General features: G+C 36.9%; 27 protein-coding genes, 1 non-coding gene and 3 pseudogenes across 33 annotated transcripts; 10 read left to right on the top strand and 21 right to left on the bottom strand.

Moving 5' to 3' along the window:
- Positions 1–39832: 39832 nt before the first annotated feature.
- On the bottom strand, positions 39833–44522 carry LOC131847802 (uncharacterized). Its single transcript, XM_059197493.1, has 2 exons — positions 43984–44522; positions 39833–39893 (listed from the first exon to the last, which is right to left on the bottom strand). Exons 1-2 carry the CDS (start codon positions 44406–44408, stop codon positions 39833–39835), a joined length of 486 nt encoding a protein of 161 aa, XP_059053476.1. The 5' UTR covers positions 44409–44522.
- A 60-nt stretch (positions 44523–44582) lies between these two features.
- On the bottom strand, positions 44583–44933 carry LOC131845131 (uncharacterized; the record flags this gene model as incomplete). Its single annotated transcript, XM_059194201.1, has 1 exon — positions 44583–44933. A coding segment is annotated over one exon (351 nt), but the record flags the coding sequence as incomplete, so codon positions are not given.
- A 915-nt stretch (positions 44934–45848) lies between these two features.
- On the bottom strand, positions 45849–48965 carry LOC131847882 (uncharacterized). The gene has a single exon (XM_059197612.1). The coding sequence runs from the start codon at positions 48963–48965 to the stop codon at positions 45849–45851; it is 3117 nt and encodes a 1038-aa protein (XP_059053595.1).
- Positions 48966–70322: 21357 nt separating this feature from the next.
- On the bottom strand, positions 70323–70931 carry LOC131848041 (uncharacterized). Its single transcript, XM_059197828.1, has one exon. The coding sequence runs from the start codon at positions 70929–70931 to the stop codon at positions 70323–70325; it is 609 nt and encodes a 202-aa protein (XP_059053811.1).
- Positions 70932–73688: 2757 nt separating this feature from the next.
- LOC131845046 (uncharacterized) lies at positions 73689–74040 on the bottom strand (annotated as a pseudogene).
- Positions 74041–98092: 24052 nt separating this feature from the next.
- Positions 98093–100315, bottom strand: LOC131848221 (uncharacterized). Its single transcript, XM_059198051.1, has one exon. The coding sequence runs from the start codon at positions 100313–100315 to the stop codon at positions 98093–98095; it is 2223 nt and encodes a 740-aa protein (XP_059054034.1).
- Positions 100316–100948: 633 nt separating this feature from the next.
- LOC131848312 (uncharacterized) lies at positions 100949–103324 on the bottom strand. The gene has a single exon (XM_059198162.1). The coding sequence runs from the start codon at positions 103322–103324 to the stop codon at positions 100949–100951; it is 2376 nt and encodes a 791-aa protein (XP_059054145.1).
- A 2456-nt stretch (positions 103325–105780) lies between these two features.
- On the bottom strand, positions 105781–109449 carry LOC131848403 (uncharacterized). Its single transcript, XM_059198278.1, has 3 exons — positions 109367–109449; positions 108898–108970; positions 105781–108015 (listed from the first exon to the last, which is right to left on the bottom strand). Exons 1-3 carry the CDS (start codon positions 109447–109449, stop codon positions 105781–105783), a joined length of 2391 nt encoding a protein of 796 aa, XP_059054261.1.
- Positions 109450–119620: 10171 nt separating this feature from the next.
- On the bottom strand, positions 119621–121324 carry LOC131845218 (protein RFT1 homolog). Its single transcript, XM_059194294.1, has one exon. It carries the CDS (start codon positions 121322–121324, stop codon positions 119645–119647), a length of 1680 nt encoding a protein of 559 aa, XP_059050277.1. The 3' UTR covers positions 119621–119644.
- Positions 121305–121905, bottom strand: LOC131845321 (ragulator complex protein LAMTOR4 homolog). 2 transcript variants are annotated; one of them, XM_059194406.1, is made up of 3 exons: positions 121800–121905; positions 121581–121724; positions 121305–121503 (listed from the first exon to the last, which is right to left on the bottom strand). In XM_059194406.1, the coding sequence occupies exons 2-3, from the start codon at positions 121712–121714 to the stop codon at positions 121344–121346; spliced, it is 294 nt and encodes a 97-aa protein (XP_059050389.1). In that variant the 5' UTR covers positions 121715–121724; positions 121800–121905; the 3' UTR covers positions 121305–121343. The 2 variants fall into 2 exon arrangements, with proteins under 2 accessions (XP_059050389.1, XP_059050459.1); XM_059194476.1 differs by having other exon boundaries at positions 121581–121738; positions 121800–121897.
- A 2256-nt stretch (positions 121906–124161) lies between these two features.
- LOC131848483 (DNA repair protein complementing XP-A cells homolog) lies at positions 124162–124904 on the top strand (the record flags this gene model as incomplete). Its single annotated transcript, XM_059198401.1, has 2 exons — positions 124162–124379; positions 124450–124904. Coding segments are annotated over 2 exons (657 nt in total), but the record flags the coding sequence as incomplete, so codon positions are not given.
- Positions 124905–125732: 828 nt separating this feature from the next.
- Positions 125733–128523, bottom strand: LOC131846000 (zinc finger protein 706-like). Its single transcript, XM_059195240.1, has 3 exons — positions 128238–128523; positions 127292–127441; positions 125733–126817 (listed from the first exon to the last, which is right to left on the bottom strand). Exons 2-3 carry the CDS (start codon positions 127433–127435, stop codon positions 126728–126730), a joined length of 234 nt encoding a protein of 77 aa, XP_059051223.1. The 5' UTR covers positions 127436–127441; positions 128238–128523; the 3' UTR covers positions 125733–126727.
- A 505-nt stretch (positions 128524–129028) lies between these two features.
- On the top strand, positions 129029–133069 carry LOC131845839 (probable malonyl-CoA-acyl carrier protein transacylase, mitochondrial). Its single transcript, XM_059195010.1, has 3 exons — positions 129029–129810; positions 130594–131020; positions 132566–133069. The coding sequence occupies exons 1-3, from the start codon at positions 129440–129442 to the stop codon at positions 132959–132961; spliced, it is 1194 nt and encodes a 397-aa protein (XP_059050993.1). The 5' UTR covers positions 129029–129439; the 3' UTR covers positions 132962–133069.
- A 3414-nt stretch (positions 133070–136483) lies between these two features.
- On the bottom strand, positions 136484–144539 carry LOC131845476 (very long-chain specific acyl-CoA dehydrogenase, mitochondrial). Its single transcript, XM_059194577.1, has 8 exons — positions 144160–144539; positions 142037–142232; positions 141187–141336; positions 140102–140289; positions 139279–139420; positions 138019–138441; positions 137505–137673; positions 136484–137022 (listed from the first exon to the last, which is right to left on the bottom strand). Exons 1-8 carry the CDS (start codon positions 144225–144227, stop codon positions 136484–136486), a joined length of 1875 nt encoding a protein of 624 aa, XP_059050560.1. The 5' UTR covers positions 144228–144539.
- A 554-nt stretch (positions 144540–145093) lies between these two features.
- LOC131845667 (phospholipase ABHD3) lies at positions 145094–157198 on the top strand. The gene is made up of 2 exons (XM_059194796.1): positions 145094–145317; positions 152058–157198. The coding sequence occupies exons 1-2, from the start codon at positions 145213–145215 to the stop codon at positions 153141–153143; spliced, it is 1191 nt and encodes a 396-aa protein (XP_059050779.1). The 5' UTR covers positions 145094–145212; the 3' UTR covers positions 153144–157198.
- A 3295-nt stretch (positions 157199–160493) lies between these two features.
- Positions 160494–163528, bottom strand: LOC131848555 (uncharacterized). The gene is made up of 4 exons (XM_059198504.1): positions 163224–163528; positions 162275–162444; positions 161109–161364; positions 160494–160988 (listed from the first exon to the last, which is right to left on the bottom strand). The coding sequence occupies exons 1-4, from the start codon at positions 163300–163302 to the stop codon at positions 160729–160731; spliced, it is 765 nt and encodes a 254-aa protein (XP_059054487.1). The 5' UTR covers positions 163303–163528; the 3' UTR covers positions 160494–160728.
- A 307-nt stretch (positions 163529–163835) lies between these two features.
- LOC131846596 (leucine carboxyl methyltransferase 1) lies at positions 163836–166311 on the top strand. Its single transcript, XM_059195971.1, has 3 exons — positions 163836–164329; positions 164687–164870; positions 165121–166311. The coding sequence occupies exons 1-3, from the start codon at positions 164111–164113 to the stop codon at positions 165678–165680; spliced, it is 963 nt and encodes a 320-aa protein (XP_059051954.1). The 5' UTR covers positions 163836–164110; the 3' UTR covers positions 165681–166311.
- Positions 166312–167973: 1662 nt separating this feature from the next.
- LOC131848648 (uncharacterized) lies at positions 167974–168930 on the bottom strand. Its single transcript, XM_059198607.1, has one exon. The coding sequence runs from the start codon at positions 168928–168930 to the stop codon at positions 167974–167976; it is 957 nt and encodes a 318-aa protein (XP_059054590.1).
- Positions 168931–175017: 6087 nt separating this feature from the next.
- LOC131846509 (integrator complex subunit 9) lies at positions 175018–179536 on the bottom strand. The gene is made up of 7 exons (XM_059195873.1): positions 179309–179536; positions 178630–178821; positions 178057–178259; positions 176911–177559; positions 176717–176830; positions 176155–176257; positions 175018–175756 (listed from the first exon to the last, which is right to left on the bottom strand). Exons 1-7 carry the CDS (start codon positions 179315–179317, stop codon positions 175041–175043), a joined length of 1986 nt encoding a protein of 661 aa, XP_059051856.1. The 5' UTR covers positions 179318–179536; the 3' UTR covers positions 175018–175040.
- Positions 179537–187179: 7643 nt separating this feature from the next.
- LOC131846856 (cytochrome b5-like) lies at positions 187180–188293 on the top strand. Its single transcript, XM_059196314.1, has one exon. It carries the CDS (start codon positions 187245–187247, stop codon positions 187623–187625), a length of 381 nt encoding a protein of 126 aa, XP_059052297.1. The 5' UTR covers positions 187180–187244; the 3' UTR covers positions 187626–188293.
- Positions 188294–189571: 1278 nt separating this feature from the next.
- On the top strand, positions 189572–190335 carry LOC131846688 (cytochrome b5-like). Its single transcript, XM_059196082.1, has one exon. It carries the CDS (start codon positions 189628–189630, stop codon positions 190030–190032), a length of 405 nt encoding a protein of 134 aa, XP_059052065.1. The 5' UTR covers positions 189572–189627; the 3' UTR covers positions 190033–190335.
- A 35531-nt stretch (positions 190336–225866) lies between these two features.
- LOC131848742 (zwei Ig domain protein zig-8-like) lies at positions 225867–786710 on the bottom strand. The gene is made up of 7 exons (XM_059198708.1): positions 786647–786710; positions 785664–785833; positions 347039–347249; positions 335638–335691; positions 237748–237890; positions 226434–226605; positions 225867–225991 (listed from the first exon to the last, which is right to left on the bottom strand). Exons 1-7 carry the CDS (start codon positions 786708–786710, stop codon positions 225867–225869), a joined length of 939 nt encoding a protein of 312 aa, XP_059054691.1.
- On the bottom strand, positions 504992–505110 carry LOC131849932 (5S ribosomal RNA; annotated as a pseudogene).
- A 27037-nt stretch (positions 786711–813747) lies between the features above and the next one.
- Trnad-guc (transfer RNA aspartic acid (anticodon GUC)) lies at positions 813748–813819 on the top strand. Its single transcript has one exon. It is a non-coding gene; the product is annotated as a tRNA-Asp (tRNA).
- Positions 813820–1034376: 220557 nt separating this feature from the next.
- Positions 1034377–1043578, bottom strand: LOC131846955 (phospholipid scramblase 1-like). 5 transcript variants are annotated; one of them, XM_059196716.1, is made up of 6 exons: positions 1043489–1043578; positions 1042281–1042331; positions 1040932–1041128; positions 1039024–1039215; positions 1035244–1035402; positions 1034377–1034505 (listed from the first exon to the last, which is right to left on the bottom strand). In XM_059196716.1, exons 2-6 carry the CDS (start codon positions 1042300–1042302, stop codon positions 1034482–1034484), a joined length of 594 nt encoding a protein of 197 aa, XP_059052699.1. In that variant the 5' UTR covers positions 1042303–1042331; positions 1043489–1043578; the 3' UTR covers positions 1034377–1034481. The 5 variants fall into 5 exon arrangements, with proteins under 5 accessions (XP_059052699.1, XP_059052620.1, XP_059052471.1 ...); XM_059196637.1 differs by having other exon boundaries at positions 1042281–1042358; positions 1043489–1043577; XM_059196488.1 differs by having other exon boundaries at positions 1042281–1042362; positions 1043489–1043577.
- Positions 1043579–1053477: 9899 nt separating this feature from the next.
- On the bottom strand, positions 1053478–1054077 carry LOC131847351 (heat shock protein Hsp-12.2-like). The gene has a single exon (XM_059196948.1). The coding sequence runs from the start codon at positions 1054035–1054037 to the stop codon at positions 1053531–1053533; it is 507 nt and encodes a 168-aa protein (XP_059052931.1). The 5' UTR covers positions 1054038–1054077; the 3' UTR covers positions 1053478–1053530.
- Positions 1054078–1058600: 4523 nt separating this feature from the next.
- On the top strand, positions 1058601–1070510 carry LOC131844957 (uncharacterized). Its single transcript, XM_059193992.1, has 4 exons — positions 1058601–1058678; positions 1059826–1059944; positions 1060954–1061043; positions 1068625–1070510. The coding sequence occupies exons 1-4, from the start codon at positions 1058601–1058603 to the stop codon at positions 1068695–1068697; spliced, it is 360 nt and encodes a 119-aa protein (XP_059049975.1). The 3' UTR covers positions 1068698–1070510.
- Positions 1070511–1070599: 89 nt separating this feature from the next.
- Positions 1070600–1099398, bottom strand: LOC131848832 (BOS complex subunit NOMO1). The gene is made up of 18 exons (XM_059198812.1): positions 1099203–1099398; positions 1098729–1099115; positions 1098058–1098217; positions 1096722–1096970; positions 1091155–1091323; positions 1089969–1090163; positions 1089310–1089391; positions 1082272–1082468; positions 1080326–1080504; positions 1079802–1079978; positions 1078532–1078711; positions 1077934–1078117; positions 1076103–1076314; positions 1075754–1075944; positions 1075526–1075669; positions 1073615–1073720; positions 1072742–1073125; positions 1070600–1071550 (listed from the first exon to the last, which is right to left on the bottom strand). Exons 1-18 carry the CDS (start codon positions 1099349–1099351, stop codon positions 1071338–1071340), a joined length of 3558 nt encoding a protein of 1185 aa, XP_059054795.1. The 5' UTR covers positions 1099352–1099398; the 3' UTR covers positions 1070600–1071337.
- Positions 1099399–1104387: 4989 nt separating this feature from the next.
- Positions 1104388–1105685, bottom strand: LOC131844783 (cilia- and flagella-associated protein 20). Its single transcript, XM_059193784.1, has 2 exons — positions 1105244–1105685; positions 1104388–1104837 (listed from the first exon to the last, which is right to left on the bottom strand). The coding sequence occupies exons 1-2, from the start codon at positions 1105517–1105519 to the stop codon at positions 1104520–1104522; spliced, it is 594 nt and encodes a 197-aa protein (XP_059049767.1). The 5' UTR covers positions 1105520–1105685; the 3' UTR covers positions 1104388–1104519.
- Positions 1105686–1120941: 15256 nt separating this feature from the next.
- On the top strand, positions 1120942–1121115 carry LOC131849995 (U2 spliceosomal RNA; annotated as a pseudogene).
- A 1457-nt stretch (positions 1121116–1122572) lies between these two features.
- LOC131844872 (serine/threonine-protein kinase hippo) lies at positions 1122573–1144067 on the top strand. The gene is given in 11 exon segments (XM_059193890.1): positions 1122573–1122796; positions 1128070–1128172; positions 1132083–1132256; positions 1133064–1133291; positions 1134800–1135008; positions 1135614–1135723; positions 1136586–1136701; positions 1138704–1138890; positions 1139469–1139613; positions 1141065–1141155; positions 1143592–1144067. Coding segments are annotated over 11 exon segments (1650 nt in total). The 5' UTR covers positions 1122573–1122668; the 3' UTR covers positions 1143751–1144067.
- Positions 1144068–1153433: the final 9366 nt, after the last annotated feature.

Here is a 1153433-nt window from a genome sequence, read left to right on the forward strand (position 1 = left end):
CAATTTCTAGACAGGTGATACCTATAGAGAAGGACGTTGAAAAACGAGTGGAAATGCGTGAGGACGGGTTGCGTGGTGGGTTGGTGGCGCCGGAGCTCGCGTCGAATGACGTCACGCACCGGGCTGTGACCTGCCCGCCGCCCGACCCCCCGTACTATGAGGACGACGAGTTGTCGCGACGGATTGAAGTCGCTCTCGATGCCCGCCTCGCGGTGCTCGAGCGACTCGCCTCGGAGAGGAAAGCCTGCTCGATCGACGCGGCGGTCGGCGCCGCGACCGACGCGGGGGGACTCGTGCCCGCCTCGACGGCGCCGTGCCAGGCTCCGTGCCAGGTACCGGGCAAGGTGAATACAGCGGACGGCGCGGCGGGATCGGAGCCCGCCCCGCCGGCACCGTGCCAGGCTTCGTGCCAGGCACCGCGCAAGAAGAGACAGACTGCTCGGCGGCGCGCCCGCTCCCCGCCCGACGAGTCGCCCACCGTCTCGGCGGCCGCGGCGGACTCGGAGGGGTCGGGTGCCGGGCACGCTGAGAGTGAATGGACGTTGGTGTCCCGACGTCGTGTTCGACGTCCGGGGCCATATGAAGGAAGACCCCCGTCAATAGACGGGATGGTACTGTTACTGGGACTTGTGGAGGTAAGCCGCCCGTAAGGGACGGTATTGTGGTGAAGTGCTACCGCTGCCTACGGCTTGGCCACGTGGCGCGGGAGTGTCTTATGAGAGTTGACTATGGTGGACGGTGCTTTCGCTGCGGGCAGAGGGGGCATAGAGCCTCTCGCTGTGCTGCGGCGGCACGCTGCCTCCATTGTGTGGGGTATGGCTACAGTCATACGAACCATATAGTGTGGGGCGCGATGTGTCGCGCTAAAGAAGGCCGCGCAACTGCGCGGACAAAGGTGACGTTGGTAGAGAAGGGCACTCAGTGCTCCCCTGCCAGCCAAGGGGCTGCCCAGTCATTAGACTCGGACCCCCGGCGATCCGCTCTTGCCTTACGTCCGTAAGGACGACGGCGGAACGGTGTGGACATGTTTCCGGGGAACGCTTCGCGACCCGGGGTATGTTTGTTTGTGTGTTGGGCTGCTGATGTTAATTATTTAACATCAGCGGCACCTTTGAGAGAGAGTGATTGCCGACGGCGGACGGACTTACGACGCTGACGGCTTGTGTGTGTGTGAGTTTCCCCCTTCAAGGGGGCCTTGGACGCGGTGGTGGTAACGCCGCTGCGTCCGGAGTGAGAGAAGGTACGGCCCCGGGGAACGCATGGCGACCCGGGGTATGTATGTTTGTTGGGGTGTGTTTAAACAACCCCTAGTGAGTAAGCCACGTGCCGTTCTGGCGACCCGGTGGCCAGACCACCAACGGCTGAATTGGTCGCTGTTGGTGTGTCTGTGAGAGAGTCCTCGACCCGTGTTGGGGCACCGGGCGGCGGGCGGTGTTGCTGTTCCACCGCTTTGCGCCCGGCGTGGTGGGGGGCGGAGGGTGCTTGCACCCGAAGTCCCAACCTAGACACTCGGGGCGGCGGATGTAGGGGCATGCTAAGCTCCAAGGAGGAGAGTGATCAGAGGAGGGTGGGCGCGGAGTGGTCCCCGCGCCCGCATCCGAGCGGCTCCTTCAGTGGAGACCCGCGGCCGGCATGCGGACGAATGCTTCGGCGGACCCGCATGACGGCGCTTTCACGCGGTTGTAAAGGAGGAACACCGGGGGGTTTTGGTGGGTCGGATTCGTCCAGTCCCACAGTATTCGTCCGCTCCCCTTCATAAAGGCGGACGTTCGGTACTGAAACCTTTCCCCTCGAAAAAAAAAAAAAAAGGTTAGGTTGAGTCGCGTTTGAGCTGCCGTGGCGTGCGGACGTGTGCACGGTTGCTCTGTCGCGTGTCGCGTGTCGCGGTCCTCTGTGGCGCCGGTCGGGTCCCCGCGACCCGCCGCTGCCTCGGTGCTGTTACTAGGCAGTCTATTTCATACATACTGTGAAATAAAACATGTCCTGACATGTTTTTGACGTAAGTAGGTCAGTACGCTTACTGTATAGTGACGTTAGGGATAGGACCCGTGATTTTGTGTTTTCGTGTTTTACTGTGTGTGATCACGATGTTTAAAAAAACATCGGTTAAGGGATCGAAGCGAATGAGGGTGAACCCTCACGGTGCATCATCCGCCGACGAGTCCGGTAGCTCGGCCGCAGAAGGAAGCGGAAGGTGGTAATGACTGAAGAAGGCCTTCAGCAATGTACTGAGTTTTCTGACTCCGTTGCTGACTTGTTGAAGGTATTCAGCCGTTCACTTCTTAGGAAAGTAACGGCAGAAGTCCATACCAGCTTACAGCCGGTAATGGAAATGCCAGCGACGGTGAAAACCGTGCTGGAGAAGGTGAGGATGAGCTCCACAGCCCGGGAAGAGGTCGTGAAAGCCACTATGGAAGCTGCCGATGGTGTCGCAGAGCTCTTCTGCAATATACAGACGTTGTTCGAATCGGACTTAGAATCTGAGGAAGTGACAATAAAAGGTGAGGAAGTAGCTAGTGAGTACGCTGTGCTAGAGGCGAGAAGGTACGCCTCGCGCAAGCGTATCACACAGCTCAAGGAAGTGTGTGATAAGTTGTCGACGGACTGTGCGTCTCTCACTACTGAGAGGGACGAGTTGCAAAAAACAGTGGACAAGAAGTGTGACGAGTTGAGGAGTCTGAGGGCGGAACTGGAGGCGCGTTATAGTGCGCCTCCTGACCCCCCCGCGGACGACCCGCCGCGCGCTCTCGACACTGCTGCGATGGCGCGCTTAGAAGCCGTCCTAGATTCCCGTTTCGGGGAACTGGACCGGCGACTGAGCGCTATTGATGGTGGCATACCCGCGCGGCCGCGCGCCGCCGCGGCCCCGCTGCAGACGACGGCACCGCGACGCGGCGCACCGCCCGCTCCGCCGCGCCCCCCGCCCCCCCCCCCCCGCGACGCGGCGGCGGCGGCGGCGGCGGCGGCGGCGTCGGCGGCGCCGAGCGGGCCCGTGTCCGGTGTCGAGGACAAGTGGACGACGGTGGTGCGACCGCGCCGCAACCAGGGCAAAAGACCCCTGAAGGTGAACAATAATAAGGACGAGACAGCTCCCGTTCGACGGGATGTAGGTAGGCAGACACGTGCGCCGAACAAACTACGCGTGCCTCGGTCCTCGGTTGTAGTGATCGATATACAGCCGGAGGCCGAGGCCAGAGGCGTAACTTACGCCTCATTGCTTAAAGATGTGAAGGACAGGGTAAACATTTCCGACCTAGGCATAGATGCAGTGAAGTTTAGGGTTACGGCTACCGGTGCGCGGCTGTTACAGCTCCCGGCAGCTACTAGTGACGATAAGGCGGACTCCCTAGTGGAGAGAGTGAGACGAGTGGTGACTGGTGAGGACGTTAGGGTCAGTCGACCGGACAAGGTGGTGGACTTGCGCATCTGGAACCTGGATGACTCGGTTTCGGTGCCTGATGTGGTGGACGCGGTTGTCCGTGCCGGAGGGTGCGCTGCGGCGTCTGTCCGTGTTGGGGACATTCATCGTGGCCCCTCCGGAAGCGGCAACGCCTTTGTTCGCTGTCCTGTGGCGGCGGCGAAAAGGCTGAGTGAGGCAGGTCGGCTTATGGTCGGCTGGATGGCGGTTCGGGTGGAGCTGCTAAAGACGAGGCCTATGAGGTGCTATTGTTGCCTGCTCCCTGGTCATACCGGGCGCAGGTGCAATAGGAGGATACGGTACAGTGATAGGTGTTTCCGCTGCGGACAGGAAGGGCACACTGCTCCTTCATGTTCCGCGGCGGCTCGCTGCCTCCACTGTGCAGTGGCTGGCCAAGAGGCCAACCATGAGGTGGGCGGGACGCGATGTCGCGCTAGCGAGGACCGTGCTACGGCGCGTTCCGAGAGAGGGGCCGGAGGCGATGGACACACAGTGCCCGTCTGTCCGTCCGGCGTAGGTCTTCCCTCCCTTCACCCTCTCTCTTGCCTTGCGTCCGCTTTCGGACGGTCGGCAGAGCGGGGCGGGTCGGGCGCGCGTGGCCGGCGCCCCCGTTATTCGGGTGTCCCGGGCTCGCGCGGTCGGCCTGGAGGGGAAGGTTTTTGTGTGAATGCATGCGTGTGTGTGGCCCCCTTTATCGGGGCAGCGGGCGCAGTAACGTTTAACGCTGCTGTGCCCGCCCAGAGGATACAATCAGGGGAACGCCTCGCGACCCGGGGTATGTACGTTTGTGTGGGGCCGCCGATGATAACACAACTAACATCGGCGGTCAGACCGCCGACGGCTGAATATGGTCGCTGTTGGCGTGTCAGTGTGTGTGTGGCCCTGCCCGTGTCGGGGCACCGGGCGAGACGGTGCCGTCGTTCCGTCGGCGCCGCCTGCGCCCGGCGCGGATGCCGCGCGCGGTCGCGGCTGCGGGCGATACGCGGTCGCGGTCCTCGAGGAGGGGGCGGAGGGTGTACTTTCCACCCGAAGCCCCAAGTTGACACTCGGAGTGGAGGATGTAGGGACATCCGAAGCTCCAAGGAGGCGAGTGATCCGTGGAGTGTGGGCGTGGAGTGGTCCCCGCGCCCACCTTTGGCGGCTCCTTCACTGGAGACCCGCGGCCGGAGTGCGGTCGAATGCAAATGCGAACCCGCACGAAGGCGTCTTTCGTGGTTTTTGGAGGAACACCGAGGGGTTTTGTTGGGTCGGATTCGTCCAGTCCCACAGTATTCGTCCGCTCCCCTTCATAAAGGCGGACGTTTCGGTACTGAAACCTTTCCCCTCGGAAAAAAAAAAAAAAAAAAGGTTACTTAGGTTGGGGGGTGGGCGCTGTTTAACGGCGCCCGTCAATTATGGTGGCGTGCCACCTAGGCCGATTTCGGCGAGAGGGCGACGCGTGCGGCTAGGACAATGGGTCCTGACCCCAACCGGGACCCGTGGCCGTGATTAAGCATTCGGGTCGGGTCCGGTGGTGCTTTGCGCATAGCCGGACTGACTCACACCGCAAACTTGCACTGGGTGTTGATGACAGGAGGTCGTCCACCTAGTGTGAGAGCGGGGGCCCTGGGTTCGCCCGGGGCTGCGAGGAGCCAACCTCTATAAAAAACCACTCGCGGTCGGCGTCAGAGTTGATGAGGAGGACGGAGTTGCGGGCAGGAGTGCCCGTAGACGACGGAGTTATCTCTGGCTAAGACTGCGAGTGTACCATCATACCGTAAACTTGCACTGGGTGTGATGACAGGAGGTCGTCCGCCCAGTGTGGGAGCGGGGGCTCTGGGTTCGCTCGGGGCTGCGAGGAGACAACCTCTATAAAAAACCTCTCGCGGTCGGAGTCAGAGTCATGAGGAGGACGGAGTTGCGGGCAGTGCCCGTAGACGACGGAGTTGTCTCTGGCGAAGACTGCGAGTGTATCTTCATACCGTAAACTTGCACTGGGTGTGATGACAGGAGGTCGTCCGCCCAGTGTGTGAGCGGGGGCCCTGGGTTCGCTCGGGGCTGCGAGGAGACAACCTCTATAAAAAACCTCTCGCGGTCGGAGTCAGAGTCCGGAGGAGGACGGAGTAGCGGGCAGGAGTGCCCGTAGACGACGGAGTTGTTTCTGGCGAAGACTGCGAGTATATCTTCATACCGTAAACTTGCACTGGGTGTGATGACAGGAGGTCGTCCGCCCAGTGTGGGAGCGGGGGCCCTGGGTTCGCTCGGGGCTGCGAGGAGACAACCTCTATAAAAAACCTCTCGCGGTCGGAGTCAGAGTCATGAGGAGGACGGAGTTGCGGGCAGGAGTGCCCGTAGACGACGGAGTTGTCTCTGGCGAAGACTGCGAGTGTATCTTCATACCGTAAACTTGCACTGGGTGTGATGACAGTGGTCGTCCGCCCAGTGTGAGACGGATAAGCCCTGGGTTCGCTCGGGGCTGCGAGGAGACAACCTCTATAAAAAACCTCTGGCGGTCGGCGCGGCTGTCGACGAGGAGGACGTCGTCCGGACGAGGAGCGCCCGCAGACGACGGAGTCGACGCGGCGTGAGAAGACAGCGGGAGGATCGTTGCTGGGCGTCTTCGGACGCTGGGCAACACTCGAGGAGGCAACACTACCGGCGCCTACGGTTTAACCGTGTGGCGCGGTAGTGCTTATGGAGGATACGGTCCCGGAGGCGCATCGCGAATCTGGGTAAGTATTCACGAGTAGGCAGCTCCCGATTTTAACAATGTTAAGATCGGGAGTCCTATCTGCGGAGGACATCCCCGGGCTGCGCCTTGGTGTGGCTTGGTGGGCAGACTGCTGACGGCGCAGGGAGTACGTCGCCGAAGGTAAGTATGCGTGTGTCGCCCCGACCCGTCGGGGCACCGGGCGGAGCGGTGCCTTCAGGACCGCTTCCGTCCGGCGGGAAGGCTATACGCGGTCGCGGCTGCGGTGCGCTTCTAGCGCAACGCAGCGGCGCTCGCGGCCGTTGCGTGGGGGGCGGAAGGTGTATTTTCACCCGAAGCCCCAAGGTACTCGGAGCGGAGGATGTAGGGGCATCCGAAGTTCCCAGGAGGCGAGTGATCCGTGGAGTGTGGGCGTGGAGTGGTCCCCGCGCCCAACTTCGGCGGCTCCTTCACTGGAGACCCGCGGCCGGAGTGCGGTTGAATGCAAATGCGAACCCGCACGAAGGCGTCTTTCGTGGTTTTTGGAGGAACACCGAGGGGTTTTGGTGGGTCGGATTCGTCCAGTCCCACAGTATTCGTCCGCTCCCCTTCTTTGGCGGACGTTTCGGTATTGAAACCTTTCCCCTCGTTAAAAAAAAAAAAAAAGGTTAGGTTAGGTTAGGTTAGGTTTTTATTATTTTGTTGTGCTGAGGTGGTAGTGTGGTGTTTCACCGGGGGCGGCTGCACTGTGCAGGGGATCACACTCCTGCCCGGTGTGTCCGCTCCGGGGGATCCCCGGAGTAGGTTTTGGAGGCGCTCGTCTCCCGAACACCCTTCCGACTTAGGTTGGAAGTGGTAATTGTTGGTTGCAGGCTGTGGGTGTGGCAACCTCACATAGGTACGCGCCCTTCCTCTTCCCGTTCCCCGGAGGGGGTTATGAGGAGAATCCGTCCCCTTGGGACGCTGAGTTCTGGTCCATGGACTCAGTGACCGAGGCGGACCTCGAAATGGGGGATCGACCGGCGAGGTCGCGGCCCGCCTCGCGGGCCAGGTCGCGCGCTTCTCGTCCTTCATCGGCCTCGTCGACGCGCTCGACGCGTTCGATGTTGGTGGAGGACGAGCTGTCGGGTTGCCTGGTGTCCAGCGAGGACGGGTTAGTGAAGGCGGCCGTTTCCAAACGGCCACATGAGGGCGGATCGAGCCCTTCTGGTGCGGTGGGCGGAGGTATCCGCCCATCTAAGATACCCTGCCCGCCAACCTCGCCGGGAGCGTCCCTCCGCTTCCATGCGGACCAGGCTGGAAAGGGGCCAACGACGTCGGCGGAGTCCCGACGGGCGGATGCGTCGGATGACGACGTCGTGTTCGTCCGTCCACTGGAGGTTCCTTCGGGGAAGAGGGCCTCCAAAAGCGACCCGGTTTCGGTGGCCGCCTTCTCTTCCGATGTCAGAAAGAGATTGTCGTTGGTCATCGAAAAAATGAAAAGGTGTGGTAACCTTAAGGGGACCGACCAGAAGGCATTGACGGAGGAAATAGGGACCGTCATGGTACTGATGGAGTCTCTGGACCCAAACACCGCGGTGGCCGGCGACTTCTCGTCGGTGGCTACCATCCAAAAGAAGATGGAGGCGGAGGCCAAGGAGCTCCGTAAGCAAAATAGGGAGCTCCAAGGCCAAGTCCGGCAGCTCCAAGAGCATGTTCGGCAGCTCGCTGGGGTAGTAAAGTCGGGCTCACGAGCTGCCTCGGCTCCATCCCCGGTCCCGGAACCGGTAGAGACGAATTTTCCTGGTCCGGTGCCTGCGCCGAGTGACACCGAGACTCTCAAGGCGGACATCATGAGAGCGACCGGGGTAATGATCGAGGCCCGAATAGGGGAGCGCATCGAGAAGGGCATCCGGGAGATAAAGGCTGCCCTGGGCCTCAATTCCCCGGCAACCTCAATCCGCCCTGAGCACCGTCCACCGCTGCAAAGCGACGGGCGATATGACGTCCTGTCTCGGATCCCCGGCGCAGGGGGACCGGGATTCAGGGACGCTCCCCATCTGCGGGGGCGCGAGGTGCGGAGTTCCCACCGCTGAGAGCGAGTCCGCCCGCCAGCCGGCCGGCCTCCGGCAGTCAACAACCGGGGCCGTCGGGCGTGGCGCGCCAAGATGGATGGAACACAGTGGTGAAGCGGGGCGGCAAAACACGTAGCGTCCCTGAGAGGCAGACCCAGAGTACGCAAAGTACTCAGCGTAGCTCTGGGACCCCCTCTCAGGGGAGGAAAGGTAAACCGGCCCCGCCGTCTCCATCGAAACTGCGCGCGCCGCGATCGGCGGCAGTGGTGGTCACGCTGTGTCCGGAGGCAGAAGCGGCGGGGGTGACGTACTCCGCCGTCCTCAAGGAGGCGAAGGAAAAAATCGACCTCGCCTCCTTGGGGATAGGGAGCCTGCGGTTTAAAACCGCGGCCACTGGGGCCCGCATTTTGGAAATCCCGGGGTCCCAAACGGGAGACCGGGCCGACGCGCTCGCGTCGAAGTTCCGGGACGTGTTCCCGGACGGTACGGTCCGCATCGCCAGGCCCACCAAGACCGCAGAGATGAGGGTCATGGGCCTGGATGACGGTACCGACCGGGAGGAGGTGGCGGCCGCCGTGGCGCAACACGGCGAGTGCACGGCGGACGCCGTCAACGTCGGGGAGATTCGGCGCGGCGCGTCGGGCCTGGGCACCTGCTGGGTGCGGGCCCCATTAGCCGCGGTGAAGAAAGTGACGACGGCAGGGCGGATCCGTATCGGCTGGGTATCGGCCGCTGCGGAGCTGCTGCGGCAGAAGCCGCTCCGGTGCTTCAGGTGCCTGGAGAGCGGGCACGTGGTGGCGAGGTGCTCGCACGAGGAGGACCGGAGTGGCTTGTGCTACCGGTGTGGGGTTCCCGGCCACAAAGCGGCCGGATGTTCGGCGGCCCCACACTGCGTGGTTTGCGCAGCGGCGGGTCGCCCAGCCGACCACCGGGTGGGGGCCAAAAAGTGCCCCCAGTCCCGGTCCAAGAGAGCGAGGGGATCCGCAATGTCGTCGGCCCGCGGCAATGGCCGCCGGGGAGAGGCTGAGGTGATGGACACCGGTTAATAATGGCAGTCCATCGCCTCCTGCAGGGGAATCTCAACCACTGCGCGCGCGCCCAAGATCTGCTTCTGCAGAGCGCGGCGCAGTGGGGAGTTGACCTTGCAGTGGTCGCCGAACCATATCGTGTCCCACGAAGTGACCATTGGTTCGGCGACCCCTCTGGCCTGGTGGCCATTGTCGGTGCGGGCAACCCCGCGACCCCGCTCGTCAGCCGCCTATTCGGCGGAGCGGGGTACATAGGTGTGAGTTGGGGGGAAACCGTCGTTGTCGGGACATACTTCTCTCCGAACAGGACTCTCGCCGAGTTCGAGCAGTTCATGGACGGGCTGGGGGCCGCTATGGAGCTATACTCGGCCCGTCCAATGATGGTGATGGGGGACTTCAATGCCAAATCCACGGCATGGGGCTCCCCCATCACCGACTCTCGAGGCAGGGTCCTGGAAGACTGGGCGGCCGCGGCCGGCCTGGTGGTGTTGAACCGAGGGTCGGCCGCCACGTGCGTGAGACAGCAGGGGGAGTCGCATGTCGACGTATCCCTCTGCAGTCCAGCGATCGCACAGAGGGTGCGGAGCTGGCAGGTGTTGGATGAGGTGGAGACGCTATCCGATCATCGTTACATTCGGATAGACGTTCTCCCCTCACCCGTAGCTCCGCACCCCGGTCGCCAGGAGAGGAATGTCCCACAACTCCCCAGATGGGTGTTGAAACGTCTGAATAAAGACGTGCTGATGGAGGCTTCCATCGTCCAGCCCTGGGTTCCCATACCGGAGGGGCCTGTGGAGGTCGACGCAGAGGTGGGCTGGTTCGGTGAGGCTCTGTCGCACATTTGCGACGCGGCGATGCCCCGAGCCGGCCCTCGACCTCCTAGGCGTCAGGTGTACTGGTGGTCGGAGGAGATAGCGGCGTTGAGGGAGGAGTGCTCCGCCGCCCGCCGCCGGTACACCAGGCACCGCCGACTCAGGCGGGGCCGCGACGCCGACGAGGAAGCACAGCTGTACGAGCAGTACAAAGAGAGGAAGAAAGCTCTGCAGCTGTCCATCAGCAGGGCCAAGGAGACAGCCAGGGAAGAACTCCTGGAGACCCTGGACAGGGATCCATGGGGGCGTCCTTATAGGTTCGTCAGGGGCAAATTACGCCCCTGGGCGCCCCCGTGGCAGAGGGTCTCCAGCCGCAGCAGTTGGGGGAGGTGTTGGAGGAGCTGTTCCCGAGACAGCCTCCCTTCACACCTCCTCCGATGATGCCGCGTGGCAGTGATGGAGAGGCCAGCGGCGTCAGCGCTGCTGCGGTTCCTGCCATCACCGTGGAGGAGTTCGCCGCGGCCGTGGATAAACTCCGGGGCAAGAATGTCGCCCCGGGTCCGGATGGTATCCACGGCCGCGTCCTGGCCTTGGCCCTAAACACCCTAGGGGACCGACTCCGGCGCTTGTTCAACGCGTGTCTGGAGTCGGGACGGTTTCCCAATCAGTGGAAAGCGGGTAGAGTGGTCCTGCTCCGCAAAGCGGAGCACCCCGCAGGTTCGGTGGTTCCCTCGGCGTTCCGCCCCATAGTGCTGTTGGACGAGATCGGCAAGCTCTTCGAGAGAATCTTGGCGGGCCGACTCGTCCAACACCTGTCTCAGGTAGGTCCCGATCTCAGCCCGAAGCAGTTCGGGTTCCGAGAGGGGCGCTCGACGATAGACGCGATCTCGCGTGTGCGCTCCCTCTCGGAAGAGGCGACGTCCCAGGGTGGGGTGTTGTTGGCGGTCTCGTTGGATATAAAGAACGCCTTCAACACCCTGCCCTTGCGACTATTAGGGAGGCGCTGCAGTACCATCGCGCGCCTCCCTACATTCGGGACGTGATCGGGGCCTACCTCGAAGACAGGTCTGTGCTATGCACGGGGCGGAACAGCGTTGTAGTGTCGAGGGAAATGCAACGCGGTGTTCCACAGGGATCGGTTCTGGGCCCGATCCTGTGGAACATCGGGTATGATTGGAACCTGCGGGGCGCCCTTTTAACGGGCACTGACCTCGTGTGTTACGCGGATGACACCTTGGTCACTGCCCGGGGGCGGGACCTATGGGAGGCTACCCGCTTTGCCACGGCAAGCGTGGCACTGGTCGTCGGCCGAATAAGGAGGCTTGGGCTCCAGGTGGCGCTGGAGAAGACCGAGGTCCTATGTTTTCATGGGCCTCGGCGCGCGCCACCTCCGGATGCCCAGCTGGTCGTCAGTGGCCAGAGGGTGGGGGTCAAGCCCTGTATTAGGTATTTGGGGCTTGACCTGGACAGCCGTTGGAGCTTCCGCGCTCATTTCCGGAACCTGGTCCCTCGCCTTATGGCGGCCGCCGGCGCACTTAGCTGGCTGCTGCCAAACGTGAGGGCCCGGGAGAAGGTTCCCGCCGCTTATACCTCGGTGTGGTGCGGTCCATGGCCCTGTACGGGGCCCCCATCTGGGTGGGGGCCCTAGGTAGGGAAAATGTGGCCTGTCTTAACAGGCCACACAGGGCCATGGCCATCAGGGCCATTAGAGGCTACCGCACCATATCCGGGGAAGCGGCGGGTCTGCTGGCGGGGTCTCCTCCGTGGGACTTGGTAGCGGAGCTCCACGCGTCAGTGTACCACTGGCGCGCGGAGCGACGTTCCATGGGGGAGGCACCCGCTGGTCACGAGATTGAAGCGCGGAGGTCCGACTTTCGGCGGATCCTCAGGATCAGGTGGAGAGAAAGGCTGGCCAGTCCATCGGCCGGCCTGAGGACCGTCGAGGCTGTCCGTCCCATCCTCAAAAGGTGGATGAATAGGAGATGGCCACTGACGTACCGCATGACACAGATACTGTCCGGGCACGGGTGCTTCGGGCGGTATCTGTGTCATGTGGCGAGGAAGGAGCCGACGACCGGCTGCCACGAGTGCGGAGGTGTGGAGGACACGGCGCAACACACGCTGGACGAATGTCCAGCGTTCGAGAGTGAGCGCCGTGTCCTCACACGAATAGTGGGGGACGATCTCTCGCTGCCGAATTTAGTTCGGAGGATGATCAGTAGCGAGAGATCGTGGCTGGCGGTGAGCTCCTTCTGCGAGGAAGTTATCTCGCGGAAGGAGGCGGCGGAAAGGGAGCGGGAGTCAGATCGTCCCGCTTCCCTCCGCCGCAGAAGAGCCAGGCCTAGAGGTGGGGGCGTACCCAACTCCGCCCCCCTCTATCCCCCACTGGGGCCGGGGTGACTGCCTTGAGGGAGGCAGTCCCCCAATCCAAAGGCCCCGGAGGTGTGCGTGTGTACCCACACGCCTCCACAATGGAGTAGGGCGAAATAGGTCGCCCTAACCACAAAACGAGATGGGGCCTGCCCTACAACATCTACAGGGCGGGCCGTCGCCGTCGGAGCTGGGGTAGAATGCACTTGCGAATCCCCTGGCTCCGGCATAGGCGCTCGTAGGTACACCGTGTGGTTTTTTAGTGGGTACAAGTCCCACACACCACCTCGCCATCCCTCCGGCGGGGTGACGGTCTTTTGAAGATTTTTCCACACGATAAAAAAAAAAAAAAAAGATAAGGTTAGGGTATCTTTATACTCTTTCGTATCAATCACCGGGTCCAAACCGCCAAGGAGACAAGAACACGCTTCATTAAATTTAGCACAGTTCTCATTCAGTTCAGAAAGCCGCACGATAAGCCTATCACGTGACGCAGAAGGCAGCAAAGTATAAGCATCCGTAATCCAGTCACTGATTAATCGAACAGTACCCATTGACTGCCGATACTCAACAGTCTCACTGAATAAACACGCTCTCACCGCATCACTAGGATTCGACATCTTTATTTTAAATATTAACTACCACAAACAAAAGAAATATTTAATAAAATATAAAGATATAACTCACGAGTATTTATAAAGGCCAAATAAAATATAATAATAAAGATTATTATTATATTATCAATAATCGACTATATTTTCAATCAAATCAAGAATGTACCTAAATATTACTTAATACAGAGTGAGCATACAAAGTACCATAAACACAATATTCTCGCATACAGAAAACCAGTTTAAAATCACAACAAGTGGTTATCTTCACTGACTAGGGATGTTACAATAAAAGAATGTAGGTACCAAGCGAAAGAATTCTAACAGGCCGCTTTATATTGTCAACTTAGTAGGTAGTACGATGTAACCGTGAGATAATTCACTCAATTTATATCAATACATTACGCTAATATGCAATGATACATTTATAACTTTTATTAAAAATGTACTAACTATTAATAAACACCTACTCAACAAAATACTGGGTTTATATACGCAAATAGTACTTTTAATTTACGATGTTAAACACGATCACAAGTTATAGGTAAAGGTAAAGGTAAAGGTCAAGACGAGTAATGTAATAGTATTAATTTAATTTAAGGCAAACTAAACACAGATTTATTTGGAATAAACAATTAATAGGGTGTTCCGGGTACGGAACGGGTCAGATCAAATATAATCAGAGGTTTCCAAACCACGCTCTGCTACCAAAATGTTAGGGAAAATACTCTCTGCTACCAAAATGTTAGGGAAAATACTATGTATACATATAGGGAAAAATATGTGTGGAAACGTCTGTCACGTACCTGTATGGTTCTGCGGATTTCTTGGGCTTCAGGGTCTCGAAGATATCTTCGCTAGCTTTCCAGTTTCACAGTAGGTTTCACAGTTTCACAGTTCTAATTTATTTTAATTCACAACACAATGCGCGCGCGCGTCAAGGCCGCTGTACGGTCAGTTCAGTACTGGGTAAGGGAGGGGAAGGTAAAGCGCGGGAACAGAAACTAACGGACTCTAATATAATAATCTGTGCTTACGATGGTACAGGGTAGATTTTGAACACTATCTTATTACTATACCTCATACTTACATGATACATTCAGATGACTTCGTAATATATAATAAGGACGATAAGATACAAGGACAACCTGTTAAGATAATTCAACCTACTATTAACTGGATGGCAGTGACTTCACCTCAACCAACATTCAAAAGTTACTTAATTGATCTGAATGGTCTTCATGAACTGCAGAACACCATAGACAGACAATCACCTATATTCGTAAATCAGAACGATACTTCAGCGCTCTACCATACTACTGTACCACTCTATATAGTAGTATTCAGCTTAATAGTATTCGCCGTAATTATATGGAGCCGACGACACCTATGCCAATACCGGCGCCAGACAGATGCTAATCAACCAGACGCTGTGACGATGCCAGATTCATCCCACGACGAGATTCATCCCGCAACTTTTTCCCTAAACGTACTGAAATAGTTGCGTGTCTACGAGGGGAGGTGTTATAGCTGTTGCTAATACGGAAATTGCTGATGAGGAGCACGGCCTTGTACTTTGTGCCCGTACTTCAAAATGACGAATCAGCGCCCCACATCTTCGTTGACCCACCGCGCAGGGCAACTGCCAACTCGACATCTTAATTAGTATTTCCGCGGCTCAGTATTTGTCAATTTAACTCAATTCGGTACCAACTTCGTCCGAAGATAGTTATAGTCATATTTTAGTTTGTAATATTTTATTTTTAATTAAATATATTTGTAGGGGTTGTTCCTACACTTGTTGATAATGATAATTGATATTGATAATGATAATTGATAGTTATAATTGATAATCTACGGGGATGATAAATAAAAGATACGTCCCGTAGTGAGCGCTTGATTTTATACACTGATTTATTGTATAGTGAAATGATATATGCTACATAAGTGATAATTTATAAGTATATTATTGTTATGGTACGGTGTTCCGTACATCCTGCCCCTCTAAAAAGAAAAAAATTGCTATATTCGAACATTACACAAAAATAATAATGAGTCTTAATTTTAAATGATATAAAGTTATTTTACATGCTATAAGGTGATTGAACAATATTTATCTTACAACTAAACAAACTATAATTAAACACTAATTACACAACACAACACAAGAAATGTTACGTAGTTTGAGATTTTGTTGATAAGTGTACATAAAGATTTACTTCAGGAATCAGATAATCTTTATACAAACCTCTTTCCTTATTATATTTTCTGATGGGTAATGTATCCACATTGTACAATTATTTTTTGTTGTAATCCGACTCCATAATTGTTGTCTATTTGATAGTTGTTTGCGAGCTTCTCTACATTCTTTATAGTAGTTTAGCGTTTTCGTTACATAACCCACGCCATAAATCAGACCTTCATGTTTTACTTGTAAAATATTACTATTATAAATTAAGCTATAAATATGATGATACAAATAATTATAAATGAATAATTAAATATTATTTTGATTTTATGTTAGTTATGAATATTGGTAGAGTGCGTGTGTTAGTGGTGCTGTGTATTTGTCGAGACGTCATTGATTTATGTACGCTATTGTAAGTTTTGGTTAAATGTGTTGTCATTAACCGGCAAAGTTACTAATTTAGTAATAGGACGCTGAATGATTTTGTTTCTACATTTAAGGGTAACAACTCTTACGTACCCGTCACTTCCAGGGTGAACGTTTTGTATGCGGCCTAGAGCCCACTTACCTGGTGGCATATTCTCTTCCTTAACAAGAACCATATCATTTACTTTCAGGTTTTGAGATGGTCGCCTCCATTTGGACCTGACTTGAAGCTGTTGTAGGTACTGTGATGACCATTTCTTCCAGAAATGTTTGTTCATATTTTGTACGAGTTGCCAGCGTTTTGTTAATGTAACGGAGTGAGGTTCAGTTTGTAGCCTTGATAACAATGAACCTCCAATCAAAAAGTGACCTGGGGACAAGTAATCATCCTCTGGACCTTCTGTTAACTCACAAAGCGGCCTTGAGTTGAGACACGCTTCTATTTGATAAAGAAGAGTTGTAAACTCCTCATAGGTAAGCCGTTGCTCACCTATTACTCTTTTTAAATGATATTTTAGGCTTCGAACGAGAGCTTCCCAGATCCCACCCGCGCTCGGCCAGGCGGGAGCATTAAAATGCCACTGGACATTCATGTGATTGATATTATTGAAAAAGTCGGTATTAATAGTATGTAGAATCTCTTGATATTCTTTTTTCATGAAACGGTTTGCACCTATGAAATTAGTTCCATTATCACAGTACACGTGATTAGGGGTGCCACGACGGGCGACGAAACGGCGAAAAGCTGCTAAAAATGAAGGGGTGCTCAAGTCTGACACCAACTCTAGGTGTGCTGCCTTCGTTGATAAGCATACGAAGACTGCTATGTAACCTTTCACTGTTTTAATACCTCGACCCTTATTTGCCTTGAGCTCTATATATCCGGTAAAGTCGACACCTGTGTGGGTAAAAGGTCTAGACGGGCTCACCCTAGGCTGGGGTAAGTTCGCCATTATTTGACTGCTACTGCTATGATTAAAACGACGACATTTAACACATAACCTAAGTTGTCGTTTCACAGTTCTGATACCACTAATAATCCAATATGTATTACGAATGAATGATAGAGTTAATCTGGGACCTCCGTGTAATATTGTTATGTGAGCTTGGTTGATAAGAAGATTTGTGAAAAGATTATGACTCGATAGTATGATAGGATGTTTTGCAGAGTCGCGTATTGCTGAATTTTGTAGTCGACCTCCTACTTTTAGAAGCCCGTATTCGTCTAGATAAGGATTTAAACTAGATATTTTACTACTGGCGTGTACCCGCCCTGTCTGCTTAATATGACGTATGTCATTTTCAAAGTCTTGTTTTTGTACTTCCTTTACAATTAAATTATATGATTTGATTATTTCTAATGATGATAATGATTTGTAATATGATTTATGAGATTGTTTTTCGCGTGTTCGCGAAATGAAACGTGAGATCCAGCCGACGATATTTACAATTCGTGTTAAGGAGCTGTACCTATTTAATAAGTCTATAATAAGTGAATTGTCTTTAACTATATTATTATGTAAAGCTGCATGCACATTAATATTTTTTTGTTCGATAGTGGTAGGTTGATAAATATTATTGGTTATATGTTCATGATTAAAATTACGTAGCCATTCTGGCCCTTCCCACCACAGAATATGGTTTGATAAACGATCAAATGATAAACCTCTTGTTGCGCAATCAGCTGAATTATCTTCTGAACGTACATGATGCCAGCGTGATGATGGGATCACCTCAAGAATTTGCTTAACTCTGTTGGCTACGAAAGGCTTCCATTTTGATATATCTCCGTGCAGCCAACCTAACACAACCATGGAGTCAGTCCATGCCTGAATTGTGATATTTTGATTTGGTACTAATTCTAGTACCTTTTGTAATAACTGACTCAAGAGTAAAGCGCCACATAATTCCAAACGTGGCAATGATACCTTTTTGTTTAATGGTACTAGTTTCGTTTTGGCGGCGATGAGTGTTAGTGTGACGTCGCCCTTATCGTTGACACAGCGCGCATATATGACACAAGCAAACGCCTTGTCTGACGCGTCACAAAATGCATGTAATTGATATAAGTTGTATGTATTACCGAAATATCGTGGTATGATAAGTTTATTTATATTTTGTAATTCACCTTTTAACCGTAACCATTTATTTTGTAAATTTGTTGGTAATACTTGATCCCACTCTGTTATACCGGATGACCATGCCTTTTGAAAAATAAGTTTTGCTCTAATTGTAAGTGGTGACAACCAGCCGAGTGGATCAAATAACTTCGATATGTCGGATAATAACTGTCTTTTTGTGATAGAGTGTAAAGTATGATAGTCTAGGTGATGATTGAAAGTGAATGAGTCAGATGATGGATGCCACTTCAGTCCTAGTGTTTTTCTGGATTCAGTACATCTAAATTCATATGGACTATTTATTTGATCTGGATTTAAATCTTGCAATAACTCTGGAGCATTACTAGACCATTTGCGTAGATTCATCCCTCCACTGCGCAGCATACTGATAAGCTGTTTCTGTAACTCTCTAGCTTCTGATAAGGTGTTTCCTCCACTGAGTAAGTCGTCCATAAATAGAGAGTTCTCTACTACTGGCGCTGCCAAGGGATATGTACTGCTTTCATCCCTAGCAAGTTGTTTAAGGGTTCTCATAGCCAAATACGGAGCTGCCTTTGTGCCGTACGTGACAGTAGTAAGATGATACTCACGAAGTAGTTGGTGGGGTGAGTCACGCCATATGATGGATTGTAAATGCTGGTCACACTGTCGAATGCGTATCTGGCGGAACATTTTTTCAATGTCCGCAGTAAGGACGTACTTATAAGTCCTCCAGTTTAAAATAAGTGTGAACAGATCTCGCTGTAAATTAGGACCACTGTACATGAGGTCATTGAGGCTACTTCCGGATGAAGTTTTTGATGATGCGTTGAATACTACTCTCAACTGAGTAGTTGTTGAATCGGGTTTTTCTACCCCGTGATGCGGCAATAATAATAAGCATTTTTATAATTATTTATATTTTCGACTAAAGTCATATGATTAAGCTGCTCATATTCACAAATAAAATGTTTATAATTTTCTGCCAAAGTTTGATTTTTAGACAGTTTGTTTTCTAACTGCTTGAACTGTGCGATGGCCTTGGGTTTGGACAACCCTAGTTGATTTTGGTAGTTAGGTATCATAGGTAACGCTACTTCATATGTACCGCTACTCAATCTTATAGTTGTGTGTTGATATAAATCCTCACAATACTGCTCAGCTTCAGTGAGATCAGATGTGGATTGATTAATTCCTTCTATCTCCCAATATTTTGATAAATCTGATAGGTCATGTATAACTACATGGCACTTGAATGTTTTGGTATTACCGGACAATATCCAACCTAGTTTGGTTTGCTGTCCTATGGGTGCCTGTGCTGGACCCTTGATAAGACCCTCCATGATAATTTGTGAATAGACACTAGCGTCCATCAAAAGGTCAATTGGTCTAGACACGTTGTACTCGGGATCTGCTAGATTTAATTGTTCTAAGTGTGGCCATGATTGGCTGTTAAAAGACACAGAAGGTAAATTGTTTACCACCTTTGATATAATTAATGCTTGAGTTTCAAATTTATAATCGCCATAAATAGACTGGCAATTTAATGATACAATACCCCTACTCTGTTTAGAACCGGGACCTATTCCTGAAATTGATGCATGATAATGATTCCTTTTTAATCCTAATATTTGAGCTGCGTTCTCAGATATCAATGAGATTTGAGACCCTTGGTCCAAAAGAGCTCGTAATTTGATATAACTACCATCCGCGGATACTACATTTAATAAAACAGTAGTCAATAAAATTTCTTCATTATTACTCGCCACGTGATTGACCTTATGCTTAGTCTGCGAATTTGTTGGCGTGGCAATAGTCGGCGGCGAAGGTAATTTTGCAATACATGCGACATGAATTAGTGTATTATGATTTTCTGTACATAATTTACACCGTTTTGTGGAAATGCAATTTTTATCGTAATGATAATTAAAAAGACAATTATGACAGTAACCTAATTTCGTAAGTGTGTTCAATCGAATGTCGGGTGTCATGTTAAGGAATTTGTGACACATGTATATGTGATGATGATAATTGCACAATGGACACCTAGAATTGTTATGTGTTGTAATAGTATGATAATTGTTATATGAGAAGTTTCGATGATTATGATTATTATTAGATTTATTATAATTAGGTTTATTTAAAGTATGTCTAGGTTGGTATGATGAAATGATAGTATGTTGCGATTGTGGTTTCACAACGCTATTCTCTACAACCTGAATAGGTTCCAGAGCTATGAATTTGGATTCGATGAAGGACATGAATTCATTTAATGATGGCAACTCTCTAGGAGAGTCACGTGCTTCTTTATAATCGCTATAGGTTTGGCTATCTAACTTTTTACAGAGAAGATGAACAAGTAATGGATCCCACGTATTAGTTCAATACTAAATTGTGAATGGCATGAATACATTCGGTGGATGTGTCATACAATCTTTTTAAATTAAATGAAGTTTGTTTTGGAATTACTGGCTGGTTTAAAAACATCTCTATCTGTTTGGTAAAAAGAATTTGAGGGTTGTTATACCTATTTGTTAAAATTTCCCATGCTGTATCATAATTTTCAGAGGATACATGCAGGTGTTGTATTAATCGTTCAGCTTCACCTTTAAGTTTTCCTTTAAGGTGTTGCATCTTCTGAGCCTTAGTAATGGATTTATTGTTGTGAATGGTTTCAGTGAATAAATCTAAGAATGTGGGCCATTGGGTATAATTTCCAGTAAATGATGGAATCTCTATTTGCGGTGTTGATAAATGGATATGGGTTATGGACGCTAATTTCATATTTAACTCGCGTTTAATCTTTTTATATGATTGCTCGTATTCGCTAAACTCTTCCTCATATGATATATCTCCGCCTTGTAATATATGATCCATTTGAAGGTGTAAACTGTCAATAACATTCCACTTAGTTTGTACATTCCTAAGCTCATCTTCAATCTCCCACTTCTCTGTTATGTTGTTTATGCTAATGTTCTTTACTGATCGATTAAATGCTCTAAAATTCGTTCGTTGTAATGCTATTAAGTTGTCAATTTCACCACTTGGTTGCGTGGCCTTATCCTCCTTTGAATAAGTGGATAATATCTGTCGTATGGACTGATACTGCTCTTGACAATATTGGTAAACATATCTCGGAAAATATTCGGACTTAACATCTGGTTGGACCGAGAGTTGTAAATGATTTTGTTGAAACTCTCCCCAGAAATTATCTAGAGTATCCAGACGACGCTGAATGTAGTCTACAGTCTTTCTTGAGGCGGGATCTTTGGTAAAATTACTTTTGATCTTATTAATATTCTCAAGAATTTCAGACTGGCGTTTGTATAAACCTTCCATTTTTATTATATAATAATTAGAATAGTCTTACTTGATATTTGATGCTTATCTGTTTGTAAATGAGGCGTAGACCGCTGATCTTTGATGTTGACGTTTCGAGCAGTATCGCTCGAAGATGATATAAGCTGCTGATGATAGTCACAATGGGCACTGATAATGTTTATTTGCACACCACTGTATAGAAATGTCTGAGACGTCCTTGACTACGCGGCACGAAAGTCAAGTCTCCCGAGGAATAAAAAATAATGTTCTGATTTTAAACTGGTTCCTTACTCGAAGGACCAAAAAAAATGTAGGGGTTGTTCCTACACTTGTTGATAATGATAATTGATAGTGATAATTGATAGTTATAATTGATAATCTACGGGGATGATAAATAAAAGATACGTCCCGTAGTGAGCGCTTGATGTTATACACTGATTTATTGTATAGTAATATATGTATAGTGAAATGATATATGCTACATAAGTTTGTTTGTTTGTAATACTTTATTGTACAATAATATTATAAATAAAAGGACACAATTGACTTAGAAAAAAAAAAAAAAACATGCGTACAATGGCGGACTTATCCCAGAAGAGGGATTTCTTCCAGTCAACCTTTGAGTTACTGAGAGGAATTGCGCAGTGGTGGAAATAGGTACAATAAATAATACGCGTCACAATGACATATATAACTAATAATATATACAGAAAATACACAAAAATATGTATACATATACATACATACACATACATATACACATACACATATACATACATATACACATACACACACCAGAAAGGAAAAGAAAAATAATGAAAATAAGTGGAGCATTAAAAAAGCGCAGACTCAGAATGACTCCAGAGCTTATTAAGATGTCTCTTAAGAGAACTGATCGAAGGCGATAGTCTAATCTCTGTGGGGAGTGAATTCCATAGGCGTGCTGTTTGTACAGTAAAAGATTTAGTGTAGCGGTGGCTTATATGATAAGGAATTGTGAGTATAAGATCATGACAAGAACGTATATGCTCACCAGTACGGAATCGGAATCTCTCCTGCAGGTAAAAGGGCGAATGGGGGTTGAAGAGGATTTGGAATAAGAGGGTAAGGAAATGAATATTCCGACGAACACGGATAGGAAGCCAGTTGAGCTGCTCACGGTAGGCTGAGATATGATCAAACTTTCGTAGACCAAAGATAAACCTGATACATAGATTTTGCAGCCGCTCCAGCTTATCAAGCAACTCCTTAGAGGGATCTAGAAATGCACTGTCAGCATAATCCAGTACGGGAAGAAGTAGTGATCGAGCCAGCAACAATTTGGTACCCAAGGGCAGGAAAAACTGCAGGCGTCTGAGAGAATGGAGAGATGAAAATAATCTGCGGCTTATGTCACTTATGTGAGGCCCCCAAGATAAAGTCTGATCCATGATTATTCCTAGATTCTTAACGGTGGGAGAGAAAGGAATATGATTGCCGTCAAAGACAATGTTAGGAATTTGGACAGATTGTAAGCTTGAGATGGAGTGGTGACTGCCGACAATGATAGCTTGAGACTTCGCTGCATTAATTAATAGACCGAATTTTTGAGACCAATCAGCGATGGTGCAGAGATCGTAATTTATATTGTTGATTGCACGAGCTATATTGTCAATAGGAGCAGCGGTGTATAACTGAAGGTCATCAGCGTATAAATGAAAAGAAGAGGAGAGAGAGGCCGTGATACCATTAATAAAAAGTGCAAAAAGAATAGGTGATAATATTGCACCCTGTGGGACCCCAGCCAGAACATTAGCCCAGTTGGAGCGGAAATCATCAACTTTCACCAGCTGACGCCGGCCAAACAGGTAAGATCTAAACCAGGAGAGAGCAGGAGAGGAAAAGTTCAGGGAACAGAGGATAGCCAGCAACAGGTCAAAATCAACTGAGTTAAAGGCACTAGTGAAATCGAGTAATACAAGAACTGTCACATCTTTATTTTCAATATTGTGCCTTATGTCATCAGTGATCTTGACAAGTGCAGTAACCGTACTGTGTGCACTCCGGAACCCCGACTGGTAGCGACTCAATAAGCTACCTCTGTCAACAAAATCAGAGAGCCGCAGAAGCACAAAATGTTCTAGAATTTTGGAGAGGAATGGGAGGATAGATATAGGACGAAAGTCGGATATAGAGGATGGGTGAGATGTCTTCGGAAGAGGAATAACATGACTATTCTTCCACGAAGAAGGAAAAGTACCGGTGGATAAGGAGCAGTTCAAAATGTCTACAATAAGAGGAGCTAGTAAGTTCTTATTGGGATCAATCATATCAAATCCGATACCGTCACTGCCGAGAGCTCTAGACTTGATTGAACTTAGGATTTTTAGGAACTCATCGACAGATATTTCCCCCAATGTGAAAGAACCTTCATCATGTGAATGAGGGGAGTTAGGAAGGGAGGCCAAAGTTTCTTGTTTGGTAACGGGATTTGGACGTACAGGGGTAGAAACAAAAGACTGGTTGATCTCATCAAGATTGGGAAAGTTAACATCCCAGGTTTGACGTTTCCCGATACCAATACTGCGCAAGTAGTTCCAGAGCTTACCAGGAGGGCACTTTTCAATATTTGAGTGGATATGCCTACGTCTAGCCTGCCGATATAATCTATTACACCTATTCCGTAAGGTAACGTAACACTGGCGATCATTTTCAGTAGAACTACGACGTAACCTGATCTTGGCTCTATCCCGTTTACTCATGAGAGCTTTCAGTTCCGTTGTTAGCCATGGAGCCGGATTGTGTTTAAGGCGCACTTGCTGTACAGGAGCATGTTTATCGTAGGTGCTCAGAATCAGGTGTTCAAATGCAGCCACTTTAGAGTCGACATCTGCAGCAGAGAGGATGTGACTCCAATCAGCAAGACGAAGATCACTCTGCAAGGCATCAAGATCCACGGCACTAAAATTCCGACGAAGGACGACCTTATTTCGGCGTTTAGGAGGACGGAGTTTAAAAGATGCATAAATAAGGTCGTGGTTCGAGAATGCAGCAGCACAGAATTGACCATGGGATTCAACTAGGTCTGGAGATGATGTAATAACAAGGTCGAGAAGGGATGGCGGACCATTGTGTGGAAAATGAGTAGGGAGGAGGGGTAGGGAATTTAGATTAAGAGAGTGGAGTAGAGATAGAAGCATTTTAGAACGGCAGTCATTTTTGATTAGGCACGTGTTAAAGTCGTCCATAATAATAAGATGGTCGAAATGGGGTCTCAATTCAGAAATTACGTTTTCGAGGGAGTCAAAATAATTAACATGAAGGGATGGACTGTAATAAACACCCACCAGAACTTTAGCGCGATTTAGACAAATTTTGATAAATAAATGTTCAGGGCCATTATGAATAGGAGAAGATTGATTTACCACTTCGTAGGGAATATCACAGCGAAGATAAATAGCCACTCCACCGCCTCCAACCATTCTAGAAACCTCTCCCCGTTGTGTAACGCAGGTTCGATCGTTTCTTATTAGATTATAGCCCGGGAGGATATAGAGAGAGGAGGATAAAGATGGTTTAAGGAAAGATTCCGAGATCAGAACTGCGTGAACATGATTGGAAGTAAAAGTACTCAAAAGGTCTGAGTAATGCGCAGGCACGCTTTGAGCATTAATATGAACTATGTTAAAGTTTTTACCAAAAGAAGAGAATTTAAAATTAATATTACTTTCTAAGGAGGGCATATCCGGGATATCATCCTCTGCGCTGGAAAAACTGTCTGATGAGGAAGAGAGAGAGAAATATTCATTATCAGATTCGCAATTTAGTGTATGTGACATGATTACTAATACTTATATATATATATAAAATAGAATAAATTTATAATTATAAAAGTATTATAATATTTTAAAAAAACTTGAATATTAAATTTTTCAAAGAATGTAATAAATTCCGCATCAGTCCACTCGCCGGCAGCTGAATCAAGTTAACAAGGTATAATAGCACAACTACATCAAGTACTTACGAAAATAAATATATTTAGAGTCATACGTATTCATAGGGATACAAATATTAAGCAATAAAATTTACGTGCTGATAAGTGACAATAAGATTAAAGAAAAAAAAAAAAATGCAATGCTTCCAAGATCGTAAAATTAAGTATAGATTATTTTATGACTTTTGGATATCTGTCACTTGTCATTGAGGTAAAATAAATGTAAACAAGTAATGACAATAAAAAGACAAAGAAAATTAACACGATTACCCCCAAGTGTGATAATACTTCACAGGACAGTTTTATATGTTAACCTACAAGTAAGTTAAGTAGAAATAAAATTGTCTACAACGGCTACATAATATAAGCACGCAAAAAAATAAAATAAAATAAGAAACAAAAAAATATGATAAGAAATAATGCCATCAACCGTTATTTACCACCTTGTATTGGTTTGGCCAGGGCACGGGACCTGGTTTGAGGTGGCTTGTTCCCAGCACGTGTAGATGAGCTGCTTGCAGGCTTGGCCTTCGCTCCATGGCCTCCAGTAATCGATTCCGTCTCGACGAACAGAGTTTTAATGGAACTAAGTTCTTCCATTGTAGTTATCTTCCTAAGTGAGCCATCTGGGCACACCACCATGACTTTGCCATTACCAGTCCAGCAGCCCTTAACACCTAGAGTCTTACGTGCCTCCATAAACACAGCATGTCTTGTACTGGTCAAGAATTCTGTTTTAATTAAGTGATAATTTATAAGTATATTATTGTTATGGTACGGTGTTCCGTACAATATTAAAATAATTTCGGTTTTTTTTAACTCCTGCGGCTGCGACGCACGTAATTCCTACGACGCACGTATCCTTTTTATTTGTTTTGTCATTTTTTTGTTTTAGGTTTTTTTTGTGTGATTATGAATTATTCGTGATTGCCGGTATGTATCCTATTTTTTTTTATTATTATTTTTTTTGTTTTTTTTTATATTTAAGTATTTGTGTTGTGTTGGTATATACAGTTTTTTTTATATATATACATGGTTTGATACTTTTACATTATAATTACATGTTACGTTTGATTGTATTGTTTAAGATTACGTATGATATATTTTATGAGAAGGTATTTATAGTTGTTTCTTTTTTGATATTTTTTTGGAAATCGTATGGATCAGAGATTCCGACCATCCGGCTAGCTATCTCTTGATCTATTCTGGTGGAAGAGAACCTCGGACACACGCGGATCAAATGCTCCATGATTTGCGAGGATGCCAGAATGTACATCGTAGGACGAATATACCGATTTAATCGAATGTACAATTTTTTACATTTCTCTATTATTTGATTTACATGTTGAATGAATTTTAGTCTTCTATCTATTGTAACGCCGAGTATCTTAATGTCATTTTTAAATTCTATGTCCTGTTTGTTCATTCTGATTTTGCATTTGCGAGCCTTATTGGTGAATGCAATGGCATTGGTTTTGGCAGGACTGAACGATAGTTTGGTGTCAAGACCCCAATTATATATTATATTCAGAGTTTTATTAGTGATCTGCTCCAGTTCAACAACATCCTTTGCACAAGCCACCAGAAGGACGTCGTCTGCAAAAGCTTGCAATCGGCATCCGTCCGGTAAGTCCAAATCCAGTAATTCATCCAGCACAAGGTTCCACATTGTAGGCCCGCAGACAGATCTCTGTATACATCCCCGTTCTAGATCCTTTGTCACCGTTATGTCTGCCAAGCCCAGTGTAAATTTTCGGTCTTTAAGATAATCGGCGAGTAAGTTATACGTGTTGCGTGGACATTTGATGTGTCTTAATCTACTATGTATGTATGTACATGTATTAACCACGTATGGTGGTCAAAAGCCTGATGTATATCTAGTGATACAGCCAATACCTCATTACGAGCTCCTAAAGCCACCCTGATTTGTTGGATAGCATTGTCTAGAGCATGTGCAGTCGAAGTCTGAGGATTAAACCCATACTACTTCTTATTTAATGTGTCGGTGATATACATATGATGAGACAACCTTTGGATTGTTAGCTTTTCGAGCAGTTTGCCTATATTATTTATAAGTCCGATTGGACGTAACGAAAGAGAGTTGGTTTCTGGTTTTTGATTGGGTTTTGGCAGTAACTTGATGTACGCTAACTTCCAATCAGGGAAAGTCTCGATAATGGCCAGTACAATATCTGCAGTGAAGTGATCAAGTCCCGTTGCCTTTTTCGAATTAATTTCTTTGGCAGCTTGCATCATCTCAGCAATTGTAAACGGTGGCTCGTCTGTTGTGGATGGTAATGGCTGTTTTACTGATAGTCGATACCTGTCATGCGCCGATTTATTATCAATTGTGTCATTAGGAAAGAAGTGTTCCAATAAAGCCTCAGCCGTTTCGCGAGAGTCTAGTATGTACGTGCCATCTGCTTTTTGTATAGTACATGGTGGTTGTGGAGTCGGTTTAGTTTCAATGATTTTGTTCGTGATTGCCCATACATCTTCTTTGCCCTGTCTATTACAGTACTGTCGGAAGTTTTTCGTGGAAGCCTCTTTGAACATCTTGAAGTATTTACTACGTAGCTCTCTACCAGCCGCTATTGCATCTACGAGGGGTCTTCCCTGTTTTTTTAGCCTTGAAATTTTATAATGTTGGTTGATGACCTTCCTTTTGCAACTTTCCAGTTCACTATTCCATCACGGACATTGTTTTCTCCGTCTGCCAGATAAAGGGAGCATATTTTGGCAGATAATCTGAATTGTGCAATTTAAGTTTCGTATGTAATTATTTTATTTATTTATTTATTTTATTTTTACACTTTTTTGCACCAGTTACAGAAAATATTAATTACTATAAAAATATGTATAACAATGTCGAGTACAAAAGGCGGCCTTGTCGCTAAGCAATCTCTTACAGGCAACCTTTAGGTAAACAGTGAAAATATAAGAAAAAGAGTAGGTGGTACAAATGACAACACAACTAAGATAGGTATATATACTACTTGCAAATATACATAAATATATATAGACATACATAAACTTAATAATACACATATCCACGGAAAGCTTGAAGGAAAGAAAGGGACTATAAGAAAAGGGAAAAGTAGAACTAAAGGGAAAGGAAATGAGTTTTTACTGATGCTTTAAAGCTACCAAGAGATTGAGCGCGTCGAATAGGAGCGGGAAGCGAGTTCCACAACCTAACAGCCTAGACAGAAAATGATTTTGAATAGAAGGAAGTGGAGTGATTAGGAAATCTAAGACGGAGATTGTTTACGCTGCGCAAGGAATGACAACTACTCTCACTGAGAAATAGGAAGCAATTTTTAAGGTAATCAGGAGTGGCGGGGTTAAAAAGAATTTTATAAAGGAGAGATAGGATATGTAGATTGCGACGGAAACGGATTGGGAGCCACTTGAGTTGAATACGAAACTGGGAAATGTGATCATATTTGTGAAGACCAAATATGAAGCGAATGCATATATTTTGAAGACGCTCAAATTTATTTAATTGCTCCTCAGTGAGATCTATATAGCAGGAGTCAGCGTAATCAAGGATAGGAAGGAGCAAGGAGTGAGCAAGTGCAATTTTGGTGTCAAAGGGAAGAAAATTACGCAATCTGTTCAAGGCACCTGTTGCTGCATACGCAAACATTTTTCTACTAACCTCGGAAATTTGATGAGACCAAGACAAAGTATTATCAAAGATAATTCCAAGATTTTTAACGGATTTACTGTATTCTATTAGAACCCCATCGAGAACCACAGGCGGAAGGTCATTCCAAGTGATTTTAGAAATATACCTCGGGCTACCAATAAGAATAATTTGTGTCTTCTTGGGGTTCACTACGAGACCGTAAAATTTACTCCAAACAGATATGCGAGCAAGATCTTCGTTAATATTAGTAATGGCTTGACTAATATCACCCAGGGTTGCTTGAGAGTAAATTTGGAGATCATCTGCATAAAGGTGGTAGGAAGATTGAAGTTTGGAAGTGATTGAGCTAATAAATACGGCGAATAAAAGAGGAGATAATACACCACCCTGAGGAATGCCAGCAGACTTGTCACACCATGCAGACAGAACGTCATCGATGCGAATACGCTGCCGACGCCCCAACAGGTAACTACGAAACCAGTCAATTGCCATTGGAGATATGTTGAGAGAGGATAATAGACCTAATAGAACATCGAAATCTACAGTATTAAAAGCATTACTGAAGTCAAGTAAAGTGAGAGCAGTAAGTTTAGTGTTCTCCATACCGAAACGAATGTTGTCAGTGATTTTCACGAGAGCGGTAGTCGTACTATGACCAGGTCGGAAACCGGATTGTAAAGAATTCAGAAGATTATTTTTAGACAGAAACGAATTAAGCTTTTGTTGAACTAATCGTTCTAGAGCTTTGGATAGGAAAAGGAGTATAGAAATAGGACGGTAGTCTGCGAATGAGCTAGGAATTTTCTTTTTAGGAAGAGGAACAATAAACGCATCTTTACTGATAGTCGATTTTTGAATGTGGTGTCGTTGGGCCTCTCTACACACCCTATTGCAGAGATTCCTGGCCCTAATATAAGCATCCCGATATTTGTCCGGATCCGACTTAAACTTAGACTTAGCGTTGTTTTTTTTTTAGTTATTAAGGTCTTGATCTCATCCGTAAGTCAGGGAGCAGGCAAATGCTTAACCCTGACAGGGCGAACGGGAGCATGTCTGTCGTAAATGTTTAAAACCAGTTTATTGACATGTTCAACTTGATCATTGATATTAGATAGAGTACTTATACCAGACCAGTCACATTCCGACGCGTCCCTACGCAAGAAATCTATGTCAATAGCACCAAAATTGCGCTGCATAAGGATCTTATGTTTAAATTTAGGAGGGCGAATTTTATAGGAAAGGAAAATGAGATTGTGGAAAGAGAAAGCATCAGCAGGGAGTTGACCAAATTTAGCAACGTGATCAGGTGATGAGACTAGGATTAAGTCAAGCAAAGAAGGAATGCAGCTAGGAAAGAAGTGGGTGGCTTGGAGGGGTAGGATATTGAGGTTACAAGCATTGACTAGACATTTAAGGCGATTCGCACGGGAGTCATTTTTTAAAAGGCAAGTGTTGAAATTACCCATAATGATAGTATGCTTATAGGTAGGTATAAGGTCTTCGAGGAGCTTTTCAAAAGAGAGGAAATAATCAACGGTAGGTGATGGGCTATAAAAACACCTAGAAAGATTTTAGAATGAGAAAGCGTTAGTTCAATAAAAAGATGTTCAGGTTCATTACAAGGATTTGTGCTGAGAGAGGAATTAATTAAAATAAAGGGAATATCGGAGCGAAGGTATATGGCCATACCACCACCACCCCTACCATTGCGGTCACAACGTATTAAGTGGAAACCAGGTAATGTGTAGGAGATAGAAGGAAGACATGGCTTCAGCCATGACTTGGAAACGAAGATAGCATGGAGGTTATTTATATTAAATGTAGTAAGCATCTCGGTAATTTATGTGAACTGCATTAAAGTTCCTGGGGAGGTCAGTAAAAGTAGTATTTAAGAATTCATCTAACGGAATAGGTGTGCTGTGAAAACTATCTTCACTAGATGAATACGATACGGAATAAAAGGAATTATCAGAGTCACTATCCATAAATATGGTTCAAGATAAATGCCTGAAATGTAAATTTAAATTCTATTGGTATTTATTTGTACTATAGTTAGATTGGGACCTGAGAATTCCTTTATACCTATTGATGATATAACTCCTTTCTTAATGATAATACCTGTGGTTAAGCCAATGTCATTGTAACAAAATTATTAATGTTCGCGACCAACCTGCTTTGACCCGATCACCAGTAGTATACTGGTATACATCATGGCCAAATGAATTAGCCATTCTGTGTCCTGTGCCTATATAAGACTCATTAATAAATGCGACGTCGTACTTTTTGCGTTCAAAGTATTCTAAAAATTCATGCTGTGCACGATAACCTTTGACGACATTGGCTTGCATAAACCGTATTTCGTAGGGTTTTGTCTGTTGAGATTCTGATGTATGAGCGAGTGTATGTTTATTCAAATTGTCCTTACTCGGTTTTTCCTTTTACTATGTTATATATTTGCTTGTATTGTGGGCATGTGTAGGATGTAGCACTATGTGAGTGTTCTATTGATTTGTGATTTTTGGTTTTTTCTCTCTCATTACTAATGGCACAATTATGGCATTTGTTTTTAGTGGAGTCATTTTTATGAGCGTAGTCCCTGTATTAGTGACCGTTGGCCGAACAATAGGACCATATGGTATCTTCACTGGTGCATCTCTTCCTGGTGTGTCCATACTGCATGAATTTGTAGCATTACAATACAGGAACATACTCTTCCACATGAATCTTTTGATGGTCGATGTTTAATTATCTACGTTCTGTGATGGCTCTAAATAGTCGTGGCATTATTGTGAAGACTGCATTATATAATTTTGGTTTTCTATTCTTCCGCTTGAACGTATATGTCAGTTCTTCATTCTTATTTAGTCCATTCTTAATGTCTCCTATTAACTTATTTTGCCGTTCCATAATGTCGGCTAGTGCGTGTGGTGTCGCCATAAGAATAGCACCGTCCGTGGGTGTCGTAAAAGGCAACTAAGGGATTCATCGACCAGTGGACGGGCAGCAGCGTTCTACTGAGTAACTACCATCACACTGCGATCGCCAACACGCATGCCAAGCGTGGCGATTATGGCAATATCCCCCCAAATGGATTTACACCCAAGGCCCGGCGGCCCCGCTAGTCTTGACCATGGTAGCGGTCATGGAAACGGCGGGGTAGGGGGTGCGAAGAATCTCCGGGTAAGACCAGGCTACCACAAACGACGACCACTAGCCCTGGCAACGTACAACGTTCAAACACTGCGGATCGACGAAAAGCTAACTGAACTGTAGGAAGAGTTGAGCAGATTGCACTGGCATCCAATGATGAAGTTGAGGCTATGTATGAGGATATCTCCAGAGCAATACATAGTACAAAGACTCATTTTAACGTTATCATGGGGGACTTAAACGCAAAATTGGGCAAACAAAGCGGTGATGAACTGAGAGTGGGACAATTTGGTATCGGTGATCGGAACTTCCGAGGTCAAATGCTGGCCGACTTCATGGAGAAGAAGAGCCTCTTTATGATGAATTCCTTCTTCAGGAAGCCGGAACACCGGAAATGGACGTGGATTAGTCCCGATGGTGCCACAAAAAACGACATAGATTTCATCTTATGAACGAGAAGACAGATTTTCAATGATGTCTCTGTGATCAATGCCATCAAAATTGGAAGCGATCACCGGATGGTACGAGGCACATTGAATCTGAAACTGAAACTCGAACGATCTCGACTGATGAAATCTACGCTCCGCCCTACACCTTTACGTATCTAAAATCTCGAAAGCTTTCAGCTAAAATTGCAAAACCGTTTCGAATGCCTTGGTGACAATGTGCCAACTGCGTTGACGTGGACGATTACAACAACAGGTTCGTAGAAACTGTCCGTGCGGCAGGGTCTAAGCACTTCAAAACCCGCCGCGCAGAACCGGAAAAATATCTATCTCTACCCTCAAACTGATGTATGAAAGGCGAAGTATGGTCCTGCAGTCTCCGACTGACGCTTCCCAGTATCGGCAACTTAACAGGCAGATCTCTAAGTCCTTGACTCGTGACTTAGGCCACTTTAACACAAATTGTGTAAAGGAGGCTATTGAGAGAAACAAGGGCTCAAACGTCTTTAACAGGGATCTGGCTGCCGGACAGAGCCAGCTGACGCGACTTAAGATAGATGACGGCAGGATCGTATCGTCTAAACCCGACCTTTTGAGGGAAATTGAGAAGTTCTATGGATAGTTATACATGACAACACTTGTGTTGACAGGTGCCCCCTGTTAACAATACGGCGAAAGACCCTAGAGCCAAATTAACCCGACACTATACCGAAGATATCCCGGACGTCAGCCTGTACGAGATTGGTATGGCTCTTAAACAACTTAAAAACAACAAGGCGCCGGGCGATGATGGAGTTACTGCTGAGCTTCTGAAGGCTGGAGGTAGACCTGTTTTACGAATCCTCCAGAAGCTATTCAACTCTGTCATCCTCGAGGGCAGAACGCCTCAAGCATGGCAAAGGGGTGTGGTGGTTCTGTTCTTCAAGAAGGGAGACAAATCTCTTCTGAAGAATTTCAGACCACTTTCACACGCTGCGGCAGGTAATTCAGAAGACCGAAGAATACAACCTGCCACTTTGCTTGGCGTTTGTGGACTATGAAAAAGCCTTTGATTCGATCGAGACGTGGTCTCTCCAGCGGTGCTAAATTGACTATCGATATATTGAAGCGTTGAAATATTTGTATGAAAACGCCACTATGTCAGTTCGCCTCCACGACCAGAATTCGAAGCCTATCCAACTGCAGCGAGGTGTCAGGCAAGGCGATGTTATATCGCCAAAGCTGTTTACCGCTGCGTTGGAAGATGTCTTCGAGCTGCTGGACTGGAGCGGGCTGGGCATCAACATTAACGGCGAGTACATCAATCACCTTCGATTTGCCGACGATATCGTGGTCATGGCTAAGACCCTGGAAGACCTTAGCAAAATGCTCGAAGACCTCAGTAGAGTCTCACAAGGAGTAGGTCTTAAGATGAACATGAACAAGACAAAAATCATGTTAAGTCCATGTCCTGCTCCCGTAAAAATCGGGCATTCTATACTCGAAATTGTCGATCACTACGTATACTTAGGGAAACTATCCAGGTAGGTAGGTCCAATTTTGAGAAAGAGGTCAATCGTCGAATTCAATTCGAATGGGCAGCGTTCGGGAAGCTCCGATATATCTTTTTGTCCAAATGTCCGCAGTGTCTCAAGGCGAAGGTTTACGACCATTGTGTGTTGCCAGTGATGACTTACGGCACAGAGACGTGGTCGCTAACTATGGGCCCCATGAACAAGCTCAGAGTCACTCAGAGGGCAATGGAGAGGGCTATGCTCGGAGTTACTCTGCGTGATCGAATCAGAAATGAGGAGATCCGCAGAAGAACCAGAGTGATCGACATAGACGCGGCGTAGTACGAGCTCCACGGTGACAGGTATCAACAGTCAGACTACTAATAGTATACAGTCTTGTAACCTCGAAATCGAGTCTTATTGCAGTGAATATAAGGTCAATATTAATTGTGTTGTTGTATCTTGCATGAAATCACTAAAGTGCTACCATCTTCAGAAGTAGATATTTCTCATATTCCTATCCCCGCAGGGTTACATCTAGCTGACCCTACTTTCAATATTCCGTCAGCCATAGATATCCTTGTGGGGGGTGAAATATTTTGGAACATAATTGGTAGTAGTAATATCGATTTAGGTAAAAATAAACAAAAATTGTACGAAACAAAATTAGGTCACACTTTTGTCATTTTACAATACTAGACCATTTCTGGGAACTGGATTCTGTTTCATCGAAGCATTCGTTGTCATCAGAAGAACGCGCTTGTGAACAGAATTTTATCTCAGTTACGACTCGTAATGCAGACGGTTGCTTCGTCGTCACAATACCACTAAAAGCTGACCCTAAGGTGTTAGGTAATTCATTCGATATGGCCAAAAATCGTTATTTATCTCTAGAAAGGCGTTTTCAGCGAGATCCTTCATATAAGGATAGATATATGCAATTTATATCCGAGGTCATATGACTGAGGATAAAGAATTTAATTGTAATTTAAAAACACCGTGAGTTATTTTATATCTCACCATGGTGTCATCCGCGACTCGACCACCACTACTAAATTAAAGACAGTATTTGACGCGTCTGCCGTTTTTACTTCAGGAGTATCATTAAACGACATTCAAATGGTCGGTCCGACCGTCCAAGATCATCTTTTATCTATCCTGATCCGTTTTAGGCAACATAAGTACTCGTACGTAATTTTAGGAGACATAGAAAAAATGTATCGTGCTATATTAATACATTCCTCGCAGCGTTCCTTACAGCGTATTATATTTCGTAAAAATCCTACGGAACCTCTTAAATATTATACGTTAAATACTGTGACGTATGGCACTGCGTCTGCACCACATTTAGCGACAAAATGTTTAGTTAGTTTGGCAGACGGCACGAGCGATGAGAATGTAAGGATGTCTATAAAACGCGATTTCTATGTGGATGACTACCTAAGTGGTAGTCATACTATTCCCGATACCGTAAAGCTTTGCAAAGAGGTAATTTCTAATGTCTTCTCCACACTTTAATTTACGAAAATGGCAGTCTAACAGCCGCTTACTGTCTTAACAGCAGATTTTATCCGAACTCACAGGTAATTCAAATAATTTAATTAATACCTTAGATCTCTCTTTGGGGGGCGATGGTTGCTCGCATCCGTAGGCACTTACCACCTTGCCAAGGCCCACCCTACACGTGCCCCCCGGGTGGTGCAAAACGAGCAACAACGCCGAGGAACAGGCGGCGGTAAACTATCCTGCATGAGGTCCTCACTGTCCTTGAGGCATTAAATACCCTCTTAAAGCGTGACTATAGTGCTCTGGGAAGGCACTATAAGTATGTTTCCCAAAACCTATACTATGAAATGTTAGATAATGATGAGTGCGTTATGTCATGCGATCCGGCTAACCCCCGGCGCTCCCCGGTACCCGGGCCGGAGAGTGTGAAATATGTAACCGAAGACTCTGCGAGAGTGGACTCCCAGGCTCTCGTAGCTGTTAATATTACTGGACAGAAAAAGTATATACAACAAGCTTTTCATCCAAGCTTGTTCACTACCAGACAAAGGAGTGCGTCTCTAGGAAGTATTGCCGCAAGTGATACTCCAAAAGTTACTAACCAAGGAAATAATCAATCTAAAACTAACGGCCATCCCACCTGGCAAAAAATCCCTTCAGTTAGAAACCCACAGAAAAAACGAAAACTATCCAACCCCCCAGAAACCATAGAAACGGTCAACAGATATGATGGCTTACCAGTAGACCAACCAGAAACAGAACAACAAAAAACTACAAAACCACCTCCTATAATACTGTATGGAGTCGAGGATATTAACAAACTCACAGAACTTCTAGAAAGTGTAGCCAAACGTCACCAATTCTCTTATAAGTTAATCAATCAGAAACAACTCCGCATAAATTGTCATTGCGTTGAAGTGTACAAAAGTGTAATAACAGTTATTAGAGAACAAGGCCTGATTGGACACACCTTTAATAGAAAAGATAAAAGGAACTACAGAATTGTTATTAGAAATCTACATCACAGCACGCCACATACGGCTATACATGAGGTATTCGAGGAAACAGGAAATTTCGTAATTGGAGAAATCATAAATGCTAAATTTGGTCCTGACAAACGTCCAACAACTACGTTCTTTGTTAATCTAACGGCTGGACCGAACAACAAAGCCGCAAAAGATATCAAATACATATATCATCAAAATGTTAAAATAGAGGATCCCAAAAAGAGCCAAATAATAGTCCAGTGCCAGCGTTGCCAGCAGTATGGTCACTCTAAGAACTATTGTATGAGGCCATACCGTTGTGTCAAATGTGGTCAATCGCACAAGACAAAAGACTGTCGGAAAACTGATCGAACTACGCCAGCGACTTGCGCACTATGCCTCGGACCACATCCAGCAAATTATAAAGGATGTGAAGTCTACAAAGAAATATCAATACGCAGGAACCAAAGACATTCTAAACTGCGACCAAATTCAATTGTAAACCCCTTGCAAACAAATAAGTCCAAAAGTGATGTGAATTCACAGACTACAAGCACAAAGCTAGACACAAATATACAGAAAACTTACAGTTACGCAGACATAGTAAAATTTAATACCAGAGATCAACTACAACCGACCCAACTAAACCTCGATAACTCATCAACAATCCAAAAACTTGAAAACATGTTCATAAAACAATCGGAAAAAATAGATTTAATGTTACAACAAATGAGCACCCTTCTGGGTCTCATAACAACCCTAGTGAAAAATACATCTTTACGTCCTTAAAATTAGCGACCTGGAACGTTAACGGGTTGTCTCCCAACAAAAGTGAAGTGGAAATACTATTAAACTTGCACCATCTGGATATATTACTCATATCTGAATCACACTTCACCAGCAATAGTTTAATTAGAATAAGAAATTACAATATTTATAATACTAACCACCCAGATGGCACTGCGCATGGGGGCACAGCTGTAATCATCAGATCCTCAATAAAGCATAATGAATCAATCGCATATAGGACTGATGCAATTCAGGCGACAACTGTCACTATTCATGATAAACAGGGCGATATCAATATCTCCTCTGTTTACTGCCCTCCAAAACATAAGGTCACTGAAACCCAGTTTACTACGTATTTAAATTCTCTGGGCTACCGATTTATAACTGGTGGGGACTGGAACGCTAAGCATGAACAATGGGGATCAAGACTGATTACAACTAGAGGTAGGGAGCTCAAGAAAAGCATTGACATGAATCATCTTAGCACTATGTCTACCTCTGATCCTACATATTGGCCAACTGACCAAAATAGGCTTCCAGACGTGCTGGACTTCTTCATAACTAAAGGTCTATCAAGATTACATTTCAAAATAGAGTCTTGCCTGGATGGATCATCGGATCATATTCCTGTTATCTTAACAGTTAGTGCTAGTGTCATCAAATTCAAGAAAAAGCCAACACTCTATAACAAATTTACGGACTGGAATCTATTTCGAGAAATTATAGAAGATCAACTGGATTTAAAAATCCCTCTCAAATCCCCAGACGATATTGAAGACGGAACCACAAAATTTACGCAATTACTACAGGAAACCTGCTGGAACAGTACCCCGCAACTAAAAGAAAATACTCATAGGCCTATCAACGTTTCAACTGATATGCGCAAGAAAATTCTTGAAAAAAGGAGGCTTCGGCGCGTTTGGCACACCAGTAGACATCCTACGGACAAAACTGCTTATAACAGGGCGGCGAAATATTTAAAGGATGCGATTCGAGATGAGGAAGATGCAGTTGTGGCAGCTCAAATTGAGTCCCTCACTGCAACCAGCTCAACGAAATACTCTCTCTGGAAAGCGTGCAGAGTACATCAAACTCCAACTGGATTCAAACCCCCAATTCGTTTGTCAAATAATAAATGGGCTAAAACTCCACAAGAAAAAGCAAATGCATTTGCTAACCATCTTGCCTCAGTATGTAAACCTGTTGAAGACGAAAACCTCATCGAAGAAGGAATAGTAGTAAATGAGACTGTACATCAGGAACAGCAAACGGACCTTCCGCTTAAACTAACGACACCACGAGAAATAAGAATGTTAATTCAGAAAATGGAAGACAAAAAGGCACCAGGCTTTGACCTGATTGACAAGTACGTACTTAAAGAACTACCACGCAAAGGAGTTGTATACCTTACCACACTATTCAACAGCATTATGAGAATTGGACACTACCCGGCTCTATGGAAAGTCTCTCAAATTATTATGATACCTAAATTGGGCAAATCTCCATATGACATCACATCCTATCGACCAATTAGCCTTTTGCCAGTGGTGTCAAAGCTTTTCGAGAAAGTACTCTTTGAACGTTTGACACAAAGGCTCTCTGAAAAACAATAGAGCAAGTTCATAGAGTGTGTAAGGTTGTTCGAGATGCGTTTGAGCGTAAAAGTATTGCTCCGCAGCTTTTATAGATGTACAGCAAGCATTCGATAAAGTTTGGCATGAAGGCTTACTCTATAAAATCAAGAACCTCCTCCCATATAATCTATATTGGCTAATGGAGTCTTATCTCAGGGAAAGGATCTTCCAAGTAAAGGAGAATGAGTACACCTCGGCATTTTACGAAGTTCTGGCTGGGGTGCCACAAGGCTCCGTACTTGGTCCACTACTATATAGTATCTTCACAGCAGATATTTCGGAAACACAGGGAACAACCGTAGCCACCTTTGCAGATGATACAGCCATCTTAGCTTGTAGTAAAAATCAAGTGGAGGCTACAGATCTGTTACAAAATGCTCTCACAAAGATTGGTCTGTGGTTAAAGCAACGGAAAATTAAATTCAGCGCCTCAAAATCAGTTCACATAACTTTCACCCTTAGAAAAGGCAACTGTCCATCCGTGATGATGGGTTCGAGCACACTTCCCACTTGTGAAACTGTGAAATACCTGGGTATGCATCTTGATCGTCGACTCACTTGGTCTAAGCACATCCAAGCTAAAAGAGATGAGATTAATATCAAATACCGAGAAATGCAATGGCTGCTTGGAAGAAACTCAAAGCTGTCTACTGACAATAAGCTACTCATATACAAGACAATCCTTAAGCCAATCTGGACGTATGAGCTCCAGCTGTGGGGTTCTGCAAGTGTTACCAACATCAACAAAATTCAAAGAGCTCAAAACTACATATTGAAGCAAACCTGTAACGCACCCTGGTTTATTCGTAACTCGGAGGTTCATCACCACCTGGGGATCAACTCTGTCAAGGAGCAAATCTCTCAAACAATAAAACAATATAAAATCAAGCTGGACAGACATCCAAATAAACTTGCTGTTCAACTGACATTGCCTGATTATATGGTACGTCTTAAGAGACGTAAAATACTACACTTCAACAACCTGGCATAAGCTGGAATATCTGAGGCTGGATTCTCAATGGAGAATCATCTCTCACGATACGACTGATTGCATGATATAAATAAAAAAAAAAAAAATAAAAAAAAACCTTAGACCTCTCAAATAATAGTTATGCGTCATCTAAAACCTGTACTGGTTGTATGACATAGATACCCTATCGTTCTTCATTAATATTGATACAAATAACTTAATCACAAAGCGTCACATCCTATCTGTTATCAGTCAAATTTTCGATCCACTGGGCCTTGTTGGTCCCTGTATTGTGGAAGCTAAAATAATACTGCAGAAATTATGGATTAATAAATACGGTTGGGACGATTTTCTAGCACTCTAAATTATTTTAATAATATGAGAATATCACGATGGATTTCATGTAACAATTCTATTTCATATGAAATTCATGTGTTTAAGGATGCATCCACTAAAGCTTATGGTGCAGCTCTATACGTTCGTTCCATAGACAACAAATGTTCAGTAAATGTGCAATTATTAGTCTCTAGAAACCGCGTAGCACCTATCAAACCCACAACGGTTCCTCGTCTCGAGTTATGTGGTGCGCTATTAGGTACAAGGTTCTGGACTCTCTTACTGTACCTATTTCTCGATGTCAATTCTGGTGTGGCTGTCTACCCCACCGAATCAGCTTAAACAGTTTGTCAGAAATCGTGTTAACGAAATACAAGAGGCAACCGCTAAATACTCGTGGAGCTACGTACCGTCGAGAGACAACCCAGCAGATCTTGTGTCCCGTGAGATTAAAGCCGATCTTATTATCGACTCCACTTTATGGTGGTCAGGCCCGTCCTTTCTCTCCAACAACTCTAGTCACTGGCCGAAAATACCTAACGATAACATAGAACAAGATCTACCGGAAGTTTTATCTCATTTTATTGACAATTCAAATATTTATACACATAAATGTTATTCTATTATACATGACTTAACTATTAAATATTTAAATTTTAACTATTTACAACGAATCATAACCTACTTACAAAGATATATATACAATTTTAAAAATTAAAATAACAAAAGATATGGATATTTATCTATTAAAGAACTACAGCTTCAGTAACTTGTATAATTCGTAGTGCTCAACTCGATATGTTTCCTGTAGCGATTGAAATCATTAAGTCAGGACAAACACTGCCACGTAAAAATAAATTAACTTCATTGTCTCCGTTTTTAGACTGCAACGACATTATTCATGTAGGTGGCAGGCTTGACAATTCCCCATATGAATACAACATTAAATAGCCCATACTCTTATGTAGTAAACACCATCTCACTAGGGCTCTATTTGACATGTATCACAGACGTCTTCTGCATGCCGGTCCACAATTGCTTTTAGCAAATATACGGCAAAATTGCTGGCCTTTAGGAGGCAGAAACTTATCTAAAAGTGTATTACATGTTTCAGATATAAAGCACAAAACTTACAGCCTATTACTTTTGACAGCCTTTTACTATGGGACAGCTGCCTACAGAAAGGACACTACTAGAATTCCCTTTTTATAACACTACTAGTGTACATAAGCCGGGCCTATATTGATAGCGAGCCGTAAAGGGAGAAGGTGTCAATTAATAAAATCCTACATCAGCATCTTTGTTTGTCAAGCAGTGAAAGCTGTTCATCTGGAGATGGTTACAGACCTCACGAAAGAATCATATATGGCAGCTCTAAACCGTTTCGTATCTCGTAGAGGTAAACCGCGCAATATCTTATCTGACAACGGTACCAATTTTGTTGGTGCTAGTAATGAGTTGCAACGATTTTTAGATACTTCAAATGTCGCTACAGATATGGCTCAAGAAGGTATACAATTTTCCTTTGCTCCGCCATACTCACCTCATTTTAATGGTCTTGCTGAAGCAATTGTTTGTTCTACGAAACATCACCTAAAAAGGTTTTTTTTTATAACACAGGGGACAAACGAGCATGCGGCTCACCTGATGGTAAGTGATTACCGCCGCCCATGAGCACCCGCAACACCAGGGGAATTGCAAGTACGTTGTCGGCCTTTTAAAAAGGAATAAGCTCTTTTTTTGAAGGTTTCAATATCGTATCGGTTCGGAAATACCATTGCTGGGAGGTGATTCCACAATGTGGTTGTGCGAGGCAAAAAGTTTCTAGAAAACCGTACTGTGGAAGACCGCCATTCATCCAGATGATCAGGATGGTATTTCAGTTTCTGGCGGGTGGTACGGTGGTGAAACACTCCTCGTGATATATGCGGTAGAAAATGCACAGAGATGCAATATCTCGCCGCAAAGCCAATGGGTCAAGTCTGTCACATAGACGTTGATTACCAATGATTCTGGCTGCTCGGTTCTGAATGCGGTCAAATGGAAGTAGATGGTATTGTGGTGCTCCCGCCCAGAGATGAGAACAGTATTCCATATGCGGCCGGATCTGCGCCTTGTATAATTGCAAGCGATGGGCCGCCGTGAAATACCGTCTCACTCTACTGAGCACACCAAGCTTTTTGGAGGCTATTTTAGCCTTGCCCTCCAAATGACCGCAAAACTGAACGTCACTGAATATATCAACGCCAAGGACCTCGAGATTTGGCTTCACATCAAGGAGAGTGTCTTGAAACTGAGGAGATACGATAAATGGATTCTTTTTAGCGGTAAACGCGCAAACTTGTGTCTTCTTGGGGTTGAATTGAACACAATTTTCCTGACCCCAAACCGAAACTTGATGGAGTGAAGTGTCGATTTCGGACATAAGTTTGTTCCGGTACTCTATAACTTTTGCCTGCGACATATTAGCATGGCCGCTGTACAAGGCATCTCCGGTACTGTCATCCGTATAGCAATGAATGTTGTTAACTTGTAACATGTCATTGATATGCAGAAGGAACAGAGTCGGAGATAGCACACAGCCTAGTAGAACACCAGCATTCATAGAGTGTGGGTCGGAGCAAGCACCATCGAAAAACATCTTGATGCTCCGATCAGCGACAAAGCTGGCGACCCATTTGCATAACTTCGCAGGCAACCCAAAGGATGGTAGCTTTGAAAGAAGAGCCTTGTGCCAAACCCGATTAAATGCCTTCGCAATATTCAGACTAACAGTTAGGGCCTCCCCCTTACTCTCAATAGCCTCTGCCCATCGATGTGTCAAATACGCTAGAAGATCACCAGCCGACCGACCCTGGCGAAAGCCATATTGACGATCAGAAATCAATTGGTTCACTTCTAGGTATCGTAGGAGTTGACGGTTGACAATCGAATCCATGATCTTTGAGAATAAGGTCGTCTGTTTTAGGGAAGGAAGTTACTGATTTAGATTGGTCATGCGTACTGTCCGCCTCTTCAATAAACGATAAGGTGTTCGTTTTTAACCAATATATACTCCAAATCTTTGACAAGCATGCTCCGGTTCACCTTGTCAGAGCTAAAAGGCAGCCAGCTCCCTGGATAACTGGAGTGCGCATGGCTTTGAGAAAGCGTAATCGTGCATTTAGAGTTTACAAAAGGGATCGTTGTGAAGAGAACTGGAAGGCTTTCAAAATTGCGCGCAATCGTTGCAACTATATGGTAAGAGCTGCTAAACGCCGTCATATCCACTCGAACATTCTAAATACCTCTTCGGCCAATACCTGGAAGTTTCTAAAGTCACTTGGGCTGTGCAAACAGTCTGATGATTTTTCCTCATCTATTTCATTAAATGACCTAAATAGGCACTTTTCCTCAGTTCCCACATTGAATGATTTTCAGAAATCTATCTCTTTAGCTGAAATAACTTCATGGCCTAAACGTCCTATTGATGAATTTTTATTTTCGCCAGTTACTGATGATGAAGTCCACAAGATAATCTCCTCAATTAAATCCAATTGTATTGGTTTTGATGATGTGAGTAGGATTATGATTATTCTCTTACTCGAACATTTGCTACCTATCATTACTCACATCATCAATTCTTCTCTACTCTCCTCCGAATTTCCTACATCCTGGCTTAAAGCATTTGTGCTTACCCTTCCTAAAGTTTCCTCCCCACAACTCCCTAAGGACTTTAGACCTTTTTTTTTTTTTTTTTTTAACGTGTGGAAAAATCTTCAAAAGACCGTCACCCCGCCGGAGGGATGGCGAGGTGGTGTGTGGGACTTGTACCCACTAAAAAACCACACGGTGTACCTACGAGCGCCTATGCCGGAGCCAGGGGATTCGCAAGTGCATTCTACCCCAGCTCCGACGGCGACGGCCCGCCCTGTAGATGTTGTAGGGCAGGCCCCATCTCGTTTTGTGGTTAGGGCGACCTATTTCGCCCTACTCCATTGTGGAGGCGTGTGGGTACACACGCACACCTCCGGGGCCTTTGGATTGGGGGACTGCCTCCCTCAAGGCAGTCACCCCGGCCCCAGTGGGGGATAGAGGGGGGCGGAGTTGGGTACGCCCCCACCTCTAGGCCTGGCTCTTCTGCGGCGGAGGGAAGCGGGACGATCTGACTCCCGCTCCCTTTCCGCCGCCTCCTTCCGCGAGATAACTTCCTCGCAGAAGGAGCTCACCGCCAGCCACGATCTCTCGCTACTGATCATCCTCCGAACTAAATTCGGCAGCGAGAGATCGTCCCCCACTATTCGTGTGAGGACACGGCGCTCACTCTCGAACGCTGGACATTCGTCCAGCGTGTGTTGCGCCGTGTCCTCCACACCTCCGCACTCGTGGCAGCCGGTCGTCGGCTCCTTCCTCGCCACATGACACAGATACCGCCCGAAGCACCCGTGCCCGGACAGTATCTGTGTCATGCGGTACGTCAGTGGCCATCTCCTATTCATCCACCTTTTGAGGATGGGACGGACAGCCTCGACGGTCCTCAGGCCGGCCGATGGACTGGCCAGCCTTTCTCTCCACCTGATCCTGAGGATCCGCCGAAAGTCGGACCTCCGCGCTCCAATCTCCGGGCCAGCGGGTGCCTCCCCCATGGAACGTCGCTCCGCGCGCCAGTGGTACACTGACGCGTGGAGCTCCGCTACCAAGTCCCACGGAGGAGACCCCGCCAGCAGACCCGCCGCTTCCCCGGATATGGTGCGGTAGCCTCTAATGGCCCTGATGGCCATGGCCCTGTGTGGCCTGTTAAGGCAGGCCACATTTTCCCTTCCTAGGGCCCCCACCCAGATGGGGGCCCCATACAGGGCCATGGACCGCATCACGCCGAGGTATAGGCGGTGGGGTCCTTCTCCCGGGCCATTCACGTTTGGCAGCAGCCAGCTAAGAGCGCCGGCGGCTGCCATAAGGCGAGGGACCAGGTTCCGGAAATGAGCGCGGAAGCTCCAACGGCTGTCCAGGTCAAGCCCCAAATACCTAATACAGGGCTTGACCCCACCCTCTGGCCACTGACGACCAGCTGGGCATCCGGAGGTGGCGCGCGCCGAGGGCCATGAAAACATAGGACCTCGGTCTTCTCCAGCGCCACCTGGAGCCCAAGCCTCCTTATTCGGCCGACGACCAGTGCCACGCTTGCCGTGGCAAAGCGGGTAGCTTCCCGTAGGTCCCGCCCCCGGGCAGTGACCAAGGTGTCATCCGCGTAACACACGAGGTCAGTGCCCGTTAAAAGGGCGCCCCGCAGGTTCCAATCATACCCGATGTTCCACAGGATCGGGCCCAGAACCGATCCCTGTGGAACACCGCGTTGCATTTCCCTCGACACTACAACGCTGTTCCGCCCCGTGCAGAGCACAGACCTGTCTTCGAGATAGGCCCCGATCACGTCCCGAATGTAGGGAGGCGCGCGATGGTACTGCAGCGCCTCCCTAATAGTCGCAAAGGGCAGGGTGTTGAAGGCGTTCTTAATGTCTAGAGAGACCGCCAACAACACCCCACCCTGGGACGTCGCCTCTTCCGAGAGGGAGCGCACACGCGAGATCGCGTCGATCGTCGAGCGCCCCTCTCGGAACCCGAACTGCTTCGGGCTGAGATCGGGACCTACCTGGGACAGGTGTTGGACGAGTCGGCCCGCCAAGATTCGCTCGAAGAGCTTGCCGATCTCGTCCAACAGCACTATGGGGCGGAACGCCGAGGGAACCACCGAACCTGCGGGGTGCTCCGCTTTGCGGAGCAGGACCACTCTACCCGCTTTCCACTGATTGGGAAACCGTCCCGACTCCAGACACGCGTTGAACAAGCGCCGGAGTCGGTCCCCTAGGGTGTTTAGGGCCAAGGCCAGGACGCGGCCGTGGATACCATCCGGACCCGGGGCGACATTCTTGCCCCGGAGTTTATCCACGGCCGCGACGAACTCCTCCTCGGTAATGGCAGGAACCGTTCCATTCCATTTGTATATTGTCAGGTACTGGTTCATCCCAACCGACCTTTAATAACCAAATTTGCTGCAAGATAATTTTAGCTCTTACTACACATGGACTTAATAAACCTAATGGATCGAATATTCTAAATATAGAGGAAAGTACTGCACGCTTACTTAAATTAGCGGTTTCCACAGAGCATGGAAATTTAATAGGAAAATGAAGTGTGTCAGTGGGCGGATTCCAACCAATTCCCAAGGTACTTGTTGACTCACTGAATGATAAATCATCATTATTTGAATTGTTTTGCACAATAGACGGTAAATTGGTTTTAAACTTCCTAAGATTAAAACAACCTTTTTGAAGGACCTCGGAAACAGCTTTGTGAATGTAACGCAAATCATGTTCATTTTCAGCTCCAGTAATTAGATCATCGATGTAAAAATCTCGTTGTATAATGGTTTTTACTTTTTTATCTGGACTTTCTTCCCCTAATTGCCATAAACAGCGTGTACTTAAATAACTTGAGCTAGCCATTCCGTATGTTACGGTATTAAGTTCATAGGCCTTAATAGGCTCAGACTCGTCTTCCCTCCATAAAACCAATTGAAACTTGCGATCTCTCTTAGCTACTTGAATTTGTCGATACATTTTTTCTACATCTCCAGTAAGGAGATACTTATGTTGACGAGCTCTAATTAAAATAGAAAAAAGTGTATCCTGCATATTGGGCCCCACCATAAGAAGGTCATTGATAGACTGGCCTGAAGACGATGGAGCAGAACCATCAAACACAACCCTTATTTTCGTCGATTCACTTGTGTCTTTAAACACAGCATGATGACATAAAAAATAAGCTTCATCATATTCAGTTAATGTACATTCGGAGAGATGTCCCAATTCTGAGTATTCTCGCATAAATTCAATATATTGTGTCTTCAAACTTGATTGCTTTCTGAATTTTCTTTCTAAACTTACTAAACGCCTTTTAGCCAAGGTATATGATTCGCCTAAACAATCAGGAGAATCCTTTACAGGAAGATGAACGCAAAAACGACCTGTATTTAATCTAGTAGTATGTGATAAAAAATGCCTTTCGCATGCCTTCTCCTCTTCGCTAAGTAGTGATTTTAGTGAAACCTCTTCGATTTCCCAAAACTTAGTGAGCTCTTGATGAATGTTATCATCTGGTTTTGTAGTTACGGTATGATGGCATTGAGTACTAGCTTGTTTGTAACAGAAGTTGGTATAAATGGGACCAGAGATTAACCAACCAAATTGGGAATTCCTTAATTTAGGGTGCTTCGGACCTAAGGAATGCTGCTCACAACCTAGGATATCCCAAAAAATATCGGCACCAATTAGGATTTCAATGGGTGCTGGATGGTTGAAGTTAGGGTCAGCAAGGATAACATTGTTAGGCAAATTAATATTATTTATGTCTATTTTTGCCTTAGGTAAATCGCCTGTTATTTCTGGTAATATTAGGAAACCCAATGTGACGTTAAATGGCTTTGTTAAAGATTTCAACTGCGCCACACAAGTTTCTGTAACCTTATTAAAAACATTATTACCTACGCTAATAACATTAACCAACTGATTACTATTTGATTTTAATGACAATCTATTTTTTAGATTATTCGTCATGAAGGATGATTGGCTGCCGCAATCTAACAATGCACGGACTCTTTCCTTTTGGAGTGTAATCGGATTAACTACTTCTATTAAAGCAGTGGACAATAAGACTTGAGAGACATTTTCATTTGCCAAATTAACAATTGTATCAGTAGCGTTATGAGAGGATTGCGGTGGTGAGGAAGATGTACTTACGTCAGTGACTGAGCGATGTAATAAACTATTGTGCCTCCTTTTGCAAATGCGACAAGGTCCCAAGCGACAGTTTCGTGTTGCGTGACCCGACCTTAAGCAATTGCTACATAATTTTAACTTATGTACTTCATTTATACGTTCTTCTATGTCCTTAGCTTTAAAGGAAGTGCAGTCATAAATGCGGTGCTTTCCATTACATATAACGCAAGATATAGAAGGAGCACTTACTTCGTTGGTGCAAGCAAACGATTTAATATGTGGTCTTTCAAATTTGGAGTTAGATCCCTTTGGCAAAGAAATAAATTTATTACTGGTAGAGCTACGACTTAATGATTCTAGAACGTCAGCACGATCGATTAAAAACTTACTAAATTGTTTTAAATTAGGAATGTCATCCAATGTACCACGCCATTCCTCCCATTTTCGAAGAGTATTATTATCTAATTTTGAACTCATGATGTGTATGATTAAAATATCCCACTTGTCCGTGGGTTGACCCAAGTTGCCCAATGCTCGTAAATTCTTTGTCACATGATCAACTAAAAATCTAAGTGCCTTATCAGATTCACGGACTATGTTTTGAAGGTTCAATAACGAATCTAAATGATGTTTGATTAACTGGCGTTTATTGTCATACCGCTCACACAATAAATTCCAAGCCGTTTCGTAATTATTACTAGATACTTCCAAATTAGATATTACACGAGCTGCATCTCCTTCTAAATAAGAAGTTAAATAATAAAATTTGTGAATTGGTGCAATACGCTCATTATTATGAATAATAGACAAGAATGTGTCCTTAAATTCAAGCCACCGGAAGTAGGTCCCATCATACTTGGCAATTTGTACGTGTGGTATTTTAAATCCCAATTCATGCTGACCAGCGGGAGACGACATTTGAGTAGAATTCAGGTCTTTATAATTACTATCATCTCTATGGTTATTTTGTTGATGTTTCTGAATAATACTCTGAGCAACGGCCGTATTAGTCACAAATAACTGTTCCATATCATCCCTCTCATCTATCTCACTATCTAAATTACTGGAATTTAAAACCTCTATTCGATTTTGCAATGTATCAAACCGGCTAGAAAGTGATTCAAATCTACTGAGCTTAATTGTTAATTCACTAAACTCTAATGGAGTTAATATCTCCTTACACGAAATACTGACTATATAATTTTTAAATTTTGTAATTTGACCCTTAATAGAACTGCGTTTTACCATTAGGTCTTGCAAGTCTGAAGAGCCAGAATCCATGTTGTTGATATACTTTTTGATAGAAGAAAGTTATATTATGACTCGATAACAACACACGATTGATTTCGATGTTTGATAATTTAATATTGCTTTACTCAATATCAAACTAATAGATTAGTAGTAAATAAAATGTTTAAATATTGCTCACGCTCCTCCTGTGACTTGACGAATGAACAGGAACCCGGTTCTGCACTTACTCTTAAGAAACGAGTGTGCGGTCCGAATTAGTCCCAACCAAAACAGTGACTCAATCACAGATTATCTGGAATTTACAAAATGTGACATTTATTATAAGTAGTTACTATACGTACAATATTTTCTGCATTAATTTAATATGAAATACAGTATAATCCACGTTTAGATGCACAAATTAACGACAGACAGCTATTATTAAAGTTTGTAAATAGATATATATAAATGAATAAACTTAACGTTTATTCATTACCATACATGTACCTACGAAAATTAAAACAACCTTAAATATTATAATTATTAAAACACTCGTACCTTGTATTCGAATATTGTTATACTACTACGCTATTTAAAAATATATTGAAGCACAAGTGAAGTCTATATATAAATTGGAGCAAAAGAAAACGTTTCTCTTGGGAATCTATGGAATAGGAATTGTACTGAAAGACGGGAATTATTAGGAATTGATAATGGTATGAACACTTAGCTGCATCGGCTTGGCTGCGGTGTGCTGTCTTGGGCAAATACCGGCGTTGGCTGCGATGACTTGCTGTTCTAGTTATTCTTATAATTACAATAATATTGCAACCCGTTGATTTGAAGAAATTTGATACAATTTGATTGTTGGTTGTCGTCTGATTTGTTTTGTGATTTCTTCTTTTCCTCAGATATTGGTTCGTAGTACGGTCGCCAGATGTTAGGTTTTGTATTTCTTGATATAAATAAAATGAATTATCTTGAATGGAACGTATATTTCTCTTTTTACAATAATATTTCTTAGCGAGATGTAAAAGAATGTTACTTCACTTAAGTCACAGACAATATGATAAAAATTTTATGACGGTGGTAATAAAACAAAAGTACGCTACTATCCGTTACGAATATGAGTATTGCCTTTAACAAACATGCAGGCGTTAACACCCACACTTTTGAGACTCACTGACTGTATTTTATTAATTTATAGTTATTTAAATTTTAGTGTAAAGTAGCTTAAAGTTTTCTATGAATATTTAATTCATGTGGGCTTTCTGTATGTAATTTTTAAGACGTTTCTCAGTTATTGTAAATTGTTTTTTATATTGCAGTTGGCCGGCGGTTAGTGCAAAGTATGAGTGTTGGTGCATCGCGTTCTTTTTACCTTTATTTATTTTTGTTTTATATAGTGTAATAATATTATTTTTATTTTATTAAGTATTTATATATATATATATATATACATATATTTCTAATTTATTTACATTTACATATTTTAATGTCTGACAATGAATCTTTTTACTCGGCCCACAGTTCTAATGAATCTTTTGAGTCTCTTGATATGTCCCTGTTAGATGCATCTCTTTCTACAAATATTTGCAATTAATTAGTAAACACACACCGTAATCTAAACATTTGTCATATTAATGCTCAGTTTACCCCAACATCATAGTGAATTGATGAATACCTTTAATATGAATGCTGTCGACGCGATCTTGGTTTCTGAAACGTGGTTAAAACCCTCTGTGATGTCCACTTCTATTAGTTTACCGGGGTATTTCCTTATACGGAACGATCGTATTGACAGGCGAGGTGGAGGGGTTGCTATTTACTTACGCAGTGGCTTCCCTTATAAAACTTTAGCTACCTCTGCCGCGCCCGGTGGTGCTGAATATTTATTCGTGGTAGTTGATGTTAGGGGAAGTAAGATTGTTCTCGGTGTTATATATTGTCCTCCTTCCACTGATTACTTCCATGACGTTGAGTCTATTTTCGAGAACATTATGGCGGAGCACGCACATCATGTTATCATGGGTGACTTTAACACTGATTTGCTCAAAGACACTCACAGATCTCGTAAGCTACGCGATATTGTGCAGTCGGTGGGCCTTTCAGTGTTACCCCTTAGTGCTACCCACACTAACAATGACTCCCATGACACCTGGCTTGATCATATTTATGTGTCCTCACCTGAGTTCATATTAAAACATGGTCAATTTCCTGCTCCTGGATTCTCCAGACACGATCTCATTTATATCTCCTACAACATAAAAACCTTCAAGCCCAAGCCTACCGTCGTTCGTCTGCGTAGTTTTGCTAAAGTTTACACGTATGGTTTAGGGAAGGAAGTGACTGATTTAGATTGGTCATGCGTACTGTCCGCCTCTTCAACAAACGATAAGGTGTTCGTTTTTAACCAATATATACTCCAAATCTTTGACAAGCATGCTCCGGTTCACCTTGTCAGAGCTAAAAAACAGCCAGCTCCCTGGATAACTACGGGAGTGCGCATGGCTTTGAGAAAGCGTAATCGTGCATTTAGTTTACAAAAGGGATCGTTGTGAAGAGAACTGGAAGGCTTTCAAAATTGCGCGCAATCGTTGCAACTATATGGTAAGAGCTGCTAAACGCCGTCATATCCACTCGAACATTCTAAATACCTCTTCGGCCAATACCTGGAAGTTTCTAAAGTCACTTGGGCTGTGCAAACAGTCTGATGATTTTTCCTCATCTATCTCATTAAATGACCTAAATAGGCACTTTTCCTCAGTTCCCACATTGAATGATTTTCAGAAATCTATCTCTTTAGCTGAAATAACTTCATGGCCTAAACGTCCTATTGATGAATTTTTATTTTCGCCAGTTACTGATGATGAAGTCCACAAGATAATCTCCTCAATTAAATCCAATTGTATTGGTTTTGATGATGTGAGTAGGATTATGATTATTCTCTTCTACTCGAACATTTGTTAGCTATCATTACTCACATCATCAATTCTTCTCTACATTCCTCCGAATTTCCTACATCCTGGCTTAAAGCATTTGTGCTTCCCCTTCCTAAAGTTTCCTCCCCACAACTCCCTAAGGACTTTAGACCTATTTCAATCCTGCCCTTCCTCTCAAAAATTTTAGAAGCTGTTGTCCACAAACAATTATCTGCTTTTGTATTGACTAACAAACTGTTGAGTCCTTACCAATCAGGTTTTCGTCCTGGACACAGCACTACTACTGCTGTACTGAAAATCACCGAGGATGTGAGGGAGGGCATGGAACAATCCAAATTAACTGTTCTGGTATTGGTTGATTTTTCCAACGCATTTAACACGGTTGATCACGACATCCTACTCGCCATCCTTGCACATCTTGGGTTTTAATCATCAGTCGTGAAATGGTTTGCCTCTTATCTTCGTGGTCGTCAGCAAGCAGTCCGTGTAAACCAGTCTTTTTCTGACTGGTGCGAGCTTGTCGCTGGCGTTCCGCAAGGCGGAATTTTGTCTCCTTTACTTTTTTCTATCTTTATTGATTTTATCACTACAAATCTCAAATGCTCTTACCATCTATATTCAGATGATCTTCAGGTATACTCTCAAGCTGTAGCTTCTGAGCTTGGTGAGGCCATCGATAATCTGAATATTGATCTCGATCATATTCTCAAATGGTCCAAAAAGTTTGGTGTTTCTATTAATCCTTCCAAGTGTCAGGCTATAATCCTTGGAAGCAAACAACAACTTAGCAAAATTGAGTTTGGCACTTTGCCTCTAGTTCTCATCAGAGTCTGCGTACCATCTCAATCAAACTATTACCTACAGTGCGCATGTTAAAAATCTCGGCTTGTTGATGGACAGTACTCTTAGCTGGAACAAACATGTTAACGAGATCAGTCGTAAAACTACAGTGACACTACAAATAAACAATCACATAAATAGATGCTTATCATTTTTATTGCTTTGTTACTACAACGCATGTCCATACTGTAATAGATATTCGTTATTTCTCACGCTTTATATATTTCAAATCCGACATAATTATTATAAATTAAATTTTAATATGAATATTTTAATTTTGATTAATTATTGTTATATTATTTCTTTTCAATAAAAAATGTAAAATGAAGTTAGGTTTATGGAATGCGGGTTCTCTGGGTACACACCACGACGAATTCTTAGTGGCCATGGAACGTCATGATGTTGACATCATGGCGATAAACGAGACCTGGTTGAGAGAGGGGGCGGAAGGACGTGCCCCGTCTGTACCCGGCTACCGACTGTGTCACATGCCTCGGCCGCCAGAAGTACGTACGCGCGATGGTGGCGTAGGTTTCTACATTAAGCACGATGTGTCGGTTAGATATGTACCCCACCCCACTTCCACGGGCGTAGAACAGATGTGGCTATCCTTATCAATAAATGGAAGAAGGCTAGTTATAGGTACGGCATACAGACCCCCTTGGCTCAATACTGATACTTTTTTAGATGGCCTAGCTGAAACGATTAGTTCAGTTACATGGTGCAGTGACATTATACTTATGGGAGATTTTAATATAAACTTACTCGATTCATCGTCTTGTGATACGAGAAAGTTGAATAGTTTTCTAACATGTTTCGGATTAACCCAACGTGTTGACAAACCCACACATTTCACGTCACACTATGAGACGCTTATTGACCTAATATGTACAGACATGAGGGAAGTCACGGTAAATGTCAGTCACATACACGACCTAGGACACCATGCATTAATTACGTGCCAATTAAATTTTTTTAAACCTAAATTTTCCCCAATAAACAAAACAATGCGTTCGCTAGCAAATTTAACAGAGACCTAAATATCATTCGTTGAGATCACATAGGAACTTTGCATGATGTCAACGACATGGTGGCTGTATTCATAACTTGATTTATTTATTTGACACTCATGCTCGTTACGAAATCATGAAACATTGAAAACGCTGTATAGGCAGCGGCCTCAATACGGCGCATCGTACCATGCGCCGAAACGTGCCGTCGAGTCAGCAAAACTGAAATGTTAAAATCGACCAAAGAACGCTATCGTGACGTCACGGACGTCTTGGTGTACAGTACATCGTTACGTCAAATTATTTGTTAAAAATAAAAATATAGTTATAATTGTTGTGAAAATTTGTTTATTTTAATAGCAGTGATACAGTACTTAATATTGAGTGTTATCTAATAATAATATACAGTAATTGCAGAGTTGTCCTTGTGATAGTGGCGATTTGGAAGTTCGTTGGTGACGGTATATTTGAAAAATTCAGTGCATTACAATACTAAGTAAATAGTTATCAGCGCCATCTTTTGACACCCGTTCACATCAACAAGTATCGATCGATAACAGTGCCATCTGTTGACACGCGTTAACACCAATAAGTAGCGATCTATTTTATTTGAAACAGAAGAATGGTTGTAAATTGTGGTGCTCGTGGAAAGTTCCTCTCACCGGCAGATGGCGCTGTATGCACTAAATGTAAAAATATTTACCACGCAGCTTGTTTGGGGCTTCCAAACTTAGCTAAACTTAGACCTGGCTGGATTTGTCCTGGGTGCTCAATGAACATGCCTAGAGATAACTCATCCGAAACACCTGTAAAGGGTATGAGCAGCACATATACCATGGACAAGCGTGAGAGGCAGAATGTGGCGGATGATGAATCGATGGATTGCACGGCGTTGAATACCACGGAGGAGTTTAAAATAGAGCTGGCACTGGAAATTAAAGATTTTAGAAGTGAGCTGAAATGTGTGCGAGAAGAAATGAAGGTTCTTCGTCAGGAAATGGCAGAATACAGAGCTTCGGTCGCCGCCTGTAACAGTCGAATAGACAACATGGAGCGAAGGCTAGACGTAGTAGAGCAAAAGGTTTCGGAGGCTGGTGTGGGCCGCACAGCTGAGCTAGAGGAAGTGGTACATTCGTTACAATCCCAGTTAAATGAACGAGACCAGGAGTTACTCTCAAATGATGTTGAGATAGTGAACATACCGGAGTTACAGGGAGAAAATCCGTATCACATAGCATCGGTGGTAGCAGCCAAGCTGGGTGTGCCGCTGGAGGAGCGCGACATAGTCTCCGTGTCCCGAGTGGGGGGGCGCCGCGCGGCGGGGGGCGAGCAGGCGTCCGGCCGCCCGCGCCCTCTAGTTGTTACGTTCGCCCGACGCTCATTGCGGGACCGACTGCTCCCAAGGCGCTCGAGTAAGGCGAGGAATTACGACACTAGACCTGAAAGTATCGAGAGAGGCACATAGAGTCTATATCAATGAAAGACTTAGTCGATACAATAGAAATCTGTTCTACAAGTCCCGAGAAGCCGGTCGTGAAAAGGGCTGGAGGTATATATGGACAAGAAATGGAAAGATTTTTGCACGCAGGAGCCAGGACGGTATAGCGCATAGAATAAAACTTGAAACAGACATTATTAAGTTTTTTGGCAGTGAAGTGGTTAGTCCCAATAATAAAGTATAGGTTGCATTTTAATATATTTATTATTTATAATCAAAGAATTAGCAAATGTAGGAATAATTTTATAGTGTTAGGCAATGGGTGCTGTGATCCCTGTATTTGTGTACAAATAATAATGATAAGTATATATCAGTATAACATTTATTTAGCAAATTCTCTTTATTTTTTTGGTTTAAGCTATAGTTATAAATTGTTTGCACTAGTAGTATGTGTACATTGCTCTTGTAATTTGATTCATTTTATTAATGTTTATATGTGTATGTACATGGAATGTAGAAATATATATTGGCTCTTATATTTGTTAGTAGAAGAACAGTTAGGAATAACCACCATGAAATATAGTATATGGACAATTCTTTGTATGTGTAGTAATATGTATAGTAATATAATGAAGAATGGGTGGGAAAACATATATTTTAGTGTACTGAATTATTACTATGGAATGTTGGCTTATATAATGTTAATTTTTTTAGTCAATTGGTGGAGTAGATGTGCGGCTGTGTTGATTGACGTCATGTGGTTGTTATGTCTTATGTATCTAGTATATATTTACCTGCATTTTATAACAAGTCATAGCATTTGTGCAACATATTATATAGATATCGGACAATGTATATATCGATTGCTACAAAACTTAAAATAGAGTTCAAATCGCGTCATATTAAGTTGGGACTTTTCAATGCAGGTTCTTTGTGTACTCGACAGGACGAATTTGTAGCCGCCATGGGCCGATATTCTATAGACATTGTGGCAATAAATGAGACGTGGATTAGGGGGGGAGGAGGCCCGTGCGCCGTTTGTACCTGATTATCGCTTGCGCCCTTCCCCGCGACCCGACGCAGTGCGAGGAGGACGTGGTGGGGGGGTAGGATTTTATATACGAAATAACATAGGTGCCAGGGTGTGTCCCCACCCGGGTGATGGGAATGTCGAGCAGTTGTGGATTCGTTTTAAAATAAATACGGCCACAGTCATTATTGGCACTGCATACCGTCCACCATAGCAAGACATCAATCTTTTTCTGGATGCACTGACAGAGTCCATAACTGCATTTACTGGATTTGACCATTTGTTTCTGTTGGGAGATTTTAATATAAATTTGTTAAACAATGACAACAAAGTAAGGCTTTTTCAAAATTTTCTTCAGTGCACATCTCTTAATCAATATGTAAATGAACCAACACATTTCACAGACCACAGTGAAACATTGATTGACGATTACGTCAAATTGTAGGAGTATCAGAACAAATTATTGTTCTGATACTCCTACAATTAAAAATGTGACAGTTAATTATATACCAGAATTGGGTGCTCATGCATTGATATCAGCGGAGCTATCTTTAAACAGAGTTAAACCGGTACCATACTGTACTACATACAGACCTCTAAAGAATATAATAATAGAAAAATTCAATAAAGATTGCAACAGCATAGATTGGAAGTATATAGAGGGACTAGCTGATGTTAATGAAATGGTTGTAGCTTTCAATAATTTTATGCTTGGATTATTTGATCTCCATGCTCCAGTGAAAACACTGACAATTAAGCATCCTTCTCCTCCATGGTTGACAGACACACTGCAACAAATGATGAAGATCAGAGACGACAGCCATAAAAGGTATAAAAAAACAAAATTAGAAATGCATAAACTTTTTTATAAAGACATGAAAGCCGAAGTAAAGGCAGCCATTGTTTCAGAGAAATTTGCCTATTATAACAAATACATTAACAATCACATTCATAATCCTAAAAAGTTATGGTCCAACCTTAAAACATCTGTTCTCCCAAAGAAAATGCGTGGGGACTGTATTCCTGAGTCATTTGACAACCCAGATGCCTTAAACAGCCATTTCCTGAATTTACCGGGTAGAGATTCTGTTGAATTGTCTGAACTTACATATTATGAATTCAACCGATTTAGTAAATCTGTATTTCAGTTTAGCACGGTTTCAGAACAGGATATCATAAATATTATTAGGACACTTAATTCCAATGCTCAGAGTACTGATCTTATTTCACTTGACATGATCAAGCTCACTTTACCATATACACTTAGTGTCATAACTACTATAGTAAATAAATCAATTACCTCAGGCATCTTCCCAGACTTATGGAAGTGTTCTCTAATAAAACCAATACCGAAATCTTCAAATCCAACTGAATATAAGGATCTTCGTCCAATAAATATTCTCCCTTGTATTTCCAAGTTATTGGAAAAGGCTATAAGTCGACAACTTACTACTTATTTAGATAAAGAAAATATACTCCCAAAATTTCAGTCAGGTTTCCGTAAGTCACACAGCACCACTACCGCTTTACTTGATGTTATTGACAACACAATAAATGAGCAGGATCAGGGTAGGGGGACAGTCTTGGCATTGTTAGATTTTTCTCGCGCTTTCGAAACAATAAATTCATCATTGTTGCTGTCAAAACTGTCATACTATGGATTTGACTCTTGCGCAGTCTCCTGGTTCCATAGTTATCTCACTGGACGAATGCAGATAGTGGAGATTCAATCAAATTGTGGAACAAGAAATTATTCAGCACCTAGATCAGTACACAGAGGAGTGCCTCAAGGATCAATTCTTGGTCCAATTCTTTTTATTCTGTACAGTGCTGATATCATTGATTGCATGCAGCATTGCAAATATCATCTTTACGCAGATGATCTGCAATTGTATATTGATTGTCACCCGAAGAATACACTGGACAGTATTAGAAAATTAAATGAAGATCTAGAGAGAGTTAGTCTGTGGTCAAATAAGAACTGCCTGGTGCTTAATCCAACCAAATCAAAATATATAATTCTTGGTACAAAGAAACAGGTGAATGGTATTATAGAACATATGACATTGCCTGTTTCTATAAATGGGAAATCTATTGAAAGAATAACGGAGGCAAGGAATCTAGGAGTTCTCTTTGATTCTAACATGAATTTTGAGAAACATATAATTGAGGCCACCAGGAATAGTTTTTATCGACTTAAGCTTTTGTACCAAATTAGACAATATCTTTCGGTGGAATTGAGGATAAAGTTGTGTGAGTCTCTTGTATTATCAAAGTTGAATTATGCAGATGCAACATTTGGACCTTGTCTTCTTGCAAGATCAGAGCGCTTAATACAGCGTGTACAGAATGCTTGTGCACGTTTTTGTTATCATGTTCCTCCACGTGCACATGTCACACCTTATCTCAACAAAGGAAATATGTTGAAGATGAATTTTAGAAGACAGTTACATTTTGCTACTCTCTTATTTGGAATCATTAAAACAAATAAACCTCCATATCTTGTTGAAAAGTTGTCGCGGTCTCGTGATAGACATAACTATCGCACAAGGGCCTCCTCTCATCTGCTTACTACTCAAAAACATAGAACTGCGTCTTTCAGGGGCTCTTTCAGATACTCCGCTACGTCTTGCTGGAATAATATTCCGCCTCCATTACGTGCTAAAACTATATAATATAGTTTTAGTAAATGTCTTAGAGAACATCTTATTAATAGTCAAAAATTGTCTAATTAAATTAAATTACCTTTTGGATCTGCACGATGGGCACGGCGGTGGATGGTGGCTTGATGTAGCGGAGAATAATCCCTCTGTGTTGTGTTTTTTTCTTGTTGTGCTTGTAGTATTTTAGTAACTGTAGTATTTTTCTGTTCCTTAATACTAATTTTAAAATTGTAATTGTGTACGTGGCAGGTCTCGAACACGTGTAAAAAAAATTTTGCTGTCAGTAACAATAATGACATCTGACAGATGTCAAAGGTCAAAAAACTGACATCGAGCTGTACGTGTTGTCACTAATGGCAGGCACAGAATACCAGCGCCGTGACAGTTAGCTGTCACGGCATATGCTGATTGTCAGCCATGTTGCCAACCATATTTAGAAATAATATAAGATAAATTATTGTAATTGTTCTAAGTGTGTATGTATGTATGTATATATGTATATGTAAAAATGGTTGACAATAAATGTTTTTCTTTCTTTCTTTCTATCGGAGTTGAATCACTCTTGGTTCTAACATCGACCAATTGGCATCTATAATAGTTAATAAGTTAAATTGTAATTTTTATATTTCAATTAAATTTAATATATAATATTTTTTGGTTTTTTTTGCGCCCTTCGGCTGTAGACTTTTTATCTGGCGCAGTCGGTAGGATCGCTGTAAAGTAGAGTAAGTGAATCATTCATCTGGCGGCGGCGATTCTGAACCTAATAAGCTACAGACGAGGGGGTATCCAGACATCGATACTGCAGAGACAATTAAAGAATGCTCATGTAAGTACCACTAGAATCGATCTAGAGTTACTTTCCTATCTATATTCCTGTGTCATTTTTTTTAGATCCTGTGTAATTTAATTTTCCAAGATTTTCCAATCGAGGCAATCGAGGACCCGTAGATATAAAGATATAGATTTAAATAGGAATTTAAATTTTAGTGATAGTGACACTAGCAGTGAAAAATCTTTTTCATCGAGCAATAATTTTATTGTAGGAGATAAATTTAATTTAATTATGGCAGATTTAGACAACATATGGAAGGCCCTTCGAATGGTGCCTGAATTTGATGGTAACCCGAATATTTTAACACGTTTCATTGGCTTGTGTGACCATTTAGTGAACGAGTATGTCAATTCATCACCTGATAATCGCTTATTAAATGCTGCACTACTGAACGGCATCCTGAATAAAGTTACGGGGCCCGCCGCACGTTTAATAAACTCTAACGGCATACCGGAGAACTGGCAGGGTATCCGTAACGCACTTATAAATAATTTTGCAGATCAGAGAGACGAGACCTCTCTCTATAACGACCTCGCTTTATTAACTCAGGGCTCAAGCACTCCTCAGGAATTTTACGAAAAATGCTTAAATTTGTATGGTACTATATCATAACATATGTAACATTACATGAAACTATTGCCACCACTATACATTCTAAGCGCGAACACTATAAAAAACTTACATTACAAGCATATCTACGCGGACTTAAGGATCCCTTGGGATCGCGTATAAGGTGCATGAGGCCTGAAACTATCGAAAAAGCTTTAGAATTTGTTCATGAAGAGATGAACACACTCTATTTGCAAAATCGCAATGAAAGTATGCCTGAAAAGAGGACTAATCCTCTATTTATGCATAATTATAATAATAAATTTAATAATATGCCACCACAGCAAGGTCCATCTAAACCATTTACATTTAATATGCCCGGACCATCACGTTCGCAACCCATGCATATGGTTCAACCATCACGTCCTCCCGTGATGTGGAAACCCAACTACAATCAAAAATCGCAATTTAGAGGTCCAACTAGAACTCAACAGATATTTAGCGCAGTCCCTCCTAATTATAATCCACGTAGTAATGTATTTGCACTACCCCAACGACCATATAATTCGAATAATACGCCACGCCCTATGAGCGGTGTCAGTCACTACCCAACAAAACCGATGTTGACTGGACATGATTGGAGGAAACATGGAAATCCACCACCTACTAATTACCTTAAAGGTCGCGAATTAAACTTAACTGAATGCTACGAACCCCAATACTATTACGACACATATAATAACGTTGACAGTGACTATTACTATCCCGACTATTATACAGAAAACGACGAACAGACTTATCCATCCCTGTATGTAGAGGAAACTCGTGACGAATTTACTGAAAACGAAAATTACGAAGTTACTGAAAATGAAAATTTTATTCAGTATAATTATATTCAGAAATCAGGAAAACTAAAATAGAGATAAACTTACAGACACAGCGACAATTACCGTATATTCAGATATTATATCCGCCCCTTAAACTACTCATTGATACCGGTGCCAATCAGTCTTTCATAAGCCCCAAGGCAGTAGAAAAGTTCTTTCAGCATATACCATGTAATTATGATCCTTTTGAGGTAACAAACATTCATGCAACCACGAAAAATTATTATTCCTTAACTTTACCGTGCTTTCAAGAATTTAAAGAGAATGAAGATATTACTCTATTTATCTATAAATTTCATGATTATTTTGACGGCCATTGGTTATGACTTATTAGAAAAATTAGAATCTATCATTAATCGAAAGGATAAGGTTTTAGTTACACGGAATTCGAAAATACCTCTGTTAATGTACGATTCTCGTAATTTAAATTTATATGAGGATATAATCCCCGCAAATACATCTAAATTAGTTCGTATCCCAATTAATTTTCATGATGGTGATGCATTAATAAATGATCAGACTATCTCACACTGTCAAATTAAAAGTTGTGGAACTACAGTTAAAAATAACCGCGGCATAGTAGAAGTTACTAACCCGACTAGACATGACATAGTTTTTTCTATGGACAAACCAGTTAGTGCAGAGCTATTCAATGTTCAGTGCATTCGCACCGAACAGCAGTCCAATCGCGTAAACGAAGTTTTATCACGTTTGCGTACCGATCATTTAAATCCAGAAGAAAAAGCTAACTTAGAATCTCTTTGTAGTCAATATTCCGACGTCAAGCACCACATCCGCACAACAGATGAGATACCAGTTTACACTAAAACCTATCGTTATACCTTCATTCATAGGCAAGAAGTTCGAGGGCTATCTAAAATGTTAGAGCAAGGTATTATACGGCCCTCACAATCAGCATGGAGCTCTCCCATTTGGGTGGTTCCCAAAAAAGCAGATGCATCAGGAAAAGCTAAATGGCGTATCGTTGTAGATTTTAGAAAAGTAAATGAAAAAACCATCGATGATAAGTACCCTATCCCGAATATAACTGATGTTTTGGATAAGTTGGGTAATTGTCATTATTTCACAACTCTTGATCTGGCTAGCGGGTTCTACCAGGTCGAAATGAATCCAGATGATATACAGAAAACCGCCTTTAACGTTGAACATGGACATTTTGAATTCATGCGTATGCCCATGGGACTTAAAAATTCTCCTTCCACGTTCCAGCGCGTAATGGATAACGTTCTAAGAGGCCTCCAAAATAAAATATGCCTCGTATATTTAGATGATATAATTGTATTCAGCGTCTCGCTACAAGAGCATATGGTTAACTTAGCAAAAGTATTTAAACGTTTGAGAGAATCAAATTTCAAAATTCAGATGGACAAATCAGAATTTTAAAAATTAGAAACCTCATATCTAGGACATATTATTAGTAAAGACGGTATAAAACCTAATCCAGATAAGATTGTTGCTATTCAAAAATTTCCTTTGCCTAAAACAGCCACAGAAATAAAACGATTTTTAGGATTACTAGGCTATTATCGCAAATTCATTCCCGATTTTGCTCGCATGACGAAACCAATGACACAATGCTTAAAAAAGGGTTCAAAAATTTCCATCAATAACCCAGAATATATTAATTGTTTCGAAAAGTGCAAAACTTTATTAACCAATGACCCAATCTTACAATACCCAAATTTCACTAAAGAATTTGTTTTAACGACTGACGCTTCAAATTTGGCAATAGGCGCGATTTTATCACAAGGACCCATTGGTGCCGATAAACCCATAGCTTATGCTTCGAGAACATTAAATACAAGCGAAATAAACTATAGCACCATTGAAAAGGAATTGCTAGCAATTGTGTGGGCTACTAAGTATTTTCGCCCTTATCTGTTTGGGAGAAAATTCACTATAGTTACAGATCATAAACCTCTTCAATGGTTTCAATGAGTTTAAAAGAACCTAATTCTAGATTAACTAGATGGCGATTAAAGTTAAGTGAATACAATTTTACTGTTATCTATAAGCAAGGCAAATGCAATCAAAATGCAGACGCTTTATCTCGAGTTGAAATACATAACGAAGATTTAAGCTCCATTGCCGTGCAACCCTCTGAAAAACCTCAATCAAGCGCCGACTCTACAACCCTTACAGTTCATACTAGTAACGAAAATCCTATTTTAGAGATACCTATTACGGATGAACCTATTAATAAATTTAGTAGACAAATATGTTTCACGATTGTAGGCGATGTAAAAAGACGTCCAGTTGTTAATAAACCTTTCGAATCACACGTTCGAACTAATATTCAATTATCTGAAAATAATCTAGAACAGGACATCATAAATGCGATTAAAGAATATGTCAACCCCAAAGTTAGAACTGGTATAATAATTTATCCACCCTTAGCAATGTACAAGATCATTCCAATAATACAAGAAAAGTTTAAAAGCTCAGCTATGAATCTCATTTTAACCAAATTAGAAGTTGAAAATGTTAAAGAGTATTTACGTCAACAGGATATCATTCAGAAGTACCACGAGGGTAAGACTAACCACCGAGGTGCAGGTGAATGTTATCTTGCATTATCAAATAAATATTTTTGGCCTAAGATGAGAGATCATATTTCTAAATACATAAGTGAATGTAATATCTGTGGAATGGCAAAGTATGACCATAATCCAATAAAACAAAAATATTCTATTGTACCACCTCCTACTAAGCCATTTGAAACAGTACACATTGACTTATTTACAGCTGAAAATGAGAAATATTTAACTTTGGTTGACGCATTCTCTAAATACGCACAGGCGTATCACCTTCGGGATGGTACAGCTGTAAGCGTAATACAAGCGCTACTTAAATATTTTACTCATCACGGTATTCCCATAATATTAATATCTGATCAAGGTCCTGAATTCACAAACCAAATATTCTTAGAATTTACTAGATTACATAAAATACAACATCATAAGACTTTAGCACATAATCCTAATAGCAATGGAATAGTTGAACGATTCCATTCGACTATTCTGGAACATCTACGAATTCTTAAATTAGAACATCGCAATGAACCAGCTGTCAATTTAATGCCGTACGCGGTACTAGGATACAATAGTTCTATCCATAGCTTTACGAAATGTAGGCCTATAGAAGTTATTACAGGTCACTTTGACCCACGTGACCCTATAGATACGAACATAAATGAACATCTTCTCCAACAGTACGTAATAAATCATAAGTTACGAATGAGTATGGTTTATAACATCATTAATGAAACATCTTTACACAATCGTACGGAGATTACAGAGGCTAGGAATAAAGATCGAGAAATTGAAAAAGAATATAGTCCAGATGAGCAGGTTTTCATTCGTAACCCTATGGCTAGCAGACAAAAATTAGCCCCACGTTTCACCCAAGATGTGGTACTGGCTGATCTGCCAATACACATATATACTAAAAAGAAAAGAGGTCCCATTGCTAAAGCACGCCTTAAGCGAAGACCTAATAGTAACCCGTTGTTACAGAACATTCCTGACGATCACATTACAACTGACCAGAGCGGAAGACGTAACACTTGACACCCTTGACAATGGACCAGGAATTCTTCCCTTCCACCTTGGGCCCACAAAAGTCATTTCCCATTATCACTCATTTTTATACTACATAGACCTAGATGACATGTTCACAAAAATAGAATCAGTTATAAGTCAGATAGATAATTTTAATCCTCAACTTAAAAATAAAACGTTATCTCTCTATGAACCCCATCTCTTACATCTTAATAATAAGCTCATAAGAGTACGCGAACAGTTGCAAACTTTCTTACAGTCTGTAATGTAGGTAATCTGTAAACCAGTTATTCGTAGGTAGTTGGAAATAAACTTGAGTTTCGAACTACAGGTGTTTATTATTGTGCTCCCGTATTTTCTAGACATTACAGTGGCGACGAGGATTGTAGTTGATAATTGATCGACTGATTATATATATAATAATATAAATAACGTTAAAAATAATGTCAATTTACGGGAGTGTGCCGCTATTTGACTGCAAAAGTGACGATTGGTTGGTGCATATTGCGCAGCTGAAAAATTTTTTTGTGGCTAATGCCATTCAAGATACAAGTGACATCGGTGGTGTTAAAAGGCGTGCTATATTGCTTAATTGCATGTCACAGGACTCATACCGGTTAACTCGTGATTTATTGTTCCCTATTTTACCGGAGTCAGCCGCCTACACGACATTGTTGAAACATTGGATGCGCATTTCGAACCAAAAAAGTGGGTATATGTGGAACGTCAGAAATTTTATTCTGCAAATAAGGATTCCCACGAATCTATGTCAGATTATGCTGCGCGCATACGTGGCTTAGCATCGACGTGCCAGTTTGGTGTTTCATTGGAAATGTGCATGACTGACCGTTTCGTCCTCAGTGTGGATTCCGCGGTCGTACGAGAGAAGCTTTTCCGGGAGGACCCGGGGCAGCTTAAATTGACGCGAGCTGTGGAGATAGCGGGAGCCGTAGAGAGCACGCAACAGATCGCTTGTTCGGAGCTGGCAGCACTCAACGTTAAATCAGAGGGCATGCTATATTCGGCAGAGCGGCCAGGTCCGCCCCGCGCGCCTGCCGGCGGCAGGTCAGCCGGCAACGGGACCGGTGGCGGTGGCAGTAGCAGCGGCAGCGGAGGCCGCGCAAGCGGCGCGATCCCACGCTGCGCCGTCTGCGGCGCTAAGTCGCATGTGTCTTCTGAGTGCGGTTATCGTAATTTATCATGTGATAATTGTGGCATTAAAGGACACCTCAAACGTGTGTGTACTTCAAAAAATGTACGTGTGATAAACCACAATAGTAAATCACGTGGAAATAAACGGAGTGAATGGCGAAGTAATTTCATTAGTGAAGGTGCCAACGACAGCGAAGTTAGTGACGATTGTGTGTTATTAAATAATATTAGGTGTTCTGAAGGCACCCCCATGGCGGTGGCAGTGACCGCAGGTGGGAGGTCGTTGAGTATGGAAGTAGATTCGGGCAGTGCGGTCTCTGCACTACCGGAGGCAGTGTGGCGCAGGTATTTTGCAAATAAGTACCCACTCGGTGAGTCTGACAAAATTTTACGTACTTATAATGGTTCACTGTTGTCACCTATTGGAATATGTGATTTATTAGTTACCTATAATAATAATTCTAATTATATTAGATTTTATGTGGTGAATAACGGCCCGGTTTCACTTCTTGGTAGAGATTTTTTATATAAATTTAATTTAGAACTTGTAGCAGTAAATCACTGTTCACTGAATGCCGATAATCGTATTTTAATGAAATATAAGTCCCTTTTTTCGGACAAACTCGGCACTTTTAACAAATACAAATTGTCATTACATTTAAAAGAGGGCGCTACCCCTAAATTTTGCAAGGCTAGAACGGTGCCCTTTGCATTAAGGGATAAAGTGAGTGCAGAATTGGATAGACTCGTACAAATAGGTATTTTAAAACCCGTTTCCTACTCGAAGTACGCATCGCCGATTGTGGCCGTATTAAAAAAGAATAACGAAGTACGTATATGTGGCGATTATTCGGGTACCATAAATAAAATATTGAAAGTAGATTCATATCCATTACCAAAACTGAACGAATTGTGTATTTCATTGCACGGTTGTCGCTATTTTAGCAAGCTTGACTTGTCGCAAAGTTACAATCAGTTTTTGCTAGATCAGCAGTCTCAGGAGTATACGTGTATAAATACACATAAAGGATTATTTGTTTATACGCGACTCGTGTTTGGTTTAGCGAACGCACCAGCACTTTTTCAACGTGCTATGGTTCAGTTGTTAAATGGCATTGATGGAGTAGTGTGTTTTCTTGATGATGCGCTTATTGCAGCACCTACTCCTCAGTTACATTGGGAACGTGTGGAACAAGTACTTAATAGGTTAAGAGGCGCGGGATTGATATTACAAAAAAGCAAATGTTCATTTCTTCAGGAAAAGGTTGAATATCTAGGCTTTATAATAAATCGTGATGGTATTCATAAAAATCCAATGTCATTCATAAAAATCAAAAGTGTCAGCATGAACTGCATGTTGATAATGGACGTCTAATGCGTGGACATCGTGTAGTTGTGCCGGAGATGTACAGGCCGGCTGTCATCCAAGAACTGCACGCTGCACACTTGGGTATTATAATAATGAAATAGTTAGCTCGAGAGCGTTGTTGGTATCCGGGTATTGATCGAGACATTGAACAAGTAGTGTCTAACTGTGATCGTTGCATTTCTCTTCGATCGTCACCACCAAAAGCTACACTGGAGCCATGGGATTGGCCCTTGGCTGTTTTCGATAGAATTCATTTGGACTATCTCGGACCTTTACATAATAAAACATTTCTTTGTTTGGTCGACGCGCATAGTAAGTGGATAGAATGTTTAGACATGTCCAATATGACTTCTCAATGTTTAATTTTTAATCTAAAGAAAGTTTTTTCGAGATTCGGATTGCCCAAAACAATCGTAACAGACAATGCTACAACTTTCACGTCTGGTGAGTTTGCAAAATTTTGTAAGGTTAATGGTATTATACATATATTGACACCCGTTTATTCACCACAAAGTAACGGACTCGCCGAGAACGCGGTGCGAACGTGTAAAAAATTCATTAAAAATGCTCTAAAGGATGGTACAATTAAAAACATTAACAGTCGGCTAGATGATTATTTATTTCATTACCGAAATACGCCACACTGTACGACCGGAGTATCGCCGTCAATGCTTATGTTTAATAGGAACTTACGCTGTAAGCTCGATCTCATTTCTGTAGGACCATCAACCGATACAGCTAAGCAATCATTCGTGAATGATCGTGTGCGGTTACACCAGGGTCGACAGAGGCGTAATTTTGGTGGCAAAGGAAGGTTTTTTTCTCAGGGTGATAACGTATGGATAAGAGATTATCGATTTAACCCAAAAAAACCTGTGTGGGTTTTGGGCTCGGTTGTCAATCGTGTAGGTAAGGTTCTGTACCACGTAAACGTGAAGGGGACAGACATCGTTTGGAGGCGTCACGTAAATCAATTATTAGACGCCAAGATTAATAATCGTGCGTTAAACAGAGCTGCTTGGTCATATGAAAAGCACGAGGGCGCGACGGCTCAATGTCACGAATCGGTTCAGTCGGCTTCGTCACCTATAGCCCCGGAGTCGGGTGCGCCGGACGCGAGCGGGCCGCCTGCGCGCAGTCCCCGCACGCCGCCCGGCTCCCCGAACCGTCGGCACTCAGCGACGCCGACGATGGCTTGTATGGAACGCCTCCCAGCGATGTACCCGACGAGCGATCAACGTTACGTGTATCGTCTGTTCCCGAACTCTGCCGCACACGGTCGGGTCGAAGAGTTTACCCGCCAAAAATATTATTTCTTTGATATACAACTACAGATTATGGTGTACTATATTTCAGTATTTTTTTTGTTGTTGTTGTTACCTTTTTTTTTTTATAAACTAAAGATATAGAATCTAAATATAAGTCACGGTTATAATATTTATATAGATATTAGAGTCTAAGTTATAGGTATACTATAAATATAATATGTTGTAGTAGATTAGATACACACAGTATGGATATTAAGTTAAAAAAAAAAAAAAAAACTCTCAGGCAGTTTCCACAGTTTCGAGTTCATTATTACAAATGTTTTTACTTAAACTTAATCTTAATATTCCTGTGCATACGTAAATCATATTATAGACGGGACTTGTTTTAGAAAGTTACATGTCATTTTCTTTACTTGCTGTGTTGTGATAGGGATTAATGACCTATTTATATATATATTTGCATATTACTTACACAAATTTATGTTTTATAAGCTATCTACATATTTGTATTCTATCTGCTATTTTTCCCCTCAGTTTTAATTTAATTGTGGAGGAGATGTAATGTAGGTAATCTGTAAACCAGTTATTCGTAGGTAGTTGGAAATAAACTTGAGTTTCGACCTACAGGTGTTTATTATTGTGCTCCCGTATTTTCTAGACATTACACAGTCACGTAATAAAAGAGGACTCATAGATGGTCTCGGTTCAATAATTAAAAGTATTTCAGGTAATCTTGATTATTCTGACGCTGTGAAGTATGACGGTGCTATAAAAGCTCTTCAAAATAATGAAAATAAGTTAGAAACAGAGTTGAATGAACACATTAGTTTAGGTAAAGAATGGATATCCGATCACTCTGTAATATTAAATAACATAGTAAAAAATCAGGATGAAATAAGTAAAACTATTAACCTAATACTAAAATCAGACGCAGACAGAGATACTGACTTAATAAAGTATGCACATCTAGCTCAGTATCTATTGATGCTCACAGATAATACAGATAATTTGTCAGAAAAATTACTTAATTTAGAAAATACGTTAGCTTTTATTCAGACTAAGAGTATATCTCACTCTATAATTAATATTAATTCATTAAATAATATGCTAATTAAACTTAGACAACTTTATTCTAAGGAAAAGGTTATAGATATAGAATTAAGGGAATATTTTTACATTATAAAATCGGGTTCATATTATGTAGGAAATAAAATAGATATAGTTATTAAGGTGCCGATTGTCTCTCCTAATACCTATATCCTGTATAAACTATCAATCATACCAAACCAACATAATCAAATACTTATACCTACCCAACCCTTCATAGCAATTCAGAGAACAGGTACTATGTATATAGCGATAATGTTCCTTTATTTAAATAAAAGTCACTCACTATCTTCAACGTATATTGTAAGAATATTTTACAAGGGAAAGCGACAGTTCAGACAAGCACAATACAGTTTATAATAAGGTATAGAAAACACAAAGATAGACACTACAAAGAAAGAATAATTAGGCGTAAGCTAAGCACTAGAAATTTATAAGAGCGAGCGCGGGTTAGGCAGTTAACGTATGAACGATGACTGCCGTGCTCACAGCTATGCAGCCGGAGCGCAGCGGCCGGCGGCTACGCATGATTGCTTACGGACACGGCTAACGGTATTTAACCGGTTGCGGCAGGTAATGTGTGTAGTGTGTTTGAGTATGGAATATATGGCTATAAAATAAATACAATTAATTATAATGTTGTGTGTAACTGTATAGTGTGGATGTTGATACATACAATATATAAATACAATAAATAAGTGTATGTGTGCCACAAATACTCCCTTGCCGAGACCGATTCACGGGCGATAGTAATTTGGAAAACGGACTATCCTACCACTTCGTGTAGTTTTTGGCTGCGGCTCGTCAGAGGAAGATGGGAGTTGCGTTGTTGGACATGTAGATGTAGGCATCTCCTTATCTTCTTTCGCCATGTACGCTGCCTTCAGTCTATCAATGGTCACTGTTGTTTCTTTACCTAGTATGTCGAGTGTGAAGGTTTTGAGATCTCTTTTCAGTACTTTGTAGGGTCCCGTATACGGCGATTTAAGAGCTCGTTTTGCTGGACCTCTCCGTAGGAATACGTATTCGGATGTGAAGATGTCATTTTGTACATAAAATGTTTTCCTGTTGTGACATGTTCCTGGCGTTGGCGATAAGTTGGCAATGTGTCTATGGAGGCGAGCTACAAAGTCTGTCGGATCTATCGTCGTACACATTGTTGGATGTAGGAACTCGCCTGGTAACCTCAGAGGCTCTCCATAGACGAGTTCAGTAGCTGATGACTTCAGGTCCTCTTTGCAGGCACTGCGGATACCCAACATGACAAACGGCAGTACCTCTGTCCATTGTGGGTTTGCGTGGCACATGATGGCGGCCTTCAGCTGTCGGTGTAACCTCTCCACCATACCGTTGGCTTGGGGATGGTAAGCCGTAGTTGGACCAATTAAATCCAGGTGGACATGGGAAAATCATTCGGAAGGAATAGGGAAGGTGGAGAAAGGAGAGGAAGAATAACGGGTTATTTTGTTACGTTGGCAATCTGTGCATTGTTGTGCCCACGTTCTGCACTCTCTTCTCACTCCGGGCCATACATACTTCTGAGCAATTAATTTCGCTGTAGCTGCTGCACCAGGATGACTCAGGTCGTGTATACTGTGGAAAATTTGTTTTCTGAACGCTGATGGTATGTATGGTGTTGCGGGTGAATAATAAGATGTTGCTGGTCGAGACGATGTATATTACAGATGATGATAAACTGACAATATGTACATAGAAATAATGATCTTATATACTAAATAAAAATAGGAAAATGTAAGGTGGGGTGACACAGTTTAGATACAGCAGTGCCTAGTAGTCAATATTGAATTTGTCTTACTAGACATTATTAAATGCAATTATTATTTTATGTATCTAGGTGACTGTGTCCCATAGATATTCCCCCTTGAGAGAAAAAAATATATATATTACACAAAAAAAATATTACACACAAAACAAATTCCGTGTAACTAAAACCTTATCCTTTAGATTAATGCTAGATTCTAATTTTTCTAATAAGTCATAACCAATGGCCGTCAAAATAATCATGAAATTTATAGATAAATAGAGTAATATCTTCATTCTCTTTAAATTCTTGAAAGCACGGTAAAGTTAAGGAATAATAATTTTTCGTGGTTGCATGAATGTTTGTTACCTCAAAAGGATCATAATTACATGGTATATGCTGAAAGAACTTATCTACTGCCTTGGGGCTTATGAAAGACTGATTGGCACCGGTATCAATGAGTAGTTTAAGGGGCGGATATAATATCTGAATATACGGTAATTGTCGCTGTGTCTGTAAGTTTATCTCTATTTTAGTTTTCCTGATTTCTGAATATAATTATACTGAATAAAATTTTCATTTTCAGTAACTTCGTAATTTTCGTTTTCAGTAAATTCGTCACGAGTTTCCTCTACATACAGGGATGGATAAGTCTGTTTGTCGTTTTCTGTATAATAGTCGGGATAGTAATAGTCACTGTCAACGTTATTATATGTGTCGTAATAGTATCATTGCATATTAGCGTAATGTATTGATATAAATTGAGTGAATCATCTCACGGTTCGTATTACCTACTATCGTATCGTACTACCTACTAAGTTGACAATATAAAGCGGCCTGTTAGAATTCTTTCGCTTGGTACCTACATTCTTTTATTGTAACATCCCTAGTCAGTGAAGATAACCACTTGTTGTGATTTTAAACTGGTTTTCTGTATGCGAGAATATTGTGTTTATGGTACTTTGTATGCTCACTCTGTATTAAGTAATATTTAGGTACATTCTTGATTTGGTTGAAAATATAGTTGATTATTGATAATATAATAATAATCTTTATTATTATATTTTATTTGGCCTTTATAAATACTCGTGAGTTATATCTTTATATTTTATTAAATATTTCTTTTGTTTGTGGTAGTTAATATTTAAAATAAAGATGTCGAATCCTAGTGATGCGGTGAGAGCGTGTTTATTCAGTGAGACTGTTGAGTATCGGCAGTCAATGGGTACTGTTCGATTAATCAGTGACTGGATTACGGATGCTTATACTTTGCTGCCTTCTGCGTCACGTGATAGGCTTATCGTGCGGCTTTCTGAACTGAATTAGAACTATGCTAAATTTAATGAACCGTGTTATTGTCTCCTTGGCGGTTTGGACCCGGTGATTGATACGAAGGAGTATAAAGATACCCTAACCTTATTTTTTTTTTTTTTTAACGTGTGGAAAAATCTTCAAAAGACCGTCACCCCGCCGGAGGGATGGCGAGGTGGTGTGTGGGACTTGTACCCACTAAAAAACCACACGGTGTACCTACGAGCGCCTATGCCGGAGCCAGGGGATTCGCAAGTGCATTCTACCCCAGCTCCGACGGCGACGGCCCGCCCTGTAGATGTTGTAGGGCAGGCCCCATCTCGTTTTGTGGTTAGGGCGACCTATTTCGCCCTACTCCATTGTGGAGGCGTGTGGGTACACGCACACACCTCCGGGGCCTTTGGATTGGGGGACTGCCTCCCTCAAGGCAGTCACCCCGGCCCCAGTGGGGGATAGAGGGGGGCGGAGTTGGATACGCCCCCACCTCTAGGCCTGGCTCTTCTGCGGCGGAGGGAAGCGGGACGAGCTGACTCCCGCTCCCTTTCCGCCGCCTCCTTCCGCGAGATAACTTCCTCGCAGAAGGAGCTCACCGCCAGCCACGATCTCTCGCTACTGACCATCCTCCGAACTAAATTCGGCAGCGAGAGATCGTCCCCCACTATTCGTGTGAGGACACGGCGCTCACTCACGAACGCTGGGCATTCTTCCAGCGTGTGTTGCGCCGTGTCCTCCACACCTCCGCACTCGTGGCAGCCGGTCGTCGGCTCCTTCCTCGCCACATGACACAGATACCGCCCGAAGCAACCGTGCCCGGACAATATCTCATGCGGTATGTCAGTGGCCATCTCCTATTCATCCACCTTTTGAGGATGGGACGGACAGCCTCGACGGTCCTCAGGCCGGCCGATGGACTGGCCAGCCTTTCTCTCCACCTGATCCTGAGGATCCGCCGAAAGTCGGACCTCCGCGCTCCAATCTCCTGGCCAGCGGGTGCCTCCCCCATGGAACGTCGCTCCGCGCGCCAGTGATACACTGACGCGTGGAGCTCCGCTACCAAGTCCCACGGAGGAGACCCCGCCAGCAGACCCGCTGCTTCCCCGGATATGGTGCGGTAGCCTCTGATGGCCCTGATGGCCATGGCCCTGTGTGGCCTGTTAAGGCAGGCCACATTTTCCCTACCTAGGGCCCCCACCCAGATGGGGGCCCCGTACAGGGCCATGGACCGCACCACGCCGAGGTATAGGCGGCGGGAACCTTCTCCCGGGCCCCTCACGTTTGGCAGTAGCCAGCTAAGAGCGCCGGCGGCCTGCCATAAGGCGAGGGACCAGGTTCCGGAAATGAGCGCGGAAGCTCCAACGACTGTCCAGGTCAAGCCCCAAGTATCGAATACAGGGCTTGACCCCCACCCTCTGGCCACTGACGACCAGCTGGGCATCCGGAGGTGGCGCGCGCCGAGGCCCATGAAAACATAGGACCTCGATCTTCTCCAGCGCCACCTGGAGTCCAAGCCTCCTTATTCGGCCGACGACCAGTGCCACGCTTGCCGTGGCAAAGCGGGTAGCCTCCCGTAGGTCCCGCCCTCGGGCAGTGACCAAGGTGTCATCCGCGTAACACACGAGGTCAGTGCCCGTTAAAAGGGCGCCCCGCAGGTACAAATCATACCCGATGTTCCACAGGATCGGGCCCAGAACCGATCCCTGTGGAACACCGCGTTGCATTTCCCTCGGCACTATAACGCCGTTCCGCCCCGTGCATAGCACAGACCTGTCCTCGAGGTAGGCCCCGATCACGTCCCGAATGTAGGGAGGCGCGCGATGGTATTTCAGCGCCTCCCTAATAGTCGCAAAGGGCAGGGTGTTGAAGGCGTTCTTTATGTCCAACGAGACCGCCAACAACACCCCACCCTGGGACGTCGCCTCTTCCGAGAGGGAGCGCACACGCGAGATCGCGTCTATCGTCGAGCGCCCCTCTCGGAACCCGAACTGCTTCGGGCTGAGATCGGGACCTACCTGAGACAGGTGTTGGACGAGTCGGCCCGCCAAGATTCTCTCGAAGAGCTTGCCGATCTCGTCCAACAGCACTATGGGGCGGAACGCCGACGGAACCACCGAACCTGCAGGGTGCTCCGCTTTGCGGAGCAGGACTACTCTACCCGCTTTCCACTGATTGATAAACCGTCCCGACTCCAGACACGCGTTGAACAAGCGCCGGAGTCGGTCCCCTAGGGTGTTTAGGGGCAAGGCCAGGACGCGGCCGTGGATGCCATCCGGACCCGGGGCGACATTCTTGCCCCGGAGTTTATCCACGGCCGCGGCGAACTCCTCCTCGGTGATGGCAGGAACCGCAGCAGCGCTGACGCCGCTGGTCTCTTCATCACTGCCACGCGGCATCATCGGAGGAGGTGTGAAGGGAGGCTGTCTCGGGAACAGCTCCTCCAACACCCCCTCCAGCTGCTGCGGCTAGAGACCCTCTGCCACGGGGGTGCCCAGGGGCGTAATTTGCCCCTGACGAACCTATAAGGGCGCCCCCATGGATCCCTGTCCAGGGTCTCCAGGAGTTCTTCCCTAGCTGTCTCCTTGGCCCTGCTGATGGACAGCTGCAGAGCTTTCTTCCTCTTTTTGTACTGCTCGTACAGCTGTGCTTCCTCGTCGGCGTCGCGGCCCCGCCTGAGTCGGCGGTGCCTGGTGTACCGGCGGCGGGCGGCGGAGCACTCCTCTCTCAACGCCGCTATCTCCTCCGACCACCAGTACACCTGACGCCTAGGAGGTCGAGGGCCGGCTCGGGGCATCGCCGCGTCGCAAATATGCGACAGAGCCTCGCCGAACCAGCCCACCTCTGCGTCGACCTCCACAGGCCCCTCCGGTATGGGAACCCAGGCCTGGACGATGGAAGCCTCCATCAGCACGTCTTTATCCAGACGTTTCAACATCCATCTGGGGAGTTGTGGGACATTCCTCTCCTGGCGACCGGGGTGCGGAGCTACGGGTGAGGGGAGAACATCTATCCGAATATACCGATGATCGGATAGAGTCTCCACCTCATCCAACACCTGCCAGCTCCGCACCCTCTGTGCGATCGCTGGACTGCAGAGGGATACGTCGACATGCGACTCCCCCTGCTGTCTCACGCACGTGGCGGCCGACCCTCGGTTCAACACCACCAGGCCGGCCGCTGCCGCCCAGTCTTCCAGGACCCTGCCTCGAGAGTCGGTGATGGGGGAGCCCCAAGCCGTGGATTTGGCATTGAAGTCCCCCATCACCATCATTGGACGGGCCGAGTATAGCTCAAGAGCGGCCCCCAGCCCGTCCATGAACTGCTCGAACTCGGCGAGAGTCCTGTTCGGAGAGAAGTATGTCCCGACAACGACGGTTTCCCCCCAACTCACACCTATGTACCCCGCTCCGCCGAATAGGCGGCTGACGAGCGGGGTTGCGGAATTGCCCGCACCGACAATGGCCACCAGGCCAGAGGGGTCGCCGAACCAAAGGTCACTACGTGGGACACGATATGGTTAGGCGACCACAGCAAGGTCAACACCCCACAGCGCCGCGCTCTGCAGAAGCAGATCTTGGGCGCGCGCGCAGTGGTTGAGATTCCCCTGCAGGAGGCGATGGACTGCCATTATTGACCGGTGTCCATCACCTCAGCCTCTCCCCGGCGGCCATTGCCGCGGGCCGACGACAGTGCGGATCCCCTCGGTCTCTTGGACCGGGACTGGGGGCACTTTTTGGCCTCCACCCGGTGGTCGGCTGGGCGACCCGTCGCTACGCATACCATTCAGTGTGGGGCCGCCGAACATCCGGCCGCTTTATGGCCGGGAACCCCACACCGGTAGCACAAGCCACACCGGTCCTCCGCGTGCGAGCACCACGCCACCACGTGCCCGCGCTCCAGGCACCAGAAGCACCGGAGCGGCTTCTGCCGCAGCAGTTCCGCAGCGGCCGATACCCGTCACTTTCTTGACCGCGGCCGATACGGATCCGCCGACGCGCCCGTCGTCACTTTCTTCACCCGTGTTGTGCCACGGCGGCCGCCACCTCTTCCCGGTCGGTACTGTCGTCCAGGCCCATCAGCCTCATCTCGGCCGTTTTTGTGGGCCTGGCGACGCGAACCGGACCGGCCGGGAAGACGTCCCGGAACTTGGACGCGAGCGCGTCAGCCTGGTCTCCCGTCTGGGACCCTGGGATCTCTAAGATCCGGGCCCCAGTAGCCGCGGTCTTAAAGCGCAGACTTCCAATACCCAAGGAGGCAAGGTCGATCTTCTCCTTCGCCTCCTTGAGGACCCTTGAGTAGGTCATACCTGCCGCCTCCGCCTCCGGGCAGAGTGTGACGACTACGGCCGCCGAGCGCGGTGCGCTCAGTTTGGATGGTGACTGCGGGGCCGGTTTGCCCTTCTTACCCTGAGAGGGGGCCCCAGAGTCCTCTGAGTACCTTGAGTACTCTGGGTCTGCCTCTCAGAGACGTTGCGGTTTTTACCGCCCCGTCGCACCACCGTGCTCCAACCATCGTTTGCGCGCCCCGCGCTCGACGGTCCCGGCTGTTGACTGCCGGATGTCTGCCGGCTGCGGGTTGACCGCCGGAAGCGGCGGGAAGTCTGCGCCTCGCGCCCCGCGCAGATGGGGGGCATCTGAAGCCCGGTCCCCCTGCGCCAGGGATGCGGGACAAAACCTCGTACCGCCCATCGCTTTGTAGCGGCGGGCGGTGTACCGGGCGGATCGACGCCTCCTGAAGGGATTGGACTCGGGAGTTCATCTCCTTCAACTCCTGGAATCGGGCGTCGACCATCAGCCCGGTCGAGCGGAGGAGTTCCGCCCGCAGGTCCTCAGTGTCCACTGGCGCCGGGGCCGGGCCAGGTGCCCTCACCCTCTCAGGCCCCTGTGGTGCCTGGGAAGCGGCCGAAGGGGTTTGCGACCCCGACCTCGCCGCGAACTGCCGCATCTGCGCTTGGAGCGCCTGGAGCTGGCTTCGGAGCTCCTTATTCTCCTTACGGAGCTCCTCCACCTGTCCTTCCAACTTCCGGCGCTCGACGGCACCCGCGGTGAAGTCCTTGTTTACGACGGCACAGCTGTCCAGCTCCTCTGCCAACATCAACACCGAGCCGATGGACTCCTTCAGCCGATTTTGGTCGGCCCCCTTCAGGTTCCCACACCTGTGAACCGTGTCCAAGGCAGCCCCCAGCTTTTTCTGGGCCTCCGCCCTGAAGACGGCCACAGGCTGCGGGTCATCCTTTGGGGGGCCTTCCCCTTCCCCACAGGGACCTCCGAGGGTCGGACAACATCTCGTCCCGTCCCCCCGTTTCTCATGCCGCCGGGATTTCGGCGACGTTGCCGGACTCTCCGTATTACGGCACCATCACCGAAACCCCGGTGACCCCGGCCGACGGGCAGGGGATCTTCGACGGCTTGGCACTCCCGCCCGCCGCCCCGGAAGGGCCCGGTCCATCCGCGTGCGGCCGCTTCGACACGGCCGTTTTTGCGAGCCCGGCTTCGCTCGACACAAAACAACCGGACACCTCGTCCTCCACCAGCATCGAGCGCGTCGAGCGCGTAGACCGCGTCGACGACGCCGAGGAAGGCCGAGATGCCCGCGACCTGGCCCGCGAGACGGGCCGCGACCTCGCCGACCGCACCGTGTCGGCGTCCGCTAGCGTGATGGAGTCCGACATGGACCAAAACGCTAAGTCCCGGGGCAGAGACAGACACTCCTCGTCCCCCTCGGCGGGGGACGGGAAAAGGAAGGGGCTGCTACCACCAGCCAACTTCCTCAAGGCGTCACGCCCGACAACAATGGAGGCTTGCGCCTCCACAAAACGCTCCAGGGTTTCCCCTGGAGACCGAGTCACCCCCTGCCGCTCCCGGTGACCTCACCACAAACCACCTCAGCGCAACAGTAAAAAAGAAAAAAATATAGAAATCAACTTAATCTAACTTTTTTTTTTTTTTTTTTTTTTTTTTTTTTTCGAGGGGAAAGGTTTCAGTACCGAAACGTCCGCCTTTATGAAGGGGAGCGGACGAATACTGTGGGACTGGACGAATCCGACCCACCAAAACCCCTCGGTGTTCCTCCAAAAACCACGAAAGACGCCTTCGTGCGGGTTCGCATTTGCATTCGACCGCACTCGGTCTCCGCTGAAGGAGCCGCCGAAGGTGGGCGCGGGGACCACTCCACGCCCACGCACACACACTCCACGGATCACTCGCCTCCTTGGAGCTTCGGATGTCCCTACATCCTCCACTCCGAGTGTCCAACTTGGGGCTTCGGGTGGAAAGTACACCCTCCGCCCCCCTCCTCGAGGACCGCGATCGCCGCTGCGTTGCGCTGCGCACCGCAGCCGCGACCGCGTATCGCCTCCGCGCCGGGCGCAGGCGGCGCCGACGGAGCGACGGCACCGTCTCGCCCGGTGCCCCGACACGGGTCAGGGCCACACACACACTGACACGCCAACAGCGACCATATTCAGCCGTCGGCGGTCTGACCGCCGATGTTAGTTGTGTTATCATCGGCGGCCCCACACAAACGTACATACCCCGGGTCGCGAGGCGTTCCCCTGGATTGTATCCTCTGGGCGGGCACAGCAGCGTTAAACGTTACTGCGCCCGCTGCCCCGATAAAGGGGGGCCACACACACGCATGCATTCACACACCCATTCACACACATCACTATTTGCTGATATTTTGTTGAGTAGGTGTACCTTTTTCAAACCTTCCCCTCCAGGCCGACCGCGCGCGCCCGGGGCACCCGAATAACGGGGGCGCCGGCCACGCGTGCCCGACCCGCCCCGCTCCGCCGACCGTCCGAAAGCGGACGCAAGGCAAGAGAGAGGGTGAAGGGAGGGAAGACCTACGCCGGACGGACAGACGGGCACTGTGTGTCCATCGCCTCCGGCCCCTCTCCGGAACGCACCGTAGCACGGTCCTCGCTAGCGCGACATCGCGTCCCGCCCACCTCATGGTTGGCCTCTTGGCCAGCCACTGCACAGTGGAGGCAGCGAGCCGCCGCGGAACATGAAGGAGCACTGTGCCCTTCCTGTCCGCAGCGGAAACACCTACCACTGTACCGTATCCTCCTATTGCACCTGCGCCCGGTATGACCAGGGAGCAGGCAACAATAGCACCTCATAGGCCTCGTCTTTAGCAGCTCCACCCGAACCGCCATCCAGCCGACCATAAGCCGACCTGCCTCACTCAGCCTTTTCGCCGCCGCCACAGGACAGCGAACAAAGGCGTTGCCGCTTCCGGAGGGGCCACGATGAATGTCCCCAACACGGACAGACGCCGCAGCACACCCTCCGGCACGGACAACCGCGTCCACCACATCAGGCACCGAAACCGAGTCATCCAGGTTCCAGATGCGCAAGTCCACCACCTTGTCCGGTCGACTGACCCTAACGTCCTCACCAGTCACCACTCATCTCACTCTCTCCACTAGGGAGCCCGCCTTATCGTCACTAGTGGCTGCCGGGAGCTGTAACAGCCGCGCACCGGTAGCCGTAATCCTAAACTTCACTGCATCTATGCCTAGGTCGGAAATGTCTACCCTGTCCTTCACATCTTTAAGCACTGAGGCGTAAGTTACGCCTCTGGCCTCGGCCTCCGGCTGTATATCGATCACTACAACCGAGGACCGAGGCACGCGTAGTCTGTTCGGCGCACGTGCCTGCCTACCTACATCCCGTCGAACGGGAGCTGTCTCGTCCTTATTATTGTTCACCTTCAGGGGTCTTTTACCCTGGTTGCGGCGCCGTCGCACCACCGTCGTCCACTTGTCCTCGACACCGGACACGGGCCCGCTCGGCGCCGCCGACGCCGCCCCCACCGCCGCCGCGTCTCCGCGGGCGGCGGGCGGGGGGCGCGGCGGAGCGGGCGGTGCGCCGCGTCGCGGTGCCGTCGTCTGCAGCGGGGCCGCGGCGGCGCGCGGCCGCGCGGTTATGCCACCTTCAATAGCGCTCAGTCGCCGGTCCAGTTCCCCGAAACGGGAATCTAGGACGGCTTCTAAGCGCGACATCGCAGCAGTGTCGAGAGCGCGCGGCGGGTCGTCCGCGGGGGTCAGGAGGCGCACTATAACGCGCCTCCAGTTCCGCCCTCAGACTCCTCAACTCGTCACACTTCTTGTCCACTGTTTTTTGCAACTCGTCCCTCTCAGTAGTGAGAGACGCACAGTCCGTCGACAACTTATCACACACTTCCTTGAGCTGTGTAATACGCTTGCACCCCTACCCTTATCTTTTTTTTTTTTTTTTTTTTTTTTTTTTTTTTTTTTTTTTTTTTTTTATCGAAAATCTTCAAAAGACGCGAGGCGTACCTTCTCGCCTCTAGCACAGCGTACTCACTAGCTACTTCCTCACCTTTTATTGTCACTTCCTCAGATTCTAAGTCCGATTCGAACAACGTCTGTATATTGCAGAAGAGCTCTGCGACACCATCGGCAGCTTCCATAGTGGCTTTCACGACCTCTTCCCGGGCTGTGGAGCTCATCCTCACCTTCTCCAGCACGGTTTTCACCGTCGCTGGCATTTCCATTACCGGCTGTAAGCTGGTATGGACTTCTGCCGTTACCTTCCTAAGAAGTGAACGGCTGAATACCTTCAACAAGTCAGCAACGGAGTCAGAAAACTCAGTACATTGCTGAAGGCCTTCTTCAGTCATCACCACCTTCCGCTTCCCTTCTGCGGCCGAGCTACCGGACTCGTCGGCGGATGATGCACCGTGAGGGTTCACCCTCATTCGCTTCGATCCCTTAACCGATGTTTTTTTAAAATCGTGATCACACACAGTAAAACACAAAAACACAAAATCACGGGTCCTATCCCTAACGTCACTATACAGTAAGCGTACTGACCTACTTACGTCAAAAACATGTCAGAACATGTTTTATTTCACAATATGTATGAAATAGACTGCCTAGTAACAGCACCGAGGCGGCGGCGGGTCGAGGGGACCCGACCGGCGCCACCGAGGACCGCGACACGCGACACGCGACAGAGAGCAACCGTGCACACGTCCGCACGCCACGGCAGCTCGAACGCGACTCCCAACCTAACCTAACCTAACCTTTTTTTTTTTTTTTTTTTTTTTTTTTTTTTTTTTTTTTTTTTTTTTTATCGTGTGGAAAAATCTTCAAAAGACCGTCACCCCGCCGGAGGGATGGCGAGGTGGTGTGTGGGACTTGTACCCACTAAAAAACCACACGGTATACCTCGAGGTGCCGTGGGCCGAAGTAGATGAGTTGCGGCTTTGGTTTAGTGAGTTGCAGCCTGAATTGTTCCATGATCCCCCTTTTTTTTTTTTTTTTTAACGTGTGGACAAATCTTCAAAAGACCGTCACCCCGAGGTGGTGTGTGGGACTTGTACCCACTAAAAACCACACGGTATACCTCGTGGGTCGCACTTGTTCGCACTTGGCACTCTACCCAGACTTCGGCGGCTTGGCCTGTCCTGTAGATGTTGTAGGACAGGCCCCCTCTCTCTGGTTAGGGTGCTATGACTTGCACCCTACCTTCTCGTGGAGGCGCGTGGGTACACGCGCACGCCTCCAGGGGCCTGGTTGTGGGGTGATGCCTCCCTCAAGGCATGCACCCCGGCCCCCGTGGGGGGTAGACTCGGGACGGAGTTGGGCTCGTCCCGACGTCTACGCCTGGTCCTCCGGCGGCGGATCATTGGGGCGGAAGGATCATACTCCCGGTCCCTCTCCGCCGCCTCCTTCTGCGAAATAACTTCTTCGCAGAAGGTGAGTACTGCCAGCCACGACCCCTCGCTCCTAACCATTGCCCGAACTATATTCGGCAGCGAGAGGTCGGCCCCCACTTCCGCGACCAAGACGCGGCGCTCCTCTGCGAATGCAGGGCACTCCTCCAGAACATGCTGCGCCGTGTCTTGGTCGCATCCGCACTGGTGACACATTGTCGTCGGCTCCCTCCGTGCGACATTACACAGGTACCGCCCGAAACACCCATGTCCGGACAGCACCTGCGTAAGTCGATAGGTCAGCGGCCATCGTCGCCTGCCCATCCATTCTTTGAGAACTGGACGGACAGCCTCGACGGTCCTCAGGCCGGCCGTAGGGTTGGCCAGCCTTTCTTCCCATTTCTCCCTGAGGACACGTCGGAGGTGGGATCTCCGTTCCCCGAGTTCCACTCCGGAGGGCTCCCTTCCTTGGGCCCTCTCGTCCGCACGCCATTGGTACAATGACGCGCGGGATTCCGCTACTAGGTCCCAAGGTGGGGAGCCCGCTAGCAGACACGCCGCCTCTCTCGAGACGGTGCGGTACCCTCTGATGACCCTTATGGCCATTGCTCGCTGCGGACGCAGGAGCAAGGCCATATTTTCCCTGGACAGGGCCCCATGCCATATAGGGGCCCCGTATAGGGCCATCGATTGTACCACACCCATGTAGAGGCGGCGACAATTGTCCCCCGGCCCCCCGATGTTAGGCAGCAGCCAGCTTAAAGCGCCAGCCGCCGCCATAAGACGGGGAGCCAGGTTCTTGAAGTGGAACCGGAAACCCCAGCGACTATCGAGGTCAAGCCCTAAGTACCTAATATGTGGCTTGACCTCGAGCCTATGACCGCTGACCACGATATGGGCTCCTGGTGGCGGCGCTCGTCGGGGCCCATGGAAACAAAGGACCTCCGACTTCTCGAGCGCCACCTGGAGCCCTAACCTCCTGATTCTGCCGACGACAAGTGCCACACTGGCGGTAGCAAGACGGGCAGCCTCCCTGTAGTCCCGCCCGCGGGACGTTACCAGCGTGTCGTCCGCATAGCAGACTACGCTGGTCCCGTCGAGCAAGGCGCCCCGCAGATTCCAGTCATACCCGACGTTCCACAGGACCGGACCCAGAACCGATCCCTGTGGAACGCCGCGCTGCATCTCCCTCTCAATCACGGTGCCGTTCCGCCCGATACACACTATTTTCCTGTCCTGGAAGTAGGCCCCGATCACCTCCCGAAGGTAGGGAGGCACTTGATGATATTTGAGTGCCTCCCTAACACAGTCGAAGGGGAGGGTGTTGAAGGCGTTTTTGATGTCGAGAGACACCGCCAACAACACCCCCCTTTGGGAGACCACCTCATCCGAGAGGGCACGAACCTGTGAGATCGCATCGATCGTGGATCGGCCCCCTCGGAACCCGAATTGGTTCGGGGATAGATCAGGGCCCACCTGAACCAAGTGCTTGACGATTATCCTCTCGAATAGTTTGCCGACCTCGTCAAGAAGGACAATCGGGCGGAACACCGAGGGAGATACGGAATCCGCAGGGCGCCCCTCCTTGCGGAGCAGGACTACTCTGCCCGTCTTCCACTTCTTGGGAAATCGCCCCGACTCCATGCACTCATTGAAGAGGCTAAGGAGCCGGTCCCCAAGGGCACCTAGGGCCAGATACAGAGCCCGGCCGGGAACACCATCAGGCCCCGGGGCAGTTTTCTTGCCCCGGAGCTTGTCCACGGCCGCGGAGAACTCTTCCGTCGTTATCGACGGAACCCCAACTTCCCCTTGGATGCCGCCGCCGTCTTCCTCTATTTGACGGCTGCGCGGCACCATAGGAGGGGGTGTGAACTCTGACTGCTCAGGGAATAGAGCTGTCAACACCCCCTCCAATTGTTGGGGCTGGAGACTCTCTGCCGCGGGAGGCGCCCAGGGGCGAAGTTTGCCCCTTGCACTCCTATATGGGCGCCCCCATGGATCTCTTTTAAGAGTCTCCAGGAGATCCTCCCTGGCTCTTTCTTTGGCCCTGCTGATGGCGAGCTGCAGCGCTTTCTTCTTCTCACTGTAGTGCGCCCGCAGCTCTGCTTCCACAGCGGCGTCACGGCCCCGCCTGAGTCGGCGGTGCCTGGTGTACTGGCGTCTAGCGGCCATGCTCTCCACTCGCAAGGCCGCTATCTCTTCAGACCACCAGTACACCTGACACTGTCCCTATCTACTTCGGTGCCGGCCGTCGTAGCGCGCGGACGTGCTCCACACATTGCTCCGTACGGTGCCGAGGTGCTCAGTGCGAATTTTCGTATCCTGCAGTGTTTCGCGAGTTTCGGGAACTTGTTCCCCTATTTTCCATCTTTTTGTGTTCCCGCAGTACACGAACGCCTCTCTCCCTCATTGGGAAAGCGGGAAGCGTGTATCGGGACACGTGGTGTTAGTGACAGTGCAATTGTGCAAAACTTGGATTGCAGTGTAATTTGGCGAAAGGACGCATAAACAGTGAGTTTTAGTTATAAGTAACATTGGTTTGGTGACATAGACGCCCTAATTTTAAGTTTTTAGATTTAAATTAGGTTATTCGTAGCATAAGTTAGGTTAGAACAATACATTTTTAGGTTAAGACAGTTGCGCCATGTGGTGCCCATGTGGTAGGCATGCGTCGCTGTGAAGACTGACGGATAGCCTTTGACAGACGTCGCCCGTCGCCTGTCAGTGTGTTTGACAGATACGGTCTCAGACCGACTGTCGTGCACACTTGACGGTCCGATTTGGCGTCTGTCAGCGGTGCATGCGCGGTTGCCAGAGGACAAAATTTTTTCAGTGCAGTTTTTGTGATATTATAAGTGGCAACTTTAGGAACACGGTGTGGACAGTGGAAAATTTTTGAAAACTCCCCGATTTTAGGGAAATTTGTGTTCCCATAAATTGGGGAAAAATTCCGGTGAACAATGGAGGAGGAGGACGACGGGTCCCCGTTCCTCCCGCGGAAGTCGATCTGCCGCACCCCTCCCCCGCGCTCGCCTAGCAGAGACCCCCCGGGTCTGGCTGAGGCTGATCTGCTGGGCCTAGCGGGCTCGGGAGCGGCTTTGACGGGCAGGGCTGACTCGCCGCCCCGCACGGCGGCGGCGAAGAGGCCGCTCACCTCGCCTGACGATGCGGGCCCGCGCCGAAGCAAGCCGGCGGTGGAGCGACGGCGGCCTACAGCTCGTACGCAGCAGCAGCGGCAATCTGACGCCCCCCCGGTCGCTGGCCTGCAGGCAGGGGCGCTGGGCCCACCTCAGAAGAAAAGTGTAACGGCCCCGGCGCCTCGCCAGCCTGAGCCGCGACCCCGGCAGGGGTCTACTGTGGAGCCGCCAAGAGGACCAGCAGAGCAGCCGCTGCAGCAGGAGCCCACTGCTGGCGGCCTCAATGTGGCAACGGCGTCGAAGCTGGAGCTGCTAGAGGTCGCCAGGAAAAATATGGCAGCCATCATGGCTGTCATTACAGGGCCGGGCAGCAAACTCAATAAATCGGACACAGCCGCCATCAGCATCTTGGGGCAGGAAGTAATCGCAGTTGTGGGTGCACTGGATCTGAGAGTCGCCGAGGCAGAGCTTCAATTGGCACAGGAAAAGCTCAGGAAGATCGAGAGCACCTCGGCGACTCACATGGAAGGACCAACAATGAAGGCAGCCCAAACGGAGACTTATGCCTCTAAACTGAGACTGCACCAAAACATGGCGGCTGTACAGAAGAACCCAACAAGGATCGCAGCGCCGGGACCAGTCCTGGCCTTCTACCCCACAGAGGAGGCAGCAAAGGAGATCAGGACTGCGGAAGACACGAAGCGGCTACTCAAGAAAGTAGTCAGCCCGGCGACACTACAGCTGCAGGTGGCGAATGTCCGCAAAGTCGGAAATGCAGGGGTGGTCGTACAGACCACCAATAAGGAAGCTGCTGCCCGCTTGAAGGAGGCTGCCCCGCCGACCCTACGGGTCACCGAGCCAAAGGCTAGGCGGCCTCTAGTGGCCTTGAGAGGTTTCTCTTCCGACATCTGCTCGGAAGAGCTAATTGGCAACCTCGCAGCCCAAAACATGGAGGAAGAAGGCTGGACCACTGAAAAGATAAAGAGGCACAGCGAGGTTGCCTTCAAAAAATCGTGGAGGGGCAGCAGCAACACTACTGTGGTGCTTCGGTGCAGTCCGTCACTAAGGGGAGCGCTCATCAGGAGGGACAAACTGTACGTAGGGTGGGACGTCATCACACCTACAGCATGGGATGTCCACAAGGTTCGGTATTGGGTCCCACGCTATGGAACCTACTGATGGATGACCTGCTTCGTCTCCCGTTACCTGAGGGAGTAAGGATGGTTGCGTACGCGGACGATGTTACGGTCCTGATCGGTGCCGACTCCCGAGCGAGCATCGAGAGCAAGGCGAAAGCCACGCTCTCGCTCGTCCTCGACTGGGGAGCCCGTAATCGGCTGGAGTTCTCCCCAGGCAAGTCCATGACGATGACCGTAAAGGGAAAGCTCCAGCGGCCCCCAGTCATCAGGATGGGTGCCGGCTCGGTCCGGACCGTCACGGCGGCAACCATTCTTGGAGTGACGCTAGACGACAGGATGTCCTTCGTGCAGCATGCGACAACGATTGGAGAGCGAGCGGCCAAATGTTTCGGGAAGATGTCGAGAGTATCGGCGTCTTCCTGGGGCATTCGTTATCCGGCCCTCCGCACTCTCTACAAGGGCACCTACGTAGCCACGTTGACGTATGCTGCACCCGTATGGCATGAGAGAATCAGTCTCCATGTCGTACGTAGTATAGTCCTGAGGCTGCAGCGACCGTCTCTCATCCTCCTTACGAAAGCGTACAGGAGCGTGAGTACGGCGGCGCTACCAGTACTGGGGGGGTCTTGCCTGCGGACCTGGAGGTAATCCGTGCTGCCAGAATGGATGAGGAGCGCGAGTCCGCGCCAAAGCCGGAGTTGAGCAGACGGAAACGCGGGGTATGGGACGCTATAGTCGGGGAATGGCAGGAGCGTTGGCACTCCTCCGCGGATGGAAGAGAGCTCTACCGATACTTTCCGGATGTGGCTATTAGGTTGGCGTCTCCGTGGGTTGAACCCGATTACGAGACGTCACAGATCCTGACTGGACACGGCTGCTTCGGTAAGCGACTGCACGCCATGAGACTCTACGAGTCGAGTGGCTGTGGTTGCGGGGAATCGGAGGAGGACCTCCACCACGTTGTGTGGGAGTGCTCCCTATATTCCGATCTTAGGGGGAAGCTGTTGGAGGGGATACGTCGTGGTGAAGGCGAAGGGGAGGGTCCGGTGTACTATCCGGACCTGGTGTCTACTGCGGAGAATTTTAGGAGGCTGCGGGAGTTCGCGCATCAGTGGCACCGGAGGCGGAGCGAGCACGAGAGGACTGCTGGTGGTACGCGTTCAAGAAGGAAGGACACCGCTGAAGACGGAGAGCTGCCCGGCACCGAAGCCGTACAAGTTTCGTCCGCTGCCCCAGAAGGGGGAGAGTGCGATAGAGGGGACAGGAGTTGAAATAATTTGTAGGGATCAAGAGAATGCGTGCTTTTCAGCGCGCATTCCCCGCAGATTCGGCCAGTATAACCGAGAGGTTGGAATGGCCATGGGTTGGTGGAGGGTTGTCCCTATCTACTATCTAGCGATGACGCCGAGGGGGGGGGGCGGGCCCGGGGCATGGCCGCATCACAGATGCGGGTCATGGCACCCCCGAGCCAATTGGCCTCCTCCTCAACCTCCACAGGCCTGGATGGTATTTGAAACCAGGCCTGGACTATGGAAGCTTCCACCAGCACGTCTTTTTTAAGACGTCTCGATGCCCATTTGGGGAACGCCGAAGTGTCACTCTCTGAGCGGTCCGGGTGCGGAGCTCCGGACGAGGGGAGAATGTCGAACCTTATGTAGCGATGGTCCGACAGGCTCTCCACCTCGTCCATCACCTGCCAGCCCCGCACCCTGTGCGCGATGGCTGGACTGGCAAGGAGATGTCCACTATAGACTCCCCTGCCATCGCACACAAGTGGCGACCGACCCCACATTTAGGATTGAAAGGCCGGACGCCACCGCCCAATCCTCTAGGACCTCGCCTCGTATCGTCGTGATGGGGGAGCCCCAAGCCGTAGACTTGGCATTGAGGTCCCCCATGACGAGCACGGAACGGGCTGGGTGCACACTGATTGCAATTCCCAGCCCGTCCAGATATTCCTCGAACTCGGCGAGAGTCCTATTGGGAGAGAAGTACACTCCGACGACGGCGATTTCCCCCCAACTCACACCTACGTACCCTGAGCCCCTGAATAGAGGCAAGCAGGGAGGGGAGGCAGAACTCCCCCCTGTACGAATGACAGCCACGAGGCCGTCGTAGTCGCCGAACCAATTGTCAGAGGACGGAACTCTGTATGGTTCGGCGACTACCGCCAGGTCTGCCTGCCACTCCGCCGCGGATTGCAGGAGGAGGTCCTGCGCCGCGGCGGCGTGGTTAAGGTTCGCCTGTAGGAGATGGAGGGCCATTATGACAGCTCCATCTCCTCCTCCAACCCGGCCCAACTACTTGTAGTCGGGACGGCGGCTGTCGCTGGTGGTGCGGGTGCCGGCCCCTTCTTGGCCTTATTTTGCCTGTTTGGGGAGCAATTTTTGCTCCCCATCCAATGGTCCGCCGGCTTGCCTGCCTCCCGGCAGATGGCGCAACTTGGAGCGGCTGTGCAGCCAGCGGCCTTGTGACCAGGTCTGCTACACCTGAAGCAGAGGCCACTGCGGTCCCCCTCGTGCGGGCACCGCATCCGTACGTGGCCTGTCTGCAGGCACTTAAAGCACCTAAGTGGCCTCTGCCTCAGGAGTTCGACCGGGGCCGACACCCAACCCACCTTGATGCGGGCGGCCGTCGTGATCTTTTTGACCACTAAGATCGGCGCCCGCACCCAGCATGTGCCTAGTCCAGAAGGGTTAAGGCGGATTTCCCCTGCCTTAACCTCTTCGGGCGCACACTCACCGTCCCTGGATACCGCCTGTGCGATGTCCTCAGGGGTGACCGAGTCATCCAGGCCCATTATCCGCATCTCTGCGGTTTTGGTGGGCCTGGAGACCTGCACAGGGTTTTCCCCGAGGACCTCTCGCAGCTTCTGCGCTAGCGCATCTGCCTTTTCCCCGCTCTGAGAACCCGGGATCTCAAGGATCCTCGCCCCCGTTGCCGCCGACTTGAAACGGAGCTCCTCAATGCCTAGTGAGGCCAGGTCAATTTTTGCCTTGGCCTCCCTAAGGATGCCGGCATAACTCGCTCCGGCCTTCTCCGCTTCTTGCGGGAGGGCGAGGATTACTGCCGCAGAGCGGGGGGCCTTCAACTTGTTTGGCGAGGGGGCCCCCTTCCCCTTCTTTTGCGATTGGGTCTGAGAATGGGACCCGCTCGCCTTCTTTGTCTGCGCCCCTGACGGTCCAGCCTTAGCCTCCGGGACGTTTGTGGTACGCCCATTCTTCCTTACGACGGTGGCCCATGTTTCCACCGCCGTAGTAGGCTGCTGGGAAGCAGTCGCAGGGCCCGCCTTTTTAGAAGGGGCAGGCTGAGACTGACCTGCTTGCCCACCCTTCTTACGCGGCGCTGACTGTGGCGCCTTGCTCCCGCTGGTTCCGGCTTGGGGGGCAACACCAGGTCTGATGTTCCCCTCTTGCCGGTACGCCTCGATTCGGTCCCCGTTCTGGAGAGGGGGACGGTACATGTAGTTGGGGACATCGTCCTCCAACCCCAAGTCTACCCGCTGTGGAGCTATCATGCTCCTAACTTGACGCATGAGTTCCGCCGTTTGCCGCTCCATCATGCGGCCAACGTCCTCCATGATCTGGGACCTGAACGTGTCCCAGTCATTTGCGTTCTTGGATGAACGTGCCGCATGCTGGAAGGCCGGTGTCGGCCTCAGGCTTTCCGCCGAGGGTGCAGTGGCAATCTTAGCCCTGAGCTCCTCATTTTCCCTCTGGAGTCTGTGGAGTTCCGACTGGATGTCGGAGTTCCTCCTCAGTAGTGGCGTCACCGATCTCGGGATGAGATCCGCTTCCAGGGACTCCGCCAGGGATGCTAGGCCATTCAGCGCATCATTTATCTGCCTCTGGCAGGTCCCCTTCAGATTTCCCGACTTCTTGACGACCGCCTTAGCCTCAGTTGTCTTTTCGACAATCGCCTCCCGGACCTTATGTATGTACACCTCTGCGGGGTCCGTGTGATCGCGGGGGGCCTTTATTCCCGTTCGGGTAACGCGGGGGTCCAAATCCGAGTCTTCATCCCCTTCGGAGTCACTACCCCTATTTTTTAGGAACTCCCTGCGCCGGCTTCTAACCAGGACCACTTTTGCCGTCGCGAGGCCCGCGCAAAGATTCCCTTCATTGGGGGATCTCCCTTTCTTCGCGGCTAATGCCGCTTCCTCGACGTCCACAGAGCTAGCCATCGAGTCTGCGGAGTCATATTCAGCGCCGTCATCAAGGCGTCTCTTCTTACGCCCGGCAGCCATGTCCGACGGGCGCACAAACTCTATTACCGCCGAGTTGGAGCGAGAGCGGGTCATTGGGCGTCCCTGTTCCTGGGTCGGGTTCCCCACTTCCATCCTCTCTTCTCGGCCCTTTAGAGCATCCATATCGGGCCTAGGGCCCAAACACATAGCCTTTTCAGGCACCACTCTTGTTCCGGCTTTTCCAGCCACACCTTCTTTTGTTCCCCCCGAATCGATGGGGGGGCCCTCGGAGGGAGGGGGGGGAGGTGCGGGGGCCATTACAGCCACCCGCAGACCACTTTGGGAGAGGTCAGCCAATCAGCAATTGCAAACACAAACTATATATCAACCTAACCTTTTTTTTTTTTTTTTTTTTTTGACTTGGAGAAAATCCCTCATGGAGACCCGCCGGCCCCGGGGGAAGCCCGCGGGTACTGTGAGACTCCTACTCACTAAAAACTCCAAGATGTCCCTCACCCAACGCCATATGCCGGAGTCGCGGGATCAATTTATACTCGACCGCAACTCCGACGGCGGTGGCCCACTCTACAGCGGGCCCCATCTCTGCGGGTTCCCTTTGGAACCCACCACTTCCCCAGTCTTCCCTGGGGAAGGCGCGCGGGGACATGCGCGCGACTTCTTCGGGCCTAGTGTGAGGGGGTGGGACCGCCCCCGCGGTCGTCACCCCGGCCCGGTAGCGATCTAGGGGCGGCTTGGGCCGCCCCTGCCTGCTTGATCGCTGGGAGGGGAGGTGTCCATCCCCTCCTCTGCACCACTCCTACGGCCTGGGACCTGTGAGGCGGGCCGTTTCCCTCCCTTCCTTTTGGGCGGGGTGCACTTCTTGCTCCCCACCCAATGGTCTGCCGGCCGCCCCTGGGACGCACATACTGCGCATCTGGGGGCTGCGGCGCACGCTGCGACTTTGTGGCCCGCATCTCCGCATCGGTAACAAAGCCCGCTGCGGTCTTCCTCCTGTGTGCATTGCCCCCTGACATGCCCACTTTGTAGGCATCGGAAGCACCGCAGCGGACGTTGCCGCAGCAGCTCCACCTTCGCGGACACCCATCCTAGCCGCATGTGACCCTCCGCCGTGACCTTTTTTACGGCCGCCATGGGGCCGCGGACCCAGCAAGACCCCAAGGCTTTGGGGCTGCTCCTTCTAATGGGCCCGACCTTGACGTCCCCGGCCACGCACTCGCCATCACGCGCAACGGCGGCGGCGACATCCTCCGGCGTTAGTGAGTCATCCAGGCCCATGACCCGCATTTCGGCGGTTTTTGAGGGCCTGGAGACCTTCGCCACATCCTCCGGGATAAGGGCCCGGAGTTTAGACGCGAGAGCGTCAGCCTTTTCCGCGCTGGAGGCGCCGGAGATCTCCAGAATCCGCCCCCCGGTTATTGCAGGCCGAAGCCGCATATCCTCTATACCGAGGGGGCGGAGGTCGATCCTCTCCTTTGCCTCCGTCAGGATGTTGGCGTAGGTGACGCCCTCCTTTTCCGCCGCTTCCCCGATGGTTATGACCACCGCCGCTGAGCGGGGCAGTCGCAACTTCGAAGGGAGCGGCGGGGTCGCCTTCTTCTTGGGCGCCGGCTTCGCCTTCTCCTTTGCCGCCTGTGTGGCGGTGACCGTCTTCTGGCTTTCGGGGACCACAGTCAGTTTGCCCCGGTTTCCCCTCACTACCGTTGCCCACGAGGAGCAACCCGCCTCCGGTTGTGTTGATGGGGTAGCCGGGGGATTAACCATCGGTGGTTGTCCCCCTTGCGCAGCCTTGGGCGCTTTCTTCCCCTTGCCCTTGCCTTTCTTGGCCTGGGGAGCAGAACCCCGACCGCCCTCGTTCTGTGCGGCAGGCTGGGAAGCCACCTCGGCGGATGTGGGTGCCGGGGGTTGGGCCGATGTTGTGGCCTGGACTTCTTCTGATGGGGAGGACTTAGCAATCATGGTCTTCACCTGCTCCATGAAGTTCCCCATCATAGACCCCATCATGGACCGAACGGTCCCTCCAACGTCCCGCATTATCTGCGCCCTGAAGGAACTTAAATTGGTTCCACTTTCCGCCTCCTGGGATGGAGCAGCCGGCGCAGCCGCTTTTGCAGCGCGAAGCTCGGCGACCTCCCTGCGCAGGTCCTCCACTTGTTTCTCCAGCCGGAGATTCCTTACTAAGAGGGGCGAGACCGAAGTTGGGAATAGATCACCCTCAAGGGTGGCCACCTCCTTTGTTATTCCCTCCAGTCTGTCCTTCAGGGCCTTGATGAAGGTGCCCTTCAGGTTCGCTGACCTCCGGATGATGTCCTCCATGTCCTCCGTATGTTCCAGGACGGCCAACCTAACCCTCCTAACCACCTCCCCGGCTGGCGATGTAGGGGGATCCAGTAGGGCGACGTCTTTCCTCCGTGCCGCCGTCTTTGAGGGACCTGCTTTGGATTTGCCAGCTGATGTCTTTCCTCCTTCAAAGAATTCATATCGGAATTCGTCACGTCCGGGATTTTGTTGTGGGAGCACCTTCGACTTGGTGCCGGTGTTCCGGCTCTTCGCCTTGGGTGCTCTACCACTCGTCTCGTCTGAAAGGCGCCTCTTACGTCCAGGCGGCGCAGGCTCCTCGAACTCCATCTCGTCCAAGTCCCTCAGAGTTGTGCACGAGCTCGACCGCGAAGACCCGCAGTCGATCCCCTGCACAACCCTGGACCGTGTCCTCCTCGGTAATGTGTCTCCATCGACACTGGAGACCTCCGACATCGACCAGTACTCTAGGTCTGCCGCACTAACCTGGCGACTGGTACAGGCCGTTGGGAGGCTCTCTGTACTCCACGACATATCCCCTGATTTTCTGGGTTCTCCGCGTTCCAGTATCACAGAGCATCTCCTAAGGAGAGCATCTGGTCTCACCACCTTCTTTCCACCGTCCTTCTCGGACCCCTTCTGAACTCCGTCCTTCGCGGACACTGCCATCTCACCGTCCTTCACGGACCCAACATCGGTTTTTGTGTTTTTAGCATCCATATTTGTTCCCACGAGTGTGGGGGAAAGGTTGCACAGCCGGCGTTGCCCCCTGCTACCGACTGCGGCCTAATACACTTTGGGTGCGGCTGGTGCCCAAAGGTTGGTGCCCTTGCGGCCGGAGTTACTCCTCCGACCCGGCCGCCCCGGGGAACACGCTAACTGAAAGGAATTCCCAGAAGCGTGCTCCGCGTGACGACCTGTCCCTCGCCAGGCACCGAGCTTAGACAAGAGGTTTTTTATAGAGGTTGACTCCTCGCGGCCCCGGGCAATTAAGCCAAGAGCCCCCGCTCCTACACTGGGCCGATAGACGTGATCACCGACACCCAGAGCAGGTTTACGGTTTGAAGCCAGTTGCACCGAAGTGCTGTCCGGCTGCGCAGTTAAGCACCCACCGGACCTGACTTGCCAGTAGGCAAAGAAGAAAAACGAAAAGAAAACAGAAAGAGAGAAAAGAAAAAGACAAAGAAAAGAAAAGACGAAGACAGACAAAGTAGAAGAGAAAGATTTGCCTACTCCTACTCGCCGGACTATCGGCCGACATAGTAGCAGTATCCCGAAGGAACGTCTACTATCCCGCCCAGGGCGTACCAGAACCAAACCATTGCTCGGCCACCGTTCCCCGCGGACGTATCCACGAGGATGGGGAAGCCTCCCAATGGATGGCCCATACTTGGAGGTTGCCCGACACACGCCCCACTGCCGGCGGAACCTTTTTTTTTTTTTTTTTTTTTTTAACGTGTGGAAAAATCTTCAAAAGACCGTCACCCCGCCGGAGGGATGGCGAGGTGGTGTGTGGGACTCGTACCCACTAAAAAACCACACGGTATACCTCGAGGTGCCGTGGGCCGAAGTCCGGGGATCGCACTTGGCACTCAACCCAGACTTCGGCGGCTTGGCCTGTCCTGTAGATGTTGTAGGACAGGCCCCCTCTCTCTGGTTAGGGTGCTATGACTTGCACCCTACCTTCTCGTGGAGGCGCGTGGGTACACGCGCGCGCCTCCAGGGGCCTGGTTGTGGGGTGATGCCTCCCTCAAGGCATGCACCCCGGCCCCCGTGGGGGGTAGACTCGGGACGGAGTTGGGCTCGTCCCGACGTCTACGCCTGGTCCTCCGGCGGCGGATCATTGGGGCGGAAGGATCATACTCCCGGTCCCTCTCCGCCGCCTCCTTCTGCGAAATAACTTCTTCGCAGAAGGTGAGTACTGCCAGCCACGACCCCTCGCTCCTAACCATTGCCCGAACTAAATTCGGCAGCGAGAGGTCGGCCCCCACTTCCGCGACCAAGACGCGGCGCTCCTCTGCGAATGCAGGGCACTCCTCCAGAACGTGCTGCGCCGTGTCTTGGTCGCATCCGCACTGATGGCACATTGTCGTCGGCTCCCTCCGTGCGACGTTACACAGGTACCGTCCGAAGCACCCATGTCCGGACAGCACCTGCGTAAGCCGATATGTCAGCGGCCATCGCCGCCTGCCCATCCATTCTTTAAGAACTGGACGGACAGCCTCGACGGTCCTCAGGCCGGCCGTAGGGTTGGCCAGCCTTTCTTCCCACTTTTCCCTGAGGACACGTCGAAGGTGGGATCTCCGTTCCCCTAGTTCCACTCCGGAGGGCTCCCTTCCTTGGGCCCTTTCGTCCGCGCGCCACTTATACAAGGACGCACGGGAATCCGCTACGAGGTCCCAAGGCGGGGAGCCCGCGAGCAAGCACGCCGCCTCTCTCGAGACGGTGCGGTACCCTCTGATGACCCTTATGGCCATTGCTCGCTGCGGACGCAGGAGCAAGGCCATATTCTCCCTGGACAGGGCCCCATGCCATATAGGGGCCCCGTATAGGGCCATCGATTGTACCACACCCATGTAGAGGCGGCGACAATTGTCCCCCGGCCCCCCGATGTTAGGCAGCAGCCAGCTTAAAGCGCCAGCCGCCGCCATAAGACGGGGAGCCAGGTTCTTGAAGTGGAACCGGAAACCCCAGCGACTATCGAGGTCAAGCCCTAAGTACCTAATATGTGGCTTGACCTCGAGCCTATGACCGCTGACCACGATATGGGCTCCTGGTGGCGGCGCTCGTCGGGGCCCATGGAAACAAAGGACCTCCGACTTCTCGAGCGCCACCTGGAGCCCTAACCTCGTGATCCTGCCGACGACAAGTGCCACACTGGCGGTAGCAAGACGGGCAGCCTCCCTGTAGTCCCGCCCGCGGGACGTTACCAGCGTGTCGTCCGCATAGCAGACTACGCTGGTCCCGTCGAGCAAGGCGCCCCGCAGATTCCAGTCATACCCGATGTTCCACAGGACCGGACCCAGAACCGATCCCTGTGGAACACCGCGCTGCATCTCCCTCTCGATCACTGTGCCGTTCCGCCCGATACACACAATTTTCCTGTCCTGGAAGTAGGCCCCGATCACCTCCCGAAGGTAGGGAGGCACTTGATGATATTTGAGTGCCTCCCTAACACAGTCGAAGGGGAGGGTGTTGAAGGCGTTTTTGATGTCGAGAGACACCGCCAACAACACCCCCCTTTGGGATACCACCTCATCCGAGAGGGCACGAACCTGTGAGATCGCATCGATCGTGGATCGGCCCCCTCGGAACCCGAATTGGTTCGGGGATAGATCAGGGCCTACCTGAACCAAGTGCTTGACGAGGCGGCGTACTATTATCCTCTCGAATAGTTTGCCGACCTCGTCAAGAAGGACAATCGGGCGGAACGCCGAGGGAGATACGGAATCCGCAGGGCGCCCCTCCTTGCGGAGCAGGACTACTCTGCCCGTCTTCCACTTCTTGGGAAATCGCCCCGACTCCATGCACTCATTGAAGAGGCTAAGGAGTCGGTCCCCAAGGGCACCTAGGGCCAAATACAGAGCCCGGCCGGGAACACCATCAGGCCCCGGGGCAGTTTTCTGGCCCCGGAGCTTGTCCACGGCCGCGGAGAACTCTTCCGTCGTTATCGATGGAACCCCAACTTCCCCTTGGGTGCCGCCGCCGTCTTCCTCAATTTGACGGCTGCGCGGCACCATAGGAGGGGGTGTGAACTCTGACTGCTCTGGGAACAGAGCTGTCAACACCCCCTCCAATTGTTGGGGCTGGAGACTCTCTGCCACGGGAGGCGCCCAAGGGCGAAGTTTGCCCCTTGCACTCCTATATGGGCGCCCCCATGGATCTCTTTTAAGAGTCTCCAGGAGTTCCTCCCTGGCTCTTTCTTTGGCCCTGCTGATGGCGAGCTGCAGCGCTTTCTTCTTCTCGCTGTAGTGCGCCCGCAGCTCTGCTTCCATAGCGGCGTCACGGCCCCGCCTGAGTCGGCGGTGCCTGGTATACTGGCGTCTAGCGGCCATGCTCTCCACTCGCACGGCCGCTATCTCTTCAGACCACCAGTACACCTGACGCCTTGGTGGGGGGGGGCGGGCCCGGGGCATGGCCGCATCACAGATGCGGGTCATGGCACCCCCGAGCCAATTGGCCTCCTCCTCAACCTCCACAGGCCTGGATGGTATTTGAAACCAGGCCTGGACTATGGAAGCTTCCACCAGCACGTCTTTTTTAAGACGTCTCGATGCCCATTTGGGGAACGCCGAAGTGTCACTCTCTGAGCGGTCCGGGTGCGGAGCTCCGGACGAGGGGAGAATGTCGAACCTTATGTAGCGATGGTCCGACAGGTTCTCCACCTCGTCCATCACCTGCCAGCCCCGCACCCTATGCGCGATGGCTGGACTGGCAAGGGAGATGTCCACTATAGACTCCCCCTGCCATCGCACACAAGTGGCGACCGACCCCACGTTTAGGATTGTAAGGCCGGACGCCACCGCCCAGTCCTCTAGGACCTCGCCTCGTATCGTCGTGGTGGGGGAGCCCCAAGCCGTAGACTTGGCATTGAGGTCCCCCATGACGAGCACGGAACGGGCTGGGTGCATAACACTGATTGCAATTCCCAGCCCGTCCAAGTATTCCTCGAACTCGGCGAGAGTCCTATTGGGAGAGAAGTACACTCCGACGACGGCGATTTCCCCCCAACTCACACCTACGTACCCTGAGCCCCTAAAAAGAGGCGAGCAGAGAGGGGAGGCAGAACTCCCCCCTGTACGAATGACGGCCACAAGACCGTCGTAGTCGCCGAACCAGTTGTCAGAGGACGGAACTCTGTATGGTTCGGCGACTACCGCCAGGTCTGCCTGCCACTCCGCCGCAGATTGCAGGAGGAGGTCCTGCGCCGCGGCGGTGTGGTTAAGGTTCGCCTGTAGGAGATGGAGGGCCATTATGACAACTCCATCTCCTCTACCAGCCCGGCCCAACTATTCGTAGTCGGGACGGCGGCGGTCGCAGGTGCTGCAGGTGCCGGCCCCTTCTTGGCATGTTGCCTGCCTGGGGAGCAATTTTTGCTACCCATCCAATGGTCCGCCGGCTTGCCTGCCTCGCGGCAGATGGCGCAACTCGGGGCGGCTGTGCAGCCGGCGGCTTTGTGGCCTGGTTTGCTGCATTTGAAGCAGAGGCCACTGCGGTCCCCCTCGTGCGGGCACCGCAACCTGACATGGCCGGTCTGGAGGCACTTGAAGCACCTCAGCGGCCTCTGCTTCAGCAGTTCGACCGGGGCCGACACCCAACCCACCTTGATGCGGGCTGCCGTGGTGATTTTCTTAACCACCATTATCGGCGCCCGCACCCAACATGTGCCCAGTCCCGAGGGGTTAAGGCGGATTTCCCCAGCCTTAACCTCGTCAGGTGAGCATTCCCCATCCCGTGCCACCGCATCTGCGATGTCCCCTGGGGTGACAGAGTCATCCAGACCCATTATCCGCATCTCTGCGGTCTTGGTGGGCCTGGAGACCTGTACCGGGTTCTCCCCGAGGACCTCTCGCAGCTTTCGTGCAAGGGCATCTGCCTTGTCCCCGCTCTGGGATCCTGGTATCTCCAGTATCCTCGCACCAGTTGCTGCCGATTTAAATCGGAGCTCCTCTATTCCTAGGGAGGCTAAGTCTATTTTTGCTTTAGCCTCCCTGAGGATACCGGCGTAGCTGGTTCCCGCCTTTTCCGCTTCTTGCGGGATGGCGAGAATCACAGCTGCAGAGCGGGGAGCTCGCAACTTGCTTGGGGACGGGGCCCCTTTCTTTTGGGATTGGGATTTCGGCTGTGACCCGCCCTTGTTTGTTTGGGCTCCAGATGGCCCAGCCTTCGCCTCCGGGACACTGGTAGTACGCCCATTCCTCCTTACAACGGTGGCCCATGTGTCCACCGCCGCAGCAGGCTGCTGAGTTGCAGCCGCCGGACCAGTCTTTTTAGGCGGGTTAGGCTGGGACTGTCCGGCCTTCGCCCCTTTTCTACGTGACGCCGTCTGTGACGCCTTACTTCCGCTAGGTTGCGGGACCACTCCTGGCCTTATGTTGCCCTGCTGGCGGTAGGCCTCTATTTGATCCCCATTCTGAAGTGGGGGCCGGTAAACATAATCGGGGACATGGTCATCCGTGTCCACCTCCACCGGTTGCGGGGCAACCATACTTCTCACCTGCCGCATGAGCTCGGCGGTTTGCCGCTGCATCATGCGGCCCACATCCTCCATGATCTGGGACCTGAATGTGTCCCAGTCATTCCCTCTCTTGGGATTTGCCCCGTGATTGTACGCCGGGGTCGGCCTCAAGTTCTCCGGAGGGGGAGCTGCGGCTATCCTGGCCCTAAGCTCTTCATTCTCCTTCCGAAGTTTGTGAAGCTCCGACTCAATATTTGAGTTCCTTTTTAGAAGGGGCGTCACTGATCTCGGGATGAGATCCGCATCCAGGGACTCTGCCAGAGACGTCAGTCTAGCCAGCGCATTTTTTATTTGCTTCTGGCAGGTCCCCTTCAGGTTCCCGGACTTTCTTACCACCCCTAAAACCTCCATGGTCTTCTCGACCATCGCCTCGCGAACCTTGTGGAGGTGGACTTCTGCCGGATCATTGGGGTCCCTAACAGCCTTTATCCCAGATCCCGTAGTGCGAGGCTGTGCATCGACGTCTCCTTCAGAGTCGCTTCCTGGGTCTCTGAGGAACTCCTTCCTTCTATTTTTGGTCAGAGCCGCCTTTGCGGCCCCGGAACCCACGTAGTGTCTCCCTTCTTTGGGAGTCTTCCCCTTCGTCGCTGTAAGCCCCGTTACTTCCATATCAATGGAGCTCGCCGCGGAGTCTGCGGAGTCATACTCCACTCCGTTGTCAAGGCGCCTCTTTTTGCGCCCACCAACTGAGGTCTCTGTCGGTCGCACAAACTCAATAAGGTTGCCCGTTACTGAGCTCGCGCGAGAGCGAGTGCGAGGGCCTCCCACCTCTTGAGCCGTATTTCCCACCATGCTCTCTTCTGCGCCCTTCAGAGCGTCCATATCGAGCCTGTGGCCCAAATACACAGCCAGTTCAGGCATAACTTCTTTACTGGCTTTTTTAGCCACACTCTCGTTATTTCCCCCCGAATCCACGGGGGGGTCCTCCAAGGGAGGGGGGGAAGGTGCGGGGGCCATTACAGCCACCCGCAGACCACTTTGGGAGAGATCAGCCAACTAACAGTTGTGAACACAACTTATGTTGTAATTTACAACTGCCAGCTATGACCAACTTCCCCAAAAGTGGAGCGACCTAAACGAATTTGTGGGGGCAAGTGTCCTTCGGACTCCTCACCCTAACGCCAATCACAGACAGCAGATATCTCCCAGCGATAGGGCCAGCAAAAATCCACTATCTTCTACCGCCCTATAAAAGACATCAACGCGACACGTCGTCAAGAAGACTGACGTCAAACAAGATTTCCGTATCGCGCTAATTTTCTATTTATAGGGAAGGAGAAGGCGGTTTGTTTACTAGACACTATTAACCCACTGAGATCTATCCACCGGAGCACCCATATCAACCTTTTTTTTTTTTTTTTTTTTTACAAGGGGAAATCCGTCATGGAGACCCGCACGCCCCGGGGGAAGCGTGGGGGTACTGCCGGACTCCTACCGGCTAAAACCCCTTGGTGTCCTCCGAGCGCTATGGTGCCGGGGTTACGGGATCGAGACATTCAACCGTAAACCCCGGCAGCGCGGGCTCTTCAGCCCAACTCCTGAGTGGCACGCGCGGACACCACGCGCGCCTACTCCTGGCCTCATCCCGCCTTAGGTGACAGCCGACGCCCCCGCATCGGCTGCCGCGAGGCCCGTGGTGGGAGGTGACGGGCCGGACTCGGCCTCCATCGCCTCCACTCTCGCCGCCTGTTTGGGCGGACGGCACCCTTTGGTGCTCCCAATTTTGTGGTCCGCCTTCCTCTTCGCCGCTGCACAATACGGGCAATGCGGCGAAGGGGCGGTGCACGTTGCGGCCTTATGGCCGTCTTGTCCGCAACGGAAGCAAGCTCCGCCGCGGTTCTCCTTGGCGGTGCACCGCTGGCCCACGTGACCCGTGAGCAGGCAGCGGTAGCACCGCATCGGCCGGGGATCCAAGGACCGCACCCGTGCCATTGTCCACCCCACCTTGAGTTTGCCGGCATCCACCAGCCGCTTCACTGCTCCTATCGGGGCTCGGACCCAGACGGAGCCACTCCCTGAGGGAGAGCGCCGGATCTCCCCCGTTTTCACGGAGGCCTCGGCGCAGTCTCCCTCACGCGCTACGGCTGTCACCACGTCTGCTGTGGCAGTGGCGTCGTCCAGGTCCAAGACGCGGAACTCCGCGGACTTGACCGGCCTGGTGACGGCAACTACATCTGCCGGCAGGATCTCCGACAGCTTGGCGGCGAGGGCATCCGCCTTTCCGCCGCTTTCCTCCACTGGTCCCGGCACTTCAAGTATGCGGGACCCTGTGACCGCCAGTCTAAAGCCCAGCTCGGTGATTCCGAGGGCATCCAACCGGATGTTTTGTTGCGCCTCTCGGAGCACCGAGCTGTAACTTGATCCCGCCTCCGCGGCCCCCGGCTGTAGCGTTAGCACTATCGCCGAGGATCGCGGGGGTCGGAACTGCCTCCTTCTCGCGTTATTTTTCTTGGCGGCCTCGTTAGGCGCCTTCTGTGTGGCCTCCTTTTGGGATGGTCTCGCCCCTGCAGTGGGCGCCTGGGTGGCTGGGGCTGGGGCTGACTCCTTGCCCTTCGCACGTTTCCCACGCCGGACGACCGTCGTCCATTGTTCCTTGTTAGTGGGAGCCGGCTGAGAAGCACTCAGTCCCGCCCCACTGGTGCTGGCAACAGAAGCCGCACTTCCCCCTTTCTTGGCCGCCCCAGGTGTTCGGGGTGTGACCGTGGGCCGTTTGGGCGGCGGGTTGTTCTGCCTGCCCATAAGCTCTTCGATTTTCTCAAACCGGGCATTAAAAATGTCCCCGATTTGACGGACTATTCTTGCCTCGGCGCTCTCGGTGATGGGTGGCGTTTCGCTCGACTCAACACCTTGAGCGCCGGATGTCACGTCCATGGCCGCACTTTGTGGCTGTTTTGCCAGTGCGGCTTTGGTTACCTCCAGTTCATTTTGTAGCGTGGTGAGCGCTACACGATCGTCCGTGCTCCTTTTAATCAGCTCTTGATAGGAGTTGCGGGTCGCGGTGATTTCTCGCTCCCACTCCACCCTTTCCGCCTTGAGCATCGCCAGCTCCTCCATGCCCTGAGCGGCGGACCCCATGGTCTTCTTCTTTAACTCCCTCAGTTCCACGTAGTACTTGGCGGACTCCTCCCTCATGGCAGTCATCATTTCCCGCATGTCCGCCAAGTCTCGCGACAACCGGGAGTTCTCTCTTCGTAATGCTGCGCACTCAGTTGACGCAGTCCTTCCCTCTAAAGATTCAGACGCCGCGCGGATGGAAGCGACGGCGTCCTTAATTTCTTTCACCACTGTGCCCTTCAAGTGACCGGACTTCTTTACAGCCTCTAGGACCTTGAAGGCACCCTCCTGTATGTTCGCTACCAACACGTCAGCGCGCTGCGCATCCTCATCTGAGGGTCTGCGGGTGGTAGGGCGCGCCGCCGGTTTCAGAGCACCCGCTTTTTTAACCGCGGCTGCTGTCTCCCTCTGCGAATCATATTGAACAGCAGCAGCAGTCAGATCAGCCAGCGCCTGTGTCATTTCCGTGTAGCCCTTTATGGGCGTCTTCCTGGTCTTAACAGTTGGAGTCTTAATGACTTCGACAACTTCCACCCCATCAGTTTCCAAGTCCTGGTCTCTGTCCAGTTCGACCATCCTTCTTTTGCGTAGCGAGGCCCGGGATGTGCTGGGCCCGCTTCCTCCTACAGCGTCATCCTCCGAGTACAATGAAAGCGCCGAATCCGATCGCTCCATGTAATATTCCATCTCATCACATTCACTTACACTCCTCCGATCTAACTCCCTATCTCTCTCCACAACCACCTTCACCTCTCTCTTTTTCCCCATCTCTCCCTCTCCTCTGGCCTCGGTTGCCCCCTCCAGATACACGGGGCTGACCGCCCCCGGCTTGCCCGGTGCGACGGTGGAGGATTCTCCACCCGATTTCCGGGTGGTACCTCCCTGGAGTATTTTGTTTATACGGTCGGCCATTTTCATCTTTTGATCCTTTTTTACCCGGGTCTGGTCCCGCACACAAAACAGAAAAGGAAAACGAAGAACAAAATAAAACTATAGAAAAGATGAAAGGACAGAAAAGAATAGACAAATAAACAACTAAAAGAAACAAAATAAAACGAAGACAAAAGAAAAGAAGACAAAACTAGAAGACACTAACCTAACTATATACAAATAAATAACTTAACCTAACTATTTACAGAATTGGACGAGCGCCGAATACGACACCCGCCCCCTAACCTACTCGCCGGACTATCGGCCGACATAGTAGCAGTATCCCGAAGGAACGTCTACTATCCCGCCCAGGGCGTACCAGAACCAAACCATTGCTCGGCCACCGTTCCCCGCGGACGTATCCACGAGGATGGGGAAGCCTCCCAATGGCAGGCCCATACTTGGAGGTTGCCCGACACACGCCCCGTCTCCTATTCAACCTTTTTTTTTTTTTTTTTAACGAGGGGAAAGGTTTCAATACCGAAACGTCCGCCTTTATGAAGGGGAGCGGACGAATACTGTGGGACTGGACGAATCCGACCCACCAAAACCCCTCGGTGTTCCTCCATGAACCACGAAAGACGCCTTCGTGCGGGTTCGCATTTGCATTCGACCGCACTCCGGCCGCGGGTCTCCAGTGAAGGAGCCGCCGAAGTTGGGCGCGGGGACCACTCCACGCCCACACTCCACGGATCACTCGCCTCCTGGGAACTTCGGATGCCCCTACATCCTCCGCTCCGAGTGTCCAAGTTGGGGCTTCGGGTGAAAAATACACCTTCCGCCCCCCACGCAAAGGCCGCGATCGCCGCTGCGTTGCGCTAGAAGCGCACCGCAGCCGCGACCGCGTAGCCGTCCCGCCGGACGGAAGCGGTCCTGAAGGCACCGCTCCGCCCGGTGCCCCGACGGGTCGGGGCGACACACGCATACTTACCTTCGGCGACGTACTCCCTGCGCCGTCAGCAGTCTGCCCACCAAACCGCACCAAGGCGCAGCCCGGGGATGTCCTCCGCAGATAGGACTCCCGATCTTAACATGTTAAAATCGGGAGCTGCCTACTCGTGAATACTTACCCAGATTCGCGATGCGCCTCCGGGACCGTATCCTCCGTAAGCACTACCGCGCCACACGGTTAAACCGTAGGCGCCGGTAGTGTTGCCTCCTCGAATGTTGCCCAGCGTCCGAAGACGCCTAGCAACGATCCTCCCGCTGTCTTCTCACGCCGCGTCGACTCCGTCGTCTGCGGGCGCTCCTCGCCCGGACGACGTCCTCCTCGTCGACAGCCGCGCCGACCGCCAGAGGTTTTTTATAGAGGTTGTCTCCTCGCAACCCCGAGCGAACCCAGGGCCCCCGTTCTCACACTGGGCGGACGACCACTGTCATCACACCCAGTGCAAGTTTACGGTATGAAGATACACTCGCAGTCTTGGCCAGAGACAACTCCGTCATCTACGGGCACTCCTGCCCGCAACTCCGTCCTCCTCATGACTCTGACTCCGACCGCGAGAGGTTTTTTATAGAGGTTGTCTCCTCGCAGCCCCGAGCGAACCCAGGGCCCCCGCTCCCACACCGAGCGGACGACCTCCTGTCATCACACCCGGTGCAAGTTTACGGTATGATGATACACTCGCAGTCTTGGCCAGAGACAACTCCGTCGTCTACGGGCACTCCTGCCCGCAACTCCGTCCTCCTCATAACTCTGACCCGACCGCGAGCGGTTTTTTATAGAGGTTGGCTCCTCGCAGCCCCGGGCGAACCCAGGACCCCCGCTCTCACACTAAGTGGACGACCTCCTGTCATCAACACCCAGTGCAAGTTTGCGGTGTGAGTCAGTCCGGCTATGCGCAAGGCACCACCGGACCCGACCCGAATGCTTCGCTCACGGCCTGGACGGGTCCCGGTTGGGGTCAGGACCCATTGTCCTAGCCGCTCGCGTTGCCCTCTCGCCGAAATCGGCCTAGGTGGCACGCCACCATATTTGGACGGGCGCCGTTAAACAGCGCCCACCCCCTACTCGCCGGGCTACTGGCCGACATAGTAGCAGTATCCCGAAGGAACGTCTACTATCCCGCCCGGGGCGTACCAGAACCAAACCATTGCTCGGCCACCGTTCCCCGCGGACGTATCCACGAGGATGGGGAAGCCTCCCAATGGCAGGCCCATACTAGGAGGTTGCCCGACCCACGCCCAACCTAACCTAACCTTTTTTTTTTTTTTACAAGGGGAAATCCGTCATGGAGACCCGCACGCCCCGGGGGAAGCGTGGGGGTACTGCCGGACTCCTACCGGCTAAAACCCCTTGGTGTCCTCCGAGCGCTATGGTGCCGGGGTTACGGGATCGAGACATTCAACCGTAAACCCCGGCAGCGCGGGCTCTTCAGCCCATCTCCTGAGTGGCGCGCGCGGACACCACGCGCGCCTACTCCTGGCCTCACACCGCCTTAGGTGACAGCCGACGCCCCCGCATCGGCTGCCGCGAGGCCCGTGGTGGGAGGTGACGGGCCGGACTCGGCCTCCATCGCCTCCACTCTCGCCGCCTGTTTGGGCGGACGGCACCCTTTGGTGCTCCCAATCTTGTGGTCCGCCTTCCTCTTCGCCGCCGCACAATACGGGCAATGCGGCGAAGGGGCGGTGCACGTTGCGGCCTTATGGCCGTCTTGTCCGCAACGGAAGCAAGCTCCGCCGCGGTTCTCCTTGGCGGTGCACCGCTGGCCCACGTGACCCGTGAGCAGACAGCGGTAGCACCGCAACGGCCGGGGATCCAAGGACCGCACCCGTGCCATCGTCCACCCCACCCTGAGTTTGCCGGCATCCACCAGCCGCTTCACTGCCCCTATCGGGGCTCGGACCCAGACAGAGCCACTCCCTGAGGGAGAGCGCCGGATCTCCCCCGTTTTTACGGAGGCCTCGGCGCAGTCTCCCTCACGCACTACGGCTGCCACCACGTCTGCTGTGGCAGTGGCGTCGTCCAGGTCCAAGACGCGGAACTCCGCGGACTTGACCGGCCTGGTGACGGCAACTACATCTGCCGGAAGGATCTCCGACAGCTTGGCGGCGAGGGCATCTGCCTTTCCGCCGCTTTCCTCCACTGGTCCCGGCACTTCAAGTATGCGGGACCCTGTTACCGCCAGTCTAAAGCCCAGCTCGGTGATTCCGAGGGCATCCAACCGGATGTTTTGTTGGGCCTCTCGGAGCACCGAGCTGTAACTTGATCCTGCCTCCGCGGCCCCCGGCTGTAGCGTGAGCACTATCGCCGAGGATCGCGGAGGTCGGAACTGCCTCCTTCTCGCGTTCCTTTTCTTGGCGGCCTCATTAGTCGCCTTCGGTGTTGCCTCCTTTTGGGCTGGTCTCGCCCCTCCAGTGGGCGCCTGGGTGGCTGGGGCTGACTCCTTGCCCTTCGCCCCCTTGGCGCGCTTCCCACGCCGGACGACTGTCGTCCATTGCTCCTTGGTAGTGGGAAGCGGCTGAGAAGCACTCAATCCCGCCCCACTAGTGCCGGCTACAGGCGCCGAGGAACCTCCCTGTTTAGCCGCCCCAGGTGTTCGGGGTGCGGCCGTGGCGCGTTTGGGCGGCGAGATGTTTTGCCTGCCCACAAGCTCCTCGATTTTCTCAAACCGGGCATTGAAGATGTCCCCGATTTGTCTCACAATTCGCGCCTCGACGCTCTCGCTGATAGTCGGTGCTTCACTCGGACTAACAGCTTGAGCTTCGGGCGTCATCTCCATAGCCACAGACTCCGACGATTTCGCCAATGCGGCTTTGGCATCTGCCAACTCCCTTTGTGCTGTCGCAAGCGCTAGCCGATCCTCCGTGCTTCTCTTCAGGAGATCTTGGAAGGAACTTCGTGTAGCTGCCATTTCCTTCTCCCATTCCGCTCTTTCCGCCTTGAGCATTGCAAGCTCGTCCATGCCCTTGGCGGAAGCCCCCATGGTGTTCTTGAGGGTCTTCAGCTCCAAGTAATATTTGGCGGTTTCCTGCCTCATTCCCGTCAACATTTCCCGCATGTCCACCAGTTCGTTGGCCAAACGGGAGTTTTCCCGGCGCAACGCTGCACACTCTGATGATGCGGTCCTGTCTACAAGTGATTCAGACGCCGCGCGGATGGTAGCGACGGCGTCCTTTATCTCTTTGACCACTGTGCCCTTCAAGTGGCCGGATTTCCTCACGGCTTCGAGGACTCTCAGGGCACACTCCCGAATATCCGATCCCAACACGTCGGCGCGCTTCGAGTCCTCAGTCGAGGGCCTGCGGGTGGTAGGGCGCGCCGACGGTTTCGGAGCATTCGCTACTGCGACTGCTGCCTCCCTCTGGATGTCACAATCCATGGCGGCGGCCAATTGGGCCTTTGCCTGTGTCGAGTCCGTGTATTTGCCCTTAATGGGCGTCTTTCCTTTTTTTGAAGTTGGAGTCGCAACGACTTCGACAACTTCGACCTCCTCATCAAACTCCAAATCCGGGTCTGCGTCAACCTCTATCATCCTCCTTTTGCGCAGCGAGGCCCGAGATGTGCTGGGCCCGCTTCCTCCTACAGCGTCATCCTCCGAGTAGAATGAGAGCGACGAGTCGGAGCGCTCCAAGTAGTACTCCGCCTCGTCGCACTCACTCCTGCTTCTCCTATCCAGCTCCACGCTCCTCACAACCACCACTCTCGCCTCTCCTCTTTCAACCCCCTTCCTCTGGCCTCAGTTGCCCCCTCCAGATACATGGGGCTGACCGCCCCCGGCTTGCCCGGTGCGACGGTGGAGGATTCTCCACCCGATTTACGGGTGGTACCTCCCTGGAGTATTTCGTTTTTCCTGCTGGCCATTTTCATCTTTGTTCCTTTTTTACCCGGGTTTGGTCCCGCATCAAAACAGAAAAGGAAAAAGAAGAACAAAACAAAACTATAGAAAGGAAGAAAGGACAGAAAAGGACAGACAAAAACAACAAAAAGAACTAATATAAAACGAAGACAACAAAAGAAAACGAAGAAGAAAACTATTTACAAATATACAAACTAAACCTAACTATTTACAAAAAAAAAAAAAAAAAAAAAAAAAAAATACCCATATCAACCTAACCTTTTTTTTTTTTTTTTTTTTTTAACGAGGGGAAAGGTTTCAATACCGAAACGTCCGCCTTTATGAAGGGGAGCGGACGAATACTGTGGGACTGGACGAATCCGACCCACCAAAACCCCTCGGTGTTCCTCCATGAACCACGAAAGACGCCTTCGTGCGGGTTCGCATTTGCATTCGACCGCACTCCGGCCGCGGGTCTCCAGTGAAGGAGCCGCCGAAGTTGGGCGCGGGGACCACTCCACGCCCACACTCCACGGATCACTCGCCTCCTGGGAACTTCGGATGCCCCTACATCCTCCGCTCCGAGTGTCCAAGTTGGGGCTTCGGGTGAAAAATACACCTTCCGCCCCCCACGCAAAGGCCGCGATCGCCGCTGCGTTGCGCTAGAAGCGCACCGCAGCCGCGACCGCGTATAGCCTTCCCGCCGGACGGAAGCGGTCCTGAAGGCACCGCTCCGCCCGGTGCCCCGACGGGTCGGGGCGACACACGCATACTTACCTTCGGCGACGTACTCCCTGCGCCGTCAGCAGTCTGCCCACCAAACCGCACCAAGGCGCAGCCCGGGGATGTCCTCCGCAGATAGGACTCCCGATCTTAACATGTTAAAATCGGGAGCTGCCTACTCGTGAATACTTACCCAGATTCGCGATGCGCCTCCGGGACCGTATCCTCCGTAAGCACTACCGCGCCACACGGTTAAACCGTAGGCGCCGGTAGTGTTGCCTCCTCGAATGTTGCCCAGCGTCCGAAGACGCCTAGCAACGATCCTCCCGCTGTCTTCTCACGCCGCGTCGACTCCGTCGTCTGCGGGCGCTCCTCGCCCGGACGACGTCCTCCTCGTCGACAGCCGCGCCGACCGCCAGAGGTTTTTTATAGAGGTTGTCTCCTCGCAACCCCGAGCGAACCCAGGGCCCCCGTTCTCACACTGGGCGGACGACCACTGTCATCACACCCAGTGCAAGTTTACGGTATGAAGATACACTCGCAGTCTTGGCCAGAGACAACTCCGTCATCTACGGGCACTCCTGCCCGCAACTCCGTCCTCCTCATGACTCTGACTCCGACCGCGAGAGGTTTTTTATAGAGGTTGTCTCCTCGCAGCCCCGAGCGAACCCAGGGCCCCCGCTCCCACACCGAGCGGACGACCTCCTGTCATCACACCCGGTGCAAGTTTACGGTATGATGATACACTCGCAGTCTTGGCCAGAGACAACTCCGTCGTCTACGGGCACTCCTGCCCGCAACTCCGTCCTCCTCATAACTCTGACCCGACCGCGAGCGGTTTTTTATAGAGGTTGGCTCCTCGCAGCCCCGGGCGAACCCAGGACCCCCGCTCTCACACTAAGTGGACGACCTCCTGTCATCAACACCCAGTGCAAGTTTGCGGTGTGAGTCAGTCCGGCTATGCGCAAGGCACCACCGGACCCGACCCGAATGCTTCGCTCACGGCCTGGACGGGTCCCGGTTGGGGTCAGGACCCATTGTCCTAGCCGCTCGCGTTGCCCTCTCGCCGAAATCGGCCTAGGTGGCACGCCACCATAATTGGACGGGCGCCGTTAAACAGCGCCCACCCCCTACTCGCCGGGCTACTGGCCGACATAGTAGCAGTATCCCGAAGGAACGTCTACTATCCCGCCCGGGGCGTACCAGAACCAAACCATTGCTCGGCCACCGTTCCCCGCGGACGTATCCACGAGGATGGGGAAGCCTCCCAATGGCAGGCCCATACTAGGAGGTTGCCCGACCACACGCCCCAAGTACAACCTTTTTTTTTTTTTTTTTTAACGAGGGGAAAGGTTTCAATACCGAAACGTCCGCCTTTATGAAGGGGAGCGGACGAATACTGTGGGACTGGACGAATCCGACCCACCAAAACCCCTCGGTGTTCCTCCAAAACCACGAAAGACGCCTTCGTGCGGGTTCGCATTTGCATTCAACCGCACTCCGGCCGCGGGTCTCCAGTGAAGGAGCCGCCGAAGTTGGGCGCGGGGACCACTCCACGCCCACACTCCACGGATCACTCGCCTCCTGGGAACTTCGGATGCCCCTACATCCTCCGCTCTGAGTGTCCAAGTTGGGGCTTAGGGTGAAAATACACCTTCCGCCCCCCACGCAAAGGCCGCGATCGCCGCTGCGTTGCGCTAGAAGCGCACCGCAGCCGCGACCGCGTATAGCCTTCCCGCCGGACGGAAGCGGTCCTGAAGGCACCGCTCCGCCCGGTGCCCCGACGGGTCGGGGCGACACACGCATACTTACCTTCGGCGACGTACTCCCTGCGCCGTCAGCAGTCTGCCCACCAAGCCGCACCAAGGCGCAGCCCGGGGATGTCCTCCGCAGATAGGACTCCCGATCTTAACATGTTAAAATCGGGAGCTGCCTACTCGTGAATACTTACCCAGATTCGCGATGCTCCTCCGGGACCGTATCCTCCATAAGCACTACCGCGCCACACGGTTAAACCGTAGGCGCCGGTAGTGTTGCCTCCTCGAGTGTTGCCCAGCGTCCGAAGACGCCTAGCAACGATCCTCCCGCTGTCTTCTCACGCCGCGTCGACTCCGTCGTCTGCGGGCGCTCCTCGCCCGGACGACGTCCTCCTCGTCGACAGCCGCGCCGACCGCCAGAGGTTTTTTATAGAGGTTGTCTCCTCGCAGCCCCGGGCGAACCCCGGGCCCCCGTTCTCACACTGGGCGGACGACCACTGTCATCACACCCAGTGCAAGTTTACGGTATGAAGATACACTCGCAGTCTTCGCCAGAGACAACTCCGTCGTCTACGGGCACTCCTGCCCGCAACTCCGTCCTCCTCATGACTCTGACTCCGACCGCGAGAGGTTTTTTATAGAGGTTGACTCCTCGCAGCCCCGAGCGAACCCAGGGCCCCCGCTCCCACACCGGGCGGACGACCTCCTGTCATCACACCCAGTGCAAGTTTACGGTATGAAGGTACACTCGCAGTCTTGGCCAGAGATAACTCCGTCGTCTACGGGCACTCCTGCCCGCAACTCCGTCCTCCTCATCAACTCTGACGCCGACCGCGAGTGGTTTTTTATAGAGGTTGGCTCCTCGCAGCCCCGGGCGAACCCAGGGCCCCCGCTCTCACACTAGGTGGACGACCTCCTGTCATCAACACCCAGTGCAAGTTTGCGGTGTGAGTCAGTCCGGCTATGCGCAAAGCACCACCGGACCCGACCCGAATGCTTCGCTCACGGCCTGGACGGGTCCCGGTTGGGGTCAGGACCCATTGTCCTAGCCGCTCGCGTCGCCCTCTCGCCGAAATCGGCCTAGGTGGCACGCCACCATAATTGGACGGGCGCCGTTAAACAGCGCCCACCCCCTACTCGCCGGGCTACTGGCCGACATAGTAGCAGTATCCCGAAGGAACGTCTACTATCCCGCCCGGGGCGTACCAGAACCAAACCATTGCTCGGCCACCGTTCCCCGCGGACGTATCCACGAGGATGGGGAAGCCTCCCAATGGCAGGCCCATACTAGGAGGTTGCCCGACCACACGCCCCGTCTCCTATTCAACCTAACCTAACCTAACCTTTTTTTTTTTTTTTTTTTTTTTTTTTTTTTTTTTTTCACTTGGAGAAAATCCGTCATGGAGACCCGCCGGCCCCGGGGGAAGCCCGCGGGTACTGTGAGACTCCTACTCACTAAAAACTCCAAGATGTCCCTCATCCAACGCCATGTGCCGGAGTCGCGGGATCAGATTATAGTCGACCGCAACTCCGACGGCGGTGGCCCACCTAGTAGCGGGCCCCATCTCTGCGGGTTCCCTACCGGAACCCACCACTTCCCCCTTCTTCCCTGGGGAAGGCGCGCGGGGACATGCGCGCGACTTCTTCGGGCCTAGTTCGGTGGAGTGGGACCGCCCCCGCGGTCGTCACCCCGGCCCGGTAGCGATCTAGGGGCAACTTGCGCCGCCCCTGCCTCCTCGATCGCTAGGAGGGGAGTTGATGTCCATCCCCTCTGTACCACTCGTACGGCCTGGAGCCTGTGAGGTGGGCCGCTTCCCTCCTTTGCTTCTGGGCGGGGTGCACATCTTGCTCCCCACCCAGTGGTCCGCCCGACGGCCCGTCGACGCGCAGAGTGCGCAACTTGGGGTCGCGGCACACCCGGCGACTTTATGTCCGGCTTCCCCGCATCGGTAGCATAGACCGCTGCGGTCTTCTTCCTGCGTGCACTGACTTCTAGGGTGCCCACTCTGTAGGCACCGGAAGCACCGCAGCGGTCTTTGCCGCAGCAGCTCCACCTTTGCGGACACCCAGCCAAGCCGGATATGCCCCTCAGTGGTGACCTTTTTCACGGCCCCCACCGGGCCGCGGACCCAGCAAGACCCCAAGGCTTTAGGGCTGCTCCTCCTTATTTCGCCGACCCTTACCTCCTCGGCATTGCACTCTCCGTCATGCGCAACGGCGGCGGCGATGTCCTCCGGCGTCAATGAGTCGTCCAGGCCCATGACTCGCATTTCCGCGGTCTTTGAAGGCCTGGAGACCGTGGCCACATCTTCCGGGATTAGGGCCCGGAGTTTGGACGCAAGCGCATCGGCCCTCTCGGCGTTGGAAGTGCCGGAGACTTCAAGTATCCGCCCCCCGGTAATCGCGGGTCGAAGCCGCAAGCCGTCTATTCCGAGGGGGCGGAGATCTATTTTGTCCTTGGCCTCGCGTAGGATGTTGGCGTAAGTGACGCCCTCTTTTTCAGCCGCTTCCCCGATGGTTATGACCACCGCCGCAGAGCGGGGCAGCCGTAACTTTGCAGGGAGCGGCGGACTCATCTTCTTTTTGGGCGTCTCCTTAGCCTTCTTTGCCGCCTGAGTGGCGGTGGCCGTCTCCTGGTTTTGGGGGACCGTGGTCATCTTCCCCCGACTTCCCCTCACCACCTTAGCCCATGACGAGCTGCCGGCGGTGGGTTGTGTGGCTGGAATAGCCGGGGATTCCACTGCTGGGGGTTGTCCCTGGGGCGCAGTTTTGCTCGCCCTCTTGGTCTTGGCCTTGGACCCGCCTTTTTGGCCTGGGGGGTCAGAACCCCGACCTCCTACTTCTGGGGCAGGCTGGGAGGCCACCGCGTCTTGGGGCTGCTCCGCTGGTGCGGTTTCTACTGCCCTGGGAAGGGGGATTTGTCAATCGTTCCCCGGACTTCCTCCATGAATTGGGTCATCATTTTCCCCACAATTGTGCGGACAGTGCTGCCGACGTCCCTCATAATTTGGGCCCTAAAGGTGCCCAGCTCCTCACTTTGGGGTGCATCCGCCTTCTTCGCCGGCCCGGCCGATTTTGCGGCGCGGAGCTCGGCCACCTCCTTGCGGAGTTCGCCTACTTCTTGTTGGAGCCGGAGGTTCCGGACCATCAGGGACGTGACCGAACTCGGGATAGAGTCACTCTCAAGGGTGCTCATTACTCTATTAATCCCGGTCAGCCCTTCCTTCATTGTCTTAACGAAGGTCCCCTTCAGGTTTCCGGACCTCCGGATGGCGTCTTCTATGACCGCCGTATGGTCGAGAACCGACAGGCGAACCCTGCGGATGATCTCTGCAGCCTCCTCATTCCGCGCATCCTTTCCACCGTCGAAGAATTCGTAGCGGAAGGCTTCCAGCTCTTTTCTTTTTTGCGCCGACACCCGTGACTTGGGGCCGGCGGCCTTCTTTCTCCCCTCCTTAAGTGGGCGGTTTTCCGCCGCCGATGTCTCATCCGAGTAGGCCTCCGAGAGACGCCTTTTGCGCCCTGGTGGCAATGTCTCGTCCAGGTCCATATCAGACAGGCCTGTGCACGAGCTCGCCCGCGAAGAACCGCAGTCGATCCCGCGAACAGACCTGGATCTTGTCCTTCTGGCCCAGTGTTCCAGGTCCGAGATTTGTTCCCGGCTGGGGCCAGCCTCTTCAAAGTCAGTCCGGTCACTCCTAGTCAATACAACCGCGCACTCCTTCAAAGTAACTCCGTCCTTCTCGGACTCCCTTCGCACACCGTCCTTCGCGGACACCATCGTCGCTACGTCCTTCTCGGACACCTCATCATTGGTTTTTTTGTTCATTTCCATCTTGTTCCCACGAGTAGTGGAGAAAGTTGCACAGTAGGCAGAGCTCCTATACCTATCTGCGGCCTCATACGACTGAGTGCGGCTAGTTCTCAGAAGGTGGTGCCCTCGCGGCCGAAGTTACTCCTCCGACCCGGACGCCCCGGGGAACACGCTAGCCGAAATGAAATTCCAGCAGCGTGCTCCACAAGACGACCTGTCCCTCGCCGGGCACCGAGCTTAAACAAGAGGTTTTTTATAGAGGTTGACTCCTCGCGGCCCCGGGCGGTTAAGCCAAGAGCCCCCGCTCCTACACTGGGCCGATAGACGTGATCACCGACACCCAGTGCAGGTTTACGGTTTGAAGCCAGTTGCACCGAAGTGCTGTCCGGCTGCGCAGTTAAGCACCCACCGGACCTGACTTGTCAGTAGGCAAAGACGAAAAAGAAGAAAAGAAAACAGAGTTACAGAAAAGAGACGAAGAAAGAAAAGACAAAGACGAAAATAGAAAAGACAAAAGAGGTGCCTACTCCTACTCGCCGGACTATCGGCCGACATAGTAGCCGTATCCCGAAGGAACGACTACCATCCCGCCCGGGGCGTACCAGAACCAAACCATTGCTCGGCCACCGTTCCCCGCGGACGTATCCACGAGGATGGGGAAGCCTCCCAATGGCAGGCCCATACTTGGAGGTTGCCCGACTCACGCCCCAACCTAACCTAACCTAACCTAACCGGAGGTTATAATTGTATTCCGGTCAGGTGTAGACCATTGGAGGGAGTTTTAGTGTTGTTCGATAGATGGCTTTGCACTGAGATGCGCCTATGTGTAATAATTTGATAGTTATCGTATGTGACGGTGTAATTGAATTAATTGATTGAATTAGCCAATGCCGAGCCGGTGTAGGAATAGTTATTAATTAATGTCGTATTAAGTAATGCTCACTCGGTTATTCCAAATCAGCAAGTGTTACTACGACAACACTAATGGTAGTACAATTTTCAATTGAATAGAATAAGAGCTGAGTTTCTTGTCAGTTCATCTTAGAACGAAAGCACTTCGAACTGACGATGACATATATATAGTAATTTTTTTTTTTTTTGTAGCTGTGACGTGGGTGAGTGGAAAGAGTAGTCATGCTCACTATGTGGCGGCGTGGTGGTCCGGGTCATTGGGCTGGCTCCCTAAAATTTTTTTTTTTTTTTTTTTTTGTAGTCATGCTCACTAAAATGTCCAGACATGTGGCGGCGTGGTGGACCGGGTTATTGGGCTCCCTAAAATATGGTCGAGCGCAGTGATGGCTGGCTCATTCGTCGGTGCTTGTAGGGATTGGTCTGCTCTTATAACTACGACTGATTTAATCTTATTGTGTTATTATATTTGAGCCTAAATAAATTAGTGCTGGTCGGTAGTTTGTATTCACACGTTTCGACTTGTAAAATATGAACTTGCAAGGATTGTTTAAAAGAGCAACACACAAGTTTCTTGCTTATTCTTCTTGTGATGAGACAGCTTTCCGAATAAGCGGTTTTATTATATAATAATATAATATAATAACAGGATTTTATTACAGCGCATTATTCGATTATGCTTTTAATGAGTCTCTGGGAACAGTAAATTATTCATGTAGGTACATACATTTCAAAAATGAACTTTTAATGTAGGTACATACATTTCTTTCATACATTTCATACATTTCAAAAATGAACTTTTTATGTAGGTACATACATTTCTTTCATACATCTCATACATTTCAAAAATTATCTTTTAATGTAGGTACATAACACCCCATGTCAGACCCCTTGTATTTGGAATAAACTTAAAAATAATGGCAAAAATATTAGAGAAATATATTTTTAATACGAATATTGTTTTATTTTTGTTCATCAACTTTATCCCTCACTAACAATACTAGTAGTAGTACATAACCTGGTAATTTAGCACCGCTAAAGATATAGAAAGATATTATTATTGTAGATATCGAAAGTTATACAAGTAATTCTGAATGTTATCAAGTTCAAAATAAGCACACATTACTGGCTTAGATAATAGGGTAATATTACTTGTAATAAAAACATTTGTGACACCCATATGTATACATATTACATAGTAAGTACTTATGCCCGCGCCGTGAGACTCATCTAAGCGTACAGCGCATGCGCGTCGTGCGGTAACCACACCGACCGACCAATAGGAGCGCGTCTCTCGCGCTTCCAGAAAGTTCGCGACTAATGGACGGTATAGTAGTAAGGCAAGTCCAGTGACATCATTATAATATTTTCTCGTTAAGTTTTATTGTAATATACATATTTTCGTAATAAGTAACGTGTTCCCCCGTTACACATTTCTATGACAAAAAAAAAAAAAAAAAAAAAAAAAAAAAAAAAAAAAAAAAAAAAAAAAAAAAAAAAAAAAAAAAAAAAAAAAAAAAAAAAAAAAAAAAAAAAAAAAAAAAAAAAAACCTAGACCGCCCCAGTTCACTTCATCTAGGATTGAAGTTTTAAGCTATTAAGCTTAATTAATATTCCTTCTTTTGAAACCGAATTTCATTTCATTATAGATATAAATTAACTGACCCGGCAAACCTTGTTTTGCTTTAAAATTAACTAGCTGTACCCGCGACTTCGTCCGTGTGGAATAGTGACCTTTACCAAATAAATAATAAATATTTAATAATTTAACTCGAAAAATCCAAAGAAAAAAAAAAAAAAAAAAAAAAAAAAAAAAAAAAAAAAAAAAAAAAAAAAAAAAAAAAAAAAAAAAAAAAAAAAAAAAAAAAAAAAAGTTTCATCGTACTAGTTTTGAAAAGGACGAATTTCTTCATCATCATCATCTTTCATCTTATATTTCATTTTACCCTCTTAAGGATAACATTTTACATACTTAGAATGTCATATTTATTTATATTTAGTCAGCAGCCTAAAAAAAAAAATATTTTTAATTAAATTATAAGATTATAAATTAAAGCTTTAGCTTACAAGAAAAATGACGATATTTTCATATAGCCTTTCATGTCCCCTTTCAACCCTTTTTCGCAAAAAAAAAAAAAAAAAAAAAAAAAAAAAAAAAAAAAAAAAAAAAAAAAAAAAAAAAAAAATTGTCTTTTAAGCCTTTCTCAGGGTCTACATTATCTGTGTACCAAATTTCAATTAAATAAGTTCAGTAGTTTTGGCGTGAAAGCGAGACAAAAAGACAGACTGAGTTACTTTAGCATTTATAATATTTGTAAGAATATCGCTATTAAAAATAGGGGTTGTGAAAGACGGGCCAAAATTTAGGCGTGTATGTATTTTTAATGTAACATAAAAAAAAAAAAAAAAAAAAAAAAAAAAAAAAAAAAAAAAAAAAAAAAAAAAAAAAAAAAAAAAAAAAAAAAAAAAAAAATATTGCGGCCCCCCCCACCCCTATGACTTAGGGGTATAAAAAATAGATAACAACCCTACCTCAGACCTAGCAAATATAGGTACATATCAAATTTCATCAAAATGTGGGAGAAATATGGCAACTAACACTGTGATACGCAATTTATATATAAGATATATATTCTCAATAGGGAAAAGAAGGGTATATATAGAATACATGAAGTATATACCAGTAAATTCATTGTAGCTAAAATCAGTCTCTTACACCAAACGATTGAAAAAAAAAATCGTATAGCCCGATTTTGATACGTACGAGTATAAACGTATCAAAATCGGGCTATACGTATAGCGCAGACGCGTTGCAACATATCTTCATAACTAACATAATATATACATTGGCACATAAGCCATATCTGCAGAGTGTCGGCTAACGATATTATACCTACACATTTACATTGAATCTTGAATCGTCCCTAATGAGGTACACGATACAATTACCTACATATCTATTATATACCTATCTTAACAAAACAGATGTCATGTAGATTGAATTGAATGCCATCTATTTTCGTGCTTTGTTACTAAGCACCCACTAGTAATCCGAACTGCTTCAGATCTAGCGACATCTAGCGGCTACGGCGGCGAAATAAAATTGCCCGAAGAATAGCCCGAGTTAGGAAGGAACTATTTTCTTGTATGGGATGGGGTATCTGTATGTAATATTATGTTATCTGTGGTTTAAACCAAGGGCAGGCTACGTGCGTTTCATATTGATATACCCTTTCCGTTACCCTGTATACGTCGCCTAGGGCCGGTAGTTCCTTTGACAGCCGGCTAGTAGGAACGTGCAGGTTTGGGTCGGTCTGTCTGATTCCAGACGGCACCACGCCAAACACGTAAGGCCGCAGATTGTCCACCGTTGTTTTTATAAATATTGTATTATTTTGATGCCTCGTTTTGTGAGCCCACTTTGGAAATTATACACATATAGTACAATTTTTTTTAAGGATTATCATCCTTAAAAAAAAAAAAAAATTGTACTACTACACTGGAATGTGAGTGGAGTATAATAAGATGAACATGAGGTCAGAAGTCAAGTCAGTTAGCCCATCGTGACAAGTTCACCAAGAATTTATCACGATGGTTTCCAGGGGGAACCGCGTGGAGGTCAACCTGATATCCCCTTCCCCCCTTATACGGTTATTAGTTTTTTTTTTTAAATACCTACTCGTGTCCGCCACTCTAGTCACAATAATAATTATGTACGCTTCACACAGCTCTATGTAGTACAAAGCTCATGATATCTTATGTTACGGGAACTAAACAACTGATGGAAATACTTAAACACAATGTTTATATGCAAATTTGTAAACGTACATTAAAAAAAAAAAAAAAACCCAATATGTATACATCAAGATACGATCACACATGTATACATGTTTGCAACTTGCGAGGATCGAACCCACAACACTTGGAAGTAAGTCTAGCGGTTTACTCACTGGTTTCTGCAGTTATTTCGCTTTGCTGCTCTTTGAAATGTGTTTCAGTGAAATTACAGGGTAATAGGCGTGACATCTTAGTGCTCTGGATCTGGGGTATCACGGGTGTTATATGATGACGTGGTGCCCGTGGTGCTGTTAATGTGTATAGGCCACGGTTAATGCTTACCATTAATCTGATGGGCCGTCCTCGTCAACTTGTTCAACACATAAAATAGAAAAAAAAAAATAATAATAATCAAATAAAACAACTGTAAATTATATTAACAAATCTATATTATTTCCTTATAAACATTCCATTTGTTTGTTGTATACACCTACAATATATATTATATTGCATCTTACATTAGTTTAATAGACAATATTGAATGCTAGTCTCGAGAAACTTTTTTGTCCTCCTTGTCCGTAATCTTTGTGTACGTGTTAATAACGAGTTGTTTATTTTCATAAGCCCATGCCAGCAGCACACATATGAAGCACACCGCTCCGACACCTATGTGCATTACTATCGAATCATGTAACAATTTGTTTTCCGAAACTTTAGTTATGCATCCCCCAATAAACAGTGCTAGGAGAAAAATGTTTCCCACATAAAGTCCATCCAACGGTTTATGACTTGTGTCCTTATATTTCTCGTGTATAAAATGTATACTGTGCACAATTCTAGCGAACATATTTATACAATTTGATATAATAAAGCCTACAGGTCCTAATACGTATGTCAAGACATAAGACAACAGAAGAAAACTAATTGAAAAGAACACCATCAAATAATTATAATTATTCAGTTGGACACTGGTCATTGTAGCGAATGCATAACACTCCGTGACACCATTGACAGCCAACAGCACAATGGCCAAACAGTGGCTGCGAAGCAGTTGTACCGGCAACCCACTCTCAACAAATGCCTCGCCACCATACAACAACAGTAAAGTGCGCGCGTAACTCTGCCCAAACACTAACACTATCAATCCAATAGAAGTTACAGTCTTACAAACGTGTGACAACACCGTACAGGACTCTTGCACTTTGTACTGGTCCTGCCTGTGCACTGGCAAGTCTCTATTGACCATTTGTGTAAAGTAAAAATAGCTACTGTCCTCAATGGGCCTAAAAACAAATCTAGCAGCGAGACTACCAAGATTATTCACCACATCATATGTGGCTTGCTCAGAAAATGACATAACAGGGTTCACGGACATCACATACTTTTCGCCCTCTGTCAACAGTTGCTTTACTACACCTTGTTTGGCAAAACTGATAGTGAGAGAACTTAATTTTTTGTTGAATGTTGTACTAAAGGATCCCAAATACTTTGGAAAGAAATCTTTTATAGATGTAAACTGAAAATCCTCCATATTATCATATAATTTGTGCAACACTGATTCGGGAACAAATCTTGTTTTCAATGCCCCCTTGGCATACAGTGGCTTCTTTTTAATGTACCAAAAGAAGAAGACATAATAGCTAAGAACAATGACTCCAATACTGCCCACTTGTGCCACTGAGAAAGCAATCAGCGCTAAAGACCTATCATAGAAAATAATGGATAAAAACAAGATGCTTCTAACAAAAATGTGCAAAGTATCAAGGGCTACTTTCAATTTGACAAAACAATACAACTGAGCAACCAGTGCCATATTGGCTGAACATAATTCTAAAACACATGAAAATGCTACACTCCAGCAACCAAATGCATATTGAAATGCATATTCTGGATTACTTAGAGGTAACAGGTTCAACCAGACGTAAACAAAAATTAGGGACAAAACAAAACTAATGGGTACAGAAAGCCAGATTTGATTAATCATATGACCCCAACTAAATTCATCTTTCTGGCCCAAACATGCCCGGTTGAAAGGTTCCCTGCTCAAAAATAGTATTGTACTCTCCAACAACAACAGTCTGACATTCATTATACCGAGCACTTCATGTCCTACGTTCCTGATGACCCACGCATTTATTAAAAATGTAATACATCTAAATAATATCTGAAATAAAATATTAAAGGAGGCATTTTCAAGACTGCTCATTAATAAATTACGAGCCATATTGATAACTTAGAAAACTTCAAACATTGACAGTATTTCCCTCTGACACTGCTAATGGTATGCTTCTCTTTACCACATAAATCTTCTTATTTGATAGACATATAACGAACCAATGGTCATCGTAAGTGATGGATATTTTCTTGAACTTTTCATTTGGTGAAAAGGCACACGGATCAACTCTGAAAAATTAAAAGCTTTATAAAGATACCAACTAGATATATTAATTTAAGTCGCAAGTAGTTTATGAGGTACCCACTTGTTAGATAACGTGATGAGATCAGTAATTATCGTGGCAACACGTTCATCGTTCTCAAGATCTCCACCAGATTCAAGGACTGCACCATCCTCCGCGAGTACCAAATAACCAATTTGGTCTGGAATTTTGTCCATTATATTACACCTGCGAATTAAACACTAATCAGTTACTTTTGACAAGTATTGATTGGATTAATTTTTATAATACAATACTATGTACCTAGTGACACAAAGAATTATGATATTAATCACAGCAATCACTTTACTAGTAAAAATACAAGACTGGAAACAACTTTAAGTCAGTTTAGTTGTTACTCAGTTGTCATTGCCATAGTTAGTTGTCACTCATTTTGTTAGTTATCTACTCTATATTGAAAAAAAAAATGTGGTCTTGCATACAGCAAAAATAATTTTAATCTTATAACAAAATCATTAAACGATTACTTGTTAAGCTACTACGGCGACACAACGAAAATTCTGACTGATATAGGTATATGTAAGTACAGGCATCTCCAGCTTCCAAATTACTTATAAAAATCAGAAAACGTAATGATTAGAAGTCTTCGGATTATTTAATGATCAGAAGTGCCTAAATTTCAGTATATTTAAATAAAGAATTTTCTATTCTATTCAAATAAAAGCGCTAATACCTTTGTATCAAGCCACCACGAAAAATAAAAAGCAGACATACATTGTCCGCATTTCTAAATTAATTAAAACAATTACAGAATTCTATTCTACCTATATCTACATTATTAAAAGAACAACTCTGGAAATTACTCCTAGACGAACATGCATGTGTTTACTGCTAGAGAAAATGTTTCCCTAGTAGCTTTATGTTATACTCGAGACTTCGTCCGCATGGAATTTAACAAAAAAGAATTTGAGAATATTTCTAAAATAAAGGTAACCTAAGTTACTCCTTATTACATCAGCTACCTGCCAATAAAAGTCCCGTCAATATCGGTCCAGCCATTTCAGAGATTAGCTGGAACAAACAGACAAAAATTGTAAATAATGTTATTTTGGTGTATGTACCGTATTTACCATACATTCATATGAGTATAGTAAAAAAACGGTTATTTCAATATTACAAACAGACACTCCAATTTTATTTATATGTATAGATGTATAGATTCCACAATATGCTGTCTCCGCTTTCTCACCATAGGGATTTAAAACTAATATGTTAAAATGAAAATTTACGATTAAACAAATCGGTATCACACTTGGATGAAGAATACTCTTCAAGAAGTCTATTCTTCATCCAAGGCATCACCGGTACAGTGCAACCAAGCTATAGCTGGTAACATTGTTGGAAAATTTTACATTTATACCTGTCAATTTAGTGTCAGTTCAAAGTGTAAAGTAGATATACCAAGTGTCAGTTAAAAAAAAAAACAGACAATAGTTACATTTATAATATTTTTTACCTACGTTTGAAAGTTTTGATTTATGAAATACTAAGTTTGAAAAGTAATTATAGTACATGTGTGTTAAGTGTCTTAAAAGAAGCCTGCTATTCAGGTAATCCTGTTTATATATAATTCACTAACTTTTGTAGCAAAACAGTTTATAAAAGTATACTCGCATATCGAGTATAAATTTGTAATACCATAACCAAAATCTTATTTCAACTATTTAATCGCACTTGGTTTCCAAATATTATTTCCCTTATTACTTTTTATAATGTCAAGTTTTAATACATGATTTCACACTTAGCTATTATACATAAAACATGCTATGCTTGTTGTTATTGTTAAATACCAATTATTGGCTCGAAATATGCCTGCCTATTGTCACAATATGCACAATTCACATATCATCATTTAGTTTCAAGGTCAGCAGAGGTTGTTGATAGAAATACTTAGAAGTATTATTTTGTCATAATACATAGATAACATTCAGATCAATAAAAATCAGCAGGAATAAAATTGTTGCAAGTATTTGAACTCACAACCATCAGAAATAAAACTGTATGTGAGAAGATTTATTATTTATATTGCAGGCTCACCACAAATACATGGCCTCTTGTTAGTTCATAGGAACAAAAGGCATATTAAATATAATTATTATAGTGCCTAGATGATGTTGTAGTAGTATTAATCACTACTTAATACTATACTTAATGTAAACTATAGTATTAAACGTAAGTAACATACACCTCACACTCACTACTCTTTTTAATGAGCAATGGTTTTACCATTATTATTTAATAATACTTTGTCTATTTCATTTCATTACTACTGAAATTATTTCTTTTAGTTTTTATAAATCTAGAAAAAAAAAATACTAAGCGGTAAAACTAAATCGACGTATTTTTCTGTCGAAAATATATTCGCAGTCGGAACCGATCAGTCCCGTGATGAGCGAGTCGCAACCGGACGCGGCGGGAGAGGCGGCGGCGGGCGGCGGCTCGCTGACGGCGGCGCAGCGGGCGCGCTGCGAGCGGCAGCGGCTGCGGGCCGCCACGCTCCGGGACGCTCGCCTGCTGCGTCGGCCGCGGTGCGTGCTGCAGGCTCCGAGCTCGGGGTCGCAGTGCTAGCGGCTCCACCGAGCTGCGATCTGAAACGTCTTATTGCAGGAGCGGCACGGTGGAGCGCGCGAACGGGTTCGCGGGCGTGGACTCGGGCGGCGGCTTCCTGCTGAGCGACGAGCCGCCGCCGCCGCCGCGCCTGCGCCCGCCGCCCGCGCCCCTCGTACACGCGGCGCAGCAGCCGCGCTGCCTCCGCTGCGACGGACTCTTTCCCCAGTCGTTCCTGTTCGACAACTTCGACCACAGCGTCTGCGACGATTGCAGGTCGGTATTCACCGCGGTCGAGTCCGCGCGTCGCGCGGGAACCGACCGACGAGCCTCGCTCACTCCCCAGGGACGACGAGGGCGCGCACGCGCTGGTGCCGCGCACGGAGGCCAAGAGCGAGTACCTGCTGAAGGACTGCGACCTGGACTCGCGGCCGCCGCCGCTGCGCTGCCTGCGCCGCCGCAACCCGCACCGCGCCGGCTACGGCGAGATGCGGCTGTACCTGCGCGCGCAGCTGGAGGAGCGCGCGCTGGCCGTGTGGGGCTCGCGCGACGAGCTGCAGGCGGAGCGCGGGCGGCGGCTGGAGGCGCGCGACGCCACGCGGCAGCGCCAGGCTCGGCGGCGGCTGCGCGAGCTGCGCATGGACGTGCGGTCCAGCCTGTACGACCGCTCGCACCGCGCGCACCAGCACCGCTACGGGCCCGAGCGCCGCGCCGCTCGCGACGAGGACTCGTTCGAGCGCGCCTGCCTCGACTGCGGCCACGTGCAGACCTACGAGAAGATGTAGCCGTCGACGCCCGCCTCCCGCCTCCCGCCTCCCGCCATATTTTCTGTGATAGCGAACTCGATCGACCCGCGTTCGGGGCCGCGTAAACCTAGCCGCTAAGAGTATGGTCATCGAAAGACAATAGATGAAAATGAAATACACGCAGATTGATTTTACTTGTATCGGTAACGAATTATTGACCGAAAAGTGGACATATATGTAAGCTCTAGTATTCTGAAAGCCGAAATAGATAAAACCACGGTTTACGGGTACCACGGTACTTGCCCATCGTTGCCGCTAAATCAATGAAAGACACTTTTTAATTACACTGAATTGTTAATAACAAGGAGAAAAATGTATGAAACGTATATACTAGTTGTAATAAAAATAAATGCAATATTAATAAACCTGTCTACTTAATTCTTGTAGTTAGAGCCCTGTGGTTCCCAGTAAATTGGATGTATTGTAGTAATTTCTAAAATTTCTGAGTAAAATAAAAAAAAAAATAGCTAAATAATATTAATTTAATTTTTTACCAAGCTAGACTTTATACAAAGCGAGATATGAGAGTACGGCAGCATGACATCTTAGTGGTTCGAAGTGTCTACACGAGAGTGTGTCTACGCGGGCATCACCTAACGATGTTCGTGTACACAGGCGACGCGTCAGTTGCCACTTGCCCTCTCGCGTCAGTTGCCACTGGGCTAGTTACGTAAAACTATGTTCCAAGACTCCTTACAGTAGCCATTCAAAGACCATCGACTGCACTCGATATATCGGGTCTCATCAATTGATAATATTCCGTATGTGTGTGTGTGTGTGTGTGTGTAGAATCCGCAAGCGCTCTCGTGTTTATAAAATAAAATTGCCATTGAAAATTATTTATATTTCAGTGCAAAGACGACAAATTATACAAACATTTGTTTCTGTAAAAAAATATTTGACCCTGGGTACCCCAAATCACTATCACAAACATAAACAAAATATACTTAGTGGAACCAAATAATACAATGCAGTTCAGTAGGTATACAACTGTAACATATATTTTGTACAGATTATTCTATACAATTTGTTGTTCTGTTCTGTACTGTACACATCAATAATTACGACATATTCTATAAAATATGTTAGGTATTAAAAAAAAAGGTAAATCTTAAGTAATAGACTGCATATATCCAATATCCGGTGCTCTAACTGACGGGAACCATATTAAAAGTAGCATATACTGCAACCTGCAAAACAATACTCTGGCAGACTTGAAACGAAACCAAAATATCAATCCCAGTGTACAGTTAGTATAGCACAGGCGGTGTGAAGGGCTGCTCACTACACTCCAAAATAGGAATCTAAAATACATTATCTTACTTTATTATTAGTAGGATAATTATTCAGCCTACTAATAATAATAATTATTAGTATTATTATTAAAAAGGGCATAATATGTTTTTGAATATGGTCTCACTGTCACTTAGTGTCACTTCAGATAAATGCAGCTCAATTGTAAAAAAATAATTAACTCACAAAATAGACGAATTAAAGTACACGCCATGAGCAGGAGGTTGGTGATAGAAGCTTAATAATATCATAACCACCATAATACTATAACAACAATGCTCGAATGCTACGGTCCACATGTTGCAAGTTAGAACCCAGGACTGTGTTCTGAGCAGATTGCAAACTGTTCACCATTCATGTAGCCTTGCTGCTGGTGGCGTGTGCCTTACATATGTTTCATCTACTTAACTGATCCATGTTAGGTACTCAAAATGATTTAATACAGTAGCAGTTCACAATTAGAATAAACCATTGAAAAATTAGACATAGGTATTTCAATTAAATATGAACTAAAGAAATGCAGTGTTAGATAGCCTTTAAATCTTCAGGAAGATCATTCTTGGGATGCTTGTTTTCAAAATGCTGCTTGTAAGTCTTAGGGTCGGGCATCTGTGCCTGCAACGAGAATACACAACGTTACCTGGGTACCCTCACTCACCTCTGTCCTATCCCTGTTAATTTTAGTCTGATTTTCTTAAAAATATATAAATACCAGCTGCATAATACTATATCTAGTTTATATAAAGTGTAGAATAAAAAATTATAAACAATTGTGAAAACAGGTTTTAAACAGTGTTAATCATTATATATGTATCTAAGTTTAAACTCTAAGGTTTTATACAAAATATGTATTTTTAAATTTAAATATTGTGTATTTTCACTACTTTAGCTTCTTGTGTTATGTATGTACAAATGTAACCAATTACACTATCACATATACTATAGATGGAGGTAAATTATGAGGTTAGATTATGTTATAACAAAATATCCTCAAAGCAGAATCTGTAACTGGAGGCTGGTCACTAGTTTGCATTTCTGGTTACTAAATGTGTTTGAAAGCAATAAAGCAATATAAGTGTGGCCCAGTACCTTGCAGACAACACAAACGTGAACCAATGCCTTCTGAGCTGCCTTCTTCTGGTCTGTGGCACTGTGTCCCTGTTGTTTCTTCATTTTTGATTGCTTTTCGGCAGCTTTTGCCTGTGACTGAATTTTTTGTTGGCCACGAGCCATCCTGCCCTGCAACCAGTATTATTCATCATGAGATACAACATAACATTGTTACAGTGTTGAAGTAGTACTACTATGGGGCTCAATATTCACCGGCCCCTCTTTACATAAACTGCATCATGTTGTGACATTGCATGATCACCACCACAGTACCAAACACCATGGTTAAACCGAATAAAATAATAACTTAAGAAATGTAACATTCAAATTTAGTTAAGGTAATAATGAACAATATGTCCTGCACAAAAGGCCTCAAAATTGTATGCGAGTAAATTATTTTGTTTGCATTAGCTTAATTTGTTGTTATATCTGAGGATTATGATTTATTTTAAACAGTAGATGGTGACAGTCAAACATACATGATGGTAGAACCAAAGGACTATGGGGTTAAGTCTACTCAGCCAGTCATTGCACTATGCTATACAACACTGTGTATATATACTACAATATCCCATTGCCATCCTATGAAGAAAAGTCGTTTGGTATCGAGAAATATGCTTCTATCACTCATGGTTGATGAAGACAACATTTAATTTACTCAAAGTTTCTAATGTAACCAATGTGTCAACATGGTTACATTACAAATACAAAGTACATACTCGCACAAGTCCGAATGGTAAGGTTATCCACACACCATCAATGTCCACTCCATACTGATGAACATTTACTGCCAGATGTTACACTTTCATTTAGCAAATGACTAATTACCACCAATGTGAGGATGTTTTTTTATATACGCGGCGACGTTACTTGTGATAACGTTACCAGCACCTGCGTGCAGCAGAGTGATTGTGATGTGATTTACCTTTGATTAAACTCCTCTCACGCCTTCGATTCAAGATGCCCTTTGTGTGATGATCTATCGAAGAAGTGTTTAAGACACAATAAATTTACTGAGTTCTACACATAAATTGTAAGGATCCGTAAGCTCCGTCAAGTAAACGACAACAAATACAATAGGTAAGAAACGTGAATAATTAATTTATATAGTTAGTAGATTAACAATGTTAATATAATGTGGCTTTGAGGGGATTTTTTTAGCTTTTGCCTGTTATAAGTATCACTCGTGTCACTGTCAGTCAAATGAACCAAATGTCTAGTATGGTCTAGTAGACAGAGATAAAAATAATCACACAAACGCTTCAAGTAATACGAAAAGCTTAATAAGCATGCTTTTCACAAACTTCCTTAAGTATTGCTTATGATAACAGTTTTTTCTCATAAGTGAACACGATATTTGTCATCTTGCCATGTATTTATCGTGTATCGCGGTGTTGCCGTACAGTATCATGTCTTGTATTTCAAATCAAATTTTCTACTAAATCCCCTCAAAATATAGTTTTGAAGACAAATTCCAACAATATCTAAATATGTAACTTTATTGTCTTTTTAGTTTGTTTTCTTGGATTTTCTAGCATGAAGAAGCAAATAAGTAAAGAGCTAGAGAGTTATTTTCTCTCTTGCTTAAATGCTTGAATCAATCATCAATCATCTATTCCTATTTTGTAATCATTCGTACACGCCAAATTTCTCTAAGGTCGTTTTGGTATTTCTTTACTTCCTTCTTATTTAACATAATTTAATTATTTCATCTGAGTTTTAATTTAGACTAAAATATAGAGAGAACGTCAGGTAGTTCTCTGACATGGCAACATTGTCATTGTCATGTTTATTATCCAAAGTCCAAAATGATGTTACCCAAAGCCTCGAAGCTATTTATTAAAAAAGTGTTTTATTTTGAATAAGTTTCATACTTTTGATTTAGGTTGTAATATTGTTTATATTATTTTTATTCTTGTAATTGACATAATTTACTTTTAATAACTTTAATTCTTAATTAGGAAAGTCTGTGCGATATTAAAATAAGAAATTCGCGGTCCGTAAAGTACGTTTTTATTATCTTATAATCAGTCAGAATTCGTATTTTTATATTTATCTGCAGTTTTCTTTTATTAAGCAATAAGAAAATGTTAATATTTGATAACTTGTGAATAATTAAGTAGGAAAATGAGTATGAAACAATTAATATGTCGACTGTGCTATGGTCGCACATTACTGGCGAACATCTCTAAGAGCAGTAGTCGGTGCATGGCGTCGCAGTCACGCGACACCGACACTCCGCTAAAAAAACTGCTGGACAACGCCAGTAGCTTCGGTGAAGCGCAGCCGTCGGACGCCGAGCTGCAGTGGGCGACGGAGCCGTACGCGGCGCGGCCAGACTCCGCCGACGGGGACGGAGAGAGAGAGAGAGTGCTGCCTCACGAGACCACGGTCCTATTGTTTCCCGGACAAGGATCACAGCATGTCGGCATGGGCCGGCTTCTCGCAAACATACCTGCTGCTAAAGAATTATATGAATTGGCATCCAGCGTCGTCGGGTATGGTGCACAACAACTACAATACTACTAATACTAACTACAAATTACAATTAGTAATTGTTTTAAATAGATTTAAAATAGTTTGCATGGTAATTATTATGGGCACATATGAAATGGAATCGAACGGGATCAAAGGAGGTTTTCAAAAATGATGAATTGGTTTTGTAGTTTTCAGTAAAAAAGTTTATTTAATTGGCCATTTTTAAATAGAATCTTTTTTCTTGCCATTCTGTATTGTAATTTATTTTCAATTATGTAGATGCCTCATAGTGGGGGCTTTCATATATTGAAAGGGGAGCGATAGTTTTTCTTAACATTTACAAAAAAAAATCCTACAGTAATAGTAATGTACATTATGATTTCACCGACCTATCTCGCCACCGCCTTTGAATTTTGAAAATTAAACACTGACATGGATAGGCTGTATGGAGCTGTAATTTTAATTAAACAGAGATTAAGTGTATAGCGGTTTCTATGTCGATTGTCGCATGCCTAATCCTTGTTGTTAATTAAATATAAGTAAATCAATATTTATTTAAAAGAGCAGCACACAGTCTGCATTCCAAATAAGCGATAGAATAAAAAAACTTGACTATTCAAAAGTGTTTATATTAAGTTTATTTGAATAAAGGAAAAAAAAATTCGAATATTAGAGAGAGTAGAGTCTCTTTCGAGGAGTAGAGTTTTTTTTAAGTCCTCACAGAATCTACTAATACTAATAGTGAGCCCGACCGATACGTATTCTGAAAACGATTGGCGAATAATCGCGGGCGGCGGTCGCAGGTGGGACGTTTGGCGCGTGTGCACGGAGGGCCCGGCGGAGGAGCTGGACCGGCGCTGCCAGACGGCGGTGCTGGTGACGTCGCTGGCGGCGCTGGAGCGCGTGCGCGAGGAGCGGCCGACCGCGCTGCGGCGCGTGCGCGCGGCGGCCGGCTTCTCGCTGGGAGAGATCTCCGCGCTGGTGTTCGCGGGCGCGCTGCCGCTGGAGCCCGCGCTGCGGCTCGTGGAGCTGCGCGCGGCGGCCATGGCGGCGGCGGCGCGCGCGCGTCCCGGCGGCATGCTCACCGTGTGGCTCGCGCCCGACGCGCAGCTGCCGCGCGCGCTGCGGCTCGCGCGCGAACACGCCGCCGAGCGCGGGGTCGTCGACCCCGTGTGCCAGGTCGCCAACTACCTCTACCCCAACTGCAAGGTCGTCGCCGGCGACGAGGAGGTCAGCATCGCACGTCACTCCTACGATCGTATCGTGCGATCGCCTATTTCTCATAGTAAATATATTTTTATCCTGCACTGGATGTGTATATACCTACCTAGGACTCGAATGAGCGTCGTCGCCGAGTGGTTCACACTACCTTGACTTGGCACGTCTCAGCCGTGACCGCGATATCGTCAGCAAATCGAAGGTGATCGATGTACTCGCCGTCAATGTAGACGCCCAGCCCGCTCCAGTCCAGATGGCAGCTTTGGCGAAATAACATCGCCTTGGCTGACACATCGTTACAGTTGGATAGGCTTCGAATTCTTACCGTGGAGACGAACTGACATAGTGCCGTTTCGTATAGACATTTTTTAGCTTCGTCATATCGATAGTCAATTTGGCACCGCTTGGAGAGACTGTAATACCGCCCACGTGTCGATCGCTAAGCAAATTGACAGGTTGTATTCTTCGGTCTTCTGAATTACCTCACGCAGCGTAAGAATGATTTCTATGGTACTGAAGCCTTGTTGGAACCCGGCTTGTTCGGGAGACTGGAAGTCGTCAAACCTGCGAGCGAGATGATTCGTGATAACCCTCGAAAACAACTGTTAAATATGGCTTAGCAGTATTATGGATCTGAAATTCTTCAGAAGCAATTTGTAACCCTTGTTTATGAACAGAACCACACCCCCTTTGCCACGGTTTAGGCATTCTGCCCTCGAGGATGACGGAGTTGAAAAGGTTCTAAAGGATTCGTAGAATAGTCTATCTCCAGCCCTCAGAACTTCAGTGATGACTCCATTATCACCCGGCGCCATGTTGTTTTTAAGTTGTTTAAGAGCCATAGTAAACTCACTAGCACAGGCTGACGTCTGATATATTTTCGGTATAGTGTCGGGTTAATTTGGCTCTAGATTCCTTCGCCGTGTTGGTAACAGGTGCCCGTGTTGTCGTGTATAACTGTTATAGAACTTCTCAATTTGCCTCGAAAAGTTTAGACGATACAATCCTGCCGTTATTCGTTTTAACCCGCGTCCCCTGGCTCTGTCCGGCTGCCAGATCCCTGTTAAAGATTTTTAGTTCTTGTTTTTGCAGTACTGACAGTTTCCACGAACCTGTTGTTGTCGTCCACGTCCACGCACTCACCAAGGCATTCGCAAGCGGTTTAGCAATTCTAGCCGGATGGATCAGTATGGGTGTAGGGCGGAGAGTAGATTTTATTTATCCGCAGCAGCCGCAGCCGCCCGCCATTCCGGAAGCAGATTGTCGGATTTCAGGACTCCTTTCGAGAGTCCTTTCGCTTTCTTCGGAATTCAGATAATCTCACGACATGCCAGTGCCGTCTGCTCAACTCTTCCTCCGGTGCTCTTCATCGGTTCGCAGTGTTCGGACGTCGTCGTCGGGGCCGGTGGACGTCGATTGTGGTAGCTCAGTCGCATGACCTCAGTCTGATGCCCTTTCCATGACCGGTCGAGATGAGCGGGGCCGCCGGGGACCGGAGGGCGGGGTCGCGGGTGTAGATGTATCGTATCCGTTATATGATGCGAGCGGCGTGCGCAGGCGCTGGCGTGGGTGGAGCGGCGCGGCGCGGCGCTGGGCGTGCGGCGCGCGGCGCGCGTGCGCGTGGCGGGCGCGTACCACACGGCGCTGATGGCGCCGGCGGCGGCGGCGCTGGCCGCGGCGCTGGGCGGCGTGGCGGCGGCGCGGCCGCGCGTGGCGGTGGTGGGCGGCGCGGAGGCGCGGCCGTACGGGGACGCGGCGCACGTGCGGCGCGGCGTGGCGCGGCACGTGGCGGCGCCGCTGCGCTGGCAGCAGGCGCTGCAGGCGCTGTACGCGCGGCCGCGCGGCGCCTCGTTCCCGCTGACGCTGGCGCTGGGCCCGGGCCGCGCGCTGCGCTCCACGCTGCGGCAGGTCAACGCCCGCGCCTGGGACGCCTCGCTGCAGATAGACGTCTAGCGCTCCTAATAAACTCCGTACCGCCCCTCGCACCTTCTTATTCGAATTAAATCAGAATATCTCCTAGGTCCATTGCAGATTCTTATGATATGTCTAATCTACCGTCGGTTCATAAAGGTTTCGAGATGAAAAGAATTGACAAGAAACTCAGCTCATATAGTTGTAGATATTTACGATAATAGAGATACATCATTAAAATTTCGGAAAATACGTTGACCACCAGCATATGTATAATAATGTATATAATATATAAGCAGTCTAATCGGTGTTCGTAACCCGAACATACCAATCCTCACATGCAGTACCCGTTCACGAATATAGCGAATGAGCCAGCCATCATTGCACTCGACCATGTTACATCGACACTCCAACACATTGAGCTGGCCACAAATTTAAACTTTATAGCGAGCATGACTGCTGTCTGCTGCTGTCAGTGGCTTAGTATATTTTTATATTGATTAAATATGTGTATATAGTTTTAGTTTTCTTTTAATAAATAGATAAATGATAATTATTGTTTATTTTCTATGTACCCATCTTGTTATTTTTATATTCTCATTCCAGTTTTTTAGTCACTCTTCGCAACTCTAGTACAAGTATCTCGCATTTTTTCTACATTCCGTCTATATATATAGTAACTTTTATGGTATTAAATTAAAATCCAACTTTCAGTTTTTTAAACAGCTATTGTAAGTTGTGTACGAAGCACTAATTATGATGGACTACTTAGGCTTTGATGCCGGCTACCGGAAGAGAAACCCCAAGTATTGCCCGTGACTTGTGACACGGGTGTAGGTTTAAAAGGCCCTTTTAGAGTGCATTAACACTCATCTTCACTACGTGCAGCTTCCCCCCAGGCCCAACTAAGACCGGGATAAACCCATTTCTAATACAATTCACTTTAGTATCCAAAATACAACCGGCACGCTCTGAGCTCGTCGACTGAATGCCGCGGCTCACCCAACGAAATTCAACTACCGACCTCCGTATTTATAGATCGAAGTCAGTGTAGTAGGTCGGTCTATAAATACTGGATGGCGCTATTTACAATATTTGTAATAATCTTTACATTCTGTTTTAAAATGGTTTACTGCTAATAATATGGTATTAAATGGAGATAAAACAAAGTGTATTAAATGTACAATGTTGATGAAATATCGTACTGAACAATAAACTTATTAACTTTGTTGATGATACTGTATTGATGGGGTGCTCATATTTCTAAATTGGCGAATAGACTTAGTTCTGCCGCTTATGCGGTAAGAATAATTAGACAATTAGCAGACGTGGCAACGTGGCATATTTTCATAGCATTATGTCGTACGGTATTTTATTATCAGTTTTAAAAAAGTAGGTGATTACACTAATAAAAGCTTACGTAATGTCAACAAACTAGTTTCACCTAAGTGCCGTTTGACGAAAGTCAGTAATTCGTTTCATGGAAATTGCGTAAGGTTTTACAACAAACTCGAGTCTGTAGTCAATTTGTCAGAAAAAAATTCAAAAGTGTCATAAAATGTTTTCTTTGTAAAAAAGCTTATTATAAAATTGAAGAATTTATTAATAATAATAATGTTTTGTAGAAAATATCTAACTTGAAATTCATAGCGCTGACAATGTTATCTGATTAAACAGATATTAAGTGCGTAACGGTTTCTATGTCGATTATCGCATGCCTAATCCTTGTTGCTAGTTAAATATATATGAATCAATATTTATTTAAAAGAGCAACACATAAGTTTCGTTTTTTATTCTTCTTGTGATGAATCTGCATTCCGAATAAGCGGTAGAATATAAAACTTGACTATTCAAAAGTGTTTATATTAAGTTTATTTCAATAAAGGTTATTTCAATTTCTATTGGATACTTCATTAGTACTAAACACAAACTATTTTCTTTTAATATCATTTTAGAATATCGAATTTTTCTACAATATTGATGTGTTGTATGTTAAGAAATACGACATCATGCGAAAGAAGGTGGACTTTGCACAAAGTCTGCGCTGGTATCAAAGTAGCACGTACTTATATCTCCAAGCTTTTTGCTATGTAAATTTATATTCGGTAGAAGAGTGCGAAATGGCAACGAATTAATAGGCTATTGAGGCGTATATCTTAGTTCCCTCGATAGTCGGTATCGTGGTCAAATGCAGTCAGCTGCAGCTCGCTTGTCATACCATAAGTTTAAGTACCGTTCTTATTAATAATAGTAGTGACTTTTATTCAGTTCCATTAAAGTAATGATGACGACGACTATTTATTTATTTATTTGCGTAACCTATTGATTACATTGTTATTACAAATTAATTTACAGTTCCATATTGAGCTGCATTTTGAGCATGCAAATTTAAATTCATGTTAATAGAACTTGTTAAATGTTAACAACTAGGTAATTGTCATAATTATTTATATTGTTAAATGTCCAAAATATAATTAAGTAATAATATGTATGTCCAAAATTAAAATTAAATGTAATAATAACAATTTATATCATTTATAGGTTATAATCAGTGTTTGAAGTCGAGCTTCTTGTATTCAGCGCTGAGGATATGTTGTAGTAGTCGATCCTCGTTGAAAATACTCCTGCATATTGTAAAAGCATTTATCTATTAACCATTTCTTAAATGATAACTTAAAGGGCTTCATAGATAGTTCTTTAAATTTTGGTATATTATTGTATATTTTTGCCACCAATACGTAACAATTTTTTTCATATACTTAATGTACTTCTACGTTGCGGCAACAGTAATCGTGTTGTATTTCTAGGTTTATGCCTGCAATTGATATCCGCCGTAGCATACAATTCTTGATGACCCTTAACGAAAATTCCAGCCTCTAGTACATTGAAGCTAAAGTATCTTCAATTTTCTAAAAAGTGCTCTACATGACTCTAATGGATCTGCTCCACAAATGGCCCTAATGCATTTTTTTTTGTTATAAAAGCTTTTGTCACATCTGTGGAATTTCCCCATAACAAAAGTTCGTACTTGAGGACTGAACTTATATAATCGTGGCATGCAGTAAGAGTTGTGTATTCGCTGGATACCAGTCTTAACTTCCTTAAAGCGAAAATAAATTTATTTAGTCTTTTGCATATTTTATATTATTGAATGGTAGAAATGTTAATAATTAAGAATAGTTACTCTGAAGGACGGTCGTAGGTCTGATGTATGCTATTTCGAACCAAAATAGACAATATAGTTTGTTGGCTATTTAAGCATTGCATTCATCACTATGCGCGGTGTGATAATATTTTTAAGCACATCTTTTGGAATAACAGTGGACAGTATCAGGTCATAGTTTATTCGCTCCCAGGGTGGTCGTCTCGCTCGTCCGCGTCGCGGAGCGTTCGTAGAAGGATGGAACGTCGTCGATTCGCGTCACAGACTGCGACGGGGCGGGGCGGGAGGCGGGGGCGTGCGAAATGAAACCGCCGGGCGACTATAAATAATTTACTATATCAAAAATAAATATCTAGCGGCGGCGGCGGCGGCGGCGGCGGCGGCGGCGGCGGCGGCGGCGGTCAGATGCCGAGCGGGTTGGCGGTGGGCTGTCCGCCGGCGGCCGCCACGTCCGCCCCGAGCCGCGAGAGGCGCTCGTGCCTGGCGGCCGGCGCGGCGTCCCGCGCGGCCGACAGCAGGCGCGGCTGGCGGGCCAGCGCGCGCTCCGCCCACGCCTCGGCCAGCCGCAGCTCGTGGTCGGCGGCCGGCAGCGACAGCCGCGCGGCGCGGGACGCGCGCGAGATGGCCGCCACCGACGTGTACGAGTCGACGGCCGCGGCCGCCAGCCGGTTGAGCAGGAACTGCCGGTCGACGACGGCGCGGCCGTGGCGGCGCAGCGCGGCCTCCACGCAGGCGCCGAACTCGGCGGCGCCGCGCGCCAGCTCGGCGGCGGCGGGCCGCAGCGCGGGCGCCACGTGCGGCGCCAGGTCGGGCCCGCGCGCCAGCCCCACGGCGGCGGTGGCGCGGCGGCCCGCCTCGCTGAAGATCAGTCCCAGGTTCGCGGTCGGGTTCTTGAACGCGCGCTGCAGCTCCTGCAGGTGCGAGCCCGCGAACTGGATGCCTGCGGAGACCGAACGATACCGATACCGATGAGTTCGATTCCCTTCCGAAATCGACATAGAAATGAGCCTACGATTACCTAGTTCACTTGTTTTAAACGGGCAATTATTTACTAAACTACATTAATATTTACAAACACTGCCAGTGATTAAAAACGATTAATACATCTAGAGAGTATGATATATTAATGACAATATAATACTTTACAAAAAAAATCTTTCAATTTTTTATTACTACGATTGAACTGATTTATATAAATTTAAACGTAACCGAACAAAGAGAAATATTAACAGTAAACAATAATTTACTTCACTTATATACAAAACATATCAATATCAATGTTCGTGTTCGAAGTAAACGCCTCCATCGAGGCGACCTATAGACATAAAGTCCCTACATCCATAATCGAGACACCCAATACTTAAATTTCATAAAGACACGATCTCGTAACACCACAGGATATGCCGGGCGATGGTCACTCACCGGTGAGCGCGACGAAGAGTCGCAGGATGTCGTTGGTGCCCTCGAAGATGCGGAAGATCCTTAAGTCGCGTAGCACGCGCTCGAGGCCGGTGGCCTTCATGTAGCCCATGCCGCCCAGGATCTGGATGGCCTCGTCCACCACCGTCCACGCAGAGTCCGACGCGAACACCTGCGGCCCGGCACACAACAATATTGTACACATTTGAAAGCAATCACGATCTAGTCTAATATCAGTTATTTCTCAAATATTGGTCAAGATTATCATCTGTTCCCTTTAAAATGATAATAATTTAATTAATTTACGTGCTAACAACACTATATGTTTGTATTTAATACGTATACAAGTACTATAATATAATATGTCAATCAAAAATACTAAACGGTGTCGAAAACATGTTAGCGAAGGTTTCGCTTTTCAATCTACTTTTGTAATCGTATCTGACTTTCACTGGCCCAGTTACTGGATCACGCTAGAAGTTCGCCGACGGCCTGCGGTCGACTCGGACGGGCGTACCTTGGAGATGGCGGCCTCGAGGTGGTAGTCCTTGCAGCCGGAGTCCATGTTGCCGCTGACCATGTAGGCGAGCGACTCGGTGACGTACTGCAGCGTGGCCATGCGCGCGAGCTTCTCCCGGACGCCGCCGAACTCGACGAGCCTCCGGCCGAACTGCGTCCTGGTGGCTGCGTGCTCGGCGGCCTGGCGCAGGGCGGCGCGCTGGGTGCCGGCGAGGGCGGCGGCCATGCCGAAGCGTCCGTTGTTGAGGATGTTCATGGCGACCTTGAACCCGTTGCCGAGCCCGCCCAGCACGCAGCGCGCCGGCACGCGCACGTCCTCGAAGTACACCTCGGCCGTGTTGGAGCACTTGATGCCCATCTTGTTCTCGGGCGGGCCCGACGACACGCCGCCGAACGACCGCTCCACCACGAACGCCGTCACCTGCCGCCACGGGGCCGCACGTCACTTCTCTATCGCATATACCCACCCCTGTGACACGCTACTCTCATAACGCATTTTCAATATACATGTACATATATAACAGAGTTTTCATCATTCCCCCACATAACGCGAGAATTTCACACATTATATATCTGAACTCTGACATTTATAGTGATTTGTACGATTCATAATTAGTCTTTTAGTTCATATGCATATATTTCTATCATTTTTCTTAACATTCAAATCCAAAGGGGATTTGAATGTTAAGAAAAATGATACAACAAGAAAAGTTGAGGGTGAATAATTTATACACTATCGTACATTTACACAATTACAATTTATACAGTGCGTCGTAGGAGTATTTCCGTATAACTATACGGAAATACTCCTACGACGCGATTACCTATAACATGAAACCAATCTACTATTTAGAATTATTATAATTAAGTATGACTCCACTAATCTTTACGTAGTACACAATGAAATCGCTTCCGCTGTCTTACATCTTTTAAACTACGCAACGAAGTTTAATGCAATTTTTAGCGATAAATTGAGTGATTCGAGAGGAAGGATATTATTCACATATATAATACATGTACGGCCGTGCGAAGCCAGGGCAAGTCTCTCTCTCTCTCTAGCCATCACATATTCCCAGTTCATCTGGGGTAGAATCTCTAATTATAAATAAATGTCGTTTACCCCAAAGAATATGGTAAATAAAAATAGTTTTACATCGAAGCTGAAAGCAATAAGCTTAGTAAATGCGCGCTGCGCATGCGCTCCTCAGTACAAAATGTCATCGGAGCAACCACAACAGCGACGTGTAAGGAGTCATACTTTGTCGACGGTCTTCCCGTCCTTCTCAATGGGCGTCTGCGCGAACACGGTCATGATCTCTGCGATGCCACCGTTGCTGATCCAGATCTTGGAGCCGTTCAGTATGAAGTGGTCGCCGTCCGGGGAGAGTACGGCGCGCGTCCTACAAACAAACCACACCATATCATAAGAGAAATATTTTCAGAGTGCAAAATATATAACATATACACAGTCTCGGTGGTCTATTGGTTTAGGATGGATGAATGGTCGCGGGTTCGATTCTTTGTACAGTGCAAACAATTGTATTCATGAGTATGATTGTTTGTATCTGTCCGTTGTAGGTTTTTGAACATTCTAGATATTCTTTATATTCTAAATATGGTTTCAGTGGGGTTGTATCCTCAGGGCCCTGGGCTGCAGCCTAAAGAGCCCTTAGGTAGATCCGCCTCGAGTCGGTTGACCTACATTCCATTATCGTATATTAAAAGAAAAGTACCCATGTTGCTATAAAGACGCAGTTTGTGGATGCAGGGAAGATACTCGATTCATAACAAATAATTACTAATCATTTGGCAATAATTGGACAATATCAGTTTAGTTGATTAATTAGTTCATGAGAGGTAGGCGTCTGATTATTTGGGTTCTATAAATGGAATTCGTGTCATTAATTCGCGTTCTAATACAAGCACACCCGTGTGGCTTATCACGTAACGCACTGATTATATATAATCGTGTCTGCTGCCTACTGATAACGGTAATCTGTAAAAACAACGTCAACAACGTACCCTACAGTCACAACATGCCGAGTTGATAGATAACGGACAGCCCTTGTAGAGGCACTCACTTGATGGAGCCGGCGTCGGAGCCCGAGGAGGGCTCGGTGAGGCAGAAGGCGGCGTACTCCCCGGAGGTGACGCGCGGCAGGTACTGCGCCTTCTGCTCGGGCGTGCCGAACAACAGGATGCCCTTGAAGCCGATGGACTGGTGCGCGCCCAGCGTGATGCCCACGCCCAGGTCGTGCGCGCCCACCACCTGCGCCACACCCCTCATGCTCATCACGCTCACCACAAACATTTATTCAAATTCATTTTAGCCGCTTATGAATGTATTATAATTTTTTCCCTACCGTCCAGTTCGGTATATATGTAGATCCAATTGAGAAGAACTGGCAAGAAACTCAATTAAATTACTTTTTTTGTAAAGCCAGTATATTTACTATGTATATTTATATAGGTGTCTATGTCTAACATTAAATGAACATCCCGTGCAGGAACAACTATTGCCATGCACGCTCGTCATTCAAATAATGTTTAGTGAGTCATAGCTTAGTAAATATGATTAACAGATGTTTTTTATTTATTTAAGGGTAATTTACTACCTACTACTATTGCTGCTCCACCGCCGACACAAATCCTAAACTACTCTACTCATAGTTAAGTCTAACAATGAATGATGAGTCTGCGTTCCGAATGAGTGGTAGAATAAAAAAAATGTGACTATTGAAAAGTGCTCATATTAAGTTTATTTGAATAAAGACTTCCTATTCACAAATGTAGAAATTATCAACTAATTGTATTTCAATATAACACTTGTATAAAGCCAGCAAAGTTTGTAAAATATCAAGCGTATATCAAAATTAGATAATATAATAATAAGGGCAGAAGGCCGAAAAAGAGATGGACTGTGTGAAAGATGGCATGGTAAGAAGGAGTAATAACGTGATGACTGCGAACAGGGACAAGAAAAACATGTTACGAAGCGGAGGATGATGACCAAAATTAGATATATTAGATCTGAGAGATATATTAGATATTTTCGAAGAAATCAACAGAGGAATTGCTGCACGTGCCCGATTTTGCATGACATATACCTATTAGAGATGTAGGAGTGTAAACAAACTTAGACTATGTGTGTTTGGTCGGTGTGTACCTCCACTAGGCGCGCGTACTGCGTGTTGTTGAGGCCGAGCCCCCCGAGGTCGGTGGGGACCTGCAGCCCGAAGGCGCCGAGGTCCCACAGCCCCGACAGCGTGCCCTGCTCGATCTGAGCGTCCGCGTCATTCTTCGCCGGGTCGTTCACCTGCGAACGAACATGAACATGCGCTACTTGCTAAACTTCAGTGTCTCGTCTTACCGTTACCAAAATACACTAAATTATATAATGTGATAAAATATATTTATATACGAGTACAAACTGTCCATAGTTGTACAAAAATGTAGAGGACTGTCCCTCGCCTGTGCAAGACGTATCTTATCACATGTTTTAGGTACATCGATTAATATAATGACTCTGGGTTTGATTTTAAACAAAAATAAACGTCAGTTTGAGACAAATAATTTAACACGTTAGGGATATTATATATATGGTACCCGGCCGATCGAGTTTTGCTCGCGTCTATTAATGAGTGGTACGTTCATCACGGTAATTCCCGAATGAACATGTACAATATATAACTAGGTATATATGTTATAGTAAACTGTAATGTATCAATATAGGGTATATGTTAATATGTACTTGACATGGCCACTGTCAACAGTTTTGTTGGGATGCTTCCAAGGAATTGGCATGAGGTCAACTGAGCTGTTGCATTGACCTACAATTAACGGGATCAATGTATGTATCAGTCGCGTACGGAATTGGTTTATAGTACACACTCCAACAATGGTAAGTATGTGAGTACACATACACTCTCTTATAAAAATGATAATAATAATATTTATACGAGAGTAACCTAACATTACCCTGATATTCAATAGATTTAAAAGTACAAAACGCAAACCTCTTCGAAGAACTTTTCAACAGGCGGCACCAGCTCCTGCAAGGTCTGTCGCTGGTCCTCCGACAAGGGTTCAGGGAAAGGGAACACCTGCGCAGTCTCGAGTCGTCCGCGGAACAGGTTCAGTGTGTAGGAGCCGCTCTGCTGCGCACCGCGCCGCTCGCCCGCAGCCGGGGCCTCCGACGACGCACTGCGAGCACTGACACACACGGCCATACATATCATTACAGTTATATCATACAACAGCCAGGCAGACTGCATGACAGGAGGATATGGGCCTAACACTGGCCAGCTCGCAGCCTGTTATGTGATGTGGTTTTAAGTTATCATTCCCATCTCTTCCTGTACAATGTGAATGTATTGTAGTGTACGGCTACTTTGTAACCACATGGGAAAGTCACCGAGAGACAATTACCAGCATGAACAAAAATGCCATCAAAAGTCCATCAGATAAAATAAGACTCCTGCAGTGCATGTGACACAGAGTATCATAGATACTAATGAGTGAGAATAATAGTACAACTTACTAATGACAATATTATAAGAGGATACAACTGAATATTTAATGATATAAGACGGCTTACAGCACAAGATTAGCTTCTAAAACATGTACATGAATTGGACGGATTAATTAAATAAATTACTGTATTAATTTTGACAAGAAACACAGATATGGTGTCAATATTTGTACTATCTGTTAAAATTAATATGTAATTAAATGATTGTAATCCACATATCTAATCATAATTTAAGTATTCAAACTAAATGCGGGCTCATTCAATAAGCCTCTCGCTGTTATTAGCATAGTTTTGAAAGTATGCTAAGAAATGAAAGTATATATAATTGCTAAAATGTGACAGCTATACTAATGTGATGTATGTTGGTTTCTATTTTCTAGATTTAACCTCTCATCTGGGCCGTTGTGAGGGCCGGTATACTAATATAAATTCAAACTAAATTAATTTTAGCATAACAAAAAGTAACTTAAACAATGTCAGTCAGAAACATTATATACTTATGTAAGTTATAAAAAAACTTACAAAAGTAATTAAAACTAACTTATATAATGATGTAATCAATATGAGACCAAAACAGTAAAGTCTATGTATTCAGAAAAAATAATTTAATATTTAGCAAATATTCTGTACATACAGTGACAAACTTAAGTATAATAGAATAATAAGATATATATTTTGTGAATGTTATATGTTCATTATTCTGTCATTGCTGTACGGGACCATATTCAATTTGGTGATCAAGAACATGTCCCGCTATTTACATAAATTCTCAAACACGGGACATCAGAAAATATGTGGCTAAATTAAAATCAATCAAGAGTGATGTAAGATCCAAAGATATGGAAGATATAGTTTTAAAATGTTGCTTTTGCTGAATAACAAACATGTCATTCATGAGTTCTCCTAATTTGCTTACAAGACGAATCTCACATCTACTATATTTTTTAATTATAATTTGTGTCTGAAAACTGATACACAGTAGCACACTGAAAATTAATGTAAATATGTTCTACACATTGTTATCTCTTCTATTACCATAAAATATTGATCACCACTGTCTATGAATAATGCTATGCTGTTGTAAATATTTAGATTTGACTATTATCACCACAGCACTGAAGCACACAACAGTCAGAAATAGGATTTTATGTACAAATTGTAAATTTCTGTTAAGCTGGCCACATTAATTCACTGGAGATGCATTGTTTTTATTCCCTGTTAAAGTTTAAAAGCAAATTAATTATGCTGGCAATGTGCACTTCAAATATATCTCAAGTTGATCTGTTTTAAAAATAAAGCCAACAAGAAGAAAACCAATATTATTATAATATACTCATTTCTATAGAGAAGCCAATAACTCTGCCTTTAATAAATCTCACAATATTTCTGAAGTTACTATAGTCAGTAGTCTCCTTGGACTTTGTCCTACAACCTTTACATCACCTCCATATAAGTGAGTTTGGACGTAATTAATTACCTTCATTACATAGGGTGCAATACAAATACACTAGTGGTAATAAGGTGCGGTACAAAGTCCAAGGAGAGATCATGGAGAGAATATGTAACAGTACGAGGGCACTGGGGAAGGCAGACTAATCGTCTACTCACCTATAGAGGGGCAGCAACCTGCCCGATAAGCAGCGTTTCGCACAATTAATCAAATTTGTACCATTCATTTTTAACGTGTGCGTTTTTTAACTATTATTATTACATCAAACTTATCAAGAAACAACCAAAGTTACTTGGGGAATTGACTAGTTATTCATTGTAGACTTAATGGATAATGAATTAATAAATTACACTTTTAAGTAAATCTAAAACAGATCTATTTCTAATATATAAAATAAAATAAAACTCAAAAAGGGATATAAATTTTGTATGGTCTAAATAACCATGGTGAATGGTCAACAAACGACTGAGAGACTGAAGTAGAAATATAAAATTATTATTGGAACGAAGAACTTATGAAACCAAACAGAACTCCCACATTTAACGTGGTAATTGTCAAAGTCAACATTGTGATTGTCATTTTTGACGGCCGTCATATTTAACGTCGTCGTGACTGGGATCAAGTGAGATCTTCCTTACTACTTTTTGCCCCGGTACCAAAGAGTAAAGTAAATAAAATATACCAAAAGGAACCCGGCACCTTCCCAGGGGCAACTATTCCTGGGTTCAACGTCTTTCGGCTGATTTTCTTATGTATAAACGAAACTTAAATTTATGTATGTACTATTATATTATATGCTGCAACTATTATATCAAAATTGAATACCAGCGACACCATATTTTTCACATTTTGAGTAGGTTCACGTCTTTACAGTACATACTATGTTCCTTGGGTTTCATATCACGTTCTGAACCGACACTGACTCGTGTCGACGAGGCCCTTAAATTTAAAAATAAAGGCGGGGCGTAATTCCCGTTCGCCAATCGTGCGACTTTGCCGCATCAGGAAGTTGATAATGTGAGGCCACTCTTAGTTTTATTATGGTTTTATCCACAGATTAGACAGTTCAATCAGTCAGTCAGTGTACCGCCGTCAGTAACTCGGTAACGAAGTTATTGAAAGTACACAAACTCACAGATCAGAAGGACTATGTTTAGTGTATAAAATTTTGTGTTATTTGTTTTCTTTCAGTATATTTATTTTCTTAAATCATGTTAAGCCTTTTTATGTATATATTTGAAGTGAAAAAAGAATTATTAGTGGGATTTTCCATTACTTTAATATACATAACCTACTATCTTGTCGAGGCAGTCAAGGTAAAAATAATTATTTAACAACTATCAAATTTTATAGTTATTTGATTTTAATGTAAATCGTTATGATAGATATGTAATTTTTTTTTATACTAGGTATATATTGTCCTTTTGAACAGACTAACGTAAAGATATTAAAAAAGTAAAACAAAAGTTTCGATAGTTGCGATATTATCCATGACCTTGCTACGACTATTACTTTGTGGTGGTTGCATACACATTCGAGAATCAATTAAATATTGATCACTATGAATGCGCCAGCAGTTGACTATGCAACTATAATAAGTCTCTGTGATAGTAATTACTACTGGCCTCCAATTTTGAATTTAGAATACTGATTTGTTATACCCAATTTTTTAATTACCAAATAATCCATAAACTGGTCCTCCTCTCTTCTCTTCTGCGTGTTGTGTCCAACAGGGTCCATAATTAAATTTATAAATGTATACATAATATAAACCTACTGTAACATTATGGAATGTAATACATAAATAAATAAATGGACATACATTTGGTTTGCACTTACATTATATATAAATATAAGCAAGTAAGCTGTATATGTATCAGTATAAAGTTATCTTTTTATTTTTAATTATTTTATTGAATTATTTTTCATTATATGATCAATCATTCAATTAATAATAAGTTTCAGTAGAGTTTTGAACAAAATGTTCTTTTGCATTGTGTGTGATGTATGGGTTAAGAACTATACTTGTGGTTATTATCTGTTGTTTCACCGTTAGTATGACACCACTAGTGAGTCATTCTTGTTACTTACTTGAATTGCAATAACAGGTAATTAAGAAGTAAAGAATTGTATTAGGAAATCTATACATATAAATAAAATTGGAGTGTCTGTTTATAATATTGAAATAACCATTTTTTACTACATGCATATCAATATAAATATGGTACATACACCAAAATAACATTTTTTTACAATTTTTGTTTGTCCATCTGTTTGCCTGTTTGTTCCGGGTAATCTCTAAAATTGCTGGACTGATTTTGATGGGACCTTATTTGGCAGGTAACTGATGTAATAAGAAGTAATTTAGGCTACTTTAAAAAATAAAGTTAAATTCCACACAGATAAAGTCAAGCAAACTACTTCAAGTGAAGTTTAATGAATAGGCCTATATGTTAACAACAAATTTCATGGATTATAAAATACTTATCCTCTAATGAAAAGAAAATCTCCTCAGGATCTGCTCCAATCAAATCCAATTATTATATAACAAATGGGTCACTGGACAATTGGAACATTTTTTATCTAAATTCCAGTCTTATTTAGCTTAAATGTCTTTTAAATGATAAGGCTGAATCAGCTTTCATAACATAGAACATTTTTTTATGTACTTAGCAGAGATATTGCAATATCTCATTATTATTTCTTCACTTTTTTATTGGATTCTCTGTAATCTGGTTCATTAGACCGGCTTCATCATTTGAAGGACGATTTAAGATAAATAAGACTGGACTGTTGTTTAAAAACAATCAGATTTTAAATAGAAGCACCATAGAAAAGGAAAACCTAAAAATACCTAGAAGTGATAAGAAACCACTTACATTCTCTAGTTTCAATACTGATTCATCAAATTAATTTTTAGCTGGACTTTAAAATATCTTGGTTTCTGAGTGTTTACTCAATATTTGGATAGCATAATTGATTTTGATTTTGTACTTTGCATATTACAGGGTTAACAGGGTTAGTTCTAAGTATTTAGCAAGCCAATAGCCATTTATAGATCAGATAAAGAAGCGTGCTAAAGTAACTGAAACAAATATTTCTGAAAAAAAAAATGAAAATTTCATCATCAATTCAAATTAAAAAATTATTGATTCATGTAGGACATTTTAGCCGGTTATCAACGTCAATTATTTTATATTATAATTTTTCCTCTACCGTCATGGATACATGGATGGGTTTACCGCATGGTGTTAATTCCGCCAAATATACTCTGTGCATTAAAGTTACATCAATTAATAAATGATGGAGTCATCCAGGGGTTGTACAGGGCAGGTTAGCAGGAGCGCCTTCGTCTCTCACAAGGGAGAATGCGTATGCACTACGGAAATAATAATGAAATAGAAATTGAAATAATCTTTATTCAAATAAACTTAATATAAGCACTTTTGAAGTGTCACTTGTCAAGTTTTTTTATTCTACCGCTTATTCGGAATGCAGATTCATCACAAGAAGAATAAGCAAGAAACTTGTGTGTTGTCTTTTAAATAAATATTGATTCACATATATTTAACTAGCAACAAGGATTAGGCATGCGACAATCAACATAGAAACCGCTACGCACTTAATCTCTGTTCAATCAGATAACATTGTCAGCGCTATGAATTTTAAGTTAGATATTTTCTACAAAAACATTATTATCATTTATAAATTCTTCAATTTTATAATATGCTTTTTTAAAAAGAAAATATTTTATAATACTTTTGATTTTTTTTCTTGCATATTGGGTACAGTCTCTGGCAGTTTGTTGTAAAACCTTACGCAATTTCCATAAAACGAATTACTGACTTTCGTCAAACGGCACTTAGGTAAAACTAGTTTGTTGACATTACGTAAGCTTTTATTAGTGTAATCTCCTGCTTTTTTAAAACTGTTAATGTTTTTCCTGGCATACATAATATTTTCGTAGATGTATTGAGAAGCAACGGTGAGGATATTTGAGTCTAAAACATTCACGCAAAGACTCCCTGGAACCCATACCGTAAATGGAGCGGATGGCCCTCTTTTGCAAAATAAATACTGTATTTATATCAGCTGCTTTGCCCCATAATAAAATACCGTACGACATAATGCTATGAAAATAGCTAAAATACACGAGTTTAGCCGTTGCCACGTCTGTTAATTGTCTAATTCTTCTTACCGCATAAGCGGCAGAACTAAGTCTATTCGCCAATTTAGAAATATGAGCACCCCATTGCAGTTTGGAGTCTAATGTGATACCAAGAAATACAGTATCATCAACAAAGTTAATAAGTTTATTGTTCAGTACGATTTTTGAATCAACCTTCCTTACATTGGGGAGCGTACATTTAATACACTTTGTTTTATCTCCATTTAATAGCATATTATTATTAGTAAACCATTTTAAAACAGAAGAGAGAGCACTGTTTACTTTTTTCATATCATCAATATGTCGATTGACTTTAAATGGTCAGAACCATCGTAGAGGTTGCCTGACCATACGACGGCTCGATACCTACTTGAGTTTACAGTTTGTAATATTGAAATAACCGTTTTTACTACATGCATATGAATATAAATACGGTATATAATATATAACGTTACTGGAGGCTAATGTCAGCCCTTGCTCTTTAACATTTAAATTTTCACATGTCAGCCCTTTTCATGTCATAAAAATATTCAAACAGTTAAATTTAAAAAATACGGAAGATCTCTGGGACATGTCAGTTAAAGTAGTTAATTCATTCATAGATATTGTTGCTCCTTATCTAGCTACTATTTTCAATAAATGTGTTGATAATGGCGTGTTTCCTCAATTAATGAAATTTAGCAAATTAATTCCACTCTTTAAATCTGGAGATAGATTTGAGCTAGGCAACTATAGACCAATTTCTATTTTGCCAGTTCTAAGTAAAGTATTTGAAAAGATTATGTTTAACCAATTGATAAACTACTTCCGGGATAACGGACTGCTTCACAGTCAGCAATATGGTTTCACTGCCGGAAAGTCTACTACTGATGCAGGTGTAGCGCTTATTACACATATATTCGAATCATGGGAAAACTCACAGGATGCTCTCGGCGTTTTTTGTGACTTGTCGAAGGCGTTTGATTGCGTAGATCATGAAACACTTTTGTACAAGCTCAAACATTATGGTATTAGAGATAATGACCTAAGTCTAATGAAAACTTATCTAGAGGATAGGGTGCAAACTGTAGATATTGATGGTGTAAAGTCTAAGGGAACTAATATAAAAATGGGCGTTCCTCAAGGTTCAATATTGGGTCCTTTCCTCTTTTTAATTTATATAAATGACCTTCCCTACATGGTAGAGAAAGTTGCAGATATAGTGTTATTTGCGGATGATACTTCGTTAGTGTTTAAAATTGGTCGCCAATGTAATCAATTAGACGATGTAAATTATGCTATCTCTGCTATACTAAATTGGTTCACATGTAATAATCTATTATTGAACTCCAACAAAACTAAGTGCATTAAATTCACGCTGCCTAATGTAAAACAAGTAAATACGCAGCTATTGCTTAATGATGAAATAGTAAATTTTGTTAATGATACAGTTTTTTTAGGAATAACAGTGGACTCGAAGTTACAATGGGGGCCCCATATTTCAAAATTAGCCAGTAGACTTAGTTCTGCTGCTTATGCAATTAGAAGGATAAGGCAATTAACAGACGTGGCGACGGCAAAACTTGTATATTTTAGTTAGTTCCATAGCATTATGTCATATGGCACACTGCTATGGGGTAAAGCTGCCGATATAAATACTATATTTATTTTACAAAGAGAGCCATACGTTCTATTTATGGTATGGGTTCTAGAGAGTCATTACGTCAATGCTTTAAACAATCAAATATCCTCACCGTTGCCTCACAGTACATTTATGAAAATATTATGTATACAAGGAAAAACTTAGATAGTTTCAAGAAACTTAAAGACTGTACAAGTAGAAACTTACGCAATAAAAATAGGCTAATTTTACCTAAATGCCGTCTACACAAAGTTAGTAATTCATTTTATGGTAATTGCGTAAGATTCTATAATAAACTGCCAGAGTCTACGCTAAATCTTACAGAGAGGCAATTCAAATCTTATATTAAACAAATGTTATGTAAAAAAGCCTATTATAAGATAGATGAATTTATAGATGATAGCAATATATAGCAAGAATAAGTTTATTTGCGGACAACGTTATAATTTTAATTTTCATACTGCTTTCTTGATATATGATAGCGTAGCGGCTTTTGTATTGATTGCCGCATGCACCCTTATGTAAAGTGCGAATACTGTAACTACCATATAGTAATTTTTGTAGCTGTGACGTGGTCGTGTGGAATGAGTAGTCATGCTCACTAAAATGTCCAGACATGTGGCGGCGTGGTGGGCCGGGTCATTGGGCTCCCTAAAATATGGTCGAGCGCAGTGATGGCTGGCTCATCCGTCATACTCGTGAACGAGTGCTGCTTGTAGGGACTGGTCTGCTCTTATCACTACGACTGATTTAATCTTATTGCATGACTATATTTGACCCAAAAAATTAGTGCTTGTTGGTAGTTTGTATTCACACGTTTCGACTTGTAAATGTAAACTTACAAGGATTATTTAAAAGAGCAACACACAAGTTTCTTGCTCGTTCTTCTTGTGATGAGACAGCTTTCCGAACGAGTGGTAGATAAAAAACAAATTGTTATGACTATTCAAAAGTGCTTAAATTAAGTTTATTTGAATAAATGATTTTCTATTCTATTCTATTCTATAAACCAAAATATTTTTTTTACAATATTTGTCTGTATGTCTGTCGGTCTGTTTGTTTGTTCCGGCTAATCTCTGAAATGTCTGGACCGATTTTGACCGGACTTTTATTGGCAGGTAGCTGATGTAATAAGGAGTAACTTAGGCTACTTTTATTCTAGAAACATTCTTTTAGTTTAGACAAATAAAGATAAATTCCACGCGAACGAAGTCGCGAGTACAGCTAGTATAAAATAATTTAGTAGGTAGGTATACGAAGAAGTGTTTGTACTGTGTGAGTATTCATAGTTTATAAGTAGTATCAAAAAGTGGTTTGAGTCCTAATTAAAGAAGTAGATATCGATACTCGTAGGTCGCATACCTACTCCTGACAATTGTAAGACGTACCTACTCAATTTACTATTAAGCGCGTACGTAAATATTGTCATAAAACATGCCCCTAGCTACCTATAGATAACAATGTAGATTTATGGTTCCGGAGATTTTGTAGTTACTTTGTGATCGGTGTTTTGTTTCATATACAGATATACATGATAATCATGTTAAAGCTATAAGTATATTACGGAGATAACGTATAATTGTGGAGTTATTTTAAAGTCCCAAATATCTAATCTATAAATGACTAATAATGTAGGTGTGTAACTGACGTAATAAACGAAATGACTGGCTCATATTTGCCAGGCACATAGCTGTGGAGGCCAGCCTCAGTCTAGAAGATGCCGGTTTTTACTAATAGGTACTAGTAGTCTCATTTCTGTCAAACCGATCTCCACGCTATCTCCCCTGGTAATCATCGAGACTCAACGCTGGTGAATTCTGCCGAATTCGTCTAATCGTCTTATAGTTCACTAGTTTCCCACTGGTGACATTGCATCTTGGCATCTTTAAATTTTATTATGCTGAAAAGATATTTTCTGATCTTCCTCTTTTCACTTACGGCTTAAACACGTTGCGGCCTGCGACCTGCGACATGTTGACAAGTATGCCGATTATTTGTGCCGGCAGCGCCTGATATATTATTATCTAGTAGGCAGTATTAGGTATTTCCTGATATCATTAAGGTACCATAAAAGGTAATATACCTGCTTAGAGTCTACGTCGGTAATAAATTATGACATACTACACATATTAAGATTATTTATTTGATTAGATTACGTTTTAGTTCTAAATGCAGCAAAAATATTTAATGATACACTACGATAAGCGTGTGCGATGTTCACTCGCAGATATGACCGGTCGGCATCAAACGGATAAGTTCAATTTCAGAAACCGATACTGATATGTCGTAAGGGCGACTTCCGACAATTCCTGGAGGAGAACGTGCCGCTGCTGGACGAGCACTACTGGCCGACGCCGTGGTGCGTGGAGTCGCGGCTGCAGACCGTGCTGGGGTCGGTGCTGCGGTCGCGGCTGCTGCCCGCGCAGCGCTACCGGCGCGAGGTGCTGCGGCTGTCGGACGGCGGGCAGGTGGCGCTCGACTGGGCGGAGCCCGGGCCCGCGGGCGGCGGCGCGGCGCCCGTGCTGCTCGTGCTGCCCGGGCTCACGGGCGGCGCGGACGCGGACTACGCGCGCTGCCTGGTGGCCGCCGCCGCCGCGCTGGGCGCGCGCTGCGTCGTGTTCAGCAACCGCGGGCTGGGCGGGCTGCCGCTCACCACGCCGCGCCTCTACTGCGCGCTCAGCCACGCCGACCTGGCCGAGGTGGTGCGGGCGCTGCGCGCGCGCGCCGACACGGGCCCGCTGCTGGCGGCCGGCGTGTCGCTGGGCGGGCTCATCCTGGGCCACTACCTGGCCGAGCACGGGGAGCGCGCCGCGCTGCAGGCCGCGCTGGTGGTCTCGTCGCCGCTGGACGTGGTGCGCGGCGCGGAGTGCATCGACCGGCCGCCGCTGAACGCGCTGCTCTCGTACCACATGGCGCGCAGCCTGCGCCGCACGGTGGACGCGCACCGCGTGCTGCGCGCCGCCGCGCTCGACTGGGACGCCGTGCACCGCAGCCGCTCCGTGCGCCAGTTCGACGCCGCCTTCACCACCAAGCACTTCGGGTTCGGCTCGGTGGAGGCGTACTACCGCGCGGCGTCGCTCGGCGACAAGCTGCAGCGCGTGCGCGTGCCGCTGCTGTGCCTGTGCGCGGCGGACGACCCGTTCCAGCCGCTGGCGGTGATGCCGCTGCGGGAGGCGGCGGCCAGCGCGCGCGTGGCGCTGGCGGTGACGGCGCGCGGCGGCCACATCGGGTTCCTGGAGGGCTGGTGGCCGGCCGGGCCGCCGCGCGCGCAGTACATCGCGCGGCTCGCCACGCAGTACTTCGCCGCGCTGCTGCGCCGCCCCGACCTGCAGCACGCCGCCACCTCCGCCTGACCCGCGCCCCCGCCCCCCTCCCGCCCCCGTCCCCTTCGCTCTCTCCTCGCTGTCGCCCGCCCCCGCGTGCCCTCTTGTACACCGTCGCTTTCTTCCTTCGTTCAAATCGATTCATGCGCAAAATATTCTCTCACACGTGTCGTCCATGTGACATAAACTATATGTGGGTCGATCCGCATATATTGTCTACTGCGATCCAATCCATTCCTACAGAACATTTCTTTGAGGCTAAACGTGTCCCACATTGTGTTATAACGTAGTATAATCTATAGTCTGTTTTTGTCATCTCAGAGACAAATTTGACATTACGATGTTGCCAGCTTCTTGCGATTATTAAGTAGTGTTGTGTCACTGTAGGAAATAAGTTTAATTTAGATTTAACTTTAAGTACCTATTTTTATAGGTGATTCAGAAATAATATGTTAGTGTTTTAATTAAAATTAATTAACACAATTTTCTAAATTACATTAATTCATTTTACTTACCTACTTCAATACCGTTAAAAAATACTACGAAACTACAATTGTAAACACTGGTATAGTTATGTAAATGTTTAAAATATATTGTGGAAACTACGTAGATAACTTTGAAACTAATCGTATAAAATGTAAAAATTACTATTTATAATTACAGCTTTGCCCCGCTATAGCTGGTAACATTATTTGATAATTTGACATTAACACCTGTCAATTTAGTGGCCGAGATTGAAAAAGAGACTATAGAGCAAAACCGACATAGTATTATAAATCACTGTGGCCTATAGCCTGTCACTATGGGCGGAGTGAGTTGAGTGAGAGCACGTCTCTACGCTCGCATCAACAATACAATGCAATTATTTTTACATTGAATCAGGTGGTGGTGCACTGCTACTTCGCTTATAGTTCAGGGCTTCCAACAACCGTGCGACGTCGCGTGTCGATGCGACCGAGACGAGACAGCGCCAGCGCCAGCGCCGGGCCCATTAACAATAGAGTTTTTCTGTTAACCTATTCTATTGTAGTAATAGAATTAGTATTTGTGTGGGCTGGGTTGAGGGACGTCGCAAAAAAATAGCAAAGTCCCAAGGGCGTCACAATACGAATAAGTTTGGGAAGCCCTGTTATAGTTAATATATGTATGTAGCTGTAGCTGTCTGTATACTGATTAATGATCTCGCTGTACGACCCACCTGAGATCAGGTACAACTTATACTTTAAGAAATTATTATTATTTATACGTTGTATACTTTATCTATTTACATACAATTGTGATATATAATGTAGTTAAATTGAATTGAAACGATGTCTAACATGTGAAAGGTGCTTGCACTGTAGTGCTCGCAGGTCCCTGCACAGGGACGGGCCCCGCACATGGATGGGCCCGGGGCGACTCCCAACGACGGGGCCCATATACTACATCTACTTACAATTTCATATTGTTTGTATGGAATCGGTGCAGTTTGAGGAAGTTCTATTCTCAAACCGACCACAGATTGTCTGGACGATGTCGCAGCCGGTCCTAACGGCCGTGATGGTGATGATGATGTGGTCCCTATGACGAGCAGTGATCACACGACCTGGTCTTTCCACCAGGACCAGCAGTGTGAGTGATCCTCGGAACATAAGGATGTTATTTTATGTGCAGGCATTTTGTTGACATATACATATAGTACGTACGTACATGTTATTGTAGAAATTGCGGTTAAACCACACGTTGAGTATTATTGTACGTGACATTTGAACGACGACCAGTAGTATGTATATCTTCCTTATATATAAAAATTACGTGTCAAGTTGTTTGTCCGCGATGGACTCCTAAACTACTGAACCGATTGCAAATTTGATTTGCACATTGTGTGCAATTTAAACCTACTTGAAAAATAGGATAGGATAGCTTACATCTCAATTTATAGTCGCAATATTATTTTTATATATTAAGAAACTGTTAGCCACAGCAACGCACGGCCGGGTCTGCTAGTATATATATAGATACTGATCTCCGTCGGTACATCGGAGGAATTAATGTTTAAATGTATATGAATTTTTGATATTTTATTTTTTTATAAACTTATTGATCTACATTCTATCATAATTTATATTAGGATTTACTTTATAAAAAATCTAACGCCAAACCGTAGAATTTTCGCTTTGTATAACCTTAGTAAAACTATTGCGTTGAAATCTTGCTCTGACTTGTGTGACCACGTCACCACGACTTTGGGGTCAGTCATGGTCAGGTCAGGTCATGATGAATACACGGCTACATCCTCCGATGTTGCTTTACTATTTCACTATTTAATTGATTAATTACACACATATGAATGTATATGACGTTTAAATTCTGTGGCCAGTCCAGTCCCTGATGTCTGGCACACGTGGCAGGACCGCCTGATTACCACCCATGGACATTGTATGATGGTATTCTTTAATAGACTCGTCCAATTCCAACAGGCTATTATATACACGATACATTGGAGATGATATATCTCTCGGGCCTATAAAAATATTAATTTTTATACTCGTAATTCGTACACCACTGTTGCCGAATTAAAATTAGTGAGTGATAGGTACAAAATCTTTTGTAGTAGCTATAGTTACTACTGATTTAGTCAATTTTATGATGAAGTGCGATCCGGAGCGACTTGCGTCGCGCGCCGTCGGTACGTCGCGTACGGCGGCGGCCACTCACGACGCCTCCCACCTCGCGCTGCCTACGAGTTCCGAATTCAACTCCATAGCTAGTGGACAAGTTACAATCACATATCGTTCTGGCCGTTTGTTTGTGGGGGGTGAGTTGTACCGAGCCGAGCCAATACGAACAGGTGTCGAATAAGTAGATGTTTGAAGCCGCACTGGGCCTCCCATTCTGTAAAGTTATTTCAAAATTTAGAGAACGACACTACATAATCGGCCCCAACTATTATTTAATTAATGCTAATTATTAAAAACTATTGTTGTTATATATTATAACGTTTCTATGATAACATTTATTTACAAATATATTTATAGTATATCTACATACATTGCTTGTAGGTATGTATTACATATAGGTATATTGTTTTGTTGTAACATTATGTTAATGATATCCAATATTCTATTGTGTTGTAAGAATTTCTTATATACTGTTATTATTGTTGTTGTCGCCACTGTCGTTGCTGTCCGTACGGGTGGGTACATATGGAAGTACCTACATTTGTACCCATGAAGTTCCAATAATGAAGTGTACACTAGACTACGGATATAAATCAGTGTCTCAGACGAACAGATACATTATTTATTAATTTGTAATAAAAAGGGTATAAGAACTCGTTATAAAAAGTACTGAAGATATGTGAAAACTTTTTCAGATCTAATAGTACAATTTAATTATGTATAAATAATAATACTATTATATGGAACATCTTACAGACAGCAACGATATGTTCGCGTTGTAAGTATATAATTCTCGTTAACTGACAAATTTTGAACGTACAAACGTGTGGGCCTTACACTCGTATGTAACATACTAATATATATTTTGTAAACAAAATAAAGTTGTTGTTTTGTTTCATGTTTAATATGTTGTTGATACAGTTATACTCGATTTTATGTAAGTGCAGATTCACAAAATTATCAACATTATTACATGTTTACTATAGTTTATGGTCCAGGTCCATACAGGACACCTGAGCATGTTGTTGTGCACCTCGGTGCAGTGTGGTGTGCAAAAAGCACACATTCACTTACAAGTGTGGTCCGCAACACTATGTCGATGTAATTAGGTACTATTATATATAATATAGCGTAGTTAGATTAAGATGCCAGGCATTTTTGTGTGATAATAGTATTTACCACAAATTGTGTGTAGAGTGACACTATTTGCTTTTTGTATTATTTCTAAGAATGCACGTTCGGGATGACAATTTTATATCCCGATTTTTATAGGCCTTAATGGATTACGTAAACGTTAATAATTGTTGATGTGACGAAACGCTTGTTGCTACGATTGGGACCGCTAATGATTTGTGTACAAGTAACGCAAATACAGTAATTACTCGGGAAATTCATGTTAATGAATACATTATGTGTAGTCAAAAGTAGAACTATAATAAATAAATAGAAAGGACAAGTATCGAGTTTGCGGCAGAATTGTAAACCGCGATCCCTAAGTCTGTCCTAATCGTAGTAATAGTGTACCATCGCATATATTTACGTTGAATAGATATGTGACTGCTGTGTGTATATGTCACATGTAAACATAACAAAGTTTAATAAATTAACGATAATAATGTTCGGAGCGCGGCTGCGTGTTCGCTCATGTTCGCACGTGTCCGCACGTGTCCGCACGTCGCCGCACGCAGTCGCTCACCTCCGCACCCAAGTGCCTCAAATGTGTTGAACGAATATATGCTATATATTATTTATGATAGGTATATACATTCCCGATGGCAGCGCCGCGCCCGCGCACACATGTTGTAATCGTCTGTAGTGGCCGAGTTGAGACTACGGCTATATCTAATGTAGCTACAGACAAATATAATGAGGAATCCGCAGGTCGACACGACACAAAACATGTTCTGCTCATATTCATCAGCACCATCCATATAAGCTTGCTTCTAACACATTGACTCTTTCACCTGACACAACACGATCCTACGGATTTCTCATTAGATCCTGTAGAGTTATTCTGTAAGCATCCCTTGTGAATTCGAAAGCGGAATCCGCGGTGAGATTGTACATAGGTTTTCTGTAAAACTCGATAGCGACTGCAGCGCCACACGCTCGAGAGTGAGGTAAAACAGGCAGTGATTTTTTAGAAATATAGGCAAACTTCTTAGTTCAGTAGGAACTTTGTATTTGCAAATGGATACGAGTGCCTTGAGTGAAATTAGTTGATAAAACGCTTACAGAATAACAAATCTGTACTCCATTCCATTTGGTGCATCTATGATGAGAATAGTCAAATTCCGTAAAGTGCGAATTAAAAATAAGTGTTTGATCGAATCGTATGTTTCATAGTATAATATAATAGCGAGGTGTGAGGTAGGTGCGGTGCGCGGGTGCAGCTCACAGGTGAATTATAATTAACATAATCGCACCAACAGTAGGCGCCGCTATTAATACGCTTTTAACAATTTTTAATATTTCCTATTAATGTTCTATTAATAAATATATTAAGACAATATGTAGGTACAGAATACAATAAATATTTAAACTTATACATGTTTTTAAAATACATTGTTATTTGTAATTAATGCAGATATATAAATTATAAGTAATTATTGTCCTCGAGTTACACTTAAGATGCTATATTTTATTTTTTTCCTGTAGTGTCGGATTGCAGTTTTATTTGCACGTTTAGAACACTTACATAGGTACGCGACGCCATTGAGGGACGTAGGGGCGGGTTTACCTTTAGCCAGAGTACACAACTACTGGTTTGTTAAAACTCTTCTATTGAACTATATATATAGTTTACATTACCTAGAGCACGTAATTTCATTTTATAGACGGTTTTAATTTTTAAGATGGAACACGTTTGTCTATGAAATAGTGGCGGTGGCGTCACGTGGGCCTTGTGAATGTTCTAGCGTTACACGACATCAAAGTACAGTTCTGACTTATGAGTTGGAAACACAACAATTGTTTGATTGTTATTGTCGTCTAATTTGATCTAATTATATAAAAAATAAATGCATGTTAACTGCATACAACTTGTTACATATTATAGGTATTTGATGCGTAATAAAACAATTTATTACAGAAACCATGTAGAGATAGTTTTGTACTTTGATATTGGGTAAAACTTACATATCAGAATAAAGCGTGGGCTTGCTTGGCAACAATTTATATCTCGTACCAATGTACCGTGGGTAGGCCTAGCCGTACCCATAGTGGACTGTAAACGGCACAATTAGATTACAGAATATAAGGGCATTCTTTACAATTAACTCTCAAATAAACGCAGTCCAAATAATGTAATGCAGTTTTATTTATTTAGAATAAAATTAAAGATAATCACTACTGGACATGGGAGAACATGGTACTGGAGAACAGTGGCAGTGGCAGCCTTAGGAGGCGGCGAACAGGGCAATCACCCGGGGCCTCGCTCTCGCCTCGCGTAACAACCAAAGCAAGTTTTAAACAACCAAGGAGTGTCAATTTGTAAAAACATCCCGATTTAGGCACTTATTGTAAATGAATGAAATATATAACACTAAAATATACAAATAGTTGTAATTTTGTTTTAAATTATGAAATATTGCCCTCTCTCTCCCCCCTTTTATATATATATGTATATTTTTGTTCGCATGAAAACCAGCTGTATGTTCACGTAGGACATACATTAAAGCTGAGTGGAGCCATTTCAGTGCATTATTGGATGTAAAAAATGATTATTTTATGTTTATTTTTAATTATGGAACGAAAAGTTTAATTATATGTACATTTTATAAAAAACTAAGTCTTTTTTTTCGTTTGTTGTTTATATTGTATTTTTTACAGAGCACTGCTTAATAAATGATTTTTCTTTCTTTCTCATCTTTCTTTCTTACAAATAAAGTAACAATTTAAAAAAATGAAATATTGAATCAGGGCGGAAAATTTCGGCATAATCGTTCGCATCACATACATTTTACGTAGGAAATTCAAATCCAAATTATGAAGTCAGGTTTCTTTTATTGCCGGAGATTACATAATGTTAGTAGTGACATAGGAACGAAAACTGGTGGTCATGTCTGATTTTAAATAAAAACTAAGTTTTTCTATTTTGGGTTTTTCCGCACATGGTATTATAGAGAGCATCATCGCATATATAAATGATTCAATATCATCTCGATAGTTTTGATTATGAAAGCGTTGTCATTCTGTTTAACATGTCATGTCTCCGAGACCTCCAATTTCATTGTAATATCTTATGCAGTCTACGTCTACTATGTACTATTGTTAATGAAAAATTAAAATTTAAATTATGAAGGGGGTGTATTTTAAATGGGGTTTTGGGCTATTGTCAGCACTATAAATATAACGTTACAAAGATGTATAATACTGGCCTTTTTCCTTCAAGTTCATATAGTTTTATGATTTTGTTTTAGTCACGATGACAACGGTTTTCTCATCCCACATCATCTCAATTCTAAGGTATTGATTCAATACTTTCTCCATAGCGCGCGGAAAAAGGTAAGGCTTATTGGTCGGCTGTTAGAGCGCGCTGCGCGCTAGTGTCCGGTCAGATTTACTCAGTCTCTACTATGTACTATTGTTAATGAAAAAGTAGGTAAGAATTTAAATTGCTCAGGGGGTGTATTTTAAATGAAGCGCGCGGTAACAGCACTATAAATATTCGGCGCGTTAGCCGCGCGCGAACTATTTATAATACTGGTAGACCTGGTGGCGGTCAGCAGGCGTCCGGGCGGTGTCCGAGCGCGCGGCAGAAGGCCGCCACCAGGTGCTCGGCGCGCTGCAGCCGCGCGCGGCGCTCGTGTCCGGTGAGAGCCTGCAGCCTGGTGGCGGTCAGCAGGCGTCCGGGCGGTGTCCGAGCGCGCGGCAGAAGGCCGCCACCAGGTGCTCGGCGCGCTGCAGCCGCGCGCGGCGCTCGTGTCCGGTGAGAGCCTGCAGCCTGGTGGCGGTCAGCAGGCGTCCGGGCGGTGTCCGAGCGCGCGGCAGAAGGCCGCCACCAGGTGCTCGGCGCGCTGCAGCCGCGCGCGGCGCTCGTGTCCGGTGAGAGCCTGCAGCCTGGCGTGCGCGGCGGCGGCCGGCAGCGCCCCCAGCGCCGCCGCGAACTCTTCGGCGCGCTCCACGTCCTCCCCCGCGCTCTCCTCGTCTTCCGCGCCCGCGCTCCCCCCCGCGCTCACCCACTCCGACCACGACTCCTCCGACGACGTCGTATCTGAACAACGAGCATACTGTGATTCCTACTACTGCAACCGACATGTGAAAACGTTGAATACTTTTAGTGTACAATTCACTGTTTAAGTATCGAAAATAGAGTAATATGCGAGGTAGGTACCGGGCGAGGAGCGGGCGTCGTGGGGCGGTGCGGGTGCGCGCGGCCAGAGGTGCGCGTGCAGCGCGTCCCTGAGGCGCGGCAGGCCGTCGTCGGCCAGCTCGTACCGCGCGTGGGCCGCCCAGCTGGCCAGCCGCCCGCCCCCGAGGCCCCGCCCGCCCTCGAGCCCCCGCCCGCCCACGAGCCGCGGCCCGCCCGCCCTGGCCGCTCGCGCCGCCCCCGGCCCGGCCGCGCGCCGCGCCGCCGTCTCCGCCGAGCACTGCACACACACCGATCACTCACCTCACCCGCTGTACAGTGAGAGGTGGAAGGTGGTGGAAGTACGGATATCCATCCTTCCACCGTATTTCACATAAGCTGAGCCAAAATATTTTTTTTAAGTTGGCTATCGGCAATCATTACTGGTGCTATAAGCAGGTGAGCCGTTGATAGTAGGGGTGGGAGGATCTCTATCCTTGGACAAGATCCCCATGTTTCACTAAATATCTTTCATCCAGCTCCAGGACATTTGCTCTTTTTAGTCTTTTTGCTGTGTTATGGACAATTATTTTTTAAAGAAAAGGAGGAGCATCTATCATCATTATTGTCCAAGAAAGTTAGCTCCAACTAACTCCAAAACTTGCATGAAAGCTCTAGGCCAGTGTAATAATACTAACTTAATATCTCTATAATTTTTTATACGTAATAAAGATAATATTAAAAAAATATTACTAGAACAAAATATTTTTGAATATTTTATTGATCTTCATCCGAGTTCTGAGTGATCCTCTATTCCACTTATATTTAGGAGTTATTATATTGATTTTCAACTTGAATTGAAATTATATTACATACTAGCTGTACACGCGACTTCATCCATGAGGAATTTAACATCCTTTTTCTAAAATAAAAGAATTTTTCTATAATAAAGGTAGCCTAAGTTAGTCCTTATTACCTCACCTACCTGCCCACAAAAGAAAAAAATTGTAAAAAATATTATTTTAGTGTATGTACCACATTTATATTCATATGCAGGTAGTAAGTAAAAAATGGTTATTGCATATTACAAACAGACACTCCAATTTTATTGATATGTATTTTATTGATGTGTCAGTTCTATTTTAAGATTAGTGTAATCCATTACCATGACCACTGTATGTATCAACTGTAATGAACAGAATATGAGGTACCTCGTCTTCTTCAAGATATATAATGTGTGCTTCTATCAGGTGCTCATCTATTTGTAACTCTTCGTCATCAGCGTGTGGGTGTAGCCTCACGTCCGCCGTGTAATACTTGTTCACTATCCTCCAAACGTGCCCGTCACCTTCATAATCTGGTGGTACATTGTCTATTATTTCTGAAAACAAATCCAACATGATAGTTATTGTCGATTTTTATGTTTACTTTAATATATTTTATTAATTATTACACATTAAGTTCTAAACGACTACTAAAGTAGTTAAGAATTTAATGTGCTATCATCAACATCAATCTCTTATAGATTTAATTAACTGGTAAAGGCTATAACGGAATAGCAGAGAGGGTGGACTCACTGCCCCCTCTGAGTCATAGACTGTTGTAGTCTCCTTCATTACTTTTAAATTTTATTATTGTATCCGCAGCAATTGTGTTAGTTTTTGTTTGAGACAAATAAAGATGATTATTACTTACACTATGTTTGCATTTTCTCAGCTTTTGCTGATTTTTTTTACCACTAATTATTTTTTTTATTTGAGTTTTCATTATAACTAAGATAGTTAATTTACTATCTAAATTAATTATAACTTTTTATTTTTTTACTACGCGCATATGAATATAAATAAAGAACATACACCAAAATAACATTTTTTACAATTTTTGTTTGTCTGTCTGTTTGTTCCGGCTAATCTCTGAAATGGCTGGACCGATTTCGAAGAGATTTTTTGGCAGGTAGCTGATGTAATAAAGAGTAACTTAGGCTACTTTTATTTTAGAAAAATTATTTTGTTTTACAATAATAAAGTTAAATTCCACACGGACGAAGCTGCGGGTATAGCTAGTATGACTTAAGAGCGGTTGCGATGTTCTGAACATTCCACTCGTTCTACTAATGTTTTAACTAGACAATGAAAAATAATATTAAAAGTAGACCGGTACCTGAAATTAATGTTTTGGCGGCTGTTGTACTTTTAGCGCTCACTAAAATAACTGGTAAATTATTATAATACGATGCCATTTCTTATACTTTAATGACTATATGACGAGTTGATTGTAAACAAATTGTTTCTGAACATCATGAGAATTCGTTCAAAGTTACATGCAATATAAAAAAATTAAAAAGTAAATATTTACAATATAATTATATACAGCGAAGAATAAAATGAAATAATTATTTTATAAGAATAATAATTTACAATAATATATATATTATTCTATTATGACATTTTAATGACACAACACAAGTCCAAGGATCATATAGAGTCAAAAGAGTATACAGTACAGATCACCAAACTGTCAAACTAATAGTGCCAGTGCAGTCTTTCTTTCCGTCTAATTTTGCTCAAAATCCCCCAAATATCTTTGTTGGGGGATGTTTCTACAAAAGTAGAATTTTAAGGGAAGTTTTTAGTAGTACTAACCGATAGCTAAAAAATAAAGTATGAGCTCTTACACTATTGAATTGAATTAAGAATGTAAATCCTCTGTCTGTAGAATGTCATTGTCATATTTTAGTGTCATTTCTATGATGTCATTATGGAATTGATTGTCTGTCTGTCATTCGTTACTTATTATAAAATATTGCTAAATAAAATTCTTTCATAAATTCATAAGATACTTTAAATTAGACATTTCAACCTTATTGATATATCGACAGTGATATATTTATTTGTAGTTCGCCGGTCAACAATTTATCGGGTGTTCTGTGAATATTGTAATGTAGGCCTTGTTGCGTCGACTGCAAACCGCCTGCGTATCGCTAAATCAAATAGCAATTGTTTGTAATATCGATATGTTTTAATAGAAAACTTGTTTAAATCGAAAAGATGGATAATATAATATCGTGGTCTGCGGAAGATGAAGCCATCATTGGCACCAACACGGACGCCACAGAGTGCAAGCGATCCGCAGTAGAGCTGGGCTACTGGAAGGACGACTATATTTCGTATTTCGTTAAGCACGTAGACAGAAAAGCACCCGAGATAAATCGCGGCTACTATGCCCGAGTGCGAGGTATGGAGATGTTTATACATCAGTTTATAGAGGTTAGTACAAGTGTAAAATGAAACTGGTTGTAGGGAGCACCGTCGTGGAATCAATTAACATGTCTAAAGTGCCTAACTATCACTGTAACGGGTATAAAACGTAGTTATATATATGTAAATACAGGCATTTAATGCTGCATTTAAATATTGTAGTAATATGTTATGCAATAATGTCTATTTGATGACGGAAACAAACTTGAGCATGATTGTGATATCACAAGTAGCTGGTTTATATGAGTTTGTACAGTGACAGTGCAGGTTTATTTATGTATTGTTTTGTTCATGTTTGTAGCAAACATTGCATTAGATATAATATTTTACTGGAATGTAGCATCAGATATTGTTGTTTACTTGCAGAGATGTGGAACCAAATGTCAAATAATCAACCTGGGGTGTGGATATGATACTCTGTACTGGCGGTTGAAGGAGACTACGCAGGCCGTAGGCAACTTTATAGAACTTGATTTTCCAGCTGTTACATCTAAAAAATGTCACATAATTAAGAGGAATAAGCAGCTTCTAGAGAAAATATGTAATGAAGGTAAATTGTAATTATAAAATATTTTATTTGTATATGTACAGGCTGAACATGAAATGTATTGCAATAATAAAAGTATAAGAAAGTTTCTTAGTCTAATATTTATATTGCATTATGATTCACTGCATGCGTTTAATATCACATTACATATCACCATTCTATATTCAGTAGTGGACCATAGACAGGTTGCGATGATGGTGATTATGCTTATGGAGGTGGGTGACGTAGGATGTATGGTATGTACGTGTCGCAGACGGGGAGGTGGTGATCCGCGAGGGGGACCTGCACTCGGACGGGTACCACCTGGCGGGCTGCGACCTGCGCTGCCTGGGCGAGGTGCGCCGCAAGCTGGCGGCGGCGGGCGCGGGCGAGGGCCCGGCCGCGCCGCCCACGCTGCTGCTGGCCGAGTGCGTGCTCGTGTACCTGCGGCCCGACGCCGCCGACGCGCTGCTGCGCCGCCTCGCCGCGCAGTTCCCGCGCTGCGCGCTGCTCGTCTACGAGCAGTGCAACCTCGGCGACAAGTTCGGGGAGGTCATGGTGCGCAACCTGAGCGCGCGCGGCTGCGCCCTGGCCGGCGGCGGCGGCGGCTCGCCCGCGGAGCAGGCGGCGCGGCTGCGGGGGCTGGGGTTCGAGGCCGCGCGCTGCTGGGACATGACGGCCGTGTGGCGCGCGCTGCCCGACGACGACCGCCTGCGCGTGGAGGCGCTCGAGATGCTCGACGAGCGCGAGCTGCTGCACCAGCTGCACTCGCACTACGCGCTCGCCGTCGCCACGCGCTCCGCCGTGTTCGCGGACATGGACCTCAACGCCTAGTTCCTCCCGGGCGGGCCCCGCCGCGCCCCGCCGCGCCCCGCCGCGCCCCGCCGCGCCCCCCCGCGCCGGCAGCCGACGGTCCAGCGTAGATCCCACGCGTACGTGATTTGAGAAGTCGCCGCGGCCGTCCCGAGAATGTGCGCTGCCAAATGTGAACGCGACCGAAACTGTTCATATTGTGGCGGCGAGTGAAGTCGTATATATTTATTACGGAAGTACGATGTCGACCGACCGCTGCCGCAGTAGTTAGTCACTAATACTAGGAGCATGCTTGTATTAAATCACTTTTCGATCGTTCCGGTTGTATATAGAAATAAAATCTCTGAGGAGTAATTTTATTCCCTTTATGAATTTTTGTAGGTCATCTACGAAGCCTACTTGTAGCTGAACAGTGGCGGTGTTAGGCGTCGGCGACCTCGACAATCGCCGAAGGCCTCGCGCTAGAGAGGTCGCGCAAAGTTTTTAATTATCTAAAATTTAGTTATTAATTTTTATTTATTTCCATACAGTTGCACGAGTAAAGAGAATGATTAGTACTTTACGGAATTTAAATATATCAAAATGTTTATATAACATTAGAATCATGCTCACAGTTCCCGTCAGGACAGCTTCTGCTGAGAGAAGCCTCTCAAAGTTAAAATGGTTTAAGACCTTGAGAAGCACGATGAGTCAGAGAGACCATCTGTGTTATCAGTTCTATCATTTGAAGCTGAAATAGCGACTTATATTAGCTATGACATAATCCTGAAAATGTTCAGTAAGACCAAAAGCCGAAAAGTTTGTCTATTTTAATTTCTATTTCTGTAATTTTTGGCATCATTTGATTAGCACAAAATCTCGATTACTCATATATTAATTTAATTATATTTTTTATGTAATTTAACGTTTTCTTGACTGCGAAAAAAGGAATCCTCGCGAACCCTAATTTCGCCGACGTCCACGCGTGATCTAGCGCCGCCACTGTTGCTAAATAACTGATCGTATGAAAATGTCAATTATGACAGTATCAATACCTAAAAAATAATTGGCCGACTAGAAAAGAAAAGCCAAATAATGTGGTGTTATATAGTAGTTTCTTGCAGCGTGAGAGCGCGCGGAGTACCTAGCAGTATGATGTATAGTATGGTAATATAATCCCTCGCGCACCATAACTTTATTCAATAAACCTGAACACGGCGCGACCCCGGGCGCCTCCTGTATGTAGGCGGTCAATTTTTCTTATTCTTTAAATATGTTTATCGTATGTAGTCAGTGCTTATGATACTTTTTGATGTGGTGTACTTACAGTTATGTTGAATAAATTATATCGAGAGTTATTTATGTGCTAAATTGTGATATGATTCCGTTGATTGGTCCCCTTGAAGTCTATGCAGACGCGATGTGGTTCTGGTCGAGTTTACGTACCGCCGTCTTAAACTAGGCTGGGGCCCTTGGGCATATAAGAATACGGGGCCCTTTTGGATAAAAATTGTTAATCACTTGGGGGCCCCCTGAGAACGGGGGCCCTGGAAACGGACCCCATGTGTCCTTATGGTAAAGACAGTATTGAAACTTTTATTATGTTTTCAAAGGCGAGATTATTGAAAAGTCAATGATTTACTTTTATATTTGATTTTATTGCGAGGAAAAATAATAGTACTGTTTCTACGTAACAGGACACACCCCATCTCTCAACTGTGATATTTATCTACCATCATAAAAAAAATAAAAATAAAAATATCAAATTATATGTGGGTAGTTTGAAACAGAGAACAAGGTGGTAAAATTAAATGTTGCAGTAAATATGTGCTTAGGTACAAACAAAAACATCTAACATACCGCCCACCAAGGACATATTATGACAAGTATGTCCTTCAACACCGCCCACCTTGCTACTGTATCAATTATTTAAATCACTAAATTATCTTAATTAAGCCATAGTTATATCTAATAACAATTATGTAAAAAAAATGTAAACAATTAACAATAAACTATAATGAAGTAACATGCTGATGATTAATATGCAAAAATTATAAGATCTTGTTTTAACTTTGATCTTCTAATATCAACAAATTTCACCTTATCATGTATACAATACAACAGTTAGTCAGATACAACGCAGTGAATTAAACGAAAAAAAAAAAAATAATAAACAAATCTGGTCTGTTGACCTACGCATGTATGCAACATATCATAATAATGCTTACATATGAATACTTTTACCTAGACATATTTGAATTATTTACTGACACTTTGTATATATACACTAATAAGTGCGAAACGAAACTGATCTCAAACAAAATATTACTCATAGTTATTTAGTTATAGGTAGCACGCATAATTTAGAGGTAGGCCTTTTGATTACTGAATCTTTAGTACTCAAAGTTACTACTCGTGTAAGTTTATCAGGACCCGGGTGCTTCTGTTCTACCTTTCCCAATAACCACCTACCTGGAGGCAAATCGTCTTCTTTTACCAGTACTATATCACCAATGTTTGGTTCCGGTATTTGGTGGGCCCATTTATGTCGCTGTAAAAACTGATTTAAATAATCCTGAGACCAAAGACGCCAAAAAATTTGCAACATTCTCTGTGATAGTTGCCATCGTCTAAGAGTAGTTATACCAGAATCCTCATAATTTGAATCGGGTACTACAACAAGTGGTTCACCGACTAGGAAATGGGCTGGTGTTAACACTGTTTCTTCGGTTTGGTCAGCCACGTATGATAACGGTCTCGAATTAAGACACGCTTCAATTTGTGCCAGCACTGTTATCATCTCTTCAAAGGTCAACGTCGAGTTTCCAACAACTCTTCTTAAATGGTATTTTACAGATTTTATCCCCCCCTCCCAGAGCCCCCCAAAGTTAGGAGCACGAGGCGGGATAAAATGCCACTCTGTTCCGTTGGTTGCAAGTGATTGGGCCAATTCTGGTATAAATTTGGATTTTTCCTCCTTGAATAAGTCGCTTAGCTCCCGCGCAGCGCCCACAAAGTTAGTGCCGTTGTCGCTATACAAATGAGAACAACGGCCACGTCTGGCAACAAATCTCTTAAATGCAGCCAGAAACCCTTTAGATGTCAAATCACTAACTGCTTCCAAGTGCACAGCGCGTGTAGACATGCATATGAAGAGTGCAATGTAACCTTTGTAAGACTTGTTACCTCTGCCCTTAGAGACCCTGATATTAATGGGACCGGCGTAGTCTACTCCACTACATAAAAAAGGTTTCCGACATGGTGTCACGCGTGGAGATGGCAGTTGTCCCATTAACTGTGCTCGTGTTTTCGATGAATACCTAATACAGATTACACATTTTCTTACGTGTAAGCCTTGACCAGAATCTTCATGCCAATGATCCAAAATTGAGATCTGAGGTAAGTTATCATAATTTGAGGGCCACCGTGCAGAGTCTTTTCATGTGCATCTGCGATAAGAAGATGTGTAAATTGGCCGTTTTTGGGAATTAGCATTGGATGTTTACGATTGTAATTCAATTGAGATATCTCCAATCGTCCACCAACTCTAAGAATTCCTGTAGAATCAATAAAAACATTTAACGATTTTAGTGCCTTGCCTGTTGTACATAAGCTTTTTTTACTTTTTAGTTCCTCCAGCTCCTCTGAGAATTGTTCTTCTTGACATTTTCTAACACATACCACTTTGGATTCATCTATTTCAGAAGGAGTAATGTAAATAGTAGTGTGTCTCGTTGTTACTGGACTTCTTAAGTATAAGAATCGCCTGCAATAAGCCACAATTCGAAGTAACTTGGAAAGCGATGAGAATTTGTTCCAGAATGTAAGATCCAACATAGTTGTATGAACTTTAACTTCTTCGAGTTTAGTTATCAGATGTTTTGGTTTTTTATACTCTATTACTCTCTGCCTTAAAAATTCTGGACCCTGAAACCAAATTGAAGTCTGACCCAGATCAGTAGGAGATACACCTCGTGAAGCACAGTCTGCGGGATTTTGTTTAGAGGACACATGTGACCAGTGATGTGTATCCAAAATACTCAATATATCTGAGACTCTGTTGGCAACGAATGTTTTCCAGCGGCTTGGATGGCTATTTAACCACGCTAAAACGACTTCCGAATCCGTCCAAGCGTGCAGATCGCTCTGATTGATATGCAAATCATCGGCTACGTCTACAATCAATCTCGCTAATAACACTGCACCACACAATTCTAACCTCGGAATAGACACTTGTCTGATGGGTGCCACTTTCGTTTTTGAGGTAACTAACGAAATATGTACGTTGCCTTCCGAGTCGACGGATCTTATATAGACAACGGCCGCATAAGCCATTTTCGAGGCGTCTGAGAACCCGTGTAATTCGGTTTTTACATTTTTACATCGTGTACCCAACCAACGAGGAATTTTTATGGAGCGCAATGATACTAATCCATGTCGGTAAGTATTCCATTCCAATAGTAAGTTACTAGGAACTTCTTCATCCCATTTAATCCCGGCTAGCCAAAGCTTTTGAATTATAACTTTAGCTAAAATGATAGTAGGTGCTAACCATCCTAGAGGGTCAAATAACCGTGAAATATCGGATACAATAATTCTTTTTGTTGCAGGTTCTAGTTGCCGCTGGATTTCCACTGAATACTGAAAAACATCAGCATGAGGATCCCAGGTAAGTCCAAGAATTTTATGATTATTATCAACCTTTATTTCTAAGTCTTGGTTTAATTTTAATTTTTCTTCTTTCATTTGATTGCATAAGTCTCTATTATTACTAATCCATTTTTCTAACTGAAAGCCCCTTTCACTAAAATTTTATTCATGTTTTTATAAATATTAAATCCTTCTTCAATTGTTTCAGCTCCTGTCATGAGGTCATCAATATAAAAATCATTTAAAATTATTTTTGCAATTATTGGATTATTCTGGCATTCATCACGAGCAACCTGTTGTAATGAACGTACAGCCAGATACGGACCAGAAGCAGTTCCAAACGTAACCGTAGAAAGCTCGTATTCTTCAATCTCGTTTTCTGGTTTATTTTTCCATAAAATGCGTTGAAAAATACGATCATTTTTATGAACTAAAACCTGCCGATACATTTTAACAATATCGGCAACTAAAACAATAGCATGCGTTCTCCAGCGAGTAATAAGATGATGAATATCGGCTTGCAAGGTAGGACCAACCATTAAATTGTCATTTAATGACACACCATTTTTACCTTTGCAGGAGGCGTCAAATACAACTCGTATCTTCGTGGTTGTTTTATCCTCCCGAATGACTGCATGATGAGGTAAGTACACGGCATTTTTATTATTTTCTTCTTCCCTAGGTACCCTGGTCATATGATGAAGCTCTAAATATTCGTGTATGACTCTTGTATATTCTTCTCTAAGATTACTATTCTTTTGAAATCTATATTGTAAGCTATTTAATCTTCTCTCAGCTATTACTCTAGTTTCACCTTTCCTACATTCTGGTTCAGCATCTCGTAGCGGAAGTCGAACAATGTAACGACCACTCTTATCTCGACTGGTAGTTTTCTCAAATAATTCCTCACATTTCGCTTCTTCCGGTGTAAGCATTTTTGTTTTTTTCAGATGGCTCCGCTTCCAGCTCCCAAAACCGTTTCAATAACGTATCATAATCTACGATCGTATGCATAACACCAATATGCGATTGAACATCAGAATTATAATCTGCATCAATAGCACCAGATATAACCCAACCGAATGCTGTATCCTGAGCAACAAGTGATCCAGTCGAGCTTCTTCTCAAACCTTCTCGAATGACTTGACTGTAAATTTCAGCACCTAACAAAACATCTATTTTGTTAGGTCTATAATATTCAGGATCAGCCAGTTCATCCTTATTAAGGTCAACCAATTCTATTACCTTCTTAACCTTCATAACTGGAAGAAGGGATGTAATAGATTTTAATACATAAGCCTTAAGTTGTATAATATAATTTGGATCTACTCTAGACTGCATTTTGACTGTCACTGTATAATTGGACCTGACATTTTTGTCTCCTCCTACACCTATAATACTGTGCCTGGATGGCATTTTTTTTAATCCTAAGTACTGAGCTGTCATCTCAGTAATAAATGAACCTTGTGACCCTTGATCTAACAAAGCTCTTATATCCCTGTATGTTCCATCTTTCGACTCAGCTTTTACATGAGCTGTGGTCAGTAAAACTGTGCCATAACAATTTCCTGTCGAAAGATATGAATCACTAGGCTTCAAGTGTTTTGTGGTAATACTATGATTTACCGTTACCTCCTTCGTCGACTCTGTATTTTCAGTAGACGAAATTTCCTCACTCCCTCCATTGACTTCACAATTAGATCTTGCAACGCTGTGCACACTGGGGTGCAGTAATGTATGGTGACGTCTTTTACAAACGTGGCATCTGAGAGATGTTTTACAAAACTTGGCAGAGTGGTTACCTGTTAAACATATAAAGCATAGTCCATTTTCTTGTGCAAATTTACGACGAGAATCATTTGATTCCTTGCCGAAACCCTTACACGACGTTATTCTATGGGCAGCTGAACAAAATACACACGTAACTATTTTTTTATCGACATTTTTGGTATATGCATGAAAAGATTGAGTGTTCTTTTGGGATCTGTCAACTAAAGACCTACCATCTAAATTTTCTAGACCTCGAAAACGACCGGTTAAAAATTCACTGAATTGTGCAAATGTTGGTAATTCATCACTCGAATCTGATGAGACCTTTAACTCCCACACCTTTCTTGTCTCCTTGTCTAGTTTCGCACCTATTATATGTATTACAATTATATCCCACGAAGACACATCGACTCCTAAATTTTTTATAGCGTCTAAACAATCTGTAGTGGTACTTAAAAGTCTTTTAATTTCATTTGCCGATTCGAAAGTTAAACCCTTTTGGTTTAATAATCGCTTCAAAATAGCGTTAGCTAAGAATTTTTTATTATTATACATAGTTTCCAATTTATTCCAACTACTTTTATAATTTTCCGCAGTAACATTTACATTTCTCAATAACATTTCAGCATCACCCGATAAATGACCTTTTAAATAATAAAATTTTTGTGCGTCATCTAAATTCTTATTTGTGTGTACAAGGCCTAAGAATAAATCTCTAAATGTATGCCACTCCGTATATTTGCCTGTGTATATAGGAATTTTAATTTCTGGTAATTTTACGTTATGTCCTGAATTTACACTTTGACTGCTACATGAACTTGGACTAGACATTTTTAATTTGTTTAACATGTCTTTTAATTCTGATTTATATAATACATATAATTCTTCCACCTCATCATAAACACCATTATTATAATATTCTGAATTCAGTAACTCAGATTTTTTGACTTCACAAATAATTTGAGTATGTGTTTGTGTGAATTGAATCCACTGTCTTTCAACATTTTCTAACCGTGCTTCAATGTATGAAATAGATAATCTATCCTTTGGGGACTTTTTAAAATTAGACCTAGCTTTACCTATATTAAATTTTACATCTTTCTGTACGTTACTTAATGATTCCATGATTAATATTATAAGATCCAATGAATATATATCTAATTAATTAACCTTATTAGTCTTACAATCAAAATATATAATCTATTTTATATAATGTAAGAGATAGGTCTCCAAGTGCATTAAAATAAGAACAAAAATCACAATATATTTTTTTTGCAATAAGTAAATGAATAACTCAATGATGACAAAGTCCAAAGTCCATATAAGTATCGCGCGGGTAAAGTCTATTTGTATATTCTTGAAACACTTTTGAATATTACTTTTTTTGGTAAAATTAAAATTGTACTCACGGTTTTATCACTTCACACTCACTTGCATCTAATTCAAATAGTAAAAATCTTCTCACTTTATTAGGTACCTGCTATAGGTACGCTGAATTCACAATTTTTTCCACTGCCTTTTGCCTCCCGTACGTCGTTCCTCCGGGAATGAACCTCCCGGATCCTATTCGCCGTTGCCAGCTGATGGGATAATTAGATAGCAATCCTGGTTTGCTATCTTGTGAGACGTAGGGTGATTATCACTTCACCACCGGTGATTATATCAAAAAACACCTTTAGCCAATATCCGACTCGAGGACCATGAAACTTTTATTATGTTTTCAAAGGCGAGATTATTGAAAAGTCAATGATTTACTTTTATATTTGATTTTATTGCGAGGAAAAATAATAGTACTGTTTCTACGTAACAGGACACACCCCATCTCTCAACTGTGATATTTATCTACCATCATAAAAAAAATAAAAATAAAAATATCAAATTATATGTGGGTAGTTTGAAACAGAGAACAAGGTGGTAAAATTAAATGTTGCAGTAAATATGTGCTTAGGTACAAACAAAAAACATCTAACAAGTATTGAGTTTACGAGCTCCAAGCATTATTTGTACCTCAGTTTCACCTATTTGAGCCACTAAACTGGAGCTTTGTAACCTTTTTTTTTTTTATAACAGGGACAAACGAGCATTCGGCTCACCTGATGGTAAGTGATTACCGCCCATGAGCACTCGCAACCAGGGGAATTGCAAGTACATTTCCGGCCTTTTAAAAAGGAATAAGCTCTTGAAAATTTCAATATCGTATCGGTTCGGAAATTCCATTGCTGGAAGGTGATTCCACAATGTTTCGGTTGTAGGGTGCGGTAGGCAGTGATGTTATGGGATAAGAGGCATGATTTCTTCTTCCTCTGTCGTTCTACTTCTCTAGTCCTTTAGAATGGGAACGTGCATGGTGTAGTGGGTGTCACATTGTATGATGTTTGTGTATGTAGGCGACGGTTACAGTTTCATTTCTTGTGGCCTGTTAGCTTGTTTGGTATTTCAAATACATAACGGAAAAGCGTGAGAGATGAGACGGCGCGGTGCAAGTCGTGTCATGTATAGACTTCTTTATTTATTGTAGTATAATAAGTACCTCTGGTATATGTGAAATGAGATATAGTATTTTTTTGTCGCTTAAAGCAACTTAAGAAATTTACATAGTTAATGTAGTTTTATAATCATTATTGAGTTATTAAATTTTGTCATAAAATACAGTAAAAAGTTTCATCTTTATCTTGTTGTACAAATAAAACATGGAAATTATCTTATTTATTGGGCGTCACAAAATATAATAGATTGAATTTAATGTTTTGAGTCATTGTTATTTTGAAACCTGATTTAAAAAAAATATTATAAATTGAATCTCATGCATATAGCTGTATGCTACTTCTACTCGTGTGGTTCGTTTTGCACAAGGAGTACTATAGTATATAGTAGGGAGGTAAGTATGCGGCATAACAACTGACTGGCACGGGTGTTTTATCAATAAAACGACTGGATAAGAACGTGAAGTAATGTTTATTGTGCGCCGCCGCGTGGCGGTGGCTATATGTGCGGGAGGCAGGCGGCGAGCGCGCGGCGCAGCGCCTGCCGCACGTGGGCGCGGCCCTCGCAGAACACGTGCGTGGCGTGCGGCTCCACGTGCACGAGCGTGTCGTGGCGCGGCAGGTGCACGATGCAGCCCTCGTCCGCCGCGCCGCGCTCCACGCGCGCCTCCGCCACGCCCTCGCGGGCCAGCGCGCGCACCAGCGCCTCCACGTCCAGCGCGCCCCAGTGCAGCGCGGGGGCGGGCGCGGGCGCGGGGGCCGGGGCGTCGGCGGGGGCGGGGGCGGGGGCGCCGGGCGGCGCGGGGGGCGGCAGCAGCAGCAGGCGGCTGTCGCGCAGCTGCAGTCGCGCGGCGAGCGGCGCGGCGCGCAGGCCGGGCCGCAGGTCGGTGGGCGCGGCGCGCGCCGCCAGCCGCCCGCACAGCAGCCCGCGCGCCGCCCGCCGCCGCCCGCCCACCGCGCGCGCCGCCCCGCGCCGCACCACCACCGTCGCCACGTCGGCCGCCACGTGCGCGCGGCCCGCACCCCCGCCCCCGCCCCCGCCCGCACCCCCGCCCGCCGCGTACTGCTCGGGCAGCGCCAGCTCGCGCGGCCGCAGCTCGCGCACCAGCTTGCTGGCCTGCGAGTAGTTCAGCGACGTGTCGATGGGGCAGTGGAACGCCTTCATGCTCAGCGGCTGGAACGGGGCCAGCGCCTCCGTGTGCGGGAAGTCCGGCTCTGCGGACCGATAAATAAAAATAAACCTTAAACCGATGTCAAAAACATATTAATCAGTAAAATTACAACAATAATTTGTTAGAAATAAATCGAAAAACACTACTATGATAATGATGATTTCAAATAAATACGTGTAGATTTATTATCTTACCACTACATATCCTATGCGTGGAATCGATATCAATCGTAAGTGTATCTCTAGACCACCGAGGCCAAAATATGAAAAATTAATTACTGTATTAATTTCCGCCTACCTCTTAATGATACATTAATATTACTGAATATTTATTTAATACCACAACAATAGCAAACAAGCATACAGTCCAAGTGACTGTCTGTGTATAAGTGTAGCGTAGTGTGGTGTAATGTAGCGTGGTGTGGTGTGGCGCGGTACTGACCTGTGAATATGATGGCGTGAGCGGGGTTGTTGGCCCACAGCTCCACGAGGTGCACGGCCGCACCGAACCGCAGGCTCGGGTGTCCACAGAACACCACGCACGGCTACAACACACAAGCGCTTAACAATTACTGTCCTACGAGGGGGTGTCACCACACCCTCCGAGTTAGGGGTCGATGTCGCTCCGTCCATCGACTATACCTTCACATCTGTTACTGCTTTATTAAGATGTCGGTCGTAACCTCTCGACTGCCCCCGATCGATCCTCCAATTCAAACGTGGATCCAAATTACGACGACCTGAGCCGGATTCAGTTGTTGAATCACGTCATGCAAATTGTCACAAATTTAAATATAATCTCGATTATCTATGAATTGCAGTACACTCTTATTCGATTTTCAATATATGAAAGTTTTAAGAAAAGTTATTTATTAAATAAAAGGTTCCCTATTCAGTACTAGAAGAATTATCTGTAATGAGGGCGATTACAATTGTTTATGATCAAAGTTGCGTGCTCGTTCGTTATCTGAGTTTATAAATGAAATAGATATGAATATAGTCACCTGACGAAAATCAGCGCTAAAAGAGTCGTCGTGCAGATTACGTGCGTGTTTGAGGCGGCCGGCGCGGGCCAGCGCTGCGTGCGGGAACGGCTCCTCGGGCAGGTACACGCGCGCCTGCAAGCGAGCTCGTATGTAGAGACGCGCAGCCACGCAACAGAGGCATAAGTGAGCACGGACAGAGTCCGGAGCCCCACCTGCTTGGTGACCGAGACCCACTCGGCGAGGATGTTGCTGTAGGCGAGCGAGGAGTCCGCCACCGGCGACACGACGTAGAGCGGCACGTGCGCCAGCCCCGCGCCGTCGAGGTGCTGCGAGAGGCACTCGAGCAGGTCGTAGAGCACGCCGCTCGGGTACACCGGGCACAGCACGCAGCCGCCCGCGCGCAGCGTGAGCGTGGCGTGCACGCACAGGTCGCCCAGCATGTGGTCCGGGTTGTGCGCCGGCGTCTGCGTGAGCGCGGCCAGCACCAGCAGGTCGGCGCCGCGCAGCGCCGCCTGGTTGATGGGCCGCGGGTGCGTGGTGAGCGTGCTGGAGCCGCTCACGTACGCGACCTTCTCGTGCGCCGAGCGCAGCACCCAGTTGGCGGAGCCGAGGCAGAAGCCCGAGGAGACGGGCGTGGCGTCGAGCGCGCCGTACACGTCGACGCGCTCGTCGTAGCCGACGACGCGCACGCGCGCCAGCGCCCGCGCCACCGCCGCCGGCGCGAACAGCCGCCGCCACGCGCGCGGCCGCGCCGCCTGCGACAGCGGCGCCGGCAGCACGTGCAGCAGCTCCTTCCAGCGCCGCGCGCGGCCCCCGCCCGCGCCCGCGCCCACCCACGCCGCCAGCTCCTCCAGGTAGAACCTGCACCGTCCGCCGCCTCGCTCACTAACCGCCCACTCCGACCGATCTTTTTATACTCGGGTACAGACGCGTTCGCATCGTGCGAGGAATCGAACCTGCGATCGTCGAAAGTATAGCCGTTCGCCGACCGGCTCCACCGCCGAAGTCATCGTACCGTCCGCTCTATTGACTACTGGATTCTATTTAGTAGTTATGAAACTGAACTATACCACTGACGGCACACGTCGACAAAAACACAAAGAATTATTTATTGTTATTTAAGATACAAATTGTTAATTTCAGTTTTCAATCTATGAAACATTTTCAATTTATTTTGTAGGTTAAGCTGGCCCTATTATATATAAATAGAAAACAACCAGACTGATACAAATGTACCAACAAAATTTTATATAAACAGTCAACATTACACCTTCTCTTTACTACAATATTAAAAAACGACACATTTTCAATTCCAATATTTAAGACCCTCTGTATAATATAAAAATATGAACTGGTACCTGCCAATTTGTAAAGTGGGCTCTGTAGCATACACCTGCCCCTTAAAACCAGTATCTTCAGTGATGAACGGTAGAGCCATCATACATGTATAGTTGGATATGAGTATCACATCCAGTTGGGAGAAGTCCACCACCTTATCAAGTGGCGGACAAAACTCCGGGATACTGTCCACAAATACCCGACCACAACATTCCTTTAGTTCCTAAAATATAATTATATACCACTGTAGTTCAATAAGTACCATAGACTAAATATAAAATTGTAATTAAATAAAAGTTTTACGCTAATTCTTCTTGTGATGTGTTTGCTATCTGAATGAGTGTGATAAAAGAAATATAACTATTCAAAAGTGCTTATATTAAGTTTATTTGAATAAATATTATTTCGAAAAATAAAATATTTGTATAATATAAATAAGAACTAAAAAATCACCACCAATTGTTTAAGTAAGTTACTTGAAAAAATGCAGAGGTAAGTTCTACATTATAGTGTAATTGTAAATTAAGTATAATTGTAAAAATAAATAGTATATGTATAAATCTTGTAAATAAATTAAAATAAAAAATACTGACCCCTTCAAGTAGTGGATCATTGATATGTGGGGGAGTGTAGTTCGGTAGTGAGGCGAGGCGAGTGCTGGGAACTGGTGGCAGAGGCAGGAAATTGAGTACAGAGTGAGCCGACAGCCCGCAGTCCAGCATGATGAGGAGCTCCTTGAAGGACAAGACGAAGCATGGCTTCGCTGCATCACTACTCAGGCAGTACTGGAAGTTCATACAACACAATACATTGTGAAATTATTTTTAAATTAATTATAAATTTGTACCTGCAGTGACAATATATTTTTTACAAGATGCTGTTTTCCAAGAATGCCCAGGAGCAGAGGATGATTAGTTCAACCCAGCATATCAACTAATCCATAAGAATTAAACTCTATACTAAAGATATAAAGAGGGAAAGTTTGTAAGTATTTACGCAAAGTAATCTCTGGATCTACTGAATCAATTTTCTTTTACCAACAGAATGCCGTGTTATTTCCGAGTGTCATAGGCTATATAATAGTATGCTACAACCAATATTAGTGCAGCTATAATGAAAATGTTGCATACACAAGGAAAATGTGACAATATCTTCTTGTAATGCGGTTTGTTGCCTTGTCTTGCAGTAGATTGGAACGCTTAGTTTTAACATAACAATCTATCACAGTATGAAGATATAGTCTAATACAATATTAAATTTTGTGTGTCTTACCAGCTTCATTTTGATTTCTCAGCTTAACCTAACAACTAAAATAAATAAAGACTGACATTAAAACAAACTTTTTAGACGGCAGACAATATGAATAGTTTATAAATAAATTTTAAGATTTGTTGTAAAATATATTTAATATACGCAGAAACAAACTATTATGAACATTGTTGTGAGGATTTCAACTACAATTATAATTATATTACAACCGCATCCAAACAAAAACTGACAGAAAGCCGGTTGGCTTGTCAACTTGACACTCGTGTCAACATTGCCAACAACAAATACTAACTTTATGTACTAGTCAGAGTTGTCAGTATTGAAAAAGACCAAAGCGAAATACATTACATAAACTATTGTAAAAGAACAATTCCAGAAAATGAATCAAAAATATATTTCTTAGTAGGTATTTTTATTAAAAACGTATTTCTATGAGTATTAATTCATAGATTGTCGTTCTGTAGTTAGTCGTGTCATTTCTTTGCCATAAATTTTCATTAAAAACTAGTCAATTCAGTTTTAAAAATAACTTATTGTGCTAATTCTATATAAGTACTTTATAATAATTGTTTTTTGAGTAAAATGACTAACAAGATATTGTTACCTACAACCGGTCCCCCTCTGGAAAAGTGATGTGATTAGTAGCTGGTGAATTCGCCACGATGGCTTATCTGAGCTGTTTTCATCCTCACCATATCATCTTAGACTGGTGTCCCGCCAGCTTAAACCATTAGCGCAGTGGATGAACCATATCATTATATCAACAAAAAAATCACACGGCGCATTACTGATTGTTTACTAAATCATATTAGAAAGAACTAAGTAGATTACATAAAATATATTACAAAAAGTTGCTAAATACGTAAATTACTTTTCAAATTTGACTCATTCCATTCTAATCTGGTGCCAGCTTAGTGGAGACCCTTTTAGCTATATTTTTATTCTGTATTATGATGCTGAATAAATTATTATTATTATATCCGAGCAGAATGGAACGTAGATAGTTACGGCAAAATTGTGATTGAAACTATTGCCATCGAGTTTCGGTGAGGCGCAGGTCCTGTATACAGATAGAGCTAATACTGAAAATGCTTATATAATATAGTAATTTTATTTGGTGTACACATTTCTATTCAGCACAGAATACTAAAATGAAGTAGTTCTATAATTAGTTGATTAATTAATAAGTAGACAACAGCATATTCTGTTATTATTGTTCGATGTCGATTGTCTAATTATATCATGAATCCGCGTTTAAATGGAGCGGCCGGTCTCTGCCGGCTACAATGTAATATCGTTTGTCATACACCGCGTGCAATTAATCAAGAGTAATTAATTCAGTGAGGATGCTAATCAGTGATGTAGCTAGGTAACCAAGGGCCCTGGGGCAAACAAAAAAATGGGGCCCCACCGCTCAGCAGTGGGGCCTACATTACAGTTTTATTAAAACGCACATATCGCTATCCCTCAAATTGACAACACTGCCAACCCACAGAAAGAATTTAGGGATATTCCGTAGGTATAACTTTCGATTTTCTCTCAACTGAGTTGCCATGATTAAAGTGGGGTTGCAACCTGTCATATTCATTTTGAAAATGGGTGAAATTTTCAAAAGTTCACTTCGATTGAGATTTTCTGGTAAGGGATCGAGGGCCCCCTGAGATTGAGGGACCCGGGGCACTGCCCCGCCTAGCCCCTAGGTGCTACGCCACTGATGCTAATACGGCACTCGCGATCATTAATTAGCGACCGTAACAAAGATCCGCCGAGCGCGGGCACGGGGGCGTACTCTCAAATTACAAATCAGAATGTGAACTTTGCATTGTTTTGTCCGATTCAAATTATCACTGCGATCAAAATTGTGGAGAGTAGATTACGTACAGACACCATTAGTCATAAAACAGATGGATAATTTGATTGGAACAGTTAAATAAAGAGTTCGAACGAACTAGCAACACGAACACCAGGGCGTTTCACCTATTAGAAGCCCTGGGTACATTAGGATAATGGCGCCCCTATGACTATAGTAATAAAGCACTATTTTGTTAGAATAGACAATCATTTTTGAACATGACTCTAGAGGTATGCGGGGATACCATACCTTCAAAACAAATCAGTTAAAAATAATTTTAAAAAGCCGTTATGTGATGAGAGATACTAGTTCTTGCTAGACATTTATAAAAAAAAAATTTACCATAGTCGGTAAGCATTTGTTAAGACTGATTTTTAGGCGAGAGTAGAGTAGCTATCGGTTATCGTTTGGTAATAGAGTAGGGACTAGACTAGACTGGGGCGCCCCAATCCATCGCGGGGCCCTGGGCACGTGCCCAGTCTGCTCAGTGCGGAAGAGGGGCCTGGGAACAACGTAGATGTCATTCTCGCAGGGTGCGTAAACAACATTAAAATCTAACTGTCCTGTCGCATGCTTTGTAATGTTTACATACCTACCTATGTGTCATGTTACTAATATTATAATGTCGGATGTCTGTCAGTGTAGATGGATGGATGTTTCTTACTCTTTCACGCGAAAACTACTGAATAATTTCTAATTAAATTTTACAATAAGATAGCTTATTAAAATAACATATAGGCTATGATTTCACGCGGGTGAAACCGAGGGCGCAGCTAGTATATAATATTTTGATGAGTAGGTAGTAAATCGACCTCGTGGTGCTGTGCTAAATATGGAGGTAGAACAACGCCGTGTTTATATGTAACTAGCTACTCGCCCCGTCTTCGCACGGGTGTACATGTATTATACATATAAACCTTCCTCTTAAATCACTCTATCTATTAAAAGAAACCGCTTTAAAATCCGTTGCGCAGTTTTAAAGATTTATGCATATATAGGGACAGCGACTTTATTTTATACTATGTAATGAAATCCAATTTTTTTTGTGTGGTTGAATACGGAATAATTTTTGCTCCTTGCATCTGATTATAAAATAAGTATAAAGGCAGGTCGGTTAGCTCAGCGCTGCAAATTAGTAAAGATCCTTTGCAAGAGAGACCGCGTCGAAGTCAACATGACCCCCAACATCCGAGATTAAAGCAGAATCGAAACTAGATACATGGGACAGGGAGCCAAGTGAGGTAGAGTGCGAACTTTATACATTTAGACTTGGGATAAGGGTGAGACGTATGGGGTACGTGTGAAGGGGGGGAGGTGGCGAAGAAGTCGAATAAAACAAGCGGCCGCCCGCGTGAAATATTGCGCGCTGTACTTACAAGTTGGGCGAGTTTTGGTTATTACACTTTGCAGTTTGCTCACAACGTGTAATTCCTCGGGCTCGTGTCACGTCACACGTGTCAGAATATGTTTGTGCGGTAACATCCACCCAGATAAATATACATACGTACGTACCTACGGTTTTTGTAATATAAAATCACAGTATTCATAGCTTAAGTAAGACTTGGGTGGTAACAAGGTCAATTGTATTTATAAGGCAAACGTAGCCCTATGCACAACAAAAAATCAGTAGATTTTGCCAAACTGAAGAGGAACCGCCACTACATATTCTATGTGGTTGTAGCCCACTCATGCATAAACGAAATATCTCCTTTGGAAAGTTTACACTCTATCTTGAGGAGATAAAAACCATCGCTCCTAAGAGTATCCTTCAATTCTTGTCCCTGACGGGTCTAGGTAGCGAACTTTGAAAAGGGCGAGCACAATAGATCTATGTAGGTCGCAGTGCTACAGGTCCATGCACCTGACAATGGCCCAAGGAACTATTGGGAAGTTTCGGAAATGATACGTCGATGCAGCAGTACTTATATTTTATTCCTTTTTCAAATTACACTCCACATAAATTGCGTCGCTGTACATTCACGTGTGGTCGTCTCGGTCGCCTCGAACAGAGTGAGAGCAGCCCGCTCCCTCCTTGTTCCCGGCCTCTTTATCTCTATTACTATTCACCAACATCACGTGACTCGCTATGGTTCCAAATTTGAAATGTAAGAACAAATTAGTCAACTGAGTGTCCTTTATGTATTGAAGCACCCAACAAAAAATTAACAAATTAAATTAAAAAATTACACAAAGACAACATTGAATTAAAAAATTAACAACATTAACAACCCAATAAAAAATATAAGTATACATTAGGTTACAATGTACACATGTACATTGAACAAATACTGTAATAAAGCAATTTATGTTAGTAGCATATCTGAATAGACAATAATATAGTCAGCTATCTACTTAGATAAGAATTACACGACGCAATTACTTGTAGTCTATAGAAGACCAGAAAATTGTATACATCATGTAATAATACAGTGTAGTACTACTATTATGCCTTTCTTATAAGTCTGTTTTTTAATCCTAGAGACTAAGTTGACAGGCGTAAATGTCAAATTTTCAAATAACCTCTCTGCTAAAATTCTTTTACTGTATAATAACTCAATACAATTAATAATTAAGTCTTTTCTGTTGATTCTGCAGATATTACTTTAATGACCCCGATTGTCTAGCGGTTTAGGATACCTCTTTACCGATGATCGAGGGTTCAATTCCTTGCGCGGTATAAACATTTATATTCATGAGTATGATTGTCTGTATCGGTCTGGGTGTTTTCTATGTATAATAATACGATTGTTTATATCGGTCCGAATGTTTTCTATGTACAATAAGTATGTATTTACGAAAAAATCCATGTATTTATATCAGTTGTCTAGTACCCATAACGAGCTCTGCTTTCCTTGTGACTAGATGGCGCTGTGTGAATTATCCTGGACTATATTATTATTATTACATTGTTATTATTGCTCCTATTCGTTTGCTGCGGACTGTTTCGTATCTACTGTAGCTACTTACGTATCAGCTACCTTCGTGTTGGGTAGGTACTCGTGAGTATTCGTTTGTTTTCACTTTATATTGTGAGCAAGTTGTAATTGATGGGGCGAGTTCACCCCGCTGCTGTCCTAAATAATTCTCTAACTTCCGGATGAAAACAAATACAAACAATAATACCGGCGGGACTCGAAGACAAGTGCGTCTTTATCCTATTTCAATTAATAAAATTTAATAACTTTGCCGCTTACTTATACATAACTAAAGTGACATATTAAATTAAATCAATTAACTTAAAACCTTAAAAAATATAATGTATAATAACTGTTATATATTATTAAAAAGAGGCCTTTTAGGCAAGATTCCGAAGATACTGGCACCGTTCCCCCTTTGAATAGCTAGACTAATTCTTTGCCCGAGGTAGCTGCCAGCTCTTCGGTCTTCTGTGATGTCGACTGACCTTTTCGCTATTTCCTTAAAAAGCCTTATAGCGCTAGGACCACACGGACCAAGGGTCTCAACATCGAATGGGACAAAATCATATTCGGAGCCTAGACCCCTGTATTTGCCTGCTTTAGCTTTTTCGGCCGCTTCACAAACCACACCAGCTCTGATGTTAGTTCCATGTAGATGGAAAGAGGCCAGCGTGTCTGAACAGGTTGCATCCCATACCAGCACCCGGCCCATCTTCCATGGAATCAAACTCATACCCAGCGTGTCTGAACAGGTTGCATCCCATACCAGCACCCGGCCCATCTTCCATGGAATCAAACTCATCCCCAGCGTGTCTGCACAGGTTGCATCCCATACCAGCACCCGGCCCATCTTCCATGGAATCAAACTCATCCCCAGCGTGTCTGCACAGGTTGCATCCCATACCAGCACCCGGCCCATCTTCCATGGAATCAAACTCATCCCCAGCGTGTCTGCACAGGTTGCATCCCATACCAGCACCCGGCCCATCTTCCATGGAATCAAACTCATCCCCAGCGTGTCTGCACAGGTTGCATCCCATACCAGCACCCGGCCCATCTTCCATGGAATCAAACTCATCCCCAGCGTGTGAACAGGTTGCATCCCATGGACCCAATGGAATCAAACTCATCCCCAGCGTGTCTGAACAGGTTGCATCCCATCGACCCATCTTCCATGGAATAGGTTGCATCCCATACCAGCACCCGGCCCATCTTCCATGGAATCAAACTCATCCCCAGCGTGTCTGCACAGGTTGCATCCCATACCAGCACCCGGCCCATCTTCCATGGAATCAAACTCATACCGTCCGGTAGACAGGTTGCTATTCGGAGCGTGTCAGGCTCAAGAAATGTTCCTTTATTTGACGAAGAATAGAATAGAATAGAAAATCATTTATTCAAATAAACTTACATTGAAGAACTTTTAAATAGTCATTACATTTTATTAATCTACTGCTCATTCGGAAAGCTGTCTCATCACAAGAAGAACGAGCAAGAAACTTGTGTGTTGCTCTTTTAAATAATTTTATTCTTACTTTACAATTTAAGTTTAAGTGTGTGAATACAAACTACCGATGAGCACTAGAAGGGTACGCGTAAAGCCAGTAGCCGGCTTTATGCGAACCCACCCCAAAAGCACGCGCAGAACATGCCCTACAATTGAACAGATTGTCATAATCAATTACTTAATACAATTACATTATATAACGAAATTATGAATATATGAGTAGCTTATAATATGGATAATTCAACGAGAAAATGCAATATAATACTGTCCTATGTAAGTTTACGTGTATGTATGAGTATGTCAGCTTCTTCACTGATTTCTAAATCACGCAATTGATTTTAATACTCTCGATGTTTTTAGGCATGGTAAGTATATCCTAATAACATTAGTAATAGTATACGTTAATATTATAATAATAATAATAATAATAGTGTTTAAAAATAATGTTTATAATAATAAAAACAATAAAATGTTTTCACAAATATATTTTAAAACTATTTATTAATAAAACATTGGTGTCTATAATTATTCTGCAATTCACAGAATATTGTTATGACTTAATGTACCCAGTAGGTCGCTAGGTACTTAACATATATGATCATATTTGCGGGAGGTGAGAAGCGCGTGAGGCTGTTATATTTTAATTGCAAATCATTTTAACTGTATATGATTATAATTATTTGTGTAATACCACAATATTAATTATATTACGTAGGTATATATTATTTACTATTTAGTTTATTTCTTATTACATAACTTTATGCAGCGAATATTGTACGCATTTATATAATTTAGCTTTTTGTCATACATATAGTAGTACATACATATAGTTTGACGACCTCGGTGGTCTAACGGTCTAGCACACCGCTTTACGTCCAATGGTCGCGGGTTCGATTCCTCGCACGGCACAAACATTTGTATTCATGAGTATGATTGTTTGTATCGGTCTGGGTGTTTTCTATGTATAATATCTAAGTATTTACGAAAAAAAAGATCTATGTATTTGTATCAGTTATCTAGGATACATAACACAAGCTTTAGCTAGCTTAACTTGGGTCTAGATGGCGCTGTGTGAATTGTCCTGAGATTATTATTATCATACTGTTGGATTGCAATCCGTTTTGTACCGATCTACACGCTCTAATTATATTATTTTATTGATTGTAATCTGTTTTGTATGCTAATAAAGAAATACAAACGGGAGCTCTACGCTTCGGTGTTTATGTGTTCATGTCTTCATTAGATCTCGTAGATTGTACAAGAACATGGAAGTAAACCTATTATTATTAATTTAGTTCAATTATGTGGGTAATTGGGATAGGAATTCATTAATATAATTATATCACGCAACAATTGACTCAGAGAAGGTTAATTCACATTAAACTGATTTTGTTTAATGTTGTTTTGAATATAATTGACGATTGCAAGAAATAACGACCTTCATGGCTACATGCAAGTTGAGAAGTATATAAATTGTTATTTTATTTATTACAATTATATACACTGCAACGATTGTCATCTGATAAACGTAATTAAATCGTCGATGAAGCAAATATCAGGTTGGTTTGACCCTCGCTGCTGACCTGCATTGTTGTGCGGCCGGACCGTTCTACAACGGCGCAGTCTTCACCCGCGGGCCTCACACGTCGTTCCTCTACAGCTATGGCTCGGAGCCAGTTCACGAGGAAGGAGATCGAGGGTCGCAACCACAGGGAGGATGCCGCGTTCGTGATTGATAACGTGGTGTACGACGTGACGCAGTTTCTGCGGGAGCACCCTGGAGGCGCGGAGGCGCTGCTCGACAATGCAGGTGCTGATGCCACGCGCAGTTTCAGCGACGTGGGCCACAGTCACGACGCGCGTGCCCTCATGCAAAAGTACGCTGTGGGGGAGCTGGTGGAGAGTGACCGCTGGCAAGTAGAGACCACAGACTCGACTGACTTCGGCGACAGCAGCGGTACAGCCGCCAGCCTGCTGGTAATGCTGGGCCCGCCACTCGCGTTGGCTGCCGCCTCTATATTTCTCTACTCGTATGTACTCTAGCTGTGTTTGCTAAGAAAGCTGTCCTTCAACAGTGTCAGATGTGAGTTTGCGGCTATGTACAAAATTGCTACTTCAAAATACTTACGTTACCCTTACGTTCAACTGTCTGTATTTATCATTTCTATGTGTTTACCAATATTATCATTAATGAGTGAATGAAGCTATTTACTAAATTGATTTTTTGGTGGAAAGGATGTAGATACTTCCATGATAATCCCACGGTTACTTACCATACTTTTCCAAAGAAACCTTCAAATTGATTTGCGTGTATTTTGTGTCTGTGTTTTCTAGTCAAGTTGTTCAGGTATGATACCTCTGGGACTCTTGAGACTCATCTCACACTACTGACCTGATGATGGAAGCTTCAGGTGTCCTTATCTGGAAATGTGTTGTTAAGAACTTGTATGTTTAGTTGAGTGAGTGGAAATTAACTTATCACAAACTTTGTACGTCACCTCACCTGTATATAAATTAGTGTGTGTCCAACACAGTAATTGTGTAGCGACAAAATTTTTTTTTTATTTATTTTTGGAATCAAATACACTTATATATTAATTTATTCTATCAATGGCCTCGTAGTTGTTAGAGTTTCATGAATGAAATGAAGTGAATGTTTGAATGGGTGTCCGTTTAATATATTCACTATTACTTTGCTTGTCAGTAGATTCTCTGGTTATTTATTATGAATAAAAAATATTTTTTATACGATAGCTATTTTATTTGAATTAATTGACAATGTCAATATTCTTACTATACTAAATATTATATTATCTGTGCTATAGGTTAACACACATATATATATCACTATATTGCGGGCTTGTTTACCTGCATGTATAAAAAATATTAGGCGGTCAGTGTGGAAGAGCAGACGTTTGGTAATCAGCTTGTGATGGCAAGCTGATTACCAAACGTCTGCTCTTGAACTGATAATTCGTAACATAACAGTAGTGTGTCGAATTTAAGTAACGGTCAGGTATAACACTGCATACTACACCAACAATATCTAAATACATACTAATCCTAATGGAATCAACAAAGTAAGAAAATGGAAGAAGAGCAAAATTACGAATAATAAATCAAATAAATTACCTAGCATGTTGTCACCGTAGTATGATCTCAACATAAGCAGAGCTTATACGTTAGTGAAAATGTATTGATTACGGGATCAAACTTGCAACCATCGGAATGAGAAGGCCGCGTGCTAACAGCACTATAGGTACAGGGAAGTAATGGCGACTGAAGTGACAACATTTAAGGAAAATTATGTTCCAAAATATAAATAATACTGCACAATAAAAAATAATACTACGTGTATACAGGCATTAGTACATCTATACATATAAATAAAATTGAAGTGTTTGTTTGTAATATTGAAGTAACCGATTTTTACTACAGGTATATGAATATAAAAACGGTACATACACCAAAATAACATTTTTTACAATTTTTGTCGGTCTGTCGGTCTGTCTGTTTGTTCCGGTTAATCTTTGAAATGGTTGGACCGATTTTGGCGGGACTTTTATTGGCAGCTAGCTAAAATAATAATGAGTAACTTAGGCTACTTTTATTTTAGAAAATTTTTCTAATTAACTTTTTTGTTAAATTCCACGCGGACGAAGTCGCGAGTACATCTAGTTACATTTTTTCTAAGTTAGGCAAGTGCTATTAAGTTATAAAATATACAGCAATTAATTTAAAGTAATGTACACTTTACGTATAAACTGCATCGATATAATTCTTGACTAGTTGATTAAAACAATTTGATTGCACAATGTGAATAAGTAATGGATACGAATGTTTCTGTACATTGCGCTATGTTTGCATTAAAATTGTACATAACACTATTTGTGTCAACAAAATGTGTATGTCATCATTGATAAACGGCGGAGATTGTGATGGAGGTGCGCGGGAGGCGGCGGAGTGTGGTGGGGACGAGTGATACGCGGCCCCTCCGACCCACACCACGGCTCACCAGTGCCCGCCCGCCGCGTGAGAAGCTCGCATGCGACCACTACACAACATGGCCGACAAGAAGTTTACGAGGAAGGAGATCGCCGAGCGAAACTCCAAGGACAACGCCGTCTTCATCATCGACAACAGCGTGTTCGACGTCACCAAGTTCCTGGACGAGCATCCCGGCGGACACGAGGTTTTATTGGGCGTCGCCGGCAAGGATGCCACCGAGGACTTCAACGACGTCGGCCACAGTCTCGATGCCAAGGAGTTGATGCTCAAGTACAAGATCGGAGCGGTGGTGGACGAGGACAGAGTGGAAGTGAAGAAACAGTCGGTGACGTGGACGATCGCGAGCGACACAGAGAAGGAGAGCAGTTTCGTGAGCTCGTGGAAGTTCCCGGTGCTGCTCGGGATCCTGGCGACCGTCCTGTACACGTACCTGTTCGGGTAGAGACGAGAATACCAGACGCAAAGCGCAGTGAACTAAGGCTAGTAGGTGCGGACCCTGCGCTCGAATTGCGCAGTAAAACAGTTACGACGGCCTAGACCTTCGACCTGCGCTAAATATTTTATTAACAACGTGGACTGTCCGTGTGTGTGTGAGTGTGTGTGTGAAGGGCCACGAACTGTGAGTGTGTGTGAATGCGTACCCGTCTTGGCAGGATATAAAAGCGGGTGAAATTGACGAATTGTAAACGTGAGGTTTATATACAACTATTGTGTGTATAGTAATTAATAAATTATTTTTGTTACACTCCCGTGTATTTATTGTATATTTTCGCTATTTTGTTATCACTACATAGTATAAAACAAAGTCGCTGTCGCTGTCAGTCCGTCCAAATGTATGCTTAAATCTTTAAAACTACGCAACGGATATTGAAGCGGTTTTTTTAATAGATAGAGTGATTCAAGAGGAAGGTTTATATATATATATATAATACATGTACACCCGTGCGAAGCCGGAGCGAGTAGTTAGTTCTAAATATATGATATGGATAGGTATCCGTCCTGCGTGCAGGACCGCGGTGTTTACATCGGGCTCGCGATCAGCTGCTCCGGTCGATGCGTGTCCCGGTGGTCGCCTAGTTAAAACCAGTAGTGCCGGTTCGAGGTTGTACAATCAATGATTGCATCATATTTAATGTCGAATGTGTTACGACTCATAAGTCGTTCTATAGCAAGTTATGTATTGCTGCATAGTTCAATTATTAATACTGTGTATTTGTTTCAGATACAGCTAGGTCATTTGTTATACACATTCTATAAATTTAGTAAAAAAGTGTAGACTTAATTAAAATTTTTTTAGGTTAATTTTAGGTTCTTAGTTGTACAATTAAGTTATATAAAAATCTAAAATATATAATTCAATATTCAAATTCAAAATATCTTTATACATGTAGGTCTATTATAGACTCTTATGATATGTCAAATCTACCGTCAGTTCGGAATGGTTTCGAGATGAGAAGAACTGACAAGAAACTCAGCGCTCAAATATACGAGCTGAGTTTCTTGTCAGTTCTTCTCAATTTAACATAATGTAGCTTTTGTTCGAGATCGAATGACGAAGCTCACAAAAAAATACAAAATACTACATACATATACTATAATAGGTAATTAAATTAAAAATATTGTGTTCTCATCAAATAAATAACATTTTTGACGTACAAGTATGGAAAGTATAAATCTCAAGTTTAAGGATATAAAATTTACTTATTTGTGTTGCTATATCTTATTTATATAATTAATAAAATACAAACTTACAGCTAATTGTCAAAACGTTTATATTTTAAAACTATTATACATTACTATATATACTACTTGAACTATACAATGACAAAAATATTCTTATTTTATTTATTATGGAAGACAAGGCATATGTATTGTACATTAGCGACCAGCCCGCCTTCACGTAGGTATACATTCTAAATCTTTGAAATTTTAGGCTTGGTCTATACTATAACACGGATGTATTATATATATAAACCTTCCTCTTGAATCACTCTATCTACTGCTGAAAACTGCTTTAAAATCCGTTGAGTATTAGAATAGATTAGAAAATCCTTTATTCCAATAAACTTAATCTAAGCATTTTTGAATAGTCATCACATTTTCTTTATCTACTGCTTATTCGGAAAGCTGTTCCATCCCAAGAAGAACGAGCAAGAAACTTGTCATCATCTGCTTCTTCCTTATCTCATTTATTTGTGGTCGGCGTAATATGTTTTTCTCTTCCATTCATCTCTGTTCGCAGTCATCGCGTTATTAACTTCCTTTCTTACCATATTATCTTTCACACAGTCCATCCATCTCTTTTTCGGTCTTCCTCTACCCTTATAACCATCCACATTCATATGTAACACCTTAAAATATTATCCTCATTCCTACGCATTACATGCCCATACCACGATAGACGATTACTCTTCAACCTCTCCGACACCGGCGCCACTTTCATACTTCCTCTGATGTATTCATTCTTTATCTTGTCTATCCTCGTCACACCACACATTCATCTCAACATTCGCATTTCAGTTGCATGCAGTCGTCTCTCATCCGTCGCCTTTATGGGCCAGCACTCTGATCCATACAAAATAGCAGGCCGGATCATGGTCTTGTAAATTTTGCCCTTAAGTTTAAGGGGAACTCGTGAGTCGCACGTCGTTGCCGTAACCTGCCGCCACTTCATCCAACCTGAGTTAATTCTATGCTTTATGGTTCGGTCTAATTCGCCATTGCTTTGAAGGAGTGAACCTAAATACCGGAAATCGGAGCAGATCGGCAATGGAGCTCCATTTAGTGATATGAGAGAGATGATTTCAGAGATTAGCCGGAACAAACAGACAGACAAAAATTGTAAAAAATGTTATTTTGGTGTATGTACCGTATTTATATTCATATGCATGTGGTAAAAATTTCAATATTACAAGCAGACACTTCAATTTTATTTATATGTATAGATATAAGCGAACAGACAGCAACAACTTTGTTTTATACTATGTATATGTAAAAATGATACTTATTAGGTTTCGAAGTGTGTAATGTGTATATGTAGTACTATGTAATATTGTATTATCTGTGGTAGTACACTATACAAACTTGGTGGAGTATTAATATGCGATGTGGCGGTGTAGACGAGATGGTATCGACAGTCGACCGTCGTCTGCTTATCTGTTAATGTAAACACCGAGATTACATACAAAAATAATATTCTTATCAATGTCTGATAAATGAATAATGAATGTTCTGGAATTAGGTGATTAATGCATATTTATGTAATTATATAATAATACTATGAGTATAATAGCCGCAATAATTACGTACTTACAATGGGTTAATCGTAATCAAAATGTTTTTTTCTATGGTCACTGTTACTATGTACCTACGTATTTTTTGTCGTTCATATACTTCTTCTTTTGAATGAATGAATGAAACTCTTTATTGTTCCTCTCACAGTTCCTTCTTTTGTAGGTGCCATCTATCGGAGATTGGCGATCGTTACGACGATTTACTTTGTCCACGGCGGTCCTAAAAAGGGACCTGGTGCTCAATCCAAACCACTGCCTGAGGTTTTTTAACCACGAAGTACGGCATCTAACTGGTCTTCAGCAACCCTAGATTTTGCTTGTAGAAATAGAAATAATCTTTATTCAAATAAACTCATTACAAGCACTTTTAAATAGTCATATTTTGATTCTACCACTCATTCGGAATGCAGATTGATCACAAGTAGAATGGGCATGAAACTTGTGTGTTGCTCTTTTAAATGTATTATTAATTGCAATAATTACGTACTTACAATGAGTTAATCGTAATAAAAATGTTTTTTTCTATTGTCACTGTTACTAAGTACCTAAGTATTTTTTGTTGGTCATATACTACACTAGACAAACTTAGTGGTGAACATACTCCATGTTCAGAATATACTCGTAGCTCATATCAAGAGCGCCGTGGTCTAGTAATAATAATAATAACTGAATGAATGGTGCATCCGCCTGCGTTAACGGTTTACGCTGGCTGGTGGAGCACCAGTGGAAGATGATAAGATGAGCACGAGGTCTGGTCAGTTAGCACATCGTGATAAATTCACCAAGAATTTATCACGATTTCCAGGACGTGTGGAGGACAACTTGACATAGTACATTGCTAGCAATAAGATCATCAGTAATTTGTACTAACAACCCCCTTTCAACCCAATTTACCACGATGGTTTCCAGGGAGAACCGCGTGGAGGTAGACTTGACATGGTACTTTGCTAGCAATAAGATCATCAGTAATTTGTACGAACAACCCCCTTTCAACCCACTCCGGTATATTGACAGAGGGGTGGTGTATCGTGTCGTGTCGTATGCCTGGAGCCGTGGCCGCGGAATGTACACATCGGCGAGCGACGGGTAATTTGGTAACATTTCATAACCCACGAGCCGTGGGGGGTCGGTGGTCGGTATTTTTGCTTCTCAAACTTTGTTCGCTCAATATGTGTTTCCGTTCTTATCGTTTCATAAAAGCCCATATTTTTTTGGAGGGCGCCGCTGAGATATATTTCTGAGGCGTACCAATTAGACTGGGAAACTTCATAATGAAATAACATTATAATAATAAGAGGCGAGGTGTGTTTACGTAATGGAGAACGAACCCTCGTCGGTTACAGAGAAAATAAACCGTCGGCTCTACGGGCGCACGGCGCGGCGCGGCGCGGGGCGGCGAGAGCGGCTCCCGAATATATATTCCTGATTTTACGCTCTGATTACTGTAGTACGAGGTAAGTATAGTGGAAGCCCCCTGTTTTATGGTTAATCACCTCGACGACGCAAGAGGCTAACACATGAATCAATATATATATATATATATATAAATAATAATAATCTCAGGACAATTCACACAACGTCATCTAGACCCAAGTTAAGCTAGCTAAGGCTTGTGATATAGGTACTAGATAACTGACACAAATACGTAGATTTTTTCGTAAATACATATATATTATACTAGCTATTTGCCACGGCTTCGCACGTGTGTACATGTATATATATGTAAACCTTCCTCTAGAATCACTCTATCTATTTAAAAAGACCACTACAAAATCCGTTGCGTAGTTTTAAAGATTTAAACATACATAGGGACAGACAGCGACAACGACCTTGTTTTATACTATGTAATGATATAGAACACACCTACAACGATAGAAACAATCATACTCATGAATACAAATGCTTGAGCCGTGCGAGGAATCGAACCTGCGACCATCGGAAGTAAGGCGCTAGAACACCCAAGCCTTCAATTACATTGAAATGCCTTTCGGTTGGGCTTTAGAACTGAATAAATTTTTATAGCACTTCTAAGTGCTAATAAAATTTACTCCACAATAATTATTAACAAAAGCCTGAGTACATAGGTAATGTATATATACGTGCTAACGTGGGGTATGTATATATAATGCAGAATATAGTATAACATATATAGTATTAAACAAGTTGCTGCCGCTGACTTTTCGTTTATATCTTTTAGGTGGAAAAATATAATATAAAAAAAAATACGTTCATAAGCGGCTAAACTGTCCTACATGAGTAAATGATTTTTGAATTTGAATTTGATTTTAAATTACCCAACAGATTTAAATGCAGTTTTCTACAATGTATAGAGTGATTTAAGAGGAAGGTTTATGTGTAAAATACATACAGGTTATAGTATATAACAAGTCGAGAAATTATATAAACTATAAAAATTTAAAACCTGTCTAAAGTGAAAAATATTTCTTGGTTAAGTTTTTATTTACTGTGTCCCATTACATTTTTTGTATGAATCCAAACCACTTCCTGGAGAGAGTCAGCGACACGTCTGAGGCTCTGGAGAGCAATAGTACTGCGGGTAAGTTGGAGTTTCACAACACGTTTGTTAAGTCACAACATATAAAATATAATCTTATTTATATATTATATATATTGTAATAAGAAAACATATATAGTATATATATGTTTCTTTATTTAAAGCGCTGGAAAGTGAGAATCGATATTGAAATACACGAGTTTATGTTTCTCATAGACGCTCTATTTGGGCTCATTTAATGTTAGACCTAGACACCTATATAAATATATATTGTAAATAATCTGGCTTAAAAAAATATTCAATTGAGTTTCTTGCCAGTTCTTCTCAATTGGATCTATATACTAAACTGAACGGTAGGGAAAAATATAATGTAAAAAAATTTACGTTCATAAGCGGCTAAAAGGTTCTACACGAATAAATTATTTTTGAATTTGAATTTGACTTTTTGAATTTTAAATATTATGTAGGTATATAATTAGGCAAGTTCACCCTTCGATCATTCGAATGGATACCCACATAAAGTTTCTCCTTCTATGGCTATTTGAATCTACATCAATAAAAAGTATATGTCAGTAATTGTACGGGCAGAATCGAACCTGCGACCATTAGAATTATGGCTGGTAATATGCTGATTAATCTCTGGTCCGTGGAGTATTATATGTCGACTTTGTGCGTTGACGTTTGCGTTTCCGTGTGTATGGCGACTTGTGGGGAAGTCCCGCGGGAGTATGTCGCACGAGTGAATTTATCATTATCATCCTGTGCTAATTACTGTCCGTAATGAATCTACGACCCCTGCAGTCCGTAATGTGTGCTCTGAGACTGGCCGCACACGTCCCTATGACCGTTCGGTCACCTACGTCACTTCTTAAATAAAGCAAATAAATGAATAACTCTGAATTATTCACATAATTCTAAAACAAGTCAAGTTTATTATGTAGTATGGACATTAAACAAGTGATATATAGAATAGAATAGAATAGAAAATCATTTATTCAAATAAACTTAATTTAAGCACTTTTGAATAGTCATACATTTTTTTTATCTACCGCTCGTTCGAGAAGCTGTCTCATCACAAGAAGAACGAGCAAGAAACTTGTGTGTTGCTCTTTTAAATAATCCTTGTAAGTTTACATTTACAAGTCGAAACGTGTGAATACAAACTACCAACCTGCACTAATTTATTAAGGTCAAATATAAATATACAATAATATTAAATCAGTCGTAGTGATAAGAGCAGACCAGTCCCTACAAGCAGCACTCATTCACTGGTATGACGGATGAGCCAGCCATCACTGTGCTCGACTATATTTTAGGGAGCCCAATGTAAATATAATTATATATATATATATTACTAGCTGTACCCACGTTAAATTTCAATATAAAATATAGCCTATGTTACAGTAAAATTTCATCAAAATCCGTTTAGTACTTTTTGCGTGAAAGAGTAACAAATATCCATACTTACAAATAGAAATAGAAATAATCTTTATTCAAATAAACTCATCACAAGCACTTTTGAATAGTCAAGTTTTTTTTATTCTACCGCTTATTCGGGATGCAGATTCATCACAAGAAGAATAAGCAAGAAACTTGTGTGTTGCTCTTTTAAATAAACCAATTCAAACTTTCTCGTTTATAATAATATAAAGATTTAAATTGATGCAAGTAATATACTACTCAGTCAGTGTGAGAGTCATGTCATAGAATATACTATTTGCTGTATATTCTATATTATATATACATATATATATACTACTATATACTGTAACAGAAAGGGTTTGTGATTTATTTTGCCAGCTTGTACTTTACCACCAAGGCATAGGCATAGTAAAGCACACCGCTTTACTTCCGATGGTCGCGCGTTCAATTTCTTGCATCCACAAGTGTGACTGTTTGTAGCAGTCAGTATATTTTCTATGTAAATTATGTATTTAAAAAAAAATATATATATATTATTTAACTGACTGTAGATTTGACATATCATAAGAGTCTGTAGTCTGTAGTGAGTCTGTAGTAGAACTATATGAATAAAGATAATTTAAATTTGATTTTGTATCTTTGTTATCTAGTACCCAGAGCTCTGCTTAGCTTGGGACTAGATGGCATTGTACAAGGAAAAGAGAAAGAATTAAATATCAGCGAGAAACATTCCTATAATTATAAGTTAGAGGGTATCACGTATAATATTCAAGACCATAGAGATTCAATCGTGGAATCAATAAGTGTGCAATTTTTAATACACTACTCTCCTGATTGCGCTAACGGTATATTCTACCAGCCATTCAGAAGTGCGAAGATGAAATCAACAAAGAAAATACTCCAAGTATTTTAACGTGAAACTGATCTGATTGACGCATGTTCTAATTGATAGCAATGATATTCAATTATTAAACGATAAAGATTATTATTATTATTATAAGTATCGTATAGAAAAAGTCAATAGGTCTTTTATGGGAATAGGTATAAAAATTTACAATAAGATACCAAAGGATATACTGGAATTACCCTTAAATAAATTCAAAACATCTGTTAAATCATATTTACTGAGCAAAGCCTATTACTCACTAAACGATTACTTGAATGACAAGCGTGCATGACAATAGTTGTTCATGCACGGGATTTTCATTTAATGTTAGACATAGACACCTATATAAATATACATTGTAAATAAACTGGCTTTTAAAAAAAGTAATTCAATTAAGTTTCTTGCCAGTTCTTCTCAATTGGATCTATATACTAAACTGGACGGTAGGGAAAAAATTAAAATTATAATGTAAAAACTTTGACGTTCATAAGCGGCTAATATGTCCTACATGAATAAATGATTTTTGAATTTATATTTGATAATTCATTGCTAACAATGGGGCCGTAAATCGTTAGTAGTTACTAAATGAACAATCCTGCTCGCTCCACGCGACCTATTTACAAAGTATTATAAACACATTTGTTGTGAATTTTGGGACGAGAATATCACAATGTCTTCCTGCCGCAGCAATTTGATAAGTGCGTGTTCGGGATTACTATGGCTTATAAATTATTTAGGGTGGCCTCATGTTACGGGCGGGAGTGCGAGGAGGCAGCGAGGCCGTACGGAGTACGGTGTAGGGACCTGCCGGGGCCCGCTGTAGAGCGTTTCCTTGTCGCTCGTGACAAATGGCATCATCGACGTGCCACCTCTTGCAGCCAGTGAAAAAGAACGTCATTTGTTGAGGGCTTTGGATACTTACATTTTCTGCAATATGCGGATACATTTTGCTGATCATAAAATTACCGAATCCACCTGCGCTAAAAATAATATAAACTAGAAAAATGCACTGTAGCTTGGTACCGGGCAACTGATATAAATACTTAAAAACATTTTTTTTATAAATACATACATGGGTGCTTTCTATGTATATACGAAACACCCAGTTCGATCACATTCACGAATATAAAATATCATAATTGCAGAACTATGGATTTTAATGTGTTTAAAATGACAAACAAATGCATCTGTTTTAAATAAACGAGATACAGGTTTGATATGTCCTGATGTAGCGTTACACTAGTCTTGTATGGCCGCTTCGACATTTAGTTCGCAGTTCTTTTGCGTATTAGTTCGTTTGCTCTTGAATCGAGTCAGAGAAAGGGTAGTAGTCTGGGTAATCTCTAGGACAATAATTTCCAGAGAAATTCGTTTTATATTTAGTTTCTTTTTAAAAGCTTGTGCTTTATCAAACAACAGATAACATAATCAAAGCAACCAAAGAGCGGAGGATCTGCGGCTAAGTCTGCATAGTTCGTCTTCGCGCTCTTCCTATTTAGTTCTTGATCCACATAAGCCTTCGCTCGGAACGGAGGATCTGCGAATTAGTCTATATAGTTGGTGTTTGGGAGCGCTCTTCCGAATTAGTTCGTGATCCACACAAGCCTTCACTCGGAGCGGAGGATCTGCGAATTAGTCTATATAGTTCATGTTTGGGAGCGCTCTTCCGAATTAGTTCGTGATCCACACAAGCCTTCACTCGGAGCGGAGGATCTGCGAATTAGTCTATATAGTTGGTGTTTGGGAGCGCTCTTCCGAATTAGTTCGTGATCCACACAAGCCTACGCCCGTATGGTGTATGGTGCACACATTTTGACACTTTATTACAATCGTTAAACGCTTTCTAGAACAGTGGCGCGGCGCTGAACGGAGTCGTGCGGGATCAATTTATTGTTACTCTCACACGCCCTCATATAGAAACTGCGGACACGTTTTAGCGACGATGCGTCTTCAGGCTAAGAGAATATAATTTCTACCAGGCAACCATAGATGGTGCAGAGATAGTTGGCGGTGCAAATATAATTAATGACAAACATAAACAGAACGATAAATATAATATATATACCTAAGAGAAACTATAATATATTACATAAATATATACAAAATTTATACATATAAAATTCTCGTGTCACAGTTTTCGTTCCCATACTCCTCCGAAACGGCTCGACCGATTCTCATTAAATTTTGTGAGCGTATTGAGTAGGTCTGAGAATCGACCAACATCTATTTTTCATCTCCCTAAATGTTAGGGGTAGTCCAACCCTAATTTTTTATTTTATTTTAAGGCAAAACAACGTTTGCCGGGACAGCTAGTATATATATACAAATAACAATAATACCAAATATAAATATAAGTACCGAGACAGACTTACGAAAATGTTTATGTGGATTGACTATACCATATTGTTTTAGCTTCTCAGGGTATAGTATACCGGCCAGGCTGCTGGCTGTATTTACACTCTCTTTCATTGTGATTAAAAATATTTGGGGCGATCCAACTTGCAGTCAAAGTAAAATATTTCACATACTCTGCTAAAGCGAGCGTAATCCGAAAGCGCAAACGCAGAAGCTAAAAGAGTTATAAAAATATGCTCAATAAAAAAAAACTATTCTATAGCAGGCTGTTGGAGAAAGAAATATTAGAATCTGTGAGAATCCACGTAGACGAGTTTGTACAAATTGTACTTTTTTTATACTAGGCAAACAAGCATACACATCTGATGGGAAATGGTTACCATAGCCCATGGACGTCTGAGACACCAAAGTTGTCACTTACGCATTGCCGACACTGGAAATTCAGTTTCCAAAACATAATTGTAATAATCCTTGGAGTAAACTTATGGCAACTTGAGAGATATAATGGCAGGTGCTTTTTTTCTGGAGTATAATGGAATGGTGCTCCCGCCTGCGCTAACGGTTTACGCTGGCGGGGCACCAGTGGAGGATGATAAGATGAGCATGAGGTCAGGTCAGTTAGCCCATCGTGATAAATTCACCAGGAATTTAACACGATGGTTTCCAGGGGGAACCGCGTGGAGGTCGACCTGACATGGTACATTGCTAGCAATGGGGTCAACAGTCCACATTACTAACAATCCCCTTTCCCCCTTAATGGCAGGTGCTTGAAGGTAATTCAGTACATATGGCTGTCAGATGACACGCATTAGGTGAGCAGGATATTTGGTAAATGTGGGGGATTGTCAGGGAATAGTCTTTTTCGTGTAGTCATTACATTACCGGTTTATCGCGGGGCGTGAAACTAGCATCAGCGGAACGATGGGCAATCTGTGGAGTTTACAAAAACACGGATCACATGATCCACACCTGTTAATACCTAAGTCATACTTTATTACACCTTGCATGTTGTGTATGTACAGTTGGTCTCAATAATTACAGATCACAAGTCACAGTGTGTTTTGGTAAAATGTATTAATTAAAACGTCCGAGTTATTATGTAGCTCTTTTATTACTCGACCAGCTACCCACACTGGTATTAAAATCTGTTGCGTAATTTACAAGATATAAACGAACAGACAGATGCGGAGGCTTTGTAAAGATTAGAAAGAAGAAAGAAAGAAAAATATATTTATTTGGCGCATACAAAACAATCATACAATATTTTACAAAAATTATAACAAATTATTTTAAAAATACAGCTGCGACCAAATTGGTTTCCACTCAGCTCTGTGTCTGGGCTGTAATGCCCAAACGCTGATTTTCAGTGGAACCTTGTAGAAAATAATTTAAAATATAAAATTTGTGTACCTACTGCTGCCTGCGTGAACGTGCGCTGTTGGTGCTTTTGATAAGGTGTAAGTCTATGCTATGATAATGTATTGAAATGAAAATACACATATAAAACGGTAAAAAATACATATACAGTACGGACAGTCATACAGTGGAAATTTGATTTTCTAATAGAAATTTCTTAAGTTTTTGTTTAAATGTAGATACAGATTTTGAATTTTTATTATTATATAGAGAACGTATATGATGTTTGTATCGGTCTGGGTATTTTCTATATATAATATGTATGTATTTAAAAAAAAAATGTATGTATCAGTTGTCTAGTACCCATAACACAAGCTCTAGCTAGCTTAATTTGGGTCTAGATGGCGCTGTGTGAATTGTCCTGAGATTATTATTATTATTTATGTATATTTGCTTTAATATATTTAGAATAGTATCGTTTTATATATGTATTATAATGTGTATATTTATTAACTGTACATAGTAATATTCTATTTGTGTATTTAGAACTCTTGCACTACCAGTATCCGCTGAATATGTCCACTGTTCCAGCGTTTGGTTGGCTGGAAGAGATCTCCTTCAGAGATAAGCCCACCCTTGCTCAAATTTTTATTTGTAAATATGTTGTTTCTTACTATATATAAGTGCAATTACAATAAGATACCAAAGGATATATTGGAATTACCCTTAAATAAATTCAAAACATCTGTTAAATCATATTTACTGAGCAAGGCCTAGTACTCACTAAACGATTACTTGAATGACGAGCGTGCATGGCAATAGTTGTTCATGCACGGGATTTTCATTTAATGTTAGACATAGACACCTATATAAATGCATTGTAAATAAACTGGATTTAAAAAAAAAGTAATTCAATTGAGTTTCTTGCCAGTTCTTCTCAATTGGATCTATATACCGAACTGGACGGTAGGGAAAAAAAATTATAATGTAAAACTTGACGTTCATAAGCGGCTAAAATGTCCTACATTAATAAATGATTTTTGAATTTGAATTTGGATAAAGAATATATATAATTTTTAGGTTTACTGTTGCTGACGACGCGCCGCGCCGCGTGCGCCGCGACCTTTACGGGGCGAAATGTACAGTGTTATTGTTAAAGTGCTAATTGAGTGAGCGACTACGGCATCAGTGCAGAGTCCAGACATTACTGAAGGTCATCTTGTATTTCAATACAACATGACTTGACATTTAAAAATGCTCGTTCGAAAAGCTGTCTCATCACAAGAAGAACGAGCAAGAAACTTGTGTGTTGCTCTTTTAAATAATCCTTGTAAGTTTACATTCACAAGTCGAAACGTGTGAATACAAACTACCAACCAGCACTAATTTATTAAGGTCAAATATAAATATACAATAATATTAAATCAGTCGTAGTGATAAGAGCAGACCAGTCCCTACAAGCAGCACTCATTCACTGGTATGACGGATGAGCCAGCCATCACTGCGCGCGACCATATTTTAGGGAGCCCAATGTAAATATAATTATATATATATATATATATATATATTACTAGCTGTACCCGCGTTAAATTTCAATATAAAATATAGCCTATGTTACTGTAAAATTTCATCGAAATCCGTTTAGTACTTTTTGCGTGAAAGAGTAACAAATATCCATACTTACAAATAGAAATAGAAATAATCTTTCTTCAAATAAACTTAATATAAGCACTTTTGAATAGTCAAGTTTTTTTTTATTCTACCGCTTATTCGGAATGCAGACTCATCACAAGAAGAATAAGCAAGAAACTTGTGTGTTGCTCTTTTAAATAAATATTGATTTACTTATATGATTGAATGATCACTTATATAATAAATGTGAATACTATAATTATCAGATGGCAATTGTGAGTAGCTATGACGTGGTCTGGTGTTTTGAGTAGTCATACTCACTAAAATGTCCAGACTTGTGGCGGCGTGGTGGGCCGGGTCATTGGACTCCCTAAAATATGGTCGAGTGCAGTGATGGCTGGCTCATCCGTCATACTCGTGAACGGGTGCTGCTTGTAGGGACTGGTCAGCTCTAATCACTTTGACTGATTTCCTCTTATTAATTGTTTAACCAGTTGTTGTGTATTCAATAGTTTTTTGATTATTTAATTGAATTAGTGCTAATCGGTAGTTTGTATTCACACACTTCAACTTAAATTGTAAATTAAGAATAAAATTATTTAAAAGAGCAACACACAAGTTTCTTGCTCGACACACAAGCTTCTTCTTGTGATGAGACAGCTTTCCTAATGAGCGGTAGATTAAAAGAAATGTGATGACTATTCAAAAGTGCTTCAATGTAAGTTTATTTGAATAAATGATTTTATTGAATTTGTATGTGTTGACGACGTCGGTGGCCTAGCGCTCTAGCATACCGCTTTACTTCCTATGGTCGTGGGTTTGATTCCTCGCAAAGCACAAATATTTGTATTCATGAGTGTGATTGATTGTATCGGTCTGGGTGTTTTCTATGTATAATATGTATTATTTACGAAAAAATACATCTATGTATTTGTATCAGTTATCTAGTACCCATAACACAATTTTTAGCTAGCTTAACTTGGGTCTAGATAGCGCTGTGAGAATTGTCCTGAGATTATTATTATTATGTGTGCATGTGTGCGTGTGTGGGCGTGTGTGTGTATGTGTGTGTGTGTGTGTGTGGGCGTGTGTGTATGCCTGTGCCAGTAATTATGTGCGTAATTGTCATTCATTTCGGAGTAGACAGCTCCGTAATTAATGAGTCACTTATATCACTGCTTCATATACAATATTACCAGATATTATTACTAGGTGTAGGTGTTATTATTAGATATTATAAATAATGATAATCAATATTAATTGATAAACATAATCAGTCTGTTATCGCCTTATTTTGAAAACCTTGTTGACGATTTATGAAACAGACTTTTCATTTTAAACCAAACTTCTACAAAAACACATTTTAATTTTGCGCCGGTAGAGTAACATTAAACAGACGCCGAGACAGTCATATTAAAGTTTCATATATATTATTTGGTAACATTATATATATATATATATATATATATATATATATGTGTTGCTTCATCTAAGATATAAATTTACCGTGTTTGTAACAAAACTTCTCCGAAACGGCTTGATCGATTCTAATGAAATTTTATAATTTCATGTGTATATTCAGTAGGTCTGAGGATAGAAAAGAAAAAATTTTTCATACCCATAAAATTTTCTTTTTTTTTACAAGGTGATTTTTTTTATGATTCGATATTAAATATACGTACAACCCTATATTTTCACTCTTTTACCATCAACCCCTATTTTGTGATAGCGATATTAGTATTTTAATTTATATGGCAAACGTTAAAATTTGGAAATATATGAATTTTTTAATGCAGTAGGCATAAAAAAAATTAAAATATAAATTTTGTCCAAAAAGTATAGTAATTTGGGGAAGGCGAGTCTTATTACTTAGGGGTATAAAAGTAGACAATCTATTCTTCACCTACCGAGTATACATATAAAATTCCATCTAAATCGGTTAAGTCATTTCCGAGAAGTATGTCAATTAACACTGTGACACAAGAATTTTATAATCATTACATATATATAAAGTCGCTGTCGCTGTCCGTCCCTATGTATGCTTAAATCTTTAAAACTACGCAACGGATTTTGATGCGGTTTATTTTAATAGATAGAGCGATTAATGAGGAAGGTTTATGTATGTATATAATACATGTACATTACGTTCGAAACCCGAACAAGTAGGTAGTATTAAATATAAACATCTCAGTAAAACAACTTGGTAATAAACGGAGTCTATTTTTCGGGCTAAGATGAAATATGCCGGAAATGCCATTCTCCTCCAAAGGCTTTTGTCTCCGAACTTTTCCGTAAAAAATTGGAAATAATGACAGTCCAAAGGAGATATATATTATACTAGTCTTCGACCGGGCGTACATGCATTATATATATAAACCTTCCTATAGACTCACTCTATTTATTAAAAGAAACCGCTTCAAAATCGGTTTTGTAGGTTTTAAGGTTTAAGCATACATAGGGACGGACAGACAGCGACAGCGACTTTGTTTTATACTATGTAATGATTACATAGCAACATATATTATTATATATATTGCTATGTTTTATATATATATAATGCTATGTTATATCTAATATATAATAATAATGTTTCTAACTAACAAATCCTGTAAAATACATGTAAAATGAAATTAAAGTAAATAGGTAGAAATATTATAGAAATAATCTTTATTCAAATAAACTCATTATAATCACTTTTCAATAGCCACATTTTTTCACTTTCATCTTCTCAAACTTGTTTGTGGTTCTTATAAATAAATATTGATTTAATTATATTTACATTAACAAGTATTAGTCATGCGATGATTGTCACATAGAAACCGCTACGCACTTAATCTCTGTTCAATCAGATAACATTGTCAGCGCTATGAATTTTAAGTTAGATATTTTCTGCAAAAACATTATTATCATTTATAAATTCTTCAATTCTATAATAAGCTTATTTACAAAGAAAATATTCTCTAACATATTTGTTTTTTTTTAAACAACCTTCAATATTAACAATGTTTATTGAATGTTTTATGCTATGTCATCACAAAAATCAGAATCAGTTCTGATGATTCATTATTAATTGTTTTTAAATGATACTGAACCAGTTATCTAATCTAATTTTGTTAAGATTACAATAATTTTATTTTAAGACTATCTGTACCTGCGACTTTGTCCGCGTGAAATTTAACTTTATTTTTCTAAAATAAAAATAGCCTTAGTTACTCCTTATTACATCATATTATATAAGCTACCTGCCAAAAAAAGTTCCGTCAAAGTTGGTCCAGTGATTAGCTGGAACAAACAGATAGACAGACAGACAAAAACTGTAAAAAATGTTATTTTGGTGTATGTACCATATTTATATTCATATGCATGTAATAAAAAAGGGTTATTTCAATATTACAAACAGACACTCTAATTTTATTTATATGTATAGATGTAGATAAGACCCTATTAAAATTCCAGTCTCAGCAAATTATTGAATATATTATCAATTTTATTATGAACCTATTACTTGAAGTATGTACCCAGTGGAGGTCTAATACCGAACATTCCGGAAGTACTTAATCAAAATTGTTCAACTGCACGATGTAATGGGGTCAGTATTTTCTGCCTTGACGTCGGCCGTTCGAGCGAACAATACATTTTCTTAAGTTTTTTTAGATAAGTCTATAATACGTTATAGCTATAAAACTAAAAATACGAGTATTATGTTACGTTTTAGTTCAGCTTAATCTATATATAACTCAAAGGTGACTGATGTAGTGATCTATCAACGCACAGCCCAAAGCACTGGACGGATCGGGCTGAAATTTAACATGCAGGTAGATGTTATGACGTAGGCATCCGCTAAAAAGGATTTTGATTAATTCTACCCCCAAGAGGATAAAATAGGGGATGAAAGTTTGTATGAAACTTTGTCAATTTTAAACCGATCGGGCTGAGACTTGGCATGCATAAAGCTACTATGACGTAGGCATCCCATAAGAAAGGATTTTGATAAATTCCACCCCTAAGAGTATAAATTAACGCGAAAGAAACCGCGGGCAAAAGCTATTTTGAAATAATCAGTATTTAATATTATTATAATAATATAGGTACACACAGTGTAATATTATATATCATCGATATGAAACGACGGTAGGAAAACAATTTCCAGCGTGGGAGCGTGGCGTAGGGTTAATATCTAGAGAATTATTGCCGCAGGCGAGCCGCTGTCGTACCGCGCCGATACCTCGCGACACCTCGTGACACCTCGCGACACCTCGTGACACCTCGCGACACCTCGGGACACCTCGTGACACCGCGCGACACCTCGCGACACCACGCGACACCACGCGACGGGCGGTCACAGCAACGTCGTAAGATCCACAATAGAAGCCAACCAACCCTGAGTCTAACCGTTGATTTGTCTCGAAAATATATTATACATACAAGGATTGGGACAAGAATATATAGCGTTATAGCGGAGTTTCAGTTCTGGATGGATCAAACTATTAAGTAACAAGTTAAATAGTAGTCAGTTCAGAATGTTGATACATTCTGAACTGACTTATTATATATATAAAAGTCATTTAAGGCAAATTTAATTGGACAGAGAACTAACGTCACTGACATAGCTCTTCGTATTTACAAGTTGAAGTGGCAGTGGGCTGGTCATATCTGTCGCAGAACCGATGCTCGCTGGAGTAGACGTGTTCTAGAGTGGAGACCGCGAATTGGCAAACGTAGTGTAGGACGCCCCGCAGCTAGGTGGAGCGACAACATACGTAGAGTTGCGGGTAAAAACTGGAAGAGAAGGGCTGAAGATCGTGCCCAGTGGCGTGCCTTGAGAGAGGCCGATGTCCAGCAGTGGACTGCAGTGGGCTGATGATGAAGGCAAATCTATCCGTAAGTGCGTTTTATATATTTAATTTCTTTAACTAATAAATGAATGAATCAGTATTGAAGTTTAATAAAGTCAAAATCAAATCATTCAATGCAGTGTGCTTTCGAGCTAAGAAGACAAGAAACTCAGCTCTTATTCTTTTTTAAATGTGCTTGTATGATTATAAATATACGGCCTCGAGTTCAAATTATTCAAATTCAAATTCAAAAATCATTTATTCATGTAGGACATTTTAGCCGCTTATGAAGGTCAAATTTTTACATTATAATTTTATTTTTTCCCTACCGTCCAGTTCAGTATATAGATCCAATTGAGAAGAATTGGCAAGAAGTCAATTGATTTACTTTTTTTTTTAAAGCCAGTTTAGCTAATTAAAATATTAGCTAATTTACTGTAAAAGTTACTGTTAAGTTATACCTATATAAATTGCCTATAGATTACGTCTGAAGCTGGCAACTCTTAATCATAAGGGTTCCTTAGTTATATGACATATTATTTATTACTAGTTGTACTCCTGACTTCGATTTTAGAAAAATAATGTTAAATTCCACGCGGAGAATTTAACATTATTTTTCTAAAATAAAAGATTTTTTTAAAATAAAAGTTGCCTAAGTTACTTTTTATTAACTCAGCTACCTGCCAATAAAAGTCTCGTCAAAATCGGTCCAGCCATTTCAGAGATTAGCCGGTACGAACAGACAGAGAAAAATTGTAAAAAATGTTATTTTAGTGTATGTACCGTATTTATGATTATGCATGTAGTAAAAAACGGTTATATCAATATTACAAAAAGACACTCCAATTTTATTTATATGTATAGATGTACATACATATGTACATAGCATTTTTCAAACACTCCGCTGCCTGGCGTGCGGTCCGCGGCCGTCATGGTGCGTTACACGGGAACGGACTCTGTGACCGCTGACTACAACCATTATGGTATATGTTTACTAGCTGACCCTGCAAACGTTGTTTTGCCATATAAATGAAAATCGCCATTACAAATATGGTTTGGTGGTAGTAAAGTGAAAATTTAAGACTCTATGTACTTTTAATGCTACATATTAAAAAAATAAAAATAAAAAATATTGTTAGAAAAATTAAAAAAAAAAAAAATTTTGTGTGTGAGCCAACCTTAACTCTTAGGGGTATAATAACCCTACTGAATATACATATAAAATTTCATCAAAATCGATCAACCCGAGACGAGAATTGTATATATAACTAGTTACTCGCTCCGGCTTCGCGCGAGTGTACATGTATTATATATAAACCTTCATTGTGAATAATTCTTTCTATTAAAAAAAAAACGCTTCAAAATCCATTGCGTAGTTTTAAAGATTTAAGCATACATAGGGACTGACAGCGACTTTGTTTTATACTATGTAGTGACTAGCTACTCACCCCGGCTTCGCGCGGATGTACATGTATTATACAAATAAACCTTTTAAAATTACTCTGTTAAAAAAAACGTGTTTGGTACACGCCGCTATACTGACACAGTCGGTTTGATAGCGACAACGGCGGCAAAATCTAGACACTGAATATTGCTAGCAATCACGTTATTAAGCTACATTACTAACAGTCCCTCCACCCTAATATATAGTTTTTTTTAGAGGATGATAATGGAATGGTGCACCCGTCTGCGCTAACGGTTTACGCTGGCGGGGCACCAGTGGAGGATGATAAGATGAACATGAGGTCAGGTCAGTTAGCCCATCGTGACAGATTCACCGGAAAACCCTATTATATTTGAACTACTTTGGCTAAACTTGTCTATTTTAGCTATTTCCATAGCATTATATCGTATGGTATTTTGTTATGGGGCAAAGCAGCTGATATAAATACAATATTTACTTTACAAAAGAGGGCCATTCGCTCCATTTATGGTATGGGTTCCAGGGAGTCATTGCGAGAATGTTTTAAGGAATCAAATATCCTCACCGTTGCTTCTCAATACATTTATGAAAATATCATCTATGCCAGAAGGAATATAGACAGTTTCAAAAGAGTTAGTGATTGCACTAATAAAAGCTTACGTAACAATAACAAACTGATTTTACCTAAATGTCGTTTGGCTAAAGTTAGTAATTCGTTTTATGGCAATTGCGTAAGGTTTTACAATAAAATACCAGAGTCTGTTATAAATCTGCCAGAAAAAAGATTTAAATGTCATATAAAATACTTCCTTTGCAAAAAAGCTTACTATAAAATTAAAAAAATTCGTTAACGATAATAATGTTTTTATAGAAAAACTTTAAATCCATAGCACTGACAATATTATCTGATTACACTAATAATGAGTGCGTAGCGATTTCTATGTTGATTATCGCATGCTTCTTACTTGTTATACTGTAATTATTTATATAAAAAAACATCTATTAAAAAGAGGAACACACAAGTTTCTTGCTCATTCTTCTTGTGATGAATCTGCATTCCGAATGAGTGGTAGAATCAAAATATGACTATTCAAAAGTGCTTGTAATGAGTTTATTTGAATAAAGATTATTTCTATTTCTATATCTTTAAAAATGTATTATTATTAGATAGGAATTGAATAAAACGGATTGTTCGTTTAATTCATCATAAGCCGGAGCTAATTGTTCGGCGCGACGTGAACCTGTTACAAATGTATTTGACGCAGCTGCTGTAATTAACAATATCGCGGAACTTAATTCACTTGCTTGTAACACAATCATTCACGGCGAGCGCGTATTGTACGCTCCATTAAATACCAGTTCATATAATTAGTATTATGAAGAGGCTGCGCGCGCAGGATACCACCCACCTACTGGATGAGGGTCACAGACCTACCGTCACAGATTCAGAGCAACCGCTAGAGAAATATTACAACTTCTGTATACAACAAACTGCCAGAGTCTGTACTCAATTTGCCAGAAAAAAAATATTTGTAAAATTGAAGAATTTATAAATGATAATAATATTTTGTAGAAAATATCTAACTTAAAATTCATAGCGCTGACAATGTTATCTGATTGAACAGAGATTAAGTGCGTAGCGGTTTCTATGTTGATTGTCGGATGCCTAATCATTGATAGTGTAAATATAATTAAATCAATATTTATTTAAAAGAGCAACACAAGTTTTTTGGTAATTTTTCTTGCAATGAATCTGCATTCCAAATGAGCGGTAGAATAAAAAAATGTGACTATTCAAAAGTGCTTATATTAAGTTTATTTGAATAAAGATTATTTCTATTTCTATTTCTATTTTTATCAATCAGATTTGATACCTATCTCACATCATTATTTCAATAATAGTGGTAAAGGAAAATAAGGAAAACTAATTCCAGTACCATTATATTATACTACTGTGCTCACGGTTTCGTCCACATGAAATGTGGTACACATCACTGTGTTGTACTGATGTATTATTACATAAGTATAAAACAAAGTCGCTGTCGCTGTCTGTCCGTCCCTATGTGTGCTTAAATCTTTAAAGAATAGAATAGAAAATCATTTATTCAAATAAACTTACATTGAAGCACTTTTGAATAGTCATTACATTTTTTTAATCTACCGCTCATTCGGAATGCTGTCTCATCAGAAGAAGAACGAGCAAGAAACTTGCGTGTTGCTCTTTTAACTAATTTTATTATTGCTTTACATTTTTAAGTTTAAGTGTGTGAATACAAACCATCAATTAGCACTAATTCAATTAAATACTCAAATAGAAAAAATATTGAATATATAACCAACTGGTTAAACAATTAATAAGAGGAATAGAATAAAAAGGTCATAGTGATTATAGCAGATCAGTCCCTACAAGCAGCACTCGTTCACGAGTATGACGGATGAGCCAGCCATCACTGTGTTCGCCCAGATTATAGGGAGCCCAAACTACTCAACGGATTTAGAAGCGCTTTTTTTTATAGGTAGAGTGATTCAAGAGGAAGGTTTATATGTATAATACGTGAACACCCGGGTAAAGCCGGGGCGAGTAGCTAGTAAGCTATATTACTGTAAATTTTCATCAAAATCCATTAAGTAGTTTTTGCGTGAAAGAGCAACAAACATCCATAGATCCAACTCCCAAAGTTTCGCAGTTATAATATTACAAATTCTATATTCAGGTCTATTTCTGTAATAGTCCAAACAACCCAATAAAAAAAATGATAAATAGCACTCGTAGGTACACCGTGGGGTTTTTTAGTGGATAAGAATCCCACATACCCCCTCGTCCTCCCTCCGATGGGAGATGGTAATTTGAATTTTATTCCAAATAAATGTAATTTTATTCAAATTTTACATACAAATCTACTTAATTATAATTGTACCTAGGTTATCACACCTATCAGGCTTACACCCTGTTCCCCGAGTGTTGTTGCCTCCGCAGTTGGTGTCAGGGTAAAGAGGTTCGACTCGAGGCCGGAGCCTTCACTCTCCTGGGGTGGTACGGAACACTTGTCTGTTCAGACACGAGCAACTACCGGTGCGTTGTGTGTTTTTGTGTTCCAAAACGTGAGTGAATTATCAAAGATGAAAAACAATAATATGGGTTAGGGGTGCGGCGGGGTAGGTCGGGGTGTGGCGGGGGTAGGTACTGGTGCGGTATGAACTTTACGATTCTGCGTATACTCATAAAATTAAACGAAGGACTTTACTGTGGTTTTATTATTAAACTTTGTTTAATGAGTACCTGCGAATTTTATTTACGTCTACGTGCTACACGTACCTTATACATATATATAAACAATTATACATATAGATATATTATATATAAAATTCTCGTGTCACAGTTTTTTTAGGCTTGATCGATTCTCATGAAATTTTGTGAGCGTATTGAGTAGGTCTGAGAATCGGCCAATATCTATTTTTCACCCCCCTAAATATTAGAGGTAGTTCACCCCTAAATTTTGTTTATTTATTTTAAGGCAAAACAATGTTTGCCGGGACGGCTAGTATATAAATGTATATATGTATAGTTGTTTAATAAGGCACTGTTCTGCTACAATTGTTTTCTTTTCCAACAAGACACTTTTTTTTTTTACAAAAAGGCATTAGCAGTAGCTCACGAAATTTCTTTTTTTGAGGCGTTGGAGCACAATGCTTTTGGGAGTTCAATTATCACACAAGTTTTATATAAGACTAGCTGTACCAGCGACTTCGTACGCGTTTAAATTTATTTTTCTAAAATAAAATAGAAATAGTCTAAGTTACTCTTTATTACATCAGCTACCTGCCAATAAAGGCCCGTCAAAATCGGCCCAGCCATTTTAGAGATTAGTCGAAACAAACAGACTGTTTGTCTGTCTCGCTTTCGCGCCAAAACTCCTGCACCGTTTTAAATGAAATTTGGTACACAGATAGTCTAGACCCCGAGACAGGAATGAAAAAGGATGAGAAAGGCTACATTTTAATGCGAAAAAAGGGTTGTAAGGGGTTGAGAGGGGGGATGAAAGTTTGTATGGAAGTATTGTCATTTTTAAAGCTAGATGGTTGAAATTTAATTTTTAAGCTGTTGATTAAATATAAATAAATATGTCATATAAAAATTTGTAAAAATATTACTCTAAATAAAATGGGGGATGAAAGTTAGAACGATGAAGCTTTCTTCTTTGTCTTTTTTGGTTTAGATTATTGTTTTTTTTTTCTTCATTTGGTCAAGGTGACTATAACTGCGGACGAAGTCGCGGGCACAGCTAGTTGTTTATAAAGGAGCAGTACTGAGTAGTAAAATAAACTAAATGTATTTGACTTTCTTAGTGGTAGCTACATTTAAAGTAATGGCAGACGACAATTTGTTCGCGCTGTCGTCGGCTCTGTTACCAGCTCGAGATAGTTACGCTTGATTGAGATGCATCTACAGTGCGGTCACGTACCAGCCCAATGTGATACATTCCGACATTCTGATTCCTGGAGCGGTCACACTGAGTACTAACTATAATCTACACTAATACACGAAAAGTGTTTGTTAGTTTTAACATGTTAATGTTAGAAACTATGCGTCAGATTTGAAAAAAATACGTTTATATAACAAAACTAGCTTTTGCACGTGGCTTCGCTCGCGTATATTTAGCCTCTTAGGGGTGTTATTCATCAAAATCCTATCTTAGGGGATGCCTACGTCATAGTAGCTTTATGCATGCAAAATTGCAGCCCGATCGGTTTGAAATTGACAAAGTTTCATACAAACTTTCATCCCCTATTTTATCCCCTTGAGGGTAGAATTAATCAAAATCGTTTCTTGGCGGATGCCTACGTCATAACATCTACCTGCATGCCAAATTTCAGCCCGATCCGTCCAGTGGTTTGGGCTGTGCGTTGATAAATCACTATGTCAATCACCTTTGAGTTATATATATTTAGATGTTGTGGCACTTGATACGACACGACGAACTTATTCAAAATTCAAAAATCATTTATTCATATATGTACAAATGACTTTTATTCATATTCATCTATATACATTTTAGCCGCTTATGAACGTCAAATTTTTTATATTATAATTTTTTTCCTACCGTCCAGTTCAGTATATAGATCCAATTGAGAAGAACTGGCAAGAAACTCAATTGAATTACTTTTTTTTTAAAAGCCAATTTATTTACTATGTTAATATTTATATAGGTGTCTATGTCTAACATTAAATGAAAATCCCGTGCATGAACAACTATTGTCATGCACGCTCGTCATATTAATAATATTATCGAAGGAAAAATAGATGGAAAGAGATGAAGGGGAAGACAGAGACACAGCTATATCAAGCAAGTTAAAGAAAAAGTTGGAGTCGTGTCGTATCAACAGCTAAAGGGACTGATAGAAGATCGCGGAAGGTGGCGGGAGCTCCACCGACAAGAGCACAGCTCTTAAATTATGAATGAACCCAATGCTTGCCAAAGTTGTATGCTATTTTATCACGCTGCACTGAGCAAATAGAAGAGATGAAGAAATGCTAAGAGCATGAAACTGGAGTGGACTGCAAATATTTATTTAATTTTAATAATTATTTTTATAATTCCTTTATGTTTTAAATTAAGAATATTTTGATTGGTTCAATTTTTAATATTATTAATGATATTTTTATTTATAAATTTAAGATTAAGAGTTTTTTATAATACAAATATTAGATATATATTTTCTTTAGATATTGTATCTTTTGGGTTAATTTTATTAAGAATTTGAATTTGTATTTTAATATTAATGGCTAGAGAAAATTTATTACGAGTGGGATTTTATGTAATTTTTTTTTGTATACAGTGCGGTGTTTCAGAGACCGATTACCTTTATTTATTTGAAACTAGCTACTAGCCCCGGCTTCGCCCGGGTGTACATGTATTATATATATAAACCTTCCTCTTGAATCACTCTATCTTTTAAAGACATCGCTTCAAAATCCGTTGCGTAGTTTTAAAGGTTTAAGCATACATAGGGACGGACAGACAGCGACTTTATTTTATACTATGTAATGATGATGATTTTTTTTATGGTTGATAATGGAATGGTGTACCATGGGTTGGTGCACTGACCTGTGCTAACGGTTTACGCTAGCAGAGCACCAGTGGAGGATGATAACATGAACATGAGATCAGGTTAGCCCAACGCGACAAATTTACACGATGGTTTTGAGGGGGAACCGCGTGGAGGTCAACCTGACATTGCTAGTAATGGAGTCATGAGTCCACATCACTAACAATCTCCCTCCTTGTAATGATGATTAGATTGCGAGTGAAACGCAGTGAAGCGCAGCACTAGTGTATCATCAAAACAGGTAACTGTATCTGTGATAGCGCAGGTGGGTGAACCACATTTTTTTTTAGGATGATAATGGAATCATCCTAAAAAAAAACATCAAACAGATAAGGGGGGAAAAGGATTGTTAGTAATGTGGACTAATGACCCATTACTAGCAATGCACCATGTCAGGTTGACCTCCACGCGGTTCCCCCTGGAAACCATCGTGATAACTCTTGGTGAATTTGTTACGATAGGCTAACTGACCTGACCTCATGTTTATCTTATCATCCTCTACTGGTGCCCCGCCAGCGTAAACCGTTAGCGCAGGCGGGAGCACCATTCCATTATCATCCATAAAAAAAACATCAAACGTATCGAGCTCGTCATACCTTTAGCGTACGAGTTGGGGTGAATCGATCAAGCGTCTGCAATAAATCACGGCGGCAAGAAGAGGCTGATCAAATTGATCTCGTTAGCGAAGTTTCGCAGTTACATCCCGATGCGATCGAGCCGCTCGTGATTAGAATTGAGGTTAACCATGCCGACGTTCATCCTGATACGACTCTCAGCAAGGGAAGTACCTCGGTATTGCCACTTTGATTGAGGTACAATTATTACTTGTATAGATTTTGTTGCATACAACTGTAGCTGGTAACATATATATATTTGTTATACTGATGTATAATACAGTATTTTAGTACTAGTGGTTATTAGAATAGAATAGAATAACATTTATTACATCACACATCATAACATAATAAAAACGATGCTGACTGCTGCATATAAATTATTATATAAGATAAACGTAAATAAAACTATATTAGAGATGAAATCAGTATATACAGAAAAACTAAATAAATAAAAGAACATTATTCATAGTCAAAATAGTTTATTTCTATTAATTACTAGCTGTTCCCGCGACTTCGTCCGCTTGGAATTTAACTTTATTTTTCTAAAATAAAAGTGTAGCCTAAGTTACTTCTTATTACATCGCCTACCTGCTAAAAAGAGTCCCGTCAAAATGGTCCAGCCATTTCAGAGATTAGCCGAAACAAACAGACAGGCAAACATTTAAAAAATGTTATTTTGATGTATGTACTGTATTTATATTCATATGCATGTAGTAAAAAATGTTTATTTCAATGTTACAAACAGACACTCCAGTTTTATTCATATGTATAGATGTACATACATACATATGTACATAGCATTTTCCAAACACTCCTTCGCCGCCTGGTGGACTCTATGACCGCTGTTTAAAGTGTTATTTTGTACCATATTTACATTCATATGCATATAGTAAAAAACGGTTACTTCCATATTACAAACCACAGATAACATAATATTTTACAAACAGACACACCAATTGGTTGGTCTATATCGGACCGCAGTTATAGTTATGTGTGTTTCTGCCGGCCGGCCACCGTTTGTGTACATTACGATCAGTCGCCAAAATACAACCGCGAAGACACAACGTCGTTTCATTTAAATTTAAGTACAAAATTTCCACTTCTCCCAAAGCAAACAGAAAGCAGCTTTAACACAATCAACACCAATTTTATTTATATGTACAGACAAGCTATTGTAGAGAGGGTTCAGTATCAGGAGGCGAATAAAATAATACTTTACTTAAATATTAAATATTTTATTTGAAAACAAACTTATACTGTTTATGTATACATAAAGTTGTATGTCTGTCACACAATCTCTCATCCCTATCATACATCTCGTAGTGTCTGCCGTCTATTACTTATCAATTTTATTGTAAAACTTTGTTCTATATACCAGTACTTATATATACATTTTACTCTATACAAAAACATGTCAATTTTGTTTTTTAGTCGTAATTTACAATTGCTTATTACTTACGTTTGAACGTTTTATAAATATATATGAATTATATTAATAATTAGGTGTAACTATCTATATATAATACAAACAGGATGTCGGGAGTCGCACACGACTGTGTCACACCGTGGACATATGCACACAACTTAGTTATACATTTATATTTATACATTACACACGTAAATGTCTGTCTGTACATGCACAGACCAACAAACAACTCAAGACGGAGCACTTCCCAATGAGAAACGGATCGGTCGTCAATGCGTGTAAGTCAGTAAGCATTACCATATTTTTGTTAGGTTAATTTAGAAATTTTATAAAGTGTGGTTGAGGAAATTATATTTATAAATAATAATAATAATAATATACCAAAGGATATATTGGAATTACCCTTAAATAAATTCAAAACATCTGTTAAATCATATTTACTGAGCAAGGCCTATTACTCACTAAACGATTACTTGAATGACGAGTGTGCATGGCAATAGTTTTCATGTTCGGGATTTTCATTTAATGTTAGACATAGACACCTATATAAATACCTATGCATTGTAAATAAACTGGATTTAAAAAAAAAGTAATTCAATTGAGTTTCTTGCCAGTTCTTCTCAATTGGATCTATATACCGAACTGGACGGTAGGGAAAAAAAATTCTAAAGTAAAAACTTGACGTTCATAAGCGGCTAAAATGTCCTACATGAATAAATGATTTTTGAATTTGAATTTGAAAATATATATCTGACAATTCACACAGCGCCATCTAGACCCAAGTTAAGCTAGCTGAAGCTTGTGTTATGGGTACTAGATAACTGATACAAATATAAAGAAAAAAATATATATATGACATAGATATTTTTTTCTTTCGTAAATACATACATATTATACATAGAAAACACATATACCGATACAAACAATCATACTTATGAATATAAATGTTTGTGCCATGCGAGGAATCGAACCCGCGACTATTGGACGTAAGCGGTGTGCTAGACCACCGAGACCGTCAACTGAGGCTGGATAAAATAACTTGAGATGTATTTTAATTTTAATGTAGAGATCCCATACGAGATCGTCAAATATTTAATTCATTTATGTAATTTTTTAATATCGTAGAGTTGAATTAAAATTCACATACATAATGAGATAGGTTAATAGACAATACATTTTTTTAGTAATTTGAGGTAAATTTGTTACGTTTATTGACATGCATACAGATAGACTTGACACTCTATGATTTTAGTTTAGTAATTTGAGGTAAATATGACAGATTTTTTTTCATTATAGAACAGAATAGAATATAGTTTTATTAACTCGTCTTGACACAACAATAATGACAAAAAAAAACAAAGGCAATATGTAATTTACAAACATTGCAACACAGAATCCATATGGACCACAATCAGTATTAATGTTGGGAACAATTTCCCGCGCCGTATTTCAGTTTGTGATTTAAAAAAAAAAGAGTTACAATTTACAAACATTGCAACACAGAATCAATATGGACCACAATCAGTATTAATGTTGGGAACAATTTCCGCGCCGTATTTCAGTTGCTGATTTAAAAAAAAAGAGTTACAATTTACAAACATTGCAACACAGAATCAATATGGACCACAATTAGCATTAATGTTTGGGAACGTAATTTCCCGCGCTGATTTTCAGTTGCTGATTTTCAATATAATGCTTTTTGACTTTGACAGACTTCGTTAATTAACCGTCAATGAGTAAATGAATGTTATTGTGGCTTCACTTTTATACTACACTAGCTGTACCCGCGGGTTCGTCCGCGCGGAATTTAATAAAAAGTTAATTAGAAAATAAAAGTAGCCTGAGTTACTCCTTATTACATCAGCTACCTGCCAATGAAAGTCCCGTCAAAATCCAGCCATTTCAGAGATTAGCCCAAACAAACAGACAGACAGACAAAAATTGTAAACATGTTATTTTGGTGTATGTACCGTATTTATATTCATATGCATGTGGTAAGAAACGTCATTTCAATATATCAAACAGACACTACAATTTTATTTATATGTATTGATGTGTTGTTCTGTCTTGAGATTTTTGTTAGTCTGAGATATTGTTTGAAAATAAACCTTGTATATATAATATTGTGTACGCACCTACTATTTACAAAGCTTTGGACTCCCACATTCAGGACAGCGGATCGCTACTGTCTCTCTTCAATTACTTCTGGTATTTCATAGTTCCAGGACTGAATTACTCACTAAAAGTATATCATTACAATTAATTTAGTTTACTTAACCTTTAAAAATATAATAAACGTGATCCCGGTAACGTCTCAGCCTGATACTAAAAAATAACGTTCAACTATTCAAAGCAGCGGTTCCCAAACTTTCAAGGTCCTCGACACTCAATAAATTATTTCACAATGACAATAAATAAAAGAATCCCCAATGGACAAATGTCACGAAACGTTGAATTTCGATATACCAACTTTAGGAATCGCCGATTTAATCATACAAGAACTCGTTTTCCGAGCAGAAAAGACCGATACGAAATTCGTGCAAACTTCATTTTACTTCTCAGACTTGAATTCGCTTTGTTTGAAACAGCTCACTTACGTAACTCTCTTGGTTGATATCGATTCGGTACTACAGAGATAACTCGTTAATTACTGTTTCCTTTTTAGTTTATTGAATTGAAGCAGCTTCTTGAACCAACATTTCAATTGATTTGAGAATATATATCTACGGCAAGCACTATCGATTCGTTTTACTGATTTGCTTGAGTCATGTGTACTATGGTTTCTATTGAAGGATAAGATCGAGAAGCACTATTGATTTGAGAATATATATCGATATATATATAATTGAATAAGAGCTTCGGACTTCCTGATTTGCTAGAGTTAGGTTTAGTATGGTTTCTATAGAAAGATAAGATATGGCAGTATGTAAAGGTTTTACTCAACAAGCACTATCGATTTGAGAATATGTATCGAGATATACATATATAATCGAATAAGAACTTCGGGCTTCCTGATTTGCTTGAGTTATGTGTACTAAGGTTTCTATTGAAAGATAAGATATGGCAGTATGTGAATGTTTTATTCGGCAAGCACTATCGATTTGAGAATATGTATCGAGATATATATAATCGAATAAGAGCTTCGGGCTTCCTGATTTGCTTGAGTTATGTGTACTATGGTTTCTATTGAAGGATAAGATATGGCAGTATGATTTTCTCAACAAGATCGATTTGAGAATATGTATGATATATATACAATGGTTTATGCTGAGAAGGTTTCTATTGAAGGATACGATATGGCAGTATGTGAAGGTTTTATTCTGCAAGCACTATCGATTTGAGAATATGTATCGAGATATATATAATCGAATAAGAGCTTCGTGTTTCCTGATTTTCTCGAGTTATGTGTACAATGGTTTATGCTGAAGGATAAAGTATGGCAGTATGTTTTACTCAGCAAGAACTATCGATTTGATAATATATATCGAGATATATATAATCGAATAAGAGCTTCGAGCTTCCTGTGCTCGAGTTAGGTTTACTATGATTTCTGTTGAAAGGTGAGATATGGCAATATGTGAAGTTCTAAGTCCACCAGAATGGCAAAACATCATCAGCAGTCATCCAGGGCGTTATCTATAGGACGACAGTTGCCACTTACCATTTTTTTATACTACTATTGTGGCAAACAAGCGTACGGCCCATCTGATGGTAAATGGTTACCGTAGCCTATGGACGAAGAAACCTTAATATACCCTTCCTGAAATGCCCCATGCTGTAGTCTCGTGAGAAACCCTCGGCAGGAGGTTCATTCCACAACTATTAGGTTGGCCCTAAATAGGTGTGTCATCGAGTTACATAAAAGAATGGTTGTTTTAGCCACTATTTTAATATATTAATGGCGATGCATTTTTCATATTAACGACAATATTCTATATAATAGATACAGTATTTTGCTTTTGATGGTATAAAATTATATATAAGTATTATAAATATATGTTTGTATATAAAATATTCAATTTTGCACATATAACGGTGTACTTATCATTTTTTATTGTGAACTAGCCGTACACGCGACTTCGTCCGCGTGGAGTTTAACAAAAAGTTAATTAGAGAATTTTTCTAAAGTAAAATTAGCCTAAGTTACTACTTATTATGTCAGGTATCTGCCAATAAAAGTCCCGTCGAAATCGGTCCACCTATTCCAAAGATTAGCCGGAACAAATAGACAGTCAGACAGACAGAAAAAATTGTAAAAAAAATTATTTTGGTGTATATTGGTATTAGATTTTGGTTATTTCAATATTACAAACAGACACTCGAATTTTATTTATATGTATAGAAATCTCGTTATATAATGCAAAATTGTAAACAATCGTGAAGGAAATCTAACACAGTGTTAAAAATATTTAATTTATTACATAATTATTTATATAAAACAATTCATGTATTAATGAAGTGATTACAAACAATAATTAAAGTTAAAGTTATATTAAATACAAATTTTAATTGTCTCTAGTGAGGTATGATATTCATTTGTACATATGTAAACAATTTAATTACCTATCATATAAACTAAAATGCTATAAAACATAATTTATTATTATATTGTATCATATATATATGTATATGTTAAACTAAAAATTTTGCTATGAACATATTTTCGTCTAAGGATAGTTTCAATTAAATAATTTTGTATTTTATTATTATACTAGCTGTTCCCGCGACTTCGTTCGCTTGGAATTTTACTGGTTTTTCTAAAATAAAAGTAGCCGAAGTTACTCCTTATTACGTAAGCTACCTGTCAAAAAAAGTCCCGTCAAAATCGATCTAATTCCAGAGATTAGTCGGAACAAATAGATAGACAGACAAAAATTGTAAAAAATGTAATTTTGTACCGTCTTTATATTCATATGCATGTAGTAAAAAACGATTATTTCAATATTACAAACAGACACTCCAATTTTATTTATATGTATAGATTGAGGACTTTTTGACAGCCATCTTGGATTACCAGTTATATTTTAATTCTAAGGACATACAGCCATTGTTTTTGGTGACAGATTTTGCACAGATACCAGCGGACGCCTCACACATGTACAGGCAGTAACTGTGCAGTGCAGTATTGGCGGATTATTTAATTACAAACTATAATAAAACCTACTAGTATGCCACTAACAGCGGCCGGTGGCATTGTCACCCCAATATACTATTATATATATCTAACATTATCCGTATGTATGTTACATTAAAATATAAATCTATAACTTGCATTACAACATTCATATTCCATATGTATGTACAGTCTCCAAAGAGAGTAACAACGTAAATTGTCCATTACTATTGTAAAATTATAACTCTGTCCTAATTCTGTTTGGAAATTATCATATTTATTTACAATACAAACAATTACATATATAATAATATAATAATCTCAGGACAATTCACACAGCGCCATCTAGACCCAAGTTAAGCTAGCTAAAGCTTGTGTTATGGGTACTAGATAACTGATACAAATACATAGTTTATTTCTTTTTTCGTAAATACATACATATTATACATGGAAAACACCCAGACCGATACAAACAATCATACTTATGAATAAAAATGTTTGTGCCGTGCGAGGAATCGAACCCGCGACCATCGGACGTACAGCGGTGTGCTAGACCGCTAGACCACCGAGGTCGTCGGCATATAGCCGTCTAGCACACATGATATACATATATATGTATACTAGCTGTCCCGGCAAACGTTTTTGCCATATAAATTAATAACGCTATAAAAAAATAGGGGTTGGTGATAGCAGGGTAAAAATTCAGGGTTGTATGTATTTTTTAATGATCATAATAAAAAAATAAAAAATTTCGTCCAAAAAATAAAAAAGTATGTTAGAGGTGGACTACCCTTATCACTTAGGGGTATGAAAAATAGATAGTAGCCGATTCTCAGACCTACTGAATATGCATATAAAATTTCATAAAAATGGGTCAAGCCATTTCAGAGGAATATGGTAACTAACGTGTGACACGAGAATTTTATATATAAGATTATGTGACCAGGCTAAGACAGTAGATATTCAAGTATAAAAAATTTGTATCCTATAAAGTATTACATATATTGTTAACAAGGTCCGGCTGACTATATTGACGGCCGTACTAGCTGCAGCTGTTCCGTACAAAACATGGTCAAAATGAACATTTGAACTCGATGACATTTTGTCAACCCTTTTCTTAAAAGTGGACAAAATTTCATCTTCGTTTCACATAGTCAAATTTTTATTTAAACAACTTTGTTTTTAATATCACTGTTTAATTAATACCTATACAACCTCTCTTGTAATTGTTATGTGCCAGTATTAAGAAAAAAGAAAAAAAAAAGTAATTTATTTAATCTGTCAAAATTAATGTGTGATTTATTTTTATTTAAAGCATTTTATTTTTATACAATCACTTAACTGTAAAATTCGATTTTCACTAAAAAAAAGGGACCTATCTTTAGTTGATTAGTATGAACAGCCCATAATAGGTCAAAATTTAAAAAAATATGCAGTTCATTGGACTTATAATGAACTTTCAAAATAACGAAAAAATACTTTCATATTTACTGTAATAAAAGAGTAAGTCGTGTAGAGCAGAACGTAAATATTTACGAAATAAAAATCTATTGAAATATTGCTATCGAACTTAGGTTGGGGGAGACATGGAACATTTTGGAATTTTAAATATGTGGACATACTATGTTCAAAAATAACTGAAGTGTTTACAAACTGCGTTCAGAATAGAGATAGAAGGCATACAGAAAAATACCTAATAATCTCGAGGTCCTTGGCGTTGATATATCCAGTGACGTTCAGTTTTGCGGTCATTTGGAGGACAAGGCTAAAATAGCCTCAAAAAAGCTTGGTGTGCTCAGTAGAGTGAGACGGTATTTCATATATACAAGGCGCAGATCCGGCCGCATATGGAATACTGTTCTCATCTCTGGGCCGGAGCACCACAATACCAACTACTTCCATTTGACCGCATTCAGAACCGAGCAGCCAGAATCATTGGTAATCAACGTCTATGTGACAGACTCGACCCATTGGCTTTGCGGCGAGATGTTGCATCTCTGTGCATTTTCTACCGCATATGTCACGGGGAGTGTTCTGAGGAATTGTTCGGATTAATACCAGCTGCTGAGTTTCACCACCGTACCACCCGTCAGAAACTGAAATACCATCCTGATCAATGAATGGCGGTCTTGAACGGTTTTCTGTTTGCCACGCACAACCACATTGTGGAATCACCTTCCAGCAATGGTATTTCCGAACCGATACGATATTGAAACCTTCAAGAAAAGAGCTTATTCCTTTTTAAAAGGCCGACAACGTACTTGCAATTCCCCTGGTGTTGCGGGTGCACATGGGGGGCGGTAATCACTTACCATCAGGTGAGCCGCATGCTCGTTTGTCCCCTGTGTTATAAAAAAAAAAAACCTACAACGTAATTCACACACACTCCTCCTAAAAATAACTGAAGTGTGTAAGTAGAGCTGTTGGCTGAAACGTAAAATTTGAATGTTTGAAACTAATTATTTGACTACGATTCAAGTGCATTTTTTTCTGACTACTTTAATGCTGTTGACCGCAGCTGGCCTTTACAGCTTCACCGGACGTTAGGGGGCGAGTGCAGATGGCACTCCAAACCAAGGAAGGACTTATGGAGCGGCTGAAGGCCAACTCCTGCTTGACGGATACGACTTAGTCTGAGGGCACCGCTAGGGGTCGAACCTCGGCTCAGGTCGTCGTGATTTCGATCCCCGTTTGAATTGTACGGGGGATCGATCGGGGGGGAAGATTCAAGTAACACAACTAATAGGTCTGTACTTGGCCTGAACACACACACACACACAATAGTTGTGAGGTGTTAATGTTATACGTACGTGTATAGTTCACTCGGGTCATCATCTCTTATAGTAAGGGTTCATGATCACCATTACAATGTAGTAAAATGTCCTCGGAGTAATTAGTAGGGGATAAACATTGAGGTACAATATATTTTAAGACACACGGTGCCCATGGGCCGATCCCAGCCCCAGTCGCCCCCCAGGGGCGGGGTCACGGCGGGACATAGTTCATCAACATTCATCACAGTGATTTGACGTCACATATTCGCTCATCATAAAAATCTTAAATACAATAACCGCTTTAATTAAATCTCATTTACCTATCGGAAAACTAAGTTTTCGCTTAATATTATTTAGACGAGAGACTTCATAACATTTATTGAAATAATTCACTATGCACATGGCGTGGAGTCGCTCACACTCAAAGTACGTTAGAACACTTGAGCCGCGGGGCGCGGGGTGCGGGGCGCGGGGTGCGACTATCGCGCGGGGTGGCGCGGGGCACGGGGCGAGGGGCGCGATCAGCTGGCGAGCTGCGCGCGCAGCAGCCGCGCGTGCAGCGCGCACGCCACCAGCAGCGCCAGGATGCAGCGCGAGCTGTTGGACAGCCCCGCCGAGCCCGTCTGCATCGCCGCCGGCCGCTCCCCTGCACACGCCATACAAATAAATAACCCTGGACATTTCACACATGCGCCATCTAATCCCCAAGGTAAACAGAGCTTGGGTCATGGGTTCTAGACTGGTAAAAAGTACAACAGCCGGAATCTAATATCACTGATATAAAAACAATCCACACGCTGGGACCTAAGTAGCCTCAGACAGTAAGGTTTCAGAGGAGTTTCATACTTGCATTGTGGAATGAACTACCTGCCGAGGTTCTCTCGCGAGATTACAGCGTTGGGATTTTCAAGAAGGGTATATTAAGAGTCGGCAACACCCTGGTGACACCCCTTTTGTTTCTACTACGGTAATCTGTCTTAGCTACTGTAACCATTTACCATCAGATGGGCTGTACCTTTCTTTGCCACCGTCGTAGTATAAAAAAAGAAGTAACATAAAGAGGTCATAACAATAATGGTGGTAGTTACCATTGAGCACGTGGACGCGCACGGAGGCGACCTCCGCATTGGAAGGCGAGCAGGAGTAGCGGCCGGAGTCTGCTGGCGCCGCGTCCTGCACCAGCAGGTACGAGGTGGTGGCCGCGCCCTTCTCCGTCACCACGGACACGCCGCCCCGCGATGAGTCGTACGATATCACCTGCTTCACCACAACAGACACCCACCGCACATTGTCGTACACGCGCAAATACACACAAACACCTCTCCGATCGATTCCCCGTTCAGTTCAAACGGAAATCCAAATGACGTTCTGTGTTGAGGTTCGAGCACCTAGCGGCGTCCTCAGACTAAAGTCGTATCCGTCAGGCGGGAGTTGGTCTTCAGCCGCTCCATAAGTCCTTCCGCAGTTTGGAGTGCTATTTGCACTCGTCCCTCGTTTGGTAGCTGTAAAGGCCAGCTGCGGCCAACAGCATTAGAATAATTCTAAAAAAAGCACATACAAGGCATCCAAACAGAGCAATAATCATTTCGAATATGATTTTATCTTCTATTAATCACAGGAAGACTACATATCTGCTTGATTATATCTGTCTCACCGGTTTAGTCCAAGAAATTTTAAATTTTGTAAGCCATCTTTCGGTTTGAATAGTGAAATTAAACAATGAAATTGCAGGATAAGTTAGGCATGATATCTTCCTCTTAGGAATGACAACGTATCAGGGCGTATGTTTATAGGTAACGGTCACTTCCTATCGGTTGGGTCGTCACTTGTTTGCAATTCCAGTTAAAAAACTTAGGGTTGCCATCCGTCCAGATTTCCCCGGATTTGTCCTAGTTTAGAGGGCATCCGGGAAGCGTCCGGGGTGATGTAATTTTTTTAGGTTTAATATTAAAGTATATTAATTATTTCTGTTATATTTTAGGAACAAAAAAATCGAACTGATTATTAAAACAATTTGTAACAAACTGTAATAAGATTCAGTTTTATTAGGTACATTTAAAATTATGATAAAAGTTACTATATTTAAATTTAAGGCTACATAAATAAAAAAATGATTTATCATATTTTTAACTATTTTTTTATTACACTGATTGTGTAAAAAACCCATTGACACTGAAATCCGGGGTTTTCAGGCGTCTTGTCCTGGTCTTTCAAATTTTAGAGATGGCAACCCTAAATAAACTAAATGTCCACTACGAGGTGTTGAGAGGTACATACAACTATCGTCAAAGCGACCAGCGTAACATCTGACATGCCCACATTTCACGGGGCATATTAGAATCCTAACGGACAAGCATATTGCAGTCTCTCAGATTAATCTCGCCCCGTATGCCTCAACGCAATGTGACTCTCGAGCATTACTGGTCCAAGTTACTCCACTACGTGATTCATAGCATTGGGAATAACTACGTGAGCTCAAACAGTAGATGGGACAGTCAGAGACATTGTCATAGATCAGTATCAAAAACATTTTATATAACATTATGTTAAAACTATATTAAACTATATAAAAAAAACCGACTTCAAACGTGACATTTGTGTTTAAATTTAGAATAGAATAGAATAACATTTATTACATCACACATGATATCTTATAAAGTCTGCAATTTTATTGCAACGCGCTGCAATCATAGAATAGAATAGAATAACATTTATTACATCACACATCACAACACAATAAAAACGATGCCGACAGCTGCATATAAATTATTATATAAGATAAACATAAATAAAAACAATGCATTAAATTAGATATGAAATCATTATATATATAAAAAAAGAACAAAATAGTAACAAACAAATAAATAATAATAATAATAAGTGTGGAGAAAACCAGCAAAAGCTGAGAAAAAATAAAGAATAATAATAATAATAAACCAATACTAAATAATAATAATAAAGTAAAATGCATTTCCTATCCACCACTGCGGAGCATCGTCACCGCGTCACTGTGTACTGATGTGTGTGTAAGGGGCCCATCTCAGCATTATGCTTTTCAGTGGATTCCCGAAATTTAATTGCCAATTAAAAAATAGCCAATAGTCCTAGTGAAAAATTGCCATTTTGGAATGGCATAGACAAATAGAGGAACTGTCCTAGTTATCTAATTACATAAAATGAGTAACACAACAGCTCTATTGACATGAAAAATTAAATTAAATTCTAATTATTATTTTTTTTACGACCGCGGTGGTCTAGTGGTCTAGCACACCGCTTTACGTCCGATGGTCGCGGGTTCGATTCCTCGCACTCACAAACATTTGTATTCATGAGTATGATTGTTTGTATCGGTCTGGGTGTTTTCTATGTGTATTATGTATGTATTTACGAAAAAAGATTATCTATGTATTTGTATTAGTAATCTAGTACCCATAACACAAGCTTTAGCTTAACTTGGGTCTAGATGGCGCTGTGTGAAATGTCCTGAGATTATTGTTATTATTATTATAAAAATATATACTTTTTAATTTGAATTTAATTTAATTAACAGTACATTTCAGTTGCTTATGAACGTTAAGTTTTTTGTAATTCATATTTTTTCCCTACCGGGTAGTTCAGTATATTGATTCAATTGAGAAGAACTGACAAGAAACTCAACTGAAGTACTAAATGCAGTTACAGTTAAATTTCAAAAGACATTTAAATATTGATTATAATTATTATTTGTCATAGTAAAGTATATTATTAGTGCAGATAAGGCCAGCCTCGCACCGCTACCGTTCCGCCCGAGCGATTCCTGGGATGGGGTTACATATTCTAATTCCATTTAAGAAGTTTCCCAATTTGTGTATTAGTATTCAAGCGTGTAAATCAGTTAGCGAACTAATAAAGCGGAGTAATAAAGCGGCGCCTGCGCACATGCTGCTAGCTACTCGAGCCATTCGCAAATTAATTCGCGTAAAGTTTTCCCCCGGAACTAGGGTTGCCAAGATTTTTTTGACAAAAGTGTTGTAACTGGCTACTATGAAATGTGTTCTAAATTTGTATTTAAATTTATTGTACACTAGCTTTTGCTCGCGGCTTCGCTCGCGTTAATTTATCCCCTTAGGGGTGGATTTATCAAAATCCTTTCTTAGGGGATGCCTACGTCATAACATCTACCTGCTTGCCAAATTTCAGCCGAATAGGGGATGAAAGTTTGTATGTAACATTGTCAATTTTAAACCGATCGGGCTATTTTGCATACATAAAACTACTATGACGTTGGAATCCCCTAATAAAATAAAATAGGGGATGAAAGTTTGTATAAATCTTCTTGTATTTTCGATTGACTGAACTGAAATTAAAGATCAGAGCTACTGTGATGAAGACGTTCGCTTAAATAGGATTCTGATAAATTCAACCCCCATGGGGATAAAATAAGGGATGATGCAGGATGTAAATGTATTAGTTCGAACCTATCAGTACCTAATGGAACGAATAAATTAAGATGAACAAAGTAATTCTTAGTTCTTTAGGCTACTTTTATTTGAGAAAAATAAAGTTAAATTCCACGCGGACGAAGTCGCAGGAACCGCTAGTTCATATATAACAACCAATTCGATTAAAAAGGATATTATGTAACTTGGGCGAAATATAATGAAAAATCTCAAGTAAGTGTGATGCAGACGAAGGTCAGTAATTATGAGTCGTTAAGTACCCATAATGAGTATTTAGTTTTACGCATCACAGTATAGAAAATAAAGTGGTTGGCATACTTTATTTGTATGTGAAATTATAAAGTATAATTACTAAAAATAAAGAAAGAAAAAGAAAGAAAATTGTATATTTGGTACATAACAATAAAGAAAATAATTTTTAAATTTTTAATTACATACTGTTTTATATCAATTAGATAGTACCGAATAATATTTTATATTGTTATAAATACATTTCAGGACAGACCATTGAACTTGGCACCCATTTAGATCTCATCTCTTTTGTCGTAGAAGTCAACAATCAAGGCATATATCATAATATTAAACTCGGCTATTATCACATTTATGTTTTTGATGGGATTAGATAGTACCGAATAGGTCTCAGCTCAGCGTATGTCATGGCGGGGTGCCACGACGCTGGTATTCTGCGGATACCTTCCTAAATTAAGTAGGATACGTTATAAAGTATAGTTTCTTAAGGATGATATTGCAGTGGAGCACCCGCCTGCGCTAACGGTTTATGCTGGCAGCACCAGTGGAGGATGATAAGATGAGAATGAGGACAGGTCAGTTAGCCCATCGTGACAGATTCACCAAGAACGTATCACGATGGTTTCCAGGGGGAACCGCGTGGAGTTCAACCTGACATGGTACATTGCTTGCAATAGGATCATCTGTCTATAGGACTAACAATCCCTATGAAGTAAGGTTGGCAACCCTACCCGAACCGTTACCGCGGTGCGCTGTGGAGGGGGCGACTCGTTACCAATTAAGCATAATTAGTGCCAATTCCATGTAAACAAGTTCTGCTCGTCATCACTCCTAGAACTTAAATCTTCAATGTTACATTATATATACGTGTATATAATAAGTATTTCTATCACTTCTCTAGTACCCATAATACAAGTTGTTTATAGCTCGGGACGTTTTTTATATATGTAGTTACATATATGTAGAGATAGAAATAATCTTTATTCAAATAAACTCATTACAAGCACTTTTGAATAGTCATATATTGATTCTATCACTCATTCGGAATGCAGATTCATCACAAGAAGAATGAGCAAGAAACTTGTGTGTTGCTCTTTTTAATAGATGTTTTTTTTATATAAATAATTACAGTACAACAAGTAAGAGGCATGCGATAATCAACATAGAAGTCGCTACGCACTCATTATTAATGTAATCAGATAATATTGTCAGTGCTATGGATTTAAAGTTTTTCTATAAAAACATTATTATCGTTAACGAATTCTTCAATTTTATAGTAAGCTTTTTTGCAAAGGAACTGTTTTATTTGACATTTAAATCTTTTTTCTGGCAGATTTATAACAGACTCTGGTATTTTATTGTAAAACCTTACGCAATTGCCATAAAACGAATTACTAACTTTAGCCAAACGACATTTAGGTAAAATCAGTTTGTTATTGTTACGTCAGCTTTTATTAGTGCAATCACTAATTCTTTTGAAACTGTCTATATTCCTTCTGGCATAGATGATATTTTCATAAATGTATTGAGAAGCAACGGTGAGGATATTTGATTCCTTAAAACACTCTCGCAATGACTCCCTGGAACCCATGCTATAAATGGAGCGACAGGCCCTCTTTTGTAAAGTAAATATTGTATTTATATCAGCTGATTTGTCCCATAACAAAATACCATACGACATAATGCTATGAAAATAGCTAAAATAGACAAGTTTAGCCGTTGCCAATGCCAATGTATGTTGGTAGGCCAAACATTTTTCGGCTAAGTAGAAGGCGCTCTGTGAGTTGTGTTTATAATGAATCAACTTAAACATACGTACTTAACTGATCACTACAGTTTTTTTTACATACAAAGATATAATATAACTATTTAAATATTACTACAGTAATAGTGTAGAAATTAATCTACTAAATAGCACCTGTGCCAATCCGTAGAACATAATTATATATAAGCAGAATTATATTATTATCTATACATATACATATAAAAAAACCGAGAGAGAAAGAATATATGTATATACATATATAGTATATGTTATATGTAGATCAACATACGAGCAACAGTGTAGTTACATTTTTTTAATTCTCGTAGATATATGCAGTAGTATCATCTATACATATAAATAAAATTGGAGTGTCTGTGTGTAATTTTGAAATAACCTTTTTTTACTACGTGCATAAGAATATAAATACGGTACATAAACTAAAATATTTGTTTACATTTTTGTCTGTCTATCTGTCTGTTTGTTTGTTCCGGCTAATCTCTGAAATAGCTGGACCGATTTTGACGGGACTTTTTTTGGCAGGTAGCTGATGTAATAAGTAGTATATAATACTCACTAAACGATTACTTGAATGACGAGCGTGCATGGCAATAGTTGTTTATGCACGGGATTTTCATTTAATGTTAGACATAGACACCTATATAAATATACATATACGGTACATACACCAAAATAACATTTTTGACAATTTTTGTCTGTCTATCTGTCTATTTGTTTGTTCCGGCTAATCTCTGAAATAGCTGTACCGATTTTGACGGGACTTTTTTTGGCAGATAGCTGATAGCTGGTAGCACACCGCTTTACGTCCGATGGTCGCGGGTTCGATTCCTCGCATGGCACAAACACTTGTATTCATGAGTATGATTGTTTGTCTGGGTGTTTTCTATGTATATTATGTATGTATTTAGGAAAAAAATATATCTATGTATTTGTATCAGTTATCTAGTACACATAACACAAGCTTTAGCTAGCTTAACTCGGGTCTAGATGGCGCTGTGTGAATTGTCCTGAGATTAATAATTATTATTATTATTACGAATAGTTTAAAAAGCAATAAATTAAACCCAAACTTAAAAACCCCTTGTTTTTTATTTACTGTCCCGATCTGCAACCTTAAATCCCTTTTTGGTCTTAGGTACCAATTTAAAACAAATCGGAGCTGGCAACACTAATTGTGAGGGATGCTGCAGCGGCTCTTTGTAGAGACACGCGTAGGGTACGTCCGACTGGGGAAGGGTGCTCTGAATTCGTATTATCCTAATGAAGTGTAGCATTTAAACTTAGATGATTCATTTCTATGCAGCTCGTGTACACTCGTAGTAAGGTCTCGTTAGTTGGGTGCAGTGCACCAGACATTTGTTATGTTAGACATTACTATATTAGTATAGTATGGTAGACACTATTAGTTTTTTTTTATGGATGATAATGGAATGGTGCACCCGCCTGCGCTAACGGTTTACGCTGGCGGGGCACCAGTGGAGGATGATAAGATGAGCATGAGGTCAGGTCAGTTAGTCCATCGTGACAAATTCACCGGAATGTATCACGATGGTTTCCAGGGGGAACCGCGTGGATTACAATCCAGTTTTGTACCGATCTACACTCTCCTAATTATATTATTGTATTGATTGTAATTTGTTTTGTATGCTAATGAATGAATAAATAAATAAATAAATAAGTCTTTTAGTTTGTAATTTTATCTTTTTTTTTATAACACAGGGGACAAACGAGCATGCGGCTCACCTGATGGTAAGTTATTACCGCGGCCCATGAGCACCCGCAACACCAGGGGAATTGCAAGTACGTTGTCGGCCTTTTAAAAAGGAATAAGCTCTTTTCTTGAAGGTTTCATTATCGTATCGGTTCGGAAATACCATTGCTGGAAGGTGATTCCACAATGTGGTTGTGCATGGCAAAAAGTTTCTAGAAAACCGTACTGTGGAGGACCGCCATTCATCCAGATGATCAGGATGGTATTTTAGTTTAGTTTCAGCTGGTATTAATCCGAACAATTCCTCAGAACACTCCCCGTGATCTATGCGGTAGAAAATGCACAGAGATGCGATATCTCGCCGCTAAGCCAATGGGTCGAGGAATCGAACCCGCGACTGGAAGTATGGCGGTGTGCTAAACCACTAAACCATCAAGGTCTTATTAGTTATGTTGTTCAGAATTACATATTTACGATTATGACTGTGTAGTTATTGAGTCATAGTTATATACCTATATGTGTACATTGACATCCGACTCTGCTTATCAATTTGTGTGACATCTGCATATAATAGTGTAATTTGTGGAAACAGGCTATCAATCAGCTTAAATGCAATACGTATGATAACAATATGCATTGATTACACACCTGTCTGATTACTTGATAACAGATTGTGCGTCGTGAGGGGTCTATGACCATCAGTGGTGTAGTTAGGTAACCAAGGGCCCTGGGGCAAATCAAAAATGCAGTGGGGCAAAAGCAAAAGCACAGCAGTGGGGCCCTACATTACAGTTTTATTAAAATTGTATTGAAAACAAATATCTAATTAATTTATGAAAAAAAATATTTATATACTAGCTGTTCCCGCGACTTCATCCGCGTGGAATTTAACTTTATTTTTCTAAAATAAAAGTAGCCTAAAGAACTAAAAATTATATTTATAAGGTTCAAACTAATACATTTACATCCTGCATCATCCCTAATTTTATCCCCATGGGGGTTGAATTTATCAAAATTCTATTTAAGCGAACGTCTTCATCATAGTAGCTCCAATCTTTAATTTCAGTTCAATCAGTCAAAAATCTAAGAAGATTTATACAAACTTGCATCCCCTATTTTATCCCCTTAGGGGTGGAGTTTATCAAAATCCTTTCTTAGGGGATACCAACGTCATAGCTTTATGCATGCAAAGTCTCAGCGCGATCGGTTTAAAAGTGACAAAGTTTCATACAAACTTTCATCCCGTTTTTTTTCCCCTTGGGGTAGAATTAATCAAAATCCTTTCTTAGCGGATGCCTATGTCATAACATCTACCTGCATGTCAAATTTCAGCCCGATCCGTCCAGTGGTTTGGGCTGTGCGATAGATCACTACGTCAGTCACCTTTGAGTTATATATATTTAGATTTATACAATTACAGTGATGGACCTTTATGAAAATCAATTTGATTAAGAAAACCTTTTAGTGCAATTAAATAATAGCTCAGACTTACTATTAGTGATTTGAACTATAATATTTTAGAGTCTGTAACAAAGTAAATATTTTAATTTAATTGAAAATAGGACAACTATTGTAGACAAGTGGGTGGTAGTTTTGAAATTAATAAAACAGTCGCTGTAGATGTTTGTCCGTCACCATGTATGCTTAAATCTTTAAAACTACGCAACGGATTTTGAAGCCGTTTTTTTTATAGATAAAGTGATTCAAGAGGAAGGTATATGGTATATATATATAAATACATGTACACCCGTGCATGTGCACCCGTGTAAATAAATAACCCTGGACAATTAATACAGGGCCATCTAGTCCCACGGTAAACAGAGCTTGTGTTATGGGTACTAGACAACTGATATGAATACTTGTATATATATTTTTTATAAATACATAGAAAACACCCAGACCGATACAAACAATCATACTCCTGAATACAAATGTTTGTGCCGTGCGAGGAATCGAACCCGCGACCATCGGAAGTAAGGCTGTGTGCTAAACCGCTAGACCACCGAGACCGTCAACTGAGGCTGGATAAAATAACTTGAGATGTATTTTAATTTTAATGTAGAGATCCCATATGATAGGTGCACACGTGCTTCAGATGACGTTCTTCTTTTATTCTCCATTATTCTATAATAAACTGCCAGAATCTACGCTAAATCTGACAGAGAGAAAATTCAAATTTTATATTATACAAATGTTATGTAAAAAAGCCTATTATAGGATAGATGAATTTATAGATGATAGCAATATATAGCAAGTATAAGTTTATTTGCGGACAACGTTATAATTTATTTTTCATACTGCTTTCTTGGTATATGATAGCGTAGCGGCTTTTGTATTGATTGCTGCATGCATCCTCATGTAAAGTGCGAATACTGTACATAACTACCATATAGTAATTTTTGTAGCTGTGACGTGGTCGAGTGGAATGAGTCATGCTCACTAAAATGTCAAGACATGTGGCGGCGTGGTGGGCCGGGTCATTGGGCTCCCTAATATATGGTCGCGCGTAGTGATGGCTGGCTCATCCGTCATACTCGTGAACGAGTGCTGCTTGTAGAAATTGGTCTGCTCTTATCACTACGACTGATTTAATCTTATTGTATATTTATATTTGACCCAAATAAATTAGTGCTGCTTGGTAGTTTGTATTCACACGTTTCTACTTGTAAAATGTGAACTTACATGGATTGTTTAAAAGAACAACACACAAGTTTCTTGCTCGTTCTTCTTGTGATGAGACAGCTTTCCGAACGAGTGGTAGATAAAAAACAAATTCTTATTATTATTTAAAAGTGCTTAAATTAAGTTTATTTGAATAAATGATTTTCTATTCTATTCTACAATACCAAGGTTAAGTACATGTAGTGGATATTAAGCGGGTGTTACATATGAATGTGGATGGTTAAGGGTAGAGGAAGACCGAAAAAGAGGTGGATGGAGAGACCTACAACAACTCCTAGTTACGATAGAACAGGAAAAATAACGAGCCTGATTCGAGACCGAATCGCCTCCTTGTATATAAATATATAACTCAAAGGTGACTGACTGACATAGTGATCTAGCAACTTCGACTTGTAAATGTAAACTTACAAGGATTATTTAAGAGAGCAACACACAAGTTTCTTGTTCGTTCTTCTTGTGATGAGACAGCTTTCCGAATGAGCGTTAGTATCCAAAAATTTGTCTATTCAAAAGTGCTTAAATTAAGTTTATTTGAATAAATGATTTTCTATTCTATTCTCAGTAGCCTATCTGGCCGGACTACCGGTATTTTGTATTAAAAATAATATTACTCATTTAAAGTCGGTCTTTTTTATTATAACTATATCACTAATGTATACAAGGTTATTCGTATAGGGTACGTACACCAAACAGAAACCGGTGAAATATACATGAGACAGAAACAAATTCTCAAAAAAAAAAAACAAGTGAAAATCTTATATATGTATATAGTAAGTGAAGTATTATATATATAGTATATGTAGAGAACGAACAGTGCTAATATTTTCTTTGTATGTACATATATTTGACAAACATACGCATATATACTCTTTTGTTTATTGTTAAATTTTGTGGTCAAAAAGAGAATAGATTATGTATGTTTAATATTATTTGTGTATAGATTTATTGAAATTTTGATCAGTAATTATTTAAAATTTTCAGCTTTGCAACTGTAGGAAAGTGAAGTTTCCTGAACACTATGGCTTGCTCTATTGTTTGTCTTTAGTCTTAATTTTTTTTATTTCTTTTTAAATTTAGGAACATTGTACCATCTAAGTACATGCCAGTCCCATTGTACTCTAAAACTAATCACTCCATTACCTCACCAGTGAAGAAATTGCTTTAGCCGCACCGTCTGAAGGATCCGCTAAAACAGTTTGTATGGCACCAACATCTAATATATTTATTTCATGGTCTGACGTTATTCCATGTCGTAGACTCTCGTTCCTGTCACACTCCATCAGCAAATGATATACATACTCTATTGTACCACATACTTCACAATTTTGTGAATTGCTTTTTTTCATCCAGTATGCAAGCCTATAGTTTTAATGAATGTTAAATTTATTATCTTAAATTACGATCACAAGTTATTTAAAACTTTCAAGTTTGTATCTGTAGGAAAGTTACGTTTCCTGAACATTGAACCCTGTACCAATAACCTTGTATACTAATTAAATTACTTATACAATATTATAAGAGATATTGTGAATAATTACTTTGCGTCCGCTCACCTCGTCTTCATGGTACCAGAATATGTAGGCGGGGGGCTCCGGACTGAACTGGATGAGGCAGGTCAGGTTGATGGTGGACCCGATGTCCACGTGCAGGTCCGGACCGCCCAGGATACGAGCCGAGGGCACTGCAAACAACACTTTACATGTCCTCAATACGGTACACATTCAAATAGCAATCAGTTATTTTATTACTAGCTGTTCCCGCGACTTCGTCCGCGTGGAATTTAACATTAGTTTTCTGAAATAAAATAATTTTTCTAAAATAAAAGTAGCCTAAGTTTCTCCTTATTACATTAGATACCTACCAAAAAAAGTCCCGTCAAAATAGGTCCAGCCATTTCAAAGATTAGCCGGAACAAATAGGCAGACAGACAAAAATTGTAAAAAATGTCATTTTGGTGTATGTACCGTTTTTATATTCATATGCATGTAGTAAAAGACGATTATTTCAATATTACAAACAGACACTCCAATTTTATTTATATGTATAGATTATTATATATGTGAAGCAAAAACATTTTTGATAAAATTGTGCAGACAAAGGAGTATGAAAATGACTAATATTTATAAACGGATTTTGTTAATTTTTTTTTTATATAATTAATTAAAAATATTTTTTATAATTAATAATATCTTACTAATATTATAAACGCGAAATTTTGTGACTATGGATGGATGTTTGTTACTCTTTCACACAATAACTACTGAACGGATTTTGATGAAACCTTACAGTAATATAGCTTATACATCAGAATAACATAGGCTATAATTTAAAAGGACAATAATAATGATAAATATCAAGGAAGTGTTATGCAGACGAAGTTGTGTGGGTCAGCTAGTAGTTATACATATATACAGAAGGAATGCAGAAAGATTTTTTTTAATTATACATAAAAACAACATTAAATCAATAAAAAAACATTACACACATTACAATGTATTTGACACACACTCATAGAAGTAGAGTCTTTGACAATAGAAACTTAATAATTGTTCAAACTTATATTATAAACTATCTGACACGGCAAACTCCGTTTCGCCTCATAATTAAATATGTCAAAGATTTTTTGAAGTTTAGTTACGCAATAAATTTCTGAACGCACCCTGTTTGACAGGTATCAGCCGTTTGTATGGGAAAATATAATTGTTGTTTTTACTATTATACATGCAATTTCTTTATATTTTATCACCGTTTAAACCCTGGACTTCCACGAATATTTCAAGGCTAAAATTAGCCAAATCGGTTCAGCCGTTCTCGAGTTTTAGCGAGACTAATGAACAGCAATTCATTTATATATATATATATAGATTGCGCGGACGGACGAGTATTAAAATTAGCTTACTAATCTTATCTTACTATCCCTCGAGGGGGTCACGACCCACAGATTGAAAAACACTGCGCTAGACCGTCATCATCATCATCATCTCAGCCCGGAAGACGTCCACTACTGAACAAAGGCCTCCCCAAAGATCTCCACGACGCTGCGCTGCTCTCATCCAATGCCTTCCAGTAATCTTGACCAGATCGTCGGTATAGCCTGGTCTTACCCGGGGATTCTTCGCACCCCCTGCCCCGCCGTTTCCATGACCGCTACCATTGTTAAGACTAGTGGGGCTGGTGGGGGCTGGGGGGCGGGGATTTTGGGTGTATATCCAATTGGGGGGATATTGCCATAATCACCACGCTTGGCATTCGGGTTGGAGATCGCAGTGTGTAGTTACTCAGTAGAACGCTGCCCGTCCACTGGTCGATGAATCTCTTACTCGCCTATTACGACATCCACGGGAAGAGAGGGGGCGGTGCGATTCTTACGGCGACACCACACGCTCTTCCACGAGGCCTCAATTAGAAAGGTTACAACGAGTGGTAATAGAAATAAATTATAAAAGGTAAATAATAGACCGTCTGGTGTAATTTGGCTGGGTAATCCGGTGGTGCGGGGCTCGTGTAGAGACGGCTTACATAATTAGTTATCTGTGCAATTCAATTATCGGAAAACCGCTCAACTTCCACCCCAACTGTTGATTAATGTCTCCAATTTGACAGTGTCGCCCGCCCCCCGCACGCCGCACCCCGCCCATCAAGAAGCTTTTACAAAAGTTTTCTAATTCAATACGAGTATTATGACGAATGTTCCAGCAACAAACACCTCAATAGGTAACACATCACTGCTACACAAATTGTTACCATGTTTTCGATTTCTTAAATATATCATATACTTTCAAATGGCACAGGAAAGTATTAAAAAAACATTGCAATTAAAATTCAAAAATCATTTATATATCATATAGGACATTTTACCCGCTTATGAACGTCAAATTTTTTACATTATGTTTTAATTTTTGATGAAGAACTGACAAGAAACTCAATTGAATTACTTTTTTTTCAAAAACCAGTTTATTTACATTGTATATTTATATAGGTGTCTATGTCTAACATTAAATGAAAATCCCGTGCATGAACATCTATTGCCATGCACGCTCGTCATTCAAGTAATCGTTTAGTGAGTAATAGGCTTTGCTCAGTAAATATGATTTAACAGATGTTTTGAATTTATTTAAGGGTAATTCCAGTATATCCTTTGGTATCTTATTGTTCATTTTTATACCTATTCCCATAAAAGAACGATACTTGAGGACAGCAAGTTTGTCTTTAAATCTAGTATTAATATTATGAATATTGGTGTTTTTTGGAAATAAGGCAAGATTTTTGTGAAAATATAGGATATTTGAATATGTAAATTGAGAAGCAACGGTGAGAATATTTGCCTCTTTGAATTTCTCTCTTAATGAGTCTCTGTGAAAGCAATATTACCGTAGGCCCTAAAAATAAATGTTACAGGTAAATGTAGTCTAGTGAAGGGCATATTGTATTTGTTTACTATAGGTGTTCAGATTTTAGTTGAGTAATTGTTGGAAAATTGTCCTCTACGAGTTTATGTATGTTCTTGTTTTAAATATGGATTCAATGTATTTATGTATGTTCTTTTTTTAAATTTAATATTCGATTTTCTGTATGTTCTTTTTTTAAATTTAGATTCATCGAATTTTTGTATGTTCTTTTTATAAATTGTGATTATTCGAAATTAAGTATGTTCTTTTTATAAATTTAGATCCTTCTAATTAATATATGTTCTTTTTTTAAATTTGGATTCTGCGAATTTATGCATAATCTGTTTTCATATTTAGAATTGCTTATGTAACTGGAATGGTAAATGGTTTTCGATGTGCCAGTATTCAATGCGTGCTATGTATATGAATCAGTAGGGGGCGACGCAACTGCTCTGGTTTAATTCACAAGAGCTATACATTATGTGCCGGCGCGGGGGTGACCGCGGGTGGGTGTGGGGTCAGAGCGACACATTTGCAGTTCACCGTCCTCATTACGGCCGCCTGAATGCACTTAGTTTCAAGTGCACGCTCCACCCGACGCTTAACCTTTAATAAATGTGGTTGAATCTTCTTAATTACACCGCTGAATACAAATGAATAGCAGTTAATATGCTTACCATGCGCTGAATTTAGATGAATCCAATATACAGGGTGTCCGTACGTAGTGGAGCAACGGTAAGTAGTGGTCCACTACTTACGGGACACCCTGTATAACCGTCTAACCTAAACAGTAAGGGGGGAAGGGAATGCTAGTAATGTGGACTAATAACCATATTAGCAATGAACATTGTCAGGTTAACCTCCACGCGGGTCCCCCTGGAAACCATCGTGATAAATTCCTGGTAAATTTATCGCGTTGGGCTAACCTGACCTCATGCTCATCTTATCATCCTCCACTGGTACCCCGCCAGCGTAAACCGTTAGCGCAGGCGGGTGCACCACTCCATGGAAACAAAATTAAACAGTAATAAATATGTGTTATGATTAATAATAATAATAATGGGCCTCTCCCTGGGGCCCTGAACCCCGGCCGACTGTGCTTCTGCCGGGGATAAGTTGCCATCTCCTCTCCTTAAGAGGGGAGATGAGATTTTTAAGTTTAAAAAATAATAATAATAATAAATTTAAATATTGTTTTATTAACGGAATAAAATATCAGTTGTCACTACTATCGTAAGGTTCTGGACGCCATTGTATAACGCTTATATACCGTATAACACGCATGTATTATACATATAAACCTTCCTCTTGGATCACTCTATCTATTGCTAAAAACTGCATTAAAATTCGTTGCGTAATTTAAAAGATATAAGCGAACAGACAACTGAGTCGACTTTGATTTATACTATGTAAATATATAAATGACTGATCGTGTGTTTGTGTGTTTTAAGTCCGCTACCTGTACTTTTACACTGAAGTTATATATATATATAACAATAAAAAAGAACAATTATAGGGTTCTTCGGGCCGAGTGAAAAAAAAACGCGAAATACGTTCGCTTTAATATATTTCAACAAAGTGACAAATTTTTATATGATATTACCACAAAAGATGCCGGCTACTATATACAAAACTTCGGCATAGACTAATTAACTAAACAGAACAATCACTCATTGCACAGAGTACAGATGACAAAAGTAATTACAGATTATCGCGCATCCTGCGCGTACGTGGAAAATGGTGGTGGTACCAGGTACTATAGAATGTAATTTTTCCATCGAATAACAAACTATTATAGACAAGTGTAGTAACTAGAAATTAATTGTTCTAACCAAGGACCTCTGTCTCATCGTTGCGTAGTATTTACATTGCACAACTTGCAATAAACAATTTCATACAAATTGGTTTTGTAGTTCGACCGGCACCGTTACAGACAGACTTATTTCCTAAACGTTTTAATTAATATTTTAACTACCAGTTGCATCGGAATTAACTAGTATATATCGAAATCGAACAGGTCAATACCAATATAGTTTAGCGGTTCAGCACACCACTTTACTTCGGATAGTCGCGAGATCAATTTCTCGCGCCGACAAAACATAGTATTCATGAGTATGATTACTTTGGTGTTGGTTACAGTATACCACCGGTATATTATGCATGCATTAAAAAAAATGTGCTCTCACATAGACTAATAGTATCAGAATTAAACAAAATGCAGTGGTTTTGCAAGGCAGTGTCGGAGCATCGAATTTGTCGGATTATAGAGTGCTGCCTAAGGGTCCGGAATTTTTTAAAAACGAGTACTTTGTAGTCAGACAAATTAATTACAGATCCAGTATAGATAGGATTCTATGTTATATATGTATGTAAGTATATTATCAAAACAATATTCAATAACAAATAATAGACCATGTCGGATGACTAGGGGGGCCGGATAAGACAGGGACGGGATTACCGCGGCTCCACTGTACTATAAATAAATTAAGTAATGGATTTACGTAAAATGATACATAATTGGATAAAAAGGTTTGTATAAAATAAACTGTCGAGTTTCTAATTAAAAATTTTAAGTTATTAAGATGTTAGGTTGAGTTATTAGTTGTTCAAGACAATTTGAACCTAAAATAAATATAAATATTTTATAGTATATGTGAAGGATGGAGACCAAGACGACGAGCAAAGAAAACGGCACCGGAATAGTAGTAAAATAATGTGTATTAATGACTTATGTCATATAAAAACAATATAATATTATAAAATACATAAATAGTAAAAATGGTTTATAAAACAGTTTCCAACAGTATATGATTTTTCTTTGTATGGCAACAATTGACAATTTAAAAAAAAATATTCAAACTGACTTCGTCAGACCTTCCTGTTTCTAACCATTAAGCTATATACATGGTACTCCTGTAAATCAAATATAAAAAATACAGTCCAATTATAATAGAAGCATATATTGTTTTATAATTCCAACAGTTAGAAGTTAGTGATGTTAGATTAAGAATGTGAACTGTAAACGGCCATGAGGCGAAATGAACTAAAAACTTAACATGAAATAAAGAAGACAAATTGCAGCACGGTATATAAGTCTGCGGAAAAAATATGTTATTAATTATAGGATTATATTATAAGATTGTTACACGAGTTGTCCAAGTGTTACCAAGCGTTAAGATTACCTCATGGGAGATATAACGTTAGTTTTAAACTATTAACATAATCGCCGACAAGTTGTCACAAGTCCCACTCAACTCCAACTAAAGCGGCGCATAAAGTGTTCACTTAAATCTACGACAAACATTTAGTTTTTATTCCTTTTCGGACTACTCTAATGCTGTTGGCCGCAGCTGGCCTTTACAGCTTCACCGGACGTTAGGGGGCGAGTGCAGATGGCACTGCAAACCCGCGGAAGGACTTATGGAGCGGCTGAAGGACAACTCCCGCCTGACGGATACGATTTTAGTCTGAGAGCAGCGCTGGAGTTTGAACCTCGGCTCAGGCCGTCGTAATTTCGATCCCCATTTGAACTGGATGGGAGATCGATCGGAGGGGAGTGAAGATGTGAATACCGAAAGACAGAAGACGATTATCGCTTCTACACTCTATCCTGAGGAAATAAAAACCATCGCTTCTAAGAGTATCCTTCAATTCTTGTCCCTGACGGGTCTAGATAGCGAACTTTGTAAAGGCGAGCACAATAGATCTATGTAGGTCGCTGTACTACAGTCGCACCTGACTATAGCCCAAACAACCCAATAAAAATATGTTGTGTCTCATCAGAAACGATCCCGGTTGAGTCAGAGCGGAGGGGAGAGCGAGCTGGGGTCATGTCACGTCAAACAAAAGCTCCAGTGTTGTGTTGTGACGTGTCGGAGTCCCCATCAGAGTGTATATGTTCTTGTAGGTTCACTTTCGTGGGAGAACATTGAAGACGTGTCACCTTTCCTAGAGCTACGGATGTATTGATTTAAAATACGTCGTTAATTGAATCAAGGGGGACCGTATAGTTAGTTCGCGTAGAAAGTATTGCTGGCTCAACAATCTTTTTTAAATGAAGACAGTACTCAGTACTCAAATATTTTACCTTAGTCATATTAGTTTTATATATCACTGGAAATAAACGTATGTAGTATTATAAAACATCCAGACAGCTACAAATTTGTACTGTGAGAGAAATAGAACCTGCTGCCATCGGAGTTAATGTGAACATGACATATAATTGTGCAATCATCTTCCAGCAATGGTATTTCCAGCAATGGTATTTGCAAACCGATATTGAAATCTTCAAGAAAGAGCTTATTCCTTTATAAAAGGCCGACAACGTACTTGCAATTCTCCTGGTGTTATTGGTGCTCATGGGCGGCGGTAATCACTTAACATCAGGTGAGCCGCACGCTCGTTTGTCCTCTGTGTTATAAAAAAAAGTGAAAACTAGTCTTCACGTCACGACACGACTCGACACGACAGACAAACATAAATCCAAGTTAACATCCTAATTGTACGGCTCCACTCGCGGCTGGCAGTAGCTGGCGCTCGTTCTACTTGATTTATTCTATACCGCCATTAAATAGCAATTAAACGGAATAAAGTCGTGGTGTTGCCACTACGTGGCGCTGCCGGGTCGCGCCGCCGCCCTGCGGACCATTTGTCACCACAATCTGGCAACACTAATAACATTACACTTATATATCGAGAGAGGGTTTATTTCTTTCTCGATATTAATTTCCGCATAGCCATAATTATATATATATATATATATATATAATATTTGAGCATATACATGGATACAAAAATGTGGTACAGTGTCATTACACTTATATATCGAGAGAGGGTTTATTTCTAGACAGACAGACAACAGAATTAGAATAGTTAAAAAAATGGTGATATTCTTCTAATGATACATTATAAAAAAAGAATATAAAAACGTTAGGGATGGACAACCCTTATCACTTAGGATATGCATATAAAATTTCATAAAAATTGGTCAAGCCGTTTCGGAGAAGTAAGGTAACTAACAATGGGACGTGAGAAATTAGATATAAGTTATATGTATAAAACCTCAATACATTATACTGGCACATTATATACTACTAAATTAGAAATTTATTTTTCGTAGGTCTTAATGTCATAGCCATAATTATATATATATATATATATAAAATAGATATAAGCTATTTTATATATATAAATGTAAGAGATTTTAGAAAACTTCGTGTTTCGTCGAGTGCTGCAAGCGATGTACGCCCTCTCAGCAGTTAATGGAGGGCATTATTCGTCACACACTCGTAGTCATTCCAAGATTACCAGTTAACAGCTCGGCATGCATCATTTACTGGGGCGTTTCACAGCCAGTTTATTCATTTTAAAAGCTTCTCATCAATCAACTTGGTTATATATTCAAACTAGTTACCCACCCTGGTTTTGCACGGGTGTATATGTATTATACATATATATAAAACTTCCTCTTGAGTCACTCTATCTATTAAAAAAACCGCTTCAAAATCCGTTGCGTAGTTTTAAAACTTTAAGCATACATAGGGACGGACAGCGACAGCGACTTTGTTTTATACTATGTAATGATTACTAGAAAGCCTGAAGCTGCGTCTAAAGTATGTACCTCATGTTAGGTAACTAGATGTCGCTTGTACCAAATTGTACTTACTCGTAATCTGATTGGCCAGCGGTGTAAAACGTACACAGTAGATTTATTTATTTACACTAGTCCCAAAGTGGTCTATATCGACCCCCAGGAGTCTATGACACTGCAAGGGGTCCAGTTAGAAATTTACAAAAAATCAACTAGGTAAGAAGTTTAGAGTAGTAAGAAGTTAAGAGGGGGGTCTACCCAAAACCAAAAAATATGGCAATTGGTCTACGATATAAAACTCTAAGATTGGGAACCTCTGATCTAGATGATCAGAATGGTATTTTAGTTTCTGGTGGGTGGTAAGGTGGTAAAACTCAGCAGCTGGTATTAATCCAACAATTCATCAGAACACTCCCCGTGATATATGCGATAGAAAATGCACAGAAATGCAATATCTCGCCGCAGAGCCAATGGGTCGAGTCTATCACAAAGACGTTGATTACCAATGATTCTGCATTATCAATTAAAAAAGGTTACAATGAAGCTGGGCCGGTATCATTTCAAATTCATCCAGATGATCAGGATGGTATTTTAGTCCTGATTCTAGGGTTGTATGTAGAACCTACTAGTTTAGGTTTTATTGCAGTATTCTATATAGTGATGTATGGAACGATAAATTTGAGGCATTGCTCAATTTATTGAATCTAATATATACTAGAGTAAGAGCGCAGTGTGTTATAATAATTGAGTTGGGTATTGTGGTAACTAGTACGGATCTGAGCATGGACCATTTCAGTTAATTCTGTACTTTATGACGTCATATTTCGCGGTGCGGGCCACTCGCTCTGCTCGCTCCACTCGCTCCGTAACATAAAGAATAGTGCGCCGTTTAGGCTGGATTGCACCAATCGCAGTATAAACAAGTTTAAGAAAACGGAGTTCAGCGTAAACTTTAAAAAAAAGATCGACGTTGATTCGTTTTACTTTGAATGGAATTTACCAGCATTATACTGATCGCGTTTACCAAAATGAAGTTTAGATTTTCATTCGTTGACAGTGTTACACGCTCATAAAATAATATTTGATGCAATGGGTAATAACTAAAATAATTTTAAGAAATATTTGTAATTCAATCATGTGATAATTAGAACAAGTTTTTTAGTAATTAATTTAATAAGTACCGTTAACTAGAAAATATATAACAATAACCTTTACAATAAGGCAAAACATTATTTTATTGAGGATTTTTTTACACTACTTTACTTTCTTCTTACTCCCGATTTTATATTGTCAAAAATTTGATTGATGACTATTTGACAACTGACATTCTTTAAACACGTTTAAAAGGTTAACCGTAGGAAATCGGACGTTCTGAATTTGTAAATGTGTTTCAAACTAGTTCAGATTGTATTGATGAAATGCAAAATGAAGCTTTGAACACGTTTAAATGTTTTAATCGCGTTCAGTTCGAGCTAAACGCGGTCAGTTTCTTTGGTGAAATCCAGCCTTAGATCCGTAAGAGAGTCGTTTTAAATGACTCCCTCCTATATTGTTACGCATTTCAGTAGTACACATTTCAAACGGATTGTTAGTGCTATAGATTGCTATTAATGTACTATGTCAGGTTGATTCCATCGGAAATCATCTTGGTAACTTGCCATTTGCCAAGATAGGCTAACTAACCTGACCTCATACTTTTATCATACTTCACTGTGCTCCGCTCGCGTAAACCGTTTTAGCGCAGGCTGGTGCATCATTCCATTATCATAAATGAACCAAAGCTAGCTATTGGGGGAAAAAAGGACTGTTAGTTATATCCATATTATCTAAATATACCAGGTCAGGTAGATCTCCACAAGGTTCCTCCTGGAAACTATCATGCTAAATTCCTGGTGAATTAGTCACGATGTGCTAAAAGATCTGCCCCTATGTTCATCTTATCATCTATCACCCTCCAATGGTGTCTGAGAGTAAACTGGTGCACTTCATTATCATCCGGTAATTAAACCGCTTGATGATCCTCATCCAAATACGAGATTTTGATCTACGAAAATCGGACAAAAAATGTACGAGGTCGTACTAATGAGGGGACTGTTTGTGATATGGAATTTTAACCTAATTCTAGTAATGTAAATTATCAGGTTGTACTCCACAAGGTTCCCCCTGGAAAGTATCATGATAAATTCCTGGTGAATTAGTCACGAGGGGCTAAGGGACCTGCCCTTATATTCATCTTATCATCCTCTTATGCCTTATCGTAAACTGTGAGCGCAGACTGGTGCACTTCGTTATCATCCATTGAACGGCATGATGATCCTCGTCCAAATACGAGATTAAGATCTACGAAAATCTGTCAAAATACTCTGATATCCGAGGTCGTACTCAACTAAAGTTGAGCTAGTGAGAACGACGTTCACAATTTAGGCTTTTTCAGTACGAGCCGAAGTTTCAAGACTGGCTTGAGCTAATGAGTACGAGGCTTAATGAGAATTTAGATTTCTTCGGCGAAGAATTTCAAGACTGGCAACCCTGGACCGCAACCGTAACATGATTTTTGCATTACTGATCGATCTTTTCCTATAATAAGTCGCCATTATTCATTTAGCGGAGCACGTGTCACGTCCTGCCCTCTGGAGCAGGCCGCTCCGACTCCGAATAACACAGATTTACGGCCTATAACATTTATCACGTTTCAGTCTGCAGCCGGACAGCATACTGATGGGTCTACACACTTGTCATTTTTGTTTGTACTTGTCACAGAAGAGCAACGCGAACGACATTGCAGAATTTTTGTTTATCCTTGTCACAGAAGAATTGCAGAATACTTAGTGCTGTAGGTATTATGTTTAGGGAACTGTTTGCACTTAACATGTTAAACGCCATTGTAAAAATAACAAAAATACATTTACATGTCTCTCTGTCTATCTGTTTGTTCCGGCTAATCTCTAAAATGGCTGGAACGATTTTGATGGTACTTTGGCAGGTAGCTGATATAATAAGGAGTAAGTTAGGCAACTTATATTTTAGAAAATTCTTTTATTTTAGAAAAATAAAGTTAAATTCCACGCGGACGACTTCGCGGGAACAGCTATAAAATATGACTATTTAAAAGAGTTTATTTGAATAAAGATTATTTCTATTTCTTTCATATCCTCGTGCTCCCCCCTTCCCCTTTCCCCGGCACCTCTGTTACCACGCGTGTAATGAGGGATCGCCGAGTGAAGTGTATGCGAACAGTGATTATGATGCGCTAAAGTTTTAATGCCACTGTCCTCATCTAAAGCCGGTTAATGGCCGCGCCTGCGGATATATGTTTGCGGAATTCTTGTACCGTTCCTGTATGTATGAGTTGTGTATGTTCAAGAAACGACACTGCAACATCTTTATACTCTGACTAGCTGTTCCCGCGACATCGTCCGCATGGAATTTAACTTCATTTTTCTAAAATAAAAGTAACTTAACTTTACTCTTTATTACATCAGCTACCTGCCAATAAAAGTTCCGTTAAAATCGGTCCAGCCATTACAGAGATTAGCCGGAACAAACAGACAGACAGACAGAAATTGTAAAAAAAATTGTTTTGGTGTATGTACCGTATTTATATTCATATGAATGTAACAGTTGCTGATCTAAATATATATTACTAGCTATTCGCCCCGGCTTCGCACGGTTGTACATGTATTATATATATATATATATAAATCTTCCTCTAGAATCACTCTATCTATTAAAAAAAACCGCTTCAAAATCCGTTGCGTAATTTTAAAGATTTAAGCATACATAGGTACGGACAGACAGCGACAGCGATTTTATTTTATACTATGTATATATATTATAATATAATAATGATACATCAGAATAACACATACATTTCATGTGGGTGAAACCGCGGCCATAGCTAGTAAACTATATTTCTATTTCAAGTTACTGCTTTACGGCCGACGGTCGCGGGTTCGATTCCTCGCACGGCATAAACATTTGTATTCATGAGTATGATTGTTTGTATCGGTCTGGGTGTTTTCTATGCACAATATGTATGTATTTACAAATAAAAAAATATCTATGTATATGTATCAGTTATCTAGTACCCATAACACAAGCTTTAACTAGCTTAACTTGGGACTAGATGGCGCTGTGTGAATTGTCCTGAGATTATTATTATTATTATTATATGTTATTATAGTAGCAAACTAAGTTCATTATTTTGACATGTAAAAACATTGTTGTCAGTAAGTAACTCAATATCTTGTATGTTGTTTAGGCACGCTTCCAGTACAGATAGTAAAGTGATATCTTCGATTCAGCAGGTAACAGTTGCTGATCTAAATATATATTATAATTAGTTAATTTAAACACAATAAGAACTCTTATGTTACCGTCCTTAATGAAGTATCCATTAAATTGCTCGTTATACTGGTTTCCATCTTTTAATGAGTTCCTACATCATCTATACATATAAAAAAAGCGAGAGAGAAAGAATATATGTACATATATAATATATGTTATATGTAGATCAACATACGAGCAACAGTGTAGTTACATTTTTATAATTATAGTAGATATATGCAGTAGTATCATCTATACATATAAATAAAATTGGAGTGTTTGTTTGTAATATTTAAATAACCGTTTTTTACTACATGCATATGAATATAAATATACTACATACCCCAAAATATCACTTTTTAAAATTTTTGTCTGTCTGTCTGTCTGTCTGTTTGTTCCAGCTAATCTATGAAATAAATGAACCGATTTTGATGGGATTCTTTTTGGCAGGTAGCTGATGTAATAAGGAGTAACTTAGGCTACTTTTATTTTGAAAAAATGAAGTTAAATTCCACGCGGACGAAATCGCAGGAACAGCTAGTCTATACATATAAATAAAATTGGAGTGTCTGTTTGTAATATTGAAATAACCGTTTTTTACTACATGCATATGAATATAAATACGGTACATGCACCAAATTATCATTTTTTACAATTTTTGTCTGTCTGTCTGTCTGTATGTTTGTTGTAGCTAATCTCCGAAATAGATGGACCGATTTTGACGAGACTCTTTGACAGGTAGCTGATGTAATAAGGAGTAACTTAGGCTACTATTATTTTAGAAAAATAAAGCTAAATTCCACGCGGACGACGTCGCGGTGCTATAGTAGTATTGAATGAAAACTTTGAACTATCAGAAACAATGAAATAATAATTTCTCAAACTATTCGGCGCTAAATCCGGTGGCTGCAGCGTGCAGTACAAGTCGATGCAGGGAGCCAGAGACTCAGTCAGAGAGTCTGTCCCCGCGGCGCCGGCATCGTTTCAAAACTACAAATGAATGAGAAATTTTATTATGCATGAATTAGAAATTTTATCTTTATGTTTTCTTTTTCTTTAACACAAATTCATTAAAAAAAAAGTACTTAAATTATCTGTATCGTTAACATATACTGTAATAAGTTATCATTACATTCAAAAGAATGTTGCCGGCTGACGATTTCATTGTATTATAAAAACCGTTTGATATGCCATTTAAAAATGAGCCCTATTCATATAGTGCGAGATTCTTACCTTGCCGTAACACAGTTATGTAACTAGCACGGGAGGTAATCATTTTTAACTGTATACCCTCAAAAATATTTGTTTTGTTTTATATAGTTTATAAATAGCAAAATTAATAAAAGTGAATAAAATAAAAAAAAAAAATTAAATAAAATCCCCGGCGGTAGCTGAACATTTGGAAATTCAATAACAGCTCCGCTGCGGAGTAGCGACTGCCTCCCGACAGGCGACTTTCAAGATATGATCGATGATGAGATGCATGCATTTGCTTTAAACTCTCGTTCGAGATGTTAGCGGGTCGGCGTCGCGTTTTGTTCGTTTGATTTATTGTCATCTCGCCGACACAGCCGCGCACTCTCTCACCGACCATTATTCACTATGCCCTTTTTTTATGACTAGCTGCACTGCGACTTCTTCCGATTGGAATTTTACTTCCTTTTTTATATAATAGAAGTAGTCTAAGTTACTACTTATTACATCAGCTACCTGCTAATAAAAGTCCCGTCAAATCGGTTCAGCCATTTCAGAGATTAGCCTGAACAAACAGACAGACCGAAAAAATTGTAAAAAATGTTATTTTGGTGTATGTACCATATTTATATATATATGTAGTCAAAACCGGTTATTTCAGTATTACAAACAGACACTCCAATTTTTATATACATATAATATTTAATTGTGTTTTTATGAAATCGAACTAAAAAATCTTAAATAGTCTGATATGTCAAACTCGCTGGTTGTAATAGTTAATAATTATTTGGATTCAAGATGGTCTTATCTTGAAGGTTTATTATAGAAATAGAAAATCATTTATTCAAATAAACTTACATTGAAGCACTTTTGAATAGTCATCACATTTTTTTTAATCCACCGCTAATTCGGAAAGTCTCATCACAAGAAGAACGAGCAAGAAACTTGTGTGTTGCACTTTTAAATAATCCTTGTAAGTTTACATTTACAAGTCGAAACGTGTAAATACGAACTACCAACCAGCACTAATTTTTGTGTCAAATATAAATATACAATAAGATTAAATCAGTCGTAGTGATAAGAGCAGACCAGTCCCTACAAGCAGCACTCGTTCACGAGTATGACGGATGAGCCAGCCATCACTGCGCTCGACCATATTTTAGGGAGCTCAATGACCCGGCCCACCACGCCGCCACATCTCTGGACATTTTAGTGAGCATGACTACTCATTCCATGAATAAACTAATATATATAGATCTATATTTCTAGAAAAAAACAACCTGTCCGAACTAGGTAAAGTGGAGTCGTTTTATAGTGTTTACAAGTTATAAGTTTTGCACTAGTTTGTTTTATACCAGACTGGAGCGCTCCCCGGGCGCCGCCGCGGCGGCGGGGAGCGGTGCTCCGCGCCGGAGGTGATTTCTCCAGGGTTTGCCTGTCAGCATATATTGTGCAGAAAGAAATACGACGCTAAACAACTCACAGAGTTCACAGCTTGTTCTTGCAGTTTTAAGTTTTACTTAAAACTGCAAGAACAAGCTGTGAACACACAATAAATACATAGCGTAGAGCTTTACTGGAAAAACAAATTTTAAGTAATTGAGAAACTGAATATTCACATAACATACGTGTACCATAGTCTCATGGGTGCCATGGGCTTGTACTCGTATATACTATTACATACTTTTTATCTTGTAATTTTTTTTTTCCTTTTGATACTGTTATTGTAACTGATTTCAGTTTTTGTGAGCATTGAATATTGTAATTCATTCTATATATATTTATATTTGTGTATTCTTATCTTACTTAATATATATTTTTTTGTGTTTAAATTATATGTATCTGTATGTATGTAGTAAAAAACCCGCATCTTAGTTTTTTTTTATGAGTAATGGGGGCTGCCTGAAAACCAGCGCTGTATAGGTGCACCTCACTAAGGTTGTGCTTATATCAGCAACAGCTGAGGCAGCTCCTATTGCCAACTTCCATGTTATTATTTATTTCTTGTTTTGTGTCTTATTGTAAATTGTATTATTTGTGTTATGTTGGCAATAAATCAATTATCTATCTATCTATCTATTAAAGGCGGGAGGCCTTGTTCTGCAGTTATTGTTTTGTTCAGCAGTGGACGTCTTTCGGACTGAGATGATGATGACGAAATACAGTCACGATTTAAAATAAAATGGCGCCTATAATTAGGTGTTATTTTTAAAGGGAATTCTGTCTCGTATATCTATAAGGCCCTTCGTACACAAGACTACTCAAATCTTCGATACTCTACGATTTTAGTCTCCAAGCGACTACCGCCATATAAATCCGTTGAGGTTCGTACACGAGTCGCGTCGCCGTTAGTCCTGCGACTCGCATCGCGTCAGTCGTGCGCTGCCTGTCGGCCGAGATCGTCGCTACATAAGTTGCGGCGAATTCCAAGATGGCGGAGTATTACACATTTTGCCTACTACTCTGATGCTGTTGACCGCAGCTGGACTTTACAGCTTCATCAGACGATAGAGGGCGAGTGCACATGGAACTCCAAACCCACGGAAGGAGGGGGGAAAGGAGATTGTTAGTAATGTGGACTCATGACCCCATTACTAGCAATGTACCATGTCAGGTTGACCTCCACGCGGTTCCCCCTGGAAACTATTGTGATAAGTTCGTGGTGAGGTTGTCACGATGGGTTAACCTGCTGTGACGGTTCACCTATACCCATAAGTATATTATTAATATTTAGTTCAAAAATTGTATTAGATTTTAAAAACAATTCATTTTAGGACTTTAATTCACTAACTAAACATTGATTTAATTTCTATAAACTAGATTATTTAAAAAATAAAATAATTATAAATAGAAACATCATATGGTTTAATAAATAAGATATATTAAATAATTTTACGTAAAAACAATACAAAATTAATATTAAATAAATAATGTTTCAATCTTATTTCATAGAATTCATCAGCTCAAAACGATAGCTTTGATTTACGCACACTAATGTATATCATTATTAACACATACACATTGGTAAACAAAAATGTCTATAAATAGCCAATATGGGTGTTAGAAGGGATTAGTCGGGAGTGACCGTGAGGTGAGCAAGTGTTTAATTAATTATTTTATTAGTGGTTCCTGTCGAGCATCTCGGTAAGTGATTTAATTCTTTTACTTTAAATGAGGCAGTCTGAAATATATTGAGAAGATAATATTTAGGATGTGTTGTTCCAGATAAATTTATAATTGCAAATAATAGGATTATTAAACTCGGTTAGATGTATGTTAAGTCGACTTATGGCCATAATCTAAGCCTTGTTTAAATGTTAGATATTAAAGTTATAATAAGATTGAGAGCCTCTATGGTTTGGTGTATTAATGTACGCTGTTTCCTGAAGTCGCGGGTTCGAGTTACATGCGTAGCGCATGTAAATTATTATGCATACATACATGTGTATAATTTTGTTATTTTCTATTATTGAGTTATTGTGTGCATGTTAGTATTATAAAATCATTTTCTCTAGGTATTACATATGTTTATTTACTTTTTTATAATTTGTGTGATTTTATTATTTTTATATTATTGTTTTATTTTGTGCATATTAGTATTATAAAATTATTTTCTTTAGGTTCTACATGTGTTTATTTCCTTTTCTATAAATTGTGTGTTTTACTATGTGCTTAAATCCTATGTAATTGTACATCATACAATGGGTAAAATATATATTAGAATAATTGAATCTTTACGTACGTTATATTCTCTAGAAATTCGTGTATCGGTTTATATTAATTTATTTATTTCTTAGGCATATACGTTATACAGCGTTTGGTACTTTCTTGTTAGATGTTAAGGAATTTCCTCATGTTAAATCTTCAACGTTTATAGGTAATTTAATATTTACAATAAGAATTCAGATAATAGCAAATTTACTTTAAATAAATAAAAATAATCTAATGGAGTTATAATAGAACTTTGTTGCACTTGTGTAGCTATTAATAATTCAATTACTTGCCAACGGTAAATATTTTCCTTACTAAATTCATCTATTAAATATTTATTTCAAATATTTTATTACTCACACTGAATAACTAGCTTTGTAGTGTTCTTTGTTTGTGATAGTAATGCAAGGTTGCTATTTCAAATAGAGGGATGCTGCCTGGTTGGGATTTAGTACTTACCCATACTACAATTATATACATTCTACAAAAGGTGTCGCATGGGGGAGTTCGTGGTTACTGAAGGCTTCACTAGAAGGAGGAAAATATTTGTATCGATGATTGAACTATTGAAGTGACATTTTCCAAGAGTTTTTGATGATATATTATGATCCGTAAATCTCTATGGAGGCTTTAGTAAGGAAGTATAATTTCTGAATTAGTTGTGGAAGTTTTCATCAGGAGGAGAGAGAGGCTCAGATCGATGAATCTATGATGAAGTCACATGTTCCATCATTTGAGGAGAGATGGGTCAAAGCTCGTAATGAAGGTTTTAGACCACGATCCCTGTGGAAATTTCTACAACCAATAGGGACTTCAGTTTAGTTGATAACTATGTGGTTATCTAGGTCTCACACCCTGAACTTTACTATATGTGCGTTATATGTGTGGTGTATCAATATAGAGATATGTTGCTACCTTGGACATATGGTGTTATGTAGGTAAAGATTTAGGACACATATCACATTTATTATATAATACAAATTATTACACTGCACAAATATGTATATAATAGATGAATTAATCCGTAATCAATATTATCTATATCAATCAGCTGAAGCAATAGCAATGCTGTTCAATATGACTCCTTCATAGATATAGAGACGTATTTTGCTTTCCGTAAATAGTGGAATTGCCTAATTATAATATATAGTTGTGAAAATTGTACGCATTGGGGGGTTTATTAGATGAGATCTGGGAGTTTACCAGAAGTAGTGAAGGTGAGTGTTAGTGCATTTTAAAAGGGTCCTTTAAACCTACACCCGTGTCACAAGTCTCGGGCACCACTTGTGGTTCTCTCCCTGAACCATCAGTGGCCAGTATGAGGGCCTAAATCGTCATCATAATTAATGGGTTTAATAAACGTATACATATAAAAGTATAATTACTAATTAAACCGGTATCTATTAATTCTTATTGAACTTTGGTTCTTTATTAATTAAGATATTTATTATTATTTTCCTTGATCCAGTCAATTCAATAAAATAAAAGTTTATTTCAAGGTCCTTGGCCTTAATAACAAATACTAATTACTTTATTGTATATGCTCAACTTAAGCATATTAGGACTCTTAGTCCTTTAATTTATATACATATTATATATGTATATATATATGTATACATAATTATAATCACTTCTATGGGCTTCGGTCCTCAATCTATATATATTTATGAGTATCCATTTTATGGCTAATCATTTCATCAATTATCTTAGGCTTTGGCCTTTACATCTAAGGACTCCGGTCCTGTATCACATCGACTGTCTACCTAGTGGATGTTCATACATCACAATAATCCATGTCATAGACTTGACATTATTATCTATATTATTCTGATTATTTCACTATGTGATTAATCAAATCTTACTGATATATATTTGGACGTGCAGTCCTTCTATAAACTAAACATTATCTTCTGGTTGGTTCATCATGTGGATCATTCAGATATCTCTATTTAGATTTGGGACTTATAGTCCTCGCTTATAATATCTCACTAATATAATGATTACTTTGCTATGTAAGTAATCTTATTTAAATATAAACAATCATAACAGAGCCTAGCTCTGATTAACGAATACACAATCCTTATTTCCTCGAGTATTCTTGGTATTAAGGAAATTTATAAATTATACATGCTATGTTTGTAATATAGCAATTATCAACATTATATATTGGATTGACCAATATTGTGGTGTTGATAGCATCGGGCTATCATACCACTCTATTATTTATCGTACTGCAATTACGGGTGATCTCCAATGTCACATTATAGGGCTGAAAGGATACTGGGATCCATTAGTAAGTTCTGGCTTTTGAGTGACCTCCTAGTTTCTGTTACGACTCGTATCTTCAGTCTGATCTCTACTGTCACACTGGGGCCGGGGTGTTCCCCATTAGGTGGGCTCTGTGACTGAGTGATGCTGGGATTTAGTTTCGAGGTCGGCAGTCTATTTGACGGTCTCTCTATCGCCTCATGGAACTGAAGGGGTCAATATCCATAAGTAAGCTTCTGTGTCGTGAGTGATCCTGAATTCAGTTCGATTTGCCTTTGGCAACTATATCTTTATTTATTTACTTGAAGCATCACAAGCTTGGTGAAGCCACTTGTAATGTTGATTTAATAATATAAACTAAACTTGTTTTGGTGCTGAGAATACTCATCCCATCTCACCTTCAAATGGTGTATATCGCAATCCTACTTTGCATATTCCATATTCAAGGGGAAGGAACAAGTTAGTTGGTAAGTCTTCCACTTGAGGCTTGGCGTGTGGATGGAGCCAGTCTCCTCTGCCCCTTTGGGGCCCTCTTAATTATTAAAACCATAATGATTTCATTTTAAATTATTTACTGTATAATTATTATTCATAACATATACTTTGTATCATAATTTGTATTATCGAGATATGTATTTATCTCGTAGTTATTACTCCGTCATATGCCAATCAAAGAATCTATAGTTACTACACATACACAACAGGTCCTCCGATACTAGACGATCACATATTATTATTTATATGGCCAAATGATTGAGTGTTCTCGTTTTTGATCTATGTATTTAAATAATTATTATATTATCCAATTAATTAGAAGAAGAGGTTAAAATATTATCAAAAAAAAAAATTATTAGGGAAAGGGGCGATCGTTACAATTAACCTGACCTCGTGTTCATCTTATCATCCCCCACTGGTGCCCCGCCAGCGTAAACCGTTAGCGCAGGCGGGTGCACCATTCCATTATCATCCATAAAAAAAAAAACCCGCGGAAGGACTTATGGAGCGGCTGAACACCAACTCCCGCCTGATGGATACGACTTTAGTCTGAGGGCACCGCTAGGAGTTCGAACCTCGGCTCAGTCCGTCGTAATATCGATCCCCGTTTGAATTGGACGGGGGATCGATCGGAAACGTGTGATTGTTTACCCATACGCCTATTAGTATCTGAATAGGCGATTTGCATCGTGCGGCCAACGTCCATACCATGTTAAAAAACCGGTTCTCGTCCGATCACCGAAGTTAAGCAACATCGGATGTGATCAGTACTTAGATTGATCCCCTGTCCGATTCAAACGGGGACCGAAATTACGACGGCCTGAGCCGAGGTTCGAACCCCTAGCGGTGCCCTCAGACTAAAGTCATATCCGTCAGGCGGGAGTTGGCCTCCAGGCGGTTTATAAGTCCTTCCTTTGGTTTGGAGTGCCATCTGCACTTGCCCCCTATCGTCCGGTGAAGCTGTTAAGGCCAGCTGCGGCCGACAGCGTTAGAGTAGTCGAAAAAAAGGGCCGTGCGCTACTCGATACTGAGGTACTATACAATAAGGCGTGGGTGTAATACAACATCAGTATCTAAGATTTGAGTAGACTTGTGTACGAAGAGGCTAAGTCTTTAAGATTTACATTGAAGCTCAGAACGAAGATATTTTAATTATTTATTCTCTCGCCGTGTAAAGAATGCAAATTTGGCGGGCCGCGCTCCGTTATTCGGTTGACTTATGTACCACCCGTGTATACAGCTCCTAATTTAGGATGTAATATCTTTGCAGGATATACCAGCTCTACTTCAATAACAAATTTAGGTATTTGCTTGTCTAATGTTAGATCAAAATTACCTATTGCATCAAGTAAATGCTCGAGTTTAATTACACTTATGGACGTGCAGAGGTCGAAATTCCACAACAAATTACTTTTAAATTTGGTTCTTATTAAGGCTCTATTATCAAAGGACCATAACAAACATATATATAAAGATTTTTTTCGGACTACTCTAATGCTGTTGGCCGCAACTGGCCTTTACAGCTTCACCGGACGATAGGGGGCGAGTGCAGATGGCGCTCTCGCGGAAGGACTTACGGAGCGGCTTAAGGCGGAATCCCGCCTGATGGGATATAATGTGTTCAATTTCAAAATATCTTTATTCATGTAGTTCTATTACAGACTAAATCTACCGTCAGTTCGGAATGATTACGAGATAAGAACTGACAAGAAACTCAGCTCGTATTCTTTTCAAATAAATGTTGTACATGTTTACAATAGTTTTTGTCTATAAATCAAAAATATGTGCACGTAACTTCAACTGCGTGAAATATCATATTACATATGTTAAGATATGTACTGTTTTCTTAAAAGGAACTACAAAATTTTTGTATGTACAGTAGAGTCCTTATTTTGAAAGATTAAACTCACACGAATTTAACAATTTTAGGCTAATGGCAGAACAGTTTTAAAAGATGAAACGAATTATTAATGCACCTACCTACTATGTCATATTCTTTTCTGCACGACGAGCAAAGTTATCCGGTATAATGGATTTTCCTTCCGCCATAACTTTATTATTACTTGACACTAGATTTTCAACAAATTGAATTACATTGATATTTTTTCCGTCCAGCTGAAGTAATAATAAGCCTGAACAATTCACACAGCGCCATCTAGTCCTAAGTTAAGAAGAGCTTGTGTTATGGGTACTAGAAAACTCGTATTAATACATCTTTTTTTTGTAAATACATACATAATATACAGAGAAAATACCCAGTTCGATACATACAACTACTACATACTCATCATGAATACAAATGTTTGTACCGTGCGAGGAATCGAACCCGCGACCAATGGAAGAAAAGCGGTATGCTAAACCGCTACAGCGCCATCTAGTCCCAAGCTAAGCAGAGCTTGTGTTATGGGTACTAGAAAACTTATATTAATACATCGTTTTTTTTTTATAAATTATTATTAATACATACATAACATACATAGAAAATACCCGACCGATGCAAACAATCATACTCATGAATACAAATATTTGTCGATGTACGAGGAATCGAACCTGCGACCATCGGAAGAAAAGCGGTATGCTAAACCGCTAGACCACCGAGGTCGTTATCATTACTTCTCGCTATTTTGTTAACAAAGAAAAGACGCATTTCCTGCTCTGCTCAGGAGTAGGAAGTGACGTTTCGAGGTGCTATAAAAGTTTTTAGTGTGTGCCATTTTTCGGGAGTACGATGACTCGGTGTGGCACAATATGACAATGTGTGACAAAGCTTGGCCTCGCAACTAGCTTATATTACGACCATGTCGAGGAAAACATCTCAACATTAGCCCCACTCGGAAAGTATGACTTTGTACTCGCGTCCAATTTGCTGTAAGGAAAATAATGGTTGCTCATGCAACTGTAGCGTGCTTGGAGTGGCCCGTGTTCAGATATCTGACAGTCGCCCGTTTACTTTGCACTTTATTACCGTTTTTGTATGTCAAGGCTGCTGCATTAAAACAGCAGATTCTAAGTACTATTATATAAAGACTAGCTTTTGCCCGCGGCTTGGCTCGCGTTAACTTATCCCCTTAGGGGTGGAATTTATCAAAATCCTTTCTTAGGGAATACTTACTATTATTATTTGATTTTGATTAATTTTAACCCCAAGGGGATAAAATAGGGAATGAAAGTTTGTATGAAACTTTGTCAATTTTAAACCGATCGGGCTGAGACTTTGCATGCATAAAGTTACTATGACTATCTCCTAAGAAAGGATTTTAATAAATTCCATCCCTAAGGGGTTAAAATAGGGGATGATAATTTGTATAAATCTTCTTGTATTTTCGACTGATTGAACTGAAATTAAAGATTGGAGCTACTATAATGAAGATGTTCGCTTAAATAGGATTTTGATAAATTCAAGCATGAGGCTTGAATTTATCAAAATATATATAAATATATATATACCTTTGTCAAATGTGTAAATGTATTTTTTTATATCAATAATGGTTGTCAATAAATGTTTTTCTTCTCCTTATTGTTTTTATTTACGTTTATCTTATATAATAATTTATATGCAGCTGTCAGCATCGTTTTTATTGTGTTGTGATGTGTGATGTAATAAATGTTATTCTATTCTATTCTATAATTGCAGCGCGTTGCAATAAAATTGCAGACTTTATAAGATATCATGTGTGATGTAATAAATATTATTCTACTCTATTCTATTCTACTCTATTCTATTCTATTCTATTCTATTCTATGATTGCACCGCGTTGCAATAAAATTGCAGACTTTATAAGATATCATTGTTCATTCAAGGAATTCAGTTTGCCAACGTAAATATGCAAGCGTTCAGAAGGCGCATTCCGTTGTCGGATTCGAGGGCGGGAGAGTTTATTTGTTTATCTGCGAATCCGCTGCATCTTAGAAGTGGTCCGTTGGTACCGGATAATTTGACCCAGTTGTGTGCCCGTCAGCTGCGGTTAAGTAAACAATACTGTATCGAATAAGAACTGTAGAGTTATTCTGTAAGTATCACTTATGAATTCGAAGGCGGAATTCGAGCTGAGATTGTACATTGGTATTATGTACACCTCGACAGTGACCGTAGCGCCACACGCTCGAGAGCGGGATGGAGGTAAAACAAGCACTAGAAAAAACAGGCAATTTTTAGAAATTTAGTCTTTTTTTTGGCTTGGGCTTTTGAATATACCAATCCTGGCATTTCCTGCCAGTGATCCAGTGCTTCTCTTGGTTGATTTGAGATGTTCCAGTTTTAGGCAACGAGGCACGCCACAGAAGGGTTCGGGGCTCAGTTGGGCGGTTCTGGCCGCTAACTTTGCCAGATGGTCGGCATTTTCGTTACCTTCAATGTTTGAGTGCCCGGGTATAATATTGTTTTTGCAATTTAGTCAAACTCGATAACTCAGTAGGAACTTCATATTTGCAAATCGGTCTACATTATCATCAGCCCACTGCAGTCCTCTGCTGGATATAGGCCTCTCCCAAGGCCCGCTACTGCTCACGATTTTGGGCAAATGGATACGAGTGTCTTAAGTGAAGCGAGGAGTGAAATGAGTTGCTAAAATTCCAGAATACCACTGCTGGATACAAACAAAGAATAGTTACTCTTCTCGAAGTAAAGTTGGAAGAAGATTTCGTTTTGTCGTAGCCGGTGTAAACATGAACACTTCGAAACAATAACTGGAATGTCAACCTGTAAATATCATGTTATTTTTGATACTTTCTCCTGACTTGATATTTTTACTCCTACTCATATACCTAGCTACTACACAAAATCCTTCACTGTACAGGCGGTGCGTTTGTGGAACTCGCTGCCGGCCTCCGTTGGTAATGCTCAGTCCCCAGCCATTTTTAAGCATCTAGTCAAATCCTATTTTCTCTCTTTGTAAATATGTTTCCTTCTTCTACACTGTGTTACCTGTGACTTTTTAACTAGTAGGATATTTTTTTTTCTAGTTTATCATCATCATCTGCTTCATCTTTATCCCATTTATTTGTGGTCGGCGTAATATGTTTTTCGCTTCCATTCATCCCTGTTCGCAGTCATCGCGTTATTTACTTCCTTTATTACCATATCATCTTTCACACAGTCCATCCATCTCTTTTTTGGCCTTCCTCTGCCCTTATAACCATCCACATTCATTTGTAACATCTTTCTTAATTAATTTCTGGTTTATATGTATAATATTTGATTATGTGTAATTATTTGATGTATACTATATTATTATATTATATTATTGTGTATTCATATGTATGTATATATATGTAAATTTGTGTATGTACTATATTTTATTTTGTTTACATAAGTGTATACAATTTTTATGTTTCCACTAATGCGCTACCTACTCTATTTTTTTTTTGGAAATACTCTCTTTCCAAAGTTTGTCTGTAAGAGATTGCATTAGCGATAAGACCGCCTTTTGTACTTAGTTTTTTTTTTTTTGTTTTTAATTTGTTCATGTCCTTTATATGTTGGTGCAATAAAGGGTTATAATAATAATAATACTTTTTTTTAAAAATAAACTGAATCTACGATGGCTTCATTTTTATTAACGACAGTGTCAAACAAGCATACGCCCATCTGATGGTAAACCGGTACCGTACCCATACGCCTGATATATTAGGGATGTTACGTGTGGGTTGTCGACCCTTAAGAAACCTTAATATACCCCTCTTGAAAAACCCCATGCTGCAGTTTCGCGAGAAAACCCCGGCACCTGCCAGCAGTCTTTCCACAATCTAAATGTACGCGGGAGGAAACTCTTCTGCACTGCATCTAATTTGATAATTGTTGATATAACTAACAATATAAAGCTTATGTATAAGTGTAACATTATTGAGTTTATATATATATACTATACTAGCTTCACCGCGACTTCGTCTGCGTGGAATTTAACTTTATTTTTCTAAAATAAAAGTAGCCTGAGTTACTCCCTATTACATCACCTGCCAAAAAAAGTCGTACCAGCCATTTCAGAGGTTAGCTGGAACAAACGGACCGACAGACAGACAGACAAAAATTTTAAAAAGTGGTATTTTAATGTATGTACCACATTTATATTCATATGCATGTAGTAAAAAACGGTTATTTCAATATTACAAACAGACACTCAAATTTTATTTATATGTATAGATGTTGAGATAACATACATTATAATTATTATATTGCTTATACATCTACAAAATAAATAAATTTTATCTTCTTTACATTAGTTCTAACAAATTAAACAAAAGTAAAGCTACAAAAACTACACCTAATTAATAATAATACTTACTATACGAGCGAAGCCGCGGGCAAAAGCTAGTGATATATAAATCGCTGTAGTAAGCGATTAAAATTACTACTAAAACATGTCGAACTTGCCTACCTACAATAGGAATCTTAGTTATAAGGAGATTATACAATTTGTTATCTGTGGGGATAGAAAAGATCTTCAATTTGTGCAAATCTTAAAACAAATAATTTGAATTTATTCTCCGAGGGCACATCCCTAATATTATAATTAATAATAAAACTTTGTCTGTATCAAGCATCGAACCGCGGACTATGTAACCTAACGACATCTGTTTGCTAGCAATTTAATTATAATTCGATTAGTATATAGGGTAGGAATTCATTTATTAGAGAGTGTCTGCTCTGCTACATTCAAGTGACTTCCGTCCGCCGAATGCCTCGTTCGCAAAGTTGTGGAGTTGTAACGAACAGCGCCAGTCAGGGTTGCCAACCTTTATTATCAAGAAATACAGCATATCTGAACACAATGCAGGTAAATATTATACATCATTTTAAAAAATATTTACTCCAAGTGCAAAAATCTTACATATATAAGTCAATTATCTATTGTATATTAGTTCTCTCGACAAATTAAACCAAGCGTTGGTTTGTAGAACAAAAAATTTTATTGAAACTTTTACAATTTTTGATACAAACAAACTACAAATCATAAACGAGTCACCGCAATGCAACAAACATTACCTGTAGAACAAAGAAACGACATTTAATGTTTATTTGTCGATCCTTTTCACCAAAACACTGTTACTTTCAATTACTGTCACTCACAATCCCAGTTTTACAATCCACCATACTTCTACTCATCTTTAACAATCAGCGCCATCTATTGGAAGTCGATGAGAGAGCAATTGACGCTCAAAAATGCGCCTAAAAGCAAACCGTAAAGGGATGCTAAGTAAGTATTCCTTTATACATATATATTGAATAAATAAATTAATATGTTACTTATATTATATTCAAGCTATATTATCGAAATTACGACGGCCTGAGCCGAGGTTCGAACTCCTAGCAGTGCCCTCAGATTGAAGTCGTATTCATCAGGCAGGAGTTGGCCTTCAGCCGCTCCATAAGTCCTTCCTTTGGTTTGGAGTGCTGCATTCACCCCCTATCGTCCGTTGAAGCTGTAAAGGCCAGCTGCGGTCAACAGCATCAGAGTAGTAGGAAAAGAAATCTATAAGGTTTTTATAATATAGGCCATGTGTAACCTAAAATAAATAAATAGTACAATACTGTATTTCATTTTGGAGAGAAAGGGGATTGTTAGCAATGTGGGTTGATGATCTCATTGCTAGCAATGTACCATATCAGGTTGACCTCCACGCGGTTCCCCCTGGAAACCACCATGATAATTTCTTGATGAATTTGTCACGATGTGCTAACTGATCTGACCTCATGCTCATCTTATCGCCCTCCACTGGTGCCCCGCCAGCGTAAACCGTTAGCGCACCCGCCTGCGCACCAGTCCATTATCATACATAAAATAACAGAGACGTGGTCGCTAACTATGGGCCCCATCAACAAGCTCAGAGTCATTCAGAGGGCAATGGAGAGGGCTAGGCTCGGAGTTACTCTGCGTGATCGAATCAAAAATGAGGAGATCCGCAGAAGAACCAGAGTGACATAGCCCGAAGAATTGCGACTTTGAAGTGGCAATGGGCAGGGCACATAGCTCGTAGGACAGATGGCCGTTGGGGCAGTAAACTCCTCGAGTGGCGACCACGGACCGGAAGACGCAGCGTGGGAAGGCCTCCAGCAAGGTGGACCGACGATCTGGTCAAGATCGCTGGAAGGCATTGGATGCGCGCAGCGCAGGAACGATCGTCGTGGAGATCTTTGAGGGAGGCCTATGTCCAGCAATGGACGTCTTTCGGGCTGCGATGATGATGATGACATAAAATAAAAATACTGTATTTCAGAGTACGGTTGGCAACCCTAGCGGCAGTGGAGCACTGGCGAGTCGGCGAGATATCTGTAAACTTCGTTACTTAATAGCAAGTTTTAATTGATTTCTCTTTCACTTTAAATCGGAATGAAAAAATAATTGCGATACCGGCTACGGGCCGTTCATTTAATGGGAATTAAAAATAAAACCTTTTTATGAGCACATAAATCGTGTCGCAGCTCGCAGTGCGCTCCTACGTGTAACGAACTGTTGCCTGTAATTGAACTTAATGCCACTGTTTGAACATCGTTGCTCTTTATCCGTTTTTAGTCAGTTGTATGGGATGATGGCGATTTTCCTGTTTTTATCCTATTGAAGATTACACGTCCATGATACAAGTTTTCTACATATATACTGTAGGTAGTGTGTACCTTTTTATTAATGATGTTTTATGGGAGAATATAACATAATATTATAATTATAGTAAAGATTGATAAATTGTTTTATACAATAGAGTAATAGTGGAATGTACGAGAAGAATGTGTGTATTATTTAAAAAAATAAATAAATCAATACCAGCGTTCTATGTTCGACGTTCCATTTTCAAAATGATGCGTTTTATTTTTAAATAACATTTAATGGCTATTTGCGATCGCTAACTTGATGTCTCTATTCCGGATGCGGCGGATATCTTTAGAGCATACGAGAAGAATGAGTGTATAATTTGAAGAAATAAATAAAACAATAAAACCGCTCTATATTCGACGTTCCATTTTCAAAATGAAGCGTTTTATTTTTAAGAAATATGTAATGGCCATTTGTGTGTATAATTTAAAAAAAGAAACAAAACAATATTGCCGTTCTATGTACGACGTTCCAATTTTAAAATAATGCCTTTTATTTTTAATAATATTTAATGGGTATTTGTGATCGCTAACTTGATGTCTTTATGACTGACGCCATAAAGGCATACGAGAAGAATGTGTGTATAATTTAAAAAAACAAACAAAACAATATTACCTCTCTATGTACGACCTTCTATTTTTAAAATGATGCGTTTTATTTTTCAGAAATATTGAATGGCTATTTGTAATTGATAACAACCGAAGTAGGATTTCTAGAAATTCGTTTGCATCATCCTCGCCTTCTGTTTTTGTTACCAAGCAACTTGCTTTGTAAGTTGTTTTTTTGTTGAAGAGTTGATTTATGTTTCGACTAGATTTCACAGCTGTAATATCTCGGGATACTAGGGTTGCATAACTATATACGAGTATGTAGCTACATGAGTGGGACGCCCCTGAATAGTCATTTGTATGGCTATGGTAAGTTTCTCAAAGGATTTTGTTACAAAGGCATCGACAGATTTCAGTGTAACCTTATCTATACTAAATATTATAAAGAGGTAAAGTTTGCGAGGTTGTAGGGAGTAATCTTTGGATCTACTTAGTCTGTATGTCATTGCAATGAAATAAAATAATATCTATAACATATACATGTACATATATAAGCCGTGCCCGTGACTTCATCCACATGTTATAGCTGACCTTGACCAAATAAAGAAATAATATTCAATATTTCATCAAAAAAAAAACCAAAATCAATACTTCCATACAACACTAATTTCGCTTTCAACCCTTTACAACCATTCTTCTTTATTTATATCTAATCAATAGCCTAAAAATCAGTTTCAACCTTCTAGCTTAAAAAATGAGAATACTTTCATACAATTTTTCATCTCTCCTTACAACCCTTTTTTCGCATTAAATGTCCTTTCTCATGGTCTAGACTATCTGTGTACCAAATTTCATTTAAATCGGTTTAGTAGTTTTGGCGTGAAAGCGAGAGAGACAGATAGACAGAGCCACTTTCGCATTTATAATGATAATAGTAAGGAAGTAAGGATTGTCTCTACCTGTCGGGCTTAGTGTAGATATAGGTCTAATATTAACTGTGTAACAAAAGAAAGAAAGAAAGAAATAATCTTTATTCAAATAAACTTAATATAAGCACTTTTGAAGAGTCAAGTTTTTTTATTCTACCGCTCATTCGGAATGCAGATTCAACACAAGAAGAATGAGCAAGAAACTTGTGTGTTGCTTTTTAAAATATATATTGATTTACTTATATTTAATTAACAACAAGGATTAGGCATGCGACAATCAACATAGAAACCGCTACGCACTACTATGCTTTGTCTAGGTATACTGCTCATGTACATATATTTCTACTGTAACTCGTCCGTTATTTTCTTCAATTAGAGAATAGGAGAAATCCTTTTGAACTAGTGGAATTTCAGTTATTTAAAGACTACGTAGAGGCCGGCTCTGCTCTCGCATCGTGACTCGTTATCCGTTCGTTAGTAGATAATCAGATTACACGAATTTGTCACAAGGCAAGCTCCGCGTCTCGGTACTGTTGCACGCGATTGTTGAGTTTACGCTTTTACACTAAAATGCTGGGCGGAATGCTATTAGAACAGAAATTTTAGCATCTCTACAGTTTCTATGGCGGGCGTGATTGGTGCGGGCGCGGTGCGATGCAAGTGCGGGCGCGGTGCGGGCGCGGTGCGGGCGCGGTGCGGGCGCGGTGCGGGCGCGGTGCGGGCGCGGTGCGGGCGCGGTGCGGGCGCGGTGCGGGCGCGGTGCGGGCGCGGTGCGGGCGCGGTGCGGGCGCGGTGCGGGCGCGGTGCGGGCGCGGTGCGGGCGCGGTGCGGGCGCGGTGCGGGCACGGTGCGGTGCAAGTGCGGGTGCTGTGCGGGCGCGGTTCAGTCGCGGTGCGGACGCGGTTCAGACGCGATGCGGTGCAAGTGCGTGTGCGGTGCGGGCGCGTTGCGGTGCAAGTGAGGGCGCGGTGCGGGCGCGGTCCGGACGCGGTGCGGTTGCGGTGCGGGCGCGGTGCGGGGTCGGTGTGACCGCACCGCCCGTGCGGCCGGTGGTGTGAGCAAAATGCGGAAATCCAATAAAATTGTCGCCGCACGTGCACTCTCGTCCGCTTCTTGGCGCGGCTTTTAGTTTGCACATAACACGTCTCCCAGTCCATGTAGTAAATGGGATTTTTATTTCGCTCCGGAACAAACCAACTGGATTAATAAACCTGTTCAGTTTAGTATAGTTTAGATTACCTCGTGGAAAGCAATTTCCGTAGATTTTATTAGTGTAAACTAACATAAAAATAAAGGAAACTGATTTTGTTTGTAAAGAAAAAATACAGAAGTTGGTAATCATTACATAGTACACAACAAAGTCGCTGTCTGTCTGTCCCTATGTATGCTTAAATCTTTAAAATTACGCAACGGATTTTGAAGCGGGATTTCTTTAATAGATAGACTGATTCAAGAGGAAGGTTTATATATATAATACATGTACACCCGTGCGAAGCCGGGGCGAGTAGCTAGTAAAAAATGACGAACGACGAACGGCGAGAAGCGCCGTTCCACTTTATACAATTCAGAAGCAATTTGGGACACTTCTCTACTATTAATAGACTAGACAATAACTATAATATTGTAGCGGAGAGTTCAGATATTAACGTGTTTTCTGGTTTCTCCAAATTCAAGTGAACCATTCAAGAACACATATTGAAACAAAAGTCAAACCCGTTTCATTAACACAGTTAAAATTAAAATTAAAATTTTAATATTTATACACATATAAATAATAAAAAAAAACAATAGGTAATATAAACTACATATATACAGAAATACAACTATAATACATAAACTAAAATAAAATAAAAGGATAAATATGTACACATATGTGTACATATTTATCTATATATATAAACTTCTGTAAACATTTACACAAGCCGTGGCAACCAGTAATGAAGTCAACACTATATACCTGAACTTCTTGCAAGTGATAATTGTAACCTCACTTCTTCTTCCTTATCCCATTTATTTGTGGTCGGCGTAATATGTTTTTCGCTTCCATTCATCCCTGTTCGCAGTCATCGCGTTATTTACTTCCTTTCTTACCATATCATCTTTCACACAGTCCATCCATCTCTTTTTCGGCCTTCCTCTGCCCTTATAACCATCCACATTCATTTGTAACATCTTTCTTAAAATATTATCCTCGTTCCTACGCATTACATGTCCATACCATGATAGACGATTACTCTTCAACCTCTCTGACACCGGCGCCACTTTCATACTTCCTCTAATGTATTCATTCTTTATCTTATCCTTGGTCGCTCAAATAAATAAATAAAAATTCTTGTATTAGTAGAAAAAAGTGCGTCCATCCGTCTCGCTCTCAGACACACTGTTTAACCGGTCGAATCGAATCCGTGTGGTCAATTGTTGCGAAAATTCAGTTTTATTTCCATTTATCGGGCAAAGATGTCGATCAAAAGAAATTTAATATGTTCAGGTGACGACAACAGATACAACTTTATGTTAAGGTGGCATTGTGGGTGTTGCGGGTAAATGATACTATGTTGCTGGTCGAGACGATGTATATTACAGATGATGATAAACTGACAATGTGTACATAGAAATAATGATCTTATATACTAAATAACAATAGGAAAATGTAAGGTGGGGTGACACAGTTTAGATACAGCAGTGCCTAGTAGACAATATTGAATTTGTCTTACTAGACATTATTAAATGCAATTATTATTTTATGTATCTAGGTGACTGTGTCCCATAGTGGGTAACAATTTTTAGGCTCCAATAACGTAATGTTTATCTATACTAACATTATAACTGAAGCGTTTGTTTGTTTGAACGCGCTAATCTCAAGAACTCGTTGCTCGTATAACGAAACTCTAGAAAAAACGGAAGTGTTAACAATATTTAATTTAATATAGCTACTTTAAAATATTTATATAATTAATTATGGCATTTTCAGGTAAAGAAATACAGTTTTGGTAACGCTGTATATTTGTTTTAGTGGTACTTATATATGACGCTGTATATTCAATAATAAAAGAGCAACACGCAAGTTTCTTGCTCGTTCTTCTTGTGATGAGTCTGCGTTCCGAATGAGTGGTAGAGTAAAAAATATGAGTATTAATAAAATAGATAAATAGATAGACAAATACACAGTTACCTAGATACCTCAAAATAATAATTGCATTTAATAATAGCTAGTAAGACAAATCCAATTAAATATAATTAAAAACATATTTATATACTCTATTTATATACTTATAGTACATTTATATACTATAGTACTCGGTATATTCTGTTTATTTAAATAAAAAATATTTATATTTCTACTAGTTGTTTCCGCGACTTCGTCCGCTTGAAATTTAACTTTATTTTTCTAAACTAAAAGTAGCTTAAGTTACTCCTTATTACATCAGCTACCTGCCAAAAAAAGTCCCATCAAAATCGGTCCAGCCATTTCAGAGATTAGCCCGAACAAACAGACAGACAGACAAACAAAAATTGTAAAAAAAAATATTTTGGTATATGTACCGTACTTACATTCATATGCATGTAGTAAAAAACGGTTATTTCAATATTATAAACAGACACTCCAATTTAATTATTATATTAACATATTAATATATATTTTGGTACAATGTTATTATACATCAAACAAATAAAGCTATTGCAAAAATATCTTCAATACTTGTTCAGTTCTGCAGTTTTGGCAAAGATATCGACAAATAGACAAAAAAAGCTAGGTAGAATTTGAGAATCTACACTACTGGCAGTTGGATGGAAACATGAACACCTCTCACTAAACAATGTAAGCCTTTGTTTTTAGGTGTTGAGGTCTTCTATTGGGATAGCGCCAAGAATACGAACTATATTTTTGCCGGATTGCAAGAGGAGACAGGAGTGATGACATATATTTGTAGCTGGTATATAGTTTCCATCTATATCTATCACTAATGCTATAAAACAGATTGTTCTCTTTGTCTGTCTGATTCTGCGATGAATTTTTCTAAAGTATTCAATTAATTTTTATACGGGATTTGAAATTTGAATCAATATATAACAGCTGAAATTTATTTCATAAAATATAATATAAATAAAGTAACACTAATATTTTAGGACAATTCACACTGCACCCGTGACTCGTCCGCGTGGAATTCAACTTTATTTTTCTAAAATAAAAGTAGCCTAAGTTACTCCTTATTACATTAGCTACCTGCCAATAAAAGTCCCGTCGAAATCGGTCCAGCCATTCCAGAGATTAGCCGGAACAAACAGACAGACAAAAATTGTAATAAATGTTATTTTGGTGTTTGTACCGTATTTATATTCATATGCATGTAGTAAAAAACGGTTATTTCAATATTACAAACAGACACTTCAATTTTATTTATATGTATAGATAATTAATATTAATGGGTTTTGAAACTGCGCAGGCCGTACAGTCAGCCACTAAAATAAATTCCATCTCGCTCCTTAATCTCAATGTGTAGGATTAAAATGAATGGGGGCACTGGACAAGGTCTGGTTTACGTCCGTGGTCAACATTAAAAAAGTTGCGGAATATATCTAGAGATCCGGCGGGATCCTACTACGAAATTACACGCGCCGTTTTCAATTACGTCCAAAGTTAGGCCCATTCATTTTTTACTGAGGCCAGTTCAGAGTTCCGGCGCGGGGGTATGTCGCCCTCTAATGCAGGGGTGGCCAACAGGTCGATCGCGTTAGTTCTGTAGATCGTGGCATGGCACAAAATATACATACGTAGATCAGACTGCGAAACATAATCATAAAAAAGGTTGGCTCTCAAAATTCTACAATCCCGATTATGCTAAACTAGTGGAAGTTGCTCAGACGCAATACTCACACTAATATAAAGAAATAGAAATAATCTTTATTCGAATAAACTCATTACAAGCACTTTTGAATAGTCATATTTTGATTCTACCACTCATTCGGAATGCAGATTCATCACAAGAAGATTGAGCAAGAAACTTGTTTGTTGCTCTTTTTAATAGACGTTTTTTTTATATATAATAAATAATTACAGTATAACAAGTAAGAGGCATGCGATAATCAACATAGAAATCGCTACGTACTCATTATTAGTGTAATCAGATAATATTGTCAGTGCTATGGATTTTAAGTTTTTCTATAAAAACATTATTGTTGTTAACGAATTCTTCAATTTTATAGTAAGCTTTTTTGCAAAGGAACTGTTTTATATGACATTTAAATTTTTTTCAGGCAGATTTAAAAAAGGTAAATAAGTAGTAAGAATAATTTCCACATTTATGTTTTCTCTCTTAATAAAATAAAATACTACATAATTATGTACTGAACTATGTCATTTCATTTAAGATTTCAATAAGTATGTAATTAGTGGATCGTACATGGTTTCAATGGTAAACAGGAGATCTTGGGTTACAAGTTGGTCACCCCTGCTCTAAAGGGACGACTCGGGCACGCTGGAAAAATTCCGGAAGCGAATAAATAGGTAATTCACGTGCCTTATTGCTTGGCCTCGAGCTCGTTTAAGCCTCAATCAGCCGCGGAAGTAACTCGAAATCTGGTACTTAGTAATTCCATTTTAACGCCTTTCTATTTTGACGTTAACCAAATTGCTTTTGTGCATCATAAAATTACAAACAAGTTTTATAGCACTCACATTGTAATAGCTAGACAAACATTGCTTGTAGGTATGATCATAAGGACGAAATAAATTCGGCGGCCTCGGTAGTCTAGCGGTTCAGTATATTGCTTTACGTCTGATGGTCGCGGGTGTGAATCCTTGCTCGGCGCAAACATTTGTATTCATGAGTATGATTGTTTTTTTCGGTCTGGGTGTTTTCTATGTGTTTACAGAAACTTCGTTTTCTAGTACCCACAACACGAGCTCTGCTTAGCTCTGTGAGTTGATGATGCTATTTTGGTTGTCTAGGATTATTAATATTATTACTTGTAATGTTTTATTCATTTAATTCTTAAAGATTTTTATATATACGTGATGGTATAGTGGAGATCTTTGGGGGAGGCCTATGTCCAGCAGTGGACGTCTTCCGGGCTGCGATGATGATGATGATGATGATGGTATAGTGCGTTAACGGAGACACCAGTTCGATTCCTCGCTCGGCGCAAACATTTGTATTCATGACTATGATTGTTTATATCGGTCTGGCTGTTTCCTATGTATGGTATGTATGTATTTACAAAAGATATCTAAGTATTTATATCAGTTGTTTAGTACCCATAATACAAGCTTTGCTTATGGTGGCACTAGATGGCGCTGTGTTAATTGTCCTTTTACTATTATTAAGACGAATTTCTTAGCATTCCATGGTTTTACCGTGCGGGTGTGTGGTCCATCGTGTAGCAGAGAGGAAAACTCCGAGCAGTTTCCAGGACTTATAACGATAGAGGAGTTTTTAGGGGCCTCTTTATATCTTTCACCATTCGTGTTTCTCTCCCTGCCCAGCCAAATCTCATAGGAGCCTTCTAGTGGAGCTAGATACGCGTCTAGATCAGTAGTATGGGACTTACTTCTAGACAGGCCAGGATCTTTTGGAAATGCCCAGCGTTCGTGAGTGAGCGCCGTGTCCTCACACGAATAGTGGGGGACGATCTCTCGCTGCCGAATTTAGTTCAGAGGATGGTCAGTAGCGAGAGATCGTGGCTGGCGGTGAGCTCCTTCTGCGAGGAAGTTATCTCGCGGAAGGAGGCGGCGGAAAGGGAGCGGGAGTCAGCTCGTCCCGCTTCCCTCCGCCGCAGAAGAGCCAGGCCTAGAGGTGGGGGCGTATCCAACTCCGCCCCCCTCTATCCCCCACTGGGGCCGGGGTGACTGCCTTGAGGGAGGCATTCCCCCAATCCAAAGGCCCCGGAGGTGTGCGCGTGTACCCACACGCCTCCACAATGGAGTAGGGCGAAATAGGTCGCCCTAACCACAAAATGAGATGGGGCCTGCCCTACAACATCTACAGGGCGGGCCGTCGCCGTCGGAGCTGGGGTAGAATGCACTTGCGAATCCCCTGGCTCCGGCATAGGCGCTCGTAGGTACACCGTGTGGTTTTTTAGTGGGTACAAGTCCCACACACCACCTCGCCATCCCTCCGGCGGGGTGACGGTCTTTTGAAGATTTTTCCACACGTTAAAAAAAAAAAAAGGATCTTTTGGAAAATTTTAGAGAGTTTTCGTTGGTATACCTCTCGCTCTCTCTTCGGGTATAAATTAACCACATAGCAATTCTTACTTACATGATTATATTCTATAACTAACATTTAGTTAGTTGGAGATAACTAGCTCCGTTAATCCGCAACGAGCAGTACGCGTTCGCGAGTGTACGTTTTGTGTATAGATGTGCTAAATCGTAATAAACATGACTCGAGTTAAAATTCAGGTACCTCGAGTTAACTCGAGTTCTCTCGAGTTACCTGGAATAAGAAGTTTTTTTTACTGTTTCGAATAATTCTAATGTTTTTGGGCGCAGCTAGCCTTGAAAACTTTACCGAACTTTAGGGGGCGAGTAGAATGGCACTTTAAAGCCGCAGATGGACTTATGGAACGCATAGTCATTTTATTGATAACATAATCGGACGAATATGCGAAAAAAATCATAACAACCTCAAATCAATATTGAAATATTTGTGACGAGTGAAAATTGTATCAAATGAAATGATCGGAAAATTTCATGTCATTATCATGCTCTCGCTTTTTCACTTGATTCATTCATTTACCAATTGAATTCTTCCAACTCGAGTTGGCAGAATTCATCTCGAGTTAACTCGAGTTAGTAACTCGAGTTGATACATCTCTAGTTTTGTGTAATTGATGCTACAAAGCAGTGTACACGTGTCACGTGCGAAGTCAAAGGCCCAAGTTTACCATCGACGTATCGCACTGTGACACGATCCACGCCCGCTTTAATCAACATCTTCCATATCTGCGGAGTTATTCTCCGGCGCGGCGACGACAACGTATTAAATTAAGTTGCGGAATAATTACGGAATCCGAAAGTAGCTGGCAACTCGCAAACTCGCCGAGCGAGAACACGCGTCGGTTGAGTTTCGCTTTGACAACCGATCCGTGAAATGGGTTTACAGATAATGTTATGTTCCGCCGGTGGGCGCCGCGACACGTTGCGACACGCTGCGACACGTTGCGACGCGCTGCGACACGCAGCGACACAAAAACTTCTCCGCTAAACTCTGGCTCCTTCATTTTGATGAGTTTGTTTCCACTTCTCTATACAGATTGAGATTCTCGTTTTGTTGTAATTACAAGTAGCGACGTCTCATTTAAGATCAAAGTGATCCAGTTTTATAATAGTTTAATTTTAGTATATGACATGTATATACCTGTTGCGAGGTAATAATACGATGTTGCTGGTTGAGACGATGTATATTACAGATGATAATAGACTGACAATATGTACATAAAAATATTGATCTTATATACTAAATGACAATAGGAAAATGTAAGGTGGGGTGACACAGTTTAGACACGGCAGTGTTTAGTACGCAATATTGGATTTGTCTTACTAGACATTATTAAATGCAATTATTATTTTTATGTATCTAGGTGACTGTATTCCATAAAATTCTTAATAATAACCCCGGGCTGTAACAATACACACAGCTCCAATTTCAGCAGAGCATCATTTTGCAATCATTACATAGTATAAAACAAAGTCGTTGTCGCTGTCTGTCCGTCCCTATATACGCTTAAATCTTTAAAACTACACAACGGATTTTGATGCTATTTTTTAATAGATAGAGTGATTCAAGAGGAAGGTTTATATAGCCGTGTGAAACCGGGGCGAGTAGATAGTAACTAATATAAATACTTGAATACCTTTTTTTAAATACATTCATAATATACACAGAAAGCGCCAAAACCAATACAAACAATCATTGTAGTAAATACAAATGTTTGTACTTGTTTGTACATATGTAAATAAACTGACACTAAAAAAAAATAAGTCAATTGAGTTTCTTGCCAGTTCTTCTCAATTGGATCTATATAATCTGAACTGGGCGGTAGGGAAAAAAAGAAAATTGTGATATAAAAAATTTGTCGTTCATAAGCGGCTAAAATTTCCTACATGAATAAATTATTTTAGAATTTGAATTTGTACCGTCTGAGGAATCGAACTCGGGATCATCGGAAGTAAATGTAAACACCGTATATACTTTCATATGCATTAGTGAGAAGCTATAGTAATTTAATATTACAGACAGACACTTCAATTACATTTATTTGTATAGAGCAGCATTATCGTCACTTCATAGTATAAAATAAAGTCGCTGTCGCTGTCTGTCCGTCCCTATGTATGCTTAAATCTTTAAAACTACACAACGGATTTTGAAGCGGTTTTTTTTAATAGATAGAGTGATTCAAGAGGAAGGTTTATATATATAATACATGTACACTCGTGCGAAGGCGGGGCGAGTAGTTAGTAGAAGATAAACTGCTACCTCTATGTTGCTGATGACAAAGTTTTAATCCGGTTAATATTGAAGTTTATTTTTACTGTATACATAAATATATAACATCGATGGAGCTCTGTTTACTCCGATACTGACCTACTTCGTTCGCTGACTCTCATCCATAAATTTATGTTAGTCTCGAGTAGATAGGTAAACTTCCAACAAAGTTATTCTTTAGAATATCACCAATTTAAATAAATAAATATCTGTGGACAACTCACACAGTAATCTCTACTCACAAAACTACTTGAACTACAACTACAACCTTTTACATCGCAAGTTTCTTGTTAATATAATGTTTTTGTAGAAAATATCTAACTTGAAATTCATAGCGCTGACAATGTTATCTGATTGAACAGAGATTAAGTGCGTAGCGGTTTCTATGTTGATTGTCGCATGACTAATTATTTCACATTTTTACATTATTATATATGATTTATGTATTTTTAATGACTGATAATAAAATAATATAAGTAAAATTATAGTCACAAAATAAAAAAAATAATGTTATGGATGGACAGCCCTTATCACTTAGGGGTATGAAAAATATATAGTATATAGCCGATTCTCAGACCTACTGAAAATATAAAATTTCATGAAAATCGGTCAAGCCGTTTCAGAGGAGTATGGTAACTAACATTGTGACACGAGAATTTTATATACAATATTTAAAAAGAATACGAGCTGATTTTCTCGTCAGTTCTTCTTATCTCGAAATCATTCCGAACTGACGGTAGATTTGACATATCATAAGAGTCTGTAATAGACCTACATGAATGAAGATATTTTGAAATATTAATTTGCATACCAAGCATTGCCACATACCGCGTCATTCCTCTTATATTTTACTATTATATTACTATGAGCAACATTATATACATTCTTTATTATATATACTATACTCGCGCCACGGCTTCGTTTTCTTAAAATACTCCTATTCTATTATCTATATTATAATACAATTAAACACAACATCATCATCATCATCATCATCAGCTTCTTCCTTATCCCATTTATTTGTGGTCGGCGTAATATGTTTTTCGCTTCCATTCATCCCTGTTCGCAGTCATCGCGTTATTTACTTCCTTTCTCACCATATCATCTTTCACACAGTCCATCCATCTCTTTTTCGGCCTTCCTCTGCCCTTATAACCATCCACATTCATATATATAACACCTTTCTTAAAATATTATCCTCGTTCCTACGCATTACATGCTCATACCATGATAGACTTTCAACCTCTCTGACACCGGTGCCACTTTCACAATTAAACACAACATGCCCAAGTTTTATGTTTTCATTTTACACATAATTATTTCTCATCATATTAATATTACATGTCTGTTCTGACTATATATGGTACGGCAGGTCATTAGCATCTGCAAATTATATAATTAAACACTTATGGCGACATATCGTTTAGAAATAGGTTAAGAATAAGTAATTTACTTTCTGCTCGACATAAATGGCGCCCAACTTGGATAAAGTCAAGAATAGAATAGAACAGAACAGAACAGAACAGAACAGACCAGACCTGACCAGACTAGACCAGACCAAACCAGACCAGATCAGACCAGACCAGAAAAGAACAGAACAGAACAGAATAGAATAGAAAATCATTTATTCAAATAAACTTAATTTAAGCACTTTTATTTTTTATCTACAACTCGTTCGGAAAGCTGTCTCATCACAAGAAGAACGAGCAAGAAACTCGTGTGTTGCTCTTTTAAATAATCCTTGTAAGTTTACATTACAAGTCGAAACGTGTGAATACAAACTACCAACCAGCACTAATTTTTTTGGGTCAAATATAAATATACAATAAGATTAAATCAGTCGTAGTGATAAGAGCAGACCAGTCAGCACTCGTTCAGAGATATGACATTCGTCATACTTTTTTTTTTTTTTTTTATATTTAAATACATTTTTCCACAGACATATTCGTCCGTGCCTTTCACATTCGTCATACTAACTAGAGCTAACTGACCAGACCTCATGCTCATTTTATTGTCCTCCACTGGTGCCGCGCCAGCGTACGGGGGTGGATCATTTTATTATCACCCATAAAAAAAACCCGTAATGTAATTAGAAACTTGAACAAACAAACAACAGACAATGGTATCATAATGGATTCATCTTAGAAAACAATAATTTATTGCTGTATAACTTTAGTATTTTCCGAGTTCTCGGGGCGTCGACCTTTGGTTAAGGTTGGATTGAGGCGCTTCCTGATGATCTATTTAAATCATAATAACGTTCATTATTACAAGAGACATATTGCTATTGAGTAAAAACAACATATGCATGACTAGCTTTTGCCCGCGGCTTCGCTCGCTTTAATTTATCCCCTTAGGGGTGGAATTTATCAAAATCCTTTCTTATCCTACGTCATAGTAGCTTTATGCATGCAATGTCTCAGCCCGATCGGTTTAAAATGGACAAAGTTTCATACAACTTTCTTCCCCTATTTTATCCCCTTGGGGGTAGAATTAATCAAAATCCATTCTTAGCGGATGCCTACGTCATAACATCTACCTGCATGCCAAATTTCAGCCCGATCCGTCTAGTGGTTTGGGCTGTGCGTTGATAGATCACTACGTCAGTCACCTTTGAGTTATATATATTTAGATGACTAGGGCCCTCAAAGGATACTGCAAATTAAACGAACATATGGCAAACCTAGGCCTATGCACAAAAAAAAATTATGTTAGGGGTGCAACAGGGGATGAAAGTTTGTAGATACGAATGGTGTTACGTGTATACAATTTCAGGGATTGTTAACTCATCCATCTGAGGACCATCATTCATTAATCACAATAGGTCAGCGTTGTTTCGTCAAACTTCGACATCCTTTCCGTATATAAACATAATGGTTAATTTTATCAGCAACTAGCTGTAGCTATTTCATTTGCTTTTTGAGATAGCCTAAATAGACTGGGGCCCTCACAGGACACTGCAAATTAAACAAGCATATGGCAAAACTAGGCCTATGCACTACAAAAATCTGCAGATTTTGCCAAACTGAAGAGGAAACGCCACTACACATCCTATGTGGTTGTAGCCCACTCATGCACATTTCTAGAAAATAATATACCAATCACCTGTACCCATATTTCATTCATTGAACCCGTATTTAGTACACCCTGATTTAGTATGAACGTGTAGTTGTTCATTTGGTCCTTCGAGCCGGATAATATCGGTAGGTATATAAAGTACGTGGTGCACTTTTTGCGGCTAGTCCGTAGCACTAGCCGCAAAAAGTGGATTGCTGTGGTAAATGTATCAGGACTTCGGGAGTTCAACGTAGCTTCAGACAGTGTGCAGCGAGAGTCGAACGTAGTCAGAAGAATATACAGTATAAAACAAAGTCGATGTCGCTGTCTATCCATATTTATGCTTAAATCTTTAAAACTACGCAGCGGATTTTGAAGCGGTTTCTTTTAGTATATAGAGTGATTCTAGAGGAAGGTTTATATATATAATATATGTACATTCGTGAGAAGCCGGGGCGAGTAGCTAGTACAAGAATAAATTAACGGTGCAAGAGTGAGGCAGCAACAGAATCTTTTAATATAGTAGATAAAGTGATTCAAGAGGAAGGTTTATATATATAATACATGTACACCCGTGCGAAGCCGGGGCAACTATCTAGTATAAGAATAAATTCACGGTGTAAGAGTGAGGCAGCAACAGAATCTGTTAAAATGTATTAGGAGGGTGAGGTCGTAAAATTATAATATTCTAAATTAACGTTTTCTACCAAAGGCCGGAGTAATATATTGTGTTATAGCCCTAATTTCGGTACATTTATTTATTTCTTTATTTCTCTAAAGAGAGCGTCGTCACAAGAGATGGCAAGAGATGGCAAATTATTTAACACACATTAAAGAGAGCGTCTTCACAAGAGATGGCAAATTCTTTAATACACATTACATATAATTTGTTAAATGACACGTACTCGAGTAGTGTTTGTTGTAAATCGTAAAAATTATTAATTCTTAGACTGTTAAGCAGCTCGCATAATTTTATATTTCATTAAATGAGGTGACTCCCATACAGGAGAAGATTTTAGAGAGATTTTTTGCGGCGACCAACAGACTACATGACAAGAACAGTGTTTGACATAAGTACCCAGAAGACGCGGCAGACCCCGTCTCACATGGATGTCCGTTATTGAGAGGGATATAAAAAGCGCCCAAATAGTATCCCAGACGACCCAGGACAGAACGTCCTGGTGAAGACTGACCAGACGTGCCGACCCCAAATAAATGGGACCAAGGTATGGCAAAAGAAAAATTAAATGAGAGGGACCGACTGAAAATCAGCGGTTTGCAGCGTACGTGTAAACGTTACGCTCACAGCATCAGCTGAGTCAGACCGTTTTGATCCGAATACGCAGTGTGAGGTACTCCTGTTGCTATTTCATACGTAGCTTAAGAGGTTCTTTTTTTTTTATAGTTTTTTCAACAAACAGTGTACGTACTCCAATGTATATATATCTTCTGTTCTGGCAATAAATAAATATTATTATTATTATCTTTTCTCTTTCTTTCTCTTCCTTTACAAGTTTAAAAGAAGGTAATACTCACCTACACGGGCCTTAGCCAAGTGTGGGAGAGGTTGTGCTGTTATATTGTTGAGGAGGTCAAGAATTATTTAAATTTATTATTATTATTTGTATATTTTGTTTCCTCAGCTTTTTTATTATTATTATTAGTGTAATAAAATTATAAAATAATAATAATAAATAATATAAAAATTCTATCATAATTGCAATTAAGACTTTTGTAATATATTTGCAAGAATGCAGAAATTTCTAACAAATATTACCTCATTTTTCTCTTCTTTGGTGAAATATAATAATAATAATAACTGTGATGAATTCACATAGCGCCATCTAACTCTAGCTATGCTTAGCTTGTATTGTCGATACTAGATAACTGATACAAGTACTTAATTTTTTTTTTATATATACATAATATATATAGAGAACACCCAGAATGATACAAACAATCATACTCATGAACACAAATGTTTGCACCGTGCTAAACTGCCGGACCACCGATCCAATAATACAAAAAAATAAAAGTTGTATTACACATTTTTTATAGTTTTATATAAATTATAATTCAAAAATCATTTATTCATGTAGGACATATTAGACGCTTATGAACATCAAATTTTTTACATTTTGTTTTAATTTTTCCCTACCGTCCAGTTTAGTATATAGATCCAATTGAGAAGAACTGACTAGAATCTCAATTGATTTACTTTTTTTTTTAAAGCCAGTTTATTTACAATGTATAGTTATATAGGTGTCTATGTCTAACATTAAATGAAAATCCAGTGCATGAACAACTATTGCCATGCACGCTCGTCATTCAAGTACCTAATCGTTTAGTGAGTAATAGGCTTTGCTCTGTAAATATGATACATATAATAATAATAATAATCTCAGGACAATTCACACAGCGCCATCTAGTCCCAAGTTAAGCTAGCTAAAGCTTGTGTTATGGGTACTAGATAACTGATACATATATATAGATTTTTTTTTGTAAATACATACATATTATGCATAGAAAACACCCAGACCGACACAAACGATTATACTCATGAATACAAATGTTTGTGCCGTGCGAGAAATCGAACCCGCGAGTATCGGTCGTAAAGCGGTGTGCTAGACCGCTAGACCACCGAGGTCGTCAATATTATTATTATTGTTACATATACTAGTGTGTGTTACAGGGTTATTGTTATAATTAAACATATAACATTGTACGTTGTCGGCTATAGATCGGATGTCCTAAGGGACTTCACTTCCAGTAACATGAAACTGCCTCGTATTTATTTACCTGAGGGCGATGTTTGTACTCCAAATTAGGGGAAAATATTTGATATATTTGAACTATAAAGTGATTTCACGATGCTACACCGTTTTATTTCTTTTATCACGAAATTCTTTTGTAATTACAATATCTTTGATCACTTATTATTGAATCAAATGAAATAATTTGCTTTCTGACCGCCCCTGAACTTCTAACTTTGAATACTAATACTGTACTACTAACTTTACGACATCCTAAAAGGGAACCATTAATTTAATCTAAAGTTTTGCCTGTATTGGTCAAAGAGCACACAGAAGCAGTTAAAAATCGACAACCACACAAATCAGTGATGGCCAATCATAGGCTTTGCTCAGTATATATGATTTAACAGATGTTTTGAATTTATGTAATTTCAATCTTATTGTAAATTTTTATACCTATTCCCATAAAAGACCTATTGACTTTTTCTAAAAGATACTTGGGGACAGCAAGTTTGTTTTTTAATCTAGTATTAATATTATGAATATTGCTGTTTTTTGGAAATAAGTCAAGATTTTTGTGAACATACAGAATATATATAAGTAAAAGGTGACTGGCGTAGTGATCTATCAACACAGTCCAAACCACTGAACGTATCGGGCTGAAATTTGGCATGCAGGTAGATGTTATCACCTAGGCATCCGCTAAGAAAGGATTTTGATTAATTCTACCCCCAAGGGGATAAAATAGGGGATGAAAGTTTGTATGGCACTTTGTCAATTTTAAACCAATCGGGCAGAGAATTTCCCTGATCCCCTAAAAAAGGATTTTGACAAATTTTACCCCTAAAATAACGCGAGCGAAGCCGCGGGCAAAAGCTAGTGAGTATATAAATTGAGAAGTAACGGTGAGAATAGAATCTTCTCTTTGAATTTCTCTCTTAATGAGTCACGACTCTTCACACAGTAGATCGCTCGTAGTAAGCTAATAACATGGATGAAAACACAGACACAGCTATTAATGAAATACAATAACAAGAACTGCACTACTACTCGTATCTTCATAAAGACAATGCAGTAATCGCTTTAAAGCTCTAAAGATTTCAAAGACTTACGAGAGGCATTAACTGGAGCTCAACGGAGGAGAATGTCGTATCCTGTAGATGGAGCTGAGCGCATTATGATTAATGTGACCATTTATTCTTCGACTCAAAACGGGACACAATTGACAGACAGCCAATGAAAAAACTCTTTTTTTAATTTACCTGTCGGGAATAATTCTGTGTTTTTTCGCTAGATGGCGCTAATTGTACTTTTGTCACTATGATTACCTAAATTACTGATTTTTCTTATTATAAAATGAAACACCGCTGAATCTAGGAAACTGTATTTAACAAAAGTACAATTAGCGCCATCTAGCGAAAAAACACAGAATTATTCCCGACATTACCTATTCAGAAAAAGTTATCAATTAAGAAATATATCCGATAAATATAATTAAACATTTTGTTTATTCGTAGATAGTTTATATTTATCTGATAAAAATAAAATGTTTTGTTATATATATATTTATCGGAGGAACAAATTTGACTTTTTAAGAAGTATTTAAGTAAGAATGACACTCTTGGCACATTTTTTTTATACTCACCTTAATTACCAACAACTAACAACCGGCTCGTCTACCCAAAATTTCGCACCGTTACCGAAAACGGGACAATTTTGCGTCCCAGAGTCCGTTTCGGGGACACCGGGACTCGTAATTATAAAAAGGGACTGTCCCGTTCATTACGGGACGTCTGGTCACATTAATTATGATGCACTCGATACAGTATTATGTAAGTAATTAAAGGAGCGTATATATTATCACATAATGCAATCTCCCGTCGCGGCCTGTATCCGCCGATATAGTCTGCGAACGACATCTATACACATAAATAAATTGCAGTGTCTGTTTGTAATATTGAAATAACCGTTTATTACTATAGGCATTTGAATATAAATGCGGTACATACACCAAAATAACATGTTTTACAATTTTTTCTCTCTGTCTGTCGGTCTGTTTGTTCTGGATAATCTCTGAAATGGCTGGACCGATTTTGACGGGATTTTTATTGGTAGGTAGCTGATGTAATAAGGTACTCCTTAGGCTACATTTATTTTAGATAAAGTTAATTCCACGCGGACGAAGTCGTGGGAACAGCTAGTATAATAATATTAAAGATTATTGGCGACCGATACTAAATACATAGATATATTTATAGTGGTTTAGCACACCGTCTTACTTCCCATGGTCGCGGGTTCGATTCCTCGCACGGCACAAACATTTGTATTCCTGAGTATGATTGTTTGTATCGGTCTGGGTATTTATGTATATGTATAATATGTACGTAATTACGAAAAAAAATTTATCTATGTATTTGTATCAGTTGTCTAGTACCCATATCACATGCTTTAGCTAGCTTAACTTGGGTCTAGATGGCGCTGTGTGAATTGTCCTGAGATAAAAAATATGTACATTATAAATAAAGTGGCTTTAAAAAAAAAAGTAATTCAATTGAGTTTCTTGCCAGTTCTTCTCAATTGGATCTATATACCGAACTGGACGGTAGGCCAAAAAATTAAAATTATAATGTAAAAATTTGACGTTCATAAGCGGCTAAAATGTCCTACATTAATAATTGATGTTTGAATTATGAATTCTGAATGACTTCTATTCTATAAAGGCATGTAGCTCCATGTTCATGTACCCTTTCCTTCGGTTGGTACGGTGCCAACCCTCGCTGCTGTACGCTCACATTAGCGGCCGCGGCGCGTTCCGGAAAAAACGCCGCACGACGACGCACCCGTCCGGAAAACATTTTAAACGCGTTACGGAAACCGGCTATAAAACGTGGCCGTAATAATAATAATATATTACGCCCCTGTTAATGACGTTGGTTATCATATACGCGTTAGCTAACATTTCGTTTTGTTGAGGAAAAATTGTTCGCAATTATTTTATGAGGACCTCGTGGTTTTGTGGTTAAAAAAGAAATACATTTGGCAAAAACGACGTTTTATTGCCAGTTAGGTATCCGCTTTGCGTGGGTGAAAATGTGATAATGTGATGTGTGTGATACTGTTCATATATGTATATAAACGTATATATAATATATCTATACATATAAATGAAATTTAAGTGTCTCTTTGTAATATTGAAATAAAAGTTTTTTACTACATTCATATGAATATAAATATGGTACATACACCAAAATAACATCTTTTACAATTTTTGTCTGTCTTTTTGTTCTGGCTAATCTCTGAAAAGGCTGGACCGATTTTGACGGGACTTTTTTTGGTAGGTATCTTATGTAACAAGGCGTAAATTAGGCTACTTTTATTTTAGAAAAATAAAGTTAATTCCACGCAGACGAAGTCGCGTGTACAGCTAGACATGTAAAAGGGCCTTCTAAACCTACACCCGTCACGAGTCACGGGCGCTACTTGGAGTTCCTCTTCCGGTAGCCGGCTTCAAAGCCTAAGTCGTCATTCATTAATTAGTGGATCTTACACTATATTATGAGTTTATCTGTCTGTATAATGAAATTTGACCTAAATATACATTGTATCACTAGAAGCAGGGATGTTAGGGAGATCCGTAACCGTAACCGAAACTATCGGATATCCGATATAAAAAAATATCCGTAACCGTAACCGAATCTATCGGATATCCGATATAAAAAATATCCGTAACCGTAACCGAATCCGAAATAAGAGTTTCGGATAATATCGGATAGGGGAGGAGCCTAATTGAGACACGTTATGTAACCATTTTATTAGCTATTTGTATTTTCCTTTTGAAATTCCTTAAAAAATTAATATCCGTAACCGAAATTAACGGATAATCCGAAATAATTTCATATTCGCATCCGTATCCGTATCCGGTATAATAATCGTTACTATATCCGAAACCTATCCGTATTCGTAATTCATATCCATAACATCCGTGACTAGAAGGCATATAGGCGTGTTTATCTTTAAAAAGCGAGGTACATTGCAGGTGTGCTCATTGAAATATTGGCTCAAATTGACTGACATATAGAATCCAAGAATCTATTACTATCAATATTCCTACAACGGCTTGGAATAATAATAATAATAAGCTAAGCGTAAAACTTAATAATAATATAAAAAAAAATCTCAGGACAATTCACACAGGGCCATCTAGACCCAAGTTAAGCTAGCTGAAGCTTGTGATATGGGTACTAGATAACTGATACATATACATAGATATTTTTTTTGTAAATACATACATATTATACATAGAAAACACCCAGTCTAATATAGACAATCATATTCATGAATACAAATTTGTGCCGTGTGAGGAATCGAACCCGCGACCATCGGTCGTAAAGCGGTGTGCTACACCGCTAGACCACCGAGGTCGTCATGTCAGAAATAAGCTTAGGTAATCTAGGATGTATTTAGTGCTGTACTAAGGACCTGAACTGTACTAGACCTTAGACCCTAAAGGTAAATGAGACCCAAGGATAGTACTGAACTGTGTATAGTCCGTAGTAAGAATATTCTCTTCGATTACAATTTTTTTTCAGACTACTCTAATGCTGTCGGCCTTACAGCTTCACCGGACGATGGGACCGGACGATATACATATAGATATTTTTTTTTTGTAAATACATACATATACATAGAAAACACCCAGACCGATACAAACAATCATACTCATGAATACAAATTTGTGCCGTGCGAGGAATCGAACCCGCGACCATCGGTTGTAAAGCGGTATGCTGGACCGCTAGACCACCGAGGACGTCAACTGGAATGGAACTAATAATGTACCCGTGAACATCGCTTCGAGCTGTACAATAAATTAACTAAAGTGAAAAGAAATCCGTCTGACAGTTTGTAATCTCGCAAAAGTTGCTAACGTTAGTTCATTACCTTTGTATTACTATATAAATGTATTTTGTCTTTGTGTCTGAGCGTTGTAAAGTTCTCAGAAGTTTGTGATACTGTTGCGTCAGTAACATCTGCTGTTGACTGAATAGATTTAAAATTGAAATAATTATTTTTGCTTTGTTAATTAAGTTACTATACTAGTCTGTAATGACAAAGAATTTGACGGCCCACTGAGTGATTGGTGACCGTCGTTTATGAAAATGAATATAATGATATATGATGGTGACTTAATATAATTTATTATTATTTATATTATTACCAGCCACTCGCCCCGCCTTCGCACGGGTGTACATGTATTATACATATAAAGGTTCCTCTTGAATCACTCTGTATATTAAAAAAATGTACAAAATGACTCTCCGATTGAAAGAATCTTTAATATTTCCTTCATATCTTTGTTAGATCAGAAACTGATTAATTATATACCAATATATATATATATATATATAGTACATTATATATATTACATTATAATATATATACTAGCAGACTCGGCCATCGTTGCTGTAGCTACCAATTTCTTTATCTTCTAAATATATATAACTCAAAGGTGACTGACTGGCATACATAGTGATCTATCAACGCACAGCCCAACCCACTGGACGGATCGGGCTGAAATTTGGCATGCAGATAGATGTTATGACGTAGGCATCCGCTAAGAAAGGATTTTGATTAATTCTACCCGCAAGGGGATAAATTATGGGATGAAAGTTTGTATGAAACTTCGTCAATTTTAAATCGATCGGGCTGAGACTTTGCATGCATAAAGTTACTATGACGTAGGCATCCCCTAAGAAAGGATTTTGATAAATTCCATCCCTAATAAACGCGAGCAAGGCCGCGGGCAAAAACTAGTACCTATATAAAAATAATTTGCAATAAAATTTTGTTATATTGCGACTATAAATTGAGAAGTAAGATATCCTATCTTTCAATTTGAATCAAACTATACACAATGGACAAATCAAATTGCAATCGGTTCAATAGTTTAGGAGTCCATCGAGGACAAACAACGTGACACGTAATTTTTATATATAAAGATGATACGTACATTGATAAATCGCTATTTCCGTTTCAAGCTCTGAACAAACTGATTGAAACTTTTTCGTGGGTAGGCTACAAAACATAACACATAGTGCTCCTAATAAATAAATAAATTATAATTAATAAGACAACATAATTAAACTTTTTTTTTTAATTATTTAACAGTTTAATATAAAATAATCATTGTGAACAATTAGAAATCCAGTGCACATGTGTTAAAACACTATTTTTTACTGCATTGTCCTGACAGTTAACACTGTATCACCAGAAATAAAATTATTTGAATACTGTTCGAAAACACACTAATATGGCAAACTATACTCAAATTTTGGAAACTCAACATGCACTTGAAGTCACATTAGAGAAGAAATTATGTGAGTTTGAAAAAAAGTACATGCAGTCAAACACAACATCGGGAAGCTCCATATCAAGTCTTCCTGAAGAGTTCCAGAATTTTAAAACAGAAGTATCCACTGTCCTTAATCTTCTCCGGCAACAAATATCAGCCCTAGTTGGTGTCATGGACACAATTGAAATGCGACACCGAAGGAAGTATCTTCTTATTGGTGGTATCACAGAAGATATTAAGGCAGATGAATTGGTCACCTTCACATCAGAGCTTATACGGGATAAGTTACATTTGCCTGAAGTAACAGCTGATAAGATTGCTGTGTGCCATCGTTTGGGTAAACTGAATACAGAAAAACCACGTCCTATTTTAATTCGGTTCACTGACTTTTCAATTAAGTCTAAGGTATGGAAACAGAAGACCAATTTCAAAGGAACGTCTCATACTGTGTCCGAATTCCTCACACGTCGAAAGCAGTCTCTATTTCTACAGGCACGCAAACACTTCGGGATGAGAAAGTGCTGGACCATGGATGGAAATATATTAGTACTGATGCCCGACGGTTCCAGACGGCGACTTCACAATGAGGAGGATCTGTCCAAGGCCATTGATTCCACAAAGATAGATCATCCGACTGAGATCGAGCCTTCTATTGTTGCCTCTCCAGAGACACGGAATAAGAAGTCCAGACGTGTTGCTAAAAAGAAGTGATTCATTTTGTATATTGTGTTTGTTAAACTCATATAGTTTATTTAGTCAGCCGGTAACCAATTCTCTGTATAACACTTTTAATGTGTGTGTGGTGAGTTAATATCTCAATTTTATATATTGCCTTCAAATAATTTTAATATAACCCACACGAAAACGTTTATTTCCGTAATGAACTGACTGACTGACTGACTGACTGACTGACATTCTATTACAAATTGTTGACAGTTTTGACATTATAAATAAAAGGTTTTATCTGTGTCACGTACACTGAGTACTAGTACTTTAGCCACTGCTCTTATTGTTATTTATAGTCTTACTTTTATTTTATTTTTTCCATTTTACCATTGTAATAAGTCTTTTTTTTTATTATTTCTGTTCACTCACTACTATCATGTAGTGTATTAATTTTAAATGTAACAGCTGGCAGGACATGCAGGAATACATAATTATACTTTTTTTTTTTTTTTTAGATAATTCTATAGGTATATTTTTATATTCATATATATTATATTTTTATATATTATATTGTTTCTATTTTATCTATTTACTCGTAATATGTCCAATGATGAATCGTTCTATTCTGCTCTTGACACCACTACATCTTCGGATTCGAATGAGTCTTACTATGAACCTCTAACTTTGTATAACACAATTCAAGACGAAATTGTAAGAACCTCGTCTTTTTTTAATGTATGTCATATAAATGCACAAAGCATCCCATCTCATCACACTGATCTTCTCGATGCTTTTCCCACCTCTTCCCCTTCCATGCAATTTTGATATCGGAAACTTGGCTTAAACCTACACTCTCTTCTTATGCTTATTGTTTACCAGGCTTTGTTCTGATTCGAAATGACCGTCTTGGTAAGGGTGGAGGAGGCGTTGCAATTTATCTGCGTAGTGATTTCCCGTACTCAATTATATCCACATCGAACCCTAATTATAATGCAAATGCAGAGTATATTTTCTTAGAGGTTCTCGTCAAAGGCGTTAAAGTGGTTCTCGGAGTCGTTTACTGTCCCCCTACTGTCAACTATTTCTCTCAACTTGAATCTCTTTTAGAAACTGTGGCTTCGGATTACACACATCAGATAATTATGGGTGACTTCAATACTGACTTGTTAAAAAATACACCACTCACTCAAAAACTTTTACACATAATCGAGTCAGTAAATCTGCATATTCTACCTTCTGGAGCTACTCATCATAATCTGATTTCTTCCGACACATGGCTCGACTTAATGATATTATCTTCCGTGGAACATGTTATGAAACATGGTCAATTATCTGCCCCGGGCTTCTCAAAACATGATCTTATTTATCTTCAATACAAATTAAAACCACCAAAAAAGAAGCCCACCATAGTACATATGCGTAATTTCGCGGATATAGTTGTACAACAATTAGTAGATGATGCTTCCAAATTAAACTTTTCTCCTTTACTAGCTTCATCTTCAATTGATGATAAAGTCTCTTATCTTAATACTTCAATTTTAAAATTGTACAACCAGCATGCGCCCTTAAAAGCGGTTAAGGTAAAATGACCACCTGCACCATGGATTACACGTGGAGTACGTATGGCTATGACCAAGCGAGATCGATTGTTTCGTAAATATAAACGTGACCGGTGCGATAATAACTGGATTTTATACAAAACGGCGCGAAATAGGTGTAACCAGATTGTGCGGAGGGCGAAGGGTCAATACTTTATTAACAATCTATCTAACACTTCTTCGGCCAATATTTGGATGTTTCTGCGTTCTCTTGGTTTTAGTAAATGTTCCAACCCTTCTAGTTTATCTTCCTTTTCTCCTAATGAATTAAATGAACATTTTTCATCAAATAACTTTTTTAACCCTTCCATAAAATTAAATACTATTTCTAAAATTGCTTCTTTGGCCCAACCTAACATAGATTACCTCTAATGGCGATCAAATTGAAACGTTATTGAGAAAATACCCAGACTGTTATAAACTATCATACTCATGATTACAAAGTTGGTATTGTACGCGGAATCAAACCCGCGACCATCGGAAGTGAAGCATGCTAAACCGCTACACCACGAGGTCTTCAAAGCCTCAGTGTATATAGAACAACAATGCGTGGAATCAAACCTGCGACCATGTGAAGTAAATCATGCTAAACGGCTACACCACGAGGCCTTCAAAGTCTCAGTGTATATAGAACAACAATGCGTGGAATCAAACCTGCGACCATGTGAAGTAAATCATGCTAAACGGCTACACCACGAGGCCTTCATAGCCTCATTGTATATAGAACAACAATGCGTGGAATCAAACCTGCGACCATGTGAAGTAAATCATGCTAAACGGCTACACCACGAGTCCTTCAAAGTCTCATTGTATATAGAACAACAATGCGTGGAATCAAACCTGCGACCATGTGAAATAAATCATGCTAAACGGCTACACCACGAGTCCTTCAAAGTCTCATTGTATATAGAACAACAATGCGTGGAATCAAACCAGCGACCATCGGAAGTAAAGCATGCTAAACCGGACCGATACAAACAATCATACTCATGAATACAAATGTTTGTACCGTGCAAGGAATTGAACCCGCGAACATGTGAAGTAAAGCATGCTAAACCGCTACACCACGAGTCCTTCAAAGCCTCATTGTATGTATGTAGAACAAGTAAAATAATCTATACATAGCGACCGTACACGACCAAGTGAATTTATGTACGTTTCACGTACACGGATTTTATTGCGACGCGCGCCCGCTCCCTGCATGTATTATTTAAAGTTATATTTCTTTACTGGTGCAGTATTTGTTTTATTTATGACACGGCACACCAGCTCCAGGATTAGGAGCGTCGGATCCAGCCCTCTTTGTTCTAATATTCAGATATTACGCGCCAAAGTGGCTATTTAACAAAATGGCGGATGTAGACATTTAACGGGCTGCAATTAAGGGACGACGGCAACACATAAAGTACTATTGTATTTTATAGTGATTTATATTTATATCTCATATTTGTTTTATAGCATTTACTAGCTACCGACCCCGGCGTCACGCGGGTGTACATGTATTATACATATAAACCATCATCTTGAATCACTCTATCTATTAAAAAATGCTTCAAAATCCGTTGCGTAGTTTTAAAGATTTAAACATATATAGGGACGGACAGACAGCGATAGCGACTTTGTTTTATACTATATAGTGATTTCAATTGAACTTCAATACACAACACAATATAGTACTTACCTTGCGGCATTTTCTACCAGGCAACCATGAGTGGTGCAGAGTATAATTGTTTGCAAATTTGCGAAGAACTGACACGAATATAAATTGAATTTCTTTTTTTTTTTCAGTAAATTTTTTTGTTGTTAGATTTTGTTTCAAAAAGTCAGTTTATTTACATTATATAGGTGTCTATGTCTAACTGAAAATCCCGTGCATGAACAACTATTGCCATGCACGTTTATCATTTTAATAATCGTTTAGTAAGTAATAGGGCTGATCAATATGGTTTAAGATAATTTGTAAATGTAATTAGTATATCCTTTGTTATTTTATTGTAAAACTAGCTTTTGCCCGTGGCTTCGCTCGCGTTAATTTATCCCCTTAGGGGTGGAATTTATCAAAATCCTTTTTTAGGGCATGCCTACGTCATAGTAGCTTTATGCATGCAAAGTCTCAGCACGATCTGTTTAAAATTGACAAAGTTTTGTTGATAGATCACTATGTCAGTCACCTTTTCCTTTAATTTTATACCTAAAAAAGATAAAGTTTATATTTAAATCTATTATTATTATCTACTATTAAAGTCATGAATATATCTATATAAGTATATATTTCGTTACGGAAAAAAAAATTTAAATTATAATTATAATGTAAAAACTTGACGTTCATAAGCGGCTAAAATGTCCTACATTAATAAATTATTCTTGAATTTGAATTTGAATTTCTTGACGTGGTCGTGTGGAATGAGTAGTCATGCTCACTAAAATGTCCAGACATGTGGCGGCGTGGTGGGCCGGGTCATTGGGCTCCCTAAAATATGGTCGAGCGCAGTGATGGCTGGCTCATCCGTCATACTCGTGAAACGAGTGCTGCTTGTGGGGACTGGTCTGCTCTTATCACTACGACTGATTTAATCTTATTGCATATTTATATTTGACCCAAAAATTAGTGCTTGTTGGTAGTTTGTGTTCACACGTTTCGACTTAAAAATGTGAACTTACAAGGATTATTTAAAAGAGCAACACACAAGTTTCTTGCTCGTTCTTCTTGTGATGAGACAGCTTTCCGAACGAGTGGTAGATAAAAAACAAATTGTTATGACTATTCAATAGTGCTTAAATTAAGTTTATTTGAATAAATGATTTTCTATTCTATTCTATTCTATTCTATTCTATTAAGAATTAATGCCGACCTTGCTGTACTAGCAGTTTAACAAACAGTCTTATTTATGACGACAAAAAAATTAAAATAACATAAAAATATACCAGTTGAGTTTCTTGCCAGTTCTTCTCAACTGAAGTAGCTAGATATCTTCTGTGTAAGCACGCTACATCCTAAGTCTTGCCATCAGATGAGGTAAGTCCAAGCGCAATCCCATTATTGATAAAAAAAAAAGCTACCCGAATTGGACGGTAGGGACAGTGATAAAAATATGAGGCACACAACAGGTCCAAATGTGTAATGTTAACAAATATATATTCCAAAAAACAGCAATATTCATAATATTAATACTAGATTTAAAGACAAACTCGCTGTCCCCAAGTATCGTTTAGAAAAAGTTCTTTTATGGGAGTAGGTATAAAAATTTACAATAAGATACCAAAGGATATGTTGGAATTACCCTTAAATAAATTCAAAACATCTGTTAAATCATATTTACTGAGCAAAGCCTATTACTCACTAAACGATTACTTGAATGACGAGTGTGCATGGCAATAGTTGTTCATGCACTGAATCTTCATTTAATGTTAGACAGAGACACCTATAGTAGTAGTAGTGGTATATTTTATCCACAAGTGGATAGGCAAAGGTACGAGACCATACAGCCTAATCTTCAGTAGTATTTCCATGAAATTCAAAAATTCTTCAAGGCGATATCGCCAAATCTTTTCATTAATTATAAGTTTGTGTTAAGTCCTTGTATGTGTCCATAATTGTTTTTGAATTTAAAACACAATGGGGTGCACAAATTCAAAGCCTTGCAGCGAAATTAAGTTCAGCAGCTTTTGCCGTGCGTAAGGTTAGACAGTACAGAGACACCTATATAAATATACATTGTAAATAAACTGGCTTTAAAAAAAAAAGTAATTCAATTGAGTTTCTTGCCAGTTCTTCTCAATTGGATCTATATACCGAACTGGACGGTAGGGAAAAAAAATTATAATGTAAAAATTTGACGTTCATAAGCGGCTAAAATGTCCTACATGAATAAATGATTTTTGAATTTGAATTTGAATTTGAATAATTTTGTTATTCAGTTTGAGTCATCGTCTGGGCATTCACACACATTCTCACTACCTTATTATTCAGACTCATCCATCACTTTCTAGATCTTCTTCCCTAACCAGTTCTAAATTCAAATTAAAAAATCATTTAGTCATATAGCATATTTTAGACAACCGCAAAAGGCTATCCTTTAGTTACTAGGTAGACCAGTATGAGAAAGCTTGTCGCTGCGGAAAAATTGCCCGACCCAACAACTCTGGACAGATCGTCCTGGCGCTGAAAAAAGGAGAGCCGACCCCACATAGAGAGGGGCAGAGCTAAGAGGAAGAAGATGAAGATGTAGCACATTTACATAAGCCGTTTATGAATGTAAATTTTGTTATATTACATTTTTTCCCTACCGTCCAGTTCAGTATATAGATCCAATCGAGAAGAACTGGCAAGAAACTCAATTGAATTACTTTTTTTTCTAAAAAAATCCAGTTTATTTACAATGTACATTTATATAGGTGTCTATGTCTAACATTAAATGAAAATCCCGTGCATGAAAAACTATTGCCATGCACGCTCGTCATTCAAGTAAACGTTTAGTGAGTAATAGGCTTTGCTCAGTAAATATAATTTTACAGATATTTTGAATTAAGGGTAAGTCCAGTATATCCTTTGGTATCTTATTGTAAATTTTTATACCCATTCCCATAAAAGACCTATTGACTTTTTCTAACCGATACTTAAGACCAGCAAGTTTGTCTTTAAAACATTAATTGAAGAATCCTAAAAAGTATGTTATAAATTCCCCATGTGCTTTGAGGGGAACGTTGTACAGTTTCAACACACATGGGGTTCAGGTTGATACCGCTTCCAACCAGGTCTGCACATTAAGACGTATAACCTCTAAGAGTTCTCGATTAATTGAAGTTACACGAGCGAACATCCACAGTAGTGATCGGATTATTAATGGACTACAGCGAGAACTTAAAGATTACAGAGTAATATCTATCATCTAATGGACCACAGAGTAAAATAAAATTGTGTAGAAATAACCTATCTATACTTCATCATTACTTAGTATAAAACAAAGTCGCTGTCGTTGTCTGTCCCTATATATGCTTAAATCTTTAAAACTACGCAACGGATTTTGAAGCGGTTTTTTTAATAGATAGAGTGATTCAAGAGGAAGGTTTCTATATATAATACATGTACACCCGGGCGAAATCGGGGCGAGTAGCTAGTACTGTATAAAGCTCAAAAAGTTGAAGAGTTTGTTTGAACGCGCTAATCTCAGAAACTACTGGTTCGAATTGGAAAATTATTTTTGTGTTGGATAGTTCATTTGTCGAGGTAGGCTTTTTAAGCTATATAACATTACGCTACGACAACGCTAAACATGTACAACATATATTAGAAAATAATACGAGCTGAGTTTCTTGTCAGTTCTTCTCATCTCGAAATCATTCCGAACTGACGGTCCATTTGATATATCATAAGAGTCTGTAATAGACCTACATGAATAAAGAAATGTATTGAATTTTTTGAAATAAGAAACACTCGAATATGGATATAGAGATACTGATGCTGTACTCTAAGATACTTGGGTATTTGGCCTTATAATAGCCACGTTTATGCGTGGACCGAGAACGTGCCCGAGATAAAATAAATGATAACTCAGATGATTTATTTTGGTAAAAAAAAAGCAATTATGTAGTAATGGTGGGAACTTCAACTCTAAATTACAATTACGTATTTTTGAGAATCAAAATACACCAGACTCTTCTCTAAGAAATATAATACTAATAATCATATAATCATCTCAGGACATATCACACAGCGCCATCTAGATTCAAATTAGGCTAGCTAAAGCTTGTGTTATGGGTACTAGATAACTGATACAAATACATAGATACTTTTTTTCGTAAACACATATATATTATACATAGAAAACACCCAGTCTAATATAAACAATTATATTCATGATTACAAATGTTTGTGCCATGTGAGGAATCGAACCCGCGACCATCGGTCGTAAAGCGGTGTGCTAGAGCGCTAGACCACCGAGGTCGTCATGTCAGAAATAAGCTTAGGTAATCTAGGATGTATTTAGTGCTGTACTAAGGACCTGAACTGTACTAGACCTTAGACACTAAAGGTAAATGAGACCCAAGGATAGTACTGAACTGTGTATATTCCGTAGTAAGAATATTAAAAAAAAAATTGTAATCGAAGAGCGATTATATTTTTTTTTCGGACTACTCTAATGCTGTTGGCCTCAGCTGGCCTTTACAGCTTCACCGGACGATGGGGGGCGAGTGCAGATGACACTCCAAACTCGCGGAAGGACTTATGGAGCGGCTGAAGGCCAACTCTCGCCTGACGGATACGACTTTAGTCTGAGAGAACCGCTAGGGGTTCGAACCTCAGCTCAGGCCGTCGTAATATCGATCCCCGTTTGAATTGGACGGGGATCGATCGGTAGGGCGACCGGAAGGTTGATTGCGCGGCATTGTCTGTTTAGGGTCGTCGTCTTCGTCGGCGAGGACGGTGTCGTGTGTTTGTGTAAAAGTGTGATCGCGGCGGATCTTCGATTACAAAAGGTACTATGACTTAAAACATAATGCAAAAATATCTTGCCACCGCGATATAGAAATTATACATAATTGAGACAGCGACATCTAGTTCACTTTTTGGAACTATTGTGTACTATAACTAACAATTAGATTAAACAGGAGGAAAATATTGTATTTTTTTTGTAATTGGATTGCGAAATTGACTGCTTTCTTGTGGAAAGTGAACAGAATCATGGATATTATAAATTGCACAAAGATAGAGTGCGTAGCGGTTTCTATTGTTAATTGTCGCATGCCTTCTCCTTTTTAATGTATATTATTTAGACCATCATTTATTTAAAAGAGCAATACGCAAATTTCTTACTCGTTCTTCTTGAACCATAAAGTATGAACTTATCAAAATATTTGTTTCGAGTATTCTATAAATAATTACGAACTTATCAAAATATTTGATTCGAGTATTTTATAAATAAAATATTCCATTTGTCTCAAGTCGGTCGAGCAGATGAGATAAACTCGGGAGATTGATAACTCGTTTAAGGCGGGTCCGGAAACGAGGTGCAATGCGTCTCTCTTACATCCGGACCCTAAGGAAGTAGGACCGCCTCTCGAGACACTCCTCACATTGTGGTCCCAATCTACATTTTTTTTATTTATTACTATCTGTACTCGCGACTTCGTCCGCGCGGATTTTAACTTTATTTTTCTAAAATAAAAATAGTCTAAGTTACTCCTTATTACATGACCTATCAGCCAATATAAGTCCCGTCAAAATCGGTCTAGCCATTTCAGAGATTAGCCTGAACAAACAGACAGACAGACATAAAAATTGTAAAAAATGTTATTTTGGTGTATGTACCGTATTTATATTCATATGTATGTAGTAAAAAACGGTTATTTCAATATTACAAACAGAGACTGTAATTTTATTTATATGTATAGATATTTTATGTACAAGGCATAGCTATATCAAGCAAATGAAAGAGAGAATTGGAGTCGTGTCGTATCAAGGCTTGAAGAGTATGATGGAAGATCGTAGAAAGTGGCAAGAGCTCCATCGACAAGAGAGTTGCTCGTAAATTTATGAATGACATAAAAGAAAATACCAATACAAAAAAAAACAGTTTCATGGCAAATATTTGGACACAAAAATACACTGACCACCAGAAACATATTTTGTCCATCAAAAGGGGGTAAAATCTACCAGATTTAGTGAACTGGCTGATGGCTGACTCATCCGTCATACTCGTGAAAGGGAGCTGCTTGTAGGGACTGGTCTGCTCTAATCACTATTACTGATTTCCTCTTATTAATTGTTTAACCAGCTGTTGTGTATTCAATATTTTTTCTACTTGATTATTTAATTGAATTTGTGCTTATCGGTAGTTTGTATTCATATACTTAAACTTAAATTGTAAAGTAAGAATAAAATTATTTAAAAGAGCAACACACGAGTTTCTTGCTCGTTCTTCTTGTGATGAGACTTTCCGAATGAGCGGTAGATTAAAAAAAATGTGATGACTATTCAAAAGTGCTTCAATGTAAGTTTATTTGAATAAATTATTTTCAATTCTATTCTATTCTATTCCTAATTGAGACTGATTGTAATTTCTACCAAATGGTGACATATAAAAAAAAAACATTTTATTAGCTATTTTATTTTACTTTTGGAATTATTTAAAAAAAATCATATCTGTAACCGAAATTATCCGAAACTGATGAAAAATGATCCGAAATAATTTAATATCCGCATCCGTATCCGGTATAATAATCATTCCTATATCCGAAACCTATACGTATCCGAAATTTCATATCCATAACATCCCTGTTCTAAAGTTGGAATTTACTCAGTTCAACCAACTCGGACCGATTAATTCGTTTGGTTTACAATTGATTGCGTTAGGAAACGGTGTAAAGTGCATTGAACTGAAATCCATATTGAGTTTAGACTAAATAGCATCAACAGGTGTGTACTCATTTCCCGTATTATCACGTAGAGATTGAATGAATATGACTAATAGTAACAAGTCAGAACATCTAGGTACAGTTAGTTGGCGGTTTCTTATTATATATAAATACTTTACTATTATTTTTTTTGACAATTCACACAACGCCATCTAAAACCCAAGTTTAGCTAGTTAAAGCTTGTGTTATGGGTACTAGATAACTGATACAAATACATAGATACTTTTTATCCTAAATACATACATATTATACATAGAAAACACCCAGAGCGATACAAACAATCATACTTATGAATTCAAATGTTTGTGCCGTGCGAGGAATCGAACCCGCGACCATCGGACGAAAATCGGTGTGCTAAACCACAAGACCACCGAGTTCTTATACATATAAGTTTGTAAGTTTTAAACAAACCAGAGTTTGTAGAAAATATTGTAATAGGAACTTTACATTTTAACTGACTTGACTTCATGTAGGCCTAACAGTTGAAACTCGGTCTCAGTTTACTCAACTGTCTGAATCAAGAACTCAATAAAATGTTATATGCAACTTAGCTAAGTGCAACTTTTGTAACTTCAGTCCGAATAAAGGGGTTTGTTGCGGGTGAATAATAAGATGTTGCTGGTCGAGACGATGTATATTACTGATGATGATAAACTGACAATGTATACATAGAAATAATGATCTTATATACTAAATAACAATAGGAAAATGTAAGGTGGGGTGACACAGTTTAGATACAGCAGTGCCTAGTAGACAATATTGAATTTGTCTTACTAGACATTATTAAATGCATTTATTATTTTATGTATCTAGGTGACTGTGTCCCATAGATATTCCCCCTTGAGAGAAAAAAATATATATATTACACACAAAAAAAAATTATTTAAGTTAACTGTAAAATTTAAGATATTATGAACTTTTGTAACAATAAAAATTCATTATACCCAAATAACGACGTAAATCTTCAACTGTCGTGGGTTTAGGGTACTCGTCGATTGCTTGCCATTTTTCTTCCGTTGGTTTCATCCCTTGGCTCGTTATATGATAACCAAGAAAATCTAACTCATTTGTGAAGAACTCGCATTTGCTCATATTAATTGTTTGCGGCGAATAATTTGATTTCGCTAGCGCTCTCTTTGGTCAGTGCTTGTTTTTTATTCACCGAGATTTTTGCTTTCGGTGTCCACCAAAATTCTATAGCCACTGTTAGAGTCGGTTATAGCTAGGCGGTTAGACGGATGAACAGCACAGCGTTCCGTCTTATTCTGCGTCGAATCTAGTTTTCCGACGGTTGTCTATAGGAGCGCGGCATGTCACATTTGTATGCCTTTTCTTTATATTTGCGATGATATAATATAAAATAATAGTCATATTTCTGACTATGCAATGACCGTAGGTGCGAATTTGACCTAGATCTGTAGTTGCTGCGTCTGTTTGTGTGTGGCGAGCGCTTTTCGCGTATATCAGCAATTTCTGATCGCAGTGTCGCAATTAGTGACGACAGGTGTGCAATGACGTCGGCGGTGACTGTTGGTTGTACTTTTGTAGACAGCATTTTTGCTTTATTTTTCCAGTTTCAATTTTTCGTCCAGAGATTATATCCAGCAGGCAGTTGTGTTTACTGGGGGTCAGTAGCACGGCAGGATCCTTGTTGCGCAGTATTGCCAACGACTTTTATGCCTCTTGAATTTCCGAGCCGGTGAGACCCGCTTCTGGGAAGCCGGTGGAAATGTGCAATCGTTGGTGGTGCGCAGGATGCCGTCAGACAGAGATCTCTTGTTTGATCTCGTCGTTTTCCCAGGTATCGTCTCGACCACGTCGGCCAGATCACGTCGGGGTCACCACTGTTGCGGGTAAATAATACGATGTTGCTGGTCGAGACGATGTATATTACTGATGATGATAAACTGACAATGTATACATAGAAATAATGATCTTATATACTAAATAACAATAGGAAAATGTAAGGTGGGGTGACACAGTTTAGATACAGCAGTGCCTAGTAGACAATATTGAATTTGTCTTACTAGACATTATTAAATGCATTTATTATTTTATGTATCTAGGTGACTGTGTCCCATAGGGTTTATTTTTAAGTACATTAATTAGTCATAAGTATGTAGACATAGCACTTAGTGTTATCGCTAGCTCTGGATATAGATGGCGCTGGAAGCAAGCACCAACGCGAATGCATAGAGATGTGTCAACTCGAATTGCGGTGAAGTCGAAGTAACTCGAGTTGAATTCTGCCAACTCGAGTTGAAAGTACTCAACTGGTAAATGAACGAATCAAGTGATAGAGCGAGAGCATGAGTGTCGTCGAACCGACAATGACATGAAATTATCCGATCATTTCATATCATACAATTTTCACTCCTCACAAATGTTTCAATATTGATTTGATGACTTTATATTTTTTTTTCGCATATTCGTCCGGTTATGTTTTCATTATAATAATTATGCGTTCCATAAGTCCTTCTGCGGTTTTGAAGTGCCATTTCTAATCGCTCCCTATGGTTCGGTGAAGCTTTCAAGGCTAGCTGCAGCCAAAAACATTAGATTTATTCGAAAATATAAATAAAAACCAAAAAAAACTGTTTTTTACAGGTAACTCGAGTCAACTCGAGTTAGCAAATCTCTACCAATGCAGTATTAATTACTAAAATTACCCGCAGTTGTAATATTGTGAAACTAGATGGCGCTAGCGGCGCACTCGTCCCCACTAATGCTACTTTACCGACTTTAGAACGCCATCTTATAATGTAGATTCTTTTGTTTGGACAGTCATTCCGAAACTGTTAAAGAGAAAGGTTCTACAGTAGACTTCAGAGTTTGTTGCATTGTATTCGAAGATTGGTATTTAAGATATAATTATTACAGACATATTTCTATAGATTCAACATATTCTTATAATTGTTTAATGAATTTGATTCAAGGAACTAGATAATAAAAATTCATGACTATATCTATTTTTATTTATACTAGAAAATTTTAGAATTTAAATCAAACCTGAATAACCTAATTGTGCTAAGCTGCTAAATAAATAAAGAGAAAAAAAAATTGTAATCTATTGTAACAGTCTTTACTTTTTGTAGTTATTAAAAGACAGATAAATTTGTTATATTTCAGTGAATAAGAAGAATTACAAACATGACAAAAAATAATCTTTTATGAATACTATTTTATCTGAAAACACACAAAAATATATACAATACTTCTCAATAATTTAATACCCTATGTATTAATATGTATACAATATAAATATAATATATATTAAGAAAAATATATACATAACCTTCTCAATTTTCAAAATTGGTTACGTAGATCCAGAGATTACCACCTACAACCTCACAAACTTTACCTCTTTATAATATTAGCATATATATGTAATATTATGTTATCTGTGGTATAGATAAAATATTTTCGATACAGTTAAAGATATCAGAAGAAAAACACAATATTAAAACTTTAATAATTTTGTTGTAGTAATAAGAAAAAAAGACTAGGTAAACGGAGAAAATATATTAATATAGACTACTGACAATTAGGAAAAGAAAAAAGGAATTGAAGTATCAAAAACAAGAATATAATATAAAAGAACTATAAATTCAAATACAAATTTAGAATATAAAATTTCTTCATTAGCCAGTTACAACAAATTTCAAAGTATCTAATGTTTGTTTTTAATAAAAAAATATAAACTTTTGATAGAAATGGATTTTTAAAATCTTTTAAGTTTTAAAAATATTTCGTCAATAGAAATTTCTAGTAAGTAGCTGATGTAATAACTTAGGCTCCTTTTATTTAAAAAAAATAAAGTTAAATTCCACGCGGACGAAATCTCGGTTACGTTTGTATTGTGGAGGTTCAGACTTATATAAATTAACGTACAATCATCAGATAACCATTAAATATAATAATGAAACAGATACCAATTACGAAAAAGAAATTCAAGCGGAGCTTTGTTTAAGATCGAATTAAGCTCGTCACAGGAAAAGTAACTTTTAGGATGAGCTGTAAACAAGTAATTGTGTTGGGGGACTAACAGATCATCCAGCTCGTGCAGCTTGTGAAGTTGAATGAATTTCCGTGAATCTGGAGCGGGGGGAGGCTGAGGGGAGAGGGTGCTTCCTGGGAGTGCAAACACTGTGCTCACTAAATTACATTTACCCGCATCCCAGACGTGTGCAGTGTTAGAATATGCATTCTGTATATTGACGACAAACTTGCAGCCATGTTAAATATGGGTAAATGTTTTTTAATTCGCTATGATTAGATATTTGTAACCATACTAGTATAAAAAAAAAATCTTTTCCTTATTTTATCCCCTTAGGGGTAGAATTTATCAAAATCTTTTCTTAGGGGAAACCTACGTCTTAGTAGCTTTATGCATGCAAAATCTCAGCCCCATCGGTTTAAAATTGACAATTTCATAAAATTGACACATAAAATTGAAACATCTGTACATATTATATATAATCAAATTATAAGTACAGTCTCAAATTAAAAGTAAGAAAAACAGAAAATATACAGAGAACTATAGGGATATAACAGAAAGATGTGAAAAAAGAAGAAGGACAGTAAAAAAGTTACAAATTTAAATACTGTTCCCGCAATTTCTGTTTAAACGAATTTATTACATTATTATATATATTAGGCATACGACTAGCCTTATGACTGTTACTTTTTTTTTAATCTGTACATCTATACATATAAATAAAATTGGAGTGTCTATTTGTAATATTGAAATAACCGTTTTTTACTACATGCATATGAATATAAATACGGTACACCAAAATAACATTTTTTACAATTTTTGTCTGTCTGTCTGTTTGTTCCGATTAATCTCTGAAATGGCTGGACCGATTCTGACGGGACTTTTATTGGCAGGTAGCTGATGTAATAAGGAGTAACTTTGGCTACTTTTATTTTAGAAAAATAAATATATAAAATACATACGTCTCAAAACTCTTCTACTCAATAACAACATTTATAAAACAATACACCATCATCTGCTTCTTTTTTATCACATTTATTTGTGGTCGTCGTAATATGTTTTTCTCTTCCATTCATCTCTGTTCGCAGTCATCTCGTTATTTACTTCCTTTCTCACCATATCATCTTACACACAGTCCATCCATCTCTTTTTCGGTCTTCCTCTACCCTTATAACCATCCACATTCATATGTAACACCGTCCTTAGGATAAACAGTACTATACCTATTCAAGATTTATTTGGCTTTGTATATGAACTGGGACTATGTTTTAACATATATATATATATATAATGTAGCGTATAATTTAAAGGTAGATATACATTTAAAATTAGGTGAACCCCAAGTTAGGCCGAAACTCACAAACGTTTCTCGTGAATGCTGTATATTTAGTTAAATAATTAATTTTATGCCTCAAGTACTTCATTATATAAGTAGGTACCGTTACAGGCGATAAATAGAATGTTATTTGTAACTATTGAAAATATGGTTTAACTCTTTGAATACAGTATTAGGGTTCATGTTGTCAACACTTTTGAATAACAATTTAGTTTGGTAGGTTATTTGAATAATAATTACTTCTATTATATTTCTATAATATATATATATATATATATATATATATATATACAAATAAAATTGGAGTGTCTGTTTGTAATATTGAAATAACCCGATGGTCACCCGATTCGACCATAAATAATTTGAATTATCAGTTTTAAACATTATAAAGATTCTATTCTGAAGATTTCTAAAGTTCTAATCTATAGATCTAAAGATTTTTTTTTTATCTAACTATCTATATATCTATTCTCAAAGACTATTATATGTACTTCTTTGCATACACATACGTGTGTCAAATAGACGGTAGTATGTATAATGTATTTAGATATATCTTATATAGAAAATTCTCGTGTCACAGTTTTCGTTCCCATACTCCTCCGAAACGGCTTGACCGATTCTCATGAAATTTTGTGAGCGTATTGAGTAGGTCTGAGAATCGGCCAACATCTATTTTTCATTCCCCTAAATGTTAGAGGTAGTCCACCTCTAATTTTTTTTTATTTTAAGGCAAAACAACGTTTGCCGGCACAGCTAGTATATATATAATATATTCTGTAAACTTTAAGTATGCGATTTAAACTCCTTCGTCCGAGCAATTTCCTTAAAAAGGGCTATAAAGTGTTTGCTTTACTTGTTAATATAATAATTATAAAATGAAAATCAATTAACTTTCGTTATAATAACAAATCTGTTGCGTTGTATTTCTTATTTGGGAGTGTCACTAAAACGTTGTTTGCACCGCGCCGCTATCTAATGAGAGAGTCAACACGCGGCCCGCGGATGCTGTATCCCACTACGTGAGATATATCTCGTATCGTTTACGATGTACTATAACTTTACTTACAAGTTAGTACAACAGGTATATTTTAAAAAAAATAGAATAGAAAATCATGTATTCAAATAAACTTAATTTAAGCACTTTTGAATTAGTCATAACAATTTGTTTTTTATCTACCACTCGTTCAGAAAGCTGTCTCATTACAAGAAGAACGAGCAAGAAACTTGTGTGTTGCTCTTTTAAATAATCCTTGTAAGTTTACATTTACAAGTCGAAACGTGTTAATACAAACTACCAACAAGCACTAATTTTTTGGGTCAAATATAAATATGTAATAAGATTAAATCAGTCGTAGTGATAAGAGCAGACCAGTCCCAACAAGCAGCACTCGTTCACGAGTATGACGGATGAGCCAGCCATCACTGGGCTCAACCATATTTTAGGGAGCCCAATGACCCGGCCCACCACGCCGCCACAAGTCTGGTCATTTTAGTGAGCATGACTACTCATTCCACTCGACCACGTCACAGCTACAAAAATTACTATATGGTAGTTACAGTATTCGCACTTTACATGAGGATGCATGCAGCAATCAATACAAAAGCCGCTACGCTATCATATACCAAGAAAGCAGTATGAAAAATAAATTATAACGTTGTCCGCAAATAAACTTATTCTTGCTATATATTGCTATCACCTATAAATTCATCTATCCTACAATAGGCTTTTTTACATAACATTTGTTTAATATAAAGTTTGAATTGCCTCTCTGTCAGATTTAGCGTAGATTCTGGCAGTTTATTATAGAATCTTATGCAATTGCCATAAAATGAATTACTAACTTTGTGTAGAAACTACTACATTATCACAAATTTATCTATTTATTTTTTTAAACTTTATTGCACAAATACAATATGTAAATGTATATATGGCGAAGTTACACCTAAGGGCGTTGTATACCAGTCATCCATAAGGCAAACTGAGAAGTTAGTAAGAGGCGCATTATAGTTTACAAACATTTACGTAGTAACTTTACAATAATACATATTATTAGACATACATATTTACATACGACACATAATAATAATAATAATAATACAAAAAACACTTTATATTACCCTTCAAAAAGCTGCCATCTTAAATACTTGTCGTACAGTCCGAAAATTTCTAGAAATCGATGAAAATGATATAACACCAGTCACACCAGGTGTTGCGGACCACGAGTCGGCATCTAAATTTGTGTATAAATTTGTATTTTTCCAGTGTTTTGACTATTGTTTAGGTTAGACTATTGTTTGTACCGTATACCCTTTGTAGCGGCATAGATACTGTGAATTCTATGTCCGCCCATTGTGTAAATTCTTAGGGATCACAGCTTTAGTGTAGCCTGAACATGTGGCATTTAGTCGCACGTGGTTTTTTGTAGTTTTTTGTATTGTTACTATTGTATTTAATTTTAAATGTGTGCGTATTCGCTGTTCCGGCCCGTCGGTCACCGACATGTGCAGGAATTGTCGGGAGGGTGGGACGGCCGACGCGCACGGCTCGGCGGGGGTGGGGAAGGACGCGCTCGGGCGCCCGTAAAAGGCGGGTTGGTTCTCGATCGCGCTCTCTTACGCATACGCCACCGACGAAGAACCACCGCCGGCGCAACGACCAAGAAAACCCCACTCCGGCCGGCCGACCCATAGAATAAGAAACAAATTGAAATACAGTCCACATATTTTGAAAATCGAAGACCTTTTAATTGTGTACCCCACAATTTTGTGGTCCTTCGAGCCGGATATCAAGACCGAAGATCACCCAACGGTGCGACGAATCGCCGTGGAAGATCACCCAACGGTGCGACGAATCGCCGTGGAAGATCACCCAACGGTGCGACGAATCGCCGCGGAAGATCACCCAACGGTGCGACGTACCTCGCCGAGGAAGATCACCCAACGGTGCGACGCTAGCAGCTTACCGAATTTAGCTGCCGTCGTAAGGTGAAAACTTGAGGGTGCAGCGAGGATAGGATAAATAACGTCTACGCCATATAGGATAGATAACGTCTAAGCGGTGTGTCCGCGGCTCACATCTCTTACCACCTAACGGTGTCAAACGGTCGGAGTGTGGGTTAACGCCATTGAGCGGTGCAGTGGGTGGTGTGTCACTGCCGGTTGTTGCTTGTTACCGTGGCGCAACCGAATAGCACTATTACGCCTGTACGTGTGTATCGTATAGCGGGGGCCGGACTGTAGGCACTGCCAAAGGGGTCGGAAAGTCCGAACCGGCCCTGAGCGCCCCGTCTGTACATACGCACCACTGCGGGGTAATTCCTACCCTCCTATCCCCATAGTCCATCCCCTCGGGTGTTATCCTGAGGGATTGTTAGGGACGGTTAGGTAGGTAGGGACCGGTAGGTTAGGGGCTTGCAAGTGCCAGAACACGATGCCGACTACGAGAAGCCAAGCCCCGGGAGCAGAGAAAAAGACCACGCGAGAAAATGAACAGACAGAAGCGTCCCCTTCAGAAACCACGCAGATGTCCGCGTCCGCCGCGCCGTCGAGCGCGCCACAGGCACAAGCCGCCCGCGCCGCGTTTACCTCGGACTCCGCACCGGCGCCACCGTCGCAGCCGCCGACGACAGATGTACGTCCGGCCCGGGCCGCGTCGGTGCGATCGCGCCGCTCTACCGCTAGCGGTATAGCTAAATTAAAGAGGCTGGAGTACGAGGCAGCGCTACAGATGGCGAAATTACAGGCTGATTTAATTAGAAAGAAGTTGGCAGCCGATGTCGCCGCGGTACATGAAGAGACCGATAGAGATAGCGTGTGCTCCGAGGAAGGTGCCGGCCTGCAACGTATAACGGATTGGTTTCAACGTACCGAAGTACGGGGGGAGCAGAGAATTAATTCCCCACCGCCTACGCAGAAAGAGCCAACAGAAAGGCAAGCTTCACCGCCGAGGACGCCGAAGCAAAGACGGAGGTCCCCCGCTCCTGAAGCCGGGATGCAAGAAGGATTCACCCGGTTGGCCAAAGCTATTGAACGAGCTGTGGACGAACGAGCGGATAGGGTAGCGCCGAGGCAAGCCCAAGATCTCCCGATCTTCAGCGGCGAAGCAAGTGAATGGCTAGCGTTTAAGGCGGCCGTAGACCAGTCTACAAAGACGTACAGGATCACACCAGCGGAGAACCTGGCCAGGCTGAGGGCCTGCTTACGTGGAAAAGCGAGAGAGACAGTCGCAGCGTTACTCGTATCCGCTACAGAACCGTCGCAGATCATGAGGACGTTGGAGCAGCGGTACGGCCGGACAGAGGCCATCATCGACCGCGCCCTCAAAGATCTGAGAAGGATGCCGGTAATAGGAACATCGACAACAGAGGTGATTGACTTCGCCATTAAACTACAGAACATCACCACCATCGTCGCGGATATCGACAGGGGGGCGAGATTCCTACATAATCCCGCGCTTGAGAGTGAAGTGTCAGAGAAGCTGACCCCTCACTTACAGGTCCACTGGTGTCACTACGCTGAAAAAAACAAGGAACGACACCGCTCGATACAATCCACACGCGGCCCGCCGGATGGCAGAAAGCGCCGAACATACAGAACCAACACAGTGGCGCTGGGTACCGACCGCCCACGACGTAACTAACGACGCGACCCGCGCGAGATATACAATACGGACCGCCGCCGACAGATCCGTCGGGCCGGCGCTTGTATACGCTCCAGAGAAAGAACGACCCAAGGAAAGCAAGCCCGTCCCTGCAGAGACAGTAGCCCGTGTCCGGGCGAAGGCAAAGCCCGTAATGGACAGAATGCGGTTCTCCTCATATGACCGAGTGAGGAGGACTCCGGCACAGGTGCTGCTGGTCGCAGAAGAATACAGGCGACGGGCATGGAAGCTGGGCCGGGAGCGCCCCGCCGAAGCGGGGAAATGGGTCAAGTGGCGTTGCGGTGAACGCGGACGGACGGACGAACGCGAGGGAATTTTTCGAAGGCCGACCCGAAGGCTAGTGGTCCTCCCTAGGGATAAGGGCTGCGAAGATCTGCGCCGGGGGGAGGCTGTTGCGGACCACGAGTCGGCATCGAAAATATGTAAATAAATTTGTGTATAAATTTGTATTTTTCCAGTGTTTTGACTATTGTTTAGGTTAGACTATTGTTTGTACCATATACCCTTTGTAGCGGCATAGATACTGTGAATTCTATGTCCGCCCATTGTGTAAATTCTTAGGGATCACAGCTTTAGTGTAGCCTGAACATGTGGCATTTAGTCGCACGTGGTTTTTTGTAGTTTTTTGTATTGTTACTATTGTATTTAATTTTAAATGTGTGCGTATTCGCTGTTCCGGCCCGTCGGTCACCGACATGTGCAGGAATTGTCGGGAGGGTGGGACGGCCGACGCGCACGGCTCGGCGGGGGTGGGGAAGGACGCGCTCGGGCGCCCGTAAAAGGCGGGTTGGTTCTCGATCGCGCTCTTAGTCCGACCCGACAACACTATAGCCTTCTTCGACGAAGACAAGGCTGAGTGTCTAGCGTCCAACTTAGAAGCCCAATGCTCCCCCAGCACGCTCCCAGTCGAGGCAGGTCATCTCGAGAAGATAGACACCGAAGTCGAACGCATCGCGTCCACCCCGCCCACCGAATCCCTCTCACCAGTCACGCTTGATGAGGTCAAAACGCTAGTTAAACAACTACCTATCAAAAAATCACCCGGCTCAGACGGCATATCGAATAGATTAGTCAAAAGTCTGCCATCCCAACTTTTGTTATTACTCGTCGCTATTTTTAACGCGGCGCTGTCCAACGCTATATTTCCAGACAGCTGGAAAGAAGCCGTGGTCATTGGCATCCCCAAGCCCGGTAAAAATAAATCCGACCCGTCCAGTTATCGTCCTATCAGCCTCCTCAAGGCTATAGGCAAGCTGTACGAGCGAATCCTCCTCGCCCGCCTAAAGGAGTTTATATACTCCAAAGGCCTGCTCATCAATGAGCAGTTTGGCTTCCGAGCCAAACACTCATGCGTCCATCAAGTGCACCGCATCACGGAGCACATTCACAAAAACACTCTGTACTTCGCCACCAAGTCCCCCAAAGGCGGTACAGGCGTCCTATTTTTCGATGTGGCTAAGGCTTTCGATAAAGTCTGGCACAACGGCTTGATTTACAAGCTTCATCAGTTAGGTGTCCCCGACAGGCTAGTACTCATTGTACGAGATTTCCTGTCGAATCGCTCTTATCGCTACCGTATAAACGGAGCGTTATCCGACCCGCACCCCATACGAGCCGGCGTCCCTCAGGGCGCCGTCCTCTCTCCGATGCTCTACTCGTTGTACACCAACGACATCCCCAAATTCTCCGACTTAAAAGTCGAAATATCGCTGTTTGCCGATGACACGGCTCTCTTTACATCCGCCAAGTCCCGTGCGACAATAGCCAGACGGCTTCAGAAAGCCGTAACGATACTGGGCGAATGGTTCCGTCGGTGGCGCATAGAAGTCAATCCCGAAAAAAGTGCAGCAGTGTACTTTAGCAGGGAATTCGACTCTATGAATCACCCGATCGAACTATTCGGCCAAAACATCCCGTGGGTTTCGAAAACGAAATATCTCGGCGTCACCCTAGATAGGAAACTAACGTTTCGTCCTCACATCAAGCGTGTCCGCGACCGAGCCGCCTTTATACTAGGGCGACTCTATCCTTTTATTAACAAGCACAGTAAAATGTCGCTTCGCAACAAGCTGACATTATACAAGGCTTGCATCCGTCCCATCATGACCTACGCTAGTCCCGTATTCGCCCACATACCCTACTGCTTAATCAACAGACTGCAGGTCATTCAGAATAGGTTTCTGCGTCGAGCCACCGGTGCGCCGTGGTTCGTTCGCAGCGTAGATCTCCACCGCGATCTTAATCTGCCCTCCATCAAGCAGTTTATGAAGGAAGCGTCTCGACGCTACTTCGACTCTGCCCAATCCCACCCTAATCCGCTTATAGTCAGTGCGGTCGACTACGCACCGAGGAGTAATATCCGACATACGCGACAACGTCGCCCGAGGCACGTTCTCATTGACCCCGACGACCCCATAACGGCAGGTAACCTCCCCACGGGCCCACCCGTTCCACCCCGACCACACTTTTACACACACACACGACACCGTCCTCGCCGGCGAAGACGACGACCTCAAACACACAATATCGCGCATTCAACCGGGCGCCTGCGCGCGCCCGGGCGCTCCACGCCGGCGCCCCCGGGCGCCCCTCCGATCGATCCCCCGTCCAATTCAAACGGGGATCGAAATTACGACGGCCTGAGCCGAGGTTCGAACCCCTAGTGGTGCCCTCAGACTAAAGTCGTATCCGTCGGGCAGGAGTTGGCCTTCAGCCGCTCCATAAGTCCTTCCGCGGGTTTGGAGTGCCATCTGCACTCGCCCCATAACGTCCGGTGAAGCTGTAAAGGCCAGCTACGGCCAACAGCATTAGAGTAGTCCAAAAAAACGATCGCGCTCTCTTACGCATACGCCACCGACGAAGAACCACCGCCGGCGCAACGACCAAGAAAACCCCACTCCGGCCGGCCGACCCATAGAATAAGAAACAAATTGAAATACAGTCCACATATTTTGAAAATCGAAGACCTTTTAATTGTGTACCCCACACCAGGCACACAATAAGTACACACACACTCACACATACATACACGCGCACACACACATACACACACTCTGCACTTACTTGGTTTCGGCCCGTAAGTGTGGAGAAAACCAGCAATAGCTGAGAAAAAATAAAGAATAATAATAATAATCTCCGGACAGTGCACACAGCGCCATCTAGACCCAAGTTAAGCTAGCTAAAGCTTGTGTTATGAGTACTAGACAACACACAAAAAAGTTTGGAAACCTCTGGTCTAGACTATCTGTGTACAAAATGTCATTTATATCAGTTTAGTACTTTTGGCGTGACAACGTGATATACAGACAGACAGAGTTACTTTCGAATTTTGTAATATTAGTAAGGACTAGTAATGATCATTTCTCTGCGACTAGCAACGTTAGTAAATTAGGTGTAATCATAACATGTACAAAGAGCTACCTCTCGTCGGCGTGTATCATCTCACCGGCGCAGCCTCCGATTTGAAAGCGGATTTCGAGTCCCGGTTACAGCGGATCTTAAAGAGATTACTACTGCTTACATATATATATGTAATGGGTACTATGAGCGGTAATCACTTACCATCAGGTGAGCCGCATGCTCATCTGTCCCCTATATTATAAAAAAAAGGACTGAATAAACATTTTTTCTTTCTTTCTTTCTATACCATACATACGAAACATATTACACCGATCCCAAATAAATGGGATAAGGAAGAAGCCGATGATGAGTTACGGACCGAAACCGATTTTTTTTTATTATTTATTATATAAACACACTTCTCACATTGAAGGGGCGTGTAGATGCGGCAGACCCTATCTCACATGGATGTCCGTTATTGAGAGGGATATAAAAAGCCCCAAAATAACATCCCAGACGACCCAGGACAGGACGTCCTGGTGGAGACTGACCAGACGGGCCGACCTCAAATAAATGGGACCAAGGCATGGCAAAAGAAAGATTTATTATATAAACAAACTTACCACATTGAAGGGGTGTGTTATTTGATATTTGGGGCGCGTTGCGTTCATAATATTCATTACCTGCCGTCATTAAGTGGAGGCCTTTGAAATATTTGAATCACAACGAGGCGACGTGACGTCACGCTTCGAGAATGCTGCCGTGGATTACACGAAGAAATATGAAGAAATAGAAATAGAAATAATCTTTATTCAAATAAACTTAATATAAGCACTTTTGAATAGTCAAGTTTTTTATTCTACCGCTTATTCGGAATGCAGATTCATCACAAGAAGAATAAGCAAGAAACTTGTGAGTTGCTCTTTTAAATAAATATTGTATAGTTATATTTAATTAACAACAAGGATTAGGCATGCGACAATCAACATAGAAACTGGTACGCACTTAATCTCTGTTCAATCAGATAACATTGTCAGCGCTATGAATTTTAAGTTACATTTATAAATTCTTCAATTTTATAATAAGCTTTTTACAAAGAATTTTTTTATGACACATTTGAATTTTTTTCTGGCCAATTGACTAGGGTAAAGAATGTTTACAATAGTTTAAAATCCGACGATCACTCCCTTCATAATGTCGTAATAATATTGGGTCTAAATATATTAATTACTAACTGCATCCGCGACTTCGTCAGCGTGGAATTTAACTTTATTTTTCTAAAATAAAAGTAGCCTAAGTTACTCCTTATACATCAGCTACCTGCCAAAACAAGTCCCGTCAAAATCCGTCTAGCCATTTCAGAGATTAGCTGGAATAAACAGACATGCAGACGGACAAAAATTCTAAATAAAATAATTTTGTGTATTTGGAACTAACAGGCAGACAAACAAAAATAGTAAAAAATGTAATTTTGGTGTATGCGCCGTATTTATATTCATATGCATGTATTAAAAACGATTATTTCAATATTACAAACAGACACTCCAATTTTATTTATATGTATAAACTGTCATTCATATAGTCATTCTATATGGATTCATCGGCTCATTTATAGGTTATACAAAACCTCAAACCGAATCTTTTACGATCAACAGTTCCTTTCAAGTTCGACGACAATGTTTGTGAACTTATAGAAATATTTATTCTCAATATTGTTATGTCGATGTGTTCCGAGAAATGTGAACATTCAAACAATGAGAGCGAGCCACGGATGTGTGTATTGTTTTATATATTGACTAGTATATGAATAGATAAATATTGGTATTTTACGTTTAAACAAGTGGTTGTAAGTACACTAGAATATGCAATAGTCGATAGTTTCTGTTACACAATAACAATTTTATAGAAATAGAAATAATCTTTATTCAAATAAACTCATTACAAGCACGATTGAATGGTCATATTTTTATTCTACCACTCATTCGGAATGCAGATTCATCACAAGAAGTATGAGCGAGAAACTTGTGTGTTGCTCTTTTTAATAGATGTTTTTTTATATAATAATTACAGTATAACAAGTAAGAGGCATGCGATAATCAACATAGAAATCGCTACGCACTCATTATTAGTGTAATCAGATAATATTGTCAGTGCTATGGATTTTAAGTTTTTCTATAAAAACATTATTGTCGTTAACGAATTCTTCAATTTTATAGTAAGCTTTTTTGCAAAAGAAGTATTTTATATGACATTTAAATCTTTTTTCAGGCAGATTTATAACAGACTCTGGTATTTTATTGTAAAACCTTACGCAATTGCCATAAAACGAATTACTAACTTTAGCCAAACGACATTTAGGTAAAATCAGTTTGTTATTGTTACGTAAGCTTTTATTAGTGCAATCACTAACTCTTTTGAAACTGTCTATATTCTTCCTGGCATACATGATATTTTCATAAATATATTGAGAAGCAACGGTGAGGATCTTTGATTCCTTAAAGCACTCTCGTAAAGAGTCCCTGGAACCCATACTATAAATGGAGCGAATGGCCCTCTTTTGTAAAATAAATATTGTAATATTATATAATACTAGCTAGCTCGCCCCGGCTTCGCACGTGTGTACATGTATTATATATATAAACCTTCCTCTTGAAAAAGTCACAACACTGAATACCTGGCCTATAACTAGAAAACTCTTGACTTCCTCAATAATATCATCACACAGCGCAACCTTTCTAACACTTGACTAAGGCCCGTGTGGGTGAGTATTACTATCTTTTAAACTTATAAAAGAAAAGAAAGAAAAGATAACAATAATAATAATAACGAAGAAATAGTATACAAAGTGTATGAATAAATAATAATAATCCCAGAACAATTCACATAGCGCTATCTAGACTCTAAGTTAAGCTACATACATTTTTTTCGTAAATACATACATATGCGATGCGATGGGCACACATTTTATATATTTTAAAAAATATTTTTCTGTTCGACTAATTGTCATTTTCGAAATATACATTTACCAACATAGTTTCTCTTCACTATAATATTAATAAATAACCCTGGACAATTACCACAGTGCCATCTAGTCCCACGGTAAGCAGAGCTTGTGTTATGTGTACTAGACAACTGATATAAATTGTTAGATCAATAATAGATAAATAATATTGTTTTGAAATACATTATAATATACATACAAAACACCCAGACAGATACAAACAGTCATACTCGTGAGTACAAAAGTTTGTGCCGCGCGAGGTATCGAACCCGCGACCATCGGACGTAAAGCGGTGTGCTAGACCGCTAGACCACCGCCAGGTCGTCATATATGTACACACCCTTCATATATATATATATAAACATACTATAGTAAAATAACTTGAGAAACATATAGGACTACTTATTTTGTTTCCAGATATCCAGATATGTACTAAACTTTCTCAAGAAACAAGAACAAATCCTAAGTTCGGTCAACCATATTCTTACTCATAAAGATTGTTAACATCTACTAAACTCAGTTTAGGCTTTGAAATACTTTCTCCTTCTTTTGAGCTATTTCTTTCATTTGGAAGGAATTGTCCAAATACTTAAAGCTAGATTTGCAGAAGGTTATAGTTCAAACATGACGGACCATCAGATTTTTTTATAACTAAAACTAGCATGCGGCTCACCTGACGGTAAGTGATTATATAATATAACTCAAAGTGATCATCTAAATATATATAACTCAAAGGTGACTGACTAACATAGTGATCTATCAACGCACAGCCTAAACCACTGGACGGAAAATTGGTATGCAGGTAGATGTTATGACGTAGGCATCCGTTAAGAAAGAATTTTGATTATTTTACCGCCAAGCGGATAAAATAGGGAATGAAAGTTTGTATGAAACTTTGTCAATTTTAATTAATCGGGCTGAGACTTTGCATGCATACCCCCAAAAGGATTTTTATAAATTCCACCCCTAAGGGGATAAACTAACGCGAGTGAAGCCGCGGGCAAAAGCTAGTTGTAAATAAACTGGCTTTTAAAAAGAAAAAATAAGTAATTCATTGAGTTCCTTGCCAGTTCTCAATTAGATCTATATACCGAACTGGACGGTAGGGAAAAATTTAAAATTATAATGTAAAAATTTGACCTTCATAAGCGGATAAAATGTCCTACATGAATAAATAATTTTTGAATTTGAATTTTTATACAATGACATCAAAAAAATAACAATCTCCGATAATTATTTATTATACATTATGTGAGAAGACATCGCGGTAAGAAATTATTACGAGCATCGATTCTACGAGGATGAGCACCAAAAATATCTTGATAAGTTATTTGCACTATTTAAAAGAAATTGAAAATCCGTGTAAAGTATTTACCAAGTATGTGAGTGATGGTGTTGGAAAGTGGCAGGCGAGAATACCTTCGGAAGCGGCAGGGGCACTGGCTACAGGGATGTCAACCGTTATAGCAATCTCTAATAAAAACTAAATTTTTATCCTTCTTTACAAGGACATTTTCATCGTCATTCATTCATTCATAATTTAAGAGTTGTGCTCTTGTCGGTGGAGCTCCCGCCACCTTCCACGATCTTCCATCAGTCCCTTTAGCTGTTGATACGACACGACTCCAACTTTTTCTTTAACTTCCTTGATATATAGTTGTGTCTAGATCTTCCCCTTCCTCTCTTTCCATCAATTTTCCTTCTATAATGTTGTTAATTAGTTCGTCGTGTCGTATCAAGTGCCCCAACATTTTCCCCCGCCTATTCTCAATAATATCTATGATCTGTCTCTTTTCTTTAATCCTCTCAAGCACTTCTTCATTCCTTATTTTATCTTTCCAGCTAATTCTTTCCATTCTTCTCTGACACCACATTTCAAAGGCTTCCAGTTTGTCTCTTTCCTTTTGTGTCAATGTCCACGTCTCACAGGCATACAAGGATATACTCCAGATGTAGGTCTTGAAAAGTTGTTTCCGAGAGGACTTTGATATATTCTCTCAAAAGATGTTTTTTATCATTAAATGCTCTTTTCGCTATAGCTATTCTGATATTAATGTCCTTAGTACATCTGGAGTCACTGGTAATCAAACTACCTGAATATTTAAATGTATCTACATTTTCAAATTGTATATTTTTTATTCTTGTAGTATTTCTGTTATGGGGTTTATTTATATATTTTCATCGTCATAGACAGAAATAGAAATAATCTTTGATGACCTCGGTGGTCTAGCGGTCTAGCACACCGCTTTACGTCCTATGGTCGCGGGTTCGATTACTCGCACGGCTCAAACATTTGCATTCATGAGTATGATTGTTTGTATCGGTCTGGGTGTTTACTATGTATAATATGTAGATATTAACGAAAAAAAATATCTATGTATTTGTATCAGTTTTCTAGTGTTCGTAACACAAGCTTTAGCTAGCTTAACTTGGGTCTAGATGGCGCTGTGTGGATTGTTCCGGTTATTTCAATGTTACAAATAGACACACTAATTTTATTTATATGTATAGATTTGAACTATATTAGTATGGGATTCAAAAGAATTTTGGCTTTAGTATAAGTCTATGCTGTGTAGGTTGGCAGCCCTGGGCGGGGTGAGATGGGACGTCGACGTCTACACGCGGTCGGCAGTCGCTCGTCTTTATAATCTTTATAAAAATATTTCTTGAATGTTGCTTCACATCTTAAAATGCAGAGGAAAACACCAGTTTAGAGTTTCAAGTTGCCATACCTACTTGCAATTTGTAAATATTTTTTCGGTATAAAGTAAAATTTTCATCGCTACACCCTTAAGGGGGTAAAATAAAATAGGGGATTTTTTATACAAAACTTGTTTGTTATACATATTCACATTTAGTCAACAATCTAAAAAATGAGTTTCAAGCTTTTAGCTTTAATAATGAAGATACTTCCATACAATTTTGCATCTCCCCTTTTAATCCCTTACATCCCTTTTTTCGTCTTAAAAAGTAGCTTGCATCCTTTCTCAGGGTCTGGACTATCAGTATACTAAATTTTATTTGAATCAGTTCAGTAGTTTTGGCTTGAAAGCGAGACAGACAGAGTTACTTTCGCATTTATAATATTAACTACATTTTGCCCGCGGCTTCGCTATCGTTAATATAGGGGTGGAATTTATGAAAATCCTTTCTTAGGGGATGCCTACGTCATAGTGGCTTTATGCATGCAAAGTCTCAGCCCGTTCGGTTTAAAATTGACAAAGTTTCATACAAAGTTTCATCCCCTATTTTATCGCTTTGGGGGTAGAATTAATGAAAATCCTTTATTAGCGGATGATTACGTCATAACATCTACTTGCATGCAAAATTTCAGCCCGATCCGTCCAGTGGTTTGGGCTGTGTGTTGATAGATCACTACGTCTAATTAATACTTGATAGATCACTAAAAAAGTAATTCAATTGAGTTTCTTGCCAGTTCTTCTCAATTCGATCTATATACCGAACTGGACGGTAGGTAAAAAATAAAATTATAATGTAAAAATTTGACGTTCATAAGCGGCTAAAAAGTCCTACATGAATAAATGATTTTTGAATTTTGAATTTGAATTTTGTCAGTCAGTCATCTTTGAGATTTATATATTTAGATATTATAGTAAGGTTATAGTAAGGTGATATCATTTATAGTATGATTTTAATATAAAAGCAGTTAGCGTATGGTCCAGCAAACATGGCGCATATGTTATTAAAGTAATGCTAATACAGAAACCAAACGATACAGTATAAGTGGGTGCACTTCAAAGAGCTATTATGAAATAATAGGTCTACGGGCAAATGATTGTTCTTGAATACGTACAATAAATACATCGTCTATATTCGTCGGTCTGTATCTATCTATCTATCTATTGGCTTTGAAAGGATCGTTGGCATTAATATCAATCAAGTCTATGGAACGTTTTTTTTTATTGGGTTGTTCGAGTTATTGTTAGGTGTTTGCTCCATATATAGTATGGATTCCAGGTAGTCTTTACGAGAGTACTTTAAAGAATCAAATATCCTCACCGTTGCTTCTCAATATATTTATGAAAATATCATGTATGCCAGGAAGAATATAGACAGTTTCAAAAGAGTTAGTGATTGCACTAATAAAAGCTTACGTAACAATAACAAACTGATTTTACCTAAATGTCGTTTGGCTAAAGTTAGTAATTGCGTAAGGTTTTACAATAAAATACCAGAGTCTGTTATAAATCTGCTAGAAAAGAGATTTAAATGTCAAATAAAATACTTCCTTTGCAAAAAAGCTTACTATAAAATTGAAGAATTCGTTAACGATAATAATGTTTTTATAGAAAAACTTAAAATCCATAGCACTGACAATATTATCTGATTACACTAATAATGAGTGCGTAGCGACTTCTATGTTGATTATCGCATGCCTCTTACGTGATATAATTACAGTAATTATTTATATAAAAAAAACATCAATTAAAAAAAGCAACACACAAGTTTCTCGCTCATTCTTCTTGTGATGAATCTGCATTCCGAATGAGTGGTAGAATCAAAATATGATTATTCAAAAGTGCCTGTAATGAGTTTATTTGAATGAAGATTATTTTTATTTCTATTTGCACCTGTAGCACTGCATTTTACATAGGTCTATTGTGCTCGCCCTCTTTCAGAGTTCGCTACTTAGACCCGTCAGGGACAAGAATTGAAGGATATTCTTAGGAGCGATGGTTTTTATCTCCTCAAGATAGAGTGTAAACTTTCCAAAGGAGATATTTCGTTTATGCATGAGTGGGCCACGCCAGGAAATGCCACTACACTTCCTATGTGTTTGTAACACATAGGAAGTGTAGTGGCGTTTCCTCTTCAGTTTGGCAGTATCTGCAGATTGATTGCTAAGGCCTAATTTCGCCATGTGCTTATTCAGTTTGGAGTATCTAATTTAATCGGATATTATGGACCGGTAAGTCGCCGGTTATTAATCCGTGAGCCGGAAAACCGGATACATCGCTAAACGTAAGGAGGGATTATTATCAAATTCCTTCACCTGTTTCAACCGTTCAGAAAGATTATAAATGTTATCAGATTAAGTTATAATTGATTTATTTTATCAACTACCTGTACACGCGACTTCGTCCGCGTGGAATGCAACTTCAATTTTCTAAAATAAAAGTAGCCTACGATACTCCTTATTACATCCGCTACCTGTCAAAGAAAGTCCCGTCAAAATCGGGCCCGCCATTTCAGAGATTAGCCAGAACAAATAGACAAACAGACAGACAGACAAAAATTGTAAAAAAATGTTACTTTGGTGTATGTGCCGTATTTATATTCATATGCATGTAGTAAAAAACGGTTATTTCAATATTACAAACAGACACTCCAATTTTATTTATATGTATAGATTAATAAAATATTCATGTGTTAGGTGTAACTTCCTGTGGTGGCGCCACCGTCGTGCGGCGCGTCTATAAAAGGCTGCGAAACCCGGTGTGCGGCCTCTTTTGGTCGACAGACGTGCTCTCGAACGAATCTCCGTATCATACCGTGTTTGCTTTATAAATTCTTTTACTGATTTTGTTAAAATTAATTATACGATTTGTTATCAGTTTCTTTTATTTAATTAAATTTAGAGGATACTCCTAACATCAGAAGTGGGATTCGAGGCCATTTTTGGTCGCGAATAACATTTTTGACTAAGGATTGATTACATGTCGAGTACAAAACGCCCATCGTTACGAGAGCACGCGTCTCCGTTCTCCACCTATCAAATATAGGTGAACTAGAAGCGTTAATGGACGTAAGTCTCAAAAACTGGTGTCGCCGGAACAACGTGCGGTCGCTCAGCGAAACAGGGGTTCGCATATAGCTGCCGACGTAGATGCTGACGACGTGCCTGCGCCGGCACCGGTCCCGCCGCGCTGTCGCCGCCCGCGCAGACAGTCGGCGCGCCAGCCGGACCCGCCAACACGGCGCCAACGAGCGCACCTGGTGCGGTGGCGCGATCGGTTGCTACCTCAACAGACATTACGAAACGTCTTATCGACGCTTAATGTCATGGATCTGGTGAGATCTTTCCATTTTTATATTTCATACTTTTAAGTATGCGCAACATTGACGAATAGTTGCGATGAAGTAGATCGTGGTCATACAGTGAACCGACAGACGGTGTCAGTTTTGTCGTTAAAAGGTGAAGAAAGCGCGTAATAACGTGAGTGGGCTAGTGATGATCATACTTGGTCATATATGATAGCAAACTACGTAGTATAGAAGTAGATTCTCAAATACGGTGCTATAGTTGCAATATAGTCGGGTAGTATAGAAGTAAATTTAGTTCTTTTGAAAAAATAACCTACGGACAAAAACGTATATGCATTTTGTAAGAAGATAGGTCTTACTGAATACGTTTACTTTACAAAGAAATAATCTGAATTAGGCTAACGCAAATTTTCGCCGTGACTTGGGACTAGTGATAATGCACATCGCGACGAAATTACCGCCGTAATATGCGGGTACCCACAGATGTTTAGTACGATAGTGGTTCAACAACTTCTTTTAAATCAAAATGATCGTTTTGTGTTGTAAGGTGCACATATTATGCTGTTTAGACGAAACGGATATGCGGTCTGATTATACCCACAAATGTTTAGTACGATAGTGGTTCAACAACTTCTTTTAAATCAAAATGATCGTTTTGTGTTGTAAGGTGCACATATTATGCTGTTTAGACGAAACGGATATGCGGTCTGATTATACCCACAAATGTTTAGTACGATAGTGGTTCAATAACTTCTTTTAAATCAAATGATCGTTTTCGTGTTGTAAGGTGCACATATTATGCTGTTTAGACGAAACGGATATGCGGTCTGATTATTTTCTTACTTTATCTGCAAAATTCATAACATCTCACAAGAAGTAACTTCTTAGTACCTTGTGATTATCTTAAAGACGCCAGTACTCATTGGTAACGATATTTTTTATATTGAAAAGACATTGCGTATACGAAATAACGATTTTTAGCGTATTTTTAGAAACCGCTCTTTTGAAAATGATGACAGTTTCGGAATGAATCGGAAGTTTATCATCAAGACCGTGAGTTAATTACGTTTCGCAAAGTCTCGCGGTAGGTAGGCTGTGTGTGGGAACGCGAAATCAAATAGCGCGTAGTGAATCGATAGCGCGACTTCAATTAATAAATACACCGTTTCGTGGTGATGAAAAATAAAATTTGTAGTCTTAATGAATAAACATTCTGAATACTTTTTAGTGGCTCAGTCACAGCTATGGTCAATACCGTATAGAGATACACATTCGACTACTTGTTAACGAAGTAGCGTTATGTAGGTACGACGGTTAATTACCGAATCGACCATATAAATTATTTTACAGTTATAAATTAAGCATGCGTGTGAAAATCCAGGTTTACAATTCATTTCCGCTAAGTGTAATTACCTCGCTCCTGAGGTTGTGTATCCTAGGAGACTGGAACTATTTGTAAGAGTCAGGTCAGGCCGAACGTATCCAAAAAGAAATGATGGATTCTTCGTTCAAACAAATTTCAATTTGAGCACTTCATTCATTCATCAAGTAATACTTATTTTTGAATCTTCCGCGTGAACTATCTTATCGTATAAGGAACGAGCGAGGAAGACTAAGTCTGTTGTTTTTTTTTGAACACTTGTAGTAACTGTACATTTTAAGTTCAAATGTGTGAATACAAACTGCGAATTAGTACTAAATCATTAAAATCTAAATATTAAATACGCCATCAATTGGTTGATTAAGTAAATAAGATTAAAGCGGTGTTAGAGTAGGAAAGTCTCTACAAGCAGTCCTCGTTCATGTGTATGACGGACAGAGAAAATAAATGCCGTAGTAGTTTTGGATACCAAAAACTGTCGAAGCTGCTTGTTGCGGAATACGATGTTGTCGGTTGAGACGATGTATAATAAAAATGAACTGATCAAATGCAAACAATAACATTTAAGGAGAGCTGACATGGTTTGTGCAATATTTAGTTGATATTATTTAGTGATACTGGTCAGCTATCTTATTCGGTATATCCCGTGATACACCCAAATCGCCTCTTGAAATTTTAACGGGGAAAAGAATAGAAACAAGAGAGATGAGATCATCTCTATATTGGCTAGTCAATCCGCGTTGCTTATCTTTGACTATTTACGGACTGAAGTCCATACGGATGCAAGTGCACTAGGTTACGGTACTAATTCAAATAGGAAAAGACGGACGCATACACGCAGTAGCTTTACAATATGTGCAGATCCAAGGTACTACTCCTGAGCTCGAGATACTTGCTGTTGTCAAGGCATTGCAACATCGTCATCTCATCGGAAAACATTTTAGGGTAGTAACTAACTGCAACGCCCTGAAAATTATAAGAGGATCTCTTGCCTAGGGTAGTGCGCTGGTGAATGTGCCTACAGGATCGTGATTTGACGTTTGAATATCGTAAAGGTTAGTTCATATCTCACGCATCGAAATCCTTTTAATAACCTCACGAATCGTAGTAGCATATGCTGCTGATGATGAAACTACTTGTACAAGGGCAGTTGAATAGTTTGCGATATATAAAGAAAATAAATCTTAAAGAAAATAATTATTAACATATCTCTATAGGAAAAAGTCGCGATTATTGTTATATTTCTAAAGACTACGTGTTGACCATATTGACGTGGAAACGTTGTCGAGTTCAAATTAGTTGACGGTTTCAAAGTAGGGTCCATCTTGTAAAGAAATACTATAGAGCACGGAATTGTTTGTTTAATGTGTAAACATGTTACCTTATACTTTATATCACGTTCCTCTCCACCCAATGTCCAGGTCCACTATACTTTCAATACCTTATGATGCAGTACATAAAATGTAACGAATACAAATATATTCTCGTACACTCAAATGCTTTCTCTATTGTTCTAATCTATACAGAGTCAAAATAGAGTAGAGTCAAAAAGGAATTTGAGTTTTTCTAATGTAATTTGTATTTTTGAGATAAATTTTATCGTAAGGTATTTAGGTAACACCTCGTGTAAGGCTTTGAGCAGCATCGAGTGTGTTATAGGATACACCTCGTGTAAGGCTTTGTGCAGCGTCGAGTGTGTAATAGGTAAGCACCTCATATAAGGCTTTGTGCAGCATCGAGGGTGCTATAGGATACACCTCGTGTAAGGCTTTGTGCAGCATCGAGCGTGTTATAGGGTACACCTCGTGTAAGGCTTTGTGCAGCGTCGAGTGTGTATTAGGTAGCACCACGCATAAGGCTTTGTGCAGCATCGAGGGTGCTAAAGGATACACCTCGTATAAGGCTTTGTGCAGCATCGAGTGTGTTATAAGATACACCTCGTGTAAGGCTTTGTGCAGCATCGAGTGTGTTATAAGATACACCTCGTGTAAGGCTTTGTGCAGCATCGAGTGTGTTATAAGATACACCTCGTGTAAGGCTTTGTGCAGCATCGAGTGTGTTATAAGATACACCTCGTGTAAGGCTTTGTGCAGCATCGAGTGTGTTATAAGATACATCTCGTGTAAGGCTCTGTGTAGCGTAAAGTGTGTTATAGGTTACCTCTCGTATAAAGCTTTGTGTGGCTTCTATGTATACAAGCTTAGATCAGATTTAAATTAGTCCTTGTGAGGCAACGTGATCCTACTTCCAAAAATAAAATGCTTACCACTAACTTATGGTTCACAGGTTGTGAAGAGTCACTGTTGACTCGTCTCCGAGCAATAGCCCTGAGAATACTTTCAGCCTGGACAGAGCGCATAAGATTAGCAGTCGGACCAGACGACGCGCCGTGACCAGAAAGCATCGGGGACGATGCTCCGTCAGGAGAGGCCGTGTTAGGTGTAACTTCCTGTGGTGGCGCCACCGTCGTGCGGCGCGTCTATAAAAGGCTGCGAAACCCGGTGTGCGGCCTCTTTTGGTCGACAGACGTGCTCTCGAACGAATCTCCGTATCATACCGTGTTTGCTTTATAAATTCTTTTACTGATTTTGTTAAAATTAATTATACGATTTGTTATCAGTTTCTTTTATTTAATTAAATTTAGAGGATACTCCTAACACATGAATAATCCATCTGATGTTTTTTTTATGGATGATAATGGAATGGGGCACCCGTCCACGCTACCGGTTCACGCTGGCGGGGCATCAGTGGATATCATCCGATAAGAACATGAGGTCAGGTCATCATGACAAATTCATCAAGAATTTATCACGATGGTTTCCAGGGGAACCGGTTTATATTACCAGTAATGGGGTCATCCACATTACTAGCATACCATTTCGCCCCCTTTCGATATTAGTAAGTCCCATACTAAGCAGACAGTAATCTGAGTAGTACAGAATTGATATAAATAACGTATATATAAAACATCCAGGGCAATACAAACAGACATATTGACAATACAAATTCTCTTATTCATCAAGTAATCTTTTAAGTCTTTGTCTTATTTAATAGAATAGAATAGAATAGAAAATCATTTATTCAAATAAACTTACATTGAAGCACTTTTGAATAGTCATTACATTTTTTTAATCTACCGCTCATTCGGAAAACTGTCTCTTTTTTTTCGGACTACTCTTATGCTGTTGGCCGTAGCTGGCCTTTACAGCTTCACCGGACGTTAGGGGCGAGAGCAGATGGCACTCCAAACCCGCGGAAGGACTTATGAAGCGGCTGAAGGCCAACTCCTACCTGACGGATACGACTTTAGTCTGAGGGCACCACTAGGGGTTCGAACCTCGGCTCAGGCCGTCGTAATTTCGATCCCCGTTTGAATTGGATGGAGGATCGATCGGAGGGGGTAAGCTGTCTCATCACTAGAAGAACGAGCAAGAAACTTGCATGTTGCTCTTTTAAATAATTTTATTATTACTTTACATTTTTAAGTTTAAGTGTATTTTGATGTAACAATTTCATAAACTATCATTGTTGAAGATTGAATCTTTTACTCTTACTTCTTTTATACCCATACTAGCTGACAATACGTAACTTGTTGTAGTATGCTGACGTACTTGCAATTCCATTGGTGTTTCCGATGGTACTCGTATTTCCGAACCGAAACGATACTGAAAGAAAAGAGCTTATTCCTTTTTAAAGGCCGACAACGTACTTGCATTTCTCCTGGTATTGCATATATCACGGAGAGTGTTCTGAGGAATTGTTCGGATTAATACCAGCTGCTGAGTTCCACCACTGTACCACCCGCCAGAAACTGAAATACCATCCTGATCATCTGGATGAATGGCGGTCTTCCACAGTGCGGTTTTCTAGAAACTTTTTGCCTCGCACAACCACATTGTGGAATCACCTTCCAGCAATGGTATTTCCGAAGCGATACGATATTGAAACCTTCAAGAAAAGAGCTTATTCCTTTTTAAAAGGCCGACAACGTACTTGCAATTCCCTTGGTGTTGCGGGTGCTCATGGGCGGCGGTAATCACTTACCATCAGGTGAGCCGCATCCTTGTTTAGCCCCTGTGTTATATAAAAAAAACAACGGAACTTCGTCTCCATCACTTACTTGTTTTGTTTGTATTGTATGACGCTCAATTTACATAAAATCTTTTTAAATTATAGCCCACTAGTTTTACCCGCGTGAAATTTACAACCTATCCTATATCACTGTATAGTTTCAACATAATCCGTTCAGTAGTTTCTGCGTGAAAGAGTAACAAACATCCATCCATATTCACACATTTTCGCATTTATAATATTAACTAGCTTTTGCCCGCGGCTTCGCTTGCGTTAATTTATCCCCTTAGGGGTGGAATTTATCAAAATCCTTTCTTGGGAGATGCCTACGTCATAGTAGCTGTATGCATGCAAAGACAGCCCGATCGGTTTAAAATTGATAAAGTTTCATACAAACTTTCATCCCCTATTTTATCCACTTGGGGGTAGAATTAATCAAAATCCTTTCTTAGCGGATGCCTACGTCATAACATCTACCTGCATGCCAAATTTCAGCCCGCTGCGTCCAATGGTTTGGGCTGTGCGTTGATAGATCACTATGCCAGTTACCTTTGAGTTATATATATTTAGATAAGATGTGTTTATCTAATGTATAAGCTGTATTACTGTAAGTTTTCATTAAGATTTTAATTAAACTTTACAGTTATAAAACCTATTCGTTCAGTAGTTTTTCTGTGAAAGAGTAACACACATCCTTCTATCCGTATTCACAAACCTTCGCGGTTATAATATTAGTAAAGTATTTTGAAATGTTCGTGTGTTTGTCCTTCTTTTTTTTTCTTGATTTTTCATAATATAAGGAAGCAAATTACTTACATTTGTCCAGAGTTACCTAATTTTATTACAATCTACTGAGAAATCTGTATAACCACTATATATACATGTATTTTGAAAAACTAATATGACTATTCAAAAGTGCTTAAATTAAGTTTATTTGAATAAACGATTTTCTATTCTAAAGAAAGAAAGAAAAAAATATTTATTCAGCTTTTCAACAATGTTACAATATAAAAAACAAGCGAACGAAGAAAAGATTAAATAAAATATATATATATAATTAAACTTCATTTATCATGTAGATAATTAAAAATAAACATAAAATAATAATTAGTTAAAGCAAGAGAAACGGAATAGAATAATATTTATTACACAAAAAATATTATTCTATTCTATTCTATTTTGAAGAAGTTATTCTTTTATATTATTAGTTTATATTTTTTATATAGTCTGTTCTAGGTCGACCGATCTTCTTACATTTCTTCATATCTACAACGTTCGATGAAAAAGATCCGATATTAAGGCTACGGTTCATGTGATAGCTGAGATACTGGGCCATTCTCCTAGTACGTCTCGCCGTGGTATTTGAATAGGGTTTGATATCATAAAACCCATTTATTGCCACTAAAAGTACAAGACGGGGCCGGAGAATCATTATCTGGAGTTGGCGAGATTCTGTATCGGGAGCCAACGATCGTTAATCTAAATCCAATCTAAATTGGAAGGGTGAATTTTGTTGTTTTAAACTCAACGACAGACGGAGATAATGCGTGGAAACAGCTATGATTTTTGTTAATGCGTTCAGGAATCTTAAATAAGTTTAATAGATTGTGTCCAAAAATGCAGACAGTTCCGTGTGCCCTCCATTTTTCCCTACAGTTACATAGATCTCACCTAATACACACGCGCGACGTTACGACAATAATAATTAAAATGAGTGGTTAAATTAAGGGTAAAACAAGTGAATTTGTGCTGACACATGCTGAAGAACACGAAGAAACCCTGGGAGAAAAGACTGAGAGATAACCGATCTAACCTTACGCTTCCACATTTTTTTCAAAGAATATAATCTTCTAGATGTAATATTTGACGGAATTGAACTAGTAATTACTAAAATCGATGACTAACTGTTTATTATTCCAAATAAAGAGTATTATGATTTAGTAATTTATAATTCAACGTTATGTTGTTAAAATTATAAGATTTTCTAATTGAGCTATATTCCACATATTTGATACTAGTTGTACCCGCGGTTTCAAGGTATAAAACAAAGTCGCTGTCGCTGTCTGTCCGTCCCTATATATGCGTAAATCTTTAAAACTACGCAACGGATTTTGAAGCGAGTTTTCGTAATAGATAGAGTCATTCTAGAGGAAGGTTTATATATATATAATACATGTACACCCGTGCGAAGCTGGGCGAGTAACTAGTTTTAATATAAAATACAGCTTATATGTTATTCTGATGCAAAAGCTATACTACTATAAAGTTTCATCAAAATCTGTTCAGTAGTTTATAATATTATTAAGATTAAGATGTCGCATTTAATTAAATTTTATTTAAAATCGATTCTGTGTTTTTGTAATCATGTACAAGTTCATTTAAACAGATTAACAGCTGACTGAGTTTCTTGTCAGTTCTTCTCATCTCGAAATCATTCCGAACTGACGGTAGATTTGACATATCATAAGAGTCTATAATAGACCCACATGAATAAAGATATTTTGAATTTAAAATCACTGCATAGAAAATTTGTGCTCGTAATTAAATAATGAGAATTGTTCATGTTAATGATTGATTTCACAACATCTGGTGCGACAATGCTGTAGTATCATCTCGGATGTTATTAATGAAATAGCGTATCTGTCTGTTTGTTACCATTTTAGAATAATGATGAACTTGATGTACGCTATTTTTTTATTTAAAATATGGTCGAGCGCAGTGATGGCTGACTCACCCGTGATACTCGTAAATGAGTGCTGCTTGTATGGACTGGTCTGCTCTTATCACTACGACTGATTTAGTCTTATTGTGTTTTTATATTTGATTCTAATAAATTAGTGCTAGTTGGTATTGTGTAAAATATAAACTTACAAGGATTGTTTAAAAGAGCAACACACAAGTTTCTTCCTTATTCATCTTGTGATGAGACAGCTTCCCGAATGAGCGGTAGATTAAAAAAAACTGTAGACTATTCAAAAGAAATTAAGTTTATTTGAAAAAATGATTTTCTATTCTATTCTATTCTAAATAAACAGACGAATCCACAAGTAACAGCAAGTATACGACAATTATCAACTATAATAAAAGATACCTGAATAAATAAAGAAACAAAAATAGAAATAATCTTTATCCAAATAAACTTAATATAAGCACTTTTGAATAGTCAAGTTTTTTTATTCTACCGCTTATTCGGAATGCAGATTCATCACAAGAAGAATAAGCAAGAAACTTGTGTGTTGCTCTTTTGAATAAATGTTGTTTCACTTATATTTAATTAACAACAAGGATTGGCATGCGACAATCAACATAGAAACCGCTACGCACTCAATCTCTGTTCAATCAGATAACATTGTCAGCGCTATGAATTTTAAGTTAGATATTATCTACAAAAACATTATTATCATTTATAAATTCTTCAATTTTATAATAAGTTTTTTTACAAAGACAATATTTTATGACCGTTTTGAATTTTTTTTCTGGCAAATTGAAAAGGTAAATGAGGTAGAAGTACTGACACAACAATCAAACAATTAATTTAGACATTACTGAACAGAACTGCTGAAAAAATATTTTTCCTCGTCTTCTTAAATTGTAACAAATTAGGTTTATTTTACGTCGTAACGAATTCTTTGAAAAAATTACGAAAAATCCGATCCCTCAAGTTTTGATTTCATGGGCTGTTTGAAACGTTCAAGTCCTGTCATTGTAACCATGCTTTACGTATTTTGTTGGAATTGATTCATCATCATCATCATCGCAGCCCGGAAGACGTCCACTGCTGGACATAGGCCTCCCCCAAAGATCTCCACGACGATCGGTCCTGCGCTGCTCGCATCCAATGCCTTCCAGCGATCTTGACCAGATCGTCGGTCAACCTTGCTGGAGGCCTTCCCACGCTGCGTCTTCCGGTCCGTGGTCGCCACTCGAGGAGTTTACTGCCCCAACGGCCATCTGTCCTACGAGCTATGTGCCCTGCCCATTGCCACTTCAGAGTCGCAATTCTTCGGGCTATGTCGGTCACTCTGGTTCTTCTGCGGATCTCCTCATTTCTGATTCGATCACGCAGAGTAACTCCGAGCATAGCCCTCTCCATTGCCCTCTGAGTGACTCTGAGCTTGTTGATGGGGCCCATAGTTAGCGACCACGTCTCTGTTCCGTAAGTCATCACTGGCAACACACATTGGTCGTAAACCTTCGTCTTGAGACACTGCGGAAATTTGGACGAAAAGATATATCGGAGCTTCCCGAACGCTGCCCATCCGAGTTGGATTCGATGATTGAAATTGGAATTGATTATATTTCAGGAATTGATAATATATATCATACTAGCTTCTACCCGCGGCTTCGCTCGCTTGAATCCATTAAATAACTTAATGCGAAATGTTGATACTTTATGTTTTTGTTCTTTATAAAAAAATATTGTTTTTTTTTTTAAATAAAAAGTATCCTATGTTCTTACTAATACCTCTAAGAACATGTGTACAAAATTTTACGATGAGGGGCGGAAAGCTTGGGGTGCCGGCTTTGGGTCATCTGCTGAATTTGTGTCAAATTGCTAATTTGGTTATATCTATAAATTAATGACCTCGATGGTATAGCGGTCTAGCACACCGCTTTACGTTCGATGGTCGCGGGTTCGGTTCCTCGAACGGTACAAACATTTGTATTCATGAGTATTATTGTTTGTATCGGTCTGGGTGTTTTCTATGTATAATATGTATGTATTTACGAAAAAAAATTATCTATGTATTCGTATCACTTATCTAGTACCCGTAACACAAGCTTTAGCTAGCTTAACTTGTGTCTAGATGGCGCTGTGTGAATTGTCCTGAGATTATTATTAATAAAAAGTTAGTCATGGAATCCAACCATAGCGATTGATAGGCATATTATTTAGAAATTTTAACACTGAACATATTATTAGACACTAGCTACTCGCCCCGGCTTCGCACGGGTGTACATATATTATACATATAAACCTTTTTCTTGAATCACTCTATCTATTTAAAAAATCGGGTCAAAATCCGTTGCGTAGTTTTAAAGATTTAAGCATACATAGGGACAGACAGCGACAGCGACTTTGTTTTATACTATATAATGATATGACATTATAATTACACACTTATCCTCCTACAGATAAATGTATAGATAGACTAGCTGTTCCCGCGACTCCGTCCGCGTGGAAATTAATTTAATTTTCTAAAATAAAATTAGTCTAAGTTATTCCTTATTACATCAGCTACCTGTCAAAAAAACGTCCCGTCAAAATCAGTAAAGCCATTTCAGAGATTAGCCGGAACAGACCGACAGACAGACAGACAAAAATTGTAAAAAATGTTATTTTGGTGTATGTATCGTATTTATATTCATAGGCATGTAGTAAAAAACTTTTATTTCAATATTACAAACAGACACTCCAATTTTATTTATATGTATAGTACATATATAATGTGCATATAACTGACAAAAATATTTTATTTATAAGATATAGATGACAATGAAAACACGTATGTTTTTGAATTTGACGTACAATGATCGAGCTGAAATTTGACACAGCGTTGAGGTAAGGTAGATATTATAAATCAAAACTCTGTCTGTCTGTCTCGCTTTCACGTCGAAACCACTGAACCGATTTAAACGAAATTTGGTACACAGATAGTCTAGACCCTGACAAAGGACATAGACATACATTTTAATGCAAAACAGGGGTTGTAGGGGCTTGAAAGGTTATATGGAAATATCGTCATTTTACGCGGACGAAGTCGCGAGCGCAGCTAGTATCGAATAATTAGAGAAGAATATAAAAAATCTAGAATAAAAGTAACAAAAAATACAATTCAATTGGAGTTATAGTAACTCAAAAAGGAGTAGCATCATTTGCATCTAAAATTAAAAAAAAACGTTATAATAGAAATAGAAATGTTCTTTATTGTTTGGGAAACTACTCTGCTACCAAAGTGTTAGGGAATTTACTCTCTCTATATATATAGGGAAAAATAGCGTCAGTCATTTACCTTTATGGTTCTGCGGATATAGCTTTCCAGTTTCACAGTAGGTTTCACAGTTTCACAGTTCTAATTTATTTTAATTCACAACACAATGCGCGCGCGCGTCAAGGCCGCTGTACAGTCGGTTCAGTAATCTAATATAATAATCTGTGCTTACGATGATACAGGGTAGATTTTGAACATTTATTCAAATAAACTTAATATAAGCAGTTTTGAATAGTCACATTTTTTTATTCTACCGCTCATTCGACTCATCACAGGAAGAATGAACAAGAAACTTGTGTGTTGCTCTTTTGAATTAAAGGTTGTTTTATTATCTAAATATATATAACTCAAAGGTGACTGACATAGTGATCTATCAACGCACAGCCCAAACCACTGGACGGATCGAGCTGAAATTTGACATGCAGGTAAGGTAGAATTAATCAAAATCCTTTCTTAGCGGATGCCTACGTCATAACATCTACCATGTACCTGTGATAGATCACTATGTCAGTCATTCACCATTGAGTTATATACTTTATATATTATTCAAGTCAAAGGAAAACTAAATATTTTCCAGAAGTTTCCGAAATAATATATCACATTTCATACCATTTTGTACACGTGATCTTGCAGTTAGTCACGAAAGCTTTATAATTATTTTCAAATACCCACTTTATTTCTATTGTAACGTTCATGAAACTGAACGATTTTATGAATATTATAGTATCGAAATCTAAGTCAAAATCTTTTACTTATAGAACACTTTCTGCCACTCATGCAGATTATTTTTTTTAGTAATATTCTTTTTTTAGTAAGTTTCTTTTCACTATCATAATAAACTTGACAACTGATCCCATGTTCTTACTGTAGTTTTAATGCACTTTTATAAACCTTAGTAAAACCTATATCTTAATTTATTATTATATCGTGTATTCTCAGTTGCTCTTTGTTCTGTTCACATATGTAATTAACAGTAACAACCTGATTAACAGGAACCTGAGTGAGACATCCCACATTTTTCTGTTCAATTCCATAATTTACTATAAAATAATTTCTATTTTAACAACACCAAACCTCGTTACAATACAACCCGTTGGTTACGTTAGTACATCAATGTAAGGTTAGCAAAACAACACACAAACTGTTTCACAAATTGTCACGCGGCAAAACTGTTAGTGAGAAATTGGAGCAATAAAAACAACCAGAGAACACGGCGACGCGACTCCACGGATGTTATAAAGCTGTTAGTTGCATAAACAAATGCTGGCACGCGACAGAACTCACTAATTCTCTGAGAATCGTCGTCGGAGAACATCCGCTGGTAGATCTCGTCGCAATCTGCAGAAATTTTATAATAACTGAGTAACGGTAAACAAGTAACAATATCACTTAGTGGATGCGGAATTAAATTAAACAATATTAATTATTACTTTGTTTAATTCCGCAAGCATGTGAGATATTCAGTGCGGTAACCTGACCATCGCTATTGAAAGCGTTACAATCTTTACTATCTATTCTTATTTGAAAAGAATACGAGCTGAGTTTCTTGTCAGTTCTTCTCATCTCGAACTGACGGTAGATTTGACATATCATAAGAGTCTGTTATAGACCTACATGAATAAAGATATTTTGAATTTTGAATTTGAAACATAACTATTACAAAGTGCTTATATTGAGTTTATTTGAATGATGATTTTCTTATCATGAGTTTTCATTCTGATTGAGTGGTAGACTAAAAAAAACGTGTCCATTCAAATATGCTCATATTAAGTTTATTTGAAATGAAGATTTAATAATAATAATAATAATCTCAGGACAATCCACACAGCGCCATCTAGACCCAAGTTAAGCTAGCTAAAGACCTATTTCATGTAAAGATATTTTGAATTTGAAATGGATGATCAAATTCCGACTGTTACTGACCACCAATAGAGAAGGTCGTAACGCTTCCAGATGTGTTGATCAGGTTTCCGCACTGAATGTTTGTGGAATTACACTTACTAATTGTAGCGGAATTAAACAAAATAATATAAATCAACCAAGTGATTAAATGGAATTCCGCAAAATAAGACCAAATTCGATGAAATATAAAGTAAGAATATATTCAGGAGGTTTATCCTAGATATGATAGTTAGAGGTGTTAATAACTGCTGATATCGTGATGAATTGCCCACATTTAGCTAACCATTAGATATTCGTTGAATTTGGACTCTTGCCACGTAGATTTCGAGACGATATATATTTTAGAATATATATACCTTCTTGAGTGCTATCATTTTCCAATTATCTAAAAGTTTAATTGTCTCGTTTATATTAGAAGCTATATATTACACTCCCATCGTCGATTCATTCAATCATTCATTCATTCATTCATAATTTAACAGCTGTGCTCTTGTCGGTGGAGCTCCCGCCACTTTCCTTGATCTTCTATCTTTCTAGCTGTTGATACGATACGAATCGTCGATTCATCCAGCAAAAATACAGTCGACGCTCTAACAGTCCAATTATAGGAAGTGGCAGATATAAGTACATTGTCAATTGCGTTGACAGTTATAACTCCAACAATATCAGGGCCATTGGGCTCGGAATAGCAGCAGACGCCGCTGCCTTTATGTTATTTGAAATGATAATTTCTAATTTGAATTGTTGAACTATGTAAATAATGGAATCCACTCCTTAGTTGCTTCATTAACATATTCATTGGTTCTTATAGCTTGAGATTTTCTTTGATGACGAAGCGAATTAATTTCGAATAATATGTTGTAGGAAGTTCATAACGTAATGGATCGAATTTTACTATGTAGCAGCGTACTTTCTACACGTGCCACCTTTAGTCCTTGCAATTTCAAACTCTTATCGCACGGCACGTGTAACATTAGCAACGCAGCTGCGTGACCTTGAAGCCGTTGCTACGTGCAGCGGCACGTGTACGCGACACGTGTAATTTTGTATATAAGGTCGAAACATCTCAATAAAAACTCCTCCGATCGATCCCCCGTCCAATTCAAACGGGGACCGATGTTGCGACGGCTTGAGCCGAGGTTCGAACCCCTAGCGGTGCCCTCAGACTAAAATAGTATCCATCAGGCGGGAGTTGGCCTTCAACATTTCAAGCTCCCAGGTTCTCCACAAAAAGAATAGAATAGAATAGAATAGAAAATCATTTATTCAAATAAACTTACATTGAAGCACTTTTGAATAGTCATTACATTTTTTAATCTGCAGCTCGTTCGGAAAGCTGTGTCATCAAAGAAGAACGAGCAAGAAACACTTCTATTCTGTCTTTAAATAATTTTATTATTACTTTACATTTTTAAGTTTAAGTGTGTGAATACAAACCACCAATTAGCACAAATTCTATTAAATAGGCAAATAGAAAAAATATTGAATATATAACCAACTGGTTAAACAAATAAAAGAAAACAAAGTAGGTTAGATAGAGTTGCCAGATTTTTCAGCCTATAAGGGGCAAAAGCTTAAATAGATAAAAAAACAAGGGAATTTAGTTTTTTACCCGGGAGAAATTATCGAATCCCGCCGGTACATTTTAAACTAAGACTACCGGTCGTGGGAAATACGGAACGTCTGGCAACGTTAGTCCTAGACCTAAAACCTAAAGGGGCGTGTACATTAACCCCCTTAAAACTATCTGCTGGAATTACAACCTGAAAACAAGTTCAAGAGTATTTTTAGAGTTGATATTGATAAATTGAAAGGAAATTTTCTATGAATTGTTCGCATCACAAAATATTTTCAAGTTAGTCGTAGCGGTGTTTATTTATATAAAACTTATTGAAGTTACAAAAGGATCAAATTAATATTGACTTTAATTTGTGTACCAATACAAAGTTTTGTATTTCACATTGTATGACTAGCTGTTACTCGGAACTTGGCCCGAGTGGTATTAAACTTCTACTTTTACGAGTAAAATTTCTAAAGTAGCCTGAGTTATTCCTTATAACATTAGCTATGTGCGAGTGAAAGTCCCGCCAAAATTTGTCCATCTATTTCAGCGATTAGCAAGAGCAGACAGACATAAAGACAAACATATTTAACATTATATTTTTATGTAAGTATCGTATATACTTTCGTGTATATTTAGTGAAAAGCTGTTAACTTGAAATTATAAACAGATATTTCAATTTCTTTTGTAGACTAGCTACTCGCCCCGGTTTTGTCCGGTTGTACATGTATTATACATATAAACCTACCTCTTGAATCACTATCTATTAAAAAACCGCTTCAAAATCCGTTGCGTAGTTCTAAAGATTTAAGCATACCTACATAGCGACGGACAGACAGTGACAGCGATTTTATTTTATACTATGTATACAGTTTATATCTTATATCTATTAATTTCTACAAAGTTTATTACTACTAAACTATATATACTAGCTTTTACCCGCGGCTTCGCTCGCGTTAATTTATCCTCTTAGGGGTGGAATTAATCAAAATCCTTTCTTAGCGGATGCCTACGTCATAACATCTACCTGCATGCCAAATTTCAGCCCGATCCGTCCAGTGGTTTGGGCTGTGCGTTGATAGATCACTACGTCAGTCATGTTTGATTTATATATATTTAGATATATATAAGTATGTAAAACACTATCCTTACTGTGTATTAAAGCTACGCTATATGTGATAAAGAGTTGGGACAATTTTTACTATGTTTTCATTGTTATTTTAGCGAGTTACTACTTATGGAACATACTTGGAACAACCAGATAGTGTAACAACTACAAAAATATAGGAAGAGGAACATGATGGAAACAAATTGTCACATTGTTTGTCTATATACGTATTGCATATAAATTAGGTATGTTCGGAAGTTCCGTAACTGTAACCGAAACTATCGGATATCATCATCATTGCCTTGCCTTTATCCCATTATTTGGGGTCGGTGCAGTATGTCATTCTCTTCCACTGCTCTCTATCGGTCGTCATATCTGAGCATACTCTTCTTTTATTCATATCATCTTTCACACAATCCATCCATCTTTTCTTAGGGCGTCCCCTCCCTTTACATCCATCCACATTCATATTATACACTTTCCATAAGACATGGTCCTCATTCCTCCGCATAACATGCCCATACCAGCTCAATGTGTTACCTCGCAACTTTTCTATAACCGGCGCAACTTTCAAACTTCCTCGTATATACTCATTCCTTATTCTGTCATTCCTGGTAACCCCACACATCCATCTTAACATTCGCATTTCTGCCACATGCACACGCCTTTCGTCCATCCCCTTTACGGCCCAACATTCAGATCCATACAAAATATCGGATATCCGATATAAAAAATATCCGTAACCGTAACCGAATCCGAAATAAAAGTTTCGGATAATATCGGATAGGGGCGGAGCCTAATTGAGATATGTTATGTAACTAATTTGTATTTTACTTTTCAGATTCCTTAAAAAGTTAATATCCGGATAACCCGAAATAATTTCATATTCGTATCCGGTATAATAATCATTCCTATATCCGAAACCTATCCGTATCCGAAATTTCATATCCATAACATCCCTGATATAAATACACTGCACTACCTAGTATGGAGAATTTATTAAATCCATTACAATATTTTGTTACTCAGACGATAAATTATAATAGGTTGAATTGATATGAAACGATCTCAATTTGTGAAACGTTGGCGCCGCTCCAACTGACCTCACAACCCTACACCTAGGGTTGCCATTCCCAAAATTTTGAAACCAAAACAAGACGCGAGAAAACCCCGGATTTTAGAGTCCAGATCATGACATGTCAACAGGTTTTTATTTAAATTCAGACCTTAAAACTAAATGTATTAATTTTTTATCATCATTTTAAATGTACCTACTTAACAAAACAGAGTCTTATTGTAGTTTGTTACAAATTGTTTTAATAAACAGTTTGATTTTTTTAATTCCTAAAATAAGTCAAAATTATTAATATACTTTAATATTAAACCTTAGACGAAAATTATATCAAACGTCCATGCCGTACCTGCTCCCGTAAAAATCGGTGATTCTACACTCGAAATTGTCGATCACTACGTATACTTTATTTAGGTCATTTCATCAATCGTCGAATCCAACTCGGATGGGCAGCGTTCGGGAAGCTCCGATATATCTTTTCGTCCAAATTTCCGCAGTGTCTCAAGGCGAAGGTTTACGACCAATGCGTGTTGCCAGTGATGACTTACGGAACAGAGAGTGGGCCCCATTGTCACTCAGAGGGCAATGGAAATTGTTTGATCGAATCAGAAATGAAGGTCCGCAGAAGTTTAGCCCAAAGAATTTTTTTGGGCAGGGCACATAGCTCGTAGGACAAATGGCCGATGGGGCAGTAAAGTCAGCGCATAAGTCAACCGACGATCTGGTCAAGATCGCTTGGATGCGAGCAGCGCAGAACCGAATAGTGGACGTCTTCCGGGCTGCGATGATGATGATGATGATTAATATTAAACCTAAAAAAATTACATCACCCCGGACGCTACCCAGATGCCCTCAAAACTAGGACAAATCTGGGGAAACCCTGACGGACCGTAATACTCGTGAACTGGTGCTGCTTGTGGGGACTGGTCTGTTCGATTACGAACACTGATTAGACTATTTGCTTTTGTAATAACATAAGCAGGTGATCACTCATTCTCCCAAATTTGAATTAAAAATGAATCAGTATTATTGTAAACATGTACAACATTTATTTGATGAGAATACGAGCTGAGTTTCTAGTCAGTTCTTCTCATCTCGAAATCATTCCGAACTGACGGTAGATTAGATATATTATAAGAGTCTGTAATAGACCTACATGATTAAATATATTTTCAATTTAAATCGATGGCAACCCTATTTAAACCCAACATTCGGAATATGGGTTGCAGATTCCGAGAGTCGGTGAGCTGCCGAAACAATCGCATTCTCACATCAAGTGGTTGCCAATGACTTTATTCGTCTACTTATAGTGTATTACAACCCTGTTACCACAATGGTATAGCGGTTTAGGACATCGCATTACTTCCGATTTGTCACGGGTTCGATTCTTCGCACGGTACAAATAGTTTCATGAGTATGATTGTATGAATCGATCTGGATGTTTTCTACGTATATTATGTATGTATTTACAAAAAATATATATTTGTGTATTTGTATCTAGTACCCATAGTTATCTAGTACCCATAACACAAGCTTTAGCTAGCTTAATTTGGGTGTAGATGGCGTTGTGTGAATTGTCCTAAGATTACTATTATTATTATATCAGTTGTCTAGTATCAATAACACTAGCTCTGCTTACCTTGGGACTAGATGGCGCTGTGTGAATTGTTCTGATATTATTAATAGAAATAACCTTTATTCAAATAAACTTAATATAAGCACTTTTGAATAGCAACATTTTTTTATTCTACTGCTCATTCTCGAATCACCAATAAGCGTTTACATTATGTATGTATTTACAAAAATATATATTTATGTATTTATATCAGTTGTCTAGTACCCATAACACAAGCTCTGCTTAGCTTGGGACTAGATGACTCTGTGTGAATTGTCCATAGTGGTTAAAAATGTATCTAAGTGTTTATATCAGTTGTCTAGTATACATAACGTATGTATATTATGTGAATTGTCCATAGTGGTTAAAAATGTATCTAAGTATTTATATCAGTTGTCTAGTACCCATAACACAAGCTCTGCTTAGTTTAGGACTAGATGGCGCTGTGTGAATTGTCCATAGTGGTTAAAAATGTATCTAAGTGTTTATATCAGTTGTCTAGTACCCATAACACAAGCTCTGCTTAGTTTAGGACTAGATGGCGCTGTGTGAATTGTCCATAGTGGTTAAAAATGTATCTAAGTGTTTATATCAGTTGTCTAGTACCCATAACACAAGCTTTGCTTAGCTTGGGACTAGATGGCGCTGTGTGAATATCCATTGTGGTTAAAAATGTATCTAAGTGTTTATATCAGTTGTCTAGTACCCATAACACAAGCTCTGCATAGCTTGGGACTAGATGACTCTGTGTGAATTGTCCATAGTGGTTAAAAATGTATCTAAGTGTTTATATCAGTTGTCTAGTACCCATAACACAAGCTATGCTTAGTTTAGGACTAGATGACTCTGTGTGAATTGTCCATAGTGGTTAAAAATGTATCTAAGTATTTATATCAGTTGTCTAGTACCCATAACACAAGCTCTGCTTAGTTTAGGACTAGATGGCGCTGTGTGAATTGTCCATAGTGGTTAAAAATGTATCTAAGTGTTTATATCAGTTGTCTAGTATACATAACGCTTAGCTTGGGACTAGATGACTCTGTGTGAATTGTCCATAGTGGTTAAAAATGTATCTATGTATTTATATCAGTTGTCTAGTACCCATAACACAAGCTCTGCTTAGCTTGGGACTAGATGACTCTGTGTGAATTGTCCATAGTGGTTAAAAATGTATCTAAGTATTTATATCAGTTGTCTAGTACCCATAACACAAGCTCTGCTTAGTTTAGGACTAGATGGCGCTGTGTGAATTGTCCATAGTGGTTAAAAATGTATATATGTGTTTATATCAGTTGTCTAGTATACATAACGTATGTATATTATGTATATATAATAAAAAAATATATGTGTTTATATCAGTTGTCTAGTATACATAACACAAGCTCTGTTTAGTTTAGGACTAGTTGACTCTGTGTGAATTGTCCATTGTGGTTAAAAATGTATCTAAGTGTTTATAACAGTTGTCTAATAGGCATAACACTAGCTATGTTTAGCTTGGGACTAGATGGCGCTGTTTAAATTGTTCTAATATTATTATTATTTTGTTATCAGCTGTAAGCAGAGTGAGCTACCCGCATTGTTACTGACATACATACGCACACCTACCGTTTATGTAGAGGATTACAATTATTTTGATGATGTATTCGATAGCCGGCGAGTGTTGCCAGGTATCCCGATTTGCGTGGGTCCCGATTTTCAGGGGCCTGGGGACGCGTCCCGATTTATACCTGATCGGGACGCTATGTCTGATGAAGACTAGACTGGACAAGAGTGATTACTTGTTATTATGTGAATTAATTTTGGTAATTAATATGAAGGTAATTTGGTAGTTTAATACGCAGACGTAAAATCCCCTTGTTTTTTTTCAATGTCCTGATCTGCGACCGGACTGCGACTCAGGTACTTTTTTTTTTCTAGCGATGATAATGGAATGGTGCACCCGCCTGCGCTAACGGTTTACGCTGGCGGGGCACCAGTGGAGGATGATAAGATGAGCATGAGGTCAGGTCAGTTAGCACATCATGACAAATTCACCAGTAATTTATCACGATGGTTTCCAGGGCGAACCGCTTGGAGGTCAACCTGATGTAGTACATTGCTAACAATGAGGTTATTCAAATTAAAATTCAAAATATCTTCATTCATGTAGGTCTATTACAGACTCTTATGATATGTCAAATCTACCGTCAGTTCGGAATGATATCGAGATGAGAAGAACTGACAAGAAACTCAGCTCGTATTCTTTTCTAATAAATGTTGTACTTGTTTACAAGATTCATTTTTAAATTCAAACTTGTGAGAATAGAGTGACCACCAGCGTATGCTATTGCAAAAGCAAATAGTATAATCAGTGTTCGGAACCCGAACAGACCAGTCCCCACAAGCAGCACCGGCTTACGAGTATGACGGATGAACCAGCCATCATTGCACTCAACCTTATTTGAGGGAGCACATCGACCATCGTTATTAATTCTCATTATTAACTACCCCCCATGTACGGAAAAAGCATCGGACCTGGCAACACTAGCGGACACATCGGACGGCGTCCGCTTTTATCTCTGGATTTACAACAAATTGCTGTGTTGGGAGTGCGCGGCACCCGATTAATTCAAAGCACGCCCATCCGCTCCAATAAATATGTTAAAATGTTCCGTGACAATGGCTCGCTGCCGATTCCGCACCGCATTTTCGAGTTGCCATTTGCTGGAATACCCCGCGCTCTCATCGCCGAATGCGGGAAGTGACCCAGGGTTGCCAACTTTTAAACTTTTTGCCTCATATAAAGGTGCCCATGCATCTTGTGTATTGGCATTCTAAACTAATATGGTACATAGTATTGTTTAGATGACATAGATGACAATGGCGGAAGGAACGAGGGATCACACTCGTTCCTAATATTATTTACAAAAGCGACAGTTTGTGAAGGATAGATGTTTGTTACTCTTTAACGCAAAAACTACTGAATCGATTTTAATGAAACTTTATAATTATATGAAATGAAAAGAAATGAAATTTGTTTGTTTGTTATAAAGGCAGTACGTAATAGATGGTATGATTTTTAGTTAGTTCATATGTATGTTAGTCTATAAGGTATTTATAATATGGGCTTAGTTGTCTGAAATAAATAAACAAAATATAACATTTACGTGCCCTATAGTTGGCAACCCTGAATTAAACGTAAATATTGTTATCCCAACGTGGATGATGAGGTCCATCGGCTCGTACATACATATTGTGATGGTGTGAACGCCCTATCTGTCCAGACGTCTGCTCGACGTGCTGTTGCCCTGACCACAATTCCAAATTAATGCTTATTTAATTAATAGGATTCACTCAATACTATTTCCACTTATTTTGATGACATTGGGTTTAGTAGCACTCATTGTATATAACACTAGCTGTCCCCGCGATTACGTCCGCGTGTAATTTAACTTTATTTTCTAAAATAAAAGTAGTCCAAGTTACTCCATATTAGATCAGCTACCTGCCAAAAAGACTCGTCAAAATCAGTCCAGTCATTTCAGAGATTAGCCGGAACATTTGATACAACAGAATAGAATAGAAAATCATTTATTCAAACAAACTTACATTGAAGCACATTTGAATAGCAATCAGTTATTTTTTTTAATCTAGCACTCATTCGGAAATCTGCTTCATCACAAAAAGAACGAGCAAGAAACTTGGAAGTTGCTCTTTTATATGTTAAGATACAAGTATAGTTAACAGTTAAATATGAAGCTAAACGTTCACTGTCTAATTAAACCATAGTTTATTTTCGGAATAATATAACGGTGTAGATTGTACACAGCTGTACAACTTCAGGAAACATGCGAGGGCGAGTCCGCAGGGCAAACCAAAATTACACGTTACGATTTATAGTGGAATTTTTGCTCGACGGATACAAGCTGGTGAGGGAACGCGCAAGGGACGTAATATATGTATGTCGTGGATAATTGAAGCTGTTACTTGTATACTATATATGTTAAAGGCGAGGATAAAGGAGACCTATTACGGATTACGCAATGTCATTCTTTGTTGAACTCGACAAAAGAAGAAATAAATTTCCAGCCTTTGTATCTTATATGTTATGTGTTAATTTATTTATCGTCACGCTGAATTAATAAAATAATCGTGAGTTAGTGCACTGTCATACTGACAGTAGACAGCAATATGTTTTTAAACATTTTTTTAGATAACTAATGTGCATGGCAATTGTTCACGCACAGGATTTACATTTAATGTTAGACGTAACCAAAATCAAAATAAATAATCATTCATTCATATAGGACATAGGTAGGTTATTTACAATGTATATTTATATAGGTGTCTATGTCTAACATTAAATGAAAATCCAGTGCATGAACAAGTATTGCAACGCAGTCTCGTCATATACATCTATATAAGTACACAATAAATACTAGCTTTTATTACAGAAGCAATTCAATTCAGTTTCATTTTTTTATGCTACGATGGTGGCCATCAAGCAGACGGCCCATCTGTCCTACATGAATAAATGATGGTAAATGGTTACCGTAGACTATGAACGCCTGAAAAACTAGGGGCATCACGTGCGCGTTGCCAAGTTGTTCAAGAAACCTTAATATCTTAATGTTAAAAACCCTATATGTAGTCTCAGAAGTTCATTTCACAATCTAAGGGTACGAGCGAGGAAGCTCCTCTGATACCGGTCTTGCCAGTTCTTCTCAATTGAATCTGTATACTGAACTGGACGGTAGGGAAAATAATAATACAAAAAAACTTGATGTTCATAAGCGATTAAAATGTCCTACATGAATAAATTTTTGATTGGTTTGACTTGCTTTAATTAAATAGTTTATGTATATAAAACTTTTGCTATGAAGAAGAATGACGAGCGTGCATGGCAATAGTTGTTCATGCACGGGATTTTCATTTAATGTTAGACATAGACACCTATATAAATATACATTGTAAATAAACTGGCTTTTAAAAAAAAAGTTATTCAATTGAGTTTCTTGCCAGTTCTTCTCAATTGGATCTATACACTGAACTGGACGGTAGGGTCAAAATTAAAATTATAATGTAAAAATTTGACGTTCATAAGCGGCTAAAATTACCTACTAGATGAATAAATGAATTATGAATTTTGAAGAATTCTACGTTTCTTCTATATATTAATTATAAGTGTGCGTAATTTCATACTCCTCTATTCGCGTAATATTCGTAAAAAGAGGTACAAAGTTTTTGCTTCACGTATATATATAAATAAGTACGGTATAATCATATAACTTAGTTACATAAATAATAATAATTAATTTATACTTAAAAAAAATACTTGTCAAAGTTACGTACGTATTTCCTGAAAAAAAAAAACGATCGAGCGACACTTGGTCGTCCAGATACTATCCGTAAGTTATCAAAATATACATGCGTAGCTTGGGTACTCACCGACAACGTGCAGAGTGACGAAGAAGGAGCGCACCGGCTGCGTGGAGACTTGGCACTCGTAGACGCCGGCGTCTCTCTGCTGGGCCCACTTGATGTGCAGCGTCCAGTCGTCGGTCTGGGGAGAGTGTGTAGCCTGGAACCTCTGGTCCGAGGTGTACGTGTACCCTCCCACGGTTAGGATGTGCAGGTCTCGGTGCCGGATCCATGACACCTGCAACGATACCAAACCATATTTAAAATAATATAAGATAAATTATTGTAATTGTTCTAAGTGTGTATGTATGTATGTATATATGTGCATATGTGTATGTATATATATATATATATGTGTAAACTGTATAATTGTCAAATGTATATGTAAAAATGGTTGACAATAAATGTTTTTCTTTCTTTCTTTCTTTATACCATGTTCTATACCTATTTTGTACTAACAAGAAAGCGGGAAGGCCTCCGACATGGAGGACCGATGATCTGTAGAGCTATTCTGTAATCATCACTTACAGAATAGCAATTAGGGTAAACATCTGGTTCATATAATGTGTATAAGCTAGAAAAAACTCCAGTAGCGTCGATTCGATGTGGTTTCATAACAATGTTATATTCGAAACAACTAATTTTCCCTCACGGTGCGGGGAACCCTCACGGCTGCCTCAAGGATTACTGGAGCGAGTTCAAAGGTTTGCGCACGATCTTTTGAAGTCTTTTTCGTTAGTATTCAAGGCAGTTGTTTCACGCATCCCCCATTGGCATGCAAATCAGCCGGCTCTATGAAATTGCGGTTTACTCATTCGTTGTGTTAAGAGTTTATTGAGAAAGTACTAGTACTTCATTATTTCGACTAGATTAACTAGCTACTCGCCCCGTCTTCGCACGGGTATACATGTATCATTACTAAGTATAAAACAAAGTCGCTGTCGCTGTCTGTCCCTATGTATGCTTAAATCTTTAAATCTACGTATATATTTTGAAGCGGGTTTTTTAATAGATAGAGTGATTTAATTAATATATATATATATATATATATATATATATATATATATGTGTGTGCTAGTTATATATATCCGATCAAAAACATAAATGTGAAATGATATATAGATATGTCTTGATTGTTGACTTCTACGACAAAAGAGGTGAGATCTAAATTGGGGCCAAGTTCAACGGTCTGTCCTGAAATGTATTTATAACAATATATAATATCATTTCTTTTTATAACTTAGGATAATATACTGTAGCCTAAGGTCTGACTCTACTACCAACTACCAGATTTTCATCTTTATAATTACCTATCTGCATGCCAACTTGAAATTCCTAGGTCATCTGGAAGTAGGTTATAATTTTGATCTATAGTTGATCAGTGATAAAAATGACGATATTTGGACGTTAATATCTAAATAACCGTTTGAGATATGTTTATGAAATTTGGAACACATATTTATCTCGCAAGTCTCAATATATGAACCAAATTTGACAGGTTTATGAAAGACTCATTCGTTTTTGAGTTATGAGGGGTAAAAGTGGCTCCAAATGGTTCGTGTAAATATACACACGGTGCTGCTCGCCGGGTATACATGTTCTCTTACTTGAAACTCGGCTTGACACGCTACCGCGTGTCTAGATAAACCTTTCTCTTGAATCCACTTTATCTATTAAAAAACCGCTTCAGAATCCGTTGCGTACTTTTAAAGATTTAAGCATATATAGGGACAGACAGCGACAGCGACTTTGTTTTATACTATGGAAAATGATTATAATTTCGATTTATTACTTAGTGAAATTGTAAATTTGCTTTTGCAATAAATTATTACAAGAATTTAGAAATGAATCTGTATTATTGTAAACATGTACAACATTTATTTAAAAAGAATACGAGCTGAGTTTCAAATATTAGTCATCTCGAAATATTTCCGAACTGACGGTAGATTTGACATATCATAGAAGTGATAGTGAGTCTATTAAAAATGTATGAAACATGAGTAAAGATATTTTGAATTTGAATTACACTTAATTTTTATTTGAAGGACCGACAAACAAGTAACTTATTATGATACGAGTGACTATTAATAAACTATATTAACCTAAGAGACGGCAGTAGGTATATCTCAGTGTTATATTTAAATATACTTAGCAGAATGTAGGCATTTAAAGTGATGCGGTTACTAAGTCGGTAGGGGCTGATTACCCCACTAAGAATTATAGTCTCAACTTGCCAGAAAAAAAATTCAAATGTGTCATAAAATATTTTCTTTGTAAAAAAGCTTATTATAAAATTGAAGAATTTATAAATGATAATAATGTTTTTGTAGAAAATATCTAACTTAAAATTTATAGCGCTGACAATGTTATCTGATTGAACAGAGATTATGTGCGTAGCTGTTTCTATGTTGATTGTCGCATGCCTAATCCTTGTTGTTAATTAAATATAAGTAAATCAATATTTATTTAAAAGAGCAACACACAAGTTTCTTGCTTATTCTTCTTGTAATGAATCTGCATTCCGAATAAGCGGTAGAATAAAAAACTTGACTATTCAAAAGTGCTTATATTAAGTTTATTTGAATTAAGATTATTTCTATTTCTATTTCTATTTCTAGTCTTGAAGGTATATACGGTTGTATCAAGTACCTACATGAAGTTCGAGACTCGCTAAAAGCTCTGCGTCTTGTTAGCTCGCGCCGCAAAGTTTTAAACAAACAGTTTTTGTTTATGCTTTTTTGTCTTAGTAAACAGGAGTTTTCACGTTTGTGGCTGGCGGAGCATTTAATTAACGGCTGTGTTTCAAGTTGTTTTTTAGGTCACAACTCGTTTGCTTGCTGCAAAGTTTTGCTTCTTTCCACGAGGTTAAGCCGTTAAACACGGTACTTACTGTTCCGACCGAAGTCGGTACTCTCACTAGCTTTCAACTAATACCCTGTCAAAAAGGACACGGGAAGACGAATAAATTTTAACTAACCACGAACGCTGATTGGACTGTTTGCTTTTGCAATAGCGTATGCTGGTGGTCACTCTATTCTCACAAATTTGAGTCGGTATGAGTTGTAATCACTGCTTGGAATGCAAATGGTTTGGAAGGGATCCCGTTATGAAAGACTAAATGTAACGAATACCGCTCGTGAGACAGTGGTTTTAACCGACAGTAACAATAGAAGGGGCTCAATTCTGCATCGTTTTTTATCATCTAAATATATACTCAAAGGTGACTGATTGACATAGTGATCTATCAACGCACAGCCCAAACCACTGCACGGATCTGGCTGAAATTTGGCATGCAGGTAGATGTTACGACGTAGGAAACCGCTAAGAAAGGATTATGATTAATTCTACCCCTAAGAGGATAAAATAGAGGATGAAAGTTTGTATGAAACTTTATCAAATTTAAACCGATCGGGCTGAGACTTTGCATGCATAAAGCTACTATGACGTAGGCATCCGCTAAGATAGAATTTTGATAAATACCAGCCCTGAGGGGATAATTTAACGCAAGCAAATCCGCGGGCAAAAGCTAGTTACATTATATGTTTGCCAATTATGAACCGATTTTGATAATTATTTACTAATTCAAAATCAAAAAACGTTTATTCAGCAGGACATAATTGCTGGCTTGTGGGGACTGGTCTGTTCGGGTTACACCGATTAGACTATTTGCTTTTGCAATAGCATATACTGGACGTCATTTTTATCTTACAAATTTGAATTTAAATATGAATCTGTATTATTGTAAACATGTACAACATTTATTTGAAAAGAATACGAGCTGAGTTTCTTGTCAGTTCATCTCATCTCGAAATCATTCCGAACTGACGGTAGATTTGACATATCATAAGAGTCTGTAATAAATAGACCTACATGAATAAAGTTTAGAGTAACGTAATTCAGGAACGATTCGTTAGTACGTTTTCCGGATCAAAATAAATTATTTAATGTAACTAGAATAGCTAACAAGCAGATCATATAGTTATGTAATAACCTATCATCATCTGCTTCTTCCTTATCTCTTTTATTTGTGGTCGTCGTAATATGTTTTTCTCTTCCATTCATCCCTGTTCGCAGTTATCTCGTTATTTACTCCCTTTCTTACCATATCATCTTTCACACAGTCCATCCATCTCTTTTTCGGCCTTCTGCCCTTATAACAATCCACATTGATATGTAACACCTTTCTTAAAATATTATCTTCATTCCTACGCATTAAATGTCCATTCCACGATAGACGATACTCTTCAACCTCTCCGACATCGGTGCCACTTTTATAGATAATAATCCACATACATGTAATAATAATAATAATCTCAGGACAATTCACACAGCGCCATCTAGACCCAAGTTCAGCTAGCTAAAGTATGTGACACTCCTGGTGTTTCAGGCGTCCATAGGCTACGGTAACCGTTTACCATCAGATGGGCCGTATACTTGTTTGCCACCTAAGTGGTATAAAAAAAAAGCTTGTGTTATGAGTACTAGATAACTGATACATATACATAGATCGATTTTTTCGTAGATACATACATATTATACGCAGAAGACAGCCAGACCGATACAAACAATCATACAAACATTTGTACCGTACGAGGAATCGAACCCGCGACCATCGGAAGTAAGACGGTGTGCAAAACAACTAGGCCACCGAGGTCGTCAAAAGAAATAATTTTTCGTTACTTTTACTTGCATGACCAACAAACTATATATACGAGTAGCTTGTTATTTTATAGTCTAACTCTACCTCGGTTACATGACCATTTATGGCAGCGAAATCATACACCCCATCCCTAACTTGGACGGATCAGCATCCAGTAACAGTTTACTCAGAATGTGAAGGAACATAAGTAAGTTAAGTTACATTATCTGGATACAGGAAGAGGTCGATGTACCCCTAATGTTGAACTGTCCCGCTGAGCCTAATGGACGGTACACGGGGAAAACAAACTTCATTTGAGGCCAACGATCATCGTAATCGTGTTAATGTACTTTTAAAATGAAATAGCAATAATCTTTATTCAAATAAACTTAATATAAGCATTTTTGAATAGTCAAGATTCTTTATTCTACCGCTCATTCGGAATGCAGATTCATTACAAGAAGAATGAACAAGAAACTTGTGTGTTGCTCTTTTAAATAAATATTGATTTACTTATATTTAATTAACAACAAGGATTAGGCATGCGACAATCAACATAGAAACAGCTATGCACTTAATCTCTGTTCAATCAAATGACATTGTCAGCGCTATGAATTTTAAGTTAGATATTTTCTACAAAAACATTGTTATCATTTGTAAATTCTTCAATTTCATAAGAAGTTTTTTTACAAAGAAAATATTTTATAACACATTTCAATTGTTTTTCTTGGCAAATTGAGTGTGAGTGAATGTTACATCAGAGCGATATTTTTAATATTTTGAATGCAAACTATTAGTAATAATATCTCTAAACAATTACAGTGATCGTTTTCTAATACATTAATAGGGCTGTATTTGTAATATGGAACTTTGCTTTCTATGAATTTATGTTTATGTGCTATATATCTATTGATGTATAATTGTACCAACTTGATCATGGCGGTGTTATAATCATTTTGAACTAATGTCTTACAAGCACCCATGATGTGTTGTATGGTCTCGGAAACACTATTGCAATGCCGGCATAAATCATTTGCCAAATTTCTGTCTTTTAAAATGTGTTTTGTATAGTTTCTGGTACTAAATATCTGATCTTGGATCACTAACATAAATGCTGTCTCTGGGAAGAGCTCACCGCGTTTCAACCATTTGCTCGACGCATTCTTGTCGACATGAATTCGGCATAGATCCGCTCTGTGTCTTCCATGAAGAGACTTTTTTCTCCAGTTGTCTATTTTTTGGTCCTTATTTATAATGTGTTCATTTTTTTGTATATTTTTGTCATGTAGATTAAGAGGTGTACATTTATTGTCAATAATTATTATTATTATTATTATTATTATCTGCGTAATAAGACTTTGTAAACAACGTTGAGTATATTTTTATAGCGTCTCAAATCGTTACAAACGAACATTACAATGACCCCAGATAGCCTAATTTACATTTTAATCTCTACATAGAGACTTTGGCACCGAACAAAGTTCGCAGTCGACTGTGGCACGGCTATTAAACTATTTTAGGTACAAAATATAATCATTAATCATTATAATTACTATGTATATATATGTATATATTTACGCACTTGTTTACGTGACTATTATCTCAATCTAAATATATATAACTCAAAGGTGACTGACGTAGTGATCTATCAACGCACAGCCCAAACCACTGGACGGATCGGGCTGAAATTTGGCATGCAGGTAGATGTTATGACGTAGGCATTCCCCTAAGAAAGGATTTTGATAAACTCCAAGCTCCTAAATAAATAAATTAACGCGATTAAAGCCGCGGGCAACAAGCTAGTACATGTGTTATATATATGCGATGTTTTGCTACGTTAAAATAATATGGGTATACTAGGTGAGCCAGCAAACGTTAGTTTGTTGTATAAATTGAAGTACTATTATCACGTATGTCACATGATATTGTGATGTCCATCAGTAGTGCATATATATATATATATATAGTCTCAAGTTAAGCTAGGTAAAGCTTGTGTTATGTGCACTAGATAACATAGATATATATGTTTTTTGTAAATAAATACATATTACTCATAGAAAACACCCAGACCGATACAAACAATCATACTCATGAATACAAATGTTTGTGCCGTGCGAGGAATCGAACCTGCGACCATCGGAAGTAAGTCAGTGTTCCAAACTACTAGATCAACGAGGCCAATGATATATATAATAGGTTTCGATACATATAGATTATATTGTCTCCATGTACACCATAAACAAGATACTTTAGATAAAAATGGTAACATTCTAATGGACAGTATATCACCGAACGGTGACAGTAAACGGCAGCAGGAAATATTGCACGCTATTGCCGGAGAATATTTGACGCAAACAAAACAATGTCGTTGCCAGTCAAACTTTCAAATTGCATATATATATATATCATTCCAACGGAATTAAGTTGTTTATGAGTTGAAGTGTTAATTATGCTGTTTCTAATGTATAATAATCGACTTTCGGTTCGCACTTTGAATAGAATATAGTGGAGATATATATAATAGAGCAGAGTCAACCATAAACAAGATACTTTGTCGTACTACAGTACGACGGGGTAAACGGCAGCAGGAAATACTGTGCCGGAGAATATTTGACGCAAAAAAAAAGTAGTAGAGAGCAGTACAGAGTACTATAGTAATAGTATAAGTAGAGCAGAGCAGAATACTGTAGAGTAGACTAGAGTACGGTACAGTTGTGCACGACGTACCTTCTTAGACTTTTATTGTATTTTTTATATACATTTAAAATCCTTTTTTGCTATTATCTGATTATTTGTCAATTTTGATATACATGTATTTTACCATTATCGACCATAGTTTCTGTTAATATTAAAAATAAAGGCGACAGGAAATATTGCACGCTATTGCCGGAGAATATTTGACGCAAACAAAACAATGTCGTTGCCAGTCACACTTTCAAATTTGAACCCCAATCCAACGGAATTAAGCTGTTTATGAGTTGAAGTGTTAATATTGCTGTTTCTAATGTATAATAAATCGACTTTCGATTACTTTGTTCGCACTTTGAATAGAATATAGTGGAGTAGAGCAGAGTCAACCCTACCCTGTCGTACTCTAGTACGACAGGGTAGGGTACTGTAGAGCAGAGTAAAGTAGTGGAGAACAGTGTGGAAGTATTGTTAAATTAAAATAGTTACACTCTTGTACTTTTAGTCACAGATAGTTTTGTAATATTACGTAACGTGACGTAGCCTATTTTTATTTAATTTAATTGAATTTTATTTATTTTTATTTATTTTAATACAAAATGCTTCATTTACATCATTTACATCTACATTTGTGACATTTGGCATCTAAGATACTTCATTCCTGCACGTTACATTCAATAGGTCTTTTATGGGAATAGGTATAAAAATTTACAATAAGATACCAAAGGATATACTGGAATTACCCTTAAATAAATTCAAAACATCTGTTAAATCATATTTACTGAGCAAAGCCTATTACTCACTAAACGATTACTCAAATAACGAGCGTGCATGGCAAAAGTTGTTCATGCACGGGATTTTCATTTAATGTTAGACATAGACACCTATATAAATATTAACATTGTAAATAAATTGGCTTTATAAAAAACAAAGTAATTCAAATAAGTTGCTTGCCAGTTCTTCTCAATTGGATCCATATACTGAACTGGACGGTAGGGAAAAAATTATAATATAAAAAATTTGACGTTCATAAGCGGCTAAAATGTCATACATGAATAAATGATTTTTGAATCTGAATTTGAATACAGTATTAAACAAATTAGTTAACAGATGTAACTTCAATCGACCCCTGACCTTTCTTAGGGTTTCGAGCATTTTATAAAGAGTAAACTCAGCTTGTGTGGGCGCTGATCGCGGAGTTAGGCGAGGCGCGCCGGGCGCGGGGTCGAGAGGGCAAGTTTTATGTAAGGGCTTGTTTTGCTAAGTCCCGGGTCGGTCCAGAGTCCCGGATCACGCGGGATCACTGCGGCTCGCTACACGGCGGGCCGCGCAGTCCGCGGATTTTATACCCAAAACTGATTTCATTTTATGTGCCCACTCGACTCAAGTGTTATGCATTTTTCTGTAGTGTTGTTTATAGAGCTATCAGTTTACTAGATAGATAGATAATAGTTTTTATTTGTATCTTAGTACACACATATAGGCTTTGTTATAACATCACATGACAAGTATAATATAACAATTCAATAAGGGTACAGCAATACAAAACTGGTATAATCACTCAAGGAGTACAACACAGATTTTCAGCTATGTCCTCGAGAGTGAATAATATACTTTTGTTTTATTTTTTATAAACTAAAATGAACTGAACGAAAATTAATAAAAAAAATGTAAAATAAATAAATAATAGGAACTTTAAAAGTAGGAATTACAGTTAGAGTACCAGGACGTTATAAATACTGAGATACTATAATTTAATTTGAGATATATGAAATTTTTTTATAAGATAAATGAAGGAATCGAAAATTAATAAAAAAAAAAATAAAAAAAAACGGATAATGTGAAATAAATAAATAATAGGAACTTGAAAAGTAGGAATTACAGATAGAGTACCAGGACGTTATAAATACTGAGATACTATAATTTAATTTGAGATATATATGAAATTTTTTTTATAAGATAAATGAAGGAAACGAAAATTAATAAAAAAAAAATAATATAAATAATATAGGAACTTTAAAAGTAGGAATTACAGTTAGAGTACCAGGACTTTATAAATAATGAGATACTATAATTTGAGATATATGAAAGTACTACTACTACGTGCTATATCATACTGGAAGTAGGTACTTTTGATAAAGTTTTAATTGTCAATAATTTTGTATATTTTTTTATAAATAATTATTTATTCATTTACATCGTACTAAGTGGACTTTACAGTCTCCCAAGATGCCCAATTAGGAAGATAATATACAAATACACACAATTATAAATACTAATTACACAAGAAAAACAAAAGAGAACAAAATAAAATACAATAATAATAATAATACCTAATCTCCATTTAACATACTACCTAAATAATGAATACAAATGTTTGTGCCATGCGAGGAATCGAACCCGCGACCATCGGTCGTAAAGCGGCGTGCTAGACCGCTAGACCACCGAGGTCGACATGTTATGAAACTTTGTCAACTTACTGCAGCTACTCGTAGGTTAGAGGTCTAGTTCAATGAAACTACAGTATCCAGTGCGGGTGTACCGGTATATGTATCGGAAAGAACATATCAATCAATCTACATTATTCTGCACTAGTAATATTTAGGAAATTTTATCTTTCTGCCACGCACAACCACATTGTGGAATCACCTTCCAGCAATGGTATTTCGAACCGATACGATATTGAAACCTTCAAGAAAAGTGCTCATCCCTTTTTGAAAGGCCGACAACGTACTTGCAATTCCCCTGGTATTGCGGGTGCTCATGGGCGGCGGTAGTCACTTACCATCAGGTGAGCCGCATGCTCGTTTGTCCCCTGTGTTATAAAAAAAGGAAAATGTGTATAACAGGCGAAAATGAGTATTATTTTTAGTACTTAGGCAAATGGCTGGTTTCTGCGGAACGTCAAATCCATATGATATATTAATGCAAATGTACAAGCGGCGGGATATTAATGGTGTAACGCATTGTTAAATACATATACAACGTACTAAGTGACCGACAATTTTATAAGTAACTAGCTTTTGCCTGCGGCTTTGCTCGCGTTAATTAATTTATTTAGGAGTGGAGTTTATCAAAATCCTTTCTTAGGGGATGCCTACGTTATAGTAGCTTTATTATATGCACGCAAAGTCTCAGCCCGATCGGTTTAATATTGACAAAGTTTCATACAAACTTTCATCCCCTATTTTATCCCCTTTGGGGTAGAATTAATCAAAATCCTTTCTTAGCGGATGCCTACGTCATAACATCTACCTGCATGCCAAATTTCAGCCCGATCCGTCCAGTGGTTTGGGCTGTGCGTTGATAGATCACTACGTCAGTCACCTTTGAGTTATTATATACATATTTAGACAAGCTGAGCAGCTCGCGCAATGCTGTGGTTCCTTACTTATAAAAGTATCTCAATAATAATTATCTTTTAAGTCGTAACAAATTATACATAAAGTGAGAAAAATATGGTGAAATTTGGTCCAATAGTATTGGAGTTTCACGCTGGCTCTTTGCTTATATTTTTTTTTGTCTATACAAATACAATTTTTTTATAGTAATTACACATAAAATATAACATTTTTCGGTACATAAGATGTTTTTTTATTAGATAATAGGCAAAATGGGTGCCATTGTAGCTCATTTGTGTACTTTGTATAAAAGTAAATAATAAAAAAATTATACAAAATTTATGTAGGAGGACTACTGGCCGAAGGGTGTGGTGTGTCGGACCTACCGTGGCAGATTGCCATCGTCAGTACCGTGACCACACAGATAATATCAATATATTAGTTTTATATCATTTCATATGTATGTTAGTCTATAAAGTATTTATAATATGGGCCTAGCAGCCTGAAATAAATAAATAAATAAACTAAAATATATATTTTATTATTACATACATACAGTTTTGTCGACTTAATCAAAAAATAACATTTAATAAAAATATCTAAAAACCACTAAGTGTCTAATATACTGCAGATACAAACGAAGGGGAAGTCATAGGATATCGCGATACAGGACAAAAGTTCAGTGTATCGTTTAGAAACTGAACGAGAAAGTTAATCAGCGGGATGAGTCTGCTTTTGAAGATTTTCTGTGTGATAAGAGAGGTTGAAGAACTGGCGAAGATTGTTATATTATTAGTTATACATGTATACTAACTTCAGATTAAAAATACAGATGTGGGGCATGTATAATATGGTATTTACAATATATATATATATAAAAAATACGAGCGGTGAAGGTGAGTATTGACGTATGTTCGACGAATTTTCTCACAAGACTACAGCATGGAGTTTTTTCATCATCTCAGACGTCCACTGCTGAACAAAGGCCTCCCCTAAAGATCTCCACGACGATCGGTCCTGCGCTGCCTGCATCCTATGCCTTCCAGCGATCTTGACCAGATCGTCGATCCACCTTGCTGGAGACCTTCCCACGCTGCGTCTTCTGGTCCGCGATCGCCACTCGAGAACTTTACTCCCCCAATGGCCATCTGTCCTACGATCTATGGGGTTTTTTAAGAAGGGTATATTAAGGTTTCTTAAAGGTCGGCAATGCGCACGTAACACCTCTGGTGTTTCTGGGGTCCATAGGCTACGGTAACCATTTACAGATCAGATTAGATATCAGATGGGCCGTACTCTTGTGTGCTACCAAACTAGTATAAAAAAAAGTCGGCAAGGGGCCCCTTAAACCTACACCCAGGTCACAAGTCCCAGGAACTACACGGAGTTTTCCTCTGCCACACGCTGGCACCGGGACTTTCCCTCTCCACGCTGAATCCAGGGTATGCTAAACAGTTCTTTTCTCTACTATTGAAGATAGACGAGGGAAAATGTTGGAACACTTGATACGGCCCAAAAAATCTTATAAATATTATTATTTATGGAAACACTGTGAGGGGAAGAATACGCACATGAGCAAAGTTAGGAAAGAATTAACGATAACGATGGAAGATCGTGGGCAGTGGCAAGAGCTCCACCGACAAGATCGTAGCTCTTAAATTATCAAATCAAAGACCTGAAGAAGAATTAGATTCAATTTAATTCAAAATATCTTTATTCATGTAGGTCTATTACAGGCTCTTATGATATGTCAAATCTACCGTCAGTTCGGAATGATATCGAGATGAGAAGAACTGACAAGAAACTCAGCTCGTATTTTTTCAAATAATAGTGGAACATGTTTATAATAAATATAGTTTTTAAAATTCAAATTTGGGAGAATAGAGTGACCATATATTTTGTTTCCGTACTCACTAACTAACTCGTGGTAGTTTTCGTTATTCTGCTACGAAGTGCTGGTATAATATCCCTCCTATATAGGATTCTTTAACTGTGCAGATTTTTAAAAATAAATTAAAAAAACTACTCTCCGTCGCTCAGAAAACTGTGCCGTGATGTGTCTGCTCTCCAAATGCAGGATAATGCAAGGTATCCTGCATTTGGAGGCCTTTCAAGGCCTGCTAGTGTCACCAGATCATTATGTTTATTTTGTTTCTGTGTGTAGTTATGTTTGATATTTATTTATATAATAATAATAAAGACATTTATTCAGCATTACAGTAATCTTAGATGCTATTTATCTTATATACTATACAACTTAAAAGCTAAATGCTAAAACTAGTAACGCTGAATGTGACTATTATTGTAGTTATCTATATTGATATATATTAATGTTATATATATTGTAGTATATCGTAAATGTTTACTCTGTTATCCGCCTAGATGTATGTATGTATGTGTATTATTATATTTATTATATGTATGAAGGTATCCGCAGAATACCAGCATCGTGGCACCCCGTCACGACATATGCTGAGCGGAGACCTATTTGGTACAATGAAATTAATATAAACCTATATAATGTAACTGAAAATTTAAAAAATATTTTTAGTATTGCTTATGTACCAAATAAACAATTTCTTTCTTTCTTTTAACTTCCAATTGGAACAAAAATACAAGTGTATAGACATATAGCGTGCAAAATAGGGAAGGAATATTTTCCCAATCGCCGATTTCGCGGCCAGTCAACACTTCGATACGACCCGAGATGGGATCGTACTACCCTTGATTTTAATTTCGCGAAGAAAGGATATTGACTTTTATTCAAATTCGATTTTACGCCGCCGCGGATTTGTGTTAGCATAATGGAATTGCGTGACCGTCTCGTTACTGTGCTGTGAATGTAGTTTACACTTGTTTTAGTGACTTTGATTGCTTATCAGCGATTGTGACGTGGCCGACACGACTCAACAAGGGCATATCAGTTAAAAACATGGCCCGCGATGAACTTATAAAATTAAAACAAAATATCTTTATTACGTAGATGTATTCCTAATCGAATATAGAAATTTTATATAGATTCTATTATAGAATAATTCTTATTTTTCCCTATAGCTCTCTAGCTATATATTTTTCTTTTTCTTACTTTCAATTTGAGGCTGTAGTTATAATTTGATTATCAGATTATGTATTTATGTTTATATTTATATATATTGTAGCTGATTTGTGTAGATCAATATATTAGTTTTATATTATTTCATATGTATGTTAGTCTATGAGGTATTTGTAATATGGACCAAGCAGCCTGAAATAAATAAACTAACATATATTTTTTATTACATATATACAGTTTTATCAATTTAATATATATATATATATATATATATATATATATATATATATATATATATATATATATATATATTATATTTTTTTAAAGAAATTTATATTTAAAATATTTTGCTTTATATATCTTTTTTTTGACATTTCTCATTTATATTAGTGCACCGCCAACAATATTTCTCTGCACCACTCATGGTTGCCTGGTAGATAACGCCGCAAGGTGTTATGTACACATTGTTTTTGTGCAATAAAGTTAAATAAATAAATAATGCTTTAAAAATTGTCACAAATGCACAATGGTTTACAAGGACTGATGAAGTACAAGGACCTCGAGATACCTACTATTGAAGATGAAATCAGTCGACTGTGTGAGTCGTACAAGCACAGATTTGAATACCATGCGAACAAATTACCACTAAACCTTCCAGATACCAGGGATCATGTATTCTGCTTGAAGAGGGAACGTCTGGCCAAAATATAAATGCTTATCTATACATATAAATAAAGTTGGAGTGTCTGTTTGTAATATTGAAATAACAGTTTTTTACTACATGCATATGAATATATATACGGTACATACACCAAAATAACATTTTTTATCATTGTCTGTCTGTCTGTCGGTCTGTTTGTTCCGGCTAATCTCTGAAATGGCTGGACCGATTTTGACGGGACTTTTTTTGGCAGATAGCTGATGTAATAAGGAGTAACTTAGGCTACTTTTATTTTAGAAAAATAAAGTTAAATTCTACGCGGACGAAGTCGCGGGGACAGCTAGTATACAATAAAAGAGATTCACGTCAATTGACGACATATAAAAAAAAAACAATATATCTGATTATAGCCATAAGGCTGATGGCAGATGGAAAGAGAAAAGAAAAAAAATGTGGGTGTATTACAGACTCTTCTGATATAATAATAATCTTAGGACAATTCACACAGCGCCATCTAGACCCAAGTTAAGCTAGCTAAAGCTTGTGTTATGAGTATGATATCTGATACGTATACATAGATATTTTTTTGTAAATACATACATATTATACATAGAAAACACCCAGACCGATACAAACAATCGTACTCATGAATACAAATGTTTGTGCCGTGCGAGGAATCGAACCCGCGACCATCGGTCATAAAGCGGTGTGCTAACCGCTATACCACCGAGGTTGTCAATATCTACCGTTAGTTCGAGCTGAGAAGAACAAACAAGAAACTCAGCTCGTATTCTTTTCAAATATGGTTGTACATGTTATAATGATATGAACAATAAATAACTCTGGATAAATAACTCAGCGCCATCTAGTCCCATCGTAAGCAGATCTTGTGTTATGTGTAGGTACTAGACAACTGATGCAATTACTTAGACATATTTTTGTTTGTAAATATACATAAAAAAAAAACCAGATCGATACAAAACCATAGTCTTGAACACAAATGTTTAGAGGAATAGAACTCTACGTCTTAAAATAAGTTTAGCGAATTGGGTTATAAGTAATGTGACCAGACGTCCCGTAATGAACGGGACAGTCCCTTTTTATAATTACGAGTCCCGGTGTCCCCGAAACGGACTCTGGGACGCAAAATTGTCCCGTTTTCGGTAACGGTGCGAAATTTTGGGTAGACGAGCCGGTTGTTAGTTGTTGGTAATTAAGGTGAGTATAAAAAAAATGTGCCAAGAGTGTCATTCTTACTTAAATACTTCTTAAAAAGTCAAATTTGTTCCTCCGATAACAAAACATTTTATTCTTATCAGATAAATATAAACTATCTATGAATAAACAAAATGTTTAATTATATTTATCGGATATATTTCTTAATTGATAACTTTTTCTGAATAGATAATTTTAAAAAAGAGTTTTTTCATTGGCTGTCTGTTAATTGTGTCCCGTTTTGAGTCGAAGAATAAATGGTCACATTAGTTATAAGTAACATTTTACAGTACATCCCAATACGCTATCGTGTAATCTACTCGGCTACGATGCTCTCTGTTAGTCAGTTGAATAGTTTTAGGATTTTCCCACACGTAAAAAAATGTCGCTTTCAAAGAAAGTAAAATAAATTTAAATTCCCCAATAAATAGAAGCAGCTAGTACACAATACGAGAGAGGCAACGATATTAGTTCTTGGTGTCACGTCATTACGCCAAGTGTGAGGGAACGGCGCAGTGTTGCCAACACAGAGAATCTACTAACTAACATTCTAAAACTACCATAAAAAATTGGATAAAAATCTACTAAAATTTTAATGAAACTATTACGCTATTTTCTTATGAAAAACATGTTTATTTCTATCTATGTATCGTTTTAATGAGAATAAATCATATTCGACACTATGCGGACTCGAAAATCTGTGTAGCAAATTTCATTAGAATGTGTTTTCTAGTGGTAAAATCGATAAAGTGGCAACTCTGGAGCGACATGGCTGTCTTTGTCTCGTCTGTTCCCATCCATTGTTGGGTCGCAGGCCATCGGCAATAAAGCCGAGCATTGTTCTCCGACGACCTATGAAATCGATGGAAGAATGTTGGTAACCACTCATCTGTTAAAAAAGTAACTTACAGAAACAAATATTTTTAATTTGTAACAATTATTTTATCGACTCTTCAGGACCACTAAAAATCATTTAGTACCGGAAACAAATTATGCTAGGTTGAATTTAAATCTACCAATTCTAGTGGTAAAATCGATAAAGTGGCAACACTGGATCGACGTGGTTGTCTTTGTCTCGTCTGTTCCCATCCATTGTTGGGTCGCAGGCCATCGGCAATAAAGCCGAGCATTGTTCTCCAACGACCTATGAAATCGATAGAAGAATGTTGGTAACCACTCATCTGTTAAAAAAGTAATCAAATATTTTTAATTTGTAACAATTATTTTATCGACTCTTCAGGACCACTAAAAATCATTTAGTACCGGAAACAAATTATGCTAAGCGGAAGTTAAATCTACCATTTATAGTAGTAAAATCGATAAAGTGGCAACACTGGAGCGACGTGGCTGTCTTTGTCTCGTCTGTTCCCATCCATTGTTGGGTCGCAGGCCATCGACAATAAAGCCGAGCATTGTTCTCCAACGACCTATGAAATCGATGGAAGAATGTTTTCATCTGAGCGTTAGACATCGCCTTCGATAGAATCAAGTGGTTTTCTTAAATGATTTATTTCCGTTACGTTTTCGGGTCATTCTATTGTGTCGTGTTTAGGTTCGTTGCGTGGTTAAATTATAGCTATGATGTCGGTTTTTTTTATGGATGACTATACTCGCGACTTCGTCCGCTTGGAATTTAACTTTTTCTAAAATAAAAGTAGCCTAAGTTACTCCTTATTATATCAGCTACCTGCCAAAAAATGTCCCGTCAAAATCGGTCCAGCCATTTCAGAGATTAGCCGGAACAAACTGACAGACAGACAAAAATTGTATATTATATTTATGTATATTTTAATTGTATATTATATTTATTTAAAAAAAAATGACAGTAGCAAAACATAAACCCCATAACAGAAATACTACAAGAATAAAAAAAATACAATTTGAAAATGTAGACACATTTAAATATTTAGGTAGTTTGATTACCAGTGACTCCAGATGTACTAAGGACATTAATATCAGAATAGCTATAGCGAAAAGAGCATTTAATGATAAAAAACATCTTTTGAGAGCTAATATATCAAAGTCCTCTCGGAAACGACTTATCAAGACCTACATCTGGAGTATAGCCTTGTATGCCTGTGAGACGTGGACATTGACACAAAAGGAAAGAGACAAACTGGAAGCCTTTGAAATGTTTTTGGAGAAGAATGGAAAGAATTAGCTGGAAAGATAAAATAAGGAATGAAGAAGTGCTTGAGAGGATTAAAGAAAAGAGACAGATCATAGATATTATTGAGAATAGGCGGGGAAAAATGTTGGGGCACTTGATACGACACGACGAACTAATTAACAACATTATAGAAGGAAAAATAGATGGAAAGAGAGGAAGGGGAAGATCAAGACACAGCTATATCAAGCAAGTTAAAGAAAAAGTTGGAGTCGTGTCGTATCAACAGCTAAAAGGACTGATAGAAGATCGTGGAAGGTGGCGGGAGCTCCACCGACAAGAGCACAGCTCTTAAATTATGAATGAATTATATTTTTATATCTATTATAGTTTTTATTGTCACAGTTTTTCGCCACTACTGCCCTACAACGCGTTCTATTTGTACCTAAAGGTTAGCTGGTATGCCATATGGCATTAAGCTCGCCTTTTGTACACATGTTTTTTTACAATAGAATAAAAAAAAACACTCATAGTCATAAATATAAAATGTTTGTGCTAGAAATGAACCTGCGATCATCGAAACAAAAGTGGTATACGAAACTGCTAAACCACCAAAATTATCAATACTTTCTACATTAATAAAAAACAATATGCCTATATAATTTCTTTTAATCAAAAGATTCCTTAGGATTTATTCTTAAGCTCTCTAAATTTGTTTTGTGCTCTGTATTTCCTTAGTGAACATCATGTTTACCTTTAATATTCTTATTAGGTACTGCAGGACTGTCCAGGACAAGAAATCGCCAGCGACATATGCCTGACTCGAGATATGCAAACTTACAAATTATATAACTGACCACTCCATTTGGAATATGTAATATGTATGTTATTTGAGATAATAATACAATAATAGCTTGAGTATATAATCTATACATATAAATAAAATTGGAGTGTCTGTTTGTAATATTGAAATAACCGTTTTTTACTACATGCATATGAATATATATACGGTACATATACCAAAATGACAATTTTTATCATTTTTGTCTGTCTGTCTGTCGGTCTGTTTGTTCCGGCTAATCTCTGAAATGGCTGGACCGATTTTGACAGAACATTTTTTGGCAGGTAGCTGATGTATAAGGAGTAACTTAGGCTACTTTTATTTTAGAAAAATAAAGTTAACTTCCACGCGGACGAAGTCGCGGGAACAGCTTGTAATGAATAAATAACCCTAGACTATAATTAACACAGCGCCATCTAGTCCCACGGTAATCAAAGCTTGTGTTATGAGTACTAGACAAATGATATAAATACATAGATTTTTTAAAGACACGTTTTTAATATTTTCAAATATACGTAAATTTATATATACATTTCCATTAATTTATATTATTTTGTTTAATTCCGCTACAATTAGCATGTATGAGACCTCAAATATTCGGTGTGGAAACTTGACTACCGTTACGATATTTCCTAATAGCGATCAAATTCCGACAGTTATTGAGTCTACACACTTATCGCTATTGCGATTATTAAAAATACAAACAAACAATCATATCCATACGTTTTCATTTTATTGAATACTAGTTACACGCCCGGATATACATGTATTATGTATCTATAATATATATTACCTTCCCCTTGAATCACTCTTTCTATTAAAAAACCGCTCAAAATCCGATGCGTAGTTTTAAAGATTTAAGCATACATATGGACGGACAGACAGCGACAACGACTTTATTTTAACTACATATGTAATGATGATTGTTTGTATCGGTCTGGGTATTTTTATTCATGTAGGTCTATTACAGACTCTTATGATATGTCAAATCTACCGTCAGTTCGGAATGATTTCGAGATGAGAAGAACTGACAAGAAACTCAGCTCGTATTCTTTTCAAATAAACGTTGTACATGTTTACAATAATACAGATTCATTTTTAAATTCAAATTTGGGAGAATAGAGTGACCTCCAGCATATGCTATTGCAAATCATACAAAAAAAACTGAACTCGAAGTATTTGATCAGAGTTATGCAACTGAGTTGTCAACAATTCTCGTTATCAAACCGAGAATATGAACATTAAACAAACACTATCTTATCTAGTTTATATTGTGCTGAATAATAATGATATGCCTTTATTGATAGTATAATAATTAATACTGTATCTAAACACATTTATTTGTATATGTTCAATTAAATTATTACAATTCACGCTTCGTTGGCAATATTGGAAAGTAATGTTTAGTCATAATACATTGACAGTTTTAAGAATAACAATACAGATCCTAGACAATACAGACAGCGCCATCTAGTCCCAAGCTCTTGTGTTCATTTTTTTTTTTTTTATTTATTTAACTTTAATGCACACAATATAAAATATAGTATAGTACATTTGGCGGACTTAACACCATGCGGCATTTTCTACCAGTCAACCATTGGTGGTGCAGAGAATAATTGTTGGCGGTGCAAAATTATAAACATAAACAAAATGCAACAAAATATAAATATATATACAATATATATATATATGTATACTTAAGAGATACAATAATATATAACATAAATATATACAAAAATGATACCTATATACACAAATACACACATACATATGCAATAAACTTAAATATATACCAAATAGTCTGACAGTCACAGAACTAAAGAGAGTTAAATGGAAAAAAAGTGAATTCAGAGAAGAGAGAAAGTTATAAATTCAATTAATATTATATAGTGTTCTTCCTCTTCTTCTTTCGTTTCAACGTCAACTAGATACCTTCTCCAGTACATTGCGACTTTTGCGTATTCTGTTGCATTTGCGCACCTTTGCAGGATGATCGACACAAAGGACAGGACAATAGGTGAGGCATAATCCGGGATGGCGCTCCGCAGTCACAAGCCTTCCTTGAAGTGACACCTCATTTTACCAAGTTGTATCTGCAGCGGTCCATCTGTGTTCGCAGTTTATTAAGCGACTAGCTTTTGTTCGCGGCTTCGCTCGCGTTAATTTATCCCCTTAGGGGCGGAATTTATCAAAATCCTTTCTTAGGGGATCCCTACATCGTAGTAGCTTTATGCATGCAAAGTCTCAACCCGATCGGTTTAAAATTGACAAAGTTTCATACAAACTTTCATCCCCTATTTTATCCCTTTAGTGGTAGAATTAATCAAAATCCTTTCATAGCGGATGACTACGTCATAACATCTACTTGCATGCCAAATTTCAGCCCGATCCGTCCAGTCGTTTGGGCTGTGCGTTGATACTTTTATTTTAGAAAAATAAAGTTAAAATCCACGTGGACGAAGGCGCGGGAATAGCTAGTTACTAATATAAAAAAATATGAGTTTTACTTTTAAATTCACCAGTATAATTCTACCCCCAATGATTAATTCTACCCCCAATGGGATAAAATAGGGGATGAAAGTTTGTATGAAACTTTGTCAATTTTAAACCAATCGGGCTGTGACTTGAATAAAGCTACTATGACGTAGGCATCCCCTAAGAAAGGATTTTGATAAATTGCACCCCTAAAAGGGATAAAATAGGGGATGATAGTTTGTATAAATCTTCTTAGATTTTCGACTGATTGAACTGAAATTAAAGATTGGAGCTACTATGATGAAGACGTTCGCTTAAATAGGATTTTGATAAATTCAACCCCCATGAGGATAAAATAAGGGATGATGCAGGATGTAAATGTATTAGTTTGAACCTATCAGTACCTAATGGAACGAATAAATTAAGACGAACAAAATAATTTTTAGTTCTATAGGCTAATTTTATTTTAGAAAAATAAAGGTCCTACGACCTCGGTGGTCTAGCGGTCTAGCACACCGCTTTACGTCCGATGGTCGCGGGTTCGATTCCTCGCACGGCACAAACATTTGTATTCATGAGTATAATTGTTTGCATCGGTCTGGGTATTTTCTATATATAATATCTTTATCAGTTATCTAGTACCCATAACACAAGCTATAGCTAGCTTAACTTGGGACTAGATGGTACTGTGTGAATTGTCCTGATATTATTATTTTTTCCAAATATTCTCATCTCCCCTCTTAAGGAGAGGAGATGGCAACATACCCCCGGTAAAAGTATTATTATTATTTATTTATTTTTTCTCAGCTTTTGCTGGTTTTCTCCACACTTACGGGCCGAAACCAAGTAAGTGCAGAGTGTGTATATATGTGTGCGCGTGTGTATGTGTGAGTGTGTGTGTACTTATTGTGTGCCTGGTGTGACTGGTGTTATATCATTTTCATCGATTTCGAGAAATTTTCGGACTGTACGACAGGTATTTAATATGGCAGCCTTTTGGAGGGTGATGTAAAGTGTTTTTTGTATATCTAATTGTTTCAGGCTATGATGTAGGTGTTTGGGTATGATACCTGTAGATGAGAGGACTATGGGTATTATATAAACTTTTTCCTGTTTCCAAATTCTTGTTTCTTCTTCCTTTAGCTCTTTATTATTATTATTATTATTATTATTAAAGTTATATTCCACGCGGACAAAGTCGCGGGAACAGCTAGTATATATAATAAATTCAAACCTCAATTACACGAGTATATATAGATTCTAACTTGTAAGCTATTAGTTTAAATCATCCCCTGTTTAATATCTATAAGTTGCGTCTGTACGTCACGAAACCTGTGTCGTCACGTCACGGCGATGTTACCCCAACGTCCCGGGCGCACCCCATCCCCTACAGGGTGGGGGGTGACTTGGTATGAGTTGTAATCACTGCTGGGAATGTCATGCAAATAGTTTGTAAGGGATGCCGTTATGAAACACTAAATGTAATGAATACCACTCGTGAGACAGTGATTTTAACCTACAATAACAATAGAAAAGGCTCAATTATGCCTTGTTTTTTATCATTTCATTATATATTTGTCAATTATGACCCGATTTTGATAATTATTTACTAATTGAAAATCAAAAATCATGTATTCATGCATAAAATACTTATTGCTTGTCTGTCTGTCCGGGTTACACTGATAAGACTATTTGCTTTTGCAATAGCATATGCTGGAGGTCACTCTATTCTCCCAAATTTGAATTTAAAAATGAATCTGTATTATTGTAAACATGTACAACATTTATTTGAAAAGAATACGAGCTGAGTTTCTTGTCAGTTCTTCTCATCTCGAAATCATTCCGAACTGACGGTAGATTTGAAATATCATAAGAGTCTGTAATAGACCTACCTGAATAAAGATATTTTGAATTTAATATAATTAATTAATAAACGCACAATGTTATTAATGATTTAATTTACTTTTTTATCTTAAACTGTTTTATACAGTTATAAAATAAAATTGTATACTCTTAAACATATACTATATCATTTTAAATTAGTGAATGACTAGTTGTGCCCGCGGTTTTATCTGCGTGCAATTTATAGTCTATAAGTTACTAGCTATCCACCCCGGCTTCGCACGGGTGTATTATACTATCTATTAAAAAAACCGCTTCAAAATCCGTTGCGTAGTTTTAAATATTTAAGTATACGTAGCGACAGACAGCGACAGCACCTTTGTTTCATGTTATGTAATGATGATATTGTAAAGTTTCATTAAAATCGATTCAGTAGTTTTTTCGTGGAAGAGTTATAAATATCCACCCGACTATACTCGCAAACTTCCACGTTTACAATATTATTAAATGAATGGTGCAGGTTGAGAAAAACTGCGCTCCTGCAATAACGGTACACGCTGTTGGGGCACCAGTGGATGGAACTAAGAATGGTAGAATGAGATTGAAATCAGTTTGGTTTAGTTTAAAGTTTTTAAAAAGAAAGTAAATCAACTGAGTTTCCTTCCAGTTGTTCGGTTCTTCTCAATTCTACTAACTATTCTTATCTACCGAATCTATATATACCGATCTACTCATATATACCGAACAGGACGTTGGGGATAAAATTAAAATTATAATGTAAAAAATTTGACGTTCCTATGTGACTAAAATGTCCTACCTGAATAAATTATTTTTGAATTTGAATTTGAATTTAGCAAGTCCTGGAGAATTCAACAGTAAAACTCATATTTTTCTATAGTAGTAATAATGAAAGTAATAAAAATACATCCATACTACAGATAAATAATATTTCAAAGTTTATTTTAACATTTTGCTAGAGCACCTCTCAAGCAAAATGTTAAAATAAACTTTGAAATTTAAAAATCGGTCTAGCCATTTCAGAGATTAGCCGGAAAAAACAGACAGACCGACAAAAATGGTAAAAAATGTTATTTTAGTGTATGTACCGTATTTATATTCATATGCATGTAGTAAAAGACGGTTATTTCAATATTACAAACAGACACTCCAATTTTATTTATATGTATAGATAATGAAAATAATAAAAAGTGCATCTATGCTGCAGATAAATAATATTTCAAAGTTTATTTTAACATTTCGCTAGAGAGATGGCATACTCGTAGCTACCCTGAGGGACCGGGTCGCCACTAAACCAACAAGTCTTGGTGAAATTTAACTCTAAATAAAGTTTCATGTCATTTAACTGTGATCTCAGCATGAATGTTTTATTAGAAAAACAATTTTATGCACATTTCATATTTATTACTATAATAAATAATAATATATCGTTGTTACAGCCTCGCTGGTCTAGTAATTTGGCAGTTCGATTCCTCGCACAGTATAGACATTATTCATGAGTATGATTGTTAGTATCAGTCTGGTTGTTTTCTATGTATATATTTTTTTATAGATAACTAGGCTTTGCACGGATGTACATGTATTATACATATAAATCTTCCTCTTGAATCACTCTATCTATTAAAAAAAAACGCATCAAAATCCGTTGCGTAGTTTTAAAGATTTAAGCATACATAGGGACAGACAGACAGCGACAGCGACTTTGTTTTATACAATACTAGCTACCCACCCCGGCTTCGCCCGGGTGTACATGTATTACACATATAAATCTTCCTATTGAATCACTCTATCTATTGTATTGTATGTTGGACTCCAGTCTCCGCAATTAGTCTCTCATCTGGGCCGTTGTGCGTGTAGAGCCAGACTACTACAGTAGCCAACCAAGCTCCTCCCAGAAGCGCAGAAGTCTCCTGATATCTTCACAGGCTTCCCGGAGCGACCTCACCGTTCCGAGGATTTGTTTTCGTTGTGTGGCCACTGCAAGCACTCCAGGATTACGTGAGCAGTCGTTTCTTCAGCTTCAAAGCAGCCCCGGCAAAGGAGACTGTCTGTAGCATCAATTGTGTATAAGTGTTTGTTTAAGGAACTATGGCCCGTTATTGTCCCTATCATTATTTTAAAGTTACGCCTATCTAGATTCAGTAGGCGTGTTGTTAATCGATGGTTTATTTTTGGAATTGCCACTTTAGACTGTTTGCAATCAGTGGTTAGGTCCCATATATCTATTAAAAAAACCATTTCAAAATCCGTTGCGTAGTTTTAAAGATTTAAGCATACATAGGGACGGAAAGATAGCGACTTTGTTTTACACTATGTAATGTAAGGATGATTAAGGAAGGCGTTGGCGACCGACCGCCGAACACTTTTGATATTTTTATTATTTTTAAATTTATATTTTTGAAGAGTTCTTTTTTATATGTCATGTTATTTGATATACTTCAATTTATTGTACCATTCTATTATTGTCTTTCGTATAGTTCGCAATTGCACATATTAATATATTATATTATCGCAAACTACGTGTTTTCATCATTTAGACACCCATACAGTCCACCGATCCGTTACATTTTGGTCCTTTCGTCGCCGTAATACTGAAATTTCATACATAAGGCGTGTTATTATAACTAGAGGGAGATGTCATCTGTCCTATGTCAGTTTACCGTTTAACACTTACTATTTACTATTTAACAAACCTCTATCTAATCATCCAAAACATGTACATATTTGAAGAGATTAAAATGGCTATTTCCATGTATCGTATCAGACAATTTGCAGCGCGGACGGCTGCTTTATGGCGTAGGTGGTGGCTGGTAAGTGGCGTATTTATATTCTTCCTCACGTCGTTCGAGCCCGAGTAAACACAATATACGTTTATAAAGACCTCTTACGGGTCACCGCGGCTGTCGCCAGCCCACGTGACCTACGCTCTATGCAGCGTTCAATTTACTATATGAAATAAATTTGCTTTTTTTCTTTTATCAAAAATGCAATAGCATTTGCTGGTGGTCACTGGTTCTGATCACTGGTTTGGGATGAGCACCAGGTCCCTTTTCAGGACCGCCGCGGACAAAGTAAAGATCGCCATAATGATCGCCAACCTCCGATAGGAGATGGCACCTAAAGAAGAAGGTGGTCACTATATTCGCCATAATTTAATTTAGAAATGAATCTATATATATATATTTTTGTAATAATGTACAAGTTCAATTGAATAGAATAAGAGCTGAGTTTCTTGTCAGTTCATCTCAGAACGAAAGCACTTCGAACTGACGATGGGTTTGACATGTATATAGTAATTTTTGTAGCTGTGACGTGGGTGAGTGGAAAGAGTAGTCGAGCATTACTACTCTAAAATGTCCTAAACTAAACTGTCCAGACATGTGGCGGCGTGAAGGGCCGGGTCATTGGGCTCCCTACAATATGGTCGAGCGCAGTGATGGCTGGCTCATCCGTCATACTCGTGAACGAGTGCTGCTTGTAGGGACTGGTCTGCTCTTATCACTACGACTAATTTAATCTTATTGTATATTTAAATTGGACACAAAAATATTGTACTGGTTGGTAGTTTGTATTCACACGTTTCGACTTGTAAATGTAAACTTACAAGGATTATTTAAAAGAGCAACACGCAAGTTTCTTGCTCGTTCTTCTTGTGATGAGACAGCTTTCCGAACGAGCGGCAGATAAAAAACAAATTGTTATGACTATTCAAAAGTGCTTAAATTAAGTTTATTTGAATAAATGATTTTCTATTCTATTCTATTCATAAGAGTATGTACTAGACATACATATAAAAATATTATTGCATATGCTGGAGTTCACGTACAAATCATTTTAAAAATTATATATGTTTAGTTTCTTCTCAGCCTTGCTCGAACTTACGGTAGATTTGATATGTTAGAAGAGTGTGCTTGTACTGGTCTATTCGCGTTACGAACACAGATTAGACTATTTGCTTTTGGCGGTCACTCCGTTCTCTCAAATTTGAATTTAAAAATGAATCTGTATTATTGTAAACATGTACAACATTTATTTGAGAAGAATACGAGCTGAGTTTCTTGTCAGTTCTTCTCATCTCGAAATCATTCCGAACTGACGGTACATTTGACATATCATAAGAGTCTGTAATAGACCTACATGAATAGAGATATTTTGAATTTGAATTTGAATTGTGTAATGGAGCTACATAAATAAACACATTTTGATTTGACAATAAAATATCTACCTATCTTTACAAATATTATCGTATTGAACACAGCCAGGAAAGTGATGTATTCTAAAGGAATAACAGATTATCGTGTATTCACAGGCACTGAGTGGGCGTTATCTTTTGATACAATTCTAACATCCAAAGTACTACATCGTATTCTAGATCTATATTAAATTGTCATTTGATTTTCAACCGTAAGTACTCAGATTACGGGTTACCGAGTGATTTAATAACTAGTAGGTCTTGAAGGAACTGGGGCATAAAACAATAAGAGCGCTTTATGAACGAAATGAAATATCATAAGGAAAATTACTATTATTACTTTTAGAAAAATACTCGCTGTATCCTGCGACTTTGTTCGCTTTTTCTTTACATAGTAAAAAAAATCGCTGTCGCTGTCTATCCTTTCCTATGTATGCTTAAATCTTTAAAACTGCGCAACGGATTTTGAAGCGATTATTTTTAACAGATATACATATATACTCGGGCGAAGCCGGGGCGAGTAGCTGGTATAATATAAAACAAAGTCGCTGCCGTTGTCTGTTAGCTTATATCTTTTAAATTGCGCAACAGATTTGAATGACAATTCAAATTTTCAGCAATAGATAGAGTGATTCAAGAGGAAGGTTTACATGTATAATACATGCGTGTTTTTGAATTTCTCGGCTTGTTCTTGTACTATACAAGAACAAGCTGAGAAACTCAGAGATTTGTAATAGCATATGCATCCGTGAGTACCAGAAACGGTAGCTTGTTATATGTTTGTTTAAAAATAAATTATTTTAAATGAAAAATCTTGATCTTGTTTTATCTAGGTGTATTGTTCAAAATCACACATTAATTAATATTTGACAGATTAAACAAATTACTTTTTTTTTCTTAATACGAGTACTGGCACATAACAATGACAAAAGAGGTTGTATACATATATTAATTAAACATAGTTAATCTAAATATATATAACTTAAAGGTGACTGCCATAGTGATCTATCAACGCACATACCAATGCACTGGACGGATCGGGCTGATATTTGGCATGCAGGTAGATATTATGACGTAGGCATCCGCTAAGAAATGAGTTTGATTAATTCTACCCCCAAGGGGATAAAATAGGGGATGAAACTATGAATGAAACTTTGTCAATTTCAAAACGTTCGGGCTGAGACTTTGCGTGCATAAAGCTACTATGACGTAGGCCCTAAGAAAGGATTTTGATAAATTCCACCCCTAAGGGGATAAATTAACGCGAGCGAAGCCGCGGCCAAAAACTAGTAACTTATACATCAGCTAGTACAAAATAAATAACACCAGTTTACAACGAAAACAAAATGATTCAATTATAGTAAGTTAAATATGTTGGGCAAAAGAGGGAAAGTATTTTTAATGTAAGAGTTTTGTTAATCTACCATGTAGTTAAGCATTGGTATTACCATTGTCAATAATTTTTACTGAATTCATCACATATACCCTCCATCGGTACCCAGTTACATCAATATAAATTCAAACTTTAAGAAATGGTAATAAGAGTATTTTTACAGGTAAACGCATACTGCGTAGCAGTTCTACACTAGTGCTACGATTCATAACTACGCGGCCGCTACGATATGTCGTAGCATCGTCTTACTACAAGAACATAAAAAAATACACAATACATAGAAAACCGTCAGAATAGAATAGAAAATAATTTAGCCAAATAAACTTACATTGAAGCACTTTTGAATAGTCATCACATTTTTTTAATCTACCGCTCATTCGGTAAGCTGTATCATCACAAGAAGAACGAGCAAGAAACTTGGGTGTTGCTCTTTTAAATAATTTTATTGTTACTTTAAATTTTAAATCAATAATTACAATAATAAATATAAATAATCCTGAATAAAAATGGGGAAACCCCCAGAACTGTATAAAAATCGTACTCATAAACAAAAATATTTGTACTGTACGTGGGAACGAACCTGCGACCATCGGGCGGTTTTCTTAACCGCTAAACCACCGAGGCAGTCAAGTATATATAAGCTACGAGACTAGGCTATCACAAAAATCGTACTCATAAATAAAAATATTTCTACTAGTACTGTGCGAAGTATCGAACCAACGACCATCGGAAGCGAGGCGGTATAAACCGCTAAACTACAGATGCCGTCAAGAACATATATAAACTATGAGACTAGGCTAGATATATATTGAGCGGACTGAGAATTAAGTTATAACAAGCATACGCTGTGACCACGCCTACGTTACAGTACAGCATGCTCTGGGGACATCTCGCTAAGTACTACGCTTTGAAAGTCACTTGTCCAATGATGTGTCCATTGAGACCTTATACACAAAGAATACTGATTACTAAATAATATTTAGCTATCAATTACTTAAAATACATAAAGTGTGTGCTATTTTATTATATACTAGATGTGACTTCGTTAGCGTGGAAAATATCTTTATTTTTCTAAAATAAAAGTAACCTAAGTTACTCCTTATTAAATTAGTTACATGACAAAAAAAGTCCCGTCAAAATCGGTCCAGCCATTTCAGAGATTGCCCGGAACAAACAGACAGACTGGAAAAAATTGTAAAAAATGTTATTTTGGTATATGTACCGTATTTATATTCATATGTATGTAGTAAAAAACGGTTATTTCAATATTACAAACAGACACTCCAATTTTATTTATTATTACATGAATATAAATACGGTACATACACCAAAATAATATTTTTTACAATTTTAGTCTGACTGTCGTTTTTTACATGCATATGACTCTAAATACGGTACATACACCAAAATAACATTTTTTACAATTTTCGTCTGACTGTCGTTTTTTACATGCATATGACTCTAAATACGGTACATACACCAAAATAACATTTTTTGTCTGTCTGTTCTCCGCACGAGCCAAAAAGTTAGTCGCTTGACAACCCTATTGATGACAGAAATGAATAGGAAAAAAATCCGGCCAGATCTCGCGTCGGAGGCAGCGGCGGGCGTTTGCGGCGCACTTAAAAGATACAGTTTTTTCTTGTACAAGAAAAAAGCAAATATTCCAGAGCGGTCATCGTTACGACCGTTTTCATAATCTGGCGAGAGGGGCGCGCCACGACGTCTTTATTACGATGCGTTATGGTGCAAATTTGCATGACAATGCCGGGATCCGCGCCGGCTCCTAATTTAATTTATTACATCTAAAGCTTCATGATTTGGAGCGAAATTCACAAAGCAAAGCTTTGTCGTTGTAAAAAAATGCCTCCCAGCATTGTATCTCTGGATATATGAAGATGGATGCCGTCTACAAATTAATAAGAAAGAAGTAAATAATATTAATAACTAGCTGTAGACGCGACTTCTTTCGCGTGGAATTTAACTTTATTTTTCTGAAATAAATATAGCATAAGTTACTCCTTATTACATCTGTTACCTGCCAAAAAAAGTCCCGTCAATATCGGTCCAGCCATTTCAGAGATTAGCCGGAACAAACAGACAGATAGACAAAAATTGTTATTTTGGTGTATATACCGTATTTATATCCATATGCATGTAGTAAAAAACGGTTATTTCAATATTACAAACGGACACTGTAATTTTATTTATATGTATAGATTATTGTTATGTAAGTAGTGAGGACCGTGATATATATATATATTTTGACAATGCACACAGCGACATCTAGTCCCAAGGTAAGCAGAGCTTGTGTTATGGGTAGTAGACAACTGATATAAATACATGGATATTTTTTTTTTGTAAATAAATACATAATATACATAGAAAACACCCAGACTGATACAAACAATCATACTCATGAATACAAATGTTTGTACCGTGCGAGGAATCGAACCCGCGAACATCGGATAGTAAAGCGGTATGCTAAACCACTAGACCACCGAGGCTGTCAATAATATATATATTATATATATAAAAGAACACATTAAACATGACGTGAGTGTACAATACTAATAGTACAGTCATATCTTGACAGATGGACAGAACGATCGCTCTTAATCCGTATATATACGCCCTCATAAAACGATTTCGCTTTTAAATTGAGATCATTTATAATTGTCACTGTGAATTTATTTTGCCACACATTTATATGTTACTAGCTACTCGTCCCGGCTCCGCATGGGTGTACATGTATTATATATATAAACCTTCCTCTTGAATCACTCTATCTATTAAAAAAAACCGGTTCAAAATCCGTTGCGTAGTTTTAAAGATTTAAGCATACACAGGGACGGACAGACAGCGACAGCGACTTTGTTTTATACTATGTAATGATTAAGAAATAAGATGTACATTTGTTATTTTATCTCATTCTTTGTACAATAGATGTATGATTGATCCCGACGACCCTATAATGGTAGTTAACCGCTCTACAAGTCCACCCGTTCCGTCCCGACCACACTTTTACACACGCACACGACACCGTCCTCGCCGGCGAAGACGACGACCTCAAACACACCTCATACACACGTAACAACCATCACTACATTCACATATATAATATTACTAGCTTTTTCCGCAGTTTCGCTCGCGTTAATTTATCGCTTTAGGGGTGGAATTTATAAAAATCCTTTCTTAGGGGATGCCTACGTCCTTCATAGTAGCGTTATGCATGCAAAATCTCAGCCCGATCGGTTTAAAATTGACAAAGTTTCATACAAACTTTCATCCCCTATTTTATCCCCTTGGGGGTAGAATTAATCAAAATCCTTTCTTAGCGGATGCCTACGTCATAACATCTACCTGCATGCCAAATTTCAGCCCGATCCGTCCAGTGGTTTGGGCTGTGCGCTGATAGATCACTACGTCAGTCACCTTTGAGTTATATATATTTAGATTAAGGATGTACATTTGTTATTTTGTCTCATTATTTGTAGAATAGATGTACGATTCCTTATTTATTACATAGCATTGTATCGCAAAGGACGGAGAGTTTAATGTCCCGTTAAATTAAACGTTTGAAGAAACAGTGATATCAGGTTACACTCGGGAGCGAGTCACTTAATAACCAGAATGAAGACGCACTGTACCCGTATACGGATGATCCGGTTTAATATATGGTTACAAGTTCGAGTCAATATTGTTTTATACTTATACAACTAGATGGCGCTGTATTTTTTCGTGTAACTTTCTACAACGCGCTGTTAAGATGTTTTTGTTGCACCTTATATATATATAATAATTTTATTTTTATTTATCCCCTCCGATCGAAACGGGGATCGATATTACGACGGCCTAAACCGAGGTTCGAACCCCTAGTGGTGCCCTCCGACTAAAGTCGTATCCGTCAGGCAGGAGTTGGCCTTCAGCCGCTCCATAAGTCCTTCCTTGGTTTGGAGTGCCATCTGCACTCGCCCCCTAACGTCCGGTGAAGCTGTAAAGGCCATCTGCGGCCAACAGCATTAGAGTAGTCCGAAAAAAAAATTGTACCTCTCCGATTGATCACCGTCCAATTCAAACGGATGGAAATTACGACCGCCTGTCCCGAGGTTTGATTCCTCGCACGGTGCAAACATTTGTATTCATGAGTATGATTGTTTGTATCGGTCTGTGTGTTTTCTATGTATATAATGTAGGTATTTACAAAATAATATATAATGTATTTATACATATACTAGCTATTCACCCCGGCTTCGCACGGGTGTACATATATTATACATACCATAAACCTTCCTCTTGAATCTATTAAAAAAACCCGCTTCAATATTTGTTTGGTAGTTTTAAAGATTTAAGCATACATAGAGACAGACAGCGACAGCGACTTTGTTTTATACTATGTAATGATAATGAAGTTATCTAGCACAAGCTCTGCTTAGCTTGGGTCTGGATGACACTGTGCATTGTCCTGTATTAAGTTGTTATTGTATTACTTTACTACCGCATTTGAGTGTATATTAAGATAACAAATTACAAGGGTCCACCTCGCAAGCCGCCATGTATGCGAAGTCAGGTAAATCACTAGTTTAATGAAGTGGAAATAATAACAATAGACATAATACCAAACGGCACAGAATATTACAATTAATTGGTAAGTTTAGAACTAAATACCATTGTCAAGTGATTGCTTTCAATCCTTTGTTTAGGGGGTTGATAATGAAGATATCCCACCCACGCGGCAACTGCCACCGGTACAATATATTTTTTTTGAACACTAGCTGTACTCGCGATTTCGTCGCCGTGATAATAACTTTATTTTTCTAAAATAAAAGTAGCCTAAATTACTCCTTATTACATCCTACTTGCCAATAAAAGCCCTGTCAAAATCGGTTCAGCCATTTCAGAGATTAGCCGCAACAAACAGACAGATAGACAGACAACAATAATCAAAAATGTTATTTCGGTGTATGTACCGTATTTATGCATGTAGTAAAAAACGGTTATTTCAATGTTACAAACAGACACTGAGAACCGATTGTATTTATATGTGTAGATGTAACATATATGTAAATACAATTGGAGTTTTTTGAATTGAACAATTGGTTCACTAAGTAAATATCGTGGTGTTACTCAATATTGAAAAACAAAATTACATTTTATGAAACGACGACCTCGGTGGTCTAGTGGTTTAGCACACCGCTTTACGTCCGATGGTCGCGGCTTCTATTCCTCGCACGGCACAAACATTTGTATTCATGAGTATGATTGTTTGTATCTGTGGGTAATTGTATTATGAATATTATGTGGGTACTGTATTGCATGTTCCTTTATTAAACAGTCTCAATCAAAACGTCTTTCTGTTAGCACCTTGGTCCTGCACCTTGACATGGCGCAGTCGGTATTAAAATAATATATATATATAAATAAAATTAGTAAAAGTGTATTTTGATACAATTGGAGAAGAAGAAAAAAGATAATAATTACGTGCAAAATGGAATCTGTTTTACAACCACCACAACCGTTTCTTTTTGAAAATGACCTTGTAAATGTCACATCTGGAAATTTAAGCAGAGAATGGGAGAAGTGGAAAAAATCATTTTTAATATACTTCGAAGCTTGTGAATTATCGAAAAAAGAAAAAAAGGTACAGATTAATATTTTGTTGCATATAATTGGAGAAAAATGTCGTGAGATATACGACCAGTTCACAGAAACATTCAAGACTATTGAGGAGGTGATTCAAAAATTTGATGATTTCTTTTTACCTAAGAAGAATTTAACAATAGAGCGACATAGATTTTTCACTCGGAACCAGCAAGATACGGAGACGGTTACGCTATATGTTTTTGAATTGAATAAAATGGCGGCTAAGTGTGAATTCAAAGATTTATGTAGCGATCTTGTACGCGATAGATTAATATGTGGAATAAAAGATGCAGCAATGAGAGAAAGATTATTGCGTGAATATAATTTAACATTAGAAAAGGCGGTAGACATATGTAGATTGGCGGAAGTTTCACATGCGCAAGCTGAGCATATTGAAACGAAAAATCCTGAATATCATGTACATGATGTGAAGAATAATAATAACGAACATTGGAGGGAACGGACTGATATTCACTGGATAAATCGTGGATCTTCAAGAACCAGAGCCAACCGGGGTGTACGGCGGATTCCTTCAGATCGTAGGTCGGGTCACGTACCGACTTCATCTCATGGCGTGAAAACGAATCGGTTTTCGTCGAACAGTGAGTGTAATAGATGTGGTCGCATCCATAATAGGTACAAATGCCCTGCATATGGACAGAAGTGTAACAAGTGTAGCCGCATGAATCATTTCTCAAGAATGTGTAGAATATTTGAGGTGCGGTAGAGGAGGATTCCACCGATCAGGTAATTCATAACCTTAAAACAAGTTCATTTAGTAGTGATTGGTTAGTAAAATTATATATCAGAGGTCAGCTGGTTGATTTTAAGTTAGATACAGGTGCAGACGTAAACGTTATTCCGTTAAAATTATTATCCAAATTAAGTACAAACAAAAGCGATTTGACGAGTACGAAAATTAAATTACAGGTCCTGCACCTTGACAGTATCGGTCTGGGTGTTTTCTATGTATAATATGTATTTACGATAAAAATCTATGTATTCATCAGTTATCTAGTACCCATAACACAAGCTTTAGCTAGCTTAACTTGGGACTAGATGGCTCTGTGTGAATTGTCCTGAGATTATTATTATTTGTGAAGAGGGTTTTACAAACATGACCTAAATCTTTATCTAAATAAATTTGTTAACAAATATTGGGTCAGTGCGAAGCAGGGAAGGGTTGCTAGTCGCAATAAAATGATTGATTTTTTTAATATAATTTGGACTATGGCCACCCTCATTATACAAGGTATCTTAATGCCAATTTTCATCAAGAACCATTTATGTTTTAAGTCGTAAAAGATAACAAACTTACAAACTTCAGAATCCATACTTATATCATAAAGCTGAAGAGTTTGTATGTTTGAACGCGCTAATCTCAGGAACTACTGGTTCTAATTGAAAAATTCTTTTTACGTTGGATAGTCCATTTATCTAGGAAGGCCTTAAGCTATATAACATTACGCTACGACCAATAGGAGCGGAGCTGCAATGAAAACTATTACAAAAGGTGGGGAAATGAAACGCAAACGACATTGCGAGGGTCAGCTATTTTATTAGTACTGTCTTAGATTTAATCGGTTTTGAAATTCCTCACAATACGCTTCAGACATACTTTGGTACCCTGTAAAGACCATTTCAAGATCATTTATATGTGAATACTCACCGTCATTGACCGTTACAACTCGAATTAACATAAAGTTTTATATGTTGCTCTTGTGAACAAACATGTTTTGAATGTCTGAAGGACATACCACCCACCGAGGTCATCGTGAGGAGCGGTCAAGTAACCCAATAATATGCTAATGAATTCTGAATTTATTTTATCGTTATCGTTATTATCGTTACACTTATTTTATCATTATCATTATCGTTACACTACTCTACTATGTAAAATAATATTTTTTGGTTCCAGTAAAGAAATATTATAAAGAAAAAAAAGTAACCGAATAATATGCTAATGAATTCTGAATATATTTTATCGTTATCGTTATCATTGTTACACTTATTTTATCATTATCATTATCGTTACACTACTCTACTATGTAAAATAACATTTTTTAGTTCCAGTAAAGAAATATTATAAAGAAAAAAAAGTAACCGAATAATATGATAATGAATTCTGAATTTATTTTATCGTTATCGTTAACGTTACACTACCTTACTTTGTAAAATATTTTTAAGTTCCAGTAATGAAATATTACAAATAAAAAATATATTTCTATAGAATTAGGTCCACTTCTTAGTGCGAATTGAAAAGGCAAGAAACTTATTGAAGGATGTTATCCTTAGGTCTACTTATTTTTTATAGTCCAAATTGAAAAGGCAAGAAACTTGTTTAAGTATGTTATAGAACTATAAGAATTTTTTTGATTAATTTCTAGCTATATACCTATATATGATAGAAGAAAGAAGCAGAAGAAAAGAATATATATGGACCACCCTTACTTTCATGTAATATTCGCGTTTCATATAATACTTAGTAGAGTATAATTGATGAAATGATGATAAGCATAAAGTTTTATATGTTGCTCTCGTGAACAAACATGTTTTGATGTCTGAGGGACATATCACCCACCGAGGTTATCGTGAGGAGCGGTCAAGTAGCTTAATAATATGCTAATAAAATCTGAATTTATTCTTATTGAGTTAGATCCACTTCTTAGTGCGAATTGAAAAGGCAAGAAACTTATTAAAGGATTTTTAGGAGGAATTTATCAAAATCCTAATTAAGCGAACGTCTTCATCATAGTAGCTCCAATCTTTAATTTCAGTTCAATCAGTCGAAAATATAAGAAGATTTATACAAAGTTTCATCCCCTATTTTATCCCCTTAGGGGTTGAATTTATCAAAATCCTATTTAAGCGAACGTCTTCATCATAGTAGCTCCAATCTTTAATTTCAGTTCAATCAGTCGAAAATCTAAAAAGATTTATACAAACTTTCATCCCCTAACTATCCCCTTAGGGGTGGAATTTATTTAATTCTTTCTTAGGAGATGCCTGTCACAGTAGCTTTATGCGTGCAAAGTCTCAGCCCGATTGGTTTAAAATTGACAAAGTTTCATACAAACTTTGATCCCATATTTTATCTCCTTGGGGGTAGAATTAATCAAAATCCTTTCTTAGCGGATGCCTACGTCATAACATCTACTTGTATGCCAACGGATTTTGATGAAACTTTACAGTAATATAACTTATACATCAGAATAACACAGGCTATAAAAATCATGAGGGTGAAACCGCAGGCACAGCTAGTTCATAATATTAAAATATAGCATTTTAACGATTGGATTTTTAAGGATTGTATATTAATGTTATGATAGCTTTGATATTATGCGCTCAGCGCAGGACCGATCGTCGTGGAGATCTTTGGAGGAGACCTATGTCCAGCAGTGGACGTCTTCCGGGCTGCGATGATGATGATGAGCCTCGGTGGTCTAGCGGTTTAGCACTACTACTTCCGATTCCGCGGGTTCGATTCCTCGAACATAAGAAAAACAAATAGGCTATAATTTAAAAAGACATTATATAAATTGGGTGTAATATAATGATAAATATCAAGTAACAGACATGCAGACAAAGTCGCACGAGTCAGGTAGTTTCCTATAAAAATTCTACTGCGAGCCAACTATGTGCTGTTACAAGGAAGTGAACTGAGTCACCTACATTACCTAATTAAGGTCAATTTATTCCGATTGAATTGGGTCCAGGTCTGGATCCAAATGGAAGCAAAAAAGCAGCGCTGAACAAGCTTCTAGAAATTGTGTATTAGCATTAATTTGCACAAATTAAAGTGCAGACTTAAGACGGCAATGCAGAGTCTTGGTGCAGATTCTGAACCGTTAAATAACTGGTAAGTTTTTACTACAAGAACTCTGCAACGAAGCAGAGCGGAATAATGAACAATATTTTAACTGCTGCTTGATGAGTTTTTTTGTAAGATCCGGTTACACGAAGTCTACCTTGCTTGATCGCTGAATCATCATTACAGAAGAATTACTTGTGAACGGGAATTGGTCATGCTATTCTATTCTACGATGGTGGGCAAAGAAGCATACGGTTATTGTAGTTTCAGGACGCCTGAAAAACCAGGGGTAAAGGTTTTTTTTATACTACTGTGGTGGTAAACAAGCATACGGTCCATCTGATGGTAAATGGTTGGCTTGTGCGCGATGCCATCCCTTAAGAAACCTTAATATACCCTTCTTGAAAACCCCTTTTTTTTATACCACGTAGGTGGCAAACAAGCATACGGCCGATCTGATAGTAAATAGTTACCGTAGCCTATGAACGCCTGAAACACCAGTAGTGTCACGTGCGCGTTGCCGACCCTTAAGAAACCTTAATATACCCTTCTTAAAAACCCCTATTTTTTTATACCACAGGGATCAACATGAAATCAGGTCAGCCAACTCATTACAACAAACTCTCTAGGAATTAACTACGGCGAACAAGTTTATTTGTATTAAGATTAATCTATTATTTTTTTAAAATTACAGGGTATTCATCTTACCATAGTTCTCAGGCAAGAGAGTTGATCATCCGTGACATAGTTCGGGTTACACTGATTAGACTATTTGCTTTAGCAATAACATATGCTGGTGGTTACTATTCTTCCAAATTTGAATTTAAAAATTAATCTATATTATTGTAAACATATATAACATCATCATCATTATCATCATCAGCCCACTGCAGTCCACTGCTGGACATTGGCCTCTCCCAAGGCACGCCACTGGGCACGATCTTCAGCCCTTCTCTTTCAGTTATTACCTGCAACCCTACGTATGTCGTCGCTCCACCTAGCTGCGGGGCGTCCTACACTACGTTTGCCAATTCGCGGTCTCCACTCTAGAACACGTCTACTCCAGCGAGCATCGGTTCTGCGACAGATATGACCAGCCCACTGCCACTTCAACTTGCAAATACGAAGAGCTATGTCGGTGACCCTAGTTCTCTGGCGAATTACTTCGTTACGGATTTGATCCCTCAGAGAAACTCCAAGCATAGCTCTCTCCATAGCTCGTTGAGCGACTTTGAGTTGGTGGACCAGTCGTATCGTCAGTGTCCACGTTTCGGCACCGTAAGTCATAACGGGTAGGACGCACTGGTTATCATGGAAAATGTATAACAGTATCTTATCACTACGACTGATTTAATCTTATTGTGTTTTTATATTTGAGCCTAAATAAATTAGTGCTGGTTGGTAGTTTGTATTCACACGTTTCGACTTGTAAAATGTGAACCTACAAGGATTGTTTAAAAGAGCAACACACAAGTTTCTTGCTTATTCTTCTTGTGATGAGACAGCTTTCCGAATAAGCGGTAGATTTAAAAAAATGTTGACTATTCAAAAGTGCTTAAATTAAGTTTATTTGAATAAATGATTTTCTATTCTATTATTCTATTCTATTTATTTGAAAAGAATACGAGCTGAGTTTCTTGTCAGTTCTTCTCATCTCGAAATCATTCCGAACTGACGGTAGATTTAAGATATCATAAGTCTGTAACAGACCTATATGAATTTGAATTTGAACTGTTCAAGAGCATAATCAAGTTTGCTATTATAATTACAAGAAAAGAAAGACTAACTTACATCAATTAATACAAAAAATACACTTGTACACATACTCCACAAAAAGGAGGCTGTGTAAATAAAAACACCTATGTTAAGAATAGGAACAGAAACGGATAGTTTACAGTATATTGCCACAAGAAGCGAATCAACAGACAAATGTTACAGTTTTATTGCATTAGTTTTCGGCCGCGTGGGTGGAAACGACTCCGGGGATTCTGGAGGGTTTGGGGAAGGGGGTGAAGGAGTGGTCAGTGGGATATTAATCTTAGTCTTAGGCCCTCAACATAAACTTGGAATATACGAGCGGCTGACAGTAAACTGGCGTGTAAACTGACGAACGAGCCTCGAGCCACCCTCCAAAACCTGGTGTACTCTTAAACCACTTTACACAACACGAGTGTAATATCGGTCGACACCAATAAATCTATATGTATAAAACAGAAGGGTTTGTTCGTTGTATGGCAGTATTTATACATTTTATAGTCTATGCTTGATGTTGTTTATGAAGTCTCTCCATAAAGCACCGATAATATGAATTAAGTATGGTTTAGAAAAAGTCAATAGGTATAAAAATTTACAATAAGATACCAAAGGATATATTGGAATTACCCTTAAATAAATTCAAAACATCTGTTAAATCATATTTACTGAGCAAAGTCTATTACTCACTTTAGTGAGTTTCAAGTAATCGTTTACGTTTACTTGATTGACGATCGTGCATGGCAATAGTTGTTCATGCACGGGATTTTCATTTAATGTTTGACATAGACACCTATATAAATATTGTAAATAAACTGGCTTTTAAAAAAAAGTAATTCAATTGAGTTTCTTGCCAGTTCTTCTCAATTGGATCTATACCTGCTTCGCACGGATGTACATGTATTATGTATATAAACCTTCCTCTTGAATCACTCTATCTATTAAAAAAACCGCTTCAAAATCCGTTGCGTAGTTTTAAAGAATTTATTTTATACTATGTAATGATTTGACGTTCATAAGCGGCTAAAATGTCCTACATGAGTAAATGATTTTTGAATTTGGTTTTGAAATAACTTCGATGACTTTCAGGATGGGGGACATCGTGGAATTTGTCCTCATTTCGTTGCTAACAGTATATTATATATATGACAACGTTATAATTTTAATTTTCATACTGCTTTCTTGATATATGATAGCGTAGCGGCTTTTGTATTGATTGCCGCATGCATCCTTATGTAAAGTGCGAATACTGTAACTACCATATAGTAATTTTTGTAGCTGTGACGTGGTCGTGTGGAATGAGTAGTCATGCTCACTAAAATGTCCAGACATGTGGCGGCGTGGTGGGCCGGGTCAATGGGCTCCCTAAAATATGGTCGAGCGCAGTGATGGCTGGCTCATCCGTCATACTCGTGAACGAGTGCTGCTTGTAGGGACTGGTCTGCTCTTATCACTACGACTGATTTAATCTTATTGCATGATTATATTTGACCCAAAAAATTAGTGCTTGTTGGTAGTTTGTATTCACACGTTACGACTTGTAAATGTAAACTTACAAGGATTATTTAAAAGAGCAACACACAAGTTTCTTGCTCGTTCTTCTTGTGATGAGACAGCTTTCCGAACGAGTGGTAGATAAAAAACAAATTGTTATGACTATTCAAAAGTGCTTAAATTAAGTTTATTTGAATAAATGATTTTCTATTCTATTCTATATATATGAGACTACATCGTCAGTAACGAGGCTAAAGGCTGGTTACCATCAGGCTGCAATTTTTCAAAAATGAAAGTCTGCAGAAATGCTAAACTGAAACCTGCTCTGTGATGTCATACGAAGAGACAGTGGCAGTTACTTCATTAAAATCAAGTTAAGGGTGAAACTGCGGGACATTGTTAGTTGTGTTATATATCTAACTCACTGTACTCGCGACTTCGTCCGCCTGGAATTTAACTTTATTTTTCTAAAATTAATGTAGGCCAAGTTACTCCTTATTACATCTGCCAATAAAAGTCCTACCAAAATCGATCTTGCCATTTCAGAGATTAGCCGGAACAAACAGACAGACAGACAGACAAAAATTGTAAAAAATGTTATTTATGTACCGTATTTATATTCATATGCATGTAGTAAAAGACGGTTATTTCAATATTACAAACAGACACTCCAATTTTATTTATATGTATAGATAATAATAACCCAGATCAATTAACACAACGCTATCTAGTCTCAAGCTAAGCAGAGCTTGTGTTATGGGTACTGGACAAATGATATAAGTACATAAACACATCTTTTTTTTAATTTATTATAAATACTGAACACCAATGTACGTTTTTGTAAACAAATAACATATAAGTACCGCTTTCATGTTTCTAATATTTTATAATGCTTTCTGTCGGCCTCGATAGTCTAGTGGTTTAGCACACCACTTTACTTCCAATGGTCGCGGATTCGATTCCTCGCATCAAAACATTTGTATTCACGAGTGTGATTGTTTGTATAGGTATCCAAAATAGGTTAGGTTGAATAATGTAAAATCTTACATAGATATCAGATTTTTCAGTCTAATTTAACTTAGTGGAGTAACCTGAAACAGTCATGCTCGCTATAAAGTTCAAACTTGTGGCGGCGTGGTGGGCCGAGTCGATGTGCTCCCTCTAATATGGTTGAGTGCAATGATGGCTGGCTCATCCGTCATACTCGTGACCGGGTACTGATTGTGGGGATTGGTCGTTTCAGGTTACGAACACAGATTAGACTATTTGCTTTTGCAATAACATAAGCTGGTGGTCTCACTCTATTCTCCCAAATTTGAATTTAAATGAATCTGTATTATTGTAAATATGTACAACATTTATTAGAAAAAAATACGAGCTGAGTTTCTTGTCAGTTCTTCTCATCTCGAAATCATTCCGAACTGACGGTAGATTTGACATATCATAAGTCTGTAATAGACCTACATGACTAAAGATATTTTTTGAATTTATTCATCACGCGTTGATTATGAGATACTACCATTTATTATGTTATCTGTGCTTTATGGAGAGACAGCTTTTTGGAGCTTTCATTACAATAAGTTAGTATTCAAACAATCGAGTGAACTGCACTTGAAATGAGATGCAAATCGAGTTTAGTTGAATGAAAAGATAGCTGCATCCCAATAGCAAGCTGGATGGGCAGAGTTGAAGCAAACTTTGAGTAACTTAACCCAATTTCTTGGATAGAAAGCACAATAATACCATTAAATACTTGAAAGAACCTTAGAAATATAATCCCAATATCATTTACCATAAAACAAATTCTGTGGAAATTAAAATATTGAATTGAATAACTTATTTGTATTGTTTAATTTATTAAATCTTAATAATTACATAGTATAAAACAAAGTCGCTGTCGCTGTCTGTTCCTATGTACGCTTAAATCTTTAAAAGTACGCAATGGATTTTGAAGCGGCTTTTAATAGATAGAGTGATTCAAGAGGAAGGTTTATATATATGATACATGTACACCCGTGCGAAGCCGGGGAGAGGAGCTCGTTTGTATATAAAACTTCAATTTTATAGCGCTGACAATATTTCGATAGTATATCAAACAATTTACCAAATATATTTTTTATTAATTAATTGGTTTTTGTATTCTTCATTCATTATTTTTCCATTATCCTTATGTTATCCTAACTCCATTACCTCACTCAATCCGGTATAGCTCCTTAAATACTGGTGTGATTTAAATGAATTCAGTATTAATTTAAAGTTAATAGTTTAACCTTTCAAATGATAGTATTTTTATTATTCTTAACTAGTATTATATATATAAACCTTTCTGTTGAATCACTCTATCTATTAGAATAAACCGCTTCAAAATCTGTTGCGTAGTTTTAAAGATTTAAGCATACATAGGGACGGACAGACAGCGACAGCGACTTTGTTTTATACTATGTAATGATACATTATTATCATATACGGAATTTAAGAATCGATTAAGAACTTTACTGTTTATTACAAAAATATTTCTCTATTCAAGCAAAATGTAGGATCATTTTAAACTACCGTCGATGTATCAAAAAGTTTTATGTGGCATTGTCATAAATTAGTGTTATCACCGCACGAGTGGGGCCCGGGAGGGGGTCAGGGGGGTCAGGAGGGGGGGTCATATAGCGATCGTAACGTCAAATTTGTCCCCGGGGGCCTATATCCGGCGCTGGACGGCTTTTTGCTCGAAGAATTGCTTCATATTTCTTTCTCTACAAATATCGCGCTTTTAAAAGGTCACAGAACCCGGCGACAGCATATCCATAACGCGGAATTCAGTTGACGTTATACAGTGAATAGATTTCGAACTGCTACGACATGAAATGTAAATACTAAGTTAAAATTTCATGTTCATTTCATGGGAAGGAACTGGCTTTTGGCATACGGCTAATGCAGGTTCAGAATAGAATAGAATAGAATAGAAAATCATTTATTCAAATAAACTTACATTGAAGCACTTTCGAATAGTCATTACATTTTTTTTATCTATCGCTCATTCGGAAAGCTGTCTCATCACAAGAAGAACGAGCAAGAAACTTGCGTGTTGCTCTTTTAAATAATTTTATTATTACTTTACATTTTTAAGTTTAAGTGTGTGAATACAATATGATTAAAACTTAGTTGTTCACGAACTGTTTGACATATGGCCGGTACACTATTTGTAATGTCGATTTTTGCAAGTAATACACCACTAAACTGTACACAAACAATCGACACTAATTTCTCTATTAGATCACTAATAACAATATTGAAATTATAAGAGACAATTAAAATTTTTTTTTTTGGTTAGGTTTTTCCCTTTTTAGGGAAAGGCAAAAGGACTCAGCCCATACAGCCATTGTCTTCAGTAATATTTTCTTATATTATTTTTTTTTCTAATAATTGTCTTCAGAAATTACTTCTTGTAAAGTTGATACAACGTACTCGAAAATGGGTTTGTAAGTTTCTGGGTTCTTCAATAGATTCTGGATGGAGCGCGGGATCTCCATATTTATTTATTATTACGGCCAGCTGAAAATGACAACTGTCGTCGGTGTTGCCAGTCGAAGAAAAAAAGAACTAATCAATCAATCAAATAATTTATTCTCAGAATACAGTACTTATATAGTGATAGGTGTATACAATATTAAATATAATGTCCTGGGTATTCAGCCTGCATATTTTTTATATATGTGGTAGATAAAAAACAAATTGTTATGACTATTCAAAAGTGCTTAAATTAAGTTTATTTGAATAAATGATTTTCTATTCTATTCTATTCTATATATTAATATATGTCATTCTGATTAGTCTATAATAAAAATAATAATAATCTCAGGACAATTCACACAGCGCCATCTAGACCCAAATTACGCTAGCAAAAGCTTGTGTTATGGGTACTAGATAACTGATATAAATACATAGATACATTTTTTTTTTCGTAAATACATACATATTATACATAGAAAATACCCAGACCAACACAAACAATCATACAAACATTTGTATTCCTGAGGAATACAAATGTTTGTGCTGTGCGAGGAATCGAACCCGCGACTATATATATATAGCTAAAACTTGTGTTATGGGTACTAGATAGCTGATACATATACAATATACATACATACAATTTTTTGTAAATACATACATATTAGACATAGAAAACAGCCAGACCGATACAAACAATCATACTCACAAATACAAATGCTTGTGCCGTGCGAGGAATCGAACCCGCGACCATCGGTCGTAAAGCGATGTGCTAAACCACCGAGGTCGTCAATACTGTATGTCCAGTATTATTGATTTATTAGTGGGACACATGCCACTGCAAATTAGTATATATAAAGTATTTTGTATAGTTTACATATTCTAATGTTGGACAAATTGTATAATTTAGTCAAAACATCACTGTTTATACAAGCACACATGTTTTACAAATAATGAGTTTTGAATAGACGACATCAAAGGCGGACATACAATCGAATACTTTGTATATATGTATCGTACCAAATTATTTACATTTCGTATAAGGTACGTATTTTTCATTTTTTATCATCCATAAAAAAAACTCACTCTTGAATTATACGTATACTTGAGATTAATTTAATATTTAAATAAATCAGTATTATTGTAAACATGTACAACATTTATTTGAAAATAATACAGCTGAGTTTCTTGTCAGTTCTTCTCATCTCGAAATCATTCCGAACTGACAGTATCATATCATAGTATAGTATGTGACATATCATAAGAGTCTGTAATAGACCTACATGAATAAAGATATTATGAATTTGAATTTGAAAAATTCATGTTATCATCAGGCGGGTGCACCATTACATTATCATCCATAAAAAAAACCTCACCCTTGAATTGTTAGGTCACGTGAGATGAACTTCGCAAAGTTGCAATGTTACATTTACATTATTATGTGGATCCGTCCCGCCGTGCATCAGATATGTGTGTATATTTGCATGAATATCTCCGGAATTATCATAACAATGGTCGCTTGTGATGAATAGTGTTTCATAACCACTGCCTCCAAGTCTACAATATCTTACAATCCTATACAAATAAGGGGAGGATTTAGTACATACTGTAGGTATAAGACAGCCTCTAGTGGTTCAGACACCTCTTTAAATCTGTTTTTTTATTGGATTATTTGAGCTATTGACATGACATGGCTTGAAATATAACACAAATAAAAGCGAATTTATATTTCTCGGTTTAGGTGGTAAAAATCCTACAATTCCACCAATTATGTTGTATGGTGTGCCTATTAATAGAGTAGCCAAATTTAAATATTTAGGACATATTATTACGGATGACCTGAAAGATAACGCTGATATTGAACGTGAACGCAGAGCGGTGGCTGTAAGTGGTAATATGTTGTCTCGCAGGTTCGCTCGTTGTTCGACTGAAGTAAAATAACATTATTTAAAGTTTACTGTCAATCTTTCTACACAAGCAGCTTGTGGGTTAACTATACACAGCAGGCATACAGCGCTCTGCGAGTTCAATACAATAATGTTTTCAGAATGTTGTTGCGTTTGCCGCGCTTTTGTAGTGCATCCACAATGTTTGCAGCAGCATCAACAGACGGCCTGTATGCCATCAGACGCAAGCAGATCGCTTCTCTATTGCACAGACTGCAGTAACAGCATTCTAAAAATGCTGTGCAATAAATTTGACAGCCCAATACTTTGTTTTTGGACCCAAATTGTTACGGGGGCCCTTAAATGATAATATGTAATTTTAGATATACTAACATAGGCTAAGTACAATTGTTACTAACAAATTGGATCTCTGTTATCTGAATAAATAAATTTAAATAAATAAAATTGTCAGGTGCTAGGACCTGTAGTACTGCGACCTACATAGATCTATTGTGCTCGCCACGCTTACTAACAAATTGGATCTCTGTTATCTGAATAAATAAATTTAAATAAATAAAATTGTCAGGTGCTAGGACCTGTAGTACTGCGACCTACATAGATCTATTGTGCTCGCCACGCTTACTAACAAATTGGATCTCTGTTATCTGAATAAATAAATTTAAATAAATAAAATTGTCAGGTGCTAGGACCTGTAGTACTGCGACCTACATAGATCTATTGTGCTCGCCATTTTTAGAGTTCACTGCCTAGACCCGTCAGGGACAAGAATTGAAGGATATTATGAATATCGGATGGTATATATGTGTAATACATATACAAGTGTACATGTACTATATATATAAACTACGGCTACCTTTCACCATCGCACCGCTCGCCATCGACAGAGAATTCATCCCTACACGCTGGAACCTAAGTGGTCTCGGACAGTGCGGTTTCAGAGGAGCTTCTGGTCAGTAATTCATTTTATGGTAATTGCGTAAGATTTTATAATAAACTGCCAGAATCTGCACTAAATCTGACAGAGTAGCAATTCAAATCTTATATTAAACAATTTTTGTGTAAGAAAGCCTATTACAGGACAGACGAATTCATAGAAGACAACATATCAAGTAAATAATTAGTTTATTAGCATACAACGTTATAATTTGTTTATCTCATTGCTTTCTTGATTAAATTATTTTAGAAATATGAAAGCGTAGCGGTTTTTGTATTGATTACCGCATGCATTCTTATGTGAAATGTGAATACTATAACCATCAAATGGCAATTAACAATACAGAAGTTTCTTGCTTGTTCTTCTTGTGATGAAACAGCATTCCGAATGAGCGGTAGAAAAAAAAATGTTATGACTATTCAAAAGTGCTTCAATGTAAGTTTATTTGAATAAATGATTTTCTATTCTATTCTATTCTATTCATCCTCCCTTTTTACACTTAGATTGTGGAATGAACTACCTGTAGAGGTTTTCTCGAGAGACTACAGCATGGGGTTTTTCAACAAGGGTATATTAAGATTTCTTAAGGGTCGGCAACGCGCATTTGACACCCCTGGTGTTTCAGGCGTCCATAGGCTACGGTAACCGTTTACCATCAGATAGGCCATATTATTGTAGGCCACCTACGTGGTATAAAAAAAAATCTGTTAAAAAAACCCGCTTCAAAATCCATTGCGTAGTTTTAAAGATTTAAGCATTCATAGAGACAGACAGCGACAGCGACTTTCTTTTATACTATTTTCTTCTTTCAACACAATTTTCAGCCCAGAAGCAGAGCAATAAGTGGACTGGGAATCAAACTTCATTAATTTAGGCCAGCTGCCATTTGAAGATGTGACACACCTACTATTTTCTCATCCGGTTAGGTACCAAACAAATGTGAATAACTTACAGATAGTAGACCTCACTATGTCTTGACATTCTTCATTTTAATTTGAAACGTACCTGAAAATAAAAGAAAATGCAATTAAATCTATTGCTGATACATATAAATAAAATTAGAGTGTCTGTTTGTAATAATAAAATAACCGTGTTTTACTACATGCATATGAATATAAATACGGTACACAAACCAAAATATCATTTTTTACAATTTTTGTCTGTCTGTCTGTTTGTTCCGGTTCTGAAATGGCTGGACCGTTTTTAATGTATGTATTGCATATACATACATTAATAATAATAATAATATAATAATAAGGTCAATAAAAAAAAATTATAAATAATAAAAATAAAAACAGCAACCATACAAATTACAATAATATCAATAATCTAGAAATATACTAATACTGAATATGCATATAAAATTTCATAAAAATCAATCAAGCCGTTTGGGAGGAGTATGGTAGCTAACAATGTGACACGAGAATTTTAAATATAAGAAGACTACCTTTTGCCCGCGGCTTCGCTTCACGTTGATTTATCTCCTTAGGAGTGGAATTTATCAAAATTCTTTCTTAGAGGATGCCTATGTCATAGTAGCTTTATGCATGCAAAGTCTCAGCCCGATCGGTTTAAAGTTGACAAAGTTTCATACAAACATTCATCCCCTATTTTATCCCCGTGGGGTTAGAATTAATCAAAATCCTTTCTTAGCGGATGCCTACGTCATAACATCTACCTGCATGCCAAATTTCAGCCCGATCCGTCCAGTGGTTTGGGCTGTGCGTTGATAGATCACTATGTCAGTCACCTTTGAGTGATATATATATATATATATCATAGATAAGGATATATTTTTTGCTTTTATCCTCGCCATAATTTCACTACTGTTACTACAGATATTGCAAAGTGTACAGGGCCGTATACCATTTCGATAGCACGCATGTATAATACAAATCATCTGAGCTGAATCTCCGTCCGAGATACGTTATCGGGGTACCCTAGCGCAGCCTTTTTGCAGCATCCCCGTCAACAAGATTGATACGGGCGATAGTGTCGACCGCACGAGAGACGCACCCCTGACTAGGAACGTATTGCTTCCGGATGTTTGGCAACACAATTTGTTATAATTATCATTAATTAATGTATTTGATGGACTCTACTTTTTTTACAGACTATTCACCGGTCGATACGGAAGCCATTTTGTATTGTTACCGGCCCGGATTCAGTGTAATGTTTTTTTTAATCCACGATAATTGATAATGCAATCGCCCGTTCTGTTAGTGCAGTTATTATAGTAAGTTCACCTTGTAATTCGAGATACCCAGCTGTAAGTATGTAAATACTGACACCCTAAAAGTTATTTCAAAACCTGCATATGGTAGAGTGTACGTAACTATTAAATTTCAATTTTTGTAAATATCTCAATTCCTATGGGTTTTTTGCTATTTGAGTATATTATCAATATTGTAGAATACGAAATTCTCTACAACTTTTATTTAAAAAAAATTTTTATACGATGAACCGTTTTCGAGATAGAGGGCGCCGATCCGATCAAAAACGCGCCATATATGTAGAGTTGAAGAACTATCGATAAATCGATGATTATAAATATTTGACAATTTTTATTCACTATTATATTATATTTTAGACAACTTTTTGGGACCAATATACAAGTATTTACAGACTTACAGCTGGGTATCTCGTATTCCAAGATTCTTACCTAATTTAAGCTTAAATGACTGGATTATGTCGGTATACGCATCGTTTGTAAAACAATTTTTTTTTTCGGACTACTCTAATGTTGTTGGTCTCAGCTGGCCTTTACAGCTTCACCGGACGTTAGGGGCGAGTGCAGATGGCACTCCAAACCCGCGGAAGGACTTATGGAGCGGCTGAAGGCCCACTCCTGCCTGACGGATACGACTTTAGTCTGAGGGCACCACTAGGGGTTCGAACCTCGGCTCAGGCCGTCGTAATTTCGATCCCCGTTTGTATTGGACGGGGTATCGATCGGAGGGGGTAAAACATAATGAAGCTGTAAATGCCAGCTGCGGCGAACAGCATTATAATAGTTAGAAAAATAATCACACCATACGCATTTCCGCTTTTTAATGCCAGAAATAGGCGAGACAGAGCACATACATGACTTTATAAAAAGTGTTACTCGGTTGTGTATGTTAATGTCAGGGATGTTATGGATATGAAATTTCGGATACAGATAGGTTTCGGATAGAGGAATGATTATTATACCGGATACGGATACGGATGCGGATATTAAATTATTTCGGATTATCCGTTAGTTTCGGATAATTTTGGTTACGGATATTATTTTTTTAAGGAATTTCAAAAATAAATTACAAATACCTAATAAAATGGTTACATAACATGCCTATATTAGGTTCCGTCCCTATCCGATATTATCCGAAACTTTTATTTCGGATTCGGTTACGGTTACGAAGTTATAGTATATCCGAAGTATATTGGATATCCGATAGTTTCGGTTACGGTTACGGATATTTTTTCATATCGGATATCCGATAGTTTCGGTTACGGTTACGGATATTTTTTTATATCGGATATCCGATAGATGCGGTTAAGGTTACGGATATTTTTTTATATCGGATATCCGATAGTTTCTGTTACGGTTACGGATATTTTTTATATTGGATATCCGATAGTTTCGGTTACGGATATTTTTTATATCGGAAATCCGATAGTTTCTGTTACGGTTACGGATATTTTTTTATAAAGGATATCCGATAGTTTCGGTTACGGTTACGGATATTTTTTTATATCGGATATCCGATAGATGCGGTTAAGGTTACGGATATATTTTATATCGGATATCCGATAGTTTCTGTTACGGTTACAGATATTTTTTATATCGGATATCCGATAGATTCGGTTACGGATATTTTTTATATCGGAAATCCGATAGTTTCTGTTACGGTTACGGATATTTTTTTATAACGGATATCCGATAGTTTCGGTTACGGTTACGGATATTTTTTTATATCGGATATCCGATAGATGCGGTTAAGGTTACGGATATTTTTTTATATCGGATATCCGATAGTTTCTGTTACGGTTACGGATATTTTTTATATCGGATATCCGTTAGTTTCGGTTACGGATATTTTTTATATCGGAAATCCGATAGTTTCTGTTACGGTTACGGATATTTTTTTATAACGGATATCCGATAGTTTCGGTTACGGTTACGGATATTTTTTTATATCGGATATCCGATAGATTCGGTTACGGCTACGGATATTTTTTTATAACGGATATCCGATAGTTTCGGTTACGGTTACGGATATTTTTTTATATCGGATATCCGATAGTTTCTGTTACAGTTACGGATTTTTTTTTATAACGGATATCCGATAGTTTCGGTTACGGTTACGGATATATTTTTATAACGGATATCCGATAGTTGCGGTTACGGTTACGGATATTTTTTTATATCGGATATCCGATAGTTTCTGTTACAGTTACGGATATTTTTTTATAACGGATATCCGATAGTTTCGGTTACGGTTACGGATATATTTTTATAACGGATATCCGATAGTTGCGGTTACGGTTACGGATATATTTTTATAACGGATATCCGATAGTTGCGGTTACGGTTACGGATATTTTTTTATATCGGATATCCGATAGTTTCGGTTACGGTTACGGATATTTTTTTATATCGGATATCCGATAGTTTCGGTTACGGTTACGGAGCTCCCTAACATCCCTGCTTAATATAGAAACCAAATTTTTTATACAGTACAAATTCGAACGCACGACCACTTAGATCTAAATCTAAGTCAACGCACTGATAGGTCACTGGCTTATACATTCCCAGTTATTCCTAAACACATAATCATCCAACAATATCTATTTACCAATACATTTTACTTTCGCTAATCTCTCACTAAGCATGTTGTCGTGAACAGAACGAGAAGATTAGACGATACAGTGAACATGCGGAGATCAAAGTCGTCTCTTGTATGAGCTTGACAAACAATTATCTATTTAGTGTATATATATTTACGGCAATCCTTTGCAAATAGTTATACGAGCTGGTACACGCGGTTTTGTCGACTTTTTACCTACACATGTTGTTTAAGATAGTTCCAAATGAAAAATATTAGTTCGCTCCGTGCAAACTAGATGGCGCCACAGGTAAATGTAGATGGCGCTATTAAGATTTTTTTTGTTTTAATGACCTCCCTATAGTATGTTTTTTTTTCATAAATTCCTATAGTTTCTGTTGAATGGTAGTTTCAATTAGAACCCTCAATAGCAGCTTTTTGACCTCACGGTACCTATTTGTTCACATATAAATATAATTGGAGTGTCATGTATGTAATATTGAAATAACCGTTTTTTACTACATGCATATGAATATAAATGCGGTACATACACGAAAATATCATTTTTTACAATTTTTGTCTATCTGTCTGTTTGTTCCGGCTAACGTCTGAGATGGCTGGACCGATTTTGACGGGACTTTTTTGGCAGGTAGCTGATGTAATAAGTGGTAACTTAGGCTACTTTTATTTTAGAAAAATTATGTACATAACTTTTTTGTTGAATTCCACGCAGACAAAGGTACAGCTAATATAATCAATCACCCTATTAAAGAAAGATATGTACATAATGCTGAGAAAGTGGACAAAAACCTGAAACAAATTTATTAATAATCTTGCAGTCCACTGCTGGACTATGCAATTTTCTTCTTCGTTCGTCTTGTAATGAGACAGCTTTCTGAATGAGTGGTAGATTCATATATTTGATCCAGACCTGACATCTACCATTAATACAATATGTCTATTCAACATTGCTTAAATTTGTTGTTTAAATAAAGAATTTACTGTTCTATTCTATTTTTATAATCTATAAACAACATAATTATCTAGAATATTCTATGCTATTTTATTTTTATCCTGTGAACATAGTACCTAACATAAAATATATAAGTACCTTACCTTAGCTATTTACGGAACCCTATGTATTTGCACGTTATAATATTTTTTGTTCTCTAATAAAAGAGATTAACAAAACGTGGTAAACTTTTGGGCTGTTATTTTTAATTTAAGTACCTAAACAACATCATATAAAAGCACATGAGCACCCTTAATAAGCTTTGAGACAGTCCCCCAATTATATAGCCCAGAAGAGAGTAAAAAATTGTCACAGTTAAAAGTGCTGGTGGCCTCCAGTTTGTCATTGTCGGGTCGAAATAAGAGCTCACCCGTCAGCCTCCCACTGCGGCACTAAGGTACCATTCACAACGAACGGAGCGCGGTTGTTTCATTTTCTGATTAGTAAGCTCTAAGATTTGTAGAAATATTTTGTAATATTAATTTAAGTATATTTAAACTTTATTTAATAAAATATTAGCTACCCAGTTTTGCACGGGTGTACATGTATTATATATATAAACCTTCGTCTTGAATCACTCTATCTATTAAAAAATCGCTTCAAAATCCGTTGCTAAAGATCTAAAGATTTAAGCATACATAAGGACGGACAGACAGCGACAACGACTTTGTTTTATACTATATCATTATAGTTAATATAGATTTATGTACATTGTAGGAAAGTATAGTGTTTTAGAAAGAATGCTGCGTGATCTTGAAAGGAATTTCGTAGAATGTCATGGTTCGTATTGTAAAAATACTATGATCTTTATATTCTTCAAATATATGATCGTACTTAACTGGTATAATTTTTTTATGGAAATACTTATGTTTTTGGGAAGAAAATCAGTCAAGTTTCTTAACAAGAGGCTTTACATATTACTATATTTGTAAAGCCGCTTATTGAAATAATGTTAGGAGTAATTATGTGGTAATACCAATTTCACAATCAATGTAATCGGGATATTGGTGATTGAGCCTTACAAATTTCTTTTGTATTTATCATTACATAGTATAAAATAAAGTTGCTGTCGTTGTCTATCCGTCTCTATGTGTGCTTAAATCTTTAAAACTACGCAACGGATTTTGAAGCGGTTTTTTTTAATAGATTAAGTGATTCAAGAGGAAGGTTTATATATATAATATATGTACACCCGAGCGAAGCCGGGGTGAGTAGCTAGTATTTCTTTAAAATAATAGTTTCGAACATTTTTTATCTTTAATGTTTTTCATATAGATAGTCTTTGAATTTTTTTTTATTGCAGTTATTTAAGTATGTAATATTGTTAAATCTACTTGTTCTCATTAGTTTTAGCGTCGAATATTTACTAGAAGGTTTATCGCTTATTAAAGCTAGTTTATATAGTTATAAAGAAATGTCGATGTACTACGAGCAGTATCCTTCCGATCCAATTTAAACGGGGATCGAAATCACAATGGCCTATACTGAGGTTCAGACGCTTAGTGGTACCTTCAGACTAAAGTCGTATCTGTAGGGCAGGAATTGGCCTTCAGCGGCGGGAGTGCCATCAGCACTCGCTCCCTATCGTCCGGTGAAGCTGTAAAGGCCAGCTGCATACACCATTAGAATAGTCTGAAAGAACTACGTATAGTGAAAATCGATGTTTAACCATTTCTTCTTATTTATTGTACCACGATGCGACTACAAGTCAATAAGCTTTCCGGTTGGTGTGACAGGTGCCTAAATAGCTCAGCCATTACGACTATAACCACGATCTCTTTGTCTCGTTTTTCATCACGCCACCAACTAGAGGACAGATTAAATACTTTGAGGCAGCGAATGCCAGAATATATCCATCCCTGCTCACACGCCTTTGTTCTGCGATGCGTTATGAAGCCTGTTTAGAATTATTAATGCCGGTTGCGTAAAGCTCTTTTTTGTTATCCCGCTCTATGTTTTTAAAGAAATTATAATATATACTGAAATATAATGTCATTGTTTTTTGATAAGGAAGAGTGTTTTTAAATGAAACTGTGACCTCTTCTCATGAAGCGTTTATTGCAGCAACTTAACGTTTTTGAGTTACATAGGGGTGGAGTATCCACCCTTTTTATTGGTGCTGGTCTGCACTGGTCGATTGACTGATGCCGTCATCGACGCTAGTTTTGACGTCGACCAGTGGTGGTTGAGGATGGCGCCTATGGCTTTGAGCATTATTCTGCTCACAGCAGATTTGCTACTACTGTTTTAACAGTCATATAATATTCTTACTTTGACTTGCATTTATATTTTAGAAACCAGCAAATTCGTTCGAAAATACCCCAATTTCTATAAAACACGCGAAGAAAGATGTGAAAAATATAATTTACGACACAGAAACAGGCTCCTTCTTCCATCCTCCACGTTAGCACTACATTCAAGTGGTCCTCTGGTGTCGTCCATAAATATATATAACCACTTACCACTTTCTTTAAAAGAGATAAAAAAATGATAAAATATTTATAAGAAATCTCAAGACATTGTTGATTAAAAAATGTTATTATACAATTTTAGAATATAAAAATGACATATTGAATTAAATGTTATACAATTTTAGTAATTAAATATATACAATTTCAAATTATAAATTATTATTACTATTTTTAATATTATATATTATATAAAAAATAACTCGTCCTCCTCTCTTCTCTTCCGCTTGTTGTGCCCAACAGGGTCCATAATTAACCTGCTTTGAAATGTACCTGTCTTTTATGGGAATAGGTATACAAATTTACAATGAGATACCAAAGGATATGTTGGAATTACTCTTAAATAAATTCAAAACATCTGTTAAATCATATTTACTGAGCAAAGCCTATTACTCACTAAACGATTACTTGAACGACGAGTGTGCATGGCAATAGTTGTTCATGTACTGAATTTTCATTTAATGTTAGACATAGATGTAGATATCTATGTCTAACATTAAATGAAAATTCAGTAGTAGTAATTTATATAGGTATAAAAATACATTGTAAATAAACTGGCTTTAAAAAAAAAAAGTAATTCAATTGAGTTTCTTGCCAGTTCTTCTCAATTGGATCTATATACCGAACTGGACGATAGGGAAAAAATAAAATTAGAATGTAAAAATTTGACGTTCATAAGCGGCTAAAATGTCCTACATGAATAAATGATTTTTGAATTTTGAATTATGAAGTCGGGGCGTGTAGCTAGTTGATTATAAATTATAAATCTATCGCTTTGGAAATAGCCTAAATTAATAGTCGCTAAAAAGTCATAAAACTAACTTTCACCCATCATTGTTTCGTTTATTCATTGATTAATGAATGAATAAGAATGACTTCCGAGCCCCACTGGACTGTCACTTCGAGTATTGTCTCCCCTCAGTTGACTTGCTTGTTATAAATGAATTTCTCATTTATAACACTTCGATTGTCCACAAATAAATTACAATGCATTATGATCACAATAGATAAATTAAGACGACCTCGGTGGTCTAGCGATCTAGCACACCGCTTTACGTCCGATGGTCGCGGGTTCGATTCCTCGCACGGCACAAACATTTGTATTCATGTGTATGATTGTTTGTATCCGTCTGGGTATATTCTATGTATATGTTTACGAAAAAAAATTTATCTATGTATTTGTATCAGTTATCTAGTACCCATAACACAAGCTTTAGCTAGCGTAACTTGGGTCTAGATGGCGCTGTGTGAATTGTCCTGAGATTATTATTGTTAATAAACTGACACATTATCTATATAATGTTTTTATATTTGCCATATTATTCAGTACTAGCTTTGCTCGAGGCATGAAATTTATGCCCTGTGTGTTATTTTGATGAATTCCTAAATAATTTCTTTTTCATACTGCTTTCTTGTTTTCTTCGTGTGGCTTTTGTATTGATTGCCGCATGCATCCTCATGTAAAGTGCGAATACTGTAACTACCATACAGTAATTTTAAGTAGCTGTGACGTGGTCGAGTGGAATGAGTAGTCATGCTCACTAAAATGTCCAGACATGTGGCGGCGTGGTGGGCCGGGTCATTGGGCTCCCTAAAATATGGTCGAACGTAGTTATGGCTGGCTTATCCGTCATACTCGTGAACGAGTGCTGCTTGTAGGGACTGGTCTGCTCTAATCACTATGACTGATTTAATCTTATCTCATGAATAATAATGGAATGTTGCAGAGAGACTATGCTGTAAATAATATAATTGACGTAGTGGAGTAACTTGAAACAGTCATGCTCGCTATAAAGTTCAAACTTGTGGCGGCGTGGTGGGCCGGGTCGATGTGCTCCCTCTAATATGGCTGAGTGCAATGATGGCTGGCTCATACGTCATACTCGTGTACGGGTGCTGCTTGTGGGGACTGGCTTGTTCAGGTTGCGAACACTGATTAGATTTTTTGATTTTTTTTTATATTGCATATGCTGCTAGTCACTCTATTCTCCCAAATTTGAATTTAAATGAAATTGTATTATTGTAAATATGAACAACATTAACAAAAAAAAATAATTCGAGCTGAATTTCTTGTCAGTTCTTTTCACCTCGAAATCATTCCGAACTGACGGTAGATTTGACATATTATAAGAGTCTGTAATAGATCTACAGGAATAAAGATATTTTGAATTTGAATTTGAAGATGAAGGGAAGAGAAAAACTTATTACTCCGACCCCAAAATAAAATGGGATAAGGAAGAAGCAGAAGATGATGGAATGCTGCACCCGCCTGACGGTTTACCTTTCCTTTAAATATTATCCTCGTTCCTACGCATTACATGTCCATACCACGATAGACGATTTCTCTTCAACCTCACTGATACCGGCAAAACCAAAGGTATTGCTATACCTTTGGTTTTGCCGGTATCAGTGAGGAAGCTGACGGAAACAATTAGAGTAACAGGAAATATTGCGAATGTATCGTAATTCTATTTAAAAGTAATCAGTACATTGCTAGATGTTTTATTTCTGTTTTTCAACGGAATACCATCGAAAATTAAATTAACCACTTAAAAGAAAATGAAAGAAATTGCAAAATGTATATTAAATCTAACACAATAAAGAAGAGTTTCGTTTGATAATGCTAATTTTGAACTACTTGATTTATTAAATTACTACTACTGGCCCCGGCTTCGCACGGATGTACATGTGTTATATATGTATATAAATCTCGTATAAAAGATTTAAGCATACATAGGGACAGACAGCGATAGCGATTTTATTTTATAATATGTAATGATGATATTGATGATGATGGTGATGATGATGGTGGTGATGATGATGATGATGATCATGATGATGATGATGATGCATTTGTTAGACAAATTCTTGTGAGCATGACATTAACAAATAACAAAATAACATGTCTATTACAGATCAGCAGGACTAGCGGTTCAACGGCCCGCTGTAATTCCGATGGTCGCGGGTTCGATTCCTGAAACTTACAAACATTTGTATTCATGAGTATAATTGTTTGTCTTGGTCTAGGTATTTTCTATGTACATCTTATATATAAAATTCTCGTCACAATGTTAGTTACCATACTCCGTAAATACATATGTTTGTATCATCTTATACATCTATACATATAAATAAAACCGTTTTTTACTACAAGCAAATGAATACAAATACTGCATATACACAAAAATATTTTTTTTTTTACAATTTTTGTCTGTCTGTCTGTCTGTCTGTTTGGTCCGGCTAATCTCTGAAATGGCTGGACCGATTTTGACGGGACTTTTTTTGGCAGGTAGCTGATGTAATAAGGAGTAACTTAGGCTACTTTTATTTTAGAAAAATAAAATTAACCTAAGTTAAATAACTATGACTATTCAAAAGAGCTGAAATTAAGTTTATTTGAATAAACGATTTCCTATTCTATTAAATGACAGAATCGATCTCACGACCCTGAAGCTCTATAATTGGGAAAGCAAACCACTACGTGACAACGTGCTCTCAACGGTAGTAAACTAAAAGTTCAACTAGACACTGGATTGGGTACATGAGGCTCACAATCACGTGGCACGTAGCTAGCGTGGATAATTTAATTTGTGTGGCGGTACAACGGTTTATGGCGCGGAAAGATATTCTGTAGACTCGACTCGAGCTGAACAAGGCCCCTTTACAGTTCTCCTAATGTCGTACGAAAAACGTTTACGACCAGAAATAATCTTAATGCCTCAAAATTAATCTAAATAGGCCAATTTTGAAACAGAAGCGTTTATTTATGGCGCCATTTTGTTAGGCATGCTAGAGAAATGAGGCTTGGAGACAGTGCGTAGAGCATTTGCTGCCAAACAGCTTGATTCTTGCTTGATTCTTCCATGAATAGAATAGAAAATAATTTATTCAAATAAACTTAATTTAAGCACTTTTGAATAGACATAACAATTTGTTTTTTATCTATGCTGTCTCATCACAAGAAGAACGAGCAAGAAACTTGTGTGTTGCTCTTTTAAATAATCCTTGTAAGTTTACATTTACAAGTCGAAACGTGTGAATACAAACTACCAACCAGCACTAATTTATTTGGGTCAAATATACATATACAATAAGATTAAATCAGTCGTAGTGATAAGAGCAGACCAGTCCCTACAAGCAGCACTCGTTCACGAGTATGACGGATGAGCCAGCCATCACTGCGCTCGACCATATTTTAGGGAGTCCAAAGACCCAAATAAACCACCCAATGAATGTATGAGTTACTAGAAACAACAGGATATATTCCATCTACTTGACTATTTGACGACCTCGTTGTCTAGTGATTGAACACACCGCTTTACGTCCGATGGTCGCGGGTTCGATTCCTAGCACGGTACAAACATTTGTATTCATAATGATTGTTTGTATCGGTATGAGTTTTTGTATATATATTTTATCAGGTAGCTGATGTAATAAGGAGTAACTTAGGGTACTTTTATTTTAGAAAATTAAATTCCACGCGGACAAAGTTACGGGTACAGCTAGTCTATACAGGTATAAATAAAATTGTAATATTGAAATAACCGTTTTTTATTAGGTACATGCATATAAATATAAATACGGTACATACAACAAAAACCCACTTTTTTCAATTTTTGTCTGTCTGTCTGTCGGTCTGTTTGTTCCGGCTAATCTCTGAAATGGCTGGACCGATTTTAACGGGACTTTTTTTTTAAGTAACTGATGTAATAAAGAGGCTACCTTTATTTTAGAAAATTAAAGATAAATTCCACGCGGACGAAGTCACGGGTATAGCTAGTAACATATAAAATCAAGCGGCACATTAATTATTAATCATCGTTTCGCAATTGGAAATCTGCTGTATGAACTCATTGACTAAGTAATAATTAATAACATTTTCCTAGAAACCATTTCAATAGTGTTATTTTAAATTTATACACCAGAAGACTACTGTTAGAATATAGGAGAGGCGTGTAAATAGCCGTCACCAATTTGGGGTTTACTTCTTATGTACCTAACAATTAGGTACGCGGATATCTCGTGGGTATACCTACTAATTATACTTCTCAAAGGTTCCTCAATAGAACCAAAGGATACTGTGAAAAACATAATGGAAAACACCACTGACTTTGAGCCTGCCTCGGAGACACCTCACATGCTGTACGCCGGGTCACGACCCGCCAGCAACAATTGCTTGAGTTCAGATCACTAGTTTGACGTAACTGTCCACAACACCAGCTCACGTAGAATAGAATAGAATAGAAAATCATTTATTCAAATAAACTTAATGCAAGCACTTTTGAATAGTCATAACAATTTGTTTTTTATCTACAGCTATACTTCGGAAAGCTGTCTCATCACAAGATGAACGAGCAAGAAACTTGCGTGTTGCTCTTTTAAACAATCCTTGTAAGTTTACATTTACAAGTCGAAACGTGTGAATACAAACTACCAACCAGCACAAATTTTTGGGTCAAATATAAATATACAATAAGATTAAATCAGTCGTAGTGATAAGAGCAGACCAGTCCCTACAAGCAGCACTCGTTCACGAGTATGACGGATGAGCCAGCCATCACTGCGCTCGACCATATTTTAGGGAGCCCAATGACCCGGCCCACCACGCCGCCACATGTCTGGACATTTTAGTGAGCATGACTACTCATTCCACTCGACCACGTCACAGCTACAAAAATTACTTTATGGTAGTTACAGTATTCGCACTAGTTATATACAACTGTAACATAAGCAGTAGCTATGGTTTTTTAGGGTACCTATATTTTCAGAATATCACGAAGGAATATTAATTTACAATGCAAATATGCGTCAGAGACTCTTTTCTTGTGTTCAAGTTAATTCGCCATATTCTGAAGAAGACGCGGGAACCAATCAGAGCGCCGACAGTACCGCTTCATTAGTTCACACATTGCTGCAGGTAATTCAAAGCGGAAAGTTAACAATACGCCAACACAGATGGCGCTAGTGGTATTTTGAATTGTCTTTGGGCCATCAAATTAGTGAGTATATTTTTGTAATAAATAAAATCCTGTGCCATCGAGTTTGTTCATAAAATGTAAAAAAAAAAAAATCTCTGGACAATTCACACAGGTTTTTCAAGAAGGGTATATTAAGGTTTCTTAAGGGTCGGCAACGCGCACGTGACACCCCTGGTGTTTCAGGCGTCCATAGGCTACGGTAACCGTTTACCATCAGATGGGCCGTATGCTTGTTTGCCACCATAGTAGTATAAAAAAAATGTACCATGTCAGGTTGTCCTTCACGCGGTTCCCCCTGGAAACCATCTTGATAAATTCCTGGTGATTGTCACGATGGGCTAACAGACCTGACCTCATTCTCATCCTACCATCTGTAAGTGCGGTATCGGCAGCGCAGTCGGGAGAACCATACCATAATCATCAATTTATTAAAACAAAGTTACATAGTTGTCAATCTATTTACCTCCTAATTCAGTATCACTGAAACTTCATCTCGTGATAGTCTGAGTCTCCGAATGCTCCACTAAGCCCCTACAGGCCTACAGCAATAATCTGACCTAATCGAATAAGAGCCCAGATGGCACCGCCCCTTGGACTTCGGATATTTTACAAGTATTTATGAACATTCCGTAATGTAGCAACATCTGCTGTCTACACTTTATTAAGAATACTCCCCGCTTGTTAACTTGCAAAATGTTCCTAATATTGAGAGTCATTCGCTTTTATGGTATTAGGTTCGATCACTATTTTCTCTGTAGCCTAATAATTGTTATGATAATATACGTTTACAATCTCAGGTTTTTTTATAGCGTTCCGCAGTGTCTCAAGACGAAGGTTTACGACCAATGTGTGTTGCCAGTGATGACTTAGGGTACAGAGACGTGGCCGCTAACTGTAGGCCTAGTGAACAAGCTCAGAATCACTCAGAGGGCAATGGAGAGGGCTACGCTCGGAGTTACTCTGCGTGATCGAATCAGAAATGAGGAGATCCGCAGAAGAACCAGAGTTACTGACATAGCCCGAAGAATTGTGACACTGAAGTGGCAATGGGCAGGGCACATAGCTCGTAGGACAGATGGCCGTTGGGGCAATAAAGTCCTCGAGTGGCGACCACGGACCGGAAGACGCAGCGTGGGAAGGCCTCCTGCAAGGTGGACCGACGATCTGGTCAAAATCGGTAGAAGGCATTGGATGCGAGCAGCGCAGGACCGATCGTTGCGGAGATCTTTGGGGGAGACCTTTGTCCAGCAGTGGCCATATTAATAGTGGAATTATTAATTTATTTAGTTATTTTTATTAATAATAATAATAAGTTTCGGCCCGTAAGTGTGGAGAAAACCAGCAAAAGCTGAGAAAAAAAGAATTTCAGGACAATTCACACTGCGCCATCTAAGTCCCAAGCTAAACAGCTTGTGTTATGGGTACTAGACAACTGATATAAATACATGGATACATTTTTTTTTAGAAATAAATACATATTATACATAGAAAACACCCAGACCGATACAATCATACTCATGAATACAAATGTTTGTACCGTGCGAAGAATCGAACCCACGACCATTGGATAGTAAAGCGGTGTGCTAAACCACTAGACCAAATAGTCAAGTAGATGGAATATATAGATATTATTAATTTTGTATTACGGACTATAATGGACCAGGACATTGTCGACTACATATGGACCAGGAGTATCCTGACATTGAGGGTGACGCAGCTGGAGTCGAGTCACAACGCGAGTTCCAAGGCGTTCGTGGCCCGGGTCCTCTCCAACATGCTGGCCACCTTCATGAAGGACTACTGGCCGAAGGGTGTGGTGTATCGGCGCTACCGTAGCAGATTACTATCAGTGTCGTGATCACACAGACAATATCATTGTATTAGTTTTTAAATATTATATTATATGTATGTTAGTCTACAAGGTATTTATAATATGGGCCTAGCTGGCTGAAATAAATGAATAAATAAAAATATAAATATTATATAATACCAATGATAATCTTCATTTACTTATATTATACCTTACAGTGTCGCAGCCGAGTCACCATTTCGTTCCTACATAATAGCGATATGAAACGTAGAGAGGCCGTCACGACGCCGTAAACCGAGCTGAATATTGATGAACTGGTGTATGTACGTAGCAGTTACGAGTACGTGAGCCAACAATCCATAAAGAATGTCATATACACTTTATGATTCATATCTGTTCAATTAACAGCAACAGATATTGTTTTATTGACTGCAATGTTTCTTTAAAACAAAGTTTTCTTAAGGGATTTATATGTATACTATTGGGCTCCCTAAAATATGGTCGAGCGCAGTGATGGCTGGCTCATCCGTCATACTCGTGAACGAGTGCTGCTTGTAGGGACTGGTCTGCTCTTATCACTACGACTGATTTAATCTTATTGTATATTTATATTTGATCCAAAAAAATGAGTGCTGGTGGGTAGTTTATTGACACGTTTCGACTTGTAAATGTAAACTTACAAGGATTATTTAAAAGAGCAACACACAAGTTTCTTGCTCGTTCTTCTTGTGATGAGCTTTCCGAACGAGTGGTAGATAAAAAACAAATTGTTATGACTATTCAAAAGTGTTTAAATTAAGTTTATTTGAATAAATGATTTTCTATTCTATTTTTATTCTATTCTACTATAACATACAAAGTTATATGGCCAAAGACGGTCTTGGTGGTCTAGCGGTATAGGACGGACAGACCAATGTTGCAAATCTATACATATAAATAAAATTCGAGTGTCTGTTTGTAATATTGAAATAAAAGTTTTTTACTATATGCATATGAATATAAATACGGTACATACACCAAAATATTTTTTTTTACAATTTTTGTCTGTCTGTCTGTTCTAGGTTATCTCTGGAAATGGGTAGACTCATTTTGGTGGAAATTTCTTGGCAGGTAGCTGATGTAATAAGGAGTAACTTAGGCTACTTTAATTTTAGAAAAATAAAGATAAGTTCCACGCGGACGAAGTCGCGGGGACAGCTGGTAGAAAATGTTTATTGTAGGTTTCACCGACTGTTAATGTAAACCTGATTGATCAATATAAAAATATACACCCTTCTCAATCAGTAATGTACTCCTACATGCCATATTTCATGATAATCAGTTAAGCCGTTTAGATTGAATACATAATGAATAAACTCTCATTCGCATTGAATGTTACGAGTATTTGGTATAATTCTCTTATTATATTATATTAAAATTCCGTAATAAACTTGTGTATATTTGGAATTATGGAGATTTAATTTATGTTTATACTAGCTACTCGCACCGACTTCACACGGGTGTACATATATTATATACTTAAACCTTCTTCTTGAATCACTCTATCTATAGAAGAAACCGCTTCAAAATCCGTCGCGTAGTTTTAATGATTTAAGCATACATAGGGACAGACAGCGATAGCGACTTTATTTATACTATACTAGCTACTAGCCCCGCCCAGCCGCCGTTATATAAATAAAACTAAAAATCAATTGATATTCCGATAGTAAACACTACCCTTCTGAAGCCCGCTGTGTTCGAGTATCACTCACCCTCACAACGGCGCTTTGATCTATCAACTCTTCCGAACTTGCATTGTGCATAACGAAATCCAATACCTGCCACTGGCTGCCAATATTTATAATATCCAAGTTCGGATACTAACTTTAAGATAGTTATATGTAGATTCATCACCATCATCATCACCATCATCATCATCATCATCATCATCATCATCATCATCATCACCATCATCATCATCGTTGTAAAGATTAATAACTGTTTTGTTTGTATAACGAATTATAGTTTTTAATTAATTAATATTAAAAAGCTAATTGTAATTATAAATTTAATTTACAATGTAGCTATCGTTGTCGTAGTCTGCTCATATTTTTAATTATTATAATCAAGTTCAGAGTAATAAATTTTAATTATGAATATTCTCTATACCATTTCAGCTTTAATAGCACTGTATCTGCTTAACTTTGTCAGTTACAATTATATATTTCATGCCATTTATTTTCATTTTTTATGTCAGGTTACAATGTTCTCGTCAAAAGCGTACCAGATGGAGAGAAATAGTAAAGCTCTGTCGTTAAGAAGAGAAGAGAACGAAGAGATCATCATCATCATCTGCTTCTTCCTTATCCCATTTATTTGTGGTCGGTGTAATATTTTTTCTCTTCCATTCATCCCTGTTCGCAGTCATCTCGTTATTTACTCCCTTTCTTATCATATCATCTTTCAGTCCATCCATCCATTATTTTGCTTCCTCTGCTCTTATAACCATCGACATTCATATGTAACACCGATGAGATTCCATGATGAAATATTTATAATATTACTCGGGTCTTAATACGAATAATTTTACGGCAAATAAAGGTATTTACCTCACTCGATGTTTCGACTAGGTTGCACTAGCCGTGGTCCAGTCAGCACGTGACCTTGTCTATACATCTGTACATATAAATAAATTTAGAGTGTCTGTTTGTAATATTGAAATAACCGTTTTTTACTACATGTACATGAATATAAATACGGTACATGCACCAAAATAACATTTTTTACAATTTTTGTCTGTCTGTTGGCTGGACCGATTTCGAAGGGACTTTTATTGGCAAGTAGCTGATGTAATAAGGAGTAACTTGGGCTACTTTTATTTTAGAAAAATAAAGTTGAATTCCACGCGGACGAAGTCGCGGGTACAGCTAGTCTATAATAAAATTCTTAATAGTAAAAAATATAATATATGAACTATAAAAAACATTAGTAGATTATAAAGTTTCTTATACATTTTTTTTATACCTACAAACATCCCCAATGTAATAACTAAATGTAATAAGTTCTTTGGTTGTTTCAAAGTTAATTGTTTAGAATCTAATGGACTTATATATTATGTATAAGAGGAATAATATATAAATGTTCTGATTTTAAATCCCATTATATCTCTAAAACAACGTTCACCTCAATAGTTCAACTTCAAAAACTATTAAAGTATTAGAAATGTTTATAAATTATTAATAAAAAAGGTTTCTATTGAAACATTGAAATGTCAATCTTAAAACAAATTAGATAGGTCTGATTATTAAAAATGTCTGCACCATTGTTTTTTTTTTAGAATAGAATAGAATAGAAAATCATTTATTCAAATAAACTTAATTTAAGCACTTTTGAATAGTCATAACAATTTGTTTTTTATCTACCACTCGTTCGGAAAGCTGTCTCATCACAAGAAGAACGAGCAAGAAACTTGTGTGTTGCTCTTTTAAATAATCCTTGTAAGTTTACATTTACAAGTCGAAACGTGTGAATACAAACTACCAACCAGCACTAATTTTTTGGGACAAATATAAATATACAATAAGATTAAATCAGTCGTAATGATAAGACTGATATTGAAGATAGATTTTCTTTTAATTTTCCAAATAATACATTATTAATTTTAAACTTTGGTAGGCAGTAGTACTTATTTGAAAAGAATACGAGCTGAGTCTCTTGTCAGTTCTTCTCATCTCAATATCATTCTGAACTGACGGTAGATTTGACATATCATAAGAGTCTGTAATAGACCTACATGAATTAAGATATTTTGAATTTCAAATTGGTTCAGTAGTTTTGGCGTAAAATCGCGACAGACAGACAGACAGAGTTACTATTGCATTTGTAATATTAGTAAGGATCAGTTCTATCCATTTGACAGATAAAGTCAATATGAAGTATCTTGGTATTCCCTTTATGTAATATACTAGTTGTCCCGGCAAACGTTGTTTTGCCTTAAAATAAAAAAAAAATAGGGGTGGACTACCCCTAACATTTAGGGGGATGAAAGATGTTGGCCGATTCTCAGACCTAATCAATATGCTCACAAAATTTCATGAGAATCGGTCAAGCCGTTTCAGAGGAGTATGGGAACGAAAACTGTGACACGAGAATTTTATATATAAGATAAAATTGGAGAAATTATATAGAAGGATTATATAAAGGCTCCAATTTTATTTATTTGTTATTTATATCAGCTGTATAAATAAGTGTCTGTTTGTAATATTGAAATAACCGTTTTTTACTACATGCATATGAATATAAATACGGTACATACATCAAAATGACATTTTTAACAATTTTTGTCGATCTGCCTGCTTGTTCCGGCTAATCTCTGAAATGGCTGGACTGATTTTCACGAGACTTTTACTACCAGATAGCTGATGTAATAAGAAGTAACTTAGACTACTTTTCTAATTAACTTTTTTGTTAAAATCCACGCGGACGAAGTGGCGAGTACAACCAGTCTGTACTTATAAATAAAATTGGAGTGTCTGTTTGTAATATCGAAATAATCTAAATATATATAACTCAAAGGTGACTAACATACTGATCTATCAACGCACAGCCCAAACCACTGGACGGATCGGGCTGAAATTTAGCATACAGGTAGATATTATGACGTAGGCATCCGCTAAGAAAGGATTTTGATTAAATCTACCCATAAGGGGATAAATTAACGCGAGCGAAGCCGCGAGCAAAATCTAGTACTTAATTAAATTCAAATTCAAAAATCATTTATTCATGTAGGACATTTTAGCCGCTTATGAACGTCAAATTTTTACATTCTAATTTTATTTTTTTCCCTACCGTTCGTAAAAGCATACATATAAAGTTTTTGCAGTAAACCTGATATGATCAAACTGTAAAAGCCAAAGGACTGAATCTTACAACGTATATAGTTCCCGATACTGTAGCACTATCTTGTTTTAGTCGTCCACAATCCATAGTCCCTTGAGTTGTGTATGCATTTGGTTCCATTGTAGGAGAGACGAACTCACACAGGTCTCTAATCGAATCATCGAGCGAATATGCTGACTGTATGTAACATGGTACTTCTGGTATCTGCAGAGCACAGTTATAATGTACCCATACCATTACTTAGTATAAAACAAAGTCGCTGTCACTGTCTGTTCCTCTGTATGCTTAAATCTTTAAAACTACGCAACGGATTTCGAGGCTTTTTTTTTATACATAGAGTGATTCAAGAGGAAGGTACATATATATATATATATATACACTCGTGCGAAACCGGGGTAAGTAGCTAGTTATATAGTATAAAATAAAATCTCTGTCTGTCCATATGTATACTTAAATCTTTAAAACAACGCAACGGATTTTGAAGCGGTTTTTTTAATAGATAGAGTGATTCAAGAGGAAGGTTTATATATATAATACATGTACACCCATCCAAAGCCGGGACGAGTAGTTTATGTATAAAATAAAGAAATTTCGCCTGTAATATAATAACTTTAGAATATTACTTAGTTTAAAATTTTCTTCAACTCCAAAGTTATACATTAGCGAATATCATTATCTAATTTTTAATTAAAAAATTAGATTACTTTTACCCGTAGGGTGTAAGGAGAAGAAACGGCTGCTCACGTAATCCTGGAGCGCTTGCAGTGGCCACACAACGAAAACAAATCCTCGGAACGGTGAGGTCGCTCCTCGAACCCTGTGAAGACATCAGGAGACTTCTGCACTTTAGGGCTACTGTAGTAGTCTGGCTCTACACGCACAACGGCCCACATGAGAGACTAATTGCGAAGAACGGAGTCCAACTTACATTACATTACATTATATACCATACCATTACATTACATTACATACCATACATTACATTACATTATATTTTTTTATTACATTTTACAATTATATTCACCCTATCCTGTTCGTTATGTTTGGCTCACACCTGTTAAAATATTTAACTCTATCGATTTTAAATAACCAATTTAAATATAAGTTTAATATTAAAGATAAATTCTTGAGGTATCTATTATTGACTTTACTAAGTAAATTAAACTATATATTGTCTATAAATTGTATAAGCTGTTGATTACCTAAAATAAATACATTACATTACATTACATAACATAACATAACATTACATTACATAACATAACATAACATTACATTACTTGTACGGTGCCGGGATGGGATGCGATGCGACCCATGGGTTACCAATACGAGTGTAACTGAGTATTCATAAACATTTCAAAAATAAATCAGTGAATTTAACTTAATATCTTACAGCATATTATTTAAAAATATTATTTTAATATCTCATCTTTTTGTTGTCGTCGTAATATGTTGTTCTCTTCCATTCATCCCTGTTCGCAGTCATCGCGTTATTTACTTCCTTTCTTAACATATCATCTTTCACACAGTCCATCCATCTCTTTTTCAACCATCCACATTCATATGTAACACCTTCCTTACTAACTTCCTACTTCATTCAAAATATTATTTTCAAACGTAGTCTATATAAAACTAATTCCATTATAATGAACAAAATTTAAAAAAACATTTCTAAAATGTTTTCTCATTTTATTTAATAAAATAATCAATCAAATCTCTTAAAAGAAATTTCGCCCACTTCGTGCCCAATTAAGCCAAAGCTACGCATTCTTATTGGACATTGACAGCAATATAACTTTGTTAAGTAATCCTTAATTATAAAACAATTATTAACGAACGTTTCATTTATATAAAAAATCTTAATATAATTTGGCCTTTACAGAATAGAATAGAAAAACATTTATTCATATAAACTTACATTAAACCACTTTTGAATAGTCACCACATTTTTAATCTACCGCTCATTCGGAAAGCTGTATCATCACAAGAAGATCGTGAAAGAAACTTGCGTGTTGCTCTTTTAAATAATTTTATTATTACTTTACATTTTTTTTTATAACACAGGGGACAAACGAGCATGCGGCTCACCTGATGGTAAGTGATTACCGCCGCCCATGAGCACCCGCAACACCAGGGGAATTGCAAGTACGTTGTCGGCCTTTTATAAAGGAATAAGCTCTTTTCTTGAAGGTTTCAATATCGTATCGGTTCGGAAATACCATTGCTGGAAGGTGATTCCACAATGTGGTTGTTAAGTTGAAGTGTGTGAATATAAACTACCAATTAACACTAATTTAATTAAATATTAAATAGAGAAAATATTAAATATACAACAAACTGGTTGAGCAACTAAATAAGAGTAAATCAATCGTAGTGACAGAATCCTAAAACTAAGTTTGTAACAACGTGCCGTCTTAAATAAATCATCATCATCATCGGAAGACGTCCACTGCTGGACATAGGCCTCCCCCAAAGATCTCCACGACGATCGGTCCTGCGCTGCTCGCATCCAATGCCTTCTAGCGATCTTGACCAGATCGTCGGTCCACCTTACTGGAGGCCTTCCCACGCTGCGTCTTCCGGTCCGTGGTCGCCACTCGAGGACTTTACTGCCCAACGGCCATCTGTCCTACGAGATATGCCCTGCCATTGCCACTTCATGTCGCAATTCTTCGGGCTATGTCGGTCACTCTAGTTCTGCGGATCTCCTCATTTCTGATTCGATCACGCAGCACTTAAATATAATGTAAAAATAACTTAGGTAAAAATATCGTTTAATAATAGATGCGCATTTAAGGGTCCGTGAACAGAAACAAATAGAACCTTTTGAATCCCCAGAGAGAGACTGCTATTAAATGGATATTTACTGAGCCATTGAATGTTTTATAAAATGATTGTTGTACTGCATTAGATATTAACAACAAACCAAATTAATCTAAGAAACGGGGCGGTATACTCGCGCCCTGCTAAGTCATTACATAGTATAAAACAAAGTCGCTGTCGCTGTCTGTCCATGTGTAAAAGTGTGGTCGAGACAGGGTGGCCCGTAGAGCGATTAACTACCATTATAGGGTCGTCGGGATCAATCATACATCTATTGTACAAAGAATGAGATAAAATAACAAATGTACATCTTATTTCTTAATCATTACATAGTATAAAACAAAGTCACTGTCGCTGTCTGTCCGTCTCTATGTATGCTTAAATATTTAAAACTACGCAACGGATTTTGAAGCTGTTTTTTATAGTAGATAGAGTAATTCTAGAAGAAGGTTTATATATACAATAGATGTACCTAGTAATTAATGAATCGTATACCGAACTTATGATTAAAAAAAATTCAAACATTGCATAGAGATTTTAAAATTTAGAAATATTTTTGAAACACAGAATGTGGAATCTTATATTAATAATTATTTACATATTTCTATTTTATTTATTCTTCAAAGTCCTTTTCTTCAGGTCCTAGATTTCAGCATGGTATATCTTTTACGACTGATCCTGTGTAGAATTTTTTATTCTAATTCACGCAGGCAAAGTCGCAGATAACAGCTAGTAATTGAAATGCAAAACAGACCTGCATCGCAATAAACAATTTTGTAACGACTTGTGAGTAGATTTCTATAGAAATTCCTTCATTCATTCATTTATTCATTCAAATATTGGAAGTACGATTGGAGTTAGCAGTGAACTTTCAGTCCTAGACGTTATGGTATATACATTTAGTGCATAATTCGCCAATATAGGTTACAAGGTGCATTTGCACGAACCTGGTTGTTCTGAGCTAGAACCTTATCGATTACTGGTCCGCGCAGACTCCGTTCGTGGCGAGATTTCCTCCGCTGCGCCGTCCATCTCTCGCCCTGTATTTGCTATGTGTAACAGGTCAGCAATCAAGCGAGCGATGTATTGTGCAGGGATTTAGATGTAGGAGACAAATTCAGTACGGTCCGTCGACGGTTCTCAACTGCTTCAGTATGTATTTCAAGCTTGACGTGGTGATGTAAGTCGATCTGGAAACAACATTGTTCTGCCGAGCTCGTACTCATATTTGCATTGATATCGAGATTTTCTTTTGAAGCGTTAACAAATTGCATTTTAGTTGTTTCCATCATATCCATACCTACATAAGGAATAGAATAGAAATATCTATATTCAAATAAACTAAAATTACCTCACCTCTTTACGTCCGATGGTCGCGGGTTCGATTCCTAGCACGGCACAAATATTTGTAAAAAATATGGTCTATGTGTTATTCTGATTTATAAGCTATATTACTGTAAAGTTTCATCAAAATCTGTTTAGTAGTTTTTGCGTGAAAGAGTAATAAATAGAGTTATGAACACTGAAGACGTTTTCCTTTTGAAATAGCATATGCTGGTGATCACTCTATTCTCCCTAGTTTGAATTTATAAATTACTCTGTATTATTGTTTATTCGATATATAATATATATGTATTTACAAAAAAAAAATCTATCTATTTGTATCAGTTGTCTAGTACACATAATACAAGCTTTAGCTAGCTTACCTTGGGTCTAGATGGCGCTGTATGAATTATCCTGAGATTATTATCTATCGCTCATTCGGAAAGCTGTTTCACACAAGAACGAGCAAGAAACTTGTGTGTTGCTCTTTTAAATAATTTTATTCTTACTTTACAATTTAAGTTTAAGTGTGTGAATACAAACTACCGATTAGCACTAATTTAATTAAATACTCAAATAGAAAAAATATTAAATATACAACCAACTGGTTGAGTAACTGAATAAGAGGAAATCAGTCGTAGTGATTACAGCAGACCAGTCCAATTAACTAAATACGTATCCCATCAAAAACATAAATGTGAAATGATAGCCGAGTTTAATATTATGATATACGCCTTGATTGTTGACTTCTACGATAAAAGAGATGAGATCTTAATGGGTGCCAAGTTCAAGGGTCTGTCCTGAAATGTATTTATAACAATATAAAGTATCATTTCTTCTTATAACTTAGGATAATATATTGTAGCCTAAGGTCTGACTTAATTTGACTGAATTTGAACTTCCTAGGTCATCTGGAAGTGGGTTATAATTTTGATCTATAGTTGATCAGTGATTAAAATGACGATATTTGGACGTTAATATCTAAATAACCGTTTGAGATATGTTTATGAAATTTGGAACACATATTTAGGAATAATAATAATCTCAGGACAATTCACACAGCGCTATCTAGTCCCAAGTTAAACTATCTAAAGCTTGTGTTGCGGGTACTAGATACCTGATACAAGTACATAGATATTTTGTTTTTCCTAAATACACACATATATAATATATACATATACATAGAAAACACCCAGACCGATACAAACAATCATACTCATGAATACAAATGTTTGTGCCGTGCGAGGAATCGAACCCGCGACCGTCGGACGTAAAGCGGTGTGCTAGACCGCTAGACCACCGAGGTCTGGTTGGTTGTATATTTAATATTTTCTCGCAAGTCTTCAATATATGAACCAAATTTGACAGGTTTATGTGAAAGAGTTTTTGAGTTATGAGGGTGTCAAAAGTGGCTCCAAATGGTTCGTGTAAATATACACACGGTGCTGCTCGCCAGTTTTCTTACTTGAAACTCGGCTTGACACGCTACCGTGTGTCTAGATAATATTTTCATCACATCTCAAATCAATATTAATAAATTCGTACATGTGCCTGTTTGTTTATTATCTTTTCACAACTAAACTGAGTGGATCTTTATAAAATTTTATGTTAATAAGATAGATGTAAGGTATAAAAAGACAGGTAAAGTAATGGGTAACAGCTAGTAATTAGTTTATTAGCATCATCATCATCATCATCAGCCCACTGCAGTCCACTGCTGGACATAGGCCTCTCCCAAGGCACGCCACTGGGCACGATCTTCAGCCCTTCTCTTCCAGTTTTTACCAGCAACCCTACATATCGTCGCTCCACCTAGCTGCGGGGCATCCTACACTACGTTTGCCAATTCGCGGTCTCCACTCTAGAACACGCTTATTAGCATACAACGTTATAATTTATTTATCTCATTGCTTTATTGATTTCATTATTTTAGAAATATGAAAGCGTAGCGGTTTTTGTATTGTTTGCATGCATTCTTATGTGAAATGTGAATATTGTAACTATCAGATGGCAATTGTAAGTAGCTTTGACGTGGTCTGGTGTTTTGAGTAGTCATGATCACTGAAATGTCCAGACTTGTGGCGGCGTGGTGGGCCGAGTCATTGGGCTCCCTAAAATATGGTCGAGCGCAGTAATGGTTGGCTCATCCGACATACTCGTGAACGGGTGTTGCATGTAGGGACTGGTCTGTTGTAATCACTATGACTGATTTCCTCTTATTAATTGTTTAACAAGTTGGTTATATATTCAATATGTTTTCTATTTGAGTATTTAATTGAATTAGTGCTAATTGGTAGTTTGTATTCACACACTTAAACTTAAAAAATGTAAATTAAGAATAAAATTATTTAAAAGATCAACACACAAGTTTCTTGCTCGTTCTTCTTGTGATGAGACAGCTTTCCGAATGAGCGATAGATTAAAAAAAATGTGATGACTATTCAAAAGTGCTTCAATGTAAGTTTATTTGAATAAATGATTTTCTATTCTACTCTATTCTAATAAATAAATAAATTTATAACAACATCTGTAAGTTGTACAGCCACATTATAAGTATCGATTGCATAGTTACCAAGTTTGATGAGGTACCCCGACCTCGAGATGATGTAGGAGCTAATGTACATGTTGCTAAGTTTGTGGTATAGAGAGATAAGTCATATTATTTATTTATTAAGTAACACTGGCTGTAAAGCTAAAATTAGCTGTAAGTTTATATTAAACTTACAGCTAAGTAGCCAACATGTTTATATTTTAAAACTATTATACTTTACTATATATACTATGTTGCGGGTAAAATGATACGATGTTGTTGGTCGAGACGATGTATATTACAGATGATAATAAACTGACAATATGTACATAGAAATAATGATCTTATATACTAAATAACAATAGGAAAATGTAAGGTGGGGTGACACAGTTTAGACACAACAGTGCTTAGTAGACAATATTGAATTTGTCTTACTGGACATTATTAAATGCAATTATTATTTCGATGTATCTAGGTGACTGTGTCCCATATACTACTTAAACTATACAATGACAAAAATATTCTTATTTTATTTATTACTATCTGTACGCGCGACTTCGTCCGCGTGGAATTTTGCAACATTACTTTATTTTTCTAAATAAAAGTAGCCCATGTTACTCCTTATTGCATCAGCTATCTTCCAAAAATAGTCCATTCAAAATCGGTCCAGCCATTTCAGAGATTAGCCGGAACAAACAGACAGAGAGATAAGAATGGTATAAAATGATATTTTGGTGTATGTATCGTATTTATATTCATATGCATGTTTACTACATGACCGTTCTTTACTAAATGCAGCTCTGAAATGGCTGGACCGATTTTGACGGGACTTTTATTGGCAGGTAGCTTATTTAATAAGAAGTTACTCCTTATTAATTAGGCTACTGTTATTCTAGAAAAATAATGTTAATTTCCACGTGGACGAAGTCGCTGGTACAGTTAGTGTATATACATCTTCTAAACCGATAGGATCACTACTGTAATATGATGATTAAGAACGAGTCAAAATATTATTAATTCAAAAATTGTGAAAAATTTTGGTGTATGTACCGTATTTATATTCATATGCATGTAGTAAAACATGGTTATTTCAATATTACAAACAGACACTCCAATTGTATATGTATAGATGGAAAGCAAGGTTTCTGGATAAACATCAGCATCTTGGACCTTGCCTAAAAATAAATTTAATAATTGCAATGCTCGAATAGTGGGACAATTATTACGTTATACCCTCAAATTGTTACCTCTTTTACAACCATTTGTTGTGAGACGAAAGTCTCGGTGGTCTAGTGGTTTAACACACCGCTTTACTATCCGATGGTCGTAGGTTCGATTCCTCGCACGGTACAAATATTTGTATTCATGAGTATGATTGTTAGTATCGGTCTGGGTGTTTTCTATGTATATATATTATTTACAAAAAAAAATGTATCCATGTATTTATATCAGTTGTCTAGTACCCATAGCACAAGCTCTGCTTAGCTTGGGACTAGATGGCGCTGTGTGAATTGTCACATCATCACTTAACATCAGGTGAGATTGCGGTTAAACGCGCTCAAATTATGATATAAAAAAAAAAATTAAAAAATTAAAAAAAAAAAGTTATGTGTGCCAGTTATGTTATACCCGCGGTTTCACCTCCACGAAATTTATGTGACTATATGACCCGCGGGACTTCGCTGCATCACTTCACATCATTACATGTAGCCCAATTAACATAATATCTTTTTAAATTATGGCTTATGTGTTATTCTGATGTATAAGCTATATTATTCTAAACTTACACTTAGCTCGTCGAATGAACTTCCTGCGGAGGTTTTCTCACGAGACTACAACATGGGGTTCTTCAAGAAGGGTATATTAAGGTTTCTACGTATGTTACACTCCACCTAACTGAGGGGCGTCCTACACTACGTTACAACTCCGTGCAGTTCCCGGCAATTGCTCGGCATTTTTAACATTTCAAGAAGACTATATTAAGGTTTGTTAAGGGTCGGCAACGCGCACGTGACACCCCTGGTGTTTCAGGCGTCCATAGGCTACGGTAACCATTTACCATCAGATAGGCCGTATGCCTGTTTGCCACCATAGTAGTATAAAAAAAAACTTTCCTTTTCAATCACTCTATCTATTAAAAAAACCGCTTCAAAATCCGTTGCTTAGTTTTAAAGATTTAAGCATTCATAGAGACAGACAGCGACAGCTACTTTGTTTTATACTATGTAGTGATATTACTCGTTAACAATAAATTACTCTTTCCTTCTGAAAAAGTTTCATCAAAATCCGTTCAGTAATTTTTGCGTAAAAGAGTAACAAACAAACATCCATCCATACCCAAACATACTGTAATGAAAAAATCATCTTTTGTGGACGCTTATATCTTGATTTGTTATATCAAAAAGATATTTTTTAATATACAGAATATCATATAGCTACAGCAAGTTTGTTTTTCTATACCTAATATTTACTGAGAGCTAAAAGAATATGAATCGTTATATGAATTTCCGAGATGGATGTTTCATTAAATAAATCAGTGATTGCTTACCGTTTGACGAACTTGAACTTACGGATCAAAGAGGAATTGATGTTTATCTTCTGTCTTTAATCCACTGTGTACTCTTTGTAATAATTTTCCGAACCATTTTGTAATTACATTCGAGTTTGTTACTAGTTTTTGCCTATTTAAACTAAAAAGGAGATTCTGAAATCCTGAAAGAATAACTGAGCAAACTTACGATACGATATTGGAACCTTCAAGAAAAGAGCTTATTCCTTCTCAAAAGGTCGGCAATGCACTTGCAATTCCCGTGATGTTGAGGGTACTCCTGAGCGGCGGTAAAATTCAAAAATCATTTATTCATGTACGACATTTTAGCCGCTTATGAACGTTAAGTTTTTACAATATTTTTCCCCTACCGTCCAGTTCGGTATATAGATCCAATTGAGAAGAACTGGCAAGAAACTCAATTGAATCACTTTTTTTTAAAAGTCAGATTATTTACAATGCATAGGTATTTATATAGGTGTCATTATGTGAAAATCCCGTACATGAAAAACTATTGCCATGCACGCTCGTCATTCAAGTAATCGTTTAGTGAGTAATAGACTTTGCTCAGTAAATATGATTTAACAGATGTTTTGAATTTATTTAAGTGTAATTCTAATATATCCTTTGGTATCTTATTGTAAATTATTATACCTATTCCCATAAAAGACCTATCGATTTTTTCTAAACGATACTTGGGGACAGCAAGTTTGTCTTTAAATCTAGTATTAATATTATGAATATTGTCGTTATTGGAAATTGGAAATTTAAACAAAACGGAGATTCTGAAATCTTAAAGAAATAGAAATAGAAATAGAAATAATTTTTATTCAAATAAACTCATTACAAGCACTTTTGAATAGTCATATTTTGATTCTACCACTCATTTGGAATGCAGAATCATCACAAGAAGAATGAGCAAGAAACTTGTATGTTGCTCTTATTAATAGATGTTTTTTTATATAAATAATTACAGTATAAAAAATTAACTAAGCAAAATTACGATATGATATTGAAACCTTCACCATCAAGAAAAGAGCTTATTCCTTCTCGAAAGGTCGGCAACGCACTTGCAATTCCCCTGGTGTTGCGGATACTCATGGGCGGCGGTAATCACTTACCATCAGGTGAGCCGCAAGCTCTTTTGTCAACTCACTGTCTTAGTAGTATTTGGTAAGTAATTACAGGGTCCTTTATTCTGGTTTGAGTAGTGGCTCCAAATGGAATACAGGTTGTCACTCAAGCTGGGATTTAGAGGTACTCATGGAGATAACTCTGAACAAAATCTACCTCGAGAATTGTTTTATAGTAGAACATTATTCCTTTACAATATTTGCTGTATGAGTTGTATTGTGTATGGTATTGGTGGGCCGGGTCATTGGGCTCCCTAATTCCACGACCACACTTTGACACACACACACGACACCGTCCTCGCCGGCGAAGACGACGACCTCCAACACCATATCGCGCAATCAGATGATGATTTTCTATTCTAGTATCACAGATAACATAATATTACATACTAGTATATTTAAAAAAAAAGTAAATCAATTGAGTTTCTTGCCTGTTCTTCTCAATTGGATGTATATACTGAACTGGGGAAAAATTATAATGTAAAACTTTGACGTTAATAAGCAGCTAAAATATCCTACATGAATAAAAGATTTTTTAATTTAAATTTGTTTTTTTTTTATAAAACTTTATTGTTGCAAAATTTTAAGGACACAAAAATTACCGTTTGGAATGAAATTCTCTTTAGAAAGAATCTATAATCTCTAATCTCTTTAGATCCTCTAAATCCTCTCACAGAAAAAAAACAATATATATAATGTATAAAAAATTTATTATAGAGTGTGTATGGGCGGCCTTATGTAATAAATTTCTTAATACATTATATATCATATATATATATATATACTATACTATTAAGACAGTGTTAGTAGTTTATTCATAAAACAATAATACAATTGTGTTTGAATATAAGTACAATTCATAAAAAATATTGGTGTAAACTGTAATTTGTTTTTTGAGTTATTAATTAATTTAGGTTACTAAAAAAAAATTTTTTTTTTAATAGTGATAAACTTTTAATGTCCTTCAAATCTACACTACAGGCACATCTATTATATGCTCTTACAGTTTTATAACGCGGACGATGCATCCTTTGGGTGCAACTTTTCCTTGTCTACGGAACCTTTGAGTCTGATCCAGTCGTAACAATAATCAGATGCATTGCATACTTATTTTTTCATACGAATATCAAAAACTAGTTTGTTCCGATGTACAAGAAAACGCCAGAGAGAATTTCCGCCGGATAGAAATAATCAATTTATTATTTTTGCTGTTATTCTATACACTACACCGCGTAAACTTACATTGTGAAAGCGAGAATTCCCTCATGGACGTATGTGATATGTAGGCTTACTTAGAATACAATATATGTGTGTATGTGTACATAAAATCCAAAACTACAATAGTAACAATATATATAATGTATTAGAATTTATTATAGGGTATATATACAGGTGGAAATTGGGTAAATCGATACAAAGTAATGGTATCGTTACTGGATTTCCAGATCTGGACATATTTATTTGTAATTTGTTGGATTGTAGTTTTTATATTGTACTAGCTACTCGCCCCGGCTTCGCCCGAGTGTACATGTATTATATATATAAATCTTCCTCTAGAATCACTCAATCTATTAAAAAAACAGCTTCAAAATCCGTTGCGTAGTTTTAAAGATTTAAGCATACATAAGGACAGACAGCGACAGCGTTTGGTTTTATACTATGTAATGATGATGGTTAGCTGTCTCCGCAAACGTTGTTTTGCGATATAAACTAAAATCGCTTTTAAAAATTAGGTTTGATCCCGGAAAGGCGAAAATTTAGGGTTGATATATTTTTTTAAATAATAATAGTATAAAAAAAAAAGTACGTAAAAATAAAAAAGAATATTTAGGGGTTGACAACACTTATAACTTAGGGGTATGAAAAATAGATAGTAGCCGATTCTCAGACCTAATGAATATGCATATGAGATTTCATAAAAATCAGTCAGCCAGCCCGGATGACGTCCACTGCTGGACAAAGGCCTCCCCCAAAGATCTCCACGACGATTGGTCCTGCGCTGCTCGCATCCATCGCCTTCCAGCGATCTTGACCAGATCGTCGGTACAGCCTGGTCTTACTCGGGTATTCTTCGCACCCCCTGCCCCGCCGTTTCCATGACCTACATGGTGGTTTGTATTCACACATTTAAACTTAAATTGTAAGTAAGAATAAATTATTTAAAAGAGCAACACACAAGTTTCTTGCTTGTTCTTCTTGTGATGAGACAGCATTCCGAATGAGCGGTAGATTAAAAAAAAAAATGTTATGACTATTCAAAAGTGCTTCAATGTAAGTTTATTTGAATAAATGAATTTAATTCTATTCCTACCATGGAGGGCTACCGGGGATTGAGGATCAGGGTCTTGGTATTGCCATAATCCCCACGCTTGGTATGAGGGTTGGCGATCGCAGTGTGATGGTAGTTACTCACTAAAACCCTGCTGGCCGTCCTCTGAGTCTGAATATATGTTATATGTTATGTATATGTTATAGAACAGCTACGACATAAGCTCTGCTTACCTTGGGACTAGCTTGCTTCAGTGTAAATTATCCATGGTTATTTTTATTATAGTTCAATCCTAAATAATAATATTTTCATAATATATATATAATGTATATTAGTACTAGCTGGCCAGCAAACTTTGCTTTGCTTTAAAATAAAAAAAAAAATTAGGGGTGGACTACCCCTAACATTTACCGGGATAAAAATTGATGTTGGCCGATTTTCAGACCTAGTCAATACGCTCACAAAATTTCATGAGAATTATGAGGAGTATGAGAACGAAAACTGTGAATTTATATATACATAAATAATTTCTAAAACATTATAATCTTATTTCAGAGATATATAATCGGTATTGTCTCTTAAATCTCTCTCAAATGTACAAGATACATCAATAATCGTAATAAGATGTTTGCATCCCATTTTGTTTTGATCTCTCCAAGTAACAATAGGAACCTTTCGCACCCCAGTCAACCCTCAACCCTCACTGTCAAGTTATTCAAAAGTTAAGAGGGTATAATTCTTTAGTATGTAATTATCTACTGGCGATTTGATTTTATTGCCCATTGTTGGAATTTAGTGTATCTTCACACGATATGTTTCTGTTGACAGGGCGAGTTGTAATGGGTTGAGCCTGTTTATGTACTATAACTTATGTGTATCATCATTATATAGTCTATACATATAAATAAAATTGGAGTGTATGTTTGCAATATTGAAATAACCGTATTTTACAACATTCATATGAATAAAAAAAACATTTTCTACAATTTTTGTCTGTTTGTTCCAGCTAATCTCTGAAATGGTTGAACCGATTTTGACGGGACTTTTTTGGCAGGTAGTTGATGTAATAAGGAATGACTTAGGCTACTTTTATTTTTAGAAAAAAAAACTTTTTTTTTCAATTTAAATTCCACGCGGATGAAGTCGCGGGTACAGCTAGTATAAAATAAAGTCGGTGTCGCTGTCTGTCCCTATGTATGCTTAATTTTTTAAAACTACGCAATTAGAAGCGGTTTTTTTATAGATAGAGTGATTCAAGAGGAAGGTTTACGGGTGTACATATATATAATATATGTACACCCGTGCGTTATTATATAATTAGAAATAGAAATACATATGTGTTATAGTATAGAAATTCAAGGATTTCTAATGCATCCGTGTGAAGCCAAGATGGGTCGCTTGTAGGTATATTATATGATATAGACCAGTGATTCCCAAAGTGGTCTATATCGACCCCAGGGGTACGACAGCGTCATCTTGTTGTTTTTACTTTATGTTTTTAACACTAAACTTTACTACAGTTAGCAATTTACAAAACACTAGACCAGTGATTCCCAAAGTGGTCTATATCGACCCCCAGGGGTCTATGACACTGCAAGGGATCTACGACAGCGTCATCTTGTTGTTTTTACTTTATGTTTTTAACACTAAACTTTACTACAGTTAGCAATTTACAAAACACTAGACCAGTGATTCCCAAAGTGGTCTATATTGACCCCCAGGGGTCTATGACACTGCAAGGGGTCTACGACAGCGTCATCTTGTTGTTTTTACTTTATGTTTTTAACACTAAACTTTACTATAGTTAGCAATTTACAAAACACTAGACCAGTGATTCTGAAAATGGTCTATATCGACCCCCAGGGGTCTATAACACTGCAAGGGGTTTACGACAGTGGTCATCTTGTTGTTTTTAACACTAAACTTTACTACAGTTAGCAATTTACAAAACACTAGACCAGTGATTCTGAAAGTGGTCTATATCGACCCCCAGGGGTCTATGACACTGCAAGGGGTTTACGACAGTGGTCATCTTGTTGTTTTTAACACTAAACTTTACTACAGTTAGCAAATTACAAAAAAACGAAAGAATGGGGGGTCTACGCAAAACCAAAAATTATGGCAAAGGGTCTACGACACAAAAAAGTTTGGGACTCTGATATAAGCACTAACATATTGACCACAAACTACTCTCTCCATTGTTGCTGACCCATATAAACTATACGTACAGTATAGTTATGTTCATAGTGCGCTGGTACCCAATACCCGGCCCTATCGCCTCTAATAAACTTATCCGAGCCTAACACAATATTTTTATGTGGCTCCAATATATTTCACTTTATTGCCACACTTTCGCGAAAGAATAAAGAAAATCTAGGAACAAATACTTATAATGCAATGGGTATTTCATATTTATTTTCACGCACGGGATTTTCGTTTAATGTTAGACATAGACCTACATAAATACCTATGCATTGTAAATAAACTGCATTAAAAAAAAAGTAATTCAATTGAGTTTCTTGCCAGTTCTTCTCAAATGGATCTATATACCGAACTGGACGGTAGGGAAAAAAATATAATGTAAAAACTTGACGTTCATAAGCGGCTAAAATGTCCTACATGAATAAATGATTTTTGAATTTGAATTTGAATTTGTAACTAGCTGTATCCGCGACTTCGTCCGCGTGGAATAGTCGATTAATAACGAATTTTTATACAAACTTCCATCCCCTATTTTATTTTACCCCATAATAATACAACCCTAATTTTTCACCCTTCTGTTAGACCAGCGTAGTCCGTTTATATAGTACATACCGTACTCATTGCCGGGTGCAACATCATTACATAGTATGAAACAAAATCGCTGTCGCTGTCTGTCCCTATGTATGCTTAAATCTTTAAAACTACGCAACGGATTTTGAAGCAGTTTTTTTAATAGATAGATAGCTGTCCCGGCAAACGATGTTTTGCCATATAAATTAATAACGCTATAAAAAAATAGGGGTTGATGATAGAAGGGTGAAAATTTAGGATTGTATGTATTTTTGTATGTTGTATCATAAAAAAATAGAAACTAAAAATTTTGTTTAAAAAATTAAAATAAAAAATGTAGGGCTGGACTACCCCTAACATTTAGGGGGATGAAAAGTAGATGTTGGCCGATTCTCAGACCTACTCAATACGCTCACAAAATTTCATGAGAATCGGTCAAGCCGTTTCGGAGGAGTATGGGAACGAAAACTGTGACACGAGAATTTTATATATAAGATATAGCCGTTGGAAGCTGGGGCGAGTAACTAGTACCATATTGAGAAATGAAATTTTTTAATGTTAGAAACTATATATATGTAATAAATTTAGAAAAGCGAATGTGGCATGGTTCTTAATAGGTTGGAACTGTTTTAAAAAGGTCTAAATACGAAAAAGGATATAGCCTACGTTTTAATGGGAAAAAATAATTAAAAGGAGAAATGGAAGTTTCCATGGAAGTATCGTCATTTTTAAAGCTAGAGGGTTGAAACTTATTTTTTAGATTGTTGATTAAGTATATAAATAAAGAAAAAGGGTTGAAAGGGGTTGAAAGGGGAATTAGTGTTGTATGGAAGTATCAATATTTTTGTTTTTTTTTTGGTTAGAGTATTGAATATTTCTTTTTTCTTTGGTCAATGGTCACTATAACACGCTGACGAAGCTAGCACAGCTGGTCTATACATATAAATAAAATTAGAGTGTCTGTTTGTAATATTGAAATAACCGTTTTTTACTATATGCATATGAATATAAATATGGTACATATACCAAAATAACATTTTTACAATTTTTGTTTGTATGTCTGTCTGATTGTTCCGGCTAATCTCTGAAATGGCTGGACCGATTTTGACGGGACATTTATTGGCAGGTAGCTGATGTAACAAAGAATAACTTAGGCTACTTTTATTTCAGAAATCTCTTTTATTTTAGAAGAATAAATTTGTTCCACGAGGAGGAAGTCGCTATCACAGCTAGTTATAAATATAACGTGCATATTCTTCTTGCATATATTAACCATTTTGGAAAAACCAATGAAAATCATAATTTATGAAACAGTATTGAGTTGGCACCACAATATCGCAGTAATAATATTTATAAATGCACGTACAATACGATTGCTTCGTTCCCAATGAACAGTACGTAAAAATATACATATATTAACTCTTATAAAATCGCCATTCTTTTGTTATATTTTAAATATTCATATTTCGCAGAGAACTATTAATCCTGTAATTGCATATGCATTTTAAATATTCGATTTCAGCTGTTTCGTCACTGTTTGGGAAATGTTTGTACACAGATATTTGTTTATAGTAATGACTAGCTGTCCTAGCACATGTTGTTTGCAACTTGGTCGAAACGTCGAGAGAGGTAAATACCATTATTTGCCATAAAATTATTCGTGTTAAGACACGGTTAATAATTTAAATAATGTATATTAAACATGAATGTTTGAAATTAACTAAAATTAACGTGTTGTTTTGACATATAAATTAATAACGATATAAAAATAGGGGTTGGTGATAGAAGGGTGAAAATTTAGGGTTGTATTTTTAGTTAATTGCCAGACAACTTTCAGGTGTGTAGGCACTGTAATTGTTAGTACAATAAGTTTTTTTTTTTATAGCATAGGGGACAAACCAGCATGCGGCTCACCTGATGGTAAGTGAGTACCGCGGCCCATGGGTGCTCATGGGAGGCGGTAATCAACACCATAACTGCAATATTGCTATTACTAGCTGTCCCGACAAACGTTGTTTTGCCATATAAATTAATAACGCTATATAAAAATAGGGGTTGGTGATAGAAGAGTGAAAATTTAGGGTTGTATGTGTTTTTTAATAACACATTTAAAAAAAATAAAAATAAAAAAAAATTCTCAAAACATAAAAAAAAATGTTAGGGGGGAGATATGAAAAATAGATAGTAGCCGATGATAGATATTCTACTGAATGTGCATATAAAGGTTCATAAAAATCGGACAAGCCATTTCAGAGGAGGATGGTAATTGGTAACTAACATTGTGACAAAAAAAAATTTTTTCTAACGAAGTCTTGAAACAGTAAAGATATTTTTTTTTTTCTTTGGAACATAAAAATGTATACACGGCGATCATAATGCCTGATGGTATCCTCTACCAGTCAACCATCGCGTTGATCAGAGATAATAAGGCGATACACTTTAGTAATCTAAATCTAAATATATATAACTCAAAGGTATGGTAAATATATATGACTGACATAGTGATCTATCAACGCACAGCCCAAACCACTGGACGGATCGGGCTGAAATTTGGCATGCAGGTAGATGTTATGACGTAGGCATCCGCTAAGAAAGGATTTTGATTAATTCTACCCCCAAAGGGGATAAAATAGGGGATGAAAGTTTGTATGAAACTTTCTCAATTTTGAACCGATCGGGCTGAGACTTTGCATGCATATAGCTACTATGACGTAGGCATCCCCTAAGAAAGGATTTTCATAAATTCCACCCCTAAGGGGATAATTGGGGATGAAAGATTGTATAAATTTTCTTAGATATTCGACTGATTGAACTGAAATTAAAGATTGGAGCTACTATGATGAAGACGTTCGATTAAATAGGATTTTGATAAATTCAACCCCCATGAGGATAATATAAGGGATGATGCAGGATGTAAATGTATTAGTTTGAACCTATCAGTACCTAATGGAACGAATAAATTAAGATGAACAAAATAATTTTTAGTTCTTTAGGCTATGTTTATTTTAGAAAAATAAATTTAAATTCCACGCGGACGAAGTCGCGGGAACAGCTAGTTCATATATAAAGAAAAACAAATACATATAAATACAGAAAAATAATATATATATAAACATACTAATATACGTATATGATACATATGTAAGTACATAAATAAAGAAAAATAAAAGCTTAGTACTGGATATGAGTGTAAATGGGTAACCACGTTTAAATGTTAACAGAATAATAATTATTAATAATTAACTGAGCCCGCGACTTCGTCCGCGTGGAATTTAACTTTGTTTTTCTAATATGAAACCATTTGCACCATTCCATTATCATCCATTGAGAAAAAATGTTAAGTACGAGTAAGACATTGCACAGCAGGCACTTACCTCTCGTGGGGAACAAAACCGTTATTATTTCTTACTTCTACTCTAATAACAAAATTCTGATGCAAAATTTACGAGCGCACATTAATCCGTTGGAGGGCGCGGCACGCCGCCCCGTCCGCGGGGAAATAACAAAACCGGATAAATAACAAAACCGGATAAATTCAGCCGGTACATAATTAAAACGACAAATGTCCGTGTACTATTGGCGTTGGCATATGTATTCCTAGCTGTGCCCGCGGTTTCCTCCCGCGATAAATTTAAACAAAATGATCTATGTGATGTATAAGCTATATTACTGTAAAGTTTCATCAATATCTGTTTAGTAGCTTTTTCGTGAAAGAGTAACAAATAGAGTTATGAACACTGATTAGACGTTTTATTTTTGAAATAGCATATGCTGGTGGTCACTCTATTCTCCCTAGTTTGAATTTATAAATTACACTGTATTATTGTTTATTCTATGTATAATATGTATGTATTTACAAAAAAAAATATCTATGTATATGTATCAATTATCTAGTACCCATAACACAAGCTCAAATTTTTTTCGTAAATAAATACATATTATACATAGAAAACACCCAGACCGATACAAACAATCATACTCATGAATACAAATATTTGTACCGTGGGAGGAATCGAACCCGCGACCATCGGACGTAAAGCGGTGTGCTAGACCGCTAGACCACCGAGGTAGTAGAATAGAATAGAATAGAAAATAATTTATTCAAATAAACTTAATTTAAACACTTTTGAACAGTCATAACAATTTGTTTTTTATCTACCACTCCTTCGGAAAGCTGTCTCATCACAAGAAGAACGAGCAAGAAACTTGTGTTGCTCTTTTAAACAATCCTTGTAAGTTTACATTTACAAGTCGAAACGTGTGAATACAAACTACCAACCAGCACTAATTTATTAGGGTCAAATATAAATATACAATAAGATTAAATCAGTCGTAGTGATAAGAGCAGACCAGTCCCTACAAGCAGCACTCGTTCACAAGTATGACGGATGAGCCAGCCATCACTGCACTCGACCATATTTTAGGAATCATAATATTACTGTTAGACGACTAATGTCTAAAAAACAAAGAGTTTTCTTATGCCCAATATTATTATAATTTCGTTCAAATTTCATCCATAATAATTCACTCTACAGAATATACCTACTTGTATAAAATAAATAATTTTCTAAAATTGAATTAATAATGTTTACTTGGAGCAAGAAATGAATTAAGTCCGAAAATTATGATCCTTGTTGAATATATTATTATAAGTGGCAACCGTTTAATATATATCTTTTTTTATTATTTCAATCCCGAACAGAATGGTTGGTAACTTCGTACTTGAACGGGCTCATTAAATTTTAAATCAGTATTTTATTTTGAAGAATTTCGTTTAATATTATTACCTACTGCTTATAATCTATCTAAGGGGTTAATTAACGCCAGCGAAGCCGCGGGCGAAAGCTAGTATAATGATAAATGTCAAATAAGTGTGATCAGCAAATCTTACTATAGATTCGTTAACGATAATAATGTTTTTATAGAAAAACTTAAAATCCATAGCACTGACAATATTATCTGATTACACTAATAATGAGTGCGTAGCGATTTCTATGTTGATTATCGCATGCCTCTTACTTGTTATACTGTAATTATTATTACACAAGTTTCTTGCTCATTCTTTTTGTGATGAATCTGCATTCCGAATGAGTGGTAGAATCAAAATATGACTATTCAAAAGTGCTTGTAATGAGTTTATTTGAATAAAGACTATTTCTTTCTTCTTTCTTCTTTCTTCTTTCTTCTTTCTTCTTTCTTCTTTCTTCTTTCTTCTTTCTTCTTTCTTCTATCTTCTTTCTTTTGCTTATTGTGAACATGTACACTTCAACAGCAATCATACGCTGTATTCACGCAATGATAATTATGGGACACAGTTACCTAGATATATCAAATTAATACTTGCATTTAATAATGCCTAGTAAGACAAATCCAATTCTGGATTCTTACGGTAATTATTCTTCTTCATTTCTTCATTTTTCTTCTTTCTTCTTTCATGTTATGATGTGATGTTATTTCGCAACAATCGTTGCCGCGAATTCGTCCGCGTGGAATTTAACTTTATTATTCAAAATTAATTTTTTTTTCTCAAATAAAAGTACCTAAGTACCTGATGTAATAAGGAGTAACTCTCTTTATTACATCAGGTACCTGCCTATAAAAGTCCCGTTAAAATCGGGTAAGCCATTTCAGACACCAAAATAACATTTTTTTACAATTTTTGTCTATCGTTTCTGTCTGTCTTCTTTCACAGATTAGCCGGAACAAACAAACAGTTCATCAGACTGTCTGTTTGTTCCGGCTAATCTCTGGAAAGAAGAAGAAGAAAGAAGAAATCCGGAACAAACAGACAGAAACGATTGACAAAAATTGTAAAAAATGTTATTTTGGTGTATGTACCGTATTTATATTCATATGCATGTAGTAAAAAAACGGTGATTTCAATATTACAAATAGACACTCCAATTTTATTTATATGTATAGAATTACAGGATGTTCGTTGTTAAAACAATTTTGTGAATTTTTTTAAAATAGAATGGAATAACAAATAATTTTGTTATTAAAAAAAAAATAACGGAAATATCGTAAGAAAATCATGACACATTCATAATAATTACTACAGCTGAGTTACATCCCAAGATAATACTATTATACTTAGTCTGGGAGGCTTCAGTTTAGTGGGATTAAGTTGGGAGTGGGCACTACCGCATGAGACTTAATACTTGCAAGGGTCGCAGATCTTAGAAAGAGCTTTCCCACTAAACTTTACAGGGAAAGCTCTTTATGAATAACTTACTTATTCTTAGCTTCCTAAATTATAACGTTTAAGCTCATCTACATTTCAAAGACTATTGTTTTCTGTTACTATATAATAGATATTTGGTAATATTAAAAATAATAATCTCAGGAGATTTCACACAGCACCATCTAGTCCCAAGTTAAACTAAACTAAAGCTTGTGTTATAGGTACTAGATAACTGATACAAATAACTGAAACAAGAAAACACCCAGATGGCCTTGCGAGGAATTGAACCTGGGACCATTGTAAGTAAAGCGACGTGCTAAACCGCTAGATCACCGAGGCCGTCATTTCTTTTGTAAAAGGTACAGGAAATAATCTGTTATCTTAAAAAGGCAGATATGCAGTTAGTATTTCATAAATTTCAGCTAACAAAATTCTACTATGCAAGTTCACTCACGAATATCATTTTTATATTGTATAAAAGAAAGTAGTTGGCGCTGTCTGTCCCTATGTATGTCCCTTAAATCCTTAAAACTACGCAACGGAATTTGAAGCGGGTTTTTTTAATAGATAGAGTGATTTAAGAGGAAGGTATATATATATCTATAAAATATGTACATCCGTGCGAAACCGGGGCGAGTAGCCAGTTTAAAATAGAAATAATATAAAAAAAATGGTATTTACTTACTAACTTTTGAATAGCTATATGTTTTTGATTCTACATTTCATCCGGGACGCAGACTTATCACAAGAAGAAAGATCAATAACCTTGCGTATTACTCTTTTAAATAAATGTTGTTCCAGAACTGGAACGCAGACTTATCACAAGAAGAAAGATCAAAACCCTTGCGTGTTACTATATTAAATAAATGTTGTTCCAGAACTGGAACGCAGACTTATCACAAGAAGAAAGATCAAAAATGTCGCGTGTTATTCTTTTAAATAAATGCTGTTCTAGAACCGGAACGCAGACTTATCACAAGAAGAAAGATCAAAAACCTCGCGTATTACTCTTTTAAATAAATGTTGTTCCAGAACTGGAACGCAGACTTATCACAAGAAGAAAGATCAAAACCCTTGCGTGTTACTATATTAAATAAATGTTGTTCTAGAACTGGAACGCAGACTTATCACAAGAAGAAAGATCAAAAATGTCGCGTGTTACTATATTAAATAAATGTTGTTCTAGAACTGGAACGCAGACTTATCACAAGAAGAAAGATCAAAACCCTTGCGTGTTACTATATTAAATAAATGTTGTTCTAGAAGTGGAACGCAGACTTATCACAAGAAGAAAGATCAAAAACCTCGCGTGTTATTCTTTTAAATAAATGTTGTTCTAGAAACTTCTAGAATATTGTAACAAGTTATACAGTTTAACCAGTTTAACAGTTTTATACCAAAGGATATGTTGGAATTACCCTTAAATAAATTCAAAACATCTGTTAAATCATATTTACTGAGCAAAGCCTATTACTCACTAAACGATTACTTGAATGACGAGTGTGCATGGCAATAGTTGTTCATGCACTGAATTTTCATTTAATGTTAGACATAGACACCTATATAAATATACATTGTAAATAAACTGGCTTTAATTTAAAAAAAGTAATTCAATTGAGTTTCTTGCCAGTTCTTCTCAATTGGATCTATATACCGAACTGGACGGTAGGGAAAAAATTAAAATTATAATGTAAAAATTTGACGTTCATAAGCGGCTAAAATGTCCTACATGAATAAATGATTTTTGAATTTGAATTTAACGTCTAATGACTGCACTGTATCAAATTGAAATATTCTCTGTAGTGTTCCCAGCTCGCTTCCTGTGTACTGTCGAAGTTCTCTCCCAATAGAACGTTTCAGCTGTAATAAAAGTTGAAGCTGTTTCTGATTGCTTAAAAACACTACTTTTATTTAAAATTTCTATCGAAAATTCATCTATACATATAAATAAAATTGTTGTGTCTGTTTGTAATATTGAAATAACGTTTTATACTACATGAATTTGAATACAAATACTGTATATATATATATATATACCAAAGTAACAATTTTTATAATTTTTGTCTGTCTGTCTGTTTGTTTCGGATAATCTCTGAAATGGATGGACCGATTTTGATGGGACTTTTATTGGCAGGTAGCTGATGTAATAAAGAGTAACTTAGGCTACTTTTATTTTAGATTTATTTTTTAATTTAGAGATATAAAGTTAAATTCCACTTGGGCGAAGTCGCGAGCACAGCTAGTATAATAATAATAATCTTAGGATAATTCACACAGCTCCATCTAGACCCAAGTTAAGCTAGATAAAGCTTGTGTTATGGGTACTAGATAACTGATACAAATACATAGATACATTTTTTTTCGTAAATACATACATATTATACACAACCGACACAAAAAATCATGCTCATGAATGCAAATGTTCGTGCCGTGCGAGGAATCGAACCCATGACCATCGGACGTAAAGTAGTATTCTAAACCGCTATACCACCGAGATCGTCAAATTAAAAGGACTATATCATCATCATTACATAGTATAAAACAAAGTCGCTGTCGCTGTCCGTCCCTATGTATGCTTAAATCTTTAAAACTAAACAACGGATTTTGAAGTTTATTTCATAGATAGAGTGATTCAAAAGGAAGGATTATATATAAAATATGTACACCCATATGAAGCTATGGTGTGTAGCTAGTATAAGATAAATTATTAAGACTTGAAGATTCAATATCCTTGATATATACATATATATATAGGACATATAACACTAGCCGAGCGATCTACTCAGCCGTGGATTCGAACGTTGGAAACTATTCAATTTGTCCTCTATAAACGACGAGCACACTTTACCGGCTCGTCCCGGAGAAACTGAATCGAATGAGTTCTACGCAAATATAGAATTTTAAAGAGTATTTAGACGATAGCCTATTTTTTTTTTATTGGATTGTTTGGGCTATTGTCAGATGTGTAGCACCTGTAGCACTGCGACCTACATAGATCTATTGTGCTCGCCCTTTTCAGAGTTCGCTACCTAGACCCGTCAGGGACAAGAATTGAAGGATATTCTTAGGAGCGATCGTTTTTATCTCCTCAGGAAAGAGTGTAAACTTTCCAAAGGAGATATTTCGTTTATGCATGAGTGGGCTACAACCACACGGGATGTGAAGCGGCGTTTCCTCTTCAGTTTGGCAGAATCTGCAGATACTTGTCGTGCATAGGCCTAGTTTAGCCATATGCTTGTTTAATTTGCAGTGTCCTGTGAGGGCCCTAGTCATCATGCATATGTTGTTTTTACTCAATAGCAGTAGTCTATTGGAGTATTTGGTCGAGAAGCCCGATACGATAGCCTAGCCCAATGGTTTATCGTGACATGTCAGGATAACCTTACTAATATCACAGATCTATACATATGAATAAAATTGGAGTGTCTGTTTGTAATATTGAAATAACCGTTTTTTACTACATGCATATGAATATAAATACGGTACATACAACAAAACAGCTTTTTTTATCATTTTTGTCTATCTGTCTGTCTGTCTGTTTGTTTCGGCTAATCTCTGAAATGGCTGGACCGATTTTGACGTAACTTTTATTGGCAGGGATTGATTGACTTTTATTGGGGACCACTGGTCTAGATGTTGTATGAATTGTCCGGAGATCTATGTATATTATTATTATATGCATTAAAAACAATATTATAAACAATCAGCAACTATATTCTACAACGAAAAATCTCCACAAATAGCACGTATTCACGAGTATGACATTTAGGTCAACCATTGTTTAATACTACTACGTCATGCTCGTGAACGAGTGCTGCTGTAGGCACCGGTCTGTTCTTATCACTATGACTGATGTAATAAATTAGTGCTGGTTGGTATTTTGTATTCACACGTTTCGACTTGTAAATGTAAACTTACAAGGATTATTTAAAAGAGCACACACAAGTAACTTGGTTTTTCTTCCTGTGATGAGTCAGATTTACGAATGAGCGGTATATTAAAAAAATTATGACTATTCAAAAGTGCTTAAATTAAGTTTATTTGAATAAAGGATTTTCTACTCTATTCTACGTACTAATAAGGAAAGTTTGCGATTAAATTACAATAATTCTAACGCTGAATCCATTTTGATAAAACGCATAACGGATGCGATCCCTGTCTCTGACCGCAATGATGAAAGTTCACCTCTTAATCAGACCTTATCAGAATTTAAAGTGCTCTTTTGTAACTGACAATCGTCGATCAGGGCCTTCGAATACAAAGTTGTATGAGTGGTGGTCCACGGAGGATTCCAGCCAACACTGCAACTAGGGTAGCCAACCTTTCCAATTCACTCAGAACTGTTACCTTCAATGTACAGATTTTATAACCTAGGGCAATTAACACAGCGCCATCTAGTTCCAAGCTAAGTAGAGATTTTGCTATGGGTACAAGACAACTAATATATTCGTATTATAAATCGATATATAATATACGTAGATAATTACCCTGAAATAGAAATAGAAATAATCTTTATTCAAATAAACTTAATATAAGCACTTTTGTATAGTCAAGTTTTTTTTATTCTACCGCTTATTCGGAGAATAGATATATACAAACAATCATATTCATGTATACAAAATGTTTGGACCGTTCGAAGAATCGAAGCCGCGACCATCAGTATCAGATCATCAGCTGTGGCCAACAGCATTAGAGTAGTCCTAAAAAAAGGGAGCACAATACCAGGATAATTGCAAGTACGTTGTCGGCCTTTTAAAAAGGAATAAGCTCTTTTCTTGAAGGTTTCAATCGTATCGGTTGGGAAATACCATTGGTGAAAGGTGATTCTACAATGTGGTTGTGCGCGATAAAGATTCTAGAAAACCGCACTGTGGATTTATCCAGATGATTAGGATGATAATTTAGTTTCTGGCAGGTGGTACGGTGGTGGAACGCAGCAGCTATTAATACGAAGATTCCTCAGAATACTCCCCGTGATATATGCGGTAGAAAATGCACAGAGGTGCAATATCTCGCCGCGGTTTATGTATTTCTAGAATCGCAATCTTATTATATTACCACCATTTTTTTAAAGATTCCTAATATACAAAGCCAGGAATAATATTGATTTTCTTTATACTTACTTTATCTTTGCTGACGATTTGCATCTTTGACACGTTACTTAACTCTTGAAAGAATTATTTATAATAATAATCATTTATTCAGCATTATAGTTCAGAGTAAAAAAGAAAACTTAAAAACTAACATTTCGCTATGAGCTGAAAGGGCCTCCACTCAGCTAGTGCCGCAGTGTATCACTACAGCGCTGATTTTCAGTGGAGCCACTTGAAAAAAAGAAACAGCATTCTTGATGAATTTAAATATATAAAATGACTAGCTTTTGCTCGCGGTGTCGCTTGCGTTAAATTATCCCCTTAGGGGTGGAATTTATCAAAATACTTTCTTAGGGGATGCCTAAGTCATGCAAAGTCTCAGCCCGATCGGTTTAAAATTGACAAAGTTTCATACAAACTTTCATCCCCTATTTTATCCCCATTGGGGTAGAATTAATCAAAATCCTTTCTTAGCGGATGCCTACGTCATAACATCTACCTGCATGCCAAATTTCAGCCCGATCCGTCCAGTGGTTTGGGCTGTGCGTTGATAGATCACTACGTCAGTCACCTTTGAGTTATATATATTTAGAAGAGTGAGTTAAATGGATGAATTATAAGTATGTGTAATAAATAAAAGAAAAATATATAAGGATAAAATTAGGTAACAGTGTTGATTTAAAGACTTAATTGTGTAAAATAATAAAACTTGAATATAATTTAGATAATAGCTCCGGAAGTTATCTGCCATTCAATCTCAATTTTCTATTAACTTAATCCCGAAAAATTTGTCATCAGAGTTGGTCAGCCTAACTGCAACCCCTCGACCGATATCTCCCAGAGCAATGTAGCACTTTATAATAGAGTTCTGCAACTTTTCTTTGGAAACAGTATTGGTTTCTTTAAAACCCAATGGGTCGAGAGAACATTGTGTATCGTTTGAATCTTAAAACTATATGTTAGGGTTTAAATAATAGTTTAAATCAATATTGTAGGAAAATCAGATATTTAAAAAAAAATGTTTATTGTTTCATAAATGTTCTTGTCAAACAATTATTACACTGTCTGTCTGTCTGTTTGTTCCGGCTAATCTCTGAAATGACGGGAATTTTGCCGCGCCTTTTTTTAACAGGTAGCTGATGTAATAAGGTGTAAATTGGGCTACTTTTATTTTAGAAACAATCTTTTAATTTAGAAAAATAAAGTTAAATTCCACGCGGACGAAGTCGCAGGAAAGGCTAGTTATTATATAATATGAAGCAAAACGATCACTAATAATCTATAACAAAGATACGTAACCCAATTAATATAGGTTTTTAAAACCATGTCGGGTCCCTCAAAAATGTGCTGTTTTGCTTCTTATTTAGAACTAGCAGTATCCGCGACTTCGTCTGCGTGGAGTTTTTCTAAACTAAAAGTAGCCTAAGTTACTCCTTATTAGATAAAGTTAAAATTTGGCCTGAGCTTAGCAACAATTTGTAGATTTTGCCAAGCTGAAGAGGAAACTCCACTACACATCCTATGTGGTTGTAGCCCACTCATGCATAAACGAAATATCGCCTTTGGAAAATATACACTATATAATAAGGAGATAAAAACCATCGCTCCTAAGAATATCCTTCAATTCTTGTCCCTGACGGGTCTAGGTAGCGAACTCTGAAAAAGGGCGAGCACAATAGATCTATGTAGGTCGCAGTGCTACGGCTTTTAGTACCTGACAGTAGCCCAAAAAACTCAATAAAAAAAACGCTTAGAACATTGAGGTCGTAATATTATATGTAAGAAGGTATAATAAAGTTTCTTAAGGGTCAGCGACGCGCACGTGACACCCCTGCTGCTTCAGACGTCCATAGGCTACGGTAACCGTTTACCATCAGATGAGCCGTATGCTTGGTTTTTACTTACTTTTTTTTGTTATACAACTATGGTGACACCATAGTTGTATAACAAAAAAAAGTAATTGACAAAAATATTATATGTGTCATAGATATAATATTTTTGTCGACCAGATTCGAACTGGCAACAATGCTATCAAATCGTCGTCTCTCTCGCTCCTCTGGGAATATTTTTATAAAAGCCTGCTTAATATTTCCGTTGTATTCGTTATGCAAAAGCGTCCATTATTGAAATTAAGCCATCGCTACAATGCTGTTGGAGTGATTAGCATACTTTTTGTACTAAAAATGATGAAACAGTTCATTATTTTAACTACAGATATAAATCAGCTCGTAACAGCGACGTGAGTGGTTTATTGATGCAAACTCCCAGAGTCTGTACTCAATTTGCCAGAAAAAAAATTCAAATGTGTCATAAAATATTGTCTTTGTAAAAAAGCATATTATAAAATTCAAGAATTTATAAATGATAATAATGTTTTTGTAGAAAATATCTAACTTAAAATTCATAGCGCTGACAATGTTATTTGATTGAACAGAGATTAAGTGCGTACCGGTTTCTATGTTGATTGTCGCATGCCTAATCCTTGTTGTTAATTAAATATAAGTAATTCAATATTTATTTAAAAGAGCAACACACAAGTTTCGTGCTTATTCTTCTTGTGATGAATCTGCATTCCGAATAAGCGGTAGAATAAAAAAACTTGACTATTCAAAAGTGCTTATATTAAGTTTATTTGAATAAAGATTATTTCTATTTCTATTTCTATTAGCAGAGAATGTGAGCAATTTACCATGTCAGGTTGACCTCCACGCGGTTCGCCCTGGAAACCATCGTGATAAATTTCTGGTGAATTTGTCACGATGGGCTAACTGACCTGACCTCGTGCTCATCTTATCATCCTCCACTGGTGGGGCACCAACGTAAATCGTTAGCGCAGGTGGGTGCACCATTTCATTATCATCCATAAAAAAACACTATTTTTATTGCGTGTATCACGTTGAATGAAACTATTGTCATTTAGGTCTATGTGGTGGTAAAAAACAACTAGATGATCTATTTGACGACCTCGCTGGTCTAGCTCGGTGTTTCCCAATTAGTGGTACGCGTTGAATAAATGATTTTCTATTCTATTCAAATTCAAATTAAGAATTCAAAAATTGAAATTCAAAATACAGAAATTACAGGCTGTTATGATATGTCAAATCTACCGTCAGTTTGGAATGATTTCGAGATGAGAAGAACTGACAAGAAACTCAGCTCGTATTTTTTTTTAATGTTGTACATATTTACAATAATACTATTTCATTTAAATTCAAATTTGGGAGAATAGAGTGACCACCAGCAAATGCTATATAATTCTATTCTATATATTCTATTCTATAACATTACAAACAACCCCTTTCCTTCCCTTCTTAAAGTATTAGATTGAAACTTATTTGAATCAATTGTCCCAAACGCTGAACTAATAACAACTCTTCCGGGGAAAGTGCGCAAATGAAATGAGTATAGATAAAATCGCCATCGAACTATTGCAGGAGCGGTGGAAACAAAGAGCGATCCCCCGACCCCCCGACCCCCTTCAGACGGCCCCCCACCGGGCGTTCTCAAGTAATTGATGTTATCTGGCAATATCGACGTTTTTCACTGTAATGAACGCTGGATAGCCAACTCCTTTGTGTAGGACAGACGGATCTACATGTCCATTGTTACTATTGACGATTGAATAAGTCGCTCACTGGAAATCTTGACGACACTATTTCTCAATTCTGTAACGAGAATATCGTTGAGAATGCTCTTTATGATTGACATATTGATATAGCTACTCGCCCCCGGCTTAGCACTGGTGTACCGTGGACCTATTATTATTATTGGGCTACTATTATAATAGAAAAAAAAATTTTAGGTAAATAAAGTTAGAAAGATAATTTCCTCGCGAACGAAGTCACGGGAACATCTAATACTTTAATAAACTTTAGAAAAATAGAATAGAATAGAATAAAATTTATTCAAATAAACTTAATTTAAAAAATCATAACAAGTTCTAGCTTGTCTCATCACAAGAAAATGACGAATTTATATATAAACTTTCATCCCCTATTTGAAATGTCACATTTATTATATATTATCGACAGCTTACAAGCATGACTACTCATTCCACACGACCACTCACAGCTACAAAAATTATATACTTGAAAAAAGAATTTATATGATCACTATTTGAAATTCACATTTATTATATTTTATACAACCTTTCATCTCATTTTTCAACCCCTTACAATCCCTTCTCTGCATTACAAAGAATCTAAATTTGTGTTCTCATATATAGTTAGAGCAGCAGAATTAAACAAAAGAAAATAATATAAGCTTGGTGTGCTCAGTAGAGTGAGACGGTATTTCACGGCGCCCCATCGCTTGCAATTATACGAGGCGCAGATCCGGCCGCATATGGAATACTGGTCTCATCTCTGGGCCGGAGCACCACAATACCAGCTACTTCCATTTGACCGCATTCAGAACCGAGCAGTCAGAATTATTGGTAATCAACGTCTATGTGACAGACTCGACCCATTGGCTTTGCGGCGAGATATTGCATCTCTGTGCATTTTCTACCGCATATATCACGGGGAGTGTTCTGAGGAATTGTTCGGATTAATACCAGCTGCTGAGTTTCGCCACCGTACCACCCGCCAGAAACTGAAATACCATCCTGATCATCCCGGTCCTCCACAATGTAGTTTTCTAGAAACTTTTTGCCACGCACAACCACATTGTGGAATCACCTTCCAGCAATGGTATTTCCGAACCGATATGATATTGAAAACTTTAAGAAAAGAGCTTATTCCTTTTTAAAAGGCCGACAACGTACTTGCAATTCCCCTGGTGTTGCGGGTGCTCATGGGCGGCAGTAATCACTTACCATCAGGTGAGCCGCATGCTCGTTTGTCCTCTGTGTTATAAAAAAAATCTATTAAATAATGATAAACATACTGACTGATGTTAGAAACATACAATTCATTTAACACACCAATATGTTTATTAAATAACATATTTCCATCTTAATCTTATTAGATTAATCCCACAAAATTCGCTTTTTATTATTCCAATACAAATGTACTCAAACATAAGAGGCTTGGATGTCCTGGAAATAAAAGGTCAAGTGCGACTCTATAGAATCATCATGACAATAAAAATAGCTGAAAGTAAATAAGATTATTATTAAAAAAATAACAATGTTCCTTTATCCAACCTCGATGGAAATGATTCCCTTTAACAAGTCTTGCAGAATAAGCACCCTTATTCCACGTCAGCGACACCAATCGTGACAGGGTATTGAGCACGAGGCAGGGGTCGGAGTTGGACGCCAGCCACAACAGCTGAATGCATAAATCGTGACACTATCGGATCCAGAGCACAGGTGCTCTCGCTAGTGTCCGACCTGGCTGGGCGAAATGAATTTTTTGCTGAAAAACTCCCGCGTGTGTAATCTGCCTACATTTTTAATGTAACCCGACCCTTCGCTTGAATTTAAGGGCTCAGTAACGTCACTTTCGGGGATAATGTTGAGAAAAGAAAATGCGAGAGTGGGATTGTAATATGTATAGATTGTGAGTCATCTGTTTTCGGTTAATGATTCAAGTTAAATCGTCTGTAGTTAATAGACCGTACAATTATCTATATTAACATTTATAACTAATAGTTATAAATGACGTACCATGATGAGCTGCCCTGTTAAATGTATAATATCAGAAGCATGTAAGTAAAAACTTAATAAAGAGATCTTCCAACTTTTTAATAACTTTAAAATGAAATTATTTTTATCTATACATATAAATAAAATTGTAGTGTCTGTTTGTAATATTGAAATAACCGTTTTTTACTACATGCATATAAATACGGTAAGTACATAAATCAAAATATTTTTTTTACAACTTTTCTGTCTGTTTGTTTGTTTGTTCCTGCTTATCTCTAAAATGGCTGGACCGATTTTGACGGGACTATTATTGGCAGATAGCTGATGTAATAAGGAGTAACTTAGGCTACTTTTATTTTAGATTTATTTTTTAATTTAGAGAAATAAAGTTAAATTGCTTGCGGACGCAGTCGTAGGCACAGCTAGTATAATACTAATAATCTTAGGATAATTCACACAGCTCCATCTAGACCCAAGTTAAGCTAGATTAAGCTTGTATTATGGGTACTAGATAACTGATACAAATACATACATATTTTTTTTTCGTAAATACATATTATACATAGAAAACACCTAAACCGATACAGACAATCATACTCATGAATACAAATGTTCGTGCCGTAGGAAGGAGGAGTAACGTAGGCTACTATTATTGTAGAGAAATAAAGTTAAATTCCACGCGGACGAAGTCGCAAGATCAGCCAGTATTGAAAAAAAAATACATCTAATTATATGTTGATGGATAAATGTCACTTTTGTTTAGTTGTTATTTATTATATTTCAGTAATTTTATGACAAAAAATATTTTCAGCTGAAAAGTGTGCTGAATAAAAAATTTAACAAAATATGAAATCCGATACAATGACATTGAACATAAATATCAAAGGAGTCTCTCGAGTATCTCCTTCGTTTTCATTACTATCCTCTAACGGGAGATAAGTTTCATTATCGTAACTCTTTTCTTCTGTGCATTTTGTTCTTTGTTATATAACTAGTTACTCGCCCCGGCTTCGCACGGGTGTACATGTATTATATATATATCTCTGAATCAATCTATCTTAAAAAAACTGTTTCAAAATCCGTCGCGTAGTTTTAAAGATTTAAATATACATAGGGACAGACAGCGACAGCGACTTTGTTTTATATATTGTAACTAGCTACACGCCCCTGCTTCGCCCAGTATGTATTATATATATAAACTTGAATCAATCTAGTTAAAAACTGTTTCAAAATCCGTTGCGTAGTTTTTTCTATATATATATATATATATATATATATATATATATATATAACTAGCTACTCGCCCTACTTTGTAACGATCTGGTTATTTTCTATATATATATTAATAACGCTATAAAAAATACGGTTCTGCCATATAAATTAATAATTTAGGGTTGTATGTATTTTTCAGTACTAAATAATAATAAAATGAAAATAAAATATTATGTCGAAAAAATAAAAATTTATATTTAGACCGCTATCAGTTAGGGATACGAAATATAGATAGTAGCCGATTTGTAGACCTACTGAATATGCATATAAAATTTCATAAAAATCGATCAAGCCGTTTGGGAGGAGTATGGTAACTAACATTGTGACACGAGATTTTTATATATAAGAAGAATGTATTTAAGAAAAATAGTGTACTTACTAAAAATAGTGTTTATATCAGTTATCTAGTACCTATAATACAAGCTCTGCTCAATTTGGGACTAGATGGCTGACTGATGATAACTTAGGTTAGAATTATTATAATTAATTATCTAAATAAATTCATCATCATCACTACATAGTATAAAACAAAGTCGCTGTCGCTGTCTGTCCCTATATATGCTTAAATCTTTAAAACTACGCAACGGATTTTGAGTTTTTATATATAATACATGTACACCCGTGCGAAGCAGGAGCGAGTAGCTAGTGTTTAATAAACTGTACTTAATAAAACTGAATTAAATACGCAAATAATATCTAGTACATGTATGCAGCAAACTATATCTAACTATTCAAAATTACATATGTTTATTGTATTCTAAAAATAATGTTTCTAACTTCATACTGTACTACAACTGTATGTATAACTTGTAAATAATGTGACAGTGTCAGACACTCGTACACTGCCCCATTTCCCTGTTGCGGACACATGTTTAGATGTCAGAGAGTAACACGAGGAGGAATTTCATTTCCTGCCGCAACTCTACCTGCGAGATGTCAAAAATTCCAGGAGAGCCCAAAACCGTTCCACAATTACTTCCTGTGTTCTCTTGTGACCTTCGTTTGATCCTCACGTTGCTAAGTATATATAGTTTATTTATTTATTTATTTAAACTTCATTGCATTGTACAATAGGCGGACAAATTTTTTTTTTTTATAACACAGTGGACAAACGAGCATGCGGCTCACCTGATGGTAAGTGATTACAGCCGCTCATGAGCACCCGCAACACCAGGGGAATTGCAAGTAAGTTGTCGGCCTTTTAAAAAAGGGGATAAAATAGGGGATGAAAGTTTGTATGAAACTTTGTAAATTTTAAACTATGACGTAGGCATCTCTTAAGAAAGGATTTGTATAAATTCCAACCTTAAGGGGATAAATTAATGCGAGCGAAACCGCGGGCAAAAGCTAGTATATATGTATCCAATTTTTTAACCATAATGAAACGAAATTCATAGATACATTCCTAGCAGTAATGAAAAGCTGTGATTGATGTTCGCACATCCATTACAGCATCCCAATATCTTCTGTAATGAAGCTCTAATGTCAACTCATCAGAAATAGCAATATTTTATTTTACGACCCCAGCATTAGAAAATGTAATCATTAATTCAATTACATGCAAAATGTACAATGAATGGACTGTATTAAATAGAAATAAAAATGTCTTTATTCATGTAGGTCTATTACAGACTCTTATGATATTTCAAATCTACAGTCAGTTCGGAATGATTTCGAGATGAGAAGAACTGACAAGAAACTCAGCTCGTATTCTTTTCAAATAAATGTTGTACATGTTTACAATAATACAGATTCATTTATAAATTCAAATTTGTGAGAATAGAGTGACCACCAGCATATGCTATTGCAAAGACAAATAGTTTAATCTGTGTTCGTAACGCGAACAGAGCAGTCCCAAGCAACAGAAACTTCTAGCGTCTTTTCTAATGTTGATTTAAATTAATTTGGAGTGATTACACTAAATTATATTTAATTTAATGTTAGACGTCTATGTCTAAACCTATATAAATACCTATGCATTGTATATAAACTGGCTTTTAAAAAAAAGTAATTCAATTGAGTTTCTTGCCAGTTTTTCTCAATTGGATCTATATACCGAACTGGACGGTAGGGAAAAAATTTATAATGTAAAAACTTGACGTTCATAAGCGGCTAAAATGTCCTACACGAATGAATTATTTTTGAATTTGAAATAAATGATTTAAATTTATTATTAAAGACATCCAATATATATAACAAATCTGCTGTAATCACTACGACTGATTTTCTCTTATTCAGTTGCTCAACAAGTTGGTTGTATATTTAATATTTTTTCTATTTGAGTATTTATCACTACGACTGATTTCCTCTTATTTAGTTGCTCAACCAGTTGGTTGTATTTTTAATATTTTTTCTATTTGAGTATTTGTCACTACGACTGATTTCCTCTTATTCAGTTGCTCAACCAGTTGGTTGTATATTTAATATTTTTTCTATTTGAGTATTTGTCACTACGACTGATTTCCTCTTATTCAGTTGCTCAACCAGTTGGTTGTATATTTAATATTTTTTCTATTTGACCATTTAATTAAATTAGTACTGGTAGTTTATATTTACACACTACAACTTAAAAATGTAAAGCAACAATAAAATTATTTGAAAGATCAACACGCAACTTTCTTCTTCGTTCTTCTTGTGATGAGACAACTTACCGAATGAGCGGTAGATTAAACAAATGTGATCACTATTGAAAAGTGCATAAATGTAAGTTTATTTGTATGAATGGTTTTCTATTCAATTTTATAAACTTCAGCGTGAAATCCAGGTGATTCTATATAGCATTCACTAGTCCATTTCCGCAATATCGGAGCGTGTAGATGTGTCAAGCAAGAGTTACTTGGAATTCCATTTCCTGCCGCAACACCACCTGAGAGCAGCGTGCGGCCAGGGGACCGTGTCAGGGGACACTCGCAACTTGTAACTACTAAACTAATTATTTGCGATCACGTTAACATCACTTATTTAACAAATACGAGTATATTATGTCTTAAATGTTGCAATTATATGAAATACGTTCTTTATTCTAACTCCTCGACTTCGTCCGCGTGGAATTTAACTTTATTTTTTTTTAATAAAAGTATCTACTGCTTATTACATTAGCCATCTGCCAAAAAAAGTCCCATCAAAATCGGTCCAGCCATGTCAGAGATTAGCCGGAACAAACATACAGACAGACAGACAAAAACTGTATAAATTGTCATTTTGGTGTATGTACCGTATTTATATTAGAATAGAATAGAATAGAATAGAAAATCATTTATTCAAATAAACTTAATTTAAGCACTTTTGAATAGTCATAACAATTTGTTTTTTATCTACCACTCGTTCGGAAAGCTGTCTCATCACAAGAAGAACGAGCAAGAAACTTGTGTGTTGCTCTTTTAAATAATCCTTGTAAGTTTACATTTACAAGTCGAAACGTGTGAATACAAACTACCAACAAGCACTAATTTTTGGGTCAAATATAAATATGCAATAAGATTAAATCAGTCGTAGTGATAAGAGCAGACCAGTATTTCATATATATTCATATGCATGTGGTAAAAAACGGTTGTTTCAATATTACAAACAGACACTGCAATTTTGTTTATACGTATAAATAAGGTTTTATAGAATTAGTCATAATACCAGATTGCCTGGTTTTAAAACCTCCATATGATCTGTTTTCTGTTTTATCGGATTAGGTATTTATTATTTTGCGGAATAGACTTCGGTCGACGTTTTTTTCTTATTACTACTAGCTACTCGCCCCGGCTTCGCTCGGGTGTACATGTATTACATATATAAACCTTCGTCGTGAATCACTCTATCAAAATCCGTTGCGTATTTAAATATTTAAGCATACATAGGGACGGACAGACAGCCACTTTGTTTTATACAAGCTTTAGCTAGCTTAACATTGGTCGGTAGATGGCGCTGTGTGAATTGTTCTGAGATTATTATTATTATTATTATTATTTAAGCGACTAGTGTTATAATGAATACTAACGAATTCCACAATATATCATATTGTGGTTTAAATTACTGTGGTCGAGTGGAATGAGTAGTCATGCTCACTAAAATGTCCAGACTTGTGGCGGCGTGGTGGGCCGGGTCATTGGGCTCCCTAAAATATGGTCGAGCGCAGTGATGGCTGGCTCATCCGTCATACTCGTGAACGAGTGCTGCTTGTAGGGACTGGTCTGCTCTTATCACTACGACTGATTTAATCTTATTGTGTTTTTATATTTGAGCCTAAATAAATTAGTGCTGGTTGGTAGCTTGTATTCACACGTTTCGACTTGTAAAATGTTAACTTACAGGGATTGTTTAAAAGAGCAACACACAAGTTTCTTGCTTATTCTTTTTGTGATGAGACAGCTTCCCGAATAAGCGGTAGATTTAAAAAAATGTTGACTATTCAAAAGTGCTTAAATTAAGTTTATTTGAATAAATTATTTTCTATTCTATTCTATTGCCTGATAGAAATCTGCAATATATTTCAGGCTGTAGGTACTTTCGTTTTCAAGTCGTACAGCGCCTGTTCAGTTTTTCGCGTACCAAACTCACTTTATAGTCGATAAACTTTGGTTTTATGTGTAATCTCGTGACGTCACGTCGTCCCGCCGCCAAACCAAGTACAACGCGACTATAGCAACCACTATCACTTTATCACTATACTTTAATCATAAAAACTTATCGCACTTTACAGTTATATAACTTACACGTTCTGCCTCCGATGGTAACAGTAATGATAGTGGCAAGTTTACAACTTTAGTTGTTATAAGTTTCGAGTGGGTTTTATTGAAATCATCTAATCGATTCTCGAAAGTGGCACCGATGTCGGAGAGGTTAAAGAGTAATCGTCTATCGTGGTATGGGCATGTAATGCGTAGGAATGAAGATCATATCCTAAGGACGGTGTTACATATGAATGTGGATGGTTATAAGAGCAGAGAAAGAGATGAATGGACTGTGTGAAAGATGATATGGTGAGAAAGGGAGTAAATAACGAGATGACTGCGAACAGGGATGAATGGAAGAGAAAAACATATTACGACGACCACAAATAAATGGGATAAGGAAGAAGCAGATGATGATGCATCTAATCGATTCTCGACAGGACGGCGCTATAAAAATAGAAATTTTGTTAGTTCTAAGTTTGAAATTGATGAAATAAGTTACGATTGTTGTTTAAGTTATCGTTAGACTGTCTACTAGTCATCTGTCACACATTTTATAAGTCGAAGAAATTTGCTTTATAAGTGTTTGTCATTTCAAACAAACTCTTCAGCTTTATAATGTTAATATACATAAACAAATCAATAATAAGTCATGAATATCATTAATACTGTCTGCCATAATAGAATACAGTAGAAAATTATTACAGAAAATTATTGCTTGTGGGAACTGGTCTCTTCAGGTTGTGAACACTGATTAATTTTTTTGTTCTTTGCGATAGCATATGCTGGTGGTCACTCTATTCTCCCAAATTTGAATTTTAATGACTATGTATTATTATAAACATGTTCCACTATTATTTGAAAAAAATACGAGCTGAGTTTCTTGTCAGTTCTTCTCATCTCGATATCATTCCGAACTGACGGTAGATTTGACATATCATAAGAGTCTGTAATAGATCTACATGAATAAAGATATTTTGAATTTTGAATTTGAATTTGAACAGTTCATAAGACAATATAACAAATAACTAAGTTTGTTACTCACTACACGATTACTTGAATGACGAGCGTGCATGGCAATAGTTGTTCATGCACGGGATTTTCATTTAATGTTAGACATAGACACCTATATAAATATATATATAGTAAATAAACTGGCTTTAAAAAAAAAGTAATTCAAATGAGTTTCTTGCCAGTTCTTCTCAATTGGATCTATATACTGAACTGGACGGTAGGGAAGGAAATATTCAATAAATTTGACGTTCATAAGCGGCTAAAATGTCCTACATTAATAAATGATTATCGATTGAATTTAAATCGAAATAATTTTTAGTGACTCACTCGTGGGCGTCTTGTAAAAACATGTAAAGATCTGAACATAAAAAAAAATTGGCCCGTTGATTAAAAACCACCCCTTGTTGCTCACCCCTAATGAATCCTTAAAATAAACGCGGACTGTGTCTCCCGAGCTTCACAGACGGTGCACACAAGATGACGTATTTTTCACTTTACCCACAATAAAATTCGCGTGAGCACTGTAAAAGGGTGACAAACTAGCACTCTTACGGGGGTAAACTGGCGAAGCGACGCGCACCCATCCGAGACGAACCGGAGTGCTTCGCCAGCCGAAGCAATGTTGTCACCTTACAATTAGTTATTTAACTAATAAATTGCTAATTTGTGTTTTGGTTTTAAGCCTGATATAGTTACTATGACTATTATAAACGTTATATTTATTACATAGTATATAATAAAGTTGCTGTCTCTGTCAGTCCCTATGTATGTTTAAATATTTAACAGTTCGCAACAGATTTTGAAGCTTATGAACGCCAAAAGATATACATATTATAATTTCTTCCCTACCGTCAGTTTAGTATATAGATCCATTTGCGAAGAACTGGTAAGAAAGTCAATTGAATTACTTTTTTTTAAATCCAGTTTATTTACAATATATATTTATATATATATATATATAATAATAATAATCTCAGGACAATTCACATAGCGCCATCTAGACCCAAGTTAAGCTAGCTAAAGCTTGTGTTATGGGTACTAGACAACTGATATAAATACAAATGTATTTTTTTTCGTAAATACATACATATTATACATAGAAAAGAAAAGACGGATACAAACAATCATACTCATGAATACAATATATATAGGTGTCTATGTCTAACATTAAATGAAAATCCCGTCCATGAACAACTATTGCCATGCACACTCGTCATTCAAGTAATCGTTTAGTGAGTAATAGACTTCGCTCAGTAAATATAGTTTAACAGATGTTTTGAATTTATTTAAAGGTAATTTTCGTATATTTTGGTATCTTATTGAAACTTTTTATACCCATTCCCATAAAAGACCTATTTATTGACTTTTTTAAACAATAATAATAATAATAATAATAATAATCTCAGGACAATTCACACAGCGCCATCTAGACCCAAGTTAAGCTAGCTAAAGCTTGTGTTATGGGTCCTAGACAACTGATACAAATACATATATATTTTTTTCCTAAATACATACATATTATACAAAGAAAATACCCAGACCGATACAAACAATCATACTCATGAATACAAATGTTTGTGCCGTGCGAGGATTCGAACCCGCGACCATCGGACGTAAGGCGGAATGCTTAACCGCTAGACCACCGAGGCCGTCTTTACAATTAACAATTTAGATAATAATAAATAAATTTTACGTTGAAATTTTTATAGAAAACCCATTAGTTGAAAACGCCAACATAAAATTTTATGCACTTTGCATTTTATACTGTCCGCCCGTTCAGGTCATTAGCCATCCTTTGGAGACTCATCTCATCTTTCAAAGGCCCCGTAATCGGAGAGGCCCCGCAAGTGCCTGAAAGGGGTGTCACTGGATATTAAAAATAAAACGAAAAGAACGCATCGTTACACTGCTCAGAAAATATGAACGCTATTATTACAGTCTATAGAATTCAATTTAATAAACAATATGGCTTCACGACTTTAATTTTAGATGGGGTAATCACAGACTTTCTCAACTGTCGAATCGTTGTGAACGTAACGTTTGAAATGATTACGTTTCGCTGAGAATTCGATAATCACCCATAAAAAAAACACAGCCATTTAGGTCCTACGAACAATGTGCAAACATTCGTTTTTTATGTAGGGATGTTATGGATATGAAATTTTGTATACGGATAGGTTTCGGATACGGATAGGTTTCGGATATATGAATGATTGTTATACCGGATACGAATTTAATCTATACATCTTGTCGACCTCGGTGGTCTAGCGGTCTAGCACACTGCTTTACGTCCGATGGTCGCGGGTTCGATTCCTCGCATGGCACAAACATTTGTATTCATGAGTATGATTGTTTGTATCGGTCTGGGTGTTTTCTATGTATAATATGTATGTATTGATTAAAAAAAAAATTTTTTTTTGTCTAGTACCCATAACACAAGCTTTAGCTAACTTAACTTGGGTTTAGATGGCGCTATGTGAATTGTCCTGAGGATTATATTATTATTATTATATATATATATAATATATAAATAAAATTGGAGTGTCTGTTTGTAATATTAAAATAACCGTTTTTTACTACATACCTAGGAATATAAATACGGTACATACACCGAAATAACATTTTTTACAATTTTAGTCTGTCTGTTTATTCCGGCTAATCTCTAAAATGGCTGGACCGATTTTGACGGGACTTTTATTGGCAGATAGCTGATGTAATAAGGAGTAACTTCGGCTACTTTTATTTTAGAAAAATAAAGAAATAACATTTTCTACAATTTTTTTGTCTGTCTGTCTGTTTGTTCCGGCTAATATCTGAAATGGCTGGACCGCTTCTGACGGGACTTTTTTGGCTGGTAGCTGATGTAATAAGGAGTAATTTAGATTACTTTTATTTTAGAACAATAAAGAAATAACATTTTTTACAATTTTTGTCTATCTGTCTGTTTGTTCCGGCTAATCTCTGAAATGGCTGGACCGATTTCGACGGGACTTTTATTGACAGATAGCTGATATAATAAGGAGTAATGTAGATTTCTTTTATTTTAGAAAAATAAAGTAATAACATTTTTTACAATTTTTGTCTGTCTGTCTGTTTGTTCCGGCTAATCTCTGAAATGGCTAGACCGATTTCGACGGGACTTTTATTGACAAATAGCTGATATAACAAGGAGTAATTTAGATTACTTTTATTTTAGAACAATATAGTTAACTTTTATTTAACGTTGAAGTCGTGGCGTGTACAGCTAGTAGGCTGATACAGTGTCATAGCATACAAACTTTTTATGATTTATAACACATAATTTTACATCATATATCCCATTTACATTCTTGATCATATCTTCCCAGTAATTAGGAGCCTGTTAATTACTGCAATATGTTAGGGAGTGAATTTATTCGCGCCGTTTGTTGGGAGAGAAAGGGACGCAAGTGTGTTAGAGCGTACACTGGAGCGCTAAACTCGCCCCTCTCCCTTGTGATGTCGGTTGAAAATATTTGAAACTAGCTACTCGCCAGACTTCGCACGGGTGTACATGTATTTTATATATTTTATCACCCTATTATTTACATATTATTACTTACACCATATCCTTTCAATGGCTTTCAAAGTTAAAATTAAATTAAATAAAGTTAAATTCCACGCGGACGAAGTTGTGGGAACAGCTAGTGTTTCATATACATATAAACCTTCCTTTTGAATCACTCTATCTATTAAAAAACCGCTTCAAAATCCGTTGCGTAGTTTTAAAGATTTAAGCATATATAGAGACGGACAGACAGCGACAGCGACTTTATTTTATATTATATAATCATGATGCATGTAGTAAAAAACGGTTATTTCAATATTACAAACAGACATTCCAATTTTATTTATATGTATAGATTTAGCTTACTTATTTTTATTGTCTAACTAAATATTAATTTTTAGTGCAAATAATAGCACTTTCTCACTACAGACTGTAGAGAGGCCAACATAAAGACACAGCGGGTTTTGTAGCTTTATTAAATATTCTCTAAAAATGAGTGTGATATTTTAAAGAAAACTGCATTTAATTAGTCACTATGCTATGAATAAGTATTTCAGCGTTGATGAAGAGACTAATATTAATTAACCTGTCAAACGAGAGGGACGTATAAATACATCAAACGTCATACTTTTGTGTACGTGTAGGACATGTACCTATATTTTTTAAATTTCTCCTGCGCCCTGGAAGCTGGAGCGGGTGGAAATGTAAATGTAAATGTATGTTGGACTCCAGTCTCCGCAATTAGCCTCTCATTCGGGCCGTTGTGCGTGTAGAGCCAGACTACTAACGTAGCCAGCCAAGCTCCTCCCAAAAGCGCAGAAGACTCCTGGTGTCTTCGCAGGCTTCACGGAGCGACCTCACCGTTCCGAGGATTTGTTTTCGTTGTTGGGTCACTGCCGTGCACTCCAGGATTACGTGAGCCGCTGTTTCTTCAGCTTTTAAAGCAGCCCCGACAAAGGGGGCTGTCTGTAGCATCAATTTTGTATAATTGTTTGTTTAAGGAACAATGGCCCGTTATTGTCCCTATCATTATTTTGAGGTTATGTCCATCAAGATTAAGTAGACGAGTTGTTAACCGATGGTTCGGTTTTGGAGTTGCCACTTTAGATTGTTTATATCATGGTTAGGTTCCATCTTTGGTTTTGTATTTCGGTGGATCTCTGGCGAATCCAGGTGCGAAGTTGCGAGAAGGGTATTGGCATAAGTGGGAGGGGGCCTGCAACCACCATACCGGATCCTACTCTCGCTAGTTCGTCCGCGGCGTCATTGCCATATGATCCGCTGTGCCCCTTTATCCACTGGATAATTACTCCGTTGTGCGTTGCAATTTTTCCCATGGCGATGTGGCACTCGATTATTATTTGTTGTTGGATTTTCTGTTCTATAGTGCTTTAAGCACGGCTGCACTGTCCGATATGAATTTAATGTTGAAATTGTTGACCCCTAACCTGTGGTGTGTGGAGCGGGTGGAACATTTCATATCAAAAATATCCCCTCCGATCGATCCTCCATCCAATTCAAACGGGGATCGACATTATTGCATGAGCCGAGGTTGGAAACCCTCGTTGCGCCCTCAGAAAAAGTCGTATCCGTCAGGCGTTAGTTGGCCTTCAGCCGCTCCATAAGTCCTTCCGCGGGTTTGGAGTGTCATTTGCACTGGCCTATAGTCCGGTTAAGCTGTAAAGGCCAGCTGCGGCCAACAGCATTAGAGTAGTCCTAAAAAAAAACATTAAATTGTATTGCGCTGACGTACTGACACGTTCTAGTGAGAGACAGTACCCGTTATATGCTCATCATCATCATCATCATCGCGGCCCGGAAGACGTCCACTGCTGGACATAGGCCTCCCCCAAAGATCTCCACGACGATCGGTCCTGCGCTGCTCGCATCCAATGCATTCCAGCGATCTTGACCAGATCGTCGGTCCACCTTGCTGGAGGCCTTCCCACGCTGCGCTGACTTTACTGCCCCATCGGCCATCTGTCCTACGAGCTATGTGCCCTGCCCATTGCCACTTCAGAGTCGCAATTCTTCGGGCTATGTCGGTCACTCTGATTCTTCTGCGGTTCTCCTCAAATATTTATATATTCGATCACGCAGAGTAACTCCGAGCATAGCCCTCTCCATTGCCCTCTGAGTGACTCTGAGCTTGTTGATGGGGCCCATAGTTAGTGACCACGTCTCTGATCCGTAAGTCATCACTGGCAACACATATATATATATATATATATATATAATTTGGACGAAAAGATATATCGGAGCTTCCCGAACGCTGCCCATCCGAGTTGGATTCGACGATTAACCTCTTTCTTACATGCTGCGTAATTAAAATAGAAATTCCCCAGTTAATAGGTTAAGATTTATATCTAAAGCGTATTCTACGAAATCATTACTATACCGAAATAAGACAATGTTTTATCTGAATAATTTATTTGATATTCAATTATACCCTTGAAGTTCGTTTTCAATTTCCTTTTTGTTATTTTTGATTTTTCTGTGAAATATACAATGAAAATTCAAATTATAATTAATAATTTACTTAATTTAAAACCTAAATGTGGTTTGACAATAACCAATTTCAATTAATTTGCGTGTGATAATGAAATTCAGATCTTACCCTCTTCTTAGGACTTTTCAACTTAAACTTTCTAACGTAAAGTACACAGTATAATACCAAAAAATCTAATTATTACATATTATATTGACGACCTCGGTGGTCTAGCGGCCGCGGTCCGCTTTACGTCCGATGGTCGCGGGTTCGATTCCTCGCACGACACAAACATTAGAGTATGATTGTTTTTATCGGTCGGGGTATTTTCTATGTATAATATGTATGTATTGATGAAAAAAAAATTATCTATGTATTTGCATCAGTTGTCTAGGACTTATAACACAAGCTTTAGCTAGCTTAACTTGGGTCTAGATGGCGCTGTGTGAATTGTACTGAGATTATTATTATTATATTAAAACGTGAAGTAAACTCTTTCCACCCTTTTATATTATACGAAACTTCTCGGACGGAGGTGTATGAAATTGCGCACACTTATCATTATTACATAGTATAAAACAAAGTCGCTGTCGCTGTCTGTCCGTCCCTATGTATGCTTAATCTTTAAAACTACGCAACGGATTTTGAAGCGGTTTTTTTTATAGTAGGAGCGATTCAAGTGGAAGGTTTATATAATACATGTACACCCGTGCGAAGTCGGGGCGAGAATGAACTATGAACTAATAAAATGAACATTGTACTCACAACCATATTAAATACATACAATTTATATTAGTTTTTTGTTTAAATGTTATTGCTGGTTTAAAGATCTTTTGTATTAATAATATGATCGAATTTTGACCACGGCTCGACCAGTAATCTATACATATAAATAAAATTGGAGTGTCTGTTTGTAATATTGAAATAACCGTTTCTTACTACATGCATATGAATATAAATACGGTACATACACCAAAATAACATTTGATACAAGTTTTGTCTGTCTGTTTGTTCCGGCTAATCTCTGAAATGACTGGACCGATTTCGACGGGACTTTTATTCACAGATAGCTGATATAATAAGGAGTAATTTAGATTACTTTTATTTTTATAAAAAATTCTATTTTAGAAAAATAAATTTAAATACGCGGATGAAGTCGCGAGTACAGCTAGCACTGTAGTGTATATATATATAGATAAAGGGTCTATATGTTTGTTTGCTAACTCAAAAATCAAATGTTACCTGTAAAATGTCTGTTAAAATACCTCATACGACATAACATCGTAAAAACATTAAATCAAGCAAAACGCTGTCAGTTCATAACTCGTTACGTTACCAAACTCGTGGCATGGCAACCCCAGATAGGACACTTCGCAGCGAATTATTCAACCATTAATTTGATTTGTATGGGCGCCGGTAATTACGTAATTTGGTCGCACCATCCACCATTTTGTACTAATGAGTTATGGCAGATGGCAGATTATCTCTTTGCCGACGCCGTTGTTGTGGTACTCCTGCAGTCGTGCATAATGATAAAAAATGTGTGGAAACCAAATATACCAATAATATGTTCGGATTAATACCAGCTGCTGAGTTTCATCACCGTACCACCCGCCAGAAACTGAAATACCATCCTGATCATGATGAATGATGATGGCGGTCCTCCACAGTGCGGTTTTCTAGAAACTTTTTGCCATGCACAACCACATTGTGATGTGGTTGTCTTCCAGCAATGGTATTTCCGAACCGATACGATATTGAAACCTTCAAGAAAAGAGCTTATTCCTTTTTAAAAGGCCGACAACGTGGTTGCAATTCCCCTGGTGTTGCGGGTGCTCATGGGCGGTGGTAATCACTTACCATCAGGTGAGCCGCATGCTCGTTTGCCCCCTGTGTTATAAAAAAAAAAAAATATTACATTCTATCTATGTATGGGTTCCAGGGAGTCTTTGCGAGAGTGCTTTAAGGAATCAAATATCCTCACCGTTGTTTCTCAATACATTTATGAAAATATCATGTATGCCAGGAAGAATTTCAGTTTCAAAAGAGTTAGTGATTGCACTAATAAAAGCTTACGTAACAATAACAAACTGATTTTACCTAAATGTCGTTTGGCTAAAGTTAGTAATTCGTTTTATGGCAATTGCGTAAGGTTTTACAATAAAATACCAGAGTCTGTTATAAATCTGCCAGAAAAAGATTTAAATATCATAAAACACATCCTTTGCAAAAAAGCTTACTATAAAATTGAAGAATTCGTTAACGATAATAATATTTTTATAGAAAAACTTTAATCCATCATAGCACTGACAATATTATCTGATTAAATAATGAGTGCGTAGCGATTTCTATGTTGATTACCGCAAACCTCTTACTTGATATAATTACAATAATAATTTATATAAAAAAACATCTATTAAAAAGAGCAACACACAAGTTTTTTGCTCATTCTTCTTGTGATGAATCAGCGTTCAGAATGAGTGGTAGAATAAAAATATGACTATTCAAAAGTGCTTGTAATGAGTTTATTTGAATAAAGATTATTTCTATTTCTATTTCTATAATATACTAAAAAAAAATACGTGTAAAAAGCGTACACAGTGCAAAGATTCGTACTTCGTACCGTTAAAAAAATTCCAGTATTTCTGTGATAATCGCGTTGTACAATACATTAGTAAGGAGCCATCTTTAGTGCAACGCTGTCATCTGGGATCCACATGAAATCAAATACAGAATAATGCTAGAAAAAATCCAAAATAAATTTGTTACATGCTAGCTTTTGCCCGCGGCTTCGCTCGCGTTAATTTCAAATCAAAATCCTTTCTTAGGGTATGCCTACGTCATAGTAGGTTTTTTTTTTATAGATGATAATGGGACTAATGGTTTACGCTGGCGGGGCACCAGTGGAGAATGATAAAAATCCCCATCGTGACAAATTCACCAGGAATTTATCACGATACTAGACATTGATAGTAATGGGTCCATGAGTCCACATTACTAACAATCGCCTTCCCCCCGTCATAGTAGGTTTATGCAAGCAAAGTCTCATTCCGATCGGTTTAAAATTGACAAAGTTTCATATAAACTTTCTTCCCCTATTTTATCCACTTGGGGGTAGAATTTATCAAAATCCTTTCTTAGCGGATGCCTACGTCATAACATCTACCTGCATGCCAAATTTCAGCTCGATCCGTCCAGTGGTTTGGGCTGTGCGTTGATAGATCACTATGTCAGTCACCTTTGAGTTATATATATTCAGATGTACATATGAGGCCATACGGAGTATATCTCTTGTATCCTTTAATATACCCTACTCTGTTCGAGTTGGGCATGGTGGGATACAATCATCTCTACCTCTTACCGAGATACCTACACCATCTCTTCTCCAAGAAATATCTCTTCTAAATCCCCTGAGACCGTATACCAAATCAGCAAAATGTTCATTTAAAACCAACACAGAATCTTCTGTGAATTAACTCGGAGTCGAGAATCCGTATATTTTTAATTGCAGCGCAGACTGTTCGACATGTGGCTGCACTTAATAGAGAGGATTCCTGTTTGCAAAACTAAATTAGTGCTTGCACTTAACTTAGTAGTTACTTATTTATTTAATGTTTATTATTCAATGCGGTCGTTAGAATGAAATTAGTTTGCAGAGAAAATAATTGTCACTTTATTTTGAAAGAAAAAAAGAAAATATTTTATTCAGTGCCTTTCTACAATGTTAAAAATACATTACAATCACACAATATAAAAAACAAACGTAAAAAAATCAAATATAATGTACATATAATTAAACTTAATTTACCATGCAGGTAATAAAAATTATATAATCATTTTTTCACATCCATATAGGTACTGTATGGTATGTCTTATGTGAACATACAGCTAGTTTTCAGTGGCACCAAAACGAGGAAAATATATATATAAAAGAGGGAGAGAGAGGGCACTATTTAAAATATTAATAATAATAATTAAAACAAAATTACAACTAATTGCTGAGTAAACATTTTTAATTAGTACTAATCGGTAGTTTGTATTCACACACTTAAACTTAAATTGTAAAGTAAGAATAAAATTATTTAAAAGAGCAACACACAAGTTTCTTGCTCGTTCTTCTTGTGATGAGACTTTCCGAATGAGCAGTAGATTAAAAAAAATATGATGACTATTCAAAAGTGCTTCAATGTTAATTTATTTGAATAAATTATTTTATATTCTATTCTATTCATTGACAATGTTTAATTACTAATGTACATCAACATTGATCAACTTGATCAACATTTCAGAGTACTTATGGTAAGTATTCAGTCTCTTATATCATGCCTGATTTAAGTATGATGCCTTCATACCCTATTTTTTTTATTGGGTTATTTGGGCTATTGTTAGGTATCTGTAGCACTTGTAGCACTGCGACCTACATAGATCTATTATACGAGGAATCGAACCCGCGACCATCGGAAGTAAAGCGGTATTGTAAACTGCTAGATCACCGAGGTCGTCAAATATTAATTAAATATATTATATTAATAGACTATGAATAACAATTTTTTTTTAAGATCGTTGTATCTTTAATTAATTTAAATGTATTTATTGTGCAATAAAGTGTTACAAACAAACAAATTTTCAACCTCTTAAGAGTAATATTTTTACAAACATTGAATGTCATATTTACTTATATTTAATTGACAAATATCATTTTCCATACAACCGTTTATCTCCTATTTCAACCCCTTAGCATTAAAAAGGCCTATGTCAAAACTGAAATGCATAAGTAGTTATAACATCCTACATTAAAAAAGAAGTCGTATGTTTGGTACTCATGTAGCGATATAGCTTTTTTATTCGACTTCCGTACTTTTTTTTATTGGGGGATTTGGGCTATTGTCGGGTGCAAGGACCTGTAGCACTGCGACCTACATAGATCTATTGTGCTCGCCCTTTTTCAGAGTTCGCTACCTAGACCCGTCAGGGACAAGAATTGAAGGATATTCTTAGGAGCGATGGTTTTTATCTCCTCGGGAAAGAGTGTAAACTTACCAAAGGAGATATTTCGTTTATGCATGATTGGGCTACAACCTCATAGAATGTGAAGCGGCGTTTCCTCTTCAGTTTGGCAGAATCTGCAGATTTTTGTTGTGAATAGGCCTATTTTTGCCATATGCTTGTTTTATTACCTTAATATATTGCATATGCATATGAATATAATATAAAACACGAAAATAATATTTTTTACTATTTTTATCTGTCTTTCTGTCTGTCTGTTTGTTCCTAATAATCTCTGAAATGGATGGACCGATTTTGACGGGACTTCTATTGGCATGTAGCAGATGTAATAAGGAGTAACTTAGGCTGTTTTCATTTTAGAAAAGTAAAGTTAAATTCCACGCGGACGATGTCGCCGGTAAAGCTAGTAATCATAATTTATGTTAAGTATCTCATTACACTATCTACATTAGTGCTGGTTGGTAGTTTGTATTCACACGTTTCAACCTGTAAAATGTGAACTTACAAGGATTGTTTAAAAGAGCAACACACAAGTTTCTTGCTTATTCTTCTTGTGACGAGACAGCTTTCCGAATAAGCGGTAGATTAAAAAGAAATGTTGACTATTCAAAAGTGCTTAAATTAAGTTTATTTGAATAAATGATTTTCTATTCTATTCTATTCTACGCTTACGTAAAATGTTCTCATAACATTACAAAAGTCTATGAATACAGAACAGAGAACTTACAAGGATTGTTTAAAAGAGCAACACACAAGTTTCTTGCTTATTCTTCTTATGATGAGACAGCTTTCCGAATAAGCGGTAGATAAAAAAAAAAGAAATGTTGACTATTCAAAAGTACTTAAATTAAGTTTATTTGAATAAATGATTTTCTATTCTATTCTATTCTACGCTTACGTAAAATGTTCTCATAACATTACAAAAGTCTATGAATACAGAACAGAGAACTTACAAGGATTGTTTAAGAGAGCAACACTCAAGTTTCTTGCTTATTCTTCTTGTGATGAGACAGCATTCCGAATAAGCGGTAGATTTAAAAAAAAATATTGTCTATTCTTAAATTAAGTGCCTGTTCTTAAATTAAGTTTATTTGAATAAATGATTTTCTATTCTATTCTATTCTACGCTTACGTAAAATGTTCTCATAACATTATAAAAGTCTATGAATACAGAACAGAGAACTTACAAGGATTGTTTAAGGGGGTCTTCCTATGTGATGGGTTGAAAAAATCGATTTTTTTTTTTCATAAATTGCTCCCTTAACATGTCTAGAATACGGTAGTAAAGCGATTTTAGAAAATTCGAAGTCGTTTTAAAGATACAGCAGGTAAAAGAAAGAGCGGTTCGGAGCGGTGAGTTGGCAGTTAGAGACCGGGCCTATTGTGTACCGTCGGCTTTATACCTGGCCTCCCTTTTATTAATATATTTGTTTATACAAGTTTAGACACGTTTCTACAGACTTAAACAGAAATTTCTATTGTTATAATATTTTACCGAAGTTATTTTAGTCTTGGTTGAACTTCGAAGAGAGCAACAGCTACAAATTATTTTTTTTCATAATGAGTGGACGGAAAGGAAGTACGAGTGGAAATGTTCATCCTGGTCGTAGTAAAAAAAGAAAGTTTAGTGGAAACCGTTTTAGCCACCAAAATGATACGGTATTTACACTTACCAATTTCATCACGATAAACCACCTCTAATTCCGCAAGTCCAAGAATGATATCAAACCGGTTTTCGAAGATTTATCGAAAGACGAATTATTAATTCGTTGTTTAGGAGCAGAGACACAAAACAATAACGAATCTTTGAATTCTTTGATTTGGACTTTCGCTCCTAAACATCTTCATTCTGGTCCCAAAGTTGTTGAAATTGCTAGCTACTTAGCAGTTATTATCTTTAATGAAGGTTTTCAAGGTATTTTAAAAGTTATGTCGATTATGGGATGCCCTGTTGGTCGTGAAGCCCAAGCGTATGTTGAGAAACGGGATGAAGCGAATCTTACGCTCTGAGCGGCGCGTAAGTGATGTCGTTAAACAAGCCAGGATTGACTCAAGAGCTGAACAATCTGCTTTAAAAGAGTTTCACGAGGAAGAGGAAGGAATACTCTATGGACTAGGCATCGCCGATTGAGAGTAAGTTGATATTTTAATAGTTTTTAACGGACTTGAAACTTTAAACGCGTTTTTCTCAAAACTGTGTTTTTCAAACTTTCCTCCATTGTATCTCAGAAACGGCTGGACCGAATTACTTGAAATTTACAGGGCACACTCAATATATGTAAACGCATGGAATGAACTATTATCAATCGAAAATTTTCAAAACTTCGATTTTTTTATAACAAAAAAAAACAAAAAAAAAAAACGCCTAATTTGCAACTTTTATTTCAAATGTATATCAAAAATCCAATTTTTTTTATATTCATTTGATTATAGGTCATTCCGTGCTTTTAAGCCTACAAATTAAAACGCCGTTTTTTTTTTTTCAGATAAGCCGATCAGCCAGAATCGTGGAGGAAGTGGGAGCTCTTTTTTTCGAGGCGGGGGTGTTCAGAGCGCTGTAACTCTAGTTTGACTGAATATTTTTAGCTGAAATTTTATATTTATACTGTCCAAATATGTGTTAATAAATGATAAAAAACTTGAAGCTCTAAATATTTACTGGTCGTAGAAAAAAAAATCCTAAAATATCCCTAAAAAACAGGCCGTCACATAGGAAGACCCCCTTAAGAGAGCAACACTCAAGTTTCTTGCTTATTCTTCTTGTGATGAGACAGATTTCCGAATAAGTGGTAGATTTAAAAAAATATATTGCCTATTCAAAAGTGCTTAAATTAAGTTTATTTGAATAAATGATTTTCTATTCTATTCTATTCTACGCTTACGTAAAATGTTCTCATAACATTATAAAAGTCTATGAATACAGAACAGAAGCAACGCTTCCTATATTGTTTAAAGTACCTTCGCATACAAAATATGGTAGTTTAATACAAACATGTTACATGGATGGATGGTAACAGTGAAAGCATTGTTTGTAAAAAGTTGTTCGCTTGTTGTCTTACGCAGAGTGGCGAGATAGCTCCGCAAACAAACGGCTCTTGTTATCTAGACAATGATATCTATACTAATAAAGTTGAACAGTTCGCTTGTTTGTTCCAAATTCAGGGACTAGAAATATAAATTCGTCATACTCGTGAACGGGTGCTGCTTGAGGCGGCTGGTAGTTACAATGATATGTATACTAATAATACAAGTAAATAACTAGTTTATTAGCATACAACGTTATAATTTAATTTTCTCATTGCTTTCTTGATTTAATTGATTGATTTTAGAAATATGGAAGCGTAGTGGTTTTTGTATTGATTGCCGCATGCATTCTTATGTAAAATGTGAATACTATAACTATCAGATGGCAATTGTGAGTAGCTTTGACGTAGTCTAGTGTTTTGAGTAGTCATGCTCACTAAAATGTCCAGACTTGTGGCGGCGTGGTGGGCCAGGTCATTGGGCTCCCTAAAATATGGTCGAGCGCAGTGATGGCTGGTTCATCCGTCATACTCGTGAACGGGTGCTGCTTGTGTGGACTGGTCTGCTCTAATCACTATGACTGATTTCCTCTTATTAATTGTTTAACCAGTTGGTTATATATTCAATTTTTTTTCTATTTGAGTATTTAATTGAATTAGTGCTAATTGGTGGTTTGTATTCACACACTTAAACTTAAAAATGTAAAGTAATAATAAAATTATTTAAAAGAGCAACACGCAAGTTTCTTGCTCGTTCTTCTTGTGATGAGACAGCTTTCCGAATGAGCGGCAGATTAAAAAATGTGATGACTATTCAAAAGTGCTTCAATGTAAGTTTATTTGAATAAATGATTTTCTATTCTATTCTATTCTATTCTAATAACGTTGAACAGTTCGCTTGTTTGTTCCAAATTCAGGGACTAGAAATATAAATTCGTCATACTCGTGAACGGGTGCTGCATGAGGCGACTGGTCTATTCGGATTACGAATACTGATTAGATTTATTTTTGGATATGCTGGTGGTCATTTATTCTCCTAAATTTGAATTTAAAAATGAGTCTGTATTATTGTAAACATGTACAACATTTATTTGAAAAGAATACGAGCTGAGATTCATCTCATTTCTTCTCATCTCGAAATCTTTCCAAACTGACGGTAGATTTGACATAAGAGTCTGTAATAGACCTACATGAATAGAGATATTTTGAATTTTAGCTTGAATTTGAGAAATAAAAATAATCTTTATTCAAATAAACTCATTACAAGCACTTTTGAATAGTCAAATTTTTTATTCTACCACTCATTCGGAATGCAGATTCATCACAAGAAGAATGAGCAAGAAACTTGTGTGTTGCTCTTTTTAATAGATGTTTTTTTTTAATAAAATAACTAGCTACTCGCTCTGGCTTCGCCCGGGCGTACATGTATTATTGTTATCTTATATATAAAATTCTCGTGTCACAGTTTTCGTTCCCATACTCCTCCGAAACGGTTTGACCGATTCTCATGAAATTTTGTGAGCGTATTGAGTAGGTCTGAGAATCGGCCAACATCTATTTTTCATCCCCCTAAATGTTAGGGGTAGTCCACCCCTAAATTTTATTTTTATTTTTTAGACAAAATTTTTAGTTTCTTTTTTTTTATAATACAACATACAAAAATACATTAAACACATTGAAACATATTAAATTTTCACCCTTCTATCATTAACCCCTATATTTTTATAGCGTTATTAATTTATATGACAAAACAACGTTTACCAGGACAGCTAGTTATATAGAATAGAATAGAATAGAATAGAATAGAATAGAAAATCATTTATTCAAAAGATCTGAATAGTCATTACATTTTCTTGCGTAGTGTTTAAAGATATAAACTTTACATTTTTAAGAGAGACAATTAGACTAATTCTATTAAATACTCAAATTGAATATATTAAACAATTAATGTAATAATAATGTTCACGAGTATGACGGATGAGCCAGCCATCACTGCGCTCGGTGACCCGGCCCACCACGACTTGACATTTTTACATGAATAAATCATACAATTGCTATCTGATAGTTATAGTATTCACATTTTACATAAGAATGCATGCGGCAATCAATACAAAAACCGCTACGCTTTCATATTTCTAAAATCAATCAATTAAATCAAGAAAGCAAAGATATTATAGGACAAATGACAGCGACTTTGTTTTATACTATGTAATAATAATGACGAACAAAACCGCCGGTCACGACTAGTTTACATAATAAACCATACTCGCTTCGTATGTGGAAACAAACAGTACAAGTCAACGAACCTGTTATAGGAAATGAATGGATGTGATGACAGACTGATGTCATATTGATGACGTATAATGTTGATTGATGTCATGTTTTGATGATCATGAACAATGAACAAACTGGGAAACTTAACACAAATCGACAGGGTGTAATGTAGATATAGTTATTCATAAATATATACTTATATATTTTTTAATTGTAGTATTTGCGCGTACCTACTGTGGGCCCAACTGAAAATCAGCGCTGGAAACTATTTCCAGCATTATACTGAGTTGTGGTCCACATTGACTCCGTTTTTTAATGTGTAAATTATTCTTGTATTTCTTATGTTATTACTGTAAAAACGAGTTAATAAATTATATTCTATTCTATTCTACTAGAAATAGAAATAATCTTTACTGAAATAAACTCATTACAAGCACTTTTGAATAGTCATATTTTGATTCTACCACTCATTCGGAATGCAGATTCATCACAAGAAGAATGAGCGAGAAACTTGTGTGTTGCTCTTTTTAATAGATGTTTTTTATATAAATAATAATAATTACAGTATAACAAGTAAGAGGCATGATAATTAACGTAGAAATCGCTACGCACTCATTATTAGTGTAATCAGATAATATTGTCAGTGCTATAGATTTAAAGTTTTTCTATAAAAACATTATTATCGTTAACGAATTCTTCAATTTTATAGTAAGCTTTTTTGCAAAGGAAGTGTTTTATATGACATTTAAATCTTTTTTCTGGCAGATCTATAATTTATAATGACTTTGACCGCGTGGAGTTTAACAAGAGAGTAAATTAGAGAATTTTTCTAAAATAAAATTAGCCTAAGTTACTCCTTATTACATCATAAATCTAAATATATATAACTCAAAGGTGATTGACATAGTGATCTATCAACGCACAGCCCAAACCACTGGACGGATCGGGCTGAAATTTGACATGCAGGTAGATGTTATGACGTAGGCATCCGCTAAGAAAGGATTTCGATTAATTCTATCCCAAAGGGATAAAATAGAAGATGAAAGTTTGTATGAAACTTTGTCAATTTTAAACAGATCGGGCTGAGACTTTGCATGCATAAAGCTACTATGACGTAGGCATCCCCTAAGAAAGGATTTTGATAAATTCCACTCCTAAGAGGATAAATTAATGCGAGCGAAGCCGCGGGCAAACGCTAGTCATAAATAAAATCGGAGTGTCTGTTTGTAATATTGGAATAACCGTTTTATACTACATGCATATGAATATAAATACGGTACATACACCGAAATATCATTTTTTTACAATATTTATCAGTCTGTCAGTTTCTCCCGGAGAATCTCTGAAATGGCTGGACCGTTTTTGATGGGACTTTTATTAGCAGGTAGCTGATGATATAGAATAGAATAGAACAGAACAGAACAGAATAGAATAGAAAATAATTTATATAAACTTAATTTCAGCACTATTGAATAGTCATAAAAATTTTCTTTATCTACCGCTCGTTCGCAAATCTGTCTCAGTATAAGGAGTAACTTAGGCTGCTTTAATTTTAGAAAAATAAATTACAGCTAGTGTTTAGATAAATCAGAATGACGTTCAAAATATTTAAAACAAATTGTAAAGTATCGACTCTGTATTACGTATGCAACATTTTCGTCGGTAGTACGTGCCCGGCGAGCTTCCACCCTTACAGCCTTCCTAATATTAGTATGCCAGAAACGTAATACTTTCACTTTTTCTCAGAAATGTCTCACTAAAGCTCGAAACGCATTAGCACTCATCCAAGGGGGAAATCTTCGTATAGTTCGCGTAGTGGCACTCAACTCAGCGAAATGTGTTGATTGAATGAATGCTTGAATACCACGGGTCCATTTGCGAGCGCTGTCAGAAACAGATCAGTCTTGTTGGTACGCGTTTCATGCAGGATGGAGCGTCCAGTGGCAACTGTTTTATTGTTGCTCTGAATATCACTTAGATAAACCACTTACTGTCCTCGTACGTGCGTAAGATGGCGAATTTTCCTTAGAACTTGTAATCTTGGATAATCTTGAATAATATAATCATATACTGTTTTAAACTTGATGCGGTCATTATTTATACGTATAATTAGTAAAAATCACGGGATCTTACCACGTTTTATATTTATTTGCTGAGTTCCCGATATTTCGGTAGTGTTTCAACCACCATGATCACGGGTAAACCGTGTCAGTTTACCCGTGATCATGGTGGTTGAAACACTACGTATAATATAATCATATTCAATTTCGACTACCTCGGTGGTCTAGCGGTCTGGCATATTGCTTTAGGTCCGATGGTCGCAGGTTCGATTCCTCGCTACAAACATTTATATTTATGAGTATCATTGTTTGTATCGGTCTGAGTGTTTTCTATGTATAATATGTTTGTATTTACGAAAAAATTCTATTTATTTGTATCAGTTGTATAGTACCCATAACACAAGCTTTAGCTAGCTTAACTTGGGTCTAGATGGCGCTGTGTGAATTGTCCTGAGATTATTATTATTGAACCTATTACCGAATAAATAAACAATAAAATAGATTACTTGAAAATGTAGAGGCCGATCCAAGGATCTAAGTCGCGGAAAAGTGTAAACAAAGACAAAGAGATAGCAATTAGAGACTGCCTCCAGTCGAGGGTTTTTGTTGGTTTGACAAATGGCAGGGTGTGAGGAAGCCAGCCCTGACGCGAGCCATTGTGGGTTGGCGAGTACATACTCGGTAGTTCGCTGCCCCGGCTGAGTTGTGATATGTAGTTAGTTATGGCTTAATTATGGGTTCAACTCACAGTTATTTGTTAGTTATAATATACTAGCTATGCCCCCGGTTACAGCCGCGTAAAATTTACAGCCTATATGTTATTCTGATATACTCGTATATATATAAGCTATATTAATTCTATTCTATTCTATAGGTACAGTATCACTGTATCAGTGTATAGAGGTGCGTATAGAGTTGTTCCGCAGTAAACAAACCAGATTGTCAGCGTTCGTGCGCACTAATCCACGGAAAAATGGCTGACTTGCAATAACGTCTCGGCATTATACCGGGAATCGTTGCCGAGAATATTGTCTCATTTCGCTTTACGTTCCTTTGTACATTTTTGTGCATTAAAGCAAAAACAGAATATCCAGCAGCGATGTGTATTTAATCCATCAACAATGGAATATTGAAGCTTGTAATCTGCTCCGTCGTTTGGAGACCACTCTTTTCTTAGCGTGAAGATAATCTAAACAAATATACAATACTCAATTCAAGTTATTGTTGGAATTTTTGTTATTAATGAATAAGATACTAACTACTCGCTCCGGCTTCGCACAGGATACATGTTTTATATATTAACCTACCTTTTGAATCACTCTTACTAAAAAAAAACCGCTTCAAAATCCGTTGCGTAGTTTTAAAGATTTCAGCATACTTTTAATCTACCTCTCATTCGGAAAGCTGTCTCAACACAAGAAGAACGAGCAAGAAACTTGCGTGTTGCGCTTTTAAATAATCATTGTAATTTATATTTTTAATTCGAAACGAAACACAAACTATCAACTAGCACTATTTTATTAGCTTCAGATATTAAGTACACAATAGGATTAAAACAATCGTAGTGAATAGAGAAGACAAGTCCCTTAAAGCAGCACTTGTTCACGAGTATGACGTATGGGCCCGCTATCACTGCACTCGACCATATTTTAGGGAGCCCAATGACCCGGCCCATCACGCCGCCACTTGTTTGGACATTTTAGTGAGCATGACTACTCAATGCACTCGACCACGTCATAACTACTAAATTTATTATATTACCATATGGTAGTTGTATAGTACAGCATTTGCACTTTATATAAGAACTAGCTTTTGCCCGCGGCTTCACTCACGTTATTTTATCCCCTTAGGTGTGGAATTTATCAAAATCCTTTCTTAAGGGATGCCTACGTTATAGTAGATTTATGCATGCAAAGTCTCAGCCCGATCGGTTTAAAATTGACAAAGTTTCATTCAAACTTTCATCCCCTATTTTATCCCCTTGGGGGTAGAATTAAACAAAATCCTTTCTTAGCGGATGCCTACGTCATAACATCTACCTGCATGCCAAATTTCAGCCCGATCCGTCCAGTGGTTTGGCCTGTGCGTCGATAGATCACTATGTCAGTCACCTTTGAGTTATATATATTTAGATGCATGCGACAATCAATATAAAGCCGCAACGCTATCATTTTTTAAGCAAATAATTATTATCATAATTTCAAGAAAGCAACAAAAGAAAACTTATTTTTACTAGATTTTTATACTATGATGGTGGCAATCAGCCATACGACCCATCTGATGGTAAACGGTTACCGTAGCCTATGGACGCCTGAAACACCAGGGGTATCACGTGCGCGTTGCCGACCCTTAAGAAACCTTAATATACCCTTCTTGAAATGTTAAAAATGCCGAGCAATTGCCGGGAACTGCACGGAGTTGTAACATAGTATAGGACGCCTCTCAGTTAGGTGGAGCGTAACATACGTAGGGTTGCGGGTAGTAACTGGAAGAGAAGGGCCGAAGATATTGCCCAGTGTCGTGCCTTAGGAGAGGCCTATGTCCAGCGGTGGACTGCAATGTGCTGATGATGAGGCTCGGAGTTTCCCTCTCTACCCAACAATGCAGGAAGGGGATAGTTAGTAATGTAGTAATCCAGATGCAGCTAGCAATGTACCATGTCAGATCGACCTCCACGCGATACCCCCTGGAAACCATCGTGATACATTCCCGGTGAATTTGTCACGATGGGCTAACTGACCTGACCTCATGTTCATCTTATCATCCTCCACTGGTGCCCCGCCAGTGTAAACCGTTAGCGCAGGCGAGTGCACCTATAAAAAAAACCCCAACAATGCACCCGGCACACGATGCTAAGAAATTCGTCACCCCTTGTGGGTATAATAAATCCAGAATATCTTACTATTTACATTCTTTCTTAGTAATTCTGTTGGTAAATTAAGAAATTTCTAGAAATTCGCTAAATTAAGAAGGAGTACTGTAAATTAAACAGTAGGTATGCAAATAAGATCGCGCTTTGACAAGTTAATTATGTGGATTAAGCATGGCGCGCGGTTCTGAACGACCATGCGACTGTTTACTGTAAGCCCAAGTTACTTCTTTGGTATTTATACGGAATATTAGTTACTCGCCCCGGCTTCGCTTGAGTGTACATATATCATAGAATAAGAACAGAAGAGAATAGAAAATCATTTATTAAAAAAAACTTACATTGAAGCACTTTTGAATTCTCATTACATTTTTTTAATCTACCGCTCATTCGGAAAGCAGTCTCATCACAAGAAGAACGAGCAAGAGACTTGCGTGTTGCTCTTTTAAATAATTTTATTATTACTTTACATTTTTAAGTTTAAGTGTGTGAATATAAACCACCAATTAGCATTATATACATATAAACCTTTTCCTTCAGGTTGACCTCCACGCGGATCGCCCTGGAAACCACCGTGATAAAATTTGTGGAGAATTTGTCATGATGGGTTAACTAACCTGACCTCATGGTCAACTTATCATTCTCCACTGGTGCCCGTTAACCAAGCGTAAACCATTAGCGCAGGCGGAACCATCATTCCATTATCATCCACAAAAAAAACCTTTCCCTTGAATCACTCTATCTGTTAAAAAAATCGCTTCAAAATCCGTTGCGTAGTTTTAAAGTTTTTAGCATACATAGAGACGGACAGACAGCGACATTATTTTATACTATATTTATAACATCATGGCGGTTATAACACTGCTGAAATACCCAATAAATAAAAAACGTAAGATCCCGTGATTTTTACTAATTATACGCATAAATACCACATTGTGGAATCACCTTCCAGCGATGGTATTTCCGAACCGATACGATATTGAAACCTTCAAGAAAAGAGCTTATTCCTTTTTAAAAGGCCGACAACGTACTTGCAATTCCCCTGGTGTTGCGGGCGCTCATGGGCGGCGGTAATCACTTACCATCAGGTGAGCCGCATGCTCGTTTGTCCCCTGTGTTATAAAAAAAAAAAGAAAAGTAAATTGTACACAACAAATTGCTAATTCTTAGGAAATCTTACGTCTTCACTAAATAAATGACGCGAAAAATATATTATGCCTTCTTACAGAGTCCGGGCAAGCGTCACGGATGAATACTCGGTGGTTCTGTGTGATGAAAAGGCGCAATTTTCGGGATACGATACCGAGATATCCTTTTGTAAGGATGTCGCGGGTGAGGGTCGTGGGTTCGGCTGGGGGGTACGGATTAGTAGATGCCCAGCTTTTAGTTTGAAAGCGAGTTTACGTTTCCCGGTAATGTATGTTTATATGCCATTTTGCATTTGCATAATTAATTTGGAGTATCCATTCTGTTAGGAAGGGACTCTCTGTTTTTTAGGTGGACCTTGTAATATGTACTTTGTACTTTTGCAAAATAGAATAGAATAGATAATCATTTATTCAAATAAACTTAATTTAAGCACTGTTGAATAGTCAACATTTTTTTTTAAATCTACCGCTTATTCGGAAAGCAGTCTCATCACAAGAAGAATAAGCAAGAAACTTGTGTGTTGCTGTTTTAAATAATCCTTGTAAGTTCACATTTTACAAGCGAAACGTGTGAATACAAACTACCAACCAGCACTAATTTATTTAGGCTCAAATATATAAATACAACTTGAATTGTAGCTTATGGTGATCAAGATAGTGTTCAAATTTTTAATCTCGCAAGTAAAATTTTTAACTAAGAGTACTCAGTGTCGTAATAGAGTTAGGGGAATTGCAAGTACGTTGTCGGCTTTTTAAAAAGGAATAAGCTCTTTTCTTGAAGGTTTCAATATCGTATCGGTTCGGAAATACCATTGCTGGAAGGTGATTCAACAATGTGGAACTTTTCTTATTTACCCGCGAGATGGTAAAAGAAATAGAGGTAGACAGATAATAAGATGGAAAGATGATATTAGGAAAAAGCCAGTCCAATATGGACTCGTAAAGCAAACGGCAGGACAGAATGGACATGTTTAGAAGACACCTATGTGTGAAGACAAGCTGTACCGTTAATGTAACACCACCCGCTGTTACTAAACCACCCAATATAACACGCCCCAATATCAATAAATCAGTACGTATTGGAGTATATTTCAGAGGTGAGTTGGGTGCACCTATTAGGTACAATGATTTTAGAAGAAAAAGTGTAATTTATATATATCTATCTATACCTATAAATAAAATTGTAGTGTCTGTTTATAATATTGAAATAACGGTTTTTTACTACATGCATATGAATATAAATATGGTACATACATCGAAATAACATTTAAAAAAAATTGTCATCTGTCTGTTTGTTCCGGTAAATCTCGGAAATGGACTGATTTTGAGGGTCGAACTCGAAACTACCTGAAAGAAAAGGTACCGTGAGGTCAAAACTCTGATATTGAGGGTAATGACAATAAGATGTGTTTTGTTTTAATGATCTCCCTATAGTAATGCTATAGGGAGATCATTAAAAGAAAACACATCTTAATAACGCCATTTTCATTTATTTGTGGCGCCATCTAGTTTGCACGAAGTGAACTTATATTACATTTGTAACTATCTTAAACATCATCATTCTATTAAATTTTCTGCATACAAACCGAGTAAAACCGTAGCTTACAGCTAGTGAAATAAACACGAATGGCGGTGAATCTAAATTCTCGCGAAATACTTATCTAACAATAGAAGGTGTGATTAGCACAATGTTATCATAGGTAATGGAGCGAGACTCATGATTAATTAGATGCTGTAAGCATGAGGAGAGTTGGCTCTCGTCAGCTAATCCTGACAGAAGGCCGCGTCATCCAGAGGGTATTTCAGTAAATAAAGGCGCCACATGATGCTTCGAGGGTTGAGGTTTGATATGGTCAAAGTTCGGGCACGAATTCGAAATATATTGCTGGAACGGTTAGTAGTTCAAATAAAAAAGGTTTAGTACATACTTATTTAAGACAGTTAAACTATAATAATAATAATGTCTCAGGACAATTGACACAGCGCCATCTAGTCCCAAGTTAAGCAGAGCTTGTGTTATGGGTACTAGACAACTGATATAAATACATGGATACATTTTTTTTTCGTAAATATATACATATTATACATAGAAAACACCCAGACCGATACAAACAATCATACTCATGAATACAAATGTTTGTGCCGTGCGAGGAATCGAACCAACGACCATTGGATGTAAGGCGGTGTGCCAAACCGCTAGACTACCAAGGCCGCAAGAGATATAAAATTCAAAATTCAAAATTCATTTATTCATGTAGGACATTTTATCCGCTTATGAACGTCAAGTTTTTTATATTATAATTTTATTTCTTTCCCTATAGTTCGGTATACAGACCCAATTGAGAAGAACTGGCAAGAAATTCAATTTAATTACTTTTTTTTTATAAAGTACCATTAAGTATGAGTATTTAATTGAATTAGTGCTAATTGGTGGTTTGTATTCACACACTTAAACTTAAAAAGTAATAATAAAATTATTTAAAAGAGCAACACGCAAGTTTCTTGCTCGTTCTTCTTGCGATGAGACAGATTTCCGAATGAGCGGTAGATTAAAAAAATGTGATGACTATTCAAAAGTGCTTCAATGTAAGTTTATTTGAATAAATGATTTTCTATTCTATTCTATTCTATAAAGGCCCGTTGATTTACAACGTATATTTACTATAGCCATGCACGCTCGTCATATATAGCTACAATAATTGTACTTGTGCAAAGCGAGTGGATCGCTATCAATATAAAGGGATGCAGAAATAACAGAAATATAAATGCTAAAATATACATACTGTTGGGGCAGGTGGTAGGACGGCTGCGTTATGGTAACAAAGTGTATTTCCTTATTAGTAGGCCGTAATTTATTCGCCAATACAAATTGCAATTTCGTCAGCAGTCGAGCAACTCTTTGGAAGAGAGCAACTTATTGGCTTCTCTCAAAGTTATGTTTTGTGCAGCATCCACATTTACATCTTTACTTGTACGAGTGGAAACTTTATTACTTATAAATACATAAAGATAATTAATTAATTATAAATATATATTCACACCGCTTCACGTCCGATGGTCACGGGATCGATTTATCGCACGGCACAAACATTTGTATTCATGAGTATGATTGTTTGTATCAGTCTGGGTGTTTACTATGTATATTATGTATGTATTTACGAAAAAATATATATCTATTTATTTGTATCAGTTATCTAGTAACCTATAACACAAGCTTTAGCTAGGTTAACTTGGGTCTAGATGGCGCTGTGTAAATTGTCCTGAGATTATTATTATTACATATAGGTACTATAGTTTATTAGTGTAAACGTTCGAAAAACAAAACAAGGAAGGTAAGTAGTGGTCGTTGCATTATTGTATTACTCATAATTATTATCAATCCTTCATTTTTCTTTTCTGTTTTCTTTTGTTATATTTATTTGTTACTTCTTGGTAACATTTTTTGCTTTGTATCTGTTTTATTGGTTTTATTTGTTTTTATTTCAAGTCAATTATAGTTATGAGTGACGTGTTTCTAAAGGTCCACAGGATAAATATACCATTTAATTTAATTATCAATATTAGTCTGTAATCAGTAATATATTTTTGCTACACTGATAATCATATGTCACAATTTTGTGTGACTAAAATGATCAATGATTCACTCATCAAAGGTAACTAAAGTCTATATGTCTACATAAACTTGTTTCAAAGTATTTTAGGATGTACCTGATAATTAATTAGGTTCAGTATAATGGTGTTGACATGTTTGATAACAAATTCAAATTTAAATTCAAAAATCATTTATTCATGTAGGACAGTTTAGCCGCTTATGAACGTCAAGTTTTTACATTATATTTTTTTCCCTACCGTCCAGTTCGGTATATAGATCCAATTGAGAAGAACTGGCAATAAACTCAATTGAATTACTTTTTTTTAAAATCCAGTTTATTTACAATGCATAGGTATTTATATAGGTGTCTATGTCTAACATTAAATGAAAATCCCGAACATGAAAACTATTGCCATGCACGCTCGTCATTCAAGTAATCGTTTAGTGAGTAATAGGCCTTGCTCAGTAAATATGATTTAACAGATGTTTTGAATTTATTTAAGGGTAATTCTAACATATCCTTTAGTATCTTATTGTAAATTTTTATACCTATTCCCATAAAAGACCTATTGACTTTTTCTAAACGATACTTGGGGACAGCAAGTATTACTATATTTATACATATTATTACAATTTGTTACAAAAATCCCAAAAACAAATTTTGATAATGAAAAAAGCATGCCTAAGTTGTTTGCTATAGCATTTTGAAATTTTATTGGCTACATTTTTTTTTTAAAAAGCCGAAATGTCACTTCCATACTCCAATTTATAAAGGCAAAATTATAAGACTTACCGACGCAGAAAACTTCGTAAAGTCTTTAATCTTACGTTGTTTCCCGCATTACCGTCATAGGTAAAATCTACTAATAGTAACTAAAAATTTAGTGAACGTACAAGTAGATGCTGAGTTCAAACGGGGCTCGAATACAGCAAAACATAGGAAAGTTGCTGTTGAAATATTACGGCAATGCGCAGGAATTCCTTGAAGGGAACTGGCACAAAATTAAATTCAACAAATGGAGTTTCCATTTGAAGACTCCGAAAACATTTTGTTTCTAGATTCGGGGTGTTAAATCGCGGTGCTTACTTATCGACTTTGAGTTTCCACTGTCCCAGAGGTTATTCTCGCTTGCAATAATACCGGCTCCTTTTGAAAAGGGCCACTTATTTCTGTACGACATCTAGATTATCCCATCTGATAATAGACTGTTAAGTAATTATTGTTTATTATACAAAATTGCATTCATACGTATAATTAGTAAAAATCACGGGATCTTACCACGTTTTATATTTATTTGCTGAGTTCCCGATATTTCGGTAGTGTTTCAACCACCATGATCACGGGTGAACTGAAGAGCAGCGGGTAGATGGAAAATGAAATCTTTTTATGGGCAGACATATGCGTCTACCTTCACACGTCTTCGTTTGTTGCTACTACTGGAACTCGCTCGATATTCATCTCGGCAAACTGTACTCACAGTATCTTTACGTACATTTACTACACTTTTCGATCGCGTTTTTTGTTTTTGTTTAATTAAACCAATCACTGGATTCCAGGCATTAGAGAGCATTTTTACTAATTATACGTATAAATAATGACCGCGTCAAGTTTAAAACAAAATTGCATTGGTTAGCAACATTATTATTGAGATTTTTTTAAGTATTCGACAAAGTACCGTCTCGAAAGAAGCAGAACTAGGAACCAAAGAGAAAAGGTTTTTTAGTGGTTTATCTATTTATTTATTTGAAGTCTTATGGGCCACCATCGACACTGGTGGAGCGGGAGCTGCGGACGGAGCCGACGCGGCAGCCAGGGCGATAACGGTACGGTCAAGTCTGCCTCTCAGTGGGGAAGAGAATTGTAAGTAATGTGGACTCATGACTCCATTACTAGCAATAATATGGTCAGGTTGACCTCCACGCGATTCCCCCTGGAAACCATCGTAATAAATTCCTGGTGAATTTGTCACGATGGGCTAACTGATCTGACTTCATGTTCATCTTATCATCCTCCACTGGTGCCCCGCCAGCGTAAACCGTTAGCGCATCATCATTACATTATCATGCGGAAAAAAAAAGTCCACCTCTCACACGTAGGCCTTCCGGCGGTCCTAGGTACGTTGCTGCTATAGTTTTAAGATCGATTGATGAATATATTGTGTTAGAATTAATTATATATTATTATTACGTAGTATAAAACAAAGTCGCTGTCGCTGTCTAGGGACAGACAGCGACAGCAACTTTGTTTTATATATCGGCCTTATAAAAAGGAATAAGCTCTATACTTGAAGGTTTAAATATCGTATCGGTTCCGAAATACCATCGCTGGAAGGTGATTCCACAATGTGGTATTTATGCGTATAATTAGTACAAATCCCGGGATCTCACGTTTTTTATTTATTGGGTTACGGATATTTCAGCAGTGTTATAACCGCCATGATGTTATAAATTGTGATCCTGTATATATCGGGAACTCAATAAATTTTACATTACATAGTATAAAATAAAGTCGCTGTTCGCCCGTCTCTATGTATGCTTAAATCTTTAAAACTACGCAACGGATTTTGAAGCGGGTTTTTTAATAGATAGAACGATTCAAGAGAAATATTTATGTATATAATAATAATAATACATGTACGCCCGGGCGAAGCCGGAGCGAGTAGTTAGTTATTTATATTAAAAAAAACATCTATTCAAAAGAGCAACACACAAGTTTCTTGCTTATTCTTCTTATGATAAATCTGCATTCCGAATAAGCGGTAGAATCAAAAAACTTAGAGATAGAGTGATTCAAGAGGAAGGTTTATATATATGATACATGTACGCCCGTGCGAAGCCGGGGAGAGTAGCTTGTTTATTAATAAAGATGGAGGAATGCTGTGTAAGTAACAATTTAGTTTGTTAAAGCTCATGTATTGTTTTATAAAACTATCAGATATCCCTACATGTCCTCGTACAAAACCGGGGCAGGTGGCTAGTATAAAAATAAAGATATAGTAGATACGTTAGCGGCACCACCTATCACGTCCAAGTCATAAAACGTCGGGAAGTGGTGATTTTGGCGACGAACTGCGACCAATATTCAGAGCAGGCCCACTTACGTTATACGAAACACAGAATCCTTCTCACGTGCATAAATAATATACACCCAATATTAACGCTATATGTCCCATAGAATTAACATATTATATGTAATATTCACATATTTATAGTAATAGAAATAATCTTTATTCAAATAAACTCATCTACCGCTTATTGACCGCTTGTCACTACGACTGATTTAATCTTATTTAGTTTTTATATTTGACTCAAATAAATTAGTGCTGGTTGGTAGTTTGTATTCACACGTTTCGACTTGTAAAATGTGAACTTACAAGGATTGTTTAAAAGAGCAACACACAAGTTTCTTGCTTATTCTTCTTGTGATGAGACAGCTTTCCGAATGAGCGGTAGATTTAAAAAAATGATTACAATTCAAAAGTGCTAAAATTAAGTTTATTTGAATAAATGATTTTCTATTCTATTCTATTCGGAATGCAGATTCTTCACAAGAAGAATAAGCAAGAAACTTGTGTGTTGCTCTTTTGAATAAATATTTATTTACTTATATTTAATTAACAACAAGGATTAGGCATGCGACATATATATGTTACTAGCTGTACCCGCGACTTCGTCCGCGTAAAATAGTGACCTTGAGCAAATAATAAAAAATATATATTAATAATCTAACCCAATAAAAAAGTTTCATCGTTCTAGCTTCAAAAATGAAATTTCCATACATAATTCCATACAATTCAATCAACAGCCAAAAACTAAGTTTCAAACTACTATCTTTAAAATGAAGATACTTCCATACATACCATACATACATTACATCTCCCCTTTCAACCCCTTATAACCCTTTTTCTTGTTTTTTTTAATGCTACTTATATTAGTGTCATCATGTACCAATGATAAGATGTCGCTATACTGTAACCATTTATGGCTGAGTCCTGTGGCGGTAGGTACTGATATTATCTCAACAGCCTAAAAAATGGGTTTCAAGTTTCTAGCTTTAAAAAATGACATACATGCATACAACATTTTAACTCCCCTTTTGACCCTTACAACCCATTTTCGTTAATTATATTTAATCAATACGCAAAAAAATAAGATTGAAGCTTAAACTTTTAAAAAATTCCTCTTTCAGTCTCTTATAACCCTTTTTAGCATTAAAAAGTTACCTATGTCCTATCTCAAGATCTAGACTTTAAATTTCATTTAAATCAGTTCAGAAGTTTTGGCTTTTAAGACAGACAGACAGAGTCACTTTCACTTCCATAATATTAGTAAGGTATTTATTAAATAAACTGACCCAAAAAAGCGTAAGAAAAAAGCTTCATCGTTCTAGCTTCAAATATGACGAATTTCCATAAAAACTTTTATCTGCTATTTTATTTTACCCCTTGAATGGAGACAATGAGATATTTACAAATTTAAATGTCATATTTATTTTATATTTAATAAACAGTTTAAACATTTCTTTAAATTCTTATGAAAATTGGTGGTCCAGTTGGCCAATAACATAATAAAATTTTGTTAAATCAAAATAATAGATGTGATATTCTAAATTGCAAACTATCCCTCTACTTGCGCGAACCATATCTCTGACTCTACTGGCCAGAATGGAGAAACGCGTATTCCGAACCTGAATAGCTCGGATGGAACGGTAGATGTTGTTTCTTCCAAGGAAATGTTGTTCATATGTATTGACAACATTTTTAATATTATATGTTGTTTTATTCTTCAAAAATATTAATAATATGTTCTTACGCTCTTGTCCAAGAGCAGGGTCATCAGTTATAGGCTATACCAGGATTATATTTATGTATTTATAAAATAAAATTGCAGAGCAAACGTTTATTCATTTAAATTCATAAGGAGACAACGGATTGACAATAATCAGTTGCGCGCGCAACGCGCAAGCGCATGCGCGCTGCTTACATAAATGACATATATGTTTATTTATGACATATGAGCGTTAATAAGTCGCATATCTAGTACAATACGGGTGTAATTCAGAAATTAAAATTTTTGAAAATAGACTTAATAACACAATTACAAAGTAGACTTTCCAAAATATCAAATTTTTTAGTTAAGCCATTATTATAATAAGTGTGTATTCAACCGCATAAAGATAACCTTGCATTACCATTTTCAACCCTTTACAACCCTTTTTTCGCATTAAAAAGTAGCCTATGTCCTTCCTCGGCGTCTAGACTATATGGGTACCAAATTTCATTTAAATCAGTTCAGTAGTTTTGGCGTGAAAGCGAGACAGACAGACAGACAGACAGACAGAGTTACTTTCGCATTTATAATATTAGTAAGGATATATAAAATTCTCGTGTCACAGTTTTCGTTCCCATACTCCTCCGAAACGGCTTGACCGATTCTCATTAAATTTTGTGAGCGTATTGAGTAGGTCTGAGAATCGGCCAACATCTATTTTTCATCCCCCTAAATGTTAGGGGTAATCCACCCCTAATTTTTTTTTATTTTGAGGCAAAACAACGTTTGCCGGGACAGCTGGTACATATATATACATTGCATATTTCAACTATACATCCATGGTTTGGGAAGGAACTGACTCCTCATATCACGCTAGTTATAGAGTCAGGACTGCATCAAACTGTATACGAATGAAGGTTTAAATAAATAAATAAATGTATATATAGTTTTTTTCTGTATGTATTATTATTTTACAAAAAAAAAATATCCAATCATTTAAATCAGTCTAGTATAAGATAAGCTCTGCTTGCCGTGGGACTAGATAACGTTGTGTGATTTCTCTCTGCACTCTGTAGCATATAAATGTTGGATTTCTACCAATGTACGACCAAAATGTGGGCGATACAATGAGTGGACTGTATGTATGATGTAAATCAAACAATGGATAGAAAATGGTAAATAATTATGATGAAGATACGTGTACAAACGGTTGTACGACAAGAATTGACAATAAAAATATATGACAATTCTATAAAGAAAATACATTCAAAATTGGTAGAAAAAAAATCATATAAAAACGTGCAAAGAGTTTGTAACATTCTCCAAGAGTACTATTATTATTATTCCATTTCTTTTTTAATTCTCTAGTCTGCAAATTTTTTTTTTGCATTCTCCAAGAGTACTATTATTATTATTCCATTTGTTTTTTAATTCTCTAGTCTGCAATTTTTTTTTTTGTAATTAAAAAAATTATTTATATAATTTAATAAATAGTGATCGTTTCCACAGTTCACTTTAGAAGTATTTAATTTAAATCTCACTGTAATATTAGCATAAAAAGTTATTTATCGTGAGACAAATTATCTTCATCAATTACTGGACAAAAATGATACTCAGTTAGTATTGCAGTTAAAAAAGATTATTACGTTAATTAAATATTTATTTATTTAATTTATGTTACTTGAATGTTGGCGGACTTAGCGTTGGTATTTTCTATGTCTACCATAGATGGTATAAATAATATTAATTTTTTTTTTTAACTCTATTGCACCAGACAAAGAAAGCACACAAAATTATATATTACATAAACTGATCTAAAAAGCAGTCTTATCGCTAGCAATCTCTTACAGACTACCAGTAGAGAAAGTAACATTAAGATAAGAAAAGGGTGGTGCACGTAATGAACATAAATATATATATATATACATTTGTACATAAATATATCTATTAATATCTAAATATATGTAACTCGAAGGTGACTGACGTAGTGATCTATCAACGCACAGCCCAAACTGGACGGATCGGGCTGACATTTGGCATGCAGGTAGATGTTATGACGTAGGCATCCGCTAAGAAAGGATTTTGAATAATTCTACCCCTAAGGGGATAAAATAGGGGATGCAAGTTTGTATGAAACTTTCCTGACTGGTTTTCTCTTATTAATTGTTTAACCAGTTGGTTGCTTATTCAATATTTTTTCTATTTAATTATTTAATTGTATTAGTGCTATTTGGTGGTTTATATTCACACACTTGAACTTAAAAATGTAAAGTAAGAATAAAATTATTTAAAAGAGCAACACACAAATTTCTCGCTCGTTCTTCTTGTGATGAGACACCTTTCCAAATGAGCGGTATATTAAAAAAAACTCTTTTTTTGCTTACATTGAAGAACTTTTGACTATTCAAAAGTGCTTAAATGTAAGCTTATTTGATTAAAGGATTTTCTATTCTATTCTATTTTATTCTACTGTTTAATATATAAATAATAACATGTGAAGACAATTTATACAGCCCCGCCAAATGATTTATACGAATTTAAATCAACGATGATGATAACATTGCAAAATATAATTAAAATCATTCATAAAATTAATTAAACGAACTTAGTGATATAATGTACAGACAAAAAGTTATTATCTATACAAAATATTAATTAGAAATATCTGTTTATGCTTTCAAATTTCACTAAATGCTTTGAAACAGCTGGACCAATTTTCACGGGACCTTCACTCGAAGATAGCTGAGGTTATAAGGAGTAACCTAAGCTACTATTATTTTAGAAATTTTAGTTATTTTATTTCCACGCGGACGAAGTCGCGGATAACAGCTTCTTTGATATAGAAATTGTTAATTACTATATAAAATGTCATTAAAATATAAATTAAAATTATTAGGTGTAAAATGAACCAATCGAATAAACGTACGTATGGAAATGAACCAGAGTTAATGATATAATATACAGATGGATAAATATATACATATATATAACTCAAAGGTTTAAAATTGATAAAGTTTCATACAAATTTCCACCCCCTATTTTATCCCCTTGGGTATAGAATTAATCAAAATCCTTTCATAGCGGATGCTTACGTCATAACATCTATCCGCATGCCAAATTTCAGCCCGATCCGTCCAGTGGTTTGGGCTGTGCGTTGATAGATCACTACGTCAGTCACCTTTGAGTTATATATATTTCGATGTAACAGTAAATTCTGAAACTACTGTACTCATTGGAGAATTTATCTAAATGTCTGAACGTTACTTTATTTAAGAGAAATCAGAACAAACATATATTATATACTTACATATATGTCACCATCTCACTCTCGAACCCGTTTCAATTTGATTCCCTTTAGCCATTACTCAAGTTGGACTTTTAACCCTAATCTTTTTTATTTCCATTATTCATATGTACTTACAGATATATTAGGTGTTACATATATATGGGAGTATAGGGGACTAGTGGTTTAGTGCCCAGACTGAGACATTAATGGTCATGAGTTTGAATTCGACTGTCACTAAAAAATATTTTTTGTGATTGAGATTTTGCTCAATAAATATGATTTAACAGATGTTTTAAATTTATTTATAGTTACAATAAGGTACCAAAGGAAAGATTTACTATTTACTATAAAATTGAAGAATTCGTTAACGATAATAATGTTTTGATAGAAAAACTTTAAATCCATAGCACTGACAATATTATCTGATTACATTAATAATGAGTGCGTAGCGACTTCTATGTTGATTATCGCATGCCTCTTACTTGTTATACTGTAATTATTTATATAAAAAAAAAAAACATCTATTAAAAAGAGCAACACACAAGTTTCTTGCTCATTCTTCTTGTGATGAATCTGCATTCCGAATGAGTGGTAGAATCAAAATATGACTATTCAAAAGTGCTTGTAATGAGTTTATTTGAATAAAGATTATTTCTATTTCTATTTCTATTTCTATTTTTTTATACCACATAGGTGGCAAACAAGCATACGGCCCATCTGATGGTAAACGGTTACGGTAGCCTATAGACGCTTGAAACACCAGGGGTGTCACGTCCGCGCTGCCGATCCTTTGGCACCTTATTGTAATTTTTTATACCCATTCTAATAAACGACCTATTGATTTAGTTAAACAATACTTAGGTACAGCAATTTTGTCTTAAAATCTAGAATTAATATTATAAATACTTTTTTTTAGGGTATGAATTGAGGGGTCATCCAATATATCCTTAAATAATATAATTCTTGATTAATGCCAGCTGCTGAGTTTCACCACCGTACCACCCGCCAGAAACAGAAATACCATCCTGATCATCTGGATGAATGGCGGTCCTCCACAGTGCGGTTTTCTAGAAACCTTTTGCCTCGCACAACCACATTGTGGAATCACCTTCCAGCAATGGTATATCCGAACCGATACGATATTGAAACCTTCAAGAAAAAAGCTTATTCCTTTTTAAAAGGCCGACAACGTACTTGCAATACCCCTGGTATTGCGGGTGCTCATGGGCGGCGGTAATTACTTACCATCAGGTGAGCCGCATGCTCGTTTGTCCCCTGTGTTATAAAAAAAATCCTTTGGTATCTTATTGTAAACTAGCTGTTTCCACTACTTCGTCCGCGTGGAATTTAACATTATTTTTCTAAAATAAAATCTTTTTTCTGAAATTAAAGTACCCTAAGTTACTCCTTTTTACATCAGCTACCTGCCAAAAAAAAGTACCGTCAAAACGGTCCACCAATTTCAGAGATTAGCCGGAACAAACAGACCGACGAACAGACAGACAAAAATTGTAAAAATTATTATTTTGGTGTATATATCATATTTATATTCATATGCATGTAGTAAAAAACGGTTATTTCAATATTACAAACAGACACTCCAATTTTATTTATATGTATAGAATAGAATAGAATAGAATAGAATAGAATAGAAAATCATTTATTCAAATAAACTTAATTTAAGCACTTTTGAATAGTCATAACAATTTATTTTTTATCTACCACTCGTTCGGAAAGCTGTCTCATCACAAGAAGAACGAGCAAGAAACTTGTGTGTTGCTCTTTTAAATAATCCTTGTAAGTTTACATTTACAAGTCGAAACGTGTGAATACAAACTACCAACAAGCACTAATTTTTGGGTCAAATATAAATATGCAATAAGATTAAATCAGTCGTAGTATAGATTTTTATACCCATAAACGACCGATTTATCTAAACAATACTTTTCTTTTTCTTTCCTTCTTTCTTTCCACAGACATAGAGTCCGTGCTTTTATTATAATAACCTTTTACATTGCAATTTGACTTAAATTAATTAAATAAGTAAAAAGTTATATATTTAGTTAATTTAAATGTATTTACTGTACAATAAAGTGTTACATATAATCAAGTTTTTCTTTAAGTGTATGAATGTGTAATGTGGAACAATTGGACGTATGTATTATCCGACCCCATTCTTCCATCCGTTCCGAGATCGCAAGTGCCTTTGATTGCTCATTTGCCGAATTGTGAGGAGTTTTATGGCGGCGCGGGAACTGGTTGCGTACCTCGCACTGTAATCTTTACATTGGAATAAAACGAAACACTAAATGTGCCGCTTGAATAAACGGGGTCATTACGCCGCGAACTGACTGTTATACTAGCTGGTACATTCGATTTTGTCTGCATTTTTTGGACTAAAACACGGTCTATTACACTTTGTAGACTGAAAGCTGAAAGCTTGTTTGGCATTCCAAATACAAAATCAAAGTTTCATTTTAATTGTGAAGAGCGGGAATCGAACGCGTGAATCACTTATTCGGGGTTCCACTGAAAATCAGCGTCGTGGCTTTTGTCATGGCATAATGCTGAGATGGGCCCCTTACACACACATCAGTACACAGTGACGCGGTGACGATGCCCCGCAGTGGTGGATAGGAAATGCATTTTACTTTATTATTATTATTTATTTGTTTGTTACTATGTTGTTCTTTTATTTATTTATATTTTTTTGGATATAATGATTGCATCTCTAATTTAATGAATTGTTATTTATTTTCGTATATCTTATATAATCATTTATACGCAGCTGTCAGCATCGTTTTTATTGTGTTGTGATGTGTGCTGTAATAAATGTTATTCTATTCTATTCTATGTTATTCTGATTATTTATTTATTTATTGGTACCTACATCAGCGTAGTAGGCTTTATTATTATTATTATACTGTGCAGAATGTTGGGCACAAAAGGCCAGGTCAATGGATGGGCTATAATCTGGGATTATACTAGCTGGTACATTCGATTTTGTCTGCATTTTTTGGACTAAAACGCGGTCTATATCACACTTTGTAGACTGAAAGCTGAAAGCTTGTTTGGCATTCCAAATACAAAATCAAAGTTTCATTTTAATTGTGAAGAGCGAGAATCGAACGCGTGATTATTTGTTTATTTATAGGTACCTACATCATGTTATGTACAAAGAATGTTGGGCACAAAGGCCAGGTCAATGGATGGGCTATAGTCTGGGATGGCGCTCCGCAGTCACAAGCCTCTCTTGATGCGACACCCCATTTTACCAAGTTGTACCTGCAGCGACCCTCTGGGTTCGCAGTCTGATCTGATAAAATTGTGCATCTCTAATATAAATACAACATCGTATTTTGACCTTATCCGTAAGAATAAATCTCGTACAGACTTGTACGATTATGAAATACTCGTATTGAATGCCAAAAATATCGTACTCGTTTCTCGTACAGTTTTCATCACAGCCAGAACGCGAACGAATTGCAACATTTGGAATCTCGTATTTTTCTCTGGCAACCCTGACGGTGTGTGTTCGAACGAATGGCAACATTGGAATCGTACAGTTTTCATCACTACCAGTACGCGAACGAATTGCAACATTTGGAATCTCGTATTTCTCTCTGGCAACCCTGACGGTGTGTGTTCGAACGAATGGCAACATTGGAAGGAGGGGACGGCTGAGGAACCCTATAGGGAGTTTACATCACTATGCATCGGATCACGCGGTCACGGGCCGCAGATCAAAGGATTTATCTGCCGTGTAACACGAGTAGTTGGCTCTTATTCGACGGTCAAACGACACTATACAACACCTTTTGAAATATTTACTACTACTTTACACGTAGGAAAAACTCTTTACAAATTTCCGGTAGGAATGTCTGGTAAAATTAAACAAATAAATAATCTCAGGACAATTCACACAGCGCCATCTAGACCCAAGTAAAGCTAACTTAAGCTTGTGTTATATCATATGAATTATTTCACTCTATTTAATATATTCTTATTACTCCCAATGCCAGTGTTGCCATTCTAAAACCAATTAGCTTAGTTTACAGAATCTAAATATAAAGATAAAATTGCACCTTTCTAATTTTAATATGTTATTGTATTTTGACTGATTTCTGGAAAATAATCTCGAGAGAACATGAAAATATCGTCGTAACGAGTTCGAGATTTTTGGCAATCAAGTCAAAAATCTCGAACTTGTTTCTCGTACAGTTTTCATCCCTGCCAGTACGCGCTTGACGGGGACGGGGGACGGCTGCGGAACCCTACAGGGAGTTCACATCACTATGCATCGGATCACGCGGTCACGGGCCGCAGATCAAAGGATTTATCTGCCGTGTAACACGAGCAGTTGGCACTTATTCGACGGTCAAACGACACTATACAACACCTTTTGAAATATTTAGTTAATTTCAAGTAAGGACTCGTGAAGTTATATTTAATACTAGCTGTACCCGCGACTTCGTCCGCATTGAATTAAACTTTATTTTTCTAAAATCAAAGTAGTCTATTTTTTTTTTATTGGGTTGTTTGGGCTATTGTCAGATGTGTAGCACCTGTAGCACTGCGACCTACATAGATCTATTGTGCTCGCCCTTTTCAGAGTTCGCTACCTAGACCCGTCAGGGACAAGAATTGAAGGATATTCTTAGGAGCGATCGTTTTTATCTCCTCGGGAAAGAGTGTAAACTTTCCAAAGGAGATATTTCGTTTATGCATGAGTGGGCTACAACCACATAGGATATGAAAAGTAGTCTAAGTTACTCCTTATTACATCAGCTACCTGCCAATAAAAGTCCCGTCAAAATCGGTCTCGCCATTATCCAGATGATCCACATATTACACATCTATATTAACAAAAAAAAATATCTATGTATTAATATCAATTCTTTAGTACCCATAATACAAGCTCTGCTTAGCTTGGGACTAGATGGCGCTGTGTGACTTATACAGAGATATTATTATATATAATACAAACTGTACCGGCGACTTCGTCCGTGTGGAATTTACCTTTATTTTTAATATTAATATTATTATCTAAAATAAACGTAGCCTAAGTTACACCTTATTACAGCAGCTACCTACCAATAAAAGTGCCGTCAAATCGGTCCAGCAATTTCAGATATTAGCCGGAACAAACAGACAGACAGACAGACAAACATTGTAAAAAATGTTATTTTGGTGTATTTACCATATTTATATACATATGCATGTAGTAAAAAACCGTTATATCAATATTACAAACAGACACTCCAATTTTATTCATATGTAAGTATAGATTAGATTAAACAGTAAATTTCAGATAAGACCGTAGGTTGTAATCTATCGTTGCACAAAATTGTATTTAAATTTATTCAGCCGTGTGTGAGTTATTGGTTATACATTTGTATTGTTAGTTAGTTAGCATGCTCTCATTGGAATACAGTAGCCGTAATTATATGTGGGTTTAAATTTCATTGTAGGGTTCTCTTCAGCGAGTTACACTGAAACCAATTCAGTTGGCCTAGATGTCACTCGTATTGATCGCTCAAATATGTAACATATAGGGTTGTCTACAGTTTGAAAATATCTGGATATATAAATATTTTCAAATTAAAAAAAATTGTTTGGGAAACTACTCTGCTACCAAAATGTTTGGGAAGCGTCAGTCATTTACCTTTATGGTTCTGCGGATTTATTGGGCTTCAGGGTCTCGAAGGTATCTTCGCTAGCTTTCCAGCTTCACAGTAGGTTTCACAGTAGGTTAACACAGTTCTAATTTATTTTAATTCACAACACAATGCGCGCGCGCCTCAAGGCCGCTGTACAGTCCGTTTGTTACTAGGTAAGGGAGGGGAGGCAAAGGCGCGGGAACAGAAAACTAACGGACTCTAATATAATTATCTGTGCTTACGATGATACAGAGTAGATTTTGAACAAAAATCATTTATTCATGTAGGACATTTTAGCCGCTTATGAACGTCAAAAAAATTTTACGGTGTCCATCCGATTTTTTTTTATAAAACTGGTGACAAATGAGAGAGTATTATGTCCAAGTTTTTTTTTATATAACGCAGGAGACAAACTAGCATGCGGCTCACCTGATGGTGAGTGATTACCGTCGCCCATGAGCATCCGCAACACCAGTGGAATTGCAAGTACGTTGTCGGCCTTTTAAAAAGGAATAAGCTCTTTTCTTGAAGGTTTCAATATCGTATCGTTTCGGAAATACCATTGCTGGAAGGTGATTCCACAATGTGGTTGTGTGTGGCAAAAAGTTTCTAGAAAACCGCACTGTGGAAGACCGCCATTCATCCAGATGATCAGGATGGTATTTTAGATTTTACATTTATTAAGATACTAGCTACTCGCCCCGGCTTCGCCCGAGTGTACATGTTTTGTACATATAAACCTTCCTCTTAAATCACTCTATCTATTAAAAAAACCGCTTCAAAATCCGTTGCGTAGTTTTAAAGATTTAAGCAAACATAGGGACGGACAGACAGCGACAGCGACTTTGTTTTATACTATGTAATGATTTTAATTAATATACAGAATAAATGAGATAATTTGTTCAATTTATAAAACTGTCTTTATAAATCTGCCGCTTCCTTAGTGGCGTCTTATTTTTTTTTTATAACACAGGGGACAAACGTGCTTGCGGCTCACCTGATGGTAAGTGATTACCGCCGCGCATGAGCACCCGCAACACCAGGGGAATTGCAAGTACGTTGTCGGCCTTTTAAAAAGGAATAAGCTCTTTTCTTGAAGGTTTCAATATCGACTTCCTTTTGGTTTATTTTTTTCTATTTAATCATCTGTATATGTGTATCAATGTTTTTTCTTTTTTCAAAGGAAATATTCAGATAGATGAGATGATAATCAATGCGCTACAATTAAATAGTGGCAGCCCTAATCCTAACAAACTCCCTGTTACTACCATAGGATATACAGATACGCTATTACTATGCACCTGGCGTATATCATATCCATTCCCATAATACGAACGTTACGTACAGCATTGTATCTTAGGGTTGTCAGATGTTAGGGTTGACACTTTTTTTTTGCAGTTAAAATATTATGTATAAGGAAAAAAGCACATAGTATCATATGAAATACAATTTATTTTTCTTTATTATTACATTTAACACCTTCAGCGCTAAACCCTAAGTCACCGTTTTAAAAATAGATTACAACATTTTTGGAAAATTACTGTTTCCCAGACCATTTTCATCGAGAAATGCGACAGGCCAGGATTTTCATTTGTGTAACAGTCATAATATGTACAGAGAACGTGTTCCTGAAGGATACACAGCGCGATTACTAAGTAGAAAGATATTGTATTGTGTATACTTTTGAATACACAGTGTTCCAGACAGTGTGACAAAAAGATACTCATGGCGTCTAACGTTTTAAAAACATATGTTTTTTCTTTTTCCAGTTTGTATCAAATTAGTAACTCTACTAGATAATTGCAGAGCATCATTACAGTCTATATTAAAAAAAAAAAGATTAATTAATAATATCGATTCAGTCAGCACCAATCGATGAAAAGACATATATATGACGACCTCGGTGGTGTAGCGGTTTAGCACACCGCTTAACTTCCGATGCTCGTCGATTCGATTCCTCGCACGTTGCACATTTGACAGCTTGCAAAGAAGATTAGTAGACAGTTGAAATGGGTATGTTTTTACTTATTTTGAACTATCTGATACCTGCGTCTTTGTTCACGTAGAATTAAGATAAATAACATTTTTTTAAATATAAATAGTCCAAGTTACTCCTTACAACATCTATCAGTGAGTGAAAGTGTCGTCAAACCATCCAGCCGTTTTATAGATTAGCAAAACAAACAGACATACAGACAAAATAATTTTATAATTAAGTTTTTAATGCAAGTAAGAACATAGTTTCATAGGCACTTAGTGAAAAACTGTTAATTTGAACTTACAAATGGACACTTCAATTTTAGTTACTTGTATGTATATATATACTAACTACTCGACCCGGCTTCACACGGGTGTACATGTATTATATCTATGTATATAAAACTTCCTCTTGAATCACTCTATCTATTAAAAAAACCGCTTTAAAATCCGTTGCGAAGTTTTAAAGATTTAAGCACAATTAAAACGGATAGACAGCGATAGCGACTTCGTTTTATACTATGTAATAATGATATATATATATAATAAGATTAGGGTACTAATTAATTCCTGGTCCCCCACGGACCCCTTGGTCCCATCGGGTAATCAAATCATACCCACGAGAACAGGACGGATTTGTTTCGTATTTCCCTTCAGTGACATTGATTGGGCAATCTTAATGACAAGGAAATTCTCCCATTGCTCGCTCCGAAATGGTCCACATTCAATTAATTTATTGAAATTATTAATATCTCGAAATTATAATAATCTTTCGTAGAATATTTCAGAACGTTGTTTGTAAAATGACTATGAAGGTTGGTCGTAATGAAAACCTTCTAGGAATCTCCGTATATATCATTACATAGTATAAAACAAAGTTCTCCCTCCGATCGATCCCCCGTCCAATTCAAATGGGGATCGAAATTACGACGGCCTGAGCCGAGGTTCGAACTCCTGCGGTGCCCGCAGACTAAAGTCGTATCCGTCAGGCAGGAGTTGGCCTTCAGCCGCTCCATAAGTCCTTCCGCAGGTTCGGAGTGTCATCTGCACTCGCCCCCTAACGTCCGGTAAAGCTGCAAAGTCCAGCTGCGGCCAACAGCATTAGAGTAGACCAATTAAAAAAAATAAAACAAAGTCGCTGTCACTGTCTGTTAGTACCTATGTATGCCTAAATCGAACCCCTAGTGGTGCCCTCAGACTCAAGTCGTATCCGTCAGGCAGGAGTTGGTCTTCGGCCGCTCCATAAGTCCTTCCGCGGGTTTGCAGTGCCATCTGCACTCGCCCCCTAACGTCCGGTGAAGCTGTAAAGTGCAGCAGTTGGCCAGCATTAGAGAAGACCGAATAAAAAAAAATATATATAAAACAAAGTCGCTGTCGCTGTCTGTTCATACTTCTGTATGCCTAAATCGAACCCCTAGCGGTGCCCTCAGACTAAACTCGTATCCGTCAGGCGGAAGTTGGGTTCAGCCCATAAGTTCTTGGTTTGGAGTGCCATCTGCACTCGCTCCCTATCTTCCGGTGAAGCTGTAAAGGCCAGCATTAGAGTAGTCCGTAAAAAGAAATGTTTTCTTCTGTTATTTGTACAGCGTGATCACGGGGTCACCAAAGGCGTGAATAGTCACGTCCCTTCAGGGTTTAGGTCTAAGACCTACTTCGTCAAGAACCTGGGGCTTCAAATGATAGATGCGAGAGACAGAATAGAAGTGTTTTTATTGAGATGTTTCGACCTTATATACAAAGTTACACGTGTCGCGTACACGTGCCACAGCACGTAGCAACGGCTTGTAGGTCACGCAGCTGCGTTGCTAATGTTACACGTGCCGTGCGATAAGAGTTCTAGGAAGTTGCGAGGACTAATTACACGTGTAGAAAGTAAGTGTTAAAAAAAAAACTGACTTTCATATAATTTGTATGATTATTATGGTAAATTGCTGATTAATATTTCATGTACCATCATCTCAGTAAACATACCGTAGCAATATTTCGCAAATAAATTATTTCATTTAATTTCAAATCATTTCTCTTAGAGATATTGTGGTATGGAATAACTTATAATAATCTATACATCTATACATATAAATGAAATTGGAGTGTCTGTTTGTAATATTGAAATAGCCGTTTTTTACTACATTCATATGAATACCAATACGGTACATACACCAAAATATCATTTTTTACAATTTTTCTCTGTCTGTCTGTATATCTGTTTGTTCCGGCTAAACTCTGAAATGGCTGGACCGATTTTGATAGGACTTTTATTGGCAGGTAGCTGATCTAATAATCGTCGTCATAAAAAATCTTTTATTGTAGAAAAATAAAGTTAAATTCCACGCGAACAAAGTCGCGGGTACAGCTAGTATATGTATACATATTACGTGATGGATTTAACTGGTACGCTATGAAACCTTCGATATTACTGCCGAAACTGAAATAGAGCAATTTCCGGTATAGGAAAAATGAATGGCCATCCATCCATTAATCGGCTAAACGTGATGTACATATTTACATGAGTGATTTTATCTTTATGTATATAACAAAGGACAAAAGAAAATTATAGTGAATACTGTATGAAGAAATACTTTGTGCACAGTCAATTCCGAAATAACTTTTGAATTTCTCTCAACTGAGCTGCCATTATTGAAGTAATAATAGTTGCAATTTGTCATATTTATTTTGAAAATGGGAGAAATTTTCAAAACTTTATTACGATCGGGATGTTCTGGTAAGGCTACGAGGGCCCCCTGAGCCCAGGGCCCTGGGCCCAGGGGCACTGCCCCGTCTAGTCCCTATGTAGCTACATCATCATCATCATCATCGCAGCCCGGAAGACGTCCACTGCTGGACATAGGCCTCCCCCAAAGATCTCCACGACGATCGGTGCTGCGCTGCTCGCATCCAATGCCTTTACCAATCCTAGGTAACTACGCCAATGTCTAAAAGCCTACTTTTAAATACACTCAAGTCATTCGCTTTGATAAAAGATTTCAAAAGTTTATTGTATACTTTAGCCATTTTCAATACATATAATCCTTCCAATTCAGCGCCGAAGAGAGAGTACACAAAGTTGACCTTTAAAACTGGCGTTATATGGTTTCTTTTCGTTAAACTTGAAACTTTATACGGTATCTAAAGTAACTAATCTACAGTAATCTCATAATGCTATGGAAACCTAAAAACAGTAGGTGGGTAACAGTTGTGACTAGCGGAAAACGAAAATTCAGAGAAATTCAGATTACAATAATAAAAACGTTTGTTAAATGAAGTGAAAAGTGGAGCACAACGAACCGACGCGAGTCACTACACCGTAATATGATCTCTACGCTGTGACGATTAAGGTGTGTACTCGTGTACAGGTAAGTTTGCCGATTAGAAAGGTTCGCAAATGGGCGGGAGCACGCGGGCCGGCGAAGGCAATTCATTCCACATTAGGTACCGACGGGCTTTTTATATTAATTGCAGACGCCATTACAAGGTCATCCGTCGAAGCATCGCTTAGAGCACGGAAACGGCACGGTTTCCTCTAAACTCCAAATTTAAATTTTGTTCTATTCCTATTCCTATTGCTGGCGTAAATGTAAATTAAAAGTGTTGTAGGGATCTCTAATTACTTTGATAATAAAATACAACCCGTTTTAGAAGCTGATAAAACATCTTTCAATTTGTTTAAAAGGCATTTGCTAACAGTCAAGCTATTGGATACCAATAATTTACGAATGCGGTACCTAAATAAATTTATGAACATTATTTGAAATAAATACGGAAGTAACTCTACCTGTCTGTCGTGCTTTCACAACCAAAACTACTAAACTGATTTAAATGGAAGGATTTACCGGGTTCATCATATCATCATCGTAAACTGCATGCAACTCTCGTCTAATGAAGGGTACTTACCTTACTTTATTGTTCATCTAAAATACTTACACACTCAATCTCACACTAACTCCTATAGGAAGGGAATAATGGGGGTGCCATCCCTTGACGAAAACATTTTTTTTTTCAGTACCTATTCAAGATATATTGATAAATTTGATACCATATGTAAGGATGAATGTATTTAGTAAGTAGTACCTATATAAGAATTGATATTATAATATTGATATCTTGTGATTTATATTCATTATATATTATATAGGAGACATTTTTGACGTTTGAATTATAATATTATGAGGTCCTGTTGTATATAAATATATATATAAAATTTTTAAAAACTCAACCACACTCTGTATGCATGTGCTTTATATTTTTGTGACACTGCAATAAATAAATAAATAGATTATTATAATAAATTAATCAGTATACACTCAAACGCCGTACCTATCATTTACCTAACAAGCACAACCCTTATATGGCGATCCTACCACCCTTATATGGCCCTGCTACTATGCCATACATGACTATCGATAATCCAATTATTATATATTGATTTTTAATTTTTGCAATATCAGAAACTGTAAAAAGTGAGAACTATATATTTTGGGGGTGGTTTTTTATACCAACCCCTAAAATGATACCTGACAAAAATATCTTATTTCTTAATTAGACACAGCTAGAATTATTATAATAATTTTTGTTTTTTTTTAACAGCCACATTAGTAAATAATATTGTAAATTACATTAGTATATAATAATATATTTAATAATAATAATTACATAATAATAATAACCATTACAAAACATATTAATAATTACAATAATAGTAATAATATGTAATAATATATTTATCATTTTTACAAATAAAGTAGTGTGTGTATTTCTATTTATTCGTGCTTGAAAACCAACTAATTGAATACACAATTCAGTCATGGGGTGGCAATTAATAAGTCAAAACTATTATTAAGCGTTCTTAGTATTTCATGTTAAGCTTAAACAAAAGCTCGGCGCAGGAAACTTGTAATCTTACCTAGAAACACTGGCGATTATGGCGATAGAAAATAAAATATAATTATTGGAATTAAAATGATTAGGATCAGATTAGCTTGGTAACCAAACTACGGTCGTTGAGTTTAAAATAATATTAACTTATTAAATTTTTTAATTATTTTGTTCAAGTTTTTTTTTATAACGCAGGAGACAAACATGCGGCTCACCTGATGGTAACTGATTACCGCCCATGAGCACCCGCAACAACAGGGGAATTGAACTTTTATGTCCAGGACTTCCAAGCCTCTTATAATAAGGTTTGAGTATATTTGTATTGGAATAATAAAAAGCGAATTTTGTGGGATTAATCTAACAAGATTAAGATGGAAACATGTTATTTAATAAACATATTGGTGTGTTAAATGAATTGTATGTTTCTAACATCAGTCAGTATGTTTATCATTATTTAATAGATTTTTTTTATAACACAAAGGGCAAACGAGCATGCGGATCACCTGATGGTAAGTGATTACCGCGGCCCATGAGCACCCGCAACACCAGGGGAATTGCAAGTACGTTGTCGGCCTTTTAAAAAGGAATAAGCTCTTTCCTTGAAGGTTTCAATATCGTATCGGTTCGGAAATACCATTGCTGGAAGGTGATTCCACAATGTGGTTGTGCGTGGCAATAAGTTTCTAGAAAACCGTACTGTGGAAGACCGCCATACATCCAGATGGTCAGGATGGTATAAAATAAGTATGTCTTCTGTTCACATGTAAAGATTTTCCCAAACTATTCTGGTGCTGTTGATCGTGACTTTTATAGCTTACTACCTACTCGTCCCGGCTGTGCACGGGTGTACATATATTATACATATAAACCTTTCTCATGAATCACTCTATCTATTAAAAAAACCGCTTCAAAATCCGTCGCGTAGTTTTAAAGATTTAAGCGTACATAGGGAAGGAGAGACTCGCCCCGGCTTCGCACAGGTGTTTCAAGAGGAATGTTTATATGTATAATATATACCTTTGATTCAAGAGGAATGTATAATATAATACATGTTTATACATATAAACCTTCCTCTTGAATCACTCTAAAAAAATCGCTTCAAAATCCGTTGCGTAGTTTTAAAGATTTAAGCGTACATAGAACGGACAGACAGCGACAGCGGCTTTGTTTTATGTATATTATGTAATGGTATGGCACTCCAGACCAGAATGATTTATGGAGTGGTTGAAGGCTAGCTCTTGCCTGACGGATACGTCTTTAGTCTGAGGGTACGCCTAGGTTTCTAGGCGCAGGGTTTCGTAATTTCGATCGCCGTTGGAATGGGACAAGTGATCGCTCAGATAGAATCATATAACAATTGTCTTGTAGAAATAGAAATAATTAGTATTATTGTAAACATGTACAATATTAATTTGAAAAGAATACGAGCTGAGTTTCTTGTCAGTTGTTCACATATCGAAATCATTCCGAACTGACGGTAGATTTGATATATCATAAGACTCTGTAATAGATCTACATGAATAAAGATATTTTGAATAAAAATGAATCTGCATTATTGTAAACATGTACAATATTAATTTGAAAAGAATACGAGCTGAGTTTCTTGTCAGTTCTTCTCATCTCGAAATCATTCCGAACTGACGGTAGATTTGACATATCATAAGAGTCTGTAATAGACCTACATGAATAAAGATATTTTTAATAAAAACGAACCTGCATTATTGTAAACATGTACAATATTAATTTGAAAAGAATACGAGCTGAGTTTCTTGTCAGTTCTTCTCATCTCGAAATCATTCCGAACTGACGGTAGATTTGACATATCATAAGAGTCTGTAATAGACCTACATGAATAAAGATATTTTTAATAAAAATGAATCTGTATTATAGTAAACATGTACAATATTAATTTGAAAAGAATACGAGCTGAGTTTCTTGTCAGTTCTTCTCATATCGAAATCATTCCGAACTGACGGTAGATTTGACATATCATAAGAGTCTATAATAGACCTACATGAATAAAGATATTTTGAATTTGAATTAATAATACCTAAATATTTTCTAAAGGTATTGCAAAATGATACCTTCACAATATACGTTAGGAATTAAATTTCAGCTGAATATTTACGATACGCTGTCTAAATCCAATGAAGCTATTTTGATAATGATGTAATCCAGCTTAGACCATGCTATCTATCAATGACAGATCTGTCTCTCTATCTGTATCTGGAAATACACCGCGATGTAGGTTTTCGGGTAATAAAATTATACTAAATGAGCTATAAAACTAACCTGTAGCAGTTTATCTAGAAAGCTATTAAATGAGAAAGGTTACAGTTAAAGTTTGGTAAGATAGTAAGATAATTACTAGCGAATATTCCGGACTTGTACGGATGCAAGTAATATAGTATCATCTATTTTTTTAAATATTGCTGTCCCCAAGTATTGTTTAGAAAAAGTTAATAGGTCTTTTATGGGAATGGGTATAAAAAATTACAATAAGATACCAAAGGATATGTTGGAATTACCCTTAAATAAATTCAAAACATCTGTTAAATCATATTTACTGAGCAAAGCCTATTACTCACTAAACGATTATTTGAATGACGAGCGTGCATGGCAATAGTTGTTCATGCACTGAATTTTCATTTAATGTTAGACATAGACACCTATATAAATATACATTGTAAATAAACTGGCTTTAAAAAAAAAGTAATTCAATTGAGTTTCTTGCCAGTTCTTCTCAATTGGATCTATATACAGAACTGGACGGTAGGGAAAAAAAATAAAATTAGAATGTAAAAATTTGACGTTCATAAGCGGCTAAAATGTCCCACAGGAATAAATGACTTTTGAATTTGAATTTGAATATTGTTGTTTTGTGATGTGTGATAGTATAATAATAAATATTATTCTATTCTATTCTATTCTAATATAAAACACCGTCCAAGTATTCTCTGACAATATAGATTTTTATGCATGAATATATATTTTTTAATTGGTTAAGTATTATTAAGATCATGCATATCTTATTAATAATATAAACGTGAAAGTTTGTGAGTAAAGATGGATGATGGACAGATGGATGCTGGTTGATCTGTCATGCAAAAATTACCGAACAGATTTTGATAAAACTTTACAGTAATTTAGTTTATACATCAGAATAATATATGGGATGTAATTTAAAAACGAATTATATATATCAGGTGTTATATAGATGTAGTTGCGCGAGTCAGTTAGTTGTATGAACTGTAATTTTTCTAAGGTTTACTTACTTGAGAAATCCGAGAAAATTCTCATACAAAAATTGAGGAAATGATCCTCATACAAACTTCATCCATTATTTTGCACTTTCTAGACTTATTACTACGTACAAAGTAGCTTAAAACCATTTTCAGGATCCTATCTGTTTAAACGTCAAAATTCATGGTCGATGCAGATTTAAGTGAAGCGTTATGTATAAAAAAACTGACTTTTGCATTTGTAATATCAATACAGATTAGTTTTTTTTCGGACTAATCTAATGCTGTTGGCCCAGTTGCTGACCTTTACAGCTTCACCGGACGATAGGGGGCGAGTGCAGATGGCACTCCAAACCCGCGGAAGGACTTATGGAGCGGCTGAAGGCCAACTCCCGCCTGACGGATACGACTTTAGTCTGAGGGCACCGCTATGGTGGTAATCGAACCTCGGCACAGGCCTTCATAATTTCGATCCCCGTTTGAATTGGATGGGGGATCGGAGGAATATATAGGAAGCCAACGGCACACGGTGTTCTCAGACAGTCACCCATCCAAGTTACGACCGCGCCCGATGTTGCTTAACTTCGGTGTTCGGACGAGAACCTGTGTTTTCAACATGGTATGGACGTTGGCGCAGAGATTACGTGTATGTGATGGAATTGTATAGATAGATAGATAGTCACTAGGGATGTCGATCGTAGGGGCGGTAATTTACGTATAATTATTTTTAGTACATTTTTTTCCTTCTCGTACAAGTTTTTACGAGATTTATGCTTACAGAAATCGGTCAACTAAGTTTACTACAGTATTCAAAAGTGCAGTAAATAATATATAGTAATAATAATAATAATAAGTTGCCATCTCCTCTCCTTAAGCCCCTCTTAAGGATGGGAGCCCCTCATAAGGAGATGAGAATTTTCTTTTAAGTTTAAACATAATAATCTCAGGACAATTCACACAGCGCCATCTAGACCCAAGTTAAGTCTTTAGCTTGTGTTATGGGTGCTAGATAACTGATAAAAAGACATATACAATTTTTTTTTTCGTAAATACATACATATTATACATAGAAAACACCCAGACCGACACAAACAATCATACTCATGAATACAAAATGTTAGTGTCGAGGAATCGACCCCGCGACCGCCAGACGTAAAGAGGTGTGCTAGACCGCTAGACCACCGAGGTATTATATAAATTAAAGTTGAAAGATTGGCAACCCTGATTTGCACTAGCGCAGTAGCCTGGCGACATGCGGCCTCGCCGTAAATCACGCCACAATTAAATGACCTCGCGACGCCAGTACGACGGCTCCACACGAAATTCCACCGAAAATAACTCACTTTTTAATAAACAAGTTTGTTTTTTACGACTGTTCCCCCGTTATTTAGAATCGGGCGAGGAGTATGGGTGTCGTGCTTGCCGGTTGTTAAGTGTACGGTGCGGGGTTCGGTCTCGTGTTGATGATGTTTATACAGCGCTGCATTGTCAGGATAAGTTTTGTAACTGTTGGTATTTTACTAAGCTGAGAATCAGTGTTTTGTTCCCTGTAGAATATTTCGCAGTGACGTTTTTTTTTAAGTATGAAAATAATAATAATAGTAATCTCAGAGCAATTCACACAGAAGAAAGAAAGAAAGAAAGAAAGAAAGAAAGAAAGAAAGAAAGAAAGAAAGAAAGAAATTTTTTCGTAAATACATACATATTATACAAGAATCATACTCATGAATACAAATGTTTGTGCCGTGCCAGGAATCGAACTGGACCATCGGACGTAAAGCGGTGTGCTAGACCGCTAGACCACCGAGGTCCTCATAACAGTAACTTGAAATAGAAATATAGTTTACTAGTTGTGACCGCGGTTTCACCCACATAAATTTATGTGTTATTCTGAAGTATATTCTGATGTATGACCACCAAGATCGTCATTCAAGTATCATAATGGAATGGTACACTCGCCTGCTACCCCGTTTACTAATAATCCCCTTTCCCCTTCTGCACTGACATTGGGGAGGGGGAGGGGGGGGGGGCGAAATAGAATTGTTAGTAATGTGGACTAAATGGGCAATGTACCATGTCAGTTTGACCTCCACGCGGTTCCCCCTGGAAACCATCGTCATTTCTTGATAAATTTGTCACGATGGGCTAACTGACCTAACCTCGTGTTCATCTTATCATCCTCCACTGGTGCCCCGCCAGCGTAAACCGTTAGCGCAGGCGGGTGCACCATTTCATTATCATCCACAAAAAAAACTTAACACATTACATATACTCTATATCTATCTATATCTGTACTCAATATGCCAGAAAAAAAATTCATATGTGTTATAAAATATTTTCGTTGTTAAAAAGCTTATTATAAAATTTAAGAATTTATAAACGATAATAATGTTTTTGTAGGAAATATGTAACTTAAAATTCATAGCGCTGACAATGTTATCTGATTGAACAGAGACTAAGTGCGTAGCGGTTTCTATGTTGATTGTCGCATGCCTAATCCTTGTTGTTAATTAAATACAAGTAAATCAATATTTATTTAAAAGAGCAACACACAAGTTTCTTGCTTATTCTTCTTGTAATGAATCTGCATTCCGAATGAGTAGTAGAATAAAAAAAACTTGACTATTCAAAAGTGCTTATATTAAGTTTATTTGAATAAAGATTATTTCTATTATGTCTATCCATCCTATTGCTATAATATGCTATAAATATTACAATAATAAACTTGATGTTCATAAGTTGCTCCGAATTGTCTGGACCGATTTTGATGGGACGTTTAATGGCAGGTCGCTGATGTAATAAGTAGTAACTTCGGCTACTTTTATTTCAGAATCAGCTAGTATATAATTACTATTCTACATACAATATTCCGACAAATAAATGTATGATTATTATTACAAATCCCGCATTTTAACATAAAGGTATGTATGGATATTAGCATAGTGGAATCCGTTCTTAATGCACCCACATATTCCAGATAGAAATGGAAAGCTTAAAACAGAGCGTTATGGCATTACATCCGAGGTATTCCATAATTCCACGATTTACCCGTGAATACACTAAAATAAGTAGGGCATTATCTCTGTTAGAATATGCGCCAACAGTTTAGTAAATCTAATTGGTATTGATTTCATTGATATAGCGGAGCGATATATCAAATTCAAATTCTAAAATCAGTTATTCATGTAGGACATTTTAGCCGCTTACAAACATCAAGTTTTTACATTATATTTTTTTCCTACCGTCCAGTTCGGTATATAGATCCAATTGAGAAGAACTGGCAAGAAACTCAATTGAATTACTTTTTTTTTAAAGCCAGTTTATTTACAATGTATATTTATATAGGTGTCTATGTCTAACATTAAATGAAAATCCCGAACATGAAAACTATTGCCATGCACGCTCGTCATTCAAGTAATCGTTTAGTGAGTAATAGGCTTTGCTCAGTAAATATGATTTAACAGATGTTTTGAATTTATTTAAGGGTAAATCCAATATATCCTTTGGTATCTTATTGTAAAATTTTATACCTATTCCCATAAAAGACCTATTGAATTTGTCTAAACGATACTTGGGGACAGCAAGTTTGTCTTTAAATCTAGTATTAATATTATGAATATTGCTGTTTTTTGGAAATATCTCAAGATTTTTATGAACATATAGGATATTTGAATATATAAATTAAGAAGCAACGGTGAGAATATTTGTCTCTTTGAATTTCTTTCTTAATGAGTCACGACTCTTCATACAGTAGATCGGTCGAATGGCACGTTTTTGTAATATGAATATATTTTTAATATCTGCCGCTTTTCCCCATAATAATATTCCATAAGAGTAAACTATGAAAATAACTAAAATAGACCAATCTCGCAGTATCAGTATCAGTGTACTGTCTAACCTTACGCACGGCAAAAGCTCCTGATCTCAATTTCGCTGCAAGACTTTGAATTTGTGCACCCCATTTTTTTTTTATCTAAATAATCAGACTTTTATTATCAACTAGCTGTTTCCGCGACTTCGTCCGCGTGTAATTTAACTTTATGTTTCTAAAATAAAAGTAATAAAGTTAATACATTTACATCCTACATCATCCCTTATTTTATCCCCATGGAGGTTGAATTCATCAAAATCTTTCAATTGAATTTAATTTCAGTTCAATCAGTCGAAAATCTTGGAAGATTTATATAAACTTTCATCCCCTATTTTATCCCCTTAGGGATGGAATTTATCTAAATTTCTTAGGGGATACTATGACGATAGTAGCATTATGCATGCAAAGTCTCAGCCCGATCGGTTTAAAATTGACAAAGTTTCATACAAACTTTCATCCCCTATTTTATCCCCTTGGGGATAAAATTCCAAATCCGTTCTTAGCGGATGCCTACGTCATACTACTCATCGTCATCTACTTGCATGCTAAATTTCAACCCGATCCGTCCAGTGGTTTGGGCTGTGCGTTGATAGATCACTATGTCAGCCAGTCACCTTTGAGCTATATATATTTAGATATATCTGTCAGTTGCCGTATCTATAGTATAAACTGAACTCTTAGGATTACATGGCTCAACTGTAAGTTATTCAGAGTTACTTATTCCTTCATTAAATTCCTGAAAGGCTTCGAATAAAATGCTGTCGTATTCGTTTAAATAATTTTACTGCGATCCCATAAGTCGACTGGAGACGCATCGGAAATGATTGAAAAAAAAACATCACGAGTTCACCACGTAAACACATCGTTTATCTACACACATTCGCAACCAATATCACATATCTGCTGATGTACAAAAACCATTCGTATCAGTCACGCATATGGTTCCATTTAGATCAATAGCCGCTAACCATTTGTCTTTATGTTGGAGCACATCGATTTTACTTAGGCCCTTCGTTCACAGGGCTACGTCAATATTCGATATCAATATTGTATTTTTATTTCTCATACCTTGTACAACTTGAAATGAAAATGAAATTAAATGAATATTTCTTGCTTATTGCTTAAAATGTGGTACATATGTGGTTTTTAAGGTCTTTAGAATAGAATAGAATAGAAAATCATTTATTCAAATAAACTTACATTGAAGCACTTTTGAATAGTCATTACATTTTTTTAATCTACCGCTCATTCGGAAAGCTGTCTTATCACAAGAAGAACGAGCAAGAAACTTGTGTGTTGCTCTTTTAAATAATTTTATTGTTACTTTACATTTTTAAGTTTAAGTGTGAGAATACAAACCACCAATTAGCACTAATTCAATTAAATTAGAATTAGTTTCACACCTTTTGTCATTTCTTGCAACATGCAACAGACAAAACAGATGTCAATTTTGGTTATTATTTGTTAGTCAATATTAAGTACGTACGTTATTTATAATATGAGTATGTCAATAAATCAAAAATATATGTCAAAAAGATGTCTCAGACCAGACGGCTTTAGTGGTCAAGTAGTTTAGCACACAACTTTACTTGTGATGGTCTAAGGTTCGATTTCTCGCGCAGTACAAACATTTGTATTCATCAATATGACATGTATATGTTTACAAAATATATATATCTTAGGCGCCATGTGCATCTTTTTGTCACAGTGTCTGGAACACTGCATTCAAAAGTATACGCAACTTTCTACTAGTAAACGCGTCGTGTATCCTTTAGGAACACGTTTTCTATGCATCTATGAGCCCAAATAAAATAGTGCTGGTTGGTAGTTTGTATTCACACGTTTCGACTTGTAAAATGTGAACTTACAAGGATTGTTTAAAAGAGCAACACACAAGTTTCTTGCTTATTCTTCTTGTGATGAGAAAGGATTCCGAATAAGCGGTAGATTTAAAAAAAGAATTGTTGACTATTCAAAAGTGCTTAAAATTTATTTGAATAAATAATTTTGTATTCTATTCTATTCTAAGACTTGTAATTTTGAATGAATCTGAATTTTTAGGCCGTAAAGGGGACGGACGAAAGGTGTATGCATGTGGCAGAAATGAGAATGTTGAGATGGATGTGTGGGGTAACCAGGAATGACAGAGTAAGGAAGGTGTATATACGAGGAAGTTTGAAAGTTGCGCCAGTTACAGACAAGTTGCGAGGCAACAGATTGAGCTGATATGGGCATGTTATGCAGAGGAGCGAGGATCATTTCTTAAGGAAAGTGTATAATATGAACGTGGATGGATGTAGAGGGAAAAGACGCCCTATAAAAAGATGTATGGATTGTGTGAAAGATGATATGAATAAAAGAAGAGTATGCTCAGATATGACCGATAGAGATCAGTGCAGAATGACATACTGCGCCGACCACAAATAATGGGATAAAGGCAGGGCAATTATGAGTCGCTCAGAGACTAAATTGTCTGATGTCACGATTTGCGTAGCACAGCATACGATGGGCCTTACGAGTCGCGACTTGAACGTTATTTACATAAGGTTGTTTATGAAATTTGCTCAGCGGCGGAGCAGAGACACTTAGCTGGCTATCATCTGTTGGCTCAGCCAAATGAAATGCTAACAAAATGCAGGTGTCTTAAACGTAAAGATATTTGCTTATTTTTGTTACTTACTTGTTTATTAACTTTTTACAAATACTGTTTATTTTGGACGGACTTTCTTTATATATTTAAAACTAGCTTTTGCCTTAATTTATTCGCTCGCGTTAATTTATCCCCTTAGGAGTGGAATTTACCAACATCCTTTCTTAAGGGATGCCTACGTCATAGTAGCTTTATGCATGCAAAGTATCAGTCCGATCGGTTTAAAATTGGCAAAGTTTCATACAAACTTTCTACCCCTATTTATCCCCTTGGGGGTGTTTTCAAATTCAAATTCAAAAATCAATTATTCATATAGGACTTTTTAGCCGCTTATGAACGTCAAATTTTAACATTCTATTTTATTTTTTTCCCTACCGTCCAGTTCGGTATATAGATCCAATTGAGAAGAACTGACAAGAAAATAAATTGAATTACTTTTTTTTTAAAGCCAGTTTATTTACAATGCATAGGTATTTATATAGGTGTCTATGTCTAACATTAAATGAAAATCCCGAACATGAAAACTATTGCCATGCACGCTCGTCATTCAAGTAATCGTTTAGTGAGTAATAGGCTTTGCGCAGTAAATATGATTTAACAGATGTTTTGAATTTATTTAAGGGTAATTCCAACATATCCTTTGGTATCTTATTGTAAATATGATTACAATATATCAAGAATCGTGTCTACTTCTGTTATTAGCGCCAATCTGGTGGTTACATCTACCGAAAGTCAGTTAGCAACAGAATTGTCAATGTTTTTTGGTGTCAACCATTAACCCAGGACGCTGTATAAACATACTGACGGAATGAAAGTTTAATTGGCTCATGACAGTATTCAGTTAAATATAAAATTAATCTACAACATTGTACCTTCAGTTCAGGGGTCTGTTATTTAAATGTGACGGTAAGTTGTGACACAATGTGACGTAACGACCGGTGCACGCTCAACTCATTATAAGTTTGTTTCCATCGTTAAAAAGTTCCGAGTCTCAACAATGCCGCACTTGGCATACACCGTAATTATCGGATTAGTTATTTTTAGGCCCTCCCCTCTCCACCCCTCCCCTCCCCAACCCCTCTGCTCCTGATAAGACAGTTTTCCGACTGAGCGGTAGATTAAAAAAAAATGTTATGACTATTCAAAAGTGCTCAAATTAAGTTTATTTGAATAAATGATTTTCTATTCTATTCTGTTGCATTCCCTCCGAACGGCTATCTGTGACTATCTGTGTACCAACGTTTTATTTAAATCGGTTCAGTAGTTTTTGCGTGAAAGCGAGACAGACAGACAGAGTTACTTTCGCATTTATATTATTAGTAACGATGTATTAAATTAGAACTAACAGACCAAATGTTTGCTACTAAAAATTTACAAGCGTGTAACTGATGGTAATACGTAAATATCACTTTTAATAAGTCTTAGTGGACGCACTAAACAAGGGTAGTCGTTAGTTTTTATGCGGCCGGCCATATGGGTCGAATTGGACATTATGTTCAGTCCATCCCCTTTTTTTTATTATGACCACGGCGCTAGCGTTAACGACCTAATATAATATGTTACGTCGTCCAGAGGCGGATCGTGACTTTCTGGGGCCCTGGGCTATATCTACTTAGGGGACTATGTAATTAAATACAATTGATGATGAATACATCATCATCACCAGCCTGTGTCTGTCCACTGTTGGATATAGGCCTTTCCCAAAGACTTCCACCATGTGCGTTCTTCCGACTTCCGCATCCATCCACTTCCGGCCACCTTCGTAATGTCGTCGCTCTATTTTGCAGGAGGGCGCCCGACACTCCGTCGACCCATACGCGGCCTCCACTCCATAAACTTTCTTTCTCACTAAAAATATACAGCAACCAAAAACAAGCCAATCTGGATGGGTTGATTGATCTCAGGGTTGCCAACCTTTTGATTTTTGATTTTGATTTTTAACATTCTAGATAATTTTTATATTCTAAATATCGTTTCAGTGGGGACTGGAGGCCCTTTGTATTCTCGGAGCCCTGGGCTGCAGCCCAAAAAGCCTTTAGGTAGATCCGCCCCTGACGTCGGCAATTTATTCCAAAATATATTGGGGTCATTGTTAATTTCAGCTGTAATTATGTTTCGTGTTAAGACCTTTGTTAATTCAGTTCGCAGGTTAATATATCAGGATTTTTAATAACAAAATACTTGGACAGTTAACACAGCGCCATCTAGTTGCAAACTAAGCTGAGCTTGTATTATGGGTATTAGACAACTACTGATATAAATCTATGTATATTATATAACTCAAAGGTGACTGACATAGTGATCTATCAACGCACAGCCCAAACCACTGAACGGATCGGGCTGAAATTTGGCATGCAGGTAGATGTTATGACGTAGGCATCCGCTAAGAAAGGATTTTCATTAATTCTACCCCCAAGGGGATAAAATAGGGGATGAAAGTTTGTATGAAACTTTGTCAATTTTAAACCGATCGGGCTGAGACTTTGTATGCATAAAGCTACTATGACGTAGGCATCCCCTAAGAAAGGATTTTGATAAATTCCACCCCTAAGGGGATAAATTAACGCGAGCGTCTTGAACACAAGTTTCTTGCTCATTCCTCTTGTAATGAATCTGCATTCCGAATGAGCGGTAGAATAAAAAAACTTGACTAATCAAAAGTGCTTATATTAAGTTTATTTGAATAAAGATTATTTCTATTTCTTAGTCAACAGTCCCCACAAGCAGCACACGTTCACGAGTATGACGGATGAGCGACCCACCATTGCATTCAACACCGATGTTCTTTACCCTAAACAATTGACAGCTCAGTTTCTCGATTGCACAATATATGTACATATGTCCATAAAATAATTCTCCAAGTCCAGCCCGCAAGCGAAATATACATTTTATAATTTGTGATAACAATCTATTGAAATAACAATACGATACGATATACCAATGATAATGTACCGGTATTCGAGTTTAACAATTCAATGACATATACAGCAAGTTTCGTAACAAATAACAATATTGTGTGACGTTCAATTTACACAATTACTCTCTGTTGTTTTCAATTAATACTCGGCGTATTGTATTCTATCTGTTCGTTTGGAATTTAACTTTATTTTTCTAAAATAAACGTAGTCTAAATAATTCTTTATTACATCAGCTACCTGCCAAAAAGAGTCACATCAAAATCGGTCCAGCCGTTTCAGAGATTAGCCGGAACAAACAGACAGATGGTCAAAAATAGTAAAAAATGTTATTTATGTGTATGTACCGTATTTATATTCATACGAATGTAGCAAAAAACGGTTATTGCAATATTACAAACATTCTTTATTACATCAGCTACCTGCCACAAAGAGTCACGTGAAAATCGGTCCAGCCGTTTCAGAGATTAGCCGGAACTAACAGACAGACAGTCATAGTAAAAAATGTTATTTTGGTGTATGTACCGTATTTATATTCATATGCATGTAGTAAACACCGGTTATTGCTATATTACAAACAGACACTCCAATTTTATTTATATGTATTACATCTATACATATAAATAAAATTGGAGTGTCTGTAGATGAAATTTCTGTATACATCACAACAATGGACTATTGATATCGGACATTGGGTCTACAATAAAACGTTTGATAACATTATTGGTTGGTTTCAACGAATATGTGAATACTTTATTACCTATTTAATTAATATATATTGAAAGTAGACCTTTCTGTTTGTTTATTTAAATAGTATCATTATGTATCTCGCTACCCGTCCTAACTTCGAACAGGTGTACATTTATCATACATAAACCTTCCTCTTAAATAATATCATAACAATTCACACAGCGCCATCTAGTTCCAAGTTAAGCTAGCTACAGCTTGTCTTATGTGTACTAGATAACTGATACAAATACTTAGATATATGTTTTCATAAATACATAGAAAACACCCAGACCGATACAAACAATCATACTCATGAATACAAATGTCTGTACCGTGCGAGGAATCAAATCGACGAGCATCGGAAGTTAAGCAGTGTGCCAAACCACTACACCACCGAGGTCGTCATATATATCTTTTCATTAAACGAAATTTATCGATTGGTGCTGACTGAATCGATATTATTAATTAATCTTTTTTTTTTAAATATAGACTGTAATGATGCTGTGCAATTATCTAGTAGAGATACTAATTTGATACAAACTGGAAAAAGAAAAAAATATGTTTTTAAATATAATAATAAAGAAAAATAAATTGTACTTTATTTTGATATTATGTATTTTTTTCTTGCATATAATATTTTAACTGCAAAAAAAAAGCTGGCAACCCTAACAACCTGATAACACTAAGATACATACATAACGTTCGTATTATGGGAATGGATATGATATACGCTAGGTGCATAACAAATGTTTGTACCGTGCGAGGAATCGAACCGACGACCATCGGAAGTAAAGCAGTGGGCTAAACCGCTAGACCACCGAGGCCGTCAATTTCAGAGTCATTCGACTCTATCTGTTGCTAAAAATTACATTAAAATCCGTTGCATAGTTAAAAAAAAATTAAGCAGAACTGGCTTCATTTTATACTATGTGAAGATATATATAAATTATTGGAGCTGTGCATGAAAATCAATCAATATTTAACTTGGATACGTGACAATTCGTATCCATCTAGTAACTATATAACATTTTGGAATATCTCCAATTGCTTGTTAAATAAGTTCGCACAATAACCTAAATGTTTTACAATATCATTAACACTATATATCACTAGCTTTTGTCCGCGGCGTCGCTCGCGTTATTCATCCCCTAAGGGGTGGAATTTATCTAAATCCTTTGTTAGGGGATGCCTACATTATAGTAGATTTACGCATGCAAAGTCTCAGCCCGAACAGTTTAAAATTGACAAAGTTTCATACAAACTTTCATCCCCTATTTATCCCCTTGGGGGTAGAATTAATCAAAATACTTTCATAGGGGATGCCTACGTCATAGTTGCTTTATGCATCAAAGTCTCAGCCCGATCGGTTTAAAATTGACAAAGTTTCATCCCCTATTTTATCCCCTTGGGGGTAGAATTAATCAAAATCCTTTCTTAGCGGATGCCTACGTCATTTACTATGACTACTACGACAGTGGTTTGGGCTGTGAGTTGATAGATCACTATGTCAGTCACCTTTGAGTTATATATATATAGATTGATATTATATACCTAACTGTACTCATAGATAAATTAAAAAGCATTTGTTGAATCTTCCAATTTTTTAACTTATCGTTCACTAGCTGCCCACCCTGGCTTCGCACGGGTGTACATGTATTATACATATAAACCTTCCTCTTGAAACAATCTATTTATTTAAAAAAACCGCTTCAAAATCCATATGATTTAACAGATATTTTGAATTTATTTAAGGGTAATTCTAATATATCCTTTGTTATTTTATTGTAATTTTTATACCCATTCCCATAAAAGACCTATTGACTTTTTCTAAACGATATTTTAATCGATTTAATTGATCTTTTTTTTTAATAAATAATTCTGGACAATTAACACAGCGTAATCCCCGAGTAAGAAGAGCTTGTGTTATGGGTACTAGACATCTGATATAAATACTTAGATAATATTTTCTCAATACATACATAATTATACATAGAAAACACTCAGACCGATACAAACAATCATACTCATGAATACAAAAGTTAGCACCGTGCCTGGAATCGAACCTACGACCATCGCATAGTAAAGCGGTGTGACCCGCTAGACCACATATACTGTATACATAGAAAACACTCAAACCGATAAAAATAATCATACCCATGAATGTCTTGCCCCATGCAAGGAATCGAACCCGTCGTATATAAGCAACGGTTGTCACTTTTCATCGATGTGTTGTCATTATAGATACTTTTAAAAAGTATAACCATAGCTGAACATGTCTAAATCTTATCTGAATTAGACTTCGAGAAACCATTACAGAATTAGGTCGAATGGCCGAACTAGGGTTGCACGATATATATATTCCGATAAATATCGATATATCTACCAATCGATATGTACTGATATCGGCACTAAGTCGATATCGATATGTACTCAATATATCGTTTTTTTTTGTCGAGCCGACTTAAGCTACAACCTGTGTCAGATACAACCTGTGTCTAGTTCTATATTTCTCTTTGGATTCTTACTGTCACAGCAGCTGTATACTTCTCCCTTCCGAGGGGTCTCGAGCGATAAAAGATAGGTAGGCGCACAGTGCGAGCGAGAGCGAGATATGCGAGACACCGCGAGTGCACCCATGTATACACTCGCATATTGTCTCGCTGTGTCTCGGCGAGTTCATTTTTTTTCAGACTAATATAATGCAATTGGTCGCAGCTGGCCTTTACAGCTTCACCGGCAGATGGAGGGGCGAGTGCAGATGGCACTCCAAACCTGCGGAAGGACTTATGGAACGGCTGAAGGCCAATTCCAGTCTGACGGATACGACTAGTCTGAGAGCACCGCTAGGGGTTCGAACCTCGGCTCAGGCCGTCGAAATATCGATCCCCGTTTGAACTGGACGGGGGATCGATCAGAGGGGGTCTCGGCGAGTGTGTACACCCGGCATCAGTGTCTATCTCTCTGCTATCTTGTGGTTTACATTTATTTCGGCCCTTAGTTCTTTTTCTTAACAGCTTTTGATGTTAATCCTATGAATTTATGAATTGAAAGTGTGTTAGCTGTTACTCAATCATGCAAAATCGGCTGAATGAATTTGGATGAAATTTGGCAGCAAGTTATTATGGAAAAGAAAATAGGCTACCCTTTATCCCAATTCCTTTTTTCTCTAAAAGTAATAAAAATATCGATATATCGGCCTGTTACACCGATATCTATATAGACTTTGATCGATATATATCGATATCGATATTTTTCGAAAACTTGCATCCCTAGGCCGACCATAAACATCGTAAGATGTATACATGGAGCCATCATCCGTCTGATGCGGGCTTGTTTAGCATTTGAATGCCACTGATATAGACCGAGAGCATCGGGCGGTCTATTGTTCAGTTCGACAATCATTGAATCTCTATAGTCAAGTCAAAATTAGATCCCTCTTGAATGAGATATATACCTCGCTGTTGGATTTTTAATTAATAATAGCCACAGATGTTATAGACATTTGTATCTACTATTGAAAGCCTCGGTGGTGTAGTGATTGAGCACACCGCGTTACTTCCGATGGCTGCAGATTCGAATTCACTTTTTTCTTAACATCAATTTACTCCATTGTCAATGAAGTCACATGATAATGTGATAGAAGATTTTTTTGTATCCTTTTCACAAGTTGGGTTACATTATCAAAGATTTCAGAATTATGCCAACGTTTTTGAAATATCTTATGGCCTATATTCATCAGGGATAACATAGGATTCTAATGGTGAAAGAATATTTCAAATTGGTCCAGTAGTTTCGAAGCTTATTCAAGGCAAACAAACAATCAAATCTTTCTCTTAATATTGGAATATTAAGATATATTTGGACGGGCTTAGTGGTCTAGCGGTTTTGCACATTGCTTTATTTCCGATGGCTGCGGATTCGATTTCTGGCACGGCACAAACATTTGTATTCATGAGTATGATTATTTGTACCGGTCTGGGTGCTTTCTGTGTATATTCTGTGACATCGTCCGCGTGGAATTTAACTTTATTTTTCTAAACTAAAAGTAGCCTAAGGTACTCCTTATTACATCAGCTACCTGCCAAAAACAGACCCGTCAAAATGGGTCACGCCATTTCAGAGATTAGCCGGAACAAACAGACAGACAGATAGACAGAAAAAAATTGTAAAAAAATATATTTTGGTGTATGTACCGTATTTATATTCATATGCATGTAGTAAAAAAAACTTCTAAAATCAATGTACCTAATAGGTGCTCCCAAGTCACCCCTGAAACATACTCCAATACGTACTGATTTATTGATGTTGGGGCGTGGTATATTGGGTGGTTTAGTAACAGCGGCTGGCGTTACATTAACACGAGTGGTGGCGACCACTCGCCAGAATTAGCTGCCAGCGACAGCCAGCGACAGTTACCGTTACAAAGAGTGCTTGTGAAATCACTAATGCGCTGAATGCATTATTATCGTTATTCGGACAGAAATGTATTTAGTGCGGCAGTAACTATATGATATTCATTTTTGGCACAATCTGCAGATTTTTGTTAAGCTTGCTTTACATGAATGTTTTTTGGCATTTATTTATAGATCTATCTACGTTCCGTCCCTGACCTCATACTCGATGTCAATTCACTATTTGCGACAAACACACTGTTTACAAATGTTCAACTCAGCTCTGTTTTTAGCTGCCTTTACACGATGCGTTCTTTGACGCGCGATCCGGAGCGCGCGCGATTTATCGCGGCAAAGTCACCGCGTGCAATCATGATTGATGCGTTCTTTCACGCGCGATCCGGAGCGCGCGCGATTTATCGCGGCAAAGTCACCGCGTGCAATCATGATTGATGCGTTCTTTCACGCGCGATCCGGAGCGCGCGCGATTTATCGCGGGAAAGTCACCGCGTGCAATCATGATTGATGCGTTCTTTCACGCGAGATCCGGAGCGCGCGCGATTTATCGCGGCAAAGTCACCGCGTGCAATCATGATTGATGCGTTCTTTCATGCGAGATCCGGAGCGCGCGCGATTTATCGCGGCAAAGTCACCGCGTGCAATCATGATTGATGCGTTCTTTCACGCGCGATCCGGAGCGCGCGCGATTTATCGCGGGAAAGTCACCGCGTGCAATCATGATTGATGCGTTCTTTCACGCGCGATCCGGAGCGCGCGCGATTTATCGCGGGAAAGTCACCGCGTGCAATCATGATTGATGCGTTCTTTCACGCGCGATCCGGAGCGCGCGCGATTTATCGCGGGAAAGTCACCGTGTGCAATCATGATTGCATTTAAGTATTTTTTGTGTTCACTCTTTAGAGCGTGATTACGCTTATGTTTAATGTTATTTCACATTCTTTTATACATCGTGAACGACAGCGCGCGCAATCATAAGCGATTGCGTTTAAGTATTTTTTTGTGTTCACTCTTGCACGCGTGATTACGTGTATTTTTAATGTTATTTTTTTTTATTCCACAGATTTTAATGTCTAAAGACATATTTGAGAATATGTCTTTAGTGTAGTACAAATTATATTCATATTATTAATTATAATTATATATAGATAACTTTTTAATTATATCTTTGCTCGATACGTGTAAGAACTATAAAATATAGATAACTCTGTAATTATGTCTTTGCGCCATAGACAATTATGCTTCATTATGCAATGCTAATTAATTACCACAAAAACGCTAAAATACGCCTGAATTGAGGACGTGGAAATACGCGAGCTGACCTTGCGCGCGGACTTTCTGGTGAACCTCCCGGCCAATTCTAACTGGGATCAAAATTACGACGACCTGTGCCGAGGTCCGAACCTCTAGCGGTGCTCTCAGACAAAATTATTCATTAGACAGAAGTTTATTTCAGCCACTTCATAAGTCTTTCCCCAGCCCGCCCTCTATCGTTCGGTGAAGATGTAAAGCTGACTTCGTTCGCAGACTTTTTAGTAGATCCCTCGTCTCAATTCTAACTGGGATTAAAATTACGACGACCTGAGTCGAGGTCCAAACCTATATCTGTGCCCTTAGACTAAAGTCGCATCCGTACACTTCAGCCACTCCATAAGTCCTTTGCAGGTTTGGAGTGCCATCTCCAACCACAGTCTATCGTTCGGTGAAGATGTAAAGGCCAGCAGCTACCAACATTAGAACAGATAAAAAAAACAACGCGTTATGTTATCTATTTTTGCATAGTCTTTTTTTCCTGCGTAACTCGATTCGCGCGTGAATAGCGTACGTGTACGTGTAACGTGTAAAGGCATCTATTGAATCAGTTTGGAGTGCCATCTCCAACCACAGTCTATCGTTCGGTGAAGATGTAAAGGCCAGCAGCTACCAACATTAGAACAGATAAAAAAAACAACGCGTTATGTTATCTATTTTTGCATAGTCTTTTTTTCCTGCGTAAGTCGATTCGCGCGTGAATAGCGTACGTGTACGTGTAACGTGTAAAGGCAGCTATTGAATCAGGTTGGAGTGCCATCTCCAACCACAGTCTATCGTTCGGTGAAGATGTAAAGGCCAGCAGCTGCCAACATTAGAACAGATGAAAAAAATAACGCGTTCTGTTTATCTATTTTTGCATAGTCTTTTTTTCCTGCGTAAAAGTCGATTCGCGCGTGAATAGCGTACGTGTACGTGTAACGTGTAAAGGCAGCTATTGAATCAAGTACGCGGCAACTTACTTGTGATGTCAGCGATTGAGACGCCCGTAAATCTTGTTCTGATAACTGTATCTCGTTCGTTAGATGTACGTGATAAGGCGGGGCGGGAATTCGTGAATGCAGACGATGATTCGTGGCGAGTTAAGGAGTTATTACACGTTATGGTTCTGGTTTTAGTTTCCGTTTACCGATAGTTACTTATATAACTGACATGACAAAGCTGACTTTATCTGATTTTTAAACTTTCGTGTTTTATATATTATTTATATTAATAACCGGGTCTTAATACGAATAATTACTTCGATCTCGGTGGTCTAGCGGTCTAGCACACCGCTTTACGACCGATGGTCGCGGGTTCGATTTCTCGCACGGTACAAGCATTTGTATTCATGAGTATGATTGTTTGTATCGGTCTGGGTGTTTTCTATGTATAATATGTACGTATTTACACAAAAAATATCTATGTATATGTATCAGTTATCTAGTACCCATAACACAAGTTTTAGCTAGCTCAACTTGAGTCTAGATGGTGCTGTGTGAATTATCCTGAGATTACTATATATACTATACTAGCGTACTATATTACTATATAATTTTCTGGTAAATACACTGATTGACAGCTCGTGACCACGGCTAGTGCAACTTAGTCGAAACGTCGAGAGAGGTAAATACCTTTATTTGCCATAAAATTATTCATGTTAAGACCCGGTTAATAACATAAACAAGGTTTATCTAATTATTAGTAATTGTATATATATATATATATTAATAAACTCACATATTATATAATGATATATAATGTCCGTGACAACCCTTAGTCATTTTAGAATAGAATAGAAAATCATTTATTCAAATAAACTTAATTTAAGCACTTTTGAATAGTCATAACAATTTGTTTTTTATCTACCACTCGTTCGGAAAGCTGTCTAATCACAAGAAGAACGAGCAAGAAACTTGTGTGTTGCTCTTTTAAATAATCCTTGTAAGTTTACATTTACAAGTCGAAACGTGTGAATACAAACTACCAACAAGCACTAATTTTTTGGGTCAAATATAAATATGCAATAAGATTAAATCAGTCGTAGTGATAAGAGCAGACCAGTCCCTACAACTCGTTCAGGAGTATGACGGATGAGCCAGCCATCACTGCGCTCGACCATATTTTAGGGAGCCCATTGACCCGGCCCACCACGCCGCCACATGTCTGGACATTTTAGTGAGCATGACTACTCATTCCACACGACCACATCACAGCTACAACTACACATCACGGGGGGGGGGGTATCACGGTGGTCTAACGGATTAGCACATCGCTATACTTACTAGTAGCTAGTTTGATTCCTGCCAACATTTGTCATCACGAGTATTTATTATATGTATATATGATCATTGCCTTGCCTTTATCCCATTATTTGTGGTCGGCGCAGTATGTCATTCTCTTCCACTGCTCTCTATCGGTCGTCATATCTGAGCATACTCTTCTTTTATTCATATCATCTTTCACACAATCCATCCATCTTTTCTTAGGGCGTCCCCTCCCTTTACATCCATCCACATTCATATTATATATAATTGCAAAAAAAATGTACTAAGTATATATATTTACAAGTTGTCCAGTATCCTTATGACAAGATTTAACGGCCTCAATGGTCTAGCAGTTTATGTTATACTAGCTTTTGCCCGCGGCTTCCCTCGCGTTAATTTATCCCCTTAGGGATGGAATTTATCAAAATCCTTTCTTAGAGTATGGTTACGTCATAGTAGCTTTATGCATGCAAAGTCTCAGCCCGATCAGTTTAAAATTGACAAAGTTTCATATAGCGGATTCCTACGTCATAACATCTACCTGCATGCGAAATTTCAGCCCGATCCGTCCAGTGGTTTGGGTTGTGCGTTGATAGATCACTACGTCAGTCACCTTTGAGTTATATATATATATTGATTGTCATTAAATTCAAATTAGTATACAATGATAACTGCGTTAATGAGTCATGTTTATTCATAGCTCGTGACCTAGTCTAGATTCTCGCGGACATTTGCTTGATCGCTATCTAAGGACTCTTTATAAAGTCTTTAGATAGAAATGAATGTTTGAATTGTTTTCAGCCATCTTCAAGAAAGGAGTGTACTATTTACGCTCATTGGTAAAGTTTGGGTTGCGAACACTGATTATAGAGCAAGAGCCCACGACGGCATGGTTCCTTTAATCTGTTACCTGCCAACGGAACTGCCAGGTTTCGTGTTTGGGGATCGTTCTTACCTGTGTTGGGGACACACATACAAGAACTTTCACATTTACTAAAAAGACGCATGTCTGACGTGGGCTCTTGGGCTATTAAACTTTTTGCATTTGCAATGGTATATGCTGGTGGTCACTGTATTCTCCCAAATTTGAATTTAAATGAATCTGTATTATTATAAACATGTATTGTTAGGGAAAATACTCTCTGCTACCAAAATGTTAGGGAAAGTACTATGTATATATATAGGGAGAAATATGTGTGGAAACGTCTGTCACGTACCTGTATGGTTCTGCGGATTTCTTGGGTTTCAGGGTCTCGAAGATATCTTCGCTAGCTTTCCAGTTTCACAGTAGGTTTCACAGTAGGTTTAACACAGTTCTAATTTATTTCAATTCACAACACAATGCGCGCGCGCGTCAAGGCCACTGTACGGTCAGTTCAGTACTAGGTAAGAGAGGGGAACGAAAGGCGCGGGAACAGAAACTAACGGACTCTAATATAATAATCTGTGCTTACAATGGTACAGGGTACATTTTGAACATGTATAATATTTATTTGAAAAGAATACGAGCTGAGTTTCTTGTCAGTTCTCATCTCGAAATCATTCTGAACTGACAGTACATTTGACATATCATAAGATTCTGTAATAGACCTACATGAATAAAGATATTTTGATTTTGTTTTAATACGATTCATTAATATTATTCAATTTGTATGTAATTCAATTAATAATTACACTTTCTAATGCAGGGGTCGTAAAATAAAATATTGCTATATCTGATGAGCTGACATTAGAGCTTCATCACAGAAGATATTGGGATGCTGTAATGGATGTACGACCATCACTCACTGCTTTTCATTACTGCTAGAAATGTATCTACGAATATCTTTTCTTAATGAAAAGAAATTCGTAGATACATTTCTAAAAAAATCTGTATATATATATAGACAGAGTAAGGTCTGACTTGGCTAGTTCTCATATACCAATTATTACTTTCGATGGCTAGTTACTACTAATAGAATAGGCACCGACAAGTAACAGGTTTAAAACTTGCGAAGGCTACAGTATATTATCCTAAGTTATAAGAAGAAATTATATTTTATATTGTTATAAATACATTTCAGGACAGACCATTGAACTTGGCACCCATTTAGATCTCACTTCTTTTGTCGTCGAAGTCAACAATCAAGTGACTCCAAATGGTTTGTGTATAACTGCACACGGTGCTGCTCGCCAGATCTCTTAAACTCTGCTTTGACACGCTCCCGCGTGTCGCGCACTCGCTTAGTGTGACGTAAATAAACAAATAAATAATTTTACCTAAACGAATCAGCTTTCCCTCGCTTACCTGTAACAAAACAATAAAACATTAATAAATCATCATACATTATCATTCCTTAGTTTAATATGACAATGCGTGTTTAGATAGATTTTGATAAATTCCACCCCTAAGGGGATATATTAACGCGGGCAAAAGTTAGTTCATGTATATACGCGACGATAAGCTCATACCTTCAGGCCTTGTTGGCTATTCAAATTACATAAAAAACGATTTAAACATTAAAATATACAAACAACATAGATCCAGATTAAACGACGGCCTCAGCGTATCAACTTACTTCCGGAGGTCATGGGTTCGATTCCTCGCACGGCACAAATATATTCATGAGATGTATGTTTCTATCAGTCTGGGTCTATGTATATTATGAATATGTGTACAAAAAACTATGTGTATCAGTTTTCTAGTACCCATAATAAAAACTCTGCTTAGCTTACGACTAGATGCTGTTTGAAATTATCCTAAGAAATTATTATTAAGAATAGACTGACGTTGTTGACTGGATGGGTTGTAATATTACATTTCAACTTGAAAACTCATCAACTGAACTCGAAATGGAATGGCTACAATTGTGCAGTTATTTTGAAACAAACAGCCAGACAGCCGCTCCTAGTTTAGTTTGGAAATGTCGGTTCTAAACAAATAACTCGGGAGTTTTCGGAAGCGCCATTTGCTGGGAGGGATGACGAGAAAAGGGAATGAGAGTTCCCAACCCTTCTGTTTTCGCAGGACATGTCCTACTTTTTGAAGTGTCCTGCAAAATCCTGAATAGTTATTTGTCACCGTCCTGTTTTTTAAAATATGGGTGCCTCTTAATTACTGATTTTCAACAGTATAATTTTATCAAATACTTTTTATTAAAAATCTAATTATATTAATTACTTGAATTTTACTACATGTATAATATAACTATAGCAACACTATTACTGCGTTCTGTGTTTGAACTGGATAGTTTTGGATTTTTGAACTTATAATCCTGATTTTTTAAATTTAAACTAAATAAATGATATAGTTACAGTTATACCAGTGGTTTTTAACCTTTTTTTATATAAAAGGATGGCAAATAGAAGTAAAACTAATCTTTATTCATATAAACTTAATATAAACATTTTTGAACAGACTTTTTTTATTCTACCACTCATTCGGAACGCAGACTCATAACAAGAAGAATGAGTAAGAAACTTGTGTGTTGCTCTTTTAAATAATACATTTGTTTATTGATTATTTTAGTTTTGAATTTATTTAGTTTTGAATTAGATTTTTAAGAGTTTTGTGTGTAATATAAATAAAATTGGTGTGTCTGTTTGTAATATTGAAATAACCATTTTTTACTACATGCATATGAATATAAATACGGTACATACACCAAAATAATATTTTTTTCAATATTTGTCTATCTGTCTGTTTGTTACGGCTAATCTCTGAAATGGCTGGACCGATTTTGACGGGACTTTTTTTGCGAGGTAGCTCATGTAATAAGGTGTAACTTAGGTTGCTTTTATTTTAGAAAAATACAGTTAAATTCTACGCGTATTCGCGGGCACAGCTAATATAAAATAAGACCGGACGCAACGTAGAGCGATAACCGGGTAACCGGGTTAACTCATTTGGAAGGGTTTTATACCATGAAACAAAGAACGGAGCACGTTACCTTAATGTACTACCCTAATGGGGTGATCGAGGGTTACAAGTGGTGAGGGGGAAGTATATTTCATCAACCCTTACAAATTTTTAAATAAACACTAATACTAAACAACCCCTTACGATGATCTCGTTGGTTTAGCGGTATAGCACACCTCTTTACTTCGGATGGGCGCGGGTTCCATTCCTGTCCCGATACACATTTGTATTGTATTATCTGCGTGTTTTCTTTGTATATGTAGTCGCTGTACCCGCGGTTTGACCCGCGTTAATTTCAATATAAAATATAGCCTACGTGTTATTCTGATGCATAAGCTATATTACTGTGAAGTTTCATCAAAAACCGTCCAGTAGTTTTTGTGTGAAAGAGTAAGAAACAGTCATACTTAGAAATTTTCGCATTTATAATATTAATAATAATAATAATAGACATGTGTTTTCGGATTGTTCAGCTCTTGCCAACACTGAGTACTTGCACAGACACAACCAGGTAGCCAAAATACTCCATCAAGAACTAGCTCTGAAGTACGGCCTCGCGAATGAGAGGTTGCCGTACTATAAGTACGAGCCCCAGCCGGTCCTCGAAAGCGACAGCGTCAGGCTCTACTGGGACCGATCCATCATCACGGACAGGACCGTTCTTGCGAACAAACCTGATATCGTGGTGATGGATCGGGCACTCTCGAGGGTGTTTTTGGTGGACATCACCATACCGCATGACGAGAACCTCGTGAAAGCCGAAACTGAGAAAAAGAGAAAATATCTCGACCTGGCTCACGAGGTGACCGTAATGTCGGGGGTGATGTCTACCAAAAACTGTTATTATTACATTTTTATTGTTGTCATCATTCCAATCGTTATGTCGGTGAACGGTCTTATCCCAACCAGTCTGGAACAACATCTCAGACGGTTTGTCTGTCTGTCTGTTTGTTCCGGCTAATCTCTGAAATGGCTGGACCGATTTTGACGTGACTTTCATTGGCAGGTAACTGATGTAATACGCAGTAATTTAAGATACTTTTCTTTTAGAAAATGAAAGTTAATTTGCAAAGAAGTAGGGAACAACTAGTTTTAAATATAGATAAATGAATGTATAAAAACTGCAAGTGATTCTCTTTGTAGATCTGATATAAATATATGCAATTCAAATTCAAATTCAAATTCAAAATATCTTTATTCATGCAGGTCTATTACAGACTCTTATGATATGTCAAATCTACCGTCAGTTCGGAATGATATCGAGATGAGAAGAACTGACAAGAAACTCAGCTCGTATTTTTTTCAAATAATAGTGGAACATGTTTATAATAAATATAGTTTTTAAAATTCAAATTTGGGAGAATAGAGTGACCACCAGCATATGCTATCGCAAAGAACAAAAAATTTAATCAGTGTTCACAACCTGAACAGACCAGTCCCCACAAGTAGCACCCGTTCACGAGTATGACGTATGAGCCAGCCATCATTGTACTCAACCATATTTGAGGGAGCACATCGACCCGGCCCACCACGCCGCCACAAGCTTGAACTTTATAGCGAGCATGACTGTTTCAGGTTGCTCCACTACGTCAATTATATTATTTACAGCATAAACTGTACCGATCACAGTTTTCACCCATTACAATATTAAATTTACAATATTTAATTTACAATATGTCATTACAAATTATAAAAAATCATTTATAATAAGTTTCTTTAATGTTATTACATTATCCATGTCAATGGGAAAAATTATAACTCATAACAAAAGTTAAAATTGTAATTAAGTCCACACATTGTAGTTATTTCTTCGTCCATTTCGACAAATACGTTCGCAAGTGTTTAATGTATTTAGGGGAATTCTGCTAGATTCATGACTGCTACGCGAGCTGATAATATAACGTAATTATACATAAGGACACGACACTCAGCGTAATGGAGGGTCGCACAAATTAGTGTAATAGCGTAACAATTATGGTGCATCGTTTCGTTGTACGTACCGGGCCTAATCTCGTTTGGGGACTCAGCTCAACTACGGTTTACAACCTTTGAGTCTAACTTGGGACAATCCCCGTCCAATCTGTACTGTATTTCGATCTGTACAGTAAGTGAAATAATATTAAAATCAATCTATTGTCAATTTGACCACATACTTTTATATTAACAAAAGAATATATCCATATAGTGAGTAAGTGTAAGAGTAACAATTATGGTGCATCGTTTCGTTGTACGTACCGGGCCTAATCTCGTTTGGGGACTCAGCTCAACTACGGTTTACAACCTTTGAGTCTAACTTGGGACAATCCCCGTCCAATCTGTACTGTATTTCGAACTGTACAGTAAGTGAAATAATATTAAAATCAATCTATTGTCAATTTGACCACATACTTTCATATTAACAAAAGAATATATCCATATAGTGAGTAAGTGTGAGAGTAACAATTATAGTGGATCGTTTCGTTGTACGTACCGGGCCTAATCTCGTTTGGGGACTCAGCTCAACTACGGTTTACAGCCTTTGAGTCTAACTTGGGACAATCCCCGTCCAATCTGTACTGTATTTCGAACTGTACAGTAAGTGAAATAATATTAAAATCAATCTATTGTCAATTTGACCACATACTTTCATTTTATTAACAAAAGAATATATCCATATAGTGAGTAATATTAAAGACACACAATATCAATCTATTGTAATTTGAGTAACAATTATAGTGGATCGTTTCGTTGTACGTACCGGTTTACACCAACATAGTACATAGAAAATGAAAAATAATTATAAGTTTCCTAATTGTAAATCTGTTCTTGATCCTAAATAATAAAAATAAAAAAAATCTCGTTTGGAGACGATTCAGAGGAAGGTTTATGTAGGCTAGTTAACAATAAACAAAAGAATATACGAGTGTGTGTTACATTATTTTTGATTGTCTAACTTATGGACATTCCTATGAGTGTGCGTAATAATTATAGTGAATCATTTCATTGTACGTACCGGACCTAATCTCGTTTTATTTGAACTTGTACGTACCGGGCCTAATCTCGTTTGGGGACTCAGCTCAACTACGGTTTACCTAGGACATTCCGCTACCTACGTGTGGTGGAATTACTGTGGTCATTCTAATACCTCTAAGAATATATATACCTAATAATTGATAGGCTCAATGGTCGCTGAAGAAGCAAAATGTTGATATTTTATTTTTTTGTTTTTTTTGTATAAAATATTTGTTTCATACCCTTTTTTTTTAAATTCCAGGGTACAAACAAGTATCCTGATTGGTCGTTCTAATATTTCCAAAAAAATGTATCCAAGAATATGTACATAAAATTTCATGATGATCGGTTCAGTAGTTTTTGCGTGAAAGCGTAACAAACATCTCTACTTTCATAATTATAGTATTAGTAAGAATTCTTCGCCCAATGGTCGATTTTCGACAATAATTAATTTACGTTAAATTATACAGTAAGTCAAATCAAGTATATATTATTGTCACCCTACTTTACAAACTTAGTTTATAGAATAGAATAGAAAATCATTTATTCAAATAAACTTAATATAAGCACTGTTGAATAGTCATAACACTTTTTTATCTACCACTAGATGGCGCTGTGTGAATTGTCCATTAATATTATTACTATTACTGTCACCCTACTTCACAAAGGTGCTCCCAATACAGGAAACACTGTCTATTATATTTGCTTATAATAAGTTTTCCGTCAGGTTTTTAACGCTAAACAGGATTTTGAGAAGCCTCTTATTATGTGGATTACTGGGCTGGTGGAACCCACCGCGGCATTTAATAATAGCAAAAGTCGAAACGTGACGTTTGCTTTGACATTGCGAAATGGATTTGTACGTCACGGAAAACGTTCGTTTGTATACAAAAATGTAGTAGAACGCCGTTTAGCTGGAGATGAGAAGAGATTTGTTGGTTTTATTTGTAACTGTTTTAAATATTAGGTTCTTTTGACAGTAAATCTCGGAATGATTTCGAGATGAGAAGAACTAACGAGAAATTCAGCTCGTATTCTTTTCAAGTAATGCAGGTAATGTAAAGATATTTCTAATAACTAAACCTAATCTACGCTAAGGTTCTATATATAGATTAAATGCTCAACAGCCGGAAACTATCGCTATGTCGCAAAAAGAATATGACGCAACTTCACCAGCGTCACAGTACATCGCTGTTCCTAGAGGACGCTACGAAATTCACAGACCCCGTGGGAGCAGTGAATAGTGAAAACCGACTCCCTGTCTGTACTTTGTTAAATTTATCGGCGCCGATGGAATTAGATTTAGCTGGAATAAACTTTAATATATTTTATATGTAACATAGAATAGTTAACAAGCTATAGTTAACAATCGTGCACTATGACAATTAGATATAGAAATATAAATAATCTTTATTCAAATAAACATAATATAAGCACTTTTGAATAGTCATATTTTGTTACTCGGAACGCAGACTTTTCATAAGAAAATGCAAGAAACTAGTGTATTGCTCACGTTAAGTAGTTAAGTGACATTAGAAATTTTGAGTCTAGTTTTGATTGTCGATCCTATTAAGAAAGGAGCAATAACTCAGGAAATTTTAAATACAGTTTTGAATATAGATTCTTTAAAGAGGAGCGATAACAAAGGTCCTAAGATTGGCAAGAATGAAATCTTTGCGAAGCAGCTCATATATATATATATACACTGTTATTATTTTCCATCAGGTGGCCCGCAAGCTTTACTCTATTGCAAAATCTAAAAAAGATATTCGTAAAAATCCAATTGGGCTAAGCCGTTTTCCATAAAATGGCCCGCAAGATTTAACTGATGGCCTATGCGTCTGTTATAGACGATTTATGGCGTGGTGGTACATGAACAGCTCTTTTCGTGGCTATATAAACCGATACGAGAGCCACATGGCCTATCCCCTCCAATCGATCCCCCGTCCAATTCAAACGGGGATCGAAATTACGACGGCCTGAGCCGAGGTTCGAACCCCTAGTGGTGCCCTCAGACTAAAGTCGTATCCGTCGGGCAGGAGTTGGCCTTCAGCCGCTCCATAAGTCCTTCCGCGGGTTTGGAGTGCCATCTGCACTCGCCCCATAACGTCCGGTGAAGCTGTAAAGGCCAGCTACGGCCAACAGCATTAGAGTAGTCCGAAAAAAAAACACATGGCCTACCACAGGCTCGACAATAGAAAATATTGGCAGTAGTCGGTACTGAGCCTAGATGGCGCTTCCGTCTCTTGTCAGCAAGTTTTTGAAGCCAGGCATCATTGCAAATTTTTCGACCCTCCATTACACGTCTGAGCCAATCTGTCCTATTTGTTGCGAGATTTTCCCTATTATTTTTAATTTACCCTATTATAAAATCTAAACAAAATATTGCAAATATCTAACAAATTTCGCGTGGGTAAATCCGAAGCTACAGATAATCACACTTGATCCGTTAAATTTCCGAAATTAAAAAAGAATTACGAGGGTTTAGACGTTTAATTAAATGGTAACAACGATTTTGTAATACAGGTTCGTACGTGAGCGAGTGGAGGCCTAACAAAATTTATTTACAGCGTCCTAGTGTGGCTCTAAATATTTGATGGTCAATATTGCCTCATCGATATTCGACATCGTACGTCCATAGTCTGTCATTTTGTAGCCTCGTGATAGAATCAACACTAGTTTATAGACCAGCCCATGTCTGTATTAACTAATCTGATATGCCTGATTCTGTTTGAATTTCGGTTCTTCTAATCTTTTGGTAGTTTGATTCATCTCTTTCTCTGTGTAGCCATTTCTCATTTCATTTAGCGTTGGATCTCCTAGTTCTTCTTCCCCAGGCACATCTGTAATGGGTAGTTGAGTTGTTTATTTCCCTTTTCTTTAGGTCGTTATAGATAACGTTCAGCCAAGTTAGTAAGGATCTTCCTCGTCTCTTTGGGCCAGAATTTTTTTGGTCATTTGACTCCCTTCTCGTCTTATTACGTGGCCATACCACTTTAACCTTGTCTGGGTGAGTTTGTCTTCGATGTGCTGGACCTTACAGCTGCCTAGAATGTGGTTTTTACTCACTCAGTCTAGCAAAGTGACTCCAACTGCTCTTCTTAACATTCTCATCTCGGTCATGTGGATTTTGTTGCTCTGGTCTCTTTTCAAAGACTAACATTCAGCTCTGTATACAATAGTAATGTTACCTTAAAATCGAAAAAATAAATTGAGAGGGCCGACCCTTATCACTTAGGAGTATAAAAAATAGATAGTCATTTGTTCCCGGACCTGTCTATACGTATAAAATTTCATGAAAAACGGTTAAGCTGTTTCGGAGAAGTACAGCAACTAACACTGGCATACGAGAATTTTATATGTTAAATTTATATAAAATTGATCCTAGAACCTACAAATCATATAGTCACTAACACATACAAACTCAAAACAACGTTAAAAACATCAATATAAGATTTAGAATGTAATGCAGAAAAATATTCTTTCTGTCTTCTTAATTCCGCGATATCGTGGCTCGATGCTGAATATTTCATCACCAATGCAGCTCATCGATATTTAAAGTTCAACAAGCCAGACGGAAAATGTTGCCATGCCGTATAATATGAGTATAACGCTATATTTTATAGAATAGAACAGAATAGAATATAATTTATTAACTTGATTTATACAGTAACTAGCTACTCGCCCCTACCTTCCTCTTGAATCAGTTTATCTAATAAAAAAACCGCTTCAAAATCCGTTATATAGTTTTAAAGATTTAAGCATACATATGGACAGACATCGATAGCAACCTTGTTTTAGACTATGTAATGATTCTATCCATATTTTAGCAAAATAGTTTCTATTGACATTCGCTTTTTTGCTTTTTATTTTAAATACTTACTGTACAATTTTTTTTTTAATAAAATAGTTAATGTCCAGCATCCTTAAAACGAGGTCTGATTTACCTGAGACCTACTTGAATAAATAATTTTGGAATTTGTATCTGATTTTAAGTTTTTAAAATCACACACCGTCTAGATGACGTCTACAAAAATTATTCATTCACGTAGGACATTTATTAACGACCTCTGTAACATCAAAATCCCTAATGGCCATATTGTTTCTTTAGCTGACGACACTGCCATTTCATTTTTATGTCACATACTTTAGCCGCTTATGAACGTTAATTTTTTGTATCATAATTTTCTTCCCTAGAACCCAGTTCAGTATATAGATCCAATTGAGAAGAACTGGCAAGAAACTCAATTGAATTACCCTTTTTTTTAAAGCCAGTTTATTTACAATGTATATTTATATAGGTCTATGTCTAACTTTAAATGAAAATCCCGTGCATGAACAACTATTGCCATGCACGCTCGTCATTCAAGTAATAGTTCAGTGAGCAAGCTTTGTTCAGTAAATATGATTTATCAGATGTTTTGAGTTTATTTAAGGGTAAACAGTCATATTTTAATATATTTACCGTTACCCCGCCGTCTTGTAGTAACGCTAAATAGTAAATAAGTTGCAGGCATACATATTGCATGAGCATTTCCCAGGGTACACCTTTCCTCTGTTTTATGAGTTCCACCGACAATAGAATACGCACACTACCGTATGTAGTTTTTATTGTCAACCAGTTGGCTATTTGAGTATTTTTATTTGCTAATTGGTGGTTTATATTCACACACTTAAACTTAAAAATGTAAAGTAATAATAAAATTATTTAAAAGACAATACAATACGTTCTGTATCTCGGCCTCTCAACGCTGTGATTCCGTTCATGGAGAACTTACGTATGTAGTTAAATTTATGTGCTCGCTTAGATTTATGTTTTTTTTTGGATTTAATTGTAGTATTATGTTGATTAGTATTTGTGTTTTTAGGTCTTTTCGTCAGAGCTGTCGGGATATCTGTCTCACCAATTTCAGGCGTAGAGTACTTTGTATAGTGTGGTGTCTTCTTATTCGATACATTCTTGACAGAACGGACGTGATCATCATCATCAGATGGCTTCATCCATACGGCAGCGCAGCAGCATATGCAGCGGTTGCAAAGCTGTTTTTCAGCACAAGATTATTCTATTCTATACTTCAAACTAAATATCATGTCACGTAACTGTTATCCGTCATACTTGTGAACGGGTGCTGCTTTTAAGGACTGGTCTGCTCTAATCACTATGACTGATTTCCTCTTATTAATTGTTTAACCAGTTGGTTATATATTCAATATTTATTTCTATTTGAGTATTTAATTGAATTAATGCTAATTAGTGGTTTGTATTCACACACTTAAACTGAAAAATGTAAAGTAATAATAAAATTATTTAAAAGAGCAACACGCAAGTTTCTGGCTCGTTCTTCTTGCGATGAAACAGCTTTCCGAATGAGCGGTAGATTAAAAAAATGTGATGACTATTCAAAAGTGCTTCAATGTAAGTTTATTTGAATAATTTATTTTCTATTCTAATAGGTCTGTGCTCAGCATAATGCTGCAGCGGCTGGAGCGCTGCAACGCTGTTTATCAGCACAAGATTGTTCTATTCTATACTCCAAACTAAATATTATGTCACGTAGCACTAAAAATATTTTTTTAAAGACATTTTTAAGAAGTTTTCTTTCGTCTACAACGACATATCGCGAGATGGCGAGGGTATTACGTTAACCTCTATATCACAGGATATCGAGGCTAACACGAGGCGCCCTTCAGGGCACGAGTACGGAATTTAAACATGAATACTAAGAGTCAAGTTATAAGCGGATAGCGATTTAATAATATCTCAGGATAATACACACAGCGCCATCTAGTCCCAAGCTAAGTAGAGCTTGTTATTGGTACTAGACAACAGATGTAAATACATGGATACTTTTTTATAAATAAATACATATTATACATAGAAAACACCCAGATTGATACAAACAATCATACTCAGGAATACAAATGCTTGTGCTGTACGAGGACTCGAACCCGTGACCTCTGTCTGAAGGTGTATTCAGGGCCCGACCCTTAAATTCAAATTCAAAATATCTTTATTCATGTAGGCCTATTACAGACTCTTATGATATGTCAAATCTGACAAGAACTGACTGAGAAGAACTGACAAGAAACTCAGCTCGTATTCTTTTCAAATAAATGTTGTACATGTTTACAATAATACTGATTCATTCTAAATTCAAATTTGTGAGAATAGAGTGACCACCAGCATATGCTATTGCAAAAGCAAATAGTCTAATCAGTGTTCGTAACCCGAACAGACCAGTCCCCCGTAACCGAACAGACCAGTCCCGCGTAACCGAACAGACCAGTCCTCGTAACCCGAACAGACCAGTCCCCCGTAACCGAACAGACCAGTCCCACAAGCAGCTGTTCACGAGTATGACACAGCTCAGGCCGTCGTAATACTGATCCTCATTTCAATTGGACGGGGGATCGATCGGAGGGGGATACCATCATAATAAATTCACAAATCTTAATCTTATTAATCATTACATAGTATAAAAAAAGTCGCTGTCGCTGACTGTCCGTCCCTATGTATGCTTAAATCTTTAAAACTACTCAACGGATTTTGAAGATTGTATTTTTAATAGATAGAGTCATTCAAGAGGAAGGTTTATATATATAATACATGAACACCCGGGCGAAGCCGGGGCGAGTAGCTAGTGATATTATAAACGCGAAAGTTAGTATAGATGTTTGTTACTCTTTCACGCAAAAACTACTGCACGGATTTTGATGAAACTTTACAGTAATATAGCTTATACACCAGAATAACAGATAGGCATTTTATATTGAAATTTAACGCGGGTACAGTTGGTATTCTAGAATATTCCACTGGCCACAGCATATATTACTAACAATTAAGAAGCATTACATCACCCAATAAACAATGACAGACTCGGTGGTCTAGTGGTTTAGCACACCGCTTTCCAATCCGATGGTCGTTGGTTCGATTCCTCGCATGGTACAAACATTTGTATTTACGAGTATGATTGTTTGTATCGGTCTGGGTATATTCTATGTAGGTAATGTATTTATTAAAAAAAATAAGTGTCCATGTATTTATATCAGTTGTCTAGTACCCATAACACAAGCTCTGCTTAGCTTGGGACTAGGTGGCACTGTGTGAATTGTCCTAATGTAATTACTGATTTTTTTCTAAAAAGCACATTTTTAAGATATTAACAATGAAGTTTTTTTCTAAAAAAGCACTTTGTAAGATATTACTGAATTTTTTTCTAAAAAAGCACTTTGTAAGATATTACTGAACTATTTTTTCTTTTTAAAAAAGCACTTTGTAAGATATTACGATGAATTTTTTTTAAAAAAGCACTTTGTATATATATACTGAATTTTTTTGATAAAAAAAAGCACTTTGTAAGATAATACTGAATTTTTTTCCAAAAAAGCACTTTGTAAGATATTACTGAATATTTTTTTTTCTAAAAAAGCACATTGTCCGCTGTAAGTTAGCTACAAGTACTGTAACAATAAAGTCGAGTTCGCTACGCACATTTGCATAAAGGGCCAAACTCGATCGAAACTCGTCCGTTCGAGATAGCGCTCTTTGTGTACCGAGGACCGACTAACAAAAGCCACCGACATATTCCGAATGGTATCTGGATTACCTTCCACGATCCACTATTTACTGATGGGATCCACTTTTTAAAACAATCAATTAGCAACTTTATTGCGATGTAACTGCGTCTAGTTTTAAGTACAGTTTTAATTGGTTCCTAAGGGAATCCAAGTTGTTTATATATACATACTTTCTATGATAAAAATAATATTCCTGGACAATTCACACAGCGCCATCTAGTCCCAAGTTAAGCTAGCTAAAGATTGTGTTACAGGTACTAGATAACTGATACAAATACATAGATATATTTTTTTCGTAAATACATACATATTATACATAGAAAACGCCCAGACCGATACAAACAATCATACTCATGAATACAAATGTTTGTGCCGTGCAAGGAATCGAACCCGCAACCATCGGACGTAAAGCGTTGTCGGTGCTTTTAAAAAGGACCGCTCTTTTCTAGAAGGTTTCAACCACCGAGGTCTTCAAAGCAGAGCTTGTGTGCTAGAAAACTGATATAAATGCTTAAATATTTTTTTTACGGTGTTGAAACTCAGCAGCTGGTATTAATCCGAACAATTCCTCAGAACACTCCCCGTGATATATGCGGTAGAAAATGCACAGAGATGCAATATCTCGCCGCAAAGCCAATGGGTCGAGTCTGTCACATAGACGTTGATTACCAATGATTCTGGCTGCTCGGTTCTGAATGCGATCAAATGGAAGTCGCTGGTATTGTGGCGCTCCCGCCCAGAGATGAGAACAGTATTCCATATGCGGCCGGATCTGCGCCTTATTTATATATATAATTGGGTTACACTATTTGTCAAATATTATATATAGTTACGGGGATTTACTAACTTTGCCGCTTCACTGTGATTGATACTTAGTACTGTTATCTATCTATCTATCTATCTATTACTACAGAACTTACAGACTGTGCATAATAATGTACTGTAAGCTATACATAGCTTTAGATAAGCTCGCGTACGTAAATCTGAGATTAGGTACAATTGAACTTTGGTGGAAATACAAAAAAAAAACATGTACTTTAGTATTTTAACAGCTCATTTTACATTACAAAGTTAAAAAAAAAAAATTAAACAGCTCATTTTAAATATAGCTTAAATTAAAAAAAAAAAGAAAAAATAATAAAGATGGGGTGGGGTCGGTAATAATTGTTATGTAAATTAAATAGACCGTCAATAAATAATTAATATATGAAATTAACAAGAAAATGTATATATGGAACAGAGGAATCTGAAAATATTTTATACCGAATGAGTACATGTATTATATATATAAACCTTCCTCTTGAATCACTCTATCTATAAAATAAACGCTTCAAAATCCGTTGCGTAGTTTTAGAATAGGGACGGACAGAAAAATATGTAATGATGATATATTCAATTGAAAAGTGCTTGTAATGCTTATTCTTCTTGTAATGAGTTTATTTGAATAAAGATTATTTCTATTTCTATTAACATCTAATCTATACTCTATACATATAAATAGAATTGGAGTGTCTGTTTATAATATTGAAATAACCGTCTTTTACTATATGCATATGAATATAAATACAGTACACACACCAAAATGACATTTATTACAATTTTTGTCTGTCGGTCTGTTTGTTCCAGCTAATCTCTGAAATGGCTGGACCAATATTGACGGGACTTTTTTTGGCAGGTAGCTGATGTAATAAGGAGTAACTTAGGCTACATTTATTTTAGAAAAATAAAGTTAAATTCCACGCGAACGAAATCGAGTATACAGCTAGTATATAGTATAATACAAACTATCTCAAACGTAAGATTCGGTAACAGCAATATTAATAATTGTTCTGTGTTTTCAGTGTAACAATCCAATATCCCTAAGTATAACCTACAACATTAGCTAACAAGATGGCGCTAATTACACTAATGAGTGATCCATTACGTTTGGTTTGAATTTAATTGATATATTACTCATTAATATGCTTCATTGAATCAATTCACCACGATTGCCCACTGTCTTATCAATCAGAGTTAACTATTTCATCTCATACCTCTTATCAAAAGATTCAATCCAATTGCCTGCCAAAAAAAGTTCCGTCAAAATCAGTCCAGCCATTTCAGAGATTAACCGGAAAAAACAGACAGACAAACAGATAAAAATTTAAAAAAATGTTATTTTCATGTATGCACCGTGTTTGTATTTATATGAATGTAGTAAAAACGGTTATTTCAATATTACAAGCAGACACTCCAGTTTTATTTATATGTATAGATTATTCATATATGTTATATTTATACAAAGTCCGCCTCAGTTAACGAGACCGTGAAAATAAACCCTTATTTAATGAGAAAAATCTTAAAGAAGAAATTGTCAGAGACACTTCCACAGCTCTGACCTTTAGAGGGTAACCTTAATTTTAACGCGTGAAAAGTTTTCAAAAGACTTTAGAATAGAATAGAATAGATGTTAACTAAAATTAAGGCACATTTGAATTTATTATTTAAATATTGATTTTTTTAATCTTTTATCTTTATCTATATATCTCATAAATAAATATTAAAAATGTTAGACCTACAATGAGAATTACTGGCAGTTTTTATATTTGTTTATCCATATTTAAAAAAAATGGATAAATAATGTTAAAATTGGATAATGAAAAATTTAATCTAGAAATACTATTGGTGAAGATTATTAATTGGTATAAGACAATTTAATATAATAATAATAATAATAATAATTCTCGAAATCGATTAAAATGATATAACACCAGTCACACCAGGCACACAATAAGTACACACACACTCACACATACATACACGCGCACACACACATACACACACTCTGCACTTACTTGGTTTCGGCCCGTAAGTGTGGAGAAAACCAGCAAAAGCTGAGAAAAAATACAGAATAATAATAATAATAATTCTCGAAATAGATGAAAAGGATAGAACACCAGTCACACCAGGCACACAATAAGTACACACACACTCACACATATACATACACACACTCTGCACTTACTTGGTTTCGGCCCGTAAGTGTGGAGAAAACCAGCAAAAGCTGAGAAAAAATAAATAATAATAATAAAAGGAAAGGAAGGTTCTTCAAAGCCCTTCACGGGCCGTACGTCTACACGAAGATCTCAGTGCACTGGCTACAGTTCGGTGATCTCTTCGGAGAGACCGAGGGTTTTGTCTGTGCAATACAGGATCAGGTGGTTAAGACGAACAACGACGAAAGCACATTCTGAAGGATGGCACTGAGGACATCTGGAAAGCGACAGCGTCAGGTCTTATCCGTCAACCAGTTCTGGAACAACATCTCAGACGGCACTCTCGGGATGTTTTTGGTGGACATCACCATACCGAAAGATGCTCGTGAAAGCCGAAACTGAGAAATAGAGAAAATATCTCGACCTGACTCACGAGGTGACCGAAATATGGGGAGTCCACCGAAATCATTCCAATCATTATGTTGGTGAGCGGTCTTATCCCAACCAGTCTGGAACAACATCACAGACGGTTGGGATTCCGAGGAGGCTCACTCCCGGGAAAGATGCAGAAAGCGGTGCTCTTAGATTCTGCCCGCATTGTACGCCGGTTTCTCTCCCTGGGGCCCTGAACCCCGGCCGACTGTGCTTCTGCCGGGGGTAAGTTGCCATCTCCTCTCCTTAAGAGAGGAGATGAGATTTTTTTTTAAGTTTAAGAAATAATAATGAACTTTATTCATAAATGTATGGTGCAATTAAATATAGTTAGCCCTGGCTTTCGATTTAGGTGAACCTGTGCCACGGAAGCCAGTTCCCTTCAACATTATGTAAAACATTTTTAGTACATTTGCAGTTGTGTACGTGTGTGTAAGGAATGAAAAAATAACTTAAATGCTTTTGATTACAAATAAAAAAAAAATTATAAAAGAGACAAAGAAAAAAATTTAATATGACAAGTAACATGTAAAATTACACCGTTAATCTTCCTAAAAGAAGTAATTAAATAAATAAAATATGAGAGTTATAAATAGAGTTAAAAAAGAAAATATGAGAGAGTTTTGTGCAATTACTGTCCCGCCAAACGTTGTTTTGCCTTAAAATGAAAAAAAATAGGGTTGGACTACCCCTAACATTTAGGGGGATGAAAAATAGACGTTGGCCGATTCTCAGACCTACTCAATACGCTCACAAAATTTCATGAGAATCGGTCAAGCGGAGGAGTATGGGAACGAAAACTGTGACACGAGAATTTTATATATAAGATTTTAGTCACTTCTATCACAGCGCTCTGCTATAACAATCCTCTATAAGCATCTCTCTTAATTTCATTTATTATAACTAAAAATGTACGGAACATTCCATCACATCTTCACGCCACAAATCCATCAATGTTTGAAGACAAAAGTCTTTAACAAATGCATTCTCCCTGTAATGACTTACAGTGCAGAAACATGGACATTAACCATAGGCCTACTTCATAAATTAAAAGTCGCACAGCGGGCGATGGAGAGAGCTATGCTCGGAGTTTCTCTAAGAGACATTATATGAAACAAGGAAATCAAACGACCGAAACGACCGACCAAAGTGGACGATATAGCTCTCAAAATATGTCAGCTCAAGTAGCAGTGGGCCGGGCATCAGCAGAGTTAGCGATGATAGATGTGAAAGAAAGGTTATGGAGTGAAGACCACGTATGGGTCGACGGAGTGTCGGGCGCCCTCCTGCAAGATAGAGCGACGACATTACGAAGGTGGCCTGGAGTGGATGGATGCGGCAGGCGGAAGAGCGCACATGGTGGAAGTCTTTGGGAAAATCCTATATCCAACAGAGGATAGACACAGGCTGATGATGACGACGATGATGATGGTGATGATGATGATGATGGCGACGATGATGTTGTTGTTGTTGTTGTTGATGATGATGATGATGGTGATGATTACTAAAAACAATAGAAAACAGCAAAATGATGCAATACTTATAGTATTGCATCATTTTGCGGTTTGCTAAGTTCGATAAGACTACTAATGTAATGGCAGAAACATGGAGTGGGTGGACAGGTCTATTTTTAGTTATTTTTCTATATTACTATGAGCGACGTATAAGCTGACAGTCAATTTAAAACATGCCGCTTTTAGAATAGCTAATATAAGACTGGAAACATTACAAAAATGATATTTTGTCATAATAGCTGTACACGCGACTTCGTCCACGTGGAATTTAACGTTATTTTTCTGAAATAAAAGTAGCTTAAGTTAGTCCTTATTACATCAGTTACCTGCCAATAAAAGTCCCGTCAAAATCGGTTCAGCCATTTCAGAGATTAGCCGGAACAAACAGACAAGCAAAAATTGTAAAAAATTATATTTTGTAGTATGTGGCGTATTTATATTCATATGCATGTTTACTACATGACCGTTCTTAACTACATGCATCTCTGAAATGGCTGTACCGATTTTGACGGGACTTTCATTGGCAGGTAGCTTATTTAATAAGGAGTATCTTAGGCTACTGTTATTCTAGAACAATAATGCTAATTTCCACGTGGACGAAGTCGCTGGTACAGCTAGTGTATATACATCTTCTAAACCGATATGTTTACTACTGTAATATGATGATTAAGAACGAGTCAAAATATTATTAATTCGTCATTTCCCATCAATAATAATTAATTATAAAACAACAGAAATAAACATACATGAATGAATAAGGAAAATGCTACTTTACCATGTACACCTCGGGGACGAGGAAAGCCTGTCACATTGGCCAAGCGAGGGAACTTTTGATTAGCAAAAAGGGATGTATACCAAAAAGGGAGGTCATAATTACCGGCGAAAGGACACGTTTCATCGCACGATCCGTTTGAATCCCACGACGAGTGTCCCTATAACAGGGTTGACAACTGCACGGCCTCTGTAGTTCAGCTAAACCGCACATCGCCGTACTTCCGGTCGCGGGTTCGATTCCTCGCGCCGCACAAAAATAATTCATGAGTATGATTGTTGGTATCGGTCTGGGTGTTTTCTATGTATGATATGTATGTATGTACGTAATAGGGTTGCGAAACTGTACGGACTCAGTGATCTGGCGATTTAGCTACTTTCGATAGTCGCAGGTTCATTTCCTCGCACGGTACAAATTTTTGTATTCATAAGTATGATTTGTCTGGGTGATTTCTATGCATTTAGCAAAAAAATGTGTATCAGTTGTCTAGTACCCCTAAAAAGCTTATTCTTCTGAGATTTTTTTGACAAAATTTCATAAGAACTTTCATCCCCTATTTTATCCCCTTGGGGGTAGAATTAGTCAAAATAATTTCTTAGCGGATGCCTACGTCATAACATCTACCTGCATGCTAAATTTCAGCCCGATCCGTCCAGTGATTTGGGCTGTGCGTTGATAGATCACTATGTCAGTCACCTTTGAGTTATATATACATAGATATACACCCGGACGACGCCGGGGCGAGTAGCTAGTGAAGTATGTTCTATCTACTTAGATTTGCCATATCTAAAGAGTATATAATTGGTGCAATAAGAAGTATAAATAACTAAAAATCAAGGTAGGCAGCCCTACCGGTAGCTGTTCAAATGAGAGATTAAAAAGTTTTATAAATACACACTGAGATGTTTGTCATTGGGTTTTGCTAAAGACTGGTAGTTAAGTTTAAAGGTAATATTATATGTAATAATATATTATATGTGGTATGAATTACTTTTTTTGTACATTTTTTTTATACTACTATGGTGGCAAACAATCATCGGCCCATCTGATGATAAATGGTTACCGTAGCCTATGGACGCCTGAAACACTAGGGGTATCGTGCGTTGCCGATCCTTAAGAAACCTTGAAAAATTCCATACTGTAGTCTCGTGAGAAAACCTCGGCAGGAAGTTCATTCCAAAATCTAAGTGTACGCGGGAGGAAGAATAGAATAGAATAGAATAGAAAATCATTTATTCAAATAAACTTAATTTAATCACTTTTTTAAATCTACCGCTCATTCGGAAAGCCGTCTCATCACAAGAATAAGCAAGAAACTTGTGTGTTGCTCTTTTAAACAATCCTTGTAAGTTCACATTTTACAAGTCGAAACGTGTGAATACAAACTACCAACCAGCACTAATTTATTTAGGCTCAAATATAAAAACACAATAAGATTAAATCAGTCGTAGTGATAAGAACAGACCAGTCCCTACAAGCAGCACTCGTTCACGAGTATGACGGATGAGCCAGCCATCACTGCGCTCGACCATATTTTAGGGAGCCCAATGACCCGGCTCACCACGCCGCCACATGTCTGGACATTTTAGTGAGCATGACTACTCTATCCACTCGACCACGTCACAGCTACAAAAATTCTGAATTCTGAAGCTCCTCTGAAACCGCACTGTCCGAGACCACTTATCCAGCGAGTGGGAATGAATTCCCAGTCGATGGCGAGCGGTGCGATGGTAAAAGGTGGCCGTAGGCAACATGTCGAACAATTCCTCAGAACACAGTCCGTTGTACAATCGGTAGAACGCACAAAGCGATGCGAAGTCTCGCCTCAAACTAAGTGGCTCGATACCGCCAGAGAGATCGGGGTCATCGACAAATTTGACAATAATAATCTCAGGACAGTTCACACAGCGCCATCTAGTCCCAAGTTAAATTAGTTAAAGCTTGTATTGTACTAGATAACTGTTATCAGTTACATTATAAATACAAAGATTTTTTTTTCGTTAATACATATTATATATAGAAAACACTCAGACCGATACAAACAATCATACTCATCATCATCAGCCCATTGCAGTCCACTGCTGGACATAGACCTCTGTCAAAGCACGCCTGTGGGCATGATCTTCAGCCCTTCTCTTCTATATACTCCCAGACCGATGCAATTAATCATACTCATTGATACAAATATTTGTACCGTGTGAGGAATCAAACCCGCAACCATCGGATATGAAGCATATATATATACATATATATACATATGTATATGTAAGCTTATCTATTAAACATAAGTATATGTTAAAAAACATCTATTCAAAAGAGCAACACACAAGTTTCTTACTCATTCTTCTTGTGATGAATCTGCGTTCCGAATGAGCGGTAGAATCAAAATATGACTATTCAAAAGTGCTTGTAATGAGTTTATTTGAATAAAGATTATTTCTATTTCTATTTATATGGTCGACCCTTGTATAAATGTAAAAACATATTTATGTATTCCACAGATATTATAAATATTTCAATGTTAATCATCCACGTTTTTATCTGTGGTATTACGAACATTAAAGTTGGGTGCGATTAATGTAGAAGATTTATGAGTTTTATTCAAATAGGTCTAGCCTTGGTTATTTATTTATGTGACTATGATAATATTGTTTAATTTATAGTTAATTGCCAGACAACTTTGAGGTGTGTAGAGGGCACTGTAATTGTTATGGAATAGAAAATCATCTATTCAAATAAACTTAATTTAAGCACTTTTGAATAGTCATAACAATTTTTTTTATTTACCACTCGTTCGGAAAGCTGTCTCATCACAAGAAGAACGAGCAAGAAACTTGGGTGTGCTTTGCGAAACCAAGTAAGTGCAGTGTGTATGTGTACGTATGTGTGTTCTTGTTTATTATTATTATTGTTATGTGAAAACTTTATTTATTTTCTTTATTGACTAACAAAATATGATACGACAGATTTCCCTTGCAGAGTTGTAGCTTAACAATGAATGTGATGTTAAATAAAAGCTTAAATTATACAGATTATTAAAAAAAATTTTAACTGCCTCTGTGGTCTAGCGGTTTAGTTCACCTCCTTACTCCCAATGGTCGCAGGTTCCATTCCTCGCACGGTACAAACATTTCTATTCATGAGTATGATTGTTTATATCGGTCTGGGTATTTCCTATGTATATTATGTAAGAATTTACATAAAATGTATGTAAATATTTATATCAATTGTCTAGTGCCCATAACATTTTCAGCTTAGCTTGGGACTAGATGGCGCTATGTGAATTGTCTAGGGTTATTATTATACTAGCGATTCGACCCTACTTTGCATGGATGCATAAAATACTTTAAATTTCTCGCCTTGTTTTATGTATTATATGCATGCAACACGCATGTATTATACATATAAATCTTCCTCTTGAATAACTCTATCTACTGCTGAAAACTGCATTAAAATCTGCTGCGTAATTTAAAACATAAACGACCATATTATTATTATTATTATTAAATTGCAGTTAGTAAGTAATGTAATAACAAAGTAACTCTGAATAGATCATTGTTCCCGAAATTAGCAATTACCTTAAAACAAACCTATACATTATACTTTAAACGAAAGCCTGAAAGTATTTAGCGTCACAAGTGATTTACGAACTTAAAGCTCACAAAACTTTGGTCGTTCGTTATATAGGCGCAGATTTACTGTTGAATTTGTCAAAAAGTATATTGTACTGTGTTATTGTTAGGTAAAGTTTAACACTAATTTAGTATTGGATTGGGGAAATTTACAATTTATTTAGACTATTGTCAGGAGCACTAATTAAGATGACGAGTTAGGCTTTGAAGCCGGCTACCGGAAGAGAAACCCCAAGTAGCACCCGTGACTTGTGACAGGGGTGTAGGTTTAAAAGGCCCTTCTAGAATGCATTAACAATCATCTTCACTACTTGCAGCTTCCCCCCAGGCCCAACTAAGTCCAGGATAAACCCATTACTAATACAATTCACTTTAGTATCCAAAACACAATCAGCACGCCCTGAGCTCGTCGACTGAATGCCACGCTCACCCAAAGAAAGAGGATTATTCAATTTTTTTTCGGATTACTCTAATGCTGTTGGCCGTAGCTGGCCTTTACAGCTTCACCGGACGATAGGGGGCGAGTGCAGGTGACACTCCAAACCAAGGAAGGACTTATAGAGCGGCTGAAGGCCAACTCCCGCCTAACAGATACGAGTTTATTCTGAGGGCACCGCTAGAGGTTCGAACCTCGGCTCAGGCCGTCGTAACATTGATCCGGGGGATCGATCGGAGAGGGAGGATTTTTCAACTACCGACCTCCGTATTTATAGACCGAAGTCAGTGTAGTAGGGAGAGAAGCGGAGGTAACGGTTATCTTATGACAAATGACTTGGTTCGGCCTATAAATACTAGATGGCGCTATTTACAATATTGTAGCTTACAGTATTGTAGCTTGGATATTTTACGCAGCTAGCTTGGCTGTGTAAAATATCCAAATATATTATTAATCTATCTATACATATAACAAAAAATTGGAGTGTCTGTTTGTAATATTGAAATAACCGTTTTTTACTACATGCATATGAATATAAATACGGTACATACACCAAATGAACATTTTTTACAATTTTTGTCTATCAATCTGTTTGTTCCGGCTAATCTCTAAAATGGCTAGACCGATTTTGAAGGGACTTTTTTTGGCATGTAATAAGGAGTAACTAGGCTACTTTTATTTTAGAAAAATATAGTTAAGTTAGTTAAGGTAGTTAATATTAGTTAAAAACATAAGTTTTTTATTAGACCATTAAAAAATGCAGTTGAGTTTTTTGCCAGTTTTCTCAATTGATGCTATATACTGAATTGGACGGTAGGGAAAAAATATTAATACAAAAAAATTACGCTCATAATACGTTCATAAGCCTAAAATGTCCTACAGGAGCAAATGATTTCTGAATTTGAATTTGTTTTTAACTATTATATAACAAAAGTAATATGAAACAAAACTTTATAATAGAGACACATTTCTACAATAAACATTATTAAATATTGAAAATTTATAAGATTTAACTTTGGATGTGACATTTGTTGAGTAAATATTATGTCAGGCCTATCGCCGGGGGCGGGCGGGCGAGGGCGGGCGGGGCGGACGCTGCGCGACACTTGTTTCTCCCATTTTGACTATTTGCGCTTCGACGATACCAACAGAGATTGTTTGGATTCATTTATCCATTTGTCTCGGCTTTGTTTGTTTATTTCTCATTGAAAGGGACGATTTCTCTTATTATACTGACTTGGAAACTTCCCCCTTTTTGGGGGTAATAGCTTGTACAAGAGTTCTCGGGTTCTTCGGGTCATTGGACTCTCTAAAATGTGATCGAACACAGTGATGGCTGGCTCATTCGTCATACTCGTGAACGAGTGCTGCTTGTAGGAACTGGTCTGCTCTTATCACTACGACTGATTTAATCTTATTGTATATTTATATTTGATCCAAATAAATTAGTGCTGGTTGGTAGTTCGTATTCACACGTTTCGACTTGTAAATGTAAACATACAAGGATTATTTAACAGAGCAACACACAAGTTTCTTGCTCGTTCTTCTTGTGATGAGCTTTAGGAACGAGCGGTAGATAAAAAAATTGTTATGACTATTCAAAAGTGCTTAAATTAAGTTTATTTGAATAAATGATTTTCTATTCTATTCTCTTCTATATACGAAATTATGCGGTGGAAAATTTTCGTTTAAACTTAAAAGTGTAGGATACGAGGCTCATATGATATGTATAGAGGGAACGTGGGGAGACCAACCAACTTTTATCTTAATTCCGTGTTTTACGAAAGCCGGGTGGCGTAGGGTGGTGGGTGATCTCGCAGTGCGTTCAGGAACAACGCTGTAGAAATGGCCAGGTTCACCCTTGACTGTATATAATCCTTGTGGCTGTATACGTTTTATATTACTATTATTTTACCCACATTTTTGACTGGTATTAAATGTATTTCAGCTAAGATCTAGGCTTAATTTTTCGCCTGTAACAACTTTTGCTGTTACCTCGATTTTTGCTTAAGGTCGACTGAAAGGTATCTGAAATGAAATGATATTTATTATCTGTGGCATATATCCGTTATTGTATTTACAAATCCTTTTGTCTTTTATATAAATTATTACGTAGAATAAATATTTTTAAACATGATATCAATTTATACTTATATATATACTAGCAGTTCCCGGGACATCGTCCGCGTGAAATTTAACGTGCTAAGATAGGATTTTGATTAATTCTATCCCCAAGGGGATCAAATAGGGGATGAAAGTTTGTATGAAACTTAGTCAATATTAAACCGATCGGGCTGAGACTTTGCATCCATAAAGCTGCTATGACGTAGGCATCCCCTAAGAAAGGTATAATTAATCAAAATCTTTCTTAGCGGATGCATCTACGTCATAACATCTACCTGTATGCCAAATTTCAGCCTGATCCGTCCAGTGGTTTGATCGTTGATAGATCACTACGTCGATAGTTGATAGATAGATATGAAGATCTACGCTACGCTTTCATATTTCTAAAATAATTAAATCAGCAATGAGATAAACAAATTATAACGTTGTATGCTAATAAACTAATTATTTACTTGATATGTTGTCATCTATGAATTCTGTCTATCCTGTGCTTTCTTACACAAAAATTGTTTAATATAAGATGAACTCTCTGTCAGTCAGTGGCAACGCAATTATTATTATTATATTTATATATATTTAGATACATAATGATAGAATATAATAGATAATGTTTTATTCAACTAATAGTACAGATTTAATTTACCTCACCTTTTAACAAGTATTGTGTGTTTCTGTTAAATCGCATACCTGTAACTTGAGAGTTTGGTAATATCCGAAGGAAATTAGTTTGGTAACCCTATTACTAATCCCCTTAGGATCGACACACAAATGCTATTAATTAAAACACAAAACCAAGCTTAAACCTTTGCTGAGTTTCATAGGGTTGTCGAAGTGTATGGATGTATTAATGGACTCCCTTACTTGATATTCAATAGTTTATTTGCATAGCGTATGGAAACCATCCGATGAATTGCTATTCAATACTAGTTGTGCCCGCGGCTTTGTGTGTATTTTATGTTATGTCATACTAGTGAACGGATGCTGCTTGTTGGGTCTGGTCTGCTCGTACTACGACTTATTTAATCGAATTGTGTATTTATATTTAACCGTAATAATTAGTGCTGGTCGGTGATTTGTATTCACACGTTTCGACTTCTAAAAGTAATATATGTAATATATATATATATATATAAATGTGAATTTATAAGGATTATTTAAAAGAGCAACACACAAGTTTCTTACTCGTTCTTCTTGTGATGGGTCAGCTTTCCGAATGAGCGGTAGATCAGAAAAAAATGTTATGACTATTCAAAAGTGCTTGAATTAAGTTTATTTGAATAAATGATTTTCTGTTCTATTCTATTCTATTCTATTCTTAATATAAACGCGAAAGTTTGCGAGTATGGATGTTTATTTGTCTTTCACGCAGAACCAACAGAAACGGATTTTGATGGGTTTTAATCAAAATCCGTAATATTTTATACATCAGAATGACTTATAGGCTATAAAAATATAAAATTCTCGTGTCACAGTTTTCGTTCCCATACTCCTCCGAAACGGCTTGACCGATTCTCATGAAATTTTGTGAGCGTATTGAGTAGGTCTGAGAATCAGCCAACATCTATTTTTCATCACCCTAAATTTTTTTTTATTTTAGGCAAAACAACGTTTGCCGGGACAGCTAGTAGGCTATAAATTTCATGTGGGTAAAACCGCGGGCACAGCTAGTATATATATCACCACCTATATATAGATGGTAATCAAACGACAACAATTTTTTTTTATTGATTTTGATTGAATGTAGCACCCGCCTGCACTAACGGTATACGCTGGCGGGGCACCAGTGGAGGATGATAAGATAAACAAGAGATCAGGTCAGTTGTCATGTTAGTTTCCATTTTTTTTTTCACAATTTTTTTATAAGGAATTTAAAATGTAACAAAAGTTGACTAGATTCAAGTACGGTCTGTCCTTGGGTGCTGAGAAAACCTGCAGAGCCTATTCTGGTCGTAGTACGGTCAAGGTCAGATGTTATTACGTTTGTGACCGTTTCAAGGCAATAATGTTATATTATAAATAGCTAAAATCACATACAAAACAAAATCATAAACGAGCGGTGTGTGTACATTTTTTAAATACATTATATATATACACTAGCTATCCCGGCAAACGTTGTTTTGCCATATAAATTAATAACGCTATAAAAAAATAGGGGTTGGTGATAGAAGGGTGAAAATTTTGGGTTGTATCTGTTTTTTAATAACACATAATATAATATTTTGGCCAAAAAATAAAAAAACAATGTTTGAGGTGGACAACCCTTATCACTTATAGGTATGATAAATAGTAGCCGATTCTCAGACCTACTGTATATGCATATATATCATAATAATCGGTCAGTCCGTTTCGGAGGAGTATGGTAACTAACATTGTGACACGAGAATTTTATATACAATGATATTGAAGCAAATGTCTCATGATTTTTTCAAAGAAGCAATTTCTATACTTCGATATTTTCAATACTTTACAATACTGAATTAGAAATTTAAAAATTTTTCTAATTGGTAAATTAATGCAAAAATACACTTTTTGCATTAATTTCATTTCATAAACTAGCTGTGCCCGCGACTTCGGCCGCGTGGAATTTAACTTTATTTTTCAAGGGGATAAAATAAAAGTATGAAACTTTGTCTAAAAGAACTAAAAAATATTTTGTTCGTCTTAATTTATTCGTTCCATTAGGTACTGATAGTTGATTCTAAAGGTTATATATATTTAGATACATAATGATAGAATATAATAGATAATGCTTTATTCAACTTATAGTACAGATTTAATTTATCTCACCTTTTAACAAGTATTGTGTGTTTCTGTTCAATCGCATACCTGTAACTTGAATGTAATTTATTTTTCTAAAATAAAAGTAGCCTAAAGAACTAAAAATTATTTTGTTCGTCTTAATTTATTCGTTCCATTCGGTACTGATAGGTTCAAAGGTTTGGCACTGGTTTACGTCCTGCATCATCCCTTATTTTATGCCCATGGGGGTTGAATGGGGGTTGAAGCGAACGTCTTCATCATAGTAGCTCCACTGTCCACTGGACGTCTTCCGGGTTGGGATGATGAATTACTGTTAGTTTATTTTCCACACATTTCAACTTAAAAACGTTGTAACTGTTCATTTTTAAGTTGAAATGTGTATCAATTATTAAAACCAACACACAAGTTTCCTATTCGTTCTTCTTGTAATGAAAATTCGAATTCGCTGAAGAGTAAAAATAATGAGGAGAATTACTATTAAATAGCTTAAAGTAAGAATAAAATTATTTAAAAGAGCAACACACAAGTTTCTTACTCGTTCTTCTTGTGAATAAGCGGTAGATTAAAAAAATGTGATGACTATTCAAAAGTGCTTAAATGTAAGTGTTTGAATTTATTTAAGTTATATATATATATACAATTATACATATACTTTTTATATAATATATAATCTTTCAATTACCTAAAATTAATTACATTAATACATACAATAAAAAAAAAACAGAGTGTTTGAATAAATAATTTCCTATTCTTTATTCTATTCTTGAATTAAATTTTATTTAAATAAAAAATTCTCTATTCTATTCTATTACTACAATTGTTGTACTGAAGCATTACTTTTACACACGTATAGCCCTGCCTATGTACATATGTCTGTATGTTGTTCACTCAAATCTAAGATGCCTCAGAATTAGCCGGGCCGTTGGTCGCCATCTGTCTTTCATCCGGCGACCCAATTTTGGGGTCCGGCAAGTATTATGGGCATTAGCCTGGCCATTGTGCCCGCTTCCATTTGAGCAATAAGGTGTAAATGTGTTGTGTATAGTTTGAAAACTGGTACTATATTAGTTCACTCAATGTTAACCATTGGGTAAAGCCTAGTGTTAGATATATCAACTCTATGTACTAGTAAAAGTATGTATTATAATAAAATAACAACTATATTACATTAATTTAACTATGTCTCTAACACAATTCACTTTAGCAATTAAAATACAACCAGCACATCCTTTTTTTTTTTCGGATTATCTAATGCTGTTGGCCGTAGCTGGCCTTTACAGCTTCACCGGACGTTATGGGGCGAGTGCAGATGGTACTCCAAACCCGCGGAAGGACTTATGGAGCGGCTGAAGGCCAACTCCTGCCTGACGGATACGACTTTAGTCTGAGGGCACCACTAGGGATTCGAACCTCGGCTCAGGCCGTCGTAATTTCGATCCCCGTTTGAATTGGACGGGGGATCGATCGGAATTGGGGGGGGGTGACGCGGCCTACAAAAACCCTCCCTTTTATACAGAGAAGATATTGGGGGTTATATGCAACTAGTTTAACACGAGTAATAATGAAACTATTAATACAAAATATCAGATTTTTCGACAATATCGATGTGAATGTAACACTAGTATTGGCGCTAATATTATCAATAATAGTACACGACGGAATCAATTAGAAAATAAGTTTTAGTTGTAATTAGTATAATAAGTCATCCTCAATAAAATATATAACGTAGTGTTTTTTAACGCCCTAAATATAAGTAATTAGTATAAGTAGGATTAGTATATAAAATCATTTTTGTTAATAATAATTATATGTAAAACTAATAGAAAATAAATCACACGCAACGTACAACTAGGGAAGGCCACCCATCGGGCGAACATAAAGAGCGCGGCCGCGCAGCGGTCTGTCCTCTCCGATCGATCCCCCGTCTAATTCAAACGGGGATCGAAAACGACGGCCTGAGCCGAGGTTCGAACCCCTACGACCAAAGTCGTATCCGTCAGGCAGGAGTTGGCCTTCAATCGCTCCATAAGTTCTTGCTTGGTTTGGAGTGCCATCTGCACTCGCCCCTAACGTCCGGTGAAACGAAACGGCCAACAGCATTAAGTACGAAAAAAAAAAGCAGCGGTCCATTCACTGGCGACACAGCGAACCGATAGGTGCCTTCCTACTAAGTGCAAACAGCCGAGCATTTTTACTTCGCCGTCCGACCGTACGACCAGGGATCCTAGTATATAGTTCTGTCATCATCATATTATATCATAGACGCCTTCCAGAAGAATAATCCTTAGTATTTATATTAATAAATTGTCACATTAAAATGTATGATTGAAAATATATTCATATATATATATAATGTATATGTCATCATCATCACCATCGCAACCCGGATTTCGAAACGATACGAGTTTCAACCGATGATCACAGGGAATCACACTGCCGAATACGACTCAATAAAAATAAAACGAAGACGTGAACGATTATATATATACATTTTTATATTTGTATGGAAATACGCCAAAATACTTCAAATACTTATTTTTATTTAAACGTGTGAAACTTCATCATCATCATCATCGACACGAAGACGTCCACTGCTGGACAAGGCCTCCCCGAAACGAAACGACGAACGAAACGAAATGCCTTCCAATCTTGAAATAATTTATTTGGCGAAATATTGGTACAGTATTATAATTACATTACATTGTGTGTACATGAAATTGCCTATATAATTGATCCAATATTTACCATACAGGACAACAAATCAATATCGTGAAGGTGTTTGTGTTACTTAAATATTCTTGGACACTAGTTTTAGTGTTAAAAACATAAAGTAAATACAACAAGATGACCTCTTTACTTTACGTTTGATCATAACGTCGATATAGACCACTTTGGGATCTAGATTCTTTAATTCTCTCTTGAAGATATTTCATAATTTGTTTTACATTAAACCATATACTATTTATACTTTTCTTTATATAAGTCTAATCGACACATTGGTGTGTATAGTCTATCATTAGGTCTCGTTACTCGCAGTGTTGTGTCAGTTAAGTTCTTACAATAGTCAGGATGTTCCCTTACAAATATACAAATGTCTTTAATATACATACACGGCAATGGAAGGATGTTTAATTTTTTAAAAAGAGATCTGTTGCGTACTTTTAAAGATTTAAGCATACATAAAAACAGATAGCGACAGAGACTTTGTTTTATACCATGCAATGATTAGCTGACCCGCGTATTCGTCTGCATTTAATTTCACCACCTTTTGCATATTTTTCATTGCAGCTCCGCTCCTATTGGTCATAGCGTAATGTTATATAGCTTAAGGCCTTCCTCGATAAATGGACTATCCAACACAAACTTAGAAACCAATTAGGCACATTGATTTAAGAAGAAAAAGTGTAATCCATCTGAAGCAAACTATTTGCACATTTTTATATATTTATTTTTCTACCAATTTTAAATGTATTTTCTTTTAGAATTGTCATATATTTTTATTTGTCACTTTTTGTTTACAACCGTTTGTACACGTCTTTTTTATAAGTATTTACCATTTTCTATCTATTGTTTGATTTACATCCCACATACAGTCCACTCGTTCTATCACCTACACCATCACATAATAAATGTTGCTAAGTAACAGTTGATATGTAACGTGCAACTGAATCAGATCGAGAATAAATTATATTTGCTGCTGTATATGTGTAATCCACTGAATATCTCCATCTTTTGATGGAGATATTACAGGCACAGTAAATCTAAAAATATATATAACTCAAAGGTGACTGACGTAGTGATCTATCAACGCACAGCACAAACCACTGGACGGATCGGGCTGAAATTTGGCATGCAGGTAGATGTTATGACGTAGACATCCGTTAAGAAAGGATTTTGATTAATTAATTAAATTCTACCCCCAAAGGGATAAAATAGGGGATGAAAATTTACATGAAACTTTGTCAATTTTAAACCGATCGGGCTGAGACTTGCATAAAGCTACTATGACGTAGGCATCCCCTAAGAAAGGATTTTGATAAAATCCACCTCTAAGGGGATAAATTAACGCGAGCGAAGCCGCGAGCAAAAGCTAGTTTTTCATATTTTTATAGTTGTCATTAAATATAATAACAAAACGCCACTGCTATTATTGTTAGTTGAAATTAAAATTTATATTTCTAAGTGCCATCAAATTAAATTCGAAATATAATACGATTTAATTTATATTTCATAGGTCAGGCTGCTACGACTTTCTAACGCCTTCTAGATCACAGGCAGACAATGAATCAATTTATTTGTGACAAATAAACTAAGTTATTATTTTTGTGTATAAATATTACTCAATTTTAAAGTTTAGTTCAATTATATTAGTCGTCTAAATATATATCTATATAACTCAAAGGTGACTGACGTAGTGATCTATCAACGCACAGCCCAAACCACTGGACGGATCGGGCTGAAATTTGGCATGCAGGTAGATGTTATAACGTAGGTATCCGCTAAGAAAGGATTTTGATTAATTCTACCCCCAAGGGGATGAAAGTTTGTATGAAACTTTATCAATATTAAACCGATCGGGATGAGATTTTGCAAGCATAAAGCTACTATGACGTAGGCATCCCCTAAGAAAGGAGTTTGATAAATTCTACCCCTAAGGGGATGAATTAACGCGAGCGAAGCCGCGGGTAAAAGCTAGTTAATATTATAAAGCTGAAGAGTTTGTTTGTTTGAACCCGCTAATCTCAGGAACCACTTGTTCGAATTGAAAAATTATATTCGTGGTGTATATAGTCCATTTGTCGAGGAAGCCTTTAAGCTATATAACATTACGCTACGACCAATAGGAGCGGAGCTGCAATGAGAAATGTTGGTAAAAGGTGGAGAAATGAAACGCAGACGAAGTTGCATGGATCAGCTAGTATATTATACATATATCCGGATAGTCATTGGTTAAATACTTTTTATTAGAGATGTGCTAACTCGTAATAAACATGACTCGAGTTAACTCGAATTGACTCGAGTTACCTGGAATAAAAAGTTTTCTTGACGACTTGACGACCTCGGTGGTCTAGTGGTTTAGCACACCGCTTTACGTCCGATGGTCGCGGGTTCGATTCCTCGCACGGCACAAACATTTGTATTCATGAGTATGATTGTTTGTGTCGGTCTGGGTGTTTTCTATGTATAATGTGTATGTATTTACGAAAAAAAATATATCTATGTATTTGTATCAGTTGTCTAGTACCCATAATACAAGCTTTAGCTAGCTTAACTTAGGTCTAGATGGCGCTGTGTGAATTGTCTTGAGATTATTATTATAGATTATTATTATTCTTTTTTATTATTTTCTAATGTTTTTAGGCGCAGCTAGCCTTGAAAGCTTCACCGAACTGAACCATAGGGGGCGAGTAGAAATGGCACTTTAAAGCCGCGTAAGGACTTATGGAACAAATAATCATTTTAATGATAACATAATCGGACGAATGTGAAAATAAAATGATAACAACCTCATGAAATATTTGTGACGAGTGAAAATTGTATGATATGAAATGATCGGAAAATTTCATGTCATTGTCGTTTCGATGACAGAATCATGCTCTCGCTGTTTCACTTGATTCATTCATTTAACAGTTGAATTCTTCCAACTCGAGTTGGCAGAATTCAACTCGAGTTAACATGAATTCAGCGCAACTCGAGTTAACTCGAGTTGACACATCTCTACTTTTTATATGGACCCTAAGGTGGAGGATTGTTAGGGCAATCCGAAGCTCGCCGGGGAGGTTTTTTGGAGTGCAGAGACTGCCCTGCACGCCTAGATGGAGGTCCCTTCGATGGGAACCATGCCGGTGGTCTTGGTGAATGCTTGCGTACCCCATGGCCACGGCGATTATGTCGAGGAGGAACAGTCGTCAGGTTTTTGGCAGGTAGGAGTCCGGCAGTATCCATTCGTCCCTAAGCGGATGGTTCTCCATGATGGATTTTCCAGACGTGAAAAAAAAAAAATCTCTACTTTTTATAGGTCTGTTAACATTATGGACAATATTATTACAAGTAACTAAATACGCTATATACTTAGATGTTAAAAAGACGCTTCCAGCAAATCCAATTAGTTCTAATCCTTCTTAAAATGTAAGACGCAAATTTGATATTCCATAAGAAGTTTACGGTCTTTTTTATAATCTTTTCTATTGTCCCGCTTTATGAGACAATGAAGTTTGATTGTCGGTTCAAGTACTTTTTCACTTTTGTTAGATAACCGTTTAAATCACAGGTTTAAAATGGCCATAAAGGAAACTTTGTGAGATTTTTCAGTAGCATCAGATGAGGTCAGTTGATTATATCCGGCTCGAAGGACTAAAGATTGGTAGGGGTTTGAGCCCACAGTTTCGTGATAATGATATTAATATGATGATGATGATGATAGTAATGAGATATATTGATTGATTAATTGATGAGGGTTTTTTTGCTAAATAAAACCGTCTTGGTTGAATGTTACTCGAAAACTGATTTTATGTAATGAGATGACGTTATCAAAATATTTTTTTTTACAATTTTTATCTGTCTTTCTGTTTGGTCCGACTAATCTCTGAAATGACTGGACTGATTTTGACGAGTCTTTTATTGGCAGGTAGCTGATGTAATAAGGACTAACTTAGGCTACTTTTATTATAGAAAAATATCGTGATTTTCCACGCGGACGAAGTCGCGGGTACAGCTAGTTTATTATATAATAATAATAATATCTCAGGACAATTCACACAACGCCACCTAGTCCCAAGCTAAGCAGAGCTTGTGTTATGGGTACTAGACAACTCATATAAATACATGGATACATTTTTTTTAAACAAATACATATTATACATAGAAAACACCCAGACCGATACAAACAATCATACTCATGAAGACAAATATTTGTACCATGCGGAGAATCGAACCCACAACCATCGAATAGTAAAGCGGTGTGCTAAACCAATAGACCACCGAGGTTGTCAATAATATAGTAATAAATAACATATAAATTCAATTTGTCTCTATGGTCATGGCACTGACGACGGCAATCTGCTACGCTAGCGCCGTTACACCACTCCCTTCAGCCAGTAGTCCTCCTTCATGAAGGTGTATTCATATGTACTTCTATAGTTAAACTTTATTCTAGATATTTCTAGATCTATACGGAACCTATGTCATCCACTATAACGCTTGTTTGAAACATGGTACTTGTTTGAAACTGTGATCGGTACAGCCTATGCTGTAAATAATATAATTGACGTAGTGGAGTAACCTGAAACAGTCATGCTCGCTGTAAAGTTCAAACTTGTGGCGGCGTGGTGGGCCGGGTCGATGTGCTCCCTCTAATATGGTTGAGTACAATGATGGCTGGCTCATACGTCATACTCGTGAACGGGTGCTACTTGTGGGGACTGGTCTGTTCAGGTTGTGAACACTGATTAAATTTTTTGTTCTTTGCGATAGCATATGCTGGTGGTCACTCTATTCTCCCAAATTTGAATTTTAAAAACTATATTTATTATAAACATGTTCCACTATTATTTGAAAAAAATACGAGCTGAGTTTCTTGTCAGTTCTTCTCATCTCGATATCATTCCGAACTGACGGTAGATTTGACATATCATAAGAGTCTGTAATAGACCTACATGAATGAAGATATTTTGAATTTGAATTGAATTTAAATTTGGAAGGCACTTATTTGATAAAATTGTGATTTTTACAAAGAAAATGTAGGCGATGTATCGCGTCCCAAACGTTATCAGACCTCGAGCAGTATCTAAAAATACATTTACGAATTTGAATATGTGAATACATGTAGAAGGAACTTCACTTGTATATCATAACATAGTATAAAACAAAGTCGCTGTCGCTGTCTGTCCGTCCCTATGTATGCTTAAATCTTTAAAACTACGCAACGGATTTTGATGCGGTTTTGTTTAATAGATAGAATGAACCTCGGGCACTATCTAAAAATACATTTACGAATTTGAATATGTGAATACATGTAGAAGGAAAGGAAAGAAGAAACGGATACTTCAAATTTCATTTATTTGTATTATCATTACGTAGTATAAAACAAAGTCGCTATCGCTGTCTGTCCGTCCCTATGTTAAATTAAATCTTTAGAACTACGCAACGGATTTTGATGTGGTATTTTTTAATAGATAGAGTGATTCAAGAAGAAGGTTTATATGTATAATAAATGTACACCCGTGCGAAGCCGATATTGAAAGTATCCTTATACGAATATGAAATCTTTAAAACTACGCAACGGATTTCGAAGCGGTTTTGTTTAATAGACAGAATGATTCTAGAGGAAGGTTTATATCATGGATGTTATGGATATGAAATTTCGGATACGAATAGGTTTCAGATATTGAAATTATCATTATACGAATATGTAATTATTTCGGATTATCCGTTAGTTTCGGATAATTTCGGTTACAATTATGATTTTTTAAGGAATTTTCAAAGGTAAATAAATGGTTAAATAAAGTTATTACTTTACGTTTACTATTTAATAAAGTTATTACTTTACGTTTACTATTAGGTTCCACTCCTATCCGATATTATCCGATACTTTTATTTCTGATTCGGTTACGGTTACGATAATTTTTTTATATCGGATATCCGATAGTTTCAATTACGGTTACGGATATTTTTTTGTATCGGATATCCGATAGTTTCGGTTACGGTTACGGATATTTTTTTATATCGGATATCCGATAGTTTCTGTTACGGAGCTCCCTAATATCATAATATCTAGGTTTATATATATAATACATTGTACACCCGTGCGAAGCCGGGCGAGTAGCTAGTTATACCTTATAGACTATAAATTTATATTTATTAAGAATAAAGTTTTTTTTCTTTCCATCGTTTTTTTTTTAATATGAAAATTAGATCGCAATCTCACCTGATGTTAAGTGATGACGCGGTTTAAGCTGTTATACGCAAGCTCATATAGTGCCTTCACACTTGACTCGAAAGATCAAAAAATCGTAAATTATGATTTTATAAAACCTAAAACTACTCAATAATTCGGCTCTAGTTTTTCAGTACTTATATTCACAGCTAGAACTTCAGCGTCAACTTTTCAATCCGTAACTCGATTTATATCGAAGTTGGTCTGCTCTTGTGCCGTAAACTGAGAAACCAAATTCAGCGGCAAAAGTGAGTGTTCATAAGTAATTTGATCACGGCTAAGGGATTACTGGAGAGTTTTACGGGAATGCTTTTAGAACTGGATCCTGTGCCAGCGAGTTAGCTTTGCGTTTATTGCATTGAAAATTTGTGTATATGTGAGTTATACTACATTTCTTGAACAATAAGCAAATTAATAATATGCTATATGTGAGGATTTAAGCCAAAAAGTTCCGTGATAATGCTAAACCACTAGACAGCCTCGGTGGTCTAGTGGTTTAGCACACCGCTTTACTATCCGATGGTCGCGGGTTCGATTCCTCGCACGGTACAAATATTTGTATTATGTAAGAAAACTCCTTATTTTTTCGAATCGCCAGTATGTAGAAGTGTAAAATGTTAAAATTGCTCGGATCCATTTTAACTGATTGGGACTGGTCTGCTCTAATCACTATGTTCTATTTTCTCTTATTAATTGTTTAACCAGTTGTTGTGTATTCAATATTTTTTTTATTTGATAATTTAATTGAATTAGTGCTAATCTGTAGTTTGTACATACTTAAACTTAAATTGTAAAGTAAGACTAAAATTATTTAAAAGAGCAACACACAAGTTTCTTGCTCCTTCTTCTTGTGATGAGACAGCTTTCCGAATGAGCGGTAGATAAAAAAATGTGATGACTATTCAAAAGTGCTTCAATGTAAGTTTATTTGAATAAATGATTTTCTATTCCATTCTATATGTAGGAAAAATGAAAAAAAAACTGTTAATTCCAGGTAACTCGAATTGACTCGAGTTACCTGAATTTCAACTCGAGTTAACTCGAATCAATTTTATTACATGTTAGCACATCTCTAATACAACTATTGAGATCATAACTACATACGATAGTGATCTGCTTTTCTCATTAATCTTGTCCAGTTCTTAAGAACGTATACAACTATAAATTGTCGTTTACAGACACATTCTCTTTTGACATTTTATATACATGTATATTACTGATACATTTTAGCTTGGCTATATGAGTCTGTAATAGACCTACACAAAAATATTTTGATGGAGTTTAGCCTGAAAGGACGCCAAACTGACGGTAGATTGGACATATCATAAGAATCTGTAATAGACCTACACAAAAATATTTTGATGGATTTTAGCCCGAAAGGACTCCAAACTAACGGTAGATTTGACATATCATAAGAGTCTGTAATAGACCTACACAAAAATATTTTGATGGAGTTTAGCCTGAAAGGACGCCAAACTAACGGTAGATTTGACATATCATAAGAGTCTGTAATAGACCTACACAAAAATATTTTGATGGATTTTAGCCCGAAAGGACTCCAAACTAACGGTAGATTTGACATGTCATAAGAGTCTGTAATAGACCTACACAAAAATATTTTGATGGAGTTTAGCCTGAAAGGACGCCAAACTAACGGTAGATTTGACATATCATAAGAATCTGTAATAGACCTACACAAAAATATTTTGATGGATTTTAGCCCGAAAGGACTCCAAACTAACGGTAGATTTGACATATCATAAGAGTCTGTAATAGACCTCCCCAAAAATATTTTGATGGATTTTAGCCTGAAAGGACGCCAAATTAACGGTAGATTTGACATATCATAAGAATCTGTAATAGACCTACACAAAAATATTTTGATGGAGTTTAGCCTGAAAGGACGCCAAACTAACGGTAGATTTGACATATCATAAGAGTCTGTAATAGACCTACACAAAAATATTTTGATGGAGTTTAGCCTGAAAGGACGCCAAACTAACGGTAGATTTGACATATCATAAGAGTCTGTAATAGACCTACACAAAAATATTTTGATGAATTTTAGCCCGAAAGGACTCCAAACTAACGGTAGATTGCACATATCATAAGAGTCTGTAATAGACCTACACAAAAATATTTTGATGGATTTTAGCCCGAAAGGACTCCAAACTAACGGTAGATTGGACATATCATAAGAGTCTGTAATAGACCTACACAAAAATATTTTTATGGAGTTTAGCCTGAAAGGATGCCAAACTAACGGTAGATTTGACATATCATAAGAGTCTGTAATAGACCTACACAAAAATATTTTGATGGAGTTTAGCCTGAAAGGACGCCAAACTAACGGTAGATTTGACATATCATAAGAATCTGTAATAGACCTACACAAAAATATTTTGATGGATTTTAGTCCGAAAAGACTCCAAACTAACGGTAGATTTGACATATCATAAGAGTCTGTAATAGACCTCCCAAAAGATATTTGATTGATTAATTGAAAAAGCAATTTATATATTCAGATTTATACGTGCTCACTTTAGAAGCCTCTTGACAAAAAAACAGTTTGTTCACAGCGTCGCCATTTGAAAAATAGGGACCATATCTCACATGTGTGTAAACAAAGGTCACGTTATATATGCCAAACATTCGGATGACAAATCTGTCGTGTCGTCGGCCGGCTCCGGGGCGGTATCGAACGCTTATCGCCTTTATAAAAGTTGGAGGGCGACGCGAGATGAAATATTCCAATCCTTTTATCCAGAACGACCGATGACGAGATAGCATCTTGGGACGCGTACGTATTTCCGTACAATACATTCAGAATCACCATGTCTTCTACGCTCTGCTCGGCAGATAAATGTGAAATTTCGTGGTTGTTGATAAAAGAACTTGTTCAGGACTGGTCTGTTCGGTTATGAACACTGATTAGACTATTTCCTTTTGCAATAGCATATGCTGGTGGTCACTCTATTCTCCCAAGTTTGAATTTATAAATTAACCTGTATTATTGTAAACACGTACAGCGTTTATTTTAAAAGAATACGAGCTGAGTTCTCTTCTTTCCTGTCACTTCTCATTTCGAAATCATTCCGAACTGACGGTAGATTTGACATATCATAAGAGTCTGTAATAGACCTACATGAATAAAGATATTTTGACATTTTTAATTAATTTTTATACTGATGCAGTATCAGCTTAAATCATTAGAGCAGGCGGGTGCAACATTTCCATTATCATCCACAAAAAAAAACTATTCCTATCAATTATATATTAGTTCACCCAATCTACTATGTCAAGTTTTCGATCAAATTCTTGGCACTTTGTGTGCCAAGTGCCAAGTCATCATAAACATTCAACGACAATAACATATAAATTATCAATCTGCCTTATTTTCCCTGAAAGCTTTCATAATTCACAATGTTCACGGCTCTGGAACTCACCTGAACGCATTCGAACTATCTCCAATAAGTATAGTTCTAAAAACAATATTCATGCTCATCTTTTAAGTTTACTGTCACAGATTAAGTATTATGTCATCTGTGGTGATATATTCATCATATTATATATAGTATATATGTTGTGTAATATTATTAATGTGCATTCTATTCTAGATTAGTTTTAGTTTAGTCTAATCATTACATAGTATAAAACAAAGTCGCTGTCACTGTCTGTCCGTGCCTATGTATGCTTATATATTTAAAACTACGCAACGGATTTTAAAGCGATTTTTTTAAATAGATAGAGTGATTCAAGAGGAAGGTTTATATTATGATACATATGAGTAGCTAGTATAGTATAAAATAATACATGTACATCCGATTTTGCGGTATTTCAATAGATAGAGTGATTCAAGAGGAAGGTTTATATGTATAATACATGTACACCCGGACGAAGCCGGGGCGAGAAGCTAGTATTTGTATATATATAATTTATATAACCAATGTCAACCATCGAGTATTATATCATGTCGCAACTTCTCCGTATAAGGTTCTACCGATTATACAACGGACTGTGTTGTGAGGAATTGTTCGACATAATGCCTACAGCCACCTTTACCATCGCACCGCTCGCCATTGACAGGGAATTCATTCCCACACGCTGGAACCTAAGTGGTCTCGGACAGTGCGGTTTCAGAGGAGCTTCCTCCCGCGTACACTTAGATTGTGGAATGAACTTCCTGCCGAGGTTTTCTCACGAGACTACAGCATGGGGTTTTTCAAGAAGGGTATATTAAGGTTTCTTAAGGGTCGGCAACGCGCACGTGACACCCCTGGTGCTTCAGGCGTCCATAGGCTACGGTAACCATTTACCATCAGATGGGCCGTATGACTGTTTACCACCATAGTAGTATAAAAAAAAAAGGTAGAATAGAATAGAATAGAATAGAAAATCATTTATTCAAATAAACTTACATTGAAGCACTTTTGAATAGTCATAACATTTTTTTTTTTAATCTACCGCTCATTCGGAATACTGTCTCATCACAAGAAGAACAAGCAAGAAACTTGTGTGTTGCTCTTTTAAATAATTTATTCTTACTTACAATTTAAGTTTAAGTGTGTGAATACAAACCACCGATTAGCACTAATTCAATGAAATAATAAAATAATAAGGTTGACTGGTAGAGTTATATCATACTTTATTGGTCTTAATAAACAAACAAATAAATAAAGATTTCCTTAACTATCTTCCTTGTAATTGCTAGCAACATGAATCATAACGTCGACAATGTTGTCCGTCTGTTAATTCAAAGGCGACATGGTCTGGTCTGCACAATTAAAATATAAAGTGGAATCCCAGAAGCAAACCTGTCTCCATTACGCCTAAACAAAGCTACAAGTTAATTTATCGTGGAATTGTCCCTCGATGTGTTACGCCGTGTTCACAATATATAATTAAATTATGATAGACTAGCTCGTACTCGCGACTTTGTCCGTGTGGAATTTTATTTTTCTAAACTAAAAGAATTGATAATCTAACCAACAACAATAAGGCCGCCTAATTGTATGGAATTTTATTTTTCTAAACTAAAAGAATTGATAATCTAACCAACAACAATAAGGCCGCCTAATTGTAACTATACAAGTTGTCCTGTATGGGATACAGTCACCTAGATACATCAAAATAATAATTGTATTTAATAATGTCTAGTAAGACAAATTCAATATTGTCTACTAGGCACTGCTGTATCTAAACTGTGTCACCCCACCTTACATTTTCCTATTGTCATTTAGTATATAAGATCATTATTTCTATGTACATATTGTCAGTTTATTATCATCTGTAATATACATCGTCTCGACCAACAACATAGTATCACTCACCCGCAACATCCTACAATATATTATTTATGCCTTTTTCTTTACAAGTAAAGTATATTCTATCTATCTATCTATCTAAAAGTAGCCTAAGTTACTCCTTATTACATCAGCTACCTGCCAATAAAAGTCCCATCAAAATCGGTCCAGCCATTTCAGAGATTAGCCGGAACGAAAAGACAGACAAAAATTGTTTTACAAATGTTATTTCGGTGTATGTACCGTATTTATATTCATATGCTTGTAGTAAAAAACGGTTATTTCAATATTACAAACAGACACTCCAATTTTATTTATATGTATAGATGAGGTCTTATCCTGAGGTGGGATGGGGGTGGGGTGGGATTTCATTTTGGTCGTGTGAATAAATGTATTATTTAATATTTATGTATTTAGGAATAAAAATCTGTGTATTAATATCAGTTGTCTAGTACCCACAACACAAGCTCTGCTTAGTTTGGGACTAGATGGCGCTGTGTGAGTTCCCTGAAATTGTTATTATTATTAATGTAATTTGCTAGGATCATAGTAAATTAGAAATCACAGAAATCATTTGTGATATTTTCAAATTCAAAATATCTTCATTCATGTAGGTCTATTACAGACTCTTATGATATGTCAAATCTACCGTCAGTTCGGAATGATTTCGAGATGAGAAGAACTAACAAGAAACTCAGCTCGTATTCTTTTCAAATAAATGTTGTACATGTTTACAATAATACAGATTCATTTTTAAATTCAAACTTTATATTAAACAAATGTTATGTAAAAAACCCTATTATAGGATAGATGAATTTATAGATGATAGCAATATATAGCAAGTATAAGTTTATTTGCGGACAACGTTATAATTTGTTTTTCATACTGCTTTCTTGATATATGATAGCGTAGCGGCTTTTGTATTGATTGCCGCATGCATCCTCATGTAAAGTGCGAATACTGTAACTACCATATAATAAATTTAAATAATTAGCTGTGACGTGGTCGAGTGGAATGAGTAGTCATGCTCACTAAAATGTCCAGAATGTTGGTGGGCCGGGTCATTGGGCTCCCTAAAATATGGTCGAGCGCAGATGGCTGGCTCATCCGTCATACTCGTGAACGAGTGCTGCTAGTAGGGACTGGTCTGCTCTTATCACTACGACTGATTTAATCTTATTGTGTTTTTATATTTGAGCCTAAATAAATTAGTGCTGGTTTGTATTCACACGTTTCGACTTGTAAAATGTGAACTTACAAGGATTGTTTAAAAGAGCAACACACAAGTTTCTTGCTTATTCTTCTTGTGATGAGACAGCTTTCCGAATAAGCGGTAGATTTAAAAAAATGTTGACTATTCAAAAGTGCTTAAATTAAGTTTATTTGAATAAATTATTTTCTATTCTATTCTATTCTATTCTAAATTAAAATTAGAGAGAATAGAGTGACATAGAGTGACATATGCTATTGCAAAAGCAAATAGTCTAATCAGTATAAATGTAAAGTTACAATGAATTTCACTCACAATTTTCGTATATCTGAAACTGTTACTCAGGCCCTTCACTAGTCGATGGGTACTCGTGTACCCTTCAGCCGCTCGTAACTCGGCGTATTCGTTACTAGTAATGTACGGATGTCCTAATAACCATAAACACGGATACGGATACAAATATGTTATCCGATACGAGATCATTACGATCGGATCTTGGGAGAATAAGTCAAAATTTTTGCGCCCTAAAACACTGTAAACAAAATACGTCGAGGAAACCTTCTTTTATGAGGTTATAAAATGTCATGCACGGAAAGGAAGTTGAATTTCGGAGGTATATTCGCGTGTGGGATATAAATAATAGAAATGTTTTATTATTGTAAAAACCATCGCATATATTCACCATAATCTAAATATATATAACTCAAATGTGACTGACGTAGTGATCTATCAACGCACAGCCCAAACCACTGGACGGATCGGGCTGAAATTTAGCATGCAGGTAGATGTTATGACGTAGGCATCCGCTAAGATTAAGATAGGGATTTTGATTAATTCTACCCCCAAGGGGATAAAATAGGGGATGAAACTTTGTCAATTATAAACCGATCGGGCTGAGACTATGCATGCATAAAGCTACTATGACGTAGGCATGCGCTAAGAAAGGATTTGGATAAATTTTGACCCCTAAGGGGGTAAAATAGGCAATAAAAATTTGTAAAAATCTTACATTTTTGACTGATTGAACTGAAATTAAAGATTGGAACTACTATAATGAAGACGTTCGCATAAATAGGATTTTGATAAATTCAACCCCCATGGGGATAAAATAAGGGATGATGCAGGATGTAAATGTATTAGTTTGAACCTATCAGTACCTAATGGAACGAATAAATTAAGACGAACAAAACAATTTTTAGTTCTTTAGGCTACTTTTATTTTAGAAAAATAAAGTTAAATTTCACGTCGACGAAGTTGCGGGAATAGCTAGTCTAATATAAACTCGTTCATTAAGTGAACAACACAGCTCCATGGGTCCCTCCGAGTGGGCCAAAGGTTAAAGCGTGTCCCGAGGGATTTAAATAATATTTTCCTTCAACTAGACCGTCATCACAGATCACTATTCGGGCAAAGTAAGGAGTTACGAGCGAACCTGGGTTCTGCTATAGCGGCTGCTGCCTGAACCGACACAACACGCGCGCCGGAACTACTGTACATACATCTTGATAATTTGACAGTTTATATTAAAATCATAGTAATTTAATTCATCATCATCATCATCGCAGCCCGGAAGACGTCCACTGCTGGACATAAGCCTCCCCCAAAGATCTCCACGACGATCGGTCCTGCGCTGCTCGCATCCAATTCCTTCCAGCTTGACCAGATCGTCGGTCCACCTTGCTGGAGGCCTTCCCACGCTGCGTCTTCCGGTCCGTGGTCGCCACTCGAGGACTTTACTGCCCCAACGGCCATCTGTCCTACGAGCTATGTGCCCTGCCCATTGCCACTTCAAAGTCGCAATTCTTCGGGCTATGTCGGTCACTCTGGTTCTTCTGCGGATCTCCTCATTTCTGATTCGATCACGCAGAGTAACTCCGAGTATAGCCCTCTCCATTGCCCTCTGAGTGACTCTGAGCTTGTTGATGGGGCCCATAGTTAGCGACCACGTCTCTGTTCCGTAAGTCATCACTGGCAACACACATTGGTCGTAAACCTTCGTTTTGAGACACTGCGGAAATTTGGACGAAAAGATATATCGGAGCTTCCCGAACGCTGCCCATCCGAGTTGGATTCGACGATTGACCTCTTTCTCGAAATTAGATCTACCTAGCTGGATAGTAATTTAATTATATAAATGTAATTATGTGCAAGCGACGGTTTTCAGACACGAGCGGAACGAACAGAAGGCGCCATTTTATTTCCCAGCAGCGGCTCGTGTGTACTCGGCTCCATTCGGGCCTAGATCGTGAAGTATGTCTGTCCTTGTCTGTTACACGGGATGTGCATTTAAACTAAATTGTGACGCAAACAATAATCGTAGATTCAGATTTAAACCACTTGTTCAGTCGGCACATTAACATTGTCGCGGGTCGCTGCTCACCTCGCTAATTACATAGTGCGACTTGAAAGATTAAAAGGTTCAACCGTAGATTTAATGCTGGACCCATTAATGCAGGAGTTGAAACATCCAATGAAACCGTATATTTTAATTTGTAAAACGTGAAGTTACAGAGGTTAAATGGGATAGTAATATATAAGAACAATTCAGTGTGAATATAATCTTGTGTTATGGGTACTAAACAAACGATATAAATATATGGATAATAGATATATTTATTTTTATATTTTTGTCTTTTTTTTCCTTTTCTCTTTCCATCTGTCATATATTGTTTTTTTGTTTGTATTTATAGACCAGACGTTCCCTCTTCAAGCAGAATACATGATCCCTGGTATCTGGAAGGTTTAGTGCTAATTTGTTCGCATGGTATTCAAATCTGTGCTTGTACGTCTCACACAGTCGACTGATTTCATCCTTAATAGTTGGTATCTCGAGATACTTGTACTTCATAAGTATCTCGAGATCATTTCATCTCATCATCTCGTCATCATTTTTATAATAATAATAATAATATAATTTCTTTTATCGTTTGTCGTTCTTCTTGTGATGAGACAGCTTTCCGAATGAGCGGTAGATTAAAAGAATGATAACTATGACTATTCAAAAGTGCTTAAATTAAGTTTATTTGAATAAATGATTTTCTATTCTATTCTAAAATAAAATAACGTTGTTCAGTTGATAAGGACGTAACTGTTCTTTATTTTAAGAGAATGACAGACAATCTGACGGCAAGAGTATTTTATATAGTGCTGGATTATATATTTTTTTTCCAGCAATGTGAAATAATAGAAATATAAATTCAGCCAATTAGAACTGCTCTCTTAAACAATTGTATAAAACGTAGTGATTAGAACAGACTAGTAACTACAAGCAGCACTCATTCACGAGGTGCGAGGAATCCAAAAAAGTTGAAGATGTCCAGCACCTCTTGATGGAATGTGATAGGAATGGAGTAGAGAGAGAACTATTTATTAAAAATGTTAAAATTAACAAATTTGATGTGGGTACTATTCAGAGTATACTACATGCCTCTCCTACTGATATTGCTCTATGTTTGTGTGCGCTGATAAAAGCAATTTAATAAATAGATCCCTCACAGTTGGTATTAGATTGTTTATTATTTTTAAGAATTGTTCCGATTAGTTTGTAATAATGGGGTCTGAAATGACATGCCTGAAACCAAAAACCCCAAAATAAATTTAGATTAAAAAAAAATGTCTGCGAGGAATCCAACCCGTGACCATTGGCACTAAACCATCGAAGTCGTCAAAAATCTCTTTAGTTTCACCAACAAAACTATAAAAACTTTAAAACTAAACTCTATATTGCATTGAATAAAGATAATTTTCAATTATAATTCTACTTTTTCGGGGTGGAGTTTTATTTGAAAAAAGAATAAAAATCTGCATAAAAGAATAAAAGACTGAAAAAAGAATAAAAATAAAAAAACTTATGCATCGACGTTTCATTTCAAAATTCAAAATATCTTCATTCATGTAGGTCTTTATGATATTTCAAATCTACCATCAGTTCGGAATGATTTCGAGACGGAAAGAACTGACAAGAAACTCAGCTCGTATTCTTTTCAAATAAATGTTGTACACGTTTACAATAATACAGATTCATATTTAAACTCAAATTTTCTCTAACTTCTGTATAATACAACCAAGTTAAAACTGTATGACATTCATACTAGTAAAATGGCTGATATCTGTATTGCGGTGACATACCCGCGGCCTCTCTGTACTGCCAACCCCGATCTCTCGCCAGGGACTCGTTAAATATACACATAAATTCTACCGCATTCTGCCGATTGCTACATTCTACTCAAATATACATATATGTAAAAGTAGAATTATAATTGAAAATTATCTTTATTCAATGCAATATAGAGTTTAGTTTTAAAGTTTTGGTGGTGACACTGAAGAGATTTTTGACGACCTCGATGGTTTAGTTCCAATGGCCACGGGCTGGATTCCTCGCACAAAAATTTATTTTGGGGTTTTTGTTTTTAGACTTGTCAACCCCATTATTACAAACTAATCGGAACAATTCTTAAAAATAATAAACAATCAAATACCAACTGTGAGGGATCTATTTATTAAATTGCTTTTATCAGCGCACACAAACATAGAGCAATATCAGTAGTAGGGGCATACATTATAGTATGCTCTGAATAGTACCCATATCAAATTTGTTAATTTTAAAATTTTTAATAAATAGTTCCCTCTCTACTCCATTCCCATCACATTCCAACAAGAGGTGCTGGACATCTTCGACTTTTTTGGATTCCTCGCACCTCGTGAATGAGTGCTGCTTGTAGGTACTAGTCTGTTCTAATCACTATGACTGATTTAATCTTATTGTATATTTAATATGTGACCCTAGTAGCTAGTTGGTAGTTTATATTCACACATTTCGACTTAAAGATCTAAAGTTAAAATGATCATTGTATTACTCGTAGGGACTGGTCTGCTCTTATCACTACGACTGATTTAATCTTATTGTATATTTATATTTGACCCAAAAAAATTAGTGCTGGTTGGTAGTTTGTATTCACACGTTTCGACTTGTAAATGTAAGCTTACGAGGATTATTTAAAAGAGCAACACACAAGTTTCTTTCTCGTTCTTCTTGTGATGAGACAGATTTCCGAATGAGTAGATTAAAAGAATGACTGTGACTATTTAAAAGTGCTTAAATTAAGTTTATTATTATTTTTTTAATTTAGTTAATATTTATTTATTTCTTTATTATGATATTTATGTATTATATGATATGTATGTTTATTCATATATATTTGTATTACTATTTATGTTTATGTATATTCGTATTTATGTATATTACTTTTGTATTAGATTATACAATTTGTTATTTGAATTTTATTTAGTATGTAACGTTTAACTTTTTTTTGCACCAGTTATTACCGACTTAGTACCATATATCCCATTGTTTTAGGTTGACTGGAAGATATCTCTTTTAGTGATAAGTCCACCTTTGCTCACATTGTCTCTAAATTATAATATCTTTGTATTATCTGTGCTGGACGAGCACAATATATCTATGTAGGTCGCAGTGCAACAGGTGCTACAATACTACAAGATCTGACAATAGCCCAAACAACCCAATAAAAAAAAATTAACTGTGCAATGAAGAATATAATTTATTTGAATAAAGAATTTTCTATTCTATTCTATTTCTATAGTTTATGGTGTTTCTCGTCTTAAAACGCCTACAGGAAGAAACCCAAACATGTCAATAAAAAATAAAAAATTAACTGTGCAATAAAGAATATAATTTATTTGAATAAAGAATATTCTATTCTATTCTATTTCTATAGTATATGGTGTTTGTCGTCTTAAAACGCCTACAGGAAGAAACCCAAACAACCCAAAAAAATAAAAAATCATTTGTGTATTAAAGAAAAAAAATATAATTTATTTGAATAAAGAATTTTCTATTCTATTCTATTTCTATAGTTTATGGTGTTTCTCGTCTTAAAACGCCTACAGGAAGAAATTGAGATGTCATAAAGCGCGAATGTGGCCCTACCCGTAAAACCATGGGAATTACTCTTGTTTACCATAACGGAACTATTAAAAGCGAATTGTTGGTTTTATAAGCGTACTGGCTGGTACCTGCGACGGCAGTTTCCTTTTATTGTCTATTGTAATGAATTAATTAACATTTGGTAGTAAAGAGGAATTTGCGGTGAATAATGGTGGTAATCAAAAATAACATTTTCTTTTCTACTTGAAAGTTATTCGAAATGTATATCTATATTTAATTCAATGTATAAAATAAATGTGAATTTATTTAATTAATTGTAATATATTATTATCGTAATCTTTAAATGTGAATTTATTTAATTAATTGTAATATATTATTATCGTATTTATTCTGTTCCGATCACAGCTATTTTAATATATATTTATTTAATTAATTGTAATATATTATTAACGTATTTATTCTGCCCGTATACTGAAGCGACGTTCACCATAAGTATTCAGATAGAGAGGTTCAAGATAGACTAGTCGCCGGACAAGACAAATGAGCCCTCATCTGTACCTATCCTCGGTCATTTCAAGCTAAACCCTTCAAAATTGAACCTACCCTTCAAAGTAGATAAGACGAGAGCGGATATCGTTTGAAGAGATAAAGAACTACGATACAGATACACTTTGGGAGTTAATCTGCGCAATTTCATCTTATTGGAGACCATTGTTTTAATATCACAAACTCCTCATTAACACCGAGGATTACGCAGCGAAATTACAGAAGTGGAAATTCGAAACACGTAATAACTGTAATTTTGGTTGGACGGCTGTTGTTTTAACGAAGTCATTATCTTACAAACTGTGGCTTCTATAATGACAGGATGTACTGACGTCATTGGGGTAGGGTGCGGTTCGTGTCGCCGCAGCAGCCGTGGTACGGCCGCGTGTCACGATATATCGCATGTGCTGTACCATTCCTCATGTAACCATACGAATATGGTAATAAAGGGGTTGAAAATCGAAATTGTTCTTTCCAAGCGCTATATTTGAAGGGAATTCGGAAATATACTTAAAAAGTTGAAGTTTACTAGTGGTACTTGGTACAAAGTTAGCTCTACGTTTGGGGATACCTTACTAAACAGCTTGTATTGCAAGCCATGTTTGAGTTCGAAGAAATGAAATAGAAATAATAATAATAATAATAAAAAATGATAGTAAAAAATCCGTCCTTGAGTAACCTGCAAGAGTCTTTCTCATTCTTCTTGTGATGAGTCTGCGTTCCAAATGAATGGTAGAATAGAAAAATATGAAATAGAAATAGAAATAATCTTTATTCAAATAAACTTAATATAAGCACGTTTGAATAGTCAAGAAACTTGTGTGTTGCTCTTTTAAATAAATATTTTTATATTTAATTACAACGCTTATGCGACAATCAACATAGACCGTTGCAGATCTCTGTTCAATCAGATAACATTGTCAGATGAATTTTGAGCATTTTATAATAAGCTTTTTTGAAAATATTTTATATGTTGCTCTTTCGAATAGATGTTGTTTTATATAAATATATATGTGATGAATCTGCATTAATAATTTCTATTAGAAAAGAACCACTAAAATTGAACAATTCGTTAACGATAATAATGTTTTTATAGAAAAACTTTAAATCCATAGCGTTGACAATATTATCTGATTACACTAATAATGAGTGCGTAGCGATTTCTATGTTGATTTTCGCATGCCTCTTACTTGTTATACTGTAATTATTTATATAAAACGACATCTATTCGAAAGAGCAACACACAAGTTTCTTGATCATTCTTCTTGTGACGAATCTGCATTCCGAATAAGTGGTAGAATCAAAATATGACTATTCAAAAGTGCTTGTAAGGAGTTTATTTCAATAAAGATTATTTCTATTTCTAAATAGAAGAACATTATTAGTAGTGTATTAGGAATTTTAGGAAATTCTGTCAAACTGACGAAAACAAGATCTGACTTGAAAAACAAATTGAAGGTCACCCTATTTTAGGGGTGACTCGCCAAATGGAGATTTCTTTGTAATTTTTCACATTTGGCCGGTGGTGTGAGGGATGAAGGAGGGGGTTGCGGGTCGCGAGACCGGCCAACAATGCGCTCGTTAGCTGTCACCTCGAGCTGCCATATTGTCTCCGATGTCTACCCAACTTTCCACCTCACTTTTCGTAAGGCTTCGCTAAGGATTTTTTTGGTATTAGCACATATCTTCATATTATTAGAGTTGAAATTCAACTGTAATATTGGAGTTATTTAATTCATTTAATGATGGCCTCGTGATCTAACGGTTTAGCACACCTTTTTACTTTCGATGGTCGCAGGTTCGATTTCTGCCACGTTACAAACATTTGTGTGTCTCTGTATATTATTATTATATTTACAACAAACATATATTTATATCAGTCATATAGTAACCATATCATAATATCTTAGCTTAGCGTATTAATTGTACTAAGATATTATTATATACTACCTGTTCCCGCGACTTCGTCCGCGTGGAATTTAACATTACTTTTCTAAAATAAATGTAGCCTAAGTTACTCCTTATTACATCAGCTACCTGTCAAAAAAAGTCCCGTCAAAACCGGTCCAGCCATTTCAGAGATTAGCCCGAACAAACAGACCGACAGACAGACAGACAAAAATTATAAAAAATGTTATTTTGGTGTATGTGCCGTATTCATATGCATGTAATAAAAAACGGTTATTTCAATATTACAAGCAGACACTCCAATTTTATTTATATGTATATATTTTTTTTATTTTAACTGGTCTGTCGGAAAATAATATATGCAGCATCACGAATGACATGTCACATAGGGTCTATAGAATCGCTTTTGCCTACACAAAATATTTAAAATGTAACGCTGAACAATACTTATTCAAAATACCAAACTCGAGTAGTTTCTTGCTTTATCTTCTTGTGACGAGTCAGCTTTCCGAATGAGTGGCAGAATAAAAAAATAAAATGACTATTCAAAAGTGCCTAAATTAAGTTTATTTGAATTATAAGTGTTTCTATTTACTGTTCACAGATCCAGCTATTTGGCGGATGAAACAGATGCGTCTGTACCTACCGAGACGACTTTGAACAAGCTCCTCGTTAATAACTATTGGCCAATTTTTTCAAGAAATCTTTTAGCCAAGTTAATCAAGAGTAAAATTCGTGGATAACATGCATATTTGAATTACATTAATTTTTTTTTTATTCATTTATTTAGGATCAAAAACAGGTTCACAATTAGGAAACTTATAATTATTTTACATTTTCTATGTACTATGTTATTGTATGATCACAAATTATATTAAAGTATTAAGATATGTGGGTCGCATACAGACTAAACGCATACAAACTAATATATTTTCTACTTATAATTATGATGGTGTATATGTTACAGGTTTTACTATAGATACGAGGAAAAATGCATTTGTGCGAAAGTGTGTTTGTACATATGAGTGTAGTGTGGGTGGGTGTGTGTGTTGGTGCGCGCGTATGTATGTGTGTACATCAGTGTGACTAAGTAAAAAGAAGGAATTATATTATGATTCTATGTGATTATATTATACGTAAGGCTTTAAGTTTATTAATTACTGACCTTGTAAAACCTATATATGACAATTCAAATATACCCAGTTCATTAAAGTTATCATTGTAAGACTGCAATTTTAAAATATATAGAGACTCTACTAGAGACCTGTTCTAATTACGCTCGGAATAAAATATTTTCTATTCGAAAAATGATACGTATTTTAAGTTTGAGCTTTGGCCTATAAATCGACGAAAATTGCATGCAATTCAGTAAAGGAGTGGTTGCGTGATTCGTGTACAAATTTCTGTGTATTATGTCCAGACAGACAGACAAGAATTATAATAAAAAACTCTATATTTATAATGTTATAATGTTATCTATATTTATAATGTTATTTTTAATTCACACAGTGCCATCTAGACCCAAGTTAAGATAGCTAAAGTTTGTATTATGGATACTAAATAACTAATATATATTTTTCGAAAATTATGCACACAAACAATAATACTCAAGAATACAAATATATGTGCCGTGCGAGGAATCGAACCTGCGACCTTAGGAAGTAAGGCGGTGTGCTAAACTACTAGACCACCGAAGCCGTCTATACTTCATAATAATATTATAATTAATCGTCATCATCATCATCATCATCATCGCCATCATCATCATCATCATCATCATCATAATTACACTCATTCTTTGTGCAATCAGATCTAGACCACCGTGTCTATATTTTTTTCTTTTTTTTTTTTTTCACAATATAGTCGGCCTATTTCGGACAAGCTAAAATGACATCGTTGATTATTAAGATTGTATTTTATACAAAATAATACAAAAATAATCTGTCCCACGCCACAGACCCTCGTTCAGGTGAAGTGGAGGTAAGCCAGGTGTAAACGTATACCCAAATATTTGTTTAGGTTGTCCGTAATAATGTCATCTCGAACGCCGTTCCTATTGTTCTGCTGTGATACCAAATAACTCTTGTACCTACATGACTTACACTAATAATATATCCACACAACGACGACTTTGATGACCTCTGTGGTCTAGCGGTTTAGCACACCGTTTTACGATGGTCGCGGCTTCGATTCCTCGTACGGCACAAACATTTGTATTCATGAGAATGATTGTTTGTATCGGTCTGAGTATTTTTTATGTATGTATTTACGAAAAAATTAGCACATCGCTGTACGTCCGATGGTCGCGGGTTCGATTCCTCGCACGGCACAAACATTTGTATTCATGAGAATGATTGTTTGTATCGGTCTGAGTATTTTTTATGTATGTATTTACGAAAAAAATTAGCAAATCGCTGTACGTCCGATGGTCGCGGGTTCGATTCCTCGAACGGCACAAACATTTCTATTCATGAGTATGATTGTTTCTATCGATTCGGTTATATGTATGTATTTACGAAAAATATATATCTATGTATTTGTATCAGTTATCGAGTACCCACAAGATTCTGTTCTCTTTAGTTACCTTAACTTGAGTCTAGATGGCGCTGTGTAAATTGTCTAGGAATATTAGGACTTACTATTATTATATTTATACAGCAGGGAAATCAAAGTAACATGACATTATTATGAATAATGCATAGAACTAGACCAGTTGCTTAACGTGTAAATTTTAATAGGAATTAAATACGATTTCCAAAGAGAACCGCGTCCAAAAGCAATTGAGCCACTATCCCCAATTACTAACAATCTCAACCTCAACCTTCCCCTATTCACCATTTGATTCTTCTTCTTCTTGCTGCTTACGACACAAGGAATACCGTATGAAGAAACAGTTTGTGAAATTGAGACATCTCCGAGTATATTGCAACTCGTGAGCCAATTAACTAAAATAATCCACCCATTTATTTGTGTCGCTGTCCCCGGAGAGCTGCGGGTATGCCATCAATCCAGCGTGTCTCGACGTGGTGACAATGGTGACGTGACACAGGCTAAATGGCACACATGCTGACCGAGGAATAACATGACCGGAACAGGGCTGCCACTACGCGTTTAGAACATTTTTGAAATTCTTAAGAGTGTGTCGTAATGAAATTAGGATGTAGTTTTTATTTGTCAGTATTCATTCTATCTCTATTCAGAGACCTTATATTTCCACTCATCTATAGAATAGAATAGAATAGAATAGAATAGAATAGAATAGAAAATCATTTATTCAAATAAACTTAATTTAAGCACTTTTGAATAGTCATAACAATTTGTTTTTTATCTACCACTCGTTCGGAAAGCTGTCTCATCACAAGAAGAACGAGCAAGAAACTTGTGTGTTGCTCTTTTAAATAATCCTTGTAAGTTTACATTTACAAGTCGAAACGTGTGAATACAAACTACCAACAAGCACTAATTTTTGGGTCAAATATAAATATGCAATAAGATTAAATCAGTCGTAGTGATAGTGTAATAAGTCTAATTGTGATAGAAATACTTTCGTTCGAAATTTTGGTGTAAATATTTACGTTGCTCTCTACTCGGCTTACACTCATCTTACTTGTTACACCGTAAATATTTACGTTCTGAGTAGAGACTCAGCTTACTCTATTATTACAGTAAATATAAAAGCATCTTTTCGTTATTCTGTAATTTACTTATAATTCCAATAATACAACATTTTCAAATTATTACACTGTCTTAGATGGTTCATAAGATTTCCACTAATTTAAGTGCGATAGAAATGCTTTCAATCGAAATTTTGCCGTAAATATTTACGTTCCGCAATACTCGACTTACTCTATTATTACAGTAAATATAAAAGTATTTTTTTTGTTATTCTGTAATTTCTTAATTCTGTAATTTGTATTCACACACTTAAACTTAAAAATGTAAAGTAATAATAAAATTATTTAAAAGAGCAACATGCAAAGTTTCTTGCTCGTTCTTCTTGTGATGAGACAGCTTTCCGAACGAGCGGTAGATTAAAAAAAATGTAATGACTATTCAAAAGTGCTTCAATGTAAGTTTATTTGAATAAATGATTTTCTATTCTTTCATTATAATTACAATGTTTCGGATTTCATTTCATACTGTCTTAGACTGTTCATAAGATTGATCAAAATATAAGTAATTTTTTTTGCGCATTTATAGCTGGCTCATCCGTCATACTCGTGAACGAGTGCTGCTTGTAGGGACTGGTCTGCTCTTATCACTACGACTGATTTAATCTTATTGTGTTTTTATATTTGTCCCTAATAAATTAGTGCTGGTTGGTAGTTTGTATTCACACGTTTCGACTTGTAAATGTAAACTTACAAGGATTATTTAAAAGAGCAACACACAAGTTACTTGCTCGTTCATCTTGTGATGAGACAGCTTTCCGAACGAATAGTAGATAAAAAACAAATTGTGATGACTATTCAAAAGTGCTTAAATTAAGTTTATTTGAATAAATGATTTTCTATTCTATTCTATTCTATTTTTGTTAAATACCAGTTTTTCATTTATGTGTAATTCTGAAACAAACTTGTTCAAAATAAATCTGGCTACTGTGAACGTTTATATTAGTTGCTTTACACTGTAATTGTTTTTAAAATATAACATTAAAACACATTTTGAAATGAATAACATTATAGTGCCAGCCCTGAGTGCAATGGAGGTTAATTTTGGCCCAACATTTAATGAAATGCCTAGTTATTTATAGTGAGGGGGAAATGGCTGGTGATTTCATTGTGTCACTACAACAGTGTCAAGTGTGAGTCGTATTATCCTGTCAGATTTATAGTACTCTGGAACTTAGCTTTGTGAACGAATCTTGTTTTTTTTTTGTTTTTGTTTCCTTTTTTCTTGTTTCGAATTCCAGCAGGCAACGTAATGCTTTATTTTTATTTATTTTATTTAATTCTACATTGCATATATTATAAATACCTTATAGACTAATATACTTAAGTAATAATAATGTCAGGACAATTCACACAGCGCATCTAGATGCGCTAGACCCGAGTTAAGCCAGCTTAAGTTTGAGCTTTGGCCTATAAATCGACGAAAATTGCATGCAATTCCATACAGGAGTGGTTGCGTGATTCGTGTACAAATTTCTGTGTATTATGTCCAGACAGACAGACAAGAATTATAATAAAAAACTCTATATTTATAATGTTATTTTTAATTCACACAGCGCCATTTAGACTCAAGTTAAGATAGCTAAAGCTAGTATTATGGGTACTAGATAACTGATAAAAATACATAGATTTTTTTTTCATAAATACATGCATAGTATATATAGAAAACAACCCAGACCGATACCAACAATCATGCTTATGAATACAAATGTTTGTGCCGTGCGAGGAATCGAACCCGCGACCATCGGTTGTAAAGCGGTGTGCTAGACCGCTAGACCACGGAGGTCGTCGGTATAATATCATCATCATCTGCTTCTTCCTTATCCCATTTATTTGTGGTCGTCGTAATATGTTTTCGCTTCCATTCATCCCTGTTCGCAGTCATCGCGTTATTTACTTCCTTTCTTACCATATCATCTTTCACACAGTCCATCCATCTCTTTTTTGGCCTTCCTCTGCTCTTATAACCATCCACATTCATTTGTAACATCTTTCTTAAAATATTATCCTCGTTCCTACGCATTACATGTCCATACCATGATAGACGATTACTCTTCAACCTCTCTGACACCGGCGCCACTTTCATACTTCCTCTAATGTATTCATTCTTTATCTTATCCATTCTTGTCACACCACACATCCACCTCAACATTCTCATTTCAGTTGCATGCAGTCGTCTTTCGTCGTCGGTATAATATATAAATAACATATTAATCAAAAACATGAAATGAAATGCGTCAGACTTGATTTCATCCACTTGTTCACCAGTCCGTTCGTTGGATGATTACTAAATAAAGAAGGAAATGCTTTGAATAATACTAATGCTAGATGTAACAAATTTCTTGCATTTTAGGATTGTTTGTTATGTAGGCAACTAAATTTCGTTTTTTTATAACACAGGGGACAAACGAGCATGCGGCTCACTTGATGATAAGTGATTACCGTCACCCATGAGCACCCGCAACGCCAGGGGAATTGCAAGTACGTTGTCGGCCTTTTAAAAGGGAATAAGCTCTTTTCCTTGAAGATTTCAATATCGTATCGGTTCGGAAATACCATTGCTGGAAGGTGATTCCACAATGTGGTTGTGCGTGGCAAAAAGTTTCTAGAAAACCGCACTGTGGACGACCGCCATTCATCCAGGTGATTAGGATGGTATTTTAGTTTCTGGCGGGTGGTACGGTGGTGAAACTCAGCAGTTGGTATTAATCCGAACAATTCCTCAGAACACTCCCCGTGATTATGCGGTAGAAAATGCACAGAGATCCAATCTCGCCGCAGAGCCAATGAGTCGAGTCTGTCACAAAGACGTCGATTACCAATGATTCTGGCTGCTCGGTTCTGAATGCGGTCAAATGGAAGTAGCTGGTATGAATGCTGTAAATAGTGACATTCCGAGCATTTTCCTGCTTCGTGAGAATTTGTCAGCCGTGGGTCAACGTGCCAAATAAAATATATTAAACGAGACTACAACTTGGTGTGGTACATAATTTTATTCATTACCTCAGTTATAAGGAAAACGTGGGGCCCGACCGGAATGTGCTCGCAAAGAAAATGAAAAATATACAGTTAAATAATAACAATGTACCCAGGTTTATTTTTTCCTTAGTTACAAAGTGTAATAGCGTTTGAACCGATGAGTGATAGTTAAATTGGTAGGTCTCTTTATTTCACAGGTAAGCGACTTTGTTTTTATATATAATGAGTGTGTCATTACATATAAAGAACAAAGTCGTTGTCGCTGTAAGTCCGTCCCTATATATGCTTAGAAATTTTCATTTTTGAAGCTAGAACGATTAAACTTTTGTACTGAGTTAGATTATTAATATATATTTTCTATTATTTGGTCAAGGTCACTATTTTACGCGGACGAAGTCCCGGGTACAGCTAATTACATATAAAAAACAAAGTCGCTGTCGCTGTCAATCCGTCCCAATGTATTCTTAAATCTTTAAAATTACGAAATGGATTTTGAAGCGGTTTTTTTTCAATCGTTCGCACGAGTGTACAAATTCAAATTCAAATTCAAAATATCTTTATTCATGTAGGTCTATTACAGACTCTTATGATATGTCAAATCTACCATCAGTTCGGAATGATATCGAGATGAGAAGAACTGACAAGAAACACAGCTCGTATTTTTTTTCAAATAATAGTGGAACATGTTTATGATAAATACAGTTATTAAAATTCAAATTTGGGAGAATAGAGTGACATATGCTATCGCAAAGAACAAAAAATTTAAGTATATATGTACATGTATTATACATATAAACCTTCCTCGTGAGTCACTCTATTTTTAAAAAGAAAACCTCTTCAAAATCCGTTGTGTAGTTTTAAAGATAGGTACAGATAACGACGGCGGCCTATTTTATATTATGTAATGAACAGGAAAAGTGTTTGTAAACTTGCTTGTTCCGTCTACATTATGCAAATTTTTGTTTTATTTGCCGAGTAATATAACCATCTGCTTAAGTGAAGCGTTATTAACCACTTGTCATATGACAGCGGCACTGAGATGCGTCATTTAAGATCCAACCACTTACATTTCACAGCTACCATTTCGGTATTAACACCCTCAATTTCCTAGCTAATTACTACTTCATCTCCCCTGTAACAATGGATCCCATTTGACAAAACCTCACCTATATCCACACAGAATGCCGCTCAGTTAAAAATTACAAATGACTGCCTTTTATTTCCTTTGTGTCGTGTTCCGTTTTACACGCTTCACAAACTTTTATAATTATGCTCTTGATAATCAACTTTATTCTTCTATTCATGTAGCTGTTTTTAATTAGATATTTGCACTTGTAAATACGAATTGTAACGGTCGAGTTATTTAAGTTACTTCATCAACGCAGCTCGGAAGATGTCCACTGCTGGACATAGGCCTGTAGCACAACAGTATCAAAGATTAGTGAAAATCACGGATCTTACCACGTTTTATATTTATTTGCTGAGTTCCCGATATTTCGGCAGTGTTTCAACTACCATGATCACGGATACTGTGAGTACAGTTTGCCGAGATGAATATAGAGCGAGTTCCAGTAGTAGCAACAAACGAAGACGTGTGAAGGTAGACGCATATGTCTGCCCATAAAAAGATTTCATTTTCCATCTACCCGCTGCTCTTCAGTTTACCCGTGATCATGGTGGTTGAAACACTACCGAAATATCGGGAACTCAGCAAATAAATATAAAACGTGGTAAGATCCCGTGATTTTTACTAATTATACGAATAAATAATGACCGCGACAAGTTTAAAACAGTATAGTACCTGAAACTTTTATTACGTTTTCAAAGGCGAGATTATTGAAAAGTCAAGGATTAACTTTTGTATTTGATTTTATTGCGAGGAAAAACAATAGTACTGTTTCTATGTAACAGGACACACCCAATCTCCCAAATATTTATCTACCATCCAAAAAAAAAAAATATCAAATTATATGTGGGTAGTTATTACCAGAGAACAAGGTGGTAAAATTAAATGTTGCAGTAAATATGTGCTTAGGTACAAACAAAAAACATCTAACAGTATTGTTCCGTATTCCGAACCTCCTTAGTCTAAGCAGGTTGTGTCACAGGCTTGCTTACTGGAGCAAAGGGCGCTCGGTAATACTGGCCACATATAAAAACATGTGGCCACTTAAATTTCATAAAAAGAATAAAAAAACAATTGAAAATAAGAACTGGAATTAAAAGGACGCTCCGTATTTTTATCTATATAAAACAAGATAATTAAGTAATTATTTAACACAATATAATTGTTTTTGATGAAAATATACACTCTAGAGTGCATGGCCACTAAACAGTACTACACATCGGGACGTTCCTGAGCAAAGGTGAGCAAGTTTGGTGTTACATTGTTTACTTTGGGGTGTTCGGAGTGTGGAAGACGTTCTTCCAGGTCGAAATCGTATTTTTACTTCCTTTTCCATTAATTATTTTCTTTTCAATAAATACAGTCCACTCTCTCTTTTATATATTAATTTATAAGGATTCGTAATCCAACAAGTATCAAAGATATTCCCACTTTCAAATTAAAAACCATCAGAATTTTCTGATTATGTTATCTATTTATATTATGCTCCTTGAGCTGGATGCTGGACGCGACGAGCTGAAAGCCCGACTACCTGCGGCTATCAGCTATAATTATGTGAACCGTGTGCTCTCATGCCCGCAATGTGAGAGGATTTTTATAAAAAATTGACAGCCTCGGTGATCTAGTGGTTTAGCACACCGCTTTACTATCCGATGGTCGTGGGTTCGATTCCTCGCACGGTACAAACATTTGTATTCATGAGTATGATTGTTTGTATCGGTCTGGGTGTTTTCTATGTATAATATGTATTTATTTACAAAATTTATTTAAAAAAAAATGTATATGTATTTATATCAGTTGTCTAGTACGCATAACACAAGCTCTACTTAGCTTGGGCCTAGATGGCGCTGTGTGAATTGTTCTGAAATATTATTATATTTTTATAAACAAAATTGGCTATATAAGTCACTTGCGAGCACACCAACGGCAAAAGTTGATGAGCTGGAGTTGAAGACAATCACCGTGACCGAAATCGGCCGGGATCTCATCATATTATGTATGTATTTACAAAAAAAAATTATCTATGTATTTATACCAGTTATCTAATATCCACAAGCTCTGCTTACCGTGGGACTAGATGGCGCTGCGTTAATTGTCCAGGGTTATTTATTTATCATCATATTTACTGAGCAAAGACTATTACTCACTAAACGATTACTTGAATGACGAGTGTGCATGGCAATAGTTGTTCATGCACTGAATTTTCATTTAATGTTAGTGTTGGCGACCGGCCGCCGCAACCTCTTTTGATACCTTTATTATTTTTAAATCTATATTTTTAGAACAGTTCTTTTTATACGTCATGTTTTTTGATACATTTCAATTATTCTATCATTGTCTTTCATATAGTTCGCAATTGTACATATTAATATATTATTATTCCAAACTACGTGTTTTCATCATTTAGACACCCATACAGTCCACCGATCCGTTATATTTTGGTCCTTTTCGCTGCCGTAAGGTAAAATTTACCGACCTAAATTATTTTCCAAATTTTTCATTTCATATTGCATTACGTTTTTTGTCATCTGTCATTTTCATTTTTCTTCATATTTTTCATCGTTTAACATGGTGGAGACACGTAGCAAGAGCAAATCAGTTGCGAACTTAACGGCTGTGGAAGTCGAACGATCGCATCGCGCTCGCACCGAAATATCGCGCCGCGACCGAGCGGCTTCAACAACCGCAATTGAGGACGTATCGGCATCATCAGCTAGAATAGTCACACAAACGGCGGACGCCTCCACCTCGGTACCAGCGTCATCTCGCTGTACCAAGCGTCCTACTGACACCACTAGCTCACATCATAGAGTCGAAGCCCATACGTCATCAACTAATAAGACACATAGCTGTTGCAGCAAAGAGCGCTCGCAGTCCTCGCGGTCGGCCGCGACTGTCCGCGCCCAGAAGCTCGTCATCGAAGCGGAACTCCTGCGAAGCAGAGTGGCACGTCAACGTGAACTCTCGCGTCAACAGGCGGAACGCGAGCAACTAGCTCGTTTGGAGTTCGAGGCTGAGCAGAAAGAGTTGGAAGCTAAACTCGCCGCACTGGATGCCAAAGATAAGTCTGCGCATTCACATAGTTCTCGTCATTCCATTCGCGATACCGAAATACGTACAGCGACATGGGTTTCACAGCAAAATGCGAACATGACCATGGCACATGTGAACATACCCGGGAATGCACCGACTGTCACCTTGGACGATAACCAAGGACCTATATTACAGCCGGCCGCCCTTCCCACCACGGTCTCGTCACATATACCACATGTCAACCACGCTAACCAATCGAAACCTGCACGTACCATTGGCGACAACTACACAACCGTAGCCAGACTCCCATCAACTGAGCACCCACCAGCGGACCCCATAGCCCAACTTACCCACGCAATCAACAGTCTGTCTAACCATCCCAAAAAGCCCGATCTCGTCCCCTTCTCAGGTGACGTTAATCAATGGATGGCCTTTAAAAGTTGTTACGAAAGAACTAAATTAAATTTTTCCGCAACAGAGAACCTAACACGTTTAAACAACGCCATTCGGGGACCGGCGTATCAGGCCGTGGCGTCACTCCTGTGGACCTCTTGCGACCCCCAGGCCGTTATGAGCACATTGGAGCAGACTTACGCCCGACCAGAAATTCTCGTCGCCCGTGAGGTCGCAGAGCTACGCAACACCCCAAAGTTAAGTTCCCCTGAAGACTTAAATTCACTTGCAAATAGATTGCGTAATTTCGTAGCTACTTTAAAATTAGTAAACCAGTACGACTATCTATATTCACCCGAGCTTTTTCGTATAATTTTACTTAAATTAACCGAACACACTAGAGCTCGTTTTACGGATTTTGCTGCAACTCACGTAAGTGAGCAACAATGTGTAGCAAAAATAGAGTTGCTGTCACAATTTTTATTAATAGAAGCAGACAAGCAACTCCGTTACAACTTTGTACAAGACTATACTATCAAGCCGCACACCATGCATTCTAGGATCCATAGTAACATAAAAAAGGAAACAATACATGTTACGGCTTCTAATAGTAAGACATCAGAATGTACATACTGTAAACAGGGGTGCCACAGTATAAAGTCTTGTAAGATATTTTTGTCTCTTACAGTAGATAACAGATGGCGTTGGGTTCGAGACAACAAAGTCTGCTATCGCTGTCTCAAATCGAATCCTCATAAATGGAATAATTGTAGAGTCAAATGTTGCGGAGTCAATGGATGTTCACGTCGTCACAACTCTCTTCTACATGGCACGCCGCCCGACGATATTAAGACTAGTCCGACATCTAACATCCATTGCACTCAAATACCACTCGACATTACAACCGTTCCTACAGATATAGCCAACGAATCCATTAAAGTCGCTAACACGTCCGACATCTTAATTAACACAACAGGTGCACCTTCACGTCCACGCGGATTATTGAAAGTATTACCTGTCATTCTCGAAGGTCCTGACGGCGAATACGAAACTACGGCGCTGCTAGATGAAGGTAGCACGGCAACGCTAATTGATAATAAGGTGGCAATGCGCATCGGCGCCAAGCCCGCCTGTCAAGAACGTCTTCGTATCGAAGGTGTAAATGGTATGTCAAAAGATGTTGACGTTGGTTACGTAAACTTCTATATCCGAGGACGTAACCTATCCGACCGCTACTTAGTAGAACACGCACGTGCTATCAATCCGCTAAGCTTGCGTGTTCGAAGCCAAAACATAACCGACTACATGGACTACCAGCACTTGTCAGACCTATCTGAGGAACTTTCATGCACGAATGCCACACCTAGTGTTCTCATTGGAGCCCCTGACTGGCATCTATCCCTGAGCCGCGAGGTAAGATGCGGAAAAAGGAATGAACCCGTCGCCTCGAGAACATTACTAGGTTGGGTACTCCACGGTGCCATGTCATCATCATCCAAACCGCTCGATTTTGTTAATTATGTTTGTGATGATTTGGACAACCTTATAAAACGACAGTATGAGATCGATTCCTTGGGTATAACAAAAAACTTACCACTTGTTAGTGACGACGACAAGCGAGCGATGGACACTATCGAAAATTCTGCTCACCAGCTTGAAGATGATCACTACGAAGTTGGATTGCCCTGGAAAAAGGTCCTACCAACTCTCATACCTGATAGTTACCCACAGGCACTATCCCGTCTCAGAGCTCTTGAAAGACAAATGTCCAAAGACGAGTCATTTGCGGCAGCATATCACAATTTTATTAATGGTATCGTCCGTAAAGGTTATGCCGAAGAGTGTGATCCACAGACGTATTATAAACGACGGCCACAGAATATTTCCTGTACTAATCCGAATGGTACAATCCGTTGGTATCTGCCAACCTTCGGGGTATTTCACCCACAGAAGAAAAAGTTACGAGTGGTTCACGACGCGGCGGCTACCTCAAAAAGCGTAAGCTTCAACAGCTTGCTATTACAGGGCCCTGATTTATTGTGCTCTTTGTTAGATATCCTATTTCGCTTCAGAGAGGGCGCTGTGGCATTAAATGCTGACATTAAAGAAATGTTTCCGCAAATAAAAATTGCTGAAAAGGATAGGGATGCTCAACGCTTTCTTTGGCGTAATAAAGATGGCACAATTATGGAGTACCGTATGAAAGCTATGATTTTCGGTGCTGTATGTAGTCCATTTATTGCGCTCTATATTAAAAACAAAAACGCTAAGATAGCATCCGATATAATCACTGTACATAAAACATGCGGTTTTGAAATGCGGGGTTGGATATCAAACAACTCACAAGCATTGTCTCTCGTCCCCAAAAACCTCAGAAGCGAATCGAATTCCGACGTTTACTTACCACCAAATAACGACGTTGGTATTCTAGGCGTTAAATGGAACCCTCTCCATGACTCGCTCACCTTTCGTACAGGACACCAATTACCTGACGTTCTAACCAAACGTAGCTTACTGTCCAATATTATGAAGGTGTATGACCCACTTGGCTTATTAATGCCTATCATCATCTCGGGTCGTATCCTATTTCAGAAACTGTGGCGAGCAGGTATTGACTGGGATACCCCCATACCTGACAAATTTATCGTTGAATGTGAAAACTGGTACACTAAATTACAGGGTACTGCCAATATCAAAATCGCACGTTGGTATATGTGTAAGTCAGATCCTATCGACGTTCAGCTGCATGTCGTAGCTGACGGCGGCGAGCAGGCTTACGCCTGTGTCGCATATTGGCGTTTTACCTACAACGACGGTTCAATTTCCACTGCTCTTATAGGTAGTAAAGCACGTGTCGCACCTTTAAAACCGCTCTCCATACCTCGCTTGGAGTTGCAGGCAGCACTCATTGCTTCGCGATTCGCACAAACCATTCTACGCGCGCATCGTTTTAACCCCTCCACGATAACTTACTGGACGGACTCGACCACTGTACTTAAATGGATCCGCAGTGACGCTCGGACATTTAAACCTTTTGTCGCCCACAGGTTGGGAGAGATACTGGAGACCACAAATCCGTGCAATTGGAGGTGGATTCCTACCTCTCTCAACGTGGCCGATGATGCCACTAAACCCAAAAATATAGACTTATCTCTATCTCACAGATGGTTTACCGGTCCACCATTCCTTTTAGAATCACCACTTCTTTGGCCGACTGAGAACGAAAGCGACGCAGAGGAGATTTCACCAGACCCCGAGCTAAAGTCGGAACTTGTGACGTTGCTCTCCTGCGTCCAATCACCTGATCCCCCAGTACCTATTGCAATTCGATTCAGTTCGTGGCTTCGTTTACTACGTGCCACCGCTCGCGTTCTCCAAGGTGCACGTCTGTTTCGGCTTAAACTATCTCGGCCAATTAACATAAATTCTAAATTGTTTCTAGATGACACCACATCTCCCTCACAACTTCGTGTTCGGGACGTCATAGAAGCCGAGAAGATGCTATTCCGTCGAGCTCAAATAGAGAGCTTCCCCAGAGAGCTGAAAGCCATCCAAACTACGCAGCTCCTGCCCAGAAACAGTCGCATTGCTACACTTGCACCGGTACTAGACGAAGATGGATTATTACGAATAGATTCTCGTATAAAACGTGCCCCAGACGTGTGTGAGAATGCAAAATCACCTATCATTCTGGATGGCCGCCACCATATCGCACGGCTACTGATTCTCCATCATCACATACAGTCAGCACATGCATTCAATGAGCTCATCTTAAACGAAATAAGACAAAGATTTTGGATACTAAGAGCACGAAATACTATCCGCAGCGTAGTACACACATGTATGCAGTGTCGCAGATGGAAAGGCAAGATAATCAAGCCACAGACTGGCGACTTACCGCTAGAACGAGTTGACCACAGCAAAAGACCATTTACACATGTAGGGCTCGATTACTTTGGCCCTATTGTAGTTACCGTACATCGTCGCAACGAAAAACGGTATGTCGCCCTTTATACATGCCTAGTCACAAGAGCGTTACATCTCGAAGTAGTACCTTCGCTTTCAGGCGACGCCGCCATAATGAGCCTGAGGCGTTTCATAGCTCGTCGAGGATCCCCTTGTACCATATACTCGGACAATGGTACGAATTTTGTTGGTGCTTTCCGTGAGTTACGATGCCTTTATGACGACCCGGTGGTAGAGTACGCAACCAACCACAAAATTGAGTGGCATTTCATCCCACCTGCGTCGCCATTCATGGGCGGAGCCTGGGAGAGACTTGTGCGAACCGTCAAAACAGCCTTGAGATCCTGTCTGAGCAGAAAAACAATAAAGGAGGAAACATTAGTTACACTCCTACTCGAAGCGGAAGCCATCATCAACGCGAGGCCACTCACGTATATTTCACCATCGCCACACGCACCCGAGGCATTAACGCCATTCCACTTCATCCTGGGCACTTCATCAACAACACCATGGACAAGTTCGCTAACAGACGCCGACTTAGTACGCAGATGCGATTGGAGGAGGGTACTGCGTCTGGCTGATCACTTCTGGGCACGGTGGCTGCGCGAATATTTACCGACGCTCCGGTCAAGAGGACCCCACAGAGGGACGGCAACCGTAGCTGAGGGTGATGTAGTGCTCATCGCCGACTCTTCCCTACCTCGTGGCCTCTGGCCCCTAGGTAGAATAGTCAAGGTCTATCCGGGCCCGGACGGAGTGGTCCGCGTGGCGGACGTCCTTACTAAAGGCGGTACGTTACGCAGACCAGTCCGAAAATTAATTTTAATGCAAGAAGAGCCGCAGTCGGTCGCCACCAGTAGTTAGTGTTCCACTGGGGGCCCGGTATGTTGGCGACCGGCCGCCGCAACCTCTTTTGATACCTTTATTATTTTTAAATCTATATTTTTAGAACAGTTCTTTTTATACGTCATGTTTTTTGATACATTTCAATTATTCTATCATTGTCTTTCATATAGTTCGCAATTGTACATATTAATATATTATTATTCCAAACTACGTGTTTTCATCATTTAGACACCCATACAGTCCACCGATCCGTTATAGTTAGACATACATATAAAAATACACTGTAAATAAACTGGCTTTAAAAAAAAAAGTAATTCAATTGAGTTTCTTGCCAGTTCTTCTCAATTGGATCTATATACCGAACTGGACGGTAGGGAAAAAATAAAATTATAATGTAAAAATTTGACGTTCATAAGCGGCTAAAATGTCCTACATGAATAAATGATTTTTGAATTTGAATTTGAATTTGAATCATTTTTACTGTACAAAATTACCTCTATTTTCCCAAAACTCATTATAATTTACAAAAATAGAACACAAGTATAGAATGTTGCCCGATGACTTAGTTTTTGACTGTTCCATAGAAACTACCGATTATATGAGTTTTTTTTTATATTCCGCTTGCGACAAAGTTATTTATTTATTTATTTACTATATATTACAGTTTATGCCTATCTCAGACACCAGCTCCTCACAGCAAATCGATTCAAATAATAAATTTAAGTATTTTACTATAAACAATACTACATGTATTGTTGCCATCATGTTTGTGAGGAGAAATAAAGAAATCATATTATTATATTATTATTTATTTAACTCTAATGCACAAAAACAATGTGTATGGCAAAACTGAACATCTTGCGGCGTTATCTACCAGGCAACCATGAGTGGTGCAGAGAAATATTGTTGGCGGTGCACTAATATAAATGAGAAATGTCAAAACAAAGATATATAGAAATAGAAACAATCTTTATTCAAATAAACTTAATATAAGTACTTTTGAATAGTCAAGTTTTTTTATTCTATCGCTTATTCGGAATGCAGATTCATCACAAGAAGAATAAGCAAGAAACTTGTTTTGAAGCTCTTTTAAATAAATATTGATTTACTTATATTTAATTAACAACAAGGATTAGGCATGCGACAATCAACATAGAAACCGCTACGCACTTAATCTCTGTTCAATCAGATAACATTGTCAGCGCTATGAATTTTAAGTTAGATATTTTCTACAAAAACATTATTATCATATATAAATATAAAGCAAAATAATTTATACACTTTCTTTCAATTTCACTTTTATATACTAAATTCATCTTACTTTAAAAAAAAATTGCAACACTGAATTTAACTTCGATAATATTAAACTAGGGCACTAGGACACTTTTGGAATTCCGAGCCTCCACTTCGGTCCGTCCTGTAAAGAGAGTGAAACAGTTTTTTTAACTTTTTCCCTATGTGTGACACAACAGTATCAAACATATTCCCATTTTCAAATTAAAAACTATCTGAATTTACTGAAATATAACTCAGTGAGAGACTAATGGAAAAAGTTGCATCATAAAAGTTATATGCTATAAGACCATATGTATATTTATTATTGTTTAATATTATATTTAATAATCTATGATAATTCTTAAGCTTATATATTTTGCCTGTTTATGTAATTATATAATTTTAAAAGTATATTTGTACGTTTATATATATATTTATATATATAATTGCAAAATTGAAGTGGCAATGGGCAGGGCACATTGCTCGATGATGATGAGGAGATGGCCGTTGAGGCAGTAAAGTCCTCGAGCGGCGACCACGGACCGGAAGACGCAGCGTGGGAAGGCCTCCAGCAAGGTGAACCGACGATCTGGTCAAGATCGCTGGAAGGCGATGGATGTGAGCAGCGCAGGACTGATCGTCGTGGAGATCTTTGGGGGAGGCCTTTGTCCAGCAGTGGACGTCTTCCGGGCTGCGATGATGATGATGATGATAATGATTTAAATTATTAACCGGGTCTTAACACGAATAATTTTATGGCAAATAAAGGTATGTTCTGTTCCTGTAAAGTTCTTCTTATGGATAGATTCTTATGGAGAATAGAATAGAAATATTCAAATCAACTTACATTGAAGCACTTTTGAATAGTCATCACATTTTTTTTAATCTACCGCTCATTCGGTAAGCTGTCTCATCAGAAGAAGAACGAGCAAGAAACATACGTGTTGCTCTTTTAAATAATTTTATTCTTACTTTACATTTTTAAGTTTAAGTGTGTGAATACAAACCACCAATTAGCACTAATACAATTAAATACTCAAATAGAGAAAATATTTATATATATATAGATTGAAACGCCATACTCTGATCACCGACACGGTTGACTGGTAGAATGCCATCAGGTATTATGACCACCATGTGTAATAAATGTGCCATAATGCACCATGTGCCATTATATTGTGTGCAATAAATAAATAAAATTCCCATCTCTCCTATTTTTATGTGGAACCGTAATAGAGGCAAAGAATATAAAAAATAAATTCTTTTCGTCTCTCAAATCTATTTCATTGGTTAAAAGTGTTTACATCACCAGAGAGATAGTCATGTAAATTGACACACAAAGTCTTTTGGCATCGGGCAGATCAGAACCTGCGATCTGTCTAAGTTGGTACAGTAATATAAAGTTAGAATACTCTCCTAATGATTTCCAGAAACATTAAAATGAACCCCGAAATCTTTAATACAAGTCACCCTGTAGGGACTGGTCTACTCTAATTACTACGACTGATTTACTTTTATATAGTTCTCAACCAGTTGGTTGTATTTTTAATATTTTCTCTATTTGACTATATTATTAGAGTAATTGAATTAGTGCTAGTTGGTAGTTTGTATTCACACACTTCAACTTAAAAATGTAAAGTAACAATAATATATTTAAAAGAGCAACACGCATGTTTCTTGCTCGATCTTCTTGTGATGAGAAAGGTTAACAAATGAGCGGTAGATTAAAAAAAATGTGATGACTATTCAAAAGTGCTTCAATGTAAGTTTATTTGAATAAATGATTTTATATTATATTCTATTGTACCCATAAGAAGAACTTTACAGGAACACAGTTGTACGGCAATATGACTATTATATTATATAAATTATTAACCGGGTCTTAACACGAATAATTTTATGGTATTTCCCTCTCTCGACGTTTCGACTAGGTTGCACTAGCCGTGGTCACGAGCTGACTGGAGTAACAGCGATATCAATGTAGATAGCTGACAGCAGTATTTCATCTACCGTCACTAGATTGTTCAACGAAAGTTCGCGACACACAGCACTCACGATATCCGTACACTTATCGACTGTTGATGCTACTGAACTTTGCTTGAATTTATTTATGACTGGATTGCACGCAGAAGATAATTTTAAGCCATCCTCTCTGTTGAAATTGGGATGTTTCTTAATTTCAATCGCCTCACGGACCATCCCGAACATTGCCACTTTAGTTTTACAATTCTTCGGGTTTTGTCGGTCACTCTGGATCTTACACTTATCGACTGTTGATGCTACTGAACTTTGCTTGAATTTATTTATGACTGGATTGCACGCAGAAGATAATTTTAAGCCATCCTCTCTGTTGAAATTGGGATGTTTCTTAATTTCAATCACCTCCCGGACCATCCCGACATTTGCCACTTCAGTTTTACAATTCTTCAGGTTATGTCGGTCACTCTGGTTCTTCTGCGGATCTCCTCATTTCTGATTCGATCACCCAGAAACTCCGAGCGTAACCTCTATCGACCTCTGAGTGACTTTGAGCTTATTCATGAGGCCCATAGGTAGAGATAGGTAAATACCTTTATTTGCGATAAAATTATTCGTGTTAATAATTTAAATAATGTATATTAAACACGAAAGTTTAAAGATAATATGACTGTTACTATTATAAGTATTTAAAGATCTTCCGCCTTTAACGTAAATGGATACCTCTCAAAGTTAGGTCTACGTATAGTGCGAAACGGCCAAAAGTGTCAGTTTCGGCTTATTAATTGCCACAGCGGTGCCCGGGGGCCGACTTGTCGAATGGCTACATATATCACTACTATTAGAACCGTCTGAATCACTGGAACGTGATAATTATTGGCAATTTAATAGAAATTATAGTGCTGGCAACACTGGCTGAGTGGGTCAACCTGATTCCTTAGTGAATTAATTTAAGTGGAGTGTGTCCACCCAATGATATTTAGGTTACGATGTAGGTGTTCTTTAGTGTTAGTATCTCTATTCAGAGATGTCTACACTCCGACATAGTATGACGAATCGTCATACTCGTGAACGGGTGCTGCTTGTGGGGACTGGTCTGTTCGAGTTACAAACACTAATTAGACTATTTGCTTATGCAATAGCATATGCTGGAAGTCACTCTATTCTCACAAATTTGAATTTAGAATGAATCAGTATTATTGTAAACATGTACAACATTTATTTGAAAAGAATACGAGCTGAGTTTCTTCTCATCTCGATATCATTCCGAATTGACGGTAGATTTGACATATCATAAGAGTCTGTAATAGATCTACATGAATAAATATATATTTAATTTGACTCATCCTAGCTCGACAGCAATACTTTCAATCGAAATTCGTCCATAAAAAATACAAAATAATATACATATTATCAGAATGGTAAGTGGTATTATCAGATGAAGTAGACATTATCAACTGTCAATATTGAGGTGAACGCAAAACTTGACATACCCACATTTCAATCGAACTATTTGAATCGAATTCAGGAGCGAACTCACCGCCATCTCTCAGATTTTTACGTTTGACATCGGTCTTTCCATCAACGGAAAGTCAGTCTATAATATTAACAGAAAATTTCTTTTGTGCCTTAAAATCACGACCTCTTGGTTGTAAAAAGGGTAGTTAAAAGACTAAGTCATAATGCTCTTGAAAATGTGTTAGCCACAACTCGAACTCACGAACTCTTAGGTGTAACTCTATTAGGCATAATGATTTTAGAAGAAAGAGTGTAATCCATCACATTCAAAATAAGTATTCATGTTGGTAAGTAACAGTTATATGTAACGTGCAACTGATGAAAAACATATTATATTTACTGCTATATATATATCCACTGAATATCTCCATCAAATTATGGGTATTAAACATTTTTTTATTACATGGGGTAAATTCCTAAAAAAAAAAAATAGAATAGAAAATCATTTATTCAAATAAACTTACATTGAAGCACTTTTCAATAGTCATCACATTTTTTTTAATCTACCGCTCAGACACCCGCCCGTTTCAGAGTTTGGACGGATGGGTACTGTGAGACTCCTACTCACCAAAAACCCCACGATAATCCCCCTCGCTGCCATAGTGCCATGTCACGGGATGGAACTAGCAATCAACCGCGACCCAAGGGTACTAAACCTTTTTTTTACGTTGGGGAAATCCCTCATAGAGACCCGCCCGTCTCAGGAGTTCGACGGACGGGTACTGTGAGACTCCTACTCACCAAAAACCCCACGATAATCCCCCTCACTGCCATAGTGCCATGTCACGGGATGGAACTGGCAATCGACCGCGACCCAAGGGTACTAAACCTTTTTTTTACGTTGGGAAAATCCCTCATAGAGACCCGCCCGTCTCAGGAGTTGGACGGACGGGTACTGTGAGACTCCTACTTACCAAAAACCCTACGATAATCCTCCTCGCCGCCATAGTGCCATGTCACGGGATGGAACTGGCAATCAACCGCGACCCAAAGGTACTCAACCTTTTTTTTTTCACGTGGAGCAAATTCCGCATGGACACCAGCCCGTCTCACGGTTTGGACGGATGGGTACTATGAGGCTCCAACTCACCAAAAACCCCACGATAATGCCCCTCGCTGCCATAGTGCCATGTCACGGAATGGAACTAGCAATCAACCGCGACCAAATGGTACTAAACCTTTTTTTTCACGTGAGGAAAGTCCCTCATGGAGACCCGCCTGTCTCAGGGGTTGGACGGACGTGTACTGTGAGACTCCTACTCACCAAAAACCCCACGATAATCCCCCTCGCTGCCATAGTGCCATGTCACGGGATGGAACTAGCAATCAACCGCGACTCAAGGGTACTAAACCTTTTCTTTTACGTGGGGATCCCTCATGTAAACCTAACTTAAGCGATATCGCTCTCAAAAAGTATATATGACTGAAAACGTTGTTTACACTTAATTTAGTAGAAGCGTATACGGTTATGATTCCTGTACAGGCCCACGCTATATTTACGTGCATATGTCACGCATTATTGGTCCATTCTAGTCATTTGAACGTGATAATTACCGCCCAACTACAGTTGGGTTAATCACGAAATCGAATTAAGTCGAATGGCCAGGACGAGTAACATATCGAATAATATGTGCCTGCAAAATTAGGTTTCATGATAACGGCTTATCAATATTGAGGAGAACGTAGTAGGATTGCGTGGGATGTATGTAGATATACGAAGACATTAGATATATCTGTTACTAGCTGCTTATTTATTTATTTTAATTTTAATTCGGATTACATCCATATTGTGTTAGTAAAAAAACTTATAAAACTATGTTAGTAACTTATAATATACAGATACGTAGATATATTTAATTCATATATCTGTGTCCACGTCCAGAAGCACTGGGTCAGGTATATTCGCAACAGTTTTTAGGATGCTGTTTGAGCTCCCCCGAATTCTAGACATCAGTGATGCAGCTCTTTTACGCATTATGGCTTCAAATCCATCTACCCGCGCTGCTGCAAACATCTCTGATGCGCTACAGAACCAAGGGACAACAACATTTATGCTTATGCTTATTTAGCTACTTATTTTAATATCTCCTCTTTTCGTACACGTATGTATGACTATTCTATTTAATACACGATCCTATAACATTTTCTAGGTTTTCTGGAAGAAATCTCTTTTTAGAAACAAGCTCGCCCTTGTACATTACATTTATTCTGTATAATTTATTTTATTATGTATGTGTGTGTGTGTACAATAAAGAATAAAGAATAAAGCTGTTCCCGCGATTTCGTCCGCGTGGAATTTAACTTTATTTTTCTAAAATAAAAGTAGCCTAAAGAACTAAAAATTATTTTGTTCGTCTTATTTATTCGTTCCGTTAGGTACTGATAGGTTCAAAGTAATACATTTACATCCTGCATTATCTCTTATTTTATCCCCATGGGGGTTGAAATTATCAAAATCCTATTTTCATAAATTCAAACCCCGTTTAGCGAATGTCTTCATCATAGTAGCTCCAATCTTTAATTTCAGTTCAATCAGTCGAAAATCTAAGATTTATACAAACTTTCATCCCCTATTTTATCTCCTAATGGGTGGAATTTATCCTTTCTTAGGGTATGCCTACGTCATAGCAGCTTTATGCATGCTAAATCTCAGCCCGAACGGTTTAAAATTGACAAAGTTTCATACAAACTTTCATTTCCTATTTTATCCCCTTGGAGGTAGAATTAATAAAAATCCTTTCTAAGCGGATGCCTACGTCATAACATCTACTTGTATACCAAATTTCAGCTCGATCCGTCCAGTGGTTTGGGCTGTGCATCATATATAGCATAGCATCATGTTACATAGTATAAAACAAAGTCGCTGTCGCTATCCGTCCCTATGTATGCTTAAATCTTTAAAACTACTCAACAGATTTTGAAGCGGTTTTTTTAACAGAGTGATTCAAGAGGAAGGTTTATATATATAATATATGTACACCAGTGAGAAGCCAGGGCGATTAACTAATTAGATATAAAAAAAGAAATCAATTAGAAAATTCCTAAGTCAAGTATTTCACTTAGCGTAATCTTTAGTATTACTTTTCCATGACAACAGTTTAAACTCTTGCAAACTCGCCTCTAAGTCTACAGTCTGAAGAACAACCTTTATTGTCGAAGTTTTACAAATCTTCCCACTATTTCCAATGGTGGCATGAAAGCCTCAACACATCTCAGATCTCCAACAAGCGATAAGAACCTCTAAAATATCCCAAAGACAAGGAGCAATGTCAACATCATCAGACCAATATGGGCTTAAGTGAGCCTACATATTTATTATTGCACTCAAGGCTACATCCGCGCGCCGACGGAATCGTAAGCAGCCCCAAATCCGCGGATCCGCACACATTCGCGCTGATCCCAACATTCGCCGGCACATTTATCAAATAAACAAATTTACACTGACACACAACTATAGCATCGGGTTCATTTTTATGTGTGACTTTAACGGTAGATATTTTTGTGTGAACATATGTATTTATATGTTGGTAGATATTTTTGTGTGGACATATGTATTTATATGTTGGTAGATATTTTTGTGTGGACATATGTATTTATAAGTTGGTAGATATTTTTGTGTGAACATAATAATGTCTCAGGACAATTGACACAGCGCCATCTAGTACCAAGCTAAGCAGAGCTTGTGTTATGGGTACTAGACAACTGATATAAATACATGGAAATTTTTTTTGATTGTAATAAATACATATTATACATAGAAAACACCCAGACCGATACAAATAATCATACTAAGGAATACAAATGTTTGTACCGTGCGAGGAATCGAACCCACGACCATCGGATAGTAAAGCGGTGTGCTAAACCACTAGACCACCGAGGCTGACAAATTTATATGTTGGTAGATATTTTTGTATGAACATATGTATTTATATGTTGGAGTAATGTTAGCTCTCGTTTTTAATATACTTCAAGATTAATTGTATTTATTTACATGACGAAAAATAAATGTGTCAGATGAATTTTTGTGCCAGTTCTTCTCACCTAACTCTATTCATTAACCTATTCAAAAGTTCTTATATTAAGTTTATTTGAATAGAGATTATTTATATTTTTATTTCTAAAATAGCTTTGTGAACTGGATGGTAGTGGACAGAAGTAATAAGAAAGGTAACTTGTGTAGGTATTCTGTTTTTTTTTTACTTTGTGTAAATCTGTCAATGACAATTCTTGAAACAGCCTCGACGAATGATTTCATGTATCTCATTAGATCAGAAGAGATGCGCTTCGGTACTGAAAATTGTTTTTTTATACTACTACTATAGCAAACAAGTATACGGCCCAGTCCAGGGTATATAAAAAAAAAAACCAGCAAAAACTGAGAGAATATAAAAAATAATAATAATAATCTCAGGACAATTCACACAGCGCCATCTAGACCCAAGTTAAGCTAGCTAAACCTTGTGTTATGGGTACCATATAACTGATACAAATATATTATACATATAAATCACTCAGACTGATACAAACAATCATACTCAGGAATACATAATGTATGTACCATGCGAGGAATCGAACCCGCGACCATCGGACGTAAAGCGGTGTGCTAGACCGCTAGACCGTAGAGGTCGTCAAAACACAATTTTGCATCAGTGGACCTCTTATTTAATTACTTTTGATTCAGTATTGTGTCAATCTATAGTCACAATGGTACAATTTTGTACGATTAACCTAAATACAAAATTAACATGCCAAATACGAAAGTTTTAAACTAGTTTTACGATAGTTATCCTAGTTAATAGAGAGCGACTAATGAATATAACTCAACTGGCTGTGAACGTACCTAACTTCTACGAGTACACTTTGACTTTACAAAAGGTCACATTAATAATGAAGAGTACTAGTGACCCGTTGCTAGCAATGTACCATATTAGGTCACCATTCACGCGGTTTCCCCTCGAAACCATGGTGGTTCATTTCTGGTAATTTAATCACAATGTGCTAACCTGACCTCATGTTCATCTTGTCATCCTCCACTAGTGCCAGCGTAAACCGTTAGCGGATGTGGATGCATCTTTGCATTAGTCATTAGTCAGCTGTCACCTACACTGGAGATGGTGAAGCTCACAGGTTCACACTACCAGTCCATACAAATATATAATAAGTTGCCTATAGATTTGAAAAGTTTATTATATACGGATGATTTTAAACGCAAACTAAAGGATTTTTTATTAAAGAAGTGTTATTATACAATCAATGAATTATAAATAGGTGTAATAATGGACATGACATTTAAATTTATTATTATCAAATTGAGATTGAGTTATTAGACACGTATTTATTATAGACATGTAATTATTTCATTAAAATTAGGATATGTAATAAAATTCAACACAATGTAAATTGTTATGAATAAATGAAATGAAAGAAATGAACGAAATGAACTAAATGAACGAAATGAACGAAATGAACGAAAAGAACGTAATGAACGAAATGAACAGATGAACGAAATGGACGAAATGGACGAAATGAACAAAATGAACGAATAGAACGAAATGAACGAAATGTAATGAATGAATTATCATCCACTGACGCGGGCTCGGTGATGTAGTAGTTTAGCACACCGCTTTACCTTTCAATGTCGCAGCTTCGATCCTTGTTACGGTACAAACATTTGTATTTATGAGTACAGATCTGGGTGTTATTTATATATTAAAAATGTATTTATAAAAATATTTGTATATATTATATTTGTATCATTTATCTAGTACTTATAGAATAGAATAGAAATAGAATAGAAAATCATTTATTCAAATAAACTTAATTTAAGCACTTTTGAATAGTCATGACAAATTTCTTTCATCTACCGCTCGTTCGGAAAGCTGTCTCATCACAAGAAGAACGGGCAAGAAACTTGTGTGTTGCTCTTTTAAATAATCCTTGTAAGTTCACATTTACAAGTCGTAACGTGTGAATACAAACTACCAACTAGCACTAATTTATTAGGGTCAAATATAAATACACAATAAGATTAAATCAGTCGTAGTGATAAGAGCAGACCAGTCCCCACAAGCAGCACCCGTTCACGAGTATGATAACACCATCATGCTTTAGTTGGCAGTAGATGACGATGGTGTGAATTCTCCAGGTTTATTAATATTGTATAGTTAAAATAATTTATAGTTCTTTAGGCTACTTTTATTTTAGAAAAACAAAGTTAAATCCACGCGGACGAAGTCACGGGAACAGCTATTTGTTACTAAACTTATTACACCGTTATTTGAATCACTTCCTTGAACAGAGCGCTAAGCGATTAAGTTTTGAGATGACTTTGCTTGGTCGATTTGAAATTATTTGTTAACCTGTTTGCTTAAATTCAAAATTGCTTATTATAATTTCGGTTAAGCTTATAGCGAAATAAACAAAACCTATATCTATTTTAATTGTTGGACTAGTTTGCTGAGTCATAGTTTTTATCATTACACAGTATAAAACAAGTAGTTGTCGCTGTCTGTCCCTATGTATGCTTAAATCTTTAAAACTACGCAACGGATTTTGAAGCGGTTTCTTTTAATAGATAGAGTTATTCTAAGGAAGGTTTATATGTATAATACGTGTACACCCATGCGAAGCCGGGCGAGTAGCTAGTTACATAGTATAAAACAAAGTCGCTGTCGCTGTCTGTCCGTCCTTAAATTCTTTAATGTATTTCTCACTTATCGTGTATTGTGAAGTGTAAAATAGAATCTACCATTCAATTTTATACCATACTAGCTACTCGCCCTAGCTTCGCCTGGGTGTACATGTATTATACATATAAACCTTGCTCTTGAATCACTCTATCTATTAAAAAAAACGGCTTTAAATTCCGTTGCGTAGTTTTAAAGATTTAAGCAAACATAGGGACAGACAGCGACAGCGACTTTGTTTTATACTATGTAATGAAGATTTTATAATTAGAAATGAATCTAAAAATTTCATATTGTGTTTTTTTTTTTACTTGTTTAATGAGTTCATATTTAGAGGGCCTGCCCTCGTTTCTCTCTTCCCACGACCCTCTTCGTTTACAGACCACTATTTCTTTTATAAACATTAGGAATTTTTAAAACAATATCGGACAGCTCTAAAAAGTTGTAAATTTTTATTTTTAAAGTGAAACAAATTATGCTAATCGGTCCGTGGTTTGTTATAATAAAATGTGCAGCGCTGCCCCGTCGACAGCCGGGACTGCAGTACATTACCTGTCCACTTCAAGAGAATTCGCGGAAATGTAACGTTTATATATTTATAACACGCGGTGTATTACAAAATAAACATCTGTCATAGCAAACAAAGCAGCTGTTGAGAACGTTTGAAAAAAATGAGGTCGCAACAGCCACGCCAGGGGGTGGCGTGTCAGTGGCGCTCATATAAAGGAATTTCAAATTACACCGTGTCCGAAGTGTGACGGGCTGTTTGATTAACAGCATACGTTCTAGAAGGTTCCATGAAGAAAACCTCATTATTCCGATGCGGATACGATAAAAGTCGGTTGGGGAAATTTCGCTTAAACTAGAGTTACCAACCGTCCTGTTTTCCCAGGACATGTCCTAGTTTTTGTAGTGTCCTGGGAAGTCCTGAAGGCAGCGTTCTGGGATTTTAAAACGATTAAAAATATGATTATTTTAATTACTTGAATTTCACTTCACTTTATTTTTACACCATATTATTTTAAATGTAATATTTATTTATTGAGTTGTTTGGGCTACTGTCAGGTGCCTGTAGCACATGTAGCACTGCGACCTACATAGATCTATTGTGCTCGCCCTTTTTCAGAGTTCGCTACCTAGACCCGTCAGGGACAAGAATTGAAGGATATTCTTAGGAGTGATGGTTTTTATCTCCTCGGGAAAGAGTGTAAACTTTCCAAAGGAGATATTTCGTTTACGCATGAGTGGGCTACAACCACATAGGATGTGTAGTGGCGTTTCCTCTTCAGTTTGGCAAAATCTGCAGATTTTTGTAGTGCATAGGCCTAGTTTTGCCATATGCTTTTTTAATTTGCAGTGTCCTGTGAGAGCCCAACAACACTATTATTGCGTCCTGTTTTTAAATTGAATAGTCCTGGTTTTTTGTTGTTGTAAATAAACTGAACCAAACTAAATATACCGAACTGGACGGACGCTAAAATGTCCTACATGAATAAATGATTTTTGAATTAAAATTTTAATTTGATTTTGAATTTGGATTTGGATTTGGATTTGGATTTGGATTTGGATTTGGATTTGGATTTGGATTTGGATTTGGATTTGGATTTGGATTTGGATTTGGATTTGGATTTGGATTTGGATTTGGATTTGGATTTGGATTTGGATTTGGATTTGGATTTGGATTTGGATTTGGATTTGGATTTGGATTTGGATTTGGATTTGGATTTGGATTTGGATTTGGATTTGGATTTGGATTTGGATTTGGATTTGGATTTGGATTTGGATTTGGATTTGGATTTGGATTTGGATTTGGATTTGGATTTGGATTTGGATTTGGATTTGGATTTGGATTTGGATTTGGATTTGGATTTGGATTTGGATTTGGATTTGGATTTGGATTTGGATTTGGATTTGGATTTGGATTTGGATTTGGATTTGGATTTGGATTTGGATTTGGATTTGGATTTGGATTTGGATTTGGATTTGGATTTGGATTTGGATTTGGATTTGGATTTGGATTTGGATTTGGATTTGGATTTGGATTTGGATTTGGATTTGGATTTGGATTTGGATTTGGATTTGGATTTGGATTTGAATTAGAATTTGAACTTTCAAACCTGGTTTTTAAATTTGGGCTTGGCAACCCTAGCTTAAACAAAAGCGTAACGTTCAGTTTCTGAGTTTTAGGTGGATCATTAATGTTTATAGGATGTTTGTCGGGGCTTCTTGTGTTCGCAAGTCTAGAATATCTCTGAAGAAATGAGAATGAGTCTTAAACATCGCGTTGTATATTATTTTTAAAAATCCGTACTAATATTTAAAGGAGGGCAGACTTTGTTTAAAGTAAAGTTAAAGATTTTTTTTCTGGACAAATCACACAGCGCCATCTAGACCCAAGTTAAGCTAGCTAAAACTTGTGTTGTGGGTACTAGATAACTGATACAAATACATAGATATTCTTTTTTTTCTAAATACATACATTTAAAATACCCAGACCGATAAAAACAATCATACTCATGAATACAAATGTTTGTGCCGTGCAAGGAATCAAAGTTGCGACCATCGGAAGTAAAGAAGTGTGCTAAACCGTTCAATCAATCACCGCGGACGTCGTTTCCTTATTCAAATTCAAATTCAAAATATCTATATTCATGTAGGTCTATTACAGACTCTTATGATATGTCAAATCTACCGACAGTTCGGAATGATATCGAGATGAGAAGAACTGACAAGAAACTCGGCTCGTATTCTTAAAAAAAAAATGTACATGTTAACAATATTGCACAGTCATTTAAATTCAGTTTAGGGATTCAATTAATTACGTTTTGGTTCTTTAAATTAAGTGCTTAAAAATGTACCAAAACTTCAAAAATATCACTTTCAAGACTAGTATTAAGTTTATAGCTTTTTTTAAGATAGTGAACTATATTGTAAAGTGAGGTAGGTGTACGTGTAGTGGTACACAACGAGCAGCCGCTATCAAATAATAAAGGAGGCACCGAGGGAAATCTAACATTGTCCTTTGACCCTACCCAATTATACGACACCGCATAAATATTCCAACATTCCTGAACCGCGTGCGTAACCCTTTAGTGGCCAAGACGCTTGCCCAAATCCGATGAAACGAGAGAGAAAAGGATTGTTAGTAATGAGAACTTGTAACGCCCATTACTAGCAATGTACCATGTTATGTCGGCCTCCACGTGGTTCCCCCTGGAATCGTAATAAATTCTTGGTGAATTTGTCACGATGGGCTAACTGACCTGACCTCATGTTCATCTTATCATCCTCCACTAATGGGGCATTAGTGGAGGATGATAAGATGATGAAGAGGAGCGCAGGACCGATCGTCGTGGAGATCTTTGGGGGAGGCCTATGTCCAACAGTGGACGTCTTCCGGGCTGATGATTAATTATTTAATTGAACGATATACCCAAATGTTTACCGAATACCCTCGGATACTGCAGTCATGCCGGATGGCATGTTCCGAACGAATTTCTACAACCAGGCAAAAGTCAATCACATCAAAACCCGTACCGAGCTCAAAACTAGCTAAATAAAATGAGTATTGGTACTTGGCTTTAACATCTTGTAAGAGATTTTTTTTTATCTCTGGACAATTCACACAACGCCATCTATACCCACGTTAAGCTACCTAAAGCTTGTGTTATGGGTACTAGATAACTTATACAAGTACATAGATATTTTTTTTTCGTAAATACATACATATTATACATGGAAAACACCCAGACCGATACAAACAATCATACTCATGAATACAAATGTTAGTGCCGTGCGAGGAATCGAACCCGCGACCATCGGACGTAAAGCGGTGTGCTAGACCGCTATACCACCGAGGTCGTCAATATACGAGTATACAATATAATATCAAGTATTAAAGTTGAAAATACACATTTTTCCAAGCGATTACCATACAAACACAAACACACAGTTTTATTACAATCAATTTGTGTATAAATGGCTAAAGTTTCACAATTTAAACTTTGAAATACGAGGTGTAAATACTGAATACTAATTGTGATATTTTGGCGTGTTACGGCGTGTAGCGTAAACAGAATGGGTGCTCGCTATTTTTTTTAAGTTTTATATTCGCAAAGTTAGTTGTTTATTTAGAAAGAGCTGCACCGTTATCGAGTATCTATGGTACTTGCAAAACTTACTTTACTATTATAAAATTAATTACAACCAAATTGTCTGTCTATCTGTCTTATTGTTCTTGTAAATTTCTGGAACGATTTTGACGGAACTTTCACTCGCAGATATAAGATAAGAGCTATTATATAAAATTTTCGATTTTTGAAAAACTCGAATAATTACTATTTTTACATTCCATTTTCACGCCGCCATCTTGGATTTTAATTTGTCACTTTAACCCGAATTGCAACCACTTTGGACCTTCTACAAATGACCTTACACTCTTTCCCGAGGAAATAAGAACCATCGTTCCTAAGAATATCCTTCAATTCTTGTCCCTGATGGGTCTAGGTAGCGAACTCTGAAAAAGGGCGAGCACAATAGATCTATGTAGGTCGCAGTGCTACAGGTACTACAAATATCTGACAATAACCCAAACAACCCAATAAAAAATACACTGTAGATTAAGGGAGGAAAGGTTTTAGACTTTTTAAACATATCTGATTTAAATTAAAAATATTTCTTATTTTATTTGCTTTCGATCTTTCAACTCTGAAAAAGGGCGAGCACAATAGATCTATGTAGGTCGCAGTGCTACAGGTACTACAAATATCTGACAATAGCCCAAACAACCCTATAAAAATACACTGTAGATTAAGGGAGGAAAGTATATTAAAATGTAAATGTAAATTAAAAATATTTCTTATCTTTCTAACACAACATATAAATGATGATACTATATTACGTGTACGATATCGAAGTGTTTACGGAGTGAGCAGTATTTTTAGACTGCCATCGTGCCACATTTCGGTGTACACGGTGCCACCAGCAGGAATAACGTCCCCGTGATTGATACTACACTTTGCTCCGCTTGTGCACAGAAACCATTTGTAACTTGTTGATGTCACGATCTGAGAGAACGTATTTTGTAAATGTTGCGACAAATGTTTTGGCTGGCGTTTATATATATACTTGCTGTACCCGCGATTTCGTCCGTGTGGTATTACACTTTATTTTTCTAAAATAAAATAATGTTTCTAAAATAAAAGTAGCCTAAGTTACATCAGCTACCTGCCAAGAAAAGTCCCGTTAAAATCCGTTCAGCCGTTTCAGAGATTAGTCAGAACAAACAGACAGAGAGACAAAATTTTAAAAAGTGTTTTTTTGGTGTATGTTCCTTATTTATATTCATATGCATGCAGTAAAAAATGGTTATTTCTATATTACAAACATACACTCCAATTTTATTTACATGTATAATATATGTAAAGATATACTAGTAAATTGTAACAAATCTGTGGAATGTATATGTGTATGAAAACATATAGATTATAATGGAACAGATTGAATAGAATCTATTCTCCTAAATTTGAATTTAAAAATGAATCTGTATTGTAAACATGTACAACATTTATTTGAAAAGAATACGAGCTGAGTTTCTTGCCAGTTCTTCTTCGAAATCATTCCGAACTGACGGTAGATTTGACATATCATAAGATTCTGTAATAGACCTACATGAATGAAGATATTTTGAATTTTTAACAGTATTGTACATTGAAATGCAGTTATGAACCGTAGAAATGAAATTATCTTTATTATTGCATCTTTTAATATTCACTGAGAAATTCTTATGGCTTTCTTCTCATATATTTCAGTCACTCTTGTCTTGAAAGTTACAACATCTGTTCAGAAATACCATTGCTGGAAGGTGATTACACAATGTGGTTGTGCGTGGCAAAAAGTTTCTTGCAAAACGCACGGTAAAGAATCAGTTTTTGCGTGTCATTTCATTCGCATCGTTATGTCACGCGATGACTTTAGTAGGATCAAGTATATAGATAAACAAGAGGCCGGGTATTTAGACCTTCCGACCCGATACGAACTATGTCGCCTACAGCCCCCCTAGGATCATGCACAACAAAAATCTTTTTGCCAAACTGTAAAGAAAACGCCACTACACATCTTATGTGGTTGTAGACCACTTATGCATAAACAAATACATCAATATCTCCTTTGGAAAGTTTACATTCTTTCCCGAGGAGATAAAAACTATTGAAAATATTAAAAATATAATATTCTTTTGAAAGTTTACACTATTTCCTAAGGGGATAAAAACTATTGAAAATATTAAAAATATACTCATATTACAAAAACGTGTCATTCGAGCGATCTAGGTACTGTATGAAGAGTCGTGACTCATTAAGAGAGAAATTCAAAGAGGCAAATATTCTCACCGTTGCTTCTCAGTTTATGTATTCAAATATGTTCATAAAAATCTTGACTTATTTAAAAAAAAACAGCAATATTCATAATATTAATACTAGATTTAAAGACAAACTTGCTGTCCTCAAGTATCGTTTAGAAAAACTTAATAGGTCTTTTATGGGAATATGTATAAAAATTTACAATAAGATACCAAAGGATATATTGGAATTAGCCTTAAATAAATTCAAAACATCTGTTAAATCATATTTACTGAGCAAAGCCTACTCACTAAACGATTACTTGAATGACGAGTGTGCATGGCAATAGTTGTTCATGCACTGAATTTTCATTTAATGTTAGACATAGACACCTATATAAATATACATTGTAAATAAACTGGCTTTAAAAAAAAAGTAATTCAATTGAGTTTCTTGCCAGTTCTTCTCAATTGGATCTATATACCGAACTGGACGGTAGGGAAAAAAAATAAAATTAGAATGTAAAAATTTGACGTTCATAAGCGGCTGAAATGTCCTAAATGAATGATTTTTGAATTTGAATTGCTCCTTAGAATATCCTTCAATTTTTGTTCCTGTCAGATCTAGGTCAGGTCTAGGTCTAGCAAACTCTGGGTGAGCACGATAAATTATTTATTTATTTATTTTCGGAAAACCAAGGCTATTTACAAACATAGTTATAAACATAATTAAATGAGAACGGCCACTTATAGGTTTTCACGGATAGAAACGTAATATAAAATAAATTACAGTAACACGAGAGGCGTGTTTGTGTCATAAATACTCATAAAATCATATATCAAACAATAACAATCCACTAAATTAAAACATATGCTGAAATTAACAAACAAACATTTTTGAATAATGGAAATGCATATAAGTAACATTAAATTTATTATATATTACACGATATATTTTATAGGTCGGAGTGCTACAGGTCTAAGAACCTGACAATAGTCCAAACAATCCAATAAAAAAAATTCCCGGAACCGAACTATTATATATGAATTTCGATTTTTGAAACACTCAAAAAATTAAAATTATTCATTTCCATTTTCACGCCGCCATGTTGGATTTTATTTTTGTCATTTCAACCCGAATTGCAACCACTTTGGACCCTCTACAAATGACCACTTAAACGATATCGATCCGGGCGATATTGGAAAAGTTACGCCATCTTGGATTCTCCCAACTTTCATAATTTCCCCCATACATTGTCACTATTGGGTACATTGATTTTAGAAGAAAAAGTCTTATCCATCACATTGATATATTCAAGTTGCTAAGTAACAGATATCTATATCGTGAAGCTGTGATCATAACAAGAATAGATTTTATATTTGCACTAACTTTTGCCCGCGACTTCGCTCGCCCCCCATTTATCCCCTTATGGGTGGAATTTATCAAAATCCTTTCTTAGGTGATGCCTACGTCATAGTAGCTTTATGTATGCAAAGTCTCAGCCCGGTCGGTTTAAAATTGACAAAGTTTCATACAAACTTTTATCCTCTATTTTATCCTTTTAGGGGTAGAATTAATCAAAATCCTTTCTTAGCGGATGCCTACGTCATAACATCTGCATGCCAAATTTCAGCCCGATCCGTCCAGTGGTTTGGGCTGTGCGTTGATAGATCACTACGTCAGTCACCTTTGAGTTATATATATTTTATATTATATTGATGAGGGTGCCTCCTGACTCCTCCTCCAGAACAAATACTCCTCATTAGTGTGAGCATTTAAAACGGATTATTTCGCGAGCGCCGTCCTATTGTAATGATATTTAGAAGCAACGTCGCCGTAAATTGCTAGCAGTGTAACACATTTACCTTAGACTTTATAACTTATATTTGTTACTAGCTGTTCCCGCGACTTCGTCCGCGTGGCATTTAACTTTAGCTAATATAAAAGTAGCTTAAGTTACTCCTTATTACATCAGCTACCTGCCAAAAAAAGTCCAGTCAAAATCGGTCCAGCCATTTCATAGATTAGTCGGAACAAACAGAGAGACAGACAAAAATTGTAAAAAATGTTATTTTGGTGTATGTACCGTATTTATATTCATATGCATGTAGTAAAAAACGGTTATTTCAACATTACATACAGACACTCCAATTTTATTTACATGTATAGATATCTCTTGTCTCTCTTCTAATCTATTTATTAATATTTGTGGTCACCCTATGGTCGAAATACGACCACAATTAATTTAAATTATAAGTTTAAACATTATTAAAGTCGTATTGTTAGCATCAACAGCCAGGGTGCCCTGCTAAACGAGATTTTAGTGATTACATCGCCAACTAGTTTCTAAGTCAGATACTGACCACAATATATTTTTAATTAATTATAATAAAATTATTTGTGCAACTTGAAATAAATAGATAGAATATACTTTATTTGTAACACACAGTAAAGAAAAGGCATAAACAATATATTAAAGGACATGTATAGTTACAATAAGGCGGCCTTATTACTGAGAGCAATCGTTTCAAGGCAACCTTAGGGAAACGGATTGAAAAATGAACAGGTAGATAATATACATATACTGGAGAAAACTAAAAAATAACAAACATATATTGATGAAGAAAATATATATTATATAATATAAATTTAAAATTTATGTAAACAATAATAATTATATATGTAATAAACCAGATATACTTACATATGTAAATAGTAAAGATTAAATCTAATTATATATATGATATAAATAGTATGTTCTAGAAGTTTGATATAATCATGTTTATTTTTGACTATAAATACAGTTTGGGTATGCTTAAATACATTATGTTAAGAAATATATATCTAAATATATATAACTCAAAGGTGACTGACGTAGTGATCTATCAACGCACAGCCCAAACCACTGGACGGATCGGGCTGAAATTTGGCATGTAGGTAGATGTTATGACGTAGGCACCCGCTAAGAAAGGATTTTGATTAATTCTACCCCCAAAGATATAAAATAGAGGATGAAAGTTTATATAAAACTTTGTCAATTTTAAACCGATCGGGCTGAGACTTTGCATGCATAAAGCTACCTAAGGGGATAAATTAACGCGAGCAAAGCCGCGGGAAAAGCTAGTTTTTATATACATATGGAATGGCAAGAAAGTTTACGGTCCACTAACCATCGCCTATTTATAAGATTTTATTGGTATTGGTCAAATTAAATTTGAACCTTACGACCTCTGTGTATAATTTAGGGTAGTAACCACTAGCTCACGACGGTCTCTGTATCTAGCTTCAATTACGTATATCCGATTGTAAAATCATATTATCTGAGTGTTCATTATTACACAATTTGAATTTCATCATACAATACATCAATTCAAACGTTGAAACACATGAGTGAAGGCTATTCGGGCGGTAATTTCTCCGCAAACACAAATAATGTTGCGCGTTACAAAATGACATTGTTTGTATGTTTGTACGAAATTACCCCGGGGCGGAAGTGTGTCGTTTTCAGGTGGTATGCGAAGGTTACGAGCAGGAAGTGTGGCCCGCCTCCGAGAACGTATCTTTTGTTGTGAGAGAGAGAAATCCTTTTGAAATATTCGCAATATAAGGAACGTATATGCGTACAAGATTTTATTTCGCAGAATTAATTCGCTTCACGGCAAACTGTTTTATTAATTTGGCGGTTATTAAACTACACTTTATTATATGCTCTAATATTATTTAAAAATATATCCGTATTCAAGATACTTGTTTACAGAAACAGAAATAGATTCAATATATTTCTGTTTCTGTAAACAAGTATGACATTTATTTGAAAAGAATGCGAGCTGAGTTTTTTGTCAGTTCTTCTCATCTCAAAATCATTCCGAACTGACAGTAGATTTGACATATCATAAGAGTCTGTAATAGACCTAAACGAATAAAGATATTTTGAATTTTGAACAGTATAGTACATTAAAATGCAATTATAGACTATAGAAATAGAAATATCTTTATTAAATTCAATTTGAATCTACATATATAACTCAAAAGTGACTTACTGACATAGTGATCTATCAACGCACAGCCCAAACCGCTGGACGGATCGGGCTGAAATTTGGCATGCAGGTAGATGTTATGACGTAGACATCCCCTAAGAAAGGATTTTGATAAATTCCACCCCTAAGGGGATAAAATAGGGGATGAAAGTATATATACATCTCCTTAGATTTTGTAGGCCCTAATTTTTTACACACGCTAAACAAAAGTAAAGCCGCAAAAACTACACCTAATTAATAATAATACATACTACTACGCGAGCGAAGTCGCGGGTAAAAGCTAGTGGAAATACAAGAAGGCGATTCGGTCTCGAATAACGAGCTTGTTATTTTATTGTTCTGTTGTAATTAAACAACGGTCTTGCCACTCGATAATAGTGAATTCACCACATGTATATTGTGGGCGATTTAACTTTATATCAATAACTGGCTTTAGGCACTACTCGTTGTCTAAACTACATCCAATCCAATCCAACTACATCCAAGATACAGACGCGAAGTCACCGACGGACGAGCTCGAGGAAGAATTGTATTTACAAGGGGAGTAATTCCGGACGCTTGTTAGCGATGCCTTTAACATTTCAAAATTCACTTTGTCAGGCGAGCAACTAACGAACCCTGTTTTGTGCACAATTTAACTGCCACAATTTCACTTCGGCTTAGCTTAGGTTAACTATAAATGCTACACTAGATGATCAGCTGAGTTTCTTTCTAGTTCTTCTCAATTGAATTTGTATACTGAACCCCTCATCCATAAGTTATTTATATATTTTGATTCTACCACTCATTCGGAATGTAGATTCATCACAAGAAGAATGAGCAAGAAACTTGTGTGTTGCTCTTTTCAATAGATTTTTTATATAATAATTACAGTATAACAAGTAAGAGGCATGCGATAATCAACATAGAAATCGCTACGCACTCATTATTAGTGTAATCAGATAATATTGTCAGTGCTATGGATTTAAAGTTTTTCTATAAAAACATTATTGACAATTTTATAGTAAGCTTTTTTGCAAAGGAAGTATTTTATATGACATTTAAATCTTTTTCAGGCAGATATCTCTAACATTTTTTTCTTTAATTTACGTAAACACTCTTAGTTATCGTGAAGGTCATATGTATTTAATTCCAGAGAGAGTCTAATCACATACAATTCGTTATCAACTAGTGAGTGGATTACATAATTATGCAAATACCAAACTATTATAATCCTTATAAAATTATCCAGCGGAACGGAAACAGCGGGTGTGCCGCTGCGATTACTAACAACCAAAGGTTATTACGGCCCCGATTAATATGATAAAGAAACTGTCCAGCCCCAAGTCGAGGGTAATCCAGTAACAAACGTCTAATTGGCGAATCGGTCCGGGTCATTACCCACGTCCTGTGTCACGACTGTGTTGCCAACGTGTTATGTCAGCTAGAAGTATTCAATGCCGCACACGTGCCGCTCTAGCTTGTTGGAAAACATTTTGTAATACGAAAACAAAATTGGTTTGCTCTTTAAATGGACATGTAATAAGAATAACCCTGTAAAATTTATACAGCGTCATCTAGTCCCAAGCTATGCAGATATAATATACATAGAAATGACCCAGATCTATACAATAATCATAATGTTTGTAAAGTCGTGTGCTAAACTAGTAGATCTTGTCTGTATGTCTATTACACTGAATAGTACACAACTCAAGCCAATATCGATCGATTGGAATTAGTTTGAAGAGTAAACTGGTGACCGCTGAACTGTTTTATAACGATAACAATTTACACAGTGTCATCTTGTCCCAAGCTAAGCAGAGCTTGTGTTATAGGTACTAAACAACTAATAAAAATACTTTAATACATTTTTCTTAAATACATACATAATATATATAGAAAACACCCATACAAACAATCATATACGTTAATACAAACGTTTGTTTCGTGTGAATCGAATCCGCGACCATCGAAAGTAAAGCAGTTTCCTAAACCGCTATACCGTCGGGTCCGTTAGAAAAATACATAAATAATATTAACTTGAATATAAGGCGTACCTATAGGGATTTTCTAGCTAAACATGTGGCTAACTTTGCACAATTATACAAAACATCTCCCTCGAGGATCACTGGGTCGCGAGATTCCTGTTAAAATATGAACACTTGCCAACGGGAGCTGTTTCACTTTAATAAGAGATAAAATGAGTTATGAGTTCGTGGTATCTATTATGGACGCAGAACTAGAGTGACACAGAAATGTTTCTCTTAATAATTAAAAACTGTATAAAGTCGACTGCAAGGATGTCACTGTTTTTTATATAACAACTGGCAAGCAGTTTGCTTTATAACAATCTGTTGTTGCGAACTATTTTATATAACTTTTTTATTCTATATGTTTTTTTATAACAACTATATTGTTTTGTATATATGACAATAGTCAATATAATATTTGTAACTATACCGATGCTTTTTTCCTCATAGCATTGCATACTTTACTATAATATATCAGTAAAAAATATAGGGTAATCTAAACATATATAACTCAAAGATGACTGACATAGTCATCTATAAACGCACTGCCCAAACCACTGCACGAATCGGGCTGAAATTTGGCATGCAGGTAGATGTTAAGACGTAGGCATCCGCTAAGAAAGGATTTTGAATAATTCTACCCCCAAGGGGATAAAATAGGGGATGAAAGTTTGTATAAATCTTCGTAGATTTTCGACTGATTGAACTGAAATTAAAGATTGGAGCTACTATGATGAAGACGTTCGCTTAAATAGGATTTTGATAAATTCAACCCGCATGGGGATAAAATAAGGGATGATGCAGGATGTAAATGTATTAGTTTGAACCTATCATTACCTAATGGAACGAATAAATTAAGACGAGCAAAATAATTTTTAGTTCTTTAGACTACTTTTATTTTAGAAATAAATGTTAAAATCCACGACAGCTAGTTATTAATAAAAAGAAAACAAAACACACAATATTCTACTATAATTTGTAAGTACCTATTTGTTAAAAAACGAGGAATAATATTAATTTTGAGATTGTCTCTGTTTGATTTTACAGTGTTGATGAATTTCTTAGCAGCAAAAATTGTATAATTTCAAACACAATATAAATATATTACTGAATAAATAAATATCAATATCAATGTCGTCTGAAGACTACTCCATCTGTAGCCTGTCTCGTCGTCGGAGCGTACATGTGAAAAATAAAAGGTAATTATAAGTTGTGACATGTTCTTTCGTGTTTGAATATTTGAATTCAATTTCGCTATATCATTACACAGTTTGGATAAATTAGCAAATGTTTTCTTTATCCTCTTCAAATACGTTTTACGACGACCTCGGTGGTCTAGCGGTTTACGTCCGATGGTCGCGGGTTCGATTCCTCGCACGGCACAAACTTTTGTATTCATGAGTATGATTGTTTGTATCGGTCTGGGTGTATTCTATATGTAGTAGTTACGAAAAAAAGCTATGTATCAGTTATCTAGTATTCATAACACAAGCTTTAGCTAGCTTAACTTGGGTCTAGATGGCGCTGTGTGAATTGTCCTGAGATGATTATTATTATGTTTTAAATTTCTTAACCAAACTGACAATTTTATTCGGACAAAGAACCTTTCCATTCCGCTATTTCTACGTTCACGGTCGCCATATTGTTATTTCTGAGAGAACTTTCAAATTGAGTTTATAATTTGTTGCACAAACATTTAAATTTAGATGTGTTTTAATTGTTTAATGGAGACCAATTCGCGTGTTTCCAAAACCGTTGTAATATTGTTCATAAACTGTTATAAATGTTATTTTTTTATTTTTAATTCTGACTTCTTAACAGATGGTCCCAAGTTATAGAATTGACGATAAACATTAAATAGTGTAGTAGTTTCACACGTCGCTTCAATTTCGATGGTCCTGGCTTCGATTCCTCGCACTATACTAATATTTGTATTCATGAGTATGATTATTTTTGTCGGTTTCAATATTTGCTATGTATATTATATATGTTATAAAAAATTTATTTATATGAGTTGTTTAGTACCTATATATAACATATACCCTGTTTATCATTGGACTAGATGGTGCTATGTGATTTGTTTAGAAGAATGGTTGTCGATCGACCGCCAAACTTCTTTGATATCTTTATTATTTTTATATCTATATTTTTATATATACCATTGAGATTAGTCACTTCCACCCTTTCTCAGAGGGTGGAAGTGACTAATCTCAATGGTATAAGGAATGTATCTGCCGCTGCTGTTATAAATAAAGGAGTTCCCCAAGGCTCTATTTTAGGACCTCTCCTATTTATTCTTTATACTGCTGACTTACCTGGATGCATATTAGATACTGAATATCATTTATATGCTGACGATCTCCAGGTTTACAAATCATTCATACCCACTGAAACCGAGACAGCTGTGCGTAAAATTAACCAAGAATTGGACCGTATTGCAGAGTGGTCGGAAAAAAACGGTCTAGTTTTAAATCCGTCCAAAATTAAATTCATTGTTCTTGGATCGAAAAAACAAATAGATGTAATTAATAGTTACGGCCCCGTGGTTACTATAAAAAATGCTAATATTCACCAAGTATCAGAGGCTAGAAATTTGGGTGTATTGATGGACAGCAATCTGAGATTTGAGAAACACGCAAATAATATTGTTAAGCAATGTTATTACAGATTGAGGGTATTATATAAGGTTAGACAGTATTTATCCGTGGACATGCGAATTTATCTATGCGAATCCTTGATTTTATCCAAGTTGAATTATGCGGACACAGTCATAGGTGGTTGTCTTTTAGCTCGCACAAAAAAGATTATACAGCGCGTTCAAAATTCTTGTGCAAGATTTTGTTTTCCGATACCTCGCAGAGCCCACGTATCACCATATTTAAATAGTAAAGACCTTATGAGTATGGAAACACGGCGTAAACTACACTTTGCCAGCTTACTATTTGAAGTTGTAAAAAAAAAGATTCCCGAATATCTTTACGAAAAAATGAATTTCAGTAGTTCGTCATTCACGCGGCGTTCATTTGATGTGCCCCTCACATAGAACGGCAGCGTTTCGTGGTAGTTTTCGCTATTCTGCTACGAAGTGCTGGAATAATATACCTCCTCCTGTGAAAGATTCCTTAACTGTGCAGATTTTTAAAAATAAATTTAAAAAAATACTCCTCCTCTCTCAGAAAACTGTGCCGTGTTGTGTCTGCACTCCAAGAGCGGGGTAATGCAGGGTATCCTAGTATCACCAGAATTTATGTTTATGTTTATTTTATGTTTTCAGTGTGTAGTTTATGTTTGGTTTTTATTTATATATGGTATTATGTCGTAAATGTTTGCTTTGTGTTGTCCGCCTGGATTTATGTATGTATGTGTATTATTATTATTATTTTATTATATTTATTGTATATAAGGTGTCCGCTGAAAACCAGCGTCGTGGCACCCCGTCACGACATATGCTGACCGGAGACCTAGTTGGTACTCTAATTATTAATATAAAATGTAAACTTAATTTTAAAAATTATTTTCAGTGTACCAATTAAACAATTTTCTTTCTTTCTTTCTTTTCTTTTCTTTTATAACAGTTTTTTTTATATAAATTTTTTTGATATGCTTTAAATGAAATAAAATGAACTGTATTTAAATATATTTTACTATCATATTCTGTACGTATTTTCATTATACAGTCCATCGATCCATAACAAAAGTAATGATAAATGTCAAGCAAGTGCGATGCAGAGAAACTTGCGTGGGGTAAGCTATTATTAATATCATCATCATCATCGCAGCCCGGAAGACGTCCACTGCTGGACATAGGCCTCCCCCAAAGATCTCCACGACGATCGGTCCTGCGCTGCTCGTATCCAATGTCTTCCAGCGATCTTGACCAGATCGTCGGTCCACCTTGCTGGAGGCCTTTCCACGCTGCGTCTTCCGGTTCGTGGTCGCCACTCGAGGACTTTACTGCCCCAACGGCCATCTGTCCTACGAGCTATGTGCCCTGCCCATTGCCACTTCAGACTCGCAATTCTTCGGGCTATGTCGGTCACTCTGGTTCTTTTGCGGATCTCCTCATTTCTGTTTCGATCACGCAGAATAACTCCGAGCATAGCCCTCTCCATTGCCCTCTGAGTGACTCCGAGCTTGTTGATGGAGCCCATAGTTAGCGACCACGTCTTAATATACATAGTTTTATTTATTAGTAAGATTTCTTTCTTATACCATTATTGTTCGCAATATTTACTAGTATGGTAGACAGTCTCTGTTATAAATAACGTACATTCGTCATAGTACTCACAATGTTCCTGAAGTTATGAAACATAGTCTACGAAAGATTTCTACGGCTTTGGCTAGAAAGTTGGTAGTTCGTAGTAGCATTGTAATTTATTGCTAGTAGCTGATTTAGCTAAGCGATGCCAACAAATGTAACTTGTTAGCGTATAGATTATTACAGTTGTCACTGATTCGATACAGTTTTCTTTCAAAATTCATATTCAAAATATCATTATTCATGTAGGTCTATTGCAGACTCTTATGATATGTCAAATCTACCGTCAGTTCGGAATGATTTCGAGATGAGAAGAACTGACAAGAAACTCAGCTCGTATTTTTTTTTAATGTTGTACATATTTACAATAATACTATTTCATTTAAATTCAAATTTGGGAGAATCGAGTGACCACCAGCATATGCTATATAAAAAAAATCAAAACAATAAAAAAAACTAATCAGTTCTTTAGTTACAACACTATTATAATTTGTAAATATATACATAATAGTGCTATCTACCTTCGTGAAGGACTATTGGCTGAAGGGTGTGGTGTATCGGCGCTACCGTGGCAGATTACTGTCAGTACCGTGACCACACAGACAATCAATATATTAGTTTTAAAATATTATTTCATATGTATGTTAGTCTATAAGGTATTTATGACATGCTTAGTTGCCTGAAATAAATATATGTGTATATATATATGAGTATTTCCTATATATATACTAGCAGACTCGGCCACGAGTTGCTGTGGCTAAGGTTCTAGAATAAAATTATATTGCGACATAAATTGAGATGTAAGCTATCCAATTTTTCAAGTTGGATCAAATTGCACACAATGTGCATATCAAATTTGTAATCGTTTCAGTAGTTTAGGAGTCCATCGCGGACAAACAATGTGACACGTAATTTTTATATATAAAGATGTTTCTAATATATAGGAAATAGCCAGATCAATAGTAACTGTAACAACTTCTTTACTCATACTATGCACTTTATTAAAAATTATATAAAATAAAAATAAATGCGAAAGCAAACCCGAGTTGCACGGTATGTTTATTAAATGCAAGCCGATCTCGCGATGCAACGGAGACCGGTGCGAGGGGGGACATCGAAGCCGTCCAGCACCTACGTGTTAGGTCGAGATTCATTCGTCCCTGGCTAACCTACACGGTGGACACGTACTTGTTTCTGCTACCAATTCTATTCTTAAGCTGGAATTCTACGTTTTTATTTTGCTGTTTCGCAATATATACTAGTATATACTTGCAAGACCATTTTTAAAGGAATTATAAACCCCGAATTGGGTGAGTATTGCACTGATATATTGAAACTAATTTGTATCACTATATAGCTGTATCTATCTATTATATCTCCTAGACCTTAAGTTTTCTGCTTAATTAACTTATGTTCCTGCCATACAACTTGTTACTGTTTTTACTAATTGTACGCTTAAAATAACTATAGCATAGTACTATACCATAATGTTATTTATACCAATGTAATTGCACAATAGAAATGCTTTTCATCTACCTACTAGTTGAATTAATTGTAATTAATGAATACAATCAGTTTATAGTTATTAATTAGTTAGGAGAATATGAGCTATTTGAAGCTATTCCATCTTTATTCTCTTCTACCTCACCTTTGAGAGCCATAGCTTAGTGCCATTACCATCTGCACCATTTCATCTCGCTTCTGGAATGAAAGGCGTCATCGCTAACACAAGTGAGGGTTTTATGGACGGCTATAAAAGTAGCAGTTATTTCTGTAATTCCAGGGTTCAAATCTCCGGGCAGGAACACCGCATGACCTGAGTGCTAAACGGCCTACACCGCTAGTACCCGTGTCGACTGCCGTCGTATGACGCAGAATACTCAAGGGCAGTGGTATTCGGTGCTACTAGATGCTAAATTGTGCGATGTTGTGTATGGACAAAGAACCTCCTTATGAACTACAGTGCTAACAGTATATATTACATAACTTATGTCACATAATTATATTCTTTCACACAATCCGGATTTTATTTAACCTATTTTAACACCAAACTACTAAAAGTGTGACATAACAATCACACTTATGAATACATATGTTTGTAACGTAAATTGGGTCCTGACGATCAGTGACGGGTTTTTAAAAGACAAATTAAATTAAATTAACTTATTTATTTAAAAGTTTATTTTTTCGAACTATTTATTATATAAATTTGAATTTTAATGACTGTGTATTATTGTAAACATGTACAACATTTATTTGAAAAGAATACGAGCTGAGTTTCTTGTTAGTTCTTCTCATCTCGAAATCTTTCGGAACTGACGGTAGATTTGACATATCATAAGAGTCTGTAAGAGACCTACATGAATAAAGATATTTTGAATTTGAATTTATTCTAATTCCGTTGGTCGCAGCTGGCCTTATAGCTTCACGCAATAATAGGCGAGTGCTGATGAGGGCTGATGATGAGTCCAAACCCGCGAAAGGACTTATGCAGCCGCGGAAGTACTACCTGACCGATACCACTTTAGTCTGAGAGCACCGCTAGGGTTTCGAACCTCGACTCAGCTTCGAAATTTCAACCTCCGTTAAAAGACAAATTAAATTAAATTAACTTATTTATTTAAATCTAATTATTAAAATACAATTAAGAGTCACGATATATGCTACTTATAACTATATTAACCTATTCGCGTTCGCGACTAAATCTAGAGTGACAGTCCACCTGCCTTCCTTTGTTCTCGTACCTCTTGGATGCCACTCTTTTGAGTCATTAACTGTTGTTGTAGTATTGGGACATACTTTCCAAGAACAATTGCTGTATCCTTGCCGATTGTGTAACTACAAGTAGGTAGTTATATGAACGTGCGAGGAATTGAACTGACTGCCATTGAAAATAACGCGGTGTGCCATTGAAAATAATCGTTATTCCACTGAGCACAAGGTCATTATAGCTTAAATATGTAAATATAAATTTGTCCGTCCAGCAGTGGACTGCAGTGGGCTGGTGATGATGAGTCATTTAGCCGTGAAAAGTAACAATGAACAAATTCATATATCTTTATTCATGTAGGTCTATTACAGACTCCTATCATATGTCAAATCTACCTCAGTTCGGAATGATTTCGAGATGAGAAGAACTGACAAGAAACTCAACATTTTTCAAGTAAATATTGTACATGTTTACAATTATACAGATTCATTTTTAAATTCAAATTTGTGAGAATAGAGTGACCACCAGCATGTGCTATTGCAAAAGAAAATAGTCTAATCAGTGTTCGTAACCCGAACAGCTCCACAAGCAACAAAATAGATATACAGACACACTTTTGTATTAATAATATTAGTACAGATATAAAATTCTTAAATGGCAATGATTATAAAATATTTTCTCTGTAATCACAAAAGATTTTCTAGTTTCTATTTATTTCGTGTATGCGCTCGCCGTTTTAGCGTGAATGTGGAATATTACTTCAGAACAATAACTGTATTTCTGTACGTGCATATTCTTGTTTTAGTTTCTTGCTGGAAATACTATAAACGGTTGTATAACTGTATCGCCTTTGTTTGTCTACAAATACGTATCTGCTGTACTTTTGTTTTACGATCGTTTTATGAAACTCTTCGCTAAATCGTAATGATATATCAAAATATAGATCATAAACGTCATTCCATTCATATTCGAAAGCAATATATTCTGATAGCCTCGGTGGTCTAGTGGTTTAGCACACCGCTTTACTATCCGATGGTCGTGGGTTCGATTCCATATAGAATTTCCCAAAAGAAAGCGCCTCTAATAAGTTAGCTCGATGTACGGACAGAAAAAATGGCGGGATTCGTGATGAAATAAAACAGTGAAATTACTTTTATTGTGTCCACTACAATATAGCGGATATAGACCCTCATTTTAGGGTCCCATAAATATGTGTAAACAGTAGAAAAAAAGCCATTCTATAACTATAAAATATATGTGCATTTGACAGATCTTGTTCAGGCAGGCTGTAAAGGAAACAGATCAAGGGCGAGTATGTAAGATGAGAGTAAAAAAAGGCCACGATGTAGTCACAGATATTTTACTGACTAATGTAATGTCATATAAAAAACAATATATGTATATCTTATATATAAAATTCTCGTGCCACAGTTTTCTTTCCTATACTCCTCCGAAACAGCTTGACCGATTCTCATGACATTTTGTGTGCGTATTGAGTAGGTCTGAGAATCGGCCAACATCTATTTTTCATCCCCCTAAATGTTAGGGGTAGTCCACCCCTAATTTTTTTTTTTTATTTTAAGGCAAAACAACGTTTGCCGGGACAGCTAGTATATAAATATAAATAACCTTACACTTAATCTATACATATAAATAAAATTGGAGTGTCCGTTTGTAATATTGAAATAACCGTTTTTTACTACATGCATATGAATATAAATACGGTACATACACCAAAATAACATTTCTTACAATTTTTGTCCGTCTGTCTGTTTGTTCCGGTTAATCTCTGAAATAGCTGGACCGATCTTGATGGGACTTTTAATGGCAGGTAGCTGATGTAATAACGAGTAACTTAGGCTTTTTTACTACACGTACATATACCAAGAAAATATTTTTTACAAATTTTGTCTGTCTATCTGTTTGTTTCGGATAATCTCTGGAATGACTGGACGGATTTTGACGGGACTTTTATTGGCAGGTAGCTGATGTAATAAGGAGTAATTTAGACTACTTGTATTTTAGAAAATAAACTTTTATTTTAGAAAAATCCATCTTTTATATTGGAAATATAAAGTTAAATTCCACGCGGACGAAGTCGCTGGTACAGCTAGTCAATACTAATATTAGAAGAGTTTGTTTGTTTGAATGCGCTAATCTCAGGAACTACTGGTTCACATATATCATATCATCACATAACGGCTGGAGTACATCTGATACGTTTTTTATCTTGTTATTGGTGAGATATTGTACAAAATGTCTTCTGACACATTATTTTCGGTCAGGTTAATTTTACCAGAATTTTTATCGAACTATTTATTATATAAATTTGAATTTTAATGACTGTGTATTATTGTAAACATGTACAACATTTAATTAAAAAGAATACGAGCTTAGTGTATTGTCAGTTCTTCTCATCTCGAAATCATTCCGAACTGACGGTAGATTTGACATATCATAAGAGTCTGTAATAGACCTACACGAATAAAGATATTTTGAATTTGAATTTGAAATTTGAATTTATTCTAATGCTGTTGGCCGCAGCTGGCCTTTACAGCTTCACCCAATAAAGGCAAGTGCAGATGGCACTCCAAACCCGAGAAAGGACTATATGCAACCGTGAAAGTCTAACTCCTACCTGACCGATACGACTTTAGTCTGAGAGCACCGCTAGGGTTTCGAACCTCGACTCAGCTTCGAAATTTCAACCTCCGTTTCAATCAGACGTAGGATCGATCGGAAGGGAATTACCAGTTTAATGAGCGAAAATGTCAGCAGTTTTTCTATGTTGACCTCGGACCTCGTGCCCGCCTCGACCGGGGACCGTTGTAAATCAGCGTTTACGAGTGTTGCGTGCCTTCAGGCTTGAGTTCCTGAGGTTCGGATATCCAATCTAACAAAAACATCAAATATTAATTGTATTAAATTTTTTATAAAAAACTAGCTATCTCGGTAAATTGTTTTGCCATATAAAAAGTACTAATGTTGCTATTAAAAAATATAAGTCATTGATAGAAGGGTGAAAATTTAGGGTTGTATATATTTTTAATGCTACATTATAAAAAAAGTAAAAAAAATTGTATATAGAATAAATAAAAAAATGTTAGGAGTGAAAAATCCTTATCATTTAGTGGTATGAAAAATAGATAGTAGCTGATTCTCAAACCTACTGAATATGCAAATAAAGTGTCATAAAATTCGGTCAAGTCGTTTCGGAGGAGTATGTTAACTAATATTGTGACCCGAGAATTTTACAGATAACTTTTTTTTGTGTAATTTTTATACATCTTTAGTAAATTGGAATTTTTTTACAACGTTAGTTACATTAAAACGATTTTACTTTGAATAGACATTCTCGATATATCCAAATGAATAATTGAGAATATATATTCATAAAAATCTAGTCAGCGCATGTTTTAGTATATAGCGCATCGTTTTAGTAATAATAAAAGGATTTTTCTTAGAATAGACATTCTCGATGTCACAAATGAATAATTGAGAATATATATAAAAAAAAATTCGTACAACATTTATGATGGTTAACAGTAGTTATGTAAACGTAAGGATCATCAACGTTTCGCCTTCACGGTGCGGCACTAGACATTCTCGATATACGCAAATGAATAATTGAGAATATATATTCATAAAAATCGTGCAACATTCATGACGGTTAACAGTAGCTATGTAAACGCAAGGATCATCAACGTTTCGCCTTCACGGTGCGGCACTAGACATTCTCGATGTACGCAAATGAATAATTGAGAATATATATTCATAAAAATCGTGCAACATTCATGACGGTTAACAGTAGTTATGTAAACGCAGGGATCATCAACGTTTCGCCTTCACGGTGCGGCACTAGACATTCTCGATGTACGCAAATGAATAATTGAGAATATATATTCATAAAAATCGTGCAACATTCATGACGGTTAACAGTAGTTATGTAAACGCAGGGATCATCAACGTTTCGCCTTCACGGTGCGGCACTAGACATTCTCGATGTACGCAAATGAATAATTGAGAATATATATTCATAAAAATCGTGCAACATTCATGACGGTTAACAGTAGTTATGTAACGCAGGGATCATCAACGTTTCGCCTTCACGGTGCGGCACTAGACATTCTCGATGTACGCAAATGAATAATTGAGAATATATATTCATAAAAATCGTGCAACATTCATGACGGTTAACAGTAGTTATGTAAACGCAGGGATCATCAACGTTTCGCCTTTACGGTTGGGGCGCGACGCGACTGTAGGAGCGCGGGCTGCGGGACCCGTTGCGGAGAATTTCCCTTTCATTTTTACCGCCCTTTAGGTTTTACTACGCTGCCATTTTCTACACATGCGGACATTCTCGTTCGTTTACATGTGACGGTAATAACCGCTCGCTCATTGGACACTCCACGTTTGGATGTCCACGATGCGATTTATACATTTCGTTATGTTTCAAATATTGTGCGAACCGTTCAATATCGGCGCACATGTTTGTAATTACTACATTTTTTTATTACACATATAGAACCATAGTGCAGCTTCTATATGTCAGTCTGTAGTCTCATATACAATTTACACAGTCAACTCACTAAACGATTACTTAAATGACACGTCTGCATGGTAGTAGCTGCTACATTCTCAACTGAATCTGTATACTGTACTGGACGGTAGGTAAAAAATATATTATTTAAAAAAAATGTTTGTCTCAAGGAACTTGTGCCATTATTATAATTAAATAACTAATTTTTACTGGAAATATCGGAGACAAAAAATTTATTAACCCTGGATATCAGACAGCACCACTGATTAACATACATACTTATATATTTACACTGCTTGTGGATATTGGTCTGTTCTGGTTACGCCCACAGATTAGACTATTTCCTTTTGACAAAATTGTAATAGCATATGCTGGCAGTCACTCTATTCTCCCTAATTTGAATTTAAAAATGAATCTGTATTTTTGTAAACACAAGCTCATTTGAAAAAAATACGAGCTGAGTTTCTTGTCAGTTCTTCTCATCTCGAAATCATTCCGAACTGACGGTAGTTTTTGACATTTCATAAGAGTCTGTAATAGACCTACATGAATAAATACATAAAATCTTTATTCGTAGCCAATTATTACAAACAAAATTCGATAAACGAGAATGTACGTTTAAGAAAATAATACATAAGAAAAAAAATAATAACAAAAAATCTCAATACATTTTAACTTACACGTAAGTTAAAGCGTATTGAGATTTTTTGTTATTATTTTTGTATTGAGAAATTGATTAATGTATTGAGAACTAAGAAATAAGAACATACAAATACATGTTAGGTGCCACAGTGATAAGAAAGGATTGAGATACTCAGTGAACAATTGGCTCATAAAGATAATAAAGATATTTTAATTGATTGATTAATAATTAGTTGTCATCATCTATCTGTCTACACAAATATTCATGGCCTATTGTGTCTCCGATCAGATTGTTTATTGAGATACTTTATATCTGTTCTCATAAAACAGTTTATCTCCACGTAAAACATTAAGAAGCGTTCAGCCGTTTGTCGTGAAACGGTAACAAAGAACACATTTTCTCGTCTGTTATATTAGTATGAATTATATGGGGAGAGGCATTGTTAGTAATGTGTCTTTATAATCACATTGCTAACAATGTATTATGTTAGGCTGACCTACACGAGATTCCCTCTTGAAATCATCGTTATAATTTACTGGTGAATTTGTATATGGGCTAACTAACCTGACCTCATGCTCATCCTCCACTGGTGCCCCGCCAGCGTAAACCGTTAGCGCAGGACACTGCATTTTATTATCATTCCTTAAAAAGAATGGATCATAGATATTTAACATTCAATTGAAATAGAAACAATATTCATGAATACAAATGTTTTTATGAATGCATCGAACCATCGTAAGGTCGTAGGAAGTATAGTTACAATACGAGAAAATGGTACAGCGGTAGGCTTCTCATTTTATACCCGCCTTCGGCTGCGATGGGAATCTGGGAACCGGCACCCGTCTCATCTATATGCAAAATTTCATTTCGCTTTCATTACTTTTTTTGATGATAGGGCGTAATAAACCAAATGCAATGAATAAAGGTTTAGGAGGTCTTTTGAGATGTTCGGGAGTGCCTTCTCATTATTCGGGGAATACCGAGTACGTAACAATTTCGCATTGGATTATGGAGTTATCATAACTTCGTAAAACGTCTAATATACTCACTTCAGCTATGTTTTGTCCTTTACTTTTGTATTATTTCGTTAATTTGGAAGAACGTGACAAAAAATTTAAAGTGAAATGGACTTGTAGGTGATTTTTTATTTAGAAGATTTTGAATTGTGCCTAGGTTGCGTTTTAGTGCACCACCTTACTACCGATGGTGATGGGTTTGATTCCTAACATGATGCAATCTTATTGTTTTAATCTAGATTAATCTATGAATATTATCTATGTATGTATTTATAAAAAAATATGTACTTAATTACATATTTTTTTATAAACGTCTATCAATTGTATAGTATCTATGATACAAGCTCTGCTTAATTTGGCTCCAGATGGCGCTATGTATTGTTTGTTAATTTATTTGCATTGTTCTTGGTTGTTATAATTATTAATAAAAGTTATTGTATTAAATATAAAGCTACTATTACGTTCGTTAGATCGACAAACGAGGTAGGAGACTCATCGAGGATGAGTCACTTCTGGCTAATAAGCTTCATAATCTTAGCCTTGTTGGCCTTAGTCTTAGCCTAGTGGCATATTTATTAGTGTTCTATAGGCTGTATTTCGGAAAATATGCTCAGGAACCTAATGCTAAACCCATAACCTCATTCCTCCAGCACCGTTCCACCACCGTACAACAAGACGTAGCAGGAGCGGCTCCACTATTGACCTCCCTGTTGCTCGTACCAACCGATTTGCATCATCTTTCCTCATGCCAGCAGCTAAGAAGGGGAACTCTCTCCCAGCATCAATATTTCCTGCCTCTTACAACATTGGGTCTTTCAAGTCAAAAGTGCTAACAGCTTAGACAGCATCATCACTTAATTTCAGTGAGATTGTCGTCAAACGCAGACTCTCTCAGACTCGGAGTCAAATTTCGTAATAAAAAATAGTAGCAAAAATAAAATTGCTACAATAATCTTAATAACAGAAACAATTTGTTGTTTGTTACGGGTATTTTTAGCATTCCAATTTTTGCCTTTCCTAAAAAAGGTTGCCACATGAAACACTAGAAATGTCCGAGATATTTACTTGCTTTTGCTAAATTGTGCCACGCGAATAAAACTGAACTGAGATATGGCTTCTATGGTTTAAGAAACTTTTTTATCACGCTTTCGTCTCTGTGGTCGCTATGACAAATTTAACCAAAAGTATTTATAGTCCGCGGGCCAGAGTCTAATTTCGTCAATCATCGAAAACGACTATTCAAAAGTGCTTATATTAAATTAATTTGTATAAAAGTTATTTATATTTGTTATATATAAAATTGAATTACTGATAACGATCAACGAACTAACGTCGTTTAGTCTTAAAATATTCGTAGAAGTCCCGGGAAGGTAATATAAAGAAATTGCATAGAATATATTAAAAACAACAATTTTACTCGTATTTTCCCATACAAACTGTTCGTACCTGTCAAACAGGGTTCGTTCAAAAATTTATTGCTTTACTAAAATAAAAAAAAATCCATGGGAACTGAGTTCACGTGGTCAGCTAGTTTGTTATAAATTCGAAATTTCGTGTTCAATGCTCCTTTAAATAAATTCTTCTCGTTCATCGCTAGTTCTTCTTGTGACATGTCTACACTAATATTTTTTTATTCTACCGCTTATTTAGAAAATGAGCTGTATAATAACAAACATATTGTACGGCTATTCAAAAATGCTTATATTAAGTTTATTTGAATATAAGATTATTTCTATTTGTTGTAAATACCATATTTCGTGTTCAATGAGAGAATTATTTCACATTGTAAAGTACTCGGTTTAGTCTTCATGACATTTCAAAGCAAAAGCACAAAAAATAGGTGTTAATGAAATCGATATTGTGATTGGTTTGCTAAAGTAGAATGTCACGGTTATAAAAATGCATGTTTATAAAAAAAAAACATCCATTCTCACAAACTTATAATAAAAATAATTTGAACTTACAACTACTAAAATTATAAGTTTCCTTTGTCTATTGACTCAAGTCTGTGTAATAAAAGATATAAAGACTGCAAGTTGTAAGTTCCACGTAGTTAGAAGTGGAAAAGATTTACTTGGAAAGCTGACTTTAGCACTTAGGTAAAAGAGTTAAGAGTTACGTAACCGTCTTTGCATATGGGAGCCAATGCACGAGCATACTTCTACAGGGATGCCAACTGTACGATAATCCATTTTTACTTTCGTACAAGCTGTAGAGTGGCCCCAACTATGGACAAATTTCCTAAAAATCCATTTTTATCCTCGTAGAAATTGTAAAGTGGCCTCAATAACGGACAAATTTACCAAAAACCATCTCATTGTCTGGCCATGTAATGTAAAATGACGAGAAATATGTAGTCAAAAAATCTTTACATCAAACTCTAAAACTCGAGCGTAAAACAGATAGGGGACCTCCTCCAGCTACTTAGTGATAGGAGGAATATGTGGTCAAAAATCTTTACAATTCCTCGAACGTAAAAGAGGTAGAGGACGTCCTCCAGCTACCTGGTGGTAGGAGGAATATGTGGTCAAAAAATCTTCATAACTCCTCGTACATAAAAGAGGTAGAGGACGTCCTCCAGCTATCTGGTAGTCATACAGCTACATGAGTAATCTTATGGCTTTGGAAAAATTGCCCGACTGGACAACCCAGAACAGATTGTCCTGGCGCCACAATTAGGACACCTGACCACACATAAAGCGGAACAGTATTAAGAAGAAGAAGACAAGTTTGTATGAGATTTTGATGTACGAAATTCGGTCAAAATCCTTCTATCAAAATCCTATAATGTACAAAATTCGGCTAATGTATAAGAAATTATATTTTTTTCTATTGAAATGTTTTAAGGCTGACAACCCTACTCTATATCTAGGAGTCACCAAACAGTTTCAATGCATTGTTCCTTTTTTACTACTCTTTGAACTGCGTGCCAATATTTTAAAGGAAAAAGCAGATCCAACGGATGTAGCTAAAGCGGATAACTTGATCAATATTTTATGGTGCACAGGATGTAGAAATACAAATTTAATTCATAATAACATATTCAATAGTAGATTCAAAAATATTGTAATGCCAGTTATAATATTTTTTATTTATAAACTCTTTATTGCACCAATAGAATTAATACATAAGAATTATACAGAAAAGAGATATGGAGGATAACGCTCGAGGAGGTAACACTACCGATGCCTATGGTTTAACCGTGTGGCGCAGTAGTGCTTACGGAGGATTCGGTCCCGGAGACGCTTCGCGAATCTGGGTAAGTATTCTCGAGTAGGTAGCTCCCGATTTTAACATTGTTAAGATCGGGAGTCCTATCAAACAAATTCGACAAAGGGCGGTCTTATCGCAAGAATAGAATGGAAGAATAAAGGTAATAATAGGGATAGGATGGTAATACCAATAAATATTAGAAGATAACACATTATATATACTATATATAAAATATATAAATACACAAAAATGCAAATACAAAACAACGATGTCATATGCAAAGGAACAAGTCACATAGCAAGAAGGAATACAGGGAAATTTAAGCTCTACTTAAACCTCGGTTAAATCCCATTATCTCTATAATGGGATTTAACCGAGGTCTTAAAAATGGGTAGTGATTAGTGTGCCACTTAGTGTATTCTACTAAATAACGGAATGTATTCTAAATAATTGACTGACATTATGCGGATACCGTTTACCATCGCACAGGTCGCCATCGATAGGGAATTTATCCCCACTCGCTAGAATCTAAGTGGTCTCGGACATTTCGACTTTCGAGGCTTTCTTCTACGTACACTTAGATTGTGGAATCGGTAGTTCATTCCAGGATTTCTGTAGAAGATTATATTAAGGTCTCTTAAGGATCTACGCGCACGTTACACTTACTCTCCTGGTGTTTCAGGCGTCCATAGGCTATGGTAAAAGATTTGCTAGCTCTGTCGAATCAAAATATATATAACTCAAAAGTGACTGACGTCGTGATCTATCAACGCACAGCCCAAACCACTGGACGGATCGGGTTGAAATTTGGCATGCAGGCAGATGTTATGACGTAGGCATCCGCTAAGAAAGAATTTTGATTAATTCTACCCTCAAAGGTAGAAAATAGGGGATGAAAGTTTATATGAAACTTTGTCAATTTTAAACCGATCAGGCTGAGACTTTGCATGCATGAAGTAGGCATCCCCTAAGAAAGGATTTTGATAAATTCCACCCCTAAGGGGATAAATTAACGCAAGCGAAGCCGCGGGCAAAAGCTAGTGTACGTGTAAGAAATATACAAGATTAAACACCAAGTCGAAGGTCAGATTGAAGACTAATCAATTTCACTAAAGAGCAAAGTTGAATTTCTAAAAGAAATTTTAAACTGTAACATTGCTTGTAAAATTTAATATGAAGGGTTCTAGATTTATTCGTAATCTTTTTGACAAAGTTGTTCACTTTATTGAATACTCTCCTTGACTTCTTGAATACAAACTTTTAGATAATAGTAAACGTAATTATCACTTTTTCAGCATCGTAATACATTGTCATTTCAACAACAAGTTTACTGGCCTTAAAAAGTTTTCTTTTACCAAAGTTCAATCATAACTCGTGAAAGTTTCGTGATTTATATGACAAAATAGTTTCGCAAATTGTTAAATGTAATTTTTTACAGAGAAAATGTCTCAAAATATTATTGTTCGGAGTTACACAATAATCGAATATATAAAACTGAAACTTATAACTCCTTGCAAGAATAACAGCTTAACGATATATTTTGATTATCAAATAACGAAAATAAGTGTTTCCTAGTTAATTTTCATAAATAAATGTCATATTGGGTTGTCATCTCGTGTTTAAATTATTTTTTTAATGATTACAGTATATTTTAAGGCATTGGATGCGAGCAGCGCAGGACCGATCGTCGTGGAGATCTTTGGGGGAGGCCTATGTCCAGCAGTGGACGTCTTCCGGGCTACGATGATGATGATGATGACAGTATATTTTGTTGCATTTCTTTGTGAGAGGAGAGAATTTTTGTAAGCCACGGCATTCGGTCTTTAAGTGGATGCACTGGATGTGCTGGTTGTATTTTAAATACTAAAGCGAATAACTTAATTTTTTTTTTGTAATTTTAAGATTTATTACTAGTATTTACATAACCTAATTGTACAACTAAGAACCTAAAATTAAAAAGTTTAAAAAAAGTATAATATGATGACTAAAATATATTATTAAAAGGGGTCCCTTTAGGCGACGTTCCGAAGATACTGGCAGCGTTCCCTCTTTGAATAGCTAGACTAATTCTTTGTCCAAGGTAGCTGCCAGCTCTTCGGTCTTCTGTGATGTAAAGTGAATTGTATTGAAGACATAACTAAATTAATGTTATACATACATCTAGTAGTACCCGCAGTTGATATCATTATTATTAATACATAGTATAAAATTAATACAAAGTCGCTCTCGCTGTTTGTCTGTCCCTAAGTATGCTTAAATCTTTAAAACTACGCAATGGATTTTGAAGCGGTTATTGTACGGGTGTTCATATATAATTCATGTATACCCATGCGAAGCCTAGGTAAATAGCTAGTTTCATTATTGTGCATACATTTACCAGTAGTTGATTTTATTACACTGGTAACATCGAAAGATAATGCGAGCTGGCAGGGGCGTCTCGATGGCGTGACAGCGCGCCGTATAACAACCATCGCAGTCGCCACCCGCGCCATAAATCGCGAATCGCGATCAAATCGCAAATCGCATTTACATCGCGACTGCACTATTTGCTTACGGACCTGCGCGATTTATCGTTTTCTTGTAGCGATGTTGTGGGTAGTTTCACATTGTTAAATTGTTTTGTAATTCGTGTGTACGAGTCGTGGGTAATGAATGTTGCAATTGTGCAACGTGTCCGTTGTCAAATTAGAATAGAATAGAATAGAATAGAAAATCATTTATTTAAATAAACTTACATTGAAGCACTTTTGAATAGTGATCAGTCTGTATGGATTGGATATAGTTTAGACATCGAGTGGTATCTAAAGCACATAACACCATATAAAATATAGCCGATTGTCCGCTCCAGAGACACTGGACATCGCTGCACTGCTGAGGACCTAGTGCTTCTTGACGTGGACATGGACATACATATATTAATTAAATTAATAAAATTGTAATTTACTAACATAGTTTATAAGTTATTTACTAAGATAAGATTGATACATATTCGAATTAAATGAATAAATAAAATAAAGCCAGTTGACAATATAAACTTAAATCGCCTGTAAGTAAGGTTTTTTATGGAACTAGAATGGCGAAAAACATCTGACATACAGATAGACGTAGAAATCATCTTTATTCGAATAAACTTAATACAAGCACTTTTGAATAGTCATATTTTTTATTTCTACTGTATATTCGGTAAACTGTCTCATAACGAGAATAATGAGCAAAAAACAACTCCGTTACACAAAATCCCATTTTTCCTTTATCAGACACCAATAATAAAAAAGTATTTATGGATATTAACAATGATGATATCTCATAAAAACTGAAGTTTCAGAGTTTCAAATGACATATCATCATCATCATCATCATCGCAGCCCGGAAGACGTCCACTGCTGGACATAGGCCTCCCCTAAAGATCTCAACGACGATCGGTCCTGCGCTGCTCGCATCCAATGCCTGCCAGCGATCGTGACTAGATCGTCGATCCACCTTGCTGGAGGCCTTCCCACGCTGCGTCTTTCGGTCCGCGTACGCCGGTAAAAATGACAAATCATTTTTATTAAAATTATATACTATTACTTAAAACAATGTTTGAATGCAGAGATAGTGCTCGAGTTGATTTGGTTGGTCGCAAGTGTAGTTTAGAGTGATAACCGGGAAGGATTGAAGGATGGAAGGATTATAGTACTGAGTGAGATACTCAGTACTATAATCCTTTCATTATAGTACTGAGTGAGATACTCAGTACTATAATCCTTTCATTATAGTACTGAGTGAGATACTCAGTACTATAATCCTTTCATTATAGTACTAAGTGAGATACTCAGTACTATAATCCTTCATTATAGTACTGAGTGAGATACTCAGTACTATAATCCTTTCATTATAGTACTAAGTGAGATACTCAGTACTATAATCCTTCATTATAGTACTAAGTGAGATACTCAGTACTATAATCCTTCATTATAGTACTGAGTGAGATACTCAGTACTATAATCCTTCATTATAATACTGAGTGAGATACTCAGTACTATAATCCTTCATTATAGTACTGAGTGAGATACTCAGTACTATAATCCTTCATTATAGAACTGAGTGAGATACTCAGTACTATAATCCTTCATTTCATATATATAGTACTAAGTGAGATACTCAGTACTATAATCCTTCATTATAGTACTGAGTGAGATACTCAGTACTATAATCCTTCATTATAGTACTGAGTGAGATACTCAGTACTATAATCCTTCATTATAGTACTGAGTGAGATACTCAGTACTATAATCCTTCATTATAATACTGAGTGAGATACTCAGTACTATAATCCTACATTATAGTACTGAGTGAGATACTCAGTACTATAATCCTTCATTATAGTACTGAGTGAGATACTCAGTACTATAATCCTTTCATTATAGTACTGAGTGAGATACTCAGTACTATAATCCTTCATTATAGTACTGAGTGAGATACTCAGTACTATAATCCTTCATTATAGTACTGAGTGAGATACTCAGTACTATAATCCTTCATTATAATACTGAGTGAGATACTCAGTACTATAATCCTTTCATTATAGTACTAAGTGAGATACTCAGTACTATAATCCTTCATTATAGTACTGAGTGAGATACTCAGTACTATAATCCTTCATTATAGTACTGAGTGAGATACTCAGTACTATAATCCTTCATTATAATACTGAGTGAGATACTCAGTACTATAATCCTTTCATTATAGTACTAAGTGAGATACTCAGTACTATAATCCTTCATTATAGTACTGAGTGAGATACTCAGTACTATAATCCTTCATTATAATACTGAGTGAGATACTCAGTACTATAATCCTTTCATTATAGTACTAAGTGAGATACTCAGTACTATAATCCTTCATTATAGTACTGAGTGAGATACTCAGTACTATAATCCTTCATTATAATACTGAGTGAGATACTCAGTACTATAATCCTTCATTATAGTACTAAGTGAGATACTCAGTACTATAATCCTTCATTATAGTACTGAGTGAGATACTCAGTACTATAATCCTTCATTATAATACTGAGTGAGATACTCAGTACTATAATCCTTCCATTTTACTATGATATCTGTTTAATCTGACAACCTTTCTACATTCCCAACAGGAGTTCCTTTTTAGTTAAACTATTAACTCCAATATATTTTACATAAATATTGCTTAAATATCTGATAAAGCTAGGGTTGCCATCCATCCGAGTGTCCCCGGATTTATCCCGGTTTAGAACTGAGGAGCGTCCGGGGTAAAGAACTGATTATTAGAACAATTTGTAACAAACTGTAATAAGATTCTGTTCTATTATTATATATATATATTCCGTAAAATATGGTCGAGCGCAGTGATGGCTGGCCCATATGTCATACTCGTGAACGAGTGCTGCTTGTAGGGACTGGTCTGCTCTTATCACTACGACTTATTTAATCTTATTGTGTATATTTGGCCCTAATAAATTAGTGCTGGTTTGTATTCACCCGTTTCGACTTGACAATGTAAACTTACAAGGATTATTTAAAAGAGCAAAACACAAGTTTCTTGCTCGTTCTTCTTATAATGAGACAGCTTTCCAAATATAATATGTGAATAAAAAAATTATGATTATTCAAAAGTGCTTTAATTAAGTTTATTTGAATAAAGGATTTTCTATTCTATTCTATTAAGTACATTTAAAAAGATAATAAAAAAAGTAATTTTAACATTTGAAAATAAATAAATAATTTTTAAATGTACCTAATAGATGATATTTTTAAGTTTTCCATCACACTGACTATGTTTAAAAAAATCTGTTGACCTGTCCGGAGTCTAGCTCTAAAATCCGAGGTTCTCACTTGTCTTGTTCTGGTTTCCAAATTTTAGAGATGGCAACCCTAGAGCTATCAGAACTAATAATTTTCAGGAATACCAAGATCATTTGTTCCGTAGGGAGATACAATATTGTTTTGAATTTGACATTTGGGACAAAATATCTAAATAGAGGCAATAGTTTTAATTCTTGTCGCCTAAAATATGATAAAGTTATATTCATTGAATAATTCTAATTTGTTAATGGATAAATTAAGGATTTTAAGATGTAAATAAAATTACTTTTAACATTACATATGTTGTTGTTGTGGTGAAAATTCTATATTCAAATAAACTTAAATTAAGCACTTTTGAATAGTCATAGTTTTTTTAATGTACCACACATTTGTCACCGCAAAGCAATCTCTTCACAATAAGAAAAAGGAAGAAACTTGCATGTTGCTCTTTTAAATATTCATTGTAATAACTGATTAAACGAATTCCCTTTTTTAATTTGGTTAATTTTAAATAGAAATAGAAATAATCTTTATTCAAATAAACTCATTACAAGCACTTTTGAATAGTCATATTTTGATTCTACCACTCATTCGGAATGCAGATTCATCACAAGTAGAATGAGCAAGAAACTTGTGTGTTGCTCTTTTGAATAGATGTTTTTTTTTATATAATAATTACAGTATAACAAGTAAGAGGCATGCGATAATCAATATAGAAATCGCTATGCATTCTAAAGGGAAAAATCTCATTTAAACTAGGAAGCAGTTCAGCGTCCTGCCCAGATTACTTCGACTAATAATTATCAAAGGTATAGGAGAAAGTTTGTAAGTATCGATGTTTGTTACTCTATCACGCAAAAACCACTGAACGGATTTGGATGGAATTTTACAGTAATATAGCTTATGCCAGTAATATATTTTTCATTGAAATTTAACGGATAAAACTTCAGGCTTCACTTGTATACTATAAGATTTGTGATAAATCATGAAATGAAGAGTAAATCAAATTTACTCCTGTGAATCAATCTACTGAATATCTCCATCAGATACTTACTGGTAAATATCTCGGTTAATAGCTGGTGCATTTAAGGGTAGGTTTTAAGGGTAAATTTTCTATTAAAAATGTACTCCAGATACTATCTGAAGCGTTACTCTTATTGTTTTACTAGATAGACACTAGAGAAGTACCTAGATGATCCAGCGGAAACGTGTGCTTGAAAAATTTAATGTTAGTATATCCTTTAATATAGGGTAAAAAGTTAGAGAGAGAAAGCGAGGTTATGCTTCAAATTAAAAGCTTTTAGTCGAGTAGTGAAATAAGAAAAACAAAGTAAGAAGATAAAACTGTAAAGTTTATTAATAGTAAGTATAAAGAAGAGGAAACTTTAGATTTTTTATTTGAAATTAAATATATATAACTCAAAGGTCACTGACATAGTGATTTATCAACGCACAGCCCAAACCACTGAAATTTGGCATGCAGGTAGATAGTATGACTTAGGCATCCGCTAAGAAAGAATTTTGATTAATTCTACCCCCAAGGGGATAAAATAGGGGATGAAAGTTTTTATGAAAATTTGCTAATTTTAAACCGATCGGGCTGAGACTTTGCATGCATAAAGCTACTATGACGTAGTCATCCTATAAGAAAGGATTTTGGTAAATTCCACCCCTAAGGAGATAAATTAACGCGAGCGAAGCCACGGGCAAATGCTAGTCTATACATATAAATAAAATTGGAGTGTCTGTAATATTGAAATAACCGTTTTTAACTACATGCATATGAATATAAATTCGGTACATACCCCAAAATAACGTTAACCATTTTTGTCTGTCCGTCTGTCTGTTTGTTCCGGGTAATCTCTGAAATGGCCGGACCGATTTTGACGGGACTTTTTTTGGCAAGGCTAATGTAATAATGAGTAACTTACGCTACTTTTGTTTTAGAAAAATAAAGTTAAATTATACGCGGACGAAGTTGTTGGAACAGCTAGTAAACAATAGTAATATTCATGAACAAATTACACAGCGCCATCTAGTACTAAGGTAAGCAGAGTTTGTGTTATGGGTACTAGACAACGGATATCAGTATATAAATACTTTTATTTTGTAAATACATACAGAATAAATAAGTCAAATGAGTTTCTTGCCAGTTCTACTCAATTGAATCTATATACTGAACTGGACGGTAGGGGAAAAATTATAATATAAAAAAAATTACGTTCATAAGCGCTAAAATGTCCTACATAATAATTGTTTTTTGAATTTTGAAATATATATAGAAAATACTCAGACCGATACAAACACTCATATTCATGAATACAAATGTTTGTAGCTGTGCGAGGAATCGAACCCGGAAGCACTGATAAGATAATATAACATAAAAGTTAAGCTAGCTAAAGCTTATGTTATGAATACTAGATGACTGATAAATATACATATATTTTTTGTAAATACATACCTATTATATGAAACACCCAGACCGATACAAACACTCATATTCATGAATACAAATGTTTGTACTGTGCGAGGAATTGAACCCGGAAGCATAGATAAGATAACATAATTGTAATCAAATACTGGAAAATACCAAAATTAGTAATTTTCATATTACTTTTGTAGACGCATTATTTCATTTTAATAATAATAATAATCTCAGGACAATTCACACAGCGCCATCTAGACCCGAGTTAAGCCAGCTAAAGCTTGTGTTATGGGTACTAGATAACTGAAACAAACACATATATATTTTTTGTTAATACAACCTATCATACACAGAAAACATCCAGATCGACGCAAACAATCCTACTCACGAATACAAATGTTTGCGAGGAATCGAACCCGGGACCACCGGAAATAAGGCGTGTTAAAACACTAGACCATCGAGGCCGTCATTTTAACATGTATATATAGCTTTTTAAAAATAGATTAAATGTTTTTGTTAACATAGTATTATGTTTTGAAAATTTGCATAAGAATGCAGAATTCCAATTATTTATTTATTTATTTACGTCACACTAAGTGAGCTTTACAGTTTCCCAATATGCCCACTTACGAAGATTGTATATATATACATACACTTATAAAACACTAGTTACTAATACATACACTAATTAGAAAAAAAATAAAATAAAAATAATAACAATAATAATAATCTTACTTTTCCATACTATTTAAATAATCTACTGCCATCCTAACTCCAGCAAATTACTAGTAAATATGTCTAGATCCGGAAAACGACTAACAACACCGTTGAGTAGACTCAATGCCAGAGAAATAGGAGCCTGTTTGGCCAGCTCTGTTCTTCTCCATGGAACATCAAACAAGTTTCGTCTTCTTGCTTGTACGTAATTATTGGGCGCTCTTATGGACACCGATGTTAATACCGCTTGGTTACATTTTTCACCTCTCATGACTTTGACTACATATTCCATTAATGCAATCTTCCGTCTTACTTCGAGTGTGTCAAATGCCACCATCCCCAACAAAAACATAGTAGGATATATATTAGGGTATGTTACCCTATAACCATACTGCCTTTGATATATATATCGTATAAACTTCTTATATATCAATGACGCCATCTATATGATGTTCATACCAAACAAAAATTCCTTCTATGGTATGATACCCCGGTGCAAGTAAAGCGGTGTGCCAAACCACTGGACTACCGATTATTATTACTTATTTATAGATTAAAACTTAACCGTCCGCAAGGCGAGTGACATTTTGGCTACACACACTGATAATTTCTAGCAACAAAAAACAAAATGTGACAAGGAAAATTGGTGCCGGAAAAAGAAACGCTGACAGTTCGCGAACTGTCCGTTTAGCCAGAATATTGTTATTTACACTCTCCTGTGTGTCAACGAGAAAAAACTCCTAAACCGTTACACATAAGATCTGTATTCGTTTGTGCGTTGACTTTGGGAGTTTTGACCGCAGTTGGCAGTTCCTGACGAGTGTTTTGACAAGTGCTCCGCCGCTGCGTTGTCTGTCGCCTAACTCCGAACTAGCGGGTGACAATTTTCCATTTAGCAAAGTTATATTTAGTCACCACATAACCTCAAAATTTAACCGCGAAAGTTTTAATCAGTGCGTGCTGGCAGTGATGACACATAATAATGATAGTAGAATAGAATTGAATAGAAATCATTTATCCAAATAAACTTAAGGTAAGCACTTTTGAATGGTCATAGTTATCATTCTTTTAATCTACCGCTCATTCTTAAACCGATCGGGCTGAGACTTTACATGCATAAAGCTACTATGACGTAGGCATCCCCTAAGAAAGGATTTTGATAAATTCCACCCCAAAGTGGATAAATTAACGCGAGCGAAGCCGCGGCCAAAAGCTAGTAGTAGTATAAAAAAAATTAGTTGAAGTAGCTATCCGTTTAGTTTAATATAATACTCAGCTAATTACAAACGTATTCCTTTGTAACGAACATCTGGTAATCAATTAAAGTGAAATAACACTGAGAATTACCCAAGTTTTTAATTAAGAAGCGGAGTTACCAGCGGCAGATATTATGTTAACAGTTCTGCCCAAGGGATCACAGAATTTGCAAAACCTTATTTTAATGTTGTTGTAAAATGTCTTATGAGCCGTAGTTCGTGAATCTTCCATCTTGCCTGCTCTGAATAATTAATAATTTGTACAATGACTATGTATAGATAAAACTTCAGATAGATAAAACTTTTATTTGGGTACACACGCAATCTACAGTAATATAACTATAACTATATTTTACAGTCTCGGTGGTCCAGCGGTTTTTACCATCGCCATTCTTCCGTTGGTCGCAGGTTGGATTCTACTCACAGTACAAACATTTGTATTCATGAATATAGTTTTTCTCTACGTAATTAGATTCTACTCACAGTACAAACATTTGTATTCATGAATACAGTTTTTCTCTACGTAATTAACATATTTTTATTTGATTAGTAGCTTATCAAATCATTACAAAGTATAAAACAAAGTCGCTATCGCTGTCTGTCTGTCCCTATGTATCCTTAAATCATCACAAGTACGCAACGGATTTTGAAGCGGTTTTTTAATAGATAGAGTGATTCAAGAGGAAGGTTTATATATATAATACATGTACACCCCTGCGAAGCCGGGGTGTCACATAATTTGGTACAAATGTAAGGTTAAGGTTATTTTTATGCAGATTAAATACAGAAACGCAGACAATTAACCTAACCTAACCTAAACCTAAACTCCCAGTAACGATGCAGCAATATACCACCCCGGGTCTTGTGCTGAAAAACAGCGTTGCAGCGCTCCAGCCGCTGCAGCATTATGCTGAGTACGGACCTATTCGGTAGACGCTTCCACAGACATACACATACACACGCGCACACACGTAATTTTGTAATAATATATGATAAAAATACTTTTTTTTTGTAATTTTTACAATGTTTTGAGTTTTTTTTTTTTTGTTTAATGTGTGTTTAGTTTTATTAACATCTATCGAATAAATATAATTTCATTTCAAATGTGAAAACTAATATTTGATTTAGTATTTGATAATATTTACGATAGTTTCAGTCGCTTAGTTCTTGAAAAATCGATAAAATATCGGCCATGAATAAAAGTGCATTCGTGAGGAAATACCATTCAACTTCCGATGTATATATATATTAGCTGTGCCCGTGGTTTCACCCTCATTAAATTCATAGTTTATGTGTTATTCTGTTGTCTAAGTTATATTACTGTAAAGTTTCATCAAAACTAGTTCAGTAGTTTTTGCGTTAAAAAGTACCAATCATCAATCAATCAAAATATCTTTATTCATGCAGGTCTATTACAGACTCTTATAATATGTTAAATCTATCGTCAGTTTGGAATGACTTCGAGATAAGAACTGACAAGAAACTCAGCTCGTATGTTTACAATAATACAGATTAATTTTTAAATTCAAATTTGGGAGAATAGAGTGACTACCAGCATATGCTATTGCAAAAGCAGATAGTCTAATCAGTGTTCGTAATTTGAACAGATTAGCCTCCACAAGCTTAGAATTTAGCTAAGTCATCTTAGCAAAATTCAGAAATAAAATTTAATTACATGATTCAATCTAAAATTAGAAGTAATACTTACCCTCTGATAAGTTCTCTCGCTCAGTTTCCCGATAAATTTGATTAAACATTAGCGTACGTTAGTGTTAACACATAAATCTGATTTACGGGGATGAATGTTTGAGCAGACGAAGTCGCGTGTAATTTCTTGTTAAATAGCCTAATTAGTGCTCAACCAGTTAGAGTTGTAGAGAAGACAAATATTATGTATATATGTAACATACAAAGAAATTACTAATATATGTTACTAATATATATAAACGCGAAAGTTGTGAGTATGAATGGATGGATGTGATCTATCAACGCTCAGCCCAAACCACTGGACGGATCGGGCTGAAATTTGGCATGCAGGTAGATGTTATGACGTAGGCATCCGCTAAGAAAGGATTTTGATTAATTCTACCCCCAAGGGGATAAAAGTTTGTATGAAACTTTGTTAACTTTAAACCGATCGGCCTGGGTCTTTGCATGCATAAAGCTACTATGACGTAGGCATCCCCTGAGAAAGGATTTCGATTAATTCCACCCCTTAGGGATAAAATAGGGGATGAGAGTTTGTATAAATCTTCTTAGATTTTCGACTGATTGAACTGAAATTAAACATTGTAGCTACTATGATGAAGTCGTTCGCTTAAATAGGATTTTGATAAATTCAACCCCCATGGGGATAAAATAAGGGATGATGCAGGATGTAAATGTACTGTGTAGTTTGAACCTATCAGTAACCTAATGGAACGAACAAATTAAGACGAACAAAATATTTTTTAGTTCTTTAGCCTACTTTTATTTTAGAAAAGCAATGTTAAATTCCACGCGGACGAAGTCGCGGGCACAGCTAGTTGATAGATATAGTTATTTTTTTTTATTGGATTGTTTGGGCTATTATTAGATGTGTAGCACCTGTACTGCGACCTACATAGATCTATTGTGCTCGCCCTTTTCAGAGTTCGCTACCTAGACCCGTCAGGGACAAGAATTGAAGGATATTCTTAGGAGCGATCGTTTTTATCTCCTCGGGAAAGAGTGTAAACTTTCCAAAGGAGATATTTCGTTCGTAGATATAGTTATGGTTGACATGCAAATAAAATCTTGTCGTCAAACGTGGCCTGGTCGCGTGTGAAACGCGTTAAATAACGCTGCAGGCGCGCGATTTATGGCAATGTGATTTCACGTCACGCGATTCACGATCCCGTGCAAAAATAGATCCCTATATAGTAAAGTAGTGATGTGCCGGATATTAGTATCCATATCCGTATCCGCGGATATATATAACACAGGGGACAAACGAGCGTGCGGCTCAGCTAATGGTATGTGATTACCGCCGCCCATGAGTACCCGCAGCATCAGAGGAATTGCGAGTACGTTGTCGGCCTTTTAAAAAGGAATAAACTCTTTTCTTGAAGGTTTTAATATTGTATCGGATATCTGAGACAGAGGAACATAGTAAAAAAAAGCTATGCTAGACATCCTAGGTAGTGTGGCGGTTTAAAACCTCGCTTACCTTTAATGGTCGCTGGTACGATTTCCCCTTTATTTTATTTTTTATTTTATTTTATTTTATTTTATCTACAGAATTAATAATATCCAGAGTTAAATATGTTATGCTTATTATTATATACATTATTTATTTACTGGTTTCTCGTTAATATGTCTAATAGGGTTTTCTTAAATTTTATGACAAATCAAATATATCTAAATCAGGAAATTTGGTGTTAAATACATCAACTCCGATGGTCGTGCGTTCGATTCTTCACGGTACAAACATTTCATTAACGAAAGACCCGTATCTATATTCAAAGAACTAATTAGAAATAAAAAATGATTTATTCAAATAAACTTACTTTAAAGCACGTAAAAATTTACTTTGTACTTTCTCCAACATCTCTATATATTTGTTAAATAGTCATTATTCCAGTTGGGATTTTTTTAAAATTAGAGGGTCCTTAAAGTCACAAGAAATCGGAAAGCCAAACATTCTCATTGCACGATCACAAGTTTATAGAACGAGTCCAAGAAATTTGCTAATGTGTTTTTAAATCAGTATCTAATAATTTATAGTTATAATTAAATTTATATTTCTTTTTTGTAATTTATTTGTAACTTTGCATTTTTAAGTTAAAATGTGTGAATACAAACTACCAACTAGCACTAATTCATTACAGTCAGAATATTAAATACACAACCAACTAAATATAAATAACTCAGTCGATATATAGTGATTCCGAGACAGAGCAGAATTTACCATATTTGAGTCGTTGCTCTGGGGGTTTAAAACACTACCTTACCTACGATGGTCATGCGTTCGATTCTTCACGGTACAAACATTTCACGACCCGTATCTATATTCGTATGATCCTTTGAAGTGAATATGCATTTTTTTTTAGCGCGCATCACCTCACCGTTTTCATTAGAGGTTAAATACATAACCAACTGGTTACAGTCAGAATATTAAATACACAACCAACTAAATATAAATAACTCAGTCGTAGTGATTAGAGCAGACCAGTCCCTACAAGCAGTACTAGTTCACGAGTATGACGTATGATCCGTGAATATGCATTTTTAGCGCGCCACCTCACCGTTTTCATTAGAGGTTAAATACATAACCAACTGGTTGGGTAACTAAATCTTAGTAAATCACTCGTAATGATTAGAGCAGACCAGTCCCTACAAGCAGTACTAGTTCACGAGTATGAAGTATGATCCGTGGATATGCATTTTTAGCCGGCACATCACTGTTACTAGTAAGTAACGCTATCGCAAAACGTTAATGTGTTTTATGAACGGTTCAGGACCTCTAAAGCGTACGGTCAAGTTAAAATTAATCGCCAGTGTTGCAGTAATTCAATTTTGCCTTGTAATTTATTTACGGATAAGAGACGAGATAATCTCATTGCGAGATTAGTGACGTTTTATTTAGTTAAATCGTATTACTTTGAATTTGGGGATTAAGAGGAAGTTGACTTTGTGAGATGTAATCCGCGTTTGTACCTACGTTTCAATAAATTTAAACATTCTTTTAGACTTGAAACAAAATAATTGTAATAACAGTTTTTGAAGGTTTTGGGCTATTGTCAGGTGTTGAGACCTGTAGCACTGCGAGCTACATAGATCTATTGTGCTCCCCCTTTTTCAAAGTTCGCTACCTAGAGCCGTCAGGGACAAGAACTGAGGGATATTCTTAGGAGCGATTTTTATCTCCTCAGGATATGGTGTATACTTTCCAAAGGAAATATTTCGTTTATACATAAGTCGGCTACTACCACATAGCATTTGTAGTGGCGTTTCCTCTTCTGCTTGGTAAAATCTGTAGATTTTTGCTAAGCAGAGGCCTAATTTTGCCGTGTGGTTATACAATTTGCAGTGTCCAGTGAGGGCTCTAGTCACCGTAGATACCTACCTATCTCTATTATTATGCACTTTGCTCAATAAAGTCTATTTTCTAAAATACTTCATTCATTAAAACATCTATGTTTTTACTTTTGAGAATAAATTCATTCACATTATTCGTAGCCTTATCTTAGTCTTTTTGCAAGTGAAATAGTCGCCCAATTTAATGTAATCTCCCTCCTTCCCTCTGTCCTATTAGGGAAATCGCACGTTTTAGATAAAATCACAACGTTGCGGTATGCCATCGAAATCGCGTACGTGTATTTTAGGTGGTTTAGTTTTGGGGTTCTGTGCAAGGGAGTAGACCATGTATAAACATAAATAGGCATTGTAAGTTGACATACTTTAGTCACATCATGAGATATACAAGTACAGAATGCTCCAGCTGCTCATCCAGGTGAAGATTGCGGGGAGAAGTTTTATTTTTAAATATATAAATAAAATTTATAAGTCTGACCTTTCAGTAATCCAGTAATGTGTATTGTTAACAAGTCACACGCTTACCTGAAACAAAGAATTTTACATTAATATAACATGTTGAAAGAAAATCAAATTGCCTTATACGTATTATACATTATACAATCTTATTTATAACTAACTGTACACGCGAATTCGTTCGCGTGGAATTTAACCTTATTTTTCTAAGTTATAAGATTTTTTTCTAAAATAAAAGTAGCATAAGTTACTCCTTATTGCATCAGATATCCTGCTAATAAAAGTCCCGTCAAAATTGATCCAGCTATTTCTGAGATTAGCCGGAACAAACAGACAGACAGACAAAAATTGTAAAAAATGTTATTTTGGTGTATATACCGTAGTTACATTCATATCCATGCAGTAAAAAACGGTTATTTCAATATTACAAACAGACACTTCAATTTTATTTATATGTATAGACTAGCTGTACACGCAAATTCGTTCGCGTGGAATTTAACTTTATTTTTCTAAAATTAAAGTAGCCTAAGTCTATATTATAATCTATATAATATAATATAAATAATCCAAGAAAAGTTCACACAGTATTATCCCAAACTAATAAGAATAGATATTATGGATACGAAACAACTGTAAATAGTTAAGTACATATTGTAAATACATAAGTGTTATGTTCATGAACATAACACTCAATATAAATATCTGGAATAATAGTCGTGAAGTTATACTATTATTTTTATATAATAAATAACCATGAAGAATAACTTTTTTTTTCTATATACATAAATAATATACATGGGAAACACCCAGACCAATACAATCATACTTATTAATACAAATATTTGCAAAGTGCAAGGAATCGAAGCCGCGGTCATCGAAACTAAAGTGGTCTGCTTAACCGCTGAACTACCGAGGCGGTATATCACCGTGCTATCATATTTAAAAAAAAACCACTTACCTTAATTTTACAGCCTCGGTGGTCTAGCGGTAAAGCACACCGGTATTCTTCGCGGGTTCGATTCCTCGCACGGCACAAACATTTATATTCATGAGTATGATTGTTTGTATCGGTCTGGATGTTTTCTATGTATATTATATTACATACATATATTTACGAAAAAATATATCTATGTATTTATATCAGTTATCTAGTGCCCATAATACAAGCTTTAGCTAGCTTAACTTGGGTCTAGACGCTGTAGGAATTGTCCAGGGTTATTTGTTTCTTTATTATTATTTATTTAGGTAATTTGGAATTAGATGGTACTGTCATATGATACATATCATATATTTTAATGTTAGACATAAACACCTATATAAATACACATTGTAATTGTACTGGCTTTAAAATCACATTCAATAGAGTTTCTTGCCAATTCTTCTCAATTGGATCTATATACCGAACTGGATGGTAGGGAAGAAATTAAAATTATAATGTAAAAAAATTGACATTCATAAGCGGCTAAAAAATAAAAGATACACTTCAATATGGCCTAAGACAGAAATGGAAATGGGCAGGTCACGTAGCTAGGTACAAAGACAAAAGGTGGACTCACCAATAGACAAAGTGGCTGGGACCAGGTCACGTAGCTAGGTACAAAGACAAAAGGTGGACTCACCAATAGACAAAGTGGCTGGGACCAGGTCACGTAGCTAGGTACAAAGACAAAAGGTGGACTCACCAATAGACAAAGTGGCTGGGACCGACAGGGAAAAGGCGAGTAGGTCGACAGAGAAAAAGATGGTCTGATGACATTAAAGAAGCGCGGAAAACTGGATGAGCGTGGCTGTGAATAGAGTACAATGGAACAAGTTGGAGGAGGCCCTTACCCACATGGGGCCATATACATAAAGAAAATAAAGAAATACTAACTTAAAATATTAATTAAAATTGTAATATATGGACAATAAAGCGGCTAAAATGTCCTACATGAATAAATTATTTTTTAGTTTGAATTTGAATATGAACCACAGATAAAACAGTATGAATATACTGTATAGATACAGAGTTATTAATACCACATAAAAATATTTACAACGAAAAACATAACTTCTCCCCACGCGGTGGAGTCAGCGTTTTTGCCGTCGACACTCACGTCATCCGCTGTCACTTCGCTCCACGCCCCCCACATGCAGGCCGCGAGCGCCTGCATCTCTGCAGTGGAAGCAGCGCCAGCAAAATCCTCGGTGCAACCCGTCGTCGCTATCAAACCTACGGTACAGCGGCGTGTGCCGAAAACGGCACTGAACATTGACCCTATACGTGCTTTTTTTATGGATGATAATGGAATGGTGCACCCGCCTGCGCTAACGGTAGACAGGCACTAGTGGAGGATGATAAGATGAGCATGAGGTCAGGTTATTTGTTAGCCCATTGTGGCAAATTCACCAAGAATTTATTACGATGGTTTCCAGAAGGAACCGCGTGGAGGTCGACCTGACCATGGACTAACAATCCCCTTTCCCCCCACCCTACACGTACTGCCACGAGTAACCGCGACGATGATGGCTTTGTCGTGGTACAAAAGAAGAGGCGCACAAACAGGGTCAATAGAAACCATTGTGGCACTGCACTCACTGGGCCCAACTTCCTGCTGCGTTAGCAGCACGCAGCAGGAAGTTGGGCCCAGTGAGTGGTGGCCCACCAACCACGGCAATGTACCTGTCCCGTCTACATTACGCCACTAAGGAGCAGGATATTGTCGATTATATTCGTACCAAGAGTAACCTGACATTGAGGGTGTCGCTGGAGTCGAGTCACAACGCGAGTTTCAAGGCATTTGTGGCGGGTCCCCACTAACATGCTGATCACCTTCATGAAGGAGGACTACTGGCCGAAGGGTATGGTATAGCAGCGCTACCGTGGCAGATTACCGTCGTCATCGCCGTGACCACACAGACAATTTCTGTATGTAGTTAGTCTATAAGGTATTTATAATATGGGCCTAGTAATAGTAGCCTGAAATAAATAAATTACAAACGTGGGTATTCATAACTCCCTAGTTTAAGTAGTCACTATCAAAACACCACCAAAGTTTAGTAGGACGGTTTTTAACGCTTATGACTCCAATTAAACTAACTCGAGGCTTGTAAAAACCATGTTCTGTTTGCTAGTTGATTCGCCAACTTTTATTAAACGAAACTGCAATGCTGCGAATATGTTTTAATGCAGCAATTTCGGACTTTAATGCGTCGCAATAAAAAGTCCACTATAAATATAGCTTTGCCATTAAACCTGGTTTATGGTCAAGTTTTATACTCTATGTTGTTTACATTTTATAACTTTTTTGTCACTTGATTCAGTTATTTTGTAATTGATAAAATAACTATCAGAGAAGCTTTGACGTGGAAGTCAGCTCACTAAAAAATCATTTATTCAGTGATGGCTGGCTCATCCGTCATATTCGTGAATTTAATTAATCACTATGACTGACTTATTAATTGTTTAAAGTTGGTTATGTATTCAATATTTTTTCTTTTTTGAGTATTTAATTGAATTAGTGCTAATTGGTGGTTTGTATCACACACCGCTTTCCGAACGAGCGGTAGATTAAAAAAAATGTAATGACTATGCAAAAGTTTATTTGAATAAATGATTTTCTATTCTATTCTATTCTAATAGTTTATTCAAATAAATTTAATTTAAGCACTTTTGAATTATATTTATGTACCGCTCGTTCGGAAAGCTGTAACTTGTGTGTTGCTCTTTTTCTTGTAAGTTTACATTTACAAGTCGAAACGTGTGTATACGAACTACCAACCAACACTAATTTTTATGAATTAGAATGACAAACAAATGACAGCACACCTAATTTATGATAAGTATTCTGTCACCTATATGCATAAACAGCACTATCACGTTATCATGCGACATCCATGATACCACAGGCTGACACTGACAGCTCATTTAATGAATAGAATGAATAGAAAATCATTTATTCAAATAAACTTGGCACTTTTGAATACAATATTTTTTTAAATCCACCGCTTATTCGGAAAGCTGTCTCATCACAAGAAGAATAAGCAAGAAACATCTTTTAAAGGATCCTTGTACTTCACATTAGTCGAATCGTGTGAATACAAACTACCAACCAGCACTAATTTATTTAGGCTCAAATATAAAAACACAATAAGATTAAATCAGTCTAGTGATAAGAGCAGACCAGTCCCTACAAGCAGCACTCGTTCACGAGTATGATGAGCCAGCTAATGGTTAACATTAACCGTCACCTAACCATCAACAACATCTAAGGATATCACATTATCACGTGATACCCGTTAATGCGTTACTATTGAAATAAACAGAAATATATATGTGAAAATAATATTCAACACGCGTAGACTTGGTTAGGAATGAACTATCTGCCGAGGTTTTCTCGAGAAACTACAGCTTGGGGTTTTTCACGAATGTTTGAGCTGTGACAAATTAACAATTTCAAATTATCTTTATTCATGTAGGTCTATTACAGACTCTTATGGTATGATAAATCTACCATCAGTTCGGAATGACATTGAGATGAGAAGAACTAAAAAGAAACTCAGCTCGTATTCTTTTCAAATAAATGTTGTACATGTTTACAATAATACACAGTCATTAAAATTCAAATTTGGGAGAATAGAGTGACCATCAGCATATGCTATTGCAAAATACAAAAAATCTAAACAGTGTTCGCAACCTGAACAGACCAGTCTCCACGAGCAGCACCCGTTCACGAGTATGACGGATGAGTCAGCCATCATTGCACTCACACCCGGCCCACCACGCCGCCACAAGTTTCATATTACCACAATTTGTGTGGAGAGAGAGATATTATACTGCACGCAATCACTGCTACTCAAATCTGTCCCAAGTCTGACTGTTTATATTGAACTAGCTTTTGGCCGCGGCTTCGCTCGCGTTTATTTATCCCCTTAGGAGTGTATTTATAAAAATCCTTTCTTAGGGGATGCCTACGTCATAGTAGTTTTATGCATGCAAAGTCTCAGCCCGATCGGTTTAAAATTGACAAAGTTTCATACAAAGTTTCATCCCCTATTTATCCCCTTGGGGGTAGAATTAATCAAAATCTTTTCTTAGTGGATGCCTACGTGATAACATCTACCTGCATGCCAAATTTCAGCCCGATCCGTCCAGTGGTTTGGGCTGTGCGTTGATAGATCACTATGTCAGTCACCTTTGAGTTATATATATTTAGATGTAATAATTTGTTCCTGGAGGCAAGAGTACCGGTAATACATTTTAAGTGCTTCAGCGGTGCTACGTATAAAGTCGGCTAACTATTTCATGAAATGCAGTTTCAAACTCCCAAGTAGTATTTATGGGACAATTGGTAGTATTTCATTGAAATTGCCCTGGAATTAGTTTGAGTTAATTCTTGGTAATTCGGTAACAGGGCCCTTCCTACAATGTTATAGGTTAAAAAATTGTATACAATGTTTTTGTGCTACTGGCCGTTAACCGCGATATTATCTGCACAAACTTTTTTTTGAGAATAGAATAGAATAGAAATCATTTATTCTAGACATCACATTTTTTTAATCTACTGCTCATTCGGAAAACTGTCTCGTCACAAGAAGAACGAGAAAGAAACTTGCGTGTTGCTTTTTTAAATAATTTTATTGTTACTTTACATTTTTAAGTTGAAGTGTGAATACATACTACCAACTAGCACTAATTCAATTCAATACTCAAATAGAGAAAATATTAAATATATAACCAACTGGTTGAGAACTATATAAGAGTGAATCAGTCGTAGTGATTAGAGCAGACCAGATCCTACAAGCAGCACTCGTTAGCTAGTATGACGGATGAGCCAGCCATCACTGCGCTCGACCATATTTTAGGGAGTCCAAAAAATATGATTTAAATAAAACATCCTATGTCAGTTTTCTGCATTCCACTTCCGAAACAAATTATGAATCCATTAAGTTTAAGTTTAAAAAAACTTAAAGACTGTACAAGTAGAAACTTACGCAATAAAAATAAGCCAATTTTACCTAAATGCCGTCTGCACAAAGTTAGTAATTCATTCTATGGTAATTGCGTAAGATTCTATAATAAACTGCCAGAGTCTACGCTAAATCTGACAAAGAGGCAATTCAAATTTTATATTAAACAAATGTTATGTAAAAAAGCCTATTATAGGATAGATGAATTTATAGATGACAGCAATATATAGCAAGAATAAGTTTATTTGCGGACAACGTTATAATTTGTTTTTCATACTGCTTTCTTGATATGTGACAACCATTATTGATATAAAAAAATACATTTACATATTTGACAAAGGTACATTTTAAATACATAGATAATACCATACAAACATAGAATAGAAGCATTTAATTTTAAAACTGATTTACATAACAATGATTGTTAGTATTATTTATATATATAAATAAAATTGGAGTGTCTGTTTGTAAGACAAAAATTGTAAGAAATGTTATTTTGGTGTATGTGCCACACCAAAATAACATTTATTACAATTTTTGTCCGTCTGTCTGTCTCTCTATTTGTTCCGGTTAATCTCTGAAATAGCTGGACCGATTTTGATGGGACTTTTATTGGCAGGTAGCTGATGTAATAACGAATAACTTAGGCTACTTTTATTTTAGAAAAGTTCTTTTAATTTAGAAAAACAAAGTTATATTCCACACGGACGAAGTCGCGGATACAGCTAGTTATTACTAAAAATATAGTTTAATTTTCGTATAACGAAATAGTATTGAATATCTCGGTTTACAATTCCAACCACCAAATTTGAGAGTAGCGAAACCTTAGCTATCTGATACATATACACGGTGAGTTCTCATTTAAGTTTTGCATGTGAAACTTAATATTTGAACACTGCGTACCTCCAATAGCTCGCTTCGACATGACCCTTTGTAGGTAACTCCAATAGTGGAAGTCAAATTCTTGAACCTTTAACAACCGTGAGAAGTTCAAACTTTGTCCTAATACGGTCCTAACTTACATAGTATCTGCTGTTACTTAACATCTACATCAAAGTGAAATATAAATAATAAATAACAATTTACACAGAGCCATCCAGTTCTGAACTAAGCACAGCTTATAAATTATCACTAGATAGTATAAAACAAATTCGCTGTAGCTTTCCGTCCCTATGTATGTATGCTTAGATCTTTGAAACTACGCAACGGATTTTGAAGCGGTTTTTTATAATAGATAGAGTGATTCAAGAGGAAGGTTTATATATATAATACATGTACAATATTGTAGAGAAACACTGATAAATTTAGAGGTTTCTAATATGATGTAAATAAACACCTTTTCTGCGCTTACATTGCAAACGCTGGCTGAACCAAGAGATGAATCAAAATAATGTATTACAGTATTGTACACTTTAAAAAGGTCAACAAAAAAGTCTGCGATAGTATATGTCTATCTCTTTTACGGAAAAAAATGGCTTATTTACGAAACGATTTTAAGCAATACAGTTATTATTTTTTATCCAAATAAGTACCTCTCATACATCGTCCATTTAATATAGATCAATATAGCCCTTTACAGCATGTAATTTAAACGAATATTTCCGAAGATATTACAGATTTAAAATATAGGGACATAGCGGTGCGGCGGTACCGGCTCGGCCGGCGGCGCGCGCTACCCATTGCACCCGTGCGAAGCCGGGGCGAGTCGCTAGTACATATATAAAGCGAACTTACCGGCCATAATGATTAAAAATGATTTCTATCAAAAAAACTCTGTATAGGAATTGTAAGTGCGTGCAAAGGAATGTGCTTTGTTGATAGTTTTAACATCTTTAGGGGGGGGGGGGGGGGGTTGTTAGTAATGTGGGCTCATGACCTCATTACTAGTAATGTACCATGTCAGGTTGACCTCCACGCGGTCCCCCTGGAGATCATCATGATAAAATTTCTGGTGAATTTGTCACGATGAGCTAACTGACCAGACCTCATGCTCATCTTATCATCCTCCACTGGTGCCCCGCCAGCGTAAACCGTTAGCGCAGGCGGGTGCAGCATTCCATTACCATTTATAGAACAGTTATCAAAGTTGTTAATATATTAATTACAGTATCTTTATTTATAACAATCAGTAATATTTATTATATATATATGAATGTATTTACAAAAAAAAATATCTATGTATTTGTATCAGTCATCTAGTACCCATAACACAAGCTTTAGCTAGCTTAACTTGGGTCTAGATGGCGCTGTGTGAATTGTCCTGAGATTATTATTAATATTAAACCTACATATATTACTATATACTATAAATTAAATATTCGTATTTTGTATTCGTATTCGTAGTTGTGGGATATAGCCGTAACAGTGAGTTAGATAGATATTTAGAGTTAGATATAGTTAGATACACCTGTGAGGGTAACCCAATTAGTGTAACCATAGATACAAGTTAATTGTGGAACTATCCTTTCTCTTACACGTGTAATCTTCTATCAGCTACTACGCTAGGTTAGAAAGTTTTAGAATAGTTGATTTTATAGAATTTATATGAGTAACTTAGTCATGTGATGAGACAGCTTTCCAGCGTTGGTAGTTTGTATTCACACGTTTCGGCTTGTAAAATGTAAACTTACAAGGATTATTTAAAAGAGCAACACACAAGTCTCTTGCTCGTTCTTCTTGTGATGAGATTTTCCGAATGAGCGGTAGATAAAAAAATAGTTATGACTATTCAAAAGTGCTTAAATGAAGTTTATTTGAATAAATGATTTTCTATTCTTTTATTCATTTATGTTCAAAAAATTGCTTCACATATTAGTCTTAGATTAGAGTTATTTTATCTATACTAATATGTATATAGAGATAAAAGTTTGTCAGTTTGTATGATCGCAGAAATCTCTTTTTCGCAGATGAGAGAATATATATAGTTAGTTAGAATACATATATACTCGAGGTTCCAACCCCTAGCTAGCTACCTAGGTGTCCTCAGACTACATTTGTATTCGTCAGACAGTTGGCCTTCAGCCGCTCCATAAGTCCTTCCACGGGTATGGAGTACCATCTGCACTCTCCCCCTATCGTCCGGTGAAGCTGTAAAGGCCAGCTGCGGCCAACAGCATTAGAGTAGTCCTTCAGCCGCTCCATAAGTCCTTCCACGGGAATGGAGTACCATCTGTACTCACCCCCTATAGTCTGGTAAAGCTGTAAAGGCCAGCTGCGGCCAACAGCATTAGAGTAGTCCTTCAGCCGCTCTATAAGTCCTTCCACAGGTTTGGAGTGCCATCTGCACTCGCCCCTACCGTCCGGTGAAGCTGTAAAGGCCAGCTGCAGCCAACAGTATTAGAGTAGTCCTTCAGCCGCTCCATAAGTCCTTCCACGGATATGGTGTGCCATCTGCACTCGCCCCCTATCGTCCGGTGAAGCTGTAAAGGCCAGCTTCAGCCAACAGCATTAGAGTAGTCCTTTAGTCGCTCCATAAGTCCTTCCACGGGTTTGGAGTGCCATCTGCACTCGCCCCCTATCGTCCAGTGAAGCTGTAAAGGCCAGCGGCGGCCAACGTCATTAAAGTTGTTCTTCAGCCGCTCCATAAGTCCTTCCACAGGTATGGAGTACCATCTGCACTCGCCCCCTATCGTCCGGTGAAGCTGTAAAGCCCAGTTGCGGCCAACAGCATTAGAGTAGTCCGAAAAAGACGGTGTCATCAAAAATTAACCGAATTACGAAACTGTCACTGTGCGTCGTATTTTTCTAGTCAAACTTCCCTTAAATAATTTATGGCGGTCCTTTGTTTCCACCTGAGTATAGTTTCATTTACGCCCACGGTTACATCCGACCTCAGTAATACAATTTCGTTTTTATACTCGTATTATTTTGACGGCCTCGATAGTCTAGCAGTTTAGCACACAGCTTTATATGCAACGGTCGCGGGTTCGATTCCTCGCACGGTGATTCTCTGATTATACAAACACTAGCTGTGCCCGCGACTTCGTCCGCGTGTTATAGTGGCTTTGACCAAATATAGAAAAAATATTTAAAAGTCTAACCCAAAAAGGCAAAGATAAGACATCCCCTATTTTTTAACCCCTTAAGGCTAACAATTTTACAAAATTAGTCATATTTATATACCTATATATAATAGCCTGAATAGCCTAAAAAATAGTTTCAAAATTTTAGTTTTAAAAATGACGATACTTCCATACAACCCTTTATTTCCCTTTTCAACCCCTTACAACCCTTTGAATAAATGAACAAATATGAATATACATTATCGATTTGATCTTCATTTAGAAGGATTAAAGCCTTATCGAAGCCCTAATTCGTTACATGAACACTAATGAATTTTGTTTTAAATTTGACGCGATCATTATTTATACATATAATTAGTAAAAATCACGGGATCTTACCAAGTAACAGAGATTAAGTGCGTAGCGGTCTCTATGTTGATTGTCGCATGCCTAATCCTTGTTGTTAATTAAATATAAGTAAAACAATATTTATTGAAAAGAGCACCACACAAGTTTCGTGCTTATTCTTCTTGTGATGAATCTGCATTCCGAATAAGCGGTAGAATAAAAAAACTTGACTAATCAAAAGTGCTTATATTAAGTTTATTTGAGTAAAGATTATTTCTATTTCTTTCTATTTCTATTTTATATTTATTTGCTGAGTTCCCGATATTTCGGCAGTGTTTCAACCACCATGATCACGGGTAAACTGTTTACCCGTGGTCATGGTGGTGAATCCGTGGTGTGTGGTGAACCCGTGATTTTTACTAATTATACGTATAACTATTGAATTCTGTTACCACCCTCTAGGCGGATGTAGAATAGAATAGAATAGAATAGAAAATCATTTATTCAAATAAACTTAATTTAAGCACTTTTGAATAGTCAACATTTTTTTAAATCTACCGCTTATTCGGAAAGCTGTCTCATCATAAGAAGAATAAGCAAGAAACTTGTGTGTTGCTCTTTTAAACAATCCTTGTAAGTTCACATTTTACAAGTCGAAACGTGTGAATACAAACTACCAACCAGCACTAATTTATTTAGGCTCAAATATAAAAACACAATAAGATTAAATCAGTCTAGTAATAAGAGCAGACCAGTCCCTACAAGCAGCACTCGTCCACGAGTATGACGGATGAGCCAGCCATCACTGCGCTCGACCATATTTTAGGGAGCCCAATGACCCGGCCCACCACGCCGCCACATGTCTGGACATTTTAGTGAGCATGACTACTCATTCCACTCGACCACGTCACAGCTACAAAAATTACTATATGGTAGTTACAGTATTCGCACTTTACATGAGGATGCATGCGGCAATCAATACAAAAGCCGCTACGCTATCATATATCAAGAAAGCAGTATGAAAAATAAATTATAACGTCCGCAAATAAACTTATACTTGCTATATATTGCTATCATCTATAAATTCATCTATCCTATAATAGGCTTTTTTACATAACATTTGTTTAATATAAAATTTGAATTGCATCTCTGTCGGATAGAGTAGCTTACAATTGTATAAAGTCTGGCCTGAAGTCCTAGATAAGGGCGCCCTTTACCCCTGTCAGGCCTTTGTCTTGCATTGTTTGTATTTTTATCCACACTCTAATCCGGGAAGTGATTCTGCCAGAATTAAACATTACAACAGTTCTGTAGCCGGAACGCCTGCTGTTTCAGCCTATTGTTCACTTTCATTGAATTGGAAATGGTCAGAGGTAAGCTTGCTTTATTTACAATTGTCAGGGTTATATTATACAATTGGAATAGTAAATATTGCGGTCCAAACTGTAACTATAACAAAAAAACTTTACTTGTAAATTTAATTACAATAATAAATTAAAAAATTTATTTAAACCAAAAACAATGTTATAACAATAACATATTAAACGTAAACAACTTTTTTGTAAAATTTTCAATTTATATTTTATTTTTCAGTGTGGCCAATAGCTATATGATTTGATGGCCAGTAACTGTAATTTTATGGCCAATTACTGTGATCTCAAGTTTTATATTTTTAAGTTCACATTACTCTTATAATATTTAATAAAAGTTTATGTAAGGCACCTGGTATAGTAAATAAATTAATAAAGAAACATATATCGTGAGTTGTATTTATTTTAGAGCCATGCATTTTTTTTTATTTGTATTTTTTTATCGAGTGGTCGCTTAACTGGCCGATAACTATACTGTTTCCCCTACATTAGTTTACAAAAAAAACTGTGTTTCAGTTATTAATGCATGTTTTAAACTCTTTATGTTTGCATGTTTTAAATGTTTCATTAAGTTTATTTGAATAAAGTTTATTTATATTTCTATTTCTCAATAAATGAACCCGTGTGTACTCGGAACATATCACTAGTTATGAATAAAATTCTTCACTGGATATATTAAGAGATAAGGTACTCTCTCAATAAATGAATCTGTGTGTACCCGGAACATGTCGCTATTCTATAGCAATAATAATGTTTTTGTAACTTAAAATTCATAGCGCTGACAATGTTATCTGATTGAACAGAGATTAAGTACGTAACGGTTTCTACGTTCATTGTCGCATGCCTAATCCTTGTTAATGTAAATATAATTAAATCAATATTTATTTAAAAGAGCAACACACAAGTTTCGTGCTAATTCTTCTTGTGATGAGTCTGCATTCCGAACGAGCGGTAGAATAAAAAAAACTTGACTATTCAAAAGTGCTTATATTAAGTTTATTTCAATAAAGATTATTTCTATTTCTGTAAAGATATAAATAAAGTTTCGGAGGTATGCATGAAAATCAATCAATATTTAACTTGGATACGTGACAATTCGTATCCATCTAGTAACTATATAACATTTTGGAATATCTCCAATTGCTTGTTAATAAGTTCGCACAATAACCTCAATATTTTATACATATTTATATTTCTCAATAAATTAACCCAAGTGTACCCGGAACATGTCGCTAGTCATGAATAAAATCCCAGTGGAAGGTTGAGAAAGTCGTTTGTGTCCTCACTGGCAACCTTCGGATATCTGTTTTGATGACAATATGCAAATGCGATTTGAACGACATTTCAGCAGTTTAAGGTCGAAAGGGTCTGGATTGGACAAATGTGGGCCGTTGCGAGAGATAACATTACCAGGGACAGGCAACTTCGGGTAATGGCTGGTAATGTGGGGTAATTTTAGAGTGATGCCGGATTCCCCTGGCCGGATCACGTGCGTTGCAGTCGTTATAGGCAATAAAATAGTTACTTTTCTCCCCTGGCCGGCTGTTGCTAACGATCTATGTTAACGCCAGGAAATCGATGTCTGAATATGAATTGCTGTTAATTAACCGATTTAGAATGTGCAAAGTGTTTTCGGACGAGCATAATATTAACTGCTGAATCGCTGCGAGAGATTCTACGTTACCACTATTAAATTTACAATACAGTCTCAGAGGTAAACAGTTTTATTTAACGTATAATTCATTGTGTTATAGGAATAGAATGGAAATTGTTTATTAAACTAAACATAATTTAAGCACTTTTGAATAGTCATAACATTTTTTTTAGTCTACCGCTCATTCGGAAAGCTCATCAAAAGAAGAACGAGCAAGAAACTTGCGTACTGCTCTTTTAAATAATCCTTGTAAGTTCACATTTTACAAGTCGAAACGTGTGAATACAAACTACCAACCAGCACTAATTTATTTAGGGTCAAATATAAAAACACAATAAGATTCAATCAGTCGTAGTGATAAGAGCAGACCAGTCCCTACAAGCAGCACTCGTTCACGAGTATAACAGATGAGCCAGCCATGACTGCGTTACAAATATAATAAAATTTTATCATTTTATAATAAAGTTTAGAAATATAATAAAGTTCTTACTGTTATTTGGCTTAACTATATAAATAATATATAAAAAAATGAAATACAGTACAGGCCAACTCCCGCCTGACGGATACGACTTTAGTCTGAGGGCACCGCTAGGGGTTCGAACCTCGGCTCAGGCCGTCGCCGTGAATTGAACGGGGGATCGATCGGAGGGGCGACCGGTGTGGAGCGCCCGGGGGATCGGTTGAATGCGCGATATGATGTGTGCGAGGTCGTCGTCTTCGCCGGCGAGGACGGTGTCGTGAGTGTGTGTAAAAGTGTGGTCGGGGTGGAACGGGTGGGCCGTGAGGAGGTTTACTGCTGTTATGGGGTTGTCGGGATCAATGAGAACGTGCCTGTGGCGACGTTGTCGCGAATGTCACATATTACTCCTCAGTGCGTAGTTGACGGTACTGACTATAAGCGGGTTAGGGTGGGATTGGGCAGAGTCGAAGTAGCGTCGAGACGCTTCCTTCATAAACTGCTTGATGGAGGGCAGATTTAGATCGTGATGGAGATCCACGCTACGAACGAACCACGGCGCACCAGTGGCTCGACGCAGAAACCTATTTTTGTAATCTATTGATTACATAGCAGGGTATATGGGCGAATACGGGACTGGCGTATATCATAATGGGACGGATGCAAGCCTTGTATAATATCAACTTGACATTTACATCCAACACTAATTGTAGCGGAATGAAATAAATTAATATACATCCGTTAAATATATTTTCTTCTTATTTGCCCATATAGTTTGAACAATCGCCATCGACAGGGAATTCATCCCCACACGCTGGAACCTAAGTGGTGGTAACAGTGCGGTTTCAGAGGAGTTTCCTCCCGCGTACACTTAGACTGTGGAATGAACTTCCTGCCGAGGTTTTCCCACGAGACTACAGCATGGGGTTTCAAGAAGGTTTCTTAAGGGTCGGCAACGTGCGCGTACCCCTGGTGTTTCAGGTGTTCATAGGCTACAGTAACCATTTACCATCAGATGGGCCGTATGCTTGCCACCATCATAGTATAAAAAAAAGAAATAAGTACAATGGGCTTGGCGCATCCATTTCAGATAAAACCCATAAACAAAATAACACAAAGTGTTGTCACTGCCATCTAAGTAATTATGTCGTCAAAATAGAACAAAGAATGTGTCAACATCATTTGAATGCCACGAGACCACATTTCGAGGGTATGAAGGGTGTCTGGATTCTAATAATTGACGTGGCACAAATGGAAACAAAACAGTACAAAGCAATCAATTATGGCGTTTACCAATTCAGTGCCTTGATGTTGTTTACACGTGAGTATTCGTTTCCTTTTGACATGCCAACGTACATGCTGGCAACAAAGAAAAATCATTATTTTCTACTTCAAGTAACAATTTGTATGTAACAGTTCATATTGAATATAGACTGGTACAAATTGCTACTGAAAAAATTAATATGAAACATGAACTGAAATAAACTAAATGGAATTCATGAAATTCTAGGTGTCGATAACACGTACTGTAAAAAATATTAAATAACTCTGGACTATTAACACGGCGCCGTATACGGTAAGCAGGCACGGTAAGCAGAGCTTGTTATAGGTACTAGAAAACTGATATAGATACTTAGATTTATTTTATATTTATGTAATTACATACACTAACTACGACGACCTTGGTGGTCTAGCGGTTTAGCACACCGCTTTACGTCCGATGATCGCGGGTTCGATTCCTTGCACGGCACAAACATTTGTATTCATGAGTATGATTATTTGCATCGGTCTGGGTGTTTTCTGTGTACAAATATGTATATATTTACGAAAAAAATATTATCTATGTATTTGTATCAGTTATCTAGTACCCATAACACATAAGCTTTAGCTAGCTTAACTTGGATCTAGATGGCGCTGTGTGAATTGTCCTGAGATTATTATTATTATTATGCATAGAAAACACTAAAACCGCTACAAACAATCATACTCATGGATACAAATAATTGTTCCGTGCGAGGAATCGAACCCGCAACCATCGGAAGTGTTGTATCTGGCTAATTGGAAATATATTTTTTAATCCAAATTAATATTGAAATTTATAGTTCGAAGATTTTACATTCTTTTATATAGTTTGAAATTTTTATGTCAATAATTTTACCGAATATATATCTCCATATACCAGTCTTTTCATTTTACCTATACACAAATAAAACTACAACTACAAGTAAAGCAGTGTGCTAAACCACTGGAGCACCCAGGCCTCATACATCGCAATTAGAACATTCTAGAGACCGTTAAAATACAGATAAATTGTAAACTCGATCTTTAATTGGTGGTAAATAGATTCAATAAAGTTCGAAATTTGATTCAATTCCAAATTCAAAATTCAAAATATCTTTATTCTTCTTTTTCTTTTAATTTAAATGGCTTCCACCAAATGAGGTCGGTGATTTTGCCAGTTGTGATTTGGGACACACAGTGATGTGGTTTACGGTTTTCTTGACTGTGCTCGTAGAAAAAAACTGTTTCAGTTGGCTGAGAATGCTAAAAATAAGAACAACACAACATATGTTAGCTTACAAATAAAATATTAGTGAAGTAAAATACATGTATAATAAAATATGAATAACAGGTTGGCAGACATGACATCATGTAGGTCTATTACAGAGTCTTATGATATGTCAAATCTACCATCAGTTCGGAATGATTTCGAAATGAGAAGAACTGACAAGAAACTCAGCTCGTATTCTTTTCAAATAAATGTTGTACGGGTTTGCAATAATACAGATTCACTTTAAATTCAAATTTGGGAGAATAGAGTGACCACCAGCATATGCTATTGCAAAAGCAAATAGTCTAATTAGTGTTCGTGACCCGAACAGACCAGTCCCCACAAGCAGTAGCCGTTCACGAGTATGACGAATATGTCGGAGTGTAGACGTCTCTGAATAGAGATGCTAACACTAAAGAACACTATCGAGATATGATATCGAGATGAGAAGAACTGACAAGAAACTCAGCTCACTATAATAGAAGGAGGTAAAAAAAAGGTCGTAAAACTTCCAATAATATTATTGGTATTGAACAAAATAATAAAAATCCTTTAAGTAATGAAATAATAAACGCAAATACTGAACAGATTTTGATGAGACTTTACAGTAATATAGCTTATACGTCAGAATAATACAGGCTACGAATATCATAGATGAAACAGCGGGCAGCGGATAGTATTGAAAATAAAAAAATACAAATTTAATCGATAAATAGGGCAAGTAGACAATATGAATAAACAATGTAGAGTTTGAATACAAATTGCTTCGCAAAATTGAACACTAAATACCTGTAAATAATGATATAATAGATTATACTAGGGTTGTCAATCGAGATTTTTGGTATGACTACTACACAACAATAAAAATGTAAAGTTACAACAATTAGTTAGTATGTATTCGGTCGTTCATACTCATTCTGTTTATGTACCTCCTTACTTGTAATATTATAAGGTTTTTTTTATGTTCAGTGCAATGTAACTCTAATTACATCGTGGATTGCTATTGGCTAAGATTAGTAAAATTGTAAATTAGTAAGATAAGCTGTTGTTATCACGAAATGAATAAAAAAAATTACTTAAACGACCAACACGTAAGTTTCTTGCTCGTTCTTCTTGTGATGAGACAGCTTTCCTAAGGAGTGGTAGATTTCAAAGATAAGTGTATCTATTCAAAAGTGTTTAAATTTAAGTTCATTAGAATAAATAATTGTTTATTCTATTCCATTAATCATTCTCGTACATTTTTGTACGAGATTTTGTATTGTGGAAATGTATGAGTCAATTTACAATAATTATTTAAAAGAGCAACACGCAAGTTTCTTGCTCGTTCTTCTTGTGATGAGACAGATTTCCTAAGGAGTGGTAGATGTCAAAGATAAGTGTGACTATTCAAAAGTGCTTAAATTTAAGTTCATTAGAATAAATAATTGTTTATTCTATTCTATTAATCATTCTCGTACATTTTTGTACGAGATTTTGTTTTATGGAAATGTACAAGTCAATATACAATAATTATTTAAAAGAGCAACACGCAAGTTTCTTGCTTGTTCTTCTTGTGATGAGACAGCTTTCCGAAAGAGTGGTAAATTCTAAGGTAAGTGTGACTATTCAAAAGTACTTAAATTTAAGTTCATTTGAATAAATAATTGTTTATTCTATTCCATTAATCATTCTCGTACATTTTTGTACGAGATTTTGTTTTATGGAAATGTACAAGTCAATTTACAATAATTATTTAAAAGAGCGACACGCAAGTTTCTTGCTCGTTCTTCTTGTGATGAGACAGCTTTCCGAAAGAGTGGTAAATTCTAAGGTAAGTGTGACTATTCAAAAGTACTTAAATTTAAGTTCATTTGAATAAATAATTGTTTATTCTATTCCATTAATCGTTCTCGTACATTTTTCTACGAGATTTTGTTTTATGGAAATGTATGAGTTAATTGTCAACTATTATTTAAGAGAGCAACACGCAAGTTTCTTGCTAGTTCTTCTTGTGATGAGACAGCTTTTCGAAGGAGTGGTAAATTCTAAATATAAGTGTGACTATTCAAAAGTGTTTAAATTTAAGTACATTTGAATAAATAATTGTATATTCTATTCTATTAATCATCCTTGTAAATGTTTGTCTAAAAATAAGTATTACTAGTCAAAAGTGCTTGTTTTGAATAGTAATACTATTTGTCTATTCTATTCTATTAATCATTCTCGTACATTTTTGTACGAGATTTTGTCTTATGATAATTTTTAAGTGAATTTTTGACAGTAATATAACTTTTGCAAGTTTATATTTTTGTATGCAGCGGCGACCCTTTTAGGGTCCCTTCGTCTAAAAACAGCTTTTGTTTTTTTTATTTTCATGGTGGCTTCTGTTTGCCCGCAGGATTGTGTTCTATTTTTAGGGTTTCATGAATGTATCATATAATCTTCACCTTGTTTTTTTTCCCAAAAATTCCCCTCATCGTTACAAGGTTACTTAAATTTGGAGGATAACCAATTTGGTGTAACTGGACGTAGAATCAAATTGACCCAATATTTGATAATAATAATAATAATAATAATCTCAGGACAATTCACACAGCGCCATCTAGACCCGAGTTAAGCTAGCTAAAGCTTGTGTTACGGGTACTAGATAACTGATACAAGTACATAGATAATTTTTTTTTCGTAAATACATACATAATATACATAGAAAACACCCAGACCGATACAAACACCGATACAAATACAAATGTTTGTGCCGTGCGAGGAATCGAACCCGCGACCATCGGACGTAAAGCGGTGTGCTAAACCGCTAGACCACCGAGGTCGTCGAATATTTGATATTTTTAAACTTCATCTTAGAGAAACAAATTTAAGGTTGGCAACCCTGGATTGGATACAAGAACTAACATAAATTCTCTTTGACCACCGGAGCATTAAAACTTCTTACCAAGAGTCCAAACTGAGTCTTTGATGCAGTCCACCAATATGAGAGGAGGGAAACTTTGGCTGCATTTTAGATATGCAAACTCAAAGTGGAGGAAAGTTACTGACTAACAAGTACCATTTCAGTAATTTAATTAAAAACATAATTATATGGCAACATTGAGGTCTGCATATCTAGTGCTTCGCCTCGACTTCGACTCTTATTAAATGTACTACGGTAGACAAAAAATGACGTTTCTAAGTGGCTAAAACGTATAAATGATTTTAGATTTGATTTCTTTTTCATAAGAGATTAATTTTATAAAACTTTTTTTGTTGTAAATATACAATATCGGTATCTGTATCTTTGTTACCTTTTTACGACTATCTGAAGGAATCTTAATGAAATTTAACGTGAATGCTGTATAATATATATAAATGCTGTGTAATAATGTGTATAATATAGTCTATTACGAGGTTGCATCGGTTTTCTTTTATCTGAATAAAGCAGATGAAATGGCGGGTAACAGTTAGTTGTCTATATATATAATAATTAAGTTCTAACAATACTATAAAGTGGAAATATTAATTTTTAATTTTCATTATATGACTGTTTAAACCTGATAAATATTTATTGTATTTATGAAATAAAAATGCAATGTTTCGTTATTTTTCTCTGTTAATTTGAATTTTATTCTTTTTTCAACTTTTTTTTTATTATGTTCTGTGGACATGGCAACGCACATGTTTGTAGGCTGCCAGTTACATTTACTTTTTATATAGAATTATACAATGACTTGTATAAGAGGCCAGAAATTATATGTTAATAATTTATTTTCAATTTGAATCTGTATTAGATAAAATATATATTTTTTAAGAAATAGTTACACTTGATTGTATTATTTTTATATTTTATTTAACTACCAGCGACCCCGGCTTTGCACGGGTACAATGCCGATACTAAATATACTAATTACCTAAATTTAACAGTGTTTCCCTACACTATTATGTATGTATTATATATATAAACTCTATCTATTACAAAAACCGCTTCAAAATCGCGTAGTTTTAAAGATTTAAGCATACACACGGACGGACAGACAGCAACAGCGACTTTGTTTATACTATGTAATGATCTGTTATATAAATATGTCTACATAGACATGGATTTATGCAAACAAAATTAGTAGTTTACAGTTAGTGTTGAATAAAAATGTTAATTGTATGTAATTGATTTAAACCAACGTTAACACGTGTTGTGTTCAATTAACCACAAACACGACTTTCATGTCTGGTGGCTAACGCCGTAATTAAACAAGTGGGAAATTTCATTTGTTAAGTAACTATTAAAGAGAACTTTATTCAGTTGACATTCCTAAGTGACTACTAAATAGACATATATTCAGTTGACACATAATAGTTTTTATTTGTATCTTAGTACACACATATAGCCTTAATTATAACATTACATGACAAGTATATTATAACAATTCAATAAGGGTAAACCTGCACGTGTGTTACAGCAATACAAAACTGGTACATAGCTCAGTGTGGAGAATCACTCAAGGAGTACAACACTGATTTTCAGCTATGTCCTCGAGAGTGAATAATATACTTTTATTTTATTTTTTATTATTATTATTATCGGTATGTTTTGTTCTCTCAGCTTTCTTTTGCTGGGTTTTTTATCATTATTATTAAATAGTGCAAAAGTAATTATGCATGATTAGCAACTTGGACTAGTCTCGGGACTTGTACGGTCTTATTACAAAAAATCTGTTAAAACTCGGACGAAACGTGGTCTAAATGGTCGTGGTTTAAACCATTCCTAAAGTTAATACTTGGAATAAACCTACCATTATTACGAATCCAGATCTAACAGAGGACTACTTAGTACTACAGTTAAATCGTTCATTATGTATTCCATACAGAAATCAGTCACTCATGTCTGTCACCGTACAATTACGTTCCATTTTACCAGAAAACTGAAAAGATCAAAAATAATATTATTTCAAAGAAAAATGTATAAACTAAAAATAAATTTATTTCTATTTATCTATGTCTTCATTATAACTATTTCATTAATATATAATATTTATTAATGTACTATTAGGCTGAAAATCAGTTTTAAATTATAAGTAGGAGTCCTATACGGAGAAAAGGAACGGCGAGATATTTTTATTGGATCGATTCGAATGATGACTATTTCAAAGTCAAATGAGTGAAAAAATAACAATTAACGTCTTTTATATGTTTTTATTGTCGTAAAATTTGCTTTAAATATTTTTAGTTAATATATTTTTAATTTAGTTAAAATATTTTTCCAAAAACTACAACTAACAATAGAATTTTTAAAATGGAGTTTGTATTTTTGCATTTAGACCACTGTTAAACTAGGGGCATCGCAGGTCTAACTTTAGACCATAGACGAATCATGATTTAGAGATAAACTTCATTTTGTGATAAGGAATACATTGGTGAATGGTTTATTACTAGTGCTAAACCAGGTTTATCTTTTTGTAATAAGGCCGGTAATGACTTGAGATATTTATGGAGCAGTTATTTCCATCACGTTGAAATTTAGAATTGTGCTGCTATGTATAAATTGCAAAGGTCAGTTGATTTGGGTTTTGTGGGTCGCTGATAGATCGTATGTCTCCAGAGACACCCTAAATATGATAATGTCGATCCATTTTTATACATTTTCTATCTATATCCACGCGAGATGTCTGCCCACGCAATTTTATACTTTCTTATCATTATATTCATAGAAGAAAGAAAAGAAGAAGTGTCTGCGTATCAATCAACCGATTAATTAATCGGCCAATCACGGGTAACCTGCGAACGAGCAGGAGCCGGGGACGGATGGATGGGTGACCGATGAGTTTCCAATTCGACAATCAGATTCGAAGTCACGTAGACTATTATTTCACATTTAAAATTTGAATGTTATATTTCTATTCGCACAATATTTTTTTTTTATAATCTTTAAAATACAAATTCATTGAAGAGCACCTAAAATTCCTGTGGAACTCCCGACCAGAGCAAACATCACAAAAAAGAAGCAACAGCTTTGAACTAAAATTGCGAGGACGTTGAAGAATGAAATTTCTCACATTTATTGTTACTAATATTCTAAACGAGAAAGTCACAAAAGTAGAGTCCTAAGCTAAGCAGAGGTAGTGTTATGGGTACTAGACAACGAATACAAATAATTAATAAATATCCCTGGAAAATTAACACAGCGCCATCTAGACTCAAGTTGAACTAGCTAAAGCTTGTGTTATGGGTACTAGATAACTGATACAAATACATAGGTATTTTTTTTGTAAATACATTCATATTATGCTTTTATATTTTAAGCTACTTAAAATATTACTGATTGTTATAAATAAAGATACTGTAATTAATGTATTAACAACTTTGATAACTGTTTTATAAATGATAATGGAATGGTGCACCCGCCTGCGCTGACGGTTTACGCTGGCGGGGCACCAGTGGAGGATGATAAGATGAACATGAGGTCAGGTCAGTTAGCTCATCGTGACAAATTCACCAGAAATTTTATCATGATGATCTCCAGGGACCGCGAGGAGGTCACATACATAGGAGGTACATAGATAAATATCCCTGGACAATTAATACAGCGCCATTATATAATTACTAAACAACTGATACCAATATTTAATAATTTTGTAAATGTATAATATACATAGAAAATACCCAGATCGGTACAAACAATCACACTTATGAATACAAATGTTTGTAACGGACGAGGGATCGAATCCGCGATTATGGGAAGTAAAGTGGTGTGTTAAATCACTACACCACCGAGGCCGATAAAAAAATTTGAACATGTTTATGTGTATATATTTACCAAAAACATTAATAGAAATATTAATATGTTTATGGGCATATATATAATGATCTATAACTATATCTTATATATAAAATTCTCGTGTCACAATGTTAGTTACCATACTCCTCTGAAACCGGCTTGACCGATTTTTATGAAATTTTATATGCATATTCAATCGGTCTGAGAAACGGCTACTACTTTTCATACCTCTAAGTGATAAGAGTAGTCCACGCCTAACATTATTTTTTTATTTTATGGGCAAATTTTATTATAGTGTCATTAAAAAATACATACAACCCTAAATTTTCACCCTTCTATCACCAACCCCTATTTTTTATAGCGTTATTAATTTATATGGCAAAACAACGTTAGTATATATATAGCTCTAACATACAACGACCTGATTTTAACAGTCAGCAACATAGAGAAATTGAGTCCTGGAAAATGCATGCCACTTTCAGTTCCGATGCCAATAAAATGTCAAAAGAAAAAACAATAGAAGAAATGCAATCTAAGTTGTATCACTGAAATACATTTTACATCCACACAGAACTCTTGGCAAGTTTAACTCCACTTTGAAATGTAGTTTCTTGCTTCAAACCGAGATCTTCGATAGATCACATTCTCTCAGACTAGTCCGAGATCAGTTCAAATATGGGCCGAGATAGATAACGGTATAATAATAATATTTTTTTTTCATTCATAATTTAAGAGCTACGCTCTTGTCGGTGGAGCTCTTGCCACTTTCCGCGATCTTCCATCATGCTCTTTAATTCTTGATACGACACGACTCCCATTTTGTCCTCAGTTTGTTTGATGTAGCTATTCCTTGGTCTTCCCCTCCCCCTCTTTCCTTATATTTTCCCCTCAATAATAATAATAATAAATTTCATGAAATCATCGTGCCGTATCAAGTGCCCTAACATTTTTCCTCGTCTATTTTCTATGGTGTTCAATATTTGTCTTTTTTCTTTTACCCTGTGTAGTACTTCTTCGTTTCTTACTTTATCCTTCCAGCTAATTCTTTCCATCCTCCTCCAACACCACATTTCAAAAGCCTCAAATAATAATAATAATATCAAAATATATATAATAACTAGCTGTTCAGGCAAACGTTGTTTTTCCATATAAATTAAACAAGAAACTTGTGTTTTATTTTTATGATTAAAAATATCATTGAAATAGAAAAATATATGAAAATTATACTCGAAGTTAATACAATACAACATAAAAGCGAAGTTAATACACCTTATTTATTAGTCTAACAGTCTAGTAGTATCTATTATTTAGTACTTAGTCAATACACTTTTATAACTGTGCAGATTTTTAAAAATAAATAAAAAAAAATACTCCTCCTCACTCAGGAAGCTGTGCCGTGATGTGTCTGCACTCCAAATGCAGGGTAATGCAAGGTCGGCCTACTAGTGTCACCAGAACTTTATGTTGTTTTATGTTTATTTATGTATGGTAGTATGTCGTAAATGTTTACTCTGTGTTATCCGCCTAGGTCTATGTATGTATGTGTATTATTATTATTCTTTTATTATATTTATTATATACTAGCTGTACCCGCGACTTCGTCCGCGTGGAATTATACTTTATTTTTCTAAAATAAAATAAGGTTTCTAAAATAAAAGTAGCCTAAGATACTACATATTACATTAGCTACCTGCCAAAAGAAGTCCCGTCAAAATCCGCCCAGCCATTTCAGAGATTAGCCGGAACAAATAGAACGACACGACAGATAGACAGACAAAAATTTTAAAAAGTGATTTTTGGGGTATGTAGCGTATTTATATTCATATGCATGCAGTAAAAAACGGTTATTTCAATATTACAAACACACTCCAATTTTATTTATATGTATAGATGAAGGTATCCACAGAAAACCAGCGTCGTGGCACCCCGTCACGACATATACTCAGCGGAGACCTACTTGGTACTATGAACTTAATATAAACCGATAAAATGTAAATTAAACTTAAAAAAAATATTTTCAGTGTACCAAATAAACAATTTTCTTTCTTTCTTTCTTTCTTATTTAAGTCCTACTGCAAAGTAACATGTTTTCTTTTATAACGTTCAAAATTCATTTAGAACTTAATATAAACCGATAAAATGTAAATTAAAATTTAAACATTTTTCAGTGTATGTAATAAACAATTTTTTTCTTTCTTTCTTTCTTTCTTTCTTTCTTTCTTTCTTTCTTTCTTTCTTTCTTTCTTTCTTTCTTTCTTTCTTTCTTTCTTTCTTTCTTTCTTTCTTTCTTTCTTTCTTTCTTTCTTTCTTTCTTTCTTTCTTTCTTTCTTTCTTTCTTTCTTTCTTTCTTTCTTTCTTTCTTTCTTTCTTTCTTTCTTTCTTTCTTTCTTTCTTTCTTTCTTTCTTTCTTTCTTTCTTTCTTTCTTTCTTTCTTTCTTTCTTTCTTTCTTTCTTTCTTTCTTTCTTTCTTTCTTTCTTTCTTTCTTTCTTTTCTTTGTTATTGAAGTCCTACTGCAAAGTAACATGTTTTCTTTTATATGTATAAGATACATATCTTATCCTAAATCTTAAATTGGGCGGAATGTAATGAATGATAAATCTTGAGTAAGTCTCGCATTTGAATCATGCAGACGAAGTTGTACGTGTAATATGGTACAATATTTACGGCCTCCAGCAAAATAACATGTTACATTTTACATACGTTGCAAATAAATGCTGTTAAAACCTTACTAATATTATAAATGCAAAAGTAACTCTGTCTGTCTGTCTATCACGCTTTCACGTAAAAACTACGGAACAGATTTAAAAAAAATTTGGTACACAGACACTCTAGATCCTGAGAAGAACATAGGCTACTTTTTAAAACGAAAAAGGGTTGAAAGTGGTGGTAAAGGGATCTCCCCTTTCAACCACTTTCAACCCTTCTGTGAAAGGTTGTGTGAAAGTATCGTCATTTTCGAATATGTAACATGATATTCAGTTTGTAATTTTACCATTAAGGGTGTAAAATAAATTAGGGGATGAAAGTTTATATGGACATCGTCATTTTTGAAGTTTATTCTTTGGCTAAATATTTAATGGGATAGCAGTAAATATTTAGCCACTATAAAGAAGGTTACTATTTCTAGGGGGCAAGTGACGGACACAGATAGTTAATAATAATATATATTTTATGATACTGCAATAATTAGAAAAATAAAATAAAAATAATACAAAGCAAGGACCAATGACAAAGTAAGTGAACATAAATATATATTATTATTTACTGCAAAATATAAAATATAAATACAAAATATTTTTTTTAATTTTAGGTTCTTTGTTGTACAATTAGGTTATGTGAATACTAATAATAAATAATTGTTGAAAATTAAAAAAAAATACAAAATATCAATATTTATTATTATTTACTAGCTGTAAACAATTAATAAATAAAATAAAATAAAAATAATACAAAGCAAGGACCAATGACAAAATAAGTGAACATGACGACCTCGGTGGTCTAGCGGTCTAGTACACCGCTTTACGACCGATGGTCGCGGGTTCGATTCCTCGCACGGCACAAACACTTGTATTCATGAGTATGATTGTTTGTATCGGTCTGGGTATTTTCTATGTATAATATGTATGTATTTACGAAAAAAAAAAAAATCTATGTACTTGTATCAGTTATCTAGTACCCATAACACAAGCTTTAGCTAGCTTAACTTGGGTCTAGATGGCGCTGTGTGAATTGTCCTGAGATTATTATTATTATTATTATAACAGAACGTGACTCAACTCCTCAATAGCACCGGCATGCCATAAATGGCGAAAATAACAGGAACCTATTCCAACACAAATTTATCACAACAACAATACTAAATTCCAAACAACAGTACCAAATACCAAATTACAAATAAACAGTAATATTCATAATATTAATACTAGATTTAAAAACAAACTTGCTGTCCCCAAGTATCGTTTAGAAAAAGTCAATAGGTCTTTTATGGCAATAGGTAATAAAATTTTTAATAAGATACCAAAGGATATATTGGAATTACCCTTAAATAAATTCAAAACATCTGTTAAATCATATTTACTGAGCAAGGCCTATTACTCGCTAAACGATTACTTGAATAACGAGCGTGCATGCAATAGTTTTCATGTTCGGGATTTTCATTTAATGTTAGACATAGACACCATGATATATACATAGATGCATTGTAAATAAATTGGATTAAAACAAAAAGTAATTTAATTGAGTTTCTTGCCAGTTCTTCTCAATTGGATCTATCTACCGAACTGGGCGGTAGGGAAAAAAATTAAACATTGAAACTAGAAATTTCCTGATGTTGACCCAAAAATAAGATAATATTTAAGGACAAAAGGCCTTGCAAAACTGTCCAGCGAAGACGTGTATCTCATTTTTGAGCGATAGCTTCGCTACATTGTAGTGATCGATCTACTTGGAACTTACTGGGTGAGGGAATTCATCCAACTCACGTACGACGCCAGGAATTGTGGAAGATGGCTCAAATAATGATGGATTTCATCTCATATAACGTATTTCTTTATACACGTGTTCGGTTTTAGAATTGTGTCAATAATTGTTGTTTTTGAAGCATTTAGCAGATATGAGACTCTTGTATTTAGTTTAGGTGTTTGTCAAATCAATTGAAACTATGAGTTTAATAACCTACAATGTAGAAAGTACTAATACGGAAAGCTTTGTGTAAAACAAGCAGTGCTTACGGTTTCACCATAATGAAATTTACAGCCTACTAGCTGTACCCGCGACTTCGTCCGCGTAAATAATGAAAAAATATCTAATGACCTAACCCAATAAAAGCCAAATAATGACGAATTTAGGTAAAGACTTTCATCCCCTATTTTATTTTACCCCCTTAAGGGTAAAATTTTTACAAACTTTGAATGTCATATTTATTGATATTTAATCAACGGCTTCAAAGATAAGTGTCAAACTTCTAACTTCAAAAATGACGAATTAACATAAAAACTTTCATCGCTGTAAAGTTTTATCAAAATCAGTTGAGTAGTTTTTGCGTAGAAGAGTAACAAACATTCATATATACAAAGATTTCACGTTTATATTATTAAGATTAAGATAGCAACATATCGGGTCATTGGGGAAATGGTCGAGCGCAGTAATGGCTGTCTCATCCGTCATACTCGTGAACGAGTGCTGCTTGTAGGGACTGGTCTGCTCTTATCACTACGACTGATTGAATCTTATTGTGTTTTTATATTTGAGCCTAAATATATTAGTGCTGGTTGGTAGTTTGTATTCACACGATTCGACTTGTAAAATGTGAACTTACAAGGATTATTTAAAAGCAACACACAAGTTTCTTGCTCGTTCTTCTTGTGATGAGAAAGCTTTCCTAATGAGAAAAAAAATGTTATGACTATTCAAAAGTTAAGCACTTTTGAATAGTCATAACATTTTTTTTAATTAAGTTTATTTTTAGATTAAATATATATTTTAGATGTTCTATTCTATTCATAGGTTATTTCATTTCAACTTTTTTACAGCCTTTAAATTCCAGTTTCATTTTCAATTTCATCGTCTCCTACAGTGTTTTACATCCAACTCACACGACAAAACTCATTTCCCTTAAAGGAATTGTTATTAAAATTGGAAAGGTTAATTATAGGAAGCATCTATAATTTAGTGTTACGCTTCGCTGTGCTCCAGCGAATTGCCACAAAGGGAAGGGCCCGCAGGTGAGCCAAGTTTTGATGGAATTCTCAAAGTCAACCAACACTCGCCCATTATTTATTAAATTTATCTATGCGCCCCACAGACACAGTTTGTAATGTGTATTATTATTAATTTTAAGTAGAACGAGCGCCTTGCCATAACAGCTAAATAATATATGGTGTAGGAGCACCTCGGCATGTGTTGAACGTTGTTCACGTGAGCTCGTTCTAATTAACTTAATTATGTCTAATTTTAATTTAGATTATGTTAAATGAGAATGTAATAAGTAATATTATAGTATAAACACTTCCTCATTTACTAACATAATTTTCATGTACGCAATTAAATACCTCCTTAAAATGTGTACCTCTAGTGGTGCCCTCAGAGTAAAGTCGTATCTGTCAGGCGGCAGTTGGTCTTCAGCCGCTCCATAAGTCCTTCCACGGGTATGGAGTACCATCTGCACTCGCCCCCTATAGTCTGGTGAAGCTGTAAAGGCCAGCTACAGCCAGCATTAGAGTCGTCCGAAAAAGAAAAATTAAAGTGTGTTGATATTTGAACCTTATTACATAGGATATAAAGCATAACGTACTTGATACATTGCGAGAATATATGACGTAATAATACAGAGTAATGTTTAATATTAAATTTCAAATATACTAAAGGTAGACTGTAAAAATTTGTCTGCATAGGTGCCCTATATTTATGAAGAACTGTAAGCAATATCTAGGTTGTTGAGTATGATTAAACTGTGAAATTGCAAGATACGAGGCATTGTATCATAGCCCTCTTGAATGTGGGGATGGAGAATCCCCTTCCCACATTACTAACAATCGTTACTAATGTGGACTAATGATCCCATTGCAATATACCATGTCAGATCGACCTCCACGCGGTTTCCCCTGGAAACCATCGTGATACATTCCCGGTGAATTTGTCACTAACTGACTAACTTCATGTTCATCTTATCATCCTCCACTGGTGCCCCGCCAGCGTAAACCGTTAGCGCAGGCGGGTGCACCATTCCATTATCATCCTTAAAAAAAAAGCCCTCTTGAATGGGAACGAGAAATTAACTGGTTACATTGAATTCTTTCAAGCAAGAATATTTTCTGCTATATATTAGGAAACTAGCTATTTGCCCCAGCTTCGACCGGCTGTACATGTATTATATATACAAGCCTTCCTCTTGAATCATTCTATCTATTAAAAAGACCGCTTCAAAATCCGTTGCGTAGTTTTAAAGATTTAAGCATACATAGAGACAGACAGCGACAGCGACTTTGTTTTATACTATGTAGTGATGATACAGAAATGTAGACAATCACAGTAATGGCAAATGATACCGAAAATATGTATTTGAAATGTGTTGCGATACAGATTGAGCTGGTATAGGCATGTTATGCGGAGAATCATGTCTTATGGAAAGTGTATAATATGAATGTGGATGGATGTAAAGGGAGGGGACGCCCTGAGAAAAGATGGATGGATTGTGTGAAAGATGATATGAATAAAAGAAGAGTATGTTCAGATATGACGACCGATAGAGAGCAGTGGAAGAGAATGACATACTGCGCCGACCACAAATAATGGCAAGGCAATGATGATGTAATTCAAATGATGTAATGATTCGATTCTTAAATGAATCGAGCTATCAATTATTAGTTGATGAAATCAACAAGACATTTGAGAAGTACTGTAAAATCGTGATATTGGTAGACATATAAATTGTATAGTCATTTATCGATGAATATCTGAAATTACACTCGTAGGTGTATCCACGAGAAAAGAAGTTCCTCTAATCACAATCCCATTTATCAATTTGTGCAAAAATATCGTTTTATTACAGAAACCAAGCGAGCGTATCTGGGCCGAGAGGACCGAATGAAATAAAATATACGGTACAATAAGGAAAAGTCGGTATTGCGTCGCATGCACGTGATAGTCAACGATTAATAATAATGATTAGATCTATTAATCTTACAGAATCTGTGGCTCGCTGATTTTCTCTTTTTTTTTTCTTTTTTTTTTTGTAAAAAAGTACGAAGAAATAGTTGTTGATAAGGAAAACGTTGTCAGTCCAAATAATAACATGTTATTCGTCGATCCGGAGTTGAAATATATATGAGCACAATATATTTCTTTCTATAAAGCTAGATGTATCAGGTATTTATGATATTTTTTTTACAAAAGTATTAGGTTAGTATGTATGGAGTAAGTAATGAAAATCAGTGTTTTGCTCGTTGAGTGAATTCGTCAAATCGGTGATAAGAATTAAAATGTGGATAAGAGGCACAAAGGTTCTACGTGAATAAATGAGGTTGACTTTCAGTTTGTCTGTGTGTCTCTCATTTGTTTCAGCATCATCATCATTTCAGCCTGTTTCTATCCACATATATCCATAATTGTCTATATATATATATATTCCGCCTTCCACATCCATCCACTCTTAATTGTATGTACTCTTAATTTTTTGTTTATAGTTTGTATTTTATCACTAAAATTGTATAATTATTGAGTTTCTTATATTTATCTGCTACTCTACTTATAGCTACTACAAGTAGGTAATATTTGTGTTTACAGTAATTTTAATTTTAGATGGAACGTATGCGTGTATCTGGTTAAAAGTCAACTCGGAGCTAAATGTAATCTCCTATATAAATAAAAAGCAAAAAAACTTATAGCTACAGCTAAATATATTTTAAGTCAGTGTATTTATATATATATATATATGTAGTGTAAAACATAATAATAATATTCCTACAGACACTAAAATTGTCTGTTTGTTATATTATTTTGTATTGTATTATGTTATATGTATATTTATAACATTTCTTCCAATATTGTTACCATCATTACACCTCTACCAGACGCAAATCTAATCACTTTTCTCCATCCTAAGGTTGCCTGGAAGAGATCGCTTTTTAGCGATAAGGCCGCCCATTGTTACCTCTTTGTTTTGTTTGTTTTTTTTTTTTATCATTTTATACATAATTGTATTTTCTGTGAGAGGAACAATAAAGAGTTTCATTCATTCATTCATTCATTCATTCATTCAATGTTAAGACTCCATCTTGGTCCATGTTAAGCAGCCATATTTTGTATGTTTACAAAATATATCCAAGTTAATATATGTCTAGTACCCATAACACAGGCTCAACTTATCAAATTCAAATTCAAATTCAAAAATCATTTATTCATGTAGGACATTTTAGCCGCTTATGAACGTCAGGTTTTTACATTAGAATTTTTTTCCCTACCGTCCAGTTCGGTATATAGATCCAATTGAGAAGAACTGGCAAGAAACTCAATTGAATTACTTTTTTTTTAAATCCAGTTTATTTACAATGCATAGGTATTTATATAGGTGTCTATGTCTAACATTAAATGAAAATCCCGAACATGAAAACTATTGCCATGCACGCTCGTCATTCAAGTAATCGTTTAGTGAGTAATAGGCCTTGCTCAGTAAATATGATTTAAGAGATGTTTTGAATTTATTTAAGGGTAATTTCAATATTATCTTTGGACTAGATGACACTGTGTGATTGGTACTGGATTATTATATTAAGTTTTTAAATAGAATAAGAGAAAGTAGTAAAAATATTTGTAAATAACGAGCTGAGTCTCTTGTCAGTTCTTCTCATCTCGAAATCACTCGTGAACCGGGTGCTGCTTGTGGGTACTGGTCTGTTCGGGTTACGAGCACTGATTAGACCTTCGTGGTCACTCTATTCTCCCAAATTGGAAACGAAATGAATCTGTATTATTATAAACATGTACAACATTTATTTGAAAAGAATACGAGCTGAGTTTCTTGTCAGTTCATCTTGAAATCATTCCGAACTGACGGTAGTTTTGAGTCATAATAGTCTGTAATAGACACGAATAAAGATATTTTGAATTTGAATGTCATTCAAAATATATCTAATTTAATATAAATTATTATAACGGGTAACACCAGCAAGGGTCCAGGGTTTGGTAGGTATGAAACATACCAGAATTACAGACGACATTCCTCTGGCATACCTTTCTGCAATCCGTCCTCTGTTATGTAGAAATGCTGATCGCAATTCAGAATTACTGTTTGAGATTTTTTTTTGTACAATCTAATAATATCCTGCAGTTCTATTTGAATGTATTGTCTCGATTATTTCGTGATAATCTCTGTTTTTTTTTAATATTGCCAGTTCTAGCACAGGTAAGTTAATATTACATAATTCTAGCCATAGACTAAATTCAAATTGAAATTAGATTAGATTTATCATAAATATTTGTTACTAGCTACCCACTTCGGCTTCGCTCGGGTGTACATGTATTATACATATAAACCTTCCTCTTGAATCACTCTATATATGAAAATATCCACTTCAAAGTCCGTTGCGTAGTTTTAAAGATTTAAGCATACATAGGAACGGACAGACAGCGACAGCGACTTTGTTTTATACTATGTGATGACAATATGTTAACTAGTAATAAAAGTTGTTGATTTGATTATTAAAGTCAAATTTAAATTCTGAATAATTATTTTAGTCATTTAACTGACATTTACCTTATAATAATTTCCCGTTTAATTTATGTAATGCATATTTTTTTTCTTTTATTGGTATATGTTTAAGCTTTACTTATATCATATTCTTAATAACTAAATAGACAGATACAGTTGTCCTTAGTGCCAATGGTCGCGGGTTCAATTCCTCACACGGTACAAACATTTGTATTTATAAGTATGATTGTTTGTATCGGTCTGGGTATTCGATGTATATTGTATATGAATTGACAAAAAAAAATTAATATATTTATATCAGTCTAGGACCCATAATACAAGCCTAGCTTGGGACAAGATGGCGCTACGTGAGTTGTCCTGAAAAAAAATACTGTTTTGGATTTAAAAAAAAAATCTATTTTAGTTTTTTTTTTGTATAATTGCAATTTATTATTAACAGTTATATTTCTCATTTCTATTCTTTATAAACATTTCAGTAAAACTATATTGCTCTGTGTTGCCATTCCTTGTTTAGGATTTATATAGCAATTGCATGCAATCAGTGCTTAACGAACGACAGACTGTAGTTGCAACGTCGTACGCTCCGTACATACGAATTAATACCCCAACACAAGGTTACATCGTACAGAAACCACAGACAAACTATCTCAATCAGTCCCTCCAGGCGAATGTACATTTATATTCAAACTAGCTACTCGCCCAGCCTTCGCACGGGAGTATTATATACATATATATATATATAGAAATAGAAATAGAAATAATCTTTATTCAAATAAACTCATTACAAGCACTTTTGAATAGTCATATTTTGATTCTACCACTAATTCGGAATGCAGATTCATCACACGAAGAATGAGCAAGAAACTTGTGTGTTGCTCTTTTTAATAGATGTTTTTTTTTTATATAAATAATTACAGTGTAACAAGTAAGAGGCATGCGACAATCAACATAGAAATCGCTACGCACTCATTATTAGTGTAATCAGATAATATTGTCAGTGCTATGTATTTAAAATTTTTCTACAAAAACATTATTATCGTTAACGAATTCTTCAATTTTATAGTAAGCTTTTTTGCAAAGGAAGTGTTTTATTTGACATTTAAATCTTTTTTCTGGCAGATTTATAACAGACTCTGGTATTTTATTGTAAAACCTTACGCAATTGCCATAAAACGAATCACTAACTTTAGCCAAACGACATTTAGGTAAAATTAGTTTGTTATTGTTACGTAAGCTTTTATTAGTGCAATCACTAACTCTTTTGAAACTGTCTATATATAAACCTTTCTCTAAAATCACTCTGTCTATTAAAAAAACTGCTTCAAAATCCGTTGCGTAATTTTAAAGATTTAAGCATACATAGGGACGGACAGACAGCGACAGCGACTTTGTTTTATACTATTTAATGATATGTTGATAAAACCGAATCATAGTAACAATCCGTCATACTCGTGAACGGGTGTTGCTTGTGGGGACTGGTCTGTTCAGGTTACGAACACTGATTAGATTTTTGCTTTTGCAATAGCATATGCTGGTGGTCACTCTATTCTCCCAATTTTGAATTTAATTTAATCTATATTATTGTAAACATGTACAACATTTATTTGAAAAAATACGAGCTGAGTTTCTTGTCAGTTCTTCTCATCTCGAAATCATTCCGAACTGACGGTAGATTTGACATATCATAAGAGTCTGTAATAGACCTACATGAATAAAGATATTTTGAATTTTCAACTCACATGCAAATATTAAACCATAGTGTAAGTAATTCACTCGATACGCCTATCTATCTAAAATCATAAACTATATTCTAGATTACATCAATTCATAGATTAATTCTCTGTCTGCTTTGATCAAAGACACAGATCAGGCAGTGGAAGTAACTCAATTTTGTATTATAACTCAATTCATAATTACTGAACTTGGCTTGATGTCAGATTCATTATAACCAGCTGTACCCGCGACTTCGTCCGCGTGGAACTTAACTTTAGTTTTCTAAAATAAAAGTAGCCTAAGTTACTCCTTATTACATGAGCTACATTCCAAAAAAAGTCCTATCAAAATCGGTCCAGCCATTTCATAGATTAGCCGGAACAAACAGACAGGCAGACAAAAATGATATTTTCGTGTATATACTGTATTCATATTCATATGCATGTAGTAAAAAACGGTTATTTCAATAATTACAAACAGACACTCCAATTTTATTTATGTGTATAGACGTATAGATAATAAATATCAATTATAGTCGCACTCAATTATAATCTGTGATGGGAAAAATCCTTATAATTTTTTTTTGACAATTTTTATGTACGAGTTTAACGGAATAAGTCTAGAGGGAACGCAGGTACTGATTGATCTATAAATGTGAGTTAGAAAAATGTTTCCATGCTATTTATCTATTGGAATAGAATAGAATAGAATAGAAAATCATTTAATCAAATAAACTTACATTGAAGCACATTTATTTTGTAATCTACCGCTCATTCGGAAAGCTGTCTCATCACACGAAGTATGAGAAAGAAACTTGCGTGTTGCTCTTTTATGTAATTTTATATGTAACAATCGTTTTTTAAAAAACGAAACGAATTCTGTGCAATATAAGATAGTATAGACGTGGTATATAGATAGTAGTGACGTGGCTTCTATCTATTGCTAGAATTTATATATTATATTATATTATATTATATTATATTATATTATATTATATTATATTATATTATATTATATTATATTATATTATATATATATTTTATTTAATACCAAACAAGCTTCCGTAACTAGAAATAAAATATTTTTCATTTGTATGAATATAACATGTTTGCAGTGATTCATTTTGAAGGTTTTATACTCATATGCGACCCCCTTTTAATTAAAACAAAATATTTTATTGTGAAACTATAATTCTTTTTTTTTTTCTCCATATTCGTCCATCTCCTTTTCAATGATGGAACAGGCAAAGATTCTTAGACCGTACAGCCTAGTCTACGTTTAAACTTCTTCATATTTGTGAAACTATAAAGCCTGTAGCTTTACTTTTTTAGAACCATTTCAGATTGTTACATAGATAGATCGAATCCCACAAAAAAGATACTAATTCTTATATAACGTAATATTAATTAATTACTCTGTGATATTAAAAAAATATACTATCCCGCCAAAAATAACATTTTTAAAAACGAACAACGAATAATACTTATTTGAAATAAGAACTCTTCAAAACTATTCAATGTATTGAAAATAAAATTATTCCAAATTCAAATAGCTAGAACTCGCCTATATATTAGCATTAATGTTTTTTTTGTTGTGTTTATCCTTTAAAGTAAAGGCAAAGGAAACGCTGCCCATGCAGCTGTCTGATGTTTTAGCATGACTGACTGAAAATCAAACGGTGTTGCCCATTATAAAAATAAAAACAAATAAATATATCATTTGCAATACGTGAATTATTCCTAGTATCCATTAATATAATGACTATATTTAACGGCGTTCATGCAGGAATTCCTCCAGTAGCGAGACACGGAACACTGTTACATGTTAATGTCGGTATACATTTTGAAAAGAAGGCTTATCGAATATAACATTAATAAAAAAATTAAGGATCTTTATGGTCAAATAACTAATACAAAGGTGAACATTTTTATTGAACACATTTCGCCGATGGTTGATATTACAATAATGGCATCGTGTGTGCTGTATTCTGTCCGTATACGTTATAGATGTGCTATTAAGGGAGTGACATGGAATCGCAATCAAATACAATGTAACTACATGCCTGGCTGGCTTTAGGATTGTTATCCAGTGAACGTAACATTCATTTAGATATTATAGCGTATAGCTCGCATGAAGTTACAGTATTGACAGCGTTGGTAGTTCAGTGGTTTAGCAAACAGCGTCCGATGGTCGCGGGTTCGATTCCTCGCACGGTACAAACATTTGTATTCATGAGTATGATTGTGTGTATCGGTGTGGTTGTTTTCTATGTATATTTCTATTACTAGCAATGTACTATGTCAGGTTGACCTCCACGAGGTTCCCCTGGAAACCATTGTGATACATTCCTTGTGACTTTGTCACGATGGGCTGGGACAAATGGGACAAAACTCATGCTCATCATCCTCCACTGGTGCTCGCCTAGCTGTTCCCGCTTTTAACTTCATTTTTCTAAAATAAAAGTAGCCTAAGTTACTCCTTATTACATCAGCTACCTGCCAATAAAAGTCCCGTCGCAATCGGTCCAGCCATTTCAGAGATTAGCCGGAACAAACAGACAGACAAAAATTGTAAAAAATATTCTTTTGATGTATGCACCGTATATATTCATATGCATGTAGTAAAAAACGGTTATTTCAATATTACAAACAGACACTCCAATTTTATCTATATGTATAGATTGTACATAGAAGCCGCGACCATCGGATGTAAAGCGGTGTGCAAAAACACTAATCCACCGAGGTGGTCGCTTAAATAAAATGATTGATCGATTACAGTTAATTAAAAATACATATATATGGTGTACAATGAATATTTATGGATTGTAATGGATAACTGGCCTTGTTATATATAAAAACACTATGTCTGTATTGTTATTAATCTTTGTTACGATCAACAGCGATGGAGCATGTACTCAATTTTATCTATATGTATAGATTGTACATAGAAGCCGCGACCATCGGATGTAAAGCGGTGTGCAAAAACACTAATCCGCAATGCTATGTACATACTATGTATATGTCTCAACTCAATAACAATAAGAATAGCAAAATTCACATAGCGCCATCTAATCTAAGCAGAGCATTTTTATACTACTTCGGTGACATACATACAAGCATACGGCCTATCTGATGGTAAATGGTTACTGTAGCCTACAAACACCTGAAATACTAGGGGACTATTAAAAAAATTACAGAAATACTTAATTAGCTTTTTCGTATTAACATATATATTTATATATATAATATATGTATATATATACTTATAAATAAAATTGGAGTGTCTGTTTGTAATATTGAAATAACCGTTTTTTACTACATGCATATGAATACAAATACGGTACATACATGTACCAAAGGTGTGTCTGTCTGTTTGTTCCGGCTAATCTCTGAAATGGCTGGACCGATTTTGACGGGACTTTTATTGGCAGGTAGCTCATGTAATAAGGAGTAACTGAGGCTACTTTTATTTTAGAAAAATAAAGTTAATTCCACGCGGACGAAGTCGTGGGTACAGCTAGTAGAATAACAATAAGAATAGCAAAATTCAAACAGCGCCATCTAATCTGATACTAAGCAGAGCTTTTTTAAGAAACTTTTAATATAACATACTTGAAAAACCCCATAGTGTTGTAATTGTTTAGTCTCTCGAGAAAAGCTCGGTAAAAAAGCTTGACTACAAGCTTTTATACCGATGAAACAATTTACAGAAATACCTAGTTTTTTTTGTACATACATACATAATATCGATATATATGAACCAAGAGTAACCTGACATTGGAGTGGTCGAGTCACAACGCGAGTTCCAAGGCGTTCGTGGCCCGGGTCCTCTCCAACATGCTGGCCACCTTCATGAAGCCACTGGCCGAAGGGTGTGGTATATCGGCGCTACCGTAGCAGATTACTGTCAGTGCCGTGACCATACAGACAATATCAATATATTAGTTTTAAAATATTATTTCATATGTATGTTAGTCTATAAGGTATCTATAATATGAGCCAAATTGCCTGAAATAAATAATTAATAAGTAATATGTTTTGGGTGTTTATATTAATTTATATGTTTTATTAGAATAGAATAGAATAGAATAGAAATAATCTTTATTCAAATAAACTCATTACAAGCACTTTTGAATAGTCATATTTTGATTCTACCACTCATTCGGAATGCAGATTCATCACAAGAAGAATGAGCAAGAAACTTGTGTGTTGCTCTTTTAAATAGATGTTTTTTTATATAAATAATAATTACAGTATAACAAGTAAGAGGCATGCGATAATCAACATAGAAATCGCTACGCACTCATTATTAGTGTAATCAGATAATATTATCAGTGCTATGTATACATAACGAATTCTTCAATTTATATTCATATTTCATTTTATATTATTAGTTTACTAGCTACTCGCCCCGGCTTCGCCCGGGTGCACATGTATTATATATATAAACCTTCCTCTTGAATCACTCTATTTATTAAAAAAACACTATACAATCCGTTGCGTAGTTTTAAAGAATTAGGCATACATGGACGTACAGAGACAGTTACAGTTGTTTTATACTATGTAATGATGTACACCCGTGCGAAGGCTAGGCAAGTAAGTAGTAAATAAATAAATATAATGTTTTTATTTGAAAATGAGGGAATTATTACGTCGTCCACACTCGTGCGTGTTAGCACTTATCTGACAGAATTAAACAAAAAGTTAATTGATTATTAAACTTAAACGGTATTTAGGTGATGTTGAAAGCAAAAATAGCGACTGTAACGTTAAGTTATGAATAAGTAATCACATGCAACGCGTGTAACTTCACGACTATTGTACGAATATTTAATCCTCGAAAAATTTGTGTTACATAATACAGACGACCTCGGTGGTCTAGTGGTCTAGCACACCGCTTTATGTCCGATGGTCGCGGGTTCGATTCCTCGCACGGTACAAACATTTTGTATTCATGAGTATGATTTTTTGTATCGGTCTGGGTGTTTTCTATGTATAATATGTAAGTATTTAAGAAAAAAATTCTATGTATTTGTATCAGTTGTCTAGTACCAATAACACAAGCTTTAGCTAGCTTAACTTGGGACTAGATGGCGCTGTGTGAATTGTCCTGAGATGATTATTATTATTATTATACAAATTATTATATATTATATCTCCCTTTTTATGGGGGTAATATATTCAAACACAATATTATTATTATTATTATTATTATTATTATTATATATGCATATTGGCATTAAGCTCGCCAAATTGTGCAATAAAGAATAAATAAATATATCTTAGTCTTAATAATATTCTAAACGCGAAAGTTTGTGAGTATGGATGGATGTTTATTACTCTTTTACGCAAAAACTACTGAACGGATTTTGATGAAACTTAACAGTAATGTAGCGTCATCAGAATAACATATAGGCTATAATTTAAAAGGATATTATATAAATTGTGCGAAATATAATGATAAAGTTAAGTAAATGTGGTGCAGAAGTTACCCAGTTCAGTTGTTGACAGTTAACACAGTCCCTTCTAGACCCAAGTTAAGTAGCTTGTTTTATAAGTACTAGATAACTGATACAAATACTTAAATATATACATAATGGTTAAATTTTTTATAACATGAAAATAATAATAATAATCTCAGGACAATTCACACAGCGCCATCTAGATCCAAGTTAAGTTAACTAAAGCTTGTGTTATGGGTACTAGACAACTGATATAAATACATAGATTTTTTTATAAACACATACGTAATATAGAAAACAAGGGGATGGCGATTGTTAGTAATGTGAACTAATAACCCCATTGCTAGCAATGTACCATGTCAGGTTGACCTCCACGCGGTTTACCCTGGAATCCCTGGAATTTATCACGATGGGCCAACTGACCTGACCTCATGCTCATCTCATCCTACTCCGCTGGTACCCCGCCAGCGTAAACCGTTAGTGAGACGGGTGCATCATTCCATTATCATCCATAAAAAAACATAGAAAACACCTAGACCGATACAAACAATCATACATATGAATACAAATGTTTACACAGTGCGAGGAATCGAACCCGCTACACTGGGATGTCAAACCGATAATAAACCACTATACTTATAAATACAAATGTTTGCAACGAGGAATCAAACCCGCTACTCCTAGTTACCGATAATAAACCACTAGGTCACAATACACTTACACATTACATCGCTACCCATTCCAAATGATATATTTCATGGGAGCCGCCTCGTTCTTTGTTTGCCCGTTATCGGGGGGACCTGGGGGCCCCGAATGCCTCCCCTGAGTACGCGGTGACTTGTGAAAAAAAGTTGCGGCTTTGAAATGTTAAGTGTGCGAGGGGAGAGTCGAGTCTAGGGTAAAACTTATTGTGCGTACAATGAGCTCTATGGGAAATGGGGATTTTCAACTACTTTTCACTAGTTCGTTGTTTGTTTGTACCGCGCCTATACTGAGCATGTTATCTTTTTAACCGATTGCAAAAGGAGTTTCTTAATTCTATTGTGTTTTGTAACGGATTAAAAAAAGTAAATAACAGTGAGTAACAATTTTACAAATAAATTAAAAATCAAGTGTCTGTTTGTTCTATAAATACATATATATATATAGTCATTACATCAAAAATATAGTTTAAAAAAATGTCTATCTATTTGTCTGTTTGTTATTACTGATCTCTGTAACGACTGGACCGATTTTGACCGGAGTTTCACTCGTAGATAGATAATATTATGAGGAGTAACTTCAGCTACTTTATTTTAGATTATAAATTAGGTTAGATTAGGTAGAGGGTTAAATCGACGCGGTTTATGAATGTATAATTGTATATATAGTAATTATATCAAAAATATAGTTAAAAAAATATCTCTCTAATTGTCTCTTTGTTAGTTCTGATCTCTGCAACTGCTTTACCAACTTTGAGTGGACTTTCACTCGCAGGTTGATAATATTATGAAGAAAAACTTAAGCTACATTTATGTTAGAAATTACGTTTTTCTTTTATTAAAAACTAACTGTCAACATCGACATGGATTAAGTCAGAAGCTACAGTTAATCTATACATATAAATAAAATTGGAATGTCTGTTTGTAATATTGAAATAACCGTTTTTTACTACATGCATACGAATATAAACACGGATATACACCAAAATAACATTTTTTAGAATCTTTGTCTGTCTGTCTGTCGGTCTGTTTGTTCCGGCTAATCTCCGAAATGACTGGACCGATTTTAACGGGAGTTTGTTTGGCAGGTAACTGATGTAACAAAGTGTAACTTAGGCTACTTTTATTTCAGAAAAATTTCACGCGGACGAAGTTGCGGTTGCAGCTAGTAACAAATAAAATACTATTCAACACAATCCATCATTCCCCCGACTACACCATGGAGGCAGGTTGTCAGTTATCCACGGATTACTCTCACGAGATCATATTTTTTTACAATATTGCCCTAGTTAGTGAGACAGTCGTGTAAAAGTTATGGTTTAATAAGAAAACTTCGCAGCACTGCAACCGATTGGTGGCTTGATTAAAAACTGGACGATACCAAATTAATTAAACCTCAACTAGCCCTCGCTCTTTCCGTTTAAAGCGACTGAATGAGCAGAGAGAAATTAGCTCACAGAAATTTTTACTAAAAAAAAAAAGTCCATTTTATTTTGTACCTAACCTGTATGATAATAACGTTGAATTTACTTTGTATAATATTTCCTTCTATTTCCCATTATTAAAAATAAACTATTTACCTTAACACGCTTGTCTATTTCATTTTATACCTAACCTGTATAACAATAATGTTGAATTTACTTTGTGTAAGAATTTACTTTGTATAATATTTCCTTCTATCACCTATCATTTAAAAAACTAATTACCTTAACACGCTTGTCTATTTAATTTTATACCTAACCTGTATGATAATAATGTTGAATTTACTTTGTTAAAATTTCCTTCTATTTCCCATTATTAAAAAAAACTACTTACCTTAACACGCTTGTCTATTTTATTTTGTACCTAACCTGTATGATAATAATGTTGAATTTACTTTGTATAATATTTCCTTCTATTTCCCATTATTAAAAAAACTATTTACCTTAACACGCTTGTCTATTTTATTTTGTACCTAACCAGTATGATAATAATGTTGAATTTACTTTGTATAATATTTCCTTCTATTTCCCATTATTAAAAAAAAACTATCTACCTTAACACGTTCGTATATTTTATTTTGTACCTAACCTGTATGATAATAAAGTTAAATTTACTTTGTACTAGCTGTATCGCGACTTCATCCGCGTGGAATTTAACTCTATTTTTCTAAAATAAAAGTAGCCTAAGTTACTCCTTATTACATCAGCTACCTGGCAAAAAAGTCCCGTAAAAATCGGTCCAGCCATTCCAGAGATTAGCCGGAACATACAGACAGACAAACAGACAAAAACTGTAAAAAATGTTATTTTGGTATATGCACTGTATATAGTTTACTTTAATTTTCTAAAATAAAAGTATCCTAAGTTACTCCTTATTACATTAGCTACCTGCCAAAAAAAGTCCCGTCAAAATCGGTCCAGCCATTTCAGAGATTAGCCGGAACAAACAGACAGGCAGACAAAAATGATATTTTCGTGTATATACTGTATTTATATTCATATGCATGTAGTAAAAAACGGTTATTTCAATATTACAAACACACAATCCAATTTTATTTATATGTATAGATAATATTTTCTTCTATCCCCTATTATTTAAAAAAAACTGCTTCTTAACTTGCTCGTACATTAAAAAAAAACTATATATATTCGTTGAGGAACATCTAGAATATTTTCCACTAACAGCAACAGACAATTTTATACCTAACTGACATGGAGAGAAAGTAAAATTTACCTTATTTAAAATTTTCTTCTATCAACGATTATAAAAAAAGTAACCAGCTTCTTAAACTGGTCATACATCAAAAAACTGTATTATCATTAAGGAACATCCAGACTATTTTCCACTAGAGCAGACAATTTTATAGGTACCTAATTGGTATGGAATGTACTTTGTTTAACATTTTCTTCTATCGCCTATTATTAAAAAACGAAAACGACTTATCTTAACATTATCTTATTTTTCATACTGCTTTCTTGGTATATGATAGCGTAGCGGCTTTTGTATTGATTGCCGCATGCATCCTCATGTAAAGTGCGAATACTGTAACTACCATATAGTAATTTTTGTAGCTGTGACGTGGTCGAGTGGAATGAGTAGTCATGCTCACTAAAATGTCCGGACATGTGGCGGCGTGGTGGGCCGGGTCATTGGGCTCCCTAAAATATGGTCGAGCGCAGTGATGACTGGCTCATCCGTCATACTCGTGGACGAGCGCTGCTTGTAGGGACTGGTCTGCTCTTATCACTACGATTTAATCTTATTGCGTTTTTATATTTGAGCCTAAATAAATTAGTGCTGGTTGGTAGTTTGTATTCACACGTTTCGACTTGTAAAATGTGAACTTACAAGGATTGTTTAAAAGAGCAACACACAAGTTTCTTGCTTATTCTTTTTGTGATGAGACAGCTTTCCGTATAAGCGGTAGATTAAAAAAAAAAATGTTGACTATTCAAAAATGCTTAAATGAAGTTTATTTGAATTTATATTCTATAAAAAAAAACTATGCATTAAGGAACATCCAGACTATTTTCCACTAAAGCAGACAATTTTATAGGTACCTAATTGGTATGGAATGTACTTTGTTTAATATTTTCTTCTATCGCCTATTATTAAAAAAAGGAATCGACTTATCTTAACATTAAAAAAAAACTATGCATTAAGGAACATCCAGACTACTTTCCACTAAAGCAACGATGAAAAAATCATTATGCGACAGCCATACGAATAAAATAAAAATACCCACAATAAAACTGTCGACCACACAAAAAAAGTCCATTTTCATGGCGATAAAAATATTTAACAAGCTTTCCGCTAACATACGGACCTTCTGTGGTCTATTATTTCGAAGAAAACTACATTAATATATATATATTTTTTTTTAATCTCAGGACAATTCACACAGCGCCATCTAGACCCAAGTGAAGCTACCTAAAGCTTGTGTTATGGGTACTAGATAACTGATACAAGTACATAGATATTTTTTTTTCGAAAACACATACATATTATACATGGAAAACACCCAGACCGATACAAGCAATCATACTCATGAATACAAGTGTTTGTGCCATGCGAGGAATCGAACCCGCGACCATCCGTCGTAAAGCGGTGTGCTAGATCGCTAGACCACCGAGGTCGTCAAACAATTGAATCTGTATACCGAACTTGACTGTAGGTAGAAAAAATTAATACAAGAAAACTTGACGTTCATAAGCGGCTAAAATGTCCTACATGAATAAACGATTTTTGATTTCATTTGATTAACCTCGTACAAGGTCAACTTAGTTTTAATAAGTTTCTAAAAATATTAGAATTTGTTAACAAACATAAGTTTGTTATAAATCAAGTGGCTGAAGGTCTTTTGTTGACAAAAATCTGCAAAATTTTCATCATGATTGCGACCCGGCGCTGCTCCTTTCATTAAACTTACGCGTGCTTAAATAGGATAAAGGAACTTGAATCATTAATTAATCTTCAATGTTGTTTTGATAAACAAAAGGCTGTATAAAGCTGTGCTGTTGACTTAAGCAAAATAAAAACATCAAGTGAGTCAGGATATTGTACTTGATAGGGTCGTAATGAATCGCGTATCAATTTTGTTGTATGTATATCTGTTTTAAACATCAACAACATTACATTTGTTATATTTCTCCACAGCAGCTATCTTAGATAGGGTAATTTCATTTTTCTGCCATCGTGGTCATGCTATCAAATGAAATCAAAAATCATTTATTCATGTAGGACATTTTAGCCACTTATGAGGGTCAAGTTTTTTGCATCCATATTTTTTCCTACCGTCTCTAGTTTCAATTAACAGGGACTGACATGATACTTAACTAAATTTTTATTATTGTTTAAAAATAAAGATAATAAAATAGTCTTAGTATTCCTAAATAATAATAATAATAATCTCAGAACAATTCACACAGCGCCATCTAGACCCAAGTTAAGCTAGCTAAAGCTTGTGTTATAGGTACTAGATAACTGATACAAATACATAGTTTTTTTTGTAAATACATATTATACATAGAAGACACCTAGACCGATACAAACAAACATACTCATGAATACAAATGATTGTACCGTGCGAGGAATCGAACCCGCGACCATCGGTCGTCAAGCGGTGTGCTAGACCGCTAGACCACCGAGGTCGTCGAATAAAAATTCTAAAATTAACACAAAGAGATTTTAAAGTCAGATTGGAATTGCCGATTCTGGGAGTTCACCATTTGCCCCCGTTGCTCTCAGTATATAGTATTTGTTGGTAAGCAAACAGTGACAATGTCACTCAATCAGAATGTATTGTAGGCAAATCCGAGAGCATTGTGAAACGTAAACAGCGCCGCGCCACCGCGCCGCCGCCGCAAATGGCTTTATGCTTGGTATAAGCCGATAGCCACCGATACGCACTAATAGAGCTGCCGATCTACACTTAGAACGAATTTCGATCAATCCACATTGATAGAAAATTATTTATTTAAATAAACTTAATGTAAGCACTGATATGACAAGCAATGAATTGTCATAACATTTTCTTTAATCTACCGCTCATTCGGAAAGCTATCTCATCACAAGAAGAACGAGCAAGAACCTTGTTTGTTGTTCTTTTAAATAAATCCTGGATTTGGGAATCATTTGGCATTCATACACTTGTATGATATTACGTAGTCATTGGTTAATATTGTCATCGATTTAATCAGTTTATTCGTGAATTCAATTATAGAGCTGCTGATCTACTCTTCGAACGAATTTCGATCAATCCGCATTGAATTTGGAAATCATTTCGCATTCGTACACTTGTACGCTATATAAACAAATGACGAATGGTACAATTGTAATGGTAAAATGGTATGTAAATACAATGGTAATGGTAAAATTGGATTGCAATAAAATTAATATTGAGATTAGACTCAAGAATACAGAATACAATGTAAATCCGGGAAAAATTATGTGACATTGTCTAGGTGTACTTACATTACACTACATATTCCATGTTGGTTAACAACTAAACAAAAATGCACCTTTAAAAATGTTGAAACATATTTTCAATCAGCTGGAATAGTTACGGAACTACTACTACTCCTACTCCTAGCTATATAACTAGCTCACAATACGCACCACAACAATTGTAGAATGAAATTAATAGATAATTTTATTTAAATTATATTTTAGCTATTATTTGTTTGATAAATTCAACTGCTACGTTTCATCATTCTGATTATGCTATAGATTTCCGTTTTACAATTTCCCAGTAAACTGTTGAGTTCTCTCCGCTCATATCAATATTTTCGTCGTTTCATCATATTGATTATGCCATGGACTCCCATATTACATTTACCCAGAAAACTGTTCTCTCTACTCATAACAACTCAGTGGCCAGCGGAGGTTTATGTTAGCACTTTAAACTGATCTGGCGATCGTTGGCTGCTGGCAGAATGCAGAATCAGGATTGGTTCCCCGCAAATCGACGGCAGCTTACCGGATAAATCACTGTCCAAACTGCATTTTTAAAATGTTGCAACCGTAAGTGAAATTGGGGGATATTTTTTAAAGGATATATGAATATGGAACTGCGCACGCAACTGTGCTAACTTTATAATAATAATTTCCCTGGATAATCCACACAGCGCCATCTAGTCCCAAGCTAGGCAAAGCTTGGGACTACACCACTTTTAATAGATGTGTCTTATGTAGAATTCTATAGGCTAAAAGTAATAATCCAATAATGGGCAACTTACCTGCACCACGCGTGACGCAAAATTTTACTTTTCAAATAAGTGGTGTTGATTTTGCTGGGGCATTTTTAATAACTGGTCGTAAGGGTCGCGGCTGTCGTATAACTAAATGTTATTTATGTCTTTTTATCTGTTTCGCCACAAAATCCTTACACCTCGAAGTAGCAAGTGATTTGACTACGGATATTTTTATTTTGTGTTTAAGACGATTCATTTCTCGTAGAGGGAAGCCAAGTGAATTATTTTGCGACAATGGTACAAACTTTATAGGTGCTAATAATGAAATTAATAGTTTTCTCAAGTCGAGCAATGAACGCATCTACACATATACCGCTAGTGAAGGCATTAAATTTTTTTTTTTAAGTTTTTTTTAATTTTTCGATAAAAGCGCCAAATTTCATACTTCTACGTGCGCGCAATTTCAATACAATTATATTTTTTTGTTTATATATAATATATGTACTATATTCTGTATAAATATATATGATGTCTAGAATTCGGGGTAGCACAAACAGCATCCTAACAACTGTTGCGAGTATACCTCATTGTCCGCTCCAGTGGCACTGTGGTGTGCTCGTTGCATTGTGGACCCAGTGCTTCTGGACGTGGACACAGATTTATTAATTAAATATATCTCTGTATCTGTATATACTACTAACATAGTTTTATAAGTTTTTATTAACCCAATATGGTTGTAATCCGAATTAAAATAAATAATAATATATATCTTAAAATGTAATGATAACCTTTCTACCTTCCTACTTTAAAAATTTTCACTTTATCTGGGACAAACGAAAATTGTGCATCTTAACACTGAATTTTACTCAATGCAAAAATATTCTCTTAAACTAGATTTTCTCACTAAATCTAGGATAAAAGTCATTATAGAACGTAACCTAAAATTATAAAAATGTTATAATGTTACCGTAAGGTGTTACGACGTCTCGCCATTTCCCTATACTGATACACTCGTGGAGTGTACCTACCATGTACCAAATTTACTACAATCTGGTACTATATCAGCTATTTCTTATTTATTTTCGAAGGCAATAGGACAAATACTATGTAAATTGGAAAAATTATGAACATTTTTGAGTGTAATTGGTAAAGAACTAAACGCTTCATTTGATGAAATACGCTAAAAAGATAGTTACCATTACTGTTATATACATTTTTTTTTGTTTTGACAAAAGAACTATTTCGTTTGTTACTATGGTTTGATCTGGTATCTGGAAGATAGGGTATTTTGGCCCTTAGATTACATAGAATGGCATATGTACAATTGTATATATTTAATATGTATAAGTGGCTAAAATATTCTAAATATATAAATGCTATACAATTTTAGTCTGTCATTATATAATCATGTAATATTATTGTCTTATTGTGATTCTTGGCCATTCATTTTCTCAGAATTCTCAATGGTATTATAATGAATAGAATCATTTTGGAAGCCCAACCAGCAATTCTCGAAGCAGAAAAGGCATAAAACATAACAAAAGAAGAGCTTTCGCTTTGCGAAACGTAGAATTTACTCAGTCCAACACAAGCCTTGAAGTTTTCTTCAGAAGCCGTGGACTGTTTAAGATTTCAATGAACAGTTGAAACATTAAGCTAAATATCTACTTTATTTAATGCTGTCTGCGAATAATTGTGAATACGAAGTAAACTAAGACTTAACGTAACTAGCAATTTTACAATACAGGATGAATAACTGCTGAATAGTGTGTTAATAAAACCAATAACAAAAATAGATGATAATGGAAAGGTAATTTGGTCTGTGTTAGAGGATATGCTGGTATCAGTGAAGATGACGATGATATGCGAGGTTGAAGTAATAGCCGACCGTCATGATGAATTTAGCAGAAGTTAATCACGATGAATTTTAGAGGGATTGATATTGTAAATTGCTAGATTATGAAAACTACATTCTTATCTCCGAACCGTAAAATTCAATCTATATACCAAACAACTGGTATACGATCAGCGAGAATGACACAAAATGACATTATAGATTACTTAAGCGGTATGGATGGGTTATCTTTAAATTGACTCGATCCATCGAACATAGATAGAATCAACAAATCAGCACATCAAGAGCATAAACTGATAGCATTGAAGAACGAATATACACAGAATCTACAAATTAACATGCCAAGAACATAATCTATATAGATAGTATTGAAGAAATTTGTAATAAGAACTTCAGATCATCTTATAACGATACTTTTCAATCAGGATATGGGTTCTGACAAAATTTTGGTGGTTTAGGAGACAATGGTGTTTGCGCCTTTTAGTGCGAAGAGGGTCTTTATGGTGTAATGAAAATTGGAAAAACCTGGCTAGTTATTAATTTACTTGAAAATGGTTTACAATGGTTGCGTATGGTAATGCGTATGCGATCGTTGATAGATTTTGAATATTAAACTGTAACGGTTAGCGTATTTTCTCTGGCCCGCTGAAAACTCGACGTTGCAGGGTTGCAATACAAAAATAATATGTTGGGCCACACATAATACAACCGCGCCTGAACAAATGACTAATCTCAAACTGATAATTTGTTCTGCGGATTATCAATTGACTGATCCTGCATAGTCTTTATAATGCTCCAAGTTCAAATTCAAAATATCTTTGTTTATGTAAATCTATTACAGACTCTTATGATGTGTCAAATCTACCGTCAGTTCGGAATGATTTCGAGATGAGAAGAACTGAGAAGAAAATGAGAATAACTGACAATAAATTCAAATTTGGGAGAATAGAGTGACCACTAGCATATGCTATAGCAATAACAAAAGCTGAGCTAAAATGCTGCGCATGCTCGCACACATAGTCCTGTAAAAATTTACCACAAAATCTACGATCGCATTTGAATTTGGGACAAACATCTATAAAGTGCATATGTGTTCTGACGGTGTCCTACGTTCGTGATATATTTTGCTCTCTTAGTAATAAATGGGGCTATAACATTGGAATGGCGCTATAACGCGTGCCCAGTGCGTTTTGCCCACTGTCTGATATGTGACTATTGAGTTATGTACGGTATTGGCAAGTTGAGTTACGATGAAGCTAGTCTTGTACTCAACAGTCCGATTGACATCAACTATCACAATTTTGTTGTCTACATTATATTCAAAGACCAGTTTGCAACGCGAATTAGATACCAATCCGTTCGGTACCAACAAATTGTTCCTCAATTTACATTTATGACTGACCTTACAGCGATGAAAACTCTGATAAAGAAAACGAGATTCCCGCTACGATGGAATCGAAAGGTGACCAATGGGCATCAAACGCAAAGGCGTTTAACAAGACATATACAGTAATAAATGCCTGTGACTTGTCCATGTAGGTTAACAATCGTAAAGATACTTTATGATATATTTTATATATAGCTGTATTTTAGTAAATCCAAACAGGAACGCCACTTAACCATTATATTCCAAAGTATTTCAAAATTACAAATAGCGCAAACACAGTCACAATGTTACTTTACGACGTTCTAGCAAATATACACAATACATATTTATTGTGAAAGTTTACATTCAAAATCTAGCGACACAGGTAAGCTGCTGACTTACACAGCTGAAGTTTTCACCTAAATAACCGAGTCAAGGCAACGTGCCTAGCAGCGCGCCGTGGAACAAAATCTCGCTGCATTGTATTCGTTACCAGTTGCGACTGCAATCCATTTAATACAAAATCTACTACATTCTTCACGAAATAAAGCAGATTTCTCTATATACAATACTTTGCCAGAAGCAGAGTGCATTTGTTATTGAATACCTATGCATCTACATTTTGTTATACACGGCTTTTAGTTAGGTATCGTTGTTATTTTACGAGATATCGTAAACATTACAAAGAAACAGAATGCGGTTGGAAAAGTTTCATGCATTTTATCACGGGCCGTAAAACTTTTCAAATCGTAACGCTATTCAAAGTTTAGAGTAATAATTGTGAATTAGTGCAAGCTGCATATTGGAAATGTAAACTGTATTTCCATAGGCATAAGACAATTCTTTTTAATACTACTGTTTGTATAAAGCAAACTGATGATTGAAACTATCGTTATGATTGACTACATGCAAAGCAGAGTATACAATCTTACTTCTCACATTGTCCTCATGCGGTGTCTTGTCATGTTATAAAAAAACGCAATGATACATCACAGCAGAATTAATAAACATAGAAATAATAATGTTTTAATAACATAATGCACAAGATAATGTTTTTCTCAGCATCGTTATCAACACTAAAGCTACGAAATGGCGAACTGACAAAGTTACACCGGGCACACTTTACCTAGTATACTAGCGTATGGGACCTAAGGGGTCCTAAAAACTACACGATTAGGAAAGAAATACACTCGTATAAACTTTTGCCACAAGGAAATGGACGAAAAACCATCTCGTACATAATCACCATCTGCTTCTTCCTTATCCCATTTATTTGTGGTCGGCGTAATATGTTTTTCTCTTCCATTCATCCCTGTTATTTACTCCCTTTCTTACCATATTATCTTTCACATTTCTTACCATTTCTCTCGTTATTTACTCCCTTTCTTACCATATCATCTTTCACATTTCTTACCATTTCTCCATCCAACTCTTTTTCACCTAGTATCATATTCTAGGCATTTACAGTTCAAAGTAACCATGTACTTACGTTTGCTGTATAAGAAATAAAAGCTAAATTAAAGCCCCAATTCAGTAAATACAAAGGCAACAGTCGATCCAATCGAGAACGTTCTATGTACGTTTCGCAATAAACAAAATGTCGTCGATTGTGATCACAAGACGTCAGATCAAAGGCGCCGATCCGACGCAATCGATCAACGTCAATTAGCCAGTATCGAATTAAACTGAACGCGGACTTGTGAAGAGGGATAATCTTCTGACGGAACTAGCAGTTCTGGTATTTGGTAGATTTATACGAGATAATTATAACGAACTATCGTAATTCAAATTCAACATTATTTTATGAATGATTTAAATGGTAGCCTGAAATATTAATAACAGCTTAACCCAATATTTGAATCTCATAATTATTAGTATTAGTTTACCTTACCTTTGCCGAGGAAATTCGTACCATTTTTTTTTTATTTTTTTATGGTCGATAGTGGTGTGGTAACTTTGTGTTATAAATCTTATCTTATAAATGTGCCAGCAGATAATGTGTAATACCAAAAAATGTAAACCTCAAAAGTTAACAACATGATATTATAAGGGAAAGTCTTATAGGTAAATAAATAAATAATGACATTGTAGTCTTTAGAAATGGTAACCTATGAGAGCTAATATTAAGTATCCAAGAATGTTGTGATATCTATAGCGCAGTCCATACATATCTGTAGGCAATTACTATCATCAACCATTTTATTACCACTATCACATTTCCAACCAATAATCATAACTGCTAGAACAAATCAAATTTTAACAAAATGGTTATAGCGTAATCTTTTTACCTCGTACTCGCGTACCTCACCCTTTTTGTAATAGTAGTTACATTGTAGGCGATAAAAATAGTGACCTATTAGAGATAATATAAAGTATCAAAGAATATTGTGATGTCTATAGCACAGTCCATACATATCTATAGGCAATTACTATCATCAAACATTTTATAACCACTATCACATTTCCAACCAATAATCACAACTGCCAGAACAAATCAGCTATCAAAGACAACTACAAGTGGGACAAATCGTAGGTCAGTCGTAATTTAGGATTCTGTCGATATCTCGTCGGTGGTCCTCTATTTTTTATCAGACGCGGTAATTTGGAGCGGAGCCGTCCAAACCAATGTATCGCTCAGTTGGACACAAACACGGCTGGACGGTGGCAATCTCGCGTAGTTATTCCGCCTAGTTGTTTCACCTGACTGCCCGCATGTCAAGCGACTATTCAAGTTCCGTATTTAGCTCTATCGATTCTGAATTAAATATTTACAGAGAGGCCATAACAATCGGAATCTCAGCGATGTATATGACAACACGTTCAATTTTCCCCGAGGAATACGTATGAAATCTGATATTTCTGAACGTTTCGTAAATTCGATCGCGCGTCACCAAGATGCGGTTTGTGGAAAATAGAATACATTATTTTTTATTTATAGCAGGAAATGTGGTAGCAGTATTTATTGACTCATTAGTCTAAATGTTAAATTTTTGATGGGTTACAGCACGCAACGAAATTTTAAGCTTGGACGCAGTGCTACATATATTCCAATACTACAACTAAACGGTCTGCTTGTCGGCTGACCGTTAAGAATGTCGTCGATAACAAAAGAGAGCTTGATAATCTTCTAAATATATATAACTCAAAGGTGACTGACATAGTGATCTATCAACGCAGATGTTTAGAATTACAGCTTTTTGAAGAAGTATGAAAGTAAGTGGGTGAAGCTGTAATATTTTGAGGCTAGAGTGTATGGATGTTGGAATGACACCTGTGGACGATATAATTGGGAGTTTTTACTGTTTCTACCTGCCATTGCAGTTTTAGTTCTATTGCTAGATTAGTATACTTAGTAATTTTTTCTGTATGTGTTGATAGAAGATTATGTGTATTTGGTATTGCAATATCTATGAGGTAAACTATTTTATTTTATTATTATTATTATTGTTTACGATTAGATTAGATGATTAGTGAGTGAAAGAAATACAGTAATTCGTTGAAATATAGTATCAAACTAGTCATCCTGAATTTTTGGTTTTTCATGATGTGACTGTTACTTCTCAAATTTTTATCACCTATTATCTGATAAGTTGTATAGATGTACATCTTCTGTACTATAATATATTTATTACTATACATGTATCTGTAAACTAACATATACTGAACACGGATTAACGTAAAAAATTTCCCTGAAGTATATTAACGTACCCCACCTAGGGTTGCCAACCATACTTTATAACGTATCCTACTTTATTTTTGGTAATTATATATATTTATTATTATACTTTTACATACAAATAAAGTATGCAAAAATATTATATTTTCAATTTTTACTGTGATGCGTAAAACAAAATACTCATTATGGGTACTTAACGATTTATAATTACTGAAAGAATTGTTAGATGTCAGCTGTGACAAATGTCACAGCTCGCAGACAGTAGAAGAAAATATTTCTTACCTACTCTCCATTCCCGCCACTTGAGCTTTCACTGAAAGAGTTTTTTCAGTAATGAATCAAAAATGGTGAGAAGAAAGAAAGAGAACATAAATTTAATTAAAAACGAATTGTTTATTTATTTAAATTTAAATGTTTATTGTTAAACAAGCTTTGAAACATTTATAGATAACAAAAAAATACATTTTTAAAGCAATAAAAACATAAAATTTGAAGAATACTTTCTTTTGATATTAATTTTTTTTCCAAACTAGTTTATACATTTTTTTTTAAGTAAATCACGGGATCTTACCACGTTTTATTTTTGTTGAGTTCTCGATATTTCTGTTGTAATTGGCTAATGAAGAAATATGTTATATTCTAAATTTGTATTTAAATTTATAGTTCTTTTATATTACATTCTTGTTTGGTTACTATCATTCTATTTCTGTTATATGTCAGTAGTCTATCCAAATATTCCTTTGATTATCTTATTACTTTATTATTTTTTTATTTTATTTTTTTTTTTCTCTCTACACTGTGTTAAATAAAAGTTCAGTACAATCTAGTATGTCAAAAACAATAGCGTCTCTTTCATACATTTTTTTTGTATTCAAAAATACTTAAGTTTTTTTTTTCATTCCTTTATGTACACAACTGCAGATGTACCAATAATGTGGCACAGGTTCACCTATATAGAAAGCCAGGGCTAACTATATTTAATTGTACCGTGCATTTAAAGTTTATTATTATTATTATTAAATATATATTTTTCTCTGTTTACCTAGTCTTTTTTCCTATTCATCATCATCATCATCATCATCTGCTTCTTCCTTATTCCATTTATTTGTGGTCGGCGTAATATGTTTTTCGCTTCCAATCATCCCTGTTCGCAGTCATCTCGTTATTTACGTCCTTTCTTACCATATCATCTTTCACACAGTCCATCCATCTCTTTTTCGGCCTTTCTCTGCCCTTATAACCATCCACATTCATTTGTAACATCTTTCTTAAAATATGATCCTCGTTCCTATTTATTATTAAATATATATTTTTCTCTGTTTACCTAGTCTTTTTCCTATTACCTGTACACGAATATAATAAAACTACAGCAGTTTCAACGGCCATGATCACGGGTAAACTGAAGAGCAGCGGATAGAAGATAAGATCCCGTGATTTACTCATTATATTTATAAATAATGACTTCGTCAAGCTTAAAACATATAGTAATTTTTGTAGCTGTGACGTGGTCGAGTGGAATGAGTAGTCATGCTCACTAAAATGTCCAAACATGTGGCGGCGTGGTGGGCCGGGCATTGGGCTCCCTAAAATATGGTCGAGCGCAGTGATGGCTGGCTCATCCGTCATACTCGTAAACGAGTGCTGCTTGTAGGGACTGGTCTGCTCTTATCACTACGACTGATTTAATCTTATTGTGTTTTTATATTTGAGCCTAAATAAATTAGTGCTGGTTGGTAGTTTGTATTCACACGTTTCGACTTGTAAAATGTGAACTTACAAGGATTGTTTAAAAGAGCAACACACAAATTTCTTGCTCATTCTTCTTGTGATGACACAGCTTTCCGAATAAGCGGTTGATTTAAAAAAATGTTGACTATTCAAAAGTGCTTAAATTAAGTATTTTCTATTCTATTATATGACGTTTTTTTTGTCACAAAAATTGCCAACCCTAGCCCCACCTGACCTTGGGCCTGCCATTTTTCTCTCAAATGACCGTGTAAGGCAGGATTGATAGGCGGGCCTTTTAGAATCTGCCCAATTGTTGGATATTCGCTTAATTGGAGGTGTCCCATGCGCGCGTGACCGAGGTATCGAAGTTTCAGTGAACTTGTTGAGTCAGAGCAGATCTTTGTAAATAGAGTTCTCAGTTTGCAACTTTGTGGATCGAATGGATCTAAAGGTGTGTAGGTACAATTATTTCCTGGTATTCTGGTATACGAGTATGTTAGAAATAAGAGTGTTATCCGAATAGCTGCTGTGTAAGCATATTAAAAAATGTATGACTGCAATAATAATAATAATAATGTCAGGACAATTCACACAGCGCCATCTAGACCTAAGTTAAGGTAGCTAAAGCTTGTGTTATGGGTACTACATAACTGATACATTTAGTAAGTATTAAAGATATATTTAAGATAATATTTAGGATATATTTAGTTTTTTTTCAAAAATACATACATAGTATACATAGAAAACACCCAGACGGATACAAACAATCATACTTCATGAATACATATACGAAGTGAGTAAATCCAGACGTACACGACCGGTACTGATACCTACCCTCAATTATTTTACCTCAACTGAACTCACCACATACCCACTCAATTACTAATAATTGTTCAAATATTATTCTAGATTGTATTGCTTGTTAAATCATAAAAGCATTTGTTGGCTGGTTTAAAAAGTAGTAAATAAATATATAGATATGTATACCTGTCATAAAACTAGCAGATAAGTAATTATTGTATTACATACGGTCCTGTGTGCGCACAAAGCATTCATGCTTTTTAGTACACAGTCATAATTTTGTAAGTCATTGTTATTTTTAAATTAAATAAATAAAGAAATATGTTTGTGCCGTGCGAGGAATCGAACCCGCGACCATCGGAAGTATCGGTCTGTTAAATCGCTAGATCACCAAGCCCTTCAATCGATAAATATATACTTATATAATATGGTCGTAAAGCGGTGTACTAGACCAGTAGACCACTGAGGTCACTTTAATTACTTTCATTAAAGAAAATTAAATTATATAGCAATGGAATGAAGAATTATGAAGGAATTTACATTTATCATAAACTTAACATGGTGGTTTGTTTAAAATCTGAATTCAACTGTATAATAAAATATAGTAATCTATACATATAAATAAAATTGGAGTGTCTGTTTGTAATATTGAAATAACCGTTTACTACACACATATGAATATAAATACGGTACATACACCAAAATAATATTTTTTACAATTATTGTATAAAAAAATTTCATGCGAGTGAAGCCGCGAGCTGTATCTTTTGAATATAATAATTTATTTCATAAATAGCTGTATTTATGAAATAAATTATTAAAAAAGTTACAGTTATTAATTTTGTTTGTGATATAATTTTAATACATACAATATATATAATACCTATATATACATGTATATATATATATATATATATATATATATATATATATAAACTGGCATTAAAAAAAAGTAATTCAATTGAGTTTCTTACCAGTTCTTCTCAATTGGATCTATATACAGAAATGGAGGGTAGGGAAAAATAACAAAAAACTTGATGTTCATAAGCGGCTAAAATGTACTACTAGTATAAATGATTTTTGAATTTGAATATATATACATATATATATAATAAATCAATATAGTTTGTATTTCACAATATTATTTCAGTAAAATTCAAAACGTTTATTGGAAACTGGACTGCTAGAAACTTGTCGAAGCAAGTCAGCCTTTATTATTCAGCGACCAACGTCAAGAATCTCGACCTACTTCCAAAACATTTGATTTTTATTAGCTATATTGTATGCTTAAGTTATCGATAAATAATATAAATAATAATAATAATCAGCAATTCACACCGCCATCTAGCAAGTTAAATCTTGTGTTATGGGTACTAGATAACTGATAATATACATAGTTTTTTTTGTAAATACATACATATTATACATAGAAAACACCCAGACCGATACAAACAATCATACTCATGAATGTAAATATTTGTGCCGTGCGAGGAATCGAACCCGCGACCATCGGTCGTAAAGCGGTGTACTAGACCGTTAGACCACCGAGGTCGTCCAGCGGTAAGTAAGTTTTTACTACATATCTTCTAATATAATAATAATCCTCAACATTACATAGGCATTGGCATGCAGGTAGATGCTATGACGTAGGCATCCGCTAAGAAAGGATTTTCATAAATCCTATCCCCAAAGGGATAAAATAGGGGATGAAAGTTTATGTGAAACTTTGTCAATTTTAAACCGATCGGGCTGAGACTTTGCATGCATAAAGAAACTATAACGTAGGCATCCCCTATGAAAGGATTTTGATAACTTCCATCCCTAAGGAGATACAGTAATGCGAGCGAGGCCTCGGGCAAAAGCTAGTGTATTACATATATAAACCTTCCTCTTGAATCACTCTATCTATTAAAAAAATCGCTTTAAAATCCGTTGCGTAGTTTTAAAGATTTAAGCATACATAGGGACGGGCAGACAGCGACAGCGACTTTGTTTTATACTATGTAATGATATATAAAATATATTACTATTATTATTTTATTATATTCAGGTATTATCTCTCTGTTATATTATATATAAGTTACATATATATCTGACGGCCTCGGTGGTCTAGCGGTTTAGCAGACTGCTTTACATCCGATAATCGCGGGTTCGATTGTAATTTGTAAACATTTCTATTCATGAGTACATAGGAACAGATAGCGACAGCGACTTTGTTTTATAATATGTAATGATATTATAAAAACAGCAATTCAAAATTCAAAATTCAAAATTCAAAAATCATTTATTCATGTAGGACATTTTAGCCGCTTATGAACGTCAAATTTTTACATTATAATTTTATTTTTTTCCCTACCGTCCAGTTCGGTATATAGATCCAATTGAGAAGAACTGGCAAGAAACTCAATAGAATTACTTTTTTTTTTTAAAGCCAGTTTATTTACAATGTATATTTATATAGGTGTCTATGTCTAACATTAAATGAAAATTCAGTGCATGAACAACTATTGCCATGCACACTCGTCATTCAAGTAATCGTTTAGTGAATAATAGGCTTTGCTCAGTAAATATGATTTAACAGATGTTTTGAATTTATTTAAGGGTAATTCCAACATATCCTTTGGTATCTTATTGTAAATTTTTATACCTATTCCCATAAAAGACCTATTAACTTTTTCTAAACGATACTTGGGGACAGCAAGTTTGTCTTTAAATCTTGTATTAATATTATGAATATTGCTGTTTTTTGGAAATAAGTCAAGATTTTTATGAACATATAGGATATTTGAATATATAAATTGAGAAGCAACGGTGAGAATATTTGCCTCTAATATTTCGCCAATATTTCGCCATCAAAAAACATACAGTATGCATTATTAAAAGTTAAATTAAAACAAGTCAAATAGAAATGTACCGTGACTGAGGTCTTAAGGGAAGAAATCAAAGTCAAATTCAAATGTAATTTGACTTCTAACATACATATTGAAATTTTTTTATGTTTCACAAATAAACTCAAAACTTGTTTGTTAAAATTTTCCTGTAGGAAATTCTTTTTAATAATTCTTCTTAATAGCAGCGCCAATCTTCTGAAATTTTATGCTTTGAAATGATCATTATTATATTAGTAGAGTTCATGACTTCGTGCCAATTATGTATTGGAATTCTACCAAATATTATATTTATGAAACTACACTGTACACGCGACTTCGTCCGCGTGGAATTTAACTTTATTTTTCTAAAATAAAGGTAGCCTAAGTTACTCCTTATTAGATCAGCTACCTGCCAATAAACGTCCCGTCAAAATCGGTCCAGCCATTTCAGAAATAATCGAAGAAACAGACAGACAGACAGTAAAAAATTGTAAAAAAATGTTATTTTGATGTATGTACCGTATTTATATTCATATGCATGTAGTAAAAAACGGTTTTTTCAATATTACAAACAGACACTCTTATTTTATTTATATAACAAATGCGCAAACTAAGAAACCGATATTGATTTTTTTCTGTAAGAGGAAAGTTCTCATATTATTTCAAATCAATTCAAATAAAATCATTTGTTCATTGTAGGACATTTTAGCCACTTGTGAACGTCAAATTATTTATATTAATATATTTTCCCTACCGTCCAGTCTGGAACTGGCAATAAACTAAACGGAATGTCTTTATTTTTAAGCCAATTTACATTGCGTACTTTGTAGTGTATTGTGGGTATCCATATCTAACTTGAAGTAGAATAGAATATAATATAAAATAATTTATTCAAATAAACACTTTTGAATAGTCATGACATTTTTTTAATCTACCGCACATTCGGAATGCTGTTTCATCACAAGAAAAACTGGCGAGAAACTCAATTGAATTACTTATTAAAATAAAGAAAAAAGTCGATAAAATAAAAGTAACTCATTTTATTAGGAAAATTTTTTTATGTTATTGGAATGGCAAGTTTGTAATATAAAAATATAATACAAAAATTTATAATATAAAAAATTTGACTTTCAAAAGCGGCTAAAATGTCCTACATACACGAATAAATGATTTTTGAATTTGAATTTGTATTCTCATTACGAGATCCAGTTTATTTCTGGATCTATTGAAGCCTCATACATTGTGTAATTGTATATTTGTTTGCATCGTAAACACTTGAACTTGAGTGTTTTGTCTAGACTGTGCCAACAAATCTAAATTGAAGATTTTATTTACGAGATTCTAAACGTATTATTTGTAATACAAGATGTTCTACTATAATATACTAAAAATACAGACATAAAATATCTACACAATGATTCAATCAATTCACATACTTTTACAATTCAAAGTAATATTATAATAAATTAAAAAATCATTTATTGATGTAGGACATTTTAGCCGCTTATGAGCTTCCAATTTTTTACATTATATTTTTAATTTTTTCCCGACCGTCCAGTTCAGTATATAGATCCAATCAAGAAGAACTGGTAAGAAACTCAATTGAATCACTTTTTTTAAAGCCAGTTTATTTGAAAGATTCAAATTCAAATTAAAAAATAATTAATTCATGTAGGCCATTTTAGCCGCTTATGAACGTCAAATTTTTTACATTATATTTTTAATTTTTTCCCCACCGTCCAGTTCAGTATATAGATCCAATCGAGAAGAACTGGCAAGAAACTCAATTGAATGACTTTTTTCAAAGCCAGTTTATTTACAATGTATTTTTATATAGGTGTCTATGTCTAACATTAAATGAAAATCCCGTGCATAAACAAGTATTGCCATGCACGCTCGTTATTCAAGTAATCGTTTAGTGAGTAATAGGCTTTGCTCAGTAAATATGATTAGTAATGAGAATTCTCCATACATAAGTAATTTGCATTGCATCTTCAGTTTCAATTGGATTTATGTTAATTTCTCTATGGATGTATCTATATTAATTTATTGTATATAATATTACATTAATATATCATTCCTCAGATTGATAATAATAACTCATAAATTCTTGATCTCAACAATATCATACATCATCACACAGCACAACCTCTCCCACACTTGGCTAAGGTCCGTGTAGGTAAGTATTACCTTCTTTTAAACTTGTAAAGGAAGAAAGAAAGAGAAAAGAAAATAATAATAATAATCTCAGGACAATTCACACAGCGCCATCTAGACCCAAGTTACGCTAGCTAAAGCTTGTTTTACGGGTACTAGATAGCTGATACAAATACATAGATTTTTTTTCATAAATACATATTATACATAACACCTAGACCGATACAAACAATCATACTCATGAATACAAATATTTGTGTCGTGCTAGGAATCGAACCCGCGACCATCGGAAGATGGTCCCAGGTTCGATTCCTAGTAAGCAGCAAGTAAATAAGATGATGTGATAAACTTCTAGACTACATATATATGTCCTATATATTGTTTATTTATATCATGAGTATACATTATAAGAGTACATACACTGTCAAGCAAGCTGGATCGTCATTCACCATTGCCCTTACAGCCAGTGTTCATAAAATCTGTTAATCTATATGTACAGTGTTTATTTAGGCGGGCCCTTCGCAAAATTGCAAGCTTACACAAGCAATATTATGAAAGTACGTCAACTGAAAGCGGCCGGTCTATTGCTGAAACCGATTTTGATCGATCGACTAATTGGGCGACTTCACTAGTAGTAAATATTTAATGAACAACTTAAAATGTCGCACTTAACGATATCAAACCCCGGTCCCTTGCCACCGTCAACGTACCAAGTCTACTTGAGCCGACTGGTATTGCAAGAGACGATGGTAAGAGACGGACGGTATGAGTTTGATTCCATGGAAGATGGGCCGGGTGCTGGTATGGGATGCAACCTGTGCAGACACGCTGGCCCCATCCCATCTACATGGAACCAATAATAGAGCTGGTGCGGCATGTGAAGCGGCTGAAAAAGCCAAAATATGTAAATACAGGGGTCTAGGCTCCAAATATGAATTTGTCTCATTCGGTGTCGAGACCCTTGGTTCGTGGGGTCCTAGCGCTATAAGACTTTTCGAAGAAATAACGAAAAGGTTAGTCGACATCACAGAAGACCGAAGAGCTGGCAGCTACCTCGGACAAAGAATTAGTCTAGCTATTCAAAGAGGGGACGCTGCCAGTATATTCGGAACGTTGCCTAATGGGACCCCTTTTAATAATATATTTTAGTCATCATATTATATATTTTTTCTATACAGTTTATATTTGAAACATCATAACGGTAAGCATGATTTATGAGCTCTAGATATTTCGACGTATACGGTAATTCTATCGACTGAGGGCTGTAATAGCGTCTAAATATCAGGTACTAATAAATAATATTACCATGGTAAATATTGTATTTACATGATATGTACAACTTAAAATAAGTTTTAAGTTTCTAACTTTAAAAATGACGTTACTTCCATACTATTTTTAATATCCCCTTTCTGGGGGAAACGCGGTTCCCCTTTCTGGGGGACCTCATGCTCATCTTATCATCCTCCACTGGTGCCCCGCCAGCGTAAACCGTTAGCGCAGGCGGGTGCACCATTCTATTATGATATATACAAATATATCCTCTCTCTAGTAATAATATAAATATTTATTGTGCACAGAAAAATAATTTCAAAAAAGGAACATTACGTTACTAATCAAAAGGCGGCCTTATCGCTTAAAGCAATCACTTACTGACAAACTGGAAGATCGAAGCTTTGAGTAAGGATTATACAAATAGAATGGATATATCAATACAAATACTAAAGGTAAATAAAATAATATTACTGAACGTATTATTAATAAATATTTACCTATGTAAGTATTTATTATTATTATGTATATGTATTATTATGACTATTCATAATATAAATATTATTTACATATATTTTAATTATTACTAGTTCCACCAACGATTTCATTCGCGTGGAATTTAACTTTATTTTCTAAAATAAAAGTGGCCTAAGTTACTCCTTATCACTGCCTTACACCTGCCAAAAAATGTCCTGTCAAAATCGGTCCAGACATTTCAGAGATTAGCCGGAAAGAACAAACAGACAGACATATAAAAATTGTAAAAAAGTAATGTTCCTTTTTTGAAATTATATTTCTGTGCACAATAAATATATTATTATATATTATTACTATTAGCACATTTATGTAATGTTCCTTTTTTGAAATTATTATTCTGTGCATAATAAATAGTTATATTATTGCTTTTAGCAAATTTATATAATGTTCTTTTTTTTATATTACTTTTCTGTGCACAATAAACGTTTATTATCCAATCCACGTAACGTATTGCCTACTGATTAACAGACCAATAACTGGCAACCTTAAGATCGCTCGTTACATCATCACCCCCCTATTGATACCTGACCTAATTGTGGAGGGCGCTAGTGCTGAGTCTCGCTTTAATTACAGCGGACTCTCCCCCAGTCCGGGTTGCACTTGACCTGACCTGGCGTCCACAACTTGTTTGGTACAAATAAACACAGTAATTATTGCTGGAGGCGACTTGTTGAGTATTCCTTGACGAGGTGGCGTTGCGGATCAAATATTCTTTGATATAGCTCACACTTACTGTATGGTACTTGACCATTTGTTCCTATACAAATAGCAGGTATATGAATACACAGGTTCAGTCATATATGTACAATTATCGTAACATTGGGAGGAAGCGATTATGAACTCTCTGCTCTGCTAATAATTTACCATGTTAGATTGACCTCCACGCGGTCCCTCTGGAAACCAACATGTTTAATTCCTGGTGAATGCGTCATGATGAGCTCACCCTATCATTGCTCACTGGTACCCCGTTAACGTATGCCATTAGTGCAGCCAGGTGTATAATTCCATTATCATTCATAAAAAAAATAACTTCTCCCTTGCTATCAATTTACCATGTTAAGTTGACCTCCACACGGTTCCCCTGGAATCATCGATAATTCCGGGTGAATACATAATTATGGGCTAACTGATTGACTTTAATTTCGTGCTATCATCCCTCACTGGTGCCCCGCTATCGTATACCGTTAGCGCAGGCGGGTGCACCGTTACATTATGCCACATGGTGTTAAGTCCGCCAAATGTACTATACTATATATTACATTGTGTGCATTAAAGTTAAATAAATAAATAAAATAAAATACATTATTATTAATTAAAAAAATCGTAAAACTTAATCAGCGTTAACAAGAAAGTAACTGAAGATCTGGTAATTCATGTATTACTTCTCTAAATCGTTAAATTTTCTCAATACTAAATTAATAACGTGATCTCAAAATTTCTATGAGTGTATTAAAAATTATTTTTAATTCTCCATTTTATTTATATATGTTAGCATTCACCCTATATACATGGAAACAACTTGGACTCGTTTACTTCACGTAAGGAAAATCTTCATTAAGGATATATACTCGCGGAAGAAAGCAGGTGATACATTTGGGAATCTTATCCCGTTAAAATAACATGGTAAACTTAGTTTTTTTTTATTTGAAAGCAAGGAAAAGGAAGGGCAAGAAAATGAAAGTTGGAGAGAGTTGATATTTGACCATAAATCTTTGGTTGTTTTCTCTGTTAAACGAACTTTATTCTTTGCCTCTCTTGAAAGGCAAACACTCCACAAAGTGATGTAGTCAAATATTGTAATGATGGATAGAATTGAAATATCATTAAATAAATTGACTACACCGTCACTACATACCAAAGAGTTAGGTTACCAAAGATAGTCCTGAACTCAAGACCTCTGTATAGTATTTCTTTAGTCCATCCACAATATGATTTGAATTTGTCTCAGCTAGAGATGTGTCAACTCGAGTTCATTCGAGTTAGGCTTAATTCGAGTTAACTCGTGTTGAATTCTGACAACTCGAGTTGGAAGAATTCAACTGGTAAATGAATTAATCAAGTCAGCATGATTCTGTCAACGACAATGACATGAAATTTTCCGATCATTTCATATCATACAATTTTCACTCGACACAAATATTTCAATAGTGATTTGAGGTTATTATCATTTATTTTCGCATATTCGTCCGATTATGTTATCAATAAAATGAATGCGTTCCATAAGTCCTTCCACGATTTTAAAGTGCCATTTCTACTCTAAAGTTCGGTGAATCGTTGCGCCCAAAAAATTAGAATTTTCGAAAAAACTTTTGTTCAATACGAATTAAATTAATAACTCGTGTTAACTCGACTCATGTTTATTACGAGTTAGCACATCTCCAGTCTCAGCTATTTGAGCCGAGTGGATTCATAATTCATGGAAAGAATGCTCGATGGCAATAGTTTTACACAATTTACGATAAAGGGCCCTACAATAAAACACATCCTTTGACCAGAAAGAAAGGTCAGATTAAAATTAATATAATTTGTTGCGAAAGTCAAACAATAGCGCGTTATAATTTTGTCCTAGCTCCATCTAGTAACAGAAATGAGAAACAATGTACATTTATTTTGTCTTCTAGTGGTATGAACAACACATTATAATTATTTCAATATTAATACTATATTACCAGTTATATAATATTTAGGGGCAGGACATTCTCGACTATATATGGACCAAGAGGAAACTGACATTGAGGGTGACGCAGCTGGAGTCGAGTCACAACGCGAGTTCCAAATCATTGCCCACCTTCATGAAGGAGGACTATATATACCGTGGCAGATTGCCGTCGTCAGTGCCGTGACCATAAGTCCACATCAATATCTAATATATTGGTCACGGCACTTTTTTTTATAATATTATTTCATATGTATGTTAGTCTATAAAGTATTTATAATACTGGTTTATTAACCTGAAATAAGTGAAAAAAATATGCCATTTACGATAATCGAAATTAATATTGATTACTGAAATAGAAATAGAAATAATCTTTATTCAAATAAACTCATTACAAGCACTTTTGAATAGTCATGTTTTGATTCTACCACCCATTCGGAATGCAGATTCATCACAAGAAGAATGAGCAAGAAACTTGTGTGTTGCTCTTTTGAATAGATGTTTTTTTTTTTATATAAATAATTACAGTATAACAAGTAATCAACATAGATATCGCTACGCACTCATTATTAGTGTAATCAGTTAATATTGTCAGTGCTATGGATTTTAAGTTTTTCTATAAAAACATTATTATCGTTAACGAATTCTTCAATTTTATAGTAAGCTTTTTTACAAAGGTTTTTTATATGACATTTAAATCTTTTTTCAGGCAGATTTATATCAGACTCTGGTAGTTTGTTGTAAAACCTTACGCAATTGCCATAAAACGAATTACTAACTTTAGTTAATATAATTCTGACAAACATGTACGTAACGTGTACTCGTGAACGAGTGCTGCTTGTAGGGACTGGTCTGCTCTTATCACTACGACTGATTTAATTTTATTGTGTATTTATATTTGACCCTAATAAATTAGTGCTAGTTGGTGGTAGTTTGTATTCACACGTTTGGACTTGTAAATGTAAACTTACAAGGATTATTTAAAAGAGCAACACACAAGTTTCTTGCTCGTTCAGAAGAATGTAATGTGATGAGACAGCTTTCCGAATGAGCGGTAGATTTTGAAAAAATTGTTGCCTATTCAAAAGTGCTTAAATTAAGTTGATTTGAATAAATAATTTTCTATTCTATTCTATTCTATTCTGATACTATACTTATACATACTATACTCCTGATATATCTATTGTTTATATTCTCTTTGTGTTCTTATATTTTTACAATTTTTTAACATGACTCATTACCATTTATATAGTGCTCTGTCGCAATAATTAATTTGTCCATATGTCAAATAGTGAACATATTTCGTATTCACTCGTACATTTTAATCCGGCATAAATTGAATTTAGTAATATTGAAACAAAAAGAGCTTTATGTACATATTTGGTATTATTTCTGTTGTTTGCAGTATCACTATGAGCATTACCATATATGTCATGTATCACATTAGCTTTATTTGGTTATTGCTTTGAGCTAAATATTCGGTTACTATCCAATAAATTATTATTATATTCATTACTACTGCAATCGCGACTTCGTCCGTGTGGAATTTAACTTTATTTCCTATAATAAAAGTAGCCTAAGTTACTCCTTATTACATCAGCTACCTGCCAATAAAAGTCCCGTCAAAATCGGTCCAACCATTACAGAGATTAGCCAGAACAAATAGACAGACAAACAAAAACTGTAAAAAATATTATTTTGGTGTATGTAGCGTACTTACAGTAATATGCATGTAGTTAAAAACGATTATTTCAATATTACAAACAGACACTCCAATTTTATTTATCTGTATAGATTAGGCATTTGTTAATTAGTATTTTGAAACCTTAGTGACATATTACGAGATCACTACGAACAGGGATGAATGGAAGAGAAAAACATATTACGCGGAATTGTGGTGTGGTGGTGAAAATGATATACATACATAACAATAAAAAACCAAACGCCAAATCTTTGTTCAAACTTCACCCAAATAATCTCATGGCACTAGGAAGAATTAAAAATATTAGTAGGGTAGATACAAAATCGAATTCCGTTTAAAAAAGCATTCCTGAGATAATTTCCGGTTTCATTTCTGCTTCAGACTTTCGCGGACCTTTCGAAGTAGATTCTAAAAATCTTTTAAAGATTATTCTCGTTCATTCTAAAGTCCGTACAGTTGATTACGCTAATCATGGCTTCAGAATTCTTTCTACGTCTTTTTAGAAATATATAAAGATAGAATTATTAAACCACGCAAAATTTGCATATGATCCAACAAAGGAAATTATAAATAATTTACTTACATAGAAAACATATAATATAAACAAAAATATATACTTACAAAATAATGATCCGACAACAAAACAAGTTATTGAGTATTTCACGAAACCGGTGCACGTCAAGAGTTCAAAATGGCTACAGTATATTTCAGTTTAAATGCGAAATGCTGAAATATTTTGCAAGACGAAAATAATATTTTTTTACGTGCCGTCAGCAAATTAATGACCCTAATGAAAGATTATAACCAAATTCTATTTGGTTAAAATGATACCAAGTTAGAATACTAAGTTCGCTAGCTCAAAGTCAATTACTGATAAAGCTTTTAGAGACGTTACGTTTTGTCATTCCGGCGCTGAACCATAAAAAGCGAAGTGATTTAGATGAATCACGCCAAACAATAGATGAAGAAAATACATTATCTCAGATAGAGGCAAGGGGGTCCGAGGGAGGAGCTACCTGAAAAATCTATAGAAAACAAAACAAGCAAATGGACACGAGCAAGGGACCGAACAATAGATCGGCTTTGAGCTCAATTAAATTACGTGCGAAGTTTCCAACAATAAATGTATTATTTGATCACGATGAATTTCAAAATATCGGAAACTCTTTAAGCTATGCGTATTACCAGGAACCGAAATATTTTAATCATTAACTCTTTAATACACCAGAAGTAAATTACAAAGAATATAAATCAAAGTAATAAGGTACAAAAGACGGACTTATCACATAAGCAATCTCTTCCAGATAATCTTCAGGTAGAAAAGAAAAGACAAATAGTGGTCGGAATTAATAGACTAGAAAAAAAACGATAGTACTAATATTAATGTAAATAATAATACTTAACTAAAACTAGTTAAACTTATAATAAACAATAGATATAAATGGTAAGTAAAAAGTAATTATGTAACAAGCAATTAGGGACAAGCTAAAAAGGATGAAAAACAAGAAGATATTCTAACATATGATAATGTACAAGTAGATATATATATATGTATAAAAGCGTAATGTCTTCAAAAATTAGGGTACACATGATCGAGGTTTTCCCAAAAGATTACAACATTCTCTTCTTCAAAGTCGTTAAAAGATTCCGCACGTGACATCCCGGAAGTTACAACCGTCCGCAGACTACGGAAACTGCTCACAATCAGCGAGCCATTCCTCATTGCCACCGTCAAAAAAAAGGAAAACATATTGGTATGTTTGAACAGTAAACTGATGAAGTGAATACATCAAACTCTCAACATCTATTAGGCTTCACGGTGAGTCGTGTATGTACAGCGGAGGCTGATCGCTAACCTAAAGATAATATACGACATGGTACAATAATTTGTATGCAGTTACAATAATGCACCGAGGGTAGGCGGAAATTGATTTAAGCGTGTTGAGACCCGATTACTATAGAGTAACGGGAGTGGGCCAACCGCGGTATGGACTGGCACAGCTCATGAATATTCCACAGACAATCACCGAGCGTCGAGTCTTCGTCGACTTCCAGTTGGGAACTTAAACTTTTTGGCCTTTCATGGTCCAAAGTTCCTTTAAAGTATTTATAAATATTTTGATGACATCCACTCAGGTTTTATTTAGTTTGTGTGACGAGGAAGCTAACGAGGTTCCATTTAAAGGAGACTAGAGAATAATGCTATAGAAATATGTTCATCATGTAATAATAAAAATTGAATTTAAAATAATAAGAGCTGAGTTTCTTGCCCGTTCTTATTAGGTCAAAATCATTCCGAACTGACGGTAGATTTGACATATTATAAGAGTCTATAATAGACCTACATGAATAAAGATATTTTGATTTGATTTGATTTGATTATTGTAGTAAATAACGTTAGTTGTCTGCGACTTGTATTCTGTTAAACAAAAGTACAGTCAGGTTTGTTAAATCTAGAATTGGAGAATACTTTAATATTGGAGAATACATAATACATTAACATTTTTTTTTATTATATCATAGATCACATCAATACTTACTGTTAAAACAGTAGTAGCACATCTGCTGTGAGTAGTATAATGCTCAAAGTCACAGGCGCCATCCTCAACCACCACTGGTCGACGTCAAATCTAGCGTCGATGACGGCATCAGTCAATCGACCAGTGAGAAGCACCGCTCATCACGCGACACATATGAGCACCAATAAAAAGGGTGGATACTCCACCCCTATGTAATTTCAAAAACGTTAAGTTGTTGCAATAAACGCTTCATGAGGAGAGGTCACAGTTTCATTTTAAAACACTCTTCCTTTACAAAAAACAAATTAACATAATTTCTTGGACCTTCGTACCCGGATCTTCATCAACCAGCAACCAGAGGAGGACAATTGTTGGATAAAAGGCAGCAACAGCACATCAGTATATCGAACATCATCAATAAAGCGCAGTTCGGTAAGACGTACCAGCCAAGATATCCCTCAACCTTCCTCTTCACCTGTGTTAATACTGTTTTTTCAACGTTTCTAGTGTCGTGTGTTAATACTTCACGCAAATTACGATCGGTGCTAGTGACTACAGTCAACGGTCAACGCTTCAAATTTCGCAAACGTGAGTACTCCATATTCATACCACACAACCCCAATGATGGATCAGGCTAATTTATCAGTTCCCGTAAAATCCCCTACTAGATCTCCTAATAAAACTAGTGAATTAAGTCTATATATACGCAAAAGAGGCGTCATTAAAGGTAGGCTAACAAAATTGGATAAATACATAGAATCAGTCCTTTTACAACCGTCTTCATTCAAAAAGCCGAATTCAAATTACGCATACAAGGCGCATCTTCTCTATTAACCGATTTTAATGAAGTTCAGTCTAAAATTGAAGAGTATTCTGATGATATCGATGAACAATTAGAGCATAGGGAAGAATTTGAAACAAATTATTACGGTGTGATTGATGATGAGTTGCTATCTGGTGACAAATCTACCGAAGATTCTCATAAAGGATCTCTTAATTTAATGAAATTGCCGACCTTATCTTTACCTTCCTATGACGGTTCCTTTGAAAATTGGCTGGAGTATAGGGATTGTTACCTATCACTAATACATAACTCCAAAGAAATAAGCGCAATACAAAAATTTCATTATTTAAAATCATCATTGAAGGGTAGCGCTGAATTAGTTATAGACTCACTAGAGTTTTCTGCAGCTAACTATTCCGTTGCATGGGAGTTACTCGTAAATAGGTATGATAATAATAGATTACTTATTCATAACCACGTTAAAGCATTATTTTCAATCCAACCATTGACAAAGGAATCACCAGAGTTATTGAGAAAGCTTATCGACACTGTACTTAAGAATATACGCGCATTAAAAATTCTCGGTGAGCCTACTGAACATTGGGACACACTAATTATTTATATAATCGTTTCAAAATTCGATCCCATCACAGAACGCGAATGGGAGCAACACAAAACACTATTATTTTCAATTAACACCAGTGATTCTCAATGTCGGTTGAAACTTCAAAATTTGCTTGATTTCGTTGGTCGTAGGGCGGACATGTTAGAAACGTTAATAGTGTCAAACAAACCGATGCACAATAATATTAAAAAACAACACATTAATCAGTCGCAAAAGATACACTGTAACGTTTCTTCCATGTCCACAAATAAACCACAACAAAATACAATTACACACTACAAATCCTGCCCTATGTGTCATTCCAAACATCCATTATATTCATGCCAGCAGTTTTTAAATCTATCAGTTTTAGATAGATGTAAAATAGTCACACAAAATAAATTATGCGAGAACTGTTTACGCTTAGGACACTCGGCTACTGACTGTCGATTCGGTCCATGTCGGCACTGTTCGTGTAAACATAATACACTATTACATCGAGATGACACACACTTGCAACGAGAGGTTACTGATGGAGGCACGCAAAATAACGCTTTAACGTTATTCACATTAGATAACAAATCGCATGCACAGGTGTCGACTAATAGTGAACCGGTCTTGCTATCTACTGCAGTTCTTGGCGTACGGGACAAAAGTAAAAACTATATCAGCGTCCGCGCGCTTCTCGATAGCGGTAGTCAGCGGTCGTTCATAACACAATCATTATGTAATAAAATAAACGCACAATTAATACAGTCCACTTATAACATAAAGGGTGTAGGCAGCGCCGTTACACAGTGCACACAGACTTGTAACATCAATATCAGGTCCCTGTGTAGCTCCTATACTACCAATATTCAATGTTTAGTGCTACAACATATAACAACAAAGTTACCATCAACATCAATAAATATAAGTAATATTTGCATTCCTTCTCATATACAGTTAGCGGACGCAAAATATTTCGAGTCACAATCGGTCGACATCCTATTGGGTGCCGATTTATTCTGGGATCTCCTTGATGAAGGAAAGATTCGTCTTGAAAATGGTCCATTTATACAAAACACAAAATTAGGATGGATCATTTCGGGACCTATATATACGCACACTCCTAAATACTCACAAGTTTCATGCAATTTTACTCACACATTAGACTCACAGTTGCGTAAATTCTGGGAACTTGAGGAATTACCGAGGGTCACTAATGTCCTCAGTATTGAGCAAAGGGCTTGTGAGGAACGCTTTACAACTACCATAACGCGCACAGAGGAAGGCAGGTTTTGTGTGCGCATACCTTTCAAGGATAGTCCTAAATTATTAGGTGAATCATACTCTCAGGCACTGAATCGATTTTATGCACTTGAGAAACGATTACAACGCACACCTAATTACAAACAATTATACATTTCATTTATGCGGGAATACATTGAGCTGGGGCATATGTCACGAATACACACATACAATACTCCACACTACATAATGCCACATCATGGTGTTTTTCGCGCCCATAGTACCACAACAAAACTACGAGTTGTATTTGACGCAAGCGCAAGTACCACCTCGGGTAAATCGCTTAACGATTTACAACTTGTAGGTGCACCTATACAAGGCGATCTAACTGCCATATTATTACGCTTTAGGCAACATCGGTGGGTGGCATGCGCAGACATCGAAAAAATGTATCGTCAAGTGTTGGTACATAACGATGACCGTGACCTACAATTAATATTGTGGCGCGAAAATCCCACTGATGAGATAGGTATATACCAACTCAACACTGTGACATACGGCACAGCATCAGCCCCATTTCTTAGCGTTAGGTGTTTGAAAGAATTAGCGTCTACAACTACAAACACAAACGTTAGTAGAATTATACGCGAGGATTTTTATGTAGACGATTTAATTACTGGTAACTCTGACAGCAAAGATAAGTTAACTCACACATGTAACGAGATTAGTCGGATTTTGATGACAGGTTGCTTTCCATTACGCAAGTGGATATTTAACTACAAAGAGGACTCGTCATCAACACCATCACATAACTCACACGCTTCAAAGGAGTTATCACTCGGCGATAATGTGCACCAAAAAACATTAGGCCTCGGTTGGTGTAATCAATCTGACACATTTAACTTTTGTACAGAATTCAAAATCGATTATGAAATATTAACTAAACGCGTCATATTGTCAAAGGTTTCTAAAATTTTCGATCCGTTAGGCATGCTTAGTCCTTTTATAATTGTCGCAAAGATTTTATTACAAAGGCTATGGTTATTGAAAGTTGGCTGGGATGAACCGCTACCCAATGACGTCACTCACCAGTGGTTGCGATTTGTTGATAGCATTCCATTACTTACGAAAATAAATATACCGCGACACGTAATAGGTAACAATTCATTACGCATAGAATTGCATATTTTTACAGACGCATCACAGGTTGCTTATGGAGCTTGCGCATACGTGCGCAGTATAGGTAACGATAATAAGATTACAGTCCGATTGTTATGTTCAAAGGGAAAGGTCGCGCCTATAAAACCCACCAGTATTCCGCGTCTCGAGCTGTGTGGAGCTTTGATAGGTGCTAGGCTATATGAAAAAATTAAACAATCACTACGATGTAATTTTAATAATATAGTCTTTTGGACCGACTCGACTATTGTTCTCGCTTGGTTACGAATGAATCCTAACTTGTTAAAACCATTTGTACAAAATAGGACGGTTGAAATACAGGAGTTAACGCGCGATCATTCATGGCGGCATATATGTGGTAGCCAAAATCCAGCGGACATAGTATCCCGCGGTGCCTACTTAGATACACTACACACTAATAATTTATGGTGGGAGGGACCGCCTATTTTAATTGATTCAAAGTATAACTCATCAACCATTTGTTGTAGTGAGAATAAGGACAGTTCAAGTCGTCTGTTGTCTGATTTACCCGAGGTTAAATCAAATTCAGTTCATACTTATCACATAACACAAGATTTGAGTTGGTTTCCTTTTCATAGATTCTCACAACTCAATCGCATGATACGCGCCTGTGCGTATATTTTACGCTTCATAAATAACACACAAATTAAAAATAATAAACGGACAGGTGTACTGAGTGTCGATGAGTTGAGTGAATCACAACAAAGGTTAATACATTTTGTTCAATTGGAATCCTACTTTGACATTTACACTACATTAATAAAAAATAATCAATTAAATAATTCGCACAATTTATCAAATTTAAATTTATTTCTAGATAAAAATAATTTAATTAGAGTAGGTGGTCGGCTTAGTAATTCTACTTCATTTACTTACGACAAAAAACATCCCATATTATTATCAGGCAAACATCAATTTACCATACTACTGTTTCGTGCGGAACACAAACGTCTACTGCACGCAGCGCCACAGGCTCTCTTGTATGCGATAAGAGAGGTATGGTGGCCGATTGGTGGGAGAAATATTGCCAGACAAACCGTACATAATTGTGCTAGATGCGCTCGCTTTCGTGCTAAACCGCTAACACCTCTTATGGGTAATCTTCCTGTGCAACGGGTAACCCCTGGATTTCCATTCATGTGTTCTGGAGTCGATTACATGGGTCCGGTTTATATTTTAAATCGCAAGGGCCGGGGAGCACGCGTTATAAAGGCATATGTTGCAATTTTCATTTGTTTTACTACTCGCGCAGTTAATTTAGAATTGGTAGGTGATTTGTCAACAGATGCGTATTTATTAGCTCTCAAACGATTTATTTCTCGCCGTGGTAAACCATCTGACATGTTTTCAGACAACGGCAGAAACTTTGTAGGACTCATGAATGAATTTCAAAATTTTCTCTCTAATTGTTCACAAGATATTATTAACTACGCTATTAGTCAAAAAATTAAATTCCATTTCATACCTCCTTATTCTCCTCATTGGGGTGGTCTGTGGGAAAGTGGTGTACGCTCATGCAAGAATGTATTGCGACGCGTAGTCGGTAACTTGCATTTAACATATGAAGAGTTCAATACGGTATTAACACAGGTCGAAGCTGTTTTAAACTCCCGTCCACTTAGTCCTATGTCCACAGATCCTCATGACTATTATCCCTTAAGCCCAGCTCATTTCTTGGTCGGTCGTCCGCTGACTGCGCCGCCGTGCTCTGATGTTCAAGACTTCACGCCATCAAACTTGACACGATATCAACGGGTAGAACAAATACGCCAACATTTTTGGACAAGGTGGTCCAAAGAATATATATCTGAGATGCAAATAAGGAACAAATGGAAAACTCGCCAAGCAGACCTGAAGCCAAACACCTTAGTGCTCATTAAGGACGACCACTTACCTCCATTAAAGTGGCGTTTAGGACGCATCATTTCCACTCTCCCGGGCAAAGACGGGGTATCAAGAGTCGCCGACATAAGGACGGAGACCGGCATCGTTAGGCGGGCATTCTCTAAAATATGCCCTCTTTGGAACGAAGAAGAAGAATTGAAAGTGGAACCTTCCAAGGCCGGGGGCATGTTAAAACAGTAGTAGCAAATCTGCTGTGAGTAGTATAATGCTCAAAGTCACAGGCGCCATCCTCAACCACCACTGGTCGACGTCAAATCTAGCGTCGATGACGGCATCAGTCAATCGACCAGTGAGAAGCACCGCTCATCACGCGACACATATGAGCACCAATAAAAAGGGTGGATACTCCACCCCTATGTAATTTCAAAAACGTTAAGTTGTTGCAATAAACGCTTCATGAGGAGAGGTCACAGTTTCATTTTAAAACACTCTTCCTTTACAAAAAACAAATTAACACTTACGATGAGATATTTATACTAATACTAGCTGTGCCCGCGGTGTTCACCCGAGTGAAATTTATAGCCTATGTGTGCATATTCTGATGTATAAACTATATTACTGTAAAATTTCATCAAAATCCGTTCAATAGTTTTTGCGTGAAAGAGTAACAAACATTCATCCACACTAACAAACTTTCGCTTTTATATAAATCGTATGTTATCAATAAACATATGATTTATATGAGATGATAAAAAGAATATTAATAAAATTATTTTTGTCATCGTGTTACTACCAAGAAAAGAGCAGCTGCAATGAAATATGTTGCAAAACCCAAAAAAAATAGGAATTTAATAACTAATATTACAGAAAAAGATAAAAATATTACAGATATATGAAATGAAAATCAAATCAAGAAATTGAATCCAATGGAAGAGACTGTGATCTAATTCGATAGAATACTCCGAACGAAGATTCTTACAAATAGACCTCTACTATCTACTACTATACCAGTCTTATCTATAACCTATGACCTAGTTAAAGTACACAGTAACATTTTATATTTGATTATCTAATGCCTCTTACTTGTTATACTGTAATTATTTATATAAAAAAACATCTATTAAAAAGAGCAACACACAGGTTTCTTGCTCATTCTTCTTGTAATAAATCTGCATTCCGAATGAGTGGTAGAATCAAAATATGACTATTCAAAAGTGCTTGTAATGAGTTTATTTGAATAAAGATTATTTTTATTTCTGACTACCTGCCGAGGTTTTCTCGAGAGACTACAGCATGGGGTTTACAAGAAGGGTATATTAAGGTTTCTTAAGGGTCACAATACGTACGTGACACCCCTAGTGTTTCAGGCGTCCACGGTGAAATCCAAGGCTACGGTAACCGTTTACCATCAGATGGGCTGTATGCTTGTATACCACCTACGTGGTATGAAAAAAAAAATTATAAGATTTATTTATTTCAGATTTATTTCAGGGGACAAACGAGCAATACGGCTCATCTGATGGTAAGTGATTAGCGCTGCCCATGAGCACCCGCAACACCAGGGGAATTGCAAGTACGTTATCGGCCTTTTAAAAAAAATAAGCTCTTTTCTTGAAGGTGTCAATATCGTATCGGTTCGGAAATACCATTGCTGGAAGGTGATTCCAAAATGTGGTTATGCGTGGAAAAAAGTTTCTAGAAAACCGCACTGTGGAGGACCGCCATTCATCCAGATGATCAGGATAATATTTTAGTTTCTGACGGGTGGTGAAACTCAGCATCCAACAGTAAACATAGAAATTAAAAGATATAGAATAGAATAGAAAATATTTTATTCAAATAAACTTAAATTCAACACTTATTTTTGAAATTTATCGCAGTACCTACGTTGATATTACCTATAATTTTTCAATTTCTAATCTCACACTAGATTTATTTCAGCGTGCACGTTATATTATAAGACACCAATACTTTAGAAGAGCGATTGCAAAAAAGGCCTTATCGCGTGCGACGCAAAAGTAATAAATCTCCTGTGAAGTAATTCATTTTAGTATAACCCAGCAAAAAAATAGTCACAACCCTCTGTGGTTTATTGGTTTTCATTTACAAGGGTTTGTGATTAATAAAAATGTACGCCCTCCATGTTTTTTTATTAGGTGAGGTGTATTAATAAATTATTAGGTACTAGCTACTCGCCCCGGCTTCGCACGGGTGTACATGTATTATACATATAAACCTTCCTCTTGAATCACTCTATCTATTTAAAAAAAATCGCTTCAAAATCCGTTGAGTAGTTTTAAAGATTTAAGAATACACTAGCTACTCACCCCGGCTTTGCACGGGTGTACATGCATTATACATATAAACCTTCCTCTTGAATTACTCTATTAATAAGAAAAATGGATCAAAATCCGTTGCGTAGTTTTAAAGATTTAAGCGTACTCTTTGATTCATTTTAATAAAAAAATCTATTAATTTTAATTTTAATAAAACGCTCTATTGCGGGTAACATCTAGTCTAAAATATATGAATCTAAATATATATAACTTAAAGCTGACTGACTGACATAGTGATCTACCAATGCACAGTCCAAACCAATGCACGTATCGGGCTGAAATTTAGCATGTAGGTAGATGTTATGACATAGGCATCCCCTAAGAAAGGATTTTGATAAATTTTACCCCTAAGGGGATAAAATAGGGGATGAAAGTTTGTATAAATCTTCTTAGATTTTCGACTGATTGAACTGAAATTAAAGATTGGAGCTACTATTGAAGACATTCGCTTAAATAGGATTTTGATAAATTCAACCCCCATGGCCATAAAATAAGGGATGATGCAGGATGTAAATGTATTACTTTGAACCTATCAGTACCTAACGGAACGAATAAAATAATTTTTAGTTCTTTAGGTTACTTTTATTTTAGAAAAAATTAAGTTAAATTCCACGCGAACGAAGTCGCAGGAAGAGCTAGTTGTCTAATATTAATATAACATTTCTCCATGAAAGAGGTATGAAACAGTTGAAACTGCTGACTCGAACAGCAACATTAAATATTGACGTAACATTTCTTTTGCATTACTGTTAGCTATTCTACAGTTTTCTGCACTAAAACACTGAATTCATTCGAGCAAGAATACTTTCTGTTCAATATTAGGAAACTAACTATTCACCCCGGTTTCGAACGAGTGATGTACACTATATATATATATAATTGACGACGTCGGTGGTCTAGCGTTCAAGCACACCGCTTTACGACCGATGGTCGCGGGTTCAATTCCTCGCACGGCACAAACATTTGTGTACACAAGTATGATTGTTTGTATCGGTCTGGGTGTTTTCTATGTATAATATGTATGTATTTACAAAAAAAAAATATCTATGTATATGTATCAGATATCTAGTACCCATAACACAAGCTTTAGCTAGCTTAACTTGGGTCTAGATGACACTGTGTGAATTGTCCTGAGATTATTATTATTATTATTATTATTATTATATAAACCTTCGTCTTCAATCTATCTATTAAAAAAACCGTTTCAAAATCCGTTGCGTAGTTTTTAAGATTTAAGCATACATAGGGACGGGCAGACAGCGACAGCGACTTTGTTTTATACTATGTAATGATATATAAAATATATTACTATTATTATTATATTATATTCAAGTATTATCTCTCTATTATATTATATATAAGTTATATATATATCTGACGGCCTCGGTGGTCTAGCGGTTTAGTACACTTTACATCTGATAGTCGCGGGTTCGATTGTAATTTGTAAACATTTGTATTCATGAGTATGACTGTTTGTTTTAATCTAGGTGTTTTCTATGAATATTATATATGTATTTAACAATAAAAAATATTTTAGTATGTATATCAGTTGTCTAGATACTATAGTATTAATTGTCCAAAGATATTATTGTATTACGAAGTACATTTAATTGAATTTGTTTTTAAACTCTTTTTACTCATCTTATTGTTATTTAAATACTAGCTGTGCCGGCGGCTTCATCCACGTTAAATTTCAATAAAAAATATATGTGTTATGATGATGCATAAGCTATATTACTATAAAGTTTCATCAAAATCCGTTCAGTAGTTTTTTAGTGAAATAATAACTATTACTAGCTGTACACGCGACTTCGGCCGCGTGGAATTTTATTTTATTACATTTTTCTAAAATAAATGTAGTCTAAGTTACTCCTTATTACATCAGCTACCAAAAGAAGCCCCGTCAAAATCGGTCTAGCCATTTTAGAGATTATCCGGAACAAACCGACAGACAGATAGACAAAAATTGTAAAAAATGTTATTTTGGTTCATATGCATGTAGTAAAAAACGGTTATTTCAATTTTACAAACAGACACTCCAATTTTATATATAATACTAGCTGACAAACGTTGTTTTGTCTTAAAATAAAAAAAAAATTAGGAGTGGACTACCCCTAACATTTAGGGAGATGAAAAATAGATGTTGGCCGATTCTCAGACCTACTCAATACGCTCAAAAAATTTCATGAGAATCGGTCAAGCTTCGGAGGAGTATGGCAACGAAAACTGTGACACGAGAATTTTATATATAAGATATACAATATATATGTTTACACACACTACTGTTACTGTTTCGTTCAACAAATCATCATCATCATCATCATCACAGCCCGGAAGACGTCCACTGCTGGACATAGGCCTCCCCCAAAGATCTCCACGACGATCGGTCCTGCGCTGCTCGCATCCAATGCCTTCCCGCGATCTTGACCAGATCGTCGGTCCACCTTGCTGGAGGTCTTCCCACGCTGCGTCTTCCGGTCCGTGGTCGCCACTCGAGGACTTTACTGCCCCAACGGCCATCTGTCCTACGAGCTATGTGCCCTGCCCATTGCCACTTCAAAATCGCAATTTTTTCAACAAATACAACATGTAAACGTTTATAATATAAGCAATGAAATTTAAATAAGCGATGTTTACATATTGTTAAAACAAAAATAGAAAACGTCCTTTCGCAATTTATTAAGCAGCGGTTCCAATAAATTTGCAATGATATCACACGTTATTTATTGGACACAGAGAAAGGGCCCGGCATATAATGCCCCTTATATAAACGAAACAAAACATCCCAAACGAAATGGCATTCAATTAAAAACTGCTGAATACTCAGCGATAGCGGCGGGCCAGGCGAATTTGCTTAACCCGACCTTTGTTTCAATGTTACACTTATTTCTAGTTGGTATTTTGTATGCTGAGCTGTTATTTTAAATATTTGAAAGGATTATTTAAATAAAACAGCTGTGAATTTAAATAAAAAAATAGCTTGTTAGATGTTGCACGAAAATAGACTTTATCGTCATTGCAATATGTCTGTTATCAAATAACTTTACAGGAGAGCGAGCGTGGTTTACTGCCTCAACTTACGGGGTAATGAGGATTGTCAGTAATGTGGACTGATCTTATTGTACCATGTCAGGTTGACCTTCACGCGGTTCTCCCTGGAAACCATCGTGATAAATTCTTGGTAAATTTGTCACGATGGGCTTACTGATCTGACCATATGCAAGATGCATCATCCAAGACGGGTTACCGGGGGGGGAGGGGATTGGTAGTAATGTGGACTGATGATCCCATTGTTAGCAATGTACCATATCAGATCGACCTCCACGCGGTCCCCCCTGGAAACCATCGTGATACATTCCTGGTAAATTTGTCACGTTGGGCTAACTGATCTGACTTCATGTTCATCTTATCATACTCCACTGGTGCCCCGCCAGCGTAAACCGTTAGCGCAGGAGGGTGGACCATTCCATTATCATCTTTTTAAAAAAAAAAAAACACGGGTTACCGCAAAGCAATTTAAACCGTAGTTCGAGCGCTATCGAACATGAGCTATTGACAGCCGCTAGGCCGGGACACCTTTCACTTTGCCTTGCGCCTACGACGTCACCACACGCGTACCTTATTAATTAGCTAATGTTCTTTGTAATATTATAACTCCTCGTATTAAATATAATAACTTACAGTTCACTACTTATTTATTTACGAGTCATCAACAAACTGGTCCATCAGACTGGCCTTAAGTAACCCGCAAGATTTATACCACTACCATTGGAATTTCGTTGGAGTTTGAACTTGGGCGCGTTTACTTACATTAACGCAGGTTTTTTTTATGGATGATAATGGAATGGTTTCCATTATCATCCATAAAAAAAACCTACCTGTTTAAAAAATGTATTCATTATCTTATTCATAAACTCTATGTTTCCGCAATAGATATATTATTTACGCCATCTACCTAAAAGTCCAAGTCCTACGTGGAATTCCCCATCGGTATGCGGGCCACGTACATTCCGATAATGAGGGCTGAACAAAACCTGAGTGAACCCGACCGGCCCACTCACACTGTTGTACATTCAATCTTCACCAATTTACCCTCACAGCATTATTCGACGCTATGAAAACGTATGAACATGATAGCAATATATTTATTGACTGTAAACATGTACCTAAATTATTACCTTTTCCTCTGACTCATAAAAAATGGATTCCTAAAACTATAAGGAAAAATTATTATGAACATGGTTACACATCTTATTATTAACTAGCTTTTGGCTTAATTTATTCGCTCGCGTTAATTTATCCCCTTAAGGGTGGAATTTATCAAAATCCTTTCTATGGGAATGCCTACGTCATAGTAGCTTTATGCATGCAAAATCTCAGCCTGATCGGTTTAAAATTGACAAAGTTTCATACAAACTTTCATCCCCTATTTTATCCTCTTGGGGGTAGAATTAATCAAAATCCTTTCTTAGCGGATGCCTACGTCATAACATCTACCTGCATGCCAAATTTCAGCCCGATCCGTCCAGTGGTTTGGGCTGTGCGTTGATAGATCGCTATGTCAGTCACCTTTGAGTTATATATATTTAGATATTATAATCGCGAAAGTTGGTGTAATAGATGGATGTTTATTACTCTTTCACGTAAAAACTACGGAATTTTGATGAAACTTTACACTAATACAGCTTATACATCAGATTAACATATAGGCTATAAATTTCATGCGGGTAAAAAAAAATATATTTCCTTTTTTTTTCGGAACAACCAATGGTTGACAGGTAAAAAATGCCGCAAGGCGTAGCCATATTAGGCACTTATACCTTGGTATAGTGTGCATTAAATTTATATAAATGTAGGAAATATTTGTCGTAATGGAACGTATGCGAACGTATGCGTTCGCATACGTTCGCATCCGAACGAATAAGAGTGAATAAATGAATGAGTGGGATTGAGAGATAGAAAATTATACAATAACAATTCCCTTACTTACGCATCTGAACATTGACTGTTGATTTATATAGGTATATATTTAATTGTATGTGTATGTATGTATATGTTCTAGTATATTTTTCATATTTATAAATATTGAGTATATGTGTAATTATTTATTTAATATTATGTATTATATATAATTATGGACTAGTTTATAATCTTTGTTATTATTATTATTAATTTTTGTTTAATGTTATTAAAAAAAATTAATAAGCAACAAACAGACAGGAATTGGCAACAGACAAGACAAACCTTGTAAAAAATGTTATTTTGGTATTACAAACAGACACTCCAATTTTATTTATACATATAAATCAAATAAACAAAACATTAAACTCACAAAATTAAACCAAATTAAAAATTTAACAACAATCAAATCATCTGTTTGTGGAACCAATTTTAATCTTCACATTCCTGATAAAAACAATCACACAAATCTCAAAAAGATCGAAGACTGTACAACACGTGTCGAATATGTAACCAAGAAGAATCTTTATTAAAGTCACACAAATATCTAACAAACTTACTTCACCTTGAATATCTCCAAAAATACACGAGAAATTCGCATATCGATCAATTGGATTAGCATATAAATATGGTATAAAACAATGAGAGATTCTGTTATTGATTAGAAATGGAGGAAACAGAAACATTGGGACAGGAGGTAGAGACATGCATACTAGTATCAAGGAATTTAAATCGAAAAAAGGAAAGGAATACAGATGACTGCCGATCGCATACGTCGAATAATAAAGTATTCGGAACATTGTACATCTGGAGAGAGGAAATTGCCTGCTATCAATACGCGATGTGCGTAGACATAAGGCATTCACGACTGAAATAGATTTTCTGCAGGTTTTACACTTTTCGGTCTAGTTTTATTAGAATTATGAAAAATCATATTTTTACTATTCGCTGAAATTCAAATACAGCTACTATTTCTGTAGAATAGAATAGAATAGAATAGAACAGAATAGAATAGAAAACGCGATGTGCGTAGACATAAGGCATTCACGACTGAAATAGATTTTCTGCAGGTTTTACACTTTTCGGTCTAGATTTATTAGAATTATGTAAAATCATATTTTTACAATTCGCTAAAATTCAAAGACAGCTACCATTTCTGTAGAATAGAATAGAATAGAAAATCCTTTATTCGAATAAACTTTATTTCAGCACTTTTGAATAGTCATAACGATTTCTTTTAATCTACCGCTCATTCGGAAAGCTGTCTCATCACAAGAAGAACGAGCAAGAAACTTGCGTGTTGCTCTTTTAAATAATCCTTGTAAGTTGACATTTTTCAAGTCCAAACGTGTATTGTGGGTATTAGACATCTGATATAAATACATATAGACACTTTTCTTGTTAATCTAAATATATATAACTCCAGGGTTACTGACGTAGTGATCTACCAACGCACAGCCCAAACCACTGGACGGATCGGGCTGAAATTTGGCATGCAGGTAGATGTTATGACGTAGGCATCCGCTACGAAAGGATTTTGATTAATTCTACCCACCAGGGGATAAAATAGGGTATGAAAGTTTGTATGAAACTTTGTCAATTTTAAACCGATCGGACTGAGACTTTGCATGCATAAAGCTACTATATACTACCGTCTTAAGTAAACCGCGAAACCACCAATGCCGATATTGTTATTACAATTATTAACAGAATAAAACCTGCGACCTATTGCCTATGCCAAGTACTAGACTACCGAGGTGTACTGCAATTATGAACAGAATAAAACCTGTACAGTTTAAATGGACTCCTTCGATAGATCCCCCGTCCAATTCAACGGGAATCGATGTTACGACGGCCTGAACCGAGGTTCGAACCCCTAGTGGTGCTCTCAGACTAAAGTCATATCCGTCAGGCGGGAGTTGACCTTCAGCTTCAGCTGCGGCCATAGCATTAGAGTAGTCCGAAAAAAAAATGTTTAGAATAGAACAGAAAATCATTTATGCAAATAAACTTACATTGAAGCACTTTTAAATAGTCATAACATTTTTTTTAATCTACCACTCATTCGGAAAGCTGTCTCATCACAAGAAGAACGAGCAAGAAACTTGCGTGATGCTCTTTTAAATAATTTTATTATTACTTTACATTTTTAAGTTTAAGTGTGTGAACAAACAATAAAGTGTTTAATTGATTTCGCAAATTTACATGTTACTTTATTGAAAGACTTATCATTAGGGCTCTATCTGCTTTCTATCCGGGAAAGAGTGATGATTAATGACTGCGTTGTTCGCAAAAACACCAACTCACTGTTGTCTGCGAAACTTTCACTCAACTGCTTTCAGTAGACTTTAATCACTTGGAAAAAGATCATATTTTTACTACACGTCCCCGGCAGGGCTAAAATGCAATTATGATTTTTTTAAACAAAAAAAATTAGAACAATTCTTGTGACTACTCCATTCGTTTAATAAAAGAGACAACATAATTAGGCAGGACAGAAATGTATAGAGGTAATTGTATTTTATTTTATATTTAAGTGATATCTATACATATAAATAAAACTTGAGTGTCTGTTATTACAAACAGAAATAACTGTTGTTTACTACATGCATATGAATATAAATACGGTACATACACCAAAATTACATTTTTTACAATTTTTTTCTGTCTGTCTATTTGTTTCGGCTAATCTCTGAAATGGCTGGACCGATTTTGACGGGACTTTTATTGACAGGTAGCTGATGTAATAAGGAGTATCTCAGGTTACTTTTATTTTAGAAAAATAAAGTTAAATTCCACGCGGCCGATGTCGCGAGTACAGTTACTATTAAATAAAATAAAACATAGTTGTAACAAAAAATGTGCGCAAAGGTTGACTTATTTCTCTGAAAGAGATCTCTTCTAGCCAACCTAACGCTGTGATAGTGGAAGTATTTAGCAGATAAAGGCAACATTCCAAATGACAACCTTGTTGGTCTAGCGGTCTAGCACACCGCTTTACGACCGATGGTCGCGGGTTCGATTCCTCGCACGGCACAAACATTTGTATTCATGAGTATGATTGTTTGTATCGGTCTGGGTGTTTTATATGTACAATATGTATTTATTTACAAAAAAATATCTATGTATATGTATCAGTTATCTAGTACCCATAACACAAGCTTTAACTAGCTTAACTTGGGTCTAGATGGCGCTGTGTGTATTGTCCTTAGATTTTATTATCATTATTATTATAAATATATAAATATAATATTACTATGTGCTACTTTATATAGTCAAATGGAATTATTACATGTTAGATTCGATTCTGCTTTATACCATTCAGTTCTGGAAAGAATATACCAGCCACTTGTACCAATAGCGTTTAATTTTGTGATCCAATTTTTAGTACATACTTGATTTTGTTGAATACATAGCAGTTCAACAACCATACAAGTTGTGTTACATAGTAAAAATATTTATATCAAGCGATGGATTGTAAAGTGCGAGCAACATCGGAAAGGTCATAAACTGACACATATGTGGGTCGAGAATGATCTCTGTGGCTCTAATAATTAAGATCAGGTATACACATAGTTACAGATGGCCGTTGGGGCAGTAAAGTCCTCGAGTGGCGACCACGGACCGGAAGACGCAGCGTGGGAAGGCCTCCAGCAAGGTGGACCGACGATCTGGTCAAGATCGCTGGAAGGCATTGTATGCGAGCAGCGCAGGACCGATCGTCGTGGAGATCTTTGGGGGAGGCCTATGTCCAGCAGTGGACGTCTTCCGGGCTGCGATGATGATGATGATGATTACACATAGTTGCTGTTTCATTGAACGTTTCCAATTCAGAGATAAAAATATATATTAATAAATACATTTACGTGTATATGTATGTGTGTTCATAAATATATATGTGTGTTCATTACCTGCACCTACCCTTTTCATATCTTAACATTACTGTCTCTACCCTGAGGTAGTCTAGAAAAGATTGTTGTGCCCGCGACTTCGTTCGCTCAGCGCACGCCACAGCTCTCAAATATGGATAATTTTACCCGTTTCTACAACGTTTTTTACTGATGCTTCGCTTTATATAGCTTAAAGCCTTCCTCGACAAATGGACTATCCAACACAAAAGGAATTTTTCAATTCGAACCAGTAGTTACTGAGATTAGCCCGTTCAAACAAACAAACGAACTCTTCAGCTTTATAATCTTTATATATAAAAGTTACGTGTCACGTTGTTTGTCCGCAATGGACTCCTAAACTACTGACCCGATTGCAAATTTGATTTGAAAGTTGCGAGCAATTTGACTCAACTTGAAAGATAGGATAGCTTACATCTCAATTTATAGTCGCAATATTATTTTATTCAAGAACCTTAGCCGCTACAACGCGTGGTCAGGTCTGATAGATTATTGATTAGCACATTAGGGGGTGTATAGTTCAATTAAAAAAATTGTAAGCATTACTAAGCAAGTACCAAGAACTATCCGCTATAGAAAATTAACAAATTGTTTCAAAAAATCAAATTCAAAATATCTTTATTCATGTAGGTCTATTACAGACTCTTATATGTCAAATCCACCGTCAGTTCGGAATGATTTCGAGATGAGAAGAACTGACAAGAAACTCAGCTCGTATTCTTTTCAAATAATAGTAGTGTATCAGGAACTCTGAGGAATTGTTCGACATGATGCCTACGGCCACCTTTTACCGCTCGCCATCGACAGGGAATTCAATCCCACACGCTGGAACCTAAGTGATCTCGGACAGTGCGGTTTCAGAGGAGCTTCCTCCCGCGTACACTTAGATTGTGGAAGGAACTTCCTGCCGAGGTTTTCTCACGAGACTACAGCATGGGGTTTTTCAAGAAGGGAATATTAAGGTTTGTTAAGGGTCGGCAACGCGCACGTGACACCCCTGGTGTTTCAGGCGTCCATAGGCTACGGTAGCCATTTACCATCAGATGGGCCGTATGCTTGTTTGCCACCATCTTATATATAAAATTCTCGTGTCACAGTTTTCGTTCCCATACTCCTCCGAAACGGCTCGACCGATTCTCATGAAATTTTGTGAGCGTATTGAGTAGGTCTGGGAATCGGCCAACATCTATTTTTCATCCCCTTAAATGTTAGGGGTAGTCCACCCCTAAATTTTTTATTTTTATTTTAAGGTAAAACAACGTTTCCATCATGCACCATCCACCACCTTCTGTCTTTTCTCCTCTACCCAAAGGTTGTCTGGAAGAGATCGCATAAGCGATAAGGCCGCCTTTTGTACCCATAATCTAAATATTGTTTTCGTTTGTATATATGTTTTTTGTTATTATGGTGCAATAAATAAAAAACAAAATATAAAAAAAAAAAATTGAATGAAAATTAACAAATTGTTAATGCAATAGTTAAAATCCTATATCTTGCCCGAGTTGTAACGGGACGGCCGTGTTGTTCACAAGTAAGTTGTGTCCAATTGTAGCTGTTGTTGTGGTACCCACGTCACAACTTCGATAAAACGGCAGATTTATAGCCGACGTCGAGTTTGTCAACTCACTCTATCGCTGCTAAACTTATTTATAAAGGCTGGGTCGTATTAACGGCGGTACACTATTATATAACACTAGCTGTCCCGGCAAATGTTGTTTTGCCTTAAAATAAAAAAAAAAATAGGGGTGGACTACCCCTAACATTTAGGGGGATGAAAAATAGATGTTGGCCGATTCTCAGACCTACTCAATACGCTCACAAAATTTCATGAGAATCGGTCAAGCCGTTTCGGAGGAGTATGGGAACGAAAACTGTGACACGAGAATTTTATATATAAGATATACAATAACTTTTACCCGCGGCTTAGCTCGCATAACTTCGTTACTAGCTGCTAGATGGCGCTCATTTATGACTACACTAGCTTTTGCCCGAGGCTTCGCTCGCGTTAATTTATCCCCTTAGGGGTATAATTTATCATAATCCTTTCTTAGGGGATGTCTACGTCATAGTAGCTTTATGCATGCAAAGTCTCAGCCCGATCGGTTTAAAATTGACAAAGTTTCAAACAAAGTTTCATTCCCTATGCTTCGTATTTCTATCATCCTTATCACTTTGGGGGTAGAATTAAACAAAAACAAACAGACAGACAGACAGACAGACAAAAATTGTAAAAAATGTTATTTTGGTGTATGTATTATATTCATATGCATGTAGTAAAAATGGTTACTGCAATATTACAAACAGACACTCAAATTTTTGTTATATGTATAGATGTATAGATAAAGATTTTACAAATAACTGGCTACCAATTTTTTCTAATTACATATAACCAAGGAAATGATTCAATAGTCCAAGACAAAATGTCCCCCACTCTGTTGATAATCCTGTATGATTATTATTATATAAATCGGCTAAATATTATAAAATAAAAAACAACAATTACATATATTTAAAATATGAGATCCAAATATTATATTCATAATTTGTCAGCCTCGGTGTTCTAGTGGTTTAGCTTGACTATCCGATGGTCGCGGGTTCGATTCCTCGCACGGCACATACATTTGTATTCATGAGTATGATTGTTTGTATCGGTCTCGGTGTTTTCTATATATAATATGTATGTATTTACGAAAAAAAAATTATCTATGTATTTGTATCAGTTGTCTAGTACACACAAGCTATAGCTAGCTTAACTTGGGTCTAGATGGCGCTGTGTAAATTGTCCTCAGATTATTTATATTATAATTTCGACGCTAAACCTAAATGTTTAATTTTTACAACGATAATCTAAAGAGAGTTAATTTATTCGCACCATATTTCGAAGAAATTTCGCTACTACTGCGACCACTCGGTTTTAGCCACCCTGACAGGCTATAGGACGTGACAGAACAGGGTCAAACTAAAACTGACCACAACCCCAAGCGTATTCAGACAGTATTAGACAAAATGTAAGCCTCGTGAATTTGGATTTAGTTACAATGCTGTTTAAAAAGTTTTACCATTCAAAATCAAATTCAAAAATCATTTCATTTCATGAAGAACATTTTAGCCGCTTATGGACATCAAATTTTTTATATTATAATCTTTCCCTACCGTCCAGTTCAGTATATAGATAAAATGTAAGCTTCGTGAATTTGGATTTAGTTACAATGCTGTTTAAAAAGTTTTACAATTCAAAATCAAATTCAAAAATCATTTATTCATGTAGAAGATTTTAGCCGCTTATGAACGTCAAAATTTTTTATATTATAATCTTTCCCTACCGTCCAGTTCAGTATATAGATAAAATGTAAGCTTCGTGAATTTGGATTTAGTTACAATGCTGTTTAAAAAGTTTTACAATTCAAAATCAAATTCAAAAATCATTTCATTTCATGAAGAACATTTTAGCCGTTTATGAACATCAAAATTTTTATATTATTATCTTTCCCTACCGTCCAGTTCAGTATATAGATCCAATTGATAATAACTGCCAAGAAAGTCAATTGAATTACTTTTTTTTTATATCCAGTTTATTTACAATGTATATTTATATAGGTGTCTATGTCTAACATTAAATGAAAATCCCGTGCATGAACAACTATTGCCATGCACGCTCGTCATTAATAAAGTAGGCTTTGCTCAGTGAATATGATTTAACAGATGTTTTGATTTTACATTAAAATATATGTAGGGAAAATACGCAGAGTGCATCTATTATTTAATTTATATATTTTAACGAAGTAGGTGTTATTTTGCTGAAGTTCATTTCATTACTTAATGGATTTATATCAGTACGGAAACCTGCGACTGCCAATTTCGGATATTTACGCGAACAAACAAATAAACTTTTATAACAATATATATATTACAAAATATTGACTAATACTAAAGATGTTATAGGTATTGCAATATAAACCTTCTCAATATCAGGATAAAGACTAGACGCATTCTTTTTCTATACCACTTAACTTTTTAACTTTATATATCGATATGAATTAATATTGAGTGTTAATAGAGATTTTACAGGTATTGTAATATAAACCTTCTCAATATCAGGATAAACACTAGACGAATTCTTATTGTGTACTACTTAACTTTTTGAAGTTTATATGTCGGTATAGATTAATATTGAGTGTTAATAAAGATTTTACAGGTATTGCAATATAAACCTTCTCAATATCAGGGTAAAGACTAGGCGAATTCTTATTCTGTACTACTTAACTTTTTAATTTTATATACCGAGTTACCATGGCGTAACGCCTGGTAAATTGCTGTGTGTGGCACAATAAGCTGACACCGCTACCAGGAACAGCAAATTACCACGAATCGGCACCTAACACCAATTATTAATTGTTATATTTTTAAAGTAGTCTTGTTCGATCTTTAGACATAATTACACTTTTTGTACTTTAATAATTTCATTTGTTTTAATTAAATAAAATATATTTTTAAAAGGCAAATATCGCCCGCCGTAACATAAGTGGCGCAGTCGGTAGGATCGCGGCACTCTAGGACTTTGAAAATAAAAGTCCTCGCGCGAATAGACTCTTCGTGTGTTGAGAACTAGAGTGAACGGTGCTAATCGTAACTATCCGCGATCTCATAATAAGAACTATAACGGCGGCATATTGAAGACTTGCGGGAATCCGGAAAATTGGAGACCTGTGATCGACGAGACCCGAAACGGAGATGCAGAAGATGCTGTGTTGGTGAGTACTCTATTACTTTCCAAGTACATCCTATGCTCTATTTCCTTTCGTATTTAATTATAAGTGAATTTTAATGTGTATCTGTCTATAGGCTCGTATCGCTATAGATTTCACAAGTCAATTTAAAATCAATTGAATTCTGTGTGTATACACGTATTAATAGTAGTATAGTTATTATCATAAATATAAAATATTATTAAAATGGAGTTTGCAGCCGACTATAAGATGATTACTGACCTCATGCCCAAATACGATGGGAACCCTAAAAGATTAAACTTTTATTTAAGAGAAGTTGATAATTTAATGGGACTTATCCACCCAACAGCGGATGCAGGCTCTCTAGCTATAGTTTGTCTTATAAAAAGTCGCCTTAGTGGTGCGGCGATTGACGCGATAGCTTATGAGGAGTCATTAAACAGTTGGCCCGATATAAAACGCGTTCTACTAACACGTCTAGGAGAACCTAGGAACGAGATTCAAGTTATGCAAGAGCTCACACGTATCCGTCGGAATAAAAACGAGGATGCGGAATCCTTCGGTAAAAGGATTAGGGACCTTTTAGATACTCTGTATATGGTTGGGCAACACACCGACAAATCGTACTATGAGAAAATGGCTATTGAGCAATATATCAGTCAATTGGACTTCCATATATCAATAGGCGTAAGAATTATGATGCCAGGTACATTGGAACTTGCAATAGTAACCGCACGACAGGAGGAGACGAAATCAGTTACTTATAAGAATAATTCTAGTTTTAATTCCCAAAACCAACAGCAAAAAGCTACAAAAATAGATAATTATAAACCTAATAATTTTCCACGTCAATTTCATGGTCAAGTAGGTACACCATTCAATTTTTCAACGCAGCCACATTTTTCACGACAAATGCCATTTAATCAATATGTACCTCAACAAAATAATCTCAGCCCGGAACTACGGCAACAGTTAGTTAATTCATTATTACCCTGGAAGAATAGACCAATCCCCGGTAATTTTAAGCAAAACTCAGGCAACTTTAGGAGTAACAATAACCAGCAAAGACAGCCGAACGTTCCACAGCAACAGGTAAGTCCGAATCAACTTACATCTGACGTCACTATGCGATCGGTTAACAAACCGACACCTCCACACTCCGCATACGAGGAATTATTCTATACTCCGTACGAAGGTAAGTCCGACACCCCTCAGTATTATTGCAACCCGTTAGATTATTATTCCCCTCATGACGAACAGCATAACAATTACTACCCTAACACTAACTTAATAGAAGAACAAATTGAAACATCTCAGGATTTTTCCGAAACTCAGGACGAAGACGACCAGAGTTGATAAAACTAAACAACCAAGATAAAGATCATCTCCCGTACATAATAATCCCCGAGTTTAATGGAAAGTTTCTCATTGATACTGGCGCCTCACGTTCTATGATATCGCCCGATGTCATTCAATACGCGAAACTCGAACAATGCATCGATTACGAACCATTCGAGGTAAAGACAGCTCACGCGGTGACGCAACATGCATATGTCGCTCATTTGCCCCTACCATCAGTCTTTAACTCGAACATCACTCACAAATTTCTCATTTTCGAGTTTGACAATAAATATAAAGGATTAATTGGATTAGACCTATTAAAATCACTCTCGAGTAATATCGATTTAAAAAATAAAATACTTCGCACCCATACTACTGACATACCAATTTATTTTGATTACCCCAAAAAGAATATTCGATTAGAACCGATGTGCCAAAAAATAATTAAAATTAAATGTAACTACACAGACGGACAGTATATCCATGACGAGTACAGTTGGACACCCGGTTTAGTATCTCCCGCGGCGATAGTTAAGGTTCATAATGGGACATTCCTAACATCAATCATTAATTCAAATACAGAAAAGAAAATTATTACAAACAAATCCCCAATCGAATTACAACCATATAAGCAAAATGAAAAACCGATTCATTATTCATATTCAATGCAAAGTAATATAAATATTGATAAAGAACTATGTGAAAATTTAAAGAAAATTCGATCTAGCCATATGAACGAAGAAGAGGAACGCGAGATAACTAAATTGTGCTATCAGTATAGAGATCTATTTTATTCCGAAAACATCCCTTTAACCTTCACTCACGCTGTTAAACACGAACTAAGATTAACTGACGACACCCCGATTTTTGTACGTAGTTATAGACAAGCCCCACAACAAAGATTAGAAATTAAATCCCAAATCGATAACCTTATGAAACAAGGCATTATCCGCGAAAGTATATCACCATGGTCATGCCCTGTTCACATAGTCCCTAAGAAGCCTGACGCTTCTGGCAAAGTCAAGTGGCGATTAGTCATTGACTATAGGCGACTTAATGATAGGATTATTGAAGACAAATATCCTTTGCCGAACATTAGCGATATACTCGATAGACTAGGACGTGCACAGTACTTCAGTACAATAGATCTAGCAAGTGGGTACCACCAGGTAGAAATGCACCCTCGTGATATTGAGAAAACAGCATTCTCAACAGAAAGGGGACATTTCGAATTTTTAAGAATGCCGTTTGGTCTCAAAAATGCTCCAAGTACATTCCAGAGACTAATGGATCATATTTTACGTGGACTCGATAACGTCTTTACATATTTAGATGACGTCATAATAGCTTCTACGTCACTACAAGAGCACATGAATAAATTAAAACAAGTATTTGATCGTTTAAAAACTCATAATCTCAAAATTCAACTCGATAAATCAGAATTTTTACAGAAACATGTACAATTCTTAGGACATGAACTAACAGCCGACGGACTTAAACCTAATAAAGATAAAATAAAAGCTGTTTTAAATTTCCCTATCCCAAAAACACAGAAGGACATTAAGTCTTTCCTCGGTTTAGTTGGTTATTATAGAAAGTTCATTAAAGATTTTGCTAAATTAACAAAGCCTATGACTATTTGTTTAAAAAAAATCACAAAGTTACACATACACCTGAGTTCATAGATGCTTTTAATAAATGTAAACAAATTCTAACCAACGACCCACTCTTGCAATTCCCCGACTTTGACAAGGACTTTATACTTACCACAGACGCATCAGACTTTGCTCTCGGAGCAGTCCTCTCTCAAGGCCCGTTAGGTTCAGACAAACCTATTGCATATGCATCTAGGACACTTTCTGAAACAGAAACCCGCTATTCAACTATTGAAAAAGAGTTGCTAGCTATAGTATGGGCGGTAAAATACTTCCGACCATATTTATACGGCCGTAAATTTACTATCTATACAGATCATCGACCATTAACATGGCTGATGTCCCTCAAAGACCCCAATTCAAAATTAACAAGATGGAGGTTAAAATTAGCTGAGTATGATTATAAAGTTATATACAAAAAGGGTAAACAGAACACTAATGCGGATGCTTTATCCAGAGCAAAAATATTTCATAATAGCATTGAATCCCTGTTAGTAAATTTCGATGACAACGATGACGACGAAATTATCCCACGTATATTTGAAAACGCACGTAGGGAACTTGAATCTGAAGCTGCTGAAGCTGACCCCCTGAAACCCAAGTAAACCCTTTAAATGTACAGCCTACAATAAACCCACCTACAATACAAACACATACATCAACCGATAGTATGAGTACAACTTCATTTGAGCCAGGTCACCTCATATCTACCAAACACACCCAACCAGATAACGACAATATAGGAATTCCAATTATAGAAGACGCTATAGAAAGACAGCAAAAACAATTCTACATAAGGTCCACTCCAGGATCTGTATATAGAGTAGAGGATAGGTCCACAAATTCTAAAACAACAATTAAAGATGTATTTATACCAATTAACAATACTGAACGCGAAATAATAAAATTTCTAAAAGAGCATACTGTAGCAGATAGAGTTTTTCACTGTTACTTTCTCGACGAAAACCTTTATTTAGAATTTTCAAAAATATACACCACAGTCTTTAATGAAAGAGGCCCAAAGTTATTTAGGTGTACAACCCGTGTCACATTAGTAGAAAATAAGACAGAACAACAAAATCTTATAAAAAAATATCACGAAGGTAAAAATATACATCGCGGTATTCAGGAAACGTATAAACATCTACGTAGAAATTATCACTGGCCGAACATGCTCCTATCAATTCAGGCTTTTGTAAATAAATGTGACATTTGTTTAAAAGGTAAATACGAACGCAATCCTTTGAGACCAACATTGATGAAAACGGAAACACCTACTAAACCTATGCAACACTTATTTATGGATCTATATTCTACTGGCGGAGGAACGTTTCTCACTATCATTGACAATTTCTCGAAGTTTGCGCAAGCTGTGCCCTTACAAGCCTCCAGCAGCGTACACGTTGCAGATGGCCTACTACAGATATTTGCTATACTAGGTTTGCCCCTAAAGATAACGACAGACTCAGACACTAAATTCGACAACGACATATTAAAAGAAATATGTGCATCACATAATATAGACATACACTTCACTACCCCATATAACCCCAACTCAAATTCCCCTATAGAAAGATTCCATTCAACAATCGGCGAAATTATACGCATTCAACGCATGACTAACAAAGATGACACTATACAAACACTTATGAGATATGCAGTTATCGCATATAACAATTCCATTCATTCCACGACAGGTTATACTCCACACGAATTACTTTATGGACATACGGCGGCTAGAAACCCATTAGAACTCTACTATAACAAAGAGTTTTACCAAGACTTTGTACTTACACATAGGACAAATGCAGAAGCAGTGCAGCAGTCTGTGGCAGCCAATCTGTCTAAAAATAAAGAACAGGTAATAAACAAGCGAAACCAGGAAGCAGAGGAAATACGTCTGAAGGAAGGTGAAACCGTTTATAAGCAGGTGGCAAAAACAGCGAGAAATGACAAAACAAAACCAGTTTTTAAAGGCCCATATAAAATTATTCATTTACACCCTAACAATGTGGCTGAAATAATAGGTAACCACCCTAATTCCAAATCTATAAGAGTACATTTCAAGTTATTACGAAGACCCCACCTTGTTCCAGGACGATCATCTCCGGAGCCCTCATGCTCACATCAGCAACCACCGTGAAAATCACTCCCATTGATAACTCTAATGGTATACTTTTGCTAAAGCAGGGGTCAGTCCTTAGACAAATAGATACTTTTAACTTAGTATGTGCCTACAACATTAGTTATTTATATACAACTACATTAAAGCTGAGTTCTCTATATGCAAGTACCAAGTTTTATGATGATAAGATAATTCCAGGAGAGTTGCATAAATCATATACAGATCAAATAGAGTATAAAATACAGATGATACAAAGCAAAATAATAGCTATTATACCCCATAGTAGAGTACGACGCGGAATTTTTAACGGATTAGGTTCTTTAGTAAAAACAGTTACAGGCAATCTAGATTACGATGATGCAGTAAAAATAGAGCAACAAATTTCTAATCTCAATAATAAAATACATTCTATACAAGAAAAATCTATTGTAATAGCTCAAAAGACTATTGCAGAATTTGCGAATCAATTAGATAAGATAAATAAGAATCAAAATAGGTTAAGTTTAATTATACAAAATATAACGCAGCATTCTAATATAGTATTTAGGCAGTTTAGTTTATTACAAGTTCATATACAAATAGATTTTAGTTTACAGTTAATATTAGATAAGCTAATGATCTTAGAAGACGCTATGGCATTCGCACAAATAGGTATCATGCACCCCAGTGTAATAAATACTAAAAACTTAATTATTGAAATGTTAGATATGAAACGTAAATATAGCTTCAATCCCGTGGCACCGATCTATCTAGAAAATATTCACGAAATAGAAAAGTCTATAGAGGTTAAAGCTTATAGTACAGAACAATCATTAAATTTCATTTTAGAAATACCCTCAGTAGAAACAGCTACCTATGACCTTATCCATATGTATTCTATTCCTAACAAAGACAACCTTACCATTATTCCCAAATCCAAATACCTAGTACTTGGAAAGGGAGAGTACACGTACATAGATGAAGATTGTCGCAGCATCACCGAAGACGTACACATCTGCAAGCAGTTGTTACTGAAATCCTTACAAGACGCTGGAGATTGTATCACAGCAACAATAGAACATAAAATCAACCACGAATCTTGTCCATACGCAAAAATGATGATAAAGAAGGGAAAGTTACAAAATATTAGTCCTAGTAGCTGGCTTCTTATCACCAACACTCAAGAGGTCCTGAAAGCAACATGTGGTACTGAAATAACGTATCACACCCTCAACGGAGTACATCTCATCGCAATCCCCAACGAGTGTTACGTGCAAGTTTTAAATAAAACTCTACAAACTCATAGCAATACTGTAACCATTGAAGACATTATTCCATTACCAAAGCAGGAGGCAATAAGAACAGATGAAATTCAAGCAAAAATACAACTAGAAGACATCTCCTTAGACAATATACATGAACTCATAAAAACAGCGCATTATATACAAGATGATGTGGATAATAATGAGACTTTCATATCACTAAAACCAAGTTGGACTACCATCGCCCTATACCTCCTTGGGTTAGGCTATTTGAGCTGGAAATTAATTACATATATAACTACCCGAAGGAAGAAGATGGCCGCAGACCAGATTGCTAGACCATCCCCGCAGAAGAACAGCGAGACGCGGTTCTATCTAAAGGAGGGAGGAGTTACCATGGCGTAACGCCTGGTAAATTGCTGTGTGTGGCACAATAAGCTGACACCGCTACCAGGAACAGCAAATTACCATGAATCGGCACCTAACACCAATTATTAATTGTTATATTTTTAAAGTAGTCTTGTTCGATCTTTAGACATAATTACACTTTTTGTACTTTAATAATTTCATTTGTTTTAATTAAATAAAATATATTTTTAAAAGGCAAATATCGCCCGCCGTAACATAAGTATCGATATGAATTAATATTGAGTGTTAATAAAGATTTTACAGGTATTGCAATATAAACCTTCTCAATATCAGGATAAAGATTAGACGCATTCTTTTTCTATAACACTTAACTTTTTAACTTTATATATCGATATGAATTAATACTGAGTGTTAATAAAGATTTTACAGGTATTGTAATATAAACCTTCTCAATATCTGGATAAAGACTAGGCGCATTCTTATTGTGTACTACTTAACTTTTTAATTTTATATATCGATATGAATTAATATTGAGTGTTAATAAAGATTTTACAGGTATTGCAATATAAACCTTCTCAATATCAGGATAAAGACTAGGCGAATTCTTATTCTGTACTACTCCACTTTTTGAATTTTATATATCGATATTAATTAATATTGAGTGTTAATAAAGATTTTACAGGTATTGCAATATAAACCTTCTCAATATCAGGGTAAAAACTAGGCGCATTCGTCTTTTATACCACTTAACTTTTTAAACTTTATATAAGGGTATGAATTAATTTTGACTGAAAACAAAGATGTTACAGATATTGCAATATAAACCTTCTCAATATCAGGGTAAAGACTAGGCGAATTCTTATTCTGTACTACTTAACTTTTTAATTTTATATATCGATATGAATTAATATTGAGTGTTAATAAAGATTTTACAGGTATTGTAATATAAACCTTCTCAATATCTGGATAAAGACTAGGCGCATTCTTATTGTGTACTACTTAACTTTTTAATTTTATATATCGATATGAATTAATATTGAGTGTTAATAGAGATTTTACAGGTATTGTAATATAAACCTTCTCAATATCAGGATAAAGACTAAGCGCATTCTTATTGTGTACTACTTAAATTTTTAACTTTATATATCGATATGAATTAATATTGAGTGTTAATAGAGATTTTACAGGTATTGTAATATAAACCTTCTCAATATCAGGATAAAGACTAAGCGCATTCTTATTGTGTACTACTTAAATTTTTAACTTTATATATCGATATGAATTAATATTGAGTGTTAATAGAGATTTTACAGGTATTGTGATATAAACCTTCTGAATATCTGGATAAAGTCTAGGCGCATTCTTATTCTGTACCACTTAACTTTTTAACTTTATATATCGATATGAATTAATATTGAGTGTTAATAGAGATTTTACAGGTATTGTAATATAAACCTTCTGAATATCAGGATAAAGACTAGGCGCATTCTTGTTCTATACTACTTAAATTACTTCCGCGAACAACGTGACTGGAATATATCGACAGCGGAGATCGGTGTCTACTTGGAGCTTACAAACTTTTGAGAGCTATTAGTGCCTCAATATAAGACCATGTTAGATTAGTAGTTGGAGTTGTTTTCACACAGGGATTGTATCTATTATCACCTTGTCCAGTTGACTGTTCTAGTTTATTATATCTATCTATATAGAAAAATGTATCGTTGTTTATTTGTTCCTGTTACTGTTTATTTTTTTTTGGTTATATCATATTTTTTATGTCTTTATTTTGTATTGTGTGTGCAAGTTGTTATTTATTTATTAATACTTTATTGCACCAGAAAGACAAACAATTAAACAAAGAACAAACAAGTAATAAGTAATAAGGTACAAAAGGCGGTCTTATCGCTTAAGCAATCTCTTCCAGACAACCTTTGGGTAGAGGAGAGAAGACAGAAAGTAGTAGATGGCGCAAGAATGGACTAGAGAAATAAAAAAGGCATATTAATACTAAATAATAATAATTTACATATACTACTTACATACATATATAATACAATTTATATACATATGATATACAAATACAAAATACACAGGAGTGTTAAGTAAGTAATTATGTAACACGCAATTTCTAATAATCTAACTGGATGAAGAATGACAGAACAAGAAAAGTTTAGTTGGAGAGATAGTAACATCTAACAGAGTTCTTGATAACGGACAGTGATGCTGCGCTACGAATAGTTTGAGTACCACGAAGAGTTGTTATTGAAGTCAAAACATTATTTTTTTTATATTTTGTCTGTGTATCTGTATGTTTGTATCTGCATCACGTGTGATTGTTTTTATTAATGTCTAAACGTTTTCTTAATAATTGCAATAGCAAACTATTGACGCTGATGGTAGGTGGTAACTTTCGGTTATACACGTGAACAGCACGACGCATCAGTATTTGCACTAGACTATGGACTGGACTAATGAGCTCCATTAGGAGGGAAGAGATTGTTAGTAAAAGGGAATAGTAACCCCATTGGTAACAATGTACCATGTCAGGTTGACCTCCACGCGGTTCCCCCTGGAAACTATCGTAATAAATTCCTGGAGAATTCATGACGATGGGCTAACTAACCTGACCTGACCTAGTTCCTCTCATATTCATCCTCCACTGGTTATCTGCGAACATAAACCGTTCTAATATCATTCTTTGAGGAAGGGGATTGTTAGTAATATGGACTAATAACTCCATTACTAGTAATGTACCATGTCAGGTCGGCCTCCACCCGGTTTCCCCTGGAAACCATCGTGTTAAATTCCTGGTGAATTTGCCAATATGGGCTCACTGCCCTGACCTCATGCTCATCATATAATCCTCCACTGGTGGACACCAGCGTAAATCGTTAGTGCAGGCGGATGCACCATTCCAATATCAGTCCTTAAAAAAACGTTACGCTAAGTAATCATAGTCACAATAAAGGTATAACTACTTAAGGTAAACCTCAGTACACAAAAAATATATATAATAATAATAATAATAATAATCTCAGGACAATTCACACAGCGCCATCTAGACCCAAGTTAAGCTAGCTAAAGCTTGTGTTATGGGTCCTAGACAACTGATACAAATACATAGATATTTTTTTTTTCCTAAATACATACATATTATACATAGAAAATACCCAGACCGATACAAACAATCATACTCATGAATACAAATGTTTGTGCCGTGCGAGGAATCGAACCCGCGACCATCGGTCGTAAAGCGGTATGCTAGACCGCTAGACCACCGAGGTCGTCAGATATTTATATCGTCAATATAAAAACTTCAAAAATCGTTATTACTGAATGATTTCAAAAGTATTCAGGTACTCACGAACTAAAATATTAAACGTCGAGTAAATTGCAAACAAAAATTCAGCACAAAAAAATTCATAACTATTTTATATTTCGCTTCACGAGTTTCCCAATACTTATTTTTTAACATAGGCCTATAACGTTTTTCATGATAATTTAATAAGAATGCTATCGGTAGATTAACATTTTCTTTACAAGATCACTTTTCAAATAAAGTCCATTTTTTTAATACTGGCAAGAAATATAGAAGTTTCCAGACTACGGTTATGGAAACAGAAATATTTTTTATTCAAATAAAATTTATATAATCAATTTAGATTAGCATTTGTTTTTGTTCTACCATTTATTCGTAAAGCAGGAATAAAAAGAACGAGAAGGAAACTTGCGTGTTGCTCTTTGAAATAACTTATATTTTAAGGTTATTTATTTATGCAATAGAAATAGAAATAATCTTAATTCAAATAAACTCATTACAGACACTTTTGAATAGTCATATTTTGATTCTACCACTCATTCGGAATGCAGATTCATCACAAGAAGAATGAGCAAGAAACTTGTGTGTTGCTCAAAAGAGCAACACACAACATTAACACAATACATTTTTTTATATATATAAATAACTACAGTATAACAAGTAAGAGGCATGCGATAATCAACATAGAAATCGCTACGCACTCATTATTAGCGCAATCAAATAATATTGTCAGTGCTATGGATTTTAAGTTTTTCTATAAAAACTTTTTATCGTTAACGAATTCTTCAATTTTATAGTAAGCTTTTTTACAAAGGAAGTGTTTTATATGACATTTAAATCTTTTTTCAGGCAGATTTATAACAGACTCTGGTATTTAGTTGTAAAACGTTACGCAATTGGCATAAAACGAATTACTAACTTTAGTTAAACGATATTTAGGTAGAATTAGTATGCATTTTTATTTATTACTAGCTGTTCCCGCGACTTCGTCCGCGTGGAATTTAACTTTAGTTTTCCTAAAATAAAAGTAGCCTAAGTTACTCCTTATCAGCTACCTGCCAATAAAAGTCCCGTCAAAATCGGTCCAGCCATTTCAGAGATCAGCTGGAACAAACAGACCGACGGACAGACAGATAGACAAAAAATTAAAAAAAATGTTTTTTTGGTGTATGTACCGTATTTATATTCATATGCGTGTAGTAAAAAACGGTTATTTCAATATTACAAACAGACACTCCAATTTTATTTATATGTATAGATTAACAGTTATTCTTAAACTTTCATGTTTAACATACATTATTTATATTATTAACCGAGTCTCAATGTCTTATTCGTGTTAGAACCCGGTTAATAATATAAATAATGTATAAAAATAAGAGTCACAGATCTGGATATAAATCAGAAATAATATATAAATATAGTATATTATATAATAAATATAGCATTTCTTTGGTAGTTCAGTAAAAATAAGAACTATGAATATAATAAATAATTACAAGAATAATGAATAACTAATAAGATTTTGTTAGAAATAATAAATAACCCTGGACAATTAACACGCCATCTAGTCCAACAGTAAGCAGAGCTTATGTTATAGGTACTAGACAACTGATATACAAACATAGATTCTCTTTTGTAAACACATACATAATACACATAGAAAACACCAAGACTGATAAACAATCACGAATACAAATGTTTGCACCGTGCGAGGAATCGAACCCGCGACCATCGTAAATGAAGCCTACACCGCTAGATCATTGAGGCCGTCAAATAACGCGCTAATATTTGAATCTAAAGCTACGTTTACATTCAGCCGCTTCCCCTGCCACTCGCGCTGCCGGAAATATTGCCGGGCGACAACTGAGCGAGAGGGTTGAATGTAAAAACACGCTGCCACTCGCGCTGCCAGTCCTTTGACTCGCGCACGAAAAACCGACAATCGAGGGAGCGCCGGGCAGCGCGAGTGGCAGCGCCAATGGCATGGGAAGTGTTTCCCCTCGTGTTTACACTCTCACGCTGCTCACTTCCCTGCCCACTTGGGCTGTGTAAATTGGGCATAACGTTACAAGCGAATCCTGAAGAACCCAATTCGCTAAGTTCATAAATTGAATTATTACAGCCGAGGAAAATAATAGGTGCACGAAGAAGGGAAGAAATTCGCTCTCATCCAAAGTTTTGCCAGTAAATCATACCAACGTATTACTGAAATTGGTGTAAATAACATATTTATTACGCACATTACGCAGCTCAGGCACAAATTTAGATAATAAACAATTTTTATTATTACAGTAATCTAAATATATATAACTCAAAGGTGACTGACGTAGTGATCTATCAACGCACAGCCCAAACCACTGGACGGATCGGGCTGAAATTTGGCATGCAGGTAGATGTTATGACGTAGGCATCCGCTAAGAAAGGATTTTGATTAATTCTACTCACAAGGGGATAAATTAGGGGATGCAAGTTTGTATGAAACTTTGTCAATTTTAAACCGATCGGGCTGAGATTTTGCATGCATAAAGCTACTATGACGTAGACATCCCCTAAAGGATTTTGATAAATTTCACCCCTTAGGGGATAAAGTAGAGGATGAAAGTTTGTATAAATCTTCTTAGATTTTCGACTGATTGAACTGAAATTAAAGATTGGAGCTACTATGATGAAGACGTTCGCTTAAATAGGATTTTGATAAATTCCACCCCTAAGGGGATAAATTAACGTGAGTGAAGCCGCGGGCAAAAGCTAGTCTAATCGTACTATTGAAAGTTAAATATTTAATTAAGAAAGCCAATAACTCACTAAACGATTACTTAAATGACGAGTGTGCATGGCAATAGTTGTTCATGCACGGGATTTTCATTTAATGTTAGACATAGACACATACAATGTATTTTTTGCAAACAACATCTGACCTTGAAACATGTAATATCGTTCATATATAGCCTAGGATTCTAAGGTGTATGATGCCATGCTTTTTATACTGTAAACATATTACAAATGTAAGTAAAATAGTTGTCCTTGCGTCAGATTCGAAGTAATTGCTTTGTTTATGTAAATATTCTTTTGTTATTGTTCCAGTTTCAATTATTAGTTGGGGATTATTTGAGATGGACCCTCGTTACAAGTTCCACAATTACGCCCCGCCGGTCCGACTTTGTGTAAATAACAGAATCTCAAACGAATTTCACTACTATGTCTGTGGGACTTGAATTTATTACGATGTATCAACATACCACCGATATACCCGCTGCATTGCTTACACGGATTTGAGTAAAAGGTACACCGTGTTGTAATCTGGAATATGATCTGTCTGTGCAGCAAATTTCATTCGTATCCGTTCAATAGTTTTTCCATGAAAGAATAACAAACGTTACAAATGTTGATAAATTTTAGAGTTTTTTTTTTTTGCATTTGCTATTCCACACGGATTTGTACGTCCAATAATAGAATACAAATATATTTATTCAAATAAACTCAGTTGCGAGTGTTTTAGAGTATTTATTTTTGGTTTTGTGTCAAAATTAATGGAATACTTAGAATGAGAAGTTCAACAAAAACATTAAAAAATAACTGGACTTGGAGTCCACGACTAAAAAGCATTATTTGCAATGACTAAAACGGATTTTTTTGCTTCTTTGTGAAATTTATTCTTCTTTATGAATGCTAGTTACAACTAATAATTGTTCAAATATTATTCTAGATTGTATTGCTTGTTTACTAATCATAAAAGCATTTGTTGGCTGGTTTAAAAAATAGTAAAGTAAGTTGTAATAAGATTTGTATACCTGTCATAAATCTAGCAGATAAGTAATTATTGTATTACATACGGCCCTGTGTGTGCGCACAAAGCATTCATGCTTTTTAGTACACAGTCATAATTTTGTAAGTCATTGTTATTTTTAAATTAAATAAATAAAACTATACCTCATATATGGTGGTCCAGCAGTTGAGCATACCGTCTTACTTTCGAAGGTCGTGGGTTTGATCAAATATTTATATTCAGCAGTATGATTGTTTATATATGTCTGGGTGTTTTCTATGTTTATTTTGTATATATTTACAAAAAAAAGCACTTATGTGTTTCTATCAGTTGTTTAGCCATAACTATGTGATATTATGTTATCTGTGGCCATAACATAAGGTCTGCTTAACTTAGGACTAGATGGCGCTGAACTGTCCTGAGTTTTTTTGTTGGATAATTTACAATCAGCTAACTGTATCTAAATATAAGTTCTCACTTAGAAACTGGTTCGACTTGAGAATTTTATTATGTTAGTCTACTATTCCCATAAATTTGCTGTTTTTCGGAAAACTAGGTACATAAAAAGTTCTTAAAGTCAACTGCATTAAAAAGAATAGAATAGAATAGAAAATCATTTATTCAAATAAACTTACATTGAAGCACTTTTGAATAGTCATTACATTTTTTTTTAATCTACCGCTCGTTCGGAATGCTGTCTCATCACAAGAAGAACGAGCAAGAAACTTGCGTGTTGCTCTTTTAAATAATTTTATTATTACTTTACATTTTTTAGTTTAAGTGTACGAATACAAACCACCAATTAGCACTAATTCAATTAAATACTCAAAAAGAAAAAATATTGAATACATAACCAACTGGTTAAACAATTAATAAGAGGAAATCAGTCATAGTGATTAGAGCAGACCAGTCCCTACAAGCGGCACCCAGTAAAATACAGTATAATATGGTAAGAGCGTGTGACTGCCTCCAGCAAGGTGGACCGACGATATAGTCAAGATCGCTGGAAGGCATTGGATGCGAGCAGCGCAGGACCGATCGTCGTGGAGATCTTTGGAGGAGGCCTATGTCCAGCAGTGGACATCTTCCGGGCTGCGATGATGATGATGATGATGATGATGATGATTGTAAAAGCGTTTGTAATAAATGACAATGTGTCATTGTAAATTAAATCAAATACAAAATCTTTTATTCATATTATTTTTGCCGCTTATGAACGTCAAGTAGTTTATATTAATACCAGCTACTCGCCCCTGCTTCGCCCGGGTGTACATGTATTATATATATAAACCTTCTTCTTGAATCACTCTATATATAAAAAAAACCGCTTCAAAATCCGTTGCGTAGTTTCAAAGATTTAAGCATACATACGGACATACAACGACAGCGACTTTATTTTATATTATGTAATGACTAGCTGTACCCGCCACTTCGTCCGCGTGAATTTTAACTTTATTTTTCTAAAATAACGATTTTTTTTTAATAAAAGTAGCCTAAGTACATCAGCTACATGCCAATAAATGTTCCGTCAAAATCGGTCGGACAAAAATTATAAAAAATGTTATTTATATTCATATGGACGGACAGACAGCTACTTCATTTTATACTATGTAATGAAGACAACTAAACTATAATATTTTATATGAAAACTCCAAGTTACACTGAGCTCGAGAATCGGAAAATTAGATTTGTCAAATTATCTTGCGGCTCTCATATTTTATTACATATAAATTCACTTTCGCTGAGTAAAAATGTAATATCATATAATACCCTACCCACGATTTCATACTTCGTGATAGTAATAAATATAACAACCATATTGATGTACCAGCAAATGAAACAGCGTGTATTAAAACAATTTATATGATCTGATAAAAATAAAAAAAAATTGTATATATTATCCTTTTTTTTTCCGACTACTCTAATGCTGTTGGTCGCAGCTGGCCTTTACAGCTTCACCGGACGATAGGGTCGAGTGCAGATGGCACTCCAAACCCGCGGAAGGACTTATGGAGCGGCTGAAGGCCAACTCCTGCCTGACGGATACGACTTTAGTCTGAGGGCACCACTAGGGGTTCGAACCTCGGCTCAGGCCGTCGTAATTTCGATCCCCGTTTGAATTGGACGGGAGATCGATCGGAGTATATATTATCGATCAATGAAAAAACACTTTTAAAGTTTTTCAAATTCGAATTCAAAATATCATTATTCATGTAGGACTATTATAGACTCTTATGATATGTCAAATCTACCGTCAGTTCGGAATGATTTCGAGATGAGAAGAACTGACAAGAAACTCAGCTCGTATTCTTTTCAAATAAATGTTGTACATGTTTACAATAATACAGATTCGTTTAAATTCAAATTTGTGAGAATAGAATGACCACCGTGATATTGCAAAAGCAAATAGTCTAATCAGTGTTCGTAACCCGGACACTTTTAAAAATTTAATTCTTACAATATTATAAACGCGAAAGTTTGTAATTATGTATGGATAGATGGATGTATGTGTGTTACTCTTTCACGCAAAAACTACGGAACAGATGTTGATGAAAATTTACAAGTAATATTCAAATCTAAATTCAAAAATCATTTATTCATGTAGGACATATTAGCCGCTTATGAACGTCAAGTTTTTACATTAAATTTCATTTTTTTCCCAACCATCCAGTTCAGTATATAGATCCAATTGAGAAGAAACTCAATTGATATACTTTTTTTTTTTGTTTATATATCAAAATAAAACAGGGTACAAATTTCACGCAGGTAAATCCGCGGGCACAGCTAACAATAAACAGTTAATTTTTTTAGAACAGAATAGAATAGAATAGAAAATCATTTATTCAAATAAACTTACATTGAAGCACTTTGGAATAGTCATAACATTTTTTTTTTAATCTACCGCTCATTCGGAATGCTGTCTCATCACAAGAAGAACAAGCAAGAAACTTGTGTGTTGCTCTTTTAAATAATTTATTCTTACTTACAATTTAAGTTTAAGTGTGTGAATACAAACCACCGATTAGCACTAATTCAATGAAATACTATTAAATAACAATAGTACTCTTGAATTAAAATTCAATTGAAGTTCTTCTCAATTGATTTTATATACCTGGACGATATACCAGTGGGCTAATTATCTAACTTCGTTCGCAACAATTTTTGTATGTAACGTAGTGAAAATGATAATGATATGTGAAGTTGCGTTTACGTTGCAATGCTAGTTGACAGCGTCAAATGGCGTCAATATAATCGCATTATTGACAGATGACGTCATATTCACTACGTTACATAAGAAAATCGTTGAAAATTATAGACTGGACGGTAGGGGAAAAAATTATAATGTAAAAAATTTGACGTTCATAAGCGGCTAAAATGTCCCACATGAATAAATGATTTTTGTACTAGAATTCTACCAGGCTATCATAAGATATCTATTCGTTATCAAGATTCCATTTTGTCCGTCGTCAATACAGAAGGGACTCTATCTGACATGTTTGAAGTATTGAATAACATAAATTCACTCTACTACGAAATCCACGCCAGCGTGAAAAGGTGTTTTCCTATAATAAATCGTCTCTCCTGACTTCAAAGTGGATACGAACGTCTGAATTAGATATGATTCAGAGTATCTAACAGTATTTCAACGTCCCAGTTTCTATGTTGATTGTCGCATGCTCCTCATCATGCATCCTCGTTGTGAATTAAATATAATTAAATTAAAATAGAATAGAAAATAATTTATTCAAATAAACTTAATTTAAGCACTTTTGAATAGTCATAAAAAGTTTTTATCTACAGCTCTTTCGAAAAGCTTAATCAAATCAATATTTATTGAAAATTAAAATTTTTTATCTGTCAGACTAGAACTGCTATACCTTTGATAACTATTAGTCGGAGTTGTAAACTAACTGGGCACGACGCTGAACTGTTTCCTAGTTTAAATGAGATTTTTCTCTTTAGAGTGCATAGCGATTTCTATATTGATTATCGTATGCCTCTTACTTGTTATACTGTAATTATTATATAAAAAAAACATCTATTCAAAAGAGCAACACACAAGTTTCTTGCTCATTCTTCTTGTGATGAATCTGCATTCTGAATAAGCGGTAGAATAAAAAAACTTGATTATTCAAAAGTGCTTATATTAAGTTTATTTGAATAAAGATTATTTCTATTTCTTTTTCCAGTTTAGGATGCAGTTCTTTGTATAGGAGAATTTTGGTTCCAATATTATATTCCTCAGCAAGCTAATTGGTATCAGATTTTAATGTATGTATTTTGGCTAATAAACAGCTGACAAGAATTTTAATTTAAAAGAGAAGGAAGAAATATTTTAAGGAATCTGTTACATATGAATGTGGATGGTTATAAGGGTAGAGGAAGGCCGAAAAAGAGATGGATGGACTGTGTGAAAGATGATATGGTAAAGGGAGTAAATAACGAGATGACTGCGAACAGGGATGAATGGAGAAAAACATATTACGCAGTCCACAATAAATGGGATAAGGAAGAAGCAGATGATAAGCTGACAGTACACCTGATGGTAAACGGTAACCGTCGCATATAATAATAATAATAAATAACCCTGGATAATTAACAAGGCACCATACGCTACGGGATGCAGAGCTTATGTTGTGAATACTAAACAATCGAGAAACACTTAGATTTTTTTTTAAATACATATATAACATACATAGAAAACACCCAGACCGATACAGTCATCATGAATACAAATGTTTGCGCCGAGGAATCGAACCCGCGACTATCGGAAGTGAAGCGGTATGCTAAACCGCTAGACCACCAAAGTACATCGCGAATAAAGAATACAAATACAGTATTGAGTTCCAAAGCATTTCATTGCTTCCGCAAACATTATATTAGCATAGATCTGCAACTATATATTTTAATGATTAATTTTATTGGGTCATCTTTCCAATGGAAATGGGTGGGAGCTTCTGAAGGCCGCAGTTTGAATTTGTTGGTACAGAATTTTCAGAATGGTTATATTTCTTCGTGGTCCTTCTAATCATCTAAATATCCTACATATCCTGAGTAGTCATACTAAAGGAGCAGGATATTGTGGATTATATACGAACCAAGAGTAACCTGATATTGAGGGTGACGCAGTTGAAGTCGAGTCACAACGCGAGTGCCAAGTAGTCTGTGGCCCGGGTCCCTACTAACATGCTTCCCACCTTCATGAAGCAGGACTACTGGTCGAGGGGTGTGGTATATCGGCTCTACCGTGGTATACTGCCGTCGTCAATCAAATATCCTCACCGTTGCCTCACAGCACATTTATGAAAATATTATGTATATAAGGAAACACTTAGATAGTTTCAAGAAACTTAAAGACTGTACAAGTAGAAACTTACACAATAAAATAAATTAATTTTACCTAAATGCCGTCTACACAAAGTTAGTAATTCATTTTATGGTAATTGCGTAAGATTCTATAATAAACTGCCAGAATCTACGCTAAATCTGACAGAGAGGAATTCAAACTTTATGTTAAACAAATGTTATGTAAAAAAGCCTATTATAGGATAGATGAATTTATAGATGATAGCAATATATAGCAAGTATAAGTTTATTTGCGGACAACATTATAATTTATTTTTCATACTGCTTTCTTGGTATATGATAGCGTAGCGGCTTTTGTATTGATTGCCGCATGCATCCTCATGTAAAGTGCGAATACTGTAACTACCATATAGTAATTTTTGTAGCTGTGACGTGGTCGAGTGGAATGAGTAGTCATGCTCACTAAAATGTCCAGACATGTGGCGGCGTGGTGGGCCGGGTCATTGGGCTCCTTAAAATATGGTCGAGCGCAGTGATGGCTGGCTCTCCGAATAAGCGGTAGATTTAAAAAAATGTTGACTATTCAAAAGTGCTTAAATTAAGTTTATTTGAATAAATGATTTTCTATTCTATTCTATTCTATTCGTCAGTACCGTGATCACACAGACAATATCAATATATTAGTTTTAAAATATTATTTCATATGTATGTAAGTCTATAAGGTATCTATATCTATCTATAATATGGACTTGACATAAATAAATAATAATAAAAAAGTTCAGTCATGTGGCGTGGTAGCTCAGGTCAGTTCCCTAAAATATGGTCGAGCGCAGTGATGGCTGGCTCATCCATCATACTAGCTAACGAGTGCTGCTTGTAGGATGACTATTCTGCTCTAATCACTACGACTGATTTACTCTTATTTAATTACTCAACCAGTTGGTTCTATATTTAATATTTTCTCTATTTGAGTATTTAATTGAATTAATGCTAGTTGGTAGTTTGTATTCACACACTTCAATTTAAAAATGTAAAGTAACAACAATTATTTAAAAGAGCAACACGCAAGTTTCTTGCTCGTTCTTCATGTGATGAAACAAATTTCCGAATGAGCGGTAGATTGAAAAGAAATGTGATGACTATTCAAAAGTGCTGCAATGTATAATAAGTTTATTTGAATAAATTATTTTCTATTCTATTCTATATAAACATGTTCATCAGCGTTAGTCAGGTGGAATATTCATGAAATATAACGATTGTGACTGAGAAATAAAAAGAGAACACTGTAATTTTTTTAATTGATTACGCACTTCTTTAGGTGGCTTTAAAAATAATGTGGGATTGGTATGTAACGGAACGACTGTGATAACTGAATGATGTATGTATGAATTGAACGCGAATGACGAGAGAATGGATATATAAGTGAAGGGAAACAAATGAACGAGTGAGTTGAAGACTAGAACGAGGAACGACGAATTTTTCTAGCTAGATATTAGTGCTTTATTGCAATATCTGAAATTAAATTCGTAACGTATTTCAACTCTCCGGACCTACATTAATTTCGATATTGATTCAAAGTTCTTTTTCTCAAATTGTTTAATTAGCCACGGTTACTATTCTGTATATATTTGTTCCTCTCCAATAGATTCAAACGGAAATCGAATTTACGACCTGAGCTGAGGTTTGAAACCCTAGCGGTGTCAGATTAAAGTCTTCTCACTCAGGCAGGAGTTGACCTTCAGCCGCTCCATAAGTCCTTCATCAGTTTTGAAGTGCAGATAGTCCTTCAGCAGTTTTGAAGTGCAGATAGCACTTCAAGCCCACGGAATGACTCACTCGCTGCTTATCGTTCGGTGAAGCTGTAAAGGTGAGTGGCGGCCAACAGCATTAGAATGGATCGAAGAAAAAACCTGTTTACTCTCTCTATAGAGACATTAAACGTTTTTTAAACGATTATAATTTTTTTTAACAACAAAATTAATTCGAAATTATATAAAAAATATGCATATTCAGTCATGTATAAATTCTTAGAAGGCTTCAATAGTATTCAACCGGAAAATTGTTCCCAGAATAATTTAATATTCTTAATAATATCTGAGGCGTATACTGTAAGTAATATATATAATTACGATGTAGGTACGTATATATTTCTCGGAAAAAATTGATCACCCAAAAGTAAGTTTATTTTTAGAACCAGGAAACCTCGGAGCTCCAGGAACCAAAGGCGTCACGCCCTAATACAGGCTTACAGAGATATATTCAATTATTAGTGGGTATATGACGACCTCGGTGGTCTAGCGGTTTAACACACTGCCTTACTTCTGACGGTCGCGGGTTCGATTCCTCGCGCCGCACAAACATTTGTATTCATGAGTGAGTGAGTGATTGTTTGTGTAGGTCTGGGTATTTTCTATGTATATATTTACGAAAAAAAATGTCTATGTTTAGTATTTGTATCAGTTAACTAGTGCCCATAACACAAGCTTTAGCTAACTTAACTTGGCACTAGATGGCGCTGTATGAATGTCCTGAGATTATTATTATTATTATAAGATAACTGATAGAAATACTTAAATACGTGTTTTTTTTTTTAAATAAGAGTAATTAAATTGACAATTAATATATTTTTCTTATACTAGGTTGGTGACCTGTAATCTAAATATATATAACTCAAAGGTGACTGACTGACATAGTGATCTATCAACGCACAGCCCAAACCACTGGACGGAGCGGGCTGAAATTTGGCATGCAGGTAGATGTTATGACGTAGGCATCCGCTAAGAAAGGATTTTGATTAATTCTACCTCCAAGGGGATAAATTAACGCGATCGATGTCGCGGGCAAAGTCTAGTTTGTAATAAATATATATGATTATTTTCAAAGACCCGTTCAGCAGTTATATTGTGAATAAGTAAAAAACATACAGAAACTTTTCAAATTTGGGACACAATTTCAGCTTCCAGCTATATATTTTTTAAGCTTTATGGTACGATATATATGACATATATATGACCCGTGATCATGGCGGTTGAAATATTTCCGAAATATCGGGAACTAAATAAAACGTGGTAAGATCCCGTGATTTTTCCTAAGTACGTATAAATATTAAATTTAATTTAATATCGTTGTGAACAATACATGAATATATCATTTATATAGCGTCATACAAAGTTTTATCATTACATAGTATAAAACCTAGTCGCGGTCGCTGTCCGTCCTTATTAGGGTTCATGATTTCTCGAGCTTTTCAATTTCTCGGGTCTCGAGAAGGTATTCTAGGTCAATTTCTCGGGTCTTCTCGGGTTGTCGAGAAATTTACATGTACGTACATATTCTCATATTTTTTGGTTCCAATAACGTCAAAAAATTCAGTGGTTTTCTCTCTCAAATAAAAGTATCAAATTAAACTTTTATTGAGTATATTTAAAAACATTAATATTATGAATAAATAAATTATTTTTTTAAATAGATAAATAATATTAGGTCCTTACATATGAAATTGGCGTTTTGTCGTACTGGCCACTTTGATCTCAAATATCTCCTCTTTGGTTAGGAATTCCATTTCCAAATTTATACAGCTATTCACTTTGGGTCACTCACAGCATACAAAATGAAAAACTTAAAATATCGCGTTATTTACGAGTACGAGTTCCGCTGTGGCGCCAGTGCTACACGGTGCTAAACGGCTCGAAGTATTAACGATATGTGTATGGCATGGTCTCGCAAAAGAAAACACGTGCATGCCAACGTTTTCGTTCTGGAAATGTCGACCTGCAAAGCAATCTCCGTGGGCGGCCAGAATCCAAGGTTGATAATGAAGAATTGAAGGCTATTGTGGAAGCGGATCCATCGCAAACCCGTCCGAGTTAGCTGCAGGCTGCGGTGTTAGTGACAAAACTGTTTTAATCCTTTAGCAAATTGGGAAGGTGAAAAGCTTGCAAAGTGGGTCTCTCATGACTTCAATGGCGTAAATCGACAAACGCGCGTAGCCTGCTGCGTTACATTAATCAACCGGCATAATAATGAACGGATTTTAAATCAAATCATTTCCTGTGATGGAAAGTGGATCTTGTACGATAATCGGAAACGCTCATTGCAATGGCTAAACCCTGGCGAACCAACCAAATCCTGCCCCAAGCGAAAATTGGCTCAAAAAATGTTACTTAGTGGACTATTTCCGGTGTTATTCACTTCAGCTTTCTTAAATCTGGCCAGATGATTATGGCAAATGTATATTGTCAGCAATTGAGAAATCATGATGGAAAAGCTAGCTGCTAAACAACCGAGGCTGGTCAATCGCCAAGAACGCTTGACCACATACTGCACAACAGACAGTTACCAAATTAGAAGAACTTCAATTGGAATGTCTAAGACAACCACCGTACTTCCCGGACCTTGCTCCAACAGATTACCATTTTTTTCGAAATTTGGATAACTTCTTGCAAGGGAAAAAATTAAACTCCGATGGGGCAGTCCAAAGTGCAAAAACAAAAGGCAAAAGTGCATAAATAGAAATGGTACATACTTTGATTAAATAAATATATTATATTTTGAAAAGAAATACTTCAGTTTATTCCCTTACAAAACGCCAATTTCAATTTTTTAGGACCTATTTATTCAGACTTATGTTTATAAAGACAGCACCATTTTTGACTGCTTATTTAGAAAAAAAAAAACAACGTAAACAAAAATAGTTTCTACAAAATAAAAAAATAGCATAAAAGAAAACAAAAAAGTTAATATCTTAAATTATTGCGCCGCCACGCAACAAAACAAAGGGCAATTTAATTTCTATATAGGTATATGATTTCTCGAGTTCTCGACTTTTCTCGAGCTTGATTTCCCGGGAACAAAACCCATGAATTTCCCGGGAATTCTCGAGCGAGAATTCCCGGGAATGAACCCTAGTCCTTATGTATGCTTAAATCTTCAAAACTACGCAGCGGATTTTGAAGCGGTTCCTTCTAATAGATAGAGTGATTCAAGAGGAAGGTTTATATATATAATACATGTACACCCGTGCAAAGCTGGGGCTAGTAGTTAGTATGTAATTGTAAGTGTAGTGATCTATTATATTACGACATTCTCAATACATTCATACATTACATAGTAAAGTTGGAAAACTAAGTTTTTGCTCTCTATATCATAAAATTCTATTCTATTCTCACACAATAAAAATCCTCTGGTATTGGTCCAGTCCCGTCCCGTGGCTTCACAAAACACGTCATTCACAAATTTCTCAAGTGTTACAATAGTCGGTGTATCTATAGAAATCTGACACAAGATGTTAACAACTCACGTCCTGGTCAACGGGACGCTGCCGTTTTGGAAGCTGTCCAACGACGCCCTCCCACCCTAGCACTCCTTCCTACACCCACAGCCGATCGATGGCGGCTCTATTGCTGAGTTATAGCCTCTCTACCGGCTTCATGAACCTGGGTGTCCTCTTAAAAAACACGTGAGAGATATTAGGTACTTGTGCCAAACGTATTTTAGTAGACAATTGTTTTTCTTATATCTATATATTACATTTATTCTAAGTATAATATGTATGTTACGAAAAATATATATCTATGTATTTGTATCATTTAGCTAGTACCTATAATACAAGCTTTAGCTAGCTTAACTTGGGTCTAGTTGTCGTGAATTGTCTTGAGATTATTATTATAGTTATTATATACAGTGGCGAGCTAGTATATATATATATACTAGCTACTCGTCTCGGCTTCGCACGGTTGTACATGTATTATACATATAAACCTTCCTCTTGAATCACTTTATCTATTTAAAAAACCGCTTCAAAGTCCGTTGCGTAGTTTTAAAGATTTAAGCATACCTATGGACGGATAAACAGCTATAGCGACTTTGTTTTATACTATATATTGAGTTATTATTTGTTTACTAAAGTTTTTACATTCCAGATACTGGCAGATCACAACAGTGCTATTTAAAATGTAACTATTTACCAAGTTTGCACGAAAATAAACTATTTATTCATTCATTCACATGTAGCTATACTAGCTGTGCTCACGGATTCACCCGCGTGAAATTTATAGCCCACATATTATTCTGATGTATAAGCTATATTACTGTAAAGTTTCATCAAAATCTATTCAGTAGTTTCATCCATACTTAACTTTCGCGTTTATAATATTAATAAGATAGCTTTGAAAGGCGGTGAGATCGATTCAAGATGAATATTCATAACAATTCTCTAGTTGATTATCAACAAGTATACAATACAAACATATTAACAGACTTGTAAACTTGTAAATATTTAAAAACCTATTTAAAAAAGTAATAATATTGTCTAAAATTAGAATATTGAGATTTTATAGAATAAAAAAAAGAGAAGATTTTTTAGAATAAAAAAAATATAATTAGATTCCAAGCATGGTACTGATTTTACGGAAATTTTGTATTCATAAGTATGATTGTTTATGTCGGTCTGAGTGTTTTCTATGTATAATATGTATTTACAAAAAAATCTATGTATTACATCACTCGTCTACTACCCATAGCACAAGCTCTGCATAGCTTGGGACTAGATGGCGCTGTGTGAATTGTCCTGTATGTAGTTTGTTATTTATAAAATACGTAACTATCTAATATCTTCGTATACATACATAATATTATTGTATGTGTAAGATAACAAAGCAAACAATAGATTGGCAGAAAGATATTACTATAGAAATTTATAGAAATATTTCGAAATGTCATTACAGTAGCTTCGTTCAGATCAAAGTTACTTCACTTCCAATGGGAAAGTGGAATAAAGTTAAATGAAAATAATACCAGGGGCTTACTCGTTCGTTTGTGGCAACGGTGATTGAATTAATAATTTTCTTTCTCTCAAACATAAAATGCTTATTTCATGACCTCCTAAAAGATATTGTAAAAATAATACGATAATAGAAATAATCTTCACTCGAACAGAAACGTTTATGAGCAATTTTAAATTGTTATATTATTTTTTTGTCACTTGATTTGTTTTGATGTATAAAATATCTTAATGCCACGTCCCTTACAGGATAGGCAGAGCAAATCTGCTATTGACTTCCCTATTTTGTTGTTATTTTTAGGCACTATATTCACTCTGAATTGAATATGGGATAGGCAAAGCAATTCTGATATCTGATATCTGACTTAGAGAAGTCAGATATCAGAATTGCAACAATAGTGAAACAGAGGTTTCTCTGTTGTTGCTATTCTAATTCTAAGAGAGAGAGAGAGAAGCAGAGCAAGTCCGATATCTGACTTAGAGAAACAGAGGTTTCTCTGTTGTTGCTATTCTAATTCTAAGAGAGAGAGAGAAGCAGAGCAAGTCTGATATCTGACTTAGAGAAGTCAGATAGTGAAAAAGAGTGTTCACTATTGACTATAGGTTTTATATTTGAGCTGAACTAGAGCATAAATCTGTATGATTATAATAATTTTACGGTTTTGCATGTGTAGCTTTATCTTTTTTTGCTTGTAAGCTGTGTTTCCTGTAAAGGGTAGTACAATTACGGGGCATGAGCTATGGCACCTTAATACAGTTTGGCAATATATGAGGGATATAGCGAGAATAATACGATAACGTTTGCATGGTACAGCTCATGTACATAGACTGGTTGTCACCTGTCATCAGGAGAACTGTCAGCTTTTTTGAGATAATTGTTGTGATATAGTGATGCAAATCAGCACGTTCGATAGTAGATTGTGCCAGTGTACGTTTTGTATAACGACACGTAGGTCACGCAGTACCTCATATATATAGTTTATGTAATTAGTCTAAGCTAGAGTAATTCAAGATGTAACAGTTAATATACAAGTTACACCCTACTGTGTGTGTTTACTCTCACCACCCCTCCTGTCATCACATGGCGACCGTGACAGAGAAGCTGCATAAATGGATCAAGACTGAAGATCTTCGGGCAGCAAAGAGGTATAATTTATTTATCCTCAATATATTGTACGGTGGAAATTAATGTTCCTAGGCCATCGGTGTCCAATATCCTCAAATTGAGGTTCACCGCATACCTGTGCCTAAAATTGATTGAAGCATCCATAGATGTATCATCAGCCCTCCTGTCAATAATAAAATATATTTCAATCTGTTCTGAAAACATATAAGCATGTAAAGGGTAGAAAAGCTTAAGGAATGTAGACTTAGGTGGTACGGATATATTCTGCGTAAACCCGAAACCACTTAGTGAAAAAGTGCCTATCCATGGCTACTTTGAAAAGAGGACAAAGCCTGGTCAAGGTTTAATTACCTGGTTGACGATGCTTACCAGCGAAATGTATAGCGCCTCAAGATTAGGAAATCCGACCCTGCGTAACGGGAAGGCGAGGATAGAGAAGATCTGAAAATATTTAGTCTAGTTTCTTGTAGATCTGAAAATATTTAGTCTAGTTTCTTTGTGATGGTAGATTTGACTTATCAAAATGTATTGAACTCATTCGAATAAATAGAATTTTGTGCGATTTAAAGAGTACGTTCAAAGTAAAAAATGAATCATTTAATTTCCCCAATCAAATTGAATTTTACATAGCAAATTTAAAACGAAAATTTGTTACAGACCGTAAGCCTCGTGTTTTTTTGCGGCACACTCCTTACGTAATAGATTTACCAAGGTGCTTACTTAATTTTCCTGATGAAATCCAGTCAATATCCGATCTAAATTTAGGGATGCTGCGTTGTTTACTATCTGGATGTTTATAAAGTATGTTAAGATAAACATTACGAAGGAAATCATTAAAGAAACCGAGTTAATACGTACAGCTATTTACAAACAAATACATTTTATTTTTATTAAAAACATCTTTGCTATTGTGTTTGATATACATATATCTTCTTGTATATAAAATCTTCGTGTCACAATGTTAGTTACCATACTCCTCTGAAACGGCTTGACCAATTTTTATGAAATTTATATGCATATTCAGGTCTGAGAATTGGCTACTATCTATTTTTCATACCCCTAAGTGATAAGGGTTGTCCACCCCTAACATTATTTTTTTATTTTTTGGGGAAAATTTTTTATTTATATTTTTTTATTATGTGTCATTAAAAAATACATACAATCGTAAATTTTCACCCTTGTATCACCAACCCCTATTTTTTATAGCGTTATAAATTTATATAGCAAAACAACGTTTGCCGGGACAGCTAGTATATATATATTAATACATTATTGCATTTTTTTAATACATCATTGCAACTGTTTTAAATATATAAAACAGTTGCAATTCCTATAATAAACTAAATGAAACTGAATAGTTGACAATTTCTGTTGCAAATCATGAAACGCACATTACATAATCACTTTTACGCAATTTTGAATATAATGTTAAACATACATGAATATAACATTAAAAAGGATAATAATTGAGTAAAAATACTTAACTAAGTTGAGTTTTTTTTTATACAGCATAGGGGACAAACGATTTTGCGGCTCACTTGATGGTAAGTGATTACCGCCGCCCATGAGCACCCGTAACACCAGGGGAATTGCGAGTTGCCGGCCTTTTCAGACGGAATAAGCTCTTTTCTTGAAGGATTCAATATCGTATCGGTTCGGAAACACCATTGCTGGAAGGTGATTCCCCAATATGGTTGTGTGTGGCAAAAAGATTCTGAATTATTAATCTCTTTTATATGGAAATTGTTAGTAATAACATCACATGTCTAAACCACTGATCTAATAAGATCTAATAGAGAAAAAATATATAAAAACTGACGATCGTAAATGATAAAAATGTCAATTACATAGACGAGTCTTTGGATTCAATATCCTAAAGGTGACTTTGTAGAAAGTCATCTACGTACCTTAGTCTAGCCTTTGAAACTGTACCGCTTGCTTTGTAAGATCTGTTTTAGTTGAGGCTAAAGTATGTGTTAGGAGCGAGAGACTGAAGTGGGAACACAATTATTATTTTAATAAAAACCAAATACTAGTAAAAATGTGTATTCTTCCCAAAAGGGCTCACAGCGAGAGGTAACAAAACAATATTAGTTAGTCAAAGGTGACATATAAAAATAGATATAAATTTTTTTATAAAAAGAATGGTAGACAAGCTGCCAGTAACACTATGGTAGTAAAATTACAGGGTATGAACCCGTAAAAGTCTTTCGGAATGGCAACACTTGAGGTGTATTACAGGGTTTCATATGATAACATGATGTTCTTTTTTTAACTATTGCTATTGGCCGCAGCTGGCCTTTACAGCTTCACCGGATGATATGGGGCGAATGCAGATGGTACTACAAACTCGCGGAAGCACTTATGGAGCGGCTGAAGGACAACTGGCTGACGGATACGAGTTTATCTAGGGCTCTGATAGGCCTTTACAGCTACACTGAACGATAGGGAGCGAGTTCAGATGGCACTCCTAACTCGCAGAAGGACTTATGGAGCGGCTGAAGGACAACTGGCTTACGGATACGAGTTTAGTCTAGGGCTCTGATAGGCCTTTACAGCTACACTGAACGATAGGGAGCGAGTTCAGATGGCACTCCTAACTCGCAGAAGGACTTATGGAGCGGCTGAAGGACAACTGGCTTACGGATACGAGTTTAGTCTAGGGCTCTGATAGGCCTTTACAGCTACACTGAACGATAGGGAGCGAGTTCAGATGGCACTCCTAACTTGCAGAAGGACTTATGGAGCTGCTGAAGGACAACTGGCTGAAGGATACGAGTTTAGTCTAGGGCTCTGATAGGCCTTTACAGCTACACTGAACGATAGGGAGCGAGTTCAAATGGCACTCCTAACTCGCAGAAGGACTTATGGAGCGGCTGAAGGACAACTGCCTGACGTATACGAGTTTAGTCTAGGGCTCTAATAGGGATTTGAACCTCGGTACATGCTTCTAATTTCCATCTCTGTTTGGATTGGATTTGATCGGAGGCTACTTCATGTGGGAAGTTCATATAGGCGACGCTGCGGTTTCTACTTATCATCAAGATAAGTTTGAGAAAGAGATAATCCTAATAATTTATTCGGACAGTCAAGCTGCTCTTCTAGCACTTAACTCGTACGAAATCCGTTCTAAACTTATTAGAAACTGTATCCTGCTACTAAATGAATTAGGAAGCAGAAATAATATTATACTGAGATGGGTCCCCGGGCATTCAAATATTGAAGGCAATGAGAATGCCGACCATCTGGCAAAGTTAGGGGCAAAAACCGTCCAACGGGGCCCCAAATCCTTCTGTGGTGTGCCTCGTTGCCTAAAACTGGGACATCTCAAATTAATAACCAAACGAGAAGCACTGAATCACTGGCAAGAAATGCCAGGATTAACACATTCAAAAGACCTAATATCGGGCTTCTCGAATACTCCAATAGACTACTTCTATTGAGTAAAAACAACATATGCATGATGACTAGGGCCCTCACAGGACACTGCAAATTAAACAAGCATATGGCTAAACTAGGCCTATGCACGATAAGTATCTGCAGATTCTGCCCAACATAAGAGGAAATGCCGCTTCACATCCTATGTGGTTGTAGCCCACTCATGCATAAACGAAATATCTTCTTTGGAAGTTCATACTCTATCCCGAGATAAAAACCATCGCTCCTAAGAATATCTTTTAATTTTTGTACCTGACGGGTCTAGGTGGTGGACTCTGCAAATGGCGAGCATAATAGATCTATGTAGGTCGCAATGCTCCAGGTGCTACACATCTGACAATACCCCAAACAATCCAGAAAAAAATTAAATATAAAGAGATAATCCTAATAATTACCCAGGAAAATTAACACAGAGATATCCTAAGGTAAACAGAGCTTGTGTCAGAGGGGAACTTCATGTATATAGGTGACGCAACAGTTTCCGCCTATCATCAAAGTGAGTTTGAGAAAGAGATAATCCTAATAATTACCCAGAACAATTTACACAGCGCCATCTAGTTCCAAGGTAAACATAACTTGTGTTATGAGTATTAAACAACTGGTAAAAATAATTAAAATCATTTTGTACACACATAGAAGACCAACACAAACAATCATACTCATGAATACAAATGTTGGTACTGTGCCAGGAATCGAACACGCGACCGTCGAAGACAAGGCGGTGCGCAAAACCTCTATACAAGGCCATAATAAAGAGAAGTATATTCAATAAGAACACTAAAACATCCGGTACGTTTTTTATTACGAATCAAGACAAAGAAATGATAAAAATACACCCAGACAATAATTTGTAATGTTTTCAGTATTATAATGTTCCTTTGCTGAAACGTTCTCATTTCATTACAACCTACAGTCTTGTGAAGAATTTTGTTTTTATAATAATATCTACGTTTCTGATGTTATTGTCTGTATTTCATAATGACGGCTCGCAAATGGGAATTCTGTTTTTATCAAATAAACATTATCAATTTAATAATAATAATAAATATGTTTATTACTGCATCAATTGTCCAATTTCTTTCTTTATTTCTTTATTTCTTTATTTATTTATTTCTTTCTTTCTTTATTTCTTTATTTCTTTATTTCTTTATTTCTTTATTTCTTTATTTCTTTATTTCTTTATTTCTTTATTTCTTTATTTCTTTATTTCTTTATTTATTTATTTACATACAAAACAGATTACAGTCAATATAATAATATAATTAGGAGCGTGTAGTTCGGTACAGAACTGGACTGTAATCCAACACTATGTATGCCTAAGAGCTAAATTATATAGACGCATTCAATATACGCTAGATAACTAGATAAGGTTATATAATAAAAAGTAAACTAAATAGAAAATGATATATAACTACGTAATGCAATGAATTATCATGTTAACAGATTTTTTTTTTTAAAGGGAAATTTAATTGTCTCCGGAACTGGACCAGCGTTGAATGGAAAATATCTATATTTCTATTCGAGACAAGAATTTCATTGTATTAATATTGGTAGTAGTATAATTATTGGTAATACATATTTTTTCTAATTCACTTCTAGTAAAGTTCTTATTCAAATTCAAAATATCTTTATTCATGTAGATCTATTACAGATTATGATATGTCAAATCTACTATCAGTTCGGAACGATTTCGAGATGAGAAGAACTGACAAGAAACTCAGCTCGTATTCTTTTCAAATAAATGTTGCCCATAGTTAGCGACCACGTCTCTGTACCGTAAGTCATCACTGGCAACACACATTGGTCGTAAACCTTCGTCTTGAGACACTGCGGTAATTTGGACGGAAAGATATATCGGAACATATATACAGACACTGCTAAACTTTCAACCAATTTTTAAATAGCGATGTTAATTTATATGGCAAGCCAACGTTTGCCAGTTCAACTAGTATGAACTACAATAATGGCATGGTAAATATTTACCATGTACAGAGTGTACGCGATCGGGCCACGTATACAGCGTGTTGTGGTGGCAAATAAATATACCTTCTGAATTTACTGAACTGATTTACATGTAATATCAATCTGATTGAACAAATAAGCTGAAACCATAATTCACTGATTTTTTTTATAACAGGGGACAATAGAGCATGCAGCTCACCTGATGGTAAGTGATTACTCCCGCCCATGAGCACCCGCAGCATCAGGGGAATTACAAGTACGTTGTCGGCCTTTTAAAAAGGAATAAGCTCTTTTCTTGAGGGTTTCAACATCGTATCGGTTTGGAAATACCATTGCTGGAAGATGATTCCACAATGTGGTTGTGCGTGGCAAAAAGTTTCTAGAAAACCGCACTGTGGAGGACCGCCATTCATCCAGATGGTCAGAAAATTCAGAAAATTCCTTTAGTAATTAAATATAAAAAAAAATAATTATATTTATATAAATTATATTTATACTAATATAGTAGTTAGTAATAGTAGTATAAATATAATTTATTTGTTTCATCATTTACAAATGTTCGGCTTATATTCAGGGGGCATGCAAATTATAATTCTTAACACTTACTTTTACAACTAAATTACATTACAATAAGAATATTAAACTTAGGTGGATAACCCTTACCACTTAGTGGTATGAAAAATAAATAGTAGCTACTGAAGATGCATATAAAATTTCATAAAAATCGATCAAGCCGTTTGGGAGGAGTATGGTAACTAACATTGTGACACGAGAATGTTATATATAACTAGCTGTCCCGGCAAACGTTGTTCTGCCTTAAAATAAAAAAAAATTAGAGGTGGACTACCCCTAACATTTAGGGGGATGAAAAATAGAGAATCGGTCATACGCTCACAAAATTTCATGAGAGGAGTATCGGAGGAACGAACGAAAACTGTGACACGAGAAATTTATATATTTGTCACCATACAGATTTTATTAATATGTATTTTTAAGTACAGTACTTACGTACATTAATAAAATACTTACTTTTTACTTGTATCTATTGTTATCAAAATTAAACTATAAGTTCTCGACTTGACCACGACTATGTGAACCTCTCCTGGCGCCAAAGCTGGATCCGCTGGTGACACCCCTGGTGTTTCAGGCGATCATACGCTGTGGTTACCGTTTACCATCAGACGGGTCGTATGCTTGTTTGTCACCATTGTAGTGTAAAAAAAGTGGAGTTCGAGGTAATTGCACGCAAGGAACACGCGTCAATGTTCCCTGAAACAAAGGGAGCTGCCGACAGCCGGGCTCTTTGATCTAGAGTCATTAAACTGAGCTAAGAACCTCGTCACAAGATACATAGATTTCGTCCTATGCTTGAATTTAATTATTTACTAGTTACTCGCCCCGGCTTCTCACGGCTGTACATGTATTATACATATAAACCTTCCTCTTGAATCACTCTATTTAAAAAACCGCTTCAAAATTTGCGTAGTTTTAAAGATTTAAGCAAACATAGGGATGGACAGACAGCGACTGCGATTTTGTTTTATAATATGCAGTTTGGTACACAATACATATGGAATTTAGGCAAGAAGAACTGGCAAGAAACTCTGAAAACAGCCTTCAATTGTTACTCTATTCTGGGACACTGTCGTGTCATCTATACATATAAAAAAATTGAAGTGTCTTAGGTCGGATTTCACCAATCATAGCATAAACACGTTCAAGGAAACGGAGTTCAGCGTGAACTCGAAAAAAAGAACGACGTTGATCTCGTTTTACTTTAAATGGAATTCACCAGCATTATACAGATCGCGTTTACCAAAATGAAGTTTAGATTTTCATTCGTTCACAGTGTTACACGCTCATAAAATAATATTTGATGCAATGGGTAATTTAAATAAAATAATTCTAAGAATTATTTATAATTCAATCATGTGATAATTATGATAAGTTTTTTAATTTTTAATTTAATAGGTACCGTCGACTACAAAGTATGAAACAACAACCTTTACCTATAAACTAGTAAAAAAATATTTTATTGAGGATTTTTTTTATATTACTGGCAATTTTCTTTTTATTCCCGATATTGTCATTTGCATAGAATAAAATTGAGATCTTCTTCAAATTGTGACTACTGTACAGCAGAAAATGCCGATCTACAACATATTATAATGGAATGTCCAGCATTTGGTTTGCAGAGACTTATTTTGATAGATGGCTTAATAAGTTTATATAATAAAAAAGAAGTACCCCGCCTCTTGCCATCTATCCCACAAAATACAGAAAGTTATCCATTTTTATACGAGTTTATACACAATACAATAAGAACGCTATAGATTATAATGCTAAAGATATAGTTAAATGTAATTGTTTGGCTGAAAGGAGATTTCCAAGGCCGTAAAATACTTAATAAAAAAAAAAAAATTCCCGATATTGTATTGTCAAAAATTTGATTGATTACTGTTTGACAACTGACAGCTGTTTTAAACACGTTTAAAGAGTTAACTGTAGGAAATCAGACGTTCAGAATTTATAAACGTGTTTAGCGAAATTTGTAGTGGTGAAATGCAAAATGAAACTTTGAACACGTTAAAACATTTTAATGGCGTTCAGTTCGAATTAAACGCGATCAGTTTCTTTGGTGAAATCCGACTTTACTATTTTAAACTTGACGCGGTCATTATTTATACGTATAATTAGTAAAAATCACGGGATCTTACCACGTTTTATATTTATTTGCTGAGTTCCCGATATTTCGGCAGTGTTTCAATCACCATGATCACGGGTGAACTGAAGAGCAGCGGGTAGATGGAAAATGAAATCTTTTTATGGGCAGACATATGCGTCTACCTTCACACGTCTTCGTTTGTTGCTACTACTGGAACTCTCGGGAAATATCGGGAATTCTGTCGGTCTGTTTGTAATATTGAAATAACCGTTTTTTACTACATGCATATGAGTATAAATAGGGTACATACACCAAAATAACATTTTTTACAATTTTTGTCTGTCTGTTTGTTCCGGCTAAACTCTGAAGTAGCTGGACGGATTTTTACGGGACTTTTACTGGTAGGTAACTGATGTAATAAGAAGTAACTTGGCTGCTTTTATTTTAGAAAAAAAAAAGTTGTATATTCCACGCGGACGAAGTGGCGTGTACAGTCAACAATAAAAAAAGCGTGACAATCGAGAATCGATACGCCTCCACTTACAGCGGTTGAACTCAGTTATACACTTCATTTGAAGGAATATCTGTTTTTCTTGAATCTCTAAAATGTGCCTTGTTTATCATTCATAAAGGTTCAAATTGCTAAGTATACAATAGGTTTTTCAGTGCTTTATTGAGGTCTAGTAATACTATGTTGTCGGTTGAGAATGTATATTAACGAATGAGAATGAACTGGCTAATGTATATATATTATAATATTGATTTACATAACCTAATTGTACAACTAAGAACTAAAATAAAAAGCTTAAAAAAAAAATAATGTGATGACTAAAATATTGATTTTATATCTATACATATGAATAAAATTGGAGTGTCTGTTTGTAATATTGAAATAATTGTAAAAACATCAAATAACAAGAGTATTTTAAATCGTTATAATAATAATAATATCTCACGACAATGCATACAGCGCCATCTAGTCCCAAGCCAAGTAGAATAGAATACAAAATCATTTATTCAAATCAACTTAATTTAAGCACTTTTGAACAGTCATAACAATTTTTTTTATCTACCGCTCATTCGGAAAGCTGTCTCATCACAAGAAGAACGAGCAAGAAACTTGTGTGTTACTCTTTTAAACAATCCTTGTAAGTTCACATTTTACAAGTCGAAACGTGTGAATACAAACTACCAGCCAGCACTAATTTATTTAGACTTAAATATAAAAACACAATAAGATTAAATCAGTCGTAGTGATAAGAGCAGACCAGTCCCTACAAGCAGCACTCGTTCACGAGTATGACGGATGAGCCAGCCATCACTGCGCTCGACCATATTTTAGAGAACCCAAAGACCCGGCCCACCATGCAGCATGTCTGGACATTTTAGTGAGCATGACTACTCATTCCACTCGACCACGTCACAGCTACAAAAATTACTATATGGTAGTTACAGTATTCGCACTTTACATGAGGATGCATGCGGCAATCAATACAAAAGCCGCTACGCTATCATATATCAAGAAAGCAGTATGAAAATTAAATTATAACATTGTCCGCAAATAAACTTATACTTGCTATATATTGCTATCATCTATAAATTCGTCTATCCTATTATAGGATTTTTACATAACATTTGTTTATTGCCTCTCTGTCAGATTTAGCGTAGATTCTGGCAGTTTATTATAGAATCTTACGCAATTACCATAAAATGAATTACTAACTTTGTGTAGACGGCATTTAGGTAAAATTTTACCTTATTTTTAATGCGTAAGTTTGGGGGTAGAATTAAACAAAATCCTTTCTTAGCGGATGCCTACGTCATAACTACGTGTATGCCAAATTTCATCCTGATCCGTCTAGTGGTTTGGGCTGTGCGTTGATAGATCACTATGTCAGTCACCTTTGAGTTATATATATTTAGAAAATTACTGTTACGGAGTTAACTCCGCACCTGAGTATGGTTTATTTTGATATCCCACACCAGTGGATATTGTTTGTTATTGAATCCTAATTCATTAGAGGGCGTTAGAGATTAGAAATGTTTAGAAAAAGTATTTGAACGTGATTTTTGTTTCATCTATACATATAAATAAAATTGGAGCGTCTGATTGTAAACTGAAATAACCGTTTCTTAGTACATGCATATAATATAAATACGATACATATACCAAAATAGCAGTTTTAGCAATTTTTATCTGTCTGGCTGGACCGATTTTGACGAGACTTTTTTTGGCAGGTAGCTGTTATAATAAGAACTTAGGCTACTTTTATTTTAGAAAAATAAAGTTAAATTCCACGCGGACGAAGTCGTGGGAACAGCTAGTTAACAATATTTTCAGTGATATTCACCTCCAAGTGGTAAATTCGACCACACACAACGGTATTGTCATTGTTGAAATATTAACTTGATATTATACATAGATAACACCCAGACAGATACAAACAATCATACTTATGAATACAAATGTTTGCACCGTGCGAGGAATCGAATCCGCAGCCGTCAGATAGTAAAGGAGTATGCTTTACCACTAGACCGCCCAGCCTGACGTTAATGCAATAAATAATAATAATAATAAACTCAGGACAATTCAAGTTAAGCTGGTTAAAGCTTGTGTTATGGGTACTAGATAACTGATACAAATACATAGATATTTATTTTTCTAAATACATACATATATATATATAGAAAACACCCAGACCGATGAATGTTTGATTCATACTTTTGAATACAAATATTTGTGCCGTGCGAGGAATCGAACCCGCGACCATCAGCACTAACACAATTTGCTGAACCGCTAGACCACCGACACTGTCAAAATATAAATTTTAATAAAAACAATAATTCTTTATTGCGCACAGACAAACAATGAACAAACAAAAAAAAATGATAAAAAGTTATAAATTTTAAGTTTTTCCAACAAAAACATTATTACACTTCACAAACTCTTCTATTTAGAAGATTGGATTGAGTTTTTTTTATGACTATTTCAAGTGAATTAAAAAAATATTAAAAACACGAACTTTCGCATTTGCACTTAAATTGATTTTCTTTAGTTATTAATGTTTGTCATTTATAAATAGATGGCGTCGTTTATATTCTGAAACATTGTCATTAGAGACCGCAAACAAAACCGCGTGGGATTGTTATGGTAATAACGTGGATGATAAACCCGCCCACTCAACCGAAAGTATTTCCTATCCAATATTCATTAATCAACATTTTCCATTAAACGAAACGAAAACAGCTACCAATATTCTATTTAGAATAATTAAAGATCAAAAACATTTCAATTGGAACTGAAAATTTCTTAGCAATTGTCAAATCGCTGTCTAATGATTTAAAGTTACTTAAAAACAATGTTTCGTGCACCAACCTCGTTGGTACAGCGGTTTAGCACACCGTCTTAGTTTTGAATGTCGCGGATTCGATTCCTCGCACGGCACAAACATTTGTATTCATGAGTGTGATTGTTTGTATCGATCTGGGTGTTTTCTATGTAATATGTATCTACTTACGAAAAGAATTTATGTATTTGTATCAGTTGTCTAATACCCATAAAACAAGCTTTAGCTAGCTTAACTCGGGTCTAGATGGCTATGCGAATTGTCCTGAGATTATTTTTTATTATATTGTTTACATCTTATATATAAAATTCTCGTGTCACAGTTTTCGTTCCCATACTCCTCCGAAACGGCTTGACCGATTCTCATGAAATTTTGTGAGCGTATTGAGTAGGTCTGAGAATCGGCCAACATCTATTTTTCATCTTCCCCCTAAATGTTAGGGGTAGTCCACCCCTAATTTTTTTTTATTTTAAGGCAAAACAACGTTTGCCGGGACAGCTAGTTATTTATAAATGTTGTAACTGGCCAATGAAGAAATGTTTTATATTCTAAATTTGTATCTAAAATTTATAGTTCCTCTTATAGATTCATGTTTTGTTACTTTCATTCTATATAAATATATATAACTCAAAGGTGACTGACATAGTGATCTATCAACGCACAGCCCAAACCACTGGACGGATCGGGCTGAATTTTGGCATGCAGGTAGATGTTATGACGTAGGCATCCGCTAAGAAAGGATTTTGATTAATTCTATCCCCAAGGGGATAAAAAAAACAGGCATTGGCAGCACAGGCTATAAATAAATGAGTGTGTATAAAGTACTTGATGTATGTGTAATATTTTTTTTACTGAGTTAATGTATATTTAAGAAGTAAATATATATATATATATATATTGACTATACTATATATATATATAATTAAATTTATCATATATTATTATATTTATATTATATACATTAACTGGTCCATAGAGCGGTTTTCTAGAAACTTTTTGCCACGCACAACCACATTGTGGAATCACCTTCCAGCAATGGTATTTCCGATACGATATTGAAACTTTCAAGTGAAGAGCTTATTCCTTTTTAAAAGGCCGACAACGTACTTGCAATTCACCTGGTGTTGCGGGTGCTCATGGGCGGTTGTAATCACTTACCATCAGGTGAGCCGCATGCTCGTTTGTCCCCTGTGTTATAAAAATAAAAAAGCTTAGCTTACCAAATACCGTAGAATTTCCATTGGGCTAATATGAATTAATACATAAGAGATAATTCAAAGAGAGGAGAGATAAGAGGCAAAAAGCACGTCCAGTTTCAAAATCAAATGAATTTACAACGCAATAACAACGGGCATTCGTAGAAGGAATTGTACGTTTGCGTTTGGCGTTTGTTTTGTATGCGGGTTGTAATCCCGCACATCGGACATCGACGGCTGGCTGAGCACCGGCGTCGTCGGACGCAGGTTCACGTCAATCGTACATAATCCGCAGTAATCCGACGGACATATTCATTGGACGCAGGGTTGCCAACCTCAGAAATTACCTCGCAGAAAGGGGCTTAAAAATGACGTACATTACCTCTTTTGTTAGCAGCCTTTACATGTACGGTCTATCGCGCGCGATTCGGCTTTTATGCAAGAAATAATTAGCACATAAATGTACACAAAGAAATTCCAGCGACAATAACGGGCCACTGTCCCTTAAATAAACATCTGTACGTAATAGGTGCTACTGACAGTTCCTTTTGTCAAAGCCGCTTACTTCCGATCGTTGCGGGTTCAATTCCCCGCACGGCACAAATATTTGTATCCATAAGTATGATTATTTGTATCGGTGAGGGTTTACCACCATATATATACTATATGTATGTATTTACGAAAAAAAAATCTATGTATTTGTATCAGTTGTCTAGTACTCATAACACAAGCTTTAGCTAAATTAACTTGGATCTAGATGGCGCTGTGTGAATTGTCCTGAGATGATTATCGACATTACATAGTACAAAACAAAGTCGCTGTCGCTGTCCGTCCCTATGTATGCTTAAATCTTTAAAACTACGCAACGGATTTTGGAGTGGTTTTTTTTAATACATAGAGTGATTCACGAGGAAGGTTTATATATATAATACATGTAAACCCGTGCGAAACCGGGGCGAGTAGGTAGTTATTATTATAAGTTAGTAGATTTCTTTTAGCAGAATAAAAAGTGTTTAAATATACGTTTATCTTATTTATAACTTTATTGTCACTTTGAAATGCAATCTAGTGTTATAGCAACTGAATAGTAAGTATCTACGGGTGTAGTGAGAAATCGATTTATATATTGTTATAGTTTAAAATAATGTACACATATGAAAATTCTAGTACAGCTGGCAACCCTGATGGCGAGTCTGATGAAACATTACAAATTAACAGTTAAAACTTAGCATAATCAATGATTGACGACTGAACGAACGAATCCATGCTGTTTATAGTTTGAAATAATATTTAATCAAATCATTTTGTATATTACTAGCTACTCGCCCCGGCTTTGCCCGGGTGTACATGTATTATATATATAAACCTTCCTCTTGAATCACTCTATCTATTAAAAAAACTGCTTCAAAATCCGTTGCGTACTGTTTATAAGTGACAAGTTGAAGTACGAACCACTGAGCCAAGCTGTTTTCCCCTTCTGATCGATCCTCCGTCCAATTCAAACGGGGATCAAAATTACGACGGCCTGAGGTTCGAACCCCTAGCGGTGCGGAGTAAAGTCGTATTCATCAGGCAGTTGGCCTTCAGCCGCTCCATAAGTCCTTCCTTTGGTTTGGAGTGCCATTTGCACTCGCACCCTATCGTTCGGTGAAGTTGTAAAGGCAACCTGCAGCCAACAGTATTACAGAAGTACGATTACCTATATTCCTAATTAAAACTGGAATCCAAATTTACTATTACGACGGCCCGAGTCCAGGTTCGAACCCCTAACGATGCCTTCAGACTAAAGTCGTATCCGTCAGGCAGGATCCTTAAGTTCTTCCCCGAGTTTGGAGTACCACGCGTACCTATCGTACGGTGAAGCTGTAAAGGCCAGCTGCGGTCAGCTGCGGTCAGCTGCGGCCAGCTGCGGTCAGCTGCGGCCAGCTGCGGCCAGCTGCGGCCAGCAGCGTCAGAATAGTCCAAATAAAATATTAATTATATCATTAATACGAGCGTTATAGTAATTTCAAAATGGGAATTTATTACAGCATCGTTATGAAACGTTCAGTTTTTCATTTAATGCCACACATTAGCTATAACATACAGCGTAATAAACATAAATATATAGCTCTGCATATGTCATAAAATAGATATATCTGCAACAACTCCGGAGATAAACGTGAAATTTAAATTTTATGTAAATTAGATATATTTGTTATGTTATAATATTTAATACATATATAAGTGTCTGTTTGTAATATTGAAATAACCGTTGTTTACTACATGCATATGAATATAAATACGGTACATACACCAATATAACATTTTTTATAATTTTTGTCTATTTGTCTGTTTGTTCCGACTAATCCCTGAATTGGCTAGATCGATTTTGACGGGACTTGTTTTGGCAGGTAGCTGATATAATAAGGAGAAACTTAGGCTACTTTTATTTTAGAAAAATGAAGTTAAATTCCACGCGGACGAAGTCGCGGGAACAGATAGTAATACATATATTCACAATGTATGGAATTAAAAGCATTGCAAATGTTAACATATTATTAGATTTAATATTATTGGAGCCTACACTCTATAGTCTATTTAACCAGATACACTAATATCAATTCAAAAGTCATGATGAATACATGGTTTTGATGAATAAATGATTTCAAAATCATTCATGTAATTTAATATAATATTTATAATTATTAATAATATTTATTTATATATAAATATTAATCTATAAAGTTACATACATATGTGACTTTATAGATTAAGATTTTGAGTTATATATATAACTCAAAGGTGACTGACGTAGTGATCTATCAACGCACAGCACAAACCACTGGATGGATCGGTCTGAAATTTAGCATGCAGGTAGATATTATGACGTAGGCATCCGCTAAGAAAGGATTTTGATTAATTCTACCCCCAAAGGGATAAAATAAGGGATGAAACTTTGTATGAAACTTTGTCAATTTTAAACCGATCGCGCTGAGACTTTGCATGCATAAAGCTACTATGACGTAGGCATTCCCTAAGAAAGGATTTTGATAAATTACGATTACGAGAGCGAAGCCGCGGACAAAAGCTAGTAATCTATAATTTGCCTATTGACTTGTTCTAAACGATACTTGAGGACAGCAACTTTGTCTTTAAATTTAATAGAGAATACAGACTAATATCAGTTTATAGAGACTGAAATTGAATGGCCTATAATTTTCTCTCATAATCACGTGTATTGATTGCTTCATCTAAGCTACAAACGCTGTTTGCCGACATCATTTAATTATCCGCACCAATCTCAAAGCTAACGGTGTAACGAGCTTCAAGATTCTGAAATTTCCGAGCTAAATCCTGCCCATGTTATCTTCGGATATAGCATAGATGTTACTAGTGTTTATATACACTAGAACTAGTATACACTTGGATTGCAAAGACCAAATTCAAATTCAAAAATCATTTATTCATATAGGACATTTTAGCCGCTTAAATTTTTTACATTATAATTTTAATTTTTTCCCTACCGTCCAGTTCAGTAAACAGATTGGGGAGAACTAGCAAGAAATACAACTGACGCTGAAAAGTCAATTTATTTAGATGTGTATTTTTATAGGTGTCTATGTCTAATATTAAATAAAAATCCGGTGCATAAACAACTATTGCCATGCACGTTTGTTATTTAACTAATCATTTACGAAGATTCACATTGATTCAAATTTAAATTCAAAAATCATCATGTAGGACATTTCAGCCGCTTATGAACGTCACATTTTATATTATATTATTAATATTTTAATTTTTTCTCTACCGTCCAGTTAGGTATATAGATCCAATTGAGAAGAACTAGCAAGAAACTCAATTGAAATACTTTTATTTTTTTTAAAGCCAGTTTATTTATAATGTATATTTGTATAGGTGTCTATGTCTAACATTAAATAGTTCGTGCTCGTTCTTTCTGTGATGAATCCCGTATGATTGGTATAGTAAAAAAAATATAAAAAAATGCTTAAATTACCTTTTTTTAATAAAGAGTATTTCTATTTCAATAAAAATTTACTTGGTCGTTTTTATAAAAATTATATTTGTATATTTAACACAGTCTTTTTGTGTTATTTAAAAACTTAACAAAATACGTAAATATACTATCGTTGTATCATGAAATGTGTATCAAATATTGAATATATTTGTTATAATTAGATAATTATAATCTAGGATTTTATCATCATCATTATCATCATCATCGCAGTCCGGAAGACGTCCATCTGGATCTCTTCAGCTGGATCTTAATAAACTTAAACTGACCTACCTGATTACCTCATGTAAGAAATTTAAATCTATTTGATTAAAATAAACATTGATCAAAATATCGCAAAACACAAAAGCATCCAAAGCTTCCTTTTTAGTCTCGGTAAATATAAAAAGATATCGTAACGTCTATAAAGCTCTACGTAAGTGGTTTCCGTCGTCTATGGCAGCGGAGAGCGGATGTCACAGCGAGCTGAGCGGAGCGGAAAGCCGGGCTCACGCAATTATCACGAGCAATTAAACGCAAGCAACTAAGCAGAAGGCACGGAAACTTAACTGTTCCACTGTTCTTTATTCGAATGGTTAGAACCATGCTTTTGTTGTTTCGTTTTACAATTTATATGACTACTAGCTTTTGCCCACGGCTTCGCTTGCGTTAATTTGTCCCCTTAAGGGTGGAATTTATCAAAATCCTTTCTATGGGGATGCCTACGTCATAGTAGCTTTATGCATGCAAAATCTCAGCCCGATCGGTTTAAAATTTACAGAGTATCATACAAGCTTTCATCCCCTATTTTATCCCCTTGGGGGTAGAATTGATCAAAATCCTTTCTTAGCGGAAGCCTACGTCATAACATTTACCTGCATGCCAAATTTCAGCCCGATCTGTCCAGTGGTTTGGGCTGTACGTTGATAGATCACTAAGTCAGTCATCTTTGAGTATATATATTTAGACTAGCTGTGGCCGTGATTTCACCCGTGTGAAATTTATAGGGTGGGATATCCCACCCTATAAATTTATATATAATATTATTATTATTTGCGTATATATCCCAGGTGTTATTTAATAATTATTTGTTATTGTCTCAAATATAGATAGTATACTAAGTTGTGGTCCACATTGACTCTGTTTTTTTAATGTATTTCTTATGTATTATAATAAATAATAATAATAAAGACATTTATTCAGCATTACAGTAATCTTAGATGCTATTTATCCTATATATTATACAACTTAAAAGCTAAAAGCTAGTAACGCTGAATGTGACTCCCACACAGCATTTATACTGCAGTATACATATACCACAGCGCTGATTTTCAGTGGGGCCACCACACACGAGAGAGCGTACGTAAATATTACTAAAGAAAATAAAACGTTAAAATTAAGACCATTTCATAAATAGGTATGAAAATGTATGTATTACTTGTATTTCTTTATGTATTTCTTTCGTTATTATATTCTGTATTCTAAATTTATAATGTTAGTCTGTAAAGTTATTTTTAATGAGTAATGAGGGCTGCCTGAAAATCAGCGCTGTATAGGTGCACCTCATTGAGGTTGTGCTTATACCGGCAAAGCTGAGGCAGTTCCTATTACCAACTTTGTATATATTTTTTCTTATTTGGTATTGTTTGTAATTTGTTTATGTTGGCAATAAAGGTTTATCTATCTAACTATCTAAGTTTGTACACATTGTCCTTCTGGTTTCTTTTAGGAAGATTGATAAATGTTTTATTTTTCAATTACATACATAGCAATACATGAGATTCAGAAATATACATTTGACAAATTAAAAAATAGAGGTGTTTTTATGTGACATCTTTGATGAAGAGGCACCTCAGTATAACGCAACAGATAAATATGCAGCGCTGATATTCTGTTGGCTCCTATAATTAAGTATATATTACACTATTAGTAAAATAGAAAGAACATTGTCAATATAAAGTAGGGTACTTACCGTTCTATTCCCGAGGTTTCGTACCCGGCAGCTCAGGTAAGCAGACTTGCCAACTAAAGCAGTCACATTTCTCGGCGTCGCCGCGTCAAAAGATGGCGCCAATCGAGCAGTACTACCGCCCGCTGGCAGAGCGTTTACAGACCCCGCCCCGCCCGCTACGTCGCATGCACCTGCAGACAAACATACAAATATATTTAGACACAAATTCAAAATAATTTTATTCATGTAGATCTACTTTACAAAAGAGGGCCTGTCGCTCCATTTATGGTATGGGTTCTAGGGAATCATTGCGAGAGTGTTTTAAGGAATCAAATATCCTCACCGTTGCTTCTCAATACATTTATGAAAATATATATGCCAGAAGGAATATAGACAGTTTCAAAAGAGTTAGTGATTGCACTAATAAAAGCTTACGTAATAATAACAAACTGATTTTACCTAAATGTCGTTTGGCTAAAGTTAGTAATTCGTTTTATGGCAATTGCGTAAGGTTTTACAATAAAATACCAGAGTCTGTTATAAATCTGCCAGAAAAAAGATTTAAATGTCAAATAAAACAGTTCCTTTGCAAAATAGCTTAATATAAAATTGAAGAATTCGTTAACGATAATAATGTTTTTATAGAAAAACTTTAAATCTATAGCACTGACAATATTATCTGATTACATTAATAATGAGTGCGTAGCGACTTCTATGTTGATTATCGCATGCCTCTTACTTGTTGTACTGTAATTATTTATATAAAAAAAACATCTATTAAAAAGAGCAACACACAAGTTTCTTGCCCGTTCTTCTTGTGATGAATCTGCATTCCGAATGAGTGGTAGAATCAAAATATGACTATTCAAAAGTGCTTGTAATGAGTTTATTTGAATAAAGATTATTTCTATTTCTATTTCTATTATAAACTCTTATGATATGTCAAATCTACCGTCCGTTCGGAATGATTTCGAGATGAGAAGAACTGACGAGATATGTATTACCACTTAATAATACGTCATGGCTATTTTTGGGGAGTATTAAGGATTTCTGAGATAATTTTTTCATAATCATCATCATCATCATCATTTCAGCCCGGAAGCCGTCCGTGACTATAAAAGAAATATAAACAAAATATTCAATCAGCAATAGCCGTAATATAACCTTAATCAGCAACATCATTAACATAATAACATCGGCCGTCAATTATTACACCTTTATACTCATTACTTACATCTATAGGAAACAAATATACTGAAATCAAAAATAATTTATTCATGTAGGTCATTTTAGCCGCTAATGAACGTCAAGTTTTTTTGTATTAATATTTTTTCCTACCGTCCAGTTCAGTATCTGTATACTGTATCTATATCTGTATACTCGATTGAAAAGAACGTGCAAGAACCTTAACTGATTCTGTTAGCCGCATTTATGTATCTCTGCAGATCCCTAAGGTTGACTGGGAGAGAATGCATTAATTCCACATTTTGTACCAAATTCACGTATCTCTGCAGATCCCTAAGGTTGACTGGGAGACAATGCATAAATTCCACATTTTGTACCAAATTCACGTATCTCTGCAGATCCCTAAGGTTGACTGGGAGACAATGCATTAATTCCACATTTTGTACCAAATTCACGTATCTCTGCAGATCCCTAAGGTTGACTGGGAGACAATGCATAAATTCCACATTTTGTACCAAATTCACGTATCTCTGCAGATCCCTAAGGTTGACTGGGAGACAATGCATAAATTCCACATTTTGTACCAAATTCACGTATCTCTGCAGATCCCTAAGGTTGACTGGGAGACAATGCATTAATTCCACATTTTGTACCAAATTCACGTATCTCTGCAGATCCCTAAGGTTGACTGGGAGACAATGCATAAATTCCACATTTTGTACCAAATTCACGTATCTCTGCAGATCCCTAAGGTTGACTGGGAGACAATGCATAAATTCCACATTTTGTACCAAATTCACGTATCTCTGCAGATCCCTAAGGTTGACTGGGAGACAATGCATAAATTCCACATTTTGTACCAAATTCACGTATCTCTGCAGATCCCTAAGGTTGACTGGGAGACAATGCATTAATTCCACATTTTGTACCAAATTCACGTATCTCTGCAGATCCCTAAGGTTGACTGGGAGACAATGCATAAATTCCACATTTTGTACCAAATTCACGTATCTCTGCAGATCCCTAAGGTTGACTGGGAGACAATGCATTAATTCCACATTTTGTACCAAATTCACGTATCTCTGCAGATCCCTAAGGTTGACTGGGAGACAATGCATAAATTCCACATTTTGTACCAAATTCACGTATCTCTGCAGATCCCTAAGGTTGACTGGGAGACAATGCATAAATTCCACATTTTGTACCAAATTCACGTATCTCTGCAGATCCCTAAGGTTGACTGGGAGACAATGCATTAATTCCACATTTTGTACCAAATTCACGTATCTCTGCAGATCCCTAAGGTTGACTGGGAGACAATGCATAAATTCCACATTTTGTACCAAATTCACGTATCTCTGCAGATCCCTAAGGTTGACTGGGAGACAATGCATTAATTCCACATTTTGTACCAAATTCACGTATCTCTGCAGATCCCTAAGGTTGACTGGGAGACAATGCATTAATTCCACATTTTGTACCAAATTCACGTATCTCTGCAGATCCCTAAGGTTGACTGGGAGACAATGCATAAATTCCACATTTTGTACCAAATTCACGTATCTCTGCAGATCCCTAAGGTTGACTGGGAGACAATGCATTAATTCCACATTTTGTACCAAATTCACGTATCTCTGCAGATCCCTAAGGTTGACTGGGAGACAATGCATAAATTCCACATTTTGTACCAAATTCACGTATCTCTGCAGATCCCTAAGGTTGACTGGGAGACAATGCATAAATTCCACATTTTGTACCAAATTCACGTATCTCTGCAGATCCCTAAGGTTGACTGGGAGACAATGCATTAATTCCACATTTTGTACCAAATTCACGTATCTCTGCAGATCCCTAAGGTTGACTGGGAGACAATGCATTAATTCCACATTTTGTACCAATTTTAGTGGTCAATAAAATAAATAAAAAAGAAACTGAATTTCTTTTTTTTAAAGATACTTTATTTACATTGTATAGGTATCTATGTTTAAATCTATCATAAGACCTGTCACTTTGTATGGATCTGAATGTTGAGCCGTAAAGGGGATGGACGAAAGGCGTGTGCATGTGGCAGAAATGCGAATGTTAAGATGGATGTGTGGGGTTACCAGGAATGACAGAATAAGGAATGAGTATATACGAGGAAGTTTGAAAGTTGCGCTGGTTATAGAAAAGTTACGAGGTAACAGATTGAGCTGGTATGGGCATGTTATTCGGAGAAGTGAGGACCATGTCTTATGGAAAGTGTATAATATGAATGTGGATGGATGTAAAGGGAGTGGACGCCCTAAGAAAAGATGGATGGATTGTGTGAAAGATGATATGAATAAAAGAAGAGTATGTTTAGATATCACGACTGATAGAGAGCAGTGAAAGAGAATGACATACTGCGCCGACCCCAAATAATGGGATAAAAGCAAGGCAATGAATGATGAGGTGTGTATGTTTAACATTAAATCCCTTGAAAATGTGTATGTACTATTGCCATGCACATTTGTCGTTTAAGTAATCGGTTAGTGAGTAATAGTCTTTACTCAACAAATATGATATAACTGATGTTTTAAATTTATTTAAAGGTAATTTCAGTACATCCTCAGTTATATTATTATAATTTTTTATACCCATTCCCATAAAAGGTCCATTGACTATCTAAGCAATACTTAGGAACCGCAAATTTGTCTTAAAATCTAGTATTAATGTTATGAAATATTAAGTAGCGACACCTCATCACATCTATACTAATATTATAAAGTTTGTTTGTTTGAACGTGCTAATCTCAGGAACTACTGGCTCGAATTGAAAAATTAGTTTTGTGTTGGATAGTCCATTTGTCGAGGAAGACTTTAAGCTATAAAACATTACGCTACGACCAATAGAAGGGAAGCATCATTGAAAAATGTCGCAAAAACGGGGAAAAACATTCATATTTGAGGGCTCCCGTTGCGTGCGTGTAAACGGTTTAAGTTACTTACAAAATGTATGAAACAATTATTCCTCCGTAAATAATCTAAAAAATGTCCGCGACTAATTGCGATAGTGTTTTTGATAATGAACGAAGTCGCGGGTACAGCTAGTTATGTAAGATCGGATTTATTGATACCGGATGAATCATCGTGACGATTGTATGATCCACTAATAATGACGACGACTGAGACTTTGAAGCCGGCTACCGCGCCCGTGACTTGTGATACGGGTGTAGGTTTAAAAGGCCTCTTTAGAATGCATTAACACTCACCTTCACTACTTGCAGCTTCCCCCCAGGCCCAACTAAGACCGGGATAAACCCATTTCGAATACAATTCACTTTAGTATCCAAAACACAACCGGCACGCTCTGCGCTCGTCGACTGAATGCCGCGGCTCACCCAACGAAAGAGGATTATTTAACTACCGACCTCCGTATTTATAGAATTAAGTCAGTGTAGTAGTTCGGTCTATAAATACTAGATGGCGCTATTCACAATATTTGTAATAGTCTATACATTGGGTACTTCATTAGTACTAAACACAAACTACCATCTTTTTAAAATATTGGATTTTTTCTACAATAATGATGTGAACTCTAACAGTAATATATAGCACAGTGGTGAGGTGATTCCCACCGCTGTATAACATCAAGAAAAAATCCTTTATCTTGCACAATCATTGCTTCAACACAATACAAATTGAAACAATGAAGTCGAATCTATTCGAAGTGCTAAACACAAGTGTATAATATATATGTTCACCTATCTATCTTTAAATGACTATTGTCCTGTAAATCAGGTCAGACAGGATTCATACATTATTCATGCCTCTACTACAGAAATAGACAGTATGTATAAATAAATCAACCGGGAACTGAACAAAGTCACCGTATAAACTGCTATAAACTTTGACTTGAGTATTTATATACTTTAATCAAATTACAAACTAAATAAAATATGATTTCAGATATATAACGATGAATAACTTAAATAATTGATTACTCCACAAATTTTCTACTACTTAAACGAATTTTTAAGTATTTAATAATGTGTCGGATCATGCGTCATACTCGTGAACAAGTGTTGCTTGTACTGGTCTGGTCAGGTTACGAACACTGATTAGAGTTTTTGTTTTTGCAACAGCATATGTTGGTGTATATACTAGAATATATAGTGTATATTCTCCCAATTTTGAATTTAATTTAATCTATATTATTGTAAACATGTACAACATTTGTTTGAAAAGAATACGAGCTGAGTTTCTTGTCAGTTCTTCTCATCTCAAAATCATTCTGAACTGACGGTAGATTTGACATATCATAAGAGTCTGTAATAGACTTACATGAATTTGAAATTGAATTTCTTTACAACTGATCTGACGGAATATGGTTTTAATAACGATTTTTTTTATTTAAGTCTGAATCAAATATATTTCACAATGGCAACTCATATGTATTTATTGCAAAATAATTTATTTGATTTGATAGTAAAGGAGGATTTATTTTAATGGGAGATGGCATGGTGCAACCGGTGAAGTCACCGACCAGTGGAGGACATGACCACGTCACTAAAAACGAAGATTCTCATGGCAACGGGTAATAAATAGCATCTAAACTGACAAATATAAATAAACTCGTTGTTTTTGTTTACATGATTGTGTAATTACTTCTTCCAAACCACAATTGATATTAGAACATTCACTACCATTTTTGGAGTTTTTTCTAGACTGTTTATTTATAGATTAACACTAGCTGTGCCCGTCGTTTTACTTGTGTGAAATTTATAGACTACGTGTAATTGTAATAAGTGATATTGTTAAAAACTTTAATTAAAATCCATTCCGTAGATTTGTGTGAAAGAGTAACAAACTTCCATCTATCCATCGACGGCCTCGGTGGTCTAGCGGTTTAGCACACCGTCTCACTTCCGACGGTTGTGGGTTCGATATAATATGTATGTATTTACGAAATCAAAAATATATCTACGTATTTGTATCAGTTGTCTAGTACCCATAACACAAGCTTTAGTTAGCTTAACTTGCGTCTAGATGGCGCTGTGTGAATTGTCCTGAGACTATTATTATTACTATTGTATTATTATTATCCATCTATACTCATAAACTGACGACCTTGGTGGTCTAGCGGTCTAGCACACCGCTTTACATCCGATGGTCGCGGGTTCGATTCCTCGCACGGCACAAACATTTGTATTCATGAGTACGATTGTTTGCATCGGTCTGGGTACTTTCTATGTGTAATATGTATGTATTTACGAAAAAAAAATCTATGTATTTGTATCAGTTATCTAGTACTCATAACACAAGCTTTAACTATCTTAACTTGGGTCTAGATGGCGCTGTGTGAATTGTCCTGAGATTATTATTTTTTTTTTTTTCTCAGCTTTTGCTGGTTTTCTCCACACTTACGGACCGAAACCAAGTAAGTGCAGAGTGTGTGTATGTGTGTGTGCGCGTGTATGTATGTGTGAGTGTGTGTGTACTTATTGTGTGCCTGGTGTGACTGGTGTTATATCCTTTTCATCTATTTCGAGATATTTTCGGACTGTTATTATTATTATTATTATTATTAAACTTCTACGTTTATAATACTTAAACAATTTCCTTTATATACACTGAAGCACAACCTCGTGTGACGCCGGGGCGGCTCCTTAGTCCAAACATAAAGTTGATCCCCCTTTTTAGGGCTGGTCAAAAATTAATATAAATTTCCATGCAAACATTTATGTTAATAAAGCTAATAAGATAAGAACGGCGGGCGGTAAATTAATTTAACGAATAAATAACGTGTTAATTAATTAAATTTAAGGGCGGGGCGCAACCCTCGCCTAACTCGGCCGGGTATCTTCACGATGCACCTTGCACTCTGTAGGTTTAAAACATAATTCTTATACGTTTGGATTAATTAAATGACTGCATTTAATTAATCGTATTTTTCCGTAAAATATCTATGAACGATATTATTTTTTAGTTTATTCTTTACTAGCTACTCGCCCGGGCTTCGCACGAGTGTACATTATACATATAAAACTTCCTCTTGAATTACTCTATCTATTAAAAAAAACCGCTTCAAAAATTCATTACCCGATTGGGGGGAAGGGGATTATTTATTTATTTATTCTTTATTCTTCATTCTTCATTCTTCATTCTTCATTCTTCATTCTTCATTCTTCATTCTTCATTCTTCATTCTTCATTCTTCATTCTTCATTCTTCATTCTTCATTCTTCATTCTTCATTCTTCATTCTTCATTCTTCATTCTTCATTCTTCATTCTTCATTCTTCATTCTTCATTCTTCATTCTTCATTCTTCATTCTTCATTCTTCATTCTTCATTCTTCATTCTTCATTCTTCATTCTTCATTCTTCATTCTTCATTCTTCATTCTTCATTCTTCATTCTTCATTCTTCATTCTTCATTCTTCATTCTTCATTCTTCATTCTTCATTCTTCATTCTTCATTCTTCATTCTTCATTCTTCATTCTTCATTCTTCATTCTTCATTCTTCATTCTTCATTCTTCATTCTTCATTCTTCATTCTTCATTCTTCATTCTTTATTCTTTATTGTACACACACACACATAATAAATTAAATTATACACAATAAATGTAATGTACTAGGGCGAGCTTATCTCTAAAAAGAGATTTCTTCCAGCAAACCTAGAATGTTATAGGATCGTGTAGTAAATAGAATAGTCATACATACGTGTACGAAAAGAGGAGATATTAAAATATTATTCTAATGATATTAACTATAAGTATCAATAGACATACATAAATATATAAATATATAGACATTGTTAGGTTATGATTGTTTGTATAGGGGATTGTTAATAATGTCAAATTGACCTCCACGCGGTTCCCCCTGGAAACCATCGTGATAAATTTCTAGTGAATTTGTCACGATGGGCTAACTGACCTGACCTCATGCTCATCTTATCATCCTACACTGGTGCCCCGCCAGCGTAAACCGTTAGCGCAGGCAAGCACCATTCCATTATCATAAAAAAAAACCTGGAAACCACCGTGACAAATTCCTAGTGAATTTGTCACGATGGGTTAACTGACCTGACCTCATGCTCATCTTATCATCCTACACTGGTGCCCCGCCAGCGTAAACCGTTAGCGCAGGCGGGTGAACCATTTCATTATCATAAAAAAAACATTACCCAACTTTCTTCGGCTGTCGGGTAAAAAGTAGATTCATTAATACGTGACCGAGCAAAACGTAAGGAGTTTGGTTACACCGTTTCACCATTTAGAGGGTTGACGGTCGCGGGTGGTCGCGCGCGGCTGCCACTTGGGCGCCCCTAATTATATCACATCCATCACCATCCGATGCCAATTGATTAAGTTAGTGTTACGTCATTTTTTGTCGAGCCACCCGAGATTAATGAGCTGTTTTGTCACCTCAGATTGGCGACTAACTAATCGTTGATATGGGGAGTAAATGAGAAAATGTAATAGCAATCTTTTCGACTTAGCTACATTTATTTAGAAGCTTTTATAAGCAGAGCTTTGGCTGAATAAGAATCTATTAATATTTTACATGATTACACATTAGAAAGTACTAATAATAAAATAAGAATATTATAATACAATGAGGGCCTCGGTGGTCTAGCGGTTTAGGACATCGTCTTGCTTTCGATGGTCGCGGGTTCAATTCGCGAGGTACAAACATTTGTATTCTTGAGAACGATTTTTGACGATTTTTGTATTGATCTGAGGCTTTTCTATTTATGTATGTATTTACCAAAAAATATATATAAGTATATATATCAGTTGTCTAGTACCCATAACACAAGCTCTGCTTAACTTGGGATTAGGTGGAGCTATGTGAATTATTACTTAATTTATATCATTACATAAAACAAAGTCGCTGTCGCTGTCTGTCCGTCCGTCCATTAGTTTTCACGATTTAAGCTTACATAGAAGCTTAAATCGTGAAAACTACGTAACGGATTTTGAAGCGGTTTTTTTAATAGATAGAAATATACACCCGGGTGAAGCCGAAGCCGGGCGAGTAGCTAGTTACTTTATAAGAGAAGTAATCAGACTATATTTTATTTACAATAATATTAGAGATCTGTGTAATAATTATGAAAAAATACAGAGCCTCTTTTTATGTGCAGATTTTTTTTCTCCGTAACTTTTATTTGAAACATTCTGTCATATTTCTTATAGTTATCGTGTTATATTGAAAAATGGGATTTTTCAGCCGTTTTTTAATTTCATCATACCTTTCCCGGGATCAAAATAAATCAAAATTTCTTTCTGAATATTACTCACGTAGTTGTGGAATTATTTTTATATATTGCGCCAAAACTGGTCACACCTTGGTTCAAAACAAAATTTTCTTGGACCATCGGACTATTATCGAATCCCATGGCAGGGATTACTCTAGTATAACTTAAAGAATGGTTACCATGGTATGAATACCATGGTAACCATTCTTTAAATTATTTATTAAATTATTAAAAGAAACACACCTCATAAACATTTTTTTTCGGACTACACTAATGCTGTTGGCCGCAGCTGGCCTTTACAGCTTCACCGGACGTTAGGGAGCGAGTGCAGATGGCACTCCAAACCCGCAGAAGGACTTATGGACTGAAGGACTATGGCTGAAGGCCAACTCCCGCCTGACGGATACGACTTTAGTCTGGAGGCACCGCTAGGGGTTCGAACCTCGGCTCAGGCCGTCGTAACGTCAGTCCCCGTTTGAATTGGACCTCATAAACAATGTTAACAAACTCATTTTGTGTTTTTGCGGTAAAATAACACACTTAGAGTGTTTATAAATAAACGGAAGGAATATCAATGAGACGACGAATTGACAGAATTTCTTATTAAATACGCTTTATCTATCCACGACACGTAAAGAAACATTAGATTGAGGTTAAATTAGCTGTATTTTGATTATATTTGTATTTTTTTATTATATTATTTTATTATATTCATAAGTATAATTGTTTGTATCGGTTTGGGTACCTACCGTCCTACTAAATATACGTATATACAAACAATATATACCTGTATATATATATATATGTACATGTGTATATGTGTACACACATATACATTACAAGATTTCAAAATTCAAAATTTAAAGAATCATTCATTCATGTAGGACATTTTAGCCGCTTATGAACGTCAAATTTTTATATTATAATTTTTTCTCTGCTGTCCAGTTCAGTATATAGATCCAATTGAGAAGAACTGGCAAGAAACTCAATTGAATTACTTTTTTCTTTAAAAAGTCTGTTTATTTACAAATCATTTATTCATGTAGGACATTTTAGCCGCTTATAAACGTAAATTTTTTTATATTATAACTTTTGCCCTACCGTCCAGTTCAGTATATAGATCCAATTGAGAAGAACTGGCAAGCAACTCAATTGAATTACTTTTTATTTACAATGTATATTTAAATAGGTATCTATGTCTTATAGGTGTTCCGAAGATACATAGTAGAAATTCGTGTATATTTCATATACACTGTTATTCCATTCAAATTCCATACACATCTCATCTACCTACACATGTCGATTAGAGATAATATTGGGATTAGCTTTCTGGGAATTCAGCTGTATCTTAGATAACGTAAACCTGATATCTCTATCAATATTGTATTGTGATCTGGTACAGATTAATTTTAGAATATAAATAACTGAGAGCATCGTAGCCTAGTGGTTAATACCCTAAAGGCGTAAGTTCGAATCTAGCTGACAACGAAACATATTTGTGTGTTAATTTATATCTGACTAAGCAATTTAACCTGCAATTTTTTTATCTGGATGATACAGATAGTTATAAAAATATCGACTTTTGCAAACGTACAGGTGTACATGTTTTATACATATAAACCTTCCTCTTGAATCACTCTATCTATTAAAATAACCGCTTCAAAATCCGTCGCGTAGTTTTAAAGATTTAAGCATACATAGGGACAGACAGCGACAGCGAGCTGTTGTTTACAAGATCCTCGATGAAATATGGTAATGATCTTTAAAGTTCTCATCAGGTAGTGGCCAAATCTACTCTAAGTTCAGAGTGCTTTCGAGCCGAGAAGAACTGATAAGAAGCAATTTAAAACAAATGTCAACTAATGAACGAGTGGCCAAAATAGACGGTAATCTGGATCGTAACCTCTTCGAAGTAATAAAAACTATACCAACATGCTGGGAAATAGTCTAACTTGACTATATAATGACTGCTGATACAGACTTCCAATTACAAAAGAGATGGATGGACTGTGTGAAAGATGATATGATAAGAAAAGAAGGAAATAACGAGATGACTGCAAACAGGGATGAATGGAAGAGAAAAATGTTACGTGTTACCAATGAAACGAAACGAAACTCATGTACCTATGCGAAGCCGGGGCGAGTAGCTAGTATTATATTATATACAAACCCTCCTCTAGAATCACTCTATCTATTAAAAACCGCTTCAAAATCCGTTACGTAGTTTTAAAGATTTAAGCATACACAAGGACAGACAGCGACAGCGACTTTGTTTTATACTCTGTAATGATGTTTATATACACAAGAAGCTGTTGTTTACAAGATCCTCGATGAAATATGGTAATGATCTTTAAAGTCCTCATCAGGTAGTGGCCACCCTCCGCTGCTGTACCTCCCGACAATTTTTATCCTGTTCACAGAATTCTAATGACGTATTTTGCATAATTTGACCGTAAATCAATATACCAACATAATAATAACAATAAACATAAAAATCTGAACCACGCCATAAAGAATCTTCTGTACTTGTGAATAATAAACAAATTCAAAACGTATATACTTCAATTTTATCAATATATTGATGGGTATGTGAAGAAAAAACTTCGTAATACGAGATAAAGTACACTATACTATAGTTTTTTTTTTAATTTTATAGTATTTTTTTATTCTCAATAGTTTATGTATATGGACGGAATTTGTATACATGTAAATAAAATTGGAGTGTCTATTTGTAATATTGAAATAACTGCTTTTTACTACATACATATGAAATATGGTACATACACCAAAATAATATATTTTTTTTACAATTTTTGTCTGTTCGTTGGTTCCGACTAATCTCTGTATTGGCTGGACGGATTTTGACGGGACTTCATTTGGCAGATAGCTGATATAATAAGGAGTAACTTAGGCTTTTATTTCAGAAAAATGAAGTAATGTTGCAAAATTACACGCGGACAAAGTTGCGGGAACAGCTAGTATTTATAAAAACATACTTTAAGAAAAGCATAAATTTATTTATAAGCATAAGATTTCACTCTGCTTTAATAGTACTCAAGTTCATATAAAAAAATTTACAGCAACCTCTATTCAATGGCCCTTTATATTCGTCCAATTAGCATTGGTTTTGCGGCGAGATATTGCATCTCTGTGCATTTTCTACCGCATATATCACGGGGAGTGTTCTGAGGAATTGTTCGGATTAATACCAGCTGCTGAGTTTCACCACCGTACCAGCCGCCAGAAACTGAAATACCATCCTGAACCTCTGGATGAATGGCGATCTCCAAAGTGCGGTTTTCTAGAAACTTTTTGCCTCGCACAACTACATTGTGGAGTCACCTTCCAGCAATGGTATTTCTGAACCGATACGATTGAAACCTTCAAGAAAAGAGCTTATTCCTTTTTAAAAGGCCGACAACGTACTTGCAATTCCCTTGGTATTGCGGGTGCTCATGGGCGGCGGTAATCACTTACCATCAGGTGAGCCGCATGCTCGATTATCCCCGGTGTTATAAGAAAAAGCAAAATAGGAATAAAATTATCGAAGTCATCATTTAAGGAAAATATTCATAAAAACTACATAGTTCTATTTTAAAGTCGGTGAAGACCCGTCAACTGCCTATAAGCAGATACTGTAATACCTCGAGGGAGGGTTTAGAAGGCCAATATAAGTTTTAGGCTGAAATAACAAATAAACAAGGCGTAAGTTGGTTCAAGCCGGTTAGACAAACAACTCGGCTGGCAGTGTTACCATATCACCAACTGAGTCTCCCCTCAAATTTTGCCCGAATACTAAAAAAAATCATGTTTAGAATAGAATAGAATAGAATTATACAGTTTTCTTTTTTTTTCGGACTACTCTAATGCTGTTGGCCGCAGCTGGCCTTTACACCTTCACCGGACGTTAGGGGGTGAGTGCAGATGGCACTCCAAACCCGCGGAAGGACTTATGGAGCGGATGAAGGCCAACTCCTGCCTGACGGATACGACTTTAGTCTGAGGGCACCACTAGGGGTTCGAAGCTCGGATCAGGCCGTCGTAATTTCGATCCCCGTTTGAATTGTACGGGGGTCGATCGGAGGGGCGCCGGTGTGGAGCGCCCGGGCGCGCGCAGGCGCCCGGATGAATGTGCGATATTGTGAAAATATACAGTATAATACAAACTACACTAATGAATATAAACGTTTGTACCGTGCGAGGAATCGAACCCGCGATTATAGAAATTAAAGCGATGTACTAAACCGCTAGGCCACAGAGGTCGTTTGATGTTAGATGGCGGTTATAAGATTTCTGTAATTGTTGTGGTCAAACGTATACGTATATTTATGGTGTTTCATATTAATTGAAGGTATAGCCACTACTTTATTCAGAATATTGCTAAATATAATGAAAGAATGTTATATAATGATGAATTCTACTACTCTAATGTGACGGGGCGGCAGCAGCAACGAGATACTATTAATTTCTTCTTTCACTTATATGTATTTTTCACTTCGAACATCTAAACCAGACCAGTCTGTGCACACAACTTGGTGGTTCTCTTTAAAGTCAGTGGGCAGGTGGGACTGTTATGGTCAAATCAGAACTTATATCTTGTACTTAATAATAAACATGATTATATCAAACTTCTGGACCATACATTTTATGTCATAATTATAATTAGATTTAATCTTTACTATTTATATATTAACTTTACAGTTTATAAGCATAAATAATATTTATTAAATAAAAATATATTGTGGTGGTTATCTCACTCAAATTTTCACTGACAAAAATTTACAAAACTTCTCCCATCGCACACAATATCCCCCAAAATATTGGAAACCACAATCTGGCATCACTGACTGCTTAGTCGCTTTATAAAAGTCGGTGAGAATAAGAAGCGTCAATGATTCTCACACTGAAATGTGAAGTGAGAATTCAAAAGTCTATCAGAGAATGATGAAACCATAGTTTCACGGCGTCGGTGGTCTAGCGGTTCCGCGTACCTTACTTCCGATGGTCGTGTGTTCGATTCCTCGCACGACACAAATGTGATTGTTTGTATCGGTCTGAGTGTTTTCTATGTATAATATGTGTATACACACATATTATACATAAAAAACACTCAGTACTCAGTCTCGTACATACATACGAAAATAAACTATTTATTTGTATCAGTTATCTAGTACCCATGACACAAGCTTTAGCTAGCTTAACTTGGATCTAGATGGCGCTGTGTGAATTATCCTGAGATTATTATGATTAGTATTATATAGTTTGCCTATATATCTAAAGAAATCACTGGCGCCTGTTTTAACTCCATCCCACTCTCGAGCGTGTGGCGCTGCAGTCGCTATCGAGTTTTACAGAATACCAATGTAAGTGATGCTTACAGAATAACACTACAGTCCAGGCCGTTTGTTACATCTGCAACTATTCACTTCTATTTATAACTTAAATGAATGTCTATTATTATAAACATGTACAACATTAATTTGAAAAGAATACGAGCTGAGTTTCTTGTCAGTTCTTCTCATCTCGAAATCATTCCGAACTGACGGTAGATTTGACATATCATAATCTGTAATAGACCTACATGAATATAGATATTTTGAATTTGAATATTACACATAGAAAAACACCCAGACCGATACAAACAATCATACTCGTAATGACTTACGCGGTGCTCAGTAGGAACTTTATATTCGACAAGTGATACAAGTGCCTTGAGTGAAGCGATGAGTGAAGTGAGTTGATAAAACGTTTACAGAATACCAACACTGTAACGATCAAGTGCCAATGCTGACAGCTTTATTAATTGTTGTCAGAAAAAAACGAGAAACTGTAAATAGGGCGCGAACAGCTCCCCGAGGTATCGCTAGTTAAAAAAACAGTTGTAGAAAAAAAGTCATCCCTACTCATTGTTACGGTTACTTGTGTAGTTACAAGTGGTCGGTTTCTGTTTTTGGATTTTATGTTTTTGTGTTTATCTATAGAAATTAATGAAATTTAAGTGTCTGTTTTTAATTTGAAGTTGGTTAGTTTTTCACTAATTACACATCAAAGTATAATATAAAAAATACTTTAAAAAAATGTCTGTCTGTTTGTTCATACCGATCTCTGAAACAGCTGGACCGATACATGTAAAAAAAAATAAAAAGTCTGTCTCTGTCTGCTTATTCTTGTTACTGATTATGGATGTTTGTTACTCTTTCACGCAAAAACTACTGAACAGATTTTGATGAAACTTTGCAATAATATAGCTTGTATATAAGAATAACTTTTAGACTATAAATTTCACGCGGGCGAAAACCGCAGTCACAACTAGTAATATAAACGCGATAGTTTCTGAGTATGGATGTTTGTTACTCTTTCACGCAAAACTCATTGAACAGATTTTGATGAAACTTTGCAATAATATAGCTTGTACATATGAATAACTTATAGGCTATAAATTTCACGCGGGCGAAAACCGCAGTCACAACTAGTAATATAGTAACGCGATAGTTTCTGAGTATGGATGTTTGTTACTCTTTCACGCAAAACTCATTGAACAGATTTTGATGAAACTTTGCAATAATATAGCTTATACATCAGACTAACTTATAGGCTAAAACCGCGGTGTCAGCTAGTAATATTATAAACGCGAAAGTTTGTGAGTACAGATGGATGTTTATTACTCTTTCACGTAAAAACTGCTGAACAGATTTTGATGAAACTACAATAATATAGCTATAACTTGCACGCGGATGAAAACGCAGGACAGCTGTTACCTATATATTTTAAAAAACCTATTGCGGGCTGATGTAATTAGGACATAATTCGATTATATTGCGAGGGGAAAAGCTTCTACATGGAGGGCTCTCGTGTTCCGTCCAAATTAGATTCGAGTATGTCCCAATAGGTATTAAACGTCAAAGAGTGATGGCATACTTCCTGTTTCCGACGTGACTACGGTTGAGTCCAATAAAGTCCACTTTACACTCCTTTTTTTCATGTTTGCTCCAATTCTGGCAGATTTTAATGAAACGCTTTTTATCATTACATAGTATAAAACAAAGTCGCTATCGCTGTCTGTCCGTCCCTATGTATGCTTAAATTTTAAAACTACGCAACGGATTTTGAAGCGGTTTCTTTTAATAGACAAAGTGATTCAAGGGGAAGGTTTATATATATAATACATGTACACCCGTGCGAAGCCGGGGAGAGTAGATAGTTATATATATATGTATATTAGAAATAGAAATAATCTTTATTGAAATAAATTAAAAATAAAAGCACTTTTGAATAGTCACATTTTTTTGTTCTACCACTCATTCTGAATGCAGACTCATCACAAGAAGAATGAGCAAGAAACTTGTGTGTTGCTCTGTTGAATAAGTATTGTTTTAATTAGATTTACATTAACAAGGATTAGGCATGCGATAATTAACACAGAAACCTCAACGCACTTAATCTTTGTTCAATCAGATAACATTGTCAGCGCTATGAATTTTAAGTTAGATATTTTCTACAAAACCATTATTATCATTTATAAATTCTTCAATTTTATAATAAGATTTTTTACAATGAAAATATTTTACAAGACATTTGAATCTTTTTTCTGGCAAAATGAGTAATAATAAGCATAAAGAATCTAAATATATATAACTCAAAGGTGACTGACTGACATAGTGATCTATCAACGCACAGCCCAAACCACTGGACGGATCGGGCCTGTATCCCTTTGTAACAAATGTTGGTTATCCCAAAAAAAAAATCGTCCATAAAACAATAGCAAAGTGGGTTATCCTCCAAACTGAACTCACCATTTTTTATTTTTATTTTTTACCTGTATTGTATTTTATCTGTACATCTATATTGTATTGCATTATGTTAACTAATCTAATTGCGTATCTACTTTTAATTTTGTTAATATATGCCCTTTGTATATATGTACCTTTATCTTAAAAAAAATATCTATCTATCTGATCATCATCATCATCATCGCAGCCCGGAAGACGTCCACTGCTGGACATAGGCCTCCCCCAAAGTTCTCCACGACGATCGGTCTTGCGCTGATCGCATCCAATGCCATCCAGCGATCTTGACCAGATCGTCGGTCCACCTTGCTGGAGGCCTTCCCACACTGCGTCTTCCGGTCCGTGGTCGCCACTCGAGGACTTTACTGTCCCCACGGCCATCTATCTATCTAACTCGAAACAGATGACGTAAAAACAAGCAGTTTTTTAGTGTGACGTCGTGTTATGCAACAATTTGATCATTTATCATCGAGACGTCAGCAGCATAGGGCTACTCTACAGCACACGGCACGCGCCCTCCCGCCTCATAGGGCTGCCAACTTTATAAACCAACATTAAAAAAGTGAGCCCTCTATCCGTCCCATCATGACATACGCCAGTCCCGTATTATTCCCACGCCCATATACCCTACTATTTAATTAACAGACTACAGATTATATAGAATAGGTTTCTGCTTCGAGCCACTGGTGCACCGTGGTTCGTTCGTAGCGTAGATCTCCACCTCGACCTTAATCTGCCCTCCATCAAGCAGTTTATGAAGGAAGCGTCTCAACGCTACTTCGACTCTGCCAATCCCACCCTAATCCGCTTATAGTCAGTGCGGTCGACTACGCACCGAGGAGTAATATCCGACATACGCGACAACGTCGCCCGAGGCACGTTCTCATTGACCCCGACGACCCCATAACGGCAGGTAACCTCCCCACGGGCCCACCCGTTCCACCCTGCTCACACTTTTACACACACACACGACACCGTCCTCGCCGGCGAAGACGACGACCTCTAACACACAATATCGCAACCGGGCGCCTGTGAAGCTGCAAAGGCCAGCTGCTGCGAACAGCATTAGAGTAGACCGAAAAAAAAAAGTGAGCCCTCGCAAAAAGCCTTTTTTATGATATTATAGCTATGTATATATGCTGACAAGTTTAAAAAAGTGAGTCATGCCTTTATGACGATATAGAGCTGCCAACTTAATAAAAATAAGCCTATATATGTATAATGGAATGGTGTACTCGCAAAAGTGAGCCCTCGCAATTAGCCTTTTTATTATAGACTAGCTGTACCCTCGACTTCGTCCTCGTGGAATTCAAGTATATTTTTCTAAAATAAACGAAGGCTAAGTTACCGCGAGAAGACTTGGCTTACATTATAAAGGTCAATCCTCACTCCAACCGGAATCCGGTCTTAAGGGATATGCATAGTAATAGCAACGTAGTTAGGTTAACAAACATATACTCCATCCATCCTGCATATTAAGGTTCCCTGAGAGCGATATTGATATATATGTATATATATATATATATACTTCAAGCGATTGCTTTTTGCCGATAAGGTATTATTGTCACTTTGTCATGCTCATTGTTATATGTTTATACGTATATATATAATAGTACGTATGTAATAGTATATATGTCCTTTTCTGTGTGGGGAACAATAAGTAGTGAAATTTAATTTAATTTCAAATACTGGCAACAATTCAATAAAATTATAGCTAACGTATAAATATGGCAATTTTCTGGTCAGTTTGACTAATCCCGATCAGTGAAATCAATTTTGAAGGGACGCCATTATAATATGTAGCTACATATATATAGTACGTAGTACGTACGTACGTATAATATGTAGTACGAGTATTAATTCGTAATATGAGTAAATATATAATTTGATTCAACCCCTACAATATTATACTAACATAGTTTTTTTATATTATTATTTACGATTTTATATATAGAATGATATATATAAAATTGTATAACTTTGTTCAATTTTGTATAATACTTAACTATGACTTAACTATTAATGGCAATAGAATTCTCTAATAACAAAACCACTCACTTATTCTTACAATAATAACCAGATAGGGTCAAATTTACATATAATATGCCAAATAGCAAAGTTGACTTAACAAAAAAATACTATAAAAAACTAATAGCCCTAGGATATATAGGGCTTCAATGAATTCAATGAAGCTCAAAATTACATTTTTAAGAATTTTGCGTGAATAGAAACTGCCAAATAGCGAAGTTGACTTAACAAAAAAATACTGTATAATATCAACATCCCTAGTAATGTTGCTCTTTTAAATAAATGAAGCTCAGAATTATATTTTTATGAATATTGTGTGAATACAAAATGCCAAATTCAAAGTTGACTTAACAAAAAATAAATAGCATAAAGCAAAGTTATAATAGCCAAATAGCAAAGTTGACTTAACAAAAAATAAATAGCATATAGCAAAGTTATAATAGCCAAATAGCAAAGTTGACTTAACAAAAAAATACTGTATAAACTCAACAGCCCTATAGAAGGGCGTGGGCACGCATCATTATGCGTTGGTACGTCGAACGTTAAAAATGAACAATAACGTTTTGATGCAGAGCATCGCGTGTTAGTCTCGAGTCATTTGTGAATCTGTATTCCACAGAACAGACATGCACAAGTGGTTTGTATCGCACTGCGAGTTGAATACAATGTTTATTTGACTACATTCACAGTGGCGGGTTTGTTTTGCAAATAACTTTTAAGTTCCATTTACTGTAACCCAAATAACTTCAGAATCGATTCCGGAAATACTATATGTATGCACTACCATACCATGGAAGGCAAAAAAATGACTAGCTTATCTCTCGGCGCTGTGTGGAATATAGCGTAAGTTAATCGCTGAAAATGAATAGAATAGAACATAAATAGAAATAGAAATAGAAATAAGTAAAGTTTTTTGATTCTACCGCTCATTCGGAATGCAGACTCATCACAAGACGAATGAGCAAGAAACTTGTGTGTTGCTCTTTTAAATAATTTTATTGTTACTTTACATTTTTCAGTCGAAATGTGTGAATACAAACCAAATGTGAAGAGAACTAAAGAGAAACAACAAAAAGAGAACTAAAAGAATAAAAGTAGAAAGTAAACTTAAATTTGAAGGACTTTTGAATAGTCATCACATTTTGTTTTAATCTACCGCTCATTCGGAAAGCTGTATCATCACAAGAAGAACGAGTAAGAAACTAGCGGGTTGCTCTTTTAAATAATTTTATTGTTACTTTACATTTTTATGTTGAAATGTGTGAATAGAAAATACCAATTAGCACTAATTGAATTAAATACTCAAATAGAGAAAATATTAAATATACAACCAACTGGTTATGTAACTTTATATTGACGAAATACTATTTAATGTTAGTCCAGAATTCCATTTCAAATAAATACATCATTAACCAAATCTTTCATCCCTATAATATTACAATATACACATTATATACTAGCAGACATGGCCATTTGCTGTGGCTAAGTTCTTGAATGAAATAATATTGCAACTATAAATTGAGATGTAAGCTATCCTATCTTTCAAGTTGGATCAAATTGCACACAATGTGCATACCAAATTTGTAATCGGTTCAGTAATTTAGGAGTTCATCGAGGACAAACAAGGTGACACGTAATTTTTATATATAAAGACATTTATTCTAAATTTACCTATTTGATCTGTTCTAATTAAAACGTTTATGCATTCTGCTACGGTAATTAAAGAATATTAGGTGATCGCTTCATAGAAATTCTGTAATTTAGACTTTCATTTTAAGTATTTTCCTAAAGAATCGTTCTGTATTTTAGTTTTTGATTTTAGGGATTTTTATAAATAGATGTTCTGCATTATAGATATAGTTTTTAGAGCTATCCTTCATAGGTATTCTGTAATTTAGGTTTCAGGATCAGGACGAGTTAGATAAATTAATAATAATAAATAAATAAATAATCCCTGTACAATTCACACAGCGCCATCTAGACCCAAATTAAGCTACCTAAAGCTTGTGTTATGGGTACTTGACAACTGATAGAAATACATAGTGTTTTTTTTTTGGTAAATACATACATATTATACATAGAAAATACCCAGACCGATACAAACAATCATACTCATAAATACAAATGTTTGTGCCGTGCGAGGAATCGAACCCGCGACCATCGGACGTAAAGCGGTGTGCTTGACCGCTAGACCACCGAGGTCGTTGATGTTATGAGTATTTTACGTTAGTGTGCATAACGCACCATTTTAAACTTTTATCTTTTTCTTACATATACGTTATTTTTTTTTAATAATAAAAAAATGCATATACGTTTTAGACAGTCTTTTTCCTTTGTCCCATTTTTTATATGTCTTTTACCATCAGCGACCTTAGTTTCTCTACTAACTAAAATTAAATATGAAGTACGCTGTCTTTAGAAACCTTAGTCATTAAAAGTCACAACCATTCCACTATTGCTATTGTGAATTATACTTATATTGACTGAGTATTTCATTGAATTAGTGCTAATTGGTGGTTTGTATTCACACACTTAAACTTAAAAATGTAAAGTAATAATAAAATTATTTAAGCAACACGCAAGTTTCTTGCTCGTTCTTCTTGTGATGAGACAGCTTTCCGAACGAGCGGTAGATTAAAAAATGTAATGACTATTCAAAAGTACTTCAATGTAACTTTATTTGAATAAATGATTTTCTATTCTATTATCTGTGGTGATTCTGAGTATATATATATATCGGCGCTGACATGATTCGGGGATTGTACTGTCACAAAATCTTTGAAAATAAGTTTATTGTTTTAATTATAATTACATTCTTTATTTTTTCTTTAATATTATTATTATTATTCTTTATTTTTTCTCAGCTTTTGCTGGTTTTCTCCACACTTACGGGCCGAAACCAAGTAAGTGCAGAGTGTGTGTATGTGTGTGTGCGCGTGTATGTATGTGTGAGTGTGTGTGTATTTATTGTGTGCCTGGTGTGACTGGTGTTATATCCTTTTCATCGATTTCGAGAAATTTTCGGACTGTACGACAAGTATTTAATATGGCAGCCTTTTGAAGGGTGATGTAAAGTGTTTTTACTATTATTATTATTATATATAGTGCATTAAACATTAACGGTACTTCAATCTATTTCTAAACTTCATCCACTTCATTTAAAAGTAAAGAAAGCGTATATCCATTGTAATAAATTTGCTTTTTAATTGTAGACTTTTTTAATTATCTTAGATTCGTGTCTGGAACATTGAGTGAACGTTGAATGTCAGTAAAAATGAAATTAATTTGAAATGTTGGCCAATTTGCGTCAATCATCCATTCACCTCGGAGCACAAGATATAGTGAAGTGTTAAGAACAGTGAATTATTTTTACCACAATGATGAACCAAATCATTGCCTTGCCTTTATCTCATTATTTGTGGTCGGCGCAGTATGTCATTCTCTTCCACTGCTCTCTATCGGTCGTCATATCTAAACATACTCTTCTTTTATTCATATCATCTTATTTTGTGTAAAGTCAACTGTGTTAGATCAGGGTGTGTTTGTATAGATATGTTTGTATAGATGTATTTGTATAGATGTGTTTGTATAGATGTGTTTTGGTTTGCGCAGGACGTCGTCGATCGTTGTGGAGATCTTTGGGGGAGGCCTATGTCCAGCAGTGGACATCTTCCGGGCTGCGATGATGATGATGATAATGATGTTTTGGTTTGCATGTAGTTTATTTTATCATTACATAGTATAAAGTCGCTGTCGCTGTCTGTCCGTCCCTATATATGATTAAATCTATACAATACACTACGGATTTTATAGTTTTTAGTGGATAGAGTGATTCAAGAAGGTTTTTTTATATAATGCATGGTACGGGGCTACAACGGTACGGTAACCATTTACCATCAGGTGGGCCGTATGCTTGATTGCCACCATAATAGTATAGAAAAAAAAAACACCCGTTCGAAGTCGTGGATAGCTAGTTATTACTATACACCCGTGGCAAACCGAGATAAATCTCTAGTGTTTGGTTAAAACAAATCTCAAAACATGTTAGAACAAAACTTTTATAACATAAATAGCTATCCCTGAATATATATCCTCATTACGTCATAAACGAATACGGCAACAAGCCGGCCGTTTTCTACAAAATTTTGTTGCAGAAGTTTTAAAGCCGTCAGAAAGTTAAAGGACAAAAGGCGAAACTTATAACTGGTTAAAAGTTGGAAGCCGATTTCTTGCCGCGGCCGTTCCTAACGAAAATACTACTTTCTTTTCCATTCTAACGTTTTGGTGTTACGAATGGAAATCTGAGATAAGCGGGTTTCAGTTGCAGTGCCACGGGGTAGCTTGTTGAGTCACCTTTGGTTGACATTTTTCTGCCACTGTTTAGTCAGTACTAAACAGTGGCAGAAATATGTCAACGAAAGGTGCCTCAAACAAGCTACTGCAGTACTAAACAGTGGCAGAAATATGTCAACCAAAAATGACTCAAACAAGCTACTGCAGATTAAACAGTGGCAGGAATATGTCAACCAAAGGTGACTCAAACAAGCTACTGCAGTTCTAAACAGTGGCAGGAATATGTCAACCAATGGTAACTCAAACAAGCTACTGCAGTACTAAACAGTGGCAGAAATATGTCAACCAAATGTGACTCAAACAAGCTACTGCAGTACTAGATAGTGGCAGGAATATGTCAACCAAAGGTGACTTAAACAAGCTACTGCAGTACTAAACAGTGGCAACAATAATTATGTCAACCAAAGGTGACACAAACAAGCTACTGCAGTACTAAACAGAGCAGGAATATGTCAACCAAAAGTGACTCAAACAAGCTACTGCAGTACTAAACAGAGCAAGAATATGTCAACCAAAAGTGACTCAAACAAGCTACTGCAGTACTAAACAGTGGCAGGAATATGTGAACCAAAGGTGACTCAAACAAGCTACTGCAGTACTAAATAGTGGCAGGAATATGTCAACCAAAGGTGACTCAAACAAGCTACTGCAGTACTAAATAGTGGCAGGAATATGTCAACCAAAGGTGACTCAAACAAGCTACTGCAGTACTAAGTAGTGGCAGGTATATGTCAACCAAAGGTGACTCAAACAAGCTACTGCAGTACTAAACAGTGGCAACAATATGTCAACCAAAAGTGACTCAAACAAGCACTGCAGTACTAAACAGTGGCAGGAATATGTCAACCAATAGTGACTCAAACAAGCTACTGCAGTAGTAAACAGGGCAAGAATATGTCAACCAATGGTGACTCAAACAAGCTACTGCAGATTAAACAGTGGCAGGAATATGTCAACCAATGGTAACTCAAACAAGCTACAGCAGTAGTAAACAGGGCAGGAATATGTCAACCAATGGTGACTCAAAGAAGCTACTGCAGTACTAAACAGTGGCAGGAATATGTCAACCAATGGTAACTCAAACAAGCTACTGCAGTACTAAACTGTATCTGCACTATATCTTATGTTCCTACGTTCACTCAATGTTCCAGGCACGAATCTAAGATCATTAAAAAAAGTTTATAATTAAAAAGCAAACATTTATTGCAATGGATAGGTATATAACGCTTTCTTTTCTATATACATATGATAGTTTTTATGTCTGGTACCGTTGATCGTCTCCTTAGTTTGCCATTCGAAGTCATTAAAAAACAACTTAGAACTGAACGTATGTGACTTATCTTATCATTACGTCAGCCGTCCCTCATTGTTATATTTATCATCATGAATAATGCCATAAAGGAACGTAGATTAATGAAATATTACGAAGAGGTCATATTCCCGCGGCAAAATTTGCGTATAACTAGACTTTCTGGGTTCAGAACTTAATTTGTTGAAAACTATTAACCCCTCGCATCTCACTACTGCCCTGGGAACAGAGATTACAAAATTATAATAACAGCTATGTACATAATGCTTCATATCGAGTTAGTTGAGGAGATCTATAGACCCAAACATACGAGTCCTTAACTTAGTTTTATGTAATAATAGGATTTCGTCTGATTTATCATTACCATTTACCATTTCTGTTATAGTTGCGACGGTCAGAAATATTAATTGACGGTCTCGGTAGTGTAGTAATTTAGCACACCACTTTACTTCAGGGATACAGGTTAGATTCCTAGCTCGATGTGAATATTTGTATTCATGAGTGTGATAATAATAATAACTTATTTAGTTTCATATATTTAGTACAAATAATATATGTAATCTCAAGATTATTTATATTTTCTATATAAATTATGTACAATTAAAATGTAGTTAACTATTTCAATTAAAATTCAAATTCAAAATATCTTTATTCATGTAGGTCTATTACAGACTCTTATGATATGTCAAATCTACCGTCAGTTCGGAATTATTTCGAGATGAGAACAATTGACAAGAAACTCAGCTCGTTTTTATTTTTTTTTTATCCGATGTATAGTAGCTATAATATAAGATCTGTATAGCTCGGGACTAGATGGCACTGTATGAATTATCCAGAATTATTTGAATCATACAGTAACGAATCTACAAATAAACGAATACCTTCAGCCAATATTAAGCATAAATGAAATACTTTTTTTCATTTTATTTATGTCTCTTTTGTTATTTTTAGAAGTCTGCCTCCTCTTTTATGTACTTCGTAATTTATTGTAACGACTTAGAAATTTGTATCTACACCTATAAAAAGCTTATTTACAAGTTACATCTAATACAGAACCAGTTTTTGATCTAGTTCATCTCACACTTGACGATATTATCTGTGTACCAGTATTTGTTTCAGATACATTATAATTTGCTTCCGTCTTATTAACAGGAGTGCCTAAATTAATAAGAGCACTTTTATGAATGCATTTTTAATAACACGAATATCCACTAATGATACCATTGAATCTCAGTTTCTGTGAACTCTGAAAACAAATAAACAGGCAGGGGGTGGAATATCTCCTTAATTAACACCCCCGCCCTCTCGCCACGTAAAGAATCCCAACATCCAAACGAACATCGCGAGGAAGCGACGGCTTAACACTCTTATAACTTTTCGATGTGTCTTTTTTACTTGGCTAGGCATTTTAACCGATCTCTAAAAAGGATGTTCTTATTTACGTTGGTATATTGGTGAGAATTAGGGAATACCCCGCCCGCCCTACACGCATATATAGGCTATAATAATAATAATAATCCCAGGACAATTCACACAGCGCCATCTAGTCCCAAGTTAAGCTGTCTAAAGCTTGTGTTACGGGTACTAGATAACTGATACAAGTATATAGATATTTTTTTCGTAAATACATACATATTATATATAGAAAACACCCAGACTGATACAAACAATCATACTCATGAATACAAATGTTTGTGCCGTGCGGGGATTCGAACCCGCGACCATCGGACGTAAAGCGGTGTGCTAGACCGCTAGACCACCGAGGTCGTCCATAAATTTCTCGCGGGCATTAAAAACATATAAAATTAATAATTTCATTAGTTTTGAAGACTTTCTTTCGTATATGACCATATTTAATAAGATATTCTGTGAAAATTTCATCTCATCCTCAAAAGCTTAACATACAAACAGATAAACAGACAATTAACTAATGTCATCATTCATTCATTCATAATTTAAGAGCTGTGCTCTTGTCGGTGGAGCTCCCGCCACCTTCCACGATCTTCTATCAGTCCCTTTAGCTGTTGATACGACACGACTCCAACTTGTTCTTTAACTTGCTTGATATAGCTGTGTCTCGGTCTTCCCCTTCCTCTCTTTCCATCTATTTTTCCTTCAATAATGTTATTAATTAGTTCGTCGTGTCGTATCAAGTGCCCCAACCTTTCTCCACTTATTCTCACGATTTTATGATTTTATTTATGCAATGTGATTCAATTCTGAACATGAACATTTCTCTTTGGAGCCATTATGACTTCGCGGTGCATCAAACTAACTTCAATTGTTAAGTGTTACTGTAATTTCATTAAAATCTCTTCAGTAGTTCTTGCGTGAAAGAGAAACATCCATCCATACTCACAATTTTTTTATTATTATAATATTAATAGTGGTAAATAAAAAACAAATTGTTATGACTATTCAAAAGTGCTTAAATTAAGTTTATTTGAATAAATGATTTTCTATTCTATTCTAAATAATATATTGAAATAAAAAACCATTTATAAACCAAAACTTTCCCAATTTCCGTCTATCTGTGTAACTAATAATAAATAACTGAAATTCAGAAAAAACATCAAAAATGAATATTGAGCGTACTTCACAATTGTTTGGTAAGAAATTGGAAAACTCGACCGATAAGGTTCCGAATCCAATATAAGCAACCATCAAAGGGTCCACAGTTGAAAAAAACGAGGAAAATTTAATCATATTGAAATTCTTTGAGGGCTATATTATAACTCTAATATGCTCGCCCAATATATTAACTCGGTCCTTCTCAGGATTTACAGTATCTGACTTAATAAGTCAATTTATGGACACTAGTATAAATATAAACAGAATTAAAAAAAAATCAAAATTCTAAATACCTTTATTCATGTAGGTCTATTACAGACTCTTATGATATGTCAAATCTACCGTCAGTTCGGAATGAATTCGAGATGAGAAGAACTGACGAGAAACTCAGCTCAGAATTTTTTTTTTAAATGTTGTACTTATTTACAGTAATACAATTTCATTTAAAATTCAAATTTGGGAGAATAGAGTGACCACCAGTGTTGCAAACTATTTTTATACCTTTTTTATTGTTTGATTTTTTATAATATTATATTGTTTTTATATGACATAAGTCAATTTAATACAAAAATATTCTATCAACTACAACGGTGCCGTTTTACTTTTTGCTCGTCATCTTGATCTCCATCCTTCACATTTGTAATTCATCCTCGGTAGTATAGTGGTAAGTATCCCCGCCTGTCATGCGGGAGACCGGGGTTCGATTCCCCGCCGGGGAGCCATATTATATTGTTTTTATATGACATAAGTCAATTTAATACAAAAATATTCTACAACTACAACGGTGCCGTTTTACTTTTTGCTCGTCATCTTGATCTCCATCTTTCACATTTGGTCTTCGAGCCGACCTTCACATTTGGTCTTCGAGCCGACCTTCACAGTTTGGTCCTCTATCGCCGAAGTATTTACGAGGACAATCATGCAAACGGGATTGAAGACACAGAAATATACGCAAGCGAAGGATACTAGCGAAGTATGTTCGGAGTCTGATATGCTCGTCGCGGGTGGGTTCGGTCGGTCACCAGAAATTGACCACGTTTTAGCCGAACCCACGTTGATGCTCCCGACAAGCCACCCTGAACTTATTACGCCTATTCAGAGTCCTACGTTAAGCACCGAATGCAAGAAATATGGCTCCAGTTCTAAAGTGCATTTGTCGGGGTCGCTACAGTCATCGTCCACAGTTAGGGCACGTAGGTTGACTGCAGAGGCACAGTTAGCTCGACGATGCATGGAACGGGAACGTGAGCAGTTTGAACGTGAGCAAGAGTTCGCCATGCAGCTGGCCCAGAAAAGGTTTGAACATGAACGTAAGCTCATTCAACAGGCTAAACAAGTAGAAGAACTGGAGATGGAAGCAAACCTAACGGCTCAGGAATCAGAGCGCCGCTCCACTCGTTTGGTTAGTCTATCACATTCTCGTACTGCGTCCTGGGTAAACGACGCACATAATACTTTTACCTGTCCAAATATAGACATCAATGAGCCCGTAATGAATCCTAAACAAAAAGATAACGCTCATTTTTTACCAGGTTCAATTCCGGAGCCTAACTATGTCGATCAGAATTATGTGAGTAATTCATCTCATCATATTTCGGAACCTATCAACCGTAATATTCCGACTATATTTTCTTCTGATAATGCTAAAAAACATGAATATTTGCAAAATGTTGACAATGAACAACCTTTGACATGTCAAATTACATCAAAATCGACTAATAGTAATTTATTTCGGTCAACGTCAAATAATGTTCGTTTCTCTAGACAACCTACATTGAACGATAACAAAGAGTTTTCAAATACATTGCCTAAGAACTTAGAAAATAAAATGGATGTTTTAAAGACGGTGTCACACAGAATGTCACATTTTCGTTTATCCATGTGCATGAAGACCTATGAAACATCTCTACAAATCGTCGAAAATTCTTCAACTGATTGCAGAATAAAAAATTTACGAGGCTTTATATTAGACAGAAGCATACCAAAATTGAGACGGTTCGATGTCTGTGAAAGCCTGAAGTTAGCCGTGTTCCATTACCAGTTCGTGAGAGATTTCGCTGATGCTATGCACTATGACTGAAAATTTGTACCACCCGATTTACCGCTTGACATATGGCCTATGCCCTCATAGATACGTAGAAATACATTGTTTTTCCCGGCCAACGATGGACTTGTGCGAATAGCTGATGTGGCCTCCAAAGGGGGCACGCTGAGGAAACCCGTGCTGGACAAAAAGGCCCTACTCCATGAGGACATAATTGTGTAGCAAAATGCTACACGGGTGGGACTATGTTGCAAACTATTTTTATACCTTTTTTATTGTTTGATTTTTTATAATATTATATTGTTTTTATATGACATAAGTCAACTTGATCTCCATCCTTCACAACCAGCATATGCTATTGAAAAAAAAACAAAAAATCTAATCAGTGATCGCAAATTGAATAGACCAGTCCCCACAAGCAGCACCCGTTCACGAGTATGACGGATGAGCCAGCCATCATTGCACTCAACCATATTAGAGGGAGCACATCGACCCGGCCCACCACGCCGCCACAAGTTTGAACTTTACAGCGAGCATGACTGTTTCAAGTTACTCCACTACGTCATTTATATTATTTACAGCATAAACTGTACCAATCACAGTTTTCACCCATTACAATATTTAATTTACATTATTTAAATTACAGAGTGTCATAACATTGACGACCTCGGTGGTCTAGCGGTTATTACACCGCTTTACGATGGTCGCGGGTTGATTTCTCGCACGGTACAAACATTTGTATTGAGCCAGCCATCACTGCGTTCGACCATATCTTAGGGAGCCCAATGAATGACCTTAACTCTATACAACTGTATACTCTGTAACTGTGAGTATACAGAAAAATTCATAATAAATAAACTTCCTTCAGATCACTGTGGTCAAGTTGTTAAGTTTAACAGTCAGATCAATAAAGTCAACAATAATAAAAAATCAAAAAGACAAATAAATGTTTACAATATTAACAAATACAAAAGCGCGATTAAAAATAAATTGGATTTGCTGTTACAATATAGTAATAATCCTGATTATCTTTACACCAAGCTAATTACTATTCTATCAGGAGAATATGAACAATTTTTCAAGAAAAAAGAAGTTTATGTTAAATCTAAATTCACGGAATGGGCAACAGTAGGTATACTTAAAAGTAGAAATATTTTGTTTGATTTATACGATCAAAAAAAATATCGATTTGATGACAAATTCACCACTTATGTGAAAAATTATTCAAAAATTTTTAAAAAAGTTTGTATTACGGCTAAATCTAATTATATTAATAAACAAATTAACCAGTCTTCTGACAAAATTAAAACCATCTGGGGCATTATAAATAAAGAAACCGGAAGATCTAAATTAGCCTATAATCAATTTGCATTAAATTATGATAATAAATTAATAACAGCAACAAAAGATGTAGTTAATGTTTTTGAAGATTTTTTTGCTAATATTCCGATTAATATTACATCTTCTCTGGACTCATCTCCATCTCGAGCAAAAATATTACTAGAGTCTAATATCGGTTGTTGTGCTTTAAGATTTAAATTTTCACATGTTAGCCCCGTTCATATCATAAAAATATTCAAACATCTAAATTTAAAAAATACAGAAGACCGTTGGGGCATGTCTGTAAAAGTAGTTAGTTCTTTCATAGATATTGTTGCTCCATATCTAGCTACTATTTTTAATAAATGTATTGATAATGGGACTTTTCCACAATTAATGAAATTTAGCAAATTAATCCCACTATTTAAATCAGGAGATAAATTTGAGCCAGGGAACTATAGACCTATATCTATTTTGCCAGTTCTAAGTAAGGTGTTTGAAAAGATAATGTTAAATCAAATGTTACAACACTTCAGGGATAACCGACTGCTTCACAGTCAACAATATGGTTTCACCGCCGGCAAGTCTACCACTGACGCAGGTGTAGCGCTGATAACACATATTTTCCAATCATGGGAGAAGTCACAGGATGCACTCGGAGTTTTTTGTGACCTATCAAAGGCATTTGATTGCGTGGATCATAAAACACTTTTGTACAAGCTCGAACATTATGGTATAAAAGATAATGATCTAAAATTAATGAGAACTTATTTAGAGGATAGGGTCCAAACTGTAGATATTGACGGTATAAAATCTAAGGGAGCTAATATTGGGATGGGCGTTCCACAAGGGTCAATCTTAGGCCCCTTTCTCTTTTTAATTTACATAAATGACCTTCCCTTTATGGTAGAGAAAATTGCAGATATAGTGCTGTTTGCGGATGATACTTCGTTAGTGTTTAAAATTGGACGTCAAACTAATCAATTAGACGATGTAAATTGTGCTATGTCTGCTATATTAAATTGGTTTACATGTAATAACCTATTATTAAATTCCAGCAAAACAAAGTGTATAAAATTTACACTTCCTAATGTAAGACCAATAAATACACAGTTATTGCTTAATGACGAAATAGTAAATTTTGTTAATGATACAGTTTTTTTAGGTATAACAGTGGACTCGAAATTACAATGGGGGCCCCATATTTCAAAATTGGCCAATAGACTCAGTTCAGCTGCATATGCAATTAGAAGAATTAGGCAATTAACAGACGTGGCGACGGCTAAACTTGTATACTTTAGTTATTTCCATAGCATTATGTCATATGGTATACTACTATGGGGTAAAGCAGCCGATATAAATACTATATTTATTTTACAAAAGAGAGCCATACGTTCTATTTATGGTATGGGTTCAAGAGAGTCATTACGTCAGTGTTTTAAAGATTCAAATATCCTCACCGTTACTTCACAATACATTTATGAGAATATCATGTATACACGGAAGAATTTAGACAGTTTTAGAAAACTTAAAGACTGTACAAATAGAAACTTACGCAATAAAAATAAGCTAATTTTACCTAAATGCCGCCTGCACAAAGTCAGTAATTCATTCTATGGTAATTGCGTAAGATTTTATAATAAACTGCCAGAATCTGCACTAAATCTGACAGAGAGGCAATTCAAATCTTATATTAAACAATTTTTATGTAAGAAAGCCTATTACAGGATAGACGAATTCATAGAAGACAACATATCAAGTAAATAATTAGTTTATTAGCATACAACGTTATAATTTGTTTATCTCATTGCTTTCTTGATTCAATTATTTTAGAAATATGAAAGCGTAGCGGGTTTTGTATTAATTGCCGCATGCATTCTTATGTGAAATGTGAATACTATAAACATCAGATGGCAATTGTGAGTAGCTATGACGTGGTCTGGTGTTTTGAGTAGTCATGCTCACTAAAATGTCCAGACTTGTGGCGGCGTGGTGGGCCGGGTCATTGGGCTCCCTAAAATATGGTCGAGCGCAGTGATGGCTGGCTCATCCATCATACTCGTGAACGGGTGCTGCTTGTAGGGACTGGTCTGCTCTAATCACTATGACTGATTTCCTCTTATTAATTGTTTAACCAGTTGGTTATGTATTCAATATTTTTTTCTTTTTGAGTATTTAATTGAATTAGTGCTAATCGGTGGTTTGTATTCACACACTTAAACTTAAATTGTAAGTAAGAATAAATTATTTAAAAGAGCAACACACAAGTTTCTTGCTTGTTCTTCTTGTGATGAAACAGCATTCCGAATGAGCGGTAGATTAAAAAAAAAAAAAATGTTATGACTATTCAAAAGTGCTTCAATGTAAGTTTATTTGAATAAATGATTTCTATTCTATTCTATTCTATTCTATTCTATTCTAGGCTTTAGCTTAGGTCTAGTACACCGCTTTACGTCCAATGGTCGCGGGTTCGATTCCCCGAACGGCACAAACATTTGTATTCATGAGTATGATTGTTTGAACCGGTCTGGGTGTTTTCTATGTATAATATATTTATGTATAATGTATTTACGAAAAAAATATCTATGTACTTGTATCAGTTATCTAGTACCCGTAACACAAGCTTAGGCAACTTAACTTGGGACTAGATGGCGCTGTGTGAATTGTCCTGAGATTATTATTATTATTATTATAGCCTATATATGCATGTAGGGCGGGCGGGGTATTCCCTAATTCTCACCAATATACCAACGTAAATAAGAACATCCTTTTTAGAGATCGGTTAAAATGCCTAGCCAAGTAAAAAAGACACATCGAAAAGTTATAAGAGTGTTAAGCCGTCGCTTCCTCGCGATGTTTGTTTGGATGTTGGGATTCTTTACGTGGCGAGAGGGCGGGGGTGTTAATTAAGGAGATATTCCACCCCCGGCCTGTTTATTTGTTTTCGGAGTTCACAGAAACTGAGATTCAATGGTATCATTAGTGGATATTCGTGTTATTAAAAATGCATTCATAAAAGTGCTCTTATTAATTTAGGCACTCCTGTTAATAAGACGGAAGCAAATTATAATGTATTTGAAACAAATACTGGTACACAGATGATATCATCAAGTGTGAGGTGAACTAGATCAAAAACTGGTTCTGTATTAGACGTAACTTGTAAATAAGCTTTTTATAGGTATAGATACAAATTTCTAAGTCGTTACAATAAATTACGTTGTACATAAAAGAGGAGACAGACTTCTAAATATAACAAAAGAGACATAAATAAAATGAAAAAAAGTATTTCATTTATGCTTAATATTGACTGAACATATTCAGTGGTCGATTTGTAGATTCGTTACTGTATGATTCAAATAATTCTGGATAATTCATACAGTGCCATCTAGTCCCGAGCTATGCAGATCTTATATTATAGCTACTATACATCGGATAAAAAAAAATAAAAACGAGCTGAGTTTCTTGTCAATTGTTCTCATCTCGAAATCATTCCGAACTGACGGTAGATTTGACATATCATAAGAGCCTGTAATAGACCTACATGAATAAAGATATTTTGAATTTGAATTGAAATAGTTAAATACACTTAATTGTACATAATATATATAGAAAATGTAAATAATCTTGAGATTACATATATTATTTGTACAAAATATATGAAACTGAATAAGTTATTATTATTATCACATGAATACAAATATTCACATCGTGCGAGGAATCTAACCTGTATCCCCGAAGCAAAGCGGTTTGCTAAACCTCCAGACCACCAAGATCATATTTACACATTTCACACACAAGTAATTTCAAATTGGATTAATTTCTTAGAACATTTCGAAATCGGTACTTTTATTTCGTCAATTGAAATAAGAAAACGGAAATAATTTAAACATCACTCAATCAGAACATTATAAATTCAGTTTAGGGATAAAAAAAACAGCATAATACCGTCTTGCGAGTCTGACCAAAGAGGTCGTAAACGTTAAACAGGAACGCACAATCAGGTTAAATACAAAAGACATCGTTTCCATCAGCAGACCAGTTTCCATCTCCGCGAGCACAAACAAAGGGGAAAAAACTCGTTAATTAACGCACCCGCACCCCCATCAACCCTTACCGCCCTCGACTCGCCGTAAAGGCGAGAATTAAAATAAACAGAAATATTAACATTTGTTAACTCGGAAAAAAGTTCAACACCCGTAGAAGGGGCGTAGAAGCAGGTCGGAACTTGGAAGTGTTTCACGAATTTGCTAAGAAACCGTTTATTACAGTAGCTAAATTATATGTTGGATGGGTAGCAATAAAAGTTACCTGCCGTTACTAATATACTTAATTTGACTGCCGAACTTCAGTGAAACAACTCGTCATTTATACGGAATGGTTCTTTTAATTATAACGCCGTTTAAAGTTTAGCATAGACACAAATTATTATTATAGAATACATGTTTCCATCGGCTTGCCATGTTTCCTAGTACGCGAGTGAATTCAGGTATTCTAAATTACCTTCGGCTTGTATACCTACTGTCCGAATGAATTTTGGTATTTACAATGTACAATATATAAAAAATTCGAGACATTTTAACCGCGAAGGAATGTTAAACTACTGAACGGATTTTGATGGAATTGTATATAGATATACTCAGTAGGTCTGACAATATATCGGTAGATAGATAAGATTTTTTTTTATTTTCTACCGTCAACTTCTATTTTTTAATAGCTATGTTAATGTATATGCAAAACAATGTTTGCCATATAAATTAATAGTTACTACAGAGAGTTATAATATAACATCATATATTTTTTTGACGACCTCGGTTATGTCCGATCGCAGGTTCGATTCCTCGCACGGCACAAACATTTGTATACATGAGTATGATTGTTTGTATCGGTCTGGGTGTTTTCTATGTATAATATGTATGTATTTACGAAACAAAAAATATCTGTGTACTTGTATCAGTTATCTAGTACCCATAACACAAGCTTTAGCTAGCTTAACTTGGGACTAGATGGCGTTGTATGAATTATCCTGAGATTATTATTATTCATATTTTTATTATTATTTCGTTACAATAAAGTCATACTTTTCTATGTATAATATGTATTTATTTACAAAAAAATGTATCCATGTATTTAAATCAGTTGTCTAGTACCCATAACACAAGCTCTGCTTAGCTTGGGACTAGATGGCGCTGTGTGAATTGTCCTGAAATATTATTATTATTATACTATAATTATACTATAACCTGTTGTGGACATTCCTATTTGCAAGCACTATTTCAGTTAAACACTACACACAATGCAAGTTCCGAAGTATACATAAAAAAAAACAATTAATTTATAAATAAAATAAATACCAAAAATTGCCGCCCAAGCATTGCCTTAACGCAGCCTTTTTTCGAGTGGCAACTTGAAAGGCATTGTTATTACGACAACTGACCTTTATAATGGTGTCAAATAGCTTCCGATTTCATTCAGAGTTTCACCATTTAAGTCCAGATGGAGTGTGAAAGGCTGCAAACGGGGAAAATATCGGAAAACTTATTAAATGTGAATAAAATTTAACATACAATCAGATTCTACGAATAGAATAGAATAGAAAATCATTTATTCAAATAAACTTAATTTCACTTTTGAATAGTCATAACAATTTTTTTTTATCTACCGCTCATTCGGAAAGCTGTCTTATCACAAGAACGAGAAAGAAACTTGTGTGTTGCTCTTTTAAATAATCCTTGTAAGTTTACATTTACAAGTCGAAACGTGTGAATACAAACTACCAACTAGCACTAATTTATTAGGGTCAAATATAAATATACAATAAGATTAAATCAGTCGTAGTGATAAGAAGTGATAAGGGTGATAAGAATCAAGAATGATTGGAATTTAAATATAAGATGTAAATTTAATATGTTAGTTCATATTTTACAGACGTTTTTATTTAAAAGTGTAATGTTACAATTATTTAAAAGAGCAACACGCAAGTTTCTTGTTCTTTCTTCTTGTGATGAGACGGCTTTCCGAATGAGTGGTATATTCAACAAATAACTATGACAACCTCGGTGAACTAGCGGTCTAGCACACCGTTTTACGACTGATGGTCGCGGGTTCGATTCCTCACACGGCACAAACATTTGTATTCATGAGTACGATTGTTTGTATCGCTCTGGGTGTTTTCTATGTATAATATGTATTTATTTACAAAAAAAATGTATCCATGTATTTATATCAGTTGTCAAGTACCCATAACACAAGCTCTGCTTAGCTTGGGACTAAATGGCGCTGTGTGAATTATCGTGAGATATTATTATTATTATTACTATTCAAAAGTGCATAAATTTAAGTTCATTTTAATAAAGATTTTTCTATTCTATTCTATTCTAATAGATGCATTCATATATTATTGTAACTATTTTATATTTATTTCTTTTTTTAATCATGGGTACTAGATAACTGATACAAATACATAGATTTTTTTATAAATACATACATATTATACATAGGAAACACCCAGACCGATACAAATAATCATACTCATGAATACAAATGTTTGCACCGAGGAATCGAACCCGCGAGCGTCGGAAGTAAAGCGGTGTGCTAAAACTCTAGACCACGAAGGCAGTTGTGCCGTATAAATAGCGTGCACCCTCACCGCCAATAAAAGCAACCGCGAGAGGATATTGTATTATAGTTCAATACATTGTCGCCATATAAAACATAATATACCTATAATGCCCCCGGGCGTTGCACCCCATTTCCATAACCACTGTGGCCAGTTGTACGTGTCTATACATTTAATGTCGTACCATTCTACTTTTATTGCAAAAGATATAAAAGTCTGAAATAAACAAGCCACTATAGTCTTTGCTGCGTTCAATTTAAATAACATATTAGCATAAACATAGTACGTCGCTTACGTACTTTTTGGTGTTATGTGTTTATTTCTAGTATAGTTGTAGTATTTTTACAATCTTCGATGTAACTAACTACTCGCCCCGGCTTCGCACAGGTGTACATGTATTATATATATAAACCTTCCTCTAGAATCACTCTCACACTCAATCGGCATTGGATGCGAGCAGCCCAGGACCGATCGTCGTGGAGATCTTTGGGGGAGGCCTATGTCCAGCAGTGGACGTCTTCCGGGCTGCAATGATGATGATGATGATTGTAAGAGCGTTTGTAATAAATGACAATGTGTCATTGTAAATTAAATCAAATCCAAAATCATGTTGTTTTTGCCGATTATTAACGTCAAGTAGTTTATATTAATACTAGCTACTCGCCCCTGCTTCGCCCGGGTGTACATGTATTACATATATAAACCTTCCTCTTGAATCTATTAAAAAAACCGCTTCAAAATCCGTTGCGTAGTTTAAAGAATCAAGCATATAGGGACAGACCGCGACAGCGACTTTATTTTATACTATGTAATGGATACTATGTTTCTGTGCTAATATTATGAACGCGAAAGCTTGTTAGTATGTATGTATGTTTGTTACTCTTTCATCCTAAGACTAAAACTTATAATGATAATACGAAATACTGAAGTGCTGCGAAGGGCCAATGTAGGTGACATTGAGTCTTACATTATGCGGCGTCAGCTTCGGTGGTACAGGCACGTGACGTGTATGTTGGAGGAAAGAACGGCTAAGTTCATTTTTTACTCAGAACTTGAGGAAGGCAAGCGGAAGCATTGCCAACTCCTCAGGTATAAAGATGTGCTGAAGCGCATGAAGCAGTGCGACATCAATCCATCGCTGTGAGAGCAGCAGGCTGCCGGACAGCCAGAGTGGAGAGCTGAAAATCGGCGGCTCCTTGAGCTGGATACCAGACGCGACGCTGAAAGCCTGATCATCTATCGGCGGCTATCAGCTATAATTATATGCGGTGTGCTCTCATGCACGCAATCTGCGAGGATTTTTACACACAAAATAGGCCTCATAAGTCACATGCGAGCACATCTACGACAAAACCTGAGTTGAAGACAGTGGCCGTGGCCAAAATCGGCCGGGATTACATCATCTAGACTGAAAGGATTTTGATGAAACTTCACAGTAATATAGCTTATACTATATGAGAATAACATGATATAATATAATATATTATATATGGCACGGGTTCCCACCAACATGCTGCCCACCTTCATGAAGGAGGACTGGCCGAAGGGTGTGGTGTATCGGCGCTACCATGGCAGATTGCCGTCGTCAGGGCCGTGACCAAAGAGACAATTTTATTTACACATTTTTTTTATGTATGTTTGTCTATAAGGTGTCTATAATATGGGCCATGTAGTCTGAATTAAATAAAAAAATAAAATATAATGAAAATTGCCAGTAAACTGTACTACACATTGGGGCGTTCCTGAGCATAGGTGAGTAAGTTTGGTGATTGAGTAAGTGTTGGTTGAGTTGATGGTGATTGAGTAACTCTTGTTACATTGCTTACTTTGGGGTGTTCGGAGTGTGGAAGACGTTCTTCCAGGTCGAAATCGTATTTCTATTTCCTCTTCCATGTTTTTTTTCTTTTTTAATAAATACAGTCCACTCTCTATTTTATTTATTACACAACCATAATTATGAAAACAAATGTTACAAGGAATCTAAGTGTGTGTAAACTGCTAGACTACCGAGTACATCAAATATATAATAATAATAATAATCTCAGGACAATTTACACAGCGCCATCTAGACCCAAGTTAAGCTAGCTAAAGCTTGTGTTATGGGTACTAGATAACTGATACAAATACATAGATACATTTTTTTGTAAATACATACATAATATGCATAGAAAACACCCAAACCGATACAAACAATCATACTCAGGAATACAAATGTTTGTGCCGTGCGAGGAATCGAACCCGCGACCATCGGAAGTGAGGCGGTGTGCTAAACCACTAGACCACCGAGGTCGTCTTTATGTCTAGATTTGATATGATAAATACAATTAGAAAGTATGTAAGTACTCACAATAATAATAATTAATTGTAAGTAACTTACATAACATGAGTTAAATAATTGTAACAAAAACAATTTCAATTATATTTCAAACGACGACTACAATCCCACTCATTGATTTTACAATTGAACGAAATCAGCCCTTCGCGTTTTGTGGGCACATTAAATTGTGGGCCTTTTTAATTTGCCCTTCCGACGGTCTGTCCGTTGATAACTCGTAAACAATTTTTTTACAACCACAATCGAAGATCTATTTGTGTAATGAACTGTGACATTATGGGTGAGTAGGTCCGGAGTTCAGACAAATACTTGTTGCTTTAAATAGACGGCCCCGGTAGTGTAGCGGTTAAGCTCATTGCCTTACTTTGGATAGTCGCGGATTTGATTTGCACGGTACAAAAATTTATTTATATTTATTTATACTCTTCATTGCACCAGAACAATAATAATTACAGACCAAATAAAACAAAATAGAAAATACACATTAACTGATAGAATAGAATAGAATAGAAAATCATTTACTCAAATAAACTTAATTTAAGCACTTTTGAATAGTCAACATTTTTTTAAATCTACCGCTTATTCGGAAAGCTGTCTCATCACAAGGAGAATAAGCAAGAAACTTGTGTGTTGCTCTTTTAAACAATCCTTGTAAGTTCACATTTTACAAGTCGAAACGTGTGAATACAAACTACCAACCAGCACTAATTTATTTAGGCTCTAATATAAAAACACAATAAGATTAAATCAGTCGTAGTGATAAGAGCAGACCAGTCCCTACAAGCAGCACTCGTTCACGAGTATGACGGATGAGCCAGCCATCACTGCACTCGACCATATTTTGGTATATTGGTATAGATGAAATACTTAATACTTGATTAATCGTAATAATAACGGTAAAATAAGTTCAATGTACAGACAAATGTAATATAAATATATATTTTGTATATATGTAGTCGTAGATATACATGGTGAGTGCTGGATAATGGAGTCTGTTGTATATCCATAGCGATGATCAGGGTTGGCAACTGTACGACAGCCCTTGTATAAGATACTTTTTTTATTGATGACTGCGCGGGGCGTACTGATGGCTGGCTCATTCGTCATACTCGTGAACGACTGCTGCTTGTAGGGACTGGTCTACTCTTATCACTACGACTGATTTAATCTTATTGTATATTTATATTTGACCCAAAAAATTAGTACTGGTTGGTAGTTTGTATTCACACGTTTCGAATTGTAAAATGTGAACTTACAATGATTATTTAAAAGAGCAACACACGAGTTTCTTGATCGTTCTTCTTGTGATAAGACAGCTTTCCGAATGTGCAGTAGATTAAAGATATTGTTATGACTATTCAAAAGTGCTCAAATTAAGTTTATATGAATAAAGGATTTTCTATTCTATACTATTTGGGGAAAATCCTCATGCAGACCAACCCTCCCTGGGGGAGGTAGATAGGAACTGCTAGACTTTTACCGCCTGAAAACCCCAAGGTGTCCCTTTTCTTTTGTCAGAGTTTCGGGAATGTGTAGGGAATCTTCTGCAACCCAGGCAACCCCAAGATGTTACGATGATAAATCGTGATGAAATTCCATGATTTTTGTAATATTACATATAACTAGCAGACCCGGCCACGCGTTTTTTTTTTATTGGGTTGTTTGGGCTATTGTCAGATGTGTAGAACCTGTAGCACTGCGACCTACATAGATCTATTGTGCTCGCCCTTTTCAGAGTTCGCTACCTAGACCCGTCAGGGACAAGAATTGAAGGATATTCTTAGGAGCGATCGTTTTTATCTCCACGGGAAAGAGTGTAAACTTTCCAAATGAGATATTTCGTTTATGCATGAGTGGGCTACAACCACATAGGATGTGAAGCGGCGTTTCCTCTTCAGTTTGGCTGAATCTACAGATACTTATCGTGCATAGGCCTAGTTTAGCCATATGCTTGTTTAATTTGCAGTGTCCTGTGAGGGCCCTAGTCATCATGCATATGTTGTTTTTACTCAATAGCAGTAATCTATTGGAGCATTTGGTCGAGAAGCCCGATATTAGGTCTTTAGGCTACGCGTTGCTGTGGATAAAGTTCTTAAATAAAATAATATTGCGACTATAAACTGAGATGTAAGCTATCCTATCTTTCAAATTGGATCAAATTGCAAACAATGTGCAAATCAAATTTGCAATCAGTTCAATAGTTTAGGAGTCCATCACGGACAAACAACGTGACACGTAATTTTTATACATAAAGATTATGAAGTAACAAAAAAATGTATTACAGATAATCAACTAGTTACTTGTCTCTCCACTCTCAGTCGAAAGATGTCAGTTTTCTTTCTACGAGATAATGAAATTGCAAACAATGTGCAAATCAAATTTGCAATCGGTCCAATAGTTTAGAAGTCCATCATAAACAACGTGACACGTAATTTTCAATACATAAAGATTATGAAGTAACAAAAAAATGTATTACAGATAATCAACTAGTTACTTGGTCTCTCCACTCTTAGTCGAAAGATGTCAGTTTTCTTTCTACGAGATAAAAATGTCTTAAGCTGGCAACCCTACGTAGAACTGTCCTAAATAAATACTCATGGCACGATTGAATATATAAACTTTCTTACCTCAAATAATTTATGTTTGCCACAGATAGCCCTGTAAGTGTGATTATTCTTTCTCGGCAAACTCTGTTATACCTCTTCTTCTCTTTATGTAAGCGACGTGGCGATGTCAAGTGCTTTACCCTACTTTCGCTAGTGATGTGTTTTGTATGGATGTATAATTTATCATTTCATAACGATTACATATCCGGGAATGTCTCCTGCCAGATAGAAAGAGGATAATGTTCCTTATTGTTATGGCTATATGTTAGAATTCACATCATTATTGTAGAAAAAATCCGATATTTTAAACATATGTATATTAAAAGAAGGTAGTTTGTTTTTAGTACTAATGAAGTACCCAATGTAAGGATTATTACGAATATTGTAAATAGCGCCATCTAGTAATTATAGACCAACCTACTACACTGACTTTAGTTTATAAATACGGAGGTCGGTAGTTGAATAATCCTCTTTCATATTCTATAAATGTATCGTCCAATTATTCATATAAATATCCGATTTAATAGAACAAATATTTGTATTCTATTTGGCCACTGCGCTTTCACAAATAAAACAGTTAACAAACAAAAGCCAAACTTATATATTATATATATAAATACCTTTATGTATTATAAAGTTATTCATGTTAACATCCGATTAGCTATAACAAACGTATAAACAAATATTTGTATAAAATTTGGTCACTGTGCAAATAAAACAGTTCACAAATAAAAGCTGAACTAAACGCCAAACTGAACAATGATACATACAGATAATTATATACGTAGTATTTAATTACCTTTATGTCTCATAAAATAATTAATTTAAACACCCGATTAACTATAACAGATATATAAACAAATATTTGTATAAAATTTGGTCACTGTGAAAATAAAACAGTTCACAAATAAAAGCTGAACTAAACGCCAAACTGAACAATGATACATACAGATAATTATTCATGTAATATAATTAATTACCTTTATGTATCATAAAATAATTAATTTAAACACCCGATAACTACAACAAATGTATTAACAAATGTTTGTATAAAATTTGGCTATTGTACAAATAAAACAGTTCACAAATAAAACAGTTCGCGAACAAAAGCTGAACTAAAAGCCATGTATCAGTCAAAGGCGGTTAGCTTCAATTTGACGGCCAGCATTGTTTTACCGATGGAAATATTGGGACAATCAGCTGTTGGCGCGAGGTCCGGCGGTCCGGTTCAATTAAAACTGCCGCTGTGCGGTGCATATCAAACGATGTTTGGATTGCCTTTATTTGATCATCCCTCGGCTCCTGATTGTTTAGTTATGCGTGGTCAGAAGAATGACTCGATTTTTCGATTTTTATTATCAAACTAGCTGTTCGTTCCGCGACTTCGTCCGCGTGGAATTTTACTTTATTTTTCTAAAATAAAATTATCCTAAGTTACTCCTTATTATATTAGCTACCTGCCAAAAAAAGTCCCGTCAAAATCGGTCCAGCCATTTCAGAGATTAGCCCGAACAAACAAACCGACAGACAGACAGACAAAAATTATAAAAAATGGTATTCCGGTATATGTACCGTGTTGGCGCGCAAGCGACGACAGTGGATGGCTGCGGGGTCTGCGGGCGCCGCGGGGCATCCGAGCCGGCAGCGAGCCCGATCTGCCGCGACACCTCACTCGGCCATTCCGTGCATCGGGTACCGCACGCACTTCTCTTAACACTTGTAATATATATTCTAAAATACATAATCATACAGTCCACAACGTGATATCATTTCACCACCCTAACCGGGCCTAATCAATGATCCGGCTCGAAGGACCATTAATTAGGCCCGGTTAGGGTGGTGAAATGACCGCCAGAGAGATTGAGATCATCGACAATTCTCATAGCACGTCTCTGAACCGAGTCAAAAGGACCGAGCTGGTATCCAAGTGCTCCTGCCCAAAAATGAGAGCAGTACTCCATGTGCGGCCGAACCTGTGACTTATATAAGAGGAGTCTCTGGTCCGCAGTGAACCGCCTCGCTCTATTGAGCACACCGAGCTAGCGACAAGTACAACATCTTTTTTTTTATAACACAGGAGACAAACGAGCATGCGGCTCACCTGATGGTAAGTGATTACCGCCGCCCATGAGCACCCGCAACACCAGGGGAATTGCAAGTACGTTGTCGACCTTTTAAAAAGGAATAAGCTCTTTTCTTGAAGGTTTCAATATTGTATCGGTTCGGAAATACCATTGCTGGAAGGTGATTCCACAATGTGGTTGTGCGTGGCAAAAAGTTTCTAGAAAACCGCACTGTGGAAGACCGCCATTCATCCAGATGATCAGGATGGTATTTCAGTTTCTGGCGGATGGTACGGTGGTGAAACTCAGCAGCTGGTATTAATCCGAACAATTCCTCAGAACACTCCCTGTGATGTATGCGGTAGAAAATGCACAGAGATGCAATATCTCGCCGCAAAGCCAATGGGTCGAGTCTGTCACATAGACGTTGATTACCAATGATTCTGGCTGCTCGGTTCTGAATGCGGTTAAATGGAACTACCTGGTATTGTGGTGCTCCCGCCCAGAAATCAGAACAGTATTCCATGTGCGGCCGGATCTGCGCCTTGTATAATTGCAAGCGATGGGCCGCCGTGAAATACCATCTCACTCTACTGAGCACACCAAGCTTTTTTGAGGCTATTTTAGCCTTGTCCTCCAAATGATCGCAAAACTGAACGTCACTGGATATATCAACGCCAAGGACATCGAGATTTGGCTTCACATCAAGGAGAGTGTCTTGAAACTGAGGAGATACGATAAATGGAATCATTTTAGCGGTAATATCTGTTTAACATCATAATTTCATGAGACAAAGACACCCAAAGACGACTTCGTATAAAGTCAACATCTGTATTTATTTATTGACTTCCATTCACACAGCAGTTTTGTGTTACTGTGATAAGTCGTAGCCATTTTCCTTCTCAGAATGCACCATTGTGTTTCGAACTGAAGGGTGGGAAACTCAATACAATCCACATAGGTATAAAGCCTTAATCCCCAACTGAGGCATCATATTAAAAATGACACGGGTATGCTATAAAATAGATATATTGACGAACTCAGTGGTATAGTGGTTTAGGATAGCGCTTTACTGACGGTCGCAGGTTCTATGTACATTTGTATTCATGAGTATTATTGTTTGTATTGGTCTGGCTATTTTTTGCGTGTATTATGTATGTATTTACTTACATCTATGTTGTTGTTTAGTACCAATAAGGCAAGTTATGATCTTGGGACTGGATAACGATGACCGCGGGTTTGATTCCTCGCAGATACAATCTTTAGTAGAATAGAATAGAAAATCATTCATTCAGATAAACTTAATTTAAGCACTTTTGAATAGTCAACAATTTTTTTTTTAATCTACCGCTTATTCGGAAAGTTGTCTCATCGCAAGAAGAATAAGCAAGAAACTTGAGTGTTGCTCTTTTAAACAATCCTTGTAAGTTAGTAGTATAGACTCTAGCAGAGTTATATATATAATATCTTGATATACGGGATGAAAATTTGTATAAATGAACTTGCCTATATTAACTCTTCTAGAGTATAGAATCCAGCAGAGTTATATATGTAATATCTCGAAATACGGGATGAAAATTTGTATTAAACGAATTTGCGTATAACAACTCTTCTAGAGTATAGAATCTAGCAGAGTTATATATATAATGTTCAGGCCTAAAGCGCCTGATATATTTTAATAGCACCAAGAAGATGCATTATATAGTCGCATTGCATATGCACTTGTTGTTTGTATACCTGCATAATTTTATTTTTTTTCTTATATACACGTTCGTCAATTATTGAGTTCACTTCTTTTGTACTAACCTAATTTGTAAAACGTTGTCGAAATTAAAATACTTAAATATATAAATCTGAGTTTCATTAGAAGCTCCATTATGTTATACAAGACATTTAATAATATCTCGAAATACGGGATGAAAATTTGTATTAAACGAACTTGCCTATAACAACTCTTCTAAAGTATAGATTCTAGCAAAGTTATATATATAATATCTTGATAAACGGGATGAAAATTTGTATCAACGAACGTGCGTATAACAACTCTTCTAGAGTATAGACTCGAGCAGAGTTATATATATAATATCCTAATATATCTACGGGATGAAAATTTGTATAAACGAACTTGCGTATAACAGCTAGAGTTACATGTGTAATACATATAACACTAGTTGTTACAACAGTCATATTTTATATCGTGGCGTTTATATTCAGTGTCTGCTGAAGATATATTAGCTTGCGTGACTATGAATTTGGCGTGCCGAAATCAAAATTACAAAAACATTCGTTTGCAGTCCACAATCTTAAGGAAACAATTTCACATTTTGACAATCCTCATTGGCGTAATTTATTTCTCCAGTAAAGCTGTAACTCAAATTATTTGTCCTACTCCACGCTGCGTCTTAGACAGTAATCCTAATTTTAAATCTGATTACAGTTTTCCGCCTTGTGTTTTGTAAATGATTTGCGTAAATAATGATTTTCTCTGCCTATCCGTCACTTTTAATTTGACACGAAAACAATTTTAAATTAAATAATTGCCTGTAATTTGTTTTATCATTTCTGAAGTCAAAATGTGGGAGGTGCCTTTAATTCCCCTCCTTGACTTGGTTCTGGATAATTCTCTGCAAAGTCTAAACAATAGACTTCTATTTATTCTATTTATCTGTAATTTTGCTATAAGATTCTTTGTATATTTTTGATTAATTTCTAACTAGCTATACGCCCGGCTTCGCACGATACATGTATAAAATATATATATGAAAACCTTCGTCTTGAATCACTCTATCCATTAAAAAAACGCTTCAAAATCCGTTGCGTAGTTTAAAGATTTAAACATACATAAGGACGGACAGACACCGACTTTGTTTTATACTATGTAGTGATATTAGAAGCTTCTTTAATTATTTTAATTTAACACGAATGACCTTTAAATTAAATAGATAGAAATTTATTCAAATAAACTTACATTAAAGCACTTTTGTATAGTCCTCACATTTTTTTAATCTACCTCTCATTCGGAAAGCTGTCTCATCACAAGAAGAACGGGCAAGAAACTTGCGTGTTGCTCTTTTAAATATTTTTAAGTGTGTGAATATAAACCACCAATTAGCACTAATTCAATTAAATACTCAAATAGAAAAAATAATGAATATATAACCAACTGGTTAAACAATTAATAAGAGGAAATCAGTCATAGTGATTACAGCAGACCAGCCCTACAAGCAGCACCCGTTCACGAGTATGAGCCAGCCATCACTGCACTCAACCATATTTTAGGGAGTCCAATGACCCGGCCCACCACGCCGCCACAAGTCTGTATATTTTAGTGAGCATGACTACTCAATATAAACAATTGCCTGTAATTTGTTTTATCATTTTTGAAGTCAACATTGTGGGAGATTGCTACAAATCCTCTGCTTATCTCGGTCCTGAATAATTTTCTATAGAGTCCAGAGCAAAGGGTCTTCAACCCGCGGCCCGCTGACCACTTGCGGCCCTCTGGTGTGTTTTCTGCGGCCCGCCAACAGAACAGGCCCAGTCTCAATAGCGACAACAATTAAGTAATAAAAAGTGCATTTAATATAAAAAAAAACCTTATAAAAATATCTATGGTGCGGCCTGCTGTGAAGATTAAAAATGTTTTTGGCCCTTGATTTATAAAATGTTGAATATCGCTGCTCTAGAGAAATAAAATAGAATTTACCTGTCATTTGGGATTATCTATATATATATCTAAGTATTTATCTATGTAGATAAAGTTAAATGCGTTGTCTATAATATATATAAATAAATAACTGTGAAATTTATAGCCTATGTGTCATTACAATGTATAAGCTATATTATTGGAAAGTTTCATAAAAGTCTGTTCAGTAGTTTATGTGTGAAAGAGTAACAAACATCCATCTATCCGTCCATACTCACAAACTTCCGCGTTTATAATATTAGTAAGATAATAACCCTGGACAATTTACACAGCGCCATCTAGTCCCAAGTTAAGCAGAGCTTGTGTTATTGGTACTAAATAAATGAACAAATACTGAAGTACACTTTTTGTAAATTAATACATAATATACATAGAGAACATCCAGCTCAAACAATAATAATAATGACAAAACACCTATCACGTAAATTAAAAGATTCACAAATTTGTTCACACACACACACACATACACACATGCACGTACACACACATTGCACTTTTATACTAACAAACTTTCGTGTTTATAATATTAGTAAGATAATAACCCTGGACAATTCACATAGCGCCATCTAGTCCCAAGCTAAACAGAGCTTGTGTTATGAGTACTGAACTACTGTTACAAGTACAATTTTTATAAACACATATACAATACACATAGAAAACACCAACACTAAAACACCACAGACCGTAACAAATTGTAGTCATAAATACAAATGTTTGAATCGAACCTGCGAACAATCGGAAGTAAGCGTTCTAAACCACTAAACCATCGCTGTCTAATACAATACTGTATTTTTTTTTCGGACTACTCTAATTTTGTTGGCCGCAGCTGGCCTTTACAGCTTTACCGGACGTCAGGGGGCGAGTGCAGATTACACTCCAAACTAAGGAAGGACTTATGGAGCGGCTGAAGGCCAACTGCCTGACGGATACGTCATTAATCTGAGGACACCACTAGTTCGAACCTCGGCTCAGGCCGTCGTAATATCGCTCCCCGTTTGAATTGGACGGGGGTTCAATCAGAGGGGACTATATATATAATGTAGCGCAATCAATCTGATAAATAGTTATCACATTATCATGACAACGTGATCGTGTCCGGTATCAATTAAACCAGTTCCGGACACGATGGTGTTCACAGAGTAGTTAATGGACACAATAGTGACAGGTAGGATGTCACGCGATGTCACACCACTGCCCTCTCTCACAAATTTCAATGTCAACTTAATTAGAATAGAATAAGAATAATATTTGTTACTATCACACATCACAAGCACAACACAATAATGACGTAGCTCACAGCAGCATATAAGTTATTATAACATATAAATAGAAATAATAAATACAATATAAATCATTAAGAGAAAAAATAAAATTAAAAAAAAAACGTATAAGAAAATCAAACAAAAGATAATAATAATTAAAGAATTTTTGACGGTCTCGGTGGTCTAGTGGTGTAGTACGCCGCTTTTTTCGATGATCGCGGGTTTGATTTTAATAGAAATAGAAATAGAAATAATGTTTATTCAAATAAACTTAATATAAGCACTTTTCAATAGTCAAGGTTTTTGATTCTACCGCTTATTCGGAATGCAGATTCATCACAAGAAGAATAAGCAACAAACTTGTGTGTTGCTCTTTTAAATAAATATTGATTTACTTATATTTAATTAACAACAAGGATTAGGCATGCGACAATCAACATAGAAACCGCTACGCACTTCAATCAGATAACATTGTCAGCGCTATGAATTTTAAGTTATATATTGTCTAGAAAAACATTATTATCATTTATAAATTTTCAATTAGTAATAGTTAGCAGATAGAGTGATTCAAGAGGAAGGTTTATATATATAATACATGTAACCCAGAGCGAAGCCGGGGTGAGTAGCTAGTTAGTATATAAAAATTATGATGCAGTTATTACTTATAATTATCTCTATTATACTACTACTGAAGATAGAAATAAGCAAACGAAGTCACGGGAAAAAGCTAATAATTAATATAAGGAAATGTTTTAACGGCATCGGTGGTCTGGTGGTTTAACACACCACCTTACTTGCAATGGTCGTGGGTTCGATTCCTCGCACAGTACAAACATTTGTATTCATGAGATTGTTTAGAAAATGTATATTCTGTAGGTATGTTCTAGCAGAGTTTAAAAAATATAATATAATAACTAAAATATATTATTAAAAGGTATATTTTAGGCAAAGTTCCGAAGATACTGGCAGCGTTCCCTCTTTGAATAGCTAAATTCTTTGTCCACGGTAGCTGCCAGCTCTTCGGTCTTCTGTGATGATTCTCTTTTTAATTTTAAGCTCTTAGTTGTACAATTATGTTATATAAATTTCTGGCAGAGTTATTTATATATAGATATATATATATGTAACTCAGGACAACACAAGTCAAGCTACTAATCCCAGACTTAGCAGAGCTTGTGTTATGAGTACTAGACAACTGATATAAATACATTTTTTAAATACGTACATAATATACATACAAAACACACAGATCGATACAAAAATACATAATCATGAACACATATACATACGCATATAGCTGTAATTAATACAAGACTGGACGGCGCTGTTTCTCGCCTTGAAAAACATTACTCACCATTTCTCAGCAGTCGGTTAAGAATTAAGCGTAGTTACACAGCGTATCAATAACAAGTCAAATTAACATTCGGGCCGAGTAAATATTTTTTCAAAGTCAAGAATGTTATTGAACAGATTGATTAAAAGTTTAAAAACAATATTGAAAATTTCGCGAAGTTACTACGAACTAATATAACTGAAATAGGTATTTTAAATTAAAAATTTACTACGAAATGTAACGTATTTTTAATATCGGCCATTGTTTATTCAGTGTTCAAAGAAACAACATAATTTTGTTTCATTCTTAGAATAATGTACAAATATCTAAATATATATAACTAAAAGGTGACTGACGTAGTGATCTATCAACGCACAGCCCAAACTTCTGGACGGATCGGGCTGAAATTTGGCATGCAGATAGATGTTATGACGTAGGCATCCGCTAAGAAAGGATTTTGATTAATTCTACCCCCAAGGGGATAAAATAGGGGATGAAAGTTTGTATGAAACATTGTCAATTTTAAACCGATCGAGCTGAGACTTTGCATGCATAAAGCTACTATGACGTAGGCATCCCCTAAGAAAGGATTTTGATAAATTCCCCCCCTAAGGGGATAAATTAACGCGAGCGAAGCCACGGGCAAAACCTAGTGTACAAATATAACTACAATAATATAAATACTTCGTTATTTATAATGCGTGGAATTTAACTTTATTTTTCTAAAATAAAAGTGGCCTATGTATCTTGAGGAGGGCAAGCGGAAGCATGGCTGACAACTCAGTTACAAAGATGTGCTGAAGAGACACTTGAAGAAGTGCGACATCAATCCTTCGCTGTGAGAGCAGCAGGCTGCCGGACGGCCGAAGTGGAGAGCGCTTGTCAAATCTAGCGTCAAAGGTTTTGAAAACTGGCGGCTCCTTGAGCTGGATGCTGGACGCGACGAGCTGAAAGCCCGACCACCTGCAGCTATCAGCTATAATTATGTGAACCGTGTGCCCGCAATTTGCGAGGATTTTATGCACAAAATAGGCTACATAAGTCACATGCGAGCACATCAACGGCAAAACCAGAGTTGAGGATATTCGCCGTGGCCGAAATCGGCCCGGATTACACACACATGCGTTGTAGTATCATATCGTATCGTATGTTGGACTCCATTCTCCGCAATTATCCTCTCATTTGGGCCGTTGTGCGTGTAGAGCCAGACTACTAACGTAGCCAGCCAAGCTCCTCCCAAAAGCGCAGAAGACTCCTGGTGTCTTCGCAGGCTTCGCGGAGCGACCTCACCGTTCCGAGGATTTGTTTTCGTTGTTGGGCCACTGCCGTGCACTCCAGGATTACGTGAGTCGCCGTTTCTTCAGCTTCACAGCAGCCCCGACAAAGGGGGCTGTCTGTAGCATCAATTTTGTATAAGTGTTTGTTTAAGGAACAATGGCCCGTTATTGTCCCTATCATTATTTTGAGGTTTTGTCTATCTAGATTAAGTAGACGTGTTGTTAATAGAACGCGTTGTAGTATAGAACAAGCCGAGAATTTCATATATAATACATTATTATTATTATAACACTATTGCACCAACATATAAAGGACATGAACAAATTAAAAAAAAAAAAATCTAACTACAAAAGGCGGTCTTATCGCTAATGCAATCTCTTACAGACAAACTTTGGAAAGAGAGTATTTACAAAAAAAAATAGAGTAGGCGACGCATTAGTGGAAACATAAAAATTGTATACACTTATGTAAACAAAATAAAATATAGTACATACAGAAATTTACATATACATACATACATATGAATACATAATAATCATCATCATCTGCTTCTTCCTTATCCCATTTATTTGGGGTCGGCGTAATATGTTTTTCTCTTCCATTCATCTCTGTTCGCAGTCATTCCGTTATTTACTCCCTTTCTCACCATATCATCTTTCACACAGTCCATCCATCTCTTTTTCTCATACATAATAATATAATATAATAATATAGTATACATCAAATAATTATATATAATCAAATATTATACATATAAACTAGAAAAAAAAAATCATACTAGTTAAAAAGTCACAGGTAACACATCCGTGTGAAGACGGAATATGTCGCTAACTTATACTAACATTATAAAGCTGAAGAGTTTGTTTGTTTGAACGCGCTACTCTCAGGAACTACGGGTTTGAATTGAAAAAATATTTTTATGTTGGATAGTCATCATCATCATCATCATCGCAGCCCGGAAGACGTCCACTGCTGGACATAGGCCTCCCCCAAAGATCTCCACGACGATCGGTCCTGCGCTGCTCGCATCCAATGCCTTCCCGCGATCTTGACCAGATCGTCGGTCCACCTTGCTGGAGGCCTTCCCACGCTGCGTCTTCCGGTCCGTGGTCCCACTCGAGGACTTTACTGCCCCAACGGCCATCTGTCCTACGAGCTATGTGCCCTGCCCATTGCCACTTCAAAGTCGCAATTCTTCGGGCTATGTCGGTCACTCTGGTTCTTGTACGGATCTCCTCATTTCTGATTCGATCACGCAGAGAAACTCCGAGCATAGCCCTCTCCATTGCCCTCTGAGTGACTCTGAATTTGTCAAGATATATAACATTGCGCTATGACCAATAGGAGCGGAGCTGCAATGAAAGATATTGAAAAAGGTGGGGAAATGAATCGCAGACGAAGCTGACCGGGTCAGCTAGTATTTAATAAATTAAATTTGAGAGGTCCAGGTTTGACCTTGAATCTTAATTTCTTTTATAATTCTAAATTAGAACATAACGAGTGTAATGGATTAATTAAATCAAAAATAATTAAATTGTTAATTTTTCTTGATTATAAACGTCAAGTTTTTATATTAATATCTTTTCTCTCCGTCTAGTTCAGTAAACAGATTCAATTCAGAACTGTTTAACTGAATTTCCTTTTTTTAAAAGCCAGTTTATTCACAATGTATAATTATATAGGTGTCTATGTCTAACATGAAATAAAAATTCCGTGCATGAACAACCATTGTCATGCACGTTTATTATTTAAGTAATCATTTACTGAGTAATAAATAGGTTTTGCTCAATAAATATGATTTAACAGATATTTTTAATTTATTTGAAAGTAATCTCAGTATATCATTCGGTATCTTATTGTAAAATTTTATATCAAATCACATTCCGTCCGTTCAGTAGTTTTTACGATTTTATTATTTTACTAGCTGTCCCAGCAAACGTTGTTTTGCTTTAAAATAAAAAAAAAATTAGGGGTGGACTACCTCTAACATTTAGGGGGATGAAAAATAGATGTTGGCCGATTCTCAGACCTACTCAATACGCTCACAAAATTTCATGAGAATCGGTCAAGTCGTTTCGGAGGAGTATGGGAACGAAAACTGTGACACGAGAATTTTATATATAAGATTTATGCAATAATGTTAATAATATGCAATAGTTATTCAATTTTAAATATGAACATTTCTCTTTGGGGCCGTTATGACTTCGCGGTGCAGCAAACTAACTTCGATTTTAAGTATGACTGTAAGTGTTTCATCAAAATCCCTTCAGTAGTTTTTGCGTGAAAGAGTAACAAACATCCATAATGACAAACTTTCGCATTTATAATATTACTAGCTACTCGCCCCGGCTTCGCCCGGGTGTACATGTATTACGTATATATAAACCTTCCTCTTGAATCACTCTATCTATTAAAAAAACCGCTTCAAAATCCGTTGCGTAGTTTATAGGGACGGACAGACAGCGACAGCGACTTTGTTTTATACTAAAAAATAATAATAATGATTAAGATTTCCTCTCTGGATTGCAAGTAGATAATTTGGAATTTTGAATCAGTATGTAAGTGATTAACATACATATACAAACATATATATTGTGGATCATGTGATGTAAATATTGTTATTACCTGTACATATATGATGTTTGTTATAACAATTTAACAATCCATACAGCAGTAAGTCAACAACTTAATCAATAAACTAACAATATTATTGCTACACGTACATCAAACTTGTAATATTACAAGTGAGCCTGACTGCCTGAAACTTTCAGCGTTGTTGTGTATATTTAGTACTAACAATAACAAATAAGCAAGTTAGGTTAACACTAGACGGGGTAATAAACAAAATGAAGTGTATAGGTTTTTTTTTTCGGACTACTCTAATGCTGTTGACCGCAGCTGGCCTTTACAGCTTCACTGGACGTTAGGGGCGAGATGACGAGGGGCAGATGGCACTCCAAACCCGCGGAAGGACTTATGGAGCGGCTGAAGGCCAACTCCCGCCTGACGGATACGACTTTAGTCTGAGGGCACCACTAGGGGTTCGAACCTCGGCTCAGGCCGTCGTAATTTCGGTCCCCGTTTGAATTGGACGCGGGATCGATCGGAGGGGCGTATAGTAGTGTACATTATATACTCGTAATAGGTTCAATCATATAAGCCAATGAATGACATTCATTTCACAAGTTTCTTGGTTATTCTTCTTGTGATGAGACAGCTTTCCGAATAAGCGGTAGATTTAAAAAAATGTTGACTATTCAACAGTGCTTAAATTAAGTTTATTTGAATAAATGATTTTCTATTCTATTCTATTCTATTCTAGTTCTACAATGACAACGCATTATTGGAACTACGGACGTTACATGATGACATGCACATGTGGTTAGGGTTCACTACCAATTATCAGGTTAGCCGTAAGCTTATTTTCTGATCCAATAACAAAAAAATCTACGCAATAAAGATCTGTGTTGTGTAACAGTAAAAATTTAGAAAAATCTACGCAACAACAATAACAGATTACAGTTTCGTAAAAGTCGGTCGTTGACACTTCAAATCTGTTTTTATTTTTAAATTTACTATTTTTTTAAACGTAATTTCTCAATGCCAGCTGTCTCGTCATTTGACAGACATAAAGATACGGCACTTGAATAGTTTTAGTTCATACTTTAAATTTAGATGGAAAAGTATTTTTAGTGCTTTCGATGACTGACTTTTATTGATGAATTTATGAAAGTTATTATTGAGGGCAAGATAGACGAAAAAAGCGGGAGAGGAAAACCAAGGCACAAAAATATGTTATTTTTATAAGAAACTAGCTGTCCCGGAAAACGTTGTTTTGCCTTAAAATTAAAAAAAAAATAGGGGTAGACTACCCCTAACATTTAGGGGAATGAAAAATAGATGTTGGCCGATTCTCAGACTTACTCAATACGCTCACAAAATTTCATGATAATCGGTCAAGCCGTTTCGGAGGAGTATGGGAACGAAAACTGTGACACGAGAATTTTATATATAAGATGATGATGGACTTTTTTTGATGAATTTATGAATTTTATTATTGAAGGAAAGATGAAAAGATAGACTGAAAGAGCCGGAGAGGAAGAACAACGCATAGCCACATCAAGTATAATCATTTTTACAAGAAAATAAAACATAAGAATTATTTCAGCATTTTAATTAGGTATTTATCTCGTCGTGGGATGAATCTGGCATCGTCACAGCGTCTGGTTGATTAGCATCTGTCTGGCGCCGGTATTGGCATAGGTGTCGACGTCTCCATATAATTCCGGCGAATATTATTATGCTCAATACTACTATATAGAGTGGTACAGTAGCATGGTAGAGCGCTGAAGTATAGTTCTGATTTACGAATATAGGTGATTGTCTGTCTATGGTGTTCTGCAGTTCATGAAGACCTTTCAGATCAATTGAGTATTTGAATGTTGGTTGAGGAGAAGACACTGGCATCCAGTTAAGAGTAGGTTGAATTATCTTGTGTGTGTGTGTATGCCTTTAACGTGAATAAAAAATTTTATCTATCTATCTATCTTTAAAAAACAAAAAAACCAAACCATCATTTATGACGGCCGTCAGTAGTAAGTACTCGTACATAAGTTTACGGTTCGAGAAACGCTTCCCGGGAATAGAAACACTAAAAGCCCGCGTGGCCGGCACCATTTACATCTGATATGTGGCGACGGCTTTACGATCTGTCCAATGAGAAGCTATCATATAAATCACCCGCCGAATGCTGCCCAGATATGGTATAGCTGTCAAAGATAATGTTTGAGTGTCTCATAGACGGAGCTATCTATTTTAGGCTTGGAAAAATTGTTATTCCAATATTTGGCAAGGTTTTGAAGTGATTTCAATTATGGTTTTATTTATAACATTATTTTGGGGGAGTCGTTTAACAGAATTGCTTATAAACGTAACACATTTCGATGGCGCATTTCAAAGTTATATATAATATATTATAAATATAATCTATTTATCCATAACCTATTTGTTTATATATGCTCGAGAAACATATAACAATCAATGATGGTGACCACCATCATTGATTGTTATATGTTGTTGTGTTTTGAGTAATCATGCTCACTAAAATGTCCAGACTCGTGGCGGCGTGGTGGGCCGGGTCATTGGATTCCCTAAAATATGGTCGAGCGCAGAGCAGAGACTAGTCTGCTCTAATCACTGTGACTGATTTCCTCTTATTAATTGTTTAACCAGTTGTTGTGTATTCAATATTTTTTCTTTGATTATTTAATTGAATTAATGCTAATCGGTAGTTTATATTCACACACCTAAACTTAAATTGTAAAGTAAGAAAAAAATTATTTAAAAGAGCAACACACAAGTTTCTTGCTCGTTCTTCTTGTGATGAGACAGCTTTCCGAATGAGCGGCAGATTAAAAAAATGTGATGACTATTCAAAAGTGCTTCAATGTAAGTTTTTTTGAATAAATGATTTTCTATTCTATTCTGATACATCCATCTGTTTTTTTAGGACGTCCTCTCCCTTTCCATCCATCCACGTTCAGATGGATGCAAAGGGAATAAACAAGAATCCGGTTATGTTGTAATTTTGTGAGTATATAAACCACTGATCCCCGAACGGACTATAAAATCAATGGAGTCCGGTAGATAAAAAATAATGGTTATTCGCATGGTTCGTTTGACGGGCCGGTATGGAGATGAATGTCTCGGGAATAGGGACCTGGCGAGTAATTCCACTATATTGGATTGGGTTTTTTTCATTCACGAGTACAATCCGGAACGCTTGTGAACACGAGGGCGATGGAATAACTGTCTTATTTATAGTGAGTAAAGTTTACACTTGATTTCTATTTTTTACTAGCTGCACCCGAGACTTCATCCGCGTGCAATATAACTACTAACTATTATTTTTCTAATATATAAGAATTTTTCTAAAATAAAAGTAGCCTAAGTCACTCATGTAACAAGGAGCCAAAAAAATCACGATTTTGATTTTTTTGGCTCCTTGTTACATGAGTGGCTTAGGCTACTTTTCAGCCCGATTTTGACGGGACTATTTTTTGGCAGGTAGCTGATGTAACAAGGAGTGACTTAAGCTATATATATCAGAGATTAGCTGGATTAAACAGACAAACTGATACAATTGTAAAAAATGTTATTTTGGTGTATTTTTCGTATTTATATTGAGAATGCTATTAGAATAGAATATAATAGAAAAGAAAATATTTATTTCAAACAAACTTACATTGAAGCACTTTCAATAGTCATCACTTTTTTTTTAATCTACCGCTCATTTGTAATGCTGTCTCATCACAAGAAGAACGATCAAGAAACTTACATGTTGCTCTTTTAAATAATTTTATTGTTACTTACATTTTTAAATTGAAGTTTGTGAGCTTAGAACAGAGAAATATACAAAATTCAATAAAGTTTTAAATAAATATAATAAAATTGCACGTATTCTCAAATTAATAATAATAAAGCCTTTATTCAGATATTTAATTATTACTTTCGATTGCTAGTTACTACTAATAAAATAGGAACCTACAAGTAACATGTTTAGAACTTGCGAAGGCTACAGTATATTTCGTATATGAAAACTAGCCAAGTTAGACCTTAGGCTACAGTATATTATCCTAAGTTATAAGAAGAAATGATATTTTATATTGTTATAAATACATTTCAGGACAGACCATTGAACTTGGCACCCATTTAGATCTCACCTCTTTTGTCGTAGAAGTCAACAATCAAGGCATATATCATAATATTAAACTCGGCTATCATTTCACATTTATGTTTTTGATGGGATTAATTATTTACATTATATTTCCTAATATTTATATATATCAAATTCAAATTCAAAAATCATTTATTCATGTAGGACATTTTAGCCGCTTATGAACGTCAAGTTTTTACATTATTTTTTTTCCCTACCGTCCAGTTCGGTGTATAGATCCAATTGAGAAGAACTGGCAAGAAACTCAATTGAATTACTTTTTTTTTAAAAGCCAGTTTATTTACAATGTATAAGTATTTATATAGGTGTCTATGTCTAACATTAAATGAAAATCCCGTGCATGAACAACTATTGCCATGCACGCTCGTCATTCTGTTTGCTAACAAACATAGAACTCCTCGAACTGTCTCCAGTGGTCTCTATTGTTAGCAGTTCTTGCCCAAGTACCACCTGCCACCACTTTCATATCATCTATCCATCTTCTGTACGGTCTTTCTCTTCTCCTTTTCATATATATTAATAATAATAATATAATCTCAGGACAATTCACACAGCGCCATCTAGACCCAAGTTAAGCTCGTGTTATGGGTACTAAACAACTGATACAAATACATAGATATTTTTTTTTGTAAATATATACATATTATACATAGAAAACACCCAGACCGATACAAACAATCATACTCATGAATACAAATGTTTGTGCCGTGCGAGGAATCGAACCCGCGACCAACGGTCGTAAAGCGTGCTAGACCGCTAGACCACCGAGGTCGTCAATATTGTTACTTACATCTTTAAGTTATAGTGTGTGAGCTTAGAAGAGAGAAGTATAAGCTTTAGCACGCCTACAAAATTCAATAAAGTTTGAAATAAAAACAATAAAATGTCGCGTATTTTCAAATTACAAAATGAAAATATTATTTAATAATAAGCCTGTCCAGATTATAATATCTCGTGAAAGTTAATGAATGTCATTCATTTAAAAGTCAATTTCGATTAATTAGTGTTTCAATATTAGCCTATTGAGAGATGCGATCCGGTCCACTTAATTCGAAGAAGTTTCCACTTTCTTGAGTTAGCGACTCCGTAATTTGACTCCCCAAAGCTTCAATGATAAGTTTTGATGACAAAGATGTCGACTGATTTTTTTATAATTACCACGTTTTGACTGTTGGTATGTTTTAAAGAACGTTTAGATGTCATATCTATACATATAAAGAAAATTGAAGCGTCTGTTTGTAATATTGAAATAACTGTTTTTTACTATATGCATATGAATATAAATATGGTATATACACCAAAGTAACATTTATTACATTTTTTGTCTGTCTGTTTGTTTAGGCTTTTTGGCTTTTTTTTCGGCAACGCGCACGTGACACCCATGGTGTTTCAGGCGTCCATAGGCTACGGTAACCATTTACCATCAGATGGGCCGTATGTCTGTTTGCCACCATAGTAGTATAAAAAAACAAAAGGCAAATCTCTGAAATGGCTGGACCGATTTTGACGGGGCTTTTATTTGCAGGTAGCTGATCTAATAAGGAATAACTTAGGAATACTTTTATTATAGAAAAATAAAGTTAAATTTCACTCGGACGAAGTCGCATGTACAGCATGTAATATAATAAATAACATGATAATTCGTAACTAGCAACTCATCTTGGTTTATCCCGGGTATACATGTAATATATAAACCTTCCTCTTGAATCACTCTATCTATTGCTGAAAACCGCATTAAAATCCGTTGCGTAATTTAAAAGATATAAGAGAACAGACAGCGACGTCCACTTTGTTTTATACCATACTAGCTACTCGCCTCGTCTTTTTCCGGATATACATGTATTATACATATAAACCTTCCTCTTAAATCACTCTATCTATTGCTGAAAACCGGATTAAAATTCGTTACGTAATTTAAAAGATAAAAGTGTACATGCAGCGACTTTGCTTTATACAATACTAGCTGTGTCCCTATGTATGCTTAAATCTTTAAAACTACGCAACGGATTTTGAAGCGGTTTTTTTAATAGATAGAGTGATTCAAAAACAAGATTTATATGTATAATACATGTACACCCGTGCGAAACCGGGGTGGATAGCTAGTTTTTTTTATAATTTGTAATATTTTATGCTGTAACTATTATAATTCAATTGATTTTCCGTGAAACAAGGCATCAGTACTAAACTATATAATTAAGTAGATCATTATATATTAACTTATTTCAGAGAAGACCAATATTACTACTGGTCTCCCAGTAATCGAATTTCGAGCAACATTTTTTTCGTTTTTATGTCACAGAAAACGAAAAGCCGCGAGCAAAAGCTAGTTTAAAATAATATTTTAATGGAGAAGGTGAAAGGTAGAAAATAAAAGATTCTAAAAATAAAGGAAAATGGCCATGGACTTAATGGTCTATGGATAGTAAGAGCGTAATAATAAAAAAAATATATATACCTGAAAAACACTGAAAAAATATTTTTCCTTTCATTTAAAAAATATTCGTGCAAATACAGGTAAATTTACCGATCTCGACGTTTCGACTAGGTTGCACTAGCCGTGGTCACGAGCTGACTGGAGTAACAGCGATGTCAAAGTAGATAGAGAGGGAGAGAGAGAAATATCTTTATTTGCTTAAGAGAGAAATATCTTTATTTAGGGTTCTTCGATAGATTTTTTATATACTACTATGGTGGCAAGCGAGCATACGGCCCATCTGATGGTAAATGGTTACCGTAGCCTACGGACGCCTGAAGCACCAGGGGCGTGACGTGCGCGTTGCCAACCCTTAAGAAACCTTAATATACCCTTCTTGAAAAACCCCATGCTGTAGTCTCGTGAGAAAACCTCGGCAGGAAGTTCATTCCACAATCTAAGTGTACGCGGGAGGAAGCTCCTCTGAAACCGCACTGTCCGAGACCACTTAGGTTCCAGCCTGTGGGAATGAATTCACTGTCGATGGCGAGCGGTGCGATGGTGAAATCTATGGACGGCTGAATCACCATGGGTGTCGCGTCCGCGTTACCGACCCATAAGAAACCTTATAAAACCCATTGCTGTAGTCTCTCGAGAAAACCTCGGCAGATAATTTATTGAACAATCGTAGTCTATAGTTGGTTAATAATATAAATAATGTATATTAAACACAAAAGTTTAAAAATAAATACTATACAACATTACCACAGATTTTTTTAAAATTAATTGATCGAAATACACTTTCTACAGACAGAAACGTATTTGTAAACCAAAGCCTTATAAGGAAAGCCAACACAATTTCCATTTGTTAATTGTTGTGTATTAATTGAGCACTTAGCTCTACCCGAAGCAATTACTAAGTGTACCGCATCTTAATTATCGTCGTACTAATACCCTTTTGATATTACCTACAAGGTACTGTAAGGGGATACGATATCATTGCCAAATCAAATAATTAGCTCAGGAAACGTGTTCGGATATATAGATATAGCGAATAGATCCGGTAACTCTATACTCTGTACAGCTTCGTTATGACTTCTACAGACTAATTATTGCATTAGAATAGAAAATCATATACTCAAATAAACTTACATTGAAGCACTTTTGAATAGTCATCACATTTTTTTCAATCTACCGCTCGTTCGGTAAGCTGTCTCATCACAAGAAGAACGAGCGAGAAACTTGCGTGTTGCTCTTTTAAATAATTTTATTTAAAAGAGCAACATTTTACTTTTACTTTATATTTTTAAGTTGAAGTATGTGAATACAAACTACCAATTAGCACTAATTCATTCTTAATTGAAATTCTTATTTTAAATGATAAATTTTGATGGTCCGTTATCGTCACGTCTAAATGGCTGAACGGATCTTAATAGTATTTTTACATGCAAATATATTGCATCACAAGGCAACAAATAATAGATATAGATATATATGAATGAATATAGATATAGGTATAGATATAGATATAGATATAGATATAGATATAGATATAGATATAGATAGATACGTATATTATTTTAGTTCATTCTTTCTTGATCGCCTATTATTGAAATATCTCCTAGATATACATATTTACAGGAGAAATATATTGAACATGTCCGTCTCTCTTTACAAAATCACGTATAATGCACAAATACACATATATAATTTGGACTACGAAAGATTACTAAATATAAAAAGAAATGGTTACTCGTATATACAGAAGAAATGGTAACAAAATCTATTCTCACTCTAAGAAATTTGACGATATCGGTGGATCTAGATATAGATATAGATATAGATTAGATACGATACCGATGGATCGCGGGTATCGATATAGATATAGGCACAAACATTTGTATTCACGTATATGATTGTTTGTATCTTTCTTGGGTATTTTCTATATATATAGTATGTATTTACGAAATATAAAATCATGTATCTCTCTATCAATTATCTAGTACCCATAACACAAGCTTTAGCATATATAATTGGGACTACGAAAGATGGCGTTGTGTGAATTGTATATCCTGAGATTATTATTATTATTATTATTAAAAAATAATATTTATTAATGTAGCGAAGAATCGGTCAATTAAACATGAAATGTCGATTTAAACATAATCTTAAAACAGTGGTATATCCTAAAGATATGTATATTTATGATGGGCCATTTCCTGTTTCTGCTTTCCCTTGCTAATTTTTGTGTACTTTTGAATATTTTGAATAAAATCGCGCGACGGTCGGGAAACGGCGCGAGATCGAACTTTGCGGTTTCTGTGGAGACTTTCATGATAAACTTGTTCTTTAACAATGTCAGATTTTGTATAGACTTTAAAAAAAGAGGACGTTTCGTTCCATAGAACTCTGTTATTTATATTTATACCTGTACTACAGATTTCGTGCGCGTGGAATTTAACTTAATTTTTCTAAAATAAAAGTAGCCTAAGTTACTCCTTATTACATCAGCTACCTGTGAAAAAAAGTCCCGTCAAAATCGGTCCAGCCAAATCAGAGACTAGCCGGAACAAACAGACAGACAGAGAATAATTTTAAAAAAATGTTATTTTGGTGTATGTTCCGCATTTATATTCATATGCATGTAGTAAAAAACGATTATTTCAACATTACAAACAGACACTCCAATTCTATTTAAAAAGATTTCTTTAATTGCAACTAGAAATTATTTCAGCTGTGAAGGATTTACGTGTTATTTTAAATTTCTATATATATTCGTAGCAGTATTATTATTTCGCGGAAAATATAAATGGACAGTCGACTCTCGGGCGAGCGTTCCGCGGTGTTTCCGGCGGACGGGACTAAAAGAGGAATGAATCCGGAATGAAGCCGCAGTATATTATTATACTAGAGTTTTATATACCACGTTTCGACTGCCGCCTTGGACATAGTATGTTTAGATATTATTGATACTCCGAAAAATATTTGAGTCTTTCGAAGTAATCCAAAAATTATTTAATACTATATTTTATTTAATTAAAATTCTAAAGAAGCTGACGTCTAATATTGACTGTATATTTGTTCAAAATCTACTCTGTAACATCGTAAGCACAGATTATTATATTAGAGTCCGTTAGTTTTCTGTTCCCGCGCCTTTGCCTCCCCTCCCTTACCTAGTACTGAACGGACTGTACGGCGGCCATGACGCGCGCGCGCCTTTGTTGTGAATTGAAATAAATTAGAACTGTGTTAAACCTACTGTGAAACTGGAAAGCTAGCGAAGATATCTTCGAGACCCTGAAGCCCAAGAAATCCGCAGAACCATACAGGTACGTGACAGACGTTTTTCCCTATATATATACATAGTACTTTCCCTAACATTTTGGTAGCAGAGAGTATTTTCCCTAACAATATTTATTTATTTATTCTTTGGCTTACAATTGTATACATGGTGGACTCGATGCTGCTGTTTGTAGGGACTGGACTGCTCTCATCACTATGACTGATTTCCTCTTATTAATTGTTTAACCAGTTGGTTATATATTCAATATTTTTTCTATTTGAGTATTTAATTGAATTAGTGCTAATTGGTGGTTTGTATTCACACACTTAAACTTAAAAATGTAAAGTAATAATAAAATTACTTAAAAGAGCAACACACAAGTTTTTTGCTCGTTCTTCTTGTGATGAGACAGGTTTCCGAATAAGCGGTAGTTTAAAAAAATGTGATGACTATTCAGAAGTGCTTCAATGTAAGTTTATTTGAATAAATGATTATCTATTCTATTCTATTCTTAATGCCTGATGGCATTTTCTACCAGTCAACAGTAGCATTGATCAGAAATAATATTATATCTTTATGAACAGTATTGTATTCTGTCGGTTGGTTTATGTTCAAATTTAAATTGAATAATCATTTATTCGTGTAGGACATTTTAGCCGCTTATGAACGTAAATTTTTTTGTATTATATTTTTTTTCTCAACCCTCCAATTAATACGTAGTTAATTGAGAAGAACTGGCAAGAAACTCAACTGAATTTATAATAAAAATAATAATAATAATAATCTCAGGTCATTCACACATGCCATTATAATAATAATAATAATCTTGTGACAATTCATAACATACAAGTACATAGATATTCTTTTTTTTTCGTAAATACATACATATTATACATAGAAAATACCCAGACCGATACAAACAATCATACTCATGAATACAAATGTTTGTGCCGTGCGAGGAATCGAACCCGCGACCATCGGACGTAAAGCGATGTGCTAGACCGCTAGACCACCGAGGTCGTCTAATATAATCTTATATAATCTATATCTAACATTAAATGAAAATCCAGTGCGTGAACAACTATTGCCATGCATGTTTGTCATCGAAGTAATCGTTTAATGAGTAATAGGCGTTATATAATGCAGAAATATAGATATCTTTCAAAATCAATTAATCTTGTTTGTCAACAAATAAATGAATTTAAACGATAACAGTTAATCAGAAGCAAAGGCATGATATTTTAGTCATATGAAATTGCAACGCATGCGTGGTATCACGGTTGTCATATGATAACATGATACTGGCAGGGTTGGTTAAGATGTAGACTATAGGCTATAGTTTCCACTGGGGGAAGTTAATTATTAGTAATGTGGAATAATAACTCCATTTTTTATTTTTTATTGGGGTCTTTGGGCTATTGTCACGTGCTTGGACCGGTAGCACTGCGACCTACATATGTCTATTGTGTTCGCCCTTCTTCAGATTTCACTACCTAGACCCATCAGGGATAAGAATTGAAGGATATTCTTTGGAGCGATGGTTTTTATCTCCTCAGGATAGAGATATTTCGTTTATGCATGAATGGGCTCACAAACATATAGGATGTGTAGTGGCGTTTCCTCTTCAGTTTGGTAAATAACTCAATTGTAACTGTACCATATCAGGTTGACCTACACGTAATTCCCCCTGGTAACCATTGTGATAAATTCATTGTGAATTTACCGCGATGTGCTAACTGACCTGACCTCATGCTCATCTTATCATCCTCCTGGTGCCCCGCCAGCGTAGAGCGCAAACGGGTGCATTCTATTATCATCTATAAAACAGTTATCATTTTCCATCACGTGTGCAATTTGCTATTCCAACTACAACAAAATAAATGCCTAAACACAAACTCAAGGAATATATCTTAGAATAATTGGCTATAATATATATATATATATAACTCAAAGGTGACTGACATAGTGATCTATCAACGCACAGCCCAAATCACTGGATGGATCGGGCTGAAATTTGGCATGCAGATAGATGTTATGACGTAGGCATCCGCTAAGAAAGGATTTTGATTAATTCTACCCCCAATAGGCGATGAAAGTTTGTATGAAACTTTTAAACCGAGACTTTGAATGCATAAAGCTACTATGACGTAAGCATCCCCTAAGAAAGGACTTTGATAAATCCACCTCTACGAGGATAAATTAACGCGAGCGAAGCCGCAGGCAAAAGCTAGTTACCTTAATAATATCGTTAGCCATTGTAATAGATCTAAGAACATTTCGTAATATATATTCCCGTTGAATGTGACATTGGGATCAGTCTGAGGATGTCAGTAATGAGTAGGTAGGTAGAGAGCGATCAATAAAGAGAATTGACTTGGTAATTAGATTACAGTCTTGTTGAAATACGGCGTCCCCAGTGTCAAATAAGTCAAATAATAATCAAAATTAATTGTATTTCGGTCCCTTGATGAAAGTTGTTATTTTGATTTATTGTATAATTATATTAAATCTACGATTATTATATTAAATTTACGAATGCCGTATAAAACAAATTAATTAGAATATTTTTCTCACGACAATTCACACAGCGCCATCTAGTCCCAAGTTAAGCTAGCTAAAGCTTGTGTTATGGGTACTAGACAACTGATACAAATACATAGATAATTTTTTATCGTAAATACATACATAATATACATAGAAAATACCCAGACCGATACAAACAATCATACTCATGAATACAAATGTTTGTGCCGTGCGAGGAATCGAACCTGCGACCATCGGACGTAAAGCGGTGTGCTAGACCGCTAGACCACCGAGGCCGTCTTTATTCATTATACATAGAAAACACCCAGACCGATACATACAATCATAGTATTGAATATAAAATATTTGTACCGTGCAAGCAATCGAACCCGCTACCATCGGAGAAAAGGCGGTATGCTAAACCGCAGACCACCGAGGCCGTTAACGTTATTATTTCTTTTTAACAATATTTCTGACTATCTGGTGATAGATATGCCAATAACAAACCTAAAGAGACAGCGGTAGAGCGTATTGGTCCAGTGGTTTACTGCTCAGACTTAGATCGAAAGGTGAACAGTTCAAATATGACCTACACGAAAAATGTCTATCATTTTACATTTCAGACTCACTCATTAGCGATGGAAACACTAATAATAAATAAAAAAGCAATGATATAATAAAATTTAGAACTTATCGAGACAAAACGATCTATAACGAGAGAGGCAGCGAGTCCACCCTCTCTGCTATTCTGTCACAGCACTTATTAATAAATTAACAAACAGTTCTAAACTCTACTAACAAAACAAAAATTTGACAATAACATAAGAAAATTACAAACTAATAATTATTTATTGAACAGAAAAATTCAACAATACTAAAACAAAATAAAACCTATAAATTATTTACAGTAACTTATCGTTCTGGGCATGTGTGCTAAAATTAGGTGCTGCCGCCTTGTGCGAAAATTTGCCGTGTTCGCCGTGAAAGCATCGGCTGTCATAACGTCAAAGTTTTGACGTGTCACAAGCCACATCTCCAAAACGTTTGACGGGTGCACCGAGCAAGTCGACAGGTCGTCACGTGACTGGCAACCGTCGTAGGCAAGCTGCTCATGTGTGCACGACGCTCAAAATTGTCAGGTTGATTTAATGCTCGCTTAAGTTGTAGACATATCAAATTGGTAGCAATAAATCCGCTTTCATTATCTGTAGAGTTAATACTTCTGTATATAGCACGAGCATTACTTCCACAGATAGCGAAAGCAAGTTTTTCTCAAAAAATAATTTTCACATGTTAATAAATGAAGGTATCTATCCAATAATTTGAAAACAAAAATATCACATCTTAAGCCGGTTTCGATCTCTGTTGAGTTAATGCATCTTCTATCTACAAAATAAGTATTAATTCCAAAGGTAGATGAAGCGATTTTTACAAAAAAATATTTTACATATAAAAAAAAGGAAGGAATCTATCCAAAAATATCAATCATATCTTGAGCCGCTTTTGCTCTCTGTGGAGTTAATGCTTCTTCTGCCTACAGAACGAGCGCATTAATGCCACAGGTATTGATTTATACCTGATTTCACAAGTTTGTTTAACATGTTAAAAAAAGGTAGCTACTACCCCTTAATGTGAAATCATCACCCAAAAAATATTAACACTCAAGCCGCTTTCACTATTTGTGGAGTTAATGCTTCTTCTGCTTAAAGAACGAGTATTAAATCCAAAGATACCGAAAGCGATTTTTTCTCATGTTTTCACAAGATTTTTTCAAATGTCAAAAAGAAGAGACCTATTTCGTCATGTGAAAATATTTCGCAAGGAATATTACATCTCGAGCCACTTTCGCGATTTGTGGTGTTAATACTTCTTCTGCCTACTGAATGTGAATTAATTCCACTAATAGCAAAAGCGATTGTTTCGCATGTTTTTACAAGATTAACGTCAAAACATCTCCCATAGATTTTCACATCCCTAGGGCGTAGGGATATCCAAAAAATTTTAGTGGATAAAAATCACCACACTTTTATATGGTATTTTAGTCATTAAAATACCACACGGCAACATGACGTGACAGTCATAGGGTCGCGTTAATATTCTACAATGTTTTTCTTCTACAGTGACGATTGGCTTGTAATAGACTTACATGAAAACATATTTTAATTTGATTTTATGATTAAGGAAGGTTTCATTTATTATTGCTATGCTAAAGATTACTTATAGGCCGGCAAAGAGCACGTAACATCCTAGGTAATAATTTACAATCACATAAGTCGCATGCTTGTTTACCATCAAATTGTTATTCAGTTTCCACGGTGTCAACTATATCTTAATTACTTTGACCTAAATGTAGAACATTTCCACGGTCTTTGTCCAGCAATTGCTTCCATAAACAAGCTGTACAATTCAAATTTTCTGTTTCTCCAGACCGTTCCGTTCACGTGGATAACAGTTTGCTGGAGAACATTAATTGCTTTGAAGTTATGCCTTTTGTTCCAAAGTTTGTTTGTGCCGTCGATGCCAGCATCCGATAGTTTCGCAGTCTTTGTTCCGCGGACATAAATTAATTAGAAGACAGATTCGAAGCACAACTATTCGCAGACTGTAAATTGTGTAAATGGACTCGGCTCGGGACGAAAACTCAATTGTTCGGCCCGAAACAATAACATGAAACACTCGGAGTTTCGATAATAGAATATTATGTATATGGCAAATGTAACAATAAGTCGTGATTATAGAATCAACATTAGTACATTAGTTGTAATGAAATTGGAAGTAGCTGAAGCATTCAAGGGTACAGGATATGGTTTGACACCTGGTTAGTCTAATCTTGACGAATAATCTTGGACAAAGGAGGAAGAAATTGTTAGTAACAGTTCAATTGTTGGTAATGTCCTATCGACTTACACTTTTCTCTTGAAAGCATCACGGTAATGTCTTGGTAAATACGTGGAGTGATCTAACTTCATGGTCATTCCATCATCCTCCACTAGTGTCCAGCTAGCGTGTACCGTTAGCGCAGGCGGTTGTTCCATTCCATTATCATCTACTTGGAACATTAATTATGGTTATACTATAATATAAAAATGAATTGCTAAATGTGTTGGTAAGCGCTAATCTCGAGAACTAGTGAACCAATTTCGATAATTCCATTTTTATAATTCCTTTAGGTATGAGGATGTTTCTTACGGAGAAAAAATTTTAAAAAAATTGCCTAAAAATGCCTAAAAACAATACTTTTCTATAATGCCATTAAAACAATTCTTAATGACACTTAAAAGTCAATTTGAACTTTAATACCATAAAGTTGAAGTGTAAGTGGAGAGGTTCCGGGAAGGCATGTGTTATTTAGTGCATTAGTCAAAAATAGGTTGTCAGTGATAAAATGTGAATTGAATTGTAAATTATATAACTACGGTGGTGTTAAACAAGCATACGGCCCATCTGATGGTAAACGGAACCTGAAACACCAGAGGTGTCATGCGCGATCCTTAAGGAACCTTAATAAACCCTTCTTGAAAACCTATAGCCCACAAAGGCCGTTGAATGTCACTGAATATGTACTGTACCTGTGAATTAATAGTGATACTAATAAATCTATTGGTCGCTGGAGATAGGACGCTGTCGTCCGCCAGCTACGGGCGAAGTTTTCTCATCAATTACAGCTCAGACGCGCCGCCTGGCTTCTATCAACACCTAGTAGTCACATGAAACTAATTCTACTTAAATATAAATAAAGTAATTGTTGGGAAGTATTATGAATTTCTCCTCCAGCAAGGTGGACCGACGATCTGGTCTAGATCGCTGGAAGGCATTGGATGCGAGCAGCGCAGGACCGATCGTCGTGGAAATCTTTGGGGGAGGCCTATGTCCAGCAGTGGACGTCTTCCGGGCTACGATGATGATGATGATGATTATGAATTTCTCAGTTGGTTATTATGGTGACTGTAATAAAACTATGACTTGGTCTAGTGTTTTGAGTAGTCATGCTCACTAAAATATCCAGACGTGTGGCGGTGTGGTGGGCCGGGTCATTGGGCTCCCTAAAATATGGTCGAGCGCAGTGATGGCTGGCTGGCTGACTGGTTTGCTCTAATCACTATGACTGATTTCCTCTTATTAATTGTTTAACCAGTTGATTACATATTTAATATATTTTCTATTTGAGTATTTAATTGAATTAGTGCTAATTGGTGGTTTGTATTCACACACTTAAACTTTAAAATGTAAAGTAATAATAAAATTATTTAAAAGAGCAACACGCAAGTTTCTTGCTCGTTCTTCTTGTGATGAGACATCTTTCCGAAGAAGCGGTAGATTTAAAAAAATTGTTGACTATTCAAAAGTGCTTAAATTAAGTTTATTTGAATAAATGATTATCTATTCTATATAGGTCTAGTCAAACTACAATTTGGTATTAGAATAAATTAGATGTCTCTCTACTTGTATTAGTATAAGATTACGAGGCAATATCTAGCCACGTTGCGGAATACTACGAACTATTTAGAGATTGCGGAATGAGTGGGAGGGGCGGGGGATGCTGAGGGGGGAGAGTCATCTCAGAGCAGGATATTAAACTGAAACTGTACTCTCAGATTTATTACCCCATAACTAATATTTACCTGTTTGCCCGCTTCGAGTTCGCTATTTGGGCCAAGAGGCGGCGGTTAGTTTTGTCTTCCGTCGAAGTACTTATTCTTCAAGTCTTTTATAGAATGGAATAATAAAGAAAGAAAAAATATTTATTATCAACCATTCATAGCAAACATAAATATACTTATATACAAACAATCCTTATCCTTATCCTTACTCCTTACTAATATTATAAATGCGAAAGTAACTCTGTCTGTCTTTCTGTCTGTCTGTCTCGCTTTCACGTCAAAACTACTGAACCGATTTAAATGAATTTTGGTACACAGTCTACACCCTGAGAAAGGACATAGGCTACTTTTTAAAGCGAAAAAGGGTTGTAAGAGGTTGAAAGTGGGGATGAAAGATGGTATGGAAGTATCGTCATTTTTTAAGCTAAAAGCTTGAAACTTATTTTTGAAGCTGTTGATCAAATATGAATATATATAACATTCATTCGTTTTTAAATAATTTACCCTTAAGGGGGTTGAAAATTAGTAGATAATAATATGGATGAAAGTTTCTACACCCGAATAACATATAGAATATAAATATTTAAAAATATATTATGTATATTGGGCGACATATAATGATGATGCAGACGAAGTCACGCGGGTCAGCTAGTATATAATATACAAACAACATATATATATATGTATATATGTATATACATCCATACATATACGCACACAATACATTTTTAATTATTGTGATGTATGTGCATTACAAAAATAAAAAATTTAAAAATAATTAGACATGTTAGCCGCTTATGAACGTCAAATTTATTAAATTGCAATGTTAATTTTTTCCCTACCATCAAGTTCAGTATATAGATCCAATTGAGAAGAACTAGCAAGAAAATCAATTGAATTACTTTTTTCTTTAAAAGCCAGTTTATTTACAACGTATATTTATATAGGTGTCTATGTCTAACATTAAATGAACATCCCGTGCAGGAACAACTATTGCCATGCACGCTCGTCATTCAAGTAATCGTTTTGCTCAGTAAATATGATTTAACAGATGTTTTTAATTTATTTAAGGGTAATTCCTATGTATCCTTTGGTATTTTATTATAATTTTTATACTGGAATAGAAACATCAAATAAAATTAATGTACTGCACTTTTTTAAATAAGTAATTTATTTAAAAAAATCTATGCATTTTTATCAGTTATCTAGTATCCATAACACAAGTTTTAGCTACCTTAACTTGGGTCTAGATCGCGCTGTGTGAATTGTCCTGAGATTATTATTATCATTATTTCAAGCTCTATTCTTAAAAATCTGGGGCTGACTAGAACTATAATAGGTTATATACTAGAATGTGCATTCAAAGCTACATTAGCAGGTTCCTACCAGATTTGGTCGCGTAGAGAGAGAAACACGAGCGGTGATGATGTGTTGCCGTACGTTGACAAAGAGTGTTGTATAAATATTGTGTCACCTTCTCTATCTACCATAACATTAAAAATACATTTTTCTTTCACTCTTTGTTGTATAAATAGTTTTATTACATATTTATACAACAAAGAGGCTCCTTAAACCTACTCTCCAGTCAGAAGTCAACATACGTCGAAACAACATTAATTTGCCTGTTTGCCATTTACATTTAAAAAACACAATAGGTATCCAATAATGCAAACAAATGAATATCGGTTCTCCTGACAAACCACAAAACGTAGACTCCGCTTCGCGTTGTGTGTTCTACCCATTATACAACGGACTGTCTTCTAAGGAATTGTTCGACATGATGCCTACGGCCACCTTTCACCATCGCACCGCTCGCCCTCGACAGGGAATTCATTCCCACACGCTCGAACCTAAGTGGTCTCGGACAGTGCGGTGTCAGAGGAGCTTCCTCCCGCGTACACTTAGATTGTGGAATGAACTTCTTGCCGAGGTTCTCTCACGAGACTACAGCATGGGGTTTTTCAAGAAGGGTATATTAAGGTTTCTTAAGGGTCGGCAACGCGCACGTCACACCCCTGGTGCTTCAGGCGTCCATAGGTTACGGTAACCATTTACCATCAGATGGGCCGAATGCTCGCTTGCCACCATTATAGTATAAAAAAAAACTCCGATTTATTTATGTCTCCGCTACTCATAAAAAAACATACCATGAATCATTCATCATAACCGAGCAGAAATTGCTAGAGCTATAAACATGAAAATTGGCAAACGGTTTTGTTTTACGACCTACACGCTCACTAAGAATGGTTAACTTTTTTATCGTGCTGCAAAAGAAGTGAAAAGAGGGTTTGGAAGCACTGGCTTTTAAACCCTTTTAGTGTAGACGTAATAAAGAACTGACTATCTTAAAAGTTGGTTAAAATATTTGATAAAAAATTGACGTACCTAAATTGCTCTTGGACTTTTATATTATAAAAGGCGATAGTGAAAGTGAAGTGATTCATATAACAACTTTAAATATATATAATTTAGTTAAAACAGTACCTGTATATAATATAAAATAAAATCACAGGCGCTGTCTGTTCGCTTATATCTTTTAAAATACGCAACAGATTTTAATATAGTTTCAGCAATAGATAGAGTGATTCAAGAGGAAGTTTTATATGTATAATACATGCGTGTTATAATACAGAACAAGCCTAGAAATTCAAAGATTTGCAATGCATTCCTTTCAAACCTGTAGGGGTCGCTAGTTACCAGGGTTCGAAAAAATCCGATTTTTATAATAAATATAAAAAATCCGATTTTATATATATCCCGGCTAAAAAAAGAAACTAATTTCATTCTGTAACACAATTACACGATTAAAAATGTGAAAGGAATTTGTAAAATGAAGCAAATATCCAATTATTATTACATTTACTTGAGAACTATTATATGTCAAATCTACCGTCAGTTCGGAATGATTTCGAGACGAGAAGAACTGATAAGAAACTCAGCTCGTATTCTTTTCAAATAAATAATAATAATTATAATAATCTCAGGACAATTCACACAGCGCCATCTAGACCCAAATTAAGCTAGCTAAAGCTTGTGTAATGGGTACTAGACAACTGATACAAATACATAGACATATATTTTTTTCGTAAATATATACATATTATACATAGAAAACACCCAGACTAACACAAACAATCATACTCATGAGTACAAATGTTTGTGCCGTGCGAGGAATCGAACCCACGACCATCGGACATAAAGTGGTGTGCTAAATCACTATACCACCGAGGTCGTCAAATGTTGATGTTACAATAATGCATTTTCAAATTCAAATTTCAGAGAATAAATTGACTACTAGCATATGCTATTGCATAAGCAAAAAGTCTAATCACCGAACAGATCAGTCTCACTAGCAGCACCCGTTCACGAGTATGACGGATGTAATGTAATTTGTCTTGGTGTAAAGCATGTTTGTGGCCTAATAAATAAATAAACAAATATTATACATCGTAATTCAAATATAAATCGTAATCAGCTTAATATGACGGATTTTGTCACAAACTTGTTTATTTTTGTCTAATGCGTAATGTAAAGACTGTGTTTGTGGCCATAAATAAATGAACTTATAATAAGACAAATATTATACATTCAGACCAAAAGTTTACAAATATAAATCGTAATCAGTAATTCTCTATTGTTGTACATTTAATAACGTCGAGCGACCCCTTTGGGCTGAGTCCAGGGCCCCGAGGATTCCTGAAAAATTTTACAGTTGACAAACTTGTTTGAATGTTTATCATTTGGCAACCCTGAGATCAATCAACACATGCAATGCGTAATCGAAAGAACGAGCCCTGTGTAAAATGAATATAGTCAAAATATCCATCATGTGGGTCTATTATAAAGATGAACTTATAATGATTTCAAGACTGATAAAAATCAGCTCGTATTCTTTACAAATAAATGTTGTCATGTTTACAATAATACAGATTCATTTTTATTCAAACTGACCACCAGCATATGATATAGCAAAACTAAGAGTCTAATCATTCGTACATCCCCACAAGCAGCACCCGTTCACGAGTATGACGGTTTTTAATTATTTTTCATTTATTACAATATATTAAACTCTCTTGTGCTCTTAAATCTCTATACAATGTTATTATTTTTTTATTTTTTGACAGTATTTTGGCGCCAAAGTTATTTCGCTTTTTTAATATGGATTAAAGGCAACGGAACAAAACCAAACAGTTATATTTACATTATTACAATTAACAATTTGATAATAATTATAATATTCAAAGTGGGATATTTAACAATAGTTATATTTCATGTTTTATGTAAAACCATTGACAGTTAGACAATTTTTTTTTTAAGATACAGAAAATAATTAAAATAAGTTTATGATGTAAAGGCGGAGTTATTACTAAGCAATCTCTAGATTGATATCTAGAGATCTCTCAGCTTTGGGTGGAAAATGTAACATAAAGTTAACAAAAAGACCTACCCTTTTTGTTATGTATATTATTTGTCGCACATAAGGAATTCCAATATATATATCTATACATATAAATAAAATTGGAGCGTCTGTTTGTAATATTGAAATAATCGATTTTTACTAATAGCATATGAATATAAATACGGGTACATACACCAAAATAACATATTTTACAATTCTTGTCTGTCTGTTTATTTGTTCCGGCTAATCTCTGAAATGGCTGGACCGATTTCGACGGGGCTTTTATTGGCAAGTAGCTGATGTAATAAGGACTTAGGCTACTTTTCTTTCAGAGAAATAAAGTTAAATTCCACGCGGACGAAGTCCGAAGTGTGAAACATTATATTTAACGAAATACCCATACTTTCCGTTACAGCCCTAAAACTTTGATCGTACCTTCATTCATTCATTCATAATTTAAGAGCTGTGCTCTTGTCGGTGGAGCTCCCGCCACCTTCTACGATCTTCTATCAGTTCCTTTAGCTGTCGATACGACCCGACTCCTTGATCGTACATTCATCCCCCGCGAATTTGCAACTCGTTTGTATGTAATATCGAAGTATCACAAAAGTCTCGTTGCTTCATTCAAATTATATGATTCCGTTACCAAATTCCGTATATTACATGAGAGAGGAAGTCATTATTGTTGAACTTTACTTTTTATTGCGGACTAAGAATATTGCTTATCATATATTCATAACTCAGAACATGTTTGTACTTATTGCCTTGTTCGTTTCTTTTTATATATACTACTATGGTAACAAACAGGCATACCGTATATGATGGTAAATGGTTACCACAGCTTATGGACGCCTGAAACCTGGGTGTTTCAGGCGTCCATAAGCTGTGGTAGTTTTACGTAGGTTGATTCCTCAATGTAAATGTACGAGGGAGGAAGCTCCTCTGAAACCGCACTGTCCGAGACCACTTAGGCTCTAGCGTGTGGGGATGAACTCCCTGTCGATGGCGAGCGGTGCGATCGTGTTAACAATGCTGATTACAATGTATAATACTAATGGTCTTTTATGGATATAAATAATACTAAAGGATATACTATAATTAACTTTATATAAATTTAAAACATCAGTTGAATCATATTTGTTGAGCAAACCCTATTACTTACTAAACGATTACTTAAATGACAAAAATGTAAGGCAATAGTTGTTCATGCACGGGATGCATACAACGTAAATATGGGTTTAAAAATAAAGATATTCAGTTGAGTAACTTGCCAGTTTCTTCTCAATGGAATCTGTATACTAAACTATAGGATAGGGTAGGGAAAAAATATTAATACATAAAACATGACGTTCAAAAGCGACTAGAATGTCCTACATGAATAAATTACATTTGATTTCATTTTAATATTAAAGAAACCGCCACAGTTAGAAGGCACTTGACACGCGTTGCCCTTAAACTTTAATAGCTTCTTGAAACAACACCAGGCTGTAGTCTCGCCAGAAAACCTCGGCAGTTGCATCCTGCTTCTTTGAAAACGCACTGTGAAAGAACCTTGGCAGGTAGTTCATTCAGCAATCCAAGTGTATGTGGAAGGAAGGTCCTCTGATACCATATTAGAATAGAATAGAATAGGAAATCATTTATTCAAATAAACTTAGTTTAAGCACTTTTGAATAGTCATAACAATTTTTTTATCTACCGCTCGTTCGGAAAGCTGTCTCATCACAAGAAGAACGAGCAAGAAACTTGTGTGTTGCTCTTTTAAATAATCCTTGTAAGTTTACATTTACAAGTCGAAACGTGTGAATACAAACTAACAACCTTAACAATTTTTTTGGGTCAAATATAATTACACAATAAGATTAAATCAATCGTAGTGATAAGAGCAGACCAGTCCCTACAAGCAGTACTCGTTCATCAGTATGACGGATGAGCCAGCCATCACTGCGCTCGACCATATCTTAGGGAGCCCAATGTCCGGCCCACCACGCCGCCACATGTCTGGACATTTTAGTCGGCATGACTACTCATTCCACTCGACCACGTCACAGCTACCTAAAATTACTATATGGTAGTTACATTGTCCAATACCACTAGTGAGCTGATCTCCACTAGTGCGTATACTATTAACCAAAACCATAAAAAAAAATAAGCAACGCAATATTTTATTGTGTACCAATATTAGAGATGTTTAAATTAGATTATGATTCACGAGTTACAAACACAAAGGCATAGTGTAAGCTTTGTTTAGACCTTTGTTGAGATCCATTCGTTTATTGTGGTAAAAATGGTTCTATAACAAGACTCGGGCGGACAGAAGGTCAAAGGGTTCATTTGTTTTGCTCTTATGAAGCGTGTAACTATTTATGATAACATTGTATAGGTAAGCTGATCATATATAGTGCCTCAGCTTGTATAAGTTTTGCTAGTGTTAGGGTTCACATCGATATTGTCGAAAAATCTGATATTTTATATTAAAAGAAGGTAGTTTCATTATTACTCGGTATCGTTAAACTAGTTGCATATAACCCCCACTCATATCTTCTCTGTATAAAAGGGAGGGTTTTTGTAAGCCGCGGCATTCGGTCTTTGAGCACAGGATGTGCTGGTTATATTTTAATTGCTAAAGTGAATTGTGTTAGAGACATAGTTAAATTAATGTTATATAGTTGTTATTTTATTATTAGAATACATACTTTTACTAGTACATAGAGTTGATATATCTCACACTAGCAATAATATATATATATAAACCATACTATTAAATCACTCTATCTATTAAAAAAATCGATTCAAAATCCGTTGCGTAGTTTTAAAGATTTAAGCATACGGACGGACAGACAGCGACAGCGACTTTGTTTTATACTACAATGATACTTTTCTAGGTGCACATTAATTTATTTATAACTAGCTTAATTATGCAACTTAGTCTGCCACCACATTTACTTGACATTTATCGTTATCTTTCGCCCACTTAACATAATATATTTTTAATTTATAGCCTATATATTATTCTGATATATAAGCTATACGACTGTGAAATTTCATCAAAATTTGTTCAGTAGTTATTACTTGAAAGAGTAACAAACATCCATCCATACTCATTTGCGTTTATAATATTAGTAAGAGTAACGTCCGTCCCAGCTTCGTATAGATGCATTACAAATTTTTTAATTTCTCAGTTGTTTTATATTATAATATGCATGTATTATATATATAAACCTTTCTCTTGAATCACTCTATCTATTGCTGAAAATTTCATTAAAAACCTTAAACAATATATCTATCTATCTATCATAGATAGACAGCGACGTAGACTTCGTTATATACTATGTAAATATGTATTCTGTGACATTAGTAATGCTGTTCATATATGTTTATATATATATAAATATGTACCTTTCTTCTATAAATATAAAATTATCGTATCATATTGTTACTTGCCATACTTCTCCGAAACGGCCTAATCAATTTCCAGATGAAATTATCTATGTATACTCGGTAGGTCTCAGAATATGTTGTGTATTTTTTACACCCCTAAGTAAGGAGGGTGGCACAGTTCGAATTTATATATTTAATTTTTTTTTTAACATTTTTTTATTTATATTTTCAAGTAAGGAATAGGATAGATGAGTGGTAGATAAAAAACAAATTGTTTTGAATCATTTTTTTTAAATCTACCGCTTATTCGGAAAGCTGTCTCATCACAAGAAGAATAAGCAAGAAACTTGTGTGTTGCTCTTTTAAACAATCCTTGTAAGTTCACATTTTACAAGTCAAAACGTGTGAATACAAACTACCAACCAGCACTAATTTATTTAGGCTCAAATATAAACACAATAAGATTAAATCAGTCGTAGTGATAAGAGCAGACCAGTCCCTACAAGCAGCACTCGTTCACGAGTATGACGGATGAGCCAGCCATCACTGCGCCTGACCATATTTTAGGGAGCCCAATGAGGGTGGCACAGTTCGAATTTATATATTTAATTTTTTTATAAACATTTATTTATTTATATTTTCTGCAGTAACACTCTTCTTCCACCAACTAACTCTAGTTATATGTTGAGGCTCTTATTTATTTACACAATAATTGCTACCGTCCCACAATTTTTATGATTCGACATTAAAAACAACCCTAAATTTCACCCTTTCACCATTAACTAGCGCTAGTTATACGTTGGGGCTCTCATTTATTTAAATGATAATTGCTACCGACCCCACATATTTCTACAAACAAAATACAATATTGGGATCGTCTTTCTTTTTGAAATTGGTTCAAAATAGTGAAAAGAAAATACCGAAATTTCAACATTACAGTTCTCGTATTCATGATAATGGACCGACCAATTTCCCTCTCGTCCTAACATCAAGTTTCCTTATAAGAACATGAAAACTCTCGTGAGAGAACCCTGACTCCAAAGTTTTCACATAATACATGCACGGAGCTGTAATATCGATCAGGACCCTACTACTTCCTTATGCAAACAATCCTTTCATGTCCGATAGAAGTTTTCTCTCAACTTAATTATTAGGGCACCGTAAGGATTATATTGCTTCGTTCTTTGAAACCAACATATAATCTAAGTAAAGAAGGGGCTTGTGATAAAAGGACAAAATACCCACAAACGGGTGATCTGCCACAAAGAGAAACTATCATGAGCATTTACTGCGTAATCCTCTTAAAATTTATCTACAAATTAATGCAACCCTTCCAAAGGGGTTGGTGACAACCCTAGCTAACGATGAGTTCAAAGAAATGAATACTAGTGGTCTAGCAGTTTAGCACACTGCCTTACTTACAATGGTTGTGGGTACGATTCCTCGCACTGCACAAATATTTGTATTCATGAGTATGATTGTTTGTATTAGTCTGGGTGTTTTCTATATATAATATGTATGAAAGGAAAAAATTAATATCTATGTATTTGTATCAGTTACCTAGTGCCCATAACACATGTGTTAGCTAGCTTAACCTGAGTCTAGATGGCGCTGTGTGAATTATCCTGAGATTATTATTATTTATTATATACATAAACAACATCCAGACCGATACAAACCTCCATACAAATGTTTGTACCGTGCGAGGAATCGAACCCGCGACCATCGAGGTACAACAGTCTACTAAACTACCAGTTAACTAAATCGTCGTCGTAAAGAAAATCATTACGTAGTATAAATGAAAGTCGCTGTCTGTCCGTCCCTATGTATATTTAAATCTTTAAAACTACGCAACGGATTTTGAAGCGATTTTTAAATAGATAGAGCGATTCTAGAGGTAGGTTTCACAAGTATGAATGATTGTATATATATTATGTATGTATTTAGGATCTATGTATTTGCATCAATCATCTAGTACCCATAATACAAGCTTTAGCTAGCTTAACTTGGGTCTAGATGGCGCTGTATGAATTTTCCTGAGATTATTATTTGTATAGAGTGTCGTAAGTAATTCATCAATTTTTTCCCGGTCCTGTCGAGTAATGACAGATCTGATCCCAAAGTTATGGGAACATCCGAGGTGCGTAAATTATAATAATGTGCTGGTCTCCTTAAGTTTTTAAGGGTTCGTAACCCTTTTATGGGGGGTCACTTTTGTATAAGTTATCATAAAATTTTATGACGATCGCGCATAAACTATAAAAGTTATAACTTCCACATTTTATGTGAGAGATGGACCATTGGATGTTAAAACAAGCGACAATATTATGTGGACATATATGGACTACTAGCTTTTGCTCGCGTCTTCGTTCACATTAATTTATCCCCTTAGGGGTGGAATTTATCAAAATTCTTTCTTAGGGGATGCCTACATCATAGTATATTTATGCATGCAAAGTCTCAGCCCGATCGGTTTAAAATTGACAAAGTTTCATACAAACTTTCATCCCCTATTTTATCGTCTTGGGGGTAGAATTAATCAAAATCCTTTCTTAGCGGATGCCTACGTCATAACATCTACCTGCATGCCAAATTTCAGCCCGATTCGTCCAGTGGTTTGGGCTGTGCGTTGATATATCACTATGTCAGTCACCTTTGAGTTATATATATGTATTTTGATGTTCCGGCATTTCAACGACCCCCAGAACATTCACACATCGACTATTTGAACCGACAAACGTTGTTTTGCCATTACATATTATTATATACATATATATATATATATATATATATATATATATATATTTAAATTCAAAATATCTTTATTCAGGTCTATTACAGACTCTTATGATATGTCAAATCTACCGTCAGTTCGGTATGATTTCGAGGTGAGAAGAACTGACAAGAAACTCAGCTCGAATTCTTTTCAAATAAATGTTGTACATGTTTACAATAATACAGATTCATTTAAATTCCTTTCCATAGAGTGACCACTAGCATATGCTGTTGCTATATATGTATATATATATTTAACACATAAATTAATATCGCTAGTAAAAAATAGAGGTTGATTTAGAATACTGGAAATTTTGCGTATGTATTTTTTAAAGGCAATTCACAAAAGCTAAAATAAAAAAAATTGTCCAAAACACATTTTGGATGTGTATTTTTTCAAATAAAAATAATAAATCCAAATGAAAATATTTGTCTATAAAACAAATTAGTTTTACCATTCGTTTTTATTCTATTGGTTTTATTTATTACTAGCTGTTCCCGCGACATCGTGCGCGTGGAATGTAACTTTATTTTTCGAAAATAAAAGCAGCCTAAGTCATTCCTTGTTACATCAGCTACCAGCTAACAAAAGTCCCGTCAAAATCAAGTCAAGTCAAAATCGGTCCAGCCATTCCAGAGATTAGCCGGAACAAACAGACAGACTGACAAAAATTATAAAAAATATTATTTTGGTGTGCGTTTTTATATTCATATTCATATGCATGTAGTAAAAAACGGTTATTTCGATATTACAAACAGACACTCCAATTTTATTTATATGTATAGATAGAGATACAAATAACTCAGAGATAAACAATACACAGATACAAATAAATCATCCATCTACATATATAAATATATATATATATATATATATATAATTCAAGTCTATAATCAACACGTTACATTCAAATCATATAAAAGCTAACCGATATCTGGTGTAGAGAACAAACACAGTAAACGACGTCCCGTCTTTTGTCCGGACTGTGTCCGGGGCTCATCCGCGGCAACCGGAAACGTCCCACATGTCCCGATTTGTCGTCCCCCGGGACACCCGGACAGTAGGCCTGTTACTCGCCCGTTCAAACTTTGCTGTAGTTTTTGTTTATCGACGTCCAGGACAAGAAGTAGATTGTAAAGATTCTTGTTTCTAAAAAATATTTATACCAATATTTTAAAGAGCATTATGGCTTAGTGATTTAATGTCCAGAAGGTCGCGGTCGCGAGTTCATATCTGGCTGACACAAGAAACTTTGTCTAAATTTATTTTCCTGACTGCCACTCCGGTAAATGCCGATATCAAACCAAAAGTTACTCTAAAAGAAAACAGTAAGTTCACTTCCTGCAACGTTGAATTCGAATATAGCGAGCGAAATGCGAACATATCTACACCCATAGATAGATACACTAGTAGCAAGTACCATAAGCTATCATTGACATGCGAATAGAAACAGTCAATAGTGCAGGTGCCCTACCTCTGGCCCATCTTCCATTATTCATTATACTAAATAGCCCTCTATGAATTTTAAAACGCGCTATGATTTCGTTTTGTTCACATCATATATAGTAATACGAATATTAAATTGTCAAGTAATGTTTTATTTGTATACACATATACTAGCTACTTGCCTCGGATTCGCCCGGGTGCACATGTCTTATACATATAAACCTTCCTCTTGAATCACTCTATCTATTAAAAAGAACCGCTTCCAAATCCGTTCCGTAGTTTTAAAGATTTCAGCATACATAGGGACGGACAGACAGAGACAGCGACTTTATTTTATACTATGTAATGATATACAAGGTATATTATACATTATGGTGAACCACCATAACGATAGTTGGTAATACCCCTGATTACATTATCATCGTGAAGGTGTATATTTCATCTCATTAATCACAGATAACTTATTTTTTTATTAATATGAGCAGTTTTGACGTTTGTATAAAAAGAAATAAGGTCACAATTGACCTGTCTTTAGCTAACATAAAAAATGCAAATTTACTTCCACAGAACAGAGCATTCGATAGAGAGGGCTATATCTATTATTTTTCTGTTATTTTATTACACTGTATAAATAAAGATAACGGATCTAACTGTCTACTGAGTCCTATAGAATTACATACACATAGAAATCACAATAAAATATCGCTAAATACTAATTTCAATATGAACATCTATTTGTTAATCCCATTTAAAAAAGGAAGATTGTAAATTAAAAAAAAAAACTTAACACTGATTCCATCTAGTTACCCGTTCTCATTGTACTCTATAAGATACGTATCTTGTATTTATTTATTTCACAAATTTATACTTAAATATTTAAGTATAAATTTATTTCGAACACACTAATAAATATATAAAAAAATCGACTCCCAGTCTTTCTTAGTCGTAATAACACCGAAATAAAATTGAGGTCCTTACGTAGTTTGTTAACCCACGTACAGAAAAAGGTACATATATTTGGGTTCCGTATGAAAAAAGGCAATAAAAGCGGGCGGCAGCTAGTCTTTCTGCATTACGCGTACATTTTTCAGGAGCTCGCAACTCGCAATCGTTATTAGATTGTGGCCGAATGGCTTGGGTTTGTCGCACGGTGACCGACGGCCGCCGGCTCCAGGGATGACAATCGTACTACACTTTTCGTACACGTACGAGCTTTTGACCTTCGGCACCTAGACATTATTATTCCTGTACAAATTTTGTACAAGTTTTTGGCCTACGGAAATTGATAAAAATAAGATGGTGTACGAGAGCTTGGGTTTGTCGCACGGAGACCGACAGCTCCAGGGATGACAATCGTACTAGACTTTTCGTACACGTACGAGATATTTGACCTTCGGCACCTAGACATTTTTGTCCCTATAAAAATTTTGTACATTTTGGCCTACGGAAATTGGTTAAAAAAAGATGGTGTACGACAGCTTGGGTTTGTCGCACGGAGACCAACAGCTCCAGGGATGACAATCGTATTATACTTTTCGTACACGTATGAGATATTTGACCTTCGGCACCTAGACATTATTGTCCCTGTACAAGTTTTTGGCCTACGGAAATTAGTTAAAATAAGATGGTGTACGAAAGCTTGGGTTTGTCGCACAGAGACCGACACAACTCCAGGGATGACAATCGTACTAGACTTTTCGTACACGTACGAGATGTTTGGTCTATGGTACATGGACATTTTCATTCTCGTACAAATTTCCGTACAAGTTGCAAAATACGATGATTTCAAATGTTGAGAAGAGATTTTAAAACAAAAAGAGATTGTAAAAGAAAAAACCTAATAATTGAAGAGTTTATAAATGACAATAATGTTTTTATAAATAAAAATCTCACTTAAAATTCAGAGTGCCAACAACTCTATTCTATTCTATCTTCTATTCAAAGATTGTGTGCGTAGCGGTTTCTATATTGATTGTCGCATGCCCAATCCTTATTAATGTGTGTTTAGTTACAACAACATTTATTTAAAAGTGCAAGACGCAAATTTCTTGCTCTTCTTGTGATCAGTCTGCGTTCCTATGCGTGGTATAGTAAAAAATATTTCTTTTCAAAAGTGCTTGCATTAAATCTATTTGAATAAAAATGATTTCTATTTTAACGGATTTCATACGAAGCTATATGTTTTTTTTAATATCGACAACCCTGGTCGGGTCTCGTGCCATGCTGGTTTTTATACGGATGCTTGCTTCATGTTAGATGACCATAAACTATTATATATATATTATATAGGAATGTTCTAGATTGGGCACTTTTATAATTTACCGTCCAATATTGCCGTGGAGGACCACGATTTTATGCCAACGTTATACGTTCATAAGTGCTCGGTATGACGTTGATCGGCGTTGTGAAGTCAAGAACGCCTTAATACCAGTCTATATATATTTCTGTTCTATTAACGATATAAGAACTATAAAATTGCATATATAATCTTTAAAATATTTTATATACGAAGAGCGTTAAAATTTGTGTTACATTTTTTATTCATTAAAAGAAAGCATACAGTAATTTTAGTACATCTAATAAATTTGCTATAGCAGTTATTACTGGAGCGGGAACACAACTACTATTTTAATAAAAACCAAAATATTAGCAATAATGTGTATTCTTCCCAAAAGGGCTCACAGCAAGAAGTAACAAAACAATATGTAATAGTCAAAAGTGACGTATAAAAATATAGATATAAAAATATAAAGTTTATAAAAAGAATGATAGACAAGCTGCCAGCAACAGCAGTATATATATTTTTACTAGTTTTGATTAAACCTAACAAAAATGATGACAGTACAAAACGTACAAACTAAAATGTTATCGCCGCGCAAAACAAAGTAGAACTTTCAGGAGACCAACAATTGCTTTAGTTCAAAACTAACCCCTGTAGGATATGCACAATGACGCGAACTATGCGGTAGTTAGGTGACCTCATGGGACGACCTGGAGCGGTGCCCTTGTTGGAATATTTCGGGACATAAATAAAAGTAAACAAGATTGTACCCACATTTTTCCTAAGGATATAGAATGTACGATTATGGGAGAAACGATAGCACATGTAGTTTCTTCTTGCGTATCTTTTGGACCAAAGTTTTGAATACTAGATATGGTATACGATAAATGTCTCTAAGTATGTTGTAACATAATTCAAGCCAATCTATTTCTTAAGCCGACTTCGTGCGGTTGAAAGTACAAAGGAAGAACTTGTTAGTATTCCAAGGATTCACCGTTCGGAAACTGCTCAGAGTCTCCCAGTCTGCTACAAGATGGACTAGACACCCAGTCCATCTTGTAGTAGACTGGGAGACTCTGAGCAGTTTCCGGGACTTGTGACCCGGATGCAGGTTTAAAGGGCCCTTTAAGCCCTTGGAGACGTACGTCAATAGTTACTATCACCGCTCGTATTTTTCTCCCTGCCCAACCAAATTTGATACAAACCTGCTAGTGCAGTTTTAGATATACCTCTAAGATTACAAATATATTTATGAACATACTTTCTGACTATCCTAGGTAGTTAAGGACTCTTAAAATGTGTTAGGGAAAATACTCTCTGCTACCAAAATGTTAGGGAAAGTACTATGTATATATATATAGGGAAAAATATGTGTGGAAACGTCTGTCACGTACCTGTATGATTCTGCGGATTTCTTGGGCTTCAGGGTCTCGAAGATATCTTCGCTAGCTTTCCAGTTTCACAGTAGGTTTCACAGTAGGTTTAACACAGTTCTAATTTATTTTAATTCACAACACAATGCGCGCGCGCGTCAAGGCCGCTGTACGGTCAGTTCAGTACTAGGTAAGGGAGGGGAAGGGAAAGACGCGGGAACAGAATCTAACAGACTCTAATATAATAATCTGTGCTTACGATGGTACAGGGTAGATTTTGAACAAAATGTATTATTATTTATTAAAGACCTTCAAGTAGTTAAGGTCCTCTTAATGAATTCAATATTCTTAGATACAGGACATTTGAGTTATGGATGTAAATAACTAAGTGGAGCTGGCGGGAAGTCAAGCTAATTCCTTGCCATAATGATAAATTGGAAATACAATTTAGTAAATTGTATTTCCAATTTATCTTTCATAATTGCTGCTCTAATAATTGCCGTTATCATTATGATCAATCTTCCGTTCTTTGAAATGTACATGTTTTAAATAATTGGGATTTAGTGAAATTAGTTACGAGTAAAGTCATCATCATACACTCGCACCACACTTCAAAGAATATCAATAATGTACAACAACAGCCGTATCTACTTTGGCACATTCAACAGCCGTCGAAGAGGCTCCAAGTTTTTTACGATTAGGTAAATTTTATCAAGTTTATTCATACAGACGAACCCTCGAACGCTTTTCAATTTCAATAAGGATCGCCCTTTCTGTCAGTAGGGGAGGAAGTTCTGTGATAAAACAATTTTTGGCTAGTGCGGCGGCGACGCGACGCTGCCTTTTTATTCGTTTCCAAAAGTCGCGCGATGCGAGATTAATCCGGGGAGTATCCTTTGTCGGCAAGTTTACAATGCTCGCCGATATTTTTTTCTTCCGAAAACTCGTGCATTTGACATTTCTTTTCTGGTATATTTTATAAGTACATAATACAGCGATTTAGTTTAAATGATTTGTGAGGTGGCAAACGTAGCGTAAAACGAACCACAACTAGATGGAGCGACGATTTGCGGGTTTGCAGGTAATTTTGGAGAGAAGGGCTGAAGATTGTGCACAGTGGCATGCCTTGGGAGAGGCCTAGGTCTAGCAGTAGACTGCAATTGGCTGATTATGATGATATTTATATAAAATAATGCGCTGGATTTGATCATCAAACTGAAGGAGCCAACAACAAAGTGGAAAATATGGCGCTGCTATCTCCACGGCATAACTCAGTGGCGCCCTCTATTAATTTTCTCACGATAGTGGCAACAACCCACACTTTATTCCATTAACAACAGCCTCGGTGGTCTAGTGTCGCGGGTTCGATTCCTCGCACTGTACAAACATTTGTATTCATGAGTATGATTGTTTATATCAGTCTGGGTGTTATCTATGTATAATATGTATTTATTTACAAAAATATCCAGGTATTTATATCAGTTGTTCTAGTACCCATAACACAAGTTAGTAATTCGTTTTATGGCAATTGCGTAAGGTTTTACAACAAAATATCAGAGTCTGCTATAACTCTTTTTTCAGGCAGATTTAAATGTCATATAAAACACTTCCTTTGCAAAAAAGCTGACTATAAAATTGAAGAATTGGTTAACGGTAATAATGTTTTTTATAGAAATCCATAGCACTGACAATATTATCTGATTACAATAATAATGAGTGCGTAGCGATTGATTGATTGATTATCGCATGCCTTTTACTTATTATACTGTAATTATTATATATAAAATATCTATTCAAAAGAGCAACACACAAGTTTCTTGCTCATTCTTCTTGTGATGAATCTGCATTCCGAATGACTGGTCGAATCAAAATATGGCTATGCAAAAATGCTTGTAATGAGTTTATTTGAATAAAGATTATTTCTATTTTTATTTCTATTACAAGCTTTGCTTAGATTGGAACTAGATGGCTTTGTGTGAATTGTCCTGAAATATTATTATTATCTAAATATATATAACTCAAAGACGACTGACGTAGTGATCAATCAACGCACAGCCCAAACCACTGGACGGATCGGGCTGAAATTTGGCATTCAGGTAGATGTTATGACGTAGGCATCTGCTAAGAAAGGATTTTGATTAATTCTACCCCCAAGGGGATAAAATAGGGGATGAAAGTTTATATGAAACTTTGTCAATTTTAAACCGATCGGGCTGAGACTTTGTATGCATAAAGCTACTATGACGTAGGCATCCCCTAATAAAGGATTTTGATAAATTCTACCCCTAAGGGGATAAATTAACGTGAGCTAAGCCGTAGGGAAAAGCTAGTTTTTAATAATACAGTATTTATAGAAAATCATGACAATTTCAGTTCATAAAACGTATTCTTGCCATGTGACAAGTGGAGATATAACGAGACACAAAATTCAGTGTACCTTTTAACATAATATCCACTCACCTGTATGATAGCTGATATTATAATCTGTGGAGTGGTGACAACATAACACCCTAAAAGACCCTTGTCGAAAGTTTGTATCAGAGTTATTTACGTACGAACACAAAACATATTATGTATATATGTATGTATATGGCACAACTTCATTCACACACTTATATTTTATACTAGCTGTTCCCGCGACTTCGTTCGCGTGGAATTTAACTTTATTTTTCTAAAATAAAAGTAACCTAAGTCACTCCTTATTACATCAGCTACTTGCCAATAAAAGTCCCGTCAAAATCGGTCTAGCCATTTCAGAGATTAGCCGGAACAAACAGACCGAAAGACAGACAGACAAAAATTGTAAAAAAAATATTTTGAGGTATGTACCTTATTTGTATTTATATGCATGTAGTAAAAAATGGTTATTTCAATATTACAAACAGACACTCCAATTTTATTTATATGTATAGATAGGAAGAGACAAATACAAAAATAATAAAAAAACATTACGGCCTCGGTGGCTGGCGGTTAAGCATGCCGATATTCTTCCGATGGTCCCGAGTTCGATTCCTCGCACGGTACAAACATTTATATTCGTAAGTATAATTGTTTGTATTGGTCTGGGTATTTTCTATATATATTATGTATGTATTTAAAAATATATACTTAAAAATATTTGTATCAATTGTCTAGTACCCATAACACAAGCTCTGCTTACCGTGGGACTAGATGGCGCTGTGTTCATTGTCCAGGGTTATTTATTTATTACACACACATTACAATGTACCTGATACAAACCAGGATCTGCAGTCGCCCCCTATCGTCCGGTGAAGCTGTAAAGGCCAGCTGCGGCCTGTAGTCCGAAAAAAAATGTACATTTGTCAAGACATTATCAACTGTAATATACATCGTCTCAACATAACATATTATTACCAGCAACAAATGTACCGTCAAAATCGGTCATAAAAAAGTACATACCGGGCGGAGTCAGGTGCGCTAACACGAGCAGCGCGAGGTGTACAACAGCAGTGCGCGCGCGATGCATCGCGCCGCTAGCGCGCAGGCGCGCACATTCCCGCGCGACCACGCCCGGGCACCGAACCGCCGACCCACCTCGCCACCACACAACTACTGGCGCACACACACTCACACGCGACGCATTTGTCATACAAGTGCTGTTTTCTTTCAACCTGGAACAAAAACGGGTTATTTTAATATTTGGCTCGGATAGAAACATATTATTACTAGAAATGGCCGCGACTTCGTTCGATATAACCTTTCATCCCCTTTCAACCCTTTCTTCGGATTAAAAAGTAACCTATGTCCTTTCTCAGGTCCTAGACTGTTAGTGTACCAAATTATATTTAAATCGGTTAAGTAATTTTGGCGTGAAAGCGAGTCAGGCAGACAGACAGACAGACAAAGTTACTTTCAAATTTACATATATAGTAAAGATTATTTATTTCAGGCAACTAGGCCCATATTATAAATAACCACTAGGCCCATATTATAACTAAGTTTATAGACTAACATACATATGAAATAATATTTTAAAACTAATATATTGATATTACTGGGCAACTTACACAGCCCTATCTAAACTCAAGCTAAGCAGAGCTTGTTTTTTTTATTGATGACTAGCTGTTCCCGCGACATCGTCCGCGTGGAATTTAACTTTATTTTACTCCTTCTTACATCAGATACCTGCCAAAAAAGTTTCGTCAAAATCGGTCCAGCCATTTCATAGATTAGCAGAACAAACCGATAGACAGACAAAAATTGTAAAAAATGTTATTTTGGTGCATGTACCGTATTTATATTCATATGCATGTTTTTTTTTTTTGGACTACTCTTATGCTGTTGGCCGCAGCTGGCCTTTACAGCTTCACCGGACGGTAGGGGGCGAGTGCAGATGGCACTCCAAACCCGCGGAAGGACTTATGGAGCGGCTGAAGGCCAACTCCTGCCTGACAAATACGACTTTAGTCTGAGGGCACCACTAGGGGTTCGAACCTCGGCTCAGGCCGTCGTAATTTCGATCCCCGTTTGAATTGGACGGGGGATCGATCGGAGGGGCGCCCGGGGGCGCCAGTGTGGAGCGCCCGGGCGCGCCCAAGCCAGTTGAATGCGCAATATTGTTATTTTTGAGGTCGTCGTCTTCGCCGGCGAGGACGGTGTCGTGTGTGAGCCTCATATGCATGTAGTAAAATATTATAAACAGACCAGACACTACAATTTTATTTATATGCATAGATTATATCGCACACTTATTATAATACTGGCTTAACTCAAAAATTAAAAATTTTGGAAAATCCACTTTATAGCTGTGGAATTAAAGTCTAATTTCAAAAATTTCGATCACGATCCCAAGTTATGAACGATTCCGTACATTTCAAGTAACTTTTCACAAACTATTGACATATTTATTGAATGTGTTTCATAACTTTTGGTAATGAAAGTTTTATGTTTTACTAGCTACTCGCCCCGGCTTTGCTAAATTCCACGCGAACGAAGTCGCGGGTACAGCTAGTATACATATATTATTGCTATACTCATACTTGCTTCCAGGATTATGATTCACTCACAAAAAATCATACTCTGTAACGTGCGAGGAATCGAACCCGCGACCGTCGGAGCTAAGCCGGTGCGCTAAACCGCTAGACCAAGGTTTAAATAAGACCATAGTGAATCACCAGCGCAAATTAATCAGACAAAACCACGTATGATTCGAGTATAGTAAACATTTTATTATATCTAAGCACATATAATATTTTATTATCAAGACCGGGCGTTAGGGGCGAAAAATTATTTTTATGAACATTTACTACGCTGCAATAAATGTCTGTGGGAAATAATCTGTAACCGGAGGCAATTAAATAAAATAGCAAGTAATAGCACAAACATTGCTGTTTTCACTTCAATTTTATTTATATGTATATACTAGCTTTTGCCCGTAGCTTCGCTCGCGTTAATTTATCCCCTCAGGGGTGGATTTTATCAAAATTCTTTCCTAGGCCTACGTCATAGTAGCTTTATGCAAAGTCTCAGCCCGATCGATTTAAAATTGACAAAGTTTTATACAAATTTTCATCCCCTGTTTTATCCGCTTGGGGGTAGAATTAATCAAAATCCTTTCTTAGCGGATGCTTACGTCATAACATCTACCTGCATGCCAAATTTCAGCCCGATCCGTCCAGTGGTTTGGGCTGTGCGTTGATAGATCACTATTTCAGTCACCTTTTAGTTATATATATATATATATAAACACCTCTTTGGGCACTTTGTTGATCACGCCACAACCTAAACACTTGCCGATTCCACCTTTTGCACTGAATAACTTGACTCCTATCGCGTATATCTCAGGCGGTATGGCAACGTCGCATTCTATTTTGCGATGCGGCCATATATATTCGTCGATAGTACGATATACTCGACACTTTTTTTACTAATAATTCGTGACTGAATGGCTCCGAACGGCTAAATTTTTGGTATACACAAAGACTTTTTGGCTCTGAATATATTCCAAAAATCAATTAATTATGTTGATCACTTTATATACTCGTCCTTACTGCGATACTTACTTTCATCCGAATATATATAGATACCGTAACGGTCTATCAATTATGACTTTATTAATTTACTAATGTAGATATTTTATATTCGCAATGCTCCATACATGCAAGCTCCAGCAACGGTGGAGGCAGGGTCCCCCCTGCACCGTACACCGCACCCCGCGCACACAAACAAATTAGATATTTTTTGAATACACAAAGACTTTTTGGCTCTGTATATATATTTCAAAAATCAGTTAATTGTGTTGATCACTTTATATACTGGTCCTTACTGCGATACTTATTTTAATCCGAATATATATAGATACCGTAACGGTCTATCAATTATGAATTTACTAATCTACATATTTTATATTCGCAATGCTCCATACATGCAAGCTCCAGCAACGGTGGAGGCAGGGGGAGCACCGTACACCGCACCCCGCGCACATAAACAAATTAGAATAAATTAAATTCATAAGATTATTTATATATTTCGACTGCCTCGGTGGTCACACCGCTTTACATCCGATGGTCGCGGGTTCGATTTCTCGCACGATGCAAACATTTGTACTCATCGGTCATCGATTGTTTTCATCGGTCTGGGTGTTTTATATGTATATTATATATGTATTTACAAAATAAAAATATCTATTTATATCAGTTCAGTATCAGTCTGTGTTAATTGTCCAGGGTTATTTATTATATTTTTATAAACGGTTATCTTTTTCCATCGCACCGCTCGCTATCGACAGTGAATTCATAGAAATGTCACTCTAAAAACAAAAATAGTTTTGTATTCTGTATTTCAAATACTAAATGCAAAATAGGTTAATTATATAGGTTAATTTATAATCAAATATAAATTCAAAATACTTTTTAAAAATTAAGTACCTTTTGAATTTTTGTCCAAACCTCAGATATTTTATTTATTTTAGGTATATCAATAATTACATAGTAATATAAAAACAAAGTCGCTGTCGCATCTAACAGTACATAAACAAAGAAAGAAGACTTTGGCTCTGATACCGTAACGGCCTATGAATTATGAATTTATTATACCTAATCTAGATATTTTATATTCGCAATGCTACGTACATTGTAATATCCGCCTCCATTCATTGTAACGGTGGAGGGACTAAATAGTTGAATAAAACTGAATAAGCAGTTGCTCCACTCTATAGGTACTGCGTCGTCGTCGTATGCTGTTCATTTTTTCACTCGTTTTGGCGCCAAGAGAGGGTCACATAGTCGTGGTCAAGTTAAGAACTTATAATTTAATTTTGATAACAATAGATACAAGTAAAAAGTAGGTATTATATTAATGTACGTAAGTACTGTACTTAAAAATATTTATTCTTTATTGTACATTTGAAAAACTTAACACTTAAGGACTTGTACATATACACGTACATACTGCCATTTTCTCTTAAAGACATCCAGAGAAGCACTATTTATCAAATACGCGGGGTGCACCGACCTTTGACCTTATAACAGCTGATTCGCGCGTAACGAATTACATTGCTACTTTTTGGTATTTTATAGTGGATATGTCACTATAAAATATTATTATTTCTTTAGATTATGACATAATAACATAGTTTACATGATTTTAAGGGAAACATACGATAAAAAAAAATCCCGTAAAATGTAAAAGATAAAAAATGGTTATTGTTGGTTATCCTTAAGAGATAGACATATACCATCACGGACTTTTTTGTTGACCTTATTTTGATACATCTCAAAGCACTAGACAACACGCATTTTCATTAAACAGTATTGTATTTTTTTATTTCTTTAACTTTAATGCACAAAAAAATTTGTACATGTGGCGGACTTAATATTTTGCCGCGTTATTTACCAGGCAACCATGAGTCCAACCATGATTCGCTGCACCACAGCGAAAGATTATTGGCGGTGCACTAATATAAATAAGAAATGTCAAAAAAAGATTTATAAAGATAATAAAGATAAGCAAAATATACATTTCTATAAAAAAATAACAATATACATACATAAATATATATGTAAATATAACCCATAAATGTATAAATATTATATATAAGTAAATACATAATGATCCGATAATCAAATTATAAGTACAGTCTCAAATTGAAAGTAAGAAAAACAGAAAATATAGAGAGAACTATATGGATATAACAGAAAGATGTGAAAAAAGGAGAAGGACAGTAAAAAAGTTACAAATTTAAATAATGTTCCCGCAATTTCTGTTTAAATGAATTTATTACATTATTATATATATTAGGCATACGACTAGCCTTATGACTGTTACTTTTTTTTAATCTATACATCTATACATGTAAATAAAATTGGAGTGTCTGTTTGTAATATTGAAATAACCGTTTTTTACTACTTGCATATGAATATAAATACGGTACATACACCAAAATAACATATTTTACAAGTTTTGTCTGTCTGTCTGTCTGTTTGTTCCGGCTAATCTCTGAAATAGCTGGACCGATTTTGACGGGACTTTTTTTGGCAAGTAGCTGATGTAATAAGGAGTAACTTACGCTACTGTTATTTTAGAAAAATAAAATAAAATTTCACACGGACGAAGTCGCTGGGGCCAGCTAGTCTATAGATATACCGAGATTTAATGTTTAAGTTGCTATTATGTTGTTGACAAAATTTTACTGTAATGTTACTATTACGTTATCCTACACAATTTGTATTATTTTGGATGAATAAATAAATAAATAAATAATAATCTATACATCTATACATTTAATAAAAATTGGAGTGTCTGTTTGTAATATAGAAAAAACCGTTTTTTACTACATGCATATGAATATATATAAGGTACATATACCAAAATAACAATTTTTATAATTTTTGTCTGTCTGTCTGTCGGTCTGTTTGTTCCGGCTAATCTCTGAAATGGCTGGACCGATTTTGACGGTACTTTTTTTGGCAGGTAGCTGATTTATAAGGAGTAACTTAGGCTACTTTTATTTTAGAAAAATAAAGTTAATTCCACGTGGACGAAGTCGCGGGAATAGCTTGTTTTTAATAAAAACTGTTTATTTGATAAAAAAACATCTTTTTTGTGGTACTTGAGAATGTTGAAGCCTGTTGTTTGTAATATTGAAATAACCGTTTTTTACTACTTGCATATGAATATAAATACGGTACATACACCAAAATAACATATTTTACAATTTTTGTCCGTCGGTCTGTTTGTTCCGGCTAATCTCTGAAATGGCTGGACCGATTTTGACGGGACTTTTTTTGGCAGGTAGCTGATGTAATAAGGAGTAACTTAGGCTACTTTTATTTTAGAAAAATAAAGTTAAAAACCACGTGGACGAAGTCGCGGGAACAGCTAGTGTATAATATATTAGAGATACCTACGTGTTTTTTTATTGATGACTAGCTGTAGGATTTCGTCCGTGTTGAATTTAACTTTATTTTTCTAAAATATAAGAAGTTAAATTCCACGCGGACGAAGTCGGGTGTACAGCTAGTTGTCGGTAGTCTAGCGATTTAGCTAGCACACTGCTTTGATTCCTGCTTGGTGGTCGAGGGTTCGATTCCTCGCACGCTGCAAACATTTGTATTCATGAGTATGATTGTTTGTAACGGTCTGGGTGTTTTCTATGTATAGATAATATATATGTATTTACGAAAAAAAATCTTTGTATTTATATCAGTACCCATAACATAATCTTCAGCTAGCTTAACTTGGGTCTAGATGAAGCTGTGTGAATTGTCCTGAGATTACTATTATTACTATAATAAATCTTTTCAAATCAGCCGATGTTTATTTTTGCCATAATACGTGCTGTTACCATGTGATAATATTACGTACGTACTTATTAAACTATTAACTTATTATTAAATTGTTTGTAACGGTCTGGGTGTTTTCTATGTATAGATAATATATATGTATTTACGAAAAAAATCTTTGTATTTATATCAGTACCCATAACATAATCTTCAGCTAGCTTAACTTGGGTCTAGATGAAGCTGTATGAATTGTCCTGAGATTACTATTATTATTAATTGGTACACAGGTAAACTACTAACTAGGTCATATTGGTGTTGTTTGTTATGGTGAAAAAACTAGTAGGTATATATATAAGTTACACGTACAATTTCAAAGACTTATTTCTTGAAAACTACTGGCTATTCTGAAATAAAACTTTAGTGTTTGTATATGTAATGTTTGCATATAAAATATGATTAAAGGTTACCAGTGTATTTACACTTTTACTGAACAAACAGAGTTGTTTAATACTGAAAATATTGTGTGGAAGGCATCAATTACTTTCAGTGCATGTATAGCTTTTCTCTTTTTCCTAATTATTATTATTATTAAGTTTAAAGTGGTTGAATTTTACGTAAGGGGTTTTTATACATTATTTCTAATTTACCATTTATTTTAAGTTTTTTAAACTCTATTCATCGAGACCTATCTAATGAGTCCAAACACGATATTTCTGCTGTAAGTTTTCGAAGAGTATGTTCATCATCTGATAATACTGGTGCCAGCATGAAGTCAAGGTTAACAGATAACTAATTACTTTTATTTCGTCAAAATCTTTAGATTACGTATAATAAATTCATAATATCGCTACCTATTCAAATCAAAACAAGTATTAGGTACTTCATGTACTAGTATATAAATTCATCAACACACAAGTAAATGATTTTTAAATATATTCAGAGCCAAAAAATCTTTGTGCATTTAAAAAAATGCCGATACGGATTCACTATTGCAGGAAATTGTTGAAAAAATATATATCGAGTATAAGTATCTACTACTATCGACGAATACATTTGGCAACAACGCATGGTCTCGGCCGGAACGGCAACATCGCATATTAGAATACAAAGATAGTGATAGAAAGAGAGAGACAGTGGATCAGCAATATCTACGGATCGTGGCTGGATCAACTAAGTGTGCAAGTGTATATAAATATATATATATATATACATTTGTCTTTAATTCAAAGGAAATATAAATAATGAACGCATCACATTTAAAACAGTATAAATAGTTAATAATTTAATAATAAGTTAATAGTTCAATAAGTACGTACGTAATATTATCACATGGTAACAGCACGTATTATGGCAAAAATAAACATCGGCTGATTTGAAAAGATTTATTATAGTAATAATAGTAATCTCAGGACAATTCACACAGCTTCATCTAGACCCAAGTTAAGCTAGCTGAAGATTATGTTATGGGTACTAGCCAACTGATATAAATACAAAGATTTTTTTTCGTAAATACATATATATTATCTATACATAGAAAACACCCAGACCGTTACAAACAATCATACTCATGAATACAAATGTTTGCAGCGTGCGAGGAATCGAACCCTCGACCACCAAGCAGGAATCAAAGCAGTGTGCTATAAATCGCTAGACTACCGACAACTAGCTGTACACGCGACTTCGTCCGCGTGGAATTTAACTTCTTATATTTTAGAAAAATAAAGTTAAATTCAACACGGACGAAATCCCGTGTACAGCTAGTCATCAATAAAAAACACGTAGGTATCTCTAATATATTATACACTAGCTGTTCCCGCGACTTCGTCCACGTGGTTTTTAACTTTATTTTTCTAAAATAAAAGTAGCCTAAGTTACTCCTTATTACATCAGCTACCTGCCAAAAAAAAGTCCCGTCAAAATCGGTCCAGCCATTTCAGAGATTAGCCGGAACAAACAGACCGACGGACAAAAATTGTAAAATATGTTATTTTGGTGTATGTACCGTATTTATATTCATATGCAAGTAGTAAAAAACGGTTATTTCAATATTACAAACAACAGGCTTCAACATTCTCAAGTACCACAAAAAAGATGTTTTTATTAAAAACAAGGTGTTCCCGCGACTTCGTCCGCGTGGAATTTAACTTTATTTTTCTAAAATAAAAGTAACCTAAGTTACTCCTTATAAATCAGCTACCTGCCAAAAAAAAGTACCGTCAAAATCGGTCCAGCCATTTCAGAGATTAGCCGGAACAAACAGACCGACAGACAGACAGACAAAAATTATAAAAATTGTTATTTTGGTATATGTACCTTATATATATTCATATGCATGTAGTAAAAAACGGTTTTTTCAGTATTACAAACAGACACTCCAATTTTTATTAAATGTATAAATGTATAGATTATTATTTATTTATTTATTTATTCATCCAAAATAATACAAATTGTGTAGGATAACGTAATAGTAACATTACAGTAAAATTTTGTCAATAACATAATAGCAACTTAAACATTAAATCTCGGTATATCTATAGACTAGCTGGCCCCAGCGCCTTCGTCCGCGTGAAATTTTATTTTATTTTTCTAAAATAACAGTAGCGTAAGTTACTCCTTATTACATCAGCTACTTGCCAAAAAAAGTCCCGTCAAAATCGGTCCAGCTATTTCAGAGATTAGCCGGAACAAACACACAGACAGACAGACTGTACTATGCTATACTATGTATTGATTGATATACCTAAAATAAATATAATATCTGAGGTTTGGACAAAAACTCGAAGGGTAATTTATTTTGAAAAAGTATTTTGAAAATACCTATTTTGCTTTTAGTGTTATAGTACTTTAACTGTTATGTTTTAAGTAACAATGTTTAATTATAATTAATACTACTGCACCAACACTCCGATCGTGCAAAAAAATTTGCTGTTTCATTATTTTTTAGTTCAATTAGTGGTCTACCTAAGTTCTGGGCTAAGGGGGGGGGGGGGGGGGGGGGGGGGGGGGGGGAGAGTCATGACGCCCCCATGACACCCATGACCACCATGACGCACCCCCCTGGATCCGCCGTTGCGTCTTCTCTTTATTCGCTCAGTAACGTTGTTACAAAAGAAAAGATTCCCGTCCAAAAAATAACAAGTATTGAGGTTTGATCTGGAGTCACGTTACTCCAGACTGATTTCTATAAATATTTAGATTAGATAGACTATTATTCTTGAAATACTAGCTAGACATTATTAAGTTACTGTAGCCATAATGTAGTAGCCCAAACGTGCCAATGAGGAAGCCCTTGGCAAATGCTGCACCCTGATTGGCCCGTTTGAATTGGATCAAGAACTGCTCGTATGCCAAAAAGGTGGATTTGTATAAAATCGTGTATAAATCGCGTAATTATTATTATTACTCGTCGTGACAGTTGTGGCTCAAAACGGATCAACATTTATATATGGTCAGCTGGCATTAGATCAACAAAAGGCCTCCGGATCAACAAGTGAAAAAGGATCAACAAAAAACTACCTATACGGCACGTCTGAGCCACAAAGTGCCCAAGGGGATATTTATATATATATATATATATATATATATATATATATTGACGCACTCTCTAATTATGGAACATAATTACGAAATTCGTCAAAATCTATACATATAAATAAAATTGAAGTATCTGTTTGTGATATTGAAATGACCGTTTTTACTACATGCATATGAATATAAATACGATACATACACCAAAATAACATTTATTTAAATTTTTGTCTGTCTATTTCCTCCGGCTAAATACTGAAATGACTTGACCGATTTTGTCGGGACTTCTTTTGGCAGGTAGCCGATATAATAAGGAGTAACGTAGGCTACTTTTATTTTAGAAAAATTCATTTACTTTAGAAAAATAATGTTAAATTCCACGCGGACGAAGTGGCATTACAGCTAGTAAATAAATAACCCTGGTACGAACCTGAACCAATTAGTTATGGTTCAGTTAAAAATCGGAGTTGACTCTGTAATGAAATTCCCGAAGGTTAAAATTCAACTACACAGACCCGCGGACTGCATCCGGCATCCGCGTGACGGCCTCGGTGGTCTAATAAACTGCTTTACATCCGATGGTCGCGGGTTCGAATCCTCGCATGGCACAATTATTTGTATACATAAGTATGAATGTTTGAATCGGTCTGGGTATTTTCTATATAGAATAGGCATATATTTAGAAAAAAAATGTCTATGTATTTGTATCAGTCATCCAGTACCCATAACACGAGCTTTAGCTTTTTTTTTTTTTTTTTTTTTTTTTTTTTTATCGTGTGGAAAAATCTTCAAAAGACCGTCACCCCGCCGGAGGGATGGCGAGGTGGTGTGTGGGACTTGTACCCACTAAAAAACCACACGGTGCTACGAGCGCCTATGCCGGAGCCAGGGGATTCGCAAGTGCATTCTACCCCTTCCGACGGCGACTGTTGTGTCTAGATGGGCGCTGTCACCCCGGCCCCAGTGGATTAGAGGGGGCGGAGTTTAACACGAGCTTTAGCTAGCTTAACTTGTGTCTAGATGGCGCTGTGTGAATTGTCCTGAGTTTATTTAGTCCGATCCGTCCAGTAGTTTGGGCTGTGCGTTGATAGATCACTACGTCAGTAACCTTTGAGTTATATATATTTAGATATATATATAGCTATAAAGTTGAAACTGCATCGCCATTATCAAAAATTGAAAAACTTTACTTAATAATGATAACTTATAAGTTGAAACTTGTAAAAAGGTATCCTTAAGTGAAAACTTTATGATTTGAAAAAGTGAGAACTATTTCACAATATCCATTTAGGCGACGACACAGTTTGTTAATGATTGTATTCAAATTCAAAATATCTTTATATTTTGCATAATGTCTCTCGATGATCTAGATGTCTAGCACACCGCTTTACGACCGATGGTCGCGGGTTCGATTCCTCGCACGGCACAAACATTTGTATCCATGAGTATGATTGTTTGTATCCATCTGGGTGTTTTCTATGTATAATGTGTATGTATTTATAAAAAAAATATCTATGTATATGTATCAGTTATCTAGTATAACACAAGCTTTAGCTAGCTTAACTTGGGTCTAGATGGCGCTGTGTGAATTGTCCTGAGATTATTATTATTATATTATATCGATATATATTTATTTAAAATACCAATACCAATTCACTAAAGAAACGATGGCACTCACAGAAATATAAAACTTTGGCTGTTAATGAAAATGAAACTTTGGCTGTGAATGAAATTGAAACTGAAAATGTCAATATAAGTCTGTGTGTATATCGACACCCTCCACCGAGATTATGTAATTCCAAAAAATACATGTTATGACTTTTACCCACATCACGTTTGTCCAATAAAATTTACAATATATTCAAATTTACCAAAACATAGAAAAGATAAATAAATATATATGTCCAACTATTGTACTCAGAAAGATTTCTTTCTTTCTTTTATTTTGTAAAAACTAAAGGACACCGATAGACTGATAGTCCTCACTGTACTTAACATGACCTTTTTTTTATTTTATACTAGCTGCACCCGCGTCGCACGGGTGGAATTTGAATTTATTTTTCCAAATCAATAGAATTTTTCTAAACTAAAAGTAGCCTAAGTTACTCATTATTACATCAGCTACCTGCCAATAAAAGTCCCGTCAAAATCGGTCCAGCCATTTCAGAGATTAGCCCGAACAAAGAAACAGACAGATAAATATTAAAAAGAAAATATGTAGGTGTATGTACCGTATTTATATTCATATGCATGTAGTAAAAAACGTTAAGTGTAATATTACAAACAGTTTCCAATTTTATTTATATGTATAGATTGAGAAGTTTAGGCTATTGTCAGGTGCTAGGACCTGTAGCACAGCGACCTACATAGATCTATTGTGCTCGCCCTTTTTATTCTCTACCTAGACCCGTAAAGGACTATAACTAAAGGATATTCTTAGCAGCGGTGGTTTTTATCTCCTCAGGACAGAGTGAATACTTTCCAAAGGAGATATTTCGTTTATGCATGAGTGGGGTACCACCACATAGGCTGTGTAGCCATGAGCATGGGAAATAATTATCGCGGGAAACTGACTGTATTGCGATAAACCGGGTCATCTTACCTCCTTTAATTAAGTATCCTTTAAATATATTTCTTACGTGTAATTTAATTGGCAAATAATAAATTAATTTCATTCTTAATATTGTAATTAAGTATAATTTATCTAAATTCCGAACTGATGATCTTCAAGATCTTCAAAACCAATCCAGTAAAATCTTACTGTCTTACTTCTTACTGATACGATAAACGCGAAACGCTATGAGTTTGGATGGATGGATGTTTATTACTCTTTCACGCAAGAACTATTGAACTGATTTAGATAAAGCTTCACAATAATATAGATTACTAGCTTTTGCCCGCGGCTTCGCTCGCGTTAATTAATCCCCTTAGGGGTGGAATTTATAAAAATCCTTTCTTAGAGGATGCCTACGTCATAGTAGCTTTATGCATGCAAAGTCTCAGCCCGATTGATTTATAATTGACAAAGTTTCATACAAACTTTCATCCCTTATTTATCCCCTTGGGGGTAGAATTAATCAAAATCCTTTCTTAGCGGATGCCTACGTCATAACATCTACCTGCATGCCAAATTTCAGCCCGATCGTTCCAGTGGGCTGTGCGTTGATAGATCACTATGTCAGTCAGACCTTTGAGTTATATATATTTAGATACATCAGAATAACACATAGTCTATAATTTAAAAACATATTACGTAAATCGGGTAAGTGTGATGCGGACAAAGTTTCGTAAGTCTGTCAGTAATAGATCTTAAAATAACAGATATATTTTGATTGTGAAACAAATAACAATTTTGCAGTCATAATCTTTATGATAGCAGCACAAAACAAAAGTTAAATATCGCAGTTACAATAAACGGAAATGGTAAAGATGTCAGTAGTGGGCAGTACTGCCGCTCCCTTCGTTTATAATTAAGTGTTAAATCTCCGAAACTCAGCTCAAAGTCATTAGGCTTATTAGAAAGTTTGTGGAAATTATAAAAACAAAATTACTTACAGATACGTAGAACTGAGACAGGGTTTATTATCTGTTTTTAGCTCTAAAATTAGATATAACTTTTAGTTCGTGTAAAAGATATAATAATTTTATTATTATTAATATTGACGACCTCGGTGGTATAGCGGTTAGCACACCGCTTTATGACCGATGGTCGCGGGTTCGATTCCTCGCTCGGCACAAACATTTGTATTCATGAGTATGATTGTTTGTATCTGTCTGGGTGTTTTCTATGTATAATATGTATGTATTTACAAAAAAAAATATCTATGTATATATATCAGTTATCTAGTACCCATAACACAAGCTGTAGCTAGCTTAACTTGGGTCTAGATGGCGCTGTGTGAATTGTCCTGAGATTATTATTATTATTATAATATTATAAACGCGAAAGTTTGTGAATATAGATGGATGTTTGTTACTCTTTCACACAAAAACTACTAAACGGATTTTAATGAAACTGTACAGTAACATAGCTTATACATCAGAGTAACATATAGGCTATAAATTTCACACGAGTAAAACTGGAGGCACAACTAGTTATACAGTAATCTTAGGACAGTTCGTCGTCTAGTCCCAATCTAAACAAAGCTTCTGTTATGGTGTGCATTTTGTATATATATACAGGTATTATTATATTTGTATGTATAGTCCAGTGATATTTTTTATAGCGTAGGGGACAAACGAACTTGCGGCTCACCTTATGGTAAGTGGTTACCGTCGCCCATGAGCACTCGCCACACCAGAGGAATTGCAAGTACGTTGTCGGCCTTTTGAGAAGGAATAAGCTCTTTTCTTGAAGGTTTCAATATCGTATCGGTTCGGAAATGCCATTGCGGGAAGGTGATTCCACAATGTGGTTGTGGGTGACAAAAAGTACATATAGTTTGTTATTTATTATGTTTTTTATGTTGAAAGCCTCGGTGGTTCAGCCGTTTAACATCCTACCAATTCCGATGGTCGTGGGCTCGATTCCTCGCACGATAGAAACATGTGTATCGTGAGTCCAGTTGTTGTATTGTTCTGGGTGATTTATATGTCTATTATGTAGGTATTTACAAAAAAAATTGTTTAATTATATCAGTTGTTTATTACCCATAACTAACTAAGTTTGGGACTAGATGGCGCTGTGTGAGTTTAACAAAAATCTAATTTTGCATTATAATAATGTTACTTTTTATATAATTGCTCAAATTTAGAAAAAAAAAATGGATATATTTTTAATCTGTTTGCAATCAATCAAAATACAACCTGCATGTTTCAATCTTCATAACATTTTCGGGTACAAAGTGTTTCGCCGTGCGTTACATTTGTCTGCAGAGTAGCTCTGATTAAACAATATCTCCATGCCACAGACTAAAAATAAATTTTTTAATCTATCCCGGGCCGGACGTGACGTTGACTCGAAACCGTGTCAAGCATAACAGATACGTGAAACAATGGCCTTTGATGATTCTTTTCATAACTCTGCAGTCCCAGATTTAATAATTGGACGGACATCTTGGTTGTTACGTTCCAATTATCGTTACGACATCAATTTAAAAACAATACTTTCTTTATCAAATTATTTTAAAATCTAAAACATTCTGAATTAGTTTGATTTTAAGAACTTTTAAATTGTAATAATTTATACCATTCTATTTACAAATTCGAAATTTAAAATTGGTATTATATTGTTCTATTTTTAAAAAATATTATTTATTCATATTGAATATATTACATTAATTGTAGCTAAAGTCTAAAACATTCTGAATTAGCTTGATTATAAGAACTTTTCATTTGTAATAATTTATACCATTCTATTTCCGCATTCGAAATTTAAAATTGGTATTATCTTGTTCTATTTTAAAAAAATATTATTTATTCATATTGAATATATTACATTATTTGTAGCTAAAGTCTAAAACATTTTGAATTCGCTTCGCAATCATTTTTACAATTCTATTTCCACATTCTAAATTTAAAATTACTATGGTGATTATCTTGTTCTATTTTTAAAATTATTATTTATTCATGTTGATCTCATGCCTTAAATAGATTGCATTATTTAATAGCTATTTCCGACCATTTCATATTCTAAATTTAAAACGAAGATCGCATTTGAGTTATTCCATTTAAAAAATATATATTTGTGTCAGATGCCCTTTCAGACCAGTATGATAGAGATGTGAGCTACAATTTTAAAAGATTTAAATACATATAGGTCCATATTCAGCTACATTACTAGTATTAATGTGCGATCACACCGCTAAAAAGATTTTTTTAAATTCTTACCTTACCTTTTTTAATTCTTGAGATTAATGCGTTCAACTAAATAAACAAACTGTTCTGTTTTATAATATAACTAACTGTACTGGCGACTTCGTCCGCATGGAATTTAACTTTATTTTTCTAAAATAAAAGTAACCTAAGTTACTCCTTATTACATCAGCTACCTGCCAATAAAAGTCCCGTCAAAATCGGTCCAGCTATTTCAGAGATTAGCCGGAACAAACAGACAGACAGACAAAAATTGTAAAAAATGTTAATTTGGTGTATGTACCGTATTTATATTCATATGCATGTAGTAAACAACGGTTATTTCAATATTACAAACAGACACTCCGATTTTATTTATATGTATAGATAATTAGTAGTGAAGATAGAGCAACTAGTAAATTGAACATCTATTTTTCTCGACGGTCTGGTGGTCTAGCGGTTTAGCATACCGCTTTTCCTTCGATGGTCGCGGATTCGAAAAAATGTTATTTTGACGTATGTAACGTATTTATATTCATATGCATATAGTAAACAACGATTATTTCAATATTACAAACAGATACTCCAATTTTATTTATATGTATTTATTTTAGTACAGATTGTATTATAGATCCAGAACCCCGTCTTCTGTATCGTCTTATTTTCACTTATAAATATTAAGTGAGAATAAGAGCAAGAAAACTTTAGGAAGCAAAATAAATTAAGGTATAAAATTGTGTATTCGGAACGGAATAATATGTTAAGGAGTATCTACCCCCGTAACTCTGAAGTTTTAAAGATTAAATTACATTTTGAAGTTTTTGATAGAATCTCGAAGAGTTTCTCTCTTGTTTAGAATGTATAGGATGTTACGATTTTTCATTATTAATATCCGAAATATAAATTAAATTTGTTCCATCCGAATATTGAACGAGTTTTGTCAAAAATATTGTATGAAACGATGATGATTGGGATACTGTGTGATTTGTATGAAAGGATGACGATTTGGATTGGGGTACTGTGTGATGATTATGTTTTTTTGTGGGTGATTTTATCGAAACTTTGAAATAATATTTCTATATTTGTCAATCACAAATACAATTATAATACAATATTAAAGAATTATTACAATTGTCTTCAAAGGAGTGAACAAAATTTAGAAATTGCTAAATATTTTCAATTTTTTCACTTTTTTGAAGAAATGAGAAGGGCAAGGAGGATGGTAAAGCTCACCAAGGAGGATCGGGAAGGTATCATGCTATTCAAAGGCTATTCCATGATCACTTTGGTCTCTTCGATGAAATAGAAATAGAAATAATCTTTATTCAAATAAACTTAATATAAGCACTTTTGAATAAGCAAATTTTTGGATTCTACCGCTCATTCGGAATGCAGACTCATCACAAGAAGAATGAGCAAGAAACTTATGTGTTGCTGTTTTAAATAAATATTGTTTTACCGGCAACCTTTTGGAAGGTAGTGGCTTATAGGCCATGGTTTAAGTGATATGTTTATGGAAGAATATCTGTTAGGTTTTTAGCCGGTAAAAATCCGGCAGCCCTCATCTTTAAATCAGTCCACTGCAGTCCATTGCTGGACATAGGCCTCTCCCAAGGCACGCCAGTGGGCACTATCTTTTTCAGGAAGTATATATTAAGGTTTAAAGTCTGTAACACCACACCCCGGCACCCCTGGTACTTCAGGCCTCTACGCTCATGCTACAGCAACCGTTTACTATCAGATGGGTCGTATGCTTGTTTGCCAACGTCATCTACGTTTCAATGAACTGACTTCATTCTCATCTCATGATCAACCTGTCATCCTCCAGTGTCACGCCAGCTATAACCAATCAGCAGGGCACTCATTGGGTTTCAAGAAGGATATACTAAGGTTTCTTAGAGGTCAGTGTTTCAAGTATCTATAGAATATGATAACCGTTTACAGATAACTCATGTGCTTGGAAACATCGTAATAGTTAAAAAAAAATACAGTCAATTTTTATTATTTAAACTCATGTACAAACCAATTTCAGGTTTGACCGTCGAATCATTATTTAACATTAACTGAGAACCGACAATCCAAATTAGCCCTCCGAACAGCAACAGCCCTTGTTTCAGGAGGGCGCCCTTAAACGAGATGAGCTTTGATCTCCACTTATAATTTAAAACACTTTCACCCCACTCAACCGTTCATTATTGCACTAATTCTCTGTATAATTTAATTACGCGTTTTTTTCAGCTGAAATAAGGGATTTAATAACGAGCTTCGAATTGGAAGTAATCAAATGTTCGACGGCGCTGTTACTTGGCTATAATGTCTAAAAGATACTTGAGAAAATTTCTTTCTTAATTTCATTAGTGCTACTTTTTATTTCGATACTAGTCGACCCGCGCATCTTCGTCTGCATCACACTTACTTGACATTTATCAGTATACTAGCTTTTGCCCGCGACTTCGCTCGCTTTAATTTATCCCCTTAGGGGTGGAATTTACAAAATCCTTTCTTAGGGGATGCCTACGTCATAGTAGCTTTATGCATGCAAAGTCTCAGCCCGATCGCTTTAAAATTGACAAAGTTTCATACAAACTTTCAACCCCTATTTTATCCCTTTGGGGGCAGAATTAATCAAAATCCTTTCTTAGTGGATGCCTACGTCATAACATCTACCTGCATGCCAAATTTCAGCCCGATCCGTCCAGTGGTTTGGGCTGTGCGTTGATAGATCACTACGTCAGTCACCTTTGAGTTATATATATTTAGATTTCTCCAATTTACATAATATATTTTTAAATTATAGCTTATGTGTTATTCTGATATATAAGTTATAATATTATAAAGTTTTACCAAAATCCGTTTAGTAGTTTTTGCGTGAAAGAGTAACATACATCCATACTCAGCATCCATACTTACAAATTTTCGATTTTACAATATTAGTAAGATGAGTTGCAGTAAAACTAAACGAGCTGCAAACCTTTTATTTATCTCACGGCCTCGATGATCTAGCGGTTTGACACTTTTCTTCCGATGGTCGCGACTTCGTTTCACGCCTGGTACAATATGTGTTTCTGTAAACATACAGCTTACTAGCGGTTCGCGTGACTCCATCTACATAAACTTTTATACCCTATTCCAACCCTCCAGATTTTTTGAGACGTAAGATAATGTCATACATTATATTTAAGGGTGCTTTGATAATATCTAGTCTGGTTTTTGTCAGGTGAGTAAACCTGTTCTCCCAAATTTAGTGCCCCCTGATTTGTATATTACAGATAGCATATCGTCTGTTAAATAGAAAAATGGCAATATTAAAACTGTACATTTTTTACAAGACAAGCATTTAAAGTTTTTTCTTTAATTTACTTAAATTACTTTTTCCTTTAAAGTTTTAAATTTACACAGATGTATTATACATCATTTTAAAAGTATTTTGATAATGATCAAGACGGCGTGGTTAATTTAATTGACTTATATAATAGGAGGTAATTCTAGCTTCTAATTTTGAAAACTGTCATTTTTCTATTTAATCGACGATATGTTCAACTCGTATATCTTTATATATAAAAATTACGTGTCACGTTGTTTGTCCGCGATGGACTCCTAAACTGCTGAACCGATTACAAATGTGATTTGCACATTGTGTATTTGATCGAACTTGAAAGATAGGATAGCTTACATCTCAATTTACAGTCGCAATATTATTTTATATAATTATTTGTCTATTATCAACCACAGCAACGCGTGGCCGGATCTGCTAGTATAATACAAATAGTAACAATAATCTATACATATAAATAAAATAGGAGTGTCTGTTTGTAATACTGAAATAACCGTTTTTTACTACATGCATATGAATACAAATACGGTACATACACCAAAATATCATTTTTTACAATTTTTGTCTGTCTGTCTGTCTGTGTGTTTGTTCCGGCTAATCTCTTAATTTAAGTGGACCGGTTTTGACGAGACTTTTATTGGCAGGTAGCTGATGTAATAAAGAGTAACTTAGGCTACTTTTAGTTTAGAAAATGAAGGTTAAAATCCATGCGGACAAAGTCGCTGGGAACAGATATTATTAGTATAATGATGAATGTGTTGAAATTTCCACAAACGCCAACAGCTTCCAGCATTACCACATCTAAATATATATAACTCGAAGGCGATTGACGTAGTGATCTATCAACGCACAGCCCAAACCACTGGACGGATTGGGCTGAAATTTGGCATGCAGGTAGATGTTATGACGTAGGCATCCGCTAAGAAAGGATTTTGATTAATTGTACCCCCAAGGGGATAAAATTGGGGATGAAAGTTTGTATGAAACTTTGTCAATTTTAAATCAATCGGGGTGAGACTTTGCATGAATAAAGCTACTATGACGTAGGCATCCTCTAAGAAAGGATTTTGATAAATTCCACCCCTAAGGGGATTAATTAACGCGAGCAAAGCCGCGGGCAAAAGCTAGTAATCTATATTATTGTGAAGCTTTATCTAATGTGTTCAATAGTTCTTGCATTCTTAATGCAGGTAGATGTTATGACGTAGGCATCCGCTAAGATAGGATTTTGATAACTTCCACCCCTAAGGGGATAAATTAATGCGAGCGAAGCCGCGGACTAAAACTAGTTACATAATATTTAACATTCAAATTTCCATCCTAATCTATTTTCCGTGTCACAAATATTAATTCCACTCCCCGACTTTTACGGAATGGAATTAATCAATTACGATTCAAAACCTACAACAGTGCTCACGTTTTATCCACTTAAACGTCGCCAAAACTTTACGCGCAACAGACAAGAAAAGTCAATCCAGATCCATACCCAATATCGGACGATTTCCAAATATTATCCGGACAACGTAGATTTTTAAAATCCCCCCCCCCCCCTCTCCCCCCACACCCCTCCAATGGAGATTGTCGATGCCGCAACTGAGAACAGTTTTACGAATACAACGGTAGGCAATGAATCTTTGTCGAGTTTTGAAAGCAATAGGAAAGTTTTGGCCAGATCGCGGTTACTCATCAAAGATATCGCGCCCCTCAAATATTAGCTTTGATGTAATCAGACGCCGCGTTGGTATAAAATGAACGTTTTAATTTGAAAAGACCTTGGACGATCTCAATTTGAAACATCTATATTCCATTTTGGTAACGATGACAATTTAATCGATGGACTTTCCTGCAGTTTCTGCAGACTTAGGTGGTATGGATATATTCTGCGTAAACCTGAAAACCACATTGTGAGAAAGTGCCTTTCCATGGCTACAACAAAAAGAGGACGAGGCAGGCCACAACCTGGTTGACAAATGTCCATAGGGACATGAAGGAGTTGGGCCTGTCAAATGATGATGCTTACCAGCGAAATGTATGGCGCCCCAGGATTAGAAAAGCCGACCCCGAGTAACGGGAAGAGGCGAGATGATGAAGAAGACTTTTCTGCAGTCTAAGGATTCCAATATTAATCCCGTATCAGAATTATTCCTCAGCTTATTATTGGATACGTTCTTGACAGAACGTAGTGGAGAGGCAGTTGTCTTCTGTCTTACAGCTCGCCATTTCTCCCTTCTGGCTGCTATTCTGGTGCACTCGTGGAGTGGACTGGAAATATTTGTTACCGCCATCTGGTTTGAGTGAGATAACCACCACAATATATGTTTATTTAATAAATATTATTTAAGCTTATAAACTGTAAAGTAAACATATAAATAGTAAAGATTAAATATAATTATAATTATGACATACAATGTATGGTCCGGAAGTTTGATATAATCATGTTTATTATTGAGTACAAGATATAAGTTCTGATTTGACCATAACAGTCCCACCTAGCCACTGACTTTAAAGAGAACCATCATATTGTGTGCACAGACCAGTTCGGTTTAGATGCTCGAAGTGATAAATGCATATAAGTGAAAGAAGAAATTAATAGTCTCTCGTTGCTACTGCTGCCCAGTAACATTAGAGTAGTAGAATTCATCATTATATAACATTCTTCCTTTATATGTAGCAATATTCTGGATAAAGTAGTGGCTATACCTTCAATTAATAAGAAACACCATAAATATACTCCTACGTTTGACCACAACAATTACAAGAATATTATAACCGCCTTGTAACTCCATCTAACATCAAACGACCTCTGTGACCTAGCGGTTTAGTACAACGCTTTACTTTCTAGAGTCGCGGGTTCGATTCCTCGTACGGTACAAATTTGCTTTTATGAGTATAGTTTGTATTAATCTATATATTTACTACATGTATTTACAAAAAAAATCTATATTATTTATCAAATAATCAAAATCAAATAAAAAATCTTTATTTATGTAAGTCTATTACAGACTCTTATGATATGTTAAATCTACCATCAGTTCGGAATGCTTTCGAACTGAGGAGAACTGATAAGAAAGTTCAGTTCTCTAGAACACCCAATGCTCCAGCTAAATCAGCTTGGGCATAAATTAGGTTGTCTAAATTGTCCTAATATATTATTATTATAAAGAGACAGACACTATATAACATATATAATATTGGTACAGATTAATTAATCCAATATTTTCATTGTAAAAATAGCTACTATGATCACAATCACATAACTACAACATATTATTTATACAAATAATCAACATAGATTATTTCCATAAATGATATAAAAATTACATTTAATTTTAATTTTGACATACTTATTATTACTTAATGTTGGACATTTAACAATATAAATAATTAATATTATATATAAAAAAAACATCTATTAAAGAGCAACACACAAGTTTCTTGCTCATTCTTCTTGTGATGAATCTGCATTCCGAATGAGTGGTAGAATCAAAATATGACTATTCAAAAGTGCTTGTAATGAGTTTATTTGAATAAAGATTATTTTTATTTCTATTTCTATTTCTATGACATTCGTTGTTAATATTTAACAAGTTACATATATTAACATGAATTTAAATTTGCATGCTCAAAATGCAGCTCAATATGGAACTGTAAATTAATTTGTAAGAACAATGTAACCTATTGAAAGCAAATAAATAAATAAATAAATAAATAACCTACAGCAACCACAAGCACGCCAACGGAATGAGGCAATAAAAGAAAAACTACTGTCATAAACCGTATATCCGATACAGTGGTTAATCTCAAAACCAATCCACGGAGCCCATTTTTACTTACTTATATTTTAATAAACAGTTGTACAGGCAATAAAAATTCTCCGTATGTTGACTGCAGGCCGTAAAGACTCCGAGTCTGAGACCCGGATGAGGCCGGAGCGCCTGTTGATCCTATATAAACATCGTCGTAAACCGTAGGAAAACTCCGTAAAAATATGCCTTTATGATCACTTTGATTACTCAGACATGTAAGACTTAGTACGATTAATAGAGTTTAAAAAAGATTTGATTAAAAATGAAGCTGTGGAAAACTGATTGATCCGGCAGAATACAAGTAGAGATGTTAAGGGTAACTTGTTTCCTAGTTTATGTAGTGGAGCATTGTCCACTATATATACATAGACATACACCTAGATATATATATATATAGACATTGTAAATAAACAGGCTTTTAAAAAAAAATATATTCAATTGAGTTTCTTGCCAGTTCTTCTCAATTGTATGTATATACTATATACTGAACTGGAAAAAAATAAAAATATAATGCAAAAAATTTGACGTTCATAAGGTAATATAGGACTTATTTGACGACCTCGGTGGTCTAGCGGTCTAGCACACCGCTTTACGACCTATAGTAGCGGGTTCGATTCCTCGCACGGCACAAACATTCGTATTCATGAGTATGATTGTATCGGTCTGGGTGTTTTCTATTTTGAATATGTATGTTTTTATAAAAAAAATCATCTATGTATATGCAAGCTTTAGCTAGCTTAACTTGGGTCTAGATGGCGCTGTGTGAATTGTCCTGAGATTATTATTATATTATTATTACTACATGAATAAATGTTTTTTTAATTTGAATTAAAATTCGAAAAAAGTTATCAAGCTATAAAAGCAGAGAATAATTTATCTGTAGATTTAAGGGGGTCTTCCTATGTGATGGGTTGAAAAAATCGTTTTTTTTTTTTTTCATAAATTGCTCCCTTAACATGTCTAGCAGTAAAGAATAATTTAAAGATCTGTAGATGGCAGTTGAATTGGACCGTCGGCTTTATACCTGGCCTCCCTTTTATTAATATATTTGTTTTTTTGACTATTAAAAAAAATTAAAAAATATTGTACAATTAAAAAAAAATTTTAAATTACAATTTGATTTGTAATTTTATTATTGTTTTATGAATAAACTAGCTGTTGCCGCGACTTCGTCCGCGTATAATTTAACTTTATTTTTCTAAAATAAATGTAACCTAACTTACTCCTTATTACATCAGCTACCAGCCAAAAAAAGTCACGTCGAAATCGGTCGAACCATTTCAGAGATTATCCGAAACAAACAGACAGGCAGACAGACAAAAATTGTTAAAAATATTATTTTGGTGTATGTACCGTATTTATATTGTGTATGTAATCAAAATTATTTCAATATTACAAACAGACACTCCAATTTTATTTATATGTATAGATGCACGCCAACAGTTACAGGACGCTAATGAAATGCTATGCAGTGAACGTTTCTGATGAGACTCTGCAGTATACCTGTCTGCTGAGTCTGTACATTAATTTGTTACATCCTAGAACACAAAGATTAATCCACTTGCTTGGCATGTGTAGTTTATGAAATACCTCTCCTACTGTAAGCATTTATAACTTGTGTAAGATCAAGGTTTGGAAACTTGGTTTGTTTGTTCTGTCTAATAACTATTAAATAATTATTAATAATGTTATATTTAACTAGATTTTGCTTGCGGCTTCGCTCACGTTAATTTATCCCTTTAGGGATGGAATATATCAAAATCCTTTCTTAGGGGATGACTACGTCATAGTAGCTTTATGCATGCAAAGTCTCAGCCCGATCGGTTTTAAATTGACGAAGTTTCATATAAACTTTCATACCCTATTTTATCCCCTTGGGTGTAGAATTAATCATAATCCTTTCTTAGTGGTGGTTCAGCCAGCGTTTGCAATGTAAGCGCAAAAAATGTGTTTATTCACGACATCATATTAGCAACCTCTAAATTGATCAGTGTTTCTCTACAATATTATGCTTGTATTATACATATTGAATCACTCTATCTATTAAAAAACCGCTTCAAAATCTGTTGCGTAGTTTTAAAGATTTAAGCATACATAGGGACGGACAGACAGCGACAGCGACTTTGTTTTATACTATGTAATCAAATATTATCTTTATTCAACGAGAATAGAATCTAATGTTGATAGTTGAATAAACTTCCGGAACCTATTAACATTGACACTCCAGTCAGCTGGGTAGTGCAACCCAGTAGAAACGTCCCGAGCAGTAAATACCAGGGGCGGATCTACGTAAGGGCTTTTTGGGCTGCAGCCCAGGGCCTCCAGTCCCCACTGAAGCCATATTTAGAATATAGAAAATATCTACAATGATAAAAAGTTGGCAACCCTGAGATTGATCAACCCATCCAAATGCGCGTCTATCGAAAGGAACGGGGAATCTCTGGTCGGTGTATTTTTTAGTTGAGTAATATAATTAGGTAGGCCCTTAAGTAGATTTAGCTCAGGGCCTCACAAATAATAATAATAATAATAATAACCGAAAGCATATTCTGAAGGATGGCACTGAGGACATCTGTCGGGCATGTCGCCATCCCGGAGAGTCACTCAGACATGTGCTTTCGGGTTGTTCAGCTCTTGCCAACACTGAGTACTTGCACAGACACAACCAGGTAGCCAAAATACTCCATCAAGAACTAGCTCTGAAGTACGGCCTCACGAATGAGAGGTTGCCGTACTATAAGTACGAGCCCCAGCCGGTCCTCGAAAGCGGCAGCGTCAAGCTCTACTGGGACCGATCCATCATCACGGACAGGACCGTTCTTGCGAACAAAATAATCGGGCACTTTCGAGGGTGTTTTTGGTGGATAATAACTGAGAAAAAGAGAAAGTACCTCGACCTGGCTCCCGAAATGTGGGGGGTGATGTCCACCGAAATCATTCCAATCGTTATGTCGGTGAACGGTCTTATCCCAACCAGTCTGGAACAACATCTCAGACGGTTGGGATTCCGAGGCGGTTCACTCCCGGGAAAGATGCAGAAAGCGGTGCTCTTAGATTCTGCCCGCATTGTACGCCGGTTTCTCTCCCTGGGTTCCTGAACCCCGGCCGACTGTGCTTCTGTCGGGGGTAAGTTGCCATCTCCTCTCCTTAAGAGGGGAGATGAGATTTTTTTTTTGGAAGATAGTAATAATAATAATAAATTTCTATCGTCTTCTCTTTCATCATCCACATATAACTTTTAAACTCATCCACGCTTGGCTAAGGCCCGCGTGTTTGAATGTATTACCTGTAAAACGGGAGATATATAAAATATATGTATATAAAATAATTTTAATTAATAATAAATTTAATTTTAAATAGTCAAATTCCATACTGATTAAATAAAACTATGAGAACAAGTAACTTAGTAAAAAAACCGTCCTTATCCCTACAAAACCAGCTGTAGCTGAGAAATAATATATATACATAATAATAATAATAATAATAAAATCTCTTTATTGTGCATAAAAAAAGAACAAAAAAGAAAGAAAGAAAAATATGCGAACAGATGGCGGCCTTATCGCTCAAAGCGATCTCTTACAGACAACCTAGGAGATAAAAGTATTGGGTGAGGGAAAGGTAGTTGCGCACTATAAAAAGAGAGTAAACACCTTTATTTATCCTAAAATTACTAATAAATTAATTAATCATTTAATTTTGCTGACTGTACCCCAAGTTCATTAAGTAAAAAACATAATGTTATATTACACAGAGTGCAACGAACGTTTTATGGGTAATATTTACATGTAGTGCGTATAAAATGCAGGCTAGCCAGCAAGCTGACATGGCACGCGCAGCCGCGACGTGTCTACACATGACTCTCAGTAATTATTTCTGGCTACTGTATCACTCCGAGAACATTTTAGTATGTACATTAAAATATACACTGACAATGTTACTATAAACGTTATAAATGTAAATATATATTATTTATATGTATAATTAGTAAAAATCACGAGATCTTACCACGTTTTATATTTATTTGCTGAGTTCCCGATATTTCGGTAGTGTTTCAACCACCATGATCACGGGTGAACTGAAGAGCAGCGGGTAGATGGAAAATGAAATCTTTTTATGGGCAGACATATGCGTCTACCTTCACACGTCTTCGTTTGTTGCTACTACTGGAACTCGCTCGATATTCATCTCGGCACACATCAACAGTATCTTTACGTACATTTAATACACTTTTCGATCGCGTTTTTTGTTTTTGTTTAATTAAACCAATCACTGGATTCCAGGCATTAGAGAGACTATAACCGTCTTCTCGATTGAAATTTTTATATTTCAAGTCAAGTTTAAAACAGTATGTATATTGTTTGTTTGTTTATTCAGCTAAGCTTTCTGGTTCAGGGACTAAAGACAAAATTAAGACCTTGAGAAAAATTAGGGGATAGCTGGATTTTTGCATGAACCTTCTTTTTGTGGTTCTAAACAAAATCTCAAAAGTCCCCATTGATCCGTTTGCCGCTGAAAATGTTATACGAGGTCAAAGGTCAGGTAGATGGCGCTGTGTTAGTAATCCTGAGACATTTTGATATTATTATTTAATAATAATTTTAGACATTCAACTGGTTACTTATAATTTATTGTACATAATAAAGATAAATATTTATTCAATATTCTACACAATGAATGAATAAAATAAAAAAATGATTTTCGTTTTCAATATGCAAAATCAGCAGATAACCTTTCAAAAACACTTTTGCTCATTGGAACATCAATTAAATTTAATAATCAACTCTGAAACTGTGACTTTGCGAATTAAAACGGCCTGACACATCACAAAAGTCTTGCCGGGCCTAATATAATATTCTGCCGACTAATAGCGAATTATTTGAGCAATAAATTGGGATAAATGTCGCGGACCAACGGCTTGGGGACAGAAATAAAGATTAAGATGTAATAATTGGCTACCGGCTGCGGGTCAACTTAACAGGTTCTATAGTAAAACCAAAACCAATCAATACACTACCATGTAATTATCAATTAACGGAAATATATACTAAATAAAATTTGAATTTTTTAATTCTGATATATAACAGAACATATAACTGGCATTTTTTTTTTTATAATAATGAAATGGCGGGAAGATCTTTGACTTTGTTTTATAGTATGTAATGATGATATTGTACCGCAAATAGCGTTCATAAATTCCTATATTTAAAACATGTCATCGTTGGTTTACCCTTTGACGGGCGCTATCTGTATATTTGTACAAACATATCCGTAACCTGTTTGTGTACTCCGCCATTACTAAAACATGGCGGCGCGAGGTGTGATCACGAGAATTTGTATCTCACGCTTCGTAAGCGTGTCAATCGATGCGAAACCTTGCCGTCACTTTACAGATGAGACAATCTTAAATCTTAGTAACATTATAAATTCGAAAGTAAATCTGTCTGTCTGTATGTCTCGCTTTCACGCCAAAACTACTGAACCGATTAAAATTAAATTTGGTACATAGTTTAGGCACTGAAAAAGGATATAGGCTACTTCTTAATTTAAAAAGGGGTTGTAAGGGGTTGAAAGGGTAGATCAGAGGTTATAGGTAAATATCTTCATTTTTTATGGTAGAAGCGAGAAACTTATGTTTTAGACTGTTGATTAAATAGAAATAAATACATGACATTCAAAATTTATAATAAAAATCACTAAAGGAGGTAAAAGAACAAAAGGGATGAAATAGAAATTTTTCATTCATCGTCTATTCCACATAGATGAAGGCGCGGGCACAGCTAGTAGATAAACAATGGTATATTTTTAACATTACATTACTTTTACATACTTTAACATTATATATATGTATAAATACATAATGTACATAAACTGGATTAAAAAAAAACAGTTGAATTTCCTTTTTTCCTATTCCTAAGCCACGATTTCTTCAAATATTAGCATCAATTAACAAGTCATCATTTTTCAATATTCCAGTTTTGGACTAATCCAAAGTGAAAGTGAGTGCTTTGTTTTTAGTAACTACTAGCTTTTTCCCGCGGCTTCGCTCGCGTTACTTTATCCTCTTAGGGGTAAAATTTATCAAAATCCATTCTTAGGGGATGCCTATGTCATTGTAGCTTTGTGCATGCAAAGTTTCAGCCCGATCGGTTTAAAATTGACAAAGTGTCATACAAATTTTCATCCTCTATTTTATCCCCTTGGGGGTAGAATTAATCAAAATCCTTTCTTAGCGGATGCCTACGCCATAACATCTACCTGCATGCAAAATTTCAGCCCGATCCGTCCAGTGGTTTGGGCTGTGCGTTGATAGATCACTACAACTGAGTAGATAGAATAGATCACTACGTCAGAGGATGATAAGATGAGCATGAGGTCTGGTCAGTTAGCACATCGTGACAAATTCACCAAGAATGTATCACGATGGTTTCCAGAGGGAACCACGTGGAGGTGAACCTGACCTGACCTCTTTCCCCCCAGTTTTGTTATATTTCGATGACAGTTTCAATTTTCAATTATATACTTTTTTTTTATTTGTGTGTTTGTACAAGATACATAATTTGTCCTAAATCTTAATCGGATTTTGATTTTTGTAATCGAAAATATCTACCACCGTATTGCTTCCACACATTGTCTATGTTTCCTGTGAAAGCTTTTAAATTAATGGGGCAACTGCTGCTATATCGTATATAAACGAACAAACACCATTTTGTCCTTTTCTGATATCACTTTTACCATTTCTTTTTATTGCTCTGTGGGGAGAAAACTGATTGCTCAAAGAAGCAACAGATTATAGTTTTGAGGCTATATTTTTAGCTGTGATCTGATTTCAGCTGTGTGTAAAATATCAAAGGTTTTCAGTACCAATTTATAGAGGAAGATAGTTGAGTAGATATATCATTAATTTTATAAAAAAAAAACTAGCTTTTGCCTGCGGCTTCGCTCGCGTTAATTTATTAGGGATGGAATTTATCAAAATCCTAATTAAAATTAACGAAGTTTCATACAAACTTTCATCCCCTTGTGAGTAGAATTAATCAAAATTCTTTCTTAGCGGATGTCTACGTCATAACAACTATCTGCATGCCAAATTTCAGCCCGATCCGTTTAGTGGTTTGGGCTGTGCGTTGATAGATCACCATGTCAGTCACCTTTGATTTATATATATTTATATTACTTGACTTATTCTTTTGAAATGAACTTGGCAATGATTTTCTCGAGCTGAATTTCTTGTCAGTTCTGCTTAGTTTCTAATAAATACGAACTGACGGTAGATTTGACATATCATAAGAGTCTGTAATAGACCTACATGAAACTGATGGAGATATTGACTGGATTATATACAGTAGTAAATATAATTTATTCTCGATCTGATTCAGTTGCACGTTACATATCAACTGTTACTTAGCAACATGATTACTGTTTACGCCTTTTAGTGAGAAGAGTCTTGATGGTGTAATCAAACTCGGAGTTTCCTGGCTAGTTTTTTAATTACTTGAAAATAGGTTACAGTGGTTACGTGTGATAATGCGTATATGATCGTTAGCGAATTTCGAATATAACTATAACGGTTAACATGTTGTCTATGGCCCGCTGAAATACCGTCGTTTCAGTGTTGCAGTATCAAAATACAATTTGGGCCACAAATTACTGCAATCGCGCCTGAAGAATTATTTTAAATGTGATTGATTAGACTTTTTCTTCTAAAATCAATGTGCCTAATACGGTCCCTTAATCCATTACATTTAAGACACTCTACATCTCTACATTTAAATAACATACATAATATAAAACAATATACAGAAGAGTAAACAATAGAACAATAGTAACAAACAACATATCCAAAATTAAATCTGTTAAAATACTTGTAGGTACTGGTCTGCTCTAATCACTATGACTGATTTCCTCTTATTAATTATTCAACCAGTTGGTTGTATACTTAATATTTTTTCCATTTAAATATCTAATTGAATTAGTACTAATTGGTAGTTTGTATTCACACACTTAAACTTGAAAATGTAAAGTAGGAATAAAATTATTTAAAAGAGCAACACCCAAGTTTCTTGCACGTTCTTCTTGTGATGAGACAGCTTTCCGAATGAGCGGTAGAGTAAAAAAAATGTGGTGACTATTCTAAAGTGCTTCAGTGTAAGTTTATTTGAATTAATTGTATTAGTACTAATTGATAGTGTGTATTCACACACTTAAACTTGAAAATGTAAAGTAGGAATAAAATTATTTAAAAGAGCAACACGCAAGTTTCTTTTTCGTTCTTCTTGTGATGAGACAGCTTACCGAATGAGCGGTAGATTAAAAAAAATGTGATGACTATTCAAAAGTACTTCAATGTAAGTTTATTTGAATAAATTATTTTCTATTCTATTCTATAATACTAATCACTAATTATAGTTGGACCTGTACCGCCCCCTTATTGACAGCTACACCAAAAACATAAAGTACATAAATTGAGATCTTCTTTTTTTTAGTCGGTAACTAGGAGAGTATAAAAAAATATATGTTCAAAATCTACCCTGCAACATCGTAAGCACAGATTATTATATTAGAGTCCGTTAGTTTTCTGTACCCGCGCCTTTCGTTCCCCTCCCTTACCCAGTACTGAACTGACCGTACAGCGGCCTTGACGCGCGCGCGCATTTGTTGTGAATTAAAATAAATTAGAACTGTGTTAAACCTACTGTGAAACTGGAAAGCTATCGAAGATATCTTCGAGACCCTGAAGCCCAAGAAATCCGCAGAACCATACAGGTACGTGACAGACGCTTCCACACATATTGTTCCCTATATATATATATAAAGTAAATTCCCTAACTTTTTGGTAGCAGAGAGTAAATTCCCTAACAATATACAACACAAAGAATTGTACGGAACACTCGGTTCATTCGGTAATTGAAACTCTACGTTTGTTGCGCTCAATTGAACTCATGTTGTTTTGTTGCTGGGCGACGTGAAACAACATTGTAGCGTCCCCGTTTCTAGAATTGTTACAATTGAGGGGAGGTTCTTGAGAACATTCTGGTTTCATTTTAAATTGTGAAATGTGCGACATATTACAGCATCTACTTTTTTTTACAATGGAACTAGCTACCCGGGTTCGCACGGGTGTACATGTATTATATATATAAACCTTCCTCTTGAATCACTCTATTTATTAAACAAAACCGCTTCACAATCCGTTGCGTAATTTTAAAGATTTAAGCATACATAGGGACAGACAGCGACAGCGACTTTGTTTTATACTATGTAATGCTGATGGTGCATCCGCCTGCGCTAATGGTATACGCTGGCGGGCCATTAATAAAGGATGATAGGATGAGAATGAAGTTAGGTCAGCACACGAATTGACCACGATAGTTTCCAGGAGGACCTCGTGGAAGTCGACCTGATATGGTAAACTGTTAGTAATGAGGCAGCTGACCTTTACAGCTTCACCGAACGATAAGGGAAGATAATTTCATGACAATCATGTATGTATATATATATATATATTTGTTGTCCCAGCAAACGTTCTTTTGCCATATAAATTAATATAGCTATTAAAAATAGCTGTTGATGGTAGAACAATGAAAATGTTGTGTTGCATCTATTTTTAATGACGAATTAAAAAAATATATATTTAAGATAATTTTTTAATTTTATTTTTTTATAATTTGCCGCATAGTATTAATTCCGTCAAATTTACTGTACTATATTTTGTATTGAAGTTAAATATATAATTTTATAGTCCACACTCAGGCCTAATAGAGTATACATAAAAAATCATCAAAATCGGTTCAGTAATTTAGTATTCAAACACGTACAAACAATGTAACACTAATTTTTATATATATATATACAATACGTTGTTACAGTCATAACGCCATATACATCTTAATCACCGGCCATCTGGATCGGCATCGTTTCTCTGTAACGAGCGTATAAATCACAAAGACAAACGCGTGACGGACCGACAGAAATACTCGTAATTAATATGATGTACCACGAGGAGGGCGGGGTGCGCTATTTATAGCTGGAAGCCCGACTAATGATCATCTAACAATAGGATTAAATGGTAAGTTAAAACGTCCCGTTATGAAAATCAGTTATTTCCATTCGGTTGTTTAGTGGCGTGTCAGCCACTGGGGAACGTTTCTATAAATAACGGTACTGCAATTTTTTAAACAATTACAATATCTGTACAAATAAATAATATTTATGTAATATTAATTTAAGATATTAAAATTATATAAAAACTCGCTACTCGCCTCGGTTTCGCACTGGTGTACATGTATTATATATATAAATATTCCTCTGAAATCACTCTATCTATAAAAATGAAAACCGCTTCAAAATCCGTTGCGTAGTTTTAATGATATTGTATTTATTTATACATCTATTTTATCCTAATCTTAATTCTAATAATAGTATTACCTATATGTTTCTTTTACGCAAAAACTACTGAACGCATTTTGATGAAACTTATGCGTCGAAATAACATATTGAAACTAGCTACCCACCCCGGCTTTGCACGGGTGTACATGTATTATACATAATACTTACGTACTTCCTCTTGAATAATATCCATTAAAAAAACCGCTTCAAAATCCGTTGCGTAGTTTTAAAGGTTAAAGCATACATAAGGACGAACAGACAGCGACAGCGACTTTATTTTATACTATGTAATGATTAACTGGACGAGTCTTTCTTCTCTTACGTTTGCTGTACCCAACAGGGTCCATAAATAATCTACTTTGAAATGTACCTATCTATCTACCTACTGTAAAATTATAGAATGCAAAAAAATGCCCATGAATTACATCGGAAAATATTAAAAAAAAGGTTGTGCATTGACGAAGTATTCACGCCATCTAATCCAAAGCTAAGCAGCTTGTGTTCTGGGTATAAAAAATTACAATAAGACGCCAAAGGATATACTGGAATTACCCTTAAATAAATTCAAAACATCTCTTACTGGAGGGAACACAACTACAATTTTAATAAAAACCAAATACTAGTAAAAATGTTAAATTTTTCCCAAAAGGGCTCACAGCGAGAAGTAACAATATAATATTAGTTAGTCAAAAGTGACATATAAAAAATAGATATGAAAAAATGTAAAGTTTATAAAAAGACTGGTAGACAAGCTGCCAGTAAAAACATCTGATAAATCATATTTACTGAGCAAAGCCTATTACTCACTTAACGATTACTTGAATGACGTGCAATGCAACGTGAATGCGTATACTTAACATAAAAACCGCTATGGACTCTTTCATCGTGCAATCAGATAATAATAAATAGTCCTCAGATTATGAATTTAGATTCAAAAATAATATTTTCATTTCGTTTCAGTTGTGAACACTAATTACACAATTTACTTTTGCAATAACATATGCTGGTGGTCACTCTATTCTCCCAAGTTTGAATTCAAAAATCTATCTGTATTATTGTAAACATGTATCCCATCAAAAACATAAATGTGAAATGATAGCCGAGTTCTATATTATAATATATGCCTTGATTGTTGACTTTCACGATAAAAGAGGTGAGATCTAAATGGGTGCCAAGTTCAATAGTCTGGAACTGAGTTTCTTGTCAGTTCTTCTCATATCGAAATCATTCCGAACTGACGGTAGATTTGACATATCATAAGAGTCTGTAATAGACCTACATGAATAAAGATATTTTGAATTGAATTGAATTTACAAATTTCTCTTTATCTTCTCTCTCTCTCTTCTCTTTACTCTTCAATTTACTATAAGCTTTTTACAAAAAACAAGTGTTTTATAAGATATTAGTCTTTTCTCAGGCAGATTTAGAACTGAATCTGGCAGTTGTGAAACCTCACGCAATTCCAATCTCTTTAATATGCAAATAAAACAAAAAAACGATGAAGCCGTTTTTCAGCTTCAGCGAGGTCGACACGCACATTTTTTCCGTCATGTACGAGAGTTATCTCAATATATGAAGCCATAAATAAATAAGTGGGTTACATGAAAAGCCCCTAATTTTATATGTACGTTCTTAAAGTCACCAAAACGGAACGGAACACGCTCGGGAAGTGGTTCAGTACACCCTTTTCCAATCCATTGACGATATCTCGCGTCGCATTAGAGCATGTAATGTCCTTACGGCCGTCAGAACATTTAATGCTTGACCTACATTAAGATCCGACCAAATATTGCAACAAAATAACATTTCTTACATCTCTTTATCAACTACTTACCAGTAAGCTAACGCTAAGAAACATCCAAGTTCTTTATTGAGATAGGTTTCATAGAAACAAGTAGAAATAATATTTGTGCAAATAAACTTAATATAAAGACATTTATATAGCCACATTATTTTTATTCTACCGCTCATTCGGAAAGTAGACTCATCACAAGAAGAATGAGCAAGAAACTTGTGTGTTGCTCTTTTAAATAAACGTTGTTTTAAGTAAATTTACATAAACAAGGATTAGGCATGCGACAAGCAACATACGCCGTTACGCACTTAATCTTTGTTCAATCAGATAACATAGTCAGCGCATATAAAGTCAAATTCGAAATTATTTTTAACATATCGACCTCTTTGGTATGTCATATTTTTTAACACTATCCTTACGTCTAGGTTGGCTAACTACTTTAGGCGAGAAACTGGTACATTTTTTTATATATTACTATTATTTTCATGTCGCATTGCATTAGAGCATATAATGTCCTTACGGCCGTCAGAACATTTAATGCTTGACCTACATTAAGATCCGACCAAATATTGCAACAAAATAACATTTCTTACATCTCTTTATCAACTACTTACCAGTAAGCTAACGCTAAGAAACATTCAAATTCTTTATTGAGATAGGTTTCATAGAAACAGCTGAGATGGGCCCCTTAGATGTGTATGTAAGGGGCCCATCTCAACTGTTCAGTACACAGTGACGCGGTGACGATGCTCCACAGTGGTGGATACGCATTTTTTTTTTCATTTTTATGATTGTTTTTGGTATATGTGTTTATATATATTATTTTCTTTTGTTTGATTTTCTTATTCGCTTTATTTGTATTGTATTTATTATTTCTATTTATATGTTATAATAATTTATATGCTGCTGTGAGCATCGTCATTGTTGTGTTGTCAAGTGTGATAGTAATAAATATTATTCTATTCTATTCTATTATTCTAAACAGAAGTAGAAATAATATTAATTCAAATAAACTTAATATAAACACTTTTACATAGGCACATTATTATTATTCTACTACTCATTCGGAACGCATTATTACAAAAAGAATGAGCAAGAAACTTCTTTTTTTTCCGGATTACTCTAATGCTTTTGCCCGCAGCTGGCCTTTACAGCTTCACCGGACGTTTGTGTGTTGCTCTTTTAAATATACGTTCGTCCGAGGAGGGATTGATCGGAGAGACAATTTTACACGCTCATTCTTTCCTGCGTGTAAAACGGATTCGCGCGTGTAAAAACACATGTGTAAAGACAGCTTATGTGACAAAAGAGGTTAAGATTAAAGACGAGTGCGTTCCTAAAATAATTGGTACTTTAACGAGCGGCAGAGTCACTCTGTCGGTGCGGATGCATCCCTAATTACTTTATAAATAAACATAACGTTTTAATCGTGCGCATTCTGCAACACTCAACTACTGTGAATGAATTTATAAACAGCGGGGGAAATGAAATGGGCATTAATGTAATTTCTTTTAAATTTACATAAAGGAATAGAAGTCAGCCAGCCAGATATTTTTTCTCTTAGAAAAAATAAATTAGCTGACTTTTATTCTGGATTTAATTGAAACAACGACCCCGGTGGTTTAGCAGTTTAGTACACTACTTCCGATGGTCGCGGGTTCGATTCCTCACACTATATAAATATTTGATTTGTTATTAATGAGTATGATTGTTTGTATTGGTCTGTGTGTTATCCATATATATATATATAGTATGTTTTTAGAAAAAAAATGTATTTAAGTGTTTATATTAACAAACCATTCCGCAATTTCGTAATATTATAATTTTGTTTATAAAACAATTAAAGTAAAAACAAACTCTAATTATAAGGAGTAGAGATGTGATAACTGGTAATAAACATGACTGGAGTTATAAATATTGAAATATTTGTGACGAGTGAAAATTGTATGATATGTAATGATCGGATAATTTCATGTCATTGTCAGTTCGATGACAGAATCATGCTCTCGCTCTTTCACTCGATTCATTCAGTTACCAGTTGAATTCTTCTAACTCGAATTGGCAGAATTCAACTCGAGTTAACTCGAGTTGACACATCTCTAATAAAGAGTACCTTAGCATAAGTTCACTATGCTCTAGTGAAGAGCCATTTCTAAAATTGTTTTTTTTATCATATATTCCACAGACAAAGATCAATGGAATCATACGTAATCATTAACTTCCGGAGACCCATCCTCATTCTTCCCATGCCTTTCCTTAATCGTTCTTCCACCTACCCCTTGGGGTAAAAAGCAAGTTGTCTTTAAAAAACCTCGATCCTCAAACCTGACTATCCATTTTTTTTATTTCTTTTTAAATTTAGGGACTTTTGTACAATCTAAAAGTACAGGCCAGTCCCATTGTACTCTAAAACTAATCACTCCATTACCTCACCAGTGAACAAATTGCCTTAGCCGCACTGTTTGAAGGATCGGCTAAAACAGTTTATATGGCACCAACATCTAATATATTTATTTCATGGTCTGACGTTATTTTACGTCGTAGACTCTCGTTCCTGACACTCCATCAGCAAATGATATACATCCTATTGTACCACATACTTCACAATTTTCCCTGACTATCTATAAAGTATCCAAATTGCTGTTCCCAGCGTGAAATGTTTATTTAAAACAACAGACAGACCCATAAATTTTATGTGTGTAACACTCCAAACGGTAATATCGGTTAGTGAATACATCAGGATGTTTGGACATCTGATTTTTGTTACCGTCGACAGCAACCGCTCGTCAGCGCGCCCGATAAAGCAGACTTTTTGACGGTCCCGGTGGTCTAGCGGTTGGCCTTACTTCCGATGGTCGCGGGTTCGATTCCTCGCACGGCACAAACATTTGTATTCATGGGTATGATTGTTTATATCGGTCTAGGTGTTTTCTATGTATAATATGTATGTATTTATTATACCTGCTGAAAAGCATATAAAATTTCATAAAAATCGGTCAGTGTTTCGGAGGTAACCAACATTGTGACACGAGAGTTTTATGCTAGCTAGTGAGCTACTACTAGCTATGCTCGCAGCGTTTCTGTAGAGCATCTGGCATATTCGCTCTTGCACGAATAGATGACTTATGCTATGACTAGCTTTTGCCCGCGGCTTCGCTCGCGTTAATTTATCCCTTGGGGTGGAATTTATCATAATCCTTTCTTAGGGTATGCCTACGTCATAGTTGCTTTATGCATGCAAAGTCTCAGCCCGATCGGATTAAAATTGACAAAGTTTCATACAAACTTTTATCCCCTATTTTATCCCCGTGGGGGTAGAATTAATCAAAGTCCTTTCTTAGCGGATGCCTACGTCATAACATCTACCTGCATGCCAAATTTCAGCCCGATTCGTCCAGTGGTTTGGGCTGTGCGTTGATAGATCACTATGTCAGTCACCTTTGAGTTATATATATATAGATTAGAAAAAAACTGCATCTCTATTCATCAGAATGCATTGTAGCTCCAACATTCTGAATACATTGATGAAAAAAATTGATTTGCCTACAATACAACATTGTGTGAGTGTATTTGTTAGACAGAGGTCTAACAATTTGTAACGACTGTAACTGTAATACTAAAGTTCAGAACTTCACTAACAATAGATTAGGAACAAAACAAACTAACAAATGGGCCATTGATGCCAAAATAAACATTTTTTTTTTCTCTTTATTTCTCTTCCTTTAAAAAAATTTAAAGAAGGTAATACTCACCTACACGGGCCTTAGCCAAATGTGAAAGAGGTTGTGCTGTGTGATGATATTGTTGAAGAGGTTAAGTTTAATAATATTAGTATTTTACTAAAATTCTCATCTTCCCTCTTAAGGAGAGGAGATGGCAACTTACCCCCGGCAGAAGCACAGTCGGCCGGGGTTATTATTATTATTATTATTATTAGCCTATGTGTTATTCTGATGTAAATGTACACCATTACCAATATCAATGTATTAGTTTTTCAATATTATATATATACTAGCTGTCCCGGCAAACGTTGTTTTGCCTTAAAATAAAAAAAAAAAATTTAGATTACCCCCAACATTTAGGGGGATGAGATGTTGGACTACCCCTAACATTTAGGGGGATGAAAAATAGATGTTGGCCGAGTCTCAGACCTACTCAATACGCTCACAAAATTTCATGAGAATCGGTCAAGCCGTTTCGGAGGAGTATGGGAACGAAAACTGTGACACGAGAATTTTATATATAAGACTAGTTGTCTAGGCAAACGTTGTTTTGCCTTAAAATAAAAATAAAAATAGAGGTGGACTACCCCTAACATTTAGGGGGATGAAAAATAGATGTTGGCCGATTCTCAGATCTACTCAACACGCTCACAAAATTTCATGAGAATCGGTCAAGCCGTTTCGGAGGAGTATGGGAACGAAAACTGTGACACGAGAATTTTATATATAAGATGCATGTTAGTCTATAAGGTATTTATAATATGGCCCTAGTAGCCTGAAAATAAATGAATAAATAAATAAAATTACTGTAAAATAAGGTTCACAGTCTTCGTGTTTGAAGCCACCCCGCAATATTTGTTACTTTCAAACTGTTAGGATCTGTTTAACATCACAAGTGCAGTCTACCGGTCGCTACTTAACTTACTAAGAGTTTATATGCGCACACGCATGTTAATATAAACAATGCAAGCGACAGACAACGTGTAACAGATTAACGCAATCCCTAAACAACCGAATTAGAAAGTTTCGAGCTGTTTATATAAACAATTTGGATAGTATATTGAAGATGTACGTGATTACTTAACCGAATTGTAGACTTCAATTTACATTTCTGACTAACTCTCCGGTGATGAGAAACACCGATGAATTATTAGTCATCGGTGTTTGCAAATCACACATAATAGATTAAAGTTTTTTCCTCCTTATTGTTTTTTTTATCCATTTCTGACAAAATATATATTATTTTTCGGTATTATATATATATATATATATATATATATATTATATTATTATATATATATATATATATATTTATTATTAATGTGGATGGATGTAAACAGAGGGGTAAAATATGGATGGATTGTGTATAAGATGATATGAATAAAAGAAAGTATGCTCCGATATGACGACCGATAGAGAGCATATATATATTTATTATAGCCTAAGTTACTCCATATTACATCAGCTACCTGCCAATAAAAGTCCCGTCAAAATCGGTCCAGCCATTTCAGAGATTAGCCGGAACAAACAGACAGACAGACAAAAATGTTATTATGGTGTATGTACCGTATTTATATTCATATGCATGTAGTAAAAAAAGGTTATTTCAATATTACAAACAGACACTACAATTTTATTTATATGTATAGATTAGCTTCTATTCTAATATTAGTGATTTTTTTAATTACTTCATACATTCTCTACTATATGTATATATATATATGTTTGCTAACAACTATAAAAAGACATACAGACTTAGCACTATACATCATGTTGTGCCACAAATCAAAGTGTTCAGACCGCACTGTCATAGACTGCTACAGGAGTACGCATCTGGTGTACACATAAATCCCAGCTTGGATAACGACCTATCTCATGTCTAGACAAGGTTGCCAGATTTAGAACCTTATGTCTGGAAAAAGGTGTTTAAAAGTCTAGTTCACTGTCTCTCTGACCGTAACTTGTCGTATTTTGACAACCCTATGTATGACGGTGATATACCGACGAACAAGTAGGTGTAGCGGTTCAGAAAACCGATTACCTTCCGTTGGTCGCAGGTTCAATTCGCACGATGTAAATTGTAGTCTGTTTGTAATATTGAAATAACCATATTTTACTACATGCATATGAATATATATACGGTACATATAACAAAATAACATTTTTTATATTTTTTGTCTGTCTGACTGTCGGTCTGTTTGTTCCGGCTAATCTCTGAAATGGCTAGACCGATTTTGACGGGACTTTTATTCGCAGGTAGCTGATGTAATAAGGAGTAACTTAGGGTTTATTTCAGAAAAATACTCTAAACTTAAATTCCATGCGGACGAAGTCGCGGGATCAGCTAGTATTATAATATAATCTGTCACAAATTCACAATCTATGTCTAATATGTATTATAAAAAAAAATTTGGTACCCATAACACAGGCCCTGCTATAGTCTAGTTCTAAGGACTAGATGGATCTCTCTGAATTTTCTAGGCTCATTATTATTATTTATTATTATATTTAGGGTTGTTACTTCTTACTTCACTATGTAAATAAGGTCTTACTAAACGATTACCCTTAAATAAATTCAAAAAAACTTACTGAGCAAGGCCTATTACTCACTAAACGATTACTTGAATGACGAGCGTGCATGGCAATAGTTTTCATGTTCGGGATTTTCATTTAATGTTAGACATAGACACCTATATAAATACCTATGCATTGTAAATAAACTGGCTTTTAAAAAAAAAATGTAATTCAATTGAGTTTCTTGCCAGTTCTTCTCAATTGGATCTATATACCGAACTGGATGGTAGGGAAAAAAATTATAATGTAAAAACTTGACGTTCCTAAGCGGCTAAAATGTCCTACATGAATAAATGATTTTTGAATTTTGAATATAAAAACTTGTTAAAAATAATTATTTCATTTCTATCAAACTAACCATATACTTACTGAGAGAAGGTAACCATACTATATACTAACCATATACTTACCCCATTGCTGGTAATATACCATATCAGATTTCCACGCGGTTCCCCCTGGAAACCATCGTGATAATTTGGTATTTGCCAAAGATCTTTCTTCTTTCTTTCTTTTCAGGACAATTTACACAGCGCCATCTAGTCCCAAGTTAAACTAGCTAAAGCTTGTGTTATGGGTACTAGATAACTGATACAGATACATAAATAATTTTTTTTTTTCGTAAATACATACATATTACACAAGAGAAAACACCCAGACCGATACAAACAATTATACTCATGAATACAAATGTTTGTGCCGTGCGAGGAATCGAACCCGCGACCATCGGACGTAAAGCGGTGTGCTAGACCGCTAGACCACCGAGGTCGTCAAGATGTGCTAACTGACCTGACTTCATGCTCATCTTATCATCTTCCACTGGTGCCCCGCCAGAGTAAACCGTCAGCGCAGGCGGGTGTATCATTCCATTATGGTACATAAAAAACCAAGTTGCGACTTAAGTATAAACTTGGAATCATGCTAAACTACAAAATATTGCAGTGAAATATATATCTTATATATAAAATTCTCGTGTCACAGTTTTCGTTCCCATACTCCTCCGAAACGGCTTGACCGATTCTCATGAAATTTTGTGAGCGTGTTGAGTAGGTCTGAGAATCGGTCAACATCTATTTTTCATCCCCCTAAATGTTAGGGGTAGTCCACACCAAATTTTTTAGGCAAAACGTTTGCCGGTACAGCTAGTAAGCCTATAAATATTTGCTTTATATAGATAAAAATACCGTACAAAAATGCAGAATGATAAAGTAACAATTTCGAATCGAATACCAAAATGTTTGAAACTAGATATAAAATATTTTGATATTTAACAACAAAATTATTAGGATTCCATTCATTGTAGACAACCCTATTTCTAGTAAAAATTTCATAGTCGACTGTACACATTGTACTATAAATTATTTTATTATTTCAAATGAAATATTAAATAATCAATCAAATTCACTAAGGTTCAATAGGAGTCAGTGAAGTAAATTTTTAAATTAACCGCTTCAATGGAGTCTAAATAGATGAAGGCGCCCTGACATTAACTGAAAAGATTCAATTAAGATGATATTACCAAATGTACCTTTAAGGTGTTACTTTGATTGGTTTTTTTTATTTTTTTTTTATGAACCACATTTGTAATTATATTATATTTAAGAAAATGTGGTGCATAATAAATATTTGGGAGTTTAGTTGCTGTTATTACTTAGTTTTTAATATTATCACATTATCTGTACAATTGACACAATATTATTTAATCCCAAGCTGAGCAGAGCTTGTGTTTATTGTACTAAACAACTATATTGAACTATGAGTTGAGTTTCTTGTCAGTTCTTCTCATCTCGATATCATTCCGAACTGACGGTAGATTTGACATATCATAAGAGTCTGTAATAGACCTACATGAATAAAGATATTTTGAATGTAGTTTAATTATGATAGATATTTAGATATATTTTTATGTACATACATTCATATTATATATATAGAAAATACCCAGACCAATACAAACAATTAAACTCATAAATACAAATGTTTGTACCATGCGAGGATTCAAACCCGCGACCATCGGAAGAAAAGGGGGGTCCTTTACCGTTAGACCACCGAGGCCGTCAGTACATTTGTACTTGTATGTATTTACGAAAAAAATATCTATGTATTTATTATTATTGTATTAGTTATCTAGTACTTATAACACAAGCTTTAGCTAGATTAAGTTGGGTCTAGATAGCGCAGTGTAAATTGTCCAGGGTTATTTCTTATTTGTTATTTATTTAAATGTTTGCACCATGCGAGAATTCCAACCCGCGACCATCGTAAGTAAAGTATGCATATGTTAAACCGCTAACCCTTCGAAAGTCGAGAGAGTCAAATAATTTAAAAATAACATATATATACCACACACTATCTCCCAACATATAGTTTTATCATATGATCATTTCAAAATTTAAATTCAGATTTCAAACTGTATTTCTATTTTTTCTATACTGCGATGATGGCAAACAAGCATACGGCCCATCTGATGGTAAATGGTTACCGTAGCCTGACACCTGAGGCACCAGAGGTGTCACGTGCTCGTTGCCGACCCTTAATCATCATCATGTCGAACAATTCCTCAGAACACAGTCCGTTATATATACGGTAGAACACACAAAGCGAAGCAAAGTCTCGATACCGCCAGAGAGATTGGAATCATCGGCAATTCTCATAGCACACCTCTGAACCGAGTCAAAAGGACCGAGCTGGTATCCAGTTGCTCCTGCCTAAAGATGAGAGCAGTACTCCATGTGCGGCCGAACCTGTGTCTTTAAGAGGAGTCTCTGGTCTGCAGTGAAGTACCGCTTCGATCTATTCAGCACACCGAGCCATTTGGACGCCAGCTTGACCTTTTCTTCGAGGCGACTACGAAACTCAACTGAGCTAGATTTGTCGATACCGAGAATCCCAATACTCTTACAGATGGCAACTGAATTGTGGAGCCACAGCAAAATGGGTTTTCTTGGTGAAAGTGGCTTAATTTCATAACCATTCTATAACCTTGTATGGTTTGAATTAAATTTGTATTCATTACCAATAGTCAGTTATCTATGAGTGTATAATACAAATAATTATCATTAAGTAACATCTCAATTCATGTGGCCACGTTTAATTTTAATAGCATCTAGAGCGAGAGAAGTCCCCATTATCGCGACCTACATCGTAAATAAGGACGCACACCCGCGGCGCATGTAAAGTCTCTGAGTAACTACTCGTGTAGAATATAGAAATCATTTATTCAAATAAACTTAATTTAAGCACTTTTGAATAGTCATAGTTATCATGACTATTCCGCAATTGTAAGTAGCTTTGACGTAGTCTAGTGTTTTGAGTAGTCATGCTCACTAAAATGTCCAGACTTGTGGCGGCGTGGTGGGCCGGGTCATTGGGCTCCCTAAAATATGGTCGAGCGCAGTGATGGCTGGCTCATCCGTCATACTCGTGAACGGGTGCTGCTTGTAGGGACTGGTCTGCTCTAATCACTATGACTGATTTCCTCTTATTAATTGTTTAACCAGTTGGTTATATATTCAATATTATTTCTATTTGAGTATTTAATAGAATTAGTGCTAATTGGTGGTTTGTATTCACACACTTAAACTTAAAAATGTAAAGTAGTAATAAATTATTTAAAAGAGCAACACGCAAGTATCTTGCTCGTTCTTCTTGTGATGAGACAGCTTTCCGAACGAGCGGTAGATTAAAAAATGTAATGACTATTCAAAAGTGCTTCAATGTAAGTTTATTTGAATAAATGATTTTATATTCTATTCTATTCTATTCTTTTAATCTACCGCTCATTCGGAAAGCTGTCTCGTCACAAGAAAAACACAAGAAACTTGCGAGTTGCTCTTTTAAATAATCATTGTAACTTTACATTTCCAATTCGAAACGTGTGAATACAAACCAACTAGCACTAATTTAATAAGTTCAGATATTATGTACACAATAGGATTAAATCATTCCTTACAAGCAGCACTCGTCCACGAGTATGACGTATGAGCCAGTCATCACTGCGCTCGACCATATTTTAGGGAGCCCAATGACCCGGCCCATAACGCCGCCACATGTCTGGACATTAGTGAGCATGACTACTCATTCCACTCGACCACGTGATAACTACTAAAAACTACCATATGGTAGTTATAGTATTTGTTTGCGATCGCATATATAGCCATTTACTTTATTTAAAAATAAAATTTCAAATTTCGAACGTCAGGCACAGAACATCGATGATATTTTATATACGACTTTGCACTCCGCCTGGAACATTCCGTGGCGTCACTATTAAAATCAACGTACAATACAATCTAAATATTCTTTTTATTTAAATTTAAAACATATCAATACTGCAATATTCCTCCAGCAAACAGTATTTGCACTTTATACTTTATATATAAGCCGCGACGCTATCATATTTAAAAAAAAAATATTATCATCATTTCAAGAAAGCAATAAGATAAATAAATTTTAGCGTTGTCCGCAAATAAACTTATTTTCGCCAGTTCATCTGAACTAATAAAAAGATCATACAATATTTATATTGTATGGATCCATATGTATGCTTAAATCTTTAAAACTACGCAACGGATTTTGAAGCAGTTTTTTAATAGATAGTGATTCTAGAGGAAGGTTTATATATATAATACTAAACTAAATACTAAAAAAACAAATTTTTCTTTATTTCTACAATTAAATAAAGAGAAAAGAAAAGATTTTTGAATTTTTATTAATGGAAGCGAATAAAACTCAAAAATTACTCGACCGATTTTAATAATTCTTTAACATAGGTTAATAAAGGCTATATAAAGCTCCATTATTGGCAAGTAATATTATTATTATTATATAATTGGCGACCTTGTTGATCTTGCGGTTTAGGACCCCGCTTTATTTTCCATGGTCTCAAATTTGATTATTAGCATGGTACAAACATTAGTTTGTAGTCATGAATATGATTGTTTGTATGGGTTTTGGTATTTACTATATATAGTACATATAAATTAAAAAAAATATATCTACGTATTTATATCAGTTTAGTAACCCTAACACAAGCTCTGCTTAACTTGGAACTAGATGGCGTTGTGTGAATTGTCTGGATATATTATTGATATTATTATTATTAAAGTTAAGTCTGAGCGAAGCCGGGTCATACTACTAGTCTATAGATACAGTTAAAGTTAGTTAACTGTCGGCACGTTATAAAAGCACGCCAACAATGCGCTTACGTTGTATACAGGGTTGCCAACTGTACTAGAATTCCTGTATGAGATTTTAACCTTCTGTACGAACTTTCAACCTCGTACACTTTTATTTTTCAGTACGATATTTTGGCGGTCAAAATACGACCCAATTGAACTAATATATAGACTTTAAACTTCGTACAATTTCATTGTCAGTACGATATTTTGGCGGTCAAAATACAACGAGGTTATATAGGCAAATTGATCAGATATGTAATTTTATAGGCTAAATATTTCAAGGTTGGTAACCCTGTTATCGTATGAATGTACGGCTACGTAATATAAGCAATAAGTGCGCTTCGCAGCGGATAATGAGCGCAATCAAAACTTCTCTGCATCGCATCTGTTATTGCAGCGCTGCAGCGCTACAGCGGCACATTGTTTGTTGCAGTAAACTATGCTTCATACACCAGAGGCACATCGTACAAAGCGAGTAATGGATTCAATTAGGCTACGTGCCCACAAGTCCACATGTACAACGAAAATGTAAATGACCGGAAAGTATGTATCAAATTTTTTTTCGGACTATTCTAATGCTGTTGGCCGCAGCTGGCCTTTACAGCTTCACCGGACGATAGGGGACGAGTGCAGATGGTACTCCAAACCCACGGAAGGACTTATAGAGCGGCTGAAGGCCAACTTCCGCCTGATGGATACGAGTTTAGTCTGAGGCCACAACTAGGGGTTCGAACCTCGGCTCAGGCCGTCGTAATATCGATCCCCGTTTGAATTGGACGGGGGATCGATCGGAGGGGTGACCGGGGACGCCGGTGTGAAGCGCCCGGTTGTTTGCGCGATATGGTGTGTGGGGGATCGTTGTCTTCAACAGCGAGGACGGTGTCGTGTGTGTGTGTAAAAGTATGGTCGGGGTGGATGTATCAAAATCAAATAAAAATATCTTTATTGATGTAGATCTATTACAGACAGGCTCCTCTTCCACACTGGGCACATGCCTAGGGCCCCGCGATGGATTGGAGCCCCCTAGTCAAGTCTAGTCCCTACTCCATTATCAAACGATAACCAATAGCTACTCCACTCTCGCCTGAAAATCAGTCTTAACAAATACTTACCGACTATGGCCAATTTGTTCGTTTTTGTTAATCTTATATATAAAATTCTCGTGTCACAGTTTTCGTTCCCATACTCCTCCGAAACTTGAGATTCTCATAAAATTTTGTGAGCGTATTGAGAAGGTCTGAGAATCGGCCAACATCTATTTTTCATCCCTCTAAATGTTAGGGGTAGTCCAATCCTAATTTTTTTTTTATTTTAAGGCAAAACGTTTGCCTGGACAGCTAGTTTTTTTATAAACGTCTAATGAGAAAGTGGAACCTCTCATGACATAACGACTTTTTAAAATTATTTTTGCCTAGTTTGAAGGTAGGGCATACCCATATACATCTCTAAAGAGTCATGTTCAAAAATGACTTTGTCTATTCTAACAAAATAGTGCTTTATTACTATGATCATAATCCTAATGTGCCCAGGGCCTCTGATTACACACTTATGATACGTCAAATCTACCGTCGGTTTGGAATGATTTCGAGATGAGAAGAACTGACAAGAAACTCAGCTCGTATTCATTTCGAATATTGTTTAAAATAATACAAATTCATTTTTAAATACAAATTTTGGAGTGACCACCAGCTTATGCTAATACAATAAAGTGTTATTTGAATTTTGTTTGTACTATCTTTGTTATCGGGATACGAATAAAGATTTTTATCTATCTATCTATCTATCTACAATTTTGTCGAAAGCAAATAGTGTAATCAGCGTTCGTAACCCGAACAGGCCAGTCCCCACAAGCAGCATCCCTTCGACTCATGAGCCAGCCATATTAGAGGGAGCAATAGTTATTCATACACGGAATTTTTACATCACGTTAGACATAGACACCTAAATAAGTATATAAACTAACTTTAAAAAAAACAGTCGAATTAATTGCCAGTTCATCTCAGTTGTAATCTGAACTGGACGGTAGGGAAAAAATCTAAATTAATATAAAAAAATTAACATTCATAAGCTGCTAAAATGTCCTACATGAATAAATTATTTTTCATTTAATTTGAATGCCTCTGTCCACCCCATCCGTGATAACAGTCATGAGGATATATTTATTTATTTTTCTTCATTCTTTATTAAAAAAACGTTGGCCGGCCGCAGTAACAAACGTCGTAAATCATCCGGGTAACCTTATCCCGAAACTCTGCGAATATCTCCCAAGTAACTTGATACAATAGGATCTCTATCCCATTGTTCCTACCATGGTTAATGTGACCATCCGTTCCGTATTAGGCGGGACATTCCCGCTTTTTGACTATGCTTCGCTGATTCCAGCGACACGTAAAGAAATCCGCTATTGCAAACTTTAAGCATAGTGTAAAAAGTCGTTTCTGTGAGTATCTCTGTATTACATACTTCTTTCAGCAGCGTGCTTTACATGTGAATATTTATTGTCTCACACATGCTAATGGTAGCGGAATGAAACGAAATAATTCATTCATTCATTCATAATTTAAGAGCTACGCTCTTGTCTGTGGAGCTCTTGCCGCTTTCCCTTATATTATTTTGTTTAATTGCGCTACCATTGTTATGGTAATATGTTACAATAATAGAATATAATAGTAAAATGTAATATGTATATTATACATGTAACATTTTACTATGTTCTTTATATTATTAACCGGGTCTTAACATAAATAATTTACGGCAAATAAAGATATTTCTCTCTCTCCCTCTCTATCTACTTTGACATCGCTGTTACTCCAGTCAGCTCGTGACTACGGCTAGTGAAACCTAGTCGAAACGTCGAGAGAGGTAAATACTTTTACGTGGCACAAATTATTCATGTTAAAATTAATAGGTAAATAATATAAATAATGTATATTAAACACGGAAGTTTAAAAATAAGTATATTTTTGTTTTATTTAACGTCCCATTTTGACAATCAAAATATTTGGTCACCGTAACAATGGCGGGCAGTACCAACTGAAATATTTCCTCGTCATAATTTGTTAAAATAGAATCTGTTATATTCTTACGTCAGTCAGTCCCTTTTGCTGCAGGGCTTATTGGCGTGAAAGGTTTAATGATATATTTTATTACTATATTATTTTAATTACATATTTAAAGAAGGTCCAATACTTCGTTCTAATAATAATAAATAACCCTGAACAATTAACACAACGCCATCTAGGCCCATGGTAAGCAGAGCTTGTGTTATGGGTACTAGACAACTGATATAAATACTTAAATGTTTTTTTTTTGCCAATACATACATAATATACATAGAAAACACCCAGACTGACACAAACAATCACACTCATGAATACAAATGTTTGTGCCGTGCGAGGAATCGAACCCGCGAGCATCGGAGGTAAAGCGGTATGCTAAACCGCTGGACCACCGAGGGCGTCGAACAACTTTATTGTGATATCTCTTCAAGTTGTGAGTTTTTTTTGTATAATTGGAATGGCAAAACAGTCTGACGGCAAACCTGATAGTCAGTCCAATCATATCACCTAATTTTTTTAAATTCATAGTTAATAAGCACAGAAATCACACCCAAACCAGTACAACAATCATACTCATGAATACAAATGTATTATACCGAGGAAGTGACCTCCGAGGCCATCAATTCCCGTGAGAATATTGGGATATATATTCTCACGGAAATTTGTTGTATCTTAATAATCAGAAATGTATTTATTATTCTAAATTTGTATTTAAATTTATATATTATAATTAATTTATATATTATATATAATATCTTTGTGAGTACATTCTTGTTTTATACTTCAAGTTCTGTGTTGTTAATAAGTCGACGTGGTCGAGTGGAATGAGTAGTCATGCTCATTAATATATCCAGACATATGGCGGCGTGGTGGGCCGGGTCATTGGGCTCCCTAAAATATAGTCAAGCGCAGTGTTGGCTGGCTCATCCGTCATACTAGTTAACCAGAGCTGCTTGTAGGGACTGGTCTGTTCTTATCACTACGACTGATTTAATCTTATTGTGTATTTATATTTGGCCCTAATTCATTACTTTCATTTACAAACTACCAACTAGTACTAGTTGGTAGTTTGTAAATGAAAATGTGAACTTAAAAATATTATTTAAAAGAGCAATACACAAGTTTCTTGCTCGTTCTTCTTGTGATGAGACAGCGTTCCGAATGAACGGTAGATTAAAAAATTGTTATGACTATTCAAAAGTGCTTAAATTAAGTTTATTTAAATAAAGGATTTTCTATTCTATTCCATAATAGTGTACTAATATATATATCCTTATATTATTTTTGCCTATATACATCTCTATATATAAATAAAATTGGAATGTCTGTTTGTAATATTGAAATAATCGTTTTTTAGAATTTTTGTCTGTCTGTCGGCTAATCTCTGAAATAGCTAGACCGATTTTGACGGGACTTTTTTGGTAGGTAGCTGAAGTAATAAGGAGTAACTTAGGCTATTTTTATTTTAGAAAATAAAGTCAATTTCCACGCGGACGAAGTCGGGGGAACAGCTACTATAAAATAAAACTACAGCAGAATTAAACGGGCAAGAATCGACTAACATGCAAACCGAGGCCGTCAATTCTCGTGAGAATATACATCCCAATATTCTCAAAGTAACTGGCAGTAACCAAACAAAGCTGTAGTAAGCTACAATGTGTATTTATACTCCACACAAAATGTCCTTCCCGTTGCACAGTGCGTTATAAATTATCCTGAAAAAAAAAGGCGACTTTAGGCGTCCTTGTCCACGACACCGCGGGGCTCTTCAATGAATAGTATATGAAGATATATCTTCGTAGCCCTCTTATAATGTCTATATGTACGTATAGGTAAACGCATCTAGATAGATAGATAAATTCTTTATTCACAATTACACACACATAATATACATGAGATACAGAAAAATAACGAATTAATAAAAGAAATGTAGGTGGCTCTATGTGTCGCAAAAGAGAAAAGGTAGGCAACTCAGCATAATGCTACAGATAACTCATCAGCGCTGAAATTTTGTTGGCTCCTTACTTACATTATACCTATTACTAAAAAAAATCTGTTAAGGAGATCATCGCATTTCCTTACCTGATTACAAATACATTACAATACAGACTAAAAAAAACGTTATATTATTGAAAAGATTGCTTATTGTTTCTATAAGTTGGCTTATACAAAATGTATTGCTATCTACTCTATCCTGATCGTAATCATTACATAGTATAAAACAAAGTCGCTGTCGCTGTCTGTCCCTATGTACGCTTAAATCTTTAAAACTACCCAACGGATTTTGAAGCGGTTTTTTAATAAATAGTATGATTCAAGAGGAAGGTTCATATGTATAATACATGTACACCCATGCGAAGCCGGGGTGGGTAGGTAGTAATATTATAATAATAATAATAATAATAACTAAAATAAATAAAAATAAATTCGATAACACCTATCACACTTTATCACATCTAATGTATATGGATGATATCAAATTGTTTGGCAGTACTTTTCAAGAACTCAAAAATCTTATTTAGACATCACGCAAATTTTTTCTACAGATATACACATGGAATTTGGTATTGATAAATGTAGAATGCAGTCAGTTCATAGAGGTAAAATTGAATATAACACATACCAACTCATAAATCAGGAAATAATAGATCCATTAAACCAAATTGAGGGTTGCCTGAAACACCAGGGGTGTCACGTGCGCGTTGCTGACCATTAAGAAACCTTAATATACCCTTCTTCCATGAAAAACCCCATGCTGTAGTCTCGTGAGAAAACCTCAACAGGAAGTTCATTCCACAACCTAAGTGTACGCGGGAGGAAGCTCCTCTGAAACCGCACTGTTCGAGACCACTTAGGTTCCAGCGTGTGGGAATGGATTCCCTGTCGATGGCGAGCGGTGCGATGGTGAAAGGTGGCCGTAGGCATCATGATATAAACTAGTATGTAATTTAAATTTTAAAAATTATTTTTGTTATTATATGACGACCCCGGTGGTATAGCGGTCTAGCACACCGCTTTACGACCGATGGTCGCGGGTTCGATTCCTCGCACGGCACAAACATTTGTATTCATAAGTATGATTGTTTGTATCGGTCTAGGTATTTTCTATGTATAATATGTATGTAAGGGCCCCTGAGCTTGAGGGCCCCGTGGCACTGCCCCGTCTAGCCCCTAGGTAGTTACGCCACTGGTCACAAGTATAACCTTGTTATGAGGTTTCCTCATACATATTTAATGGCATTGGATTGGGCGAGCACCATGTCACGCTGGGGACGTCGCGAGCTTACATTTTTTTTAATAAAAACCACTTAAACAAGTTGTATGCATCTAACAATGAAACGGGTCAATTAAATTAAAAATCTTACTAATAAATTCATAGACGACCTCGATGGTTTAGCGGTTTAGCACACCACCTTACGTCCGGTGGTCGTGGGTTCGATTCGCACGCCACAAACATTTGTATTCATGAGTATGATTGTTTGTATCGGTCTAGGTATTTTCTATGTATAATATGTATGTATTTACGAAAAAAAAATCTATGTATTTATATCAGTTGTCTAGGACCCATAACACAAGCTTTAGCTAGCTTAACTTGGGTCTAGATGGCGCTGTGTGAATTGTTCTGAGATTATTATTATTATTATTATTATACATAAATTCTCATCTCCCCTCTTAAGGAGAGGAGAAGGCAACTTACCCCCGGCAGAAGCACAGTCGGCCGGGGTTCAGGGCCCCAGGGAGAGAAACCGGAGTACAATGCGGGCAGAATCTATTACAGCTACTCTTATTATTATTATTATTATGTACCAAATAAACTATTTTCTTTCTTTCTTTTTTTTTCTTTAAGTTGTGTATGGGGTTTTTGATGAAGGGTATATACCCATACTGTAATCTATACATATTATACTGTGTGTAAAAATATTGAAACAGTGCCACACTTTCCAATTTGAAAGTTAAAGAATAAATGTTTCTTTTTAACAATTATGTACATTTCTAATTCCACCCCCATCCCCCTTAACGCATAATTCATTAAAGTGAAAGGGCAAAAGGAATACCTATAATGGAGGCTTCACATTACGTTTTACGCGTTTTCCGTGGTAATTGGGAGATAATATTGCGGGGTTTTCAACCCCTCAAAAATAGTGTCAAATTCACCCTTTAATATACTTACACCTGCCGTGAATTTTATAAAATACGCCCTCATATCTATACATATAAATAGAATTGGAGTGTCTGTTTGTAATATTGAAATAACTGTTTTTTACTACATGCATATGAATATAAATAGGGTACATACACCAAAATAGCATTTTTACAATTTTTGTCTGTCTGTCTGTTTGTTCCGGCTAATCTCTGAAATGACTGGACCGATTTTGATGTGAACGTGACTATTCACATATTTATACTGTACAAATTATATAATAATAATAATAATCTCAGGACAATTCACACAGCGCCATCTAGACCCATGTTAAGCTAGCTAAAGCTTGTGTTATGGGTACTAGATAACTGATATATGTACATATCTATGTACATATATCAGTTATCTAGTACTAGTATAATATGTATGTATTTACAAAAAAAAATATCTATTTTTTTTTGTAAATACATACATATTATACATAGAAAACACCCAGACCGATACAAACAATCATACTCATGAATACAAATGTTTGTGCGTGCGAGGAATCGTACCCGCGACCATTGGTCGTAAAGCGTTGTGCTGGACCACCGAGGTCGTCAAATATAAAACAAAGCACATACTGTTTCACGTAAGGGGGCGTTGTTACGTACCCCGCCAATTGTGTAACACACAGCAATATAATATGCAATTAAATTAACTTGTACGGCACAAGTTCTGTACAAACATATGGAAACTGGGACAATTGTGCCACCAGGAAATAAGTGTATCTAGATTATTCTATTGTACGTACGTTGTATTTAAACGCGGAAATTGGTTTACTCAAGAAAATCATTGTGGTATACCACAGGTTTACTTTTATAAACGGTCTCGATGGTCCAGTTGTTTAACATACTGCCTGAATTCCGCTGGTCGCGGGCTCGATTCCTCACGCAACATTTTTTTTTTTAATTCTTCTTTATTTAAGTATAACAAAATCAATTCAAATAAATATATATCTAAGAGTACACAAACATAATTTTTAGCGTTACACAGACAATAAGTCTTTTTAAACATATAACAGTACGAAAATGATACAAAAAATTGTTACACAATCAATAATTAATTCTTTAAATTCAAATTCAAAAATCATTTATGCATGTAGGACATTTTAGCCGCTTATGAACGTCAAATTTTTACATTCTAATTTAATAAATTAAATTACTTTTTTTTTTAAAGCCAGTTTATTTACAATGTATTTTTATATAGGTGTCTATGTCTAACATTAAATGAAAATTCAGTGCATGAACAACTATTGCCATGCAGACTCGTCATTCAAGTAATCGTTTAGTGAGTAATAAATAGGCTTTGCTCAGTAAATATGATTTAACAGATGTTTTGAATTTATTTAAGGCTAATTCCAACATATCCTTTGGTATCTTATTGTAAATTATTATACATATTCCCATAAAAGACCTATTAACTTTTTCTAAACGATACTTGGGGACAGCAAGTTTGTCTTTAAATCTAGTATTAATATTATGAATATTGCTGTTTTTTGGAAATAAGTCAAGATTTTTATGAACATATAGGATATTTGAATATATAAATTGAGAAGCAACGGTGAGAATATTTGCCTTTCTTAATGTGTCACGACTCTTCATACAGTAGATCGCTCGAACGGCACGTTTTTGTAATATGAATATATTTTTAATATCTGCCGCTTTTCCCCATAGTAATATTCCATAAGAGAGTAAACTATGAAAATAACTAAAATAGAAATAAAAATATTTATGTATGATTTCATAGATATTACCTACACAATGAAACATACATCACGCGGTACTAACGTTCATGTTCATGAGTATGATTGTTTGTATCGGTCTGGGTGTTTTCTATATATAATAAAGTATCTACTTTAGTTTGTTAGTACATACATAATCGTCATCTGCTTCTTCCTTATCCCATTTATTTGTGGTCGTCGTAATATGTTTTTCTCTTCCATTCATCCCTGTTCGCAGTCATCTCGCTATTTACTCTTTCTTATCATACATACATCATTAATACATACATATACTAATAATCTCAGGACAATTCACACAGCGCCATCTAGACCCAAGTTAGGCTAACTAAAGCTTGTGTTATGGGTATTAGATAGCTGATACAAGTACATAGATATATATTTTTTTCGTAAATAGATATATATTATACATAGAAAACACCCAGACCGATACAAACAAACTCAAAGGTGATCGTGACGGATCGGGCTGAAATTTGGCTTGCAGGTAGATGTTATGACGTAGGCATCCGCTAAGAAAGGATTTTGATTAATTCTACCCCCAAGGGGATAAAATAGGGGATGAAAGTTTGTATGAAACTTTGTCAATTTTAAACCGATCGGGCTGAGACTTTGTATGCATAAATCTACTATGACGTAGGCATCCCCTAAGAAAGTATTTTGACAAATTCCACCCCTAAGGGTATAAATAAACGCGAGCGAAGCCGTGGGCACGAGCTAGTTCTAAAATAATAATAAAAAATCTTCCATAACACTTATTTCTACAAAATAAATCGACTTAAACCATATCGTAATAAAAGACTTTCCACAAACTGACAATCATGTATTGTAAAAGAATCATAATAAACGACATAAACGTCATAACGAGAGGGCGAGACTTAGTTTTATTGCGTCTGTTCATGATTTATTAACTGCCGTGTGACGTCGCATACTGTACAGGTTAAACTTTCGAGTTATTGCATTGATTAATATGTGTATCGTACGGAAATATAATTGATGATCGGTTTAGCAAGAAATAAAACACAATAATGGTATTTGTTTTTTGTTTATCAACAAATTGTGTTTCGGCGAGATATACTATATATATCTTATATATAAAATTCTCGTGTCACAGTTTTCGTTCCCATACTCCTCCGAAACGGCTTGACCGATTCTCATGAAATTTTGTGAGCGTATTGAGTAGGTCTGAGAATCGGTCAACATCTATTTTTCATCCCTCTAAATGTTAGGGGTAGTCCACCCCTAAATTTTTATTTTTATTTTTTAGACAAAATTTTTAATTTCTATTTTTTTATGATACAACATACAAAAATACATACAATCCTAATTTTTCACTCTTCTATCAACCCCTATTTTTTTATAGCGTTATTAATTTTTATGGCAAAACAACGTTTGCCGGGACAGCTAGTACATATATATATATTTTAAATGAAATTAATTGTAGTATATATATGTATATTACATCTTAAACACACTGGTGTTTGTATTTTTTGTCACCAAATTGTATTTCGGCGAGCTACGGTTATATATTTTTCGAAATGAAATAACATGAAATGATATTTATTTGGTAGATCTTCGAAAACACGGTACTGATAATTACAAGAAACGTAATATAATTAAAACACACACTAAACAAAAAAAACTTGAAACATTGCAAAAATTACAAACTTAAAAAGAAGTCCCTTTGCTATTTAGTATTACAGAGTTACGTGTATGTGCGCGCGTTTGTGTGTGTGTGTGTACGTGTGTGTATGTATGTGAAAGTCATTTATTAGCATGTACCAAATAGGTCCATGCTCAGCATAATACTGCAGCAGCTTTTAGGACTGTCCGTTTGTAGGAAGATCAAAGAAAAATAACAGTTATTATTTCTTAAACTATGTATATGAGAGCATTAATTATTTTTTCCCTACCGTCCAGTTCAGTATATACATCAAATTCAAATTCAAAAATCATTTATTATTTATTCATGTAGGTCATTTTAGCCGCTTATGAACGTCAAGTTTTTACATTATAGTTTTTTTCCCTACCGTCCAGTTCGGTATATTGAGAACTGGCAAGAAACTCAATTGAATTACTAATTTGTTGCATTGTCTTATGAACTATAATCATTTTCTACTGTATTCTATTATGGCAGACGTTATTAATGATATTCATGACTTATTATTGATTTGTTTATGTACTATATACTAATATTATAAAGCTGACGAGTTTGTATGTTTGTTTGAACGCGCTAATCTCAGGAACTGCTAGTTCGAATTGAAAAAATATATTTGTATTGGATAGTCCATTCGTCGAGGAAGCCTTTAAGCTATATAACATTACGCTACGACTAATAGGAGCGGAGCTGCAATGAAAAATATTGTAAAAGGTGTGGAAATGAAACGCAGACGAATTGCGCCAGTCAGTTAGTCTATACATATAAATCAAATTGGAGTGTCTGTTTGTAATATTGAAATAACCGTTGTTTACTACATGCATATGAATATAAATACGGTACACACACCGAAATAACATTTTTTTTTTAATTTTTGTCTGTCCGCCTGTCTGTCTGTTTGTTCCGGCTAATCTCTGAATTGGCTGGACCGATTTTGACGGGACTTTTATTGGCAGGTGATGTAATAAGGAGTAACTAAGACAATTTTTATTTTATAAAAATTCAACTTTTTTTTTATTTCGACGCGGACGAAGTCGCAGTTACTAGGATAGCTAGTGTATAATGAAATAGTAAGCAATACCTCAATATAAGAATACGGCAGTTAGTATCGATTTCTTCGTATCTAGGTAACAGTTATAAATAGTAAGTATTCAGTCTAACTGGAAATACAGTCGTGAAGGACTACCACAAACTGTAATTATGGTATGTTTTCGAATCAACAAACTCTGTTTGTCATTTGATTAGTGGAATCCCCGACGATCTCTTTATGGTTTCGACGACCTCGGTGGTCCAGCGGTCTAGTACACCGCTTTACGACCGATGGTCGCGGGTTCGATTCCTCGCACGGCACAAACATTTGTATTCATGAGTATGATTGTTTGTATCGGTCTGGGTGTTTTCTATATATAATATATATGTATTTACAAAAAAAAAATATCTATGTATTTGTATCAGTTATCTAGTACCCATAACACAAGCTTTAGCTAGCTTAACTTGGGTCTAGATGGCGCTGTGTGAATTGTCCTGAGATTATTATTATTTATTATAAAAAAAATGCGTTAATATATTATTTGCTGGAGGAATATTGCAGTGGTTGATTTGTTTTGAATTTAAATAAAAAGAAGATTTTGAATGTATTGTACGTTGATTTTAATAGTGACGCCACGGAATGTTCGAGAAGGAGTGCAAAATTGTATATAAAATAACATCGATGTTCTGTGCCTAACGTTCGAAATTTGAAATTTGAAATTTTATTTTTAAATATAGTAAATGGCTATTTGCGCTCGCAAACATATATTTTAATATAATTGAGAATAGTCCTGTTAAATTAAGTCGTATATCACTTGTCAGAAGAACCTTGTACAGAACTCCTTACATTCGGGCTGCTAAAGCCGCAAAAACTACACCTAATTAATAATAATACTTACTACTACGCGAGCGGAGCCGCGGGCAAAAGCTAGGTATTTATATTTTATATTGGTTGCAATAGTTTTGTTATACCTTATATTATTCCTTCTATTGCTCTTTCATATAGTTTGTAAGACATATACTTTTATAATAAACTGTTACTTTTACATATTGCATCTTTAATTACCACCATCGTTGGCTGCACCGACCACAGCGCCCTACACACAGTCCCACACAAACCTCTTTCATTATTATTATTTAGAACAGAATAGGATAATATTTATTACAATCACAACACAACAATGATGATGCTATAATCTACATAAATGTGAAATGATAGCCGAGTTTAATATTATGATATATGCCTTGATTGTTGACTTCTACGACAAAAGAGGTGAGATCTAAATGGGTGCCAAGTTCAATGGTCTGTCCTGAAATGTATTTATAACAATATAAAATATCATTTCTTCTTATAACTTAGGATAATATACTGTAGCCTAAGGTCTAACTTGACTAGTTCTCATATACCAATTATTACTTTCGATTGCTAGTTACTACTAATAATAAAATTGGAACCGACAAGTAACATGTTTAGAACTTGCGAAGGCTACAGTATATTTCGTCATCTGGAAGTGGGTTATAATTTTGATCTATAGTTGATCAGTGATAAAAATGACGATATTTGGACGTTAATATCTAAATAACCGTTTGAGATATGTTTATGAAATTTGGAACACATATTTATCTCGCAAGTCTCAATATATGAACCAAATTTGACAGATTTATGTGAAAGAGTTTTTGAGTTATGAGGGGGTCAAAAATGGCTCCAAATGGTTCGTGTAAATATACACATGGTGCTGCTTGCCAGTTCTCTTACTTGAAACTCAGCTTGACACGCTACCGCGTGTCTAGATTATAAAAATAAAAAAAGAAATAATACCATTTGAATTTTAAAAAGAAAAAAACTTAAATTTTTACACTATAAGACCTCCTTTTGTGCCTTATTACTTACTATCTATTTATGTTTTTTGTAATATACTTCTAGTGCAATTAAGAGTAAATAGTAAATAAAAAAAAAACATTTTTTTTTTAAATTACAATTTTGATAAATATCGTAGTTACATTAAAGCTTATAAAAACCGTAACGTGCCGGGCTGATATTGCATGGTTGTCGTGTGAGCCAGAGTCATAGAGCAGGCCAACCGTTAAATACTTTAACAATAGTTAATTTCCCGCCTAATTAGAAAACAGCACGTGAGTTAACTTCTTGCTTTCCTGTTATAAACCAGGTCGCACATAACGATTTACGTTGGGAAATCAACTGCGGTTAACTAGTTAAATTTTATAGGCTTTTTTGTAACAAGAATTTAACAGTACAGGACATTTCATACAGTCCCAAGTTAAGCAGAGTTCATGTCATGGGTACTAGATACAGTGTATGTAGGTACTTTAAAATAAAATAATAATTATGTATAATGTGAGAAAATGTGTTTTCAGAGTTCATGTCATGGGTACTAGATACAGTGTATGCAGGTACTTTAATAATAATAATTATATGTCTAATGTGAGAAAATGTGTTTTTGTCTGTCCGTTATTATATTAAGTAGTAGCAAGACGTGTTTTTGTTTCTCTTAAATATTCAATAAATAAATACCCCTAACCAATTAACACAGCGCCATTTAGTCCCACGGTAAGCAGAGCTTCTGTTATGGGTACTAGACATCTGATAACTTTTAACTTGATCGTATAACTAATAATTTTATTTAAATGAATACAAATGTTTGTACTGTGCGAGAAATCTAACCCGAGACCAAACATAATAAACGTATTTATAAAAAACTAGCTGTCCCGGCAAACTTTGTTTTGCCTTAAAATAAATAAAAAAATTAGGGGTGGACTACCCCTAACATTTAGGGGGATGAAAAATAGATATTGGCCGATTCTCAGACCTACTCAATACGCTCACAAAATTTCATGAGAATCGGTCAAGCCGTTTCGGAGGAGTATGGGAACGAAAACTGTAACACGAGAATTTTATATATAAGATAAGCATTTGTATCTGTTGTTGATAACTCACTATCGTCCCGACATCACACAGATGCATAACAAATCTTTGAAATTTTCAGTATACTACATATATATATTATACATATAAACGTTCCTCTTGAATCACTCTATCTATTGCCAAAAACTGCATTAAAATAGGTTGCGTAATTTAAAAGATATGAGCGAACAGACACTAACGGTGACTTTCTTTTATACTATTTAAAGATAACACAAACTCTGCTTAGCTTGGGACTAGATGGCGCTGTGAGAATTGTCCAAGATTATTATTATTCTTAATGGTTAAGTTATTTTTTTTAACCCTGGACAATTAAAACAGTTCCACCTAATCCAATGGTAAGCAAAGCTTGTGTTATGTGTACCAGACAACTGATATAAATACATAGATTTTTTTTTTAAATACATACATATTATATATAGTAAACACCCAGACAGTTACAAACAATCATACTCATGAATACAAATGTTTAGTAGTGTAAGATTTATATAATTGTATATGCATATTGATAAATCTAATCTTCCAAATAAAGATGGGTGACACTGCATGTTGTCAACTCACCCGGCCGGCCAGCGGTGGTTCTGGGCCAGACGGATAAGGTCCGCCTCGGTGTCACTGTTAGGCAAATTGTAACATCTCGGCTGGAGTTGTACAAAAATGGAAATTAAATAAATATTATAATATTAAAGTAAATTAAAAAAGGCACGGACGAATATGTCTGTGGAAAAATGTATTTAAATATAAAAAAAAAAAAAAAGAATACAAATGTTTGCACTGTACCTGAAATCTAACCCGCGACCATCCGAAGTAAAACGGCGTGTTAAACCATTACACCACTGAGAACGTCACTATTTTTAATAACTATTTAAAGTCACTTGTAATTTTTACTTATATGTTTTTATAACATCCCTTCCCTTGCACAAATTGATTCGACGAGCATGATATTGTTGTTTTCCTTTTATATATTTGAACACAAATTCGCATACGACTAACACATCGTGAAGCATCAATAGATGGAATCGAATCTGACACTTTGTCATATAGACGTCACACGTTGACACCACTGAACAATACAAACACATTTATGCGGCTCTGATTCCCGTTTACGCAAGCCGCCGCAATTTTTTTGCACATGTCTGAAACACGGAAACAATTTTATGAAGGTACTCTGAACCGCATTTTTAATCAAACCAATTTATGTTTTAAAATATTTTGACGGATCGCGTTTAAAGGAATAATAACGTACAAAAAACTTTGTTTATAATTAACATTTATTAAAAAGAGCAACGCACAAGTTTCTTGCTCGTTTTTCTTGTGATGAGTGTACGTCCCGAATGAGTGGTAGAATAAAAAAACATGACTATTCAAAAGTGCTTGTATTGAGTTTATTTGAATTTAGATTATTTATATTTCTATCAGAGTAAAAAAATCATCATTGCCTTGCCTTTATCCCATTATTTGTGGTCGGCGCAGTATGTCATTCTCTTCCACTACTCTCTATCGGTCGTCATATCTGAACATACTCTTCTTTTATTCATATCATCTTTCACACAATCCATCCATATTTTCTTAGGGCGTCCCCTGCCTTTACATCCATCCACATTCATATTAGAAATCCATATCAGAGTAAAAAAAAATATAAAATAAAAAAATCTATTAATTTTCTAACTAACGCGCCGATGATGGAAACACTGATAACAAACTAAATTAATCCGAGAGACAAGCGACATAGGCGTTCATTCATATTAGTAACTCAATCCTATAACAAATGATGTATTATTATATATATATTCTTTATTAATCAATTACAAACACAAAATACATACAAAATTCCTTATTTTATGTATATTTAATACATAAAAAAAGAAATGTAGGTAACTTTATGTGCCGCAAAGGTGAAATTCTGCTATTTTTTTGCCTATTTAAGCGTTTGCCCCTGATAGGCTGAAAAATCTGGCAACTATACTGACAATAGTTAAACTTCTAATATACATTATTTAAATTATTAACCGGGTCTTAACACGCATAATTTTATGACATATAAAGGTATTGACCTCCCTCGACGTTTCGACTAGGTTGCACTAGCCGTGGTCACGAGCTGACTGGAGTAACAGCGATGTCAATGTAGATAGGTGACAGCAGTTTTTTCTTCATCTACCGTCACTAGATTGTTTAACGAAAGTTCGCGACACACAGCACTCACGGTATCCGTACACTTATTGGCTATTGATGCTACTGAACTTTGCTTTAATTTATTTATGACTGGATTCCACATATATTAAACACGAAAGTTTAAAATTAACTATTGCAAACTTCTAATACCCAAATCTCTCAATAAAATGGCAACAGTGATGAATAGAATAGAATAGAATATATCTTTATTGCAAACGGTGTGGGTACATTTTTTTGTAGGTGGTATAACAATATATATAGTATATATATCAACAGTTACACCCTATCGAGCATGCAACAATTTACAACAGATTTGATTAAGATTATAGTATAAATTACATTAATTAATTATGTATATTCTCCAGAATCTATGAACTATATATTATTACATCTTTTTAAATTATTACGTTATTGTACTAAAATTTATGTCATAAAATACATTTGCGATGGACCGACCAAATCAAAGCAGCAATAGGCAATCCACTCCACGAGTGTACCAGAATGGCAGACAGTAGAGACAAATGGCCAGCTGTATTAGACACATTGATTTAAGTAGAAAAAGTGTAATCAATCATATTTAAAATAAGTATTGTTGCTAAGTAACAGTTTGTATGTAACGTGCAACTGCGATCGGAACGAAAGTGAATTGTATTTACTGCTATATATGTAACTCACTCAATATCTCTATGGGCGGTATAGGTCCAACAGTAATTAGTATTTTAGCAGATTTAATTTTGGATATGTTGTTTGCTACTATTGTTCTATTGTTAACTCTTCTGTATATTGTTTTATATTATGTATGTTATTTAAATGTAGAGATGTAGAGTGTCTTAAATGTAATGGATTAAGGGACCGTATTAGGTACATTGATTTAAAAAGAAAAAGTATAATCCATCACATTTAAAATAAGTATTGTTGCTAAGTAACAGTTTATACATATGTAATCCACTCAATATTTCTATCAAGTGGATGATATCAGCCTCACAACCCACTACATAATGACCACGACCGTTCTGATAAGAACGAAGCGAATGAGAAGAGAAGAAGAGAATGATGATACATTGATGATGAAGATGATGATGATATAAATAAACTACAAAACTGTGATCATTAAGTGTGTACGGTCCTTTAAGGGTAAGTACATCTAGAAAGTTCAAGTGAAATCGTTGGCAAACGTATTACTTACCGAACGAGTTCCATTACCCGCTCAGTATAACACTTAGGGACTATTGTTTTCTTGCTCAAAGCAATAACGGGTCCTACATACAATATTTATTTGATCCGACACTCGGAGGGTGCACGCGATATTGAAATTCCGATAGCTCGCCGTCACTCGGAGTCCTCTCGATCCTCGATTCAGTCGGAGTATATCAATAGAATTGCTACGGAGACATGTCGCTTTATGAACACGTCGCAACATGTTCTGAAACAAATTGAAACCTGGGAAATGAACGTTGGACGCTCGCTGCATACCGGTTGGTTGATTAGAAAAAATGTAAGAGCGTGCTGTTAGAGATAAAGCATTTTTAATTTGAGACCCTTAGTGGTGTATTGGTTTAGTACACCGCTTTATTTGGCGATGGTCGTGGGTTCCAATTCTGCATTTTTATTTTGACAGCCTCCATGACCTAGATTATTATTTATTAGACCATGGTTTAGTAGCTTTATTGGTCGCGGGTTCTTTCTTGCACGGTGCAAACATTTGTATTAATATGGGGCGTCAGAGTCTATCAGTCTTCCGGAGCGGACGGAGGTGATGTGAAGGCCGCCATCATGGTTTTCGATGGAGGCCTTCATATCACCCAACATCCTGAATACACCACCAAAAACATCACGGTGGTGACCGTCCGCTCGGGAAGCTGGGGGATGACGTTTGCGTCCTACTACTTTGAACCGGACCAACCCATAGAGCCATACCTGGGGCAGCTGGAGAAAATCAGAGAGGGGGTCGGGGCCAACAGGCTGATTGTTTATATTAGTCTAGGTATATATAATGTATGTATTTACAAAAATATACGTATCAGAAATGAAGAATTTTTAATATGACAGCCTCGGTGGTCTAATAGTTTAGCATACCATTTTATTTCCGTTGGTCGCGGGTTCAATAAATATTTGCGGGCACAGTGTAAATATTTTAGATAAAATATTCATAAATATAATTGTTTGTATTAGTCTAGATTATATAATGTATGTATTTACACATAAATGTCAAATACATGTTTTTATGTCAGTTGTCTAGTACATACAACACAAGGTATTTTTAGCTTGGAACTAGATAGTGTTATGTGAGTTGTGTTGTATTTTCGGTCAATTGTAATTCCAATAATTGTAAATTGTAAGAGGAATCTTTAATTAAATGAAATGAAACGAAAAGAAACGAAACGAACAAAACAAACGAAACGAAACAAAAACTAAAGAAACGAAATGAAACGAAATGATTGTATTTTCGGTCAATTGTAATTCCAATAATTGTAAATTATAAGAGGAATCTTGAATGAAATGAAATGAAACGAAACTAATCGAAACGAATAAAACGAACGAAACAAAACCTAAGGAAACGAAACGAAAAAGACGAAATGAAATGAATATTTATTTACAAAATACTGGTAATTGCACAGAACTGATCATAAATAATAATTAATAAGGTATTCAGCAATATTTACCATTCAAGGTGTGTATATTATATACATATGTGTAATTAATACAAATTTCTACTTAGTTTAAGTTCCAGGGAATAATGAAATGAGTCACGAAACCTTGAAAATCGAATTATTATTATATTACTCAATGCTGATTAAGAAGAATATTCTTAACTCACAATTATTGTTTTAAGTTAATTAAACACTTCCACGTGCAGATAATAATAACCGTATCATGTTTTTGGGTTACGTCTAAAATGGTACACACAGCCATTCATCTCGCAAATGAAGAGCGAATAATTTGTTGGAGGCGTGTGTGTTTGTGCACAGAGCATTCATTTTTGCGCGATGAATTAATGATTCTGTACAGACTGACGGATACTTTTAAGATGAAAGTAGGTCGAGCAACACTCCAGTGAAATATTAAAAGCCTCGCCGTATTATGATAGTACATAACGCGCTATGGATGTCTAATTATTATATCATTTCAAAAGAATAATGATTAAATAGAATAGAATAGAATAGAAAATCATTTATTAAAATAAAATTAATTATGGCACTTTTGAATAGTCGATATTTTTTTTTAAATCTACCGCTTATTCGGAAAGCTGTCTCATCACAAGAAGAATAAGCAAGAAACTCGTGTGTTGCTCTTTTAAACAATCCTTATAAGTTTACATTTACAAGTCGAAACGTGTGAATATGAACTACCAAGCAGCACTAATTTATTTAGGCTCAAATATTAAAACACAATAAGATTAAATTAGTCGTAGTGATAAGAGCAGACCAGTCCCTACAAGCAGCACTCGTTCACGAGTATGACGGATGAGCCAGTCATCACTGCGCTCGACCATAATTTAGGGAGCCCAATGACCCGGACCACCACGCCGCCACATGTCTGGACATTCTAGAGCATGACTACTCATTCCACTCGACCACGTCACAGCTACTTAAAATTACTATATGGTAGTTACAGTATTCGCACTTTACATGAGGATGCATGCGGCAATCAATACAAAATCCGCTACGCTATCATATATCAAGAAAGCAATATGAAAAAGAAATTATAACGTTGTCCGCAAATAAACTTATTCTAGATTCTAGAAATAATAGTTATTAAAAATGTTTGTAGTTCCTATAACGTGAAATAAGATTACAAAGAAATTTTTGTATCTACCGAATGCAAGTTTAAGCATAAATCTGTTTTATTCATATAACTACAATATTTAAGGTTATTTATATGATATTGTTAACAAATTTAATGGTAATGGTAACAGATTTTATTTCATATAGTTTCTAAAATTTAGACTAGCTTCACTAAACTAAGCACAAAATAATGATACCAGAAATAAAAAATATGATCACTTGAAAATCTAAATAGGTACATATAACTCAAAGGTGACTGACTGACATAGTGATCTATCAACGCACAGCCCAAATCACTGGACGGATCGGGCTGAAATTTGGCATGCAGGTAGATGTTATGATGTAGGCATCCGCTAAGAAAGGATTTTGATTAATTCTACCCCCAAGCGGATAAAATAGGGGATGAAAGTTTGTATGAAACTTTGTCAATTTCAAACCGATCGGGCTGAGACTTTGCATGCATAAAGATACTATGACGTAGGCATCCCCTAAGAAAGGATTTTAATGAATTCTACCCCTAAGAGTATGAATAAACGCGAGCGAAGCCGCGGGCAAAAGCTAATACGTAAAAAATCAAATTGAAACAATAAAAATAAACCAACGTTTTCCTGAAAAGACGTCTAATGTTAGTTGACATTTATGGAGATAGATATATTTGGAAATAGACATTCGTATTTTTATCGACTTCAAATAGAGATTTAGATAAATTTAGAGACTTATCACGTTTGCTATTTGAATCATAAATATATATTTTTAGTGTAGTTGTAAATGTAGATACATTTAGCGGATTTAAACAAACAAATCCTACAGTATTTAAGTATACTAGTACGTTGACAACTTTGTAACAAGTTCATTCAAATTCAAATTCAAAAATCATTTATTCATGTAGGACATTTTAGCAGCTTATGAACGTCAAGTTTTTACATTATAATTTTCTTCCCTACCGTCCAGTTCGGTATATAGATCCAATTGAGAAGAACTGGCATAAAACTCAATTAAATTACTTTTTTTTTAAAGTCCAGTTTATTTACAATGCATAGATATTTATATAGGTGTCTATGTCTAACATTAAATGAAAATCCCGAACATGAAAACTATTGCCATGCACGCTCGTCATTCAAGTAATCGTTTAGTGAGTAATAGGCCTTGCTCAGTAAATATGATTTAACAGATGTTTTGAATTTATTTAAGGGTAATTCCAATATATCCTTTGGTATCTTAATGTAAAATTTTATACCTATTCCCATAAAAGTCCTATTGACTTTTTCTAAACGATACTTGGGGACAGCAAGTTTGTCTTTAAATCTAGTATTAATTCATTATACTTATATAATATATCGTATACACTTTAACATTAAACTTTACTACAGTTAGAAATTGACAAAAAATCAATTCCAGGTAAGAATGGGGGGTCTACCCAAAACCGAAAAATATGGCAAGGGGTCTACGACACAAAAAAGTTGACTTACTAGCTGGCCCGCGCAATTTCATCTGCATCACAATTACTTGACATTTATCATTATACTAGCTACTCGCCCCGGCTTCACACGGGTGTACATGTATTATATATAAACATTCCTCTTGAATCAGTCTATTAAAAAAAACCGCTTCAAAATCAGTTGCGTGGTGTTAAAGATTTAAGCATATATAGGGACGGACAGACAGCGACAGCGACTTTGTTTTATACTATGTAATGATATGAGCTACTCGCCCGGCTTCGAATGGGTGTACATGTATTATATATATAAACCATCCTCTTGCATTACTCTGTTAAAAAAAAAAAAACGCTACAAAATCCGTTACGTGGTTTTAAAGATTTAAGCATACATAAGAAAAGACAGCGACAGCGACTTTGTTTTATACTATGTAATGATATCATATATGTACGGCCGTTCAATTCACCAAAAGTTATTTTTTATCTCAAAATCAGATCAAGCGGTCATAATCCAGTAATGGATTTCTTCTGACCATTAACCTAAATGTATTTTATCTCGCATCTTTTATTTTTGATCTAATAATATGTCACTGATTGATATATTATGTAGTTATTGTACATCCATTACATCTAATGTAATTCTAATCAAACACTAATTGGATCGTTTGAATAATATTCCTGGACGATTTACTAAGCGCTGTCTTAGCCCAAGAGCCCACGACGGCCAGACATACGTCATTTTAGTAAACGTGAAAGTTCTTGTATGTGTGTCCCCAACACACGTAAGAACGACCCCCAAACATGAAACCTGGATCGTGGTTCCTTTGGCAGGTAACGGTAACAAAGATGTAAAAAATTTCATATCAAATTCGATTTAATCTATATTGTGTTTATATTTAAACGAGAAAAAAGAAATATTAATAAAAAAAAAATTCAAAATCATTACATAAGATTGCAATGGCTAGCTAAGAAATTTCTTTCTCTTAAAATTTGATCGCTGGTCATACTCATCATTGATTTCAACGCAAATTCTACCTAAATACCGTCTACACAAAGTTAGTAATTTATTCTATGGTAATTGCGTAAGATTTTATAATAAACTGCCAGAATCTACTATAAATCTGACAGAAAGGCAATTTATAATTTATATTTGTTATGTAAAAAAGCCTATTATAGGATAAATATAGATGAACAATATACACAAGAATATGTTTATTTGCGGACAACGTTATAATTTCTTTTTCATACTGCTTTCTTGGTATATGATAACGGATTTTGTATTGATTGCCGCATGCATCCTCACACAAGTTTGAATACTGTAACTACCATATAGTAGTTTTTGGAGCTGTGACGTGGTCGAGTGGAATGAGTAGTCATGCTCACTAAAATGTCCAGACATGTGGCGGCGTGGTGGGCCGGGTCATTGGGCTCCCTAAAATATGGTCGAGCGCAGTGATGGCTGGCTCATCCGTCATACTCGTGAACGAGTGCTGCTTGTAGGTCTGGTCTGCTCTTATCACTACGACTGATTTAATCTTATTGTGTCTTTTTGAGCCTAAATAAATTAGTGCTGGTTGGTAGTTTGTATTCACACGTTTCGACTTGTAAAATATGAACTTACAAGGATTGTTTAAAAGAACAACACACAAGTTTCTGCTTATTCTTCTTGTGATGAGACAGCTTTCCGAATAAGCGGTAGATTAAAAAAAAAGATTTTATATTCTATTCTATTCTGTTATAACGATCATTTTAAGTTTTATTAAAACTACTAATATTGGGCCCGTGCGAAACTGCGGTCGTTTGCATTTATAATATGGGCCATTAGTAGCGTGAAATAAATAAATACTATTAACTGTTCCAATTTTATAAAAAAAAACAGTCAGGCCAATAATATTAACGGATCTACACATCTTGCTATCGCTTACTGCTACAATAAAATCATTTTATTGCCTCCCAAACAGTCTCATACGAACGAATTTGTAATCACCCAGTCATTAATGATGTCACATGAAACTGTCATTACAACTTTCAATATAAAACAGATTTAACAGTTGTCGGTTCAGTGTTATCACTTCAAGGACGGCTTTAGAGGAGCCTCAATGTACGAGGCTGTGGATCTCATTGCCATACTTCAATTACTTTTTAACTGAATATTCACTTATCTGGAAACTTTTAGTACCACTCTCAAGTTTGCGTTATTTTACACGCGGCCAGAGAGCAGAGATGTGTCAAGTTACTAACTCGTGTTGCGCATAATTCGAGTTAACTCGAGTTGAATTCTGCCAACTCGAGTTGGAAGAATTCAACTGGTAAATGAATGAATCAAGTGAAAGAGCGAGAGCATGATTCTGTCATCGAACCGACAATGACATGAAATTTTCCGATCATTTCATATCGTACAATTTTCACTCGTCATAAATATTTCAATATTGATTTGAGGTTGTTATCATTTTTTTTTTCGCATATTCGTCCGATTATTTTATCACTAAAATAATTATGCGTTCCATAAGTCTTTCCGCGACTTTAAAGTGCCATTTCTACTCGCATTAGAATTGTTCGAAAAATAAAAAATAAACTTTTTATTCCAGGTAACTCGAGTCAACTCGAGTTAACTCGAGATATGTTTATTACGAGTTATCACATCTCTACCAGAGAGTGCGTTGAGATTTGTACAAGTTTGAATAAGTTGCCTATATTTTATGTTAGTGTTACGGTATGAATTATATAATATATATGTATTTAGGTATAAAAAAAATGTACTTCTATCAGTTATCTAGTACCGATGACACACGCACATAAACTTTAGCTAGCTAAACTCAACAGATGGCGCTGTGTGAATTGTCCTGAAATTATTTATTTATTCATATCTGAAGACTAAGATGTTATGCCTCTATACACTATAATTTCACTGCCTTATCTCACCCTCTAACCAAAACACAGCTTGCAGAAATATGCTTGCGACTGGCTGAAATGTGTGAGTTTCAAATGTAGATATCTTTGTAATAATAATAATAATAAAGAATATAATATCATTTTTAATTATCATCTTTATTTATCTCAAACAAAAGCTAATACAATTGCTGCCCATACAATAATAAAATTTAAAAGTAATGAATGAGACAAAATCGTCTATAACTCAGTGAGGGCAGTGAGTCCACCCTCTCTGCTATTCTGTTATAGCCTTTATCAGTAAAATAACACAATATGAGATCGTCGACAGACATTGAGTTTAAAGTGGCTATAACGATAATAATAATAATAATAATAATAATAATCTCAGGACAATTCACACAGCGCCATCTAGACCCAAGTTAAGCTAGCTAAAGCTTGTGTTATGGGTACTAGACAACTGATACAAATACATAGATTTTTTTTTTCGTAAATGCATACATATTATACATAGAAAACACCCAGACCGATACAAACAATCATACTCATGAATACAAATGTTTGTGCCGTGCGAGGAATCGAACCCGCGACCATCGGACGTAAAGCGGTGTGCTAGACCGCTAGACCACCGAGGTCGTCATAATAATAATAATAATAATTTTATTTATTTCTCCTCACACACGATTAATTATTAAGTGCTTAAACGGTTATATAAAGATAAACTATAGCGTAATTAACACTGGCAGACAAGTCATTAAATATACAATTATCTGGTATAATACATCACTATTCATTGATGAAGTGTAACAGCAATAAAATCATTTTATCGACTCCCAAATAGTCACACACTCAGTGTTGCCAGATTGGTAGTGTTCTCCCTAAATTGTGGAGGAATTTGTGGCAATGAGGAGTAATTTTTTTGAGGGTTATGGGCTATTGTCTGGTGCTAAGACCTGCATTGCGACCTGCATAGATCTGCATGACAGCCTCGGTTGGTTTAGCGGTTTACCACACCGCTTTACGTCCGATAGTCGCGGGTTCGATTCCTCGCACGGCACAAACATTTGTATTCATGAGTATGATTGTTTGTATCGGTCTGGGTATTTTTATGTATAATATGTATGTATTTACGAAAAAAAAAATCTATGTATTTGTATCAGTTGTCTAGTACCCATAACATAAGCTTTAGTTAGCTTAACTTGGGTCTAGATGGCGCTGTGTGAATTGTCCTAAGATTATTATTATTATTATTATTATATATACAGTAGCACCTGGAGATCTGCTCGGTCCTTCTTGATACTCATCGTAATGTAATAAAAAACTGATAGTAATGAAAATTAAATATTACGGGAAGAAATAGAATTTATTATATTTAATATATTATATATAACGAGGGTAGTTCCTCTATTTGGGATACCTCGTCATCAGAACCCATGTTGGGCATGGTGTAGGCACGAAATAATAGTCTTGATTTAAAGTATAATAGTCTATTAACTCACTCCCGATAACAAAATAATAAATTTAACAACGATCAGCCAGATGCAAACGGATTAGTCAGGGAAACGCGGCAAGTTCGGTACAGAGTGCAGAACAACCTCTCGCGCTCGCCCCCAATTCCAAAATAATTCGTTAAAATCTGTAATAAAAACCGCTTGACGTTTCCAACAACGATAATAGATGCTATTCTAGTAGAAACTAATCAATTGAGCCTCTTTGTTGATTCTGCGACATATATATTATCAGCGGGAGTCATATCGTTAGTCTGCGCTAATAATTAGATGTAATTCCATTACAGCGACGTCTCCTGAATTATAATTAGATCTTCATCACATTTTATAATTCAATCTATACAGATGTTTAAAATGTACACTTTATTATTCACAAATTTATTTATAAGGAACGTAACTAGACTATCGTGGGTTACTCGAAAAGTAAAGTCCTAACGAAATAAAAAATTACATGCAAATTCAGAGAGTCAAAGCGTAAACAAAATATAAATACTAGTATTGCTTGTTTATAGTAATAGAATATTGTATCTCATACACACAACAATTGTCTACTCTTTTGTGCTAGAAATAAGATATATTTTTTTTAATATTTAGTCCTTCATTAAAATTTCTAATATTATATTCCTTGCCAGCTACACATTTATTGAAAATACAGAGTAACTTTTTATTATAGGTATTACTAGCTTTTGCCCGCGGTTTCGCTTGCTTTAATTTATCCCCTTAGGGGTGGAATTTATCAAAATCCTTTCTTAGGAGATGCCTACGTCATAGTAGCTTTATGCATGTAAAGTCTCAGCCCGATCGGTTTAAAATTGACAAAGTTTCATACAAATTTTCATCCCCTATTTTATCCCCTTGGGGGTAGAATTAATCAAAATCCTTTCTTAGCGGATGCCTCACAACATCTATCTGCATGCCAAATTTCAGCCCGATCAGTGCAGTGGTTTGGGCTGTGCGTTGATAGATCACTACGTCAGTCACCTTTGAGTTATATATATTTAGATTTATTTTTTTATCTAAAATCATAGTTTAATCCAATTCATTCCAGCAGTATCTAAGGCAGTTGAATAGAATAGAATATTCTTTATTGAAATGCACTAAAATTTTACTACAATGACTGAAAACTTGCGTGTGAGTCTTTTAAATCATTCTTGTAACTACATTTTTAAATTGAAATGTGTAAATGCAAACTACCTACTAGCACTAATTTATTACCGTCAAAATATTAAATAAATTATATATATATATTTTGTTCATATATACATATATTACACATTATGTTATGCTATGCAATTTTAGTCTTTCCCACAAGCCAGCTAGTAAAAATTTCCTCCTTGATGGACCATTACTATGCACTCCATACTATAATAGCTACTTTAAAGTACATAGAACATTGTTTCTAAGGTCGTCAAAGAGGTTATCAGCTATACTCAACTACTTTTATTAAAATAACTTAGCTCACCGCCGTTGTAACGGTAAAACTTAGCCGCAGTGGCTAAAACTTGCAAGTTAAACGTGATATAGAGAGCGACTTAGTGGCGGCACTTTGTTCATTTATGAACTCATTTTATATCTAATGGACCGATATCTCAAGTGATATATAAGTTTTTTTATAGTATAGGAGACAAACGCGCTTGCAGCTCATCTACCATGAGGGAGCTATTGAAATGAGTTAATTTTACAAGTGTAATCAATGAGTTGATATTTTATAGCAGAGTTAAAAGAGCTTGCTGCTCACCAGATGGTAAGTGATTACCGTCGCCGCAATACCAAGGGAATTGCAAGTTCGTTGCCGGCCTTTTAAGAACGACTAAACTATTTTTTTGGTTATCGTATAGGTCCGAAAATACCATGATTAAAGGCAACGGCGGATCCAGGGGGGTCATGGGGGTCATGACCCCCCTGCGCCCAGGACTTAGGTGGACCACTAATTGAACATAATGATTTTATTTATAGATTTTGTCACCATACAGATTTTATTAATATTTTTAAGGACAGTAATAATATGCCTACTTTTACTTGTATCTATTGTTATCAAAATTAAATTGTAAGTTCTCGACTATGTGACCCTCTCCTGGGGCCAAAGCTGGATCCGCCCTTGGTACTAGGTGGATTCCACAATGCCGTATTCAACTTCACTTTTTTTCAATGAAATTAGTATTATAAATAAGCAATGGTTCCCTTACTTACCGTCAGCTTGTCAACGTTTCTATTACATACATATTTTTTAATTAACAAGATTAATATCACTTTTAATTATGCCAATCATAGTAGCCTTTTTTGTGGAGAAATTTTAATTACGGGCGCCGTAATAAAAAAATGTATTCTCGCAATTCTACAGTAGCTCCTATTATATTATTCGTCATTTTTTCTGTCTGTTTAACTGAATTTTGTATTGTTGAAAATAATTCTGCGAATATTCCAGTTTTGATCCAGAAATATATAAGTCTCATTAAAGTTTACGAACGGTGGAATGTCCTACTGCAGGTGACAAAAACAATAAAAAATATTTAATTTCCTGACGCCTCCATAAAATATTATTTTAATCCGGCACAGCTTCGATGTTGAATATTCAATGAATGCGGCACCGCCGTATTTTATTTGAGAGTTTTATGCAAAATAACAGGATCCGAAGCGTCGCATATTTTTTAATTTATCCGGAGCTCGTGTTCACTTGCGTCTCCCAGTTTACTTTCTTATTTCATTCTCGTCCGTGCGCGACGCGTTCGATTCCGCATTAACATTTTTATATCAATAATTGTGCTCTCGTTTGCCAATTGTATTCAAGGGAACGGAACGTTTTTCCACTCGTCAGATCTTGTTATCTCTTGAGGCAATCACTTAAATACAGTCTTGACAGAGGCCATGCACGGATGAATTATTGAATTCGGAATTGCGTCGTAGGGAAATAGCGTAAATAAATTCTGGCAGATTTATATCTGCAGATAATCGAAGCAATAAGTTGTTTTTACGGCGTAACCTCGCGGATCCTTTAGAAAAAGTTAAATCAAAAACGTGAGGCGGCGACAAACAAGAGCGGCGGGGGTGGGGAAGGAGCTGGTCGGGATCTGGAGGGATGCAGGGGGCGAAAAGTCCGCGTGAGGATTTATCGCGACCGCATCGCGCGTCGCGGTGCCACCGCCAACGTGCCAACACGGACGCATTTCAGGGTCGAATCGAGTTGACATCCTCTGCCTGAACTACACAAACTTATACAAAAACAATGTTAATATTACGCAAATTTATATATATATACTTATATATATTTATATATAATAGAATAGAATAAAAAATCCTTTATTTAAATTAACTTAACTTTGAATATAACCCTTTTGAATAGTCATAGATATTTATTTAATCTACCGCTCATTCGGAAGGTTATCTCATCACAAGAAGAACAAGCAGTCGATCCATGTATTGTCCACATTTATATAATATAATAGAATAGAATAATAAATCCTTTATTTAAATAAACTTAATTTAACTTAGTTTTACCATTTAATTTATTTTGACTATTCAAGTCATAGTTTTTTTTTAATCTACCGTCTCATCCGAAAGGTGGTCTCATCACAAGGAGTATGAAAAAGAAATTTGCGTGTTGATCTTTTAAATAATATAATAATAATAATCTCAGGACAATTCACACAGTGCCATCTAGATCCAAGTTAAGCTAGCTAAAGCTTGTGTTATGGATACTAGATAACTGATACAAATACATATTTTTTTAGACTGCAGACTAGACTAGTGCTAGACTGCTAGACCACCAAGGTCGTCGGAAATACAAAAGTAGAACAAGAACTTGAATGGAGAAACCTCAACATTTTTCCATATTAACTTCAAACTCGTAGCAACTGCTACAGACTACGTAGAGAGGCTACGTTGTTAGAACCTGCTACGCGTCTTGCTACGAATATGCTATGCGTGTAGGATTTGTATGTTTTTTTTTATAACACACGGGGACAAACGAGCATACGGCTCACCTGATGGTAAGTGATTACCGCCGCCCATGAGCACCCGCAACACCAGTGGAATTGCAAGTACGTTGTCGGCCTTTTAAAAAGGAATATGCTCTTTTCTTGAAGGTTTCAATATCGTATCGGTTCGGAAATACCATTGCTGGAAGGTGATTGCACAATGTGGTTGTGCGAGGCAAAAAGTTTCTAGAAAACCGTACTGTGGAAGACCGCCATTCATCCAGATGTTTAGGATGGTATTTCAGTTTCTGGCGGGTGGTACGGTGGTGAAACTCAGCAGCTGGTATTAATCCGAACAATTCCTCAGAACACTCCCCGTGATATATGCGGTAGAAAATGCACAGAGATGCAATATTTCGCCGCAAAGCCAATGGGTCGAGTCTTTCACATAGACGTTGATTACCAATGATTCTGGCTGCTCGGTTCTGAATGCGGTCAAATGGAAGTAGCTGGTATTGTTGTGCTCCCGCCCAGAGATGAGAACAGTATTCCATGTGCGGCCGGATCTGCGCCTAGTATGTATCACAATATAATACTACAGTATCTCAAAAATTATAAATTTTAAGATATCTACTCAAATTTCCAAATATATTTGTAATATGTAATATATTACACCACTTTACGTCCAACGGTCGCGGGTTCGATTCCTCGTACGGTGCAAACGTTTGTATTCATGAGTATGATTGTTTGTATCGGTCTGGGTGTTTTCTGTGTATAATATGTATGTATTTACAAAAAAAATATCTATGTATTTGTATCTGTTATCTAGTACCCATAACACAAGCTTTAGCTAGCTTAACTTGCGTCTAGATGGCGCTGTGTGAATTGTCCTGAGATTATTATTATTATTATCCATTGAACATCGGTCTCAAGACAGTTCGATAGATGCTTTAATAACGTTTGAGTCACTTCAGAAAACTTTGATTTCAAGATAACTGCTTTTTCATGACTAAACAAAATTGTATGAAAATCGTCCGGCCAGATAATATTTTTTTTTAAGAGAGTATAAATGTGTTAGTATGATTTATCGACCGTGTTTGGTTTAATTCCCACATAATAAAAAATATTTGTATTCCTTAAATTGTATATTTAGTCTGTATTTCAACGGGGCTGTGTGATTTTTTATTTATATTGTTAACTGGTTTTAACGCGAATAATTGTATCTATAACATATAAATAAAATTGGAGTGTCTGTTTGTAATATTGAAATAACTGTTTTTTACTACACGCATATGAATATAAATACGGTACATAGACCAAAGTGACATTTTTTACAATATTTGTCTGTCTGTCTGTTTGTTCCGGCTAATCTCTGAAATGGCTGGACCGATTTTGACGGGACTTTTATTGGCAGGAAGCTGATGTAATAAAGAATAACTTAGGCTACTTTTATTTTAGAAAAATAAAGTTAAATTCTCGTTACACGCGAGTGACGCGGACAAAACCGCGAGTACAGCTAGTAAATAAAAGTACTTGCTTCGCTCGCCTCGGCTCTTATTCTATAATTTCAATTGAAATACAAATTACACCATTACGTAGACCTCGCCTAAAAATGTATTACTTTATTCGAACCTGCTACCCAACTATGTACAGCCACATGTGCAACCACTCAACTATAGAGGCCGGTAATTTATTAATGACCGTTCGAAACAACTTTCTCCTAAACAAGTAATTCCACAGATGGCAATCATGGAATATACATTACATTACTCAATTCTTATTATTCAAATACAATCCTTATTCCATTAGCATAACGTCTCAAGTCGCATAAATAGTATGTACAATAAAAACATCAATTAGATCATTAAGAGTACATGCAACATGTATTCTCTGTTAAATGAGATACGGTCGTATTTTGTTTGATACATATACCCATCTGGAAGTATATTCAATGTCAACGTCCATACGATAATTTATTTAATGCATATAGATATAGAGTCGAGATTCAATTAACATATTCAGGACAGGGATGGGCCGTATTGGTTTTACTCTAACTAAATATGGTCCGTTTTGTAAAAATATTTATACATCGCTGAAGCAACGGAAATCATCGATAATTCGTGATTATATTCACGCAACTGAACTTCTTGTACTCTTGACCTTAGATTTTGTCTTGGTCATACTCGGGAACGGTCTTTACTTGCATTGTCTGAATACATTTTTAGTAGAATTTAACAGTAACCGTCATACTCGTGAACGGTCTTTGTTTGCATTGTCTAAATACATTTTCAGTATTGAGTAGTACTAATAATACTTCAGGACAATTCACACAGCGCCATCTAGTGCTAACCTAAGCAGAGCTTGTGTTATGGGTAGGTACTAGACAACTAACGTTGATACATTTTTTTGTACATACATACATAATATACCTCCAGGGGGAAGGGGCTTGTTAGTAACGTGGACTCATAACACTACTAGCAATGTACCATGTCAGGTTGACCACCACCATCCTGATAAATTCCAAGTGAATTTGTCACGATGGGCTAACTGACCTGACCTCATGTTCATCTTATCATCCTCCACTGGTACTGGTGGCCTCCAATCAACCCCCTGTCCAATCGATATTACAACGGCCTATGCTGAGGTGTGAATCCCTAGCGGTGCCCTCAGACTTAAGTCATATCCGTCAGCCAAGAGTTTGCTTCTGCTCCATAAGTCCTTCCGCGGGTTTGGAGTGCCATCTGCACTCGCCACCTATGGTCCGGTGAAGCTGTAAAGGCCAGCTGCGGCCAACAGCATTAGAGTAGTAGCTCGTTCTTCTTGTTAGGAGTATGCGTTTCCATGGAATGGTGTTTAATAAAGTGACTATTCAAAAGTGCTTATATTAAATATATTGTGTATATATATTGTTCTAACTACTCGCAAAGGCTTCGTCCGGGTGTTCATGTATTATATATATAAACCTTCCTCTTGAATCAATCTATCGATTAAAAAAAACCGCTTCAAAATCCGTTGCGTAGTTTTAAAGATTTAAGCATACATAGGGACGGATAGACAGCGACAGCGACTTTGTTTTATACTATGTAATGATTTATATTTGACCTTAATAAATTAGTGCTGGTTGGTAGTTTGTATTCACACGTTTCGACTTGTAAAATGTGAACTTACAAGGATTATTTAAAAGAGCAACACACAAGTTTCTTGCTCGTTCTTCTTGTGATGAGACAGCTTTCCGAATGAGCGGTAGATAAAAAAAAATGTTATGACTATTCAAAAGTGCTTAAATTAAGTTTATTCGAATAAATTATTTTCTATTCTATTCTATTTATATGAATAAAGATTATTTCTATTTCTATTAAGTGGTTGTAAACAAACAGACGCAGACGTAGCAAGCAAATTAAACTCCCAGCATCTAATTGCCAAATAGTTCGACATAATTAGTCAAAACTAATTAAAGGAAACGGAATGCCACACAGACAGACAGAAACAAATGAAAGTTCATTTGCATTTACATTATTGGAATAAATTGTTACCAGAGGTTATACCAATCTCGTTAGGTAGTGCTCAGTTTTATTTGAAAACTGTACCTTTTGAAGTTAACTTTAGTTTTCTAAAATTGAATGAATTTTTCTAAAATAAAAGTAGCCTAAGTTACTCCTTATTACATCAGCTACCTGCCAAAACAAGTCCAGTCAAAATCGGTCCAGCCATTTCAGAGATTAACCGGAACTAACAGACAGACGAAAAATTGTAAATATTGATATTTTGGTGTATGTACCGTATTTATACTCATATTCATGTAGTAAAAAACAGTTATTTCAATATTAATTAGTTAATTTAATTTAATGAGTTAATTTTACAAACAGACACACCAATTTTATTTATATGTATAGACGTCTTTTTGTAACACGCTGTCCAAATATGGCGCTCATTTACACTGTAATTATATATTAATGAAGGATGCCAACGAAATGAGTTAATTTAACAAGTGTGTGAAGAGTTTGGCTTCGGTGGATTACTTTCGATGGTCGCAGGTTCGATTCCTCGCACGGTGCAAACGTTTGTATTCATGAGTATGATTGTTTGTATCGGTCTGGATGTTTTCTATGTATATTATGTATGTATTATTTAAATTATTAACACGAATAATTTTATGGCCAATAAAGTATGTATATATTATTTAAATTATTAACACGAATAATTTTATGGCCAATAAAGGTATTTATTTATTTTTTTATTTGCCATAAAATTATTCGTGTTAAGACCCGGTTAATAATTTAAATAATGTATATTAAACACAAAAGTTTAAAATTAACTATTATGTATGTATTTACGAAAAATATATATCTATGTATTTGTATCAGTTGGGTACCATAACACAAGCTTTAGCTAGCTTAGCTTAATTTTAAGTTTTAAGGCGAGTGGAAGATATTGACCAAATTGTATGTTGATTGTCGCATGCCTAATCCTCGTTAATGTGTATTTACGTAAAACAATATTCATTTAAAAGAGCAACTCGCAAGTTTATTGCTTATTCTTCTTGTGATAAGTCTGCGTTCCGAATGAGTGGTAGAATAAAAAAAAATATGACTATTCAAAAGTGCTTATATTATGTTTGTTTGAATAAAGATTCTATATTCATTTAATTTATGTTTTACCTAAAATTAGAATTTTGAAAATATTTTTTTAATATAAAATGAGCTGGGGAGCTTTCAAATATGAATTACTGGCTACTCGCCCCGACTTCGCACAAGTACATATATATAAACCTTTCTCTAGAATCACTCTATCTATTAAAAAAACCGCTTCAAAATCCGTTGCGTAGTTTTAAAGATGTAAGCATACATAAGAACGGGACAGACAGCGACAGCGACTTTATTTTATACTATGTAACAATTATTATCTGTCGGCTACATACATATATCAGCAGATTTTTTCAGAAATATTTCAGCCAGTGTTATAGGCATAGATGATGACTTTACACAAAGTCTTTCTTTGTATTCACTTTAATAATAACTTTTATCTCGTTTCTTTACCGCCAAACATTTTATATGGAAACTCACCTCCTTCATTCCCGCACATAATTTATATGCATAGTACCCCGCACTGTATAGAACAGGGGTGACCAACTTGCTTAATAATCCGGGCCATATTTTTAAACGTGAAATGTTTTTGAGCCGCAATTAAATATATTTGTTTATTAGTAACACTTTATTGTACAGTAAATACATTTAAATTAACTAAGGATACAACGATCTTATAAAATAAGTAGTATTATTTGACGACCTCGGTGGTCTAGCGGTCAAGCGCACCGCTTTACGACCGATGGTCGCGGGTTCGATTCCTCGCACGGCACAAACATTTGTATTCATGAGTATGATTGTTTGTATCGGTCTGGGTGTTTTCTATGTATAATATGTATGTAATCATACTCATGAATAAAAATCTTTGTGCCGTGCGAGGAATCGAACCCGCGACCAACGGAAATAAAGCGGTATATTAAACCACCGAGGCTATCAAAAAAGATATTAAAATTATTATTGAAAACATATAACTAAAAGTGCATATATAGTATAAGTTATGGATGAGTGAATCCTCCTGGAATGAGCATTTTTATGCTTATGAAGGAAGCAACTGAGTGGAGTTTAGTAAGGCTTTTTTTTAACGAGCATAGTTTTGCAGCTGTTAGCTTTCACGTTTGCGCTGTGGTGTTACCCTAATATTGAATGTTTTTAAAGTCTGTTTGTTTAATTAAGATATACATTTAGTAAAACAGTTTTGTAAGAGTTGTTTTACTTAATAATATAATTAATGAGCATTTTATGCTTAAAAGGAGGCCTTTTTTTCTCTTTATTATTCAAATAACGGAACTAATTATATTAAAACAATAAGCCGCAAAACTGCTCAGCAGTTTGTCTGCAGCAAAAGCTCTTAACTTAATACTTATTTCCAATCTATATATACACACACATACATTCACATAAACACATTCCTGTAGAACCAGGTATCTTATGTCACACAATGCTTGTTTACAAAAAGTTTAATAATTTCTTGTTGAATAATTTTTTGGATACATTATCTAATGATCTTATATTTTTTGGTAACATATTATAATATTTTGGAACTAGATATTTTCTAGTTCACCTAGGCTTTACTCAGCTTCTCAGTGGAGTTTAGTAAGGGTTTTTTAATGAGCAAATTTTTGCAACTGTTAGCTTCCGCGTTTTATGTTACGCTCACATTCGCAGATAATAATCAGAAAGCAATAATCATAATGCAATCAAGAAGCAGTTTTTAGAGTTTTGTTTGTTTAGTTAAGATATACATTTAGTAAAACAGTTTAGTAAGAGTTGTTTTACAAAATAATTTTTAATTTTTGAATTTAGACTCAAATAAATAAGGGCCGCATGTGGCTTGCGGGCCGCATGAGGCTCGCGGGCCGCAAATTGGCCTGCTTGGCCTTTCCTGCTATAGAATAACGTTACATATTTTCTATTTACATTTTAGTTAGACTTTAATGGTATACTCGTATAATTCCAGTAGATTGTATAGACGTGTAGAAATTATGCATGCTCTCCACATACGGCGGACGTTAGCACTGTAATTATATATTAATGAACGGTGCCACTGAAATGAGTTAATTTTACAAGTGTAATTATATGAGTTGATATTTTTTATAGCATAAGGGATAAACGGCTAGCCTGATGGTTTACAAGTGTAATTATATGAGTTGATATTTTTTATAGCATAAGGGATAAACGGCTAGCCTGATGGTTTACAAGTGTAATTATATGAGTTGACATTTTATATCATAAGGGATAAAAGGCTAGCCCGATGGTTTATAAATGTAATTATATAAGTTGATATATATAAGAGATAAAATGATGGTTTATAAGTGTAATTATATGAGTTGATATTTTTTACGGATGCCACTGAAACAAGTGTAATTATACGAGTTGATATTTTTTACACTATGTAATTATTATATGAGTTGATATTTTTATATCATAAGGGATAAACGGCTGGCCTGATGGTTTACAAGTGTAATTATACGAGGCTAGCTAGCCTGATGGTTTACAAGTGTAATTATATGAGTTGACATTTTATATCATAAGGGATAAAAGGCTAGCCCGATGGTTTATAAATGTAATTATATAAGTTGATATTCTTTATATCATAAGGGATGAACGGCTAGCCTGATGGTTTACAAGTGTAATTACATGAGTTGATATTATTTTACAGCATAAGGGAATAAACGAGCTTACAGCTCACCTGATGATAAGTGATTACCGACGCCCATGAGCACCCGCAACGACATTGCAAGTGAGTTGGTGGCCTGTTTAGAAGGAATAAGATCTTTTTTGAAGGTTACAATATCGTATCGGTTCGGAATCACCATTGCTGGAAGGTGATTCTACAACGTGGTTGTGCGTGGCAAAAAGTTTCTAGAAAGCCGCACTGTGGAGGACCGCCTTTCATATAGATGATCAGGATGGTATTTTGGTTTCTGGCGGGTGGTACGGTGGTGAAACTCAGCAATTGCTATTGATAGTTGATATCTCACGAAACATCCATTTCATATCACTTCATAGTATGAAACAAAGTCGCTGTCGCTGTCTGTCCGTCCCTATGTATGCTTAAATCTTTAAAGTACGCAACGGGTTTCCGAAGCGGTTTTTTTAATAGATAAAGTGATTCAAGAGGTATGTTTATATGTATAATACATGTTCACCCGTGCAAAGCCGGGGTGGGTAGCTAGTAACGACTAAAATAACTTTTATTAATATAATCTTATTCTTATATATTATTAAATATATCTCTTGTTAAGAAAACTAGACAACTGATACAAATACAAAGATTTTTTTTCCGTAAATACATTCATAATATACATAGAAAACACCTAGACCGATACGAACAATCATACTCATGAATACAAATGTTTTTGGCGTGCGAATCGAACCCGCGACCACCGGACGTAAGGCGGTGTGCTAAACCGCTAAACCATCGAGGTCGCCTATGAATTTATTAGTAAGATTTTTTATTTAATTGACCCGTTTCATTGTTAGATGCATACAACTTGTTTAAGTGGTTTTTATTAAAAAAAATGTAAGCTCGCGACGTCCCCAGCGTGACATGGTGCTCGCCCAATCCAATGCCATTAAATATGTATGAGGAAACCTCATAACAAGGTTATACTTGTGACCAGTGGCGTAACTACCTAGGGGCTAGACGGGGCAGTGCCACGGGGCCCTCAAGCTCATGGGCCCTCGAACCCTTACCAGAAAATCTCAAACGAACAGAACTTTTGAAAATTTCTCCCTTTTTCAAAATAAATATGACAGTTTGCAACCCGAGTTTTATCATGGCAACTCAGTTGAAAGAAATTCGAAAGATATACCTTCGGAAATCCCTAAAAATTCTGTCTGTGGGATGGCTGTGTTGTCAATTTGATGGATAGAGATATGTGCGTTTTAATAAAACTGTAATGTTGGGCCCCACTGCTGAAATAGAAATAATCTTTATTCAAATAAACTTAATATAAACACTTTTGAATAGTTGAATATTTATATCAGCTGCTTTACCCCATAATAAAATACCATACGACATAATGCTATGAAAATAGCTAAAGTAGACAAGTTTAGCAGTTGCCACGTCTGTTAATTGTGTAGTTCTTCTAACCGTATAAGCGGCAGAACTCAGTCTACTTGTGAATTTAGAAATATAAGCACTGTATTGCAGTTTAATGTGATACCTAGAATCACAGTATCATCAACAAAATTAATTAGTTTATTGTCCAGTACTATTTTAAAATCTACCTTCTACCTTTAATAGAAATAGAAATAATCTTTATTCAAATAAACTCATTACAAGCACTTTTGAATAGTCATATTTTGATTCTACCGCTCATTCGGAACGCAGACTCATCACAAGAAGAATGAGCAAGAAACTTGTGTATTTTATATAAATGTTGTTTTAATTATATTTACATTATCAATTAGGCATGCGACAATCAACATAGAAACAGCTACGCACTTAATCTCCGTTCAATCAGATAACATTGTCAGCGCTATGAATTTTAAGTTAGATATTTTCTACAAAAACATTATTATCATTTATAAATCCTTCAATTTTCTAATAAGCTTTTTTACATGCAGCATGTAAAAATGCTTACTGCACATGCTGCATGCAGTTGAGCATTGCCCCAGGGCCCTTGGTTACCTAACTACGCCACTGGTTGTGAACCGCACAAATATAACACAGTACGACTGTATAGTTAAAAATAAACTACTCTACCTAATAACAGTAGGGTTGGAAATATGCTATTATTCCTACCTGCTCATTATTAGTGGTTTCAGTGAAGTTGAAACAGAAATCTTCATACAAATTAACTTAATATAAACACTTGTGAATTGTATTTATTTTTATTTGACGTGAATAAAAATATATTGTTTTTAATTATTAGAGATTAATTAGAATAGAATAGAATAGAAAATCATAACGTACATTGAAGCACTTTTGAATAGTCATCACATTTTTTTTAATCTACCGCTCATTCGGAAAGCTGTCTCATCATAAGAAGGACGAGCAAGAAACATGCGTGTTGCTCTTTTAAATATTTTTATTGTTACTTTACATTTTTAAGTTGAAGTGTGTGAATACACACTACCAATTAGCACTAATTCAATTAAATACTCAAATAGACAAAATATACAACCAACTGGTTGAATAACTAAAATGGTTACGATCGTTGTATTGATTGAGATTGAGGCTTGAAAGGGGGGGGTACACAAAAATGACGAAATATCATAAAGAAGGAGTGGGGGGATCTAGTAAGACATCACGTGTATTTATTTTATGCCAATCAAAAACAATCTGTAACCTTTCTATCTAGACATTTTCATCATGGTCCTTAATTTCAGAAAAAATAAGATTATACGTTATACCTGTATTTAAAGATAATATTCTAAAAATTTCCTTTTTAAAATGTTCATTGAAAGTACTAAAAATACACGTGATGTTGGGTCGGAGAGGAGGGGTAGTTTAAACCTCATCACGTATCATCAAGGGGAGGGGGGATTAAAAAATGCTTAACAAAAGATCACGTGATTAATGGACGGCCTAAAAGTTAGCTGCCGTTACGAATGGAGGTTGAGGAGCAGGACACCAGCGTACATGGAAATTTTCTTCAAGGATTGCATATGACATGATGAGATGATGGTCAACATATTTTCTACATATAATAAATAGAATTGAAGTGTCTGTTTTTAATATCAAACTCAATGTAAGTTTATTTGAATAATGTTTTTCTATTCCATTCAATTATTCAATAGAAATAGAAGCTCGGAGACTAATAGCTATGCGTGAATTTTAAAAGATTTAGATGGAGTGTGATCAAAATCTACCCTATACCCATTGTAAGCACAGACTATAATATGCATTAGAGCCAGTTAGTTTCTGTTCCCGCGCTTTCCCCCCTTACCTATGACCGTACCGCCGCGTGACGTGCGCGCATGGTCCTATATTAAAATAAATTAAAACTGAGTGTGAAACCTACTGTGAAAGCTAGTGAAAATATCATCGAGAGGCTTTCCTGTGTTAAGAAGAAATCCTCAGTAGATACAGGTACGAGGCAGACGCTTCCACATATAGTATTTTTCCTAACAGAGTGCAATAACCTTATCATCCCTTAACAGGAATAAAGCCGTCGATAAACGTGAAAGCAGCGACGCACACAAATCGAGTCGTCCCAGTGGTCTGCGGCATTATACATCTGTATAAATAATTCGTTCTTTTTATGTCATTTCCCATTTTGTAACGAGTTCCGGCGCTGAGCGAAGGTGCCTCGAATACTTTACTACTTAACATAAGTACGTACTTATCTTGAGAAATGCAAAATAGACATTTGTTCATTGTTTTTATAAGTATTTTATGATGATTCCATTCACAAACCAAAGTTTTGTTATAATTGAAAAGCGCAATGTATAAAGTACTCGCTACTCGCCCCGTCTTCGACCGAGTATACATGTATTACGTATATATAAACCTTCCTCTAGAATCACTCTATCTATTAAAAAAAGCTGAAGATCGTGCCTAGTGGCGTGCCTTGGGAGAGGCCTATGTCCAGCAGTGGACTGCAGTGGGCTGATGATGTATGTATTAAAAAAACCGCTTCAAAATCCGTTGCGTGGTTGTAAAGATTTAAGTATACATAGGGACGGACAGACAGCGACAGCGACTTTGTTTTATACTATGTAATGATTCGCGTAAGAATTTAAATTTAGAATTTTATTCTGGCAACACTCAGAAAGAAAATTATACTTATATCCACATGAATATAAATATCTGTACCGTGTAAGGAATCAAACCTACAACCATTTGAAGTAAAAAGGTATGTTAAACAACTAAACCAATGGGGTCAAGTTGCACGTTATACAAACAACAGTAATAAATAAATAAATAACCCCAGGATAATTCACACAGCGCCATCTAGACCCAAGTTAAGCTACCTTAAGCTTGCACTAGGCACTAAATAACTAATACAAAAATATAGAATTTTTTTGTATACATACATGTTACATATAGAAGCGGATCAGAGACTTTTATATAAGTCTCAAGTTCGGCCGCACATGGAGTACTGCTCTCATCTTTGGGCGGGAGCACCTGGATACCAGCTCGGTCCTTTTGACTAGGTTCAGAGACGTGCTATGAGAATTGTCGATGATCCCAATCTCTCTGGCGGTCCACTCCACTTAGTATGAGGCGAGACTTCGCTTCGCTTTGTGCGTTCTACCGATTATACAACGGACTGTGTTCTGAGGAATTGTTCGACATGATGCCTACAGCCACCATTTACCATCGCACCGCTCGCCATCGACAGGGAATTCATTCCCACACGCTGGAACCTAAGTGGTCTCGGACAGTGCGGTTTCAGAGGAGCTTCCTCCCGCGTACACTTAGGTTGTGGAATGAACTTCCTGCCGAGGTTTTCTCACGAGACTACGGCATGGGGTTTTTCAAGATATATTAAGGGTCGGCAACGCGCACGTGACACCCCTGGTGTTTCAGGCGTCCATAGGCTACGGAAACCATTTACCATCAGATGGGCCGTATGCTTGTTTGCCACCATAGTAGTATAAAAAAAAATGGAAAACACCCGGACCAATACAAACAATCATACTTATGGATACAAATGTTTGCGCCGTGCGAGGAATCGAACCCGCGACCGTCGGAAGAAAAGCGGTCTCCCTTACCGCTGTACCACCGAGGCCATCGTAATAATAGAAGGCAATACAAACAAACATTGCTCCAATCGATAAAGAAACCCTATTGTAGGTGGCGATTGTGTAATTATACGATTCTCGACTAATGTCACTATAATTGTCTGACCCTATAATACTCTGAAACTCTTTCACGCGTAAACAAAAATGATCGGTTGAATAAATTATAGCAGTTAATGGAATAAGTACCTGAATGATTATCTGTGGTTAATTTTTAAGATCTGTTTGAACAAAGAATGAGTGCATAGAGGTTTCTAAATTGATTGTCGCATGCCTCCTACTTGTTAATGCGTATTTAAACAACATGTATTTAAAAGAACCACACGCAAGTTTCCGTATTATATAAAACTTGATGGTTATGGAATGATTATCTGTGGTCAATTTGAAATATCTGTTTGCACAAAGAATGAAAAACTAACATAGAAACTGCTACTGTTTTTGTGTTAGTTATCGCATGCCTCCTCCTTGTTAATGCGTATTTAATAAAACTTATTTCATTTCACAAAACTTGATGGTTGAATAAATTATAACAGCTACTGGAATAAGTAGATATGATTATCTGTGGTAAATTTTAAAAATCTGTTTGCACAAAGAATGAACGCAATCACCAATATAGAAACCGATACGGTTTCTGTGCTGGTTATCGCATGCCTCCTCCTTGTTAATACGTGTTTAAAAACATTCATTTAAAAGAGCAACACGCAAGTTTCTGTACTATATTTAGTATGTAAGTAGTTGAATGATATGATTATCTGTGGTCAATTTTAAAGTTCTGTTTGCACAAGGAATAAGCATAACGGTTTCTATGTTGATTGTCGCGTGCCTCCTCCTTTTTAATGCGTATTTAAACAACATTTATTTTAGAAACACGCAAATTTCTCGCTCATTCTTCTTGTGATGAGTCTGTGTTCCGAATGAGTGGTAGAATAAAAAAAAATGTGACTATTCAAAAGTGCTTATATTAAGTTTATTTGAATAAAGATTATTTCTATTTCTATTTTGTATTTTCAATTATTGTGACACATCCTCGGACACCAATAGTGTATGTGAGAGAGAGAGAGATCGTAGCTATATGCGACGACCTCGGTGATCTAGCGGTTTAGCACTCCGCTTTACGTCCGATGGTCGCGGGTTCGAATTCTCGCAAGGTACAAATATTTTTTATTTATGAGTATGATTGATTTTGATTGATTTGTATTGGTTGTATAATATGTATGTTTTTACAAAAAAATATTGTAATCAGTATCTATAACACAAGCTTTAGCTAGCTTACTTGGGTCTAGATGATGCTGTGTGAATTGTCCTGAGATTACCTAAATATATTTATATATATTCACTCAAAGGTGACTGACATAGTGATCTATCAACGCACAGCACAAACCACTGGACGGATCGGGCTGAAATTTGGCATGCAGGTAGATGTTATGACGTAGGCATCCGCTAAGAAAGGATTTTGATTAATTCTACCCCCAAGGGGATAAAATAGGGGATGAAAATTTCTATGAAACTTTGTCAATTTTAAATCAATCGGACTGAGACTTTGCATGCATAAAGCTTATGTGACGTAGGCATCCCCTAAGAAAGAATTTTGATAAATTCCACCCCTAATGGGATAAATTACCGCGAATGAAGCCGCGGGCAAAAGCTAGTTATTATTATAAGGTTGTATTATACATACAATATCTTCCGGAAAAAACACTCCAAATCTCTGGCCACGTTGCTCTCAACACATTGTTGAGATACCTTAAAATAATCTTACTCATGAGACTGCCTCTATGATCTAGCGATTTAAGATGAACACCGCCTTACTGTTAAAGGACACGGGTTCGATTTCGCAAAGTACAAAAAAATATATTCATTATAATAATGTTTAATTGTTTGTATCGATCTGGGTGTTTTCTATCTATATTACGTGTATATTTGAAAAAAAAATATTTGTATTAGTGGTCTAATACACAAGCTCTGCTTAGCTTGGAAATAGATGGCGCTGTGTGAATTGTCCCGACATATTATTATTATATGTATGTTCAATGTACAGACAGAAATCAGGTATATCTTGAATATATATATAGATTATAATATTGTAGTCCAATTAAGAATAACAGTCAATCATAAGTGACAAGGTTGTGATAACAAAAGACGGAGTGGGCCGTGAACCGTGAGACGAGAACTATTCTGTAATGTTGAGAAAACTCTTTTGATATTAATATATTTAAAGGTTTTTTCTATTCTATAATCAAAAATATAAAAACAAAAAAAATGTATTGTGTCACCTTCTCTATCTACCATAACATTAAAATACAGTTTTCAGTCATAAATAGTTTTATTACATATTTCTACAACATGTAAGCATCACCTACGAACTCGAAAGCGGAATCCGCGGTGAGTTTGTACATTGCTATTCTGTAAAACAGGCACTAGTGATTTTTTTAGACATAAAAACAAACTTAATAGTATCTTTATATTTCACTAGCTGTCGCGACTTCATCCGCGTGGATGTTAACTTCATTTTTCTAAAATAAAAGTAGCTTAAGTGAGTACTTATTACATCAGCTACCTGCTAAAAAGTCCCGTCAAAATCAATCCAACCATTTCAAATATTAGCCGGAACAAACAGACAGACAGACAGATAGACAAAAATTGTAAAAAAAAATGTTATTTTTGTGTATGTATGTAATATATTTATATGCATGTCGTAAAAAACGGTTATTTCAATATTACAAACAGACACACCAATTTTATTTATATGTATAGACTAGCGCGCGTCCGCGTGGAATTTAACTTTATTTTTCTAAAATAAAAGTGGCCTAAGGTACTCCTTATTAAATCTACCTGCCAAAAAAAGTCCCGTCAAAATCGGTCCAGCCATTTCAGGGATAAAGGCCAGTGCCATGAGTGAAGTGATTAGTGAAATGAGTTGATGAAATTCTTATAAAATACCAATACAGAAAGCGAGTCGTACCGCCCCGCGCCAGTCGCCAACCATTGCTAATCCACCCACAAACCTAATAATGTCCCGATACAGCGAAGGCTGTTGTTGCCTACCATTAGATACTGTACAACTGAAAGATACCGTTTTATTAGCATTATATATTATCTTATAATATTTAATGCTAATAAAAAAAAAACTAAAACACAATGGGGTGCACAAATTCAACGCCTTGCAGCGAAACTAAGTACAGCAGATTTTGCCGTGCGTAAGGTTAGACAGTACACTGATACTGATACTGCTAGATTGGTCTATTTTAGTTATTTTCATAGTTTACTCTCTTATGGAATATTACTATGGGGAAAAGCAGCAGATATTAAAAATATATTCATATTACAAAAACGTGCCGTTCGAGCGATCTACTGTATGAAGAGTCGTGACACATTAAGAAAGGCAAATATTCTCACCGTTGCTTCTCAATTTATATATTCAAATATCCTATATGTTCATAAAAATCTTGACTTATTTCCAAAAAACAGCAATATTCATAATATTAATACTAGATTTAAAGACAAACTTGCTGTCCCCAAGTATCGTTTAGAAAAAGTCAATAGGTCTTTTATGGGAATAGGTATCCTTGATAGCAAAGGATATGTTGGAATTACCCTTAAATAAATTCAAAACATCTGTTAAATCATATTTACTGAGCAAAGCCTATTACTCACTAAACGATTACTTGAATGACGAGTGTGCATGGCAATAGTTGTTCATGCACTGAATTTTCATTTAATGTTAGACATAGACACCTATATAAAAATACATTGTAAATAAACTGGCTTTAAAAAAAAAAGTAATTCAATTGAGTTTCTTGCCAGGTCTTCTCAATTGAATCTATATACCGAACTGGAAGGTAGGGAAAAAATAAAATTATAATGTAAAAATTTGACGTTCATAAGCGGCTAAAATGTCCTACATGAATAAATGATTTTTGAATTTGAATTTGAATATATATAGAATAATATATATATAAATTGTTGCATACCCGATAGGGTGAAACTGTTGATACATAGCTATATATATTGTTATACCACCCACAAAAAAATGTACCCACACAGTTAGCAATAAAGATATATTCTATTCTATTCTATTCTATTCTATTCTATTCTCGTGTCACACTCCTCCGAAACGTCTTGACCGATTCTCATGAAATTTTGCGAGCGTATTGAGTAGGTCTGAGAATCGGCCAAGATCTATTTTCCCCCTTAATGTTAGGGGTAGTCCACCCCTAATTTTTTTTTTATTTTAAGGCAAAATAACGTTTTCCGGGACAGCTAGTTTATTATAATATTAATAGCAGTATGTTAAGGTGTGTATTCTGTGGAATTGTTCGACATGATGCCTACGGCCACCTTTTACCATCGCACCGCTCGCCATCGACAATTCATTCCCACACGCTGGTACCTAAGTGGTCTCGGACAGTACGGTTTCAGAGGCCTCCTCCCGTGTACACTTAGATTGTGGAATGAACTTCCTGCCGAGGTTTTCCCACGAGACTACAGCATGGGGTTTTTCAAGAAGGGTATATTAAGGTTTCTTATGGGTCGGCAACGTGTAACACTCCTAATATTGCAGGCGTCCATAGGTTACGGTTTATTTACCATCAGATGTAGCCGTATGCTTGTTTGCCACCTTACTAGTATAGTAAAAAAAGGTATTTCATATATATACATATATACAGTATCTACTGCTAAATATATACTTTTTAACTGTAGTACTAAGTAGTCCTCTGTTAGATCTGGATTCATAATAATGTTAGGTTTAATCCAAGTATTAACATTAGGAATGGTTTAAACCTCAATCATTTAGACCACGTTTCGATCGAGTTTTAATCGATTTTTTGTAATAAAACCGCTAGTCTTTCAGGCGTCCATAGTCTATTGTTACCATTTACCATCAGATGGGCCGTATGCTTGTTTAAAAGAAAACGTATTTTATATACATTATTATATATCCAATATCTAGTGCTAAATACATACTTTATTAGGAACATTAATCATAAAGAGATTACATCAAAGTTTGTTCAGCGATAACACAGTGACGCTACAACAAAAGTTTTAGGGTATAAATAATACTGCCTACAAAATAATTTCCTTTTTACAACAACTCGCATATATAACATGTATAACGTATATTTAAGTTTATTATAATAACATGTTAAGTTATTTTTTTTAATAATCAGCAACTCACAAGTTTATTATAAATTCTTGTGATGAATCTACGCGGTAGAATGAAAAAATATGCTATATAAATAATCAAAAGTGCTTGTATTAAGTTGATTTGAGTAAGATTATTTGTATTCTATTGTATTCTTTCAATTATGTCACACGATGAGATGATAAACAAAGTGTGACAAAGTGTGACATTACATATTTATATTATTTTCTTTAATTCCGCTACAATTACATAGTAATCAAATAAATAATAAATCTTATCACTACGACTGATTTAATCTTATTGCATATTTATATTTGACCCAAAAAATTAGTGCTTGTTGGTAGTTTGTATTCACACGTTTCGACTTGTAAAATGTGAACTTACAAGGATTGTTTAAAAGAGCAACACACAAGTTTCTTGCTCGTTCTTCTTGTGATGAGACAGCTTTCCGAACGAGTGGTAGATAAAAAACAAATTGTTATGACTATTCAAAAGTGCTTAAATTAAGTTTATTTGAATAAATGATGTTCTATTCTATTCTAATAAAATAATAGAATATAAATCCATTAAATAGTGAAATGGACTAAAATAATTAACTAATTCGATAAAAGAGGGACGGATAAACAAAGTGTGACAAGTAGTGGGACATTTTCATTTTCAAATAACAATAGAGGTATGAACAAAACGTACGGTTCGTAGTGTAAATCAAGAACGTTGTTTGATTAACTGCTTAATATTATAAATACATGAAAGTACAAATATAATGTACACAGACAAACAGTCAGACCAATGCAAGCAAATATAAATACAAATATTTGTATTGTGTGGATCGAACCCCCGACCACCGGATGTTACAAACAATGCGTTGAACTGCTATATCTATAATATTGGAGTGTCTGTTTGTAATATTGAAATTACCGTTTTTTACTACATGCATATGAATAAAAATACGGTACATACAACAAAATAACACTTTTTGTTTATTTATTTATTTAAGCTTTGCATTCCATAATTTTACAGTAAATAGATAGACAGGTACATTTCAAAGTAGGTTAATTATGGACCCTGTTGGACACAGCAAGCGGAAGAGAGGAGAGGAGGACGAGTTATTTTTTATATAATATATAATAGTAATAAAAAAATAGTAATAATAATTAATAATTTGAAATTGTATATATTTAATTACTAAAATTGTATAATATTTAATTCAATATGTCATTTTTATATTCTAAAATTGTATAATAACATTTTTTAATCAATAATGTCTTGAGATTTCTTATAAATATTTTATCATTATTTTTGTCTTTTAATTATTTTAATAATAATAATAATAATCTCAGGACAATTCACACAGAGCCATCTAGACCCAAATTAAGCTAGCTAGAGCTTGTGTTATGGGTACCATATAACTGATACATATACATAGATATATTTTTTTTAAATACATACATATTTACATAGAAAACACCCAGGCGATACAAAAATCATACTCATGAATACAAATATTTGTAACGTGCGAGGAATCGAACCCGCGACCATCGGTCGTAAAGCGGTGTGCTTCACCACCAGACCACCGAGGTCGTCATTATTTTGTTGTTAATGATTATTATTCTCAATGTAGATCCAACATATATGAACATTACTAAAGTATAAAACAATATTTTTGATACAAAACCTCCGTGTGTATATATATAAGGGTGTACCTCCGTAACGATTATGGCTTTAGAAATACCATTAGTGATTTTATCGGTGCCTGCACGTATGTAAGTTGTAAAGCCGGTTTATAATAACTTTTAATAAAGGTTCAGGCTTGACTCGGTAAAATTTCATAATTGGACTAGTATCTAAACATGTTCGTATCGACTAGATTCATACCGCGGCGCTGTCTGCTTGAAATACTCAGATAACGATATTTATAAGCGAATATACTATTATTAGTGAGTATGGATGGATGTTTATTACTCTTTCACACTAATACTACTGAATGGATTTTAATAAAACTGTACAATAATCAGAATAACACATAGGCTGTAATTATTTATATAATAATAATAATAATAATAACTCATCCATGCTTGGCTAAGGCCCGCGTGTTTGAATCTATTACCTCCGTAAAAAGGGAGATATAATAAATATATATATATAATAATAATAATATCTCAGGACAATTCACACAGCGCCATCTAGTCCCACGATAAGCAGAGCTTGTGTTATGGGTACTAGACAACTGATATAAATACATGGATACATTTTTTTTTGTAAATAAATACATATTACACATAGAAAACACCCAGACCGATACAAACAATCATACTCATGAATACAAATGTTTGTACCGTGCGAGGAATCGAATCCACGACCATCGGATAGTAAAGCGGTGTGCTAAACCACTAGACCACCGAGGGTGTCAAATAAAAAAAAAAAACATCTATTCAAAAGAGCAACACACAAGTTTCTCGGTCATTCTTCTTGTGATGAATCTGTATTCCGAATGAGTGGTAGAATCAAAATATGACTCTTCCAAAGTGTTTGTAATGAGTTTATTTGAATATAGATTATTTCTATTTCTAATTCTTTTTTAATGATCTGAATCATCATATATTCGTGATAAAGATTTATTTTTTAAAGGTCATAAAGTGGTTAATATTGCAACCGTAAATAGACGCAGTTTCCGGGAATTAAAATATCCCACTTTCAGATAATTTGTCATTTAATTCATAAAGTTAAATGAAAATACATAAAGAAATATGTTATTAAGTAAGTTTCAAGTTTCTATTCTTCTAAATGAAGAATAGAAACTTATCAAATGATTTCTAATGTTTTATTTTTAGAATCTACGTAACTTTAAAGACGGCGATTCCTTTGGCCGTAAACTGACCATATGACCCTATGTTATCAAATTACTGATAGCCGATCGTAATAATCGTAAATTCAAAACATCTGTTAAATCATATTTACTGAGCAAAGCCGATAAATAAACGATTACTTAAATGACGAGCGTGCATGGCAATAGTTGTTCATGCACCGGATTAATTTCATTTAATGTTAGACATAGACACCTATATAAATATACATTGTAAATAAACTGGCTTTTAAAAAAATTAAATAAAATATTCAATTAAGTTTCTTGTCAGTTCTTCTCAATTGGATCTATATACTGAACTGGATGGTTGGGAAAACATTAAAATTATAATGTAAAAAATTTTACGTTCATAAGCGGCTAATAAGCACCACATGTATAAATGATTTTTGAATTTGAATCACATCTATTGTTTATATTGCTTAGGTTAATATTATATGACGGCCCGGCGGTCTAGTGGTTTAGCAGACCGCTTTACTTCCGATGGTCCCGGGTTCCTCACAATTATTTGTATTCATGAGTATGAGTGTTTGTTAATATCATGGTTATATCATGGCCTTTGTAGTGGTTTAGCACACCGCTTTACGTTCGATGGTCGCGGGTTCGATTCCTCGGTACTAACATTTGTATTCATGAGTATGATTGTTTGTATCGGTCTGGGTGATTTCTATGTATAATATGTATTTACAAAAAAGTGTTTATGTATTTTTCTCAGATGTCTAGTACTCATAACACAAGCTCTGGTACTTGGGACTGTGCGTTGTGCGAATTGTCCAAAAACATTATTATTATTATATATAATGATAAATATAAGATATTATATTGGTTCCAAAAATATATAACAATTTAGATGGGTTACAACGAAATTCTAATTTAAGTAGACCAGTAATGAAGTCGAAATTCGAAGCACTTTTAGATAAAGTTTAAAATAAAATGTATTTTAATTGTATTTGTATGTAATTATTGCTAAATTTCTGTAATATCGTGTATCTATGTGTATAGATATATATAGGTAGGTAAGTATTAAAAGAAACTGAGCGATATCTTGCCAACAAACTGTTCTGTAGTTTGGCGAGTCAATGTATAAAAATAAATAATATATATATATATATAATTTTTTTACGTTGTGGGGGTTTAAGCGCACAGTTCTGTGATCATATTAATTGATATATTGATTGAAGAGGTGTACTTTTGCTAACAAAAACCGCCTCGGTTGAATGCTACTCGAACACTGTTTTTATTACTAAAACATGTGTAATGAGATGAAATGTTTTGAGGTGAAATTGCATATTGCATATTGCACAGTAAGCAGGCATGTCGGTTGTCGGTACATATGTAAATTTAAGAAAAAGATATATTTAAGTATGAAATAGGAGATCTATATACCTAACACTCAGTGTCAGTCCCACACTAAGTAGAACTTAGTGTGGGACTAGTGTTAGGTATATATGAGTTGTCTAACAATATGTCTTTATATATATATATATATATATAATTAACTAGCTACTCGCCCCGGCTTCGCCCGGGTGTACATATATTATACATATAAAACTTCTTTTTGAATCACTATTTTTATTATTAAGAAGAAACCGCTTCAAAATCCGTTGCTTAGTTTTAAAGATTTAAGCATACATAGGAACGGACAGACAGCGACAGCGACTTTGTTTTATACTATGTAATGATAATGATATATAGACAAGACAAACAAACAATATTCATGAATATACCAAACAAGATACGATACAGCTTAGTCTGTCAAATATTCAATTATTAAGGAGATGGGATTGTTAGTAATGTGGACAAGTTAGTTGATAACAATGTACCATATCAGGTTGACCTCCACGCGGTTCCCCTTGAAACCATCATGATAAATACCTGGTGAATTTGTCACGATGTGCTAACTGATCTGACTTCATGTTCATCTTATCATCCTCCACTGGTGCCCCGCCAGTAAACCGTTAGCACAGACGGGTGCACCAATCTTTAATCTTAGTAATATTATAAACACGAAAGTTTGTGAGTATGGATGTTTGTTACTCTTTCACGCAAAATCTACTGAACGGATTTTGATGAAACTTTACAGTAATATAGTTTATACATCAGAATAACATATAGATTATAAATTTCATGCGAGTGATAAGGCGTACACAGATAATCATTCAAGAAAGAATACTAATTAATATTACGCACAAAACAAATTGAAACTATACTTTAACAATTTAATCTTAAAATATAAATTACCTCATCGATTACAAAAATAAGGAGTTATCGCATGCCTTAAGGCACAAACATTAATCGGTCAGCGACCTTACCTTATGAACATTCGATAAAAAAACCTTTTAATTGGCTGTAAATCACGCAAACTTATCGTATAAAAATCTGCAAGTGTTACCTAAACTTTATTGCTCCTCGACGGTCAAATCTCGAGATCGATCTCTGATTATAAACACTGTTTAACACTGCACTATGTAATAATCACAGATGCGATATGCACACACAGGTAGATCAGCACAGATTCACTCCGCGGTATTGGCGTATAGTGAGGGCGGGTTAGGGCGGGCACACACGGGCGTAATCTCGACTGCCAGTAGAGTACTACCGGAGCATCGGGGCGCGCCGCCGCGGCTCCGCGCCGCCCCCGCCCCCGCCCCCTCGAGCCCCCGCTGAAATCCTTTTCAATACTAACTCGTGGCTGAAGTATAAAAATCTTTTAATATACATATTAGTATTAATTTTATTATATACTAGCAGCTCGCGACTTCGTCCGCGTGGAGTTTAACTTTATTTTTCTATAATAAAATTAGCCTAAGTTACTCCTTATTATTTTACATCGGCTACCTAAATGTCCCGACAATATCGGTCCAGCCATTTCAGAGATTAGCCGGAACAAACAGACAGACAGGTAGACAAAAATTGTAAAAAATGTTATTTTGGTGTATGTATCATATTTATATCCAATCTGCATGTAGTTAAGAAACGGTTTTTTCAATATTACAAACATACACTCCAATTTTATTCATATGTATAGATTTTATACTAATATTATAAAGCAGATGAGTTTGTTTGTTTGAACGCGTTAATCTCAGGAACTACTGGTTCGATATGAAAAAATATTTTTCTGTTAGATAGTCCATTTGTCGAAGAACGAATTACTCAGCTCGTATTCTTTTCAAATAAATGTTGTACATGTTTACAATAATACAGATTCATTTTTAAATTCAAATTTGGGAGAATCGAGAGACTGTACATATACGTCGAGAGATTGAACAGGACAAAAGATAAATAAATAAAGACAAAAAAACTGTAGAGTAGCCAACCATCCTGTTTTCCCAGGAACTATCCTAGTTCTTTTTATTTATATTTATAACTCTTTATTGAATTTTAAAATAATACAAAATAAAAACTATATTCTTAGTATCTAGGTACAAAAGGCGGTATTATCGCTTAAGCGATTTCTTCTAGACAACCATTGGGTAGAGGAGAAAAGACAGAAGGTGCTGGATGGCACAAGATGGAATGAATAAACATAAATTTTTTGTAAAGCTGAGTCATCCTGGGATTTAGTAATGTATTTCAAAATGTAATTTAATATTTTAAATTACAGCGTGAAATAACACTACTTACGTCTTATAAGTAGTGATTGAAATTGATAATATAACTTTATAATTGCCGACCATTTTGTTTTCTCAGGATATATCCTAGTTTTTCTGTCTGTAAGCACTGTCCTGAGCTCTTACATTTTAAATTACAGTGTTAAATACACTGTTCTTGAAGTCTAAGGTCTTATGAGTAGAATATATATAAAATTTTGATCCCCAATTGTATAATTTGTATTTGTATTGTGTAGTAATTTGAAAGTATTCGTAATAAAAAAATTATTTATTTATTTTAGGAAGATTGACAGTGTCTTTTTACATTCTTTTTTGTTATAGTTAATTTATATTAAGTTGTCTTTGTATAATATAAAGTTTTTAAAGAATTGAAACTGCGATTTTAGAGAGATTTAAAATTAAAAATTTTAAAAAATATATTCAAATACTTTTATTAAAGCTAGCTGTTTCCAAGGTTTCCACCGCTTTATACTTATAGCTAGGACGGGTAGCTATACTAGCTACCCGTCACGTCACGTTCGCACGGGTGTACATGTATAATACATTTAAACCTCTTGAATCACTCTATCTATTATTAAAAACTGTTGCGTAGTTTAAAATATCTATGCGAACAGACAGAGGAAGCTACTTTATTTTATACTATATAAAAAAAATATTATTTTAATTACTTGACAGAATATTAATTTAACTACTCCATTACTATGTCCTGTTTTTGAAGTGAATTGTCCTGATTTTCCCGACTTAAAATACTGTGTTTTTTAAATTTAGAGTTGGTAACCCTATATCACTCCTACACCTTTTCAATACTAATTTTAATGAAAGCTAAACTGATAATTAAGATTTTGGGTGTTTAGAATAACGATGGCAATGAATTTACTGTGTTAGTTTCACAATGATTCAAGTCAAAATAATTTATATAGGACAGTGATTCCCAAAGTGGTCTATATCGACCCCCAGGGGTCTATGACAAACTGCAGGGGGTCTCCACAGCGGTCGTCTTGTTGTTTTTACTTCATATTTTTAACACTAAACTTTACTACAGTTGGAAATTTACAAAAAAATCAATACCAGGTAAAATTGGGGTCTACGCAAAATCGAAAAATATGGCAAGGGTTCTTGGACCCAAAAAGTTTGGGAACCTCTGATTTAGTTCATCAAAATGAACGTCACTGACTTACTAGCTGGCCCGCGCAATTCATCTGCATCAGAATTACTCAATATTTATCATTATACTAGCTACTCGCTCCGGCTTCACACGGGTGTACATGTATTAAACATATAAACATTCCTCTTGAATCACTCTATCTATTAAAAAAACCGCTTCAAAATCCGTTGCGTAGTTTTAAAGATTTAAGTATACATAGGGACGGACAGACAGCGACTATGATTTATATGTAATGATTTCGCACAATTTACGTAATATCTTTTTAATTTATAGCTTATATTTATGTATTATTGTGATGTATAATCTATTTTGCGGTATAGTTTCAACAATATCCGTTCAGTAGTTTTTGCGTGAAAGAGTAACAAACATCCATCCAAACTCACAAACTTTCACAATTATGATATTAGTAAGATGCTATTTTTTTTATTTCTTTTAAAAAATTTAGGGTATTCTTTTACACTAAAAAAAACTTGCCAATCCCCATTGTATCTTAAAACTAATTACTACATACCTCAACAATTACGGTCGCCAATAACCATATAATTACATCTATACATATAAATAAAATTAGAGTGTCTGTTTGTAATATTGAAATAACAGTTTTTTGCGTTTGAATAAAGAAAGAAGTTCCTGTATCACAGTTTAGTATCTTGTTACTTGTATTTTACCTAATGACAGATAGATAGAGTAATCAGTTTATATATCTTACTAGCTGTTCTCGCGACTTCGTCCGCGTTGAATGTTATTTTATTTTTCTAAAATAAAAGTAGCCTAAGTTACTCCCTATTACATTAGCTATCTACCAAAAAAAGTCCCATCAAAATCGGTCCACCCATTTCAGAGATTAACAACAAACAGACCGACTGACAGACAGACAAAAATTATAAAAAATGTCATTTTGGTATATGTATATATTCATATGCATGTAGTAAAAAACGATTATTTCAATATTACAAACAGACACTCCAATTTTATTTATATGTATAGATGTATAGATTATTTGTAAGTCATCTCACCTGATGACAGACAGATGAAGTAATCAGTTTGTATATCTTATAACTCGAATAATAAGCTATCGATTATCTACAGCACAACTTTTGACTGACAGTATCAAAGTGGAAATTGATAAGCTAATGAACAGTTGGTTTAATTTACCTAATTTGTGGCAAAGACGATCAGCGGGCGTTGATACGACGCCCAAAGAATAACAAATCGATATTATGATATGTATGTGGTTTATTAAGCTTGTGTCGGTAACATAATCTACTTATTGACATCCATAGTGAAGGATAACTTAGATTTATCATTCGACATATACAAAATTTTCGTTATGAAATACTTATAAGTATTTCATAATGAAAATTATGAAATACTATTATACTTATAATTATTATTTCATTATGAAATACCTACAAGTATTTCATAATGAAAATTATGACATACTTATTATTATACTTATAATTATTATTTCATTATAAAATACTTATAAGGATTTCATAATGAAAATTATGAAATACTTATAAGTATTTCATAATGAAAATTATGAAATACTCATAAGCATTTCGTAATGAAAATGTTGTATATGTCGAATGATAAATATACACACACACACATATACGCACGCACGCACACACGCTCGCACACACACACATACTCAATGCACTCCACGTTTAAGCTTAAAACTAGATGTATTACAAATTTATATGAAGGGGAGACCTGGTGTCTAAGGTACAGGGGCTATGGCTTAGTTTGGTCTCCAGATTACCCACAAATTATATTTGTGATTCTTATTGTTGGCATTTATATAAGAGAACTGGAATTATGTAATTTGTGGAGATGAAATAAGTTTTTTATTATTACTATTACTATTGACCTTACTATAAAATTGAAGAATTCGTTAACGATAATAATGTTTTTATAGAAAAACTTTAAATCCATAGCGCTGACAATATTATCTGACTAATAATGAGTACGTAGCGATTTCTAAGTTGACTATCGCATGCCTCTTACTTGTTATACTGTAATTATTTATATAAAAAAACATCTATTAAATAGAGCAACACACAAGTTTCTTACTCATTCTTCTTGTGATGAATCTGCATTCCGAATGAGTGGTAGAATCAAAATATGACTATTCAAAAGTGCTTGTAATGAGTTTATTTGAATAAAGATTATTTCTATTTCTATTATTATTATTATTTCTTAATATTTGTTCAGGTTATGACTGATTACGACTATTTTTGTTTATTGATTACAGTACATTTCTCCTTTTCAGTCTGAGAAGACTGCAACAGCTGTGCTGCCAATGGATTAGGATGGTTAGAGAGTCGGCCTGTATATGTTGTACTGGAAGAATTGCATCCACCAAAACATATACCATCCTGATCATCTGAAATAGAATATCTCCAATCGATAATTATACATTGTGAAGAAAATCCTGCAGATTGTAAAATTCTTTAAACAATCTCATAATGTTTTTTTTAATAATATTCTGTTATACATCTTCAATGTCTCAGGAATACGATTATAAATTCTTATACACATATTACATCACATATAAGAAGAAGACAACACAACTTACAATTTCAATAAAAATCTATTGAAGATGTTTCAATGTCTCAGGAATATCATTATAAATTCTTATACACATACTAACTGTCCCGGCAAACGTTGTTTTGCCACATAAATTAAAAACGCTATAAAAAAATAGGGGTTGATGATAGAAGGGTGAAAATTTAGGGTTGTATGTATTTTTGTATGTTGCATCATACAAAAATCGAAACTAAAAATTTTGTCTAAAAAATAAAAAAATAAAATTTAGGGGTGGACTACCCCTAACATTTAGGGGGATGAAAAATAGATGTTGGCCGATTCTCAGATCTACTCAATACGTTCACAAAATTTCATGAGAATCGGTCAAGCCGTTTCGGAGGAGTATGGGAACGAAAACTGTGACACGAGAATTTTATATATAAGAGATTACATCACATATAAGACTTAAAATAACAAATAATTGAAGACTGCAGACGCAAAATTACAATTTCAATAAAAATCTATATAAAGACTTTATACAAAGTTGTTCAAAATCTACCCTGTACCATCGTAGGCACAGATTGTTATATTAGAGTCCGTTAGTTTGTGTTCCCGCGGTTTCTGTTCCTCTCCCTTACCTAGTACTGAACCGACTGTACGGCGGCCATGACGCGCGCGCATTGTGTTGTGAATTAAAACAAATTAGAACTGTGAAACCTACTGTGAAAGTGTGTGAAAGCTAGCGAAGATATCTTCGAGACCCTGAAGCCCAAGAAATCAGCAGAACCATACAGGTACATGACTGACGCTTCCATCATTTTTCACTATATATATACAGAGAGTAAATTCCCTAACATTTTGGTAGCAGAGTAGTTTCCCAAACATATTTTAACAAACATATTTACATAATTTCAATAAAAGTGAGAGACTTTGTAGACAGCCATTTCTGGAAGTACAAAATGCTGCAATTGCTAAATTAGTGTACAACCACGTAGAAATTTAGTTATTTTTAAACTTCTTTTTTGTTTTTTTTTCGGACTACTCTAATGCCGTTGGCCGCAGCTGGCCTTTACAGCTTCACCGGACGATATGGGGCGAGAGCAGATGGCACTCCAAACCCGCGGAAGGACTTATGGAGCGGCTGAAGGCTAACTCCCGCCTGACGGATACGACTTTAGTCTGGGCACCACTAGGGGTTCGAACCTCGGCTCAGGCCGTCGTAACATCGATCCCCGTTGAATTGGACGGGGGACCGATCGGAGGGGATTTAAACTTTCATACTTAATATACATGATATATATTATTAACAGGGTCTTAACACGAGCCGTGCTCACGTGCTGACTGACAGCCAAGTCAGTATAACCTAGTCGAAACGTCGATATAGGTATATATCGTTATTTACCGTAAAATTAGTCGTTGAGACTCGGTTAATAATATAAACACCACAAATTTATTTTATATATATATATTTATTATTTACTGTGCATTCTAAAATCAACTCACTGTCCATTAAGTGAGTATTGACCCTGTTTGCAGCCTCAATCTAAATATATATAACTCAAAGGTGACTGACATAGTGATCTATCAATGCACAACCCAAACCACTGGACAGATCGGGCTGAAATTTGGCATGCAGGTAGATGTTATGACGTATGCATCCGCTAAGAAAGGATTTTGATTAATTCTACCCACAAAGGGATAAAATAGGGGATGAAAGTTTATATGAAACTTTGTCAATTTTAAACCGATCGGGCTGAGACTTTGCATGCATAAAGCTACTATGACGTAGGCATCCTCTAAGAAAGGATTTTGATAAATTACACCCCTAAGGGGATAAATTAACGCGAGCGAAGCCGCGAGCAAAAGCTAGTTATATATAAAACCCATATCTATAGACAACCAAACCAGACGACCGAAACAGCGACCGCACGCAGTTCACTCAATAATTTGAACGTTCCCACATACAATTCGATATTTTAAAAATGTACAAGTATTCCCAAACAATAATTCCAATATTGCATACAGATATTTTCACACTAAACGAGGCTGGAATTTCAGTCTTTGTAGCGTCATTTTTATATATGTATTTTACTCAATTTCTGTCACATAAAAGACATCAGGAGTGAATTCAACGCGTCACATGATAATATGCCTGCGTAGGTGTTTGAACCCACCCGTCTATGCTCATTTTTCAAACAATTTCAGTTGACATTACAGAATCTACATGAACGTTACTTCGGCTCGGTCGTATATTTTATTTTTTGAAACTCAGCAATTCAACTCATCAAACGTAGTGTATGAGAAAGTGTTACCAATCTGATAATACTTTGCTTGAATAACGACACGACAATCAGGAGTATGATTGTTTATATCGGTGTTTTCTATTTATAACTAGCTACTTGCCGCGGCTTTACACGAGTGTATTATATATAAACCTTCCTCTAGAATCACTCTATCACTTTTTTTACTCACATCGGTATATAGCGGTTTTTTATCTATTAAAAAACCGCTTCAAAATCCGTTGCGTAGTTTTAAAGATTTAAGCATACATAGGGACAGACAGCGACAGCGACTTTATTTTATACTATGTAATGATGATATATATGTGTTTAAAAATATATATCTATATCAGTTATCTAATACCCATAACACAAGCTTTAGCTATTTTAACTTAGGTCGTGATGACACTATGTGAATTATCCTGAAATTATTATTATTATATAAAGAATGTTGATAATTTATGTTACGTTTAATAATGAACTCTAATCTCTCAAAGCAGCTCTTAAAATAGTTAAACGTTCATTCCACCAGCAAATTAACATTAAATTCGACTCCTTAAATAGAACGTTAGAGTAAATATATCCAGTATTTGAGTAATTTATAAATTTAATCCATTTTGATTATATGTGTAAGATATAATAATAAACTTTCTAATATTATAAACGCGAAAGTATGTGATTTGAATGGATGATTTGTTACTCTTTCACGCAAAAACTACTGAACAGACTTTGACGAATTAGAATAGAAAATCATTTATTCAATAAACTTACATTGAAGCACTTTTAAAAGTCATCACATTTTTTTTATCTACCGCTCATTCGGAAAGCTGTCTCATCACAAGAAGAATGAGCAAGATATTTGCGTGTTGCTCTTTTAAATAATCGTTGTAACTTTATATTTTTAAGTCGAATCGTGTGTGAGAAAAGAAACTATCAACTAGCACTAATTTATAGGGTCAAATATTAAATACACAATAAGATTAATATATTCAATGTTATTTGTATAAAATCTTACTGAATCTCAAACATAATAATAATAATAATTCACCCGCAATGATAAGTTTAACACCCCATCAAAGGGAGATATATAATATATATATATATAAAAAAACAGTAATAACAATAATCTTAGAACAATTCACACAGCGCCATCTAGACCCAAGTTAAACTAGCTAAAGCTTGTGTTATGGGTACTAAATAACTAATACATAGATATTTTTTTTGTAAATACATACATAATATACATAGAAAACACCCAGACTGATACAAACAATCATACTCTAGAATACAAATGTTTGTGCCATGCGAGGAATCGAACCCGCGACCGCTAGACTACCGAGGTCGTCGAATTAGACTGTTCAAAGCTATTTAAATTAATTATGGTCCCATATCAACCACTGTGTGACCACTAATATAATTAAATAAATATAAACTATTATATTTATTTAATTATATTAGAAATCGAGCATAGTCATTACTTATTCAATGTCTATTAGAATTAATTGTAGAACCTAACATACTAAATCAACATTAAGCAATTCAATCATTGGGATATCAATATCAATAAGAAACAATTTAGGAAAAACACCTAAATTGAAAAAAATGGTATTATAACCCAAAATTCCATATATATACTATAAATAAAATACTAATTGAAGGTACGTCATTATCATATCAATAGAATTAAGTAATTTATATTTCTTTTATAAATAATATATGAGTTTCCATTTTTGGGTGAGATAAAGAAATAAAATTATAGTATAAGAATAATGTTTATTTTCAAATTGCATTAAAGTTTTGCCTTAGCACTCTGAGCATGTTTACATAGTTGCAAATTACTTTATTTGCTCCCAGAATGTTATATCAGACATTATGTCAGTTTGTAAAGTTGGTAATGTTGATGGTAAGCAAATATGCAAGTTATATATGACGTTGAACTTCAAAGACATATATAAGAAAAATATGAGTTATTTTATAAGCATACATGCATTTCGTAGAACGTCGTTTACGTACGATGTTACGACGGCCTGAGCCGAGGTTCGAACCCCTAGTGGTGCCCTCAGACTAAAGTGGGAGTTGGCCTTCAGCCGCTCCATAAGTCCTTCCACGGGTTTGGAGTGCCATCTGAACTCGCCCTCTATCGTCCGGTGAAGCTGTAAAGGCCAGCTGCGGCCAACAGCATTAGAGTAATCCGAAAAAAAAGCCATTTAGATCCAAGTTAAACTAGCTAAAGCTTGTGCTATGAGTGCTAGATAACTCATATATATACATAGATATATATTATAGTTTCGTCTGCCAATAACTTTAGGTATCTTATAAGATACTAGCTTTTACCTACGGCTTCGCTCGCATTGAATTTTTTTTATATATAATATCCTATGTACATTCTAATATGACAGCCTCGGTGGTGTAGTGGTTTAGCACACCGCTTTACTATCCGATGGTCGTGGGTTCGATTCCTCGCACGGTACAAACATTTGTATTCATGAGTATGATTGTCTGTACCGGTCTGGGTATTTTCTATGTATAAAATGTATTTATTTACAAAAAATATCATGTATTTATATCAGTTGTCTAGTACCCATAACACAAGCTCTGCTTAACTTGGGACTAGATGGCGCTGTGTGAATTGTCCAGGGTAATTATTATTATTATTAATACCTCCAAGAACATGTGTACAAAATTTCATGATGATCGGTTCAGTAGTTTTTGCGTGAAAGCGTAACAAATATCCGTACTTTCACATTTATAATATTAGTAATGTTTCGATTAAAAAGTAACTTGGACAGAGCGGTACTCAAGGGTAAGGTAAGTCAGTGATATTACAGGGTATGACGACATTGCACCCTAGTCCTCTGGAATCCACATAAGTACAGACGATGACAACATCTTGTAGTGTAGTGTAGTATTGATGTATTTAGACGGTCCCCACCACCGTTGCCAGACGTCCCATATTTCCTGGGACGTCCCATATTTTAGGCTTAGTTTAAAATGTCCCGGCGGGACTGACACTGTCCTCGGTTTTTTATTATTAAATCGATTAAACTACGCTAGACAATTTATCCTGGGTAAAAAACTAAATTCCCGTATTTTTTGCCTATTTAAGCATTTGCCCGTTATAAGATGAGAAAAATCTGGCAACTCTAGTCCCCACTTTCCGGGGGGAAGGGCATTGTTAATTATGTGGACTGATGATCCCATTACTAGCAACGTACCATGTCAGGTTGACCTCCACGCAGTTCCCCCTGGACACTATTTGGATAAATTTCCCGTGAATTTGAGCTAACTGACCTGGCTTCATATTCATCCTATCATCCTCAACTGGTGCCCCGCCAGAGTAAACTGTTAGCGCAAGCAGGTGCATCATTCCATTAACATCCACAAAAAAAGCCCCCACTTACTATAATACTATCCGTCAGCATGTTCTCAATTACAGTTGCATTAAAATCTAATTAACTCCACATAGCTGTAGCTCCTTATAGCATCATCCCATTCAGAAGAGTCAGTAACCTGTTCTGTTCGTTGAAAGCTATTCTTATGGAACTTATGTACTACACACTAGATACAAATTAAATCACTCGTGCATGTTAGAATAAATCTGCTCAAAGGAAAATCTAGGTGGCTCTTTGTAAATGTATCGGCTCGACCCTTTGCTCGTCATTTAACCGGATTAACATTAATTTAGGTAATATCTTGCGAGAACAGACTCGGGTGAATGGATGTATAAATCAAGATAAATTGCCAATTGTGTACCACATGACATAGGACTCATCTGAATACGTAATTTATCAATTTGGGTCTGAAGCGTGAAGTGGTCAGCACAGACCACTGGTATTATAGCTCAGTACTTAGGAATGACCATTCACTGGCTCAATGTAGAAATCTACAAATATATGTAACTGTTTATATTATTAACCGAGTATTAACACGATTAATTTTAAGGTAAATAAAAGTGTTTACCTCTCACTATTTTATTTACCATAAAATTATTTATTTTATTACACACAATAAGAATATCTCAGAATAATTCTTAAGCTAAGCAGAGCTTGTGTTACGTGTACTAACTACTCAGTGGATTTCTATTATTTTGTTTAATTCCGCTACAATATACATGTGTGAAACTACAAATATTCGGTGTGGAAACCTGACCAGCGCTACGACTTTCTCCAGTGGCGGTCAAATTCCGACCGTTATTGAGTCTACACCCATATCGTGTTTCGCCTCTGACCGAAGCATCATCAGGCGTTAATTAGAGTTCGGTTACAGCTCGGAAACCTAGTGTTGACTCATCGGCGACCAAACCGCGACTGATGTTGTCTGTTGCGTCGTTTTTTTTTCGGACTACTCTAATGCTGTTCGCCGCAGCTGGCCTTTACAGCTTCACCGGACGTTAGGGGGCGAATGCAGATGGCACTCCAAACCCGCGGAAGGACTTATGGAGCGGCTGAAGGCCAACTCCTGCCTGACGGATACGACTTTAGTCTGATGGCACCACTTGGGGTTCAAACCTCGGCTCAGGCCTCTCGATTCCCGTTTGAATTGGACGGGGGATCGATCGTGTATATATATACATATGGGTGTAGACACAATAACAGTCGGAATTTGATCACCACTGGAGAAGGTCGTAGCGCTGGTCAGGTTTCCATACCGACTATTCGTAGTCTCACACATGTTAATTGTAGCAGAATTAAAAAAATTAGTATAAATCTATCGAGTAGTGAAACGGACTTCCGCAAAATAAATCTAATTCGATTTAATTAACGCACGCGATGTGTTGATTGGTTGTTAGCTAGTGAAATGAAAAGATGACGAATAAGGATTCAACCGCATAAAGATAACCTTGTATTTCCATTTTGAACCCCTTACAACCCTTTTTACGCATTAAAAAGTAGCCTATGTCCTTCCTCGGCGTCTAGACTATCTGCGTACTAAATTTCATTTAAATCGGTTCAGTAGTTTTGGCGTGAAAGCGAGACAGACAGACAGACAGACAGAGTTACTTTCGCATTTATAATATTAGTAAGGAGTAAGGATTAATAAATAATAATAATAATACTATGACCATTAGAAGTAAACTTAATATATTTATTGTACGAAATATTTCAAATTCAAAATATCTTTATTCATGTAGGTCTATTACAGACTTATGATATGTCAAATCCACCGACAGTTCGGAATGATTTCGAGATGAGAGGAACTGACAAGAAACTCAGCTCGTATTCTTTTCAAATAAACGTTACAATACACTTACAATATTAGTACGTACATATAGTAAAGTTCGGTTGGTTAGTAATGAATATAACTTGTGTGTCTGAAACATATTCGGATAATCTATTAAATTATAATTAACGTTTGACTATGAACTGATATCTCTAATGTAAATTAATATAATATGAGCAAACGATACTGTTTGCTCGGATATTACTATGTTATACAAACAATTCCTCGAGCCTCATTTGTGTAGTGTTGAGCATCTCGTATTCTGTACACTTAATTTCAGACCCAACTAGTAGGCATTAGAGAGAGAATGACGTTTTAACGGCTCCTATAACACAGGGGGTGTTATATAAAAAAAACGACTACCAATACGCTGATATCCTAAACTAGGTATTACACCTGTGCTATAGGTATCAGTGCTCTCTTGTAACATGTACTATAAATTACACTAGCTTTTACCCAGCTTCTCTCGCGGTAATTTATCCTCATTGGGGTGGAATTCATCAAAATCCTTTCTTAGGGATGCCTACGTCATAGTAGCATTATGCAGGCAAAGTCTCAGCCCGATCGGTTTGAAAATGACAAAGTTTCATACAAACTTTCATCCCCTATTTTATCCCATTGGGGGTAGAATTAATCAAAATCCATTCTTAGCGAATCCCTACGTCATAACATCTACCTGCATGCCAAATTTCAGCCCGATCCGTCCAGTGGTTTGGGCTGTGCGTTGATAGATCACTATGTCAGTCACCCTTGAGTTATATGTATATATATAAAGATTTATCAGACGCAGATATTTAATGGTATATGTGGTATGTTTTTTTTATTACTAAGTAGATTATGGATTAGTATAATTTTTTAATAATTTTATTTATAACACAGGGGACAAACGAGCATACTCACCTGATGATAAGTGATTACCGCCGCCCATGAGCACCCGCAACGCCAGGGGAATTGCAAGTACGTTGTCGGCCTTTTAAAAAGGAATAAGCTCTTTTCTTGAAGGTTTCAATATCGTATCGGTTCGGAAATACCATTGCTGGAAGGTGATTCCACAATGTGGTTGTGCGAGGCAAAAAGTTTCTAGAAAACCGCACTGTGGATGACCGACATTCATCCAGATTATCAGGATGGTATTTTAGTTTCTGGCGGGTGGTACGGTGGTGAAACTCAGCAGCTGGTATTAATCCGAACGATTCCTCAGAACACTCCCCGTGATATATGCGGTAAAAATGTACAGAGATGCAATATCTCGCAGCAGAGCCAATGAGTCGAGTCTATCTAGCGGTTTAGTTCTTCTTTACTTTCATTGGTCGCTGGTTCACTTCGCACGTTACAAACATTTGTATTTTTGAGTATGATTGTTTGTATCGGTCTGGATGTTTTCTATGTATATTATTTGATTCCGATGATCGCGGGTTCGATTCGCATAGAATAAACATTTCTATTCATGATTATTTATATCGCTATGGATGTAATCCACGTATATTAATTTTGTATTTGCAAAAATAACAATGTCATTACATAGTATAAAACAAAGTCGCTATCTGTCCGTCCCTATGTATACTTAAATCTTTAAAACCATTCACCTGATGGTTTCCAGATAGAAACGGCGTGGAGGTCAAACTAACAGTTTCTATCAATGGAGTCATAAGTCCACATTGCTATCGGGTTATTAACCTACTTAACGTCGGTTAAATAGAAAAATGGCAGTATTCAAAATGTAATTTTTATACAAGATAAGCATTTAAAGTTTTTTTTTTAGTTTCCTCAAAATAATTTTCCCTTTAAAGTTATAAATTTACACAAAAGTATTATATATCAGAGAAAGAGATGGTCTGATGACAAGTGGCCAGGGAAAACTGGATGAGCGTAGCTGTGAATAAATGGAACAAGTTAGAAGAGGCTTTTACCCACATGGGACCATATATATAAAGAAAATAAATTAATCCTAACTTAAAATATTAGTTATAATTGTAATATATGGACAATAAAGCTTTAATAATAAAAAAAAATATATATCATTTTAAAAGTATTTAGATATTGATTAAGACGGCGTGGTTAATTTTATTGACTTATAATAGAAGCTAAAATTACCTCTTTAGGACGTAATTTTAGCCTTTAATTTTTAAAAATGACAACGGTATGTGATTTTTAAGGCACGTTACTAACCACCCCCATCCCTGTATTGTACTTATTACATAACATTATGAGTTTTGACGGTATCTGTACTAATTAACCGGGTTTTTAATATACTAAATATAACGTTAAATTATCTAGAATGTTAATGCAAACTGCCAGTTAAAGAAAACACAATCACCACTCTTTTGACTACAACCCGAGAATTTGCAATTCACTTCGGATTACGGTTTCAGATTTCAAAAACTTGACTTATCTGCTTAAGATTATTTGCATAGTTACATTTTAGTTTTGTATCTCGGCCAATAATATTGTTGGGAGACTTTCCTTTAGAATATTTTGTACTAGTTGTACCCGCGACTTCATCCGCGTGGAATATAACTTTATTTTCTAAAATGAAAGTAGCCTAAGTTACTCCTTATTATATCAGCTACCTGCCAAAAGAGTCCCGTCAAAATCGGTGTAGACATTTCAGAGATTAGCCGGAACAAACAGACAGACAGACAAAAATAGTAAAAAATGACATTTAAGTATATATACCGTATTTATATTAATACTAGCTACTCGCCCCGTCCTCGCACGGGTGTACATGTATTATATATATATATATATATATATATATATATATATATATATATATATAAACCTTCCTCTTGAATCACTCTATCTATTGAAAGAAACGCTTTACAATCCGTTACGTAGTTTTAAAGATTTAAGCATACATATGGACAGACAGCGACAGCGAATTTATTGTATACTATGTAATGCATGTAGTAAAAAACGGTTATTTCAATATTACAAACAGACACTCCAATTTTATTTATATGTGTAGATTGTACAAGAATTTCCTATTCGAAGACGGCATCAACAATTTGGAAGTTTGAAATTTTGAAGGTTAAAATTTTTGGGTTGTCCCAATACGGTATTTATCGTGTTGTCACCATACAACGGGACGAAGTTCGTAACTTGGTGAGACAATAGCTCTTTCATCGTTGCCAGGCGATTTTAAACTCTCTTACTATCCATTCTTAAGTGAAACACATAAAAATCTATTGTATACCAACATTCTACAGCTTAAATTCCGAACAGTACATCTTTGCTTGTATGGACGGCTGGTGGTGTAGCCGTTATGGTACCTTACTTCCAATGATCACTAGTTTGATTCCTCACAAACCAAATATTTGTATTCATGAGCATAATTGTTGGTGTATTACAAAAAATATCTACAATATATTTATATCAGTTGTCTAGTACATATATCACAAGCTCTGCTTACTACAGAACTAGATGGCGCTGTGTGAATTGTCCTGAGATATTATTATTGTTATCTGTTTCTGTTCTGTTGTGGTCTCTGGGAATAAATGTTATATAGTGAACGGATGTTGTTCAAAACTTAAAAATGTAAAGTAAGAATAAAATTATTTAAAAGAGCAACACGCAAGTTTCTTGCTCGTTCTTCTTGTGATGAGACAGCTTTCCGAATGAGCGGTAGATTAAAAAAATGTGATGACTATTCAAAAGTGCTTCAATGTAAGTTTATTTGGATAAATGATTTTCTATTCTATTCTATACTTAGACAGTTACTATTCACAATAGTTACTAATAGAATATTATGTTATCTGTGCTAATAGCATTAAATAGTTAAACCCCAGGAATCCATTTGCAGAAAGCAACACACTCCACGCTGGGACGTAAATATACACATATTGGTACTCCTCTTAAATCTAAGGAAATGAAGCTGCGAGAAAAGAAAAGCTACACTTTCTAGCTGTCTGTTTTGAACAAAGAAAAAAGAAAAAAAAATTATTAAGTGCTCTTTTTATTTATAAAAATTACGTGTCACGTTGTACGTCCGCGATGGACTCCTAAACTACTGAACCGATTGCAAATTTAATTTGCACATTGTGTGCAATTTTATCCGACTTGAAAGATTTTTTGTTTAGTGGATGATAATGTAATGGTGGACCCGCCTGCGCTAACGGTTTACTGGCGGGGCACCAGTGGAGGATGATAAGATGAACATGAGGTCAGGTCAGTTACCCCATCGTGACAAATTCACCGGGTATTTATCACGATGGTTTCCAGGGGGAACCGCGTGGAGGTCAACCTGACATAACACAATATTACCCCTTCCCCCCGCCGGAATCGAGTCATAAAGCGAGTTTCAAGGCATTCCTGGCCCGAGTTCGATATGACGTAAAAATACCGACTTGAAAGATAGGATAGCTTACATCTCAATTTATATCATTCAAGAACCTTAGCCACAGCAACGCGTGGTCGGGTCTACCAGTACAATGTATATGTATATATAATTTTATATTTTATTTATATGTAATCCATAAACTTATATATCTTATATGGGTATATTAGTATTTTTATATATTTGTTTTTTTTTGTTTTTTCTTATAATTATTTATTGAAGTGCACCACCGTACTATCTCTGATCAACGCGACTGTTGACTGGTAGAGAATGCCATCAGGCATTAAGTCCGCCATGTATACATTTTTATGTACAAAAGAATAAATAAATAAATAAATCTATACATATAAATAAAATTGAAGCGTCTGTTTGTAATATTGAAATAACCGTTTACTACACATGCATATGAATATAAATTCCCGCGACATCACCGCGGGGAATTTAACTTTATTTTCTAAAATAAAAGTAGCCTACGTTACTCCTTACTACATCAGCTACCTGCCAAAAAAAGTCCAGTCAAAATCGGTCAGCCATTTCAGAGATTAGCCAGAACAAACAGACAGACCGACAGGCAAAAATTATAAAAAATGTTATTTTGGTGTATGTACCGTATATTCATATGCATATAGTAAAAAACTGTTATTTCAATATTACAAACAGACACTCCAATTTTATTTATATGTATAGACACATATGTACTGGATTTTAATAGATTTTTTAAAATATCGTTTCTTGCTAAAGTATTGTTACAAGTCGTTTGTAAAACACATTGTCGGGTCCTTTGAGCTGTATATAAACATCAAAGCAGTAATTTTTCACGTGGGTGTGCCCATGATTTAGTTATACGTAATTGGATTCAATCAAAGGAATTTCGTAAGATATATATAGACTTGTCACTCCGGTCAGAGAGTATGCAAGTGGAAGCGAGATGGAGCAATTACTGCGCACCTATTAAAAATAATGAATAAAAAATCCGAGAGAAACAGTAATTTACTAATGATTCTATTTTTAAAAATGAAATATAAAACTAATTCTAACTCTAAAAAAACTAGGCTATTGACCCCCAAGATTTATCTATATTAAATATTAGCTGCACCCGCGACTTCGTCCGTGTGGAATTTGCCTTTATTTTTCTAAAACAAAAGTAAGTTCGTAACTTAGGCAAGTTACTCCTTATTACATCAGCTACCTAAAAGTCAAAATGGGTTTAGCCATTTCGGAGATTAGCCTGAACAAACAGATAGACAGACAAAAATATTATTTTGATATATGTACCGTATTTATATTCATATGTATGTAGTAAAAAACGGATATTTCAATATTGCAAACAGACACACCAATTTTATTTATGTGTATAGGTTATCGATATTTAACGAATTGAATTAGTGCTAACTTCAACTTAAAAATGTAAAGTAATAACAAAATTATTTAAAAGAGCAACACGCAAGTTACTTTATCATTCTTCTTGTGATGAGACTGCTATCCGAATGAGCGGTAGATTGAAAAAAAAATATAATTATAAAAAAAATATGATTATTCAAAACTGCTTCAATGTAAGTTTATTTGAATAAATGATTTTCTATTCTATTCTATATATTCCCCATTACACTGAAAGTGTGCTCAACGAAGGCATTCGATATGGAAAAGCTGCATGCATGTTCGACCAATTTGAAAAGATTTCTCGCTGATTCTTTACTAAAAAATATGCATCACATATCCACTGGCCTGTCCTCCAGGGACTGGTGAACACTGCTAAGTATAGTCAATTCTGAGTAGAGTTCTTCCGGTGGAATGTCGTTACCTCTCATTAGAGTCCACAATTCAATTAGTTGGTCCAGAGTTGGTAGTCCGCTTTCAGGGTCCAAGCAGCTGAAGCTTCTGAACACCGAGTTCCGACTTTCCTCAAAATACCGGACATTGTTCTGCCCGGACTGTACGCTTAAATACCGGACATCTGGCAACTTGGTTGTGATGTGTCCGATTTTTGTTCTTATTGTAATTTTTAACATAAAATTTCTTTCATAATAACCCAAGAGTTTAACTGGAATGCTAGCCGAATTAAAATGTAAAATTCTCGTTAAGTAACATGTAAAAATAACAATACATTCACACTACAATACTGTCGCGTACAAGCAGCAACAAAACGCAACACAAAGAGAGCGTTCTGATTGGAGCGCACACCCATCCAATTTTGAATTCGCTACGTAACGACACAGACTTCAAAATATCAACCGATCGATCTAACGTACTTTTGTTCACTCCACCAAATTTCTAATTAATAGTATATTTACCATTAAATTTAAGATAGTAAGCAAATTCTATCATTTTCAACAACCCTGTAATCTGCTGAAGTCATCAAACCTACCATCTATCATTCGAGCCGCATCATCACGTACCAGTACACAATATAACAAAATAACTAAAAATAAATATTAATCTATCAGAAAATGGGAGACATTCAATAAAGAGTCATTAAAATGGAGTCGTATTAGCCAGGATATCACGTAACAATTAATAATATACATACAAAAATACAAAAAAAAATCTTCCTATTTGCGGGCTATTGAAAATATATTCAAAGTATATATCTATACAAATACTCTCTTCCACAATTTAATTATATCACACAGACCAACAATAAATTGTAGACGGAGCACTATAAAATTACAAACTTAAGCCACTGTTCTGTGAATATGTGAGTTTAGTAATATATATCAATAAGTATTGAGAATAAATGGTCATAGTCATCTTGAATTGAATTTAACAATTGAAATTAATGTATTATCACCGGAGAGTTAATAATAAAAATCTGGATAACTATAATAGATTTAATTTCTTTAACAACGTAGCCTAAAATAACATTAAATTATATACATACCATAAATGGCCTTCTATATAGAAAAAAAAACATTTATCCGGTAACCAAGAGAATATACAATCAATCTGCATGTTTGAGTCAAATATACTATTATTAAATATAATTTTTTCAACATCAGCATCATCATCTCAGCCCGGAAGACGTCCACAGCTGAACAAAGGCCTCCCTCAAAGATCTCCACGACGATCGGTATTGAGTTACTCGCATCCACGCCTTCCAGCGATCTTGACTACATCGTCGGTTCACCTTGCTGGAGGCCTTCCTAATTTAATTTTTATTATTTTTTTATATATACATATATGTTAATGTTTATATTTATGTACATATATACATATTTATGTTCATTACGTGTGCCACCCTTTTTCGTATCACTATTTTATTTACTACTAGCTACTCGCCCCGGCTTTGCCTAGGTATACATGTATTGGATATATAAACCTTCCTCTTGAATCAGTCTATCTATTAAAAAAACAGCTTCAAAATCCGTTGCGTAGTTTTAAAGATTTAAGCATACATAGGGACGGACAGACAGCGACAGCGACTTTGTTTTATACTATGTAATGATACCCAAAAGTCATCCGGAAAACATTGCGTAGCGTTAACACCGTCTTTTGTATCGGTTTATGTAAACTTATTATTTTAATTATTTTCTGTACATAGTACAATAAAGAGTATAAATAAATAAATGAATAATTTCGAAAAACTATTAACAGTTTTTATATAAACGTGTTTATTGTCGGGCGGAGTTTTGTATCTTCATTTTTTGTACCTTCGCGATGCTCCATCTATACGAATCTATTGGTCTGTGGTCTGAATATACGCATAGGTATGGATTACCATAGCTATTGCCACAAATAATGAGTACCACTCGCGTTTAATTAAACGCAATTGTACCCGAGCAGCTAAATCTCTCATAATGTTACGACCACACTACAAAACATTATGCCAGAAGTATATTACAAAACAGTTCAACATTATTATTGGTTATTTAATATTTGAAAAGCTTTATAACTTCGTGACAGCTAACTGTAACAATATTGCAGATATATAATATATACAGCGCCATCTAGTTAAAAACTAACCAGAGCTCGATGTTACACAACTAAGAGATGTACTTCATTACTGTGCATAATATTGTTATTGTATATATATATATATAATGATATTTTCAGGGTTTCTTTATAAAATAAACTAAAATTTGTTTCTCTGTAAACAAAGAAATGTTTTATTTAATTTTAAAACACTACAATTATTTAACACTGTAATAATGAATCACACATATAACTCACCTGTAAACAAAGAAACGACATTTAAAGTTTATTACAATTATTATTTATACTATACTATTACCGTCTTTTTATAATATATTTTATATAACCTTATTCACGCACACTTGTTTTTTCACGATCCATTTTTATGTTATTTCTATTGACAGCTCCTTTTGACACTCCTTGCAATCAACAGCGCGGAACGCGCCAAAATTTGAATTGTTGAAATCTTTAATTATATTATTATAAAGAATTTCTTTATATATATATATATAGGAAGTTGAGCTTAGTAGGTGCACTGCTACAGCTGTTCCAATTAGGCCTCTTTATGGGCCTCTTCTTCTGAACCATGAAGCCATCATCATGCCATATTCGGTACCATCTTTTTTAGATATTAATATCTTTTTAATATCTAAAAAAGATGGTACCGGAATCGAGTCATAACGCGAGTTTGCAGGCGTTCCTGACCCTGATCCTGAAAATAACTGTGATTTCATTGTTGTTCAGGCGCGATTGCACTAATTTGTGGCCCAAATTGTATTTTGATACAGCAACACTGCATCGTCAGGTTTCAGTGGGCCAGAGACAAAATTACGACGGTTACATTCAAATTCGAAATTCGCTAACGATCATTATACGCATTATCACACGCAACCACTGTAAACCTATTTTCAATTAATTAAAAAACTAGCCTGGAATCTCCGAGTTTAATTACACCATCAAGATCCTCTTCACACTAAAAGGCGTAAACAATTGTAAATATGATTTTCTTTAGGATTAAAATATGTCATAACACGATTCTGTGGCAAACATTCGGTATCTTTTAAATAAATTAATAACGTCTACTAAATAATAATATAAATGTAATGACGACCTCGGTGGTCTAGCGGTATAGCACACCGCTTTACGTCCGATGGTCGCGGGTTCGATTCCTCGCACGGCACAAACATTTGTATTCATGAGTATGATTGTTTGTATCGGTCTGGTTGTTTTCTATGTATAATATGTATGTATTTACGAAAACAAAATATCTATGTACTTGTATCAGTTATCTAGTACCCGTAACACAATCTTTAGCTAGCTTAACTGGGGACTAGATGGCGCTGTGTGAATTTTCCTGTGATTATTATTATTATAAAGTGTAGAAGAACGAAGTTCACTCGTGAATTGAAATTTTCTCTCAAATTACATCGATACAAATCAATCGATCATGCCCGAAACGAGCGGCATAACCGTCAAATATACAAGAAAAATAGCAAACCGTGAAAAGCGAATATTTTCAGTAGGGGTAAATTCAGCAAATTTTATACAGTATCATCGTTCGCGACTTTAACTATGCTGTATCACTTAGTTAAGCTAGTTTTCAAGCATACTTATTAATTCAATTTTGTAACAATTAACATCTAAGTACATATTCAGAAACATTAAAATTAATGCCCAATTTACACTCAGCCCGAGTGAGCAGGGACGTGAGCAGCGCGAGAGTGTAAACACGAGGGGAAACACTTCCCATGCCATTGGCGCTGCCACTCGCGCTGCCAGGCGCTCCCTCGATTGTCGGTTTTTCGTGCACGAGTCAAAGGACAGCTCGCGTGTTTTAAAAAATAACTTCATCTATACTTCTAAATATACATAACTCGTGACTGACGTAGTGATCAACCAACGCACAGCTTAAACCACTGGACAGATGGGGCTGAATTTTGGCATGCAGGTAGATGTTATGACGTAGGCATCCGCTAAGAAAGAATTTTGGTTAATTCTACCCCCAAAGGGATAAAATAGGGGATGAAAGTTTATCAATTTTAAACCGATCGGACTTAGACTTTGCGTGAATAAAGCTACTATCACGTAGGCATCTCCTAAGAAAAGATTTTAATAAATTCCACCCATAAGGAGAAAATTTATTCGAGCAAAGCCGCGGCCAAAAGATAGTATAAAATGTAAATGTAAATGTATGTTGGACTCCAGTCTCCGCAATTAGCCTCTCATTCGGGCCGTTGTGCGTGCAGAGCCAAAAAAAAAAGCTAGTATATTATAAAGAGGTAAAATTTGTGAGGTTGCAGGGGATAATCTGTGGATGTACCTACTGTGTCGATTTTGAAAACTCTTCTAATGTTGGATAGTCCATTAATCGAGGAAATATTACTATATTTCCTCGATTAAGTTCGTAGTGTGATGTTATACTATACTTAGTATAACATCACGAACGATGTGTACGAACAATAATAGCGGAGTTACAACGTCACATGTTGCAAAAACGGGGTAAATGTTATGCAGACAAAGTCGTAAGGTTCAGCTAGTTTTGTATGAGGTAAAATTTTCAAGTTTAATCTATACATATAAATAAAGTTGGAGTGACTGTTTGTAATATTGAAATAACCATTTTTTACTACATGCATGTGAATATAAATACGGTACGTACACCAAAATAACATTTTTTTACAATATTTGTCTGTCTGTTTGTTCCGGCTAATCTCAAATGGCTGGACTGATTTTGACGGGCCTTTTTTGGCAGGTAGCTGATGTAATAAGGAGTAACTTACACTACCTTTAGTTTAGAAAAATAAAGTTAAATTCCACGCGGACGAAGTCGCGTGTACAGCTAGTGTTATATATATGAATCTATCTGAAGTAGTATGGATTCAATGTATATAAATACACACACACACATGTATCAGCCAGAAAAACAAAATCATACCCCGATTTGCTCACAGCAAATTAATTTACAAGAATAACTGTATACAAACGTTATCATACCGGCTTGCTTGGCATCAATTTGTAAAAATCCGTCATTGTCTATTCCCATTAATGTTCGCCCGCGGCGCGGCCCATAAATTTATCGCGCGAATTAATTCTTAATGCACAGTGTACACGCCATATGGAAAGGCTTCAAAAGAGTATAATGTAATGCGGGTTTACATCACGTGTATACGTACGTACAGAGTCGAACTAACTTTTAGACAAAGTAGGCAAGGCTAGGGGCCCAGCTTTCCGTGTCCATCTAATGAGTAGGTCGAAATAGGTCGCCCTAACAACGACTTTACAACCAAAAGTCGTTAGGGCGATCTATTTCGCTCTATTTAATAGTGAAAGCGTGTAGATACACACGAGAACGAGATGCGGGTCTCTAACAACGATTTTTAGGCAGACTAGGCTACTACCTAGGGGCCCGAGATATCCTGTGGGTGTATATGTACAAGCTTCCACTATAGAGTAGGGAGAAATAGGTCGCCCTAACAACGACTGTTGGACAGACTAGGCTACACCTAAGGACCCGCGACCCGAGTGCGTGTGTATTATTACGCTTTCACCATTAAATAGATCGAAATAGGTCGCCCTAACAACGACTGTTAGACAGACTAAGCTACTACCTAAGGACCCGCGACCCGAGTGCGTATGTATCTTCACGCTTTCACCATTAAATAGAGCGAAATAGGTCGCCCTAACAACGACTGTTGGACAGACTAGGCTACTACCTAAGGACCCGCGACCCGAGTGCGTGTGTATCTTCACGCTTTCACCATTAAATAGAGCGAAATAGGTCGCCCTAACAACGACTGTTGGACAGACTAGGCTACTATCTAAGGACCCGCGACTCGAGTGCGTGTGTATCTTCACGCTTTCACCATTAAATAGAGCGAAGTAGGTCGCCCTAACAACGACTTTTAGGTACCCTAGGCAACTACCTAGGGACCCGACATGCTAAGCGTGTATCCACACGATTCCACCATTGAGTAGGGAGAAATAGGTCGCCCTAACAACAGCTTTTAGGTAGACTAGGCAACTACCTAGGGATCCGCATCTCATGCACGTGAGTATCTACACGCTGTCACCATAAAATAGAGCGAATTAGATCGACCTAACAACGACTTTTAGGCAGACTAGGCTACTACGTAGAGGCCCGACATCCTGTGGGTGTATCCACACGTTTCCACCATTGAGTAGGGAGAAATAGGTCGCCCTAACAACGGGATTTAGGCAGACTATGCAACTACCTAGGGACACACGTGAGTATCTACACGCTGTCACCATTAAATAGAGCTAAATAGATCGCCCTAACAACGACTTTTAGGCAATAGACAATTATCCAGCGACCACTCATCCCGTGCGCGTATCCACACGTTTCCATCATTGAATAGAGCGAAATAGGTCGCCCTAACAACGACTTTTAGGCAGACTCGGCTACCACCTAGGGGCCCGACATCCTATGGGTGTATCCACACGCTTCTCCCATTGAGTAGGGCGAAATAGATCGCCCTAACAACGACTTTTAGACAGACTAGGCTACTACCTAGGGGCCCGACATCCTATGGGTGTATCCACACGCTTCTCCTATTGAATAGGGCGAAATAGGTCGCCCTAACAACGACTTTTAGACAGACTATGGGCGTGTGTAGATACACATGCGCACTATATTATTTTATAAGCGTGTAACACTGTAAACGAATCAAAATCTAAACTTCATTTAGTAATCGATCGATATAATGGTGAATTCCATTTAAAGTAAAACGAGATCTACGTAAATCTTTTTTTCGAGTTTACGCTGAACTCCGTTTCCTTGAACGTGTTTATACTGCGATTGGTGAAATCCAGTCTAAATATGTACAAAATCATGAGCGACCTATCTTCACTCTTTTTTACGCGAGCCCCTTCGGGGCGAGTGTTTTCTAGGGCCCCGACATCCTAAATCCGGCCCTGCGTACATGTTTGCATACTCGACATCAACAAGGAATGGTGTTTATAATCTAAAACAACTTATTTACTCTTCTGTAATTAATTAGTAACGTCAAGGGTCCGGATTGTTCCGCGCCGGTGGGTTCGGACCTCGAGAGATGAGACGGATTGTTTCCACAAACATTGGGTCATTATTAAACTTCATTATGTATAATTTGATAAGACGACCTGAGTGGTTTAGCGGTTTAGCACCGCTTTACTTCTGATGTCGCGGGTTCGATTCCTCTCACGTTGCAAATATTTGTATTCAGTATGATTGTTTGTTTCGGTCTGGGTGACTTATGCGTATATTTTTAAAGGATAGTAATGAAATGGTGCACCCACCTACGCTGACGGTTTACACTGGCGGGGCACCAGTGAAAGATGAGCATGAGGTCAGGTTATTTACCCCGTCATGACAAATTCACCAGGAATTTACGAGTATCCTGATGTTATCCTGGGGGCAGATCGACCGAGTGAAGATCAACCTGATAAGGTACACTGCTAGCGATGGGGTCATCAGTTCACATGACTAACAATCCTTTTTTGATTGTGATTTTTTTGTAAATACATACTAAATATATAATAAACTGCCAGAATCTGCACTAAATCTGGCAGAGAGGCAATTCAAATCTTATATTAAACAATTTTTGTGTAAGAAAGCCTATTACAGGATAGACGAATTCATAGAAGACAACATATCAAGTAAATAATTAGTTTATTAGCATACAACGTTATAATTTGTTTATCTCATTGCTTTCTTGATTCAATTATTTTAGAAATATGAAAGCGTAGCGGGTTTTGTATTAATTGCCGCATGCATTCTTATGTGAAATGTGAATACTATAAACATCAGATGGCAATTGTGAGTAGCTATGACGTGGTCTGGTGTTTTGAGTAGTCATGCTCACTAAAATGTCCAGACTTGTGGCGGCGTGGTGGGCCGGGTCATTGGGCTCCCTAAAATATGGTCGAGCGCAGTGATGGCTGGCTCATCCGTCATACTCGTGAACAGGTGCTGCTTGTAGGGACTGGTCTGCTCTAATCACTATGACTGATTTCCTCTTATTAATTGTTTAACCAGTTGGTTAGGTATTCAATATTTTTTTCTTTTTGAGTATTTAATTGAATTAGTGCTAATCGGTGGTTTGTATTCACACACTTAAACTTAAATTGTAAGTAAGAATAAATTATTTAAAAGAGCAACACACAAGTTTCTTGCTTGTTCTTCTTGTGATGAGACAGCATTCCGAATGAGCGGTAGATTAAAAAAAAAAAATGTTATGACTATTCAAAAGTGCTTCAATGTAAGTTTATTTGAATAAATGATTTTCTATTCTATTCTAATATATAGGTCTATTTAGTATGTATATATAAAAAAAGTCACTTGTCCAACACCCATAACACAAGCTCTTTAATGGCCCTCTTTTGCAAAATAAACTGAAGCCTTTTCGTAAGGTCTTGATGGTATAATTAAGGTCGGAGTTTCCTGTCTAGTTTTATAATTAATGAAATTGGTACGAAATGGTTTCAATGGATGCGTACGATTATGCGTATGCGATCGTTAATAAATTTCGAATTTAAACTGTAACCGTCTTGTTTTGTCTCTGGTCCGCTGAAACCCGTTGCAGTGTTGCTATATGCAAATAATATTTTGGGCCACATATTAATACAACCGCGCCTGAAAGCAGAGCTTATGTTATGGGTGTCGGACAAGTAATTTTTTTAAGTATTTAGTATGTATTTACAAAAAAAACACTTGTCCGACAACCATAACACAAGCTCTGTTTAGCTCGCGACTAAAATGCGCTGTGTCTTTTGTCCAGGGACATTATTAATATTATTACTTTACACACTGACGTATCCAACACACGTTCTTCAGTTTTATGGCGAGTACAATGAGGCGAAGGTACTCCTACCTACTATATACGACCCTTTTTAAATGCCTACCTCATCTCGTGTAAAAGCGTTTTTACGCCAGTGTTACCTGTTGTCCTAAAATAATTTAGTCCAAGGACGCTTGTGATATGTTACTAAACGCATAATATATAAAGACTGATATTGATGTACAGGCGCTGAAGGCCAAAATCTCACACCTACATATGAATCCTGGTACTTTTGATGAATACATATTGTGAACCAAGGACTGTATATACATTGGACTGGTAAATGAAGACCTCGGTGGTCTAGCGGTCTAGCACACCGCTTTACGACCGATGGTCTCGGGTTCGATTCCTCGCACGACACAAACATTTGTATTCTTGAGTATGATTGTTTGTATCGGTCTGGTTGTTTTCTATGTATAATATGTATGTATTAAAAAAAATCTATGTATATGTATCAGTTATCTAGTATTCATAACACAAGCTTTAGCTAGCTTAATTTAGATCTAGATGGCGCTGTGTTAATTGTAAAAACAAAAAATATAATTATGCAAACACGGATTTTAGGAAGAAATAATATAATTTTTATGTACAAAAGTAAAATAGTTAGCAGAACAATAAAGTCAATGACATATATATTTTAATATATAAAATAATATACAAATACATAAATGAAATACAAAGAGGTGCATCGTGCACACATGTTACAATTACAGTACATGTACAAATACAGTATTTATTTTACAAGATACTCGTCTTTCAGGCGCGGTTGTATTAATATGTGACCCAAAATATTATTTGTATATAGCAACACTGCAACGGGTTTCAGCGGACCAGAGACAAAACGACGACGGTTACAGTTTACATTCGAAATTTATTAACGATCGCATACGCATAATCGTACGCATCCATTGAAACCATTTCATACCAATTTCATTAATTATAAAACTAGCCAGGAAACTCCGACCTTAATTATACCATCAAGACCTTACGAAAAGGCTTCAGTTTATTTTGCAAAAGAGGGCCATCCGGTCCATTTATAGTACATACCATTGTTCAATACTAATCATATTCCAATACTATTTTTAAATCTACCTTCCTTACATTGGGGAGCGTATATTTAATACACTTTGTTTTTTTTTTGCATATATATTTATAAAGGTAGAAGAATAAATTCATTATGTTTTTATAGAAAAACTTGAAATCCATAGCACTGACAATATTATCTGATTACACTAATAATGAGTGTGTAGCGATTTCTATGTTGATTATCGCATGCCTCTTACTTGTTATACTGTAATTATTTATATAAAAAAATCATCTATTCTAAAGAGCAACACACAAGTTTCTTGCTCATTCATCTTGTGATGAATCTGCATTCCGAATGAGTGGTAGAATCAAAATATGACTATTAAAAAGTGCTTGTAATGAGTTTATTTGAATAAAGATTATTTCTATTTCTATTAAAGGTAGAAGGTAGATTTTAAAATAGTACTGGATAATAAACTAATTAATTTTGTTGATAATACTGTGATTCTATGTATCACATTAAACTGCAATACAGTGCTTATATTTCTAAATTCACAAGTAGACTGAGTTCTGCCGCTTATACGGTTAGAAGAATTACACAATTAACAGACGTGGCAACTGCTAAACTTGTCTACTTTAGCTATTTTCATAGCATTACGTCGTATGGTATTTTATTATGGGGTAATAAGTAGTGTGAATCGTCTATGCATATTATTATCCGTCATACTCGTGAACGGGCGCTGATTGTAGGGACTGCAAGGGACTGCTCTAATCACTATGACTGATTTCCTCTCATTAATTGTTTAACCAGTTGTTGTGTATTCAATATTTTTTCTATTTCATTATTTAATTGAATTAGTGCTAATCGATAGTTTATATTCACACCCTTAAACTTAAATTGTAAAGTAAGAATAAAATTATTTAAAAGAGCAACACACAAGTTTCTTGCTCGTTCTTCTTGTGATGAGACAGCATTCCGAATGAGCGGTAGATAAAAAAAAATGTGATGACTATTCAAAAGTGCTTCAATGTAAGTTTATTTGAATAAATGATTTTCTATTCTATTCTATTCTATTCTATTCTATTCTATTCTATTCTATTAAAAGCATGCTTCGTATACGGACGGTACAGTACACCGCATCATAACTTCGCTCCACGCCACATGCAACTTGGGCGCATAAATCTTACATATTACAGAAAACTTTTGTAATTCAATTTAAATTACAATGAAGCACAACATGCTGTTTCATAAAACAATCAGTGTATTATACACAGACTATAATTTACAATACGTTTTTAGTGAAAAGATATTGTTAGTAATTTTTCGAACTTCTTACTAAGTGGTCCCGAACAGTGCGGTTTCAGAGGAGCTTCCTCCCGCGTACACTTAGATTGTGGAATAAACTTCATGCCGAGATTTTCCCACGAGACTACAACATGGGGTTTTTCAAGAAGGGAATATTAAGGTGTCTTAAGGGTCGGCGCGCACCCCTGGTGTTTCAGACGATCATAGGCTACGGTAACCATTTACGATCAGATGGGCCGTATGTTTGATTGCCACCATCGTAGTATATAAAAAAAACTTGATTAATTCATTATACTATGCTTAGAGGCGGATCGTGAATTTGTGGGGTCGGGCTAAATCTACTTAGGGGTCTACCTACTCTCTACTCTCTCTACTCAACTAAAAAAATACACTGACCAGAAATTCCCCATTCCTTTTGATAGACGCGCACTTGCATGTGTTGATTGATCTCAGGGTTGCCAACTTTATAATAGGTTTCTTATAATTCCAGATATTTTTTTATATTCTAAATATCGTTTCAGTGGGGACTGGGGACCCTTTATATCCTCGGGGCCCTGGGCTGTAGCCCAAAAAGCCATTAGGTAGATCCGCCCCTGACTGCTCGAATCCGGCTCGAAGGACCATGAAGATGTATGAGTCTGCTATGATACATACAGTCCGGATGCCATGATGTTGTATTCAATTTCAAATTCAAAATATCTTTATTCATGTAGGTCTATTACAGACTCTTATGATATGTCAAATCTACCGTCAGTTCGGAATGATTTCGAGATGAAAAGAACTGACAAGAAAAAAGGATTATTAGTAATGTGGACTGATGATCTTATTGCTAGCAATGTACTAGTCAAGTTCCCTATGGAAACCATCATGATAAATTCTTGATGAATTTGTCTCGATGGCCAATTGACCTGACCTCACGCTCATCTTATCATCCTCCACTGGGGCCACGCCAGCGTAAACCGTTAGCTTAGGCGGGTGCTCCATTATCATCCAGAAACAAAATATAACGCGGATCGTGTATTTAGGTATAATTATGTTGTTTGCGTATCCCGGGAAATGGTTGGTTCCCCAAGGTCGAGGCAATTGTTATGCGAGCAAAGATGTAGCGTCAAAAACAGTCCACGGATTAAATTGAGGCTAACCTACACTTTTTTCGACGACCTTAATTACAACGCATAAAAAGTTACCATTTAATATTCACCCTCGCTTTTAATAAACATATTTATAAGTAACGTTGCGTATTCAATGTGAAATTACAGAATCCTCTCCAGTTTTGTGGGTTCTCGAAAGTTCTCTGAGCGTGTGAAATAATTCTTGCGGATATTTTCTCAGGACAATTCACACAGCGCCATCTAGACCCAAGTTAAGCTAGCTAAAGCTTGTGTTATGGGTACTAGATAACAGATACATATACATAGATATTTTTTTTAATACATACATGTTATACGTAGTACACACCCAGACCGATACAGACAATCATACTCAGGAATACAAATGTTTGTGCCGTGCGAGGAATCAAACCCGCGGCCAACGGTCATAAAGCGGTGTGCTAGACTGCTAGATCACCGAGGTCGTCTTGTTATGTTTTGATTATGTGAATGATGGAAAAATCTTTTTGTGTCAATTTCTTTATTTGTTGTGATGAAAACGAAGGTAATACATAAACATTATTTCTATTTAATAATAATAAGAGTAACCCAGGAATTGTCCTGGGTTACTCTGGGACTAGATGGCGTTGTGTGAATTGTCACACAACGCCATCTAGTTCCGCTATGCAGTACTGTTGTATAGGTTCAAAACAACCTGTTCCAGGTGAATAAACTCAGTCACTCAGTACCACATATTAGATGTGCTAACTCGTAATAAACATAACTCGAGTAAACTCGAGTTGAAATTCTTTCTGGAATATTCTGGAATAAACTGTTTTTTTTTTATTTTTCGAACAAATCTAATGTTTTTGTGCGCAGCTAGCCTTGAAAGCTTCACCGAACCATAGGGGGCGAGTAGAAATGGCACTTCAAAGTCGCGGAAGGACTTGTAGAACGCATAATCATTTTAATGATAACATAACCTGACGAATATGCGAAAAACTAAATGATAAGGACCTCAAATCATTTGTGACGAGTGAAAATATATAAATATAAATATATATTTTAGAAACCAGTACATTCGTGCGAAAATACCCCAATTTCTATAAAATATAATTTACGACACAGAAACAGGCTCCTTCTTCCATCCTCCACGTTAGCACTACATTCAAGTGGTCCTCTGGTGTCATCCATAAACATATATAACCACTTACCACTTTCTTTAAAAGAGATAAAAAATGATAAAATATTTCTAAGAAATCTCAAGACATTATTGATTAAAAAATGTTATTATACAATTTTAGAATATAAAAATGACATATTGAATTAAATATTATACAATTTTAGTAATTAAATATATACAATTTCAAATTATTAATTATTATTACTATTTTTTTATTATTATTATATATTATATAAAAAATAACTCGTCCTCCTCTCTTCTCTTCCGCTTGCTGCCCAACAAGGTCCATAATTAACCTACTTTGAAATGTACCTGTCTATCTATTTACTGTAAAATTATGGAATGCAAAGCTTAAATAAATAAAAAAATAAATAAATAAAATTGTATGATATGAAATGATCGGAAAATTTCATGTCATTGTCAGTTCGACGACAGACTCATGCTCTCGCTCTTTCACTTGATTCATTCATTTACCAGTTGAATACTTCCAACTCGAGTTGGCAGAATTCAACTCGAGTTGACACATCTCTACCACATATCCCACTGTATTAAGTTGACTGGAAGAGATCTCTTTTCTATTGATAAGTCCACCTTTGCTCACATTATCTCTAAATTATAATATGTTTGTATTATCTGTGCAATAAAGAATATGTAATAATAATTGGCTGTTGTTAAGTTTCAATTTTAAAGTTTAGTTGGGCAAAATATTACCGGCTTCGCACGGCTGTACATGTATTATACATAAAAACCTTCCTCTTGAATCGCTCTATCTGTTAAAGAAAACGATATTACATTGAAATCCGTTGAGCACTGTCAAGATATATATTTATTTATTTATTGTCGCAAAACCAAGGCTATTTATAAACATAATTAAATGAGAACGGCCACTTGTAGGTCTTCACGGATAGAAACGTAATATAAAATAAATTACAGTACTAACACGAGAGGCGTGTTTGTGTCATGTTTGTGTAATACTCATAAAATCATATATCAAACAATAACAATCCACTAAATTAAAACATATGCTGAAATTAACAAACAAACATTTTTGAACAATGGAAATGCATATAAGTAACATTAAATTCAATACTTATAACTCAAAGAATTGCGTGCTCATCACGGCCCTCGCTAAAGATATTCTATAGGAAAACAAATCAATATCTAATACCCTACTTAATCTATTGAAGTTGTTACTTGCTCGCCACATATAACTGTTTTGCCTATAGTTAGATGATACAGAAGGTATAGAAATAGAAGGAGTAAAATAAACCAATGATTCCCAAAGTGGTCTATATCGACTCCCAGGGCTCTATGAGAAACTGCAAGGGGTCTACGACAGCGATCATCTTGTTGTTTTTACGTTACGTTTTTAACACTAAACTTTACTACAGTTAGAAATTTACAAAAAAACAATACCAGTTACGAATGGGGAGTCTACGTAAAACCGAAAAATATGGCAAGGGGTGTACGACACAAAAAAGTTTGGGAACCTCTGATATAAACGAACAGATAGCGTAAGCGACTTCATTTTATACTATGAAAATAAGTTCATATACATAGTAAAAAAAGCGATAAAATCTTCACAGACTGTGAATTTAGACTATCCCCCAAATATGAATTTAAAAATGAATCTGTATTATTTTAAACATGTACAACATTTATTTGAAAAGAATACGAACTGAGTTTCTTGTCAGTTCTTCTCATCTCGAAATCATTCCGAAATGACGGTAGATTTGACATATCATAACAGTCTGTAATAGACCTACATGAATAAAGATATTTTGATTTGATTTGTTTTATCTTAATCTGTAATTTTTGAAACAGTTTTTATATTTTTCAGGTAACTATCATGACTTAGCTTGTTCCCCGGTTCCAGCTGGAAATCGACTTACTGTCAACTGACTGTATATATATTGAAATTCCAAACAAGTTTTTATATTAACCAGTAAAATATGAGAGCTCAGTTTGTAATCAGAAGTTAATAAGATAATCCTCTAAGCGGAGAATATTAAAAAGATATCAAAGAGACGATACCGTTTGACATGATATCTTGTTTGAATTCATAATCCTATATACCGGTTTTTAGATGTAGGTCGGACGTTATGTAGATTAAATAACAAATAAATTATAACACTTTAATTGCTAAATGTAGGAAATAGAAATAGAAATAATCTTTATTCAAATAAACTCATTACAAGCACTTTTGAATAGTCATATTTTGATTCTACCACTCATTCGGAACGCAGATTCATCACAAGAAGAATGAGCAAGAAACTTGTGTGTTGCTCTTTTGAATAGATGTTTTTTTTTATATAAATAATTACAGTATAACAATTAAGTGGCATGCGATAATCAACATAGAAATTGCTACCCACTCATTATTGTTGTAATCAGATAATATTGTCAGTGCTATGGATTTTAAGTTTTTCTATAAAAACATTATTATCATTAACGACTTCTTCAATTTTATAATAAGCTTTTTTGCAAAGGAACTGTTTTATACGACATTTAAATCTTTTTTCAGTCAGATATAGAACAGACTCTGGTAGTTTGTTGCAAAACCTTACGCAATTACCATAAAACAAATTACTAACTTTAATTAAACGACATTTAGGTAAGCAATAAGGTGTTAACAGTATGTTGTCTAGATCCGTACATTAACCTCTTGGGAGGCGTGCACTAAGACTGAGTGGGACAGTAATAGGTTAAATTTTTATGTTGTTTCTATTTTTATTTTATATTTTATTACTAACATAGAATAAGTTATGATATTGAGTTGTTACTAACAAAATGATCATCATATTCATCAGGACCATGTTGGCTGAAATAAATTATTATTATTATTATTACTAAACTTGTGGCTACAATTTATGTTTAATCAAATAAAATCACTGCATTACGTCATCATACAAATAGTTGTTAATCAATTGTCTTTACGTCAATATATCTCACTGTCAGCAAATAAATAAGACTGGACAATTAACACAGCGCCATCTACTCGCATGGTAAGTAAAGCTTATAAGTTTCGACTATGTTATTGAGTAATTTCCGTAATAAAACGAACGGTTTAATCAATATTTTGTGATAATGCGATATATAAAATATATCACATCACATAATCAAGAAGTTTCCAATATCTAAACATATATAACTCAAACGTGACTGACATAGTGATCTATCAACGCACAGCCCAAACCACTGGACGGATCGGGCTGAAATTTGGCGTGCAAGTAGATGTTATGACGTAGGCATCCGCTAAGAAAGAATTTTGATAAATTCCACACCTAAGGGGATAAAATAAAGCGAGCGAAGCCGCGGGCAAAAGCTAGTGATAAATAGTGTTATAAACGTTCTGCTATAAACAAACACGTATGTTCAATAGAAGTGGAGTATTTACCAAGAGCGGTGAAGTTCGCAGTCAAACACGAAATCCTGGGGGAAATATAGAACGATATTGTTGTTATGGAGTTTTATCTATAAGAGACCGTAAATCTTGTGGCAGCCCATCTATTCTGTTTTCGAGTAATCTATATGTAAGGCCGTTGACTCAAGTATTTAAGCTGGGGCTTAGCGAGACGCGCCGGGATCCGCCGCCCACAGAAATTAGTAAAAGAATATTTCTTCATTAACTTTAATATCCTTTCAATATATTTTATAAGCAATAAACCACTGTTGGTTATTGATTATCGCCGGTGCTACTTATGGGACTTTTCTCAGATTTCTTTATTTAATAGATTTACATTATTTTGTTCAATTCCTCTACCATTAGCGTGCGTGGGTCTACAAATTCAAATTCAAAAATCATTTATTCATGTAAGACATTTTTGAGCCGCTTATGAACGTTAAATTTTTACATTATAATTTTAATTTTTTCTCTACCGTCCAGTTCGGTATATAGATCCAATTGAGAAGAACTGGCAAGAAACTCAATTGAATTACTTTTTTTAAAAGCCAATTTATTTACAATGTATATTTATATAGGTGTCTATGTCGAAATTAGATGTATATACCGAACTGGACGATAGGGAAAAAAATAAAATTAGAATGTAAAAATTTGACGTTCATAAGCGGCTAAAATGTCCTACATGAATAAATGATTTTTGAATTTGAATTTGAATGTCTACAAATATTCAATGCGGAAACCTGACCACCACTACTGGAATATGAAATAACTGGATATAAAAAACAAGCGAGCTCGCGGGTACCAGTTGTATCTAACAATATTCTTTGAACGTTATTGTTATATTTATTTTTATTCATGAACGCCATGTGGAAGCTTTTTTTTTTATAAATTAGGGGACAAACGGACATGCGGCTCACCTGATGGTAAATGATAACCGCCGCCCATGAGCATCCGCTACACCAGGGGAATTGCAAGTAGTTACAAGCTTTGATTATTTGCAAATTTGTTTCTATTTTTGTTATAGTACAATAACATTTGTAAGATTAGAGTGTAGTGGGCATATCGTTTACTGTACCTGCGTACAGAATAGAACAGTGTTAATCAAAGAAACTTAATTTTACGTACTTTTCAATAGTCACGTTTTTTTAATTCACTGAATCGCAATATAGTTTCAGCTAAGAAGAAATTAGTCTTTTGCTTTTTGAAATAAATGATATTAAATAAAAAATACATTATTAAAATTTTTTAAGTAATTCATATTTTTAACTAATCTAACTAAGACTTTTTGCAATAACAACACAATTTCTCTGTGATTAAAAAAAATCATTTTTTTTATAATAGACAAATAAATAAATAAAATATAAATGAGATTGATTCCAAAAAGTACATAACACTCCTGCTTGTCTATATGTTCGCGTGATTGCACTGGATTATTTTACAAAGAACATATTTATTTTATAACAGAATATATTAATTAAAATGAGATTGGTTCCATAAAGAAAAAAAAAACATTCCTGCTTGTCTATGCAAAATTGTATTAACCGGGTCTTAACACGACGAGCCGACTGCTCAGTCAGCTTGTGACCAGTGCAGTGCAACCTAGTCGATACGTCGAGAGAGGTAAATACCTTTATTTGCCATAAAATTATTCGTGTTAAGACCCGGTTAATAATATAAATAATGTATATTAAACACGAAAATTAAAAAAAACTGTCTCTGCAAATGTTTGGGTGATTGCACTGGATGATTTTACAAAGAACATATTTTTTTATACAGAATATATTAATTAAAATGAGATTGGTTCCAAAAAGAAAAATAAAACATTGCTGCTTGTCTATGCAAATGTTCGCGTGATTGCACTAGAGAATCGCCCGTCTCCGCCCACGTCCGGTGTACCATTGGAGCAAATAGCTCAATGTGTTATCACGAACGCTTGCCACGCCCGCCGATCTACGATAATGAGTGGTGAAATGATAAGGACCTCTTCACATATATACCTACAATTAGGAACAATTACAGGATCTTACCACGGTTTATTTTTTTATTGAGTACACGATATAGCAATATTTATAATATTAATACCAGACATATACTGTATTGTTAGAGTTCACATCAATATTGTAGAAAAAATCCGATATTTTAAAAATATATTAAAAGAAGGTAGTTTGTGTTTAGTACCCAATGTAAAGATTGCAAATATTGTAAATAGCGCCATCTAGTATTTATAGACCGAACTAAGTTGTTTATCATAAGATAACCGTTGTCCCCGCTTCTACTCTACTACACTGACTTCGTTCTATAAATACGGAGGTCGGTAGTTGAATAATCCTCTTTCGTTGGGTGAACCGCGGCATTCAATCGACGAGCGCAGAGCATACCGGTTGTGTTTTGGATACTAAAGTAAATAGTATTACAAATGGGTTTATCCCGGTCTTAGTTGGGCCTGGGGGGGAAGCTGCAAGTAGTGAAGGTGAGTGTTAATGCAGTCTAAAAGGGCATTTTAAACCTACATCCGTGTCACAAGTCACGGGCGCTACTTGAGGTTTCCCTTGCGGTAGCCAGCTTCAAAGCCTAAGTCGTCATCATAATTAGTGCTTCTTACAGTATGCTCTAGCGAGGCCCCATTGAGGGATGAAAGGACGAGTATGAACTTAAGGTCAGTTAGCCTATCGTAGGAATTAATCTCAAGTGATAAGTTATATAGCTAGCAATGTGCCCCATAATATCCTTAGAATTACACAAATAAATCAAATAGACGTTTCTGTTTGTAATTTCATTCAAACAGCTTTTTACTATATGTGTATGAAAGTATATATGGTACTTACCAAAAGAATAACTAATTAAATGTTTTGTCTGGTCAATATTTTCTTGCTTAACTATGAAACGGCTGGACCGATTTGGACGGGACTTTCACTTGCAGATAGCCAATGTTTTAAGCAGTAATATAGACTACTTTTATTCTATATTATCTAGAAATTTTATTTATTGTAATAAAAATACAGTTAAATTCTACGCACACGAAGTCACAGGTAAGAGCTAGTAAGTAATAAACCTCAACTTCGGTCGTGGATTCCACAAAGACATACGTGCACTAATCGAACCCTTACATCAGAGCAAATATCACCCACTTGCCATGATCTTCATAAAAACTGTGTGGAAGATCAGGGTTGTCACAACAAAAATATTTAGCCTGGTACTAAGAAGTAAAAAAGAAATTTGTAACAGCAAACAAGGGCGGCAGGATAATTGACATCAAGTTGTCACGTTAGTCACACGTCATTTCGCAGGACTATGGTATCATGATTCCATACCCTGTAATTTCTCTGCTACATCTTAGCCATTAACCGCTTACGAGTTCATATAAAGTTTAATTCTTCATTTAGCTCTCTAACATGTACATCAGAGAAAGGGGATTTGTAATGTGGACTGATGAGGCCATTGCTAGCAATGTCAGGTTAACCTGCTAAATTAGACTTGGTCACATTTCGCAGGGTATTGGCTTAACTTCTGATGTTCAATTCTTCGCACGGGACTAACCTTTGTAAGTATGATTGTTTTTCAAAGTGTACCAATAGTCTCGTCAGGCTGCATGAATTCTTCAAAGTGTACCATAAGTCTCGTCAGGCTACATTAGTTCTTCAAAGTGTTCCAAAAGTCTGATCAGCTATACGAGACTTTTGGTAAACTTTAAGAAGATCCGGGTATAGTTGACATCCCTGAGGCAGACCGATATTGGGGTCTCCGGCGACCGTTCGGTGCACCTGCTCGTACTATATTATGTATCCACCCTTATAACTAATAGTCGCGACCCCAAAATCTATAAAATCGCCTGCATGAGTTCATAGTGTGTCTCGTCAGGCTGCATGAGTCCTTCAAAGTGTTCCAAAAGTCTCATCAGCTATACGAGACTTTTGGTAAACTTTAAGAAGATCCGGGTATAGTTGACATCCCTGAGGCAGACCGCTATTGGGGTCTCCGGCGACCGTTCGGCGCACCTGCTCGCACTATATTACGCATCCACCCTTATATCTAATAGTCGCGATCCTTTCTCACAACTGATTTATATGCTATACGCTCCCTCTTAGCTTACGAGTGTCCTTGTTTAACAAATATGATTGAAAACAAATTGCCCAAAGTAAGCACATCTAATAAAACATGTTACCATCTAAACCTTCGCGTTTAGTACACATCCTAATATTATAAATATGAAAATAACTCTGTCTGTCTTTGTCGCTTTCACATCAAAAATACTGAACCGATATAAATAAAATTTCATACACAGTCTAGACCCTAAGAAAGAACTGGCTACTTTTTAATGCGAAAAATGGTCATAGGTGGTTGAAAAGGGAAATGAAAGCATCGTCAATCTGAAAGTTAAAACAAATTTTTTAGGCTGTTGATGGCCGAGAAATAGGCGAAATGACGGTATATTTGTCATATCTTGAGTCAGTAATAGATCTACATGAACAAAGATAATTTGATTTGAATATTTTAATCAATGTAATACTAGAATAAATGAAACCATTGTTTGCTGAATACTTTCATAAACTGAATAATTTCGTGTCATCACACTATGAAATTATTTAAGTTCAGTAAACGTACCTTATAGTATAATTTCAATCCTCAAGACATCGAGTGACAATGGCAGTAATCAAAAAGCAATTTGTACTATTTGTTTCTCCTGTAATCCAATTTACACTGGGCTCCGGCGTAGGGTTGCCAACCATTATAATAACTTTATTTTTGTTAATTATACTTTTACATACAAATAAAGTATGCAAAAATACTTTATTTTCAACCTTTACTGTGATGCGTGAAACAAAATACTGAACGAAATGTTTGATGTTATTTGTGAGTGGGAATAAAGAAAAGGTTAGTCGACATCACAGATGACCGAAGAGCTGGCAGCTACCTCGGACAAAGAATTAGTCTAGCCATTCAAAGAGGGAACGCTGCCAGTATCTTCGGAACTTTGCCTAAAGGGACGCCTTTAAATAATATATTTTAATTATCTTATATATAAAATTCTCGTGTCACAGTTTTCGTTCCCATACTCCTCCGAAAACCGATTCTCATGAAATTTTGTGAGCGTATTGAGTAGGTCTGAGAATCGGCCAACATCTATTTTTCATCCCCCTAAATGTTAGGGGTAGTCCACCCCTAAATTTTTTTTTTATTTTAAGGCAAAACAACGTTTGCCGTACAGCAAGTTATATTATATATGTCATTGTGATTGTGACATTTGTCACAGCTTTAGTGTTAAATGAAATACGTTTTTAAAGCAATAAAAACATGAAATTTGAATTTTGTTTTTTCCTAATGCTTAATTTTTTTCCTACCCAAACCACTTTATAGGTTTTATTTTTCAATAAAACGTTGGCAACCCTACTCCGACGGGTTATTATCTCTACGCAAATTTGCTTGCAATTCTATCAAAGTAGTTTCGTGCTTAGTAATCTATAGCTCCACAAACAACGCACTCCTTTTATGATTCAAATTGTCTCAATTGATTCGCAGACATGTCTGCTGCGTTACTAAACTATTTTAATAATTACTAGATGTCACACGCGGCTTCGTCCATATGCAATTTAATATTATAATTTCTATAACAAAAGTTCAAGCCTTAAGACCAAGTTTTATTTTAATTCTTTATGACTTACGGTGCCGAAACGTGGACACTGATGATACGACTGGCGTGGCCAACTGAAAGTCGCTCAACGGTATGGAAAGAGCTATGGAAAGAGCTATCCTTAAAGTTTCTCTAAGGGATCAGATCCAAAACAAACTAATTCGCTAGAGAACTAATATCACCGACATAGCTCTTCGTATTTGCAAGTTGAAGTGGCAGTGGGCTGGTCATATCTGTCGAAGAACCGATGCTCGCTGGAATAGCCGCCCAGCAGCTAGGTGGAGCGAAGACATACGTAGAGTTGCGGGTAGTAAGAAGAGAAGGGCTAAAGATAGTGCCCATTGGTGCTGGTGGTGCTTTGGGAGACGCCCATGACCAGCAGTGGACTGATGATAATGGTAATAAAAGTAACAAAACATACTATTTATAGCATTACCTTGGGTCTAGATGGCGCTGTGTTAATTGTCCAGATTTATTATTAATTTTATTTATTACTACCGATGACGTATATAACTTTAACTGTGTAATTGTAATAATTGTAACAATTTAATTTAACTGACAGATCTAAATTCGTTATACGTTCGGACTTTATAAATTTGTGCTCGTTATTTGTACAGTAAACTCCGGAATTCATTTAACTATCGAAATTGGTTTTGGGTTTCTATATAATTGCGTCCATAAACAGATACATTACGCCTACTCTGTGCATCTATAGGCGTAATTAACGAGCCGATGTGTTTGTTTATTGGGAAATTAAGCTTCCGAACTGCTGTTCCAACTTTACGTAACTGGATACTAGGATTTTCTGTTCGTGGAAGTGAGAAAATTAATTCTGTCAACTTTAGCCTGTGTTTTGACTGCATTTTTATTTAATTCATCATTCTACCCACACACACCGTACAAAAAAGCGGATTAGCATAAGTACAGAGATAGATATGGGCACAGAGTAGCAGGTTAACAGAAGAACTCATAAACAGATACATTACGCCCACTCTGTGCATCTATAATAATAATAATCTCAGGACAATTCACACAGCGCCATCTAGACCCAAGTTAAGCTAGCTAAAGCTTACGTTATGTGTACTAGATAACTGATACAATTACATAGATAATTTTTTTTCGCAAATACATACATAATATACATAGAAAACACGTAGACCGACATAAACAATCATACTCATGAATACAAATGTTTGTGCCGTGCGAGGAATCGAACCTGCGACCATTGGATGTAAAGCGGTGTGCTAGACCGCTAGACCACCGAGGTCGTCGTTATATACGTCTATAGGCGTAATTAACTAGCCAATGTGTTTGTTTATTGGGAAATTAAGCTTCCGAACTGCTGTTCCAACTTTACGTAACTGGATACTAGGATTTTCTGTTCGTGGAAGTGGGAAAATTCTGTCAACTTTACCCTGTGTTTTGACTGCATTTTTTTTAATTCGTCATCCTACCGACACACATCGTATAAAAAAGCGGATTAGCCTAAGTACAGAGATAGGTATGGTCACAGAGTAGCAGGAAATAGAAATATAAATAATCTTTATTCAAATAAACTTAATATAAGCACTTTTGAGTAGTCAAGTTTTTTCATTGCTCATTCGGAATGCAGACTCATGACAAGAAGAATCAGCAAGAAACTCGTGTCTTTTAAATAAATATTTATTTACTTATATTTAATTAACAAGGACATAGGCTACTTTTTAATGCGAAAAAAGGGTTGTAAGGGGTTGAAAGTGAAAATGCAAAGTTATCTTATGGGGTTGAATCATATAAATGCGTCGTATATGTCATTTGTATAGGCAGCGCGCATGCTAAGTTGCTCGCGCAACAAATCATTGTCAATCTGTTGTGTCCTTAAAAATTAAAATATATAAACGTTTGCTCTGCAATTTTATTTAATTTACGCGGACGAAGTCGCGGGAACAGCTAGTATATAATATTAAAAATTACAATAAAAAAATATTATAAACGCGAAAGCTTGTGAGTATGGATGTTTGTTACTCTTTCACGCAAAAACTACTGAACGGATTTTGATGTAACTTAACAGTATTATAGCATATACATCAGAATAACATATAGGCTATAAATTTCATGCGTGTAAAACCGCGGGAATAGCTAATTATCAATGAATCTGCAATTAGATCTTTCTCCATAATCCATTTTGCAGTGATATTTATTTATTACATGTCGAAACAGTCTGTAATAAAATAAACAGATTCAGTTACGCTTTATGGCGGTTTGCTGGTAGCAAAACGGCTATACTTGCTTATCACGGCTATGTTGCTTCCAGGCTAAGATATGGATTGATTTTGTGGGGTAACTCTGTAGAAACAAACAGAGCCTTTGTCTGTCAAAAAAAATGCCTACGAGCTATTTTTTTTTCAAAAATAAGTCTTTGCCTTGTATGTATATCTATGAAATATGCCAATTTGTAAGACTGCATCCTGAACTGTTCAAACGGAGACAAGATATTCCAAGTAAATACAGTACAACACACTTAGACAAATTGATGTTACCATCTATAAAGACGTCATTAAGCAGTTTAAACTGTCACGCCATGGCGATTAAAATATATAATAAATTGCCAAGTGAAATTGTAAATTTATGTCGAAATAAATTCAAGAAAGAACTACATAGATGGCTAATCAGCAAATCTTACGACAGTGTTCAGGAGTACTTACTTAATTAAAAACATTGACATATATATATAAATATTTCATTAATACGAAGTTGACATACTCATATTACAAATAATGTACGTACTTAATATTGACTAACGAATAATAACCAAAATTGACATCTGTTTTGTCTGTTGCATGTCAGAAATGACTAAATGTGTGAAACTAGTTCTAAAGATCTTAAAATCCACACATGTACCACATTTTAAGCAATAAATATTCATTTCATTTCATTTCATATTAGAATAAACGCGCGATTAAAATACTTGAAATTCAACGAGAGGACGGCACTGTCTTTCTGATTCTCTTTGTCTACTTTTACATAGAAACTCTTTGCCGCATGAAAGACGATTCATGCGTGAAACAGCGTAAGTGTAAAGGCAGACATATTTTTATGTTGATAATGGAATAATGCACCCTCCTGCGCTAACGATTTACGCTGGCGGGGCACCAGTGCAGGATTATAAGATGAGCATGAGGTCAGGTCAGTTAGCCCATCGTGACAAATTCACCAAGAATTTATTACGAGTTTTCAGGTGGGAGCGCGTGGAGGTTAATCTAACATGGTACATTGCTAGCAATAAGATCATCAGTCCATATTACTAACAATCTCATTTCCCCCTTAACGGCAGCTCTTAACATGTACCTATTTAGTAAGTAGATAAGAGAGAATTGTGTGTCTGCAGACAAACCCCGACAGGAGTTTTGCAGGATAGTAGTATTATAATGATGTAAAAATTTGAAAAATAAAGCTTTTTATCTATCTATCTATCTAAAATATCCTATATGTTCATAAAAATCTTGACTTATCTACTGAGCGATCTACTGTATGAAGAGTCGTGACTCATTAAGAGAGAAATTCAAAGAGGCAAATATTCTCACCGTTGCTTCTCAATTTATATATTCAAATATCCTATATTTTCATAAAAATCTTGACTTATTTCCAAAAAAACAGCAATATTCATTATATTAATACAAGATTTAAAGACAAACTTGTTGTCCCCAAGTATCGTTTAGAAAAAGTCAAAAATATAAAAATTTACAATAAGATACCAAAGGATATATTGGAATTACCCTTAAATAAATTCAAAACATCTGTTAAATCATATTTACTGAGCAAAGCCTATTACTCACTAAACGATTACTTGATTAGTTGTTCATGCACGGGATTTTCATTTAATGTTAGACATAAACACCTATATAAATTTACATTGTAAATAAACTGGCTTTTAAAAAAAAAGTAATTCAATTGAGTTTCTTACCAGTTCTTCTCAATCGGATCTATACACCGAACTTGACGGTAAGGAAAAAATTAAAGTTATAATGTAAAAATTTGACGTTCATAAGCGGCTAAAATGACCTACGTGAATAAATGAATTTTGAATTTTAACAGAAGCATTCCGAAACGACAGTCACTATTGCCATAAGCAACAAACAAGCAAACTACACGACAGAAATAGTTTAGATGTTTCAAGATAATATCAATTTAATTTAACTATGCTATAAGTGATTACTGTCTAAGTGTCTGGAACACTCAAGTGAGATTACAGGTTCTTGTTCTTGTAGGTATTATAATTAATAATTACCCAGGACAATACTGACAGAGCCATCTAGTACCAAAGTAAGGAGAGGTTGCACTAGGACACTAAACAATTGATAAAACAAAGTCGCTGTTGCTGTCTGTCCGTCCCTATGTATGCTTAAATCTTTAAAACTACGCAACGGACTTTGAAGCATTTTTTTTAACATATAGAGTGATTCAAGAGGAAGGTTTATATGTATAATACATGTACACCCATGCGAAGCCGGGGTGCTAGCTAGTTATGTAATATAATAAACGCGAATATTTGAGTATGGAGAGATGTTTGTTACTTACTTACTTTCACACAAAAACTACTGAACGGATTTTGATGAAATTTTACAGTAACATATAGGCTATAAATTTTACGCGGGTCAAACCGCGAGCACAGCTAGGTACATAATGTTAGAAAAGTGATGACTAAACTGAAGAATAAACCTTAATGAAATTTTGAGTTTAAGATGAACTATAATAATAACCAAAGTCCAAGCTAAGCAGAGCTTCTGTTATGGATATTAGACATCTTATATAAATACAAAAATAATATATAATATACATAGAAAACACCCAGACCAATACAAATAAACATACTCATAAATATAAATGATTGTACCTACTGAGCGAGGAATCGAAACCGCGAAAATCAGGAGGTGTGCCAAACCGCTAAACCACCGAGTCGTTCAAATATATCACGTGGATCGACTTTATTTTACCTCTAAACAGCAGACAAAGCAATGGTTAAAACTAGTCTTTATATTTTTGGAACGTTTCAATTAGTAGGAAATAGTCCAACTCCTTATTATCTTAAATCGGTTAAAAGTGCTCTCACCTGTCTGAACCAAATTGAGTAAGTAAAAGGTATTATTATAGAAATGCCAATGAGATTAAATATTTAATTGAATCGTCAACGAGCAGAAGGTACTGCGAAGGCCCACAGGTGATCAGCTCCAGTCAGTGATACCTGATTGCGGTTTTCCCCCAAATGTGAGGGAAGGCCACAAAGGCTGGGAGAAAATTTAAGTCGGGAGAACTCTCCCGACTTTAACCTCCCAATAATGAGTTTTTGGACATGGGAATCCTAAACAATAAAACACAAAGTAAAAATAAATGAAAATAGAGACAGTAGTAATGCAAAACAAAATATATAAAAAGAACTCTCATATTTGAAATACGAATAAACGAATATAAAAACTGCCAGTGACTCTCATTTTAGGTCTAACACACAAGTTTGGGAAGTAAAACTAGTTATAATTGCAGAAGTAGCTGCTAAAAAAGGTCATAAGAATGCAAATCCTGCAGAATTCTTTATTATAGGAATATCTTTGTTATAGGAATATTCTCCCATAACTGTAGAAGAAGCTGCCAAAAAATGAGATGATCATGCGAATTGCGAATCCTTTGAAATCCTCCAAAGTTCTTTACTATAGGAAATATTCTCCCAAATTTGAATTGAAAAATGAATCCGTATTGTTGTAAACATGTACAACATTTATTTGAAAAGAATACGAGCTGAGTTTCTTCTCATCTCGAAATCATTCGAAACTAATGGTAGATTTCATATATCATAATCGTCTGTAATAGACTTACCTGAATAAAGATATTTTAAATTTGAATTTAAAAAATGCCCAATAAAGAATCTCCTTGATTTGCAACACTAAATTTTGGGTATATATTGGGTAAATTTGGTGGAAAACTAGATGATCAGCAGGCAACACTGACCCCGGTCGGCCCCGATCTGCGCGGCGGCTGTACCGATTTTATTAATTTCGATAACATTAATTCACGGTGATTTGTGACGGCCATACAATTTCATTTATTAAATACAAAGCCTTGTCATCCCATATTATACCTAACTTCTTCCATTCCACAAAATTGGACTTTACTTACACGTAATAATGTTAAATTTGATATGGAACTGAGATTTGTGTAAAAAGTTTTTACGAGGGCTGAGTTTTTTTAACTATTGTAATGCTGTTGCTTCTCCGCAGTTGCCTTTTACAGCAGCAAAGGACGATAGAGGACCGTCCGGTGAAGCTGTAAAGACCAGAGTGCAGATGGCACTTCAAACTGGACTGATACGACTTTAGTCTAAGGATACCGCTAGGGGTTCGGCCCTAGAGGCACCACCCCACAACCAGGCCCCTGGAGGCGCGCGCGTGTACCCACGCGCCTCCACGAGAAGGTAGGGTGCAAGCCATAGCACCCTAACCAGAGAGAGGGGGCCTGTCCTACAACATCTACAGGACAGGCCAAGCCGCCGAAGTCTGGGTTGAGTGCCAAGTGCGAACCCCGAACTTCAGCCTCAGCGGCTTCAGCGGCACCTCGAGGTATACCGTGTGGTTTTTTAGTGGGTACGAGTCCCACACACCACCTCGCCATCCCTCCGGCGGGGTGACAGTCTTGTTGAAGATTTTTCCACGCGATAAAAAAAAAAAAGGAATCGGACCTCGAATCAGGACGTCGTAATTTTATTCCCCGTTTGAATTGGAAGAGGACGGGTTCACTGAAATCCAGCACTATATATGTGAACCTCATTGAGGATATGCTTTTTTTAAGCAACAGATAAACCATTGCAGCTGAACATAAGCACAAGCTATCTCGTAAAATACATACAAAATTCACACACAAACCTCATAAAAATGTAATTCTCAACAATATTTATTTTAAAAAGCAACACGAAACTTTTTTTGCTCATTCTTCTTATGATGAGTCTGCGTTCAGAATGAATGGTAGAATAAAAAAATATTTCTATTCAAAATTGCTCATCTTAAGTTTATTAGAAAGAAAGATTATTTCTATTTCTATTATAAAACACAGTCAATACATCTTGAAATAAATAAATACAAATTCCATTTAGGTATAATCGGTTGGTTACATTATACGTAATATTTAAAAAGTTAATTATAAGCCACATATTGCTTACTGCATTATTTAGAACAACTAGCTACACGCGACTTCGTCCGCATGGATTTTAACTTTATTTTTCTAAGATAAAAGTTACCTAAGTTACGCCTTATTACATCAGCTACCTGCCAAAAAAGTCCCGTCAAAATCGGTCCAGCCAGAACAAGAGATTTTCAGATATTAGCCGGAACAAACAGACAGAGTGACAAAAATTGTAAAAAATGTTATTTTGTTGTGTGTACCGTATTTATATTCATATGCATGTACTAAAAACGGTTATTTCAATATTACAAACAGACACTCCAATTTTATTTATATGTATAGATACAGATGTAATAAAAAAGCAATTTCCATGCATACAGTTACTTAATTCGTTCATTGACATTAATTTGTAACCACATATTTGGGTATCTATTTATGATAGTGGTAACCCAGTGGTCGAAACTCGACCATAATTCATTTAAATTATAAGTTGAACATTATGAAGGTTCTATTATCAAAGACTGTACTTGCGTGTGTCTTATGTTTTTGATTTAATGTGTTTTATACACAATTTTAATATTAACATTCTGCAGTCTTTAATATTACTTCGTTGGGTTCTTACTCCTCTGTAAAAACTAATGGTATACCTACGACTATATGAATACTTATCTCCATTCTTGCAACATTTTTCACTACTGCTTCGCTTCTATTGGTCGTAGCGTAATGTTATAGAGCTTGAACTCTTCCTCAACAAATGGACTATCCAACGCAAAAAGAAATTTTCAATTCGAATCGGTAGTTCCTGAGATAACTGTGTGAAATTTCATACTTCTCCGCAGCGCAATTTTCTTAAAAAGGATTCCAAAGTTCTTACTTAGCGTATTAATAGATAAAATAGAAAATCATTTATTCAAATAAACTTACAATTAGCGTAGCATAGCGTAGATAAAAAAAACGTGATGACTATTCAAAAGGAATAGTCATCACATTTTTTTATCCACCGCTCATTCGGCTGCTGTCTCATCACAAGAAGAACGAGCAAGAAACTTGCGTGTTGCTCTTTTAAATAATTCTATTATTTACATTTTAAGTTGAAGTGTGTGAATACAAACTACCAATTAGCACTAAAAATGTAACTTAAAAATGTAAAGTAATAATAAAATTATTTAAAAGAGTAACACGCAAGTTTCTTGCTCGTTCTTCTTGTGATGAGACAGCTTTCCGAATGAGCGGTAGATTAAAAAAATGTGATGACTATACAAAAGTGCTTCAATGTAAGTTATTTGAATAAATACTTCTCTATTCTATTCTATTCTATAGAATATAACTTTTTTATCTTATCCGAATTTTCAATAAATATTAGATACATACGTACATTTGTTCGCGTTATCTGATGACCTAAGCCCCGGTTAAGTTCTTAGAGTTTCTCACTTGACACATCTCGGCTTCGCAGCGCAATAAGGCCGGTAGCATCCTGGAAGCTGTGAATAACAAAGATTTTAAATATTTGTTGTATTTTAACTTACTCTAAATTGTTTAAGCATTATAGTGCAGAAGAAGACGACCGAATAAAGATGGATGGTATGTGTGAAACATGATGTGCATTATAGGAGAGTAAGTTCGGATTCGTTTCCGCAGTGTCTCAAGACGAAGGTTGACGACCAATGTGTGTTGCCAGTGATGACTTACGGCACAGAGACGTGGTCGCTAACTATGGGCCTCATGAACAAGCTCAGAGTCAATCAGATGGTAATAGAGATAGCTATGCTCGGAGTTACTCTACGTGATCGAATCAGAAATGAGGAGATCCGGAGAAGAACCGAGTGACCGACATAGCCCGAAGAATTGCGACTCTGAAGTGGCAATGGGCAGGGCACATAGCTCGTAGGACGGATGGTCGTTGGGGCAGTAAAGTCCTCGAGTGGCGACCACGGACCGGAAGACGCAGCGTGGGAAGGCCTCCAACGAGGTGGACCGACAGGTCAAGATCGCTGGAAGGCATTGGTTGCGAGCAGCGCAGGACCGATCGTCGTCGAGATCTTTGGGGGAGGCCTATGTCCAGCAGTGGCCTGCGATGATAATTATGAAGTTCGGATATGGCAGTTGATCAGTGCAAGAAGATGACATACTGTACCGACCCCAAATAATGGAATGAAGTCAAGACAAGACAATAATAACACATTCTTGATTAATAATAGACTAAAACAGTCTCCCGTACATAACTAAATCATAACAACCGATCTATTCTATTTCTGTTTCGTCCTATTGAACAATACCTTCCATAAATAACAATTTTATAAATACAAAACATTTTACAAAACCTATTCAAGTATTAGAATGTTTTGTCATATAAATTAAAGAATTTAAAAAAACTCTATCACGACTGTCATACCAGATGAGGTAGTTAGAAGTATTGGCAACTACGTACTAGTGGACGCAGCTGAATGCCCGCATTTCAATGTAATTTTTGTTCTTATTGTTTCTACTTTCAAGCTATGTACTTAATTTCCAACTTGAAATTAAGTACAAAACTTGAAAGAACAATAGAAAATAGCTTAATAGATATATTATACGCTGATGCTTTTATTAAGGAAGTTGTTAATACATCAAAGCTAACATCTCAAAGGTCCACAATTAAAATATCTTGCTACTTGGTTGAGATGCATAATAAATTCGGTAGTACTTCTTACTACCGAATTTATTATGTATTTTACTTCAACAGGGAAAAAATATGAAAGGCATGTTAAAATGTAAAATTCGGGCGAAATTTTAACAAAAAAAAATATAAAAAAGAGCTGTTTTACAACGATGCACCGCCAATAAAAAGTGGCAGAAAATTAATACCAACATTAAATTTGACTGAGCTATAAAACCACGAGCCGGATCGTGTGGCTACTCCCTAACAGGGTTAGTGGGGGGCCGAGGGGCCGAGGTGACGTCACGAGGGGGGGCATTTAATGTAATTAGAGGGGCAAATAAATTCCGCCGAAGAATTGTTTTCGTTTATCTGAACCTTTTCACGAGAGCCGGAGCCACTGATTTAGCGGGTCCATTTTCGCTTTTCTATGGAGATTTTTCGCTATCGTATTTCGCGGTCGAGTGGGCTACCCACAGTGCTGTTTTACAATGAAAACCACACTTGCGTTGTGGTGATTAGGTACATTACTGTAATGTCAACACAGCGGCACTGGGTACTTGCTCACGACTTAGGGACCCTTAACAATAAATACTATAGTAGAATTATATTAATTTTATATTCAACGAAGACCTTTGTGGTCTAGGGGTTTTTTTTTTTAGGGTTGATAATGGAATGGTGCACCCGCCTGCGCTAACGGTTTACGCTGGCGGGGCATCAGTGGAGGATGATAGGATGAGCATGAGGTCAGGTCAGTTAGCCCATCGTGCAAATTCACCAGGAATTTAACACGATGGTTTCCAGGGGGAACCGCGTGGAGGTCGACCTGACATGGTACATTGCTAGCAATGGGGTTATCAATCCACATTACTAACAATCCCCTTCCCCCCGGTCTAGGGGTTTAGAAAGCCACTATCGGTAGTCGCGAGTTTGATTCCTCCCACAGTAAATTTTTGTATTCATGAGTGTGATTATGTAGTACGGGTCGAAGTGTTTACTTACAAAAAGAAAGTATCTTAAAATTCTTATCAGGTTTCTAGTAGCTATAATACAAGTTCTTGGTAGTAAATTTTTGTCAGTTGTCTAGTAAGTCAAATTCTTGGTACTAGATGGTGCTGTGTAAAACATCCAGTTATATTATTATTTCTATATGCAAACAAATACGTAAATATTTCATTTAAAATAGCTCTTTTTAAGAATTGAAATGATGTGTACAAAGGAATACGCTGGCGGGATACCAGTGGGAGACATAAAGTCAAGTCAGTTGCACATCATAGTGTATTTTTTCTATGAGGCCAACTTTTAACTCAAGACCTTGGATGTAAGTCTGGATACACTACTCCTAAAAAAAGGCTTTATACTTAAAATATTTCATCCACCTTCTAGCTCATTTCTCATTATCTCATACATTTCATCTTCACGCTCATCAGACGTGTCCACATTCACGTGCATTTACTGATCGAAAATCGTTCACTCTATACCCATAAATACATCGCTGAACTAATAAATTTGGTATCACTCGCCGAATTAAATTTAATCTGATGACACAACTAAAAAGAAATAACAGACGTTTATCGTTTTTGTAGACAATAAATATATCAGTTTATTAGTTCCGAGTAATATAATTTAAGATTTATATCATCACGTTCATCTGAAAACATAGAAGGAGATTTGGTAGAGGTACCTATCAGCCAACAGGTCGATCGCGACTGTTAGTCCACTAGATCGTGGCTATTTTATCCCCTTGGGGGTAGAATTAATCAAAATCCTTTCTTAGCGGATGCCTACGTCGTAACATCTACCTGCATGCCAAATTTCAGTCCGATCCGTCCAGTGGTTTGGGCTGTGCGTTGATAGATCACTACGTCAGTCACCTTTGAGTTTTATATATTTACATTAGAGGCTTAGATGCCTCTTTACTTTTTAAATTATATATCCATAACATAATAACCAAAAGATTACGATGAAAAAAAGTGACAATCAATTAGTTAACTATTTTATTACAACTATTTAAAAAAAAATGCATGTAATAAAAAATGGTTATTTCAATATTCCATACAGACTGCAATTTTGTATGTATAGATTAAGGATTAGTATTAATACAGTTTAGGTGTAGGTGCGATAGCTTTCTATATATAAAAAACCGACATATAAACATACTATATAATATACCATTACCCACCATACCTGTCAACCAAACGATGAAACTCGGGTTTTCCCGCTGCGTTCCTTTTTACGTGTTAAAACACAAATAATGGTAATATTACGTCTCGTTATAGGCTTTTGTTGCTTTCTGTCTACATCTGCGGGTAGTTTGTCGATGAATCATAATCCTGGAGGCAGGTATAGCATATGTATATATCATATATATATAGTACGTATTATACTAGCTGTTCACCGCGAATTCGTCCGCGTGGAATTTAACTTTCATTTTTTTAAATAAGTAGTTATTACTCCTTATTACATCAGCTACCTGCCAAAAAAAGTCCTCTCAAAATCGGTCCAGCCATTTCAGAGATTAGCCGGAACAAACAGACAGACAGACAAAAATTGTAAAAAAAATATATTTTTGTGTATGTACCGTATTTATATTCATATGCACGTAGTAAGAAACGGTTATTTCAATATTACAAACAGACACTCCAATTTTATGTATATGTATAATTGTATATGTACGAGCTGAGTTCTCATCTCGAAATCATTCCGAACTGACGATAGATTTGACATATCATAAGAGTCTGTAATAGACCTACATGAATAAAGATATTTTGAATTTGAATTTGAATTTCATATATGAAAGCATTATTTGACGCCCTCGGTGGCCTAGCGGTTTACCACACCGCCTTCATCCGATGGTCGCGGGTTCGATTCCTCGCACGGTACAAACATAAATTTATGATTTACGACTGTTTGTATCAGTTTGGGTATTGTCTATGTATATTGTGTATGTATTTACAAAAAAATATTTGTAAATACTATGTATTTGAATTAGTTGTCTAGTACCCATAACACAAGCTCTAGCTAGCTTGACTTGGGTCTAGATGACGCTGTGTGAATTGTCCTGAAATTATTATTATTATTTACAAAAAAATATCTATGTATTTATATCAGTTGTCTAGTACTAATAACGCATATTTACGAAAAAATAACTATGTATATGTATCAGTTATCTAGTACCCGTAACTCAAGTTTAGCTAGCTTAACTTAGGACTAGATGACGCTGTGTGAATTGTCCTGAAATTATTATTATTATTTATAAAAAAATATCTATGTATTTATATCAGTTGTCTAGTACTAATAACGCAAGTACATAGAAGTTTACGTAAATCAATACACTATTATTATAACTGGGATTATGTTATCGTGCAAGTTTAAAATCTACCCCCTCCCCTTCTACCAGCTCGCAGCAACCACCCCCTAACTAGGAGCTCGTAAATTATAACGGGGTATAAATAAAAATAAGCTTTTATGAGGTTTATATATCGTAAACCGGATCCACTGAATAAATTGAGTTTTGAGTACAGAGTAATATAACATACAGAGTATTAATGTAATCTAGCGATTGTTTTGACGCGTATTGTATGCCCCATTATCAACTTAGTCTCAGATTCGATTCCCCACAAGTGCAAATACCTATTTGTATTCGTGGGGTAGGGAATTGTTAATAATGTGAACTGATGCTAGCAAAGTACCATGTCTGGTGGACCTCCACGCGGTTCCCCCTGGAAACCATCGTGATAACTTTCTGGTGAATTTGTCACGATGGGCTAACTGACCTGACCTCATGTTCATCTTATCATCCTCCACTGGTGCCCCGCCAGTAAACCGTTAGCGCAGGCAGGTACACCATTCCATTATCATCCATAAAAAAACTGAATTTACCTCATGTTCACCTTATCATCCTTCACTGGTGCCCCGCCAGCGTAAATCATTATCATCCATTAAAAAAAATAATCCATGTAAGTACTTATAAGCGTAGTCTAGTACACATAACATAAACTTTTCTTAGCTTGGGACTATAGGCGCTGTGTGAACGGACTAGGTTTATTAAAAAAACTACAAAAACATTGGTATATCAGTGTGAATTATCTCAAAATGATTAAAAAAATTCTTCATTTATAAAATGTAAAGTGAAAAATTACTTGTATTATTGTCCAAAAGAAATAAATTTACCCGCTTTAACCCCAACAGACCAGCCGTCACCAGCAGTACTTGTTCACGAGTATGACGGTTGGTATTGATTTTTGTAACCAATTATGTTAGAACTTCTATTACAAACATAGGACAGCTCTCGAATTAATATTTGGTTATATTATCGATGTTTCCTTCACCAGAGAGTTAATCAGATCTGTCAGATGTTGAAATAGACAGTTTTTTGGTGTTGGCTACATTTGAAAATGTCGATATTTTGTATGAGTGTGGGCGTAAGTTGAAGTAATAAATGACTAGCTTTCGACGATCTCTTCTCTCTCTGAACCCCTCTGCTATGTTATTATAAATCAATAATGACATAATACTTACTTATCTGATCATCTTAATATATAAATATTTCATGTCACGTTATTTTGTTCGCCGTGGAATCTTAAACAACCAATTTTGATGGAATTTTTATTTGTACACTCGATAGATCTGACGCCTGAAAAGTTTTTTAGACATATTTTTTATTTTCATTATGATTCGGCTTTAAAAAAATACATACAACCCCTGAATTTCCATCCCTACACTTTCAACCCCTATTTTTTAGTAGTGATAATAATTTATATCGCAAAACAACGTTTGCATGGAGATCTACTTAAAATGTATATACTGTACCTATATACATACACACAGATATAGCGAGGAGACATTTTTATTAAGTAACAAAGTTCAAAAGAAATTGCATTTTCCAACAGTAATTGGCACAAATTAACTTCATTAAATCAGTAGAGATCTAAAAGCCCGGGATCAAGATATAATGAACTGATAAATGAATTTGTGGAGAGAAAAAGGCGAAAACAGGCGTTGCTAATCCGGCGCCCGTGCTCTGCTCGGACCATTAAGAAACGGCCCGTCATGTTTATTTATTCATTAACGCATCCTACTTAGAGGTGGGCGTTGAATGGACGAACCGTTCTGTTCAACGGTTTTATTCTGAACAATTAAACTAGAAGCCGACGATTGATGCCTCGTCCAATTTTAACGGAGATCGAAAGTACGAGGGCCCGAGCCGAGGTTAGAATCCCTAGCGGTGCCATCAGACTAAAGTCGTATCCGTCAGACAAGAGCTGGCCTTCAGCCGTTGCATAAGTCCTTTCGCGGGTTTGTCGTGCTATCTGCACTGACCCATATCGTCCGATGAAGCTGTAAAGGCCAACAGCATCATCGTCATTATCAGTCTACTGCAGTCCACTGCTGGACATAGGTTTTTCTTAAGGCACGCCACTGGACAAGATCTTCAGCCCTTCTCTTCCGGTTATAACCCGCAATCCTACGTATACCGTCGCTCCACCTTGCTACAGGGCGTACTACACTACGTTTGCCAACTCTAGAACACGCCAACTCCAGCGAGCATCGATTCTGCGAGATAAATGACCAGCCCACTGCCACTTCAACCTACAAATACGAAGAGCTATATCGGTGATCTTAGTTCTCTGGCAAATTACTTAATTTCTGATTTAATCCCTCAGAGAAACTCCAAACATAGTTCTTTCCATAGCTCGTTGAGCGAGTCCTTTGAATTGGTGGACCAGTCTTGTCGTCAGTGTCCACGTTGCGGCACCGTAAGTCATAACGGGCAGGATACGCTGGTTATGAACCTTGGTCTTAAGGCTTTAAGGTATCGACGACGAGAAGACTTGACAAAGTTTCCCAAAAAGGCCAGCTGCGGTAATAGAGTAGTTCAAAGACAAGAAAGTTGAGTCGATTCCGTCGACTCATCTAGTCTGAGCCGATCGAGACGATCGCTCTGACATCGTCAATTAGTGAACGAGATTCGTTTGTCTACATTTACCGATCGTTTTGTCAAAAAATAGTCGTTTCGACGACGACTTAAACCAGTCAAAAATTAGACAGTTTTTTAAACTAGTTCATCGAGCGATAAACGGTCTCGACGCGTCGATTGTACAATCGTCGACGATCCACTCCCAATCGTACTAAGTTTATTTTATCAAAGTACGTCATCATCATCATCTCAGCACGGAAGACGTCCACTGCTGAACAAACGCCTCCTTCAAAGATCACCACAAAGACCGGTCCTGCGCTGCTCGCTTCCAACGCCTTCCAGCGATCTTGACCAGATCGTCGGTCCACCTTGCTGGAGGTCTTCCCACGACATCGAGGACTTTATTGCCCCAACGGCCATCTGTTCCACGAGCTATGTGCCCTGCCCATTACCACTTCAGTTTCAATTCTTCGGGCTATGTCGGTCACTCTGGTTCTTATCAAGGTACACTTTGTATAAAGTCTGCGTTCTTCTGACGCATCCATTTTGGCCTCGGTGATCTATAGTCTGTTTTTAAATTTCGGAGACAATTGACAGGTATTAATATCAATTTTTCGAATAACTTTACCACCAGCAGCGGGGAAATGTACTTGCGATACCGAATTCAAAGGCCTTCCATTACCGTACCTAGCGACAATATGACTACTAGTCGAAGGTGTGTGGGGCATAAAGAATAGAACGTGAAAAATACCGACCTGTGTATGGTACAGATAGAGTTTATCTCGTGACCTTTAAAATTGTAAGCAGATGTGCAATCGTTGCCCTGGCGTGCTTCATTTTTGAAAATGCAACCTAATCACATAAATTTCTTAGAATATTAAAATCAAATATTAATGACAATATTAGATAATAAAATAATATTAATTATAATCTACTGCTATTAGTATGTGTGCGATAAAATTATGATAAATATATGTTTTTTAAACTACTATAATTCTGTAATTTAAAAATATTTTACAGCGCCATCTGCCGATATAGTTCGACACTAACGGTTAGCAAAGTAGGAAGCTATGACAACATAAATAAACGTGATTTACAGAATAAATTGTGGTAGCTCTGTATTTTGTGTAAATTTAAATTAGCTATTGACAAAAGAAAACGCAACCTGTTTAGATGTTAGTCTAAAAATATTCTGTATCATACATAGGCTTTGACTATTTTAATAAGAACGCCATCTAGTATCTAATAGTGAAACTATCAAGCACTGTAGCAGTCGTCGAAATGTTATTTCAGTAACAACCTACACGTCTGAATTCTTCTATACAACATGTTAAAGTCAACATTGTAGCCGTAGTCTTTGCTAATTGATTTGAACAGGCGTTTTAATGTTAATTATTTGTATACCTTCCAGTTACTCGACATCATTATCTACTTTTATTACTGCTTCTAATTGTTCCACGGCTAGTTGCTATCGTAAATTCATTCTTTATAAAAACCAAAAGGCGAAAATAAATGTATTGTTAAACTGTGCATCAGAGTTTGTTATTGAGAAATTCCATTGTGTCCACTACAAGACACGACACATTTGCACATTTTTCTGTTTGTCAATCCACAGACTGAGCATGGAATAACAAACTAATTTTAACTTTTTATGAACAACACGCGAACACAACTTGTTAAGTCATCAGGATTTTTTTGGAATAAAAATAAAATTTTATGTTTTAATATTTTAATATAAAATTAAAACAATAAATAGGTACAAATTACGTCTATATAATATATAATTTAATACAAATTTATAATATATTAAATAGATACAGAATAACCGATATCACAAGTAAAAAAAGGCCAACAACAAACACATTATTCTTATACGATTATCATAAGCACTAAGCGAGGTTAAATGCAAATTACTGCTATCAACTCATTCTTCATTTTATTTGTCGTAGTAAAGGAAGTCCTGGAAATAAATATAATTATATAATTCATATCCTGTAATTTCATCTATACATACATTTATGTTTGTACCGTGCGAGGAATGAAATCCGCGACTATCGGATGTAAGGCGGTGTGGTAAACCGCTAGGCCACCGAGGGCGTCAAATAATGCTTTCATATATGAAATTCAAATTCAAATTCAAAATATCTTTATTCATGTTAGTCTATTACAGACTCTTATGATATGTCAAATCTACCGTCAGTTCGGAATGATTTCGAGATGAGAAGAACTGAGAAGAAACTCAGCTCGTATATATACATATACATAAAATTGGAGTGTCTGTTTGTAATATTGAAGTAACCGTTTTTTACTCCCTGCATATGAATATAAATACGGTACATATACTAAAATAACGTTTTTTACTATTTTTGTCTGTCAGTCTGCTGTCTGTTTGTTCCGGCTAATCTCTGAAATGACTGAACTGCATTATCATCCACTAGCTGCGCCCGCGACTTCATCCGCGTAAAATGACGATACTTCCATATAACCTTTCAACCCCTTGCAACCCTTTTTCGCATTAAAAAGTAGCCTATGTCCTTTGTCAGGGTATAGACTATCTGTGTACCAAATTTCATTTAAATCGGTTCAGTGGTTTCGGCGTGAAAGCGAGACAGACAGACAGACAGAGTTACTTTCGCATTTATAATATTAGTAACGATATCAAAATACTCCAAAAAAAATTATTTTTAGTTCTGCTTACAATTAGGATGCAGGCTCCAATGAGAGCAGCCTTATAGCCGACGTCCAGGTCGAAAGGGAAACTTATCTCGTACGAATCTGAGTCAATCAGCATCTCCTGTAACATTCCTCTCCAAATCTTCCTAATCACACCGATCTGACTCTTGTCCTGAGCGAAAATCTGTAATAATAATAATAATATTTATTGCGGGAATCTATTTAATTGTATCCTGCCACCGCCAGTTCACTTTGCAAACTGCGTCCAAAACATTATTAGTTAGAATCAAGTTGATAAAACTATGAGTTCTCTGTAAAGAGATGTTATATAGCAACTGTAAAAAACTTTACAAGCTGCGCCGATACATCTTAATACGTCCAAAACATAATTAAGTCGAATTCTATTGTTCTAACAGTCGATTCTTCCTCAATGTGGACAAATGCTACTTTATAATTGTTGTGTATTCAGAGCCATAAAAATACATTGTCTATGTTTATGATTAATTACTTACTCTATAGTCTGTCGGTGTGTCAAGTCGAGTCATATAATACATATAATTCTTGTTAATATAATAAATTTGTAGTCTTATTAAATAAAAGACTAATATACCATAGTCACTAGCTTTTGCCAGCGGCTTCGCTCGCGTTAATATATCCCCTTAGGGGTGGAATTAATCAAAATCCTTTCTTAGCGGATGCCTACGTCATAACATCTACCTGCATGCCAAATTTCAGGCCGATCCGTTTTGTAGCATCTTAGTTTCACACAAAAATATAATATTGTTATTTTTAAATAGTCTAACATAGAACTGCAAAATGATCATCATCATTATCTTATTTATATGTGTAGTATGTTTATAATATATATAAATATGTATGTATGTATGCTCATAATTCGTTTGTATGTAGTATATTATCATGTATATGTATGATCTTATATCTATTTAATATAATTACATTTAATTTCTTAAAACTAAACCGCCTTCGAGTATCTCTGCACTCCCTAAGTTTGGCTGGTAGAGAATGCTATTAGCATTAAGCTCGCCTATTGTACAAAATCAATAAAGTTTTAAATAAAATAAATAAATAAATTGTTTGGTTAGAAAAAATGATCAATATTTGTTTAACCTTGAATGTCATTCACTGAGCCATCCAAATGATGTGAGCAGTGTAAATGATGAAGAGCAAACAGCTAGTACGTTCACTCACCACTTAGTTATAATTGGAACACGCTAAAACTTTATAGATCGGTGGATTTATTTTTCATCGTTATGTTCTTGTTTTGATCATAGCAAGAGTTTGGTATGTACACTGAAAATATGGTACAATTAGAATCGGAATTCATTGCGCAGTATTCCATATATACTCCACTAGCCAGAGACCTTTTTTCATCAATTATTTGACTCCTTCCTCTCGGTCAAAAACTTCTAGTTAGATGCTTAGTTCTAGTAAATTGTATGAAGCTTAGTGGAAATCAACTGCATTTACATGTCCGTGCTATCGGATTTATTTTTCATCGTTATGTTCTTGTTTTGATCATAGCAAGAGTTAGGTATGTACACTGAAAATATGCTACAATTAGAATCAGAATTCATTGCGCAGTATTCCATATATACTCCACTAGCTAGAGACCTTTTTTCATCAATTATTTGACTCCTTCCTCGCGGTCAAAAACTTCTAGTTAGATGCTTAGTTCTAGTAAATTGTATGAAGCTTAGTGGAAATCAACTGCATTTACATGTCCGTGCTATCGGATTTATTTTTCATCGTTATGTTCTTGTTTTGATCATAGCAAGAGTTAGGTATGTACACTGAAAATATGCTACAATTAGAATCAGAATTCATTGCGCAGTATTCCATATATACTCCACTAGCTAGAGACCTTTTTGCATCAATTATTTGACTCCTTCCTCTCGGTCAAAAACTTCTAGTTAGATGCTTAGTTCTAGTAAATTGTATGAAGCTTAGTGGAAATTAACTGCATTTACATGTCCGTGCTATCTGCTGACATACACCATGCTATACCCAGCTGATAGTTTTTTTATCTTCAATATATAATTTGACCAAGAGGTGATCCTTTAGCTTGTTTGACATTCATGTTAGATAACCAAAAGATATCTGGCTACCGTAAAGGATCTGATAAATAGGTGTTTCATCATCCAGATCAGATATATACATATATTCGAATAAAAAGTAAGTTATTAAAAAAGTAGGTGGTTACACTAATAAAAGCCTACGTAATGTCAACAAACTAGTTTTACCTAAGTGCCGTTTGACGAAAGTCAGTAATTCGTTTTATGGAAATTGCGTAAGGTTTTACAACAAACTCCCAGAGTCTGTAGTCAATTTGCCAGAAAAAAAATTCAAATGTGTCATAAAATATTTTCTTTATAAAAAAGCCTATTATAAAATTAAAGAATTTATAAATGATAATAATGTTTCTGTAGAAAATATCTAACTTAAATTTCATAGCGCTGACAATGTTATCTGATTGAACAGAGATTAAGTGCGTAACGGTTTCTATGTTGATTGCCGCATGCCTAATCCTTGTTGTTAATTAAATATAAGTAATTCAATATTTATTTAAAAGAGCAACACACAAGTTTCTTGCTTATTCTTCTTGTGATGAATCTGCATTCCGAATAAGCGGTAGAATAAAAAAACTTGACTATTCAAAAGTGCTTATATTAAGTTTATTTGAATAAAGATTATTTCTATTTCTATTAATAAAACAAAAAGTGGAATACTGGAAAATCTCACTGTAGCATGAGAAGCAAATATACCTAAAGACGATGCAATGAGAACAAACAAATATTATGAGCTCATAAACGAATCATTGGAAAATGGCTATGTGATGAATAATATTAGGTCGAAGTAGGAACGAGAGCAGCGAAATCGCTCTACAATCTACTAATAGGTCTTGGTTTGTCTAGAACTGTAGTCGGTTCTATACCACAACTTATATCCAAAGCTGCATTAGTCTTTAGTCTACTCCTACCAGATTTGGTAGGACAGAGAGAGGAACGCTAACCGTGAGTGTGACGTACGCCGGCGAAAGGACCTTAAACCTACACCCGGGTCACAAGTCACGGGAACTGTTCGGAGCTTCCCTCTATGCTACACGATGGACCAAGGAATGCTAAGAAGTTGGTCTCAAAAGTAATTCAGTAGAATAGACTGTAGATAGAACTACTCGGAGTTTTCTCTACTACACGATGGACCCGGCACCCGCACGGTCAAGCTATGGAATGCTTAGAAGTTCGTCTCAAAAGTAGAAGAAATGCAGTAGAATAGTTCATTCATTCATAATTTAAGAGCTGTGCTCTTGTCGGTGGAGCTCCCGCCACCTTCCACGATCTTCTATCAGTCCCTTTAGCTGTTGATACGACACGACTCCAACTTTTTCTTTAACTTGCTTGATATAGCTGTGTCTCGGTCTTCCCCTTCCTCTCTTTCCATCTATTTTTCCTTCTATAATGTTGTTAATTAGTTCGTCGTGTCGTATCAAGTGCCCTATGGGACACAGTCACCTAAATACATCAAAATAATAATTGCATTTAATAATGTCTAGTAAGACAAATTCAATATTGTCTACTAGGCACTGCTGTATCTAAACTGTGTCACCCCACCTTACATTTTCCTATTGTTATTTAGTATATAAGATCATTATTTCTATGTACATATTGTCAGTTTATCATCATCTGTAATATACATCGTCTGGACCAGCAACATCTTATTAGTTACCCGCAACATGCCCCAACATTTTTCCCCGCCTATTCTCAATAATATCTAGAATAGTACGTACACCAAAATCAGAAATACCGGTGCGGGACATTGGCCCCTTGATCTTCAGCACTGGTCGGTCGTGAGGATCATTGATGTAGAGTACGGGTGTTATGAAAGTGGACTTCTGTCTGATCACACAGAGCAGCCTACCATTCATTTTGACCTCCATCTTATCGGGTCCGAACGTAAATGGCCGCTGAAGAGAGATCACCTGGAATTAAGGGAATTAAAAAATATAAAAATGAAGATACACATATCCTTATCCTTACTAATAATGCGAAAGTAATTATGTCTGTCTGTCTGTAGGGGGCGAATGCAGATGACACACCAAACCCGCGGAAGGTCTTATGGAGCGGCTGAAGGCCAACTCTCGCCTGACGGATATTTGGCGTGTAAGAAATTACTACATTAATATAAAATGAACGGATTCATAATATACTTCATTTAAAACTTCTCGGTACGTAATGATGGCCGTAGTTCTATGTGTTGCCAGCAAAAATATCTCCTAAAGTGTTCATTGAAATTAAATGATGTAATTTAACAGAATTGTTCAAAATTAAATACTTATTATAAATAACGTCAAATACGCTTTGGATTAATATCATGTTTATAAAAACATTCGCAAATAGTGCATTATTTTAGAAGGAACTATACCATAATCAACCATACCAACTATTATATGAAAGGTTAGTGAGATAACATTAGCAGATAGACATATCAATCTCACGGAGCGTTGTATAAATAATTTAGTATGACTCTCTTTCCTACGGTTGTCTGTAAGAGATTGCGTTAGTGATACGACCGCTTCTGTGCCTTCTTCTTTCTTTTATATGTTGTTATACATATATATATATATATATATATATATATATATATATATATATATATATATATATATATACTAGCTCTCTCGGCAAACGTTGTTTTGCCATATAAATTAATAACGCTATAAAAAAATAGGGGTTGATGATAGAAGAAAATTTAGGATTGTATGTATTTTTGTATGTTGTATTATAAAAAAATAGAAACTAAAATATTTGTCTAAAAAATAAAAAAACTATTTTAGGGGTGGACTACCCCTAACATTTAGGGGGATGAAAAATAGATGTTGGCCGATTCTCAGACCTACTCAATACGCTCACAAAATTTCATGAGAATCGGTCAAGTCGTTTCGGAGGAGTATGGGAACGAAAACTCTGACACGAGAATTTTATATATAAGATAAATATATATTTATGTATCTGCTTTTAATATTGGTGCAATAAAGAATTATATGTAAAAAAATAATTTAATAACCTATAACATAATACATCACATTATTTACAATTTATTCATATATTATACTAGCTGTGCCCGCGATTTCACCCCCGTTAAATTTCAATAAAAAGTATAGTCTAAGCGTTATTCTGATGCATAAGCTATATTACTGTAAAGTTTCATTAAAACCATCATAACCTGATGCCCATAGCACTCAGGGTACTATACAATTCTACCAGTGAAAGAATATGATCAGAACTGAATTACCCCAAACAAACAAACATACAAACTTCACCTCTTTATAATCATAACTACATAGTATAAAACAAAGTCGCTGTCGCTGTCTGTCCGTCTCTATATATGCTTAAATCTTTAAAACTACGCAACGGACTTTGAAGCTGTTTTTTAATAGATAGACTGATTCAAGAGGATGGTTTATATATATAATAATACAAGTACACCCGGGGTAAGAGCATTGCTTACTTTTGCTGACAAGGGTGGTAAATAATTGTATTAAATCTGCTTACATAATACTTGAACGGCCCCAAATGGATAGTTTGTTTATCAAAATATCTTTATTCAGGTAGGTCTATTACAGACTCTTATGATATGTGAAAACCGTCAGTTCGAAATGATTTCGTTTGTTTCTAACTACATAAAGAACCAGCACCTCTTGGTTTTGTTGATCTAACATGTCTATGTGGAAAGAACGATCCTTCCCTCCGAATATATGGTTCAAGGCACTCGAGTTCTCCTTCGCATGCAGTATCACTCTACCATCAGGAGCTAGGATCTTATACTTGTTGTTACCAATCCTGGTCTTCTGCTTGACCACTACTCTGTCTAGCCAGATCAGCTGCCTGATGCCTGCAAACATGTCGAAATAGTAATCATATAATAACACATCTATACCTACATATAAAATTGGAGCGTCTGTTTGTAATATTGAAATAACCGTTTCTTACCACATGCATATGATTATGAACAAATACAGTACATAGACGAAAATTACATTTTTTACAATTTTTCGGTCTGTCTGTTCCGGCTAATCTCTGAAATAGCTGGACCGATTTTGACGTGACTTTTATTGGCAGGGATTGATTGACTTTTATTGGGAACCACCGGTCTAGATGTTGTATGAATTGTCCGGAAGTATATGTATATTATTATTATATGCATTAAAAACAATATTATAAACAATCAGCAACTATATTCTACAACGAAAAATCCCCACAAATAGCACGCATTCACGAGTATGACATTTAGATTTTGACGGGATTTTTTTGGCAGGTAGCTGATGTAATAAGGAGTAACTTAGGCTACTTTTATTACAGAAAAATAAACTTAAATTCCACGCGGATGAAGTCGCGGGCACGGCTAGTATTTAATACATACAATTATTTGACGGCCTCGGTGGTCTCACACCGCTTTTACTTCCGATGGTCGCGGGTTCGAATACAAGCAGTTGTATTAATGTATAGATTTGGGTATAATCTATGTATATTACGTATGTATTAACAAAAAATATATAAGTTTTTATATCAGTTGTCTAGAACCCATAACACAAGCTCTGCTTACCTTGAGACTAGATGGCGCTGTGTTAATTATACATTATGTATAATATTTTGTTATAATAGCGTTACAGATAAACTGATTAATAAAATATTGTAATTTACATTACATTAGAATACTCTGATTTATATCTACAGCTTATGCTTCCCTCCAATTGATCCCCCACCGATTCAAATGGGGATCGAAATTACGATGGCCTCAGCCGAAGTTCGAACCCCTAGCGGTGCCCTCCCACCAAAGTCGTGTCAGTTCGGCAGGAGTTGGTCTTCAAACACTCCATAAGTCCTTCGGCGAGGTTGGGTCATCGTCACTGCGTTAAAACTAATATTCTAAAATAAAAACTTTCAAATATACAATCACAGATGCAGCTGGTAACATTGTTTGAAATTTTGACACTTAAACCTGTCAATTTTATCTCTGAAATTAAAAAAACAGATTTGTACTCACCCAAGGGTTGTGACTCGGCCATTTTTATTTCCTTCCTGTTAATTCCACTATCTGTCCAAAGAAAGAACTTTCATCGTTCTAGCTGCAAAAATATCGAATTTCCATACAAACTTTCATCCCACATTTTATTTTTATTTTTTGGGTAGGATTTTATTTTTTTTTATAACACAGGGGACAAACGAGCTTGCGGCTCACCTGATGGTAAGTGATTACCGCCGCCCATGAGCACCCGCAACACCAGGAGAATTGTAAGTACGTTGTCGGCCTTTTAAAAAGGAATAAGCTCTTTTCTTGAAGGTTTCAATATCGTATCGGTTCGGAAATACCATTGCTGGAAGGTGATTCCATAATGTGGTTGTGCGAGACAAAAAGTTTCTAGAAAACCGCACTGTGGAAGACCGCCATTCATGCAGATGATCAGGATGGTATTTTATTTAGATTTAATCAACGGCCTAAAAAATAGTTTCTAACTTCGAAAATGGCTATACTTCCATACTACCTGGCATCTCACGTTTCAACCCCTTACAACTCTTTTTCGCTAAAAACTAGCCTATGTTATTTCTAAGACTATCTGTATACCAAATTTCATTTAAATCAGTTCAGTAGTTTTGGCGGGAAAGCGTGACAGACAGAGTTAATTTCGCGTTTACAATATTAGTAAGGAATTCAACCACACTTAAAAGAGCAACACACAAGTTTCTTGTTCATTCTTCTTGTGATGAGACAGCATTCCGAATGAGCGGTAGATTAAAAAAAATGTGATGACTATTCAAAAGTGCTTCAATGTAAGTTTATTTGAATAAATTATTTTCTATTCTATTATATTCTAACCCAATTCCAAAACAAACTAAATATTTGCAGTCTCAATGTTGAACCCACTGAACAAATAAACACTGTATTCTAAGAGTAAGCACTGCACATATAAGGACGAGAAACCTTCCAAATAAATACTTGCTTTAAAATATAGGTACCACAACACATTTCCACAGAAAATTTTGAAACTTTTGATGTAAGACTCGGGGCTAAATGTAGATATATATGTACCTAGATCAAGTTTAAATATATATGTAAACCTACAAGTATATCTATAAAACGTGTACAATATCACAGAACACAAATCACTGTTTATAATTATACTGCCGCAAAAAATAATTCGTTGGATGTTTTAAAAACATTGATGGTGATAATTTCAAGGTTATAATTACTACCTGCAGCGGTAAATATATAATCAGTACACAGTTCACATAAAATACTCGTATTATTTGAGAGTCACGACTCGAACGTGCGATACGTAAAGCTATCCGTATAAAACTGGCTTCTATTTTCTATTCAGATGACTTATTGGCTGACTAACAGAAACAAGTTGCACTACTCTACTAGTATGTAATGTTATGTTATCTGTGCTACTAGTGATTACATCATCAAAACATATTTGCAGTGAATAGGCAGAAAGGACAAAGGAGCTCACCAGTGAATTCTTTCTTCGACTTCTCCCGATGATTCTCGGCGCTGGTTCTCTTTTCTATTCACTAAGACCACAGATAATATAATATTACATACAGATACCCCATCCCATACAAGAAAATGGTTCCTTCCTAACTCGGGCTATTCTTCGGGCTATTTTATTTCGCCGCCGTAGGCGCTAGATGTCGCTATATCTGAAGCAGTTCGGATTACTAGTGGGTGATTAGTAATAAAGCATGAAAATAGATGGCAGAGAATTCGGTCTACATGACATCTGTTTTGCAAAGATACGTACATAATAGATATATAACTGTATCGAACTCCTGATTGGGTACAATCGAAAATTCAATGTAGGTATAATATTGTTCGCTGACAGTCTACAGACACGGCTAATGTACCTATGTATCTATGTACTATGTTACAGTTACTTTTTTACATTAGGCATGTGTGGCTTTTTTTCTCCCGACAAAGATATGTCGTAACGCGTCTGCACTAAAATCGAGCTATCGGTTAAGGAGCAATAGCTCCTTAACGAATAGCCCGATTTTAATACGGTTTTTTTTATTTAAATTGTTATGTGATAGTGATAGATTTTAGCTATAATCAATTGATGTGCATATGGGTACCTCATATAATTTTCAGTGTATAATTATTTCTCAATATGTAGTTAATTATGGTAAACTGGCAATTTGTAAAACTGAAAATAATATCTGCAAACCATCAATCTGTTATATGTAGGTTCCTTCAGGGATACTACATCGGTGCTAATGACATGTAGGTACTTATTTTGATGTTATACCTATTTGTAGAACCTTCGATATCTACAAACTACGCCTTTACTGCTAGTTTTTTGGTATTTATATGTAAGTTGTTATTCAGTTGAAATTAAGCTGCGAAATTACAGGATATTTGGACATAACATCTATGTTCTCCGGAATGATAACGTATGCGGGATATAGCGGGCACGACATGATGACGTAATGCTGTTTAATAATATATGTGTATGTATGTACGTCGGATAGCGTCGTGGTTGGATGGATCGTCAGCTTATTTACCATTTCAGTTCATAATAGTAGGTAGTAACTTTTGACAATATGGATGAAGGAGGGTAACGGTGATGATGATGAGATCAATAATGACTGTTGACGATAGTGACGGTGGTATTTATTTATGACCACGATAAAATTCATCATTGGCAGTATTCTCAACATTATCATCATTGTTCATCATGATGATTGAGATCAAATTAATTAATTGATTAAAAAAGTAGCAAGTATTAGGTAGGTACTAAGTCCTTATATGACTTAAATACAAGGTTCTGGGATGCTGTGATATACTACAGTCTCTAGATTTTGTTTCTTATTAGTATTCCACAACCAAAGTCTATAGACAGAGAAATATAGATTTACACAAAGTTTTTTGATGTAAATGGGAATTATTATACACATTGCATTAAAAAATATATATGATTACCATCTAATACAAAATCATTATGTAGTAAATAATTCCTGACATTTTAAATCGAATGAGGTGAAACTAACATTGCATGAACACAACACTTGAAGATCATAACATTTTTATTTCAGGTAATAAAACACTTTTAAATAATTCATTAATCACAGAATAAACAATTGTTAATAATTTACAATAATATTTCTTTCACTGCTTGTCTGTTATACCACTAAAACTTCAAACGCTTCTGTTATTTTTATATTATATTCCAAATAAATCAATATCAAGACATATTTCATCAAAATCATTTCATAATTAATTCCTGGTACACAAAATATTCCTGGATTTGTTGATGAAGCAATATAATAATAATCATGAGCTTAAATCATAAACTTATTTGCAGTCGGTTACACATAATATAATTACTTGGAATTTCTTCTCATCACTAGTCCGTTGCTTTCTTACTTATTTAATTATATTATTAATTGCATTGTGATTAATAATTTACAGATTTTTCTTCTGCTTTTTTCTCTTATTTTTACTTGCATTATTATTTTATACAGTAAAATGTTCATATATATATATATATATATTTCTTATTCTTTTGAACTCCTGTTCTTTACAGTAAAAATGTTATTTATCTTCATCTGAATGACTAGGAGATTTAGAATATCATCTCTTATTTGTTTAAACTTTGTTCAGTATTAAGTTGTTGATGTCAGGAAAATCTGAAAACAATATCATATACCATGTTACATTTTCATGAACTTACATGAATGAATTTACATGAAAGTAACTAAACTGTAACCTTATTAGCACAATAAACATATTATTCATACATCATATTCATTCAGTTCTAATAAAATATAAAAATAATACTACTGTTTAGTTAGTACTTTATTTTGATTAATAATTTTCAGTATTTTCTCAATCAATCAATCAATCAATCAATCAATCAATCAATCAAAAATTATAAAATCAGTGTTAGTTTTCTTTTTTGAAGTTACATTCATAACAATAATAAAAACATAATAATACCACATTAAAGCGGTCACCAAGTACCTATGTTTATTATATTTTAATATGAAAGATACACACGCATACATATGCAAGTTTTTAACAACTTATAGTTATACCTGCTATGAGATAATCCTCAAAGACACGATAGTTTACTAAATATTTGTAGTAGTCCTTAGACACATTTAAATTATTGAGTTTGACAAAAAATAAGAAGTTCAATGAACTCTGAACAGGAACAATTCAAAAGTTGAAGTACCTACTTAACTTAAATGATGAAAAAAGAGAAAAAAGTCGTTTATCCTATTCTTTTATTCCCATATTTTATATTTTTAATATTTCATTTATGTTGCCAGTACTCGTTGTCATTTCGATATAATAAAAAAATATGGACCAACCTACGATTTTAAATCGATATTTTTATTTGTGATGAAATCTAATAATATAAATTATGAATAACCTACCCTCGAATGGAGATATTAAAAAACTAATTATCATGAATAGTAGGTACTAGGACCAGTAATATATCATAGTATTATGAATGATTATCGTTTCAAAACCTTGTACAATTTAGTAAAGTTGAAAATATCCTTCTACAAAAGCAAAATTCGAGTATTTGTAAAGTTTCTTATGAGTATTTTGACATGACACTCATATTTAGCTACCAATGTCAGTAATTTAGATACCATATAACACTTGTTTATTGAGGTTTCATAAAAGTATAGCTGACCTTATATACTCTATACCACATTAAATTCTCATTCATTAAATTACAATAAGTAGGTATTTATTTTTTTTAATAGAAGAACTATGTCACTAATGTCATTAATTGCTATAATTACCAGGGTGACCGCGTGGAGGTTGATATAATAGAGTACACTTGTATCAGATCAATCTAATTAATATTTCCCTCTTCAAGTTTCGAAGTTATGAGCGAACAGATAAATATATAGTACTTGCATACCTGTCAAAATCTCTCTATTTTGCCGTCGTCGAGTAAAAATTATGCATTGCAATTCGTTCCAAATAAGAGTATAATACAAAATGATGAAATTTTACTGTTTGCAAAGACTAATTAAAAGCACCATCGAATAATGCGTTGTAATATCTTGTTATCGATTATTCGAAAAAATCGATAAATCTATGCATTTATTTTTAATATGGCAAAACTTTCTAAATAAGTATTACTGGAATAATATGGTTTTCTTGTTTAGCTGTTTTATATTTACTTAAACTTTTTTTATGTTTAATTTATCATAATAATATAGTAAGTACTTATTATTTGAAAATATAAAATAAACATTTAAAATACGGTGATACAAATGAAAACAGCGCCATCTATGAAAGTATTTTGGAAACAATAAGCCCCAATTAGCAATGATTAAATTGTAAACAAATACAGGGCAACAACAAAATGAGTAAATATATGAAAATTACTTTTCAAAACGCATTATTTCATTTTAACATCTATATATGACTTTTTAAAAATAGATTAAACCTTTTTAAAAACATAGTTTTGGGTTTTAAACGATTACAAAACAATGTTGAATTCCATTCGATACCAATGATGCCATCTAAATCCGTTTTTCGAACTAAAAATGGCTACTATGCCATTGATCCCCACTGCTAAGACTAATATTTTTCTTAAAACTTCTTGATCAACAGACACAACACAATAGTAGTGGTATATTTTATCCACAAGTGGATAGGCAAAGGTACGAGACCATACAGCCTAATCTTCAGTAGTACTTCCATGAAATTCAAAAATTCTTCAAGGCGATATCGCCAAATCTTTTCAGTTTGTGTTAAGTCCATGTATGTGTCCATAATTGAAATGTTTATAATAGACACAACACACTACTGATTTATTCTCACTTTATGCATTTTTTTACTATATACATAATAGTTTTGGACAGGTGGATATTGAGCAGCGTTAGCGATGGCGGGCGGCGTTGAACTTGAACTTGAACTAACTGAGCGGAAGTCGTCTTTCTATTTCTTCTTGTCCTTTGACATGTTACATGGTTTCAGGAAGTAGGACAAGGAAGGACATATATGGGATGAGTATGTGTGAGTGAGACAGCTATGCAAATTAAAACGCGCGCTTATGTTTCTATTATATTGGTAGTTAAAAAATGAATGAAGAGATGCGCGGCTGTGTGTGAGTGAAATAGAGTATTGGTCGAACTATCGCTGCGTAAGGAAAGTAAAAGCACAGATAACATAATTGGTATAAGAAAATTAAATAATATTACGTTTCGGCGTAAACAATATTACAAATGCGTAAAGTAAAGTGCGGAGTATGGATGTAGGTTTGTTACTCTTTCACGCAGAAACTACTGAACAGATTTTGTTGAGACTTTACAATGATGTAGTTTATACATCAGAGTAACACGTAGGCTATAAATTTTAATGGGTGAAACCGCAGGCACAGCATACTTATTTATTTAAACTGTAATAAATTTTGTACAATACGCGGTACAATATTTACTAGATAATAGTATTGACTAATAGCTATATTTTTTTACAATTCACATTTCTAATTGATTGATTCTTAATTTATTTTCACTCATATGTCACCTACTTTATTGTAATCGAGAGACTTCAATCGATTATATAGACTTCGAAATATCTATTCGTCAGATTTTAATCAAACTATAGAGGTAAGTGTAGGGGAAGCTCAAAATTTGAATTAACTTTAATAGAATAAAAAAAAATTGTTGCCGTAGGAAAAAATTACCTTTTTTTTTTTTTTTTCACGTCAGGAAAATCCATCATGGAGAACCATTCCCTTAGGGAAGAATGGATACTGCCGGACTCCTACCTGCTAAAAACCTGACGACTGTTCCTCCTCGACATAATCGCCGTGGCCATGGGATACGCAAAGCATTCACCAAGACCACCGGCATGGTTCCCATCGAAGGGACCTCCATCTTGGCGTGCAGGGAACAGTCTCTGCACGCCACCTCCAGACCCTAAAACCTCCCCGGCGAGCTTCGGATTGCCCTAACAATCCTCCACCCTAGGGTCAATTTTGGAGTCGATGCACACCTGATTTTACTCAAGTGTCCATCGACTCCCCCCCCCCACCTGTGGCCCGTGCCGCGGCTCGGGCCTTTGGCGGGCGACACATGTTCGTGACGCCCACTCTATGGTCGGACTTGCGACCCGCCGCGGCACAGTACCGGCATTTCGGTGATGGCGCGGCGCACCGTGCGGCCTTATGGCCGGGCTCGCTGCAGCGGAAACAAATTCCGCTGCTGTCTTCCCCGGCGGTGCATCGGATACCCACATGGCCTGTAAGTAGGCACCGATAGCACCGCTGAGGACGCGGGTCCAGCGACTGTACCCGCGCCATCACCCACCCTATCTTTAGTCGGCCGGCCTCGGCTAGCTTCCTCGCGGCGGCTACAGGGCACCGCACCCACACGGAGCCCGTACCCTGGGAGTTGCGCCGGATTTCCCCGGTTTTCACCGAGGACTCCAGGCAACCCCCCTCGCGCATCACAGCGACGACCACGTCAGCTACCAGCACCGAGTCGTCCAGGTCTCCGATCCTCAGTTCGGCCGACTTGACTGGCCTGGAGACCCGGACTGCGTCCTCGGGCAGGACCTCCTCGATTCTGGCAGCCAACGCGTCTGCCACCTCGCCTGTGTTTGCGCCAGGGATTTCCAGGATACGAGCCCCGGTTCTTCCCACTCGGAACCTCAGGTCGGTGATACCGAGCTGGGCCAAGGAAATCTTGGCTTTCGCTTCGGTGAGCACCGACCTGTAGGTGACGCCTCTCTCCTCGGCTCCCGGCCTCATGGTGAGAACCACCGCCGATGACCGAGGAGGGCGTGCTTTCGCCTTCTTCTTCCGAGCGGGTGCGTTCCGCTGCGGTGCCGCTGTTTGGCCACCACGTGGCCCCTTCGCTGGGCGCGCATTGGCGGGAGCCGCCTGGCCTGCGCCAGCGCCTTTGCGCTTGCCGCGCCGTACAACCGTCAACCATCCCTCCAGGAAAAAATTACCTACTGCAACCTAGACGAAACATCGAGAAACTGGAATAAGTATTACAATAGTGTTAGTGGTCTTAACACGATTAATACGTAAAAATAAATTCTGAGTTGACATAAAAATAAATATATTATAGAATAGAAAATCATTTATTCAAGTAAACTTAATTTAAGCACTTCATTATCATTACATAGTATAAAACAAAGTCGCTGTCGCTGTCTGTCCGTCCCTATGTATGCTTAAATCTTTAAAACTACGCAACGGATTTTGAAGCGGTTTTTTTAATAGATAGAGTGATTCAAGAGGAAGGTTTATATGTATAAAATATTTATAAGAAATCTCAAGACATTATTGATTAAAAAATGTTATTATACAATTTTAGAATATAAAAATGACATATTGAATTAAATATTATACAATTTTAGTAATTAAATATATACAATTTCAAATTATTAATTATTATTACTATTTTTTTATTATTATTATATATTATATAAAAAACAACTCGTCCTCCTCTCTTCTCTTGTCTTCCGCTTGCTGTGCCCAACAGAGTCCATAATTAACGTACTTTGAAATGTACCTGTCTATCTATCTACTGTAAAATTATGGAATGCAAAGCTTAAATAAATAAAAAAATAAATAAATGTATGATACATGTACACCCGGGCGAAGGTAGGGCGAGTAGCTAGTTTGAATAAAACAGGAATCACCTTCGCTTTTTTACAGTCATTTCAAAAAAGTGACCTAATGGAGTTAGTTTTTATTTTGCCCTGCCTTCCCTCCCAGCCGAAAGTGACCCGATTTTCCGCTGCGCCCCGACGGCACATCTCGTTTTGCTAACATTATTCATTCAAAACATCATTCCTTCGTTTATTCATCGTCATTCCATTTATACAACATGAATATACTTCTTCTTTCGTTTCAATGGCAACTAAATGTATTTTCCCCAGAATGTTGCGACGACTTTTGCGCATTCTGTCGCATTTTTCAGATCTTCCTTTGTACAGGATGTTGGGCACAAACAGAGACAGGGGACAGGTCAACAGATGGGCCATAGTCTGGGATGGCGCTCCGCAGTCACAAGTCTCACTTGATGCGATTCACTATTTTACCAAGTTGTACCTGCAGCGGGCCTGGGTTCGCAGCCTGTTAAGCGATTTCCAAGAGATAGGAGCCTGCAAACAGCTAGACATGGTAACGTCTAGGCTGGCCAATTCCCTGACCACAATGACAACTCAAACGATGAATATAATATCATGGTAATGACCATCTCCATCATCCTCCAAGTGAGAAGAGGAGAGTTCTCTATTTGAATCTCATCTTTCACTACCTCCGAGCGTAGGTGGTGAAAGATGAAAGCGACAGATGTATAAATGTGTAGAATTGATAATTAGAAATTACTAAATGTGTGAAACAAATAATAATAATTTTTAATTACCACATCTAAAGTACAATATTTTTTTAGTAAAATATTGAATATCTTTAAATCCTACATACACTCACAGCCTCTTGAACTACGAATCACTGATACATTATGTTATCTTATGTAATATTATATTATCTGTGTCTGTGCTGACACTTTGTCCGCTCTGCTACCCTATCGTTATAAGCTGTGGATACCAGTTTATTCTCTATTCTTTTTGACTGATCTTGTTTGGACCTCTAATGGGAAAAATTTCAAATTCAAATTCAAAATTCATTCATTCGTGTAGGACATTTTAGCCGCTTATGAACGTCAAGTTTTTATAATATAATTTTTCCCTACCGTCCAGTTTAGTATATATATCCAATTGAGAAGAACTGGCAAGAAACTCAATTGAATTACTTTTTTTTTAAAGCCAGTTTATTTACAATGTACACTTATATAGGTGTCTATGTCTAACATTAAATGAAAATCCCGTGCATGAACAACTATTGCCATGCACGCTCGTCATTTAAGTAATCGTTTAGTGAGTAATAGACTTTGCTCAGTAAATATGTTTTAACAGATTTTGAATTTATTTATTCAAAACACTTTAAATTGTTTATTTGAATAACGATTATCTGTACTGTATTATATTAAAACTAGCTACTCGCCCCGGCTTTGCCCGGGTGTATATGTATTTATTTATTTTATTTATTTATTTATTTAGGAAGATTAACGGTGAAATTTTACATATTACTTGTCATATCACATGTATTATACATATAAACCTTCCTCTTGAATCACTCTATCTATTATAAAAAACACCGCATTAAAATCCGTTGCGTAGTTTTAAAGATTTAAGCATACATAGGGACAGACAGACAGCGACAGCGACTTTGTTTTATACTATGTAATGATGTGTAGGTATAGATAAAACTTTTGTTGTTAGTTATATATGAGACGCATGCGTTTTGATTATAAATAGATGGAGGTCATCTTGTTAAATCTATGCATATAATAGTTTTAATAAATATATCAACGGACTAGCAATGGTTACAATTATAGTCAATCTCAGTAAGTGAGTTTGATCATCAATCTATGTCGAAAACATCAAAGAAATGATATAAAGAGTAGTGGTGGTTTTACGCTCAATACGGACGTGAATGCTACCACTTACCACTCGTTAGGTATGTAGATTTTATGCTCAATACAAACAGACACACACATAAAGTCATATACACAGATAAAGTTACAATTAGATTGTGGAATGAACTTCCTGCCAAGGTTTTCTCACGAGACTACAGCATGGGGTTTTTCAAGAAGAGTATATTAAGGTTTGTTAAGGGTTGGCAACGCTCACACCCCTTGTGTTTCAGGCATTCATAGGCTACGGTAACCATTTACCATCAGATGGGCTGTATGCTTCTTTGCCACCCTAGAAGTATAAAAAAAAAACTTGGTTTTTTTATTAATGGGATTGGGCTATTGCCAATTGCTTTACCTGTAGCACTCCGATGTACATAGATCTATTGTGAAAGGCTGTTTTTTTATCTTAGGACAATTCACACAGCGCCATCTAGACCAAAGTTAAGCTAGCTAAAGCTAGTGCTGTGGGTACTAGATAACTGATATAAATGTATAGATATATTTTTTTCGTAAATACATATCAACATATTATACATAGCAACAACCCAGATCGATACAAACAATCATATTTATAAATGCAAATGTTTGTGCCGTGCGAGGAATCGAACCCGCAAGCATCGGTGCGGTATGCTAAACCGCTAGACCATCGAGCACGTCGATTGTAATTAATAACAAACAACTCTTAATTAATTTAAATATTTATTAAATAGCATTTTTACAATCTAATCAGTTCGAAATCTAACGTAATAATAAAATTTTCACGTAAACTTTAAGAGGACTTCTCTCCACCGGAACTCGACTTGTCCTGGACAGGAATCGTCTTCTCCGTCAGTGGTTCAGCTCTGAATGCCACTAGCTTCAACTTCCCTTTGTCGAAGTGACATTCCACTCGCTCTGGTGGAAAACCCTCGGGCAACAGAAACCGCCTCTCAAAATTGCTCCTCGTCCAGCCGTCTTCTCGCTTAACCTCCTTCTTTCCCTCCACCGTAACCTCATTTCCAATTGTCTTCACTTGGATCTGGTCCGGGGTGAAGTTCTGAACATCTAAATGTACTTCGACCTTCGTCCCATCTACTTTCACTTCTGAATCAGAGTAAATACCTTCGATACCATGATTTGACTCCAACGGCGCTGTCACTTGTTTAATGTATTTGACAGGATCCCGGAAGAAAGGGTCTTTGGCAAAAACGGCGAATGGATCTTCAAATGCTCTGACGATGGGATCTCTGTACGCCAGATTCCTCAAATGTCGCAACCAATATGGCACCAGAGACATTTTTGTTGTTTTCTTTCTCGATTCGTGCAATTGGCTTACTAAATTGACACTGTTTACTCGCGTTGCGCACTTGTGTCTTTATATAGTGACGATTACAGCGCGATCTGTTATCGAGAGGTTTCGGAAATGTTCTGTAAGCTTCTGGCAATTTCTCACTACATTTAGAACGTACAGCGACATCTATTGATTCTCTATGGAATTACACGAGCATTACGAAAATTTTAAATTGTTAATTATAGTTTAATACACTATTCTTAAACTTAATAATTCCAAATATTATTTATTATGGACTAAAAATCCGTTATAAGCATTGTGTCACGTAATTAAAAGCTATTTTAAATACAGGTTGCAATGAATTACTTATAGTCACAGCGCCATCTATTATCGAGTAGCATAAATAAAGACCTTGTAATTTCTAGTTAATTTTAGATTTTTCAAGAAAACAATATCAAAACAATCACTCCAATTATAATTTAAATAATAATTATAGAGAGACTATTATAAGTCTTATGTTTTTAATAGATGAACAATTATGATTGTAAACAACTGATTTATTGTGCAATTCCCGGATGACGAAATTATTATCTGCAATTTTGCAATAATGGTGAAAAACCTCAGTAACCATATAGACTTATTAAAAACCAAATCTGAGCAAGCACTCACACAGGAATTAATTGATCCCACTAATGCATTCGTAGTCATAATAAACAATATAATCTTGATATTAAAAACGCGAAAGTTTGTGACTATGGATAAAATGGATGGATATTTGTTTCTCTTTCACGTTAAAACTATTGAACGAATATTGATGAAACTTTACAGTAATATAGCTTATAGGTACATCAGAATAATACATAGGCTATACATTTCACACAGGTGAAACCGAGGACACAGCTAGTATCATATAAATTGTATTAAAAAAACATACAATTTAAATACAGGACGATCAAAACACTTCTAATTACACATTTCTTGCCAAATTCTGATAAGTTGTTTGCAAGTTCTAAAGCAACAGATGGACATATAGGTACATATTGGTCAATGTCATAACCCTCTTTTTTTTTCAATTAATTGGTATATGAAAAATTGAAAAAAATATATAGATGACGATGTTAATAGTGCTTCCACCTGCTCTATGAGGCACGGTGGGAGTGCGGGAGTTAGATATGCCAGTTTTACATTCAGCCGCTTCCCCTGCCACTCGCGCTGCCGGAAATATTGCCGCGTCAGCGTCGACGGGAGTCGACGCGAGTGTCGATTACAACCCTCATACTTATTACTGGGCGACTCGCAACGATGGCGGTCATCGTCGTGGTTGTTGCGGCAACAGCTGCATGTCTGCTTAGTGTAATGAATTAACTGAGCGAGAAGGCTGAATGTAAACACACGCTGCCACTTGCGATGTCAGTCCTTTGACTCGCGCTCGAAAAACCGACAATTGGGGGTGGACCGGGTAGCGCGAGTGGCAGCGCCAATGGCATGGGAAGTATCGTGTTTACACTCTCGCGCTGCTCACTTCCCTACCCACTCGGGCTGTAGTGTAAATTGGGCATTAGTAAAGTTTTCTAATGTACCTATTGCTAGCAATGCCAGGTACATTAGTACATTCAGGTAGACCTCAGGTAGACGAGTAATAAGTTCCTGGTGAAATTGTCACAAAGTGCTGTTAGTAATGTTCCATATCCATTCCATTATGATCCTTTAAAAATCAGTCACGAAGATTTTTCGATTATTTACAATGTACTCTGAACCTTATATCTTTTATATATTATTCTTTATATATAATATCTATCTATCTATAATATATCTTTATATATATTATTCAGAGAACTGCGGGGGGTTGTAACCATGCTAAATGTATGGCAATGAGCAGCGCAAGTTATAATACTGTTACGAGCAATATGTGAAAAAATTTAGTTTCATAAATTAACGAATTTGATATGAAATTGTATACACCGTTGTTACCCAATATACGCTTTCAATGATGCAGGATGATAGAACCAACAAAACTGTCTGGTAATTTAGGAAACACAGTTTAATAGTTCTCTGATTAATATATATAAACTTCAGCTTTATTAAAATAACGTAAGTTTATTTATAAAATAATATAGTTTAGGGGGGTCTGGCAGGGGGTTGGAACCATACTAAGTATCTGGCAGTAGCCCACTCATGCATAAACGAAATATCTCCTTTGGAAAGTTTACACTCTTTCCCGAGGAGATAAAAACGATCGCTCCTAAGAATATCCTTCAATTCTTGTCCCTGACGGGTCTAGGTAGCGAACTCTGAAAAGGGCGAGCACAATAGATCTATGTAGGTCGCAGTACTACAGGTGCTACACATCTGACAATAGCCCAAACAATCCAATAAAAAAAAAAGTATCTGGCAATGAGCAGAGCAAGTTATAATACTGTAACGAATAATATGTGAAAAAATTAAGTTTCTTAAAATAACGAATTTGATATGAAAAATTTTTCACCCTTGTTACCTGTTACCTGCCAAAGGAACCACGATCCAGGTTTCATGTTTGGGGATCGTTCATACCTGTGTTGGGGACACACATACAAGAACTTTCACATTTACTAAGACGAATGTCTGGCCATCGTGGGCTCTTGGGCTATTAGGAACGATGATTTTTATTTCCTCAGGATATAGTGTAAACTTTCCAAAGGAGATATTTCGTTTATGTATGAGTGGGCTACAACCAAATAGGACTTTTAGTGGCGTTTCCTCTTCAGTTTGGGAAAATCTGTAGATTTTTGTTGTGTATAGGCCTAGGTTTGCGACGTTTGTTTAATTTGCAGTGTCCGGTGAGGGCCCTAGTCATGACGCATATGTTGTTTTTACTCAATAGCAGTAGTCTATTGGAGTATTTGTTCGAGTAGCCCGATATTAGGGCTTTTAAATATACTAATCCTTGCATTTTCTGCCAGTGATATGCTTCCTGTTTGGTTATTAATTTGAGATGTCCTAGTTTTAGGCAACGAGGCACGCCACAGGGTTCAGTTCTCTGTTGGGCAATTTTTGCCCCTAACTTTGTCAGTCGGCATTTTCATTGCCTTCAATATTTAAGTGCACGTGGTTCCATCTCAGTATAATATTACTTATGCTTCCTTCATGATATAGTTTCTTGAGATAATACAACTCTAAGTTTTAGATAGCGAATAATAATAATTTATTTGACATATAATTTACAAATTTTACAATATAATAATATATATCTATGAAAGGTATTATTTACTACAAACATGGAAGTATGAACAACAGTTTAGTCTCGTTCACACAAGAGTACAATGTGCGTCAGACAAGAGATGTGTACTTCCAAAATAAACCAGATTTGATTTCAGTGTTTACAAAACAAATAAGTACTTAAATACTTGTAATAAATATGCAAATAGATTGACACAACCATTTGTAGTGGTCATAAACAGGTATCTTTTATTAAAGAATGATAATAGAATGCTGCACTCGCCTGCGCTAACGCTATACGCTGGCGGGGCACCAGTGGAGGATGATAAGATGAGTATGAGGTCAGGTCAAGTAGTCCATTGTGGTAAATCTGCCAGGAATTTAACATAATGGTTTTCAGGGGGAACCGCAGAATGTCGACCTGACATTGTACATTGCTAGCAATGGGGCGAAACACCTTCCCCCAAACAGGTATCTAAGATTTTTTTTTAACGAATTGTCAAACAAAACAGCCCACCTAATGGACAATGGTGATCGTCGTATAGTGTCGTTTAGGGTGATTCACCCTTACTTAGGGGTATGAGAAATTGTTTATATTCTATTCTCAGCCCTGCTGAATATACATACAAAATTTTATAAGAATCGGTCAAGCTACGGAAGAGTTTTAGTATCCGTCAGGTGGCAGTTGCCCTTCAGCCGCTCCATAAGTTCCGCGGGTTTGGAGTGCCATCTGCATTCGCCCCCTATCGTCCGGTGAAACTGTAACCAGCTGGGGCCAACAGCTTTAGAGTAGTCCGAAAAAAAGGGTACTTCCGTAGTTTACCTACCTGAATTTCCTTATATATCAGTATTTTGTTTATTCTTATATATATTTACATATTCTACTATGCCGTTTATTCTCTACCCAAAGGTCGTCTGGAAGAAATTGCTTACTTGCGGTAGTCGGTCTTTGTGCATCAAAATCTGTTGTCCTGTATTGATGTAGTCCGAAAAGAAGCAAGTTTTATAACAAACACTTGAAGCTGTAAAACATCTCCCGTCCTTAGCATTACAGTAATCCGAAAAAAAAAAGTTTTGTTAAAAACACTGTGACTCGAGAATTATAAATTAAAATTGCAAGGATTTTAGTATAAGACAAACTATAGATTTTAAAGATACGGAAAAACAGGATCATGAGTTCACAGAGAACCCTAACGTTGAAGCAACTCCTCGTGTTTTTATTTAAACGAACAATTTAGGCACGTTCACAAAACGATAATAATGTGCCCATATCATTAGAAATGTGTGAAACGCGTCAATACATGTATGGTGGGGTGTTTATAAGGGACTTACTACCACATTTATTGCAAGTTATTTCATAGAGTATTAGTGAAAATGCACGCCGAAATTATATTGCTTTTGCTCGTGATAGTGGCTGGCGTTTTTCCTAAACCTTTGGATGATTCAGAGAATATTGGTATGTTGTACTTATTTTTTTTCTCTTCATTTTGGCAACAAACAGTCGTTATAGAAACATATAAATATACAAATAAACGTATTTTTACAGTAGACATTGAGTGCCGAAAAATTTTACATAATTTTACTGAGCCTTGTGGATTAATATAAAAAAAATACAAGTTTAAAGAAACTGCAATAAACTAACAAACTAAACTAAAGTAAACTAACTAATATTGTAATAATATCTGGTTAGAAGTTAGAACTAGTTTCCCTTCTTCTTCTTCCTCTTACTCTGTCTCACCAGAAGACAGCGCCAGGACGATCTGTCTTGGGTTGTCGGGCCGGGCAATTTTTTCGCAGCGTCAAGCTTGCTCATACTGGTCCACCAGGTGGCTGGAGGGGCTAGTTTTACTTAACAAATAAAAAAACTGTGATAGTCTTAGCCTGGTAGTTTACTATATAGTTTTATATAGAATAATATAGTATGTTAACTGATATTTCTAACTCTCCGGTGATGTAAACAGTGATAACAAAACAATTTAGTACTCCAGGTACGCCTGTCATTTTGGATTCAAATATACCTATTGAAATGTGGACATGTCAAATGTTGCGTTCAACACAACTCACGATGTCACTTAACAGTGTCTCTGTATACCCAATATAGGATGAGAGTCGCAAAAATATGTTGTAATTATAAAATAATTAGTTTACCTTTTTTTAATTAAAATCAAAACATTTTCTGAATTAATAGTGGGATAAGATACTTATTATAACATTAGCTATCTGCGAGTGAAAGTCCCGTCAAAATCGATCCAACCGTTTCAGAAATTAGCACAAACAGACAGATAAATTCGTTTTCATTAATTATTTGATGTAATGACCGTAGATATATACTTCTATATACACTTAGAGAAAAGCTATTAATTTGAAATTATAGGCAAATTCAAATTCAAATTATATATTTGTAAAGTACAGGTTACAAAGGTCTTAAGAAATAGACAGTAAGTTTCACTGTCTTCTGCAATTACGCGAAGAAAATAGACAATTCAATTTTTTTTTAATAATTATACATACAAAAATTAAAAAAAAATAATAATAATGACTTCATGGAAGTTTGTTATAGGTACGTAATATATATTGATATAATATTTCTGTTTCAGACATACAATATATGAGGCCATATAATAAAGTACATAATGTAGAGAGGAGGTTCATTAACCCCTCATTGACGTCTGGTGGCTTCGACGACATCGGGGTCACCAAGATGAGGACCAAACGAAGGTATTTTTTTTTAAATTTAACTAGAACTGACATCAGTTCTGTTAGCTCAGTGTGGTAAATTCACCAGGAATTTAACATGATGGTTTTCAGGGGGAACAGCGTGGACGACGACCTGACATGATAAATTGGCGCTACTGTTTCCCATTACTAACAACCCCCCCCCCCCCCCCCCCAAAACGTATTTAGGTTTTTTCACATTGAATCGTCAAACAAAACAGCCCAGCTAATGGATAGTAGTTACCGTCGTGCAGTCATTTGGGGAGGAACTTATCACGATGGTCTCCAGGGGGAACCGTGTGGAGATCAACCTAGCATGTTACATTTGGTCGAAAACTGACCCGACTTGCATAGCTACCGATAGGGTATTAATCAACTAACAATCACCTTGCTACTTGTATGTAGTTATGAAAGACCAATGTTTAAATATAAACTACCTGCTGACGTTTTCTCGAGCATATTTACAGCATGGTGTTTTTCAAGAAAGGTATAATAAGGTTAGTTATGGGTCGGCAACGTTCACGTGACACCCCTGGTGTTTCAGGCATCCATAGGAGCTTAAAGCTCCATAAAATATTCTTATATTATTAATAGTCAACTTTAGCAACCAACTTTTTTTCGGACTACTATAATGCTGTTGGCCGTAGCTGGCCTTTACAGCTTCACCGGACAATAGAGGGCGAGTGCAAATGGCACTTCAAACCCGCGGAAGGACTTATGAAGCGGCTGAAGGCCAACTCCCGCTAGAGGTTCTAACTTCGGCACAGGCCGTAGTAATTTCGATCCTCGTTTAAATTGGACGGGCGATAGACCGGAAGGGGCTCTTAACTAACTGCAAAGAATATACTATTGATAATATTGGTACAGTTGACATATGGCCCTGGATTGGTCGCCCTGTTTTAGTGGTGGCACTGTTTATAGTCCTATGTCCAGCAGTGGACGTCTTCCGGGCTGCGATGATGATGATGATGATGACTGTTTATAGTGATTGCCCATATATATGTTCCAGCAGTGAAGAAGATTGTGAGAGATTGGCCCTGTGCAGACTCCACGCGCGGTCCGGCCGTAATTTCTTTGCAACATATTCACTTTATTTCGTCAAGTAAGTTCCAAATACTATATTCATTATTTATTACTTGCCGGGTTGTACCACGAATAATTTATGGCAAATAATGATGACATCAACCTGACTTTGGGACCGTTCTGCAACAGGGTTGCGGAAGACAGAGTTCAGCGGAGAAAGCTGGAGAAGGCCTATAATATAACAAAAGGCACACCTAGTTGGAGGACATTTTGTAAACATCAAAATGTATCCGACTATTCGGAAAAAAGGGCTATATTATAAAGGTACCTCTCTCGACGTTTCGATTAGGTTGTACTAGCCGTGGTCACGAGCTGTCTTAAGACCCGTTTAATAATATAAATAATGTATATCAAACACGAAAGTTTAAAAATAACTACTATGATACTCATACCTACTATTCAATTTCAATTGTTTTCATTAATACTGTGACGTATGCTTATTCTAAATTCGAATTGTCGCTAAGTAACATGAAAAAACTGATAAGTCAAATATTGTATATTCAGTTGCAAATTTTCTAATAAGTAATAAACACCTAAAACATTAATTGTAGTTATATTTGCAATATAGTGGCGACCGTGACGAAATAAAACAAAAATAGTACACCATGGATATCCTGAAACGCAAAAGAACACAATTTAGACGGGAATTCACCATCATATCCGATGCAATAGAAAAAGCGTTCGAAGCAAAAGACTCCGAGACAATCGACGAAAAATATACTACACTCACAGATAGTGTCGAAAGTCTATTCGAATGTGAAGCAGCAATTCGCAACCTATGGTGTGAGGATGATAACTTCGACGAACAGTCCTTTCAAGCCGACCAGGACAAAACACTCGAATATCGGGAAAAATGGTCAAAGATAAGGACAAAATATACGAAGTACATAAAAGGAAGTGATCCGCTACAATGTAGTTCCAACCATTCTATCGTTTCAGCTGAAACTATGGTGAAGTCACATAATAACCAATGCAACAACAAACAAAGGCTCCTAATCCCGAAATTAGAGATAATTAAATTTGACGGGAACGTGAAGTCGTGGCTGTTGTTCTGGGGACAGTTCCAGAAGGTACATGATGACAAGGAGATCAATGACTCCGATAAGTTCCAATATCTACTTCAGTCTATGGCAACAAATTCCAGTGCAAGACAGCTAGTCGAAAGTTATCCACCATGCGCTGCAAACTATTCAAAAGCTATAGACGCATTGAAGGCTAGATTCGCAAGAGACGATGTCTTAATAGAGACGTATGTCAGGGGCTTATTAACATTAATGCAAGATAAAAATCAATTATCTAACTCTAGTGACCTGCCTGCGCTGTATGATAAACTCCAAACGCATCTCCAAGCACTCGAGACTCTTGGAGTAACAAAAGATAAGTACGCTTCAATCTTATTTCCTATGGTAGAGTCAGTGTTGCCGGAAGAAATACTACGCGCATGGAACAGGCATAGGTCCGATAATAATAAAGGTCTCTCTGAACTTGTCGAATTTTTAAGACAAGAGGTAGAATCGGAAGAGAGAATCCAATTAGCTCGACAAGGTTTCATTCTAACGCCAACAACATCTAGTGAACCAAAGTCCCCTACTATATGTTTCATGTCAGAAACAAAAACACAAACAAAAGAAAAGCGTAAAAGTTCCATAATATGCATATGGTGTGATAGGGATTCGCATGGTAGTTCAGAATGTTATAAGGCGGCGAGAATGACTTTAAAAGAGAGAAAAGAGTTTGTTAAATCGAAGAAAGCATGTCCAATCTGTTTAACAAATAATCATCATTTTATGAAAAGATGTAAAAGTTTCCCAAAATGTTTATTCTGTAAAAAACGGCATTTTACTATAATGTGTCCGGATCTAGATGAACAAGGACAAAAGAAAAAGGAAATATGTGAGAATGAGGCGAACAATTTATTATGTCAATTAAAGCCTACAACATTACTACAAACCGTGGTAGTGGTAATTAAGTCTGGAAATAAAAAGATTCCTGTCAGAGCTCTTATCGATAGCGGGGCTCAAAGATCATATATCAAAAAAGATATTGTTCGAAAATTGAATTTAAAGTCAACTAGAAAAGAGCGAATAACTCATTGTTTATTTGGCGGCATAGAAACGAAAACCGAAGAACGTGACGTTTTTGACATAAGTGTTGATAGTGTTACTAATGACTTTAGTTTGAATTTATCAGTTTTAGAACAAGACAACATCTGCGGTTTTTTACCTAAAATAAGATCGTCTGTAATAATTGAGCAACTGCGAGATAAAGGTATCATTTTGACTGACAAAATAGACTCACCTGATGACGTAAGCTTATTATTTGGAGCCGACTTCTCTGGAGCTTTACTGACCGGTGACATAATCCACTTAGAAAACTTGACCGCTATAAAAACTAAATTAGGATGGACAATTCAAGGACCAACTACTGGTATTTATAGTTCTGTAGTTACAATGACAACAACATTACATTGTTTAACAAAAATTGACATTTCAGATCTATGGACATTGGAGACTTTGGGTATTACAGATCCAGTAGAACAAAGTAATAAAACTCAACAGGAGTTGAAGGTTTTACAATCATTCCAAAAGTCAGTAAAGATCAATGAAGAAGGTCGTTATGAGGTATGCTTGCCTTGGCGTGACGTTCCTCGTCCATCTGCTAATTTTGAAGTAGCGAGAAAACGTTTAGATTCCACGATGAAAAAATTACTGCAATTAGGTAAGGTAGAACAATATGACACTGTATTTAGAGAATGGCTTGCACTAAATATTATTGAAGTAGCACCCAATCAAGATGTTAAAGGTCACTACATGCCACATCACGCAGTTATAAAGGAATCGAGTCTTACTACAAAAATACGCCCTGTTTTCGATGCGTCAGCAAAAGACAAATGCGGCATATCATTGAACTCTTGTTTAGAAAAAGGCGTCAACTTACTTGAACAAATTCCTCAACTTATGCTTAATTTCAGAAAGGAAGCTATAGGTGTAACAGCAGATATTGCTAAAGCATTCCTACAAATATCAATAGTTCCGGACGATCGCGATTATCTACGATTCCTGTGGTGGTCTCATCCAAGTAATATGGATAAAACTATCGTCACTTATCGGCACAGACGAGTTGTTTTTGGAGTAGCCTCAAGCCCGTTTCATTTGATTGCGACTATAAATCATCATTTAGATCATTGTCATGATCACCTGAAACAAACAGCAGAACAACTGAAAAATTCATTTTATGTTGATAATTGTGTGACCAGCTTACCATCAAAGGCAGCATTAGATAAATTCATCAATGAGTCCAAGGAACTAATGATAAACGGTAAATTTGATCTTAGAGGTTGGGTATCGAGTCCAATATTAGTAGATAACAAGGTCGAAAATATCTCTATACTAGGAGTATTATGGAATATAAATGGAGATAATCTCAGATGTAACTGCAATTCTTTAAAAAATATAGATGAGAAAATAACAAAACGGTCGTTATTGTCTATAACACAAAGAGTTTTCGACCCAATAGGTATTGTATGCCCTACTACCATCATTCCAAAAATGATAATACAGGCGGCATGGACATATAAACTTACCTGGGATGAAGAGTTACCTCAAAACCTTGCAAAAGATTTTAAAACATGGCTTAGTCAAGCTCACCTTATTAATGAGTGTGTAATACCTAGACGTCTCACTAGTTCACCCATAAATGAGAGTAAAAACTCATTACACGTTTTTTGTGACGCTAGTAACAATGCGTATTCAGCATGTATATTCCTACGCGCGGATTACAACGGGAAAATAGACGTACGACTAGTTATGGCGAAGGCTAGAGTGACACCATTAAAGAAAATTACTATACCTAGACTCGAATTAATCGCCGCGACGCTAGCGACCAGATTGGCTGCTACTGTAACAAAAACATTAGCTTTACAAAATTGTCCGGTTTGGTATTGGACAGATTCGAGCGTTGTACTGACCTGGATCAAAGGAGACGGTGATTGGAGTATCTTTGTGAAAAACAGAGTTAAAGAAATAAAAAATTCTTCCTCTTCTACAGCTTGGAGACATGTTCCTGGAGACAGCAACCCAGCAGACTTACCTTCTAGAGGCATAAATCCAAAGAGGTTACTAGAAAGTAAATGGTGGGAAGGTCCTGCTTTTTTATTATTAGATGAAGAAGATTGGCCAAATGAGAAGTTTGGAATTGACTATAAAGAGGTAAATCAAGAAAGGAAAAAACATTGTATTCAGTCTATGCTTATTGAAGAAGAATTATTCTTAGAAAAACTCAGATATTTTTCAAATTATATAAAAATAGTCAGGATGATAGGTTGGATGTTAAGAATAAAAAGAAAACCAAAAACAACAGACTTGACTTACGAAGAGTATGAAAATGCTGAAAGAAAATTAATAAGAATAATTCAGAGTAGGTATAAGGATAATATAAATATGAAAAACTTGTTACTATTTACAGATGATAATGGATTATTACGACTGAAAACAAAAATTGATAAAGGAACTGAAAGGTATGATTTTAAATATCCTATAATACTCCCAAGTGAAGAGCCTATCGTACAACGCATGGTACAACAACGACATATTACTCTTCAACATGCAGGTGTACAATCACTAATGTGTAATTTGAGAGAGACATTTTGGATTATAGGGTTACGAAAAATAACAAGAAAGGTTGTTAGTAATTGCATAAGATGCAAAAGATTCAAAGCAAAGAGTTGCTATGTTCCTACTGGCAGCTTACCAACAGATCGTATGGAGGCAAATATGGCATTTGAAACCACTGGCGTGGATTTAGCAGGTCCACTTATGTTACGATCAGAATCTCCATACACTTGATTCTGATCGTAACATAAGTGTATGGATTGTCTTGTTTACTTGTGCTACATACCGGGCCGTCCATTTAGAGCTCGTCGAGTCCTTATCTACAAGAGATTTCATAATGGCGTTAAGACGGTTCACAGCACGAAGAGGCAGAGTAAAAACTATATACAGTGACAACGGTACCAATTTTAGAGGACTAGATAATTCATTCAATACTCTTGATTGGAATGAAATATTGCAGTTTTCTACCATAACAAGGATCAAATGGAAGTTCTTACCTCCCAGCGCACCTTGGTGGGGAGGGTTTTACGAACGGCTTATTGGCACGTTGAAACAAATTCTTCGAAGAGTGTTAGGTAGAGCATCGCTTTCATTCGTCGAGTTGCAAACAATACTTTGCGATTGTGAAGCTACTATTAACAATAGACCTCTGACTTACATAAGCAACAGTCAAGATGAACTTCGAGCATTAACTCCATCTATGTTTATACAATCGCAGGCACAGTGTGAAGTAAGAGATTTAGATGAAATTGATAGCAAGTCATTGAATATAAGAGCAAAACACTGTCAAAATACAAGAGACGCTTTCAGACAGCGGTTCAGAAAAGAATATATCAGTACGTTAATTCAACCTCGTAACAAGAAGTACGCTCAGCTACAGTGTGGTGATGTGGTGCTAATAGAGACAGAGGATAACAGACGGATTAATTGGCCGTTAGGTATAGTGGAGGAACTTTATGACGGTACAGATCAATTCTCTAGAGTGGCCAAAGTTCGTACAGCTACTGGAGATAGAGTAAGGCCTGTTCAACGACTATTCCCATTAGAAATACGACACAACGTTACCGATAATCATGATAGTGATACATCTAATGGGACAATGACTGAACAAGACATGACAGAAGAAGTCCATGACAACACAGACTCTACGACACGAGTATTACGTTCACGTAGTGGTCGCGAATTAAGACCACCACGATATCTTAACGACTTCACATGTTAAATATTATCATTATGTATATTTCACATATCATTGTTCACCTCCCGGTTTTTCTCGCTGCGGACTGTGACGTATGCTTATTCTAAATTCGAATTGTCGCTAAGTAACATGAAAAAACTGATAAGTCAAATATTGTATATTCAGTTGCAAATTTTCTAATAAGTAATAAACACCTAAAACATTAATTGTAGTTATATTTGCAATAAATACCACCGAAATTCCTGAAAATCAGCGCAGCAGTGACACGCTGCGGAACCAGCTGAGTGGAGGCTCTTTCAGCTTATACGAGTGGGTTGTGGCACCACCTGACTGTAGGCCCTTTCAGATGATACAGCAAAATTAGTTTTTAAGTTCTTTTATATTTTCCACAGTGTACTATAATAATAATAATAATATCTCAGGACAATTCACACAGCGCCATCTAGTCCCAAGCTAAGCAGAGCTTGTATTATGGGTACTAGACAACTGATATAAATACATGGATACATTTTTTTTTGTAAGTAAATACATATTATACATAGAAAACACCCAGACCGATACAAACAATCATACTCATGAATACAAATGTTTGTACCGTGCGAGGAATTGAACGCACAACCATCGGATAGTAAAGTGGTGTGCTAAGCCACTAGACTACCGAGGCTGTCATATGTTGCTGTACTATGCTATGTATATAAATTGTTATTATTATTATTATTTCATGTTGGAAATGAATAAATTTACAACTGTGAGAAAAATGATTCATTGTGCATTTTATAATGCTAATGCTTGTATTTTATGGTTTCATTTACATAGTATGGAAGCATTAAAAAATTGGAAATTTTGGTAAATTTTACCGACGAGTGGAAAGAGGAATGGAATTTGACCCTCTTTTTGTTCTAAAGGAAATAGAATTTAGAATTACAAAGAACGAACAGACAGTCAACATTTTCATTTTTTTATGTAAGTGCCGTTTATACTTTTATGTGTATTTAATGTAAAGCTGTTAATTTGAAATTACAAACAGACATTTAAATTTTATTTATTTCTATAAATTAAGTAATCTAGAATAAATTAGTTTGCAATTTACTCTATAATTATTTACCTGGATGACTTCTTACAAAGTCTGAATAATACTGGCGTACAACACTAGCAATCGGCTCAATCGGCCCTACCCGGTTGAGTCGGGCCTTTACTAGTGATGTGCTAACTCGTAATAAACATGACTCGAGTTAACTCGAGTTGACTCGAGTTACCTGGAATATTTTTATTTTTTCGAACAAATGTAATGTTTTTGGGCGTAGCTAGCCTTGGAAGCATAACCGAAATTTAGTTTAGGGGGCGAGTAGAAATGGTACTTTAAAGCCGCGGAAGGAATAATGGAACGCATAATCATTTTATTGATAACATAATCGGACGAATATGCAAAAAAAAATGATAACCTCAAATCAATATTGAACTATTTATGATGAGTGAATATTGTATGATATGAAATGATCGGGAAATTTCATGTTATTGTCGGTTCGATGACAGAATCATGCTCTCGCTCCTTCACTTGATTCATTCATTTACCAGTTGAATTCTTCCAATTCGAGTTGGCAGAAATCAACTCGAGTTGACATATCTCTAGCATTTACCCCTTACGACGTCGGCTACGTATGACGTGTGCGTAAAATTAATAATTTTACTTTTTTAAAACTTTTCATTGAGTCAGATTTCATTCATATCAATCTCGGAACAAATAATATAACTAGTGATGTATTTTGAATTTTATTACGTCCCTTTGTTTCAGTAAAGAGAACGCGAGACTTTGGGATCACCACGTGCACAGTCTCGCTGACTGCAGCCGGCGGTTTCATTGCTGACAGATAAATTGTCAAGCAGAATATTAATGAATGGTTATAATAGTGAATAGTTTAATAATGATTAGTGTTGAATGTGTGAATAACTATACCAAAAGTTGACTGATAGAATATGTTTGTAATCTTTGGTCTCCTGTGATGTTGACTAATCTTTTCGCTATTTCCTTAAAAAGCCATATAGCGCTAGGACTCCACGGACTAAGGGTCCCAATACCGAATGGGCCAAAATCAGGTAAAGCCGTCAAAATCAGCCTAGACCCCTGAATTTGCTTGCTTTAGCATTTGCGGCCGCTTCACAAGCCACACCAGCTCTGTTGTTGGTTCCATGTTGATTATTATATTTTCCATTTCTAAGTCATAGTGTAAGAATGTGAAATTGTAAATAAAAAACCTTTATAAACAACATACCGTTTTATTCTCACCCTTAATAATAATACAGGAATTCACACAGCATATAAATGCAATTCATAAATTATTTAAAATCAACCAACAATTTTTATAATAAATAAATTCACATGCATCCCATAATATTTATTGGAAATAAGAAATTCATTGGAGAATGGTTTTTAATATAAATAAAATTAGAGTTTAATATAATATGTACCTGATTTACAGCCTTTCTGAACGTGTAGACTATATGAACATACCAATTGGTAATATCTCTAAACTTACATGCAAATATCTTACAACCCAATACAATTCATCTTTACATAGTATGGTAATAACTTTGCACTCCGCAACCTCTCTTAATATTATTAAGTATTACCTTCTTTTATACCAAATAAAAGAAGAAAAAAAAACAATACTAACCCAGGACACTTCCAACAGCGCCATCTAGTCCCAAGCTAAGCAGAGCTTGTGTTATCTTTTCGTAGTTTTAAAAAAAGTTGTGTTGTCTGTTCATTTATATCTTTTAAATTATGTAACAGATTTTAATGCAGTTTTCAGCAATAGATAGAGTGATTCATGAAGAAGGTTTATATGTATAATACATGCGTGTTATAGTATAGAACAAGAGAAGAAATTCTATTTGTAATGCATCCGAGCGAAGCCGAGTGAATTCGCTAATTATATACATATACCAGCAGACTCGGCTAGCGTTGCTGTGGCTAAGTTTCTTGATAAAATAATATTGCAACTATATATTGAGATGTAAACTATCCTATCTATCAAGTTGAATCAAAGTGCATACAATGTACAAAACAAATTTGCAATCAATCGCAGACAAACAATGTGACAAGTAATTTTTTTTTATAAAGATTTAACAGACAAAAGGCTGTTAAAATGTTTATAATAATAAAAATAAAACAATAAATTTGTTTAATAATGAAATAATAAAATGTAATACTAATTATAGTGAAAAATTCATTTAAAACACATATCTTATAAAAAGATATGACCCATTTTCGAGCATCCCTTATTTTTATCAGTTTTAATCCTACACAGTCCAGTCTACCTATAAACTATTTGATTATAATTAGGTAACTCATTTGTTATATTTAATGGTTACTTTAATTAGGGATTGATTGATTTATTACTCGATCGTCATCACTTGCACTTGAATATATTTTGTATGGAACATATCTGTTTTAATGACTTTTATTCTACAAGTTTTTTTTATACTAGTCAATCTTTGTTTTTTTCAAAAGAGGTGTTATTTTGCTGAAATAACTTCAGCAATATTTTTTTTTTATCCTACTATGGTGACAATCGGAGGATGGAGGATGGAAAGAATTAGCTGGAAGGATAAAGTAAGAAACGAAGAAGTACTACACAGGGTAAAAGAAAAAAGACAAATATTGAACACCATAGAAAATAGACGAGGAAAAATGTTAGGGCACTTGATACGGCACGATGATTTCATGAAAATAATTATTGAGGGGAAAATAGAAGGAAAGAGGGGGAGGGGAAGACCAAGGAATAGCTACTTCAAACAAATTGAGGACAAAATGGGAGTCGTGTCGTATCAAGAATTAAAGAGCACTATGGAAGATCGCGGAAAGTGGCAAGAGCTCCACCGACAAGAGCGTAGCTCTTAAATTATGAATGAATGAATGGTGGCAATCAAGCATACGGCCCATCTGATGGTAAATGGTTACCGTAGCCTATGAACGCCTGAAACACCTCTTTTGAAAAAAATTACGGTTTAAATTCCTCTACCATTAGCATGTGTAAGATCACATGCAGTGCGGAAACCTGACCACCGACGTTGGTAGCGTTATGATCTTCTCCACTAGTGATCAAGCTGCTACTGTTTTTGGATATATACCCATATTGCGAGCGACACGTATTTCGTCTCCAAAGACATCACCGTGCAATCTCCTTATTGAATTTAAATCAAATGAATGAATTTATATTTTTATAATCATGTACAAGCTCATTTAAAAAGAATAAGAGCTGAGTTTCTTGTCAGTTTTTCTTATCAAAATGCACTCCGAACTGACGGTAGATTTGACATATCATAAGTGTGTAATAGATCTATAAGAATATTTATTCTGATTTGATTTGATTTATATATTAATACCCGGCATATGAGGGTCCAGGATAGTCTACTTAATTCTGGTGACGAGACAATATTTATGAGACCATTGGTTAATATACCCAATGTAAATATTAAGATTGTGAGGCGGTCTGGGAGTGGAGTCAGATGAACTTCTTCTTGGTGGCCCTCCTGGTCGTGGGGGGCACTAGAGGCTGGTCAGTCTGTTCTGAGCGAGGGTTCTTGGTGCAGCGCGCAGTGAGGCTGGTAGCGAGCTGCAGCAAGGAGCCTCTCCTGGCCAGCGCTACCACCAGCGCCACCAGCAGTGGGACCGCCACCACCCAGCTCTGCCGCACCTCCTGGGATGTTGCCTTCACCTACGTGCATAAAATGCGCGTCACTTTGTAAGACTGTTGCTTCACTATTTACTAAAATGTAAATTTACACACAATATAACATTTGCGAAATTGGTAGAAAAGAGTAATTACTACGCAATGTATGATGCTGACGGTGATCGAGGTCGTCGCAACGGCCAGTCGGCGATCAACTCTTCAATGCAATCATCTTCAAGGACGCGCGTCGTCACTTTCTCTTATTCGATTAATTTATAAATTCGCAATACATTATATTTAAACCTACAGTCCGCTTTTATTGAAGATCCCTTAGGGCCTTGACAGAGTCTGGTTGGAAACCAGCGCTGCACAGAAGCATCCTGTCGGCATAAGTTAAATCAGGTCCTGCTGTATCTTTTAAAAGTTTTTTTTCATGTAATTTGATTGGTAACAATAAAAAAAAATGTCTATACGTAACGTCATCGTACGGATCTAAAATAATAATAATAATCTACAATAAATTACACAATGGCATCTAAGTCCATGCTAAGTAGAGTTTGTGTTATAGGTGCTACATAAAAATATATAAATATTCACCCTTCTAGCTACAGCTAGTGTAGCTAGAAGGGTGAAAATTTAGGATTGTATGTATTTTTGTATGTTGTATCATAAAAAAATAGAAACTAAAAATATTGTCTAAAAAATAAAAAATAAAATTTAAGGGTGGACTACCCCTGACATTTAGGGGGATGAAAAATAGAATTTGGCCGATTCTCAGACCTACTCAGAGCGTATTGCTCACAAAATTTCATGAAGATGAATGATGAATCGGTCAAGTCGTTTCGGATGAGTATGGGAACGAAAACTGTGACACGAGAATTTTATATATAAGATTATTTTTTGTACATTCATATATGTATAATATACATAAAAAAATATTTTGGACAATACTATCATTGCGATAATTGGAAGTAAAATGCTGTACTAAACCTCTGGATCATCGAGGTTAAAACTGTATGTTTATCTTTACTTGCTTTTAAAATTTTGTTTTCCTTTTTTTTCTGAAGACACATATAAAATATTAGTCTAGCACTATGGCGATCGACTTTTGAAAGACCATTGGTGTTTCACCCTTCTATCACCAACCCCTATTTTAACAGCGATTTTAATTTACATAATACACAAAATAACATTTGCGGAACCAAATCGTAACTAATAAAACATCAAACAACAAACCTCCGGCTGGAACTCTAAGTAGAAATGCTTGAAGCGTCCATCGGAGACGAAGTGTCGGACCTGGTCCTGGTAGGAGTGCGTGGCCTTGGAGAGCGTGGAGTGGAGATGGAGGGAGTAGGTGGCGTTGTCTGCCGGCAGGCGCGGCAGCGCCACCAGTAGTCCTCGGTTGCGGTGCGCGGCCAGCCCCGCCGCGTCCAGGCGCAGCTCGGGGCCCCCGGGGCCCGCGCCCCCCGCGCCCCCCGCGCCCCCCGCCGGGCCCGCCAGCCGCACCCGCAGGCTGCGGTAGTGCTCCACGGCCGCGTACACCACCACGCTCGCGTCCGTCACCTGCTGCCGCTGGTGAGCGATCACCACCACATCCTCGATGTCTTTCTTCCCTTTTATCTGCGACGCCACAGTTTGTTCTTATGAGATATTCATTTCGATAGCTTCGTTTGTGATCAGGATGCCATTATTGAGCATGGCCAAAACTAAGTATAAGTCTATAATATTTATTACTATATACAGGATTACTGGTAACTCGACGTCTTGCTGTCGAGACTTAATAGGGGAGCTTCAATGCTGAAAATTTAACTCACTCCCCGCTTGTATGACCGAAAATCAATAGTTTTTAAGATATTTGAATTATAAAGATTTTTTAAATACCCCGAATTTCAACATAACCAATAAAAAAAATTTATAGTCCGTTTTTTAATACTGAAGACATTACCGATGATACCAGGTTTTTCCATATATTAATACGAGTCACCAGTAACACTGTATAACAATTTCTTTGACTATTAATTGAGTAACGGCTCAAAAAGAAGTTAATAAGACATTTTCTATGACTCATCAAATATTAATTTATTAACAAATGATTACAAGAACACATACTTCTATGGTAGGTGGAGCTTTAGCCAACTTCAGTCCCGCTAATTCTGGATTTGATGATTCCTTCAGCTCAATAGTGTACATACAGCCAGGTAGCAGTCCTCGAATTCTGTAAAATAAAACAAATAAAATTTATAAGAATATATATCACAATAGAAGAAAAAAAACTGAATTAAAAATCAAACGAAACTCCAAATACGTCCCAGTGCTTCCGGTTGAATCAGGACAGGACGGTCCGAGCTAGGGGCGGCGTGGGGCCGGGCCCGCACTCACCTGAAGCCGCCGCCGCCGTCCGTGGTGGCGTCCTCGGGCTGGCAGCGCGCGGCGTGGGGCCGGGCCCGCACCGGGCCGGGCCCGCACTCACCTGAAGCCGCCGCCGCCGTCCGTGGTGGCGTCCTCGGGCTGGCAGCGCGCGGCGTGGGGCCGGGCCCGCACCGGGCCGGGCCCGCACTCACCTGAAGCCGCCGCCGCCGTCCGTGGTGGCGTCCTCGGGCTGGCAGCGCGCGGCGGGGGGCCGGGCCCGCACCGGGCCGGGCCCGCACTCACCTGAAGCCGCCGCCGCCGTCCGTGGTGGCGTCCTCGGGCTGGCAGCGCGCGGCGTGGGGCCGGGCCCGCACCGGGCCGGGCCCGCACTCACCTGAAGCCGCCGCCGCCGTCCGTGGTGGCGTCCTCGGGCTGGCAGCGCGCGGCGTGGGGCCGGGCCCGCACCGGGCCGGGCCCGCACTCACCTGAAGCCGCCGCCGCCGTCCGTGGTGGCGTCCTCGGGCGCAGCGCGCGGCGTGGGGCCGGCCCGCACCGGGCCGGGCCCGCACTCACGACCTGAAGCCGCCGCCGCCGTCCGTGGTGGCGTCCTCGGGCTGGCAGCGCGCGGCGTGGGGCCGGGCCCGCACCGGGCCGGGCCCGCACTCACCTGAAGCCGCCGCCGCCGTCCGTGGTGGCGTCCTCGGGCTGGCAGCGCGCGGCGTGGGGCCGGGCCCGCACCGGGCCGGGCCCGCACTCACCTGAAGCCGCCGCCGCCGTCCGTGGTGGCGTCCTCGGGCTGGCAGCGCGCGGCGTGGGGCCGGGCCCGCACCGGGCCGGGCCCGCACTCACCTGAAGCCGCCGCCGCCGTCCGTGGTGGCGGCCTCGGGCTGGCAGCGCGCGGCGTGGGGCCGGGCCCGCACCGGGCCGGGCCCGCACTCCTTCAGCCGCCGCCGCCGTCCGTGGTGGCGTCCTCGGGCTGGCAGCGCGCGGCGTGGGGCCGGGCCCGCACCGGGCCGGGCCCGCACTCACCTGAAGCCGCCGCCGCCGTCCGTGGTGGCGTCCTCGGGCTGGCAGCGCGCGGCGTGGGGCCGGGCCCGCACCGGGCCGGGCCCGCTGAACTGGCAGCGCGCGGCGTGGGGCCGGGCCCGCACCGGGCCGGGCCCGCACTCACCTGAAGCCGCCGCCGCCGTCCGTGGTGGCGTCCTCGGGCTGGCAGCGCGCGGCGTGGGGCCGGGCCCGCACCGGGCCGGGCCCGCACTCACCTGAAGCCGCCGCCGCCGTCCGTGGTGGCGTCCTCGGGCTGGCAGCGCGCGGCCCGGGGCCGGGCCCGACCGGGCCGGGCCCGCAATGACAGCCGCCGCCGCCGTCCGTGGTGGCGTCCTCGGTATGGCAGCGCGCATTGGGGCCGGGCCCGCAATATAATATTAAAAAAATACAAGCCGCCGCCGCCGTCCGTGGTGGCGTCCTCATTGTCTGGCAGCGCGCGGCGTAGATCGCACCGGGCCGGGCCCGCATCAGCTAAGCCGCCGCCGCCGTCCGTGGTGGCGTCCTCGGGCTGGCAGCGCGCGGCGTGGGGCCGTCGGCCCGCACCGCAACCTGAAGCCGCCGCCGCCGTCCGTGGTGGCGTCCTCGGGCTGGCAGCGCGCGGCGTGGGGCCGGGCCCGCACTCACCTGAAGCCGCCGCCGCCGTCCGTGGTGGCGTCCTCGGGCTGGCAGCGCGCGGCGTGGGGCCGGGCCCGCAGCACGGCCCCGGGCCAGGCCGCGCCGGCCGCGGACACCAGGCGGCCCGCACACGACCACGCCACTCGGCTCGCCCTGCAACATATCCACGATCAACATCTCTACTCAAAGCTTATTCCTATTCACGGCTATATCCTGGACTCAATTTAAAATGCGTACTTGAGAGTGAGACGGTGGTCTTGTCCGTCTTCGACGACGACTATTTGGTGCGGCGGTGAGAACCGGTACTCCTTCATGTGCGGCTTGACGTAGTACTGCGCGGGTTGCAGGGCCGGGAACCGCAGTCGACCGTCAGCGCCTGATTGCGTATTGCGACGGTAGTTGCCGCCGCTCACCGATACCAATGCACCCTGCATCATTATTAACATTAATAGCATATGAAATTACAGGATATGGAAGCATGATCTTAATCCTCGGAAGACCTAGAATGACAACACAGGTCATTACTTTAGTATATAATAGCCATTAGCAATAAGAATATAATATTAAAAAAATACAATGTACAGACCTGGAGTGGTGTATCATTGTCTTCATCACGTAGATCGATGATGATATCAGCTAACTTGTGCGCGGTGATGACGCTGTTGTCGTCCGGGCCCGTCGGTGCACTGAACACGTACGACTCCTTCTCCGCCACAATGGTGTACTTCTTGGACGCATCTAGGGGTCCGAACTTGTATGTACCATCTTCTGTAGTAATTTGCACTAGTTTCAGGTCATCTGCAAGCAAAACAAATAATAGTGATTATTTTTTTGAACTAGTATTGTAATGGACATAAATATATTGGAAGATCCTAGATCTAGAAGATCCTCTAGGAAGAGACTAAAATTAGTAATTTTTATAACTCAGTTACTTACTTTACTAATATGGTCCTTTGAGCAGGATACTGTGCAATTTGAAGTGTAGAACGTGCAGTATTTTCTTATCGGACCAACTCAGGGTGACAGAAAGGTGTAGGTTAGCGTGACGACAGTTCGCAAAACTGAGTGCTACAATTCGCCATTGTAGCACATAGTTGCGGCGAGCGTGATGGCAGTGCCGGCGCAGAGGTCCCTGCGGCGAGCGTGACGGCGCGATGTGAGGCGGCGCGGCGCGGGACGTACCTGCGGCGAGCGTGACGGCGGCGCCGGCGACGGGCGGCCGCAGCGTGCCGGCGAGCGTGACGGCGCGGTGTGAGGCGGCGCGGCGCGGGACGTACCTGCGGCGAGCGTGACGGCGGCGCCGGCGACGGGCGGCCGCAGCGTGCCGGCGAGCGTGACGGCGCGGTGTGAGGCGGCGCGGCGCGGGACGTACCTGCGGCGAGCGTGACGGCGGCGCCGGCGACGGGCGGCCGCAGCGTGCCGGCGAGCGTGACGGCGCGGTGTGAGGCGGCGCGGCGCGGGACGTACCTGCGGCGAGCGTGACGGCGGCGCCGGCGACGGGCGGCCGCAGCGTGCCGGCGAGCGTGACGGCGCGGTGTGAGGCGGCGCGGCGCGGGACGTACCTGCGGCGAGCGTGACGGCGGCGCCGGCGACGGGCGGCCGCAGCGTGCCGGCGAGCGTGACGGCGCGGTGTGAGGCGGCGCGGCGCGGGACGTACCTGCGGCGAGCGTGACGGCGGCGCCGGCGACGGGCGGCCGCAGCGTGCCGGCGAGCGTGACGGCGCGGTGTGAGGCGGCGCGGCGCGGGACGTACCTGCGGCGAGCGTGACGGCGGCGCCGGCGACGGGCGGCCGCAGCGTGCCGGCGAGCGTGACGGCGCGGTGTGAGGCGGCGCGGCGCGGGACGTACCTGCGGCGAGCGTGACGGCGGCGCCGGCGACGGGCGGCCGCAGCGTGCCGGCGAGCGTGACGGCGCGGTGTGAGGCGGCGCGGCGCGGGACGTACCTGCGGCGAGCGTGACGGCGGCGCCGGCGACGGGCGGCCGCAGCGTGCCGGCGAGCGTGACGGCGCGGTGTGAGGCGGCGCGGCGCGGGACGTACCTGCGGCGAGCGTGACGGCGGCGCCGGCGACGGGCGGCCGCAGCGTGCCGGCGAGCGTGACGGCGCGGTGTGAGGCGGCGCGGCGCGGGACGTACCTGCGGCGAGCGTGACGGCGGCGCCGGCGACGGGCGGCCGCAGCGTGCCGGCGAGCGTGACGGCGCGGTGTGAGGCGGCGCGGCGCGGGACGTACCTGCGGCGAGCGTGACGGCGGCGCCGGCGACGGGCGGCCGCAGCGTGCCGGCGAGCGTGACGGCGCGGTGTGAGGCGGCGCGGCGCGGGACGTACCTGCGGCGAGCGTGACGGCGGCGCCGGCGACGGGCGGCCGCAGCGTGCCGGCGAGCGTGACGGCGCGGTGTGAGGCGGCGCGGCGCGGGACGTACCTGCGCCGAGCGTGACGGCGGCGCCGGCGACGGGCGGCCGCAGCGTGCCGGCGAGCGTGACGGCGCGGTGTGCTCGCAGCGTGAGTGCTGCGGGCTGGCAGTCGCCGCGCCCGGTGACCTGCTGCGGGCCGCTCGCCTCCGCCACCAGCGAGCTCGACTTCGCCCACACCGAGCACGTCTCGCCCTGGACGCGTAACCGACATACTCGTGTATTTGTAGACAGAACTAAGTTGTTGGGGAGCTTGATACGGAACTAAATTATCTTTTATATAATATAAAGTAATTACTTCTGTGTCAATAAATACATATATAATTAGTCATCATAATAAATAAATAACGCCACAGGAAGCAGATCTTGTGTTACGAGTACTAAACAACTAATATAAATAAGTAATTTTTCATTATACTTATTTTTATAAATACATACATAATATAAATAGAAAACACCCAGACCTATATAAACAAGTATACTCATGAATACAAATGTTACATCGTCATCGCGGAATCGAACCCATGATCATCAAAAGCAAAGTAGTGTGCCACCAGCAAGCTAAAATAAAAGAGGAGATAACAGTATAATAAGTGAAGACAGACTGACCTCCTGCAGGTATAGCGTGTGCTCGTAGATGTACCCTCCGGACGCGTGCGGACGCGGCTGTAAGGGCGCGGACGGCAGCGCGCGGCCGCCGCACGTGACCTCCAGTGTGACGTCAGCGGCCGCCACCGGCGCCACCACGCGCACCGTCGCCGCGTGCGCCGACGCCACAAACCGCACCTCCTGCACCACCGGGACACGTGTTATATAAGACATTGTAATTCTAAATTTTTTTTCGTGCTTCATCTCAGGATTGCATGAGAACCGGAGCTCTCAAAAATGTTTACCCAAAAAATCCGAAAATAAAAATATTCAAGCTTCAAGAGCTTTATATTTTTATTTTCTGTACTTTTCGCTAAAATGGAGAGCCTGTTGAAAATCACCCATACATTTGGAAAAAAATTCTGTTCCCTTAATTTTTGCGACAAGTGTAGATGACGTTACTTAAAACCTAAAACGCGCTAAGGTTTCGTTTTGGCCAAAGTTTATAAGGTTTGCGTGCACCGATGGCAGCCGCGCGGCCGCAGCGTGTAGCGGCCGGCGGCCGGCACAGTGTACGTACCTCGGGCCGGCGGGCGCCCCCCGCGCCCCCCGCGGCCCCCGTGCGCGCGGGCGGCGTGTACCGGTGGCAGCCGCGCGGCCGCAGCGTGTAGCGGCCGGCGGCCGGCACAGTGTACGTACCTCGGGCCGGCGGGCGCCCCCCGCGCCCCCCGCGGCCCCCGTGCGCGCGGGCGGCGTGTACCGGTGGCAGCCGCGCGGCCGCAGCGTGTAGCGGCCGGCGGCCGGCACAGTGTACGTACCTCGGGCCGGCGGGCGCCCCCCGCGCCCCCCGCGGCCCCCGTGCGCGCGGGCGGCGTGTACCGGTGGCAGCCGCGCGGCCGCAGCGTGTAGCGGCCGGCGGCCGGCACAGTGTACGTACCTCGGGCCGGCGGGCGCCCCCGCGCCCCCCGCGGCCCCCGTGCGCGCGGGCGGCGTGTACCGGTGGCAGCCGCGCGGCCGCAGCGTGTAGCGGCCGGCGGCCGGCACAGTGTACGTACCTCGGGCCGGCGGGCGCCCCCCGCGCCCCCCGCGGCCCCCGTGCGCGCGGGCGGCGTGTACCGGTGGCAGCCGCGCGGCCGCAGCGTGTAGCGGCCGGCGGCCGGCACAGTGTACGTACCTCGGGCCGGCGGGCGCCCCCGCGCCCCCGCGGCCCCCGTGCGCGCGGGCGGCGTGTACCGGTGGCAGCCGCGCGGCCGCAGCGTGTAGCGGCCGGCGGCCGGCACAGTGTACGTACCTCGGGCCGGCGGGCGCCCCCCGCGCCCCCCGCGGCCCCCGTGCGCGCGGGCGGCGTGTACCGGTGGCAGCCGCGCGGCCGCAGCGTGTAGCGCCCGGCGGCCGGCACGCAGTGCGTCGTCGGTCCGCGTGCTGCAGTGAACACGCCCTGCACGCCATTCTCGCCCGAGTACTCCACCTACGATAAACGATACATCTGTTTAGTTAACTATCATACTACAAATGTACGGTAAGGCGCTTATGGTATCGTAGAGACGACACCAGAAGATAAGGATGCCGAAGAATATATTGAAAAGATGACATCAACCTGACTATGGGACCACCCTGGATAGAATTAGATATATAGAGATAAAGACTCAATAGATTTGTAGAGGACAGAATGACGTTCCTGGATGAGATACTGCTAAACACGTTACCTCAACAACAAGCAGATATCCTAAGAATGAGAATGACGTATCTCGATGGGAGACTTTGCTAAACACGTTACCTCAATCAAAAAACATTTATAATAAGAGAGACAATTACCTCTATGGGATGGTCTGCGTGCAGCCTGAGCACGTACCCGACGTGCTCGAAGTCAGGCGCGGGCGCGTGCTCGTGCGCGACCACCACCAGGTGTCGCTCCTCGCGCCAGCACAGACTCTCCGCGCTCACCGACACCTCCACGCTGCCCGGGAGCACCTCGGAGAACTCGTAAGACCCACCTGAAGGACCACAATTGGAATAGTCAACACATAATAATAGGTACATAAAGAAGTAGGTGGTGTAACAATATACAGGCTGTTCCACAACTCCTCTTTGAATTCTGGCGTAAATAAACAGGATAGGACATCGATTTGGTCATTTATGAAGATGACAAAAATTAACGGGCCTAGATGACTACCCAGCGGCACACCAGAGGACAGTGTGACGGGAGCAAAAGTATGACCCTTAGTTGCAACCAGCTGACTCCTAGAAAATAGCTTTTCAGCAGCAAGATGATTTTTTTTTATCCTGCAATCGGCTTACCAAGCCTTTAACAGATTGGTTGTGGGACTGTTGACGGGAGAGAACTATACCTCCAGTGAGGAAACTGTCTCATCGGTGAATAAGATCCCATGCATGGAGTCTCTTAAGCCTTCTGCATTGCAATGGATCTCGTAGTGCTGTTGCAAAGATATTGGTATGTGTTGCAGGTGAATAATAAGATGTTGTTGGTCGAGACGATGTATATTACAGATGATAATAGACTGACAATATGTACATAGAAATATTTATCCTATATACTAAATAACAATAGGAAAATGTAAGGTGGGGTGACACAGTTTAGATACAGCAGTGCCTAGTAGACAATATTAAATTTGTCTTACTAGACATTATTAAATGCAATTATTATTTTATGTATCTAGGTGACTGTGTCCCATAGTATGCGCCCCTATACGATCTCTGTATACTCTTGTTCTGTGCTCTATTTCTTCTCTGATTGTTCTCATTCCTGTGTACTCATGCCATTCTGTTGTTCTAATGAATAGACGTACAGCAGTTATGGTTTTGAGTGCTTTATTCTGAAACCGTTGCAAAATCTCTATGTTGGAATTCTTTGCTGATCCCCATAACTCGATGCCGTATGTCCAGATTTGCTTTATTATGGTTTTATAAATGAGTATAGCAAGATGATGTAGATATTCTTTCAAACCAATCAGTTTTATACTATGGCGTGAGTGATAGGGTATGACGTCTGTGAATGACAAGACTATTATTATTATTATTATGACTAGCTGACCCGGAAAGCGTTGCTTTGCCATATAAATTAATATCGATAATAAAAAATAGCACCAACACCTATTTTTTGAAGGGTAAAATTTTAAGAGTTATATGTATTTTTTAATTACACAAAAGAAAAAAAAATTCGAAAAAAATATATTTTTTTTTTAAATTAACGGGCCTAGATGACTACCCTGCGGCACACCAGAGGACAGTGTGACGGGAGTGTGAGTATGACCGTTAATTGCAACTAGCTGACTCCTAAATAGCAGCTTTTCAGCAGCAAGATGATGTAGACATTCTTTCAATCCAATCTGTTTTATACTATGGCGTGAGTGATAGGGTATGACGTCTGTGAATGACAAGACTATTATTATTATTATTATGACTAGCTGACCCGGAAAGCGTTGCTTTGCCATATAAATTAATATCGATAATAAAAAATAGGGGTTGGTGATAGAAGGGTAAAGTTTTAGAGTTATGTATTTTTTAATTACATATAAGAAAAAAAATGTCGAAAAAAAGAAAAAAAATGTTTGGTGTGAGCTACCCTTAACACTTACCCTTTACACTTATAAAAATTAGTTATAAACCTATTCTCAGACCTACTAAATAGACATTACTAAATAGACATTTCATCAAAATCGGTTGCCGTTTCGGAGGGGTAAAAACACGAAAATTTTATATATTAGATACTTTTGTACAGTTATGTGATGTGACTGACTGACCTTTAGCAACAGTGGTGAGCGGCTTCCCCACGTAGCTACCGTCCACAGACAGAGCCCTTAATGTAACTTGTAATGATTCGCAGTCTGCAGCCACTTTGCACACAACCTTCCCAGTGAGCCGTCCCTTGAGCTGAGAGAATATGATCCCATCTACTGGCCCATTGCCTACTGACACTATCTGAGTTAGTGGGTAGAATCTGGAACAAACATTTGTAACTTACAATGGTCTATTTATATTTTACTAGCTTTTGCTCGCGGCTTCGCTCACGTTAATTTATCCCTTTAGAGGTGGACTTTATCAAAATCCTTTCTTAGGGGATGGCTACGTCATAGTAGCTTTATGCAAGCAAAGTCTCAGCCCGATCGGTTTAAAATTGACGAAGTTACATATAAACTTTCATCCCCTTGGGGATATAATTAATCAAAATCCTTTCTTAGCGGATGCGCTATGTAGGTGTGCTATGCACACACACATACATATTGTTAATACAGAGATTGAATTACATCGCGTGGCACAGCGCACCTACTACACGTCCCTCCCCAGTCAGATATACGATGTAGTCCCGTATCGCCGCATTACAATCGTGATAAAATATAAATGTATTTTCATTTGGTAAAGCTCATGACACCACACCAGAACACGCGATATATATGGATAGGAGAACCTTCCATTCATAGTACATAAGTGATATCACAGACCTGTGAAAGTGGTGACCCGCGAATTTAGTGGTGTGAACTTTATGATATATTATATACTACTATATATTACTTCATACTAGCATAATGAATCCACAAACGTCACAATCAGCTATACAAGCAGTGCAAGAACAAACTTCCGAGCTAGCGCAGATTAGCTTATCTTCAAGAATAGCCGAATTCTGGCAAGAACAACCCAGGCTATGGTTTGTACAGCTGGAAGCCGCACTTGCCAACCAGAAGCTCGGAGATGAGTCTAAATACCAGCTCGTCACGTCGAAATTAAACAGAGAAGTAATCGGACAGGTACGTGACATATTGTTAAATCCTCCCGACACAAAAAAATACGAAATACTTAAGCAAAGACTAATAAACATTTATGAAGAGTCTGAAAACAGACAAATTCAGAAATTACTCAATGAAGTAGAATTGGGGGACCAAAAACCGTCGCAATTATACCGTCGGATGAAAAACCTAGCTAGCGATAGATTTCCTTCAGAGACATTGAGAATATTGTGGACAGGACATCTGCCAGCTCACGTGCGTGCAGTTTTAACTGTGAGTGAAGTAACGGATATGGAGAAGCTAGCAGTCATAGCAGACAAGGTCATGGAGGCCGGACACATAGGGCAAGTAGCTGAAATATCACATACTGCCCAGACCACTACTACAGATATGCTAGTAGAACAAATAGCGAAACTGACACTACAGGTCAATAGGCTGGCATCAAGCCCAAGTTTCCAGCCGCATAGGTCTTCCAGGAGCCGCGATCGTTCAAGGTCACACTCACGGGGAAGATCTCTGCGACGTGATAAAAACAGTCCTGACTGGCTATGTTTTTATCATTTTCGTTACAAAGAAGATGCAACGAAGTGTATAAAACCATGTAACTGGAAGGATAAAACTAATCAGGAAAACTAAATACCGTGCAGGCTGCGGCGGGCGACTGTACGGCAAATTTCAGTAATAACCGCCTTTGTGTAACTGACAGACACAGTGGACTAAAATTTTTAGTGGACACAGGAGCTAATATATCAGTGTTACCAATAAGTAAACAATATTCGAAGTGCTCAAATAATGGTGAGAAATATAAGTTATATGCAGCTAACGGTTCAGTAATAAAGACATATGGTATGCATACTCTAATATTAAATCTAAATCTAAGAAGACCATATAGATGGACATTTGTAATTGCCGACGTTAAGCAGCCCATTTTAGGTGCTGATTTTCTTTCTTATCATAAGTTAGTGGTAGATTTAAGTACCAAAAGATTGATAGATAGTGTAACAAATTTAAATATTATTGGTAGTATAACTAATTGTCGTGAGCCATCGGTTAAAACTATTGACGAGAATCATGTATATAGCGACATATTACGTAATTATCCTAACATAACTAAACCCGCAAATTTTAATGAAATTAACCCTAAGAGTATTGTATTTCACCACATAGAGACCTCTGGAACTCCAGTATTCGCGCGTGCCAGACCTTTGCCGCCGGATAGATACGCGAAGGTAAGAGATGAATTTAGGATTATGCAGGAAATGGGAATCTGCAGGCCATCGAAGAGCGAGTGGGCAAGTCCACTACACGTCGTGGCAAAGAAAAACGGCAGCTTGAGACCCTGTGGTGACTACAGAGGCCTTAACGCTATTACAAAGCCGGACCGTTACCCGTTGCCCCGGCTGCAGGACTTCACATATCTGCTGGCAGGTAAGAAGTGGTACAGTCATTTGGATATTTCTAGAGCCTACCACAATATACCTGTAGCTCAGGAAGATATCGAAAAAACCGCCATCATAACACCTTTTGGACTTTTCGAGTTCCCACGCATGAGTTTTGGTCTAAGAAATGCCGCGCAGACATTTCAAAGATATATGAATACAGTGGTTCTCAAAGATTTAGATTTTTTATTTTGCTATATTGATGACGTCATCATCGCAAGCGAAAACGAAACACAACATCGCAAGCATTTAAAATTAGTTTTTCAACGTTTTAACGAGTACGGAATTACTATTAATCTTTCGAAATGCGAGTTTGGTAAACAAGTAGTAGAATTTTTAGGGTACAAGGTTTCGAGTGAAGGTATCAGACCTCTTGAAGATAAGGTCAATGCCATCACCGAATTTCCTAAACCGGAAACAGTAGATCAACTTAGGAGATTTTTAGGTATGGTCAATTTTTATAGAAGTCATTTACCACACGCGGTAGAATATCAGTCCGAATTAAATAATTATTTAAGCACAGCTAAACGTAAAGATAAGACAAAAATTAACTGGACTAATAAAGCAGAACAAGCATTCGATACGTGTAAGCAAAGTTTGAAAACCGCTGCCTTGTTATCGCATCCACTACCAGACGTCCCGTTATCGCTTATGACGGACGCCTCTAGTACATGCGTAGGCGCTGTATTACAACAGAGAGTGAATAATAATTGGAAACCTTTAGGATACTTTTCAAAAAAATTAATGCCATCGCAACAAAAGTATAGCACTTACGACCGCGAGTTACTTGCTATTTATATGGCCGTAAAACATTTTAGGAATATGCATGAAGGTCGTAAATTAATTATATATACAGACCATAAACCGTTAACTTTTGCTATTGATAAATTAGGGAATAATAACGAAACACCTAGAAGAACAAGACAACTAATTTTCATTAGTGAGTTTACTAATGATATTAGGCATATAACAGGAAACGATAATATAGTCGCCGATTCATTGTCACGTATAGAAACAATAAACTGTCCAACAATTATCAACTATGCCGATCTAGCGAATTCGCAGAAAACCGACGACATGTTATTGCAGTTGTTACACGATACCAACACGAGTATAAATTACAAAACTGTTTACATACCTAACTGTGACTTACCTATTTATTGTAATGTTATTAATAACGAATGTAGACCTTATTTACCAGAAAAATTTAGGAGATTAGCTTTCGATTCTATTCATGACATTAGCCACCCAGGTATTCGTACGTCACGAAAAATGGTGACTAAGAGATATTTCTGGCCTAGTATGAATCGCGACATTAACTTGTGGGCTAAGACCTGCATACATTGTCAAAAATCGAAGATAGGTCGTCATACTATAGCAGGATTAGGTAATTTTGATACCTGTAATCGATTTGAACATATTCATGTAGACCTTATAGGTCCTTTGCCGATAACCGACGAACGAACGAACGAAGGTTATAGATATTGTTTAACAATGATAGATCGATTTACTAAATGGCCGGAAGCCATACCAATTAAAGATATGACCGCTGAAACGGTCGCTAAAAACGTTTATGACCACTGGATCGCTCGTTTCGGTTGTCCAATTAAGCTTACCAGTGACCAGGGTCGTCAGTTCGAAAGTACATTATTTACAGAGCTTATGAAATTGTTAGGTATCAAAAGGCAACGTACTACTCCTTATCATCCACAGAGCAATGGGATGGTAGAGAGATGGCATAGGTCGCTAAAAACTTCTCTTACAGCACGCCTTAGTTCTAAAGGGCATAGCTGGGTTGACGAGTTATCCACAGTAATGTTAGGTTTACGTAACGTATGCAAAAGCGATAGTTCTGTAACACCAGCAAATCTTGTGTATGGATCATCACTTAGGTTGCCTGGAGATTTTTGGGACAGACCTACGCATACACGATAAAAATGAAGGTACGTATTTAGATAAGTTAAGGAATATTATTAATAGTTGTAAGCCGAAAACGCGTGTCTTACGCGATTCTCGTACAATATTTGTACACGATGACTTACAAAAATGTAATTATGTTTTTGTTAGGAATGACGCAGTTCGCAAACCTTTGCAACCACCATACGAAGGTCCTTACCGTGTCATTCAAAGGAATAATAAAGTGTTTATATTAGATATGCCTAACAGAAATAATGTTTCGATTTCTATAGATCGTCTTAAACCAGCGTATATATTAAATGAAACTGATACAATTTCAGATAATATTACGCAAGACATATTATCGAAAACTACTCCCGCTCCTTGCAATGTTAGTCACAACGTGTCACAACCAAGTACCAACTCCGCGAAAAGGACACGGAGTGGTAGACTAGTTAAAAAACCAGTACGGTTCGATGATCAATGACAATACTATACTTACTATTTTTATGTTATATTGTAATTTTTTATTTTTAGTGGACTAAGCATGTTTTTATTATTTTCTTTTACCTATTCTTAATACTATATAACAATGTTAATGTGACAAATCGCTATCGCTAAGTATAACTAATAAACTCATACCTTACTTACAATATTGTATGCTCGATAAAATTGTATTTTCGCTAAACAAGCAAATGTATTGTTATAATTCTAGAGCAAAACTATTATTCTCATACGATGTTACTCAATTATATTTTTTTTATATGTCATTAGCAATAATTTTCTATTACTATATTTTTGAACAAATTTACACTTAAATTCTAATTCATTATATTTGATTGTACATGTTATTCAAACAGCAGATTTAGCAAATATTAATTATATAAAAGTTGAACAGAATATTTAATAATTCACAATACTTAGTTATATTTTCGAGTACACAAATTCATTACGCATATTTATATTCTATGTAAATGGGAAAGTACCATAGTAAAGAAACTAAGAATTTGACAGCCAGGTAGAGATGTTACAATCGCAGAATCAATCATACACGAGGACAACAATAGAACGCTTTTTATCTGCTGCATAGTAATTGGAATTTTGGGAGTCATAATTCTATATATACTGTTGAACCGCTGTCGTGGTCACTTCAAGTCCTACATACAAAAAGAAATAGCAGCCGCGGATTTAAAATCAAACAGAGTACAGAATGCTACTGTGTAATTAGAGTTCATAATGTATCCGGTCAACATTCGTAAAAAATCCTTATCGAAGACTATGTGTAATAAGAATCCAGTGTCGAATTCCGGTGTCAGCATACAATGAATATTGTTTAAATGTTTGTTAGTAAGAATAAGTTGTACCGATTTGAAATAAGATTTGTAATGTGTTTATTTCACAGATTTATTTTATTTTTTTTGAAAATTTAGTTTGTAAAATTTTGAGGGCGGAGTATTGTAGGTGTGCTATGCACACACACATACATATTGTTAATACAGAGATTGAATTACATCGCGTGGCACAGCGCACCTACTACACGTCCCTCCCCAGTCAGATATACGATGTAGTCCCGTATCGCCGCATTACAATCGTGATAAAATATAAATGTATTTTCATTTGGTAAAGTTCATGACACCATACCAGAACACGCGATATATATGGATAGGAGAACCTTCCATTCATAGTACATAAGTGATATCACAGATGAAACCTACGTCATAACATCTACCTGCATGCCGAATTTCAGCCCGATCCGTTCAGTGGTTTGGGCTGTGCGTTGATAGATCACTATGTCAGTCACCTTTGAGTTATATATATTTAGATTAGTCACCCGACTTCGCACATATGTACATGTATTATACATATAAACCTTCCTCTTGAATCACTCTATCTATTGCTAAAACTGCATTAAAATTCGTTGCCTAGATTAAAAGATTTCAAGCCGTCTCTGAGGTATTTTGTTACAAACACTGCAACACAATAATTTTATATATTAGATTGATGTGGACCTTACATCAGATAGTATGGTATGATAATGAGTATGATTGTTTGTATCGGTCTGGCTGTTTTCTATATATATTATAGCTGTCCGGGCAAACGTCGTTTTGCCATATAAATTAATAATGCTATATAAAAATAGGGGTTGATGATAGAAGGGTGAAAATTTAGGATTGTATGTATTTTTGTATGTTGTATCATAAAATAATAGAAACTAAAAATTTTGTCTAAAAAATAAAAATAAAAAATTTAGTTAGGGGTGAACTATTAACATTCAGGGGGATGAAAAATAGATGTTGGCCGATTCTTTAGTCAATACGCTCACAAAATTTGAGAATCGGTCAAGCCGTTTTATGGGCACGAAAACTGTGACACGAGAATTTTATATATAAGGTTAAGTATTAGCTGTACTCGCGACTTCGTCCGCGTGGAAATTAACTTTATTTTTCTAAATTTGAAAGAATTTTCTAAAATAAAAGTAGCTTAAGTTACTCTTCATTACGTCGCCTACCTGCCAATAAAAGTCCCGTCAAATTCGGTCCAGCCATTTCAGAGATTAGCCGGAACAAACAGACAGATACAAATCGTAAAAAATGTTAATTTGGTGTATGTACCGTATTTATATTCATATGCATGTAGTAAAAAGCGGTTATTTCAATATTATAATCTGACACTCAAATTTTATTTATATGTATAGATTTATGAGATTATTAAGTATGCTTACTGTAAACCATCCCTCTGCTCTTGTTCACTGACATCAACTTTGGCCGAGTAAGTGCCGGGCGGCAGGAAAGTGCACCATGTACCTGAAACAATAAACAGTATTTCCATATATTAATAACTAGTTGAGCTACAATAATATCTTGCTACAAAGGTTATCTTCTCTTAATGTTGGTTATTTAATATACCCTTCTTGAAAAATCCCATGATGTAGTCTCTGAAGAAAATCTAGGTAGGTAATTAATTCGCCAACCACACTTTGACATACACACGACACCGTCCTCGCTGGCGAAGACGACGATCTCAATCAAACCATATCGTGATATCATCCGGGTGCTTGCACGCGCCCAGGCGTTCCACACCGCTGGCTCCGGTCGCCCCTTCGAATGATTCCTCGTCCAATACAAACTGGGATTGAAATTACGGCCAGAGCCGAGGTTCGAACCCTTAGTGGTGTCTTTAGACTAAAGTCGTATCCGCGAGTTGTCTTTCAGCCGCTCCGTAAGTCCTTCCTTTGGTTTGGTTTCCTTCCTATCTGCACTCGCCTACTATTGTCCGGTGAAGCTGTAAAGGATAGCTGCGTCCAACAGCACTAGCATAGTCCAAGTGTAAGTTACATTAAGAGCGTTCATTTGTATTGTGCGTGAGTAGAGTGGTAGTTACCGTCCTCCCCGGGCGTGGCGGCGACCGTGGCGAGCGTGGTGGGCGTGGCGGGCGTGGTGGGCGTGAGGAGCGCGGGGCGGGCGTGTGGCGGCGGCACGCGGCCGCACACGCGCCAGCGCCGCGCCACGCCGCCCGCGGCCCGCGCCGGGCCCGTGCTCCTCACCACCACCTGCGACTCCTCGAACTCGCACTGCTCTGGAACACACCACCCATACCGGTCATTGGCCTCCCTAAAATATGGCCAGCTCGTCCGTCCTACTCGTGAACGAGTCTGCTCTTATCACTACTACTGATTTAATCTTATTGTGTATTTGTATTTGACTCTTATAAATCAGAGCCGATTGGTACTTTGTATTCACACGTTTCGAATTGTATAATGTGAACTTACAAGGATCATTTAAAAGAGCAACGTACAAGTTTCTCGCTCGTTCTTCTTGTGATGAGACAGCTTTCCTAATGAGGGATAGATTAAAAAAAACATTGTTGTAATTATTCAGAAGTGCTTAAATTAAATTTATTTGAATAAATGACTTTCTATTCTTTTCTACACGTCAATAACCGCGCCCTGAAAGGAAGGGGATTGTAAGTAATGTGGACTGATGATCTTACTGCTAATAATATGATTTTAATAATGATTTTATCAAGATGACCTAACTGACTTGAGCTCATGCTCATCTTATCATCCTCCACTGGTGCCCCACCAGCGTAAACCGTTAGCACAGACGATTGCACCATTTCATTATCATTGCCATTTCATTTTTAATTTTAATATATAACAAATTCCCGAAAGCATAAAACGAAAATAACAATATAAATTACTTAGAGTAGAATAGAATAGAAAATCATTTATTCAAATAAACTTAATTTAAGCACTTTTGAATAGTCAACTTTTTTTTTTAAATCTACCGCTTATTCAGCAAGCTGTCTCATCACAAGAAGAATAAGCAAGAAACTTGTGTGTTGCTCTTTTAAACAATCCTTGTAAGTTCACATTTACAAGTCGAAACGTGTGAATACAAACTACCAACCAGCACTAATTTATTTAGGCTCAAACATAAAAACACAATGATTAAATCAAAATTAAATCATAAATAAATTTAAAAAAATGCATCAAGGGAACAAACATCCGTCCATAGTCACATAGTTAGGTTTTATAATATTAGTAGGATATTGAACACAAACTCACCATGTTGAAAGCCCAACTTGTAAGTGGCCGGCTGCAGGTTGGTGAGGGTGAACTTGCCGGCCGCGTCTGTGGTCCCGACCGGCCGCCCGTCGACCAACACGCGGACGCCCTTCAAACCAGCGCCGCCCGCCGACGACAGCGCTGTACCCACCATCGTGAAGCCGGTCACCTAAAGTACACCAGGCACAAGTAGAATACAGAGGGCGCTGCTCTCACGTAAACAATACTGTCCTATGTTAAAATATATTAAAAATATTTTCTCCTATTAATCCATAAAAAAAAACGACTAAAAACAAAAGTTAAAAGTGTAGACTACATGTGACAGTGTTAGCAGCGATTAATAACACAAGAATTTTGCAAAATTAACGAAATTTATAAACGCCAGTGACAGCGTACGTAAACAGAAGTTTATAGTGTATATTTAGTGAAAAATCAAAACAATACCAGAACTAACTCATCGATGGTTACAGTGCATAAAAGTTGTGAAGTTATTTGTGTTGTGTTTTTCGAGATAAAGTTCTTCGATGATAAAAGTAATTCGATAAGTTATACCTTTTAAAACTACCCACATTTAAAAAAAAAAAAAGAAGACGTATTATTTTACAGCGATACCTAGATTATATAGTGCAATTAAACAATCAAATTACGTAAGTTGAATCAATTACTTACATAATCGAAACGGTGCCAACTATTAACCATAAGATGACGCTTCAATGTGCAGGATGTTTTCAAAAAATCAAAACCAAAGAATATCTTACATGTATTTTATGCAAAAAGAATTATGACCTCGAATGTTCCAATGTTTCTATTCAAAGATTCCTAAATACAATGACTAAGGAACACAAGGCATCTTGGAGTTGTCAAATATGCCGTTGTCAAAAGCCAAAAACAGACAACACAAATACTCCTATTCGATCATTGCATTCCAACGTATCCTTGAAGGAAACCTCTGAGTTTGGTGAGGATTTCGTCACAACAAGGAAGAAATGTAATCGTATAAATGTATCATCATGCTCGGATGTGGATCTTAGTATATTGGGAGATACACTGGAAGCTGAAAATATTCAAAAACAAAGTAACTTAGCATCATACCATACGAAAAATCCAGCCGAATCTACCAATCTTACAGTGAATTCGACAGACTTGAGTGTACTTCTGGATACGAAGTTAGAAAAAATAAAACAATCTTTATTGAGTGATATAAGGTCAACAATAATCTCAGTAACTACCTGTGAAATCTCAAAATTGAAATTAGAGTTAACAAAAACTACAAGTCTTTTATCAAGCGAACAGGATAGCCTCAAAAAAGATATTAATAAAATGAACAAAACGATAATTAAACTGGAAGCAGAAAATACAAAACTTTGTAAACAACTACAAGAAATACAGGAACAAATTGCAAAGTGTAATTTAAATTTCTCGCAATCTGAAAGTAATATAACCGATATAAAAAAGAAAGTAGTCCTTTATGGTCTTAGTGAACAAGAATGGGAAAACTATAATGAATTATTTGACCGAATTGTATATATATTTTACGAAATATTGAATATAAATGTAACTACCTATATTGAAGACATAAAGAGAATCGGAAGAAAAAACCATGCAAGACCAGTAGTAATCGAATTGTTAAGTAAAAATATAACCAAACATATACTTCAAAATAGACGTCTTTTCAAGCACACTGGTCTGTCTATATCTGAATTTTTAGATGACGAGATGCTACAAAATAGGAAAAAATATATAGAAATCCTTATTGATGCTCGACGTAATGGTCATCGAGCAAATATTATAAATAATAAGCTAATAATCGATGGTAGAGAATATAATACACTTAATACACTTAATACTAGTTCAATTGACCTAAAACAAAAAAATAATCAGAAATTAAACAATGAAGCAACCGCCAGACTCTCCTTATCTGCAAGTAATCCTGAAACATCTTCTATGCAAAAAACATTTCGAAAATAAATTCAATATATTATACCAAAATATAAGAAGCATAAAAAATAAAAAACATTTACTGGAAGCCGCAATCGAGGAAGATGGAAATTTACAAGCTCTCTGCCTATCAGAAACTTGGATCACGGAAAGAAAATTGGACTTACTACATATGGATGGTTTTAAGTTGGTTTCAGCATACTGTCGGAGTAACCAAGAAGGAGGAGGAGTATGTATCTTACTGAAAGAAGATATAGAGTGTAAGGAGCTTAAGGATGTTGTGGATTTGTCTATTGAGTCAATTATTGAGTTAAGTGGAATAGAGATACCTAAAATGAACTTAATATTAATTAATTTATATTGGCCAAATAAAAACAGAATGCCAGATATATTCTATAAATCACTGGAAGATCTCTTACAGTTGTTACAAATAAAATATAATAAAAGGAATGTAGTTATAGGAGGAGATTTCAATATAAATATTTTAGAATCATCTTCATCTAATTATCTATTAGATCTTATGAGGTGTTCGGACTTCCATCAATATGTGAATGAGCCTACCAGAATAACGAACAAAAGTTCTACATGTATAGACCTCATTTTTGCAAATTTCCATAAAAGTAATTTCCAGTTAAAAATTCATGAATATGGTTTCTCAGATCATAAAGGTATATTAATGACTATACCGACAGATAAAAATAAAATAAAAAAATGTTGGTACTTAGATAAAAGGATATTCAATGAAAAAAATATACAAAAATTTAAATTTGAACTAAGTAATGTTAAATGGAACAAAATAATCGATATAAATAAAAATATACATCAAAATTATAGTATATTTATAGAAACATTACAGGAAATATTAAATAAATGTATACCCAAAATTACAATAGCAACTAAAAATAAGAAAAATAAATCTTGGTTAACGAAAGGAATAAAAACATCATGTAAAAATAAACGTTTGCTAAAAAAATTTATTTGTAAAATTGATAGTCCTATTTTAAATCAAAATTACAAACAATATGAAAAAATTTTGAAAAAATCAGTTAATTTATCAAAAAAGTTTCAAAATATTCAAAGAATAAATAAATCTGAAAATAAAATTAAAACAATGTGGTCTATAGTTAAGGAAAATACAAATAAAAGTATTCGAAATATTAAAAAAAATATAAAATTAAAAATTGAAAATAATATCACAGACAATCCCACAAAAATAGCAAACTCATTTAATCAGTTTTTTGCTTCTATTGGAAATGATAATGTAAACCAAAGTCAGCCATTACAATTAAATAAATGTATGAGTAGCACCATCGAAAACTCTATGTATCTCAAACCGGTGGACTTAAAAGAAATTCAAACTATTATAAAAAAACTAAAAAATAAGCGTAGCTATGGCTACGATGAGTTTCCACCTGTCTTAATTAAAAAATGTGCTGAAGAATTGACGCCTATTTTAACCTTACTTATTAACCAGTCATTTACAGAAGGTATAGTCCCAGACCCTCTGAAAATCTCCCTAATCAAACCAATTTATAAAAAAGGCGAAAAATTAGATATAAATAATTATCGTCCCATTTCTTTGTTACCAACGTTTTCAAAAATATTTGAAACTGCAATGTGTGACCGTCTATATTCATTTTGCGAAAAATACAATATCTTCAGCGAGCATCAGTATGGTTTTAGGAAAAATCGGTCAACTTCATTAGCAGTCTTCAAGTATATTAACGAAATAATTAATATCATAAACAACAAAGAATATGCCGTAGGCATTTTGCTCGATATGAGTAAGGCTTATGACTGCGTCCAATACAAAACGTTATTGAAAAAATTATACAACATAGGAGTAAGAGGTCCCGCTTATAAATGGTTTACCTCTTATCTCACAAATCGATCCCAATATGTACAAATAGACCATGTAAATAATCAAACTGGAAAAATAAAAACAGTAAGATCTCAACATTCAAAATTAATAAATTCAATACCTCAAGGAAGCGTCCTCGGATGTATATTGTTTTTAATATTCATAAATGATTTGCCTGAAGTGATAGACAGCCCCTGCACATTGTTTGCAGATGACGTTTCTGTTGTTGTTTCCTGTAAAAATAACCTAAACCTACAAAGTACACTGGATGGTAGTATGTTAAAAATATTGAGCTGGTTATACTCACACAACTTAAAAGTAAATTTTAATAAAACTAAATTGATGGTTTTCCGTCCATTCCAAAAGAACCCGCTGCAAATTAACTACTCTTTCAATAATATTAAAATAGATTGCGTAGAGAAATATTCACTATTAGGTGTAAATGTAGATTCGAATATTAATTGGAAAGCGCATGTGCAGAGTGTGGCTACCAAGCTGTCTAGATTTACTTATGCACTACACCAACTAAAGATATCTTCTGATACCAAGACAGCCATGTGCGCCTATTATGCATATGCCCACTCTTTGCTCCAGTACGGCATATTGATGTGGGGTAATAGTACAAACGTGATTGATCTTTTTAAATTGCAAAAACGATGTCTCAGAATAATTGCTAACATAGATAACAGGGAAACTTGCAAACCATACTTTATTAAATATAAAATTTTAACTTTACCGTCAATGTACATATTAGAAGCGTGTCATTTTGTTAAATGTAATATGCACCTATTTCCACAATATACCCGCCCTCAGGCATTGCGACCGCAATGTAGATTAGCAAGACCATTCTCGAAGCTACAGTTATTCCATTCTGGCCCTTACGCAATGTCAATAAAAATTTACAATAAAATACCAATTAACTTAAAAGGTGAGGATGATTCTAAAAAGTTTAAAATAGCTCTAAAAAAATATTTAATCGCAAAGAGTTATTATGCGCTACAGGAATTTTTCAAGGAAAAAAGTTAGTTGTGTTTGTGCCTGTTTGTTTTAATGTAGTGATGATTTTTTATTTTTTTTTTTTATACTAATCAACGATACATATATATAATGTAAAAATTTAATTATGTAGTTTATATAAGATTTATTAATGTGATTGCTGTGCCCTTTCAGGGTTCATGTTTGATTCTATACTTTTAGTAAATTAAGACCAATTTTGTTACAACATGTAATAGCAATAAATAAATGAATAAATAAATAAAAGTAACGACTGAGATCAACATATAAAATTAAATAAAAACAAATAGAACCTGCCCTATCCCTCATACTTCGTCCGCGTGGAAATTAACTTTATTTTTCTAAAATAAAAGTAACTTTATTACATCAGCTACCTGCCAAAAAAATCCCGTCAAAATCGGTCCAGCCATTGCAGATATTAGCCGGAAAAAACAGACAGGCAGACAAACAAAAATTGTAAAAAAATATTTTGGTATATGTACTGTATTTACATTCATATGCATGTAGTAAAAAACAGTTATTTCAATATTACAAACAGACACTCCAACTTTATTTATATGTATATGTAGATGCTGTGTTTATTTCTTCATACAGCGTAAATTCTCATGCCTGTTGTAATATGCTATGTTAGTTATACCTGACCCTTTTAATCATATTTTTATTGTAATTTAAAGTTTATAGCTTAATAAATACATACAGACATATAGTCCTATATACAATTGTATATTAGTTTAGTTATAATAAAAAAACAAACCTCAAAAGCATTTTTGATGAATATACTATCATGTAGCACTGAGAATGGGACTTTATCTGGCTTCACATTGTACGTAACAGCCACTTGTCCTGGTGGTGTCTTCAGAACTAACAGTTCATAATCTCCAGCTGGAACTAGACCGAAAGTGAACTCTCCAGATGTATCAGTAATCGTATGACATATGGGAGAATCTGGAACTCCTTGCAAAAGAGCTGTGTTGCAGCCTTCCACTCGAAACTTGGGATTTGCCTGTCAATATAATGAATTATGATGAAATTAAACTGATGATTTTTTTTTATTGGGTTGTTTGGGCTATTATCAGATATTTGTAGCACCTGTAGCACTGCAACCTACATAGATCTATTGTGCTCACCCTTTTTCAAAGTTCGCTACCTAGATCCATCAGGGACAAAAATTGAAGGATATTCTTAGGAGCAATGGTTTTTATCTCCTCGGGAAAGAGTGTAAACTTTCCAAAGGAGATATTTATGCATGAGTGGGCTACAACCACATAGCATGTGAAGCGGCATTTCCTCTTCAGTTTGGCAGAATCTGCAGATTCTTGTTGTGCATAGGCCTAGTTTAGCCATATGCTTGTTTAATTTGCAGTGTCCTGTGAGAGCTCTAGTCATCAAATCTGATGATAGAAATAATGATATAGCACTGGCAGGCTATCAAAAACCATGACTAGATTAATTCTGATTATTCTTAACTCCCTGGAAATTGTAAAGTCTGTAATAGATATGTCTTGGCTTCTATGACCTATAGAAACCAAGACAGCGTAATCTTACAAAGCCTATACATATATTTGTTTTTTTTTATTCTTTATTGTACAAAAACATATGTACAAAAAGCAAGCTATATTCCTAGATATACCTTTATAATTAATGATATTCCTAAATATATAGTTATGATATAAAAATTGACTGCAATTATATATTATACAAATACAGAATGTATTATTTTATTTCAATTCATGTATGACAAAGATATTCAAGGTTCCAATGAGCCTGTATTGTTGTATACTAGCTGTACCTGTGACTTCTTCTGCATGGAATTTAATTTTATTTTTCTAAAATAAAAGTAGCTTAAGTTACTCCTTATTACATCAGCTACCTGCCAAAAAAGTCCCGTCAAAATTGGTCCTGCCATTTCAGAGATTAGCCATAACAAACAGACAGATAGACAATAAAAACATTATATAAAATGTTATTTTGGTGTATGTACCATATTTATATTCATATGGATGTATTAAAAAACAGTTACTTCAATATTACAAACAGACACTCCAATTTTATTTATATGGATTATGAATAAATATAATGTATATAATAACCTCTTTGGAGTACAACAGCACATAAAGTCCACTTATGGGAGAATCAAAGGATGTTATAGTACCCTTCACATCATAACCCTTGACAGCCAGAACACCCAAGGGTAAGGCAGTGTTGCCCTCCTTCACTTGTACAGTAGCTTGAGCAGGATCTAGCTTCCATCTGGAATGAATAATTACTATAGTATTTACATTTTTGGAGATATAGATTTATTTTTACAGATTCAGTCTGTTTTTATTACAGTATATTGTTTAGTGTTTTATTTATCAGTGGTCTAGTGGTTTAGCATACTGCTTTACTATCCAATGGTCGCCGGTTTGATTCCTCGCACGGCACATACATTCATATTCATGAGTATGATTGTTTGTATCAGTCTGGGTGTTTTCTATGTATAATATGTATGTATTTACGAAAAAAAATCTAGGTATATCAGTTGTCTAGTACCCATAACAAGCTTTAGCTTAACTTGGGTCTAGATGGTGCTGTGTGAATTGTCCTCAGATTATTATTATTTATTTCGAAAATTTACTAGAAAACTGTCAATCTATCTGGATACTTATATCTAGCTAGTCTGTAAAATATTACAATTTAGTATTTACTACTTCTATAAATGAAAGAAGTTGTAATATTTCATGCATCATAAATTAATACTGTTAATGTGTAACTATGTCACCTTGGATGAGAAGCCTTTATGGTATATCTTCCGGGAATAACAGGGGTAAAGTGGAAGTCACCACCCGCTGACGTCACAGTGGTCCTCACGTCACCTTTATCATTCACCAGGGCAACAGATACGTCACTTGGACCCTGCTTTTGGCCAGAGGTTATCACTTTACCAGCTATACCAAACCCATTGAAAGAGAAATTGATATCTTGACCAGTTGAACACTGATCCGTTTCCCCATCTATATGTAACTCCACTTGTGATGGCTCGAAGCTCCATCCCGGTGGAGGATGGACTTTTAACACGTACTCTCCCTTTTCATAAAGCGGCAGGAAATAATATCCATTCGTTGGCGCGCATTCTGTCTTCTCTTTTAGACTTCCTGTCTTTGTATATCTAGAAAGTGCAATATTATTAATAGCTTATACATCTAATGGAACATTGAACTAAATTAATATTAAATTAACAAATAGGTTATCTTACAGGCCTATATCTATTTTGGAAAAGTCCAAGCTGACATGACTTTTAACAAATCCGCCACATCCTAGAATATCATTAGCGTAACATTGGGCATTAAAAATCAAGATAGCGGCTAATAAAACACATTTTTTTAATTTAAAATGTAAAATCATTTTCTTGTAGTCGATAAAATTTGGGGAATCATAGATAGACTGACAGATTTCACAGTTTGTCAGGAAAGACAAATAGGAGTGTGCTGTCAAATACTTGTATGTCATTTTTTAGATTTAAACCTTTTTGTCATATATAAGCATAGTGATTATTTGCTTAGTGGCAGATGTTGTATAGTTGCTAAGATTTCTAAGTACCAAATGGTTTATACTTAATTTTGAGACTAATGATCAGTAATTCTATGATATTATTTTGTATTCACTTTCAGATTATTTATTTATAAATTTTACCCTTTAGAATACACATATAACAGAGGTAGTCTCAAACTAAGCAGAGCCTTTGGTATAGGCCTATTTCTTGTTACTTATAGTAATGGGGATCAATGGCATAGTAGCCATTTTTAGTTCGAAAAACGGATTTAGATGGCGTCATTGGTATCGAATGGAATTCAACATTGTTTTGTAATCGTTTAAAACCCAAAACTATGTTTTTAAAAAGGTTTAATCTATTTTTAAAAAGTCATATATAGATGTTAAAATGAAATAATGAGTTTTGAAAAGTAATTTTCATATATTTACTCATTTTGTTGTTGCCCTGTATTTGTTTAATTTAATCATTGCTAATTGGGGCTTATTGTTTCCAAAATACTTTCATAGATGGCGCTGTTTTCATTTGTATCACCGTATTTTAAATGTTTATTTTATATTTTCAAATAATAAGTACTTACTATATTATTATGATAAATTAAACATAAAAAAAGTTTAAGTAAATATAAAACAGCTAAACAAGAAAACCATATTATTCCATAATACTTATTTAGAAAGTGTTGCCATATATAAAATAAATGCATAGATTATATCGATTTTTTCGAATAATCGATAACAAGATATTACAACGCATTATTCGATGGTGCTTTTAATTAGTCTTTGCAAACAGTAAAATTTCATCATTTTGTATTATACTCTTATTTGGAACTAATTGCAATGCATAATTTTTACTCGACGACGGCAAAATAGAGAGATTTTGACAGGTATGCAAGTACTATATATTTATCTGTTCGCTCATAACTTCGAAACTTGAAGAGGGAAATATTAATTAGATTGTGATACAAGTGTACTTATTATATCAACCTCCACGCGGTCACCCTGGTAATTAATGACATAAGTGACATAGTTCTTCTATTAAAAAAAATAAATACCTACTTATTGTAATTTAATGAATGAGAATTGAATGTGGTATAGAGTATATAAGGTCAGCTATACCTTTATGAAACCTCAATAAACAAGTGTTATATGGTATCTAAATTACTGACATTGATAGCTAAATATGAGGATCCTCGAATTTTTAAAAATACTCATAAGAAACTTTACAAATACTCGAATTTTGCTTTTGTAGAAGGATATTTTCAACCTTACTAAATTGTACAAGGTTTTGAAACGATAATCATTCATAATACTATGATATATTACTGATCCTAGTACCTACTATTCATGATAATTAGTGTTTTAATATCTCCATTCGAGGGTAGGTTATTAATAATTTATATTATTAGATTTCATCACAAATAAAAATATCGATTTAAAATCGTAGGTTGGTCCATATTTTTTTATTATATCGAAATGACAACGAGTACTGGCAACATAAATGAAATGTTAAAAATATAAAATATAGGAATAAAAGAATAGGATAAACGACTTTAAGTCAAATGCTTAAAACATATTTTCACTAGCATTGGATTTTTTCTCTTTTTTTCATCATTTAAGTTAAGTAGGTACTTCAACTTTTGAATTGTTCCTGTTCAGAGTTCATTGAACTTCTTATTTTTTTGTCAAACTCAATAATTTAAATGTGTCTAAGGACTACTACAAATATTTAGTAAACTATCGTGTCTTTGAGGATTATCTCATACCAGGTATAACTATAAGTTGTTAAAAACTTGCATATGTGTGCGTGTGTATCTTTCATATTAAAATATAATAAACATAGGTACTTGGTGACCGCTTTAATGTGGTATTATTATGTTTTTATTATTGTTATGAATGTAACTTCAAAAAACTAATTTTATAATTTTTGATTGATTGAGAAAATACTGAAAATTATTAATCAAAATAAAGTACTAAACAGTAGTATTATTTTTATATTTTATTTTCTAATACTGAATGAATATGATGTATGAATAATATGTTTATTGTGCTAATAAGATTTTAAGTTTAGTTACTTTCATGTAAGTTCATGAAAATGTAACATGGTATATGATATTGTTTTCAGATTTTCCTGTCATCAACAACTTAATACTGAACAAAGTTTAAACAAATAAGAGATGATATTCTAAATCTCCTAGTCATTCAGATGAAGATAAATAACATTTTTACTGTAAAGAACAGGAGTTCAAAAGAATAAGAAATATATATATATATGAATATTTTACTGTATAAAATAATAATGCAAGTAAAAATAAGAGAAAATAGCAGAAGAAAATTCTGTAAATTATTAATCACAATGCAATTAATAATATAATTAAATAAGTAAGAAAGCAATGGACTAGTGATGAGAAGAAATTCCAAGTAATTATATTATGTGTAACCGACTGCAAATAAGTTTATGATTTAAGCTCATGATTATTATTATATTGCTTCATCAACAAATCCAGGAATATTTTGTGTACCAGGAATTAATTATGAAATGATTTTGATGAAATATTATGTCTTGATATTGATTTATTTGGAATATAATATAAAAATAACAGAAGTGTTTGAAGTTTTAGTGGTATAACAGACAAGCAGTGAAAGAAATATTATTGTAAATTATTAACAATTGTTTATTCTGTGATTAATAAATTATTTAAAAGTGTTTTATTACCTGAAATAAAAATGTTATGATCTTCAAGTGTTGTGTTCATGCAATGTTAGTTTCACCTCATTCGATTTAAAATGTCAGGAATTATTTACTACATAATGATTTTGTATTAGATGGTAATCATATATATTTTTTAATGCAATGTGTATAATAATTCCCATTTACATCAAGAAACTTTGTGTAAATCTATATTTCTCTGTCTATAGACTTTGGTCGTGGAATACTAATAAGAAACAATCTAGAGACTGTAGTATATCACAGCATCCCAGAACCTTGTATTTAAGTCATATAAGGACTTAGTACCTACCTAATATTAATTAATTTGATCTCAATCATCATGATGAACAATGATGATAATGTTGAGAATACTGCCAATGATGAATTTTATAGTGGTCATAAATAAATACCACCGTCACTATCGTCAACAGTCATTATTGATCTCATCATCATCACCGTTACCCTCCTTCATCCATATTGTCAAAAGTTACTACCTACTATTATTAACTGAAATGGTAAATAAGCTGACGATCCATCCAACCACGACGCTATCCGACGTACATACATACACATATATTATTAAACAGCATTACGTCATCATGTCGTGCCTGCTATATCCCGCATACGTTATCATTCCGGAGAACATAGATGTTATATCCAAATATCCTGTAATTTCGCAGCTTAATTTCAACTAAATAACAACTTACATAAATACCAAAAAACTAGCAGTAAAGGCGTAGTTTGTAGATATCGAAGGTTCTACAAATAGGTATAACATCAAAATAAGTACCTACATGTCATTAGCACCGATGTAGTATCCCTGAAAGAACCTACATATAACAGATTGATGGTTTGCAGATATTATTTTCAGTTTTACAAATTGCCAGTTTACCATAATTAACTACATATTGAGAAATAATTATACACTGAAAATTATATGAGGTACCCATATGCACATCAATTGATTATAGCTAAAATCTATCACTATCACATAACAATTTAAATAAAAAATTCCGTATTAAAATCGGGCTATTCGTTAAGGAGCTATTGCTCCTTAACCGATATTTTTTAGTATTACGACATATCTTCGTCGGGAGAAAAAAAGTAGGCATGTAAAAAAGTAACTGTAACATAGTACATAGATACATAGGTACATTAGCCGTGTCTGTAGACTGTCAGCGAACAATACTATACCTACATTGAATTTTCGATTGTACCCAATCAGGAGTTCGGTACAGTTATATATCTATTATGTACGTATCTTTGCAAAACAGATGTCATGTAGACCGAATTCTCTGCCATCTATTTTCATGCTTTATTACTAATCACCCACTAGTAATCCGAACTGCTTCAGATATACGACATCTAGCGCCTACGGCGGCGAAATAAAATAGCCCGAAGAATAGCCCGAGTTAGGAAGGAACCATTTTCTTGTATGGGATGGGGTATCTGTATGTAATATTATATTATCTGTGCTTATAGTAATAGTAAAATAGATACTAGGTAAACAACTTACAAATTTCGTGTGAAAAGGACTAAATTAGTGTGTAGCTCTACTGCCGGTAGGTACAAAAGCTAGGTGTTCTAGTGGTTTAGTGCATCATTTTGCCACCACATGCTAAATGAGCTGATAAGATGTCTAACTTCAGCTTTTGCAGGTCGCGTTCAAGCTACTTACTACGGAAATTTCAAGACATTGACTGCTTGTATTACCTTGTCTTAATTTTGTTACACATCATAATTAAAATGTCATTTTCCTACTGGTTTGCAATATGTTCTTCCTCTACTCCTTATCTGACAGCATATTTCTACAGTAATTATTTATGTACTTGTATAAATAAACAAGCTGTAATTTTAGACAATAATTCAGTTATATTACTAGTTCATATCATCTGTAGTTCTATAAAAAATACTTGATATATATCAGGTATTTTGAGATATATATCTCAATATTTGTATGAGGACACAAAAGGAAATATAAACAAAAATGTACTAATATAAAGTTGTGCCTAAAATTTTGAATAAGTAAATAATAGTTGAATTATACATTAGAGAATAGGTATATTAAAATATAATTGAATTTAAAGCTCTGTTTTGATTCACAATGAATTTTCAGACTCAAATATTTTAATAGATACCTAACACTCAATGTGTCAATCATAAACAAGAATTAAATAATGTTTTTATTTTTTAGTGACAACACAAACAAAATTGTAGATTAAAGTTCATAAAGAATGTACATGTAATAAAAATAAGCTTAGCAGTATTTAACTAAATTAGTGATAGAAAGATTTTATATAATTGTACTATGAATTTATTATGTCGCAACTGCTGCTTTAGTCTTATTTTGTATGGGAAGGAACAATTTAAACTCTGCTGGCAACTCGTCTTCTGAATACAGTCTATCAGAGAAGTAAACTCTTCTTATTCGACAATTTGCATGTATTTGAACCCTGAGGGTTTCAACATAGTTTGTTCCATATGCTCGACGGGTGAAGTCAGCTAAGTTAAATTGAATTTGGTTCCATCCCTCGTCCAATCTCATAGGCATGGTGCAGATGAAAGGTTTTACTCTTGTTGTTGATTGGTAGTTACTAGCTCTAAACCTCCGTCTGACATTTTTATCATCTAATACCTGCAAAAAATGTGACACATATAGTAAAACATAAGCTTGTTTGTTAATAAACTCAGTTATAGTATATGAATATATGACTCAAAGGTGACAGACATAGTGATCTATCAACGCACAGCCCAAACCATTGGGCGGATTGGGCTGAAATTTGGCATGCAGGTGGATGTTATGATGTAAGAAAGCATTTTGATTCATTCTACCCCTAAGGGGATAAAATAGGGGATGAAAGTTTGTATGTAACTTTGTCAATTTTAAACCTATCGGGCTGAGACTGCATGCATAAAGCTACTATGACGCAGGCATCCCCTAAGAAAGTATTTTGATAAATTCCACCCCTAAGGGGATAAATTAACGCGAGCAAAGCTGCGGGCAAAAGTTAGTAGTATATAAACAAATTGCTATTACTGACCTGAACTTCAAATGTGAAGTACTTTTTAAGATTTTTTATGATCATAACCAAAAATGGTAACTTAATACCGAGGGTTTTCTTTGGATCGGCGGGGCACGTAATGTACGTAGTGCTGACATTGGTCCCAACTATTTCTAGCACTAAACTCTGTATATCGTTGTCCGTTATCCTTTTTATGTGCCCATTTCTAACCTTTTTGTCCCAGATTTGTAAAGGTTTACTGCCTATACTGTATAGAATTGACAGAAAACCAGATTGAAAAGTGTTCTTGAACATTGTTCTAGATCTAGCTCGTAAGCACGATGTATCCTTACATTAATAACACCAAAAGAAAAGTTTAATCAATAATAAAATTGTTTCCCGGTGATTACATTATAAGTTGACAAAATGACAGTAAACACAAAAATTTTGAAAGCATCTATTGGTCATGGCTGTATAGAAGCGAGTTGCCATAGCAACAGTAGCAAAACAACCACATTGACCTATTTTACAAAGTGTAGTTACTGATTTCCTATAGGTTCATTCAGTGCACACTTACTATGTCTATCACAATATGTCTAAATCTATTTAATATTAGATTTGACGATTTATCTTTAATGATTTATTTTATAAAATGTATTTTAATATCATAAAATAGGCACCTTAAAATAAGTCTACAAGTTTAGCATTTTATGAACACATCATTAGCAAAAAATAATTTTGGCTCTATTCGCTCTATAATCTGTAGTTGTGAATAGGAGTCTATGCAAAATTTATAGCACGCTGACAGCAGTTTTCAATTCATTTTATTGTCACTGTCAGTGTCATACTGTCATTCTTTATAACAAATTACAGATGGCGGTCGGTTATTTGCGGTCTATTGTGTACGCTTCTTTTGGTGCAATTTATTTTTCTTTATATATCTTTTGTTATTATTGATTATATGTTTTGAATACATTGTATGCATAACAGAATGCACATTAATTAATTTTTACTGTTAATCTGAATATAATGGACATTTGTTTATGTGTTACTATTGCGTGACTGAAAAGTGATACAGAAAATGACGGAAACGTCATCAAAGAGGTAACGTATTTTTATTATTTCACATTTTTTTATAATATTATTTAATTTACCTGATAACTTCAATATATTGAGATGGAAATTAGGACTTTACTAGTCGTTTTTAAAAATTGCTTTGTATTTGTCAATCGCAGTAGTACGACTTAGGCTTTCAGGTTACGCCGACGCCGAATTTGTTCAGGTATATCTGATGATTATCGGTATATGTTCCCTAAATAATGTACATAGCAAGTATTTAATTAAAAACTTGATGATATAGTGTTAATATACATAAACTTTTTTTTATAAAAATAATAATAAAACAGTCAATAGGTACACATTCTTTTTTCAAAAATTATATTTTTTTTATTTACTTCTTGAAGCGTTTAGAGGAAAGGTTAAGACATAAACTACACAGCCATGTGTGTAATATCAATATAAGGGCTTATTCTGAAGTTTGACAATAATTATTTATTTTAATGCTGTTTGTAAATAGGGCTTTTAGAAACCATATATATCCAAATAGAATACATTGCTATAGGAATATGATATATTTTATACTACTAAAAGAAACTTGTGTAAGCTTTACAGCCTTTAGGGTATTTATAACAGAAGTTTTTTTGGATAGTTTTGAACACTGATATTTAGAACTTGGAATATTGATAATTGTCATTTCATATTTGGAACATTGCAATAACTATTAATTGTCAATTTATTTAAAAAAATAGGGGTTCTTAATTCAAATGTATTTTTTACATATTTTATCTGTGTGAAAAATTTTGATTATTTATTATATAAAGCTGTTACTTCATTACATAGTAAAAAACAATGGTATGCAACAATATATTGGTATATTGCTAGCAATGGGGATATTAGTTCACATTACTAACAATCCTTTTTAGCATTTGGTATCTATAATAATAATAATCTATGGTAATATACGGTTTATTGCTATCCTGCTTAGCGAAGGGTAGAGACAATAATAATAATCTCACTACAATTTAATACAGAGCCATCTTGTCCCAAGTTAAGCTAGCTAAAGCTTGTGTTATGGGTATTAGATAACACATACATAGATATATTTTTTTGTAAATATATACATATAATACATAGTAAACACCTCAACAGATACAAACAATCATATTCACAAATACAAATGTATGTGCCATGCGAGGAATCAAACCCACAACCATTGGGCGTAAAGCGGTGTGCTAAACTGCAGACCACAGAGGTCGTCAAGGATCGGAGACGGACCTATATTAACACATCAGTGTGTTCACATCATTACATAGTATAAAACAAAGTTAGTGTCACTGTCTGTCTGTTCCTATGTATGCTTAAATCTTTAAAACTATGCAATGGATTTTGGAGCTATTTTTTTTAACAGATAGAGTGATTCAAGAGGAATGTTTATATATTATAATACTACATATAATATATAATGCTATTATTTAATTTTGCACAAGTGTACATGACATTGAGCAAAACCGGGGCATGTAGCTAGTACATTTATATAATTTTTACATGCAAAGTAGCCCAGAGGAGAGGCTGATTGCAGAAAATAGAGTTCAATTTACATAACATAACATATATACAAACAAACATATAATATGTTTCTTTGTATACATGTAATATAATATATTACAGTATCTGCACATACAACAGTGCAATGACCTAACATAGAAATGAGTATAGTACAGTAATAATAGGTACAGATGGAGGGTGGTTCAATTGAAGGGTAGAATCTGATCTGCTTATGTATATTGGCGCGAGTTTCCGTCTAGCTGTCGAAGCTGTTGTGCCATCCTATATATGCGGAATAGGGTTGCAAATATTCGATAACGATATTCAAATACTGGATTTTAGATTTATGTTTATATATTTAGATTTTATTTTTTTGTAAAGGGATTTCAATATTATATAATAATATTCAAATCCCTTTTACAAATTCTATTATATAATATATGAATATTATATAATAGAATTATTCAATAATTTGCTCTTATATATCTGTGTCGATTGTTCAGCAGTTTAGCACCCTGCTTAAGTTTCTATAGTAGATAGGTTTGATTCCTTACATTTTTATTTATAAGTATGATAGATTGTATATAGTATATACTTTATCGAATTATGTGTTATTTTGCGGTAGACCATTTCTTATATCTATACATATAAATAAAATTGGAGTGTCTGTTTGTAATATTGAAATAATCGTTTTTTACTACATGCATATAAATATAAATACGGTACATACACCAAAATTACATTTTTTACTATTTTTTTACTGTCTGTCTGTTTGTTTGTTCCGGCTAATCTCTGAAATGGCTAGACCGATTTTGACGGGACTTTTATAGGCGTCTGTTAATAAGGAGTAACTTAGGGAATAACCTAGTAAATTTGTCATGATGGCAGCGTATAGCAGCGTTATACCGTTAACGCAAAAGGATGCACCATTCTTCTCCATTAAAAAAGTTAAAGAGTGGCAAAATAACGTTGCCGGGTCAGCTATTATTTTGTAAAATATTATAACATGTTTATTAAATTCACGTCCATTCATGGCGATTTACGTAAAGCGATATTTGCTTTCAATTTGCGATTGGTGGTTGAGAAGTGGGCTCGCGAAAAGTTATTGACCTCAGGAAATCGAAGCCTTAAGCTTTGACTCATTCATTGGGCAAGCTGCATACAAAGGTACGCATAAAACCAGGAATTTATATCACAAACTGGTTCGTGTACATTGAGCAGGTAAATGATTCAACGCTAATTGAATAATTTGTTTCGAAATCAATATTATAGCTATTTTAGAGATGTGCTAACTCGTAATAAACATGACTCGAGTTAAATCGAGGTGAAATTCAGGTAACTCGAGTTAACTCGAGTTGACTCGAGTTACCTGGAATATTTTTATTTTTATTTTTTAACAATTGTAATGTTTTTGGGCGCACTTTAAAGCCGCGGAAGGACTTATAGAACGCATAATCATTTTAATGATAACATAAAATTGGACGAATATGCGAAAATAAAATGATAACAAACTCAAATCAATATTGAAATATTTGTGACGAGTCAAAATTGTATGATGTGAAATGATCGGAAAATTTCATGTCATTGTCGGTTCGATGACAGAATCATGCTCTCGCTCTTTCACTTGATTCATTCATTTACCAGTTGAATTCTTCAAACTCGAGTTGGCAGAATTCAACAATCATTACATAGTATAAAACAAAGTCGCTGTCGCTATCTGTCTGTCTCTATAAATGCGTAAATCTTTAAAACTACGCGGCGGTTTTTTTAATAGATGATGAGATGAGAGAGATGCTACAGCTTAGCTTGGGATTAGATGGTGCTAGTGTTCATTGTTCAGGGATAGTACTATAAAAAAAAATTGTTTGTGCAGAGTGATTTGAAGACATTTACAGTACACTGTGCCGGTTTGTTGTATTTGTCACGTATATTTGCGTTGGCGTCAAACGAATCGAAATAGCTTTTATAGCTCGCAACTCGTTCTAGATATTTTGCCTGTCTACCTAGCTTTATTATTCTATGTATATGTATAGATGTAACGGCCTCAATGGTCTAGCGGTTTACCACACTGCTTTACTTCCTACGGTCACGGGTTCGATTGCACGGTAAAAACATTTGTATTCATGAATATGATTGCCTGTATCGGTCTGGGTGTATTCTATGTGTATTATGTATTAATTAATAAAATGTAATATAATATTTTTTTATTACAATTTATATGTTGCTGTGACCATCTTTAGTAATTTTTTTTATCAATGATAATGGAATGGAGCACCCTCCTGCGCTAACGGTTTACGCTGGCGGGGCACCAGTGGGGGATGATAAGATGAACATGAGGTCAGGTCAGTTAGCACATCGTGACAAATTCACCAGGAATTTATCACGATGGTTTCCAGGGGCAACCACGTGGAGGTCAACCTGATAACCTGGGTTATGAGTACACATTATTAACACCCCCCCATCTTTAATGTTGTGTTGTGATGTAATAAATTTAATTCTATTCTATTTATACCACGTGTCCAATATCCGTAACGCATGCTCTGCTTAGCTTAGTACTAGATGGCGCTGAGTGCATTGTCCTGACATATTATGTTGTGTAAGAAATCCTCAGCTTTTTTGCCAGTTTTAACGTGAGAACTGGCTGGTACGGTGCATTGTCTTCGGTTTTTGTTGATCGGCAGCTAGTCTTAATTAAAGACTTTGTTCAACCCAATTACAATACTCAGGCAACCAAAACGTTTTGAACATTGACCAAGGTCATATGGAACTGGTCATCATAGGTACAAAATATGTACTAGTATACGTCTGGTATAAGTGCATTTATTTACCAGAAGAGAACTTGTAAAAATATCTTGCTTTCGCGTTTATATAAAATAAAAAATTTAGGGGTGGACTACCCCTAACATTTAGGGGGATGAAAAATAGATGTTGCCCGATTCTCAGACCTACTCAATACGCTCACAAAATTTCTTGAGAATCCGTCAAGTCGTTTCAGAGGAGTATGGGAACGAAAACTGTGACACGAGAATTTTATATATAAGATATATATACATAGGATGTGTAGTGGCTTTCTGTTTCCTCTTCAGTTTGGCAGAATCTGCAGATTTTTGTCGTGCATAGGCCTAGTTTAGCCATATGCTTGTTTAATTTGCAGTGTCCTGTGAGGGCCCTAGTCATCATGCATATGTTGTTTTTACTCAATAGCAGTAGTCTATTGGAGTATTTGTTCGAGTAGCCCGATATTATGCCTTTTGAATGTATCAATCCTGGCATTTCTTGCCAGTGAAACAGTGCTTCTCGTTTAGATATTAATTTGAAATGTCCCAGTTTTAGGCAACGAGGCACACCACAGAAGGGTTCGGATGGATCTTTGTTACTCTTTCACGCAAAAACTACTTAACGGATTTTGATGAAATTTTACATTAGTATAGCTTATTCATCAGAATAACACATAGGCTATTATTTAATAATATAATATGTAAATTAAGCGAAATATGATGATAATATCAAGTAAATGTGATGCAGATAAAGTGGTATGAGTAGCTAGTATTTCCTAAATAAGAACTAATATTAACTTTAAATTTATAGTGCTTAAGGTATATTTTAAACAAAAATATATTTTTTATGAGATTCCTGTTCCTCAACCAACCCTCGGAATCGCAGCTAACTTTCACTAGACTTCAAAATACAACCATCTTAACCATTTTAGAAGTTTTCGGCTGAGAGAAAATGTTTTACGAAATCAGGCTCTGCCTCTAGGACATTTTATTTATTAAGGGTTTTGGGCTATTGTCAGATGCTAAAACCTGTAGCACTGCGACCTGCATAGGTCTATAGTGTTCTAGATCGATCAGGGACAAGAATTGAAGGATATTCTTAGGAGCGATGATTCTTGTCTTCTAAGAATAGAGATTATACTTTTTAAAGGAGATATTTCGTTTATATGAGTGGGCTACCTTCAGCTTGGCAAAATCTGCAAAACTGGAGTACTATATTGCTATCCCGCTTGAGCGGGGGGAGAAGCAATGTGTCTGAATAGAGATAATAATAATAATCTCAGTACAATTCACACAGCACCATCTGGTCCCACAGATGGTGCTGTGTGAATTGTACTTAGTTAAGCTAGCTAAAGCTTGTATTATGGGTACTAGATAACTGATACAAATAAATAGATTTTTTTTCGTAAATACATACAGATTATACATAGAAAATACCCAGACCGATACAAACAATCATACTCACAAATACAAATGTTTGGGCCATGCGAGGAATCGAACCCGCGACCATCAGAGTTGAGCTAAACCGCTATACTACCGAGGCCTTCAGAAATAGAACGAATATTGAGGAATCGTTTACATATAAATATTGATGGGTACTATACTATAGGGTCGACATACAAACATAACTTTCATCAGAACTGTTTGCTTATAAGTCCAGTTTTATGACGAATACCATTGTTACCATTAAGGCCTAAGGCACATAAGGCACATTCATAGTTGGTGACTCAAGTGAATATCCTGTCGATGCTGCTGCCCTAGTTTGACGATCAGCTATACAAATAAATAAAACTGAAGTCTGTGTGTAATTTAAAATTAACAGCTTTAGACTAAATGCGTATGAAAGTATATACGGTACTTCATTGAAAAAATAATTCATAAAATTTTTGTCTTTTCTATTCTAGCTAATCTACGAAATGGCTGAATTGATTTTGACGGGACTTTCTCTCACAGATAGTTAATTAGAAAGTGTAATGTAGACTACTGGTATTTTAGAAATTTTACACAAATTCACGTGGACGCAAGAGTCAGTGTTGTATAGGTTATGAAAAATAGAGAAAAAATAGAGTGAATGACTTATATGATGATGATAAAAGTGATGAAGAAAGAAATATACTTACAATACGGCATGTGTTGAGAATGACGGCTTTTTGTAATAGGTCTATTGTAGAAGAGGGGATTTGCAACGTGTCTACGTGTTTGATAAGACTTCTTGTTATAATTCCTGTGGATGGCAGAACTATGGGTACCTACTGTATGGACGGTGGGTGGAGGTGTGCTTTCCATTGTTTTTTTAATTCTATTGCTGGATCAGTATACTTTGTTAGTTTTTCATTGACGGTACTTTGGATATTATGTATGGCTATTATTATCTGTTTTTCACAGTTTAAGCTGGTGCTTAGTACCGAGGATGGGACATGCCAACTCTCTCGTTACTTTATTTTGCTGGATGGTTTACTCTGTGGCATTTAGGAAGCGACGGACTATTGTACATGTATCTAAGATAACAGCCTTTTGTAGTTTTCGTTCCCATACTCCTCCGAAACGGCTTGTCCGATTCTCATGAAATTTTGTGAGCGTATTGAGTAGGTCTGAGAATCAGCCAACATCTATTTTTCATCCCCCTAAATGTTAGGGGTAGTCCACCCCTAAATTTTTTCTATAGACAAAATTTTTAGTTTCTATTTTCTTATGATACAACATACAAAATCCTAAATTTTCACCCTTCTATCATCAACCCCTATTTTTTTATAGCGTTATTAATTTATATGGCAAAACAACATTTGCCGGGACAGCTAGTTATTTGTATATTTTGTTTTCTCAGCTTTTTGCTGGGTTTTTATTATTATTATTATTTTATATATCTCCCTTTGATGGGGTAATAGACTTAAAACTGCCGTAAAAATGACCAAACAATGACAGTATAAATGATGAATGGTGAAGATTATTATTATTATTATGCTTTCATACGTGTTTAGTGAAAATCTGTTAATGTGATATACAAGCAGACACTTAATTTTATTTATTTATTTATTTATATTTGCACATGCGTATACATAAATTTACATAAGATAAATTAACAATACACATGGACTCTGTTTAAAGAGTATGGCAATTTGTGTGACTCATTCCAATAATAAAATTTAAAATTTAGATCTGTTGTAGTGTCAGTTAGCTCCTATAGTACGTCTGTTAAAAATTCTTTTACTGTTTTTTTAATTGTATAGATTAGAAAGGATCAGTGTGTGCAACTGTGTCGATATACGATACATAGGTGAGGTGTGATATTTCAAGTTGTGTGTAAAGTGAACGTTCGCAGTTCTGGGTCGTCGGTCTTGGCTGACCTGTCTCGCTTTCAGTAATCGCCTTCTCTTTCCCCCCCAATGACCACAATATAGCCCTGGCTTTTATTGTCTCTTTCCCGCATATAAACAGTAGCTGTGCCCGCGACTTCGCGTGTGATCTTGACCAAATAAAGAAAAAATATACCAAACACATGGCTGAAGATCGTGCCCAGCGGCGTGCATGGGAGAGGCCTCCAGCAGTGGGCTGCAGTGGGCTGATGATGATGATGATGATAATACTGACACAAAAAATCCAAATACATTAATTTCATAGTTCCAGCTTCAAAAAAAAAAACGGATTTCTATATAAATTTCTTTCCCCTATTTTATTTATAAACTTTGAACGATTTATTTATTTATGTTTAATCAACAGTCTAAAACATAAGTTTCAAGTTTCTAGCTTTAAAAATGACGATCCTTCCACACAAGTTTTCAACTCCCCTTTCAATCACTTATAACCATTTCTTCGCATTAAAATAAGGACATAGATTACTCTTATGTCCTTTCTCAGACTATCTGTGTACCAAATTTAATATAAATCGATTCCGTAGTTTTGGCGTGAAAGCGAAACAGACAGACAGAGTTACTTTCTTTATAATATTAGTAAGGATAATCTGATGACCACAATATAACCCTGTTATTATTCACGATACCTTTGATTTTGTTCGTGCCCTTTTTTGGACGTCAGAGTTGTTTCGAGGAATTTAGATGGGTTCAGTTTAATTAGATATAGAGACAAAGGTATAACTAAGTATGAATTAAGGAAAAAAAGGACCGATTGTTGAGCCGAGACCGATTGATAAATGTTAGTATTTGGTTTTATTTAAATCTTATTTCCTAGCTACTTGCCCCAACTTCGCACGGGTGTACATGTATTATATATATAAACCTTCCTCTTGAATCACTCTATATATTTAAAAAAACCGCCTAAAAATGTATCATATATAACTTAAACCTTCCTTTTGAATCACTCTATCTATTAAAAAAAACCGCTTCAAAATCCGTTGCGTAGTTGTAAAGATTTAAGCATACATAGAGACGAACAGACAGCGACTGCGACTTTGTTTTATACTATGTACTATACTATATGTAATAGTGTTTCATATATTTAAGGGATTATTATACATGAATGAAATGTATATCTAATTTGGGTTAGTATTCTGGACAGCAGATACATGTTTATATACGCGGAATACTATTTACTTGCGGTTGTTAGGTCTGCACACGCACTCGTACACAGACAACGAAATCGGTGTCAGCCAGGGATGCCGACCGTACGAGGACCCTCGTTCAAATACAAGATTTTGACATTTTCACCCTTATACAAATTTTATTATGACATAAAATCGATCAAAATAGTAGTATGATAGGAATAAATAGTATATATGAGTACAAATTTGTTTATGAACTAAAATCGATCAAAATAGTAGTAGGATAGGAGTATGGTAGAAGTAAATAGTATATATGAGGTATTTTTATGAATGACTAGCTGTTCCCGTGACTTCGTCCGCGTGGAATTTAACTTTATTTTTCTAAAATAAAAGTTACTCTAAGTTACTCCTTATTATATCAGCTACTTGCCAAAAAAAGTCCTGTCAAAATCGGTCCAGCCCTTTCTGAGATTAGTCGGAACAAACAGACAGACAGACAAAAACGGTAAAAAATGTTATTTTGGTGTATGTACCGTATATGCGTGTTGTAATAAACGTTTATTTCAATACAATTACAAACAGACACTCCAATTTTATTTATATGTATAGCAGCATAGACCTGACATGGTACATTACTAGCTCTGAGATACTAGTTCCTATTAATAACAATCCTCTTGCCTCCTAATGTAGAGGTAGTGTAGAGGAGAGTAAGGGTCTCTACTCTCTACCCAAATTGGGAGATTCTATCATAAATTTTTTTATTTCTTCCAACGAGGCCAAGTATTTTGACGTTGGCAACCCTGATGTCAGCAGACAGTGTGTCTTCGGGCTCCAGTTCATTGTACGAAGGTTGCCCACGCAATTACAATAGTTTCTAGGGGGAACTGCGTAGAGAAAGACCTGGCGTGGTACATTACTAGCTCTGAGGTACTAGTCCCTATTAAAAAAAATCCCATTGCCTCCTAATGTAGAGGTAGTGTAGAGTAGAGTAAGGGTAGAGACCCAAATTGGGAGATTCTATCATATTTTTTATTTCTTCGAACGAGGTCAAGTATTTCAACGTTGGCAACCCTGATGTCAGCAGACAGTGTGTCTTCGGTCTCCAGTTCATTGTACGAAGGTTGCCCACGCAACTTTTGTAGCAAATTCACGAGCCGACCGGAAACAGGGATGTGCCAAACGTAGCTGGAATGCGGTGCTGTGGACACGACTCATTAATATTAGATCAGCCCACATTTGCCGATTACAAATATTTGGCACTAGCTAGAAATTACCCGCGACTTCGTCCACTCGGAATTTAACTTTTTTTTTTATTAAAACATTATTTTCTAAAATACAAGTAACCTAATTTATTCCTTATAACATTAGCTAACTGCAAGTGGAAGTCCCGTCAAAATCTGTCTAATCGTTTCAGATTTCAGCAAGAAAAAAAGATAACATTGTTACAAGTACCGTATATACATTCGTATATAGAAATAGAAATAGAAATAATCTTTATTCAAATAAACTCATTACAAGCACTTTTGAATAGTCATATTTTGATTCTACCACTCATTCGGAATGCAGATTCATCACAAGAAGAATGAGCAAGAAACTTGTGTGTTGCTCTTTTTAATAGCTGTTTTTTTTTATATAAATAATTCATAACAAGAAGAATGAGTCGCAAGTCATTATTAATGTAATCAGATAATATTGTCAGTGTGTGTTTTTCTATAAAAACATTATTATCGAATTCTCAATTTTATTTAATACTGTTTTATGACATTTAAATTTTTTTTTATATAAATATTTTATTTAAAACAGCAATTGCCATAACAAGTAGCCAAAGACATTTAGGTAAAATCAGTTTGTGATAATCAACAGTTAATTTGATATTACAAACAGACACTTTAATTTTATTTATTTGTATTCATCATCATCATCATCGCAGCCCGGAAGACGTCCACTGCTGGACATAGGCCTCCCTCAAAGATCTCCACGACGATCGGTCCTGCGCTGCTCGCATCTGTATTGTGTTTAATAAGTTTAAATAAAAAGATTCACACAAAATTCATAAAAATTTAATTCTGAACAGCATAAGAAACAGAAGAAACTTGCGCGTTGTTCTTTTAAATAAGAACAGCAACACGGATATTTCTTGCTCTTTCTTCTTGCAATGAGTCTGCGTTCCGAATGAGTGGTAGATTAAAAAAATATATGATTCCAAAAGTGCTTAATTAAATTTATTTCTATTATGTTCTATCCGTACTGAATTCTCAGCGAGAGATTCGCAATTTGCTGGTTTTCATATAAAAAGAGCCACAAATTACGTGTCCCGTCAGATTTAGGCGTTTTTCCAGAGTCAAAGTCATCAACTTATGTGTTTAGTAAACAAGATATATTTATAAACACGTCGGAATTTTTTTTATACTACTCGTTAGTGTATGAGGAAGGAAAATTTATTACACTCGTTACTATTGAGATTCATTACCGTGTATTGTGCGTAGTTTGTTTATATTATGTGTGGTAGACTTTATACAAAGTCGCCTGGGTACCCATTTCAGCCAGCCGCAAAGCAGCATATTTTTTTTATATAAATATCCTGGACAATGGATACAGCGCCACCTAGTCCCAAGCTAAGCAGATCTTGCATTATGGGTACTAGGCAACTGAGAAATACTTTTTTTTTTGTAAATACATACATCTTATTAATATTATAAATGCGAAAGTTTGTAAGTATGGATGTTTGTTACTCTTTCACGCAAACTACTGAACAAATTTTGATGAAACTTTACAGTAATATAGCTTACCTTCTCGCATTAGAATAACACAGGCTATATTTTTTTATTGAAATTTAACCGAGGGCACAGCTAGTAATATAGAAAACACCCAGACCTATATAAATAATCATACAGATGAGTAAAAACGTTTGGACCGTGCGAGGAATCGAACCCGCTACCATGGGACGTATGCTATGCTAAATCGCTAAACCAATGACTGCCGTCTTGGTAAGCTCTGTTTCGATTGGAGTGTTAGAAATATAGTAAAGCACTTTATTTTAACCTACTAGTCTCATCGCAAGAAGAACGAGTGAGATACTTGCGTGTTGCTCTTTTAAATAAATTTGTTGCAAAATTTTACACCGATTTGTTTGTGTGTAGTTTGTGTGAATTCACAAAAACAACATTGTATGTTATATGTTACATGATACTGTATAATATAGTATTAGATACGCTATTGTAATGGGCTTAGACCTGTAATAATAGTTGTGTAAATATATATATACATTTTTAAGTGGAAATGTGTGAAATCCCAACTTTTCATGTATAAAGACGATGGTGGTACGTTGAAGAGTTGGGTTGTCTATTCACCTTTACGGCACATATATTTATTTTGTCTGTACCTTTTATTTATTCCCGGTCGAAAACTTCTAGAATGGTCAAGAAATCTTAGATGTTTTGGGACGGCAGGAATAATTCACCTTGATCTGTTTCTATGTCCATTATTATGACTATTAAAAAGTGTTTAAATTAAGTTTATTTGAATAAATGATTTTCTATTCTATTCTACCTTGCGGGCAATATCATATGCTATGTGATTTTTAATTGGTGAATCATTACATAGTATAAAACAACGTCGTTGTCGCTGTCTGTCCGTCCCTATGTATGCTTAAATCTTTAAAACTACGCAACGGATTTTGATGCGGTTTTTTTTAATAGATAGAGTGATTCAAGAGAAAGGTTTATATATAATACATGTACACCCGTAGCTACTAGCTAGTAAATATATAATAGATATATATTTATCTGAGAGGAACTTCTTAGCAATGGATTCAACGTGCGGGTGCCGAGTTCATCGTATGTCAGAGGGAAACTCCGAGCAGTTCCCTGGTCTTGTCACCCAGGTGTAGGTTTAAGGGGCCCCTTGCCGACCTACGTCAACACTCATCTTCACCTCTCTTGTTTTTTTCCCTGCCCAGCCAAATCTGGTAGGAGCCTGCCAGTGCTGCTTTAGTTACATGCTCTCGTATAGATACTACTGCATTTCTAGACAGGCCAAGATCTTTTAAAATGTTGTAGAGAGATCCATTTAAGGTTTTATTACGTTCGTATACGTATTAAATAAAACAAATAATATAAGACATATAAATAAAATTGAAGTGTCTGTTTGTGATACTGAAATAACCGTTTTTTACTACGTGCATATGAATATAAATTGTAAAAAATGTTATTTTGGTGTATGTACCGTATACACGAAAAAAGATTTTTTTTTAATTTTTGTCTGCCCGTTTGTTCCGACTAATCTCTGAAATGGCTGGACCGATTTTACGGGACTTTTTTTGGCAGGTAGCTGATGTAATAAGGAGTAACTTAGGCTACTTTTATTTTAGAATTTATTTTTATTTAGAAAAATAAAGTTAAATTCCACGCAGACGAAGTCGCGTGCACAGCTAGCATATATTCTTAACACACGAGTTGATATGCAAATTAGCCTGCAAGAACATTTTTTAATTTTTATTTAAAAGCAATCAGCAGTTCTTTTCCAATATGGACATTTAAACCGGCTTCTTTACTGAATATTATTTTATAGTTAACGTGTTATTTGAGTTACAATATTTTTAGTAAATTATGCACGTTAATTGTTTTAACTATTTTTAACTCTACCCTCCAGTTTAGCTGACTACTTTACTAGAACTGGCAGGTTACTGGAATGTTATATTATTATTATGCATATTTGAATACAGTTTTTTAATTAAATGAAATCATTATAGTTACTGTAGCGCGGTAGGAACTATATAACGAAAATTAATATAAAAAAACTAGCTGTCCTGGCAAACGTTGTTTTGCCATATAAATTAATAACGCTATAAAAAATAGGGGTTGATGATAGAAGGGTGAAAATTTAGGATTGTATGTATTTTTGTATGTTGTATCATAAAAAAATAGACACTAAAAATATTGTCTAAAAAATAAAAAATAAAATTTAAGGGTGGACTACCCATAACATTTAGGGGGATGAAAAATAGATGTTGGCCGATTCTCAGACCTACTCAATACGCTCACAAAATTTCATGAGAATCGGTCAAGCCGTTTCGGAGGAGTATGGGAACGAAAACTGTGACACGAGAATTTTATATATACGATTGACGTTCATAAGTGAGTGACTAAAATGTCCTACATGAATAAATGATTTTTAATTTGATTTGATAACGACATGTATAAGTATACAATAAGTCTTTTAAGTCAAGAAATTGCACTGTAATAGGCGTTTCCATAGGAAAACTATTATTATTACAAATAATACAAATTTAGCCACAAACAGAATGTGTCAGCATGGATATAACGAGTAGGATCCACGTGTATTATTTATAGACAGACCAACACGCGGTTTTATTTATCTAGTATCGCACAGAGCCCGCCGGGTGATATGGCTGACATTAAAAAAGTTGATGTCGCGTCCTAATTTATGGGGCTCATCTGTTTCGCCTTCATTTGTCGATTTTATTGCTATTGAGATTTCGGGATATCTTCCCAGTTGGGAGACTGGTTCTTTAATTACCTTGCATTCTTATTTATATATTCACTTTTATATTAACGAATATTTATTAACATATTATATTGTTCTGACTACAAACCCTGCACTAATATCTGCGGGAGATCTGTTACTAAAGCGGTAACACTGCGACTATTTTATTAAAAATCTGAATAGTAGTAATAAATGTGTATATTTCCCAAAAGGGGACGTTTCCTCGCAACGAAAAGAATCATATGAAAATAGATATCAGAAATAACAGGTTTATAAAAAGACTGGTAGACAAGCTGCCAGCAACAAGATCTTTACAGAAACTTTAAGACTCCAGTTGAACTAGGTACAAAGTTAATATCGCTTCTCGGCCTTTTGGCTGAGATCAAAGTGTGGTATCTGTTCTCAGCTTAATATCTGAAAGTTCCCTCACTGAGGGACCAGTATATTAAACTGATTTTTGTAAATCATTTTGTCCCGTCACGGTCGTCCGGTCCGGTATTGTAGTGCCGCCGGTATTCCGTCCAACCCTGAGACGTTTTTTTGTAGGAGTCTTACAGTCGACCTCCACGCGTCCGTCCAACCCTTGAGACGAAAGACATTATCATCCAGGCGGGTGCAAAAAAAAAAAAACCCTTGAGACGGGGGAAAGGGATTGTTAGTAATGTGGATTGATAACCCCATTGCTAGCAATGTACCATGTCAGATTGACTTCCACGCGGTTCCCCCTGGAAACCATCGTGATAAATTCTTAGTGAATTTGTCACGATGGGCTAACTGACCTGACCTCATGCTCATCTTATCATCCTCCACTGGTGCCCCGCCAGCGTAAACCGTTAGCGCAGGCGGGTGAACCATTCCATTATCATCCATAAAAAAAAACCATGAGACGGACGGGAATTTAAAAAAAGGTACAAAGTTAATAAATATTTAATTGGAAAATCTTATTTCATTAATATTATAGAAGCGAGTGTTTATGAGTATGGATGGATGCATGGTTATTATTCCTTCAAGCAAGAAACTACACTTTCTGAAGGAACAAAGAAATGCGCTAAAATCAAGATAACTTACAAATGTTGCGATCTATTCTAGACCGTGACGCGACTTCAGTTCCCAGTTGGCACAAGCCTATGTCCTAGAATCGTGTTTGAAATCTGAACTTGGGAACTTGAACATCAAAGCCAGTACAGTTTGAGACTTTGTAGGTAGCGGTCGTGTTTCACGCTCGTTTCTGGAAGGATACGTGTGTTTATTTCGGGAGTGAGCATTTGTTGATCTCTGGTTGATGCTGTACGCTTGGTTACGTAAACTCTCCTTGTGTCCGCGTGATATAAAACGATTTGCTCAGTGGACTTCCATTATGTTGATAGGAACGTGAATTTTATTCGAAATAGTTATTAACTTAGCTTTCTGTTTGTGAACCGGTGCGAATGTAACAAATATAGTTACGGAAACCGTGCTGTAATATTCAGTGAAATCCGCATTTAAATCGGTACAGCCGTTTTTGTGATTAGTGTGTATAAATGTGCGATGGAATAAGTCTAAAAACGATTTTTTTACGTTGTTAATCTAAGTAGAAGGTCATATTAATTTGTGTAATATTAATATCTCAGGACAATTCACACAGCGCCATCTAATCCCAAGCGAGCTTGTGTTATGGGTACTAGACAACTGATATAAATACATGGATACATTTCTTTTTGTAAATAAATACATATTATATATAGAAAACACCCAGACCGATACAAACAATCATACTCACGAATACAAATGTTTGTACCGTGCGAGGAATCGAACCCACGACCATCGGATAGTAAAGCGGTGTGCTAAACCACTAGACCACCGAGGCTGTCTGACTAATATTACTTTTAATGTTGACGGCTTGTTTACGATTTTATATAATAAATGTACGATGTTATATTATTATAGGTATTTAGATAAGTTTTTATAACGTCCGATCGTCAATTATACAAATGTATTTATATAACAATCAACTGTCAGTCGATTGATAACTCCAGTGTAAACTCAGTTTGTGGCTTGTGTTGATAAAGCAATGATTGTGGGGTTGTGACAATGATTATCCCACATGGATAGCGAGGGTAGGCTAGTGTTTTGGAAGAGCGGTGTGTGGGAGGGTGGTGCACCAACCCTCGACTGCAACACCTGCAAGAAAAGGCGTTCTGACAGAATGAGCGCTAATGAGCTTCCTCAGGGGTGAGTTTAAGGACTCTCACAGATGAATTTTAAATGCTTTTCTTTAAATTTTTTATATAATAATAATAATAATCTCAGAACAATTCACACAGCGCCATCTAGACCCAAGTTAAGCTAGCTAAAGCTTTTGTTATGGGTACTAGATAACTGATACAAATAAATAGACTTTTTTTTTTGTAAATACATACATATTATACATAGAAAACACCCAGAGCGATACAAACAATCATACTCATGAATACAAATGTTTGTGCCGTGCGAGGAATCGAACCCGCGACCATCGGTCGTAAAGCGGTGTGCCACTAGACCACTGAATACGACCATAGTCTATACATATAAATAAAATTGGAGTGTCTGTTTGTAATATTGAAATAACCGATTTTTACTACATGCATATGAATATAAATACGGTATATACACCAAAATATATTTTTTTTTATAATTTTTGTCTGTCTGTCGGTCTGTTTGTTCCGGCTAATCTCTGAAATGCCTGGACCGATTTTGACGGGACTTTTTTTGGCAGTTAGCTGATGTAATAAGTAGTAACTTAGGCTACTTTTCTTTTAGAATAAATTTAAATTCCACGCAGACGAAGTCGCGGGAACAGCTAGTAGTTAAAAAAAACTACTATTGTCGGCCTCGGTCTCCACTAGTGTTTTTTTCGGTTTTTTTTTATTGCACATCCAACAATAAATATATTGCATCATGTTATTTTGTTCAGTTATTTGCCTGTTTTGTATATGTTTGTATTGTTATTATTACTTAGTAGTTACGTAGCAAAAATATGTTTTTCCTATTGTATTGTTGGCGTTATTATTTCAGGTTCTGATAACGTTTATATATATGTACTAGCTGACACCGCAAACGTTTTGCCATATAAATTAAAATCGCTATTAAAAAATATCATCATCTGCTTCTTCCTTATCCCATTTATTTGGGTCGGTGTAATATGTTTTTCGCTTCCATTCATCCCTGTTCGCAGTCATCGCGTTATTTGCTTCCTTTCTTACCATATCATCTTTCACACAGTCCATCTATCTCTTTTTTGACCTTCCTCTGCCCTTATAACCATCCACATTCATATGTAACACCTTTCTAAAAATATTATCCTCGTTCCTACGCATTACATGTCCATACCATGATAGACGATTACTCTTCAACCTCTCTGACACCGGTGCCACTTTCATACTTCCTCTAATGTATTCGTTCTTTATCTTATCCATTCTTGTCACACCACACATCCACCTCAACATTCTCATTTCAGTTGCATGCAGTCGTCTTTCATCCGTCGCCTTTACGGGCCAGCACTCAGATCCATACAAGACAGCAGGCTATTAAAAAATAAATATTTCTTTAATGCCACATAATAAAAAAAAATTGTTGAAAAATAGAAAAATATTTTTTGGGCTGAGTCAGTCACTTAGGGGTATAAAAATTTGTTATTAGGTTTTTATACCCCTACGTGTTAAGGATGGCTTCTCAGACCTGAATATACGTATAAAATTTTATCAAAATCGGACAAGCCGTTTCGTAGGAGTATAAACACGAAACTTGTGACACGAGAATTTTATATATTAGACTAGCTGACCCCGCAAACTCTGTTCTCCGTTCAGAATTAAAGGAATTTTGAAGTTTAGTTACGCAATAAATTTCTGATCGTACCCTGTTTGACAGTTTGTATGGGAAAATAAAACTACTGTTTTTAATATTCTCCATGCAATTTCTTCATATTTTATCACCGTTTAAACCTTCCCTAAATTTTCAGGAATATTTCGAGACAAAAATTATCCAAATCGGTTCAGCCGTTCTTGAGTTTTAGCGAGACTAACGAACAGAAATTCATTCTTTATACATACTAATTACTTGCCCCGATTTCGCACCCACATATATAACTAGCTACTCGCCTCGGCTTCGCACGGGTGTACATGTATTATATATATAAACCTTCCTTTGGAATCACTCTATCTATTAAAAAAATACAAAATCCGTTGCGTAGTTTTAAAGATTTAAGCATACATAGGGACAGACTGACAGCGACTTTGTTTTATACTATGTAATGATGATATAGATTTTCCTGTCGGCCATGGTTTACAAAGATTCAAGGTTTCAGGCCGTATCGTGATATTTAATAATAAATCGCATTGTCTCTTGAGTTATATGAACCGTATTTTTTATTAACTTCTATAAATGAACCTGTATCTCCGGGGAATAGGCACGCACGTAAACCTACATGTTAATTAGGTATTGTACGTAGTACCTAACATCAGAGGAAGTATGAAAGTGGCACCGATGTCAGAGAGGTTAAAGAGTAATCGTTTATCGTGGTATGGGCATGTAATGCGTAGGAATGAAGATCATATCCTAAGGACGGTGTTACATATGAATGTGGATGGTTATAAGGGTAGAGGAAGACCGAAAAAGAGATGGATGGACTGTGTGAAATATGATATGGTGAGAAAGGGAGTAAATAACGGAATGACTGCGAACAGAGATGAATGGAAGAGAAAAACATATTACGCCGACCCCAAATAAATGGGATAAGGAAGAAGCAGATGATGACGTAGTACCTAACATTTGAAGGCCTCGGTGGTATAGCGGTTATGGTGACTTTACTTTCGATGGTCGCGGATTCGATATGTTGCACCATTCATCGTAGCTTTAGCTTACGTTACAATAACAAACTGATTTTACCTAAATGTCGTTTGGCTAAAGTTAGTAATTCGTTTTATGGCAATTGCGTAAGGTTTTACAATAAAATACCTGAGTCTGTTATAAATCTGCCAGAAAAAAGATTTAAATGTCAAATAAAACAGTTCCTTTGCAAAAAATCTTACTATAAAATTGAAGAATTCGTTCACGATAATAATGTTTTTATAGAAAAACTTTAAATCTATAGCACTGACAATATTATCTGATTACATTAATAATGAGTGCGTAGCGACTTCTATGTTGATTATCGCATGCCTCTTACTTGTTATACTGTAATTATTTATATAAAAAAAAACATCTATTAAAAAGAGCAACACACAAGTTTCTTGCTCATTCTTCTTGTGATGAATCTGCATTCCGAATGAGTGGTAGAATCAAAATATGACTATTCAAAAGTGCTTGTAATGAGTTTATTTGAATAAAGATTATTTCTATTTCTATTTCATCATTTATACTGTCATTGTTTGGTGGTTTTTACCCGCAATGATAAGTCTATTACCCCATCAAAGGGAGATATATATATATATATATATATAAAAAAAAATGTATATTGTGAAACTACGGAAATAATAATAATAATAATAATCTCAGGACACTTCACACAGCGCCATCTAGACCCAAGTTAAGCTAGCTAAAGCTTGTGTTATGGGTACTAGAAAACTGATACAAATACATAGATATTTTTCTTTTCGTAAATACATACATAATATACATAGATAATACCCAGACCGATAATAAAAATCATACTCATGAACACTAATATTAGTGCTGTGCGAGGAATCGAACCCGCGACCATTGGAAGTAAAGCGGTGTGTTAAACCACTGGACTATCGAGGCCAGAGGGCTCAGAGAGTTACGATGAAAGACTGGCCCGATGTTATTATTTACAAGTTATCTGTTAAATATACACTAACATTACAATAACAATTACAATTTTTTTATTAGCTACAGACAATGGAACAAACGATTCAAATATTCAACATATAACTCTTGCTGTTCATCTATACGTATAAATAAATTTAGAGTGTCTGATTGTAATATTAAAAATGACCGTTTTTTACTACATGCATATGAATATAAATACGGTACATACACCAAAATAACATTTTTTTACAATTTTTAGTCTGTCTGTCTGGTCTCTTGCTGTTCATCTACATATACATATAAATAAATTTGGAGTGTCTGTTTGTAATATTGAAATAACGGTTTTTTACTACATGCATATGAATAAAAATATGTTAAATACACCAAAATAACATTTTTTACAATTTTTGTTTGTCTGTTTGTCTGTTTGTTCCGGCTAATCTCTGAAATGGCTGGACCGATTTTGACGAGACTTTTATTGGCAGGTAGCTGATGTAATAAGGAGTAACTTAGGCTACTTTTATTTTAGAATAAATCTTTTATTTTAGGAAAATTAAGTTAAATTCGGTACAGCTAGTGGTAACATAAATATTGTAATTAAACAAAATAGAGGAGTGAATGACATGGGTCCGGTCCGGATGGGCCAGATAAGGGCAGTGGGCACAGATATCATATCTGGCCGATGTACTTTGTGTGTGAAAAAGTTGTAGTCACGTTTTTTTTATATGTTTTGAATATGTATATGTACATAAATATAGCATAGATAAGGGGGAAACTTCGCACGCAGCTATGCACTTCAAATTTATATATTTTGGAATGAGAATTTAATAGTTTATTATTTGATTTCATATTTTATTATTTATTAACTGTATACCTAATCAATATTTATTTAATAAACTAGCTGTGCCCGCGACTTCGTCCGCGTGGAATTTACCTTTATTTTTGTAAAATAAGAGTAGCCTAAGTTACTCCTTATTATATCAGATACCAGCCAAAAAAAGTCCCGGCAAAATCGGTCCAGCCATTTCAGAGATTAGCCGGAACAAATAGACAGACAGACAAAAATTGTAAAAAATGTTATTTTTGTGTATGCACTTATATTCATGTAGTAAATTCATGTAGTATGTATGTATTTATATTCATGTAGTAAAAAACGGTTATTTCAATATTACAAACAGACACTCAAATTTCATTTATATGTACTACATTTGCATTATTAACTTCTTAATTGTTTATGTTCTGTGATTGCCAAGTTGTTGTTCATGTACCATATGTATATAGGCGATGGAATTGTAGTCCATCAGTTGGGCCCGTTTGTTTTCCATTGCCATTTCACAGAGAAAGTTATAAAATACTAGCGGTCCCGGCAAACGTTGTTATGCCTTAAAATAAAAATAAAAAATTAGGGGTGGACTACCCCTAACATTTAGGGGGATGAAAAATAGATGTTGGCCGATTCTTAGACCTACTCAATACGCTCACAAAATTTCATGAGAATCGGTCAACCCGTTTCGGAGGAGTATGGGAACGAAAATTGTGACACGAGAATTTTATATATAAGATAAGATGATATATTTCATAAACAAGAGGTGATGGAATCATGGTCCCATCAGTTGGGCCCGTTTGTTTTCCATTGCAATTTCATAAAGACAATTATAAAATATTATATATTTTATAAATAAGTGTATGTGTTGTTGCAGTGAGCTGAAGAAGCTGTCAGAGGAGAGTCTGACCCGGCAGCCCGAGGAAGTGTTCGACATCATATGTAAATTAGGAGAGGGCTCATATGGAAGTGTGTACAAGGTAAATCTATATATGTATATGTGTACATGTACTATTTTTTTTTTTATTATAATGGAATGGTGCACCCGCTTGCGCTAACGGTTTACGCTGGCGGGGCACCAGTGGAGGATGATAAGATTAACATGAAGTCAGATCAGTTAGCCCAACGTGACAAATTCAGCGGGAATTTATCACGATGGTTTCCAGGGGGAACCGCGTGGAGGTCGATCTAACTTAGCAATTTCTTTTTACGACTTCCCCTGTTCATGGAGAAGTTGGATTTTTACTAGATTTTCCAAACTAATATCACTTATTTTCGGTATTTTTAAGTAAATTACGCGTCAATTTAATCACTGAGTTAGAAATAAGCTTGTTTATTCGTTAGAGCTCTGAACACAAGTGACCGAACATTGATTAATAATAACGCAAAAAAACAAATCCTTTATTTTCAGTCACCACGTGTTTTATGACCATAACAAATAGATGTTTGCTTTTCTAGGAAGTTATTTGTGACCCCGGCATGCCATCTAAGATAAGCATTTATTCATTGTTCAATTGGTAAACATGAATTATGCTTTTTCTGGGGTGCCTAATACTTTTAGTCTATATATAAAATTTCATCAGATTCGGTCAATTCTTTTTGAAGGAGTATGGCAATTGCCACGAGACTTTATATTAGAAGAAGATAACATTGTATACGGACGGTAGGGAAAAAATAAAATTATAATGTAAAAATTTGACGTTCATAAGCGGCTAAAATGTCCTACATGAATAAATAATTTTTGAATTTTGAATTTTACGCTATGCACGGGTTTGAATAAGTACTTTCATTTTTTCAATAACTCGCTACAAGCAGATGTCATTAAATAACAATCTATAAAATAGTATAGCGTTATAAGGCAGGTGTTTGGCTCACCCCACGGCCCATGGTATGGGTTACGAAGGTCAGATGTTAATCGCTTTACGTAATAGCACCCTCGAGTTACGTACATTACTACAAAAACGTAAATAAAACACTAGACCTATTTTAGAATCTATATTAAATAAGAATATACAAATAAGAATATATATAAATAATATCAAATAAGAATATATATAATACCATCCTGATCATCTGGATGAATGGCGGTCTTCCACAGTACGGTTTTCTAGAAACTTTTTGCCTCGCACAACCACATTGTGGAATCACCTTCCAGCAATGGTATTTCCGAACCGATACGATATTGAAACCTTCAAGAAAAGAGCTTATTCATTTTTAAAAGGCCGACAACGTACTTGCAATTCCCCTGGTGTTGCGGGTGCTCATGGGCGGAGGTAATCACTTACCATCAGGTGAGCCGTATGCTTGTTTGTCCCCTGTGTTATAAAAAAAAAAATTAAGTTTTTTTTGCTTTACAATATGTGTGAGATGTCTAGCGTGAATTTATCATGAGGAAAGTAAAAGAACCAGGCCTATTTTGGAATCTATATTAAACTAGCAGACCCGTCCACATGTTGCTGTGGCTAAGGTTCTTGAATAAAATAATATTGCGACTAAAAATTGAGATGTAAGCTATCCTATCTTTCAAGTTGGATCAAATTACACATAATTTGCAATCGTGAACCGATTAGTTTAGAAGTCCATTGCCGACAAAGAACGTGACATAATTTTATATATAAAGATAATAATGAAGTTTATTGTCTGCTTTACAATATGTATGAGATGCCCAGCGTAAATTTTATCATGAGGAAAGTAAGGGAAGAGTAAATCCGTACATTACTAAAACAGAAAGAAAATAGCAGACCTATTTTGGAATCTATATTAAAGCTGTCCCGGCAAACGTTGTTTTGCCTTAAAATAAAAAAAAAAAAATTAGGGGTGGACTACTTCTAACATTTAGGAGGATGAAAAATAGGTTTCTCAGACCTACTCAATACGCTCACAAAATTTCATGAGAATCGGTCAACCCGTTTCGGAGGAGTATGGGAACGAAAACTGTGACACGAGAATTTTATATATAAGATAATAATTAAGTTTTTTTTTGCTTTACAACATGTATGTAACTAACACGAATTTATCATGAAAGTAAATTCCTGAACTAACTGCAACGTTTTGAGATATTCATTTACTATTTGAAAAGTATATAATTCCAGAGTAACATAAGATATATATTATGTTCATATCACTCGCAGTATAGAGTGCCCTGGACAAGTAAGGTTTACAATAATAATTGACTAAAACATCCAATTTTTAGAAATTCAAATTCATAAATCATTTATTCATGTAGGACATTTTAGCTGCTTCTGAACGTCAAATTTTTATATTAGATTGCTTCGCTAAAAAAAGAATGTATCTCTTTTTTAGGACGTGGATCTCATAGGCTGTATTACCTTCTATGCTTATACGACTAGATATGTGTGAAAATAATTCGAGACTCAAAATTTTAAACATGTACAAAGATTTGCTCATTTCTTTTGTCCTGGGAAACTGGAACATTCAGATTTTCTAGAAATTTGTGTTTTAGTTCTAGTGTTAATCCATTTAAAATATTTTTATTATATTTTAAAACACTATATTTATATTTATAATAAATTTCATTCCATATCTTATTTTCTATTTTTAATGATACCTTTCCCCTAACATCTGGTTTCTTTATGAAATGAAATGTATTTATTTTGCATGAAATATGGTATAAATATTAAAAGAATGTCAGTATTAATAAAATTGTCCACATATTTCGCCATTGTTTTGGCATGCAAAAATTTTAATAATATACAAATTATACAATAGAATTAATGAATTTACGTTTAGAAATTGTATTGTATGTCAAATATAGATAGATACGTGACATTTATTTTAGTTACAATCAATATTATACAAATATATCACACAATACTACTAATTTTATTATCTAATAATTCTAAATAATTCTAAATATAACTCCTAGCTTTTAGCGAAAAATTCATTTATAGTATAAAAACAATTGTCAATTCACGGAATTGGTATTTGAATTTATGGTCAATTCTTTAAAGTGACGGGGGATTTTATTATATATTTTTATGGCCATTAAATAGCAACTTTTTTGATGAAGAGAGTTTTACAAGCGGGATAACTAATTTTGTTGGATCCCGTCTATCAAAGCATGCTGTAATCTTTTGGAACAAAAGTGGATGTTTTTTAACGAATACACCGATCTCCATGATATACAGAGAAATCACTGTGAGAATTTTATTGTTCCGGAAATACATCCTAGGTTGTATACCATAGATTGCACGTAAACATTTTTTTTGTGCAATTAATGCTTTGTTTACAAATGTTGAATTACCCCACAATAATATACCATACCTAAGTAAAGATCCGACATAACCGTGGTAAGTACAGTGTTTACATTTGCAGTATTTCTTAATCGTTTAAGTGCATATATAAATTTATTTATTTTGGTACAAGATTATTGATATGATCTTTCCAATTGGGTGCATGTCCAATGTAAGTCCTAAAAATTTTATTGATCTTCACGATTAATTGGTCGTTATACTGACGTATTGTTTCAATTAATGTTTTATAATAGCAAATTGATTTTGTTTTTTACGTGATGCCAATCACCTACTTCTTTAAGGCAGGAATTAATTTGGTCTTCGTAATTGAAATTTTTATTATGATGAGGTTTCTTTATTTTTATTCTACACTATGCACGGAAATTTTAATGAATGTCTTTCTTTACCTGCGCTAACGGATTACGCTGGTGGGGCATCAGTGGAAGATGATCAGATGAGAATGAGGATACGACTTTAGTCTGAGGGCACCACTAGGGGTTCACCTCGTGATAAATTCATCGTTTGAATTTATCATGATATTTTACACATTCATTGCATAAAAATTAATATAAACTTGAAAAATAAAGCATCTCATGCATGTACATTTGGTAACAATTCACAATGCTGTCCATTCCAGGCTTTACACAAGGAGAGCGGGCAGGTGCTGGCCATCAAGCAGGTGCCAGTGGACACGGACCTGCAGGAGATCATCAAGGAGATCTCCATCATCGCAGTGCGACTCGAATGTTCAGATGGTACTTTATTTGTTTTTTTTGTTGATTTTGTTGATTTGTTATCTTGAATTTTTTGGGTAAATAAACTGTTAATTATAAATTGGGGCATTGGAAGATGATGAAGAAAAGTACTTTGCATCGATAAATTTGATTTTTGAAGTCTGTTACGTTACGTACGACATGATACATTTACTGCGGTTGATAGAGAGTTACTAACAGTCCCTTTCCCCTCTCGAATCTTTCGCGGCTCGAATGTTCAGATGGTACTTTATGATGGCCTCAGCAGATTACAGGGTGTAAAAAATGATTGATTTTGTTTGCTGTCTTGAATTTATTGGGTAAATAAACTGTTAATTACAAATTGATTGAGTGAACAAAAGTACGTTAATCGATCGAATTGATTTTTGAAGTCTGTTACGTTACGTTGCGAATTTTAATTGGATGGGTGTGCGCTTCTATCAGAACGGTCCTTTTGTTGCGTTGCGTTGCTGCTTGTACACGATAGTGAGAAATGGGTAATATAGCCTCGGTAGTTTAGCGGTTTAGCACTCCGTCTTAGTTTACGTGGCGGGTTCGATTACTCGCACAGTGCAAATATTTGTATTCATGAGTATGATTGTTTGTATCGGTCTGCATGTTTTCTATGTATTTACATGTTCAGCTTGGGAGTACACGGCGTTGTGTGATTTAATAATACATAATATATTATACATAGAAAACACCCAGACCCATACAAACAATCATACTAATGAATACGAATGTTCATGCCGTGCAAGGAATCGAACCCGCGACCATCGGTATTAAGGCGGTGGCTTAAACCGCTGGACCACAGAGGCCATCAAAACAGTTCAAAAATCATAATTATATGCGCGGTTGTTTTTCAGATCGTGATGGAATACTGCGGAGCCGGTTCAGTGTCAGACATAATGAGGTTACGGAAGAAGACGCTCTCAGAAGACGAGATCGCAACGATCCTATGTGACACCCTCAAGGGCTTGGAGTATCTGCACCGGAGAAGAAAAATCCACCGCGACATCAAAGCCGGGAACATCCTGCTCAACACTGAGGGGCATGCGAAACTGGCTGACTTCGGCGTTGCCGGTCAACTAACAGTATGTTGAGTTTATAAAATCAAATCAAAATATCTTTATTCATGTAGGTCTATTACAGACTCTTATGATATAAAATCTACCGTTAGTTCGATCAATGACAAAATCAAAAAGGTCGTCAATGGCAAAATGTGTGGAACTAATTGTAAAGACCTTTGAAACCACTTATGTACCACATTTTAAGCAATAAGTATTAATTTCATTTTATTTCGGAATGATTTCGAGATTGAGAAGAACTGACAAGAAACTCAGCTCGTATTCTTTTCAAATAAATGTTGTACATGTTTACAATAATACAGATTCATTTTTAAATTCAAATTTTGAAGAATACAGTGAACCTCAGTATGTGCTATAGCAATTTTGTCAAAAGCAAATAGTCATTCATCAGTCAGTCATTGCACTCAATCATATTAGAGGAAGCACATTAACCCGACCCACCACGCCGCCACAAGTTTGAACTTTACAGCGAGCTTTATAGTTCTTGCAGTAACAATCACACAAGGCTGTAACAATCCTGAAATGATTGCTCCTCCGCGAAAATTAACATCTATACTATATAATACTAGCTGTCCCGGCAAACGTTGTTTTGCTTAAAATAAAAAAAAAATTAGGGGTGGACTACCCCTAACATTTGAAAAATAGATGTTGGCCGATTCTCAGACCTACTCAATACGCTCACAAAATTTCATGAGAATCGGTCAAGCCGTTTCGGAGGAGTATGGGAACGAAAACTGTGAGAATTTTATATATAAGAGAAGCGTTTGTTTATATATAAGATTATAAATTGTAAAATTCCTTTTGTATTGGAAAGTCCATTTTTCGAAGGCTTTAAGCTATACATATTATATATTTTATATAATATATATTAATGCTATATTTTACCTAAATGTCGTTTGGCTAAAGTTAGTAATTCGTTTTATGGCAATTGCGTAAGGTTTTACAATAAAATACCAGAGTCTGTTATAAATCTGCCAGAAAAAAGATTTAAATGTCAAATAAAACAGTTCCTTTGCAAAAAATCTTACTATAAAATTGAAGAATTCGTTAACGATAATAATGTTTTTGTAGAAAATTTTTAAATACATAGCACTGACAATATTATCTGATTACACTAATAATGAGTGCGTAGCGATTTCTATGTTGATTGTCGCATGCCTCTTACTTGTTACACTGTAATTATTTATATAAAAAAAACATCTATTAAAAAGAGCAACACACAAGTTTCTTGCTCATTCTTCTTGTGATGAATCTGCATTCCGAATGAGTGGTAGAATCAAAATATGACTATTCAAAAGTGCTTGTAATGAGTTTATTTGAATAAAGATTATTTCTATTTCTATTTCTATATAAAGCATCAGTGAGAAATGTTGCAAAAACGGCAAAAAATCGCGATAGTGGTTTTGATAACCACGCGAATGAAGTCACGGGCTCAGCTAACTTTAAATGGCTCTATTTTTTTTTTTTCAGAATATGTCAATAGTTTTTTTTATTGTTGAATATATTTATTCCAGGACACAATGGCGAAACGTAACACAGTGATCGGCACGCCGTTCTGGATGGCGCCGGAGGTGATACAAGAGATCGGCTACGACTGCGTGGCAGACATCTGGTCGCTGGGGATCACAGCCCTCGAGATGGCGGAGGGGAAACCGCCCTATGGAGATATACACCCCATGCGAGCTATATTCATGATACCCACCAAACCACCACCCTCGTTTAGGTATGTTCATCATTATTATTATTACATAGTATAAAATAAAGTCGCTGTCGCTGTCTGTCCCTATGTATGCTTAAATCTTTAAAACTACGCAACGGATTTTGAAGCTGCTTTTTTAATAGATAGAGTGAGGAAGGTTTATATATTCAACACTCGTGCGACGCCGGGGGAAGGTATATATTATATATATAATACATGTACTGCTCTGTGCGACACCTCATTATATTTATTTTAGTAATAAAAATCGGGGCGAGTAGCATTCAACCAAGGCGGTTTTATATATAATCAATCAATGTATAAATGTGGATGGTCCTTCGAGTCTTTGTAGCTATGTATAAACAGGCAACATGGAGCAAGCTGAAGAGGCTTCTACCCACATGGGAGCATACCTAAAGAAACTAAATAATTAAACTAGAAATATATATTTAAAAATTTAATTATAGAATAGAATAGAATAGAATAGAACATTTATTCAAATTATTTTTTTTTAATCTACCGCTCTTTCGAAAGTTGTCTCGTCACAAAAAGAACGAGCAAGAAACTTATGTGTGTTATAGAATAAGTATATACATTGAAATGAAAGCTTTATAATAATAATGTGATTGCAGGGAACCGGACCAATGGTCGAGTGAGTTCATAGACTTTGTGAGCCAATGCCTCATCAAGAACCCCGAGGAGAGGGCCACTGCTGAGTTCCTCTTGGCGCACGAGTTCATTGGTATTATGTTATGATTGTTTTGTATTTTAATTTACATTATTGTACAGTAGACAGCATATTATACCATTCCAAATCCATATATGAAATACATATAGGTATGACTAAAGCGTAACACTTTCCACCCAGTCCATACTCAAGCATCTTATATTCAATATAGTTATTTTTTTCAATATAGAAATTTAACATTTATAGAACATCATACCATCCAAACTGTACGGGTCACAGCAGACTCATTCATTATATATATATATATATGTTCTTAGAAGCAACAATATCCTCACTAACTCACGGTGAAAGTTGACTACATCCTGTGGATGGATAACACTGTACTCGATAGCTTCAGCCTGTACTAGTGTCTGAGTATCATTTAGCAGTAGAGAAAGCTGTCCAATACTGAAAATAAATATATATTTGATAATATGGGCGTTTTTTCGGACTACTCTAATGCTGTTAGCCGCAGCTTGTATTTTCATCTTCACCAAACGATGGGGTCGCGAAATTTATCATTTATACATCATAGCATACAGACTGTATGGGTCACAGACTCATACATTTTTTTTGGAACTATTCTAAAGCTGTCAGCTTCACCGGACGATAGGGTGTGAGTGCAGATGGCACTCCAAACCCGCGGAAGGACTTATAAGGCGCTGAAGGTCGATTCCTGTGTGACGGATACAACTTTAGTCTGAGGGCACCGCTAGGGTTTCGAACCTCGGCTCAGGCCGTCGTAATATCGATCCCCGTTTAAATTTGACGGGGGATCGAATATCTGTAGATTCATGTATATTGACGACGGTGGCTACATATCAATAGGAAGAAACAAGACAGTGCTAAAAGATGTATGGTTTTATACGTGTTTCAGGCAACGCGAAGCACCCCAGCATCCTGAGCACGATGATCGCGGAAGCGCGCGAGATAAGAGAGAGCCAGGCGTTCCGGACTGCGCAGGCTACCGGGAATGCGAAGGCGTTTGCATCGGTCAGTAATAATCATAAGAACCTTGGACAATTTACACAGCGCTATCTAGTCACAACGTAACCAGAGTTAGTTTTATGATTAACTAGTTGAACCCGCGGTTTCATCCGTGATAAATTTCATTTAAAAATATAGTCTTTGTTATTCTGATGCATAAGTGATATGTTTGATATATTACTGTAAAGTTTCATCAAAATCTGTTTAGTAGTTTTTGCTTGAAAGAGTAATAAACATACTCATAATCTTTCGCGTTTATAATATTACTAGCTGTCCCGGCAAACGTTGTTTTCCTTAAAATAAAAAATAAAAATTTAGGGGTAGACTACCCCTAACATTTATGGGGATGAAAATAGATGTTGACCGATTCTCAGACCTACTCAATACGCTTACAAAATTTCATGAGAATCGGTCAAGCCGTTTCGGAGGAGTATGGGAGCGAAAACTGTGACACGAGAATTTTATATATAAGATTAAAATTAAGATATACAAGTGATATCAACGGCAGCTATACCCATTGCGAGGCTCCAGGCGCCAGGTCTTTGCGAGGCACTTACTAGTTGTTTAAAATTTGCTTGGTTTGTTATCCGGGCGATTGCCCTGTACGCCACCCTCTAAGACCGACACTGAGTGATATATTCCTATAGAAATCTAGACACGCAGTAGCGTGTCAAGCTGAGTTTCAAGTAAGAGAATTGGCGAGCAGCACCGTGTGTATATTTACACGAACTATTTGGAGCCACTTTTGACCCCCTCATAACTCAAAAACTCTTTCACATAAACCTGTCAAATTTGGTTCATTTATTGAGACTTGCGAGATAAATATGTGTTCCAAATTTCATAAACATATCTCAAACTGTTATTTAGTACATAATAGTACAGACCTTAGGCTACAGTATATTATCCTAAGTTATAAGAAGAAATGATATTTTATATTGTTATAAATACATTTCAGGACAGACCATTGAACTTGGCACCCATTTAGATCTCATCTGTTTTGTTGTAGAAGTCAACAATCAAGGCATATATCATAATATTAAACTCGGCTATCATTTCACATTTATGTTTTTGATGGGATAGTAATTTCTTGTGTTGTTGCTTTAATAGGTCATTTATCGAGGAAGGTATTGAGGTTGCCTATTATACGCCTATGCGTATAGGCTATATAATTGTACTGTATTTAAATCTTATATATAAAATTCTCGTGTCACAATGTTAGTTACCATACTCATCCGAAACGGCTTGATCGACTTTTATGAAATTTATATGCATATTCAGTAGGTCTTAGAATACGATACTATCTATTTTCTTTATCATACCCCTAAGTGATAAGGGTTTTAACGTTTTTTTTTTAGTTTTTGTTAATATTTTTTTTTTTATAATTTTGTATTAAAATACAACCCCAATTTTTCACCCTTCTACCATCAACCCCTATTTTTTAATAGCGATTTTAATTTGTAGTGTAAAACAAATGTTTGCGGAGTCAGCTAGTATTTAAATAAAACATTAATTTGCTTCATATTTAATATGGCCGTTCCCGCCATTTTATAATACAGTCTTTATTAACTGCACAGACTACGTCATAAACATCATAGATTAATTATACCAAAGACTACATACATAATACAATATCATACTATGCCCAATAGGATTGGAGATTGAATGAAAATGTAAACATGACCGAAATTTATTCTTTTTGAGAGTAAAAAATTGTAAAAATATCTATATTTACGATTTTTGTCTGTCTGTCTGTTCGTTCCGGCTAATCTCTGAAATGGTTGAACCGATTTTGACGGGACTTATTGGCATTTAGCTGATGTAATAAGGAATGACCTAGGCTATTTTGATTTTATAAATAAAGTTAAATTCCACGCGGTGATGCACTAACTAAAACGAACGGCAAAGAACAATCACTAATACTCACTACACCTCGTTGAGCACACGGTCAGCTAGCGACCGGACGGTCAATAGGGTGCAGTGTTGATGGTGGTGGGGGGGCGTGAGGCAGGAGGCGGAGTACCCCGAGGCGACGATGCGGCAGGCGCGCCAGGACGGCACCCTGGTGCCCGCCCGGGACGACCTCGCAGCCGACCTCGGCACCATGGTCATCAACCACCACCTCGACCGCGACCGGGACAGGGACCCCGACCCCGACAGGGACAGGGACAGGGACAGGGACCTCGACACCATGAAGCGTACGTACCAGCCCCGTGTAATTACTTGAACTAGTTTGGTTCTGTAATGGATAAATATGGAATGCCACATCGCTCTTGACAAATTTGACATTATGTATAATGCCAGCATTTTGCAATATATGTATGTCGACAGCTGGACATTTATATGTATATACGATAGCGTTTGCATGTATGTTTGTTGTTTATTACAGTAAAACTATGCTAAACAAGTTGTGTAATGGAAAGACTGTATTTTAAACTGGTTTGAAATGAGATGACTTGATGAATGTATGAGTAAACCTTAGTAACTAAAATTCAATGTTCATTCATATTTGGAAAGCCAAGCTCGGAAGTCACGAGAAATACTTTTGAAATGTTCACTCTGTGAGACAATGGAAACGACTTCTCATTTTTAACATGTCTCTCGTACATTAAAAATAAGACAAACTGAGGCAAAGGAGCTCGCCTCTGCATACCTTCATCCCGCTAAGAGGGGTGCGGATGACCAGAGTCAGTCAGCTTCCTGCGATTCCTTCTTTATCTATTGAACATTAAAAATATATAAAGTATGTTTAATGAAATTATCTGATCGGTGACAGGTCACGACACGGACCCCATGGACACGAATAGACCCAAATACCGGCCGCTGTTCCTGGACCACTTCGAGAAGAAGGAGCTCAACCATCTCGCAGCCTCCGCACCTAACGGCGGAGTCCCCGCCCGCAGGGTGCCTGATGCAGAACTGTCAGTATTATGTATTCATTGCCTCACATCAGATAGCCGCGGGTTCGAATCCTCGCACGGTATAAACATTTATATTCATGTGTATGATTGCTTGTATCGGTCTGGGTGTTTTCTATGTATATTATGTATGCATTTAAAAATGTATCTATGTATTTATATCAGTTGTCTAGTACCCATAACACAAGCTTCGCTTAGCGTGGGATTAGATGACTTGTGTTGTAAAAAAATTCATTCATTCATAATTTTGGAGCCGCGCTCTTGTCTTGTGGAGCTCTTGCCAGTTCCCACGATTCTCCTTCGAACTATTTAATTATTGATACACAACGACTGTGCCTTTTTAATGTAAGCAATATACCATAAATATGTTGTTCCGGGTTCCGGTTCAGATTCCATTACACGTTGTAACATGTAATAGTGTAGTAGTAGGAATGGAACCTGCAACCAAAATAATATTTTACAATAAATGAATAATAATATTTATTTATTGCCAGAAGAAAAGATACATATACATTTGAATTCGTACACTATTTGTAAAAAATACTATAAAGAAATGAATCTATAAAATTATGTATATAGTGTATAGTAATCTCAGGACAATTCACACAGCGCCATCTAGACCCAAGTTAAGTTAGCTAAAGCTTTTGTTATGGATACTAGATAACTGATACATATACATAGTTTTTTGTAAATACATACATTATATACATAGAAAACACCCAGGCCGATACAAACAATTACACTCATAAATACAAATATTTGGCCGTGCGAAGAATCGAACTCGACCATCGGTCGTAAAGCGGTGTGCTAGATCGCTAGACCACTGAAGTCGTATAAAACAGAAACAGTAGTACCTCACACTTAGAGGATTCGATCCCGGTCGATTTTTCTAATCCCGGGTTTTCGGGATTATCTACAGTTAATTCCGGGAACCCGGGACAGTCCCGGGTTTGTATTGGTAATAGAAAGTGGTAACAAAAAGACAGTAAAACATTAAAATCAACTTTTTATTTAAATCTTCAAAAAACAAAATATACTTTCTTCTGATAAAACAAACAGATAAACTTCTGTAAATAGTTTATGAAATTTAAACATATATAACTCAAAGGTGACTGACGTAGTGATCTATCAACGCACAGCCTAAACTATTGTACGGATCGGGCCGAAATTTGGCATGCAGGTAGATGTTATGACGTAGGCATCCGCTAAGAAAGGATTTTGATTAATTCTACCCCCAAAGGGATAAAATAGGAGATGAAAGTTTGTATGAAACTTTGTCAATTTTAAACCGATCGGGCTGAGACTTTGCTTGCATAAAGCTACTATGACGTAAGCTTTCCCTAAGAAAGGATTTTGATAAATTCCACCCCTAAGGGGATAAATAGGCAAAAGCTAGTAGTTTCATAAGATGAGATGAGCGCGTGTATAGTGTGTGTGTTGGTCTGTGCCTGCAGCGCGGAGAGCGCGGTGACTGGTGCGGAGGCTGCGGCGGCCAACGCGCTGGCGTTCCAGCGAGCCTTCGCCGACGACGGGAACCTCGAATTCGTAAGTCAACTCCACGTCGTCACCATGCTCGCACTCGCCACACCCACCGCCCGCCGTAAGTCAACCCGTCACCCCCACCACCCGCTCCGGACCCCCGCCTCTTACACTACTACTCGACGTTCACATTGGGAAAGATACTGGCGCCACTCTTTTTATTGTGCAAGTCGATTGTTACGTAGGGAAATTCCTTCCTTCAACCCCCCTAGGGGTGCGGATGACCGGTGTCATGTTATGATTCAAATGAGCAACACACAAGTTTCTTCTCGTGATGAGTAGTAGAATAAAAAAATATGACTATTCAAAAGTGCTTATAATTAATTTATTGATTAACTGTAACTAATGTTGACTATCAAATGGATGTCAAATTCGAAACTCAATCAAAATCTATTTACCAACAAAATATGGTATAAAATGGACTTCATGCTATAGCATTCTCTCTCAGTCGACCTCAGTTTGCTTTTTAGTCAATAATAATTGAAATCGATAGTTTCTTACTTAGAGAAGAATATACCTTACCATTATGTGTAATGGTAAGGTATATTCTTCTCTAAGTAAGAAACTATCGCATATGCATAGGGAAGTACAATAAATCATTGATTATCTCTACTAGAGATAATCAATTATTATTTACCATAATACAAATTGGAAGAAATCCCTCTTCTGGGATAAGTCCGCCATTGTACGCATGTTTTTTTTTTTCTAAGTCAATTGTGTTCTTTTATTTATAATATTATTGTACAATAAAGTATTACAAACAAACAAACAAATGGAATTTAGAAACAATTGTGTACATACCCAATTCGATCATACACAAATGTTTTAAAAGAAATATATTAATTTTTCTCTGAACTTTGATATATTTGAAACACAATTTCAATGCTGAAAACAAAGTAGATGCTGTTACTAAAAATATATATTCATAAATATGTATTTAAAACTCTGAATAGTCAGAATAGTGTGTTGACTGTTCTGTTTTGATTTAGAGATTTTTTAATATAATTAATATTAATTATACATAATTATACAGTGTGGAATCACTAATTTTGATTACAAGATATCAGCGCCAGTACCAACCCAGTGTAAACTGACCCCATCCCTTAACTACGATCCCTGTGTGGTGCTAGTATTAATAAATTATAACATCGCGATTTCAACAAAATATACAACATATATAACGGTTTTCTATTATGTTGAAATCTATATATAAAAAAAACATGTATGGAACATGATTTTTGATATTAAACATAATAATAATACTAACACTAGATATCTCATTCAGGTGACTGTTACTGTATGACAGTTCACACAGTTTAAATTCAAACATAAGTTAAAAAGCAATCACGGTTAGAATCTAGAAAAATAAATAAATAACCCTGAACAATTCACACAACGTAATCTAGTCTTAAAGTAAGCAGAGCTTGTAGTATGGGTATTAGATAATTTATAAAAATACTAAGATTATTTGTTTGTAAATAATATACATAGAAAACATCCAGACCGATATAAACAACTATACTTATGAATACAAATGTACCGTGCGAGGAATAGAACCCGCGACCATCGGTAGTAAAGTAGTCAAAAATGAAAATAAGCGCGTTTGCGTGTACCTTGTAATATAAATAGAATATTGATATACAACGATCTCGGTGGTCTAGCGGTCTAGCACACCGCTTTACGTCCGATGGTCGCGGGTTCGATTCCTCGCACGTCACAAACACTTGTATTCATGAGTATGATTGTTTATATCGGTCTGGGTGTTATCTATGTATAATATGTATGTATTTACAAAAAAATATATTTATATATATGTATCAGTTATCTAGTACCCATAACACAAGCTTTAACTAGCTTAACTTGGGTCTAGATGGCGCTGTGTGAATTGTCCTGAGATTATTGTTATATACGATGGCGGGGCATCGGTTTAGGATAAAATGATGAGGATGTAATAACTTCGGTGCATTCACCAAGAAATCAAATCAACTCAAATCAAAATATCTTTATCTGTGTTCCAATTTTATCATAATTTTATATATATTTTTCATACTACGATGGGAATCAAGCATTCAAAAGAGCAACACACAAGTTTTCTTGCTCATTCTTCTTGTGATGAATCTGCATTCCGAATGAGTGGTAGAATCAAAATATGACTATTCAAAAGTGCTTGTAACGAGTTTATTTGAATAAAGATTATTTCTATTTCTATTTCTATACGGCCCGTTTGGTGGTAAACGGTTACTGTAGCTTATAGACGCCTGAAACATCACGAGTGTTAAACACCATCGTACGCGTAGTGTTCTCTTAAGAAAGTTTAATATCGCGAGACTGCAACGAGGGCTTTTTTTAAGAAACTTCTTAAAAGCCCTCACACTGTAGTCTTCGCCGGTCCCATCCCCCCGCACCTCTGTACCCGTATGTAGAGTGTATGGTGCCCCGCAGCTGGCGTTCCTGCCGGTGCCGGAGCTGGAGGCGCGGATGGCGCGGCTGGACGCGGAGATGGAGGCAGAGATCGAGCAGCTCCACGCGCGGTACACCCGCAAGCGGCAGCCCATCCTCGACGCCATACATCTCAAGCGGAAGCGGCAGCAGAACTTCTAGCCGCCACGCTCTGATCTGATTATTTACTTGGAGAAGCGAGGGGGTGATAACTCGAAGGTATACTGACGAAACGCCTATTACTGTAGTTACGGGATCACGATGACAATCAGCGCTATCGGCCTGATTTACTGGACTCCTCTTGAGTCCACGCTCTGTCCTGGACCAACACCACACCTACACGGCTCCACCGTGGTTCTACGTTTATACATCCGGCAGGTCCACCCCTTCGATCGAACCCCCATTCGATTCAAACGGGGATTGAAATTACGGCCTTAGTCGAGATTCGAACCCCCTAGCGGTCCTCAAACTAAAGTCGTATCCGTCAGGCTGGAGTTGGCCTTCAGCCGCTCCATAAGTCCTTCCTTTGGTTTGGAGTGCCATCTGCACTCGCCCTCTATCGTCCGGTGAAGCTGTAAAGGCCAGCTGCGATCAACAGCATTAGAATAGTTATAAAAAAAGCCAATATTCAACATGTATATAAATGTTTCTTGCGTTGTTCAAAACGAGGTTAACTAAACTTGTATAATACATGTATTTTTCTTGTATTCTTGTAACATGTATTAAATATAATATACATTTATAATATTTTTCTACGGAACTCTTACGACACTTATATTTAAATTTGTATGTATGTGTGAATAGGGTTTACATTATGTTACATCTTATTTCATATTTTGACTAATTATAACGATTGTACAGGCCAGCCAAACGGCTGGACAGATGACGATAAGCACATGTTGTAGTGTTGTGCAGAATGACTGCAACTATTAATACATAGGGTGTTTATGTCGTGTAATATGATTGTCCATATTTGATAGCGTTTTTCGTTTTGTATAGACACAAGAGTGGTCAAATCTGTTAGCTGCCCTTATACGGCTCGTTCTTTCACGCGCAATCAGGAGCACGTGCTATTAAACGCGGGCAATCGTTAAGTATTTAATTTTATTATTTTTGTGTTCACTCTTTCGCGCTATTGTGCGTATGTTTCATGTCATTTCACTTTCATTTAAAATTGTTTTTTTTACTAGCTGTGCCTGCGGTTTTACTCGCTTGAAAATTATAGCCTAAAACTATAGTTTCATCAAAAAAATCCGTTCAGTACTTTTTGCGTGAAAGAGTAACAAACATCCATTCATACTCACAAACTTTCGTGTTTATAATATTAATAAGATAAGATTTTATTTTCCAAAGACGCGTTTAAGATTTATAAATTATCAGTAACTCTATAATTGTCTTTGCTCCATAGTCAGACGCCCGCCATTTTGCAACGATAATTACTCATTACTAAAAGGCGCTGAAGCACGCACGATTGTTGTACGCGGAGATGCTCTCACAGTTTGCGCGCGGTCTTTCTCGTTCTCCTTGTCTCCATCTACATGAACATTCTTTTCTTGTGTGACAGCATATTCGCGCGTGAAAGAGTGTACGTATAAAGACAGCCTATTATCACTAAAAGTAAATAATACTATAGTCCCGGAGACAAATTTGACATTTCTGATGTTGCCAGATTGAAAGAAAACTGTTGGTTTGTAGCTTAATACTGTAATGGAAACACTAGTATATGTGTGTAGATTTTAAAATTCTGTTGTGGAAACGTCAATTAAAACTATAAAAATAATATGTTAAAATAAAAGTTTCCGATTAAACAAATCGGTATCGCAGGTACACCACTACCCCGCTGTAGGTGGTAACATTATTTGAAGATTTGACATTTACACCTGTCAGTTTAGTCTCCGGGATTATAAAACAGAGTATATGTAAATTGTAAGTGGTGCCAACTGTCGAGTGTTCTCAATGCATCGAATAGAACTTAGGTTTTATGCCATACTCTGATTTCGGCCTATTTTGAATTGGCATTTTACATTTATACAAAAGTAATATTTACTCGCGAGTTTACACGCGTATCTGCCGTATGAATCCGTTACCTTGTCCATCCCAAATACTTATCTGTTAAATTTTATAGCAATTGGTCGAGCTGTTAAGATACTAAGCTATGAGGAACAAACAGAATGATCAACAATTTATTTTTTATTTTTTGGCCATATTTATTTATTTTTATTTGTGTAATGATTCAACTTTAAATATACAAAAAACCCTTAAATTTTCATCCCTTCAACCAGGGGCGGATTTATGGAGCCCTGGGCTAGATCTACTTAGGGGCCTACCTACCGTGCCTAATTATATTACTCAACTAAAAAAATACACCGACCAAAAACAAGCGACCAGAAATTCCCCATTCGACAGACGCGCTTGCATGTTTTGATTGAGATCAGAGTACCAACCTTATGACAGGTTTTTTAACATTCTAGATATACTTTCAGTAGGGACTGGGGGCCTTTGTATCTTCGGGGCCCTGAGCTGGAGCTCGAAAAGCCCTTAGGTAGATCCAGCCCTGCCTTGAACCACTATTTTTAAACAGCGATATTAACTTATATGGCAAAGTAACGCTTGCCGTGTCAGCTGATATTAATATAAAATTTTATATTTATATAAAATAGTATTTGGGATAGAGAAGGATGTACGAAATTTTCATCTCAGTCAATCATAGTCATGCAGAAGAGTGAGTCAGTTTATAACACTAAGTAAGGATTTGGCCAAAACGACGTGCCATCGCAGACTAATATGGGCAATCACTCATACAAGTGTCACAAGTTTAGTCAAGTGTGGCTACATGAGGGATCTACCTTTAATCACGTGATGTTTTTAGCATTTTTTAATACCCCCTCCCCCCTCACCCCCTCCTTGGTTATACGTGGCAACGTTTAACACAACCTGCTCAAAATCACCCCTCCCCCCCCCTCTCCCCCCTCCTTGGTTATACGTGGCAACGTTTAACACAACCTGCTCAAAATCACATGTATTTTTTAGTACCTACATAGTATATTATATTGAAATATATATCAAGTATAAAGTATATTTTTAGGGTCTGCAACGCGCACGTGACATCCCTGGTGATTTAGGCGTCCATAGACTACGGTAATCATTTACCTACAGATGGGACGTATGCTTGTTTGTCATAATTTGTCATAATTTTAAATTTGCAGTGATAAAAAAAGTAATTTTTCTAGAATAGTCAAGACCACGCTACGTTATTTTCGGTTTATAAATCGCGCGTTTGACGGAGAAATAAATACATGTGATATCTTACTACATCCCTCCCCCCCTTGAAATGTTTCGTATTATTTGCCGGACGCCCTCCCTCACTTTCATATAGTTAAATGGGCTTTAAATAATGTTATGGTAAATAAAGGTTTCGACTAGGTTGCACTAGCCGTGGTCATGAGCTTTACTAGAGTGGCTCCAGTAATCGATAATCGTGAGAGGTAAATACCTATATTTACCACTAGTTTTTACCCGTGGCTTCGCTCGCATTGAATCCATTAAATAACTTCATTACTGACTGCTAGATGGCGCTGAAGTAGCAAAATGCTGATATTTTACTTTTTTCGTTTTTAAGAAATAGTATCCTATGTTCATTGTAATACCTCCAAGAACGTGTGTGCAAAATTACATGATGATCGGTTCAGTAGTTTTTGCGTGAAAGCGTAACAAACATACATACTTTCAAAAAATTATTCGTGTTGAAATCCGTTTAGCTATTTTAATATTGAGTCCCCTCCCCCCCCCCCCCCTCCTCGCTCTCCCCCTCTCATTTTCGAAGTCTCAGTCTCAGTTTCAAGTCACGTGATTAATGGGCGGCCCCTAAATATTTAGTGATAGTGTGTTAATTGTTTTAGTGTAGCGAATTAGTGTTAAGTGTTAAGGACCGCACATATCCCCCACGGCGTCGTTCGTGTACTAAGCCTCTAATTAGGTTGAGTTTACTGTTAGGAAATGTTTTATATTACCTTATCAGTAGTTAGTTAGTATTGTAATTAGTAAGTTAGTGTTAGTTAACTGCAGGGTTAGTTGTGAATGGTTTTATATATATATCTATATATTTTAGTATGCAATGTGTTTCGCAGTTTATTTTAATTGTATAATTTTAATAAAAATAACTATATTCAGGATAAAATCTAACGACAGTTCGGAATGATTTCGAGACGAGAAGAACTGACAAGAAACTCAGCTCGTATTCTTTTCAAATAAATGTTGTACATGTTTACAATAATACAGATTCATTTTTAAATTCAAATTTGGGAGAATGAGTGGCAAATGAAGTAATTAAAGTAAACAGTCAAATAATTTAATCAGCAGCCGTAACGTGAACACACTAGTCTCGTATATCATTACATATTATAAAACGAAGTCACTGTCTGTCCGTCTCTATGTATGCTTAAATTTTTAAAACTACGCAATGGATTTTGAAGCTGTTTTGTTTTAATAGATAGAGTGATTCAAGACGAAGGTTTATATATATAATACATGTACACCAATGTGAAGCCGGGGCGAGTAGCTAGTTTCCAATATAATAATATAAATAAAACATTAATTGTATTTGTTGCCACCTCTGGCTGTGGCCTTCGTATATAAACAAATCTTTTAAATATCTCAAAGCGAATATAGTTGTTTTTCAGATTTCGATATTGTTTTTTGATGTAATTATGATTATGATAATAGCTCTGTTTATAACTGACCCTTTACAACTAAACCTGTAGATTAATAAACAATTTTTGAAGAATGATCCCTGCTTTGATAATGTATGTAATAGTATAAATATTGCTGCAGTGGACTGTCGAAATATTTTCTTTCGTTCTAGTCAACGATGCACGTGTTTGAGTAAAAAAAGCTGAAAATTAACAAGTGAAAGTTTGAAATAAAAATATACTATTATATGGTGATAGAAAGAGAGGTAAAGAGACTGGAATATCATCTCGGTAGGTTTTGCTATGTCTTTCACAAGCTGTGTTTTTCACAAGCGTAGGGATGGCAACACTTGAATCTATACCACAGATTAAATAAGGTATTTTATAATGGTCATAATGTTTTTGTATAGAAGATGAAGTCATAAAAATAATGTTGCCATAAATACTTATAGATTGTTGTATGATAATGAATTGACACAAATTAGTTAGAGAAGAGTTAAAAATGAAATCTATACATATGCTCCTAATAAGAGATATGTTCGAATTATTTCAAACATTTAAGTAGAATAGAATAGAATAGAAATAATCTTTATTCAAATAAACTCATTACAAGCACTTTTGAATAGTCATATTTTGATTCTACCACTCATTCGGAATGCAGATTCATCACAAGAAGAATGAGCAAGAAACTTGTGTGTTGCTCTTTTTAATAGATGTTTTTTTTATATAAATAATTACAGTGTAACAAGTAAGAGGCATGCGACAATCAACATAGAAATCGCTAATCGCTAAAAATAAAAGTAACATATACTTATTAATATAGTTAAATGTGTTTGAGTATGATTATTAACACGAATAATTTTAAGGTAAATAATAATTACCTGTCTCCTTTAAACTATATTAATAATAGTAAGTTTAAAAATAAATATTCATGTCTCTATCCCTCTCTTATTATTGGACATATAAACGGTGGGAAAGGGATGGTTGTATAGCAAATGTACTATGTAAGTTTAGGCTGTAATAGAAGGGAAGAAAATATATGACGTCGTATATGTAATACGCGCTATATCATATATATGACAATATAAATATAATAATATGTAGCTAGAATCCAAAATTAACGCTCATTAGGTTTGAAAGTGATGTTTAATTTAATTTTCGCAATACAGGCTCTGGATGCTGCTTCGTTTAAAACAGAGGTTCCCAAATTATTTTCTGTCGTAGACCCCTTGCCAAATTTTTCGATTTTGGGTAGAACCTGGTATTGATTTTTTGTAAATTTCTAACTGTAGTAAAGTTTAGTGTTAAAAACATAAAGAAAAAACACCAAGAGACCGCTTAAACCCCATGCAGTTTGTCATAGACCCCTGGGGGTCGATATAGACCACTTTGGGAATCACTGGTTTAAAAGGTCTGAAAAATACTTTGATAATATGAATTAATTTTTTGATGGATGATAATGAAGTTGTTCTAGCCTATTGTATTGTGCCCAATTTACACTCAGTCCGAGTGGGCAGGGAAGTGAGCAGCGCGAGATTGTAAACACGAGTGGAAACACTTCCCATGCCATTGGCGCTGCCACTCGCGCTGCCCGGCGCTCCCTCAAATGTCGATTTTTCGTGCGCAAGCGACTAGCAGCGTGTTTTTACATTCAGCCCTCTCGCTCAGTTGTCGCCCGGCAATATTTCCGGCAGCGCGAGTGGCAGGGGAAGCGCCTGAATGTAAACGTAGCATATGATACTTGCGAAGTGGTAGGGAAGTATGAAGTTAGGTTATTTAGCCCATCGTGACGAATTTACTAGGAATTAATCATCTAGTTTTTCAGGAGAAAACTTAGAGTTACAGTTGAGAATAAATATAATATTCTCATGAATTACTAATAATACTTCCCATATCAATATAACATGTTTAAGTGCAAATCAAATAAAAATTCCTTTACTTATGTAGGGCATTTTAGCCGCTAATTAATGTCAAGTTTTTTGGACTAATATTTTTTTTCATACCATCTAGTTCAGTATACAGATTCAATTGAGAACTGGCAAGAAACTCAACTGAATTTCGTTCTTTAAAAAGCTAAATTATTTACAATGTATGTTTATATAGGTGTCTATCTCTAACATTACAATGCCGTGCATAATCGAGTATAGGCATGTACGTTATTCTTTTGATATTATTTGTGCATTAAATTATTGACTTGAGAATAATCATTCATTGACTAAGCTTCCAATTAATTGTTACTTATTGGCTGTTACCCCCATACCTCTATACATTTGGGGTTAATAATACCAGTTTCCTGTTCAGTAATGATGGATGTCAGTCTCACAGTAAAAAATACACCATGTCTGATCGATATCCATGCGGTCTCTATACGAAACTATCACGCTTTATTCCTAGTGAATTGTTTACGGTGGGGTGCCTAAACCTGACTGATTTATGCTCATTATTATCATTCCATCTGCACCAAGGTATATAACTATTAAGTAAGTAAAAACACTATTTCATCATCACCCATTATAAATATTACTTACATTATAATGAATCCTAATAAAGGACACAGCATCAGAGCCGGCTTATTGCATAATTCTCTCATTAACGTAATCGTTATGTTTCATTCTATTGATAAATTTAGTTCCTTATTCATTAGATCTCAAATTATATCTAATATCTCGCATTATTGTAATATACATTATTGTAAGTACATTTTGTACATTCATATGGTAGTAGGTTGTGAGAATGAATTTACTGATGCAATTTAAATATCTCAATAAACAGGTTATTGATTATGTAAGTCTGTTTCTAACAGTTGTTGTTTGAAACTGATCAAGTTTACAACTTTGCGATTACGTACAGACTTTGATAGTTGGACAATTGTTAAATGAGATTTAGCAACTTCGTTATGTAATACGACCGCCTCGATGTACTTGCGATTTAGATTTAGTACCGCGTTATGACGATCGCAGATTTGAATGTTGCAATAGAAACTATTGTTTTCCTGACTGTAATTGTTTGTGTTAGTTTGGATGTTTCATAATGTAAATATATTTAAATAATTCAATCAGTTGTATAGTGCCCATAGTACACGTTCAACTTAGTTTGAGCTTTGGCTAAATGGCGCTATGTGAATTGGACTGGGTTATTATTATTATAACAATGAAACATATGTAACTGAAACTGTCAAATGCTTTACGTAATCACAAAATTTGCAAAACAAAATATTGTTAAAATAAAAATCGTTTGCAACAACCTTACATATTCAAGACCGATATCACAAAATGTTAAAAAGTGTAATGAAATTCTAATAATGCTGTTATAATCTAGTTATGATGCATTTTTATGGAACTTGTAATTAAAATTAGGCTCATTTACGCGTGAGAAATACGGCTATAAAATAAGATTTCAATATGAACGAATGTATAAAAAAAATGTAGTTAATATATATATATATATATTTCCCTTCGTCAGAAATATATTATAATACCGATTAGAAGTGCCATTAAATATAAAACATAGTATTTTCGTACATCAAGCAATAGTTGTAATGGATTTTGAAGTGTTTACCAGAGTGGTTACTCGTAGTTGAATGCAGTAGTGATGTGCTGGATATCTCTATCTATATCCGCGGATATCTGTATCAATTCAACCGTATCCGTTATTTTTTGCATCGGTCTAAAACGTAACATTAATATAATTAGAATTGCAAAATACAAGTAATGAATTAATGAATATAATAAAGTAATTGTAATAATTTTATTTATAAAGTGTCGACTGTCGTTTCACAGTCACTCGCATTGACAAATAAGTAGAAAGGTTCGTATTCGTATTCTGGGACTAATAATGAGGATCCGTGGATATTATTTTACTGTTCTTGCACATCACTAGAATATGTTTTCGTCACACTGACAGCAAAGATGCAAAATGTAAGATGAACTTGTATAGATATATGAATTTCTATCGATTTTAAAGGGGCCATACATTCATTAAATTATGTTTTATCCACCCCTACTCCCAGAAAATTTAAGACTCCCAGATTTCATGAATTTTCAGAAACTGTATATCTAGAGGTTGGAGGAGACCCACTCTTTCAGACTCTAGATATAAAATACCCCCCCTTTTATCGACACTCTCCCTTAACATGTAACGTAATTACATATGCTGTGGCCCCAAACGATCATATACAATAAGTAAATTTTAAAAAACAAAGGTTATATAGCAAATTATGAAAATAACAAATATTCTCGCTGTTGGTATAGCAAGTTATAAAAACAACAAATATTCTCGCTGTTGGTATAGCAAGTTATAAAAACAACAAATATTCTCGCTGTTGGTATAGCAAGTTATAAAAACAACAAATATTCTCGCTGTTGGTATAGCAAGTTATAAAAACAACAAATATTCTCGCTGTTAGTATAGCAAGTTATAAAAACAACAAATATTCTCGCTGTTAGTGCGGCCGAAACATATTGTAACAATTGTAATGTATGGAAATGAATATATTTTTGTTTAGTGCCATTAGTGGATTGGAAATGACGTATTGATATAATACAAGTGATTGGAAGGCTTATATTTTTTTAAGATAACCCGGAAGTGGAATGAAAAGATTTATTGTAACAATTTTTTAGTCATAGCCAAGAGGTAGTTTATGAAGTCTGACCGTTTGCAGTGTTTCATACCTTGTATATCTCGGCTTATTTGTGTATGTTTTTCTTATATTGCGATTGATAATAATAATTGGCCTTTGCGAACATTAGAGTACTTTTTTATAAATGTACAGGGTAAATTGTATGATTTGTACGGTATATGGACATTGTATTGAAGTAGCCTAGCACCGATGTTTGTGAGATTTTTTTTCACTAACTACTTTTCTGTATATAAAATGTTATGGTTTTGTAAATAAGTCACAATAACTTAATCCAGGAGGATTTCTAATACAAAATAATTCAATCAATACAATGAAAATATCTTTATCCATGTAGGTCTATTACAGACTCCTATGATGTGTCAAATTGACCGTCAGTTTGGTATGCTTTCGAGTTAAAAACTGACAAGAAACTCAGCTATTCTTTTCAAATGAGCTTTTACATGATTACAAAAATATAAATTCAATTCAAATATAATTAGTACTAATAGAAATTCCAATAAATTTATTTATAAGTGCGA

Source organism: Achroia grisella, unplaced genomic scaffold (genome assembly GCF_030625045.1).
Source record: "Achroia grisella isolate CSIRO2021 unplaced genomic scaffold, CSIRO_AGI_Agris_v1 utg1056, whole genome shotgun sequence".
NCBI lineage: Eukaryota > Metazoa > Arthropoda > Insecta > Lepidoptera > Pyralidae > Achroia > Achroia grisella.

Coding starts and splice junctions, on each gene's coding strand:
- LOC131847802 (XM_059197493.1), bottom strand. CDS start 44,408: ATGAATAGGAGATGGCCACTGACGTACCGCATGACACAGATACTGTCC. Junction 39,894..43,983: donor TATCCCCCACTGGGGCCGGG/GTGACTGCCTTG, acceptor GTATTATTTTAG/CTTCCACAATACAGGGACCA.
- LOC131847882 (XM_059197612.1), bottom strand. CDS start 48,965: ATGGATTCTGGCTCTTCAGACTTGCAAGACCTAATGGTAAAACGCAGT.
- LOC131848041 (XM_059197828.1), bottom strand. CDS start 70,931: ATGGTGGAGAGGTTACACCGACAGCTGAAGGCCGCCATCATGTGCCAC.
- LOC131848221 (XM_059198051.1), bottom strand. CDS start 100,315: ATGGCCCCCGCACCTTCCCCCCCTCCCTTGGAGGACCCCCCCGTGGAT.
- LOC131848312 (XM_059198162.1), bottom strand. CDS start 103,324: ATGGCCGACCGTATAAACAAAATACTCCAGGGAGGTACCACCCGGAAA.
- LOC131848403 (XM_059198278.1), bottom strand. CDS start 109,449: ATGAGGAGGACGGAGTTGCGGGCAGGAGTGCCCGTAGATGACGGAGTT. Junction 108,971..109,366: donor TGCGAGTGTATCTTCATACC/GTAAACTTGCAC, acceptor CTATCTGCGGAG/GACATCCCCGGGCTGCGCCT. Junction 108,016..108,897: donor CAGGGAGTACGTCGCCGAAG/GTAAGTATGCGT, acceptor AACTGAGGCCAG/AGGAAGGGGGTTGAAAGAGG.
- LOC131845218 (XM_059194294.1), bottom strand. CDS start 121,324: ATGGCTCGTAATTTATTAATGAGCAGTCTTGAAAATGCCTCCTTTAAT.
- LOC131845321 (XM_059194406.1), bottom strand. CDS start 121,714: ATGGACAAAATTCCAGACCAAATTGGTTATTTGGTACTCGCGGAGGAT. Junction 121,504..121,580: donor CTCATCACGTTATCTAACAA/GTGGGTACCTCA, acceptor TTAATTTTTCAG/AGTTGATCCGTGTGCCTTTT.
- LOC131846000 (XM_059195240.1), bottom strand. CDS start 127,435: ATGGCTCGTGGCCAACAAAAAATTCAGTCACAGGCAAAAGCTGCCGAA. Junction 126,818..127,291: donor ACGTTTGTGTTGTCTGCAAG/GTACTGGGCCAC, acceptor TTCTCGTTGCAG/GCACAGATGCCCGACCCTAA.
- LOC131845839 (XM_059195010.1), top strand. CDS start 129,440: ATGAGTATGAAACAATTAATATGTCGACTGTGCTATGGTCGCACATTA. Junction 129,811..130,593: donor TTGGCATCCAGCGTCGTCGG/GTATGGTGCACA, acceptor CGGCGGTCGCAG/GTGGGACGTTTGGCGCGTGT. Junction 131,021..132,565: donor TCGTCGCCGGCGACGAGGAG/GTCAGCATCGCA, acceptor CGGCGTGCGCAG/GCGCTGGCGTGGGTGGAGCG.
- LOC131845476 (XM_059194577.1), bottom strand. CDS start 144,227: ATGAATGGTACAAATTTGATTAATTGTGCGAAACGCTGCTTATCGGGC. Junction 140,290..141,186: donor AGTACGCGCGCCTAGTGGAG/GTACACACCGAC, acceptor GGTGTGGCGCAG/GTGGTGGGCGCGCACGACCT. Junction 137,023..137,504: donor ACTCTTCGTCGCGCTCACCG/GTGAGTGACCAT, acceptor CGGTCTCCGCAG/GCATCCAGTTCGCGGGCTCG.
- LOC131845667 (XM_059194796.1), top strand. CDS start 145,213: ATGTTAAGCCTTTTTATGTATATATTTGAAGTGAAAAAAGAATTATTA. Junction 145,318..152,057: donor ATCTTGTCGAGGCAGTCAAG/GTAAAAATAATT, acceptor GTTCAATTTCAG/AAACCGATACTGATATGTCG.
- LOC131848555 (XM_059198504.1), bottom strand. CDS start 163,302: ATGGCATCGTATTATAATAATTTACCAGTTATTTTAGTGAGCGCTAAA. Junction 162,445..163,223: donor CGCCAAAACATTAATTTCAG/GTACCGGTCTAC, acceptor ATTTGTTTTCAG/AAATAATAGACAATGTACCA. Junction 160,989..161,108: donor CGACGCCCGCTCCTCGCCCG/GTACCTACCTCG, acceptor CTCGTTGTTCAG/ATACGACGTCGTCGGAGGAG.
- LOC131846596 (XM_059195971.1), top strand. CDS start 164,111: ATGGATAATATAATATCGTGGTCTGCGGAAGATGAAGCCATCATTGGC. Junction 164,330..164,686: donor TTATACATCAGTTTATAGAG/GTTAGTACAAGT, acceptor GTTTACTTGCAG/AGATGTGGAACCAAATGTCA. Junction 164,871..165,120: donor AGAGAAAATATGTAATGAAG/GTAAATTGTAAT, acceptor TACGTGTCGCAG/ACGGGGAGGTGGTGATCCGC.
- LOC131848648 (XM_059198607.1), bottom strand. CDS start 168,930: ATGGGACAACTGCCATCTCCACGCGTGACACCATGTCGGAAACCTTTT.
- LOC131846509 (XM_059195873.1), bottom strand. Junction 178,260..178,629: donor ATGATCCACTACTTGAAGGG/GTCAGTATTTTT, acceptor ATTATATTTTAG/GAACTAAAGGAATGTTGTGG. Junction 176,831..176,910: donor GGGTCTCGGTCACCAAGCAG/GTGGGGCTCCGG, acceptor GCTCGCTTGCAG/GCGCGCGTGTACCTGCCCGA.
- LOC131846856 (XM_059196314.1), top strand. CDS start 187,245: ATGGCTCGGAGCCAGTTCACGAGGAAGGAGATCGAGGGTCGCAACCAC.
- LOC131846688 (XM_059196082.1), top strand. CDS start 189,628: ATGCGACCACTACACAACATGGCCGACAAGAAGTTTACGAGGAAGGAG.
- LOC131848742 (XM_059198708.1), bottom strand. CDS start 786,710: ATGAAAAAATTATCTCAGAAATCCTTAATACTCCCCAAAAATAGCCAT. Junction 785,834..786,646: donor CCATGACGTATTATTAAGTG/GTAATACATATC, acceptor GTTTGTCTGCAG/GTGCATGCGACGTAGCGGGC. Junction 347,250..785,663: donor GAAACCTCGGGAATAGAACG/GTAAGTACCCTA, acceptor GTATCGTTGCAG/GTGTCATGGATCCGGCACCG.
- LOC131846955 (XM_059196716.1), bottom strand. CDS start 1,042,302: ATGGCCGAGTCACAACCCTTGG. Junction 1,041,129..1,042,280: donor GGCCGAGTCACAACCCTTGG/GTGAGTACAAAT, acceptor ACATGTTTGCAG/GCATCAGGCAGCTGATCTGG. Junction 1,034,506..1,035,243: donor TTGGAGCCTGCATCCTAATT/GTAAGCAGAACT, acceptor ATTTATTTCCAG/GACTTCCTTTACTACGACAA.
- LOC131847351 (XM_059196948.1), bottom strand. CDS start 1,054,037: ATGTCTCTGGTGCCATATTGGTTGCGACATTTGAGGAATCTGGCGTAC.
- LOC131844957 (XM_059193992.1), top strand. CDS start 1,058,601: ATGCACGCCGAAATTATATTGCTTTTGCTCGTGATAGTGGCTGGCGTT. Junction 1,059,945..1,060,953: donor AAGATGAGGACCAAACGAAG/GTATTTTTTTTT, acceptor ATGTTCCAGCAG/TGAAGAAGATTGTGAGAGAT. Junction 1,061,044..1,068,624: donor TATTCACTTTATTTCGTCAA/GTAAGTTCCAAA, acceptor CCTTTGTTTCAG/TAAAGAGAACGCGAGACTTT.
- LOC131848832 (XM_059198812.1), bottom strand. CDS start 1,099,351: ATGATTTTACATTTTAAATTAAAAAAATGTGTTTTATTAGCCGCTATC. Junction 1,096,971..1,098,057: donor TGCTGTTGTACTCCAAAGAG/GTTATTATATAC, acceptor TTATATTGACAG/GCAAATCCCAAGTTTCGAGT. Junction 1,089,392..1,089,968: donor CGCCACGCCCGGGGAGGACG/GTAACTACCACT, acceptor TTATTGTTTCAG/GTACATGGTGCACTTTCCTG.
- LOC131844783 (XM_059193784.1), bottom strand. CDS start 1,105,519: ATGTTCAAGAACACTTTTCAATCTGGTTTTCTGTCAATTCTATACAGT. Junction 1,104,838..1,105,243: donor ACTTCACATTTGAAGTTCAG/GTCAGTAATAGC, acceptor CATTTTTTGCAG/GTATTAGATGATAAAAATGT.